This window comes from Diabrotica virgifera, chromosome 4 (genome assembly GCF_917563875.1).
Source record: "Diabrotica virgifera virgifera chromosome 4, PGI_DIABVI_V3a".
Taxonomy (NCBI): Eukaryota; Metazoa; Arthropoda; class Insecta; order Coleoptera; family Chrysomelidae; genus Diabrotica; species Diabrotica virgifera.
The window spans coordinates 132,202,740-133,337,751 of record NC_065446.1 but is presented as its reverse complement, the minus strand read 5'-3'; the positions used below and the strand labels follow the sequence as shown (position 1 = coordinate 133,337,751).

The 1,135,012-nt window shown below is 33.3% G+C and overlaps 2 protein-coding genes and 1 long non-coding RNA gene across 3 annotated transcripts; 2 read left to right on the top strand and 1 right to left on the bottom strand.

Annotated features, from left to right (window-relative positions):
• The first annotated feature begins 224,701 nt into the window (after positions 1-224,701).
• On the top strand, positions 224,702-1,116,783 carry LOC114331654 (diuretic hormone receptor-like). The gene is made up of 9 exons (XM_050649706.1): positions 224,702-225,042; positions 391,745-391,922; positions 527,178-527,268; positions 578,173-578,263; positions 651,155-651,235; positions 654,022-654,098; positions 800,085-800,372; positions 1,029,842-1,030,008; positions 1,115,479-1,116,783. The coding sequence occupies exons 1-9, from the start codon at positions 224,817-224,819 to the stop codon at positions 1,115,651-1,115,653; spliced, it is 1,374 nt and encodes a 457-aa protein (XP_050505663.1). The 5' UTR covers positions 224,702-224,816; the 3' UTR covers positions 1,115,654-1,116,783.
• On the bottom strand, positions 401,608-406,866 carry LOC126883931 (uncharacterized). Its single transcript, XM_050649707.1, has 2 exons — positions 406,734-406,866; positions 401,608-402,990 (listed from the first exon to the last, which is right to left on the bottom strand). The coding sequence occupies exon 2, from the start codon at positions 402,988-402,990 to the stop codon at positions 402,391-402,393; it is 600 nt and encodes a 199-aa protein (XP_050505664.1). The 5' UTR covers positions 406,734-406,866; the 3' UTR covers positions 401,608-402,390.
• Positions 713,315-714,659, top strand: LOC126883932 (uncharacterized). The gene is made up of 2 exons (XR_007697765.1): positions 713,315-713,379; positions 714,591-714,659. It is a non-coding gene; the product is annotated as an uncharacterized LOC126883932 (long non-coding RNA).
• Positions 1,116,784-1,135,012: the final 18,229 nt, after the last annotated feature.

The following is a 1,135,012-nucleotide window of genomic DNA, read 5'->3' as shown; positions in this document are numbered from 1 at the left end:
ACCGTATTATAATAATATACAAACAAAGAAATTAAGACGTGTCGTCTACAACGTATACTTCGAGACTACTGTAAAAATATCAAAAACAAAACTACTAAAATCGCTCTCACATCCATATGTCTTGTAACACGATACTTTCATGTAATCAATCCTATGTAAGAGTTTTCGACCTAAAAGGTTCGGGGAATTAGCCCGCCCACTTAGACTGCATATGTCATAGTTGAATATATTCTCACAGTCATTGGTTTTATAAATAATTTAGTACATTATTTATCATTGTAAGTTACACATTGTATTTATTTATTACGACATAAATAAGTATAATGATTTTGCAAATTATCCAAAATATTTATAACGACTTTTTTAATCTTATTCTGAAACTTGGATTTTCGGGAAAAACAGATAAGTATAATATTCACCAAAAATTAAAAATCTAGTAAAAAATTTTTCTAGTAAACAATTTTACTCTTGGTAATTAGTAAAAAACAAAAAAAAGTTGTTTAACAAAAATTATATAGCCGGAATATAATCTCAAGATTGCATTTTATTTATTACTAAATTAGCGCTCCCAAATCTCCTTTTTTCAATTATTGCTCCGAAGATTTCTTTAAACCAAAAATACCAGTATAAAAATTTACTATAACTTAATTCTGCAGAGAGGGTAAATTCGGAATTTAATTTAAAAAATTAGGGTTTTCCCAAAAAAATGTTTTACTTACAAATAAAATTTTAAATGAGTATTTATTTATGAACGATTAAAACACTTGTGACAGAAAAGCTTCCTTGTAATATATTATATTTCCAGAAGCAAGCGACAATCAAATAAATATGTTGGCAATAATTAAATTGTTAATTAATAATTTACGGTCGCAATAATAACCAGAATAATAAAAAACTATACCTATCTAACGTACGTTACAGAATTGAAATTGAACTATTTGAACGGCCTCCGAAATATTTTAAAGTAATAAACAATTATTTTGCTTATAAACAAATAAATTATCTCGGTAACTATTGCATTAAATCGTTGATAGTCAACGATTAAATTAAATTAAGAATGTGTCCTAGCAAGACACTTCTTTTAAAAGAAAAAAGTTGAATTACGAGGAGTGAGTGGTTCCTGAGATAGAGCCGGAAAATTTACTGGCATTTGCGACGAAGTTATAAACAACAGTATGGTAATCTTTGAACCTTTTTACCTTTTTATTTCGATCCTTTTTCTCCATACAAATTTTCATATTTTCAATAAACTCATAACATATATTAATAAATTAAAAAAATCGTTATTACGCTTAAAAAATACCAAAATCCCAATCAAAAACTAGGTTGAAGAAATAGTTATTTTCCTAACTAGTGCGGAAAGTGATACTTTCACGCACGAGACTGCCGTTGACCCGAACGACGCCATAGCGGAGTTCGGGCAAGCAGTCGAGAGCGGGGAAGACACTTTCCGCATGAGTTAGGAACAATATTTTTTCTAGGGCCGTACGTTTGGAAAAAGCCACAAAAAATAGAGTTAAATCAATTTTTATTTAGAAGTGAAAATACACAAATTAATTCTTTGACAAAGTTGTCAAAACCAAACTTTCAATATAATTGGTTACCACGACGACGATATTGGTTTCCATGACGACGAATCAAAACCATTGTAATTGTCTACTGATCTGACTTTTAAAAATTATGTCAAAATAATTTTATTTCATCGAATTATCAGTAGTAATTGCACAAGAGCTCTAAAATTCTACATTAATTTTAGAGATCGAGTGCAATGTGTTGCGATTATTTCATGAATAAAACTGTTCAAAACCAAAATTTTATTGTAATTTATTTATGTAAGTACAAATTAGTACAATTAAACACACAGTTGTTATAAATATTTTACGGTTGAAAGTCATCACTTTTATAATTTTTAAAACATTAATTGTCAATTAGCTTTAATAATAATTGTTAAAAATATATATTTTTAACATAACATGTAAATAAAAATACTATAAAATATTATTTTTTAAATTCGTGTTTAAATTCCTATTGGTTGGTTTAATCCAACTCGCGACCGATTACGTGATAGAAAAGAGCGCGACTATTCTCGGGTTAAAGTTTACTAAACGCTATTTTCTTTATTTTTATTTGAGGAATTTCGGGGAGTGCAATTAGAACGAAAACATGCATTGTTTCGGAAAAATTCAAACAAGCTTATATTTTTCTAAAACTTTTTTTGTTAGTTTATATACATGTTAAAGTAAAAAGCTCTACTCGCGGATTTGGCCGCTAAATGTTTATTAATTGTTTAACCCTTAAAAGCCCAAGGGTGGGTAAAAATGTTCACCTAATGCGTATTTCCTTGTAACATATTTATTACGTGTTTAAACATTTTTCAAAAATTATTTATTGTTAAAAAGACAGCCCTTTATCGAATGTTAATTTGGTTTCACCGGTATTTTTGAAAATAAAAGTAATATCTTGAGTTAAATATGGGTGTGCATAAAAAGTATATCCTTGGTAAAAATTGTTACTAAAGGTTTCTATATAATTTCTCGTTGGTAGGAACATAATCTTTATAATTATTGACGTATAATTACATAATCGACATAATTATCCGCCAGTGAGGAGGCTGAAAGGAAGAATGTGGAGAAAATCGACAAATCTGAATTACTGGCTTTTACTGGTATTTTAATTTTGTTGTACATTATAATTTTGTTGTAAGGTTTGTAAGTTGTTTATATTAATATTTTAGAAGATGCTGTGTTTATTAAGCATAATATTCTTAAATTTAATCCATTTCCAACAACTCTCAATGAATATATTGGCTATTTTCGAGGTGGACATTTTTTACCCACCCTTGGGCGTACATGGAACCTAAGAAAGGTTGGGCGTTTAAGGGTTAAACAATAACAATTGTTTTGTATTAATAATTTTAAAAATATCGTTAAATTTTTCATTTTACTTTGATCAAATATGTTTCTATTTTGTTTTTGATTATACTGAATCCGAATATGGCATTGCAATTTGAAAATTCTTATACAGAAGCTCTTATACACTATGTCTGCGTAGCTAGGAACCACATGGAAAACTTTTTTATTATCATTTTACGAAAAAAATTATTCTTTATAAAATGCTCTGGATAGTCAAAAATCTAAAACTCAACCATCAGATATCAAATTTTATCAATGTTATACAAGTTATGTCAAAAATATTAATTTCGTTAAAGAGTAAATTACATTTATATTTCAGAATATCAAAAAATGCTATTATGAAAAGTTGTTTGAAATTAAAAACTATGTTTAAATATACAATTACATTATTCTAATCGAAAAAATTTTTTCAATTTTTTTCTCAAATTACGGATAATCATCATTTTATTACAATTATGATAACTATTTTATTATCACTTTTACGAAAAAAAGTTATTCTTCATAAAATGCTCTACCTGGCCTAAAATATAAGATACAACCATCAGATATTTAAACTTTTTTAATTTTATGCGAGGTATGTAAAAAATATGAATTTTTCTTAAGAGTAAAGTGCTTTTAATATTCACAATATTTTAATTAGAAGGATGCAATTGAACAATAAAACAAATTTTTTAATTCCAAACAACTTTTCTTAATAACAATTTTCGATATTGTTAAATTTAACGATACTTTACTCTTGAGTGAAATTCATATTTTTTGACATACCTCGTATAAAATTCATTAAATTTGATATTTGATGACAGAATCTTAGATTACATACGACGCAGAGTATTTTATAAAGAATAACTTTTTGTCGTAAAACTGATAATAAAAAATGCATCATAAAGTTCCAAGTTACGCAGACATACTGTATAAGAGCTAAAAAAAAATTTTTTTGCTAAACATTTACTATTGTTGAGGTTTATTATTAAATGTATTTTAGGTCAGTTTTACAGAAAAAAGTTTTGATCACTTAATATAAAAATTTTTTTAGCTGGTAATTTTCGGTTTTTGTATAAAATTTTTGTTATCTTTCTTAATTTTCTCAAAAATAGATCGTCTATTTCACTTCTAAAGTAAAATAATTAAGTGCATTTTAAAGACTACATCCTAAGCTTTAAAAAAGTACCTACTTATAAAACGTAATAGATTTGTTCAAACTTGAGTAATACTGTCTTAAAATGGTGGTAGTTCTATAAAACTACGAAGATTACAAAAATTACATTTTTTAAGACGTCATGTCATTTGAATTAAAGTTTAAGATTTTTTTTAATAAAACATAATTTAGTACGATGCTTGAAAAGTAAGTTGTGCAAAATTGAGGGTTTTATAAGAAAAATTGTATTAGTTACACATTTTTAAATCATTTTTAAACAAAATTCATGTAAGGCTCAATTTCCGCACGCCCCGTACATATGCCCATACATTTTATTTTTTTTTATTATAACCATAAAATAGCTTAATTACTTTTTTTTAGGTTCAATTTGTAAAATTTCATTTGATCCACTAGTTAAAGAATTACATTAAAATAACTCAACCGTGCACTTCGTCGTACGCTAGTTTAGTGCGCCAATGCTTGTGAGAAGGGTGACTTTAGCGTTATAAATAAAAAATTATAGAAGATACAGATTAAATTTTAGAAAATTCTTTATATAAGTTTTTTTTGTAAACTTTTCTGAATTTTTCAATGGGCAAGTCAGTTTTGTTCTAAAATTTATATTTTCGGAGTTATTTAAAAAAACATCAAACTTCGTAGTTCATTTGTTTAATAAAAAATGAAGCACCCACTTCTCGAGTAGAACTTTTTGATATGTTGTTTATTAAACATTTCTTAATGAAATTACAAAAAGTTCTATCTTGTTTGATTTTTTCCGAAGTGAAAATCTATATGCACTCCCCTAATTAAAATAAAAAATTTTTTAAACACTCATATCGAAATCCACCTTTGAAATTCGTAATCAGTAGCCAAAAATACATAAAAAAATTGGGTAGACCGATCAGAATTAAAAAGAGCACGCTGACCTGTATTTGGCGCCTAGACTAAAGTACATTCGATACTATTAAAATACGTTCGATACACAAATCCTTCCATTTAGTCCAGAAAGCCACTGCGCATGCGCTAGGAAAAATATTCTAATTCGGATTTTTTGCACAATCTTACTCAGGAAGGACTCCTTTTAACAAATTTGCATGTTGCCAGGGCCAAAAGTTGGTCAAAAATTTTTTAAACGTTTTTTTTTTGTTTTTTTCCTAAAATTATTTTTTTTGCATTGAACAAAGTTTTTTTAGGTTTTTTGGATCATTCCAAACAGAAAAGGTCTTTAGTGATTTTTCTCTAAAAATGATAGTTTTTGACATATAAGCGATTAAAAATTGAAAAATTGCGAAATCGGCCATTTTTAACGTTCAAAAACTATGTGAAAAACTGAAAATTTGAATGTTGCCAAGGTAGGTAGATATTCTTTTAACATCGATTAATGAAATCCCGAAGAGTTTTTTGCAATATAATATTCAAAACTCCTTTGTTTTTTAATTGATAGTCAAGCGTGCGCGACACTATTTTCCACCGACAGTATGGTGCAAATGAAAGGAATAAATTCGTTATTTCGTAAACCGGCGACTTTAAGGAAAAATCCCGAAGCAGGTCGATTTGTATTTTTAAGTTACGATATTATGACATATATGGTATACTAGTGACGTCATCCATCTGGGCGTGATGACGTAATCGATGATTTTTTTTAAATGAGAATAGGGGTCGTGTGCTAGCTCATTTGAAAGGTTCTTCAATTCTCTATTTAGTAATATAAACTTTTATATAATTATTTATGCAGGGTGTCCTTCTACTTCTTTTTTTGTCAAATAATTTAATTTAATAAAAAATTTTTGGACACCCTGTATAAATAATTATATAAATGTTTACACTACTGAATAGAGAATTAAAGAACCTTTCAAGTGAGATACCGCACGACCCCTATTCTGATTTAAAAAAATAATCGATTACGTCATCACGCCCAGACGGATGACGTCACTGGTATACCATACATGCCACAATATTATAACTTAAAAATAAAAATCGACCTGTTTCGGGTTTTTTTCTTAAAGTAGCCGGTTTACGAAATAACGAATTTATTCCTTTCATTTGCATCATACTGTAGGTATACACATGCAACGGTGGAAAATAGTGTCGCACACGCGTGATTAGAAATTAAAAACAAAGGAGATTTGAATAATATATTGCAAAAAACTCTTCGGGATTTCATCAATCGATGTTTAAAGAATATCTACCTACCTTGTCAACATTAAAATTTTCAGTTTTTCACATAGTTTTTGAACGTTAAAAATGGCCGATTTGGCAATTGTTCAATGTTTAATCGCTTATATGTCCAAAACTATCATTTTTAGAGAAAAATCACTAAAGACCTTTTCTGTTTGGAATGATCCAAAAAACCTAAAAAAACTTTGTTCCATGCAAAAAAATTAATTTTAGGAAAAAAACAAAAAAAAAGTTGAAAAAATTTTTGACCACCTTTTGGTCCTGGCAACATGCAAATTTGTTAAAAGGAGTCCTTTGTGAGTAAGATTGTGCAAAAAATCCGAATTAGAATATTTTTCCTAGCGGATGGGCAGTGGCTTTCTGGACTAATTAGGTCTAAAAATTTAGCTTATACTCTTTTTTCGTAGCAAACGTATCTGGTATTGCGCTTGTTTATTCCTATCATCCCGTAACTTAAAATATCCATTAAGCTAATATGTTGACGACCGAAGATAATAATAGATTACACTAATGAGGAACACAATCAATTTTTGACACACCTATCGGCCGTATTTTTTGATAAGTCACTAATTAATTTATCAAATAGGTTTACGATTAGCAAATATTGTTGTTTAAAACAAGAGAGAGTAAAAATTGCAAATAAAAACAAAATCAGATTATCTGGTAACAGAGACTTTGAAAAGATTTCCGAAACGAATACTATGTTAAATGGAATAACTGATCATACAGCATCCATCAAAGGTCATAAAATAAAATATTGAAAATGAATAAAACCAACAATAGTTGTTAATACAAACTGATGAACATGTACGTAACATTTTGTTAGGCGTACTTTAGGAGGTAATGTTAAATCTTTGCTACATAGGACCTTTTTCATTTTCATAAAATTAGATGGTGCTTTTTCGTTTCTGATATTAATTTCTGCAGTGTAGTCATTATTTTCCTTTTATAAGTGTTCATAGGTAACTGAACTTTTTTAGGCTTTTGATCTGGTGGCCCTCTACTATCAAGATTTCGATAGTATTATGGTTGTTTTTACTAATTTTCATAAACTTCTTTTTGATATTGAGAGAGAGAGAGAGAGGGAGAGAGAGAGAGAGAGAGAGAGAGAGAGAGAGAGAGAGAGAGAGAGAGAGAGTCCGTACTCCCTAATAACACCTTACCATTTGACTCATTAATTAGTCTTTCCAGGTCTTGTAAACAAGCGGCTATTATTACTGTGGCATCTGCATATCTGATGTAGCTAACCACGACACCATTTACTCTTATGCCGACTCTTTCATCTTTCAGACTTTCTCGAATTACCTCTTCAGAATAAGCGGTAATTAATAGGGGTGATAGTATACAGACTTGCCTGACTCCTCTCTTTATTTCCATTTGTTTAGATGTTTCTTTTCCAATCCTTATTATTGATCCCTGATTGTAATAAAGGTATCTTATTAGCCTTAATGCTCTTTCATCTAGGTTTTTAATTTTTTAGAATTTTCATGAGTCGATCATGTTTTACTTTATCAAACGCTTTATTGTAGTCTATAAAACAGACATAAAGAGGACGGTTAACATTCAAACAGCTTTGTGTCAGCACGTTGAAGGAAAATAATGCCTCCCCATATTGAGTGTCACTAATATCCAGCTCCAGTTTAGAGTGTATTCTGGGCGTGGATAATTTTCAATAGAATTTTCAAGATATATGACATTAAGCTTATGGTTCGATAATCACTGCACTCTTTGGCATTCACCATATATATAATATCGGTTTACAACGTTCTTCGACGTCTTCCGATTTCCAATCTCCATCTCGTTCTGTCATTCCATAGATCGTCCTCGAGTTCTCTGTCCCTGATTTCTCTATCAACTCCTTCTCTCCAACTTCTTCTAGGTCTTCCTGGTCTGCGCCTTCCTCTTGGTTGCCATTCGAGGATTTGTCTTTGTATTCTATTCTCCGACATTCTCCTTACGTGTCCGTACCAGCTGAGTTGTTTCGTCCTGATGTCGTCAACAATAGTATGTGTAACCCCCATGATTTCTCGGACTCTCTCGTTTGTTATTCTATCGCGTCTAGATATTCCCGCTGAACGGCGCCAGAAGTCCATTTCTGTTGCTCTAAGCATTTTCTCTGTTCTGTCTTTCAGGGGCCAAACTTCGCATCCATATATTGTGATGCTTTTTATTATAGTGTTATATATTCTTTTTTTATTCTCCTTAGAAATATTTTTATCCCACAGTACGCTGTTTAGTAAGGATATGCCTTTCCTCCCCTGTATATTTCGTTCCTTAATAGCTGCATCTAATTTTCCGTCTTGAGTGATCTTTACTCCCAGGTATTTGTAGTCTTCACATAATTTTATTTCTTGATTTTCCTCTACTCGGAGGCTATGTTGGTCTCCTCCGATACTCATGTATTCAGTTTTTTCCATATTCACTTCTAGGCCCCACTCTTTAAACTCTTCTAATAGTTTTCGCATCATGTAACTAAGATCTTCAGAGTCCTGTGCGATGATCACCTGGTCATCCGCAAAGCACAGCGTGTACAAAGTTGAATCCATTAGTGGTATGCCCATATTCGTACATTTTTTCTTCCATTTGTTGAGTGCTGCTTCGAGGTATATTTTGAATAGTGTTGGTGAGATACAGCATCCTTGCCTTAGTCCTTTAGTTATTGTGAATCCAGTTGTTATGAGATTTCCCGTTTTAATTCTTGTTGATTGTTGGTAGTTCAACGTTTTTACGGCTTCAACCAATTCTATATTTACATTTGTTTTCTCCAGTGCCTCCCATAATTTAACCAACGGGACACTATCATACGCTTTTCTAAGGTCTACAAACATCAGATGGACTTCTTGGCCACTTTCTTTTCAATTATCTGAGTAATGGAGAAAACATGATCTATTCACCTTCTTTCACCTTCTTTCAAAGAAGGCAATCACCTTCTTTGGCAAACACACAAATGCTGATGTCAACATTTCTCTAGGGAGTATTCCCGTAGTATAGATAGCTTTAAACAGTTCTATTATGTCAAGGTTTTTCTCGTTGACCAACTTTAGATTGACGATTGACGACACATTGACGGTAACTTTTGTAGTCGTGATATACAATCCCAAATCTTTTAAATATATTATCATTAGTTTACATTTCACATTATCGAATGCTTTTTCAGAATTTATGAAACAGATGAAAACATCCTTTCTTTGTCTAAAGAATCCTTTACTGAAATAAAAATGTATACCATTTTTATTCAGTTGCAATGCGAAGGGAAAACAATCTTACCTTTCAATTAGAATACGGAGCGCAGTCCAGTCCTCTGAATCGCGATTTTCGGCTCTTATTGGAGCCTCATCGGAAAGAACGTAGGCACTGTTCTCCATACCCCAATTGACTGCTGCAGTCTTCACTGCAGCATCCATTTGGCTTGCAAATTGTAGAAGCCTTGGAGGTGTCACCAGGGAAATGTACCAATAAGTTTTCAATTTAAAAATCTTTTAGTAATATTTTTAATAATTTTAATATTATTAATTTTGCTATTAGGATTGAAAACTAACTTCATCCTTCAATCCTTTATTAATTTATGCATAGTAAAGATCGTCTCTCTCGTGCCAAGATCATTTTTTAAAGTAAAGGAAGTCCAGTCACTGACCTCTATAAGTTTCTTTAATTTTCTTTTGGCATAAGTGCAAAATGTCGCATGTCAAAATGTTGAATGTATTTTACATGAACTCATTTTTTTCGAATACTAAGAAAACTAATAAATATTTTTGAAAAATTCAAACGCAGTATGAAAGATTACATTATTACTGAGGGCCGAAAGTTCCTCAAATCTTCTATAATGCTTACTTTAATAAGTTACAGAAATGAAAATAAAAAATAAAATTTTTTGATTTTAATTGCAAATATTTCCTTTAAATAAATCTTTTTATTTATTCTAAGGGGTCCCTCGGTAAAAACGTAGTCTTTGGCTAATAGCGTAGTCTTTCATTTTGCATATAAATTAAAAAAAAATACTTATTAGTTTTTTCAGAATTCTACAAAAATTAATACATTTAAAACACATTGAAAATTTTGACAGACAACATTTTGCGCCTTTCCCCTGAAATAATACAATAAAACACTGAAAACCTTTGTTTTTAATGCTTTCACTAAATTTATTATAAATTAATGTCAGTAGAGCTGTTTCGGCAGAGTGCCTCTCTCAAGTGATAAGTTTCACTATATTATAATATCTGCACTTTAAAGTCTCTAACTGAATAGGTTCTTGAAATCAGTTTCCCCCCATAACAAAGAAGATTTTACAAGATTGCTGTATTCCCTAGAATAATGAGTGCAATAGGTTATACTTTAATTAAAATAGATTCTGCAGGTGTCCAGGACGCAGAAAATTTCAGGTCCAGAAAATCATTTTTTGCATTTAATGTTCAGTCAGTGATGCAAAATTTAAAATTAGAGATATTGTTGTACTGTGGCCATCAAATAAGACATTTTTAATAATAGTAGGCTGAAGCATAATTCAGGGGATAAGAATCACCCAAACGTAGCTACATTTTGTTTTATTTTCGTCTACAGAAATATTAGGGTTACGGTAACTGAACGTTATATGTACCTAGGTATGCATGTGCAAATCAGAACTAAAGCACGTGGACATACGCTTATGTGAATCTTAAATAAGAAGTTTAATGTAGATAGGTATGTTTGTGTGACCCTAAGCCTCTGAATTTTGAAAGTGGTATCTTTGGCCATTACATAATGGTTGGTGACAGTGACGAACAAGGAATATAGTACTATGGGTTGTGGAAATGAAGATTTACTATACTCAGTTTAGGAATGAGACTACAATTAGAAAACATGACTGTGAGTGTTGCAACTAGAGTGCTTCATAATATTGCCATTGATATGGATGATAATTTTCCTGTGAATTGAACTGAAGATGAAGCAAACGATGAACAATTACAACCCATAAAACAGAATGAAAATATTTCAGAAAACAATATAACTGTGTTATGAAATGAACACTTTGGTAGATTGTAAATATATTTATTAATAAATGCAAAATGAATGTATTGAACATTTTATTTATTGTAGTTTATCCCATTTTTTTATAGACCTGGTTCCCACGTACCAAAAAAAAGTTAATTAATAGCAAGCTGAAAATTTGTTAATAGCTTAACGGTGTCTAGTCGGACAAACTTTGATGTATGGGAACATTGGAATGGGGGAAGTTTTAATTGTGGAACAGGTTAAAAATTTGGAAAGTAAAACTACGAAAACGTTCCACGTATTTTGTCAGACAGAACTTAAAATTGATTTGTTACCATTTCATTAAACTCTCATGCAAAAATCAGACTGGTGTTTATCACCAACTGGGCATTTTAATAAGTGGAACACGAAGAACATGTCAAATGACAGGAATCATGTTGGTTAGTAATAGCAGTCTGATTTTTGCATGAGAGTTTAATGAAAGGGTAACAAATCAATTGGATGTTCTGTCCGACAAAATACATGGGACGTTTTCTTAATCTGACTTTCCAAATTTTTAAACTGTTTCACAATTAAAACTTCCCCTGTTCCAGTGTTCCCATACATCAAAGTTTGTACGACTAGACACCGTTAAGCTATTAAAAAATTTTCAGCTTGCTATTAATCAACTTTTTTTGGTGTGCGGGATCCAGGCGTATTAGGTAGTTTTATTTTTAAATCCAATAACTTTATTTTTTTATATTCTGCCTCTCCCGTTTCTATCCTTTTTTTCCTTCTGTTCTGCAAATATGCAATGCAAATGAACATTAGCTTGTCTGTACATATACTCAATTATTTGGATAAGTTAAATGATTTTTAACAAATAAAATATTGTACCGACCTTTCCTTTATTCTTCACATTTATTTATTGTATTTCTATATCTTTCTATCTTTTGTAACAAAAGAAGTTCCTCCTCTTTGCTAAAGTTTGTAGAAGTAATTTTTTGTTATCTCGTTATCTGTCCATTTTTTTAGATTTCATTTTTTATTGATGAGTAATTAAGTAATAGCAATATTATCTGGTAATAGTAGGTGTATTTTATAATTATTAAATAATAGTAGTACCTATACAATAATAAAATTAAAAAGTAAGTATTAGGTGATTAAAAAGAAAAGCAGAATAATAATAGATATATAGAAATAGTAATAACAATAAGTAATAATAATTATTAAAATAATTAAGTAATAATAAGTAACTTCTTGTAGTAAAAAACAATAATTATAGAAGAACTATCCTACAAACTTGCAAAATGTATGGCATTCAAATGTCACAAAATGTCATTATTTCCATTTTAGTTCAAATATAACATAATTCAGTTTAATTAACAGTATAAAATTTCATTAAAACACACTTTACTAAAAGAATCCTTTAAAGCGAATTATGAAATCAAATATCGTTAACAGCCGCTTTAAAGGCCACTTTAACATAAAGCCTCCTTTTACTAAAGTCCTCTTTTTCGAATGATTATGAAATCGGCTGTAACACCAACTTTTAAAACAAACAACAATTTTGACAAATACATACATTAAGGACAATAAAAGCCAAAAAAGAGCACTTACGGAGTGGTGTATATAATCTGGCATTTGGTGACTGTTCAAAAACTTACATCGGTCAAACTGGCAGAACCTTTGACAATCGCATAGCAGAACACAAAACGGACTCCAATAACAGAAAAACAGATTCTACGTACGCACTTCACCTTCTATATCATAAATTGTTCTTTTAGTGAACAGTATCAAATTCTTCATACTCAAAATAAAGACCTTAATATTTAAGCTATCTTTATTAGAATCTATGGAAATAAATAAATTAAAAAATACAGATATAATGTTAGTGCCATTCATTTATTATAAAAATTTATTATCACATTATGTTATATAATACCACATTTTGTTAAAGTATGGAAAACAAAACTTTTTCAATATTTTATTGTTCGATAAAATGAATTGTCAATCAAGTAACCATCAATTATTATTATTCTTAAATAAATCTTTTGTGTAGTATTCTCAAGAAAGTTTTAAACAGTGGTGAAAGTCATTAGGCTTATGAGCCGATGGTCCTTGCTGAATATCGCACTTGGTGTTTTGGGTAGAACTTCAAATTAATATCTAGGTTTTTGTTCATTAAGTAACTTGATTGTTTTTGCATACATTGCATTATGTAATCCCTGGGCTTTGTTACTTTTTAGTAAAGTAGGTTAATAGCGTGAACCATTTGAAGACCAAAGTGGAAGAAGAGAGTATGTCACATTTTCTAAAATTTTGAGATTCCTAGTGAATGAAGGTGGTAGGTAACATTTAAAATACTATTCTTTAATGGAAGAAGGAGGTATGAAACTGATATGTGCATATACCACCTTCTTCCACTTATGGGGGCTGAGAGTCTGTGACACCACCTCCATTCACTAGTAATCTGCTCAAAACTGGTATGACCAGATGTTAGTTTTGACATGTTAAAACGGTATTAACCATAAGTATGTATATTTTAAATATTTGGTAACTTGCAATAGAAAGCAGACTTTTGTTTGCAAAATGCTTTTGCAAATATTGTTTAAATTCGTAAAAAATATTGATAGACTACAAAAGTCTATAAAGAAGGGCTCTCAGCACCTGATCCAGATCAAAGAAGTAAACATAACAACAGACCCCATAAGTAGACCAGTAAGGATCTGCGAAAAAACGTCTATTTTTGGATGTGAGAGGTGGCATTCGGATTTTTGCAGATAAAGTTAGGTGACACCTTCAGTAATAATAATTGACTTGTGCTCCTTCTCAAATATGCACGGAACATTAATAAAAAAATTAAAATATTTAAAATTTTCGAAAAACATCGATTTTTTTCTGCTTTCTTTGCTTATAACTTTAAAACGATTCGTTTTGGAACAAAGTCGTACAGAAATAAAATAAATATAATTGAATTTTGTATGATATAAGATTGGTAAAAAATGTCTTAAGGTATTACCTTTTCCGCAATATAGCAATAAATACAAAGTAAAGGGGCAAAATAAGTCTGTTGTTATTCAATATTTTTTAACCACTTTGGTGGCACGTAGAACCTTAGTAATTCGCTTAGGAAATTCTTTGTAACATACTTAAATCGTGTACCAAATTTCATTAAAATCGACTTAATAAATTTTGCGTAATAAATTTGCAATCTAAATGTTTTTAAAAAAGTTCAAATTTTTTAAAATCTTTCTGAACAAAAAGTAGACCATTTAGAAATTGGCTAATTTTTTACCTATAAAGAGGTGCTCTGCCTATATCTAATACACTTTACAGAATTAAAATCGGATTATTTAATGGGCCCCAGCAATGTTTTAAATTTATAAACAATTTTTTGGCTTACAAACAAATAGCTTTGTTTAATAATAAAAAAATTAATTTTTAGAAATGCAAATAATTAAAACCGGTATAATTTGACTTAAACTTTCAAATGCTGTCAGCAGAATTGCCATTTTATTTTTTAATCAAACATTATTCGCGTTCAAAAATTGCAATTTCTCGATTTTTTGAAAGTTCCACCGCGTTTATCTCGAAAACTATGCATCCTACGAAAAAACTTGTAAGAACATTTTTTGCTTAGAATTACCCAAGAAATACAAAAAAAGTTTTATTTTGCGAAAAATCGATTTTATGTAATTCCTCAAGTTCTTTGTTTATAACAATCTTATCGACATCCGGATCAACTGTTACCCAAAAAAATCGTGTTCTACGGGTCAAAATACATAAAAAAAACTTGGGTAGTCCATCTAAATAAAGGAGCCCGTAGCACCTCCTCCTCCTGGCCACAGCACTAATTTGTTTATAAGCCAAAAAATTGTTTATAATTTTAAACCATTGCTGAGGCTGCTTAAATAATCAGATTTCAATTCTGTAAAGTGCATTAGACAGGTGGAGTACTTCTTTATATGTAAAAAAATTGACAAATCTTTGTATGTTCTAGTTTTTGTTGTGCAAGATTTTAAAAAATTTTAATTTTTTTAAAAAGTTTAGATTGCAAAATTATTATGCAAAATCGAGTAAGTCAATTTTAATGAAATTTGGTGTACGATTTTAGCATATTACAATAGTTTTCTAAGCGAATTAGAAAGGTTCCTAAGTGATGGAAAATCATTGAATAAGGACAGGCTTGTTTTGCCCCCTTATTTTATATTTATTGCTATTTTGAAGCAAGGGTGATAAATTAAGACATTTTTAACCAATCGCATCTGATAGAAAATTTAATTATCTTTGTTTTATTCCTATAGGACTTTGATCTAAAATGAATAGTTTTTAAGTTATATGTAAAAAAAGTAGAAAAAAAACGAAATTTTTTGAAATTTTTAAATATTTTATTTTTTTTATTAATGTTCCGGGCATATTTGAGAAGGAGCATAAATCAATTATTATTAACGAAGTTATCACCTAACTTTATCCGCAAAATCTGAATACCACCTCTCACATCCACCTAAAAACAGATCCTTACTTTTCTAAAGATAAATAATCAAATTTTAGATTGTGTTAAGCAGAATTATATATCACAGTTTCCCGCTAAAGACTCACACTATTCACGAACGAACAAAAAATATCTTGTCCATGGCTGTCTATTACAAAAGTACACTTTACCTTGCAAAATGTGCATTTGATAATGTTGATGCGCCATTTTACGTAAAAGAATGTACATACAGAAATATTTTTGTATCTGAGTTCAACTTTTCCTTTGGTTACCAGAATAGTGACACGTGTAGCACTTTCGACCCTGGAAAATTAAATGGAGATCATATTCTAAATTACCATGACGATTCTGACGCTCTTAAAACTGATAAGAGAGAAAGCAAAAACTTTTAGCACATCTAAAGCGTTTTACTTAAGACAACTCTGGATGTACAATTTTGAGACCCATATTTTAACCAAATAAGGCGATAATGCTGTATTCTATTCTTGGACAGATTCTGTGGTGGATATGTAGAATAGAAGATATCCCGGATATCTTCTGTTCTATCAGAAGGAAAGAGGCAGCTCTGCGATATTTAGCTGTCTCCTTATGGTTTTAGAGTTATAAGCAACTGTCCAAAATAAAGATCATCTTGTCATATGGACGGACTAGTATGCAGGCCAAAATAAAAAATTTCTTTTGATCTGCTGATACCAGTACTTGATTCAAAAAGGCTTATTAAATAATTGACCTTGAATTCCCAGAAGTAGGTCACACATTCGGATAGGAATTTTGGGATAAAATCATATAAGCGTATAAAAAACGCAAACACCAAAATATTTACTCCCATGCAGAGTCCAGAGATAGAGATATTAGCTCAAATTTGTATATAAAAAAAAAACAAAATTATAGAGTCATGACCTCAAATTTCAGAGAAACTGGATCTCTTGCACAGATCATGAAACTCTACATTAGAAAGAAAGATGTTATGAGAAACAAGGTAATTTTTAGGGACAATTTTAAATGAATATAAGTAGAAGAGCTTATCCCTTCAAACCAACTTGAGATGAGTTCAATCCCTTCCAGAACGTGAATATTTTTCATAAATTAAATGAACCTTCAGCTCTTAATGGAATAATTTTCATACCAAGACTATCAGGTAATACGGGTGTTTTGGAACAATCAATGTTGAGATCATCTGGATCAGCTAACCTTCAGTCTAGAACAACATCTTCGCTACAAACGTAATAACTAAATCTTTTCCAGAAACGTTTTTAGGTATTTTTTGAGGCATATATTATGGTAACTGTATTATTTTATGACACGTTTGGTTATGAGTCCTTATATTGCATCGGATTTAATGGGTGAAGTCGAGTTCGCTCCGCTTCGTTCAGGTATATTTTAGAAGGATACGAATTGGCTCCCGCATGAATGCGAGTAGGCTCTTATATAATCGCGGAAACATTAGACATTGTTGCCAAATCGTGTAATATTTATACTGCTTAGGAAATTTACATAGTGATATAGACTTTTTATAGGAAAATTATACTTTTAGACAAATACTTTTAGAGTTTGTTTTAGTTCAACATTGGCATATGTGGCAATTTTAACCAAATTATCGGTGCCGGCCGGTTGCGCTCGACCGTTTTGCGCTCTTACCTGAAATCGGCCGGTTTGCGCTCTACACTCTAATACCCGAAAGTTAAGTTAGGACCGAAGGGTTATGTCTTCCTCCTTTCCCATAGATATTTCTAGGAAGGTACCTGTTTCTAACAAAAAGAGAAAATTTGAAAGAAGTGAAAACGCTGGGTGATATTTTCGACATATTTAGGTAAAATAAATTTTGTCTATGGGAGCCAAGTCGGACTCTACCTTTTTTAGTTCAGGTAAAATTCTTACCATTGGGAGCGAACTCGACCCCATCCGATTTAATAAATCCGATAATTTAATAAAAGCAGGGTAAACAGAAAAAGTAGGACAGGTCGAAGAAAAACTTCATGGATTATAAACCTGAGATAATGGTTTAATAGGTCCTCTGCATCCCTTATCCGAGCTGCCGTCAACAAAGTTACTATAGCCAATCTGATAGCAAACGTCCGATAAACGATCACGGCACATAAAGAAGAAGAATATTTTATGTTCAATTACATAAATTTCTGTAAAACTGATTATAGAATATTATTTCATGCAACATACTGTAACAAAAAAGAAAAAAAAAAACTTCTGTTGGAGTGAAAGTAAAAAGAAAGATATACTCCAACAGAAGTAAGGAAAACATAAGGGAACATAAAAGGGATAATAGAGATAGCAGTAGAAGTATGAAGAGACAGAGACAAACTGAATAGAGTTGGCTAGCAAGAGATACAAGAGAACAACTTGACACTCAAGGATGGATACGGCTCATTTGCATGCCTGTCGAAGAACAGTAGCTCTATGTAGATAGTAATGATGACTAAAAGGTGAACTAATAAAATAAGAATAATGTACTGAGGAGGAATGAAGATGAATAATTTCTAAAGACGAACCAGATAAATAAATCTAACAAATCATGGGCGCCATGAAAATGATCTTCGATCATTTTCCCAGATATCTTATACTGCGGTCAAATATTAAATATATTAAGTCTGTAATAATGAACGTAAAGGAATAATAAAATTCATGATATACAAAATAAATAAACATTTATTAAAATTAACTACCAGATTTTTAACAATCTCTGAGTTAAGCAAGTTCATATTATGCTGTGACTCTAACATGACAAAAGTTATACAAAAGTTATATTTGTGCTAACTACAATAACTAATCTGTTACAAATTACATAATTACCTCTCACTTACATATAGGGTACAACTCACATGAGATTTCTACCCAATGGTTACAGTACGCTTGCTACGTACAACTGAATTAAAACCCGAAAAATATGACTAATATATAAATAAATAGGCACAACCCTGACGAAGAGAAAATACATGATGAATTAAGCAAAATGAATTAATACATGTTATAAAAATGAAGCTAAGATAAATACCGAAACGATGACCTAAATTACCCGAGCAAATGCAATAAAATAAAGTAGCGACGAATTAACTGAACAAATGAAATAAAGCGAATAAATAATAACATATTTGCGAAACAAGCAAGTAATATTACAAAAATAAATATCAGACCAATAATAAAATATAAAAACCTAATTTTCTAGGCGTATTACCTTGTGTACACAAGTAACTAACCATAAGTTTGGGAACCTAATACAATAGTATACAAATATGTCATATTAAAAAAAACCAGGGGTAAACTAAATCTGGAAAAAAATTAATTAACATAGTGCATTAAACCGAGAGTCTGAAATGTAAGAAAAAACCAATAGTTACTAAACACATCACTAAATGTTCCCAAACCAATAACTTCATCGAAAGACTTCAAGGTAAAGTCCGATGCTGCAATCCAAAATGAACACCTGGGTGGTACGAAACGGTACCTCCTATATGTCCAGGTGTAGAATGAAAACCAGGAGCAGGAGCAGAGAAGACGCCCCAAGTGTTTCCCAAATGACATACTCCCAATGGTGACTTGACTGTGGCTGTAGTGGTTTCCCTGGGTGGTCAAATAAGGGGCTACGACTTCGTTAGGGTTTCTCCCAAATGGCTAAAAAAACATTCCCAGTTTTATCTCCCATATAAACATGAGCAAAAAGTAAAGGGAAGAAAGAAATAAATGAGGAAACTTTTTAGAAGCAATAGTATAGAAAAACCGACCATTAAAAATGGAACAAAAACCAATCTCAAGTAACCTTGAACTATTTTTGAGTGTGAAGACATGAACAACTGACCTTGAATTTGAAATGGGAATATAAAATATGATTTATCTGAGAGAATATCTGTAAAACTATATTGAATTTATAAAATATTGGATGTTCAATAAATTTAAAACCTACAGAGAAATGATAATTATTTCCAATATTAATTGAGAATTGCATATGTTTGGTTATGTCTAACCAAAATCTTTTAATATATAATTTTACTTGAATATGGATATTAAATAATCGAAATAATCTATATAACTTCACCTAATGGCTTCACTAAGGGAATTTAACAATGAAACTTATATTCCAATAAAAACTAACAAAAAATTATTACAAAAAAGATTGTATTACCGGTGATTTCTATTCTGATTCCAAGAGGGGTTGTTTTACCCCCATGTCTCCCTACTGCATAAAACCATTTGTGGTAACTTTTCACCTCAATTAACACTGTTATAAAATACGTTGGATGAAATCATCCGCCATTTTATGGTACCTATTCGACACAACAGCCAACAGTCAAGTAAAGAACGAGAGCCGTTTCTCCGACAAGGTAAACGTCAAACTCTCTCAGAACACGAATTAATTCTCGATAGGTGGCGTACATAGTACGTTCCATCACCGAGGTATGACGTCACCTCAGTAGTCCTATACGAGAAATTAGAGAATTTAAATGAGAGACTGAGGGAAAATAATTATAATAATAATTAAAGAGCTAATTTCGTAACGTGACCGTTACAATACCCCTTCATTATTATCAACACTATATGTAAAGAAATGCTTATAGCACTATAAATAGGGCTAAATAACATGTAAATAATATTTTCATGGTTAAAGTAGAGGAATAAAAACTTTAACTGCCCTTATCTCAAAAAGTAGGCTTTGTAACATATCCCCTTCTTCCACTTAGGTTTTCTTGATTAAGCGATTCTTTAGAAGGCCAAATTTTTATAGGAACGAACATAATATAGTCAGTGAAACAGTTTGCAAATTATGCGATTTTAATTATAGTCCATTCTTTCACGGTTTTTGCTCTAAATTTTAAAGACCCGCTTGGATTGACATGAAATTTAGAATGCGTATAGCTTACATGTCAAAGAAAAAAAGTGATATTGTGCCGATGTGTGCTTTTGCCCGGGGGGTGACTTTCACCCCCTCTTGTGGGTGAAAAAATATATCTCAAAAATAAGTCCGGAAATGGGTAAACTGACTAATTTTAAGTAACTTTTGTTCTATAGAGCTTTTTCGCCAAGTCAACACTTTTCGAGTTCTTTGCGAGTGAATATGTTCATTTTTCAACAAAATAACCACATTTTTAGACGGTTTTTCGCAAATAACTCAAAAAGTAAGTATTTTGCCGAAAAAACGTTCTTAGCAAAAATATAGCTTATAAAAAGTAAAAAAAATGGTTTACGCGTTAGGTCTCTGGATCTCATAGAACCAGATTTATAGTCAATGAAAAATAGATTCATATTCACCAAATTTCAAATAGAATATTTCGACGTGGAATATCCAAAAAATTAAGCACTTTTTGGGGAAAACCCATTATCACTTTTTTAAAGTGTTTTAAAATATTTTTATTTCTGTTTTTACAAAAAGTTTCTAGCATTAAATTTAAGCAAGTTATGCTCAAAATAAAGTTGGTCCCTTTTGTTTTTGCAAAAAAAAAATCGGGAAGATCAAGCCCTAATTAGCAACTTAAATGAAATTAATCGTTACCGCTCCACAAATTATTTTACTTATGTTGTGTTCATATGATCTGTAAGTTTCATCGATTCAAAGTGCTTATTTTTAAAAAAATTTGGTTTCAAAATAAAATTTTTAAAAATTTAAATTTTTAAAAATATGCTTTTTTTCAAAATAACTTAAAAATTGTTAGAGATACCAAAAATCTCGAAAAACAAAAAAGTCATATTTGCTTTTCTGAATATAATGTATTTTTTGTTTTTCTGTTGGAAAAAAATTGATTAAGATTTGGTGTTTCTAAATTTGCATACATTGGTGATCAGTGACTCGTTCAACCCCTTTTAACTACAGCCGTTTCAATAATAAGTACTTTGAACCGATGAAACTTACAGATCATATAAACAATAAATACACGAGTCAAGAAACTTGTGAAGTCGTAACGATTAAGTTGATTTAAGATACTAATTGGGGGGTGCTTTTCTCGATTTTTTTACCAAACCCAAAAGGGACTAACTTTATTTTGAGCGTAACTTGTTTAATTTTGATGCTAGAAATTTTTTTTATAAAACAAAAATGAAGCTTTTATTAAACGCTTTAAATAAGTTGTAATGAGTATTCCCCGAAATGTGCTTCATTTTTGGTTATTTCACGTTAAAGTATTCCATTTGGAATTTGACGAATATGAACCAATTTTTCATTAGCTATAACTCTGCTTTTACTAGGTGTAAAGACGTGATGTATACACCAATTTTTAATTTTTTACAGGCTCTATTTTTCTAAGAATATTTTTTCGACAAAATACTTACTATTTGAGTTATTTGCGAAAAACCGTCTAAAAGCGTGGTTATTTTGTTGAAAAAATGAACATATTCACTGCTAAATAACTCGAAAAGTATTGACTTAGTGAAAAAACTCTATAGAACAAAAGTTACTTAAAAATATCCAGTTTATCCATTTCCTGACTTTCTTTGGACGAATATTTTTTCACCCCCAAGTGGGGGTGAAAACCACCCCCAGGGCAAAAGTACATATCGGCACAATATCACTTTTTTTCTTTGACTTGTTAGCTATGTGTATGCCAAATTTCATGTCAATCCAAGCGGTTCTTTAAAATTTAGAGGTTTTGCAATATTTTACCGTTAAAGAACGGACTATTAATAGTTTTTTATCACTGATTTTAAACGTGCCAATGACATAATTAGTGAAACATATGATTTTAAATATTAGAAATAGCTTTAGTTAACATTTTTTATACAGTGCGTCCATAAAGTAACGCATAAACTCATTATTTCGTAAACCGGCGTCTTAGAGAAAAAATCCCGAAGCAGGTCAATTTTTATTTTTAAATTACGATATTTTGGCATATACAGGGTGTCCAGAAACTCTACCGACAAACGAATACAGGAGATTCCTCAGATAATTTTAAGACAATTTAACCCAATTCACCTAGTCCGAAAATGCTTCTTAAGGGAGCTAGAGCTCTTTGAAGATGGCGTCATGAAATTAGTTTTTCTTAAATACCTCCAGAACGCTTCTATTTAGAAAAACGAAAATTGGTATGCGTATTGAGTTTTCAGAGATAAATCGATTCTATCTATTGCAAATTTCTAGTACCGGTCATAGGCGTCCGTTTAGGGTAGAGCAACGGGTATTTTATCGCATAACATTTTTGTCCTTAAATTGTATGCATTTTTGACAACGGATAATTAAATTGTGAGGTATTCTAGTACTAAAAGGTACTCTTGCTTTAAGTCGGTAGGACACACCGTTTTTTAGAAAAATCGATTTGAAATTTTTTCGTTTTTGGAATTTGCAAAAAATTTAAAGAACTTTTCAACAAAAAACGAAGTATTTTACCAACATAAAGTAAGAGTAACTTTTAGTACTCGAATACCTCATAATTTAATAATCTAGTGTCAAAAATGCTCAAAAATTCATGACAAAAAAGTTATGCTATAAAATAGCTATTGACCTACCCAAAACGGACGCCTATGACCAGTACTAGAAATTCGCAATTAATGAAATAGATTTATCTCTGGAATATAAATAAATGTACCAGTTTCAGTCTTTCTAAACAGTTTTCTTTTTAAATTTTTTTTTTAGTTCAAAAATTGTAAAATTTTCAAATTGATTTTTACAGAAAACCTACCGGTTTAAAACAAGAGTACTTTTAGTACAATAATATTTCACAATTTAATAATCCAGTGTCAGAAATCCATAAAAGTTAAAGATAAAAAAGTTATGCGATAAAATAACCGTTGCCCTACCCAAAACGGACGCCTATGATCGATTCTAGAAATCTGCAATGGATGGATTAGATTTATATCTTGAAAATAAATACGCGTACCAATTTTTGTTTTTCTAAATAGAAGCGTTCTGGAGGTATTTAAGAAAAACTAATTACAAGACGCCATCTTCAAAGAGCTCTAGCTCCCTTAGGAAACATTTTCGGACTAAGTGAATTGGGTTAAATTATCTTAAAATTATCTGAGGAATCTCCTGTCTTCATTTGTCGGTAGAGTTTCTGGACACACCGTATATCATACTAGTGACGTCATCAATCTGGGCGTGGTGACGTAATCGATGATTTTTTTAAATAAGAATAGGGGCCATGTGATAGCTCATTTGAAAGGGTATTCAATTCTCTATTCACTAATATAAACATTAATATAATTATCTATACAGGGTGTCAAAAAAAACTTTTTTTAATCACATCAATTGACACAAAAAGACGAATGTATGCAATTTATTTAATTATAAGTACATATTACTGCTGTCATAAAACAGAAATAAAAAGTTTGTTTAAAAAATAAAAAATGATTTTCGCATAAAAGGAATGTTCAAACTGCGAAGAGGCAGGTGGGTGGAACTTTTAACATTGGAGTTAAGCGAGAATCAATATTTATTTGTCAAATAAACATTTTTTCATGTTTTCTGACAACAGTAAAACGTATTTTGAATTAAATAAATTACATACTCTTATATAATTTTATGAGAAAAATTTAGAAAATTAATTTATGTCAGAGACCACGAGGTCATAGATTTGCATCGCCCTGTATATGACCAAAAATTGTAAATAGTATAATTTAGTTAGTAAACATTATTTCGCGGAAAGTGAAAATCGTTAGTGATTTGTTAATGGTTATCTGAACGGACTTATACATTTATGCGGTAGGATTAGTAAGTACATTTATTTCGCTTAGAAGTTAACAATAGGACGTTTACAAATGATTCTTAGAAGGAGAGACGATAAATACGATGGTTGAGTTTTATAATATAAGGTTTTTGTTTAGCATGTAGAAAAACAAAAGTCATTTTGGTGTCTCCTGGAATTTGATAAAACGGAAAAGTTGTATACAAAAATAATCTGTTCTTGAGAAATGAAAGTATGGATGTAATGTGTAGAGAGGATGTTTTGTGATTGGCGAGAAAGACGGATGGAAGGGGAAGAGTGTTGAGTCTGAGTTTAAGAAGAAAAAAAAGTTTAGCTGTGTAAAGAAGATCTGAAGAGAGCAGTCCAGTTTTTGAAAAGAAGTAAGTGTGTTTAAAGTGGTGAAGTTGGTGGCCGTGATAAGCAGAATCGTGTTGAAACAAATCGTTAATCGAGTTGAGAAGTTCAGTCTCCTCGTGTCCGAAGAGACTCCAGTTTTCTGTCTGGAACGAGTAGCCGGGTTATACCAGTTTGCACAAGATATCGAGCAGAGAGAAAATTGAGGAGAGATTACGAGCGAGTGCTGTTGTTTATTTGTGAAACAGTTTGTACGAGAAGGACCGTCATAGCATCCAAGGAGCATGTGTGGGAGAATCCAGGACTACACAATCCATAAGAGAAAGGAAAGAAGAGAAAAAAGGGTTAGTCAGATTATTTGCAAAAAGGAGAGAGTGTTGTATACCACATAGCATATTTTTTTTGTTACTGAACAGTTCTACAGCATAACATAGTCTTTAATAAATTCAAAGAATAAATAAGTAATCTATTCAAAAGGAGAAAATTTAATTTTTTTGTATAATACTAAGTACAGTCTACCGAATTATTTAAATAAAAATTTTGTAAAGAAAGGAGATAGCAGAATTAAAGATAAATTTATTAGATAAGAAATAGTAACAACAAAACAGATTTTAGCATTCATTCAAATCTTATATTGATGGTATTTTGAATAAATAAATAATATTTCTAGTTTTTATATGACATTAAGTGTATTTATTTTCCGTGTTTTGTCCTGGAAGAAGTAAACAACCAGAGATGCTAGAAGCCATAAACTAGAGGTAATAGATTAAAATAAATTAGCCCTGAAAATAAATCTTATCTGGAGAGTTTTATTTAACTTTTGTTTTGTTTCCATAAGTAGTGATTAATATAATTGGTTAATTAATTGAAATTAGAATATGCTGATCAATCTCAGAACAGAGAGAAAAGGTACAGCATAACAATACATTTTTCTTTTTGTCTCAATCGACCGGTTTCGGGATTTTTCCTTAAAGTCGCCGGTTTACGAAATAATATGCAGCTAATATTTGGACGGCGTTATGCAGAAAGCTACCAACCCTCAATATATCAGATATTGGTTTGGATGAATATTTGGACAACAAAATACGAGTTCTGCATTCTGTAAAAACCTAGCACCTCTAGATTAATATATAACCTACAAAACTATAAAAGTGCTAAGCCACATATTAAATTTATATGATATTCTAATTTGCAGAAACCTACCAACCCACTTGGTAGTATACTTTTAATTTACAGAAACCTTCCAACCTACTTGGTAGAATTTTAATAAAGCGCCACTTGCTTCCAAGTGGGTTGGTAGCTTTTTGCAAATATTGGGGATTTTTATTGTAACTGTACATCTAAATGTGCAGAAAATGTTTCTGTTGAAAGTCGAAAATATGAATTTGAGAGGTTTTTGTCGCTAAATTCATATGATGCTCAAACTAATTTTATTGCTGCTAGTGTATCCGAGATTGAAAAAAAGGTCTTATGGTAGAAATATTTAAAAAAGGAAATTATCTCGAATTTATAAAATAAAGGACACAAAAGTGTGTAGAGAAATGTTTATAAATACTCTAAAGGTAAACTGCATTTCGAGTAAACACTGCTTTAAAGAAATTTCATGGTCGGGCTCTTATTAGTGATCAAAGAGATTTAAAGCAGGGAGGCAAAATCAAATTAGCAGAAGAACGAATTCAGGCAGTTGTTAGTCATATTAATAAAATACCTAAATACATTTCACACTACCGTCACGTCGGGAACAGAGGCGAAATATTTACCACCTGGTATCACTGTACAACAAATGTATGACATGTACAAGCAGGAAGAAACCAATCCCGTAAGCTTAATTTCATACCAGAACATATTCTACACGAAATTTAATTTGAAAATAAAGCCATTAAAAAAAGACACCTGCAACGTTTGCGATACTTTTAAAATGAAAATAGATAATGAAAAGGATGAAGAAAAAAAGAAGAGTTTAAGCAGGAACATACGAAGTATTTGCAAGTTGCAGAGGAGGCACAAAAAATGAGAAGAGATGAATTCAAGATAGTGATTGAACAAACAGATCAAGAGTGTTTAAGTTTTGACTTAGAAAAAACCCTACCGCTTCCCAGAATATCTACAGGCATCGTATTTTATAAACGTTAGTTGTGGATGTATAATGCAGGAATACACAGTGCTAAAGAAAATAGAGGATACTGCTACGTTTGGGTAGAAGGTTCAGCTGGAAGGGGCGCCCAAAAAATAGGCTCTTGCCTTATAAAACATGTTACAACTAAATTAACTCCAGAAGTCAAACATTTTACGCTTTGGTGTGATTCTTGCGGAGGGCAAAATCGAAATATTAAGTTAACACTTATGCTTAAATCAATTTTGCATGGGACACGCACAAACCTAGAAAGCATTACCGTAAAATATCTGTGTTCTGGTCATAGTTTTTGCCCAACGACACTGATTTCCGTGATATTGAGTCGGCTCTTAAACGACAGCAAAGATTATATACCCCAAATGACTATATCGAGTTAATGCGTTCTTGTAGAAAGCAGAGACCATTCGTAGTAACCCAAATGCACGTCGAAGATTTTTTAGGCGTAATAAACATTAAGAAAAAAATTGCTAATCGCAAAGTGACGGAAGATAAAGAAAAAATTAATTGGTTGAAGATTAGGTCAATCAAAAAGAAAAGTCTGACCCATTTAGGCTAATATTACAACAACACGATTTTTCACAACCGTATCAAAAAATTTCAATCAAAAAACCTTCTCGAGGTAGAACTGCCAACGAAGAAATCTTTAGCGATTTAATACCACTGTGGCCTAACGGGAAGCCTATCGCTGAGGCGAAATTACAAAATTTAAAGGAAATGATGCACCTTATTCCTGCTGATGCATTGACATTTTATCAAAATTTGCAGGGTGCCAATGTAACTAAAGATGTTGAGGGTTACAATGTCAAGGTTAAAGATCTCGATTTTGAAGTGGATGAAGTAGATTAATATTAAAATTTATTAAATTAATACGTTAAATATTCATATCCTTAACTTCCTGTAAATAAAAATAATTTTTCTAACTTTACTGTTTAATACTTTTACTTTACTTGTTTAATACTGTTTTAACTTTTTATTTAATAATGTTAGTATTAATTTCCCACTTTGCAAAATGCAGAAACTTAGCAATCCACAAAAATTTGCCATTTCTCTTTTTAATTTACAATTAAAATATTTAAACATGTAGAAAATACCAAAATATTTATCCACAGTCAAAAAAAGTTACAAAGTAGTAGCAACATATCCTACAGATGTTTTAAATCAATAAAAACCTTAAACTTGATTACAGTCGGAAAAATGAAAGAATACCCATGAACGAACATATAAAACACGCTGTATTTTCCTGTCCCCGTGTCACAAAGAAAATTGACCATCGCAAGTTCATGTAATAATAATTATTACATGTATTTGCGCTGGTCAATTTTTTGTGTGACACGGTGACAGGAAAATACAGCGTGTTTTATATGTTCGTTCATGGGTATTCTTTAATTTTTCCTACTGTACCTCAGTTTGCCAGTATTGAGGGTTGGTAGCTTTCTGCATAACGCCGTCCATTTATTAAGAGGAAACAGTAGCGATCAACAGGTAGCGAAAACGCATTCCAAGATTGCGGCTCTAATTTTGAATATTTTTTCGAGATATTTGGCACACGTTTTCGTAATATAATACAGAATGGCGGTACAGAGCCCGATTTGAAAAATATATTAATATGTTGAAATTACTCTGTAATTAAATACAATATTAAAAAAACGAGCCTGTACCGCCATTGAGAAGAACAAAAAAATAGAGTTTCTTCAAATAAACCTTTTTATCCGATGCCAAGATTTTGTGTCATTTTGGAACTACTAATGAAATAAAAAATTTTAATAGTTCCAAAATGACACAAAATCTAGGCATCGGATAAAAAAGTTTATTTGAAGAAAGTGTATTTTTTGTTCTTCTTAATGGCGGTACAGGCTCGTTTTTTTACTATTGTATTTAATTACAGAGTAATTTCCACATATTAATATATTTTTCAAATTGGGCTCTGTACCGCCATTCTTTATTATATTACGAATACGTGTGCCAAATATCTCGAAAAAATATTCAAAATTACAGCCGCAATCTTGGAACGCGTTTTTGCTACCTGTTGATCGCTACTGTATCACCTTAAGAGGAAACAGTAGCGATCAACAGGTAGCCAAAGCGCGTTCCAAGATTGCGGCTGTAATTTTGAATATCTTTTCGAGATATTTGGCACACGTATTCGTAATATAATAAAGAATGGCTGAACAGAGCCCAATTTGAAAAATATATTAATATGTGGAGATTACTCGGTAATTAAATACAATATTAAAAAACGAGTCTGTACCGCCATTAAGAAGAACAAAAAAATACACTTTCTTTAAATAAACTTTTTTATCCGATGCCTGGATTTTGTGTCATTTTGGAACTACTAAAATTTTTTATTTCATTAGTAGTTCCAAAATGACACAAAATCTAGGCATCGGATAAAAAAGTTTATTTGAAGAAAGTATATTTTTTTGTTCTTCTTAATGGCGGTACAGGCTCGTTTTTTAATATTGTATTTAATTACAGAGTAATTTCCACATATTAATATATTTTTCAAATTGGGCTCTGTACCGCCATTCTTTATTATATTACGAATACGTGTGCCAAATATCTCGAAAAAATTGGCGTTTTGGCTACCTGTTGATCGCTACTGTATCACCTTAAGGAATATGCAGCTAATTTATTTTCCATTCTTTCGGTGATCTATAGAAGGAAATATTGTTAAAAAATGTAAAACTTCGCGAAGCTGAGATTATGGCCTAACCCCAATCCCCTTTAGAACGCTTTTGGAGTAATTTCTGTATGAAAGCATTTTATGATACCAAATGACGTCTATTGAGATATCTGCTTCTTTCTCAGTTCCCTTATATTTACGATTACATTCAACCTTTTTGTGATTTTTTATAGACTTTGCTTTTTATATTTATAAAGCATGCTGTTGCATTCAATTTTAAGGGCATTGTTGGGGAACCCTAAAATTGGCAAAACTTTTATTTTGGGTATTAAGCATTGAAAACGAAACGGATTTCATTGCTACGTGAACTGTTAGTAAATTACCTGTAGCTGTAAAATGTAAAAGGGAATTATTTAACCGAATATTAGCTATACCTTTAAGACTTAAGAATATACGTCAGCCAGGATAAGTTCACAATATCAATTAGGTACGTAAGATAATAGGTTTTAGTATACAGGGTGTAACAATAAGTTGAGTCATGAATTAAATCGTCACATATTCTGGGACCTAAAATAATTTGATTAAACCTAACTTACCTCAGTACAAACAAATATGCATATAAAAAAGTTACAGCCCTTTGAAGTTACAAAATAAAAATCGATTTTTTGCAATATACCTGATAAAAACATTCCAAATTCATGGTACCTTCAATACAAAAATGAACACAATTAAATTTAAAACTCGAATGAATTCCTTTTTTGGTTTTTGTTGATGGTGCGTTAATGTCTTGGAGCAGGGTAGTTAAAGTAAAGTTATTTACTTTTTGTTTATTATAAACATTGCATATTAAATTTATTTTTAAATATTAAATTTTACTCTTTTTAAATTTTAACGTTATACAAAAACTTATGACTTATATTAATACAAATATTATAATTTTTACCGTACAGATTTTAACAAAAGTAATTTTAATTTTAAAATTATGTATTTTTTACGAAAGTAAATCAATTTGAGAATGAAATTAAATTTTTTATTTTTTGTTCATCGTTATCTCTAGATTTTAGAGTTGGGTATTTTTTTATTTTCATATTCTCGTCTTCACGGTGTTTAGGATATCACTTTTTTATTTAACTCGATCAATTAGCAACACCCCCAAAATCCTGAAGGTGTCCATTGTATCTGCAAATTAGATATAATATGTAATATGTTACTTTTTACACCACTATAGACTTGGAATTGGGATCTTTGACTTTTTTAAACTAAATTGATTTGCTCTGAAAATACAAAGTTTATTAATTTTACAATATTTACAAACTTAAAATTATACATACTACATGAAAATACAAAGAAACAGCAATTTAAGCTAACAATTCTTCTACGTTAGTAAATTCTTAATTATTTATGACATTAATTTTAATAATGTTTCTTTATTATGACATTTTGTCACTGTCGCTTCACTTTATCTTGCTACTTCGTATCTCAGCTACTTGCTTCAAATTTAAATTAAAGAAAATCTCGACAGCAGATATTGTATATCGGGATTTCTCTTCACATCTCCCCCCTTCAGGTGAGAAATAGACAGGTATTTGTGTGTTCATTTTTGGATTCTTCACACAACGGTGTTAGTTTTGTAATGTGGAACATGTTTGACTCTTCTTTACTGTGTCCAGTGTCCAATTCGTATATAGAATTCGACCATTTCTTCTTAATCTTGTACGGTCTAGTTCGCAATTCGTTTAGCTTTGCTCTGTTTAATTTATTGCCATTTTCCACGTATACTTGGTCTCCAACATTTAGTTGTAGGTTTTTTCGATGTGCATAAAATCTTCTTTTGTTGCATTCATATGATTTTAATGGCTCTAGGAAAGTTGGTCGAGAACACTTCGTCGACGGAAAATTAGTCGACAACATTTGGTCGACAAACAGTTGGTCGAATGCACAATTCGTCGACTGTACAATTCGTCGACGAACATTTGTTCGAATGGATTTTTCGTCGACAAACTGTTATTTATCTTTAGGATAAAGGGAGTAATGTTGACAAACGACGGATTATTGGTTTTTATTTTGTTAACTGAAATATTGTATTATACATACCTGAATTTATGTTTTTTGGGGTTTTGTTAATTTTTTTTCTAAATCTTAATTATTTTTAAATTTAATGAAAAAAATTGGCTGTGGTGGGAGAGTAGACAGCAAATATAAACCGATATTTTAATTAGTGATGTTGTACAGGTCTTCTTTTTGGTGTTGGCGCTCTTACGAACGGAGCAGCATTTCCAGACAAGTCAAATTTGGGGGCACTTACGAACAAAACGAAATATGCGAGATGCTGAGGTAAATAAGTTGTTAGGGAATCGATGCATTTTCGTACAATGTTTTTGACTGCAATAATCAGTCAATATCAATAAAAATGTAAAGAAATCGTGAAAATAAACTTCCCTCCACACTATATCCAAGGCTTATTACTGGCAATCTATAAAATATTTTTTTAATATGGTGCAAAGAAACTAACTTTATATATTGGCGTGTTTTATTCCCTTTGGATCTTTGTCGACGAAAAATCCATTCGATCAAATGTTCGTCGACGAATTGTACATTCGATGAATTGTGCATTCGACCAACTGTTTGTCGACCAAATGTTTTCGACTAATTTTCCGTCGACGACGTGTTCTCGACCAACTTTCCGACACCGAATTTTAATGTATATTATTTCAATGCTAATTTTCTACCTTTATTTAATTTTTCTTGTGTGATTTAGGTCTTATTTCATCAAGTAGTATGTTTGTGTCTTCACCTTCTAGTAGATATTTTGGAGAAAATCTTGTTATCGTATGCTCTGTTTTATTGTAGGCTGCTGCACATTCTTATGCAACTGTTGCCCATGCAACTTTGTTTTTTGCTTCATTAATTTTACATCTTATTTTATTTACGAGCGTTTGGTTTATTCTTTCATTCAGCCCATTAGAAAATGGTGCATCAACGGCAGTGAATACTAGTTTTGTATTATTATTCTTAAGAAGTTGTTTATATTCTTTCGAGTTTATTCCAGGATATTGATCTTCCAACACTATGTCGACTTGGTAAATTGTCTGTTACCATTTTTGTCAATTTTATCAAATTCATTGCACTTTGATGCTGAGATGTTAAAATATAAACAAATAAACATATCTTGTAAAATGGTCAATTAATATATGGAGGTACTTCTTTGTTGACCAACATCCACCAAATCCTCCAACTGTGTCTATAGAAACTATTTCAAATGGTCGTTTTGCTGGACCTAAATGTGACATCATCCATATTTGGGTTTTCCTCTTGATTTGTTTTTCAAACAAATTTCACAGTTATTGCGCATATTTTTTTAGGGTTTTTAACAAGTTTTTTGCTGTATAAACTGGAGTTCTCTTGTTTACCATCTGTGTTTGTCCTAAATGGCAGTAGGTAGCATAATGTGTACTTTTTATTAGGTCTATACTAAATTTTTCTATTAAAATTTTGTCTCTTTTTCTTATTTGTCTATAATAGATTCCATTCTTAAATGTCAAATTACTATTGTGTAAATCTCTTTAATCTTGTTTTATCTCTGCAATATCTATTAAGTTAATTTTCTTATTGATTCATTCATTTGTAAATCACTATAATAGTGGTTTACAAACTTAAGAAAATCGTCCAAGTTTTCCTCTGGTTCTACTACTGGATTTCTATTCAGACAGTCCGCTTCTTGGTTTGTTGCCCCTGGATTATATTTAACCCTAAAGTTTTACTGTGATAAGTAGTAAGGCAAATCACCTAATTCTTCAGAATATACCATTAATTCTTTGCCCATTAGCCAATGTGGCCAATATTTTACAGCTTTTTTCATGGCTAAGCATAGGGGCGTTTTTAACAGTATTTTTCTACCATTAGATCAATGTGGGCTTCATAAACTTTAACTGTACAACATCATATTTATCTTTGGCAAATACCGTTTAGACAAGGCGAAAACGGCGGGTTCGAAGGGGAAAATATTCCAATGAGATTTTTTTGCATAATAACATTAGTGAGACATCCCAGAATAAGGTTCAAGAAGTCGCCCAAATGAAAAGTGGGCCAATTTTTTTTAACAATTTTTATTTAATCAAATTGCAAGAATCAATATTTTTGGCCCGAAAAATTTTTTATTTAATTTTTTGGACCATTCTGGACAAAAAAGGTCTCTTATAATTTTTCTCTAAAGTTCATAGTTTTCGACTTATAAGCAATTTAAAATTGAAAAAAACGAAAAATGGCGATTTTCAAGGCTTAATTACTCGGTTAAAAGTTATTATTATGAAAGTCAGAAAGTGACTAAATCAAAGTTTAAAGCCTCCCCTACAAGATCCTGAAGAAATTTTTGTGATTATTTTATTACTAAGCTGTTATTTTTAAGTAATAATAATAAGCGCCATGCGCGTGTGCGGGGCTGTAACTGTAAAATGCTGAGTGCGAGAGAGAAGCTATTCCAGCAGTCCAATTGTGCATCTTACTCGCACTCACATTTACAGCAGGGTCAATACGATACAACCACTCATTGTTATTAATTAAAAATAACAGCTTAGTAGTAAATTAATGACACAGATTTCTTCAGGATCATGTAACGGCGACTTTAAACTTTGATTTAGTCACTTTCTGACTTTCAAAATAATAATTTTTGACCGAGTTATTAAGCCTTAAAAATGGCCATTTTCGCGTTTTTCAAATTTTAACTTGCTTATAACTCGAAAAAGATTAACTTTAGAGAAAAATTATAAGAGACCTTTTTTATCCAGAATGGTCCAAAAAACCTAAAACAAATTAGTCTGGGCCAAAATATTGATTTTTGCAATTTGGTTAAAAAATATTGTTAAAAAAAATTGGTCCACTTTTCTCGTATGCGACTTCTTGAACCTTATTCTGGGATGTCTCACGAATGTGATTATGCAAAAATATCTCATGGGAATATTTTTCCCAACGAACCCGCCGTTTCCGCCTTGTCTAGTTGCATATTTATCTATTATTTCTTCAATTTTAGCTTGTTTATCTAAATCTAGATGATTTTTTATTATTTCAAATTGATCAATATTTATAGTCCATTAAAATATTACATTTTTAAGCCTTATCTTGCATTTGTTAGCAAGCAAGCAAGCAATTTGATTTAACCCGACCTGTGGGAATGTCCACCCTCTCGAAGGAGTACATTCGGGTGTAACAATTCATTGGGGCGAGGTGTTTTGACCCGAGTAAAAACAGGGATCACCCCACCTCGCTCCAATGCCCCAGGCCATCCCTTTCCCCCCCATAGCACGCTGATGCGCGATGGGGGCACAACTATCGTAGCCAAATGCTCTTCACAATGGAATCCTGGGTAATAAGATTCCAATGTGGTACCCTAATCGAATGCAAAAACTAGGCCAGCGTGATGCGCTCTATGCCTTTATCTTCTTTCTTACTTATCCGCGGAACTAAAAAATTGCTTGCTTGGGCCCCGAGTCATCGTGCTGAGCCCTAGTGGGCTCCGCCCGATGACTCGTTGCTCGAGTTTGTATGTGTTTTATGGTTTTTTATAATTTTTTTTGGGGGCTTTCGCCATTTTTTTATTTTATTTATATTTTTTTTTTGGGGGCTTATGCCCTTCTGTAATTTTCTAAAATTCACTTACCTTAGAGGCGATCGTGGTACTTGATCTTCGTATGTAACGCTGTCTTCGGCACTTGTTTTCGAGCTACGAACTCACTACTATCACTTATCACTTTTATACTCTTATCCCACTATTTGTTGCTTCGGACGTCTGTGCTTCCATCGGTGGAACTCATCATACCTTAGCGTCTCTCGCAGTATGTAATTTGGGTGGTGCTCCAGTTCCGCGAATTTGGTCCTTGCCTTATCTGTCATGATTTCGGTGACTCTCACCTGTTGGAGTTCTCTGAACAGGAATCTTTCAGCTACATATCTTGGGACTCTGGCGGCCTCCCTCAAGCTGTTGTTGTGGGCTGCTTGGATCTTCTTCTTGTGTGTGTTACTTACATGTCCCCATGCGAGAGACGCGTATGTTAATACCGGTAGGATTATACTATTGATCAGTCTTAGCCTTGTTTTCAGTCTTAGTTTGCTTTTCCTGCCTGTGAGTCCTCTTAATGTTGCTTTTGCTATGTTGGCCTTCCGGACTGTGGCTTCTACGTGTTGTTGGAAGGTTAATCCTTTGTCCATGATGACTCCTAGGTATTTAGCTTCGTTTTTCCACTCGATGGGTCTGTTCTGCACCGTCAGCTGTTCCTCTGGCTGTTGTCTTCCTTTCTTGTATAGAACCGCTTGCGTTTTATCTGAGTTGATGGCTATCTTCCATTTTATACTCCATTCTTCTATTTCTTCTAACGCTGTTTGCAGGTTGGTCACTGCTATATCTACATTTCTATGTTTGGCCGCTATCGCTGTGTCGTCGGCGTAGAGGCTCATGAGGGTACCTGGTGTTCTAGGTACATCAGCGGTGTATATCGTGTACAGCAGGGGTGACAGGACCGCTCCCTGGGGTACCCCAGCTTCCGGGTTTCCGAGCTCGGACAGGACTTGTCCTATCCGAATCCTGAAAGTCCGGCCGCCCAAGTACGACGAGATTAGTCTCGTCATCGCCCCGCTGTACCCGAAACCACGCATTTTGTATAAGAGCCCCTTGTGCCAGACTCTATCGAACGCTTTACTTACGTCCAGGAACGCTGCTCCAGTGTACTGCTTGTCGTTGAAACCAGCTGCTATGTACTCGGTTAGTCTGAGTACTTGTAGCTCGCTGGAGTGCTCTGCTCTGAATCCGAATTGAGCTTCTGGGATGATATTTAGTCTGTTCGTTTCCGCTTGCAGTCTGCTTAGAATGATTCTTTCCACTATCTTGCTGATCGCTGGAAGTAAGCTGATTGGCCTGTAGTTCTGCGGGAATGTGTGGTTCTTGCCAGGTTTTGGGATCATGATGACATGGGCCTCTTTCCATCTGTTTGGGAATATCTTGTATCTTAGTATTGCGTTCACTATATTTGTGAAGTACACTATAGCTTTTCTGGGCAAATATTTTAGGGCTCTATTTGTTATTTCGTCTAAGCCAGGCGCTTTTCTCGGCGAACTGTTTTTGATGTGTTCGTTGATTTCTTCCGGTGATGTTGGGGGAATGAAGTCCTCTGGGTCTTCTGGTCCTTCTTCTTGTTCTTCAACTTCTTCCAGGAAGTCGTCGTCTTCGTCTTGGTGGTAGTTTAGGTCGCATTCCCTTTCGAGTGTAGCCCTCATCGCTTCTGCTTTATCCACTATGGTGTATACCATACCGTGTCTTCCATGTAGTGGGGGGATGGGTTTTCTGTCGCTTCTCAACATTTTCTGTAGTTTCCACACATTTTTCATGTTTGAGTCTTGTTCTTCCGTCTCTTGTACAAAGTTGTCCCATTTTTTACTACGGTGGAGTTGTAGGGCCGTTTTGACCTCTCTGTTTAAAATATTTGCCCAGGATTTGTCTACTCGATTTCTTGTTCTTCTTGCTGTTTGTTTTGCTCTATTTTTTTCCCTTATCAAATCTTGTGTTTCTTGTGGAATATCTTTGAACCTTCCCATGTAAATCTCGACTTCTTCCTCTGTTGTGCTGCTTCTGATTGCCTCTTGTATGATGTTTTCGAGCTCTAGGACTTTTCCTTCTATTTCTTCTGGATTGTTTATCACTGGCACTATATTTATTCCTTCACTTACTAGTCTTTTGTAGTTTGTCCACTTTATTTTCTTTTTTGTTCTTTTTGGTGGGTTTGTCTCTTCCCATGTTCCGATCTCTAGTAGGATGGGGTGGTGGTCAGTTGATTCTTCGTTCAGCGTAATTAATTCTGATTGCAGCCCTAGGTTTTTGGCCACAACTATGTCGATATGGGTTGGAAGTCCATTTCCTGGGTAGTGGGTAGGTTCTTCTGGGCCCATTGCTATTGTGTCTTCATTGTATTCTATGTATCTATTTAGTAGTCGTCCGTTTCGGTTCGTAGCTCTGTCGTTCCAGATGGGGGATCTTGCATTCAGGTCTCCTATTATGATGGATGGTTCGACGATGTTTAGGAACGCATCTAGGTCATCGTCCATTAAAGGGTCTTGTGGTCTTACGTAAGCTGATGTGATTCTTACTGCTCCTTGCCTCATTTTCACTTCTACTGTTGTAGCCTCCATGTTGACCAGTGGTGGAGTCGTGAATCTGGTGTGTCTGATTCCCTTTTTTACTAGGATGGCCGTTCCTCCTGATCTTCTGGTGTGGTCGTTCCTGTATACATCGTATCCAGGGAATTTTAAGTTAAAGTTGTTAGTTAACTTGGTTTCCTGGATTGCTACGATGTCCATCTCGTATCTACTTGCGATTTCATCCATGATGTTCTGGTTTGTTGATATTCCTCCTGGATTCCAGGAGCCTATCCTCAAGTATCCCCTGTCTGTCAGCATTACTTCTGCGCTTCCCTGGTGCCTTGTATAACTTCTCTAACTACCCTAGTCACTATTCTGACTATGTAGTCTTCATCAGGGATCGCTGTTTGGTGTTGGTTGTTTTGCGTGGCCTGGGCGTAGGTGGTGCCGGTGGCTTGTGGTCTTCTTGCCTGTGGTTGTTGTTGTTGCGGCCTCCTTGTGTAACAACTAGCTGATGATTTTCTGTTGGAGTGAATGAAAAGGGAGTGGTAAACTCCAACAGAAGTAGTAAAAAGAAGAAGATCTACTTAATGTAGCCAAAGGACAAAAATGTGTGGCTTCTCCGTTGAAGAAGCTGGAGTAACTAAAATACAACTTTGTAGTAGTATTTGTATGGAAGGATGCCAAGACAAAGAATATCGAATTGATACAGGACTAGAGATGAGAAATCATTAATAGATAGATATAACTTGAATGGCTAGCTAAATATGTATGAGAAGGGCCACTTGACACTCAAGGAAGGATTCGGCCAATTTGCACGGCTATTTTTGGCCAGACAATAGATTAAAGGAAGTGACAATGATGGCTCGAAAAGAAGATATGAAGATAATGTTCAGAAAATAGATAGAGTAAATATAATAATATACTGAAAATAGAATGAATTTTTGGGCGCCAGAAGAAGGATAACTAGGTTAACGCTCTTCCAGGTATTCTACGCTGCTATAGAGTATGTTAAATTTGTAGTACAAGTATGTGAAAAGTTATTAAAGATTATTAAATTATAAAATATACTACTAAAAATAAAGGAGTAATAAGAAAAAAAAATCACAATAAATGTATATTTATTGAATGTAACTACTAGATCTTTTTAACAATCTCTGAGTTAGGACAAGTAACTAGTGTGTAACTCTAACATGACAGGAAAAAGTGATACTAGTGAAAGTCAATTACAAAATCATCATACAACTATGATCTAAGAATACTCTTTATAAGGTTAGAAAAACTGACTACGGGTACCTCTAATACAGGAAGTACAACTTACAACTAGGTTAGTAGAACCCTCACCAAATAATAATTGTACGTTTATAATACGTACACCTTAATTAAATACTACCTGATACTATATATAACATATAAATACCTCACTGTGAGTGGGACAGGCACAAGCCTTATTGAATAAATAAACCTACGAGTGGATACACAGATCCTTTTCCTAACTCGTGGTTTATAATAGTAATAATAACAAGTGAAACCAAAAACTAATCTGAGGGATTAGAATCCAGAAGTTCATATGAATTTAATAAATTAAAGTTAAAGTTAAATAAAGTTAATAAGTTAAAGTTAAGTAAAGTTAATAAGTTCAAGTTAAATAAAGTTAATAATTACAATTTTGACTAATATGTGAAGTTAATTTTTAAAAATTTAATTAAACATATACTAAAATAATGGAATGAGTTTAAATAATTATACAAAAGTGGAACACAGCCTAAAAATAATCAAGATAAGAGTACCGACTACTATTATCAGGGAAAATATCTGAGCTCAGAAATTTATACCTTTATAGATTGCAGAGTGTTGGGGAACGCTATCAATTAAATATTATGTTGTAAAGAAAAAAAAACCTATAAAAAATATAAAGCAGGAAAAATGTGTGTGCAATTGAACTATAAAAAAAAATGTACTAAATATCACAAAACCAGTCTGTCTTTAATAAGAGCACAGTAAATGTTCCCAAACAAACCACTCTTTCCTAATCTTGAAGTTGATGTAATGAGCACCCAAGGGTGCTAACTCTCGCTAGCAGCTGTCCTGCTGGAGGTACAGGAGAGGAAGACTGGTAGAAAGCAGCTGAAGGTACTCAAAACTGTTGGAAAGCAGCTGGAGGTACTCAAAAAAAGAAAATGTGGAAATAATCCAGGCTGGTCGCCTATTGATTGTTTCTCTCTGTGTGGTCTGGCCTTGGTGTTGTTGTAGGGTGGCTTTAAGATTTCATGGTAGGTGCTAAAAAAAACACAGTGTGGTGTTACTACCAATCTACCAATGTCAAAAAAAAAAAACAAGAGATACGAGGAGGTGTTTTTATTCCTATGGGAATAAGAAGAAATAGGTCATTAAGTCCAAAAACTTGAATGACTAGACAGCTTGACCTTTTATCAGGTTGCTATCAGATGACCTTGGTCAAATAACACAAGTAATTTCCAATTGAAATACAAAATATAATTACTGTGAAAGAATATTTTATTATAATATATACACCGGTATATAGATATATTATACAAGGATGAAATATAGTAAGACTAAGCGATGGATACTTATTTGATCATCGTTCAAAAGATAGGAGTTCTGTAGACTTGAAAGGAATATAAAAAATGGAGTTTAAATTAGCTCTATTTTCCAACTGGAAGCACAAATTAACAACGAATATTGAATTATCTCTAGATGAGTTTGATCCATGAAAATAAAACATAAAAACCATGAAAATAGACTATGTGAAACTTAGTTAGCAAATGTCAAGGACTTCCAAAATGGCTGAATAAAATACTTAATAAAATGTGTATTTACCGGGGTAGAACTCATTGGATATAGTATGCTCTAAAATTCTTCAAATCCACTGCTGCTGGATAACTTCACTATACTTTTATTGTAATATTTAATCAATTTGGAACTGAGAATTAGAGGTGAATAATTGAGTCTAATGACCCCGCACACTACGATTCAGACCGAACACTCGAGAAACAATGGCAATCCAAGGCTCACGTTCACAGCTGAATCCTTCGTACCCCTCTACTAAGCATTGGCTGTCAAAGTGGGGAAACCAATGTTGCCACGTTTTAAATGTGACGTCATCAAGCATTTAAAAATTCTGAGATGGGTTTAAGTTCTATTTGAATAAACATTGAAAGAAAATAATTCTGAAAATAATTAAATAATATTTTGGATAGTTAAATAATATCTTCCCATCAATAATCGATTCTATAAGGGGCGGAACGTCACATTCCCTTTCAACCACCAGAAAAAAAATTTTATTTAAAAAAATTTTTTTTTTTTTTTTTTTTTTTTTTTCAAAATATTAAACTAGAGTAGTAGTGCTTAGTGTATCATTCCCCGTTGATTCGCAAGATTACAAATAATCACCACTAATAATCAAGGGAAAGTAGGATGGTCACTGCAGCAAATAACGGAAATTGCAAAATATGACCCGAAGTCCTAGTAAAAGTGCTAAAGATGAGACATAATTTATAATGACAAATAAGTGTCGAATTGGCAGTAAATCCAAAGTTGAACTATCCATGGACATCAGATTTATAAGGAGTATATCCAAGGACGAACAACCAGGCAAAGGTGAGAGCCAATTCATACCATAACGCAAGTACATATACTAAAGTCACCAATGAAATCAATAACTATAATAAGTGAAGAATCAAACACTCAATCCTAAATTGGACTAGCAATGGACACCAGATTCGTAATAGCATATCCAGAGAAGAACAACTAGGAATATTTATCGAATAATTTTCACCAATACCAACTAATATAAATAGTGAACATACCAAAGGAATGCAAACACATTAACCAAAATAAATGTGGAATCAGACACTCAATCCAAAGTCAGACTATCAATGGACAACAGATTCACAAAAGCATATCCAATGAAGAACGACCAGGAAGATTTATGGACCAATTCACATCCATACTAAATCATATAAATAAATTAGGTCTACGTACACCCACATCCGGTAATACGAACCTATACAACCAAATAAACAAAATAAGTGAAGAATCGGACACTTAATCCAAAATCGGACTAGCAATGGACACCAGATTTATAGGAGCATATCCAAAGAAGAACGATCAGGAAGATTTATGGACCAATTCTCACTAATACTAAATAACTAACTAAATTAGCTCTAGATCTACCCTCATCCGGTAATATGAGCCTATCGAAACTAAATAGTAAAAATAAAGGATGAACTTATAAGTTCTATGACTCCATGGTAAATACAAAATATGACGGGAACGAGCTCCCAATCTTTCATAAGACTGTATATTCATGTGAACATACATAGGATTATCCAGGAGATATTCCTGAATCTAAGCAACAATTAATGCCTAAGGAAAGAAGAGGGAATCTACTAAAAAGAAAATCAATAATTTGTCCCAGTGGGTTAATCACTAACATTACGACTCTACGTCTATGGAAAGTCAAGCATCAATATACTATGAACTAAGAGACATAAAATAAGCAAACTAGACTTCCCTATTATCGTGTGAAAATGTGCCTGGAATATTTGGAACAATTGCACAAGAATGGTTAGGAAGTGTTGTACACCATTTCCCAACCAGAAATATTATCATGGATAAACATCTGCCTACTCTGACAAGAAAGACATGGATTACGAAATCGGATAGCAGTGATCAGTTGCTGAACTTCGAACCCACGTATTCACCAACTTTGAGCATTAACAGACTAGTTCATAAGAAGAAATATGAAGGACTCAAGAATTCATTTATAAATCAAAATTCCAAATTCATTCCAGAATCATCCTGTGGAGGAAGTAAGAATCCGAATTAATATAAAGTATTTAAGGTACCTGTGACAAATATCAATAAAGTAACCCAATAACAAATTAACAACCACAACTTCTTTCCAATATGGCAAATCCAATGACATGATATAAAAACAATAAAAAAAAATAATAGGTATGTAATCAAATATCCAAGATATAACACATAATCTAAGATATGGTAGTGTAACATAGCTCCATCTATATTAAGCAAGAATACTTGTATGAGCCCACACATCCAAATATCTTAATATATAATAATCAACAGCCCTTTTATTCTGAGAGGTTGAGTACAAAACTAAGAGTACAAGTGGAGGTTATTAACTTGGTAATACTACTGGCTGGATTAGTATTTGAGAATATTTGTCGATAATGACTCAAATGCAATCTATAATACAAAAAAAATAATAATAAACTCATACAAGCGGTATTACACAAGAATTCGGTACCTAATAACTAATACGTGAGAAATCATCAAGCCATGCCGAAGGATAAAAATTGCTATGGTCAGGCATTATCTGGTGATTAACAATTTAAACTAAAATACTATACCATAATAAAACTAATTAAAGGCAAACACAGGAAGATATTAGCTTAAACAACCCTGTTAAGCTAATCTTCTTCCGATGAAGTTGAAGAATCCACATCGTCCATGGTGTTGTCAGGCAGTAAATCCTTTACATGAAATTGACCAATTCGCTTATTAGTCGAATTGTCCTTTAATTCATAAATCAAAGGAGATATTACCCTTGAGACAGTACATGGGACATATTTCTGGCAAAACTTTGCAGAAATGGCATCACCCTTATTGGATTTGACAAAATTGCGCTTTAAGACTCGATCACCAACAAAGAATCGCAGATCTCGTTTCCTCAAATTATAGTGCTGCTGGTTCCTTAGGTAAGAAGTTTTTAACTTCTTCCTAATGTCTGCGAAAATATGAGGTAACGTCTGGAGATCATCTAAGCGATGAAGTTTCTCAGATATTTGAGGAAGATTTTCGGAATTGTCTGAAATTACACCAAAATAATCACCTGATAAAGCCACATTCCTACCAAAATTCAAATATGCTGGAGAGCACTGGGTAACTTCATGGACAGAAGTCCTTATGGCTTGAGCTATGGAATGAATATATTGATCCCAAGCTCTGTGATCAGGGTAAGTATAGGACCTTAGAGCTGTGACAATACTGCGATTTACTCTCTCAGTATGATTTGCTTGTGGATGGTAGGCAGCATTATAAAAGGTCTTTTGAACCTTATATTTAGCTAGAAGATCTTTAAAGGCCTTCGATACAAACTGAGGACCGTTGTCACATGACACAATTTGAGGAACACCATACACCAAAAAGACTTGTTCCTCCAAATATTTTAAAATTGCTGGAGTTGTGGCCTGGCGAAGGGGACAAACTAAAGGAAATTTAGTGAAATAATCCACAACTACCAGGCAATAGGTATTACCCTTGTAACTCCGAGGATAAGGTCCAATGAGATCCATTGAGATCATCTGCCAAGGAAAATTTATGTTCCTGAAGGAACCCATAAGTCCAGCCTGTGGTAGGTTACTTGGTTTACAAGTAGCACAAACCATGCATTTAGAAATGTACCTTTTTATAGACTTCCGCATACCAGGCCAATAATATAATTCGGCAATACGGTGATAAGTCTTATAAAAACCAAAATGACCCGCCGTAACTTCATCATGAAACATATGCAGAATATTTTCCCTATTTGGCGTAGGTACAACTATTTTCCACTCCGACATATTGGATAAGGACTCTATCGGACTTAAGATGTGTTTGTACAGAATATTATTCTCTACCTTAAAATCAGGATATTTTTGTGGGTCTTGAGTGACCCTATCAATCATATTCTGATACCACATATCAGGACTTAAAGAGGACAGATCTAGGACATTAATATCATGGACACGTGAAAGAGCATCTGCGACCACTACCCCGTTTGCCTTTCTATGGACAATCTTATATGAATAGGCAGCCAGTTTGCATATCCATCGAGAAAGCCTCTGTGAAGGGTTTTTCATACTATGAAGCCATACTAAGGAACTATGATCAGTAATTATAGTGAAATTACGACCTTCCAGATAATAACGAAAAGCTTCTAACCCATGGATGATAGCTAAGAGTTCTTTCTCCGTAGTTGAATAGTTTTTCTGGGCCTTGTTCAACTTCTTACTAGTGTACGCTATGGGGTGTTCGGAGCCATCTTTCAACTGAAATAATACGCCTCCAGAAGCTGTATTAGAGCAATCTGTCATTAGATAAAAATGCTCATCAAAATTAGGTGACATCATAACCGGAGCGCTCGTTAAAGCATCTTTAACGCGCCTAAAAGCTTCGTCAGCCTCAGGAGTCCAAGTAATGGTCTGTCCCTTTTTCCTGTTCTTCAAAAGATCAGTAAGAGGTGACAACAAAGTAGAGTAGGACGGTACAAATCGCCGATAATAGCCACACATTCCCAATATCCTACGGACTTGGGTGGTGGTCTTTGGTATAGGAAAATTTTTGATAGCAACTATTTTCTCAGGATCAGTCCTCAGCCCCTGGTTATCCACAACATAACCCAAGAACTTAAGACTAGGGCGACAAAACTGACATTTATCCAGATTGACCGTTAGATTAGCTTCCTTAAGACGTAAAAATAACTTATCTAAAATTTCCATATGAAGGGAAAAATCAGGAGTGACAACCAAAATATCGTCTAAATAATAGAAAACATAGGGCTCTAACGGTGGACCAATGACTAAATCCATCAGACGACACATTGTCTGAGGAGCAGAAACAAGACCGAAAGGCATGGTGACAAACTGGAATAATCCTTTACCACTGACAGCAAAAGCAGTATACTTCTTGCTCTCTTCACTCAGTGGGATCTGTAGGAAGGCCTTAGACAAATCAATAGAAGAGATGTATTTGGCATTCTGAAGTTTGCTCAAAATCACATCTATTCTGGGGATAGGATAAGCATCCCTGTTAGTTGTGATACTGTTTAGTTTTCGACCGTCAAAGCAGATCCTGAAGGATCCATCCTTCTTCTTCGTTAACCAGAGCGGAGAACAGTAGGACGATGTTGAAGGTTCTATGATATTTAAAGCAAGCATCGAATCTACTTCCTTTTCTAAATCTGCCTGCCAGGCTTGAGGTATGGGGTACTGATATAATCTGAAAGGAGTGGGATTTCCCACTTCGATAGTGTGAGAGATTAACGACGTACGACCTAGTTTGTCTTTTGAAGAAAGAGTAGTAAATTTAGAGATCATACTCTCTAATTGCCTTTGTTCAGAGCTTGATAAACTAGCAAAATCGTGAATAGCACTAAGGGTAGATAAATTAAATTCAGATATGGAAAAAGAAAAATCAGAACAACTTAAGGTACTATTGAAAGCATTGAAAAAGTCCATACCTAAAATTATAGAATTCTGCACGGAAGGAATAACATAAAATGTAATTTCCCTACATAAATCTGCCACTGTGATTTTAATTTGGAGTTTGCCCGTAATGGACTGAACTGTACCATCTGCAGTAGATACTTGCAAAGATGAAATGGGCATAATGGGAATACTAGAATTTTTCAATAAATTTAACGAATGTGCCCCTATCAATGAAATATTAGAGCCACTATCTAACAAAGCTAAACACGATTGTCCTAAAATTTGAATAGGAAGATATGGCCTATTATCATTTTGTTTCCTAACTAATAACGAATTAATATCTAGATCTAAAGTATTTGGTTGTCTACAACCGTTATATGGAACTAACCCAGACGTATCATCATCATTAACAAAACTAGAATCTAATATAGATAATGGAACCACATTACTATCACAATTATTATTGTTACGTTGAACACTACCAATCAAAGAAGCGTTTGTAAATGACCATCTGTGATCATTTGAATCAAGCGAATCTAACGTATTATCTATAGAAATAAATTTCTGGTTTAATTTTGTTTTGTGGTGTGTGCTGCTTTCTTGAACGACACCCCTTTCCCTTTTCGTGAAGATGGGTTTGGGTTGCTGGATGTGCTTGGTCCAGCAGTTTCGTTTGACGATGGGGTTTGATTCCCTGATTGGATGTTGGACGGAGAAACGTTCAGGGGACGGACCTCCGACGTGTCGTTTCCCGAACACTTAGAACAGTTTCTTTTAAGGGTGTTCTCTCGGCCACAACCATGGCAGAAAATACGATTTTGAGGAATCCCACAATTGTAAAATGGGTGACCAGGCTGATCACAATTCCAGCAGACAAGAGAACTAACAACCGAAACATTATGTTCATGACCCTTATTTAGCCAAGAACGTTGCCTAAAGGAAGTTGGCTGAGAAGAAGAGTTAGAAGAGGATCGAGATGTGGATGGAGGTTGAGAAGACCAGGATAACGTTTCCTCCAAACGTTTGCATTTTATAGTAAGGTCATCAATGTTCTGAATGTCCATAAGAGCTAATTGTTGATGATAAAAGGGCAATAGACATTTAAGGATGATTTTAATTTTAGCTAAATCTGACAAAGGAGTGTCTAAACGACTACACATACCTAATATAGTATTAATAAACATAGTAACAGATTCCCCAGGTTTCTGCTTATGATTCTTAATTTGATCTAATAAATCATCCTGGAATGAATACGGAAGAAAATCCGACTTCAACTTTTTAATCAGATCAGACCAACAAGAAAAATTACCCCTGTTATTCATAAACCATGTAAAAGCGGTCCCGGTGAACAACTCAGCAGAAGCAGCAAACAAATCCTCTTCAGAAACACCTCTAGATATTCGAAGACATTCAACCCTTTCTAAAAATGACATCACATCAGTGTGCTGTTTTTCACCTGAAAATGAAATACCCCATTTGTGTACTTGAACAGGTTTGGAGTACGTAAAGCTAGGTACATTGACTGAAGCATTAGGAGTAGAGGTAGCAATGGGGTTAACTCTAGAATCAAGTTCACCCTCTAGTGTTAATATTTTAAGAGAAACAGACCTCTTGAACGGTTCCTGTTCTTCAGAAGGACAGTGTAGCAAGTGTACACGGGCAGAAATATGGCCTAGACGAGATGTTAATCGCGCATACTCTGTATCCTTTACAGTTCCCCTAAACTTTTCGATTTTTTTAGACAAGCTGTCCAATGTTTCAGTGATTCCTTTTTGTTGTTCCTCAAAAGGAAGGGATACAGCTGAAATTTGGAGAAAACTTCTATTGCCAGCTTCTTGTTTCAAAGCACCTCTCAAAAGATTGCGTTTTTTATCGACAGTTGTCGACTCCTCTGGCATTATGTCCCGAATCTTTAATTCATAATCCAATTCATCCACCAGAAGATGTTCAGCTTTAAAAGCACACATGATGAGAGCAAAGTTATTGACAAATAGTCCAAAGAACAGAAATATGAAAAATATGAAAATATGAAAGTTTGCACGCAAAATATATATAATATAAACCGAGAAAATATCAGCAACACACCAACAAAATCAAAATAGCCAGCAAAAAAAAAAATATATATATAATGCAGTATATAATCTAATAAATAAGATCAAATAAATATATAAGATCAAATAAATGGATAAATAATCCAATAAATATTGTATACTCAAGTAAACCTACTACCTAAATACTGGAAGTAAATTTTTTTATTTATATGTAACTTACCACCACTCTAGAAAAAATATATATCTATAATAATAATAATAATAATCAACACTTAGTTGTACCTCCAACTATACCACTATTGACTGAAGAAATAAAATTGTTATATGAATTATATTATTAATAGCAATATTAAATATAAGTTCCCAATAAAAATTCAAAATCTAACCCAGAATGTAAGCTGCACAAACATATACTATAATGAGGTCCCAAAATATAAACAAAAATCAAAACAGCGTTTAAGAATACCTGATATGTATCAGAAATTAAAAATAAAATAAATAAGTAACAATATGTGTATAGGATACCAAACGGAAATAACAAAGAGATTTCAGATAAAAGAGAAGAATTGACCTAAATGAATACTGTCTCAGACCAAAAATAAAGCCACCACGTTGGAAAGCCGATGTAACAACTAGCTGATGATTTTCTGTTGGAGTGAATGAAAAGGGAGTGGTAAACTCCAACAGAAGTAGTAAAAAGAAGAAGATCTACTTAATGTAGCCAAAGGACAAAAATGTGTGGCTTCTCCGTTGAAGAAGCTGGAGTAACTAAAATACAACTTTGTAGTAGTATTTGTATGGAAGGATGCCAAGACAAAGAATATCGAATTGATACAGGACTAGAGATGAGAAATCATTAATAGATAGATATAACTTGAATGGCTAGCTAAATATGTATGAGAAGGGCCACTTGACACTCAAGGAAGGATTCGGCCAATTTGCACGGCTATTTTTGGCCAGACAATAGATTAAAGGAAGTGACAATGATGGCTCGAAAAGAAGATATGAAGATAATGTTCAGAAAATAGATAGAGTAAATATAATAATATACTGAAAATAGAATGAATTTTTGGGCGCCAGAAGAAGGATAACTAGGTTAACGCTCTTCCAGGTATTCTACGCTGCTATAGAGTATGTTAAATTTGTAGTACAAGTATGTGAAAAGTTATTAAAGATTATTAAATTATAAAATATACTACTAAAAATAAAGGAGTAATAAGAAAAAAAAATCACAATAAATGTATATTTATTGAATGTAACTACTAGATCTTTTTAACAATCTCTGAGTTAGGACAAGTAACTAGTGTGTAACTCTAACATGACAGGAAAAAGTGATACTAGTGAAAGTCAATTACAAAATCATCATACAACTATGATCTAAGAATACTCTTTATAAGGTTAGAAAAACTGACTACGGGTACCTCTAATACAGGAAGTACAACTTACAACTAGGTTAGTAGAACCCTCACCAAATAATAATTGTACGTTTATAATACGTACACCTTAATTAAATACTACCTGATACTATATATAACATATAAATACCTCACTGTGAGTGGGACAGGCACAAGCCTTATTGAATAAATAAACCTACGAGTGGATACACAGATCCTTTTCCTAACTCGTGGTTTATAATAGTAATAATAACAAGTGAAACCAAAAACTAATCTGAGGGATTAGAATCCAGAAGTTCATATGAATTTAATAAATTAAAGTTAAAGTTAAATAAAGTTAATAAGTTAAAGTTAAGTAAAGTTAATAAGTTCAAGTTAAATAAAGTTAATAATTACAATTTTGACTAATATGTGAAGTTAATTTTTAAAAATTTAATTAAACATATACTAAAATAATGGAATGAGTTTAAATAATTATACAAAAGTGGAACACAGCCTAAAAATAATCAAGATAAGAGTACCGACTACTATTATCAGGGAAAATATCTGAGCTCAGAAATTTATACCTTTATAGATTGCAGAGTGTTGGGGAACGCTATCAATTAAATATTATGTTGTAAAGAAAAAAAAACCTATAAAAAATATAAAGCAGGAAAAATGTGTGTGCAATTGAACTATAAAAAAAAATGTACTAAATATCACAAAACCAGTCTGTCTTTAATAAGAGCACAGTAAATGTTCCCAAACAAACCACTCTTTCCTAATCTTGAAGTTGATGTAATGAGCACCCAAGGGTGCTAACTCTCGCTAGCAGCTGTCCTGCTGGAGGTACAGGAGAGGAAGACTGGTAGAAAGCAGCTGAAGGTACTCAAAACTGTTGGAAAGCAGCTGGAGGTACTCAAAAAAAGAAAATGTGGAAATAATCCAGGCTGGTCGCCTATTGATTGTTTCTCTCTGTGTGGTCTGGCCTTGGTGTTGTTGTAGGGTGGCTTTAAGATTTCATGGTAGGTGCTAAAAAAAACACAGTGTGGTGTTACTACCAATCTACCAATGTCAAAAAAAAAAAACAAGAGATACGAGGAGGTGTTTTTATTCCTATGGGAATAAGAAGAAATAGGTCATTAAGTCCAAAAACTTGAATGACTAGACAGCTTGACCTTTTATCAGGTTGCTATCAGATGACCTTGGTCAAATAACACAAGTAATTTCCAATTGAAATACAAAATATAATTACTGTGAAAGAATATTTTATTATAATATATACACCGGTATATAGATATATTATACAAGGATGAAATATAGTAAGACTAAGCGATGGATACTTATTTGATCATCGTTCAAAAGATAGGAGTTCTGTAGACTTGAAAGGAATATAAAAAATGGAGTTTAAATTAGCTCTATTTTCCAACTGGAAGCACAAATTAACAACGAATATTGAATTATCTCTAGATGAGTTTGATCCATGAAAATAAAACATAAAAACCATGAAAATAGACTATGTGAAACTTAGTTAGCAAATGTCAAGGACTTCCAAAATGGCTGAATAAAATACTTAATAAAATGTGTATTTACCGGGGTAGAACTCATTGGATATAGTATGCTCTAAAATTCTTCAAATCCACTGCTGCTGGATAACTTCACTATACTTTTATTGTAATATTTAATCAATTTGGAACTGAGAATTAGAGGTGAATAATTGAGTCTAATGACCCCGCACACTACGATTCAGACCGAACACTCGAGAAACAATGGCAATCCAAGGCTCACGTTCACAGCTGAATCCTTCGTACCCCTCTACTAAGCATTGGCTGTCAAAGTGGGGAAACCAATGTTGCCACGTTTTAAATGTGACGTCATCAAGCATTTAAAAATTCTGAGATGGGTTTAAGTTCTATTTGAATAAACATTGAAAGAAAATAATTCTGAAAATAATTAAATAATATTTTGGATAGTTAAATAATATCTTCCCATCAATAATCGATTCTATAAGGGGCGGAACGTCACACTTGGTGGGGGTCTTCCCCACGTAGGGCATCTTGGGCATCCTCTGTAGCTGGCTGGATGGCTGCCTTTACAGTTGGCACATGTAGCTTTAACTTCTTTGGCCCTTTTGCACATCTTAGTGGGGTGATCCTCACCGCATTTGACACACCTGGGGTCCTTGTGGCACGCGTTCTGGGCGTGGTGGTAGCCTTGGCAGTTGAAACACTGCGTGGGTCCTGTCGCTTTTCGGAGATCCTCTACCACGACCTTCATGTGGCACAGGTTGGTTATGCGTCTCGCCGCCTCGACGTCCCCCTGATCCAGAGTTATGACGAACATAGGTAGCTGTCTTCTTGGGCCGGCTCTTGTCGACATATTCTTTGCTGCTTGGCAGTCAATGTTATATTGATCTGCCATGTCATTCTTGATCTCTTCCTCTTTGGTATTCGTTGGTAGCCCTCTTATTACCATTTTAGGTTTTACTTCTTCCTCGAATGGGAAGGCTATCCATTGTAGTCTCTTCTTGGGATCTTTTAGGGTCATGTTCTTTGCGTAATCCTCAATAATGTGTGTCATCTTTCGATAATCTTCCGGGCTTTTCGCCTGGATGAGGGTTTCCCTTCCGCTTCTGGAGATCTTATTTGTCGTGATTACGCCTTGTTTCTGGGCTATACTGAGGATAGCCCCTGTCTCGCTCACGCTCTGTAATTTAATTACAGGCGGCTTACGTTGACGGGTTACCTGTTGTTCAGGTAACGCGGCAGCTTCTTCTTGCTGGTTGGTCTCCATTTGGTTCGACTCTGAATCCTTGGGATGCCGTGCGGCAGGCGCATTTCCACCCGCGCTCGTAGATGGATGTATTGGTGGGACATTTCCTCGGGGTAGGTTGAAGGAATCTTCTGGTGGGGGTGAAGCAGCTCTCATGGCGTTTCTAGCTTGATTTTCCCATGATGTCGTCTCGTCTTTTGAGATGGGTGACTTCAGTTTTGGGAAGTCTTCTTTATTTTTTGGATTCTCTCGTATTTTTCTTAGTCTCTCCTCTGCGGGTGACCTTTTGGCTTCAGGGATTGGCTGTGATTTCTCGACTTCAGAGACTGGCTTCTGTTGGAGATTCTGTTGTAGGAGTTTTTTCATTTCTTCGAACATATCTGCAATTTGGACTCGCATTATCTGCATCTCTTCGTTTTGTTGTTGGATGAGGAACATCAATCTCTCGTTTTCGGCCTTTTGTTGGTCTCTCTCTGCCGTCATCGCCTCTAGCATCTTCCTCATCTCTTCTTGCTCGTTTGTCTTGAGTACCTTCTCTTTCTTGTTTTCTTCGGCTTCACTCTCTTTCGGTTTCGTTCGTTTGGTGGTGCCTCTGACTGCCTGCTCTGCCTCATCATCCATGGGCTCTGCTGTTGGATTTTCTCCGTCCTTCTTCGCTTCTGCGTCGTTCTTCGGTTTCTCCTCTTTTTTCTTTTTGGATTTCTCCTTCTTCCTCTCGCTTCTAGGTTTCTTGAACCCATTTTCATCCATGGATGAGCAGTCGTCGGTGTCGGAACTCAATTCCTGAAACAGGTTAGAGCCCACTTTGCGTGAGCCCTCATAGATTGGCGGGGATTGCGCCATGAATCGGGGGTGTGATCGAGACCTAGCTCGGTCAATCGTCTGGGGTTGGGGGCGAACGGTCCTAATTTTGGACGAAGCCTTTTTTTCTGTCGACTGGCCCGACGCCAGCTCGACTTCAGGGTTGGCTCCCTGCACCAAGCGCGGTTGTTCACGTACCCAGACAGAACTGTGTACGGGTTCCACTTGAATTTCTCAATCTACTGACCTAGGGGCCGGGGCTGCATCAATGTAGATTCTCAAAAGCTACACCCTGCAGTGTCGAGGTGCAGTGTTTTAAACTACACCCTTCCCTTACGGAGGCACAGTAGATATCCCGTAGCGGGCTCTCGTCGAGCCCGCTATTTCTTTTTCCGCTAGCCGATCTCTAGCTGTGGCGTCTCAGAGAACTCAATAGAAATTCCCTAAGTTTCACCACATCCAGACGAACGGCTTTTGCCTCACCTTCTTGCCTAAGGCGAAAAAGTGTTACGGTTTCGCTATCACGCTTACATTCGTGATGGAATGAGAATTCCTGCTAGCCGAAAACAACCTTTTCACCGTCTGGCTTCTTGTCGTCCGCGTCTTCTCGCCTCGGAGAGTGAAAACGCTCAACTGTTACCTCGCTTACATTCGAAGTAGGACTAATAAGCAGTGTTGCCAGGTCAAATTTATAAAAGTTACTAGATTTCACTGAAAAAAATCACTAGAATTTCACTAGATTACGCGCATGCGCAATAACGTATAATTATGCGCAGTAACACATTTTTCGTGACTGCGCATACTCGTAACCATAGGGCTTTCATAAAATTTTCAGGGGATTTCCCTATTTTTGACCTATCCAGGTTAGTTAAAACGCAAAAAGTCCTTACAATTTTATGCTGAAGTAATTATTCCGAACAACCATAATTTAAATTTAATTTATAAATAAAGAGCTAAGTGATTTTTACAAAGGTAGCCATTATGATGAAACATTTTATTTTGGGGAATAGCGGGAATCGGTAACTAGGACATGGATGGAGATCATAATACTTATTAAAAGTTTATTTATTCATCTCGTTGAAATAGATAAGACAAACGTGATTTTCTTATTAGTTGGGCTAATGGAAGAAAACCGCACAACTATAATCTGTTATTTATGTCCTTCTCTTGACACTTGAAACTCTTGAGTTGAGGAGAGTGTCGTAATCGTGAATTGACTCATCACAGTCATCACTTTTTAAGGATTGCCATGTTTATGTTAACGTTATGGTATGTTATGACTAGGTATTAAATTGCCATCACAAATTTCTGGGGATTTTTCTTTCTTTGCAAAGAAATTTTTAAACAATACAGGGAAGTATTAAATGAATTTTAATACAAATCTGTTAAAAATACTACTGAAAATATTTTTTTTTGGTATAATGTAGTAAAAATATTCAATATAATGGAAATTTCCAAAAATCACTAGAATTGTGACTATTTTGAAAAGTTATCACTATTTCACTAGATTCTTAAGAAATCACTAGATCTAGTGAAATTTCACTAGACCTGGTAACACTGCTAATAAGTCCCCAGCCGAACAATCCCCACTACTCGTTGGCTTCTCTTCGCTGCTTCGCTGCTTCTCTGCTCCGCTCCGCTCGCACGCGTGTTACTAGTCTAGTGGTCGGCACTAGACTCACTACTACTGACTACACTTGCATTTGTTAGAGTAGTCAATTTTATTTTTTATGTATAGGGAGGACCAGTAGAAGCTTAAGTTCAAGTTTTTGGAGTCGCCACCCTTGTCCACCCGCCGCCATCTTGGAAATGGGGTGCAAAGGGGTTCCGCGCTATATCTCGTAAACTACCAATCCTACGGAAAATCTAATAAACCATAAAATGTAGCAAATTAAATTTTCTACCATTTTGTTTTTATTACTTTTTATCGTCAAGTGACCAACAAAAAAGATATAAACAAAAATATGTTAAAATTTTTTAACAACTTTCCTTTTGGAGGTTATAACTTTTTTTCAGTTCATTTTAAAATAAAATAATATTATAGCAATTTTGTAGAGGATTTCTCAGCGAACAAGTTCCACTATAAAGTTGTTTAATTCTATTTATTTATATAGGTTTTACAGCGCTCCAAATTTGACCAGATTCTCGAATGCTCATAAGGATACAATAAAAACAAAAGTTAGGCTTACTTTTTATCTATATATATTTTTTATTCATACAATTTATTATGATTTTAACATTCCTATGCTATTAATAATCTGTTCTTGACCTTTCTCCCCACTATAAAACTTATAACCCTAAGCATATTTAGAAAAGGCCCAAGAAGTTGTTTGACGACAAATTCGCCGGTTTAGAAGAAGAATGTCGCAACCGCAAAATGCAAAATTCTTAAGAAAAGCAAAAAACGATTTTTGATATCAAAATCATAAAGTATGATAAAAATTAGCCATTCACCACACCGTGGTCAGTATCTTGCCGTGCCGCTTGTCTATAACTTTTTTCCTATTGTATATTTTGACTTAAAATTTTGAAAAAAACTTCTTCATGCATTATATTTTATTGTTGTGTTGGTTAAAATTATAAACTTAAAAGTTTGCCACTCAACTTTTTTAAGTAAACATGAAACTAACGAAATATGATGACAAAGTGTTTTAAAATTAACAACTCCTAGGCGTTTAAACATTTTGGAAAAATTTCATTGTTATCTACATAGTTCAAAGATAACACAGTAAAATTTTCAAAAGGAAATATTTACAGCCACCAAAAATATAGCGAGGTAAATTTGAAAAATCATCAAAATTGATTTTTGGCATTCTTGTATAAAATTTGATTTTTGAACATGTTCCACCAACTCTAGATAAAAATAAACTTCATATTCGGATTCAGCGATCTCGAAAACATAAAAATAGACCAAAATTGGGCATTCACCTTAAATTTGATTTTCGTGGTCGGCATAATAGTCTAAGAGCTGGGAGCGGATTTTGTGCGTGATAAGTAATATGGAAAAACTATACGGGGATATGTTGAATTAGTTGTGTACATGACTTTCACCAACGGCCGGAACCCAGATTGGGGCCGAGGGTAGTTATAAGGGGTCAAAGTCGCGGTTTTTGTTATTCTTTTATGACGCTCATGATCGAGATAGTGCACCAAAATTTGGGAATAAGTAGGTCATGACGTACCTAAGTAAAATCTCTAGGGGCGCAACGCTGCGTGGCCGACAAAGGGGTGGGGTAGGGATGAATATAAAAAATATAAGGGGTTTTTTTGCGACGTTCGTGATTGAGATAGTGCACCAAAAGTTGGGTATAAGTAGACCATGACGTAAATAAGTAAAATCCCCAGAGCCGGAAACCAGAGTGGGAGATGAAGGTAGTTTTAAGGGGTCAAAATCCCGTTTTTATTATTTTTTTTTGTGATTCTCATGACGGAGATAGTGCACCAAAATTTGGGAATAAGTAGGTGATGACATAACTAAGTAAAATCTCCAGGAGTGGAACGCTGCGTGGCGGACAAAGGGGTGGGGCTGGGGTGAATATAAAAAAATGTAAGGGTTTTTTTGCGACGTTCGTGATTGAGATAGTGCACCAAAATATGGGAATAAGTAGACCATGACATAACTAAGTAATATCCCTAGAGGTGGAAACCAGAGTGGCGGACGAGGGTAGTTATATGGGGTAAAAATCGCGGTTTTTTTTATTTTTTTTGCGGCGCTTATGATGGAGATAGTGCACCAAAATTTGGGAGTAAGTAGGTCATGATGTAACTAGGTAAAATTTCCAGGGGCGGAACGCTGCTTGGGGTACAAAGGGGTGGTAGGCAGGGGTGAGTATAAAAATATATGGGGGTTTTTTTGCCGTTCGTGATCGAGATAGTGCACCAAAATTTGGAAATAAGTAAATCATGATATTACTAAGTAAAATCTTCAGGGGCGGAACGCTGCGTGGGGGAAAAATGTTGTGCCTGGTCACAAAAACTAATACACACTGCGACTTTGACCCCTTAAAACTACCCTCACTCCCAACTCTGGTTTCCGGCTCTGGGGATTTTACTTAGTGATGTCATGGTCTACTTATTCCCAAATTTTGGTGCACTCTCTCAATCACGAACGTCGCAAAAAAACCCTTATATTTTTTGTATTCACCCCTGCCCCACCCTTCGTCGGCCACGCAGCGTGCCACCCCTGGAGATTTTACGTAGTTACGTCATGACCTACTTATTCCCAAATTTTGGTGCACTATCTCGATCATGAGCGCCACAAAAAAAATAATAAAAACCGCGACTTTGACCCCTTATAACTACCCTCGGCCCCACTCTGGTTTCCGGCCCTGGGGATTTTACTTAGTAATCTCATGGTCTACTTATTCCCAAATTTTGGCCCACTATCTCAATCACGAACGTCGCAAAAAAACCTTTATATTTTTTATATTCACCCCTACCCCCCCCCCCTTTGTCGGCCACGCAGCGTTCTGCCCCTAGATATTTTACTTAGTTACGTCATTTCCTTACTTATTTCCAAATTTTGTGCACTATCTCGATCATAAGCATCACAAAAAATAATAAAAACCGCGACTTTGACCCCTTATAACTACCCTCGGCCCCCACTCTGGATTCCGGCCGTTGGTGAAAGTCGTGTACCCAACTAATTCAACATAGCCCCGTATAGTTTTTCCATATTACTTATCACGCACAAAATCCGCTTCTATCTCTCCGACTATAGCGGTTGATACCGCTCGCCTAATATACATATAGATAGAAAAGTATTGTTTTTATTGTATTCCGTATTCCTATGAGAATTCTACAATCTGGTCAAGTTTAGAGCGCTGTAAAACCTTGATAATAAATAAAATTAAACAAATTTATAGTGAAAATTGTTCATTGAAAAATCCTCTACAAAATCGGTATGATGTTATTTTATTGTAAAATGAACGGAAAAAAAGTTATAACCTCCAAAAGAAACTTCTTACAAAATTTTCTTATTTTTGTTTATAACTTTTTTGTTGGTCACTTGACGATAAAAAGTAATAGATATAAAATTGTAGAAAATTTAATTTGCTACATTTGATGTGTAATTAAATTTTCTGTAGGATTGCTAGTTTAGGAGATACAGCGCGAAAGCCTTTTGCACCCCTTTTTCCAATATGGCGGCCGGGGGACAAGGGTGACGACCCCAAAAACTTAAACTTAAGCTTCTACTGAACCCCCTACACCTTAAAAAAATAAAATTGACTCCTCTAAGAAATGCAACCTAAATGTAACATTTCAATGGAGTATAAATTTTCATTGAAATTAATTTTATATCCTTTTTTGTTTATGTCACCTAGTACACCTAGTAGTTACTGCTGTAAGTGAGTTTTTTTTTAAATATGTTTAGGATAGCCGTTTTGACATAGTCATCTTCTTCTGGTGATTCTTTATTTCTATTTATATCATTGTTATGTATAATCTCTGGTCTCTCAATATGACTTATATTAAATTTTAAACAACAGTCGAAACCAACTAAAAAATCATACTTAAATTCTTCATTTTCTATAACAAAAACATTTCGTTTTCAACGTCTAAAATTTTTAATTTTAATATAACCATACCTTTTGTTTTTGAACTACCATTAATTGTGCTTAGATTTACTGAATATTTATTATTTCATTCCCTTTGTTTTATTTTCAATATTTTTGAATTTATCAGTGACACATTGGATCCTGGATCATACAGTGCATTAACATTCAGTATGTTATTTATTTTTACGTTGAACACAATTAATGGTATTATTGTAAGTTTTTTGAATTCTTGTTGTTCAATTCCACTTCTAACAATGCATTGTTATTTATTGTCCTCACTTGACCAGCTTTATCGCTTTTTTCTTTAAACCAGCAATAATTCTCTTCAGAATGGAACTGTTTTCCTTTATTTGCATTTTCGCATATTTTACAAGGAGTTTTTTTCCTCTGTTGGTTTGAATTTATTTCCTGCATAGTTTTCCTTTTTCATTAAACTTCTAGTTGCAAGATGTTCAAGTTTACCTATCTCATTGTACAAATCTTGAGTACCTTGTAATATTCCTCTATCAATTTTATCTGCAACATTTTTTGGTAGGCCAATAGCTATCAAATCTGTTAATGTGCTTGTGTCAATGGATTTACTCAAATGCAGTAGTAGCTTTTCCTTTTTTATTGCATATTCTAATAAGGGACGAGTTTGGTACTTAAATATGTGAGCATATCGGATTTGAGACCACCTTTTACTTCCAAACGATTCACAAAAATTCTTTTTCCAATCTTCCCAATCTAATTCCACTGTAAATTTTAATATCATACAGCTGTACCTGTCCATACTTGCTTTTTCAAGGAAAAATTTTCAAATTTCAATATTTTTCTTTTCTTCTGATATTACACAACGTTCGCATTCTATTTCAAACTCAGATAGTTATTGGGTTGCGTTTATATTCTTTCCATCAAAGTTTTCAATCATATAATCTTTTGCTATCTTGCTTAAATTCTGAATTTCAGATTTTTGTTCTTCATTTTCCATCAGTTTTTCTAATAGTTTTTGTATTGTGTCAACTTGAATATCTGATGTGGGTTCACTAGCACTCTCTGTCAGTTCTTCTAAATATTGATTCTCAAAATATTAATTTTCATCTTGATCTAGGTAAATTTGTGGTAATTCTTCTGCTAAAGTTATATGCACTTATCTAGATTTATTTCGTTTCTTTTTCGAGTTTTTTTTTCTTGTACATACCTGTGTTTTGCACACTTCTTTTTGCAAATTGGCTGGCTGAAATTCATCTGGTAATAAAAAGATTTTTCCATCTGGTGTGCCAATTGAAGGTATGCACATTATATTTGTTTTTCCATCTGGTGCTCCTACCATTTTGAAGTCAAACCTTAACTGTCCATTTTTGAGTGTACGCAAAATTGTTGTTTTGTAATATGTTACTTTTTCCCACTATAGACTGGGAATTGGGATCTTTCACTTTGAGTGTACGCAAAATTGTTGTTTTGTAATATGTTACTTTTTCCCACTATAGACTGGGAATTGGGATCTTTCACTTTTTAAACTAAATTGATGTTGCTGTGAAAATACAAAGTTTATTAAATTTACAATATTTACAAACTTAAAATTATACTACCTGAAAATACCAAGAAACGACAATTTAAGCTAACAATTCTTCTACGTTAGTAAATCCTTAATTATTTATGACATTAATTTTAATAAAGTTTCTTTATGACATTTTGTCACTGTCGCTTCACTTTATCTTGCTACTTGGTATCTGAGCTACTTGCTTCAAATTTAAACTAAAGAAGATCTCGACAGCAGATATTTTATGTTGGGATTTCTCTTGTTCCTATTGACACACTTTCACGCGTAGGATTGTGTTTACTCTTTAAAGAAGAAAAATTAAACAAGAATAATACCTTTTTTTAATTCATTAATGCCTGGTTGCACCAACAGATCTTAAGAAGGAACAGTAACGATCAACAGGTAGCGAAAACGCGTTCCAAGATTGCGGCTGTAATTTTGAATATTTTTTCTAGATATTTGGCACACGTATTCGTAATATAATAAAGAATGGCGGTACAGAGCCCAATTTGAAAAATATATTAATATGTGGAAATTACTCTGTAATTAAATACAATATTAAAAAAACGAGCCTGTACCGCCAATAAGAAGAACAAAAAAATACACTTTCTTCAAATAAACTTTTTCATCCGATGCCTAGATTTTGTGTCATTTTGGAACTACTAATGAAATAAAAAATTTTAGTAGTTCCAAAATTACACAAAATCTAGGCATCGGATAAAAAATTATATTTGAAGAAAGTGTATTTTTTGTTCTTCTTAATGGCGGTACAGGCTCGTTTTTTTAATATTGTATTTAATCACAGAGTAATTTCCACATATTAATATATTTTTCAAATTGGGCTCTGTACCGGCATTCTTTATTATATTACGAATACGTGTGCCAAATATCTCGAAAAAATATTCAAAGTTACAGCCGCAATGTTGGAACGCGTTTTTGCTACCTGTTGATCGCTACTGTATCACCTTAAGCTTAATGCGTGCATTAACGAAACATATGCGTTGCACCTTTGAATCTTAGATCAATTTTCAGCTTGCCACAAGGGATTGTCATGAGGATTGCATTGATAAGGATTGAAAATTATGGTACAACGTATGTGACACTTAAATCGGTCCTATCTATAAGCTGAGCTGGGTTAAGCTGGAGCTTAAGATTTGTTGGTGCTACCAGCCATTAATCTCTTAAACATTAGCAAAACACAAAAGAAAATAAAAACAATTACATAACATCTCATTTGTGAAAAACGAGCTCAATATTTCCATTGATGTTTTCTTGTACCTAGCTTCACCTTTTACTTGTGTCAATTTGGTTACTAAATTATCAGCACTTGTTCGCACGTTATTTTGTTAATGTAAATATTTTTTCCATCGAGTACGTCACGTCCAACGAAACAAGGTTCATGGATCGTTCTCCTAACTGCTAATACAGATGTCACGTCATCGTCGGGCAGATATCTTGTTCAGCATCACTATTCTCATTCTGAAATTTAAAGTGATTGTATGGAAGCTCGAATAACTATTATCAGCTACATCAGATGAAACTTCGTCAAGAAGTCGTCCAATTCTCTCTTGTTCAACTTCGCACGTAGTCATTTTCTGAAAAAAAAAAAGACTGTGAAATGAAACAACAACAAAACAATAAATAAAAGAGAACCACAAGAAATACATATAACGATAAAAAAATACAAACACTTTGTTTTTATCAATAAAATCTTACCCTTTTATTTAGACATATTTAATAACACCAAAACTAACATCGCTCTCTGAGACAAAATTTGCCGATAATTGCTTATTCACTTAACACCGAAGACTCAAAATTCATCACCAAAAACAGGCACCTGAATCAGACAGCTACTGATGGCGGTGAATATGCATAACGAACGATTTGGATATAATCGTAAAAACTCTAAGTGGTCGGTCTCGCAGACCGAATGTTAGTCACGAATGGTTAAGATAACTACAAAGCTCTTCTAAGTACTTTTAGATCTTCTACAGTTGAAGTATTTTTCAGCGTCTGATTTTAATTCACTATTATTGTATAGTAATCGGATCTGTTCCATAGTGACCGTTGCCTGCGACGTTTACTTCGACGCGACGCCGACGTCCTAATAGAAGCACTGGAAGTAGGCTTTCCTCGTGTGAAAATATCGTCGTTAAAACAATTGCCGCTACAAAATCTCCTGTCTAAGCCACTTTGTGGCTCGTCTTTTTCTCGGCTTCTTCGTCTTTTTCTTCTTCTGGTAGCACTACAACCAGGGTGGGTATTTGCTGACTGCACAACTCGCTTCCATCTCGAACGGTCGTCCATGGTAGTTGGAACAGAGGGTAGCCCAATTCTGAAATCTGACCATATATTGTCTCTTCATCACAATTGTGGGCGTTCTAAGGGCCTTCTCCCTGTGGGAGCTTCCTCCCAAATCAGCTTGGCAAGACGGTTATTAGGTAGTCTATGGACATGGCACTATTAGGAGACTAATATTACTATGGACTAATAGGGAGTCTATGGACATATTAGACGCTGAGATTTAATTTCTGTGACTACGTCGCTCGCCCTATATATCTGTTTGATCTAATAGACAAGGCGAAAACGGCAGGTTCTTTGGAGAAAATATTCCCATGAAATTTTTTTGCATTATCATATTCGTGAGATATTCCAGAATAAGATTCAAGAAGTCGCCCACGCGAGAGGTGGTCCAAATTTTTTTAACACTTTTTTTAATCATATTGTAAAAATCAATATTTTCGGCTTGGACAATTTTTTTTTACGTTTTTTGGACCATTCTGGATTCCTACAATTTTTCTCTTAAGTTGATCGTTTTCGAGGTAAAAGCATTTTAAAATTGAAAAAAAAACGAAAAATGGAGATTTTCAAGGCTTACTAACTCGGTTAAAAGTTACTACTATGAAAGTCATAAAGTGACTAAATCAAATTTTAAATCCCCTCCTACAAGATCCTGAAGAAATTTTTGTCATTATTTGATTACTAAGTTGTTATTTTTAAGTAATAATAATGAGCGCCATGCACGTTTTAGGCGGTCGTCCATGATGAGTGCGAAAGAGATGCCATTCAGGCGTCCAATGGCACATCTCACTCGCACTCATTTGCAGCCGCGTCAATACGATCTCACTGCTCATTATTAATAAATAAAAATAACAGCTTAGTAATAAACTAATGACACAAATGTTTTCAGGATCATGTAGGGGAGGCTTTAAATTTGATTCAAATACTTTTTGACTTTCATAATAATAATTTTTAACCGAGTTATTAAGTCTTAAAAATTGCCATTTTCGCGTTTTTCCAATTTTAAATTGCTTATTTATAAGTCGAACACGATCAACTTTAGAGAAAAAATACAAGAGACCTTTTTTGTCCAGAATGGTCCGAAAAATCTAAAAAAAATTGTCCGGGTCGAAAGTATTGATTTTTTGCAATTTGGTTAAAAAAATTGTTAAAAAAAATTGGACCACTTTTCGCGTGGGCGACTTCTTGTACCTTATTCTGGGGTATCTCACGAATGTGATTATGCAAAAAAAATTTCATGGGAATATTTTTTCCAACGAACCCGCCGTTTTCGCCTTGTCTATCAGCATTTGTTCTCATCCGGTATTGGTTGCTATTAGGGTCGTTTTAAGATCTAAAGATTCTTCTCAGGATTTTTCTCTTAAGGGCGCTTTACAGCTTGCAATTCTACCTGCAAGACACAAGAAAGTTGCCTAAAGGCATGCGCAGTATGTCGTCAGTTGACTATTGCATGCAATTTCTTGCAATTGCGCGATAATCGGTTTGGTGCTATTTTCTCTGCAAGTTTTCATGCAAGTCTAGGGGAATTTGATTTTTCCACAATATCAAATATATTTGATATATTTTACGAATATTTTACGAATATATTTAAATAATATTTGAATATTTTACGAATACATGCCGATCAGCTGTTTTCTGTTTGTGAAATATATAAACGATGGAAATGAATGAATAATAAAATGGCACTTTCTGAGATTCTATAATTATTGTTAATTGTATATTAAGCTACGGAAGCTCTCTCCTCTAGCTGAGTACCTTAGGATAATAATTAATTTGTGTTTCGCAGAAATTACGATTACCAGACTACACAACAACATTAAGCAAATATATTAAGAACAATAAAAGACGAAAGAGAAAGCAACTACAGAGTGGGGTGTACAAACTAACTTGTGGTGACTGTCCGAAAACGTACATCGGTCAAACTGGCAGAACTTTTGACAAACGGATAGCAGAACACAAAAAGGCTTTAAACAATAGAAAAACAGACACTTCTACATACGCACTTCACCTTCTAGATCAGCGTTTCCCAACCGGTGGGTCGCGACCCACTAGCTGAGTAGCATACAGACCGGTTTTCTCCCACTGGCTCTCTTACTCAGACCCAAACACTTGATTCTTGTTCTCACTCAGTCTCAGTCTGGCTCTGGTATTTGCCCGAGTAATAACATACGACAGTGACTTGATACTCTTTCTAGAGTTGTTTTCGTTTAAAAGTAGTGAAATTTTCACTACTTTTGATACTATTTAACGATATAAAACTGGCTGAAAAGTTGGTCTTGTGTTAAGAGAAAACTGCAGTCTACTGACCAAGATGATCGTCCATATTCTAGCCATGAGGCTAAAGTGCCTCCAGTAGGTATTGTCAAATGTTACGAAAGGGAAGAAAGAAGGTTTCAAATTCATAGGTACGGAAGAAGAACCTATACCCAATGTCTTGGCTAAACCTTCATTCTTCCGAAAGTATGAAGCCTTCAAAACTACATTTCAACAACATTTCAACCAAACATCTAGAAACCTTAAATAAACGTTTGATGGTCTTCAAAGAACTGATTTCGACTCGGTTGAATATGGAGAATATGACATCGTGACAAGGTAATAAATAAAATTACCATGGCCTCTTACCAGCTGTCTTTGCTAATAGCAAAAAATAGCGCTCCACGCACAGCAGGCGAGAACCTCATTTTGCCTGGGGCAGAAATAATTTCAGCACTTATTCTGTACAATTAGACGAAAGTACAGATATTGCTGAAAAAGTTAATTTGTTATGCTTTGTAAGGTTTAGTTTCAATGGCACAGTTGAAGAAGAAATGTTATTTTGTCACACACTAAACAGCACTGCAACTTGCCAAGACATTTTCTATTCCTTGGACAGTTTTTTTCTCGAAAATGGAATTAATTATTCCAAATGTATCGGGCTTACAACTGATGGAGGTGAGGGATGGGTCGCGAATTTGAAAAAACATCAGAAGGTAGGTCGCCAGATATAAAAGGTTGGGAACCACTGTTCTAGATCATAATCATTCTTTAAATGAAGAGTTTCAAATTCTTCATATCCAAAATAAAGGCCTTAAGCTATCTTTTTTAGAATCTATGGAAATTAATAAACTGGAAAATACAGATATACTTCTGAATGACCAACTCGAGACAAACAGCTTCCCACTCCTCAACCTCTTCAGTTAGAGACTTAAAAAGGCAAACACATTGTAAATTATATCACTTGAGAAAGGCACTCTGCCGAAACAGCTGTAGTCACATAGTTGTAAATAATAAATTTTGTGGAAGTATAGAAAACAAAAGTTTTCAGTGTTTTATTGTGAGATTTCTCAGAAATAGTAACGTGTGATCCAAAATTATTGTCACCATAGGTGGCTCTGAACGACAGAGATAGCTATACAGTGCATGTCTATTCTTAATTCAGATATACTTTCCAGTTTACGTCAACTTTGCAGTGTACGTCAACTAAACAAGAAAGTTAGGTTATGTAGAGATGTTGACATATACAACATCTTGTTTGATTTTATTTATTATTGTTACTTATAATTTTGTTAATTCTTTTTATTTTTGATTAAAGTTCTGCGTTAAAGGTTTTGACTGATTTTTTTATGTTTTATAATGTTAATCAAAATTAATTGATAAACCAATGATATAAATTCAGATTAAAACAAGACATACGTAATTTTTTGCACGGCTAGCTTTGATCCCAATAATTGTGGATCGCTCGTTATCTCGAAATATAGATTTCTTTGTAATTATTTGTTTTCCCAAGAGTTTATTAAAATTTACATTCATTCCTAGAAAGTTAGTCATTTTCATCATCTACTTGGATAAATTTTTCTGTTAGAGATACATTATTACCCCTCTTCTTGTTCAACTAAGGTCTTACCCACCATTTCCGATCTCGGCGTTCCTAAATTAGTGACTGCAGCAATGATAATATTTAAAGTTGCTGCTACCGGCTTTTTCCTTTTATATTTTATTTGGCTTTTTCTGATAGTCTTGGCATTTCGAAATTTACTAAGTTAAATAAACAGCAATAAAGTAATTAAAAAAAAACAAAAGTGTATAAGTTAGGTTAAGGGTAAAATTTTCAACATTAATTGCATGCAAGCCGGGTTGCAAGCTGTAAAAGACCATGCAATAGACTTGCATGAAAGTCTTGCATGCAAGAAATTTCAGCAAGTTTTCTTGCAAGCTGTAAAGCACCCTCTAGGATGTTTGTCGGCTTCTAGAAAATAAATAACATAATCCTATTGTACGTGTATAACACACTATCTGTATGTCTACAAGATCATCACAAATAACCAATTTAATATATTAAAGTTCTTTTACATTTTTTTAGTTATTTCTAGTAATTAAACTAAGTAAAACCTCTAATAAAATACAAAGTTTCTTCAGAATTGATAAAAAATATGCTGCAAATATAAGTAACTGTGGCATTGAAATGTTTTTTTACCATTTCAAACGCTATCGCATTATATTTATTGCTTTATTTTTTTACTTACTTTCTAGAGAAAAATAAATCGGATTCTCTCTATTTTTTAAATCAAAAATTAAAAGGGTCTGAAGTAATTGCTATTTATGTCTACGTCTAAGATTTTCGAGAGTATTTTAATTTAAGTTAAGCTATCCACCTCACACAACATTTCGAATTTATTTAATGGTATAAGCGTTATATATAGGAAACCTTTTAGAATTTATTATCGTTAATTCTGGGATTTAATAAAACTAAATGAGATTTAATGGAATATACAATGAATTTAATGGAATGGATTTAATGGGATGTATGTTTCTACTATATGTATCTAAGAAAAAAAATTTCTGGATTTTCAAGGGAGCAAAAGTGTGAAAAAAAAATCAAAAAAATTTATTTAAACGCTGTTTTAGCTAGTTTTGCTTGTTCTTCCTCAATTTTATTATAGTGTAGGAAACAAAGGTTGAACCTTGCAAAATGGACACAAGTCCGGTTTTATTTTTTTTTCTGGTATATCAAGGGGTGCTTATTATAAGACTAACTTTTTCTGAAAAAATTTCGCCCCGGAACCTCCCTTTTCACCCCTTTAAAGGGGGTAATTTGTGGTTTTTGCGGAACGTAGCCCTTCCTGTAACTTTTACAAAAAATTTCTTTTATAGAAATATGAAGAGGACTATCTTTTCTACGATTTATTTCCAACACCATCTCTCTATCATCCACCGTTTAGCGGGGGTGGCGCCCTAAAGTTGAGAAGTTTTTAAAAAAGATGTTTTTAAAAAATATATATTTTTCCCTAACTGTAACGGAAATTAAGAAGAAATCACGAGGCGATTATTCACAAATAATTGACTGAATTTTTGGTATTGGTTTCACTTAAGGGTAATTGCCCTTTTTTTAATTACAGGGTGTTACATTTTAAAAAACCTCTTTTTATACCATCTGAACCGTTTACGCTAGAGTAAAAAGACTTTCACCGATTACCCATGTACTGGTGCTATTTACAAATTTGTATAATGCAGCCCCATTTTTTCCCCGGAACCACCCCAAAAAAAAAGAAGAATTAATAAATACATTGATTTTCTTGGAATCCTTCACACACAATGCCCTTTATTAATATGCTTCATATATCACTTTGTGGACGTTATTATTACCCATACACGGACACCAAAAGCAATTTCCTAGTGCAACCCCTGTAGCAAAAAAAAAATAAATAAAATGGGGGGTTGAAATTTTTTTTGTTTTTTGCTTTTTGATCCATATGAGCGTATGCTTCATCAATAGTGCTTTTCAAAAATATATATGGTTATTGCAACATCTCTGCGAAAACCACCCCTATCCTTGAAAATATACTGCAGAAACTACCCCTATCCCTTGGCGAGCATGTTTTTACGATTTTCTCATTACCTATGTATTCTTTTTAAACAAAACTTATGCAAGGTTAAAGAACACTATTTACTCTAAAAATTATGTCCTATTCATTTTTTCGTATAAGCAACCGTTACGGCACAGTGGCGCCGTAAACCTCATATATGCTTTGGCGGGCTCCAGTTTTTGTTTTTTTTTTTTCGTCATCTGTTCGTTTTATTGATAAAGTACTTATGCAAAATAAAACAACACAGTGTAACCTACAAATTATGACTTATGCACATTTTACATTCTTTGCTCCCCAAAGCCACAGTGGTGGCCCAAAATACATTTTTGCATATTTTCGCCACCTACATGCATTTTATTGCATTAATGCTACCTTAACAGCACAATATTTACCCTTAGGTGATCGCTATGCAGTGGCAGATCCAGGGAGGGGTAATCGGGGTGATCACCTCCCCCCCTCTCAAACCAAGTGATATTATATTCAAAGATTATAAAAATATTCATTTATTTTTATAGAAATTTAACCAATTGGCACACCCCTCTTAACGATGCTGGATCCGCCACTGTCGGTAAAGCATAAAAAGTCATTCTTATAAAAATAATATTAATATAATATAAGTATTTCTATAAAAATAAATGAATATTTTTATAATCTTCAAATATAATATCACTTGGTTTGAGAGGGGTGGGGGTGATCGCCCCCATCGCCCCTCCGTGGATCCGCCACTGCTTAGCGACCACTTAGGGGTGAATATTGTGCTAGTAAGGTAGCATTAACGCAATAAAATGCGTGTAGGTGGCGAAAATATGAAAAAATTTATTTTGGGCCACCACTGTAGCTTTGGGGAGCAAAGAATGTAAAATGTGCATAGGTCATGATTTGTAGGTTACACTGTGTTGTTTTATTTTACATAAGTACTTTACCAATAAAACAAACAGATGACGAAAAAATAAACAAAAACTGGAGCCCGTCAAAGCATATATGAGGTTTACGGCGCCACTGTGCCGTAACGGTTGCTTAAACGAAAAAAATGAATAGGACCTAATATTTAGAGTAAATAGTGGTCTTTAACCTTGTATAAGTTTTGTTTAAAAAAATGAATAGGTAATGAGAAAATCGTAAAAACTTGCTGGATAAGGTATAGGGGTAGTTTCTGCAGTATATTTTCAAGGATAGGGGTGGTTTGCGCAGGGATGTTGCAATAACCATATATATTTTTGAAAAGCACTATTGATGAAGCATATGCCCATATGGATCAAAAAGCAAAAAACAAAAAAAAATTTCGACCCCCCATTTCATTTATTGTTTTTGGCTACAGGGGTTGCACTAGGAAATCGCTTTTAGTGTCCATGCATGGGTAATAATAACGTGCACAAAATGATATATGAAGCATATTAATGAAGGGCATTGTGTGTGAAGGATTCCAAGAAAATCACTTTATTTATTAATTCTTCTTTTTTTTGGATGGTTCCGGGAAAAAATGGGGGTGCATTATACAAATTTGTAAATAACACCAGTACATGGGTAATCGCTGAAAGTCTTTTTACTCTGGCATAAACGGTTCAGATGGTATAAAAAGGGGTTTTTTAAAATGTAACACCCTGTAATTAAAAAAAGGGCAATTACCCTTAAGTGAAACCTATATCAAAAAATCAATCATCTATTTGTGAATAATCTCCGCAGCATTTCTTTTTAATTTCCGTTACAGTTAGGGAAAAATATATATTTTTTAAAAACATCTTTTTTAAAAACTTGTCAACTTTGGGGCGCCACCCTTGCTAAACGGTGGATGATAGAGAGATGCTGTTGGAAATAAATCGTAGAAAATATAGTCCTGTTCATATTATTATAAAAGAAATTTTTTGTAAAAGGTACAGGAAGGGCTACTTTCTGCAAAAACCATAAATTACCCCCTTTAAAGGGGTGAAAAGGGGGGTTACGGGGCGAAATTTTTTCAGAAAAAGTTAGTCTTATAATAAGCACCCCTTGATATGCCAGAAAAAAATAAAACCGGACTTGTGTCCATTTTGCAAGGTTCAACCTCTGTTTCCTACACTATTATTAAATTAAGCCGGTTAAATGTTCTAATGCCGATTTATTGAAAGTCGAAGTTATTTTAGTCCACATTTGAAATTGTCCCAGCTAGAATAATATGTTGTAAGCGTAAGAGTATCTGCAGGAAAAACAATGACTAGGGCGACACATTTTGTCTTCAAAGACGTGAGAGTAGGACATTCTGGCAGGGTTGGGCTCTGTTTCTATATCTCAACCAATTCTTTAGGATTTAGTGAGCATTTCTCCGAGTTTTAATACAACAGGGATATCAATAACCCCTCTTGCCTCCAAGAGCATTTCAATTCAATATACACTCTGGGCCAAAATTAACCGGCCACCTTAAAAATGGGTTATTTTTGATGTCTTATATCTCCTAAACCTGTTGTCCGATTTAAGTGTTTTTTATAATATGTTATAGCCTTATTCCTTGACAATATCGTTATAATAATATTGTTGCTAAAGAGGTAAATTTTCATTGTATACCGGGTGTACGAAACAAACTGTGTTTTTTTCTTAAAGTTTGAATCACCCTGTGGAATATTCTAGCATTTGTGGAATACTGAAATTAAAACCTGACTATAGCCTCATGTTTTTTTAACATTTTGTTTTTTGATTGATTCGCTTATGTTGGATAGTAAAAAAGTTAGGTAGTTTAAAAACTAGCCATGTTTTTCATCAATACAGACGATTTAACTCACCAGTCAAGTCAAATTTATTGATCACATGCGACATTGTACAAAGTACATGTATGAGACAAGTCAAAGTTACAGACATACATCTCAAAAGTATATAAATTAATAAATACGATAAAACATACTTAAAAGTTATTTTTAGAATATGGCTCTAGCTCACAAATGTATTGATGTACACACCTGAGAAAGTTTGGCAGTTGTAAATTCATTCGTATATTATCTATTGGCAATTTGTTAAAGAAACTTATGGTTGCATCATGTTTGCTACCTTCCAACAAAACAGAACGATGTTGTGGAAGCATAAAGTGATTTTTTCTGAATCTTGTTGAATAAACATGGTTAAAAACATGGTCATAGCACGGCACAGCCCTGCTAGTAATTATTCCAATAAACAATAATGAAATTTGCAATTTACTTTCGTTCTTCATATTTTGCACAATAAAATATTCGTTGTAGAGATAATCCAACACAGTCGTATGTTCGTGGAATAGGGTATATTATAATATATATATTATTAAAGCTTTATTACAAGGTATTCTACTTTACCGCACTATAGTGCGGGAAAGTGCAAATGTCGGAAAGGAAATTCGTGCGGGAAAGTGGCTGCTTTAGCACGGCCGTAGAACAAACTGAACTAGAGTTTTTACTACAGTAACAAATGCATAATATATAATGGTAGGGGAGCCCAAGCGGGGATTTTTGCAGTTACTCGAGCGCGTCAGATTATCATATAGGGAGAAACCTGGTACCCTGCAGATGTACCTCTACCATATATTGGATCTTAACACAGGGGAGTTCGTTAAGGGGGGCCCGAAAAAAGAAATCTATCCTTAAAAAAACTCGAAATTGTCAGATTTAGATAAGGTAAGTTAAGTAGATGCAAAAGAGTGTATATTTCAAAAATCTGACGATTTGAGCCGGCCGTAAGGAAATGGACGAGTCCCAAAGTTTCGGAAGGAAAAAGCGAATATTTCGCGAAATAAATGACAGATCGAAAAACTAAAAAATATGTGCTCAATATTTTTTAACTATCTATCGAATGATACTAAACACGACTTCCCACGGAGAGGGGTGGGGGGTAAATTTAATATTTTAATTACGAATCCCGCGATATTTCGCGAAATGAACATCAGATCGAAAAACTGTAAAATACACTTATTCAATATTTTTGAAAAATCTAACGAATGGCATCAAACACGACCCCCTACCGAGGTGGAGTGGGGGGTTACTTTAAAATCTTAAATAAGAGCCCTCATTTTTTTATTGCAGATTTGGATTCCTTACGTAAAAATAAGTAATTTTATTCGAAACATTTTTTCGAATTATGGATAGATGGCGTTATAATCGGAAAAAACGGTTGTTGGAAATGGAAAATTAAATTAAAAAATGGCAAGGGCCCACTAAAATGGAAAACTTTACTTAACTTTTTTTGGTTTTAGGACCTACTCTTCACAACCCAATAGGTCCCCAAAGCGCTCGAGTGACTGCACATTTAGCATACTTTGCTCCCCTACCATAATTATTATTAGAACATATGCATCCGCTATAATTAGAATATTAAATGTACTAAATGATTCCAATTTGTTTAAAACATCAATTGAAATTTTTTATTAAATTTTGCTGAATAATTTTTTTAATTAAAATAAATGAATAGATTTAAAATAAAACTCTGTGTTAAAAACTCCACATTATGATGTCTATGCACACGATTAGCGCTGTGCGAAATTTAATATCACAGCTCAGTGCTTAACAAAAGCAATTTTGTGTGATGGATGAGGTTAAATTATGTTTTTATTGGTAGAAAAGTTGAGCTTGTATAATGCAGTATATATATTTTATTTTTCAATCAAAACTTAATTTTCGAATTTACTTTATTCTGTATGAAAGAGGCTGATTGGGCGTTGTTTAATTTGATTATATTTGAAATTGTACCTGAACATATTTTTAGTGCCTTCAATTGGATAATTTCAAAAAGTTTGATAATTTGAAAATTTCTTGAAATGAATTACATTTCATTTGCTTTATTTTTAAACAAAACACTTTCTTTGTGACCATTGACTACCTGAAACTAAGCAAGCAAGCAAGCAAGCAATTTGATTCAACCCGACCTGTGGGAGATGTCCACCCTATCGAAAAAGTACATTCGGGTGTAACAATTCATTGGGGCGAGGTGTGTTTGACCCGAGTAAAAACAGGGATCACCCCATCTCGCTCCAATGCCCCAGGCCATCCCTTTCCCCCCCATAGCACGGTGATGCGCGATAGGGGCACAACTATCGTAGCTAAATGCTCTTCACAATGGAATCCTGGGTAAAAAGATTCCAATGTGGTGCCCTAATCGAATTACAAAACTAGGCCAGCGTGAAGCGCTCTATGCCTTTATCTTCTAGTTACTTATCCGCGGTACTAAAATTGCTTGCTTGGGCCCCAAGTGCCACGAGCTCGGTCCAATGGCTTGGTGCTCAAGAATTTTATGATTTTTGTATTTTTTATGTTTTTTTGTGGCTTACGCCTTTTTTTTTGTTTTTTTGTGTTTTTTTGCCTTTTCCTCTATTTTCTTACTGGCTGAGTTACCTGGTCGTGGTGTTGGACCTACGCTTGGGTTGCGTGTTTTTTCGGCACTAGGTGTTTCGAGCTACGAACTGACTATTACTTTCACTTTTACTTTTTCTTTTACTTTGTCACTCTTTGTTTACTTTATTCGATTTACTTTAATCCACTGTTTGCTGTTTAGGACGTTTGTGCTTCCATCGGTGGAACGCGTCATATCCTAGCATCTCTCGCAGTATGTGACTTAAGTGGTGCGCCAGCTCCGCGAATTTGACCCTTGCTTTATCTGTCATCATTTCGGTGACTCTCACCTGTTGAAGTTCTCTGAACAGGAATCTTTCTGCGACGTATCTTGGGACTCTGGCTGCTTCTCTTAAGCTGCTGTTGTGGACCGCTGGTATCTTGTTTTTGTGGGTGTTGCATACCTGTCCACATGCGAGAAATGCGTATGTTAATGCCGGTAATATTATGCTATTTATTAGTCTTAACCTCGTTTTTAGTCTTAATTTACTTTTTCTTCCTGTGAGTCCTCTTAATGTTGCTCTCGCCATGTTGGCCTTCTGGACTGTGGCTTCTACGTGTTTTTAGAAGGTGAATCCTTTGACCATGATGTGTCCCAGGTATTTAGCTTCATTTTCCACTCGATGGGGTTGTTCAGCACCGTCAGCTGTTCTTCTGGCTGGTGTCTTCCTTTCTTATATAGTACCGCTTGCGTCTTTTCGGAGTTGATGGCTATCTTCCATTTTATACACCATTCCTCGATGTCTTCTAAACGCTGCTTGCAGGTTGGTCACTGCGATGTCTACGTTTCTGTGTTTGGCCACTATCGCTGTATCGTCAGCGTAGAGGCTCATTAGGATACCTGGTGTTCTAGGTACGTCAGCCGTGTATATTGTGTACAGCAGAGGTGACAGGACCGCTCCCTGCGGCACTCCAGCCTCCGGGCTTCTGAGCTCGGACAGGACTTCTCCTATTCGAACCCTGAAGCTCCGTCCGCCTAAGTACGAGGAGATCAGCCTCGTCATCGCTCCGCTGTACCCATAACCTCGCATTTTGTATATGAGCCCCTTGTGCCATACTCTGTCGAAAGCTTTGCTTACGACCAGGAATGCTGCTCCAGTGTACTGCTTGTCGTTGAATCCAGCTGCTATGTACTCAGTTAATCTGAGTACTTGTAGCTCGCTGGAGTGCTCTGGTCTGAATCCGAATTGACCTTCTGGGATTACCTCTAATCTGTTTGTTTCCGTTTGCAGTCTGCTGAGAATAATTCTTTCCACTATCTTGCTGATCGCTGGGAGTAAGCTGATTGGCCTGTAGTTTTGCGGGAATGTGTGGTTCTTGCCAGGTTTTGGTATCATGATGACATGGGCCTCTTTCCATCTGTTCGGGAATATTTTGTATCTTACTATCGCGTTCACTATGTTTGTAAACTACACTATAGCTCTTACAGGCAAATACTTTAGGGCTCTATTTGTTATTTCGTCTAGAGCAGGCGCTTTTCTTAGTGAACTGTTTCTTATATGTTCGTTGATTCCTTCCGGTGATGTTGGGGGAATAATGTCTTTTGGGTCCTCTGGTCCTTCTTCTTGCTCTTCGACTTCTTTCATGAAGTCTACGTCCTCGTCTTGGTGGAAGTTTAACCTGCATTCTCTTTCGAGTGTAGACCTCATCACCTCTGCTTTTTCTTCTATGGTATACACCATGCCGTTTTCTCCGTGTAATGGGGGGATGGGTTTTCTGTCACTTCTTATCATTTTCTGGAGCTTCCAGACATTTTTCATGTTTGAGTCTAGCTCTTCCATCTCTTGTACGAAGTTGTCCCATTTTTCAATGCGGTGTTGTGGAAGGACCGTTTTGACCTCTCTGTTTAATGTGTTTGCCCAGGTTTTGTCTACTCGGTTTCTTGTTCTTCTGGCTATTTGCCAGAAGGTGTATTTCAGGGTGACTAGTTCAGCTTGTAGTCCTAGGTTTTTAGCCACAACGATGTTGATGTGGGTGGGAAGTCCATTTCCTGGGAAACCTGAAACTATTTTAATGCAGCATATCTATATTAGCGACTTTGATTCTGATAATATATAAATCGTGACCCCTGAAGATTGGTCCTATTGAATGTTTAGATTTGCAAATAAGTTTGTTAAAGTAATATTATAAAAGTGACTAGAAAAAAAGTAGATTATTTTCAAAAGAAAATAGAAGTCTAGGCAGAAAGCTTCTTTAATGAGAAGCGTTCAAGATTATACCTACAGAAATACGAAAACCAATACAACTTTTGAATATGGGAGAAGATCGTAAAATTTTTGCCATGGTTTGACCAATGTCGGATACTTCTAATTTGGTGCAAGAAAAAAGAAAATATATCTTGACTGCTACTTACTTTTGATCTAGCGTCTTGGTCTAGCGTCTTGCGTCACTCCTATCCGATATTGAATATCATAGTTTAGCTACTATAATTTTATTTACTTTTCTTCGAAAACATTCACTTGAACTACGGTTACATCATTCACACAGTAATTCCACAACAGGAATATTTCCTTCAGCCCAAATTTCTTTTCTCTTTTTTGTCGGGCATGATATATCTAAGCACTGAGTATTTCCCCTCATGATACATAAATTTTAGTCTTTTTGTTTTTTCTTAATTTTAATCATAGTCGGATTTGTATGCTAAAGACCAGATACGTCAAAATAATTGTCAAAGTTAATTTAAATTTGGAAATCTCTCCGAAAAATATTAATTTTTGGCGGATTATTTGATTTATACCGTTTTAATTTAGTTTTGTTTAGTTTTGTTAAACTTTTCCTTATTTAGTTTACATTTTGAAAGTGTTCATAAGTTAAACGTTACTTGAAAACTCCTCTATGGAGTCATCTAGTGGAGGCGAACCGCCTGATATTGAGAATTCGATGGATAGTAGCTGTGATTTACAAGATTTAAATGGATTTCTACCCAACCAGCCTCAAAATAAGATAAGTAGTAGTATTAATCTTAACAATATTAATGAAAAACAAAATACTTTAGTAAACTCAGATCAACCAGAAAAAACCAGGCCTGTTTATTTATACGAAAAAATTGATTTAGGACCTTTTTACATTTTCATTGAAAACTCCAGTTTAAATTTTACAGGAAAATTAAACGCTGTTAAAATAGGCGAGATCCTATTTACGTTACATCCAGAAATTGACAATTATATAAAAAAAATTGACTCAATCGGACGGAACCGAGTTAGGGTCTCATTTAAAAATTATAGTAGCGCAAATGCTTTAGTTACTTCCAAATTCCTTATTCAAAAAAATCTGACCGCATACATTCCAAAATTTCAATTGTTTAAACTAGGTGTAGTAAGGGATATAGATTCAGATATATCGGAAGAATATCTTAAAAATAGAATAAAGGAATTTGATCACCATTGCAAATTCTCGGTTGAGTATGTGAAACGAATAACAAGAAAAATAGTAGCAGATGACAAAGTAATATTTAATCCAACAAAATCAGTTATTGTGTCTTTTAAATACCAGAATATACCAAAGTATGTAGTAATTAATCATGTCTTACACACTGTTGAAAAATACCAGCAAAAGGTAATTATCTGTTACCACTGCTATAGGTATGGGCACATGAGTAAGCAGTGTAAAAGTAATCCTCGCTGTTTTAAGTGTCATGAATCTCACCTTTCCGATTCTTGTCCTTTATCATCGTTTAACAAAAAATGTCTATCCTGTGAAGGTGAACACTTCACTAATGAATGGGAGATATGCCCAGAATTTGATCGCCAAAAGAAAATAAAACATTATATGTCTGAAAACAGCTTATCTTTTAAGGAAACAATTAAACTCTTTCCTAAGATAACTTATGCATCTATAGCAGCCAATAATTCCTCAATAAATTCTCATCAAACTCCAAATATGAATGCACCATGCTCTTCATATTCCTTTACTCAATTGTCCACGTCTCAAACATCTTCCAATCAGTTCGCTCTACCTTCAGTTTCAAATAGATATACAATAATAAAACCACCAAAATACAAACGACCTATCTCTTCCTCACCAGACCAAGTAACAATGGAACATCAAAAAATAATAAAGTTAAACCCCATGTCCAACAGACCTGGTGGTATTATCACCTCTTCTTCGTATCAATCTACATTTAATCCAGAACAAGGATCTAAAATACATGAACCATCAAAAGAATTAACAGAATTAATATCAAATATAGTTACAAGTATTATCTCGAATATAAATCACAAAAATTTTGAAATTCCAGAAAAATCAGTTCTAGTAAATTCAATTCAATCAGTTTTAAGTTCTCTCTTATATAATAATGAATAGATTGGTAATTTGTCAATGGAATTGTAGATCGGCTAACTCTAATAGAGAAAACCTTATCCACCTATTAGAAGACCAGAAAGTTGATATCGCATTATTATCAGAAACTAGATTTAAACCAGAAAAGTATTATAACTTTCACGGGTACAATATTGTCAGAGACGACCGCTTTTCAGTAACTGTTGGCGGTGGCTCAGCAATTTTAATAAATTCAAACCTATATTACGAGGAAGTCACCATGAAAGTAGATTTAATAAACGTCAATAAAGTAGCAATAAAAATAAAGTTTAAGTCATATACTGTCACATTTATATCTATGTATGTTCCCCCAGGAACCAAGTTATTGTTACAACAATGGAACAATTTCATAACATCTATAGAAAGACCATTTATAATAGGAGGTGACCTTAATGCTCACCACATTGCCTGGGGCCTAGACAACCAAACAGATATGAAAGGTAAAATCTTGATGGACTGTATAGACGATAATAATTTAATATTCAAAAATGATGGCTCTCCTACTTTCTTTAGGAACTTCTCGAAATCGGCAATAGACCTGACCATTTGTACTCCTGACTTAAACCACCTGATCACTTGGAAAACACTTCAAGACCTATTTGGTTCAGACCATACACCTATAAGGGTAGAGTTAGAGGATCAACCAACTCATACATATAATCCATATTCACAAAAGTGGAATTTAAAGAATGCCGACTGGAAATTATATGAACAGTATTCGGAAGATGTATTCTCTCAATTTAAAGATATAAATTCTTATGAACAAATTTTGCACAATATAAATACAACTGCATCCTACTGCATCCCCAAATTTAAAATAAAAAAACCGACTTCCAGAGGAAAATACTGGTGGGATTTAGAATGTGAAGAAGCAGTCAGAAGAAGACAGGAAAGTTTTTGTATATTCAAAGAAAATCCAAACCATGAAAACCTACTTAAGTATAAAAAAGATGATGCACATGTCAAGAAGATCACTAAACAAACTAAAAGAAATAGCTGGAGAGATTATGTCGGATCCCTAAATAGGTCAGTCCCTATTAAAGATGTATGGTCAAAAGTTAACCGAATAAAAAATAGAAAAACAAAGAACAAAGTCCCTGTTATTCTGTCGGAAGCTTCGTGGATAGAAGAGTTCCATCAAAATATCACACCGCCGTCTGCAGAATTAGTAATTCCTGATTTACAACTAAATGCTCTGTACGACTATCCAGAACCAATCCGTTTCCTAGTCAAACCATTTTCTGCCACTGAACTAAACTTTGCGTTGAAGAAAAACTCAAATTCAGCACCAGGTGCCGATAATATCCATTACTCGATGCTACCAAATCTTTCAAGAATTGGTAAGGCTGCACTACTAAATATATATAATGAAATTTGGATGCGCCGCATAAAGATTCCTGACGATTGGCACGTTTACACTATTATCCCGGTTTTAAAACCAGGAAAATCATCAAAGAATTGGGATTCTTACCGTCCAATCGGTCTGGCTTCCTGTATACTAAAAACATATGAGAGACTTATTAAAAACCGTCTGGAATTTTGGCTAGAAAAGAACGACCTATTACCAAGAAGTCAGTTTGGTTTTAGAAAAGGTAAATCCACACAAGATAGCCTCTGCCACTTTTTAATAGACATTTATAGTTCCTTTACTTATAAGAAAGCCGTTAGTGCTTTGTTCTTAGATATAAAAGGGGCTTACGACAACGTTAATCTTCACATACTATACGCGAAAATGTTGGAAATAGGAATACCCGAGATAGTAACATGGAACATCATTAACTTATACATTAATCGAGCAGTTCACGTTAGATTAAATGGAGATCAATCTAACTCCCGATACACATCTTTGGGACTACCTCAGGGTAGCATCCTAAGTCCTATATTATATATACTGTATACTGCTGACTTAGAAACTAAACTTCCTCAACACATAAAAATCCTACAGTACGCTGATGATGTTGCGATATATGCAGAAAATAAGTCAATAGATAGATGTAATAACTACCTTAAATCGACATTGAATATTATAAAAAAATGGGCTACCGATAATAACTTAACAATATCAGAGAGTAAATCAACCATTGTTACCTTTACTAAAAAACGATATGTTCCTCAAAGCCATCTACAATTTGATAATACTAGTATTCCTTATAAAACTTCAATAAAATTTCTTGGCGTATTTTTAGACTCCAAATTAAATTGGAAAGAACACAGAAATTACATATTACGAAGAATGGAAAATGCAATGAATATCATGAAGACTGTAAGTGTCAGTAACTGGGGAGCTGATCCAAACATATCAATATTACTATACAGAAATTTGATAAGATCAATCTTAGACTATGGATCTATTTTTTATGGCTCAGCATCAAACTCTGTACTCCAAAAAATCGAGAGGATCAAAAATAAGGCACTTAGGTTATGCACTGGTTATCTTCGTAGCACACCTATATTGGTCATGGAATGTGAGCTTAATGAACCTCATTATTACTGGGAAAAAAAGAAACTGCTTTTAGTTGTGGAAAGCTTCCTCAACGTTTCTAATTCCATTGGCGACATACACCAAATTGAACAAAGCTCGTCTCGAAAGCTAAATTATGAAGATTATTTATCTCCAGTTAACTGTCATTTAAGTAATATTCGTGCGACAGACTTCCTTACTAAAATAGACCACCTTCAGTGTGTACAAAAAAACTGGGGGAGTTATCAGAAATTATATACGGATGGTTCAAAAATGGAAGGAAAAGTTGGATATGCTATATATTACCCACAAAAAAGTATAAAAATAAACAACAGATTACCTGATAAAATGACAATTTTCACAGCTGAACTCATTGCAATCAAAGAAGCATACAAAATATGTATTAATCAAAAAGAACTCAATTATGTTATATTTACAGACTGCCAAAGCATTGTAAAGAAATTGAAATATAATGTACATAATTTTGCAGAAAATTATATCATCAGTGACATCATAGCAATGAACAGTGAAGCTTTGAAATCGGGCAAAAATATAATATTGTGTTGGATAAAAGCACACATTGGTATAAAAAACAACGAAATAGTAGATGATCTGGCTAAAAAAGCAACAACGAAGGAATCCACTCTGCATACTTATCAACTTCCTATGGGAGACATAATTTCTATTATGAGATCTATCAAACGGACGAAATGGCAGGAACAATACAATAATTCAGACAAAGGAAATTATTACAAAAAAATCCAGCCTACACTTCCCATCAAGACATGGTTTAATCAAGTTTCCAACAAAGGCTTTATCAAAACTATTTGTCGAATAAGAAGTAATCACTGTCTGACTCCAGTCTACAAAAGAGAAATAGGACTTGTAGATAATGATGAATGTTTATGTGGAGAGCTAGCTGATCTACAACATATGCTATTAGAATGTCCTTTACATTTTATTGAAATATCAAACTTTTTTGCCAATCTAGTTCAAGTTAATGTACAATTTCCTTTTAATCTTATATACCTTTTACAATCAAACAATCTAGATGTTTATAAAATTTTGTACAACCATGTTAATTGTTTAAAATTAAAGCTCTAAGAAAAAAAGAAAAAAAAAATAAAAAAAAAAATAATTGAATAAAATAAAAAGTTACTAAGATCTAAACCTCCGCGAGGTTGAATCAGGTTTAGGTCTTAGCGCGATAAAAAAATATACAAAAAAAAAAAAATAAAAAATGTAATAAAAAAAATGTTAAAAAATATAATAAAAAAAATAATAAAAAAAACAGAGTAAAAAAACAGTAGTACTAATAGTTTTAAATTTAGATACTAAGCATATATTTTGTAAAAGAGAGAATTCAAAACACATTGACTGGCCAGTTGGTTGCTTAAACCAGTGCCAATAAAACATAAACACACACACACGTATGCTAAAGACGGAAGATAACAAGAAATAAAGGAAATGTACAGATTCTGATAACATAATAAATAAAGAATATTACAACCAATCGTTAAAGGTCAAATAGAGGCTGTAGAAGTGTGGGAGAAGACAAGTTTCTTGGTTAAAAAACATTCGTGAATTGATTTAGATATCAAATGCAGGACAATTATTTCATGTTACACAATATCGAAAAGCCTTTGCAATGATAATCGCTATCGTCGGCTAATAATTCTTATATAAAATAAAAATGTGTGTACCATTTTTATATATACATTATATATACATATATATACATATTTTTTATATACATGGGGATGTACCAGTAAGTTTTCAATTTAAAAATCTTTTAGTAATTTTTGATATTTTTCAATATTAATTATTTGCTATTAGGATTGAAAACTTGCTTCGTATATAATTCTTATATAGTACATGGACGAGAAGAAGATTTACAATAATTGAGGTGTCAAATGAGACCCAAACGTGGCATTAAAGGTGTAAAATTTGAGAGAAATAGGTAATATTTAGTATTTATTTTGACATGTTTTTTGTTTACAAATTTTGTATACAATATCGTCGTCAACGTTTATTGAAGCGTGCAAATCCCACGTTAATAGTTTTATATTACCCAATAATTAGTTATTTAAAACATGTAAAAAATATTTAATGAATATCACCTAGGTACTTGATTCAAATACATGTCGTGTCCTTAGCGTCCGACAGTGGTACCTCGCCACAGCCGAAATTCACGACAGGTCGTAATTGTGACTGTGAGCTAAGGACACATTATTAACACTTGTCATGTTAATGTTACAGTTCAAGTTGATTATCCAGTTGGAGTTGACTTTTCCTAGTTAGAGTCAACTCAAACGGCTGGTTTCAGTAAAAGTTGATTATAAATATAAAATGTAGATTTTTATTTAATATTTACTAGTGAAAGTGGACTCCAACTAGTTAAAGTATACTCTTCCCAATGCCATTTAGTATAAGTTGATTCACACAAAGGACCGATTCTATTAGAAATTAAATAATGTTACTGGTTATTAGGCCAGGAAATGAAGCATTTTGGCTCGCAATTTTTTCGTCCAGCATGGATTTACTTGAAATTTTCACAGAAGGTAGGGAATAGCCCAAGGATCATTTTCTATATCATGCCGCTGTAGGATAAAACTTTAGGGGTGGTTGCCACCTCATCTCGGGGACGGGAATTTTTTATTACGTTTTAACCATAGAAATCAATAGAATATACCTCATTCTAAGAAAAAAATGTTCTTTGCGTTTTCTTCGTAAAACTAATATTTTTTGAGTTATTCACGGTTGAAGGTAACAGTTTTTCGACGAGAAAATCGACTTCTTGAGAGGTTTTTTTTTTTAAGTATGACTATTTTTTTGGGTTTTAGTTGATTTTGATTTTGGTGAGTAAATTAAATAAATATAATATTGTAGTTTCGCATTTAATTAATAAAAATTCAAATGTACGCATACAGGGTGTTTCATTGGGAAAGTAACATACATTAACTGCAGAAAGAGGACACTTAGGCGGTCTCAAAAATACCATACTTAATGGGTCTTACTCCATTAACAACAAAGATACTGAGTGTTTTATCTATTTTGCCATTTTCTTAATTGGTTCATAACTTTTTAACCACACTGTATATTTATTTTATATTTGGCACGCAAATATCATTTAAGGCGTACAATAAATTAAATTATTTACAATTGCAAAAAATCCAGGTCCGGATTAAAAAAAATTGGGAAAATATTCCAACCCAAAAAAAACACCCTGTACATTAAATTTTTTTAAAATGGATTTTTCAGTTGGAAAGAGGATGAAAAATTAAATTTAGTGGTATACTTTGAATTTTTGGCAAAATGATTTTGCTGATCAAATTTTGAATTTAATTTCAGAAATTATGTGAATTTCGAGAGCTCTAAGTAGAAAAAAATTGAAATATAGCTTACAACTTGTCAACCGCACTGTTTATTCATTTTATATTTAACACGCGAATATTCTTTGTGGTGCCCAATCAATTAATTTATTTACAAATAAAAAAATTAAGGTAAGGATTAAAAAATATTGTATAAATATTCCGACCCTAAAAAACACCCTGTATAATAAATTTTTTTAAAATGGATTTTGCATTTGAAAAGAGTCTGAAAACTAAATTTAATGGTATACTTTGAATTTTCGGCAAAATGATTTTTCTGGTAAAATTTTGAATTTGAATTCTGAAATTATGTGAATTGCGAAGCTCAAAGTAAAAAAATTAAAATATGATTTAATTTTAATTTATACCATTATTTAATCTAAATTGGTAAAATATTAACATTTTGACACATAACAATAATTTTTGATGGTGGTAATTTTGAATAAGTACTTTAGTTTTGAATAGTTATGCTGCACATTTTCTCTGTTTTGTTATAATTTTTAGATACTTTGTTGATCAAAGTTATGTATTCTTTATCGATTCTTTATTATTTATTCATTATTTAAAGATGAATATTCGCCATAAACTACTTGTCACAGATAATAAAAAAACACTGAAATGTTTAACATTTTACCAATTTAGATTAAATAATGGTATTAACTAAAATTATGTCGCATTTTATTTTTTTCTACTTAGAGCTCTCGCAATTGACATAATTTCAGAATTCAAATTCAAAATTTTATCAGAAAAATAATTTTGCCGAAAATTCAAAGTACACCATTAATTTAGTTTTTCATCCTCTTTTCAAATGCAAAATCCATTTTAAAAAAAAATTAATATACAGGGTGTTTTTTTGGGAAGGAACAGTTTTACAATGTTTATTAATCCAGACCTGGATTTTTTATAATTGTAAATAAAATAATTGATTCAACACCTAAAAGAATATTCGCGGGTTAAATATAAAATAAACATACAGTGCGGTTAACAAGTTGTAAGTTGTACTTAATTTTTTTTTCTACTTAGAGTTCTCGCAATTCACATACATAATTTCAGAATTCAAATTCAAAATTTGACCAGAAAAATCAATTTTCCGAAAATTTAACGTATACCGCTAAATTTAGTTTTTCATCCTATCTTCAACTAAAAAATCCATTTTAAAAAAAATTAATATACAGGGTGTTTTTTGGGGTCGGAATATTTTTACAATATTTTTTAATCCAGACCTGGATTTTTTATAATTGTAAATAAAATAATTGATTGGACACCTAAAAGAATATTCTCGTGTTAAATATAAAATAAATATGCAGTGCGGTTAACAAGTTGTAAGTTGTATTTAATTTGTTTTCCACTTAGAGCTCTCGCAATTCACATAATTTCAGAATTTAAATTCAAAATTTGATCAGAAAAATCATTTTGCCAAAAATTCAAAGCATACCACTAAATTTAGTTTTTCATCCTCTTTTCAACTAAAAAATCCATTTTAAAAAAATTTAATGTACAGGGTGTTATTTTTGGGTCGGAATATTTTTCTAATATTTTTTAATGCGGACCTGGATTTTTTACATTTGTAAATAAATTAATTAATTGTACACCTTGAAGAATATTTGCGTGCCAAATATAAAATAAATATACGGTGTGGTTAAAAAGTTATGAACCAAATAAGAAAATGGCAAAATAGATAAAACACCCAGTATCTTTGTTATTAATGGTGTAAGACCCTTATGTATGGTATTTTTGAGACCGCCTAAGTGTTCTCTTTTTACAGTTAACGTATGTTACTTTCCCAATGAAACACCCTGTATGGTTTTTTTGTCAAAAAGTTAACGTTTTTCAATTCTCTAGTAGTTTTTATGTCAACGTCAACCTTTTTGACAAGTAATCATAGGCGGAATTTTGAATTTTTATTAATTAAATGCGAAACTATAATTTTATATTTATTTAATTTATTCATCAAAATTAATCTAAACTCAAACAAAACTAGCATGGCTGAATAGGTATTTTCAATATCTTTCAAACGAGGTATCACTTGCCATAAGGTTCCATTTAAAATTATCTGTCACAGTGGCGCTGTAAAGTCATCTGTCACTATTACGTCACCTGTCATAAGTAGTTAAGAAGCTTACGTCCGTTTATTTGCTCCCTCCAAATTTCACTATTATAGGTATAACCATTCAGAAGATACGAGGGGGTACGGACTTTTGACTAGCACTCTATATAGCTCCAACAAGGGTGGTTTTAAGAGTTAAAATATTATATCATATCCTAAAACATAAAACAATCATTATTTAATAACAAAAATCAAATGTTGACCATAATTAAGTTCAAAATGTTATTTTATAATTTTTTTAAAATTAGGGGTAGTTATCACCCTTAAAAAACCAAAAGTGTACAACGGCTCAATATAGAAAATGAACTAGAGGGTGAAATGAGCCTAATCCCAAATATTTTGTACAAATCGATGCTGGACGAAACAATTGCGAGGTTTTGCCATTTTTTTCAGCTTCATATCCTGGCCTATATGTTCAAATTATGATAAGTAGTTGAAACGGTCAAAACAAAGAGACGCACTGTCATTAAAAAAAGCACGTGAGATTATACTCGTATAATCAACATTTACTGAATCGATCCAGAAATAGTCAACTCCAACTAGTAAAAGTTGAATTAAATTTTTAAAATCAACTTTTACTGCTCGTTTTAGTTGGAGTTGACTCGAACTAGGAATAGTCAACTCTAACTGAAAATCAACTTGAATTGTAACATTAACACGTGTTAACACGGCACGTCAGAATGCGACATATCAGATAGGCCGGACACCTATCTGTGTTGCAAAACGTGTGTTATGCTGACATTTTGATGTTATTAAACTAGTGAAATAGTACTTTCAATATAATGAAGCACCTACAAGAAGAGATGGATTGGTTAGACGAAGAAGAGGAAATGGTAGCTGTTTCTGCAGCATTGCTTGTAGTCCGATATGAATGCAGAGAGTACTGGATTCATCCAATAAATGAACGTAGACACGAATTTGGTGAATATCATGTTTAAACTTTCTTGTTTAAACTTCATATTGTTCCTCCATATTTAAACGTATACAATGTACTTATAAAATATATAAACAAAATCTCGGCGCTGTCTTGATATTTTAACACACTGTAATACTCTGAAGAAAATCTAACCACGTTAGATATTGAAAACACGCGTTAAGACGTGTTAAAGCGTGTTGTCGGTTTCTGACGACACATCACAATAATATGTGTAGATCTATTTAAAATAACGTAATAGATATTCTATGACACGTGTTAATGCGTGTTAACATGACACGTGTTAATAATGTGTCCTTAGCTTTAACATCGCGAATCAATCTGCGCGTAGTGTAAAGTTGAGCTCGAATATCGATTCCCGGTTTTGATGTCGTTTACAGTTAAAAAGTTATGACCGAAAGTTAGACAAAATCAATTTTTTTATTAATTTAACAAAAGTAAAAAAATAAACTGGTATTTTCTTGATTACTTACGAACAAATTTATTTATGATCAAATAGAAGATGGAAGACTACATCCAAAATTATAAAAAAATGTACAGGATGCTATTAAAAAATTTAAAGTTAGCAAGTTAAACAAATCTAAACAAAAAGAGAAAGGGTATTTGAATTTTTTGCATAGCTTTTGAGTTTATGTAAAAGAGTGTAAATACCAAAGTTGTAGATATTTCTATTAGCTACAACTTTGCCATTTAAGTTTTCTCCAGCGGACTTGTAGTTGTGCCGTAATAAACCATTTTTTACCTTCAAGAACTTACCCCCTTCCACTTCCCTACTTAAGATCGCTCGTAAATTATTTTTCCTTTAATTTTTGTTATATTTTCATCCTGTTTCTATTTTTTTTTATTATTACCATTTTCGATAGCTTCTGCCCTGGTCTATTTCAATTATTATTATTATCCTATTACTTCGTGTATTTTACATTACATTCACAAAATAGAGATTTATGCAGTATTTATGCATCGTAATTACCCGAACTGAATTATACTAAGCAAATAACAGCATATTAAATAATAAATTGTTAATACGATTGCAATTTTTTATCGTTGTAACCGACCATATCATTTTAATGGGTAAAATAAATAAATGACACTGCATGGTATTATTATCATATAATTACTATGTTAATTACAGCAAACAAAATTAGTATGCTCGATACTACACAATTTCCGGACGAACGCAAATTAGAAGAAACATTTCCTTGTCCATTATTTTTGGACTGTTCTGGTACAATTGTCCATTTAGACGTTATTAGGTATCGGTAATTGTTAATTAAGAGGTGGAAAATCGGTCGCGTTGCTTTGAAGTTATCTTTGAAGTTTTTAATTAAATATTTATTGCGTTATGTGAAAATATTATGAGTAAGAACGTTGTTAGTCAGAACGGTAAAATTTAAAAATTAAAATAAAATAAAAAACAAATAAATTTATTTACAGAGTAGCAAAAATAACAAAAAAGATCCTTATATCAAAGAACCGTATTTTACAGTCGGAATTCAAAAAAGGTGGAGTTGTGCTATATTAAAGCCAGCCATCGAAAATGATACAATTTAGAGCAGACCTTAAATAACCAGTCAAATAACTAATTGCCAGTCATCATAGATATTCGGATTTTAGAGACCGCTGTTCTGAAAAGTTCATTTGATATACATCTTATACCATTTTTTCAAGTTGCGCAGCCATGATATTCTAGGTCTCCTATGCTTCTTTTTTATTGAATTTTTCACTGAATAATCAATTTTAGCAAATTTTATCTCTCTCCACGTGCAGTATGTTCGAGATAGTCAAATTTTCTTGTTTTAAAGATATTTAAGATTTTCGTTTCTTTAACCCTCCGTTACTCGCACACGGTGTATGAGACTGGCCCTCTAAATAACTTCCTATAACTCTTATTATAGTAGAGATTTTGAATTGCTGCTGCATATACCTCTTCAGTCAGCAGTCAACTGTGAGTGAAGTTCACGTGCAGTGTAAAAAAGAGTATTGCACTTTTATTATTAGGCAACACGGTGTGAATATTTGTGCACACATTTTTGTGTTTAAATCAAACATCTATCTTTTTCTTATTTTCAATGTTTATATATTTGTTTATTTATATTTAGATATGGATTACGAGAAGGAGAAGCAACGACTATTCAAATTATTTGAGGAAGTATCGACTGACGAGGAAACCTATGAAGATGATGATAAACAAAATTATTTTTAATTAAAGTAATATAATGTTGACACAAATGCATATCTACAAAATTATATGATCATATATTCATTAAATAATATAATGGTACGGACTGTCAAACTAACGTCAGAACGTGTATGTATCGATCTGTAAATTGGTGCCGAAATTTGTAATTATTACTGTAAATAATAGTTATCAAAATTAGTTTTCGCTCAAATAGTGACTAATAACAATTGTGTTACGTGTTAATCATCAAGAACAAGCTGTAACTTCGGTCAGTAAGATATGTTTTACTTAATAATCTTCCAACTTAAACAGATTCAGTGTCAAACTGTCAATAGTTTTTCACTGTTGCTATCCCATCCCAACGGACGCCAACGGTTAGGCAACCAGTATTGCAGTGATGTATCCAAGGTTATCACTTATTTCCAGACATCCAAAGCGTTAACATAAACAAATTCAAGTTACTTTTGACTACATGAGTAACAATTTAAATCAATGTTCCCCCACTGTTAGCAACACCATGTCTGGATCCAATTCTTCCAGTAATCTTACTAGTTCATATGCAACTGCTACTATTACTAAACAACGTCCGAAGTATCCCAAGAAGACCGAAGCAATTTTATAATTAGTTGTACGTCTCTATAGTATCCAATAATTGTATATCCAATTTTTTTTCTTCATAATTTTTACCTAATGTTATTTAAGATTTAGAAATTAACTGTTATAATAGTTAGTTTTAAGTCCTTATTGTAATTAATTATTGTATAACCAATATTGTTTGTGTCAATGGCCATTGCTGCCGAGACACATACATTTAAATAAAAAAATATATATATATATATATATATATAATGTTACCCAATTTTGCAAAAAAATTTTTGTTAAATATTGCTGACCAATATTTTTGGACCCGGTCTTCTGCACCGTGCGCGAGTATTCGATCACAAAAAATTGGCGCGAGTAACGGAAAGTTAATTATTTTTTTCAGAACCTTGTAACATGTTATGTTCACGATATTCGCCGAATTCTCCTATACATTCCCAGCTCGAGCGAATCCAGCTTTTTCATTGATGCCGCATTCAAGGTCCAGTGTTCCATTTCACAAAAAAAAGGCGAGAAAACGTAGCACCTAGCAAAGCTTACTCCTAGCACCTACATCAAATCTCTCGTAGAGAATACTCTTCTCATTTTGTTAAAATTTTCTCTAGCCTGAGCTATTCCAATTTTGATTTCTTGGAAGTAATCATTTGTGGAGTTGATCATTGTTCCAAGATACGCATATTGGTCTCATCATTCCACATTGGTTCTATTTATGAAGAGATTCTCGTATTTTATTTATTTAGCGTATGGCTTAAGTATATCACAGAATATATTTAGATTTATGCATTATACAATGCATCACAAACAGATGTCCAATTTTTTTATATATTCGATTGACCCTTCGGTTGCCATTACAAAGTCTATAGGGTCGCCTGTGTATGCTCTGCGTGGGCAGTCCTGAACAATGTGACTGATCGTCTGTCTTGCAGCGCCGCAGTCACAAGAAGGCGAGGGGAGTTTACCCCATCTGTGGAGGGAGTCGGCGCATCTTCCACAGTTTGTTCGAATTCGATTAAGGGCTGCCCAAATCTTACGGGGACGTTCAAATTCGCCAGGTTTCCCTATGATGTCCGGTAGACTATGGTAATGCGGATCTGTCCTACTTTCCCAATCTTCTCTCCATCGGGTATTTAAGTCAAAGTTGGATTGCTGCAGCGCTTGAGCAGATTGTAGAGGGGGTAACCTGGATCGGAGACGGTTTCCAAGAATATCGGGGATGTCGTTGTGGACTAGAAGCTGGCGACTGTCCATTATTTTGTTATATTCTTTAACCAATGCATGTTCGCGGCGTAGGTTGGGTGGTGCTATATTACTAAGGGTAGGTAGCCACATTGTAGGGGTTTGCTTAATTGTGCCTGTTATCATACGCATAGTACGGTTTAGTTGGGTGTCGACCAGGTGGGTATGCCTGCTATTTAGCCACACTGGAGCACAGTATTCTGCCACCGGATATATCAGGCCAAGAGCAGAGGATCTTAATGTTGATGCTGTGGACCCCCATGTAGTGCCGCAGAGTTTCTGTATTATATTGTTGCGTGTTTTCAATTTTGCTGCTGTTTTCGTCAGGTGTTCTCTGAATGTGAGCGTTCTGTCTAGAGTAACCCCAAGGTATTTCGGGTATTTATTGTGTTTTAACAGCTTGTTATTAAAATACACTCGCAATTCTCTGTTTGCCAACTTGTTGTTTAGATGAAAAGCTGATACTTCAGTTTTTGTAGTACTTGGCTGTAGTCTCCATTTCTTAAGGTATTCGCTGAGGATGGATAAGTCATTCGTGAGAGTGATTTCTGTAGTTTCTAAAGATTGGTGGCTTGTTGCAAGGGTCCAGTGGTCAGCATATCCAAACTTCCGAGATTCGGTTTCAGGCATGTCAGCAATATAGAGGCTGAAAAGTAAAGGGGCAAGGACAGAACCCTGTGGAAGACCATTGTTAAGTTTCATCTGTCTACTCGTCTCCTTTCCCATTATAACCTGGAAGGCTCTGTTGGTCAGCATGTTGTCAATGAGGTTAATTATCTTTCTGCAGGGGATAATGCGGGCCAGTTTATATATTAATCCCTGTCTCCAAACAGTATCATATGCTGCTGTTAGATCTATAAATACTGTTGCTGTCTTTTGTTTCTTTTGAAAACTAGCTTCTATAAAAGTTGTTAATGACAGCACTTGGTCCGTACAGCTTCGATGAGGGCGGAAGCCAGCTTGTTCAATGGGGACATTTTCTAGTATCCTGTGACTAATTCTGTTGAGGAGAAGCTTTTCTAATAGTTTATATACCATGCTGAGTAGAGCTATGGGGCGGTAGTTTTCTGGCTTATCGTTTGATTTGCCCGGTTTCGGAATTGCAATTATCTTTGTTCGCTTAAGTGAGAAAGGAATGTTACCTGACTGAAGTATATCATTAAAGAACATTGCAAGCCACTGTTTCGTGTATGCACCACTGTGTATCAAGAACTCTGGATGGATACCATCAAAGCCAGGTGCTTTACCTGATTTCATTTCTTTCAGCGCATGTGTGATTTCAGAAATAAGTATTCTTGCTGAATATTCGGAGTTCGTTCTGTTCATTTGTTTTAATGCCCTTAAGTCTCTTTTCACGTTGGTAGTATGTGTTCGATCTCGTTATTTCTTTAGTTAGAAACGAAATATACTCTTTCAGAATTTACTGATTTTTAAATCACAAATAAATATAACAGCGTAAAACAAGTGTAAGCGCTTCTGCCGTAAGAGCACAATTCGTTAAACTATCTGTATATGAATCAGTACCAATAGGATATTACATGTTTCGCTATGGCCTAGCTCGTCAGATATCAGGGCAGGTACGAATTCATGAGCAGGCGGTTCAATGACTGTTTATTCAACCTTTGTACCGTAGGTGAATAGTTATAAAAGTGCCATCTACTCTGATGGCTAGAAACAAAAACAACTCAAATCGAGTCGGGTTTCTATCTTTTGTGCTGTAGGAGTATGCGTGAATGAATGACTTCAGCATAAAGTCTAGCCAACGTTTTAATGCAAGCTATCCGGAATTATGCTATTACGCCATTTATTTAGTTTTTACTTTCATTTTACTTTCATTTAAAAAAGTACCAGATGAATGGCTAACATCACATATTATTCCCATACATAAGAAGAGACTTAAAAATAACCCCAAAAACTATAGGGGAATCGCAGTCATCAGCACCATTGGAAGATTATACTCCAAGATATTAAGAAATGAAATAGAACGAGAAATTCAAGGAAAGCAAGCTGAAGAACAAGCTGGTTTTCCTGCGGGACGTTCAACGGTAGACAATCTCTTCACTTTAAAAATAGCACTAGAAAAAAGAATACAGAGAATTCAGAAAACCCACATGGCACTTATCGATCTAGAAAAAGCCTATGATAGTGCCCCCATAATAGAACTATGAAAGTCAATGAAAGACATCGGTATCGATGGAAAACTCATACAAGCAACTAAAATGTTATACGAGACCACTAACACCGGAATGAAAAACGGCAAAAATTTCACTGAGGCATTTAATACTTCAAAAGGCCTCCGACAAGGATATATCTCCCACTCTCTTTAAAATATATCTTGACCAATCCTTACAGAGGTGGACAAAAGCAGTAAAACCGATGGGACTGAAAGTGGGAGACGACTCCCTATTTACATTATACTTTGCGGACGACCAAGTTGTTATAGCCCAAGATCAAGATGACTTAAGCTATATGATACGGAAGCTAAATGAACATTACCAACAGGTAGGATTAGTAATAAATATGAACAAGTCAGAATACTTCATAGTAGGAAACGAAGACATTGAAAACCTACCATTGGAACAAGGACATATTGTTGGTGTGAAACAATGCAAATATTTGAGACTATACTTAACAAACGAGGAAATAGTGAAGATGAAATACAACACAGAATCAATAAAGGTAGATGCATCACTAGATCCCTCAATTCAATTTTATGGGACAAAGATATCAGGAAGGAAACAAAGAGAAGGTATAGGAAATTATAATGAAGAGCGCTACAATCTACGGTGCAGAAGTTTGGGACATAAGTGCAAGAAAAAAAAGCTACTTAGTACAGACTTTTTGAGGAGAAGTTGTCAGGTCTCAAGAAAAAAAAACTTTCATTTAATTACTATTTTACTTACAGCAAACAAATTAGTATGCTACATACAATACCATTGCCGGACGACTGCATAATTAGCGGAGACATTTCCTTATCCCTTATTTTTGGACTTTTGTTAATTTAGACGTTATAAAGCCAAACATTTACAGTACTGCGGAGTCGTTCATTTTTGTTGAATTCGACTAATTGGATGGATTGGATTGGAAAGAGATGGAAATATTGGTCGCGTTGCTTTGAAGTTATCTTTGAAGTTCTTAATTAAATATTTATTGCGTTATTTGAAAATATTATGAGTACGAACGTCGTTAGTTAATATTGTACAATTGTATCAAATATCTAGGACTCAAAGCAACTAGCGAATACATTGCTTCAAAGAAGCGTATTTTACCGTCGGAATAAAAAATAGAGTAGTGCTATATTATAACTAGTAGTCGAAAAAAGTGTAAGTAATTAGAATAGGGCCTTTTTATCGCTTTCTTCTTTTTGAATGGTACACACAACTAACTTTATAAAAGAAATGTCACTAATATAGCCAACACAACTAAATATTATTCTGAAGCTATTTCTGTGGCTTGGTTCCAAAAGGGCAAATGTGAAATTTTTGTTTTTTTATACAGCTTTCTTTTGAATTTCATATTGACCAAACAAAATGCAAAAAAATTTAAACTGGCCATTTCAACACCAAGTCACATAATGTAGCTTAATGCTAAAAGGGCCAGAGTCAATTTTTTGATTGGCCCAATTTGACATTGGCCCTTTTAGAACCAAGCCACAGATTTATGTGTGGCATTTTTGTAATTAACTATTCTAATTGAGAAATTAATAAGCCACAACTTAACTTGAAAAAATTATTTTATTAACGTTTCGACTTCCACTTCAGACGTCCTATCAAAATACAAAATATTAATAAATTAAACAAAAATGTTGTTGCTTAGTAAAAAATTTTTCTAAAAATTTAATTAAATCTGACTAATTTATATTGGCAATTCAGACATATATTTTACATTTTGAAGTAGAAGACTTTAATAGTTATTTATGATATAAGTGTTAAATGCACACGTTTAAGGCACGCATGTGAAAGTTTGCAGAATGAGCGATAGCGAGTTCTGAAATTCACATGAGTGCCTTAAAAATGTACTTTTTAACACGCATATCATACAATATTTTTTCTACAAACGTAATTACAGGATAATATCTACAAAAACTTTTACTTGAAGTTGACTGACATTCCATTTTTACATTTTTTTGACATTACATTAAAATTGCCTATATGGTCAATACGAACTGCAGTGCCTTAAAATTTTTTTAAAGCACTAGTGCCTTAAAGTAGCATTTTTAACGATCGTATGGAGTACTAAAAATTTAATTTCTAACACGGTTGTGGAAAAAATGATATTGCCAATATTTTTTATAAATTGCGTTCCCGGAACGACTTTATTGAAAGACAGTTCATTCTGTTACATGAAATCAACTTTAACAGAAGAATATCCGTCACAAAAAAATCATAGCATGTGATCTGTCTTTAAAAAGACAACCACATGCAACGTTGATAGTAAAATTCCGGTGTAAGTGATTCCATAGTAAATCACGAGGAAAAACCTGGAAAGAACTCGTGATACTATCCCGATATTGTAGTCTTACATTTAGTTTACTCTCAAAACTAACACCAAATTCTCACTGTATATGTATGTTATTTTAAATAACATATTATATAATAATGATAATACATAGATATACAGGGTGTGCCGCAGAGATTGGTCATACATTATACCTCAGATTTTGGGGTCAAAAATAGGTTGATTGAACCTCACTTACCTATATACCATAGTGCACACAAACAAATTTACAGCCTTTTTAAATTACAAAATCAAAATTGATTTTTATTTATATATCGAAAACTTTTAGAGATATTTAATTGAAAATGGACATGTGACATTCTTATGGCAGCAACATCTTAAAAAAAAATTAAAGTGAAATTTGTGCACCCCATAAAAAATTTAGTTGGGTTTTGTTCACTTATACCCCCCAAACTTTTGTGTACGTTCCAATTATATTATTATTGTGGCACCATTAGTTAAACACAATGTTCCTAAAACTTTTTTGCCTCCTAGTACTTTTTCGATAAGCCAGTGTTTATCGAGATATTTTGAATATTTGTCGAATCCAACACATATTTGTATATGGTTAAGTACTATTATAGAGACCTGTTAATAATCTGAAAATTACCACCGTTTTTTAGGAATGGTTATCTCTATCGCCAAAAAACATATCCCCCGAGGTTTTCGAAAGGAGTACATCCCAGGCTGGACGGAAGAAAGCCAAAAACTATATGAAGAATTTTTGAAATCAGAAGATCCCGAAATCGGTGACAACTTACTCAAGTCACTGGATTCAACTAGACTTAATAAATGGAAATCTACCGTAGAACATATTGATTTCTCCCGTTCCAGTCGGAAGGCATGGGGACTGATCCGCAAACTGGGCGAAGCAAGCAGAGCACAACACTTAAACAAATCAACAATTGAGCCAAATAAGATAGCCAATAGAATAATTGAGAACTCTCGAGCTCCATCTGAGAAAACTCATACATCGATGGTAAAAAAAGCTCTTAAACAACTTAAAGCAAATACCCCCACAACATCAGAATACTCACGTGCCTTCTCATTGGATGAAATAAACGAAGCGCTTAACCAAACCAAAACGGGAAAAGCAGCTGGTTTCGATGGAATATATCCTGAGTTTATAGTCCACACTGGTACAAAAACAAGACAATGGCTCAAAGAATTATTTAGCGACATTGTGACTACAGCTATGCTTCCCCCAGAATTTAAAAGAACAAAAATTATCGCAATCCAGAAGCCTGGCAAAGACAATAAGCTGCCTGAAAGTTACCGGCCTATCGCCTTAGTCAGTTGCTGTTATAAATTACTAGAACGACTCTTATATAATAGAATATGTAACACCATTGAGGACGCTGTACCAATTGAGCAAGCTGGATTTAGAAAAGGACGAAGCTGTTGTGACCAAGTGCTGTCCTTAACTACATTCATCGAAGCTGGCTTTGAAAGACGTGAAAAATCTGCCATAACATTTATAGACCTTACGGCTGCCTATGACACTGTGTGGAGAGAGGGCCTTATTTATAAGTTGACGAAAATCATACCCTGTCTCAAAACTTGTCAGCTGATAAACAATCTACTAACTAACAGACTGTTTCAGGTATATATAAATAGTGCACGAAGTAGCGTTAGAAAACTTAACAACGGCTTACCTCAAGGCTCAGTGCTAGCTCCTTTATTATTTAACCTTTATACGGCGGATATACCTGAAACAAAATCGAGAAAATTCGCTTATGCAGACGACCTGGCCATTGGCTTTCAAGATAATAGTAAGGAAGCTGGAGAACGAGCTCTAAACGAGGACCTAACTACACTTAGTAACTACTTTAAGAACTGGCGCTTACGTCCTAACACAAGCAAAACTGAAACCTGTCTCTTTCACCTGTCGAACCAACTTGCGGGCGATACCCTCAATGTAACTCTAAATGATGCAGCTATCAAACATAACAACAACCTCAAATATCTAGGCATCACACTTGATAGAACACTCACCTTCAAAAGCCATCTTACAAACGCAGCCGGTAAACTGAGAACAAGAAATAATATAATAACAAAACTTGCTGGAACAACTTGGGGTGCTTCTGCAGATACTCTTCGGACCTCTGCTCTAGCTTTGGTTTTTTCAGTGGCAGAATATTGTGCACCAGTGTGGTTAAATAGTGCACATACAAACAAAATCGATGTCCAACTTAATCAAACCATGAGATTAATCACTGGAACAATAAAATCAACCCCAGTGAGATGGCTGCCTACTTTGAGCAATATTGCCCCACCAGATCTACGCCGTACAGCAGCATTAGTGAGAGAGTATCAGAAAATTGTAGCCAACATACAATTACCAATCCATCAAGACATACCAGACATCTCAAAAGAGCACCAGCGACTGAGGTCTAGAAATCCTCCAATCAGAACTGCCCGAACAATTGGTGATTCCTATGATATACAAAGGCAATGGTCCACAAGATGGATGCCAACAATAGCAGCAGACTATATTCAGATATCCACCCCAACCCAGGGTTTCATCGGATCGGGTCTGCCCCGGCCCACCTGGACGAGGCTTAATCGCATACGTACCGGACATGGTAAATGTGCTGATTCTCTGTTCAAATGGGGTCGGGCAGAAAGTCCACAGTGTGATTGTGGATCGCTTAGACAGACCATAAGTCATTGTGTTTCAGATTGCCTAAATCGGGCCTACCGTGGAAACCTCCAGGACTTTGTGGAATGCTCCCCAGATGCAATTAAATGGCTATGTAAATTGGACATTAATATTTAGATTCATTCATTATGTTTTGGTATTTGAATAATATATATGTATATATGTGTGTATATATGTATATATGTGTGTATATTATATTTGTGTATTTATCGTACTGAGAAAGTCCATACGCTAAATGAAATAAAAAAATCTGAAAATTTATTACTGGCTTATCGAAAAAATAATAAGAAGTGAAAAGTTTTAAAAACGTTGTGTTTAACTAATGGTACCACAATAATGAATACATTGGAACGTACACAAAAGTTGGGGGGGGGGGGTGTGTTTAAGGGAACAAAACCCCCATAAAATTTTTATGGGGTTGACAAATTTCACTATAATTTTGTTTTAAGAGTCTCTTGCCATAAGAATGATACACGTTCATTTTCAATAAAAATTTTTTAATAGTTTTCGATATATTGAAAAAAAATCGATTTTCATTTTGTAACTTCAAAGGGCTGTAACTTTTTTTATGAGCACATTTATACTAAGGTAAGTTAAAAAAAGTTGTAGGTTTAATCGAACTATTTAACTATTTTTGACCCCAGAATGTGTGGTATAATTTATGACCAATTTTTTCGGGAGACCCTGTATAAATAATACTAAAATATAAGATGTACTATCCTAGATATGCTAATTAAATTACTAATAGTGGTATTTTATTTCTATTGGCTTCCTCTTTTAATATGGGTATCCACATCCTACTGCATTCTACCGAGGAATTTGCGACACAGTTGGTTTCATTTAGAATAATTAGAGCCGCTTCTTTGATTTTTCACTTTTTAGTATCTGTTTCTTTCAGAACTATACTTGAATCTCTCCACTGAACTTTATGTTCATTATTCCACGCGTATTGACATATTTGAGATCTGTCAAATTCTCTATTTTTACTGTTGTTAGACAATCAAGGGGCAACCGGTTTCGAGGCTTACAATTTCCCCTCATCATAAGGCCCAGTACCCAAAGTCTTCACAATTACAAACTACAAGCTAAAAATCACAAAAAGACAAAAATGTACATATTTATGTAATATATATGGTACATGTTTATATATATGTACATTTTTGTCTTTTTGTGATTTTTAGCTTGTAGTTTGTAATTGTGAAGACTTTATGTATTGGGCCTGATGATGAGGCAGAAATTGTAAGCCTCGAAGCCGGTTGCCCCATGATTGTGTAGCAACTAATAAAAAATACAAACTTTAAGGTTGTGAGCATTGACTCAATTTCTATATCTAATAGTATAATGGACTCGCATTGGCAACCTTTTCATCATTTGAAAACTCTCTAGTTTTAAGATAAGACTGATGTTCACTTATTCTAACGTATAATGGTCTTGATGTTTCACCTAAATAAAATTGTTTGCATTCACAAGATACCTTATAAATACAATTCTTTGTTCTTTCTTTTTCATTTTTAGGTTTAGTATTAGATAAAATAGAACTCAATGTGTTTGTTGTTTTGAATGTTGTTGAACTTATTTTCTATTGTTTTAAGTTTCTCGGATAGTCCATTTCTTGTGAATGTTATAGGATCCCGTTCTATGTTGTTCTGTTCCATTCGATCCAATTGTGTGTTGATTTTCTATGCACTTGAGTCTCATATCCAGTATCCTTCTTTGAGACTAAAACATCGAGGAATGGCAGGGTGTTATTAAATTCCTTTTCCACGTCCATCAAGTTAGCAGAACAAATTCAGCAGAACACAGTTATTCTTATACCATAATTAAGTGTAAATTAAATGCTAATTTAATGTTATAAGAAAAAATGTATTGCTCTTCTTCTTTAAAAGTTATCGCATGTTCTGCTAACTTGATAATGCTAGCAGAACACTAGTTCAAAAATTTGATAAATCATTTATAATTGAATGCCAAAGTATTCTCTTAATTAAATGCTAATTTAATGTTCCAAGAAAAAATTTATTGCTCTTCTTCTTTAAAAGTTACCGCATGTTCTGCTAACTTGATAATCAAGCTAGCAGAACACAAGTTCAAAAATTTGATAAATTTTTGAAATACATGACTGAATTTTTGGACCACAAAGTGGTCCAAATTTTTTTAACATTTTTTTTAATTAAATTGCAAAAATCAATATTTTTGGCCCGCACAAATTTTTTTTAGGTTTTTTAGACCATTCTGGACAAAACAGGTTTGTCTTATTTTTTCTCTAAAGTTGATCGTTTTCGAGTTATAAGCAATTTAAAATTTGAAAAATGCGAAAATGGCCATTTTCAAGGCTTAATAACTCAGTTAAAAGTTACTACTATGAAAGTCAGAAAGTGACTAAATCAAAGGTTCAAGCCCCCGCTTTATGATCCTGAAGAAATTTGTGTCATTCATTAATTACTTAGCTGCTATTTTTAATTAATAACAATGAGCGGTTAGATCGTATTGACGCGGCTGTAAATGTGAGTGCGAGTAAGATGCATAAGTGGACTGCCGGAATGGCATCTCTCTCGCACTCAGCATTTACGGCCGCCTGACACGTGCATGGCGCTCATTACTATTACTTAAAAATAACAGCTTATAGTATTAAAATAAAGACAAAAATCTCTTCAGGATCTTGTAGGGGGGATTTAAACTTTGATTTAGTCACTTTTTGACTTTCATAATAATAACTTTTAACCGAGTTATTAAGCCTTAAAAATGGCTATTTTCGCGTTTTTTAAATTTTAAATTGCTTATAACTCTAAAACGATCAACTTTAGAGAAAAAATATAACAGACCTTTTTTGTCCAGAATGGTTCAAAAAACCTACAAAAACCTACAAAAAATTTGTCCGGTCCAAAAACAATAATTTTTGCAATTTGAATAAAAAAAATTGTTCAAAAAAATTTGGACCACTTTTCGCGACTTCTTGAACCTTATTCTGGGGTGTCTCACGAATGTGATTATGCAAAAAAATCTCATGGGAATATTTTTCCCAACGAATCCGCCGTTATCGCCTTGTCTAATAATGTTTATTTGAATAAGTTACAGGTGTGAAAAAAGAGAAAATTTAGTGTCATTTTTAATTTAAAGTATTTCATTCAAAAGAAACATCCTGTTTATTCTAAGGGACTTCGGCCCTCGGTAATGATGTGGTCTTTCATTCTGCGTTTAAATTTTTCAAAAACATTTATTAGTTTTCCCAGTATTAAAAAAAATTAATGCATTTAAATTGCATTAAACCAAGATTTTGCGCCTACCTCCTTAATAAATAGATCCCGCCATATATTATATCGGGAACTAGAAACTATATATCTAGAAACGTCTATCAAAACAATAAGATGAAAAATAGAATATATGGACAGTACGAAACCTAAATGTAATGGAATAAGACAGAAATATTCACGCACTATGCCGTTCAATCTAATCATGGATGAAGTCATAATGGTAGGGGAGCCCAAGCGAGGATTTCTGCAGTTACTCGAGAGCGTCATATTATTACATGGGGAGAAACCTTGTACCTTGAAAATGTACCTCTACCATATATCGGCTCTTAATGCAAGGGAGTTCGTTGAGGGGAGCCGAAAAAAAAATCTATTCTTAGAAAAACTGGAAATCGTCAGATTAAGATAAGATAAGATAAGTACATGCAAAACAGTGTATATTTCAAAAATCAGACCATTTGATCGGGGCGTAAGAAAATGGGTGAGTCCCAAAATTTCACAATAAAAAAGCGAATATTTCGCGAAATGAATGACAGATCGAAAAACTAAAAAATACCTGCTCAATATTTTTCAAAACTCTATCGAATGATATCAAACACGACTTCCCACAAAGAGGGTGGAGGGTCAATTTTATATTTAAAATACGAATTCCGCGATATTTCGCGAAATGAACATCAGATCGAAAATCAGAAAAATACACTTATTCAATATTTTTGAAAAATCTATCAAATGGCACCAAATACGACCCCCCACGGAGGTGGGGTTTTGGTGGCATTTTGGTTTTCCTTGTTATTTTATTTTCATTTAGGAAGTTTGTATAATAAGGAATGATATGTTCTTGTGGCTGTTTTTAATCTATTTCCAATTTCATCTTCTTGTGTCCCCTTCTTATTTAAAATTATTCCAAGGTTTTAAGTGTCTCTACCTTTTCTATTTTGTTGCCTTGGATTTCAGTATTTACGTTAACTTCTTTGTTGGATATTGTCATCACTTTTAACCAGGTTTATTATAAGGTTTCCATTTATTATAAAGTTGTATTTTTTTAATTGTACCTGCCAGATTTTTATATTTTCTTTCAGAGCTTTTACAGTCCTTGTAACAATAACAATGTCATCTGCAAACACACAAGCTAGGTATTTATTTAAACTCGGTGGATTTGTACTTATGGTGGATTTGTTCCCCCTAGTCACCCTTTGAACAACACTTCTAAAAATTCTAAGAGGGTCCTGTAAAGTTAAAATATTTGTGTAAATTTCATTCTTTAAAATAGCACCAATGAAGTTCATTAATTATTTTAAACAAATAAGCTAATAATTAAAAAAAAACGGCTAACTTTGGCCCAAATTGACGTAGGCCAATTTTTTTGTTTGAAAATTTGTGTTAAAATAACATCTCTTCGAATATGTAACAAGATTTTTTCTACCGACAATATTTTTAAGGTTATTCTAAATATTTATAAACTACAAAATTTCAAAAAACTAACGTTAGAATTTTGACAATAATAAATAACTTCTTATTCTTTCTAATAATAATCTTTTTTTAATACATGTTTATAGTATAAGAGTTCTACTTTTATTTAGCGCACGCGGAATTACCCCACCTTTATTTTTTGTGTTTTTTGTATTATTAAAAAAAGGTCACTGGGGTAAACAACTTTTTGAGGGTTTGTTAAGTATCTCAGTAACCAACTTTGGGTGAAACACGAAAGTTCTATGTTAGTTTGAATGGTAGGGGAGCACAGTATGCTAAATGTGTAATCACTCAAGCACTTTGGGGACCTATTGGGTTGTGAACATTAGGTCCTAAAACCAAAAAAGTTAAGTAAAATTTTCCATTTTGGTGGGGACTTCCCATTTTTTAATTTAATTTTCCATTTCCAGCAATGGTTTTTTCCTATTATAGCGCCATCTACCCATAACTCGAAAAAATGTTTCGAAAAAGTTGCTTATTTTTATGCAAAGTATCCAAAGCTGCAATAAAAAATGGGAACTTCTATTTAAGATTTAAAAGTAAACCCCCACCCTACCTCCGTTGGGGTCGTGTTTGGACCATCCGATAGACTTTTCAAAAATATTGAATAAGTGTATTTTGCAGTTTTTCGATGTGATGTTTATTTTGCGAAATATCGCGGGATTTGTATTTAAAATTTTACATTTACCCCTCTTCGTGGGGGGTCATGTTTGGTACCTTTCGATAGATTTTTGAAAAATATTGGACAAGTAGAATTTAAGTTTTCCGATCTGATGTTTATTTCGCGAAATATTTGCTTTTTTTTTGTGAAACTTTTTAATTCACCCATTTGCGTACGCCCCGCTCAAATCGTCGGATTTTTTAAATATACACTCTTTTGCATGTACCTACTTAACTTACCTTATCTTAATCTGACAATTTCGAGTATTTTTAATAATACATTTTTTTTTCGGGCCCCCCTGAACGAACTCCCCTGTGTTAAGAGCCAATGTATGGTAGAGGCAAATACATTAGACGATATTATATCAAGCTCCCACAGAAAACTGAAAGCACGTTGCCACTAGCGCCTCTGTCGGCAAGAGTTGAACTACGTTTTCTCAACGTAAACATACAAATTTAATTTTGTTAATTTTTGGATAATTAATTAGCTAATCTTGGTAAATTGTGTTTGAATTTTTACACAAAATGTCTTATAAAATAGATTCGATAAAATGGATTCTCAGCAAATACCTAGGATGGCAACAAAATTAAGTAAACAATGTATTACTTTACCTCCATTCACCACGATGAAAGGGCGTTTAGCTGCAATTTCTTTTTACAAGAAGGCTAACCCCAGACTGTATGAGAAATTTATTTTCTATGATTAGGGCTAAGTATACACGTGATAGTGTGAAATTTAGGTGTATTTTATAAAGGGAGCTTCAGATAAAATTAATGATATATTTAAAAGGTGTTTTTAAAATTATATACAAGAGAGTGTTGAAAATGTTAAATATAATTTAAAATTAAAATGTTACTTACAAGAAAATCTCCAAAATGTATGTACCTTCCTGCAAATTGTCACAAAACTTTTATAGATAAATATTTTGATCTTTTAGTAAAAGCGTATGTAAATAAAATTAACGATAATAAAAAGGAAAAATTATGTAAATTAAAAAGTAAGAATATAAAATTAAAAAAATAGCTCACAACTACATTTGTATTTTGATTTAATCCTATAAAAATACTTTTCTTTTAAATGCATAGTTTGTGGTTACAACCCATACCACTAGATGGCGCTATTTTGTTTGCTTCCACAAAATTAATGAGAAATATCAAGAGTTGTATGTATTATCGTGTAATGTATTTGGTAGAGGCCAACAACATCAATCCCAAATAGACTACTTCATGATAAGGAAAGAAGACATACGTGAATGCAAGGACTGCAAGGTAATAGTGAGTGAGACAGTAAGCCAACAACATAAGCTGCTTGTTCTGGACATCGAAGTAAAAAGCGAAACTAAACAAAAATATCGGAGAGGACCACAAAAAATCAAATGGTGGCTGCTGAAAGATGAGAAAGAAGGTCTGTTCAGGAGAAGAATAGTAGAAAAAATATGTTGGAACATGAAAGGAAGCCCTAATACAATTTGGAGAAAAATGGCCAGTAGTATTAGAGAGACTGCTATTGAAATACTTGGGAAAACGTCAGGAAAAAAGTTTGAGGATAAAGAGACTTGGTGGTGGTCAAACGAAGTACAAGGAAAAATAAAAGAGAAGAGAAAATTATATAAAAATTGGCAAGAAACCAGATCCGACAGAGATCTTCAAAACTATATGGTGGCGAAAAAGGGAGCGAAAGTAGCAGTAGCAAAAGCCAAAGCAGAAGCGTATTCAAACCTATATGATCAACTTGATACCAGGGAAGGCGAAACGAAGATATATAAAATAGCCAAACAGAGAGCAAGGAAAGCAAAAGATTTTAATCAGATTAGATGTATCCGAGATGAAAATAATAAAATACTAGTTCACGAAAGGGAAGTCAAAAAGAGATGGAGAAAGTACTTTGACAGCTTATTAAATGAAGAATTTGACAGACAGCCTGTAGAGTCAACGGAGACAGTAGCAGCAATGGTCACCAAAATAACCAACGAGGAAGTGGCCCAAGCGCTTCAAAAAATAAAGAAAGGAAAAGCGGTAGGACCAGATGATATTCCTGGGGAAATATGGAGAGCATTGGGAGAGACAGGAACAAGGTGGCTAGCAGGTCTATTTAATAGAATTATGGAAGTCGGACAAATGCCAGACGAATGGAGAAGCAGTATACTGGTACCTGTTTACAAAAACTAGGGAGATACACAACAATGTACAAACTACAGGGCTATAAAACTGCTTAGCCACACCATGAAAATATGGGAAAGAGTAATTGACAGACGGATACGTGAAGAGACCGAAATATCCGAGAATCAATTTGGCTTTATGCAGGGTAGATCAACAACAGATGCAATTTTCATTATAAGGCAGTTGATGGAAAAATATGCAGTTGATAAGCATATAATAGAGTTCCTCAAGAGATTCTGTGGTGGGCACTCAATAAGAAAGGAGTCCCTGGTGAATATGTAAAGATTGTGAGGGATATGTATGAGGGAGTAAAGACTAGTGTTAGGACAGGTGTGGGAGAGACTGATAAATTTCATGTGAAAGTAGGATTGCACCAAGGCTCTGTGCTTAGTCCGTATTTATTCTCATTAGTTTTGGACGAGATAACAGCGAAACTACAGGGTAACATTCCATGGTGCTTAATGTATGCTGATGATGTCGTGTTAGTAGGAAATAGTGAAAGAGACTTAAAACAAAAACTGGAACAGTGGAGACAAGCTCTGGAGGAAAAAGGTTTAAAACTTAGTAGGACAAAAACAGAGTATTTGGAATGTTCATTTAAAGATGGAGCTACTACAAATAAAATGGTATCTTTGGATGGTGAAATGATTGTGAAAAGCAATAGTTTTAAGTACCTAGGATCGGTATTACAGAGTAATGGAGAAATAGATGGAGATGCATGCAGTAGAATTAGGGCTGGATGGATGAAGTGGAAAGAAGCGAGTGGTGTGTTGTGTGACAGAAAAATTCCAATGAAGCTGAAGGGAAAATTCTATAAAACAGCCATAAGACCGTCTATGATGTACGGAACTGAATGTTGGACAGTGAAAAAGAAAGAGGAACAACGAATGCATGTGGCGGAAATGAGAATGATTGGATGGATGAGTGGAGTGACAAAAAAGGATAAAATTAGAAATGAGTATATTAGGGGAAGTCTAGGTGTGGCACCAATTGATGCCAAAATGAGAGAGCATAGGTTAAGAAGGTTCGGTCATGTTCAGCGTCGAGACGTTAATCACCCAATACGAAGAATAGCTGAAGTGCAGATTCCTGGAAGGAGTAGGAGAGGAAGACCAAAGAAGACCTGGGGGAGGCGATAAGGCAGGACATGTTGGTAAAGGGGATTAACATTGATATGACCCAAGACAAAATTGTGTGGAGAAATGCAATTAGGGAAGCCGACCCCGCATAGGGATAAGGCAAAGAGAATGATGATGATGTATTTGGTAGAGACCACCACGTTTCTTCCCATATGATAATCTGACGCGCTCGAGTAACTGCAAAAATCCCCGCTTCGGCTCCCCTAACATAATAAACCTTATTAACAAATAAAGATTTTCACTTGCAAACAAATTTTGTTTTTAACATTAAAAAATCGATATTTTGAAGCTTTTCAATGTTCTAAAAAATAAAATTTTGTAGTTTTATGTCAACTGTTAAGTTTTTTAACGGAGTGCAAAAAATCGAAAAAATCGTGCTTTTTTCACTAAATTGTTAGTAATTAAAAAAAAGGCATCGAACTCTAGGCAATAAACAGGTAGGATTTGTTCCTATATGTCTACAATAATTAAAAAAGTTGACAATAACCTTTAGTATTCAGTGTTCTGAGAAAGTATTTATTTCCCTGGACTAATATCTACATTTGAACTGTGATAAATTAATAGTGATAGTATTTCGCTAAAAATATTCTACAGGTAATATAAAAGAAAAGAACATAAACCACGAATGTGATAAAACCTGATAAAAGTTGTTAAACTTGCAGTTTTACGAATATTGCGTGTTATGAATATAACGACAGCAGCAGTTTAAAAAATGTTAATAAATTATTCATGTTTACGATGAATTTAAGCAAATCGATTGTTGAACTTCCAAAGTTATATTTGTTTCTAACTTTATTTTATGGATAAAGTTAGTTTTATGTTTAATCACTATAAATGGTGCAGTAAAACGTTGGCATGAACAAGCAAATAACTTTAAATTATTAAAAAAACATATCTAATTTTGATGTTATATTGCAAAATATATTATGCTATAGAACCTATTTAGTTTTCAATCCTATTATTTATTAATCTTTAGATTCTTACTATAAAAGGAAGAGAAATGATGATGGGAAAGAAAGTTTTTCGAAATAAGTGAAGACAAATAGATCACCAGTCACACATAATAAAAATGAAAAGATTGACAAACTATTGGAGTTGATGAAACAGATGAGAAAAGAAATGCAAGAAATGAGGATTGATACAAAAGAAATGCGAAAAACGCAGAAAGAACTGCGACATGAATTTAATCAAATAAATCATAAACACCAATTTATAAAAGAAGAATACAAAAGAATAAAAAAAGAGAACGAGATGATGAAACGAGAAGTAAGCAGCTTGAAGCGAAATGTGGAGAGAATAGAAAAAAAAGAAAGAAAACAATGTAGTGATAACCGGCCTCCAAATACATACAAAAGACTTAAAAACATTAAAAGTGCTATGACCAATTTTCATGCGGAAAAATTAGAGGTAAAAGTTCAGATAAAAACAGCGAGAAAGATAGGAGACAGAATATGTAGGCTGGAATTTGATAATGCGGAAGACAAAGAAAAAATTGTGCAGAATAAATTCAAGCTGCAAAAAATAAGAGACCAATGCATATAATTCATATAATATAATATGTAGTAATATAATATAATATAATATAATATAATATAATATAATATAATATAATATAATATAATATATTATAATATAATATAATAAGAGACCAATGCATATAATTCATATAATATAATATGTAGTAATATAATATAATATAATATAACATAATATAATATAATATATTAATTACGACCTAACTGCAACATAAAGAGAAATGCAGAAAAGTATAAGACAAAGAGCCAAGGAAGAAAAAATTAAAGGGAATCTAGTGAGAATTGGATTCAACAATCTAACTATAGGAAAGGAAAAGTGAAAATTAAAGAGGAACGAAGGAAAACTAGAACAAACAAATAACTAAGAGTAAATGATAAATTGGAACATAATAGTCTAAGAGCTGGGAGCGGATTTTGTGCGTGATAAGTAATATGGAAAAACTATACGTGGATATGTTGAATTAGTTGTGTACATGACTTTCACCAACGGCCGGAAACCAGAGTGGGGGCCGAGGGTAGTTATAGGGGGTCAAATTCGCGGTTTTTATTATTTTTTATATGAAGCTCATGATCGAGATAGTGCACCAAAATTTGGGAATAAGTAGGTCACGACGTACCTAAGTAAAATCTCTAGTGACGCAACAGTGCGTTGCCGACAAAGGGGTGGGGGTAGGGTTGAATATAAAAAATAAAAAGGGTTTTTTTGCGACGTTCGTGATTGAGATAGTGCACCAAAATTTGGATATAAGTAGACATTGACATAAGTAAGTAAAATGCCCAAAGTCGGAAAGCAGAGTGGCGGACGAGGGTAGTTATAAGGGGTAATATTCGCGGTTATTATTATCTTTTTGTGGCGCTCATGATGTAGATAGTGCATCAAAATTTGGGAGTAAGTAGGTCATGACGTAACTAAGTAAAATCTCCAGGCGCGGAACGCTGCCTGGGGTACAAAGGGGTGGTAGGCAGGGGTGTGTATAAAAATATATGGGGTTTTTTTGCCGTTCGTGATCGAGATAGTGCACCAAAATTTGGGAATAAGTAGATCCTGACATTACTAATTAAAATCTCCAGGGGCGGAACGCTGCGTGGGGGACAAATGTTGTGACAGGTCACAAAAAAAGAATACATACTGCGACTTTGACCCCTTAAAACTACCCTCATCCCCAACTCTGGTTTCCGGCTCTTTGGATTTCACTTAGCTAAGTCATGGTCTACTTATTCCCAAATTTTGGTGCACTATCTCAATCTAGAACGTCGCAAAAAACCCCTTATATTTTTATATTCACACCTACCCCCACCCCTTTATCGGCCACGCAGCGTTCCACCCCTGGAGATTATACTTAGTTACCTCATGACCTACTTATTCCCAAATTTTGGTGCACTATCTCCATCATGAGCGTCACAAAGGAAATAATAAAAACGGCGATTTTGACCCCTTATAACTACCCTCGTCCCCCACCTCGTGTTTTCGGCACTGAGGATTTTACTTAGTTATGTTATGATCTATATATTCCCAAATTTTGGTGCACTCTAGCAATCACGAGCGTCCCAAAAAACCCATTATATTTTTTGTATTCACCCCCGCCCCATCCCTTTGTCGGCTACGCAGCGTGCCACTCCTGGAGAATTTACTTAGTTTCGTCATGGCCTACTTATTCCCAAATTTTGGTGCACTATCTCGATCATGAGCACCACAAAAAAAAATAAAAACGGCGATTTTGACTCCTTAGAACTACCGTCGTCCCCCACTCTGGTTTCCGGCTCTGGGAATTTTAGTTAGTAATGTCATGGTCTACTTATTTCCAAATTTCGGTCTACTATCTCAATCACGAACGTCGCAAAAAAGCCTTTTTAGTTTTTATATTCAACCCTACCCCACCCCTTTGTCGGCCACGCAGCGTTCCGCCCCTAGAGATTTTACTTAGTTACGTCATGACCTACTTATTCCCAGATTTTGGTGCACTATCTCGATTATGAGCGTCACAAAAAAAACGCGACTTTGACCCCTTATAAATACCCTCGGCCCCCACTCTGGTTTACGGCTGTTGGTGAAAGTCATGTACACAACTAATTCAACATATCCTCGTATAGTTTTTCCATATTACTTATCACGCACAAAGTCCGCTTCTATCTCTCCGACTATAAGGTAACGAACATGGCAATGGATAAGGATACAAGTAAAATAAATAATAATCGTCAGGAAAGAGAAGTACAAAAAGAAAAGAGGAAGACAGAAATAAGGAGAACAGCTACCTGAGGAAAGAAAAGCCAAAAGCTTATGAAATAAACGATGTTAAGTAAGCGAGTACAACTATAAATATAGAAAAGAAAAATCATTGGCAAAAAACTCACAATGTGAATGTGAATACACATAATTTTTGAAATAGAAAAAAAGTTTAAAAACAATTTTTAATTTTTAGCAGAACGTTATAATATCCGCCTATCGTCTTCTTTAGGTGTTTACAATCCCATAACATTTTAAGTTGAAGCGTGTTTTTACCGAAAAAAAAACAAGAAACAAAACTTTGTTAAAGCAAAATATTTATTTTGGAGATTTGTGTTCGAGAATTTCATCTGTGCACTATGTCTGCTTGAGTTTTCAATGAGGAGGTGCGTTCTTACAAAAAATTAGTAATATAACGTCAGATCAAGCAGCAAAAAATGTAGGTTTAATTGAAGATGGCCGATCGCAGCAATATCTTGCTGAGGTTATGGGAATCCACTAATCCAGCATTTCAAGAGCTTTAAAAAGGTATAGAGAAAATGGAGGATACACGAAAATATCAGTTCCAGGACTTTCCAGGTGCACGAACCCAGCAGATGAACGTTATTTACGCAGACTTTGCGTACATATCATGTTACAGTTAGACAACTGCAAAATGATCTTTCCGCAGCCCGTAGCTCATAATGTTCGTTTCGTAAAGTGCCAATTCGGTTAGAAACAGATTAAGGCAATTTGGAATCAGAGTCAGAATGACTGCTATTGCTCCACTGTTAACGAGGGCATGTATGTCACGTTTAAGTTTTGCACCAGAACATGTCGATTGGGATATTAACGACTGGACTAATATTCTTTTTATTGATGAGTCAAAATTTACACTTTTTGGACACTTTGCACTGTCGGATCCACAAAGTACACATCTTAACCCCTCAGTAAAAAGAATATTAGTCCAGTCGTTAAAATCCCAATCGACATGTTCTGGTGCAAAATTTAAAAGTGCCATACGGAGTGCCTTCGTTAACAGTAGAGCAATAGCAGACATTTTGACTCTGATTCCAATATCCTTTAATCTGTTTCTAACCGAATTGGCACTTTACGAACCGAACATTACGGGCTATGGGCTGTGGAAAGATCATTTCGCAGTTGTCTAGCTCTAACATGATTTGTACGTAAAGTCTGCAGATGTAAATATCGTTCATCTGCTGGGTTCGTGCACCTGGGAAGTCCTGGAGCTGGTCTTCTTGAGTATTTGTGATTGGCCCCTCTGAGTCTAAATTCAATACAAAAGTAAAATTTGAATCACTCATAACCCTGAGAGTTTAATTTATATTACAACGTGGAATGAAGTAAACACTTCTGCTGTATGTAGGCATATACGAATTTATTAAAAAATCCTTAAAATTTATCCACAAAGGAGTGGAAGTACAAAACGTTTTCGGTCTGACTGACCATCATCAGTGTAAACCTGGAAATAAGTAAACCACTAAGATTAAAAAGCAAAAGGGTGAAATTTTGACAGTTGAAAAATTTTAAGAAAATGTGGTTACTTACGTCCAGTGTACAAGTAATTGAAACTAGCCACTTCAACAGGTACAAAAACCTCTAAAATACATTATTGTTACATTCTATAATAAAAAGTGGTCAACACTAAGTCGATGTCTTAAGATTTAAAGATACATGTGAATGTATTTCATCCTTGCTCGAAAATTGCACAAGGTAACTACTTGTGTTCAGGTGAGAGGTTACGAACCAACTGATTAGACAGTTTGGTGCCAGAAATGTATGACAAGATGTCAAAGGAAGTTAGGTGGATTTTTCGTCTGTCAACCGAAAATATTTTTTTAACAAAGAGATTAATATTTAGTTTAAATTGGTATATTAAAAAAATGCAGGTATTAAAAAGTTTAATGTGAGTTCTAATTTAAAATTAAGGTAATACATTCCTTAGTACAAACTGAATTTAAAAAACAAAAATCTGCTCCAACAATATGTACCGTCATAAACTGTTTTTCAAAATTGAAAGAGTGGAAGAATTAAATATAATTAAGTATAAAGTTATGGTGGATTGGCAACGTGGTAGTGTATGGTAAAATACTTTGTTATTTTTCGTCCGTGATTATCCCGTAAATTCGAGAGTTACAACGAGAAATAATTTAGTGAAATTAGACAAAGTGTATAATTATAATAATATGTTAATGACAGTGATAAGGATTGGCCGTAAAACATTAAAAAACATTTGAGTGAGTTAAAAACAAATAAACAAGGTTAGCTGATAATTAGTGAAGTATTAACAATTAAACCGGTAATTACATCCAAATCTTGTCAGATTTTAAAGCGACATTGCCAAACTGACAAGAATTTCTGAGTACAGAATAAAAACAATAAAGTATCACAGTGAAAAGGTAGGCATTGTTTTCTCTGCATTGTTGAGGTGGAAAACAGTGCTTGGCGCCGAAAATGGACAGATACCTGGAAAATAAAAAATGTCTGGACAGTGACGGAACAACGGAAGATGGCACAAAAAGGAGGACAAGAGATGAGGGTTCAGATAACGAAGAAGAAAGGTCAACGAAGAGTCGAAAACTCTCCAAGACTTCATCCAAAACAATAGATAACCATGATGAGACAAAACTGGATAAATTAATAGACATGATGAACATTCTGGCAAGTGACATCAAAGAAATAAGGAGAAACCAAAACAGAAGTAATGAAGCAATAGAAAGACTAATTGCTGATAACCAGACTTTAAGAGAAGAAAATAAAGACCTGAAGAAAGAAAATATGGAAATCAAAAAGTAGTTAAATGGAGTTAAGGAAACTATTGAATTCATGGAAAAACAAAGAAGAAAGAACAATGTAGTCATAAGTGGACTAGCAATTCGAACATACGATCAAAGCGTCTTAAAAGAGGGAATGAGCAACTTCATTAAACACAATTTGAAGGTAGATGTTAAAATTAAAAATGCATACAAATTGGGGGAGAAAACCTGTCTGATTGAATTAGCAGAACATGAAGAGAAGGTAAAGGTTATGAAAAATAAATCCAAACTGGGACATGTTGAAGAAGGAAAAGTATACATCAATGATGATACTACGAATAAAGAGAGAGAAATTCAGAAAATAATTAGAAAACTTGCGCTAGAAGAAAAGGAGAAAGGAAGCGATGTAAGACTTGGAGGAAATAAAATATGGATCAACAAGGTCGGCTGGAAATGGGACAACAAAGAGGACAAACTAGTCAAAATGGGGTCAAAAAACTAGTAAACAAATATGCCGGAAATACTATGACAAACGAGGCAATGACAATGGACACGAACAATTATAGAATAGGTAGTAAAGACAAAGATAGATCCATAAATAATGACCAAGGACGTGAGCAACGAGAGACAAGAAAGAGTAAACCCAAAAAAATGCAGTCTGCAACGAGCGAGAATATAAACAGTAACTATTTAAAACCCACAAGAGCAGTGCTAAAGCCCAAAGGGTGGACATTAGCAACATGGAATGTCAGAGGTCTCAACGGCAAAGAAGTAGAATTTGCTGAAGAATTCGAGAAACATCAAATAGATTTACTGGGTATAACAGAGACCAAAAAGAAGGGAAAAAACACACACTTTTTAGAGAATGGACACTTCCTCATCACCAGTGGAGTGTCACTTGGCGAAAGGGCAAAAGAAGGGGTAGGCTGCCTGATACACAGCAACCTAATAAAGAACATTAAAGATTGGGAATGCATTTCCGAAAGAATTTTAAAGATAAGACATAACCGAGGAACACAAACTAGTCAATATCATCGTTATATATGGAATAAATGATGACGAAAGAGCAGCTAGCAAAGACATATTCTGGGACAAGGCTTCAGAAATAATAGACAGTTTAGAAGGCAATACTATAGTACTGGGGGATCTAAATGGTCGAGTGGGTGTAAGAGATGAACATACCCAAGATGTATTAGGACCATATGGAGAAGAAATAAAAAATGACAATGGGGAACGTATTATTGATATATGCAGAGAAAATGATTTAATAATAATGAACACGTTTTTTAAACACAAAGATGCCATAAATATACAAGAGAAGTCAAAAGTAGAGGCGAAAGATCCATCATAGACTATGTGTTAGTAAATAGATCAGCAAGGCAATGTATTAAGGATGTTAGAGTAAAACGAGGAGCTGAATTATATAGTGACCACTATCTAGTTGTAGCCAGGACCAGCTTGGGAGTGCGACAAGAATTAATAACGAAAGAGACCAAGAAAACAAGTAAAGCTCATGATACACCTACTATAGAAGTAATCAGGTCACATAAGCTAGCAGACAAGGAGACAGCAAACAAGTTTAAAAACTACGTTAATAACTACCTAACAGAGCACGCTGAACATGACGGTGACTTAGACCAAACTTGGCAAATACTGAAAGAAGCACTCCTAAACGGTGGTAAACAAGTATGCGGGATAACAAGAAATAACAGAAGCAAAAAGTGTACAAACTGGTGGAACAATGAAATAAAAGCAGAAGTGAAGTCTAAGAAGATAGCTTGGAAAAATTATTTAAGGAACGAAACCGCAGACAACTACCAAATATACAAACTGCAAAGAATCAAAGTCAAAGATATGGTACTAGCAGCGAAACGGAAAAGTTGGGAAGAATTCGGAAACAAGATGGAAGAAGACTACCACTCTAACGAAAAGTTATTCTTTAAAACCCTGAAGAATTTAAGAATCGAAAAGGCTCCACAAACACCAAAGCAAATAAGGGACAAAGAAGGACACTTACTTCATGACAATGACCACATCCTAGAGAGATGGAAGCAATATTTCGAGGATCTACTGAATATCCAAAACGATGTAGACATTATCACAGAATAACCAGAAGAGGTAGAGCAGGAAGACCAAATTCAAGACGAAATAGCTATAGCGGAAATAAAGGAAATCATACAAAAGCTTAAGAAAGGTAAAGCGGCTGGATTTGATAAAATCACAGCGGAAATGCATAAAAACATGGGCGACAAGGGCATTGAACTGCTAACAAAAGTGTGTAATAGGGCATGGAGTGAGAACCAAATACCAAAAGATTGGGAAGTGGGAGTTATTCTACCCATTTTCAAAAAAGGTGACAGACGCGAATCTAGCAACTACAGAGGAATAACACTACTGAGCATCCCATCCAAAGTATATGAGAGAATACTAGAAAAACGTCTTTTACAAGAAGTTGATTCTAAAATGGAACAATCACAGAGTGGATTTAGAAAAGGCAGAAGCATCCAAGATCACATTTTTACTATCAAGAAATTTATACAAAATGCACGGAACTCAAGCACCGAGTTATACCAAGCCTTTATAGACTTAGAAAAGGCATTTGATAGTACTCCAAGGAGGGTGATTGACATATGTTTAAAAAAGAAAGGTGTGAAAATCAAACTCAGGCAAGCCATTATGAGTATATATAGACATACAAGGAACAGAATCAGAACCGATAATATGGAATCCGAAGAGTTCATAGTAAATGAAGGTCTACGTCAAGGAGGAGTCCTAGGCCCCATACTGTTTAACATTGTCTTGGATGACATAATTAAAGAAACTAGATCAGAAACGGTAAAGTTATATGCCGGACATAGAAATTTAGAAGCAGTGTGGATCTCAGAGTGTGCATACGCAGACGATCTAGTGATATTTGGGAAAAATGAAGAAGCACTCAATCGAAATTTACAAGTATGGAACGCTGCACTAATTAAACGAAATCTGAGAATCAATAATGAGAAGACGAAAGTAATGGTATGTGGAAAAGTAGAAAACAAACGAAGATAACAATTAACGGAAATACACTTGAACAGGTCGATACTTACAAATACTTGGGAGTACAAATAGAGAGCAGAGGAACTGAAGAAACTGAAATAAGTTCCAGAATAGAAAGTGCTGCTCGGATGTACCACGCAATCAAAAGTACGTTTCTGTCAAAAAAAGAAGTATCCCAAAAAGCCAAAGTGTCCATATACAAGACGGTGTTTGTGCCGATTTTAACTTTTGGTAGTGAAAGTTGGACGCTTACTGATAAGTTAAAATCGAAAATACAGAGCATAGAAATGAAATTTCTTAGAAGAATAATGGGTATAACCAGGTTAGACAGGATTAGAAATGAGGCAGTCAGAGAACATCTTAAGGTCCAACCAATTATAAAAAAAATTGAAGAGGCCCAATTGAGATGGTATGGACACATGGTTAGAATGAACCAAGAAAGACCAGTTGAAAAAGTATGGGAAGCCAGAAGACAAACCAAGAGACCAAGGGGCAGGCCAATGAAGACATGGGATGATAATGTAACCTAAATCCTAGAAACACGAGGAATCAGCAAAGAACAAGCAAGAAACCAAGCAAAGAATAAGAAGCAATGGAGAAAAGTTGTACATGCAACTAACTAAAGACATTACACCCGACACCTTAGGGTAAATGGGTTTAGGATTATATATATATATATATATATATATATATATATATATATATATATATATATATATATATATATATATATATATATATAAAGTTATGGTGTTGTGAAGAATGGATATTGTTGGAATTGTCTGAGAGTATTTAAAAGTCAAAGATATTGAAAGTATGGTTGGTTGCATATGTTACAGGAAACTAAGGAAACTAAATATTGATAGAATAAGAAAATACTAATATTATCTGCAAATTATGTGAAGTATATAATGAAATGAGAGCTGAAATCAAAGAGGAAACTATCGTTAAAAGATATGTAAGTGTCTTAAAAGAAAAATATTTTGTTTTATTTATTTTCTTTGATTGTAGAAACCTGAATGTAAAAACTTTTTAAGCTGCATATTGAGCTATTGAAAGTTATGATTTGAATAATAGGAATATTGATAAATGTTAAGATATTGGAGTAAATTTAATTAAATATTTGTAGATGAGAATTTATTTTTTTTTAAATAAATGAAATTATGAAATATGGTTGGTTGGATATATATCAGGAAATTTATAAAGAAATAAGAAATAACTGAGGTATAATATAGAAAGAATTAGGAACTGTTAATAAATGAGGAACATTGAGATAATGGAAATGTACACACTTAACCAAAAACACTTGCAAACTGTTGAACTATTGAAAATTTAGATTATTATATTATATTGATAAAGGTTGATATACTAGAATAAAATTAATTATTGATAGCTGAGAAACTATTTATAATTATAATAGTAATGAAAACAAAGTGGATGAGTGAAAAAAAAAGGAATTTTTATTGTTGGGCAATCAGCAGAAAATTTTTGGTTGTTATATTGGGAAGTCGTATCTGAAAAGATCAAGGATTGTAGGATGTGTACGAAATGCAGTGAATAGTAGAATTATATTGGGCGAATACTGAAAGAAAGAGATAAAAGAGATAGACTATTGTCAGAAGCACAGCAGAAAGAAACTAACAATTTTTTATTATTTATTTGATCAATTTTAATTTTTATTTAGGTTTGTAGTGGTATGTACTGAAAGGAAAGTCAATGTGAAAGTGATTTATATTATTATTAATTTATATTATTTCTTTTTATTACTCTGTGGTAAGCAAAATAAAATTTGTTTACTCTAAAAGTATATATTAATACCATAATAAATAATATATACCTATGCAATATTTTGTACTGTATCGGCAACCGAAAGGCCGACATAAAGTTGAAATTTAAAAATAGTCAGAGAATATCCACAACAAGAATGGGCATAAATACTGCTCTGTTTTGTCGCCTTCACTATTTAGTGTTTACTTTAGAGCGAAACTCTATTTTAGGTAGGGTGATATCTATCTGAAATTAAAAAATTCATTATATTTTCAAAAAAAACAGAAAATATGATGTCAATATAAATACATCATCAATACAGACACCTTTGACAACCCTGGTAACTTGATACAACAATTTTACCACCAAATATCATCATGATGTCGACCTACTATTAATTTTCGTTACCTCAACGACATCAAAAGAGCTGTTTGATTCAATTTTTCCATTTATAACGTAGATGTTCTTATCAAGCAACACTTCAGAATAAGGATGATCCCTATAGCTTTTAGTCCCAACGGGAGAGTTCATATAAATTTAGTGGAACGGATGGATGATCATGCCGCATTTAACCCCTATGAATTTTTTATGAACTGCGTAGCATGACAAGGCAATACAATAAAGTGTTCGTTAGATAAACTAAAACTAACGAATCCCAGACTTTGGGTCTTTAATTATTTATTTAAAGTATAGCAGAACAGTAAAAAACTGAGTAGAAAAAGTTGAACCACCTTTAACGTTAAGAAGATAATTCTAAGCAGAAAAGATGGTAATAAAGTGTCAAAAATTCACCACTTACTTATTAAATTTCAACTCTAAAAATCATCTCTGTTGTGTGAAGAATTTATAAACACAATAAACTTCATTCCTATAAGTGAAAATAGATAGTCTAAAGGTACGTATACATATGCGCGCCGATCTATACGAGGCTACTCGGCGCGTAGCATGTTCGTGAGATTAGTATCTACCTGTTTTTAACAGTGCGCGCCGTTTGTGCGCCTCTTAAAACACGTATTAATATAACGCCAGTGGCGGCTCGTGATTTTTACAATAGGGGAGGCTATACCTAACTGTAAAATATCTAGACAAATTTGCACTAGCAAAAAATGCGCCAAAAAATGTAATTTAAGGCCCCATCTTTTGACCATTTTTATTTACATTTCATAATATCATCCTAATTCATAATTTCATGATATCATATCATTTTAAAAATAGTTAGTCTAATAGTAAAAGTTTAATACCAAAGTTTGTGTCGTTTATTTGTTAACAATTCCATCTATTCGTAAATAGATACCTATGCATATCAAAATAAATACAGATTTGAAGTTTTGCAGTCCATACATAATGAAGCTTCAAATTTTTTAAGATACTCAACTGAATTTTTTTAATTCTAAACGCGGCCTACTGCGAATTCAAAAACACGATAAATTACCGATATTTTGCTTTGAGTTAGAGATATCGGAAAAAGTTATTTGAGCAAGTTGTTCCAAATATTATTATAATCCCACATACCAAATTTCATAACAAAATTCGCACTTTTAGATTTTTCATTATTTTTAGTCAGGACCCTAAAATTCGTTGTCCCGAGACGCACCCAACCACCCAATGGAGCTGAGAAGCTATTCTGCCTCCCTTGGTATATCTCCGGGCAGCGTGTGATGGCGCCGTAGATGCCACTGTTAGGAGACCGGGTCTCCTTAAACGCCTGCTGCGCTGCACGGAGCATGAGCAACGGAGAATGCTGGGCTTCTCGGCTCCGTTCATGCATCTCGGGATAACCCAGGGTCCTGCCTACAATAATATGTAATAAAACTGAGACGCGATCATGCGTTCTAATGCTAATGCTCCGTACGTATGGATAATTAGTGATAATATGGAATTTACACGTTGTATAATAGTGAGAGTAATTGTTGTTTTTGCGATTCATGATAAACAAAACAGTATAGAGTGTGTAAAAAATTTATGGGGAGGCTGAGCCTCCCTTGCCTCCTCTGACGAGCCGCCACTGTATAACGCATAGGTATGTATACATACCTTAAGATATGATATGGTTGATTCCTCATCATCATCGTCATCATCATCAATGGTGCTACAGCCCTATGAAAAAGCCTCGGCCTTCCCGAGTCTATTACGCCAGTGAGTCCTATCCATAACCAAACGTTGCCAGTTTGCTGCGCCTATATTTTTCCCATCCTCATACACACCATCCTTCCATCTGAGTTTTGGCTTACCCCTTTCTCTACTTCCCACAGGTTGTGACATAAGGATTCTTCTAGGAGCGCTGTTCTGCTGTGATCTTGCTAGATGTCCTGCCCATCTTAGTCTTCCTATTCTTATAAGAGATACTACGTCTTTACCACCAAATATATGTTTATATCTGTGTTATACCTCGTAGTTGTACCTCCTCCTCCAAACACCATTTTCACAGATGCCACCGAATATTCCTCTCAGGATCCTTCGTTCATGATAGTCCATTCACTAACGTTAAAATATTGCAACACTTGCAAATTTTAAAGAACCGCTTGGATTGACGTCAAATGACGTGACACACACGTAGCTAACATGTCCAAGAAAAAAGTGATATTGTACCTATGTGTGATTTTGTCCCAGGGGTGAATTTCACCCCTTCTCGGGTGTGAAAACAAAAATGTTCAAAATAAGTACGGAATTTGATAAACTGGCTAATTCTAAGCCAATTTTTTTTTCCATAGATTTTTTTCACTAAGTCAATACTTTTCTAGTTATATGCGAGTAAATATGTTAAGTTTTCCACGAAAAAAACACGTTTTTAAACGGTTTTTTGCAAACAATAATTCAAAAAGAAAATATTTTATCCAAAATAATATTCCCGGCACCAATATAGCTTATAAAAAGTGAAAAAAAAATTGGTGCGTGAATGGTGTCTGTATACCTAGTAGAAACAGAGTTGTAGCTAACGAAAAGTAGGTCCTTATTGGTCAAATTCCAAATCGAATATTTCAACGTGAAATAACCAAAAAATCAGGCACTTTTCGGGAAAAACTCATTACAAGTTTTAGTATTTAAGAAGCCTTTATTTTTGTTTTTATAAAAATTTTAACATCAAAAGTACTCCCAAAATATTTTTGGTCCCTTTTTTCCTTGGTATTAAAAATTGTGAAAATAACCCCCTAATTAGCATTCCAAATGAAATTAATCGTTATTGCTTCAAAAGGTACTCTATTGATGTATTGTTTATTTATGATGTATTTAAGAAGCCTTTATTTTTGTTTTTAGAAAAATTTTAACATCAAAATTACTCCCAAAATATTTTTGGTCCCTTTTTTTCTTGGTAATAAAAATTGTAAAAATAACCCCCTAATTAGCATTCCAAATGAAATTAATCGTTATTGCTTCAAAAGGTACTGTATTGATGTATTGTTTATATGATCCGTAAGTTTCATAGGTTTAAAGTGCTATTTTTTAAAGGCTGCCGTTAAAACGGCTTGAACGGGTCACTAATCACGAGTTTATGCAATTTTTTATCAGACAAATCTTAACCAATTTTCGTCTTACAAGAAAACAAAAATCCAACATATTCAGAAAAACAAAACCTGATTTTTTTTACACCTTGAAGTTTTTGGTATCACTAATAATTTTTAAGTTATTTTGAAAAAAATAATTTTTTTTTAAATAAAAAACCTTTTTACTTTAAAACCATTTTTTTAATTGACACTATAAACCGATGATATAAAGTAAGTACACATCATATAAACAATACATAAGCAAAGTAAGTTGTGAAGCGGTAATGATTAATTTCATTTGCAATGCTAATAAGTACAGAGTGAACAGAGTGATTTTTTTTTACCAAAAAAAAGGGGACCAAATTTATTTTAAGCGTAACTTACTTATTTTTGATGCTAAAAATTAAAAAAACAAAAATAAAATTTTTCAAACAATTTAAAAAAGCTCTGATGAGTTTTCCCCAAAAAGTGCTTTATTTTTGCGTTATTTCACGTTGAAATATTCGATTTGGAATTTGACGACTAACAACCTACTTTTCATTAGCCACCTACAATTCTGCTTCTACTGACTCTGCACACTTCTTATATTATAATATGTTACTGTGAAAGTCCGAACTCCGGTGAATGTCGAGATACACCAGTGCATGTCGACATTCACCAAGTCGCTTGGTGCATATATATCCAAATTATTGGTTAATATTTAATATCATATTTTCCAACATTGACCGTTGAATGTCGACATTCATCATACATTTTTAGTGTATGTTAAAAATATAATATATGTTTTATCAAGTAAAAATAAAAAATTAGTTGGGTATGTTTTTTATTTGTTGAGTATGATTGTTACCTAAAATATTATCAACACAGCTGAGAAATTTTTTAAATTTTGATACCTTAATATGAAAAAAAAAACAAAAGAGAAATGTATATAACTGTATAGTTTACTTAATCTTATTTATTGCAACAACTGACACTTCGAATTGTACAAAAGACCCTTAGTACTTTCATTCAAGCAATTCACCTCGTAATTCTATAAGCCTTCATGGATTTGTTTGAAATTTTGGCTGTAACTCAGAAATAACGCAAGTAACAAACCTGACTTGGGTCAATGTATGCTTCCATCCCGGGGGGTGAATGCCACTCCTTCTCGGAGGTGGAAATTTAAAATTTCAAAATGACACCGGGAATCGATAGATAATTGAATTCTATGAAGAAAATGTGGAATACAATTTTTTACTTAATTTAATAGTTTCTGAGTCATTCGAGATTGAATATTCCAATAAAGAACACGTTTTTTTTTACTAGTTTTTCGCGAATAACTCGGAAATTACGCATTTTCAGGAAAAATATCATCCTTATTAAAACTGAAGCTTAAAAACAAACAAAGAAATGAAAAATGATTAATTTTTTATAGAAAATGTTACTACATATTTTTAAAGTACTTTTTTAGACCTTTAGAATAACCTTTGATAGAAGCCTCTAGCATAAAAATTAAGCAAGTTATGACGAAAATTATTAAAATACCTCGAATTTATAAAAGAAAAAATGACGGTAAAATGTATGGCATGTACGTCAAAATTAATATTATTCGTAGACAATGTAAAATTAACTTTATTTGTGATCCGACAACACGTTCCAAAAGTTTGAATTATTTAGTTAGAACAATGATTATACTTTGAAAAAACTTGTTTTAAGTAAATTTTTTTTAGATTTGTCAAAGATACGTTATTTTTGCAAAATATCTCAAAAACCATCGGGTTTATGAAAAAAGAGCTCCGACCAAAAATTTAGCGTTGTCTTTACTGAAAATTTTGCTTTTTTTATAACTCACGTAGCCTATAAATTAAGCGAGATATAAGCATTTAATTTACAGTATTGATTCCAATGCAAAGGGATCGTCTTTTTAGCACTTTAACGTCTAGAGCGTCTAAATTTTGATGTTTTTGGAGTATCTATGCTTTTCTCCATGCAGTGTCTGCTTTGTATTTACATATCGGGCAACAAAACTCTCAATTTTGCTGTTTAAGGATGGACAAATGTGAATACCCGTGTTGAGCTGCCCCCCCCCCACTTGCAAAAATTAAAAAACAAATAGCCCTGATTTATGAGCTATTTATGAGCTCTCATATTCCGCAAACTAAAAATTTTGAGCTCGTTCCACTGAGCAGGAATTTAATACCCTAGTGGGGGGGGGGCTGAGTCAGCCCCCCCACTACTTAAAAATAGGAATATTGAATCGGTTTTTGCGGCAGAATTACGAGCTATTTATGAGCTCTTGAAATTATATAGTTTCGATTTTTGAGCTCATCCCCTTCACCCCCAAACAACCCTTTAATTGATTTAACTTAAGAGAAAGATGCTGAGAAAACTTAAAATATATCGTATTGCGAATATAGTTCCTATAGCTTATATACTCTAAGAATAAACTATTAAATCAAGAGCATTTCGATTATTGAGCTACAACCCCTTCGCCAGAAAACCACCCTATCTTCCCGGCTTAAGAGAAAGTTGTATTTAAAATGCGTTAAACTAATTATTTGGCGACTACATATCATTTAATAATTTATAAGCTTCCAAATTACGCGCATTTAGATCAGTAAATTGCAATTTATTTTGTATAGTGCAGTCACTGAAGGTAAAAATCAACGATTACCTTTAATTTCGGTGAACCTTCATCGATTTTCACGAAAATTGGTCAGTGGTTAGAGGATACGTCAAGAAACAAAGGTGACATGGTACCACCTTGCGCCTTTACCCTGAGGGTGGATACCGCCCCTTCTCGGGGGTGAAAATTATTTTATAAAAAATAAATGCACAAATCAATAAAAGAACAAATTAAAAGCAAAATTTATTATATAAAGTTAATAAAATGAGTCAATACTTTTTAAGTTACTAAAGATCAAAGATTTTAATTATTTGTGAAAAAAATGCATGTTTTGAAAAGGTTTTTTGTAAATCACTGAAAAACTTTAAGTTTTTACAAAAAAGTTAATAGTAGTTTAATTCGTATAGCTTATATTCTAAGAATAAACTCTTAAATCACGCGTCTTTCGATTATAGAGCTACAACCCCTTCGCAAGAAAACGACCCCATATTCCCGGCTTAAGAGAGAGTTGTTCTTAAAATAATTTAAATTAATTATTTGGCGACTACATATCGTTTAATAATTTATGAGCTTGCAAAATATACGCATCTCAATTATTGAATTGCCATTTTCTTTCTATAGTGCAGTCACTGAAGGTAAAAATCAACTAGTACCTTCGATTTCGGTAAATCTCCATTCATTTTCACGAAAATTGGTGAGCGGATTTTGATACTATCAACTTTTTCTGCATCTTATTTTTCATAGGTATTTCTAAGTACTTTGACAAGTATTTAGTACCTAAGTGTTATAAAATGCATCTCTTTCCCGTTATTTAAGCTTGAACCCTTAGATTTTAACAGTCGCGGAAAAAAATATACATTTAATTACCAATAACTTACTTTAAATTAATATTAAAGGGTTTTTCAAGTAAGCAATTTATTATATTTTTTATTAGCTTCAATTTTAGTGATGAAAACTTTTTTGTAAAAACTTACAGTTTTTGAGTCATTTATGAAAAATCGCTCTAAAGCATGCATTTTCTTTCCAAAAATTTAAATATTTGATCTTTAATAACTCAAAAAGTATTGATTTATTTTAATCACATTATATAACAAATTTTGCTTACAATTTGTCCCTCTCTCGATTTGTGGGGTTATTTTTAATAAAGTAATTTTTACTCCCGAGAAGGGGTGACATATAACCCAGGCTAAAACCCCAAGTTGTTATTGTCAATTCGTGAAAATAAATGGAGATTTACCGAAATCGAAGGTACTAGTTGATTTTTACCTTCAGTGACTGCACTATAGAAAGAAAATGGCAATTCAATAATTGAGATGCGTATATTTTGCAAGCTCATAAATTATTAAACGATATGTAGTCGCCAAATAATTAAATTAAATTATTTTAAGAACAACTCTCTCTTAAGCCGGGAATATGGTGTCGTTTTCTTGCGAAGGGGTTGTAGCTCTATAATCGAAAGACGCGTGATTTAAGAGTTTATTCTTAGAATATAAGCTATACGAATTAAACTACTATTAACTTTTTTGTAAAAACTTAAAGTTTTTCAGTGATTTACAAAAAACCTTTTCAAAACATGCATTTTTTTCACAAATAATTAAAATCTTTGATCTTTAATAACTTAAAAAGTATTGACTTATTTTATTAACTTTATATAATAAATTTTGCTTTTAATTTGTTCTTTTATTGATTTGTGCATTTATTTTTTATAAAATAATTTTCACCCCCGAGAAGGGGCGGTATCCACCCTCAGGGTAAAGGCGCAAGGTGGTACCATGTCACCTTTGTTTCTTGACGTATCCTCTAACTACTGACCAATTTTCGTGAAAATCGATGAAGGTTCACCGAAATTGAAGGTAATCGTTGATTTTTACCTTCAGTGACTGCACTATACAAAATAAATTGCAATCTACTGATCTAAATGCGCGTAATTTGGAAGCTTATAAATTATTAAATGATATGTAGTCGCCAAATAATTAGTTTAATGCATTTTAAGTACAACTTTCTCTTAAGCCGGGAAGATAGGGTGGTTTTCTTGCGAAGGGGTTGTAGCTCAATAATCGAAATGCTCTTGATTTAATAGTTTATTCTTAGAGTATATAAGCTATATGAATTATATCCGCAATACGATATATTTTAAGTTTTCTCAGCATCTTTCTCTTAAGTTAAATCAATTAAAGGGTTGTTTGGGGGTGAAGGGGATGAGCTCAAAAATCGAAACTATATAATTTCAAGAGCTCATAAATAGCTCGTAATTCTGCCGCAAAAACCGATTCAATATTCCTATTTTTAAACACTCAGCCCCCCCCCCCCACTAGGGTATTAAATTCCTGCTCAGTGGAACGAGCTCAAAATTTTTAGTTTGCGGAATATGAGAGCTCATAAATAGCTCATAAATCAGGGCTATTTGTTTTTTAATTTTTGCAAGTGGGGGGGGGGGGGGCAGCTCAACACGGGTAATGTGAATGGCACCTTGGCACCAAACAAAATGACGGATATTCCTGCACCAGAAGAACTACTAAAATGATATTTTGCAATTACAAAAAAGGATGTGGCTCAACTTGTGGGTGTCGCAAACTTGGATTATATTGCAATCAATCTTGCGGTTCTTGCTCTGAGAGGTGACTCCATATTTTTTTGCAGAAATTACTTGAAAATAACTCCTATAATAATATTTGAGTTATCCTCCCACTCAAAAAATTAAGGAATTATTCGATTTTTTTCTTGGTTTTTTGATTATAACTTTAAAAGTATTCATTTTCGAGAAAAGTTGCACCAACATAAAAGTTGCGTAATTAAATTTCCTACAATACAGGATTAACTGAAAATTTTAAAAAATTGTCACCCTTGTTGCAAAATAGCAATAACTTCTAAAAAACCATAGAGAAACAAGTATTCGCATTTTACGTTTTTCAACCATTTTAGTATGGTATAGTTAGACCCAAACCCAGACATCCAAAGTGAAAGTTATCCTCCAACACAAAATTGTTCTATATGGTCCACATAATGTTCAGAAAAAAGTCACACCATTTTGAGCGTCGGGTTTGGGGTTGAGGGGGGAGAAATCTGCAAATTCGTAGTTTTTTAGGTTTTTCGTCAATATTTCTAAAACTAAGCGGTTTAGCATAAACAACCCTCTACACAAAATTGTTCTACATTAAATTTTAAATAAAAAAGGCCCTATGCATAACCCTTCTAAAATGAACGGTTCCAAAGTTACGGAGGTAGTATATTATAATTGGTCCAAAAAAAGGCGTAACCCAGACATCCAAAATAAAAGTTTTCCTTCAACACCAAATTGTTCTATATGGTCCACATACTGTTCAGTAAAAAGTTACACCATTTTGAGCGTCCGGTTTGGGGGGGAGATGGGGGAGAAGTCGGTAAATTAGTAGTTTTTTTAGGTTTTTCGTCAATATTTCTAAAACTATGCTTTAGTGTAAGGAATGTTCTATAGAAAAATGTTCTACATATAATTTAAAAAAAAAGGTTCTATACATAATTCTTATAAACTCAACGGTTCCAGAGTTACGGAGGGTGAAAAGTGTAGGTTTTCGATACTTTTTATATTTACCGATTTCTCCCCCCTCTTCCCCCCAAATCCAACGCTCAAAATGGTGTGACTTTTTTCTGAACATTATGTGGACCATATAGAACAATTTAGTGTTGAAGGAAAACTTTCACTTTGGATGTCTGGGTTTTTGGTATAGTTATATCATAAATATTGCCCAATAAATATAAAAAGTATCGAAAACCTCGACTTTTCACCCTCCGTAACTCTGGAACCGTTGATTTTATAACAATTATGTATGGAACATTTTTTGTTTTAAATTTCAGAGTTTTCACTCTAATGGCATATAAAACAACATAATGCTATTCTTTATGCCTTCTAATGCCTTCTATCCCTCTAATGCCTTAGTCTCAGCATCCGTATGGCTTGCAAATTGTAGAAGCCTCGGAGGTGTAACCAGAGAAGGTTCCCATTGTTTTCATTCTGGTGGGATGTAGAATAGCATTATGTTGTTTTATATGCCATTAGAGTGAAAACTTAGTCTTTTTGCTAGCAGTTGCCGCTAGGGCATCTATGCCATTTCGTTCGTTGCAATCCGGGACTGCACGCTGGGGTCTGTTTTGGTTGGATCGGGGAGAGCAGCATATGTGCCTCCTGATGAGAGACTAATAAGTTTCGAAACCGGTAGGGGTGCTTGCAGCACTCTGTGATTGGACTAGAATATGGTTCGGCTGTGTTTTTTCGTTTTGCAACGAAATTGAAAATGGTTATTCATTTTTTATTTACATTTACTCTGTATGGAGTATGAAGGGAACCAGTCTCGTTGGAACTTTACCGCGCTGAGCAGATGGGACGTGAATTGTAAATTGTAGAATTCCCTCATCTTCCTTAGTCTCAGCATCCGTATGGCTTGCAAATTGTAGAAGCCTCGGAGGTGTAACCAGAGAAGGTTTCCATTGTTTTCATTCTGGTGGGATGTAGAATAACATTATGTTGTTTTATATGCCATTAAAGTGAAAACTTAGTCTTTTTATTAGATAAATATTGGAAGAAATTTTGGTGGAAATCAACTTGTGTGAATCGAACACCGCTGTCCTGCGCGTAGCACCAAAAATTAATGTTTATTTAAAAAAATTCCTGATTTCGTGAAAAAGTACAGTATTTTTCTTTTTGTAGAAAAATTTTAACTTGCTATTATCTTTATTTTCAGTCCTGCAACATTTTGAAAAAATGAATTTTTTTTCGAAAGCTGGATTTCAAAATTAATTTTGCAAAATCTATTCAACCGATCTTAACTAAATTTACAGTATTCTTTTTTCATATCATAAAGTTTTTCTGGGTGAAACATGAATGTCCTAAGTGTAGCACAAATGGTTGAAAAACTTAAAATTCGAATACTTGTTTTTTTATGTTTTTTTTTCGCAATTATTGCTATTTTGCAACAAGGGTAACAATTTTAACAAATTTTAACCAATCTTTTATTGTAGGAAATTTAATTACACAACTTTTATTTTGGTACAACTTTTCTCGGAAGTGAATACTTTTAAAGTTATAATCAAAAAACAATGTTCCGGATCTTTTTGAGTGGGAGGATAACTCAATTATTATTGTATGGGTTAATTCCAAACAATTTCTGCAAAAAAATTAGAGTCACCTCTCAACGACCATCTCAAAACAGATCCGCCCTGGACTACGGGTGATAGCTGCCAAAATTGTCCTCCTGTCGACCAAGAAGGAAAGGAAGTTGATGTAGAAGAAATAGACAAAATTGGAAGTTGATGTTAAATTATTAATATAAAATACTTTAAAAGTCATTTTTATTTTATACTTAATTTAATGTTGTAAAATAAATATTTTTCATTATCATCAAAATGTTTAAAAAGTTTAATTTTCCTTAAACGTATATTTTTATGGGATTCAAATTTTATAAATATGTCACTATATCATAATAAGCAACAATTAATTTTCATTTCCTTAACGAATTCCATTACTTCAAGCTTTCAAAAAGATTTTTCCCTAATTTTTATGATGAGGTAGCTTTTAGAGGTTGAATCAAATTAACAACTTTTATGTACATTTTTAATAACTATATGAGGGGTAGTTTTTAAGGGTAGTTACATATAAAAATATCGAACTATTAAATACATTGTAAAAAAACAACAAAGATTTAACATGTTTAAACATATTGATGTCTATAACCGCTTCCATTTAATAATTTTCAATTTTTTCCTAGGTTTCATTCTTAGGGACGGTTTTTGGTGGATGCATTAATAAAAAAATTAAGTGTCAGATTTCTTGTACTTGAAGGAAAGAAATTCTCCTATTACGATCCAAAATAAAAAAATTTCATGTTTCTTGACCATGTTTTTAAAATAATCTTTGTATGAGGGGTCGTTTTTAAGAGTTGTAAGCTATAAAATATAAAAATATTAAACGCGTGATTCAAAACAATCAACTTTTAACATATTTGAACATAATTAGAGCCCACTACCACTTTAATTCTTTAGTTTTCAATTTATTGGAGTAAGGGGTAGTTTTCACCCCTTAAAAATATAAAGCATACTTTGCGACCAATTCAGGTTTAAAGAGGAGGGTAAAATGTACTTAATACCAAATTTTCAAGAAGATCGATGAAGGCTATTAGAATTGCTAGGTTTGGATCTCTTTTAAGCTTGAATGATTGTACTATCTTGCCTTTACAACTATGTACATCTCGTCTTGGAACACTTTCTTTTGAAGATTTGCAGTTACAACGTGTATAGCCTTGCCCTCCACTTTTCGAATTAGTACAAGCTGCTTCTCTTAGCGACATTTTATCAGTTGTAATTTCATCCATAGAAAGTGATTTTTCTTTACAAATTGCGATCTGGCTACATGTGAAAATCTGTTTGAAGGTACCATTTTTGTTTGCTAATTTATAATAGTCTGAAACCCCTATTGCAACTTTCAACAACAACCGCTAACACATTTCGTGGGTCAGTTCAGTATGACCACGGTCAACATCAGGCACTTTATTTCTGACCACCTATCATCTATTTGGGCCAGAGGGAACTTTTTTTCTGAGGTCCGCAACATTATTTTTTGTTTGAAGTAGAAGATTACCTTTTGTAGCTGATCGTTTTGAAGAAATTTGATCGTGCTGTTTAGTGAGTACTTGGGATGAAGACGTGCTGTGCTGTGCTGTGCTGTGGAACGGCTATTTTTTGAGATGTGCGAATCAGTCGATGCTTTAGATTTAGGCGGGCTAGTTTGCGTATCAATTCCAATCGAATTTTCTTGAAAATTATTCAAACAGGCCCATAGCTGTTACTCAGTTTCAATATTTACAAATATTTTAAACAATATTACAATATTTAAGGCCATCGGTACATAATTCGCAAATATTTTACAGCTATCCCTACTGTTGCTGTCTTTACACGACAAATTACGTGTAGTAAAATTCACACTGGTATGGATATGTAAACATTACTAGAATGTCATTCTACTTGACAATGTCATCATTAATTTAAGAGATGGCTTTTGAATGTTCTTGGATAACTGTTATTTGTATAATTGCAAATTATTAATTCAGTTAAAAAATGTAATAATTTTTTTACTAACTATGTATTCAGTTTTCAGTGATTGTAATAATTTATATGTAAAACAAAAACTAATAACTTTAATAAAAACTTTAATAAGTTTAATAATATATTTTTACTATGCAACCCTTACAATTTTGAACATCTTCAGCAACAAAATACTTGAATCACAGAATATATTATCCTGATGTATTCTCTGCTTGAATCTTCCAAAAATAATACACAATAAATAACTTTTCATTAAGTTCGCGGCTTAAATCAATTATTTGTCAAATGCATTATAATATCAATATTATTTAATCAACAACTCAAAATATTCCCGATACCATGTCAAATATTTATTGTCACTGATTGTCACTGTCTGACTGACAATATGCTGACAATATTCTATTCGACTGAGTGCGTTGTAAGACAAAGATAGGTTTGGAAAATATTACTACGGACATTGTGTTAATTTTTTTCGAATCCTGAAAAAACCAATAAATATTTTTGAAAAATTTAAACGCAGAATGAAAGACTAAATTATTACCAAGGGCTGAAAGTCCCTTAGAATAAATAAAAAGTTTATGTTGAATGAGATATGTCAAATTAAAAATCACACTTAATTTTCTCTTATCTTTTGTCCCTTGTAACTTATTAAAATTAACATTATAGAAGTTCTCAGAGACTTTCGGCCCTCGCTAATATCGTAATCTTTCATTTTGCGTTTAAATTTTTCAAAAGTACTTATTAGTTTTCTCACTCAGGAATCGAAAAAATGAATCCCCATTTGAATAGCATTGCAGCCGAAAATACGTACCCATCCCCTTAAAACTCTGTAGTTACAATCGCTTATTTGGGATATTCGCCAAAACTCTTTTGCGGTTGTCGACATACAACGGTGACAGTTCGAAACTATAACAAAATTTATAGATATTCGGTCTTTCATCAAGGCATCTGATGTCTGTCGACATACACCAATTTCGAACTTTCAGAGTAACATGTACACCACTTTTTTTACTTTTTATTGCTATGTTTTTGTTCAGAATATTTTTTTCGATGAAATACTTAATTTTTGAGTTATTTGCGAAAAACCATCTAAAAACTGGTTTTTTTTTGTCGAAAAATGAACATATTCACTCGCAAATAACAAGTATTGGCTTAGTGAAAAAACTCGGCAAAACAAAAGTGGCTTAGATTCAGCCAGTCTATCTATTCCAAACTTATTTTAAACATTTATTTTTCACCCTGAAGAAGGGACAAAACTCACACTCGGGGCAAAAACACACATCGGCACAATATTAGTTTTTTTCGTTGACGTGTTAGTTATGCTTATTCCAAATTTCATGTCAATCTAAGCGCTTCTTTAAAATTTACAGCAAACACCGTGAGTAAATGAAGATAGATCTGCATCGATCTGTTTTATTGAATAAAAAATATTTTAATATGTAATTTAGTATGTTAAAAATTTAGTCCAAGTTGTGGGTGAAAAATAGGTCGATTTCGGGATATAATTCAGGGAGTTTGGAACCTATCAGGTGTTGTAAGGGACGATGCCAGGAGTATATTAAATTCCATAATATGATCAATTCCAAACATAAAAAATTTGTAAAGCCGGATTGGTGAACTTGTTGATGAGATATTATAAATTGTTTATCCCCAGAGGTCATATTATATCGAAGGCAATAACTTTTTGAACAAAAAAATCGTAGAGATAAATAGAGATTTAATCCTAGATCCACTCTCCTTCTAAAGACATATTTTCACATTGTGATGTGATGATGCATAAATCATTCTTCAACCTCTTATTTCGGGTTTTAATATAAGGGGGCAAATTTCATTATAAATATTTTGAACTGAAGCGGCCTTTATACATCCTATGAGTTGCTAACTTGCATATTATTGTTGCTAAAGACAAAACGAAGATATAAAACAAAATAATAATTCTCTAGGACCAACTGAAACCAAGCTAATTGTTTTTGTTTTCTTAAATAGTAGTGATTTTATTTATAACAAATAAGAAATTATTTCACAGTCATTGCATAAAAAAAGACTTATCTTATCTTAAAATAAAAATTATTTAAAAAGAAAATTACATTTATTTATTAAAAATTATGTTTAAGTGGAGTGGAGATTTATTTTCCTTTACGATTATGATTTATTGTGTCGTTACCCTTGGCAACTTATAGTACATTGAATCACGGTTTTTGCTCCAAATTTTAAAGAAGATTTACATGAAATTTGGAACGCATATAACGACATGTCAAAGAAGAAAAGTGATATTGAGCCGATGTGTGCTTTTGCCCTGGGGGTGACTTTCAGCCCTTATGGTGGGTGAAAAAATATACTTTCAAAATAAGTCTGGAAATTGATAAACTGACTGATTCTAAGCAACTCTTGTTCTATAGCATTTTTTCAGTAAGTTAATACTTTTCGAGTTATTTGCGAGCAAATACGTTCTTTTATTAAAAATAAAAAACACGTTTTTAGGCGGTTTTTATCGCCAGAAAAGTAAGTTTTATCGTAAGTGTTTTATCGAAAGAAACATTCTTAGCAAAAATGTAGCGCCCATAAAAAGTGAAAAAATCCCTAGATCCAGTAAAATAAGAGGTCTAACTAAAAAAAGTTTCATACTCGCCAAATTTCAAATCGAATATTTCAACGTGAAATAACCAAAAAATGAAGCAATTTTTGGGGATAGCTCATTAGAGCTTTTTTCAAATTATTAATAAATTCTTGTTTTTTTAAAAAGTTTCTAGCGTTAAAATTAAGAAAGTTACTTTTAAAATGAAGTTGGTCCCTTTTTTGCTAAAAAAATCGTGAAAATCACCTTATTAGCATCCCAAATAAAATTAATCTTTACCACTTCACAAGTTACTTTAGTCATGTCATTCCTAATCGAGCAGCGAAACGAACTGGACGTGTTTACACTCAGTTTTTCAGTTCTGTAATTAAAGGCTATTAATAAACAATTATAAACAATTAAAAATACATCTTTTCCAAACCGTGGAAGTGAAGGATGTTTTTTTATCGAGTAATTAATAATATCGAAAGTGATTAGTGATAAACTGAGTAAGCAGTTAATTTTTATTTAATAAATATTTGTTAAATCATTATTTATTCTACTGAGAATGATAATCAGAATAGTCAAATGGATGGGTACACGCAGCAGTCTACCTCGAACGAGGCGCTGCTAGTTCAACAAAACCAAGCTTTGTTCAACGAAAATCAAGCCCGCAGTCAAAATGAGCAGGCGTTGTATAATGCTTGGATGAGTGAAAAACAATTAAGAGAAAAATTAGAAGTCACTATTAAACAGCTTCAAATACAAGTTGAGATAATTCAAAATAAAATAGAACCAGTTGAGGAGAACACTAAAAAAGACCAAACCGAATATCATACAGATGATGAAGAACTAAGCAGAGAGACAGAATGGATTAGGGTTAGAAACTCAAAAAAAAGAAAAACTAGCAACTCACCGCAGGTACAATCCCCTGAAACGAGTACCAAAAGTAACAAACTGCAACCGGTTAATATAAAACCTCCACCAATTATAATTAACAAAGTACAAAAATATGACGAATTGTCAGATTATCTACATAAAAACAAGATACAATTCCAGGCAACCATGTTGGCTGGAGGGAATATGAAAATCAATATCACTGACTCAGATGCATACAGGAGTCTAACTGAAGTCTTAAACAATACGGAAATGGAATGGTTTTCATTTGAAAACAAACAGTCAAGACCTGTCAAGGTAGTTGCAAGAAACTTACACCAGTCATGCAAAGCTGCACAAATTGTAAAAGACCTAAAGAACAAAGGCTTCAAAATACTGGAGGAAAATCAAATACTAACCGGGAAAGATAAAACGTCACTTCCGCTTTTTACTTTATCCTTTGATAAAGATGAAGATATAAAAAAAATATATGCCAATAATGAAATATTAAATATGAGAGTACAAATAGAGGCTTTCAGAAAACCTAAATTACTGCCCCAAAGCAAGCGCTGCCAGGAATATGGACACAAACAGAATTACTGCAAAAGGGAACCAAGATGTGTCAAATGCATTGGAAAACATCTAACAAAAGACTGTAAAAAACCCAAAAATATAGCTCCAAAATGTGTTCACTGCGGCAATGACCATCCAGCTAATTATAGAGGATGTAGCACTGCAAAAGCTCTGCAAACACTAAGAAATAAAAATATAAATAACAAGGCTCCTGAGAGCAGATTAAATATAGAAAATATGGAAGATAGACACCAAACTTTAAGAAGAGCTGGAGTATCTTATGCTCAAGTAGCACAACCAGAAACTGAACATAATACAGACACAGTAACTGAAATGCTGCAAAAAATAATGGAGAAAATGAGCAAACAAGAAGAATTTAACAAAAAAGTACTTGAAAGGCTGGACAGACTTGAAAATGTCAGAAGCCGATCATAATAAGAGTATAATGCCCCCGGACCTTAGGATACTCCAATGGAATACAAATGGACTCTTACAACACCAGAAAGAGTTATTAGTAACCCTACAAACACAAAAAATAGACATATGCCTAATTGCAGAAACACATCTAACTAGACAATCATTTATTAAGCTGCAAGGTTATCAAATCTATCATGCCACACATCCACAAAATTCAGCCAGAGGCGGAGCTGCTCTCGCTGTTAAAAATAGTATTCTCCACTGGGAACGTGAAAAAATTGAAACCGAAGAAATACAATGTGCCTCTATCAGTGTTAAAACTAAGAAATACACACTTAACATTGCAGCTGCATATTTCCCTCCTAAACATAACCTCAAAAGAGAAGACTATGCTAACTTCTTGTCAACCTTGGGTGAAAAATACATAACTGGCGCAGACTTTAATGCAAAAAATACCTGTTGGGGCTCCAGATTCTCAACACCTAAAGGTAAAGAATTGCAGCATGTTGTGACCGGACACAATTATAGATGGCACTCTACTGGGAAACCCACTTACTGGCCAAGTGATGCAAACAGAATCCCAGACCTCCTAGATTTTTTCATATCCAGAGGTGTAGCAACAAATTTTATAAAAGTAGAGGATGTAGAGGAGCTTATATCTGACCACTCTCCAATTCTACTAACAATTAGTGAGCAAATTGTTACCACTGAAATGAAACCCGCGTTGACCAATAAGTTTACGGACTGGGTAAACTTCCAATCAGAAATTAATGAGAAAATTGAGTTCAATGAATTTATTCAAACGACAGAACAATTGGAACAAGAAACCGAGCTATTTATGATAAACATCCAGCAGGCAGCGTGGAACAACACACCTATAATCCAAAGAAAAACAGTAGGAAACAATTACCCCAAAGAAATTAGAGACTTGATACAGGAAAAAAGAAAGGCTCGGAAGATATGGCAAAGAACTCGAATTACAGAAAATAAAAATAAGCTTAATAGGCTCACACAACAGCTGCAAAGGGAAATCTCGAAAATTAAAAACGAATCAATCAATAAGTACCTGAGAGAACTAACTGATGATGAATTCACCGATTACTCCCTTTGGAAGGCAGCCAAAAAGATAAATAAGCCAGTTCAGCATGTACCTCCTCTACGAAAAGAAAACAGAACATGGGCAAGAAATCCCAAAGAGAAAGTGGATGCGTTCGCTGATTATTTAGAAAACATATTTCATCCAAACCCTGGGGAAACTCATGTAGACGATGAACCAGTAGCTTTTGATTCTGTTAACATACAACTGACTACTACAAAAGAAGTTCAAAAATTAATCAAAAACATCAATACAAAAAAAGCGCCTGGGTTTGACCTGATCAATGGTGAGATACTAAAAAAATTACCTAGAAAAGCCATAGTAAAGCTTACTACACTAATAAATGCATCCTTTAGGCTTAGATATGTTCCCATCCTTTGGAAAACTGCAGAGGTTATAATGATACCAAAAGTAGGACAAGATAACCATGAATTAACATCATACAGGCCAATCTCCTTACTATCCATAATCTCAAAGGTGTTTGAAAAATTACTACTACGAAGAATGAACCATATAATTGAACAAAAAAATATTATTCCAACTCATCAATTTGGATTTCGTGATAAACACTCCACAATTGACCAGATCCATCGAATAGTAACTGAAATAGAAAAAGCACTGGAAGGGGACAAAATTTGTTCGGCAGTATTCCTGGATATCGCAAAAGCATTTGACAAAGTATGGCACGACGGTCTGTTAATGAAGCTAAAGAAAATATTTCCTATGCAACTCGTTGAAATATTGAAATCATACCTACACCAGCGAACATTTGGAGATAAAATGGAAAACGAGTACTCTGAGTTAAAGCAAATAAATGCAGGGGTTCCACAAGGCAGCGTTCTTGGACCAATACTATACCTTTTGTACACATCTGACATTCCGGAGAGGGAAAACATCCAACTGGCCACATTTGCTGATGATACAGCAGTCATGACAATAGGAGCAACTATAGAGGAATCTACGATTAACTTACAAAATGCAATTAATGGCATAGAAGGCTGGTCCAAAAAATGGCGTATAAAGTTTAATGAACAGAAGTCAGTTCATATTAACTTCACTAACAAGAAAATCAATAATCTTCCAATTATCCTAAACAACAACGTTATTCCTAATAAAAAAACAGCGAAATACCTGGGTTTAAATCTCGACGTCAAACTAAAATGGAAGGAGCACGTTAAAAAGAAAACTGAACAGATGAAGATAAAGTACAAAAATATGTATTGGCTAATAGGTAGGTACTCTCAACTTTCCATCCAGAACAAAGTACTAATTTACAAACAGATATTGAAACCGGTGTGGACCTATGGCCTACAATGATGGGGCTGTACCAAAAAAAGTAATTACCGAAATTTAGAAACGCTCCAGAACCGAATATTAAGGAATATTGTATGTGCTCCTTGGTATGTTCGGAACGACGATTTGCGTAGAGATCTTAAAATCGAATCTATTCCAAATGAAATTAAGAAAGTCGCCAGGAGACATGAAGACAGGCTCCATAAGCATCCCAACCATGAAGCACTTCAGCTTCTTGTCAACGAACCCCAGATGCGAAGGCTCAAGAGGACTAAACCGTTCGAGCTCGTGTAATGTGTGAAGTTGTGCCGGGCTTAGTTAGTGTTGTGCATTGTATTGTAGCCACAACAAATACGTGAGCAATTAGTGAAAAGCAGAGTCAGTGCTGTGCTGTGTAGCCACAACAAAGAAGTGGACATTTCATGTAAAAAAAAGCTAGGATGGACCAGGTCACATCTAGTTTACAAACATTTTTTAGGGAAATTAGGTTAAAGAAAAAATATTGATTAATCTTGTAGATTAGGTGTATTTATATTGTTTAAATAAAAAAAAACTAGTCGTGTATGTATTGCTTATATGATCTGTAAGTTTCATTGGTTCAAAATGCTTAGTTTTATGGGTGCTGTAGTTGAAAGGACTGGAACTAGTCACTAATCACAAGTGTATGCAAATTATGACAGACATATCTTAACCAATTTTTATCTTAGAGAAAAACAAAAAATTCAAAATATTCAAAAAGCAAAACCCTCATTTTATTACTCTTTGTGATTTTTAGTATCACTAACAAATTTTAAGTTATTTTGAAAAAATCATTTTTTTCAAATTACTTTAAAAAAATTACTTTAAAAGCAATTTTATTTTAAAATAAGCCCTTTGAGCCGGTGATACTTACAGAACGTATAAATAATACATAAGTAAAGTAACTTGTGAAGCGGTAACGAGTAATTTGATTTAAGATGGTAATTAGGGGGTGACTTTCCCGAGTTTTTTTTGACCAAACAAAAAAGAGGCCAACTGTGTCCCGACACAGAGAGGACAAAAAGATTGCTCGAAACAGCGGAGATCAAAACCCTTCGAAAAATCGATGGTAAGACTCTATGGGACAGAGCTAGAAGTACAGATATACGATGGAGATCCAAGGTGGATAACATTAACAACTGGGTAAGAAACAGAAGAGTCGAATGGAATTACCACATAAGCCGAATGACAACAAATAGGGTAGTCAGGACAGCGAGAGATGGTTCCCCAATAGGAAGACGATCAGTGGGAAGACCACGAAAACGATGGAACGACAACTTACTAGAGGCACATTGAATAAACAGACAGAGTCATGTCTATACAAAAAGAAGAAGAAGAAGAAGAAAAGAAGAAGAATTATTTATACAGGGTGACCAAACAAATTTTCTTAAATTAAATATATATATATATATATATATATATATATATATATATATATATATATATATATATATATATATATATATATATATATATATATATATATATATATATATATATATATATATATATATATATAAAGGGTTGTCTACAGCTAATGCCGTTTCCCTTCCGTCAGCCAGGACTTCCATTTTTTTCGATCTTCCCAGTCTCCGTCTTCCAATCCTTTCTTAGACATGGCTTCGTCGACTTCATTTTTCCAAGATCTTCTAGGTCGTCCTCTTCTTCTCGTTCCTCTTGGGCTCCATTCTGCAACCTTGTTTATCCAAGTGTTTTCTGCTCTGCGTACGTGGCCGTACCATTTCAGTCTTCTCTCGTCAATATATTTCAGGGCATCTTTTTCCACTTGCATTCTTCTCCTTATCTCCTCATTTGTTATTCTGTCTCTTCTGGTGAGACCACAGCATCTTCTCCAGTATTCCATTTCGGCTGCCAGAATGCTTTTTTGGGTTTTTTTGTTTATGACCCAAATTTCTGCGGCATATGTCATGATGCTTCTTACTATTGTTTGGTATATCATTCTTTTTGTTTTTCCCTTGATGTTTTTATTCCAGATTACATTATGGAGTTGTCTGATGCAAGATCTTGTTTGTCCCAATCTACTTGTTATTTCTGCTTCTGTTGTTCCGCTTTTCGACATTATAAAGCCCAAATATTTAAAATTCTTCGTTCCTTTTATTTCAACTTGTTCTTCTACTTCTAAGTTTTTTACGTGTTCTTCCGATATTACTAAGTATTCCGTTTTCTTCATATTTATTTCCAGGCCCACCTTTTTGTATTCCTCTTTTAGTTTTCTTACCATGTAACTGATATCCTCTTCATCTTGAGCCATCACCACCTGATCGTCTGCGAAACACAATGTGTAGAGATAATCGTCCCTTATCGGTATTCCCATACCCCTACACTTTGTCTTCCAAGTTTTTAGTGCGTGTTCTAAAAATATTTTAAATAGAGTAAATTAAATTAGTTGACACAAAAAGAAGAATTCATGTATTTTATTTAATTCAAAATACATTCTTCTGCGGCCAGAAAACAGACATAAATGTTTATTGAACAAATAAACATTACTTTTCAACTAAATTCAATGTTCAAACTGCCACCCATTCGCCGCTTGGCAGTTTGAACATTGCATTTAAGCAAAAAAGCAATGTTTATTTGTTTTCTAACAGCAGTAGAAGATATTTTGAATTAAATAAATGACATACATTCTTCTTTTTGTGTCAATTAATTTAATTAAAAAAATTTTTTTGGCACCCTGTATAGATAATTAATAATTATCTTAATATTAATATTACTGAATCGAGAATTGAATAGCCTATCAAATGAGCTAGCACACAACTCCTATTCCCATTTAAAAAAATAGTCGATTACGTCATCACGCCTAGATGGATGACGTCACTTATAGGATATATATGTCAAAAAATTATAATTTAAAAATCAAATAACTTTTGTATTTTACATTTTTTCTAATTCTGTAAATAAAGCAGTTTACAGGGGGGTCAAGATATAGTGAATAACCCTGTAGATTCGATGGACACTAGATCATTTGGGAGATAATGCGAGAAAGGCGACCGTTTATAAAGCTTAACGTGTAATCGAGAAACATTGCATTCAACTTCATACATTTAATTTATAAATAACTTTGAAAAACTCCTGATACACTAATAGAAAACCGCTAAACGCCGTAAAAATGAGTGGCACATACAATATTCCAGCTACAAAAGATCTGATACGAATATTACCTGGGCCGAAAATATATTTTCAGTTTGATGCAAAACAAAATTGTAGTTTTATTTTAAAATATTTTTCCTTAATATTTGCTAAATTTGAAGTAAACGCGCCACAAAAGAGTTTCAAAATTCAAACTGTATCAAACTTACTCTTTTGTGGCGCATTTACTTCAAATTTAGAAAATATTATGAAAAAATCTTTTAAAATAAAACTATAATTTTGCTTTGCATCAAAATGAAAATACATTTTCGCGCCATGTAATATTCATCAATCAGATCTTTTGTAGCTGGAATTTGTATTCGCCACTCATTTTTAAGGCATTTAGCGGTTTTCTATTCTTGTATATTATGCAGGGACCGAAAAACTTTTATTATTTATAAAAAAAAAAAAAGTCATTTTTTAGTTTAAATTAATAATTATAGTCAGGACAAAATTACGCGGTGACACAAGGAGTATTAACCCATTATCTTTGTACGCCAAAAGATATTGAATCAAATTTATTCAAAGAGATTAAGAAAGAATGGAAAGAAAGGTATATTGATGAAAACGTAAATACAGGAAACCACTACAGATCAATCAGAAACTATATAACGGATAAACCTTGGTTTTCTAAAATGGAGTCGACAAAAGATATGATAAGAACCATATGCAGAATGAGATTTGACCACTGTCTTACTCCATCATATTTATTTAAAATTAATATAGCTGATAGTCCACAATGTATTTGTGGACAGTTGGGCAATCTACAACACAAAATTTTGACCTGTTCTCTTATCTCTAATAAAGTTAATATGTTTTTAAATTCACTGTATTCTTTGACTGATGTCCACCATCCCATTAATTTAAATTATTTATTAACATTAGAAAATAATGAGTTGGTATACCGACTATTGTATAAACATATTTTAGATATTAAGCTTAAATTGTAATTGTAAAATATAGAGTAAGTATTTCTTGTAAATTGTTATATGTTAAAAGAAAAAGAAAAGAAAAGAAAAGAAAAAAAAAAAGAAAAGAAATATAAAAAAAAATAATAAAATAAAAATAAAAAAAAAATAAAAAAAAAATAAAAAAAAAATAAATAAAAAAAAATAATTAAAAAAAAAAGAAAGAAAAAATATAAAAAAGATATATAAAAAAAATAGAAAAAAAAATATAATAGTTAAAAAAATATAAAAAAAAATATGTAGATAAAAATGAATGACGAACTTGGACAGTCCATAGTAAAATAGCTTTCGAATGAAGTAGAGGGCTAAAGAAGAATGTTGCAGTTTTTGCTGTGGAACTCTGAGAACATCATTTGGAAAAAAATTAATAAAAATATATATATATAAAAAATTATTAAAAAAAAATACAAAAATAATTATTTATTAGTAGAATTGTTTGTTATATTAGTATTAGTTTTAGGATAAGATACGAAAAAATGACTAATAAAATAAAAAATAGTAAAATTGGCGAATGGATTTAGTGTCCGCAGTCATATAAACCCAAACAAACAACAACAGGACAAAATTATATCGAGCACCCCTTGATTTGTATAATTTTTAATATACTAAATTACAAATCATCGTTGTTAAATACACATACAAAATTATATATACATTTTTTTCCATTAAATACATCGATGCAGGTCGACCTTATATTGGATCCTCTACTAAGAAATTTATTGTTAGATAATAATGTCATATCTAAATATTCGGAATCAAGCTATTCTAATAATATAATGGACGATAGGTTTTACCAGTTTTGTCAAAAATACAGTATGATACCACATACCTGGTTTAAACAAGAGAAAGCTTTATGCATGGAAGGCATCAGGAGATATTATACACAATCAGAAATCAAATTATGTATATATTTTAGTAAATAAGATGTCAAACAATGTCAATAGAATAACTACATAATATAGTATCCTAGTGCAGATATCGGTTAAAAACACAAACCACTAATAGCGGACATTAAATTCAAGCTCAAAAATTTTTTAAAACGTGCCAAACGGCCAAAAATAACTTTACTATAACAGACTATAACAAACAGAAACAAATAGAAGATCTAACTAACCAGGTTAAAATAATATATGAAAACAATGATGCAGAAAGATGTAAAATATTTAACGATTATAAATATATCTCAGAAATAATGGATACGTATATTTAATAATAAGAAACAAAAACAAAAAAAAAACAACAATGGATGAACAACGAAATTTTTAAAGTGATGGAGTAAATAAGACAAGAGATAAACCATAGGAAGGTATATAAGAAGAATCTAGGAAAAGAAAGAAATTAATAAAATTATAAATAAAGCTATCGAAAGAAAAGTGGATGAAGGATACCTAATTGCACTGAAATGGAAGAGTTGGATTAGTTTAAATGTTTTTCCAGATCAAATATCAATTATATTGATCAAATATTAATTTATTAAACTGCTTCATTACCTCGATATAGTAAAAACTTTCACTTGATGTACACTACTACTCTCAAGATGCTAATCTCGTAGTATATATCGTCTGCTTAATAAAAACGTTAACATTTTTAAAGTTCAACAACCAAATAAAACGTGCAGTCATTCCTCGTTTCGATCGTAAAGTACATAGCTCCAGGATTTTTGTAATTCCGCCGAAATTGCTAGTTGAACTAGAGTGTGCTTACGCTCATGAGAATTAACTGATTTCCAAAAAAAAAAAAACGTTATGTAAACTCGTGTGTTGATGCAGGGAATAAAATTTAAAAATACAAGAAGTATAGAACTTTTAAAAGTCATACATACCTTACATATATTTTTTTCTTTTCCTTCTTCCTAATTTTATTTTTGCCTGGTGTAGGTACTGATGGGAATGTTTTAAGAACCACCATCCCCACATCTCTTTCATCTCTGAGTAATGCGGCCTCGTTCATTTTGTGTGTTTAAAACACTGGTTTGTAGTTTTACAGTTTTTTAGTTTTATCTTCCACAAAAAGAAGTTTCCACAAAGTTTTCTCAAAACATACTTTTTTGTTCCCAGCCCACTGTAAATTTTCTTGACTAAAATGTTTTTTAATGTTTCCCTTTATTTTAATTCTATATCGAAAAAACAGCCTAGTTTTCAATCGAAAATTATAACGTCAAAATAGCCCAGTCGGAATAGCATTTAATTTTGCATTAGGAGCTGCCCCAAATTTTATTTTTCTAATCTTTAGGGGGGGGGGTCAACAGTAGTGTAAATTTAAAATCTCGACTGAATTCCACCGTTGAGTTAGCCGCCATCTTGATTTTAAACGAGAACAAACTCCGCCAGTTTCAACTTTTCGACGAAAAGTGTAGAATCCGAAATTGTTTAAAATGCGGTTTTCTATAATTTCGTTTATTATAATTTTTTTTCTACTGCCGTGCTAAAAGAGCCACTTTCACACACGCATTTCGTTTCCGAAAGTTGCACTTTCCCGCACGGCGTGCGTGAAAGTAAATTTTCCCGCACGGCGTGCGGGAAAAATAAAATACCTAGTATAGTATTTTTACTACAAAAACGATATTACGTAGGTCAAAATTTTTGACGTAAGAGAACTGTCAAAACATTAGATTGTGACTTTTCATTATTACCATGTTTATTATAAACATGGCAATAATGAGAAGTCACATTCTAATGTTTTGACAGTTCTCTTACGTCAAAAATTTTGAGCTACGTAATATCGCATTTGTAGTAAAAATACTATAATATGGCATTATAATATATACTATAATACATGCAATCAACTAATATTTAGATATTATTTACTAATTTATTTCAAATTTATCTCATTGTGTTCATGTTTTATTGAAATTAGCGCGATATTTCGATGAAATAAAATTATTTTGACATAATATTTAAAAATCAGATCAGTAGACAATTACAATGGTTTTGAATCGTCGTCATAGAAACCAATATCGTCGTCGTGGTAACCCATTATATTGAAATTTTGGTTTTGACAACCTTGTCAAAGAATTAATTTGTGTATTTTTACTTCTAAATATTCAGGCCGTCAGGCCATGGAGCTGGGATGTCTACATTGTAAAATGGCGTACATCCTATCCTCCATGGTATGGCATGCTGGACGAGCCATACAGCCTGTAGTCAACACCCCGAAGTATGAGCGGGAATACAAAGTGTAACAATACTCATACGCTTATGAAGCGCACCTGGCCGATCGTAAGGGCCTTCACATTTTACTCATTTTCAACTAGTCTTGAGTGAAATGTCTTTAATCTTTCCTATCAGCCTCTCTTGGCTAACTCTTGTTTCTTCCGACCCCGAATGGCTATTAGGTTTCCGAGGGCAGACGGGTCACTATATTTCTTTCTACTTCATACTCTTCACCGAATGATTGCCGGTATAAGCAATCCCCCACTTACTGACCAACGGCTTCGAGCGGATGAGTTGGTAAGTGGTAGGGCACTCTTTTGTCCTAGGGTCAAGAAAGGATACGGAAGGGAACGGAAAACCACTGTATTAAAGGTCTAAAATGGCATTCCTAGACAATCATAATGGCATTTGAGAAAGCCCAAAGACACCTTACTGCTCATGGATGTCGGAAACCAAGATCCGGCAGGAGAGGTACACTTGAAGAATATGAGGCCTCTCAGGTCGTTAGAAAACGAAACCCTCATAATCAGAAGGAAACCAAGAAAACCATTGGTTTAGAAAAAATAGAAAAAGGAAGAACCCTAAGACTGGCCACATGGAACGTGAAGAGTTTGTATCAACCAGGTAAGCTCGATAAATTAACAGCTGAAATGGATCGCCTTAAGGTAAATATATTCGGTATCAGCGACGTTCAATGGCCCGATTCAGGAAAACTAACCACAAACAACGGCATAATGTATTATGTTGGTAACAATGATCCAAGACATCGATATGGAGTTGCCATACTTGTAGAAAAAGAGACAAATAAATCTGTCGTTGGTTTTACCCCCTATTCAGAAAGATTGATGATGATTCAATTACAAAAATTCTCTAAAAAGATAAACGTTGTCCAAATATATGCACCTTTTTTTTTGGGAGGTGAGAATCTTCTAAAGACTTCTGGGAAGGTGTCCCAGGTGTGTTGGATTCAACTCTCTACGCCTAACCGTAGCAAGCCGCCTACCAACTAAACTCACCTCCTCTTTGTCCAACCGGCGGGCCAGGAACCGACCTTAGCGGGCATAGCTCTGACCCACCAGCTTTGCTCGTCACCCCCATCTAGCACTCTCTGCGTGCGCTCTGTGACTGTCATGAAAACCCGGTTTCGCCACCCCATCCACGCATGCAGCCAGCCAGGGTCCGTAAGGCAACCGACCTCTCTGCATGATAATGGGTGAGGAGGCGTGGCCACGCTATCATCCCATCCACCGTAAACTGGCAAAGAATTACTAAACAGCCAGTGAGAACAACTAAACTTTCATTCCTCACCCCCTGTAGGAGTGGCCCATTCATCTATACACTCACAACACAAGATATAAACACATGAAAAACAAAACATCTAACATTTACTAACACTAGGATTAAAAATCCTTTTATTTTAAAGGACACTGCCCCGGCAGAAGTGGGAGTTGTATATTGGCTACCCACCCCGGTCGGTGCAAAAAGACACATGTTCAAAAGAAATACAAACAGATTATCTTTGTTGGAGTCTCCTCTCTCTTTCTTCCTTATGCTTCATCGTTTCAGTGACAAATCCCATGATCAAGTCAAACATTTTTTCATTCATAATGGCTTTATGCATTAATTCTTGGGGCTCACCCAGAGGGGACCCCATCCTCAGCTGCAGCGAGGTTCGCCCTGCATGATATACAGGGCATACGAATATCACGTGGTACGCGTCATTCACCACTCCACACTCGGTACACAGATCGTCCTCAGTATTTCTTATACGATATGTATATGCCCGAAAGGATCCATGTCCCGTCAAAAATTGTGTGAAATAATAGTTAACGCGCCTGTGTCTGCATTCATACCACCTCACTACATCAGGGATAAGGGTCCTCGTCCAGGCGGCTTTGCCTGTTTCTCTTGACCACTGATCCTGCCAACTCTCCAGGCTTCTTCTTCTTTCTTCTGGTCCTGAACTTATAGCTCCGTTACCCCTTCGATGCATTCGTACCCTCTCCTCTGTCAGAATGTGCACCGGCACAGCTCCGGCCGCTACCTGTAGAGCAACGGTTGATACGGTTCTGTACGCGCTGCACACTCTGATCAGGGGTTTTCTTTGTGCTCTGAGAAGCATGTCTCTGTATTTGGCTTTATTTACGAGTTCCTGCCATACTGGAGCCCCGTATAATATTATTGACATAATGGATTGTAGCATTACTGCCCGTTTGTGTGATCCAGGGCCTCCTATATTCGGCATTAATTTTTGTAGGACTGAGGTCCTTGCCTCCGCTTTCCGACATGCTTCATGTATATGTGGGCCGAATGACCTTCTGTCGTCGAAGATTATTCCCAAATACTTAACTGTTTTCTGGGGTTTTAGTTCGGAGCCTCTGAACCGAAAATTAATGTCTTTTCGATCCCGCCGTCCCCTCAAGATAATTATCTCAGTCTTTTCTACTGCCAATTTTAAATCGTTGTTCTCTATCCATTTCGCGGTTTTTTCTATTGCTGTGTTTACTTTATGTATGATGCCCCGATTCGTGTCGTCCTCGATTAGTAGGGCCAGGTCGTCTGCGTATGCTATTGCCCTTACTGCTTGTGTTCTATTTACCTCTAGTACCCCATTGTATAATATGTTCCATAATGTGGGTCCCAGGACTGACACTTGTGGTACTCCAGAAGTCATATTCATCTTATTTTTCTTCGTTATGCATACGCTTCTTTCCGATAGGTAGTCCTTTATTATATTGGACATGTAATCCGGGGCCCCCAGCTCGACAATCCTGTCGATGATGAGGCCCCAGTTCGCCGAGTTGAAGGCATTTTTAATGTCCAATAAATATATGCACCTACTGCCGACAAAGATGAGGCCGAGATAGAGAGGTTCTACATGCAATTGAACGAAATCATAAGATCCACAAAAAAAGATGACATATTGCTGGTGATGGGAGATTTCAACGCCAAGATTGGAAAAGAAAAAGTGGATGGATGTGTGGGAGAATTTGGCTTGGGAGAAAAAAATTAAAAGGGGGACAGACTTGTCGAATTCGGCCAAAGCGAGGAGATGGTAGTAATTAATACCTTATTTAAATTACCTAAAAGAAGACTTTATACCTGGATATCACCGGCGGATTCGGAAGATCACATTGTAAGAAACCAGATAGATTACATTTTAATCAAATCCAGATATAAAAACACTATAAAGTCTGTGAGAACATACCCCGGAGCTGACATACATTGAGATCATAATCCATTAGTAGGCGTAATGAAGATAAAATTGAAAAAGATCCAAAAACAAACACATATACCACGATTTTATGTCTCAAGTATAAAAGAAGAACCTGTACGTCAGAGGCTAAAAGCAGAAATAAATGATAACTTAAAGAAAATCAAACAAGACGTGATAAAAACAACAGATGTAAATGACAAATGGAACGTGATACAAGAAAAGTTAGTAGAGGCAGGAAAGAAGATATTACCCACAAAAATAATAAAAAACAGAGATGGATGACTTCAGAAATCCTAGAGCTAATGGAGGAAAGAAGGAAACATAAAGGCCGGAGTAAGGCAAAATACAAGGAAATCCAGAGATTAATAGGAAAGAAAATAAAAGAGGCCAAATCCACCTGGCTGGCAAATCAATGTAGTGAAATAGAAGAATATTCTAAAAAGTATGATAGCTTTAACATGCACAAGAAAATACAGTCGAACCCGCTTATTGCAATAGCCTTTGTACCAGGCAAAAATATTCTTATAACCGGGATATTCTAATAACCGATCATTGGTGGCTAGTCGAAATAAGTGTACCGAATATACGTAATAATATTATTTACATACTATGCCAATGTGTAGTTTTACATACTATGCCAATATGTAGTTTTACATACTATGCCAATATGTATATCATATATATATACCTACATAATCAGTATATGTAAATGTTTTTAGGTCTTTTTACGTCAATAATACAGTAGTGTAACTACTACCTATCTATGTATGTGTTAAATACCAAATTACATTATATTATGTATGTGAATGAATACAGTAGCAGTAGGTAATTAATATAAAATGTATGCAATAGGTAGATATGTAAATATTTTCTCATTAAAATGCATATAACAAAATTACTTATTTTTTCTTGAGAAATTATCGGTAATTATAGCTTTTTGTATTGTTAATCCGTGTGGCCATCCTTAATCCATTGGTTGAATGGAACTTTTATTGGCGGCAAGAAATGGATGAATTTAACAAAGCCATAATTCGCATCTTGCAAACAAGTTGGTAAATACTCTCTGGGTGAATTCTAAATAAACTGCTTGTAACAATTTTATAGCAGGCAACAATGTCTTTGTGTAGACAAATAAAAATTACTTTATGACCCATGCATTTTTCGGCTAAAGTTCGAATTGGTAGGTACTCCTAACAAAGTAATAAATATTTATTACCCTAATAATATCTAATCCAGCACTACAGGCCCTTGACGACTGACCATAATACCAAACATAATTTAAATTTTTAGTAAATTGTAAAAAAAAAATATTCGTTGACCTGAAAAATATGCTAATAAGCGGTATTATCTAATTAGAACCTATTCCAATAAAAGGATAAATTTATTAAGGATTAAATGGAAACGTTTCGGGAACTCGAATTTATATTCCATAAACCGGGATATTCCTATAACAGGGATTCTAATAAGCGGGTTTGACTGTAAAGGAAATCACAAATACACAGCGAAAAAAGAAAGATGGCCTTCTTAAAGACATAAATGGAAAAATTATTATAGAAGTCAAAGAGAAATTAAAAAAGTGGAAGACATACATAACAGATCTGTTTGAGGATAATAGACAAGAACCGGAAGAAATCGACAGCGAACTGGGACCAGAGATCATAATGGAGGAAATCGAATAAGCAATACGAAACGCAAAAAACGGAAAAACTGTAGGTCCAGACGAAATACCTGCGGAATTACTGAAATGTCTAGACGATGAAACTCTACCGGTACTACTGGATCTGTTTATAGACTAAGAGCCGATATAGATGAAAATTCTTAATCATTTTAGGCACGACGGGACCCTATAATTTAAATAGTAGAACCTAAAAGAAAACGTTTGAGCACTGTGCCGTCACTTTTCAGTAGCACATGCGTCTACAGTGGCGCATCAAACTTTCCACTTATGGACGGGATACATAAATTAAAAAATAACCTCCCTCATTACCAGAATTTAATTTTTTTCATTTTTTTTAGTTTTATATGATTAAGACATAAGATTCATTGTAATTTTAACCCACCACCCCCTTCTCCCTGCCCCCACCATCAAAAAATGTATTTTTCGATTTTATTTGTTTTTGGTGGGATGCAATCAATTTTAAAATTTCAAAAAATTTACACGCATATTAAGGCTTTTATAAAACACGTCTATTTTTTATAGACCTGTAGGTTGAATGTACATAACCTCAAAAAAATTAAAAAAATTTTTTTTTCAAAAAAAGTATATAACTTTTTTTTGGGGATAGCTGCAGATCTAATTTTTTCTTAGTCTTGTGTATTTTATCAAACACTATATTTATAATTTTTTTCAGATTTTTCTGTAACGTTAGTCACCTTCAAAAATCCGAAAAACTGTTTTTTAAGGGGGTTTTGGGGGGTTTGAACGTGTTTTTCTGATTTTTAAATATTCTAAAGAACTCAGTTACTTCAAGTTACATATAACCTATAAAAACAAAATTGATTTGATATATTATGAAGTCGATAAAATAGGGAAAATCCCCCAAAACCCCTCAAAAAACAGTTTTTCGGATTTTTTAAGGTGGGGAGACTTACGGAAAAATCTGAAAAAAATTAAAAATATAGTGTTTGATGAAACACACAAGACTAAGAAAAAATTAGACCTGCAGCTATTCGTCAAAAAAAGTTATACGCGTTTTTGAAAAAAAAAATTTCTTTTAATTTTTTGAGGTTATGTACACTCTACCTATGGGTCTATAAAAAAAAGGCATGTTTTATAAAAGCCTCAACTATGCGTGTGCATTTTTTTTAATTTTAAAATTGATTGCATCCCACCAAAAAAAATAAAAACCAAAAATTATGTTTTTGATGGTGGGCGCAGGGGGAAGGGGGTGGTGGGTTAAAATCACGATGAATCCTATGCGTTAATCACATAGAACAAAAAAAATTAAAAAAATTAATTCTGTTAGTAAGTTCTGTTAACTTTTAATTTATTTATCCCGTCCATAAGTGTAAAGTTTGATGCGCCACTGTCGACGCATGTGCCACTGAAAAGTGACGGCACAGTGTTCAAACGATTTCTTTTAGGTTCTACTATTTAAGTTATAGGGTCCCATCGTGCCTAAAATGATTAAGAAATTTCACCTATAGCGGCTCTTAGTCTATTAATGAAGTATATAAAACCGGAAAAATCCCTCAGAAATGGTTGGTGTCCACCTTTGTAACAATACCAAAAACAATATACGCCAAAGATTGTTCGGATTATAGGACAATATCACTAATAAGCCATACCCTCAAAATATTTCTAAAGGTGATTCATGGAAGATTATACAGAAAGCTAGAATATGATATGGATGATACCCAATTTGGGTTCCGCAAAGGACTTGGAACAAGAGAGGCATTGTTTGCGTTTAATGTCCTCTCTCAAAGATGCTTAGATATGAACCTGGATATTTATTCCTCTTTCATCGACTTCGAAAAAGCGTTCGACAGGGTCCGACATGAAAAACTAATAGAATTATTGAAAGACAGAGATATAGACAGACGAGATTTACGAATTATCATCAATCTGTATTGAAATCAAAAGGCTAATATAAAGATAGAAGAACAAGAATCCGAGAATATTGATATAAAGAGAGGAGTAAGACAGGGTTATGTTCTGTCGCCGCTACTGTTTAACCTGTACAGTGAAGCCATATTTCAGGAAGCGATAGCGGAGCTAAGTGATGGAATCTCTATAAACGGAAGAATAGTAAATAACATAAGATTCGCTGATAACACCGTTATAATGGCAGACACCCTGGAATCGCTACAAGAATTGCTAAATAGAATTAACGATTATTGCATTCGATACGGACTAAAAATAAACAAGAAAAAAACTAAATTTATGTTTGTCTCAAAAACAGAACATGGAAATGAAAGGTTAATGATAGAGCAAACCCAAATAGAAAAAGTTAAGACATACAAATATCTGGGAACCTGGGTTGATGACAGAAATGACCAAAGCAAAGAAATTAAAGTCCGAATTGAAACTGCAAGGCAAGCATTTATAAAATTCAAGACACTGCTTACAAACAAAGACCTTCAGTTGCCTCTCAGATTGAGGGCTCTAAGATGCTACATATTTTCTATATTGCTATACGGAATGGAAGCTTGGACATTGAAGAGACAACACATAAGAAGAATAGAAGCGTCCGAAATGTGGTGTTACAGAAGAATATTGAAAATTCAGTGGGTTCAACGGATTACCAATGTTGAAGTGCTTCGACGTTTAAATAAGGAGTTAGAAATTATGAAAAGTATAAAAACTAGAAAACTGGAATATTTGGGTCACATTACCAGAGGAGAAAAATATGAGTTGCTGAGAATTAATATGCAAAGAAGGATCCAAGGAAGAAGAAGCATAGGAAGAAGACGCATCTCCTGGCTGAGGAACCTTAGAGAATGGTTTAACTGTAGTTCAATACAACTATTCAGAGCAGCAGCCAACAAAGTGACCATAGCCATTATGATATCCAACCTCCGATAGGAGAGGGAACTTTAAGAAGAAGAAGACTTCTAAATAAAAATTTATTCAACTATTTTTGTGGCTTTTTTCCAAACGTACGGCCCTAGAAAAAATATTGTTCCTAATTCATGCGAAAAGTGTCTTCCCCGCACTTGACTGCTTGCCCGAACTCCGCTATCGCGTCGTTCGGGTCATCGGCAGTCTCGTGCGTGAAAGTATCGGTTATCGAAAGTTAGGAAAATAACTATTTCCACCTACCTCTACCGAAAGTACACTTTTCCGGACCTGATTGTAGGGAGCAAAGTTGTACTTTTCCTCCCTAGGGAGGAAAAGTAAAAGTGACGTCATGGTATTTTATTCATGAAATATTACTTATTGACGCCCTGTACAATATCTATTTTCTATTACGTAAGTATCTATACATTTTAACGTTTATTTAAAAACACTCTGTATTTTGCAGAATGGTAAAAAACAGTAAATTGTTATTCCGATTAACAATGTTTACATTAATAATTTGACTTATATTTGACAGTTGACAGTTATATTGTACCTACTTGTTAGTTTTAGTTCTAATAAATTTTGTTGGTTAGTTACATAAATAAATTAAGTAAAAATGAAAAAATGATTTGTTATTTGAGGAAGGTGGAAAAACCATATGTATAACATGGGAGTAAAGTGCCTTTTCCTTCCTTGAATGATTACTGCCCTCCGCTACGCGTCAGGCAGTAAAGTTCATTCTCGGGAGGAAAAGTAGCACTTTCCTCCCTTGTTATACAAATAGCTATTTCCACCTACCTCTACCGAAAGTATACTTTTCCGGACCAGATTGTAGGAAGCAAACCCCTTTTTTTCCTCCTCCCCTGTACTTTTCCTCCCTAGGGAAGAAAAGTAAAAGTGACGCCATGGTATTTTATTCATGAAATATACTTATTGACGCCCTGTACAATATCTATTTTCTATTACGTAAGTATCTATACATTTTAACGTTTATTTAAAAACACTCTGTATTTTGCAGAATGGTAAAAAACAGCAAATTGTTATTCCGATTAACAATGTTTACATTAATAATTTGACTTATGTTTGACAGTTGACAGTTATATTGTACCTACTTCTTAGTTTTAGTTCTAATAAATTTTGTTGGTATATAAATAAATTAAGTAAAAATGAAAAAATGATTTGTTATTTGAGGAAGGTGGAAAAACCATATGTATAACATGGGAGTAAAGTGCCTTTTCCTCCCTTGAATGATTACTGCCCTCCGCTACGCGTCAGGCAGTAAAGTTCATTCTCGGGAGGAAAAGTAGCACTTTCCTCCCTTGTTATACAAATAGCTATTTCCACCTACCTCTACCGAAAGTATACTTTTCCGCACCAGATTGTAGGGAGCAAAGTTGTACTTTTCCTCCCTAGGGAGGAAAAGTAAAAGTGACGTCGTGGTATTTCATTCATGAAATATAACTTATTGACGCCCTGTACAATATCTTACATTTTTACGTAAGTATCTATACATTTTAACGTTTATTTATAAAACACTCTGTATTTTGCAGAATGGTAAAAAACAGTAAATTGTTATTTTGATTTAACAATGTTTACATTAATAATTTGACTGATATTTGACAGTTGACAGTTATATTCTACCTACCTTGTTAGTTTTAGTTTTAATAAATTTTGTTGGTTAGTTACATAAATAAATTAAGTAAAAATGAAAAAATGACTTGTTATTTGAGGAAGGTGAAAAAACCATATGTATAACATGGGAGTAAAGTGTCTTTTCCTCCCTTGAATGATTACAGTAAACTTCATCCTCGGGAGGAAAAGTAGCACTTTCCTCCCTTGTTCTACAAATAGCTATTTCGTCCGGTCGATATTTTCCGAGTTACGGGAGGAAAATAGTGACAGTTAAAACATAATTATTGAATTGTTGAATTATCTCGTTTATTATTAGCTTTACGACAAATATGTACCTATACAAAAATGAAGACAATTAAATTTTGTACAGTTTTGATTACTTTAATTTTTTTCATAAAATCAATATTTAAGGTAGTACGTATGCGGTAAATGTGCAAGCGTAAGACCTGATTGATTTTATAGCAGTGGTTTTGTTCAATATCTCCGCCATTTTCAACTTTTCGACAAACAGTGTAGGGACTAAAATTGTTGCAATTACGATTTACTACAATTTTTCGGGAGAACCAGTGGCGGCCCTACGAAGGGGAGAATGGGGAAATTTCCCCAACAGGGTCCAAAATAAGAAAAAATTGTTGAAATATAAAAATATATTAGCTGACATGAAACTTAAAATATTGACATACAAATTCAACAAATAAAACCAGCTAGTTAATAAAATTATGTGAACTTAATGCATATAAGTTATTATTTATGTATTTTATGTGCTTAGTTTGGTTGGTGTTTTATTGAAAGTTTCAAAAATTGTATAAAATATAATTTTATAATAGAATTATAAAATTTGGGGCAGCTCGGAAACAAGATTCAAGTCAATAATTATGATCCACCACCACTTTTTATTATTTTCCCACTTAACTCGGAAAATACCAACCGCATGAAAAAAATTGTTAAAAATAAATTGTAGGAAATCATATTTGGAACAATGGTAGCTGAAAATGGCGTAGATATTGAACAAAAACCATTGCTAGAAAATCTATCGGGTCTTGATTATATTACGCTTGCGCCATTACCGCATACGTACTACATTAAATATTAATTTTAGTAAAATATGAAGGAGATCAAAATTGTGTAGAATTTGATTTTCTCTATTTTTTGTATAGGTACATTTTTGTCGTAAAACTAATAATAAACGAGATCTATGCTCTTACTGTCACTATTTTCCGCCAAAACTCGGAAAATATCGACCGCATGAAAAAATTGTAAAAATAGAAAATATAGAAAATCATATTTTCAACAATCTTGATTAGTATACTTTTTGCCAAGAAGTTGAAAATGGCGGAGATATTGAGCAAAAACGAATCTCGTTTAAAATCAAGATGGCGGCTAACGCAACGGCGGAATTCATTCGAGATTTTAAATTTACACTACTATTAAGCCCCCCCCTAAAAATAAGAAAAATAAGGGGCAGCTCCTAATGCAAGGTTGTCTGTTATTCGTCAAACCCGACTGGACTAAAATACATGCTTTGTTTTAAGTCGGTGCACTTTTTGTTCTTTGAAATCGTTGAAGTTTGGCAGAAAATGTAAAAGTACGATGAAACTGAAACATTTTAGTTATTGTGTAAAATTTTTGAGCTATTTATTAAAACATGCGGTTAATTTATTCAAAAAACGTAGGATTCAGTGTTACATTGAGAAACTAAAAAATTTAAATTTCGAAATATATAACTGTAAATTAACAACCAACTAAGTTAATAAAGGTAATATACTATAAGACATCTACACTATTCTAAGAAAGTTGTAGGATATTTTTAAAATTATATGCGTATTTGCTTAATTATCGTCGTTTAAGTAAAACTTATATACCTGAATGGACTACGGAAAATTTTAGTGCATCAAAAGGTATTTTGTAAGAAGTGCTGAAGGGGTTAGGAGTGTTTGGGTCCTACTACCTGTTGACTATTATTTCGTAACAGCTGCACAAGCGGTTATTTCGTATTCTAGATACAAAACAGTAAAAAATATCGTAAAAATACACGTGCAGGCCGAGTCACTTAAAGACAATTGCGATGAACTTACTTTTTTAAGGGACAGGCACAAAAATTTCGCGCCAATGTTTTTTAAATGCATTCATTTTTTTCGAATCCTGGAAAACTAATAAGTATTTTTGAAAAATTTAAACGCATAATTAAGGATTGCGTTATTACCGTGGGCAGATCACATTTAATGTCCTCTACACCTTTTTTTCTTCAGTATTTCCCACAATTTATCCTTCTTTACCTTATCAAAAGCGTTCTCGAAATCTATAAATGCCAGTGACGCTGTCTGGTTTTGTTTGTTAACTTGACTAACAATAGTATACATAATAATTTAAAAAAATTGAGTTCGATTTTATTTTTGTTTTTACATTTTGTGAGAAGATTTGCCATAGTAATGTATATTATTTTACACTATGAAAAAATAATGAATTCCACTAACAAAAAAAAACACAGATTAAAAAAATGAGATATATTCACGTGAGAAGATTTGATTGAAGATCACATTGTTTTTTTTATATATTCAACCAATTCAAATCATAACCATTTTAATTAAAGAAGGTACAGTGCGCATAAGACATTAAAAGGTACCTAAGTTTTCACCAATTTAGTACAAAATTTACTTTACAACAAACTTATTTTTATGGAAGATAAAAATAAAAATCCAACAACTCTATTATTTACTTTTTTCGCATAAATTTTATGGTTATATGATAAAAGTGTAAAAAGACAAAAGTTGTAGATTTTTTTATTACTTACAACTTTGTCATTTAACTTTTTTCTATAGGACTTGTGCAGTGTTGGCGGAAATCGTGAAAAATTCAGATCGTCCGAAAATTATTTTTCCTTTTTTATGTATTATATTTTTCAGTGAATTTGATCCTGTTACTCTCAAAAGTTATCATACATAGAAAGTTTTCAAAGAAAGACGTAAAAAGTTTACATCCGTCAGTAAAATAATTTCTAACTTTTAGTTTAGTTACAAGGAACTAAAACATTTTTTAACAATAAAACACTGAAAAGATTTTGTTTTCAATACATTCACAAAATCTATTATAAGTCAATGTCACTACAGCTGTTTCAGCAGAGTGATTTTCTCAAGTGATATATTTTACTATTATTTACTATAACAGTAAAATACATCACTTGAGAAAGGCATTCTGCCGAAACATCTGTAGTGACAATAAATATTGTGGAAGTATTGAAAAAAAAAGTTTTTCAGTATTTGAATGTTACATAGAATGAATTTCTATCAAGTAACGGTCGAATCTATCAATCATTTGCAACATTTTGGCCAAACCTAAGCATTGCACACGAGCGGGACACCCTCAAAAAAGCGCTTTGTTTTCGAGATACTGACCACGGAGGGGTGAATGGCTAATTTTATTCATACTTTATATTTTCGAGGGTGGTGAAAACGAAAATTAAGTTTATTTTGAATTTTATGTAGGGGAAACATTGTCAAAATAGCAATTTTAACCTAAAAATAAAAAAAAATGAAATCACGTTTTTTTGAGTTTACCTCGCTACAACTCTGTTCAGTTTCAATATTTTTTTCTGAAATTTTTACGTGTACAGCTTTAACATTTCTGAAGACAACGGTACCTGTTTCAAGCTTTTATTCTTATCCTTATAAAGGTTATGAATTTTTCAAAGGAAATGGTGCGGATTTGTGCATTGCAAAGTTTAATTGCAAAAGTTTTGTGACGAAGTTCAAAATTTAGCTTCTTTATCACATTTATGTTAAAGTAGAGAGTACAAAGGAGTTTTCTGGTAAGATTTAGATCAAAATATTTTATAGAAAAAAAAAATAGTGCAACTTTTAATGTCCACATTAGAAATCCCCAATATAACGCTTATTTTTCGAGATATTGACCCATGGTGGAGAATGGCTAATTTTGGTCTTGGATTATGTTTTTGACCGTGATAAAAATGAAAGTGAAATTTATTTTAAATTTTAGGTGGGGAAATATTGTCAAAATTGCAATTATACCCTAAAAATAAAAAAAATCACGTTTTTTTGCGTTTAGCTCGCTACAACTCTGGTCCGTTTTAATATTTTTTTCTAAAGTTTGTACACTATATATCGTTCACTTTTTTGAAGACAATGGTTTCTGCTGTAAGCTTTTAGTCTTATTCTAGTAAAAGTTATGAATCTATAAAAGTACAAGGTGCAGATTCGTGAATTGCAATGTTTAATCGCAAAGTTTGACTGAAAAAATTTAAAATATATATTTTAAATTAAATTTAAAAATAAAATATGAGTACATATAAGTTTTCTGGAAAGTTTTGAACAATATGTTTTATATAAAACAAATGGTGCAACATTTAACATCTACGATATAAATTCCCAAAATAACGCTAATTTTTCGAGATACTGATCATTGGTGGTGAATGGCTAATTTTGGTCTCATTTTATGTTTTTGATGGTGATGAAAACGAAAATCAAGTTTATTTTGAATTTTAGGTGGGAGAAAATTGTCAAAATCCCAATTTTGCCCTAAAATAAAAAAAAGTTAAACAAGGTTTTTCTTAAAATTAAAATTTGCACCATATTTTTTCTATAACACATCTAGACCTAAAACTCCCCATAAAACTTCTTTGAACTCTATGGTTTAACACAAACGTAATCAAATAGATAAATTTTAAATTTTGTCACTTAATTTTTGCGATTTAACTCTGCAATTCACGAATCTGCACCTTTTATTTTTTTAAATTCATAACTTTCATAGACTACAGTTACTTTCGTAGTCTTCACGAAGGTAAGAAATATATGCCGTAGAAATTTTAGAAAAAAATATTAAAATGGAACAGAGTTGTAGCGAGTTAAACGTAAAAATTCGTGACTTCACTTTTTTTTTATTTTTTGGTTAAAATTGCGATTTTGGCAATGTTCCGTCACATAAAATTCAAAATAAACCTCTTTTTCATTGTCAGCACCATCGAAAACATAAAATAAGACCAAAATTAGCCATTCACCTCCCATGGTCAGTATCTCGAAGAATAAGCGTTATTTTGGGGATGTATAACGTCTATATTAAAAGTTGCGCCATTTTTTATATATTAAACATTTGCAACTAAAACTTTCCAGAAAACTTCTTTGTACTCGATGTTTTAACATAAATGTGATTAATAAGATAAATTTTAAATTTTGACTCTTAACTTTTGCGATTAAACTTTGCAATTCACGAATCTGCACCTTGTACTTTAAAAAAATCATATCTTTTACTAGAATAAGACTAAAATCTTAAAACAGATACCGTTGTCTTCATAGAAGTTAGCAACATAAAGTGTATAAACTTTAGACAAAAATATTAAAATCGACCACAGTTGTAGCGAGTTAAACGCAAAAAAACGTGATTTCACTTTTTTTATTTTTATGGTAAAATTGCGATTTTGACAATATTCCCCCAAAATAAAATTTAAAATAAATTTCATTTTCGTTTTCAGCACCGTTATAAACATAATCTAAGACCAAAATTAGCCATTCAACAACCATGGTGAGTATCTCGAAAAATAACTGTTATATTGGGGATTTCTAATGTCGATAATAAAAGTTGCACTATTTTTTTTTCAATGGAACATTTTGATCGAAAATTTTCCGGAAAACTTCTCTGTACTCTCTATTTTAACATAAATGTGATTAAAGGGCTAAATTTTAAATTTCGTCACTCAAATTTTGCGATTATACTTGTCAATGCACAAATCCTCACCTTTTCCTTTGAAAAATTCATAACCTTTATCAGAATAAGAACTTAAGCTTAAAACAAGTACCGTTGTCTTTATAAATGTTAGAGCTATACACTCTAAAAATTTCAGAAACAAATAATAAAACTAAACAGAGTTGTGTAGCGAAGTAAACGCAGAAAAACGTGATTTCTTTTTTTATAAAGTTCAATATAAACCACATTTTCGTTTTCAGCACCTTCAAAAACATAAAGTATGAATAAAATTAGCCATTCACCTCTCCGTGGTCAGTACCTGGTCATTTTAGGGGTATCTCCCGCTCGCCTTTTGAGTTTATAAGCGGTGATTCATTAAGAATGTCCAATCTCTGACTTGTAGATTCTAGACCTCAAAATATTAAAACTTAACCCTAATCTCGTTATTGAGTTACAGGGTGTTGTATTTAAAAAATTTAATGAAGAATGAACATTTTTTCCTAGTATTTTAAAACTGTCCGATATATCGCCGGTCCGGAATAAGAATGACGTAACTGAAAAATACCAACTTTCTCAGGAAAGCAACGAAAACGATTTTTAAATATTTAGAGTAGGGATTAAATGAGGAGTAATCGTCCAGGAGCATCCGTATGGCGTTTATTCTTACAGTGATGGCTTTTATTTTTCTACCCTACTGGTTCGAATTTCATTATCTTAATTTAATCCCCCCGTTTTTTACCCTTTTTACAATTGCGTCATTATTCATCTAAAATTCTTTAAACATTTAAAATAGTGATTAAATAAAGGGCAACCGTCCGAAGCATCTGTATGGCCCTTAATCTTACAATAATTATGGCTTTTAGTTTGATCCCTATTTTTTCGAATTTCATTATCTTAATTTAATCTCCCCATTTTCAACCACATCTAAAGTTGCCTTATTCTTAATCTTAAAATTTTTCTGTACAAAAAAACTATTTTTAAATATTTAGTATGCCGTTTATTCTTACAGCGATGGTTTTTATTTTCATCCTTATTCATCCTAATTTCATTATCTTAATTTAGTCTCCCTATTTTCAACCCTATTTTTACAGTTGCGTCGTTATTCATCTGAAACAAGTTTTAAATGGTGCTTAACTCAATAACGACGCAACTACCCTGTAGTGACTCAGCACATAGTTACAGTTCTGTCGCTTTTATAATATCGTCTTTACATAGTATTTTAGAAGTCAATTACGCAATAAATAGGAATTGACAAAATTTGTAGTTACGTTATTCTTATTCCAGACCGGCGATATATCCTTTCCATACTTGGCAGAAAATGTAGGTACTTAATACCCTAATAATTTATGATAAATATATGGTCGGTGTACTACGAAAACCAGATAAATGTCGAAATACCCAAATCGAGAAAAAACGTTTTTAAAGTTTAGTGCTTTATTTTGAATTAAGCGTACCAGTTGTGTTTGATATTCGATATGCTAGTGAAAGATGCATATATCAGAAATAATATTCTATCATTAGTTTGAAATAGTTAAGAGACCTAGCTGATTAAACCTAAATTTAAGATCGAGGTGCGATCACTTACCTGGTTTTACCTGTAAATCAAAATAAATCACACTGTATTAAAGACACTTATCACCTTCTAACTGAATATGGTAGATATACAGCTGTAGAAATATATTGTTGTCCGGCAAATATATATGTGCGCTTAGTTGGTTTTACATGCAAGAGAACTTTGATTTTATGGAAGTAAGTAGCGATATATTGTTTTATTTGAAAATGAAAAGTTGGTTAGGTGTAACTTATTTGTTTATTACACAAATTATCTGCTGAATGGTAAGTCGTATCATTTATTGGGTTTTACCTGTATGTAGAGCGTAAAAAGCTGAGAATTTTGGTATAAGAAAAATGAATAACCATTTTCAATTTCGTTGCAAAATGAAAATACAGCCGAACCCTATTCTAGTCCAATCAAAGAGTGCAGCAAGCACCTCTACCGGTTTCGAAACTTATTAGTCTCTCATCAGGAGGCACATATGTTGCTCTCCCCGATCCAACCAAAACAAATCTCAGCGTGCAGTCCCGGATTCCAACGAACGAAATGGTATAGATGCCCTAGCGGAAACTGCTACAACAAGACTAAGTTTTCACTCTAACTGCATATAAAACAACATAATGCTATTCAACACCCCACCAGAATGAAAACAATGGGAACATTCTCTGGTTACACCTCCGAGGCTTCTACAATATGCAAGCCATACGGATACTGAGACTAAGGAAGATGAGGGAATTCTACAATTTACAATTCACGTCACATCTGCTCAGCGCGGTAAAGTTCCAACGAGACTGGTTCCCTTCATACTCCACACAGAGTAAATGTAAATCAAAAATGAATAACCATTTTCAATTTCGTTGCAAAACGAAAATACAACCGAACCATATTCTAGTCCAATCAAAGAGTGCAGCAAGCACCTCTACCGGTTTCGAAACTTATTAGTCTCTCATCACGAGGCTGCTCGTGATGCATCATATGCTGCTCTCCCCGATCCAACCAAAACAAACCCCAGCGTGCAGTCCCGGATTGCGACGAACGAAATGGCATAGATGCCCTAGCCAGAGAACCTAGATGTAACCAGAGAAGGTTCCCATTGTTTTCATTCTGGTGGGGTGTAGGATAGTTGTTTTATATGCCATTGGAGTGAAAACTTAGTCTTGTTGTAGCAGTTGCCGCTTAGGCATATATGCCATTTCGTTCGTTGTAATCCGGGACTGCACGCTGGAGTTTGTTTTGGTTGGATCGGGAAGAGCAGCATATGTGCCTCCTGATGAGAGACTAATAAGTTTCGAAACCGTTAGAGGTGCTTGCTGCACTCTCTGATTGGACTAGAATATGGTTCGGCTGTACGGAGTACGAAGGGAACCATTCTCGTTGGAACTTTACCGCGCTAAGCAGATGGGACGTGAATTGTAAATTGTAAAATTCCCTCATTTTCCTTAGTCTCAGCATCCGTATGGCTTGCATATTGTAGAAGCCTTGATGGTGTAACCAGAGAAGGTTCCCATTGTTTTCATTCTGGTGGGGTGTAGAATAGCATTATGTTGTTTTATATGCCATTAGAGTGAAAACTTCGTCTTAATTTTGGTATACTTAACTTAATATTTTAAAATTTGTCATTTATCTAATTTTGGCAGTATACCGGCGATATTTTTCTGGCTACTACCAGAGGCGTACGACAGGGGGCAGGGAATGTTAAACTCTTTTCATATTCGACGCTACTGGCGGAATTGTCATTTTAGTGCCATATTTCTATTTTGTCATATTTTTTATGTAAATAATGTACTCTTCATTCATAACGATAACGTCACTCGTTTTCGAGACATTTGAAAATGAATGAAAATGTAACGGCACAGCTATATTGATTAATGTATTGCGCCCCTTCATTTTTAACTGCAGATATTTCGAATAACTTTATCGTTACAAATGAAGAGTTTATTATTTATATAGAAAGTATTGTAGAATCTAAAAATTATGCTAAAATAGCAATTCAGTCAGTGGCGTTGAATTTAAGAAGGGTTAACCATTCACTTTCCCCTGTCGTAGGCCTCTGGTAGTAGCCAGAACCGTATAGTAAACATACTTTAGTAGGGTGCACAGTACATACACTTTTGGGCAAGTATAATAAAAATATATCAAATACACATTATTACTAAATAACCTATATTTACTAAATAATACAAACTACTGGATACAAATAGTTAATATTATTCAACCCAAATCACTTATAAAATTTGTCTCCGTACTGTAAGTTACAGGATGTTTGATTTTAAAATTTAAATCCCAGTAAAAGTACCCAGTACCCAGATCCTTATCGTACCTGTCAAAAAGTGTGGGTGCTCTACACCCTTCAAAATTATATTTAATAAACGATTCTGGCTACTACCAGAGGCCTACGGCAGGGAAAAGTGAATGGTTGATTCTTACCAAATTCTACGCCGCTGACGGAATTGCTATCCTAGCATATTTTGTAGATCCTCCAATACGTGCTATGTAAATATTATACTATTTATCCATAACGAAAAAATTATTAGTTTTCGAGATATTAGAAGTTGATAATACATTAATCAAAATAGCCGTGCCGTTTCATTTTCAACTTCAAATATCTCGAATAAAAGGTATCCTTATGAATAAAGAGTATACTAAATATATAGAAAGTATTGGAGAATCGAAATATTGCGCTGAAATAGCAATTCCGCTTGTGGTGTGGAGTTTGAGAAGAGTCAACCATTCACTGTCCCCTGTCTTACGCCTCTGGTAGTAGACAGAAACATTTATTTATCATAATTTAGTAGCGTGTAAAGTACCTATATTTTCTGCCAAATATGACAAGGTTATGCTAATTAGTTTTAAATTACTGAATATGAATAGGTATTACATTTTTAAATAAAACACCCTGTAACGAGCAACATTTTATTTAGGTGAATAGGGATAAATCTTAATACTTTGAAATCCAGAATCCCACAACCAAGAGATTGGACATTCTTAATGAATCACCCTGTATAAAAACATTTTATTTGAATTCTGTGCAATGATATTATGCCGCAAAAACAAATTTGGTTTTGTAAATACTAACAAAACCATTCGCTGTCTTACAAAATGTGAAATTTCAAGATGTGAGACTATTATTTCATTCGGGGTCTTTTGAAAGGGTAGTGTCAGGCTCTTTGAAGCCCCGGGAATGTATAATCATCCGCATCTGAAAAGGAAAATAGCTGAAAGCGATATAATTTAGGAGCAAAGATAGCAGTCCTGAGCCCCAAAGAGTTATCGATTTTTAAATTACAAATTGTGATTTATGATTTTATCCTTTTCAAAGAGAAATATGCCTTTTTATTGTGTACATATTTTGTCCTGATTTATACCAGAACCGGTCGTAAATTTACTACGAAATACTAGAAATTAATATTGCTCCTAAGCTATTTCCAATTCTCTATCATTCTCTAATTTTATTTTAAATATTTCAAAAGGTATCTACATAGTGGTATATTTGTAAATAAAATAATAATTATGTCAAAACTTACTAAAATATTATTTATATCTATTACATTCAATATTTTTGAAAATCAATTTAAAAAATGTTGTGTATTATTTATAAATGTGTCATTTTTATTTGCAAATAGTTGTATATTAAAAAAAATTACTGGACAAAAAATTGCACAGACCAAGACTAAATTCATCTGCTATAATATAATGAATATAATTATTGACACTGATACCACAGAATACACCAACTACAAGAAGTGACACAAGGATGATTTTTATGAACCAAATTTTAATGGGCATGCGCGTGGTCGGCCATTTTATAATACGTTTTAGTGGCAGAGTCAAATGCCCACAGTAAATACAGTCGGTGCACAGTATAAACAGTGGATATTTAAAAAACCAGCAAGGCTCCCCAAAAAATATTTCCTTCATTGATCTTGAAAGGGAGGAAAACAATAATGAGATATTTAATATCACCCTACTGCTAAATGCGAGTCATAATATTCGAAGAACCCAAGAAAAAATTCAAACTGGTACAATGCATGAGATGCTGCTGCTATGGACACACTAAATGCAACTTCACACGCCCATTGAGATGCTACAAATGCGCTGGAAAGCACGACTACAAAACATGTGAAAAGAAAAAAGAGGATGGTAAGAATCCAAAATGCACATTATGCAGTGGAAACCATCCTGGCTCTGCAAAAATCTGCAAAGTATACCCAAAAATAAAAAATTAAAAGACGTTTCTCAAATGAAAACAGTACTAGTGGCATGACAAATACAACGACAACAACAACAACAACAAAAAAAAGCAGCTTATGACTGTACCCCAATCACACCAAACGATCCCGCAACAAACTAATCCACAGATCCTACAACAACATACTCCACAAAATATACAGGCTACACCATCGCCCCAACAACAATACAGGCCAACATATGCGCAAGTTGCCAGTGACAATAATGTATTATCCATTCTTCAAAATACAATTACAAACCATCAGAAAATAATGAACCAAACGGCAGCAGAAATAAAATCATTTAGAGAACAACTCACACAACTAACTAATCTCTTGATTAGAAATCCACCTATATAAAATTGCCATTTGGAATACAAATGGCCTTGCCAAACACAAACAAGAAGTAGAAGTATTTCTTGCGCACAATAACATTGACATTCTTCTAATATTCTAATATCAGAATCCCACTTTAACAGTAGTTCTTACTTTAATATTAAAAAAATTATTTAATGTACCACACAACACATCCAGGGGATGACAAGTTAGCCCGAGGAGGAATGACAGTGCTTATTAGACAGACACCAAATTAAACACTATGAGTTACCCAAATTGAGAAAAAACTTTCTACAAACAACCAGTATCGTAATTGAAGATTGGCTAGGTCCATTAACAGGTCCATCCAGGGGATGACAAGTTAGCCAGAGCAGGAATGACAGTGCTTATTAGACACCAAATTAAACACTATGAGTTACCCAAATTGAGAAAAAACTTTCTACAAACAACCAGTATCGTAATTGAAGATTGGCTAGGTCCATTAACAGTATTAGCGGCATACTTTCCACCAAATTACCTACCAAATAAACAAGAGGTGGAACAACACTTCTTGTCTTTAAGTCACAGGTTCCTAGAAGGAGGTGATTACAATGCGAAAAACATAGCATGGGACTTAAGAATGATAGCGCCAGGTAGAGGTAGAGTACTATATAACATCATCCAAGAACTGTTGTTGAGTTACCTATCCATATACTCTCCAACGTACTGGCCTAAAGATCCAGCGAAAATACCAGACCTACTTGATTTAATGCCGAAATTGACTTAAGAATATCATTAAAAAAGAGAAATTGAAACTGCAGTAAATCTCTTAACAAATATCATCCACACTGCTGCGAAAAATGTAACACAAGAAATATCAAATCACAAAAAAATCAAAATTGCCCAGTAATAATAAAAAAGAAAATCGCTGAAAAAAGAAAACTCCGAAGAATCTGGAAGCGCAATAGTCACCCGACCAACAGGAGAAATTATGACAAAGCCTCTAGAGAATTTAAAGAGCTTATAAACAATATAAAGAATGCATTATTTAACGAATACTTAGAAAATCTGACAAATACAGAAGATACAGACTATTTGTTATGGATAGCAGTTAAGAACTTTAGAAAAGTCAAAACGAGCAAATTCCACCAATTCGTAAAAGAGACCAAACATGGGCACGCACTGATGAGGAAAAAGCAAATAATATTTCCCGAGAATATCTGGAGGAAGTCTTTCAACCTCTTCCATTGCAAAATACGCCTGAAATAAAAGCTAAGATCAAAGAAACTGCTCCACATCAAATGTACCAAATTCTAAAACTTTTCAAAATCAAAGAGGTACATGAGACAATCAGAAGAAACTTAAATCCAGATAAGGCTCCAGGGTTTGATGTGATCAAAGGCCGTCTGATTAAAGAACTCCCATGAAGAGGGATCGTGCTAGTAACAACAATATTCAACACAGTGCCACGATTAGGATACTTCCCGGCCCAGTGGAAAGTTGCCAAGCTTATACTTATTCCGAAACCTGGAAAGCCTTTAAATGAAGTAACTTCATACAGACCAATCAGCCTGCTGCAAATCCTTGGTAAACTCCTAGGAAATCTACTGATAACCCGATTGACTCCCACAGTAGAAGAAAACCACCTGATTCGTGAACACCAATGCGGATTCAGAAAGGACCATAGCACAATTGAACAGATACACAGAGTAGTGTGTAAAAACAAAAAGTTACTGCACGACCCCTTTCTTATATGTGAGTCAAGCATTTGATAAAGTTTAGCATGATGTACTACTGTTTAAATTTAAAAAATCACTCCCCAACACACTGTTCATTATTATGGAATCCTACCTAAAAGAAAGATATTTTGTGCGGACAGACAACACCAGAAATCACATTGATAAAGACATGGGTACCATAGGGCAGTGTTCTTGGTTCACTTCTTTATCTTATGTACACAACTGATATTCCAATAATCAACCAAACCATCACAGCGTCAAACATAAAGACCCAGTCATAGCTGCAAGATTTCTCCAATAACTTCTTCTTCTTTAAGTTTTATCTTCTATCGAAGGTTCGAAATCATCATGGAAATGCGGATCCTGTTGAGTGCCGCTCTAAATAGCTCTGCACTACTGCATTCGAACCATTTCCGTAAGTTCTTAAGCCAGGGTGTTCTTCGTCTTCCCACATTTCGCATTCCTCGCATTTTGCCTTGCATAATAAGTTGTAATAATAAGTATTTTTGCCCTCTCATCACATGGCTCAAGTACTCAAGTTTTCGTCTTTTTACAGTTAGTATTATTTCCGGTTGATTTCCTATCTTACTAGTTACTTCCATGTTTGACATTCTTTGAATCCATGATATTCGTAGGATTCTTCTGTAACACCAAAATTTAAAGGCCGCCGACTTGTTCAAATGGACTTTTTTCAATATCCATGTTTCCAAGCCATAAAGAAGAGTAGAGAACACGTAATATCGAAGCATCCTTAAGCGTAGTTCTAACCTTATATCCCGACAAGAAAGAAACTTTTTAAGTTTAATGAATAATACAAGTGCTATTTCAATACCATCTCCAAAAACATCTAGTGAAAATTCAGGATTGGACAAGAAAATGCAGGGGTACCTGCCACACTAAATGGTCAAGATCTGCCTCAATCTGACAGCGTCAAGTATTTAGGGATACACTTGGGCAAAGGACGGAACTGGAGAAAACATATTTTTAACAAAAGAAAAGAACTGGTCTTGAAACTAAGCAAATACTATCGTCTATTGGGAAGACAGTCAAAACTTAGCTTAAAAAACAAACTATTGGTTTATAAAGTAGCCTTAAAACCAATATGGACATATTATAGTGTACAACTATAGGGTACGCTTTCAGATTGGAACGCTTTCAGTCAAAGGCACTACGACTTAGGGCACTTTTCAGTGCAGTGAAGTGCTTACCCTTACAGGCATATTTCTATAATCTAAGAGACTAGTAGGGTTTTTGTTATCACTGGATAACAAATCCAAATTTATGCGCACACCCCCTTGTACAAAACAAAAACATGCTTATAATTTGTATTTATTGATCACATGTAGTAAATAACCTATAATAAAAAAATAAAAAAAGGCAAATTGCTTTGGTGAGAGTGACTTTTGTAATTGTACAGAATCGGCTTTAGTAGGTACTTTATTATATGTTTTTATCTTTCGACTTATTTTATAAAAGTTTAGGTTTAACATAGGTTTTACCATAGGTAAAAAGTTTATCGGAAAAACAGCAGGAAATAAATTTAACATTCAAAAGAACAAATACATTGAGATCTATTTCATGTATAACTGAATCTAACAATTAACAAGAAAGAACACAGAACTGTATTTATAAAATAAATTTTAAATGCGAACACTTTTTGATTTGGGTAAAACATCAGGACCATTAAATATCAGAATAAATGAACATCAATCTTATATTAAAAATAAAGTTTGGGTGTCAGATACGTAAACACGCGTAGGAAAAAACATAGAATTCAAACGGAAAGATCAAAGTATTATACTTACTATACCTGAAAGAAACAGATGATAAAAATAGGAAAAAAGTGGCTTTAATTATGTTAAAAGAAACCAATTGCATCGCAGATTCGTCGGTAGTAAGTAATAGGATATGATTACTTATATTAAAATAGGAAACATCAACAGAAAGAAAATACCACTATTATTACACCAGTAACACATCGGGGATGTATCGTTTATGTTTTAAAATAACACAGATATTATCGGAGTTTGGTATTAATATTGAGGGTAAGCTAAAAATCAAATACTTACCATCTTGGGATGGTACCATGAGGTTTTCTCCTCATGATTTACTATGGGATTACTAACAGGAGAATTGTGCTGTCATTGTTGCATATTTTTGTCTTTTTAAAGACTAATCTCATGATATGGTTTTCTTACGGGTATTCTTAAGGTAAAGTTTTCCTGCAATCGAATGAACTATCTTCCAATAAAGTCGCCCCACGAACGCAACTGAAAAGTATTGAAAATAATTTTAAAGTCATCTACTTTAACCCGGGAGTAGTCGCGCTCACTTCTGTAACGTCGATAGTCGCGTGTGAGATTCTATCTCAAAATACGAATTTAAAACAAATTTTTATTTTGTACTATTTTTATTTACTTTTTATATTGAAAATATATATTTCTAACAATTTTATTAAAAAAACCTGTGTTAACGCCCACCTGCCAACATCGGCCACCTGTCCTAACGGCCAGTTTAAAAATTTCCCAAACCAATTATATGTAGACTACAAAAACTGGCAATACCGTCCACCTTTCTATATCGGCCAATAGTTCTTTCATTCTTAGTGGCGTTACTGACAAATTTTACTGTACAGTAAAACCTGTGTTAACGGCCACCTGCCAACATCGGCCACCTGTCCTAACGGTCAGTTTAAAAATTTCCCTTACCAATTATATGTAGACTACAAAAATTGGCAATAGCGGCCACCTTTCTATACCGGCCAATAGTTCTTTCATTTTTAGTGGGCGTTACTGACAGGTTTTCCTGTATTACGAAAAAGGATGAAATGTGAGATTCTATCTAACGGCGCGACTACTCGCGGGTTAAAGCTAATTGGCTCTCCCCAATTCCAAAGCCATAAATTCCACAAAAAGAAGAAGAAAAACAAAAAAAAATTCCTACGCATTACTACACCCTTTTTCGAGGCACTTATGAAATTTTTCAAAATTGCAAAATTTTTCATCAAGTTATCGCGAAAAAGGATAAAAATTGAGATTCTATCTCACCGCGCGACTACTCGCGGGTTAAAACGTATATATAAAAATTGTCAAGATGAATGAGTCATATAAAATTAAATAACTAGAAGAATTTTTTTACCAAGTAACATAAACAAAAAATTGTTTAATTTATTAATGTTTTCTATTTTTACAACAATTTCCGAAGTGGAAATCGAAAATTCAAAGTAAACTCTTTTTAAAGTCAAATTGTGGCTTTTTCCCAATAAAAATAGTAAGTATCTAAATAACTATCAGATAAAATAAGATTTTTATCCATTTACTGCAGTAACTGAAGGTTTTCACCTCCGATTTTGTTGAATCTTCATCGAATTTCATGAAAATTGGTGAGTGGTTAGAGGATACCTCAAGGAACAAAGGTGACATGATGCCAACTTGCGCTTTTAACCTGGGATTGTATGCCACCCCTTCCCGGGGGGGTGAAAATTATTGTGTTAAAAATAATACCACAAATCGATAGAGGGAAAAATTACAAGAAAATTTTTTATATAGAGTTATTAATATAAATCAATACTTCTTGAGTTACCTATTAGAGATCAAAGATTTTATTTTTTCGTAAAAAAATGCATGTTATAAAGCGGTTTTTCACGTATAACTCAAAAACTATAAGCTTTTGCAAAAAAGTTATTATTACCAAAATTGAAGACTATAAAAAATTTAATACACTTCTCGCTTAAAGAACTAAAATAATGTTAATTTAAAGTGCGTTATGGGTAATTTAATGTATATTTTTTTCGACGAGTACTCAAATCTAAATATTCAATCTTAAACAACGGGAAAACTATGCATTTTATAAAATATACCTGCAAAACACTTGTCAAAGTTCTTCGGAATACCTATCAAATCAGCTCCGGAAGAAGCTCCATTAAAATTACGCAAGTTATGATGAAAATAAGAGAACCCTTTTGAATTTTTTAGGAAAAAGTGAAAAACTAAACATACGCCATTTCCACAAAAATTAAAATTTAAAGTTTTCCTTACTATAATTTCTTTATATTAGCATAAGAAATGTTTTCGACAATTTTGACCGGTTTAAAATGCATATTTTTGAAAAAAAGGTATAATTTAAAACATTCAGAATTTTTATAATTATTGTAATTTTCATTTTCTTTTGATAATAACTCCAAAAATACTCAATATATTATGTAAGAAATGATATACAATAAAAGTTTAGTTTTTTTGTATTAAATACTTCACCAGTTTTACTATTTCAGTAGGGTAAAATAGAACCGAGATAGAAACGTTTAAAGTTTAAATTTTGCTGCGGGAACCATGTAACCGGGCCATTTAACCTTTTATTTAAAAAAAGCAAAGGGTTTTTACGGTTAAGTTCAATGCGGTTTAATATCCCTTGCAATTAGATTTCAAATTGTTTTCAGGTGAACCTTATATCGTAAATATTAACGGAGTTATTTTAAAAAAAAACACAATAATATTTTTTGGAAAAAATTTGACACGATAAATTTTGAAAAATTTTTGGAGCATAAATTGTAATGCAATCAACTTGTTCGGGGGCTCAATTAATAAATATTTCTTAGTACTTTCACAAACGTTTAATAAGTTTATGTTATAAAATACATACTGCATAATAAAAAAATGTACATTCAATTGCCTATAACTCACTTTAAGTTAACAATAAAAGGTTTTCCTAGTATGGAGTTTATTTCATTTTTTATTAGCTTTAATTTTTGTAATAATTTTTTATTAAAACTTACAGTTTTTGAATGATTTATCGAAAATCCATTAAAAACATGCATGTTTCTCACGAAAAATTAAAACGTTTAATCTTTAATAACTCAAAAAGTTTTGATTTATTTTATTAACTTTATATAACAAATTTTGCTTAGAATTTGTCCCTCTATAGAAGTATTGTATTATTTTTAAGAAAATAATTTTCACCCCCGAGAAGAGGTGGCATCCACCCCCAGGATAAAAACGCAAGTTGGTACCATGTCACCTTTGTTCCTTGAGACATCCTCTAACTACTCACCAATTTGCATGCAAATCGATGGAGGTTCAACGAAATCGCAGGTAATAGCTCATATCCACCTTCAGTGACTGCACTAAGTAGGAAAACCAAATTACTGCAATTTTTCCATTTAGTAATTTACCTTTTCACTTTTTTTTTCAAAACTTTTCTAAAACATTTTTATTTGAAATTTTTAAACTTGACTAAAAACGACTATGTATATTATAATTTTCTAATAGAATAGTACACTATACAAAATTAAATATCAAAGTCTTAAAATTCAAGGTCAAGAAAATTTTTATAAAATTGGCCCACAGTGAAACCTAAATATACATCACCTTACTCAAATTTATTCCATACTTCTTTTGTGTGTATATGTGTCTTGCTGAAAGGTGTTCAGAATTGGATTAGTTTATTCATCAGATGAATTCTGGTAAACTGATATACAACGGGCTATGTAGGGCCAAACGACGCTTGTAACGGGTAGTTCTTTTTTGGACAACAGTCAGTAAAACGCAGCCTCAAATAAATAAATATATATTCTGTCAATATAGAAAGTAAAATCAAAATGGTAAAATAAAATAATATTCTGTCTTCGCTCTGCTTTCGAAAAAGCCCCCTTGGCAGACGTCTGTAAAAGAAAAATAAAATTATATTCACTACTATCAAAAGAAAATGCGCTTAATGTAATCTCGCAAATGTTACACCTCTGTCCGGTGTAACCACACACTCAACCTGGCAAGCCCGGAATCAAAGAATCAACGACTACAACACACACAGATACCTTTACGACTTTAGGGCGGAGATGAAAGCAACCGCTCACTACACGGTTACACGGATTGTTTTTAATAACTTCTCTTCACTACAGAGTTCCTGTCCAGATTGGCTTACCAGTTTAGTACACTATTCAGCCAGGGAGCCTAGAGCTTAAGTCGCGTTTACACGATGGCAATTGGCGAGACAATTGTCAGAAGACAACTGACTGGCATGAAATTATTGTCTTCGTGTAAACACTTCAGTCCAATTGTCTTGCCAACTGCCCTCACAATTGGCCCAAAATTCAGTTGTCTCCGGGAGTAGACTGAGGACAATGAGCTGCGCCCAGTGAGTCCCCCACCACTCGAAATCTCAATTGTCGCGACAATTGGCGCCGTGTGAACGGTGTGGGCCAGTAGTGCTGTCTTGTTTTTTGCCAGTTCCCTCTAGATGACGAGCAGTCGGCCATGTTTTAGCTGTCTACTGCCATGGCAATAGTTGGCCCCGTGTAAACATCTTTTCTTTCAACTGGACTGGCCTCCGACAATCCGCAACCACGTGATGATAATTGTCCAATGACAATTGTCTCGCCAATTGCCATCGTGTAAACGCGACTTTAACGCCGCACGGACTATTCTCCCTCGGCTCTCTTCTTAACCCGCCAGTGGTCGCTATATGAGATTTTCTCTCAAGGTTTCAATAAATTGCGCACAACTTTTTTTCTGGGAAATTATACGCGCTGTAGTTCCTTCTAGTCTCCTAACTATCCTCCCTCGATAATTATCAGTCAGTGCGCTTCATGTGAGAGATTCTCTCATCAAGCGACCACCGGCGTCACCAACTGTTATAAAAATTAATTTTATTTCCCCCGTTAAAACCTAAAATAATATCCTTTTATTATGTAATAAAAGGCGCCGTGGATGTGGTCGATGATATGAAAATCCTATATTCTGTTTCACGGATTAGTTGTAGATGGTCACTTACCATATATTTTTCAATGTTAAATATTGGAAGGGAGCCTAGTGGGAGCGCGTTGCGGGAGACTCAGTGATCCGCTGAGAGGCCCATCGTTCCACGCTACTGGAAAGGGGTAACTTTACTTGACCAGATAAGTAATGAAACTATAATGTGAAAAAAATAGTAGATAGCAAAGTAGATAAACAGATAGCTTTTTTGATAGTCTTTACATTTATTAAATTCTACATATATATCATGTCACATCGGAAATAAAATAGTTATTTTTAGATGCAGAAGAGTAGTAGAAAGAAATATAATACAGTAACACATAAGGTAATATAATACATACAGTGCGGTGGAATAAGTGTTGCCCCCCCTGTTAACTTGTATATTTTAAGAATATAAGCAAAACGCTCGGACAGGTCGATTTTTAAACTAACCATAGTATAATATGGCATTAACGTTTCGAACTTTACGCGATCCCTCTTCAGTTGACAGGCATAACTTTGATTTTTTTAAAAGGGAAAGTACATCATGTGATAACTTATTTAAAAGCTCGTAAAATACTTATTTCAAAAATGTATAATACTTTAATCCTGTTTGAGAGCGTAGGCGCAAAATCTCGGTCGAATTCTTTCTAAATGAAATCATTTTTTTCGAATCCTCAAAAAATTAATAAATATTTTTGAAAAATTTAAACGCAGAATGAACAATTACAGTATTCTAGATGGTCCAAAGTCCCTGAAAACTCCTATAATGTTTATTTTAATAAGTCACAGTGGTGAAAACAAGAGAAAATTTAGTGTGATTTTTAATTTCAAATATATCATTCAAAAGAAACTTTTTATTTATTCTAGGGGACTGTCAGCCCTCGGTAATAATCTAATCTTTCATTTTGCGTTTAAATTTTTCAAAAATACTTATTAGTTTTCTCAGAATTCGAAAAAAATAAATGCGTTTAAAAAGTGTTCGACCGAAATTTTGCGCCTACGATCTCAAAAAGGATTAAAGTATTATACATTTTTGAAATCAGTGTTTTAAAAGCTGTTAAATGAGGTGTCACATGATGTACTTGACCATTTAAAAAAATCAAATTTATGGCTGTCAACTGAAGAGGGATCGCGTAAAGTTCGAAACGTTGATGCTATAATATACTATGGTTAGTTTAAAAATCGACCTGTCCGAATGTTTTGCTTATATTCTTAAAATAAACAAATTAACAGGGGGGGTAACACTTATTCCACCGCACTGTATAAGGTAATTAGGTAAAGTGGTAGAAATTTTTTATAAGAACTGGTAAAAATCGGTAAACAAAACAAACAAAATTTGATAAAAAAAAGGAAAGACGTTTGAAGCAATAAGAACAATGAGTGCAGACCAGAAAAATTGGAAGAAATATATTTTGTTCGTTGAGTAATATGCCCAAATTTTAGGCATGGGCAGCTTCCTTGACAATTTGCCGATACTGTTCTCCATCTTGCGCGGCATGTAACAATTTAGCTGCTGATAAGTCAGTCCATTGACGAAGATTTCGGAGCCATGAATATTTCTTCCTACCAATTTCTCTTTGTTTCTCTATATTTCCATTAAGTATTAACTGCAGTATCGAGTACCTGCCAACTCTCATTTTACGTAGGCCCCAGAGATTCACGTTTTCTCTTTTATCATCAGAGTTAAGTCACCTTCTCCTTAACCTATTCTGTTATATGTTTGAAATTCGTTAAACCCATGAGACTATAAGCATACTATGACATGACCACATCTTGAAGGCTTCTAATTTGTTCATAATGTTCATCATAATAAGAAATAGATACACAACCTTTTTTGTATTTTCAATCACAATAGTGATTCAGCCAGTTAATGTATTAGTCCTTAGTACCCCTAATAGTCCTAATTACCCTAATGTAATATCCAAAACAAAAAATCAATAATTGTAACAAAATGAACATTTACTGGGATACACACTTCTCGTCCAGGAACCCATCAGGACATTTTAGTACAACAACACAAGACTAGGCCACGGATAAGAAAGGTAAAGTCAATTAGTATGATAGATATTTCTTTCGATCCAAAAATTAGCGAATGGTGTATATTGACAGGAGATTGCAATCCCAATATCAAAAATCTGTTATACAGGGTGTCCCGAAAAGATTGGTCATAAATTATACCACAGATTCTGGGGTTAAAACTAGGTTGATTGAACCTCACTTACCTATATACAATAGTGCACACAAAAAAAGTTACAGCCCTTTGAAGTTACAAAATGAAAATCGATTTTTTTTTCATATGTCGAAAACTCTTAGAGATTTTTTATTTAAAATGGACATGTGGCACTCTTATGATAGCAACATCTTAAAAAAAATTAAAGTGAAATTTGTGCACCCGATAAAAATTTTATGGCGGTTTTGTTCTTTAAACCCCACCAATCTTTTGTGTACGTTCCAATTAAATTATTATTGTGGCACCATTAGTTAAACACAATATTTTTAACACTTTTTCCTCTTAGTACTTTTTCGATAAGCCAGTGTTTATCGAGATATTTTGAATATTTGTCGAACCCACCACATATTTGTATATGGTTAAGTACGATTGTGGCGACCTGTTAGTAATCTGAAAATTTATTTATAATTTACATTTTTAGGTATATTTTGAAAAAGAAGCCACATCTCGATAAAAGGTGACTTATCAAAAAAATACTAAGAGGCAAAAAAGTTTTTAATTAGAACGTACACAAACATTTGGGGGGTTTAAAAGAACAAAACCCCCTTAAAATTTTTATGTAAACATATTAAAAAAGAAGCTGCATCTCGATAAAAACTGGCTTATCGACAAAATACTAGGAAGTAAAAAGTTTTAAAAGCGTTGTGTTTAACTAATGGTGCCACAATAATGAATTAATTGGAACGTACACCAAAGTTTGGGGGGTTTAAGGGAACAAAACCCCCATAAAATTATTATAGGGTGGACAAATTTCACTCTAATTTTGGTTTAAGAGGTTCCTGTCATAACAATGATACAAGTCTATTTTCAACAAAAAATCTCTAATAGTTTTCGATATATTGAAAAAATCGATTTTCATTTTGTAACTTCAAAGGGCTCTAACTTTTTTTATGAGCACATTTGCACTAAGGTAAGTTAGGTTCAGTCGAACTATTTTTGACCCCAGAATGTGTGGTATAATTTATGACCAATCTTTTCGGGACACCCTGTATATTTATTTGATTCTTGTATATTTTTAACGCAGCTAAAAAATAGATGGTTTAAGTCACATTTCAATCCACAGTGTTCACACTTATCAGATTCAGTTACTTTTAAATTAGGTAAATGTGAAGAAAAGATAGGCAACTAATATTAAAATAAATAAAACTGTAGAAGCCATAATAATTTACGCCAATATGATAAACACATTATCTTTATCGGTACCGTAAAATGGGGTTACTTTGACCGCTGGGGTGAATTTGACCAAAAACATAGAAAAAGATATATTGTGATATACTTCAGCCACCCTGTATAATTTTTAAAATCATTTTTAACGATTCAAATTTATAGATTTCTAAGAATTCATTTTTAATAAAAAAAAAAATCAATATTCCAAGGGTTGTTAAACCCACCGATATAACCAATTAAGAAAAAATGGTTTAAAAAACGGTCAAATTAACCCATCCTAAAAGAAAAATAAGTTTAACAGCCAAAAAGCATATACGGTCAACTTTCCCCCAAAATGGAGTGAACTTGACCAAAGGCATTTTTTATTTTTTTTTAAGTCATGATTATTTTCTTGTAATTATAATGTAAGCTACTGAAAGTAGACGTCTAAACCCATAACCTATTTGCATATACAAAAATGTAGCAAAGATTAAAATATGATTTTTATAGGATTAAAGCACAAAATCGGTCAGTCACCCCAAATTACGGTAATAATATTACACAACTTCCCCTACCCTCAGTAATTCCTACTTCTGTCAATGAATGAGCTTTTATATTTGCCATGATTCCTGTAGGTTTTATTACGCAAACCAAAGTTATTACCACATTGTGTAGGAATTTTTTAATGTCGCATAATATTGGACATTTCGTCGACTCATATTTGGTGAACTAAGTGGAAATTAATGCAGATTGTGGGGATTTTTAGTTACCAAGCAGAATGTAGGCGGCGTATCTCCATTCTTAATCTAATTCGTTCCTCTGGCAATTAAAATAAAAACAGTTAAATTCCCTTTTTAATTATTTATAAAACAATTGATATGTTTTTTTATATTCTATAGAACAAAAGTTGCTTATAATTAGTCAGTTTATCCATTTTCGAATAAGGGGTGAAACTCACCTCCAGGGCAAAGGCACACATCGGTACACTATCACTTTTTTCTTTGACAGGTTAGCTATCTGTTTGCCAAATTTCATGTTAATCCAAGTGGCTCTTTAAAAATTGGAGGTTTTAAAATATTTTACCGTGAGGAAATGGACTATCCCATAATTAAAAAAAAGACGATTAAACTCCCTTTATAAGTTATAAAACAATCGATTTTCTGTTTCGTGCCTGTATTTACTGCATTTTACCATTAACTATCACAACTTTGAAGTACCTATCGCTTCTTGAATAAGTACATTTCACAAAGCGACGTTTCGATATACAGGGTGTCCCGAAAAGAATGATCATAAATTATACCACAGATTCTGTGGTCAAAAATAGGTTGATTGAACCTCACTTACCTATATAGAATAGTGCACACAAAAAAAGTTACAGCCCTTTGAAGTTACAAAATGAAAATCGATTTTTTTTTTCATATATCGAAAGAGATTTTTTAATGAAAATGGACATGAGGAATTTGTATGGCAGCAACATCTTAAAAACAATTAAAGTGAAATTTGTGCACCCCATAAAAATTTTGTGGGGGTTTTGTTCCCTTAAACCCCCCAAACTTTTGTGTACGTTCCAATTAAATTATTATTGTGACACCATTAGTTAAACACAATGCTTTAATACTTTTTTGCTTCTTAGTACTTTTTTGATAAGCCAGTGTTTATCGAGATATTTTGAATATTTGGCGAATCCACCTCATATTTGTATATTATGGTTAAGTATGGGTATAGACACCTGTTAATAATCTGAAAATTTATTTATATCTTACATTTTTAGGTATATTTTGAAAAAGAAGCCACATCTCGATAAAAGGTGACTTATCAAAAAAAGAGTAGGAGGCAAAAAGTTTTAAAAGCACTGTGTTTAACTAATGGTACCACAATAATAGTTTAATTGGAACGTACAAAAACATTTGGGGGGTTTCAGGGAACAAAACCCCCATAAAATTTTTATGTAAATATATTAAAAAAGAAGCCGCTAAAAAAAAAAGAAGCAGTACCTATTAATTTTGAACCAGATTACAGTGAAACTACAGGGTAACATTCCATGATGCTTAATGTATGCTGATGATGTCGTGTTAGTAGGAAATAGTGAAAGAGACTTAGAACAAAAACTTGAACAGTGGATGCAAGCTCTGGAGGAAAAAGGTTTAAAACTTAGTAGGACAAAGACAGAGTATTTGCAATGTTCATTTAAAGATGGAGTTACTACAAATTAAATGGTATATTTGGATGGTGAACTGATTGTAAAAAGCAATAGTTTTGAGTACTTGGGATCGGTATTACAGAGTAATGGAGAAATAGATGGAGATGCATGCAGTAGAATTAGGGCTGGATGGATGAAGTGGAAGGAAGCGAGTGGTGTGCTTTGTGACAGGAAAATTCCAATGAAGTTAAAGGAAAAAAAAAAAGAAAAGACTAAGTTTAAAAGACCAAGTTTAAAAGACTAAGTTTTTCAACCTAATAAAAATATTTGTAAATTAAATATCTTTAAAAGATTTTTAATTGAAAAACTTTAAAACTTTAAAACTTTAAAGGAAAAATTCTATAAAACAGCCATAAGACCGGCTATGATGTACGGAACTGAATGTTGGGCAGTAAAAAAGAAAGAGGAACAACGAATGCATGTGACGGAAATGAGAATGCTTAGATGGATGAGTAGAGTGACAGAAAAGTATAAAATTAAAAATGAGTATATTAGTGGAAGTCTAGGTGTGGCACCAATTGATGCCAAAATGAGAGAGAGCATAGGTTGAGATGGTTTGGTCATGTTCAACGTCGAGACGATAGTCACCCAATACGAAGAATTTCTGAAGTACAGATTCCTGGAAGGAGTAGGAGAGGAAAATCAAAAAAGACGTGGGGGGAGACGATTAGGCAGGACATGTTGGTAAAGGGGATTAATATTAATATGACCCAAGATAGAATTGTATGGAGAAATGCAATTAGGGAAGCCGACCCCGTATAGGGATAAGGCAAAGATAATGATGATAATGATTAAAAAGAAGCAGCATCTCGATAAAAACTGGCTTATCGAAAAACTATTAAGGGGCAAAAAAATTTTAAAAACTTGTTTAACGAATGGTACCACAATAATGAATTAATTGAAAGGTACACAAAAATTTTGGGAGGTTTAAGGGATCAAAACCCCCATAAAATTTTATGGGGTGCAAAAAAATTTTACTATAATTTTGTTTTAAGATGTTCTTGCCACAAGAATGATACATGTCGATCTTCAATAAAAAATCTATCAAAGGGGTGTAACTTTTTTTATGAGCACATTTGTACTAAGGTAAGTTAGGTTCAACCGAACTATTTTTGACCCCAGAATGTGTGGTATAATTTATGACGAATCTTTTCGGGACACCCTGTATAATTCCCGTAATATGTAGTTTGTTTGATACATAAATAACAAAAACGTAATGGCACTACTAAGCAATATTCTAATAAGTTAAATTTCTATGTGCCTTAAACTAGAGGTTTATAATCAATGTATATTGCCGGTATAAGTTTATAAAATCTAGGCTTTAACACTGACGCGAACATTCTCAAATAAATTCAGAGTACTCTGAGTTACTTAACGTGACAAGACATGGAACGTTCAATGCTAGTCGTGAGCCTTCGAGACCATAATGCTAGGCCAGAGCCTTCGGGACCACATTACAAACTAAAAATTCAGGTAAAGATCAGGCGTTCAAGACGCCATCGAAGGAATACAGAGGCAGGACACTTATCTGGAACCCAAGATGGGCGATGGAAAAGACGAATCTTTGAATGGAGGCCAAGAAACTAAAAAAAGAGCCGATGACGACCACCACTTATTATTAGAAGGTTCTCGAAAGGTGAGAAGGTTTACGAAAACGTGAAAAGAATAACGAAAACTGACAACAACAGAACCAGCGTAGAGAACATTAGGACAAACTGACGAGATTGGCTGGATGATAATGATGATGATGATAATGATGATGATACAAAGAGTAGAAATAGTGACAGGCCATGGCAAAGATTGACAGACAAAACAAACAAAAATTGACTGAAAAGAGAAAAGATGATTGGAGGAATAAGAACAGTAAGTACAGACCAGAAAAACTGGAAGAAATAGATGAAAAACTAATATTAAAATAAATTAAACGGTAAAAGCCATAAGAATTTACGCGAATATAATAAACAAATTATCTTTTTCAGTAATAATATTACACAACTTTCCTAACCTCAATAATTCCTACTTCTGTCAATTAATGAGCTTTTTTATTTCCCATTATTTCTGTATTTTTTATTACGCAAACCAAAGTTATTACCACATTGTGTAGGAATTTTTTAATGTCGGATAATATTGGACATTTGGTCGACTCATGTTTGGTGAACTGAGTGGAAATTAATGCAGGTTGTGGGGATTTTTAGTTACCAAGCAGAATTTGGGCGGCGTATCTCGATTCTCAATCTACTTCGTTCCTCTTAGTTCATTTACTCACGGTTTTTGCTCCAATTTTTAAAGACCCGCTTGGATTTACATTCAATTTGGCATACAAAATGCTAACATGTCAAATAAAAAAAGTGATATTCTGCCGATGTGTGCTTTTGCCCTGAGTGTGAGTTTCACCCCTTGTAGTAGGTGAAAAAACATCCTTTTAAAAAAAATCGGAAGTAGATAAACTGACTAATTCTAAGCAACTTTTGTTCTGTAGCGTTTTGTCACCAAGTCAATATTTTCGAGCTATTTGCGAGTGAACATGTTCATTTGTCAACAAAAAAAAACATGCTTGAAGATGGTCTTTCGCAAATAACTCAAAAAGTAAGTATTTTATCGAAAAAACCTTCTTAGCAAAAATATAGCTTATAAAATGAAAACATGGTGTCTGTATAACGTCTCTAGACCCAGTAGAAGCATAGTTGTAGCTAATGAAAAGTAGGCTCTTATTGGTCAAATTCCAAATCGAATTTTTCAACGTAAAATAACCAAAAAATTAAGCACTTTTTGGGGAAAACTTATTACAACTTTTGTAAAGCGTATAAAAAGGCTTTATTTTGATTTTTTAAGGAAAGTTTCTGGAATCTAAAGCAAGCAGGTTACGCTCAAAATAAAGTTTTTTTTAGGAAAAAGAAACGAAAAAATCACCCTCTAATTAACATCTCAAAAAAAAATAATTATTATGGCTACACAAGTTGCTTTATGTATTATTTATAGGATCTTTCAATGTCATCTGTTCAAATACTTATTTTTGAAAAATGAATGGTTTTAAAATATTTTTTTAACTTTCGGTTTTGAAAAATTTTCAAAATTTAAATTAAAAAAAAACAATTTTTTTTTCAAAATTACTTAAAATCTATTAGTGGTACCAAAAATCTCGAAGAATATAAAAAAATGTAATTTTCGATTTTCTGATTGTTTTGGATTTTTTGGTTTATGTAAGACAAAAACTGGCTGTTTAGAATTTGCATACACTCATGATTAGTGACTCGTACAAGCCTATTCAATTATATACAAGCCCTTTAAAAAATAAGCCCTTTGAACCGATGGAGCTGACAGATCATATAAACAAGACATATACTAGTAAAACATCTTGTGAAACAGTAACGATTAATTTCAGTTGAAACACTAATTCGGGGATGATTTTCATGACTTCTTTACCAACCCAAGTAGCAATTTTTCGACGCATTGGTTGTCAGTACAAACAAATGCACTGTATACAACGTTATCCGAGAGCATTTTCAGTTGTTTCGGCCAACGTCCCCTACCCCGACTGACATTACGATGTTACAACCTTTAGTTATACGGGCAACTAATTTATTACCATTGTGACAACTACATATCACAGTTCAGTTTTTTCAACAATCGCAACGACTTAAAAATGTTATAATGCTAAACTAATTTACGCCCTGGCCGACTCTGTAGTTGTCTGTCACGTCACGACCCTGTGTTGTTCTAGAGGTGTGACACGTTTGCGGCAACTTCCAGAGGAGAAAAAGAATTTATTTTATAACCTTATTTTTTTCTTATTATTAAATATTTTATTTTGATGGAAATTTTCGATTTATTTAACAACCTGTTTATTTGTGTCTTTAATAACTGGTTTCCATTCCATTGTTTTATCAGTAGATTTAAGATTTGATAACCAATCTTTGTATCAGCTTTGGCAGACAGGGTTGCCACGTCAGTTTTGGTCTCTTTCAGTAATTTTGTTTTCACAAAATCAGTAGATTCTTTTTAGGCCATGTAAATACAGTAATACAGTGATCCGTCCTAAATGTCCCAAGAGGAATTCCACAAAATTGGAAACCTAATTATTCCAAACCACCAGCTGGTTATTACCATTTTTTAGCTAAAATCTACTAAATCAAAAACTAAAATATACTTAAGGATTTTTGGGATATATTTGGGATTTTTTATAATAAACACAACAGCTAACTTAGGGGGTAGGGGCAAAATGTCGTCTGTTAAAATGTTCAATGTATTTTAAATGTTTTCATTTTTTGCGAATCCTTAGAAAACTAGTAAGTATTTTTGAAAAATTTAAACGCACAAAGGATTACGTTATTATCGAGGACCGGAAGTCCCTGAAAACTCCTATAATGTTTATTTTAATAAGTTACATGGGTGAAAAAAAGAAAAAATTTAGTGTGGCTTTTAATTCCAAATATCTCGTTCAAAAGAAACGTTTTGGTTTTTCTAAATAATGCAGTATTTTATTCTGCACTTAAATTTTTTAAAAATACTTATTATAGTTTCCTCATTATTCGAAAAAAATGGATAAAATTCTGTTGAAATATACCAAAAATCTACTAAAATATTGCCTACTAGAATTTTTTAAAAAATATCAAAAATCTACCAAAAAAGTAGAAATCTACTAAATGTGGCAACGCTGTTAATGAGAATGATACACTTTTGACACTGGTCACATGACCTCTGTCACCCAATAAGAGGGTGCGTTCTAGAATGGTTTTGATAGTCGGTGCGGCAGGGTTTGGTTGGCGATTGGACTTCTAAGTTGTCTTATCCGTCTAAGGTTGGTTATACGGTATTTTTTAGTAATATTGGTAATATTGCTTAATGCGCCATTTTGGTTTTACTTGAGATTTTTGGGATGTAAAGAAAATGAAAACATAGAATATAAAAAATGCAGGCATTTTATGATACTTTTAAAGGCACCATCAATACATTAAATTTATACAGAACATCTTTAACATAAATTTTGACTAATTTAATTTTTTAAATTTGCATATTTTTTGTCAAAAATATCATAAAAAAGGAGCGCGTGTGTTTTTTAAAGGTGAAGTATCCATATTTGACGGTAATCTGAGATGCGTTTATAAATTTCACATTAGGTAATAAGTCCTATTATGTATTTATATAAATTTAAATACACAATACGATGTCAAACAGTTTACTTTTTGGTCTTCGCATTCACCACACAGGTGTTAAATATATAGGTAAAAAAACATAACTAGTCTGACTCATTGAGCAACCATTGCACGCGCAGGTGCTTTTTATAGTCGCTTCAGTTGTCTTATGCAACGTTTACGAAACGATGTTGCTTAAACAAATGGTTGCCTAGGCATCGTCAAGACAACTCAAAAATCGTCCACCAAATCAGTGCAGAATAGGGTCGTCTTTTAGGCAATAACAACGTTGTAAGAAAACGTTGCCACGCGGTAGACAACGTTGTTGCGTCGACAAATTGCTACTTGGGAAGAAAAAAAGAACCAACTCTATTTTGAGCGAAACTTGCTTACTTTTGGCGATACATTTTTTTTTAAACATAAGTAAAACTTTTCTTAAACACTATAAGAATATTGTAATAGACTTTCCCAAAATGTGTTTCAGTTTTTAATTATTTCGCGTTGAAATATTCTACTTGGAATTTGACGAATATGAACCTATTTTTCATTAGCTACAGCTCCACTTCGTCGAGACACCTCATACATAATATACCATTTATTCACTTTTTTAAGCTATATTTTTTCTGAGAATGTTTTTTTTTCGTATATAATATCACATGAGAGAAAATTTTGCCGGCAATATTTTCGACTGGTATGAAAGTTTGTTGCCTGGCAATATTCGCGAATTAAATTTTGACTTAAATCATGAGACGTCAGTCGAGTGATTTTGTCAAAATTTCATAAACGAAAATTACCAAAAGGCAACGAACTTGAATGAAACCAGGAGAAAATTTTGCCGGAAATAATTTTCACTCGAATGATATTCGACAAGACTATTTCACGAGACAATTAATGCACCATATCAACGAAATATAATCTTTTGTAATTTGTTATTACCAGACACTTTCGTGACGGAACTGTCATAATTTTGTCGCTGAGATTTCACGTCGTTAAGGAGTTTTGTCAGTAGGAAACGAAGCGTTGCTATACCGTTTTATCAGTTAAAAATAGTCTAGTGAAATAGTCGATAAAATACTTAATTAGTAATTTGCGAAAGTCTGTCTAAAATCTTTTTTTTTTTTGTTGAAAAATGAACATATTCACTCGCAAATAATTCGAAAAGTATTAACTATATGAAAAAACGCTATAGAACAAAAGTTACTTAGAATTAGCCAGTTTAACTATTTCTGGACTTATTTTAACGGTATATTTTTTCATCACTAAGAAGGGGTGAAACCCACACCAGGGCAAAAGCACACATCCGCACGCTATAATTTTTGTTTGACAGGTTAGCTATGTATTTGCCAAATTTCTTGTCAATCCAAGCGGTTCTTTAAAATGTTCAGGTTTTGCAATATTTCACCGTGAGTAAATGGACTATCCCCCAATTAAAAAAAAACCGTTTAGCTCCCTTCATATGTTATAAAACAATCGATTTTGTTTTTGTATTTTCTGTTTCGTGCATGTAATTACTGTAGTTTACCATTAATTATCACAACTTTGAAGTACCTATCGCTTGTTGAACACATTTCACAAAGCGACGTTTCGATATAATCCCCGTAATAGTTTGTTGGATACATAAATAAAACTTTAATTATCTTTGTCGGTAATTATCCAATTAATTTAAACTTTATCATAATATCCTGAATAACGGTTGCCGTGTGAGTCGGCTTTGTTCTTATTTTAGTGGAGGGAACTACAAACTGAAATAACAGTGGAAATCTGCGTTGGATCAAGTATTATAATTCGTCTGGTTTTGCAGGGACGTACTTTGCTCTCTCTCCTGTCGTTTCCCCATTACTGAGGATCGTGATTTCTTCCAATATTCCTAACAATGTTTCTCCATTGGTCTCTATCTTCAGCTGCTCTAAGAGCTGCGCAGAATGAGTTTCCAGCTGAATGCTTTATTTGGTTAGACCATCTAGTTGGTGATCGTCCTCTTGATCTTCTCCCCGGAACGTTTCCAGAAACAATTAATCTCTCCAAACTGTCGTCACCTCTGCGAACTACGTGACCAAAGAATTGCAGAATTCGTTGCAGACATATTGTGGACAGCCTTTTTTTAATATTGAGTTGGTTTAGAATGGAAACGTTTGTCCTATGAGCTGTCCAAGGTATGAGCAGCATTCTTCTCCAGCACCACATCTCAACGGCATCAATTTTTTGGCGCTCGCATGCGCGAAGAGTCCAAGTCTCTGCTCCGTATAGAAATATTGAGAATACAAGGGCATTCACCAGTCTCATCTTGATATTTTGAGAGATAGATCTGTCTTTCCAAACTTTAGTTAGGCGACTCATCGCATTTTTTGCCATACCAATACGTCTCCGAACTTCTGCTTCACAGTTACCATCGTTAGTTATACTAGACCCGAAATAGACAAAGGTGTTTACTATCTGGTATTCCTGTAATATGTTAGTCAGTTGAATAGTGTCAAATCTGTCGACCACCATTATTTTTGTCTTAGCTTTATTGATTTTCAGACCAACTCTATTGCTTTCGTACTCAACTCTTCGCAGAAGATCAAACATTTCTTGCTCATTTGCTGCTATAAGTGTAGTGTCATCAGCAAATCTTAAATTGGAGATTTTCTTACCAGCTACTGTTACTCCACCGGCCCATCCTTCTAAAACCATTCTCATGACATGTTCACCATAAATGTTAAATAAGTCAGGTGACAACACGCATCCTTGTCTAACACCTCTCTCGGTCTTGAATTGGTTTGAGAACTTCTGATCTAGTCGTACTGTCGCTATGTTAGACTGGTATAGATTTTTAATAAGTGTCACCAGGTGCATTGGTGCGCCCATTTCTATTAAAATTGACCACAGATTTATCCAGCTTACACAATCAAATGCCTTTTGGTAGTCAACGAAGCATATAATCATAGGTACTTGAAATTCTCTAGACTTTTCAATGAGTTGTCTCAGGTTCAGGATTTGTTCCCTTGTACCTTTACCCTTTACAAACCCCGCTTGTTCCTGAGGTATTTGGTAATGTAGATAGGTTTTTAATCTGTTTTTGATGATATGCAACAAGATTTTACTAGCATGTGTTATTAGTGATAGTGTGCGGTAGCTTTCACATCTGGTAGTAGTTCCTTTTTTGTGTAGTGGGATATAAATTGAGGTACACCAATCAGATGGCCATTTTCCTGAATTCCAAACAGCGACACAGATAGAATGGATGATATGTAATCCTTTGTCACCTAGTAACTGTAGTATTTCACATGGTATTGAATCAATGCCTGGGGATTTATTTCCCTTTAGTGATTTAATTGCATCTTTGACTTCAGCGAGTAAGACAGTAGGTTCTCTAGGGTAGTCAGAAGGCCACTGATTTTCTGCTGATACCTCGTTATTTTTATATAGCTCGCCACAGTAGTTTCGCCATGTTTCCAATATTTTATCAGTATCGGTCTTTAAATTACCTTCCTTATCTATTACAGACCACGTTTGAGGTTTAAACTCTCTGGTAAGGAGTTTGATCTTCTGGAATAAGTCACTCGGTTCATTTCGACAGCCATGTTCCTCTATCTCTCTGCATATTTGAGAGATGTAATCAGCTTTATCTTTGCGGCACTGTTTTCTGATTTCTCTCGATAACGCTCTGTATTCATCGTTTGTTCCGTATCTAGTTTTATGTGCTTTTCTGCGTTGAATCACAGTCCACGTATTATCGGATATCCATGGCTTACGGCCAGTGGAAACCGCTGCCTCACAGTCTTTTGCAGCCTCGATTACCTTATCTTTGAGATAGATCCAAGTGCTCTCAGGGTCATTATCTACTTGGTCTAAAGAAAGAGCATCTTCTAGGTTTTGTCGGAAGTCATTGATTTTTGATGGACTTAGAAACATGACTTTTCTCTGGGGTCTTCTTTTGGGGACTTTAAAACGAAGTCGAACGTTCAATACCAAGAGTTGATGATCGCTTCCACAGTCTGCGCCAGGATATGTTTTACAGTTGATGGACGACGATTTCCATCTTGATCTTATTAAGATGTAGTCTATTTGATTCCTTGTTCGTCCATCTGGGCTGCGCCATGTGTATAATCTCCGTGGATGATGTTGATATAATGTGTTTGTAATTGTAAGATGTTGTTCTACACAGAACTCCACTAGACGGTCACCATTCTCATTTCTCTGTCCTAGTCCATTTTTGCCCAGCACTCCTTCAATATTTTCATTAGATGACCCTACTTTGGCGTTAAAATCTCCTAAAATTATGACGAGTTCACGATTCGGAATAGCGCGAACAGTTTCTTCTAAACAACCATAGAACCTGTTGATGTCTTCTTCTTGTGCAGCTGTTGTAGGAGCGTATACCTGGACAAGGTGTAGGGTATTGGTGGATATTCTCATTTTAAGGGATATTATCCTGTCATCAATAGTATTATATCCAATTACGCAGTCGTTAAGTTTAGAGGGTACAATTATTGCGACTCCATTTGTACTTTTGTTATCTGGGCCTGAAAAATAGACGACGTTGCCAGCAGTTGTTTTAAAATGCCCTTTTCCTCTCCAGTGAGCTTCTGAAAGTCCCAGTACCGAAAGATTGTGGTTTGCCATTTCTTTTTCAATTATGTGTAACTTTCCAGGATTTTGGATCAGTCCCTGGACGTTCCATGTACCAATTCGCTGACATTTTCTTAAATTAAATAAAAATTTGGATTCAGTCGCACAATTTCTGCCAGGTGCCTGATCCCTCACACCTTGGCAGCCGGTAGCAAATTTCACACCATCCGACCCGGAACCGAGATGGCGCCGAGCCTGAGTCGGGCCGCTACACATTCCATCTTCACTCGCCGAAATTGTCATCGTTATGGGAAGAAATTCTCTTGGGAAAATAGTGCAGTGGTTTCCCTTTGCCTTCTGCACCGCTGTATATGTGCCGTTTCTGTGGCTATCATTCTCGCCGCATGGTCAGTTTTGTAACAGCCAGCTGCCACTGTCCAACCTATCACCATGTCTGGCTACCCTCACTTAGTTTAGCCTGCAGACCAATGCAGTTGCCCGGGATGTGGCACGTGGAGCCATAAGTGAGAGTTGAGTGCCTTATGAGGACCAGTTATCAAAAACCATCTCCCGTCTATGACGTTTGATGTGGTCTTTCCAATAAAAGGTGCTACCTCTATAACACACTCATACACCCCACGTACTTTGCACAACACAATAAATATTTTCTCGATTTTTGTGCGATTTATGCTGAGCGTTGTAATGTTTCAAAAATCCTCTACTTATCGTTTATTTTACGCATTTCAGTCCCAAGTCTGTACTCACCGGAAGGACCGCAGGCGTTCAGATAAAATTAGTCTCTTTTTGAAAAGAATATAACGTCGACTTTGCTTGGTAACAAAATATTTACTTAACACACACTCTGAATTACACCAGGTAGGTACCTGATTGCATAAATCCACTGTACCAAGCCAACGGCCATAAGTTGTCGAGGCATTAAGCTAAATAAAAAAAATCGCAATCGGTATATAAACTTATAATTAGCTTCGCAAATTTGTTCAGACGAAAGTTGGTTTTATATGCATCTTCTATTAGCCTTGCGACATCCAATATTGGACATAGGCCTCCCCTTCGCTCCTCCATCTTCCTCTATCCTGAGCCATGTGCATCCATTTTGAGCCGGTTTGGTGCTTTAGGTCATCTACCCATCTCATATGTGGTCTCCCTCTCTTTCGTTTATATGTCCATGCTCTCAGCTCTCTAATAATTTTATTCCATCTTTCGTCTTTTTGTCTAATCGTATGACCGGCGAATTTCCATTTTAGTTTAGCTGTTTGACGAGTAGCATCTTTAACTTTTGTGATATTTCTTACCCAGGAATTTCTTTTTCTATCTAACAGTCTTACGTTGATCATGTGTCTTTCCATTGCTCTTTGTGTTTTCGCAATTTTGTCCATATTCGCTTTTGTGAACGTCCATGTTTGACATCCATATGTAAGGACCGGAAGAATACATTGGTCGTAGATTTTCGTTTTTAGATATTGAGGGTATTTTTTATTCTTCAATATAAAGCTGAGCTTACCAAACGAGGCCCACGCTAACTTCGTTCGTCTCTTTATTTCTGCTGTTTGGTTGCCTCTATTCAATTTTATTATTTGTCCCAAGTATATGTATTCATTCACTTCCTCTATTTGGTTTTGTTTAACTACGATTCTGAACTCATCTTCTTGATTTGTTGTCACTTGTTTTGCTGTAATTCATATTTAATCCAACTTTGCTGGCTTCTTGGTCTAGTTGTTGTATCATTATTTGTAGTTGTTCCTTGTCTTTAGCGATAAGGACGATATCGTCAGCGTATCTTAGGTGATTTAAGTATTGCCCGTTAATGATGATTCCATATTCTTTCCATTTTAATCTCTTGAAAATGTCTTCTAGTGCTTGGTTGAAGAGTTTCGGCGAAATCGTATCTCCCTGTCTAACGCCTCTTTTGATAGGTATGGGGTGGGGTGTGTATTCTGTTCAAGTTGGATCGTAGTTGTGGCCTTACTGTATATATTAGAGATTAGTTCTATATACTTGTAATCTACTCGGCTATCGTGTAGTAATTGTTTCACTGCCCAGTGTTCTATGGAGTCGAATGCCTTTTCAAAATCTAAAAATGCCATATATATAGGTATTTAGTATTCATTTATTTTCTCAATAAGTAACTTCATTGTCAGTAGGTGATCACATGTACTGTAGCCTTTTCTGAATCCTGCCTGTTCTTTTGTCTGATAACTGTCGAATTTATGAGTTAGCCTGTTGGTTAATATTTTAGTTAACAATTTATACATAACATTAAGCAAGGTAATGGGTCTATAATTTTTCAGATCTTTTTGTCTCCTTTTTTAAACAATAATAGGGTGATTGCTTCATTCCAATTACTGGGTATGTTTCGTGTATTTTTTTCAATAATATATATTATAAGACTCCCTTGTGTAATCTTTCCTCCATTTTTAATTAAGTATTTTCTATGGGAAATAAGCCACAATTTTACTAAAAAATGAATTTATTAACGTTTCGAAGCCCAAATCGGGTTTCGTTGTCAAAATACAAAATACTAATAAAATAAACAAAAATGTTGTTGCTAAGTAAAAACATTTTTCTAATAATTTATTTAATCTGACTCATTTATATTGGCAATTCAGACGTATATTATACATTTTAAAGTAGAAGACTTCAAAATGATATCGCCAATATTTATGAGTTGCGTTCCTGGGACGACTTTACTAAAAGATAGTTCATTCGATTACATGAAATTAATCCCAACTCAAGAATATCCGTCGCAAAAAAATCATAGCATGTGATCTGTCTTTAAAAAGACAACCAAATGCAACGATGACAGTAAAATTCTCGCGTTAGAGATTCCATAGTAAATCACGAGGGAAAACCAGGAAAAAACCTCGTGATACTATCCCGACATCGTAAGTATTTGGTCTTACATTTAATTTACCTTCAAAAAACTAATACCCAATTCTGACTTTAATATGTTTAAATTATAAATAATATTAATAATACATAGATATACAATAAGTAGTACTAAAATATAAAATTTGTACTCGATATGTTATTTTGGTATTTTCTTTCTATTGACTTCCTCTTTCAGTATGTGTAACCACATCCTACTGCATTTTACCGAGGAATTTGCGACACAATTGGTTTCATTTAGCATAATTAGAGCCGCTTCTTTGATTTTTCTTTTTTACTATCTGATTCTTTTATTGGCGACATCATTTTAAAGTCTTCTACTTTAAAATGTATAATATACGTCTGAATTGGCAATATAAATGAGTCAGATTAAATAAATTATTAGAAGAATTTTTTTACTTAGCAACAACATTTTTGTTTATTTTAATAGTATTTTGTATTTTGACAACCAAACCCGATTTGGGCTTCGAAACGTTAATAAATTCATTTTTTACCCCCTCCGTGGCTCAGTGGTAAGAGCGCCTGCCTTTGGATCGGAAAAATCCGAAAGGTTGTGGGTTCGAATCTCACCAGGGTCAGAAATTTATTATAAATTAATAAATGAATATAGTTTCTGTCCTTATGGGATCGGTACTCACCGGAGGGACCGCAGACGTTCGGATACAATTAGCGTCTCTTTGCAAAGACAATGACGTCGACTTTGCAAAGTAACAAGACACTTACTCAACACACACACTACACATGACACTAGGTACCTAACTGTTCAAAATTACCGTACCTACCATGCCAATGGCCATTAGTTGTCGAGGCATTAGCTAAATAAAAAAAAAATTCATTTTTTAGTAAAATTGTGGCTTATTTTCCATAGAAAATACTTAATTATAAAAATGCCACAAGGAAATAGCTTCAGAACGCCATTTTTAATCATCTCCACTCTAATACCGTCTCTTCCTGGTGATTTATTATTTTTCATTTCTCTCAGGGCTTTCTTTATTTCTGATTTGCTAATCTCTGGTTGTAGGTCAGAGTTAGCATTTTTTATTTTAGTTTTCAATTTTTGAAGAGTTTCTTGTGTCGGTGGTTGCTTTTCTTGATATAAGTCTAAGTAAGATTGTTGTGTTATTGCTAATATTTCATATATATCGTTGGTCTCTTCTCCCTGAGTATTTTTGAAGGCATTTATTTCTATTTTTTCCAGTTTAGGTCGTAAGCACTTCATATTCTTGTTTTGTTGAATTACTTTTTCAACTTGTTCTTCTTGTTTCTTTCTTTTCTCTTCTTTTATCTTTTTCTTGATGCTTTTGTTTATCTTCGGATACTCTGCTGTTGTTCTCATGTTTTGTTGAGCTAGTGTTCTCCGTTTTTCCATTAATGTTTTTATTTCATGTGAGATCCATTCTGGTCTTTTCTGTCTCATTGGTGCCACTTCTTTCCTGGCTTTCGGTAATGTTTGTGTTAGAATGTTATTGATTTCGTCGACTCCTTTATTTACGAGTTGATTTTTTTTATCGGGCATGATGTTTTTTATTTTCTCTTTATACTCTTGTTTATTTTCCCTTAATTTTTCCATATCTAAATTTCGTAAATTTTGTGTTCTCTTTTTCATTTCAAGTTGCCCATTAATGCTTAGGTTCGCTCTAACTAATCTATGGTCACTACCAGTTCTAAAATGGTTAAGAACGGTTACGTCTTGTACAACAGACTTTTCCGATGAAAGTATGCAGTCTATTTCATTTTTTACTTGACCGTTAGGACTGATCCATGTCCATTTTCATTGCGGTTTCTTATTGAAGAACGAGTTCATAGCATACCTATAGTTTCCTCTCTTCCAGATAGTTCATTAAGGTATCTGCTCTATTATTTCTTGACCCATATCCGAAATTTCCTATCCTTGTTTCTTCTTCACCCTGCTTTATTCCTAATTTTGCATTAAAATCTCCGATAATTAGTGTTATTCCCGTTTTACGTTCTTCCATGGCATATATACATCTTAGAGCACTTTAATACTTCTTTATTTAGAATGAGCAAAAACCAATTTTTTCTTTATATTTTGGAGTCGCCTTTAATGAAAATAGAAGATTCGGTTATTTAAAAGTAGTTGAGAAGCGAAATCAAAAAAAAAATTGCCTATTACAGTTATTATCATATTGGCTCTATTCAATCGTAAGATGGAATAAGTGTTTCGTTTTACTGGGAATAGATCCTCAATGATGAGATTGCACATCACTTCCAATTTACATCTAAGGGAAGTCAGTTGTTTTCTCTTCCGAATTTCATGGAGGTATCTTCGCATCGGTCTGCTGAGAAAAGCAGTACGAGCTTTTTGTCTATGCAGGAGAATTATAAGTTCCTTTGGGAGTAGTTAATAGTGTAGTTTGATGAAGTAATCAGTCAGTAAATAAAGCAATACGAGGTTAACCCATTTATGCCCACAACTATTTTTGTCAAGTATATTAATAATTTTCTCAAGAATGTAATACAATAACCTAAAATACATTAAAAAATTACTAAAAATTTTTTTCAAAAACTGGTTTTCGAAAAACATGTTGGGTCGTTAACGACCCGTTGGGCACATAGGGGTACAAAATAAAAATAATAACTTTTATGCAATTACATTTTATTTTATTTTCTTGTAACAAATTAATCATTTACTAAAATGAAAACAATGAAGCAGGCATAGTTTAATTCGATAATTACTTAAGGCTTAAAATAGTTTGTATGATAATCTTTGAAGCATTTATCATGTAGTGGAATTTCACATCTATCCCACGGTTTTGTAGTTTTATTTGAACCTACACGAGTTACACGACATCTTCTTTGAGCACCAGTAATAATTAGATGCTGTGTTGATGTGACTTTCCATAATTAGACAATAATATACGACCTATATGTCTTCTAAATTCTAAGTTGTCATTTTTCTATCCAAATTGTCATGCTAGTGTCCAAGCATTAGTTACACAAACATCAAGCATCCATATCCATAGTGGAAAGTACTATTCTTCCATTCTATAATGCGAAATGTTGTTGTCCATCAAGTCGCCCCATAATTTATCCAATAATTTATCACGTTCAACCATTTTCGTGGCATCGTCTTTATTTTCTTTGTTCGATGTTGTACATTAAAATCAGATAATTCTTGAAGAACCTCATTTTCTATGTTTTGCTCATCACGCTGAAATTGTACTTCAGCGCAGGCATTAGTTGACCTCTATGTCGATCTATCCCGATCATTACATTCCTCGTCTCCAGAATCCGAATCGGTTAACCAGCCATTATTATCTGGAGGCAAAATATATATATATCATCCGGTATAGCCTCACTATTTTCAAATTTTTCTATCTCCTCCAGAATGGGTTAACGACCCATCAAAATATAATATTATATTTATGACATATATCAAATTATTTTCATACTAGCAATATTATACTGTGTTAATAACACAACTTGTGTTTAACTATATAAAATTAATTTAAATAATAAAATGATTTATTTAAATCTCCTTACAAATGTTTAAATGAAGCCATGCTGCGAACCTTATTTAATTTCTATTTTGATGTACACTCGGCGACCACTACGAGCGAAATAAACAGTTTGCACTAAATAAACTGCTTACTTGCATAGTCAGGAATAAATTTGTAAACAAACGGCGATTGGTAAAATCGACATATTTGCTTGGAACATATTTTTGTTAATTGGGTCGTTAACGACCCGTTGGGCAAAAGTAAAGAATAAGTTAGTGCAGAATCCATCTTTGATTGAAGTAGTTGAAGCTTTGTAAACAAGTCTACTAAACCGAATTAAAATTTTTATCTGCTTTTTGCTGAAACGAATAAATAAATAAGCTGAATATTTTGATTTGGTCATTCTAAACAGGAGAATATAACTGTACTTATTTTTATTTATGCATGTAGTTAGTACAGTGCTTTAGTGCTACAGTTTTTTTTTTGTATATATCACAGTTGATTTTTTGTATAACACCACAAGTATCAAATTACCACAAGTATAAATCTAATGTGCAGCGTATCACTCTCTATCATATTCCCGATGATGGTTTAGATACGTTCCTAATCATTATGTTAAGTTTATAACCTCAAAAACAACGGCAACAACGTCATGTATTTTTTGGGTAAAAAAGTAATTTTCATTGCAACTAAACTGTGGCTAATCCCATATAAACATAACATTTAAGAAATATAATAGTACCTACGCTAAACTAAAAAAACATCAAGTGATGAACTAGCTGCTGGTATGAGCACATTGTGTAAATGTTAGGAAATAAGGAGTCTTATGCTCATAATCTTATTGAAGGTTTTATTTGCTACAGTTTTTAGGCGACCGGTTTCGGAGTTTACAATTTTTACGCCATCATCAACGCCATGTTTTTTGTCTTTGTTTGCTTGTTTGTTTTTGTTTGGGTTTTTTGTTTGTCTTTTTTCGTTTGTGCAGTCAAGTACCTACTTTGTTTTTGTCATATATTTTTTGTAGTTTTTTTCTGGAATTGCACAAAAATTAACGTATTCAGTATCTCACACACATACACTACAATTAAGTAAGATACAACTTAGAACACCTAGGCAACCAAGAAACACATTTGGAAGACCATATGAGTTTGAAATCTAGTAAGACACAGAGGCTAAATTGTTACAATTCTAACACCAGATTTTACACTGTATATTTCTTGTACTGATATGTAAGTACCAATAATTGTATCGTTTATACTTTATATATCATATACTGACTACAACAGTTAACATCAGATTAGCACTGGTCTATTCGAACACCTTTGTGACACCTTCTGGTTTTATTACCTATTGTTAAACCTAAAACCTAAACTTAAGCTAGGGCAACTGTATTTTGACACAGATTCATTTATTTTTAGCTTTGTTTAGTTTCTAAGGGCCTGATGATGGAGTACAAATTGTAAACGCCGAAACCGGTTGTCCACAAACTGTAGTAAAATAAAACCTTCAATAAGATTATGAGCATTAGACTCCTTATTTCCTAACATTTAAAAAAAATTGTTTGATTTTGTAAATGATGTAAACATAAAAATTAAACCACCTCCATCTTTTAGGAAGGATTAAAACGTCAAATATTTCACTTTTTCCAAAATTAATGACGACGGTAGAATATCAAAGGAAAATAGCTGTAGAGCAACCTGTACATTGTCATGTTTAATAATCTTGAATTAAGTGCTAATGACCTTTGCGCACTTCTTCCAAAGGAATTTTTAATATCACTGTCGGTTTCATGTTTCGCCACGTTTGTACACGATACCATTTAACTTAAGACAAACGCTCAAAGTAAATACGCCTTGAATTTCGAAAGGCACGTGTTGTCTTTACAAAAACGAGAGGCAGGAAAATTACATAGGTCCTTTAATCACGAATGAACACACTCGATGTGTATCTTTCCGCAAAGTTGGTTGCTTATATAAATATTCTTAAAGATATCAGAGGGTCTAAAGAGAGCCCAGTACCAGCGAAAGTAATTTTTTGACAAAAAGTTTAATTATTTTCTATTTAAGCATAACAAATATGAAGTGTCTTGAGGGGATAAGTCCAAATACGATATAGACCAGGTCGGATCTGTGAAAAACGTCTATTTTTGGATGTGCGAGGTGGCATTCGGATTTTTGCAGATAAAGTTGGGTGACAACTTCAACAATAATAATTGACTTATGTTCCTTCTTAAATATGCCCGGAACATTAATAAAAAAATTAAAATATTTAAAAATTTCGAAAAATATCGATGTTTTTCTACTTTCATTGCTTATAACTTTAAAACGATTCATCTTGGAACAAAGTCGTTGCGAAATAAAATAAAGATAATTGAATTTTGTATGATAAACGACTGGTTAAAAATGTCTTAAATTATTACCCTTTTTGCAAAACAGCAATAAATACAAAATAAGGGGGCAAAATAAGCCTGTTTTTATTCTAAGAAGTTTTTCAACCATTTGGTTGCACTTAGAACTTTCGTAATTCGCTTAGAAAATTCTTATAATATACTTAAATCGTCCACCAAATTTCATTAAAATCGACCTTGCATAGATTTTGCGTAATAATTTTGCAATCTAAATTTTTTTAAAAAAGTTCAAATTTTTAAAGAACTTTCTGATCAAAAATAGACCATTTAGACGTTTGCTAAATTTTTTACATATAAAGAGGTTCCCTACCTATCTAATACACTTAACAGAATTAAAATCGGATTATTTAAGCGGCCTCAGTACTGTTTTAAAGTTATAAACAATTTTTTGGCTTATAAACAAATAAAGTGAGGACGTTCGAGTTGGCATAAATTCATTTTCTTGAGAATAGCTGTCTCTGGAGATAAATCCAGAAACAGGTGAATTTTTATTTTTAAATTCTAAATTTTTGGTATATATATCATACTAGTGACGTCATCCATCTGGGCGCGATGACGTAATCGATAATTTTTTAAAATAAGAATAGGTGCCGTGTGATATCTCAGTCGAAACGCTATTGTTTAGTCAGTATAATTGTTTATATAGGGTTTAAATGAAAAAATTTTTTGTTGAATTAAATTAATTACAATATTTAGATTACCTCATCATACCCAGATAGATGACGTCACTAGTATGATATTTATGCCAAAAAATTATAATTTAAAAATAAAAATCGATCTGTTTCTGAATTTATCTCCAGAGTAGCCCATTCTCAAGAAAATGAATTTATTCCAACTCAAACGTCCTCACTGTATTTGTTTATAAGCCAAAACATTGTTTATATCTTTAAAAGAGTGCTGAGGCCGCTTAAATAATCCGATTTTAATTCTGTAAAGTGCATTAGATAGGTAGAAAACCTCTTTATATGTAAACAAATCAGCAAACTTCTAAATGGTAAAATATTTAAAAAATGTGAACTTTTTTAAAAAAATTTAGATTGCAAAATTATTATGCAAAATCTATGCAAGGTCGATTTTAATGAAATTTTGTGGACGGTTTAACCTTTAACTACACGCGCTGGCGTATTTTGTACGCCAAATATAAGAATTCGACTGCAAATATATTTAAAAATTTAATTTTTGACCTTGTTTATCTACCTAACCTATAACTGGAATGTACTTTACAATTGGTTTTAGTTTCGTTATAATCGGCGTTCTGGGAAGATCGTAATTTACATTTAAGTATTTGTGGTTTCCGGTGGTGCACAATATACGCCACGATTATTGTAATATAAGTAGTAATATAAGTACACCTTTAAATTGTTTTTAAGTCATTATGGCACAAAATATATTTTTCTTTATAAACAATACTTTTTCTCATGTAAAAAATCACATTTAAAAAAAAATTATTAGTAATTTTTTTTATCATGGAATCAGATTCCAGTTATAAATCCAGATTGGCTTAGTGAGAAGGAACTCCAAGTATTCGCTGATGCCGAATAAGGTTTATAACAAACAACTAAATGTATTTTTTCAAAAAAAAAAATAAAGAAATCCGCTGTTTTTAAGTGTATTTTATTGGGGCGTATAAAGTACGCCACGCGTGTAGTTATATAATAACTTGATGCGCGGGTAGTTAAAGGTTAAGTATGCTGTAAGAATGTTCTAATTAAATTATAGTTCTAAGTGCAGCCAATGTTTTTGAAAAACATTGAATAAAAACGGTCTTTTTGCCCCCTTAATTTTCATTTATTGCTATTTTGCAGAAAGAGTAGTAATTTAAGAAATTCTAAACCAGTAGTGTATTATAAAAAATTCAATTACCTGTATTTTCTTTCGTTACGACTTTGTTCCAAAATGAATCGTTTTAAAGTTATAAGCAATGAAAATAGAAAAAAATCGATATTTTTCGATATTTTTAATATATATTTAAATTTTTTATTAATGTTCCAGGCATATATGAGAAGGACCATAAGTCAAATATAATAATTGAAGTTGTCACCTAACTTTATGTGCAAAAATCCGAATGGCACCTCTCACATCCACCTCAAAACAGATCCGCCCTGGTCTAATAGTTGTCTAATTGAAACACGTTTTTGGTCCTGGTCTAGAAAAGTTTTTTATTGGCAAAATAAATATAACTAAAAATAATTATAGCTACAATTAAGGCACATTTCCTATTTTTGCCCAACCAATATAGATAGATAGATAGATAGATATATTTAGAGAGGTGGCTTTCTGGCCTATTCCACTGCAACCTTTTCAGATCTATTGAGGTCCTCTAGTCCTAGATAACATTCTCTAGCCTGACCCTTTTTAAAAATATTAATAGCTTCGAGGCTGAACCTTCCATGTAGCTATTTGCCGTTGGATTTTGTTCTCCTAATGCAAAGAACCGCACATTTGCCAGACTGTCACAATGTCATAAAATGTGCTCTTCTGTTTCTTCTTTGAGGTGACAGAATCTGCACAGGTCATCATCTGCCAATCCCATCAGCTTTAAGTGCCTATTCAGTTTAGCTTACAGAGCCCGTAGATTTACCAGGTTGGTATGCATATTGACGATTTCTTAGAGGATTATCTTTTAGCACTTTGTCCCTAATGTATCCATACAGAAGCCTTTCTAGCGTTTTTAATAGAAAAGAGGATTGGCTTATTGGTCTATATGACTTTGGTGTTAAGTCTTGCATTTTACCTACCTTAGGCAAGTATATAACTTTAACCTTTTGCTATATTTCCGGTATGACCCCCCATGCAAGACAAGCTTTGAGGAGCTTGCATAGGTGTGGTATCAATACCTCTAATCCCATATGCAACAGTATCGGATATATGCCATCTGTCCCAGGAGACTTATATGGCCGAAATTTATTTTAGCCCATCTAATTCTGTTCGGTCTTGTGACTGCTGTGGCTATTTCCCGATATATAGGTCTCGGCCTAGTCAGTCTTTGGTGTATGTTGGTTCGCCTATCGTCATCATCATTCAGAATTGTTGAGCCCGGAAATTGCGTGTGTATCAGTTCTATATGACTTTCTTCTTTGGTGTCCGTAAATTTGCCATTAGCTTTCTTTAGGCAACCTACTTCTTTAGTTGTAGCACCATCCTTTGCCATCCTTATGTATTCGAGAACAGACCGGGATATCTGAAAACTCCTCGTAAAACTCTCTCCATGAATTCCTTTTAGCTTTCCGAATTTCTTTAGTGTATAGCGTTAGTTTATACCTGTAGGTATCCCAAATGTTTATATATTAAAAATTTTTAATATATAAAAGAATTAAGATGTGATTTTATTAAATTTAAGGGGTTGTTATACCCGATATCTGCGGCTTTTGCCCAGTATCCATGTATTTTATTGTGTCGTTTAGCAATTGCTCTTCTATGAAGGTTTTATAAGAGGACGAAGCTCTGATGATGGCACGTTATGTGCCGAACATGAGGGTTCGTCAGACACGCCCCAATTTGTTAGTATCTCACTTATCTTGCTTGTGCAAAGTGTTAAATCCAACACTTATTTGCGTACCTTAGTGACAAAAGTTAAAAGTTGGTTTGTTTCCTATATTGGATATAACCAAGCCTTCAGATAGGATGAGATTCAAAATAAACTCACCCCTTTTGTTGATATTTGTGCTGCCCCATATGGTGTGGAGTTCGTTGGCATCACATCCTACAATGAGCTTTAATCAACTATGTCGCTTATAATGCTTGGTGGACACAGAGCCTCATCACCGGGAAAGTAGGCTTAACAAATCACCAGTTTCTTTTCTTCTATTTCCGTGGTTATAGTTAGAATACTTGTAACAATATCATCGGTGTAGAGCACCGGGATAAGTGTACAATCTACTCTATTACTGTGAATTATACACCTTGGTCTTATATCTTTAGGTGTGTATAAAACCTTACCTTTTTATATTTTCGCCTATCCTCCGAGGCTCCCGTAGGGGGGCCACATAAATGCCTTCTTGTCCCACTCTTCTAACTAGCGTTGCCGATGCTGCTTTTCCGTGTTAAAGATTGGTCTGCGGAAACCTTATTTTTCTCTTCACTGCGAAGAGATATCCGGTTATGGTTCTGTGGACTTTCGTTCCTCCGTAGGCCCGACGCACCCTACGACATTAGTCCTTAGGAGTGTTCCCATTCCACCAGAAGAAGGTTGTTCCTCTTATTGAACCTCCATAGGTAGGGAAGATTCCCGTGTTTCACTTGAACGAGTTGCTACTGGCTTTTCATTCCGTGTTTTTGTCTTCCCTCCTTTGGGTCGGAAAGTTAACCTTCCTACTTCGAAAAAGGGTGATATTTTTAATTTCTGGAGCTCTTCTCGAGATTAAGAATCCATTGAGAAGGTCCATAACACCCCTTTGTCCGAAGGTTTACTACCCCAGACTGTCCATATATGTGTCTTGAGCCCATGGTTACTTATCCTTAGTCTATTAAGGATCCTTTTGGACTCGAGGCGTTCCTTATATTCATCCTGTACGAAGACAGTGCATGAGTGCGGCTTGAGTATATCTTCCCCCTCCACGGCCCTGAGAGATGCAATCTCCCAGAGCTTCAGGGATGGAATCAGCTCTTTTAGCCACCGTGCACTTATGTCATCCGCACAATTTAGTTCTAGGAAACCCGGTCTGTAGGTACTCTTCAGGAAGCGAACTTGTGGTCCTGCTTCCAGAATTTTTTCATAAGCAGCCAAGATGGCTATTTCGACTGCCTTAAGCTTATCCACATCCATCTTGGCTTCCGGGAATCCTGTTCTTGGCCTTTTCCCTTTGCGTTGGATTTTGGGTGTTGTGCTTCCGTCTGACCTTAGCCTTTTTGGGCCTTCGGCCTTCTGGGTTTGGTTTTGTTTTGTCATGGCTTCTAAGGGCTTTGACGACATCTCTTTTGCCCTTTCAGCAGTCTTGATGAAATTGGCCTTGATTACAGCCCTTTTGGCTTGTTTGTAATATTGGCCTTGTTTCACCCCTCTTACTGAATTTGGCTTTAGAGATGCCAGATACTTTTGCAGCCCTAATTTCTTCATCTGTAATGAGATCAACGTCTTCCAACGCTGTTACCCTGACAGACTTTCTTGTTCCTTGCCTATCAGCTTGGGAGATTTCTGTAGAATTTCCTGGCCTTTCGACGGTCGGATCTTCTCTAGAACATCCCTGCCCTTCGTCTTTAGGAACTGTAATTTTGGCGGTAATTTTGGCCTGGGCCTTCGGCCTCGAGAACCCTTTGGGTCTGAGTTGTTACTCTTTTTGTTTTATTTTGAGATTCCATATTGGTCCCACGAGTAGCTAGGAAAGGACAAACAACCCCTCGCAGAGTCCCGCTTGTATAAGGTGCAAGTCTGATATAAATGAACACATCGAAAAATCCAAAGGATGGATAAAATTCCTAAGTATACGGCCCTAGGGCAACATATGACTCCCACATATGGTAAGTTGGTCAAAAGGTAACTCAGTTCAGTTACCTTTTGACCCACTTACCACATGTGAGAGTCATATGTTACCCTAGGGCCGTATCCTTAAGAATTTTATCCATCCTTTTGATTTTTCGATGTGTTCATTTATATAAGACGTTTGTCTGTTTTTTCAAAGGCTTTGACCTTTGTATTTTTTGGTTGGCTCACCATGTTCTTGTTACACTGATGATGCTCTTGTTACAGAGCGAAAACATTTTGTTTATATGTTTGTAGCCCTTTAGGGCTTTTTTATTATATAAAATTTTTTATTAAATTTCACTTGTAATTAGTGGTATACAGCCAACTACAGGAAGTTCTTCCTTGTGGATTAATATAAGAAATATTGTGCATCTAATGGTAGAAGCATATAATTTAGACCACACATATTACACATACAATGATTCAAATTTAGATATGAGTCCATCTCAGATTTTGACTCTTACAAAAATGGCGGGCATTCAAAATGAATCTGCCGCCCATAGGTACATGTGAATATACGTTATGCATTTTATTAAATGGCAATTAACATAACTAAAAAGTTTAAAACATTTCCTAAACAATATGTTTACACTCTTTTCAATGGCGGTATTACCTTTTTGAAAAATTTATATATACAGGGTGAAAGAATTGAAAAAAAAACGACATATTTTTACACCAAAAATCAGTAAAAGCACAACTTCTGGTAAACCGATTCTTCCAGTTCAAGACCTCAATCTTAGTCATTAAAAAAAGAACCTACATACCAAATTTGGTTGAAATCTGACGTCTCGTTCAAAAGTTATCGTGCTATTAGTCACATATATGTATAGTCGCCATTTTGAATTCCCGCCACTTTTGTAAAAGGAACAAAAACTGAGATGGCCTCATATCTAAATTTGAACCTTTATATTATGTGTTGTATATGTGGTTAAAATTATTTGCTTCTACCGTTAAATGCACAATAATTCTTATAATATTTACACGAATCTGTCGCACATAGGTACATGTAAAGATACGTTATGCATTTATTAAATGGTAATTAACATAACTAAAAAGTTCAAAATATTTCCTAATAAATATTTTTACGCTCTTTTCAATGGCGGTATTAACTTTTTTAAAAATTAATACACACAGGGTAAAAAATTGAAAACAAACAACATATTTTTACATAAAAACCAGAAAAACACAATTTCTGGTAAACCGATTCTTCCGGTTCAAGACCTCGATCTTATACATAAAAAAACAGCCTATATACCAAATTTGGTATATAGTATAATTTGGTCTCCTTCAAAAGTTATCGTGCTATTAGTCACATTTGTATAGTCGCCATTTTAAATGCCCGCCATTTTTGTGAAAGGCAAAATATGAGATGGCCTCATATCTAAATTTGAACCCTTATATGTGTAGTATATGTGGTCCAAATTATATACTTCTATCATTAAACGAACAATTGTTTCACATATCGGCTGCACTATAAGCAAAAACGCAAAAAATGTTCTCTAATTGTTCCTTGAAAACTCAATATTTTTGATTTAGCGTCATTTTTATAACTTGCCATTTTCATTGAAAACATAATTTGTTCGGACTGTTTTTTTGCAAAAAATTTAAAAACTATGCATCTAAGGAAAAAAACATATTTAATAGTTTTAAAGTAACGTTTAACAATTTAAGTACATCTTTATAGCTTATGAGAAGATCAAAGAGATTCGATTTTTCAGATATCTTCTAGTTTTATAATATAAAGCAAGATATGGTAGGTGAAATGAGATTTTTCTTGTAAATGGTCAAATCGATTCAACCAACTTTTAACAGAACCATTGTCGATTTTACTGGTATAATGATGAGAACACAATCCGACGCCCTGAAGGGCACTAAGGATTATGAGAAAGAAGAAGAAGAAGATGTTGAGAACACATTTTGTAGTGCTTAAAAATACCTTAAAAATAATTATTGTTAACTGTCTATTGCGTTGAAAATAAGTGAGATACGATGCAAAAAGATTGATCTATACTGCCGTACTAAGCGCAAAGTCGCAAAGGGAGTATCTGACATTTTTGGGTATATTAAGATTTTAATATTTAGTAAATTTTTGGATCTTCCTCTATACGTTACTAAAGCCATTTAGCCATAAATATAAATAGTTACTTTATAAATCGCCTATTTTGTTTGACGTATCTACAGTTTTAACCTATTTTGCAAAGCATAATTGGATGTAACCGACATATGTATACTATAACGTATAAAAGTAGTACCTTCACAGATATGGCTGTTTACGTTTGATTTTTGTTAGATACTTCTATATTACCTTAGTACTTAGTATACTTAGTAAATTTACCACCTTTTGCCTCTAGTATGTTGGTAGGAACTACAAATTTTAAATAGATATTATCTGCTTTTTATCCAATTTTTGTTCTTGTGGAGTGTCAAAAACATTCAAGACAACAAACACATTGAGATCTATTTTATCTAAAACCAGGGTTGGCACATGCTTAAAACCTTGGTTTAAACCATGGTTTAAATCAACTGGTTTTTTAAGAAAAAAACCTGATTTTCTTATTGAACTTCCAAACTGGTGTTTTTATTTAAAGTTTTTTATACAGTTGCCGCAAATGAAGAAAATTAAGATAAATGAATTCTATTTTTTAGTTTCGAATTTAGCTACTTTGAATATGTTTTGATACGTTTTAAAATGTTTTTTTTTGTTATTTTATTTTTGTTTGTGTAAATAAAAATAAAAGCTGTCTTAATCATTTTTTCCTTGTTTATTACTATTATTTTATAAAATACTTTATTCATGTATTTAGACTTATGATACTTTGTATCAAATAAACCTGGTTTAAACGAAATAAACCTGGTTTAAACAAAAATTCCTGGTTATTTTGGTTTTTTTGAAAAAACCTTGGTTTTTGCTTACCCTGTCTAAAACTAAACCTAACAATGAACAAGAAAGAACAAAGAATTGTATTTATAAAATACCTTGTGAATGCGAACGATTTTACTTAGGTGAAACATCAAGACCATTAAAAGTTAGAATAAGTGAACATCAGTCTTGTATTAAAAATAGAGAATTTGATAGATCTCAAATATATAAACATACATGGGACAGTGAACATAGAGTTCAGTGGACAGATTTAAGTATAGTCCTGAAAGAATCGGATACTAAAAAGTGAAAAATCATAGAAGCGGCTCCAATTATTCTAAATGAAACCAACTGTGTCGCAAATTCCTTGATAGAATGCAGGATGAAGTTACCTATACTAAATGAGGAAGTCAATGGAAAGAAAATACCACGATTATAAGTCAATAACATATCAATGATAGTACATATTTTATATTTTATTATTATTTAGATATCTATGTATTATTAATAATATTTATAATTTAAAATAACATACATGTAAAATCAAAATTTCGGTGTTAGTTTTAGAGTAAACTGAAAGTAAGACCAAATACTTACAATGTCGTGATCTACTACGGAATCACTAACGTGAGAATTTTACTGTCACCATTGCCTGTGGTTGTCTTTTTAAAGACAAATCGCATGCTATAATTTTTTTGTGACGAATGTTCTTGAGTTAAAGTTGATTTCATGTAATCGAATGAACTATTTTTCAATATAGTCGTCCCAGGAACGCAACTCATAAATATTGGCAATATCATTTTAAAGTCTTCTACTTTAAAATGTATAATAATATTATATATTATATGTCTGAATTACCGATATGAATGAGTCAGATTAAATTAAATTATTAAAATAATTTTTTAATAAGCAACAACATTTTTGTTTAATTTAGTAATATTTTGTATTTTAAAAACGACATCCGATGTGGACTTCGAAACGTCAATAAATCCCATTTAGAATAATAAATTACATAAATGCCACACAGAAATAGCTTCAGAACAATATTGGGAATACATAAACCAAATTAAAAAAAAATGATCAGAATTTTTAACTGATCAAATTTAAATATCTATTATCAGATAGATTACTAAGGGTTAATGGTCGTAGAAGTGTCTTTTACTTGAGCATTTTGGCATAACTACTTTAAATACCTTTCATGAATCATTGGAAGTTTCAGAATATAACTTTATATCCTAGTAATCTCTAATTATATTATTTTATCGTTAGTAGTATCCAGTGTAAATACTAAGCTTTATTAGTGGTATCTGCTGTTACTTAAGAACTTTGGACGTAATTACGCAAATACCACTTATTTGGCGTAGTACATTGCAGTTACAACTAAAATATCTTAGCATTGTTAGTATTTTTCGTTGTAAATTTAGCAGTATCTGGTTGTAAATTTGTTGTATTTCGTTGTAAATTTGACAATATAATTAATGTAAAATAATAAATTTTACTATTAAAACAATACATTCAGCTAAAGAAAAAAATAAGAAACCCAATAAAAAAGGTTTGAAGGTTTTACCTAATAAAAAACCAAAATAAATGAGGTTTGAACTTTAAACGTCGTTTTCTCAGTTTGAGGTCTAAATGTAGATACCCCTTTGCGTTTAGTAGGTCAGTAAGTCAGTATATTTTAAGAAAAATTAACAGTATATTTTACCACTGCATCCACCAAAATTTTAATTAAGTCGTTTTTTTTATTATCTGCTAATAAACACCTTTTATTTGAATGTTGTTTCTGTGCTCAAAAGTTGGACTGGTTTAAAATGCATAGTTTTTGAAAAAAAAATATGATCAGATTATAAAATGTATTACCAAACTCAAATATGGCTAGCGAAACAGCTCTCAATCCGATTTATTGGGGATGGAATAATGTTAATGGATATTTGCATCTCACAAAACTTAGGAATAATTTCTAGAAATAATTTTATTTACTCTATGTCATATTATGTAGGTATAAGTTTTCATTTTGTGAAAACTGTCATTATAGTTAGCAGTGCGTGAAGTGTTAGCAGTGCGTGAAGTATTTTAAATGGGACTTACTTTTTCGCACTGTTTTTAACACACTTTCATATAATCAAAATTGAATATCCTTAACTTGAGCGTTGTCGTGATGATGACATAATGAGCAATAAATTATGACAAAAGTTTTAACAGTTATGTGGTTTGAAAGAAGTTAAAGTTTTTAAATGCCAAAGTTCTAAAATTTGTAGAATAGAAATAAATTCCAGTGACGAAGAGTTACAGTTTTTTATTTGTTCATCATAGATAAAATATTGTATGTAACTGTGCGTGAAGTACTTTTTGCGAACTTAGGCGATGTATAGCACTCGCTCTGTTGTCGCTCGTGCTCTAAACATCGCGTGCGTTCGCAAAAAGCATACTTCACGAACTGTTTCATAAATAACTATTTTGCATCGGGTTTTTTTGTAACGCTAGATATGGGAGATATGCACGTGATAATTACAAAAATAGTGCTCCAATCTCTGACAAAAATGAGGAAGGAACAAATGACAATGGCGGCAGTGATGTAGATTGGAATAAGTTATATTATGTAAATGTTAATAAATCAGTTTCTATACACATTTTATTATCAAAGGGAGTGGTTTATATGGATTTAATTATTCAGCCAACCAAGAAAAATGTCAAGGTATGAAAAGAGTATTAAGCATAAATATTCTGCCGTCGTAAGCAAAAACGCAGTATCTGCAAATTAAATTTACATTGTAGATACTGCGTTTTTGCTTACGAGGGCAGTATATTGTATTTATAATATATTAGGTATACTGCCGTCGTAAGCAAAAACGCAGTATCTACACTGTAAATTTACTGCAATACTAAAAGTCGGTGAAATAGTGGAAGAAACAACTGGACACCTCCAAAATGCAGTGACTAAGGGGATATTACACTGGGACACTTAACCCATTCGCGGATACGACTACATAATATGCAGACATTTACTAAAGGAAATGTCTGTTTGCATATGAAGACGTGTCCACGAATGCGTTAAGCAGCAGAATAAGTTCAATATAAAATTTTGGTGAATCATAGAATTAAGTGCATTGTTTCTCTAATCTCTATATTATATAAAAATTAATGTTTGTCTGTATCTCCTTTATAGAATCGTAAACTATGCATTTGATCATGAGATGACCTTAAGCAAAGTTGTATATAAACCCGGGAAGCGTAGTAGCATAATTATTTATTTCCTATATTTTATTAAAAACTAAAAAAATATTTTAATCATCAATGTAGAATACAAAGGAGGGGATGTCTTTATCTCGCGTATATCACTGATGTGGAAGTTTGCTGACCAAACTTAAAATGTCCATGTATCGGGCATGGAAAATTAATCGCGCGTTAGAAAACCGTCATTCATGTACACTCCTGGCCAAGAAAATCGGGACATCTTAAAAATGGGCCATTTTTGATATCTCGAATCTCCTAAACCTGTAGTCCGATTTTAGTGATTTTTTAAATATGTTATCTTGTTATTAACGTGCCCTATTAAGTCCCCGTGACGTTGGCGATTAACATGGCGAAACTGCCTCTGTCTCGACCTATTCTAAATAGGTGTTCTGCTTTCTTTATTCCTGTCCACTCCCGGATATTCTTCAACCAAGAGGCCTGTTTTCTACCAATTCCTCTGCGTCCTTCGATTTTACCCATCATAATAAGTTGAAGAATATTATTATTATACCGGTCTCCCCTTACTACGTGTCCAAAATAGGCCATCTTTCTATATTTGATGTTATCAAGCAGCTCGCGGGTAGCATTTGCTCTCTTAAGGGCTGCCACATTTTTCAGCATAGCCGTCCATGGTATTTTCAGAATACGTCTGTGCAGCCACATTTCAAAGGCCTCCAAACGGTTAATGGTGGATATTTTTAATGTCCATGCTTCGACACCATACAAGAAGACTGACCAAATGTAACATTTAATCATGCGCTTTCGAAGTCGATGTTGCAAAGTATCATTACAGAAGAATGACCTCATTTTTAAAAATGTCGTGCGGGCTATCTCTTTTCTACATTTTATCTCTTTATCTGGATCTAGTTGTTCAGTAATATGGCAACCAAGATATTTATAACTGGGTACTCTTTGAATTATATGACCATCAACATATAACCGTGAATCTTGATGGGCCAAACGGCTAAATACCATGTATTTTGTTTTTGAACAGTTTATATTTAGGCCAAACTCTCTTCCCACTGTGTCAGTGGCATTTAAAAGGTGTTGTAATCCATTCATATCATCACTTAAAATAACTGTATCGTCTGCGTATCTGATTGTATTTATCAGAATTCCATTAACCTTCACACCCCATTCAAAATTATGCAGCGCTTCCTTAAATATTCTATCTGAACACAAATTGAACAACAGTGGGGACAGTATACAACCCTGTCTGACACATCTTTGTATTTTGCATACTTCTGTTGATTTTCCATTTATGCAAGCTGTCGCTGTTTAACGCCAGTATAAGTTTTCTATGATTCGTACATCTTAATTATCAACTCCTTTATCCTTTAATATTTTAATTAATTTGTGATGTTGTACTCGATCAAAGGCCTTCTAATAGTCAATAAATACAGCAAAGGCGTCTTTCCTTTGATCTCGGCATTTCTGTAATAACACATTTTGTGCAAAGAGTGCGTTCCGGGTTCCCAGTCCATTTCTGAAGCCAAATTGTGTTTCATCCTGGTCTTCTTCACATTTATCTCTGATTCTACTGTGGATGATACGTAGAAAGATTTTAAACGTGTGGCTCATAAGGCTTATCATTCTATAGTCGCTACAGTTTTTCAGACGTTGTTTTTTTTTGGTACGGTTATGAATTCAGACTTTAACCAATCTTCAGGGATATCACCAGTCGAATAAACATCATTGAAAAGTTTGACTAGTATTCCAATGTTTTCCTCATTTATGAGCTTTAACATTTCTGTAGGTATGTTGTCGGGACCAACGGCTTTCTTGTTTTTTGCCAATTTTATAGCATGTTGTATTTCTGATGTTAGTATTTCTGGTCCTTCACCTTCATCTAAAGTGTCTAAATATGTTATACTTAGCCTTATTCTCTAAGAATATGGATGTAGTAATACTGTTGCTGAACAGGTATATGTCATTGTATCATCATCATCCAGCCTCAAAAGTCCACTGCTGAACATAGGCCTCCTCCCCTCGTTTCCAACCCCATCTATCCTGCGCCGCCCTCATCCAGTTTTTATTTACCTTTCTTAATGTCATTTTATACCGGGTGTAAAAATAATACTGTGTTTTTTCTTGAAAGTTCGTAACACCCTGTGGAATATTCTAGCCTTTAAAAACTATTGAAATTAAAACTTAATTGTAGCCTTAGCCTGTCATAACATTCTGCTTTTTGACTCATTCACCTATGTTGGATAATGAAAATGTTAGGTACTTTGACAACTAGCCATGTTCCTCATCGATACAGGGTGTTTCTAAATAAGTGCGCCAAGCTTTAAGGGTTAATCCTACATGAAAAAATAATGACAGTTTGCTTTATAAACATATGTCCGCAAATGCTTCGTTTCCGAGATATGGGATGTTGAATTTTTTCTTACAAACTGACGATTTATTTATTGCTCTTAAAGCGGATCAGATGTGCAAATGAAATTTGGTAGAGTTTAAGAGGTAGTTATTTCAAATTTTTTGGCATACAACTAAAAATTTTATATTCGCCATTGGCGTGCATACAGGTAATATGACCGGGTTATATGACCCGTATGCACGCCAATGGTGAATATAAAATACATAATTGTATGTCAAAAAATGCGCAATAACTGCTTCTTAAAACCCACAAAATTGCATTTGTATAGCTCAACCAGTTTTAGAGCAATAAATAAATCGTCAGTGTGTAAGAAAAAATTCAACATCCCGTAACTCGGAAACAAAGCATTTGCAGACATATGTTTATAAATCAAACGGTCAGTATTTTTTCATGCAGAATTACCTACTAAAGTTTGTTCCACTTACTTAGAAACACTCTGTATTGATGTAGAACATGGCTAGTAGGGTGGGTCGTTTTTATACTTTTTTTTTTATTTTAATACGCCTGTAGTTGAAAAAGTTGCTATTGTTAAAATTTTCTTGTACAAATTTTTTTAAATTTTTTTCGTCACTCTTTGAGCACTCCGCCAGTCCCCTCAAAAAACAAAAAAAAAATAAGTCAACAAATTAATTTCCCTCTATTATGAAATAATGCAATATGGTTCTCTTATTACCTAAAAAAAATATTTTTAATTTTTAGATTAGATATATTTAGGCCTCCCGCCAGCCCTTAAAGCTTACTACGCACGAGGAGCTTTAATATAATACAATAGTATATTATATCATATCGCTCTCATGGTAATAAGTGAGGCTGCATACATGGAACTAATGTTTCCGTGTGTGCAGGCTCACTCATTACTATAATCAGCGATATGATATACTATAATATGTACATTATACTATAGCTCCCCGTACGTGACAAGCTTTGGCTAAAAACAATTAAGTACTTTTCCACTTTGGAGCAGCTCTTTGTGGTTTAAAATGTTTAAAATAACCTAGAACTCACCACGGGGAAGTAGCTGCCATCGAGTTCCATCCCTGCCCACCCAACCATATGAGCAATTTTTAATTTTCTACTTCATAGTCTGATTTGCTATTAAACTTTGGCATGTTGCTTCTAGATGCTATAGTTGTACGAATCCAACCAACCCTATTAGTAAACTCACATACGGCCAAAGATGCCTCCGTCACTAATTTGACACCTATTTGACCAGACTGCGTATGGCAGGACAACTTCCATAGATCTCTTTCTGGATAACTACCAGTTTTAATAAACTCTTGAATGTCTTAATCAGCCAGATTTTTCGTCATTAGCGGATCCGATTATCTGAACTCTTGCCAATTTATTCAATAAATCTAGGATTCCGCTTCAAAATTATTGAATTTGGGAATTTCCAATTTTCTCACAGTGTTATTCAAATTTATAAGATTTTATTACGCTTTCGATCTGCACTTTAATATCTTTTGTATCGTAATTTTCTTATATGTTTAGTTGAGTCAAAGATCATGGTTAGTAAAATATTTTCAGGATGGCCATAAAAGCCATTTCGTTGGATCACAGTGTCAACTACAGCTTTTAGTTCGTCAAATAAATATCTGGAATATTCAATTAGCTTTCAAAGGTGATGAGTTCCAAATGTAGACACTGGTACAGTTTTTATTAAAAACCAAACCTTAGCATATACTCGCAGAATATACTCTGTTAAAATTTTTAAACTAGGCGGCAGATTCTTTACTGCAATATAAGCCCTCAAGATACGATTCGCCGTAGTTATTAGCCATCTTCCATGAGATAATATGGCAGTGCACATCTGGTATTAATATTTTTAATTGCTGCTTAGTTCTTTTAAACTTACCTCAGGCAACTCAACTTTGAATTTTTCGTAGCACACAACAGGTAATCGCTCATAAGTTTCAATAAGTTTGCCGATAGAACACGAGAATGATAGAGGTCCTGTGGTATTTCCGTCAAGATATCTTACCAAATGTCTCAGTGGCAATTCGTTTATATGTAGTTGACATACAGTCGGAAAAATGAAAGAATACCCATGAACGAACATATAAAACACGCTGTATTTTCCTGTCACCGTGTCACAAAGAAAATTGTCCAGTGCAAGTACATGTAACAATAATTATTACATGTACTTGCGTTGGCCAATTTTTTGTGTGACACGGTGACAGGAAAATACAGCGTGTTTTATATGTTCGTCCATGGGTATTCTTTCATTTTTCCTACTGTATTTTCCATTGCAAGGGTCATTTATGACGTACCTACTCGCAATTCCATAAATAGTGTGCGGCCCAGTGTTAACGACAGTACCACCGCAGCCAACAGCAGTCAACTCGCTAATTGACACCTGATTTTCTGTTAAATAGTTAAAAATCGTTGATGCTATGGTCTTTGCAGTAAGATTTTGAGGTGTTACATGCTCTATATAGTCGCTACCATGTTCCTTCAATAACACTTTATGTTCTTCGACAGTGGTTTTTCTAGATGACGGTTCTCCCTGTTCTTGAATATGAAGGGTTTGATTTTTGCGACCGTCAAAATATAGAGCTTGCAGGCTCATGTATCATCCTTTATGTTTTTTATTGTAAATCAAGTCGTTGCCTTTTTCTTTGTCGATTTAATTTATACTTGTCATTTTTGGATATCAATCCAATATCTTCAAGAACTTCACTAGCGATCATTGATCGTTTTCTACTCGATAATCCACTTCGGTCTATTGCAGTCAAAGGTAGGCGGTATAGGCGTAGAGTGCTTAGGGGTATTAGGGAGGAGTCCTTCAAACCTGGACAAATTTACCTGGCGGTGGGCTTTAAGGTGGTTTAAATTAAATAAGTATTTTTTAAGTGCATTTGAAGTTATTTTTAGTCGTTTGAAGCATCAGGTTTCATTGATGTAAGAATTAAATTTATAATATTTTAGGGTTAGGGCGGGGGGGGGGGGGGGGGGCTAAATATTAAAATAAAAAAAATAAAAATATCACTATTCATTCTAGACCATTTGGCAACTTTCTTCACTACAGGCATAAAAAAATTAGAGAAATGACCTTCCCTAATGGCTAGTTGTCAAAGTACCTAACTTTTTCATTATCCAACACAAGCGAATGAATCAAAAAGCAAAATGTTAAGAAAGGCTAAGGCTACAACTGAGTTTTAATTTCAATATTTTTGAAATGCTAGAATATTCCACACGGTTCTACGAAATTTCAGGAAAAAACACAGTATTATTTTTACACCCGGTATACAATGACATTTACCTATTCAGCAACACTATTACTACATCCATATTCTTAGAGACTAAGGCTATAACAAATTTAAAAAATCACTAAAATCGGACAACACGTTTCGGAGATTCGAGACATCAAAAATTACCAATTTTTAAGGTGTCCCGATTTTTTTGGCCAGGAGTGTATATTAACGCACCGCAAAAAATATTGCTTATCAGAAAGAATTAAATTAATTCTTTTATATCTACATATTTATGTTTAAGTAATTTTCTAAATTTTTATTTATTAAACTTTGACACATTAATTATTTCTGAGGCGGTACGAAGTTCACCGGGTCAGTTAGTAAATAAATAAAAAAGCATGAGCTTTTTTTTAGTCGGTGTTTTGATCAAAAATAAAATATTATTTTACAAATTCTACATAAGCTTTTATAATGCGGAATATCAGAAAACATATTGTTTTATCATCTGCACGAAAAAAAAAACAAACAATGATATTGGTTTCATAAAAGCAAATAAAATGTTTTCTTTGTCATTCAAAAGCATAATATAGTAAGCAGTCAAAAACCGATTTAGGGTATATGTTTGATTTTCTAAAATCAACAAAAACGAAAACAGGATACAATAGCTCAAAGGAAAAAAAAACAATTGAAAAGGTATTGTGTATTTTTTATTGCGGATTATTTTTAATCCTATAGAATTTTCACTAACCTATACCAGCAAAATAACATTATTAGGTATACATACATTTTTATTTTAAAATATAATGTTCCACATAATAATATGATATTGTAACGGCATGAATATTATCACTTAATCTAACTAGACAAGGCAAAAACAGCGGGTTCGTTGGGAAAAATATTCCCATCACATTTTTTTGCATAATCACATTCGTGAGACACCCCAGAATAAGGTTCAAGAAGTCGCCCACGCGAAAAGTGGTTTAAATTTTTTTTAACAATTTTTTTAATCAAATTTCAAAAATCAATATTTTTGACCCGGGCAATTTTTTTTAGGTTTTTTTGACCATTCTGGACAAAAAAGGTCTGTTATATTTTTCTCTAAATTTGATCGTTTTCGAGTTATAAGCAATTTAAAATTTGCAAAACGCGAAAATGGTCATTTTTAAGGATTAATAACTCGGTTAAAAGTTATTATTATGGAAGTCAGAAAGTGACTAAATCAAAGCTTAAAGCCCCCGTTACATGATGCTGAATAAATATGTGTCATTGATTTATTACTTAGCTGTTATTTTTAATTAATAACAATGAGCGGGTAGATCGTATTAACGCGGCTGTAAATGTGAGTGCGAATAAGGATCTCTCTCGCACTCAGCATTAACGGCCGCCTGACACGTGCATGGCGCTCATTATTATTACTTAAAAATAACAGCTTCCTAATAAAATAATTAACGAAGAAAGTGAAGAAAGTATATTAAACTTATCAGTTTTTCAACTATTTTCTCTTTTTCAACTATAAAATAATGACAAAAATTTCTTCAGGATCTTGTAGGGGGGAACTTGGATTTAGTCACTTTCTGACTTTCATAGTAATAACTTTTAACCGAGTTATTAAGCCTTGAAAATTGCCATTTTCGCGTTTTTTAAATTTTAAATTGCTTATATCTCGAAAACGATCAACATTATAACAGACCATTTTTGTCCAGAATGGTCCAAAAAACCTAAAAGATTGGGGCAAAAATTGTGATTTTTGCAATTTGATTAAAAAAAATTATTAAAAAAAATTTGGACCACTTTTCGAGTGGGCGACTTCTTGAACCTTATTCTGAGGTGTCTCACGAATGTTTTTATGCAAAAAAATCTCATGGGAATATTTTTCCCAACGAACCCGCCGTTTTCGTCTTGTCTAAATGTTAATGTTTATTTAATATACAGTGAGCACGTAAAGGTTGGAATTAATTAGTTTTTTCATAAATGGGCAACTTTGGAAATAGATCTCGAAACAGGTAAATTTTTATTTTTAAATTACGACTTTTTGGCATATATGTTATACTGGTGACGTCATCCATATGGGCGTAATGACGTCATAGATGATTTTTTAAAATGAGAATAGGGGTCGAGTAATAGCTCGTTTGAAAGGTAATTTAATTCTCTATCCAGTAATATAAACATTGATATAATTATTTATACAGGGTGTCTAAAAAAATTTTTTTTGGATTCAATTTATTGACATAAAAAGAAGAATGTTTGTAATTTGTTTAATTCAAAATATATTTTTGAATTTTATTATGATTATTTTATTAAACAGGAAAAAATGTTTATTTGACAAATAAATATTGTTTTCTGCTTAAATTCAATATTAAAGCAGCCACCCACCTGTCTCTTGAGAGTTTGAACATTTAATATAAGCGAAAAGCAATGATTATTTTTCAAATAAACATTTTTTTTTGTTTTCTGAGAGTAGTAAAATGTATTTTGAATTAAATAAATTACATACGTTCTTCTTTTTATGTCAATAAATTTAATTAAAAAAAAAAACAATTTTTTTGGCAAACTGTATAAATAATTATGTTAATATTTATATTACTGACTAGATAATTGAATTACCTTTAAAATGAGCTACCACACGCCCCCTATTCTCATTTAAAAAATCATCGATGGCGTCATCACGCCCAGATGGGTGACGTCACTAGTACGATATATATGTCAAAAAAACGTAATTTAAAAATAAAAATTGGCCTGTTTCCGGATTTTGTTCCAAAATCGTCCATTCTCGAGAAAATGAATTTATTCCAACCTTTACGTGCTCTCTGTATAGTTACGTAAGAGCAATCAAAATTTCTATCAGAATAAGCAAAAAGTATACACTATGTACAAAAAATAGAGAGTTTTATGTATGGAACGTCTCAATTATCTCGGAAATGGCTTGCATGATTTTTATAGATTTTTGGGTTGATGTCTTCTAATGCAGCCGATATTATAGTGGTATTTACATTGTTGTCAGATCTTCCGTTTGTTTGGAAATCTAATGAAATATCTTATCTCAAATGGAACACTATATTTTTTTTGGGATTTGAAGTCCTTGAGAAATACCTCCTGATTATTTTTCATAATACGCCATATACCTAAATGCCATAATTTAGGAGTTATTGCTACATTTTTATATATTTTTAAACATTTATATTAAAAAAAAATAAAACAAATTATAAAAATCAAATTTTTCGGCCCAGTCAGACATTATTTTAGGTTCTTTGAATCATTAGGAACAACAAAGGTCTTTTATAATTTTTCTCCGAAGTTGAGCGTTTTCGAGTTTTTATAACAATTTAAAACGGAAAAAATAACGAAAAGTTGCGATTTTCAAGGCTTAAAAACTTAATTTAAACTTAAGTTAAAAATATAATTTTTAAAATTACGGAGCGCCTAAGTTCAAGTTCAAGCCTTATTCCATAATACACCAGTATTCCAACCACTGTTTAAGTATGTTAGACACATCAGACTCTATCGACAACAATTAATCCCAAATTACATACTCGATCAGTAATTTGTACTTATTTCATTTTAAACCATTGTTTCTAGTTGGTAATGCAGCCCCATCACCCATCCTTTCATAAGCACTTCATTAACAATTAAAAACCATGTTTTAAAGTACATTATGCCAAAAATTCTTATAGGGCACTTATAGAGGAAGGTTTAAAATTGAATTTACATAGTCACTTCGTAATTTCAAAAATAATATTTTTATGTGTGTTTTTGAGCCATGAAATTCGCCATTTTCCAGTTTTAAATTATTTAGAACTCGGGAACAATCGACTTTAATGAAAAATTACAAAAAAACTTTTTTGTTCTAAATGATTCAAAGGACCTAAAATAACGTCTGCCCGGACCGATAAAATTGATTTTTATAGTGTTAAAAACTTTTTTTTAATAAATGGAGAAATAACTTCGAAGTTACGGCATTTAGGTTCAGGGAATATTACATGAAAACTAAGCAGAGTTTTTTAAGGACTTCAAAGCGCAAAAAATATATAGTGTTCCCATTTGAAATAAGAAAGTTCATTAGAATTTCAGAAAAACGGAAGATCTCACAAGAATGTAAATATCACCATAATATCGACCGCTTCAAAAAACCCTTTGGCTCCATGCACACTTACGTGTTCCTTGTGTGCACGCTGCGAGAAAACTGCTCGTTTTCAAGTCAATATTCCTATCAATACATATTTCAGGGGTTTCTCGGTGTCAATATAGGGCAGAAATAAACAACTCTGGATCTACGTTGAAATTGATCACGCGGTCGACGTGTACTGAACTGTTGCCCCGCACAGACTGCCAAACCGTCTAACTTGTTTTCAAGCGGCGTGCACATGGCGGCGTAGCAGAAACTTGCGCGTTCTCGGTCCCCCTGGCTTGCAAGTTACTTGCAAGCAGCTTGCACGCCGCGGCTCAGCTCGAGCATGCAGTGAATAAATTCAACTCATGTACTGCTGAACTGTCAGCGATCGTAAGTAGGTTGCTCGCAGCGTGCACGCACCTTGAAAACACGAAAAACACCTATAAAAATCGTGCAAGCCGTTTCCGAGATAATTGAGGCTTGAGAATTGTTTGAGGAAAAACTAGGACGAGTTGTAGAATTTAAACATCTTGGCTCCTAAGAGAGCACGGGATCGAGAAATTGCCCTCGGCATATAATCTAGTTGGTTTAATTGATAACGAATAAGAAGTAAGGTACTCTGTGTTCGAAAAATCGGTGAAGGGCTTACGAGAAAGATATACAAGAGTGTGGAGAGACGTGAGTTGGTGTACAGTGGGAAAGGCTATAAGAGTGTTCATAAAAGAAGATGGGGGTAGCTGAAATAAAAATGTTACGGTGGGTGTTGAGTACGACTAGAAGAGAATAGATAAGGTTCGATGAAATTTTGGAAACAGCCCACTCAAAAAGGTCAAGTAACAAATATTGCAATGGTTTAGTCATACATCAGACGTAGAAATGAGAACTATATGGGAACAAGGATAGAGCTGTTAAAGGAAAGGAAAGTTAAAGGAAATAGAGGTAGAGAAAAAGGAGAAGATGGAAGGAATATATATGGAAGAGGACTTGAGAGAGATGGGTCGATGGGCAAAACTCAGTGGTGAAGAAGATTAACAAACAGCGACCCCTGAAAAATAAAAAGCTGAGAAGGAAGGTCGACATGACTTTTGTTTTATGAAAATGGTTCCTAATACAATTTTAATTAATGTTAGACCTTGTTTTTTTTTTAAATTCATAAGGAAAAATTTCATCTAGCTGGCTGTATACCAATAATTACAAAAATTGAAGAAAAGGATTGTCTGTGTAAAAGGTATATTTATTTAAATTCCAATAAAGGGCTACATTAAAAAACACAACGTTTTCGCTCTAATGAGAGCATCATCAGTGTTCTAAGCCTGAAATAAGTATAGCCGTAATTAGTGAAGACAAAAGTATATATATATAATGGATTTCTACGGCTGTCGCCGCCTCTTCATACCCAGATTCCATTTTTTTCTATCGTAACACATATCTTCATCTATTTGCCTCGAGTCGATTGCCTCCTAAATATTGCCCCTTTAGCTTCTCCGTGGTCGTCCTCTTTTTCTTCTCTCCGGTGGAACCAACTTTAATATTTTTCTCGGCCAGCGAGTCTCATTCATTCTTTTAACGTGACCGAACCATGTCAGCTGTCTCCTTTCAATATCGTCTATTATAGTTTTTTCCACCTTCATATGTTCTCTAATTGTTTCATTTCTTACATGTTCTAATTTTGAGACCTGACAACTTCTCCTCAAAAAGTCCATTTCTGTACTAAGTAGCTTCTTTTTATTTCTTGCACTTTTGTCCCAAACTTCTGCACCGTAGGCTGTAGCGCTCTTCATTATACTTTCATATATTCTTCTCTTTGTTTCCTTCTTGAAATCTTTGTCAGACAAGACAAGAGTAAAAAATTTAAAGGTTGAACAAGATAAAATCTAGGTTATACTCACAAGCTCTACATGCTAAGCCACCAAAAATACATAGATTAAAACCCTTAAAATGCCGACCAAAAGGCATTGATGGTGGTGATTGGACTCCTGTGGCTCTCAGTCTCCCATTTCAATCATCAATCTCAATCACTCTGCTGTCTGATATTTGCTTATTCCACAACTTAATTGTATTTAATTACTTTTCATCAATCTAATTTTTAACTTTTTAATATTTAAGAGAAAATTTTTTTTTGAAATAACTACTTTTACTCAACACCCTCTTTCTTTATTTCCTCCATAAAGGTAATAACTTAGAAAATCATATTTAATTTTTCATTGTCCTAGATTGGTCTAGGACGTTTCATCGCCGCCGTTTCGATGCCGCCAGTTCGATGCCGATGCCGGCCGATTCATCGCCAGTCAATTAATCGCTATCTGATATATTTCCGAATTTTCGACAGTTACTTATTAGTTATTTTTAGTATTAATTAGGAATTCTAGGAAATGCGAGATATGACGGAGATGAAATGGACTGGCGATGAACCCGGGGCATCGAAACGGCCGGCGATGAACCGGCGGCATCGAAACGTCCCATTCCGTCCTAGATATACACATATAAGGAGAGAATAATTTTTCTAAACCTTTTTATAACGTTTATTATTCCTAATCTGTGTTGAGTAACCCTTACATACCCCATAAACTTTACTATAGTATAAATTTCAGTTACATTGATTCATCCTCCATATCCATATTAAAATATCAGACATACAGAGCTTCCTTTCTCATAGTTTTACCACTAGTCATACCTATGTTAACTTTCTCATTTCATTTAGTTAGGTATATCAATCATCTTTGTGCTGGATGTCAAATAACTACATACTCATAAGTAGGGAGCGGATTTTATGCTAAATGCATATTGCATGCATATTTCGCATCTTTGAGAACTTTACTAAATTTTGCATATTTTTAAAGAAACATGCATATTTTGTGCCTATTTAGAAACATTTAAGTCAAAAAAAAAATTTATTTTTTAATTCGACACCAAATAATATTTCCCCGCACAGGCTGTTCTATTAATTCGAGAACTACCTGAAGGGAGACGGCTCATTCACTGCCTTTTCATTTTTTCTTAGAAAATACCCGATCTTTACACAAAGTACTTATAGTGGTTATAGTACGCCGTTATAAAATGATTGTAGGGTGTTAAGATGATGAAGGATGGTTTACCGGAAAATCCGAATTTAATTTACTTTTATTATATTTAGTACAATTTGTATCCCAGTTTAGTAGGTACCTATAATTCTGGTGATTCTTAAATCCCCTGTTGTTAACAGAATTTACACCTTTAACCATAGTTTTACGATTTTCTAACGGAAATTGAAATATTCATGCTTTATATTAGATCAGATCCCGTTTTTAAACGGCTTTAAAACTTTGGAGCACATAATATGCGAAATTTTTAATGGCAATTTTGAAATTGATTTTGGTGCAGAATTTTCGGCTTTAACAAGTTATTTTAAATACGCCCCAATTACTTCTGTTGATGTTGACAGGAATTGTTCAAGTTATAAAAATATTTTATCTGATCAAAGAAAATGTTTCTTCGTAAAAAATTTGGAAAAATGTATTGTAGTGAATTATAATCGAAGATATAATAGTGATATTGTTGTTTTATTTTAAATAGGTAACTATTGGTATCAGTTTTTGTAAAAAATGTGAATAAATTGCATATATAAAAAAAGTGATTTTATTTGGAAGATAATAAATAAGATTACCGCCCCCCTTTAAAAGAACCACCTAGAATAAAATAGAACAGAAAATTTGTGGTTTCTCGAAATGCGCATTTTTTTAATTTTTGTGCATATCTTGCGCACATTTCGTAATTTTTTACTGCATATATATGCGCATATTTCATCAAAATTGATCGCATATAAATCCGCTCCCTACTCATAAGAATATAAAGCTCAACCTAGACATTGCCCATCATGTTTAATAGTTTAAAAAAATTACTTATTTTCTCTGCCCTAAATGCACTTGATCATATGGGCAAATTATTCTTTTTCCACTATTAAAACAAAATAAGATATTTATTTTATTTTAAAATGTACCTCAAGTATGGTTGGTTGCCTATCTTTAGTAATACACTTATTAAACCCCGCTGACAATTGGTTTTAAATTACGTTATTTTCACTCCGTACATTATTCTTGTTGGATTAATAGTGAATACTTGTAATCCCAGCACACGATATTTGTTGTTATTATTGAATTTTACCACAAATAAAATTTTTTTAAAACTATTGGCTAGTGTACCTAACTACATATCAGTTCACAAAACTTCATGTTACACCGTCTGTCTCGTACTGTCATCAGTCAGAAACGCTTTCACACCTGTCACCTGTAATCAGTTGGCTTTCACCTTTCTCTTTGTGAAGACAGAGAAATCAACTCAACCACCCACATGCTCGTGGTATAGTCATATGATGCATTGAGGTATATCTTGTTTAAATTTCTCCCATCGCCAGGGTTTAATATATAACACTCCAATGTAAGACTTTTGGTCGGCATTTTAAGGGTTTTGACCCATGTATTTTTGGTGGCTGAGCATGTAGAGCTTGTGAGTATAACCTAATTTTTTATCTTGGTCAAACTTTATATTTTTTACTTTTGTCTTCACTAATTATGGTTATATTTATTTTAGGCTTAGAACACTGATGATGCCCTCTTTAGAGCGAAAACGTTCTGTTTTTTAATGTAGCCCTTTATTGGGGTTTAAATAAATATATCTTTTACACAGAAGATCCTTTTCTTCAATTTTTGTTTTTTTATTTTTAGACAATTATTTCTATGTTTAATCTCGTTGTTTACGTAATTTAATTGATAGTAGTATTATCGCATGGAATAGAAAGTTTTCTTTTAACATTGTGTACGACTGCATCCCTAATTTTGAGGACTTTTGTTTCACCTGTTTGATATAATAGAATTAAAAACAATTCTCCATTGAGAGTTTTTATGAGGGGTCATACTAATCCACCTTTTTTGTTTCAGATGAAAACGGCTATTATCGTGGAAAGTGAAAACCGCCCCATACGGTTCAGTACAACATCGCGTCGCGAACATGACTGATCTTTAAACTCTTAGTTACGCCTTTTCGATATTACTTCGGAATATGAACGGTTCGTTATCAGAAGAAATTCTACACGCGACAAATGTAACTTTAGAACAGTGCAAGGCGCAATATGCTAATGACACTTTTGTGTTGTCGGACGCATATCCCGAGGGATTCTGTAAAGTCACCTTTGATGGCGTTGTGTGTTGGCCGCCGACACCCCACAATCACACCGCCACGATCAAATGCTTCTCCGAGTTATTCGCCATCAAATATGATGACACACGTAAGTTTTTTAATATACTACCTTAATTTTATTATTTTTAAACTTCCTATTACAAAGGGGGCAAATTGTCGCACCAGATTGTATATTTTCCATAATATATTTGTTTTTAGTGCACTTACGAGGTTGTTTGGCACAGTTTTTTATAAGCTTAATAGCCATATCCACAAATGTGTTAATAATTACTTCTAAAAATAAAGAATTGACTGTTAAAAAAATTGTAAAAAAATGTAAGTCCAAAAATCACCGACTTGGTATTGTGGTATTTTGGCGGTTTGTAATATATTTATTACTATCAGAACTGTTTAAGGAGGTTCACTAAGTCCTATATTGTTCAACCTGATCATGGATGAAATAATAAGAAACATAAATAAGAACAAAAAAGGATACCAAATGGGAGAAAAACAACTTTAAATTAGGACAATGGTGACACAGACATCATCATCAATGGTGCTACAGCGCTATGAAAGAGACTCTACCTTCCCAAGTCTATTACGCCAGTCAGTCCTATCCATTGCCAAGCGTTGCCAGTTTGCTGCGCCTATTTTTCTCCCATCCTCATCCACACCATCCTTCCATCTGAGTTTTGGCCTACCCTTATTCTACTTTCCACAGGTTGTGACATACGGATTCTTCTAGGAAGGTTGTTCTGCTGTGATCTTGCTAGATCTCCTGCCCATCTTAATCTTAATATGCTTATAAGAGATACTACGTCTTTACCATCAAATATATGATTATATCTGTGGTATATCTCGTAGTTGTACCTCCTCCTCCAAACACCATTTTCACAGATGCCACCGAATATTCCTCTGAGGAACCTTCATTCAAATATAAGCAGGAGGTTTTCATCTGCCTTAGAGAAGGTCCATGTTTCCGATCCATATATTAGCAGTGGTTGGATAAGGGCTTTATATAAATATAGTTATTTTTGTTTTTTTACTTAAGTTTCTTCTTCTCATATGTCTAATAAGTCCAAAATAGCATTTGTTTGTTAGGATTATCCTTCGCTTGATGTCGCTATGCAGACGGAGCACAGTGTTCAAAATTGAACTAAACGTGATCGTAATTACAAAAATAAAAAAATCTGAGAATGTTGAAATTAGGGCGTTTATTTGTACTACTCATGACGCAACTTCTCAGCAAAAATTCCTTTTTTATGTTTGATAGAACCAGACATATTTATGATCAAAAGTACAAAATTAAATACAATTTTCACATCAAATTTAAATCCTCAGAAGTTGCCTTATACTTTGATTAGTACTTCATTTATCTGGATAGTTAGTATAGAAGTGATTATGCCAGATGTAAAAACTTTAAAGATTAAAATGACATAGTTAGCTTTACGGAAAGGTAATATTTTGATATAATCGGTTGTCTAAAGATCTGTACAATTTTTGAAAAAATTAATATTTGACAGGGTATTACGTTTATTGCTCCTTCTTGCTACTCATTAGATCCTTCATTTAATGAAAGATTACAATGTAAGGAATTGAAAACTATATGAGTCAAATTCCGCAAAGGTGCGAAACTTAGTACATTGCGCATAAGTTTGCATCGAGTGCCGCGTGCATTTACCTGAATTAATTGCACTCGTACGCATTCTTTACATTATGTCAAACACGTGTTATCTGTTGGGGTTGCAGAAAGAGATTTGCGTTTCATTCGTTTCGTTACAATGCAACATTGTACATGTCATGTACATTTCCCCACCCTTTTAAGATTTACATTTTATTTTCAACGAAAACTTTTCGTTTATAAATTTGCAAAAGTCTGTGTGTTATTGCGTTGCCGCACCTGCAATACTTAGAGCAGATATATTGATGGATTCTTATGTAGTTTTGTCTTCTGAATCCAAATCTGAAAACGGCATTTCGATATCTCTATCCATCTTCGAGATAATCGACCTCAAAGTCTAAAATGTGACGTCACAATCCGGTTATTTCCTACCACGCACTAAACGTCAGCAGAAATCTTTGATTAGGAAGTAGGCTACTTTTTTAACCTAAATTTGTTAAGCAAAGCAAATGTTATTATTTACATTTGAGTTTGACACTTCCTGAATGTCAAACTAAATTTTAAATTATTTAGCTATTAATAAAATATAAATGAACTTTTATAGTGAATTTAATTATTATATAAAATAATATGTGTAATAAATGTATAAAAATACAATTTGAGTATATTTTGAAAGCAATAATACATATTATACTATATTAATAATGAATCAGTAGAAACGATTATATTTAAATTTGGTAAATTATAACTCCACTCGACCAACGCACGACCACACAACTCGAAACACAAGTACGCAAATACGGTTGCGTGAAGCGTGGCGCAAAGCCGTGGAATTTACGAGACTCGCTCGGTCTGTAGATCCAAGTAAAGTTCATCGGTAAAAAGTATCTTTATCATATTATGTATTATTTATTTTACAATATTGGAAAATTGTTATTTAAAATGTGGTTTGGAATAAAAAAGTATGTTCTGATATATGAAATTACATCCTTCTAATGGAAAAAATATTTGACGAATTTTCTCAAATTATGGATACCAACAAAATTTTCATTTATAACTCTTGTATTTTTAATTTGACGAAAAAAAGTTATTCTTCATAAAAATCTCTTCTTGGTCTAAGATTTATGATGCAACCATCATGAATCAAATTTTATTAATTTTATACGAGGTATGTAAAAAAATATGAATTCCGAGTAAAGTATATTTATAGTTCACAACATTTAAATTAGAATGATATATTTGCACATTAAAACATAATTTTTAATTCTAAACAGCTTTTCCTAATAGCAATTTTCTATATTATGAATTTAAATACGTATATAAACAAAGTTTTCGTTATGATAATTCTCGCATTTTCAGCTTGTTAATAATACATATTACTAATAAATTTTCTCAAAATCTAAAAGTCGTTGACATGTAAATTTCCACACCATCTAAATACTTAGTTAGGATAACGAACATGTTACAATGAGCATTTCTCATCACTCATCACATTGTCATCATAAATTATATTGTATACACTATGTCCCACTAAGTTGGAACTACATGAAAAACTGTTTTATTATGAATTTTACGAAAATAAATTATTCTACATAAATAGTTCAGTACGTTCTAAAATCTAAAATACAATCATCAGATATTAAATTTTATCAATAGTATACGAGGTACGTCAAAAAATATGAATAATTTAGCTCAAGAGTAAAGTATCTTTATATTTAAAAATATCGAAAATTCTTAATAAGAAAAGTTATTTGGAATTGAAAATTATATTAAAATATGCAATAATTACATTGATCTAATTTAAAAAAATCAATTTTTTTTTCTGAAATTACAGATAACCAACATCATTTTTATTTATGACAACTTCGTTATTATTAATTTTACGAAAAAAAAAGTATTCTTTATAAAAAGTTTAGCATGGTCTAAAAAAATGCAATCATAAGATATCATATTTTATCAATTTTATATGATGTAAGTATCCAAAAAAAGATGAATATCGGTCAAGAGTAAAAAGTACCTTTACAGTTCAGAATATTTTTATTAAAAGTAAGCATTAAAATAATTGCATATTAAAACACAACTTTTAATTCTGAACAACTTACAATATATTTTTCAATATTTTGAAAAATAAAGGAACTTTACTCTTGAGAGAAATTCATGTTTTTTGACATATCTCGTATAAAATTGATACAATTTAATATCTTATCATTGCATCCTAGTTATGAGACCATGTAAAACTTTTTATAGATAATAACTATTTTTCGTAAAATTAACAATAACGGAGTTATCATAAATAAAAATTATTTTGGGTATCCGTTTTGAGAAAAGTTTTATTTTTTTTTCATTAGAAGAATATAATTGCATATTATAACATAATTTTCAATTTAAAATAGCTTTTCTTAATAACAATTATTTTCGATATTGTTAAAAATATAAAGCTACTGAGCGAAATTTGTATTTTTTGACGTGCCTTGTATACTGTTGATAAAATTTAATATCTGATGATTTTATTTTAGATTTTAGAACATGCAGAACTTTTTATGAAGAATAGTGTTTTCGTACAATCATAAAACAGTTTTCCATATAGTTAAAACTTATTGGGACATATTGTATACGAGTATAAACGATATTTTTTAGGTAATTCACTCCTTAATGAAGGGACGAAAACTAAAAAACGACCCCCATTATGTATATACTCCTTACACAGTATATTACCTCAAATATTCCAACTTTTCAGCTAGATCACTTTTACAGTTTAAACACAATTTAGTTTCGATCACGTTTTGACCAATTTTGAACATTGTGCGGTGCAATAAAAATCTCTCAAAGTGAAGATGATTTAGAACGTATCCTATACCAATTTGATATAACCGCCAGAAAATTTAACATGCTAATTTCCCTAAAAAAAGACTAAATGCATGGTTATAACAGGATATCTAATAAGGTGTAAATTAGAGCTGGAGGGTCAAATAATACAACAAGTCATGAAGTTTAAATATCTAGACATCACACTATATAGCTACGGAAAGCTCGAAACAGAAGTGGAAGATCAGGTGAATTAAGCAAACAGAGCCGTAGGTTGCCTGAATTTAATAATATGGAGAAATAAAACATCGGAAAAGAAGTGAAAGGCAGAATTTACAAAACAGTCATCAGACCAGTAATGACATACTCGGTAGAAATACAACCTGATAGAGAAAGTACAAAAAGAATGCTAGAAACAGCGGAGATGAAAACACTTCGAAATATCGATGGTAAGACACTATGGTATAGAGCTGGAAGTGCAGATATACGACAGAGATGCAAGGTGGATAACATTAATAACTGGGTGAAAAACAAAAGAGTAGAATGGAACGACTACATAAGCGGAATGACAACAAAAATAGCGTAGTAAGGACGGCGAGACGGCGTCTGCAGTGTGACTGTCTGCTAGGAGGCTGCAACTGTTGTCACGTGATTTTTTTACACCAATAAAAACACTTATAGAGTTTTAAGAAAGGTATCGGTTTATGTACAAGATTATTGCTACAATGTATTGATCATTGATTCAGGTATATTACATTAATAAAATGATTGCGTTACATCAAAACAATGTACCGAGTTATTAATCAAAGTCGAAAACATTGATTTAATGTTACGAAAATATTGATTCAATAAACGGGTTCGTAATTTAAAGAACACTGAACATTAGTGCAACGTTTTGTATTCATTAATTTAACCGCATATTCCTGATGTATAGTTTCGTATATACAATGAACAAATTATTAGTATTATGAAAAAAGTCATTGGATAGATAAAACGATTCATTGGATTAATTATTCTATTCATTATTTTTTAATGAATATAATTACATTATAATAATTAATATGGTCATTATTTAATGACTACGTGTTTACAGTATTAACGAGATTTTCATTGAATCAATGTAAAAAATGGCAATGGTTGGCGTTTATTGGTACTATATACAATATTTTTTTCAGTGTACACGATCTTCCAGTACGAAAACCCTGTTGTTCATCTGCTAAACTTATCCTCTGATTCATTACGTCTTGTAAGATTTTAGTTGTAAGTTTTAGGGTAGTATTTAACAAGTTGATACCTCTGATTTATAGCTGATTTATAGTAAATGTACCATATAATTTCAGAAAAAAATCTTTCGAATATATTTACAGGTGAGCAGGTATAGGACAGACGTGAACATACTGTGCGCGCTAGCAAATTTAAAACTAGGGCAAAGAGCTCAGTTGGTCGAGAACCAAATTGGAGTCGAGGTGGAGAACCTTTTATGTGGATAGTCTTACATAGGGGCTCTTCGCGACACACGACGTTGATAATGCTTACGTGAAATCTTACTTTTTAATAATAATTATTTTGAATTTTATATTTGTTCATTTATTTTAAAAATGGATCAACCGTGTAAAGTGAAGCAAAAAATTGTAATGGTCAAGCTCGTAAAATAGTACACTCTGTGTTAAAATTCTCTCAACGAGAAGTGGCTGCTGATAAACCTATTATTGACTTTAAAAAGTTCAAGAGCTGGTGGCTAGTATGACTAGTAAAGTAATAGTAAATAATCTTAGATTTGCGGGTTGCATTTTCAGGAGTTTCCGTGTGTAGCATCAAAAATATTGCGGGTCGCGTAAAAGAGGACTGCGAAACACAGCAAGAAGTATATCCGGTTTTGTCACTCCTAATAAGAGGCGGACAAATTCTTTAAAACTAAAATTAAATAAAACAGTTGGAAAAGATGTGTTACGTCCACAATTTATCAATTTTCGTGTATCTGAAAAACAAGTTCCCACGGTAAGTAAAATCCGATCAACATTTTTTGAAGAATTTTATTAAATAGGAGGCAAACAAAGTATGCGTTTGGAAATTAGAAATCTCGGGTTTCATTAAAAAAAAACAGAAAATAGTCGAGAACATTTTATCGAAAAACATGATATTATAAGATACTTACGATTACAGTGTGTAAGACAGATCAGATTAACCAATTTAGAAAGGAGAAAAGATTGATTGTGTTTTCCGATGAAACGTATTTTTACTTTCAACCATAGTCGCAGTAATAATTGGAGTGTACAGCCAACAAGTGGGCTTAAAAACTCATCTCCAATGATGTTCAACGGTTAACCATTGCGGGTTCAGGAAACGAAGCAGGTTTAGTCGGTGGATATTATGTCAGATATAAGTCACAAACAAAATCGGAAGATTACCGATCGAATAATTATAATACATGTACTCATGTACCTTATCGTAACACTCAAAAGCATAAAGCACCAACATCCGGGTGGTGGATAACAACAATACAGGGTGTTTCATTAATAATTGTCCATATAGGAACTGGAGAAACCTTAGCATAAAATACGAAGATTTAACCTAAAACACTTAAATAAAATGTGGTTCCTTACTGAGTTACAGGGTGTTTTATCTAAAAATTTAAAAACTATTTTTGCTCAGCATTTTAAAACTATTCGACGTATCCTTTGCATACTTTGCAGGAAGTATAGGTACTATACCAACTACTAAATTATGTCAAACAAACGTTTCTAGCTATTACCAGAGGCGTACTACGGGGGAAAGTGAATGGTTGACCCTTTCCAAATTCTACGGCACTGGTGAAATTGCTATTTTAGTTGAATTTTTGGATTCTCCAATATTTTCTCTGAAAATAATATTCTCTTCATTCGTAACGATAAAGTCATTAGCTTTCGAGATCTTTGAAGTTAAAAATGAAACGACACGGTTATTTTGATCAGTGTATTGTGTCGCTTCATTTTTAATTTCAAATATCTCGAAAACGAATCATTTTATCGTTACCAATAGACAGTATATTATTTACATAAAAAGTATTGCAAAATCAAAAAATTACACTAAAATAGCAGTTTCGTCAGTGGCGTAGAATTGGGGAAGGGTCAACCAGCTACTATCCCCTGTCGTACGCCTCTGGTAGTAGTTAGAAACGTTTATTCTTAATTTAGTAGGGTGTACAGTACTTACACTTTCTGCCAAGTATGATAAGGATACGCCAAATAGTTTTAAAGTACTGGGTACAAATAATTTTTAAATTTTAATCATATGAATCATATCATAAATTAATCAAAATAACTGTGCCGTTTCATATTTAACTTCAAATATCTCGAAAACTAATGACTTTATCGTTACCAATGAAGAGTATATTATTTACGTAGAAAGTATTGGATAATCTAAAAATGGTACTAAAATAGTAATTCCTCCAGTGGCGTAGAATTTGAGAAGGGTCAACCATTCACCATCCCCTGTCGTACGCCTCTGGTAGTAGCTAGAAACCTTTGTTTATCATAATTTAGTAGGATCTCTAGTAGTCGCACTTTCTCCCAAGTATGAAAAATATACGTCAAATTGTCTTAAAATTCTGAGAAAAAGTAATTTTTAAATTTTTAGATAAACCACCCTGTAACTCAGTAAGGATCCACATTTTATTTAAGTGTTTTAGGTTAAATCTTCATATTTTGTGCTAAGGTTTCTCCAGTTACGATATGGACAATTATTAATGAAACACCCTGTATACTCGGGAATACCGTACAAAGCGACAAACTGCACCTCTCCAAAACGTGATTGTAATTTTAATAAGTAATTGTCAAAAACACTATATAACTGGTTCTCATCTTACCGTTGACGAAATAACAGTTAGTGTCATCTTTTGTACGTTCGGTCGATACCTCTTCTACCGACTGCTGATTTATCTCTTGCTATTTTTACGACACGTGTCTCCCCATTATTATGCTTATGTGGTTATTCAATTTTTATCGATTTAATGTCCATTGGTTTATACACTGAACGTTACATTACCTTATAATGTCTTCACCCCTCTTTCGATCTCTCAGCGTATTTCCTGTAATTCTTCTCAGCACTCTCATATCTACCGTTTGTAGTAGTCTTTGTGCTGTGGCTATATCAGGTTTTGTTTCTGATGCATATGCCATTATTGGTCGTACACTGGCTTTATAGATTCTTGACTTCATCTCATCGTTAATACGTCGGTTTCTCCATATAGTGATATTAAGACAGTCTATTTGCTTTTTGTACGACGACAGGGATGTATACTATTCCCTCTACTGTTCAATATGTGCTCAGAAGAAATGTTTAAAGAGGCATTAGAAGACATCAATGAAGGCATATCAATTAACGAAACATTAGTTAGTAATCTCAGATAGGCAGACGATACAACACTCCTTGCGGACAGCAGAGATGGGCTGCAAATTTTGATTGATCGCATTACCCAGTACTGCGCGACGTATGGAATGGCTCTGAACAAAAAAAAAAACAAAATTATTGTCAGTTAGCACAATATTGAAGACGAAACAGTCTACGTTAAAGAAAAAGATTTTGAGAAAGTACCCAAATACAATTATTTGGGATGTGAACTAAATAAACAATGAGACCGCAGCCACAAATTAAAACGATTCATCGAAATTGCCATAAGTGCTTTCAATAAGATGAAAACATTATTATGCAATCGAAAACTGGGAATATAAATTAGAACTATAGTATTAAGATGCTATGTATTCTCTGTCCTTTTATATGAAATTGACGCCTGGACAATTACGGAAGCAACTGAAAAAATAAAAACTGAAAAAATTCTTTGTAAAAGGTTTAAATTTTTTTTAGTAAAAATCCCTTTAAGGGCTACATCACAACAAAACCTTTTCAATTTTATAAAAAATCATCATCAGTGTTAGACAGATTGGATGCCAGCTGAGCCACCAAATAAATAGTCGGGTAAAAACCCTTTAATTATAATATGTTTGACTGTTGCCGTTCCAACTTAAGTTGCCATTAAGTCATTGGAATGTAAACAACTCAATTTGCATCCTATGTGTTAGGAAATTCAATACCTTACCTAAGGGCATTACACTTGTTGCCATGTATCCATCCTAAGGCATTTTATTTAAGTATGCACTTTTAATGCATCCATATTATATTTAAAGGGTTTTTACCAGAATATTTCTTTGGTGGCTCAGCTGGCATCCAATCTGTCTAACACTGATGATGATTTTTTATAAAATCGAAAACGTTTTTTTGTGATGTAGCCCTTAAAGGGATTTTTAATAAAAAAAATTTATACCTTTTACAAAGAATTTTTCCAATTTTTTGATTGATGGTATACAGCCAACTACAGGAAAAAATATTTTTTTTCCTTGTGGATTTTGAAAAAATACTTGCCAGCTTTGAGATCTGGTATTATCGAAGAATGTGGAAAATGGGTTTACCCCAAAATCACGACAGCCAAAATTCCGACAGCCAAAATCCCGACGACCAAAATTCCGACGACCAAAATCCCGACATCTGAATTCCGACACGCCAAAATCACGTTTTTTTTTTAATTTTTTGTTACTGAACAAAAGTATTTACCATTTAATATTAACTAATTTTCTAAATAAAATTTCTAACATAGGTACATGAATTAACTTATTTTTCAATCAAGTTTACTTTCATATAATAGATATTATCAAGTCACTTACAACCGTCCATTTCCGTAAGTAGGCTGGAAGTAGCTAGGTCCTATAACTTTTACATTATAAAATGAAGCGTTTAATAATTTTCTCTTTTAAAATACATAATAGATATTAGTACCCGTACTTATTAGTAAGTATGTAATTCATTTTTCAATTCGTTTTTCTTCTTCTTTCTTGAAAATCTTTATGCCCCCACGGGCGTCGGAGGTTTTATTCATCCTCTATCCATCTCTTCCATTTCCTGCTGTCCTTTGCTATTTCATTTGTTGATACGTTTTTCCTTTTTTATGTCCAATTTGTATAATCTAATCGACACATCTTATCCTTGGCTTCCCTTTACCTCTTTTACCTTATATTCTTGATTCAATCACCTGATTTGGATTTTTTAATTTCAATACTCTGTATATGATTTGGTACCGCATTAAAAAAAAACAATTACTATTCAAAATGTATTGGTCGGGATTTTTACCTTTGCGAGGATTGTGGCATATCGGGATTGTGGCAAGTCGAGATTTTGGTACGTCGGTATATTTGCTGTCGGTATTTTGGGCACCACCGGTGGAAAATACCATGGACACAGCACGTAACAAACACGTAAACATTAGATGAAAAAATAAACAGGAATATTCAACACTACGAAGGAAAGAAAAATGAGCTACTTTGGTCACATAGTAAGAAATGTGAAATATGATTTGATGCGATTATTTATACAAAAAAAGTGGAAGGAAAAAGCAGTAGAGTGGAAAAACAACAATGGAACTCTTGAGACCCCTGCTCCCCTGCAGTCAGAGCTTAATGGCATATGATGATTGCCAATATCCCTAAAGAATGAAGCACATGAAAAAGACCTTTTCTCACTTCTTGGTTCAGGTCTCCGTAGTTTGACAATGTAATTACAAGGTATTTTATTTCCATTACTTGTTCAAACAGATGGATAGGAGAGAAAACAAAAGTAAAAAATGTAACTGAATATATAACAGGGCTAAAGTGGAGATATCGGGCCACAATGCGAGACAGGAAGATACAGGATGGAATGCTGAAATACAAAATTGGAGACCGTGTGTAGGAAGAAGAGAAAGAGCAAGAACTCAGATGCGATGGAAGGACCATATTGTAAAAGCTACAGGAACTCACTGGAAAATTGCCGCCAAGGACAGACAGATATGGAAAGATTTGGGGAAGGCCTATATCCAAAGTTGGATAGAAATGGGCTAAAAAAGACTTATTCAATACTAATGATTTGGTGTGCTTTTAGTGAAACTAGGAAATACTCCTGAAGGTGACCAAAGAAAGTTAGTTTTAGAATTGGTTTCCATTCTGGGCCCTGATCACGGAATTACCACGAATAACGTCTTACTTCTGGAATTAACATAAAAATTTATTGATCTGAGAGACTAACACTATGCGGCACACTCCGTTAGAACAAAACGAGCATCCATTCAGAGTTATTCATTATTCAGTCCTGTGATGGATGACCGAAGTTAAGTTTAAAGTTTGAGTTAAAGTTAAGATAACTCTCAGGAATAACGTGCCCATAACTGTATAGGTAAAATTTGGTGTGATGTATCGCTCGCAGTTATGAGATAGTTATATCATCAACGTTATATTAGAAAGAAGTTTTGAGGAACAAATTTTGGAGTAACAAAGAGAACCTTATGTACAAATAGTACAAGTTGGAGTGAGCGAGAGAGATTGTTCCGAACATACCCGTCGTCGGCTACCGCCGATGACCGAACAGGAAACAGCTGTTTGGGTTCCTTGGTGTTTGTAAGTTGCTTTCAAACGGTAGATAGAAACAGGGTTGCCAGATTGGTGTATTTTCCCAAAATTTTGGGTTAATTTGAAAGCGTCTATTGAAATTTTTCTAAGCAGAAATTGTAGTGGGATTTTTTGGGGGCGGAAAATTATGGATGATTTTAAGGGGTCATGGTAAATAAATTTGCGAATGTACATAGAAATGTATATTATACTCCCATATAATCGAAGACGATAGGAACTATGAATTATTTCCATGGCCCTCGTTGATATTGTAGTATGAATTTTGCTTTACTGTTCTTTTCATTTCACTAATAATTTATTAAAATGCGGCAACAATTTAAATTTGGGGACTTTGGGGTATTTGAGCTTCAATTTCAGGGAATTTCAGTTTCTAAGTGGGGGATTTATAAAATATCATCTGGCAACTCTGGATAGAAAGCTCAGTAGGTACTTAAAATAAAATTTCAACTTATATCGCTCGATTTGATTTTTGTATAATTTTTAAAATTGTATTACCCTTTTATTCTTAACTATTAAATTACTAGCTTCTAAATTCACTTGATTTCTGTCTAAAAACAAGTCAAAAGATGAACCTAACCTTGCATAACTACAAAGTTATCTCATAACTTGAGGTTTAACTTCGCGTTATAAAGTGACCAGATAACTCAAGAACTGTCAAGAAATAACGCAAATAGTTAAGTTAAGTATGATACATCACACCAATTCGATGGTTATAACTAGGGAGCGGATTTATATGCGATCAATTTTGATGAAATATGCGCATATATATGCAGTAAAAAATTACCAAATATGCGCAAGATATGCACAAAAATTAAAAAAATGCGCATTGCGAGAAACCACAAATTTTCTGTTCTATTGTATTCTAGGGGGTTCTTTTATAGGGGGCGGCAATCTTATTTAATTATTATCTTTCAAATAAAATCATTATTTTTTATATGCAATTTATTCACATTTTTTACAAAAACTGATACCACCAGTTACCTATTTAAGATAAAACAACAATATTACTATATTATATCTTCGATTATAATTCACTACAATGTGTTTTTCCAAATTTTTTAAGATGAAACATTTTCAGATAGAATATTTCAGATAGAATCGGATAAAATATTTTTATAACTTGGAAAACGCCTTTCAACACCAACAGAAGTAATCGGGGCGTATTTAAAATAATTTGTTAAAGCCGAAAATTCTGAACCAAAATCAATTTTAAAATTTCCATTAAAAATTTCGCATATGTCCTCAAAAGTTTTAAAGCCGTTTAAAGACGGGATCGGACCTAAAGCATTATTATTTCAATTTCCGTTAGAAAATCGTAAAACAATATTCTCAAACAAATTCTCTTAACAATAGGGGATTTAAAAGAATCACCAGAATTATAAGTACCTACTAAATCGGGATACAAATTGTAATAAATAATACCATAAATAATACAATAAAATTGTACAATTGATAAAAGTAAATAAAATTCGGATTTCCCGGTAAACCATCATTCATCATTTTAACATCCTACAATCATTTTATAACGGCACAGTATAAAGAGGGATAACGGCGTACTATGTATAAGTACTTTGTGCAAAGATCGGATATTTTCTAAGAAAAAGGCAGTGAATGAGCCGTCCCTCTTCAGGTAGTTCTCGAATTAATAGAACATCCTGTGCGGGGAAATATTAGTTTTGTGTCGAATTAAAAAATTTAAAAAAATTTTTGGACTTAAATGTTTTTAAATAGGCACAAAATATGCATGTTTTTAAAATATGCAAAATTTAGTAAAGTTCCCAAATATGCGAAATATGCATGCAATATGCATTTAGCATAAAATCCGCTCCCTAGTTATAACATTACTACAGGATAACTTTACGTTAACGATAACTTCGGTCATCCATCACAGGGCTGAATGTCTCCTCGAAATCCTCGAAGTTATCCTCGAATTCTCAAATAAATATCCTGGAAATGATTAAATAAGTTGATTTGTTGATTCGGTAATAAAAATTATGTTTAATATTGATTGTTTCCCGATTATATTGCTACTCTGGAAATTATTTTCAAAAATATTTTTTAAATAGTGAGGTATTTTTGTAATCAAAAAAGTTGTCAAGAAATTTGGAATTCTGTCATTTTAATTCTGTTGTCCACTCTTTCTTTTGCAATAGGCCTGAAGCTGAAAATCTGTTAATAGCTTAACGCTATCTAGTCGGATAAACTTTGATGTACGGGAGCACTGAAACAGTGGAACAGGTTACAGGTTTCGAACGTCAGACTACGAAAACGTCCCATGTATTTTGTCGGACAGAACGTCCAATTGATTTGTTACCCTTTCATTAATTAAATACTCATACAAAAATACGTTTGATATTTACTACCAATATCATTCCTTTCGTTTGACATGTTCTACCTGTCGGACTTATTAAAATGCCCAACGTATTTGTCGAACAAACATTTTTTCATATAATATCTATTATACAGGGTGAGTGGGGAGGAATGTGCCAAACTTTAAGACTGTATAACATAGGTAAAATAATTAAAAATATCTCATATGTTGTTATTCGATTTTCATTTGTTTCCGAGATACGGGATGTTAAAATTTTTCTTGCAAACTGACGATTTATTTATTGCTCTTAAACCGATTGAGTTGTGCAAATGAATGCGCATGTTTTGACACACAATTAAAAATTTTATATTCACCATTGGCGCGCGTGCGGGTAATAGTCTGAAATTTTTTAAAGATCAAAATGGTACGCCACTAAAATATTTCAAATTAAAAATATTTCTTGAATTCCTCGTTTAATTTGTGGTAAAAAATCTATCTTCCCATTTTTTCATGCGACGCTTGGTTTTCATGCAAAAAATAAAACATCCTAACGCTTACAAAGTTTTCGACGAAGTTTCTATATGAATGTGTAGAAACTTAATTCGAATACTTTGGAAGCGTTAAGATATTATTTTTTGAATGAAAACGAAGCGTCGTATGAGAAAATGGGAAGATAGATTTTGTATCACAAATTGAACAGGGAATTCAAAAATAATTTTTAATTTGAAATATCTCATTGGCGTACTATTTTTATTTCTTTAAAAATTTTAGACCCTTACCCGTACGCCCGCCAATGGTGAATATAAAATTCTTAGTTGTGTGTCAAAACATGCGCAATAACCATGTCTTAAAACCCACCAAATTTTATTTGCAAACCTCAAACGGTTTTAGAGCAATAAATAAATCGTCAGTTTGTAAGAAAAATTTTAACATCCCGTATCTCGGAAACAAATGAAAATCGAATAACAACATATGAGTTATTTTTGATTATTTTTACGTATATTATACAGTCTTAAAGTTTGGCATATTCCTCCCCATTCACCCTGCTTTGCTCCCCACTCACCCCACTTACAACTTTGCTATTAAATAAACTTAAAAACAACCTTTTCACAATCATAAACTTGTCCGGATGACACGTTTTACAATTAAAATCACGTTCCATAATTAAAACTTCCGCTTTTTCAGTGTTCAGTGTATAACTGCCTAACATTCTGTGCGGTATATAACTGATCTTATGAAAGTTTTATAGAACTTTTCTTTCAGCTTCATTGTAATCTTTCTGTCGCCTAGCACATCGCTTGTTCCTTCCACTGCATATACAGTGTGTCTGCGTAACTTGAAACCAAATGGGAAACTTTTTTAATATCAATTTTACGAAAAAAAGTCATTCTTTATAAAGTTCTCTGCATAGTCTAAAACCTAAGACGCATTCATCAGATATAAATTTTTATTAATAGTAATATGGCGTATGTCAAAAAATATGAATTTCGCTCAAGAGTAAAGTTCCTTTATATTTCACAATATCGAAAATTGTTATTAAAAAAGTTGTTTGGAATTAAAAATTATGTTATAATCTGCATTTACAACCTCCTACCTGAAAAAAAAAAAAAAAATTAAAAATTTTCCTCAAATTACGGACACCCAACATCATTTTTATTTATGATAGCTCCGTTATTATTAATTTTACGAAAAAAAGTTATTCTTTATAAATAGTTCTGCATAGTCTAGCAACCAAAATACAATTACAAAATATCAACTTTTACCAATTTTATACAAATGTTGAAATTTGTTATTATAAAAAGTTGTTCGGAATTAAAAACTATGTTTCAATATGCAATTACATCCTTCTAGTTGAATTATTGTGAACTATAAAGGTATTTTACTCTTGAGCAAAATTCATGTTTTTCAACATACCTCGTATAAAATTGAAAAAAATTGCATCTTAGTTTTTTGACTATTCAGACATTTTTATAAAGAACAACTTTTTTTCGCAAAAATAATAATAACGAAGTTATATTAAATAAAAATGATGTTAGGTATCCGCAATTTGAGGAAAATTTAAAAAAAAAATTTCAATTAAAAGAATGCAAATAAATATTATAACATAATTTTTAATTCCAAACAACTTTTCTTTATAACAATTTTCGTTATTGTGAAATATAAAGGCACTTTACTCTTGAGCGAAATTCATATTTCTTGACATACCTCGTATATTATTGATAAAATTTGATATCCGATGATTGCATCTTAGGTTTCAGACTATGCAGAGCACATTTTTTCGTAAAATTTATATTAAAAAAATTCCCATATGGTTCCAAGTTACGCAGACACTGTATCTTGATATTATAGTGAGGTTCAAATTTGTGGAATAATCGATGATTTATTTGAAATGAGAATAGGGGTTGTGAGCTAGCTTGTTTGAACGGTTATTCATTTCTTTACTTAAAAATAAACATTGACATAATTATTTATAAAGTGTCCAAAAAATTCTTTTGAATTAAATTAATTGACACAAAAAGAAGAATGTATGTAATTTATTTAATTCAAGATATATTTTAGTGCTACCAGAATACCGAAAAAAATGTTTATTTCACAAATAAAAATTGCTTTTCGCTTAAATTCAAGGTTCAAGCTGCCACACACCTGCCACTTGACAGCTCGAACAGTGAATTTAAGCGAAGAGCTTTATTTGTCAAATAAACATTTTTTTTGTTTTCTGACATCACTAAATTGTTTTTTGAATTAAAGAAATTTCATATTTTCTTCTTTGTGTGTTTATTAATTTAATTCATTTTTTGCATACACTGTATAAACAATGTTTATGTTACTGAAGAGAGAATTTAATAACCTTTCAAATGAGCTAGCACACGACCCCTATTCTCATTTAAAAAGTCATCGACTACGTCATCACTCCTAGATTGATGACGTCACTAGTATATTAATAATATGATATAATGTCAAAATATAATAATTTAAAAATTAAAATCAATCTGTTTCGGGATGTTTTTCAAAATCTCCCGTTTTTCAAAATCTCCCATTTACAGATAAATGAATTTATTCCATAATTTTTAACGTCTCTGTATATTTCCCCATTAGTGTGTAACAGTGTAACACCGATTCGATTACTTAAAACTATGTATTAGATTTGCATTTTATCATGCTCACTCCATTGACAATGATATTACATTACCTACATTACCTACTTTACTTTTATAACAATAATAATTAATGAATTTCTGTCAAATCAATTAAAGATTTTGATATTTTGTCCCCTCTTATACAAACAATAGCATGCTTGCGAAGTTTCCTTCTCTATCAATAGCCATTTCAAATCATACAATAGAACGTGTTCATCAATGCCACAAAGGAAACTACCATGTCGATTTCATTTTCGATGAACTGCAATCATGCACCTATTTCATTCAATGTTTATTGTGTGGTTTTTTAGAACAATTGAGAATTGCCATTTTAGAACAAAGCTTCACGATATAGTTATTTTTCTACGGTCGTGCTAAATGAGGCACTTTCACGCATGCATTTCGTTTCCGAAAGTTGCACTTTCCCGCACGACGTGCGTGAAAGTAAATTTTACCGCACGGCGTGCGGGAAAGTAAAATACCTTGTAATATGGCATTATAATATATTATAATACATGCAATAAACTAATATTTAGATAATATTTACTAATTTATTTCAAATTTATCTTATTGTGTTCATATTTTAATGAAATTAGCGCGATAATTCGATAAAATAAAATTATTTTGACATAATATTTAAAAGTCAGATCAGTAGACAATTACAATGGTTTTGAATCGTCGTCATGGAAACCGGTATTGTCGTCGTGGTAACCCATTATATTGAAAGTTTGGTTTGGACAACCTTGTGAAAGAATTAATTTGTGTATTTCCTTTTCTAAATAAAAATTGAGATAATTCTATTTTTTGTGGCTTTTTTCCAAACGTACGGCCCTAGAAAAATTATTGTTCCTTACTCATGTGGAAAGTGTATTTCCCGCACTCGGCTGCTTGCCCGAACTCCGCTATCGCGTCGTTCGGTTCAACGGCAGTCTCGTGCGTGAAAGTATCACTTTCCGCACTAGTTAGGAAATAGTTATTTTATAGTTAGGAAAACAATATTTTTTCTAGGGCCGTACGTTTGGAAAAAAGCCACAAAAAATAGAGTTATATCAATTTTTATTTAAAAGTGAAAATACACAAATTAATTCTTTGACAAAGTTGTCAAAACCAAACTTTCAATATAATGGGTTACCTTACAGCGTTTCTCAACGTTTTACCCTTTGCGCCCCAATTTTCCATAATTATTTTCACCGCGCCCCCCTCGTTCAATAACAATATATCTATGCAATAATACATAATATACCTTGAGCAGCATGAAACCTAATAAACTAAAAAGACATTGGGAAACGCTTCACAGTGAGTACATTAACAAACCCCGAGAATTCTTGGAGTTAAAATTAAAATGGCGTGAAAAGCAAAAATTAGTTTTAATAAAAATTTTGACTGTGAATGAAATAGCTTTACTTGTCTTTTATAAAGTCTGATATTAAATAGCCAGATCTAAAAAGCCTAACACTATTGGTGAAGATCTTATATCACCAACTGCAATCAAAATTGTAGAAACTGTGTTTGGAGATAATTTTGCTAAAAAATTGGAGTTTATACCTCTATCAAATGATACTGTTGCCCGCCGAATTAGTGATATAGCTGAATATGTACAGGATCAGCTAATCAGGAAGTTGCGTGAAAAGTTGTTTTCGATTCAGCTTGATGAGGCAACAATAGCAATAAATATGCTCCTTTTATTGCCTACGTTCGATTTTGTCATGGCAGATCAGTAGTAGAACTACTTTTCTGCAAACCAATAGAATTGATAGCAAAGTCGCTTGCATTATTTGCTATGTTAAATGATTATATAAATGAAGCAAAAATAGAGACACTGTATGATCAACAAAGAAGCTCTGGCTTGAATATTGTGCTAACTACGATTGTAACAATAGTTAATTATCTACATAAAAATGAGACCTTTGAAAACTAGAATCTTTTCTGTACTTTGCAAAGACATGGATGCGGTACATTCAGCATTATTATTTTATTGTGAGGCAAGCTGGTTATTACGTGGGAAATTTTTACGTGTTTTGAATTAAGACATGAAATCGACATTTTTCTAGAAGAAGAAAAGAGGCCGCAAGCCAAGATGTTTCACGATGGTTTATTTTTGATGAAATTGAGTTACTTGGTTGATATATTCGAGAAACTAAATATTTTGAACTTACAACTTCAAGGGGCCAATACGAATATATTTGATACGAATGATAAAGTTAACGCTTTCTGTAGAAAATTGAAATTGTGGAGCAGAAATTTAAAGCAAAAAACCTAGAAATATTTGAAAATGTGAATGAATGTTTTAAAACTTACCAGGTTGAAGCACAACACGTGAAAGTTGTTTTTGTAATAATTGAAAATCATTTAGCAATGCTGACAAAAAATTTAAAAAATACTTTTTTGCCGACCACCTATTAATAAGTACCTAATAGTTATGAGTGGGTCGGGAATCCGTTTCAGATAACATCCGAAGAGCTCTCTACTGCAGAAGAAGAAACCTTCATAGACTTCACAGCAAATGCCGAGATCAAGAAACAGTTTAATATTAGATCCCTCTTTGAATTTTGGGCAGGGGTAAATGATGAGTTTTCTGCACTGAAAACCAGAGCGTTCCATATACTATTACCGTTTTCACCATCCTACCTTTGCGAAACAGGATTTTCCGCGATGGCTGCTTTAAAGACCAAATATAGATCGCAGCTAAATATAAAGAAAGAACTGAGAGCGTCTATTTCTAATATTACACCCTGTTTCGATAAGCTTTGATCTGCAAAACAGGCCCAAGGAAGTCATTAATTTACATTAAACTTGTTGATTTAGTGTTCAGTGCTCATAACTATGTATAGCTCCTTGTTCATGAGTATTTTATTTTTTGTTTGTCAGAATTTAGTTTTGCTTTGATTTTAGTAAATTAGTGAATGTTATAAGTGTTTTTTTTGTATATGTTCACGCCCCCCCATGGCTAAAAGTGCGCCCCACAGGTTGAGAATCACTGGGTTACCACGACGAGGATATTGGTTTCCATGACGACTATTCAAAACCATTGTAATTGCCTGCTGATCTGACTTTTAAATATTAGGTCAACATAATTTTATTTCATCGAATTATCAGTAGTAATTGCACAAGAGCTCTAAAATTCTATATTAATTTTAGAGATCGAGTGCAATTTGTTGCGATTATTTCATGAATAAAACTGTTCAAAACCAAAATTTTATTGTTATTTATTTATGTAAGTACAAATTAGAAGGGGCGGGCCCGTCGTGGTAGGCAAGGTAGGCGACGCCTAACCTCTTCAAATGTACAATAATATAAATTATTAATATAAATTACTTATTTCAAAATTGTTAAATTTTGACACATACCCACAATACAAAAAACTACTTTTTAATTTCTCTCCGAAATTGTAATTATTGTACGCCCCTTGTAGTATGTAGTAATATGTATTAAGATTCTATATATTCATTGGTAAGGCACTTTTAAACGTCGGCGTCCCTAGAATAGAATAACGATGCAACAGAATTGACGTGCCATCTCGCTCTTTACGCCATCTAAAGCCCTTAAGTTCTGGCGGTACTGAGCCATAATTTCCACGAATTTTTTAGTAAGTTAGGCACCATATTTTGCTGCCTACAGGCTTTCAGCATAACAAAATCGCTTGTGTCTTGTGAAACTATTTTATATTGTGTTTTGATTTGGGCTGTTAGAAGGTTAAGCATTCAATAAGAATAGGCAGGATAATTAAAATTTGTTTATGAAAAATGAATAATAAACAGGCAAATTTAAGATTGGTCTATTGAAGGGTATTTTAATTTATGTTGGTAATAATTCACCAACAACAAATAAATCTGTGAATACTTAGTTATTGGTGGAATAAAATTTATCAGTCGATTATATTTTATTTTTATTGTGTTTCAATACAATTTTGATAATTTAAAGTTAAAATGACGAATGTTCTTCGTTACATTTGACTATAGATATTTTTAAATTTAAAGCGAGGTTAACTTGTCAATTTATTCGAAGAGTAACTCTTTATTTGAGACAAATAAAATAAGTCATATTTGACGTTGGTGAAACGTAGGTGTGTTAGTTTTATTGGCTGAATATTTTTATTCATCGAATAAACTACTATTTGTCGTTGCTGAAACTGCCCATATTAAAACAAAATGAATATTTTACATGATATAATCTGCAGTTTGATTGAGACGCCTTTTTCAAGGCGCCATAATAAAGAAAGATTATAAATTATTTCAATGGGTCGGTCTTTACCAAATTTAAAAATTTTATCGACTAATAAGAAGAACGACAATCGACCACTTTTGAGATCGTTTAAAACAATATGGTATGAAAACCATAAATGGTTAAGCGGAAGTTATTTTAAAAATTCACTTTTTTGTTAAGCGGAAATTTGTTAAGCATTAATGGTTAAGCGGAAGTTATTTTAAAAAATCACTTTTTTGTTAAGCGGAAATTTGTTAAGCATAAATGGTTAAGCGGAAGTTATTTTAAAAATTCACTTTTTTGTTGGCCTTGTGTGTCGTTCTCAAATTTGAAGCAAAATAATGTTTGGATGAGTCAGGGATATTCAGATTTGAAAAATTTATCAGCTGGTGTCAAAAAACATGAATCTTCGAAAGCACATTTAATCAATTGTTTAGAAAAAAATACTCAAACTATTGACAGTGCTTTAGCTGGACATATTTCTTTATCTAATAAATAAGTTATACAATGATGAAGTTAGAAAAAATATAATTTGTGTATATATGTCGCCTACCCGCATACTGAGGTCACGAGCCGCCACTGCAAATTAGTACAATTACACACACAGTTGTTTTTATGGTTGAAAGTCATCACTTTTATAATTTTTAAAACATTAATTGTCATTAATGTCACTGAATGTATTTTTTCGTAGCAACCAAGGGCATCTGACGTAATATACTTATTTTGTTTATATAAATATTTTGTTAAATTATTTGGTTTTCACGAAAACTTCTTTATTTGGTAAAATTACGAAAACAAACCGAATGATAAAAACCATTTCGGTTTGTTTGAGTGATTTTACCCTAAATAAAGAAGTTTAAGTATGAAAACGAAAAAATTTATCAAGCAAAATTTAGAGGACGAGTGGTATTTGAAAAGATTATTTTGTGAACCAATATGTATTATTAGTAAATACGGGCATCTGTGAAATATTTTTAAGACAACTAGGATCAATGTCTTAAGTAGGTTATAGATAAATTATTTTATGATTTAAAAATGAACCAATTTATTTATTATATTGTTAATACATAAAAACTGTTTAAATCGAAAATGAACAATTATTAAAAACAGAATTTTTATAACTAATATGAGATTTTACAATGTCGTTCGTAACGTATTATGTGAAATTTAGGGTACCTTAAGTTTCATCAGGAAAGAGACTGTTTTATCAAGGAAGAGGCTGTTTTATCAGTATTACACTCAATGATTGGCTAGAACGACGCGTGGTGATTGGCTGAAAAAGCAAAAACGTCAGAATTTGACAGGTGAAAATAATAATCAGTAGTAATGCACAAAAACTCTAAAATTCTATATTAATTTTAGAGTTCGAGTGCAATTTGTTGCCATTATTTTATGAATAAAACTGTTCAAAACCAAAATTTTATTGTAATTTATTTATGTAAGTACAAATTAGTACAATTAAACACAAAGTTTTTATAAATATTTGACGATTGAAAGTCATCACTTTTATAATTTTTAAAACATTAATTTTCATTAATGTCACTGAATGTATTTTTTCGTAGCAACGAAGGGCCTCTGACGTAATATACTTAACGACGGGAAATTATCAAAAATTATCGATTTAATTCAGATTTCTGTAGCTTTCTATTGGTCAGAATCTCCTATGAATGAAATAATTGGGTATAATATCACAAGAGAGTGAGAATAAATTAAAAATAATGCAAGTTTTTCGAAAATTTGTTGTCTGGCAATAGACACGAGAGCCCGCAGCGCTCGAGTAGCTATTGTCCAATGACAACAAATTTGAGTAAAAATGAAGCATTATTTTCTTATTTATTCTTACTGTCGTGTGATATTCGTAAGATTATTTTTAAATACGTATATTATGGATATTTTCTTAAATGTGACAATTGTCAAAACTAGGAAACTGGTTGTCATTAAACAGAAACAATCTACTTAAAAAAATTATATCGGTAATTTTATACAGTAGATAATTATCAGTATAATTTTAATCTGATTGGACAGAATTAAACACATGATCAAATATCTTACTATACGATTGGAAGTTAAAATCATTAAAAAATATTCAGTTTAGTTTAGATTTCTGTAGCTTTCTATTGCCAGAATCTCCTATGAGTGAAATAATCGCGCTAATTTCATTAAAAAATGAACACAATAAGATAAATTTGAAATAAATTAGTAAATAATATCTAAATATTAGTTTATTGCATGTATCATAATATATTATAATGCCAAATTTCAAGGTATTTTACTTTACCGCACGCTGTGCGGGAAAATTTACTTTCACGCACGCCGTGCGGGAAAGTGCAACTTTCGGAAACGAAATGCGCGTGTGAAAGTGGCTCTTTTAGCACGGCCGTAGAAAAAGTTATTTTTGAAACGTAATAGAGGCGTGTTTTATAGTTCTCGATAAAACCTTAAGCTTATTATTATTTTTCATGGATGGAACGCGACAAAATAAACGGTTTGGAAATTAATAAAATTCATAAAATTTCTCCTTGTCAATTATCTTAATTAAGATCTAGAATAGAACAGAGAATAGAACAGAGAATAGAACAGAGAATAGAATAGAGAATAGAACAGAGAATAGAACAGAGAATATAACAAAGAAAAATGTTTAGAGTTGATTGATTTAATGAACGCTCTCCTGTGTTATGAAATCCAAAACACAAGCAGTGGTATAATTGGATAAAAAAAATGACGAATAGATATTGATAGCAAAAGAAGAAGGATGGACCTTAGGAAGAAGTAAAGAAAAAGGGTAATTGTTTGCTTGCCAGTTTCCGAAGAGAAAAGACAAAAAGTACCAAACCGACGGCTATAGGAAAACAATTTTACCTTTAGTTTATTCCTAAATTTTTATAAATCAACGCTTAATTATTATGTTCATATAATGATGACACCACTACCTTGTTTAAAAATTATATATAAATATTTTAAACTCATGTAAGAGTCACCTGTTGCTAAAATCTATAAAATAAGCGATCTTGAAGAGGTGTAACTTTTCGAAAAATTGTATCTTTTCTTGTAAATGTAGGACCTACTTGATATCTAAATTTTTCAAAGCTTTCTGCAGACATCCGGGTGAAATTTTTAAAATGAAGACACTCCTGAAAATTTTAACAGAGTTGTTTCGTTACGACAAAAAAATTCTCTTTATCCAATGTGTTTTTGATGTTTTTTTGAGTTCCTTTTTTTTGTCATAAATTGGATAGGAAAAAAGTTCCATACGCTATAGCCTGCTTCCATGGTCGGACGAAAACTGAAATAAAATGTGCAGAACATGGGAACCCGACGAATAAAACTAACTTTTGGAATAACCTGAGCATTTGCTTTTCTGCACCTTATTAGTACGCACCTTAAGCTACGTCAATACCAACAGACACGTTGCGCGATTTTGGTCTAATAAACATGTCTCAGGATGTCTCAGTAGACATGCTGCGAGACCAAACTCCGTTGCTAGACCGTTGTGAGACCAAAAATCGCAATAGAAGAGTATTCCAATAATATGATGCGGCGAAACTATGTACAGTGGAACCTCAATAAGTCGGATTAATCGGGACCGCGGCCGATCGGGTTATCGAAAATCCGGGTTAGCAGGAGAATATTGTAAAAATTAATAAAAGACATATTATAGCATGAGAGCTGTGAGACATTTTGGAGTAGGTATTTTAGGCAACCAGAAAATTTTTCAGGTGACTCTTCCATAATAGCCTAATACAAAAATGCCGGTCTGGCTGGAGGGTACCGGTTATTTTCCCCAAAAATCCCCCCAAATTAAAAAAGGGGTAAAAATTGTTATTACAAAAAATATGTATCATTGACGTGACTTTAAATTAAATTTAAATATTCAAATATAAAGAAAATAAACAGGCCAGGATTATTTTCAGGGGGTGCATCTGAACTTCAGAAGATTTCATCTGAGTATGTACAGCCGGTTCCTAAAAAAACTGATACGACTCTTAGTAAGATTTGATCATGTTGAGCAGTGTATTTGATTGATCTGACATTATATTTATTATGACAGACAAATAATAAAATAAACAAACAACAAACAACTGATTACATATTATGTTAATTCATAAATTGTACTAATTATTAAGGTCTAAATGTTTATATTATTTTGAATTCCTGTATTTTATAAAGAGTAAATAAATGATAGTTTTTACATCAAATAGATCACATAATTATTGTAAACGTGGATTATACAACAAAACAAATTAGTATTCAATTCAGCCCTGTAATTTATTAAAATAAATATAAAAGTTTTCAGGGACTTTCAGCCCACGGTAATAATGTAGTCTTTCATTCTGAGTTTAAATTTTTCAAAAATATTTATTAGTTTTCTCAGGATTCGAAAAAAATGAATAGAATTAAAATACATTGAGAATTTTGACATGCGTCACAATGTTGCCTTAACTCAATGTAAAATTCTAAACTGTTGAATTCCAGCTTCCCTAATTATTTGACATCAAAAGACATTAGAAACTATTTGTAGAGGATTGAAATCTGTATTGAAAACAACTGTTAAAATTGGTCTACGTAATTAAACATATTCCAAAATTTTGTAAAAATGTAATACATTTCAGTTTTCAGCCCAAACTTAGGCCACACACACTGCAATAATGTTCACATTTTTGAACTGTCAATATTTTTATTTTATCATCTATTGTTTAAAAACAATACAGTTGATAAGATACCCTCAGTTGCGGAGAAAGTATTAATAATAAAGATTAATAATAAAGTCTAATAACCGTGGAACAGAATAAGCTATCTGACAAATTTTAAGATTTGGCAGTGACATTGACAGAATGTAAATATTAAGTATTTATCTTTCAAAATACACTGCTCAATTTTCTACAAAATACGCTTCAAGAGTCGTATCAGTTTTTTTTGGAACCAGGTGTACATACTATTAACAATTATAAAATGTACAACTATACATGCATAGCTATGTACATTCCTTACGGACAGGGAGGTGCAATTGTTATTTTGACAGGGTATTTTTTATTATTAACAATAACTATTCTAAAAAAGGAAGGTTTTTGTTTGGTGAAATTTTCCAACTGCCATGTGTTCAAACAAATTACGCGTGCATTTAAATGAAAAGCGCTATATGTAAGCAGCAGTGTGAGAAAGAGCGTATACCGATAGCTGATCGCGTCCTCTGTTGCAGCTGAGTGAGTCCGTTCGCTCGAGAAAAATCACGTGGCCTGGCGATACCCTTGTTGTTGTGCCTCGAAACGTTAGAGTAATTATTATATATTATAGTTTTTAAGTAACTTTTCCCTAATTAAAGGAAAATAATATGTATACAATAGATTTTGAAAAAGACAAATTTATTATTTTAAATATATAGGTACAAAAGTATAAAAATATAAACTAAATTAATATGTGTCCGAATCTTGTACTTCTTCTTTAAACTCCTCATCTGAGCTTAAATATTCATTATCTTCTTCTTCGTCAGATTCCCCTGGAGACTCAGATTCCTCTTCTATATTTATTAAACTGAATAAAATACCCTGTAATACAAACAATCATACTATACAACATAATCAGAATATTTTGTTTATAAAAGCAATAGTCATTATATCTCAATTATAAAAATTATTATTTATTTTTCCATCGAGTGGTTTGCTGTCACTTAGAATTGCGAAGTATAATCGCCTTCTTCCACTTGCATCTGTTTGTGGAACACTTTTTATTGCTGCTACATTTGATAATGTTTTTCTACGAGAGAGCTACGAGAGATTCAGTTAGACCAGGACAAGATTTTGTTAAACACATCTGTAACAAAAGCTGTTCCACAAACAGATGCATGTGCAAGAAGGCAATGATACTCCGCAATTCCTAAGTGTCACCAAAGCACTCCATGTGAAAATAAATCATAATATTTATAATTGAGGTATAATAATTGTTGCTTTTATAAAAAAACATTGATTATTTTTTATAATATGATTGTTTGTATTAGCAGTTGTACATTAGTTTTAACGACGAATCATTATTGTTTTAATCAAAATGATTATTTCCCAATTCCAAAATATTTTATTCAGTTTATCTATTTATTTTCGTTTTGTAGGTATATTATAATTTTTTTCTATTCTCATACTATAATATATCAATTATGATGTGACTACCTGCATCATAATGAACTTCATTATGATACAGATTTTCATTAAGATACAGATTTTTAACCAATAGAGTCGCGATATGGCATGCGTGATAAAGGTGGAACACACGCAGTGACCAATGGCGAGTCAAATACATACGCTTTGACAGTTCTCAATATGTAAACAAACCGCCAAACTGACAAACTACTGAATTTATTTTTGTTACAAAATTAATAAATTTTAATATATTTTTGGTTGTGAATGATCATAGAAAAATAATGCATACAACTTGCATTTAATTATCATTATGAAGCTCGTACTCTATACGAAACTCGCCGCATATGGCTCGTTTCGTAACCCTCATACTCGCTTCATCATGACCATCCTTAAATGCTCGTTTTATATTATACTATTATACTAGGCCGTATTAGTTTAACCTATGTTAATATTAGGATAAACTAATTTTTCCTATCCCGTTTAGGACCCACTAGTCTGTCCTAGGCCAAACTAGTTTATCTCATCGCGTTCAGGAAAAACTATAGGTCTGGATCCCGCATAAGAAAAAAAGTTGATTAAAAGCAAGCTGAAAATTTTTTAATAGATTAACGGTGTCTATTCGGACACACTTTGATATATGGAAACACTGGAACAGGGGAAGTTTTAATGGTGGAAAAGGTTAAAAATTTAGAACGCCAGACTACGAAAACGTCAGATGTATTTTGTCGGACAGAACTTCCAATTGATTTGTTGCCCTTTCATTAAACTCTTATGCAAAAATCAGACGTGTTTATCACCAACTACGCATTTTAATGAGTGGAACACGAAGAACATGTCAAATGAGAGGAATCATGTTGGTTAGTAAAAGCAGTCTGATTTTTGCATGAGAGTTTAATGAAAGGGTAACAAATCAATTGGAAGTTCTGTCCGACAAAATACATTTGACGTTTTCGTAGTCTGACGTTCCAAATTTTTAACCTGTTCCACCACTAGAACTTCCCCTGTTCCAGTGTTCCCATATATCAATGTTTGTCCGACTAGACACCGTTATGCTATTAATAAATTTTCAGCTTGCTATTAATCAACTTTTTTTTCTTATGCAGGATTCAGACCTACTAGTGTGGTCTAGGCCAAACCAGTTTATCCTGAAATTGGGTTTTACCGGTAACATATAACATATTCTAATAATATAGCAAATAACCAAAATAATTCGCTATTCGCTTTTAACTCCAGTGTTTTAAAAACTAATCATTATAAACCAGCTAAACTTCTAGAATTTATGAATAATACATAGATAAAGAAAAATGAATATGGGCAACGACAAAGAACACCACCAACTTACATTATTATGCTTCGAATTGGATTTCTCACCAAGATCTATAAGCCTAATAATATTAAATCTTTTAAAATCCTCAGTCGCAAAAAGAGGTGACTTGTGAGAGAAAGGATTGGTAAAGGTAGTTTTTGCATGTTATTACAAGTTTTAATAATTGGCAATACTGCCCTCCTAAGCCAAAAGGGCGTATCTCATTTTGCCATATTTTCGTAAATGGTTTTTTAATAGGGTGTTTATACCAATACGTATCAAATTTACTAAGCGAAACAGACGTATCTCGAATGAAACAGCTTCAACGACGCGAGATACGTCTGTTTCGCTTAGTAAATTTGATGCGTATTGGTATAAACACCATATTAAAAAACCTTTTACGAAAATATGGCAAAATGAGATACGCCCTTTTGGCTTAGGAGGGCAGAATAGCTCACTCAATTTTTGCCGGAGAAAAAATTTTTGCAAACCAGATTCTTGGGAATTAAATAAGCAATAATTTCATATTTAAACATTTTTTCGTATCACTGATGCTAATCTTTCTATTATGAAGGAAAAGCCATTTTTTCCAAACAACAAAAATTCGTTATTCACTTTTAACTCCATTTTTTTTTAAACTAAGCATTCTAAACCGGTCAAACTTCTAAAACTAATTAATAATAAATAAAGAAGACCAAATAAGGTCAATGATTAATTTTAATTAAATTGGTGACTAGGGGGTTGCTTCTGATCCCTTTTTTCGCTGAAAAAAATAGAGACTGATATTATTTTCATTAAGTTACTTCAGTTTTGAGCTAGAGACTTTTTTCATTTCTGTAGATAGATATTTTTAAATACTTTAAATTAGTTTGAACAAGCTTTCCTCGAAAAATACATGGTTTTCCCGTCTTTTGACTTTGAAACTACAATATTTAGCATTTCACGAAGAAGATCTAACAGATAATAAAGGTTAGCTCGATTACTATTAGCGCTAATGAAAATTGAAAAAAACAGTTTTGTTTATTATTTCAAAAGGTACATTTTTGTTAAGTAAAGTTGTTTTGAAAAAACGAAAACTTTTGGAGTTATTAGCAGAAAGCATATTAAAAACATTGATTTTTTTGATATAAAATATCACTTTTGATAGCGAATAAATCGAAAACAATTAATTTTATCACAAAAATTCATAGAACATTTTTATAGAACCATTTTTGTGGTCAAAATATAATAAAAAATTTCTACAAAAGAGATGGGGTGACAATCAACCCCATGGTAAAAGCGCCTTTCGGCGTCATATAGATTGTGATCCTTGGACTATCCACTAATTATTCTCAAATTTTCAAGCACATCAATCCATTCTGTAAAAATTGCGAGGTTTTGTCCTATTTTAAGCTTCATTACTTGGAATACACGTGAATAGATAACATAATTATGCGGAGCAAAATGGACATTGACAAAAAATTTATCTACAATCCTTTTAAAAAAGGTCTTCCCTATGTTGTTTAAAAAGATATATGGCCTATTATATAGAAAAGAATAACTATACCCGAATACAAGCGGTAATCTCGAACGCTCGGAAAATAAGTAATAAATATTGGATGTGTATATTGTCAAGATTATCTTGTAACTATTTATCTTTCGCTTTTGTACAAATTTTTACTGGCTTTTATAAAATGTGGCATTTAACAAGATGAGACGTCGGCCTAACGATTCGTGTAAAAAACACAGAAACGTTAGAAAAATACCAAATATAAATTAGAAATCGGAGTGAAACCAGACGATGCCAAATTTATTACAAGTAGTTAATGATTTTTATACTAGAAGGATTAGAAAAATCAAAAACCAACACAATGGTATCACAGGAAACAAAACAGAGGGTCAAGAATCTGATAACTCGGTGAAGGAATAACCTGAGCAGGGTTTTTTGAATATTCAGTTTAAATTTAATAATTAAAATACGCATGGAATTAAGGAACGTATTAAACAATTCCGTGATTAAGCTTAATGTCAAATAAACAATACTTGAATCTACAATAGAAAGACCTATTACTCGAGCTCGTAGAATCAGCAGAAATGATGTGTAACAGAATTAGTATTTAAAGCAATTTTTGGCTTTATGTATATTATTACTTATTTGTTGTTTTCTGGCAGACACCGTCTTTTGTTTACGCTGTTCAACCTTACCTGGTTTATGATTTATTTATTGAGTTATCAAGAACCAACGCAAAAGTAGGTACAATATACAGGGTGAGGCAGATAAAAGTCCTATTAGAAATATCTCGAGAACTAAAGGCAACCGGATTATGAAAATCGGAATGAAGGGGTTTTGAAGAGTGATCTATTCAATGAAAATATTTTCATCTATTTGCAACTTTCGGTATAACCGGAAGTTGCTTATAATTTCGTTTTTCTTAAATAGGACACCCTGTATATTTTTACATTTTTGGATTCTATTCGATGTCTTCTGCCTTAAAATATGAGGTTTTGTAATATTATACAGGGTAGTTTAAAAGATAATTACGTTTTTTTCTTAATTTCGTAGCAATATTCACACCCTGTAGAATTGTATTAGTTTGACATTTTATGGTACTTTTATATTTCTTAAGCATTCTCTATACCTAACTGCTTTAAATTGTGAGTTATGGGTGATTCAAGACAAATATTAATTGTAACAAAAAATACGTGAAATTTTATTAGGTTGGCCGTGAAAATATTCAATCACAAATAATTTTTCGGAAATGAATACATAATAATCTTGACTGATCCTTAAAATTAGCAATAATGGTTGAGCTATCAAAATAACTACGTAATTAAGATTGTTGGTTCAATTAACAATTAAGCACAAATAAAAGAAGTTAGGTGTAGGGAAACCTTAAGAAATAAAATAGTATCATAAAATATAATTTCAATACAATACTAAAATATAGGGTGTTCCATTTAAGAACACTCAGAGAATACTCTTTCCGAGTTTCGACCAACCCTGTATACTAAAATTAAAAAATTAGCTATATTAACAATTCTTGACAATAGTAGACTATATTAAAAACCATTTAAACGTTAACAGAGTTTTTGTTGTCAAACTGCTACAATTCTATAGGGTATGAATGTTGCTACGAAATTTAGAAAAAAACGTAACTATCTTTTAAACCACCCTGTATAATATTACAAAACCTCATATTTTAAGAAAGAAGACATCGAGGAGGATCCAAAAATGTAAAAATATACAAGGCGTCCCATTTAAGAAAACGAAGTTAACTTTGGTAAGACGAACTTCCGGTATGACCGGAAGTAGCAAATAGGTGAAAATATTTTCATTAAATAGATTACTCTTCAAAACCCTTCACTCCAATTTTCATAATTCTGTTGCCTTTAGTTCTCGATATATTTCTAATAGGCCAGTTATCTGCCTCACCCTATATATTTTTTAAAAGTGCAACAGGGAAAATCGGTTGGGCTAGTCGGCTGGGAGCCGACACCATAGGAAAAATATGAAGAACCATAAATAGGCCTGGATCCCGCGAACCAAGAAAAAGTTTATTCATAGCAAGCTTAAATTTTTTTAATAGCTTTAGTATCTAGTCGGACAAACTTTGATATAAGGTAACAAAAGAACAGGGGAAGTTTTAATTGTGGAAATTGTCATCCTGGCAAATTTATGATTGTGAAAACTAGCAATTTTTGTCCGACAAAAATGTTGGGCATTTTAACCAGTCCGACATGTTGAACATGTCACGTGACAGGACTTATGTTGGCGATAAATAGCAGTCTGATTTTTGCATGAGAGTTTAATAAAAGGGTAACAAATCAATTGGATGTTCTGTCCGACAAAATACATGGGACGTTTTCATAGCCTGACGTTAAAACCCTGTAACCTGTTCCACAATTAAAACTTCCCCTGTTCCAGTGTTCACGTACATCAAAGTTTGTCCGACTAGATACTGTTACGGTATTAACAAATTTTCAGCTTGCTATTAGTAAACTTTTTTTGGTACGCGGGATCCAGGCTTAAAACAGAAAGCGTAAAATATTGCAGAGCTCAGCAGCCACTCCAAAAAAAGCTCAACTAAGGCGAAACGCTGCCTAATAATAGTTATTAAGGTACCAAGACTATTATCAGGATAATGGCCCATGAGGTCAATAGTGTATATACCGAGGGCCTTTGGCCCGAGGAATATACGTTGACCGAAAGCGTTATTATCTATAATAGTCCAGAGAAATAAGGTTTTTGTCGGGACACTAGGGCAGCCAAGCTGCAAATGGATTTTTTGGGTACTATATACCTAATACATTATAAATACAAAATTGCCCGTCACAGTTCGGACGAGAAACTTAGTTATTAACAAATAAGTGTCAAAAATGGCAGGTTTTTCGTTTAAATCGCTACAGGTAAAAATAGGGTAATTAAATATTTTATTTATAATGTTCTTCTTTTTGTAGATGAGCCAAGGTTTAAAAACGTACTTTTTGAATTTTCGTCCGATCCTTTTCTGTTCCGGAAAGTGCAAAATAAGACTAAAATTTTTAAAATAAAAAATGTGCTATAACTTTTGCGAAAATGGTCTTAAGACTTTCATATTGCACGAAAAGTTAAGTCAAACATTCCATATATGTAATGCACAACATTTTTAAGACGATTCGTCAATTAGTTTAAATTTTATTCAATTTGTTTATCGCAAAGGGTTTCGCAATGTTATTGTTCAGAATATAATAATGACATAGCAATTCTGTGGAAACCGCATGAAAGAATAATAGTTATATTTTTAAAGTATTGAAAAAAAAATCATTAAAAAGTCTTATCACTCCGGAAAAAGTTTAGTAAAATAGAGTCATTTTTGGCTTCTAAACAATTTGAATAAATTTGTTAATATTGATTATAGAGTAAATCTACTTTAGGATTTCAAAAGCTGGTATTTTTATACGAATTTTCAGAAAAACTTTTTGTCTAGTTTAATTAGGTCAAAGTTAGCCACTTTTATTATTCAATTCGCAGTTACTTCTATATACATCAAATTCTCCTGTAACAGTGTTAGTTACCATACTACTCCGAAACGGCTTGGCCGATTTTTATAAAATTTTACACGTTTATCCTGTAGGACGTTCCAGAGGTTCTAATCTATTTTTTATATCCATTAGTAATAAGGAAGGTTGCCCCCCTGACATTTTTTTATTTTTTTGGACAAAATTATCTACCTTAATTTTATATGATGTAGAATTAAAAAATACATACAGCCCTTAATTTTCACCCTTCTATCACCAACCCCTATTTGTTAATAGCCATCTATATATTTACATCTATAAAATTCTCCTGTCACAGTGTTAGTTTCCATACTCCTCCGAGACCGCTTGACCGGTTTTTATGAAATTATATATGTATATTCGGTAGGTCTTAGAATCGGTCGTAATCTATTTTTTATATCCCTGAGTGATAAGGGGAGTTCCCCCTAACATTTTGTAATGTTAGGTGGGGTTGTGTGTACATAACGTGCTCTATAAGACTACGAGTATGTACAAATTAAAAAAATTATGATCAAAATCTATCAACAAGTTCCGGCGATATTAATCGGAGCATATGTTTGCAGAATCAGTTTAATTTTTTGAGTGCACATATTTTAGTAATTTTCCTCCATCGACCATGAATTAATTCCGTTCGGACGCCATTTTTAAAGCTTTATTAACCACTCTGTTGAGGTTCAAAGTTTACTCAAACTTTTACGCATAACCTATATATCTTCAACTTCAAAATAGCTCTAGTTAGGTTGCTTAATTGTTATAAACAAAATAGCCGTCAATTAAATAAAAAGAATGGCTAATTTTGACCGTAATTAAACTAGGCGAAATGTTTTTTCTTTGAAAATTCGTATAAAAATACCAGTTTTTCAAAGTACATTGTAGTTTTAGCCTACAGTCAATATTAACAAAGTTATTCAAACTGTTTATAAGCCAAAAAAGACTCTATTTTAGTAAAATGTTTTCTGAGTGATACAAATGACTTTTTAATGATTTTTTTAAATATTTTGGAAAAATGACTATTCTTCCTTCATGTTGTTTTCACAGAATTGCTGTATCATTATTATTTTCTGAACAATAACATTGCGAAAAAAAGCTCTTTGCGATAAACAAATTGAATAAAATTTAAACTAATTGACGCATGGTCTTAAAATTTTTTGTGCATTGTATGGACTGTTTGACTCAACTTTTCGTGCAATATGAAAGTCCTAAATTTATTTTCGCAAAAGTTATAGCACATTTTTTATTTTAGAAATTTTAGTTTTATTTTGCAATATCCGAAGCAACAAATAATCGGACCAAAATTCAAAAAAACGCTATTTTAAACCTTCGCTCATCTACTAAAAGAAAAATATTATAAATAAGACATTCAATTACCCTATTTTTACCTGTAGCGATTTAAACGAAAAACTCTCATTTTTGATACTTATTTATTAATAACTAAATTTCGCGTCCAAACTGTGATGGGGATTTTTGTATTTATAATGTATTAGGTATATAGTACCCAAAAAACCCATTTGCAACCTGGCTGCTCAAGTGTCCCGAACATGGTATATTTTTGCCTTATTTCCCTGGTGTATAACACCCGTGGGGCCTTCAACGTTTAATATCTGACTAAATTATTCTTTATATGCAAAAAATTTGAATGAATTTTAAATTAATTAGTTTTCAAATAAGTACATTTACCAGCAATAGTCGTAACGTAATTGCGGTAACCATAGTTTTACTTATGTTGTTATTTGTCAACTTGATAGTATTTAACTAGTTATTTAAATTTAATGCCGTAGGTCATTATTTGTCAAATAATATACCAGTCGGACATTAAATAATATATAATATCATGGGAAGGTACAAATAAAAACGAAGTAGTAGTCCGGTGTCAGGCACCGGAAGAGCTACACGTACGAGCGGAGCGGAGCAGCAGCGAGAGCAGCCGAACGAGGTGGGGGTAGCCCAACTGTGAACTTTTTAGTTCAGTCTTGAATGTAAGCAAGACAACAGTTGAGCGGTTCTTACTCTCTGAGGCGAGAAGGAGAGGCAAAGGCCGATCGACTGGATGTGGTGAAACTTAGGGAGTTTGATTTTATTGAATTCTCTGAGACGCCACAGCTAAAGATCGGTTAGCAGAAAAAGTAAAGCGGGCTCGACGTGAGCCCGTTACGGGATTTCTACTGTGCCTCCGTAAGGGTATCGACACTGCAAGGTGTAGTCTTTGGAATCTACATCGGGCAGCCCCGGCCCCTAGGTCAGTAGAACGAGAAAGTCAAAAGGATCCCGTACCCAGTTCTGTCGGGGTACGTGAACAACCGCGCTTGGTACAGGGAGCCAACCCTAAAACCGAGCTGGCGTCCACGCAAAGTGGGTCCTAACCTGTTTCAGGAAATAAGCGCAGATGAAACTGACGGATACTCGTCCATGGACGACAGAAGCGCGAACAACGATGGTTTTAAACTCCCTAGGAGCGAGAAGAAGAGGGAAAAGTCCAAAAAGAAGAGAGAGGAGAAAAAGAAAGAGAGCGACGAGAAAAATAAACCAGAGGAAACAAAGAAAGATAAGGACAACCCAAAAGTAGAGGCCATGGAGGAAGAAGTTCCCGACAAGGCAGGCAGAGGTACCATCAAAAGAGCACAGACAGCCAAATCCGAGAGCGAAGAGGATCCGAATGACGAAGTAGCAACCCTGAAAGAAGTGATAAAAACGATGAGTGCCAGGTTTAAAATTGCCAAAGATCAAATGGCAAAGAAAGATGAAGACAACCAGCGACTAAGGGCCGAAATCAAGAAGATGTCAAACCGGTTGGACGACCTGTTGACAGAACTGAAAGAGACTAGAAAACTCATTGAAAAAAATCAACAACAGGAAATTCAGACTAAACTGAAGCCACAGCCAGCCTCTGAAGCCAAGAAGCCACAGCCAGCCCCTGAAGCCAAAAAGCCAAAACCAACCGCTGAAGATAGACTAAAAAAGAGTCGAACCGAAGAGAAACTGAAAAACAAAGAAGAATTCCCGGTACTGCCATCCACCTCCAAAGATGAAGAATCGACGACATGGGATCGTCAAGCCAATAATGCGATGAGGGCCAAGTCACCCCCAATAGAAGTGCTCCTGCCAAAAGGACCAGTACAACCAATCCATCCAGCTACGAACGCAGGTGGTGGTGCGCCTGCCCCGAGACGTCCCAGTGTCTCAGAGTCAGAATGTCAGATGGAAACCAACCAAGATGAAGATACCGCAGCGTTGCCTGAACAACAGGTAACACACCACCGAAAACCGCCTGTAATAAAATTACAGAGCGTGAGCGAGACAGGGGCCATCCTCAGCATTGCCCAAAAACAAAAAATCATTACGATTAACAAGATCTCCAGGAGCGGTAGGGAAACCCTAATACAAACCAAAAGACCCCGAAGATTACAGGAAAATGGTTAGGATAGTGGAGGAGTATGCTAAAGCATACGAAGCCAAAGACAAAACCAAAAGGCTACAATGGATAGCCTTCCCGTTAGACGAGGATAGGAAACCCAGAGTAGTTATAAGAGGGTTACCAACAAATACCACAGAAGAAGAAATAAAAAACGAAATGGCAGCACAAAATAATATTGTCTGCCATTCAGCGAAAAACATGTCCACCAGAGCCGGCCCAAAGAGACAGCTTCCAATGTTCGTCCTGACTCTGGACCATGAGGACGTCGAGGATGCCAACCGAATCACAAACCTGTGCCACATGAAGGTCGTGGTAGAGGACCTACGAAAGGCTAACGGACCAACGCAGTGCTTTAACTGACAGGGCTTCCACCACGCCCAAAACGCGTGCCACAAAGATCCAAAGTGTGTGAAGTGCGGTGAAGACCACCAAACGAAACAGTGCAAACGGGACAGAGAAGTTAAAGCAACCTGCGCTAACTGCAAAGGCAGCCATCCAGACAGCTACCGAGGATGCCCTAGGTGCCCAACATGGGGAAGAACACCACCAAGGAGGCCACAACATCAAGAACAACAACAAAGACGACCGCAAGCAACCGGGGTTTCCTACGTCCAGGCCACACAAAACGCGCCGAACAACACAGCGATCCCAGACGAAGACTACCTAGTCAGAATGGTCACCAACATAGTGACTAAGGTAGTCAAAGAAGTGATATTGGGCACCAGGGAGGCACAGAAGCAATGCTGACAGAAAGGGGATACTTGAGGATAGGTTCCTGGAATCCGGGCGGCATAACAACAAACCAGAACATCTTAGACGAAATCGCCAACAGATTCGAGATGGACATCGTAGCCATACAGGAAACCAAACTTACCAACAACTTTAATCTAAAGTTTCCTGGATACCATGTATATAGGAACGACCACACGAGAAGATCAGGAGGAACAGCTATCCTAGTCAAGAAGGGAATCAAACACACAAGTTTCGCGACTCCACCACTAGTAAACATGGAGGCAACAACAATAGAAGTGAAAATGAGGCAAGGCGCATTCAGAATAACATCAGCCTACGTCAGACCGCAAGACCCATTAATGGATGAAGATCTCGACGCGTTCCTAAATATCGCCGAATCAACAATAATAATAGGAGACCTAAATGCGAGATCCCCCAACTGGAATGATAGAGCTACGAACGGAAACGGAAGATTATTAAACAGCTACATAGAAAATAACGAAGATACAATGGCAATGGGCCCAGAAGATCCAACACACTTCCCAGGAAATGGACTACCCACACATATAGACATCGTTGTTGCAAAGAACCTAGGACTTCAAGCAGAACTAACCACACTAGACGAAGTGAACACAGACCTCAACCCCATTCTACTAGAACTAGGAACATGGGAAGAAACAAATCAACCGAAGAGAACTAAAATGAAAATAAAGTGGACAAATTATAAAAGATTAGTTAGTGAAGGAATAAACATAGTGCCAACTATAAACGATCCAGAACAAATAGAAGAAAAAAACTTAGAGCTAGAAAACATCATACAAGAAGCGATTAGAAACAGCACAACGGTAGAAGAAGTTGAGATCCATACGGGAAGGTTCAAAGACATACCACAAGAAGTAAAAGATCTTATAAGGGAAAAGAACAGAGCGAAGCAAATAGCCAGAAGAACGAGAAACAGAGTAGATAAAACCTGGGCAAATACACTAAACAGAGAGGTGAAGACGGCTCTTCGACTACACCGCAGCGAAAAATGGGACAACTTCGTACAAGAGATGGATGAATCAGACCCAAACATGAAAAACGTCTGGAAGTTCCAGAAAAGGCTAAGAAGCGACAGAAAACCCATCCCCCCATTACATGGAGCAAACGGCATGGTATACTCCATAGAAAAAAAAGCTGAGGCGATGACGTCCACACTCGAAAGTGGATGCAGGCTAAACTTCCATGAAGACGAGGACGACGACTTCTTAGGAGAAGTCGAAGAGCAACAAGAAAGACCAGAGGATCCAAAAGACGTCATCCTCCCAACATCACCGGAAGAAATAAACGAACACATAAGAAACAGTTCACCGAGAAAAGCGCCTGGTCTAGACGAAATATCAAATAGAGCCCTAAATACCTCCCAGAAGAGCCATAGGGTACTTTACAAACATAGTGAATGCGATATTAAGATACAAAATATTCCCAAACAGATGGAAAGTGGCCCATGTCATCATGATCCCAAAATCTGGCAAAAACCACACGTTCCCGCAGAACTACAGGCCAATCAGCTTACTCCCAGCGATCAGCAAAATAGTGGAAAGAATCATCCTCAGAAGACTGCAAGCGGAAACAAACAGACTAGAGATAGTCCCAGAAACTCAATTTGGATTCAGAGCAGAGCACTCCAGTGAGCTACAAGTACTTAGACTAACTGAGTACATAGCAGTTGGTTTCAACGATAAGCAATACACTGGAGCAGCATTCCTGGACGCAAGCAAAGCTTTCGACAGAGTATGGCATAAGGGACTCATATATAAAATGCGAGGATATGGGTACAGCGGGGCGATGACAAGGCTGATCTCTTCGTACTTGGGCCACCGGAGCTTCAGGGTTCGGATAGGACAAGTCCTGTCCGAGCTCGGGAGCCCGGAAGCTGGGGTACCGCAGGGAGCAGTCCTGTCACCCCTCCTGTACACAATATATACCGCAGACGTACCTAGATCTCCGGGTACCATTATGAGCCTCTACGCAGACGACACAGCGATAGCGGCCAAACATAGAAATGTAGACATAGCAGTGACCAACCTGCAAACAGCGTTAGAAGACATAGAAGAATGGAGCATAAAGTGGAAGATAGCCGTCAACTCGGAGAAAACGCAAGCGGTACTATATAAGAAAGGAAGACAACAGCCAGAAGAACAATTGACGGTGCAGAACACCCCCATCGTGTGGAAAGACGATGCCAAATATCTAGGAGTTATCGTGGATAAAGGACTAACCTTCAATAAACACGTAGAAGCCACAGTCAAAAAAACCAACATGGCCAGAGCAACAATAAGAGGATTAACCTAAAAAGAAGTAAACTGAGACTGAAGACTAAAATAAGGCTCATAAACAGCATAATATTACCGATACTAACGTACGCATCTCTCGCATGGGGACACGTGTGTAACATAACAAAAAAGAAGATACAGGCAGTCCACAACAACAGCCTAAGAGAAGCAGCCCAAGTCCCAAAATACGTAGCCGAACGATTCCTCTTCAGAGAACTACAACAAGTAAGAGTCACGGAAATGATGACAGACAAGGCCAGGGTAAAATTTGCAGAACTGGAGCACCATCCAAGTCCAATACTGCGAGAGATGCTAAGGTACGACGTTTTTCACCGGTGGAAGCACAGACGTCCAAAACAACAAATATTGTAAAGTGGGATAAATAAATAAAATAGTGTAAACAGTGAACGGTTCGTAGCTCGAAAACAACAAGTGCCGAAGAAAACGTAACACACGTAGGTCCAATACCACGATCACCTTTAAGGTAAGTCAGAAATAGAAAAATACAGAAGGGCGTAAGCCCCCAAAAAATATATAAAATACAAAAAAAGGCGTAAGCCCCCAAAAAAATATAAAAAACCAAAAAACACCCAAAACAACTCCAGCAACAAGTCATTGGACAGAGCTCAATGGGGCTCGGTACAATGACTTGGGGCCCAAGCAAGCAATTTTAGTTCAGCGGAAAAGTAATTCAGAAGATAAAGGCATAGAGCGCTTCACGCTGGCCTAGTTTTTTTGCATTCGATTAGGGTACCACATGGAATCTTATTACCCAGGATTCCATTGTGAAGAGCATTTGACTACGACAGTTGTGCCCCCATCGCGCATCAGCGTGCTATGGGGGGAAAGGGATGGCCTGGGGCATTGGAGCGAGGTGGGGTGATCCCTGTTTGTACTCGGGTCAAAACACCTCGCCCCAATGAATTGTTACACCCGAATGTACTTTTTCGATAGGATGGACATCTCCCACAGGTCGGGTTGAATCAAATTGCTTGCTTACTTGAAATAAAAATGAGAAATTATTCAAATAGATTATGAAGCGGAGCAAACTTACTGGTACTGCGCTCGGGCGACAAGTTTCCTAAATATTTTCCTATCTCTGGCATTACCCGTTTATTACCTATTAGTTTTTACTTTAAGCTTCCATAGTTCCTGTTCTATTCCCTATGTCTATATCTATTAGTTTTTGAGATATTTTCATTTTTCAGAGCAAATTATTAATTAAGGGTGTAAATCTTTCAAAATTTTAGGTAAGCCATGACTGAATTGTCTAAAACTGACAATTTACAATTACTGATTATCAGTCTGTAATCAAAGTTGGTTACAATTTTTGTTATTAACTTTTATTGCTATCTATTACTATAACGGATCTACGGAGCTTTTCCCCACTAATCAATCACCCTGAATAAATAAATCGATTTTTTTTATTTCAAAGTATTTTAAAAATGTGGCTAATGCAATGATATTTTAAAGTACGTTAATAAATCGATATCTACAAATTGATGGTGGGTCAGTGGCATTAGACTGCGGACCGAGAGTTGCCTAGGTCGAACATGGCTGTTGCGTATCTTTTTTTAAATTTTTAATAAATAATTTTAAAGTTATACTTAAAATTCGTATTTTATAAGTTAATTATTATATATAAATATTATATATACCATTTTAAACAACCGTGGTATTATAATAAGTATGTACTTTTTTATACTATTGTAATTTTTGGAATTACAATTTTTATTTTAACACTTAATACACATACTAAATATTCATATATTATTCTTTCGAAAAATGTTGTGTCCTGTGTATAACAAAACCGTGTTATTATAAAAAGTACTTTTTTGTTATACTGTAAGTTTTGAAATTTTAAGCATTTTATATCGTCAAATTATTTTATATTCTCTCCTAAAAATAATAAAAACGTTTTATTATAAAAAAGTTCTTTTTTATAAAAGTGTAATTATTTATGTTCTTGTTATCTAGTGTACGGTCACTTCAACTGCTTTTACCGCCATCTTTTCATCATCGGCCTGTATCGTTTTTTTCCCTCAAAGCTTCTAATTTACTTTCCAATAAACACAATCTTACAGCTAAACGAAGATCGAAAAATTTCGCTGGATTTTCTCAGCATAAATCAAAAGCTTTTTTACAGAGCAAAGTACAATTGAGAAAATTGTATCACGGGATATGGGAAAATCAAAACAGACCCAATCTATTTACAGCTTATTTGTAAACCGATTGTGTTTTTCTCTGATTCATTCGAGAGGTCGTGATACGGTTCCTTCATAAAAACTAACAAGACGTGAAGCTTTTCTGGAAAGTAAACCCAGATATCCGTTGGAAATAAAATTGTCTTCGTTATTCAAAGCAACATAACCGAAAAACTGGTTGATTTGATTGGGAGAGTAGAGGTTTATTTATATACTTAATAACAGAAACATGTTTAAAACTCACTAAGGAATCTACCACATCTGAAGAGACTTGACGATTATAGTGAGAAGGAGATTTTCAACGAAAATTTTATTTTCATTTATAAATTCGCAAAGTCTGTTCGTTTTGTGCTTTGCGGCTGCTGTATGCTGTGTGATTTTCCTGTAATTTTTCCTCCTGAATCCATGGATTGACTATCTAAAAAAGCTTTATGCAGAGGAAGAACAAATAATGCTAGAACCGGAAACACCAGAAATTACCACAGATGAAGATGTTAATATAAGTGCACAGAGTACGAAAAACACTCGAAAAGCTGAAGAACAGAAAAGCTGCAGGTAAGGATGGAATACCAAACGAACTACTGAAATATTGTGGAGCAGCAATGACAGAACAATTAACAACGTTAATTAACAAAATCATAAAACACGGTAAAATACCGGAAGAATGGAGAACGAGCGAACTAATCCTACTATTCAAAAAAGGAGATAAAAAGCAGCCAGAGAACTACAGAGGTATCAACTTGTTAAATACTACCCTAAAACTTACAACTAAAATCTTACAAGACGTAATGAATCAGAGGATAAGTTTAGCAGATGAACAACAGGGTTTTCTTACTGGAAGATCGTGTACAGATGCAATATTCGTCATAAAGCAAATTACTGAGAAATCATTAGAGTATAATAGACCAGCATTTCTATGTCCGATTGACTTAAAGAAAGCATTTGACAGAGTAAGACTCAGGGATGTAATCCACCTTCTGTATAATAGAGAAATCCCTCTAGATATCATAAAAACTATTGAGAACATCTACCAAAATAACAAGATGGAAGTCAGAATAGATGGACAACTTACAGAACCTGTAGATATAGGCAGCGGAATAAGACAGGGAGACTCATTGATTCCTCTGCTTTTCAATTTAATCATGGATGAAATCATCAAAAACGTCAACAAAGGAAGAGGATATAGGATGGGAAACAAAGAAGTAAAAATACTCTGCTACGCAGACGACGCAACATTGATAGCCCAAGATGAAGATAGTCTGCAAAGATTAGCCCACAGATTTAACATAAGAGCAAAAGAATTCAATATGACAATTTCATCTCAAAAAACTAAAACTTTAGTAATCAGTAAAGAACCAATCAGATGCAAAATAGAAATTGATGGTATCAGTATCGAACAAGTAATGGAAGTAAAATACCTTGGAATTACATTGTCAAGTTACGGAGACCTAGACAAAGAAGTGAGAAATCAAGTACAAAAAGCAAATAGATTGGCAGGATGCCTTAATAACACTATATGGCGAAACCGACATATTAACACTGAGATGAAGTCAAGAATTTATAAAGCCAGTGTAAGACCAATAATGACATATGCATCAGAAACAAGACCCGATACAGCCACAACACAAAGACTACTGGAAACGGCAGATATGAGAGTACTGAGAAGAATTACAGGAAATACACTGAGAGATCGAAAGAGGAACGAAGATATTAGAAGACAATGTAACGTACAGTGTATAAACGAATGGACACTAAATAGAAAAAAAGAATGGAACAACCATATAACCAGAATGGGGGAGACACTTGTGGTCAAAATAGCACGAGATAAATCACCAATCGGCAGAAGAAGTATCGGCCGACCGCGCAAAAGATGGAGCGACAACCTTCCATAGAGGTATCAATCCGCCAATGAACAAGCAGAATTGCTTATAAAGAGGAAGAAAAAGAAGAAGAATCCAAATCTGAAAACGGCATTTAGATATCTGGAATCATCTTCGAGACTACCGACCTTAAAATCAAAAATTGTGACGTCACGGGCCTTCCAATAACTTACTCCCCGGGACAGCAATTTAGGGTCCTTTAGCAATTTTAAATAGGTAGGGGAATAATTCTACAATGGACACCGACACTACTAAAAAACGCATTAACTGTATGTAAAAATACAAATGAAACTTTTATGTTTCAAAGTAGAGCGTGACTTCGTCTGACATCGGCTATAAACGCTTGTGATCAGGACCCTAAATTGCTGTCCCGAGATGCAAGTATGTTTCGGCTGACACAAATAAACGTCAGATCGAAATATCAATTGTTTTTAAATTGTAATATTTACAATATTTCCTTAACTAAGAAGAATAGGTAAATTAGTTGACAAAAATTGAACATTTTACCTGAAGAGGGAGATCCAGTGATCACCCTCTATCACATAAATTAAATTAAAACAAGGTAAATAAGTTCAGTTGTCACAGATTATCCGAATCTTCTTGCTAGATCCACTACTTTGAATATCTTCAGGCGTCGTACATAATTATGGTCATCAGTGAGGTTGCTGGCTAACTCGTTTAGATGAGATTCTAGTCTCTTGGAATATTTTTTGTAATATTCTGTTATTACTGACTTTATGGATAGCACATTGAGGTCTTGCTCTATCACATAGTTTGGCACTCACCAAGGGACATTCAGCATTGTTTTAAGGACTTTGTTCTGGAATCTCTGCAGTATTTCTAGGTTTGTTTGACTGGCTGTGCCCCAAAGTTGGATACCATAGGTCCACACTGGTTTTAATATAGCTTTATATATATCAGCAGTTTGTTTTCAAGAGATATTTGAGATTTACGACCGATGATCCAGTACATTTGTCGGAATTTTATTCCTAGTTGTTTTCTTTTTGTGAAAATGTGCTTTTGCTAAGTTAATTTCCTACCAAGGTGGATTCCTAGATATTTGACAGTATCGGTTTGTGGGAGTTGTGTTTCGTTCAGAGTTACAGATGTACATATTTGTTTTTGTTTCATGGTGAATATTGCAATGGTGGATTTACTCTCATTCGTCTTTATCTTCCATTTTTTAAGGCTATGGGTACATAATTCGCAAATATTTTACGTGTATCCCTACTTTTTCTGTCTTTACACGGCAAATTGCGTGTAGTAAAATTCACACTGGTGTGGATATGTAAACATTACTAGAATGTCATTCTACTTGAAAATGTCATAATTAATTTAAAGAGATGGCTTTTGAATGTTCTTGGATAACTGTTATTTTTATAATTGCAAATTATTAATTCAGTTAATAAATGTGATAATTTTTTCACTAACTATGTTTTCAGTGATTGTATTAATTTATTTGTACAACAAAAACTAATAATCAATCGAGAAAAGAGGAAAAGTGTTAAAGTGATTTTTTAATAATATGTTGTTATTTTGGAACGCTTACAATTTTGAACATCTCTAACAACAAAATACTTGGATCACAGGATATATCTGATGTATTCTCTGCTTGGATCTTTCACAAATAATACACAATAAATAACTTTTTATTAAGTTCACGTCTTAAATCAATTATTTATCAAATACACTATATATCAATAATATTTAATCAATTTCTCAAAATATTCCCGATGCAATGTCAAATATTTAAAATTGTCACTGATTGTCAGTGTCTGACTGACAATATATGCTGACAATATTATATTCGGTTGAGTGCGTTGTAAGACAAAGACAGATTTGGAAAATATTACCACGGCATTGTGTTCATTTTTTTCAAATCCTGAAAAAACCAATAAATATTTTTGAAAAATTTAAACGCAGAATGAAAGACTAAATTATTACCGAGGGCCGAAAGTCCCTTAGAATAAATAAAAAGTTTATTTTGAATGAGATATTTGAATTTAAAAATCACACTAAATTTTCTCTTAGTTTTTCACCCCTGTAACTTATTAAAATAAACATTGTAGAAGTTCTCAGGGACTTTCGGCCCTCGCTAATAACGTAATCTTTCATTCTGCGTTTAAATTTTTCCAAAATACTTATTAGTTTTCTCAGGATTTGAAAAAATGAATCCCCATTTGAATAGCATTGCAGCCGAAAATACGTTCCGATCCTCTTAAGCCATCTGTGGATATTATTAAGGTATTTTTGAAGGGTTCTCGATGCTGTGATTGGATCATGGTGAGAGGCTAGTACAGCAGTGTCATCAGCAAAAGTTGCAAACATTGTTCTGTTACTTATGGGTAGGTCAGCAGTGTAGAGCAAGTACAATATCGGTCCCAAGAGACCTCTTTGTGGTACTCCGGCTTTTATTGGTCTTAGGCTTATGTATTCATTATCCTGCTTGACTAGGAAATGTCGGTTGGACTATAGCTGTTTAGGATTTGATAAAAAGGATGGGAAGTTTTTTTTAGTTTAAAGAGCATACCAGCGTGCCATACTGCCATACATCTAGTGGTCAGAGGGTAGATCGTAATAAGATTCTACTTTTGCTAATTTAACATTAATTCCTTTAGCAATATAGAAGTCGACTAGATCAGGAATTTTTGCTTGTCGGTGAGCCAGTAGGTTAGTTTCCTTGTGGTGGGGTAATTTGCATTGGTCGCGTTTACAGCTATAAGAAGCTCTCTCTTTTATGGTAATAATTCTGGATCCCCAGGTAGCATGCTTAGAATTAAATCTCCTCCTTCTATAAATATGTTTTGCTATTTCGTAGTGCCTTACTTTATTTCTAACTGTTATCGCAGTGCCTCCATGTGCTTTTTCGTTGGGATGTTGTGAGAGATAAGTTGTAAATCGTGGAATATTAATGTGATTTTGGATGTAAAATGAGTTTCTGTAATCAGCATTATGTAAATTTTTTGAGTGTTAATAAATAGTTTTAATTCTTCTACGTGTTGACTTAAGCCATTGGCTTTCCATAATACCAGCTTCAGTGACTGAGTAGTTTCTGGTTGATAATCATGGTTAGGAGGTTGAGCATAGTGCTCATTTTTTCCGTCAGTGTTTTTAACATATATGTCTTTCAGTTTTGACATGTCTGCGTGGTTATTAGTTTGATTTGGTATAATATGTTGTGTAGTAGCTTGGTTGGAGGCTTGCTGGTTAACTGCTTGCGTTGCTTTTGCGTACGTTATTCCAGGTTGCACATAGTTGACGGTTGTAGTTCTATCTTGGTTTGTCCTCGCGTTATATCGTTTCAAGTTAGGGAATTTAAGTTTTTGTAATTGTTTGTAAACTTCGCACCCTCTATAATTTACGAGGCGATTTTCACTACAGTTAGCACTTTTAACATTACTGTCTCTGGTTTTCCTTGGACATTCTTTAGTATGATGAGGTTCTGCACGTTTGACACAGCACGGTTGTTTATTGCAGAAGTTTTTTGTGTTATTGCATTTTTGACATCTATTTCATGGTGGAATTATTCTCTTGACATGCGGTGCTTCGAAGTCTACTATGGAATGCATTACTTGTTTAATGTTATATTATATGACATTGTTATTATATTTTGTTTCTAGATCAATGTAGAACATAGGCAGCGATTTTCTTGTTTGGTTATGTAGTACATTCCATATATTTATAACATTATGGTTGTTGACTCTAACATCTCCTTTTATCTCTTCTATATTTTTCGAGGGGTGTATGCCTTTAAAAATTACTCGGTAGTGTCTTTCACTTTAGTTTAATTTTATAAGTGAGAAAGTCCGTGTTTTTTGTTTTAGAGCATTTATTATGGCGGTGTATGCTTTTGGTTAAATTTTTATTTGGTCGCTGTTGATAGCTTTAGTGATCAAATTAGTTTCTGCTACATATTGCAATAGATCGATAAGAGGCTTGCAGATTTGCACGCCAAATACAAATATTGGAGGTGGTTTTGGTTTTGCATCTATGGTTAACTGTGTCCTCCAAATTGTCACTTTCATCTATTAAACTTACTGCTTGAAATTGAGTTTGTGTTGTTATAGTTTTACTTAACCAGTACTCACCAAGTTTTGTTTGGTTTTTATTACTTTTAGGTATTTTTTAATGCTTCTTAATATTTTTCCGGTAACCTTATTCCATTGCTGTCCTTAATTACTTGTTATTTGTTCATTTGTTTGGTTTATTTGTAGAGTCATTAGGCTGTTGGGAATAAATAGGAATTTCTATAGGATTTTGGATCATTGTAGCTATTGTTTTTACCTTACAGGTGTCAAATAAATAAATTTTGTTTAATAATGTTAATGTAATGTTAAATGGCAGTTCACTATTTTTTTATTTGAGCTGTCTACCCAATGACCTTTTTTGTTTGTTTTCTGGCTTTGGTTTTCTCCTTATTTAGGTATCGTCTCCTCTAAGGAGGTTTGTAGTCATCACAGCTATTTTCACTTCTGAGACTGCAGCTCCGAACATGTCGATGGAACTGCAATTATACCACATTCTCAGATTGTTGAGCCAGGAGATGTATCTTCTTCCAATATGTACTTCGTTTTCCCTGCATTATGGTTTGTAGGAAAACATATTTATCTGCTCATAGAACGTGGCCAAGATACTGTAACTTTTTTATCTTAATCATATTCATGATTTGGTTTCTACCTAGACCAGTGATACTCAACCTGCGGCCCGCGGGCCGCATGCGGCCCTCTAGCGTTTTTTATGTGGCCCGAAGGCTAACTAAAGGGCCCTGTGATCAAATTATTTGTCAAATTTCACGTGTTCTCTTTAATTATTTGATAGTGTGCCGATGTGTTTGAGGCGTGTTTGGGAGTGAGGCAGACAATTTAATGACTTTAATTTTAAATTATATTGAAATTTTTAAGAACTCTGATTAAAAAGCAAGGTATTATTAACTTTTAATGATAAATTATTAAAGTTAATGAACAAATGCTCATTTTAAAAATATTCAATACTTATTTACTACATTGCAACGACCCATTTAGTAATCACAAGAAAAATTCAAGTCCGGATTAACAAAAAAAAAATTTAATAATTGTGACCTTGAAACAACACCCTGTGTATTAAAATTTTCAAAATTCGTCTGCACATTTAAAAAGAGCATAAAAACTAAATTTAATTGCTCGCTTCAATTTTTTGCGCAGACAATTTAATGACATTATATTAATTTTGAAATAATTATATCGAAATTTTTGTTTTAAAAGTATGAGTTTTTAAAAATTTCGACATAATTTCAAAATTAAAGTCATTGAATAGTGTGCGCAAAAATGGAAGCTCCACTAAAGCTCTTTTCAAATGTGCAAACGGGTTTTGAAAATTTCAATATACAGGATGTTGTTTCAATGTCACAATGGATTTATAATTTTGTTTAATCCGGACCTGGATTTTTTTTTGTGATTAGTAGTTAAGTGGTTTGGATTCTAAATGTGACATATGTGTATCAATTATCAAAAAAATATACAAGGTGGTTCTTAAGTTATGGGTCCAGAAAGAAATGAGCAAAATCGGTAAAATACCCTATAACTCGGTTATAAAATCGGTGGAACAATAAATTTAGTATGTCTAATAGAACCGCCTCATTTACCTCTATTCACCATTCAAGTATTTCCGTTTACTAATGAAACACCCTGTATACTACTTCATCTTGATTGCGGCCCACAAGTTGTGGCAATAGCTACTATGTGGCCCAGAAAAGAAAAAGATTGAGTATCGCTGACCTAGACAATCTTTTTTTGAAGTGAAAACTTCTTTAGGGACGTTGTGCGATTTTTGGATCGGGGAAAAAGTATTGAATTCGCGACCGTCATCGCGACCTTCATCTTTAGGGACGTTGTGCGATTTTTGGATCGGGGAAAAAGCATTGAATTGGCGACCGTCATTGCGACCGTCATCGCGACCGTCATCGCGATCGTCATTGCGACCGTGATCGCTTATACTATATTATTATGTGTATGTATATATACATTGTGTAGAGACATTTAAATTTAAAATAAATGTAAAACCCATTTTAGGATGGTGATAACGGATTGATTTCGCGACCATCATCGCGACCGTCATCGCGTCGGCGAACTAAATTTTGTACATATATAGGTATATTATGTGTATGTATATATAAATTGTATAGAAGTATTTAAATTTAAAATAAATGTAAAACCTATTTTAGGATGGGGAAAATGATTTATTTCGCGACCGTCACTGCGACTGTCATCTCTTCGGCGAAATAAATTTTGTACGTATCTATATTATGAGTATGTATACATAAATTGAATAAAAGTATTTAAATTTAATATAAATGTAAAATCTGTTTTGGGATGCGGAAAAAAGATTGATTTCACGACCGTCATCGCGACCGTCATCTCTTTGATGAAATAAATTTTGTACGTGTATTATTATAATGTACGTTTAATTGTTCTAATATTATTGAAGAAAAAACTTCTTCAGGGACGTTGTGCACTTTTTAGATGGGGAAAAAGTATTGAATTAGCGACCGTCATCGCCTTGGCGAAATAAATTTTTGTAGTGAAAACTTCTTCTTTAGCGAAGTTGTGCACTTTTAGATAGGCAAAAATATTGAATTAGCGACCGTCATTGCTTCGACGAAATAATGTTGTGAAGTGAAAACTTCTTTAGGGACGTTTTGGTCTTTGTAGATGGGGAAAAAGAATTGAATTAGCGACCGTCATCGCGACCGTTATTGCTTCGACGAAATACATTTTTGACATTAACACCTGTTTAATGACGTTGTGCACTTTTTAGATGGGGGAAAAGTATTGAATTAGCGACCGTCATCACTTCAGCGAAATAAATTTTTGAATTGAAAAGTTCTTTAGGGACGTTGTGCAGTTTTTAGATAGGAAAAAGTATTAAATTAGCGACCGGTATTCGTTCGACGAAATACATTTTTGAAGTGAAGACTCTTTAGGGACGTTGTGCACTGTTTAGATAGGGGAAAAGTATTGAATTAGCAACCGTCATCACTTCAGCGAAATAAATTTTTGAAGTGAAAAGGTATTTAAGGACGTTGTGCAGTTTTTAGATGGGGAAAAAGTATTAAATTAGCGACCGGTATTTGTTCGACGAAATAAATTTTTGAAGTGAAAACTTCTTTAGGTACGTTGTGCACTTTTTAGATGGAGAAAAAGTATTGCATTATCGACCGTCATCGCAACCGTCATTGCCTCGACGAAATAAATTTTTGAAGCGAAACCTTTTTCAGGGACGTTATACACTTTTTAGATGGAGAAAAATTGTTGAATTAGCGACCGGCATCGCTTCGGCGAAATAAATTTTTCAAATGAAAACTTCTTAGGGACGTTGTGCACTTTTTGGATGGGAAAGAGGTATTGAATTAGCGACCGTCATTGCTTCAACGAAATAAATTTTTGAAGCGGAACCTTTTTTAGGGACGTTATACACTTTTTATATGGAGAAAATGTGTTGAATTAGCCACCGTCATCGCTTCGGTGAAATAAATTTTTCAAATGAAAACTTCTTTGTGGACGTTGGGCACTTGTGCCCAACTTCTTTGTTGGGACGTTGTGCACTTTTTAGATCGGGAAAAATTATTAAATTAGAGACCGTCATTGTTTGACGAAATAAATTTTTAAATTAAAAACTTCTGTAGAGACGTTGTGCACTTTTTAGATAGGAAAAAAGTATTGAGTTTGCGACCGTCATTGCTTCAACGAAATAAATTTTTGAAGCGGAACCTTTTTTAGGGACGTTATACACTTTTTAGATGGAGAAAAAGTGTTGAATTAGCCACCGTCATCGCTTCGGTGAAATAAATTTTTCAAATGAAAACTTCTTTGTGGACGTTGGGCACTTGTGCCCAACTTTTTTGTTGGGACGTTGTGCACTTTTTAGATCGGGAAAAATTATTAAATTAGAGACCGTCATTGTTTGACGAAATAAATTTTTAAATTAAAAACTTCTGTAGAGACGTTGTGCACTTTTTAGATAGGAAAAAATATTGAGTTTGCGACCGTCATCACTTTGCATAGTACATAAAAGTACATAATTTATATTATGTGTATGTTTAAATAAATAGCATAGAACGTACGCAACGCTTATATAATATAGGTATAGCACTTCTTTTTGGATGTGGAAAAGCATTGAGCTTGTAATTTATATACTATAAGAAGTTTTCACTTCTGTCGGCACTCTCATGAATGCCATATTTTTTTTTTGTTTGTTTTCTGGTCTTGATATTGAACCTTTAGCCACGTAATTACATATACTTATAACTAGCTCAGGGCAGTAATGTGTAGTGTGTGGGTTGAGTAAATGTCTTATTACTTTGAAAAGTCGATTTCATTGTCTTTCCAAAGAGACGCTAATTGTATCAGAACGTCTGCGGTCCCTCCAATGATTTGTATTATGTATATTATTTATGTATAATAGATACATCGTGTCTATTTTAACCCATTCGCTGCCTATCGAAGAGGATGAATCTCGGCTAGGAGATATTCCGTTAAACGGCACCTAACTGAAGTAACCATGTTACGCGCTGACGCGTGATCGGCAGCGAATGTGTTAAGTTGGACACATATATTATGTAAAAGTTTTATTTTTAATTTTACGAGAAACAGTTACTCTTCATAAAAACTTCTTTTTCTTCTTTACGTGCCATCTCCGCACGAAGGTTGGCAATCATCATTGTTATTCTAACTTTTGAAACTACAGCCCGAAAGGGTTTAGTTGAGCTGTATCCAAACCATTCTCTGAGATTTCTCAGCCAGGACATTTTTCTCCTACCTATGCTGCGCCTTCCTTGAATCTTTCCCTGCATAATTAATTTTAGGAGTTCATATCTATCACCACGTGTTATATGACCCAGGTATTGAAGTTTCCTTAATTTGATGTAATCCAGTACCTCCCTGCTGTTCTGTATTCTTCTTAGTACTTCCTCATTGGTTACTCTGTCTGTCCAGGAGATTCTCAGCATTCTTCGATATGTCCACATTTCAAATCCTTCCAATCTATTGAGACATTGTTTATTAAGAGTCCATGTCTGCACATCATACAAAATAACAGAAAATACATAATATTTTAGTACTCGTTTTTTAAGATTTAGGCTGAGGTCTCTACTACATAATATTTGTTTCATATTAGTGAATGCACCTCTAGCCTTTTCTATTCTAACTCTGATTTCTTTGTAGGCCAGGGTAATAAGACAAAAATATACCCTGTTCGTGACACTTCAGCAGCCAGTGTACTGAAGCGTTTTTTCAACAAGTAATACCTATAGGAACAAATTGTAACTATTTCCTGCGTAGGATCTGGCGGCCATTTATATTTATAAACAATAAACTGTCAAAAAATGGCATTTTTCCCTTTTTCTTTTCAAATCCATGGAAAACAGTGAAACTTATGATTTTTTTAGTACAAATATCTTTGAGATTATGGAAAAAGATTTAAAATGACATATTACAACGTTTGATATACTCATTTATTGTTAATATAATTGCGAAAAAAGGTCGGAATTGCAAAAAAAAAAATCGCAATAACTGCTGTAAAAATTAGTGTATAGGTTTGAAATTTTTGTCAAATGAGGGTTCTTTGGTGCTTAATATGTGATAAAAATTTCAAAGCGATTCATTCAATTGTTTAAATTTTATTAGAATTGTTTATCTCAGAGAGCATTTTTTTTGCAATTACATAAGTCAGAAAAAAATGACGTTAGAACCATTCCACAGGTGTAAAATGGAAGAGCATGAGCTATATTTTCAACTTGGTTTAAATAAAGCGAATAAAAAATGCATTTATTAGTAATAAATAATTATGCAAAAGTATAGTAAATCTTTCCTTATAAACTTTTTGAATAACTTTTTCCAAAAAAATTAACTTTTTTACCCTGTTTTAAGTGCACAACTACCAAGTAATGTTATTTATGTCATAATTGATAAAAAATTGTAATAAATATATATATATATATATATATATATATATATATATATATATATATATATATATATATATATATATATATATATAATTTCTTATAAAACAAAATAAACAGTTTATAAGGAAAGATTTACGATACTTTTGCATAAATATTTATTACTAATAAATGCATTTTTATTCGCTTTTTTTAAACCAAGTTGAAAATATAGCTCATGCTCTTTCATTTGACACCTATGGAATGGTTCTAACGTCATTTTTTCTGACTTATGTTATTGTTTTACTTTAATGATGGTGGATATACAAATAAGTACATACTTTTAATAACTTTATTTTATTTTATAAGATCTACACAAGGCTCTAACAAGCGGCCATCATTCTGTCTGTCAGCTGTCAGCTTAAGCCCGCTACACACTAAAGCTCATGGTCTTAAGCTGCATACAGACTAACACAAATAAACATAAAACTTAATTCTAAATTACACAACACGCTTTTTTTTATTTTTTTTTAACAAAAACATTAATATAAGAAATAGTCCTTAAGATAATTTGGTTTTTTACATTCACGTGGTTTCTTTTTTATAAGAGGGGAATTTTTATCACTATTAGAAGGGTATTCACTTATTTCACTATTTCTATCAGTTTCTGAGTCACTTTCAAATATGAACTTTACGTTATTTTCAGTTACTTGATGTCTGTTACCTGAGATGGAACTAGGACTATCATCATATAGTAAATTTGAAAAATAAAACTCAGAAACTGTAACTGGCAGGTTGGTTTTATTTAATAACTTTCGATTTCTTCTGAATTGTTGGCCTTTTGTATCAACTAGCAAATATGACCTTTCATTATACCTACCTATCCACTACTTTACCTTTTTGCCATGAATTATTCTTCCGAAATAGTACATTATCGCCTTTCTGAAGAATAGGTAAGTTTTTAGCTGTTTTATCATAGTAATCTTTCATTTTTTGTGAATTTGCTTTTAATTTTTGTGAAACTGCTTGTGGATCAACAATATTAGATTTTATATTTTCAGAAGAAATCGGCAATTTTGTTTTGACAATACGGTTCAACAATAATTGAGAGGGAGCAAAACCTATACCTGTAAGAGGAGTATTTCTGTATTCCATCAAACAGTTTTGCAGCTCATTTAAGTTACTAATTTTTTTTAGCATATTTTTACATATGTGAACATATTTTTCTGCAAAACCGTTTGATTGGTGGTGATCAGGACTTGAGAACTCTAATTCAAAATTCCATTCCCGAGCAAATTGTTTCATACAAAAACTGTTAAATGGAACATTATCTGCAAAAAATATATCTGGGATACCAAATTTTGAAAAAGTTTCCTTGCAACACCGTATAACTGTATTTGCAGTTTTATCATTCACAGGAAATAACTCTATCCAGTGAGAGTACAGAGCAACAATTAAAAGGTAACTTTTTGACTTACATTCTAAAAAATCTGAGAACAAAAATTGCCATGGCCTTTCAGGTTGCTTGTGATTAATCAAAGTTTCTTTTTGGTTTAAAGGTTTGTTTAACTGACATGGTTCACAGTTTTCAATATAAAATTCAATGTCTTTTGACATTTTTGGCCAGTACATTATTTCCCTAGCTCTTAGTTTTGATTTTTGTATACCAAAATGTGCAGCATGTACTAGATGAAGCATTTCTTTTCTCAGTTGAGTAGGAATAATAATTTTTTTATCAAAGAAAAGCAAATTATCTGACAAATGAATGTGTTTTTTAAGGTTATAGTAATATTTTAGATCAGGTTCAAGCCTATGAGGATTTTTGGGTCAGTTTGATAAACAGAACTCTTTCACTTGAGTCAAAACTGGATCGTTTTCTATGGCCTTTTGAAAACTATTCTTTTTTTTTGTCATTGGTACTGACAGAGAAAGAGCATGAACAGTATATTCTAATTCTTTGTCAATTGGAGTTTCGGTTTTAATAAAAGATCTGCTTAAAGTATCTGCAACATACATTTTTGACCCTGGCAAATATTCAACGTTAATGTTATATTTTAACAATTTTAACAACATTCTTTGCAAACGAGCAGACACATCATCAAGATTCTTTTAAAAAATCGGAATTAATGGCTTATGGTCTGTCTGAACAAGTATTTCACGCCCATATATCCAAAAATGAAATTTCTCACAAGCAAATACTATGCCCAAAAGCTCTTTCTCAATTTGAGCGTATCGAATTTCAGCACTATTCATTGAACTAGAAGCAAAACTTACAGGATGCATATCTTGCAATAACACACTACCAATACCTTTACTAGATGAATCTGTTTGAATTAATATAGGTTTATTGTCATCAAAAGGTTTTAAGATTGGTTTATTAGTTATAAGTGCCTTAAGTGTATCCAACTCATTTTGGTGAGAGTCATTCCACTGAAATTTTACATCATTTCGTGTCAAATTTCTCATTCCCGCAGTTAATTGAGATAAATTTGGCAAAAATTTTGAACAAAATTTAAACAGTCCCAGTATTCTAAGCAAATATTTTTTGTTTAATGGCCTTTCAATAGCCATGACCGCTTCAATATTTTTTTGAGAAGGTTTTATGCCATTTCTTGATATGTTTGTTCCCAAAAAATTTATCTCACTTAATTTGTATTGCAATTTTTCTAAATTAAATTTAATATTGTATTTTAAGGTCCTTTCTAAAATTCTTTTAAAGGCTTCATCATGCTCCTTTTCATCAATACCACAACAAATCAAGTCATCAAAATATATGTAAACATTAGGAATATCCCCAAAAACCTCCACATTCTTTTTTTGAAAAATTTCAGGAATACTGCTAAGTCCAAACGGAACCCTATTAAACTTGTACCTGCCAAATGGTGTATTGAAGGTGCATAAATCGGAACTTTTTTCACTTAATTGTAGCTGCCAAAATCCATCTTTCATATCAATTACTGAGAAGACTGTTTTACCATCTAGCTGGCTAAGAAGCTGATCACATTTTGGAATACTATAGATTTCCCTACAAATGTAAAGATTTAAAGGTTTAGGATCCAAGCACAGTCGTAGTTTACCATTAGGTTTTTCTACTATCATCAAAGAATTAACCCAATCAGTAGGATATTCTACTTTTGATATAATATTTTTTTGTTCCAGATCATCTAGTGCAACTTTTAATTGATTATGTAATGCTAATGGTACCCTCCTTTGTGCCTGAATAACTGGCTTTGCATCAGGTTTTAATTTAATGTCAACCATGCCTGGAATACAACCTAATCCCTCAAAAACTTCTGGAAATGTTTTATGTAATTCATTAATATTTTTTGGCAAAGTAACATTTGGATTAAACAACTTATTTTGCACTGTATTTATACGTGAAATCATGTTAAATTCAATACAATCTGATAATCCTAGAGGAGGTTCTGTATTTAGATCTACAATAAGAAACTGAACATTTTTAACTTGATTTTTATAATAACATTTTAAAGTAGCACAACCTAAAGGCTTGGATTTAAAATTTCCATATGAGACAATGGTTATTGATGATGGGGTTATATCTTTTTGATCTAGCCCCACCAATTTAAAATATTTTAATGGCAAAATTCTTGACTCAGCCCCCGAGTCAAGCTTAAATACAATATCCTTATCAATAATTCTAAGGCTTTCATACCAACTTGATATTTTATTATATTGTTTGCTTTCCCAAATAAAAACATGATCCTCAAGAGGAAGGTGATCTTCAGTACTTACAGTTTCCACTTTACGCGTTTGTGCAGCTGCTGCTGTTTCATTTACAACCTCAACTTTTTTGGCTTGATTTTGTGACATGTTTTTATCTTTCCAAAAACACATCTTTGCAAAATGTCCTCTTCTTTGGCACACTGAACAAGATTTATTAAAGGCTGGACATTGTCGGAGAGGATGTTCCATATCACACCTTCGGCATTTGATTTTTCTTACGACATTAACATCTGTAGAATCATCATCTGCTAATAATTTTATATGTTGTTTTGTCACCTCTATCGACTTACAATAATCCTGTATTTGTTGTAATGTCATATTAGGCTCTCGTAACAACTTTTGTTGTACTTGTTTATCATATACACCTAGAACCACTCGATCTTTTATCATGCGTTCACTATAAGATGTTTTACATTCATCACTCTGGCAAACAAAATTACAATTATCAGCTTGATTTTTAAGCTCTGTAACAAATGCATCCACAGTTTGGTCTTCCTTTTGTGTAATATTATTAAATTTGAATGTTTCCATTGTCACATTTCTTTTTGGGAGAAAATACTCGTCAAAACTATTGAGTACATCCTCCAGATTGCCTTTCTTGTCTTTGGGAAAAGTATTATATACATCTAAACATGTTTCCCCCAAAATGTTTAACAGTAATGCAATTTTAATTTTTTCTAGAGCTGAATCCTTTCCGGCTGCTAGGAGATATATTTCAAATCTTTGTTTCCATCGTGGCCATTTGGTTGGATCGCTTACATCAAATGCTTCTGGTGCCCTGCACTCCATTTTATCAAATTTCCTGGAGGTTTTCCAAAAACTAGAGTGGATAAACGCCCCTTGGTATTTCTCTTATTTACACACTTTCTGCTACGAATCTCCACTTACAAGTAGGTTAAAACACACCTGATACCATGTTTTACTTTAATGATGGTGGATATACAAATAAGTACATACTTTTAATAACTTTATTTTATTTTATAAGATATACACAAGGCTCTAACAAGCGGCCATCATTCTGTCTGTCAGCTGTCAGCTTAAGCCCGCTACACACTAAAGCTCATGGTCTTAAGCTGCATACAGACTAACACAAATAAATATAAAACTTAATTCTAAATTACACAACAGTTATTGCAAAAAAATGCTCTCTGGGAAAAACAATTCGAATAAAATTTAAACAATTGAATGAATTGCTTTGAAATTTTTATCACATATTAAGCACCAAAGAACCCTTTTATGACAAAAATTTCAAAGCTGTACACTAATTTTTACAACAGATATTGCGAAATTAATTTTTTTTGCAATTCCGACCTTTTTTCGCAATTATATTAACAATAAATGAGTATATCAAACTTTGTAATACGTCATTTTAAAGCTTTTTCCATAATCTCAAAGATATTTGGACTAAAAAAACTATAGTTTCACTGTTTTCCATTGATTTGAAAAAAAAGGGAAAAATGCCATTTTTTGACACTAAATTGTTCATAAATAAAAAATGGCCGCCAGACCCTACGCAGGAAATAGTTACAATTTGCTCTTATAGATACTACCTGTCGAAAAAACGCTTCAGTACCCTGGCTGCTCGAGTGTCATGGAAAAAACCTTATTACCCTGGACTATTGGTACAATCGTTTGTTTCAGTAATGTTTGTCCCCAAATAGTTATAATTCTGAACTCGTTCTATCGTTTTATTATTTACGTATAGATTGATGTTTCTAACATTTTTCTTTGATGTAACCATGAATTTTGTATTCTTTATATTTAGTGACAGACCAAATTCTTCACCCGTTGCAACAAACTTATCTATAATTATTTGTAGTTCTGTAATAGTTTCTGCTATTATTATTGTGTCTCAGCGTATCTTATTTCACGTATGGGTAGACCAATTATTTTTATGCCTGCCACTTCATCTTCCAATGCTTTTTTGAATATTTCTTCTGAGTATGCATTAAACAGTGATGGCGACAAGACACAGCCCTGTCTGACGCCTCTTTTGATTTTTATTTTATTGGTGTTTAAATTATTTATTCTTATGACAGCTTCTTGTTTATAATACATATTATTTATTATTCTTATATCCCGTGTGTCGATGTTCTTTTTCTCAGTAGTTTTATTAACGGATTATGTTTCACCGTATCGAATGCCTTATTATTATAATCTAGGAAGCAGACATAGATGTCCTGGTTTACATCTAAATATCTCTGTACATTTACTGCAAATAATACTTCTCTGGTTCCTTTGGCATTTCTAAATCCAAACTGAGTTTGTCAAATATCTTGTTCTAACTTTTTGTAAATATATTCTACGATGAATAATCTTTAGCAATACTTTGAGTATGTTTCACATTATACTGATGGTTCGGTCACAGTATATAAAGGTTCCACAGTAAAACCACTTCTCTGTCGGCGCTTTGATCTCAAGAAGTAATACTGGCAGTACGAAATTGGTAATTCACCAGTGGTGGATGCGGGTTTTCCCTGTTAAAAGCCGTACGTTTCTATGCGACTAGCAATGCGAGAGTGGGGCAAAAGCGACTAACTAAGAACATTGCGCGGTCGCCATGCGCGACTACAGATTTTACTTTCAATTTTTCGGAGAGTGGTTCTACTGGGTTCGGTGTTCGCAACATTGTCTGGCGTTTCTCGTTTTCAGTCACGGTCACGAATGTTGATAGATGCCATTATTTAGGTAATATACCTGTTCTGTATATGATATTAAATAATTCGCCAATTATATGTATATTGCAGTCGGCTATAAGTTGCAATATTTTTGTCGGTATTTCGTCCAATCCTACAGCTTTCCCAGTTTTAATTTTTTTAATCGTGTGTTTTACTTCACTTTCTGTTATTTCTGGTCCAGTCTTTTTAGCGAAATGGATATTCATTATCTATTGTGTCTCGTTTGTCGTTAAACAGCTGTTTTGTATAGTTTGTCCATACCATCAATTTATTTATGTTTATGAAGTATGTTTATGTTTTTTGTAATTTTTTTTTGCTATGCAAATTTGTCGCCGTATTTCGTTTTGTGTTTGCTGGTATAACGATTTATTTTTGTCGTTATATTAGTCTTTCTTTGTTCATTAAGCTTAGTATTTCGTATGTCATCCAATCTTTTTTCTTTTCTTTGGGTTTGCTTAGATACTTTTTTGAAGGTTCTATTAAGTCAGCCTTTATTTTTTCCCAGTTTTTGTTGATATTTTCTTCATTTTATTCCCCTTAAATCTGTACGGTGTTTAGACGTTCACTAATTCTTTCTTTGACGTTTTCTCTGATTTCTGGATTTCTTAGTGCACTTATATAAGTTCTTTCACTTTGCTGTTTTCTCTATTCTTTTCATTTTAATGAAAAGAATACCTCATTGACTACCGCAATACTATTTCGATATCTTTCTTTATGTAATCTATTTGATTTCTCGTTATCTGATGTTTATTATCTCTTGGCAATTTCCACGTGTAGGTACACACGTCTATTAGATAATTTAAAGAACGTGTTTATAACAATCATATTATTATCTTGGCAGAATTGTATCAACATATCTCCTCTTTGACTTCTATCACCTCATCCAAAATTTCCCACTACGTTGCTTATGTTACCCTTTCCAATTTTGGAGTTTAGGTCACCCTTTATTACTCTGACGTCACGTGCTTTGCTAGTTCTCAATGCCTCTTGAATTTGTTCATAGAACAATTCCACCTCTTCGTCATTTTTTCGGCCGTTGGGGCATAGACTTAAATTAGGTTTATTTTCTGTCTGTCGTTTTCAGTTGTAGTAGCATCACTCTTTCGGAAAAAGGTAGAAAATTCTGGGCGTGTTGTGAGACTTTATTGTTCAGTATTATTGCTACTTAGTCCAGAAAGCCACTGCGCATCCGCTAGGAAAAATATTCTAATTCGGATTTTTTGCACAATCTTACTCAAAAAGGATTCCTTTTAACAAATTTGCATGTTACCAGGACCACAAGGTGGTAAAAAATTTTTTAAACGTTTTTTTTTCCTAAAATTATTTTTTTTGCATGGTAAAAAGTTTTTTTAGGTTATTTGGATTATTCCAAACAGAAAAGGTCTTTAGTGACTTTTCCCTAAAAATGATAGTTTTTGACATATCAGCGATTAAAAATTGAAAAATTGCGAAATCGGACATTTTTAACCCTCAAAAACTATGTGAAAAACTCAAAATTTTAATGTTGCCAAGGTAGGTAGATATTCTTTAAACATTGATTGATGAAATCCCGAAGAGTTTTTTCCAACACAATATTCAAAACTCCTTTGTTTTTTAATTGCTAATCAAGCGTGCGACGAATCTGATACGAACTCTGATATATTATATATCAGAGTTGTTTGAAGATGATAGATAATATTACCGAATTCTACCAAAACTGTACTGACGGCCCAGAAATTATGAAATGCGAAGTAGAACATGCTACAAATGGTGCTAAAATTAGAAAAGGTGCTTGTGGTCCAGATGATACACCAACTGAGTTGCTGAAACTAATAGAGGATGATAACATAAAAGTAGTAGTAAGACTTTTTAATTCAATATATAACACCGGAGTGATTCCCACAGATTGGCTCAAATCCATCTTTGTCGCAATACCTAAAAAACACAATGCGAAAAAATGTTCAGAATATCGATTAATTAGCCTAATGAGCCACACTCTTAAGATTTTCCTAAGAATACTTCACAACAGAATTAGACGCAAATGCGAAGAAGATCTCGAAGATACCCAATTTGGTTTTAGAAATGCTATGGGTACCAGGGAGGCACTTTTTGCGCTTAACATCCTATTACAAAAATGCCGTGATCAAATAAAAGATGTATTTGCATGTTTCGTGGACTTCGAAAAGGCATTCGATAAAGTACAGCATGTAAAATTAATGCAAATACTAAAAAATATCGGAATAGATGACAAAGATATCCGTGTCATTAAAAATTTGTACTGGAATCAAACTGCTACGGTCAAAATTGGAGATAACTGCACCGATGAAATCTCCATACAACGAGGCGTCAGACAAGGTTGCATTTTGTCACCAACATTGTTTAATGTTTACTCGGACCAGTTATTTAAAAAGGCACTTGAGAGACAGCCATATGGAATAAAAATCAACGGATAACTACTTAATGTGATAAGATATGCAGACGATACAGTAATTCTGTCAGATAATATTGAAGGTCTCCAAATTCTGCTTGATCGTATTCACGAGGTAGGAGAAGAAATGGGCATTAAGCCTTCGTTAGTCGCTATCGGTGTCACACACCGACGAAAGAATTATTCATTCGGGATTTACAAAATAACTGTTTCTTTTTCTATCGCCACTTTCTGTACCTCTTCCTATCAACTAACCTCGTGTTAGTGTACATTCTTACCTACTTGGGTACAGTTGTACGAGTTTTATAGCTATTTTCGGTGCAAGACTCCGTAGCGACTAACGGTGTGGTTATTACTTTATTGGCATAACTTGCAGTTCAGGTAAAGATTTAGCATCCTATTATTGCATTTTATCGGTAAGTTTTGGTCAAGTCCTATTTATAGATGTCCTTTGAAGTCGAACAAAAACGTTGGAATGGAATTATGGGAAATGGTTCCTAGCGACGATGAAAATTATTTTGACGATGTGGGAAGTGAAAATGAAAGCGGTTTTTCATTTTATATCTGTTGGTTTTCAATAAAACCTTTTCAAAAATATTTTTCAGTCATTCCTATACACAATATAAAATATTTGTACGAATTTTATAGCAATAACTATTTTTTTAAATTTTCGGTCTCTGACACCGTAGCGACTCTTGATGCTCCGTTTGTCCTAGCGACTAACGGAGGGTTAAATTAAACTCAAACAAAACCAAATTTTTAGTGTTTAGTCGTGACCCACATCCCGATGCAAAGCTTCAATTAAACGAAGTCCAAGTTGAGAAAGTTCACAAAATGACATATCTGGGAACTGTGATAATGGACCAACTAGATCCAGACATAGAAATAAAACGTAGAATAGCAATGACTAAAACCACTTTTACGAAAATGAAGCCATTTCTTTGCAATAATCATCTCAGTTTTGAACTAAGACAAATAATGGTCAAGTGCTATGTTTGGTCCGTACTTTTGTATGGTGCAGAAGTGTGGACGCTAAAAGTATCGATTATGAACAGAATTGAAGCATTGGAAATGTGGATTCATAGACGGATGCTGAAGATACCCTGGACAGCAAGAAAAACTAAAGAAGAAGTACTAAGGAAGGTCAACAAAGATAGAGAACTGCTAAAGACTGTTAAACATCGAAAAATGTCTTATCTGGGACATATAGTGAGGGGAAGTCGATATAAAATATTACAACTGATCCCAAAAGGCAAAATAGAGGGCCGTAGAGGTGTAGGAAGAAAACAAGTTTCTTGGTTAAAAAACATTCGTGAATGGACTCAGATATCAAATGCAGGACAACTATTCCATATTGCAGAAGATCGAGAAGCCTTCGCAATGGTGATCGCCAACCTGGGATAATTCTGATATGGCACGTGAAGAAGAAGAATCAAGCGTGCGCGACACTATTTTCCACCGACGCGACAGTATGGTGTAAATGAAAGGAATAAATTCGTTAATTCGTAAACCGGCGACTTTAAGGAAAAATCCCAAAACAGGTCTATTTTTATTTTTAAGTTATGATATTGTGGCATATATGGTATACTAGTGACGTTATCATACACCCTGTAAAAATAATTATGTAAATGTTTATATCACTGAATAGAGAATTAAAGAACCTTTCAAATGAGCAAGCACACGACTGTTATTCTCATTTAAAAAAATCATCGATTACGTCATCACTTCCAGATCGATAACGTCACTAGTATACCATATATGCCACAATATCATAACTTAAAAATAAAAATCGACCTATTTCGTGATTTTTCCTTAAAGTCGCCGGTTTACGAAATAACGAATTTATTCCTTTCATTTGCACCATACTGTCGGTGGAAAATAGTGTCGTGCACGCTTGAATAGCAATTAAAAAACAAAGGAGTTTTGAATATTATATTGCAAAAAACTCTTCGGGATTTCATCAATCGATGTTTAAAAAATATCTGCCTACATTGGCAACATTCAAATTTTCAGTTTTTCACATAGTTTTTGAGGGTTAAAATTGGCCGATTTCGCAATTTTTCAATTTTTAATCGCTTATATGTCAAAAACTATCATTTTTAGAAAAAAGTCGCTAAAGACCTTTTCTGTTTGGAATGATCCAAAAAACTTAAAAAAAACTTTTTTCCATGCAAAAAAAAATAATTATAAGAAAGAAACAAAAAAAAACGATTAAAAAATGTTTGACCACCTTTTGGTCCTGGCAACATGCAAATTTGTTAAAAGAAGTCGTTTTTGAGTGAGATTGTGCAAAAAATCCGAATTAGAATGTTTTTCCTGGCGGATGCGCAGTGACTTTCTGGAATAACTATAAGTCGATGTTTTGTGTCATTATTACCAGAATAGTATATCGTCTGATCTCTAACTTGACATTTTCCATTTCCTATCCATCGGGTTTCACTTATTCCTAAAATATTGATGTTAACTTGTCTCACTTCTTGGATTAAATTGTGTGTTTTTCCGGATCCGAACATGCTGGTTACATTCCACGTATTTACCAATTTTAAATTCACAGTGTGCTTTCTTCTTTAAAAACTTCTGCATTATCTAATACCTTAGATTGAACCATCAGATGTTAAGTATTATCTATATTGTACAACGTATGTTAAATAATATGAATTTGGCTCAAGAGTAACGTACATTTATTTTTACCATATTAAAAATTGTAATTGTAAAAAGTTGTTTGGAATTTAAAACTATGTCCTAATAATAGGATATGGATTTACATCACTTTAATTAAAAAAAAATATTTTTGAAAATTTTTCTCAAATTACAGATACCCAACATCATGTTCATTTATGATAACTCTTTTATTACATTATAATTTTATAAAAAAAGAAAAATCATGTGTACAAAATTCAACACCATAATTATAAAGGTTAATAACTACTATGATTTACCATAAAACCAAAAAAATATTCAAAATTATCAGGTAGGTATGAAAATAGTTCAATCAATTGAATGCTTTATGATACACAATATTTTTTGTTTTTTTTTCGGTGGTTAATAAGTACACAACGATGACAGTTTTTCGACTCGCGAATAATTTATTGTCAATGCACGAAAGTTAATTCTGAAAATTTCCAAAGGTCGGAATTGGGATTTGTAGATTCTAAAAATCAGATGGTATGTTTCTTGGAATAATCGGTATACGCGAGATCAAGGTATTTTGTATTTTTCCTTGACAATCGTTGCCTAAATGTTATTCATTTGTGTTCTCACAGTCATTGTCGTTACATTGCACAATCGAGTTTAATTAATAGTACGCATAAAATGATAAATTAACCTACTGTCTATCCAAAGTCAATTGAAAATTAAAATTTTACGACGAGTTTCAAATATATTGTTTAACAGATCTGTTTTAGTGTACGAGACACTGTACGCAACGCAACCAAACTATGCAAGCCTCGTATTCTCGCTTCACGGATTGAGGTGCAACGGTAGTTAATACGAGGATAAGTATCTTGTAATAGCTTGGTTAGGTTGCGTACAGCGGTTCATTTAGAAGACAGATCTGTTGCCATTCCAATAAATTCAAAAACTGTAGGAAAGTTGACTACGTCACCCTGGTAGATAACTGTGTCAACTGATTTTATATTATCATGTCAATATTTCGCTTTTTACCTTTTATTATATTTTATTTATGACTCATATACACGAAACTCTGTACCTATTCTATGAAAGCTGTTCTTTGCATATTAGCATTTTGTTGATTCTTTGTGAATTATTAAGTGAGGACAAAGAGTAAATGACTACACTAAATTCAAATAAGACATGCAGTGCATGTAAATAAAGATTACAGTTGTTAAACGTACCTACCCGTTCCATAATAACAGTATATTATTAACATCACGTTATCACTTTGTCCCTTTTCTCGATTATTAGATTTTATTGTTAGTGTAGAAATAGAGGTTGAACTTAGTAAACTCGACACAAGTCCGGTTTTATTTTTTCTGGTATATCCTCCTCCTCCTCAGTCGTTTCCTCATTGCTGAGTGTCGTGCTTCCCTATAATACGTGCAACTATCTCTTTCCATCGGCTTCTGCCCTGCGCTTCCCTCGTGGATTCAGAAATGTTTTTCCACTGGCTTTCTTTACTTGATCCGTCCATCCAGTTGGTGAGCGACCTCTACTTGTGCGCCCTTCAACGTTTCCCGAAAATATAAGTCTCTCAAGATTATCTGGTATATCAAGGAGTGCTTATTACGAGTCTTACTTTTTCTTAAAGGATGGGGTACTTTGTGGTTTCTGCGAAACGTAGCCCTTCCTGTATGTTTTTGCAAAAAAAATCCTTAATAGAAATATGAAGAGGACTATATTTCCCAAAATTTATTCCGCGACAGCATATGTCTATCTCCCACCGTTTAGCAAGGTTGGCGCCCCAAACTTGACAAGTGTTTAAAAAAGATATTTTAGGAAAAAATTATTTTTCCCTAATACTCCAGAAAGCCACTGCACATCCGCTAGGAAAAATATTCTGATTCGGATTTTTTGCACAATCTTACTCCAAAAAGACCCCTTTTAACAAACTTGCATGATGCCATGTCCAAAAGTGGATCAAAAATTTTTTAAACGTTTTTTTTTGTGTTTTTTTCTAAAATTATTATTTTTGCATCGAACAAAGTTTTTTTAGGGTTTTTGGATTATTCCAAACAGAAAAGGTTTTTAGTGACTTTTCTCTCCTCAATTTTGAACTCCTTTTCAGTTTCTTCTTGATATCTCGTTTTCTTTTGTTCACTTTTTAGCTTTTTATGGCTATTCTGCTGTATTCTATCTGTTCTTGTTTTACCGGTTTTTGCAATGTCATCTCTGCCATTAACAGTCTGTGATGAGTTCCGATCTCTGCTCTCTGTTCTGTCCAAACTTGTTTTATATTTTGTTTCATTTGTTGCGTGTAGACTACGCAATCTATTATGATTTTTGAATCTCTGCCTTCTGCTACAAATGTATATTTATCTTGTAGTACTTGCTGTGTTAACGAGTTTCCTATTAATAGGTCGTTTGTCTGGCAGAATCTGATAACTTTAATTCCATTTCTGTTTAATCTTCACCATGTCTTCCCAAATGTACTTCCCATGTACCCAAGTCCTTTGTTTTCATCTTTCCCTATCCTTGCCTTCCAATCTCCCATTAACACTACTCTTTCACATTTTTCTCTTATCTCATCTAGGTTATTCTGTAGTTCATTGTAGAAATGTTTAATTTTTTCTTCTTCCGTTCCTTCTGTAAGTGCATATATTTGTACTATGTACCATTCCTCTTCCATTTCTGTATTTATATACATTATCCTCGACGATATAGATTTGAAATATGATACTCTTTTTTCTATTGTCTTTGTGACTACTATGCCAACTCTTGCTTTTGCTATAAGTTCTTTGTCTACCCCGGAGTAATACATTGTGTAATTTTCTGATATTTTTTTTCTTTTCCTCTTCCACATTTCTTTGTTTCGCTAATACCTATTATATGCATTTTAAATTCGCATATTAAATTATAAATATTAAATACTAATTCGCATTCCTTTCTTTTAAGTGATGTTAAATTTCATGTACCAATTTTTAAGTTGTTAGTTTCGTTTATTCTAGTTTTTGCGTCTTGTCCTTGTTTCATTTCCACGTCAATCGTGCTAGTTGCTTTTCAATGTCGTTTTTCTTTTGTTCATTTTCTTGTTGATTATTCTTTCCTTCTATATGTTTTTCTTTATCCAAATTCCATTTCTTTGCGTTGTCGTCTTCGTCTTTACTATTCCTCGTTTGTTGTTTCCTTAGTTTTTTGGAACAGATTTCTCTATTTTTTTGTTTACTCTATTCCATCTCCACTTCTCCCCATTTATTGCAACTTTATTGTAACCTATTTTTACTTCTTTTCCTTTTATTTTTCGTCTTTAGCTAGTTCTCGGAGCTGTTTTTGTATTTTCCTTTCTTGTTTCATCATGTCATTGTTTAGTAAAATTTTTTTGATTTCTTATGTTTTTCCTGATTAATAATTCAAAATTCCTGATTTAAAGACATATTTGGCGCTTCATCTGATGTTTCAGAATATAAATTAAGTGTTATAATAAAAATGTTTTATTAAATTTTTCGCTTGAATACGTATAAAAAGTTATATCGTTTACATAGAAAATACACCAAAAACAATCCACTAAGATTAGTCTTCAATATCGAGATCCAATGATCCATGAAAGCCGTCAATGTAATCTTAAATTCTTTCATTCCCTACGATGTTTTTATATAAGTTTTTAGCATCCAATGGAAGTTCCAATAACGACATTATGTCATTAAATTTTTGTATATAGACAGGTTTTCCATTAGACCACAAAATTTGCAGTTTGGAGGAATACAAAATTCTGTACTTCTGTTTGCATTTCTTCTAGACACGTTTTACTTTATGTTTACTTCTAGATAATTTCCGCGGTCATTTTTGCTAAAGTATATTTTAAAAGGATTTTCTTTCAGGATCAGTATTTTTTACTTTATCGTACTATATACGTAGTATAGTATAATAGATAAAGTTATAGGATCGTGCAAAAAAAAATTGGGTCGGCCAGCATGGCCGACCGCCCACCCGATACATTTCCTTACCTATCCAGAAACTTGTTTAAGATAAGTTTAACTTGAAAAAGTCGTTATATAGCCTAAAGATGTGGCTATAAGAAGGATGTTATCGTTTTTCAGAAAAAGTTACAGGTTGCCTATATTTAAGGGGTCAAAATTTGACATAAATTTGAACTAGATTTTCTCAAAAATGGCTCCAAGGAATTTTTTTATTTTTTAATATATTTCCTAATAGATTTTCTAACTCCCTATAGGAGGGGAGTTATGAATTTTTTATAAAAAAATATTCGAGTGGCCGTAACTTCCTTCTTAATAGAAACTAAAATTTGAAATTTTGTATACATATATGGTACTTTATTATCTATTATCACAATCAATTTTACCAAAAATATGGCTTCCGGTTGAATCGGAAATGAATAAAAAATCTTATTTTTTTAGATACGCCCTTTATATTTTGACATATTTTGAAATAATACAAAATTACCTTTCCAATGACATAAAATTCACTGCTGTAGCTCAAAAACTCGAAAAGTTACGGTAAATAGAAATTTTGCTATAATCTTATGTGTGTCCTCTCTCACGCGATCATAGCAGAGCATTATTGTAGGGCAGTCAATGAGGGTGTTTGGCTCCGAATTCCATCCTACTACACTGATGTACTTGATATTTTCACAGTAAGTAGGAAATAGCTTAAGAAACAAAATCTACCCTATATACTATGGCGCTTTTATCTTGAGGCGGTTCCCACTTCTACAAGGGGGTGGAAAATTTGTTTGTCAAAATAAGCACGGAGGTGGCTAAAGAACCTATTTCTAAGCAAAAACTGGTCCATACTTTTTTTTGAGATCTCAATACTTTTTTAGTTATGCGTAGTTAAAAATTTGCCATTTTCATTGAAAAATGACACCTTTTCGGACGGATTTTTTGTTAATACCTTAAAAACTATGCATCGAACTAAAGACACTATATAAAACATTTTTTAGATTATAAATAATAAAGAGAATTCGTTCCTTCGTAAATGTTCTATTTATAATACAAAAAGAGATATGGTAGGTGAAAATAGTTTGTTTTTTGGTGCATGCTCAAATTGGTGTATTCAACTTGAAATAACAGAGGAACGATAGGTTTTAGGTGTATAATGCTACCAACACCTTTTGTAGTGTTTGAAAAGGCCTTTAAAACGAGCACCGTTAAATGTCGATTACATACAAACTAAGCGAGATATGGTGCAAAAAAAATATATGACTAATGTACTTCAAGGAAAAATGAATAGTATATACATTTAACTCCCCATCCACCATAATTTAAATGCATTGTTTTTCTTTTGCAATAACTTTTAATATACAGTGGTACCTCGATATACGAGCGCCCTAAGATACGAGTGTTTCGAGATACGAGCCGCCGAGCGAGAGATGTTTTGCTTTGAGATGAGAGCAAAATTTGAGATACGAGCAACCGCTTTTTATTAAAATGCACGCCACTTTAAACATTGACATTAAAATTTATGACTACCTACTTCTAACTTGAAAAAGGTGATAAAGGGTATAATGCCAGCTAAGGGCGTTACAATAACTTCCAAACTCCGGACCTCTCTCCATGAAAAGATGAAGAAACTAATGATGGTGTGGGTGACAGAGAAGCAGCATCAAGGAGGAACCTTAACACAAAGCATCATAATATGTGAGAAGGCACGAGCGATTTAGGAATAGGAGGAAGGAACAAACACCTTTGGACAGTTTTTTAAACGAGCTGCAGATGAAAATAAGCAAAGTGTGACGAAAAAAGTGAAGACCACTGACGATAATATGTATGTATTTTTTGTTACTTATAAATAAATGTTTCTTCTTGTAAAAACATTTTTCTTATTTAAAAACACTTAACAAAAACAACTAAAGTGATTTTTTGGGACTGCAACGGATTAATGACATTTCAGGTAATTTCAATGGGGAAAATTGCTTTGGCATACGAGCAATTTGACATACGAACAAGGTTACGGAACGAATTACCCTCGTATGTCGAGGTACCACTGTAGTGATATTTCTACTTTCAAAAAGTTGAACGGTTTTAAAATGAATGGTTTTTGTAAAACATGTGATCAAATTATAGAATAAATTTTTAAACTTTCTTAAAAATCTTCTTTTTTCTCCATGTAATTCGAAAATAAAAATATTTCACCCCGGAGAAATGGTGGGAACCTCTCCCATGATAAAAGCGCCATAGTATATAGGATATACTTTGAATTAGAAGATTAGGCTACTCCAAAAATTTCATTAAAATCCATGGAGTAGGATAGAATTCGGAGATAATATCTTGTTCTTAATCTCGCGCATTGACTGGCTAATCGAAATAGAATGAAATGCAAATATTGTAAACTATTAATTTCTCAGAAAAATGAACTAGTTTGAAATGAAAGTATGACTATAATATTCTCTTGATTTATGCAATAATCTATACATCTATAGTGTGTCTCCGAAATATGGCATCGAACATTTTCTCAAATGCAGGAATTAATGATGCGTAGAACCGTAAATACTTTCAAGTACAGAATCTGTTTCTAAAATATCAAAATAACGAGTAATTTTGTTATTTTTATAGAATGCCAGTATCTAGTACCATAACGATAATAGATCGGTACGATAAAGTTCTCGGGCGGCCCTTCCGTCCAGCGTTTTAGTTTGAAGCCAGCTAATCGAATCCCCATTTATATCGTTCTTTCTATTTATAATATTTTTTAAATATCGCAAACTTCTTTAAACTCTTCTTTTTGTACCATTTGAACCGTCAATTTGTGTCGTTTTCTGTAATCTTTGATAACGTTTATACAGGGTGTCCCGAAAATTTTGGTCATAAATTATACCACACATTCTGGAGTCAAAAATAGTTCGATTGAACCTAATTTACCTTAGTACCAATGTGCTCATAAAAAAAAGTTACAGCCCTTTGAAGTTACAAAATGAAAATCGATTTTTTTCAATATATCGAAAACTACTAAAGATTTTTTATTGCAAATGGACATGTATCATTCTTATGGCAGGATCATCTTAAAACAAAATTATAGTGATATTTGTCTACCCCATAAAAAATTTATGGGGGTTTTCATCCCTTAAACCCCCCAAACTTGTGTGTACGTTCCAATTAATTCATTATTTTGGTACCAGTATTTAAACACAATGTTTTTAAAACTTTTTTGATCCTTAGTATTTTTTCGATAAGCGAGTTTGTATCGAGATGCGGCTTCTTTTTTAATATATTTACATAAATATTTTATGGGAGTTTTGTTCTTTAAACCCCCCAAATGTTTGTGCACGTTCCAATTAAACTATTATTGTGGTACCGTTAGTTAAACACCGTGTTTTTAAAACGTTTTTGCCTCTTAGTCTTTTTTTGATAAGTCACCTTTTATCGAGATGTGGCTTCTTTCTCAAAATATACCTAAAAATGTAAATTATAAATATATTTTCAGATTATTAACAGGTCTCTATTATAATCGTACTTAACCATATACAAATATGTGTTGGATTCGATAAATATTCAAAATATCTCGAAAATCACTGGCTTATCGAAAAAGTCCTAAGAGGCAAAAGTATTTTAAAAATAGTGTGTTTAACTAATGGTGCCACACTAATAATTAAATTGGAACGTACTCACAAAAGTTTGGGGGTTGGGGGGTTTAAGGGAACAAAACGTCCATAAAATTTTTATGGGGTTCACAAATTTTACTTTAATTTTTATTTAACATGCTGCTGCCATAAGAATGCCACATGTCCATTTTCAATGAAAAATCTCTAAGAGTTTTCGATATATGAAAAAAAAAATTGATTTTCATTTTGTAACTTCAAAGGGCTGTAACTTTTTTTGTGTGCACTATTGTATATAGGTAAGTGAGGTTCAATCAACCTATTTTTGACCACAAAATCTGTGGTATAATTTATGACCAATCTTTTCGGGACACCCTGTATAATCGTTGGGAGTATATAACCGATTTTGGAGATTTAGTGCTGACTCTATGTCCCCAAATTCGGAGTCATTGGGCCTGAAACTGGGTCCTGATTCTAGAAAGTAAGATGGTATAAGCTCAAGCGCAGATTTTAAAAGCATCACAATTTTAATATTAAGGTTTTTTCCCTCGCAACTGTCAGACTATAATATGAATTCAGTTATTTTAGGTGTTGGGTTCTCTTGCAAATATTTTAATCAAATTGAACTTACTTCTTGTGCTCCTTTTTCTGCTGTGCCTTTGACCCAAACATAAAAATGGCCTCGCCCAGTTTTTCTTGAATATTTACTGAAGTTATAAAGGCACAGCTGCCTTTTGTAAAATACAATGTTCGTTCGTTGGAATTCGTGGTAATGGTAGGGTTTTTTCAAAATCAAAAGTCAGTACCTCCACATTTTGTTCATTTTTAGCTTTTTGCAGATCTGAATTGAGACGAAATTTTTATGGGATTTCTAGTCACTTTTGCTTCATCTTGATGAGTCTCGGTCTCTTAAATTGTTTTTTCTCTTACTTAGATGTAGAACTCTTGAATTTTAACTGCAAATTTATCGGAGGGATTCAAGCATTTTTCGATGGGTCGCTATCTTTTCTCCTGTATGACCTTTAATGACTTCTTTTGAACAAACTTTTTTTAAATACCTGTCAAATCTTGCCGAGGATATTCTCAAAGTTTGAATAAACATTTTTGAAGACACTTCTTTGTTTTAAAATAACGTATTATTCTTTGTTTTAATTTGTTTAAAAACTCGAAATTTATTTTAAAATTACGAATTACCTAACAAACGATGTCGCTTAATATTCGATTTCTTGAAAGCTAGGAAAATATGTTGTGTTTTGTAATAAAGAATAATTAACCGACTATTTGTGGCGCCTTATTCGGTATTACACTTAAAGGATGCGGATTTTTGTTTTTGACAATGGATTATACATATACTATTGCGGTGCAAAAAAATCGATCCACTAAAAATTTGGTCATTTTTGATGTTTCAAATTTCCTAAACCTGTTTTCCGATTCTAGCGATTTTTTACCACGTTATAGCCTTATTCATTGACAATTTTGCTGTAATAATATTGTTGCTAGACAGTCAAACTTTCATTGTATACCGGGTGTACGAATCAAACTGTGCTTTTTTCTCAAAGTTCGCATCACCCTGTGGATTATTGTATCATTTATAAAATACTGAAATTAAAACCCAACTATAGCCTCAGGTTTTATTAACATTTTGCTTTTCGATTCAGTCGCTTATGTTGGATAACAAAAAAGTTAGGTACTTTAACAACTGGCCACGTTCGTCATTAGTCCAGGGTGTTTTCTAAATAAGTGCGACAAACTTTAAGGGGTAATTTTACATGAAAAAATAATGACAATTTGCTTTATAATCATATGTCCGCAAACGCGTCGTTTCCGAGATACGGGATGTTCAATTTTTCTTTACAAACTGACGATTTATTTATTGCTTTAAAACCAGTTAAGATATGCATATGAAATTTGGTAGATTTTAAGACGTTGTTATTGCACATGTTTTAACATACAATTAAAAACTGTAAATTCACCATTGGCGTGTGTACGGGTAATATTTTCGGTCATAATACCCGTTTGCGCGCCAATGGTAAATATGAAATTCTTAATTGTATGTCAAAAATAGTGCAATAACTACGTCTTAAAACCCACCAAATTTGATTTGCATAACTCAACTAGTTTTAAAGCAATAAATAAATCGTCAGTTTGTAAAGAAAAATTGAACATCCCGTATCTCGGAAACGAAGCGTTTGCGGACATATGATTATAAAGCAAATTGTCATTATTTTCTCATGTTAAATTAACCCTTAGGCAGGCCGCACATCAAAGAAACATTAAACGTAAATCACGTTTCATGGAAATAAAACACTGCTAAACAAATAGACGTCCAGCCATTTATGAAACTTTACAAAAATAAAAATGTGTTATGAGCATGAATCACACTCGTTTCATTGGTAGGCGGACTTCAAGATTTGTTTAGCCGTGTTTAATTTTCATGAAACCTATTTTACGTTTCATGTTTCATGTTTTTCGTTTCATGTTTCGTTGGTGTGCGGCTTGCCTTAAAGTTTATCGCACTTATTTAGAAATATCCTGTACTGATGACGAACATGGCCAGATGTTAAAGTACCTAACTTTTTTATTATCCAATATAAGCGAATGAATCGAAAGTCAAGATGTTGAGAAAACCTGAGGCTATAGTTGGGTTTTAATTTCAGTATTATATAAAGGCTAGAATAATCCAGAGGTTGATGCGAACTTTGAGAAAAAAACACAGTTTGATTTGTACACCCGGTATACAATGACAGTTTGACTGTCTAGCAACAATATTATTACAGCGATATTGTCAATGAATAAGGCTATAACGTGGTAAAAAATCATTTAAATCGGACAACAGGTTTAGGAAATTCGAAACATCAAAAATGACCAAATTTTTAGTGGATTGATTTTTTTGCACCGCAGTGTATTATTGGCGCTTGATTTGATATTCCACTTTTAGTTGTAAGAATTTTTAGTTCTTTAAAATCAACTTGGCTTTTAATTCGATATTAAAAAAATATTGTTGTGAGATTTTTCTTAATAAAATAACAAATATCACTTAACAAAGGTATTCAAAAACCGCTTTATTTTGTACTTTTTTATCATTATAGCTATTTTAATGTTTGAGGCAGTAGCTCTAAATAGTTGTTTTGAGCTGCATCCAAACCATTCTCTCAGGTTCTTCAGCCATGAAGTTCGTCCTCTTCCGATGCTTCTTCTGTCATCTATCTTTCCTTGCATTATGAGTCGCAGGATGCCATATTTCTCGCCCCGCATCACATGTCAAAGATACTGTAGCTTTCTTTCTTTAATTGCAAGTTCAACTTCCTTCTCTTTACCTATTCTTTTCAGTACTTCATTGTTTGTAACTCTATCTTCCCAGGAAACCCTCATAATTCTTCTATAGGTCTACATTTCAAAATCTTTAAGTAGTCTTATTGTCTCTACATTTAACGTCCATTATTCCACTCCGTAGTATAGTACACTGTATACGTAACATTTTTTTAGGCGTACTTTAAGAGCTAATATTAAATCTTTGCTACATAGGACCTTTTTCATTTTCATAAAATTAGAACGTGATTTTTCGATTTTGACTTTGATTTCTGCAGCGTAGTCATTATTTTCTATTATAAGTGTTCCTAGTTAAGTATAATTTTTTACCTTTTATACCTGTTTTACAGGATTTTACTGGTTTTTGTATTACATGGTATACAGCCAACCACAGGAAAAACTTTTTCCTTGTGCATTTTTATACTTTTTTACTCTTTCGATCCGCTGGCACTCTACTGGCAAGATTCCGTTAGTATTATAGTTGTTTTTACTAATTTTCATAAACCTCGTCTTTTTAATATTGAGAGAGATTCCGTGCACACGACACCGCGATCATGACTGAAAGTATCGGAGATCTTCAATTCCTTATAGATCGAGTCACTAGAGAATGCTCCAATAACGGACTTGGCATAAATACAACAAAGACAAAGTTACTTGTGGTTATCAAAGACGTCGATGTCAGCCCTATGCAACTAATTGTCATTAGTGAACCTTTAACAAAAATAACCATTTTAAATACCTAGGCTGTTGGATAAACGAGACATTAAATCCGGATGAAGAAATTAAAACTCGTATAGAAATTGCAAGAGTAACATTTATGAAACTTGTGGAACATTTATGAGAATTATTCTGAGCAACTCTCAGCTGAATTTACAACTAAGAATCAAGTTCCTCAAATGTTATGTGTATCCTGTATTACTGTATGGATGTGAAACCTGCATCATGAAGGTTAACATGATGAACAAATTAAAAGCCTTCGAGATGTGGTCATATCGTAGAATGCTCAGAATTACTTGGGTTCAACGCATTTCAAACAGAGTAGGTCAAGGCGAAGGTGACTTAATCAAGGTGATAAAAAAGAGAAAACTTGAATATCTCGGGCATATAATGAGAGGTAACTGCAGTTAATACTCAACGCAAAATAGACGGAAAAAGAGGAATTGGTAGGAAGAAATATTCATGGCTCCGAAACCTTCGTCAATGGATTGGCTTATCAGCAGATCAACTATTGTATGCCGCACAAGATGGAGAACTATATCGGCAAATTGTTAGGGAAACTACCCACGCCTAAATTTGGGCACGGTACTTGAAGGAGAAGAAGAGAGTCCGTAGTCCCTACTACACCTTACATTTTAGTCATGAGTCTTTCCAGGTCTTGTAAACTCTCGGCTAATATTACTGTATCATCTGCATATCTGATATTGTGAACTAAGACTTCATTTACTCTTATGCCGACTGTTTCGTCTTCCAGTGTTTCTCGCATTACCTCTTCAGAATAAGCGTTAAATGTTAGAGGTGATAGTATTTAGCCTTGCCTGACACCTCTCTTTATTTCCATTTCTTCAGATGTTTCTTTTTCTATTCTTCTATTGCTCGCTGATTGTAATAGAGTTGTGTTTTTAGTCTTAAATCTCTTTTATCTAGGTTCTTATTTTTTAGAATTGCCATTAGTCGATCATGTTTTACTTTATCAAAAACGCTTTATTTTAGTCTATAAAACAGACGTAAAGAGGACGGTTAACATCCAAACATCTCTGTGTCAGAACGTTGAAGGAGAATAATGCCTCTCTGGTAACTATACCATTAAGGAACGCATATTGAGTGTCACTAATATCCAGCTCCAGTTTAGAGTGTATTCAGGCGTGGATAATTTTCAACAGAATTTTCAAAGTATGTGACATTGAGCTTATGGTTCGGCAGTCACTGCATTCTTTGGCATTCACTATCTTTGGCAAACACTCAAATGCTGATGGCAACATTTCTCTAGGGATCATTCCCGTATTGTTGAACAGTTCTACTATTATGTCCAGGTTTTTCTCGTTGACAAACTTTATTAGCTCGCTTGGTAATTCATCTGGACCAGCAGATTTATTGCTTTTCATTGAGTTTAGTGCCTGACTAACCTCTGATTTGGTAATCTCTGGGCCTACATCTCCCGTTTGGCTATCTACGGATGTCCTAGCTTCTCTCTGCTCATGAAATAGTTCCTCGATGTACTCTTTCCATCGTCGTAGTTTTGTTCTGTCTCCATTAATTTTTTTTTTATTTTTGTCGAGCAATATATTTGAGGACTTTTTTATGTAGGTTGAAGTTGTTATATCTGTTTTGCAGTTTTTCTATTTCTTTACATTTTTCAGAGAAGTAGGTTTAAATTTTTCTTCTTATTTGGTTTTGAAGCTGTTTATAGCGGGTCTTATTGATGGTTTTGTTTTTTCTTCTTTGATTCATCAACTCTAGAATTCCCTCCGTCATTCATTCTCATTTCTTACAATAAATTTAAGTTCAAACCTTCTTCTATCAAATTCCGATAAGAATTTTTGCCATGTTTTATTGTAAAATATATTTTTTTTAATTATAATGAGGAAGACTTTTTATAAGAAGACTGGCATTAACAACTAAAATACAATGTCTCACAATGAAATAGGTCCAAAATACTCATATAGAATAAGATTTAAACTTAACTTTAGGTACTTCGTAAATTCAATAATGCTATTTATTACTTGATTTTTGAGCCTTCAAGATCGTCATCTTTCGTTCTTTCTTCAGTTTTAAATGGTTTATAAACCTAAAACGATCAATTTAAGAGAAAAATTACAACAGAACTTTTTTGTTTGGAATGATCCAAAAAATCTGAAATAATATCTGCCTGGGTCGATATTTTTTTAATCTATAAAAAAATCATTTTTTAATTATTAATTAGTTAAAGTCAGAACAAAATTAGAGCGGGCACCCCTTGCTTTTTGTAATTGTTAACGTACTAAATTACATGTCCAATAATTTTTATCCAATAAACAGCTCGTCCCGATCGTTCTTAATTTATCTTATACTCTTAGACTATTAGGTATTATTCATTTCAGAGCATATCTTGTAGACAAACTAAAAGCGACACACATATCTAAACTGTTTCAAATAGTATTATGTAACTTCTAGGGGAGTGCATATAGATTTTCACTTCGGAAAAATCAAACAAAATAGAACTTTTTGTAATTTCATAAGGAAATGTTTAATAAACAAAATATCAAAAAGTTCTACTCGAGAAGTGGGTGCTTCAGTTTTTATTAAACAAATGAACTACGAAATTAGATGTTTTTTTTAAATAACTCAGAAAATATAAATTTTAGGAAAAAGCTGACTTGACCATTAATAGTCCTGTCGCCAGGGGGGGTACAACGGCCTCGTTAATTCAGATGGACTTACTCAAGTTTTTTTTATGTATTTTGACCCGTAGAACACGAATTTTTTGGGTAACAGTTGATCCGGATGTCGATAAGATTGTTATAGACCAAGAACTTGAGGAATCAAATAACAGCGATTTTTGGCAAAACAAAACAATATTTTGTATTTTTTGGGCCATTTTAAGTAAAAAATATTTCTACAAGTTTTTTCGTAGGATGCACAGTTTTCGAGATAAACGCGGTTGAACTTTAAAAAAATCGAAAAATTGCAATTTTTGAACCCGAATAACTTTTGATTAAAAAATAAAATAGCAAGTCTGCTTACCGCATTTGAAAGTTTAAGTCAAATTATATCGGTTTTGATTATTTGCATTGGTAAAAATTTATTTTTTTATTGTTTAACAAAGCTATAAACACGTAGGGTTTCCCGTGCTTTTACATGCGTTTTAACGCATGTAACGTAGAAATAGTCTTGATTGCACTAGTACCTATTCTACCTACTCGTTCGATTTTAAATGAGAAATCATAGAAACATCACTCACGCACTAGTTGTTTGTAGCTTTGTTTAGCAATAACACAATAAATTTTTAGCAATGCAAATAATCAAAACCGACATAATTTGAGTTGAACTTTCAAAGGCGCTAAGCAGAATTGCTATTTTATTTTTTAATCAAAAGTTATTCGGGTTTAAAAATTGCAGTTTTTCGATTTTTTGAAAGTTCAACCGCGTTTATCTCGAAAACTGTGCATCCTACTAAAAAACTTGTAGAAATATTTTTTGCTTAAAATGACCCAAAAAATACAAAATATTGTTTTGTTTTGCCAAAAATCGCTGTTATTTGATTCCTCAAGTTCTTGGTCTATAACAATCTTATCGACATCCGGATCAACTGTTACCCAAAAAATTCGTGTTCTACGGGTCAAAATACATAAAAAAAATTTGGGTAAGTCCATCTGAATTAACGAGGCCGTTGTACCCCCCCTGGCGACAGGACTATAAAACCTTCAGAAAATTTTACAAAAAAAAATCTTATATAAAGAATTTTCTAAAATTAAATCTGTATCTTCTACAATTTTTTATTTATAACGCTAAAGTCACCCTTCTCACAAACATTGGCGCACTGTAAACTAGCGTACAGCGAAGTGCACGGTTGAGTTATTTTAATGTAATTCTTTAACTAATGGATCAAATGAAATTTTACAAATTGAACATGAAAGAAGAGTAATCAAGATCTCTTATGGTTATAATAAAAAGAAATAAAATGTATGGGCATAAGTACGGTGGGGGCGGAAAATGAGCCTTACATAAATTTTGTTTAAAAATGATATAAAAATGTGTAACTAATAAAATTTTTCTTATAAAACTCTCAATTTTGCACAACTTACCTTTCAAGCATCTTACTAAATGATGTTTCATTCAAAAGAATCTCAAAAATTTAATTCGTAGTTTTATAGAATTACCACCACTTTAAGACGGTATTACTCAAGTGTGAACAGATCTATTAGAGATTTATAAGTGCTTTATTTAAGCTTAGGATGTACATAGTCTTTAAAATGCACCAAATTATTTTACTTTATAAGTGAATAAACTATTTCTTTTTGAGAAAATTAAGAAAGATAACAAAAATGTAATACAAAAACCGAAAATTACCAGCTAAAAAATTTTTATACAAAGTGATCAAAACTTTTTTCTGTAACACTTACCTAAAATACGTTTTTAATAATAAGCTTTAACAATAATAAATGTTCAGCAAAAAAATTTTTTTGTAGCTCTTATACAGTATGTCTTCGTAACTTGGAACCTATTGATAACTTTTTTATTATCAGTTTTACGAAAAAAAGTTATTCTTTATAAAATACTCTGCATGGTATAATATAATCTAAGGTGAAATCATCAAATATCAAATTTAATTAATTTTATATGAGGTATGTCAAAAAATATGGATTTCACTCAAGAGTAAAGTAACTTTACATTTCACAATATCGAAAATTGTTATTAAGAAAAGTTGTTTGGAATTAAAAAAATTGTTCAAGTGTTTAATTACATCCTTCTAATTAAAATATTGTGAATAATAAAGGCACTTAACTCTTAAGAAAAATTCATATTTTTACATACCTACCTCGTATAAAATTAAAAAAGTTTGATATCTGATGGATGTATCTCAGATTTTAGACCAGGGAGAGCATTTTATGAGAACTAACTTTTTTCATAAAAGTGATAATAAAATAGTTATCATAATTGTAATAAAATGATGATGAGTATCCGTAATTGGAGAAAAAATTAAAATTTTTTTTTATTAGAATGATGTAATTCTATATTTAAACATAGTTTTTAATTTCAAACAACTTTTCATAATAGCATTTTTATTATTCTGGAATATAAAGGTACTTTACTCTTTGACGAAATTCATATTTTTGACATAACTCCTATAAAATTGATAAAATTTGATATCTGATGGTTGAGTTTTAGATTTTTGACTATCCAGAGCATTTTATGAAGAATAACTTTTTTTCGTAAAATTGATAATAAAAAAGTTTTCCATGTGGTTCCTAGCCACGCAGACATACTGTATAAGAGCTTCTGTATAAGAATTCTCAAACTGCAATGCCATATTCGGATTCAGCATAATCAAAAACAAAATAAAAACATATTTGTTCAAAGTAAAATGATGAATTTAATTATATTTTTAATAGTACATTATATACCGCGGGACTGAAGTAGTACATTTAATCCTGAAGGTAAAGTTTATGGCCCGACCGCAGGGAGGGCCATAATTTACCTGAAGGATTAAATGTACTTCAGTCGCAAGGTATATACGATACTTTTCGTACTTCCGGTATGATTTTATTAATTATTTCAATAATTTCAATCAGTTTTTTCTCTCTTCAACTCATTTAATAAACTGTCTTTAAAATAAGTTACCATAGTAACATTGCGTTGTGACAGTTATAATTTAGAAACATTGTCATTACTAGTGTCATTGTAAAGAAACATTGGTTCAATATGAAAAGGACCTATCTGTTACTCGTCAGTTACCTGCTGCATTAACCCAGGAAAGACTGGTCAATATGACGAACTGTCACAATATTAATTTGAATATTAACGTTAATTACCATTCTAATTAATTATATTTTTCAATAAAATATCCCTTAAATTCGTTTGTTTGTGATTTAATCGTTCCGGGAGTTTCGTCAATATTTAATCCCGGAGGGATTAAATGTGACACTTTAGTACCTGTCACAAGGGAGTGAAGTTGTCACTTTAGGCCCGGAAGTACGAAAAATTATTTATACAACATAATTGTTATTTTTTAAACAATTAATAAACAATTAGCGGCAAAATATGCGAGTAGAACTTTTTACTTTAACATGTATATAAACTAATAAAAAAAGTTTTAGAAAAATATAAGCTTGTTTGAATTTTTCCGAAACAATGCACATTTTCGTTATAATTGCACTCCCCTATTCACTGTTACTTTTTTTAATCATATTTGATATCACGTTTTAGTTTTTATTTCATATTTTATTTACATTTTGTGTAATTTTACTGCTATTATATTTCAATATGGTTTTCATTGATTAAAAAATCCTATCACTACAAATTTGTCCAGTCATATCATATTTTTCTATGACGGCAGTTGTCATTGTAACTCAAAATAACTAGATCCAATGTCGTTTCATTACCGCATACAGTTTTATAAAAAATGGAATAAAAAGTTACATACTTCCATTATATGGTTTTTTGTTCCATTGAATAAAGAGAATAATTAATATTGATGTGTGTATTTCGTGTTAAAAACTTGATATATATTTTTGAAAGCCGGTAAAAAGAGACTCTAATTAATATTGAACCACTGTAAAAATATGGTAAATATTCTAAACATGTAAAAGTAATATTTTTGTATAATCTATAATCTATAGCTAAAATATAAGTTCCCCCTAATTTATTTCGTCGGTCAATAAGTCTCGGGCCTAACTAGTAAAACGACATTGGTCTGCAAAAATTATTCTTTATCTATCAAAATAAATCCAACATTTTTTAATTTCTCGATGCCGGCCTTGTAAAACGATTTATCTGTGCCTCCAAAGTGTGCGTCGGTTTTGGCGATTACTTCCTTATCAGATCGATATTTCTTGCTACGTAGCATTTTTTTAGATCGAGAAAAGGTGGTAGACTGGGGGGCCAGATATTAACAATACGGTGAGTGCGGAAGCCATTTAAAGTCCAATTCGTGCATTTTTGCCGTTTGTAATTGGCATAGTGCGTAACTCCCTTTTCTCAAATATGACTTTTGTGTCATCTGGTACAACGATACCATATCTTTAGCCTGAGAAATACCCACCTCCGCAGAATTTACCGTTTTTCAATAAAAGCCGTCACAGAAAATTGCCCAACTCCATACATCAACTTGTTGACAAGCAGAATGCTTATCTCCCGCCATTTGAATTGGTTGACACGTCAGTAGTTGTTCTTGAACTTTATCGTAAAAATCTTCAATTTTTGCTTACACTCTGCATGTTGTGTTATGTATCATAAGAAAAGTAAGTCTTTTTACTATTATTATTTCACAATAATAGAAAAAGCTTAAGAATGAATAATACAAGAATAAAAAACCGCTAAACGCCGTAGAAATGAGCGGCGCATACAATATTCCAGCTACAAAAGAGCTGATATGAATATTCAAGCATAGTGATTTAACCCAGCCTGAGAGACTTGCTCACCCCTAGAGAATGACATTCGAGTGATACAATTCATTGGGGCGAGGAGGATTAACTCCCGTAAGCAGAACTCACTCCACCCCGCCTCAATGCTCCAGACTATCCACGTACCCCCCGATAGCACTCTGATGCCCTAGTCTTGGGTACACGGACTCCCATATGAAATCCTACCCCGATCAATGCAGACCAGCGTGAGGCGCTCTCTTCCCGCTATCTTTAGCGACTTAGATATGAATATTGCGTGGCGCAAAAATTTATTTTCATTTTGTTGAAAAATAAAATTCTAGTGTTATTTTAAAAGATGTTTCCATAATATTTGCCAAATTTGAAGTAAAACGCGCCACAAAAGAGTAACTTTGATAGAGTTTATATTTTGAAGCTCTTTTGTGGCGCGTTTTACTTTAAATTTAGTAAATATTATGGAAACATCTTTTAAAATAAAACTATAATTTTATTTTCCAACAAAACTAAAATACATTTTCGCGCCACGTAATATTCATATCAGCTCTTTTGTAGCTGGAATATTGTATGCGCCACTCATTTTTACGGCGTTTAGCGGTTTTTTATTCTTGTATCAGAAGTTTTTCAAAGTTATTTATAAATTAAATGTATGAAGTTGAATGTAATCTTTTTTGATTCCACGTTAAGCGTTATAAATGGTCGTCTTTCTAGCATTATCTCTCAAATGACCTAGTGCCCATCGAATGTACACTAGATTTTTTTTTATATTCGAAATAGATAGAAAAGAGATATTGGGATGGCCGGTAAATGAATTCGGATTTTCCCATCAAAATTAGCGTCCTAACCACTACAACTACATAAACTATTTCGGCGATAATGGTAAAATGGATTATACTTTGGAGCTTTCATAACTTCGAAGCGGCTTAACCGATTTTAATCACTAAACATGAGTTTAAAACGTATTGACAAGTAGTATCTGATGCATTCAAGGTCAAGTATGATAACTGAAGGTATTACAGGAACTGAAGGGCTTAATGTGAAACAATGACAAGCCTCAAATGGTAAAAGTGAGATATTTGACTTTTAATATTAAAAATAATATTAAAAAATCCAGTAACAACTTTTATTGTTTTAGTTTAGATATTTCGATGCATCATGCCCTATGAGACTATAGTTGACAACAATATTAATCAAATTACTTAAAACTAGAGAAAAAACAGCCTTTATTTAAAAAAAATGTGGCTTGTTACATTATTCCATTAACAATAAATATCTAAATTTTAGATATTTGTAGATTCAGAATTTTCTAATATTGACTGAGTTCGGGGTGGTTTCAACCCTAGAGGTGTTAAACAATGTTTATTTCTTTGTCTCCATCAACTTGTTGGAATTTTTGACGGGTGTGTTTGGTTTTAATTGACGGACTTTGTTCATTATTCTACAACCAAATGCGATAATATAACAAGCCACGTCATAAGCCACTACATTAATCTTGAATGGTAATAATCCACATTTAGGAAAAAATTACGTATCGCTAGATTTTCACTACTTGTGTCACTTCTAGATTGTACATAGTCAGGGTGACGGTCACTGTCATCGAATGTCAAGTCAACTTTGCTATTTTTCTTTCTAGAATCGTCAGAACTCAATAATTATCTGAAACCCTTCCGCCCATGTTCGCCATTTTGATCTGACTTGTCATTATGTCGCTAGGCCTATGCAATAGTGTGACCATAGATTTATCGGGCCATCTATTAACAAAGGGCTGAGATAATTTGTTAGTGGCTTGTTATACTATTACTTTAACCAAGAATAACACTAACTCTTTCTGAGCTCATGTGTGACTTGTCATTGTTTCACATTAAGCCCTTCAATTATTGAGCTTGAAAAACCGTTCTTCCCATAAGAAATAGATTTGATCACATTTATGAAGCCTATAACTTAAAAATTCGGATTTTTCCAGATATGAGGTAACCGTTAGACGCGTCTAGAGTCCCTCTACAAACGCTCAGTTACTGGCACAATTCGTAGGTTGAAATTTTGAGTAATTGTCGAAAAACCAAAATTTTTAAAGTTTAGTTTTAAAGTTTTTTGGCTATACTGAACCGTGTGTATGTCTGATCCTAATCGCTTAAGCACCATTTTAAAGCTTAACTCAACGCTATTGATTTAGTGTATTTGCGGTTTTCTTGCCTCTCCTAGAACCTAAGATATATACCCCCAAACATATGCCGTTTTGTTCCTACAAAGTCCTACATCTGGCTTATGGGTGGTCTAAAGTCAGAAACTACACCGGTTCTGAAACGGCCCTGACCCCATTTTGAAACACAGAAAAAAAATTTAGATCGGTGAAACTTTTCCACAAACATACACACATACAGAGTCTGGGAATCTTTACCCGTGCGTCATCATTTAAAGCATACGAAATAAGTCGAAGACGAATAAAGCATACGAAGACGAATAAAGCATACGAAATAAGTTGAAACCGTATGAAAGAGAGCGTGAAAGAAGTCCGAGTCTGAGAAATGGCGAACACAGTAAACAAGATCAGAGAGCTGAGAGTACTTCAAATGAACGTGGGAACGGCGAGATTAGCACATGATCTCGCCGAAGCTGCCGCCGTAGAAAAGAATATCGACGTGCTGGTGACGGCGGTGCATCCATCACTGGATGTGTTCCGCTGCATATGTTGGTAGTAGAAAGAAAAGAACTGTATGAGAGAAGAGACCTTGAGCTCACTATGGCCGAGAGAAGACAGGAAAGAGAAAGGTCAATTGAAAGATGGCAGGAAAAATGGACCAACACGGAGCATGTGGCGCAGTAGACAAAGATTTTGCTACCTAACTTGAAATATTGGATGGACTGTGGTCATAGAAGACTGGATTATTTCCTGAAACAGTAGCTCACAGGACACGGGTGTTTTAGAGCCTACCTCTCTAGGTTTGGAAGACTGATTCTGATGAATGTATATACTGCGGACACCCGGACACCGTTACACATACGATGCTAGAGAGCAACAGATGGATAATAGAAAGGAACATAATGGAAAGAGGGACAGGTGTGAATTTTTTGAAAGTGCGAGAAATGATTGAGAGAATGAATGAAAATAAATCTGGTTGGACTAGTATACAAACTATATCCGTGTGGAGATCAAGAAGAAAGAAGAGGAGGTAAACAGCTGTACCAACGATAGGGGTGAGAGGGAAATATATTGTAAGTAAAAGGTAGAGGGAATAAGTTTTGATGAGAGGCGAATAGGTGAGTTAAATTCTAAGAGACAGACTGTGGTAAAAAAGATCTAATAAAAAAACCATACAAACAAAAACCCAATTTTGGGACCAAAAAAAGGGGGAAACGGGGAAAAGGAAGGGCATCCTTGCTTACAGTCTGTGGATAAATGAAGGTAAAGTGCTTCGGAAGCGATATCGACCTGGCAACGGCCATTCCGCTTTCGAAGCGCTGGATGACAGAGGAGGGTCTGGTTTAGCAGGTAGGCATTCAGCGTAGCTTCGGCGACGAGAGAGCGTTTTTAAAGTACCACGGGAACTATCGCTGCGGCTACGAAGAATGAATCCTGCACTAAGGTCAGTCAGGCAGCGTTCTGGACTGATATGTCTTTTGAAGATTCCAGACCCACCTTATTTAAGGATAAAAAAAACGAAATAAGTCGATGATAATTCGGAAATTGAAATTTACTAAACGCAACAGCAAGTCACTTAGTGTCACTTGCTGTTGCGTTTAGTAAATTTCAATTTTCGACTTATCATCGACTTATTTCGTAAGCTTTAAATGATGACGCACGGGTAAAGATTCTCGGACTCAACTTTACATACATATATACATACAAATATTTTCCCCCTTTTAAATAGAAATTGAAAAAAAATTCTTAGCTCGGTAACTTTTGAATGGTATAACCGATTGTCAAAATCAAACATGCGCTGGCAAGGTAATGATTAGTACTATCAGAAGCCGTAAAGGTTGGACTTAAATTTTCGAAATTTTTGGGAGTTTTGGGGACGAGAACGAAAAACAGACCCCAAATTGGGAAGGGCCGTAAAATCCACACCCCTGGACCAAAATGGATGGATAACATATGGATAGGCGAGTAATTTTATATACTTTAGGATGGGATTTGTCCAATTTTCAATTCAGTCAGCTTTAGAAAATCTAAAATTTCGTGTATATATATAGTGTCGCATGTACGGGGCATGTACATAGCATCGACCAAGTAATAGCTTACAAATATCTAGGACATGAGATTCGCTTAGGCCGAGATAACCAGACAACTGAAATACAAAGAAGGATAGGTCTTACATGGGCTGCCTTCGGTAGATTAAATAACATTTTCAAGTCTAATATTCCAGTTTGTTTAAAAAGAAAGGTCTTTGACCAGTGTGTTTTGCCGGTTCTTACATATGGTGCAGAAACACTAACTCTGACAAAAAGAACAATAAATAAAATAAGAGTTACACAACGCGCTATGGAAAGATCAATGTTAGGTATTACCATCAGAGATAAAGTACCAAACCTAGAAATAAGAAGAAGAACAGGAGTCACGGAGGCAGTTGAAAGAATAGCCATGGCTAAATGGGCTTGGGCAGGACATGTTGCCAGACTGACGGATGACAGATGGACCAAAAAGATTCTGGAATGGCGACCAAGGCAGGAGGCATATCGAAGCAGAGGACGACCACCGACTAGATGGACGGATGATATCAAGCGCATCACCACAAATTGGATGCAAGAAGCTCAAGATAGAAATAGGTGGAAATTTTTACGGGAGGCCTACGTTCAGCAGTGGACAAATATAGGCTAGTTGATGATGTACGGGGGGTTGTGCGTCACTGGCGAGAACTGCCGTTCTCTGAGATAAATCATTATTTATTTACGTTTGGATATACGCATTATACGCCAAACTAAGAAGATAACACAAGACGATACAAATATTTACACAAATATTGGACAAGGAGAAACGAATATTTACACAAATTAGTTTCTTCGCTCTCCTGTAAAATTGTATACAATGGAGTTTAGCACTATGTGAATTACACTGACGCATTGTTTTTATCAACTGGTGACAAAATCCATTGTCTTGGGAAAAAACCACTTTTTCTTCAATAAATAAGACCTCTTACTCGCTATTTTGGCCTTCTAACAATCCAATAACTCAATTTAGTAGTCGCTGGTGATTGTTTTTCCATGTTTCAAATAGACAATGAAAATGATTCCTTGTGAGCCCCAAAATATAAAGGCCAAAGCTTTTCCGGCAGTTTGTTTCATCTTTGGTCGCTTTTGACAGCTTTCTTCGGGTGCTAGCTACTTATATGACTGCCGGTTTGATTTCAGAGTAAAGTGATCGATGCATGTTTCATCCTTTGTGATAGACTGTGGCAAAAGCTCCGAATTACCATTAAACTTGTCAAACAGCCCCGACCCCGAGACTCATTAGTCGTTGTTGTTTTTGCTCTTGTGTGAGAAAACGCGGCGCTCAATTAGAAAACCGCGTTGTGATACACAAATATTGGCATATAATAATGAAAATGCTACCCTTTTTTTAGCTTACAATATCAGGAATTCCTTGTAACTTCAAAATGCCATTTTACGTAATAGTTTTTAGCGTTTTCCTATAGTTTCGGGAATAACTGACTCATTTAGCGTTTCAGAGTGTTCAGCATCGGTGATGTCTATAACACCACGTTTGAAATCAGTAAGTCATTATCTGATGGTTGTTAATCAATGAGGCAGAGTCTAGATATCACTTTTTGAGCCATTTCTCAGTTGGACGGTATTTTTTCACATCAAATAATAGTGCTAAATCAACAAGAAAATTTCTCCAAATCCATTGTTTATAAAAACAAATCCATTGTTTATAAAAATTACAAAAGTAGCATCACTTCAAGCACTGTAACTTGAAATATAGGCAAATAGGACTCCGAATCACGTGAAATTTTTACAGTATGCCTCTGATGGTTGGAGTCACTATCTCATGGTTGAGTTTGAACACATCTTCATCTTCATATCGCATTTATGTCCCTGTATAAATTTCTGCATATGCACATGCAGTCGTGTCCGCGAATGTGTTAACCGACGTACGTCAATATTATTCAACCCGTTTTTGCGTTTCATAGAACACAGCATTCGGTTTGTGGTGTTTTAGAGAAATTTTGACTATTTCTTAATTTTCTTCTTTTTGTAAAGTCTACTCGAGCGCCTGACTCTCTATGTTAATCATTTGAACTTTCATTAGGGTAAGCTTATGGTTTTTTTATGTAGCTGCTATGCTCAGGTAGGAGACTGATGTCGTCTTCGAACTCAGTCCTTTAACTGATTTTATAGATTTCATTTATGGGCTCGTCTGTGATCGGTTATTTTTTTCAATATCCAGTCTACAACGAGTGGAGGGAAAACATTGTTTCCTATTTTAGAAATGATTTGCCAAGTTAAAATCTAAATGGTAAATAAACTTAACTTCAAAGTAAATTTCTGGACCTCGAAGGTGAACTACACTATGTCGACATGGTGTTGTTTTGTTTTTATTCCTTTAACTCACTCAGCTCTCCAAGAGCTTTCTAGAGGTATACTACACTTGGTATTAATTACCACTAAAACGAAATTACCAAAAAAATACAACACTATGTTCAAATAATTTGGGAGGTAGAAAGCGCCATGTAAACTTGGGTGTTTTTACCTCCCAGTTACTAACTGCGTGCTTATGGCAAACAACACTATGTTGACTTAGTGCACTGAGCAGCACCTAGCGCCAAACGGATCATAGGTAACTCTTCTTTTGAACAGAAATAAATCTCTTCGTTTTTATCTATTCTTTTTTATAGTTACATAGTTGTTTTTTTTTATAAAAATCGTGGTTATTAATACATTGTAATAAACAATCAAAAAATATTGTGTACCTGCTCTTAAAAATTGGTGTTTCTGTTTCGAATGGCATTATACACATAGTTTCAAAAGTTATGCATCACTTAAGATTATGCTAAATTTAAAAAAATATATAAAAGAAACAGAAATAACAACAAGTATTATTAAATCTTATTATTTTGTTGAGCCACAATATGTCAGCAACAAATTGATAACATTGTTGTTATTTCTGTTTTCTGTCAAGAGTCAATAAATACCTACATATTGGTTTATTAATAATAATGATCTATCTGTGATAAAATATAGACAATTAAATGGACAACCAAACAACATAACTTGTGTCTGGTACATACAAAAAATCTATTTAGTATTACAATGGTATTACCTCATAATAACCATTTTTTTAAGCTTTTATAGTGCGTTCAATAATTTGACCAGAGGCTGTATACTACGGAAAAAACAGAATCTGTTCAGATTTTTATCAAATGTTAAACAACTGATGTTAGTGTTTAGTGAAGCGTTTTAAAGAATTCTTCAACTCACCTTTATTTTTTTTATATTACAGCTTGATAATTTTACACTATATTTTTCGGCCAACTTTTGTGAATTTAAACCAGATTTTTCACTTTTTCAGCTATTATATTTTTATTACGTTTCTTAGAGACAAAGTATTCCTATTTTACGAGAGATTATTCTAGAGCTTCAAGAACTTTCAGTTTGCCGACACCGACCCCAATTTTTATGCAGGATATTTTTAATCTTATTTTAGATAAATACGATAAGTAATAAAATAGTATTGAGTATTTCGCAATATTGGGTATTATTAACAAGTACCTATACACAAATATTTTGGCCGATATTAACCGGTAAATTTCTATGAAATGGGTTTTAAAAATAATGAGATTATTTAGCCGCGTCCGTATTATATAAATGGCCGTTGGTACAGGTTGCCTATTTTGACAGGTGGCCGGTAGCACAGGTTTTACTGTAATAACATTTAACTAAAATACAAATTTGTTTCATGAGAAATACCTAGCTAATTTTTTGGGCTTAAATACCTTTAAATTCATTAAATATTTTATAAGTATAGGTCAAACCTATCAGAGGTAAACTGCACTATGTCACTGTAAATTACTATTAATTATAGTAATTAGGACAAATTTTAACGTTTTATTAGTTGGATTGTACAAACTAGTTATATGATATGATTAAAATACGATCACATTGTCTTTCAGACCGAAAGATACCTAATTATGGGATATATAAGATTTTTAAAACATTCAGAGGTAAACTGCACTATGTCACTCTAAAATACCATTAATTACAGTAATTAGGGCAAATTTTGACGTTTTAACAGTTGTGTTGTACAAATTAGTTATATGTTATGGTTAAAATATTATCACACTGTCTTTCAGAGCGAAAAATACCTAATTATGGTATATATAAGATTTTTAAAACATTCAAACTGCTCTACTGAAAAGTTGCTTAAAATTACATAGTGTAGTTTACCTCCGAGGTCCAGATTTGTTGCTTCAAAAAGCCTAAAGAAATAGTTTTAGAGCAACATTAAGAATAGGTGTGGCTACTGTTTTATACATTTTTTATTATTGGATTATTTCTTGCAATGATCTAAATAACAAAGTTCGTCAACAAGTACATTAGATAAAAGATACAAATTGAACCGTTATAAATGCAAAAACGAGATAGTAAGCATTATTGAAGATAACTATAAAACATTATACTCGTCCAATGTAGCAAGACCTGAAACCCACTATATGGAACGAAGAATACTGAATATAGGATCTGAAACACTACCAGAAATTACTAGTGAAAAAAAAACTCCTGGAGACGACGGGATAACAAAGAAGATGATAACAGCTGGAGGTCAAACAATTTTGGAGGCAGTTACAATCCTAATGAAGTCTCTTTTGGGGTGCTATTCATATCTCTTGGCAAAATGCGCAGGTACTTTTACTACACAAGAAAGGAGTCGAGCACAAACTCAAAAATTACAGACCAATTATCCTGTTACCACATCTGTAAAAAATGCTTACCAAAATAGTTACTAACAAACTGTCAAATAAATTCGATAGTTACCAGTCTGTTGAACAAGCGGGATTCCGTAAAGGTTATAGTATCATAGAACACCTATAGACAACAAGGACACTTATCGAAAAGTGTAACGAATACAATAAACCTGTTCATTTGGCATATATGTGGATTACAATATGGCATTCGATTCCATAGAACTCTGGGCAGTATTAGAAGAAAATAATAATGCAAGGATTGATTGTAGATATAGAATACACCTCAAATACCTATACGACAATGCAACTATGCAAATAAACTTATCAGAAGGTCTAACAACAAGTATCACAAGAACAAAAAGAGAAGTCAGAGAGGGAGACACTACACATCTCTCCAAAATTATTTACTTTTGCATTAGAAGATGTGCTCATGAACTTAAATTGGGAACAACGTGGAAATAAAATTGATGGCAGATTTTTAAATCATCTAAGATCTGCCGATTATATAGTACTCATCATCAACAATACAGAAGAACTAAGTTACATGCTTAAGGAGCTTAAACTACAATCTGAAAAAGTCGATTTAAAAATTAACTTAAATAAAACAAAAGTGATGAAAAATAAGATATCACAATCGACTTAGATGGAAGTGAGATCGAAAGTGTCGAATAGTATATATACCTAGGTCACACAATCAAACTAGGCAAACAGAATCAAACGTCAGAGATAACGAGAAGAATCCGAATGATTCGGGCAGCAGTAGGAAGACTCATTAACATCTGTTGAAAAACAAAAAGATACAAATAAATCTAAAGAAAATGGTATTCAACAGTTGTATTCTACCAGTTATTACCTATGGAATGGAGACGGCGACACTTACAGATGTATCAGCCAATATATATTGAGAACGACACAGAATGCGATCGAACGAGCTATATGAGGAGTATCTCTGAGGGAACATAATATACGATATGAGGACGTGCGAAGCAGACCGAAGGTGGCAGATGTAATTGGAAGAATTGCACAAATCAAATGGAACTGGATACGACACGTGGTACGACAAAACATCGAAAAGTAAACGAGAAACATTGTACATTGGAGATGTACTAGTTGTACTTCTAGATGACATCAAAGCAAAAATGGGGAGAAACTGGCATTAAATAGCACAGAATAGAGAATAATGGAGAATTCATGGGAAGGCTTTGTCCAGGAGTGGCTGAAAACCGACTAAAAAAGGAGAAGATCCTTTCTTGTAGTTTTCTGCATTCCATGATTTGTTTATACAATATCCTCAAAGCTGGGAATTTGTGGTTCTTTGTTGGCTAGTTTAAGAATTTTAACTTATCAGCTAATCATAGGCAAAAGAATTATTTATTTCAGTTGACTATGTTGATTCTATTATATAGGTACTTGTTCATATTATTTTGTCTGAATATATTTACAATATAATAAAACGGTCAATTTTAAACGCGTTGGTTATATACTCGATTTTGTTTTTCTCTCTTGATTTTATTTTTTGGTTTTGTTTTGATCTAACTTACATCTATTTGGACCATACAACTTTCCTCATATTTAGGGGGATATGGTTGCCTTAAAATCCTTTTAGGCTCGTTTCAAGATTCCGTGTTTTTTTATCATTTGTCGATTCCACTTTTGCTTGCCTAGCCACTTTTGAATACATAGTTCTTAACTTATGCCATTCATCATTCATATCTTGTTATATTGTTGTTCCAGATATTGATTAAGTTTCTTTGGTATCTAAAAACAGTTGAAAAATATTTGCATGAATATCCAGTGAGATACTGCAAAAAATAGATCGATGTAAACTTTAAAAGTCCGAAAAGTTTCACGAAAGACACTAACTTTGACTGAACTATATAAGCACTCGCCAACTTTCTGTTCCGCTGACATTTTTTCACCGCAAAACTTTCTTTCGGGTAAAATTGTGTCCTAAACATATAGTGATAAATGACTCGGAATGAATTTATACCCCAATCGAATTTCGGCTGACAATGAATTTGGTTTTCGACTTCAATTTATGAAAATGTTTATCGAGGAATTTACGACGCTAATGATAAATGGTCTACTTTATTGGAAGTATGTACTGATGTGACGGTTGTATGTTTCAATTTCGTTAATATAATCCGGAGATTTTCAGAAGCTAAGTGAATAGAATGTCAGCTAACGCAGATATTAGATTGATTATACCAACGTATTCCACGATATTTGTTTAACCTTTAACTACACGCGCTGGCGTATTCTGTACGCCAGATATAAGAATTCTGTTGCAAATATATTTAAAAATTTAATTTTTGACCCTGTTTATCTCTCTAACCTATCAATGGAATGTGCTTTACAATTTGGTTTTAGTCTCGTTATAATCGGCGTTCTGGGAAGATCGTAATTTACAGTTTATTTTTGTTGTTTCCGGTGGTGGACAATATACGCCACAATTATATTAATATAAGTAGTAATATAAGTACATATTTCAATTGTTTTTTAGTCATTATTGCACATAATATATTTTTCTTTGTAAACAATACTTTTTCTCCTGAAAAAAATCACATTTCAAAAAATGTTTTATTAGTAATTTTATTTATCATATCAGTTATTCCATGATTCCAGTTATAAATCCCAATTGGCTTACTGAAAAGGAACTCCAAGTATTCACTGATGCCGAATAAGGTTTATAACAAACAACTAAGTGTATTTTTTCAAAAAAAAAAATAAACAAATCCGCTGTTTTTAAGTGTATTTTCTTGTGGCGTATAAAGTACGCCACGCGTGTAGTTATGTTATAACTTGATGCGCGGGTAGTTAAAGGTTAATAGTTCTATCTGAAGATTCAATAAAAGGTATATCTATCAATGGAGAAATTTTTAATAATTTAAGTTTTGCAGACGAAACAGTAATAATGACGGATAATAACAATAATTTACGGAATTCAATGCAACGCATTAATGAACGCTGTTATAAGTACGAACTGAAGAAAAATTTAAAGAAAACTAAATGCATGATGTGATGAGAGGGCAAAAATATCTATTGTTACAATTTATTATGCAAGGCAAACTCCGAGGAAAGCGAAAAGTGGGAAGACGAAGAACATCCTGGCTTGAGAACTTAAGGGAATAGTTCGAATGCAGTTGTACACAGCTATTTAAAGCGGCAGTCAACATGTTTTTCATTGATATGATGATTTCCAACCTTCGATAGAAGATGGAACTTAAGAGGAAGAAAAAATGCATGATCATGACTAAATCAACACATGCAAACATCCAATCTACATTACAGAACATTCGCCAAAATTTACGGCACACCTAATAAGAAAAGACAAAAAAACAAGCAAAGCCAGGAGGTCTGCTAACGGGGCACTATAAACTGAATTAGCACTAAAATCTGATGGGATTATCAGTGATGACCTGTGCAGAATCAATCAATTGGAAGAAAAAAGAGCAGAGCACATTGTACGTTAGTGTGAAAGTCTGGCAAATGTGCGGTTCTTTGCATTAGGAGAAGTATTTATATCTATTAGAATTTTAAAGGAGATGAAGGATAATAAATCGCCAGGAAAAGACGGGATAACTGTAGAAATGCTAAAAATGGTGGAAAAACAACTAGAGAAGTTTTCTACACACTTATGACTAAAATATTAATGACAAAACAAATACCCAACACTTATAACGAAGCAGTAACATTGCTACTATTTAAGAAAGGAGATAAAAAGAATCTAAAGAATTACAGACCCATAACTTTACTAAATGTGATGTACAAACTATTAATCAAGATATGAGAACTAAATTAGATGGATACCAGGCAAGAGAATTAGCACTAAAATCTGATGGGATTATCAGTGATGACCTGTGCAGAATCAATCAATTGGAAGAAAAAAGAGCAGAGCACATTGTACGTTAGTGTGAAAGTCTGGCAAATGTGCGGTTCTTTGCATTAGGAGAAGTATTTATATCTATTAGAATTTTAAAGGAGATGAAGAATAATAAATCGCCAGGAAAAGACGGGATAACTGTAGAAATGCTAAAAATGGTGGAAAAACAACTAGAGAAGTTTTCTACACACTTATGACTAAAATATTAATGACAAAACAAATACCCAACACTTATAACGAAGCAGTAACATTGTTACTATTTAAGAAAGGAGATAAAAAGAATCTAAAGAATTACAGACCCATAACTTTACTAAATGTGATGTACAAACTATTAACCAAGATATGAGAACTAAATTAGATGGATACCAGGCAAGAGAACAAGCTGGATTTAGAAAGAGCTTCAGTACAAGTGACCACCTTTTAACGATGAAGATATTAATCGAAAAATGTAACGAATATCATATCCCACTATACATGGCATTTATTGACTTCGAAAAAGCATTTGATAGTGTGGAACACTGGGCAGTAAAGAATTCCACTACAAAACAGCAGAATAGACTACAGATATACCGACTTAATTACAAATATATACAGGGTGTCCCAAAAGTAGTGGAACGGTCGAATATTTCGCGAACTAAACATCGGATCGAAAAACTGAAAAATACGTGTTCAATCATTTTCAAAAATCTATCCAATGACACGAAACACCAACCCCCACTACACCCCCTGGAGGTGGGGTGGAGGGTAACTTTAAAATCTCAAATAGAAACCCCTAGTTTTTTTTACAGATTTGGATTCGTTACGTAAAAGTAAGCAACTTTTATTCAAGACATTTTTTGGAACTGTGGATAGATGGCGCTATAGTTGAGAAAAACGATTTATCCTGATACCATAGGTAAATTATAGAAACGGTCTAATATCTCGAGAAATACACTTCCAAATGAGAAACCAAAAAAAAGGTTTTTAATACTTTTCGAAAACCTATCGAATAACATTAAACATGACCCTCCAACTCACCCCCTAGAGGTGGGGTGGGGGGTAACTTTAAAATCTTAAATAGCAACCCCCACTTTTTATTACAGATTCGGATTCTTCATGAAAAATTAAGCAACATTTATTCGAAACATTTTTTAGAATTGTTGATAGATGGCGCTTTAATTGGAAAAATACGATTTATTAGCGCCATCTATCAGCAATTTTAAAAAATGTTTCGAATAAATGTTGCTTAATTTTTCATGACGAATTCGAATCTGCAATAAAAAGTGGGGCTTGCTATTTAAGATTTTAAATTTACCCCCCACCCCGTCTCCAGGGGTTGGGTTGGAGGGTCATTTTTGGTGTTTATCGATAGGTTTTCGAAAAATATTAAAACCCTGTTTTTTGGTTTCTCATTTGGAAGTGTATTTCTCGAGATATTAGACCGTTTCTATAATTTACCTATGGTATCAGGATAAATCGTTTTTCCCAATTATAGCGCCATCTATCCACAGTTCGAAAAAATGTCTTGAATAAAAGTTGCTTACTTTTACGTAACGAATCCAAATCTGCAAGAAAAACTAGGGGTTTCTATTTGAGATTTTAAAGTTACCCCCCACCCCACCTCCAGGAGGTGTAGTGGGGGTTGGTGTTTAGTGTCATTGGATAGATTTTTGAAAATGATTGAAAACGTATTTTTCAGTTTTTCGATCCGATGTTTATTTCGCGAAATATTCGACCGTTCCACTACTTTTGGGACACCCTATATAATAAGGCAACAACAACTATCAAGCTAATGAAACAAACGGAGCCTATTAAAATAAACCGAGGAGTAAGACAAGGAGATACCATTTCGCCCAAGCTATTCAACCAAGCGCTAGATGTGTTCAAACAACTTCACTGGGATGGCTTGGGTATAAACATAAACGGGCAATATCTGAATCACTTACGATATGCTGATGATATTGTATTTATAGCAGAAAGAAGTGAAGAATTACAAAGAATGATGGAAGAACTAGATAGAGAATCGACAAAGATAGGACTAAAGATGAATTACAGTAAAACAAAAACCATGACCAATGAACAAGAAGAACTAGTAATTACAGTGGCACAAACAAGAATAGAACAAGTAAAAGAGTATATATATCTAGGACAAATCACTAGATTAAATAAAGAAAATCAGGCCGAAGAAATAAAGAGAAGAATAAGATTGGCCTGGGCATGATTCGGAAAACTGTCTTATATTCTAAAGAACAGAAAATACCCGCAATACCTAAAAACAAGAGTCTTCAATCAATGTATACCCCCTGTTTTAATATATGGCACAGACATGGACGTTAACCAAAGAGAATATGGAAAAAAGAGCAAAGACAGAAAGAGCCATGGAAAGACAAATGCTGAAAATTAAACTATCAGACAGAAAAAGAAACGAATGGATCCGTAACAAAACAAAAGTGAAAGATGTTTCTACCCAAGTAGCAAAGCTTAAATGGAAGTTCGCCGGACACACCCTACGGCAGAAGGATGAAAGGTGGACTAAGATGATTATACATTGGAGACCGTGGAACCACAAACGAAAAAGGGGAAGGCCACAGATGCGATGGTCAGATGACCTGAAGAAACACACTGGGTCAAAATGGATGCAAATTGCCCAAGATTGAGAGGCATGGAAGAAGGAAGAGGAGGCTTATATCCAAGGATGGATGTTTAGGGCTGATTGGATAGATAGATAGATAGTTTTAAAAAGTGTCAGTCTAGGAAATGTAAACTAGGACTAGAGAAGCAAAATATATCTGAAAATGTTGCAGTGGAATAGGCTAAAAAGCCACCTCTTTTAATCTATTTATTTATCTATAGGAGAGCTAGATAGAATATATGTAGGTATTAATATTGATTGAATATATCATAATGATATATGTATTATTCAGGAATTAATTTATAACATGTCCTAATAAATCAGATACCAGAATGTGACATTAGATTCGATTTGATACTGACGCTAACTATAATGTGAAAATGACAATAATCCCCATTCTATTCTGGTACATAGTCTAGCTAATATTTCCATATCTCTAGTGATTTACATGGCAAATGTTGCGATGCGAAATCAAGCCGTACAATAAATTATTTATTCGTTTTGCTCTTGTCATTTCAGCCGGAAGTAAACGCTTAGCCGGTCGATATAATATTCATAGAACACACAGGGCAGTTCGAAAGAACCATAAATTTTTTAACAGGTAAAAAAACAGGGAATAGTTTTCTTGGATGTTGAGTTAATTCAGCAACCTGCGACTTATAGAAGTTATTTTTAGACGCTGTGTGTTTGTACATCTAAATTGACACATTATGCCCAAATAAAGTTATTTATGATCACTCAAGATGTGAATATTGCATGATAAAATAAACACTTTCATAAGCACAAAACAAAAGATATTTATTTATTTATTTTTCTGTCAATCAATAAGCTATTAGCATAAGAGGTATTAGCATAACTACACAGGGCCGTGCCGTGCTATGATGCGGTGAGGCAGCCGCATCAGGCGGCATCACAAGGGGGGCGGCATAATCAGTAAAATCTTATATAATTAGATAATTAGACAATTATAAATAATTCAACATTATCAGAGAGAAGTTTTGAAAAGAATTAGACTTTTGGCCTCACAATGTTTAACTTTTCGTGGAACAACTGATCATTTGTTTCTACCTAATAATGGAAACTTTTTTAAGTTAGTACAATTGCTCTCTGAGTTTGATCCAGTAATGGAAGAACATATTAGGATAGTTCAAAGAGAGTCTGATACATGGTTTCGGACTTATTTAAGCAACAGTAGGCAAGATGAATTGATAAGTTTAATGGGTAATATTATCTTAAACAAAATTGTCGAAATAACAAAAATCGCCAAATATTTTTCGATAATCGCCGATTGTACCCCAGACGTAAGTCATATTGAACAGCTCGCATTGACGATAGATAAGAGTTGTCGCTTTTAATTCTTGTCAGAACAAACACCTATAATATCGAAGGATTTTTTATTGTTTTTTTTTTGAAGCTAGTGATTCAACAGTGAAGGTTTAACGGAACTTATTTTGACAAATTGGGAAAAGTTAGGTCTTGAGATAGAATGGCTTAGAGGACAAGGCTATGATAACGGGACCGAGGACATGACAGGAATAAGAAAGGGTGTGCAAAATAGAATATCTACTTGAAAAATATCCGAGGCGCTTTAGGTGCCCTGCGCTTGCCACTCTTTAAAATTAGTCATAATTGACGCAGCGTCTTCTTCTATAGAAACAACAACTTTTTTGTATTATACAAGAACTGTAGGTGCACTTTTTTTCTGGTTCTACAAAGCGTTGGGAAGTTCTGAAAAAAACATGTTTCAAACTAACTCTAAAACCGTTGAATGTTACTAGATGGTCAATTCGAATAGATGCATTGAAATCTTTAAGATTGAAATTTTGTAAAATATATGATGCCTTGCGGCATCATATATTGCGGTGTTGTTTTTTGACATTTGGCTATTTCATATACATTCAGTCTCGAAGATGTTATAACATGTAACTATAAATTTGTCAGATTGTGTAAAAATGTTGCCAGAAACTACAGAAAAAATTAAAAGTTACAGACAATCTGGCTAAGACCAAATGAAAATTATTGTTAATGGAATTGCAGAAAATCTTGATATAAGTTCCGAATTTCCAGCTGAAATGAAATTCGAGCCAGGAGAAAAAATCGCAAAGTTGATTACGAAAAATCTGTGGATGAGTTCTTAGCGGAGGAAGATAAATTTAAAATAAATAATGTTTCATCCATATTTTAGATATTGCCATTAATTCTTTGAATGGCCGATTTTCGCTTCTAGAAACTCATAATAAAAATTTTAAATTTTTATATGATATTTTTAATGGAGAAAATTAGATGATAAAACACTAGAAACATATTGTATGAATCTTCATTCGATACTTTCAATAGAACAAAAATAAGAATCATATATAGAGTCAAATGATACTATAGAAAAATTGCGTGATATATCTCTAATGATACCATACTCCATGAAAACTTTTTTTAAGGTTTGGAGATTTTGAACTGTTTGTGCCAAAATAACCTAATTTCTTTATACCCAAATATAGTTGTACCACTAAAAGAATTTTATTAACACTCCCTGTCTCGGTAGCTAGTGGGTAAAGAAGTTTTTCAAAATTAAAAATTATTAAAAACTATTTATTAAGTCCATAAGACAAACAAAACTAAAAAATATAGCACTCATTTCAATAGAGTCCTCACTAGCTGCTACTTTAACCAATGTGATTGACAAGTTTGCCAAAATTAAAGTCAGTAAAGAAGGGCAAAATTGTAATTTTTGTAAATGTTGTTTAATGTTAATACATATTTCAGTTAATTTAAAGTAGGTTTGTCTAAAATAAAAGTTTTCCTTCATTTTGTGTAGGTTCACTTAATAAAAATTAAAGTTAAGTTTCAATCATACTTAAGGGGCGGCATTTCGAAGACTTGCATCATATTGAAAAGATCTACCGCACGGCTCTGTAACTACAGATAAGATACAAAAAGTGATAAAAAAATATGTACAACATACGTAAACATACAGTGATGAGCGGGCTAATAACCGACAAAATAGCACAAAAGATGGAAAACGTATTAAGTTGTGAGATAAAAAGATATGAAACCAGTCGAGATGGGAAATTTAGCGATATTAACTTATAAATTTACATTCTATTGATTGTTTCCCACCTTTAGATGTATCGGACGATTTTGGCAACTACCACTGGCACAGAGACAGTTTTAGTAGTTGACATACTCCTCTGATACGTGTTAACCTTCCGATGACCAACCTTTTTTTGTTACACGGGTGACCAAGGGGGGGAAAATGACCCCAGGTCAAAAATGTCAAAAATGACAATTAACAAAAAATGAAGTTTTTTTTTATTTTTATTTTTTAAAATTTTTTTTTATGGCATGGACTTTATGTCATTCGGCCAGTCACAACATGAGTATTAGTGTCATGTGTAGTGTGTATGTTGAGTAAGTGTCTTGTTACTTTGCAAAGTCGACGTCATTAGCGTAAAACTACTTGGAATTACACATTATAGACGGTATTTAACTAAACATCAACTTCAGAATATATTTTTTATTCGTAAAATATAGGGAATTATTTTTTATTTAAAAATATGAGGATATCTAGAATGATATTAAAGTCAAATAAAAAAATAATGAGTTAAAAATTGAAAATACTTTTGAATTTATTAAAGAAAAACATACGTTGGGGTCACAATTTCCCCCGCTTGGTCATCCGAAGGTTAAGGTGGGAAACAATCAGCATAATGTAAATTTATAGGTTAACCCGCCAGTGGTGGCTATATGAGATTTTCTCTCGCGGTTTCAGAAAATTGCGCACAACTTTTTTTCTGGGAAATTATACGCGCTGTAGTTCCTTCTAGTCTCCTAACTATCCTCCCTCGACAATATAATAGACTCGTCCGCTCAGATAGTGACTCTTTACTGATTATGTCTAAATCCTGACCCACTACTTTGAGCCGTGTAATTTGAGTGGCCTATATAAACTTGAATCGGCGAAATGGGCCTTTGAGTTATTTAAAAAATATTACATACAAATAGAAATTGGAATAAATAGAAATGGGAAAGTTATTAATTTATAGATATTACAAAGAAAAAGTATCTAAATGGTTTTCGAGCAAGTCATGCTGTATGAAAGAATTTTATAAATAATAAAATTTTGCTATATTACCTAACCACTATAAAAATTCACATTGTAAAGCATGAATAGATTAAATGATGTAGGTAGTACCTTTTTAGATGTACCTACTTAAAAATGAAACTGAAAAGTTATTACTATAAAGATTGATCTGTGGCTATGCTTGACTAAAATAAAACAACGATTAGATAATATAAAAAATCACACATTTTATTAAATTTGGGAAAGTATAGACTCAAAATTCAAAATCAATTGATGTAAAGTGAGTTGAAGGTCGGTAAAAAGCTAGGGCTGATAAAATTTAATTGGTTGTTTAAACTCTAGATTTTAATTGCGAAGCGCATTCAATGAATCATATTATGTGATTTACTTATATGCTAAATATGTCATGTGTGAATGATCATATTATGTTACCGTTAAAATTGTTTTTAGAAAAACGCTGAAAAGACTATTTAGTGATAATAAAATTCGATATTTACTGCAGTTACGTGATATTTAATATTAAAATATTATTTAATGTGGTAGAATATAGATGTAGACTCTTTGTATAATTACCGCTTGAACAGTGAAGCTGTTAGTTAAATTTTCCGATTCAATCATTTCTACTGTTCACAGTTCTGTGTTTGCTTTTTGAGTAGGTAAGTATTTCATTTTCTTGACAACGAAAATGTTCGGTGTGGAAAGAATTAATAAGTGCGTGGAATGCGGAAAAGTGTAGGTATACACGTAAACATGATTTAAGAAGACATGTAAAAAGTTTGAAGTAGGCAACCCAAATTACACGGCGCAAAGTAGTGGGTCAGGATCTAGAATCGAGTCAGTTTACTTAGTCCCGGCGCAAATTGCACCTAAGCCAGACACAACCTGCGCCGGCGAGACGGGTGACCCGTGCATTTATTTTTCTAGCGTGCCGCATATTGAACACAAACCAACCCAACCGTTGCCTAGTAGTCGTAGCGGTATGACTTTCGAAAACATCGAATTTGATCATAAGCGGGTGCATAAAAAGATATCTTACACCCAGTATTTTATTTCTGCACATAATACCTACATATTTAAAATAATCTCTCCCCTACCGCTCGGTCATAACTCATATTCCTCAATTTACTGCTCGGATCACAATCATTTACAATTACTGCAGGATCGCAATCATTTACAATTACTGCATGTCATAATAATTCATAATCCCTCCGCTACTGATCGGTCATAAAAAATAACACTATCTGCATATAACGTTTTTAATTTTTAAGCATAAAAAATGTAATATGCCGACAAGTTGAAGTTGAGGGTAATACGATATTTTTATCGATCACGGTTTTAGTAACATGAATAATTTTTCACCTTATTTTTCTAATAATGTGTTTTTGTAATGGCATAACTTTGATTATTAATTTCGTATCGCCGCTTATTAGTCTACCAAAAGTTATCAGAATTTAATGACAAAGACAACGCAGTTTTCACTCGGGGTGTTGACTATGCTAATATTTTTATTTATCATAATAAATTATACGTAGGTACCATCCGTATTCATTTCAGATAAGTCCATCTCGCAAACAAAAACAAGTAAAAATAAACATCTGGCGGTGAGTCACGCGTCCCACGGCCCAAGAAAACTGAACGCCGATGACAAACGTTCCCAAGCGAGACCTGCGAACGAATGCACTGATAGTAGGATGCGCAGAACTCTCTACGCAGTTAGTCGGTGCAGACACAACCTGCGCCGACGGGACGGGTGACCCGTGCATTTATTTTTCTAGCGTGCCGCATATTTAACACAAGCCAACCCAACCGTTGGCTATCCACGTGGCGAATATATGTAACGGTTACTTTTGATACCGGTTCTCAGTGGTACTGAGTACAAATACTGATGTATCTGATCCTTGTACTAATTTGAGTAGGCAACTTAAAATCGGTAGTTCCGTACTTGTAACTAGTAACGTTTTAAAAATATCTTACACGTCCCTAGTAATCGTAGCGGTTTGACTTTCGAAAACATCGAATTTGAATAAGCGGGTGCATAAAACGATATCTTACATTGAATGTTTTATTTCTGCATATAATTCCTACATATTTAAAATAATCTCTCCCCTATACTGCTCGGTCGTAACTCATATTCCTCAATTTGCTGCTCGAATCACAATCATTTACAACTAATGCAGGGTCGCAATCATTTACAATTACTGCGCAGGTCATAATTCATAATCCCTCCGCTACTGATAGGTCATAAAAAAACTTACGCTATTTGTAATAAACAAAAATGTAATATGCCGACAAGTTGAATTTGAGGGTAATACGATATTTTTATCGATCACGGTTTTAAGTAACATGAATATTTTCTAATAATGTGTTTTTGTAAAGGCATGACTTTGATTATTAATTTAGTATAGCCGCTTATTTAGTCTACCAAAAGTTATCAGAATTTAATGACAAAAACAACGCAGTTTTCACTCGGAATGTTGACTATGCTAATATTTTTATTTATCATAATAAATTGTACTTAGGTACCCTCCGTATTCATTTCGGATACGTCCTCCTCGCAAACAAAACAAGTAAAAATAAACATCTGGTAGTGAGTCACGCGTCCCACGGCCCAAGAAAACTGTACGCCGATGACAAACCTTCCCAAGCTTGACTTGCGAACAATGGCAGCTAATCTGGAAAGCTCAACGTAGTTGGAGGTCATGTCAACTTACGTCAATACTTCAAATCAATATATTTCCAAGTAAACATTGCATATTTGTTTCGCTGTGTGAATTAAATTTGAGAAAATAAAATCCCTCAATGTTGTGATGTGCATTTGTGCTCATCGAGAACATCAGGACACAGGTTTCCCAAAGATATTATGATGAGAAAAAAGTGGATTGTAGCAATAAGAAGGGATAACTATGTGCCGAGAATAAATGCACGTGTCTGCAATAAACATTTTGTTGAAACAGATTAAGTATTGCCCCCAGATTCGACTGTAAAAAATAGAATATTTCACTATAAAATTCAGATCAAAATTTATTATAGATGCACGGATTAAGATATGCAATTTTATATACATTCACATTGTTGCCACATCTACAATCGCTTTTTATGGAGTGAACATGTAAAAAAAGTTATATTTGAAGTAATAATATAGAAAAATTTGAAATACTCACTAATTTTAAATATTTCTCAAGTTCTCAATATTTTTTAGTGACTAAAACATAACCTGACCAAACCTAACATAGCGTCATCGAAAATAATATAAAAAAGTTAATAACTGAACATTTTAGTGATACTTATATTAAATTTAAAATATGCTTTAAAATGACTAAAACATAACCTGAGCAAACCTAATTTAATCGAAAATAATATAAATAAGTTAATAACTGAAAATTAAAGTGACCTAGTACCATTCAAATATTCTTTAGTGACTAAAACATAACCTGATCAAACCTAACCCTAATTTTTTCTAATTTCACCTTAAATCTAAGGTCGCCTTAACACATTCTATATTTCCATAAGGAATTATATTTTTTTTTTAAATAAGACAACATTGCAGAATCAACTGCGCTCACCCCATGCTTAAACCAAATTTACACCAAAGGCGCAACTGTTATGGCGGCCATATTTTGAAAATATCACATTTTTAAATAAGATAAACACAAAAATTAATGCTGAGCGCACTTAATTGTGACTTTTAAATTGATAAAAAAAGTAAGGCAGATCGCACATATCATATTATACACAGTTGTCAGACTCGTGTGGGGAGTTAATCAATACCAAATAAATACCCTCTGAGATATAGAAATAAAACATTGAGACGATGATTAATATAGTTATCATTCGATAAGTATTTCCTTTTTCCAGTAACTCTCGCATCCCTTCTCAATTCGTTTTTCAACGCACAAACAGTCTCCAAAATCCGTATATTTCGGCCATAATTTATTATTTATTACATCGTAATCAAAAACACCATATAAAAACTTCACGAATAGTCAAAACTTTGACCTCCAACTACACTAGCGCCGCCAGGCGGGAGTAACGGCGTACATAGGTGCCATTGAACTGATAGTAAAATGCGCAGAACTGTCTACGCAGTTCGCCGGCGCAGGTTGTGTCTAGCTTAGGTTCAATTTGCGCCGGGCCTTTAGTATCACCAGATTGCTGAGTCAGTGCGCTTCATGTGAGAGATTCTCTCATCAAGCGACAACTGGCGTCACCAACTGTGTATAAAAATTAATTTTATTTTTCCCCTTAAAACCTAAAATAATATCCTTTTATGATGTAATAAAAGGCGCCGTGTATGTAGTCGATGATATGAAAATCCTATATTCTGTTTCACGGGTTAGTTGTAGATGGTCACTTACCATATATTTTTCAATGTTAAATATTGGCGGCATCAATGGTTACAATTTATATAAAGATAAAAATAGTAAAACAGAAAGTTGTGTCTTTTTAAAGCAAATGGCTTTACCTTGATGAAACCTCATCTTTTTTGAAAAATTTTGTAAAGAAAGGCAAAAGTTGGATATGTGACAGAAAATCTCACGCGCGACCACTCGCGTAACAACCTACCTAGCGACCAATGCCGGGTTAACTCTTAAGATCCTGAATTAATTTATTTAGAATTTTTTTTATTTTGGTGTATTCAGAAGAAGGTTTTAAAACAAAATACATACATTTTTTTCTTAACCATTTTTGATTTTTTTAAAAATTGCCGTTACATATATGTAACGCTAGGAAGATATAGGAGCAAACATATTTAAAATATTTCCGATTATAAATTTCAAAATAACAAGAAAATACACAACTAGATAAATGAAAAATCATAATGAAGTTATTGTAGATGAAAATCTATGTTGCACTTAATGCACACTCCCACATTGCACTTGCAACCCATGGTACGCACATATGAACTACAGTATTCATCTGCAAAACCACCAAAAATCTACAGTCTCCTTTTCTTATCAGCCATATAGGTCAGGAGCTGATCAATCTTATCATATCTTATATCTACGACTACTTTGGACGAAGATGGCCTGCCTGCATCTTTTGGTTTGGTACCATATTTCGTAAGATACGATGTTACTAGATACCTTCGAAATTCTAGTTGTGGCATAGGATCATAGGATCTATTATGTCCAGCATCAATGTAAATAGACCATTATGTCCATAGTTATGTTCAGCAACAATGTAAATATACACCACCATCATTTTTTAGAGCAAATTCCTTCAATTATAGATCAAATTACTTGGTATCTAGCTACATTCTTGACCATAGGATCAAGTTTAACTTTCCTTTCATTAGTTTTTAGCTTTTGCTGATGATTTGGAGGGCTGAGCCTCGTCAATGTCATCATATATTTCGAAATATCTTTCACTATTTCGTAAAACAAGTTCAATAGGTGCTCTTAGAATTCTCTCGGACAGCTGTTTAAAATCATTATATTCCTCATCACCAAACTCCTCGTCTGTAAGCACATTCAATTCTAGGGTTTCAGTACTTACATATATCATCAACGTCTAAAGTTTCAACGGCATCAATGCGTTTCTTGAACAGAAAACCCCGTTATGGAACAAACAATATGTTACAATTCCAAAAGTTCCGATTCTTGCTCCCATATGCTCCTAACGTTACATAAATGTAACACCAAAAATTAAAGGCCTTTTTTACAAAACCCGAATAAAATTTCTAAATATTTATTTTATCAATAAGAAAAGACATTAATTTATTCTTAATTGAAAACACTTTAAACAAAATATAATACCAAAAGAATAGTAAAAATATACTTACTCAAACTTGAGATTCAGACTTACCATAAATAATAAACACCGTCACATAAAACACTCAACTAAATAAACAGGTTGGATCAAATTCTCGAACCAACTGCTGAAAACTAGTAAACAAGTGTCCCTTGAAAGTCTTGCATCATCATCTATTTAAAATTCTGCGTTACATATATGTAACGCTAGGAGCTTAAGGGTGACACAAGGAATAGCGGCGAAAGCAAGAAGCTAAAAGGTTTTACGAGACTACACCGGAACGGAGCATCAGTACATCGGATTCTCGATAGTCGGGGCGGGAACTACTAACGCAGTCCGCGCGTCTGGTACGTCGGGAGGCGGATGCGACGATGGAAATGACTGGAAAGTATACGAGGAGCTGATCAAATGGAGAGTTAGCATGATGCAGGGTCAATCACCGACAGTCGAAAACCTGGAGAGGGTAATTAAAGAGCGATGGAGGGAAGCAGGAGGGGTCGCCGAGATGTAAACAAGATGCCCTGCTGGTGGAACGCGGACATCGAGACACAAAGAAATGAATGTATAGTCATGAAAAGAAGGCTAACGAGAGCAAGGGGCAGAGCAGGAGTCGATCCTGATGTCATCGAGGAGATCGAGGAGGAGTACCGCCTACGGAAGAGGGAACTCTACAGGAAAATTCGTACAGAAAAAAGAAGGCACTGGAGAGAACTGTGTAAAAACTGGATGAGGACGTCTGGGGTAGGGATACAGGATCGCTGTGAAAAAGTTCCATGCGTATCCCTCGTATGAAATGCCTATGGATAAGAAGCTCGAGGTAACACGAGAGCTCTTTCCCGCGGGCAGGTGGCATGGTGTAAGGAGAGACGAGGAAGCTGAGCGGGCTGTACCCTTTACCATGGATGAACTTGTCGAGGCATTGGGCGCACTCAAGACCCGCAGGTCCCTCGATTTGGATCAGATATCACCTGAGGCGGTGAGGTGTCTAGGACGGGCGGAGCCCGCGTGGCTTCTGGAGCACATGAATGCACTGCTGGAAGCACAGACCTTTCCTGAGCCTTGGAGGACATCGAAGTTAGTACTGCTTCCCAAAGCTGTGGAAAAGTATCGACCCATCTGCCTTCTTCCGTGCGTCGGTAAGCTGTATGAAAGAATGCTGCGGGGACGTATCGATGGCATGATTGAGATCTCGGGAGGCTTATCCCGGAGGCAGTTTGTTTTCTGTAAAGGGAGAAGCACGATGGATGCAATCTTGAGTGTATTCGACGCATTGCGCAATAGAGGGGATGAACACCGTTGGGCGGCCCTGTTGTTGTTCGATTTTAGGAATGCATTCAATACGCTGCAGTGGAACGAGGTAATGAAAGCAATGGAGGAGAGAGAATGTCCTGGATACCTGATGAACGTGGTAGCGGAATATCTGTCTGAAAGAAGAATTATGGTGGAGATAGGCACGATCGTGGATGTGACGGCAGGTGTTCCCCATGGATCTGTCTTGGGCCCGACGCTATGGAATCTAGCATATGACGGAATTCTGAACTGTGAATATGGAGAGGGTACGTCTCCCTTCGCATTCGCAGACGATCTCGCTGTGCTGGTAGTGGCGCAGGACGAGCCAGATCTCAAATACCGGGTACGGAAAGCAAGCGGCGTCGTGAAGAAATGGATGACACAGCACGAACTGAAACTCGCGGCAGAGAAGACCGAGGCCATCATTCTGAAGGGGAAAAGGAACAGGCAAAGTGTGGAGCTACAATGTGCACGAGCGTGTCTAACACCCAAGAAACACCTAAAGTACAAGGGGTGACGTTGCACCAGAATGGAAAATGGGGGGAGCACGTGCAGGTGGTGACCCGGAAGGCTGCAAACAGTGCGGCTGTGTTGGGGAGGGTGGTGCCCAACATTAAAGGACCCAAATCCGAAAGGAGGAGGGCCTTGCACGGTGTTGTGCAGTCGATCGTCCTCTATGCGACACCAGTCTGGAGTGAGGCGGTAGGGATACGGGCCTACAGGGGGCTCATTACACGAGTGGACAGAACAAGTCTGCTGCGAGTGGCATGCGCCTACAGAACTGTGTCTGCCGCAGCCTTGTGGGCCATCACTGGATGTGTTCCGCTGCATGTGTTGGTAGTAGAAAGAAATGAACTGTATGAGAGAAGAGACCTTAAGCTTACTATGGCCGAGAGAAGACAGGAAAGAGAAACGTCAATTGAAAGATGGCAGCAAGAATGGAACAACATGGAGCATGTGGCACAGTGGAAAAAGATGTTGCTTCCTAACTTGAAAGATTGGATGGACTGTGGTCACAGGCAGCTGGACTATTTCCTGACGCAGGTGCTCACAGGATACGGGTGTTTTAGAGCCTACCTCTCTAGGTTTGGAAAGGCTGACACTGATGAATGTTTATACTGCAGACACCCGAACACTGTTACACATACGATGCTAGATTGCAACAGATGGATAGTAGAAAGAAATAGAATGGAAAGAGAGACAGGTGTGAATTTTGTGACTGTGCGAGAAATGATCGAGAGAATGATTGGAAATAAAACTGGTTGGACCAGCATACAAAACTATATCCGTGTAGTGATCAAGAAGAAAGAAGAGGAGGAAAAACAGCTGTACCAACGATAGGGGTGAGAGGAAATATATTGTGAGTAGAAGGCAGAGGGAATAAGTTTTGACGAGAGGCGAATAAGTGAGATATATTGTATGAGACAGACTGTGGGAAAGAAGCTCTAAAAAAAAAGCCCAATCTTGGGACCAAAAAAAGAGAGGGGAACGGGAAAAATGAAGGGTCTCCTTGCTTACAGTCTGTGGATAAATGTAAATGAAGGTAAAGTGCTTCGGAATTCGGAAGCGATGTCGACCTTGCAGCGGACATTCCGCTTTCGGAGCGCTGGATGACAGAGGAGGGTCTGGTTTAGCAGGTAGGCAGTCGGCGTAGCCTCGGCGACGAGAGAGCGTTTTAAAGCACCTCGGGAACTATCGCTGGTACTAGGAAGAATGAATCCTGCACTAAGGTCCTACACATAGGCGCGAAATGTTACCGTCTGTGACGTTCGATTTCTTGTTATAAAAAATCGATTTTTAGTAGTTCTAATGTGACACAAAATCTAGGCACGGGATAAAAAATTTGTTTAAAGAAAGTGTATTTTTTTGTCTTTCGCAATGGCGGTACAGGCTCTTTTTTAATATTTTATTTAGTTATAGAGTAATTTCCACATGCTAACATATTTCTGAAATTTTGCTCTGTACCGCCATTTTTTATTATATTACGAATATGTGTGCCAAATATCTCGACAAAGTATTCAAAATTAGAGCCGCAATCTTGGAACGCGTTTACTGCTACCTGTTTATCGCTTATGTTTGCTCTTAATACGTTTTACATCTTTTGCACTATTTTGCCAGTTATTAAGGCGCTCATCACTGTATACAATATAAATTATAGTTATAGTTATAAGGTGTACAATATACAGTAGTGAGTGCCCTAATGACCGGCAAAATAACGCAAAGGATGGAAAACATATTAAGTTGTGAGATAGTACGAGATAAAGCTAGTTTTTATACGTGGATAGTTGACTTCAGTCATAATTATTATATGTAAGTACGACGTCGAAAAACCTTTTTCCGCAAATCGCCAGGAAATTTTGACATTCCTGTCAAAATTTCTTGAAGAAAAAGTCAGGACTTCCTTACTGTAAGGAAATGTCATTTCCTTACTGTAAGGAAATGATATTTCCGTACAGTTGTTAGTGTTCTACATAAATGATAGAAAACACATTGCTATTAAAACCTTGTAAATTACCTTAATCATTAAATTTTCTTTATCTGGAGCTTCCTGGATAAATTTTTCAATTTCTTCCTTCGTTAAAATCTTAGATTTCTTTGCCCTATAACCTTGAGCTTGCCGTTTCAATAAAGAACGAAGTTTTGAGTATGTAGATATATCTACATTGTGTTTAAGTGCAAGGGTTGACTTCAGCATTGAATAATTGGACCATAATGTTGAAGATTTCATCTTTAAACAAAGGTCTAGGAAGTATGCCATTACAACATTTTCTGAGAAAGAACTCGTATTTTTACTCATGCGATAATCCATAAAACGTCTGTATGCATTTTCGTACTTTTCTCTTGATTTCTTTGGCAACAATTCTAATGAAGCAGTATTCACTGCCTCAACCAGCTCTGGAGGAGTCCCAGGAATGGAAATTTCATCATCACTTATCATTTTACTTTCGAGAACACCAGCAATTAAATTTATAAGCGTCAAGTTTGACAATTCAACCTCAATACGTTTCCATAGTAACCCAAGTAATTTTATTAGGAATTTCAAAGCACCATTTATTTGGGAATAAAATTATCGCGTTTTTTTTTAAATCAATCAATATCTGTCAAATTTTAAACGATTTGCGGAGAAATAGTATGTTTACCTCGTAGGAAAAGCCACATTCCTGGACTCTGTTTTGCTAAGTCTCGGCTTGCGCCTCGACTTAGCAATCTTCACAGTCGTCCAGGAATGTTAAGCTTTTCCTACCCGGTAAACAATGTACTATTATTTAATTGTCCCATGTTATTCGTCTCGGCTGATATAAATAAAAGTCAAATCGAAATAGAAACGTCAAATAAACTTAATTTCAAACTACCATCGTGGCTTATTAAAGCAGATTGTGTAATGGCCGGCAGTTATCCCTGAGCAAGGAAAGATTTTACCTTTGTTGTATTTGCTCCATATCAACTCCAAATTAACTGTAGGTGGATAAGTGATTTTTTCCTAGACGATGGGCTGGCTAAACACCCAAGTAGGTGGAGGCCAATAAAGCAAAAAAGAAGAAGTAGAAGACATACATAACCTAAAAAACTAAGTTAACAAGAATGTACAATTATAACTGAAGTCAACTAGCTCTTAAGCTCACGTCTAAAGGTAGAAAATCTCAATAGCGGTACCTAATGTAATTTAAATTAAATAATAGGTTTGTACTGATATTTTTCCACCTCTACTAGTTTCATCTCGTTTATTTCACAACCTATTATGTTTTCCCCTTTGCGTTATTTTGCCGGTTATTAGCTCGCTTATCACTGTGTATTTTAATTATTGATGTACTCGTATTGTATTAAATTTTACTAAACACCTCCGTGGCTCAGTGGCTGCATTTATGTATTAAAGTTTAATAAAAATGAAGATATTTTCTATTCATGTGGGATTGATACTATCCTGAGTGACCGCAGACGTTCAGATACAATTAGCCTCTCGTTGTAAAGACAATGAAGTCTAATTTACTAAGTAACAAGACATTTACTTAATACACATACTACACATTACTCCTACCTATTACTACTACTACAGTCACATGTCTATAGCTTCCGATCTAAAACCAGAACACAAAAAAATGCAAAAAAAAAATTATTGATATTGAGAATTCTTAGCCTACATCTACTTTAAGAAGTCTGCTATGTATGTAGATTCTCCTAGAAGTTCTTTTAATGTTTTTGGGAAGTATATTATGTATATTAAAGAATTATAATATTAAAGCTTGTAGTGCAGGATCCGATATAAGGTCGATCGGTTTATTGGATAAATATTGTTAAACATGTAATTTAATGTGCTAACGATTATAAAAAACAAGGAGTGTCCGATCTCACTTTGCTCTACCTATAATTAATTAATAATGAAAATATGTAATTATTTTATTTCTTTAAAAGTTGTGTAATTTTTCTCTTAGTTGATCATTTTCGAGTTATGAGCAATGTAAAATTGAAAAAAGAACGAAAGGTAAGGCTCCACGCGGTGCTTTAAAGGCTCAGAAAGATGAGTAAAACATATAATTTTTGAAATTACGAAGTACCTAAATTCAAGTTAAAACCTTCTTCTATCAGGTCCCGATAAGAATCTTTTTTTGTCGTGTTTTATTCTAAAATATATTTTTTTTAATTATTAACAAGAAGGTTCCTTATGGAAAGACGGGTGATACAACCAAAAACAATATTATTTTAAAATTAAATAAGTCGAAAAGATCTGTGGCTCAGTGGTAAGTGCGCATACCTTTGGATCGAAAGTTCCGAATGGTCGTGAGTTCGAATCTCACCAGGGTCAGGGATTTTTCGTTTATTATAAATTAATAAATGAAAATAGTTTCTGTCCTTGTGGGATCGGCACTCACCGGAGGGACCGCAGACGTTCGGATACAATTAGCGTCTCTTTGCAAAGACAATGACGTCGACTTTGCAAAGTAACAAGACACTCACTCAACACACACACTACACATGACACTAGGTACCTAACTGCAAAAATTTACCGTACCTATCATGCCAATGGCCATTAGCTGTCGAGGCATTAGTTAAATAAAAAAAAAAGTCCAAAAGATTTATTAAAAACTGATAGAATAAGGTTTGAACTTGAATTTAGTTATTACGTAATTTCAAAAATGGTAGTTTTTACTTACGTCTTTGGGCCTTCTAAATCGTCACATTTTGTTCTTTTTTCAGTTTAAAATTATTCATAACTCAAAAACGATCAACTTAAGAGAAAAATTAAAAAAGACTTTTTTTAGTAGAATGGTCCAAGAATTCTAAAATAATATCTGTCCGGGTCGAAAAAACTTTTTTTAAATTTATAAAGACTTTTTTAATTACACTTTTTTTGGAGGTGAGAATCTTTAAAAGACCGTCTGGGAAGGTGTCCCAGGTGTGTCGGATTTGGTCCGTCACGCTTCACCATGTCGAACCGCCTACCGACTAAACTCACCTCCTCTTCCTTCAGCCGGCAGGTCTGGAACCGCTCTTGGCGAGCATGTCTGACCCGTCGACCTTACTAATAACTCCCCCGAGCACCCTCTGCGTGCACTCTGTAGATTAAATGAAGACGACCGTCTCGTGCAGCCCATGTGCAGGTGGGGCGACCGGGTGCCCCCAATTCAACAAGAGCTAGCAAAAGGATAACACTCGACAGCTACGAGCAACTCCAAGCATTCGTGCTTTCATCAGTTCGCACTCATACCCAACCCATTCATTCTGCAGTTAAAAGGAAGCAGTTAGTGAGGTTGGGTGTAAAGATCCTCCCCCACTACCTGAGACAAAACAAAAACAGACTAAAAAACTAGACAATGTCATGTCATCTCTCATAAAAGTCATAAAAGCTAAAATAAATAAATAAATTAATATAAATAAAATAAATAGATACGGTATATAGATAAAATATGTAAAAGTAAAATAGTTTAATAAATAAAGGTGGTTTAGTAAAATTGAAATAATAAAATAAAATAAAATAAGTAAAATATATAAAATAGATAAAATAACTGAAATAAATTTTGTAGATATAAAATAACACCTGGGCTGTATATGGGCCCACCTTAGTTTTCCAAGTAGTCTATTATCTATTTTTTTGACGTGTTTTAGGGGTTCCCCTCTCCTCTCATGCCGTATAAAAGGGCTCGGTACGACGGACAGGCCATCCTCTCCATCCTATGCCCTTCTTCTTTGCACACCGAGCAGTATGGTTTATTACCGCATTTTGCAACTGTATGTCCCGTTTGTAGGCAATTATAGCAACACGCCGCTGCTCTCTTCCTTGCATTCGTAATTGTTGTGCCCGAACTTTAGGCACTTGAAGTACCTAACTGGGTCGTGTCTCTCCATTATTGGACACACGACTTATCCTATTTTTATTGAGCCGTACCTCCTCAGCTCTTTCGCTCTGGAGGGGCGTACGCGACCTGTTCCCCATATCTGTTTGTGCGTAGAGCCTTAACATTTATCTCTCTCAGGAACGCCTGTATAGCTCTTTATCATTTCCTTTAGAGTGTATAGTTTTCGTGGCTCAGTGGAGGATGCACTTCAGATTGGGGAAACACCAATAGCAATAAAAGAATTTATTTATAAAACCGACACTAGGGTAGTTTCCCCGGGAGAACGTTGAGTACTGACTGTGATTTGTACGCGATTTAGTTGAAGACTCTATTTGATACTACATATTGAATTTAGTGAACGAACTTAAAGGCACCTCTGGCCTGGTTGAAGCGATTCTTGAGAATGATTCTAAAATGTATTATTTCTTGTTGGCAACATGAATTGGGTCACATAAGGGAACAAAGGTTTATACTTAGTCAGCTAATTTAATGTCCATTGCCAAAATATTGTTTATAAATTGCTACAATTAAACAAATTAAATAATCCGCACATGTTTAAATATGATAACAAATTGGCTTGTGTAATGTACGGGGTGATAAAAACATATTGTTCAATATCGGATGTTAATTCTGAATATTTGATATTGGAGATACTGCCCGACGAAATAAGTACTGCCCGACGAAATAAGTAATAACGAATGTAGTCAGTGCTCAAAGTTTACAGTGATAATGATAAAGTATTTATAACATAATAGATTAATATAATGTGATGACAAGACACTCGTCTTTGAACAAATTAACAATTCTCCAACTGCAACACCTTAGGTAATAATAGCAAAGTTAAATCTGAATCAAAATTAAATCAAAAACATTCAAGTCAAAGTTTAGTTTAGGAAAGGGTACATTAAAGGTATTGAGTGGGATATATGTTTCAATGTGTTAAGAATCATAATTGAATTATTTTATTATTATTATCGAATTGTATTATTAGTTAGTTTATTAGCGACGAGCTCTCGTTCTATTATTGTTAGATACGTAAATATATTAAATTTTATTTTATGTCATCCAAACAACTAGGATTTATTGTTCTCGCTGACTCTCGATATTTATGTTTTGTAACATAATCCGTTTGTATTACCTCAAGTAAACATATTATGTGGGTTAATAATGAAGGTCGTGTTTTTATAACGCGACATAAAAAATATTTTGAAATACGTAAAATTTTTAATGATTTTATTATTAGAGCATTGTGTTTAAGTGTTTATGAATTAATTATATTGGTCTCCCTTTTGTATTATTCTTCTTGTAAGTATTCTTCTTTCATAATTGAAGTATTCGTTTATTAACCCTGTAGTCTGTATACAAGAGTTGTATAAGTTTGTAGAAAAGTGTAAAATAATTTAATAACTACATATAGTTAGTTAATAATCTAATAACTATAGTTCCTTGTGACAGGGAAAAAATCCCTCCACTTGCAGCGTTATAGCTGATTTCCAAAAAATATTTTTATTCCATAATTCCAAGTTCCGTTTGCTTATTTCTCATTATGTAAACAATCTATTTTCGTGTTAAACATGCAGGTCCTCAAACCGAGTGGGATTCGAATTACCACCCTATGCATACCTCTTAGCATCATCACACAAGACTTAGTTTTCAACCCTTAACTCGATCCCCATCTAATTTGCATACATTGCGGAATATTTTGCATCAGGCACCGACTTCTTTTGTTGCTCACGGTGGTTGTAAGTCACCTGAGTCCATTGTTTGTTTCTTCTGCTTCGCTCACGGCGTCTATCTTCTTTTGTTTTTCTGTAAATTTTATCACGGTACATCTTCGTCTCCTGTAATTCGTATTGTTTTTTGTTTCTGTAATCCCGATAGGTCCTTGCGTCACGTCTTTTATTTCCTTTTGCGTTAGTTTTGTCACGTTTTTCCTTGGAATTTCTGTAAGTTTTGTCACGGTACATATTCGTGTCGTTTTTCCTTGGCGTTAGTACTGTTGCAGTTTTTTTTTCTGTATGTTTCTCTTCTTTTAGAGTTATTTTTGTATTTTTCCCTGAGGTATTCTATTTTTACCTTCGTTCCGTCGATCGACGTTTTGTTTTGTATTGTATTTGTTTCCGTTTGGTACACCTCTTCTGGTCCTTTATACCTACTGTCCTTCGGCTTCTGCTGAAGTCTTTTGCTTAGTAATGTATTTTGTGTCCGATTGGTACGGTACACCTCTTCTGCTCCGTTACCTACTGCCCTTCGGCTTCTGTTGGAGTCTTTTTTTTAGTAATGTATTTTGTGTTCGTTTGGTACGGTACACCTCTTCTGCTCCGTTACCTACTGTCCTTCGGCTTCTGCTGGAGTCTTTTGTTTAGTAATGTAATTTGTGTCCGTTTGGTACGGTACACCTCTTTTGCTCCGTTACCTACTGTCCTTTGGCTTCTGCTGGAGTCTTTTGTTTTGTAATGTAGTTGTGTCCGTTTGATACGGTACACCTCTTCTGCTCCGTTACCTACTGTCCTTCGGCTTCTGCGGGAGTCTTTTGTTTTGTAATGTAATTTTGTCCGTTTGATACGGTACACCTCTTCTGCTCCTTTATACCTACTGTCCTTCGATATCTGCGGGAGTCTTTTGTTTGGTTGGGACGAGTGTTTTGTCACTCTTTGCCCACGTAATTGCTCCTGATACGGAGCTGAATTGTACTGTATTGTACGATAGTTATCGTATTATGACCTGTTTGTTGAGGATTGGATTCCTGTCTTTGTGTCGCTCCTGACACTATCCATCCTCGTTTCGTGTTTTGAGTGGGTAGGCCGCTACTTATTTGGTCGATACCCTCCTCGTATATGTATGTTGTTTGGTAGTACTATCGATTTTTTTTCCTTGTAATGCTTCCATTCTTCCTAGTTTTCTCTTTATTTTACTTTTCTAGAATTAAATGATATAATTTCCCGGCAGTGTCTGTGTTAAATTTGTTGTTTTGTTAATTCGTATTGTTTCCTGAAACAACACAATTTCGTAATTTCTGATGCGACAGCTGTATTCTAATTATTAATATGTTTATAAATATAATGTAAATACGACAATTAATTACGAGTACATGGTTTTTGTAATCGTATAGTTACATTTGTGTTATATAATATGGAAATCTGATTACTATTTTGACCTTGTATAGATAAAAAAGAATGTTAATATAGGTCATTACGAGTAAGTAGGTGAATTTTTATTCATTAATATTTTGTCTATTTAGGAAACGAATCCATGCATTAATTAATTCTGAAATGAAATCTAGTGATAATGAAATATTTGTATCGAACTTAATCAAATATTTAGCGTACGAAGATTTTGATTTCAATTTTGTAAAACTGAGTAATTGAAGATATAAAGTTACGAATAAAGATATATTAATGAAACTGTTTGTTGCAATGTTCAGTAAAATTGTGAAGTGTACTCGTTTATTGACCAACCTTTTTGAAATAAGAATAATTTAATGATAAGTTTAGATTGCAATGTCAATATATATTCAGGGTGAAACCTTTTATTAATCATAGTTCGATAATTTATGTGTACCTAAATAACTTAGATTTAAATGTAGAAGATTGTAGAGAGTGGACCTTTTATATTTTGATTTTATTATTCAATTTGCAGTACGTTCAATGTTGGAGAAGATGTAATTTATTCAAAAACTTACGGTTTTTTTTCCTGATTCTGGACGTTGCGGCTCTCCTGGTTCTGGTGTGCTCCGCAAGTAGTCCTGTATTTTGAAGTCTCCGCTGCTTGTCCTGGCTATATAGTGGCTCTGAGGCTCTTGATTGTCGATCTCTGGCTTTACGTTGCTATCTGGATCTGTGGTCTGGTTCTCCCGCGCCTAGTGTCGTCTATCTGTTACTGTTGTTTTGCGTGGACTGTTATATAGGTTTCTAGGAATCTTCTTACTTCCTCGAAGTTTTATTATGCTCGATGAGGACCATGTATAATAGTCACCACACTCTAACACAACCCGTGCCTGGGAGCCCTTAAGTGACTCGAAGGAGTAAAGTTACGAGCACATCTTGCTTGGTGGAGCTGATTCTAGAGAATGATTCTAAAATGTATTATTTCTTGTTGGCAACATGAATTGGGTCACACAAGAGAACAAAGGTTTATACTTAGTCAGCTAATTTAATGTCCATTGCCAAAATATTGTTTATAAATTGCTACAATTAAACAAATTAAATAATCCGCACATGTTTAAATATGATAAAAAATTGGCTCGTGTGATGTGCGGGGTGATAAAAATATACAGTTCAATATCGGATATTAATTCTGAATATTTGATATTGGACAAGAGTTTCCTCACCAACCTCGGGGTCCAACCTCGTAATCGTGAAGAAAGTCTCTTTTCTTCTGATTGCTGTGTCCATACCGTTCATTTTGCTGTCCAGTTCAGCCCTCAACTTCTCCGCAGCCCCTCTTCCCTTTAACTTTACAAGTAGATCTCCCCCATTCGTTCTTTTTAAATTGTCCACTTGTATACCAATCTTTCCAATATCGACTTTTCCTCTCATTTCACTAAGAACTTCGTTATATCCCCTCCCCATCTTTATTAGGAGGGCTTCTTCTTGTTCTGCCTTCTTCTCTGCCTCAAGTTCCTTCCCTCTTACTATCATCTCCCATGAGATATTTTCCCTCCACCCCACATATTCGAGGGCTTTCCTTATGAGCGCCTTGTTAAGGTCGTTACCAGCTACGACCCGTACAACCTCTGGTGTTTCATCCACCCCTTTCTTAATTTTGGTTATAGCCTTTTCTGCTAGGCATTATATATCGCCACCCCTTTCTTTTTCTATTCCGGCGACGAACGTGTACCAAATTGTTTTTTTTTTAATTTTCTTTCCTCCTAAAGTTCTCAAGAAATTTTATTTCTCCCTCGTTCACTTCCTCTATTGTTTCTGAGAGGTTCTCTCCTACGTCCTTTATTATATTTTCTACCCCCTTGTCCTTCGCATCCTTTTTTGTTACTATCAGACATGTTTTCTCCTCGACCATTTCTAGTAACCCCCTTGTTCCCACTTTGTCTTTATATATGCTTTCTCCTCCCATTTGCTATTACATATACTCATGAAGGTTTTTTCCTCCCCCCATGTTTAGAGCCCTTTTAATTTTTGCTTGCTCTTCTCTCTGTCTTTCTTGTTCCACTTTTATCTTGCAGTGGTCGCATTTTACTTCTTGTTGTGTTTTTTCGGTTATATTCTCGTCTTATTTTTTGTTGTTGGTGGATTTAATGACCGCTAACAGTTTTTTTAATTCCGTGTCCATCTCCACCTTCTTCCTCTTTTCTTCGCATAGGTTAGTAAATATCTGTATTAGTTTTATATTTAACTCTTCGAGTTTCGTCTTTATTTTTTGTTGTTTGGTTTCGTTAGGAAAATTCGAGTCTCTCTCTATTCAGATCATTTATCCTCTCTAGACTGCCCCCTTTCCTTTTCTTCTTTTTCATGGTTTCATCATCAAGAAGGAAAGAGTCTAACACCCTCTCCTGAATATTTTGCCATCCTTTTTCTATTTTTCCCGCTTCCTCTTGGGATCTGTCCTCTCCTATCTCATTGTCATCATTTTCACTGTTTTCCAGCATTTCATCCCCTACTAGTGTCGACTGTTTTGGGGCAGTCGACCTGTTCATCTTCTGTTTTCTGTTATGAGTGTTTATGAGCTCCCTCTCAAAACTGTTCAATTTTTCTTTCCATTCCAAATCATCAGGCGACTGTTTTTTCCTATTCTTATTTCCATTCGCTCCATTGTCCGTGTCTTGCCGATGGTCATCTTCACTCACTCCCGTCTGTTCAGGTTTTTTTATATTGGTACTCATATAAATTCCCACCAGTTGGGACGTACTATACGTCTGACGCGGCAGTGCGTCCTTACCACTCCAAGGCTTGGTTACTTCGGGAGGTCGCCAGGTATCCGGAAGGGATCGTTTGTGATGCTCTAACCCTCGCATCTCTTATATCTTTGGCACGATGCCTTCCACCGTGATAGTGGGGATTGTTTTATCGAGGTTTACTCCTTTAGGCTTTTTATCACGGTTGCCTCCGGATGCAGTGGCAGTCTGTATTCACAGGCTACCTGGAGTTTCCGCGTAACTGCTGCCTCCCCTGTTATGCGGGATTTGGAATGGATGTGTGATGGGAAAGGTACATTGGTGGGGTAAGATATATGACGGCTACTCGCAGTGGGTATGTCGAAGAAGTTTTCGAAGAGAAATGTGTGATCGGAGTCCGACGGCGGAGCCCCCGCACTTTTAATTACACTGGTCAACAAAAAAACATTTTTTTGAGTCTGTTATTTCGTAGATATTTTCTGTTTGCATACATCGAAAATTAAGTAGAAACTATAAATGCTTAATAAAGTTTGCTTTTGTACCTTTAGAAAATGAAAAAGGAATATGTATAGGGTGTTTTGGCAAATTTTTTGAGAATCCCTTGTATTTTATATCGCTAAATATCCAATATCCAAAATATCCAATATCCAATATGGTCTCATCGGAGCGAGTTTGAAATGTAGAGCCAAATCATGATTTAATGCCCCCATTGCATATAAAATTAAGTCTCATGAAGCAGCTCGTAAAGGCTTTTCGTCAAAATTCTGTCGCCTTTCAATTTTTAAATTAATTTTTCCAAAACCGTCAGAGGCTGTCAATTACAAAGAGCGTATTTCTAATATGCTTGACAGCTTCAAAGTCATCGGTTGCAGGATGTCTCTTAAAGTACACATGCCGCATGCTTACTTGGATCAGTTTAAAGACAACTTGGGTGCATATTCAGAAGAGGAGGGGTAATGCCTTTACCAAGATGTAATGAACTTCGATCAATGGTATCAAGGAGAATATAATGAGATATTCAGATCGGTCCTGATCGATCTTATATCATATTTTTATCTTAGAAAATTAGAACGCTCGATGGCTTAACATTAATTCGGAAATTGAAAATGAACGTTCCGTATCGACACATATAATTGAACGGATAAATTATAGACGGATAATAAATCTGGCTCAATTTGTAATTCCTCGAAAAATGTCCCATTCAAAATTTTAGCAATATTAGGTAAAAACTAAAAAGCTTCTCGTTCTTATTAAAAACATATATATTTATTTTTTTAAATTTATTGACCATTACTTACAGGAATACAGGAACATGAATTGTTGTTGATATAATATCAACAACAATCATCAAATAATATCACCCCCCCCCCAAACTTTTGTGTACGATCCAATTAATTCATTATTGTGGTACCATTAGTTAAACAGAACGTTTTTAAAACTTTTTGGTGAAAGGGTAGATTAATAAAATGTTGGAAGAAAAATCATAGAGAGATGCGATTCACCGTACTCGTATCTCAATCCAATCGTGATAGTAAACAAGAGCAGTGGAGAATTGAGGCTATGCTTGGATGCCAGGAATATCAACCAACACACTGTATCACAATATGAATCACATTTGAACATCGAGGCCATTTTTGGAAGAATTACGGTTTCACACATATTTTCTAAAATTGATTTAAAACACAGCATTTTCAATCGACGGTATTGTATACCGTTTTAAGGTAGTGTCTTTTGGGTTGCAAAGTGCATGTGCAGCACTGGTGAGAGCGCTACACACCATCCTGAACCGCCATGAAGATTTCATAGTACATTACATCGATGATTTATTGATTTTTTCACAAGATGAACAGAGTCATTTGAAACATATAAAAGTAATTCTGGAAGAATTGGATACGGCCGGATTAAAATTGAACATCGAAAAATGTCAATTTTTCCAAAAGGAGTGATATATTTGGGTTTTAAATTGGACACGAGAGGAGTTAGTTTAGCCCAAGACCGAGTCAAGCTCATCGACGAATACCCAAGACCAGCAAATCTAAAAACATTGAGAGACTTTCTCAGCACGATCAATTATTTTTAAGAATTAATTCCTGATCTAAGTCAAAAGGAAATACCTCTAATTAAGTTATTAAAGAAAGAAATAAAATGGAGTTGGAAAGAGGAAGAGGAGAAGGCTTTTCAAATTTTAAAAGAAGAATTTTCAAAAGGAACGAAAATATATCACCCCATGTATAATCTCCCATTTATACTTCGAACAGATGCGTCTATCCAAAAATTTGCAGGAGTGTTATCGCAAAGACAAAACGAACAAGAAGTGCCAATCTGTTTTATCTCTCGGGTGACAAAAACACATGAACGAAAATATAATGTGACAGAATTAGATTTTGCCAGTGTACTGTTTGTGTGAACAAATTAAGGTTATATCTGTTGGGGCTAAATTCACAATCAAGACGGATCATGCAGCATTGGTCCAAATCATGAAGAATCGATTAGTAAATAACCGAATACACAGAGGCATCCTGTTATTACAGGAATATGATTTTGAATTCCGATACATAAAAGGGAAAGATAACATCATAGCCGACGCTCTCATACGAGATGAAGACACAGGAAAAAAGAAACAATCACGTTACATGTGGGATTAAACATCTTAACACAAGAAGAAGGTGTATTTTCTTTAAACGAGATACGATCGAATCAATAAGAACTGGACGAAAGAGAAAGAAGAAAAGCAGAGAGCAAAAATGACCTATTTTTCAAGAAAATAGGCGGGAAAGAACTTTATTTGGTGACCCAAACATTGGCAGAGAAAGTTATAAAAAAATTACATGAGGACAATGGACATATCGGCAGCAGGAAAGTTTGGCTGGTTTTTCAAGAAAACTATATCTGCCGACAGGATTGCCGTATTGCCAAGGAGATTACGCAAAAATGTGAGACTTGTCAAAGATACAAAAGTAGAAACTTCAAGAATGAAAATATCACAAAAAATATTGTATCCCGTGGAAAACTGGAAATTGTAGCAATAGATATGTTAAATTATCTGATCACGATGAATCAAAGCAATAAACATATTTTGGTGATGGTTGATGTTTTTTCAAAATATGTAAAATTATATAGTTGCCGTACCAAAAAAGGAGAAGAGATAATGAGAAAGATCGAAAATTTTGTAGCTACAGTAGGAACATCAAGAAGAATTCTCCTAGAAAATGCGACGTATTTCCGAAATGATCGTTTCAAGGGACAGCTGAGAGAAAGAGGAATAGAGACAAACTTTGTCAGTATCAGACATCCTCAGAGCAATCCTTCTGAACGTTTTATTCAGGGAGTGACAAAATTTCTCCGTATTGCGACTAATGGACAACATCGACGATGGGATAGGAAAGTAGCGGAAATCGAAAATTATCTAAACACCATCCCGAGTACGGTAACCAAAGAGACACCAGAATACATTATGAAGGGTGTTATGGTGGTACTGCACCCTCAGGAACGTCCTAGTTAGTGAAGGTAGTTAACCCCTATGATAGGGGTTGATGAAGTAGACACTATTTGCTGAATACTTATTTATTTACCAACTCTAAATACCACAGTAACTAGTTGGTGTGCTCGAGGTCTAACTATCTAATCAGGTATCTGAATCACGAATGATAATTGATAAAAGAATTATAAAAGAATGATCCGCGATGTTATTGTGTATCTATGTATAAACAAACTAGAAAAGTGTTAAGGTTTTTAATGCTGACTCGGCTTGGCCGTGAGTTAAGAATAATATTGAATAGCTGACAAAGCGTTATTGAAACTAGTGCACTTGTAATCGGTGTCACTTTAATTATTTAACAACAAACGTGATGTTTGTCTTGTAAGACATTTAAAAATTAAACGAATATATCTTGCTCTTTTTTTGGATGCTGATAATCCTGTAGGTACATCCTTACCTTTCCGGGAAAAATTTTCACAATCAATACAAAATTAAACATGTCAACATATAAAATATTAAACATGTAAAATATCAACATTGTTCCCGTTTCACTTGTCACTCACTGTGTCCTCGGACAGTAAGCATATAGTCTATTCTTATGTATTTCTTTAATTTGATTGTTTTTCATTTTTATCTTACAACTAACGCCATTTACATCTATTTTTGTGAAGGGGCCTACATAAAGACTATTACACTTACTTTTCTCTTCTCTTTTTACCACGACTAGGTCTCCTATTTCGAGTGTTGTGGTGTCGCTTTGGACTTATTGTCTTCTTGAAGCTCTTTTTGTCTTCATTGCTTTCATTACTTCCAGTGAATTGACCTATCGTATCTATGTACACTATGTCCCATTCATGACATTGTTTAACGTATTTTCTTACGTCTTTTTCCAAATTTTTTCATCTGAATCTTGCTTTTAGCTTCTCTATTAGTCTATTTTTCCTTAATTGTCCTCCAAATATCGAGTGATTATGATATTACTCTATTAATCTGTGTTTTTTTTGTCATCTTCTATTGTTTCTGGTACTTCATATATATGTATATTTCTACATTTTTCAATATTCTGTTTCCTTCTTTAATAAATTCATCAATTGTACACAATTTAAAAATAATATCGTTTACGTATATCTTTATTTTACGTACTGCATTCTCTACCGCCAGCTTATCAAGCTGTGCCAACATTTGATTTAAATCGAAATTATTGAATCCTGTGGCTATGCTCTTGCTGCATTTTATTTTGTTTTTAACCCCAATGCTCAGTCTTGGTGAGATCAGTTCTGATCCAAAAGAAAAAATTAGTAGTCTATGCGCCTCTAAATTATTTAGTACCTTTCTTACTGTTTGTTTGGGGGCTTCTGGCTGTAGTGTGAGTTTATTTTCTGATTCCGTTTGCTTTGATTCTTTTTCCTTTTCTCTTGCTTGCGCTCGTGTTATGCTAGTATATGAGTGTTGTCTATGTATAAGTTCTTTAGTTGATATAATGTTATTCTTGAAAGGCTGTCTGCGTAGTTATTTTTCCCTGTTATATACTCTATTTCGAAATCGTATTCTTCCAAATCTAATCTGATCCTCGTGAGTTTTGAGGTTGACTCCTTCATTGAAAATAAATGCGTTAGTGGTTTATGATCCATTTTTACTAAAAATGTTGGTGCTGCCTATAAATAACATTTGAAATGATTAATTCCCCAATGAATCGCTAGTAATTCCTTAATGATTATAGGTTTATTACATTCTCCATTACTAAAACTTCTTGATGCGTGTGCTATCGGTAGGTCTATTCCATTATAATCTTGACTTAAAATTGCTGAACAACTCTTGTTGGATGCGGCTGTCGTTAGGATGAAGTGTTTATTGAACTCTGGATATTTTAAGATTGGTGGTTTCATCAGAGATGACGAGCTTATTATATGCTTCTTCACATTCCTCTGACCAAAAAAATTCTACTCCTTTTCTCGATAATCTGTTTAATGGTCTGCATATTTCCGCAAAATTTTGAATAAAACGTCTATAGTAATTACCTAAATATGTGACTTCTCTTCTGAAAAATTGACATTTTCTTGGGTTAAGTTTCAAATTGAATTTTCGACATGTCTCGAATATCTTTTTCAGGTTGTCTAAGTGATGTTTTTCTGATATTCCTATTACTATTATATCTTTCATGTAAAGGAATGCTTTCTCCGGTGTTAATCCTGAAAACGCTATTGATATCATCCTTGCAAAGCTATTCAGGCTTACGTTTAATCCAAAAGGTAATCTGGTAAATTGAAATGCTCCATTCTCTGTGCTAAACGATGTGTATTTTTTGTCGATGATTTTTCTAAAGGTATTTGGTGAAAACCTGACATTAAGTCTATAACTGAAAACCATTTTGCTCCTCCTAGTTGATCTAATATCGAATCTATTATTGGTAATGGGGATTTATTTGTGACTATTTTCTTGTTCAGTTGTCTAAAGTCTATGCATAACCTCCATGCTTTATTTCCATCTATAGCTTTTTTCGGTACCAGCACTACCGGGCTGTTGTACTCTGATGTAGACGGTTCTATGACCCCTTGGTCTCTTTGTTTTTGTAATTGTCGGTTTAATTCCTCTGTTTGTGCATGCGGTGTCCTACAGTTCTTAATATATACCGGAGTTTGGTCTTTAACTCTCAGTTTCTGTTCATAGAAATGTGTACATATCAGCATGTCATGCCTTAGGGCGAATATATCTGAATATTTTTCACATAAAGATACTAATTTATCGCGTATGTATTCTGGAATGTCTAACTTCAATGATTCCCGTAATTCCTTTTTCCTATCCTTGCTGTCGTTGATCAGTTTATATATGTTGAACAATTTAATGTCTAATGTTTTGATTGAGTTTGTCTCTACTTTTACTGTTTCGTAGGTTGTGTTCAAAATTTTGATGTACGGATTATTACTTGAAATAATTGCTCTCGCTATGAATATTTCTGGTTGTATTTCCTGTTGTTCCACTATCCTGTCGTTCTTCAGCGTTTGAAATTTTTTTACGACTCTGTAAATTTCACATCTAGGCGGTATTATTATTGTGTCATTATCTATATTATCCAAAATGTTCGTACTAATACATCATTGTCATCTTTAATGTGCATTTTAAGATTAGCGTATCCAATACGTATTGAAAATTTGAAATAAAGTCTCTCCCAATGATTCCGTCTGTTGTAATGGGAAAGTTAGGTTCGACTAATTGAAAGATATGCTCGAATCGACTTCCTTTTACTTCTAGTGTTGTTTCAACTTCTACCATTGTCTGTAATTCTCCTTTAGTTACTTCTTTTATTTTCGCCTTCATGTTTGGTTTCACATGTTCCTTCATAAAATATTGTGAACAGTTCAGTATTGAAATATCGGCTCCTGTGTCTATGATGAATGTATTTGTCCGTTCTAGGATTCCTGTTCTCATTCGTACAAAATTCGTTAAGTTTAGGTCGAAGTTGTAAATATTATATTCCACTTCTGACTGTGTGTCTCCATTGTTTCGTTCATTTAAAACCTCAACTGCGGGTTTTCTGGTCCCTCTTGGCTATCCTCTGACTCTAGTAGCCTTACGTTCCTGTTACGTCCTCCTCTCTGGTTTCCTCTGTATGTTTGGTTGTTAAATTGTCTATATCCTCTGTTCGAATATTTCCGTTGGTTTTCCGTTGCCTCTGCTTCGTTTCGTTGTCCGAAGGTATTTATTATCCCTCTATCGTATTTGTTATGGTATTCTCTTCTGTATTGCTGCTGTCCTCTCCTATTTTCGTAATTCGTCCTATAATTTAACACTCTTCCCTGTGTGTTCTCTTCTATCGTATCAATCGATAAAAATTTGGATAGTACTTCATGCGGTGTTGTGAAATTACCTGCCTCCACTATTAACTTAGCTTTATCTGTATTAAAGTTTCGTTTCATTTTTGCTACAACTGTTTCTCTCGTGTATTTTTTCGCTAATTCCAATGGCATTCCTTCCGTTATGTATGTCAGCTTTAACTGTTCTGCTAGTTCCTCTACTTCAGATGCGTACACTGCTGCATCTGTATGCCCTTGCGTTTTCTTTGCTAACTTGGCTATTACAGTTTTAGGATTGTCGCCTCTTAATTCCTTCTTCAGTGCCGCGGCTATAAGTGGGATCGTATCTTCTGTAGTTATCAGATTTCTAGCCTTATTGGTCAATCTTGTCTTTGTTAGCGTTATCGCTGTTTCTTCATGTCCTTCCGCTATTTTCTCCAGGAGTTCTTATGCGTCTAAAAATGGTTGTAGTTTACCTGCGCTTCCATCGAACTCGTTGGGCAATACCTTGCTTGCGATATTCGAAAATTCGTTGATCGTTAGAGCCATGTTTATATCTTGCATAATGTCGCTTTTTTCCTCTTCTATTTCCTCGTCACTTTTCCCCTCTTCTATTTTCTCGTCGCTTTGTTCTTCTTCTATTTCGTTGTCGATTGACTGATGTATTGAACTTGGAACTACTGTTCTTAAGTTAACTGATTGAAATACTCGTATAATCTTATCTCTAATTTTTACAAAATATTTGTTGCACGTCTCTCTTTGTTTGTCCGTTAGTGCTTCCCAATTTTTCTTTGTCAAGTGTATGAATTTGTTGTATGATTTATTTAACTGTGTCGTTACTTCTTCCTGTATTTCCTTAGAGGTAGGTACTTTCTTCTTTAAAACCCTTTTGCTTTGCGTTACAACTTCTTGTGTAATCTCCTCAATTATTTTGACGAAGTCTTCCCAATAAACCTTGTTGCTACTCATTTATTCATAATATATATCTCCTTTATTCCTGTACTTCGCAACGAACGCATAAATTCGATAGTCTTACGAGGTATGGTAAAATTGTCAAATAAAATAGTATGTCAAAGACAGTAAATTTCAATGAAAATCATTATATGTATCAATCATTGTAAATCATCATAAAATCAGTTTGATAGAAATCGATAAAAATAATAATTGGATAAAAAGTCGGTGAAGATAGAAATATATGCTAGTAAATATATAAAAATCATTATAAAAATGTAAAAATATATCAATACGTCCTATAGATAATCATAATAATTTTAACAAAAAGAAATTTTCGATAATAGCAATAAAGGTAATTACTATTAAATTAAGTAGATAAAAATAGGTAAAAGTTAGATTATGTATATCTTAAATTACGGTTATATTATTATTATATTGTGTGAATTACGACTATATCGTGGAAATGCCATAAGAATAGATAAGATGGACTTACCACTTTAAACGTCTATGTTCGTATCACCAAAATTCCTCGATGCACGTCCCTTTTTCATACCATGTTCCATTTTCATACGATGTGCCATTTCCATACGATGTTCACCACCGTCTCGGGTCTGATGTCTCCATTCTTTTTCTGTATACCACACTGTTTCTAGGGTTGTCGAGGTGCAAGGAACCTCATACTTAGACGTTTTTCTTTCCATACTCGTCCCGTTTATCAGTTCCTGCGTTCTCTCCTTGGTTCAGATCGCCATATGGTGGTACTCCACCCTCAGGAACGTCCTAAGTTAGTGGGGGTACTTACCCCCTATGATCGGAGTTAATGAAGTAAACACTATTTTCTGAATACTTATTTATTTATTAACTCTAAATACCACAGTAACTAGTTGGTGTGCTCGAGGTCGGATGGAGGGAGAAGAGAATGTTTAGTCTGAGTTTGATGAGGAAGAAAGTTTCACTGTGTAAAGAATATCTGAAGAGACCAGTCCAGTTTTTAAAAAGTAGTAGTAAGTTTGTGTATAGTGGTGAAGTTGGTGGCCATAATAATCAGAATGGTGTTGAAACAAATCGTTGATCGAATTGAGAAATTCAATCTCCTCGTGTCCGAAGAGATTCCAGTTTTTCCAGAGAGAAAATTGAGGAGAGATTACGAGCGAGTGCTGTTGTTAATTTGTGAAACAGTTTGTACGAGAAGGACCGTCATAGCATCCAAGGAGCACGTGTGGGAGAATCCAGGACTACACAATCCATAAGAGGAAGGAAAGAAGAGAAAAAAAGGTTAGTCCGATTATTTGCGAAAAGGAGAGAGTGTTGTATAACACATACCAAATTTTGTTTTTTTGTTGTAAAATACTAAGTACAGTCTACCGAATCATTTCAATAAAACTTTTGTAAAAAATAGGAGATAGCAGAATTAAAGATAAATTTATTAGATAAGAAATATTAACAACAAAGTCGATTTTAGAATTCATTTAAACCTTATATTTATGGTATTTTGGATAAATAAATAATATTTCTAGTTTTTATATGACATTGAGTGTATTTATTTTCCCTGTTTTTTGCTGCAAGAAGTAAACAACCAGAGATACTATAAGCCACAAACTAAAGGTAATAGATTAAAATAAATTAGCCCTGAGAATAAATCTTATCTGGAGAGTTTTATTTAACTTTGGTTTTGCTTCCATAATTAGTGATTAGTATAATTGGTTAATTAATTGAAATTAGAATATGCTGATCAATCTCAGAACAGAGAGAAAAGGTACAGCATAAAAATATATGTATTTGTGAAATGCTGTTTCAATTTAGGATTTTTTCATATTTTTTTACGTCTTGAATGGCTTCGAAAATACCATCAAATTCTGACATTTTTAATTTCGTTTCATTGCAGTATTCAAAGTAAAAAATCGTGCTATGTTCCCTATCTTGTAATTACCGGTTTAGGTGGCAAAGGGACGCCGGGAAATCTTTCTTTAAATATCTGCACCCTTAACGGAACTTTTACGAAAACTTTTTCATACAATTTATATATTTATATCATTTACCAACGGAAACATATTTCTTATTTATTCTGACATTATATTTCCGCGTAGGCTACACAACTACAATGAATTAAATGAAGACAAAAAAATCTTGATAAATATTAACAGCAATAACAGCTGAAAGCATAACATTTTTATTTATTGACTGGTCTATGGTTGGGAAAATGAGGTTTCTATCTTATATAAATCTAGTTTTAATTAAGTTTTTGTTTTATCTAATTATTTAATGGCAAGAAAGTATGATTTTCTTGCAAAATTTTCGTTCAAAATTCCAATCATTAAATTAGCTATATACAATGCCTTCCACACATACAAGAAATTGCCCTCTAACTGCCAATTAATTTTTTTTCACATTCCACATCTCATTTTTGCACAGTTTGTTTTCTCAGTGTTCTACTCTCCTCCGGCAAATATTTATCAAAACCGTTTTTCAAAAAATAACTAAAAACTAGGTTGACTAATGTTGGATGCAATTATCATCTGGCACAGAGCCAATCTAACTGTATCTTCCTCCTTTTTTTGACCTACTTAAATTATGCCGCATATTTCGACTAATAGGGAAGTCACAAGGGGATCGACAAGATAGAACTTTTTGTAATTTGATTAATAAATGTTTAATAAACAACATATCAAAAAGTTTTACTTCAGAAGTGGGTGCTTCAGTTTTTATTAAACAAATGAACTGCGAAATTAATTTTTTTTTAAATAAATACGAAAACATACATCTTAGAAAAGAACTGACTTAACCGTTGAAAAGTTCAGAAAATTTTACACAAAAACTATACATAAAGATTTTTCTAAAAGTCAATCTATAGCTTCTATAATTTTTTATTTATAACGCTAAATTACCTCTTCTCACAAACATTGGCACACTGTATATTAGCGTTCGGCGAAGCGCACGGTTGAGTTATTTTAATATACATCTTTAACTACTGGATCAAATGAAATTTTACAAATTGGACGTGAAAGAAGAACATGTAAGCTATCTTATAGCTATAATAAAAAGAAGTAAAATGTATGGACATAAGTACGGTGTGGGCGGAAATTTAGACTTACATGAATTTTGTCTCAAAATAATTTAAAAACGTATAACTAATACAATTCGACTTATATAACTTATATAACTCTCAAATTTGCACAACGTACTTTTCAATCATCTTACTAAGTAATGTTTCATGCAAGAAAAATCTCAAAAATTTAATTCAATTGATACGACCGACGTCTCAAAAAATGTAATTTTTAAAAACTTCGTAGTTCTACCGAATTACTACCATTTTAAGAGGGTATTACTCATGTTTGAACATATATTACAATTTTATAGGTGTTTTTTTAAAGCTTACGATGTAATTTTTTAAATGCACTACATTTTTTTACTTTATACATAATATAAACAACTTCTTTTGGAGAAAATTGAAAAATTTTGATTAACATTGCATAGCCTTTAATTCCAAACAACTTTTCGTAATAAAAATTTTTGATATTCTGAAACATAAAGGTACTTTACTCTTTAACATAATTCATATTTTTGACTTATCTCGCATACAATTCATGCAGAGCATTTTATGAAGAACAACTTTTTTTCCTAAAATTGATAATAAAAAAGTTCCCCATATGGTTCCTAGTTACGCCGACATACTGTATAAGAGCTCAAAATTTTTGAATTTTCAAATTGTAATGCCATATTCGGATTCAGCATAAGGAAAAACAAAATAGAGATATATTTTGTCTAAGTAAAATAATAAATTCAACGATATTTTTAAAATGATTTATACACAAAAATTGTTATTGTTTAAACAATTACTAAACAATTTGCAGCTAAATCTGTCAGTAGAACTTTTGACCTTAACATATTATGTATATAAACTGACAAAAAGAGTTTTAGAAAAATATAAGCTTGTTTGAATTTTTCCGAAACGATCCGTTCTCTTTTGACACTTCTATAACTTGATTGTAAAAAATTGATATTTTTCGGTTTTCGTATTACATTTTTTTATTATTCTTAATTTTCTCAAAAGGAAGTTGTTTATTTCATTTTGAAAGTAAAATAATGTGCTGCATTTTAGCGATTACATCTTAAGCTTTATAAAACACCTATAAAACTTTAATAACCCTTTAAACTTACGTCATATCCTCTTAAATGTGGTAGTAATGCTGTAAAACTGCGAAGTTGTCAAAAATTACATTGTTTAATACGCCGTATCGTATCGTTTGAAAAAAGTTCTTGATTACCTATTTTTTAATAAAACATTTTAGTTTGATATTTAAGTAGTAATTTGTGTAAGCTTCAGATTTTTATATGTAAAATTTGGTTAGTAATACATTTTTAAACAATTTTTCAATAAAATTCATGTAATGCCCAATTTTTGTAAAATAGCTTTAATAACTGTAAAAACTGTCAAATAGCTTTAATGTTCCTCTTCCATTTCCAATGTGTAAAACTTTATTTTATCAATCCATTACAAAGATATGTTGAATTAAGTCAATCGCGCGCTTCGCCACACGCCTCATAGAGTGTGCCAATGTTTGTGAGAGGGGTGACTCCAGTGATATGCACAAATAAAAAATTATAGAAGCTCTAGGTTTAATTTTAGAAACAATTTTATATATTTTTTGTGTAAAATTTTCAAAATTTGTCACTGGCCTCGTCAGTTTTTTTTTAATTTATATTTTCGTAGGTATTTTAAAAACCAAATAATTTTGCAGTTTATATTTGTTTTATAAAAAATTAAGCACCCACTTTTTGGTTTTTGATATTATGTTGTTTATTATACATTTATGAATGAAATTATAAAAGTTAAATTTTGTTTTATTTTTTCCGTAAGTAAAAACTCTATTATCGACTCCACTAAAGTGTTAATTTTTTTGAAGTTATACTTCTTTACCGGCGATAGAGGGTGATTTTTTTATATGTTAAAACCTATCAGCCCGGCGCATGCGCATTATAACTTTGTTCTGATTGGATGTTCAAATGACGTCAAAAATTATCCGATATGGCAGCTGTGGTTTGGAGGTAAAGGTAAACAAATGTATAATATATTAGTTTTATTGTTGTAAGGACAGAAACAAAAAAGTTTATAATATTGTAGTGACTTTTAAATAGTTTTTAAAAGCAAAAGGTACGTAATAATTGTTAATGTATCAGGGGTATAAACCTACCTATTTGATCTGCCAAAATACATAGTATGTAATACTTTTATTTATATAATTTGATTACCATCAAAATTTCTATCAATATTCACCTAATATATTGTTTTTTTTTACTCTATGTTTTGTTGTATTTTTTCAATTCTAAATCATTTCAATTCAAAATTAAAATAATTTGATCAATTTTCAAAATATCAAAATATCACAAGTTTAATCCGTTTAGTTAGTCGATCTTCGTAAATAATGACACATAGTGTCCGTGGCTAAGCGGAGAAGGCGAATGAATTCCAATACCAACCGCTCTTATCAGCGCTGGTTCGAGTCCCAGTAGAAACTTTCTTTTTTGTTTTTTTTAATACATTTTATGATTGTAAGTATATTTATTATATAATTGTATTTTCAGAAAATACGTATTTAGTTAAAAAAAATTTCGACAATTAATGTTCAGACATCATTTGTGGCTTGTTTAATGTGTTTGTGTGTGTTTTATTCTTTTATTATTTTAATTTTTGGCACTGTTCTAATAAAAATGTTTGAGAAGTAGTAAGTATAAATTAGTTTAATATCTAAACAAAATATAAATAAAAAGTACATTAATTTCGTTTAAATCATATAATAGAAGTATAACTTCTTACGTGCGTACAAAGTACACACACATTCTTTTTTTTTATTGAGTGGCTATTGGTAATATAATTAAACAAAATTTATAATTCAGTTAACTACTACAGTAAATAAAAATATTATAGATTCAGTTTACTGGTTGAAAAAAAAATTGATGATCTATAAATTATATGACGCTGGACTATAATGGGTTAAGTATTATTATACTGCTTCTGAAAATGATATCTAAAAACTTATAGAGAGTGGCGGTTATACAGCACAAAAATGGAAGTAGGAAAAACATAACAAATCGTCTGTACTCGAACAATTTCAGCAAGCAGTTAGAGACTTATCAACGTCGTGAACGTAATACATTTCATTCGTTTTTGTCCTCAAAGGCACTACAAAGATAAATACAGCAATAAAAATATTTTTGTGCGTAGACGGTGTGAAAAAGTGCCGTAACACACAGTGTGTTTTAATGAAAACTTTTGACGCCGTACATTTCATTTTCTTTATAACACATTTGAGAAATGTGTAACATTTTAAATATACTATAAAAAAATTTCTAGTAATAATTTTGAGTGACATAAATGCAAAACTTGGCAATGTATAAGTACAAAATGAATATATCGCCGGTCTGGAATAAGAATGACGTAACTGCAAATTTTGTCAATTCCTGTTTATTGCGTATTTAGCTTCTAAAATACTGTGTACAGGTGACAAAAGCGACAGAACTGTAACTATGTGCTTAGCCACTACAGGATAGTTACGTCGTTATTGAAATACGCACTATTTTAGACCTTGTTTCAGATAAATAATGACGCAACTGTAAATGGGATTAAAAATGGAGGGAATTAATTAAGATAATGAAATTCGGACCAATAGGGATGAAAATAAAAGCCATCCTTGTAAGAATAAACGACATACTAAATCTAACAATAAAACACTTAAAACGTTTGTTTTCTATACTTCCACAAAATTTATTATAACTAAGTGACTACAGCTGTTTCGGCGGAGTGCCTTTCTCAAGTGATATAGTTTATAATGTGTTTGCCTTTTTAAGTCTTCAACTGAAGAGGTTGAGGAGTGGGGAGCTGTTTGTCTCGAGTTATTCATTCAGAATTATATCTGTATTTTTCAGTTTATTAATTTCCATAGATTCTAAAAAAGATAGCTTCCAGAATCTATGGAAATTAATAAACTGAAAAATACAGATATAATTCTGAATGACCAACTCGAGACAAACAGCTCCCCACTCCTCAACCTCTTCAGTTGAAGACTTAAAATGACAAACACATTGTAAACTATATCACTTCAGAAAGGCACTCCGCCGAAACATCTGTAGTCACTTAGTTATAATAAATTTTGTGGAAGTATAGAAAACAAATGTTTTCAGTGTTTTATTGTTAGATAAAATGAACTTCCATCAAGTAACGGTCGAATCCATCAATGACATACTAAATATTAAAAAATAAAAATCCACGAGGAACAAGTTTTCCTGTAGTTGGCTTACCACAGCTATTTCTCAGTCGGAATTATTATTTTTAATTAGTTGGTTTGATTTAGATGAGCATGAGACATGACAGTTCAAATAAAACACTAGATAACTATAGAGAATATAATGTCAACAAAATTTTAAGTCCCTTTTTACATATAAATATTAATTTTGATTTCAATAGTTTATAAGAACAAAAGTAAGTAATTAATTAAAAAAAAAAAAAAATAAACCAGAACCAGCTGTTTCCTTCACATAAATATAAAAATCATTGTATTTTAGTCCCCTTTTTAGACCCCTTAACCCAATCTAAATTGTACCTTGTTCTTTCTTGTTTTCTCCCATAAAATAAAATAAAATCTATTACCGTCCTTATTTCCTTCAATAAAAAAAATCATTTGCCTGGATAAACACACTGCAATCTTCCTTAAATTTTGTCAAAATGTCACGTCAAATATCGAACTTCTAAATAAATCTGCCAAATTTATTATTTCCAATATACTGAATAAATGTAAATCTGGTAAATAAATGTACTTCTATTACTTCTTTAAACAGGATCGATAAATACATACAATTTTGTACTACCGGAACACCCTTTAACATACAAAAGGGTCTATTACACGACTCTCAGCCTGGCCATCAATAAACATCGAATTAATCTCTAGAGGATTTTCCAAGACAAATCTTTACGTGCCCCAAATTTCCAGCACACCAACGGATACCTCAATGAGAGAATTCCCAGTACATCCCACCAAAGGATTGAAAAAGTACCATTTCAATTAAAAAAACTGGGAATCCAAATCGCCGACCAGGCTTCAAGTGCTTTCTCAAAAATGTTTATTGAAAAGAATGAACGTTGTTGATTTGCTAACAAGGCGTTCAAAACAAAAAACTCTACAACAAAAATCTTCTCTCACTGACTCACACAAAAAGCATATACATCCAAACATACAAATTATACATCCTCCAAGGACAAAATAATCGGTTATAAACAACCAAAACTCAACAAACGTTACTACTAAATTTTCAACCGTAATAACTCCACCTATCCTTCCGGAAAGAAAATTAAGTTTCTTTGAATTGAATCCCAAAGAAACTTGTTAAAAATACATACTATGTTACACTATCTACATCAGAATCCGATTCAACGTGACTATCAGAGTTCTGTGGGTGAGGTTTCAAGTCTTTCACATGCCAGTGACCAATAGACTTACCATTATCATTTATTAATTCATATGTACAATAACCAACCTTACGCTTTACTCTAAAAGGTCCAACAAATCTATCAGCAAACTTAGATGTAAAATAATTAGCTTTATCAGAAAGAACATAGTTCTTTTTCCAAACTAAATCATTTTCCTTAAAATGAACATCCCTTCTTCTTAAATTATATCTTTCTCTGGTGTTATCTGAAGCTTTATCAATCCGCTTCTTAACCCAGTCTCTCAACCTATTCATATTTTTAGAACGATCATACACACGTTGTTTATTTTCTTCATTCCCTATTTTTAGATGATATTCACTTCCATGAGTCATCATCTCACAACCAAAATTAATGAAGTATGGTGTTTGACCTGTCACCTCATGTTTGGCAGTTCTAATAGCACAACCTAGTTCAGGTAAATTAACATCCCACAACCTATGATTATCTTTAACATAAGCCATCAACATGGTTTTCATGATACGATTAATTCGTTCAGTAGGGTTTGGATGAGGGGTAAAATTTGGAGTAAAAAGAAATCTGATTCCAAACTCTTGACAAAAAGATCTTAAAATATTACCTTTGAACTGACTTCCATTATCACATTTTAAGACTCTGGGAACACCAAACAAAAGAAATACATTTTCTTTTAAAATTTTACTTATAGAAGTGGCAGTTGCCTTTCTCAGAGGGAATAAAAGAGGAAATTTACTGAACTTATCAGTAACTACCAAAATCCAAGTATTACCAGCTGAACTTCTGGGCAATGGTCCAAATAAGTCCATACTGATGATCTCCCAAGGTTTTGTGGGTTCGACAGCCTGTCCCATATGTCCTGCAGGACTTTTCTGTTCAGGCTTTGTCCTTAAACAAACCTCACATTTCCTTATATATTTCGTAATGTCCATTTTCATAAAAGGCCAATAGAAAAGGCGAGATACACGATGAAATGTTTTGTAGATACCTAAATGACCTGAAACACAAGAATCATGACACCTCTGAAGTATCTTATCTCGAAAATCTTTTGGAACTACAAGTTTCCAATATTCACAATCATCTCTTAAACTCGGAAAATCTTGATCAATATATTTATACAACTTATTATTTGCTAGTCTCCATCTGACAAATTTTAAAGGATTTTTATTTACATTATTACACATTTTCTTATACCATTTATCACTGGTAGAAGAAAAATCATATTCGTCACATTCGGGGTTTATTGCTTGAACATTACTTATTTCTACAGAATTTATCATATGTACACTATCAACAGGTAGTTCTAAAGCTCGCGAAAGGGTGTCAGGAACTATGTGATCCTTACCTTTGCGATGCAGTACTTCATAGTCAAACTGTTGCAGACGTAAGGCCCATCTACCAAGTCGTCCTTGAGGGTCCTTCAAATTGTCCAACCATAACAACGAGTAGCAATCAGTGATTACGTAGAACTTATAACCATCTAGATAAGCTCGTAAAGTTTCACACGCCCACAAAACACAGAGGCATTCACGCTCAACACTGCTATAGTTTCTCTCGGCTCTATTTAGAGTTCTAGACAAATAACAAATTACATGTTCAGTTTCATCATACTTTTGAGTAAGGACAGCTCCAAGACCATACGCTGACGCATCAGTTTGTACGTAAAAAGGTTTGTCAAAATTAGGACTGGACAAAATAGGTGCTGAGACAAGAGCGTCTTTAATACTCTGAAAAGCTTCCTCACAAGCTTTGTCCCAAACGAACTTCTTGTTCTTTTGTAATAATCTACACAAAGGTGAAATAAGATCTGAATAACTATTTACAAACTTACGATACCATCCTATAACTCCAAGGACTCTTCTGACTTCAGTGACATTGGTGGGTCGTGGAAGATTCACAATGGCCTCTACTTTTGCCGGATCTACAGACAGACCACTAGAGTTAACAACATAACCCAAGTATTTAAGTTCTGACACACAGAAAGAACATTTTTCTTTATTAAGGGTCAAATTGGCTTTTTTCAATCTGGCAAAGATTTCTGTCAAGACTTCGACATGTTTATCGTAAGTTGACGTAGCCAGACATATATCATCTAAGTACACAAAAACATACTCAGAGAGTTCAGGACCTAATAGATTATCTACTAATCTTTGAAACGTAGCTGGAGCGTTGTGCAATCCGAAAGGCATACGACAATACTGGAAAAGTCCACGCCCTGGCACAGTAAACGCCGTGTACTGCTTGCTCTCTTCAGTAAGACCCACCTGCCAATAGGCACTCTTAATGTCCATTGTTGACAAATATCTAGCTCCACCTAACTTACTTAAAATGCTATTTATATAGGGTAAAGGATAAGCATCACGCTCAGTAACACGATTTACTTTCCTAAAATCAACGCAAAAACGCCATTCCCCATTCTTTTTAGGTACCAGCAACACTGGTGAAGACCATCCGCTGTGTGACTGTTCGACAACACCAAGCTTCAGCATTTTCTCCAGCTCCTTGTTGATCATACCCTGCTTAATTGGTGATACCGGATAAAACCTCTGCTTGATTGGTTCTTGTTGACTAACTACAATTTTGTGTTGAACTACATTAGTACAAGTTAATTTGTCTGGGTCGATACTAGAAAAATAAGAATCAACGAGTTCGTTAAGCTGTTTACGTTGCTCTGGTAGAAGTTCAGATTCCGATTGTATCGAATTAACCACTGGAACACTCATAACTTCCGAAGAGAAAAACCACTCTCCTTTTCGTAAATCTGGTACAATACCCATTCGCACCCAGAAATCTACACCTAGTACTAAAGAGTGTCTACACTGTGGCCAAACGAAAACATCAATTACCTTAACAACATCACGAAGTTTTATAGGCACCGAAGCTACACCTAATAAAGGACTCTGACTACCATCCGCAACTCTGCAAGACCCATCTGGAACAGTTTTTAAATGTACACCTAAACTACGTAAAATCTCCCATGTAGGCATATTTACAAAAACTTTATTGGCTCCACAATCCAATAAACCGAATACTGTCTTACCTAAGATATCAACTTCTACATAAGGACATTCACTTTCATTACTCTGTGCTAAAATATAATCTAAAACTAACTTAAATGAATAAAAATTATTACTATCTTCTTCTTTTTCGACCTTTAACTGTCTATTCCGATTCGAGATAGAATTATTGCTCCGATTCTGTGAATTACATTGAGGACAATTACTTTTAGTAAAACCTTCCTTGTTACAACCAAAGCATCTAAACACACGTTTTGGCCTCTTACAGTCCTTAACCACGTGATCATACTCATTACAGCGCCAGCATTTAGGTACAAACGCATCTACTTCCTGTACAACGTGATGACGAGAAGAATTCGCTCTACTACTAGAAGAAGGCTTAAACGACTCAATATTAATTCGAGTTTGCTCAATTTTTCGACACAAGTCAATTAAATCAAAAGGACTCTTTACTTCGACTAAAGTTAATCTTTCCTGATAAAAAGGTAAAATGTTTTTAAGTAACACCTGCATTTTTAAACTGTCCGGAACTGGTGTTGGCATTTGTTCGAACTTACTGGTCATCTTGGCAACAAACATACCAATAGATTCGTTAGATTCCTGAGTAGTATGAAGAATATCCTGCCAGATCTCATCTGCAGAAAGGGTAAATTCTTCCTTCATTAAGCTCACTAAACTATCCCAGTTGCTAGCATAGTTCCTATACAATTTATAAAAACCTAAAGCGTTACCAGTAAATAAATCTCTAGCACAAGAAAATAACTGAATTTTATTTACATTACGTGACCTACAATACTCCTCAACTTCTTCAAGAAAAACAGAAAAATTTTGTGGTTTACCAGAATACTTAATTCCCCACTTATATACAGGTTCTGAAGGAAAGTCACTATTAGATGGCAAGAAAACAATGGGATTAACTGTTGAATTCGAAGTTTGATTTGTTTGGTTACTCACATCCGGTGCAGAAATATTTCGAGTAGGGGTAGAATTACCATTAGGGTCATTTAAATTAAGACCTGATAAATCAATATGATGATAAAAATTAGGATCAGTAGGCATCTCTACAGAAACAACATTACTAGTTTTCAAAACATTAGACTTAGTAGTATATTCACCTATCAAATCCATCAATTTCTTTAACAATGCAGAACGCTTTGACATTTCATCAGTGTCTGTACTGTGAATACGGTTCAATCTACCTGAAAGATGTGCAAACTTAGTCTCAATCCTTCTTATTTGGTTTGCAGTACCTGTAAAAGCATTAATAATATTCAGAATCTCTTTTAATTTATTTTCACAACTTGTCAACTCAGCAGGAATATCAGGAGGTAAATCAAAGTTAGGGATTTTGCCAAATTTTTCTAAAACAAGGCAACTACGCAAAGTACTCTTTAACTCTTCTACCTTACAATTAGTCAAAATAATACCTCTCATTTGCAACTCAACTTCAAGTTCGTCTTTGACCAAACGGTCAACATCAAGTTTAAACGACATTTTCTTTTAGAGAAATTAAAATACACAAAAAAAAATAAGACAAGAAAACCTCTACCTCACTTTAAATAAAAGTACATTTAACTTTTGATTATTAATTTTCAACTCCTGTAACTCTACGTAACCTATGTCTTACTTGAACTATCTAAAAAAAAAATAAAAATCTCGGGTGGTTGAAAAGCCCCTTAAGTTGGCCGCCAAAAATGTACCACAGCTATTTCTCAGTCGGAATTATTATTTTTAATTAGTTGGTTTGATTTAGATGAGCATGAGACATGACAGTTCAAATAAAACACTAGATAACTATAGAGAATATAATGTCAACAAAATTTTAAGTCCCTTTTTACATATAAATATTAATTTTGATTTCAATAGTTTATAAGAACAAAAGTAAGTAATTAATTAAAAAAAAAATAAACCAGAACCAGCTGTTTCCTTCACATAAATATAAAAATCATTGTATTTTAGTCCCCTTTTTAGACCCCTTAACCCAATCTAAATTGTACCTTGTTCTTTCTTGTTTTCTCCCATAAAATAAAATAAAATCTATTACCGTCCTTATTTCCTTCAATAAAAAAAATCATTTGCCTGGATAAACACACTGCAATCTTCCTTAAATTTTGTCAAAATGTCACGTCAAATATCGAACTTCTAAATAAATCTGCCAAATTTATTATTTCCAATATACTGAATAAATGTAAATCTGGTAAATAAATGTACTTCTATTACTTCTTTAAACAGGATCGATAAATACATACAATTTTGTACTACCGGAACACCCTTTAACATACAAAAGGGTCTATTACACGACTCTCAGCCTGGCCATCAATAAACATCGAATTAATCTCTAGAGGATTTTCCAAGACAAATCTTTACGTGCCCCAAATTTCCAGCACACCAACGGATACCTCAATGAGAGAATTCCCAGTACATCCCACCAAAGGATTGAAAAAGTACCATTTCAATTAAAAAAACTGGGAATCCAAATCGCCGACCAGGCTTCAAGTGCTTTCTCAAAAATGTTTATTGAAAAGAATGAACGTTGTTGATTTGCTAACAAGGCGTTCAAAACAAAAAACTCTACAACAAAAATCTTCTCTCACTGACTCACACAAAAAGCATATACATCCAAACATACAAATTATACATCCTCCAAGGACAAAATAATCGGTTATAAACAACCAAAACTCAACAAACGTTACTACTAAATTTTCAACCGTAATAGGCTGTATACCATATTATATTACAAAAACGATAAAATACTTTATAACAGGCATATTTGTTAAAATCTCTAAAAAGCCTATGCTCTAGGTACCATTGAGCTCGAATTTGACACTTCTTGTTCACATCATGACTATACGGTAGCAAGTGGCAAGTAGCAAGACTTGTACCCGATTTCACCATCTATCTATCTATCTAGTCAGCCCTAAACATCCATCCTTGGATATAGGCCTCCTATTCCTTCTTCCATGCCTCTCTATCTTGGGCAATTTGCATCTATTTTGACCCAGTGTGTTTCTTCAGGTCATCTGGCCATCGCATCTGTGGCCTTCCCCTTTTTCGTTTGTGGTTCCATGGTCTCCAATGTATTATCATCTTAGTCCATCTTTCATCCTTCTGCCGTAGGGTGTGTCCGGCGAACTTCCATTTAAGCTTTGCTACTTGGGAGAGACGTCTTTCACTTTTGTTTTGTTACGGATCCATTCGTTTCTTTTCCTGTCTGATAATTTAATGTTCAGCATTTGTCTTTCCATGGCTCTTTCTGTCTTTGCTATTTTTTCCATATTCTCTTTTGTAAACGTCCATGTCTGAGAGCCGTATATTAAAACAGGGAGTATACATTGATTGAAGACTTTTGTTTTTAGGTATTGCGGGTATTTTCTGTTCTTTAGAATATAAGACAGTTTTCCGAATGATGCCCAGGCCAACCTTATTCTTCTCTTTATTTCTTCGATTTGATTTTCTTTATTTAATCTAGTGATTTGTCCTAGATACATATATTCTTTTACTTGTTCTATTCTTGTTTGTGCCACTGTAACTACTAGTTCTTCTTGTTGATTGGTCATGGTTTTTGTTTTACTGTAATTCATCTTCAGTCCTATCTTTGTCGATTCTCTATCTAGTTCTTCCATCATTCTTTGTAATTCTTCACTTCTTTCTGCTATTAATACAATATCATCAGCATATCGTAAGTGATTCAGATATTGCCCGTTTATGTTTATACCCAAACCATCCCAGTGCAGTTGTTTGAACACATCTTCTAGCGCTTGGTTGAATAGCTTGGGCGAGATGGTATCTCCTTGTCTTACTCCTCGGTTTATTTTAATAGGCTCCGTTTGTTTCATTAGCTTAATAGTTGTTGTTGCCTTATCATATATATTTGTAATTAAGTCGGTATATCTGTAGTCTATTCTGCTGTTTTGAAGGGAATCCTTTACTGCCCAGTGTTCCACACTATCAAATGCTTTTTCGAAGTCAATAAATGCCATGTATAGCGGGATATGATATTCGTTAGCTTTATTCGGTAGCTAACGAATAGCTAACCGATTTCACCAACGATACCTAAATATTTAAGACTTACCTAAGTGGGTTTAGGTACTTCCTAACTCTAAAACGGATTTCACCATACGATAAGAATTGCCTAAACCGCTTAAGCATTACCTTACGTTAGGATACGGTTTTCGATCTCCCTATAGTCTGGGCTGATTATCGGAGAATAGGCCATTTTTGGGAAAAGTTATTTACCAGCAATTTTATTGCTGAAATCGAAGTATAAGATCCTATATATTAATAATATAGGTATGCAAAGTCCTCAGATAGTGTGCTACTTTATTTATAAACAAAATGGCGCCCGAAAATCGTGTTTTTTTCAATTATTGCTCTAGAACTCCGAAGATTTTAACTTTACAACAAAAACACTCAAATAAAAATTCACCGTGATTAAATTCTGCATAGAGACGTGTTTTTCCCGATCTGCTTCGACGAAAATTTTCCTCGGAAAATGCGGGTTTTCCCAACAAAATTTTTAATTTTCAAATAAAATTTTAGATAAGTAATTATTTACCAATAATTAAATAATTTGGTGACTTAAAAGCCTTCTTGGTTTAGATTATAGTTCCAGAAGCTGGTGAAAATTAAACGAATATTTTAGCAACAATTCAATTGTTAATTAATAATTTACGGCCGCAATAATAACCAAAATAATTCTGATGCACTGATCAAACTTTGAAATCTTATAAAGATGAGATGCCTATTTAACATCTTGTCGACAAAATATAAATTTTTAAATTTATGAAACAGAAAATTAAACATACTATTACTAAGGTGTTAATAATTTTTTTTAATTCTTTCAAAGCGTAGAAGTGAGTTTAAAGTACAAGCTAATTATTTATAAAACAATATCGATTATCAGCTTAATGGATATATTTTAATTAAAGATTATAAATATATTTTTTTGTAATTTACACGCGCGAAAGTAGAATAATACAGTACCGTAGCTACCCGCCCACATACACAACTCGCGCGAGTTTAAGCGTGTCAGTCGCTTCGAGTGAACATTTTATCTCCGGCTCTGTATCAAGCCTACTTTCGCGCTAAAAATTACAAAAAAAAGTATTTTTAATATTTGATTAAAATATAACCATTGCACTAATTTTTGACATTCTTTGTGAGTAATTAGATTGTACCATAGACTCACTTTTAAGCTTTGAAACAATTAAAACAAATTATAAACAATGGAGATATCGTATATTTATTTTGCTGTTTCCTAACTTTTTTGCAAATGGTTGGAAAATTGTTTTAAAGCATTCATTTTCAAGACCTATGAAATACGCATTTTAAATATTTTTTAAAATTAGAATATAATAAACAATTTCTAAGGAATGGTAATTTGTTTATAACAATTTTTTTTAACATTTAAAGATTATGCAAAAAAATGAAAAATATATATTTTGTCGACAAAATATTAAATAGGCATCACACCTTTATAATCTTTCTAAGTTTGATCAATGTCTCATGATTATTTTGGTTGTTATTGCGACTGTAAATTGTTAATTAACAATTATCTATAGACAACAATCTATACCAAGAAAGCTTCTATTTCACCAAGCTATATAATTATTGATAAATAATTACTGGTCCAAAAAATTTATTTGAAAATTCGAGATTTTGTTGGGAAAACCCACATTTTCCGAGGAAAATTTTCGTCGGAGCAAATCGGGAAAAACATGCCTCTATATAGAATTAAATTGGGGTGAATTTTTATTTGAGTATTTTTGGTGTAAAGTTAAAATCTTCGGAGTTATAGAGCAATAATTGAAAAAAATACGATTTGTCGGCGCCATTTTGTTTATAAAAAAAGTAGCACAATATCTGTGGACTTTGCATACCTATATTAATAATATATAAGATCTTATAATTCGATTAAAGCAATAAAATTGCTGGTAAGTAACCTTTCTTTGTACTTTACTAATTAGACCAACGTATTATAACTATTTTTTTTCAAAATTTAAAGATTATGCAAAAAAAAAGAAAAATTTATATTTTGTCGATAAAATATTAAAAAAGCATCTCATCTTTATAAGTTTGATCAATGTATCATGATTATTTTGGTTATTATTGCGATCGTAAATTGTTAATTAACAATTGAATTGTTGCTAAAATATTCGTTTAATTTTCACCGGCTTCTGGAATTACAATCTATACCAAGAAATCTTTGATGTCACTAAGTTATTTAATTATTGATTAATAATCACTTACCTAAAACTTTTTTTGAAAATTATAGTTTTTGTTAGGAAAACCCGCATTTTCCGAGGAAAATTTTCATCGGAGCAAATCGTGAAAAACCTATCTCTATGCAGAATTTAATTGTGGTGAATTTTTATTTGGGTGTTTTTGTTGTTAAGTTAAAATCTTCGGAGTTATAGAGCAATAATTGAAAAAAATACGATTTGTCGGCGCCATTTTGTTTATAAAAAAAGTAGCACACTATCTGCGGACTTTGCATACCTATATTATTAATATATAGGATCTTAGCATTCGATTCCAGCAATAAAATTGCTGGTAAATAACTTTTCCATGAATTTTGCTAATTAGCCCAGAGTACTAAACTTTAGGTATTACTTATCGTTGATAGTCAGGTTATATTTTTACAATTTTGACTAATGTACTTGTGACGTTTGTCAATAGTTTGCTTCTTACCTTAATTTTTCTGTTATTCTGTAATATATTAGTGGTAATTTTGTATTATCTTTTATAATAATAATATAATATGTGTTGGAAAATATAGAAAATCATTTGGAGCTTTTTACAGGTCTATTGACAAAATTTTGTAGTCTCCCTACTACCTAACAAACTAGTGTTGTGTTTCAAAAACCCATTCACGATATCACTAAAAGTGTGTCATTAAAAATTAATAATAAAAAGCAATTTTCAACATATTATTTATTTTAAAATTATTTCATTAATGACAATTCAACTAACTTTAATTTTTCGTCAATGTGAAATTTAAAAATCTTTTCTTTTCCTCCATTTCACTGTATATATATACAAATAACATATTGTACAAGACTATATTTATTATATACAAACTTAATTCACAAATAACTAACTACTAAATAAAGTAACTATAACAGTACAAAACTGAATAAAACCAAATTGGCAAACAATAATGACAAATAATCGAAAAAGTAAAGAAATGTAATTTTATTTTTTTTTTATTTATCAAAAATAGTTCAAACCTACCCGAATTAATACCTAGTAATAGTATGGTATAGTTAGACCCAAACCCAGACATCCAAAGTGAAAGTTATCCTCCAACACCAAATTGTTCTATTCGCGGTGTGCAAGTACTTGGAAGGGGAAACGAGAAACGACCCTGCGCGAATCGCGGAGAAATATTGCAACTATCTTAAATAATTCATATTGTCAATTGAAATTGCCAAATTGACGTATATTTCATACCTTCTCTCAATGAAGCAGAAAAATTATATATTGCTCCACAATATTGATATGATATGCAATTATTATATAAAGGTAAATTTAATTAATTTTATTTTGCTTGCAGTACTGCATTTTAATAACTAATTTTATTTACTACATACAATTGTTGACGTTTTTTTGGACTATGGCCTTGACAATTATCCAGTAACCAGGACTAATATAATTGGCCAATATAATTAAAAGTGCGAATTTTAGTATAGAGCGTAGAAATAGGGGTCGCTTTGCCGAACTTGCACGGTCCCAAATATGACCTACATAATGTTCAGAAAAAAGTCACACCATTTTGAGCGTCGGGTTTGGGGGGGATAGGGGGAGAAATCTGCAAATTCGTAGTTTTTTAAGTTTTTCGTCAATATTTCTAAAACTAAGCGGTTTAGCATGAAGAACCCTCTACACAAAATTGTTGTACATTAAATTTGAAATAAAAAAAGGTCCTATGCATAACCCTTCTAAAATGAACGGTTCCAAAGTTACGGAGGTAGTTTAGTATAATTGGTCCAAAAAAGCCTAACCCAGACATCCAAAGTAAAAGTTTTCCTTCAACACCAAATTGTTCTATATGATCCACATATTGTTCAGTAAAATGTTACACCATTTTGAGCGTCCGGTTTGGGGGGAGATGGGGGAGAAGTAGGTAAATTAGTAGTTTTTTAAGTTTTTCGTCAATATTTCTAAAACCATGCTTTAGCGTAAGGAATGTTCTATAGAAAAATGTTCTACATAAAATTTAAAACAAAAAAGGTTGTATACATAATTGTTATAAAATCAACGGTTCCAGAGTTACGGAGGGTGAAAATTGGAGGTTTTCGATACTTTTTATATTTACCGATTTCTCCCCCCTCTCCCCCCCAAACCCGACGCTCAAAATGGTGTGACTTTTTTCTGAACATTATGTGGACCCTATAGAACAATTTGCTGTTGGAGGATTACCTTCACTTTGGATGTCTGGGTTTTTGGTATAGTTATATCATAAATATTGCCCAAAAAATATAAAAAGTGTCGAAAACCTCGCCTTTTCACCCTCCATAACTCTGGAACCGTTGATTTTATAACAATTATGTATAGAACATTTTTTGTTTTAAATTTCATGTAGAACAATTTTGTATATAACATTGTTTACGCTAAAGCATAGTTTTAGAAATATTGACGAAAAACTTAAAACAACTACTAATTTACCGGCTTCTCTCCCATCTCCGTCCCAAACCGGACGCTCAAAATGGTGTAACTTTTTATTGAACAATATGTGGACCATATAGAACATTTTGGTGTTGGAGGAAAACTTTTCCTTTGGATGTTTGGGTTAGGCCTTTTTTTGGACCAGGTATACTATACTACCTCCGTAACTGTGGAACCATTCATTTTAGAAAGGTTATGTATAGGGCCTTTTTTATTTCAAATTTAATGTAGAACAATTTTGTATAGAGGGTTGTTCATGCTAAACCGCATAGTTTTAGAAATATTGGCGAAAAACTTAAAAAACTACGAATTTACCGATTTATTCCCCCTCTCCCCGCCCCCCCCCCAAACCCGACGCTCAAAATGGTGTGACTTTTTTCTGGACATTGTGTGGACCATATAGAACAATTTGGTGTTGAAGGATAACTTTCACTTTGGATGTCTGGGTTATGCCATCTTTTGGATCAACTATACTATACTATAAAGAATTTCCTCGATAAGCAGTTCTTTTAGTTATGAAACGCTATTGTTTTTAAGTATTGAATTAGGAAGTTCCTATCGATAAGAATTACTTAAAGGAGTTAAAGGCAACTGTTTAGGTATCGTTGGTGAAATCGGGCATTGCAGTTATCCAAAAATATTCAAATCCAGCACCGAATAGCCACCTCGTTCGTTGCTGGTGACATCCAGCGCATTATGGTATGCGAATGAACTGTCGCTCTCTTTTTAACTCACAGAAAATAGTATAGTATCGCAAAATTAAGCGGCTTGTCTATAGAAACCACAATAAGTTAAACAAGGATACACAACATGGCATTTCGTTGATAATAAATATAACTTTTCGTTTTACTTTGTTTACTCTAAATTTCGACGTTTATGATTTAAGTGACAGTGTCATTAGCGCATGTGTAGGTTATTATTTGAATTTATTGTTTATTATTGGTTTTTCAAATTATTTAACTTTTAGACTTTATATATAGGTATGTTATTGTAATTTTTATTTTCAAACCTAATTATTGTTAGAATGGCTAACTACTGTCCCCTCTTCATTTAATTATTTCCGGTAAGTACATATTTTTATTCTTGAAGGAAACGTGAAAAATAAAATTTATTAGTGTGGCTGTAGTTCTGTCGAATGGAAACTTATTTATTTATTTTCGAGATTATTGTTTACCCTCTGTTTTTTTTAATTTATTTATTACCATTCTATAATTTATCCATCTCTTTACTAGTGATAATCGTTATGATGTTCAGACTGTTTAACGTTAAGTCGATCAATCTCCTCAATAGTGCCAAAAAAAATAAAATACTTCTTAAAAATTACTTTATAAAATACGTCCACGGGATAATAGCTATATTCTAATTATTACGAGGTACACTTAAGAGAGTGGTATAGTTGCAGCTCAGTAGATCTTTTCAGAGCAGCCGCCAATAAGGTACGGATAGCTGTGATCATAGCCAACCTCTGATAGGAGAAGGAACTACAAGAAGAAGAAGAAGAATTATTACGTCTGACAGTGACATACGTATCAGTGATACTACATATCGACGTACGTTTCAATTAATGTTTTGACTTAACTTGTTTGAAACTGGATCGTAACGCATGAGAAAAGTTAGAGTGGAAGAACTACTGTCTAAACTTAATATGAATCTAATATTAGTATTGTAACGAATGCGTTAGTGAATGTAAACTAAGTGAGGGTAACCAGATATAGTGAAACTGTAACGTCTGTACCCAGAGTGGGCGGTTAAAAACGGCGTCTGACCCAGAGTGGGCGGCCGAAACTCAAGCCTAGAAATGGCATGAAGGAAGGCAACGGGATACCACCTTCATTACTTATTATCCCAAGAGAATCACAATGACGTCATTTAATTATAAAATTTCCGGAGTTATAAACAGTTCCCCAATCGGATCTCCGGGGGGAACGCAGTTAAATGATAAAAGCCTAACCCAATTTAACTTACGAAGTAAAATAAAGATCGGAACATGGAACGTGCAAAGTTTGTATGAAGCTGGGAAGCTGACTAACGTAATCCAAGAAGTAAAGAGATTGAAGATAGATGTCTTGGGGATAGCAGAAACATGGTGGCCAGATGTAGGAAGGTGTGCTGTCGAAGGGACAGTTATGTACTATTCTGGAAACCAGGATAAAAACCACAGAAAGGGAGTAGGTATAATAATCACGAGCAAATTATCTGCATCGGTAATACAGTTCTTCCCACTCTCAGACCGTATAGCCTTACTCAAACTGAAAGCCAGTCCAGTCAATATCAACATAATTCAAGTTTATGCCCCAACATCGGACTCAACATAAGAAGATATAGAAATGTTCTACGCAGAACTTAAACAACTGCTTAGTAACGTGAAGAGACATGAAGTAAACCTCATAATGGGCTACTTTAATGCCAAGATAGGGAGAGGTAGAGACGACGATTTAATAGGCCCGAACGGCCTGGGAGAGAGAAATGACCGAGGCAAACGACTATATCAATTTTGCCAAGAGGAAGATATGAAAATATCTAATACCTGGTTCAAGCTACCACCTAGACGCTTATATACATGAAAAGCCCCAGCGGACCGCCCCGAGAGTATAGTTCGAAACCAGATCGATTACATAATGGTTAACAAAAGTTTTGGATCATCAATAACCAGAACTTGTACATACCCTGGCGCCGATGTTCCATCAGACCATGTCCTTCTCTTAGCAGAAATAAAAATGAAAATCACTAATATGAGGAGACCTAAACCAGAACCAACAATAGACTATGCTAAACTTAAAGATGAGAATACCAGAAGAGAATTAAGTATGAAATTAAACAAAGAACTAACAAAGAATACAAAAGTAGAACTAGAAAGAGAAGTTAATTTGGATAACACATGGAGAGCCATAGAGGAAACAATGATGGATACAGTTAAAAAAGAATTAGGTTATAAACAAAAAATACAAAAGAAAAGTTGGATTACTGACGAAATCCTGGCAATGTTCGAAGAAAGAAGAAAACATAAAAACCAAGGTGACCGAGACAAATATCGAGAACAACAATAACGCATAAGAAGAGAGATAAGAACGGCAAAAAATAAGTGGCTAAAGAAACAGTGTGAGGAAATGGAACAGTTACAAAAACAACATGATGACCACAACCTACATAAGAAACTAAAGGAGGTAGCTGGAATATACAGAAAAAAGAAATTTTCTAACTTAGAAAATGAACAAGGAAAAATGGCACGATATTAGAGAGAGGAAACTCATATGGGAAAAATACATCAAAAATCTCTTTGCAGACGAGAGGCCTGAGATAGAAGTCGTTCAGGAACAAGTGATAGATATTAACAACCTATCTGGTCCCGAGATTACAATTGAAGAAATTACTAGAGCAATAAATACCTCGAAAGACGGGAAAGCAGTTGGACCTGATAAAATTCCTGTTGAGTTACTCAGATTGTTAGATGAAGAGGGAATTACGATACTCCAAAGATTTTTCAACCAAATCTATAAAAAAGGAAAATTCCCTGTCCAATGGCTTGTATCTACCTTTATCCCTTTGCCAAAAAAGAACAACGCAACAAAGTGTCAAGAGCACCGACTGATAAGTCTGATAAGCCATTTTTTTTTAAATATTCCTCAAAGTTCTTTACTACAGAATCTCCACAAAATGCGATAAGGTTATTGGTTGCTCACAATTTGGATTTTGAAAAGGCCTGGGTACCAGGGAAGCACTAGTTGCAACCCAAGTGCTAGCTCAGAACTGCTACGATCAAAGGAAAGATGTAATGATGTGCTTTATAGATTATGAAAAAGCCTTCGATCGAGTACAACATCATAAACTCGTCCATATACTAAAACAACTCGACATAGATCAAAAACATATTCGTTGCATAGAGGCTCTTTACTGGAATCAAACAGCTGTCGTCAAGGTGGATAATGAAACAACGCAAGCTCAAAAAATTCTCAGAGGTGTAAGACAGGGATGCATTCTCTCCCCACTACTGTTCAATCTATATTCAGAAAGTATCTTCCAGGAAGCTCTTGAGGAATGCGAAAGCGGCATCAAAGTGAATGGTACCTGGGTCAATAATATACGATATGCGGATGATTCGGTCTTAATAGCAGACAATATAAAAGACCTCCAAAACCTTCTTAATAAATTTGGAGAGCATAGCGAGAACATGGGACTTGGCATCAACATAAAAAAGACGAAGTTCCTTATAATCAGCCGTCAATTATGTCAACATCAAAATGCAAGACTAGCATATAACAACCAAGATGTAGAGCGCGTAAGAAAGTTTAAGTACCTGGGAACCTGGCTATGTGAAGACTGGAGGTCGGATATGGAAATTAAATGTCGGATAGAAAGAGCCAGAAGTACATTCATGAAATTCAAAAACGTCTTTACGAACTCTGACTTTAACCTAAACCTAAGATTAAGATTCACAAAATGCTATATATGGTCGGTGCCCCTATATGGCATGGAAGGATGGACTTTAAAAATAAACACAATGAATAAGCTAGAGGCATTTGAGATGTGGATCTATCGACGAATCCTTAAAGTTCCCTGGACCGCAAGAATAACAAATGAAGAAATCCTGAGAAGAATTGGTACAGAACGACAACTGATATGCACAATTAAACAGAGAAAAACGGCATACCTGGGACACATAATTAGAAATGAAAGATATCAGTTTCTGCAAACCTTAATAATTGAAGGAAATATCGAAGGAAGAAGGGGAGTGGGCAGGAAGAAAATGTCATGGCTCCGTAATGTCAAACAATGGACAGGACTAAAAAACATAGGAGACCTAATACATACTGCAAGGGATAGAGAAAAATGGTCAAACGTGATCGCGAACATCCATTAGTGGATTTCATAAGAAGAAGAAGAAGAACGAATGCGTCTCATCTGTAAAGTTGTTGGGTACTATTTGTGTAACGATAAACTACCACAGAAAATTAAAATACTATTGTAAAATAATATTTCAATTTACTATGGCAGTCATCGTTTATGCCAGCCTTAGCTCAATCTCTCAGCTTGTCAGCAGAGGCGGATTTGAAGAATTGCCGCCCCTGGGATATCGACAATTTGCGCCCTTGTCTTTGTCAGTCATGCTTTTTTATCAAAATTTTCAGCCCCCTGACAGTCCCGACAGTCCTGATTTGAACGACATGTCCGAATTGGCGTCCGGATTTGAGAAATGTCCGAATTTTTTTCTTTACTAAGAGAAATGGTAAAATTAAATTTCATTTCAGGTCTAAAGTATGTTAAAACATAGGTGTATATGTATTTTAAACTGGCAGATATTTTCGAGGTTAGTTGCATATTGTAGCGAAACAGCTGTACTTTTAATAATTGTGCCATATGCATTTCGCATATATGTACAATGTAGAGGTAGCAACATAGTCAAATTCACATTTTACATTTTGTACAAACCCTTGGACTACCATTGTCCGGATTTTGCCTTAAGAAATTATAGTAACCCTAGCTAGAGCCCATTCAGTTCATATTAAATTCAGTCCTGCTTGTGAGTACGCCTTGTCTTAATCAAAAATATAAACGATTTAAATGGAGGCAAATAAAACAATAAGTTAACTAATCATGTTAGTTTTTCACTAAAAATATAAAGAAAATATAATGTATTACGTCTGTATATATGTATATGTATATATTGACATACATATACGTATGTATGTCAATAATATGTATTCAGAATCTTGCCGAAAGCTAACAATTTGAATTATACTTATGGCATTTGGTGTTTGACGGTAGCTTCTCGATGTCGGATGGTACAGCTGTTGACAGCGTAAATAAATTACCTTGTTTGCTGGTGTATGGGTTGGTCGTTGGTGTATATGTTGTATAGAATCGTCGCGAGGACACTTCCCTGTGGTAGCCCATTTTTTTGGTCCCTCCACCGACTGTTCTTGGACTGGAACGTTACGCAGAAGCGTTTATTCTGGAGAAGACATTTCACTAACCTTGTTAGTCGGAAATCGTTTGTAGTTTCGTAGAGTTTGCGAGTAGCCCTTGATGGTTAACTGTATCATAGGCGGCAGTTAGATCTATAAACGCTACTCCTATTGTTTCCTTCCGTTCAAACCCATCTTCAGTATGTTGGGTGAGATTAATAATTTGACTGCAGCAGCACTTTCCGGGCCTGAATCCTGCTTGTTCTGAAATAATTTTAGTCTCCACATATTCTGCGATCCGGTTCAGTATCATTCCTTCAAAGGCCTTGAAAAGGTCGCACAAGAGAGATACAGGTCTAAAACTCTTTTTGTCCGCCGGATCCTTCCCTGGTTTTAAGAGGGCTACCACTCTAGCTTTCCTCCAGATTTTGGAGTTTGTAATGTACGAATTCAGCAATTCATCATTTTTACGAGCCACTCTACTGTTTTTAGTCCAAAGTCCTTTACTTGCTCTGTTGGTATGTCGTCCAGGCTAGCCGATTTATTATCTTTCATATGGTGCATCGCGCCTCTCATCTCCTCTAGACAAAAAGAGGTACCTAGAACATCTCTTTCTTGGTCGATATTCCGTTGAGCTCTCACCTTGTTCTTTCTTGATGTCGTCTTACCCTTCATTAGAAGATGATAGGCTATCTGATCGGGCGTGATTTCGGTCATGTTGACTGCCGGAGCAGCGGGATCGTTGCCAAGATTCCGAATCAGCTTCCAGGCACGTCTGCTGTTTTGTTTCATGTCCAGACTCGTGACCAGCTTGCACCACCTTTCCGTTCTGTTGGCGGATATCGCATGTAACATTTCCTCCCCAGCCTGTATTATCGCTTCCGAGAAAGGGTCTTCTTCATATAGCTGTTCGTATCTTTTAAGTAGGGGTTTAGATTCCTCATTGAGCCCCGCTATGTACTCAGTTCAACAACCTCTAGGGATAAATTTCCGTGATATTTGCTTTACGATTTCTAAAAATTTATCGTATGAATCAGGGCAAGGTTCTAGCTGGGAAACTTCTTGATCCAATGTTTCAGAGAAATTTTCCCATTTTGCTTTATTAAAGTTGAATTTTCTCTTTAAAGGAACAATTTCGTATCTGATTGCTGCGTTGGAAAGACAAATTATTGGTCTGTGCTGTGTGTTTGGGAGGGCGCTTCCAACGATTTTTGTCACCTCGTCTCCAGTTCTGTCGCTGACAAATATATTGTCTGGGTTGTAACCTCTGCGCCATCTACCGCTGTTGAACGACGCAGGCTGCTTTGGATCGTGAATAAGTTTTAGGTTCATACTTTCAGCCCATTTTTTAGTTATTCTCCATTGTAATCTGTTTCGTTGTAACCCCACGCGACACTGTGACAGTTGAAGTCACCCAGTACGAATTTGATTTGCTGTGATTGAAAGTTACTCGGTTCCTCAAAAGCAAAGTCAGCGTTTGGTGGTTTGTAGATTGACGTTACTGTACAGGAGTTTATCTCAACTGTGAAGATCTCGATGTCAATTTGATATGTTAGAGATGTGGGCGCTACGTCGATATCTGGTCTGACCAAGACTGCGCTACCATATTGATCGTGTGATCTCTCCAGTATAAGCTTCATACCCCGAATCCTTGGTCTGCGGCTTGCAGTACCTCTATGGGTTTCTTGAACCAGTAGAACATCAACACAATGTTCTCTGCACACATTAGACAATAGGTCTACTTTTTCTGCTGATTCTTCTTCTTCTTGTAGTGCCTATCCGTTTCGGATATTGGCGACCATCATGGCAATCTGTACTTTGCACACTGCTGCTCTGAATAGATTTGTAGTGGTTGTGTTGAACCACGTACGTAGATTTTTCAGCCACGAAATCCTTCGCCTTCCTGGTCCTCGCTTTCCCTCTACTTTTCCCTGTAAGACCAGTTGCAGCAGTCCATATCTTTCACTGTTTCTCATGATGTGACCGAGGTATTCGATTTTGGATGTTTTTATTTTGATTAACAGCTCTTTTTCTTTTTATATTCTCAGCAAAACACCCTCATTAGTAATGTGGTCGATATAAGATATCTTCAGGATTCGACGATAAAGCCACATCTCAAAAGCCTCAATTTTCTTGCAGGTGGCGTCTGTGAGGGTCCACGACTTAACTCCGTACAACAGTATAGGAAAGATATAACATCGTAGTAATCTGACTTTTATGGGTATCGACAAATCATGACATTTGAGCAACTTATCTGCTGATAGTCCTTCAATATTAATTGAGGTCGTCATCAAAAATGGCCTTGATAAAGACCGTTTTGATTCTGATTGCATCTGTGTTGTTGGTGCACTGGTGTTGAAAGGATTAGCCGACATTACTCGTTTCCAGGGGACGCCCGATTGTATTCACAAGTGATCACAATCTACGTGGAGGCTCCTTTCATGTCCCCCAGGATTAATAATTAAGGTTAAATTTTTGTATTATATATGTATTATATGTAATTAATCCTTTAGGATTAATTATTAAGGTTAAATGTTTGTATGACCCCTACATGCTTATAAGTAAAGACAGTGTAACATTATGAGGTCAAAACGTGGCTTGGAGAGTTGAGGTTAAATATGAAAAAAAAATCGGTAAGAAGAACTATGAATGTAAGTTAACAGTAAAATACTATAACTACTCACCCCAGGAGATCACCTATTGGAATATATAATGAAGCATTACTTAAGCTACTTCTTTTTAAATAGCAAAAATAATTTTACCACTCCATTGTGGCCGAACTACAGGAGAATGTTACTGTCATCTCATCGAAATTACAACGAAGTAAAGAACATAAATGTCATAGGATAAAATCATCATGAAAAGAGATGAAAAGAGAGCTCCCTACCGAAAAGAATAAAGAGGGCGTCAACTAATGTTTAACGGAAAATCAGTAAAAGAATAAAAGAAATTAATAAATTATTAAATAAAATAGAAAAATATAATTATTTTAAAATAAAATAACAAAGATGTGATATTTATAACTAGGCCAGGGTAATAAGACAAAAATATACCCTGTTCGTGACACTTCAGCAGCCAGGGTACTGATGCGTTTTTTTGACAAGTAATACCTATAGGAACAAATAATAACTATTTCCTGCGTAGGATCTGGCGGCCATTTTTATTTATAAACAATTAACTGTCAAAAAATAGCATTTTCCTTTTTTTTCAAATCAACGAGAAACAGTGAAACTTATGATTTTTTTAGTACAAATATCTTCGAGATTATGGAAAAAGTTTTAAAATGACGTATTACAAAGCTTGATATACTTATTTATTGTTAATATAATTGCGAAAAATTCGGAACTGCAAAAAAAATATTTTCTCAATAACTCTTGTAAAAATTAGTGTACAGCTTTGAAATTTTTGTCAAATGAGTGTTCTTTGGTGCTTAATATGTGATAAAAATTTCAAAGCGATTCATTTAATTGTTTAAATTTTATTCAAATTGTTTATCCCAGAGAAAATTTTTTTTGCAATAACATAAGTCAGAAAAAAATGACCTTAGAACCATTCCACAGGTGTCAAATGAAAGAGCATGAGCTACATTTTCAACATGGTTTAAAAAAGTGAATAAAAATTGCATTTATTAGTAAATAATTATGCGAAAGTATCGTCAATTTTTCTTTATAAACTTTTTGAATAACTTTTTCCAAAAAAATTAAATTTTTTACCCTATTTTAAGTGCAAAACTACCAAGTAATGTTATTTATATCATAATTGATAAAAAATTGTAATAAATATGTATAATTTCTTAGATGTATAACAAAATAAAAAATTTATAAGGAAAGATTTACGATACTATTGCATAATTATTTATTACTAATAAATGCATTTTTTATTCACTTTTTTTAAACCAAGTTGAAGATATAGCTCATGTTCTTTCATTTGACACCTGTGGAATGGTTCTAACATTATTTTCTTCTAACTTATATTATTGCAAAAAAATGCTCTCTGGGATAATCAATTTGAATAAAATTTAAACAATTGAATGAATCGCTTTGAAATTTTTATCACATAATAAGCACCAAAGAACACTCATTTGACAAAAATTTCAAAGCTGTACACTAATTTTTATAACAGGAATTGTGAAAATAATTTTTTTTTTGCAATTCTTACCTTGTTTCGCAATTATATTAACAATAACTGAGTATATCAAACTTTGTAATACGTCATTCTAAAGCTTTTTCCATAATATCGAAGATATTTGTACTAAAAAACCATAAGTCTCCCTGTTTTCCATTGATTTGAAAAAAAAACTGAAAAATGCCATTTTCTGACACTTAATTGTTTATAAATAAAAATGGCCTCCAGATCCTACGCAGGAAATGGTTACAATTTGCTCTTATAACTATTACCTGTCGAAAAAACGCTTCAGTACCCTGGCTGTTCAAGTGTCATGGAAAAAACCTTATTACCCTGGACTAAAGGTTATAGTGTTATTGCAGCAATGACCATAGTTGTCGCGGTACTTAATGTAAATAAATAAAAAAAAATAGAACAACAAAAGGTCACACAGGAACATAAGACAGACAATACTTAAAAAAAATTCAAAAGAACAGGAAAACTGTATCACGCTTGGAGAAAAAAAATATAATACAAACAAGAAAAAGAGGTTCTCATGGCGAAATGAAATTACAATCCTAAGAAAAATGAGGCTTAGTTGGAATATGTATTGGAAACAGCACAAGAATCATATGAAAAGTTCACAAGAATTTTCGTAATAATACAATAATAATATACACTTTTACGGATTGCAAATAGAGATTTTCCGGGCACTAATAAAAGGACAAAAACAAGAAGTGAAGGATGTGAAAGTGACACCGTATTACTAAAATAAGTGCATAACATACCATAAATCAACTGAACAAAACAATGAAAACTGAAAACTATCATTACCCCGGAAGTACCATAAATAACAAAAAGTCAAGTTAAGGAGCTTTACTGACATACTGAAAAGTTATTATACAGTGAGGACGTTTTAGTTGGAATAAATTTCATACCTCGAGAACGGATAAATTTGGAGAGAAATCCTGAGACAGGTCGATTTTTATTTTTAAATTGTGACTTTGTGGCGTATATATCATATTAGTGACGTCATCCATCTGGGCGTGATGACGTAATCGATGATTTTTAATGAGAGTATGGGTTGTGTGATAGCTCATTTTAAAGGATATTCAATTTTCTATTTAGTAATATAAACAATAACCAAATTATTTATACAGGGTGGTCAAAAAAATTTGTTTGGTTAAATTAATTGACACAAAAAGAAGAATGTAAGCCATTTATTTAATTCAAAATACATTTTCCTGCTATCAGAAAACAGGTAAAAATATTTATTTTACAAATAAACATTGCTGTTCGCTTAAATTTATTGTTCAGACTGCTAAGAGACAGGTGGGTGGCAGTTTTAACATAGAATTTTAGCGAAAACAATATTTATTTGTCAAATAAACATATCTTTCTGTTTTCTGACAGCAATAAAATGTATTTTGAAGTCAATGAATTACACATATTCTTCTTTTTATTTCAATTGATTTAATTCAGAATTAACTTTTTGGACACCCTATATAAATAAATATGTTAATGTATATATTACTGAATAGAGAATCAAATAACCTTTCAAATGAGCTATCACGCAACCACTACTTCATTTATAAAAATCATCGATTACGTCATCACGTCCAGATGGGTGTCGTCACTGGTAATATGCCAAAAAGTCAAAATTTAAAAACAAAAATCGACCTGTCTAAGGAATTCTCTCCAAATTCGCCCATTCTCGAGATAATGAATTTATTCCAGAGGAAAACCTATTGAGTTGCATTTTAAAAATTATTACAAAAGTATCTAACGAGCAAGTTATCCAAAATACTTACTATATTAAAGGAACAAAAGAAGAAAAAAATTAGTTAACACCGTCATGCACTAATAGTTACAATTAAGATTCAAAAGTTAAAGAACTTTTAACGATGCGGTCTTTGTCATTAGGCAAATAGTTGACGAATCTATATAACACTGCTAAGCTCCATTAACCTTTAACTACCCGAGCATCAAGTTATACCATAACTACACGCGTGGCGTACTTTATACGCCACAAGAAAATCCACTTAAAAACAGCGGATTTGTATATATTTTTTTTAAGAAATACACTTAGTTGTTTGCTATAAACCTTATTAGGCATCAGCGAATACTTGGAGTTATTTCTCAGTAAGCAATTGGGATTTATAAATGGAATCTGATTTCATGATAAATAAAATTACTATTAAAAATTTTTTTGAAATGTTATTTTTTACATGAGAAAAAGTATTGTTTATAAAGAAAAATTTATTTTGTGCCATAATAACTAAAATCGTATTGAAAAATGTATTTATATTACTACTTATATTAGTATAATCGTGGTGTATATTGTCCACCACTGGAAACAACAAATAATAAACTGTAAATTACGATTCCCTCAGAACGCCGACTATGACGAAACTAAAACCAATTGTAAAGCACATTCCAGTGATAGGTTAGATACATAAACAAAATTAAAAATTAATTTTTAAATATATTTGCAGTATAATTCTTATATCTGGCGTACAAAATACACCAGCGCGTGTAGTTAAAGGTTAAATGCTTAAGAGATGTCTAAAAATATCGAACCATTTGCTGCCTTCCTTAAATTGTCGGATGTTATAGTACTAGGGGAGTCAATAGAGATTTTGACTTCGGAAAAAATCAAACAAGATAGAACTTTAGAAGTAATTTTATTAAGAAATGTTTAATAATACGCCAGTCAATGAGAGCAAGAACAGGATATTACCTTCGAATTCTATCCTACTGCATGGATTTTTAAGACATTTTGGGAATAGCCTCTACTAATCTGCTAATACAAAGTCTACCCTATGCCGATGTGCGCGTTTATCGTGGGAGCGGTTCCCACCCCTTCTCGGGAGTTTTCTTTTTTTTTAGTTAAAATAACCACGGATGTGGCTAGTAAACCTAATTTTAAGCAAAATGTTATTAGTTGCCAAAAAGAAAAAGAAAAAACGTTAAACCAATTATGTAGTCTGTGTGCGTAAACTAATTGAAGGAGAAATTTTAGAAATTAAATTAAATCTACTATCCTTTTATCCCGATATATCTTTCTATCTACTTTAGAAAATCCCATTGAAAACTCGCCGAAGGTATCAGGTAGCCTTTACAAGTTATTTGTTAGGTAAAAAAGATCTAAAAAGTTATTTTAAAGATGAGGGATCCTTTTACCAGATTATGGAATGCCCTTTCCAGATATTTGACTGAAAAAAATACGTAAAAAAAGTCTTGTTCGATACAGAATTTAAATTGAAATTTCATGCTTGAGATGTAACTCGGTTGACGCGCTGAGATTATATTCTTTACAGACGAAAAAGAAACAATTTATTTTTGGTTGTTGAATAAAATACGTGACTGTCTTTAAATAAAGATATGGCTTTCATTTCGATGCTGACAAAAACAATCTCATGTCTGCAGTATTTCCTAAGAAAATAAAAGTTGATTCTGCTATTATTGTATCATTATCCGCATCAATGATTATGCAATGATTTTGGGCAGAGCATAAAAGAAAAAATAAAATAAGAATAACAAACTTTATGATTTCTGTGGTTTTCGGGGTTTGACTCCGCGTTTAATAATTTTGGATTTTAGAAAAACCATTATGTTGACGGCGTTTCGGCAAGGTCGCACTTGCCATTGTCAAGTCAGGAGTTTCACTCTCGCTGTGGCTTGAAGTAAACTGAGTTTTATTAATTTATGACTGAAACAACTTAGAATGTAAGAATATAATACAGGAATAGTACAAAACAATTACTGCGAAAGAGGAAACAAATACAATTAGAAATTATATAGATACAAACGAATACCAAAGACGGGATACGAGGATGTATCGTGATAAAAGCTACAGAAATACAAAGGAATATGAAAGATCTAATACGACTTCTCGTAATAAAACTTGATTCCAAAGAAACTTTGAAGCATGGCAAGCTCAATAAGGAAAAAATTCTAATCAGTGACAAGTGACATACCACCAACATGAAAAACAAAATAATTCGGTGCCTGAAGTAATTTTTCCATCAATATATGAAATTGGATAGGGTTCGACCTTACGGGTTGAAACCTACGTCGAGCAGAAGGCTGCTAAAAGATATACCTAGGGTGATAATAGAATCCCATGTGGTAGAGTTCTGCAGCTCCAGCATGATAATACAGTGTCTACATAATGGATAAAACTTGTAAACGGAATTTGGAATTGTGGAACGATGATATAATTTTTTTATGAAGTTAGCTATATCGTTCAAAATGGAGTGACCAGTTTTGCGCCCCAAGGAATATACTAATAGTAGATTATATTACACTTCTATACTTAAAGACAACTTACTATTATAAACTTATACTTCAATTGTGGTCTTACAAGAAGACAAAAAAAAATGGTGACCACAACGTATTTTAATTTATTTGTATGTTAAATATATAATATGAATACAATAATTATGCACACAATCTCAAAATCTAGAAAGACTAGATCAAATACTAAATACTGATGATGAATCAAATATCCCATTCGCTACATTTCCGACAACATACCGACTTTCAGGTTTAAATTCTTATGCAGATATTAATACAGTAAAAGTGTTAACTACCTACTCTTGGGGGTAGATAATCAGTTCTAAGACTGTTTTCGTGTTATGATTATGTTTAGTTTTAGCTATATGATATTATTATTTCTACTGTCACTTTATTATACTTTGTTTTTCGCGTGGCAATATGTTTAATTTCAAATATTCCACTATCAAACAATAGATATATCGCCCTGTATATTATGCTAAAGAAATTTTATTATTGAATGCTGCCACGTGTGGACATTTATAAACTAATATAGTGACAATGGCACATTGATATTAAACAATAATTGTTTTTGAATAAACATTTTGAATTTGATGTTTTTCTTTCAGAAAATGCAACAAGGGTTTGCCTGTCGGACGGTACGTGGTCGAAGTCCGACTACACTGGTTGCAAAGAAATTATTACTCTACCTGCCGACGTTGAAACTCAAACAACAATTTACTTCTTTGGATATACTCTGAGTTTGGTCACTCTAGCCATAGCTGTAACGATTTTCCGATATTTCAAGTAAGTTATTTTTGTTACTGAGTACCATAATTTGTGTCACCTCACCAAAAAAGTTGGTTTAATTTTGTAATAAACAATTATATAATCACTACAATAAATACAATAAATACAATCAATACAATCAATACAAGTAGATGATCTAAACGGGTGTCACTACAGATATAGGGAATTCTGTGTGTTAGAGAGAGAGGTATGTGATGTCACAGCTGATATAGGAAAGTATGTGTGTTAGAGAGAGAAACATGGTATCTCTGCTGCTATTGGTCCGATTTAAACGTACGACGGCTCGTTGGAATGGGCGGGAGATAACGAATACAAAAAAACATGGCGGCATAGTGTCAAAAGGGCGCTTTCCGATGTGACGACGTCCGATGGGGCGCGTTCCGATGTGACGGCGTTCTAGCGCTGATCGATCGGTGCGCGATACCAGATGTGCGATCGGTACCTTAATTTTTCGCGGAACGCGAAGCAGATGCGCGGTCGGTACCTTTTTCGCGGATCTCGTAGATACGAAGCGCGCGGTAATTTTGGAATTTAAATAAAACAACAACATAATGCAATTTTTTTATTAAAAGAACTTAAAAGGAACACAGCGGCGCAGCGGTGCGCGATACCAGATGTGCGATCGGTACCTTAATTTTTCGCGGAACGCGAAGCAGATGCGCGGTCGGTACCTTAAGTTTTTCGCGGATCTCGTAGATACGAAGCGCGCGGCTGGTAATTTTGGAATTTAAATAAAACAACAACATAATGCAATTTTTTATTAAAAGAACTAAAAAGGAACACAGCACGTCAACGCGTCACGTAAAAACGTCACATCAAAACGTCACGTAGGCTTGTGAAATGTCACGTGAAAACGTCACGTCAAAGCACGTCACGTAAAACGTCACGTCAAAGCACGTGAAAACGTCACGTCAAAGCACGTCACGTAAAACGTCACGTCAAAGCACGTCACGTAAAACGTCACGTCAAAGCACGTAAAAACGTCACGTCAAAACGTCACGTGGGCTCGTGAAATGTCGCGTAGGCCTTATTGTCATGGTTGAATCATCATGTAATATAAGACTTGATCAATAAATAAGGCGTTTAAATAAAAAACCCATAACTTTAAAAAATATTTATTTTGTACACAGAAAAATTACATTGGCATTATTTTATTGACAAACCAGTCACGCAGGCGATTCACATTTGTTTCTGCACATGAAAATAATCCAGCGGCATGACATAGGGGGTTTGCAGTAAAACCAAGATTTCCAGCAGCACGAGGCGTACCATCGAACTTGCAAACATCAATAATATGAGGAAAAATTCCAAAAACGTGGCGTTTCTTATCCAAATATTCTGCTTTTTGTTTCCCTCGAACGTAGATACAGTCAGCTGTATATAACAACTCGGTTTGCAGTATCTTATTTATTTCAGATAGTTCAACTTCTCCATCAGAGTACCGGATGCCTAGCAGATTCTTCTCCACGTATGATGCGGTCTTCTTATCCACATTACTTAGCGCATTGAATGGTTTCGGAGGCAAAAAGATGTAATGACTTCGTTTATAACCTATTTCAATGGAAAGTTCTTTAGGAACAAACCACCCATCCACAACGAATCCCTGAATATCTACGAATGCTATTCTCATGATGATTGCTCGTGTACTACTGACACCTCATGCATCTAATTTAGACTTTTTACAATTTCGGTGAGAGGGAAGTACTCCATTACACAGTCGTGAATAATAATACAATAGGCCTTGGTATTGTCGGGAAAACCGTTATTCGCTTCAATATCGAGTTTTACGTCAACGGTGGATGCTTTCATGCTTTCTTCTTGTTTCGAACAATCGATAACGAACAATGCACGATTCTTAAAAGCTGAGAAATCGAGTAGAGGTCGTTTTTGTTGGGAATGTATGTAGCTAGGATAAAATTCGGTATAGTTAAAATAGGCTTCATTGTAATCGGTTTTGCTAAAATCCAATTGCATTCTCTCGTTTGGCCAGTATTCTCCATTTAACGATAATCTAATACTTTGGATGTTGACATTGTCAAATAAAGTAGGATCAGCTGTAATCTTGTCGCGTTTGTTGGTTTGAAAGAAAACAATGACATAACGAGGTCTTTCAACTGATGTGCTAGTTTTAACAGCCCAAACTTCACGTCTGGCACCTCTCGTAATAGCAGGTAATTCATGTAATTCCCACTTTCTAAACGGAATAACTATAGGTTGATCTTGTTGAATAGATTTCATGAGTTCCAATTTAATATCATCATTGGGGAATATGTGCTTCACTCTAAGCTCAATATTGGTAATGTTAATCTTAGCGGTTGTAACAGTTGTAGTTTTGTCAGCGTTTTGTTTTTCTGTAATAACTATGCAATCGTTATCATTTCGAGCTCGAACTAGTCTTATTGTTTGACGACCACACGTAATCAATGGATAATCATTAAAAATGTTGAAAACATGCTTAAGAGGCATCTGTATGCTGAATGAATGATCTGCAGCGTTTAGAATTGGATCCTTAGGGTAATTCCATCCAGCCATAACCATATAATTAGAATCGTCTTGCGTATAACATGTCATGGCACGTACAGCACTTACGATGCCAGGATCCCGCACTGTTTCCATCTCCCTTGCGCTTTCGCTGTACGTACACGAATCGAAAAGGAAGGCACCCACATTATTTGCTAGTTTGACGCCACCATTTCCAGTTATTTCGAGTGATCCTTTAATGCATAACAAGGTTTCGCTCATTGCAAAAAACGAGTCAACTTGATTAATGCTAAATTCGACAATATCATTGCAGTTGAATGATTTGATGAATGGTGCATAAGTTCGGTATTCAGCCTTTCGAATCGATTCATCAAATATTGGCTTACGATAAATATCAAATATTGGAGGCATTGTGATGTTGTTTGAACGCGCTCTCTTTCCATACATTGTAGTCATTTTTTCAGTTTAAAACCCAACGTTTGTAAAAACAATTTGTTTGCGGACGTAAGATGTTGCTGCTTAGATGGTTGCACAACTAATGGTGTTCTATAGGTAGATTGTTTAAGATATTGCTGCTGAGATGGTTGCACAACTAATGGCGTTCTCTGGGTAGATTGTTCTATTACTAATCCCATCTGCTTTTTGATCTAAGTTCCAGCACCAATGTGCTCTCTTCTCCTCTAAAGTTCACAGGTCGTCCTTCTTGATCGACAGCCAACACAGTGATATTGGTAATTTCACGCTGTGGCACAACAGGTAAATACAACAAATTGTGAGGGGTTTCGTCAATTGCGTACCCCGGATTTGATTGTATGACAAATTCGTAGAGCGTGTGAGCAGGTCTGTTACCGTCAAAGGCTCCGGTACTAATGTTGCATTCAAAGCGTATGCTAGATACTTTAATAATCCTAACAGGTAGATCTGAAGAATGTGTCTGTCTAGGATTTAGTATTACGGGAGAAAACCCTAATATTGTACCAAGACTGTCATTTGGTTGAAATGAAATTTTAAATTGACTGAAGATTTCGCACTGCAACGTATTGTGGTTAGGTTTTAGACTAAATATCATGTCAGGTTTAGATGTATTGGCAGCCCCCAATTTCTTTTGTATGTATTCCTCAATATCGATAATTTCATAACATCCATCAGGGAAATCAAAATGTTGCACTCGGTTATTGACATCGTAGTAATAAAACTTGCAATTTTCGATGTTTGGTATACTGTTGTAAGAATGGAAAAATCGAAGAGCTATTTCGTAATCTTTTTTCGGATCTAATACGATCGGTGTGGGAGGTTGAAACGAGAATATGTTATTCGTGCTGTTTACTCTCAACAACTGCGACATGATGACTGATTCAGGTCAATAGATTAATAGGTTTATATACAGTAAAAAAACGAAATTTATTCACATTTTTTTTATTTGTTCTAAAGCAAGTTTACATAAATGACAAGATGCTTGAGAACCGGGTGGACCATCACAATGAGTCCTCCAATCAGGTCTGTTGTAATGCACGAAGCAGGGAAGTAGTATCTGCAGGTTAAATTCTTGTCGATATTCCCCAGGCAATTTATGCCATATATATAACAATTCTATAGGTTCTACAGTTCGTATAATATAATCTAGCGGTATTAATTTTAGTTCTTCTTCACTGAATCCTTCAAAACGTTTTTTGTGAAACATATGGTCCAGAAGCAGTTCCATGCCTTTAATATGCTCCATTATATAAAAACTTTAGGCATAAATGTCCACAAATGATTTGATTGTAGGTTTGATACTGATGGTTATTATAGAAAATTTTTGTATGTGTACCTAGATATTTAACAAGTTCTTTGGTCGGCTTCAAATTACCAAATGAATCGAAATACTCTACGTCGTTGTTTATCTTTCTATATGCTACCCAATGTGTTCCGCTGTGTGATGATGCATCTAGATTAACTATTGCGCATTCACGTTTTCGAGGACCGTGTCTAGGCAGAGTGTCATTCATGAAAACACCTCGAAAATGTGGGATTTTAAGTGTTTTCGCGTAATGCGCAATCTCTAAGTCGTACAGCGGACGATTGGGTAGCTTTATTGGAAGTTTTTTTTCAGATACAAACCGAATCCGCCTCTTGGTTTCTTACGCAAGTACAGACCTGAGCCGATGTGTTCCATCGCCTTATTATGACGCATATCCTCTTCCAATTTCTTTTGGGCATTCTTTGCGTCAACCACAGTCTTCGCCACCCCTGCTGCACCACCGGCTAAAGCCCCCAATGCAGAAAGACCTGCAAATAGGGGTATGAGGGGTAGGAAACCTCCAGATTTTAGTGGCAACACTCGTGGAAGATCAACTGTTTTTCGTCCACCAAGTTTTTTAATTACCGATTTTGCTATTCGTACAGCTGTCAAAGCAGTATCTCTTAACGATGCTCCTCTCTTCATGGACTTTGCAATTTTAGGTACCACATCCCGATTGAAAGAATAACGTCCCTTACTTCCACGTCGGCGAGGACATCCCATTCCCAACTTTCTTTTCGTTTTCATTCCACCGGTTACAAGTAAAGCAGCACTTTTTTCGCCAAAGCTAGCGTCCTTAGACTTGAATCGCTCCCAAGCCCTATCTTCCAATTCTTTATCGGCCTTGTGACGTTCTTCGAGAGATGTATGATGCGAATAAGCGATATCGTGTTGTTTACAAGCTGCGTCTAAAGGATTAATTCCCGGATCTCCGCGTGCAAGACGTTTTTTTAGTTTTGTTCCAGGTCCACAATACTGATAACCAGGAATATGAAGCTCAACTGGAAGTTTATTAATTAGAGAGTTCAAAAGACCTTCCCCTTTGAACACCAACATTGGACTGATGGTCATGCATTTGGTGACATTGGTAATATATTGTTCATATTTTTACTATGTTTAACACACGATGAGAGTCATTCAACAAGAGCAGACGTTACCAATTGTTAATCTAGATATTGTACAGAAAGCAACCAACAGTAAACATGGAAAATTATTACCAAACTCATTCAGAGCCATTATTTGTGGTCCAAGTGGATGTGGAAAAACTAACGCCATGCTATCACTTTTATTTAGTCCAAATGGCGTCAAGTTTAAAAATGTCTATGTTTATTCAAAATCCCTCTTTCAACCGAAATACCAACTATTGCGAGATGCATTAGCGCAAGTCAAAGGTGTAGGGTATTTTCCATTTAAAGACAATGAAGAAATTATTGATCCCAACAAAGCTCAACCAAACTCTGTGTTTTTATTTGACGATGTCGCATGTGATGGCCAACACAAGATTCGTGAGTATTATTCCATGTGCAGACATAAAGATATCGATGCGGCTTACTTATGTCAAACATATTCAAAAATACCTAAGCAGCTAATAAGAGACAATTGTAACATGATTGTGCTGTTCAAGCAAGACGAGATAAATTTGAAACATATATTTGATGAACACGTATCGCCAGACATGTCATTTGATGAATTTAAAAAAATGTGTTCAGAATGTTGGAGAGATAGGTATGGTACTGTGGTAATTATGAAAGATTTTGCTCTCAACAATGGACGATATCGCAAAGGATTTGATAAATATATAAAATTGTAAGGTGTTTGTTTAGTCGCCAGCAAAATGCCAGATGATACGGTCGCCATTGCCCTTCGCAAGAAGAAAGTTACCGAATTGGCTAGATCAATTCGCAAAAAATATTTGGCATTGAAGTTAGGTAGAACAGAGCAAGATGAGTCACTAAATAAACTTTTTAAACCAATCTCGAAGCCTCTCAAGGATATTGCTCAATCATCAAAAACGTTACATCATACTATCACTAACAAGTTTGGACATGTTAAAAAAGAAGAGGTGAAAAAGGAGGAGGATGAGGATGTATTTCTTGATGCACCCGAGGCACCTGATGAAAACATTCAAGAGCCAATCTCCGGTTCTAACGAGATTCCGATGGACGCCACAGACGAATATATCGACCACTATCCTCCAATAAGTCACAAGTACATAAAAGAATATTTGATAAAAGACGATAAAATCGATAAAAACTATGGTCCATTCTACGATAGTATTAGTGGCTGGATATTGGGAAAACGTCGAATAAACTTTGACAAAGACAATGGAGACATAGTAATAATTCGAGAACGGGATTTTGAAGAACGTAGGTTAAGTGGTACGCCAGGCCTATATCACCTTTTATTTTATGCCAACCCAAACCCAGAACAGTATAATGATGAGGATTTACAAAAGTATAAAACACTGCTGATTAACACAGAGATTCATCTGGATACCTTAGGACGCCTTAAAGGTTCCAGCGGAGAAAAATATCATTCTATTATTAAACCTCTATTCAAACCATCTGATGCAACAATGAAAAAGCATGCAACTCGATCACAAAAAGAACTCGACCACAGAACGAAAACAGCTCGGTCAGCATCTTCATCTACGGTCAAAGGAACGGGGTTGGATGACTCTCGTTTAACATACAACGCTGCACCCTTAGAGTATATTTATTGGGATGACGTCAATGAGTTAGTTGATCGTCTTAAACTCTTGGTGGCTTCGAAAGACGCCGGCAACACATCTCACGACAACGAAATCGTGGCTATCATCAATGAACTAAAAGAAGCCAATATAATAGAGTAACTGAGAATGATGGCATCATTTCCATTATGAGTGTCGACAAATTCGGTCATCACTCTCGTAACAGTATCACCCAAAAGGCAGTACGAGTTACATTTCCACATACTCCTGCCGGAAACATTAATGCCGAAAATGTGAAAATTTGTAATGTTAAGGACCCATCAGAATATAGTGATGCTGCAACGAAAAAATACGTTGATAATCTAATAAATGAGATGCGTAGCGTATACTTTCCAATAATTAAAGCCCATGATGCGATATTAGATCAAAAATCTATTAATATAAAAGATTTAACAATCGGACTAAACGAAGTAAGAAAAGAAGTTCCACTGCTCGAGCAAAAGCTACAAAAAATAATCGCAGATGCTATGAATACACTAAAAAAGGATACGGAGAACAATATAAATAAGTTGTTGCAACAAAAAACTAATGATATACAGGATTTAGCCGTCGGACTAAACGAAGTACAAAAAGAAATTCATAAAACCACAGTTCCACATTTAGCGATCGAACTAAATCAAGTAAGAGAAGAGCTTCATAAAACCACAGTTCCACTTCTCGAGCAAAAATTGAAAAAAATAATCAAAGATGATGTGAATACACTAAAAAAGGATGCGGATAAAAGCATAAAAGAAGCTGCAGAAACATTTGCAAACCATACGATGCACGATATGAAGATGGAACAGAGGTTAAAACAAGTGGAGCAAACATTACAGGATATAGTACGTAATATTGATCTATTGCGCACACATGTTGTAGATGTAGATGCTGGTCGTTAATAAGAAAATGTCTACAGAAAAGGAACAGGTGGTGAACGAATTGCATAAACCAGCACGAAAAATCTATCCTCGTCGACGAACAATAATCAAAGGAATCGATGACTTGTGGCAAATGGATTTGGCCGAAATGCGTCCTTACGCACACCAAAATAAAAATTTTAAACTAATACTAGTCGTAATTGATTGTTTTTCAAAATATGTGTGGACACGCCCTCTAAAGACCAAGACTGGCGAGGAAATTACTCAAGCATTTTCGGATATTCTCGCCCATACTCGACGACTTCCGAAGAACCTCCAATCCGATCAGGGAACAGAATTTTATAACAGAAAATTTCAAAATTTAATGAAAAAACACGAAATTAATCATTACAGCACCTACACGATTAAAAAAGCCGCCATTTGTGAAAGAGTCATTAGAACGTTAAAAGCAAAGTTGTACAAGTATTTCAGTTTACATGGATCATACAAATGGTTAGAAGCTCTACCTGTAATTACCGAGGAATACAACAATACAAGGCACAGTAAAACGGGATACAAACCATCTCAGGTCAACAAATCCAACGAAAAAGCTATTTTAAACAAGAGTTATAGTCATTTAAAAATTGCTGGTCCAAGAAAATATAAAATTGGTGACATTGTGCGTGTCTCAAAGACAAAACATTTATTTGAAAAGGCCTACACGCCCAATTGGACGACGGAATTATTTAAAATTGTAAAAGTTAAGATAACAAATCCTATAACGTATTTGCTTGAAGACATGCACGGTATACCGATTAGCGGGGGGTTTTACGAAGAAGAATTACAGAAAACATTAAACCCTGACATTTACTTGGTTGAAAAAGTACTTAGACGAAAAGGCAATAAGATGTATGTGAAATGGCTCGGTATGGACAGCAAACATAACAGCTGGATTAACGTTAATGACGTAGTTTAGGAGGATCTATCTTTTAATCCGCCGCGTAGCAATACATTTTTTGCAAAGAGGTTGTTTTTACCACAAGGAGTAGGGGAATATAAAAGAACTCATGCTTCAGTATCAATGTCAGTACAAGTGAACATGAGCTCTCAAGATAGTGGGTATTCTTCAGGTGGCTCTCAAGATAGTGGGTATTCCTCAGGTGGTTGTGAATTTAGCATCGATATGCCTAGCAACGAAGACTATAATCAAGAATTAGATAGAGCTTTGGAAAATTATGAGGCTGCCGCCAAATCAGAAGTTTTCTACCTGCTTGCAACAAAATACACGTTATCGGGCTATGAAGTACAATGTGGTATAAGCCCTGCAAGATCATTTTCGCCTGCAGTGATTTTATCTCAGCAATATAAACCAACCAGAATATCACTCAGCGCATACGAATGGTATTCCTTTATTTCAATCATTACACAACAACTAATTGATTTTTTCCAATCAACTGATGACCTCATGCACCCAACTTTTCCATGCGAAGAATACTGCACTGTTACCCCGATAGTTTACGATGATTGTAAATTCATTATTGTTAAGAAGCATGGTGTGGAGTACTATATGGATGAAGAAGAAGTGAAGCAAATTGTTGAACTTAACACTAGTGTGCTATCGCCTCGTATGCAGTTGTTAGAAAATTTGAACTTTTGTGAATATTATTATAATGTTTTAGATTTTTGTAAAAATGCTGCAGATAGTTTAAACCCCTTGCAAATATTGTATGCTTTTTGTTCTATAATGTCAGATGATATGACAAACAATGCTCTTAGGGAGTTCATTTATTTTTATAAAATTAGGGTAATTAATGATTTGAATAAATAAAAAAAAAATACCAATTTAGAGTTTTTATTTTACCATAATATATATATATTACACACTATTTTACAATATATATACAAGAAAGAGAGAGATAGCAAGTGGATATTGTTATGCGTTTAGTACAAAAGAGAGATAGTAGCTTATGAACATAATTCGTCTCAAAAATCAATTTTTAAATATTTGCAATTTGTAGTTTTAATTCTCTTAGACAATTTACTTAGGATTGTATTCGCTATTTTTTGTAAATTGGGGGGAATCCATAGGGAGCCCCGCATCTTCGACACCCGCATGACATCACTTTTTCACAGTTCTTCACAATTTGTAGTTTTAATTCTCTTATACAATTTACGTTTAAACTGAATCGTATTTGCTTGGGAATCTTAAAATTCGCGGTACATCCTTGCTTGCTGTACCATCGTTCAATACCAATCACATCTTGAGGGAGAGGATGTTGCTCTCCACTTGGAAGCGTAAATGTCTTTGTATTAGCATCAACTACATCCCAATAAATTTTATTGGCTGCTATTTGTTGCAGATTAGCGGGAGTCCATAGGTCTGGTGTAACACATCTGTGAGACATTTCAACGTTCTTCTGCAATAAAAATCTATTCTAAAATACTGTAATGTCCCAATGGTAGGGTTCTAAAACTATTTGGAATTAAATATCTTTTATCGTCATAAGGACTTAGCGCAATTTTTGTTTGTTCTATACTATAGACGTTATGGCTATATGACCGAATGGAGTGTTGAGTAGCAGTTTGTTCCTTAAAAAAGAATCAATATTACTGCCTACTTCAGACTTCTGGTTCAGAATCATCAAACCTGTTATTTCTAGGCATTTCATGTAATGCATTAACGCAAGACTCGTAATCTTTTAAATCGAATAAAACTTGAGTAAAGCAACTATTGCACCAATAATATGGTTGCTGATATACGCATTCAACGATATCATCAGCATCATAAACTTCGTGAGTATGGTCGTAACGCACCAGTAAAAATTTATTTAAGGTCTCATGAGCATTTTTGAATGCAAAAAAACATGATTTACATACGTTTAGGCGATGCTGCTTAAGATAATATCCATTAGCCCATACACAATAACTGGAGTGTTCATCTTCAAATATACTCCCCCAATCTGACTTTCCTAATACGACATTTCTTAAATGTGACGGTATGTGTTTAGAGCAAGCAATAAATTCTATTCCTTTATATGAAGGAATAGGATCATTTTTAGCACTGCTTATCATCGTTTCCCATTTATATAAAGGAAATTTTTTTAATATTATTTTTGTTAATGTCCACGGCAAGGGGGACTGCTCGATGAAATATGATGCTGATACTGTTGTTTCACAGATTTTTTTGATAGACAGGTCGGTCAATGATGGAACATTCATCTACAAAAAAAAATCTATTCTAAAATACTGTAATGTCCCAATGGTAGGGTTCTAAAACTATTTGGAATTAAATATCTTTTATCGTCATAAGGACTTAGCGCAATTTTTGTTTGTTCTATACTATAGACGTTATGGCTATATGACCGAATGGAGTGTTGAGTAGCAGTTTGTTCCTTAAAATCATTTAAACAGTTTACATAATCATCGAATTTTATAACATTTTTTACTATATTATATTTAGTCCCTTTTGCTTTTTTAGTGATTCGACCAGATTGAACTTTAAAAGTATACATTTTTGATCGTAATCCCACAAATTTTGTCATAATTTCTCCTTTATTTTCATCTTTCATTACTCCTAAAACTTTTTTATTTACGCGAGGAATATTATAGATATTATCTACAGCGTAATCGGATGTATCAAATTTTGATAGATCTTGTTTTATTACTTCCTCATATGCATCATGACAGTACAGTTCATAAATAAAGCTATCGGTATCCATATACATTAAATTACATTTATCTGCGCCCAATTTTGGAAGCATATAGTCGTAATGAAATTGGTACATACATAATTTTGATATATCTAAAACAGTCATGCCAATGTATAAGGGTTTATTAAAAACTAGATCTGATTTAATCAGTTCTATAGCTACTAAATTTTCATTAAATATCTTTCTGCTATGAAACCTGGCACTAGAAATTAAATTTTTAGCACCATATCGCCCATTCCATGATCTGACTAGTTTTACTATTCTATGTTTCCTTATATTCTCCATAGTCTTTCCAAATACACTATTATTGGCCAATTTGTATAAATTTCTTCCAAAATCGTTCGTAGCTGCAGCTCTAAGTCGAGTATTTAATTCTATGTAGGGTCGCAGCCACGCAGACTGCTTAAATTTCAAAATTTTATGAATCTTTTTTAAAACTAACCCATTAGCCAGCATTTGTTTTAAATTTCTATAATGAACGATATATTCTTTTTTATTATAAAGTGTTGTCATTAGTTTAGTATGATTTGAACCCAAAGCTTTGCGGTGTTCGGCAGCGAATGGAAAATCTGAGTGCAGATCATGTAATTGGCGAGGATAGTCCAAGTCAACTTGTAACATGTACCCTACGGGAGAGTCATCAGGTACAGACATAACATCAATGTCTTTGGCATCCATCCATTCGAACCCTCCGTAGGGTAAGGGTTCTCCCATAGCCCACCCATATAAATTATTGACATCAAAATACATTAAGTATTTTGAGGGCTGTGCGGGGTCATAATTAGACATGTACTTATTATTGGCCTCCGACATTCTACCGCTACATACTGAAATTCCTCCACGAATTGCTTTCTCCATAAATAGTATCATGTCAACGTCACGCAATAACTCGAGGTTACACCCCACGTATTTCAACATACAATCCCAAGAATAACCGGGCATTGTGTAGTACCAGGCTGGATCTAACCCATAAGTTATAAAACATTTTTTGCGGAAAGTTTCAAAAACATCTGCTAAAAGCACAATATCGGTTTTTAAGTACAAATCTGAATATTGACCTAAATTTTCAATGTTAAAGGTATCCCAAACTATTTTAGCATGAGCATACTTCTCATCTGTAAGATTCGTATCGTTTAGCTTATTATAAAATGCCTCTATTGGAGGTAAATCGGTAATGTTTAATTTTTCCCAAGAATCAATAAAATCATAGCAAAATACCCCTTTTTTAGTTATTAATTTAAATTCATCGTCACTTAACCTGCTAAATTCTCGCTTGCAAATTTTAAAGTCATTTTTATTTAATGTTGAGACCAATTCATCTAAAGAGGCTCCTAAAAATCTTAATGAATCAATAAATCGAAATTTTATATTAGTAACAGCATCGTTAAGTGTAAATGAAATGTATTTTTCTTTATTGACTGGAAGTAGACTAATATCTCCTTTTTTGCTTAACTCTGAAATTATAAAATGACTGTCGTAGCCACTCATATTGTGAAAAATAACTGGGACGACAAACAATTTTTTGAAATTTAAATTACAGGCTTGGTGGGCGAAATTTCTGAACTCCCCCGTAAAATGGTCGTGGTCTTTAACAATGATATCTGTAGGAGAAAAACATTTTTCGCATATGTGACACCTTGTGGCTTTACTGGTACTCGGGTTTTCCTGCATTGGTATAATTTTCTTAATTTTCGAATGAATACTTTGAGCTAAATTTGGTAATTCATTAGCAAACCACTCCATGCAGTCAATGCCTCTATAACTCTTAAAAAAAGACAACTTTTCATCATAGCTACATTTTACATAGTATCCAGCACTATACGGAATATGTTTTTGATATTTTTTAGTACAACAGGATGTTTGGAGGTCTGTAACTTTTTCTAACATGCACTCAAAATCTGCATATATGACAAATGGCGTTGTTTGTTTATAAGTATAATTTTTAAAACTAACAGCATCATATTTAGGAAAAGACATTTTACAATTATTCATATCTGCACACATTTTTTCATGTTCCGACAATTTCCCTTCAGTTGAAAAATAATTTAAGCATCTATTGCAAAGAAATAATTTGGCCTTTCTTTTATTTAATTGACCAGCAACTAATTTAGACATATCCGTAATGTGGCAGTAGTGGTACTTAATTTCTGAATTATCATTATCCACTGGAGGTGCTTCATAATCGTTTAATTTAGGAAAATAGTGATTCTGAATTAAAAGAAGATTTACATGTTTGGCAACGACTGTTTTAGTTAATCTAGCTGGATATACTGTGAAAAATGACTTTTCATTATTTTCTATTAATTCTAAAGCAAATACATTGACTGATATATTATTTAATTTTTCAAATTTTGAAATTTGATGTAACGGCATTGGTGCCTCTAGGTCTTCTGTTTTTAGTACTGTACTGTACCATGGGTATGAGGATGGGAGTTCTTTATGTGCTTTAGCTGGATAGAGGGCACTAACTATTGCCCAATAAAAACATGCTTGATCAGAATTTTTTACATTAATACAAGCACGCTTTTTTTGAATACTCTCAGGAAGTTTAATATACGAGGAACCATTTCCAATTTCATATCGATTAATATTTACTTCTAAAGATACAATTCTATTTAATGCAAAACCGGAGTCCCTTTCCTGAAACTCGGATAATTTAAGATTTATTTTATCTTTAACATTCTCAAAAAACCACCGCTCTGTATCGGTAGATACGTCTAGTACAGCATTTTTTGTATTAAAATATTTAAAATTTACAATTTCCTCCTCCCCCGATTTTTTAATAAATTCTCCACAAAAACAAACATTAACTTTAACAACTTTATCTGCTTTTAAAATTTTTCTGATTTTATTTTTAAAAATAATATAACAATCATTTAGGAAATGTGCTAAGTCCTTATGCCATAAATTAACTATAACTCCAGTTTTAATTCGACTTTTAAACGCGGAAACTACATTTTCCCATTTAACTCTATGTTTTAGTTTGTTGTCTAGCCCCATACCGACATGTCTATTGAAAATAATCTGTTTAAAATGTTTAAAATGTCCTACATGCGTTTGCAGTTTTCTAATTGTACCTATAGGCAAAGTGCGTTTTTTTATTACTTTATTACAAGTTTTGATTTGTTTCGTTAAGCGTTTCACCCAAATTTCTTTGTCTTTAGCTGTGAATTTATCAAAAACTATCTTTCTGATTCTTTTGATGAATAACAGTAAATTTTTACATTGTTTAACAATATCCATATTGCTTACCTCTCTTTCTCTCAGTATTTTCGCTTAGATAATTTTAAATGATGTCATGGGCTGGTACTGTTGGCCGCAGTCCACCAGGCCGTGATAAACTATCGAATACTTCCCGCTCGAAAACTCCTCAATGACGGGGCTGTAGGTATCTGTGACTCTAGGCGGTAGAAACACCACCTCTTCCCCCAAATCTAACAGAACAGCTTGCCCAAACTTTGTCTTCACAATTTTGGCTCCCGTAATGGGTACTGGAATGTCGATCGGTAATTCTTTGAGTTTCTTCACGGGTTTCCTCGCTACGACAGATGAGGCATTAATTTTTGATAAATCCATCTGAAATGAAGGAGTGATATAAATAACCAAGCAAAAAACATTGAGTTGTATTCAAAATCAAAACCCGAAAAGATTTAACAAAGAATAATTACGAAGAATGACGAATAATTGACATTCAGCATGCTAACAGTAAGTCTTTTTTGTTTGTAGACAATCAGATGTCGAAATAATAACTCTCATCTGGAATAAAGGGATAAATAGCAGAGTAGAAAACATTAATTAAAAAAATCAAAGAAAAACAGAACAGATTTAACAAAGAATAATTACGAGAAAATAAAAAAGAATAATTGTCATGCTGGCATGAGGTCTTGTAGACAATCAGGTGCTAAAATAATAAATCTCATCTGGAATAAAGGAATTTTATAAATAGCTGACCAAAAAACCGAACAGATTTAACAACGAATAATTACGAGAAAATAAAAAAATAATTGTTATGCTAGCATGTCTTTTTTGTAGACAATCAGGTGCTAAAATAATAAATCTCATCTGAAATGAAGGAATTTTATAAATAGCTGACCAAAAACTTGAAAAAACCGAACAGATTTAACAAATAATAATTACGAGAAAATAAAAAATAATTGTCATGCTGACATGAGGTCTTGTAGACAATCAGGTGCTAAAATAATAAATCTCATCTGGAATGAAGGAATTTTATAAATAGCTAACCAAAAACTTGAAAAACCGAAAAGATTTTAACAACGAATAATTACGAGAAAATAAAAAATAAATGTCATTCAAAATGTTGACAATTAGATAATTATTTAATGTCGAAATAATAAATCTCAGCTGGAATGAAGAGATTTTATAAATAGCAGAACAGAAAACATTAAGTTTTATTCAAAATCAAACAAGAAAAATAAAAAATATTTAACAAAAAATAATTAAGAGAACACTTACCTTGCAAAACTAGTTGAACCACAACAGTACACTAACAGTAAGGAATAGACTATGGAATAGACCGTCCTGAGGTGGATTTTGAAATTTATACGGTTGCGTGCCCCACCCTATGACGTGTTGTAGAAAGTGTGCGTGTGCAAAATTATATTCAGTTTTATCATTGTCATTGGTTTTAAAAATTCCAACATTTTCTATGCACATGATAAGAAATATAACTCAATAACAAAATGTGGGTATGATAACGAAAATTGCATAGTAATGCGATTAGACCCTCAACCGCTATTTCCTATGCGATATGTAAATTATCTGCTAACATTTATTTTCATTATTTTCAACTAAATATTTTTTAGAGTTATGGGTTTTTTATTTAAACGCCTTATTTATTGTTCAAGTCTTATATTACATGATGATTCAAATTTTCTCTTAACAATTTTAAATATAATCTTTATAATTAAAATAAACACTGAAGCTAATATTACACAAGTCATTGCAAAAACATTATCTATTTCACTTTTCATGCTTTCTTTGTTCATCGTTGTTGGCGCCGGCGTCGATAACATCATTAATAGTAATTGGATGAATTCGCCTTGTTGGAGTTTCCCTAAATAAGTAATCCGCAGCACTTGAATATTCTTGTCGCAGCTGCTGGCTAAATTCCTTAGGTGTCCAGTCTATGCTGCTTCCCAGTGTTAGGTTCTCTATTTGTTTTATAACCTTATTTTTATCCTCATAAAATAAAACCTGACTTCTTAACTGTGTCAGTTTTTCTCTAAATTCTGCTAATTTACGTCTATACTCATTCAAAGACATGATGTTACTACCTCACGTCGCGCTGTGACAATAAGTTCTTGCGACTGAGCTCCCCATGACAATAAGGCCTACGCGACATTTCACGAGCCCACGTGACGGTTTGATGTAACGTTTTACCTGACGCTTTCACGTGACAATAAGGCCTACGCGACATTTCACAAGCCCACGTGACGTTTTGATGTGACGTTTTACGTGACGCGTTGACGTGTTTTGACGTGATGATTTTACGTGACAATAAGGCCTACGCGAAATTTCACAAGACTACGTGACGTTTTGATGTGACGTTTTTACGTGACGCGTTGACGTGCTGTGTTCCTTTTAAGTTCTTTTAATAAAAAAATTGCATTATGTTTTTTTATTTTATTTAAATTCCAAAATTACCAGCCGCGCGCTTCGTATCTACGAGATCCGCGAAAAACTTAAGGTACCGACCGCGCATCTGCTTCGCGTTCCGCGAAAAATTAAGGTACCGATCGCACATCTGGTATCGCGCACCGCTGCGCCGCTGTGTTCCTTTTAAGTTCTTTTAATAAAAAAATTGCATTATGTTGTTGTTTTATTTAAATTCCAAAATTACCGCGCGCTTCGTATCTACGAGATCCGCGAAAAAGGTACCGACCGCGCATCTGCTTCGCGTTCCGCGAAAAATTAAGGTACCGATCGCACATCTGGTATCGCGCACCGATCGATCAGCGCTAGAACGCCGTCACATCGGAACGCGCCCCATCGGACGTCGTCACATCGGAAAGCGCCCTTTTGACACTATGCCGCCATGTTTTTTTGTATTCGTTATCTCCCGCCCATTCCAACGAGCCGTCGTACGTTTAAATCGGACCAATAGCAGCAGAGATACCATGTTTCTCTCTCTAACACACATACTTTCCTATATCAGCTGTGACATCACATACCTCTCTCTCTAACACACAGAATTCCCTATATCTGTAGTGACACCCGTTTAGATCATCTACTAATACAATCAATACAATCAATACATTCAATACAATCAATACAATCCATAATCAATTTTAACCATAATTATTAAACCATACAATTAAAAAATTATTCATTCCTTTACTGTCAAATTTTCCCTATTATAATGTAATCTTCTGAAAAGCTACTCCGTTTTGTGGAAAGAAAATAATTATGTGTCTTTTTCATACAGAAATTAGTTTAAGAAAAAATTTCTTTCTTGTATAAAAAGTATTATGAGCAATAGGGTTTTTCAAATAAGACTGAATGGAATTATGTACCTCAAAGATAAAATGCCTACATTTTCAAAAAGGGAACGATATTTTTCTGTCTAACCTACCTTATCAAGTCCTCTTGACGTTGGCCAGTAATACGGCAAGACTCTCTCTGTTTTGAGCTATTCTGCAGAGTTCTTCGAGTCTCCCTATCCCGGTCCATTCTTCACGAGGCTTGTTTTATACCAATTCCCCAGCGTCCTTTGATTTTATTCTCTAAGAATAATATAGCATATATTATACAATATATTATCAGTCAACTGATGAGTAGCTTCTGCTCTGTTTGGACTGCTTCACTTGTCTCCTTAGCCATCCGCGGTAGTTTTAGTGTTCATCTGTACAACCACATTTTAAAACCTATAAGGTAAACCTCGGTGAATGGTAGATATTATTAAGGTCCATGTTGCGACATCATATAATACGAGTGACCATATTATGTAAAATTTCGTCAGGCGTTTCCGAAGTTGAATTTTCAATTTATTGTTACAGTGCCTTTACCTAAAGAAAGTTACACGGGCCATATATATTCTACATTCTATCTCTTTAGGGAGATAGTCTAGATATTTATAGTAATAGGGAACTTGAATAAAATTTTAAATTTGACAAAACTATCATAAATCAAAACAAAACATAATTTAAAATATATATCAAAGAAAAAGAAGTTGTTTTTGTCTTTCATTTGGCCCCTAAAGACCATTAAAATCGAGAAAATTATAGGAAATTTATTCAAATTATTATTGCTCAATTGTGTATTATTCAAATTGTAGCTGCCACTTATTTTCTCGTGACGTCATATGATTATAACGTTTAAACTCCGCACCATTAATTCATTATGTTTGATATTCATTTACTAATTTATGTTATCATTTTATGGTGTATTTCAGTTTTATAAATCTTTAGATATTTGCTGTGAACTATATAGGGTGAGGCAGATAAAGGGCCTATTAGAAATATCTCGAGAACTAAAGGTAAGAGAATCATGAAAATTGGAATACGGTGGTCTTGAGGTATGAACTATTTAATGAAAATATATTGGTCTCTTTGCTACTTCCGGTTATACAGGAAGTTGATTGTAACTTCGTTTTTTTAAATGGGACACCCAGTATATTTTTACATTTTTGGATTATTCTCGATGTCTTCTTTCTTAAAATATGAGGCTTTGTAATATTATACAGGGTAGCTTAAAAGATTATTACGGTTTTTTATTAATTTTGTAGCAAACTTCACACTCTGTAGAATTGTACTGATTTTATATCAAAAACTTCATTTATGTTCAAGTCATTTTTAATATAGTCTTTTATTATCAAAAATTATTAATATAGCGAAATGTTTAATTTTAGTGTACAGGGTTGGTCGAAACACGGAATGAGTATTACCTGAGTTTTCTTAAATAGAACACCCTGTATTTTAGTATTGTAATGAAATGATATTTTATAGTACTTTTTTATTTCTTAAGTATTCCCTATAACTAACTGCTTTAATTTGTAAGGTATTCGTAGTTCTTTAAGCCAAACTTTAATTGCAACAAAAATTTCGTGAAATTTTATTAGGTTTGCCGTGAAAATATTCAATCACAAATAATTTTTTTTTTGAAAATAAATACATGTTAATTTAGACTGATCCTTAATTTATTATTATTGGATGAGATACCAAAATGCCTACGTTGTTAAGATTGTTGGTGCATAAAATGTTAATAAAAACAAACCATATTCTACCCAGTTGGCTATGGCTTTTACACTAAACTTGATTAAACATTAGACATTATATTATTTCTATAGTTGCAGTTGCTTTGTTACCATTACTAATATAAATTTTTGTAATGGGGAACTGATTAGTAAAGTTTTTGTTTTAGGAGAGTAAGTATAACAAAAATGTACTACTAGCAATAAGATTTTATTATCTGCAACTCCCTGATAGACGACAGCCAAGAAGAGAAACTTTTCAAAGCTTAGAAGAGAAACTTTTCAAAGTTTAGAAGAGAAACTTTTCAAAGTTTACTAGAATAGTTTCGACGTAAGTACTGGACATTTAGATTAAGAGAACGTTCATACTAATATGCAGATTCTCAATGACATTAACCTTTAATTCATTTTAATCATTTAAAATAGTTTATGCTGGATCAGATTTCTCGTAATCTAAATTTCCAGTTTGTTGAAACCGCTCTAGTAAATTTTGAAAAGTTTCTCTTTTTGGTTGTCATCTATCATGGAATTGCTGATGATAAACTCTTATTGCTAGTAGCACATTTTTATTTGTTATACTCTCATAGAAAAAAAAAAAAACATCTGAATCAGTTTCTCGTTAGAAAAATTCGTATTAGCAATGGTAGCAAAGCAACTGGAACTTCAAAAATAGTAGAAAGTTTAATCAAAGCAAATGTTTAACCATATTTAGTGTCAGTCATAGCCAACTAGATAGAATATTGTATGTTTTTATTAATATTAAACACACCAACAATCTTAACTACGTAGGTATTTTATTATATCAACCAGTATTAATAAATTAAGGGTCAGTCGAGATTAATATGTGTTTATTTTCGAAAAATTATTTATGGTTGAATATTTTCACGGCAAACCTAATAAAATTTCACGTAATTTTTGTTGCAATTAATGTTTGGCTTAAAGAAAAACGAATAACTTACAAATTAAAGCAGTTAGGTATAGAGAATGCTTAAGAAATAAAAAAGTACTATAAGATATCATCTCATTTCAATACTAAAATACAGGGTGTTCCATTTAAGAGAACTCAGATAAAACTCATTCCGAGTTTCGATCATCCCTGTATACTAAAATTAAACATTTCGCTATATTATTAATTTTTAATAATAATAGACAATATTAAAAATCACTTGAACATAAATGGACTTTTGATATCAAACCAGTACAATTCTACAGGGTTTGCTACAAAATTTATAAAATACCGTAATTATCTTCTAAACAACCCTGTATAATATTACAAAATCTCATATTTTAGGAAAGAAGACATCGAGCAGAATCCAAAAATGTAAAAATATACAGGGTGTCCTATTTGAAAAAACGAATTTACAAGCAACTTCCGGTATAACCGGAGGTAGCAAAGAGACCAAAATATTTTCATTAAATAGCTCATACGTCAAAACCCCTATATTCCAATTTTCATGATACTCTTACCTTTAGATCTCGAGATATTTCTAATAGGCCCTTTATCTGCCTCACCTTGTATACATACAACGCAAACGTCTAAGGATATTTTAATAATTTGACAATACCAATGACAAAAATTTGATGACCACATAAATTTGCTTGTATGTACTATAATTGTTGATACAGACACTCCCTTCTTATCAAAGAAAATTGTAAAACTGATAGCAATACGTGTTTTAGAATGTTTTTTATAAGGGACAAACAAATCGAAATTTTTATGTTTTGTGTATTTTTAATTGTTGTCACTTTATACCATTCTTGCTTAATAGGTGAGTTAAAGATATTGTCTTTTTACCATGCAACGACAACATTTAACGTTGGACGAGATGAGTAGAGCCGTGGGCCTCCTTCAAACTGGTATGCGACACACTCAAGTTGCTGACCAGCTGGGTGTCTCCCAAAGCGTCGGAAGTCGTTTGTGGCATCGGTTTAAAGGCACTGAGAGTCCAGCCGAGCAACATCCAGGACGTGGCCGCTCTACAACCGTCGCTCAAGACCGATATTTAATTTTAAATGCCAGAAGCAACCAGCAATCACAGCACCCGAGCTGGTTAATGAATTACAGCTTGCACATAATGTAACAGTTAGCCGCAGTACTGTGAGGAATCGTCTTCGTGAAGCCAATCTTCGTAGTCGGCGACCACTGAGATGTCCACATCTATCTAGAGGCAATCGCGCTGCAAGATTAACCTGGTGTCAAGAGTTTCAGAATTGGACTGACAATGACTGGGCCACAGTTTTGTTTAGTGACGAATCGAGATATGGATTTCCTCCAGATTCTCGTCGGACAAGAGTTTGGAGGCGACCCGGAAATGGAGAACGATTACGACATCTTCAAGAAGTGTATGCATACAGAGGTGGTACATTATGGTATGGGGCGTAATCATGATTGACGGAAGAGTTGACCTCAATTTCCCACGTGGCTTTCTCAGAAGTCAGCAATATTTGGACACTATTCTTGAACCTGTTGTGCGCCCGTTTGCTGCTGCAGTTGGAGAAAATTTTTTCTTTATGCATGATAACGCTCGACCACATGTTGCGCATATTGTAACAAACTGGTTGGATAACGAGGGTATTGATGTATTGCCGTGGCCAGCAAAATCACCGGATTTTAATCCCATTGAGCATGTATGGGACATGCTCCAACGAAGCATTACTCCACATATGGGCAATATCTACAATGAGTTTCAATTAAAAGAGCTTCTGAGAGAACAATGGACACAACTACCTCAAGCAGACAATAACAATGTGATTCGGAGCATGAACAGTAGATGTAGAGCTGTGATAAACCAACGTGGTGGCCATACTTTATTTTAGGTTTATATTTCGTATGTTTGGCATTTTATAGTAGTACGTGAAATATGGGTGATTTGCAATATACTTTTTTTGCTCCAATTTTCTCTTTTTTTTGCAATTTATGGTTTTTGACATATTAAACAACAATTTAAACTTGAAATTTTGTATTACTTTTTTTAAGTTGATTACAGATAAACAAAATAGGTCTATTTATAAAAATATCCCTAGACTTGTGCGTTGTGTGTATTTATGGGCACCCTGATAACTTACGCATTGTAGATATGTTTACGGTCACATATTATGGATGCTTCGCATCCATAAATACCTTGAGAGTGAACTAAAATGTCTTTAATCCCCTTTGTAGCAACTTTATTAAACTCCGTTTCTTATCGACTGGTAATCTAATAAATATATTATTGGAGGTTTTCACGTTTGTACTTTAATACAATGGTATTCAACAAAACTTTCATATTATCTTCTTTTGTTTTCCATAATAAAAATATACACAATTCAATTCTATCTCTTCAAAAACTGTGTTAGACTCCACAATAGACAAAATTGTATATAATTTTAAATTAGACATTATAAACTACAGTAGAAAATAGAATGATATGAAGTCACAGGTGTTGGAGCGTTTTTGCGATCGTTTGAAATGATTTAAATACATAGAAAATTTTAAATTTTTACTTCTTGGTTATGAGGTTTTGAGGCGTGAGATTTTGGAAATCTTATTTTTAAACGAAACTAAACATTATTATGTAATAAAACTAAAATGTGCAACTTCCCAATTGGATGCTCTTCATAATGACTGCTTATCTATGTGTAATTGTAAAGTTGATAAAACTCAAATGCTCCTAATATTCCGTGCTAAAACTTGATAAGATAAGTTATCAAGTTTTTGTTTAATCGAAATAATTGTGAATATGACATACACTGAATGCTACAACTAGCTAACTCTAAAAGAATGCTCTAAAAGAAGGGACATATATTGACTACAAATGTACACCTGAAGTAATTAAAATTATTAGCACTAATATACACAAAATAATCTGGAGCAAAGAATTTGAGGAAATTAAAAAAGGTATGTACTATAAAGAAATTCAATGTACAATACCATCAAGACCATGGTTTGCAATGACAACTCTTCCAAAATACGTAGTGAGACAAATATGCCGGTTAAGATTTAACCATGCATTGATTCCAACATATCTACATAAAATTCATTTAAGAGACAATCCATATTGTCAATGTGGAGAAATAGGTGATGCTGAACATATGATTTTAAATTGCCCTCTAATACAAATAAATATAAATATGTTTATAAGTAAATTATACAGTTGTAAAAATATAACACACGCAATAAATTTAACATATATATTATCACAAATTAATAATACAGAATTAATGCAATTACTTATAGAACATATTAAAAATATAAAAATCAAATTATAAACTAACTAACGTAAAAACCGAAATTAAAATATTGTATATGGGAGGCATACTATCCTAAGTCCATTTTTTCAGAAAAATACATTATTGCATAACTGGGATCGGAATACCCTATATTATTCAGGGGAATACTATACTAAGTCCAAACTCTTTTAGAAACGAAATTAGACGAGAAAATATGTATACTATGTCCAGTTTGCTTTAGAGGTATATAATCTTATCTGGACTTAAGCTTATATTTCTCCAAATGAAATACATATTATGAACCGGATCCTAAGTCCATTATAGGATTATATGCCTCTCAAGGAAAATATATCAAGTATATAATAAAATATACACACACGTGTGCATTTTCGTGGAACTTAATATTTTTAAAACAAACTCAAGTTAAATGCGTAGTATATTAAGTGCACATCAAGTGGTGATTGTTTAGAATATTGGTTTAGTAATTTTATGGTTTACAGGCCGCCCTAATTTATTGTGTTTGTGTCTTTTGGAGATTGGATTTAATTATTACTTAATTTATTACGTTGTACTAAGCAGTATTTTAACGAAAAATCGTCATTAATGACAGGCAGGCGCATTCTGAAAATAATATAATATTTAGTTTTTAACGTACCAGCATAGCAAACCGAAAACAGATTTAAAGTCGAAAGCGTGTTACTTTAGAGAAGGTATTTAGTGAGTCTTTTATTGCTTTAACAATGGCTTTTCGCAAAAGAAGTTTAAGGATATTAGATTTGTCACTCTCCGACATACCTAAGTCTTTAAATACAGACCCCAGATTACAAAAAGGTAAGTTTTTATCACTAAATTACTATTTTTTTTTTTCAAAAAAAGTCAGTGGTGAAAAAATAAATGCAATATTTACTGCTTTTCTAAATGTTAAGAAAAATATCTTTAATAATAATTATTTTATTTAAACTCTGCTTCCGTTGTAACGAAACTTTCTATTGCAGGTGAAGATAAAGAAACTCTACCACATCACGAACTTAGCGATATATGCGGCCAAGATGCAGCCATCAAATCGGCTAGTGTTGCAAAAGAAAAGCACTCTAAACAAAGTTCTGTGGTAAGTGCCAACCTTTATTTAAGTGACAGCGATGACTCAATAAAGGATAAAGATTATCAACCAGATTCGGACACTGATTCAGATGAAAGTGGAAGTAGGTTTCCTGTACCTTTATCGGCATTTCCAGAAGTTGTGCCAAGTACATCTAATGCTATACCAGACTCTTTAACTACTACAGTAGGAGGTGCTAGAAATCCCAATCGTCTAGTGACCAAAAGAAAAGTCGTCAATAAAACAAAAATAAAGCAAACAGGAAAGAAACGAACACGACATGTTCTTAACTGGAAAGCGAATGAGAGGAAAAGAAACTATGCTGGTGGAAGGGCCTATGTTAGTAAGAAGGGTAAGAATGTTCCTTGCAAAAACTTAAAAGTGTCATGCGGAATATCTTGCCGCATGAAATGTGGTTCAAAATTATCAGAAGCTCAAAGGGAAGATATTTTCAAAAAATATTGGAATGATACAGCAGATTATAATATCAAAAGGCAATTTGTATTATCTTGTGTCCAAACGAAACCTACAGAACGAAGTAGGTTGCGTTCAGGAGATGAATCTAAACTAAGATCAAATACTTTAGTTTACTCTTTTGTAATTAACGGTAATAGAACTGTAGTTTGTAGAACCATGTTCTTAAACACGTTAAGTATTTCACAACAAGTAGTGCATACTGCTTTATCAAAGCGACAGGATGGCGGCATGGTTCAACGGATCTTAAGGGCACTCATGAGCCAAGTAATAAGACAACAGAAACAATTATTCATTCTGTGGTATCACATATTTCATCTTTTCCAAAATACGAGTGTCACTACAATCGGGAAAGGTCCAAAAAGAATTATTTAGGGCCTGATTTAAATATTGAAAAAATGTATAAATTATACGAACAGGAAAAAACAGAGAATAAGGATGCTACTGAAGATATAACAAAGCCCTGGCTGTATCGCGATATATTTAATAAGCAATTTAATTTAACATTTAAACCCCCAGAGGTAGACACTTGTGACGACTGCGATATGTTTGCAGCTAAAATACGAGCAATTGATAATGATTCTGAGAAACAACTGATTGAAAACGAGAAAGATACGCACTTAAAAGAAGCAGAAAACAGATATAAATTTAAATCTATTGATATGACCGAAGCAAAAGTAAATATAAAGCACAAAGTACTCACTGGTGATCTACAAAAGTGCCGTCCAACGCCATATTTGAGCAATTGTGTAAATTTTTATAAGCGAAAATTATGGACTTTGAATTACACTTTATACGATGGATATAATAGTGCTGCGTATTGTGTAATGTGGGATGAAACCAAAGCAAACAGAGGAGGAAATGAAATTGCTTCCGGAATTTTAAAGTGGGCTGATCTAAATATTCCTTCATCTGACGTCGAATGTGTAACCATATGGGCAGATAACTGTTGGGGCCAGACCAAAAACCTATGTGTAGTTATGTGTGCATTTTACCTCATTCAAAGATATCCCAAACTACAAGTAATAGATTGTAAATTTCCTCTAAATGGGCACACGCATATGGAATCCGATTCAGTACACGCTAATATAGAAAAGAAACGGAAAAAACTACCAGCTCCAACTATATTAACACCCTGGGACTGGCAACAATTTATTCGTCAGTGCTCAAATAAATACGAAGCTGTCAACATGGAACTCAATGATTTTAAAAATTTTGAATGCTTATATTCTTCAACAGGTCCATTTATTAATCGGAAAATAAATACTGATAGGGGGGCATTTCAAATTTCAAAATCAGTGATCTTACGTGTTACCAAAGAAAATTTTGGAATGCTTCAATATAAAACATCATTCAACAGTGACACTTTTCAAATGGTTGACTTAAGACGAAATAAAAGAGGTGATATCATTTTGCCAGAAACTTTACCACAAATGAATATGCAATTAATTCCTATATCAACAAAAAAATATAGTGATCTTATGGACTTACACTTATACTTGCCATCCTATTGCCATGATTTCTATAAAAATCTGCCACATTCAAACGAAGAATCCGAGTACCCTAACGATAATGATGATAATATTTAATTTGAAAACTGTATGTTAATTATAACTAACTAAAATAAATAAAGAAATATTGACGAGTTTTTTTACACAGATAACCAATTTATGAGGACTTAGTATATGTGTATTATAAATATAAGGAGTCTTATAACTTAGAGGTAATATATCCTAAGTCCATTATTTTATTATCTTTAAACCCTTACTTTACTTTCAAAATACCACAGCAAACTATATATAATACTATTTTTAAATAGCGACAATAGTTTCCGCTACAATTATTAATTACTTATCATTTTTTGAACAAACATCAAATATAATATTTAAGTGCTCCTCCTGTAAAATTATGAAAATGTGACTTAGGATAGTATGCTTCCTATGTACAATATTATAATATATAAGTAAACCTGTGTTTTTGCCTGATGTGGTATTCCCACTGACCAGTGGTCATTCCTTATAAAGTATGTAGAATAAGTAGGATAGAAAATGTTAAGTAGATAAGTATAGGAAAATATATTGTAAAATAAATGAGCAAAATTGGTGAATCGGCGAATGAGCCTTGAAGGGCCCGTAGTCATACAACTCCAAAGAAAAAAAACTAGCTAACTCTAGTTATCTACTTGTAGCACGTATTTTTCTAAAACTATTGAGCTTACCACGTAATTGCTATCTGTTTATGCGGTTTACCTTAATGCAAAAATTCGAGAATTGTTAGCAGATCTGGCAACCTTCGTGGCAAACGACTAATTTTCACCAAAAGAATGCTTAAAATATTAGTTTTTTTTTAACAAGTTCACTTAAATGCATCTTGGCACGACATGCGACATTACCAAATTTTAACATAGGTGTAGTGCTAAAAGTTGATAACTTTAATTTGTCATGTTATTTGCCATATTGGAAAACAAATTTGCACCGTATTCCTAAATAGATCGGTAGCCAAAAAGTTAAGGAACAGTATTTTAGAGCTGCAGAGTGAACTCCGTTTTTACCAACATCGTGGTAGCAGCACAAATATCTTTAAATCTTTAAACCCGTTTATCTCAGAACCACTAATTTCGAGTTAGCAAGTCGTCGCCTTAGTACTATAAGTGGATATCTCCAAAATTGGCGTTTTTGAGATAAATAGTTTACAATATGTATTTTATGTGCCTCCATATTGTGTAAAAACTCGCTTCAAACGGGTTAAGGATTTAATTATGATTAACGAAAGTTGATAACATTAAATTGCCCCTAACATTCAGTGCTAAAACTTGAAAAGATGGGTTATCAAATTATTGATTAATCGAAATAATCGTACATTGAATGCTAGAATTAGATAATTCTGGTTATCTAGTTTAGCGCGTTATTCTGAAACCATTGAGCCTACCACGTGATTGCTATCTGTTGATTCGGTTCATATTACATAATGCAAAAGTTCGAGAACTGTTAGCAGACTTGGCAACCTCAAACAGATTGTCGTTAAAGAGACTAAGCACAAATTAAAATATTGCCTTTAATGAACGATTATGTTAAGAGTAAGAGTGTGTAATCAATCATATGTTCTCCGTTCTAAAAACAATGTGGTAATGTAAACGTTGTGACAAACGATTTGAATATGGTAGCATATTTTTTATTCATATGAGCAGTTCAGATTGTAAAAACAGTCGACATCTTTTGCCATGTGAACCGTCAATGAGTTTGATGAAAGGATCAACGAGTTCTTATGATGAAAAAAAATACGGAAGTAGGCTTTATTACTAAATCTAAATTTTATTGTAAATAATTTATTCATTTCTATCACCAGTCTATGTACCCGGCTGATAATTGCGATAAAGCCATTTCCTCAAAAACAAATAACGAGCAATACTTTGGAGATGTAAATACAGCTCCCGGAGTAAACCATGGCCGGTGAGAGAAACCCTGTCTTCGTAAAGATTAGGTGAGTGTACGACCGACGATAGTGTGTGTCACCGGCCTTGGTTCGCTCCGGGAGCTGTATTTTTCATCACGAATCGGACGATCCAACTTGTATGGAAGAAAATCCACAGGATTTACCAATAACGCTCTGTTTTTTAAATGCATGCTTGCTATCTACAATTTCACGGTTAACAACAATGTCATTGGTCAAGGAGACTGTTTCATATAGGACGAAATACGGGTTATCGAGGAAGTTGTGAGATAGCAAGTGCAATATACATGTACCTGAAATCGTTACCACACTCGACAACCGACGTCACATTCTACAGTGACAAGTGTGGTACTCAAAAACTCAACATGTTTACAGCAGCAATGTTTATGACAGCCGTGCAGGAGATTGAAAACCTGGAATGCATAGATACGAAGTTTTTGGTCTCCGCACATAACCAAATGGAATGCGACTCTATGCGTTCTGCCATCAATACAGAGTTCAAAAGAATTGAAAAGCTTTGTGGCCAGAAGATTGGAAAATGATTGCTAGAAAAGCTAGACGTAAAGGCGACAAACCTTACATTGTTCACGATTTAAAAGAGAGGATATAAAAGATTTGAAAACTTTTGCTAAAAAAACATGATTGAGAGAAAGAAAGATAAAAATTCTGGGTCTACTCTAAAATCCCGACAGCCAAAATCTCGACAGCCACATTCCCGACGGCCAAAATCTGTTTTTTATTTCTTGTTACTTAACAAAAGTATTTTGTATTAAAATTATTAAACAAAAGTCGGAATTTTTACTTATACGAGGATTGTTGCATGTCGGGATTTTGGCCTGTCGGGATTCTGGCGTGTCTGGATTCTGGCGTGTCGGTGTTTTGGCCGTCAGGATTTTGGCTGTCGGGATTTTGGCTGTCGGGATTTTGAGCGGCACCGAAAAATTCTAAACCAGTTCTGAGGCAAAAGATGTGCTGGCAACGATTATTGCTCAAATCACAGCATATGACCATTGACTGCAAAGAAACTTTTGATAGAGTCTTTAGGCGATTGGATTTTAGTAGAAGAAACTGTCGCTCAGCCCAAACCTATTTAAAAATTTTGCACTCTAAGCTTATCCTAAAAACGTAAAGCAAGTATCGAGATTTAATTTCGTTGTTTAGTATGAATCCTCGAGCGTTATGTGACAGTTTCAAGCCTTTTTATTCTGGACTACCACATTACGACAGTAACGATGACAACGTTGACGAAACCTATGAACACGTTCTGTGTTAGTTTTTTTTATTTTTATGTTAGTTTAGCCTTTAGGCTGGACAATAAAAAAAACTGTAAGTTGAAAATTTCATTTTATTTAAGCTGATTCTAGCCTATCCATAATAAATCCATGGTTGAGGGCTACTTACACCAAAATAATGCTTAAAATATTTCTTTTGTTAAAAAGTTCTCTTAGATGCAACTTGGAATGTCATTTCCAAATGTTACAATATGTTAGTGCGAAAAGTAGATAACTTAACTTTTTCTTGTTTTTTTCCACATTGGAAAGCAAACTTGAATCGTATCTCCAAATAAATCAGTAGCCAAAAAGTTAAGGAACAGTATTTTAGAGCTGCAGACTGAATTCCATGATTAACAACATTATAGTAGCCGCTCAAATATGTGTAAAATCTTTAAACCCGTTTATCTCAAAACTACTAATTTTGAGTTATCAAGTTATAGTATTAAGGCGACGAAGTTATAGTATTAAGGCGACGATATTATGTCAGGTTATACAAATAGTCCAGGAACGGAAGTTTTTAACCTCGCAATTTTTACACAATGGATCGATTTGCTTGAAAATTTGAGAATAATAGTGGATAGTCCAAGGATCAAAATCTATATAATGCCGAAAGGCGCTTTTACCATGGGGGTGGTTGCTACCATATCGGGGGTGGAAATTTTGTATTATATTTTGAACGCATAAGTTGATAAAAACGTTCATCCATTTTTTTGATAAAATTAATAGTTTTGATCTATTCGCTATCGAAAATGTTAGTTTTATATCGAAAAAATCAATGTTTTTCGATATACTCACTTACGAGTCACTCAATTTTTGCTCTAGAAAAATATTTTCACACCAAATTCTTGGGAATTAAATAACTTGCAATTTCATATTTAAAGATTTTTTGTATTTTTACATTTTATTTTATTTTCACTCCAGTTTTTTTAAAACTAATCATTCGAAGCTATTCAAACTTCTAAAACCTATTAATAATATATAAATAAAGAAGACCAAATAAGGTCAATAAATAACTTTAATTAGGATAATGATTAGGAGGTTGCTTCCAATCACTTTTTCGCTGAAAAAAAATAGGGGCTGACATTATTTTCATTATAAGTCCCTTAATTTTTGAGCTAGATACTTTTCTTTTATTTATGAAGAGAGATATTTTTAAATACTTTAAATTAGTTTGGACAAGTTATCTTCGAAAAATGCATAGTTTTCCCGTCTTTTGACTTTGAAACTACAATATTTAGCATTTGACAAAAAAGAGCTAACATATAATAAAATACAGCTCGATTACTATAGGTCTTAAAGAAAATTAAAAAAACGGTTTTGTTTCTTTTTCCAAAAGGTACATTTTTGTTAAGTAAAGTTGTTTTGATAAAACGAAAAGTTTTCGTGTTATTAGCAGAAAACTTATTAAAAACATTGATTTTTTCGATATAAAACTAACAATTTTCTATAGCGAATAAATCTAAAACTATTAATTTTATCAAAAAATTTATAGAACGTTTTGTGTTTATAATGAATGTTTTTACCAACTTTTGTGGTCAAATATAATAAAAAAGTTTCACCCTCGAGATGGGGTGACAACCACTCCCATGCCAAAAGCGCCTTTCGGCATCATATAGATTTTAATCCTTGGATTATCCACTATTTATTCTCAAATTTTGAAGCAAATCGATCCGTTCTGTAAAAATTGCGAGGTTTTGTACTATTTTAAGCTTCATTACTTGGACTAAAAGCACGAATACAGATCTGATCCTGTCAATAAAAATAAACAGTGATATCAGCGCACAGCTCTGCCTAATTCTCTTTAGAATTTAACACTCTTCTGCTGACGTCCCATTAATACAAATGGTCGCTGTTCGACGCCAATATTGACATTTAACCTCGTCGCCAAAGCATGGCTGTTGTCCAACACCATACGCAAGTAGTCAAATCTCAGTTTTTAATTTTTTGGGAAAACATGCTCTACCTACATATTGGTGGTTATATATTTTTTCAACACAATTGCTTTTGTTTTTTAATCTTTTGAAAGCGATTTTCCGAGTGGCAAACGAAACGTCAAATCATTTTTAGGTGAAAGTGTAATGGTCATTACTAGGGAGCGGATTTGTATGCTATCAATTTTGATGAGATATGCGCATACATATTCTGTAAAAATTTACGAAGTATGCGCAAGATATTGTACAAAAATTCAAAAAAAAAATGCGCATTTCGAGAAAGTCAAAAATTCTACACCAAAATCAATTTTAAAAATTTCCATTAAAAATTTCGTAAAATGTCCTCCAAATTAAAGCCGATAGAGAATAGAGTTAAATTTGTGTTCGAGAAGCGTAAAACGATGGTTAGAGGTGTAAATATCCTCTTAAAAATAGGGTAGTCAAGACAATCACCAAAATTATACCTACTTAACGTAATACAATTAAATAAAATCCGGATTTCCCGGTAAACCATTCTTAACATCGTTTTTACATTCTACAATCTTCGACAAGGAAGAATTTCCTGTGTGATTTTTCTGTGCAGAATTCTAAAATCATTTTTATGACGGCGTACTATACGCAGTTTTGGGTAAAGATCAGGTGTTCTCTAAAGAAAAACCGAAAAGGCAGTGAATGGGATGACTTCAGGTAGTTCTCGAAAAAATACGACAGCATGTGCGGTGGATTATTTTGTGTCGAATTGAAAATTTTTAGATTTTTCGTTTGGATAAAAATGTTTAAATAGACACATAATATGCATGTTTTTTTAAAAATATACAAAATTTGATAAAGTTCTTAAATATGCGAAATACGCAAGCAATATGCCTTTAGCATAAAATCCGCTCCCTAGTCATTACAAACAGTCAACTGTAGCTAATCCCATATAAATACAATATCTACAATAATTTATTTAAAAAAAAATTGAAATAACACAACGCCGCTGATGTTGTAGAATTCTTCAACAGGTTACGGTGTCAGATTTAATTTTTAACATTTACTATCGCGAAAATTTTCTTTATTATATTGTTGAAATATAGAGAGAGATCATCATCATCATTCAGAATATGTGTTCTTCTCCACTGCTGAATGTAGGTCTCCCATAGTTGACCCCACAAATCCCTCTCCTGAGCCGTTTGCATCCGATAGAGGTATATCCGCTTCAGGTCATCTGTCCATCTTGTTGATGGTCGTCCTCTATTTCGAAAGGCGTCTTGTCTGGGTCTCCACTCGAGAATGCGTTGTGTCCATCTACCGTCCTTCGTTCTCGCAACGTGCCCTGCCTGTTTCCAGTTCCAATTTAAGGTCGATATTATTTTGATTGCGTCGGTTACTCCCGATCTACGGCGCACTTCTATGTAGGTTGAATCTCTTGGTGATGCTACAATCAATCCTATCTATAGTTTTATACGACGCCCCAGTGTGGCACGAGGTCCTTCGGATGAGGAAGTACAAAGACATGCTTCTTAGTGCCCAGAGAAAACCTCTGATCAGGGTGTGTAGCGCGTACAGAACCGTATCAACCATTGCCTTACAGGTGGTGGCTGGTGCTGTGCCGGTGCACATCCTGGCCGGAGAAAGAGTCCGAATGTACCAAAGGGGCAAGGAGGCAGTAGGTTCAGGACCACAAGAAAGGACGAGAAGTCTACAGATGTGGCAGAGGGAATAGACGGCCGAAGTCGAGAAGGCAGCCTGGACGAGATCCCTGATTCCGGAAGTGGTGAGATGGTACGATTGCCGGCATCGGCGCGTCAACTATTACTTCACACAATTCTTGACGGGACATGGATCGTTTAGGAAATTTACCTATCGTATAGGGAAGACCTCTCTATGTCCCGACTGTGGAGTGGTGGATGACGCGCAGCATGCTGTGTTTGAGTGCCCTGCATATCACGGGGGGCGTGCCGAGCTGGAGCTGGGACTGGGATCCCCTCTAGGCGAGCTTCATGAGCTAATCGATAAAGCTATCGATAGCAAGAGAGACTTCGTCTTGATCATTGCTTTTGTCACCAAGACAATCAAGCACAAAGAGGAAAAAGAGAGGCGTCTGCAAGCGGGATGACCAATCGTCATTATTTATTTTTTATTCATTTTTTTAACGTGTTTGTGTCATGCAAGGCAGTCAGCGGGGGAGGACCCTTTACATCCAATCTACGCTGACTGCCCTTATTTTATATTATTTATAATATTTATGATGTTTTATCGATTCATTTATTTATTTATCAATTTTATTTATATAACATTTTACCGTTTTTATTCTAATCTTATTTAACTGTGGTGCATGTCTCAAGAGGCATGCAGTAGGGGACTTTTATTTCTACTCAGGCTGAGTGCCTCTTGTCTTTCTCGTTTTGTTTCTGTTTTGATTTATGTTTTCCTTGTTCTACCCGTGTCCGACCTGGGGCAGCTGGCGGGGGAGGACTTTTTACATCCAACCTACGCCAACTGCCTCCTTGTTTAAAGTCTGAGATTTTTAATGAATGTGTGTATTGAATGAATGAATTGAAAGTAAGAATGTTTGGCGTTGCTCGTAATTACCAACTGGTTCTTTTTTGCTAGTTCCATCGTGGGGGGCATCCCGGTCGCCCCATCCGCGAGAGGGTTGCGCTGGACGGTCGCTTCACGGGCCGTTCTGGCGTGTGGCTCTTGCGGGGTGAGGCTAGGAGGCCGCCAAACTCATGGAATGCACGCGAAGAGTGCCGGAGGGGAGTTAGGAGTAAGGTCGGCGGGTCAGATATGCACGCTAAGTGCGGCTCCAAACCCGTCGTCTGGAGAAAGAGGGGGTGAGTTTAGTCGGTAGGCGGCCTCGGCCCGCGGTGAAGCGTGCCGGACTGAATCCGACACACCTGGGACACCTTCCCAGAGTGTCTTTTGAAGATTCTCACCTCCCAAAAAACAGGTTGAATCTCTTACGGTTAATCCCAACATGGACCGTTATATTTAGAGAGAGAGACAGAGACATATTATCAATTATTTAATTCGTTGACCCTCTAAACCGAATTCCAAAAACAAATACGTCAAAGTAAATTGACACTCTGTATATTTTAATGTATTTTACATACCAGACACACGTAAACAACTACACCATCTATTACCAATGCACAAATATTACAGCCAAATAAACCGAAAGTGCATGTCCAGGCTGTATCAACATACGAATCTATAATGACCAAATTATTCAGTTGTAAAGTAAACAGCGAATTTACGCAATTTTTCTAACTCATGCAAAACATACTAATCGCTTTAATGTCCACAAACTAGTCGTGTACAATCCAGTTCCAAGAATTATGCTTTGACAGTGACACACGATGCAGCGAAATGCACAAAATCATTGATTAGTTCGTTTTTTCTTATTTTTGTGGTTGCCGTCAAAATTACCTTTCGGTTCTGTGTGCTCACGACTCGAATCGAAAGCGAAGTCATATGTGAAATAGTAACTGGTGAGTTGTATGTGAAAATCTGAATGTACGAGAATATTAAATTTTCCTACAACGATTTTATGAAGGTATTTAAATACGTGTAAGAATTACGGTCTTTGGCAGTTCGTACTTTTTTAATTAGCGTATGGACTATCACAAATTAAAATAACTACCTACATATAATAATATATTATACAGATTGAGTTTTATGTATGGAAAGCCTCAATTACCTCGGAAACGGCTTGCATGATTTTTATAGATTTTGGTGGGCAAAGATCTTTTAATGCTGCCGATGTTATAGTGGTAATTACGTTGTTGTCAGATCTTCCATTTTTCTTGAAATCTAATGAACTTTCTTGTTTGAACTGGAACACCCTATCTACTTTGTGGATTTTGAATTCCTCAAGAAATACTGATTATTTTTCATGTATTATTCCCTATACCTAAATGCCGTAGATACTTTCGGAGTTAGTGCTACATTAATTGAATCGTTTATTTCAGAAAGGGGTCAAGTGACAAATCTTGACAAAATGAGTGCAAAAAATGAATTTTTTTTTCAATCAAATTAACAAGATACATTTTTAAAAAATACAACACTTTTTGACAAATTCTCCAGGTTGTTAGGTAGAATTTTTATTTTATATAAAGTGATTGTTTGTTGAATGTAAACAGTGTGTAAACTTGGTTTTCTCAAGTAGATACTTCTGACTTGACCACTTTCTGAAATAACCGATTCAATTAAAAAGAAATTAAAATAAATTATAAAAAATTTTTTCGGCCATTCCAGTCATTATTTTAGGTTTTGATTAGATTTTAAAAAGGTAATTTTTAGTTTTTTTTTAAGTTAATCGATTTCGAGAAATAAACAATTTAAAACTGAAAAACAAAAAATTACCAATTTGAAGGTTCGAAAATACAAGTAAAAATATAATTTTTGAAATTAATACGCATCTAAATTTAAGCTTCAATTTTTTCTATCAGCCTCCCATAAGAATTTTTGGCATATTTTATTCTATTTTTTTTTTAATTGTAAAATGAAGCGCTTATAAGGGGATGGGCGGTCGATCGGGCTGCATTAAGAAATAAAAAAAAACAATACTTTAAAATCAAATAAGCCCAAGATAATTATCGGAATCTGATAAAATAAGGATAATTCTTAAATTTAGGTGCTTCGTAATTTCAAAAATAATAGAGAGATTTTGCACCTCTTAAAATAACCGCTGATTTTGGCTCTGCTATGGTTAACTTTATTAAGCGTAACGATTACGGCAACGTTAAAAAGCAGAGTTTTTGCAGCCTGTCAAGTAGGTTTTTTGTGTCATCGTTATCGTTATTTAAACATAACCTCACTTCACAACGTTATTGTAATTTTAAGCATATACTTGAACAGTTTTTGATATTTTAATTTATAGGTAATCAAAATTAGAATCTATGTTAATATAATTTTACTGATTTTTTTACATTCTGGCAACAAAGCAATTTAACCATTACTATAACGATAACGATAAGCACTACTTTAAACCTCCGTAAATTACGGAATCCCTTATGTTTAATAACGATAACGGATCATATTATATTCGCTACTGCGCAGACGTAGTATGACGATAACCATAACCGAATTGCAAAATAAGAGGTGCAGAATCTCTCTAATATGTCTTACTTGTGTAGCCTTGAAACTGTAATTTTTCGATTTTTTTCAGTTTTAAATTATTTTTAACTCGGAAACGATTACCTTTAGTGAAAAATTACTACACAAATTTTTTGTTCCCAATAATCCATATAATCTAAACTAATGTCTACCCAGGCCGAAAAAATTTATTTATACTGGGTGTCCAGAAACTCTACCGACAAACGAAGAAAGGAGATTCCTCAAATAATTTTAAGACATTTTAACCCAAATCATCTAGTCCGAAAATGCTTCCTAACGCTCCAGAACGCTTTTATTTAGAAAAACAAAAATTGCTACGCATATTTATCTCCAGAGATAAATCTATTTCATCCATTGTGAATTCCTAGTACCTGTCGGTCATAGGGGTCCGTTTTGGACCCCTATGACCGAACTGGGTATAAAACAGAAGAGTAGAATGGAACGACCACATAAGCCGAATGACTACAAATATCGTCAGGATGGAGAGACGTTTCCCCAACAGGAAGATGATTAGTCGGAAGACCACGAAAACGATGGAATGACAACTTACTGCAGGCACATTAAAAATCAGCAAAGTCACGTCTACACAAAAAGAAGAAGTCTTGTGTATATACCTTTCAACAGCAAACCTGATACTTCGTAGCTCTCCACAGCGGCGTCTTTCTACGATTACCATGCATACCTAAAAACAGGTATATCTTGTACTCCAAACCATTGCTCAGCGATTGGACGGGTAGTAGCAAAACGGTCTCGCAGAGCCAGTAGTCTAAAACAGGGGTCACCAATTATGTTCTCTGAAGGTCCGTTTCGCAAACCTGAGACACTTCCGGGGTCCTGATTTAATGCTACCTGTGTCTGATTGTTCTGATTTGGTTTCTTTACAGATTCTTCCAAACCCGCGGTTCTATAAACAAATCAGAAGGATGCCAGTTGAAATTTTTAAGCAAAAATTGTTTCATTTTTTTAAATAAATTCGAAACATTACCTTTTTTGCTCCCAAAAATATGTTTTTAGCATTTTTGGGCCATCTTAAACAAAAAAGGTATTGTGTCATTTTGCTAAAAAGTTGATAGACTTCGAATTTGAAACGATTGAAAATTCATGTGTAAATTATTATTTGTGAGGAAGTGCCTAAATTGAAGTTTAAACATTCAATTTCAAGATTCTGATGAGTAATCGAGACTTATTTCAATTTAGACCGTTGTTTTAATTGTAAATTATGCGCGTTCACTCGACCCTTAAGCCATCACAACGGCGCGTCGCACTATATGGTACGTATCGCACTATATGATTGGCGTATTTAATTAGCACATTGGCAATAACTACTTGAATAAATAATTAGTTATTAAAAAAACTATGTTAATAATAAATTATAAAATTTTAATAAATGAGTATTTATTGGGAATTTTTAGCATAAGTAGTTGCGAAAAGTATTGTAATTATTACTAAGAAGTTTTTAAAAGTAAGAAATTTATAATTTGAATGTTAATGACGTATTTCCTAAGTTTTTCTTTATCATCAGTTTTGTACATAGTTATTAATATGTAGAATCTGTCTGAAGTTTGGAATGAGTTTAGTGTAACTGATTCTTATTAGGGAGTTGAGATCCGTACCGATTGGCTGAGATCTGTACCGATTTTTTATAAGTTCATTCTTGAAAAGCCGGCTTCGCACACATAAGTTGAGCCAAACATTGAACACAATTTCATAGCAGGCCAAACATTTTCAAAATTCCCAACACTATATTCTGAATTTATGGCGGTCCGCAGAAATCTAGCCTACGGTCCGGATGCGGACCGCGGTCCGCCAATTGGTGACCCCTGGTCTAAAACACCCATCGCGACGGTCTGTGGTACGCCTCGGTTAACGTTTGTTGGTATTCTTCGTGTTCCTCTACCATCGTTCGTCCATAAACACATAACCGCCATTGCCGTACACGACAGCCAATTTCGCGATATGACAAACTATATATTAGCTATATCCGCTGTGCGCTCGTAGGTAGAGGGGATATTTAAAAGTTCGTGAGCGCCAGTACTGACAAGTCAGTAAACGTTTGCTGGAAATTTGACATAAATGTCAAAGTGGTTAATTTGAAACCTTGAAATTAAAAACAATTATAGGAGAAAATATTAGTTGGCCAAAGCTGTGGCATATATTTTTACCTTAACCCTCCGTTACTCGCACACGGTGTGTGAGACCGGACGTCCAAATAACTTCCTGTAACTCTGATTGTAGTGGAGGTGGAGATTTTGAATTGCTGCTGCATATGCCTCTTCAATCATTGGTCAACTGTGGGTGAAGTCCACGTGCAGTGTAAAAAGGAGTATTGTACTTTTATTATTAGGCGTCACGGTGCTGTGCACGGTGTGAGTATTTGTGCACAAATTTTTGTGTTTAAATGAGACATCGATAGTTTTAATTAGTAAAGTAATTTAACACCTGTTTCTTATGTTCAATGTTTATATATTTGTTTATTTATATTAAGATATGGATTAGGAGATGGAGAAACAAAGATTATTAAAATTATTTGAGGAAATATCGACTGACGAGGAAACGTATGAAGATGATGTTGAACAAAGTTACTTTTTATTAAATTAATATAATGTTGATCCAAATGCATAATATCTAAAAAATTATATGATCATATATTCAATAAGTAATATAATTTTACACAATTTTGCAAAAAAAATTAAATATTGCTGACTCATATTTTTGGACCCGGTCTTCTGCACGGTGCGCGAGTATTCGATCACAAAAAATTGGCGCGAGTAACGGAAGGTTAAATATACTTAAGTTTTAAATATTAAAACTAGTTTTTTGCATATAAATATAATTAATCTATTAATCCAAGCGCCATCTACACGATAATTTTGTCAAAGTGTCAGAAGTAGGAAAGAAGGAAACTAATATTCGCCATTCAATGCGTCAAAATAATAGGCAAAATCTTTAAAAAAATAATCTAATTACTTCTTTTCATTGTAAATATTACATGATAAGAATTAAATAATAAATATGTAACCCGTATTTGCTATTATTCGCAGTAATTTTATTATTAAATTTCCAGCAAAGTTGCGTAATCCACTAGTTGGCGATGCCAGCGAAGCTCATAGCCAATAGACAACAATTCTACCCCTGTCAACATCGCTAACATCGCTAACATGGTGGTTCTGTTTCATTTACCCTTCATAAATCGATCTCTTCACAAAAACATTTAAAGGTTAAACTTTGTTTTTACAAAACGTATAAAAGATAAAACATTGATATTGGTATAATAGCATGTTTTAAATAGTTTTAGTCATTCTGTTGCCAAAAAATTTAGTTCAAGAAAATATTCGTTCTGGGTGTAACACTTTTACTGTCACCTATTAGTATAAGTACATGTTGCAACACCTCAAAAGTATCTAGAATATTATTCTCAATAATAAATTTCCAATTCTAAGCTTTTCATATATGTACCAGTACCAATATCACCGTCTGGTTTGAATTTTCTCTGTACAATATTTTCAAAACGTCAATTTGTATTTAATCGAATATCGTGCAATCAGACCGTAAAAATTCATCTTACTGACAGGGCTGCGGATGTTACAATCGGATTAAAAGCCAGTTCCAATATCCGCAAGGGTTAAATTGGGGTTAGTTCTATTTCCTTCGCTGTATCTATCACTGCAAAGGTAATTTCGACGAGCAATTCAATGTTTATTTTTGTTTTTTTTTTATATATTTGTTGAATTTTTCATTAAAAAGAGTATTCAGTATGAAAATGTCATAAGAAAAAGAAAATCGTTTCAGAACTTAGTAGTAGAGAAAAATTTGCTAAATTCGAAAAAACAAATTATCCTAATTGCAGTGCACAGATAACGTAAACACTTTGCATATTATTATAATCGTATAGCACTTAAGATCTTTGCATATACTCGTATAGGGTGTTTGGTTGAGCACTTCTTGTCTTTTAAATTCGTTGGCGTATCCGACATGTACAATTTTTTGTGTTTCTGACGCATATATTTAATGCTAATTTACCTTAGGACGGGAAGTGGACGGAATGTGAATGGTACGTCTGTCTTGCGGAGCAAGTTGAAGAATCGTGTGATATGAAAGACATTGGCTAGTTTGTAGTAAAACGGAATGAGGCGACAACGAGGACGTTTGTTTCACGTCCCGTGTCGTAATGCTCCTCCCTAACATAAATCCGACTTTAAGCTAGATTTGTCGCTTATTTACATAGACCTTTGACTTAAGAAAACCCGACAAGAAAAGGTTCTTGGGTCCTGGGTTTTTGAGAAAGAGTCCCATCTAGCAACGTTCTATTGAAACCACATTCGCTGTTGTCCATATCATTCACTCAACGAAAAAGGTACGTAATATCAATAAAAATGTTAATTCAGACAACAAACGCAATACTTAAAATTTGTCCAATTCTCGGTTTTATTGGAACAACAAAGCGATGTTCATCAATTCATTATTTTCGTTAGTTTAGCCAATGTATTACGTTTATTGAATGGATGAACATTCATTATGTATTCCATAATATCATTTTATTGGTATTACGAACGCTGTTCACTGAGTCAACGAACACTATTTAATGATACATATTACGAACTCTGTTCACTTAGTCAACAAACATTATTTATTGAAACAACAACGTCGTTAATTGAACGACGACGCCTATTCGTTGTGTCAATAACAGTGTTATTTCTCCTAACGTATTTCGTTTATTTCTACAATTATTTACGTTTCGTTAGGTACAATTAATTCCGTTCATTCCCACAATAAATACGGTTTTTCTTACAAGCAATTCTGTTCATTCTTACAATCAGTTTCGTTCATTCCTACTATGAACGTATTTTATATTAATAATTACTAAATGCATTAGCCCAATGTATGATATTAATTGATTAATAATAATTTTTTAAATCCCCCTTTTTTATTCTTAACCTACTAATGTACTTTTACTCCAGTTAATAGGGAAAAAAACATGAAAAAATGTTAAGCAGGGTTTTGAAGGTGCTTAACGGTAGATGAGAGATAACTGATGATAATTCCGTGAAGACGTACAGCTAATTTTTCTTCTTCTTTTTTTTTTAACAGGTACAGAGAACGAAAACACAGTTTTTTGACTATAAAACGTTTCTTGTTAACTTTAGAGAAAAATGTTTTAAATAAGTGTTGTAGATCTTAAACAGTTTTTTAATTTGATAGTACTCATATTAGTACACATAAACAATTGACCTAGATAATTGCAAACAGCTCTCATTTTTGCACTAATTTTTAAATATTAATAACTTTACTTTTTACATAATGATATATAATTTAAATACCTTAAATTTTGCTATTTAATAGTTTATTTAAGTGCTCTAAATTTCAACCAGATTCACCAAATAGTTTATAAGTTATTCAATTTGTTTTTCTCAGAGAGCAATTGTTTATACAACTGTTCTTGCCCTAACAGTGAATCTAGAGATATTTAGCAAATCGCAATCAACTATTCGAGAGCCTACTTTTAAGATGCATTAAGAAAAAATTAACATTTTATTAAAATTGTTATTAAAAAACTCGTTTGAAAAAGACCCTACTTTCTAGGTTATAAACAATTTGAATAACTTAGACAGTTTGTATTTGTATATCACATGCTTGCATGTAGGCTTAATAATTTTATATGACAAATAGGAATCAAGTTAGTATTTTTTTATAAATCAAATTTTGCATTGTTTATAAGCATTAAGAGCTGAAAATTTAACATATTATATATATGGAAATCTATATTTTACGATCCAGTTTATAGATTGCATATGCCGTGAAATAATAAAAACTTATGACCTGTTAAACTGATGGTACTCGTGAAACACCACCAACGAAAGTGAAAGTTGGAACTGTTCAAGCTTCGCTTCCTTTTTTGGAAAAAAACTGCAATATTATCACCTTCCATAGCATGCACAACCTTCGTTTTTAACTGGAGTAGCTCAAGAAAATGCTAAAAATTGTGCAAATTTCACCTTGCACAATTGGAAAATTGGAAAATCCCGTGAAAATCAATTGATTCAATTTTACTATAAAAGTTATTGAATTTTACAAGTATTTCTTAAAAATTCTTTAAATTACTGAGTAAAGTATATTTTTTATATAAATATAAAATAATTATAAATTAGTACAATACATTATTTTTTTATTTGAAATAATTAAAAAGTATTTAAAAGTCCTTAATAGTTTTTAAAAAACTAATTTTTGTTTTATTTTGTTTTTGAATTTTTATGAAATATTATTTAATTTAATGAAGCTATTAATATTTGTTTATGTAGGCATCTAATAAGTATAAATATGTAATATGTTTGCACTATATGATGTATGTTTAAGTTCAATAATTAGAATACAATTCATATATTTGTTTTGATACTAATATATATATTTTAATAAATTCATATAATTAATGATAAAAATAAAAAAGTAAAACATTGTTTATGAATTTTAATTTGATTAATCTAGTGAACGTCTATAACTTCTAAAACGCTTCTCGGCAAGTTACAGTTCATCCTCTACAAAGTCTGACTCGACATCGTCAAGAACCACTGCAGCGCGATTACAACATTTTTTCTCCTCTTCTTCCACTGCACAGTTTGTACAAAGATCCGTACAGTTTATACCATACTTTTACAGCCACATCTTGTACTTTTGCAACCCGTTGAACATTTACATGTAATTTGTTTTAATATCTCTTCAGGAATCAAACAATATAAGGTGTAAATAGGTTCAAAACCCGTATCAGTTTTTTTCCATCCATATTGGGTAGCATCCAGTTTTTTACCTAACCAGTGTTGTAATTGATGATAAACGCGAAGTACATGCTGATAACCTGCACCTTCTGTTGGGGGCAAATTTTCCAATTTAAAAGATTTTTTCCCTGTATTTCTTATAAATTGTAAAAAACGTAACTCATTTAATGACAATATGTTATTATGTTTTTTTTTATATGTAACATCAATTGCAGCAGAATACAAAGCAACAATGATATCACATCCGTTTTTCATGATGTCCTCCTTGTTAGCATTCTCGTCATAAAAAATATTTATCCGATCTACAATATCTGACGATGCAGTTAATAATTTGAATTTTCCTTGATTAAAAAAAGAGGAATTTGTATCACACCCAGTAAAAATATATAAGAATTCAACGTATTTTCTTAGATGAGAATATTTAAAACTATTACATTACAACTATAATAGATAGATTTTCCTTTTTCGCCTTTTTTTTTTCAAAATATATGTTATTGTCCGGAGCAGAGAGTTGCGTCAATATTATGAGTTTATCAGTAACATTACCAATTATTATTACAATGGTCTTGTTAGTTTCATATGTATGTTCGTGAAGAGCTGTCTGTACTATTAATACGTCTGCATCTTCATCTGCTACTTTAGTTCGGTACCCAGATTTGTTGAGCTCTGCACATAAAAGTTGAATCAATTGCTATTTATTTTTACTTACTGCTAAAAATATTTTTTGTTTTATGGATAAGATAGTGTTTTCAACCAATTTAATTTCTGGGCCAGAGCTAATTATTATGTTATATTTATATAAATAATATACTTTAATTAGTAAAATATAAGTAATCCTTACGAGAAATTATAGTAAAATTAAAGCAAGTAATAGCAATTAAACTGCAAATTTTTTCAACATGTTTCAAATTGGGATTCCATTCTAAAAAATAAAACGAAGCTATTCTCACCTTCACATTTGTTGGCAGTGTTTCACGGGTACCATCAGTTTAACGAGTCATGACTTTTTATTTTTTTACTACATATGCAATCTACGAAGTGGGTCATAAATTATAGACTTTCTTAAACAACTTATTCAATTTTCAGCTCTTAATGTTTATAAACAATGGAAATATGATATTTTCCAATTATTTCCAATTATTAAAAAAAAAATTCTAACTTGATTTCTATTAGTCATATAAAATCCATTTTATTATTTTAATGTGTATTTTTTCACCAGCTTTTCAGTGAGCCTACATACGAGCGTGTAACATAAAAACTCTCAAGGTTATTCTAATTGTTTATAACCTAAAAAGTAGGGTCTTTTTCAGACGGATTTTTTAACAACAATTTTGATAAAATCTTAAAATATTTTCAATACATCTTAAAATTAAAGTCTCAAATAATCGATTGCGATTTGTAAAATATCTCTAGAGTCACTGTTAGGGCAAGAACAGTTGTTTAAACAATTGCTGTCTGGGATAAACAAATTGAATAACTTATAAACTATTTCGTCGATCTGGTTGAAATTTAGCACACTGAAATTACCCATTAATTGGCATAATTTAAAGTAGTTAAATTAAATATCGTTGTGCAAAAAATACAGTTATTGATATTTAAAAACTAGTGCAAAAATGAGAGTTTTTTACAATTATCTCGGTCAGTTGTTTATGTAATTCAATATGTGTGCCACCAAATTGAAGAACTTTTTAAGTTCTACGATATTTATTTGAAACATTTTTCTCTAAAATGGATAAGAAAGGTTTTATAGTCTAAAAATTTAGTTTTTCATTCTTTGTAACTGTTTTAAAAAAAGAAGAAGAAAAATTAGCCGTACGTCTTCACGGAATTATCATCATTTATACCTCATTTATCGCTTAAAACCTTCAAAACCCTGCTTAACATTTTTATGTGAAATCGATGATTTTTTTCCCTATTAACTGGTGTATTTACACTGTGTGATTTCTCATATGATTTCACTTATACAGTGCACTGGAATAAGTGTTACACTCCTCCCACCCCCTTATTAACTTATTTATTTTTACCACATAAGCAAAACGCTCGGACAGGTCGATTTTTAAAATAATCAAAGTATATTATAACATCAATGTTTCGAACTTTACACGATCCCTCTTCAGGTGACAGGCGTAACTTTGATTTTTTTAAATGGGAAAGTACGTCACGTGACAGCTCATTTAAAAGCGTTTGAAATAGTGATTCCAAAAATGTATAACACTTTAATCATTTTTGAGAGCGCAGGTGCAACATTTCGATCGAATTCTCTTTAAACGCATTCATTTTTTTTTTGAATCCTGAGAAAACTAATAAGTATTTTTGAAAAATTTAAACGCAGGATAAAAGATTACATTATTAACGAGGGCAGAAAGTCCCTTAGAATAAACAAAAAGTTTCCTTTGAATGGTATATTTGAAATTAAAAATCATACAGGGTCTTCAGACCCTCGATAATTCTGTAATATTTTATTCTGCGTTTAAATTTTCAAAATATTTCACGATAAGAGACACACGAAAACTTCGTTCTACTACGGACTACACTTGGAAACGAAATGAAATTATTATTCGGCACTTCGGTAGAGGTAACAGCATTGTTTAAAAGCAATTCTTTTTTAAACTTTTTTAAACACAGACAAGCTAGGGATATCACGATAAGAAAAAGCCGTTACATTTCAAATGGTCAAGCAAAACATTTATTGTCTTAACAACTACGATTATTGTCACAATGAACGCATTGATTGTGGATATTAAACAGAGTAGTAGATTGATTAATGTATTTGTTGTCAGAACAATCAGTTTACATCTATACAATAATCATATATTACTCTATATTAACAACATTTGTACATTGTTTTCATGAAATTTGTACGTTGTCACGATAAACCAAGATAATTGCTTGTCATGTATGAAATCAAGAAAGTGAGTTGCTGCCACAATTAACATTATTTATTAAATATACGAAACTAAGTTATTGGCTGAATAAATTGAGTATTATTAATTAATGTACTTTAGTTATTTGCACAATTATTATTCAGTCATTGTGACAATAACCAAATACATTCGTCAATGTCTAAAAGTTCGTTGAAACAACAAATTAAATTGTTGTTACAACGAAATACTATTCAATAATCCCTGTTAATCAATATTACGAACTAAATTTTTTTGAGTGTTCAATTGAGGTCCAAAGTAGTTGCTAATCATCTACTTATTGTGATAGCCGTTGACAATGATGACCTGAACAACGTAGTTCTCAAACAAATATGGACGGATGACGCGGTTAGCCCAAAATTCACATCAAACAGTGACTGTATTTAACAAATTATTAATTCAGTTAATAAATGTGATAATTTTTCACTAACTATGTATCCAGTGATTGTAATAATTTATATGTACAACAAAAACTAATACTCAATCGAGAAAAGAGGGAAAGTGTTAAAGTGATTTTTTAATAATATATTGTTACTATGGAACGCTTACAATTATTTTGAACATCGTTAACAACAAAATACTTGGATCACAGAATATAATCCTGATGTATTCTCTGCTTGGATCTTCCATAAATAACAAACAATAAATAACTTTTTTTAAGTTCACGTCTTAAATCAATTATTTATCAAATACATTATCAATATTATTTAACCAAAAACTCAAAATATTCCTGATGTCATGCCAAATATTTAAAATATTTAAAGCTGTCACTGTATTGTTATCATATTTTGTTTGACTTAGTGCGTTGTATGACAAAGATAGCGGATGTTCGATATGGAAAATATCACCATGGACATGGTGTCCATTTTTTTCGAATCTTGAAGAAACTAATAAATGTTTTTAAAACATTTAAACGCAGAATGAAAGACTAAATTATTATCGAGGGCCGAAAGTCCCTTAGAATAAATAAAAAGCTTCTTTTGAATGATATATTTGAAATTAAAAATCACACTACATTTTCTCTTAGTTTTCCACCCCTGTAACTTATTAAAATTATTATTGTAAAAGTTTTCAAAAACTTTCGGTTCTCGGCAATAACGTAATCTTTCATTCTGCGTTTAAATTTTTCAAAAATACTTATTAGTTTTCTCAGGATTCGAAAAAAATAAATCCCCTTTTGAATAGCATTGCAGCCGAAAATACGTACCCATCCCCTTAAGATGCATCGGATTCTCTTGGATCACCTATGGATTTATATCGTCTCAACTTCGACAATTATGTCCATTGGTATACCTACCCATTTATCCCAAAATAGACCTTTTTGTTAAAGATGTTTTTCCGATGAAAATAAGGGCCAATTTCTAACTGCTCCAGAGTCTATTTAACCGTTAAACGCCCAAGGGTGGGTAAAAAATGTCCACCTAATGCGTATTCCCTTGTAACATATTTATTACGTGTTAAAAAAATTATTTATTGTTAAAAAGACAGCCCTTTATCGAATGTTAATTTGGTTCTACCGATATTTTTGAAAATAAAAGTAGTATCTTGAGTTAAATATGGGTGGGCATAAAAAGTACACCCTTGGTAAAACTTGTTACTAAAGGTTTCTCTATAATTTCTCGTTGGCAGGAAGATAATTCATATAATTATCGACATATAATTACATAATCTACATAATTATCCGCCAATGAGGAGGTTGAAAGGAAGAATGTGGTGAAAATCGACAAATCTAAATTGCTGGCTTTTACTGGTATGTTAATTTTGATGTACATTGTAATTTTGTTGTAAAGTTTGTAAATTGTTTATATTAATATTTTAGAAGATGCTGTTTATTAAGCATAAGATTCTTAAGTTTAATCCATTTCTAACAACTCTCAATAAATATATTAGCTATTTTCGAGTTGGACATTTTTTACCCACCCTTGGGCGTACATGGAACCTAAAAAAGGTTGGGCGTTTAAGGGTTAACGAACACAATGTGTTCTTTGAACATATTGCATCTTTGAACATCTTTGTGAACACAACGACATATTGTCGTAGATCGATTACCTTTAGCTTCTGGGTCAGTTGAATTTTGTACGGTTGCAGGTCAAAGTTATGACGCAATATTGGCTAATTTGTACTCTATGAAAATATGAGTTCCTATGAGCGCCTTAAAATCGACTACCTCGGATCCTTCTTCTCACTGTTATAGACAGCGGTGATTTTTTTTGCAGATTTTGCATCCCAAACGGGTGTAATAGACCTGGATCCCACGTATCAAAAAAAAGTTTATTAATAGCAAGATGAAAATTTGTTAAAAGCTTAACGGTGTCTAGTCGGGCAAACTTTGAAGTACGGGAACACTGGAACAGGGTTAGTTTTAATTGTGGAACAGGTTACAGGTTTCGAATTTCGGACTACGAAAACGTCCCATGCATTTTGTCGGACAGAACTTTAAATTGATTTGTTACCCTTTCATTAAACTCTCGTGCAAAAATCAGACTGCTATTTACCACCAACATAATCCTTGTCATTTGACATGTCTTACGTGTCGGACTTATTAACATGCTCAACATAATTTTCGGACAAACATGTTTTCATATATTATAAATATAGAGTTTGCTATTGAATAAACTTAAAAACAACCTGCTAATTTTCACAATCATTAACTTGTCAGGATGACACGTTCCGCAATTAAAAATCACGTTCCACAATTAAAACTTCCCCTGCTCCAGTGTTCCCATACATCAAAGTTTGTCCGACTAGACACCGTTAAGCTATTAGCCAATTTTCAGATTGCTATTAATAAACTTTTTTTGGTACGCGGGATCCAGGCCTATAATATTGCCCATATAGAACACCCATTTTGATAACATAATTTTACCATCTGCATGTATTGTACGCTATGTCCATTTATGATGATTTGGCCACATAGACTGAATAAATTTTTTTTTCCATAATCATCACTACGATGATGATTATTACAATTACAATCTGGTCATACTTGACCAATGAGCAATTTTAATCTAACCTAAATTATTACTGTTCCTTAAAATTAAGAGCTTACCCCATAGCGTCTCTTATCTAACCTAACAAGATAGTGCATTATTCTAGCATACACACTAACGCGCACAAGCACTATGCTCTGCTTTTCACTATCACCTTTCACTTAAACTAGTTCATAAGGTTTTGTCCTCTTCAGTCTTCTAACTTGCCCAGTAGTATCGAGGAGCTGGAGTGCCTCAATATTCTCGTGCATGTGAAGTCGTTGCTCGTGACTTCCTGCCATCTTCTTGATGATTATATCCACAGTTTCCATTCCTAGGTACTTATGGATATCACTGTTTGTAGCATACCAAGGAGCATCTACAATATTTCTTAGTATTTTGTTCTGGAATCTTTGTATTACTGTTATATTACTTGGTCTAGTACACCCCCATCACACCAAGTCTGAATATTTGTTTGTAAATTAGTAACTTAGTATGCATCGACAATGTGGAGTTTCTTCCAATTAGCCAATACATTTTTTTATATCTTGTATTTAGTTCTCTTTTTTTCTTAACGTGCACCTTCCAGCGTAGTTTTGCATCTAATGTTATACCCAAATACTTAGCAGTATCTGCATATGGTACTTGGATATTGTTGATTATAACTGGTATATATTGTATTTTTTTGTTGGTGAAATTAACATGGAAAATTTAGCTTCATTTAGCCCGATTTTCCTTTTTTGTGTCCACTTATAGATTTGGTTAACTGCTATTTGGACCTTGTTGGTCGCCTCTTCACTTGTCGTCCCTACCGCTTGAATACCTGTATCATCAGCAAATGTGGCAACTGTGTTGTCTTCCAGTACAGGTATATCACACGTGTATAGTAGGTATAGGACCGGACCCAACACACTGCCTTGTGGAACACCTGCTCTAATTTCTTTTAAGTCTGAAAAACAGTCTTCTTGCTTAATTCTAAAATGTCGTTCTTTTATGTATGACTGTAAAAGTTTTGAGTACTGTATAGGTAAAAAACATTTTAGTTTGTATGTTAAACCTTCATGCAAGACTTTATCAAAAGCCTGTGCAGCATCAAGGAATACAGTTGAACAGACTTTCTTTTCTTCTAGGGATCTTTCGATAATATTTGTGATTCTGTGCACCTGGTCAATTGTTGAATGCTTATTTCTAAATCCGAATTGATGTGTCGGTATCAAATTCCTTGCTTCAATAATTGGTTTTATTCGCTTAAGGAGCAGCTTCTCAAACAGCTTCGATATTACAGGAAGCAGAGATATCGGTCTGTATGACGAAACCTCATGTGCTGGTTTTCCTGGTTTAGGAATCATAATGACTTCCGCCATCTTCCATATCATTGGTACATATTTTAATCTGAATGCACCGTTAAAGAGGTTTGCTAATTTTACGATAGCTCTTCGGGGAAGATTTTTCAACAGCTCACCCGTAATTAGATCATAGTCCGGAGCTTTCTTCGGATTAATATTTTCCCTTATTTCTTCAAGCACTTCTTTTGGTGTAGTTAGCCGAATTTCTTCCTCTAATTGAACAGTTTTCTCCCATCTTTCTTCATCCCCTTGAGGTAGGGATGGCGTTTTTTTTTTACAAAACACCGGTTTTCGGTTATACCGGTTTTTTTTTTGCTTGAGGTTTAACCTGGCGGTTGTAACCGGCCAAAAAAAAAACGGTTTTTACAAAAACCGGTTTTCGGTTTTTTTAATCCAATAGGTTACAATGTTACATTTACAATGCACTTTAGTTTGTGATACTCCACTCGACTCGATACCCGATATCAATATGATCAAAATTAGTACTATCGAAAGAACATCAATATCAATATAAATAAAACGCAATTTTTAATAAAACCATTTTATTCTATTAATTATTATATTTATTTATTATTTTATTATTATTATATATTTATTGATTATTATTAAATATAATATAGCTTATGATTAATATTAGTCCTGTCGCCAGGGGGGTACAACAGCCTCCTTAATTCAGATGGTTTTTTTGATGTATTTTCACCCGTAGAACACGAATTTTTTGGGTAACAGTTGATACGGATGTCGATAAGATTGTTATAAACAAAGAACTTGAGGAATTACATAACAGCGATTTTTCGCAAAACGAAACATTTTTTTGTATTTTGGGGTGATTCTCCGCAAAAAATGTTTTTAAAAGTTTTTTCGTAGGATGCATAGTTTTCGAGATAAACGCGGTTGAATTTTCAAAAAATCGAAAAATTGCAATTTTTGAACCCGAATAACTTTTAAATAAAAAATAAAATAGCAGTTCTGCTTACTGCATTTGAAAGTACAAATCAAATTCTATTGGTTTTGATTATTTGCATTGCTAAAAATTAAGTTTTTATTTGTTAAACAAAGCTATAAACACATAGTGTTTCCCGTGCCCAATGCATGCGTTTTAATGTACGTAATCTACGAATAAATTGTATGTATACGCGCCTACTCGTTCGATTTCAAATGAGAAATGCATTGAAAACATCATTCAATCACTATGTGTTTATAGCTTTGTTTAACAATAAAAAGATTAAGTTTTAGCAATGAAAATAATCAAAACCGATAGAATTTGACTTGAACTTTCAAATGCGGTAATCAGAATTGTTATTTTATTTTTCAATCAAAAGTTATTCGGGTTCAAAAATTGAAATTTTTCGATTTTTTGAAAGTTCAACCGCGTTTATGTCGAAAACTATGCATCCTACGAAAAAACTTGTAAAAACATTTTTTGCTTAGAATGACCCATAAAATACAAAAAAATATTTTGTTTTGCGAAAAATCGCTGTTATGTGACTCCTTAAGTTCTTTGTGTATAACAATCTTATCGACATCCGGATCGACTGTTACCCAAAAAATTCGTGTTCTACGGGTCAAAACACATAAAAAGACTTGGGTAAGTCCATCTGAATTAAGGAGGCCGTTGTACCCCCACTGGCGACAGGACTATATATACATATTGCAATAATATACAATTTAACTCAACCATTTCAACTTATAAAAAATTTCCCAGACTCTTTCAAATGGGATTTAAAAAAAATAATATCAACATAAATATTTTACTTAAAAATAAATTGGACAATGCAATTTATGTTTTATTTTTACTACCATCAAAAAAATTATCATGTATTTCTTTTAACACGTTTGTATATTTGTATAATTACATTTACATTTTAACTCATTTAATATTTCCTGTATGGGTGTGTCGTTTCGAAAACGTAGGGAAATCCTTGGAGATTCGTATCCGTAATCGGTAATTCGATATTCATAGTCAGAAGCTTATTTTTAGTAATCAGAAAAGTCATTCACTCACTTTCAATGTCAAGAGTCTAGTGTGAAAAATAGATGATGTTTGCGTCTACTTTAACTAACTTCTTATGTAAATAGTATTATTACAAATACTTTTTCAACGAAATATTATAATAAAACTTTTATTGTTTCAGGCTGATGTGAGTTTGCACTTTTAGTTTGCTTCTGTATGTATTTATAAAATAAAATTTGAATTATGGTTTTGTTTGGAATAATTACTTGAGAATAATAATTATGATTGGGATCCACAATAATACCTAACCTAATCCTAATCACCGTAAAACCTAATAACCCGGTTTTACTTTAAAATTAAAAAAACCGGTTGTAACCGAGACAAAGAAACAACCGGAAAAACCGGTTTTTGCGAAGTAAAAAAACCGGTTTTAACTTTAAACCGGTAGGTTTTTCCCATCCCTACCTTGAGGTTCATTTGGTTTGAATGTATGTTAAAGATGTATGGCAAATACCTCTGCTTTTTGTGCACTACTTCTGGCCCAGTTACCATTTTCTAGTTTAATAGGAGGAGAGTGCATAATAGGTCTTTTCAGTCTTTTAGTAGCTTTTCATAAGGAATAATCTGTACTACCGTCATCTGTGAGCTCCTGTAAGTAAGAATTAATCGAGTCATTCTTTAATTGTAGGATAGTTCTTTTGAGTTGTTGACTTGCACGATTTAGTTTAGTCTTATCTTGAGGAGACCTTGTTTGTTGCCAAATTCTTCTCAGTTTTCTTTTTTCAATTATCATGTTCCTTATTTCCTTTGGATAATTGTTTCCTTTTAGCCTAGGTTTCAGCTTAGGAGTGTTTTCCCATGCTGCTTGCTGGATATTTTTCACCAACAATTCTGCTTCTTTATCTAATTGCTCTGCGTTTTGTATTGGTACACTTAGATTTATTCTCTCTTCAAGGCTTAGCTTAAAACTTACCCAATCCGTCCATTTATTTGTTAATGTGGGGTTACTTTCTTCTTTAATAATCCTGTCACTCATGGTTAGTACTATAGGGGAATGATCAGAATTTAAGTCCCAACAGTCATCAATGTCTATGAAATTAGTTGAAATATTCTTAATAATAAAGAAGTCTATTAAATCAGTGATATAGAGCCCCAGTGTGTGTTCTTTGCATTGAAGTCACCTCCAATAATGAACCTTTCCCCTAAGCTTTTCAAGAATTCATTATACTGCTCTTTTTTAATGGAATGTTTAGGTGGGCAGTATATTGAACTTATATTTATTTTAAAAGTTTTAGTTTTTATGTGTACTGTAGTGGCTTGAATATGTTCAGTTTTATATTCCAACTCTTCATGATGACATATATTATCCTTTATGATGATTGCACTGCCTCCTTTGGCCGCATTGTCAGGGTGTATTTTATGATATACCTTATATCCTTTAAATTTGATGTAGGATTGATTTGTGAAATGCGTTTCAGAGACAAGAAGGAAATCAATTTTTTCGATGTCAAGGATTGCTTGTAGTTCTTGTTGATGATTAAGCAACCCGTTGGCATTCCATGCGACAATTCTAAGATCATTAGCCATTTCTTACCTTTGGAATAGCACCTGGAGCTCTATATTCCAGGAAAGTGACCCTTTCATATAATTTTTTCAACTCCTGTAATATCATTTGTAGGGTTTGTTCTGTTTCTTTTTCAATCTCTGTTGTTTTTTGGTATTTATCATTCTGATAATTTTCATTGCGACCGTTTGTTACCGCACTATATGTCTTATTACTAGTAACTTTCTCTGCTTGTTTTCTTTCACCAGCATTTGACTTGGTTTCAGTTGACCTTCTGTCTGGAGGGTGTGGCAAATTCGTCTTTTTCGGACCTCTGTTTTTTATTTTCTGCATTTCCTTTGCGACGATACATACTCGGTAGTTGGCAGGATGGTTTTCGCCACAATGGACACATTTTGGTTTAACATTTTCAGGTTTGTCGCAATCTTTAGTAAGATGTTTTTTGTGCATTTAACGCACCTTGGCCCTCTAGCACAGAACTTCCATGTGTGACCATATGCTTGACATCGTTTGCATTGCGGTATTAGTTTGGAATTTTTAAAAGGCTGAATTTCAACTTTTGTTCCTAGGATGTCCGTTATCCCATATATTTTGTTGATATCTTCGTCTGGTCTGAAGGTTAACATAAACATGTCTAATGGCTGTTTGGTTTGCCACTTTAGCTTTTTAACTGCGTATATGGCTTTATAGCCTCTTTTTTGCAGATTATCAACAATTTTTTGGGACGAGCAAGTGTGATGTAATCTCTTTACTATAACTTTTAGCGGTCTTTCTTGTTTGCTTTCGTATGAGTGATATTGGACATTTTCCTCTCTTAAAGCTTTTATTAATTTTCTGTACTCTTCACCGTCTTGTACATTAACTTTTATCACTTCACTATTCACCAGTTTACTAGTAAAGTTTGTTATCTTCGATTTAAGGAAGTTATATAGGACTTCATATCCTTTGAATCCTTCCACTACCAGAGGTGGAGGCATTTTGGCTTTCCTAACTGCAGTCTCTTTGGAGCTATGTTATGTGGTGAGATGTATGGTGAAGTATCCATCTTACGTTTCATACTGGCTCTTGATTGAACCCTAATCCACTCTGTCTCCTTAGCGAGCTCTTCTTCATCTGTTAAATATTCTATTTCATTTTCTTTTTCGGTTAAATTAACTTTTGTTGCCAACTCTGTATATTGAGATTTTAACTGTGCTAGTTCTCTTTCAAGTATGCTTACTGTATCACACAATTTGGTTTTGTGGCTCTCGGCAGCTTTCGAAGCATTAAATGGAGTCTGTTCGTTTTGCGACCTTTTATAATTTTCTTCAAAAAGCGCCTGGTTCACTTGCATTATCATATTTTGGTTGGCTTCTGCCATTGGTTCCTGTGTGTCAAGCACAGGCTGCTGGTTGTAAGCCATATTTACAATAATTCATATAAATAAACAATTTGACTAATTTAATAATTATTGTTTGAAGGACTGGCCTATTTTATTTTTATTTATAACACATGCTCTAAAAACGATAAAAACATACATAGCGATAGCAGGCCTGTCCAGATCCACTCTGCGGAGACAAGACCTGCTCTCAACTTTTGTTGTTATTGTTTTTCTATTGTATACTAATTACAGGTATTAATAAATTATATTCAAATAAAAGACCGGCTTACCGCTTTTATACTGATTTCGTTTCACTACAGAACAGAGTCACGTAGTATTACACGTGCTTATCTTCCGACAGTCAATCGAATGACTGAATAAATGACACTTAATTGAATAGATGTTGCTTTAAAAATGTAGGCCAGAGAACTAAGGATTTTCCCGTGACATCCGTTGATACAGGTATCTAAGAACTGCTTTGGGTAAATTTAGTTACAACAATATCCAATATAAAAATTATGCAAAAGATTTACCGTACTTTTTCACTATTAGGTTTACATAAACTCTAAATACACCAAATTAAAGAAAAAGGCTCATTTTATTAAACTAAATCATGAAATGGTTGAAAAATACATGCTAAATATTGTAAAATATTTTTGAAAAAGTGTTATGATTTTAAGCTTATAAACAATTAGAATAACTCAGACGCATTAACATGTAGGAAGTTAATATTTTTTATTTGACATGTTGGCATTTTTATACAAATTTAAACAAAAAAAAAAAATTGCCCTAAGGCACCTAACACCTGAGTAAACCATTTTTTTTTCAAAAATTCACCGTGGCTTTGTTTACAAAAATTAGGAAACATTTTTTTTTTTTTTTTTTTTTGTAAGCATTTATTAGCAATCAGAATTACATATTCTATAAGCTAATTTGATAACAAGTACAATAACATATATCAATGTATTATTGTACACTAAAATGGCGTTATGAGGTACATCACCCAGCGGTTTCACCTCAGTTTCAGCGAAGATCTATGGGCCATAATCTTCGCAATCTTCTGTTGTTTAGTGATTGCAGTAATGGTAATATTAATTGGTTGGGGTGGTCTTCCAATTTCTCGTGATGTCTGTTGGCTCTTTCTTGAATTACTGTGCTGACTAACGGGATGTTTAGGTCTGTATGAAGGGTTTGGTTGGAAATGTACCACGGGGCATTTGCGATGGTGCGTAGAATTTTTGATTGAGTTCTTTGGATAATTTTTGTGTTTGATTTACTGGCACAACTCCATAGTTCTATACCGTACGTCCATATAGGTTTGATGACTGTTTTATAAATCAGCAGTTTGTTCTCAATTGAGAGTCGAGATTTTCTACCTATAAGCCAATTTATTTCTTTCACTCTCAACTCAATTTGTTTCTTCTTCTTTAAAATGTGTTGTTTCCAGTTTAATTTAGAATCAAGATGAAGCCCCAGGTATTTGACGATGTTCTGTTGTGGTATGTTGACTTGATTAAGGTTAATATTTGGGCATTGGTCTTTCCTTAGTGTGAAAGTTATATGTGTTGACTTAGTTTCGTTAGCTTTTATCTTCCATTTCTTTAACCACTGTCCAATTTGGTCTAGGTGTTCTTGAAGTTTTAATACTGCAGCTCTTGGATCCTCTTCAGTTGCAAATATTGCTGTGTCATCAGCGAAAGTTCCAATGGTGGTTTGTGGAGAGGTTGGTAAATCGGATGTGTACAGTACATAAAGAAGTGGACCCAATATACTACCTTGTGGGACTCCTGATTGAATTTTGTTACGGTTTGATAGTTCATCCTCCACTTTAGTTTCAAATTCTCTGTGATTTAGATATGATTTTAATAAGTCAAAGTATTTGTTGGGTAGGGATTTTTTGATTTTATAAAGTAATCCTGGGTGCCATACCTTATCAAATGCTTGGCTAATGTCCAGAAAGGCTGCTGTGCAATACTGTTTATTGTCCAAAGCTCTATTAATTACATTTGATATGCGATGGCATTGTTGCACTGTAGAATGACCTTGCCGGAATCCAAATTGGTGTTTATTAGGAAACATAAAAAGAAACATTTAAAAGAATAGAAGTTCAAGTATAAACAAAAAAAATATCAAAACGATTCTTCCAAAAATGAGCCGTCCATGATGCACCAAAAATGCAAGGTTTAAAAGCAAAGCGATTGTTTGATTTTACTGTCGAAAAATGAATTCACAACTACACATATTATACAAAAGTCGCAATAACTCCGGTTCTAATCAACGAAAATTGATGTTCCTTTTTTTAATTTGGTGTGCCTCGGTGCATAGAATATTAAAATACAATCAGCTAATTTGTGATTTGTTTATTTAAGCCAGTATTTTGTTTAAACCATTTAAAATAAATTTTTTTGCCAAATTTTACGTAAAACTTAGTGAAATTATAGGTTACTTTAATATTTATGTATTACAGTTATAAATAATATTATTTAACAATAACTTTTACAAAAAAATATTAATTTTTATTTGAAATCAAATCTATGCGTTTTTAAGTTCTTGAATTATGCTTAGGTATATTTTTTGTGACAATTACTTTTCTTGACTAAACCCTACAAGGCTACAAATGTTATAAACTTCGTATAATTATAAAATATGTTAAAATAATTAAGTCTGTATATTTTAATTGGTTCATTATAATATGTTATAGGTATAAATTGATAAAATTTGATATTTGATAGTTGCGTTTTAGGTTTCAGACCATGCAGAAATTTTTATGAGTTATGTTTGTTTTATGATTACTTAATAAAAAAATAATGAAAAAGATGGGTGTCGTTTTCAGATTTTTAATTCCAATCAACTTTTCGTAATAACAATTTTTGATGTTGTAAAATATTGTAAAGCGGGATTTATAATTTTTGACATAAAATTGATAATAAAAAAAGTTTCTCATGTGGTTCCAGGTTACGTAGATACAATGTATAATGTATATTATATTTTTAGCAAGCAAAATGCTCGGATAACTAAAGAGGGATCGCGCAAAATTCGAAACATTGATGCTATAATACTATGATTATTTTAAAATACGACTTGCCTGAGCGTTTTGCTTATGTGCTAAAAATAAATACGTTAATAAGTGGGGCAACAATTATTCCAGTACACTGTATGTATAATATACATATACAGTGCATTCATAAAGTGTGGAAACGGTCTATTATCTCATGACTTAATTATTTTCAGAGTTAAAGCTCTGACAGGTCGATTTTTATTTTTAAATTATGACTTTTTGACGTATAGTACATAATAGTGACGTCATCGATTTGGGCGTCATGAGGTGATCAATGTTTTTTTAAATGGGAATAAGGGTCGTGATAGGGGTCGTGTGGTAGCTCATTTGAAAGGTGATTCAATTCTTTATTCAGTAATATAAACATTAACATCATTATTTACACAGGATGGGTAAAAAATAATTTTGGAATTAAAATAATTGACGCAAAAAGAAGAATGTATCTAATTTATTTAACTCAAAATACATTTTACATTAATATAAAATATTTACATTAATATTTCATAAATAAACATGGCTTTTTGCTTAAATTAAATGTCAAACAGCCACATACCTGCCTTTTCATAGTTTGAACATTTAATTTAAGCGAAAAGCAATGTTTATTTGTCAAATAAACATTTTTTTCTCTTTTTTTATAGCAGTAAAATGTACCGATAAAATGCACATTAATTTGATCTATTCTGAAATCTATAAACTATTAAAAAAATCCCCGAAAAAACAAATTTTTGGATTTTTGAAGGTGGTGAACCTTACGAAAAAATTTGAAAAAAAAATAAAAACAATGTTTGATAAAATACATAGAATAGAAAAAAAATTAGACCTCCTGAAATCTCCAAAAAAAGTGAGGCATACGATTTTTTCCAATTTTTTTTTATTTATTAAGGTCATTTACACTCAACATACGGATCTATAAAAAATAGACGTGTTTTTAAATGCCTCTACTATGTCTATAAATGTTTTGAAATTTAAAAATTGATTGCACCTGTGTCTTTATATCGTGGATTGCATCCTTCCTAAAAAAAAATAAAAACGAAAAATGAAGTTTATGATGGTGGGGGCAGGGGGAAGGGGGTGGTGGGTTAAAATTACGCTGAGTCTTAATCTTTAATCACATATAACTTAAAGAAAGGAAAAAAATTGAATTCTGGGAGTGAGAGAGGGTACCTTTTAATTTATTTATTCCGTCCATAAGAGGAAAGTTTGATCTGCCACTGTCGAGGCATGTGGCACTAAAAAGTGACGGAGTGATACCACCTAACCTAGCACAAGGAAGCAATAACATATACAGTAAAAATGAAGTAAATATAAAAATTGGAAACAAGGTAGTTGCTAAATCCAAAACAACAGAAGGACCACTACAGGGATGCCCAACGTCACCAACTCTATTTAAAATATTTTTAGAAAACGCACTAACAACTTGGATGACAAAATATAGGGGATGGGAATACCGATAAGAGCCGATTATCTCTACACGTTGTGTTTCGCAGACGAACAGGTGGTGATGGCTCAATATGAAGAGGATATCAGTTACATGGTAGGAGAACTAAAAGAGGAATATAAAAAGGTGGGCCTGGAAATAAATACGAAGAAAACGGAACACCTAGCAATATCGGAAGAAGACGTCAAAAATTTAAAAAAAGAAGAACAAGTAGAAAAAATAAAAGAAACGAAGAATTTTAAATATTGTGGTTTTATAATGTCGAAAAACGGAACAACAGAAGCAGAAAACAATTAGAACGAAAATATGCATTGTTTCGGAAAAATTCAAACAAGCTTTATATTTTTCTAAAACCTTTTTTGTTAGTTTATATACATGTTAAAGTTAAAAGTTCTACTCGCAGATTTGGCCGCTAATTGTTTATTAGTTGTTTAAACAATAACAATTTTTTTGTATAAATAATTTTTAAAATATCGTTGAATTCATCATTTTTTTTTTATTTAAATTTATGTGTCTCGGCTGCAATGGCCATTGACACAAACAATATTGGTTATACAATAATTAATTACAATAAGGACTTAAAACTAATTATTATAACAGTCCATTTCTAATCTTAAATAACATTAGGTAAAAAGTATGAAGAAAAAAACATTGGATATACAATCATGGGATATAGAGACGTACAACAAATTATTACAACTATTAATTATTAACTATAATGATTAATTATTAATTACTGAATTTTGAATAACAGGTAGAGATTATAAAGACAAAAGATCATTTATTGTGTTAAATAATTGAATGTCTTTCAAGAAATTAATTAGGTTACGAAGTTGATCGGACGAGTTTAAAATATCTTTAATATTTGACTTAAGTTTATGTTGATTTCTCTGCGTCACATACTCAGGACACTCAGTAAGGATGTGTTTCACGCTTAAAACACTAAAGCAAGTTTGACAATTAGGCTTCCGTTCAGACTTCATTAAGTATTCGTGTGTGTATTGGGTATGTCCAATTCTCAACCTTCTAATGACTGCTTCTTCTTTTCTAGTCTTAGTTGGGAGTTCAAATATATTGACAGTCTGCCGGATCTCGTGTAATGTGTTTTTGATTGTGTTCCAGTGGATTTGCCAAGATATATGTTGTTGCTGCTTAAACATCTGCTTCAAATCACTACGGATTTGGACATGTTCTTTTGAATGCTGACTATTTAGGGTAGAGGCTAGTTTGGCGACGTGATCTGCTTTTTCATTACCGGATATACCGATATGGGATGGTATCCAGATGATAGTAACAACAACGCCTTGAGAAGCAAGTATACTATAGATGTTATGGATTTCGTGAACTAAAGGATGTTGAACATATAAACTTTTTATGGATAAGAGTGATGATAAGGAATCTGTGCATATTGCTTGGTTTTAACTATCGATTTGTAAGGATTTAAGAGCTTCTAATATCGCGTATAATTCTCCAGTATATACGCTGCATACATCTGGTAATAAAAATGATTTTATAGTCTTATCAACTGTGGTAACAGCACATCCAGTTCCTATTTCACTTTTGGAAGCATCTGTGTATAAAATTTTTTGGAATTGGTTGTTCTCTATGATTTCTTCAAAGTATTGTCTTATCACGATGCTCGGAGTTTCGTGTTTGTTGTAGGTCAACAAAAAAGTATTTAAATGTAGGATTGATCTGCTCCAAGGAGGGGTAGCTGGAATCGGATATAGAAGTGTTTTGGTAAGATCGATGGGATTTCTTAAGGTTGATTTCTGGATTTCAATAATTGATAGGCTCGTTTTCGGTAAATCTGAGAGAGGTTTTGAATTTATTAGACGATAGACGGGGTTAGATGGATTTGCGGATACTCTAGCAAAGTAAGATTGTAGGAGATACTCTCATCGAATCCAGAGGGGTGGTTCATTAGCCTCGCAATAAAGGCTCTCTACAGGACTGGATTTGAACGCGCCTAAACAGAGACGAATGGAAGTACATATTATGCACAGAGTTGAGTAACTTTAAGTAAGACTTTGACGCTGACATGAAAATTAAACTACCGTAGTCCAGTTTGGAGCGAATTAAGCCTCTATAGACATTGAGTAAAATACTTTCGCCTGCACCCCAAGTATACTGTGACAGTGCCTTGATTATATTAAGCCTCTTCATGGTATCTCCTTTTAGTTTGTTAATATGCACTTTCTAAGTTAGTCTACTATCAAAAATTAAACCAAGTATTTTGTAGTGTGTTACAGTTTGCAATGGAATCTCGTTGAGATATACAATAGGATTTTGGCTACAAGGTCTACTGCTAAATCGAATTAATTTTGATTTGGAAGGTAATAGTATTAATCCTGTATTTTTAGCCCATTCGTTAAGTTGATTTACGGCGGTTTGCAGTACTTTACATGTGGCGGTTGTATTTTTTCCTTGACAATATAGAATAAGATCATCCGCATACATTACATATTTGACTGGTTGACAAACACTCGAACAGATGTCATTTATTGCGAGTATAAACAAGGTTGTACTGAGTACGGAACCTTGTGGGACTCCATTATTTTGCGGGTATGTTGCAGATATTTCACCGTTTACTTTTACCTTGAAAGTTCTTTTTTTTTTAAGTTTTGTATGAAGAAATAAATATTTCCTGTAATATTGCATTGAAGAAGCTTTTGAAGAATGACTAGTCGTGAAATGTTATCGAAGGCTTCTTCTATATCAAAAGCGGTAGCGATAACATCTTGTTTATTCGAAAAGGCGGTAGCTATTTATGTTTACGGTAACACTAAATTATCAAGTGTAGAACGGTGGCGTCTGAAGCCAGATTGGGCTTCGTTAATTATAGCATATTTTTCTAGAAGCCAGGTTAATCTTGAGTTAATCATTTTTTCGAGAAGTTTGCATGACGAGCAGGTCAGTGAAATTGGCCTATATGATTTTGGCAGATTGGAAGGTTGATCGGGGTTTTTTATTGGTATGATGATTGATTCGGACCATATACGAGGCAATTTCTTAGTAAGCCATATTTTATTGTACAGATTTAGAAGTTTTGCAAGGCTGGATTCAGATAAGTTTTGTATGGAATATTATCTGGCCCAGCAGTGAAGTTTTTACAAGACGCTAGAGCTACTGTTAATTCTTCTAGTGTAAAAGGGAGTTTGATAGCGGCTATATCATATCTACTAATTTGAGGAGTGTGAGAAGTTAACGAATTTTGCTCATTTAGATTTTGGTTATGCTCGAGTTCATATCTAAATTTCAGTGCGAAACTTTCAGCCATAATATGCGAAATTGATTGGTTATCTGTAATTACTTTTCCTTCCTGTGTAATTGCTGGGATTTTTGGTGAAGATTTCTGTCCTTTAATTTGTCTTATTTTTGTCCACACCTGTGTTGGAGAAGTACCACTGGTAAGAGTCGAAACAAAATTTTGTCAGGAATCTTTCTTACTCTTTTTAATAACATATTTAGGTTTTAACAAATCAGGTTTTCTTGACTTTAGTAAATGTTGTTCGAAGAAAATGGTAACCTTCAAAGTTTTTAAGCTCTCGTTTATGAGAGTCTTTAAAATTAGTCGCTTGAAAGCAAATTATGTCGGCTTCTGTATTGTTGATTAGCTGTTGTATGCGTTCTAAGCGAGGGTAAAACCCATCGCAATTCCACTGAAGTAGCGTGAAAGTAATGGCTTTAGGTAGTTAAGGAAGAGTCTGAGAGATAATCGTTTTCATTATTGGTTGATTGAGATGCTGTACTTTCCGTTTCTGTGTTGTCTATATTTAACTGTTTTTTAATTTTCTTAGAGACTCTTGTGAATCTATTTTTCGCTGTTCTGTCTTCAAGTGAGGGGTATATTTTTGACATATCGTCAAGGATTGCCTGGACATTTGGAGTGAACTCCTGTGCTTCGTGCAAGGGGTTATCACTGCCGATGTATTTTCAAGGAAGGCTAGGAAATTTTCAACAGGAAAGAAAAATGAGTCTGGATTTTCTTGAAAAAGATTTTGGATAGTGTGAATTGTGGAATTAGTTAATTTAGACTTATCGGGGGAGTCTTTCTTAGATCTTTTGGCTTTATGCTTAGTGGGAACAATTACATCTGATGTGGGCATTTCACTGATTTTAGTGGGTGTATTTTTAGAAGTTTGTGTTTCTAAAGAGCTTGTATCACTGATGTCAGAACGACTTCGTTTCTGGCTGGTGGATGGGGGAAGAAAATTATTATTTGGGGTTAAGGAAGTAATGGGAACATCGACTGTATTTATTTGTTGACTAAGATCTAGATTATTTGTTGGGTTTGAAAGTGTGTCATTATTTCATATTGGGGAAGTGGAATTGGGTTCAGTAGGGAACGATTGTTCATTTAGGGAAGGATTTCTAGGAGGATTTTGACAATTATTTGCCGTATGACCTTGTAGTTTGCATAAAAAACAAACCATTTTATCCGTAGAGAGAAATATCCTGTGAGAGTTGTTGTCAAAAGGGATTATTATGGAAGTTTGGAGCTCAAAGTTTTCTGTGGATGGAGTGACATATACTTGTCTTCTGAAACTCATAATATGAGTAAATACATCACCGGGATTTCCAGCTTTTAGATATGAGACTGGTGACGCGAGTTGTAGACCTAGATCCTTGAGATGTTTTTCTATGATGTCGTGTGGGATTGATGGACAAACGCTGGAAATTATAAGCCTTTAAGCTGGTGTTACTAGTCTGCGTACTGGTAGTTCAACTGTATTTATTTTAATTGTAGGATGTTCAGTTATAATTTGATCGACGAGTTCGGAATTTGTAAGGTAGATACAGATTCTCGTCGGTCTTGACGGTCCAGTTAGCTGGGGCTCAGTCGATCGACAAGTTTAGTGGATTTGCGATTTGCGGTCGCTGGTTCGAGCCTCAGCTAGGTCATGAAATTTATAAAAGGCCAACGCCGTAGTGTAAAACTCAATAGAGTCTACGGCTTGGTCTGGAATAAACTGGCGTCTGATCGGCCTATGGAGGAGCGGTACGGGAAGGGATAAGGGCTTCCGGCTTGGTGATACTCCTCCATAGATCCCTACCGAAGGGCGTTGACGCCTAAGAACGGTGTATACATACAGATACAGATTCTATTATTGGAAATTCTTGAGGCGAAGCAGATGTTTTTCGGATTAACAGTATTACCTATGGCCTTGACATAGTCGAGTAGTACTAAATTTGGTTCTGCATGAATTAAAATTGCTTCGGTCTTCTTCGGATACTTCGGACGCGGTTTAGTCATAGTAGCAGTTGCATATGAACTAGTAAGATTACTTGAAGAATTGGGTCCAGGCCTGGTGTTGCTAACAGTGGGGGAACATTGATTTAAACTGTTACTCATGTAGTCAAAAGTAACTTGAATTTGTTTATATTAACGCTTTGGATGTCTGGAAATAAGTGATATCCTTCGATACATCACTGCAATACTGGTTGCCTAACTGTTGGCGTCCGTTGGGACTTGATAGCAACAGTGAAACTCTATTGACAGTTTGACACTGAATTTGTTTAAGTTGAAAGATTATTAAGTAAAAAATCTCTTACTGAACAAACTTACGGCTTGTTCTTGATGGTTTACACGTAACACAATTGTTATTAGTCACTATTTGCGCGAAAACTAATTTTAATAACTAGTATTTACAGTAATAATTACAAATTTCGGCAGCAATTTACAGATCGATACATACACGTTCTGACGTTAGTTTGACGCTCAATTCATCATTTTACTTTGATCAAATATGTTTCTATTTTGTTTTTGGTTATGCCGAATCCGAACATGGCATTACAATTTGAAAATTCTTTTATAGAAGCTCTTATACAGTATGTTTGCGTAGCTAGGTACCACATGGAAAACTTTTTTATTATAAGTTTTACGAAAAAAAGTTATTCCTCATAAAATTCTCTACCTGGTCTAGAATCTAAGATACAACCATCAGATATCAATCTTTTTTAGTTTTATACGAGGTATATAAATAATATGAATTTTTCTTAAGTGTTAAGTGCCTTTAATATTCACAATATTTTAATTAGAAAGATGTAATTGAATACTGAAACTTATCGCACACCTAATTAGTTCAATAGTGCCACAACTGCAAAAAATTCGAATTTTGAGTTAAGGCTGTAAAAGATTGCCTATATTATGCCCCATCTAATGCAGTACAGCCTGAACTAAAATATTGTTTTGGATAAGTATAAAGTAAGATATTTCGGTATTTCTATTTCACTGTAGGGTTTTTGGAGGGTTTGAAAATGCAATATGGCCATAACTGGGAGATGTGGCGATAATACACACCGCGACAATAAACCGATGTAGTTCAATACGGCCACAACTGCAAACATTGTTAGGTCAGTAGAACGATTTTATAATTTTATCAGTTCCCAATTATTCATGAACAAGTAATCAACGTGTTTAGTGTAAACTATTTTATTTAAAGCCTGAAAACAGTGTATAGTGATATTATTATTAACTTTATATCAAACACGGTGTCAAGGGCAAGAAACTGAGAGTTAATTCTGGGCTACCTTATAATACAGAAGGCAACAAAGGAAATTCTGGTAAAACTTTAAAACCTGCATGTATGTCGTACAAAATGCAGCCAAAAATTCAGCAATGCTAATAGGTCTGATATACATTCACGTTTCTGGAATTTGAAAGTCAACGCTCTTCAAAGACAGTTTGTTGCTTCCCATATGGAAAAGTTGGTTACTAAATACAGAAGAACGGTTGAAGACAGTAAGCGCGGTATGAATTTAGCATACTTTTTAACAAAAGACGGCGTAAAAGTTAAGGTCTGCAAAAAGTTTTTATGAATACCTTGGACATTGGTGACAAATTTATTAGAACAACTTTTTTTTTCCTGGAAGCCGTCTGTTGTGAACCGGTTTTACTGCAGCCACTTGGCTTATTGTACATCTTCCATTGTTTATGAAACTCATTCCAGAATTCTGGAACCCTGTACCAGCTTGTACATAGTGGGTGGGTGCCATATAAATTTGGAGTCATTTCGATGTCTCCGAAAAGTGTTTGCCGCCTCCGATCCAATGCCTCACAGTCATGCAAGATATGGTTGACTGTTTCAGGTTCTCTGTTATAGAGTCTGCAGCTCAAGTCTCCATGAAACAGCCCCATTGTATGTAGGTGACCTTTAATTGGCGCATGTCCAGTGAGGAAACCTGTTATGACTCTGAGCTGATTCCTGCTTGTTTTCAGCAGTAACTCATCTCTACTAGCACATGTCCGTCCGATATACATCTTGCCATGTGTTTGACCGGGTACACTCTCCCAGTGTGAGTTGTGTTGGCTTCGGATCCAGGCTTTTTTTTGTTCGCGGACGGTGCTTTTTGGCACTTCCACGGCCGGCTCTGGACCCAGGTATTTTGTAGCTGATGCTCTCTTGGCAAGTGCATCAGCTCTTTCATTGCCGCATATGCCCCGATGACCTGGAACCCATACCAGTATAGCACTGTTATGTTGTGCCAGTCTATCAAGTTCTTGTCGACATTCCCACACCAGCCTAGAGTTCACCTTAGGGCTTATAAGAGCCCCAATGGCTGCTTGGCTATCTGTGCATATGTTAACCCGCTGCAGTTCGAATGCCCTCAGGTTGTTTTCTCTTGCACACTGCAAGATTGCAAAAATCTCTGCCTGAAATACGGAGGTACATTCCCCCAGTGGAATAGAAATGTTGAAATTTCCACCACTATAGAATATTCCTGCGCCCGAACCGTCTGCAGTTTTAGACCCGTCCGTATACCAGGTGCAACCCTGCAGTCTGTGTCGAGAGTTTCCTCTGTCCCATTCGTCTCGTGGGCAAATGTCCACTTGAAAAGGTACTTCAGGCATATATCTTGATGTCATATGGTCAGAAATCATCATCCATTCGGCATCATTAATTGCATTCGTTATTTTACTATGTCCTGATTTAACTGGTACTTTGCTCAGGTTTTCTCGCAGTCTATAATAGCCCATTCTCGCCGCACCTCTTATTGTTATATGTAAAGGAGGGAGATCCAGTAGTGCCTCCATAGCTACCGTAGGTGTGCCCCTCATAGCCCCCGTGATCCCGAGACAAGCAAGTCTTTGCACCTTGCTTAATTTGATGATGGCACTCTTTTGCTGCACTTTTGGCCACCATATCACTGATGCATATGTAATTGTGGGTTTTACCACCATGTTATAAGTCCAATATACCATGTCTGGCCTCAAACCCCACATTTTTCCATGAGTACGTCTGGCTACCATTAACGTAGATACCGCTCTCTTCGTTATTCTTTCTATCTGCTGATTCCAAGTAAGTCTTGAGTCTAATATTATCCCGAGATACTTTACTTCACTCACCAGATTTAAATGTACACCATTTAGACTCAGAGGACCCAATTCCTCTGAATTCCTTCTTTTGGTAAATTTCATGATTTTGGACTTTAGAGGACTGATGTTAAGCCCTACATTTGAAGTCCATTCTGTAACTACGGTCAGAGCCTGTTGCATTCGATCTCTGACTGTACCATTAAATTTTCCGTGGGCTAAGATGACTAGGTCATCCGCGTAGCCCAGGACGTGATGCCTATCGTTGTCGAGTCTAGCTATCAGGCCATCCATGACCAGATTCCACAATAGAGGAGATAAGACTCCCCCCTGTGGGCAGTCTCTGGCTACCTGAGCTGACACTGTATCCCCTAGCAACGTAGCATATATCACACGGCTTCTCAGCATGCAGTCTATCCATCTGCAGCTTGTTTCGTCTATTCCTTTTAGACGGATCGCCCTTGTGATCGCTTCGTAGGAGGTGTTGTCAAATGCTCCCTCAATATCGAGAAATGCACCCAACATCACCTCTTGGTTTTCTAGAACGTACTCCACTCTCTGTACAAGATGGTGCAGTGCCGTTTCTGTGGAAACTCCCGCTCGATATGCATATTGTCCCAGATGTATCGGACTTTCAACCAATACACCATCCCTGATATGCCTATCGAGCAGTTTTTCTAAGGTCTTCAGTACGAATGACATCAGACTTAATGGCCGCAGAGACTTGGCCCTTTCCTGTCCGATTTTGCCAGGTTTGGGTATAAAAGCCACCCTTATCAGCCTCCATGCTTTTGGTATGTACCCCAGCCCTAAACTAGCCTGCAGTATCTTACAAAATTTTTTGAAAAGAAGGTCGTTTCCCTTCTGTAGAAGTATTGGATAAATCCCGTCCGGACCCGGTGATTTATATGGCTCGAATGAGTTTATTGCCCATTTGATTTTGTCCTGGTTTATAACTTCTTTTACCACATGCCAGTTTTCCCTAGAACCATAATTCATGATATCCAGTCCGGTTTGCCATGTGTCTAGTGGTATCAGTTTTGTCTCAGACTCAGGAAAGTGCACCCTGAAAAGCTCTTTCAAGGTGTCTTCACCATTCTGAGTGTATTCACCTGACTCTTTTTGGAGCGAGGGAATACTTATCTGAGGGTCCTTTGAGAGAACTTTATGGAGCCTTGCCATTTCTGAAGTCCCTTCTATCGCTTCACAATGCCTTCTCCACGATTCTCTTTTTGCCCTTCTCAGTTCCTTATTGTAGTCAGTCAGAGCTTTGCGATAATCGCCTCACTCGCCTGACGTTTTGGCGAAATTTTATTTTCGTCTAACCTCTGTCGTTTGATTTGCAAGATTATGATTCCACCAGGGAACTTTCCTGTTAGAATTCCTCACTATCTCCGGACAGTTGTCTTAGAACGCTGACCTGACAATCTCTTGAAATTGTTCGGCTTCCATGTCTAGGTCCATTGTATGCCTTATCTTCCCGTTAATCCTGCCTAAGCTATATTCTATATCTGCTTGATATGCTTCCCAGTTTGTTTTACGAGGATTACGATAAGTTCCCTTAATAAGCTCATTGCCTGTCATTTCAAAACAAATGTGTCGATGGTCTGAAAAGGACAACTCATCTGACACATGCCAGTTTTTCACAATTCTAGCCACGTTAGTCGTGGCAACTGTTATATCAATCACCTCCTTCCGTCGTGAAGTCACGAAGGTTGGTTTGTTTCCTACGTTTAATATGTCTAAATTATGTTGCATTATAAACTGTAGTACTGACTCACCTCTTGCATTGGTGTTTGTACTGCCCCAAGTCAGATGGTGTGCATTCGCATCACAGCCAATGATTAATTGCAATCCATTTTTCCTGCAATCTCTCACTAGCTGCTCCAATTCCCTTGATGGTGGTTGTTCGGGATCATCATATGGGAGGTATGCTGATCCGAAAACTATCTGCTTCACCCCTCCTCCATCTATGATCTTCATCTTTACCGTGGTTAAATCCCTGGAACAGTGATTTATCAACGGCAGTGTTTTGATGTTTCGTTTGACTATTATGCAAGCTCTCGGGACATCGGCAGATCGGCTATATATAAGCTCTCCACCAATACCCGATAGACATCTTATTTTGCCCTTGTAAACCCAGGGTTCTTGTATCAAGGCTACATCAAACCTTCTCATGGCGACAGTAAGTTCTGCCGAAGCTGACTTACTATGCTGGAGATTCGCTTGCAGGATTCTGATTGGAGCCATCAATGCCTCTGATGGTTTTGAAGGATATCTTTTCAAGTCTGTAATACGCCTTGAAATTAGCAGCCTTCAATGTTTTATAGGAGACCTCGTCGATCATGTATACGAGGATTTGCATGTCCTCTCCGACCTTCCGATTTTTCAACAATCAGTCTTCCGTCTTAAGGTCTTTATTTTGCCTCTCTAAACGGGTTCTGACTGTTGATTCTTCAGCCTCTTTCTCGGGGATGCGGGCGAGGACCATAGGGCGTTTGGGCATGTGGCTGGGATCGACCACATTTAAATCGACTCCTTCCCACAGGCCCTCCATAGTCCTTACCACCTCAGTAGTCCATTTTTTGGTATGTTCTTTAGCACAGTTTACCCACAGAGTACCTGCGCTAAACGATGTTTTATGGAACTGTAGCAGTTGATTTTGACTTCCAACAGGAGCCTCATCCACTGCTAGCTTTAGTTTGTTGATGATCAGGTCTGCGTGAGCCTGATCTAGTTGAGTATCCGAATGGTACCTGTGTGCCACCGCAATCCCGTAATACTTTTGTGACATTGCTGTATGACCTAGTCTGCTCATGAGAGCTCCTTGATCTCTTAGCAACCCTTTGTTGCGGGGGGGGGGGTAATGGTATTCTCCCGCGGTCTCTTTTTACCCTCGGGTTTTACCAGTACTCCCGTTTTGTTTTTATGGGGATTTGCTGTGGTCCATGTCCCAGCAACCATTTTTGCCTTTTTCGTCATCTTTCTTTTTTGAGCTCCAGAAAGGCGTTTTTTGCTACTTTGTGCAGAGTCTGTTCTGCTTGGAACAACTTCTGGCTCAGTATCTGGGACAGATACAGAATCCACGACTGAAGTCGCCTCTGTGTCCGTTCCCGTTTTTGTGTTTGTTTTTTCAATCTCGTTCTCCATAGTTGTTCCCACGAGTTGGGACGAAATGCTGTCAGGCACGGCAGTGCGCCCTTACCGTGCTAATACTATAATCCCCCAGAGTTCGCCATCTCTCTAGGGCATCGCTTTAGATACACTTTACTCCCTGTACCATGCATCCCGTCGGCACGATGGTGTTACACCTTAGGATTGAGAGGATGGATCATTTGGCGTTACCCAGGGTGCACCACGTGGAGGCGATCTATCGCTACACCCCATTACACCCCATTATAACAACTTGGAGAAAATCAGATGGTAAACGATCCGTCGAAAAGGACCAGAGAGGAAATTGTATGAAACGAACAACGGTTATTGAACCGGTGGCGGTGGAAGATAAAATAAGAGAGCACATATATTCTTTCCAAAGGGTAGAATCACATTACTTAAGAGCACAAACTACAAAGGAATACATAGATGGTTCACTTACCTTAGCATAAATGTATCGCTACTACAAACTACAGGAAGAGAGTGAAGGAAGACCTGTGGCTAAAAAATGCACTTAAGAGCATGTTTTTAAAACTGAATACATAAGCCTCTTTCGGCCAAAAAAGATCAGTGCGCGGTTTGTGAATCATACAAAAATTCTTTTGCTGAGCAGCAAACTACTTTTGATCAAACTTATAATAAACATATCCAAAATAAATGCAGAAGCAGAGAAGAAAAAGCACAAAATGTAGCAGAAGCAAAATATGATCCTCAAGTGTTGGTAGCTTGTTTTGATTTACAGGCGGTCCTTCCTACACCTTGTGGAGATGTTTCAAGCTTCTACTATAAATGCCGCCTGAACTGCTTCAACTTCAGCTTGTATACTCTTGTAATAACAATAATAAAAATATTATTTGTAATAACTAGTTTATTTTTTCATCATATTGCCGCCGTATCTTCTAGGTATCAATTTATAAATTACTTTCTTCACAATGCAATATCGCCATAACTATCAAAATACAATTAACGTTTTATTTTTAAAAAAGTGTTTTAAGATCCAGCGAATAACTGTATAATTTGCTACCTAAATTGTAATTTTGAAGCCAGTCATGAACGTTTTGCTCATTTCTCGAAATTATTGTGTTTTGCACTTGTGACACTATTGAACTAGGTGTGCGTTAGGTTTTAATTCCAAACAACTTTTTTAATAACAATTTTCGATATTGTGAATTATAAAGGTACTTTACTCTTGAGTGAAATTCATATTTTTTGATATACCTCGTATAAAATTAATGAAATTTTAGATTACATACGATGCAGAGTACTTTATAAGGAATGACTTTTTTTCGTAAGACTGATATTAAAAAAGTTATGAATAGGTTCCAAGTTACGCAGACATACTGTATAACAACTAAAAAATTTTTTTTGTTGAACATTTATTATTGTTAAAGCTTATTATTAAATGTATTTTAGGTAAGTTTTACAGAAAAAAACTTTAGATCACTTTGTATAAACATTTTTTTAGCTGGTAATTTTCGGTTTTTTATTACATTTTTGTTATCTTTCTTAATTTTCTTAAAAAGAAATAGTTTATTTCATTTCTAAAGTAAAATAATAATTTAGTACATTTTAAAGACTACATCCTAATCTTAAAAAAACACCTACAAAACTGTAATAGATCTGTTCAAACTGGAGTAACACCGTCTTAAACTGGTGTTAATTCTGTAAAATTATGAAATTTTCATAAATTACATTTTTTGAGACTTCGTATCATTTGAATTAAATTTTTGAGATTTTTTTTTAATAAAACATCGTTTAGTAAGATGTTTGAAAGGTAAGTTGTGCAAAATTTAGAGTTTTATAAGAAAAATTGTATTAGTTACACATTTTTAAATCATTTTTAAACAAAATTCATGTAAGTCTCATTTTCAGCCCACACCGTACTTATGGTAGAGGAGCAAAGTATGCTAAATATGTAGTCACTCGAGCGTTATAGGGACCTATTGGGTTGTGAAGAGTAGGTCCTAAAACCAAAAAAAGTTAAGTAAAGTTTTCCATTTTAGTGGGTGCTTGCCATTTTTTAATTTAATTTTCCATTTCTAATAATCGTTTTATTCGATTATAACGCCATCTATTGATAATTCGAAAAAATATTTCGAATAAAAGTTACTTATTTTTACGTAATGAATCCAGATCTCCAATAAAAATGGGGGCTCCTATTTAAGATTTCAAAGTAACCCCCCACCCCACTTCCGTGGTTGGCCGTGTTTGATGCCATTCGATAGATTTTTCAAAAGTATTAAATAAGTGTATTTTACAGTTTTTCGATCTGATGTTCATTTCGCGAAATATCGCGGGATTCGTAATTAAAATATTAAATTTACCCCCCACCCCTCTCCGTGGAAATCGTGTTTGGTATCATTCGATAGATTTTTAAAAAATATTGGGCACATAGTTTTTAGTTTTTCGATCTGTCATTTATTTCGCGAAATATTCGCTTTTTTCTTGTGAAATTTTGGGACGCACCCATTTCCTTGCTCAAATTGTCAAATTTTTGAAATGTATACTCTTTTGCATGTACTTAACTTACCTTTTCTTAATCTGACAATTTCGAGTATTTTTAAGGATATATATTTTTTTCGGGCCCCCCTTAACGAACGCCCCTGTGTTAAGAGCCAATATATGCTAGAGGTACATCTGCAGGGTACCAGGTTTCTCCCCATATGCTAATCTGACGCGCTTGAGTAACTACAAAAATCCCCGCTTGGGCTACCATTATGCCTTTTTATTACAACCATGAGTTTAATTATTCTTCTTTCATGTCCAATTTGTAAAATTTCATTTGATCGATTAGTTAAAAGAATTACCTACATTAAAATAACTCAACCGTGCACTTCGCCGTACGCTAGTTTACAGTGCGCCAATGTTTGTGAGAAGGGTGACTTTAGCGTACAGATTTAATTTTAGAAAAATCTTTATATAAGGTTTTTTTGCAAAATTTTCTGAATTTTTCAATGGTCAAGTCAGTTTTCTTCTAAAATTTATATTTTCGGAGTTATTTAAAAAAACATCTAATTTCGCAGTTCATTTGTTTAATAAAAAATGAAGCACCACAAGTAGAACTTTTGGATATGTTGTTTATTAAACATTTCTTAATGAAATTACAAAAAGTTCTATCTTGTTTGATTTTTTCCGAAGTGAAAAGCTATATGCACTCCCCTAAAATAAAAAATATTTTGGCAAACAAGTTCTTGTATCAGAAAATTCCATAATATAATCTGGAATAAGAACATCAAGGAAGAAACAAAAAAAGAATGTGTGTGTACTTTGTACGCACGTAAGAAGTTATACTTCTAAATATGATTTCAATGAAATAAATATACTTTCGGAGAGTTTATTTGTATTTTATTTAAAGATTAAATTAATTTTTACTTACTACTTTCCAAATATTTTTATTAGAACAATACCAAAAATTAAAAAAAGATTAGAAAACACCAGGATTCGAACCGGGGTCCTCTTGATCTCCAGTCCAACGCTCTACCACTGAGCTATACCCTTTTGTTTATCCGGGCTACAAGATTTCTCAGACATAGTGACAAACAGACGAAGTGAATTATAAAATACTTTAAATATTACTTATTATCTTATTCCCGGGGTAGATAAGGCCAAATACACAAAAATTATAATAATAGTTACCTATTTATGATATAAATGTTAAAAGTACAATTTTAAGGCACGTATGTGAAAGTTTCGTGTGAAAGATTCGCTTCGCTCATTCTGCAATTTACATGAGTGCCTTAAAAATGTACTTTTTAACACGTACCTATATCATACAATATTTTTTCTACAAACGTCTTATATATCAACAATTATAATTTATTCATTCTCAATTACAGGACAATACCTACAAAAGCTTTTATTTACTTTTATTTACGGCCATGGAAGATCAGATTTTTATATTTCTCTTGACATTACATCAAAACTGCCTATACCTACTGTCAATACGTAAATCAGAATAGCATCTACTTTTATTTTTGTATATTCTAACAAATTTTAATAGTTTTTTTCTACAAACATGTAAGAAATGCAATAATACAGTTTAAATTAAATTTTAAAAAACCTTTTAAATCACCTTTTTCAAATTGCGCAAGTTGTATTATTAATATTAATGTTAATAAATGAAATATAAATATTTTGACGTTTCACAATTTGACAATTCACTTTTAACTACAGTGCCTTAAAAATTTTAAAGCACTGGTGGTTTAAAGTAGCATTTTTAACGCTCCTATCTTTTAATGCTATAAATTGCATTTTTAACACGTTGTAGAAAAATATATTTAAAAACACTAATATATTCTTTCCATACCTTTTCTGGACTGATACATACATAAATTAAAACATTTAGTAACAAACTCCATACTGCCTGTGTGCGCATGCGCGCAGAATAATAAAATTTCACCCTCAATGAAGTCGCGCCTAAAGAAGTATAAATTCAAAAATGATATACCAAACGAATAGTACACTTCGCGTCAAAAAAAACCGGTACAATTCTTAAAACCGAAAATCGTGTTTTTCATGTTGTGTAAGTTGATCTTGTCACAAGTGTCATTCTAATTTCTACGGCAACGTTGCCAGTTCAACGAAAATATTATATCAAACTAGGTAAAATCGGGGCTGTGCGACAGACCGCAATTTTTAATATACTAAAAACTAAAACAATTGTAATTTTCCGTCATCTCAATTAAGTATCCATACATTGATTATGATTTACGAAAATATTTCAGTTCAAAAATAATGATAGATAATAAATCTTGACATGACTTTAAATTATTATGTTTAATGTCAAATCGAGAGGTGTGATTGGTTTCTCGTAAATTGTGCATTAAGTTGTGTAGAATAAATAAAGCACACTGGAAAAATTAAAAATTTGACTTGAAATTAATACAAAATAAATAACTTTTACAGTAAACAAGTGTGGAATTTAAATATATGTATTACAATTCGAAATATACATTTTAAACGTTATTTTTTGTATTTAGATTTAGTGCAATTGCGTGATCTGTGATGGCAACAACGAAGTGATTCATGAACAATAATTGTCAGTCTGAACACAGGTTTACATTGGGAAAAAAAAGTGTACCAGTTTTATATGACTCGAAGTGTACTAAGCATCATGACATATGCGGCGGAAACTTGGACCATAAACAAAAAAACTTAAAAGAGCATTCTGGCAAGTAAAATGGAATACTGGAGAAGATGCTGTGGTCTCACAAGAAGAGACAGAATACCAAATGAAGGGACAATGAGAAGAATGCAAGTGAAAAAAAAACCCTGCAATATATAGACGAGAGAAGGCTAAAATGAAAATGATACGGCCACGCACGCAGAGCAGAAAACACATGGATAAACAAGGTTGCAGAGTGGATCCCAAGAGGAACAATAAGGAGAAGACGACCGAGAAGATCTTGGAAAAATGAAGTCGAGGAAGCCATGTCCAAGAAAGGATTGGAAGACGGAGACTGGGAAGATCGAAGAAAAATGGAAGTCCTGGCTGACGGAAGGGAAACCGCATTAGCTGTAGACAAACCTTTATATTATATATAACTTTTTTATGTGCATATTTGTACTTAGGAAAGTTAGGTTGAATCTAACTATTTTTGACCAGCTTTTTTGTTACATCTTGTATTATAAATGTGATTAAAACACAACTACGACACCAGCAGAACTTACACCTTGATGAATCAATTATAAATCGATTATGAATGCGCCATTATGCATGAAGCATCCGACAGTTTCTCTACCGTTTCTGTTGTATAGTAATGGTACATGTATAGTGTCTAAGTGCTAGTATTGCATAAAGTGGATATTGACAATTGCAAATTGCCGAAATGTTCGAATATCATCATCAAGTGCTTAATTTATAGGTTAGCGGCTTTTGCCGAAATAGGCCGAGTTCATACATATAAGCTGAAACTTGTTTTAGTCGATACATGATGCTAATCTCTATCCTACGTTTAAATGTTTACCAAAAGTTTTCCACGGAAACCTATTTATTTTTATCAATTTTTAAACAAATTTTAATAGCTATTTATGAAAAAATTGGTGAAGTATACTTTTTGCGAACGCACGCGATTTTTAGAGCACGAGCGACAACGGAGCGAGTGCTATACATCGCGTAAGTTCGCAAAAAGTACTTCTCGCACAGTTTCATTCAATATTTTATCTACGATAAACAAATAAAAAAACTGTAACTCTTCGTCACTGGAATTCATTCCTATTCTACAATTTTTAGAACTTTGACATTTAAAAATCCTACTACTTTCCAACCACAAAACTGTCAAAAATTTTGTTGTAAGTCATTGCTCATATTGTCATCACCATGACAACGCGAAAGTTAAGGATATTTGATTATATGAAAGTGTGCCAAAGAACCCATTGAAAGTGTGCGAAAAAGTAAATCCCATTTAATATACATTGTTACTTCACGCACACTTTAAACCATTAACGCACTGCTATCTATAATGACAGTTTTTACAAACTAAAAACTTATACATAATATGACGTAGAGTAGATAAAACTACTTTTTCGCTTCGAAAAAACTGTTTTGGATATTTGGGTTATTTTAAGAAGAAATTTATTCTTGTGCTTTTAGCTTAAAATGCTTACATGAAGCGTATACAATAAATAAATAATTACAGTTCCGAAAAAACACAATTTTAGCGTTTTTCGAGACCAGTTGTCATTAAGAACGCAGGTGCAAATATTTTACGGCTATCCCTACTTTTTCTATCTTTACGCGGTAAATTAGGTGTAGTAAAATTCTCACTGGCATGGAGATGTAAACTTTACTTGACAATACCATGGTCATCATTAACTTAGAGATGGCTCATCATTTATTATACATTTTTGAAATCAGTACAAAGAGGAGAATCCAAATATAAAATAAAAAAGGTGGAGGTAATTAAAAAAAAATAAGGGATGATACGGGTGGTGAGAAGGAAGATAAAGTATGGCATAATGTTTCCCCTTCAAGTATTATTTGACGTGGTTTTGCGTTTTTTCTAAAAATCTGTGCTTCAAAATTATTTAAAGTGGATGATTTTATCTCAAAAGCACTGTAGGTATAGCAAAGGAATAAATTCGTTATTTCGTAAACCGGCGACTCTAGAGAAAAATCCCGAAAAAGTCGATTTTTATTTTTAAATTATGATATTTTGGCATATATGTCATACGAGTGACGTCATCCATCTAGGCGTGATGACGTAATATATGATTTTTTGAAATGAGAATAGGGGTCGTGTGCTAGCTCATTTAAAAGGTTATTAATTGCTCCATTCAGCAACATAAATATTAATATAATTATTTGTACAGGGTGTCCAAAAATGTTTTTATTTAAATTAATTGATTAAAAAAAGAATTTATGTAATTAAACGCTTTTTTATAGGTCTGGATCCCGCATAAGAAAAAAGTTGATTAATAGCAAGCTGAAAATTTGTTAATAGTTTAATGGTGTCTAGTCGGAAAAACTTTGATATATGGGAACACTGGAATAGGGGAAGTTTTAATGGTGGAACAGGTTATTAATGTGGAACATCAGACTACAAAAACGTCAGGTGTATTTTGTCGGACAGAACTTCCAATTGAGTTGTTGCCCGTTCATTAAACTCTCATGCAAAAATCAGACTTGTGTGTATCACCCACTGGGCATTTTAATGAGTGGAACACGAAGAACATAATATTAAATGAGAGAAATTCATCATCATCATTGGCTCGACAGCCCTTTCTGGGTCTTGGCCTGTTCCAGGATTCTTCTCCACTCTGATCTGTTTCGTGCTTTTTTTCTCCAGTTTTTTATTTTTAAGGTTTTTATATCATTTTCTATTTGTTCTAAATATCTCAGCTTCGGTCTTCCTCTTGTTCTTTTTCCTACTGGCATCTGTTTGAATATTTTGTTTGGTATTTCGCCTTCTTCCATTCTTTCTACATGTCCCATCCAACGCAGCCGTCCTATTTTAATGAATGTTATGATATCTGGATCCTGGTATATTTCGTATAGTTCAAAGTTGTACCTTCTTCGCCAAATTCCATTTTCTTTTGTGCCCTTATATATGTGTCGCAAGATTTTTCTTTCAAAGGTGGCTAACAATGTTTTCTCTCTTTTAGTGAGTGTCCAGGTTTCTGAGCCATATGTGAGTACCGGTCTTATTAGGGTTTTTTATATTTGGCATTTTGTTTTCCTTGCGACGTTGAAATGACAGAAATTATGTTGGTTAATAATAGCAGTCTAATTTTTGCATGACAGTTTAATGAAAGGGTAACAAATCAATTGGAAGTTCTGTTGGACAAAATACATCTGACGTTTTCGTAGTCTGACGTTCCAAATTTTTAACCTCTTCTTCTTCTTAACTAACCCTATCAAGTACCCTTGACGTTGGCGATTAAAATGGCGAAACTGTCTCTGTCTCGAACTATTCTAAATAGGTGTTCTGCTTTCTTTATTCCTGTCCCCTCCCGGATATTCTTCAACCAAGAGGCCTGCTTTCTACAAATTCCTCTGCGTCGTTCGATTTTACCCATCATAATACGTTGACGAATATTATTATTATACCGGTCTCCCCTTACTACGTGTCCAAAATAGACCATCTTTCTATATTTGATGTTATCAAGCAGCTCGCGGGTAGCATTTGCTCTCTTAAGGACTGCCACATTTGTCAGCATAGCCGTCGATGGTATTTTCAGTATATTTCAAAAGCCTCCAAACGGTTAATTGTGGATATTTTTAATATCCATGCTTCGATACCATACAAGAGGACTGACTAAATGTAGCATTTCATCATACGCTTTCGAAGTTGAAGTTGCAAGGTATCATTACAGAAGAATGACCTCATTTTTAAAAATGTCGTGAGGGCTATCTCGATTCTACATTTTATCTCTTTATCTGGATCTAGTTGTTCAGTAACATGGCAACCAAGATATTTAAAACTAGGTACTCTTTGAATATGACCTAGGTACATTAATACTATATGACCATCAACATATAACCGTGAATCTTGATGGGCCAAACGGCTAAATACCATGTATTTTGTTTTTGAACAGTTTATATTTAGGCCAAACTCTCTTCCCACTCTGTCAGTGTCACTTAAAAGACATTGTTATCCATTAATATCATCACTTAAAATAACTGTATCGTCTGCATATCTGATTGTATTTATCAGAATTCCATTAACTTTCACACCACATTCCAAATTATGCAGCGCTTCCTTAAATATTCTATCTGAATATAAATTGAATAACAGTGGGGACAGTATACAAACCTGTCTGACACCTCTTTGTATTTTGCATATTTCTGTTGATTTTCCATTTATGCAAGCTGTCGCTGTTTGACGCCAGTATAATTTTTCTATGATTTGTACATCTTCACTATCAACTCCTTTATCCTTTAATATTTTAATTAATTTGTGATGTTGTACTCGATCAAAGGCCTTCTCAAGACGTCTTTCCTTTGTCCTCCTTTAGCCTCTTACACAACTAAAACTTCCCCAGTTCCAGTGTTCCAATATATCAAAGTTTGTTCGACTAGAGAGCCTTAAGGTATTAACAAATTTTCAGCTTGCTATTATTCAAAAATTTTTTGGTACGCTAGATCCAGACCTATTAGTTCAATCGTTTGAGTCAAATCTTTAGACGTTAATTTGACTGCCTGTTCTTCAAAAAAAATAATGAACATTTTCAGACATATGCATTCGCGGGAACAATACACGAATAGTTAATAAAAATAAAATGTGTGTATGTATTAATTGGTTAAATAAAAAAAAACGATTTTAATACAAAATGCATAAATTCTCTTGTTTTTTACAATGAAGAGACTTAAAATTTTTACAGATTGTAGCTAATTACAGTCGAACCCGCTTATTGAAATAGCCGTTGTGCCAAGAAAAAGTATTCCTAAAACAGTGATATTCTAATAACCGATCATATAAGCCTAGTAAAAACGTTTTGAGACCTCAAATTTCTATTCCTTAAACCGGGATATTCCTTTAACCAGTATTCTAATTAGCGGGTTCGACTGTATATGATATATACATAATTTCACTATTTTCGTTAATTGTTTACGTTATGCTTCATAAATAAACAATAAAGTTTCACTTTTTTTGACGATTTCGGCTACTTTTCATATTTGTACATCATATATGTTTTATACATGTAAATAAACGTGACGATATATTTTAATGTTTGAAAAGTGTAAGACTAAAAAGTAAAAACTAAAAAAATATGAAAAAAAATTTTAAGAAACGCTTGTCTTTAGTTACGAATGACTAAAATTAAAAAAATAAAATAAATAAACTAAAAAGCAAACAATAAAAAAAATCAAACTCGAAGGATTATTCGAAAAAAAAACTGTTACAGATTAAATATGCAAAAATCTTACAAATTCGTTAAAAACATGAAAAAATTTTAACACATTCCTTAAAGAAAAGCGTGGGGGCGGTCTTCATCGAATAAACGGTTTGAGGATAGATACTATTTTACTTTTCGCGCTCCACGCTTTTCTTTAACGAATATGTTAGATATTTTCAATTTTTTAACGAATGTGTGAGAGTTTTGTATATTTAATCTGTCTAACAGTTTTCTCGAATAATCCTTCGAGATTGAATTTTTTTATGTTTTGAGTTTTAGTTGATTTTTTTATAATATTTTTAATTTTATTCACTCGTAACTAAAGAAAAGCGTTCTTAAATTTTTTTTTCATATTTTTTAAATTATATACATTTTACTCTTGTCTAGAAAAAAGAAATCAACGTTTATTTTACAAAAAATATACATTGCTTTCGCTTAGGTTCGATGTTCAAGCCAGCTCCCGTTAGCCACCTGCTTCTGGGAAGTTTGAACATTTGCTTTAACCTTCCGATGACCAACCTTTCTTTGTTACACGGATAAGGGGGGGGGGGGGGGAAATGACCCGAGGTCAAAAATGACAATTAATAAAAAAATGAAGTTTTTTTTTTTCATGGACTTTATGTCATTTAGTTACTCACAACATGAGTATTAGTGTCATGTGTAGTGTGTATGTTGAGTAAGTGTCTTGTTACTTTGCATGCAAAGTCGACGTCATTAGCGTAAAACTACTTGGAATTACACATAATAGACGGTATTTTACTAAACATCAACTTCAGAATATATTTTTTATTCGAAAAATATAGGGAATTTTTTTTATTTCAAAATATGAGGATATCTAAAATGATTTTAGTCAAATAAAAAAATAATGAGTTAAAAATTGAAAATATTTTGAATTTATTAAGGAAAAACATACGCTGGGGTCACAATTTCCCCCGCTTGGTCATTCGAAGGTTAAGGAAAAAAGCAATGTTTATTTTTTAAATAAATAATTTTTTCTGTTTTTTGACAGCAGTAGTATGTATTTTGAATTATATAAATTACATACATTCTTCTTTTTCTGTCAATTAATTCAACTAAAAAAACTTGTTTGGTCACCCTGTATAAATGATTATGCTAATGTTTATATTATTGAATAGAGAATTAATTAACCTTTCAAATGAGCTAGCACACGACCCCTATTCTCATTAAAAAAATTATCGATTTCGTAATCACGCCCAGATGAATGATGTCACTCGTATGATTTATATGTCAAAATATCATAACTTAAAAATAAAAATCGACCTGTTTCAGGATTTTTCCCTAAAATCGCCAGCTTACGAAATAACAAATTTATTCCTTTCATTTGCACCATACTGTATAATGATAAATGATAACAGATCCATCGCTTCGTATAGTTTTTCTCCATTGATTGAATCGTATGCCTGCTTAGTAGCTGTTTTACAATACTTGCTTTATTGTAAAAATCTAATAAATTGTAGATCCGGCTCTTCTAAACCGTCCCTGATATTCACCTATTATTTCAAATTCATATTTTGTTAGTCGGTTTCTTATTAATAGAGCCAATATCTTATATGCTGTATTTAATAGAGCAATTCCTTTATAATTTTGGCATGAGCTTTTATCTCCCTTTTTATGGATCGGGAGTATGGATGCATTTTGAAGCCTTGTGGTAACTTTTCATCACTTATATGATAGTCGCATGATATTCGCACCATAATATTCGCGTAGTGTTTTATATCGTACCCATTTTTCTTATAATGTAATATTTCAAATTTACTGAAATAAATTCGCTTCTCGTTCTCGTATACAAAGTAATTAAAAAAGTTGTCACATTACAAAATCCAGCGACCAACATTTTCCATTAGCACTTTAACTCCAAACAAGTCCCCAAAACTCCCGAACAAAACCGACTACGTAAATTAACAACTCATTAGATTACGTCACGGAGAACGTAGAGCCTGTAAGCTAACGCTTAACAATCAGTTGTATTTGATATGTTAGAAATCTCATCCATATTAGTACAAATGTTGAAAGTTGTTTAGTCTCGTTGGTGATATTATATTATGTCTGTGAAATAAACAGTATTTTAACACAATGTTGAAATACGGTTTCTTTATCATGTAAGCAAAAGTAAGAGAATTTATTCTTCCTCTAGAATTTCTATGCTTTTAAGCGCCGGATTGTTCGTTTTATACAGAATGTTCATGAAGTAATTCTACATAAAAAAATTAGGGCACACGTGGGAGTGCCGACAGAAGTGAAAACTTTTTACGAAGCAAGCCCCTTCGGGTACATACTCTATCCCTCCTCCAACCGTTATAACTTAGGTCGAACTTTTACGCAATTCAAATTATAGTATATAAATTACTAATATTTGCCGTGTCGATAACGGTCGCGAGTTCAATGCTTTTTTCCCATCCAAAGAGAAGTGATATACCTACATTATATATCCATTGGGTGCATACTATACTATTTATATATACATACACATAATACATAAACGTACAGAATTTATTTCGGCGAAGCGATGACGGTCACGAATTCAATGCTTTTCCCCATCCAGAAAATGCACAAAATCGCTACAGAAGTTTTCACTTCAAAAATACTTTAAACACTAATAACTTATATAATGAACGGAGTAGAGACCGTGTGGCCCCTTCTTCGAGTACACACTCTATCCCTCCTCCAACCATTATAACTTCGTTCGAACTTTAAATACGCAATTCAACCTATAGTACAGGGGTGGCCAAGCTCCTTGATAATCCGAGCCATTTTTCAAAATTTGGAATTTTTCGCGAGCCGCAACTAAACAATTATTTAAAAAGTGTAAAAAGGTATTCAGTTTTTCTCTCAGTATTTGGATTTAACGAATTTTAAAGTGAAATGAAATGGTTCACATCATTGTTTCAAATATGCAAATAATTCTGCAAGCAGATTACTATTTCTGGATACTTCAATTCTTCATCATCCTTCCATATTTACAAAAAAAGTGTTCCAAAAACAGTGTCTTTAACATTCTGTCATCCTTTGACCTTAGCACATGACCTGCCCATCTTATCTTAGCTTTGATATGTCTGATGATGTTTTCAATACCACACACAGTCACCAATTCATCTTTGCGGCGCCTTCTCCACTCTCCTGTCAATTCATTTCTTTAAGGGCCAAATACCATTCTGAGAGCCTTTCCTTTCAAATATCAGCAACGTATTTATTTCCCGCTGATGTAGAGTCCATGTTTCACTTCCATATGTAACAATTGGGCGAATAATTGGCATGTACAGTCTTAATTTAGATTGTATTTTTAACAGCTTAGCTCTTAACAATGATGATAGGGAGTATAATGCTCTATTTCACGCAGCTGTCGTTGCTGAGACCTCTTTTTATATGGGGTTGTCATACGTAATTACTGCCCCTCGATATTTCAACTCTTTTACTACTTCGAAGTTGTGGTCATTATTAGTTATGTTCAGCCTAACTCTTGGTCTTGGATTTTTAGTTACTAGCATGTATTTCGTTTCCTCTTCATTTATTTAAAGGCCCAAACTACCTGTTTCTTCCTCGAGTTGTGAAAACACCTCTCTCACGTCTTTTGTAGAATGAGTGAATGCACCTATATCATCAGCAAAGGCGAACAATATTTTTGATCCTCAATTCACAAATCCCCTATCAGCTCAGATGATATTTTACTTATTAGGTACATATTCTAAGGCCAAATTGAATAGCAATGGTGATAAGGGGTCTTCTTGTCTAAGTCCTGATGTTATACTTACATAGTCGTTTATATTTATTGTCAGTAACTAAAGACATTTTGAAACAAAAATTAAAAGTAATTCTGGTACATATAGAAAAATAGTCGGTTTTATTAAGTACATATACGGTATATTTATTAAGAGCCACAAATTATCATTCAATGAGCCGCATGTGGCTCGCGAGCCACAGTTTGGCCACCCCTGCTATAGTATATAAATTACTAATATTTCGCTCTAGCGATGACGGTTGCGAATTCAATGCTTGTTCTCAATTCAAAAAGAATTTCTATACCTATATTATACACGCGTTGCGTGCGTCCTATGCTATTTATATATACATACACCTAATATATAGGTACAACAAACGCGAAAATTTCAAACCAATAAGCCTGTTGCCATATCAGTACAGAATGCTTACTAAAATAATTACTAACAGGATATCAAATAAATTCGATATTTATCAGCCTGTTAAGAGCTATATTAGCGGTATCTCTGAGGGAACATATACAAAATGAGGACGTGCGAAGCAGGACGAAAGTGGAATATGTAATTGGAAGAATTGAAATGCACATGAAACGGACTTGGATAGGACACGTGGCACGACAAAACATCGAAACGCGGACGAAAAACATTGTACATTGGAGACCACGCGAGCACAGTCGTAGTAGAGGAAGACCACAAAAACGATGGCTAGACGACATCAAAGCAAAAATGGGGAGAAACTGGCACCAAATAGCACAAAACAGAGAAGAATGGAGAACTCATGGGGAGGCCTTTGTGAAGGAGTGGATGCAAACAGTCTGAAGAAGATAATATATATACAATAATATATATAATAATAGGTGTTATATCCTATTTATATATACATACACATAATAATATACATATACGTACAAAATTTATTTCACCGAAGCGATGACGGTCGCAATGATGGCCGCGAATTCAATGCTTTTTTCCCATCTAAAAAGTGCACAACGTCCTTAAAGAAGTTTTCACTTCAATAATATTACTATTATTATACGTACATTATAATAATATACGTACAAAATGTATTTCGCCGAAGCGATGACGGTCGCGATGACAGTCGCGAAATCAATCATTTCTCCCCATAAAATAGATTTTACATTTATTTTAAATTTAAATACTTCTACAAAATTTATAGATACATACACATAATAAATATACGTACAAAATTTATTTCGCTGAAGAGATGACGGTCGCCAAAAAAATTCTTTTTCCCCATCCAAAAATAGGTTTTACATTTACCTATTTTAAATTTATATACTTCTATACAATTTATACACATAATATATATTATGTACATACGTACAAAATGTATTTCACCGAAGAAATGACGGTCGCGATGACGGTCGCCAAATAAATCCTTTTTCCCCATCTTAAAATAGGTTTTACATTTATTTTAAATTTAAAAACTTTTATACAATTTATATATACATACACATAATATCTATATATACGTACAAAATTTATTTCGCCAAAGAGATGATGGTCGCGATGACGGTCGCCAAATAAATCCTTTTTCCCCATCCAAAAATAAGTTTTACATTATTTTTTAAATTTAAATACCTCTACACAATTTATATATACATACACATAATATATAGCATAAGCGATGACGGTCGCAATGACGGTCGCGATGACGGTCGCGAATTCAATGCTTTTTCCCCTATCCAAAAAGTGTACAACGTCCCTAAAGAAGTTTTCACTTCAAAAATAATGACAATAATTTGGTATATAAACTTATGTCGAATGCATTGTTTCCAAGATATTATGGCTTCTTCAATTTTCTCTTCATCAATATTGGTTCTAAAAGGCCAAGGCCTTGGTGGGTCTTGGCCTGTTCTAGAATCAGCTTCCATTCGTTCCTATTCTTCGCCGTGGTTTTTTCTCACAAACATTTATTTGTTAATAAGAGGTTTAGAGGGTTTGAAGAGGTAGTTCTTATTGGCGCGCATATAGTAATAGACTATTGATTATATTCAAAATAAGATAGCTAAAAGGAACTACAACATTAACGGGGTTTTACTATTTCATATGATCAATGGACATCTATATATGAAAAAACCGCGGAGTGCTACCATTTAAAGGGGTGCGAATTAGTCCCTGGGCACAGGTTATATTAGGGTGAGTTCTATGCACTTTTGGTAAAAACATATCTGCATAAAAATTGTTCCTGGTTAAATTTTGTATCTAAATATCACTATTTAAAGTCAACGATACTTTTTTTTACAAAAATATATTCAAAAGAAAAAGCACAAAGAAACTCAAAAGAAATAAATTTTGTTTTTTGTCCCATAACTTTTGTCCACGAGGATATAGGTATAGACATTGCTTTACAGAAAAAAAACCTACATATTTCTTCTTTAAAATGTTGTTTAGTAGAGGTAATTAGGATTTATAGTTTTCGAAGTATGATTTTTCAAAGGTCGCCTCTCACAGCAATTTTGGGCCATTTTTTTTGATATTTCGTAAATATTGTTCTGTAACTTTTTCCTACGTAACTTTAGGTATATGAAATGGTACACGTAATAGGAATATAATTACCTTTAAAATGGTGTACTGTATAACGTTGTACGACTTATTTTAAAGAGATTATGGTTTTTTAAGTTTTTATATTTTAACGATTTAAGTCCTAATACAATTTGGAGAAAAATGGCCAGTAGTATTAGAGAGACTGCTATTGAAATACTTGGGAAAACGTCAGGAAAAAAGTTCGAGGATAAAGAGACTTGGTGGTGGTCAAACGAAGTACAAGGAAAAATAAAAGAGAAGAGAAAATTATAAAAAAAGTGGCAAGAAACCAGATCCGACACAGATCTTCAAAACTATATGGTGGCGAAAAAGGAAGCGAAAGTAGCAGTAGCAAAAGCCAAAGCAGAAGCGTATTCAAACCTATACGATCAACTTGATACCAGGGAAGGCGAAACGAAGATATATAAAATAGCCAAACAGAGAGCAAAGGAAGCAAAAGATTTTAATCAGATTAGATGTATCCGAGATGAAAATAATAAAATACTAGTTCACGAAAGGGAAGTCAAAAAGAGATGGAGAAAGTACTTTGACAGCTTATTAAATGAAGAATTTGACAGACAGCCTGTAGAGTCAACGGAGACAGTAGCAGCAATGGTCACCAAAATAACCAACGAGGAAGTGGCTCAAGCGCTTCAAAAAATAAAGAAAGGAAAAGCGGTAGGACCAGATGATATTCCTGGGGAAGTATGGAGAGCATTGGGAGAGACAGGAACAAGATGGCTAGCAGGTCTATTTAATAGAATTATGGAAGTCGGACAAATGCCAGACAAATGGAGAAGCAGTATACTGGTACCTGTTTACAAAAACAAGGGAGATATACAACAATGTACAAACTACAGGGCTATAAAACTGCTTAGCCACACCATGAAAATATGGGAAAGAGTAATTGACAGACGGATACGTGAAGAGACCGAAATATCCGAGAATCAATTTGGCTTTATGCAGGGTAGATCAACAACAGATGCAATTTTCATTATAAGGCAGTTGATGGAAAAATACAGGAGTAAAGAAACAAGCGCTCATATGGTATTCATTGATCTTGAGAAAGCATATGATAGAGTTCCTCGAGAGATTCTGTGGTGGGCACTCAATACGAAAGGAGTCCCTGGTGAATATGTAAAGATTGTGAGGGATATGTATGAGGGAGTTACGACTAGTGTTAGGACAGGTGTGGGAGAGACTGATAAATTTCATGTGAAAGTAGGATTGCACCAAGGCTCGGTGCTTAGTCCGTATTTATTCTCATTAGTTTTGGACCAGACAACAGCGAAACTACAGGGTAACATTCCATGGTGCTTAATGTATGCTGATGATGTCGTGTTAGTAGGAAATAGTGAAAGAGACTTAGAACAAAAACTGGAACAGTGGAGACATACTCTGGAGGAAAAAGGTTTAAAACTTAGTAGGACAAAAACAGAGTATTTGGAATGTTCATTTAAAGATGGAGCTACTACAAATAAAATGGTATCTTTGGATGGTGAAATGATTGTGAAAAGCAATAGTTTTAAGTACCTAGGATCGGTATTACAGAGTAATGGAGAAATAGATGGAGATGCATGCAGTAGAATTAGGGCTGGATGGATGAAGTGGAAAGAAGCGAGTGGTGTGTTGTGTGACAGAAAAATTCCAATGAAGCTGAAGGGAAAATTCTATAAAACAGCCATAAGACCGGCTATGATGTACGGAACTGAATGTTGGGCAGTGAAAAAGAAAGAGGAACAACGAATGCATGTGGCGGAAATGAGAATGCTTAGATGGATGAGTGGAGTGACAAAGAAGGATAAAATTAGAAATGAGTATATTAGAGGAAGTCTAGGTGTGGCACCAATTGATGCCAAAATGAGAGAGCATAGGTTAAGATGGTTTGGTCATGTTCAACGTCGAGACGTTAATCACCCAATACGATGAATAGCTGAAGTGCAGATTCCTGGAAGGAGTAGGAGAGGAAGACCAAAAAAGACCTGGGGGGAGGCGATAAGGCAGGACATGTTGGTAAAGGGGATTAACATTGATATGACCCAAGACAGAATTGGGTGGAGAAATGCAATTAGGGAAGCCGACCCCGCATAGGGATAAGGCAAAGAGAATGATGATTATATTTTAACGATTTTTTATAATATAATATAAAAATAAAATAATATTATTATATAATATATTATATATTATATGTTATTATATTATATATATAGTATATTTAATATAATAATATATCATATATTATAAAATACCTCATATAAAAAATATCTAGTATTTTTTATATTTTTTACGATTATTTTTGAAATTTCTCATTATAATTTTTTTTTCTTTTACATTAAGGTATATATTATATTATATAATAAAAAAGCTGATTTTGTTTACGGTATTATTTTTCAAAATTTTAAGTACTTGCAACGATTTTTGATTTTAGGATTATTTTTTAAATTTCTCATTATAACTTTTTTTTCTTATACATGAATATACTATATATTGCTCAATAAAGAGGGCTTACTTTCTGTTCATTAAAATGGTGTATCATCTATATTTAAATAATGGAAACCGAGAGATTCTTTGATATTTTTACCTGTATTATTTAAAATTATTTCTTTTAAAAAAATTACGTAAATATTAGTCTTCAAAAACATTACTTTAGTTAAAATTATTTAAACATTGACATTTAAAAAATGTTCAAAATCAAAGTCCATCTCTTCGTTAGCATTGGCTTCAATATCTTCCTCTTCAGTTATCTTAGAGTTCCCACAATTAGTACCCATGCACATGCACCCTTTGCAGAATATTGTACAACTATTTTTAACTGTTGTACAACTATTAATTGTACATGCTATTTTTTCAAGCAAATCTTGTGGTGCAGGATTTCTGACAGTAAATACTTATTGGAAGTAATCCATATTTTGAAGTTTGCCCGGCCGAGTCAAGTGGATGCAAAGTATTACCTATATAAAATAAGATTCAATCATAACACACAATAACATAAAAAAGTTATAATGAGAAATTTAAAAAATAATCCTAAAATCAAAAATCGTTGCAAGTACATACTTATTACATTTTGAAAAAGCATATATTATTCAAAAATAATCCTAGAATTTTTTACAATATACCATTTTAAAGTAAACAGAATAAGCTTTCTGTTTTGTTATATAATATATACCTAGATAGATATAGAAAAAAAAGTTATAATGGGAAATTTAAAAAATAATCGTAAAAAATATAAAAACTCGTTAAAATTATAAAATCTTGAAAAAGATAACCTCTTTAAAAGAAGTCGTACAACATTATACAGTAGAACATTTTAAAGGTAGTTGATTTCTATTCCTCTTGCATGTACCAATAAATATGCCTAGAGTTACGTAGAAAAAAATTACAGAACAATATTTGCGAAATAACAAGGAAAATTGCCCAAAATTGCTGGGAGGGGCGAACTTTGAAAAATCATGTTTCGAAAACTGTAAATTCTAATGACCTCTACCAAACATTATTTTAAAGAGAAAATATGTAAGATTTTTTTTGTGAAGCAATGTCTATACCTATATCCCCGTGGACAAAAGCTTTGGGACAAAAAACGAAATATCTTTTTTTGGGTTTTTGTTCTTTTCTTTTGAATATATTTTTGTAAAAAAAAGTATCTTGGACTTCAAAAAGTTATATTTAGATAGGAAATTTAACAAGGAACAATTTTTATGTAGACGTGTTTGTAGCAAAAGTGCATAGAACTCACCCTAATATAACCTATGCCCAGGGACTAATTCACCCATTTCTCAAAAACGCACCCCTTTAAATGGTAACACTCCGCGGTTTTTTCATATATAGAGATTCATTGACCATATGAAATAATAAAACCCCGTTAACGTTGTAGTTCCTTTCTATAGTACATAATCAATTACCTATAACGGTACGCTACTGATATATTTTTCGTTTAATTTTAGAAAAAATATCTCTTTTGCCTATTTTTCGTGCAAAGCGCTGTTTGTATCGAAAAAAAAACTAAATTATTTAAACGCGTATTTTTCGTTTCTCTAAAATATTGTCTAGTAGACTACTGTCAACAACTATCAATTATCTATTAAACCATTTTTAAAATAAACTATTTTTTAAATTCCACATCAATAGACAGTTTGGATTCATTTTGTTTTGAAGGTGTGCACATAGCTCCACTAAGGACATCGTAAGACAGAAACAGCTGTTTGGAGATTGTGCATCGCCTCTGAGTCTAAAGGAAACATAAACGGTCTTTTTCACTCATATCTTTACTCAGATTTAAGTACTAGGAACTTCCTTTCGGACCGTTTTTTTCCTAGACGAATAAAAGCGGAATGTGACTGCATATTGTAGAGTCCTTTTCGCTTTCTTTATGCGTTGTGTGTTGTAAAACACACAGACAGACAGAAATGGTAAAAATCACGTATTACTTAACTCGTTCAGTGCTGTTATAATACTAGTAACTTTCCTGCCAGCCTGATATATATTTTTGAAGTTTTTGTTCTGCATTGTTATTAATGTGTCTTATTATAAGAGTTAAATGTTAAAATTAAACAAAAAATTGAGTAATTTTTGTGTGACGCACCGTTGCGTCATCAGCACGACAGACCGAATATTGATCTAGTGTGCTCAGTTGTTCGTAATATAAAAAACTAAGAGGATTGAATAAAATTTATTTAAATAAAATTGATGAATATAGAAAAGAAAAACTTAAACATACTTATAAAATATATAAATAAAAAATTATTTTGTGCAAATACATTAACTCTTGTGGTATTCTTCTAAACAGTTTCCAATACACAAACTTGGCTGATCAGCACATTGAATGTAATGGTAAGCAGAGTCTTTCCTTATTTTTTTGCTCCAACAAATGTTACATCGTTGCAACAAATTTCTGCATGCCTTATTTAAATTTTCTCTAACAAGTGCTGTGTAGTTTTTTTTACAATATATGGTTTAGTATTACACGTTTCAGGAAGAAGTTTTTCGAGAACTGACATAAGATACTCGTAATAAAACAGTCGTTTTTGTGAACGTTTGTTAAAAAATTGTATACCATCATAAGTGTTTTTCGGACACTCGGGTAATATGCTACCATTTTGTCCATACGGCCTATATCGCTCATATTTATGTCGATTGTACACTCCGATAGGTAAAGGCATTTTCTTTGTTACTCCTTTTCTGTTTTCTACGTCAATAATGTTGTTTTCAATCACTGTCGCTATATACAACACATTCCTCTTATCCCTCCATTTACCGATCATTACATCATCCTTGTAGGCAGCTGTTGTATTACATTTGTCCAATGTTGCAGATTCGACATCTTTGGGATTTTCCTTTCTTTCTTTCCTTAGGGTACCAGTGCAGTAAGTTAGTGCTTCTAGTAGTCGCTTTGCTAAAACAAACTATTGTAGAAATTAGCCATGAAAAGGAGATGCCCTGAATTTGGGTAATTTCTCATTAGGCGCATAACAACATTTTCCAAGCTCATCATTCGTCGTTGGTGAAACCAGCCATTAGAGGATTAAATGAAATTTATGAACGTAGAAGGGAAAAAGTTTAAACATGCTTTAATACCTGCATATTATATAAACAATAACATAATTTTAAATCCCAGATTATTTTTTGAGACTTACATACCTTACCACAAGTGCTATCACTCCTACGACACTCACACTACAAATGCTAGCATACAATTAAACATTATATTCGATAAGGTATATGAGGCATCGGTGCGTCATCCGCCCCTCTACAAGAAACAGCTTGACGCACCGGTGCGTCATCAGCACTGAACGTGTTAAGGATGTATCAGAAAAAAGTTCCAACAAGATTAGTTTTCAGATTTAATAATTATTTACTATTTTAATTTTTATTTAAATAGTGAATTTTTTATGTGATACTTTTTGCTTTTAATTATCAATTATTTTTTATAGCTGTCTGACAAAGTATCTAAGAGAGCCTTTAGTATTCAGCTCAGCGGGGTGCTATTATCCGAATTGTGAAATTACATAAAAAAAGGATCTACCTGTTTTATGAAATGATCCCTTGTTTATATAATTTCACAACTCGGACAATAGCACACCGCTCAGCTAAATGTTAACGACTCTCTTATATTACCTTGTTAGGCTCTACATTTATCTTCATCAAAGTTTGCGTCACAATTATAAATTTAAGAAACAAAGGGCTAACTGCGGGCGACCTCTATAAGTATGATCTATATAACCAGAAGAAACACTTCTAGAGTCAATTGCTGAGTTGTTTGAAACAAGTACTAAAAAAATAACAACATATTTAATAATTCAATTTATTTAAAATTATTACATAACATAAATCCGTTTCGTATCCAACGTGTGCAATGTCTACTACCTTCAGACTTTTCTCCGGGGTTACTTTTTTGCCAATGGATTTTTCATTCAATCGATCAAAGAGAAAACTAAAGTATTTCTGAAAAATTTAATTGCAGAATAAAAGATTACATTATTACCGAGGGCCGAAAGTCCCTAAGGGTGCGTTCACTACGGAGACCATCGCATCGAATCCTAGCCTAGAGCTTACGCTTTGGCCACACGGGCGATTTTTTACGGCGCGATAATTTACGGCGCCCATTGGTTTGACTACCTCCTGAACCAATTTTAGATGAAATCATTTCATCTAAAATTGGTGGAAGATTATATGAAATCCATTTTTATGTGAAACCATAGGCCAATTTTAGATGAAATCATTTCATTTAAAATTGGTGGAGGAGGTAGTCAAACCAATGGGAGCCGTAAATTATCGCGCCGTAAGAAATCGCCCGTATGGCCAAAGCCTTAGTATCCTACTCTTCATTTTGGTGAACGCTCGCATTTAAAATAATGCATCTGGCAATGATGGATACAGTGGAACCTCGATAAATCGGATTAATCGGGACCGCGGCCGATTTGGGTTATCGAAAATCCGGGTTAGCCGGAGAATATGGTAAAAATTAATAAAATACGGTATACTTACCACTCATAATGCAAGGATAGATAGATGGCAAACGAAGCATCGGAAGAAGACGAATTTCATGGCTGAAAAACCTGAGGGAATGGTGTGGATGTAGCTCAAAACAACTATTTAGAGCTAATGCCTCAAAAATTAAAGTAAATATGATGATTGCCAACCTCCGTAGCGGAGATGGCACCTGAAGAAGAAGGTACACTTACAGATAAACTCCGTTAGAATTGAAATAACATGAAATATATATAAATATGCACAGTACCTACACATATAAATTACTAAACACACGCAAACACAAACGTAAGCAAACGGAAGCGAACAATATACGATGTGATGTTATTTAAGAACAGTGAAGACTAAAGATCATTGTTAGAAAAAGAATTTTTTAAATAGTATTTTAGTCTTTTTAAACAACGCTGTTTGAAATATATAAAGGAATACTACAGACAGCTGTCTGTTGCTTCTGCCGGCGCGGCGTGTGCCATGAGTCATTTTTACTATCGTATAGCTCAAATTACACAAATACACATTATCTCTCAAATATTATATTACAAACATTTTTATTGCTGAAATATTTATCTGATAATTAACTATGTATTTTGATGGGAAATAAGCCACAATTAGATTGAAAAATAATTTTATTAACATTTCGACGCTCAAATCGGGTGTCGTTTTCAAAATACAAAATACTGAAAATCAAAATGTTTATCTGATGAAAATCGGTCCAGGTTAGCCGGACTTCCGGTGATCGGGGGCCGACTTATCGGGGTTCCACTGTAATATGGTACGAAGTACGAGCAGTACGAGGGATACCAGGGAGCGAGGGTCGGCGCCTCGTTGTGAGCACAACTTTAGAATCACCAAAAAGGTTCTTTTGCATATGATATTTGAAAATCACACTCAATTTTCTCTTTTTTTGTCACCCCTGTAGCTTATTAAAATAAACATAAAAGTTTTCAGAGGTGTTCGGCTCGCGGTAATAATATAATATTAATCTGCGTTTTTATTCTACAAAAATACTTATTAGTTTTCTCAGGATTCGAAAAAAAATAAATAAAAAAAAAATTATTAAACACATTAGCGCCAAATTTTGCGCCTACGCCCTTAATTACGAGGCAAGTTTTGGATACATTGAATACGAAATTTCCATAACAATCACTCATGAGCTGAGGAAAGTCCTCACAGAATCTTTGAAGCTCATTTTCAACCCAGTTTTTTTAAAAATGTGTACGGTATGTAGTAATTTATAATCATCTAAACGGTCCATATTTCCTCCTACAATGACTAATAGGTGAATCTTAGATTAGTTTTCTACAGAAAAAGTTACAACTTTTTTTGGCAAATTTATCTACAGCTGAGACAACACATGGTCCATACATGATAATGCACCATTTTAGCATTAATGTATGTGTAGTCACTGCCTGCAAATTTCTTCAAGACTTTTAGAGCTCTTATACACGATTTGGCCTTAAATTTAACTTTTCCAAAAATAAAACACAGTACATCCCCAACCTTGTTCTAGCCAAAAACATCTCAAATAGTGGAAGGAAAATTGAACAAGCATATACCTATAAATTGGTCAAGATATTAAATTAATAAGGAGATCATCTAACAACAGAGTTTAACAGGAGAACAGGACTAAGATGGTCAGCTTACGGAAAACTGAGAGAAGTCTTTAGATCCATGTGCTTGAAAAGGAATGTATTGGATCCGTGTTTACTACCAGTTCCAATGTAGGTAGCAGAAATATTGACCGTTGCCAGAAAAGTAATCAATAAAATATCTACAAGTGACGCAGAGAGCAATGAAGAGGCCAATGTTAAATATATCCCTGAGCGACAGAGTCTTAAATAAATTAGTTGTGGAAGAAACTGGTATTACGGACGCGGTTAAAAGAATTACAACGCTGAAATGGAACTAGGTGGGGCACGTTACAAGATTCAAAGATGGAAGGTGGACCAGTCAAATTTTAGAATGAAGATCTTGACATGATGCTGATCGTCATCGAGGACGTCTTCCACTAAAGGTGGTCAGGCGACATCAAGCGCATCCAGCATAACTGGATTCAGAGTGCTCTAGATCGAATGCAATGTAATTATTTACGGTAGGACTATCTCCAGCAGAGGACGGTGATCGGATTTGGGATTTAAGTACTTAGTTTATTTCAGTTCTGTTAAATATCTTGATGACTGAACAAATCGAATTTAATTTGGCTGTGAGACAATAAGAAAGACTAGAAATATTTGCCCAAATATGACGTTGAAGAGTTGAATGTTGTGCCATGTCTAAAGGAGGTCATTTTTTGTCTTGTGTCATCTAAAACTATTGTTAGTGTTACTTTCTTCTGTTATTCTCGTTAAATGTTATTGTATTAAATAGTTTTTGATAATGTACCAGAGAAATGAAAAATACGCGTTAGATGTTTTTTGTGCAAAACGGCACCTTTTGTAAAAAATTAGACCCTTCTGCGCGCCAATGGTGGATATAAAATTTATAAAATCAATGGGAAAATCCCAGTAGCTGGCTGTATACCATAATTAAAAAATCATACAGAAGTAAAAAACTTCGTTTGTACAATGGTATATAAAATATTATTAAATACCATTAAAAGTCATCCAAAAGGATTCGCAAAACGTTTTCGATCTAGATCAGATCATCTTCAGTGCGTTCTGCTTAGTACATGAAACTAGCAACCTTATGAAATTGGTAACATCGAGATATATGGTTTACATGATACTTATATAATATTTATAGCGACTCCAAGTCGATGTTAAAAGAATGAATGTGTTAGGAGTGCTCAAAGGGCAACATGGTTCCCTGCTCGATAAAAACTTGTGGTGAATGAAGAATCTTAATTTTGCCATTTGAGCACTCCTAACACATTCAATCTTTTAACATCGAATTAGAGTCGCTATAAATATTATATAAGTATCAAGTAAACCATATTTCTCGATGTTACCAATTTCATAAGGCTGCTAGTTTCATGTACTAACCAAAACGCACTGAAGATGATCTGATCTAGATCGAAAACGTTTTGCGAATCCTTTTGGATGACTTTTACTTACTTACTTACTTAGTCCTAAGCCTTTCTACCTTTAGGTGTAAGGCTGGTGGAGTTGAGTTTGGCATTGTAGTCTCCATGCTTTCCGATCGTGCGTTAGGTTTCTTGCACTTTCCAATGTCAATCCCTTCTTCTCGACTTCTTTCCTGATTTCATCTACCCACGTAACTCTTGGTCTTCCTCTTTTGTTTTTCCCCTGCACTCTCGTTTCGAACACTCGTTTTGTAAGCCTCTCGTTCGATATTCTACACACGTGCCCGAACCATCTAAGTTGTCCCTCCACTATTTTTTCATTAATTGGTTCCAGTTTTAGGTTTTGTCTAATTGTTTCGTTTCGTATTTTGTCTGTCCTCTTTCTGTTTGCTATTTTCCTGAGGAACCTCATTTTCATACCATTGACTCTGGATTTTTGTCTCCCCGTCAATGTCCATGTCTCTCTGCTATACATGATTGTTGGTCTAACTACTGACTTAACGACTGCCGTTTTGACTTTCTCCGGTATCTTTTTTTCCCCAAAAATGTTGTTTTCATAGCGTTAAATAAGCTTCCTGTTCGTCCCATTCTCTCGTTTATTTCCATGTCTTGTTTACCATTTGCTTCGATTATTACTCCTAGGTATTTAAAATATTCCACTTGCTCTAGTTGTTTCCCGTCTAATTCTATTGCGTGTGTCTTCCTCGTATTTGAAATTATCATTGTTTTTGTTTTCTCTGTATGAATTTTCATATTTATGTTTGATAGTTCTTCTTCTAGGATTTCAAGATTGTTCTGTAGGCCTTCTCTGTTTTCTGCTATCAATACCATGTCTTCTGCGAATAGTAGCTCCGATAGTTGAGTCCGTTTCATTTGCCAGTATCCTAATGTTAGTTTTCTCATTCTTCTCTTGGCTTTCTTTATCGCTTCATCCAGTACCACTGAAAATAGCAGTGGACTCAGCACGCATCCCTGTTTGACGCCTTGACTTGTAGTAAATTCTCTGGATTCCTCGTTATTGGTTCTTATTGTATTTGTATTATTTTTGTACATATCCTTTATTACTTCTTTTATGTGTCTGTCGACTCCCCTTTTTTTTAGTGTCTTCCATACGTCCTTTCTTCGGATTCTGTCAAACGCCTTTTCCAGGTCAATGAAGCCCATATGTATCTCTCTATTCTTCTTTATTACCTTCTCACTTACTTGTCTTAATGTGAATATTAGGTCTTGCGTGCTTCTGTCCTTCCTGAATCCACACTGTGTGTCTTCCATAGTTGGTTCTATTTGGGTGTTTATGCTTGTCTTTATTATTCTTGCGAATACCTTCCCAGGGATACTTGATATGGTGATACCTCGGTAATTATTACAGTTTCTCTTGTCTCCTTTTTTGTGTATTGGTAGTATAATGTATTTCTTCCAGTCCTTTGGTAATTCTGCTCTATTTATGATATCATTCATTAGAGCTTTCATGCTATCCATTCCCTCTGTCCCCATGAAGTTTATCATTTCCGGGGTAATATGATCCTTGCCTGGTGCTTTGCCCAATTTTACTCTTTCTATTGCTTTCTCTAATTCCTCTCTTGTTATGGATTCCACTTGTTGTTCTTCATTCCTTTCTTGTATCTCCCCTATGTTGTCCGTGTCTGCATGAGTTAGCTCTTTGAAATGTTCTCTCCATCTTTCCATTATTTGTTTTTCTTCTGTTAGTACGTTTCCATTCTTGTCTTTTATATTCGGCATCGTATGCTCTTCCTTTTGTCTGAGTTGTTTTAATGCGCCGTAGAAGAGTTTTTGGTTTTCCCTATAATTTTTTGTCATTTTTTGTCCAAATCTCTCCCATTACCTTTCCTTTCCTGCTTTCACCGCTATTTTAACATCTTTCCTTTTTTCTTCATATGCCTCGTAATCTTCCGAGTGTTTTGTACTTAGGTATCTCTTCCATTTTTCTTTTTTGTTTTTTATTTTCTCTCGTATTTCTTCCGTCCACCATTCCGTTCTCCTCATGTTAGTATTTGCTATTTTTGCTTTCCCACAAGTATCCTCAGCTGCTTTGATTATGCTGGTTTTTAGATATTCCCATTTTTCTTCTATATTTGTATTTTTTGCCCTACCTTTTAGAGTAATATCTAATTTTTCTTGGAATTTTTTCTTATATCTTTCCTCTTTTAATTTGTAACTTTTTATTTTTTCGTTTACTACCTTTCTTCTCTTTTCTTCTTTTTCTTCTGTTATTCTAATCCTCATTATTACTATATGGTGGTCACTACCAATCTCTGAGCCTCTTTTCACTTTCGTATCCTGTACTCTTTTCCATTTGTTGCTGCTTACCAAAAAGTAATCTATTATTGATTTTTCGTTTCTGCTGACTTGTACTCTCGTGTATTTGTGTACTTCTTTATGTTTAAACTTTGTATTTGTTATAACTGGTTTGTTCTCCATACATATTTCTATTGGATTTCATATGGATGACTTTTAATGGTTTTTAGTAAACTTTTTTTATACCATTGTACAAACGAAGTTTTTATTTCTGTATTATTTTATAAAATTTATGATTGTCTGTCGCAAAATGAGCAATGCGCAATAAATAAATCGCCAGTTTGTCAGAACAATTTCAATATCCCGAATCTCTGAAACGATGCATTTGCGGAGATACGTTTATATTACAAAGTGTCAATATAATGTTTGCCGCTGTTATTTACTAACTCTCTCTAAGTTGGGAACTTCTATATTGGTCACTTGCTTTTAGGTTGCTGTAGCTAAGTACTTATTTGTATAAAACTTGGAGCTTTATTGAGTGATACCATTCAAAATCACCCATCAAAACTTCCGCTGCCTCCGAGGCTAGCCTCTTATCGATCGCTAGAATGTTACAAGACAAGTGGCTTTTTTTGTTGGCATCAACCATTAGAAATTGGAGTTGGTTATGATTTACGCATGTGACAATTATTGTAGGGGAGCCCAAGTGGGGATTTTTGCAGTTACTCGAGCGCGTCCGATTAGCATATGGGGAAAAACCTGGTACTCTGCAGATGTACCCCTACCATATATTGGCTCTTAACACAGGGGAGTTCGTTAAGGGGGGCTCGAAAAAAAATCTATCATTAAAAAAAACTCGAAATTGTCAGATTAAGATACGGTAAGTTAAGTACATACAAAAGAGTGTATATTTCAAAAATCTGACGATTTGAGCCGGGCGTAAGGAAATGGGTGAGTCCCAAAGGTTCACAAGAAAAAAGAAAATAATTCGCGAAATGATTGACAGATGGAAAAACTAAAAAATATGTTCTTAATATTTTTTAAAAATCTATTGAATGATACCAAACACGACTTCCCACGGAGAGGGGTGGGGAGTAAATTTAATAGTTTAAATACGAATCCCACGATATTTCGCGAAATGAACATCAGATCGAAAAACTGTAAAATACACTTATCCAATATTTTAAAAAAATATATCGAGTGGCATCAAACACGACCCCCCATGGACGTGGGGTGTGGGGTTACTTTAAAATCTTAAATAGGAGCCCTCATTTTTTATTGCAGATTTGGATTCCGTACGTAAAAATAAGTAACTTTTATTCGAAACATTTTTTAGAATTATGGATAGATGGCGTTATAATCGAAAAAAACGATTTTTGGAAATGGAAAATTAAATTAAAAAATGGCAAGCGCCCACTAAAATAGAAAACTTTACTTAACTTGTTTTGGTTTTAGGACCTACTCTTCACAACCCAATAGGTCTCCAAAGCGCTCGAGTGACTGCACATTTAGCATACTTTGCTCCCCTACCATTACAGTATGCGGCAAAATGAACAGTACAGTAGTTATTATTGAAATATTGAAATGTTTAATATTATTTATATATTTACAGTAGTATAATAGTAGTATATATGTAGTATAATAATATGTGATAGATCCTTGCAAATATTATTTATGAGGGCCCGACGTTCCCTCCTACTAGTTTCAAACATTTTTCGTAGCGATCGCGAAAGTTCTCGATCATGTCTGTGAACGACGGCTGTTGAATGGCATAAAAATCTTAAATTTTAGTCCGCAATTACGGAATCCCAGGAAGTGGATCGGTACGAAAAACAGCCTTCTTCAGCATTCCCAATATGTTGGCACCAGGTGGCATTAGGCGTGACACTGATGAGTGCGATGGGTATGGAAAATCACTCTTATGCGAAATAAACCAATCCCCAAAATTTCGTAGCGTGACTACTTGAAGAGACTTCGTGGTCGTGTGACAGGTTGCCTTATCCTGCTGAAATAATTGTTGATTAATTGGTAGCTTCCTGGCACGACAAAATCGCTTTAATATCATATACAAATGACGTGATAAGCTCTGTGGCGCTCCTTATTACATGTTAACGGCATTTCATCGTTTTCTTCTTGTAGTGCCTATTCCTTTCGGATGTTGCTCTTATCATGGCAGTCTGTACTTTGCACACTGCTTCTCTGAAAATATTTTTAGTGTTTGCATTGAACCACGTACTTAGATTTTTCAGCCAGGAAAAATCCTTCGCCTTCCTGGTCCACGTTTTCCTTCTACTTTTCTCTGCAAGATTAATTGCGCCAGTTCATATCTTTCACTGTTCCTCTTGATGTGACCGAGGTATTCGATTTTGGCTGTTTTTATTTTGATTCACAGTTCTTTTTCTTTTTGCATTCTCATCAAAACACCCTCATTAGTACTGTAGTCGGTAAAAGATATCCTCAGGATTCGACGATAAAGCCACATTTCAAAAGTCTCAATTTTCTTGTAGCTGGCGTCTCTCTGGAGATTCCACGACTCAACTCTGTACAACAGTATAGGAAAGACAAGAATAAAAAACCGCTAAACGCCGCAAAAATGAGTGGCGCATACAATGTTCCAGCTACAATTAATAGATCTGATATGAAAATTACGTGGCGCGAAAATTTATTTTCATTTTGATGCAAAACAAAATTCTAGTTTAATTTTAAAAGATTTTTCCATAATATTTGCTAAATTTGCAGTAAACGCGCTACAAAAAGTAAATTTGATACAGTTTGAATTTTCAAACTCTTTTGTAGCGCGTTTACTTCAAATTTAGCAAATATTATGTAAAAATCTTTTAAAATAAAGCTAGAATTTTGTTTTGCATTCTTGCAAACAATTTGCACTCATTTTTACGGCGTTTAGCGGTTTTTTATTCTTGTACATACATAAAAATATTTTCCCTTTTTTAAATAAAAATTGAGTCATAATTCTGAGCTCGATAACTTTTGAATCATATAACCGATTTTCAAAATTAAACATGCATTGGAAAGATAATGATCTATACTATCAGAAGCCGCAAAGGTCGGGCTTAAGTTTTTGAAATTTTTGGGAGTTTTGGAGACGAGAACAAAAAACAGGCTCTAAATGGGAAGGGCCGTAAAATCCACACCCTTGGACCAAAATGGAGATGTAACATATTGATGGACGAGTCTTTTCCTATACATTAAGATGGGATTTGGCCCAATTTTCAATTCGTCAGGTTTAGAAAATCGAAAATTTCGTGTATATAGGGTGAGGCAGATAACTGGCCTATGAGAAATATCTCGAGAACTAAAGGCAACAGAAGGGGTTTTGAAGGATGGTCTATTAAATGAAAATATTTTCATCTCTTTGCAACTTCCAGTTATACCGGAAGTTGCTTATAACTTCGTTTTTTTAATGGGACTCCCTATATATTTTTACATTTTTGAATTCTCTTCGATGTCTTCTTTCTTAAAATATAAGGTTTTGTAATATTATACAGGGTATTTTAAAAGATAATTACGTTTTTTTATTAATTTCGTAGCAACATTCACACCCTGTAGAAATGTAGTAGTTTGACATCTAAAACTCTACTTACATTCAAATGATTTTTAATATACTCTACTATTGTTAAGAATCATTAGTATAGCTAAATTTTTAATTTTAGTATACAGGGTTGGTCGAAACTCGGAATGAGTATTTTGTGGGTTTTCTTAAATGGAATACCCTGTATTTTTGTATTGTAGTGAAATGATATTTTATAGTACTTTTTTATTTCTTAAGCATTCCCTATACCTAACTGCTTTAATTTGTGAGTTATTGGTGATTCAAGCTAAACATTAATTGCAACAAAAAATACGTAAAATTTTATTAGGTTGGCCGTGACAATACTCAATCCCAAATAATTTTTCAGAAATAAATACATATTAATCCAGACTGGTCCTTAAAATTACCAATAATGGTTTAGCTATCGAAATACCTACTTAGTTAAGATTGTTGGTGCGATTAACAATTAAGCACAAATTAAAGCAGTTAGGTATAGGGAATGATTAAGAAATAAAAAAGTACCATAAAATATCATTTCATTACAATACTAAAATACAGGGTGTTCCATTTAAGAAAACTCAGAAAATACTCATTCCGAGTTTCGACCAACCCTGTATACTAAAATTAAATATTCAGCTAAAATAATGATTCTTCACAATAGTAGAGTATATTAAAAATCATTTGAACATAAGTAGAGTTTTAGATGTCAAACTACTACAATTCTACAGGGTGTTAATTTTGCTACGAAATTAATAAAAAAACGTAATTATCTTTTAAAATGCCCTGTATAATATTACAAAACCTCATATTTTAAGAGAGAAGACATCGAAGAGAATCCAAAAATATAAAAATATACAGGGTGTCCCATTTAAAAAAAACGAAGTTATAAGCAACTTCCGGTATAACCGGAAGTTACAAAGAGATGAAAACATTTTCGTTTAATGGATCATCCTTCAAAACCCCTTTATTCCAATTTTCATGATTCTGTTGCCTTTAGTTCTCGAGATATTTCTAATAGGCCCTTTATTTGCCTCACCCTGTATATAGTGTCGCTTGTAGGGGTGTTGTGCCCCACTGGTGAGAACTGCCGTTCTCTGTGGATATAACATCGTAGTAATCTGACTTTTATGGGTGTTGACAAATCATGACATTTGAATAATTTTCCCATTTTTTGAAATGCAGATCTTGCTTTCTCTATCCAACATTTGATTTCTATGGGATGGTCCCAATTTTCATTGACGTTCGTACCAAAATAGGTGTATGTTTTTACTCTTTCTATTTGTTTACCATTCACACTGATTCGTTCAAATTGCTGTTAATTTTCAGAGATCATCATACATTTTGTTTTCTTAGTGTTAAGTGAAAATCCGTATCTCTGACTGACTTCTGCGATTCTGTTCATTAACTCCTGGAGGGCTTCAGAACTGTTAGCGAATACCACCGTGTCGTCTGCGTATCTTATGTTATTGATACATTCTCCGTTGATTCGAATTCCGGCTTCAACATCATCCACTGCTTCTTGAAAGATTTCCTCAGATTAGATGTTAAACAGCAGTGGAGATAGTATACATCCCTGACGGACCCCAAGTTTGATTTTGTTATCGTCGGATTCTCCTGCATCTGTCCGGATAGATGATGTTTGATTCCAGTACATATTGCTGATCATCCTTAAATTACAGGTGTTTATTGAAATATTGGTTAATATCTCCATCAGCCTGTCGTGCTTTACTGTACCGAACGCTTTATGGTAATCAATGAAACATGCATAAATATCGCAATTTACATCTGTACATCGTTGAAATAGCACTTATATACTAGAGCCTCTTTTTTACACTGCATTTCGAAAACGAAACTGTGTTCGGCTGATTTTTTCTTCTCACAGTCTATATTATATACTTAGATGTACAATTTTTAGAAATAATTTTAATACATGGTTAATTAAGCTAATAGTTCTTAAATCACTGCAGGATACGGATTTTGTTTTCTTTGGTAAAGCAATAAAAGTCGACTTCAACCATGTTCTTGGTATTACTCCGCTTAAATATATGTCGTTAAATATTTTGGTTAGGCGTTGAGTACCGTCGGTTGTCCTGTCCTGCTGAAATAAGTGTTGATTAATTGGTAGGTTACTGGCACGACAAAATCGCTCTAATATCATATACAAATCGCGTGATAAGCTCTGTGACGCTCCTTATTAAATGTTAACGACATTTCATCGTTTATTTCAATGAAATACGGGCACAATCTGTCATGTCCGGATACAGCACACCAAATGGTAACACGGTCATTGTAAAGGAGGTACTCGACGATTACGTCGGGTCATTCGAATCCAAGAAACCGTGTTGCTTGCTTGTTAATGGATCAATTTAAAAAAATATACTTTTATCGGAAAACCAAATATTCGATAAGAAAGACGCGTTCTCATAATACATAGCTCTCTTTCTCATTTTCCTTTTCAGCACCGTCAAAAACATAAAGTATGAATAAAATTAGCCATTCACCTCACCATGGTCAGTACCTGGTCATTTTGTGGGTGCCTGCCGCTCGCCCATTATGTATTCTTTATATCGCACCTCCTTTTAACCCGGGAGTAGTCGCGCTCACTTCTGTAACATCGATAGTCGCGTGTGAGATTCTATCTCCAAATACGAATTTAAAACAAATTTTTATGTTGTAAGTACTATTTTTATCTACTTTTTTTATTAAAAATATATATTTCTAACAATTTTATTAAAAGAACCTGTATTAACGGCCACCTGCCAGCAACGGCCACCTGCCCTAACGGCCAGTTTAAAAATTTCCCAAACCAATTATAGGCAGACTACAAAAACTGGCAATACCGTCCACATTTCTATATCGGCCAATAGTTCTTTCATTTTTAGTGGCCGTTACTGACAAATTTTACTGTACAGTAAAACCTGTGCTAACGGCCACCTGCCAACATCGGCCACCTGTCCTAACGTCCAGTTTAAAAATTTCCCAAACCAATTATAGATAGACTACAAAAACTGGCAATAGCGACCACCTTTCTATATCGGCCAATGGTTTTTTAATTTTTAGTGGCCGTTACTGACAGGTTTTACTGTATTACGAAAAAGGATAAAATGTGAGATTCTATCTAACGGCGCGACTACTCGCGGGTTAAAGCTAATTGGCTCTCCCCAAAGCCATAAATTACACAAAAAGAAGAAGAAGAAAAAAATTCCTACGCCTTACTACACCCTTCCTCGAGGCACTTACGGAATTTTTTCAAAATTGGAAACTTTTTCATTAAGTTATCGCAAAAAAGGGTAAAAATTGAGATTCTATCTCACCGCGCGACTACTCGCGGGTTAAGGAGTGTCATAAGTCAAAAAAGCAAAATTTCGAGAAATCGACGTTTACAGTTTGTCCTACAAAATTTTAGGGTTCAATTAAAAAACTATTAAAATTAGAATAATAACTTTTTTAGTCAGTTGCAATAGTTTTTGAAGGTATATAATATAGCGTACCTATGTATATTAAAAATATTAAATTTTTAGTTGTGACATTATACAGATAAAATAACGAAAAATTTACGAAATATTATTTATTAAAGGTGACACTTGCACTAAAGAATATAATATCATTATTACTACAACCTTTAACCTTTTTTGAACCTACTTTAAAACCATTTTTTTTTTTCAAAAATGAGCACTTTTAACCAACGAAATTTAGATCATATAAACAATAGATAATTAAAGTAACTTATGAAGCGGTAACGATTAATTTTATTTGGGATTCTAATTAGGGGGTGATTTTTTCGATTCATTTTACCAAAAATAGAAAGGAACAATATTATTTTTATACAACTCACTTACTTTGAATCTTAGAAGTTTTTTGAAAAACAAAAATAAACCTTATTTTAAGCACTTTCAAAAAGTTGTAATTAGTTTCTCCGAAAAGTGCTCCATGTTTTGGTTATTTCACATTGAAATATTTGATTTGGGATTTGACGAATAAGAACCTACAAGTTAGCTACAACTCTGCTTCTACTGAGTCTACAGATTTCATACATACAACATTTTTTTTACTTTTTTGTAAGCTATATCTTTGCTAAAAATATTTTTTTCCATAAAATATTTACTTTTTGAGTTATTTGCGCAAAACCGTCCAAAACATGTTTTTTTGTTAAAAATGAACATATTCACTAGCAAATAACTCGAAAAGTATTGACTTAGTGAAAAAACTCTATAGAACAAAAGTTGCTTAGAATTATTATTCATTTTCTTCAATTCCGAACTTATTTTGAATGTATATTTATTCACCCCCGAGAAGGGAGTATTTCCCAATTTTTGTAAAATGAAGGGGATGTAGAAGTGTAAACTTTTTCTCATAAAATAAATTTTCGACAGCGTATTTGCAAATTTTCATTCTTCCTTTATTTTTTTGAAATTTTTCGTAAAGTTTTGTGTCTTTTGATCGGGCTATTAGTGCCAACTCCACTAATAAAGATTCACTCTGACCATTGCAAATTTATCCCTATCTTCGGCTTCTCTTAAAAACGTCTATGTGTTTAAGCCGGTCCAGTCACGAATGTTTTTCAGTCAGGATAGTTGTCCTCTATCAGGACCATCTTTTCCTTCGATTTTACCCTTTATTATTGCCTCTAGCAACTCGTACTTATCACTTCTAAGTATTTATGCCCAAATATGCTGTTTTTCTTCTTTTAATGACGCTGAAAAGTAATCTGCCATTTTGATTTTTTACAACACCATTTCGTTCGTAGTATGATCGGTAAATAGTGTTTTCAAAATTCTTCTAAAAAGCCGCATCTCAAAAGCTTCCAGATTTCTCATTTAGTCAATATTAACACATTCGCGGACACGCTGTCATTTTATACACGTATTCTTATGGAGTAAATGACTTCATATGCAGTCATGACCGCGAATGTGTTTTAACAGTCAAAGCTTCGGCACCATAACGAAGAATAGAGTGGATATAACATTTTATCATCCGATATTGCATTTGCAGGTTTTGTTTTTGGTCACTCAGAAATTTTGTCATCTTTAAAAGGCTGCTCTTGGTTGGTCTATTCTTTATTGGATTTATATCTTCTGTAATCCAGACTCCCAAATACTTCATTTTGCAACTTGTTAAATATCTTAATTTTTATCTGGATCCTTATTACGACTTTACCCCTCTCACTGATACATGCCAGATAATGATAACCAGCCATGCTAACCAGGCTTGAGCAACTGACTGCGACGGTTGTATACACTTAAGCACACATTAGCGGTATTTATCCTAGTCAAAAAATGCTTACTTATACTTCAAGGTTTATATACTATACCTTGACCTCCTGTATTTCAAAAGTCGCAATTTTGAAGCTTTTTCATTGTTAAAAAAAAAATAAACCTTATATTATGTCAACTATTTAGCTTTTTATGGGGTGCAAAATATCGAAAAGGTCTCGTTTTTGTACTAAATTGTCGATGTTTAAAAACGGCTCCACAATTTTGGCTGGAAAAAGGTAGGTTTTCTTGCTATAGGTTTACACTAAACCTGCATACACACGCCCTGACAACCTGACAACCTGTCCTCCTGACACGAAAAAATTCCCCGACCATTTATGTCGGAGTCGGCTCTACACACGTCCTGACAAAAGTATCTGACAAAACGTAATAGTTACTTTCCTAACAAGTGCAGAAAGGCATTCTTTTCCGCACGCGACTGCAGTTTGCCGAATGACACGGAGCGGGAGTTCGGCAAGCAGTCGAGTGCGGAAAAGAGACTTTCTGCAAGAGTTAGGAAAAATATTTTTTCTAAAAGTCTTTAAAAAATTACCAAATCTTAATCAATCAATTTAATTAATATGAAAATACATACACAAATTAATTCTTTGACAAGGTTGCCAAAACCAAACTTTCAATATAATTAGTTAGCATGACGACGATCTTGGTTTCCATGACGATGACTCAAAACGACTGTAATTGTCTACCGATTTGACTTTCGAATATTATGTCAAAATAATTTTATTTCATCGAATTGTCGCGTTAATTTCATTAAAACAGGAACACAATAAGATATATTTGAAATAAGTTAGTAAATAATACCTAAATATTAGTTTATTGCATGTATTATAATTACTTTAAGGCCATATTAACATACCTAAATTAACACGCGTGCGGAAAAGTAAAAACCGCGTGAGGAAAAGTAACACGCGTGTGGAAAAGTAACACGCGTGCGGAAAAGTGAAACTTTCTAAACTAAAATGCTTGCGTGAAAGTAGACATTTTTGCACGCTCGTAGAAAAAATTATTATTTAACTTACATTTTGTCTAAACATAATGTGTATAAACCTTATTTTTTAATTTCTAACGCCATAATTGTGAGCACAAAATGTGCAACCTCTTAAAATATATAGGTACAAATAGTAAATTCTCATAGTTAACACTTCGTTTGTGTGTAAATAGATCATTAACGAATACGGAAAGGACGAAATAAACAACGTATTACGAATTTATGGTCAATGGTACATTATGTAAAATTATCATTTTACCTACACTTTTTCTAAGCCTAATGTGTACAAGCCATATTTTTAAATTTTTAACGTCATAATTGGAGTAAACAAATTGTAGCATGTTAAAATATACAGCACCAGGTAGTAAATTATGTATGTTTATATATGTACTCTATATTATAGACCTTAGCATAGTTAACACATAATTTGCGTCCACCGCTTTACAAAAGAAATCCGTATAGATTATTAACAATTATTCATCCGTGTTGGAGTCAGAAATCAGGCCAAGAACGCTACACACGTCCTGACACGGCTTTGTCAGGATGTTGGAATAGCAAGACCACCCGACACAATCGGCCAGCCTGATTGTCAGGACTCAGGATTACTCATTTTTGTCGTGCGACAAGCCTACAAACGCTCGAACAGTCAGACCCAACGTTGTCAGCCAGTACAATCAGGTGCTTTTGTCAGTAGCATGTGTAGACGCTTTAACTAAAAAAGTTGTTAGATACTTCAAGTTGTCAGACTATTCAAAGGACCGAACAGGTTCGTTTGCTTGTTTCCTTGGACTATTATTGATATAGTATAATACAGGGTGGGGCATTAGTGTGACAAATTGCAATTACTAGTTTGTCGTAAAGCCATGGTTTGTTAAAACAGTGAGCAGCGCACGGCATACGCGTACAGCAGAATCTGTTGTACTCGACGCACCGCAGATTTGAGTGAGTCGGTTTGTTAGCATATTCTGTGGCTCTCAAAATAGTTTGAGTTTGACGTTTGTTCTCACGGAGGGTGTACGTAAAAAAATTTATTCTGACAAAATCAAGGCAATACTTTTATTACTCCTAGAAGAGGAGGAAGAAGAAGAGTTGATAATATTAAATTTAAATACAAGAAACAAAATTGTAAACGAAACCTTATCATGTCGTAATACAGAAGGTGCATTTAAATTAACAGTCGAAAGAAGATTGTTTCAGAACGAGGAACAATTTCGAGAACATTTTAGAATTTCTATGGATTTATTTGAAATTGTATTACAATTTATAAGATGATATTACTAAAAAACCCTACAGCAGAAGACAACATCCGATTTTTGCAGAAGAAAAATTAAGAATACCTTTGAAGTAAGTTTTTTTATTTAGAGAAAAAATAAAAACACAGTGTTTAAGTACAAAAAAGAAAACTTCTTAAAAATGTAAAGTAGGTATATCATAAACATACGTTCTGAGCTTCGCTGGTGTCGCTCCTAGCGGTTACTAATTCAACTTTCACCGGTAATTTTTAAATTTATTATTTAATTGTTATCGCCTAATATTTACAACACAAAAAATAATTAAATTGTAATCGATTTTTTTAAGATTTTGCTAATCATTTTGACGTTCTATTGATAAAATACCAATTTCTTACTCCCGATACTTTCACAGTTATCGTGTAGATGGCGCCAAGATTAATGGATTAATTTATAATTACATATTACAGAACATTAAAAAAACGTAAATTCAGTATTTAAAACGTAAGTATATTTAAGGTAAAAATATATACCACAGCTTTGATCAACTAATATTTTTTATAATTAAAGTTTTTAATTTTAATTTTAAATTAATCACTTTGATATTTATGTCAAATTTCCGGTAAACGTTTACAGACTTGCCACTACTGGCGCTCGCGAATTTATAAATATCCCCTCTACGTACGAGCTCACAGTGTATATCTTAAATTTCTACATTGCTATTAATTGATTTTGGCAAAAATACAAACGAATGCACGCTCTGAGATCCTATATTGGTTTCTAAAAATTTTCGTCGCAATAATTATTTGTTGTAACAGGAACCAATTTATCACTTCAGCTTTTATTCTTGCCTTTTCAATCGTAGGAAATTTCGATACCGTGGAAGCAACACTTTCAAAAACCATGTTTATTCGCGGTGTGCAAGTACTTGGAGGGGATACGAGAAACGATCGTGCGAGAATAGCGAAGAAATATTGTAACTTTCTTAAATAATTCATATTGTCAATTGAAATTGTCAAATTGACGTATATTTCATACTTACTCTCATTCAAGAAGGAAAATTATACATTGCTCCACAATCTTGATATGATATGCAATTATTATATAAAGGTAAATTTAATTAATTGTATTTTGCTTGCAGTACTGCATTTTAATAACTAATTTTATTTACTACATACAATTGTCTACGTTTTAATAACATAACCTGAATCTTATTTTTTCTTCTTAATATTTTTTGTTGACTATGGCCTTGACAATTATCCAGTAGCCAGGACTAATATAATTGGCCAATATATTTAAAAGTGCGAATAATGTTGCTGAGCGTAGAAACCAGGTGTCGCTTTGAGGAACTTGCACGGTCCCAATAGAAGGATCACCTGCTTTTTGAGCCAATGTCGATGATGTTTCCGACTTTTTAACAAGTTTTTCGATCAAAGAGGTTCGTTCCTCTCGTCCCACATTTTTAGTTCTCTCATTAATGAGAAATCTCTGTTTTCAGACATTGACTTTTTTCGGTTAGGAGACCCCTTGTCCGTCACTGGCTATATATTAGAAGATACGTATAATTAGATCGATCGTCTAAAAATCAAGTTTTTGGTGGTAAAAAGTGAATTTTAAAACTTATAAACAACAATTAATAAAACTTAATTAATAGTTAAATGGTTTAAAATATTTACATAGTGAAAATTCATAATATTTTATTGTGGAAGTGTAAATTTAGTTTATTAACCTACAAACAAGTAAGACGCGTGGTGACAGAATTTAATAAGGTACTCAAAAATAACAATAACATAAACATAGGCGTAACAATTCAAGGTAAGAATATTCCATATTTTTATTATTAAAAATAGATTTGGATCCTCTGGACGGTTGGATGGTTAAAGTATTGGATTATAGTAGTATAAATATTCTTTAAACCATAATAAATAAAGTAAGCCTAAAATCAACTTAAAAATCAATTTAAAAATAAAATATTTGATTTAAAATCTAAACAAAATACATTTAACCACTCAAGGAAAGGCGGTTCCTCCGCAGGATCGACTTGGGATAAACCTTTATCGGTGAGTGGTCGTGTAGGGAAAGGTAAAAACAAATACATCGTCATGGAAAAAATAATGGAAGAAATAATAGAAAAACTTAATAAAATGGAAGAGAGAGAGATTAGGGTAGAAAATAAAATAGATGCTATATCAATCGAACTCAATAAGCTAAAATTAGAAAATGAACTGATCAAAAAGGAAAACCTGGAAATCAAAGAGGAGATGAAATTGCAAGAAAGAAGAATCGAGGCTCTAGAAAAAGAAGTAAGAAAGAAAAACATTGTGATACATGGTGTAGACGAAACAACAAATGAAAATAGAGCAATCCTAAAAAATAAATTCAAAGAAATAACTAATAAAATGAACATTTCAATAGACAAAAACGAGGAGATACAAGATATCTATAGAGTAGGAAACCAAAATAATAAAAGCAGGCCTATAAAAATAGAACTTAAACATGTGTCGAAAAAAATAGAGATACTAAGCCAAACACGCAGACTCAAGGGCAGCAAAATATTCATTACGGAAGACTACTCAAAAGAATACCAACAGAAAAGGAAATTTCTAATCCACCAACTGAAATTGGCTAGAGATAAAGGTTACAGAGCGTTCCTAAACTATAACGGGCTCAAAATAGATGGAGAAATATATACCCCGGAGCAGTTGGGCTACAAAAATGATAACAATGGAGAAATTCAACCTGAAAATGGAGCAGAGGAACAAAAAACAAAGGGGAGAAAAGCGAGTGAAAGATCCCCAGGAAACGAAATACAGCAAATACCAAAATCAATAAGAACAGCAGAAGGGGGAGCATATAACTCAAAAAACTGAAAACACAGGCACCAAAAACTGCAAAGATACTAGTAAAAAAGACAACGCAAATGGAAAAGGACAACGAAAATAATGGAAAGGAAACAACAATAATAGGTACTTGGAATATCACAAGTCTTTATGGTAAAGAATTCGAATTGACAGAGGAAATGAAAACATACGGCATTGACATCCTAGGCCTGAGTGAAACGAAGAAGAAGGGAAGAGGAAATATGAGATGTGGCGATGGTTACAAGCTCTTCTACTCAGGTGTACAAGAAATGGAAAGAGCAAAAGAGGGAGTCGGTTTTATAATCACGGATGATCTGAGTGGGAGAGTTGTAAAATACCAAGCAATAAACTCTAGAATAATTACCGTAAGTATAAAACTAGACGAGTTAGTTAGCATAATACAAATATATGCACCAGTCGAGGGCACAGAAGAACAGAAAATGTCTCAATTCTATAGCGAACTCCAAACAGCTTTAGACGAAGTGAGAGAAGATACTGAGAACATAATTATTATGGGAGACTGGAATGCTAGAGTTGGAAATGACATCAACAAGGGACTTGGAAGCCTTGGGCGGTATGGAGAAAAAGCTGAGAACAGAAATGGGAAGAAGATGATACAATTTTGTGTAAATAACGACTTAAAAATTGGAAATACATTCTGGTATCAAAATATGGAGGACAGATACACTTTTGAAGCACAGGAAAGAAATGCCAAAAGTCTAATAGATTACATCGTGATTCCTGCAGAAATGAATGTTATCAAAAATATAAAAACAGAAAAATTTGCAGAACTTAATACTCAACACAAGCTACTCGTAGCCGAAATGACTACAAAGAAAAAGCAATATATAGTCGATAAGTCATACACTAAGATAAATATTAAGAAGCTGAAAACAGAGAAAGAGAAAAGTGACTATAAACAAGAAATATATGAGGAATTGCAAGGAATGGAGCTGGAAAGAGAGCAATTGGATATGGAAGAAAGATGGAAAATACTAAAAGACACACTATATAAAACAGCAGAGAAAATTTGTGGAAAAAAGTCAATAAATAAATATCATAAGAGAACAGAATGGTGGAGTCAAGAACTAAAGAAAATAATAAAGGAAAAGAAGCAAGCCTGGAAAAAATATCAACAATGTAGAAATGAAAATAACAAAGTAGAATACATGGAGAAACGTAATAGAGCAAAGATAGCAGTAAGGAAAGCGAAAAATATGAGCTGGGAAGAATTCGGAAAAGAATTGGAAGCAAATTACAAAACAGATAACAGAAAATTCTGGAACCGTATAAAGGGTCTAAGAGGGAAAAAAGGTAGGGAACAGTATGGAATCAAAGATAAAAATAACCAATTGAAAATAGAGACTACAGAAATAGTAGAAGTATGGAAACAATACTACGAAGATAAATTCAAACACGAAGAAGTAGAAATATATGAAGCAGGAAGAAATAGACCAGAACTGGAGGAGGAAGAGGAACCAGAGAGTATAAGGAAGGAAGAACTGGAAGAAGCTATAAACAATATTAAACTTGGAAAAGCGGCAGGAGAGGACCAACTAGATCCAGAAATGATAAAATGGATGGGTGAAAAAGGAGAGGACTGGCTATTACAGATATGCAAGGAAGCATGGAGTACAGAGAAAATCCCAGATGACTGGAAGAAGAACATAGTTCTACCAATATACAAAAAAGGACAACATAATGAATGCGAGAATTATAGAGCAATATGCTTGTCATCGGTCGCCTTCAAGGTATACACGAGAATTATAGAGAAGCGTCTAAGATCAGTGATAGAGAAAGAATTGGAAGACGAACAGGCTGCATTCAGATCAAACCGTCAAACAAACGATAACGTCTACATCATAAGAAATATAATAGAGAGACAATGCCGTAAAGGGAATGAACTATATCTCATGTTCGTCGATCTGAAGGCGGCATTTGATACGATAAACAGAGAAATATTGTGGAAAATATTGGAGAGCTATAATATACCAAAAAAGATGATAAAAATCATAAAATCTATATATATGGAAGTAGAAGGCCAAGTACAAATAAATGGAGAAAGATCAGGCACTTTTAAATGGGATAAGGGAATTAAACAAGGAGATGGACTAAGCCCCCTCTTGTTTATAATAGTCATGGATACTTTAATCAAAAATACCAAAGATCAAACAAGAAACCTTCAATACATAGTAGGATATAAAAACTTAAATGCAATAAAGATCAACTCCCTTCTATACGCTGATGATATAGTTCTAATCACAGACACAGTAGAGAAAATGCAGAAACTAATAGATATTTGGCAAAAAGAGATACATAAATTAAAAATGGAAATGAACCTCAACAAAACAAAACTTATGATAATAAATGAAGATGAGAAAAGAGAAAGGAATACTAATATAATAGTAAGGGAAAAAGTAATAGAACATGTATCTACTTTTGAATATCTGGGAAATATAATAACAGATGATGGGAAAACGGACTTGGCAATAAGTAATAAACTGAAGAAGGCAACTAGCGTGTATTACTCTTTAAATAATACAATTTTTGGAAAGTCAGAAATAAGCAACAAAACTAAACTCAGAGTATATAACAGCATAGTAAATCCGATAATGACATATGGGGCGGAAACATGGATTGTCCAAAAGAAACATGAATCAATGATAAACGCGACGGAGATGAAATACATGAGAAAAATAGCCGGAGTTACGAAGTTTGACAGATTCAGAAATGAAGATATAAGAAGAGAGTTGGAACAAGAACCGATAATTAGGAAGATCGAAAACAAACAATTAAGCTGGTTTGGACACATACAACGAATGGAGCAAAATAGACTTACAAAGAAGGTACATGAAGCCAAAATGGGAAACAAAAGAAAAAAGGGAAGGCCGAGGAAGACATGGATGGACCAGATCCAAGATATAGGTGAAAGGAGACACATCAGTATGAGGGATATGAAGAACCTGGCCACCAATAGAAGCAATTGGAAGAAGTGGATAAAAGGCGGAACCCGACATCCGACGCCCTGAAGGGCACTAAGGATTATGAGAAAGAAGAAGAAGAACAGGAACCAATTTATCACTTCAGCTTTTATTCTTGCCTTTTCAATCGTAGGAAATTTCGATACCGTGGAAGCAACACTTTCAAAAACCATGTTTATTCGCGGTGTGCAAGTACTTGGAGGGGATACGAGAAACGATCGTGCGAGAATAGCGAAGAAATATTGTAACTTTCTTAAATAATTCATATTGTCAATTGAAATTGTCAAATTGACGTATATTTCATACTTACTCTCATTCAAGAAGGAAAATTATACATTGCTCCACAATCTTGATATGATATGCAATTATTATATAAAGGTAAATTTAATTAATTGTATTTTGCTTGCAGTACTGCATTTTAATAACTAATTTTATTTACTACATACAATTGTCTACGTTTTAATAACATAACCTGAATCTTATTTTTTCTTCTTAATATTTTTTGTTGACTATGGCCTTGACAATTATCCAGTAGCCAGGACTAATATAATTGGCCAATATATTTAAAAGTGCGAATAATGTTGCTGAGCGTAGAAACCAGGTGTCGCTTTGAGGAACTTGCACGGTCCCAATAGAAGGATCACCTGCTTTTTGAGCCAATGTCGATGATGTTTCCGACTTTTTAACAAGTTTTTCGATCAAAGAGGTTCGTTCCTCTCGTCCCACATTTTTAGTTCTCTCATTAATGAGAAATCTCTGTTTTCAGACATTGACTTTTTTCGGTTAGGAGACCCCTTGTCAGACTTAAATTTCAGAAAATTGGTTATTTCTCTTATGTGGAAGTTATTGACCATTTATATTTTATATTACAATTGCATTGACAAAAATGGTTTTGAAGAAAAAGTACGTAGCAAGTGTATATTTCTGAATGCTGAAGTATATATTTTTGGCTCCTGGAGCCAGGAGTAATAAATCGTCTAATACAATAGTGATAGAAATTGGATGTTCGATTCCGGTGGAGCAGATGGTGTCTTTGAAAGGCACTACTGAAAGGTTTATAGTACCTTTTGTTACAAGCAACCTGCTTTTCTCTTTGAATATTTAACCAAAGTATTGACCTGAAAACTTGTCAATTTACAGAGAACTATGTAGATAATTTTTAAAAATACAAAAATAAAATAATATAAAATGAGATATCCAAAGCATACTTTAATAGTTATCAAGGATCTGTTGAATGGCAAGACAAATTTGGGTCACGTGTTGAATAATAACGATACACTTTATTTTGTACCAAAGTTGTTTTATTATAATGCATGCTTCAGTTTGATAAATAATAGTATTAATACCAATTAATCCAAATACCAAATAAATACTAATAATATAAATTTAATACAAATGACTTTTTCATTTACTTTGTGCATTAAAAATATATCAAATCATGTAAATTTATTTTTTTTTTAATAAAATTAGTTTACCACCATGTTGTATAATGTGAGTTCAGCTGAACGTTTGCGTCCAAATCAAATCTGAGTTGATTCCAGCGCACACCGTCGACGTACAATGATCTCGGTCTTCGGGGCGCGCAACTATGCAGAACCTAACAATCCGTAACAATCCGTGTAACATACAAAAACCATTCCTTTGATTTGGACTGACGCATGACGTGCGCGGCGTTTGACTGACTGTGAGTTGTGCGTCGCTCACTATTCTAACAAACCGTGGCTTAAGAGACACGAAAAAAAGTTATATAGATACAAGCTGGGGTACATATGGGACCATAATTTAAAAACATTTTTAAATATACAGGGGCGCCCGTGTTGACAGGGTGACACAAAATTATGTTTTTTAAAATAGAACACCCTGTATATTTTTAAATTGTTGAATTCACCTCGATGCCTTCTTTAATAAAATAGAGGATTTTGTAATATTATACGAGGTAATTTAAAAGATAATTACGTTTTTTTGTTAATTTCGTAGCAAATTTCACACCCTGTAGAATTGTAGCGATTTGACATCAAAATTTCGATTTATGTTCTAACGATTTTTAATATAGTCTTTTATTGTTAAACATTATCAATATAGCGAAATGTTTAATTTTAGTATACAGGGTTGGTCGAAACTCGGAATGAGTATTTTCGGAGTTCTCTTAAATGGAACACCGTATATTTTAGTATTGTAATGAGATGATATTTTATGGTACTTTTTATTTATTAAGCATTCCCTACAACTAAGTGCTTTAATTTGTGAGTTATTCGTAATTCTTTGAGCAAAATATTAATTGAAACAAAAATTCCGTAAAATTTTATTAGGTGGTAGTGAAAATATTTAAACACAAATAATTTTTCAGAAAAAATAGAGATTAATCTTGACTGATCCTTAATTTATTAATATTGGATGTCATATCAAAATACTTACGTAATTATTGGTGCCTAAATTATCAATAAAAACATACAATATTTTACCTAGTTGGCTATGACACTAAATTTGCTTAAAAATTTGACATTATATTGTTTTTATAGTTCCAGTAGCTTTGTTGCCATTACTAATACGAATTTTTCCAATGAGGAACTGATTAATATGGCTTTTGAACTAGAAGAGTAAAACAAAAATGTGCTACTAGCAACAAGAATTTATCATCATCAGCAATTCCCTGTTAGACGACAACCAAGAAGATAAACTTTTGAAAGTATACTTTTCAGTTTCAACAGACTAGACACTTAGATTATGAGAATGGTCGAACTAACATGCAGATCCTTAGTGACACTAACGATCATCATCATTTGGCTCTACAACTCTATGTGAGTCTTGGCCGCGTTTACTATTTCCCTCCATTGTTGTCGGTCCTGAGCAGCTATTTCCCATTGCTGTACTCCCATTTTGCGTAGATCGCTGGCTACTGCGTCCTTCCATCTCTTTCTTGGGCGACCAACTGACCTTTTTCCATCGGGCCTTTCCCAGAATGTGGCGGTATCTACACTAACGATAACATTATTTAATTCATTTTATTAATTTAGAATACTTTTTATTTGATCAGTCTTTTCTCATAATCTAACTGTCCAGTCCGTTGCAACAGTTCTAGTAAACCTTCAAAAGTTTCTTTTCTTGGTTGTTGTCTATCAGGGAATTGCTGAAGATAAATTCTTATTGCTAGTAGCATATTTTTGTTATACAGTTCTAGCACAAAAACCATATTATTCAGTTCCTCATTAGAAAAATTTATATTAGTAATGGTAAAAAAGCAACTGGAACTATAAAAATAGTTTTATAGGTTTTTATTAATATTTTACGCACTAACAAGCTTAACTAGTTACGTAGGTATTTGATATGTAATTCAATATTAATAATTAAGAATCAGTCTAGATTAAACTATATTTGTATTTCGAAAAATAATTTCTGATTGAATATTTTCATGGCCACCTCATAAAATTTCACGTAATTTTTCTTGCAAATAAAGTTTGGCTTCAAAAATCACGAATAACTTACAAATTAAAGCACATAGGTATATGGAATGCTTAAGAACTCAAAAAGTACCATAAAATAATCATCTTATTGCAATACAGGGTGTTCCATTTAAGAATACATTTCGCTATCGTAATAATGTTCAAAAATAGTAGACTATATTAAAAATCGTTTAAACAAAAATAAAAATTTTGATATCAAATGACTACACTGCCGTGCTAAGCCCAAAGGCGGTAACTGATTTTTTATCGAAAATGAGATTTTTGTATTTTTAGGTAGAATAGGGTATTTAGTATATATTTATAAAGTCTTTGGAGTTGTAAAAGCATTATATTTTAAATACAATTGCAATTTTGTTAGCGGTATCTACACTTTTCGCTTAAAATACTAAGCCATTTGGCGGTAAATGTTAAATACTATGGCGTTTTGACGGTATCTGCTACAGTTGCCGTCCATATACCTTAGCATATTGCACTTACCGCTAATCTAATTTAAAGAATGCTACGCCTACATTTAGAAACCGCCAAATCGCCTTAGTATTACGAAGTAAATTCGGCCTAATTTTACAAGGTTAAATTATTGTGTTAGTTAAAACAGTTTTGTTAGTAAAAGAAATAATTAGCGAGGATGATGACAACTTTTCGAGATTATTATATATATTGAAATGTATTTTCATTTTTGTTTATAGTGTTTCAAGGATTAACCAATTATGTTGTCCTAAACAATATGATTCTGCTCCAAGTGGATGATTTATATCTTGAATTAGGCAGTAAGAGATTTTCACATTTAAAAATATTCCTTTTTTTTTAATTAGGTTTTAAAAATTTAATAATATGTCCACACGCTGTCCACAAGCATTTTTAGAAAAAGAGCCTTAAAATATTTTGTTTTTTTAGAAAATCAAGTAGAGTCGAGTAAGAGTTGTGAAACCACTGTAGACAATATTATAGAAAGAGGACAATTTATTGTAAAGTAAATACAAGAGGTGAAAAAAAAATTATGTTCAGCCTGTACAGGCGCAAGGTTTGTTTCATACTTAAAGTTTTCTGCAATTAACCCTTTGTTGGTCGTACATGGGATTAGCAGTCCCATTGATTGCATTTTTTTTGTTTAAATACAAGCTATTATCATTGTTTAACTAGACAATATCTAGTAGTCTAGTTATACAATGCTATTTTAAATAGGTAAAAGACAATGTGATCATATTTTAATCATAACATATAACTAGTTTGTACAATACAACTAATAAAATGTTAAAATTTGCCCTAATTACATTAAGTAATGGTATTTTAATACCCAATATGATATTGTGAAATACCCAATAATATAACAATGCATAATAATATTAGGGTAGGTGTCGGCTATCATAAAAATGTTAAAGCTCTATAATAACATGTCGTAAATAAATAGCGAACCTTTGTCGCTAAGAATATAATGGCTGAAAATAGAAAGTGAAAAGTATGGTTTACAATCACATTCACAGTTCAAGAATTCTTTAAAACGCTTAACATCAGCAGATAACAATCTGAAAGGGATTCTGTTTTTTCCTAGTATAAGTACAGTTTCGCCTAAATTATTAGATGCACTATAAAAGATTTTATAAAAAATGTTAATTATGAGGTAATACCATTGTAATACTAAATTGGTTTTTCGGTATGTACCAGACACAAGGTATGTTGTTCGGTTGTCTATTTAATTGTCTATATTGAATCACAAATGGAACATTATTATTAATGAACCAATATGTATTTATTGACTCTTGAAAGAAAACAGATATAACGACAACTAAATATTGTCAATTTGTTGTTGTCATATCGTGGCTCAACAAAATAATAATATTTAATAGTACTTTAATTCTTTCAATTTAATAAAATTTAATACACAGAAAAGCTTTTTATTTCATATCAATCACAACTGTAAACCACATACCGCTAATAGGCTTAGTATTATAGTAAGTTTTGATAAAACGTTTTAGCGGTATCTACCTCTTTTTATATAAAACTTTGTTTTAAAATATAATTAATGGTTACCTTAATAAACTGGGGCATATATCCATGCATTAAATCTATTAGCTAGTCCATAAATCCCTAACGGGCCAAAATTGTAGCATTCAATTTTGAAATCGATTTTGCCACCATTTTTTCAAATGTTAGTTACCGTCTTTGGGCCTAGCACGGCAGTACAATTCTACAGGGTGTTAATATTGCTACGAAATTAACAAAAAAAAAACGTAATTATCTTGAAAACTACCTCGTATAATATTACAAAATCCTATATTTTATAAAGAAGGCATCGAGAAGAATTCAAAAATCTAAAAAATGTACAGGGTGTTCCAATAAAAAAAACAAAATTTTGTGTCACCCTGTCAATACGGGCGGCCCTGTATATTTAAAAATATTTTTAAATTATGGTCCTATCTGTACCCCAACTTTTACCTAAATAACTTTTTTTCGTATCTCTTACGACAAACGAGTAATTGGACTTTGTCATACTAATGCCCCACACTGTATTATAAAGTATTTTCTCCCGAAATTATATCAGAAACATCTTAAATTTATTACACAAATAAGTCATCCAAATCATACATATATACTGAAACCTATAAATAAACCTTTATAAATTATTAAGTTCTATTCAATTGCATTAACCGAGTTCTGCTCAAAACAGTAGTGACAATTCGGCCATTTAGCAACAATTACCGAACCTCGCCTCGCCAATTAAGAAAGTTTAAATGTAATGAAAACTGAGGGGTCATTTAATTTAAATCAAGTTTATTTCGACCCGATTAAACATTCCTAACTTAGAGCTTCAAAGGAGGCCTGTTTGGTATTTTGAACAATAATTATTAAATTAATTTAATCAAACTTCAACTTCTGGACCTTATACAAGCAAAATTATATTCATTTGACCACTTTCTATAATATAATATTTATTTCAATTTCTAGATTAAAATTCTATTCAAAAAATTAGTAAAGAGTAACTAGACTCAATATTTGTGTGTGTTTTGTGTTTTATTGGCACTGTTTTTCACAACCAACTGGCCAGTCAATTTCATAATGATTTTTTAGACCATAACTTATCACTAACTCAGGCGAGTAATGTGTAGTGTGTGTGCATGTGTGTTGAGTAAGTGTCTTGTTACTTTGCAAAGTCGACGTCATTGTCTTTGCAAAGAGACGCTAATTGTATCCGAACGTCTGCGGTCCGTCCGGTGACTACCGATCCCACAAGGACAGAAACTATCTTCATTTATTAATTTATAATAAACGAAAAATTTCTGACCCTGGTGCGATTCGAACTCACGACCATTCGGACCTTTCGATCCAAAGGTAGGCGCTCTTACCACTGAGCCACAGAGGGGGTAGACTCCATACTTAAAATTCGAAAAAGTTCTGAGATTGTCGATTCGTTATAGTATCAAAATTGAGTGGTTTTTATAAGGTATTAATAAAAAATTGTTAATTTTTGTTTGTAAAATTTATATTTATAAAATTCTTAAAAAGGACTACATCAAACCAAAACGTTCTTGGAATTACAATTCGACATTAGTGTTTATTTACGGTTAAATCATATGCCTGAGCCACCAAGATATTAGGGTAAAACCCTTTAAATGTTATAAAGTTTTTTGAAAAAAGGTTTTTGGAAATTTATGTTGCTTGAAGTTAAATTTAGGAAAATTTTAAACATCTCATCTTCTTAACAATATTATGTACACTTTTTAAAAACTTTTTAACATTTAAAGGGTTTTTACAATAATATTTTGGTGGCTCAGGCATATGATTTAACCTAAATAAACACTAATGATGGAATTGTCATACCATTTTTTGTGATCCATGGTATAGAGCCAGCTACATGAATTTATTTTCCTCTTGGATTTTAGTTATTCTTAGTACAAGAAATCTGAAATTGTGAACTTCATTAATATGTGTATAATAATTAATCTCAAAGCTGGTTTAGACGCTGAGATAAATGCGAGCAATTTATCGTAACAATAAATCGCTACACCGAGAGAAAAAAATTCTTGACATAAACAAACTTTATTTAAAGAAAGATCGACTTAGCGTATTGCCTAAGACATAATATATTTTTGTATATAAGTTATAATTTTCTAAATTATTTTAAATAAATTTTAATGTACTCAAAGGAATATTTATAATATCTTAAAATGAGCTACATCTTTCTTACAAAATTCAAACCCATTTATCAGAAAGAAATTACACTTGATGGTAAATTGATGTTCTTAACCATCAGAATATACACACACCGGTAAAATTAAAGGAACCCCTCAAAAATGGGACCTGTTTGATATCTCGAATATCCTAAACCAGTTATCCGATTTGAGTGATTTTTTCAGTATGTTATAGCCTTATTATTTAAGAATATCGGTGTAATAATGTTGTTGCTAGACAGGTAAACGTCAAACAAACCAACTCTTAGGAGTTGGTCGTTAACCTCTCACTAGAACACAAGTACCTTGTGCAATTTTCGAGGAAGGATGAAATACATCTTTAAAATCTTAAGACATCGACTTTACGTCCACTACTTTTTAATATATAATGTAACAATAATGTAATTTAGAAGTTTTTACACCTATTGAAGTGGCTAGTTACAATTACTTGTATACTGGACGTTTACACTGATGATGGTAAGTTTGACCTAAAACGTTTTGTACTTCCACTCCCTCGTGGATAAATTTTAAGAATTTTAATTAATTCATATACATACATACAACAGAAGTGTTTACTTCATTCCACGTTGTTATATCGAAGGTATAAAGCCAACTACAGGGTTTACTTTATTCACCGTAATTAAATTCTGCATAGAGACGTGTTTTTCCCGATGTACTTCGACGATAATTCCCCCCGAAAAATGTCGGTATTTCCAACAAAACCTTTAATTTTTAACTAAAATTTTAGATAAGTAATTGTTTATCAACCATTAAATAACTTGGCAGTATAAAAGCTCGTTTTGTATAGATTATAATACCAGAAGCCAATGGAAATTTAATGAACAGCTTAGCAACAATTGAATTGTTAATTAAAAATTTACGGTCACTATAATAACCACAATAATTACGATACATAAGAATAACTATGATTTTTGTATAAAAAGACACTGTACCTATCGAATGTACTTTTGCAGAATTGAAATTGGAAAATTTAAGTGCCCTCAGGAGTATTTTAAAATTATAAACAATTTTTTGACTTATAAACAAATAGAATATCTCAAAAAATATTAAGTTAAATTACATCATAAAAACCTTATTGGAAAACAAGCGACAGGACGCTTCTTATAGAAGGAAAAAGGTTTAATTGTGATGAGTGATTCCTGAGATACAACCGGTTAAAGTTGACCAGCATTTACGGCAATGCTATAAACAATAGGGTTATAATTTTTGAACCATCATCTTTTTATTTTTATCCTATCTCTTCACACGATTTTTTATATCTTTAAAATAATCACAACTTATATTATTATAATAAAAACTATCGATATTACGAGTGAAAATTGCCAAAAATAGCAAAATTCCAATCAAAAATCAGGTTGGAGGAAATGTAATCTCAAAGTTCAAAATCGGTATACGTTAAAAAAATGCATTTTCTCGGCTTCACATGGAGCAATTTTCTTCATTCTTTTTTTGTTCCCAAGTAACTCGAGTAGAGCCATTTAACTAACGCATTATTATATGTCAAACTTGCTTTTGTTTTGTTATAATAGATTAATTTATTTATACGAAAAGAAAATTACATATTTTTTCCAGTTGTAGACTTTTTTTAGATAAACTTACTAGAAGTGTACCTTTTAACGTTAAAAACACAAATATTCTCATTTGAAAGCTGTATAATTATTTAAACAATCTTTATTGAAACAAATTAAAAATTTTGTTATAATAATTAAATTAATTTTTTATAACAAAACAAAAGCAACTTTGACATTTAATGATGCGTTAGTTAGATGGCTCTATAGAATAGAATAGAATAGAAATATGCTTTATTGTCATGAAAAATTTAACAATTTTATAGACAAAGCTTACAAGAATCATAAATATAAACAATAACAAATACAATTTACTAAAATTATACAAATCGTCAATATAAATAAAATATAATAAAGTCAAATAAAAATCAGTAACAATCTATTGCAAAATTAAAAAAAAAATTGCAAATTGCGTAATCTACCTTAAGAAATTTAATAAGAAATTTAATAAGTTATGCTGCTGCATATGACACTCAAATATAGATTAAGATTCTACTTATACATAACAATACTGTAATTTCTTAGTTATTGGTTAAGAAACTCTGCTATTGAATAATATGGTCTTTCAGATAAATAGGCTTTAGTCATTTTACGGAACTTGGGGAAAGATGTTGCAGATTTAAGTTGTAGAGGGAGATGGTTGTATAGTTTTTTTTTTGCAGAATATAATATATATTTATTTATTAACTCACTGGACGGGATCGGTAAATAGATGTCAAAAGTAGAATTTCTGGTGGAATAGTCATGTCTAGGTCTTTCTGGAAATACATGTAGGTTTTTACGAATTAAGCAAACAGTTTCTAAAATATATAAAGAAGGTAATGTTAGAATTCTGTGATCTTTGAAGTAGCTTCTGCAATGTGTTGTTCTTCTGAGGCCAAACAGATATCTGATTGCTCTTTTTTGCAATTTAAAAATGACATCGGATTGGGCAGCTGTACCAAAACCCCAAAAAGGCAGACCATATCGAAGATGGGACTCGAACAATGGAAAGTATGTTATTTTGGAAGAGGCTAAATCCATTTCCTTAGAGACAGATCTTATTGCACAGCAAGCTGAGGATAGTTTCTTGCTTAACACATCGATATGAAGGGACCATTTAAGGTTGCTATCTAAAAAAATACCAAGAAACTTTACAGAATCAACGATACTGATCTGGCTGTTATGAAGAGGTAAGGGTTGAAGAGTTCCTTTATAGGGTAATGCTACAGTTTTATCTACGTTAAAAGAGAGTAAATTAGAATCTGACCAGGATTTTATTGTGAGTAGATCAGAAGTTTTAGTAGCATGAAGAGTTGCGATATTTGAGTTGCTCCAAGTGATACTGGTATCGTCAGCAAAAAGAAAAACTTTTCCATCGATTTTTAAACTAGTGATGTCATTAATAAAGATAAGGAAAAGTAGAGGACCCTATACTGAACCTTGCGGTACCCCACATACAACATTTTTGAGACTAGAGTCTGTATCATTTGCTCTAACCAGTTGTTTCCTATTTTCCAAGTAAGATTGAAACCAGTTCAAAGAAATACCTCGAATTCCATAGAAATCTAGTTTTTTTATCAAAATGTCGTGATTTACACAATCAAAAGCTTTGGCATAATCACAAAAAACAGTGGCAGTGTGGAGATTATTGTTTAATGCTTGATAAACCTCATGTAGTACAGAAAACATGGCATCGGTGGTACATTTATTATTTAAAAATCCAAACTGATTTTGTGATAAAATCTTGTTATCAACGAGAAAGGACATAAGTCGGGCTTTTAGGAGTCTTTCAATAATTTTGGAGAGTACCGGTAGTAATGCAATAGGTCTATAATTGCAGGCAATATATTTTTCACCACCCTTATGAAGAGGAATAATGATGGCCGTCTTTAGGCACTCTGGAAATTTACCTTTCTCAAAAGAATCATTTATTAGAGAGATGAGGACTCCCAACACATTGTCTGGGAGATTTGAGAAAATTTTTATAGATAGTCCATCGGTACTACAGGAAGATTTGCTTTTGATACTATTGATTGTTTGGATCAGTTCAGATTTACCAACCGGTCTTATAAAGAATGAATTCGAAACCTTTCCTGAATTAGGGAGATAGGAAATGGGATCTTGTTGTGACACAATAGTTGATGTTATATTTTTACTCACATTAACAAAATATTCATTTAGATTTTCTGGGTCTGGAAGGGAAAATGTTTGAGCTGTGTGAGTTTTATTTCGAAGATCGTTTATTATGGACCAAGTTTCTTTTGCAACACTTTTGGAGCTTCTGAGACGATTTTGATAATACAATTTTTTAGCCGATTTTATAAATTTTAAATAGATTGCCCTGTACTTGGTGATATATTCAGTAACAGAGATGTTGGTAGTAAATTTCTTGATATACACTAGTGAACGCATGTTTTTGGCTGATATGCGGACACCTTTGGTAGTCCAGGGTTTGCGATGTTTTTGCTTAATTGTGATTAAAGGAAATGCTTTATTGAAGATACAGACCAGCTTATTCCAAAATCACTGAAATTATAATCGACGTCCATGGAAGGAAAGTGCCACTCAGAGGTTAAGCATAAATTTTGGAATTTACGAAAGTTCCGACCGGAAAAAATCCTGCCTAAACGTCGAGTTTTCGAGGAGGACTTGCTAAAGATGTTAAACTTCGTATAAACCGCTTCATGATCAGATAGTCCCGCATTAACAGTTGCAGAGCAGACATCAAGGGGTGAGAAATCTGAGACAATATAATCAATTATGGTAGATGAAGTTTTTGTAATCCTTGTAGGAGAATCAATGTGCATTGATAGAGCATATGATTCAAATATGTTGACCAGGGATATTTGTGTAGCACAGGCAGCAGCATAATAATTAATGTTGAAGTCCCCGCATAAAATTTTTCTGCTTTTATGGGGCAGGTCATCTAACAAATTAAGCAGGTTCTGAAAAAATAGTTCCACGGAAGAGTCAGGTGATCTATAAATGCAAATAATATAAAGATTAAGGTTCTTACTGTAAACTAAGGAAAACTCAAAAAATGCTTCACTTAATAGAAAGTCATATTTTGTTACCAGAGAAAAATCATTATTTGTAGAAAGAATTAGGGTGCCTCCATGAGCTGAACTTGGACGGTCATACCTAGCAATAGTGGAATATTTTTCTACAAAAAAAGGCTCGTTGACTTCAAGCCAGTGCTCAGTAACCGCAACTATCGGTGGAAACCCTAATTCCTCTAGAAACAGAAATAATTCATCAGTTTTATATCTTATAGAACGAATATTAATCAGAACCATGCTAAAGTTGTTATCACTAAAATAATTTGAGGATTCTAGTCCCTCAGAACACGTCGTGATGTTTAAAAATTTCGTCTTGGAGAGGCAGCGGAATAGTAGTTTCGGTGGCATTCCCTTGATTTTTGCAGGTGAATAATTCTTTCCGAAGTTAGAAAAGACCTAAAAGCAGCAAGATCAGCGTCTACCTCATCTGCACCAATTCCATAAGCATCATTAAAATCTAGAAGAATGTTTCGTAGATCTTCACTCTTTGTAGGAAGTCCTTCGGAAGCCAGAAACAATTTAACACTTGTGTTGGTATACCCATCATAAAATACTGATGCAGGTTGGTCGTGTAAATAAGCAAGATGAAGTTTAATGGCCTTTAAGATATCCGGTTCCCTTAATCTGGCTAAAAGATATCGACTATTAGAGTTATTGGTTAATCTAACTCTTGGTGGGGTCAATGGATCGAGATTAGTCGATGGTTCTATAGTATCTTTCTTAATGAAATTAATATGGGTATGGAACGGATTCTTAGTTTTGCAAATTTCGATGGCCTGTTTGTCTGTTTGTATGTTTGTGCTCTGAACTTCATCTTTGTTGTTGCATAAACTGCTATTTGAATTTTCCAGGTTAATAGGACTTCTGATATTCTTCGGATTCTTATGTGACTCAGATGAAAGCGTTGGTTCGGAATATGAAGATTCGATAGACCATTTAATGTTTACACCAGGTGGCCAAATGCCCTTATTAAATAATAGGTTAATAGATGTTCTAGATTTTATACCTATTTTGAATGAAGAACCAGTTGTTGTGTCGGCATCTTTAAGGAGGGCATAACATCTTATATATTCCTTGATACCTAGCTTCTCTTTAATATAGTGAACCACTTGTATAGGGGTGTATATTGGGCTCAAGTTACTAATAACTACAAAGTGACACTTATCTTCTGTAATTTTTGACTTTTGCTCTGCATTTGCTTCGAAATGTTGAGGCTCTTCAGTCTGGGTACTTGAGGTGGCATAACATGTATTTTTCTTCAATACCTCTTTTTTCGTTGGTATGGTAGATAGACTTTTGGTAAGATTGCTCATTTGATTCGATATTTCATTGATGTTTGAAGAGAGCCTATCTAATCCCAACTTAATATCAGTTGAATTTGATTCTTGGATTTGAACCTTAACAGTCTCATCTGAACCCCCGAAAAAAACTGACGATATATTAAAAATATCATGTTCCATCTGCCTAACAGATTTTAAAACCTTTTTAGGATTCAGCGGGTTATTTAGTTTGTGGATCTCATCAATTTTTTTCGTAAGATAGTCCAGTTTGTCGTCATTTTTGGTCAACAAATCATAAGTCTCAATGAAAACAGGCAAATTATCAGTAAGTTTCTTAGTAACTTGAGTTAAAGCTTCAAAGTTCTCTAGTGGTATTTGATTTTTTGATAAGTTGGTTATTTTTTCGTTTAAATATCTTAAGCTAGGCGAGTCACATACCGTACAAAAGAATCTTAGATGGGGAAATTTTTGTTCCAATAGGGCTTTAGTGGTGGACTTATTTAATTTTGTGCATCGCATACAGAAATTTCTGCGGCAATCTCCATCGCACCGCAATCGATTATATTTATCTGAATCCGCAAACTTTTCAAGGCAGTTGTCACAGTTGTAAAACATGGTTTCAAGGTTAGATATGCAATAAACTGGGTCGAATGAAAATAAACAAAAAAAATTGAACACTTACACTAGTTTCACAAGACTCCAAAACAAAACAATAACAAAACAAAACATTTAAACAATGAGCAGCTGGCCGATGCAAATCAAAACAAAACACAACCGACTGACTCCGCGGCCAAAGACTGACTGAGCTCTACTCGAGTTACTTGGGAACAAAAAAATAATGAACAAAACTGCTTCATGGGAAGGCGAGAAAATGCTTCTTTTTTAACATATATACCGATTTTGAACTTTGAGATTACATTTTCTCCAACCTAATTTTTGATTGGGATTTTGCTATTTTTGGCAATTTTCACTCGTAATATCGATATTTTTTATTATAATAATATATGCTATCATTATTTTAAATATATGAAAATTGGTGTGAAGAAAGAGGATAAATATAAAAAGGTGATGATTCGAAAATTATGATTTTATTGTTTATATCTTAGCCGTAAATGGTGATCAAATTTGACCAGTTGTATCTCAGTAACCACTCAACCCAATTAAACGTTTTTTCTTTTAGAAGAAGCGTCCTGCTGATTTTTTTCCAATATCGTTTTCGCGATTTAATTTAATTTAATATTTCCCGAGATATTCTATTATTGGTTATAAGCCCCAAAAATTGTTAATAATTTTAAAATATTCCTGAGGCCGCTTTAATAGTCCAATTTCAATTCTGTAAAGTATATTAGATAGGTACAGTGTCTTTTTATACAAAAATCATAGTTATTCTTATGTTTCATAAATATTGTGGTTATTATAACGTCCGTAAATTTTTAATTAACAATTTAATTGTTGCTAAACTGTTCATTCAATTTCCATCTCCCATTCCATCTGGCATTCCAAAAGCTCTTATGCTTATAAGCTATTTAATTATTAATAAACAATTATTTACCTAAAATTTTAGTTGAAAATTAAAGATTTTGTTGTAAAAACCGGCATTTTGCGGGGAAAAGTTTCGTCTAAGTAAATCAGGACAAACACGTCTCTATGCAGAATTTAATTACGGTGAATTTTTATTTGAGTGTTTTTGGTGTAAAGTTAAAATATTTAAAGTTATACAGCAAAAATTGAAAAAAACACAATTTTCGGGCGATATTTTGTTTATAAAAAAGTAGCACACTATCTGCGGACTTTGCATACTTATATTATAAATATATACAATCATAAGATTCGATTCCAGCAATAAAATTGCTGGTAAATAACTTTTCCCAAAAATGGCCTGTTCTCCAATAATCTGCCCAGACTATTATCAGAAAGAGTAAATTTATTTAATAAAAAAATTATGTATAAAGATGTAGATACGTATTGTGGCAAGTTTAGAAAATAAAAAAAAACAAATACACTGTCAAAGCTCCTGAAACAATAGAGTGAAGATGATTTTTGTATTTTTTTGGCGGCAAAAACGAATCAATCTCAAAATAAATAAATGTATTGAAATTTTGAACTAGCCCAAAAAATCTATTACATCTGTAGTTTTATTTATACAGGGTGTCCCGAAAAGATTGGTAATAAATTATACCACACATTCTGGGGTCAAAAATAGTTCGATTAAACCTAATTTACTTCAGTACAAATGTGTTCATAAAAAAAGTTACAGCCCTTTGAAATTATCGAAAACTGTTAGAGATTTTTTATCGAAAATGGACACGTATCTTTTTTATGACAGGAACATCTTAAAACAAAATTATAGTGAAATTTGTTCACCCCATAAAAATTGTATGGGCGTTTTGTACCTTAACCCCCCCCCCCCCAAACTTTTACTTTCCAAGTAATTCATTATTGTAGTACCGTCAGTTAAACACAACGTTCTTAAAACTTTTTGGCCTCTCAGTATTTTTTCGATAAGCCAGTTTTTATCGAGATGCGGCTTCTTTTTTAATATATTTACATACAAATTTTATGGGGGTTTTGTTCCTTCAAACCTCCCAAATGTTTGTGTACGTTCCAATTAAACTATTATTGTGGTACCATTAGTTAAACACAGTGTTTTTAAAACTTTTTTGCCTCTTAGTCTTTTTTTGTTAAGTCACCTTTTTAGGGATGACGGTTGTTGACAAAACACCGGTTTTCGGTTATACCGTTTTTTTTTACCTACGGTTTAACCTGGCGGTTACAACCGGTCAAAAAAGCCGGTTATTCCAAAAAGCGGTTTTCAGTTTTTTTAGTCAATAGCCAATACCCAGTGGGTTACAATTACATTGCTCTTTACTTTGCGATACTCCATTCGAATTGATATCAGTCATCAGTGTTGTCAAATCGGTTTCAGTCAGCTTAAACTTGATTGTTCACGTGCGAGCGGCGAAAAATTTTCTTATTTTTTGTCTGAATTCATTATTTTTTCCACTTATCCTGTTTTTCACCGGTAATTACTTTAAAATGAAAAAGCCGGTTATAACCGGGACAAAAAAAAAACAACCGGAAAAATCGATTACTGCGGAGTAAAAAAACCGGTTTTAGGTTATAACCGGTAGGTTTTTCCCATCCCTACTTTTTATCGAGATGTGGCTTCTTTTTTAAAATATACCTGAAAATGTAAATTACAAATAAATTTTCAGATTATTAACAGGTCTCTATTTATAATCGTACTTACCATATATGTACAAATATGTGGTGGATTCGACAAATATGCAAAATATCTCGATAAACATTGGCTTATCGAACAAGTACTAAGAGGCAAAAAAGTTTTAAAACCATTGTATTTAACTAATGGTGCCACAATAATAATTTAATGGGAACGTACACAAAAGTTTGGGGGGGTTTAAATGAACAAAACCCCCATAAAAGTTTTATGGGGTGCACAAATTTCACTTTAATTTTTTTTAAGGTGCTGTTGCCATGAAAAAGCCACATGTCCATTTTCAATAAAAAATTTCTAACAATTTTCGGTATGTGATGTGTATTGTATGTATTTTGTAACTTCAAAGGGCTGTAACTTTTTTTGTGAGCATTATTGTATATAGGTAGGTCAGGTTCAATCAACCTATTTTTGACCTCAGAATCTGTGGTATAATTTATGACCAATCTTTTCGGGACACCCTGTATAATCTAAAAGAAACGGCATACATAAACGGCATAATCATTAAAAAAATTATTAGGGAAAAATATTATTAATTTACATTTTAAATGAATTTTTGTTGCAGAGAACTTCGTTGTTTGAGGAACACCATACACATGAACCTGATGTTTTCGTATATGCTCACATATTGTATGTGGATTGTTACGCTTATTTCGGTAAGTTCAATTTTTTAAAATATATTTCCTTTAGGTAACGCATCATCCATAATACCCCAGGAAACGACGCATTTATGAATCGAAAAATTACTGGTCGCTAATTTTTAAACTGGAATATGTGGGGGAAGTTTTACTCCGTCATGATTTTTTAAGCAAAAAAGTTCACTTTTTTCATTCATTTTAATATTTTGACCAAATTACGCATTATAGATGAAAACGGTCTACAGAAGACTTTCTTAACCCGGAAGCAGTCGCGCTCACTTCTGTCACGTAAGCCGTCGCATTATGAGAAAAAATCAATACGAATTTAAATCAAATTTCTATTTTATAATATTTTTATTTACTTGTTATGTTAAAAATATCTATTTCTAACAATTTTAAAGCTAGTTGGTTCTCACCAATGCCATAAATTCCACAAAAAAATAAAAAACATATTTTTTAAATCCCACGCGTTATAGACGGAGAGGCAGCGCTGAAAAATCTATTTGAATTTACTAAAGCTAGATTTTTCACATTTGATTACTGTGAGTGTGTAGAGAAACATACTGCGGTCGGTCAAGCGAAACGTAGAACAGGGGTTACTGAGAGGGTATCAAAGTTGCTTTCCTACAAAGGTAATTATTTCCATTCACTAAGGCTGAAAATCACTACACACATTCTAAATTAAATATAAATAAAAGTTATTATAGTCGGTCAGCTGTATGATGGGACAGAGCCGGTCGGTCGGCCCCAATAGTCGATTGAGGAAATGAAGTATTTTGGCTCGCAATTTTTTCCTCCAGCATGGATTTACTTGAAATTTTCACAGAAGGTAGGAAATAGTCCAAGGATCATTTTCTATATCATGCCGCTATCATACGCTAAAACCTTGGGGGTGGTTGCCACCCCATCTCGGCGGTGGAAATTTTTTATTACATTTTAACCATGTAATTCGATGTAAGATGTGATTTTAAGAAAAAAATGTTTTTACATTTGCTTCGTAAAACTAATATTTTTCGAGTTATTCGCGCGTGAAAATAAGAGTTTTTCGACGAAAAATCGACTTTTTTAGAGGGTTTTTTGAGAATATCTCGAAAAATATGCGTTTAGTCAAAAAAACTGTTGATATCAAAATTGTATCTTTTAGTAAGACAAATCAAATTCTTTTCCAATAATATCTCTAGGATCAATACAAACCGAGATACGGCATGTTAAATGTTATCTTTTTTCGTCAAATGCACAATTTGAAATATTCAAAGCCAAATAATGGAAAAAATTTGCATTTTTTGAGGAAAACTTAAATAATCTTTTTCAAGTATACAATTATACCCTTCAAAAAAAAAACAATAAAAAGTTTCTAACATGAAAATTAAGCGACTTATAATCAAAAAAATTTCGGCACCTGCTTTTCTCTACGAAAAAATCAGTGAAAACAACCCCCTAAATATCTTCCTAATTCAAATTTGATCGTCACCTTTCTGTAGTTCCTTTTATATTTATATTATCAATACACTCAAGGAGTTTGACCTATTTAAAATGCCTAATTTTTAAAAAATATTATATCTCACTGTGTGCTGATTTTCAACCGTAGTAAATGGATTTAATTACCTTCGTAGAAAAACAACTTTGATACCCTCTCAGTAATGAGACCTCTCAAAAATGATTTTGTAGGATTTTTAAAGAACTATAAGACTGTGTAAATTAAATTCCGTAAGATGCCTTAGTTTTTAATTGGGGCTAGTTTGAAGGGCTCGAATAAGGGGGAGTTTGCTGGTAAATAGAGAATTTAAACAGCTATATCTGGCTAACTGTTCACTGTAATGAAAATATATGCACAGGGTAATTTTAGTCAATAAAAAATCTACAATTTTGTAGTTTATAATTTTTTTCATATCTTCAGTATTTTCGGAGATATTTTGAAGTAAAAGGTGAAAAATACCAAATTGGAAAAAACCATTTTTTCTTTAAACTCCAATTTTTCCAAAATTCGTCATTTTAAATAGGTCAAACTCCTTGAGTGTATTGATAATATAAATATAAAAGGAACTACAGAAAGGTAAAGACCAATTATGAATTAGGAAGGTAGTTAGGGGGTTGTTTTCACTGATTTTTTCGTAGAGAAAAGCAGGTACAGACATTTTTTTGTAAGTCGCTTAATTTTCATGCTAGAAACTTTTTATTGTTTTTTTTTTGAAAGGTATAATTGTATACTTGAAAAAGATTATTTAAGTTTTCCTCAAAAAATGCAAATTTTTCCCATTATTTGGCTTTGAATATTTCAAATTGTGCATTTGACAAAAAAAGCTAACATTTAACATGCCGTATCTCGGTTTGTATCGGTCTTAAAGATATTATTGGAAAATAATTTGGTTTATGTTACTAAAATATACAATTTCGATATCTACAGTTTTTTTGATTAAATGCATAGTTTTCGAGGTAATCTCAAAAAAACCCCTAAAAAAGTCGATTTTTTCGTCGAAAAACTGTTATTTTCAAGCGCGAATAACTCGAAAAATATTAGTTTTTCGAAGAAAATGTAAAAAACTTTTTTTTCTTAGAAACACTACTCACATCGAATTACTTGCTTAAAATTTAATAAAAAATTCCCACCCCCCGAGATGGGGTGACAACCACCCCAAGGTTTTAGCGTATGATAGCGGCATGATATAGAAAATTATCCTTGGACTATTCCCTACCTTCTCTGAAAATTTCATGTAAATTCATGCTGGACGAAAAAATTGCGAGCCAAAATGCTGCATTTCCTCAATCGACTATTGAGGCCGACCGACCGGCTCTGTCCCGTCATACAGCTGACCGACTGTAATAACTTTTATTTATATTTAATTTAGAATGTGTGTACTGATTTTCAGCCTTAGTAAATGGAAATAATTACCTTTGTAGGAAAGCAACTTTGATACCCTCTCAGTAACCCCTGTTCTACGTTTCGCTTGACCGACCGCAGTATTTTTCTCTACACACTCACAGTAATCAACTGTGAAAAATCTAGCTTTAGTAAATTCAAATAGATTTTTCAGCGCTGCCTCTTGGTCTATTACTACAATCTTCCTCGAGGCACTTACGAATAAAAAGGTATGTCGCAAAATTTTTATCAAGTTATCACGGAAAGAGATAAAATGTTAGATTTTTTCTAACGGCGCGACTGCTACCGGGTCTCCCGGGATACTTGCTCTCGAAAATGAGATTTTCTAATTTAGAAAATGTTTATAAACAAAAAATTATTTGAAATTGAACACGAAAGTAAAGACTGAAAATATTTAAAACATATTTCACAATATTAGTTTTATGTAGTTATTTAATTAATTTGCAAAAGTTGGGCACGATCGGTCAAGTAGTTTTTAAACAATTCTATTGGTATATACCCCATTTAAGAAAAAAGGATATTTTTACATAACGTCGCCTTAGAGTGTAAATCTGCTTACTCCATACTAGGTAAATTTTCAGGAGAGACAACAAACTTTCCTAAAAAATATGAAAGATATTTTATGAAAAGACTTTTATATTTCTAAACATATATTTTTATTCCGAACAATTTGTAATAAAAAACGATAATATAATTCAGGATTTATTTATTTAACACCACTTTTGTGACTTAGCAGGTTTTTCGTAAAAAAAACAACTTAAGCAGGTTCGCTGGCAGTGATTCTAAAAACCTTTTCAGCTCCTTTTTTCATTTTTGCAATTTAAAACGGTCCATTTTAAAATCCGAAGCGTATTAAAAAAATGTGTTCTGCAGACTGTTGATTGGCTCATCGTCCTTTTTTAAATGATAAAATAAAGATTTTGCTCCTTTCGATTCCTCGTTAGAATTTCTTCCGCTTGGTCTCTTAACAGGCAAAGATGACAAGATTATCAACAAATATTTTATTTCTGGCCAGCTCATTGTCCAAATTTTTTTAAAAATATTCTGCCTATCTGTATCTGTGAACATTGAACAGTTTAAAGATCCTTTTTGAGTTTCTTTACACAATCATCTATTCTTTATAATTCTAGATTGCCTTTGAACTACATAATTACACTTTCCTTCTATTTTTTTCCAAAGTATTCTTTTCCAGACTCTCTCAACTTTTTTGTTACTTTCAGCATACCAGGTTGATTTTTTAATCTTACTCCTTTTCCCTCTTCTATTGCTTTTCTGTTAATAATTTTCGTAGTAACACTTAGAGTCAAAATTAATTTTATATGGTACCAGACTTTCTTACATACTTTCATCTAATATCAAATTCTATACATGGATGGATGGTCTAGTGAAAATATTTTTAATTGGTGTAAAAGACTATTTTCAGAGGACTATTTTCAATTTCTTGCAAAGTGCTCTGCTCGATAGTATCTTCAGAAACCAGACTATTGATACAGTAGTGGTCATTAGGTATTAACTCAATTAAGATATTCATCTAAAGGGAAAATCATACTGATATTTTAAATTGGATTTCTTGTTCTGCATTTTGAGGTTCAATGTGACTATTGTCATTTACTTCTCGGTTCAGAGTTCAGAAATCATCTTTGGTATTATTATTTTGTGGTCAGAATAGATTCGGGATATAAGCAATTAATACATATATGAAAATGTGCCTATGATAGTACAACTAGACTAAAATACAAATCCCATCCCCATGAAGAGAGGCGTGAGAAAAGGAGACGTAATATCGCCAAAGCTTTTCAACGTAGCCCTAGAACACGTCTTCAAAACGACAAATTGGTCAATCTATGGCATTAACGTTAATGGCAACAAGCTAAACCACGTCAGATGCACTAACGACAATGTAATGATAGCGAGCTCATTCGAGGAACTGCAAATTATGATTGAGGAACTCGCAGGCAGCTCCTAATACGTCGGCCTAAAAATGAGCATAAGAAAAAAAAATGACAAACATGACAAGAGACTGTTAGGTATACGACTATCAGATAAAAAGAGGAAAGACTGGGTAAGATCAAAAACAAAAGTCGAGAACATAACAACAAAAGTTGCCAAACTTAAATGGAGCTTCGTAGGCCACACTGCTAGACAAAAAGACCAACGTTGGAATGGAATGCAACAATACAATACTGGAGACCTTACGAAAGTAAACGACCAAGAGGAAGACCAGAGATGAGATGGGTTAATGATATTAAAAGAGTAGCCGGAACAAATTGGAAATATGTTGCTCAGGATAGAGACCGATGGAAGGAGTTGGGAGAGGACTATGTCCAAACGTGGACGATAGAAGGCTAAGAAGAAGAAGAAGAAGAAGGTGAGACTATACCAGAAATATCTCCTCTACGTACATTATCCAAAATGGTAGGTGGGAGGGAGTCGCAATTTGTACTTGAGCTTACGTCATCAGATATTTCTTTAGATATATCATAAATTCAATTTCGACATTTTCAACCACAGACCATTCTTTGGAGCTAGGTGCTTGAGATGTGCTTGAGGTGCTTGAGATGAGCTGTGCTTGCGCACAAGTCCAGGATTTTACGGCCACGCCAATGCTGATTCGATGAGATCTGCAAATATAGTATAAATTAATAAATTTCAAAACAATATTTTGACATTAGATTTTTAATTTCCAATATTATGAGAGACGCCAATTACCAATTTCAATCTCACCAAATGAAATACTGACGTCATATAACAGCGCAACTAACTCTAACCAATGAAATCCTTGTTTTAATATATTTGGCATATCAAAAGAGAACCTGATTATTCTCTATTCGCTGTGTGCAAGTACTTAAAGGGAACATGAGAAACGATCCTGTGCGAGCAGCGGATAAATCTTGTAACTCTCTTAACCCGCGAGTAGTCGCGCGGTGAGATAGAATCTCAATTTTTATCCTTTTTCGCGATAACTTGATGAAAAATTTTGCAATTTTGAAGAAATTTCGTAAGTGCCTCTAGGAAGGGTGTAGTAATGCGTAGGAATTTTTTTCTTCTTCTTTTTGTGAAATTTATGGCTTTGGGGAGAGCCAATTAGCTTTAACCCGCGAGTAGTCGCACCGTTAGATAGAATCTCACATTTCATCCTTTTTCGTAATACAGTAAAACCTATCAGTAACGGCCACTAAAAATGAAAGGACTATTGGCCGATATAGAAAGGTGGCCGCTATTGCCAGTTTGTGTAGTCTTCATATAATTGGTTTGGGAAATTTTTAAACTGGTCGTTAGGACAGGTGGGGCGATGTTGGCAGGTGGCCGTTAACACAGGTTTTACTGTTCAGTAAAATTTGTCAGTAACGGCCACTAAAAATGAGAGAACTATTGGCCGATATAGAAAGGTGGACGCTATTGCCAGTTTTTGTAGTCTACATATAATTGGTTTTGGAAATTTTTAAACTGGCCGTTAGGACCGGTGGCCGATGTTGGCAGATCGCCGTTAGTTTTTTTAATAAAATTGTTAGAAATATATATTTTCAATATAAAAAGTAGATAAAAATAGTACAAAATAAAAATTTGTTTTAAATTCGTATTTTGAGATAGAATCTCACACGCGACTATCGACGTTACAGAAGTGAGCGCGACTACTCCCGGGTTAAATAATTCATATTTTCAGTTGAAATTGTCATATGGCAGCGTTTCTCAACCTTTGCGGCCCAATTTTCCTTAATTATTTTCACCGCGCCCCCCCCTAGTTCAATAATTTTGACAAAAAAACAGTAAAATCTTACTTTTTAGTAGGTATTGATGGCTCTTTACGATTATAACTCCTATTCAGTGTTCATGTGTATTTTATACATTTACTAAAAGCGCGCCCCCCTAGGGGGGCGCGCCCCACAGGTTGAGAATCGCTGTCATATGGACATATTTCATACCTATTGTCATTCAAGAAAATGGGATTTCGCATATGCTGTGTTATAAATTTTAAAAATACAACAAAAAATGCCAATTGAAGTTCTAATCGTTTCCAACTTCTAAGCACAAATGAAAAAAAAAAAAGACAAAAGTAGATTTCTATCATAATAAAGCAGAACTAAGTAACTTTATGTACCTTAGTCCAAAATGAATCGTAGTTAAAATGTACTTTAAGTTGTCATTATGAAATCGGGCATTATTGTTGCTCCATAATATTGATATGATATGCAATTATTAAAGCGAATTTAATTGTATTTTACTTGTAATACATACCTACTGCATTTTAATAAGTAATTTTATTTACTGCATACAATGTTTACCCTTTAATAACATGACCTCAATCTTACTTTTTCTTCTTATTCTTTTTTGGGCTATGACCTTGACAATTTTCCAGTAACCATCACTAATACAATTGGCCAATATATTTAAAAGTGCTACAAATGTTGCTGAGCTATGACACTAGGTGTCGCCCTTTCAAACTAGCACGGTCCCAATATACTTTTCAAATGAATTTAGAATATGTCAACAAGGGGAAAATTACGTGCCACCTTTATTAGCCATTTCATATACCTAGGTATGTCTGCGTAACTTAGTTATTCTTCATAAATTGCTCTGTATGGTCTAAAATATAAGACAGAACCATCAGATATCATATTTTATTAATTTTGTACGAGGTATGTCAAAAAATATGAAGTTCGCTTAAGAGTAAAGTACTTTTGTATTTCACAATATCGAAAATTGTTATTATGAAAAGCTGTTTGGAATTATAAACTAGGTTTTAATATGCAATTACATCGTTTTAATTGAAAAAAAATGCAAATTTTTCTTAAATAACTTTTTTGTTTATACAAGTTTCGAAAATCTTATTTTAAAGTGCAAGTATCTTCAAGAACGTCGCCTGTTTTAATTTTTTTTATGACATCAATCAAAATTGTGGCTTTTCGCATGCTACGCATTTTCTATTGATTTTTCACTTATATTCCAGTTAAAAAAGAGCCTTCAGTAATTTTTCGATTTTTCAAATAGTGCTTTTTCGGTTCGTTTCCTGAGGTATAATAGTTATTTATGAAACAGTTCGTGAAGTATGCTTTTTGCGAACCCGCGCGATGTTTAGAGTACGAGCGACAGCGGAGCGAGTGCTATACATCGAGTAAGTTCGCAAAAAGTATTTCGCGCACAGTTTCATACAATATTTTATCTACGATAAACAAATAAAAAAACTGTAACTCTTCGTCAATGGAATTCATGTCTATTCTACAATTTTCAGAACTTTGACATTTAAAAATTCTAACTTCTTTCAAAACACAAAACTGTCAAAATTTTGTTGTAATTTATTGCTCACCTGTCTTCACGATGACAACGCGAAAGTTAAGGAAACAGTGCGAAAAAGTAAATCCCATTTAAAATACTTTGTTACTTCACGCACACTTTAAATCCTTCACGCACTGCTATCTATAATGACAGTTTTCACAAACTAAAAACTTATACATAATATGGGATAGAGTAGATAATAGTATATTGTACAACAAGAGAGAAAAAATACATATTTCTCACGAGCGCAGAAGCAGCAAATCAAGCGAGAGTGAAATATGTCATTTTCTCTCGTGTTGTACACTGTACTTTTTCGATGTATGCGTTTTTGTCAAGAGTTCAAACTTCAAAATTAAATAATTTAGGTGCTTTTAGGTATATTATATGCCTAAATTGAAATAAAATACATATATACACATAGGTATTCAATATTCTTAATATTTATATACATACTTTATTTATTTAAAATTATAATTCACAGTTAAACAACCTTAAAAGGTAATTTTTGATAAGTTTTGACAAGTTTGAACACATTTTGTTTGACAAAAATAATTGTGTTTGTATTGTGCATGTTACCAAGGAAATGGCGATCATATGTATGTAAACCGGCGGTGAACCCGTGAGAAAAAATATTTCTCACTTCAGTGGCCGACTTTTGTCAATGCCTGAGAAATTGTTCATTTTGAATGTATGTAAGTAGTGAGAGAAGTTGCACATTGTATAGCATCCATAGAAAATGTTATTACTGTAGAGTAGAATCATATTACAAAGATACAATTTTACTAATGCTTATGTATACACTACATTAATATTGAGTCACGTAAACAGTTTAACAAATCATCATTCGTATAGTTCTAGCATAGTTCCTGTTAAGCTTCTCTACTTTATGTGGGAAACTTCACAAAATCTCGTATAAAAGGTTGACTTTCTTGCGTGCTTAGATGTTTATATGATATTAAGCTGCTGTGACTGAGTTTTGTCAATATTACTTTATTACCTACTACCTGGGAATAATGACGATGTGTGAATATGTGTTGATACTCAGGGTATGAGCAAATTATTTAGTTACAGTTGATAAATTTATTACTACTTACTTGTACATACTTATGTTTGCTGCTTGTGCTGTGACAGTAGCGGAATATTTGACTGCGATAAAGGTACAGTACGACAAGTGAGAAATAGCTGTTCATCTACGCGTAAATAGAAATGATATTTTCATGAGAGCGATATAGGCTGGTAGTCATGCTTTTTCTGAAAGCGGTGTTGCTGCTTCAAAAATAAAGTTGTGATGTGAATATTACCAAAAATATATTTACTAAATGTATGTATGTATGTATGTATCGGTTTTAGAACGTCTTTCGACGTTGTCCGATGCCTAACTTCCACGTCCTTCTATCATCCCATTGGCCATCTCTAAGATCCCTTGTACTCATTGCTTTGGTTACCCCTTCTTTCCATGTCTTTTTGGGTCTTCCTCGTTTTTTGCGGTTTGGTGGTACCCACTCCAAGATCTTTTTGGGCAATCTTGTGTCTTCCATTCTTTGAACATGACCATAACAAATCAACTGTTTCCTCTCAATGTCTGTTGTTAAGTAACCATCTATTCCAATTCGTCGTCTTACTTCCTCATTTCGAGTTCTTTCCCTACGGGATATACCTAACGGTCTTCTAAACACATCCATTTCTACAGCTTCTAATTTTTTCCTGTTGTTCTCGGTTATTCTCCAAGTTTCTGCTCCGAAAAGTAGGCTGCTTTTAATAAGTGTTTCATAGATGTTGTATTTTCGCTGTATTTCTATTTCGGAGCTCCAAAGTATTCCATTTAGGCATCCAATTGTTCTTCTAGCTTGTGTTACCCTTTTCTTTATTTCCTCATCGTCTTTTCCCGTTCTATCGAAGATTACTCCCAGGTACGTATATTCACTACAGGATGTGATTTGTTCATTATCCTCTAGTTCGATATTGGATAACTCAGCTCCTATGGGTAGGTATTTAGTTTTTTCCACATTAATTTCCAAGCCCCACTGTTCATATTCCTCCTTCAGTTTTCTTGCCATATACTGTAGGTCGTCTTTATCATTAGCTATGATGACTTGGTCATCAGCAAATTGTAAGGTATACAAACAAAACTCTCCGAGGTCTATACCCATACCGTGGCATTTACGTTTCCATTGGTTTAGTGCTTTTGCAACATATATCTTGAACAAAGTTGGTGAAATACAGCAGCCCTACCGCAGACCCTTGTTAACTATGAACTTTTTAGATAGTGTGTTGCCAATTTTTACTTGTGATGTAGAATTTTCATATAGATTTTTTAAGGCTTTGACTAGAGTGTAGCTGATGTTAGTTTCTTGTAGTGATTTCCACAATTTAGTCACAGGAACGCTGTCGTATGCTTTACGGAGGTCAACAAACATGAGATGGGTCTCTTGATTGGTTGCTGATTTTTTTTCAATTAATTGTTTTAGGCAGAAGACATTATCTGTGCAAGTCCTTCCAGCGCGGAAACCAGCCTGTTCTTCTTCTTCTTGTTCCCTATACTCCATCTCAATGAGATTTCTAAGAATGCGCCCGTACACCCGGCTTAGTGTACTAGTTACCGATATTCCTCTGTAATTTGAGCAATCCAACTTATTTCCTTTTTTATGAATGGAAGAAATATAAGCTAGTTTCCATAAACTGGGTGGTGTGGCACCGTTTATATATTTGTTCATACACCAAGTAAAAAGAGTTTATCTGTGCCACATTTTATTAATTCGGCAGGAATATTTTCGGGCCCTGGACCTCTACCATTTTTTAATTCATTTACAGCTTTATTCACCATATCAACTCCCACTACAATCTCTTCACCTTCAACAAATACTTCTGTTGGTGATTGTGTGGTATATTCGGCTCTACTTTCTGTTAGCAAACTCCCGTAGTATTCTTTCCATTTTTCTGTTGATATTAACTGAATAGAAGTAGTATTTCTTTCTGTGTTCTTTATTTTGTTTAAAAATTTCCATGTCTCTGAACACTTCCTTCCGCCTATGTAAGTGTTGATCTCTTGGCATTTCCTATCCCACATTTCTTTTTTTGCTGCTGTTACTGCTCTTCTTGTTGTTCTGCGTAGGTCCAAATATTTGTCTTTGTCTACTGGATGTTTAGTACTTAGCCACCGTGCGTACGCTTTCTTTTTCTTTTTCTATTTACTAAATACAAGAATAAAAAGCCGCTAAACGTGGTAAAAATGTGTGGCGCACAAAATATTCCAGCTACAAAATAGCTAATATTAATATTAGGTGGCGCAAAAATATATTGAGATTTTGATGTACACTACACTAAAATTGTGATAGGGCAATCCGAGTTCATCTCCTAGCCATCCCAATGTTGGGATGATTGGCAAATGAACTAGGATTGCCCGATAAAGTTTAACGTCGCATAACCACTAGAACATTTCGGCAATAATCATTAAATGGATTACACTTTTGGAGCTCGATAACTTATAAATGGTTTAACCGATTTTGATAAGTGAACATGAGTTTGAAAAGTATTGACAAGTAATATTTGATGCATCCAGGATCAAATATGATTTCTGAAGGCACTGTAGGATTTATTGAGCCTGAAAAAGTTCTTTTCTCCAATAGGAAATGGATTTCATCATAGTTATGGGGCCTATAACTTAAAAATTAAAATTATTCCAGATATGAGGTAAACACCGTTAGAGGCCTCTGGAGTTCTCGTACAAACGCTCAGCTATTAGCACAATTCGTAATTGGAAGTAATTTTTCAAAAACCAAAATTTTCAAAAATAATTTTTTTTCAGTTCTTCGGCAATACTGAGCCGTGTGTATATCCGATCCTGACCACTTAGACACCATTTGAAAGCTGAACTCAATTTCTATTGATTTGGTGTATTTGCGGTTTTCCTATCTCTCGTTAAATCTGAGATATATTTACCCAAAAATATGCCGTGTTGTACCTACCCAATTCTCTACTGGCTTATGCTTGGTCAAAAGTCACAAACTACACCGGTTCTGAATTGACCCCGATACCCTCTTAAAACATAGAAAAAAAATCAGATTGGTGTAACTTTCCCACATACATACATGCAAACATTTTCCCATTTTTAAATAGAAATTCATTCGTTTTCCAGCAGTGGAAGTATACAGATGTATGTTTTGATTTGTTTTCTTCTGTTTACAAGTTTTGTTATTTGTTTTGATTTATGTGTTGTGAATACTAGCTGTAAGTGTTTCAATTTTTATTACCACCATCACATCGACCTAGTTAATTTTTGCACATCTAACCTTGAAAATGACGTATACTTGTGAACATTGTCTTACACAATATTCTGACTCGGATAAATACAACCAGCTAAGATGTAATGGAGATTGCCAAAGAAACTTCTGTATGAAATGTACAAAATTAAACACGACCATCACTAAAGCCCTATGGACCAAAAGTCTTCTTCATCTTAGATTCTTTTGTACCGTATGTGACTCTCCAAGTTTAAATTATTTAAATGACAAAATTACAAATTTATCAAAAAATCAAATACCTTCAGAGAACTTTGAGGCCTTAATTCAAGTTACTAAAAAACTAAATGACAATTTGCCTGTTTTCATCGAGACTTATGACCTATTAACTAAAAATGACGGCAAACTGGACTATCTTACGAAAAAAATTGACGAGATCCACAAAATAAACAACCTGCTGAATCCTGAAAAGGTTTTAAAATCTGTAAGGCAGATGGAACACGACATTTTTTCCGCGACAACTATTCCCAAGTTGGGAATAGAAAGGCTCTCTTCAAATATCGGTGAAATTTCAAATCAAATGAGCAGTCTTACAAAAACTCTATCTACTATACCAACTAAAAAAGAGATATTGAAGAAAAATACATCTTATGCCACCGCAAGTACCCAAACTGAAGAGCCCCGACATCTCGAACCAAGTCCAGAGCAAAAGCCAAAAATTACAGAAGATAAATGTCACTTTGTAGTTATTAGTAACTTGACCCCAACGTACACTCCTATACAAGTTGTTTACTATATCAAAGAGAAGCTAGGCACTAAGGAATATATTAGATGTTACGCACTCCTTAAAGATGCCGACACAACAACTGGCTCTTCGTTCAAAATATGTATAAAATCTAGAACAGCTATTAACCTATTATTTAATAAGGAAATTTGGCCACCTGGTGTTAACATCAAATGGTCTATAGAATCTTCCAATTCTGAACCAACGTTTTCATCTGAGTCACCTAAGAATCCGAAGAATCTCAGAAGTCCTGTCACCTTAAAAAATCCAATTACCAATTCTCGCAAGAACAAAGATGAAGTAGAAAACACAAACATACGTACAGACAAGCAGGCCATCGAAGTTTGTAAATCTAAGAATCCGCTCCATTCGCCTGTAAATTTCATTAAGAAGGATACTTTAGAACCTTCGATAAATCTGGATCCTTTGACCCCACCAAGAGTTAGATTAACCAATAACTCGAATAGTCGATATCTTCTAGCCAGATTAAGGGAACCGGATATCTTACAAGCTATTAAACTACATCTTGCTTATCTACACGACCAACCAGCTTCAGTGTTTTACGATGGATTTACGCGTTAAACTCTTTTTGGCTTCCGAAGGACTTCCCACTAAGACTGAAGATCTACGACGAATTCTGCTGGAATTTAACAATGCCTATGGGATTGGTCCAGATGAGGTGGAAGCTGATCTTGATGCTTACAGATCCGTTCTCACGTCTGAAAGAATTATACACCTTCAAAAGTCAAGGGAATGTCACCGAAATTACTATTCCGCTGCCTCTCCAAAACGAAATTTTTAAACATCACGACGTGTTTTGAGGGACTAGAATCCTCAAATTGTTTTAGTGATAACAACTTTAGCATGGTTCTGATTAATATTCGTTGTATAGGATACAAAACTGATGAATTATTTTTGTTCCTAGAGGAATTAGGATTTCCCCCTGTAGTTGCGGTTACAGAGCACTGGCTTGAAGTTAACGAGCCTTTCCTTGTAGAAAAATACACCACAATTGCTAGGTATGATCGTCCACATCACGACGTGTTTTGAGGGATTAGAATCCTCAAATTGTTTTAGTGATAACAACTTTAGCATGGTTCTGATTAATATTCGTTCTATAAGATACAAAACTGATGAATTATTTTTGTTCCTAGAGGAATTAGGATTTCCCCCTGTAGTTAAGGTTACAGAGCACTGGCTTGAAGTTAACGAGCCTTTTTTTGTAGAAAAATACACCACAATTGTTAGGTATGATCGTCCAAGCTCAGCTTACGGAGGCACCCTAATTCTATCTACGAGCAATGATTTTTCTTCGGTAACAAAATATGACTTTCTGCTAAGTGAAGCCTTCTTTGAGTTTTCGTTAATTTACAATAAGAATCTTAATCTTTATATTATTTGCATTTATAGATCACCTAACTCTTCCGTGGAACTATTTTTTCAGAACTTGCTAAATTTGTTAGATGACCTGCCCCATAAAAGTAGAAAAATTTTATGCGGGGACTTTAACATTGATTATGCTGCTGCTAGTGCTACACAAATATCCTTGGTCAACGTATTTGAATGGTATGGTCTAACAATGCACGTTGATTATCCTACAAGGATTACAAAAACTTCATCTACCATAATTGATTATACTGTCTCAGATTTTTCACCCCTTGATGTCCACTCTACAATTTTTAATGCTGGACTATCTTATCATGAAGCAGTTTGTACGAAGTTTAATATTTGAGCAAACCCTCCTCGAAAACCCTACGTTTAGGCAGGATTTTTTCCACCCGGAACTTTCGTAATTTCCCAAATTTATGCTTAACCTCTGAGTGGCGCTTTCCTGCTATGGACGTGGATAATAATTTCAGTGCTTTTTTGGATAAGCTTGTCTGTATCTTCAATAAAGCATTTGCTTTAATTGCAATTAAGCCAAAACATCGCAAACCGTGGACTACTAAAGGTATCCGAATATCTTCCAAGAATATGCGTTCTCTTCTCTATATCAGGAAATTTACTACCAACGTTTCTATCACTGAATATATCACCAAGTACAGGGCAACCTATCTTAAACTTATAAAATCAGCTCAAAAAGACTACTACCATAACCGTTTGGGAAGCTCAAAAAGTGTTGCAAAAGAAACTTGGTCCATAATAAACGATCTTCGAAATAAGACCCACACTGCTAAAACAATTTCCCTTCCAGACCCTGAAAATCTAAATGAATACTTTGTTAATGTGAGTAAAAATATTACATCAACTATTTTGCCATAACAAGATCCCCTTGCTTATCTCCCTAATTCAAGAAATGTCTCGAATTCATTCTTTATAAAACCAGTCGATAAATCTGAACTGATCCAAACAATCAATAGTATCAAAAGCAAATCCTCCTGTAGTACTGATGGTCTATCGATAAAATTTTTTTCTAATCTCCCAGAAAATGTGTTAGAAGTCCTCATCTCACTAATTAATTATTCCTTTGAGAAAGGTAAATTTCCAGAGTGCCTGAAGACAGCCATCATTATTCCTCTTCATAAGGGTGGTGAAATATCTAATACCTGCAATTATAGACCTATTGCACTACTACCGGTACTCTCCAAAATTATTGAGAGACTCATAAAAGCCCGACTTATGTCCTTTCTAGTTGAAAACAACATTTTATCACAAAATCAGTTCGGCTTTTTAAATAATAAATGCACCACTGATGCCATCTTTTCTGTACTACATGAGGTTTATCAAGCACTGAACAATAATCTTCACACTGCCACCGTTTTTTATGACTACGCCAAAGCTTTTGATTGTGTAAATCATAACATTTTGACAAGAAAACTAAATTTCTACGGAATTCGAGGTATTTCTTTAGATTGGTTCCAATCTTACTTGGATGATAGGAAACAACTGGTTAGAGCAAATGATACAGACTCTAGTCTCAAAAACATTGTATGTGGGGTACCTCAAGGTTCAATATTGGGTCCTCTACTTTTCCTTATCTTTATTAATGACATCACTAGTTTAAAAATCGATGGAAAAGTCTTTCTTTTTGCTGATGATACCAGTATCACTTGGAGCAACTCAAATATTGCAACTCTTCATGCTACTATAACTTCTGACCTACTTACAATAAAAACCTGGTCTGACTCTAATTTACTCTCGTTTAACGTAGATAAAACAGTAGCATTGTCTTATAAAGGAGTCCTTCAACCCTTACTTCTTAAGAACAGCCAGATCAGTACCGTTGATTCTGTAAAATTTCTTGGTATTTTTTTAGACAGCAACCTTAAATGGTCCCACCATATCGATTTGTTAAGGAAGAAACTATCCTCAGCTTGCTATGCTATAAGATCTGTTTAGAATAAACTCAACTTAGCATCTTCCAAAATAACATATTTTTCTTTGTTCGAGTCACATCTTCGTTATGGTCTTCCTTTTTGGGATTCTGGTACAGCTGCCCAATTCGATGTTATTTTCAAATTACAAAAAAGAGCAATTAGATATCTGTTTGGCCTCAGAAGAACAACACATTGCAGAAGTTACTTCAAAGATCACAGAATTTTAACCCTTCCATCTTTGTGTATTTTAGAAACTGTTTGCTTAATTCGTAAACATCTACATGTCTTTCCACCAAGACCTAATCATGACTACTTCACGAGAAATTCTACGTTTGACGTCTATATGCCGACCCCGTTCTCTGAGTTAGTAAAGAAATCTATATTATATTCCGCAAAAAAACTTTACAACCATCTCCCTCTACAACTTAAATCAGCAGCATCTTTCCCCAAATTCCGTAAATTGACAAAAGCCTACCTATCTGAAAGACAATATTATTCAGTAGAAGATTTTCTTAATCAATAACTAAGAAATGACAGTACCCTTTGCACAAGTAGTATTTTTTTCTACAACCACTATTCAAAGTGCACTTTTCTGCACGGCTTTATGTTAGCAAACTTGATACTTTCTCACAGTATAAGATATTTGACATTAGTGTGCAGAAAAGTGACGTTTCTGTGCCGCAAAGTGACGTTTCTGTGCCGCAAAGTTCTTTTCTGCACAGTTGACTACCTCATTCTGAGTAACGTTATATTCTGTTTACATCCGTGGACTACCGCATTCTGAGTAACGTTATATTCTGTTTACATCCGTGGGTAAACTTTAGACAAATATATAACCTATAAGACAATTATTATATTTAACTATAGCATAGAAACTAAATTATGGATGTTACAACTGTTTTATTTTACAATTTTATTCTTATTAAACATTTTATAATTATCAAATAACCAATAAGGATTTAGCAACCTGTGCAAGAGACGTCGAATGAAGTAGGTTTTGTGTAAATCCGTGACTGCATAAATATAATGTCAATAATGTGTAATAATTGTTTAAATTTAAACAAATTAAGGCAGTGCATTAATTTTTTAACTGATTTCTGTGCAATTTATTTAGGTATAAGGAATTTAAATTGATTAGTAGGTATTAATTAAATACAGTTTAAAATTTATCACATAGGTACCTATTATAATTAATCGTCGTTTGGAAATTGTGATTTTTATTTTTAGGAAAAACAGTGCTTGTAGAAAAAGTATAGTGTGAAACACGTGCAGAAAGGTAATTTCTCACTCGTTTGAATTGCGGCACTCGCTTGCGCTCGTACCGCAACTTTTCAAACTCGTGAGAAATTAGTACCTTTCTGCACTTGTTGCACAATATACTATTATTATCATTTTTTTTTGTCTATATTTGGGTGTAATATGCAGCAGCTTAACTTTTAAACTTATTAAATTAATTACTAGGTAGACTATGGATTTGCAATTTACTTAAATTTTGCAATTGATTACTTCTGTTTAACTTCATTATTATTGTTATTATTGTAAATATATTGACGATTTATGTAATTTTAGTAAATTGGATTGTTATTGTTTTGTTTTCTTGACTTTTTATAAGCTTTGTCGATAAAATTGTACAATTTTTCATGACAATAAAGCATATTTCTATTCTATTCTATTCTAAGTTGAGTCAACGTCTTATTTTTTTAATTAAATATGTATATCTCTCAATTGTCAATATGAGTGAATCAGATTAAATTAAATTATTAGAAGAATTTTCTTTACCAAGCAACATAAACAAAATTTGTTTAAAATAAGAATATATACCATTTTTATTCAGTTGCAATGCGAAGGCAAAACAATCTTACTTTTCACTTAGAATACGGAGTGCAGTCCAGTCCCTTGAATCGCGATTTTCGGCTCTTATTGGAGCCTTCATCGGAAAGAACGTAGGCACTGTTCTCCATATTTTAACTGATTCGCATCGAGAGGTTTTCCCACCCATTGCAACTGAAGTGATGATAGTAGGTGGCTAGCGCCATCTGGCATTGAAAGACGAAGTAGTTTTCAATCCTGATAGTAAATTATTAATATTGAAAATATTAAAAATATTACTAAAAGATTTTTAAATTAAAATTTGTTTAATTTATTTATATTTTTTATTTCGATACCAACATCCGAAGTGGGTAGACTCTCTTTACGATCCCAGTAAAGACAGGTCTGCTTCAGGGATGCGCCCCTGCCCTTGCGTACGCGAGCTCGGCTTTTTCTCCCAATCCTCTTCCGGGAGAGAAGCGGATCCTAGTCCCTATATCCTACCCACCAACCCAAACCTACCCAAATCCTTCCCTCCTCTACCCGCACTGGACCAGCGTGAGGAGATAACGGTCCAAACCTTCAAGTCAATGGATAGCACAAGAAAGAAAAGACTCCCAGTTCCCAGCACTTCCCAAAGTCGTGATCAAGGCAGAGATCAAACAACAGACGGAAGAGGGGGTGCCAAGAATCCCTGGGCAGGGCCCGGCTGCCACAAGATGACAATTTGACTATGTTTTTACAATATTCGGACATTGACGGACGACAATAGATTCCCAGAAATAGAAAATGAACTAAAGGATATACAATGGGATATCCTGGGTATATGCGAAACCAAAAGAAAAAGTGATGAGTAGGTAATACTAAAAAATGGCATACACTTTATGCATAAAGGTGGCGAATATACTGGAGTGCGATTCTTGGTAAAACAAAGCCTCACACAGTGTATCGAAGAATTCAAGCCCATATCAGACAGAGTAGCATATCTTATCATCAGAATTATTAAAAGAACCACTCTGAAAGTGATCTAAGTATACGCTCCAAACAAAAGCCACGATGAAGAAGAAGTAGAAATATTTTATGATGAAATAAGAACAACTATAGAAACAAATAAAGCAAACTACGAAATACTATTAGGAGATTTTAATGCTAAATTAGGCAAAAAGAAGAAGATCATGTACATTTAATTGGCAATTATGGCTACGGGAAAAGAAACGATAGAGGAGAAATGCTTCTCAATTTCATGAATGAACATAACATGTACTCAATGAACTCCTTTTTCAATAAAAAACCAAGCAGAAAATGAACATTTATGAGCCCCGATAAAAAGACAAAGAATGAAATAGATTATATCTTAACGAAAAATAGACACCTAGTAAAAGACGTATCCGGTATTAATCAGTTTGAACTTAGTCCAGAAAGCCACTGCGCATCCGCTAGGAAAAATATTCTAATTCGGATTTTTTGCACAATCTTACTCAAAAAGGACTCCTTTTAACAAATTTGCATGTTGCCAGGACCAAAAGGTGGTCAAAAATTTTTGAAACGTTTTTTTTTTGTTTTTTTCCTAAAACTATTTTTTTTTGCATGGAAAAAGTGTTTTTAGGTTTTTTGGATCATTGTAATCAGAAAAGGTCTTTAGTGACTTTTCTCTAAAAATAATAGTTTTTGACATATAAGCGATTAAAAATTGAAAAATTGCGAAATCGGCCATTTTTAACCCTCAAAAACTATGTGAAAAGCTGAAAATTTGAATGTTGCCAAAGTAGGTAGATATTCTTGTAACATCGATTGATGAAATCCCGAAGAGTTTTTTGCAATACAATATTCAAAACTCCTTTGTTTTTGAATTGCTAATCAAGCGTGCGCGTGCTAATCCACCGACAGTATGGTGCAAATGAAAGGAATAAATTTGTTATTTCGTAAACCGGCGACATTAAGGAAAAATCCCGAAACAGGTCGATTTTTATTTTTAAGTTATGATATTGTGGCATATATGGTATACTAGTGACGTCATCCGTCTGGGCGTGATGACGTAATCTATGATTTTTTAAATGAGAATAGGGGTCGTGTGGTAGCTCATTTGAAAGGTTCTTCAATTCTCTATTCAGTAATGTAACATTTACATAATTATTTATACAGGGTGTCCTTCTACTTCTTTTTTTGTAAAATAATTTAATTTAATAAAAAAATTTTGGACACTCTGTATAAATAATTATCTAAATGTTTACATTACTGAATAGAGAATTGAAGAATCTTTCAAATGAGCTACCACACGACCCCTATTCTTATTTAAAAAAATCGTCGATTACGTCATCACGTCCAGATGGATGACGTCACTAGTATACCATATATGCCACAATATCATAACTTAAAAATAAAAATCGACCTGTTTCGAGATTTTTCCTGGAAGTCGCCGGTTTATGAAATAACGAATTTATTCCTTTCATTTGCACCATACTGTCGGTGGAAAATAATGTCGCGCACGCTTGATTAGCAATTAAAAAACAAAGGAGTTTTGAATATTGTATTGCAAAAAACTCTTCGGGATTTCATCAATAGATGTTAAAAGAATATCTACCTACTTTGGCAACATTCAAATTTTCAGTTTTTCACATAGTTTTTGAGGGTTAAAAATGGCCGATTTCGCAATTTTTCAATTTTTAATCGCTTATATGTCAAAAACTATCATTTTTAGAGAAAAGTCACTGAACACCTTTTCTGTTTAGAATGATCCAAATAACCTAAAAAAACTTTTTTCCATGCAAAAAAAATAATTTTAGGAAAAAAACAAAAAAAAACGTTTAAAAAATTTTTGACCACCTTTTGGTCCTGGCAACATGCAAATTTGTTAAAAGGAGTCCTTTTTGAGTAAGATTGTGCAAAAAATCCGAATTAGAATATTTTTCCTATCGGATGCGCGGTGGCTTTCTGGACTAACTAGGAAGCGACCATAGACTAATAACAACAAATCTAGTAATAAACAAAAAAATAGAAAGAAAAAGAATACTTGAAAAAAGATACAAATGGACACCTGAAGAAATAAAAATAATGAATTTAATAAAAAGATAATGCATGCATTAAATCAAGTTAAAATGCAGCAGATAAACTCCAATGATATTGATGATTTGAATAACCTTATAACCGAAACAGTGAACAAAAGCATTCTGCAACTGAAAAAACCAAAAACAACACACAATGAATTAGACAAAGAAATATTAAAACAAATAGAAAAAGGGAAGATCTTAAATAAATCTAACAAAAAGGGAACCGCAGAATATAGAGAACTTAATAAGCAGATTAGAAAAGGAATCAGAAAACAAAAAAGAAAGGAAGAAGAAAAATTAATAACAACTATTGAAAAAAAATAAGAGTACGAAATGCGTCACACCGACACTAGGACGACGGCGACGGCGACGTCAGATAATATAATTAATGGGAAAATACGAAAATGAAATCATAACTAGAGAAAACATATTGAAACGAGTAGAAGAATTTTACACGGAACTCTACAGAACACATCAACAAGACGATGAAATGAGACCAGCACGGAAATTAATAAAAAATGTTGGATCGGAAATAATGCCAAAAGTAACAATTTCAGAGGTAACTACAACATTGGGAAACATGAAGAGGAATAAAGCTGCAGGAGAAGATAGGATTACCACAGATATGATATTAGAAGGAGGTAAGGAACTTAATGCAATTGTAACTAAGCTTATAGACAGTTGTTTACACCAGGGCAAAGTGCCTAAGTGCTGGAACAACTCTAAAGTAATCTTATTACAAAAGAAAGGTGATAATCGAAAGTTGGAAAAGTACAGACCCATCTATGGTCACATCTATTTAAAATACTCACCAAAGTCATAATTGCCCGACTAACAAGAAAATTAGATGAATACCAACCATATGAACAGGCAGGTTTTAGAAAAGGCTATTCAACTTCCGATCACCTGTTAACCACAAAAAAAATAATAGAAAAATGTAACGAATACAAGTTTCCAGTTTTTATACCATTTGTAGACTACTAAAAAGCTTTCGACACTATAGAGCACACGGCAGTAATAAACGCAATGCAAAATTAAAGAATAGACAGCAGATATATTAACTTAATTAAATAGGCTATGAACCAAGCTACAGCTACATACTACCTAAATGAAAATGAATACACGAACCCTGTACCATTAAACAGGGGAGTCTAACATGGAGACACTCTATCACCCAAACTGTTCACACCTTAGTTTTGGAGGACGTTTTTAACAACCTAAATTGGAAATATAAGGGAATAAACATCAATGGGGGCTACCTCAGTAATCTACGATTTGCGGATGACATAATCCTGATATCTACCAACCTACAAGAACTGCAAACCATGCTTTCAGAACTACACACAGAATCTTCTACAATAGGACTGAAAATGAATTTAAACAAAACAAAAGTCATGCACTCCGAAGAAACGATGACAATAATAAACAACAAAGTTAGAGAAAAAGTTGAAGAATATATATACTTAGGACAAAAATAATACTAAATAGGGAAATTCAAACGAAAGAAATAAGAAGAAAAAAAAGTTAGCATGGGCAGCATTCGGCAAACTGAACTATATACTCAGAAATCAGCACATTCAACTACATTTTAGATCTAAAGTTTTTGATGCATGCACTATTCCGATATTAACATATGGGGCACAAACATGGACAATCACAAAAAAGAATATGAACATACTCAGTCACTAAACACGCGATGGAAAGAGCAATGCTTGATATATCACTTAATGACAGGAAAACAAACACATGGATAAGACAGAAAACCAAAGTTACCGATGTAGTACAAAAATCACTAAAATTGAAATGGGAATACGCTGGACATGTAGCTAGGAGGGATCTTAACAAATGGCACAGAAAGTTCTAACCTGGAGACCATACTAACACAAATGACCCAGAGGCAGACCTCCTATGAGATGGACAGATGATCTGAAACGAACTGCCGGGAAGAATTGGCTACAAGTAGCGTACAACAAAAAAATGGAAAGGAAGACTTGAAGAGGCTTATGTTCAGATGTGGACGTGAATGGCTAGACGAAGAAAAAGAAGAAGAAGAACATCCGAAGTGGAAGTCCAAACGTCAACAAAATCTTTTTTACAACTGAATTTGTGGCACGTTCTTCGTCTGATCGTAAAAATTTTGGATTAACACCTGTTTTGCTACTATTTCTTCTCTTGTCCCTAAACCTTTCCTAAACCCAAACTGAGAATCACTGATGGCCCATTCACATTTTTTGTATAATCTTTGATGTAGTATTTTTAAGAATATTTTTAAAGTGTGACTCATCAAGCTAATAAGTATGTGATCCTCACATCTTTTTGCATTGCCTTTTTGGGTAGGGGAACAAATGTAGAGAGCAACCACTGTTGAGGATAGCAACCAGTTTCATAAATAAAATTAAATATTTTATGTAGTGCTGAAATTCCCCTTTCATCCAGTAGTTGAAGTATTTCTAAAGGGATTTCATCTGGTCCAGGTGCCTTATTTTTTTCTTAAGAGGAAACAGTAGCGATCAACAGGTAGCGAAAACGCGTTCCAAGATTGCGGCTGTAATTTTGAATATTTTTTCGAGATATTTGGCACACGTATTCGTAATATAATAAAGAATGGCGGTACAGAGCCCAATTTGAAAAATATGTTAATATGTGGAAATTACTCTGTAATTAAATACAATATTAGAAAAACGAGCCTGTACCGCCATTAGGAAGAACAAAAAAATACACTTTCTTCAAATAAACTTTTTTATCCGATGCCTAGATTTTGTGTCATTTTGGAACTACTAAAATTTTTTATTTCATTAGTAGTTCCAAAATTACACAAAATCTAGGCATCGGATAAAAAAGTTTATTTGAAGAAAGTGTATTTTTTTGTTCTTCCTAATGGCGGTACAGGCCCGTTTTTTTAATATTGTATTTAATTACAGAGTAATTTCCACATATTAATATATTTTTTAAATTGGACTCTGTACCGCCATTCTTTATTATATTACGAATACGTGTGCCAAATATCTCGAAAAAATATTCAAAATTACAGCCGCAATCTTGGAACGCGTTTTGGCTACCTGTTGATCGCTACTGTATCACCTTAAATATAATATTGCTTTTTCTATCTCCTCTTTAGTGATTCAAGGGCCAGTCAGCTGGTCGTCTGTATAAACTTCACTCGTGGGTCTTTCGTCATGAAAGAGCTCCTGGATATAGTTTTCCCATATATGAATTTTCTTCATCGGATAATGTTAAACAAGGAATTCAAAAAGATTTTATTAGCTTATGAGTTTGTCGAGGTAACGCTTTCGAGTTTTTTAGTTTTAATGATTTTTGACTTTTTGGTATCACTCAGAAATGAAAAAAAAGGATTTATTTGCAATCAAAAGGGTGAAAACCAACATATTAATTATTTTTAAACAAAAAATGAGCATAAAACAAAAATTATCTAGACAGCGTACCTTACGAGATGTCTAAAGAACATATACAAAATTACAAGTAGATCGGTCAAGTAGTTTTTGAGTTACAATATCTACCGCCTTTTAAAAAATCAGTTTTGAGAAAAAAGCATTTAAAGTTCTGTCAACTTTTATTTTTAAATTATTTTTGTATGTCAAATCGTAAAGTGATGCATACCGGAATATGTTTTTGAACTGCCGAGTAAATTACAAAGAGAATGTGAACAGCTGTTGAACCTTTCCCACTACGCTCAAGCGCGCTTGCTCGAACCTGCTGCAAGATGAGTCGAAGGTAGGGAGGTAGAGAGATAATGTTGAATATCCCTCCCTTCGACTCGCTTTGCAGCAGGTTCGCTGCAGTGCGCTTGGACGTCTTTAACAACGGTCAACAGGTGTTTCCATTCTCTTTTGTAAATTATTCCGCGATTCAAAAATATATTGCGGTGAGCATCATTTTACGATTTGAGAGACAAAAAAAACTGCTTTTTTCAAAGGCGGTAGACATTGTAACACAAAAAGTACTTGACCGATCCTCCTGGAATTTTGTATATATTTTCTTCAGACATGTATTGAGATAACGCTGTCGAGATATTTTTTGTTGTATGCTTATTTTTTGTTCACATACATATATACATACATACATACATACATACATACAAACATACATACATACATACATACATATATACATACATACATACATACATGCATACATACATGCATACATACATACATACATACATACATACATACATACATACATACATACATACATACATACATACATACATACATACATACATACATACATACATACATACATACATACATACATACATACATACATACATACATACATACATAATCGAAAACCTCTTATACTTGTAAATGTCGAGGTTGTATTTTTTGTTTAACAATAATAAATATGTTGATTTTTCTTGCTGTGGAAATTGGAAACGTTTAGTGCCTCATTGTCTCGCCTAAAATGTATTACTGCACTTATCCTGTGTATATTTTTTTCCTTTTTTGTACTATAAAATTTATGAGATTATTAAAGTTGCATAAGATTGGTGGCAATGCGAAAAAAAAATGTTGTGCTATAATTTCTAGAATGTGCATATAAATAACTATCGTACATATATAGGATATAACCAACAAATAACTGGATTAAAATCTCAAATATATTTACCGCATCAGATCCCGCGTGAACAATACGTTTTCCCCGTTCGTTAACCTGTATATCCAAAATTGAAGGATTCACGTTCCGGCACCTGTTTAATTAGATTATTATTAAACAATTTGCAATTAACCATAACGTATATTGCGCAACCAATACGGTTTAGACAGGCAGAAACAAAATTATAATTGGTGATTATTCCTTTGGCGGTTTATCAAATAGGCGAATGGAACAAACTGGTTTGAATTATGTAAGTATGTAATGTACAGTAAACTCTCCCTTGAACGGACAGTAGTCGTTCCGCATAAAATGTCCGTTTAAAGGAGGTGTCCGTTGAAGATAAAAAAATATGTTAACTTTAATATTTTTAAATTAAGTGCATGTATGTATTTATATATAAAAAGAGATACTAGTTTAATATTACATAACACAATTTGTGGATGACCAAGCAGCATTGTCTGTGAACATTGATTATTGAACTTTTCGATTTTCTGTCTGAATTCTTCTATCAAAATGTTATATTGGTACAAAATAGAATTGTGATCCTATCTTTAGAAGCATTGCCTCCATTTTACAACTTTCTCCTTTCAGGGTATAAGTTTTCTTGGGTAATGCTCTAAACTCTAAAAAATAATTCAGTCTCATCTGCGTTAATAATGTCTCGCGGAGAGTACCTACCTACTGTCATTAAAATGAGCACATTTTCCTTCCAGTTAAAAACTACTACTAAATCTGCAGCGGCTGCTTCGCCACATACAGATTTAAAGGAAATATTGTGTCGTTTACAAAATTTCTCGAGCCATCCACAAGAAGCTTTCATGTCAACGCTTAGTTCCCTTGCAACTTCTAATGCCTTTTCATGAATAATTTTACCAGAAACAAGAATATTTTAGACCACACTTCACAAAACCAAACGAAAACAATTATTTATAGGTCTAATGCAATACCATGGGTTTTCAAAAATTTTTTTTGCTTCCAGGTTTCCGTTCTCAGAAAACTGATTGATTAAATTAATTTTATGTTTCAAAATTTCACTGGCTTGAGGTTTTCCAATTCCAAATTTTTTAGCTAAGCTAACTGTCTAACGCTTAACTTATTCTTCTCTCTGACTTTTTCTTTCAAACTTAAAATAATTTAAAACTAGACACAAAATTTATTGTGAAATTTAATCCGAAAATAAAATTTTTAAGAAAACATTCATAAAATTACAACGACGTCTATTGGATATGCTTAATCAGACATTCCGGTTAAAATTCTTAAATCTTTGTTCCAGTCAAAACACAATTAACAATTTCCTGGTGACGCATTTCTTTCACCGACCAACAAAAACATTAGATTTTTATTACTTATGTAGTGTTGATAACGTGAACAGTATCAAAAATGTCAGGTCGTGGACATCTGTATCTGTATTGATTTGGAAAATAAATGTATTATATACAATGTAGTTTTATATTGTAAAATATTTGGAAAGAAATGTTAATTTTTTTCATTTACTGTCCGCATTTACACATCATTTACTGACCGCGTCCGTTGTTGAGAGTGTTTGTCGAAGGGAGTTTTTTTTTTTTTTTTTTATTTTGGCTTAGACTTACCGTCATACTGCCAGACACATAAGGAATACAAGTTATCAAGTTATACAAAACAGGTTTAAAACAAAGATAACAACTAAAAGGTATTAAGTAACACTAAGCTTAACAGCTAAAACTACTAACTACAAAAGGTATTAATTAAAAATGTTTAAGGGAATTATAATGATAATTTGCTGTCTTTTAAAAAGTTAATTAAAGAGTTGTATACATCTACAGAACCAAGTGATAATAAATATAGTATATTCCAAGGAGTTGCTACTTTACATTTTAATAAATCATCTATTAATTTAGATGAGTAAATTGTATTTTTAGAACAACCAAAAAATATATGATCTAAATCACTTTCCTCTTCACAATGCTCACATTTATCATTATCCAAAACCTGTATTTTAAATAAATGCTTTGGATAACATGCGTGCCCGAATCGTACTCTAATAATAGAAGTTATGTACTTTCTAGAAGCTCTACAAGACTTGTACCAAGGAAATTTGGGAATATCGGGCTGAATTAACGAGTATCTATTTTGATTCACAAAAGAGTATTCCTTCCACTGGTGGCTCCACTCCCGATGCAGTGTTGACTTGAAAGAGATTATACTATCAGTCAGTGTTATTTTATGTAGAATACTGGTATCGGATGAAACGCTTTCTTTGGCTAATAAGTCGACATACTCATTATGTTCAAATCCTGCGTGTGCTTTAATCCAGATAAAATGTACATTGATTCCTTTGGTTAAAAGATTTTGTTTAATATGTTAAATTTTATAAATGTATGGGCAGTCTTGGATGTTTGGGGGTCCATATTTACCAAGAGATTTCAATACTGCTAAGGAGTCAGACAAAATTATAATATGGGCGAAATCAAATTCAGCTACATATAGTAAAGCTTCATATATTGCAATAGCCTCTGCTGTATAAATAGAAGTCTCCGGTTTCAGTTTGAATTTCTTTTCTATATGTCCCGATGGTATAAAAAAGGCGCATCCAGTTCCATCTGCAGATTTAGACGCATCTGTATATAGAGCTATTGACTCATTGTAACTATTCGTTATGGATAAAAGAATATTTTTATTTAAATATATGTTTTCACTATAATTTGGTACAATAATATCTGTAGGAGAAAAGAAAGAAGAGTACGCGTAGTTTTTGAATAAGTCGTTCGTTTTATCTATATTTTTTAAGAGTACTATATTTTGATTATAAGCTTCACACAGTAAGGGAGATTTCTTTTTTTGCCAATATTTATTGGTTAGATCATGGCAACTTAAAGTCACTATTTTTTGGTATAGAAGAGGGTTAATTAAGTATACTTTCATTAAATATTTTTTGGACAAAAAACTTCGTCTTAGATTTAAAGGAGGTTCCAAGGCTTCCAAATATAAAGCTTGTACTGGAGTGGATCTCATAGCTCCTAGACATATTCGTAAGGCTGAATTCTGTAAAACGTTGATTTTGTTTAGTAGTGCATTACTTGCTAATCCATACAAAACACTGCCGTAATCGAAAATAGATCGTATGTAAGCTTTATAAAATAATAAACTTACTTCAACATCCGATCCCCACCAAGTTCTATTAATTGATTTAAGAAAGTTTATTCCGTTATTACACCTGTTCAACATGTCGTCAATATGTAACTTCCAGGTCAATTTTTGGTCGAGTATCATTCCAAGATATTTAATTTTATTTTTAAAAGAAAATTTATGCCCACCTAAGGTGATTGTGCTAATATTAGGAAAGTTATGTCTGGTAAATAAACAAACTTGTGATTTACTGCATGATAATTCAAAGCCATTTTCAATAAACCATTTTTTATGGAGACCATAGACACTATTCAAGTTTTCAATGGATTGCTGATATTTCTTGTGTTCTGTGTACAAACAGAAATCGTCAGCATATTGTACAACATTAAAGGCAATATTGTAAATAGTGATGTTGTGTAGATCTGCTGTGTAAATGTTAAATAAAATAGGGCTCAAAACGGAGCCCTGAGGTAATCCTTTATTATTAAGTCTAGGGCCTATAAGAGTATGATTATTTTTTAAATAAATTATTCTATTTTTATACAGGTTTACAATGTTAGAAGCAAACTGTGATGGAATATTAAAAAATGTAATCATTTTTTCTTGGAGAATTGAAAGAGAGACGGAGTCATAAGCACCTTCGATGTCTAAAAATAAAGCGGGCACATAACTGTTCCTGGAAAAACTGTTCTGAATGTCTACAACAAGAGTTGTTAAGGAATCTAAAGTTCCATAACCTTTTTTAAAACCATGTTGGTTAGCGGGTAAAGGATTTTGATCCCTTAGCCACCAATCCAACCTAATCTTAACCATCCGTTCGAGAGTCTTCAATATACATGATAATAATGATATCGGTCGGTAAGCTTCAGCTAATTTAGGGTCTTTCCCCGGTTTGGGAATAGGAACGACTATAATACGCTTAAAATCTATTATGCTGTTGCCTTCAATAATTATCTGGTCAAATATATTTAAAAGTAATTGTTTTGCGTTATCTGGTAAATGTTGTATCATAGGATATTTGATTGCATCGTATCCTGGTGAGGTACTAACGCGATTATCAAGGGCAAATTCTAATTCAGTTCTCGAAAAAGGTGTAAGGAGAAAATGATTCTGATCAGATGGAAGCGTTTTAGAATTAATAACATCTAACTGGTTATTTACGTAAGGTGGAGTTATTTTATCGAAAAAATCGTCTACCCATGAATTACTTAGAGGTAATGAAAAATTAACTTTTTTCCTATTCATTTTTCTTGCTTGATTCCAAATAAGACTAGATGGAGTTTGTTTATTTAATTTTGAACACCATGCAACCCAACTTTGTTTGGCCTTTAATTTCAGGAATTTTTTGACACGAGCATTTACTTCTTTGCATTTACAAAAATTTTCAGGAGAAGAATTGTTTTTATAGTTTATTAATGCCTTCTTTCTTTCTGCAACGGATTGATCACATTCCGAATCCCACCACGGAGGGGGAGTCCGTTTGCATTTAAATGGTTTATATTCAGAAATAGATTGTTTAGAAGCTTCATTAATACAGTCAATAAGGAAATTATATTTTTCTTGGGTATTTAAGGATGTGTGAGGTTTTTCGTTTAATAAGGTATTAACAAGCTGAGAGTATAATGACCAATTTGCTTTTTTAATGTTCCACTTAGTACTGGGATAAATGGTATTAGCATTAGTTCCCAAGACATCGATCACAACCTTTATAACGAAATGATTTGATCCCAAGGTATCAAGATCTACAGACCACGAAGTTTTATCAAAAAGGGATGGTGAGCAAAACGTGACATCAATCATGGAATCTGAGTTTGTTGGACTCGTTTGGCAAGTTGGTTGTCCATTATTCATTACTACATAATCTAAATGCTGAATTGTCTCCACAATTTGATGGCCTATATTATCATTTTTATATGAGCCCCACAAAGAATTATGTGCATTCATATCTCCTCCAAAGATACAAGGGTGTTTTAGTTGAGAAAATAACTTATCCCAATCTTCGGTTTTGGTTTTAGTTTTTGGGCACCTATATACAGAGAGTAAACTTAAATAACTTTGTTTATAGTTGATTTTAATACCACAAGCAAGCAAGTCTTGAATATAATTTTTTTTAATTGTTATGCGCTCAAAAGGAATACCAGTTTTAATTAAAATAGCAACTCCAGAATAGCCGTCATCGCGATCTTCGCGTATCACATTATAACCTCTATAAATATATACAACATCCCGTTTAAACCAAGTTTCACTTATTAAAGCTATGTCAATATCTTCGGTTATTAAAAAGTTAATAAGGCTGTTTTTGTTAGCAACAGCTGATCGAGCATTCCATTGTATTATTTTGAGTTTAGATTTGTTCGTCATTAGATGAGTTATTTTTTAAAATATTATCTAGAACATTATTAATACCTTTGGCTAACAAATTCATGTCAAGTGATTTTGCCTCTTCTGAACAATTAATATTTTGAATAAAATTTGAGAAAAGAAGTACTAAGGAATCTACTAACTTATTTTTATCATTGTCTGTATTAGGAAAACTTTCCTTATTTAAGGGAGGTAAAGGTTGAGACGGTCCAAATCTGAAAGGGATGAGATATGGTGTAGGATCTTCGGAAGTTGGAGATGATACTTTTCTTTTTTTATTTGCACTATACTCAGTGCTTGATGTACTACAGCTTGGTTGGCTAAAACTTTTGGGTTTCTGTAGGTGAGGCCTCAATGGCTTGAAATAAGGAGATGTACTAACTTCAGAGGAGTTAGTTAATTTTGGAAATTCTTTGTCTGAATTTGACAATATTTCAAATCTGTTATTAGAAATAAGACCAGAAAATGATGAGTCACTCAAATTTTTTGCCTCCAAATATGAGATTTTATGTTCAATCATGATATTTTTTATTTTTTTTTGATGTTCGAAAAAAGGACAGTTTTTAGAGATCGATATATGCTTATCAGTTTTACAGTGTATGCAATACTTTTTTGTTTCATCACATGTATGTATGTCATTTTTAATTTGTCCACATTGTATACAGTATTCCTGTGTACCTTTACACTGTCTAGAAATATGTCCATATTTGAGGCATTTATAACATTGCGTCACTTTACCCAACAATTTTTCCACTTGGAAAAATACATAATTTATCACAACATAGTTTGGCAAACAATTGCCTTCAAAAGTAATTATAACATTACGTCTAGGGACGTATTCTGTATTTCCATCCTTTTCTACTTTCCTGTGCATTCTTTTAATATCAATAATTGGTGAACTAGAGCTCATATATTTTTTCAAATAGTCAATATTATATTTGGTATCAACATCGCGTATCAGTCCTTTGATTTCCAAGAGGTGATTTGGAATGTACGCTTTTAAATTATCGTCCTTTAAGTGACTATTATTGACTAAATTGTTTGCATCCAAAATAGATTTGAGGATTACTTTAACACGGTTTCTTCCTATACTTTTAATTTGCTTAATATTATTAATCTTTAATTTTTGATGTAAAATATCTGCAACAACCATTGGATGCAAACGGGAAATATTCTGATCATTGGTCTTCTCAACATAAACACAACAATTTTGAAAGTCGTAACTATTACAATTAATATTAAAAAGTTTTACCTCCCTTGTAGCAGAAGAATTTGTGGTGATAGTTCCTGTATCCATGTCTTGATTACTATCACTAATAACTTCAGCAGTATTTAGTTCGCACACTGGCGTCTTTTTTATATTCTCCCCCATCTGGGGAGAATATTTTCACTTTTGTATCACTATTCTACAAATATGTAAATGTTTTTACCCATGATGAAATTTAAATGTTTTAATTGTCACAAAAACTGCGAGCTGAAAGTCAATATTTAGGTACGTTTAACCATGGCCAAATTTTAAACTGTTCACACAAAAGTTAAACACCGTGAAAAGAAGCCTAGGCTGTTTAACCCATAGGACTGAAACTTCTTATCAATGATAATTAAAACCACTATAAAATTAATTTAAGTTAAACTACTAAAAAATTAATTTTTTCTGGAGCTATTTTAGATGCAACCGTATTTGACGTTTATTAATGTCAAAGTGTCGAAGGGAGTTAAAGGGAAAAGTTTCATATATGGCCGAATAATTTTTGTATTAAAAATCGTCCGTATAGAGGAGGTGTCCGGCGAAGAGAGGTGTCCGTTAATAGAGAGTTTACTGTAGTCCATTTGGTGAGACCGCTCCCGTCAGAAACAATTTCTGATTCGGTGTCTTTGCGGATTTCTATTCAAAATTGTCCCTTTTAAACAAATCTGAAGTTGCCGGGCAAAATTTTTGGGCAGAATTGTTTAAATAATTTTTTTAAACAAATACAACAATCACCTTTTTTCAAATTATTTTGCAGACATTGCTTGAAAATAACTCAAATAATACTATTTGAGTTATCCTCCCACTCAAAAACGCCCAGAACAATGTTTAAATAATCAAAATGTCAAAAAATGAAGGAAAAATCGATTTTTTCTTTGTTTTTTTGATTATAGCTTTAAAAGTATTCATTTCTGAGAAAAGTTTGACCGACATAAAAGTTGTGCAATTAAATTTCCTACAATTTTGTTGCAAAATAGCAATAATTTCAAAAAAAAAACATAAAAAAACAAGTATTCGCATTTTACATTCTTGAACCATTTATGATACACTTGGGACCTTCATATTTATCCAGAAAAACTTTATGATATAATAAAAAAATACTGTGAATTCCTTTAAGATCGGGTTAACAGATTTTGCAAAATAAATTTTGCAATCCAGCTTTCGCAAAAAAAATTTATTTTTTCAAAATGTTGCAGGACTGAAAATAAAGCAGTCAGCAAGTTGAATTTTTTTTTACTTATAGAAAAATACTGTACCTTTGATTGGCAATTTTCAAAATTAAAATCGGTTAACCACCACACCGTCAGATTTTTTTTTAAATAATTTAAAGGTCAACCTCACCTGCCCGTGTGATGATTTTGATCTTGATCATCCGGTGCACCCTGCTAGATAACTGACGAGGCTCTGGCGACCGAGTGACTGCCGGAATAAGCAGTCCCCACTTGTTGACCAACTTCGGTTGGCATGCAAGTGAAAAGGCACTCTTTTGTCCTGGGGTCAAGAAATTGGCACTTAAGGCGGAAGAACTATTTACTAGTCAACGGCATAAGGATGTAGAAGGCAAGGATAAACCACTACATTAAAGATCCATCATGCATATCTCTAGTACGATCATCATGACTGTACAACAAAAAGCCAACTCAATCACTGATCATGGGAATCGGAGACCAGGATCCGGCATGGGAGGTATATCACAAGAAGACCACAGTGCCTCCCGGGTCGTTAACTAGCAAAATCCCTGTGAAATAATAAATACCACTCTTAAAGAAAACAGAAAAACACCCAAGAGAGTATTAAAAATTGGTACATGGAATGTACATGGAATGGAGTATGTATGATCCAGGCAAAATGCATAATATAATACAAGAAATGCAAAGATTAAATGTCGACATTCTAGGCATTAGTGAGGCAAGGTGGCCAAATTCTGGCAGTTTTTTGACAACAAATGGCATAGCATATTACTCCGGAAACAGTAGTAGGGGAGCAGGGGGCTAGTTCTAACAATTTTCATAAAATCAAATATATCTTGACGGCTGTTTTCCCAATTATCACTAATTAAACACTAAACGCTAGTTTAACTCTTTCTGAATAATATTGAACTGAAGAAAAGTTAAAAAGACTGTTATTTTTTAATCAACTAGCATTTTATCAAAAAAAAGTGCATTGTTACAACTTACCCCGCGCTTGGGGCTAGTTGTAATATCTATTGGGGCAGGTTGTAACATTACGAAAATTCGATTTTTTTTTTAATTTTTCGAAGAAAATACCAACGTTGGTCCTGCTGAAAGATGTTGCTCTACTTAATAACGTGGCTTCCGGTGTTCTTAAATATAAAATGTAGATTTTTACGCATAAAATTTTGGACCCAATCTGGACCAACTGTATAATTTTGATACCAAGAAGAAGGAAGTTGCTTAGCACTGAGTTTCACAGCACATTGGTAAAGCAGTTTTCGCATCTTCATGGGAATTAGTCCAAAATATATTTCGGTGCACTTTAGAATATACGACGCCATTTTACTTTCTTCTTCGGCTGCAAAAACTATCCCTATTTTAGTACAGCCCACTTGTATACTCTTAATGTTTTTCTTTTTTTCTATATCGGTATAAGGATACGTGACACAGTCTGTGCTATTTTACGTGCTTGCTTTATGCTACATTGATTATCTAAAATTTCCGCTGAACTTAACCCGTAGACTTCACTTCCTGGCGTTGAGTTGCCCTTTCTGATTTTCTTTTATGTTGTTTTATTCTGGACTATTACTAAACTAAATAATACGTTTTTATATTGTAAATCATAAATTTAGTAGATAAGATTCAGCGCAATTTGTAGCATGTTACAACAAGCCCCAACGTTTTGTTACAACATACCCCGTAGCACACTTTTGTATATTTATTAAAATAACTCTAAAAATATCTTGCTAATCATAAAATCGTTAAGCAACATCAAAGTATAACTAAATTTAGAAAAGAAATGAACACCAAACGTTTAATTTCCGTTTAAAACCATAGCGATAACCAAAATTTTATGAGAGTCAAATTTTAAATTACCCCATCCAATGTTGTTCTGAAGCTATTTTCTTGTGGCATTTTTATAATCAAGTATATTTAAATGGGAAATAAGTTAAATAAAATTTAAAATTTAAAGGAGGAAGTCAATAGAAAGAAAATACCACAATTAGTAAATCAGTAACATATCGAGTTATTACATTGAGTATTTTAGTATTATTTAACATTTAAAATATCAAGTCAGAATTCGGTATTAGTTTTGAGAGTAAACTAAATGTAAACCCAAATACTTACGATGTCGGGATAGTATCACGAGGTTTTTTCCTGGTTTTCCCTCGTGATTTACTATGGAATCTCTAACGCGAGAATTTCAGTGCCACCGTTGCATTTGGTTGTCTTTTTAAAGACAGATCACATGCTATGATTTCTTGTGGCGGATATTCTTGAGTTGGGATTGATTTCATGTAATCGAATGAACTATCTTTTAGTAAAGTCGTCCCAGGAACGCAACTCATCAATATTGGCAATATCATTTTAAAGTTGTCTACTTTAAAATGTATAATACGTGTCTGAATTGCCGATATAAATGAGTCAGATTAAATAAATTATTAGAAGAATTTTTTACTAAGCAACAACATTTTTGTTTATTTAGTATTATTTTGTATTTTGACAACAACACCCGACTTGGGCGTCGAAACGTTAATAAAATCATTTTTAGGTAAAATTGTGGCTTATTTCCCATTTGAATATACTTGATTACCTCATCCAAATGAAGCACGTGCACAAAACTACTATTTGCAACTATCGGAGGATGGCTGGCTAGACGGTGTCATTTGCAGGGCGATAAGAGAATAAGATTGAATCAGCTAAATTATGGTAGGGGAGCAAAGTATGCTAAATGTGCAGTCACTCGAGCGCTTTGGGGACCTACTGGGTTGTGAAGAGTAGGTCCTAAAACCAAAAAAAGTTAAGTAAAGTTTTCCATTTTAGTGGGCGCTTGACATTTTTTAATTTAATTTTCCATTTCCAACAATCGTTTTTTCCGATTATAACGCCATCTATCCGTAATTCGAAAAAATGTTTCGAATAAAAGTTACTTATTTTTACGTAAGGAATCCAAATCTTCAATAAAAATTGAGGGCTCCTATTTAAGATTTTAAAGTAACCCCCCACCCCACATCCATGGGGGGTCGTGTTTGGTGCCATTCGATAGATTTTTCAATACTATTGAATAAGTGTATTTTACAGTTTTTCGATCTGATGTTCATTTCGCGAAATATCGCGGGATTCGTATTTAAAATATTAAATTTACCCCCCACCCCTCTCCATGGGAAGTCGTGTTTGGTATCATTCGATAGATTTTTAAACAATATTGGGCACATATTTTTTAGTTTTTCGATCTGTCATTTATTTCGCGAAATATTGGCTTTTTTCTTGTCAAATTTTGGGACTCGTCCATTTCTTTACGCCCGGCTCAAGTCGTCAGATTTTTGAAATATACACTCTTTTGCATGTACTTAACTTACCTTATCTTAATCTGACAATTTCGAGTTTATTTAAGGAGAGATTTTATTTTTCGGGCCCCCCTTAACGAACTCCCCTGTGTTAAGAGCCAATATATGGTAGATGTACATCTGCAGGGTACCAGGTTTCTCCCCATATGCTAATCTGACGCGCTCCAGTAACTACAAAAATCCCCGCTTGGGCTCCCCTACCATTAGTTAAAAAAGGTCAAATAACCTATGAAAAAGCCGTGTTACTACTTACCCCTGTTACAACAAACCCCTTGTTCCCCTACTCAGTACAGACATGGCGTAACAATTTTCGTATCTAAGTCCATGATGCAGTCGGTCATTAATTTTACTCCAGTATCAGATCAGCTCTTATTTCTCCAACTACAAACAAACACAAGTAAACTAAATATCATACAAGTCTATGCACCTACAGCAGATAAATCCGAGGACGAAATTGAACAATTCTACGAAGAAATAAATCGAGTATTAAAATCGACGAAACCACGAGGCATCACCGTAATTCTAGGTGATTTTAACTCAAAAGTTGGTAAGGGAAAAAGTGGCAAACATGTAGGAGAATACGGACTCGGTAAAAGAAATGAACGAGGTGACAGACTTCTTCAATTCTGTCAGGAGAATAACATGATTGTATCTAATACATTCTTCAACTTACCAAAGAGAAGACTTTATACGTGGAAATCACCCCAGGACAATGGCCAAAGAATAATTCGAAACCAGATTGATTTTTTACTTATAAACGAACGATACAGAAACTCTTTAAAATCCGTTAAGGCTTACCCAGGCGCAGATGTCTATTCAGACCATAACCCTCTAATAGCGCCAATGAGTATTAAACTAAAAATATTGGAGCAGGAAAAAAGAGCAAACCAGGTATACGTCAGTCATTTATGTAACCTGGAGGTAAAGGATGAACTGCAAATATGTATTAATAATAATTTGAAAATACTTCATGAAAGAGAAACATCTCAGCCAACGAACAACATAGAAAAAAATGGCAAAACGTAAAAATGGCAATAACAAGTCCTGCGAAGAAAATTCTGACTAAAGAAAAACCAAAACTAAAGCAAAGATGGATGACTGATAAAATCCTTCTTCTCATGGACAATCGGAGAATAATGAAAGGAAAAAACGAACAAAGGTATAAACAAATACAGAAAGAAATCAAAAAAGAAATCAGAATAGCAAAGGAAGGTTTTTATAAAAGAAAATGGGAAGAAATAGACCAATTGCAGGCAAAGCATGATATTTTTAATGTACATAAAAAGTGAAAGAACTTGCAGGTACACAAAAACGTAAGCAGTCAAATTAGGTCTGGATCCCGCGTATGAAAAAAAAGTTGATTAATAGCAAGCTGAAAATTTGTTAATAGCTTAAGGGGGTCTAGTCGGATAAACTTTGATATATGGAAACACTGGAACAGGGGCAGTTTTAATTGTGGAACAGGTTAAAAATTTGGAACGGTCAGACCACGAAAACGGCACATTTATTTTGTCCGACAGAATAGACCTAAACTCTCCGAATAGAGATTAAACTCTCATGCAAAAATCAGGCTGCTATTTATCACCTGTCATAATTCCTGTCATTTGACATATTCTACATGTTACACTCATTAAAACTCCCATTTGGTGATAAATAGCAGTCTGATTTTTGCATGAGAGTTTAATCTCTGTTCGGAGAGTTTAAGTCTGTTCTGTCGGACAAAACACATGTGCCGTTTTCGTGTTCTGACCGTTCCAAATTTTTAACCTGTTCCACAATTAAAACTTCCCCTGTTCCAGTGTTCCCATATATCAAAGTTTGTCCGACTAGACACCTTTAAGCTATTAACAAATTTTCAGCTTGCTATTAATCAACTTTTTTTTCATACGCGGGATCCAGACCTAAATATCCTGTATAATGTCAACGGAAACATAATAACACAACTAGAAGAACATTTGAAGACATGGAAAAACTATGTTGAAGAACTTTTTGCAGATGATAGACAACAATCTGAACTAAGTAACATACAAGGAGACAAAGGTCCAGAAATAACGGAAGAGGAAGTCATGTACGCACTAAAAAGAATGAAAAACGGTAAAGCCCCAGGTCCAGATGAAATACCAACGGAAATCCTTAAAGTGATAAAAGAAGACTCGATCAACATTTTAGTTGAACTTTTCAATAACATTTATACATCAGTAAAAATACCACAAGAATGGCTTTTATCCACCTTTGTTAACCTTTGTTAGTATACCAAAACAGATGAAGGCCAAACAATGTACTGATTACCGTACAATCAGTTTGATGAGCCATGTACTAAAAATATTCCTGAAAACTATACACGCTAGAGTACACAGAAAACTGGAAATGGATATCAATGATACCCAGTTTGGATTCCGAAATGGACTCGGAACAAGAGAGGCGTTGTTTGCACTGAACGTTATGTCTTAAAGATGTCTTGACATAAATCAAAATGTATTCATGTGTTTCATAGATTATAACAAGGCCTTTGATAAAGTGGGGCATGATCATTTGATCATCTAATCAGACTCCTGGCAGAAAAGAATTTAGATAAACGAGACATCCGACTAATAGCAAATATGTACTACAATCAGAAAGCAGTAGTGAGAGTAGAGAATTATACCACTGAAGAAATTGAAATAAAGCGAGGTGTGAGACAAGGGTGTATACTGTCACCAACCCTGTTTATTCTCTATTCCGAAGACGTAATGAATAGAACACTCTCTGAGCAATCCATAGGCATTAAAATAAATGGTGTTCGATTAAACACTCTGAGATTTGCCGACGACACCGTTCTGATCGCAGAAACACTTGAAGAACTACAGAAATTGGTTAATAAGATAGCAGCCTGCAGCGAAGAATATGGACTATCTTTGAACATAAAGAAAACTATGGTAATATCGAAATCAACAAGAAATGTCCAAAATTTATATTTACACAATGACATTATCGATCAAGTTAGCAAATACAAATATTTAGGCACTTTAATAGATGAAGACAACGATAGCTCAGCAGAAATCAAAATAAGAATAGAAAAAGCCAGATCCATATTCACTAAAATGAAGAGAGTGTTCTGTGGAAGAGATTTGAGCCTTGAAGTAAAACTTCGCCTGATGAGATGTTACGTACTTTCTGTGCTGTTCTACGGAATGGAGTCATGGACGATGAAAAAGATTGATACCAAAAAATTAGAGGCATTTGAACTGTGGATGTATCGCAGAATCTTGAGAATATCATGGACGGAGAGAGTCACAAACGTCGAGGTCTTGAGAAGAATGAATAAAGAAAAGGAAGTTATATTTACGAGTTATAAGACAACTTTTCCAGCAATGCTTGAATAACCATGAAATACCTAAAGAATGGAAAGAGTCACATCTGAGCACTATCCACAAAAAGGGAGATAAATCAAAACCTGAAAACTATAGAGGAATTGCAGTCACTAGTAATATCAGCAGAATATATGGAAAACTTATTAAAAATCGAATAGAAGAAGAATACCAAAATATGGAAGCCGAAGAACAGGCTGGTTTTCGCGCAGGTCGATATACAATAGATCATGTTTTCTCCATTACTCAGATAATTGAAAAGAAAGTTGCTCGTGGCCAAGAAGTCCATCTGATGTTTGTAGACCTTAGAAAAGCGTATGATAGTGTCCCTCTGGTTAAATTATGGGAGGCACTGGAGAAAACAAATGTAAACATAGAATTGGTTGAAGCCGTAAAAACGTTGTACTACCAACAAACAACAATAATTAAAACGGGAAATCTCATAACACCTGGATTCACAGTAACTAAAGGACTAAGGCAAGGATGCTGTATCTCACCAACACTATTCAAAATATACCTCGAAGCAGCACTCAACAAATGGAAGAAAAAATGTACGAATATGGGCATACCACTAACGGACTCAATTTTGTACACGCTGTGCTTTGCGGATGACCAGGTGATCATCGCACAGGACTCTGAAGATCTTAGTTACATGATGGGAAAACTATTAGAAGAGTTTACAGAGTGGGGCCTAGAAGTGAATATGGAAAAAACTGAATACATGAGTATCGGAGGAGACCAACATAGCCTCCGAGTAGAGGAAAATCAAGAAATAAAATTATGTGAAGACTACAAATACCTGGGAGTAAAGATCACTCAAGACGGAAAATTAGATGCAGCTATTAAGGAACGAAATATACAGGGTAGGAAAGGCATATCCTTACTAAACAGCGTACTGTGGGATAAAAATATTTCTAAGGAGAATAAAAAAAGAATATATAACACTATAATAAAAAGCATCACAACATATGGATGCGAAGTGTGGCCCATAAAAGACAGAACAGAGAAAATGCTTAGAGCAACAGAAATGGACTTCTGGCGCCGTTCAGCGGGAATATCTAGACGCGACAGAATAACAAACGAGAGAGTCCGAGAAATCATGGGGGTTACACATACTATTGTTGACGACATCAGGACGAAACAACTCAGCTGGTACGGACACGTAAGGAAAATGCCGGAGAGTAGAATACCAAGACAAATCCTCGAATGGCAACCAAGAGGAAGGCGCAGACCAGGAAGACCTAGAAGAAGTTGGAGAGAAGGAGTCGATAGAGAAATCAGGGACAGAGAACTCGACGACGATCTATGGAATGACAGAACGAGATGGAGATTGGAAATCGGAAGACGTCGAAGAACGTTGTAAACCGATATTATATATATATATATATATATATATATATATATATATATATATATATATATATATATATATATATAAGTTATATTTACGATCAAAAAACGAAAACCGCAATACTAGGGACACATTACAAGAGGCGAAAGATATAAACTGCTTCGAATAATTATGCAGGGGAAGATAGCAAGAACAAGGTCCATAGGATGAAGACGAAACTCCTGGCTAAAGAATCTACGGGAATGGTATAGCTGTAGCAACAACGAATTCTTTCGGTAAGCAGTTTCGAAAATACGTATAGCCATGATGATCGCCAACCTTCGGAACGAAGATGGCACTTGAAGAAGAATAAAAATAAATTGTTTTTAATATATCGAAAACTCTTAGAGATTTTTTATTGAAAATTGACATATGGCATTTTTATTTTAAAAAATAACAATGAAATTTTTGCACCCCATAAAAATTTTATGGGGGCATTGTTCCCTTAAGGTCGCTTCATATTATAATGCACGTCGCGTTTTCGTCACGTAGCGTTTCGTTTGCGAAAAATATAATTTAATGGTTTTTAAATTGAACCATTCATATTGTGCGTATAAGACACGTAACGTAGCGTATAAGACACGTTACGTCTGCGTTCGGTTCATTCGAAAACAATATTTTTCGGATGTTGACAGATACGGGTCGTTTTCCCCTTGTTGTTTATGTAGGTATTTCTTTGAATTATTTGATACCGAGTATTTAGACCGGTCAGTATCGTCGCCCTCGCTAGCGAAATTATTCCGATTCGATTTTTTGCACAAATTTACTCAAAGAGAGGTTCTTATAACATATCCACAGGGTGCCAGGCGGTGCCGTGGTCGAAAAATTGTTTAAACAATCTTTTTTAAACAAATTCACAAAAATATTTTTTCATTCGAGCAATATTTTTTTTAGATAATTTGGGTAATTCTGAGCAAAAAAGGTTTCTTGTCATTTTTCTCTAAAATTGCGAAAAATCAAGGCTTAATAACTCGATTAAAAATTATTATTATGAATTTCAATAAGTGACCAAATCAAGTTTCAAACAACTTCTTCAAGGTCCTGAAGAGATTTTTGTCATTATTTTATTACAAAGCTGTTATTTTTAACTATTAACAATTACCGCTATAGTCCAACTATGTATGGTCGCCCCCGTTAGCGAAATTAGATTTTTTTGCACAAACTTACTCAAAAAGAGGTCCTTATAACACATCAACAGGGGTCTGGGTGGTGCCGTGGCCTAAAAATTGTTTAAACAATTTTTGTTAAACAAATTCACAAAAATAATTTTTTATTAATAATTTAATTAAACCCAAATTAATAATAATTTGAGTTATTCTGGGCAAAAAAGGTCTCTTGTGATTTTTCTCCAAAATTGATTGTTGTCGAGTTATATGGCCATTTCCGCATTTTTGCAAGATATGTTTTTTGCTAAGAATAACCCAAATTATATAAAAAAAAAATCGTTCGTAATGAAAAAATTATTTTTGTGAATTTGTTTAATAAGAATTGTTAAAACAATTTTTTGACAACGGCACCGCCCGGCACCCTGTGGATGTGTTTGTTATAAAGACTCTTTTTGAGTAAGTTTGTGCAAAAACATCTAATCGAAATAGTTTCGCTAACGGGGGCGACGATACAGTTGGACTATAGCGCTAATTGTTAATAACTAAAAATAACAGCTTTGTAGTAAAATAATGACAAAAATCTCTTTTTGACCTTGAAGAAGGGGTTTGAAACTTGATTTGGTCACTTATTGAAATTCATAATAATACTTTTAATCGAGTTATTAAGCTTTGAAAATGGCCTTTTCGCATTTTTCAAATTTTTAATCACATGTAACTCGACAACAATCAATTTTAGAGAAAAATGACAAGAGACCTTTTTTGCCCAGAATGACCCAGTTTATCTAAAAAAATATTGCTCGAAATGAAAAAAATATTTTTGTGAATTTGTTTAAAAAAAATGTTTAAACAATTTTTCGACCACGGTACCGCCCGGCACCCTGTGGATATGTTATAAGGACTTCTTTTTGAGTAAGTTTGTTTAAAAATATCGAATCGGAATAATTTCGCTAGCCGGGGTGACGATACTGTCCGGTCTAATTTAAAAAGTAGTTTTCGAGGCAATTTGTCATGTAAACAAGTGTTGTGACAATAAACACATCTGCACCGCACCAAACTGAAACCAACGTAAACGTTCTATGTATGATAATGTGAATGGGCAGTCCGATTGACGGTCTGCAAACGCTACGTGCCGAAAACGCGACGTGCATTTTAATATGACGCGACCTTTAAACCGGGTAACACAGCCCTGCGTCGTATGAGTAGATGGATCAAAGAGAACGATCTACAGCTAGCACCTCAGAAAACTAACTGAAGTGGTAGGTGGTAGTAATAGTTGTCAAAGGAAGCCGAGACAAATCCTCTCTTCACTTTATAGTGGAAGGAGTGGAGGTCGTACCGGTTAAGGGTCGATTCTCACTATACCTCCCGTTTACTTTCAATACGCATAGCATTCCGTTTCCATAAAATATTATTAAATACAAATCATATAGTATATGCCCACTTTCCGTTACGTTTACCTATCATTCCCGAATCTTTGCGTTCAATATCGGCCACGTATTTTTCGGCGACGTCTCGGATACCCTATGGATAATGTGAATATTGCTATTACCTCGCGGTTCAGTCACGTATTTTTTTCTACGACAAGGTGTGACTTGTCGGGTAGAGTATGGATTGGGGGAATACATAGCGGTTATGGATAGGGGGAATACATGGTGAGAAAAATTTGGACAATAAAAAATTTATAGAACTTGCCAGACATGACTTTTTAATTTTGAAAATAAAAAATACAGTGATAATACATTTAAAGACGGCAATATTTTGGACGGCTGTTGCCAAGGAATTAAAATATTTTCTTCATCCAATATCTTCTTAAGCAATTCCGCTGGTTCATCGGCGGATTGATAACCTCTACGGAATATTGTCACTCCATTTTTTGCTTGTTCGGCCGACACTTCTATCGATTGGTGATTTATTTCTTGCTATTTTGACCACACGTGTCTCTCTATTCTACTATGTGGTTGTTCCATATTTTTTTTCTTCTATTTAGTGTCCATTCGTTTATACATCCTGGGATACATAGTCCTGAACATTTCAGGGACTACCTTCTTCGCTTTCCGGTAACACAATTATAATTTGTCTGCTTGTTCCAACTGCGTCGCTTCACTAGAAACAAAGTTAGAGAACTATGGGTTCTTCCAAGTTGTGCGTTACCTTTTTCGCTTTCTGGTGACACAATAATTATAATATATCTTCTTGTTCCATCTCCATTGCTTCACCAGAAACGAAGTTAAAAAACTATAGGTTCTTCCAAGTTGTGCGTTACCTTTTTTGCTCCCCGGTGACACAATTATAGTATATCTGCTTGTTGCAACTCCGTTGCTTCACCACAAGCGAAGTTACAAAACTATAGGCTCCTCCAAGTTGTGCGTTAGCATTTTCGCTTTCTGGTGACCCAATTATAATATATCTGCTTGTTCCAACTCCGTTGCTTCACCAGAAACAAAGTTAAATTTTTAATTTATGAATGTTTTTATATTGAAAACGATTTCCGAAGTGAAAGTCGAAACGTTAAGTAAACTTGATTTCAAACTCGAATTGTGGCTTATGCCCAAATAAAATAGTAAATCTTATTTTGTATTTCTCACGCCGCGGCGCGCCGGTAAGAAAACAAATTGTGAAATAACCTTTTTTTACATTGGTCCGCATGTATATTTTACATTTCTATTATTAAATTTTCTTCAGACCACATATTTCATCAAGACGGAAAAAACACGTGTATTCGAATCAAGAATTTAGGGTAAAATGTTACCAAACCGGTACAAAATGTGTGTGGGGAAAGTAAACGCGACGTCTAGTGAGAATGGTGGTTAAATTAATGGAAGGTGTATGGAACGTGTATGGGAAGTAAACGGAACGTATAGTGAGAATAGAATTTTAATGGGAGGTTTATGGAATGGTTATGGAAAGTAAACGGGAGGTATAGTGGGAATCGACCCTAAATCGGTTAAGGGCTTCGGAGTATGGCTGTCGGAAGGACTGAGATTCGGAGTACATGTCCAAAAGACGGTCGAGAAGGCGAACTGAAGTCTGGAGGTATTGCTACCGCTAATTCCGAACATTGGAAGCCCGGATAGCACCAAAAGAAGGGTTTTAAATGGAGTTGTCCAGTCGGTGGTGATATACGCTGCCCCCGTGTGGAGTAGCGTGCTAAACACAGCGAAGTACGCCAAGCTGTTGGAGAATTCGCAGAGGCGAATGCTCTCCAGGGTATCTAGTGCCTATGGGATGGCCTCAAACGAGGCTCTTTATGTTATTGGACCGGTGATACCGATCGTCTTGTTGGTAAAGAGCGAGCGAGACTATATGCGAGGAGGATGGATGGAAATATAGATGAGGAAGACATAGATAGCGGAAAGGCAAGGTGGACGAAGGAGATTATTCCCGATCAGAGGTAGTGATGGGAATGTAAGTTCAGGAAACTGGACTTCTTCCTAACGCAGTTTCTGACCGGGCATGGTAGCTTTGGCATCTACACAAATAGGATAGGTAAATCTGTTTCGGCGGACTGTGCTGTTTGTGGGGTGCCGGACGCTCCCGCCCACCTCTTTAACTGCCACAGGTGGACAAATGAGAGGGGAGACTTCGAGAGGCGAATGAGTTTCAGGCTGGATGAAAGAAATATAGTAAATGTGATGTTAAGAGTAGAGAGATAATGGAGAGAGGTGCACTGTCTGATCTCGGGGGTGATGAATAAGAAGCAGCAGGACAGAATAGGAAATTGAACCAAGGACGGTGTATGGATTTTGATTTCTATTACCACTACTCTGGAGCGGTGGTTAAGGTTTTATTCGGAATATGGTTAATCCGGCACTACCCTGGTGTCTTCTGGCCTAGTGTTATACGCGGTCAGAGGACGCAAAAAAAGATTTTTTTTCACCGCAGCCTGCCAAATTTCAATGGATACCTTTTTAGGCTCATATTAGAATCTGGCAAAAGGGCAATTAAAAAAACCCACCCCAAACGTTTGTGTACGTTCCAATAATTAAATTATTATTGTGGTACCCTTAGTTAAGCACAATGTTTTTAAAACTTTTGTGCCTCTTAGTATTTTTTCGATAAGCCAGTTTTATCGAGTTTCGTCTTCTTTTTAACATGTGTCAAAATATACCTAAAAAATTTAAATTATAAAAATACATTTTCTTATTATTACCATGTCTCTATAATAATATTACTTAGAAAATATCGTTAATTTTAGACGTGTTCAAAATGTCTCGATAAAAACTGGCTTATAGAAAAAGTACTAAACGGCCAAAAAGTTTTAAAAACATTGTGTTTAACTAATGGTACCACAATAATAATTTAATTGGATCGTACACAACAGTTTGGGGGTGGTTTAAAGGAAATACCCCCATAAAATTTTTATGCAGTGCACAAATTTCACTGATATTATTTTTAATTTTGCTGCCATAAGAATGCCACAAAATCTCTAATACTTTTCGGCATATTGGAAAAAAATCAATTTTCCTTTTGTAGGTTCAAAGGGCTGTAACTTCTTTATGTGCACATTTGTATTAACTTCAATCGAACAATTTTTGCCCTCAGAATATGTGGTTTAATTTATGACCTGCCTTTTTTTACTCCTTGTATAAAATGCGTTGGCGTGTATTAGGTACCTATGCGTAGTGCAATAGGGAAGGGGGAACCGGAAGTTGGAACTAACCGATTGTAATCGAAAACATATATCACTCAGTGTTATCAAATTGGTTTCAGTCAGCTTAAAATGTAGAGATAAACAAACATAAGCTGTGTTTCATCTTCATTTTAAATATTGATTGTATTTCATTCGTTTATGTATGACGATCATATTTGAGCAGCTCAGTATTAATAGATATGGTCCAGTCTATTTTCATAATTGTCAGGTCTATTTTCTCTCTTGGTATCGTCTGGTTTTTAGTGTCTTCAGTTCACTCATTTTGGCTTTTCAATTCTACAATCTATGTGTGGTTCACTATATAGATTGTAAAATAATTCTCCTAAGTTTCCGTTGTTCTTGTTTTTATTTTTCTTCTTCTTCTTCCTCTTTCTCTTTATAAGCAATTCTGCTTGTTCATTGGCGGATTTATACTTCTGTGGATAGTTGTCACTCCATCTTTTGTGCGGTCGGCCGATACTTCTTCTACCAATTGGTGATTTATCTCTTGCTATTTTGACCACACGTGTCCCCCCTCATTCTGGTTATGTGGTTGTTCCATTCCCTTTTTCTATTTAGTGTCCATTCGTTTATACACTGTACGTTACATTTTCTTCTGATATCTTCACTCCTCTTTCGATCTCTCAGTGTATTTCCTCTAATTCTTCTCAGTATTCTCATCTCTGTCGTTTCCAGTAGCCTTTGTGTTGTGGCTGAATCGGGTCTTGCTTCTGATGCATATGCATATGTCATTATTGGTCTTACACTGGCTTTATAAATTCTCGACTTCATCTCAGTGTTAATATGTCGGTTTCGCCATATAGTGTTATTAAGGTATCCTGCTAGTCTATTTGCTCTTTGTACTTGATTTATCACTTCCTTGTCCAGGTTTCCGTAACTTGACAATGTAATTCCAAGGTATTTTATTTCCATAACTTGTTCAATACTGATACCATAAATTTCTATTTTACATCTGATTGGTTCTTTACTGATTACTATTGTTTTGGTTTTTCGAGATGAAATTGTCATATTGATTTTTTTTGCTCTCATGTTAAATCTGTGGACTAATCTTTGCAGACTATTTTCATCTTGGGCTATCAATATTGCGTCATATGCGCAGCAGAGTATTTTTACTTCTTTGTTTCCCATTCTATATCCCCTTCCTTTGTTGACGTTTTTGATGATTTCATCCATGATTAAATTAAAGAGCATAGGACTCAATGAGTCTCCCTGTCTTATTCCGCTGCCTATATCTATAGGTTATGTAAGTTGTCCATCTATTCTGACTTCCACTTTGTTCTTGTTTTTGTACGCATACAAAGTATCCTCTTTTGACCTCCGTACAAGTCATGTTCATGTCTGTAGAGCATTTTTCCCAGAACCTTCTAGTTATAAATGGATCATCTATTTATGTATACTTCGTGTTGGTTTGACTATTTGGTCCAAATTTGAATCTTGTTTGATATAATTCATCGTTAACTTCTTTAATTTCGGCGCTGCAAGGCCCCGTTCTCATCAGGCGCTTAACACGCGTTTTAATAACCCGCGATTAAAACAACATATATTTTACTTAAGACCGTTCACAAGCTAACGCGCGTTTTAGGTCATTTAGTCAGCATGTGAACGGTCTCAAGTAAAATGTACGTACAGTAGGAAAAATGAAAGAATACCCATGAACGAACATATAAAACACGCTGTATTTTCCTGTCACCGTGTCATACAAAAAATTGGCCAGCGCAAGTACATGTAATAGCTATTTGTATAACAAGGGAGGAAAGTGCTACTTTTCCTCCCGAGAATGAAGTTTACTGCCCGACGCGTAGCGGAGGGCAGTAATCATTCAAGGGAGGAAAAGGCACTTTACTCCCATGTTATACATATGGTTTTTCCACCTTCCTCAAATTAATAACAAGTCATTTTTTATTTTTACTTAATTTATTTATGTAACTAACCAACAAAATTTAGTAAAATTAAAACTAACAAGTAGGTACAATATAACTGTCAACTGTCAAATATAAGTCAAATTATTAATGTAAACATTGTTAAATCAAAATAAAAATTTACTGTTTTTTACCATTCTGCAAAATATTGGGTGTTTTATAAATAAACGTTAAAATGTATAGATACTTACGTAATAGAAAATAGATATTGTACAGGGCGTCAATAAGTTATATTTCATGAATGACGTCACTTTTACTTTTCCTCCCTAGGGAGGAAAAATATTTTCCTCCCTAGGGAGGAAAAGTACAACTTTGCTCCCTACAATCAGGTCCGGAAAAGTTTACTTTCGGTAGAGGTAGGTGGAAATAATTATTATTACATGTACTTGCGCTGGGCAGTTTTCTTTGTGACACGGTGACAGGAAAATACAGCGTGTTTTATATGTTCGTTCATGGGTATTCTTTCATTTTTCCTACTGCAGTTATAATCGCGGGTTATTAAAACGAGCGTTAAGCGCCTGTTATTAGAACGGGGCCTAATGTAGATTCTGGTAGCGTTTTGTGCCTTCCATTTTCCATATATACCTTTCTTTGTTGATCATATTTATAACACAGAATAAAATTCCCATTTTAGATCACATGAACTATATTAAGGTTTAAAAAAAAACCTTTGTTCGTTACTGGGCAAAAAAGTATTTGTTTAAAAAATATGCACAGCCAATAAATAAATTTTTCTACTCTATCTCATATTATGCATAAGTTTTTAGTTTGTGAAAACGGTCATTATAGATAGCAGTACGTGAAGGGTTTAAAGTGTCCGTGAAGTAACAATATATTTTAAATGGGATTTATTTTCGCAGTGTTTTTTTTTTGGCACACTTTCCTATAATCAAATATCCTTAAAATACGCGTTGTCATGGTGATGACATGTGAGCAATAAATTACAACAAAAGTTTTGACAGTTTAGTGTTTTGAAAGAAGTTTGAATTTTTAAACGTCAAAGTTCTAAAAATTGTAGAATAGAAGTGTAATTAAGAATAGGAAATTAAGGTTTCTTCATTCAGTGACAAAGAGTTGCAGTTTTTTTATTTGTTTATTGTAGATAAAATATTGTATAAAACTGTGCGACTGTGCGTGAAGTACTTTTTGCGCATTTACGCGATGTATAGCAATCGCGCCGCTCGTGCTCTAGACATCTCGTGAGTTCGCAAAAACAATACTTCACGAACTGTTTCATAAATAACTATTACTTTACTTTCCACCATTTTTATTCCACGTTTTAAAAATAATCTATTTTTGTTTCAGTTAAATTTTGAAGGAAGCATCTTGTGCATCATAATTGTTACATTACTTCATTACTTCCATATTACTACTTTCTTCTGGATGTTCGTGGAAGGTAAGAAAAATTATCATTACTTAGTTTTCCTAGCATAAAAAGTAAAATTAGACATTTTATTTATTTAAATTGCACTTATTTATTCAAATACAAATTTTAACTTGGTACTAAACCTATTCGTCAGGGATACCTATATCAGGGATAGATACCTACATTCGCCAGGAATACCTATATTCTCCATTTACTACTAGGGTCGTTTTGACACAGCGATAAATCAAACAACTTATCGATATCAAGCAAGTTGTTGCAATTTATTGCATTGTGTGTAAACGGTGCATCGCAGCGACTTATCGAAGTTGGAGTTGGATTGAAGCTGGTATCTGGTTGCATCAACTTATAGACAAGGCGGAAACGGCGGGTTCGTTGGGAAAAATATTCCCATGAGATATTTTTGCATAATCACATTCGTGAGACATCCCAGAATAAGGTTCAAGAAGTCGCCCACGTGAAAAGTGGGCCAATTTTTTTTAACAATTTTTTTTTTAATCAAATTGCAAAAATCAATATTTTTGGCCCGGACTATTTTTTTTTTAATTATTATAATAATTATTAATTTCTCTTGCTTGCGCTCGTGTTATAGATAGTATATGAGTGTTGTCTATGTATAAGTTCTTTAGTTGATATAATGTTATTCTTGAAAGGCTGACTGCGTAGTTATTTTTCCCTGTTATATACTCTATTTCGAAATCATATTCTTCTAAATCTAATCTGATCCTCGTGAGTTTTGAGGTTGACTCCTTCATTGAAAATAAATGCGTTAGTGGTACATGATCCGTTTTTACTAAAAATGTTGGTGCTGCCTATAGGGCTTTTCATCGATTGTCATTTGTTTCGAGCTTCTGTCATGTGTCACATAATGTTAATATATCTACGTCATACGTCTTCGATTTGTATCATTGGTAATACCAATAACGTACGACGTAGATATATTAATATTATGTGACACATGACAGAAGCTCGAAACAAATGACTGTGAATGAAAAGCCCTATAAATAACATTTGAAATGATTAATTCCCAAATTAGACAAGGCAGAAATGGCGGGTTCGTTGGGAAAAACATTCTCATGAGATATTTTTGCATAATCACATTCGTGAGACATCCCAGAATAAGGTTCAAGAAGTCGCCCACGAGAAAAGTGGGCCAATTTTTTTTTAACAATTTTTTTAATCAAATTGCAAAAATCAATATTTTGGCCCAGACTAATTTTTTTTAGGTTTTTTGGACCATTCTGGACAAAAAAGGTCTCTTATAATTTTTCTCTAAAGTTGAACTTTTTCAAGTTTAAGCAATTTAAAATTTGAAAAACGCGAAAATGGCCATTTTTAAGACTTAATAACTCGGTTAAAAATTATAATTATGAAAGTCAGAACGTGACTAAATCAAAGTTTAAAGTCGCCGCTACATGATCCTGTAGAAATCTGTGTCATTAATTTACTACTAAGCTGTTATTTTTAATTAAAAACCATGAGCAGTTAGATCGTATTGACGCCGCTGTAAATGTGAGTGCGAGTAAGATGCAGAATATTGAACTGCTGGAATGGCTTATCTCTCGCACTCAGAATTTACAGCGGCCGCAAACGCGCTTATTACTATTACTTAAAAATAACAGCTTAGTAATAAAATAATGACAAAAATTTCTTCAGGATCTTGTAGAGGGAGCTTTAAACTTTGATATAGTCATATATTGACTTTCACAATTATAACTTTTGACCGAGTTATTAAGCCTTGAAAATCGGCATTTTTCGTTTTTTTCAATTTTAAATTGCTTATAAGTCGAAAAAGATCAACTTTAGAGAAAAATTATAAGAGACCTTTTTTGTCCCGAATGGTCCAAAAAATTAAAGAAAAAATTGTTCGGGACAAAAATATTGATTCTTGCAATTTGATTAAAAAAAATTAAAAAAAAAAATTGGCCCACTTTTCACGTGGGCGACTTCTTGAACCTTATTCTGGGATATCTCACGAATGTGATTATGCAAAAAAATCTCATGGGAATATGTTCCCTTCGAACCCGCCGTTTTCGCCTTGTCTATTATTTTAACGATCGAATTGTTTTAATTTATCGTCGTGTCTAAACGGTACAGCGATTTATCATTGGAGTTGGGTTGCATCAATTTAGGAGAATCTTACCGAATTAAAATTTATTTACATATCCAATTAAATGGATACCATTTATTTGATAATGCTTATAATTTGATACTATGTGGCTTTGCCAATTAATCAACAATAATATAATATAGAAACGACGAAACCCAAAAGACTCCATTTTCAAACAAATAAATATTTAAAAATAAAATCTTTGGATTTCTTAATTCGGAAACAGATTCTCTCTTATACCTATTACCCATCCTTCTAAAATTTGCAAGGAATAAAGGGTGATGAATGCAGAGACATGGGAAGTCTATATAGTTGCACTCCACAACACATCAATTCAACGAGGCAAAGATCAACAAATCTGTTTCTTAATACTCAATACGTGAGTAAAAACACAGGTAGATAAAGGCATTTTATATTTTTTAATTTCCACTCAGAGATCATTACCACCTCTCTATGGACCATTTATCACCATTTCGAACTTTTGTTCTCCTCAGGAGAGTTATAACCAATTTTATATGACAAATTGTAACAAGTTAACTCATTGTATAAATAAAAAAATAAGCACAAAAGCAATGGATTATTGATGCCATATTTTTGAAGTTATACTTCTTTACCGGCGATATGAGGGTGAATTTTTTTATGTTAAACCTATGATCCCGGCATGGACGAGATAAGAAGTCAAGGAAAGTCTTGGAATGAGGTGAAGGCCCTAGCGCAAAATAGAACCCGATGGCGCGTTTTCACTGAAGCTCTATGCTCCACTTAGGAGTTCAAGAACATTATATATATATATATATATATATATATATATATATATATGATCCCGGCGCATGCGCATTATAACTTTGTTCTGATTGGATGTTCAAATGACATGTCAAAAATTATTCAATATGACGGCTGTGGTACAGCTGCAGTTTGATTATTTATGGTTGTTGCGTTTTAAAATTTTTGTGAAAAGAAACAACAAACAAAAGTTAGTTAATAGTTATACTGCCTTTTTAAATAGTTTTCATATACCTATATTTTTGGACTTTTGGACAAGGAAAATTCATTCTAATTTGGTAAGTAGTTTTTATTATAATCATATTGTAATTATACATTTGGATTAGGTTGAAATACAGTAGAGCGTCGATTATCCGAACTAATTGGTGGACATAGGTGTTCGGAAAACCGATTTGTTCGGATAATCGAACTACAATATATTGATACATATTTATAGTCATACATATTTATCCACAAGTGAATAAAAACCATATTTATATACCTACATATTTATTTATATCTTGATAATGACAACTAGCATCTAAACAAGAAAGTGCAGTCTTTGCAACAACGTAATTATTTTTGGATACAATATTGAAGAAAATTGAAGATATTTTAAGCGTCAATTACTAACGCTTGCTCGGTATTCAAGTGCGGGATACGGCAGTCGATAGTTCGAATAAGCGGTCGTTCGGTTGATCGACGTTCGGATAATCGACGCTCTACTGTATATTTATGTTCTCAAGAATGGGGATTTTAGAGAGAAATCCCAAATTAGGTCCGATTTTTATTTTTAAATTATGATTTTTTGGCGTAGATTTATTTATCTAGTAGGTACATAATGCTTTGATTTACATACTTAATTTGATTACCAACAAAAGTTCTACCAATCTTCATCTATTATATTGTTTTCTTACTGTTTTGTTATATTTTAATATTTTCTTCCACAAAATTTAAACTACATAATTTAATTATATTCAAAACAACTGTCAAACAGTAAAACGTTCAGTTACCCTATTTTTCCACATGACAAATAATGTGGAATTGGACGAGTGAGTCTAGGCTTTGATTACGAATCAAAGCGCCCCGAAAGTCACGGGTTCGATTCCCGATGCAAGTTTTTATTCTTTTATTTTTTTATGCACTCTATGATTGTAAGTATATTTGTTATATAATTTTTTTTTTTCAGAAAATGCGTATTTAAAATTTTTGCCAATAATTATTATCGTTTAGAAATCATTTTTTCTTTGTGGCATTTTTCAATGTGTTTGTGTGAGTTTTATTCTTTTATTTTTTTAAATTTTTGGTATTGCCTTAAAAATCACATAATATGTAGTAGAAGTATAACTTCTTACGTGCGTACAAAGTACACACACATTCTTTTTTTATTTATTATCAAAATTTTCATAAATTCTTCTTTTTCTTCTTCTTTTTGTTTAGACATGACTGTCTGTTTTTTCAATGTGCCTCTAGTAAGTTGTCATTCCATCGTTTTCGTGGTCGTACCACTGATCGTCTTCCTATTGGGAAACTGTCTCTCGCTGTCCTGACTACTCTGTTGTCATTCGGCTTATGTGGTCATTCCATTCTACTCTTCTGTTTCTTACCCTGTCTTCTGTCGTATATCTGCACTTCTGGCTCTGTCCCATAGAGTCTTACTATCGATTTTTTGAAGGGTTTTCATCTCCGCAATTTCGAGCAATCTTTTTTTCGCTTGTTAGCAAATCAACAACGTTCATTCTTTTTTCCAATAAAGAAATTTTGAGAAAGAACTTGAAGCCTGGCCGGCGATAGAATTCTCAGTTTTTAATTGAAAATGGTAGTTTTTTCGATCCTTTGATGGGATGTACTGAGAATTCTTTTTATTGAGGTTTCCGTTGGTGTGCTGGCAATTTGGGGCACGTGAAGATTTGTTTTGGAAAAACCTCTAAATATTAATTTGATGTTTGTTAATGGCCAGGCTGAGAGTTTTAGTGGACCCTTTTGCATGTTAAAGGTAAGCTGAAGTCATTTTTGGTCAGTTTATTGGTTCTCAGTTTTAAGAAGTTAGTTCAGTTATTTTTATTGTTTTTTTCTTTTGCTAGGGTGTTCCGGTAGTACAGTAATTGTATGTATTTATCGATCCTGTTTGAAGAAGTGGCAATAGAAGTACATTTATTTAGTAAATTAGAAATAATACATTTGGCAGATTTATTTAGAAGTTGTATATTTGACGTTTAACCATTTGATATTTTGACAAAATTTAAGGAAAATTGCAGGGTGTTTATCCAGGCAAATTATTTGTTATTGAAGGAAATAAGGATGGTAACAGATTTTATTTTATTTTATGGGAGAAAACAAGAAAGAACAAGGTACAATTTAGATTGGGTTAAGGGGTCTAAAAAGGGGACTAAAATAACAAGTTTTTATATTTATGTGAAGGAAACCAATCGGTCCAAACATAATTTTCGGGTATTACCCTCAAACCACACGGACCACGCTGCAGCGCTACGCTGTGGATCCATAAAAGTAGTTTACCGTGGGTTCTTATGCGAGCGACTGTGGCCGGCTACACTCGCTCGTGTGGGGTGCGCCGGCCACTCTACATAAGAGCCCACGGTAAATCATCGTCAGCCACTCTATGGATCCACAGAGTAGCGCTGCAGCGTGGTCCGTGTGTTTTGGCTCTTAGAGCTGCTGATATATACCGCTGCGCGCAATCACAATATACCGTTTTGTTTACCTGCCTTAATCCTTCCGTTGCGCGAAATCACAGCAACCCTCTTAAAGGTAAATTTCAGTACTCCAGGAGGTATTTGACCGCTGCGCGCAATCACAACCCACTTAGCTGGTTCTGGTTTATTTTTTTTAATTAATTACCTAATTTTGTTCTTATAAACTGTTGAAATCAAAATTAATATTTGTATGTAAAAAAGGGATTTAAATTTATGTTGACATTACATTCTCTACAGTTATCTAATATTTTATTTGAACTGTCATGTCTCGTGCTCTCTAAATCTAACCAACTAATTAAAAATAATAATTCCGACTGAGAAATAGCTGTGGTAATTTTTATAAAACATTTCCTATGTCTAAATTTATAGTGCAGTCACTGAAGGTGGATATGGTCTATTACCTCCGATTTCGTTGAACCTCCATCCATTTGCTGGAAAATTGATGAGTGGTTAGAGGATATCTTAAGGAACAAAGGTGACATGGCAACTTGCGCTTTTACTCTGGGGGTGGGTGCCACAGTTACCCATAACTGACTTTGACTTAACATTAGTTTAGTTCTTTAAGTGAAGATTATATTAAATTTTTTGTTGTCTTAAATTTTGGTAGTAATAACTTTTTTGAAAAAGCTTATAGTTTTTGAGTTATACGTGAAAAACAGTTTTAAAGCATAAAATCTTTGGTCCTCAATAACTCAAAAAGCATTGATTTATATTAATAACTTTATATAACAAGATTTGGTTAGAATTTGTACTTGTATCGATTTATGGTATTATTTTTGATAAAATAATTTTTACTCACGAAAAGGGGTGGCTTCCACCCCCAAGTTAAAATCGCAAGTTTGCATTATGTCACGTTTGTTGCTTGAGGCATCCTCTAACTTCTCACCAATTTTAATGAAAATGGATGGAGGTTCAACGAAATCGGAGGTGAAAACTTTTGGTGACTCCACTATTATTAGTTTTCGAGATATTTTCATTTTTCCGAGCAAATTATTAATTACGGGTCTAAAACTTTCCAAATTTTGAGTAAACCATGCCTGAATTATCTAAAACTGACAATTTACGAAGTACTGATTATCAATCTGGTAATAAATGTAACAAAGTGGCAAATAAAGAAAGAAAAATTATTTATTGGTAATAAATTTTACAAAAAAAACACAGCCACAACATACTTACACAATTTAAAATTTTTGAAACAATTAAAAACTACTTTTGTGTGTAAGTGTACGAAACAAGAAAGAAAAATAATTTATTAATTATAAATTTTGCAAAAAAAATACAAACACAAAACAAACATTTTTTGAAAACAAATAAAAACTAATTTTGTATATAAATGTACCAATGTAACAAATAAAGAATGAAATAATTTATCAGTAAAAATTTTTACAAAAAAGACACGAACACAAAACACAGCATTTTTGAAAAAATTAAAATATTTTAAATATTAATTTATGTAATAATTACAAAGTTGTTCAAAATGACCGCCTAACACATTTTATGCATGTCTAAAAACGGCCATCGAATGAGTTACTTACACTACGAAGCATTTGTAAATTAACAATTCGAAATACACTTTTTATTCTATTTTTCATCTCATCTCTTATTGTTGGAGGCATTTTATAACCTTCGTTCTATTCTAAAACTAACCCCAAAAAATCTGTCATGTTTATTAAATTTTGGTGATCTGGGTAGCCACGCTACTGGTCCATTGAAAAATGAAAATATCTCGAAAACTAATAAATTTAAACATAGGGGAAACATAGGGAAACAATTTTGAAAATTAATAAAAAAATATGGCATCAATTAACCATTGCCGTTGTGCTTATTTTTATTTATACAGTGAGTTGAACTTTTTACGATTTTCATATAAAATTGGTTTTAACTTTGTAAATACCCTGTAAAACATAACCAATCTTTATATTTTTGTTATGAAGAAGGTAACAGGATCTATTTGTTGGGATGAAAACTCGTTATAGTTTATTGAAGGTTGTAAAGTGTACACAATACTCCCCTCTTCAACTTGTTGTGGTCAATCACATCGCGATTAATCAGAGCAACATATTGCAGCGTCTAAACAGCGTTTCAATCATCAACAAATCACAGCAACTTGTCATCAGAATAAGTTGCTCTGACTTATCGCTGTGCCTAAACGACGCCGATGTTTAACGAGCAAATTTTTCGTGAGAAGCCTCATTTTGATGAGACGCCCAACTTTTTTTTCCTAAGCGGCGTTTAGAGACACCGATAAGTCACAGCAACTTATTGTGATGACAAATTGCTCTGATTTGTTGATGACTGAAACGCTGTTTAGACGCTGCGAAATGTTGCTGCGATTTATCGCGATGTGATTGACCACAACAAATTGAAGACGGGAGTATTGTGTACACTTTACACTTTTACACCCTTCAATATATTATAACGAGTCGAGTTTTCCTCCTAATATATGCTGTTAACTTCATCACAAAAATATAAAGGTTGGGTATGTTATACAGGGTATTTACAAAGTTATAACCAATTTTATATGAAAATCGTAACAAGTTCAACTCACTCTATAAATATATAGCACAACTGCCATGGTTTATTGCTGCCATATTTTTTTATTTATTGTCAAAATTTTTAAACATGATTGATATTGCTAATGTGTGTTAAACTGTAAAAGATAAAATGAAAATACTGAAAGCCAAGGGTAAATTAATGAACTACAAGCAACACCGACTATACATAGAATGTGACCTAACACTAAAAGAGATATGGTTTCGTAATTATTAAAGGCATTAAGCGGAAATGGAATCAAAAAACAAGCCGGATAGAAAAAGTAACATACAGTACAGAACCAACTTGTTCAAAAAACTAGCTGAAGAAAACACAATGACGGACAGAGAAACAAAACAGGCACAGAACAGGGACATGAGCAGATTTAAAGATCATAACACAAACAGAAGGAAAAGCAAATTGAAGTACTTAAATACAGAAAAGAACAAAACAACTCTGAAAATGGCGTCATGGAATGTGAGACGTATAAATGGGAAGGATGGGCAACGTTGCGCTGAGTGTGTAAATATTAATTGTATTTTGCTCCTGCATTAAACCCGTTTTTCGCGAAATGCAGAGTAAATCAATTACAGCAAACGCTAAAGTGTGAAGTTAAGTGAGTAATCTTCGCGCTGAACGAAAAATAATAAACTAAATATTGAAATTGTGCTCCAAATTGGCAAAAATCAAAGGTAAGCGTAACACATAAACAAATAAAACGTCATCGATATTACGATATTCAAAGTGGATTCTTGTTTGATTGGAACGCGGTGTTGCCAAGTCGACAGGGAAGTCCTGTAAGTAGGGAGGAGCGAAATAGTATATACTGCTCAATATAATTTTATAAAAAAAAAGAAGAAAAAAAGTAAGACGCTACACTGAGAAAGGTTAAGTTTCCGCGGAGATAGTCCGAACGAGACCTTTATCGCAGTAAAACGAACCAGTTGTAATGAGCAGAGAAGATAAAAAATACGAAGAGCTATTATTTCGAACAGAAAGTGACGGTACCACGACAGACGAAAAGGACAAGAAGAGAAAAGAGGAAGAATTGGAACGGGCTTTTAACAAAAGTCGAAAAATAAGCAGATCTCCCTCCTACAGAAAGGAGAAAATGGAGGAGAATATACAAAAAATTATGGAAATGATGGCAGGAGTAAGTCTAAAAATCGAGGAACAATCAAGAGAACTTAGCGAGATGCGTAGAGAGCAGAAAGAATATAGAGATGAAATAAGAGAGCTACGCCAGGAGAATGTAACATTAAGAGAAGAAAACACGAAACTAAAACAGGCAGTTTATCAAATAGAAGAACGGCTTGAAAGTTTAGAAAATCAAAAAAGGCGAAAAAATATAATTATACAGGGATTGAATATAGATACAAATGGGCCAGATATCCTAAAACATGCAATGAAAAATTTTATGCAGACAGAATTAAAAGTAGATGTACAAATAGAGAAGGCTCTGAAGTTAGGAGAAAAAGTTTGTCTGGTTGAGCTTGAAAAGGAAGAAGATAAAAGAAAAATCATGCGAAACAAAACCAAATTGAGAAATCGAGAAGAAGGTCTAGTTTATATCAACGATGACCTATCAAAGAACGACAGAATTGTACAGAAACATGTCAGACAAAAAGCGCAAGAACTAAGAAAGGAAGGGAGAAAAGTGAAAGTAGGGTATAAGAAAATATATGCCGATCATGAAATATGGCGCTGGGATGGAATGAACCAAACGTTGGTGGTAGAGACCAAAGCAAAAAACTAAGCAATAGCAATGAAAGGAAACAAATGACGACGAAAAATGCAAAGAATAGGATTACGAACTATGGAAATAAAACAAATCAAGACAGCAATAAAAAAGAAAAGCCGAAAAATGACAAGATACAGTTTGCAACAGGGATAAATAAGAAGGAAACGACGCAGGCAATGGACAAGGCAATAAGTAAAGATAACAAAAAGAAAACTAAAGTCAACTTGGGTACATGGAATGTAAGAGGCACATACGAAACAGGAAAACTCAAAGAATTAATTAGAGAAATTAAAAGATATAATGTAAAAGGTATAATGTAGAAATAATAGCTTTACAAGAGACAAAACAATTGGAAACAGAAATAGTAGAAATAGAAGACGTGGTATTTTTTAAAAGCGGGGGAGAAACCAGAAGGTTAGGAACAGGTTTTATAATACAGCGAAAATGGAAGGAAAGAGTAATGGCATTCCAACCAATATCAGATAGACTATGCACAATAAGATTAAAAGGGGACAAACGAAACATAAGTATAATAAATGTACACGCACCGATTGAAGATGCCACAGAAGAAGAAAAAGATGAATTCTACGAGCAATTGGAAAGAGAATATGATAAATTACCAGGGTTTGACATCAAAATAATAATGGGAGACTGCAACGCCAAAGTAGGAAGAGAGAATATATACGAACACATAATAGGGAAATATAGTAAGCATGAGGTGTCGAACGATAATGGCCAAAAAATAATAGGCTTTGCAACAGAAAGGCAAATGGTGATACGAAGCACACAATTACGCCGAAAAGATATATATAAAGGAACGTGGATTTCCCCTGATAAGAAGACAGTAAATCAGATAGACCATATTTTAATAGAGAAGAAGCATGCAAACAATGTAATAAATGTAAAGAGCATGAGAGGAGCGGACTGTAACTCTGACCACTACCTGGTGAGAGCAGAATATAAAATCGAGCATAACATAAAGCGAAACAATAAAAAAACAGAAAAAATTGGAAAACAATTTAACATAGGACTACTAAAAGATAACAACACACAGAAGAAGTATGAACAGGGAATAACCAACAGACTAATCAGGGAACAAGGAACGTGAAGCCCAGACAAACAATGGCAAAATATCAAAGAAGCAATCTTCGACACAAGTATAGCAATCCTAGCGAAAACCAAAAGAAAACACAAAACAAAAGATTGGTATGATGAAGAATGTCAAGAAATAGCAGAAGCAATAAGAAAAGTAAGACTCAAAAATCTCACAAATGACGAAGAAAGCACTAGAGAAGAATACAGAGAATTGAGAAAAATCATGAAAAGAAAATGTAGAAGCAAAAAGAGAAAATACAACGAGAACAAACTGAAAGAAATAGAAGAAAAATTTCAAAAAAAGAAATAAGATCATTCTACCAGGAAGCAAAAAAAATGGAAAGAGGATATCAAAAGAACAACCAATATATGAGAGATGATAAAGGGTGTTGCTAAATGAGCCTGAAAAAATAATGGAAAACTGGCAAAACTATTTCACAGAACTGCTAAATAAGAGCGAAGTACAAAAGGAAACAAACCATGAAATTGAAGATGATCAGATAGCAATAGAAATACCCACAGAACAAGAAATAAAGAAAGAAATAAAGAGCTTGAAAAATAACAAAAGCCCAGGAATAACAGAAATATCGGCCGAAATGATAAAATCAGGAGGGAAAAGACTACAGAAAGAGATATATGATCTGATAAAAAGAATACGGGAAGTAGAAAAAATGCCAGAAGAGTGGACCATAGCAAGAATATGCCCTATACATAAAAAAGGTGATAGAATGCTATGCGAAAACTACAGAGGCATCGCACTATTAGAAACAGTTTACAAAATCTTGGCACAAAGTATAAGTAAAAGGCTAAGTCATTATTCGGAAAAAATACTGGGGGAATACCAGGCAGGTTTTAGAAACAACAGATCAACGACTGACCAAATATTTGCCTTAAAAGAAATACAGACTACCTGTTACGAACATAAAACAGTACTATATGCTTTTTTCATAGACTTTAAGCAGGCTTACGACACAGTAAATAGACAGCAGATGTACGAACTGATGAAAGAATTGGGGTACCAAGTAAAATTGTCAGGATGATAAAGATGACGATGGAAAACACAACAAACGAAATAGCTTGGAAAGGGTACACATCCAAAAAGTTTGAAACAAAGGAAGGATTACGACAAGGAGACCCACTATCAACAATGCCATTCAATCTAACATTGGAAGGAATAATCAGGAAAAGCAGAATAAACATGCAAGAAACGATATTTAAAAACGGCCACCAATGCATAGCATTTGCAGATGATCTGACGCTATTAGCAACGAGCAAAAAAGAACTACAAAAGTTAATGAAAAACATAATAACAGAAGCCAAAAAATTCGGACTTAAAATAAATGAAGAAAAGACAAAGTATATGATAATGGGAGAGATCCAAAAAGAAAAAGAGAAAAACATCATAGTACAAATAGATGGAGAAAAGACATACTCGTTTAAAAGAGCCAAAGAAATTATTTACCTGGGAGCCAAAATAGATGAAAATGGTCATGAAGAAGGGGAGATAAAGGCAAGAATAGCTAAAGGAAATAAAAAATATGGAGCATTACGCACATTATTGAAATCCAAATACGTATCAAGAAAAACAAAAATAAGAATTTATAAGACTGTTATCAGACCTACAGTAACATACGCAAGCGAAACATGGGTGCTCAAAAAGTCAGAAACAGACCTGTTAGAAAGATGGGAGAGAAAAATGCAAAGAGCAATATATGGAGGTGTGAAAATAAAAGGTCAGTGGAGAAGAAGAACCAATAAAGAATTGGAAGAACTATATCAAAAGCCAACGATTACGACGACGATCAAAGCACAGAGAATACGATACTTGGGGCACATAGAGAGAATGGGAAGTAAACGAATGCCAAAAATGGTACTTTCACGAAGACCAATACAAAAGAGGAGGAAAGGCAGGCCAAGGAAAAGATGGAAGGACAGTGTATATGAAGACTTGAAGAAAAGTAACATTGAGAGATGGAAAGAACTAGCATTGGACAGAAGGAGATGGAGAGAGGTTGTGAAGGAGTGTATAAAAAGACTGAAGTGTATTTAAATAAAATTTATAAGTTATGTAAGTTATATTAAGTTATTTACTATATTATTTATGTAATCAGAAATGTAAACATTTTAGCCCTAGGCCTACAAGGCCTGTTGCGCTTAATAAAAAATAAATAAATAAATGGGAAGGAAATAGAACTGGGGGAAAAATTAGTGGTAAGAACATTGAACTAGTAGCTATAACAGAGACAAAGAAAAAAGGAAGATAATCAATAATCTTAGAAAACGGAATGCTACTAATATACAGTGGAGTGGAAGAAACGAAGAGAGCTCAGGCAGGAGTAGCGTGCATGATAAAAAACGGCAGTATCAACAAAGTAAAAATTGGATATATTACAACGAACGCATAGTAAAAGTAGACGTAAATATGGATACAGAGGAAACCAACGCGAACCTAATCATATGCTATGGACCAGATGAAGATGCAACAAAAAACGAAAAGAACGAGTTCTGAGATAAATTACAAGAAGTGATAAATGATTGTACAGAGAAAATTGTGATCACAGGAGACATGAACAGTAGAGTAGGGATAGAAGCTGAAAAATGGAGCAAAGTCATTGGACCTTATGGGGAGGAAAAAATAAACAAAAATGGAAAATTACTACTCGAATTCTGTCTAGACAATAATATGGTGATTATGAACACACACTTCCAACATAAAAAGATACACAAAATCACAAGAGAAGTCAAATCAAGAGGAGAACAATCAATTATAGATTATACTATAGTACAAAAACAGAGAAATGGATAAGAGACGTAAGAGTGAAAAGGAGTTATGAAATTGGCAGTGACCACTATCTAGTAGAAACCACATTCAGAAGCAAAAGAAAAGAAATCAAAAAGAAAGAGAACCTGAACAGAAAACACAAATAAATAATAAAAATATATAAACTAAGGGAAGAATCAACGGAAATAAGATACACAGAAGAGCTAGAGAAAGAGATGGACCATGAACATGAAATAACAGAGACAATAGAAGAAGAATGGGGAAAATTTAAAAATGCGATGATAAAAACAGCTAAATCAATATGTGGAACTACAGGAAATAACAACAGAGGAAAGCGAACATCTTGGTGGAACGATGAAGTGAAAAGAGGAATAAAAGAAAAGAAAAAATTAGGGAAAGAATACATACAAGACAAAACACAACAAGAATACGAAAATTATAAGAGACAAAGAACAAAAGAAGAGAAAAAGAAATGTTGGGAAAAATTCGGAGAAAAACTGGAAGAAAACAGCACAGAAAACGTAAAATTATTTTATAGAACACTGAAAATCTAAGAAGCAACAAAGAAACAAAACTGAAACAAATAATGAACAAGGAAGGAACAATAATAAACGACGATAAGGAAATAATGGAAAGATGGAGGGAACATTTCGAGCTGATACTGAGTGGGAATCAAGTTAATATAATGGCGAAAGAAAGCCACATCCATAGAGTATCCATGAGAAACACGAAAATACAGAAACTGTAGAAGAAGAAGAACTGGAAGAAGCAATAAGAAAGATAAAGATTGGAAAAGCACCAGGAAGCGATGAGGTAGCACCAGAAATGATGAAATATTTAGGAGTAAAAGCAAAAGAAAAATTGTTATACATATTTATATAACCTAATATGGAAGAGAAAAGTAATACCCAGAGAATGGACGAATGCAGTAATTATACCTATATACAAGAAAGGAAACACAAGAGACTGTAAGAAATATAGAGGCATATCACTACTATGTGTAGCATCAAAACTATATGAAACCATAATATAACGGAAAATCAGAAAAGAAATAGAACACAAATTATAGGACGTACAAAGTGGATTCAGGAAAGGACATAACACGCAAGACCATATATTCACCATGCAACAAGTAGTAGAAAAATCGTTAAAGAAAAATAGAGAAATATATCTGAGCTTTATAGACATGGAAAAAGCATTCGACTCAATCAAAAAAAGCCTAGGGAGAGCCTAAAGAAGGAACAAGTAAGCGAAGAACTGATAGAAGCAACAAAAAGTATATACATGAAAACCACCAATACAGTAAGAATGTTAAATATACAGTCAGAACCATTTGAAACAACTCAAGGAGTTAGACAAGGGGGAAGTCTCAGCCCAGTGCTATTCATAAATGTAATAGATGAGATAGTGAAAGAATGTAAGAAAACTTTCAAAAAATATTGCATCGGTTGGAACAAAATGCAAATGATAAAGTACTAATGACATAGTGTTAATTGCGGAAACAGCAGAAAAACTGAAATACAACTTAGAGAAATGGAACCTAGAAGCCAGCCAATACAACTTTAACGTAAACAAAGAGAAGACTCAGATAATGAAATATCAAGGAAATAAGGGACGGAAGATCAAATAGAAATAATGATAGATCAACCAAAAATAATAGAGACAAATTCATACAAATACTTAGGAACAGTAATCAACAACAAAGGAGACATTGAGGACGATCTTAACAACAGAATGGAAAACACAGCAAAACTATTCCAAGCACTAAACAGAGGATTCCTTACTAATAAAGAAATATCAACAAAGACCAAGATGACAATATACAAAACAATATATAGACCTACGGTGACATATGGAGCAGAAAATTGGATATTAAACAAAAGAGAGCAGAGCAGAATTCAGGCAGCAGAGATGAAATACCTCAGAAGAACGATCGGAGTAAAAAAAACTGATAGAATCAGAAATGAAGAAATAAGAGAAAGGCTCAAAATCAAACCGATACTCGACTCAACCAAGGAGAAAAAATTGGCATGGTTCGGACATCTAACCCGGATGGACAATAATAGACAAGTAAAAAGGGTATGAGAAGCAAAACCAATAGGGAAGAACAGAAGAGGACGACCCATTAAAGATGGAATATTAACGTCTCGCAGATACTACAGAGTAAGGGTAAGACTTGGCAGGAAACTACACAGATGACATCAAATAGGAAGAAATGGAGAGAGTTCATTAAGAGCTAGGACACCTTAGAAGATTGTAAATTACTGTAATTTAATAAATTGTACAATAAATTGTATCATAACCGGCCCAACACCGAAAGGTACAAATCGGGGTCTACTGATTAAGTAAGTAAGTAAGATATTGCTAATTTTCTTTACATCTAATACGGGTGAGTTAAAATTTAAGTACATTATTTTCCCAGTAAAATTTAAATGGGATACCCTGTATTTTATATCAATATTGAAAAGTACCATTATCGTACTTTAATTTGTATACAACATTCCCTATGTCTAAATTAGTTTTCGAGATATTTTCATTTTTAAATGGACCTGTAGCGTGGTTACCCAGATCACCAGAATTTAATAAACTGGACTGATTTTTTTGGAGTTACTTTAAGAATGAAGGTTATAAAATGCCTCCAACAACAAGAGAGGAGATGAAAAATAGAATACAAATTGTATTTCGAAGTGTTAATTTACAAATGCTTCGTAGTGTAAGTAACTTATTTAATGACCGTTTTTAGGCATGCATATAATGTGTTAGGCGGTCATTTTGAACAAATTTGTAATTACATAAATATTTAAAATATTAAATTTTTTTCAAAAATTTTGTGTTTTTTGTTCATGTCTTTTTTGTAGAATTTTTTACTGATAAATTATTTTTCGTTCTTTATTTGTTACATTGGTACATTTGCATACAAAAATAGTTTTTATTTGTTTTCACAAAATGTTTGTTTTCTGTTTGTTTTTTTTTCAAAATTTTTAACTAATAAATTATTTTTCTTTCTTGACTCTTACACTTACACAAAAAAGTAGATTTTAATTGTTTCAAAAAGTTTTAAGTATGTTTTGGTGGTGTTTTTTTTTTGTAAAATGTATTACTAATAATTTTTTTTCTTTATTTGCTGCATTGTTACATTTATTACCAGATTGATAATGGTAGGGGAGCCCAAGCGGGGATTTTTGCAGTTACTCGAGCGCGTCAGATTATCATATGGGGAGAAACCTGGTACCCTGCAGATGTACCTCTACCATATATTGGCTCTTAACACAGCGGAGTTCGTTAATGGGTGCCCGTTAGAAAAATCTATCTTTTAAAATACTCGAAATTGTCATATTAAGATATGGTAAGTTAAGTGCATGCAAAAGAGTGTATATTTCAAAAATCTAACGGTTTGAGCGAAAAAAGAGAATTGTTTCACAAAAAAAGCGAATATTTCGCGAAATGAACGTCAAATCGAAAAACTAAAAACTACATGTCCCATATTTTTTAAAAATCTATCGAATGACGCCACACATGACCTCCCACTGAGAGGGGTCGGAAGTAAATTTAAAATTTTAATTACAAATGCTGCGATATTTCGCGAAATAAACATCAGATCGAAAAACTGCAAAATAAATGTATTCTATATTTTTAAAAATCTATCGAATGGTACCAAACACGACCCACCACGGAGGTGGGTGGGGGGTTACTTTAAAAACTTAAATAGGAGTCCCAAATTTTTATTACAGATTTGGATTCTCGCAAAAATAAGCAACTTTTATTCGAAACATTTTTTCGTGGATAGGTATATCGAAATATAATCGGAAAAAACGATTGTTGGAAATGGAAAATTAATTTAAAAAATGGCAAGTCCCCAATAAAATGGAAAATTTAACTTAACTTTTTTTGGTTTTAAGACCTAATAATCACAACAAAATAGGTCCCCACAGCGCTCGAGTGACTGCACATTCAGCATACTTTGCTCCCCTACCATAATCAGTAATCATAAATTGTCAGTTTTAGACAATCCAGTCATGGCTTACTCAAAATTTGGAAAGTTTTAGACCCGTAATTAATAATTTGCTCCGAAAAATGAAAATATCTCGAAAACTAATAAATTTAGTCATAGGCAATATTTTATAAAAATTAAAGTAGATTCGGTAATGATACTTTTCGATAGTGATATAAAATACAGGGCGTTCCATCGTAAATGTGAATCTCAAAGTTGGCTACAATTTTTGTTATTACCTTTCATTGCTATCAATTATTATAACGGATCTACGGAGCTTTACCCCAATAATCAATCACCCTGTACATATAATTCTTATAGTTGATAAAAGTATTATATTATTGTTGATTAATTGGCAAAGCCACATAGTATCAAATTATAAGCATTATCAAATAAATGGTATCCATTTAATTGGATATGTAAATAAATTCTAATTTGGTAAGATTTTCCTAAATTGATGCAACCCAACTCCAATTCCGATAAATCGCTGTACCGTTTAGACACGACGATAAATTAAATCAACTCGATCCTTAGAATAAGTTAATGCAATCCGATACCAACTTCAATCCAACTCCAACTTCGATAAGTCGCTGCGATGCACCGTTTACACACAACGATAAATTGCAACAACTCGATTGATATCGATAAGTTGCTGGATTTATCACTGTGTCTAAACGACCCTTTACAACAATTTCCGTATGTGGTAGATAACAAAGATAGCAAGGATGAAATATGTTGATTTAACGATTCCTAAAAATTTATTACTAACTGGGTTCTTTTTGTTAGTTTTCAAGATTATATATAAATTAGCCGAAAAAATATTTGTCCTACAAAATGCAAGATTTTATCAAAGGGTCCCCCTGTTCAACAGGTATCATTAACTAGGTCATGAAAAATGATTACTAACCACCTGATTTTTTTTGTTGGTTAGTTAATATTTATATAATTTAATACTCACATTGTCCTACAAATTCTGTGGTAAGTTGTCCCGGCACTACTTTCAAAAGTTGTTAATACCACAAGACCATTTTTTCTATTAGTAACAGTAGGATGAAGGTATCACTTGATAGTTTACTGTATTTTTCATTCGAATAAAACAATGTCCTACAAGAAAACAGGTATGTATCGCTAGTCCGACAAGAATTGTCATTTTCGTTTCCCTATTTGTAACACAACATAAAGTGAAAACGTATTTCTTTAAATTTAAATACTTTATTTTCTTATTCACGTAGACACGTATTGTATCCTGGATAATAATTTTATTATTTATATTTTAAATAAATTATATTATATAGGTACTTTATAGATACTAAAAGAATATTTTTTAAAATGAATAAAGGAATTTTACCGTGTATTAAACGTCATTCAATGTTTACACATCGACAAAAGTACCGGACAGACTGCGTGACTTGTCACATTAGGTTTTTATAAGATTAGATTCGGTGGTTTATTAATTTTTTCATGTTGCTACAGAGTCGAATATCACGAATGAACAAAAAGAAGGGGAGAGAGATGAAGATCAGAGTGATGCTAGTACTAAGGATGGCCGTTTTTGACAAAACACCGGTTTTCGGTTATACCGATTTTTTTTTGCTTACGGTTTAACCTGGCGGTTATAACCGGCCAAAAAACGGTTTTTCCAAAAACCGGTTTTCAGTTTTTTTAATCCAATAGGTTACAATGTTACATTTACAATGCACTTTAGTTTGCGATACTCCATTCGACTCGGTACTCGATATCAATATAATCAAAATTAGTACTATCGAAAGAACATCAATATCAATATAAGTAAAGCACAATTTTTAATAGAACCATTTTAGTCTATTAATTATTATATTTATTTATTATTTTATTATTATTATATATTTATTGATTATTATTAAATATAATATAGCGCAAGACTAATATAATATACATATTGCAATAATATACAACTTATCCCAACCATCTCAACTTATAAAAAATTTCCCAAACTCTTTCAAATGGGATTTAAAAAAATAATATCAACATAAATATGTTACTTAAAAATAAATTGGGTAATGCAATTTATCTTTTATTTTTACTACCATCAAAAAAATTTATCATGTATTTCTTTTAACACGTTTGTATATTTGTATAATAGTACATTTTAACTCATTTAATACTTCCTGTATGGGTGTATCGTTTTGAAAACGTAGGGAAATCCTTGGAGATTCGTATTCGTAATCGGTAATTCGATATTCATAGTCAGAACATTATTTTTGGTAATCAGAAAAAGTCATTCACCCACTTTCAATATGAAGACTCAACTGTGAAAATTAGATGACGTTTGCGTTTACTTCAACCAGATCACTTCTTATGTAAATATTACGATTACAAATAATACCTTTTCAACGAAATATTATAATAAAACTTAATTGTTTCTGGATGTTGCGAGTTTGCACTTTCAGTTTGCTTCTGTATTTATAAAATAAAATTTGAATTATGGTTTTGTTTGGAATAATTACTTGAGGATAATAATTATGATTGGGATTCAAAATAATACCTAACCTAATCCTAATCACCGTAAGAACCTAATATCCGGTTTTTACTTAAAAAAGAAAAACCGGTTATACCCGGGACAAAAAAACAACCGGTAAAACCGGTTATTGCGAAGTAAAAAACCCGGTTTTAGGTTAAAACTGGTAGGTTTTCCCCATCCCTAGCTAGTACCGAAGTTGATGAAGATTTATCTGATGGAAATGAATTTTTTGTTTATGTAAAAACACACATTTTTGTACGTGTATAAGAAAATAAAGTATTCAAATTTAAAGAAACACGTTTTCACTTTAGTTTGTGTTACAATTAGGGAAACGAAAATGACAATTCTTGTCAAACTAGCACTACATGCATATTTTCTTGTAGGGCATTGTTTTATTTGGATGAAAATACACTAACCTATCAAGTGATACTTTTGTCCTAATGTTACTAATAAAAAATTTTTTTGGTATTAACAACTTTTGAAAGTTGGACCAGGACAAATAGTGCAGCCGGTATGTGAAACAATTGTGCATTTAATGATAGAAGTGTAAAATTTCGACCACGTACACTGCACATATAAAGGTTCAAATTTAGATACGACGCCATCTCAGATTTTGCCTTTTACAAAAATGGCGGGCATTAACCCTTAAACGCCCAAGGGTGGGTAAAAAATGTCCACCTAATGCGTATTCCCTTGTAACATATTTATTACATGTTTAAAAATTTTCCAAAAATTATTTATTGTTAAAAAGACAGCCTTTTATCGAATTTTAAATTGGTTCTACCGATATTTTTGAAAATAAAAGTAATATCTTGAGTTACATATGGGTGGGCATAAAAAGTACACACTTGGTAAAACTTGTTACTTAAGGTTTCTATTTAATTTCTCGTTGGTAGGAACATAATCCATATAATTATCGACGTATAATTACATAATCCACATAAATTATCCGCCAATGAAGGGGCTAAAAGGAAGAATGTGGAGAAAATCGACAAATCTGAAGTATTGGCTTTTACTGGTATGTTAATTTTGATGTACATTTTAATTTTGTTGTAAGGCTTGTAAATTGTTCATATTAATATTTTAGAAGATGCTGTGTTTATTAAGCGTAAGATTCTTTAAGTTTAATCCATTTTCAACAACTCTCAATAAATATCCTATTAGCTATTTTCGAGGTGGACATTTTTTACCCACCCTTGGGCGTACATGGAACTTAAAAAAGCTTGGGCGTTTAAGGGTTAAAATGGCGACTATACTAAAAAAGAGCGTAAAAATATTTTTTAGAAAATATTTTGAATTTTTTAGTTATGCTAATTACCATTTAATAAATGCATAACGTATCTTCACATGTACCTATGTGCGGCAGATTCGTACAAATATTATAAGAATTATTGTGCATTTAATGGTAGAAGCATATAATTTGGACTACATGTACTACACATTTAAAGGTTCAAACTTAGGTATGAGGCCATCTCAGCTTTTGTTCTTTTTACAAAAATGGCGGACATTCAAAATGGCGAGTATACATATGTGGCTAATAGCACGATAACTTTTGAACGAGACGTCGGATTTTAACCAAATTTGGTATATTTGTCCTTTTTTTGATGAATAAGATCGAAGTCTTGAACCGGAAGAATCGGTGTACCACAAGTTGTGTTTTTACTATTTTTTTATGTAAAAATATATTGTTTCTTTTCCAATTCTTTCACCCTGTACATATAAATTTTTCAAAAAGGTGATACCGCCATTGAAAAGAGTGTATAAATATTTTTTAGGAAATATTTTGAACCTTTTAGTTACATATTATATTTACCATTTAAAAAATGCATAACATAAGTTCACATGTACCTACGGGTGGCAGATTCATTTTGAATGCCCGCCGTTTTTGTAAAAAACATAATCTGAGACGGCCTCATTTTTAAATTTGAATCTTTGCGTGTGTAGTATGTGTAGTCTAAATTATTTATGCTTCCACCATTATATGCACAAATATTCATATATTATTATCTGCACGAATCTGCCGCACATAGGTACCTACATGTGAAGATATGTCATGCATTTATTAAATGGTAATTAATATAACTAAACAGTCCGAAATATTTTCTAAAAAATATTTTTACTCTCCTTTCAACGCCGGTATTACCTTTTTGAAAAATTAAAATATACAGGGTGAAAGTATTAAAAACATTAACAACATATTTGTAATCAAGTATATTCAAATGGGAAATAAGCCACAATTTTAATAAGTAAAATTGTGGCTTATTTCCCATTTGAATATACTTGATTAAAAAATGCCACAAGAAAATAGCTTCAGAACAACATATTTTTACAAAAAAATTAGGTAAAACACAACTTCTGGTAAACCGATTCTTCCGGTTTAAGAGCTCGATCTTACACATAAAAAAGAACGTATAATATACCAAATTAGGTTGAAGTCGGACTTCGTTTAAAAGTTATCGTGTTATTAGTCACATATGTATCGTCGCCATTTTGAGTGCCCGCCATTTTTGCAAAAGAAAAAATCTGAGATGGCCTCATATCTAAATTTGATCCTTTGTATGTGTAGTATATTAAATATAATATTTATATAAATATAATATATATAATAGTATATAATATAATAGTATATAAATATAATATATATAAATATTAAATATAAATATAATTTTCTTGCCTGTAAAGGTAAAACCGTATATGTGAAAAAAGTGAGTTTTGAGATAAATGACTTTTTGTTCTTTTATTGTGCCGTTTTGTCATTTATAAAGTTAGACAAGTGAAATTTGGAATATAAAAAAAGTATGTTATTATAATAATTATTACAAGAGCAAGTAGGTATAGTTTTTTCAGATGTGCTTGTAAAATGGCATATAATATTTTACCATTTTTCCAGTATACCCAAAGCGTATATAAAAGACTTTATACGTATATACCCTCGGGGGAGATAAAAATTTCCATTGGTCATACTATGGTAACAGAGTATATGAAATGTTTATACTATTTTACCATTGGAATTGAGACACCGTTTTTATGAAATATGTTACCGAATAACAGCATATACCACATATATCCTGTTTTACCAGTAGAGTTTCATAAAATAGATAAAACATAATACCAGGGATAAGCAGTATATGACCATGTATACTATTCTGCCTTTGTAGAGTTTGTCGAATATACTGTTTTACCATAGCAGAGACGCAAGTACACGTACTCATATACTGTTTTACCAGTGTCACATTTTGAAAACTGAATGAGATAGAAATAAACTAAAAGTTGCATAAGAAAGAGCGGAAAAAATAACCCAGTTTTGGCGGCAAATTCAAAAATGGATTTTTTTCACATATACTGTTTACCTTGGTAGGCAAAATATGTGGTCCAAATTATATGCTTCTACCATTAAATGCACAATACTTCTTATAATATTTGCACGAATCTGCCGCATATAGCTACATGTGAAGATAATTTATCCATTTATTTCATGGTAATTAACATAAATAAAAAGTTCAAAATATTTCCTAAAACTATTTTTACGCTCTTTTCAATGCCGGTATTTCCTTTTTGAAAAATTAACATATACTGAGTGCAAAAATTGAAAAAAATAACATATTTTTACATAAAAACTCAGGAAAAGCACAACTTCTGGTATACCGATTCTTTCGGTTCAGGAGTTCGATCTTATACATCAAAAAATAACCCATACACCAAATTTGGTTGAAGTCGGACTTTTCGTTTAAAAGTTATCGTTCTATTAATCACATAATATTTATTGTCGCCATTTTGAATGCCCGCCATTTTTGTAAAAGGTAAAATGTGAGATGGCCTCATATCTAATTTTGAACCTTTTTATGTGTAGTACATGTGGTCCAAATTATATGCTTGTATCATTAAATGCACAATTCTTATAATATTTGCACGAATCTGCCGCACTAAACGTGCCACACAATTTGTAGAACAATGTGAGTGTTAAATTATATAAATATTAACAACCAACAAAAAAAAATCAGGTGGCTAGTAATCATTTTCATGACCTCGTAATATACATGTTGAAAAGGGGGGTTTTTTGATAAAACCTTGCATTTCGTAGAATAAAGATTTTTCGGCTAATTTAGCTAATATTCTTTAAAATTAACAAAAAAATCCAGTAATAATAAATTTTTGAGTATCGTCAAATCAACACTTTCATCCCTACTATCTTTATGATCTACCACATACGGAAATTATTGTAAGGAAAAATGTTGGGCTCACGAAAAATTTGCTTGTTAGTAGTAAATGGTGTACATAGGCCTGGGATCCCTGACGACTATATAGAGCAGCGATACTCAAAGTGTGTTCCGCGGAACCCTAGGGTTCCGCAATACCCCTGTAGGGGTTCCGCGAGAATTTAGAAAAAAAAAATCAAAACACCTCTCTCTGGTCGACTTTTCTGACGCGGCATAGCACGATTCACGAGGCGTAGTCGAACCACAGGTCGAACTTAGTTGCCTCATACAATTTTACTAGCCTGTCACCGCCTATACACAACTTGTGTGACCAAAGAATACCCCAACCAACTTGGTTGGTTGGGGCATTCTTTGGTGTGACTTAGTCCTTATTCAGTAGTCAGTCGACAATTAGGGTTCGGAGCGACCTGCTAGAAAAAAAGTGTTTATTTTTCTACTGCTGTATTCTGATTGTATCAATTTTGTACTTTTGTTGTTTGTGATCGTACGTTATTTTGTGGTTTTTAATAAAGAAGAATGGAACGTTGGCTTAAAGGCGTTAAACGTGATGCAACAACATCTTCTACCGAAGCCGAATGTTCGAAAGCAGTACGCGCGGAGTATACAGCAATTACCGGTCAAGACGATTATGCAACGACGTCAAGTTCCACGGTTTCAAAGGCGAAAAAGAGGAAATATGATGATAATAGATCCATGGCACCTGCCAAGTTGCGCCGACATTTAGAAACTGTACACTCCGATTCTAAAAACAAGAATAAATAATTTTTTATACGTAAAAAAGAACAGTTATTGGAAAGTCAAAAAACTATGATGCATGTAACCCAAACTTTCAATGAAAAGGCCACAGAGGTATCATATTTAGTTAGCTATCGCATTGTACAAGCAGGTGAAGCGCACAATATCGCTGAGAATTTAATAAAACCATGTGTGTTAGACATAACAAAATGTATGCTCGATGAAAAATCTGCAAAGTATCTTTCTACTGTAAATACCGCTATCGAACGATACTGTTTCACTGCGAATTCATGATCTGGCCAGCTACGTCAAACAAGAACAACCTACTACAAAAAACACGATTCGCCTTGCAAATAGATGAGTCTACTGATATCGCTGATGAGTCTACTGATATCGCTGGTCTGGCTACCTTGCTGGTTATCGTGAGATATCCATATGAAAGTTCTTTTGATGAAGACATGCTTATGTGTTCACCGCTGCCCACAAACACAATCGGAGAGGAAATTTTTAATAAAATAATTATGTTTTTTGAGGAAAATAATCTCAATTGGAACGGGGCAATGTACAGACATTTGTACAGATGCAGGAAAGGCAATGACAGGTAATACAGCAGGACTAGTGTCACGAATAAAAAATAAAGCTCCTAATTATAGCTCTAGCCATAGTATCCTGCATAGACAAGCACTTGCGATGAAGCAAATGCCGTCAAATCTAAAATTAGTTATGGATGAAGCAGTAAAAAGAATTAACTTTATCAAATCACGACCCCTACAATCCCGATTGTTTTCATTTTTGTGTGAAGATTATGGCAGCAAATATAACTGCTGCTCCATACAGAAGTGCGATGGCTGTCTCGGGGTAAAACTTTAATAAGGCTATTTGAACGTAGAGCCGAGTTACAAATGTTTCTAAAAGATAGTTATTTCAATTTGAAAGATCGTTTGTATGATAAAACTTGGTTGTTCCGAATGTCTTTTATGGCGGATATCTTTCAAAAACTGAACGATTTAAATTTATTATTGCAAGGTAAACAGACAAAAGTGTTCCAGGTCTGTAACAAAATAACTGCCTTCAAAAGAAAATTAGATTTTTTAATTATTTGCGTCAGAAAGAGAGAAATAGAAAGCTTTACATCACTGAGTTTGTTAGAGATACGGACTCAGAAATGTTCCGAGATGATGTATTTGAAGAATTGGTCAAATATCTCACTTCCATGCGTGCATCTTTTGAAAAGTATTTTCCCGAAGAACAGAACACAAAAATGAAACTGAATTCATCGATTCATAAACCCAACTTACAAAAGCCCGAAAATATGTCAAACGAGATGTCAAACGAATCTCTTTTAGAAATGTCATCAGACACATTTATGGAGTCATTGTTTAAAACGACGCTTCTCGAAAGATTTTTGGTGCAGAATCCGTGATGAATATCCAATGCTTGCCAAAATGGCTCTGAATATTCTTCTACCGTTCCCAACAACATATTTGTGCGAAACAAGATTCTCAGCATATGCAGCCACGAAAACAAAATACCGCAATAAACTGGACGCCGAACCTAATATGAGACAAATGCCAGTATGGACAAATGTCATCTATTAAACCTGACATCAACCAATTGATGAAAAATAATAAAACAGTTTCATACCTCCCATTAGTTAGATTTTTTTATTTTAATATTATATTATATTATTATACTTGTTACATATATGTAAGTAAGTAATAAGTAACTGTTACATTGGAATTTGATTATGCTTATTAATAAAAAATACACTTTTAAAAACTATTGTTTTATTGTAGGGTTCCGTCAAGTATTTTGCTTTCAAAAAGGGTTCCGTCGCCAAAAAAGATTGAAAACCGCTGATATAGAGTATGAAAACAAACAAGAGCAGCTTACTGGAGTTTATCTACTGCTACCTTGAGAAGTTTGATATTTTTATTAAACATTTTGTTATATAAATTAATTTAATGGTTTTAAGTTTTTTGTATCATGAGCATCACTCTCTGTACATTTATCTCTATGCGGGGCCAGCTTCCCTAATTAAGTTTCTCCATGTTTCTATCTTCGATTATACCAATATCAATCCCCTTTATCCAGTACTATTTAAACTTTTGTGGAGAGTGGATATGTTTAAAATATTTCATTTCGCTAAATAATAATTACCGTTATCAAATTTACATTAGAGTCTAATTATCGCTTAATAAATATTTTAGGTGATAAGGTAATGCGGATAAATGTGATATTTTGGTTAAATTATCTAGCCTTATAAAACATAAAATAATAATATTTACCCTTAATAAATAAATATTTATTGTGGTGAATAAAGTGTAAAAATGGTGGATGAACCACCCCTTGACAAAGGGGGAACAGTGGATAATGGAGGAGAAATGTATATATGGTTATGGACAAAACTATGACAACCAGCAATCAAGATGGTAAAAACGCAGCTGATAAAGATATGGAGACACTTTCAGATACTAAGCAAAAAAATACAAAGGTTTAAACCTTTTCGAAAAAGACTAAATGTCTTACATAAATAAATATGTTATTAAATCCAAAAGATAGATATAATCCTTATGGATATGGCCTTAAGGCAACATATGACTCCCACTCGTGGTACGTGAGTTGCTAGTTAGTATGTAATTAGGTCATTACACACTTTCTTTATTTTAACCAGTTTTATCAGTCATCATTTGTGTTGAGTCACAAATAATTATCTTATAAGAGAAAAATTTTTAACAAAACCTATACCTTGTTCTATCAAAACTTAATAGTTTAGAAAAATCCACATTTATTTTTCTTGTCCCTGATGCATTTCAATATAGATGGACATAATATTATTTTTCTATAACTATAACAATAAAATACCCTTCAATTCCCAATTTAGAAGCATGTACACCTTGATAATTTTAATAGAAAAAAAATTTAAATTCGTTAATTTGACATCTTACATAATTTATTGTTACTAATGTTTGCATGTTTATAATTCCAACACACCCATGTTTGTTGTTGTTATTGTTGTACCATAAACAACTTTAAAATTTAGTGGCTAGTGTAACTTTATATTATTTCTGAAAACTTTAAGTTGCATTGACAGTTTTGGTTCTGACATCAGACAGAAATGCTTTCAAACTCTCACCTTATTAGTTGACTTTAATCTCTCTTAGGGTAATGACCTAATTTCTACCTATGGTTATTTTTTAACCAAGAGGAGTAAACTAAAAAGACAGATTCACACCCAAGAAAGTCAATAGGAAAGTCACCAAATACATCTTCTTTTTTGGTTGATCATGTAGGCACTCAACGGTAATCCATAAATATTATATATATTATATTAGTACGTCACTAAAGAGTTCTAAAAACAACTTCTGTTTATATAAAAGCAGAATAAAAATCTAAAAATTAAAGTAGTAACGCAGAAAACAGAAAAAATCGCCGATATAGCTTAATTAACCAATGAAATGCAAAAAGTGTCAAAATTTGATAAATGTCATTAGTGTCAAAATTTTATAACATTGGAGTAAACTTGCCTGCGGTTGGACCAATTAAAACAAGCATTACAGCGCGGTAAATTTGATCACTCCTCCTGGTTTAAAAACAAAGTATAGCAATCCACGTACCACGTGTGGGAGTCATATGTTGCGCTAAGGCCATATCCATAAGAATTGTATCCATCCTTTGGATTCAATAATGTATTTATTTATGTAAGACATTTAATATTTTTCTAAAAGTTTTTAACCTTTGTACTTTTGGGTGGCTTAGCATGTTCTTTCAAGTATAACCAAACTTGGCTTTTTTCCTTGGTCAACATTTTAACTTTAAAATATTTTTCTTAACTAATACGGTTAAACTTACTTTAGGTAACACTGATGATGCTTTTTTACAGAGCAAAAACGTTTTGTTGTGATATTTGTGGCCCTTTTATGGTTTTTTTTGAATAAATGTACCTTTTACCAAGAAAAAAATTTTCATTAAATTTACTTGTAATTATTGGTATCCAGGAAATTCTTCATTGTGGATAAATAAATTTTTAAATTTCAATAAGTTTTTCTTATAATATTGTGGATCGTGTTGCGGGGGAATATCCTATTCCTTCCGTAGATCCGCCATTGTTCAGTAGTTTTCTAATGATAAGACAAAACTGCAGCTATGCTGATATTGGATAAGTATGATGAATTTATGAAAACATGATAATAGGGAGTTTTTGTGCACACAAATACGTAAACGTAACGCATCTTTTTGACATACGCTTGCGCATTAATGGTTGAACTCCCGTATCTCGATACGTATTACCTAAAGTAGGGAGTTTTTGTGCACACAAATACGTAAACGTAACGCATCTTTTTGACATATACGCTTGCGCATTAATGGTTGAACTCCCGTATCGCGATACGTGTTACCTAAGGTTACGGGCTGGTACGTTAGGTTCATACGCATCCCTATCGAGCCGAAAGTCACCGAATGCACACGAGGATCTTGCCCGATTACCTACCAAATGAACATTTCATCAGCGTACTATCCGTTTATAAACATTTTAAGGTTATATTGGTTATTGGTTTAGTCTATTTGAGTAAAATTATTCTGTTTGTAATTGGAAATGAGAACTTCATAATAGATTTAAAATTTTATTGTTTTTAAGTTGTCTATTAATAAAGCAAAACAAACAAATCTTGTATTAATTTAAGAAATACAGTGATCACCACAATTAATAACTAGATAAACAAATGACCTAGTTTCAGTAAAATTTTCAAATAAATATTACCACACTATTTACCTACTGGAATTCTGATGTAGGTATACAATAATTTACAACTAAAAAGTAGGTATAAACAAAAATAAAAAAATTTTAACCTAAGGAAAAATAATATTTTTATATTTAAATAGAAGCAATTAAAACCATACAATTTCATTATTCATTTATATTTTCTTACATTTGTATATTAATTGTATATTGTGTGAACATTGTTTTATTTTTTTGAATGTCAACGGAATTTAAAAGTGACTTTACGATTTGCTTTACGTTAAGTTAAGGCAGTTACAAAAACTACCTATTTTAACATTCATCCTCTACGACACGTTAGTTGCTTTACGTATACGGAGATGCGTACGTTACGTAGCAACAAAAACTCCCTAACGCTCTGATACGTACGTGAGAACGCATCCCTATCGAGACGAAAGTCACCGAATGCACACGAGGATCTTGCCCGATTACCTAAAAAATGAACATTTCATCAGCGTACTACCCGTTTATAAACATTTTAAGGTTATATTGGTTATTGGTTTAGTCTATTTGAGTAAAATTATTCTGTGTTTGTAATTGGAAACTGGAGCTTCATAATAGATTTAAAATTTTATTGTTTTCAAGTTGTCTATTAATAAAGCAAAACAAACAGATCTTGTATTAATTTAAGAAATACAGTGATCACCACAATTAATAACTAGATAAACAAATGACCTAATTTCAGTAAAATTTTCAAAAAAATATGACGAAACTATTTACATTATACCATGATACTATAAATAACATATGCATTATACTGGAATTCTGATGTAGGTACAATAATTTACAACTAAAAATTAGGTATAAACAAAATTTTAACCTAAGGAAAAATAATATTTTTATATTTAAATAGAAGCAACTAAAACCATACAAGATCATCATTCATTTATCTTTTTTTACATTTGTATATTAATAATTGTATATTGTGTGAACATTGTTTTATTTTTTTAATGTCAACGGAATTTAAAAATACTACGATTTGCTTTACGTTACGTTAAGGCAGTTACAAAAACTACCTATTTTAACGTTCATCCTCTACGACACGTTAGTTGCTTTACGTATACGGAGATGCGTTACGTTACGTAGCAACAAAAACTCCCTATTTATTATGTCGCTCTAGCAGCACATTTTCTATTGCCCTTCTTCAGTTTTCTGAGGACTTCTAGGAGGTTTTATGAAGACTTAAATACGATGCATCTATTTTTGACCACGAATTCATATGCAGCACGTAAATATGCATGAAGAAAGTGAACCTCTCTTCTTTCAATAATAAATATTTCCGTTCAATTGACCGTGAAATAGTGCACTTAACGTAAACCGAGCACCTGATTCAATAACTTCAAAAAAATGAAAATATCTTACGGCTGATATGACAAATTCGTTCTGTATTAACAATTACCGGTAAATATTAATAGTAACCGTAGCAGCTGGTCAATGTTGTTAATAATGCCTTTATAATCAGATTTACCGCCTATTATTAATACTTTCCTAATAATTCTGGTTAATGTAGTAAAAACGCATTTTGGGCGTCACTATTGCTTATTCATGAAATTTGATAATAAAGTTATGCCTGGTTGCACCAACAGATCTTAAGTTTAAGCCGTGCCTTAAGCTCAGTTTACGAGACATACGCGTTGCACCATTGACTCTTAGATCAATTTTAAGCTTGCCCAATGGATTGTCACGAGGATTGCATAGATAAGAATCGAAAATTATGGTGCAACATAAGTGAGACTTAAGTTGGATTTATAGTTTGACGTAGACGCAACGGAGACAGAAGAAACGGAGTGGAGACGTAAGAAAATAATATGTCAATTTATAATTCGGCGTAGCAAAATTTTTGCGCATGAGTAGAAACAATGACTTGATTCAACAACATAGCTATAAATTATACGAACCGTAAACAAACTTTGTGTTTATTTATTTATACTATTATTTATTATAAAATATATCCATTTTGTGTGTTACACGGAATAGGAAATACACGATATGCTCCTTGCTCCCGTGGGATTTCCAACTATTTTGTTTCATTTCCTAGTTTTTAAAAGGTTTATTGGATTTACTTATCGTACCTATATGTGTGGATAACCCCGAATTAGACTAATAAACAACTCATATTTATCTGAAATATTGAAGTTAGTCTATGATACAATTTTATTAAATTAAATCACTTAACATCCATTGTAATTAATAAATAATTAACAAAATTCGAATATGTTGACAAACAACTTTACAAAAGGAATGAGGGGGCGGGTTCACTTTGAGTGACAGAACAAAATTCATCCTATGATTGGCCAGATGGAAGAAACGCATTGTAAAAGATAAAAGTTGGTGAACTCTTCCGTTCCGTTACGTTTCTCTTACGTTACGTCAGGCGCTTGCGTTCGTTTATAAGCACGAGTACACAAAATTCGGTGTTGATCTTTTCCAGTGCGTCTCCGTTGCGTCTACGTCTACGCTACGTCAAACTATAAATCCAACTTTAAAGCGACCATATCTATAAACTGAGCTGGGCCAACATGGAGCTTAAGTTTTGTTGGTGCAACCAGGCATTTAACATTTAAACAGAATTTATCAATAACAAAACTGAACTATACACTTAAATAGTTTTGATGGAAAATAAGCCACAATTTTACTAAAAAAATGATTTTATTAACGTTTCGATGCCCAAATCGGGTGTCGTTGTCAAAATAAAAAAATAATAATGAACTAAACCAAAATGTTGTTGCTTGGTAAAAAAAATCTTCTAATAATTTATTTAATCTGTAGTGGGAGCATGCAAAATAGAATTATATTTTAGTGACGTCACGTTGCCCAGCAACCGTCGATTCTCCCACTGTGAAATTCGATTTTGCGACGTCAGCAAAATAGAATTCTATTTGGCGTACTCTCACCCCTTACTCAGTTATATCGGCAATTCAGACATATATTATACATTTTAAAGTAGAAGACTTTAAAATGATATTGCCAATATTGCTTATTTATTTATTCATTTATCCAAACTAGTTAATTGCAAAATGGGCCACAAGAAAATAGCTTCAGAACAACATTAACTAGACACCTTATAAGTAAAACCAAACTTATACACACGCATTAGGCTTTAAGTTACTAGAATATGTAACGGTGCGAAAATCGCTAACATTTTAGAATCACCAACATTTCGTTTCACCCTGTATGCTAAATCCGTTTCAGAAATTGTATTGTGTTGTTGCGTGGAATTGACTGGTTCTTTCGTTCTCACGATATTCAATCAGTCATAGGCAGAAGCGTTTGTTTCTAGTGAATAGATACATTTTTATGTATCCACGTGATTATATTTTGGAACAGCCAAAGTGATCTTTAGCTATAAATTCTTCATAATGTGTTTTTGGCGGCGATAAGACTGTGGAATGTTGGTATAAGTGGTGATAAGGGTCCAGAATTTGATCAGCGAGTCCAAGTGTCTTTTTTTGCTGACTCGTATGAGAAGAGACATTGAGTTTAGTAACGAGTCCAGATGTTGTTTGCTGAATTGGCGTTATTTGTGGGGCGAAGGTTGTACGAACTATTGAAATTTTTGTTTATTCTCTTGATGATTGGATGAAATGTTTTTGGTGTATGCCAGAGGGTTCAACCCAGGGCGTATTTTGCATTTCCTATTGGTCAAGGTTTTGATTGAGTAAGTGTCTTAAGTCTATGATTGGTTGTTGAGTTGAGGATTATTGATGGGGAAATCGAATAATTTTGGAGCGGGAGTCTGGTTTCTGAGAAATTGAGTTGTGGGAGATCTGAAGATTCATTCAAGTTGGAGCAATCGACGATTCTGGTTTTGGCATCCAAGACAGAGGTTAGTTAGCCTCGGCGGTAGCCGCTAAAGGCGGTTACCGAAGAAATTTAAGTAGTGAAGTTCTTGTTCAGTTTTGGTCAAATTTGATTGCAAGTTTAGAATGCAGAAGTTATTGTGTTATAGAGTTCTATTATGGTCTAAGCAAGTCGTAGACCACCGCGTTTTTGCTGTTTTTAGGCGAACGCGACCTTTTATACCAATGCCGTTATATAATCTCTTTGTATGCATGCAGGAGTTAGTTGAAGTTTTTTTGTGTTGGTAGTTTCTAACATTACCGTTAAAGCATAGAGTTATTTTTATATTAAAGGACTAATGAGTTTCTTCAATATTTTGTTCGAGCAGTGCCGATTTGATTTAAGAAATAAATGGTGAATTTTTCTATAAACTACGAAAATAACCATTGATGTACTTTCCATGTATCTATTCCTTTGTAAAGTGACTTTAGTGAAGTGTAACTCTACGTTGGACTTTTGAAAACCAACTATGAGAAAATACAGGTCTAGTAACAATGTATTATTTTTTTTTTTTGTAAACTCTTAATTCTTTTTGGTAAACATGATCTTTTTTGTAATCTAAGAGATCACAGTTCTTTTTAATTTAATTTTATTTTGTTTTAATAAATATTGTTTGAATCATTGCAAAATACTAATTTATGTCTTTTCCCTTTCTCTTGTTTCGTAAGTACAACAAAGAATTTTTTGAATAGAGACATAGAGAAGGTAAGCAATATTTGCGTTCATTTAAAAGTATATTAAGTATGGAGAACGGTAAGGGTTTTATACCGATCGAAGACAATTGTTTGGAGGAGGAGCGGGGCGACGACTCCAATTTTTGTCTGAGATCGGTTACGCTTAACGTTCGACATGCTTATAACGTTTTTTGCACGATTGATACCATTATAAATTATAAAATTAAACATTTTCGTCATATTGACTAGTTTCATTCATTTTATCAAGATAGGATACTTTGGTTGTTAGATAGTAAGTAGTGTGCATAACAACAATGGAGAATTGAGTTTTTATTTAGTTGTCAATAATTTTAAGTACAATTTTGACTATTATAAATTAAAATATGAGCGAAAGTGAATTTGAAGAAATTGAACGGGCTTGGGAAGAAGGGGGGTTCCGCAATTATTCCCGAAAAATCCAAAATCCGTTATCACAATACCTACCAAAGTTTTAAAAAATGGTGCGAAGGCAAGAATTTAAGAATCGAAGAAAAGACTCTATTGGCATATTTCGTTCAAAGACATATGCAGTTGAAAACTTCTGGAAGCCTCTGGGCAGAATATTCAATGATTAAATCCACCGTTTTTCTTTATGATGGCATTTTTATTTCCAAGTTTTCAACTTTGATCGCGTATTTGAAAAAAAAAATGTTGGATACTACTAATGTATGCGATTCTGCAGGAGTTTCGGTTAGAAGTGAAAGCACAGCCCAAACAAGTGGGATTTCATTAAATAATTTAACAAATTTTACCATAAGTTTCAATATTATTAAATAATTCGTTAGTTTTCTTTATTCTTTCAAAAAATAAATTAAAATTAAGAGATTTTTACTCGACGGAACTGAATTACTTACCGTCGAGTTGGAGTACTTACCGTCGAGTTGGATTACTTACCGTCGAGTTGCTAGTAAATGTCACCTACTGACGTAAAATCTGTCACGGTAAACAGTCAAAAATGATCAATCGTGCAAAAAAGTATTTTATATATTTTGTATTGACTATATTTTTGTTAAATTTTAATTTGAGCTATCTTTTCTTTTATGTTTCTATTTTTGTATATATTTGGTTCCCATAAGGAAACCAGTGGCGCCCAATATTTTTTTTCTTTTTATTTGATATTCTATTTGATTTTTGTATTTTTTTATTTTAAGCTAATAAGAGAATATTAATAACACCCCGTTAAGAACCACCCTCACCCTCATATCTCTTTTATACTGAGCAACTGAGGACATGTTCTTCAAATTGTGTAACACGTTAACATATCCTTATATGACATATCAACATCTTGTCAAATTCTATTTTCCATTATTCCTACATGGTGAATTTCGTCGTTACAACTGTAAATACTTGTTTTTATAGGAAAGGCACTAGTGGCACTTCGAATTACAAATAACGCTGAATTTTTTGCATTTGCAGCGTTTTTAATTGCATTGGCCACTACAATTGCAGTGGCGGGATCCTTGTTTGCCTTAATGCGGATATTTGCGAAACGCATTCAATGAGACTCATAAGGGTATCAGGCTCTTCATTGACTGAAATAAGTGTTATATATTTTCATCTATAACATAAATAATAATGGCAATGATGTTTCGGCTATCGGCCTTAGCTCTATCAATTTCTGGAATTCGCACTCGAACACTTTGACCTACTTTTTCAACAGGGAATCTATCATGGGAATGCTTTAACATTCTGTCAGATTCTTTTACAAATGACTGCTTAGCAAGATCCCGAATCTCCTGAATTTTCTTTTGAAATTTTGTCAATTACAGTGCCATCTTCTTTGTCTCCCTCATATACTTTAACGCCAATACTGGCATTATCTTCCTCACTTACAGCAATTATCGCACACGCATTATGTTCTATTCTGGTATGTTCCATACTTACGGTAACACATTTATACCTAATACGATTTTGATACCGATAATACTATATACGAGTGAAAATTGAACTTTTCAGCAAAAGCATAATACATAGTAGAATAGTAGGATAAATGCCATGGAGATGAAACATCTTTTGGAAAGACCAAATGGGAGATAATACGAAATGAGACAATACGAGGGATATCCAAACACGAACCAATAATGCACAATATAATAAAGAGACATTTAAACTGGTATGAACATCTGATGAGAATGAAGCCCGTAAGACTAACTAGAAAAATTCACGAAATAAGAAGTATCACAAAAAAAAAGGCCGACTGGGGAAAAATGGATACATCAAAAAAATTTACCACAATACAGAAAAGAATCGAAGAGATGGCTGAATATGTAGCATAACTAAATCCAAATCTGACACGTGAAATGGTATAAGCAAGGGGAGAAAGAAAGAAAGAAATTTCTCGTTACTACCTTGCTATTAGAACAAGAAAAAATGCTTTTACTAATTATTTTCGAGTACATCAGATGAATTATTATTCACACTATATAAAATTTTTATAAATTTTACAGAGTTGTGAGCATTGACTGAAGGCATTACTCTTATATTGAAAATAGCGATTTTCCGCTCCTGCTAACATGAATATATTGTTTCGAGTAAAGAGAGAGTGTTAGTAACCGGTTCTGCGTTCATCCAAATAGTTCCTGTATTTGCCACATTTCTCACTGTCTATTGAAGACATATATCACATGCGATTCCTTTGTTTAGCTGATCTATATACAGATACACGGCGCTTACATATCAAACGACACATGTGGAAATTTAGGTTTAGATGAGAAGGAGCTTAAAGTGTATACCTACAGAGTGTGAGGAAAAAGTACGATACGTAGAGGAATGTAGATATGAAATTGTATTTGTATATGTTTATGTTTTATGTAAATGTAACACTGCGTAAATAAGTAAATTATAAAAGATTTAAGATAGAAAATCGAAAATTTATATTTTTCTATACTACGTTTTCTCATCACAACTTGCAATATGCATATACAGTGCGCGCGTAAAGTCTGAAAACATAAAGATATCTGTGATACCGCGTATGATATAGTATGACGTTGTTAGTCATTCCATAGCTTATCTCTTTCCAGTCCAACGATATAGAAATGTATTGAAGAGAATCTCACAAATGCCTCAAAGATAATAAGGAGGTGCTCCATCTTGATGAAAACAAATTGATCTATTAAACAGGCCATAGCCATATGTCTGGCTAATTCTGGAATTATCTTCAATTCCAAAACTGCCCAGTATTCTTTACCTGTCATAGTTCTATCCCAAAAATAAACTTACACAATGCTATCATTAATAATTCCTGCCAACACACTGATCTTTTTTGTTTTGCCTCCACCATCCAATGCGGATTTTCATCTGACCATTTCGTAGTAGTGCTGTTTTTTGACCATATCGACGGCTGTAAGGCAAAAATGACCCAGCGATATTTGGCTAACTTTACAGTAGAGTTTAAAATTTGAAATTTTGAAAAAAAATATCTAAAACATGATTTAGTGATTTTATTGTGATAATTCCGACGAACTTTAAATGCAGTTTAGATGTTTTACAATTACCATTTACCATTTACCATTACCATTTACCTTTACCATTTGTAGACTATCTATTTTTTAATAGTTTATAAAATAGTGTCGGCTAGTAATATTTTCTGCTAAATTGCAACCAGGTAAAAGTTACCTACCGACTATTAGTGCAGTCACTGAAGGTTTTCACCTCCAATTTCGTTGAAACTCCCTCGATTTTCATGAAAATTGGTGAGTAATTAGAGGATACCCCAATGAACAAAGATAACATGATGCCAACTTGCGCTTTTACCCTGGGGGTGGATGCCACCCCTTCTCGTGGGTGAAAATTATTTTATTAAAGATAATAACATAAGTCCAAAAATAAAGAAAGGAAAAGCAGTCGGACCAGATGATATTCCTGGGGAAGTATGGAGAACATTGGGAGAGACAGGAATAAGTTGGCTAGCAGGTCTCTTTAATAGAATTATGGAAGTTGGACAAATGCCAGACGAATGGAGAAGCAGTATATTAGTACAGGTCTACAAAAACACGAGAGACATATGTACAAACAATGTACAAACTACAGGGCTATAAAACTACTTAGCCACACCATGAAAATATGGGAGAGAGTAATTGATAGACGGATACGTGAAGAAACCGAAATATCCTATAATCAATTTGTCTTTATGCAGGGCAGATCAACAACAGATGCAATTTTCATTGTAAGGCAATTAATGAAAAATACAGGAATAAAGAGACCAACGCTCATATGGTATTCATTGATCTTGAGAAAGCATATGATAGAGTTCCTCGAGAGATTCTGTGGTGGGCACTCAATAAGAAAGGAGTCCCTGGCGAATATGTAAAGATTGTGAGAGATATGTATGAGGGAGTAACGACTAGCGTTAGGACAGGTGTGGGAGAGACTGATAAATTTCAGGTGAAAGTAGGATTGCACCAAGGCTCGGTGCTTAGTCCTTATTTATTCTCATTAGTTTTGGACCAGATAACAGCGAAACTACAGGGTAGTATTCCATGGTGCCTAATGTATGCTGATGATGTAATGTTAATAGGAAATAGTGAAAGAGACTTAGAACAAAAACTGGAACAGTGGAGACAAGCCCTGGAGGAAAAAGGTTTAAAACTTAGTAGGACAAAATCAGAGTATTTGGAATGTTCATTTAAAGATGGAGTTACTACAAATAAAATGGTATCTTTGGATGGTGAAATGATTGTGAAAAGCAACAGTTTTAAGTACCTAGGATCGGTATTACAGAGTAATGGAGAAATAGATGGAGATACATGCAGTAGAATTAGGGCTGGATGGATGAAGTGGAAAGAAGCGAGTGGTGTTTTGTGTGACAGAAAAATTCCAATGAAGCTAAAGGAAATATTCTATAGAACAGCCATAAGACCGGCTATGATGCACGGAACTTAATGTTGGGCAGTGAAAAAGAAAGAGGAACAACGAATGCATGTGGCGGAAATGAGAATGCTTAGATAGATGAGTGGAGTGACAAAGAAGTAGTGCAGTCACTGAAGGTTTTCGCCTTCGATTTCGTTGAACCTCCATTGATTTTCATGAAAATTGGTGAGTAGTTAGAGAATACCTCAAGGAAAAAAGGTGACATAATGCCAACTTGCGCTTTTATCCTGGGGGTCGATTCCACCCCTTCTCGGGGGTAAAAATTATTTTATTAAAAATAATACCATAAATCGATAGAGGGTCAAATTCTAAGCAAAATTTGTTATATAAAGTTATTAAAATAAATCAAAACTTTTTGAGTTATTAAACATCAAAAATTTTCATTTTTCGTGAGAAAAATTCATGTTTTTAACCGATTTTTCATAAATAACTCAAAAACTATAAGTTTTAACAAAAAAGTTCTAATTACCAAAATTGAAGCTAATGAAAAACGAATAAACTCTTCGCTTAAAAAACTAACTAATGTTAATTGAAAGTGAATTAGGGGTAATTGAATTTATATTTTTTTAGACGAGTACTCAAATCTAAGTATTCAGGCTTAAATAACGGGAAAACGATCCATTTTGTAAAATATACGTGCCATACACTTATCAAAGTACTTCAGAATACCTATCAAATGAGCTCCAATAGAAGTTAATAGCATCAAAATTAAGCAAGTTATGATGAAAATAATAGAGGCCTTTCGAATTTTTTAGGAAAAAGGGAAAAATAAAACATACACCATTTCCACAAAAATTAAAATTTATAGTAATCCTTAATATACTTTCTTTATATTAGCATAAGTAATGATTTCAATAATTTTGACCGGTTTAGAGTGCATATTTTTGAAAAAAAGATATAATTTAAAAAAATCAGAATTTTTAAAATTATTGTAATTTTAATTTTCTTTTGATAATAACTCCAAAAATACTCAATATACGTAAAAAAGAATACATAAGCGAATTTTAGTTTTCTCTGTACCAAATATTCTTCAGTTTTACTATTTGCCTAGGGTAAAAAATAACCGAGATAGAAACGTTTAAAACTTAAATTTTGCTGCGACAACCGTGTAATCGGGACTATTTAACCTTTTATTTTTAAAATAGTAAGAGAGTTAAAAGGATAAATTTGACTTGGTTTATTATCCCTTGAAATTAGCTTTCAAATGACTTTTAGGTGAACCTTATATCGTAAAAAGTGACGTTATTAAAAAAAACCACATCATTTTTGGAAAAAATTTTTAAAAGGAAAATTTTGCAAAATTTTTGGTGCATAAACTTTTAACGCTATCAACTTGTTCGGGTACTCATTTGATAGATATTTTTAAGTAATTTAACAAATGTTTAACACTTTATGCTATGAAATGCATAATTGTCTCGTTATTTAAGGTTGAATATTGGGTTTTGGGGACTCGCCGAAAAAAATATATATTCAATTACCTTTAACTCACTTTAAATTAAAACTAAAATGTTTTTTTAGTAACTATTTTATTTCATTTTTTATTAGCTTCAATTTTGGTAATAATAACTTTTTCTAAAAACTTACAGTTTTTGAGTTATTTATGAGAAATCGGTTAAAAACATGGATTTTTATCACGAAAAATTAAAATTTTTGATGTTTAATAACTCAAAAAGTTTGATTTATTTTAATAACTTTATATAACAAATTTTACTTATAATTTGTCCCTCTATCGATTTATGGTATTATTTTAATTAAAATAATTTTCACCCCCGAAAAGGGGTGGCTTCCACCCCCAGGACAAAAGCGCAAGTTGGCATCATGTCGCCTTTGTTCCTTGAGGTATTCCCTAACTACTCACCAATTTCCATGAAAATCGATGGAGGTTCAACGAAATCGGAGGTACTAGCTCATATCCACCTTCAGTGACTCCACTAAAGGATAAAATTAGAAATGAGTATATTAGGGGAAGTCTAGGTGTGGCACCAATTGATGCCAAAATGAGAGAGCATAGGTTAAAATGGTTTGGTCATCACCCAATACGAAGAATAGCTGAAGTGCAGATTCCTGGAAGAAGTAGGAGAGGAAGACCAAAGAAGACCTGGGGGGAGACGATAAGGCAGGACATATTAGTAAAGGGGATTAACATTGCTATGACCCAAGATAGAGTTGTGTGGAGAAATGCAATTAGGGAAGCCGACCTCGCATAGGGATAAGGCAAAGAGAATGATGATGATGAATACCATAAGTCCATAGAGGGACAAATTATAAGTAAAATTTGTTATATTAAGTTATTAATATAAATCAACACTTTTTCAGTTATTTATGACCAAAGATTTTATTTTTTCGTAAAAAAATGCATGTTTTCAATCGGTTTTTTACGTATAAATCAAAAACTATAAGCTTTTACAAAAAATGTATTATTACTGAAATTGAAGATAATAAAAAATTGAATACATTCCTCACATAAAAAACTAAATTAATGTTAGTTCAAAGTGAGTTATTGGCAATTGAATGTGTATTTTTTTCGACGAGTACTCAAATCTAAGTATTCAAGCTTAAATAACAGGAAAACGATGCAATGTATAAAATATTCCTTTTAAACATTTGTGAAAGTACTTCACAATACCTATCAAATGAGCTTCAGAACAAGGTAATAGCGTCAAAATTAAGCAAGTTATAATGAAAATAAATGAACCGTCTCGAATTTTTTAGAAAAAAGTGAAAAATAAAACATAGGACATTTACACAAAAATTTGTCAAAGTACTTCGGAATACCTATAAAATGAGCTTTAGAACAAGGTAATAGCGTCAAAATTAAGCAAGTTATAATGAAAATAAAAGAACCGTTTCGAATTTTTTTGAAAAAAGTGAAAAATAAAACATAGGCCATTTAAACAAAAATTAAAATTTTTAATCATTACAAGAGCTTGTTTATATTAGCATAAGTAATGTTTTTGATAATTTTGACCGGTTTAGAATGTATATTTTTGAAAAAAAGGTATATTTTCAAAAAATCATAATTTTTAAAATTATTGTAATTTTCATATTCTTTTGATAATAACTCCAAAAATACTCAATATACGTAAAAAATTATATTCAACCAAATTTTAGTTTTTTCTGTGCCAAATATTTTACCTGTTTTACTATTTCTATATGGTAAAAAATAACCGAGATAGAAAAGTTTAAATCTTAAAGTTTTCTGAGGGAACCATGCAACAGGGGTTATTTAACCTTTTATTTTTTTAAAAAAAGTAAGGGGTTAAGAAGATTAGGTTTAACGTGCTTAAATAGCACTTGGAATAAACTTTCAAATAGTTTTTAGATGAACCTGATATAGTCAACACGAACAAAGTTATTAAAAAAAAACAATAACACTTTTTGGAAAAATTTTTAAAAGATAAATTTTGAAAAAATTTTGGAGCATAATCTTTAACGCTATCAACATGTTCGGGGGCTCATTGGATAGAAATTTTTAAGTACGTTGATAAATGTTTAATAAGCTTATGTTATAAAATGCATTAATTTCCCGTTATTTCAGCTTGAATACTTAGAGTTTTTTACTCGCCGAAAAAAATATACATTCAATTACCTATAACTCACTTTTAGTTAACACTAAAAGATTTTTCTACTTAGGGATTTATTTCATTTTTTATTAGCTTCAATTTTGATAATAAGTAATAACTTTTTTTGTAAAAACTTACACTTTTTGAGTTACTGATAAAAAATTGGTTAAAAACATGCATTTTTCTCAAGAAAAATTAAAATATTTGATCTTTAATAATTACTCAAAAAGTTTTGATTTATTTTAATAACTTTATATAACAAATTATGCTTGAAATTTTTCCCTCTATCGAATTATGGGGTTATTTTTAATAAAATAGTTTTCACCCCCCGAGAAGGGGTAGCATCCACCCCCAAGGTAAAAGCGCAAGTCAACTTTGTTCCTTGAGATATCCTCTAACCACTCACCAATTTTCATGCAAATCGATGGAGGTTCAACAAAATCGGAGGTAATGTCTCATATTCACCTTCAGTGACTCCACTATATATTTTTTTCCTTCAACTGGAAAAAAAGTACTGAAGGTGATTGATTTTTATTATCGGAACTGGTAAAATTGACTGAACCTGTAACATTTTTGACTGTAATTTAAGAAATATGACCTATCCGAAAATAATTTATGTTCTGTAATAAGTAAAATGGTTGAATTTGAAAACTAAAAAAGATAATATACAGTAATTATCACATTAATGAGAGGCTTTACTTTGAATCGTGTCGCCTTTATCTATACGACATGCATAATCAGTAAAATGTATAAATTTCCGCCTAGCGACATCTGCTAAATGAAAGTGAAAGTTTTTCAACCTAATAAAAATATTTAAAAAATATTTTTAAAAGATATTTAATTGAAAATCTTAAAAATGGTATTTAATTAATGTGCGAAAAAAGTAATAAATAATAAAAAAATATTTTTGGATGAGGTCAAATTTCTTAAGCATTTTAAAAACTCCAAATATTGTTTGTAAAAAATCACTACGCGCTCGAACATTTAAAATACAATCTAACAAAAACTTACTAACTGTAAAATATTAAGGTATAATATATAATTAGGTCTGGATGCCGCGTATGAAAAAAAAGTTGAATAATAGCAAGCTGAAAATTTGTTAATGGCTTAACGGGGTCTAGTCGGAAAAACTTTGATATATGGGAACACTGGAACAGGGGAAGTCTTAATTGTGGTACTGGTTAAACATTTGGAATTGTCAGACCACGAAAACGGCACATGTATTTTGTCCGACAGAATAGACTCTTCGAACAGAGATTAAACTCTCATGCAAAAATCAGACTGCTATTTATCACCAAATGGGCGTTTTAATGAGTGGAACACGTAGAATATGTCAAATGACAGGAATTATGACAGGTGATAAATAGCAGTCTGATTTTTGCATGAGAGTTTAATCTCTGTTCGGAGAGTCTAAGTCTGTTCTGTCGGACAAAATAAGTGTGCCGTTTTCGTGGTGCTACCGTTCCAAATTTTTAACCTGTTCCACAATTAAAACTGCCCCTGTTCCAGTGTTCCCATATATCAAAGTTTATCCGACTAGACACCCTCAAGCTACTAACAAATTTTCAGCTTGCTATTAATCAACTTTTTTTTCATACGCGGGATCCAGACCTATAAAATTGAATAGGTACCAAATGAAAGTTGTGCTTAAATTTACAAAATTGTAGTGCTTGGTCGCCGTAAATTGTTAAAAATGTCAATTATTTTAAATTACCAGGCGACAAAAAATTCATCTTAGCCACATGAGGATACAACCAATCGACGCAGAAAAATTTTCTGATTTCAGTGATATATATAACTTAATATCGACTAAATTGGCGTTTGGTAGCTTTTACCTTTCAACCGTCGATATTTATTAAATTGATATTAGCCTCATCAGAAAACAAAAATGATTTGGTTAAAAAATTAGGAATATTGTTAAATATATTTAACATTGTGCCAAAAATTTTATTCTACGTCTGTATTTTCTTCATTCAGTTTCTATACCAATTGTGTATTATAGGGATGCAATTTTTCTTTTTTAAAATATTTACAAAAAACAGTTCATTTTTGTTCATTGTAGGTTGCAATCATTCTAGTAACGTTCTAGTATGTTAGTCCGATTTTGTCGTCTATTTTCAAAAAGGGTTAAACCTATTTTAAAAAACTATCAAGACATATTTACTGACAGCAAATCGCGAAGAACCTATTGACAATAAAACTTAATATAAAAAATATATTTATATAGATCACCTAATAGATTTATATTAACGAAATAAAACCAATAATCAAACAAATAAAGAACTGAGTTTTTTAAAGGTTAATATCTACGGTTGTAATAAAAATATCTCAATTTCTGCATATTAATGGTCAATATTGGCCACTAACAGGATGTATGTTGCATCGGCAATGAAAAATAGTAACATAATATGTATTGTGAAATATACAGATGGTCTTATTTAAAAATACGCATATTATCTGCATATCCCAGAAACTGTACATTTGGCAATGTTGAAAATATAAAAATTTAAATTGCTGGTCCCTCTAGACGGGTCTAGGACGTTTCATCGCCGCCAATTCATCGCCGCCCTTTCGATGCCGCCAATTCGTCGCCGGTCGATTCATCGCCGGCCGATTCATCACCGTCCAATTCATCGCCGGCCGATTCAGCAGTCAGTTATTTGCTAACTGAATTATTTCGACAGTTACATTTATTATTTATTTTTAATATTAATTAGCAATTATAGGAAATGACCTAATCTAACCTATCCTAACCTGACGCTACATAAATTTAAACATATTATTAATTTCAACAAAGGCCATTTAATACTAACAAATTTAGTACTATTTAGTATAGTCCTGTCGCCAGGGGGGTACAACGGCCTCGTTAATTCAGATGGACTTACTCAAGTTTTTTTTATGTATTTTGACCCGTAGAACACGAATTTTTTGGGTAACAGTTGATCCGGATGTCGATAAGGTTGTTATAGACCAAGAACTTGAGGAATCAAATAACAGCGATTTTTGGCAAAACAAAACAATATTTTGTATTTTTTGGGCCATTTTAAGTAAAAAATATTTCTACAAGTTTTTTCGTAGGATGCACAGTTTTCGAGATAAACGCGGTTGAACTTTAAAAAAATCGAAAAATTGCAATTTTTGAACTCGAATAACTTTTGATTAAAAAATATAATAGCAAGTCTGCTTACCGCATTTGAAAGTTTAAGTCAAATTATATCGGTTTTGATTATTTGCATTGGTAAAAATTTATTTTTTTATTGTTTAACAAAGCTATAAACACGTAGGGTTTCCCGTGCTTTTACATGCGTTTTAACGCATGTAACGTAGAAATAGTCTTGATTGCACTAGTACCTATTCTACCTACTCGTTCGATTTTAAATGAGAAATCATAGAAACATCACTCACGCACTAGTTGTTTGTAGCTTTGTTTAACAATAACACAATAAATTTTTAGCAATGCAAATAATCAAAACCGACATAATTTGACTTGAACTTTCAAAGGCGCTAAGCAGAATTGCTATTTTATTTTTTAATCAAAAGTTATTCGGGTTTAAAAATTGCAGTTTTTCGATTTTTTGAAAGTTCAAACGCATTTATCTCGAAAACTGTGCATCCTACTAAAAAACTTGTAGAAATATTTTTTGCTTAAAATGACCCAAAAAATACAAAATATTGTTTTGTTTTGCCAAAAATCGCTGTTATTTGATTCCTCAAGTTCTTGGTCTATAACAATCTTATCGACATCCGGATCAACTGTTACCCAAAAAATTCGTGTTCTACGGGTCAAAATACATAACAAAAACTTGGGTAAGTCCATCTGAATTAACGAGGCCGTTGTACCCCCCCCTGGCGACAGGACTAATAAAATTTAGGGGAATTAGAAATAGAACAGTAAATTAATATAATAATATTTTTCATCTTTTTAATTGTCATACGCTTTGAACTGAATTTAGAGCCGTGTCGTGTCATCCCCCATAATACAAAATCAACTGACTAACTGGCGATGAAAGAGACGGCGATGAAACTGACGGGATGAAATGGACTGGCGATGAATCGACGGCATCGAAAGGGCAGCGATGAACAGGCGGCGATGAAACGTCCCATTTCACTCTAGACATTTCCAACATTTTGTTATTATATGATACTGGATATTATTACCGATATCTTTTTGTTTCCATATTTTACGCTCGCACTAGATAGTTTGGTATTATTATTTTATCCACTGAAAATATCTGACTACATATTTCTTGATCAAAGAAACCCAAATTGTTTTTAAAAACTACAACAGAAAGTTTTTTATTTGAAGGCTACTGTCGTCGATAGAACCTAATTCTACAGGGGAACGTGTGAAGTTGGTCCATGTTTCCCATGCTTTGATTTGGACCTTAACAGCATGTACAACAGTGCATCCGCAACCTAACAACTGCTTTCCTAAAACTAGATTTAGTGAACAGTTCAGCATTTAGCGTTAAAAAAATGAACAAAATTTGTCATTTTTTAGTCGTCTGAAACTGATTCAACTGAGTTGATTTGAATTAAGCATTAAACGTGCGTTCAATATATTGGAAACTATACGAGATCCCGATGAATATGCAAAGGTATGTATAAAGGAATATAAACATACAAGGAGTTAAACAACTAGTGTTAGGGCAGGTGCGAAAAACTGAAAGGACTCCGCAACACTCCTTATGGAAAAGTGACCCCGGCCAAATTTAACGAAAGTTCCGTCAATGATAGTTCTCAGTGCGTAGATTAAAAAAGTCCATGGCACCTAGGTCAGAAAAACTATTATTCTGAATCTGCAGACATCTGAATTGGGACAATTCTTTTTGTCTCAGAACTGGCGCCAGGAATAAGGAATAGTAAAGTTTGTTCGAATTTTTTGTTCTGTTTGTTGCTTCCAGGTATAACTTTTCCATCATTGATATTTATACTTCCATAACTTCCATATGTGGTAACTATTTCCAGTTGAGTATTTTTGCATTCTATATTTATTTCATTTTCATCCTTTTCGTCGATGACCTTTATTTTACTTTTCTCGATATTAATTTCCACATTTTTAGATTATCTATTTCCTCTGTCTATATTTATAGGTGTTTGCATTTTGGTAACGGAATCTGTTATAAGGACTGTGTCATCCGCATAAAAATAAGGCATCTATTTTAACTGGCTGTAAACTTTAGTATCCTGTTATATGGTCCATATTTAGTTGTTTCTTTCTCCAGTAAGTTCTAATCAGTTCGTTTATGTCTATTATGAGTAGTAGCGGACTAAGACTGTCCCCTTGTTTGATACCTCTTTTCCAATTGAATTCTTCAATTGTTCAGACCTTTCTTCTGCTATCTGTGCACGTCCTTTTAATACTCTGCAAATACGTTGAATTATGTTTATCAGTGTAATTGGTACTTTCAGTTCCTGTATGCATTTCAATATAATTTTCCTTCTCTAGAGTCGAATGCTGCTCTAAGGTCTATGAATGCTAGAATGAGCCTTTCCTTAAGTCAATAATTCTTCCTAGTTATTTATAAAAATCTAATAGAAACAGAAACTAATAATCTAATCAACTTACTTCAAAATGCTGCCAAACAATCTACCCCTCAACCTGGACAAAAAAAAATTTCAACCAACATTCCTCTTGAAATAAAAAGACTAGTAGCAGAAAAACGAGAAGCCAGATCAATTTGGCAAATAACTCACAGACCAGACGACAGGACAATTTATATTAACAAAACTAGAAACTTAAAAACAGCTCTAGAACAGATGAGAAATAACTCATTTGAAAACTATGTATCAAACCTTTCGCGTCAAAATAACTCTATCTGGAAACCAATCGAAAACAAAAATAAACCAATAAATACTTCATCTCCAATTCGGAAAAACTCAATACCGCCAGGACCATGGGCAAAAAGCAACAAAGAAAAAGCGGATTTATTTGCTGAACATCTAACTGAAGTCTTCAAGCCACACGACAATGACCAAGTACAAGAAGTAGAGCAGGAACTAGCCTTACCAATTAATCAACGAGAGCGACTAACTTTAATTACACCGAAGGAGATCAAAGATGCAATCAATCATTTGAATGAAAAGAAGGCACCAGGCACTGATCTATAACAGCAACAATGCTAAAACAACTTCCTAAAAAAGGTATAATGAAATTATTGTACATATTAAATGCAATCTTAAGACTTAATTATTGGCCTATATCACTAAAAATTGCCCAAGTAATTATGATACAGAAACCTGGTAAAGCTTAACGGATGTTTTATCATACCGCCCAATAAGTCTACTGCCAATAATGTCAAAACTTCTTGAAAAGCTGTTACTTAAAAGAATTATGAGCGACCTAGAATTCCAAAACTGAATCCCAGAAGACCAATTTGGATTCCGGCAAGGTCATTCTAAAGTGCAACAATGCCATCGCATATCAAATGTAATTAATAGAGCTTTAAACAATAAACAGTATAGCATAGCAGCCTTTCTGGACATCAGCCAAGCATTTCATAAGGTATGGCACCCAGGATGACTTTATAAAATCAAAAAATCCCTTCCCAATAAATAATTTGACTTATTAAATTCATATCTAAATCACAGAGAATTTGAAACTAAAGTGGAGGATGATTTATCACACCGTAAAAAAATTCAATCAGGAGTCCCACAAGGTAGTATATTGGGTCCACTTCTTTATGTACTGTACACATCCGATTTACCAACCTCTCCACAAACCACCATTGAAACTTTCGCTGATGACACAGCAATATTTGCAACTAAAGAGGATCCAAGAGCTGCAGTAATAAAACTTCAAGAACACCTAGATCAAATTGGACAGTGGTTAAAGAAATGGAAGATAAAAGCTAATGAAGCTAAGTCAACACATGTAACTTTCACACTAAGGAAAGACCAATGCCCAAATATTAGCCTTAATCAAGTCAACATATCACAACAAAACATCGTCAAATACCTGGGGCTTCATCTTGATTCTAAATTAAACTGGAAACAAGACATTTTAAAGAAGAAGAAACAAATTGAGTTGAGAGTGAAATAAATTAATTGGCTTATAGGTAGAAAATCCCGATTCTCAATTGAGAACAAACTACTGATTTATAAAACAGTCTTCAAACCTATATGGACGTACGGTATATAACTATGGAGTTGTGGCAGTAAATCAAACACAAAAATTATCCAAAGAACTCAATAAAAAATTCTACGACCCATCGCAAATGCCCCGTGGTACATTTCCAACCAAACCCTTTATACAGACCTAAACATCCCGTTAGTCAGCACAGTAATTCAAGAAAGAGCCAACAGACACCACGAGAAATTGGAAGGCCACCCCAACCAATTAATAGTACCATTATTGCAGCCACTAAACAACAGAAGATTGCGAAGATTATGGCCCATAGATCTTCGCTGAAACTGAGGTGAAACCGCTGGGTGATGTACCTCATAACACCATTTTAGTGTACAATACTACATTGATATAGATGATTGTACTTGTTATCAAATTAACTCATAGAATATGTAATTCTGATTGTTAATAAATGCTTACAAAAACAAATTTATAATAATGTAAAAAATGTAATGTAAAATGTGTTTCTACCTCTTGTTTTAGCTTTTCTCTTCTGTTTTCGTGTATGTTTTAAAATAAATTGATGACAAACTTATTGCTTTATAATTTTTGCAGTTGACGTGTTCTACTTTTTTGTATATTTGCACTATAAGGTTATTTTGCCTGTCTTTTGGGATTGGTTGCTTTTTCCATTCCTCTTTAATATATGTATTTTCCATAGCTAGCCTTCCATATATTTTATCATTTCCGGGTCCATGTCATCCTCCCCACCAGCTTTCCTTGTTTTTATGTTTGATATTTCCTCTATGATTTCTTATCCAGTTATTTCCTTTATTTATTTGTCCTGGTCATCTTGGTATATTTCATGAAATGTGGCAAATACAGGAACTATTTCGATGAACGTAGAACTGGTTACTAACAGTCTCTAATTACTCGAAAATAATATGTTAGCAGGAGTAGAAAATGGCTATTTTCAATTTAATATTCAGCCAATGCACACATCTCTGTAAAATTTATAAAATTTTGATGTAGTGTAAATAATTCATGTGGTGTACTGGAAAAAAATTAGTAACAGCATTTTTCTCTTCCTCTTCAAATCGCAACTCCCAATTGAAAAATTGTTGACGGGCGATCTGAGGTCGGGAAATGGAAGGGGGTTAGTTTTTAAGGGTAAAAAACGATTTATCACGATTTCCGGAAAAAGTACACGTCGTATGGAAAATATTTATAGTAAAGTTGTTTATGCTCCAAATACTCTGTAATTTTTTTGATTTGAAATATTTATCTTTTGTTCTTATTTTGATTAAATATCGAGAAAGTTCCCTTATTTTTAATATAAAATTCTCACATTGAAATATCGGCTTTTTTTAAATAGGTCGGTATGTTTGTTTTTCGTTGAATGCTGTAATTAAACATCACTTATGCCGTATTTTTTCATAAAATGAAAATAACGAGAAACGTTAAATTATATAATATTTGGAGCATTTAACCCGCCATTACACGCGCTATGAGGGAATCCCTCACCATATTTGTTTATAACTAGAGACTGGAAAATATGCACTAAAAAATGTCTAAAATATGCATGCAATATGCATTTTAAAACAAGCTGAATATGCACAATTAACATGCAAATATGCATTTATATATGCACTTATTTTTATATGAATAATTTTATGGTTTACGTTAAATACATAAATAAATAAAAAATAATAAAAATAAATAAATAGGTTTGAATTTAAACCAAATTGTATTATTATTTCTTAATATATTTTTTTAACTTCAGGTTTTGTGACAAATAAAACGGCAAAATATTTTATTTTGACCACAAGATAAATAAGAGTACAATAAAATAAATGTACATATTTTTATTGTTACAATATTGATTCATATTTTCTAAACTAATATTATAAAAAGAGTACAATAAAACAAATTTACATATTTTTATTGTTACAATAAATAATCATATATTGATTCATATTTTCTAAACTAATATTATGTCTTCTATCTGTTAATATTTGTTTATAGGCAGAAAAAGATCTCTCAACGTCACAAGATGTAATTGGGGCATATTTAAACTTTGCTATTAGAGACGGATCCATATTAATATTTTCATCGAAGTTTCCAAAATTGATTATATTATTTATTGAACGCAATAAAGTGAAACCCTCATTTTTGTTTAAAACGTCATCAAGTTTATCTTTAATTTTTACTCCAATTTCCCCATTCAGATTTGTTATTTTCTGTTTAACCGAATCAACAATAGACATACTATTGTGAAGACATAAATTTTGAGCCTCTAATTTTGTAATTGAACTTTCAATGATATCGAAATTCGATTTTATATACAACAATTGATTTTTAATAGACTTTTCTTTAAAAATATTTTGACAGTTATCAATAGCGGTACAAGTCGGATCAAAACTTGAAATAACGCTTTTGATGTCGTCGTAGTGTTCAGATAAAAATATAGCACTTTTAAGCCAAGTTCCCCATCTGGTTAATACTGGTTCTGGTGGTAAAGGAATATCGGGAAGCATCTCCCTATATACCTGTACACGTAGTGGTGCTTTCAGAAATACTTTTTTTACATTATTTATTAAGGTGTTTACATTGGGAAATTCAATTCTAACTTTCTCTGCAACTCTGTTTAGGCCGTGCGCCAAACATGTACAGTGAATTAAATTAGGGAAAAAGATTTTAAGATTGGATGCAGCTTTCATCATATATGAGGCGGCATCACTAAGCATTAATAATATTTTTTCAAATGGTACTTGATCAGGTAAAAAAAAATTTGTTAGGGATTCGTTAACAAATCTAGCTATTGTAGCATAGTTTGTTTTTTCCAAACATTTTACACTAATTAAGTATGAGTTTTTAAAATCGCCAGAGTCGTTAAGAACTCCAACAATTAGATTCGCAATTTGTCGACCCTTTGTATCCGTTGTTTCGTCGACGGAAATCCAAAGATATTCGGCTTTTAACTGATTTTTAATACTCGTCATCACATCTTTGTAACATGCACTGACATATTTTTTCCGAAGAGTTGAAGAACTTGGTATTTGAGCTGGTTTATCTTTAATCTTGCAATAAGTTTTTAAAAAGTTTTGACACGATTTATGTTCTAACTTGTGCAGAGGGATATTGCAGTTCAAAAAAAAATGGCATAAATCCTTTGCAAAGGTTTCTTGCCCAACTGACGTATTCTGAATCTGCAAACTGTTCTGTAGAATCTGCTGGCGAGGTTTATTATCATTTTTTGATAGCTTAGTTTGGTGAAGTGAAGTTTTTATGTGTTGAACTACTTGGAATTTCTTTTGACATGGAATCTGGAATATAATGATAATGATGTTTTAGATGTTTTCGTAAATAGATACCTACATTAAAATGATCAAACTTTTTAAACCTCCCCCAATTTTTTTTTATTTCTCAAAGTGAAATTGAAATCGTCAAACAATAAAGTACAGTCAGTGTACCGTAGTATACAGGGTGGGCCACTCTCAACACCTCGCTCTGTATAAGCCAAACCGTTGCGAACTTTAAAAAACAGTTTTTGAAGAAATGGGACGGTTTGTCATTTTAGAATAGACAGACACATAGATGTGCAAAGAAGTTTGATAAGTTTAAAAATCTATTGAAGTGGAGAACTTACCTTTTTATCACAAATGGTGCAAAACATACTTTCACTGTCGATAACTTTTAGATGATTGTTACTTCCAATCCAACTTCTGAGAAGACTTGATTTTTCCCTTGCTACTTTAGGCATTTTCACAATAATAATAAAATGATTTTTTTACACAGTATAGTCAATAACTTGCAATCACAAAAGTTGAATAATCGGCGATTGATTTAAGACTAACCATTCATAAAATAAAATAATCTATCCTACCCTTAAAATGCTTAAAATTTCGTTTTGGTTGGTTTTCCCAGAATAATTCATAGTTGGCCGACACCAGCAGAAAGTACAGGTAATATTTGTAATGTTATTCAAAATATAATCGGTATTTACTTAGGTAATTTGTAAATTCTGAGAAGTCTATAAATCTTAAATATCCGGATAATGATACCTGCAGCTATAAATAACGCCCATTATGTTTATGGGTACAACAACAAAGGAGCTTAACAGCAAAATATTTACTTTCACATTTTATTTTAATGGATGTTGATGTTACTAATATATACCTTATTTTTAAATGGGGTAGAGTAAATTCCCATCAAAATATGCATTTATATGCTCTTAAATCTCCAAATATGCAAGGCATATGCATTTATGAAAAACATGAGAAATATGCAGCATATATATGCATATGCATTTTGCATATAATCCAGTCTTTATTTATAACCAATGAAATTGTGTAAACTAATACGATAACCTTAAGCACCCAGGAATGCCTTTAGCATGGTTCATGAGAGGGTATGAAAAAGTTATAGAATATTTCAGGCGGTCAGTGTGCTGTGTGATAGTTGAAAGAAGAGACATCCCTGTTCAAGTGAGGGAATTCCTCACTGCGCGTGCAATCACGGTGAAATCACGTTTCTGTTATCTCAAAGAAACTTTTACTTTTTTATTTGATATTTAGGTAGGTTTAATTAAAATATTATTGTTTGGATTAGGTTAGGAACAGTGGCACACCGAGCGGGGGGTTTGGGGGTTAAAATTCCACCCAGAACATATAGAAATATATATAAAAGAAAGTAGGAAAATGTAGCTTGTCTTTCACAAATAATACAAAAAACTTTCGGTGCCCAAGCTAACCCGCCCTCACCCCCAGAGGAAAATTCTAGGTGCGCCACTGGTTAAGAACCCATTTTTAAATTTACCTATTCTAATTGGGAAATAAGCCACAATTTAACTTGAAAAATTGATTTTATTGATTTTTCGAATCCCACCTCGGACGTCGTTATCAAAATACAAAATATTAATAGTTAATTACATAAATGCCACAAAGAAATAGCTTCAGAACAGTTGTGAACTTCAATTTGTATTTTTAGTAAAATGAATTCGCGTAAAGAACGTTAATTTCTTCAGTGGCTTGCTGAAATTGAAAATTAAGAAAACTTGCTTTTGATCTACTATGTATATTATTTTTACTTTTGTTTTGTTAAATTCATAAAAAAATTGGTTTACGAGACTTTCTATAATATGTGAGTACAACCCATTTTATATTTATACATGTTGACATTCATTCTTCCTCGAAATAAGTCGAACTTATGTAGGTGAGGGCGACGCTCATACGCGTGCAACCACGTCACAATAGAAGACGCGTGTAACGGCGGGTTAAGTACTAAAGATATTGCACAATCATTGGCAAATTGTTGATTTTCTAAACAGTATAATTTTTGGAGATTTCATTATAGATCCCAACATGTGACTGCTTCAACTTTTTTTTTCTTAAAAATTTGAGTTAATAAATTCTAGTTAGATTTACGTCATAGAAAATCTCACGATATATAATGAGATATTTAATAAATTCTGGGAGTTACATACAAATAAATACCGGAATCTAACTCATTAACATGGAGTAAAGATATTCGAGAAAGTACAAAAAACAACTATATAAAACATTAATTAAAAGTACAGTTATATATGGCTCAGAAAAGAAAGTGCAGAACCGAATACACGCAGTCGTGACAATTTTTGGCGAAGATGCTGTAGGTTAACATTACACGATCATGTAAGAAGAGATAGAATAAAAGAAATGATGAAGATAGAGTAACATTAACGGATAAAACGCCTTTCCTGTTACGGACACACGGGAGGAATGAATGATGAGACATTACGGACTAAAACCTGGAAATGGATCCCAAAAATAAGAAGGAAAAAGGAAGACCAAAAAAGTCTTGGGAAAAAGAAATCAATATAGCCACGAACAGAAGAAATATAGAAATATATCCATTGCAAAACAGAAAACAATGTATTTAATAAGTTCTCATTGTTTTCACATACTCAGTGACGCCTTTTACTTTCCATTCTGACCTTAATAAAAGTAGACATAACATACAAGCAGTATGATAGTGCTCTTCTACTGCTACTAAATTCAGCAATTTTTCAAACAAGCTGAAATACCCCAGTTAATAGGGAAAAAACATGAAAAAATGTTAAGCAGTGTTCTGAAGGTGCTAAACGGTAGATGAGAGATAACTGATGATAATTCCGTAAAGACGTACAGCTAATTTTTCTTCTTCTTTTTTTTTTAAACAAGTACAAAGAATGAAAAACTCAGTTTTTTGACTATAAAACGTTTCTTGTTAATTTTAGAGAAATATGTTTTAACTAAGTGTTATATATCTTAAAAAGTTCTTTAATTTGATAGTACTCGTATTAATATACATAAACAATTGACCTAGATAATTGCAAACAACTCTCATTTTTGCACTAATTTTTAAATAATAATAACTTTACTTTTTACGTAATGATATATAATTTAACTACTTTAAATTATGTCATTTAATGGTTTATTTAAGTGCACTAAATTTCAACCAGATTCACCAAATAGTTTATAAGTTATTCAGTGTGTTTTTCCCAGAGAGCAATTGTTTATACAACTGTTCTTGCCCTAACAGTGAATCTAGAGATATTTAGTAAATTGCAATCAATTATTCCAGACTCTACTTTTAAGATGCATTAAGAAACAATTAACATTTTATTAAAATTGTTATTAAAAAACCCGTTTGAAGAAGACCGTACTTTCTAGGTTATAAACAATTTGAATAACTTTGACAGTTTTTATGTCACACGCTTGCATGTAGGCTCACTGAAAAGCTGGTGAAAAAATACATATTAAAAAAGAAAAAATAATTTTATATGACAAATAGGAATCAAGTCAGTATTTTTTTTATAAATCAAATTTTGCATTGTTTATAAACATTAAGAGCGGAAAATTTAACATATTGTATATATGGAAATCTATATTTTACGATCCAGTTTATAGATTGCATATGCAGTGAAATAATATAATAAAAACTTATGACCTGTTAAACTGATGGTACTCGTGAAACACCACCAACGAAAGTGAAAGTGGGAACTGTTCGAGCTTCCCTTCCTTTTTTGGAAAAAAACTGCAATATATTATCACCTTCCATAGCACGCACAACCTTCTTTTTTAACTGGAGTAACTCAAGAAAATACTAAAAATTTTGCAAATTTCACCTTGCACAATTGAAAGATTGGAAAATCCCGTGAAAATCAATTGATTCAATTTTACTATAAAAGCTATTGAATTTTACAAGTATTTCTTAAAAATTTTTTAAATTATTAAGTAAAGGATATTTTTTATAAAAATATAAAATAATTATAAATTAGTACAATACATTAATACATTATTTATTTTTTTTATTTGAAATAATTAAAAAGTATTTAAAAGTCCTTAATAGTTTTTAAAAAACTAATTTTTGTTCTATTTTGTTTTTGAATTGTTATGAAATGTTATTTAATTTAATGAAGCTATTAATATTTGTTTAGGTAGGCATCTAATAAGTATAAATATGTAATATGTTTGCACTATTAATGATGTATGTTTAAGTTCAATAATTAGAATAAAATTCATATATTTGTTTTGGTAGTAATATATATATATATATATATATATATATATATATATATATATATATATATATATATATATATATATATATATATATATATATATATATATATATATATATATATATATATATATAACAGGTATATAATCTTTGCTGAACAGTTAGGAAACAAGGTTGAAATATTGGGGTAGCAGCAATCTCAAAGAAAACTCTTTATAATAATTCCAAGCTTTGGATAATGTTTATTATCATCTTCAGGGAAACTACAAATATAAATATACAGTATTTAACAATTAGTCTAATTAAAATCAATAAAAATTGTTATTTTTGTGCCATCAAAAATCCAAAACACCATAGTTTTCTCTCACTAAACCAGGTGTCAAGGATCCTCAAAAACACAAAAACAACAAAATATTGTTCTGACAAATGCAGAGCTAATACTCTCACTAGAAACACCGCATATCACAGAACAACCTTACTAAAAAGTTATTTATATATTTTGGTACTTACATTATGTGAGGATGTAGAGCCTAGTTGTTAAATACTGACATAACAACGAAATTTTGTCTTGGTAAAAGTAGTAGATAATATAAATTCAAAGTAAAAACTATATAAAAACTTATAAAAATCTGAGTATAAAATGATAAAAGCTAAAATATTATTTTAAAAAATTGTGTATGTCTAATTGGCATTTTACAAAATGTCTAACAAAATGTTATGGATGTTTATTCATTTTTCTTTGAATTCATACGGAAACGTCACAACCACTGAACCAATTACAATTTTTGATAAATTTCTAATAAATTTTGAAATAGGAAAAGAGCGAAATGATAATACAAAAGTTTTAATCAATGCAAAATTGTTTCATAGTCCATGTTTTTTATTATTATGTAGTCTACACTGAAAAAATCTACAAATTATGTATCAAATTAAAGAAAAACCTGAATTATTAAATTTAAATTGGTTATTTTTGTCTAAAGTGAACAAATAAGAATAAATTTCACTGAGATGTCTTACATCTGATTTTTTGTTGATCGAATTTTCTTCTTGAAAGATAAAAGCCATTTCTAAAAAAAGTCTTTTTTATATGAGTTCTCAGAAGCTAGTACTTTAGTATGTTGATAATCCATCACATGACCCTCTTTGGAAACATGTTCTGCTAAAGCAAAACGTTCAGGATGTAGTCTAGAATCACTTTTATGTGAAATTATTCGAGATGATAGAGTTCTCGAGGTGATACCACTGCTTGTCCATTTAACGTTGCTAGGGGGTTGGAGTTTCAAATTGTCTATCTGTGTGTAGTTATTTATTCATCCGCAGTTCTATAGATTTGAACCTTTGCATTGTTCTGATATGCAATTATCTGTAGTAATTGCACAAGAGCTCTAAAATTATTTAATTTTTTCCGAGTGACACTTTGACAGTTTTAATATCACGAGCCGAAGGCGAGTGAAATTATGTCAAAAGTGTCACGAGGGCAAAAATTCTATATTAATTTTAGAGATCGAGTGCAATTTGTTGCGATTATTTCATGAATAAAACTGTTCAAAACCAAAATTTTATTGTAATTTGTTTATGTAAGTACAAATTAGTACAATTAAACACACAGTCGTTATAAATATTTTACGATTGAAAGTCATCACTTTTATAATTTTTAAAACATTAGGTAATTTTCATTAATGTCACTGAATGTATTTTTTCGTAGCAACGAAGGGCATCTGACGTAATATACTGGACGACGGGAAATTATCAAAAATTATCAATTTAATTTAGATTTCTGTAGCTTTCTATTGGTCAGAATCTCCTGTGAATGAAATAATCCAAATAGTTACCTATCAACCAGTATCGATATAACATATCACGTTATCATAAAAAATATCGGTATTATGATTCCAATACTACATATTATTATATAAAATTCAATTTTAACTAACTGAATGCTGTTAAAACTGGATATATATATTATTTATAATTGAATCAAGTCGATATTGATCAAATATTAAATGAGCATGTGAAATATGCATGTAAATGCAGTACATAGATTAAAATGTATATATAAACTGAATAAATCATTTATTTTATAAAATTTGGCAGGCTTTTACACGACATACGTTGATAAATAGTTGATGTTTTAATCAACGTTCGCCAGAAGGATTTCACGACATTTATTATTAACTGAAATTTAGTGAGAAGATTGGTATAAATGACTTGAATATACCTATGTAACAATGTAATCTTGGAAATTATGTACTGTACCACAGTTATGCGAATAGTATTCGAAGTCTGTTTGAAAGAGCAGTGTACAAACTGTAAAATGTCATTGCAACTGAGCAGACAAAACATGGAAATCAGGCAGATAATTTGTGGCCACATCTAGTTATAACAGTCATTGAGTTTGCATTATAACGATTGTAGTGGGGATTAAAATGTATTAACGTCGATAGATAGAAATTAAATCGTCTCCGGTATGAGGATGAGGTAATAAGGCTCACAGTGACGTATGGTAGGGAAGTATGGACAATGAAAAAAGCAAATTTGGAGAAATTGGTAAGAAGATGGGAATGGAAAATGCTCAGGGCTAATATACAGTGCGGTGGAATAAGTGTTGCCCCCCCCCCTGTTAACTTGTTTATTTTAAGAATATAAGCAAAACTCTCGGATAGGTCGATTTTTAAACTAACCATAGTATATTATAGCATCAACATTTCGAACTTTACGCGATCCCTCTTCAGGTGACAGCCATAACTTTGATTTTTTTAAATACGAAAGTACATCATGTGACACCTCATTTAAAAGCTCTTAAAATACTGAGTTTCAAAATGTATAATACTTTAATCCTGTTTGAGAGAGTAGGCGCAAAATTTCGGTCGAATTATTTCTAAATGCAATCATTTTTTTCGAGTCCTGAAAAAACTAATAAATATTTTTGAAAAATTTAAACGCAGAATGAAATATTACAGTATTCTCGATGTTCCAAAGTCCCTGAGAACTCCTATAATGTTTATTTTAATAAGTCACAGTGGTGGAAAAAAGAGAAAATTTAGTGTGAGTTTTAATTTCAAATATATCATTCAAAAGAAACTTTTTGTTTATTCTAAGGGACTGTCAGCCCACGGTAATAATCTAATCTTTCATTCTGCGTTTAAATTTTTAAAAATATTTATTAGTTTTCTCAGAATTCGAAAAAAATAAATGCGTTTAAAAAGAGTTCGACCGAAATTTTGGGCCTGCGATCTCAAAAAGGATTAAAGTATTATACATTTTTGAAATCGGTATTTTAAAAGCTGTTAAATGAGGTGTCACTTGATGTACTTTACCATTTAAAAAAATCAAAGTTATGCCTGTTACCTGAAGAGGGATCGCGTAAAGTTCGCAACGTTGATGCTATGATATACTATGATTAGTTTAAAAATCGACCTGTCCGAGCGTTTTGCTTATATTCTTAAAATAAAGAAGTTAACAGGGGGGGGGCACACTTATTCCACCGCACTGTATGAAGGAACAAAAATGGCGGCAGGTTGGGTGCGAGGAGCAAATAGGAACTATAGGAGTTGTATGTCGAACCAAATCATCAATCGCTTAATTGCCGATAGAGTGAGATAAGGCACGTGATGGGAATATAAAGAAATAGGATGCCAAATATCTTGCTAACATGAGACACAATCATGAAAAGAAGGATAAGACGACCTAGTCAAATATGGTTTGATATGGTACAGGAATATCTCAGAAAAAAAGAGGTTGAGAAGAAATAGCAACAGACAGTGATGACTGGAGGAAAATAGTAAGTCAATTTAGTAGACAAGGAGCCCGATTTCACAAGTAGCTACCCCATTTGATGAAAGTTTGTAATATATAGGTATTATATTTTTTATAGTAATGTATTTAAAATTGTATTTTAGCCTAGGCCTTCAAGGTCTGTTGAGCTCTGTTAATAATAAAATGAGGATGACATTTTGATACCACAGGTAAAGCCACGTGTAGTTGTTAGGCTACCACAATTACAGCACATACTTTTTTACTTTTTCGAGTGTGGATCCAGTCAGATGGACAAAGTCTGCATAATCTCAGGTGTTCGACATTTTCGTATGTTCTATAAGTTAAACTAATATTAATGTTAACTAATAAAATGAAAAATCCCACTGGTTGGCTTCACATTATAGTTTAAAAAATGTACAATGAAGTAAACAACTTTTAATGGGTAATGGTATGTTTAAATTTTTTATAAAATTGACATTACCCAAACGGATTAAGTATGTGGCAGAGGTAATGGATGAGTGGAGTAACAAAAACTCATCCCAGATACATACGATACAAAAGGATTGAGCTCTGATGGGGCTCTTTTCGTGCAATGGATCCCTAGGTGACTTGGTATGCGTGGAGTGTTACCCAATAATTTAGGGGTAAAGATAAAGGCGAACAAAGAATGGGTGATGGGTTACAAGGTTCCATTTAAATTATTATAATGCCATGAAGTAATTTACAGAACCGCAAAACATACGTTTTATTTTATAGGTTAGGAAGAATGAAAAGAAACCTCAATGATTTTCAACAATTTCAAAATTTAATTAAACTAGAAAACAAATGCAGAAACCCGTCAATCTAGAAAATCCATCTAATACAGTGACGAGCGCACTAACAACCGGCAAAATAACGCAAAAGATGGTAAACATATTAAGCTGTGAGATAAAAAGGGATGAACCTACATAGTAGAGATGTTAAATTTAACGATAATAACTTAAAAATTAACATTATATTGATTGTTTCCCATATTTATAGTCCAAGTAAGGACATAGGACAAAACCTCGCAATTTTTACAGAATGGATCGATTTACTTGAAAATTTAAGAATAAGTAGTGGATGGTCCAAGGATCAAAATCTATATGATGCCGAAAGGCGCTTTTACTAAGGGGGTGGTTGCAACCCAATCTGGGGGTGGAAATTTTTTATTATATTTTGACTGCAAAAGTTGGTAACTAAAATTAATAGTTTTCGATTTATTTGCTATCGAAAGTGTTAGTTTTATATCGAAAAAATCAATGTTTTTAATAAGTTTTCTGCTAATAACTCCAAAAGTTTTTATTTTATCAAAACAACTCTACTTAACAAAAATGTACCTTTTACAAAAAATAAACAAAACCGCTTTTTTTTTAATTTTTTTAAGACTAATATTACTCGTGCTATACTTTATTATATCTTGGCTCTTCTTCTTCAAATGCTAAATATTGTAGTTTCAAAATCAAAAGACGGAAAAACTATGCATTTTTCGAGGATAACTTGTTAAAACTAATTTAAAGTATTTAAAAATATCTATCTCCGGAAATAAAAAAAAAGTCTCTAGCTCAAAAATTAAGTGACTTATAATGAAAAGAATATCAGTCCCTATTTTTTTCAGCGAAAAAGTAACCGCAAGCAACATTCTAATCACCAACCTAATAAAAATTAGTCATTTACCTTATTTGGTCTTCTTTATTTAAGTATTGTTAATAGGTTCTAGAAGTTTTACCGGTTTAGAAAGATCAGTTTTTAAAAAATTGGAGTTAAGGCGAATAACAAATTTTTGTAGTTTGAAAAAAGGCATTTTCTTCAGAATAAAAGGATTAGCATCGGAGATACGAAAAAATGTTTAAATATGAAATTGTGGTTAAATTTAATTTCCAAGAACCTGGTGTAAACCTGGAGTGAGCTATTTACAATTAAAACTTGTCATAATATGCAAAAACCACCTTTACCAAACCTGTCAAATTCACCTCGTTTTGCGACTGAGAAATTTAAATAAAAAGATTTAATATTAATAGGCTTATAATAGATCTTGTAAAACCTACAAAACTATTTCTTACCAAACTCTCTAAGATAAAAACTAAAAAAGTTACGGTAAAAAAATCAATATATTTTTTTGAAAAAAAAAAAGGAGAAATCCAATTGGAAGCATAATAATATAAGGTGGCGGTGTTTTTAGTCATTGGCCTTATTAATTCTTCTTTATTTATGTATTGTTAATAGATTCTAAAAGTTTAACTGGTTTAGAATGATTAGTTAAAAAAAAACTGGAAGTAAAAGCGAATAACGATTTTTTTTAGTTTGGTAAATAATGCTATTTTCTTTAGAATAGAAAGAATAGCATCAGAGATACGAAAAATTTAAGTCTCAAGAACTTGGTTTGAAAAAATTTTTTCTACGGTAAAAATTGAGTGAAAATAAATCGAAAACTCTTAATTTTATCAAAAAAAAAAGTATAAAATATTTTTTGCTTAGAATAAATGTTTTTATCAACTTTTGCGGTAAAAATATAATAAAAAATGTCCACCCCCGAGATGGGGTGGCAACCACCCTTATGGTAAAAGCGCCTTTCAGCATCATATAGATTTTGATCCTTGGACTATCCACTACTTATTCTCAAATTTTTAAGCAAATCGATCCATTCTGTAAAAAATTGCGAAGTGAAAAGCTTCGGTTCCTGGACTATTAGACGTATCGGACGAGTTTGAGAAATTCCACTGTAGTCTAGGCGCCAAATAGAGGTCACCGTGTCCTTTTCAATTCTGATGGACAAACTCAACGGTGTCTTATGGATTTTTGGCTGCTGATTACGAATTTCGAGGATGGAATTCGATCCGAGTGGTAAAAAAATTGTTATAAACAATTTAATTGTTTATAAATTGTTTATAAGCTTCTGGCTCATAAACCAAAAGAGACAAAAAAGAATGATTTAAATAAAATGTGTTCCTAATAAAAATCGAAGGAAAAAACGTTTACTAAACTTAATTCCAACAATTAGAACTCAATATATTGTAAAATTAGTGCACCATGCAAAGTTCAAATTTCAAAATAAGTATTTTTCGAAGCTTTATCGATCGTAACTCGGTTTCTACGCATGCAAATGAGCCTTAGAAATTCTCATTTAAAAGTTTAACAGATATGCTTTTAAACAAAGCTTGCTAAATTACTTTGTCTTCATTTGTTTTAAAGTTATATCCGATTAAAGTTAAAATTTTCTTAAAAAAATTGTACATTAATTTGTTTATAAGGGTTTCAAGCAAATTTGAGCTATAAACATTTATACTTTAATTACAAAAGGAACATTTTGAGCTTAAGAAAATGTTCGTATGTTTATTTTTGGCCAAGATATCGATATTTTAATACCGCGCTCTGAGGCGCGAGATTGGCTCACCGCGTAAAAGTTCACGCGTTAACTGCTCGTTATGTTCATTTTTCATTTTTAAAGATCCTAATAAAATTTTATCATATTATTCTTATAGTTAAATCATCATACTCTACCTCGTATCACCTTTCATTCTATTTACTTTGTCTTCTATTTTTTGTACTAAATGAGAAAAAAAAACATTAAAAACTAATATTTCAGAAATATAACTAAAAAGTAAGTTGATGTTATTTATTAATACTATTGTAACAAACATTATCTTTCATGCATCTGCATCGAGATATACAGAGAATCTCAGCGTTTTTACTTCTGCATAAGTTCTTAGAGCAATTTTTACAGTTACATGGTGGTATTAAGTCTGTTCTTATAGGCAGTAAAACTAAAACTTTCTGGGGCCTCAGAGTCTAATCATATATATGATATCCATATAAAGTGGATCTAGTTCTTTTGCAACATCATCAAGGCACGTCAACTGTGTGTATACCGCCACAACATAAATGCCCGTTTTATATGCAATGATGATGCTGTAAAAACTCAATTTATTTTTATATAGATATTACCTATTGGCTCATTTGCATGCGTAGAAGCTGAGTTACGATCGATAAAGCGTCGAAAAATACGAGTACTTACATACTTGACTGTGAGCCGATTTTGCGCCTCATAGCGCGTCATTAAAATATCGATATCTTGATCAAAGAGAAACTTACGAACATTTTAAAAAGCTCAAAATATTCCTTTTGAGTTTTTATATCATTATTGTTAATTAAAGTATAAATGTTAACAGCTCAAATTTACTTGAAATCCTTATAAACAAATTAATGTACATTTTTTTAAGAAAATTATACTTTCAAACTGGTATAACTTTAAAACAAATGAAGATAAAGTAATTCAACAAGCTTTGTTTGGAAGCCTATTAAAGAAGTTTTAAAATAAGACCCAATAAGGCTCATTCGGATGCGTAGAAACTGAGTTACGATCGATAAAGCTTCGAAAAATACTTATTTTGCAATTTGCAATTTACGTTGTGCACTAATTTTACAGTATCTTGAGTTCCAACTGTTGGATTTAAGTTTAGTAAACGTTTTTTCTTCGTTTTTTATTAAGGAACAAATTTTATTTGAAACATTCTTTATTATCTCTTTTAGTTTATGAGCCAGAGCCTTATAAACAATTTATAAGGTTTTTATAACATAATTTTTTAGTTTTATAATATAATTTTTAAGGTATTTATATGTTTATAACAATTTTTTGACCACTCGGATCGAAATCCACCCTCGAAATTCGTAATCAGCAGCCAAAAATCCATAAGAAACCGTTGAGTTTGTCTATCAGAATTGAAAAGGACACGGTGACCCCTCTGGCGCCTACGCTACTGTCACAGTGGCAGTTTTAGTTGACATACTCCTTTGATACGTCTAAAGGTGGAAAACATTCAATATAATGTCAACGTATATGTTACTATCGCTAATTTTAACACCTGTACCTCTAGTTTTATTTCTTTTTATCTCACAATTTAATATGTCTTCCATCTTTTGCGCTATTTTGCCGGTTATTAGCTCGTTCATCACTTTATATTCAAAGATTCAGCTGTTTAAAAATAGCTACCTCTTTCGATAATCCCATTCTTTATCATTTGTAAACTGATTTTTCCTGACAACCTCAATTTGCATAAAAATTTAGTGTGTATTATAATAATCCCTACTTATTAGATTTTTTGGCACGACCCCTTAACTATTTTTTTTGATCTCCTAACAATTGAGCTTATTGCTTCATAAGTAAGCCAACGCTTTGTTAATATCGTTGTCAATAATATTTTTTTTTTTGTTTGATTATTCTGCAATACTAGAACTCAACGAATTATTAAAATCGATAAAAAATTTAAAATTTTGAGCGACCTAGTTTAGGTATTCGAGAATCAAAAATATGGCGGTTTTAATTTTACCTTTAATCTGACGTATGAGAAATAATACCGACTACAAATAGTTGATACGATTAAAGCTATAATTAACACTGTCATAATTTTAGTTCTCGATTACCTAAAGGCTCGCTTAAAGGCTTAAAATTTAGGTTCTGTTATTTTTTTAACAATTTGTTGAATTATAATCTTGTAAAATAGACAAACAGATGAGAAATCGTTAACGACAACGTGTGTCGTCTTAAATATGACGCAAAAAGCTCTACTTTAAATATTTAAAAAAATCCTGTCTCGAGCCAAAGAATCCAATGTATGAAGATTATTGTATACATACAGGGTAGCGAGAAAGTGTGGAAACATGCTAATCTCTCGGAAACCGCTAGAGCTAGACCGATTTTTATAGATTTTGGTGTATAAGGGTCTCCTAATGCGACCGATATTATAGTGGTAATTACATTGTTGTCACATCTTACTTTTTTGTGGAAATCTAACGAACTTTCTTATTTCAAATGGAACACCCTCTATATTTTTTATGTTTTAAAGTTCATAAGAAGTACTGATTATATTTCATGTTATATTCCCTATACCTAAATGCCATAATTTAGAAATCATTGCTACATTTATTAAAAAAATATTTATACGAATTTTAAAAATCACATTTTTTCGGCCCCTGTTGAAATTATTTTATGTTCTTTAGATCATTGGGAACAAAAAAGATCTTTTGTAATTTTCCTCAAAAGTTAGGTAATGGTTTCAAAGTTATAAACAATATTAAACTGAAAAAATCGAAAAATGACAATTATCAAGGTTCAAAAACAAGCAAAAAAAATAATTTTTGAAATTACAAAGTACCAAAATTCAAGCTCAAACTATCCTATCAGCTCCCTACAAGAATTTTTGGTATATTTTATTCTAAAGCATTGTTTTTTTTTCATTGTTAATAAAGCGCATATGAGAGGACGTGTGATCGGGCTGCATTAACAACTAAAAATCAATTATTATTTATGATTACATAAGACCAAATTACTTATCAGTACCTGATAAAATAAGGTTTCAACTTGAGTTTAGACACTTTGTGGTTTCAAAAATAGTATTTTTACTTGTGTTTTTGAACCTTGAAAATCGTCATTTGTCGATTTTTTTTAATTGTTTATAACTCGGAAACGATTAACTTTTGAGGAAAATTAAAAAAGAACATTTTTGTTTCCAATGATCCAAAGAACCTAAAATAATATTTATCCGGGCCGAAAAATTGATTTTTATAATTTGGTTAAAATTAATAGTAAAAAGTAACAGTAACTCCGAAATTATGGCATTTTGGTATATTGAATATCACATGAGAAATAATCAGTATCTTGTAAGAACTTCAAAACGCAAAAATATACAGGGTGTTCTATTTAAAATAAGAAAGTTCATTAGATTTCCAGAAAAACGAAAGATGTGACAACAATGTAATTACAACTATAATATCGGCCGCATCAGAAGATTCTTACCTACCAAAATCTATAAAAATCGTTTTAGCGGTTTCCGAGAAATTACCGTGATTCCATACTTTCTCGGTACTCTGTATAGAACTACCTTCACCTATATTTTCATGCAATTTGAGGTTGTTAGGAAAAAGTACTAGCAGTAAAATAATAAAAAATGCTATTTTCAAAAATCTGGCAATGTTAGACAGGTGTATCTTGTAATATACTAGATGGATTTTCACGTGCAAATGCTCGTTTGAAAGGTACCTAAAAACCGTTCCAGTTGTTGATTTCTACATTTTTTCCTCATATAGTTAAATTTTGACAATTAGTCCTTCAAATTACTTCATCAAAAAGATGACATTATACCACTGAGACCTTGTACGCTAAAATAGGCCTACTGAAGTCAGAGTGTAACAAGGGCTATTTTTGACATTTTAGATGGGCCTATCTCAGTCCCAAGGGCTCCTAGAGGGCTAAAAAATAGCTGTATGTTACCTTTTTAAAGTAAAATAATATACTAAATTTTTAAAAATGCTAAAAGTGTTAGCGGTAACTGCCATGTACACAGCGTGGGGCATTAGTGTGACAAATTCCAATTATTGCTAGTGTGTCGTAAGAGATACAAAACAAGTTATTTAGGAAAAAGCTGGGGCACGAATAGGACCATAATTTAAAAATATTTTTAAATATAGAGTTTCAGGGTGACACAAACCCGTATTCACAGGGTTTTTTTGTTTAATGTTTATTTTGAAATCTGTTACATCATATAATAAAAATAAGCATACATATTGATTGGTACAGTATCGTGAGAGAGAGTTTGTCCAATGATCCACTCTCTGTATGCACTTTTACATTCTTACATTTATGTTAAAAACAATAAAAATTTGTAACTTTACATTATTACATCGATATTAAAAAATAAAATAAAACTGTCACAATTTAAAATTAATTTCATATTCACAGGGTGACACAAACGTATGTTTTATTTTAAATAGAATACCCTGTATATTTTTATATTTTTTAATACTCCTCGATTACTTATTTTTTAAAATATAAGGTTTCGTATGGCAGTATTATACGAGGTAGTTTAAAAGATAATTACGTTTTTTGTGAATTTCGTAGCAATATTCACACCCTGTAGGGTTGTAGTGATTTGACCTCAAAATTTCTATTTATGTCACACGATTTTAAATATAGTCTACTATTGTTAAACATGAATAATATAGCGAAATGTTTAATTTTGTTATACAAGGTTGGTCGAAACTCGGAATGAGTATTCTCTGAGTTTTCTTAAATGGAACACCTTGTATTTTAGTATTGTAATAAAATAATATTTTATGGTACTTTTTTATTTTTAAGCATTCCCTATTCCCTATACCTCAGTGCTTTAATTTTTGGGTAATTCGTGATTCATTAAGTCAAACATTAATTGCAACCACAAATACGTGAAATTTTATTAGGTGGCCTTGAAAATACTAGATCAAAAATAACTTTACGGCAAAAAAATTCATATTAATCTAGGCTGATCCTAAATATATTAATATTGGATGAGATATCCAAATACCTACGTAGTTAAGACTGTTGGTGCGTAAAATATTAATAAAAACATACAATATTCTACCTAGTTGGCTATGACACTAAATTTGCTTAAACATTTGACGTTATATTATTTTTTTATAGTTCCAGTTGCTTTGCTACTACAACTAATATGAATTTTTCTAATTAGGAACTCTTTAAACTGGTTTTGTGCTAGGAGAGTATAACAAAAATGTGCTACTAGCAACAAGAATTTTTCGTCTGCAACTGCCTGATAGACGAGAACCCAGAAGAGAAACTTTTGAAAGTATACTAAAACGGTTTTAACAGAGTAGACACTTAGATTATAAGAACGGTCGTACTAATATGCAGATCCTCAGTGACACTAAAAGTTACATTTAATTCATTTTATTCATTTACAATAGTTTTTAGACTACTTAGAACAACCGTTCTAGTATACTTTAAAAAGTTTCTCTTCTTGGTTGTCGTCTATCAGGAAATTGCTGATCAAAAATTCTTATTGCTAGTAGCACATTTTTGTTATGCTCTCCTAGCACAAAAACCATTTTAATCAGTTACTCGTTAAAAGAAAAATTCATATTAGTAATGGTAACAAAGCAACTTTAACTACACAAATGGTATAATGTCAAACGTTTTAGCAAATTTATTGTCATTGCCAACTAAGTAGGATTTTGTATGTTTTTATTAATATTTTGCGCACCAACAATCCTAACTACGTAGGTATTTCGATACCTCATCCATTATTAATGAATTAAGGATCAGTCTAGATTAATATGAACTTTTTGTCGAAAAATTATTTTTAATTTTCGCGGCCACCTAATAAAATTCCATGTAATTTTTGTTGCAATTAATGTTTGGCTTAAAGAATCACTAATAACTAAAAAAATAATGCACTTAAGTATAGGAAATGCTTCAGAAATAAAAAAGTACCATAAAATAATATTTCATTGCAATAATAAAATACAGAGTGTTCCATTTAAGAAAACTCAGAAAATACTCATTCCAAGTGTTGACCAACCCTGTATATTAAAATTAAAGATTTGGCTATATTATTAAGGTTAAATAATACTAGACTCTAATTAAAAATCGTTTGAACATAAATATAAATTTTGATGTCAAATCACTACAATTCTACAGGGTGTGAATATTGTTAACTATTTTGATTAGGAAATAAGCCTGTGTGAATATTGCTACGAAATTAACAAAAAAAAACGTAATTATCTTTTAAACTGCTTAACCTTCGGATGACCAAGCGGGGGAAATTGTGACCCCAGCGTATGTTTTTCTTTAATAAATTCAAGATTATTTTTAATTTTTAACTCATTATTTTTTATTTGACTTTAATATCATTCTAGATATCCTCATATTTTGAAATAAAAAAAATTCCCTATATTTTACGAATAAAAAATATATTCTGATGTTGATGTTTAGTAAAATAGCGTCTATTATGTGTAATTACAAGTAGTTTTACGCTAATGACGTCGACTTTGCAAAGTAACAAGACACTTACTCAACATACACACTACACATGACACTAATACATGTTGTGACTGGCTGAATGACATAAAGTCCATGCCAAAAAAAAAACTTTATTTTTTGTTAATTGTAATTTTTGACATTTTTGGCCTGGGGTCATTCCCCCACCCCTTGGTCATCCGTGTAACAAAAAAAGGTTGGTCATCGGAAGGTTAAAATAATATTACAAAACCCTATATTTTAAGAAAGAAGACTGCATAGAGTGGAGAATACATAGTTATAAAAATATACAGAGTGTTCTATTTAAAAAAACATAAGTTTGTGTCACCCTGTCACTACGGGTTGCCTGTATATCTGAAAATACTTTTAAATTATGGTTCTATCCGCGTCCCAAGTTTTACCTAAATAACTTTTTTTTTGCGTCTCTTACGACAAACGAGTAATTTGACTTTGTCACACTAATGCCCCACCCTGTATACACGTCTCCAAGAAATTAACGCACCACCTTAAAACTGGCTCATTTTTGATGTCTCGAATATCCTAAACCCGTTGTCAGATCTAAATGGTGTTTTTAATGTGTTATAGCCTTATTCTTTAACAAATCGCATATATGTAATAATATTGTTGCTAGACAGGTAAATAATTTAATTGTCATTGTATGAGATAACAACATGAAATTTGGTATGTGAGGGTTTTTTGGGTCGAGAAAATTAAATTCCCTACCAAAAATGATGTATTGCCCAGAGGGCGCCACATACGCCTTTCAGCACTAATTTATTACGTTCAATTTTTTTTATCCCTCACTCTGTATAATTTTGATATTAAAGTTTTTATTCTCCTATTAGTTTTACTTAAAAAAGGTATACTTCTTTCATATCCCTAAACTCAACAGTTTTCGTGATAAACGCATTTTAAATCTGCGATACACCATCATTTTCAGCATAATATCATTGTAGTTCCACCGGAAAAATAACTTAAAACCATAATAATTGTGCCAGTTCTCAAATTTATGTCATTGCATGGCAAATTCCATTTGAAGAAATTGGCGATCCATTTTTGGATAATTTTATGGTTTTAAGTTATTTTTCGGGTGTAACTACAACGATATACTAAAAATGATGGTGTATCGCAGAATTAAAACGCGTTTATCTCGAAAACGGTTGAGTTTAGGGAGATGAAAGAAGTATATCTTTTTTAAGTAAAACTGATAGGAGAATAAAAATTTTAATGTCAAAATTATACAGAGTGAGGGATAAAAAAAATTGAACGTAATAAATGAGTGCTGAAAGGCGTATGTGGCGCCCTCTGGGTAATACATCATTTTTGGTAGGGAATTTAGTTTTCTCGACACAAAAGACTCCCAAATTCCAAATTTCATGTTGATATCTCAATCCTGTCAGGAAATATTCAGTAATAAATAAAAAAAAAATTTATTTTGACACCCTGTATCTCGGTTATTATAAACTTTGTACTAAGGTAAGTTAGCTTAAATCGGCCTATTTTAACGTCAGGAACCTGAGGTTAAGCTATGGCCCATTCTTTACCAAACACCCTGTATAATCCAATAGGTGTGAGTAAATAATTCTCCGTTCCGCTCAAATCCACAAAATATCCTGCAAACGCCATTAAACTTAAAATACATTTCACGCGGGTTCCAATTTCATTACTTTTATTTCGCATTGATGGGAAATAAAGTGTTCCTTTACCCTTAAGCTTCGGAAAATTTCAATTGGAACCAAGGATATAATTACTAATTAGTGTTGGTGTTTTTACAGGTCTCTACCTTTATATTCTCGTCGTGGAGACGCTCACCAGAGAGAATTTTAAATTAAGGGTGTACGTTTTCATCGGATGGGGTGAGTATTTTGTTTACTTACCTAAAGTTATTTAGAAGTCTGTTGGTATTTATATATATTTTAACCTGTGGAGATAGGATGGAGAGGGATATTAATAGCTAGAGGTCTTTTGGAATCCCTTATTCAGTTAGTGGTATATTATTTTAGTATATTAAGTATATTTTTGTTGGTTTATGTATGGTTTCAGAATAATAAAGGATCATACGTATATACTAGGGCCAAATATTGTGGTGTAGTTAAAATTGATTGTTCAGTGAATAACGTTTTTATTTATTTTAATAAGATCTAATATGTAGTAGGTGAGGAAAGTATGCTAAATTTGCAGTTACCCTAGCGTTATGGGGACCTACCGGGATGTGAAGACTACGTCGTAAAACCAAAAAAATTAGGAATTTTATCCATCCTTTGGATTTTAGAATGTTTATATTTAAATAAGACTTTTAGTCTATTTGTAAAAGGTTTCAACCTTTGTATTTTTGGGTGGCTCACCATGTGCTTGTAACACTGATGATGCTCTTGTTACAGAGCAAAAACGTTTTGTTTATATGTTTGTAGCCCTTTATACCTTTTACCAGGACAAAAATTTTTTATTAAATTTTATTTGCAAAAAAGTTAAGTTATTTTTCCGTAGAGTGGGGCACTCTCCATTTTTAATTTAATTTTCCAATTCCAACAATCGTTTTTTCCGAATATACATAGCTAGCGCCATGTATCCATAATTCGAAAAAATGTCTCGAATAAAAGTTACTTATTTTCACGTGAGGAATCCAAATCTGCAATAAAAAATGGGGGCTCCTATTTAAGATTTTAAAAGTAACCCCGCACCCCACGTATTCATATTGAATACGTATGTTTTTCTGTTTTTCATCCCCCACCCCTCTCTTTGGTGGGGAGTCGTGTGTATTATCATTCGATAGATTTTTGGAAAATACTGAACACATTTTGTTCGACACATCTGACGTTCATTTCGCGAAATATTCGCTTTTTTTCGTGAAATTTTGTGATTCAGCATTTCCTTACGCTTTGATTAAATCGTCAGATTTTTTGAAATATACGCTGTTTGCATGTACTTAACTTACCTTATCTTGATCTGACGATTTCGAGTTTTTCTAAGGATTGGATTTTCGGACCCCCCTTAACGAACTCTCCTGTATTAGGAGCCAATATATTAGGGTAGAAGTATATTTACAGGGTACAAGATTTCTTCCCATGTAATAATCTGACCCGCTCGAGTAACTGCAAAAATCCCCACTTGGGCTCCGCTACCATAACTATTATAATAATTTCAAAATGTTGTCACGGTCGCATTTGAAGACAATAATTGTCAGGAGAAAACTTGCAAAAATGGTCAGGGGTGTGGGGTAATTATATCAAATCTATGATTAAATTTATTAAAAAACTTAGAAGGGCAAAAAGATAATCGTGAAGGTGGCTTTACTGGAGAAAAAAAAATGGACTACATAGATCAAAAATATCCACAGGGTTTTTCCTCAGAATTCTTGGATGATAATTATACCTTCACTGCAAAATAATTGAAGTGAATTTACTTGGAATGGTGAAGAATACCTCATCATCATGAATGGTGCTACAGCCCTATGAAAGAGCCTCGACCTTCCCAAGTCTATTACGCCAGTCAGTTCTATCCATTGCTACCGTTGCCAGTTTGCTGCGCCTATTTTTCTCCCATCCTCATCTACACCATCTTTACATCTGAGTTTTGGCCTACCCCTATTTCTACTTCCCACAGGTTGTGACATAAGAATTCTTCTAGGAGGGTTGTTCTGCTGCGATCTTGCTAGATGTCCTGCCCATCTTAGATTTCCTATTCTTATAAGAGATACTACGTGTTTACCAGCAAATTTTTGTTTATATCTGTGGCATACCTCGCAATTGTACCTCCTCCTAAAAACACCATTTTCACAGATGCCACCTAATATTCCTCTCAGGATCCTTTGTTCAAATATAAGCAGAATGTTTTCATATGCTTTGGAGATGGCCCATGCCTCCGATCCATATGTTAACAATGGTTCTATAAGGGTTTTGTATATGGTTATTTTTGTTTTTTTTTTTTGGCTTAAAGAGTAGCTTATAAGAACTTTTACAATACAAGTAGTGTGTATGTAAAAGAAAATACCCTGTACGAGCCAGGATAATAATATAAAAAGATTTAAAATTAGATATCACACTTTAACTTTTTAAGATGTGACCAGTTGTTATGAAGAAGAAACAGAAAAACAAGTTATAAAAATATTAGATGATGTATGGTACAATACAAAGAAAACTCCAAAATAAAACAACAAAAGTGTATCAAAAATTTTATAAGGTGATGCAGAAAGCCAAAAATATATTGTCAGCCAAAATGAAATTTTTAAGCTAAAAATAGGATGCAAATTGATACCATATTAAAAATGTTCTGAATATTCTTGCAAATACTAGAACACAATAAAACACGTTAAATCGAGAAAAATATTGAAAGACTGGACCAAGCTGGACTGGCAAGACAATTATAAACCAAGTGGAAGGAGAGTCGTGGAACGATCTTAAAGAAAATAGCAAGACTAAGAACTGAACAGGCTTAAAGCATAATCCTGGAAGTGAAGAAAAACATAGATGCATAGTTAATATGCTAGGAAGTATTACAAATCTAGCTGTTCATAGAGACTAGTCTCTAATGGCAAAATATATTTTATTTGCTCAATTCTTTCATCAGTTTCTATGTTATAAAAATTTTTTGTGAAATCTCCACTTATTCATTTTAAAAACTGTAAATTTTCTTTATCTTTTAGGATTACCAATGGTGTTTGTACTGATTTGGGCTGCTGTCAAATCTTTTGTACCTTTTGATCCAGAAAATACCAACAACGTAAGTGAACGAATGACTTAACTTTTAATAGTTATTTATGTATCAAGAACATTAAATAGATGTTTATACCTTAAGGGCGACAAGCTTATAAACTCAAGGGCCTCTGGCGCGAGGGTTTATATGTGACCCGAGGGTATACACATTTAATAATGCACGTGGTGCATACAAAACTTTATGTCATACCGGGTAATTGTATGAATTAAAGTTCTAGTTTTACTTTATATTAATAAGAAGTCATATTGTATCCCAGCAGGTATTTAGTACCGTTGCTAGGAAAGTGATATTGGTTAGCCATTTGATATTAACGTAAACAAAGTTTTCCTATGTGAAATAGTCAAAAAAAGTCAGAATGCAAGAGAAATTCGATATATCTGAAGAAATAGTTAAAAAAAAAGCCAAAAAAGCGACTGAGAATCTGTTACCGAAAAAATCCCAAGAGACGTACGACAAGGAATACGCTAAATTTCAACAATGGATGGTAGAAAATAATACTGAATGCGTAAATGAGACAATACTACTGGCACACTTTGGAGATATATACTTTATGTGGTTCGTAACTAAGTAATAAATACACAATATTAAACCGGTATGACATAAAATTAATAAAAACGATTTTTAATCTTGTTTATTTTACTACTCGTAATTGAAAAATATATCAAGCAGAGTCGTTAAAATGTGCTTCACTGTTTTTGGGCAAAGTAAACAGTTGAATATATAGAGTTATTAGTTTTTCCATATAAAAACTGGAATTAATTTTTATACGGAACGCCATAATTGAAAACATGATGTACGAATTTTATACGTTTTAGTCAGTAAGGGTCTTGTGATACAGTAGATAAGGTAGTCTTTACGTTGTTTTAAGACCTTCTGTTTTTCTGGAAATCTAAAAACAGTCTTATTTCAAATATAACACCCTGTATATTTTTGCATTTTGAAGCCCCTAAGAAGTACTGATTTTTATTTAATGTTCCCTATACCTAAATGTCATAAGTTCGGAGTTATTGATATATGTACTTAATCAATTTTTTTAACAAATTATAAAAATCTGGGGTGGCAACAACGCATTGTGCGAAATAAAAGTGTTAAACATTTTCACAGGGCCTAGATTCCGTGCACTGTAGATATCTACAGTCGCTTTCTGTCGATGGCAATTGTCATGAAAATATTTGAATTTTTAGTTTTAATTCAAATATTTTCTTGTTTTACTAAGTGTCACTTCAGCATCAATTAGAGTATAACCTAGCAAAACTAGAAAATAATTCAATTAAAGCTAAAAATTCAAATATTTTCATGACAATTGACATCGATAGAAAGCGACTGTAGATATCTACAGTGCACGGAATCCAGGCCCAGAGTTTATCCCGATTTTTGAGGTAGTAGTGCGAAATAAATACTTAACTATATGCTAAAAATTGTATAAGGACATAAACTACCTACAGTGCAAAAATAGTGGCAAAAATCTCCTATAAGTAAGTTATAGAACATTTTATTTTAATCAAAACAAACGACATTTTAATAATTCCAGTTCTTTTGACAACAGATAAGAGAACAAGTCTTGATCAAATTAAAAGCGACGTTGCCAGTTTTCCAAAAAGCTTTAAAAATCCAAGAAATAAAATCAATCAATTAATTATAAATTAATAAACAAGATTTCGAAGAAAAAAGAATTTTTAATATATTTAAAATCATACTCAATTATTGCTTGAGAAGTTCTAGAGCTTCTGACGGGTCGACCGGGGAACTAGAGCTTACCGCTTGCTATAATATAGAGTAAAAACACATAAAAAGAAATAAAAATGGTGAATAGCGATGAAAACAAAATAGATCAGCTATTAAAAATGATGCAATATTTAATAAATGAAACACAACCACTAACAACGGAGGTTAAAGGATTAAAAGAAGAACAACGAGAATATAGAAATGACCTAAGAGAATTAAAAAAAGAAATAAATGAATTCAAACAAAGTAACCAACAACTATAAAAAGAAAATGATGAAATGAAAGAAGAACTAAAGATAGTGAAAATGAAGGTAGAGCAGTTCGAGAAAGAGAGAAAAGCTAACAATGTTATTGTCCAGGGTCTACCGATGGATACAAATAACCCAAATGTAGTCAACGAGGTTATGGCAAATTTCGTGGAAAGAGAATTAGGTATTAAAGTAGAAATAGAAGAAGCTTATAAAATAGGGGACAAAACATGTCTTGTAAAACTAAAAAACAAAAACGAAAAAATAAAAATTATGAAGAATAAAAACAAACTAAGGAAATCAAAGCCGGAAATATACATCAATAACGATCTAACGCAAGAAGAGATGAAAATACAATAATAAATACGGAAAATTGCAAAATTTAAAAAAGAAAACGGTAAGAACACTAGAGTTGGTTATTGGACAACACTTGGAGTTGAATTTAGGCACTTCTAATTCTGTAGGTGGCGAGATAATATAGCAGGAGACCTAAGCACTATGGGCGTGGAGAATTGGATGGAGGTTGCTCAAGACAGAAAACAGTGGAGGCATGTTGTCGAGTCGGCTAAAACCCACGAAGGGTTGTAACGCCACTTAGTAAGTAAGTAAGTAATTCTGTAGGCTAATTATACGCTCTCGATATTACTAAAAAGATTAGTACCATACGCCGAAGAAATAGTTGGTGACTAGCAGTGTGGTTTCAGTCCTGGAAGATCGACTATTGATCGAATATTTACAATAAGACAAATGCTTGAAAAGTATTGGGAATATAATCAGTACGTGCATCATATCTTTATAGACTTCAAACAGGCTTATGATTCAATTAATCGTGCAACAGTATGGAAGGCAATGATCGAGCTCTGTGTACCCAAGAAACTAGTTACGGTAACACAAATGTGTGTAAGTAACTCCTTTGCACAAGTTAGAATAGGGGGGGGGGGGCAAATGCTGTATGCATAAATTCTGGACTGAGACAGGGAGATCCATTTTGCACATTGTTGTTTAACCTGGCCTTATAATATGGCATGCGGAAAATATATCACAAAATCAAACCAGACATAACTGCTCGGGAAGCAAAAATCATACTCGCCTTTGCCTATGACGTAGACGCAGTAGCACAATCAACATTAGAAATTAAGGATATTTTCTCAAGCTTTGAAGAAGCTGCATTAAACATCGGTCTAAAAATAAATGAAGATATAACAAAATACAATAAGTCAAAACATTACTATAAACGATCACAACTTCGAAGTGGTTAAATAATTTAAATATCTAGGAGCAACAATCACAAATGACAACAAATTAGAGAGAGAAGTTGAAACGAGAATAATGGCATGAAACAGATCTTTTTTTGCAATGCAACATCTAATGAAGTCAAAACTTCTTTCACGAGGTGCAAAAATCCAGATATATAAGATCATAATACGACCAGTAGTCGCGTATGAGATCGAAACATGAACGCTAACGAAAAGAGAAGTAAATAAATTGCTGGTGTGGGAACGCCAAAACGAATGATATATGGCCCTTGCAGAGACAGCGTGACAAACTAATGAAGGCGCAGATACAATAACGAGCTTGATTCTCTATTCGGAAAAGAAAATCTAGTCAGATATATAAAAGCCAATAGACTCAGATGGGAAGGGCATGTGATACGCAGTAACGACAATCGCCTTATAAACATCAACAATGTATTTTGGGAAAGGCCAGATGGAAGAAGGTCTGTAGGGCGGCCTAGAAAAAGGTGGAAGGATGCAGTCAGAGAAGATCTAGAGAAAATGGGAGTGCGACAATGGGAATTACATAGTGGGACAGGACCGACCAACATGGAACGCAATAGTAAACGCGGCAAAGACTCACGAAGAGTTGTAGCGCCAATGATGATGATGAATTCAATAGGCACTAATAATTTCAAAAATAATATTTTTACTTGTATTGTTGAACCTTGAAAATGATAATTTTTCGTGTTTTTTCAGTTTTTAATCCTGTATAACACGCAAACGATCAACTTTAGAGAAAAATAATTTTAGAAGACTTTTTTGTGCCGAATTATCCAAAAACCCTTAACCCGGCACCTGCCACGTGGCTTTGCAAGGCGCCAACTGCCACGTGGGGTGCTCACAGCACCCCGTAAAAATTGTCTGTAATCTACTTGATTAAAAAACAAAATAATATGTTCAGTAACACAAGAATATAAAAAACATGTTTACTTAACTTATTAGCCACTAATATGTTATAAAAGTTAAAAAATAAAATGAAAAAGGTGTTATAAGCAAATTAGCAAGTACCAAGCCGTAATAAATTAAATCAAGTAAAATATCTAAAAAATAATAATATTTAGTGAGTATAGAGTCTATATTAATAATTTAAATCAGTTATTTCAATAAAAATGTAAATTTGACCTGTTTATCAGAAATACAAAAAAAAAATTAAAACTTGTCAGATGATGACGAAGATGATGAAAAAAGTGCCAGATGATGACACCCCAATTCGACTTTAGAGCTACAAGTTCAGAATGACACTAAATAACCACTTCAAACACTAACACATCTATGCTATATAATATTATAGAAAGCTACTATGACGCACAGCTCGGTTACCAAACATGAAATACCAAATATTTGATAAAAATATGTTATGGGGTGCTGCTAGCACCCCACTTGGCAGGTGCCGGGTTAAGTAATATTATCTACCCGCTCCGAAAAAATGCATGCTTAAAATCTATGAATGTCACAATTAATTTTGCTTTCTTGTCTTTTGTTTTTTCTATTGTTATTCTTAAGACTAAAATGTTCTGTTTGGGTCCAAAATCTACTTTTTTTTTCTTAGAACTAAGGTTAGCAATATATTCTTTATTAGTTAAATGCGAAACTAAATTTTAGCTACTACTACTAACGGTTTACAGCGTTCTCCGACGCCTTCCGACTCCTAACCGCCATTCTTCTCTGTTTAACCATAGACCTGGAGGGTTTTCTCTTTCCTCTAGTTCTTTTTCAATTCCCTCCCTCCAGCTTCTTCTCGGCCTTCCCCTTTTTCTTCTCCCTTGTAGTGTCCATGCCAAAATCTGTTTAGGGATCCTGTCATCTGGCATTCCCTGTACATGGACGTACCATACCAGTTGTTTTGTTTTATGTCATCAATTATTGTATCTGTTGAGAATACGAGAAATGATGGGAGTAACACGAAATACAACAAACACAACACAAACACAAACACAAACATAAAAACAACTACAATTTTAGTGTTTGTTTAATTTTTTCATCAAAATCGGCTTAAACCCAAACAAAATTGGTATGATTAAATAGGTATTTCCAAAACTTTTCTTTCAATCGAGATATCACTTGTCATAATGTCCCATATAAAATTATCGGTCGCAGTGGCTCTGTAATATTATCACATTACATCACCTGTTATGACTAGTTGAGAAGCTTATTGCCTCCCTGCAAATTTCACTAATATAATTATAATCGTCGAAAAGATACGAGGGAGGAGGACACTTTTGGCTGGCACTTATAAAAGATTTAAGGTGTAGTAAATTAAAAAAATATTTTTGTTATAACGGTGCTGTAATCTGGATTTTAAGAAGACAATACTGCACAAACTTCAAACATCAAACGATAGGAGCTCCGCAGCAGGAATACGAATAGTATGTAATGTGGGTGTATGATCGGTAATGACAACGGGGACGAGTGAGGACAGGAGTGGTCACGCGACTGATTATACAGTCGCCCTGCTATGTAATCGTAGCAGAATCGTAAGGCTGTATGATAAGTATATCTAAGCCTTAGTGCGCACCATGTTACGCATCGTTCCGCCTAAAAATCGTTCCTATCTGTCAATTGACCTGGAAATCCAAATATCGCTACTAACTGACCCAACACCCATGCCTAAATATAGGTGATTTTTAGGACAGGTCAGTTAGTCCTTAACGGGCTTCCACATAAAGTCAGCCACACCATTTTATCACCTTTTGCTAAGTTCTGCTCTTCTGTTAATATGAACACGACAAAATTGGCGCCCAACGTGCTATACTTTTGTTGGTTTTTGCTAAAACTATACACCCTCTTGCGTATTATTCTTTTGGATTTTCAGTGCATTATGCTATAGTTTTCTTCTTGCGTAATCACGTTTACTCCTTAGAGGAATTAATATGCTTTAAATTTTTTTGCGAATTTTTGTATACTTGTAATCTTGCTTACTACTTTTTCATTTTCATCTAAATGCTGGCGCCTGGCTTCTTGTTGATACTAGTTTTGTCTCTAGAATTTATGAGCTTTATCCACTTTGTTTGCTTTCCATCTGGACACCAAAACTAAAATATTTTTTTAAATATTTTTAAATAACAAAACGTACTCATCAAGACGTATATTTCAGAGCGAGGTTTGCTAAATCGGTAATTTGTTGATTTCATTATTGTTTTTGTTCTCTCACGTGTTTAGTGTTAGATATTCCAATTTTTGACATGATTAGAAATAAGTTCTAAACTTATAAATTTAATACAATATTCAGTACTGGTATTATAATGGGTACCAGTTTATTTATATTTATATATGCTTACCTTTACCAGTTCAGTTAGTTTTGAATTTTAAGCTTACCTACTGTGTATGATAATATCTTTTGATGTAAATATTGATCAAAAGAATAAATTTTAGGATTTCTGTAGAGAATCCTTAGATTTTTGACGGTTGTGACAGTTTATATTATAAAAAGTGGTCGTTGGACACTTTTATTTGATGTATCCTTGTTAGGAACATTAATTTACCCTTGAGGGTGGACTAAAATGCTACCCTATAGCATAATTAGATACTATATGTATCATTTATGTTTCCCTGAGGCTTTAGTCTATGGACTAAATAGGCCTGTTCTTTAAATAGAGTAAGATAGAGAACTTACCTATTTAAATTATGTTACTTATTCATTTGAATATTATTTGGAAATTTGCCATTATATAGTAATGATGGTCAAATTTCTTTTTTAGAGTCGTGTTGCTTTAGTGCATGGTGAAAATATATATATATTTTTTTTAATAATTGTATGGTAATTCTACATCGCGTTAGGTTAGCGATAGATACATATACTTATGTAGTGAATATTAGTTAAAAATTTTGATTTTTTTTTGGGTTTACTATTGCAATTTATACTATATTATATGTTCTCTTGTATTTGCTTATGAGCGGCCGTGGGTAACGGCATAAACGCTGGCCTCATACGCCAGTAGACGTGGGTTCGATCCCTGCCAAAGACAAACCATTTTCATTTCCAATAATGACACGAGCCATCTCACCGTGCCTCGGAGAGTACGTTAAGCCGTCGGTCCCCCTGGGCTAGTGTACATCGACACTAGTTACTTGAAACAGGTTTAAAGATGTAATTGGCGCTGGAACTATCCGAAAGGATCTCCCCGGCAAAAATGCCATACGATATTATTATTATTTGCTTATTGGTGAATCATGTTACATTTTTTTTACATAACTTGATATTGCTGCAAATAAGTAGTGTATTTGAAAGATAGAGTTAGTCGTGATTTTTTTCTTCTTTTTGTTAATTTTATATGATTATATAAGAATTTTGAATCTTCTTCTAATATATTACTTCATTTTTTTTGTTCTCTTTCTTCCTCCATTGATGTTGTTTTCACTTACTTTGCTTTCTTCTTTCCTTATTTTCTTCCGTCTTTTTATTTGTTATATTAAAAAATTTCCAACACTTGAAATTTTTTTTCGAGATGGGGGGTGTGTAGCGTGCAAACCCGCTACTTTGTAGAATTTATTTTAATAAGACCCACTCTGCATTTAGAGGTCCTCTCAGGTAGCTGTTGATTTTCATTTGTAGCAAATATTTATTAGTCGGTCCATTTATATTCTTTTCGTGCACCCTGTATATCCATTTTCAATTCAATAATGAAATTAGTGATGCCTGATTTAAATTAGAAAAGTTATTTCCATCATCTCGAATAATATTTATTGAGAAAATATTATTGCCACTTTCATTTTAAACAGTTTAATTATTTCCAGTTTTCGTTCTTTCTAAATATTTTATTTCGAAGCAAAGTTATTTATCAAGCCATTAATTTTTTGTAATTTTAAAACGTTCAACTTTGTCAATTTCAATGAGAATGTCTTTTTCGTTATCAGCTAATCCTGACCTTCAATTAATTTCTTTTACCTTTATAAATACCATGCTGGTGCCTTTCTGGCTCATTTTTATATTCTTCGCCAAGTAGGTAGCAGCGAGCGCTACAGACCTAATTGGCACCCAGGAGAAGGGCGTGGCCCTAGTTTTTACACCATCTGTTTTGGCCCAGAGGATATATAATGCTCCCCCAGAAAGTACAAGTAAATGGTAAATAGCAGCTCCTCAAGACCCATGGGTTCGACGAACATTTAGACAACTCCGGAGCCAACAACCGATCCACCAGTACATCAGACCAGTACATCAAAACCTGACGCCTCCCGAAGAAGATCATGAGGTGTGGATAACCTAGGACAGCACCGGAAGAAGCCTTCACACCACAAGTTAAGTCTTCCTTAGAATCTTATATTTGCCTGTCAGCAGAGACAGTTTTTTATATAAATTAACTTCATAATAACTTCACAATGATTTAGATCCTAAATTATAACCAAAGAAATGAGAAAATAAAGCATTTATACCGAAATTCATTCGTTTTTACTGATAGTGTACCGTATGCCTGGAGAATGCAGAGGAGTAGGATGTAAGGACCCACATAAAGTCTCATGCTCGCCGTGTTGGTGTTGGTGATGTTATGTCGAATTTGTTTCTTGGTCCAATGTTGACTTTGGAGATAGGTTCGATATATCATTGTTAATATGAACACGACAACTTCAGTTCTCTCTTAGAATCTGTGGCTGATAATTAGTGCTATGTATAACAGTGTGTTTTATTTTTAATTTAGAAATAGTATTTCTTAACAAATTCAGATTTATGACAAAATGACTTTAAAAATTTTTAGTATTTTTTTGTGAAGAGCCTGCGTACACAGTCTGTATGAGTTTCTATTTTTTCTGTCTGTATATCGGTCATCCGTTTCTCTTCATTCCTTAAATTTTATCACGTGTTGATCCGTTAATAATTTCTACCTATTTCCTTGCCGTTTTTCAATTCATGTCATCTTGTTTTTAAATATGGGTCATACTCTCCTTTCCTTCCAAAAAGTTTGTTTTACAGTTCGCATATTTTTTCCTGTTAGTATTTCTCCCGTTCCCCAATATTTGCATGGTCCTGTTGAAATGTCCAATGTGTATTTTCACTATATAATCCAGTTCTTGTATACCATACGACTATTTAGTAAAAAACTTACATATAAGTAAAAACTTCGGTTTGTATAATGGTAGGTATATAATTTTTATTAAAAAACTTTTAAAAAGTCGTCCAAATCGATTATGTAAAAACATCAGAATGTTATGTATCTAGTCAGATCATCTTCAGGGACATTCTCTGTAGTAATTGAAACTAGCCCACTAGTTGATATATAGTCATCAAAATTACATAATTATTTCTTAAGTTGTAATATTGTAATGTGACACAATGTGTCTAAAATGGAACACCCTGTATTTTAGTAATTTACTATTTTAGTGAAATTATATTTTATAGTACATTTTTGTTTATTAAGCATGTCCTATACTTATGTAAGTGCTTTAATTTGTGAGTTATTCTTGGTTCTTTAAGCAAAACATTATTTAACAATAAAACACTGAAAGCGTTTGTTTTCTATACTTCCACAAAATTTATTACAACTATGTGACTACAGCTGTTTCGGCAGAGTGCTTTTCTCAAGTGACATAGTTTACAATGTGTTTGCCTTTTTAAGTCTTTAACTGAAGAGGTTGAGGAGTGGGCAGCTGTTTGTCTCGAGTTGGTCATTTAGAATTATATCTGTATTTTTCAATTTATTAATTTCCATACTTAAAAAGAATCTATGGAAATTAATAAATTGAAAAATACAGATATAATTCTGAATGACCAACTCGAGAAAAACTGCTCCCCACTCTTCAACCTCTTCAGTTAAAGACTTAAAAATGCAAACACATTGTAAACTATATCACTTTAGAAAGGAACTCTGCCAAAACAGCTGTAGTCACATAGTTGTAATAAATTTTGTGGAAGTATAGAAAACAAACGTTTTCAGTGTTTTATTGTTAGATAAAATGAACTTCAATCAAGTAACGGTCGAATCCATCAAAACATTATTTAATGCAACAAAAAATACGTTAATTTTATTAGGTGGCCGTGAAAATATTAAGTCAAAATAATTTTTCTCAAAAAACATAATAGTCTAGATTGATCGTTAATTTATTAATATTGGAAAATATATCAAAATATCTACGTACAAGATTGTTGGCGCGTAAAATATCAATAAAAACATATGATATTCTACCTAGTTGACACTAAATTTGCATAAACCTTTGAGTTTATAGTATTTTTATAGTTCCAGTTGCTTTGTTACCATTACTAATATGAAGTTTTCTAATGAAGAACTGAATAATATAGTTTTTGTGCTAGGAGAGTATAATAAGAATTTGCTACTAGCAATAAGAATTTATCATCAGAAACTTCCGGATAGACGACAACCAAGAAGAGAATCTTTTGAAAGGATACTAAAACGGTTTCAAAAAAATAGTCATTTATATTATGGGAACGGTCGTACTAATACGCAGATCCTTAGTAGCACTAAGGATTGGATACTTTTAATTCATTTACAACAGTTTTTATTCGATCACATTTCTCATAAGTGCCCAGACCCTTAAAACCGTTCTAAAGAGCGTTTCACGTTAAGAATGGAACATTTCTGAGATAGCCCCATGTAATTCTTAAGGACGATAGAAGCGCGCCGATGCCACGCCATGCTGACTATAATGAATCGTATATCAGCAGTCGAGTATCCACCCGTGCGCGAGAGATTTGGCAACGCTGATCTCCGTAAGCGTAACGTTCTATTCTTAACGAAAAATAAAGTATAGTAAACTTTGCTCTGCTTTGTTGTCGTATACCAAGAAATTGCTGATAATAAATTCTTATTGCTATAGTTTGTTTCGCGTTAAGAATAGAAGATTGCGCTTATGAAGATCAGTGTTGCCAAACCTCTCGGACCCGGGTGGCTACTCAACTGCCGATATATGATTCATTATAATCAGTACTGCGTGGCATCGGCGTGCTTCTATCATCCATGAGAAATATATTGATCTATTTAAGCAACGTTCTATTTCTAACGTGAAACGCTGTATAGTAGCACATTTTTGTTATACAGTTTTTGCACAAAAAACATATTAATCGGTTCCTCATTAGAAAAATTCATATTTCTATTGGTAACAAAGCCACTGGAACTACAAAAATATATCATGTCAAATGTAATGTCATAGTTAAGTAGGTAGAATGTTATTGTTTTTGTTAATAGTTTACGCACCATCAATCTTAAGAGGAAACAGTAGCGATCAACAGGTAGCAAAAACGCGTTCCAAGATTGCGGCTGTAATTTTGAATATTTTTTCGAGATATCTGGCACACGTATTCGTAATGTAATAAAGAATGGCGGTATAGAGCCCAGTTTGAAACATATATTAATATGTGGAAATTACTCTGTAATTAAATACAATATTAATAAAACGAGCTTCTGTCGCCATTAAGAAGAACAAAAAAATACACTTTCTTCAAATAAACTTTTTTATCCGATGCCTAGATTTTGTGTCATTTTGGAACTACTAAAATTTTTTATTTCATTAGTAGTTCCAAAATGACACAAAATCTAGGCATCGGATAAAAAATTTATTTGAAGAAAGTGTATTTTTTTGTTCTTCTTAATGGCGGTACAGGCTCGATTTTTTAATATTGTATTTAATTACAGAGTAATTTCTACAAACATATTAATATATTTTTCAAATTGGGCTCTGTACCGCCATTCTTTATTATATTACGAATACGTGTGCCAAATACCCCGAAAAAATATTCAAAAAATTAGAGCCGCAATCTTGGAAGTCGTTTTCGCTACCTGTTGATCGCTACTGTTTCCTCTTAAGTAGGCACGTGGGTATTTTGATGTATCTTCCAATATTAATAAATTAGCGATCAGTTTAGATTAATATGTTTTTTTATTGAATATTTTCACGGCCACCTAATAAAATTTAATGTATTTTTTGTTGCAATTAATAATGTTTGGCTTAAAGAATCACGAATCCCTCACAAAGTAAAGCACTTAGGTATAGGGAATGCCTAATAGACAAAAATAGACAAAAAAGTACCGTACAATATAATTTCACTACAATAGTAAAATGCAGGGTGTTCCATTTAGGAAAATACTCATTCCGAGTTTTGACCAACCCTGTACTTATACCAAAACTAAACGTTTCTCTGTATTAATAATGTTTAACATTAGTAGACTATATTAAAAATCGGTTGAACATAAATAGAAATTTCTTTGTCAAATTACTACAATTCTACAGGGTGTGAATGTTGCTACGAACTTAACAAAAAAACGTCATTATATTCGGTTCGCTAGGCTCAGACACAACTGGCTAGTGATTTTAGTAAGTAATTTTGACAATTTCGTAAAGTTGGTAAAAAATAATTACTAAATAGTTAATAATTTCTAAATAGTTAATAACTACTAAATAGATAGTAATTTTGCCAATTTTGTCAAAATTGGCCAAAAAGAAAAAATTACCTACTAAAATCACTAGGCAGTTGTGTCTGAGTTTAGCGAACCGACTATACCTTTTAAACTACTTCGTACATTATTACAAAACCCTATATTTTAGGAAAGAAGACATAGAGGAGAATTCAAAAATGTAAAAATATACAGGGTGTTTCATTAAAAAAAACACAAATTTGTGTCACCTTTTCAATACGGGTAGTAGTGTATATTTAAAATAATTTTTAAATTTTGGTCCTATCTGTGCAGCAACTTTTACCTAAATAACTATTCTATCTCTTACGATAAACGAGACATTGGACATCTTTGCACTAATTTCCCACCATGTATGAAGTTAGCAAAACACCTAATATTACCAAAAAATAATAAAGCGACAAAAATAATTTTTCCACAACTAATTAACGGCAAAAAAGCAGAAAATTCACCACCATCTCAATTTAAATTTGAGAAATTATTCGCTGTTGTGATTCGCTAAGTTCATACGAAGTTAGCGAAACATCGAATATAAAAAAAATAAAGAAGCGACAAAATTAATTTTTCCACAACTAATTAGCGACAAAATAGCAGCAAATTCAGCACCAACTCGATTTGAACTTGAAACATTATTCGCTGTTGTGATTCGCTAAGTTTATAGGAAATTAGCGAAACATCGAATATTAAAAAAAATAAAAAAGTGGCAAAATTAATTTTTCCACAACTAATTAGCGGCAAAAAATGGCAAATTCTTATTTTGCTTGCCATATTATTTGCGAGAAGTGCTTCGCTAACTTTATGTACAGCTTTCCCTGCTATTTGTATTTAGTAAAAAATTTGACTAAATAAATATTATACCTATTAAATTACAAGCCCAAAAGGCAGAAATAAATATAGGAGGTTCTTTTAAGACGAATGAAAGTTTGATGCCGTAATAGACAAAAAGTGTTCAAACCATGCAATAAAGTAGAAAGATAAGGCATTCATATTTAAATTTAATATCTAAAATAAAAAAATTTGAAAGGGATTAATCTTCTAAAGTATGTGTCTCTGTATGAAAACATTATGGAGCTGCGGTAAAAAGATATCTCAGTAGGTGTTTAAACAGCCAATTCTTAGTCTGAATGCGAAGACCGATTTTAGCATCGACAAGAGTCGAATAAAAGTACATTAAATTGAAAATGAGGAGAAATCATCGGAGCAGAGAAACTACTTTGAGTGTAGCCCTCTCGAAAATACCTTTTTAAGGGCTCCAGTAAGTGAAAAATCTAAAGGAAGAACTGGGAAAATGACGAGGGATATGTTTTGTGTTTGATATTGAGAAGAGTGTAAGGGTGATGGCATTTTTTGTGATTTTCAGACGGTTATATAAGCTTTTATGTTCTTTCGCACGTCGGTTTTTGTTGAAATTGTTTTTTTCAAGTTTGTGAAAGGCACACATTTTTTATTGTTGTATCAAGTGATGTCGAATACATGAATTGATTCTGTTGTATTTCCGATAATTATCGTTAATGCGATGTGTTATATTACGTAATACATTATGAGTAGACTTAGGCAAATATGCAAATTGCATATTTTGCATATTATGCATAAAAATTGCAAAACTTTCAAATTTTGCATATTTTTATATAAGCGTGCATAAAGTGCATATAATTTAAAATTTTGATTGTAACTATACATATCTTTTTATATTCAGATAACAAATAGCTTGGAAATCTCAATATTTGTTTATGTTTTATAATCTCTTCGTAGGTATTCAAATTTTTGGCATCGGAATGTACTAACTAATAAAAGATACCGACTTATACATTTTGTCACGTTTTGTCCTTAATATAAGGATTCCAAAATCTGCCAGTTTATATCTCTAGGTAAAAATTTTTATTTTGACGGTCCATTTCGCTTGTTTTGTAAAATAAGCCGTAAATACCATATCTTTGTAATTGCGAATAATTATTGTGCTTTAACCCTCCGTTAGTCGCGCGGTCTACAATCGTAGTCCACCCTCCTTTAAGTGGTCGCTAATTGCAGAAAACTGTACATACGCCCCCATCCCGCTTAGTAGCTATCACTAATACTTCCAACTTACTCTTCAGTTTGCTAAACGCCGCCGATTTTTTTGCATTATTTTTTTACCATTAATCAAATAGCACTGGTATACAACCGTAGACCGCGCGACTAAGCGCGTTCCTGTTTTTAGTTGTAATATATAAAGCTAATATGTAGCCTGCTGTGTATATAAAGCTAAAACATAAATGAAAAAGTTTCAAGAAGCGACTTCATTGAAAACTTAGCATGGGAACTAATCAAACCGCAAATTGAATATGGATCAACTATACCTTCCCTGCTAAGAGAACTTAGACGATGAGCTCGCGTACTGCTCGGAGTTCAAGAAGTCGTACCCCCTCCCCCTAATATTCCAACAAATTACGTCGGACAATGTCGTATTTGTGCACGAATTTGCAATATGTCAACAAGAACGGCATGCCAAAGATGTGACAAATTTGCATGCAAGGATTATCTTAGGGATATTGGCACTGAATGTTTGACGGACTAAAATTGCGCCACTTTAACCATTCAATAGTTTTGTTATTTTTTTAATTTTTAGTTCTATTCTTTATTATTCATCCCTATTGGTCATTCTAGAAGTTCAAAGATAAAAAATATTTGTGTTTTTTACTAAATTGAGTTTAGTTTTTTAAGGTAGTTCTTTCTGAAGTGGTTCAAGTACTAGCTGGGACATTTCCGAACTACTTAATTTAGAATCAACTATTATCGTAAGTTTGAAAAAAAAAAGATTGAAAATTGTGAACAGCACAATAATTGTTACCACAATTCAAAATAATATAATTTATTTGTTAAAATACTTTAATGTTTAATTAGATAAACTTGGGTTTTAAAATACAGGTACATGTTAATTAATACAACTTGTGAAAATAATGCAAATATTTTTGTAATTAAAAAAATACTGTAAATATTATTTTTATTATATGCATATTTTCTAGATAAACCTGCATATTTTTTGGTAAAATATTCCATATTTATGCGCATATTTCATACTTTTTTATTTTCATATTTGCCTAAGTCTAATTAGGAGTAACTTAATGACCTTTACCGACAAAAAAACTAAAATTATCGACTTTTTGCTTAATCAATATTTTTAAATAAAGACCGATGTGCCATTTAACATTTAATTCTCATAACTTTATAACTAGTAAACCAAGTAAGCGAATGAATCTATTATAACATCTTTATAATAGTATGTATATTTATGAAATTTTACTGCTCCGTTTTGTAAATCTGCGCAGCTCAACAAGTTTTCGTAATATAACCGAGTATAATATCTCGTATTTATACAGTGAATTCATTAACAAACATGTTTCAATTATTTTCGTTTATTTTATTGTGTGCGTAGAACCTAATATTATTAGGTTAGGAAAATAAGGTTCCATCAAAACATATTAAAAAATTATTCATGTTATCACTAAGATCTATTATTATCCAAAAATCAATATACATATACTGATGATATTCCATTAAATTCATACTTATTAGCTTCATAAATATATTAGGTACATTTTTGTTGGTGGGTAAAAATTAAATCATCTAGTAATATATAATATCTTAGCGGGAATTTAATAGTAGGTAAATGGTCAATCGTCAAAAATGTTATTTAAATCTATTTTTATTATTATTGTTCTGAAGCTTTTGATTGTGGCATCGTTAGGCAAGGCAACGAAGCATTATGCCTATACTTTGTTACACGTTAATAATAGCACGTTATGCTTATGGAGATCAGTGTTGCCAAACCTCTCGGGCACCGATGGCTACTCGACTGCCGATATACGATTCATTCTAATCAGTACGGAGTGGCATCGGCGCGCTTCAATCGTCCATAAGAAATACATTGGTATATCTAAGCAGCGTTCCGTTTCTAAGGTGAAACGCTGTATAGGAATTTTGTGCAGTACGATGAATAGTCATGCAACTTTTTGCATTCGATTCGGAAGAGTATTAGTAAATTTTGTGAAATAAATTGATCTCGGGGAGCTGAAATTGCATTTTGGCCACAAGAAAAATACATTTTCAATGTGCATCTCAAAGAGATGGAAAATGAAAAATTTTGAACTCGTGAAATATTGACCGAAATGAGTTCAGTTTTTATACTCGGGAGTTTTGGGTGTCGTTGAACACGAATTTCATGACGGCCACGGTCTCTGAGGTACCTGGTGTCCAGGGTGGAACTCGTCGGCTCAAGTTATGTTATAATCATTAAAAATCACTCAATAACCATTATTTGGGGGGTTTTGGGGGTTGTTGAGCACTAATTTCACGACGGCGATGGTCTCCGAGCTATCTGGTGATCAGGGTGGAACTCCTCGCTTGGAGTTTTATGTTATAATCATTCAAAATCAGTCAGTAACCATTATTTGAGGGTTTTGGTGGCCGCTTAGTACGAATTTCATGTCCCCAATTGCCTTCCAAGGTACTTAGTGCCCAGGGTGAATCTGGTCGCCTGGAGTTTTATGTTATAACCATTTAAAATATTTTTTTATTAAAAATCCCTTAAAAGGGCTACATCACAACAAAACGTTTTCGATTTTTATAAAAAATCATCATCAGTGTTCGATAAACTGGATGCTAGCTGAGCCACAAAAGAAAAATATCTGGGTAAAAACCCTTTACATAAAATATAGATGCCTTAAAAGTGCATACTTCAATAAAAAGGCCTGTGATGGTCACATGGCAAACAGGATAATGCCCTAAGGTAAAGTATACAGGTTTCCCAACACGTGGGATCCAAATTGAGTTGATCACATTCAGAGTTGCCATTAAGTCATTGAAATGTGATCAACTCAATTTGGATCCCACGTGTTGGGAAACCTGTATACTTTACCTTAGGGCATTATCCTGTTTGCCATGTGACCATCACAGGCCTTTTTATTGAAGTATGCACTTTTAAGGCATCTATATTTTATGTAAAGGGTTTTTACCCAGATATTTTTCTTTTGTGGCTCAACTAGCATCCAGTTTATCGAACACTGATGATGATTTTTTATAAAAATCGAAAACGTTTTGTTGTGATGTAGCTCTTTTAAGGGATTTTTAATAAAAAAAAATTTATACCTTTTAAAAAGGATTTCTTTCCAATTTTGTGATTGATCGTATACAGCCTACTACAGGAAAACTTTTTCTTTTCCTTGTGGATTTTATTTCATTTAAAATCAGTCAATAACTATTAATTGGGGTGCTTAAGTGTCGAAGAGCACGAATTTAATGACGGCGATGGTCTTCGAGGTACTAGGTGTCCAGAATGAAATTTGAATCCAGGAGTTTCATGCTATAATCATTCAAGATCAGTCAATAACCATTTCTCGACGGTTTTGCGGGTCGCTGAGCACGAATTTTATGTCGGCGATGGTTTCCATGGTACCTGGTTGCCTGGTTCAATTTGCATTTCTATTGGAGAATATAACAGATTCAATAAAAGAGAAGGAAATTACTCTCAGACAAGCTGCAACGGAAAATAGTGTTTTAGGCAGTCAAGGTTACAAACGTTGCCAATGTAAAGGTGATTGTAAAAATAATAAGTATGCATATCGTGCAAACAATATAATTTGTAATTCAAAATGCCATGGTTCACTATATTGTCAAAATAAAAATGATTAGTCTTCAAAAGTTGTTTTAAATAAAAAATTATACATCATGAATAATTTTATTTATTTATTAACATTGGTCATTTGCTTCTAGACACTGTCGTTATTGACCGGTTATTGATGAAAACACTAACTGTAAGTTATTTTTTTACAACATTGACCAATAGCTAATGTTATTGTCGTTAACCTCCAGGCGAAGAGTACCGCCCTGTGCGTGCACCAGGTACCTCGGAGACCAACACCGTCACGAAATTCGTGCTCAACGACCCCCAAAAACCCCGAATAATGGTTAGTGACTGATTTTGAATGATGACAACATCAAACTCCAGGCGACGAGTTCCACCCTGGGCATCAGGTATCTCGGAGACCATCGCCGTCATGAAATTTGTGTTCAGCGACCCCCAAAATTTAAATCATTGCCGTCAATATTTCCCGAGTCCTAAATTTTTCATTTTCCATCTCTTCCAGATGTACTTTGAAAACGCATTTTTCTTATCCACAAATTGCATTAATTTTCATCTCCCGGAGATCAGTTTAGTTCACAAAATTTCCTGACACTCTCTCGAATCGAATGTAAAAAGTTTCATGACAATTTTATCTTACTGCAAAAAATTTCTAGGTTTCACTATTTTAATTCTGTCAACAGGAGAAACAGAACGCATAGAACTAAAGGGAGGAATCCGCCAAGGAGACTCGCTCAGCCCATTGTTATTCAATATGATGATGAATCAAATAATTTACGAAGTCAGAAAACGACATGGATACCACATGGGAGCGCATAAAATCACGATACTATGCTATTCCGATGATGCAGTAGTAATTGCTAATAACGAGGATGACCTACAAAGGCAGCTCCACACTTTCAATTTCACAGCAAATAAATTTAATATGAGAATATCGGTAGAAAAAACTAAATGTATAGCGATAAGTAAAAAGCCGCGTAGATGCAAGTTAGAAATAGACGACAAATTGTAGAACAAGTAATGAAATTCAATTACCTAGGAGTAGAGATCACTAGTGACAGGAATATAAGAACAGAGACCACGACAAAAGCGGCAAGAGTAAGTGGTTGTCTCCGAGAAACCATATGGAGAAACGAATATCTGACCATGGAAAGCAAAATAAAAGTATACAAGACAACAGTAAGACCTATCCTAACATATGCAGCGGAGACAAGGACCGATACAAGAAAGACGAAACAACAAATCAACAATATCGAAATGAAAGTATTAAGATCAATAGCGGGCATATCATTAAGAGACAGACAAAGCAACAGAAGTATACGAGAACGTTGCAAAATTCAAAATATTAACAGGTGGATAAAAACAAGAAAGAAAAACTGGAACGAACATGTAAATCGAATGGAACCAGATAGATTAGCGAACATCTGTAAAAACAACAAGCCGTATAGCAGAAGACCCGTTGGAAGGCCGCCGAAAAGGTGGAAAGACAATGTACAGTCAACAACAACTGAAACACAATAAGAGGCAGACAAACAGGAGTAATCCTAGTCGCGCGAAGAAGAAGAAGAAGAAGAAGAAGAAGACTATTTTAATTCAGAATAAGCCATATATTAAATACATATTAAATATGTACATACAAAATAAATTAATGAATAGTAAAAATAAATAAAAGTACCTTAATAAATTACACAAATTTTGTTTTTATTGTTTGGTAAAACAATTGGTCTAATAATTTAATTTTATCTGATTCATCCAGATTGACAATTCAGACGTATTATATGAAACATTTTAATGTAGATGAGTTTAAAGTGATATTATTACCAATATTTATACGTAGTATGTACGTATAGTATGTATGTTATATTATTCTATTAAAATTATTACTTATTTTACATAAATGTGCAAACGCAAACATCAGCAGAAATATTAATAAATAAAACTGATTAAATTGTGTTTAAGTTTACCTATTTAGGATTTAAATTATTTCATTTTTAGTTTATTTATTAGTCTTAAGGCTATGGGTACATAATTCGCAAATATTTTACGGCAATCCCTACTTTTTCTGTCTTTACACGGCAAATTACGTGTAGTAAAATTCTCTCTGGTATGGAAACTGCAGATGTAAATATTAGGTTGACAGTGACATTGTCATTAGAAAGGTAGAGATGGCTATTTCGGTTTCGTTCAGTTTTTGAATGTTCTTGGATAACCTTTACTTGTATAAATAAAAGGATTGAAAATGACACGAATGAAAAATTACTGAAAATAATACACAGTAATAAAACACACGCCCTCATCTGGTCAATACTATCAAAATTATATATACGTCATATCTAGGACACATAATGCGCCATAGGGAATTTGAGCAGCTCCAGGTAATATTAGATGGCAAGATCGAAGGTAAAAGGGGTTAAAGAAGAAAGAAAAAATCTTGGCTCCGAAACATCAGAGATTGGACCCACACAACAGGAAATGAATTAATTCATCAAGCCTAGAATAGAGAGAAATTTGCCATATTGACCGCCAACCTCAATAGAGAAGTTACTTAGGAAAAGGAGCCGAAAAAGCGTTAAAACTCTCCGTAAAAAGCGAAGCCTTTAATTATAAAATCTTAAAATCATCTTTATTAAAATATGAAGTCAACATTTAATAATTCACTCAAGAAAATGGGCGGAATGCATAAAACGTAGTAGATGCTATTGCTTCAGCAAATAGTCACTATTTTTTTCTTTTACATAAAAGTAGGTGCTTTTGTTGAGAAGAACTTACTACACAACAGAAGTACCTCCTACTGACCAGAAGTATATACTACAAAGCGTAGCGCCAGCCGTGTCTGCATTACAACAATCGTGATGGAATTAGGTTTCCATGTGCTTGTGATTGGTGAATTCACATTTTTACGTACCAAATTATTAGAATTGTACATGAGTAAAAGTGAGTGACTCAGATCCGAAGCGACAAAAGAGTTACGGGAGGATAAAAATGAACAATTGTTATTTGTTAATCTTCTTTACAATTATTAAATTTTATTTGACAAAAGAATGACCCCAAAAATTAAGAATTTTCTTCTTAGTTTGTAAATTTTTCTATGACACACATTCATAAATGCTGCCATATTGTAACAAAAAAATACCTACGCCGAAGACGTCCACCCACCAAGTTCATTTAAACTGAAGCCAAATACTACTAAACAAGCACATACCTCAAAAGCGTAGTACATTTTTCTATGTAGGCTGGTAAATAGTAGCAAATACTACGGAGGAGAGCAAATGCTTTTTAAGTGTAGTGAAATCTTCAAAAATGTAGTACGTACTTGAAACGTTAGCATTTACTACATTTTATGCCACCATGGGCACTTTACTTTATAGCTAAACTCGTACCTATTTACTGTTATCGGAACAAAATCTTTATTTGAACTTTAATGACTTGAAATACTTGGATTTTCCATAAAAATTACATAAACAATAAATAACTTTTTATTAATTGTACGCCTTAAATCAATTATTATTTTTCAAATACACTATCAATACTTTTTAATAAACAACTCTTTGATTGATTTTATTATCATCGTAAAAGCGTTAAAAAGCAGTAGCAGAATGAACTGCTATATCAAAATAGCGGGTCGGGCACATCTCTACTTGTCACTGTCTTGAGTCTTGTCATAACATTATATTCGAATAAGTGCGTTGTATGACAAAGATAGCGAATGTTCGATTTCCACGGACATGGTGTCCATTTTTTTCGAATCCTGAAAAAACTAATAAATATTTTTAAAAAATTTAAACACAAAATGAAAGACTAAATTATTATCGAGGGCCGAAAGTCCCTAAGAATATATAAGAGGTTTCTTTCGAATGAGATATTTGAAATTAAAATCACACTACATTTTCTCTAAGTTTTTCACCCCTGTAATTTATTAAAATAAACATTATAGAAGTTCTCAGGGACTTTCGACCCTCGCTAATATCGCAATCTTTCATTCTGCGTTTAAATTTTTCAAAAATACTTATTAGTTTTCTCAGGATTCGAAAAAAATGAATCCCCATTTGAATAGCATTGCAGCCGAAAATACGTACCGATCCTCTTAATTAGTAAATATTATTTAGCATAGTTTATGTGAACTGAATGATTACTATGTTTATAATATCGTAAATAAAATAAACTGTATCTACTCTACGTCATATTATGTATAAATTTTTAGATTGTGAAAACTGTCATTATAGATAGCAGTGCGTGAAGGGTTTAAAGTGTGCGTGAAGTAACAATGTATTTTTTTTAAATCCACTAGGAAAAATTTCCTGTCACCTGTTGCATGTCACCTGTTGTAACATAATAACATAATGTTACCTTTTGACCGACTTACCACGTGTGGGAGTTATATGTTGCCCTAGGGCCGTAGCCATAGGAATTTTATACATCCTTTGGATTTTGCTATGTTGGCAACTATATAAGACTTTTAGTCTGTTTTTAAAGGGTTTGACCTTTGTATTTTTTTTTTGGCTCACCATGTTCTTGTAACACTGATGATGCTCTTGTTACAGAGCGAAAACGTTTTGTTTCTATGTTTGTAGCCTTATAGGGGCTTTTTAAACTAATATACCTTTTACCAAGCCAAAAATTTTTAGTTTTTTAACTAAATTTTTAAATGTAGTTTTTCTACAGCCGTGTTAAAAATGTAATTTTTAGCACTCCATGCGAGCGTTAAAAATGCTACTTTAAGGCACTAGTGCTTTAAAATTTTTAAGGCACTGCAGTTAGTATTGACCGTATAGGCAATTTTGATGTAATGCCAAAAAAATATAAAAATGGAATGTCAGATGTTAAGTTCAAGTAAAAGTTTTTGTAGATACATATTGTCCTGTAATTACGTTTATAGAAAAAATATTGTATGATATTATGCGTGTTAAAAAATACATTTTTAAGGAACTCATGTGAATTTATGAAACTTATGAATTTAGGCATGAAACTTTTACATGCGTGCCTTAAACGTGTACTTTTAACACTTATATCATAAATAACTATTAAATGGGATTTACTTTTTCGCACTGTTTTTGACACACTTTCATATATATAATCAAATATCCTTAACTTTCGCGTTGTCACGGTGATGACAACGAGCAATAAATTACAACAAACATTTTGACAGCTTTGTGGTTTGAAAGAAATTAGAATTTTTAAATATCAAAGTTCTAAAAATTGTAGATAGAAATGAATAATAGTGACGAAAAGTTACAGTTTTTTTATTTGTTTATCGTAGATAAAATATTGTATGAAACTGTGCGTGAAGTACTTTTTGCGAACTTACGCGATGTATAGCACTCGCTTCGGTGTCGCTCGTGCTCTAAATATCGTGCGTTAGCAAAAAGCATACATCACGAACTGTTTCATAATGGTAGGGGAGCAAAGTATGCTAAATGTGCAGTCACTCGAGCGCTTTGGGGACCTATTGGGTGGTGATTATTAGGTCCTAAAACCAAAAAAAGTTAAGTAAAATTTTCCATTTTAGCGGGCGCTTGCCATTTTTTAATTTAATTTTCCATTTCTATTAATCGTTTTTTCCGAATATAGCGCCATCTATCCATAATTCAAAAAAATGTTTCGAATAAAAGTTGTTTATTTTTATGCAGAGAATTCAAATCTGTAATAAAAAATGGGGGCCCCTATTTAAGATTTTAAAGTAACCCCCCACCCCACCTCCGTGAGGGGTCGCGTTTGGTACCATTCGATATATTTTTCAAAAATATTAAATAAGTGTATTTTGCAGTTTTTCGATCTGATGTTTATTTTGCTAAATATCGCGGGATTTGTATTTAAAATTTAAAATTTACCCCCCACCCCTCTCTGTGAGGGGTCTTGTTTGGTATCTATCGATAGATTTTTGAAAAATATTGAACGTGTAGTTTTTAGTTTTTCAATCTGACGTTCATTTCGCGAAATATTCGCCTTTTTCTTGTGAAACTTTGTGACACCAATTCACTTACCGGGCCTTATTCGGGCCCCCCTAAACGAACTCCCCTGTGTTAAGAGCCAATATATGGCAGAGGTACATCTGCAGGGTACCACGTTTCTCCCCATATGATAATCTGACGCGCTCGAGTAACTGCAAAAATCCCCGCTTGGGCTCCCCTACCATAAATAACTATTATTGTTTGTAATAAATTAAAATATTAGGTATATTAATTTTATTTGTCTTAATAGAGCAAACTCCAATTTTTTGCCGAACCTGCAATTGGAAATTAGATAATTTACTTTTCAAGTGATTCAAATTAAATTTTAAAGCAACTGATTGAGGTCCACTGATCATCGCTTGGTATCTATCGGTCATGTAATATGGTTTTGACTTTATTATTCATTTGAATTATTAACCCATTTAAGCCCGAATTAATTCTTTTTCGAAAATTGTCGATTTTTTGCTAACTTTAATCTACAATGGTTTAAATTAAACCAAAATATTTATTATTTTAGATTTAGACCCAGACAACGATAGGTCTTTATGAGATTGCACAGAATATTTCAGAAAATTACTACACATTCATGTTAAAAACATTTTTTATTCAGCTTTGTTATCCATTTTTGATGAAATATAAAATTACGTTCCAAACATAAGCCGGTATTACACTTTTTCACATTTTACGAATAATTGACGAGCACCTTCACCTGCAGATCTCTTCTTTTTTTCTCTGAAATGGTTACCAAAAGATGATCTCTTCCATCATACCTCAAATCATCACTAATTCTGTTCAAGGAAATACTATTTCATGATGTATCTATTCTTCCAGTACCTTGAGGTGCAGTTCTATATCGAGATGCATAATATATATTTGTAATTTCATGCCTGAAGTCCAGTTGTGACATTTTTATACCCACAGATGATCGATGAATAATCCAAGCATTTACAATCGATACATCAACCAACCATTTAAATATATCACCCACCACCATTTTTTCGAACGTATTGCAATCCTATATCGACTGACGTCTCCTTCCATTAGGCCAGGTCCACCCATTCCACTATTATACTGACTAATAGCAAAAGGTCTCAGTACTTGAATATGGTTGTGTTCAGCTTTGGAATATATTTTAGTTTTAGAAAAAATAAATGCATCACACCATAGGCATTCGAAGCAATTGTCAGTGCATTATTGACCAACCACCTTATGAATATGAATACCATTATTTCTTTCGATTGAAGGAAATAGTCTCAGGAGTTTCAGTGAAATACCTGGGTAAAGAACAGGAAAGAACAGTGAAATTAACACATAAGCAGGAGGTCTGAATCAAGGATAGTAAGACTAGAATGGTATGACAGTTTAGGGGCAGAATGAAAGGCACCCTTAAAAAAAGGCATTACTGCTTATATAAAAGAAGAAGAAGAATAAAAAGAAGAAGAAGAGTTTTAATGAGTATCGGATCCGCATCTAAATCATTTTCATATGCTATTCTAAATACGCTTCTTCTAAATAGAAACCCCGTCTGGCAAAAATAAATATAAAAATAATTAAATAGTAATGTATTGACCTAGCGTTGCCGTATGGCAACACTGAGATCACAATCACTATAAATGCACCTCAAATAATAATTTTATGTATTTTACAACATTATTAATAAAGTTTCATGTGTTTGCTTGATATTTATTACGAAATTACGCGAAAAATTTTTAACTTAGCCAAATAATATTACTTACTCCAATTGAATACCCATTTTGAACGTAACCACAAAAATTCGCTGTTTACAAACATCTCTTGCCAACGTGTAAATGCACAATAAACAACTAGATAAGAAAAAACGTGTTCCGACAATCTTACTGAAGCGACCTACAGCACCCTTTGTGTTACAAAAATCAAATTTTATACACTGGGAATATTTTTATAGACCCCAATTCGCGTTGCTGTATGGCAACGCTGGGCTAAAATGGGTTCAAGTACTAACCTACAAAGAATAATAATTATTAGAGTCGCGGTAACATAATTGTGTAGAATGCCTAAAAAACGACGAAATTTGATCCTTTCTTGACCGGATGCCGTTTTAGTAAGATAGTCGTTTTAGTTTTTTAGTTGGGAATAGAGTTTACAGTGTTTTTTCGTTCAGATTAGAGCATTTTATTAAAAATAAATTGGTCAAAAAATGGTCAACATTAATTTAAGCCCATACGATATAACAGTATGTCCCTGTAATTTGGAACCATATGTAAAACTTGTTTATTATTAATTTTACGAAAAAAGTTATTCTTCATAAAAAGCTCTGCATGGTGTAAAACCATTAAATTCAACCATTAAATATGAAACTTTATGAATATTATACGACGTATTGTCGAAAAATATGAATTCCGCTCAAGAGTAAAGTAGCTTTATTTTTCACAATATCGAAACTTGTTATTATGAAAAGTTATTTGGAATTTGGAACTATATTCTAATATGCAATTAGATCCTTCTAATAAAAAAAATAAAAATTTAGCTTAAACTATGGATAACCAACATTATTTTCAGTTATTTCAATTATGATATCTCTTTTATTATTAATTTTACGAAAACAAATTTCTATACAAAATGTTCTGCATAGTCTGAAACCTAAAATATATCTTGTATCAAATTTTATCTATTTTATAAGAGGTATGTTAAAAATATGAATTTCGCTCAAGAGTAAATAAACATACCTTTATTTTTCACAATATCGAAAATTGTGATTATAAAAAGTTGTTTAGAATTAAAATATATGTTCCAATATGTAATTACATCTTTCTAATTGAAATATTCTGAATTATAAAGATACTATACTCTTGATCGAAATTCATGTTTTTTACATATCTCGTATAAAATTTGATACAAAATGGTTGTAGTTTAGGTTTTAGTTCAGGCAAAATTGTTTATGAAGAACAATTTTTTTTCATAAAATTAATAGTACAAGAGTTATCATAATTGAAATAACTGAAAATAATGTTGGTTGCCCACAATTTAAGAAATTTTTTCAATCAGAAGGATGTAATTACATATATTTAAATATAGTCCTTAATTCCAAATAACTTTTCATAATAATAACTTTCAATATTCTGAAAAATAGAGCTAGTTTACTCTTGAGCGAAATTTATATTATTTTTCGACGGACCTCGTATAATATTCATAAAATTTGATACTTGTTGGTTAAATCTTAGGTTTTAGACCATGCAGAGCTTTTTATAAAGAAAAACTTTTTTTCGTAAAAGTTATAAAGTTTTCATAAAAAGTTTTCCATATGGTTCCAACTTACAGGGACATACTGTGTATGTGAGATATTAACGACCAGCCGCTGCACTATATCTTAAAGTCGAACTATCCAATCTGCAAATATGATCTCATGCTACTTTCTCATATTCCTTACTTCAACCGTGCTTTCTTCTATTTCTGTAATATCATAATTATCTGGCTTTGACGATCATCATGACAAAGCGTCCGTAAAGATGATGGTGAATAAGAAATACATATGAAATATTGCACGCGATTTTTCGATAGTGGAAGGGATTACAAAGTAAATAGAAAGAAGTGTAGTTAAATAAGAAGTATGTTGGCTAAGAAATATTTGAGATTGGACAGAACCGATCAGAAAACGTTCATAGCAGAAGACCGTGAAATTTTTGCGATGGTGATCGCCACAGTCAGATAATTCTTCTTCTTCTTCTTTGAGTGCCTCTCCTATCGGAGATTGGATATCATTAGATTAGGGCGGTTCTAATTTTATTTACTGCTGTTTTGAACAATTCGTTAGTGGTACAGCCAAACCACTCTCTCAAATTTCTCATCCAGGACATTCTTCTACGGTCTGGATTTTAATATAATTAAGATAATTCTGATATGGCACAAATGGAAAAAAGTATTATTTGAGTATTTATTTTTACAGAGTTGACCAAAATTATGTACATAGTTAACTGTGATGGAAAATATGGATTAAATTCATTATTTCACAAACAGACGGCTTTTAAAAAATATTAAAACAAGTCAATTTTAATATTCGAATGATAAATTAAATGGTCATAATTAATTAACCCGGGAGTAGTCGCGCTCACTTCTGTAACGTCGATAGTCGCGTGTGAGATTCTATCTCAAAATACGAATTTAAAAAAAAAATTTATTTTGTATTATTTTTATCTACTTTTTATATTGAAAATATATATTTCGTACAATTTTATTAAAAAAATCTGTGTTAACGGCCACCTGCCAACATCGGCCACCTGTCCTAACGGCCAGTTTTAAAATTTCCCAAACCAATTATATGTAGACTACAAAAACTGGCAATACCGTCCACCTTTCTATATCGGCCAATAGTTCTTTCATTTTTAGTGGCCGTTACTGACAAATTTTACTGTACAGTAAAACCTGTGTTAACGGTCACCTGCCAACATCGGCCACCTGTCCTAACGGCCAGTTTAAAAATTTCCCCAACCAATTATATATAGACTACAAAAATTGGCAATAGCGGCCACCTTTCTATATCGGCCAATAGTTCTTTCATTTTTAGTGGCCGTTACTGACAGGTTTTACTGTATTACGAAAAAGGATGAAATGTGAGATTCTATCTATCGGCGCGACTACTCGCGGGTTAAAGCTAATTGGCTCTCCCCAAAGCCATAAATTCCACAAAAAGAAGAAGAAGAAAAAAAATTCCTATGCATTACTACACCCTTCCTCGAGGCACTTACGAATTTTTTTCAAAATTGCAAAATTTTTCATCAAGTTATCGCGAAAAAGGATAAAAATTGAGATTCTATCTCACCGCGCGACTACTCGCGGGTTAAATACCCTATATACTAGTATCAAACTATACATTGCAAGAACTGGAATTATTAGAGTATTCTAAATATGAAGATATAAATATACAGAGGGTGCTCTATTTAAAAAATGTACGTTTGCTGTATCCCAACGGGTTATTAATCATCCTGTAGAATTCGGTGTAATTTAGAGGCCTGGAGAATATCATTGCCTACATTTTTAAAATTTTTTTTTTGTGTATTCTGTACCTGAATGGAAATATCGATCAATGCTGTATTAAAACTCACCCTGTATAATACGGTTCTAATTAGATACTTCTAGACGTATTTCTCTATGGCCGTTTCTATTATCTTGTCCATACGCTCTTTTATTTTAAGTTTTCTTAGCCACGCCGCACATCAAAGAAACCTGAAACGTAAATTACGTTTCATGGAAATAAACCACTGCTAAACAAATATACGTCCGGCCATTTATAAGACTCTCCGAAAATAAAAATGTGTCATTAGCATGAATCACACTCGATTCATTGATAGGCGAACTTTGAGATTTGTTTAGCAGTGTTTTCTTTTTATGAAACATGTTTTTCGTTTAATGTTTCTTTGGTGTGCGGCTTGCCTTAGAGAGTATTTGTTAATAATTTTAATTTCCAATCATGTAGTAAGATTTTTCATCAAGTGCCCAATCAGATTATTATTATACTGGCAATAATTTACTTACATTATTTCCAATATAATACCTACTAATCTGATTGGACATATAATATTAAATAAAACGAGATTTATAGTTTTAACAATTGTCACTTTTAAGAAAATTAACCAAAATAAACTTTTAGTTCTGACTGTCAAAAAAAAAAATACCAAACGTCAGACCGCGTATTTTAAATTTAAGAAATATTTTCCAAAAATTTAATATTTCTAAACTTGACATTATGCTTTCGAGGTGTGAACAGCTTCTGTTTTCCAGCAGCTAAAATTTGCCACTAGTTTAGCGTCTAAACCTAGCTAACAACCCCCGGTGTTGTTGCTAAAGTTTTGTGCATAATATGTAAGTTGTGCATTTGCTTATATTTTTTTAAGCGGCTTCCTTTTATGCTATTTTGCTTGCTCGTTTTATTTCATTTTGCTTTCTAGTTATTAATACTTCATTGACCGGTTTTTTCTTACAATGAGTGGGGAAAAGTGGGCATAGCCCCCCTTATCCTGATATTTCTTTTCCGGCTAAAATTGCAACGGTATTAGTTCCGAAAAAAATCAAAATCAGATTTCCGACATTTCCGATTTAAATAATTATCAGGAAGAGAAAGAGGTTAATACCTACTCCGAAAAAGATTATGGACCTTTTGTAGTATATCTCGAATCTAAAAATATACCTAATGTCAAAATCGGCACATTCAATATAATTAAAAGAGCTCGAGACATATTCAACCTCAAACTTTATGATGTTAAAAAAATAGATAGTAAAGGGCTCAACACCCAACCCACAGGCACTACACTATTAAATAAATGCATATGTAAATTTTACATTTCGAAGCGTTTTTATGCCCAATGCTGTGTTTTTTTATGGCATACCAAGACTAGTTGATACTTATATTGCTCCAGTGACACAATGTTATAACTGTCTTAGATTTGGTCATACAAAAACAAACTGTAAAGGGAAAGAAAGATGTTTCAATTGTGGGGAAAACAAACATGAAGACGTATGCATGACAAAATGTTTTTACTGCAAGGACTCTCACAAATCTATTGACAAGAGCTGTCCATAATATACAAGGCAAAAGAATATTAACCTTTAACTACCCGCGCATCAAGTTATAAGATAACTACATGCGTGGCGTACTTTATACGCCACAAGAAAATACACTTAAAAACAGCAGATTTGTTTGTTTTTTTTTTTAAATACACTTAGTTGTTATAAACCTTATTCGGCATCAGTGAATACTTGGAGTTCCTTCTCAGTAAGCTAATTGGGATTTATAACTGGAATCATGAAATAACTGGATTTCATGATAAATAAAATTACCAATAAAAATTTTTTTTGAAATGTGACTTTTTACAGGAGAAAAAGTATTGTTTTAAAAGAAAAATGTATTTTGTGCCATAATGATACTTATATTAATATAATCGTGGCGTATATTGTCCACCACCGGAAACAACAAATAATAAACTGTAAATTACGATCTTCCCAGAACGCCGATTACAACGAAACTAAAACCAAATTTTTAAGCACATTACAGTGATAGGTTAGAGAGATAAAGAAGGTCAAAAATTAAATTTTTAAATATATTTGCAATAGAATTCTTATATCTGCCGTACAAAATACGCCAGCGCGTGTAGTTAAAGGTTAAAGAACTAACGAAGTATGAAATTTTGACATTTTTTTGAGCCAAGTGAAGCCATTCCGAAATCATACATCTCGGACAATAAATTCATTTACAACCCGAGAGATTTTCCATCTATTAAAAATAACAGGCCATTAGAAAATACTCCAAGTACTAGCACAAATAATTCTAACACCATAAAACCATAGCAATGAAGAACAAACAATTTTAGATCATCCACAGTAAACAGTTGCTTTCAACAGGTTGTTCTAAACTCCGACAACAAACAGAGAGTCGTGCGAAAACGTTAAGACAAGCAACCAAATGAAAAGAGCATATACACATCATCTAAGACCAGCAAATCCAACTCCTAACCCCACTAGCTCATTTTCTCGTTTAGATCCTTTAAACTCAGGAACCTTAGCTAATTTATCACAAAACTCCAATTAAGCCTGCCAATCCAGTGCATCGCAAAAGTTTTAAAAAAATATTGATACCTTTTCTTCAAATCTTTTTAAACTCATGCCTAAATTTTATTAGTAATACATCATCAGAAAAGTTAAATTTACTTAAAAACCATTTGTTTTCCCGATTAAACGTAGGGCAAAGACTAAACTAAGATTAAACTATATGGGCAAAGAGGAGAAATATGATTCTGATTTTAATTAATTAAACATATATCAAATCATATAATCATGACTTCAAAAAATAAATTAAAAATTATTCAGTGGAATATTAGAAGTATCAAAAGGGAAAACTTAACTAACTTAATTTTCAAAGAAGACCCTGACATAATTGCTCTTAATTAAACATGATTTTAATTTTTCATTAAAGTATTATAATGTTGTCAGACATGATATAGATGGCGGTTAAGGTGGAGTAGCTACTTGTGTCAAGAATTCTATTATTTTTTCTACAATTCAGAAGTGCAACTCAGACCAACTCCAATACATAACAATATAAATTGGTAACTTATACATAATAAACATTTACTGCAATACAAATGACTCTCCCTTTCTTGAGCTCAATAATAGAAATAGAGCAAGAGGACGACCCCAGATGAGATGGTAAGACGACATTAAAAAGATAGGAGGAACGCACTGGAAACAAAAAGGATTTGACAGAAGCGAATGGAAGAAATCCTCGCAGATGATCTGTACCAACTTATAGCATTAAACAATTTTTCCTAATGTACTTTTCTTCAAAGCTCTAAATATATCATTTCCCCATGGAATTGTAATAATTAGCACCAATAGCAACCGGAAAAGAGCTAAAAAACCATGCATAATATTGAACCTGCGGTCTAACTCTCATATTTCCAGAAACAAACTGTGATTTATATTAGTCTTCACCAAACATATATCCACTTTTGGGTCATATTTTATTAATGTCACTCATTTCACTAGCACGGTATTTTTGCAGAAACCAAATGGAAAAGAGAAACAAACGCTCTACGGTGAGTTCACCAACTTACAATGGGATAACCTATGAGGCAGCTAGCCTGCATTAATTAGCTGGTGTAATAACACGGGCTAGGTAATTAATTAAAACAATACACCTGTGAACTTTGCACATCTGTTGCCCTGTCGAGTTTTTCGTTCTCGTGTACATATATGTACGTAAAACGTAAAAGGAAAAATGTATTTTTAAAAGTTTTCATATTACACACACTCACATTAGAAATTACATTTAGAATATAATATACCTTTAGAATATACCTTTAGAATATACCTTTAGAATATAATGTGTGTATGTTTAATGTAAGTACAGTCGGAAAGTGAAAGATTACCCATGAACGATCATATCAATCACATATTTTGTATTTGCTGTCTTTTTCTAAAACAAACATTTGTTATTTATAGAAAAATACAGCAAATACAAAATAAGTGATTGATATGATCGTCCATGGGTAATCTTTAATTTTTCCGATTGTACATACACTGCATCCATAAAGTAACGCATACATTCATTATTAGCTAAATAAACAACAATATTAGAACTTCCCAAACAGGTCGATTTTTATTTTTAAATTATGATTTTTTGCCATACGTATCATACTAGTGACGTCATCCATCAGGGCGTGATTGCGTAATCGATGATTTTTTTAGGAAGAATAGGGGTCATGCGATAGCTTAGTTAAAAGAAAATTCAATTCTCCGTTCAGTAATATAAACAATAAAATAATTATTTATACAGGGTGTGCAATTTTTTTTAAATTAAATTAATTGTGACAAAAAGAAGAATGTATGTAATTTATTTATTTCAAAATACGTATTACTGTTGTCGGAAACCAGGAACAAAATAGTTGTTTAACAAATAAATCTTTCTCTTTTAACTTACTCTCCCTTCTTTTTTCAAAATTTCCTCTTTCCTTCACTGCTTCCAAACTCCTTTACCTAACTAACATTATTAACTACTGAACCCTATTAACCATCACCTCATTAATTCACCCTACTATCTTTTCACTTCTTTTTCATTTCATTACTTCATTCAGTTTAATTCCACACCTCATCTTTTCTTTATCCCTCTCTTTCCTTTAAAATTCTTGTCTTTATAGCTTACACCACAGCCCTCTACTTTTTGTCTTTGACTTTTTCCAAGTAAATTTTTTACCTCTCCAACTAACATCCCATCACTTAATTTCAGTTCTCACATTCAGATCCATTATCATTACAATTAAATTATATCAATATGCTTTTTCTTACTTTGGTTTTGTTTTATTCAGTACACTTTCAATATTATTTTCATTTTAATTTCATTCTTGTATCAACTGGACTCAACAGCTATAATCATACTTTTCTTTATCTCTAACTTCACATACCCTCACTTTGTCACAAGAATTCTCTAAAACTTTTAAAATAAAATTAAAAAATAAAATATCTCATAATAATAACAATCCTTTTCATTCACATATTACACACTTTTAAGTATTTGACTGTATCCTAACTCAAATCCATTATTTACAAAAAAAAATTGCATTTATTTTTAAATAACAATATTTTCCTTTTACATATACAACCACCAATACAATATAGACTTGATTAACTTGCCTACCAATTTATTCATTTTGTACAATAACATTCCAACTAATACTTATTCTTTCTCTTCTCTCACCTTCATCTATTTTTATCTTTTTATCATTATTGACATCAGCTTAACTTTCTTTCTATCAATTTGATCAATCTAATGTTATAGTATACAGTCAATATAAATAATCTCATATTCTAAATTAATTTTGTATATCACAATTTCTTTTCAAAAACCAGTAGATTTAAAATGTTAGACATTTTCAGATATTAAAATCTTTATCATTTGTTGTGGGTCATGACCTTTTGGTTAATTAACTTTGAAAATCGACTACCTTTTTCTCTACTGTCAATGTCACTTCAAACAGTTCCTTACACACTTGTGACACTTTATAGTCAAAGTTGGCCTAAGATGCTTGATTGAGGTTTTGGTAGGGTTTCACCATGTTCCCATAGGCTATATCCTTTAACATCGGCGTTTAGTCTGTTTAATATTATTTTTAAATAATGTAAATTGAATTTTAAATTCAACCATTGTTTGGTTCTGGGGCTATTTAGCAAGTATGCACGTAAGTAATCTAACCACACTTTTTTAGCTTTTTAAAAATTTCAACCATCTTTCAATTCTAATAGTGGGATTACTTATTTTATTGTAGATTCACTGATGATGGACCGATAGGTCTGAAAACGTTCTGAATTGGACATATTTTATTCAATCCATTGGGATTTTTTAAGTTTTAATAAATATACCAATTTACATAGAAGTGGTTTTATTTCTTGTTAGAGTTTTTTAACTATATGGTATACAGCCAACCTAGGGAACTTCCCTTTTAGTAAATAAATATTGTTTTTCTCTTAAATTCAATGTTAAAGCTGCCACCCACCTGCCTCTTGGCAGTTTGAAGTGTTTGAACATTTCATTTAAGCGAAAATCAATGTTTATTTATTAAATAAATTTTGTCTGGTTTAAGACAGTAGTAATATATATTTAGAATTAAATAAATTACCTACACACATTCTTCGTTTTGTGTCAATTAATTTAATTTAAAAAAATTGGACACCCTGTGTAAATAATTATGTTAATGTTTACATTACTGAATAGAAAATTAAATAAATAGCCTTTCAGATGATCTACCACATCCATATTCTCATTTAAAAAACATATATTACGTCATCACGCCCAGATGGATGACGTCACTAGTATGATCTATATGCCAAAAAATCGTAGTTTAAAAATAAAAATCGACCTGATTCAGGAATTTCTAATAATGTTGTTTATTTAGCTAATAATGAATTTATACGTTATTTTATGGACGCCCTGTATATTATGACCTTATTCATGACACTACTCTGGGTAACAAAACAATATGTTTGGTACATGAAACTTGGTGTATAGTTTGAAACTAGGTGTATAGTTACTGCCGGACGTAAAAATATGCTCGTGCTACAACATTTAAGCCTGAACAGTCTTTGTTTTTCTGGAAATATCATTTTGTCAATTTTACAGTGATTTGGAAATCACTGTAAAATCAATGTCAAATTACAGTAAAATTGGTGATCAATGGAAATAGTTATTTTCCTAACAAGTGCAGAAAGTCATACTTTTCCGCACGCGACTGCAGTTTGCCGAACGACGCGAAGCGGGAGTTCGGCAAGCAGTAGAGTGCGGAAAAGAGACTTTCTGTAAGCGTTAGGAACAATATTTTTTCTACGAGTCTTTAAATAATTACCAAATCTTAATCAATTAATTTAATTAATATGAAAATACAGACACAAATTAATTCTTTGACAAGGTTGTCAAAACCAAAGTTTCAGCCAAATTGGTTAGCATGACGACGATCTGGGTTTCCATGACGACGATTCAAAACCACTGTTATTGTCTATTGATTTGACTTTCGAATATTCTGTCAAAATTATTTTATTTCATCGAATTCTCGCGTTAATTTCATTAAAACAGGAACACAATAAGATATATTGGAAATAAATTAGTAAATAATATCTAAATATTAGTTTATTGCATGTATTATAACTACTTTAAGGCCATATTAACATATCTAAATTAACACGCACGCGGAAAAGTAAAACGCGTGCGGAAAAGTAAAACGCGTGCGGAAAAGTAACACGCGTGCGGAAAAGTAAAACTTTTTAAACTAAAATGCGTGCGCGAAAGTAGACATTTTTGCACGCTCGTAGAAAAAAGTAATATTTTAATGGAAGAGACTCAAAAATGTCATTACACCAAATTATTTTCATTCAAAAAGTTTTTGGTCAAATTACCGTGTAGAGTACTTTAAAATGCCGTTTTTTACATTTTCCTTCATTCCCAAAAAACATATACCTACTTCGATTTGGCCACATGTCGCCAAAACACAGTACTTTAAGTAGGTACAAGAAGTTTATAGTTTTACAATAATAAAAAAGTTACATGCAATAATATCAGAGTCAAAAATAAACTTACGTGCATAGAAATCGGCTCACTTAAAAATTTGGTCATTTTTCATATCTCGAATTTCGTAAACCTGTTATCCGATTTAAGTAAATTTTTAGAATGTTATAGCCCTATTCTTTAGCAATATCGCTGATAATATTGTTGTTAAAAAGGTAAATTTTCATTGTATACAGGGTGTACGAATCAAACTGTGTTTTTTTTCTCAAAGTTCGCATCACCAAGTGGAATATTCTAGCATTTATAAAATACTGAAATTATAACCCAAATAGCATCAGGTTTTCTTAACATTCTGTTTTTTAATTCATTCGCTTATGTTGAATAACCAAAAAGTTAGGTACTTAACAACTAGCTATGTTCTTCATTAGTACAGGGTGTTTCTAGTGCGACAAATTTTAAGGGATAATTTTACATTAAATAATAACAGTTCGTTTTAGAATCGTATGTCCACAAATGGTTCGTTTCCTAGATACGGGATGTTGAATTTTTTCTTAAAAACTGACGATTTATTTATTGCTTTAATACCGGTTAAGATAAGCAAATGAAATTTGTTGAGTTTTAAGACGTAGTTATTGCACATTTTTTGACTTACAACTAAGAATTTTATATTCACCATTGGCGTGCGGAGGGGTAATGATCGGTCATTGCTTGTTCAAAGTTTGACAGATATTGTTTGTATATGAATTCGGTTTTATTTCGACCAATCAGCTGGCTTTCATTTTTCTCGCGGTCGTTTAAATCGCTCCTTCTATTTAAAAAATAAACCATAACTCAAAAAATGTATTATTTTATTAATGTGAATGGGACATCAAAATGAAATTATACAAAAAATGTGAATATGACATCATCGATTCTCAGTTCAGGTTTAGGCAAGGTTTAGGAACAAGAGAAGCAATAGTAGCAACACAGTTCTTGGTACAAAATTGTTACGATCAGAGGAAGGATGTGTTCCTATGCTTTTTAGATTACGAAAAAGCGTTTGATCGTACAAAACACCACAATTTGATGCAGATCCTCAAAAAACTTGATGTAGACCAAAAAGACATAAGATGCATTAAAAACTTTTACTAGTATCAAACAGCACAATTATTATAAACAGACAACTCTATATCCAGACCCATACATATAACAAGGGGTGTCTGACAGGGATGTATGCTTTCTCCCCTTTTATTTAACATATATTCGGAAGCCATATTTCAAGAGTCGTTGGAAGATGCAGAGATGGGAATCAAAGTGAATGCAGTATTGATCAACAACATACGATACGCCGATGATATCTGAATTTGTGACAACATAGTCCATCTTCAATAACTTGTCACTATAATCGGAGAATCTCGATCTTCAACTGAGACTAAGGTTTACTAAGTGATACGTTTGATCAGTGCTGCTATATGGTGTAGAGGTCTGGACACTCAAAACGAGAGATATAAACAGATTAAAAGCCTTCGAAATGTGGCTTTATCGCCGTATCTTAAAGATACCATGAACGGTGAAGTCACAAATGTAGATGTCCTTAAACCCGGGAGCAGTAGTGCCGTGAGAATAAATCTCATATTTTATCCTTTTCCGTGATAACTTGATGAAACATTTTGCAACATTTCTTTCCACTCGTAAGAACCTCGAGGAGGATTGTAGTAATGCGTAGAATTTTTTTTATTTTTTTTTTATTTTCTTTGTGGAATTTATAGCTTTGGTGAGAACCAGTTATCTTTAAAATTGTTAGAAATAGATATTTTTAACATAACAAATAAACAAAAATATTATAAAATATAAATTTGTGTTAAATTCGTATTTAAATCTGTATTGTGAGATTTTTTCTCTACGCGCGACTAACGACGTAACAGAAGTGAGCGCGACTGCTCCCGGTTTAAAAGAATCAACCAAGAATGCCAATTTTTCGAAATCATACGTATCTGGACCTCTATTGTTGACCCTTCGATTCGTTATCGAACGTATTCGCTTCGTATACTAAACAGATACGAAACGAATACGTTCGATAACGAAGCGAAGGGTTAAACATCGAGGCCCTGGGTCACATCATGCGAAACGAAAATACCAAATCCTTCAACTTATAATCGAGGGTAAAATTGAAAGCAAGAGAGGAATAGAACGCAAGAAAATGCCCTGTCTCCGAAACATAAGGCAATGATCAGCGATTAACGACATAAAATCTCTGATACACATTGCAAGAAACAGAGAGTTAATGGAAAATGTGATGGCTAACATCCTTTAGCGGACTTGTATCTGAAGAACAAGAAGATACTGAATCTCCTTCTGGGAGAGAAAATGCTCAAAATCCTCTTGTCTGTTTCTAAACTAACATACTCTAGTACTCTTTTCAAGCAAGTTCCAAAACTTAAGGTGTAACGCAATGGTTTCGCTTGTTTTTTAGACTAATTCAACTCACTAACCAAATCATCAACGTCATCTTGAATTATAAATTGGACACAGTGGCTACCTCAAAACTAAGATCTTATATCATGATTTTCTTCTTGATCTGTTTCAAAATTTCTATTACCACTAATTTCTATGGATGTTGGAGGAGGCGGTAATGGTAATTCTTGAATATGCGTGAGCGGTCGGAGCGCTGAAGGAAAGTTGGAATATTTTAAAGTATATTTGACTTACTTGTTATCCCTATTGTATTTCCTCTGAGTATCTCCTCTTAGTACAGGTTAATTAATACTGGCGAGGGTATACAACCTTGTCCAACTCCTCTTTGGATTTTTATCGTCTCAATGTCTCCTATCTGCGTTCTACGTTCTGATAAATCATTTTGGTTCCAATAGAGGTTACGTAGTATGTTTATATCTTTGGAACCGATGTTCTATTTCCGTAAACATTCTATTAGATTTCATGGTGGACTTTATCAAAGGCCTTTTCACAATCTGTGAAACACAAATATGCATATTTTTGTTGATCACAATATTTTTTAATGAGCCCAATGAAAGTAAACCAGGCCTCTATACTTCCCATTTCTTTCCTGAAAAAAATTTTCTGGGTCCATTATAAAAGATGTTTCATTTGGAAAGTAAGATACGTTAACTGTAGAAAGCGGACACTTAGGTGGTCTCTGTCATGAAAAGTGTAGAAGTACTTAATTTCGATAATATTCACAATGGAATTGTAAAGCTCTTAGAAATTGAAAATTCCTTGCAAAAATTGTCAATATATTAAACCTTTCAAAATTTCAAGAGTGGCTAACATTTACGTTTAAAACACTCTTGATATGACAAAGATAAAAATTATGTTTGAAAATTATTAATAACAGAATTGAAAAAAACTGTGAATAATATAGGTGTTTAATTGGGAAAGTAACATACGTTAACTGTAGAAAGAGGACCTGAGGCAGTCTCAAAAATACCATAATTATGGGTCTTACTTCATTAATAACAAAGTTACTGCGTGTTTTATTAATGTTGCCAATTTATTATTTGGTTAATAACTTTTTAACCACACTGTATATTTATTTTATATTTGGCACGCAAATGTTCTTTAAGGTTTAAGGTGTAAACTCAACTAATTTATTTACAATTGTACAACGTCCAGGTCCGGATTAAAGGATATTGGAAAAATATTCCCACCTAAAAACAACACCCTGTAGATTAAATTTTTTTAAAATTGATTTTGCATTTAAATAGAGGATGAAAAATTAATTTAGTGGTATACTTTGAATTTTTGGGTAATATGATTTTTCTGGTAAAATTTTGAATTCGAATTCTGAAATTTTGCGAAAGTTCGAAGTAGAAAAAAATTGAAATAAGACTTACAACTTGTTAAACACACTGTATATTTATTTTATATTTAACACCGAATATTTTTTAAGGTGTCCAATCAATTAATTTATTTACAATTATAAAAAATCAATGGCCGGATTAAAAAATATTAGAAAAATGTTGCGACCCAAAAAAACACCTAAGTTACTAACTTTGGTTTTCAATGGCAACTTGATCCAATGCTTCCTACCGTTAATACTTTTAAATCTAACATTTTGCGAAAACTTTATGGGCATACGTTAGCTTCACTAATTCTGATCCCATGCTAGTGCCATTTTTGATTATTTTCTGAATAATATAATTAACTTTGTAACGTCTGTCATTGTATTCGATGCTCCAGGTAACAAAATTCAGTAGAAGACAAAGGTTCGCTTTTTAAGACATATCTATTTAGAATCAAAACATACAAATAATAAGATAATTAGCCTTAATTACTACTCGTTAATTTCGTTAATAAAATATATTTAAAACCTACGTATCGAATATTAGATTCGGGTCTATGTGACGATATCTGGTACATGAATGAATACTACCGACGGGATTACGAATTACATTTATTAATATGCAACGGACATAACGATAGGATATCTCGCTCAGCTCGCCAGAGGAAAAGACATGTAGGGAAATACGATCATCGCTCGTATAAGGATAGGTTAAAGGAAAAAAACCATCGAAATTCGTTCAGCGCACCAAAGACGACGGGGGTTGTAGGATTGCGGAAAATGGTAGGATAGGATATCTCGCTCAGCTCGCCAGAGGAAAAGACATGTAGCGAAATACGATCACCGCTCGTATAAGGATAGGTTAAAGGAAAAAACCATCGAAATTCGTTCAGCGCACCAAAAACGACGGGGGTTGTAGGATTGCGGAAAATGGTCGGGATATACTACTTAAACTCACCTCTTACACCTCATTGCTGTTTATTATCCTTCGATCAACGCTCCAAGAATAATCCTTAACTCGGCTTTTCGTTCCGACTTTTATATCATCCGAGACGGTGCAAAAACACGTTTTACTTAATTCATTGGCGTACTCTAGACGATAAAATTATATTATCGTCACAACTTATCTGGAGACATTCACACCGAAAATGTAGTACGGGTGAGATAGGAATGCGCATTTGCCGGATTTCACGCAATGTGCTTGGCAGCACAAGTAGTGGTCACAGAACCGTACTAAGATCTTTACGGCGGGGCTCTATGGCGAGTAAAACGACCTTTTTTTATTTTAATTTATAATGCAACTTAGAATAAAACAGAGACATTAGATAATTATTTATTATACAATAAATACAAAGAGATTCAAAATGATGGAATAAATTTATTTTTTCGAGAATGGGCAACTTTTGAGAAAAATCCCGAGACAGATTGATTTTTATTTTTAAATTATTATTTTCCATTATTATTTATATATGCCATAAAATTGGCATCATTAATTTGGGAGTGATGACGTTTTATGCAGTTTATGCTGATATTAATACGGATACTGCAGGACCCACTAATAGTACGTCCTAGTATAAACGTTGTAGTATACCTACAAATCCAAAATAAATAATTAAACTTAATCCAAAACAATCATTTTTATTAAAATGATAACGAATCGTCGTTGAAATTAAACGACAATTGGTAATACAAACAGTCATGTGATAAAAAATAACAAGTTCAGGAAAACTAATGAAAATATTTGTCTTTAATGTTGATGGCTTATCTCGAGATAACGGGTCTTTAAATTCAATAATTTATAACAAGAAGAAAATAAACAAGAACCATACGAAAAGACAAAAAGGAAACGATGGAATATATTAAGGAGCTAAAGAAAAAAAAACGAAAATTTGGAAGAAGTTTTAAAAATGGCAAACAAAAGAATAACTTGGGCGCACCGGCTATTCGGGTAAGGATATTAAAAATTAATCTAAAATAATTATTTACTATTTTAATTGTTAAAAAAATGTTACAAATGTATTTCATGTGAGTGACATAATTGCGCCAATTTTGCTCTGTGACGCGTGCGCAACCATCGTCGATCAACTGGCGTACCTCTTCGTTTTTAAAAGTGGTATTATGGGAAGCTACATATCGCTTACCTTGGTTCCATACCATTTCTATAGGATTAAGTTCGCAATTATATTATGGAGGAAGCCGTAAAATAGAAACATTATGTTGTGAAGCATATCTATCAAGATACTTATCGTATCTATAGTCTAAGAGCTAGTGAACCCTCCGACTAACGGTCGTTCTGTAAGGCTAGAAATTTGTCTAGTGATAATTCGTAGCACACCAAGGCTAAAAACCATGACCTGGCAGGCATCAGCGGTGCACGTGTATCTACCAGGTGGATCGAAAAGTGCAAATTTAGGGGTAAAATAAACTTTCTCCTGTAATGTTTAAATTTAAGTATGTGTTTGAGTAAGTCATTTAGAGGAAATGTGTACAATGACAGGCGATTCTGAAGAGCATAAGAACTTGCCAGGCGAGGGAAAAGATTAGGGGTTTTGCTAAAATTATTTTTTTTTTGCATCGAACAAATTTTTTTTAGGTTTTTTGAATCATTCCAAACAGAAAAGGTCTTCAGTGATTTTTCTCTTAAGTTAATAGTTTTTACTTGCAATAGCCTCTTCGAAAAAGGGTAGAGACCCAGAAACACTGTGTCAGAGGATGGCAAGAGACTCGAATTGAATCAAAACGAAAACGATTATTTTCTTTTTCTTTTTCATGCTTTACTCGGTTTAGAGTACAAAATGACCAAGTGTTCTTAAGGTATTCTGAGACGCATTGTTGGAGAAGCTCCTCCTAGCGGCGCCGCTTGATACTATCGTATCTCGGTTAACAGAATCCTGACTCTTGGTCGAAATTTATTTTATTTATTTAATAGTTTTTGTTATATAAGCGATTGAAAATTTTGAAAATTGCGAAATCGGCCATTTTTAACCCTAAATCGGACTTTATCTAAAAATTTCAAAGTTGCCAAGGTAGGTAGATGTTCTTTAAACATTGATTGATGAAATCTTAAAGAGTTTTTTGCAATACAATATCGGAAACCCCTTTGTTTTTTAATTGCTGATCAAGCGGGCGCGACACTGTAGTATAAGTGAGGACGTTTGAGTTGGCATAAATTCATTATCTCGAGAATGGGAAAATTTCAAGAGAAATCCTCAGACAGGTCGATTTTTATTTTTAAATTAGGACTTTTTGGCATATATATAATACTAGTGACGTCATCCGTCTGAGCGTGATGTATTAGTATTATTAGTATCTTATAATACTATTGTACGCAGCAGAAGTTAAATAAAGTTCAGGATCTTGAATTTAAAATGTATTTTAAGAATTTATAAACTAGACAATCTAATGACAATTATTGAAGTTATTTTTTCAAAGCATACTAATTAACAACATGAACTAGTATATAGTAGACACTTATGATATTGCCTTTTTAACATTCTCCCTCAATACCTAAAGTGTGATAAACATAAACACAAACATAAAACCATTTCTAGTAATAAGCTCACCTATACTTTTAAACTAAGTTTATTACATATAAACTTGTGCTTTTGAGTACCTAAAGCTTTTGTTAAAATATCTGCAACCATTTCGTTAGTAGACATACATGCAAGCTTAATATTACCACTTTGAACATGCTCACGTATAAAGTGATACTTTAAATCAATATGTTTAGTTCTTTTATGAAACATTTGATTTTCTGCTAATTTAATAGCACTTTGGTTATCGTTATAGATAGTCATTGGTTCTGAAGTGCTAAGAAATGTATAAACTTCACTATTTTCAAAAAGTTCAGAAATCAAAGATTTTAAGTACAAAGATTCCTTAGCTGCTTCAGAAATGACAATATACTCTGCTTCAGTGGAACTTAATGCAGTCGTCTTTTGTTTATGACATTCCCAAGAAATGGGAGCACCTGATAAAGTAAAAATATAGCCATAATATAACTTTCTATCAAGAATGTCATTACCCCAATCAGAGTCCACAAAGCCAGTTATTGCATCACCTGACTTTCTATAAATCAGGCCTACATATTTAGTGGCCTTTAAATACCTCAAGACTCTTTTAGCAGCCAACCAATGCTCTTTGCTGTGTTTAGTATTAAACTGACTTAAATAAGATACTGAAAATCCAATATTAGGTCTTGTACAAACAGCAAGATACATTAAAGAACCAATTAACTGCTGAAAAGGTACTTTATGATATTCTCCCTCAAACGAAAGTTTTTGATTTTGTTCAAGGGGTGTACTAACAGTCTTACAATCAGTCATTTGAAATTTTTCAAGCAATTTCACAACATACTGATCTTGACTAAATTTCAACTCGTTTTGCTTTCTATTTCGCTCAACTTTCATTCCCAAACAATATGAAATTGGCCCTAAGTCCTTCATACGAAAATGTATTTGTAATTTTGGTTTTAGAAATTTTACCTCACTCACATCATTGTAAAAAATGAAAAAATCATCAACATATAATGCTATGATAACTAGCATTTTATCAGAAATTTTTACAAAAATACAAGGTTCAATTTTAGATTGCTTGTAACCTAATTTTTGAAGAACTTGTGTTGCCTTTTCATACAAAAGCCTAGAAGATTGTTTTAACCCATATATTGCTTTATTTAATTTGCAAACTTTGTTTTCAAAACCGGGCACTTCAAAACCTTCAGGTTGAGACATATAAATTTCTTGATCAATATTACCATTTAAGAAAGCTGTTTCTACATCCGTGTGATCTGCTTCTAGATTTAGTTCAGCAGTCAATGCAAGTAAAAACCTTAAATTACTCTAACGAATAACAGGTGAAAAAGTCTCGTTATAATCTATGCCATGTTTTTGAGTAAAGCCTTTGGCTACTAAACGAGCTTTATAAGCTAAAATGTCACCATTCTGATCCCTTTTGATTTTAAAAACCCATTTGTTTTTTACAATGTTTTTGTTAGAAGGCTTATCTACTAGTTCCCAAGTGTTGTTAATTTTGAACGCATTCATCTCTTTTTCGATAGCTTTAATCCATTCAAAACTTCTCGAACCTGATAACGCTTCTGAAACAGTTGTGGGTTCTAAATCATCAATAGGAAGGCAAGGCATTGCATAATTAACTCTCTCATTATCAACTGCAAAATCATCATACATTTTTGGCAGTCGTCTATCTCTTTTCGGATATCGCGAACTACATGTATCATCTACCTTTTGCTCTGAAACGTACTTTCTAGTATTTACATAATTTTTGTTTACACTTTCATGCATACTTTCAGTCATATCTCTCTCAAAATCATTGAAACTCTCTACATTACTCACTTCCAAACAATCATTCGCTTCATTCTCGCCACAATCATTCTCATTCACACTCTTACTAGTACTTGGACGAATTGAAACTTAATTGTTTTCTCGGACTGTAACAGTTTCAGGATCAGCTAGTTCATCTGTTTCAACTTCAGACAACTTTGGAACCATTGCAACTTCAATGTCAGTCTGCTCAAGAGGAAATGACCTGCTTCTTTCTTCAAACGGTTTGTCATTCATTTTTTTCTTCCAAAAATACAACATCTCGTGCAATTTCAATTTTGTGTGTAACAGGATCTAGCAGTCTGTATCCGGCAGATGTTTCTGAATACCCAACAAAGATTTTTTCTTTACTTTTGCTTTGAGATTTACTTCTTTCGGGCGATTTTTCCATTTTCTTCTTTGTACATTGATTTTTGTAATGTCTTTGGATCCGCAACCCCAACAATGTGGTACTTTTTTAAATTTCTGCGCCGGGAGTGCATTGTCTTCTTCACGTTTACCTTTTTGCCATTTTTTGTCTTGCAAGAGTTTGGTCTTAACAAAATCAGCTGTAATGTCAACATTTGAATTTTCCAGAGCCATTATCGTTGGGTCATATACTTCTGAGAGACCCTGCAGCATGATTGCACCCAAAAATTCATCATCGATCGGTTTTCCAATAGAAGATAATTGCTGAGATAAGTCAATCGCTTCGTTTACATAATCTTCCATTGTACTAAAATTGGATAGTTTAATAGAACATAAATTTCGTAGTAAACGAAGTCGACGATGAAGACCTTTATCCTCAAATGCTTTTTCAAGTGCAAGCCATAATGATGAGGTAATCGATGATTTTTTTAAATGAGAGTAGGGGTTGCGTAATAGTTCATTTGAAAGGTTATTTAATTCTCTATTCAGTAATATAAACATTCATATAATTATTTATACAGGGTGTACAAAAAAAATTTTCTTCTCTTTGTCAAATTTAATCAAAGTTAATTTAATAAAAAAAATTTTTTGTACACCCTGTATAAGTAATTATGTTAATGTTTATATTACTGAATAGAGAATTAAATAACCTTTCAAATGAGCTGCCACAACCACTATTCTCATTTAAAAAAATCATCGATTACGTCATCACACTCAGATCGATGACGTCACTAGTATTATATATATGCCAGAAAATCCTAATTTAAAAAAAAAATCGACCTGTCTGAGGATTTCTCTTGAAATCTGCCCATTCTCGAGATAATGAATTTATGCCAACTCAAACGTTCTCACTTATACTACAATGTCGCGCCCGCTTGATCAGCAATTAAAAAACAAAGGGGTTTCTGATATTGTATTGTATTGTATATCGATGCAAAAAAATAATTTTACGAAAAACCCCTAATCTTTCCCCTCGCCTGGCAAGGTCTTATACTCTTCAGAATCGCCTGTCATTGTACATATTTCTTCTAAATGACTCACTCAAACACATACTTACATTTAAACCTTACAGGAGAAAGTTTATTTTACCCCCTAAATTTGCACTTTTCGATTCACCTGGTAGATACACGTGCATCGCTGATGCCTGCCAGGTCATGGTTTTTAGCCTTGGTGTAATATGAAATATCACTAGACAAATTTCTAGACTTACAGGACGACCGTTAGTCGGAGGGTTCACTAGCTCTTAGACTATTATATTTAAAAGCACGCGCTGCTTCTAATAGCTCTGATTTCAAATAACACTCCTCGAAAAAAATGTTTTTCCACTAACCATTCCTTGATCGCAGCTTTATTCCAGGAGTTGTTAGGAAATCTCTTTTTACGGGAGTGATACGATGCATTGTCCATTACAATGACATTCCTGGGACCGTTATTTGGCAAATTTGATATTGTTTCCTTAAACCACGACTCAAAATATGCGGCATCCATTTCATCGTGATGGTCCCCATCATTTTTCCTTGCCAGAAAAACACGCTGTGTGCCAGGAAGGAAACCTTCTGAAGAACATGTATGCAGTAAAATATATCGTGGACCTCATGTAGTAGGTGCTTTTAAACCAGTATTTAAACCTTTGTAATGAGGAAAGGATCGCGACTCTTTTGTATAGTGGTATCGCACCATTCATAATTTACAGATTGGTCAAGAAGAGGATTTTAGAAAAACTTTATATTAATACGCTTATAGATCTTGTAAAAACCTACAAAATTCTTTTTTATCAAACTTTCTGAGATAAAAAATAAAAAGGTTACGGTTAAAAAATCAATATATTTTTTGAAAAAAAAAAAGGAGAAATCCAATTGGAAGCATAATAATCTAAGTTAGCGGTGCTTTTAGTCATTGGCCTTATTTATTCGTCTTTATTTATGTATTATTAATATATTCTAGAAGCGTGACTGGCTTAGAATGATTAGTTTTTAATAAACTGGAGTTAAAAGCGAATAACGAATTTTTGTATTTTGGTAAAAAATGCCATATTTTTTAGAATAGAAAGATTAGCATCAGAGATACCAAAAATATTTAAATACGAAATTTTAGGTTATTTAATTCCCAAGAATTTGGTTTGAAAAAATTTTTACTACGGCAAAAATTGAGTAAATCGCAAATGAGTATTATCGAAAAACATTGATTTTTCAATATAAAAAACACTTTTTTTATAGAACACAGGTATAGAACATTTTTTTGCTTAGAATGAATGATTTTGTCAACTTTCGCACTCAAAATTTAATAAAAAATTTCCACCCCCGGGATGGGGTGGCAACCACCTCCATGGTAAAAGCGCATTTCGGCATCATATATATTTTGATTCTTGGACTATCCACTACTTACTCTCAAATTTTAAAAATTGCGAGGTGAAAATCTTCGGTTCCTGGACTACTATAAAAGTGTGAGGCAATATATCTGTGACGATTATTTTCCTCACTTTGTCAACTAAAACATTTTCCTCGGGTTATCTTTAACTTTTCCTATTATTTTTAACTTTTTTCTTAAAATTGTAGCGATCGCTTTTTGTTTATAGTACTTCTATTTATTTACCGTAATTAGCATAACACGCTTCCTTTTAATTCGTATTTTATATGTTTAGTGGTTTTCAACAAAATTTTTGCAGATTATCAAATACTTGCATATTCATAAAAAAAATGTAATTTTGTATACAAGTTGCATTATTCATAAGTGTCGGAAGTTTTAGTAAACCAAAATGTACGCTGTGAGGCTGTTTGAATATAAAATATGGGCTGACCACAACGGCACCCATTTGGAGAGGAAGGAGCTCCGTTCTAATCCCTGCTTCCTGCTAAGCAACTAAGGAATAACAACTAAAATATTTACATACAGGAATTTGTAACGTGTGAAAATATAAAGAGCCGGAAAGAGCGTGCTGAGTAAATTTGTGTTTCTGTCACAATTTCGGGCGATATGTAATAACGGGCGCGCACAAAGAGGGCTCTAACGTTCTCACGTAAATTTTTACAACTTTATGTAAAGTGCCTGAATAAAGTTTATTTATGGGAATTTTTATCAAAAAATTTAATTTGACTGAGCCTTAAGTAAGGCATAAAGTCAACTTTTAGGATTCATAGAAAATAAAATGGAACAATAAAAGAATCAGACAAGCCATAATAAAAATTTAAAATACAGTATATTCATATACATGAATCTATACATAAAACTGCAAATAAATGCAAATTTATAGAAAGTAATAGACAATCTTGGATGCCTGATGCATTTTAGTTTCACCATACAGTATTGAGCTCGCTATTAACCGGCAAAATAACGCAAGAAATGTAAAACATAATAGGCTGTTGAATAAAAAGAGATGAAACTAGTAGAGGTGTACAGTTATCGATAGAAACCTATAAATTTACATTACATTACTTAGTTTCCCATCTTTAGACGTCATTGACAGGGGAATTTTATAAAATTCTCCGGTCATAGTGACCGTTATCTTACCCCTTCGATAGGTGAACAGATGGGAAACTACGTAACGTCAGGGGAGCCCAAGCGGGGATTTTTGCAGTTACTCGAGCGCGTCAGTTTATAACATGGGGAGAAACCTTGTACCCTGTAAATGTACCTCTACCATATATTGGCTGTTGCTACAGCGGAGTTCGTTAAGGAGGGTCCGAAAAAAATCTATCCTTAGAAAAACTCAAAATCGTTAGATTAAGATAAGGCAAGTTAAGTACAAGCAAAACAGTGCATATTTCAAAAATCTGACGATTTGACTGGGGCGTAAGGAAATGGGCGAGTCACAACGTTTCACAAAAAAAAGCGAATATTTCGCGAAATGAATATCAGGTCGAAAAACTAAAAAATACGCGTTCAATATTTTTCAAAAATCTATCGAACGATACCAAACCCGAACCCCCATAGAGAGGGATGGGGTAAATTTAAAATTTTAAATACGAACCCCGCGAAATGAACATTAGATCGAAAAACTAAAAAATACACGTATTTAATGAATGGCACCAAACACGGCCCACCACGGAGGTGGGGTAGGGGGTTACTTTAAAATCTTAAACAGGTGTTCCCAATTTTAATTGCAGACTTTGATTCTTTACGTAAAAATAAGTAACTTTTATTCGAGGCAGTTTTTCGAATTATGGATAGATGGCGATATAATCGGAAAAACGAATGTTGGAAATTGAAGATTAAATTAAGAAATGGTCATGAAAGTCAACTACTTTATAGAAAACTTAACTTAAATTTTTTGGTTTTACGACCTACTCTTCACAACCCAATAAGGCCCCACAATGCTCGACTAACTGCAAAGTTAGCATACTTTCCTCCCCTACGATAATGTAATGTAATTCTATCGGTGCCGCCCAAAATCCCGACAGCCAAAATCCCGACGGCCAAAACACCGACGGCCAAAACACCGACACGCCAGAATCCCGACAGGCCAAAATTCCGACATGCAATAATCCTCGCATAAGTAAAGATTCCGACTGTTGTTTAATACTTTTAATACAAAATACTTTTGTTTAGTAACAAAAAATAAGAAACAGGTTGCCATAAACAAAAAACAAGAAATAATTGTAATTTTATGTTAAAAAGAAACTTATCAAACCTGTCGGGATTCTGGCCTGTCGGGATTTTGGCCTGTCGGGATTCTGGCGTGTCGGGATTTTGGCGGTCGGGATTGTGTCTGTTGGGATTTTGGCTGTCGGGATTTTGGGATAGACCGAATTTTATAAATGCTTATCGATAATTTTACGCCTGGGCTTTTTTCTTATCTTTTTTATTGCACAACTTATTATGTTTTCCATCTTTTGCGTTATTTTGCCGGTTCTTAGCGCACTCATCACTGTATAATCATTGAAATCAAATAGATTACAGTGCAGAGATTCTGAAGAAGCCGGTAGGGGATGGCCTCTATGAGCAGTATTATGGCCGGTGCATAATAGAGAAAGTATTCGAAAAAATGAAAAAACAAAAAATAATATAAAATTTGTTAGTTCATTGATTTGAATATTTCTCTCTGATACACTGACTATAAAACTGCGCATTGGCGCTATCCCCCACCGGCACCTTAGGGTCTGTGCAGTGTACAGTATACATGCCATGATAAAAGTAGAAATACAGGTGCTTATATTGGTTAACCTCTATCCGGGCAACACATTTTACTTACGTAACTGGGCAACTCGGGTCCGTCGGGCCCACCACTGTTCTTGAATGTACTATTCATATTTAACCATATGTTTCTAATATTTTTTTTGATTGTTTATTATGTTAAATTAATGAAGTTAAATTTAAATTGTCTAGATTAAAAGAAAAGGTTCTACTATAGTATGCGGTCTACCTCGAGGGTGCGATCTACCTGAAGGGTTTGCACAAAATAAAGAAATGCAAGAAAACTTTTGTAGAAAATATATTTATTCACAAGTAATAAACATTTGGAGTAATAAACAACGGAACAAGTTGTTCATCCACCGTTGTTTTTTACTGGTAAATGGTATTTTTGAAAATTTTGGTTAACTTAATTCCACACATCGCGTGTTGCTGCTACTTTGTCGTTCTTTCTTCGTTCAGACCCCGTGTTCTTATCGTCAAATCGAACAAATCTTAGCATATTGTTTTATCCCCATGGTATAGTAGGTCCATAAAACTTACTCCAAAGTATATCTACATTATGGATGTTGGCACTCATGTGCCCTGTAGTTAGTAGTATAGTCTGTTCGCTAAACTCAGACGCAACTGGCTACATATTTTAGTCGATAATTTTTTTGTTTTTTGCCAATTTTGCAAAAATTTGCGAAATTACTAACTATTTAGTGATTATTAACTATTTAGTAATTATTTTTTGCCAATTTTACTAAAATTGGCAAAATTACCGACTAGAATATCTAGAAAGTTGCGTCTGAGTTTAGCGAACAGACTATACCTAGTCGAATAAAAGCATATATAGCCCTCTAGAGTCGCAATATTTCCTGTTTGCTATTCCCTTTATTTGTACACTTTACTAATTCGTTTACAATTTTTTCTTTCTCAAACAAACAAAAGGAATCAACAGGATCATCTACACTTTGACTAGGGGCTAACATTACTTTGTGCACTTTGCTTTTTATTATATCGCAGGATCGCATACGTCCTGTCGGTTGTGGTTGATTCGTCCAGTTAATTCCATCCTTAGTTTCAATAATTACATACTCTGAAAACTGGGAACTTGTAGCTACAAATTCCTCTTCATTATCACTCAATACTACTTGCTGATCATCCTCTTCACTTGCTTTCGAAAGATAATCTTCAATTTCAGAGTCACTTTCAATGCCACCTACTTCAGTAGATTCTTCATCATCGGAATCCCATAAATTATAAAAAATATATTGCAGTTCTGCAGCTGATAATGGTCTTCGGGACATTTAATTCGCACTATCTACTTTCAATTTAATTCAATATAATTTTAGGAGCTTAGTTGTCGACACTAACATCGATGTCAAACGACTGATAGCAGATGCATTATTTATTTCAAAATATGTATAAGTACCTACCTAACAATATTATTGCATTCCAACAATGATTACCAGTTTTTAAAATTCAGTTAGAATAGATATAACACCTAATGTAAGAATCGCTTTGATGTTCACATCACAGAGACGTTTACGTTGTTTGTTGCAGTTAAAGTCTAACTTTATTATTGGATTTCTGGATTCATAATAGTCGTTTAGATAATCCACATAAACATTACCTGACTGCTAGATTAAATTGTGTGACAAAGATTTGGACTTTAGGTATAAATAAAAAAAGGTTCCGACGTGCCCGTGTTGCCCCTTTTCGTGACAAAATCCTTTCGGCGCAATAATTTCAATATTGATAATGAATATTTTAATAGCTCATGACTATGTTGAAGGAAACATACTTCTAAACAAATTCAGTGATAAAATAAAGCATAAAATTCAACAAAATTTTTTCTATCAGTTTAAGATAAAAGAATTGGCGTCTCGGGCCCGTTGGACCCACCTTGCCCGGATAAGGGTTAAGACGACAATCCAGCAGTAATTTGCTACACCGAATAAAACATAAAATAATAACAAGTCAAAAAGAAAAAAAAAAAAGAAAATTATTTTATGTCATACCGGTTTAATATTGTGTATTATTATTACTCAGTTGCGAACCACATAATGGTATACTATATGCCCGCGCGGGCATAATGTTATGCTCGTACTTTATGCCCGCGCATGCATAAAGAAATTATTGCAATAGGAAACAACACAAATCAAACATTTCATTTAATCCGTCTATTTATTTAGATAAACATTAAATTTATTATTTAGACTTAAGATTAAATTAATTATTTACCATAAAGAACTGAGAAAAAAACTTGACTAAGGTCTCCAAAGTATGCCATTTATGCATTCAGTATTATTTTCTGCCATCCATTGTTGAAATTTAGCCATTTAGCGTATTCCTTGTTGTACGTTTCTTTGGATTTTTTTGGTAACATATTCTCAGTCGCTTTTTTGGATTTTGTGACTATTCAAAATGTCTTGGGAAAGAATTTGAAACTGAAGATAATCTGGATGAGCACAATGGTTTACCAACACTTATTGATCCAAATACAACAATTTCTTATAAACAATTTTGTGAAATAGTTGGCAATGACAAAATTAAACAGCTATGTCGAAATAATTGTAAAACTCAATCTGATGATTTCCAAATATTGAAACAAATATTTTCAGCATTTACAGAAAAATCATCGGTAGAAATATCTACAAAAGACGAACAAGAAAAAATTTTAGAAGAAGAAGTAGAATTTTAGACACAAGTGAAGTAATTTTCGATATAAATGATATACCTGTAATAATAGATGATACTGAAATAGTAAACATTCCTGAAATGGAGAACGAAACCTTGATAGTACCCGAGAATGAAATTTTCAACATGCAAGGAATAGAAGAATATACAAATGAAGCTGAATCAAGTATGACGAAAACGGTTAAAGAAGATCAAAAAACCAAAAAACCCGAGAAATCCCTTAACATTTCTGAAAATATATCTGTAAATGCTACAAATAAATCTATTGCGACTTACTTAATATGGCCAGATACTCCAGCACGAAAAGGTAAAAAGCAAACTCAAAAGCTTCCATTTGTTCTAACTTTATCAGATAGAAGAAAAATAGAAAAAGAAAAAATGGAAAAAAAATTAGAAGAGGAGCGTAAAAAGGAACAGAAGAAACTTGAAAGAAAGGAAAAATAAGGTATTAAAGAAAATTAAAAGAAAATAAAAAGCTCGAATAATAAAAAACCCAAAAAGTTAGCTAAAACTTTTAACAAGTCTGAAGAGAAAAGTAGACAACCCACAGAAATGACCTCAACAAAATTAAAAAAGGGTGTAAAAGTTCACTTTCCTATTGAAAAATATCCAGAAAAGACAAAAACAGCATTGAAAGTGTTTTCTCCTCTAAACCAGGAAAGTAGAAGTAACAAGACTGCGGTTTTTGAGCCACCACTACCTGAATTTGTCAAAGTTCCTACACCAGAATTTCATTCTCACACAAAATCATCAAGCTCTGTAAATAACCAAGATAATCTTGACATTTTCAAGCATTCACCTACACCAGAAGCGAATTTGAGATTATCTCCGAAAATATTTCTCGCCCACACTAAATCTCCAAGCCATGAGAAAAAAATTGTACCCAAACGGAAATTATTTGATGATAATACAAATCAGTCCTCAACAAAAATTACAATTCTGTCTGATAAAGCACTAAAAACAAACTGGGAACTTGTAGCTACAAATTCCTCTTCATTATCACTCAATACTACTTGCTGATCATCCTCTTCACTTGCTTTCGAAAGATAATCTTCAATTTCAGAGTCACTTTCAATGCCACCTACTTCAGTAGATTCTTCATCATCGGAATCCCATAAATTATAAAAAATATATTGCAGTTCTGCAGCTGATAATGGTCTTCGGGACATTTAATTCGCACTATCTACTTTCAATTTAATTCAATATAATTTTAGGAGCTTAGTTGTATAAAAAGTTGTATAAAATATTCCTTCACACTTCGAACATCGAAACTTGGTATCAAACGTTCTTCCGCGTTTTAAAAATACAAACTTGGTATCAAACATTCCATCACATTTTAAAAATCAAAAAGTCTCTAAAGGTGTGTGTTATCTATGTGTACTAAATATTACAGAGTGTAAGGAAGGCATTAGATGCCAAATGTGTCTTAGAACATATCATGTAACTTGCATAACAAGATTCTATGGCGACACAGATCAAGTTGTCATGTTTGCGAATCTTGTCAGATAAAAAATAAATAAGAATAAAAAATAAAATTTAATTTGACATACAGTAAAACCTGTGTTAACGGCCACCTGTAAAAACCGGCCACCTGAACTAGCCGGCCAGTTTTAAAGTTCCCCAAACCAAAATTTGTGTACTACAAAACCTGGTATTAGCGGCCACCTTGTTATATCGGCCAATAGTTCTGTCATTTTTAGTGACCGTTATTGACAGGTTTTACTGTATCTTTTTTTTGTGTTCACACTTATCACAAAATCCTTGCTTACCCAAACACCTACCTATCTACTTATTTTAACTTAAGAATTATTTGGTGACATATCGCTTTAAAAAATGATGGCCAATCACTAACATATATGGTGTCAATAACTAGATCAGCGTGGCCAATAACTGGTTCATTTGCACGTTTACAAAAGAACACATATAAAATATTTTCAGACCTGAAAGATTAACATAATAAAATTTTACAATATGTAGAAATAATAATAAAATTCCATGATGTTAAAAATAGTTATAATAGGCCACAGTGACAAAACATTTCATAGATATATCGACGTGCTCTCCTTAAGAGGCCAATAACTGGTGCTTTTACCCTATTACGTAGGATACTGGGCCCAATAAATGAAAATAACAACTGGCGAATTAGGTATAATAGAGAAATATACGAGCAATATAGCGAACCAACTCTAGCACAATACACTAAACTGCAGAGATTACGGTGGGCAGAGCACGTGGTCCGCATGCATGAGAATAGAATCCCCAGAAAATTGCTAAATGCAAGAATGCAGGGAAACAGACCTGTTGGAAGACATAAAAAGAGATGGGAAGACGAAGTCGATGTGGATGCCAGGAACTTCCTCGGAACGCGTTCATGGAAAAGAATAGCGGTGCTGTTGGATGGATGGCTGGATGGATGGATGGATAGCAAAATCGCCCGATTGCTCTAAGCCGAGCCGATCGCTCTATGCCGATTCAGTGCGCGGTCTGCTTAAAAGGCATATGTTTTCAAATGAATGTTTATGTTGTCGGGGCCCCGATTGAGGGTGAGATATTTGTTATTCCTTCGAAAATAATATTTATTATATCGAAAATAATATAATATATCGAAAATAATATATAATATATAAAATGTATATCGAAAATAATATACAGAAATATTTACCTAAGCGATACCGTTCTATTCCTTGATGTGCCTGTCGGGACCAATGTTGGCGGTGATTCTTTCTACAGGTGTTTGGTTGACGTAGGATGGACCTCCTGTTATCTTTTTCTTGCTATTGATTTCGACAACATAATTCAGCATAATCATTTGAGACAAGATTTCACATCATCTTTAAATTGTTCGACCTTCACTTATAGGTCTGGATCCCGCGTATGGAAAAAAGTTGATTAATAGCAAGCTGAAAATTTGTTAATCGCTTAAGGGTGTCTAGTCGGACAAACTTTGATATATGGGAACACTGGAACAAGGAAAGTTTTAATTGTGGAACAGGTTGAAAATTTGGAACGGTCAGACCACGAAAACGGAACATGTATTTTGTCCGACAGAACAGACTTAAACTCTCCGAACAAAGATTAAACTTTCATGCAAAAATCAGACTGCTATTTATCAACAAATGGGTGTTTTAATGAGTGGAACATGTAAAATATGTCAAATGACAGGAATTACGACTGGTGATAAATAGCAGTCTGATTTTTACATGAAAGTTTAACCTCTGTTCGGAGAGTTTAAGTCTGTTCTGTCGGACAAAATAAATGTGCCGTTTTCGTGGTCTGACTGTTCCAAATTTTTAAACTGTTCCACAATTAAAACTGCCCCTGTTCAATGGTGGGGATACACGAAACGATGCCAGCGTCCGCAGCGGCGAAATATAACAATTTTGGCGATTCTTTGTAATATCAATGTCATTGTTTGTATAACAAATTTTATCAAAAATGGTAAATAAATGTTACGTAAGTATGTAGTTATTTATTTTTAAATCAATAAATTATTAGATTTAAACTATACCCTGTTTTTAAGCCAGGAGGAGTAAACTCAAAAGACAGATTCACACCCAATAATGTCACTACAAAAATCACCAAATTCATCTTCTTTGTTGGTTGATCATATCGGCCTTCGACGGTTACCCATAAATATTATATTATACTAATATGTCGCTAAAGAGTTCTGAAAACAACTGTCTTTTAATAAAAGCTGACTGAAAATCTAAATCTTAATGGAATAACGCAGGAAACACAAAAAATCGCAGATGTAACTTAATAAACCTATAAAAGGGCAATAGTGTCAAAATTTCATAAATGTCAATACTGTCAAAATTTCATGAGGGTGGAGTAAACTGCCTAAGGCTGGACCAATTACAAGTAAGCAGTACAGTGCGGTAAAGAATTAAGCCCCCTAGTTAAAAATAGGGTATAGGAGGAAAACACTCAAAATTCAGATTCACACGAAATAATGTCACTATAAAGGTTATTCCGGTAGGTGTGACTTGACGGAATTAATTAAAAAATAATAAAAATAAGTTAACGACGAACAGTAAAATGTTTATTTATTTTGGTAACAAAAAGGTGTTTTGCTTAGGTCTCGGAAGAGGGTCGATTGTTAGCGAGAGTCGGGTGTCCGCGTGGTTCGCATGCTGTGAAGAGACTGTTAAGAAAGTCATAGATGCTAATCTGTTTATGTTTCTACCGTCCGACCAGATGGGCAATAAATTATTTAGATCTGGCGTATAAAACAGAAACACTTCTGCAGTTTTAAAACGATTGCATGTCCAAAGGGAGTTGTTGACATAATGGTCTGATATGATAATTAATTTATGGGGAATTCAGTTTGTTACACTGAACACACCAAAAACATATGGTTAGGGATGCATTTCCTTTCGTAAAACCATGTCTTTCTTAGCATCTGGTTTGTATATTAACTGTGACTTTTATATGGCCCATATTATTTCGTTTTGAGAAAAATTATTAAAATTAAAATTAACAAAAATAGTAATTAAAGCGTATCGCTATATACCCCCATCCGAGAGACTAAGACGATAGATAATACATAATATATACATATGATGAAAATTGAAAATAACAGGAAATAAAACAACGCAATGTTTATACGAGGAGAAAGAAAAATCACTAAATTCACTGTTAGCCTACACTTTCTTGGTAACTTCCAGTAAATCTTGCCTTTCTCTTAGGTCTGATATTTGTTTTGTCGGATACTGTCATTTTTTCTGGTTCGTGATGGGTACTTTTGTAAAGCTCATACGCTGGCTTCAATATGTCTATGGAAATTGTTGTTTCTTTTCCATTTACACGGACGACAAAAGTCTTGTCACCTCGTTTGACTACAGTAAAAGGACCGTGATATGGGTTTTCTAAACTGCTTTTGATTGTATCACGGCAGATGAAAACGTGAGAGGTGGTTTTCATGTCTTTGAAAATGAAGGTGCTTTTGGATCCATGATGCGACGGTTGCGTAGGACGGATGTTTTCGAAATTGTTTCGAAGCGATTTTAGGTATATGCGAGCACTGTCGTCGGTGTTTCTTTGCGACGAAAACAATAGTTAACCTTCACGTTCTAGTTCTAAATCTTCTCTTCACGTTGCTCGTATGCCCAGTAACACTGAAGGTAGGCTTTCGGTCCATCGCCAATATTCCGGTAGGTGTGAGTTGATGGAGTTAATTAAAAAGTAATATAAATAAGTTAACGACGAACATTAAAATAATTATTTATTTTAGTAACAAAAAGGTGTTTTGCTTAGGTCTCGGAAGAGGGTCGATTGTTAGCGAGTGTTGGGTGTCCGCGTGGTTCGCATGCTGTGAAGAGACTGTTAAGAAAGCCATATACGCTAATCTGTTTATGTTTCTACCATCTGACCAGATGGGCAATAAATTATTTAGATCTGGCGTATAAAAACAGAAACACTTCTGCAGTTTTAAAACGATTGCATGTCCAAAGTGAGTTGTTGACATAATGGTCTGATATGATAATTAGTTTATGGGGAATTCAGTTTTTTACACTGAACACACCAAAAACATACGGTTAGGGATGCATTTCGTTTCGTAAAACCATGTATTTCTTAGCATCTGGTTTTTACATTAACTATGACTTTTATATGGCCCATATTATTTCGTTTTGAGAAAAATTATTAAAATTAAAATTATCAAAAATAGTAATTAAAGCGTATTGCTATATAACCCCCTCCGAGAGACTAAGACGATAGATAATACATACATATACATATGATGAAAATTGAAAATAACAGGAAATAAAACAACGCAATGTTTATACGAGGATAAAGAAAAATCACTGAATTCACTGTTAACCTACACTTTCTTGGTAACTTCCAGTAAATCTTGCCTTTCTCTTAGGTCTGCTGTTTGTTTTGTTAGATGCTGTCATTTTTTCTGGTTCGTGATGGGTACTTTCGTGAAGCTCATACGCTGGCTTCAATCTGTCTATGGAAATTGTTGTTTCTTTTCCATTTAAACGGACGACAAAAGTCTTGTCACCTCGTTTGACTACAGAAAAAGGACCGTGATATGGGTTTTCTAAGCTGCTTTTGATTGTATCACGGAGGATGAAAACGTGAGAGGAGGTTTTCATGTCTTTGAAAATGAAGGTGCTTTTGGATCCATGATGCGACGGTGGCGTAGTACGGAGGTTTTCGAAATGGTTTCGGAGCGTTTTTAGGTATATGCGAGCACTGTCGTCGGTGTTTCTTTGTGACGAAAACAATAGTTCACCTGGCAAACACAATGGTTCTCCGTACACGAGTTCGGCGGCTGAAGTACCTAAATCTTCTCTCCACGCTGCTCGTATGCCCAGTAACACTGAAGGTCGGCATTCGGTCCATCGCCAATATTCCGGTAGGTGTGAGTTGACGGAATTAATTAAAAAATAATAAAAATAAGTTAACGACGAACAGTAAAATATTTATTTATTTTGGTAACAAAAAGGTGTTTTCCTTAGGTCTCGGAAGAGGGTCGATTGTTAGCGAGAGTCGGGTGTCCGCGTGGTTCGCATGCTGTGAAGAGACTGTTAAGAAAGCCACATACGCTAATCTGTTTGTGTTTCTACCCTCTGACCAGATGGGCAATAAATTATTTAGATCTGGCGTATAAAAACAGAAACACTTCTTGCAGTTTTAAAACGATTGCATGTCCAAAGTGAGTTATTGACATAATGGTCTGATATGATAATTAATTTATGGGGAATTCAGTTTGTTACATTGAACACACCAAAAATATATGGTTAGGGATGCATTTCGTCTCGTAAAACCATGTCTTTCTTAGCATCTGGTTTTTACATTAACTGTGACTTTTATATGGCCCGTATTATTTCGTTTTGAGAAAAATTATTAAAATTAAAATTAGCCAAAATAGTAATTAAACCGTATCGCTATAAGATCACCAGATTAATCTTTTTTTTGGTTGACCATGTCTACGGTAATCCAGTAATCAGTATCGGACAACGTATAAGAGTAAAAACAATTTGCTAAAGTGTTCTAAAAACAACAGTTTTCTTATATAAATGCAGATTCAAAATCTAAAAATTAAAGAAATAACTCAGAAATCACAATAAATCGCCGATATAATTAATTAGCCCAAGAAATATAAAAGTAAATAGTGTCAAAATTTCACAGATGTTAATATTGTCAAAATTTCATAATTTAGTAAAGTACTCCGCCTAGTTTAAAAACGAGAATAGATTTTTCCGTTTGGGGTTGAAAAGATAAATCGTGATGAATTTTTAAAAACTCTGTTGTTAATACTACATCCATTTTATACGTAAATTAAAGTCACCAAATACATATAGTTTCTATAATTTACCTATGGTATCAGGATAAACCGTTTTTCCCAAGTATAGCGCCATCTATCCACAGTTCGAAAAAATGTCTTGAATAAAAGTTGCTTACTTTTACGTAACGAATCCAAATCTGCAAGAAAAACTGGGGGTTTCCATTTGAGATTTTAAAGTTACCCCACACCCCACCTCCAGGGGGTGTAGTGGGGGTTGGTGTTTGGTGTCGTTGGATAGATTTTTGAAAATTATTAAATAAATATTTTTCAGTTTTTCGATCCGATGTTTATTTCGCGAAATATTTGACCGTTCCGCTACTTTTGGGGCACCCTATATAAAAAACAGTTGTTTTTAGAACTCTTTAGCGAAGTATTAGTATAATATAATATTTATGGATTCCCGTCGAAGGCCGATATTATGATCAAAGAAAACAGAATATTATTCTGTTTTCTTTGATCATAATATCGGCCTTCGACGGGAATCCATAAATATTATATTATACTAATACTTCGCTAAAGAGTTCTAAAAACAACTGTTTTTTATATAGGGTGCCCCAAAAGTAGCGGAACGGTCAAATATTTCGCGAAATAAACATCGGATCGAAAAACTGAAAAATATTTATTTAATAATTTTCAAAAATCTATCCAACGACACCAAACACCAACCCCCACTACACCCCCTGGAGGTGGGGTGTGGGGTAACTTTAAAATCTCAAATGGAAACCCCCAGTTTTTCTTGCAGATTTGGATTCGTTACGTAAAAGTAAGCAACTTTTATTCAAGACATTTTTTCGAACTGTGGATAGATGGCGCTATACTTGGGAAAAACGGTTTATCCTGATACCATAGGTAAATTATAGAAACTGTCTAATATCTCGAGAAATACACTTCCAAATGAGAAGCCAAAAAAAAGTTTTTTAATATTTTTCGAAAACCTATCGATAAACACCAAACAGAACCCGCCAACACACCCCCTGGAGGTGGGGTGGGGGTAACTTTAAAATCTTAAGTAACAACCCCCACTTTTTATTGCAGATTCGGATTGGTCATGAAAAATAAAGCAACATTCGAAACATTTTTTAAAACTGCTGATAGATGGCGCTAATAAATTGTATTTTTCCAATTAAAGCGCCATCTATCAACAATTCTAAAAAATGTTTCAAATAAATGTTGCTTAGTTTTTGATGACAAATCCAAATCTGCAGTAAAAAGTGGGGGTTGTTACTTAAGATTTTAAAGTTACCCCCACCCCACCTCCAGGGGGTGTGTTGGCGGGTTCTGTTTGGTGTTTATCGATAGGTTTTCGAAAAATATTAAAAAACTTTTTTTTGGCTTCTCATTTGGAAGTGTATTTCTCGAGATATTAGACAGTTTCTATAATTTACCTATGGTATCAGGATAAATCGTTTTTCCCAATTATAGCGCCATCTATCCACAGTTTGAAAAAAGTCTTGAACAAAAGTTGCTTATTTTTACGCAACTAATCCAAATCTGCAAGAGAAACTGGGTGTTTCCATTTGAGATTTTAAAATTACCCCCCACTCCACCTACAGGGGGTGTAGTGGGGGGTTGGTGTTTGGTGTCATTGGATAGATTTGTGAAAATCATTGAATACGTATTTTTCAGTTTTTCGATCCGATGTTTAGTTCGCGAAATATTCGACCGTTCCGCTACTTTTGGGACACCTTGTATAAAAGCCGACTAAAACTCTAAAAATTAAAGTTATAACGCAAAAAACACAAAAAAAAACACACCGACATAGCTTACTTAACCTATGAAATGCCAATAGTGTCAAAATTTATAAATGTCACTAATGTCAAAATGTTATAACAGTGGAGTAAACTTGCCTGAGGTTGGAATAATTAAAAACAAGCATTACGGCGCGGTAAATTTGAATTTCTCCTCCTGGTTTAAAAACAAACCATAGCAATTTGCAACTTACAATATGTATTTATCATACGCTTAACTTCAAATTGTTGTCGCCAAAAATGTCAGGTGGCGACGCTAGGTGTCGCGTCAGTCATGCACGGAGCGAATACTACTAACTGTCGTAACGATACATTGATCATTTTCAATTGATATGAAAATTATGTTATCGATAAGTTTTAAACGGAGTATAATCTACTTGATTTTGAGTTTACTTTTATTTCATCCAAAAATATAATCATAAATAATGTGAAGTTAGACTTAAGTATAATTGAAATTATTGTGTTAGAGATGTAAAAAACAACTTAATCAAACCTAATAGACAAACCACTTCATAATCTATTTTCATTAGGCCACATTGCAGTATCTGCAGCATATTCTAAGATTAACGCTTAGTTGGCTGTTCCTTTTGTTATCCTGCCCGCATCGCACCACTAGAATTACAGGTCTTAAAGGATCCATTTTGTCATTGTGTGCCGTCCTTTCCAATTCGCGAGTCTTAAAGAAATTTGCCACGTTGCTTCGGATACAATAGTTTTATGAAGCTTGGGTAATTTTCAGTGTACTTTTTTAGATAAAATCTTTCTTATATAAATTATTAGGGTAATTTTCAGTGGAATTTTTTTAGACATAATTTTTCTTGCATAAATTAATATTAACCATGACTCGGAAAACTCCATTTATATAAGATAATTTATACAAATATGACCAATTATTTTACCTGCATCTTTATTTATATTGTAGACAGTTTTTACGTTTTTTCTTTCGTGATAATATAATATAAGAAAATCAGTTTCTGTTATGTTTTAAATTATTTTATTTTGTAACCTTTTAATTAGTAAGATTTTTTATCACGTGTGTAATTCTGTTCAATCAGATTATTATAACTCCCCGTGTGGAGGCGGGCCACTCAAGTAGAATACCTCCACAGTTTGTCCTGCTCCGGTAAACAATGACAGTTTACCTATCTAGCAACAATATTATTACAGCGATATTGTCAATGAATAAGGCTATAATATGGTAAAAAATTACTTATACCGGACAGCAGGTTTAGGAAATTCGAGACATCAAAAATGACCAAATTTTCACGGGATCGATTTTTTTGCACCCGAGTGTAGTTTCTCATGACTTTTGATGTAAAACCTTAAGGGAAGCAAGAACTCAAGAGTTTAGAATTTCAAATTAATTTCCTTTTGGCAGTTTGACGATTCACTATCCGGTATATTGCAATTTAATATTCTGTATCTGAAGTATCGCTTATCTTATCTTTGATTTCTTCTACTTGTATTGTATAATGTCAGTAAAGATTTGATATTTTTTTATATCTAGCTGATCTTTGTTTTCTTTTAATTCCATTTTATTGCAATCTGTTTTATACAAAATAATAAACAATACATATTATGAGTGTCAAGAAAGTGGCAGGGTCAATATTCACCCAGTGGTAAATACCTAAAAGAGTACAATAATCTACTGGGTCATAATATTATGAAGCCAAATTTGAATGTAATAGTTTTGGGAGATTTTAATATCAATTTTAAAGTGAAAATGGCAAACATTAGTGAACTGACTTCTATAACATGATCTTTTTGTATAAAACAAACAATTTATGACTATACTCGAGTTACTGCTACATCTGCCACTTGTATAATAGACAATAATATTATGACAAATTTTCAAGAAATCAGTGTCGGACAAATGTCCTTGAACCTTGTTTTTCGGACCATCGTAGATAGAATATTAGTATAATCAAAACATCAAATAAATTAAAATCCAATGTTTGCACTAGAGGCTTTACACAGGAAGGTATTTTAAAAATGAGAAACTTTTTATCAGTGTTAGACTGGGAAATTTTTAATAGTGATTTTAATTTAGATTACTTAGCAACGTTTTAATAGATAATTAAAACATGCACTATCCCAATATTTTCCACTAAAAAGCATTAGTCTAAGAGCTGGGAGCGGATTTTGTGCGTGATAAGTAATATGGAAAAACTATACGGGGATATGTTGAATTAGTTGTGTACATGACTTTCACCAACGGCCGGAAACCAGAGTTGGGGCCGAGGGTAGTTATAAGGGGTCAAAGTCGCGGATTTTATTATTTTTTTTATGACGCTCATGATCGAGATAGTGCACCAAAATTTGGGAATAAGTAGGTCATGACGTACCTAAGTAAAATCTCTAGGGGCTCAACGCTGCGTGGCCGACAAAGGGGTGGGGGTATTGGTGAATATAAAAAATATAAGGTTAGGTTAGGGGCTAAAAATATAAGGGGTTTTTTGCGACGTTCGTGATTGAGATAGTGTACCAAAATTTGGGTATAAGTAGACCATGACATAAATAATTAAAATCCCCAGAGCCGGAAACTAGAGTCGGGAAGGAAGGTAGTTATAAGGGGTAAAAGTTCCGTTTTTTATTATTTTTTTTTGTGACGCTCATGATCGAGATAGCGCGCCAAAATATGGAAATAAGTAGGTCATGACGTAACTAAGTAAAATCTCCAGGAGTGGAACGCTGCATGGCCGACAAAGGGGGGTGGCAGGGGTGAATATATAAAAATGTAAATGGTTTTTTGCGATGTTCATGATTGAGATAGTGCACCAAAATGTGGGAATTAGTAGACCATGACATAACTAAGTAATATACCCAGAGGCGGAAACCAGAGTGGCGAACCAGGGTAGTTATAAGGGGTAAAAGTCGCGGTTTTTATTATTTTTTTTGTGGCGCTCATGATGGAGATAGTGCACCAAAATTTGGGAGTAAGTATGTCATGACGTAACTAAGTAAAATCTTTAGGGGCGGAGCGCTGCTTGGGGTACAAATGGGTGGTAGGCAGGGGTGAGTATAAAAATATATGGGTTTTTTTGCCGTTCGTGATCGAGGTAGTGCACCAAAATTTGGGAATAAGTAGATCATGACATTACTAAGTAAAATCTCCAGGGGCGGAACACTGCGTGGGGGACAAATGTTGTGCCGGGTCACAAAAAAAATAATACACACTGCGACTTTGACCCCTTAAAACTACCCTCATCCCCAACTCTGGTTTCCGGCTCTGGGGATTTTACTTAGCTAAGTCATGGTCTACTTATTCCCAAATTTTGGTGCACTATCTCAATCTAGCACGTCGCAAAAAACCCCTTATATTTTTTATATTTACACCTACCCCCACCCCCTTATCGGCCACGCAGCGTTCCACCCCTGGAGATTGTACTTTGTTACCTCATGACCTACTTATTTCCAAATTTTGGTGCACTATCTCGATCATGAGCGTCACAAAAAAAATAATAAAAGCGGCGATTTTGACCCCTTATAACTACCCTCATGCCCAACTCTGGTTTCCGGCTCTTAGCATTTTACTTAGTTATGTCATGGTCTACTTATTCCCAAATTTTGGTGTACTCCCTCAATCACGAACGTCGCAAAAAACCCCTTATATTTTTTCTATTCACCCCTGCCCCACCCCTTTGTCGGCCACGCAGCGTGCCACCCCTGGAGATTTTACTTAGTTACATCATGACCTACTTATTCCCAAATTTTGGTGCACTCTCTCGATCATGAGCGTCACAAAAAAAAAATAAAAACAGCGACTTTGACCCCTTATAACTACCCTCATCCCCAACTCTGGTTTCCGGCTCTGGGGATTTTACTTAGTAATGTCATGATCTGCTTATTCCCAAATTTTGGTCCACTATCTCAATCACGAACGTCGCAAAAAATCCTTTATATTTTTTATATTCACCCCTACCCCCACCCCTTTGTCGGCCACGCAGCGTTCCGCCCCTAGAGGTTTTACTTAGTTACGTCATGACCTACTTATTCCCAAATTTTGGTGCACTATCTCGATCATGAGCGTCATAAAAAAAATAATAAAATCCGCGACTTTGACCCCTTATAACTACCCTCGGCCCCAACTGTGGTTTCCAGCCGTTGGTGAAAGTCATGTACACAACTAATTCAACATATCCCCGTATAGTTTTTCCATATTACTTATCACGCACAAAATCCGCTTCTATCTCTCCGACTACATTGGTTATTAAAAATAAAAAATGTCATGTAAACTGGTTCAACTATTTAAAAAATATGAGAAATTATCTACACTTTTATAAAATACGTGCTCACTTTAGTAAAAATCCAATACATCACAACGAATTTAAAAAATAAAAAATTAATATATTATTATATTGCGACACTTTCAATAACTTTTTTGTTGAAATTGCTGAGAACATTATAAAAACCGTTCCTATTACATCAGACGACACAATCTTAAACTATCAAAACTTCCCAGCTTCATCGAGTTCGTTCTTTTTATATATCCAACTACTCAACAAGGAGTATCGGAGGTTATAAATTCATTAAAAAATTCAAATTGTTTGAATACAAATTAGCTAACTGCATCTTTCATAAAACACACTTGTGAAATAATAACTGAATCTTTAACAAATCTCATTAATAACATTTTTTTCAATTTACCCTGATTACGATGTGAGTTACAGAATGCCAACCAAACACAAAAATGACGCGATAGATATCAAACAATCCGATTTCGCGTAATTTTTTCGACTTAGTCATTTCTATTTGATTTGTTAAAATTTAGAGAATACTGCTAAATATCAGAACAGTCAAATATCGTTTGAGTAAATCACAAAAAACTCAATTGACTTTAACATATAAATATAATATTACCTACCTTAAGATTAAAGGCCTTACAATCAATAAATTTAAAGTCGTTCTGAAAAAATATTTTCTGAGATTTCCTTTTAACTCTCTTAGTGAATATGTTGATCATTTTAAAAGAGTATCATGGACATTGATTGAGTCAATTTGTACTCTACGAGCTCCCTAGTGGGAAAGTTTTGGAGTAGTTCTGATTTCTTTCAATACATATGGATTTTGGGCTGCTGAATCCGAATATGAGGTTTGCAGACAAAATTTCTTGCCGGAACATTGAAAAAATCGCGGGAAAATCGAAAAATTTCAGCTTTTTTCCGCTTTTTTGCTCAAATCTCAAAAACTGTTAACTTTTAGTAAATGGTCTGTCAACAGAAATTAAAGTACTTAAAATTATCTACAAATATCACTGTTTACTTTTTTTTTTTCAGACGAACCGCTCGGTCTAAAGTGCAAGTTGAAAATTGTCAATTTTTGACTGTCTCAGCAAATCCCACTTTTTACATTCCAAAACTTTAGTTTTTATTATAATGCTGTCATTTCTTAATTTCTCCTAGTTTTCGGTACAAATAATAAATGTTAGTTCATAATATGAATATGGTATGTCTCTTCTCACAGCTTCCATGAATCCATTCCATCCTAAAATACCGAGAATGTCTCTGCTTTTCCCTTAGAGCCACAGAAGATCAAGCATAGATGGGGTCACAGTTTCAGTTGATGTGAACGTTCCTTTCGGATCTTGATTTCTGATAAACCTTGAGGTTTTGTCCTTTCAAAATATATTAGTTGAACAGATCTCTGACTTCCATAAACCTCAGGTGTGGGTTTAGTTTTTAGCCGAGGAATGGATTGGTTAGGAGCTATTGCATGTTTTGGTGCAATACAAGAAATATCACCCATGACGTAAAAAGTGTGATATCCGTCGATTCTATGTACGTTAACCCTTTCTGTCCCAACGCTGCATATATATGTTTTTGAAAAAGTCGCTCTGTATTCCCAGCCGCCCTATATACACATATAGTGCGTCCATAAAGTATTGCATAAATTCATTATTTCGTAAACCGGCGACTTTAAGGAAAAATCCCGAAACAGGTCGATTTTTATTTTTAAACTTAGATTTTTTGGCATATATATCATACTAGTGACGTCATCCTTTTGGACGTAATGACGTAATCGATTATTTTTTTAAATAAGAAAAGGGGTCATGTGATAGCTTATTTGAAAGGTTATTCAATTCTCTATTCACTAATATAAACATTAACGTAATTATTTATACAGGGTGTTCAAAAATAATAATTAAATTAATCGAGACAAAAAGAAGAATGTACGTAATTTATTTAATTCAAAATACGTTTTACTGTTTTCAGAAAACAGGAAGTAAATGTTTATTTCACAAATAAATATTGTTTTTCGTTAAATTCAATGTTAAATCTGCCACACACCTGCCTCTTGGAATTTGAACATTTCGCTTATGCGAAAATCAATGTTTATTTTTTAAATACATTTTTTTTTCTGTTATCTGACAGAAGTAAAATGTATTTAGAATTAAATAAATTACATACATTCATCTTTTTGTGTCAATTAATTTAATCTAAAAAAATTTTTTGGACACCCCGTATAAATAATTATGTTAATGTTTATATTAGTGAATAGAGAATTGAATACCCTTTCAAATGAGCTATCACGTGACCCCTATTCTCATTCAAAAAAATCATCAATTACGTCATCACACCCGGATTGATGACGTCACTAGTATGATATATATGACAAAAAATCGTAATTTAAAAATAAAACTCGACCTGTTTCGGGATTTTTCCTTAAAGTCGCCGGTTTACGAAATAATGAATTTATGCGTTACTTCATGGACGCACTGTATATTCTAATTATACAAACATGTGCTTGTACCATCTACATAACCTATATCTCTGCTTTGCCTATTAAAATGTCATTTTGCGTCACGTTTACTGCCACGTAACACACCATAAAAATAATAAAGAAAGTATGACCAAAGAATATATAGCTCCGTATATACTCTAAGAGTATTCGGAGAGTATATTCGTTGGTATTACACTTTACAGTTCTAAAGTCTTCATCGCTGTCTTAGTCTATTACAGGTATAATATCTGTATTGTCAAAGAGTTTTGTAAGATATTCTGCTGGCTTGATGATTTTTGTAAAATATCTTCCATGCGATAAATATTATATTATGGCAGCTACATGCGAACAACAGCATATGGTTATGTTGCCGTTTCCGCAACTCACATCTACAACAGTATCTATAGTTTAATGTTTTCCAAACCATCTTCGTTTGGCTTATAATGCAAATTATAGTCCATGCTGTATGCTTGTCCCCATTAGGTAAATGATTCCGATTCATTTTTTTGCACAAACTTACTCAAAAACAGGTCCTTATAACAAATCCACAAGGTGTCAGGCAGTACCGCGGTCGGAAAATTGTTTAAACAATTTTTTAAACGAATTCAAAAAATCAATTTTTTCATTTAGGACAAATTTGTTTTAGATTCTCTGGATCAACCTGAGAAAAAAAGGTCTCTTGTGATTTTTCTATAAAATTGACTGTTGTCGAGTTACATGTAATTGAAAATTTGAAAAACGCGAAAATAGCCATTTTCAAGGCTTAAAAACTCGATTAAAAATTATTATTATGAAAGTCATAAAGTGACCAACTCAAAGTTTATATGTATTGGTTATAAAAGGTTATATGTATTGTACACTCGGCCTACGGGTCTATAAAAAAATAGATATGATTTGTAGAATTTACGATTTCATATTTAAACATTTTTTCGTATCTCTGATGCTAATCTTTCTATTCTGAAGAAAATGGAATTTTTTACCAAACTACAAAAATTCGTTATTCGTTTTAACTCCAGTTTTTTTAAATCTAATCATTCTAAGCCAGTAAATATTCTAGAATCTATTAATCATACATAAATAAAGAAGAATGAATAAGGCCAATGACTAAAAACACCTCTAGCTTACATTATTATGCTTCCAATTAGATTTCTCCTTTTTGTTTCAAAAAAATATATTGATTTTTTAACCGTAAATTTTTTATTTTTTATCTTAGAAAGTTTGGTAAAAAAGAATTTTGTAGGTTCCTACAAGATCTATAAGTCAATTAATATTAAATCCTTTTCAACCCGCGACTTCCTGGTATCTTCCGTAACCCGCGACTAGCCTGGTAGCATCAATAAGCTTTCTGCAAATTTACTTGTTTGTCTATAGCTTTTTGCTTGTGGCATTCTGTATTTTTAGGAGAATGTAAGGAATAAGTCATAAAATATTTATTCATATGTTTAATTTACTGACGTTTCGATCACTATAATATAGAGACAGTTTTCTTATACAGTGCGTCCATAAAGTAACGCATAAATTCACTATTTCGTAAACCGGCAACTTTAAAGAAAAATCCCAAAACAGGTCGATTTTTATTTTTAATTTCTGATTTTTTGGCATATATTTCATAGTAGTGACGTCATCCATCTGGGCGTGATGACGTAATCGATGATTTTTTTAAATAAGAATAGGGGTCATGTGATAGCTCATTTGAAAGGGTATTAAATTCTCTATTCACTAATGTAAACATTAACATAATTATTTATACAGGGTGTTCAAAAAAATATTTTTTTAATTAAAATAATTGAGACAAAAAGAAGAATGTATGTAATTTATTTAATTCAAAATGCATTTTCCTACTGTCAGTAAACAGAAACAAAAACTATTTGACAAATAAACATTGATTTTCGCTTGAACGAAATGTTCAAACTGGCAAGAGGAAGGTGGGTGGCAGCTTTAACAATGAATTTAACCCTTAATTTGGCAAGCCTTAATATAACAGTAATTTTTGTGAAATTGTTGTTTAGGTAGTGTGATATGGTATATCAGAAGGCATTTTGACCATTTTTATATCATTATTTTTATAAATAAAGGAGATATGGAGTGTATCCCACAAGATACATAGTCAAATATCCGAATTTATTGCAAAAGTTTATTATGTATCTTATAAGAGACATAATCTAAGATTGTAGGTAAAACCTCACAATAAAAGCAGAAACTAAAAGTATTAAAACTAGTTTTTTGATAAAAAATGGAAGTAAAAAGTAATAAAGTAAGATATTAATTTTTCATTTTAGTCAAAAACAAACAAAACTGTTGTAAAACTTACTTATGTGCAATTATGAAAAGATTTAAAACAATTTCTATCCTTTACTAAACGAATTCTAAGAGAACATTTTGAACATGACCAGTGTGTCTCTCCTGATTTGCAATACATGCACGTGCCTTTGGTATCATAAATACGAAAATGATCAACTTTATCTAATCGTATTTCCTCTGATGGTCTCGGCAGAACGCACTTTTTAATTTTTTTTTAATTTCTTCGTTTCGCTCGGCAAACACTCTCTTATTTTTTCTGCCCTTTGCTGTTAGAGCTTAGAGCCTCTGCTATGAACTGTCTAAAATATTTGAGAGTATAATCTTTGGACGTGTGTTTTAAAATATTTTTATCCCTTCTATACAGAATCCATGCGCTATTTATACAAATATCTCATTTGTGCATATATGGAGAGGTACCAGCGACGAGTTTTTATGGGAATTCTGTAAAGGCTTACCAGCATGTCCATCAGATCGACTCCACCCATGTAAGAATTGTACTGTCTTATGAAAAAGGGACAAGGGATTTCAATTTTTGCTTGACTTTTATCACTTCTTGTTCACTTTTTGTTCACTTCTTGAACAAAACAACCCTCTTCCTTTTTTCTTCAGAGATTTATCATCTTCTAAAACACAATTTTTTAATCGATCCTTTCTCATTGTTCCCAGGGCTAAAATTCCATAATCATGGCGAAGAATGTAAAACAAATCAAAACTTGAAAAGAAATTATCGACTTAGATAACACAGAGCGCCGGTGATTTCATTGATTGTGTTAGAGCAAGAACAACCAGCATTTTTCTCTTTATAAGGGACCATCATCTCGTCCATACTCTGGCGTTTTTCTTCTATAATACAACAATTTCTTCTCACTATGTTTGTCCAAAACTGGGAGAGTTCGGTAGTACTGATCGTTGTTTATATGATCGTTATTAGCGAAGTGAATATACCGGCGAATTTTCTGACATTGTTTGAGAGGCACTTTTTCTGATATTTTATCGTATCTGAAGTTTACACTCCAGTAGTCCAAGTATGATGGCATAGCTACTATACCCATCAAAATCTGTATCGCTATGAAGTCACTTATCTCATCTTTAGTAACGCTTATCGACTTGCCTGTTTGCTGAACGGAATAAAGGTTTGTGTTGTTGACAATCAACTCTAATAGATATGTATCTGATAATGTATCAAAAATCTCTTGAACTTCAGAAGGTAAACTTTCGTCTTCAAAACTTTCATCGGTTTCAGAACTTTGAGTTCTAGATAGTTTAGTATAACTTTCATTTTCTTCACCGCTCGAATCATCCATATCAGATGAAGGTAGTGGAAGTAATGCCAAAATTTTTTCGGACCTTGATGATGTCATATTGGTATTTCGCTGAAACCAAGGAAACACTATACTTATAAAACTAAATGAATTCATTTTGAAACGTTTCATAAAAACAAATTCTACTAATGTAATTATTGAAAATGAAGTGTGGGATAGGTACAAAACAAAAATATTTCACAATACTGAATATATGCCAAAGTAAACTATAAGATACATAACAAAAAAGGTCCGTTAAGCTATATCTTTGGCAAAGTAGATTATAGGATACAGCTTAAAAAATGGTTCGGTATTGTCACTTTTTTATATTTATATATAAATATTCATATATGTATGAGCAAAACACATCATCATACTACAACTTCACCTCCTGTATTAAAACTAAATACTTATTTGTACACTAATACTGAATAAAACTTACCAGCCTTTTTCTAATCGGCGTTCACTAGGCAACCATCTTATAAACAATTGTGACTAACTTTGAATGATCACTATATATGGCAGTACTATTAGCTTTTTGAGTTTAGTAGACGTATGGGCAACACAATTAACAGTAAATAGTGAGTAAATAATTTAAGAGATAGACAATTTGAATATTTGAAAATTACGTAGCCTATAAGATACAAATCCAAATTAAAGGTTAAGCGAAAAACAATATTTATTTGTCAAATAAACATTGTTTCCCTGTTTTCTGACAACATTAAAACGTATTTTGAATTAAATAAATTACATACATTCTTCTTTTTGTTTCAATTATTTTAATTAAAAAAATGTTTTTTTGAACACCTTGTATAAATAATTATGTTAATGTTTTTATTATGGAATAGAGAATTGAATACCCTTGTAAATGAGCTATCACATGACCCCTATTCTCATTTAAAAAAATCAACTATTACGGCATCACGCCCAGATGGATGACGTCACTAGTTTAATGTATATGCCAAAAAATCGGAAATTAAAAATAAAAATCGACCTGTTTCGGGATTTTTCTTTGAAGTCGCCGGTTTACGAAATAATGAATTTATGCATTACTTTATGGACGCACTGTATACGTTCAACGTGTTATTGTCTCAATTTACCAAAGCCGAAAATATGCGTTGCTTATAAAATTTTAGGCTCATTGGTGTCCCAGTGCCGTAGAAATATGTCCTAAAATGTTAGATTATTTTTCCCAAAGCCTCAAAATGTTGGCGCCTAAGACAGGTCATGCGGACACATTGCCGTATATATTTGTTCACATATTTTAGATAATAATATATGCTATATTGTAGCAGCACTGGTGGCAACGTTTATAGGTAGCTGCTAGAAGGTGAAGCGTTTGTAGCCACAGAAAAGAACAGAAAAAAAAAGAAGCGAATCGAGATACATGTGTGCAAGATGCGGAGTCGGCTTTTGCGTAGTGTCATGTTTTGAGGAGTACCACACAAAAAAAAACTTTTAATGTTAATTTACATTACATTATTTTATTTTAAGTTAGTTACATTTTTTCAAGTTGGTTTTGCTATCTGATGAGTACTTTTGCAAAGAAAACGTTTAAGTTGTTAAAAAATAAACTCATTAAAAAACATGTTTTGATCATTTATTTGTTCAAGCAAGCAAGCAATTTGATTCAACCCGACCTGTGGGAGATGTCCACCCTATCGAAAAAGTACATTCGGGTTTAACAATTCATTGGGGCGAAGTGTTTTGACCCGAGTTCAAACAGGGATCACCCCACCTCGCGCCAATGCCCCAGCCTATCCCTTTCCCCCCCATGGCACGCTGATGCGCGATGAGGGCACAACTATCGAAGCCAAATGCTCTTCACAATGGAATCCTGGGTAATAACATTCCATGTGGTACCCTAATCGAATGCAAAAAAAATTAGGTTAGACGTGATGTGCTCTATGCCTTTATCCTCTTACTTACTTAACCGCGGAACTAAAAATTGCTTGCTTGGGCCCCAAGCCATTGTACCAAGCCCAATTGAGCTCGGTCCAATGGCTCGGAACTCAAGATTTTTATGATTTTTTGTTTTTGTGTGATTTTTTTGTTGGCTTACGCCTTTTTTTGTTTTTTGTGTTTTTTTTTGTTTGGCTTATGCCTTTTCCTCTATTTTCTACTGGTTTGCTTACCTGGTCGTGGTGTTGGACCTACGCTTGGGATGCGTCTTTTCTTCGGCACTTGGATTTTCGAGCTACGAACTAACTACTATCACTTTCACTTGTCTTTTTTATTCACTTTAATCCACTATTTGCTGTTTAGGACGTCTGTGCTTCCATCGGTGGAACATGTCATACCTTAGCATCTCTCGCAGTATGTGACTTGGGTGGTGCTCCAGTTCCGCGAATTTGACCCTTGCCTTGTCTGTCATAATTTCGGTGACTCTCACCTGTTGAAGTTCTCTAAACAGGAACCTTTCTGCTACGTATCTTGGGACTCTGGCTGCTTCTCTTAAGCTGCTGTTATGGACCGCTTGTATCTTCTTATTGTGGGTATTACATACTTGTCCCCATGCGAGAGATGCGTATGTTAATACCGGTAATATTATGCTGTTTATTAATCTTAACCTTGTTTTTAGCCTTAATTTACTTTTTATGCCTGTGAGTCCTCTTAATGTTGCTCTCGCTATGTTGGCCTTCTGGACTGTGGCTTCTACGTATTTTTGGAAGGTTAATCCTTTGTCCATGATGACTCCTAGGTATTTAGCTTAATTTTTCCACTCGATGGGGGTGTTCTGCACCGTCAGCTGTTCTTCTGGCTGTTGTCTTCCTTTCTTGTATAGAACCGCTTGCGTTTTTTCTGAGTTGATTGCTATCTTCCATTTTATACTCCATTCCTCGATGTCTGCTAACGCTGTTTGCAGGTTGGTCACTGCTATGTCTACGTTTCTATGTTTAGCCGCTATCGCTGTGTCTTCGGCGTAGAGGCTCATAAGGGTACCTGGTGTTCTAGGTACATCAGCGGTGTATATTGTGTACAGCAGAGGTGACAGGACCGCTCCCTGTGGTACTCCAGCCTCCGGGATTTCGAGCTCGGACAGGACTTTTCCTATCCGAACCCTGAAACTCCGGCCGCCTAAGTACGAGTAGATTAGTCTCGTCATCGCTCCGCTGTACCCATAACCCCGCATTTTGTATAAGAGCCCCTTATGCCACACTCTGACGAAAGCTTTGCTTACGTCCAGGAATGCTGCTCCGGTGTACTGCTTGTCGTTGAATCCAGCTGCTATGTACTCGGTTAGTCGGAGTACTTGTAGCTCGCTGGAGTGCTCTGCTCTAAATCCGAATTGAGCTTCTGGGATTATCTCTAATCTGTTTGTTTCCGCTTGCAGTCTGCTAAGAATGATTCTTTCTACTATCTTGCTGATCGCTGGAAGTAAGCTGATTGGCCTGTAGTTCTGCGGGAATGTATGGTTCTTGCCAGGTTTTGGGATCATACTTACATGGGCCTCTTTCCACCTGTTCGGGAATATTTTATATCTTAGTATCGCGTTCACTATGTTTGTAAAGTACACTACAGCTTTTCTGGGCAAATACTTTAGGGCTCTGTTTGTTATTTCGTCTAGACCAGGCGCTTTTCTAGGTGAACTCTTTCTGATGTGCTCGTTGATTTCTTCCGGTGATGTTGGGGGAATGATATCATCTGGGTCTTCTGGCCTTTCTTCTTGTTCTTCGACTTCTTCCAAGAAGTCGTCGTCTTCGTTTTGGTGGAAGTTTAGGTTGCATTATCTTCTGAGTGTAGACCTCATCACCTCTACTTTTCCCTCTATGGTGTATACCATGCCGTTGGCTCCATGTAGTGGGGGGATGGGTTTTCTGTCGCTTCTCATCGTTTTCTGGAGCTTCCAAACGTTTTTCATGTTTGAGTCTAGTTCTTCCATCTCTTGTACAAAGTTGTCCTATTTTTTGCTACGGTGGAGTTGTAGGGCCGTTTTGACCTCTCTGTTTAATGTATTTGCCCAGGTTTTGTCTACTCCGTTTCTCGTTCTTCTGGCTATTTGCTTCGCTCTATTTTTTCCCTTATCAAGTCTTGTGTTTCTTGTGGTATGTGTTTGAACCTTCCCGTGTGGATCTCGACTTCTTCCTCTGTTGTGCTGTTTCTGATTGCTTCTTGGATGATGTTTTCAAGGTCTAGGACTTTTTCTTCTATTTCTTCAGGGTTATTTATTACTGGCACTATATTTATTCCTTCACTCACTAGTCTTTTATAGTTCGTCCACTTTATTTCCATTTTAGTTCTTTTCCGCGGGTTTGTCTCTTCCCATGTTCCTATTTCTAGTAGAATGGGGTTGTGGTCTGTTGTTCCTTCGTTCAACGTGATTAGTTCTGTTTGTAGTCCTAGGTTTTTAGCCACAACGATGTCGATATGGGTGGGAAGTCCATTTCCTGGGTAGTGTGTTGGTTCTTCTGGGCCCATTGCCACTGTATCTTCGTTATTTTCTATGTAGCTATTTAGTAGTCGTCCGTTTCTGTTCGTAGCTCTATAGTTCAAGTTGGGGGATCTTGCATTTAGGTCTCCTATTATTATGGATGTTCCAGCGATGTTTAGGAACGCATCTAGATCATCGTCCATTAGTGGGTGTTGCGGTCTTACGTAGGCTGATGTTATTCTGACTGCGCCTTGCCTCACTTTCACTTCTACTGTTGTTGCCTCCATGTTTACCAGTGGTGGAGTCGTGAATCTGGTGTGTTTAATTCCCTTCTTGACTAGGATGGCCGTTCCTCCTGATCTTCTAGTGAGGTCGTTCCTATATACATCGTACCCGGGAAACTTTAAGCTGGAGTTGTTTGTTAGCTTGGTCTCCTGAATTGCTACGATGTCCATCTCATATCTGTTGGCGAGTTCATCCATGATGTTTTGATTTGTTGATATGCCGCCCGGATTCCAGGAGTCTATCCTCAAGTATCCCCTGTCTGCCAGCATTACTTCTGTGCCTCCCTGGTGCCTAGTTTCACTTCTTTGACTACCTTAGTCACTATATTGGTGACCATTCTGACTAAGTAGTCCTCGTCGTGGGGGATCGCTGCGTTGTTCTGTGTATTCTGCGTGGCCTGGGCGTAGGATACGCCGGTTGTTTGTGGTCGTGTTTCTTGGGGTTGTTGCTGTGGCCTCTTTGGTGGTGGTCTTCCCCATGTGGGGCACCTAGGGCATCCTCTGTAGCTGGCTGGATGGCTGCCTTTGCAGTTTTCGCATGTAGCTTTAACATTTCTGGCCCGTTTGCACAGCTTTGTGGGGTGATCCTCACCGCATTTGACGCACTTTGGATCTTTGTGGCACGCATTCTGGGCGTGGTGGTATCCCTGGCAGTTGAACCACTGCGTTCGTTTATTTGTTTATTTATATGCGACGTATATATAAGGCAATGGGACTCTAAGCATGAAAAAATCTTTGGGATTGAGGGACCAACATGCAAATTAAGGCCTGGCATAGAAAGGGTTAAAATCAGCGTTTTCGTACACCTGTTGTGTAAAGCACGGCTGGCCAATTTTCTGCGGATCGCCTGCGATTTTTGACACTTCCAGGTAAGCAACGCGCTTGCTCAAAGTCTTGTAGCGGCAGCAAGGCCCAGATAGTTGGTCTTACCATTCCTTGCGGGGTTGGCCGTTTTCTCTACAAAAAGTACGACTCAAGAAAATAGGTTGATGTAGTTTCATCTTTGGGGTTTTGTTCATCCTATAGAGATGCTGTTCGCCTGGAAGTGTCAGCATTCGCAGGCGATCCACAGAAATTTGACCTGCCGTGCTTTACACAGCAGGTGTACGATAACGCTGATTTTAACGTACGTAAAATCGACGAATACCACACTTTTCCCGTCATATGTGGCATTTCTTGTATTGCACCAAAACATGCAGTAGCTCCTAAGCAATCCATTCCTCGGATAAAAAATAAAGCCGCGCCTGAGGTTTATGGAAGTCAGGGAGCTGTTCAACTAATTCACTTTAACAGGACAAAACCTCAAGGTTTATCGGAAATCAAGATAACAGATCCGAAGGAAATGTTCACACCAACTGAAACTGTGACTCCATCTGTGCCTGATCTTCTGGGGTTCTAAGGGAAAAGCAGAGACATTTCCGGCCTCTTATGACGGAATGGACTCAAGGAAGCTGTCACAAGAGACATACCATACCTATGAACTGAATACCTATGAAATGAAATTTATCAAATGACAGCATTCTAATACAAAATATAGTTTTGTAATGTAAAAACTGGATTTGGCCGATACCGTTTGAAATTGGCGATTTTCAACTTGTACTTTAGACCGAACGGTTCGTCTGAAAAATTAAGTAAATAGTGATGTTTGTAGATAATTTTAATTACTTTAATTTCGGTTAACAGACCATTTACTAAAAGTTAATAATTTTCGAGATTTGAGCAAATAGTCGGAAAAAAGCTGAAATTTTTCGATTTTTTCGAGATTTTTTCAATGTGCCGGCAAGAAATTTTATCCGCAGAACTCAAGTTCGGATTCAGCAGCCCAAAATCCTTATACAATGAAAGAAATCAGAACTACCCCAAAACTTTCCTAGTCAAAACACAATTTTATTCAATCACATGAATATACTCACTATTAGAGATGGGAAAAACCTACCGGTTTTAACGTAAAACCGTTTTTTTACTTCGCAATAACCGGTTTTACCGGTTGTTTTTTGTCCCGGTTATAACCGGTTATTTTCTTTTTAAAGAAAAAGCCGGTTATTATGTTTTACGGTGATTAGGATTAGGTTAGGTATTATTTTGGGTCCCAATCATAATTATTATTCTGAAGTAATTATTCCAAACAAAACCATATATCAAATTTTATTTTATAAATACAAAAGCAAATTGAAAGTGCAAACTCACATCAGCCAGAAACAATTAAGTTTTATTATAATATTTCCTTGAAAAGGTATTTGAATCATAATATTTACATAAGAAGTGATCTGGTTGAAGTGGACGCAAACATCATCTATTTTTCACACTTGACTCTTGACATTGAAAGTGGGTGAAATGACTTTTTCTGATTACTGAAAATAATGTTCTGACTATGAATATCGAATTACCGATTACGAATAGGAATCTCCAAGGATTTCCCTACGTTTTTAAAACGATACACCCACACAGGAAGTATTAAATGAGTTAAAATATACCTATTATACAAATATAAAAATGTGTTAAAAGAAATACATGATAAATTTTTTTTGATGGTAGTAAGAATAAAAGATAAATTGCATTATTCAATTTCTTTTTAAGTAAAATATTTATGTTGATATTATTTTTTTAAATCCCCTTTGAAAGAGTCTAGGAAATTTTTTATAACTTGAAATGGTTGCGTTAAATTGTATATTATTGCAATATGTATATATTAATTTTACGCTATATTATATTTAATGATAATCAATAAATATAGAATAATAATAAAATAATAAATAAATATAATAATTAATAGAATAAAATGGTTTTATTTAAAATTGTGTTTTATTTATATTGATAATAATGTTCTTTCGATACTACTAATTTTGATCATATTGATATCGGGTATCGAGTCGAGTGGAGTATCGCAAACTAAAGTGCATTGTAAATGTAACGTTGTAACTTATTGGATTAAAAAAACCGAAAACCGGTTTTTGGAAAAACCGGTTTTTTTGGCCGGTTATAACCGCCAGGTTAAACCGTAAGCAAAATAAACCGGTATAACTGAAAACCGGTGTTTTATCAAAAACCTCCATCCCTACCTGTCTTGTTTTGTGCATGTGTGTGAATGTATTTCTATTTATACATAATATGGTCTTTGTATATACATTACACATTTTTTTATACATATGTTTTATAAATATATAACAAACCGACTTGCTGCAATTCAATTTTTTTTTGTAAACGTAGTTAATAAAATTTGAATCTTCCTGTCTCCAAAATTCTGCGCCAGATAACAACATACGCCTAATACAGCTATTAAATATTTTGATTTTGGTTAATTCTGATATATCGCGTGTGTTTCAGATTTTCTTTAATGAGTTATGTGCATGTTGTGCCTTTATTGTCCTTTTTTCTACATCTGATCTACTATCGCCTATTTTTTCCATGATTGATCCCAGATATGTAAAGTTATCTACCTCCTATATTTTTCTTTCGTTTATTTCAATTTTAGTTCCTTGGTTGCTGTTTTTAAAGAGTTTTGTTTTTATTTGTATTTATCTTCAGGCCCATTACTTTGGAGTATTTTGCAAGATTGTCGATCTTCTTTTGAATAAGAGTACAATAATAATGTGGTCGATAATGGAGCGTTTTGTGCGAAAGCCTGCTTGGTTGATTCTTAGTCTCTTGTCTAGTTCTGGCTTCAGTCTATTCAATATGATATTTGACATTATTTTGGATGTGGCACTTAGCAGTGTTATTGCTTGCCAATTCTCGCATTTACTTAAATCGCCCTTTTTTTCTTATCTTAATGATTACACCCTCGTTACATTCCTGTGGGAGCTCCTCGTCGGCCCATATCTTGTAAAAATAATTTTTCTAACATTTCTACTGATTCGTTTGCGTCGGCCTTTATTAAATCTATCGGAGGTTGTCGCTTCCAGCGGCTGTGCAATTTTTTTTATTTGTTTCAGTGTGTTTTGTATTTCTTCTTTCGTAATTTCATCTGTACTAATGTTTAATTCCTGTATTACATTATTATCTTCGTCTATATCTGCTGTTTCCTCGTGTTTGGAGTATATTTCCTCGAAATGTTCTTTCCATCTTTGTATTATTTCATGTTCTGATTTAATTATATTCCCTTGTTTATCTTTGATTTTTATATTACTGTTTAGTGTTTTCCCTGTTAAATTTCGGATGATAGTTTTCTTTTTTATTAGAAAAAGAAGTCGCATCCACCAAAAGGTTATTAGCGACGGAACAAAATATAAATAACAAAAGTAAACAACTACAGATTGTACAAAATGTTTATGGACCTTAGATAATTAACTATATTTTCATAGGAACAATTTTGACCTAGAGCCTCTGGTAGAGCGTTTGGAATATTTTTGCGCTGTCTTTCTTGGTCATATTTACTACAACTTGTTAAAAAGTGTTCGACTGTTAATCGAACGTTACACTGATCAACATATAGGTAGATTTTTCTTTGTTGAAAGGTAAGAGTGCGTTAACCTGGTGTGTACTAGACGTAAACGCGCAACCACAATTTGTTGTTCTCGTCTATTCCGCGACGGTGGAATTCACTGAGACACATTATTTTTGATTTTATTCAGCTTAGAATTATTTTGAGACCACTCATTTCGCCACAAACACAACACTTTATTTTTAAAATAAGCTTTTAAGTCACTGGAAACACACTTGCCTATCGGCTATGAAAAATCACTTAAAATTGCCTCTCGTGCAGTCCTGCCAGCTTCTTTATTTCCTGTTATTCCGACGTGTGAGGGAACCCTTAAAAATTGAACGATTCTTCCATGTTCATGAGCTTGGGACAGCTGGTATTTTAGCAACTTTTCAAAAGGATGTTTCGGAAAAATGTGTTTTAATGTGTTTAGAGAGCTAAGAGAATCTGTTATTATCAGGCCTTTTGTGAGTGTAAGCTCGTTAAGAAGTTTCACAGCACGGTATATGGCGTAGAGTTCAGCTGAATATGTGCTACATTCTGGGGTTAAACGGAGAAGAAGATTGTTTTCTGAAGAAACGATTTTGTGTTTTTAAGTCGTTTTCTGACTTTTTAGCATATCATTTATATACTTTCTTTTGTCTTTTCCAGCTTGCTTTTTAACCGCTCTATTTTTTTCTTTGTATTTTCTTTCTAGCGCTTTTCCTTCTTGGGTTGCTTCTTTTTGTAACATTTCTTCTTTAAGTTCCTTTCTTTCTTCTATTAGTTGTAATGTGTCTCTGGCTATCCATTCATTGTTCTTTTTTCTCATCCTTATACTTCGTTTGCAGTTTTTAACATTATGTACTTGAAGTTCTTCCATATTTCGTCCACTGTTTCCTCATTTTGGGACATTGCTGTTCAGTTTAGTTTCAGTCTTTCTGTGAATTCAATTCTTGTGTTTTCTTGTTTAAGAGCTTCGACATTGTCCCTTTTTGGTGTTTACCTACCGGTTTTTTTCTTTAGCTAATCTCATCTTTATTTTTCATCAGTATATGGTTGTTTTCCTTTGAAAAATAAAAAAATGCGCTCTCTAATTTATTCTTATTTTTTTCAAAAACAATTCGTTTAAACCTCTCCAACTTTTTGAATATGGAAATAACACTATAATAAAAGGTACTGTAGAAAGAAAAACGACGCATTTAACTTCTGGTGGATGAGGGGTTAAATACACTTCTCATTTTTCCTTAAAATACATTAGTCATCAATTTTTTTGCATCATATCTCGCTTAGTTTAAATGTAATTGACATTCAACGGTGCTCATTTTAAAGGTCTTTTCAAGCACCATAAAATGTATTTATCTACTCTATTTCATATTATATATGTTTTTACTTTGTGGAAACTGTCATTATAGATAGCAGTGCGTGAAGGGTTTTAAGTGTGTGTGAAGTAACAATGTATTTTAAATGGGATTTACTTTTTCGCACTGTTTTTTGGCACTCTTTCATATAATCAAATATCCTTAACTTTCACGCTGTCATGGTGACGGCAAAATGAGCAATAAATTACAACAAAACTTTTAACAGTTTTGTGGTCTGAAAGAAGTTAAAATTTTTAAATCTCAAAGTTCTAAAAATTGTAGAATAGAAATGAATTCCAGTGACGAAGAGTTACAGTTTTTTATTTGTTTATCGTAGATAAAATATTGTATGAAACTCTGTGTGAAGTACTTTTTGCGAATTTACGCGATATATAGCACTCGCACCGCTGTCGCTCGTGCTCTAAACATCGCGTGCGTTCGCAAAAAGTATACTTCACCAACTGTTTTATAAATAACTATTGTAACATTATACCCGTAAAATCGATCATTTGTTGAACACGCTGATTTGAGCATGCCCAAAAAAAATCTCTTTGACCTACCATTACTCTTTTTGTATTATAACTAGAAGATTTATGGAGAAACGAATCTGTTTGACTTTTCAGCAGCTATAAAAATGTTTTATATGGTATTTGCAAAAAACCGTCCGGAAAGGTGATATTTTTCAATGAAAATGGCAAATTTTCAACCGAAAATAAGTCAGAAGTATTAAGTTTTCAAAAAAAGATTATAGAACAGTGTTTGCTTCGAATGAAGTTATTTAGCCACTTTCGTGGATATTTTTACCAAAAAATTTTCCGCCCCCGAGAACGTGTGGGAACCACCCCCAAGATACAAGTGCACATCGGCATAGAGTATTTTTGATTAGGAGACAAATAGAGGATATTCCCAAAATTTCATTAAAATCCATGCAGTAAGATGAAATTTTGAGCCAAATACCCTCATTGCACTTTCGTTTGAAATAACTGGAATTATTCTGAAATTCGATTTACATATTTAATCGGGTTTTACAGATGCTATCGCCTAATTCTATTGCAATTAATAAGATATACAGTCCTACAAATAATCATATTCTTGTTCTACCTTTTCTGTACGCCTTTTCGTGGTATTAAAATTTTTTTGTGATTTTCATAGGCTTTTTTAATTTTTTTTTTTTTGTAATAAACGCGTCGGTGTTATTTGAAATGGCTGTCATAATCCGATAGAAGATATAAAATTCGAGAAATAAAAGAAAATTATCTGCTACTTTACGGTTTTACTGAATATGTCTGGGGAATTAAAAAGTCTCTGGTATTACCAAGTATTTTAAGTGCTGGTGTCATAATAACGTGTTCTGCCTTTTATTTATGTCTTATATTAGTTAACTTTATTATTTCGAATACACATTGATTATCTGCACGATAACTACAGAAAAATCCGTAAAAATCTTGCCACGCTGAATTATAACTGATTAAATATTGTTGTGAAAACAAATTCAATAATTCAATCATTAGTACACAGATTGGAAAGGAGAAATGTTATTATCCAAGAAAAGAAAATTTCCTAACATCCAAAATCACTAATGATTCTTTGATAAGACCGAAAACTTTGGTATACAGGGTATTACTATTTTAGTGCAATTTTTCGATTCTCCAGTACTTACTATGTAAATAATTTACTCTTCATTGGTAACGATAAAGTCGTTAGTTTTCGAGATATTTGAAGTTAAAATGAAACGGCACAGTTATTATTAATATGTTGTGCCGTTTCATTTTTAACTTCACATATGTCGAAAGTAATGATTTTATCGTTACCAATTAAGAGTATATTATTTACATAGAAAGTATTGGAAACTCAAAAAAAATGGCGCTGAAATAGTAATTCCCCCAGTGGCGTAGAATTTGGGAAGGGTCAACCATTCACTATCCCCTGTAGTACGCCTCTGGTACTAGCCAGAAACAACTATGTATCATGATTTTATAGTGTGTACAATAGCTACACTTTCTGCCAAGTAGGATAAGGGTACGTCAAATAGTTTTAAAGATATGGGTACAAGTAACTTTTAAATTTTTAAATAAAACACCCTGTAACTCGTTAAGGAGCCAATATTTTATTTAAGTGTTAGTGGTTAAACCTTAATATTTTGAGGTAGGTACAGAATCTAGAACGCGGAGATTGGACATTCTTAAATAGTTACCCTGTATTATATCGGCTCAGGTAACTTTTTACCAGGAACATACGATTAAGGGGTTTTCCTGCTGTAAACTACTACTTTAATAAAAATGTTTTATGCTTTTTATAAGTTTTTAAATTACACGTCTTACAAAACGACTCGCTTCTGTTTTAAATAATTAATGCTACATTCACCATATCTACATAGAAATTTAGTTTTTAGTTGACTCGTCCAGTTTTACTTTTATTGGTACTTCATTAGAAATAGAACAGACTACTAAAAACACAGTCATAAAAATTTTTAACAAAGTGTAGCAAGCGTGCCCATCCTTTCTGAATTACACGAGAACCAACTAGTTCCATTTAGTGATTGGTAACAAAGTATATTAGATTTTTATGCCTGCAGGACTAGTCGATTGGATTTTATAGTTGGTTTTAAGACCGATCACTACATTTACGACTGACTGTGCAGTTTGCATATCGGATTTGGGACAGTATCAAGAAAGATGGAAATTTCCATTAGGTTTATTGAAATGTAACAGAAGGTACGATTCCGACTGCAAACGGCAGTTGCAGTTGCTGCCGCGGCAGATTTGCTGGTATATTGATTCCGAAGTCAGCAGCAGCGACTTTAAATTACGTGACGTTGTGAAAGCTCAGGAGTGGCCCTTATAATCCACACGAAATTTGAAAAGAGCATGGAACACATCGAATATATCAACCATAGAATCCTGATGACGACTTTGAATATGGAAAACACTAAACTCCACATAATATCAGTCTACGCACCAGATATAAGTAAACCTGAGGAGGAGACTGAAGAGTTCTACAATAAACTACAGGATGTAATCGACAAGATACAGAAGAACGAAAAAATAATTTTTCTTGGAGATCTCAATGCAAGAATAGGAAACGACAGCATAGATAATATCAAACAACGATTGAACGAATATACTAAAAAATAATGTTTCTTGGAGATCTCAATGCAAGAATAGGAAACGACAGCATAGATAATATCAAACAACGATTGAACGAATATACATTGAACCGAAATGGAGAATACCTTGTTGAATTATATACCCAAAATTTGTTGAAAATAAACAACACGTTTTTTCCACACAAACCCCAACACAAATACACGTGACAAAACACGCAAGGCCAACAATCAACAATAAACTATATAATTACAAATAGAGAAATCATACCTAAACAAATACTAGACGTAAGAGCATTAACATCGCCTAATATCGGATCAGACCATAAAATGGTGCTTGGAAAATTTTTGCTCAAAATACCACAAAACAAGAAAAAACCACCCAAATACTTCGAAAAACTAAACATTGAGTCTCTCTAGAGAACCAAAACACAAAATGGCTGTATAAAAGACGTTTAAAACAAAGATTTGAGATAAACCCAGTAACAACAGGTGAAGGAGTAGATCAGACATGGGCAAAAATAGAATATATTATATTACAAGCCGCAAAGGAAAGCATAGGGGTCAGAAAAATTAATCTGAATGCAACAAAAATATCAAATCTCTGGTTCAATACTGAATAAAGATCTAGCGTATGAGAATAGGAAAGCGTACCTACAATACTGCACTAACAAAACATCAAACAATTACCAACAATACAGAGACACAAGAAATTACATCAAATCTAAGATAAGAAATATAAAAAGGGGATATTGGACACGCTTTACCAAAGAAATGGAACACGATTTGTATAGGGCGCAAAGAAAAGCTTGGATATTACTAAAAAATAGGAAAAACCCATTAACAAATACAGAAGTTTAAATAAAATGGAAGCAGGACAATGGACCGCCTATATAGAAGAACTATGTATATAAGGAATACACTATAATACCTGAAGAAGAGGAAGAAACAGGAAATGAAGACGAATCCAACATAGACACAGGACTAGAAATCACAAAAGAAGAAATAAGGAATAACATACGCAAAAGCACCAGGACCCGATGGGATACCAAATGAACTCCTGAAATACGGAGGAGAAACCTTAATCGAAAACATAAAAATCCTCTTTCAAGAAATCATATGTAGCCAGCGTGTATCAGACCAGTGGAGGACGAGTATAACAATACCTATACACAAGAGAGGAAACAGCAAAGACCCTAGCAACTACCCTACCATCACCTTGCTGAGTACAACTCTTAAACTCTTAACAAAAATACTTGCCAATAAAATAAATGAAGAATACACAATTAGTGAGGAACAACAAGGTTTTCGGATCCACAATAGACGCCATATTCATAGCCAGACAAAGTGCTGAGAAAACACTGGAATATAATACACCTGCATTTATGTGCTTTATAGATCTGACTAAGGCCTTCGATTGTATAAGATTGGAAGATGTGCTAAGATTTCTAAAGGAGAAAAATCAGCCCAACAAGATGCTAAGGATAATTAAAGACATTAATACGAAAAACAAAACCAGTATAAAAGTCGAGAATGAACTAACATCGTAAGTAGAAATCAACTCGGGAATCAGGCAAGGGTATAGCTTTAGCCCATTGCTTTTTAATTTAGTCATGTACAAAATCATAGAAAACATTAAACGTACTGGAAAAGTATATAAGATGGCGGAAAAACAAATAAAACTCCTCTGTTATGCTGACGACGCAATCTTAATCTCCGATAACTAGGATAGCCTACAGCGAATGGCACAAACTTTCAATACAGTGGCGAAGAACTACAACATGAAAATATCAACAGCCAAGACAAAATCCCTGGTAGTGTCAAGGGAACCCATAAGATGCAAATTAGTAATTAACAACGAACTAATTGAACAAGTCTCGAGATTCCAATATCTGGGAATCGAAATATGTAGTTATGGAGATGTTAAAGAGAGCATCCGAAAGCAAGAAAATAAAGCCAATTACGTGTCAGGATGTCTGAGGGAAGTCATCTGGAGAAACAAAGGTATGAGGCTGGAAGGGAAAGTACGCATGTACAAATCATGTGTAAGACCGATCATGACGTACGCGATATAAACAATATGTGACACTGCAGAAACCAAGAGGATACTGAGAACATCAGAAATGAGAACATTGAGGTCAAAAACTGGGAAAACACTGAGAGACAGAATACCGAACGACAGCATAAGAGATCTCTGTAACATACAAGAGATAGTACGGAGGGGAAGACAGAGACGACGAGAGTGGAATCAGCATGTGACGAGAATGGACAGTGAGAGAATAGCCCGTATAGCCAGGGGTTTGAAGCCAACAGGCAAGAGACCAATAGGAAGGCCCTTTAAAAGGTGGCGAGATAGCTGGCAGTCAACATCACAGCTACGAACACAAGCTCAAAATCGGTAAAGAACAGGCCAAGAGGCCTTTTATAAGAAGAAGAAGAAGAAGAAGAAGAAGAGGAAGAAGAAGAAGAAGAAGAAGATAAATAAGAAGAAGAAGAAGACGTTGTCAAACAGTTTACATTGGTTATCATATAAAAAAATGTTTAATTAACCAGTTTAACTTTTTAATGCATCAATTTTTGTTCGAGCTGAAAAATTCAGGAAAGTTAAATTTTGCACTTACGAAAAAAAATGTTGTGAGGCAAAAATTGATATTGCTTTCAGGTTTTCCATTGAAAGGAAAAAACAGACATCCGCCTTGAGGCGAACTTGTGCAGTAACCATGCATTAAGGTAACTGCATTTAATTTTTTTTTAATTATTATCAAACAAATCAAATAAATCGGTCAAAACGGCAAACAGGTGTATGTTTTCAAAAAACTTTTGATAGTGTGTAAAAATATATTTTATATCAGCTAAGTACTTTCAGCACATAACGTGCCATCATCAGAGCTTCCTAAAAGGACATATTTAAGATAAGATTTTTTTCCTATAAAAAAATGAGTGAAAAACTTACGTCCTCTTAAAATACCTTCATAGAAGAGCAATTGCTTTATTAATTTATCAAGGCAACATGGCAACATGGCTAAAAGAATTTAGATGTGATTCTATTCACTGTAAAGGGTTATTACCCTATATCTGTGGCTTTTGCCCAGTATTCATGTTTTTTTGTTGTGTTGTTAAGCAATTGCTCTTCTATGAAGGTATTTTAAGAGGACGTAAGTTTTTCACTCATTTTTTTATAGGAAAAAAATCTTATCTTAAATATGTCCTTTTAGGAAGCTCTGATGATGGCACGTTATGTGCTGAAAGTACTTAGCTGATATAAAATATATTTTTTACACACTATCAAAAGTTTTTTGAAAACATACACCTGTTTGCCGTTTTGACCTATTCAGAAGTGTGTACAAGTCTTGCAGTCTTTTCCAATAAATCAAATAAAAACATACTGAAATTATTGTTTATTATGAAAATCGTAAAAAACATGTTTTTGTGGTTGAACTACATAAAGATAAATTGCGTTTTATACAATATTCTTGGGTTCCGAATGTGCATTTTGGAAATTTGCAATGTTTTTTACCAGTATGATCCCGAGATACACACCAGTGGCATATTTGATCGTAACGGATGTCCTCCATCGGAAGATATGCTCTCTTTGGTGCTTTTGCAGTGGTTTTAGGTGAACAACTAGAAGGTTGGGCAACGGGTCGTTTGAGTGGAGCCATGCCACACAAGCAGAGCGATTCAGCTACTTGTTTTCTGAACACTAGCAACTCAATTTTTTTTGTGTATAAATCCTATGATACAGTAGGTAAGCGTTGATCACCGCCACATATATGAGGTGGTAAAAATTACGATCACTTCATTTTCTTGTCTTCATATGAATGCGATACCGATCTAATAGTCCATCCATAAAATTAACACCTCCCTATGCCGACTATATACTTTGATGATCTGTGGGCAATCGGTTTCATCGTGACCTCTTTTTCTGACCCAACTTCTAACTTTTTGGGACTTTACGCTATCATTTTTGGATGCAAATGGTTTCAGGCCAACATAAATCGATCAGAATCATAGTCACTCTCAACATCTGTTGCTTCAGCTTCTGCAGCATGTATATCGTCCAACATCTCACAGATTTGTGCATCAGTCATTTCAGACAGTCTGAAACCCCGTTGTACCACATCTCACAACGCTTCAGTAATACCCCATAAAATAAAATTTTTATTACGCCATAATGCACAAGTACGCCTACAGGCGGAGTATTGAAAATGGAACATAACAAAAAAATCAAAATTGATTCAACACAAATCAGATGAAAAATTTATACAATCATCAAATATCAAATTTTATTAATAGTATACGAGGTACGTCAAAAAATATGATTTTCTCTCAAGAGTTAAGTTGTTTGGAAATTATGTTTTAATGCGAAATTACATTCTACTAATTGAAAAAAAAAATTGAAGATACAAAACATCATTTTTATTTAAGTATGAAAACTCCGAAATGATTAATTATTAATTATTATTAATTCCATAATATTTCCAATTTTATCAATTTTGTACGGGGTATGCCAAAAAATGAATTTCGCTCAAGATTAAAGTACCTTCATTTTGCAAAATATTGAAAACTTTTATTATAAAAGGTTGTTCAGAATTAAAAAAAAAATGTATGAGTAAACATGTAAACTCCTATATAATTACATCTTTTAAAATGAAATATTGTGAACTTTACAGGTATTTTACTCTTGAACGAAATTCATATTTTTTGAGAAACCTCGTTAAAATTGATAAAATTTAATAAATTATGGTTGAATCTTAGTTTTCAGACCATACAAAACTTTTTAAAAAGAATAACTTTTTTTTCGTAAAACTAATAATATCGGTGTTATCATAAATAAAAGTGATGTTAGATATCTGTAATTTGAGAAAAAAAATTTTTTTCAATTAGAAGAATTTAATTGCATATTACAACATTATTTTTAAGTCCAAATAAATTTTAGTAATAACAATTTTCAATCTTGTGAAATATGTAAAGGTACTTTACTCTTGAGATAAATTCATATTTTTTGACATTCCTCGTATTCTATTGATAACACTTGATATCAGATGACTGCGCCTTAGGTTTTAGACCAAGCAAAACTTTTTATGAAGAATAACTTTTTTTCGTAAAATCGATTATAAAAAAGTTTTCCATATAGTTCCAACTTACAGGGACATACTCTATATACTCGTACATTAGTAGTAGTTATTAACTTTATTTTAATTTTTAATCATATCCAAATATATATTATTCATTTTAATTTTGAAAATATATCTAGATTTTATGATATATGTAGTAATAAATCCACTTAAGTAAATACTTGATTAGTTTTACTCACATGACTGAAACAGTATAGATATTTACTCAATAATAATCAAAAATTTCGCTTACAAATCCTACACCAATACAGTTAATTTCTGGACCGTAATAGTATAGAATATGTAACTAATATTCTGCATATAAAACCTACTCGAATTCAGTCGCCCCCATGACTGAATTAGTATAGCTATTGTAAATTCGCACGCCGGCAGATGTAGTCCTGTCGCCAGGGGGGGTACAACGGCCTCGTTAATTCAGACGGACTTACTCAAGTTTTTTTTATGTATTTTGACCCGTAGAACACGAATTTTTTGGGTAACAGTTGATCCGGATGTCGATAAGATTGTTATAGACCAAGAACTTGAGGAATCAAATAACAGCGATTTTTGGCAAAACAAAACAATATTTTGTATTTTTTGGGCCATTTTAAGTAAAAAATATTTCTACAAGTTTTTTCGTAGGATGCACAGTTTTCGAGATAAACGCGGTTGAACTTTAAAAAAATCGAAAAATTGCAATTTTTGAACCCGAATAACTTTTGATTAAAAAATAAAATAGCAAGTCTGCTTACCGCATTTGAAAGTTTAAGTCAAATTATATCGGTTTTGATTATTTGCATTGGTAAAAATTTATTTTTTTATTGTTTAACAAAGCTATAAACACGTAGGGTTTCCCGTGCTTTTACATGCGTTTTAACGCATGTAACGTAGAAATAGTCTTGATTGCACTAGTACCTATTCTACCTACTCGTTCGATTTTAAATGAGAAATCATAGAAACATCACTCACGCACTAGTTGTTTGTAGCTTTGTTTAACAATAACACAATAAATTTTTAGCAATGCAAATAATCAAAACCGACATAATTTGACTTGAACTTTCAAAGGCGCTAAGCAGAATTGCTATTTTATTTTTTAATCAAAAGTTATTCGGGTTTAAAAATTGCAGTTTTTCGATTTTTTGAAAGTTCAACCGCGTTTATCTCGAAAACTGTGCATCCTACTAAAAAACTTGTAGAAATATTTTTTGCTTAAAATGACCCAAAAAATACAAAATATTGTTTTGTTTTGCCAAAAATCGCTGTTATTTGATTCCTCAAGTTCTTGGTCTATAACAATCTTATCGACATCCGGATCAACTGTTACCCAAAAAATTCGTGTTCTACGGGTCAAAATACATAAAAAAAACTTGGGTAAGCCCATCTGAATTAAGGAGGCCGTTGTACCCCCCCTGGCGACAGGACTAATGGTTTTATATGCCTAATTAACAAAATACTGAGGTTGTGAGAAAGCCTGGACATAGTAGTTCTCGCTGACATTGACATTGATACTGGATGCGTCGGTTTAGATGGCTTACACCTGATATCTACTAATGGGAAATAGGTAGGTACTTCATCAGTAAGGTTATTTGGTATAAACGAATATAACATAATATATACACACACACACACATATTTTCTGCTGACTGTATATTGTCGCGCAAGAGGTATGGATGGACATTTTTATTAAAGTTTTATTTACTTGACATTAAAATAAATCAAGCGATATTTGACTATTACGATATATTACCTAAAACACTTTGAACATGTGATGAAATCAGGCACACAAAACATGGAAAGACTTATTATCCAAGGAAAGGTAGAAGTCCGAAGATCACAACTAAGATCCCCAAAAATATGGATCGACCAAATTACAGGAATGTGCAAAAGACGTCTGCAGGAGTTAAAATAAATTAATAGAAATAACGATCTTTGGAGACGGATAACACACGACATCTCATTGACCACTTCGGAGAGTCAGGACTGAAAAAGAGGCCTAAGTTTTATTTTGTTAATTAAACGTAATATCATATGTATTAAAAAAATATGTGAGACAATCCACACACTAGTGTCTTTATGTTTTCGTTATATTAACCTTTTAACCTAACATTGTTTCGTCTGAATATTTCATCCCTGTGCGAGATTTATTTAATGTTAACAGAAAGGTGTCAGTGTGAGTCGGAGAAGGGACGTTTAATTTGGTCCCGTCTGGCAAGTTTCCAATCTCGCACATAGTTACGTCGTTGTCACAGATCTTGCTAAGAACTGGACATCAAGTTTGAAGCACAGGATAATCGGGGAACTGTGTCTCGAAGTTTTAAGTTGATGATGAAACTTAAAGAAAGATCTAGGGAAAAGTTAGAAATTAGTTTAGTTCCTGTTTTCCAAATTTTAATTTTTTTTTGATCCGACGGTCTAATACGACCTAAGGAGTGCGAGAAGAAGATATAAATTTTTCATTTGAGAAACATAAATTTTGTATAATTAAATTACTGTATGAGCATGTATTGAATGTATAATTGCGTATAAAATTCAAGGTAGTGTTTTGTTTTTTTCGGGCCAAAATAATATAAATAAATACTATGTTGTCTTTTTAACAATTATACAATTATACAATTTTGACAAGTGTACAATAATTGTCTACAGTACAAAAAAACAAACAGAAAAACGAAACAAACTAACAACAAAAAAGGTAGCACTTAAAATTGGAGAAATTCTTCAACTGAATAAAAGCTTCTTTCAACTTTGAACATTGTCATGTTCTTAAACAATATTATAATATGCATGGGTAATCTATTAAAAAGTCTTTGTTCCTTCATACGACAGGACTTAAAATATATTATATATTTGTTTATAGTTATTTTCCTAACTGGTGCGAAAAGTGATACTTTTCCGCACGAGACTGCCGTTGACCCGAACGACGCGATATCAGAGTTCCGGCAAGCAGTCGAGTGCGGGAAAGACACTTTCCGCATGAGTTAGGAACAATATCTTTTCTAAGGCCGTACGTGTGGAAAAAGCCACAATAAAAAGAATTATATTAATTTGTGCGCTAATAACCGGCAAAATAGCGCAAAAGATGGAAAACATAATACATTGCGAAACAAAAGGAGATGTGGGACTACGACTAAAGGTGGGAAACTAGGTAATGTAATGTTAATAATTTATACGTTTATAACGATCATTTCCATCTCCACTAATTTCATCTCTTTTGGTTTCGCAATGTATTATGTTTTCCATCTTTTGCGCTATTTTGCCGGTTATTAGCGCGCTCGTCACATTGCTGTATAAGTTGTTCTTATAGTACTGATACCAGTTCATTATTTTCTGAAACATAGAAAAGATGTGTTTATTATGATCGCTCATGGGTAATCTTTCATTTTTCTACTACATAACATTACGTAATACAAAAATGTATGCAAATTTAATCATTTGGAAAAACAATATTATCTTTACTTATTGCTTGGTAATATTAAAAAATGTAAACGAGCAATTCGTCGCGTTTTGCAAATATATCACTGATGCAAACTGATCCTTGAATAGGGAACTTTCACATATTTTTTTATTACCTAATAATGTTAAGTTTTGTTTAAAAATGAGATTTCCAAAATTTCACGCTTCAAAAACTCGTAATAACTTAGAAATACATATTTAAAGTCTTCTGCGGTATAAAATAGTTCAAACGACCCCTGACATTACATAGTTTTAATATATAGTTATGATTAGGGTTATATTTAGGTATATCCTTCTCCTCCTTCTTTAGTTTATAGGCCTGCACCTACTTGAGTATTTGGCCAGCTCATTGTCGCGGAATAAGGGAAAAATAATTATATTCTAATGACATTTATAGTATTGCATTGTAATAATTTATACCAGTTTGTTGAGATTGGAGTTTGATACAGTTTTTGAAGGAAAGGAAAGAAGGTATACTATGGAAAATGGAACCATTTTGTAAAAGTACAAGTTGTGTATGAATAGTTTAAACGATCAAAAACAATTGTGACGTCACATAACTCTATTTTCCACTGATGTTTATAATGTCTAATTTAAAATTATATACAATTTTGTTTACTTTGTTGGTGTAGAATATAAACTTATAACCGAATGACGTCACGACGCGTTTTGGGTTGACAAAAAAACCTATTTTATCTTTGATACATGTTTTAAATTATGTTCTGTTGTGATTTATAATAGAAAAGGCGAAAACAGCGGGTTCGTTGGGAAAAATATTCCCATGAGATTTTTTTGCATAATTACATTCGTGAGATATCCCAGAATAAGGTTCAAGAAGTCGCCCACGTGAAAAGTGGGCCAAATTTTTTTCAACAATTTTTTTTAATCAAAGTGCAAAAATCAATATTTTTGGCCCGGGCAATTTTTTTGTAGATTTTTTGGACCATTCTGGATAAAAAAGTCTCGTATAATTTTTCTCTAAAGTTGATCGTTTTCGAGTTATAAGCAATTAATTTAAAATTGAAAAAAAAAAACGAAAAATGGTGATTTTCAAGGCTTAATAACTCGGTTAAATTTATTATTATAAAAGTCAGAAAGTGACTAAATAAAGTTTAATGCCCCCCTACAAGATCCCGAAAAAATTTTTGTGATTATTTTATTACTAAGATGTTATTCTTAAGTAATAATATTGAGCGCCATGCACGTGGTAGGCGGCCGTAAATGTGAGTGCAAGTAAGATGCACAATTGGACTGCCAGAGTTGCATCTCTCTCGCACTTAGCATGTACGGCCGGCTACCACGTGCATGGCGCTCAATATTTTTACTTAAAGATAACAGCTTAGTAATAAAATAATGAAAAAATTTTCTTCGGGATCTTGTAGGGGGGCATTAAACTTTGATTTAGTCACTTTCTGACTTTCATAATAATAAATTTAACCGGGTTATTAAGCCTTGAAAATCGCCATTTTTCGTTTTTTTCAATTTTAAATTGCTTATAACTCGAAAACGATGAACTTTGGAGAAAAATTATAAGACACCTTTTTATCCAGAATGGTCCAATAAACCTACAAAAAAATTGTGCGGGCCAAAAATATCGATTCTTGCAATTTGATTAAAAAAAATTGTTAAAGAAATTTGGCCCACTTTTCACGTGGGTGACTTCTTGGACCTTATTCTGGGATGTCTCACGAATGTAATCAAGCAAAAAAATCTCATGGGAATATTTTCCCAACGAACCCACCGTTTTCGCCTTGTCTATAACATTTTTTTCGAATTTAAAATTTTATGCAAGTTCTTCTTCTTCTTCTTTTTTGTTTTTGGTTTCGCTGCAAGGCGATTACCAGCACGATTTATAAGCGATCTTGACGTAGTCTGGCTCTAAGCCATACCAAAATCGCTGACTATGTTCTTGTAAGGAAGCTTTTGATGAGGTGTGATGATTATAATTAAATGAGAATAATTGGGTCAGGTTCAGTATGATTAAAAATTAAAACATAAATTAAATGACAAATAGCAACATAATATAACACGGATACATATAAACAGTTGAGCCTTGCAATTTGTAAGCTTATTTTGTTAATTGCTAGAAAACGCATTGCAGTTTATAAGCTTATTTGGTTAATTGCAAGAAAACGCATAATTACATTGACTGATTCTTCCGTTAAAGAACTTAAAATATTGTATATAGAGAGCGGTGTTTTGAAGTTCATGGAAATAAATTTTGTGTATATATCAAAATTAGGAATCACATTAATCGGGCATTCAAAAAAGATGTGGTTTAGATCCTCGAGACGACCACATTCACAAAAAGGATTATCTTTTATATTCATTTTATACAGATGTTGTTTTGTTAAACAATGGCCTGTGCGCATTCTAATGATGGTGGTAGTGTGTCTTCTATTTCTATATGGAAAATTTGAATACCAAGGTTTTGTAGGAAAGAAGTCTTGAATTGTTTTGTATTGCGAAGTCTTCTTCTGGACTAAAGATTTCCATTTTTCTTGGTACTCTTTTGTAATTTTTCCTCTGATGATTGATAGGGCATCCTGGGAATTCAGTTGTACTTCCATGGGTACATTCAGGTCTCTTCCTATTTTTGCCAGTATGTCAGCCTGGGTGTTACCAAATATATTGGAGTGTCCAGGTATCCAGGAAAGGAGAATTTTGGTACCATTCTCATTGGCTGAAGATATAAGTTTCTTTGTTTTTAGGGCCCTTATATCTGCTGAAGCAGATATGTTACATGTTTTAATATTGGTTATTGCATTGAGCGAATCAGAAAATATTATAGCTTTCTTTAGATGTTTTGTAGTTGCGACTTCCACCGCTTGATGTATTGCTATACTCTCTGCTTTGCTTATGCTTAGAGCTCCAGAAAGTCTTGAGGAGAAATTATAATCAATACTCGGGATGCATATCCCAAAACCTACCCTTTCTTTGTTTTTTGAGGCATCAGTATATATAAAGGTATGGTCTTTCCCATATTGTTCAGTAGTCATAAGGAATTTTTCTTTAATCATCGGGTCATATTTTTTGATATTACAATTTAGAGTTGGAAGTGGATTCATTAGTGTATCATAGTCTAATTCATAGCATGGAAAATTTGGGCTTTTGTATATTTTTTTAAAATATGGAAAAAAATATTCTAATGCCGAAACCAAGTATGGTACATTATGCCTTGTATAAAAATTAGGTTTGTTTATAAGTCTTTTACGTATTTCAATTAGGAGTAATATTATGGGATGATTCTCAATAATGATGATTTTACTTAAAAATTTAGAGGCTAACAATAATCTTCTATGTTCTAGGTCCATTTGGGCAGACTCTGCCAAGATTGCCAAATTTGGTGTAGACTTCATGCACCCCAAACATATCTTTAGTCCCTCAAAAAATACTGCATTGAGTTTGTTGTTGCATTTTTGTGATATTGGGTTGAATAGGAAGGAACCATAATCGAGGTGAGATCTGATCAAGGCATTAAAAACCATTAGGAGTGTTCGTGGGTCAGCTCCCCACCAGACTCTACATATTGCACGTAGGATGTTAATATTTTTCTTTGCCTTGAGTATAATATTGTCAACATGTAAGTCCCATGATAGATGCTTATGAAAAATTATGCCTAGAAATTTCACTTCATTTTTTAGATGAATGGCTGTGTTGTTGATTTTGATTTCTGTTAGATTATCTCTTCGCCTACCCTTTGTGAACCATACAGCTTCACATTTGTCTTTGGATAAGGACAAGTCATGTTCTGCAAGCCAGTGTAATGTGTTTTCCAATTCTTTGTTTATTTTACTTACCATGCTTTGGATATCATATCCCTTAATATACAAAACCAAGTCGTCTGCATATCCACATATTTTAACTTCATTATTGCTAATACAAAACAATTCTGCTATATAAATATTAAACAAAATGGTACTTAAGGGAGAACCTTGAGGTAGCCCCTTAGTTGCCATGAAAGGTCCCAAAAAGTCACCATCATTAGATCTTGAATATAAAAGTCTGTTCTGTAAAATTTTGAACACAATATTATTTATTGCAGATGGAATATTTCGAAGTTTTAGTTTGCTATAAAGTTTGTATATATTGACATTATCATATGCTGCTTTGATATCAAGAAAGATGGCCAAAACCGATTGGGAGGATTCAAAGGCTTCCACAATTGTGGAATGAAGGAGGGTCAAGTTGTCAGCAGTGCCTCTTCCTTTTCTAAAACCTGTCTGATGGTTGGTGAATGAACAGTTATGTTCTAAGGACCAATCTAGGCGATTCTTGATTAATATTTCTAATGTTTTAAGCACACATGAGGATAAAACTATTGGTCTGAAACTACTGGCCAAGAGTGGATTTTTGTGTGGCTTTAAGATATTTATAACATTATGGTTTTTCCAATCTTCAGGCAGGTTGTCACCATTTAGACAATTATTGTAGATATTCAACAGAAAATGTTTAGCTTGTAGTGGTAGATGTTTTATCATAAGGTAAGTAATGTCGTCCATACCTGGTGCCGAATTTTTTTTATTATTTACAGCATTGTTAAGTTCCCAGATTGTAAAAGGGGAAACTTGCTCGTTTATATCGTCAAGCTCAAAATTTGGATCAATAAAAACTGCAGACATGTTCTGTAGAATTTCTGTTTTAATGTTATCTGCGGGGTTATGAAATGTCTGGCCGTAATTTTTGTTATTTGAGAATTTTTTAACTTTCTTCCAGACATAGGTAGTGTTAGATTCCTTATTTAATGATTCACAGAAGTTTATGAATTTATTTCTTTTTTTAATTCTGAGGTTTCGTTTAGTTTGGGCGATTATACGTTTAGCGTTTATATAGTTCTCTAAGGAAACAGATTGTTTAAAGTTTTGAATTGCCTGTTTGCGGCTTTTAATCCAAAGTGAACATTCTTCATCCCACCACGGATTTGAAGGTTTACCCTGTGTTCTACAGTTTTTATAGGGAATTGAGTTATCTGCTACTTGATTAACTACCTCCAAAAACTCATTGTAATTAGAGTTTACCGGTAAATCAAGCATTCCTGTTATCATTCCAGTGTGGAATGTATACCAGTCTGCTCTTTTAATATTTCTCATTTTGTATGTTTGTGTATAGATGCTATCATTTTTGTTAAACTCACAGTTGTTTATTATGACAAAGGTGGGGAAATGGTTGCTATTTCCACAATCTTGTATGACACCCCAAGTAGAACATAGAGCCATATTATTACTTGCTATGGCTAGATCTACAGCGCTAAGATTATTATTAGGAGGTTGAAACAATGTTGCTGACCCATCATTTAGGATAATTAATTCTTTATCAAAAATAAAATCATAAATATTTTTTCCTCCCTTATTGGTAGGACATTTATCCCATAGGGGATGGTGAGAGTTCAGATCACCTAGTATAATTAAGTTTTCTGTAGGTATGTTTTCTATTGTTGAGCTCAAGAAAGGAAGAGTTATGGCATTATTTGTATTGGAGTAAATGTTTATTATGTATAAGTTACCAATTTTTGTTGTTATGTATTGGATTTGGTCTGAGTTGTACTTCTGAATTGTAGAAAAAATAATAGATTTCTTGATACAAGTAGCTACTCCACCATATCCGTCATCTCTGTCCTGTCTGACAACATTATAATACTTCAAAGAAAAATTAAAATTTTGTTTAAGCCAAGTTTCATTAATAGCAATTATGTCAGGGTCTTCTTTGAAAATTAAGTTCGTTATGTTTTCCCTGTTTGATTTAATACTTCTAATATTCCACTGAATAATTTTTAATTTCTTTTTTGAATTCATGATTATGTGATTTGATATGTTTAATTAATTAAAATCAGAATCAGATTTATCCTCTTGGTCCATATAGGACTCTACGTTTAATCGGGAAAATAAATGGTTTTTAAGTAAATTTAAGTTTTCTGATGATGTATTACTAATAAAATTTAGGCATGAGTTTAAAAAGTCATTTGAAGAAAAGGTATCAATATTTTGAAAGTTTTGCGATGCACTGGATTGCCAGGCTTGATTGGAGTTTTGTGATAAATTAGCCGAGGTTCTTGATTTGAAAGGTTCTGAACGAGAAAATGAGCTAGTGGGGGAAGAGGTTGGCTTTTCTGGTCTTAATTGCTGTGTATATGTACTCTTTTCATTTGGTTGCTTATCTTGACGTTTTTGCACGACTCTCCGTTTGTTGTCGGAGTTCAGAACCACCTGTTGAAAGGAACGTTTTACTGTAGATGATCTAAAATTGTTTGTTCTTCGTTGCGATGGTTCTATGGTGTTAGAATTATTTGTACTGGTACTTGGAGTATTTTCTAATGGCCTGCTATTATTTTTAAAATTTGGAAAATCTCTCGGGTTATAAATAAATTTATTATTTGAGATGTATGATTTTGGAATGGCTTCACTTGCCTCAAAAAATGTCAAATTTTCATACGCCATCAGTTCTTTAATATTCTTTTGCCTTGTATATTCTGGGCAGCTCTTGTCAATAGATTTGTGAGAGTCCTTGCAATAAAAACATTTTGTCATGCATACGTCTTCATGTTTGTTTTCCCCGCAATTAAAACATCTTTCTTTCCCTTTACAGTTTGTTTTTGTGTGGCCAAATCTAAGACAGTTATAGCATTGTGTCACTGGGGCAATATATGTGTCCACTAGTCTTGGTATGCCATAAAAAAACACAGTTTTGGGCATAAGAACGCCTCGAAATGTAAATAGTGTCGTACCTGTGGGTTCATAAGAAGTTACTCCATCTTTAATTACTCTTCTATTTAATCTTTTTATATGTAAAATTTCAATGTCATTTCCTGTATCGCAACACCGAAGAAGTTCTTTTTCATCAATATCTGTATCAATTTGTCTGACGATACCTTTGCAGGTTACGAAGTTAAAAGGTATATATATCTTGTATCCCTGATTTAGAAGTTGAGTGTTCTTAAGTAGCATGTTAGCCGAGTGAAAATTGGCAAATTCAACTGAAGCTCTATTGAGTCCTTTACTATCTATTTTTTTAACGTCATTAAGTTTGAGGTTGAATATATCTCGAGCTATTTTAATTGTATTGAATGTGCCAATTTTTATATTCGGTATATTTGTAGATTCAAGATATACTACAAAAGGTCCATGATCTTTTTCGGAGTATGTATTAACCTTTTTTTCTTCCTGAGAATTATTGTCGGAAGTCTGATTTTGATTTTTTTCGGAATTATTAGTCATTGCAATTTTAGCCGGAGAAGTATCAGGATAAGGGGGGACTGAGCCCCCCTTTTCCTCACTCATTGTAAGAAAAAACCAGTCAATGAAGTATTAATAACTAGAAAGCAAAAATAAATAAAAAGAGCAAGCAAAATAGCATAAAAGAAAGCCGCTTAAAAAAAATATAAGCAAAAATGCTCAACTTACCTATATGCAAACACTTAAGCAACAACACCGGCGGTTGTTAGCTAGGTTAAGACCCTAAACTAGTGGCAAACTTTAACTGCTGCAAAACAGAAACTGTTCACACCTCGAAAGCGTAATGTCTAGTTTAGAAATATTAAATTTTTGGAAAATATTTCTTAAATTTAAAATACGCGGTCTGACGTTTGGTATTTTATTTGTCAAAAGTCTTTTAACAATGTAAGTGAATTTTATGCAAGTTCCCGATTGTTTAATACGTTCCCTGACAAGGTTGTCACAATCAAATTTTCAATAAAATAAAATTGGTTTCCATGACGACGATTCAAAACCCTTATGTATGTTCGCGGAGACAGTCCCTGACTAGTCTACGACAAATGGTGCATGTGGACTTTAAAATAATAATATAAATAATACCGTTGATAGATCAATTGATATACCAGTTATATTGACTATTAGTTAATATTGTTAATTAATGATTAACTATTAATATACTGGTATATTTATCAATAAACGATAATATGTACATTAAATAAATACGTCTTCTCGAACATAACTTATTGTTATTGTCTATTGATTTGACTTTTAAATATTATGTCAAAATAGTTTTATTTCATCGAATTATCAGTAGTAATTACAAAACAGCTCTAAAATTATCGATTTTTATTCCTAGTGACACTTTGACAATTTTAAATTTATTATGTTAAAGTGTCACGAGGGCAAAACAAATCGATAATTTTTAAGAGTTCGAGTGTAATTCGATAAGATTATTGCATGAATAAAACTGTTTGTATTGTAAATAATTTTAAATAATATTTTATTTATATCTTTTGCTGAATATTTGCTAAACCTGTACCTGCTGTTATATTTGACTTTGAAGTTGTAAAACATGAATTGTCATTAATGTCACTGAATTATCATTTTTTTGCTATCAACGAAGGGCATCTGACGCAATCCTTGACGACCAGAGATTATCAAAAATTATCAGTAGTAATTGCACAAGAGCTCTGAAATTATTGAATTTTTCCCGAGTGACATTTTGACAGTTTTAATTTCACGAGCCGAAGGCGAGTGAAATTATGTCAAAGCGTCACGAGAGCAAAAATTCTATATTAATTTCAGAGGTCGAGTGCAATTTGTTGCGATTATTTCATGAATAAAACTGTTCAAACCCATAATTTTATTGTAATTTATTTATGTAAGTACCATTAAACACACAGTTTTTATAAATATTTGACGATTGAAAGTCATCACTTTTATAATTTTTAAAACATTATTTGTCATTAATATCACTGAATGTATTTTTTCGTAGCAACGAAGGGCATCTGACGTAATATACTTAACGACGGGAGATTATCAAAAATTATCGATTTAATTCAGATTTTTGTAGCTCTCTATTGGTCAGAATCTCTTATGAATGAAATAATCGCTGCGATTTTTATTTCTGTAGCTTTCTATTGGTCAGAATCTCTATGAACGAAATAATTGCGTTAATTTCATTAAAATATAAACACCATAAAATACATTTGGAAAGAATTGGTAAATAATATCTAAATATTAGTTTATTGCATGTCTTAAAATATATTTTAAAGCCACATTACAAGGTATTCTTCTTTTCCGCACCAGTGCAGGAAAATTTACTTTCCCGCACGCCGTGTGGAAAAGTGCAAATTTCGGAAAGGAAATGCGTGCGGGAAAGTTGCTGTTTTAGCACAGTGAATAGCAAAAAATAATATATTTCCACTGCACACTGGGGCACGTTCCACGTGTTGCAAGTTCCAAGTTCCAAGTTGTGCACTTGCACGGATATAATGGATAAAACTGCTGAAAAGATGCAGGAACCAAATTAAATTAAATCCCTGTGACGACTATCCTGAATAATCCATTAAATTAATAAAACAGACCAAGTAATAATAACCGGCTAATTAATAATTGGAAATATGCACTAACGCATAAATTCTTAACCTTTAGAAGTTAACCTCAAAAAAGAATCTTCGCAAAACTGTTCTGTACTTTTAAGGGTGAAACGTACTATGAGTAAAAATTGACAGTACTAGGATAAAAACGAAAAAAGAAAATATGGAATCTTGGATAACATGAAAACTACCTTGACTGTAAACACCGAACATGTACTAGATTATTTATAAATTTATAAGATTTATGTTTATACAGTCTGTTCCAACGAAAATTTAACCCTCCCCCCCCCCCCAGAAACTCAGAAACCAACAGCTTCCTTAAAATTTAAAAAAACACGTCAATTTTTAATGGGAGGTGGACGAATTTTCATGCAAAATTCATACCCTCAAATGTAACCCCCTACTGCCCCGCATCGACCCCCACTTTTTTTTAAATAGCAAATGTGTTCGAGTGACACATCATTGGAAAAGTTATCTCTATTTTTTAATTTACTTAATAAGATTTTAATTTACGCTTAATTTACTTAATAAAATTGAAGATAATTTTGGACTTAACAGATCTATTATAAATTAGTTAAATCCCAAAGTATCTCTAAAGTTATTCCGCAAATTAAAAAAAATTAGAGGGTTCTGCAGAGAAAAAAAAATACTTTTCAAATGATGTGCCACTCGACCACACTTGCTATTAAAAAAAAAACTGTAGTTGATGCGGGGCAGAGAAAGGGGGACGAATTTTGCATGAAAATTCGTCCCCCTTTCAATACAAATTGACATGTTTTTTTTTAATTCTGAAGAAACTCTTGGGTTCTGAGTTACTACTGGGGGTGGGATCAAATTTTCGTTGGAATATTCTGTATACATATATTAATGTAAACAAATCGAATCCTTCTGTAGGCTACTCCACTAATATTCCTACGTGTGGGTTGTATGTTTCTAAATAAAAAATAATAAGTTTTAAAAGAAAAAAAAATATAAATTTTTCCATTTTTTAAAGCCTCGTTTTACTCTTATAATTTTTTGTATATATTATTCAATTTCAGCCTCTTCACGTTCATATTAAAAATAATTTTCCTTTCAAGAGTCTAAAGTATAAAGAAAGCATCTGGTTAAAACTGCGCCCACGCCTACGGCCACATTGTTGCTGATGTGTAATATGAAAGGCTTGCGTTCGTGTTGCAGAAGCATAATACATACTGACGCGAACATACACACCATTCGTATTCCAGTCGCAGAAAACAACTTCAGCTGCAGACGAAATTTATAGATAAAGCGTTCGACTACCAATTTTAAATCTTTATTGGTCCATTTTCTCGAGTAGAATGCGATAAAAAAATAGATCATATTATTATATGTCTGGGTGCAGGCCGTATTGATTTGTTTTGTATAAAATGATCGAAGGCTGGATGAAAAATGACAATGCTTTTCAAATTTTATAGAACTATGTACATGATTTTCATACAACTTTCATTAAAATACGGGGGTTTTTATTTAATAGGAAATAATAATAAAACCCTTAAAATATACGAGTATTCTTACACCTACTAACATAATAGTTCCCAGTAACACCGTCCGGTTTTTAAAATTATTACAAAAGTTATCAAAATGGTTTTAACTGCTTCGTCTGAGCGAGTCTACCAATTTCTTAAAATTTTCAGACTTCAGGTTGGACGCGTTTCCGTACGCACAACACTTAAATTTGTAGCTCTAGCGCGGTTATGTCTTGTTAGGCATATTTCATACTTTACGACTTTGATCGTCACGACAAACGGTCGTACGACCGTTTGTCATGCTCATCGGACTTTCATACTTTACGACAGTACTCATGTTATTGTCGTAGAGAGCACAGGGCGCCGAATGAATCGGGCAAAAACTTATTATTTATACATAATATATTATTTATACGTAGAAAAATTTCTTTGAACATCTGCAGATGTGATTGGTGCGTATTTAAATTTAGACAAAAATGTACCGGTACTATTTTAAAACAATATAATAAATTTGGGCTTTCTCCAGACAAATATTAGTTTATTACATGGCAGGTATAACGATAGGTTTTCCAGCATATCTCCTAAGCCTAAGGGATTAAAATTCTTATGATTTATTGAACTATTAGGTTTTATTATAGCTCTGTATACTTCATAGAATTTTGCTTAAGAGAGGAAGTAACATGAAATTTCACTATAGTTTATCATTAGAAGTAAAATAAACAAAGATAAGCAACAAATTTTTAAAATAAGCATTTTTACTAAAAATCCTAATTATATTCTTTTGTAATTAAATAACATAAAAAATAATAATTGTTCTGCTATTTTCTGGTGATCTCTTGTGCAATTTACTATTTTAGTTGAGAATAAGCCACAATTTTACTTTATGATTAAGTTTATTTGACGTTTCGATTTCCACTTCGGAAATGGTTATCAAAATACTTCTTCTTCTTGTCTTTATCTTTATGCGTATTACATTACATGCCATAATTATTTCAAAATATTTTATTAGATTTGTACTTTATGTTCTGTTTTAAATAAAATGTAGCAATAAAAATGTTATTCAAGTAGTGATACATTAAAAATAATACAATTAAAACTGTTGCGTTTACATAACGTTGGAAATTAATGGGCTAAAAATTCAGGTGTGTAATCTACGAGTATAATTTAAATGTAAAATAAAGTAAGTACAACTTACCAAACTTAGTTTTCTCCTGGTCCTCTAAGTTTTCAAAATCAGGGTTAACCTTTACTAAAACTTTCCGCCATGTATTCCTTGTCGCATTTCTGTCTTTATACACATCCAAAGTTTTGTCCCACAACACTGGTCTACTTTGTACCAGTGCAATTAAAAATTCCCCATCTACATTGTCTGCCATTATGTACGTGCCACTGGATTCACTGGTACTACACGACTAACGGTCGTTAAGTATGGAAGCACTAATTTATGCCCGTGGTTCACTGATAGTACGGCACGACACGACCGTCGTCCATTGCAGTGACATTGGACGACAGGCGAGGAGCAACGGTCGACAGTTAGTCGTGGTCGTCCTGTGTGAAAGGCTCCGTACATTGCTGTATTGGACTAATGGAATGTACGACTAACTGTCGTTACGACCGTTTGTCGTGACGACCGAAGTCGTAAAGTATGAAATAGGCCTTATTGTAAACTTATAATTTTTAATTTTAATCAAAACATTATACTTACGTAACACGTTGACGGACAGAACTTTTATAGACGTCTAATTTCCATTGATCTAATGTGACACAACGTCTATAGACGACAGTTTTAAAATAACGAGTTTTAACAAAATGTAGGTGGATTTTTTGTCACATTTCATTTACAGATGCATATGAAATGTGACACAATATCCATGATCCTCGTCCTTATGTTTACGAAAAGTGTTAAAAAACTTATTGTTTCCATAAACTATAAGCGCTAAAAGAAATTCGGTAATTTCCCTATTCTACCTTGCAAAATTCATATAGTGTCACAACACTTGCTTATACATTTGGCGCACTGTCCGTCAACGTGCAGTAAAATAAATTATTTTTGTCGGACAAAATAGTGCGAGCGATCGTTGAGTCCGACACCCGCAAGATGTCACTCTACCGCGGTAAAGTTTTGTTATTACCAAACTTTTAATTTTCAATTGAAAGTATAATTACAAGAGATTGTCGATATTTTGTCCGACAAATTTACAGCCGCCTCGTTTCTTTAGTCCGACAACGTAAATATGTTAATTATGGCGGGTTTTATTTCGCGATTACAAAAGTCATAGTTTTAATGTTTTTAAAAACAACTAGAGAGTCAAAACCCTTTCAGACCTGACTTTGCTTTACATGAAATTTTTTTTCTATTGAATCTTCTTAAAGGAAGATTGTGATAGCCTAAAATCACATTTTTGTTTAATAGGTAGTCATTGGACAGGATGTCCATCATAATGGACATTGGGACTATAATAAAAGACTAGGATAATAGTCACATATGAGATTCTTTTAAATTTATTATATTTATATCAAGCAAATGTTAATTAATTTAAATGAAAATATTTAAAACAACTTTTGTCATTTACGAAACATAAATATACATTACATTTTTCACAAAAAATATGAGTTTTACCTTTGCACCCAACATCTGGATGCTTCCTTTTTTTATCGTAATCTGGTATGGTATTATATATGATCTATTTTAGCTATGCGTATTTCCTTCAATGGTCTAATTTTAACTCTGGGTCTACTTTGTAGTGTTCTCAGTTTATATTCTGGGATGACCAATGCTTCTTTTATGGGTTATCTCACTTCAATTAAATTGATCCCTGATTGATCTTCAATTTTGTAACGGGTAGCTCTTTCAGGACAACAGACTCAGTAAAACAGGTTAAAAACAAAAAATATATTTATGATATTTATATACAGTTCAAAATAAATAAAATAAAATATAATGCAGAAAGTAGTAATATTGAAACGATACAATGCACAACAAAATACATACACATGGAGTCAACCTATCTACACATTCAGACTCGGAGCCATCACATTTTAATCCAATGCGATAACATTAAACAGCGATACACAGTCACCCGTCCATCGTCACTACCGCTCACTGCGGTAACGGTTCCGATGGAACGCCACGTCAATACTGAGGCGTCTATCTCGGCAAAGTACCGGCTCAACCCCCCGCATCTCTGCAATTGAGCTATTCTTAATTCAACACGTCAAGAATAATCGATTTTATGATTCTCCTCCTCGTCTTAAATACGCTCTCCGTGTCACTTCTCCTTCGGCTCGCCTAGTGGGGTATGTAGATGGGATGCGCCAATATGGATACTCCTTCGATCATCTACGGTCGACCGGCCGATCGCCAGCTGTTGGCTCATATCACTACAATTTGAGACATCACATTGGGTGGAATGCATATAACGTAGTACCTGCTAATACTTCAGGTACGTACTACATTTTTGAAGCATTTGCTACACTTACAAAGCATTTGCTTTCATCCGTAGCATTGGCTACTATTTACCAGATTTATAGAAGGATGTGCTACGCTTTTGAAGTATTTGCTAGTTTAGTAGAATTTGCTTCAGTTTAGGTGAAGTTGGTGGATGAACGATTTCGGCGTAGGTGATTTTTGTTAAAAAATGGCAGATGAATGTTGGTCATAGAAAAATCTACAAACCAGGAAGAAGATACAATGACGATATTTACCGTAAAATATTTAGGTAATTATCATGAATCGTGCAGGTTTTTTCATACAGTGCGCTGGAATAAGGGTAACCCCCCATATTAACTCATTTATTTTTCTAGGTTTTTTTTCGATTATTTCATTAAGGTGATACAGTAGCGATCAACAGGTAGCCAAAACGCGTTCCAAGATTGCGGCTGTAATTTTGAATATTTTTTCGAGATATTGGGCACACGTATTCGTAATATAATAAAGAATGGCGGTACAGAGCCCAATTTGAAAAATATATTAATATGTGGAAATTACTCTGTAATTAAATACAATATTAAAAAAACGAGCCTGTACCGCCATTAAGAAGAACAAAAAAATACACTTTCTTCAAATAAACTTTTTTATCCGATGCCTAGATTTTGTGTCATTTTGGAACTACTAATGAAATAAAAAATTTTAATAGTTCCAAACTGACACAAAATCTAGGCATCGGATAAAAAAGTTTATTTGAAGAAAGTGTATTTTTTTGTTCTTCTTAATGGCGGTACAGGCTCGTTTTTTAATATTGTATTTAATTACTGAGTAATTTCCACATATTAATATATTTTTCAAATTGGACTCTGTACCGCCATTCTTTATTATATTACGAATACGCGTGCCAAATATCTCGAAAAAAATTTCAAAATTACAGCCGCAATCTTGGAACGCGTTTTTGCTATCTGTTGATCGCTACTGTTTCCTCTTAAAGGCAGCAGTTAGTTTATTCAATGCAGATTCTTTTTCATTTTTAATTTTTGGGATCATTCTTTTATCAAATAAAATTTGATAATTTTCAAGAAGATTAACAAACAATCTTTGTTCATTTTTGTCCTCACCTAACTCTTTTGTCACTTCGGAATCTGAACCACTCATTTTTACTTACATCTCACTTATTCTAATAATAATTAGGTGCGTAAAAATGTAAATTCACAAAACACAAAAGCACATGGAAAACTAGTTCTAATACGATTGGTGTGATGTGTGATGCGCAGAACGGCACTACTGCTGGTGCTACGTTTAGTAGTAGATCCTTTAGGTCAGTAGCAGGTACTTCGGTTGTGTAGTACGGCCTTCTCAATAAAGCACCTACTTTTATGTAAAAGAAAATGCTACAAATTAGATACTATTTGCTGAAGCAATACCATCTACTACGTTTTATGCATTCCACCCATTATCAGATAATTGTTCTACATAATTCATCATTATTATATAAAAAGAGTGTGTACGAGTTATTATTATTAGGAGTGTACGAGTGTGTTATAGAGGTAGTACCTTTTATTGGAACGACCACATCAAACTTCATAGACGGGAGATTGTTTTTTGATAACAGGTTCTCATAAGGCACTCAACTCACACTTATGGCTCCACGTGCCACATCCCGGGCAACTGCATTAGTATGCAGGCTAAACTAAGTGAGGGTAGCCAGACATGGTGATAGGTTGGATAGTGGCAGCTGGCTGTTACAAAACTGACCATGCGGCGAGAATGATAGCCACAGAAACCACTGCACTATTTTCCTAAGAGAATTTCTACCCATAACGATGACAATTTCAGTAAGTGAAGATGGAATGTGTAGCGACCCGACTCATGCTCGGCGCTATCTCGGTTTCGGGTCGGATGGTGTCAAATTTGCTACCGGCTGCCAAGGTGTGAGGGACCAGGCACCTGGCAAAAATTTTGCGACTGAATCCAAATTTTCATTTAATTTAAGAAAATGTTAGCGAATTGGTACATGGAACGTCCAGGGACTGATCCAAAACCCTCGAAAGTTACACTAAATTGAAAAAGAAATGGCAGACTACAATCTTTCGGTACTGGGACTCTCAGAAATTCACTGGAGAGGAAAATGGCATTTTAAAATAACTGCTGGCAACGTCGTCTATTTTTCAGGCCCAGATAACAAAAGTACAAATGGAGTCGCAATAATTGTACGTTCTAAACTTAACGACTGCGTAATTGGATATAATACTATTGCTGACAGGATAATATCCCTTAAAATGAGAATATCCACCAATACCCTACACCTTGTCCAGGTATGCGCTCCTACAACAGCTGCACAAGGAAAAGACATCAACAGGTTTTATGGTCGTCTAGAAGAAACTGTTCGCGCTATATCGAATCGTGAACTCGTCATCATTTTAGGAGATTTTAACGCCAAAGTGGGGTCATCTAATGAAAAGATTGAAGGAGTGCTGGGCAAAAATGGATTAGGACAGAGAAATGAGAATGGCGACCGTCTAGTGGAGTTCTGTGTAGAACAATATCTTACAATTACAAACACATATCAACATCATCCACGGAGATGATACACATGGCGCAGCCCAGATGGACGAACAAAGAATTAAATAGACTACATTCTAATAAGATCAAGATGGAAGTCGTCGTCCATCAACTGTAAAACATATCCTGGCGCAGACTGTGGAAGCGATCATCAACTCCTGGTATTGAACGTTCGACTTGGTTTTAAGGTCCCCAAAAAAGACCCCAGAGAAAAGTCATGTCTCTAAATCCATCAAAGTCAATGACTTCCAACAAAACCTAGAATATGCTCTTTCTTTAGACCAAGTAGGTAGTGACCCTGAGAGCACTTGGATCTATCTCAAAAATAAGGTAATCAAGGCTGCAAAAGACTGTGAGGCAGCGGTTTCCACTAATCCATGGATATCCGATAACACGTGGACTGGGATTCAACGCAGAAAAGAACATAAAACTAGAAACGGAACAAACGATAAAGACAGAGCGTTATCGAGAGAAATCAGAAAACAGTGCCGCAAAGATAAAGCTGATTACATCTCTCAAATATGCAGAGAGATAGAGGAACATGGCTGTCAAAATGAACCGAGGGACTTATTCCAGAAGATCAAACTCCTTACCAGAGAATTTAAACCTCAAACGTGGCCTGTAATAGATAAGGCAGGTAATTTAAAGACCGATTCTGATGAAATTTGGGAAACATGGCGAAACTCCTGTGGCGAGCTATATAAAAATAACGAGGTATAAGCAGAAAATCCGTGGCCTTCTGACTACCCTAGAGAATCTACTGTCTTACTCGCTGAAGTCAAAGATGCAATTAAATCACTAAAGAGAAATAAATCCACAGGCATTGATTCAATACCATGTGAAATACTACAGTTACTAGGTGACAAAGGATTATATATCATCCATTCTATCTGTGTCGCTGTTTGTAATTCAGGAAAATGGCCATCTGATTGGTGTACCTCAATTTATATCCCACTACACAAAAAAGGAACTACTACCAGATGTGAAAACTACCACACACTGTCACTAATAACACATGCTAGTAAAATCTTGTTGCATATCATCAAAAACAGATTAAAAACCTATCTACATTACCAAATACCTCAGTAACAAGCGGGGTTTGTAAAGGGTAAAGGTACAAGGGAACAAATCCTGAACCTGAGAAAACTCACTAGAGAATTTCAAGTACCTATGATTATATGCTTCGTTGACCACCAAAAGGCATTTGATTGTGTAAGCTGGATAAATATGTGGTCAATTTTAATAGAAATGGGTGCACCAATGCAACTGGTGACACTTATTAAAAATCTGTACCAGTCTAATATAGGGACAGGACAGTACGACTAGATCAGAAGTTCTCAAACCAATTCAAGACCGAGAGAGGTGTTAGACAAGGATGCGTGTTGTCACCTGACTTATTTAACATTTATGGTGAACATGTCATGAGAATGGTTTTAGAAGGATGGGCCGGTGGAGTAACAGTAGCTGGTAGGGAAATGTCCAATTTTACTTACGAAAGCAATAAAGTTGGTCTAAAAATCAATAAAGCTAAGACAAAAATAATGGTGGTCGACAGATTTGACACTATTCAACTGACTAACATATTACAGGAATACCAGATAGTAAACACCTTTGTCTATCTCGAGTCTAGTGTAACTAACGATGCTAACTGTGAAGCAGAAGTTCGGAGACGTATTGGTATGACAAAAAATGCGATGAGTCGCCTAACTAAAGTATGGAAAGACCGATATTTCTCTCAAAATATCAAGATGAGACTGGTGAATGCCCTTGTATTCTCAATATTTCTATACGGAGCAGAGACATGGACGCTTCGCGCATGCAAGCGCCAAAAAATTGATGCCTTTCAGATGTGGTGCTAGAGAAGAATGCTGCGCATACCTTGGACAGCTCGTAGGACAAACGTTTCCATTTTAAACCAACTCGATATTAAAAAAAGGCTGTCCACAATATGTCTGCAACGAGTTCTGCAATTCTTTGGTCACGTGGTTCGCAGAGGTGACGACAGTTTGGAGAGATTAATTGTTTCTGGAAACGTTCCGGGGAGAAGATCAAGAGAACGACCACCAACTAGATGGTCTTACCAAATAAAGTATTCAGCTGGAAACTCATTCTGCGAAGCTCTTAGAGCAGCAGAAGGTAGAGACTAATGGAGAAACATTGTTAGGAATATTGGAAGAAATCACGATCCTCAGTAACGGAGAAACGACAGGAGAGAGAGGTATAAAAATAATATTTAAATCTTTTGATCTTTTGGATTGTCCGAATTAAAACTTGTAACAAAAATATGAACATAGATCTGTTGTCCATTGCAATGGACATCATATATTTTAATGTTTGTTATCAACAAAAAACAACAACAAATTATCTATGTTGAAAAAGAAGTATAGTATAATTTGATAATATGTCTAGTATTGTATAAAATAATATTTGGTTACATATAGCAAATTTACAACGTGAAAAATTTAGATGGAGGAGACACGATTTACATAAAATATTAATCAAAATACAGGGTGTTTTTATTTTATAGAAAACCTTAAATATACATGATACAGAACCGCCCACTCAGAGCATACACAGATGACCTTACAGACTTTTTAATGGCAACCGAAGGCTCAATTGAATATATACTTACGGACAAAAATATTGCATATAATATGTGAATTTCAATTGTTTGTGCTTCTTGTTTTAGAACCCTAGTGTCGTAGTAACATGATTTCTTTTCCGAGTGCGATGTTTTATAGTGTCATATGAATGCTCTATCAGATTTAAGTCTGATATGGATTATATGGTAGCCATATAATTTTTAAATTAAATCTCACCAAGGTAAGTACTCACTATTCTAGCGACATGAAGCGACATTATCATGCATTAGAACGGATCTATCATATAAAATAAGGCTGGAAAATAGCTATATATGATCTTCTATAATGATTTTAATGTACATGATTGCTGTCATTCACCCAATCACGTCCAAAAGTTCGGTATGTCTTTTCCAAGAAATATCCCTCCAAAGCCCTAAGCAGCCACCACCAAAATTAACGCTCTGTGTGAGGTTATATCTACCATACAGCTAAACATATGAAAGCGAGATTAAGAAGTCTCGCATCGACAGAAATATTGGCATACGGTTTGTCAGTTGTAACCTCATAGAGAGCATTAGATTTAGTGGATGTGGAATAGTGCTATGGAGAAGTATTTCTTGGAAATTACATACCAATCTTGTAGAGATGATTGGGTAAATAACAATTAATATGTACATTAAAAACATTATATAAGACCATATTTAGCCATTTGCCAACCATATTGGATATGATAGATTCGTGCTAATGCACGTTTTCATATCGCTTGAATAGTACTTACCTTGATGACATTCAATTTAAAAAATAGATGGTTACCATAAAGCCCATATCACATTTAAATTAGGTCGTAACAAAAACACAAACAAATAACTTTTTTTCAGTTTAACAGATAAGCGATAACAATAATTCTAATATAAATTAGCTGTTAATTAAACCTATTAAAACTAAATATACCCAAGGAGTTCAATCCCCATAATTTGCTTATTTACAAAATAGGGAGGAAAATAGCGGCACGTGGCACAATATTGCAACAGCACGTCTTATTCTTAATGCAGAACCTACAGTAAGAGATAACCTAGTTAATATTAGCGTTATTTGTAGAAACAAAGTTAGAATTGAATGTAACACATACAAAAGCACAAATACTTTAATTAATAGTAAAAATCTATTAGAAAAAATATGATATATACATTCCTAACTTCATAATAAAAAAATTTAAAGCACTCATGGGAATGCCGACAGAAGCGAAAACTTCTTATAGTATATAAATTACAAGCTCAATGCTTTTTCCCCATCCAAAAAGAAGAGCTATAGCTATATTATATACGCGTTGCGTACGTTCTATGCTACTTATGTATACATTTGCGTAATATATACGTACGAAATTTAGTTCGGCAAAGTGATGACGGTGGCGAACTCAATACTTTTTCCCGATCTAAAAAGTGCACAACGTCACTAAAGATTTCAATTTAAAAATTTATTTCGTCGAAGCGATGACGGTCGCTAATTCAATACTTTTTACTTATCTAAAAAGGACACAACGTCCCTAAAGAAGTTTTCCCTTCAGCAATAATTTATTTCGTCGCAGCATTGACTGTCGCTAATTTAATACTTTTTTTCCCATCTAAAAAGGCACAAAGAAGTTTTCACTTCAAAAATTATTTCGTCGAGACAATGACGGTCGCGATGAGCCGCTAATTCAATAATTTTTCTCCATCTAAAAAGGGCACCACGTCCCTAAAGAAGTTGTCCCTTCAACAATTTATTTCGTCGAAGCATTGACGGTCGCTAATCTAATACCTACTTTTTCGCCATCTAAAAAGAGCACAATGTCCCTAAAGAAGTTTTCACTTCAAAAACTTATTTCATCGAAGCAATGACGGTCGCGATGGCGGTCGCTAATTCAGTACTTCTTCCCCATCCAAAAAGTGCACAACGTCTGTAAAGAAGTTTTCATTTCAAACATTTATTTCGCCGAAGCGATTACGGTCGCTAATTCAACATTTTTCCTCATCTAAAAAGTGTATAACGTCCCTAAAAAAGTTCTCGCTTCAAAAATTTATTTCGTCGAAACAATGACGGTCGCTAATTCAATACTTTTTCCCCATCTAAAAATGGCACAACGTCCCTAAAGAAGTTTTCACTTCAAAAATTTATTTTCGTCGAAACAATGACGGTCGCGATGACGGTCGCTAATTATATACTTTTTCCCCATCTAAAAAGGTCAAAACCTCTCTAAGAAGTTTTCACTTCAAAACATTATTTCGTCAAAGCGATGACCGTCACTAATTAAATAATTTTTCCCCATCTAAAAAGTGCACAACGTCCCTAAAGTTTTCACTTCAAAACTTTATTTCGTCGAAGCAATGACGGTCGGGATGACGGTCTCTAATTCATTACTTTTTCCCAATCTAAAATGGGCACAACGTTTCTACAGAAGTGTTCACTTCTTTTTCACAAAAATTTATTTTGTCGAAGCAATGACGGTCGCTAATTTAATACTTTTTCCCCATCTAAAAAGTGCACAACGTCTCTAAAAAACTTTTCACTTCAAAAATTGATTTCGCCAAGGCGATGACGGTCGCGAAATCAATTATTTTTCCCCATCCCAAAATAGATTTTAAAATTATTTTAAATTTAAATACTTCTATACAATTTTTATATACATACACATAATAAATATACGTACAAAATGTATTTCTCCTCTATACATATACCCGCCTCTAATATCCAAACAACAAACAAAAACCTTATTGAAAGACTTTTTAAAAACCTTATTGAAAGTATATTAACAACATTTAAAAATATATTCGGTAAACATTTTTTGCCAGCAGAAAATAAACAAATTTTGGAAGAATTTAAAGATTGTCTAGAAAATTTTTTAAATAGATCTAACAAGTAAAAAATTCTTACAATGGAACTCACGATCGATAATACACAATAAGGGACATTTTGAAAAATATATATTTTACAAAATAAATTTCTGGCTATATTATTAAGTGAAACTTGGTTGAAACCAAACACAAGCATAAACTTTTCTTGATATAATATCTTTCGCGAAGATAGACAAGACGGTTTTTGAGGAGTCGCAATGTTAATAAACAAAAACCTAAATTTTCAGAATAACTTAAATGTTTATAAAATAAATAATGTTATGTGTGTTACAATACAAGTCATTTTAAATCAAAACATTTTAAATATATATTCTCTATAATCAAAAACTAAACTAGGTATATCGAAGAATGAGTTGGTCAGGTTCTTCAATAGTTTAAACAAACCATTTTTAGTGGGAGGAGACTTCAATTGTCATAACACAATATGGGAATGTGATGAAACTGATCGCGAAGGAATAAATCTTTTTGAAGCTATGGAAGAGTGCGGACTTAATTTCTTAAATGATGGGTCGGAAACATTAATTCGGAGTTCCATGAATAAAAATAAATCAGCTATAGATTTAACAATTTGCTCAAGCGATATCTATTATACATGCTCTTGGTACACATAAAATATGAGTCTGGATTCAGACTATTATCCAGTAGTTATCGAGTTTGCATATGATAATAATGTAAATACCTGTATTGATAATAATGATATAATTAGAAATATAATTAAATGAAATATTAAAAAAGCGGATCGGGCAGTTTCCTCTTACTTGTTAAGCAATAAACAAAAAGACAATATAGGCCAAAATACAGAACAAAAATATAAACTGGTTTATGACTCTATAAATGAAGGTAGTAAAATTAACATTCCAGAGAGGAGAAAAATGACCAATCCAAAACTTAATAAATCATGGCGAAATAATGAATGTAGAGAGGCTATTAGACTACAAAAGGAGGCTTTTTTACAATTTAAAAGAATATCTAACCACGAAACTTACCTAAAATATCATTAAGCTGAAGCAAGTTAAAAGAGAATTATTTTAAATAATAAAAGAGCCTCATGGAAAAATGTATGTAATGGTTTGAATAAAATTCCAACTATAAGTAAAATATGGAGTGAGATTAGAAAATTAAAAAATGCATATAAGCCACCTAAGAATCCAATAGTGGAAAATGAATGGATCGAACTATTCTTTAACAAGATTGCCTGACCTTGAGTCCCAGAGGAGGAAATTACATGTACAACGAACAATAAAATCACTGAGGACAGTATATTTCTAACAGAATTATTTAATTTGGAAGAACTAAAAAATTGTTTAAAACAATAACAACTCAGCTTCAGCAAATGACATTATTCAATAGCGGTGCAAAAATATCGATCCAATAAAAATTTGGTCATTTTTGATGTTTCAAGTTTCCTAAACCTGTTGTCCGATTTAAGTGACTTTTTACCACGTTATAGCCTTATTCGTTGAAAATATCGCTTAAATAATATTGTTACTAGACAGTTAAACTGTCATTGTATACCGGGTGTACGAATCAAACTGTGTTTTTTTCTCAAAGTTTGCATCACCCTGTGGACTATTCTGGCATTTATAAAATACTGAAATTAAAACCCAACTATAGCCTCAGATTTTCTTAACATTTTGTCTTTCGAGTCATTCGCTTATGTTGGATAATATAGAAGTTATGTACTTTAACAACTGGCCATGTTCCTCATCAGTACAGGGTGTTTCTAGAATATTTGCGCAAAACTTTAAGAGGTAATTGTAAATGAAAAATAATGACAATTTGCTTTATAATCATATGTCCGCAAACGCTTTGTTTCCGAGATACGGGATGTTCAATTTTTTTTACAAACTGATGATTTACTTATTGCTTTAAAACCAGTTATGCAAATCAAATTTGATGGGTTTTAAGACGTAGTTATTGCACATTTTTTGACATACAATTAAGAATTGAATATTCACCATTGGCGCGCAAACGGGTAATATGGCCGATAATATTACCCGTACGCATGAAAATGGTGAATATAAAATTCTTAATTGTACAGTCGAACCCGCTTATTAGAATCCCTGTTATAGGAATATCCCGGTTTATGGAATATAAATTCGAGTTCCCGAAACGTTTCCATTTAATCCTTAATAAATTTATCCTTTTATTGGAATAGGTTCTAATTAGATAATACCGCTTATTAGCATATTTTTCAGGTCAACGAATATTTTTTTTTACAATTTACTAAAAATTTAAATTATGTTTGGTATTATGGTCAGTCGTCAAGGGCCTGTAGTGCTGGATTAGATATTATTAGGGTAATAAATATTTATTACTTTGTTAGGAGTACCTACCAATTCGAACTTTAGCCGAAAAATGCATGGGTCATAAAGTAATTTTTATTTGTCTACACAAAGACATTGTTGCCTGCTATAAAATTGTTACAAGCAGTTTATTTAGAATTCACTCAGAGAGTATTTACCAACTTGTTTGCAAGATGCGAATTATGGCTTTGTTAAATTCATCCATTTCTTGCCGCCAATAAAAGTTCCATTCAACCAATGGATTAAGGATGGCCACACGGATTAACAATAATACAAAAAGCTATAATTACCGATAATTTCTCAAGAAAAAATAAGTAATTTTGTTATATGCATTTTAATGAGAAAATATTTACATATCTACCTATTGCATACATTTTATATTAATTACCTACTGCTACTGTATTCATTCACATACATAATATAATGTAATTTGGTATTTAACACATACATAGATAGGTAGTAGTTACACTACTGTATTATTGACGTAAAAAGACCTAAAAACATTTACATATACTGATTATGTAGGTATATATATGATATATGTATTGGCATAGTATGTAAAACTACATATTGGCATAGTATGTAAAACTACACATTGGCATAGTATGTAAATAATATTATTACGTATATTCGGTACACTTATTTCGACTAGCCACCAATGAACGGTTATTAGAATATCCCGGTTATAAGAATATTTTTGCCTGGTACAAAGGCTATTGCAATAAGCGGGTTCGACTGTATGTCAAAAAATGTGCAATAGCTACGTCTTAAAACCCACCGAATTTGATTTGCATATCTCAACTGGTTTTAAAGCAATAAATAAATCGTCAGTTTGTAAAAAAATATTGAACATCCCGTATCTCGGAAACGAAGCGTTTGCGGACATATGATTAAAAACCAAATAATTGTAATTATTTTCTCATGTAAAATCACCCTTTAAAGTTTTTTCGCACGTATTTAGAAACACCCTGTACTGATGACGAATATGGCCATTTGTTAAATTACCTAACTTCTTTATTATCCAACATAAGCGAATGAATCGGATAACAAATGTTAAGAAAACCTGAGGCTATAGTTGGGTTTCAAATTTAGTATTTTATAAATGCCAGAATATTCCACAGGGTGATGCAAACTTTGAGAAAAAAACACAATTTGACTCGTACACCCGGTATACAATGACAGTTTTGTCTAGCAACAATATTATTACATCGATATTATCAATGGATAAGGCTATAGCGTGGTATAAAATTACCTAAATCGGACAACAGGTTTGGGAAATTCAAAACATCAAAAATGACCAAATTTTTAGTGGATCGATTTTCTTGCACCGCAGTGTATTATGCTATATAATTTGCCAATTCAAAGAAAAATACAACCGCTAAATACAGGGTGTCCAGAAACTCTACCGACAAACGAAGACAGGAGATTCCTCAGCTAATTTTAAGACAATTTAAATTCACCTAGTCCGAAAATGCTTCCTAAGAGAGCTAGAGCTCTTTAAAGAGTGCGCCATGTAATTAGTTTTTCTTAAATACCTCCAGAACGCTTCTATTTAGAAAAACAAAAATTTGTATACATATTTATTTTCCAGAAATGAATCGATTCCATCCATTGCGAATTTCTAGTACCCGTCATAGGCGTCCGTTTTGGGTAGGGCAACGGTTATTTTATCGCATAACTTTTTTGTCTTCAACTTTTTAGCATTTTTGATAATGGATTATTAAATTGTGAGGTATTCTAGTACTAAAAGGTACTCGTACTTTAAGTCGGTAGAACACACCGTTTTCTAGAAAAATCGATTTGAAAGTTTTTGTTTTTGGGAATTTGAAAAAAAGAATTTAAAAAAAAGCAATGTATTTTACCAACTTAAAGCAAGAGTAACTTTTAGTACTCGAATATCTCACAATTGAATAATCTATTGTCAAAAATACTTAAAAATTAAAGACAATAAGGTTATGCCATAAAATAACTGTTGAACTACCCAAAACTGACGCCTATGACCGTTTCTAGAAATTCGCCATTAATGAAATCGATTAAGCTCTGGAATATAAATAAATGTACCAGTTTTCATCTTTCTAAATAGTTTTTTGTTATATTTTTTTTTTTAAATTCAAAGAACGAAAAATTTTCAAATCGATTTTTCTAGAAAACGGTGTATCCTATCGACTAAAAGTAAGAGTATCTTTTAGTACTAAAATACCTCACAATTTAATAATTCAGAGTCAAAAATGCTTAAAAATTAAATTCAAAAAAGTTAGGCGATAAAATAACCATTGCCCTACCCAAAACGGACGCCTATGACCGGTACTAGAAATTCGCAATGGATGGAATCGATTCATTTCTGGAAAGTAAGTAAGCATACCAATTTTCGTTTTTCTAAATAGAAGCGTTCTGGAGGTATTTAAGAAAAACTAATTACATGACGCCATCTTCAAAGAGCTCTAGTTTCCTTAGGAAGCATTTTAGGACTAGGTGAATTGGGTTAAATTGTCTTAAAATTATCTGAGGAGTCTCCTGTCTTCGTTTGTCGGTAGAGTTTCTGGACACCCTGTATAATAAACCGCATATGGATAAGCATGGAATTTCCAAACCCATGGAAAGAATATATATATATTATAGTCCCAATTCTCAAGCAACACAAACCCGCTGATTGTCCGAATTCATACAGAGGCATTTCTCTATCGTCATCGTCATGTATCTTAAAAACATTGGAGATAATGATTAAACAAAGATTAGAATTTTGGCTGGAGAAAAATTCCCGACCCTTTCCAACACAATTTGGATTCACAAAATCATATTCAACAACGGAAAATTTATCACACTTGGTACTGTATGTTTACAACCCATTTTCTACTATTAAGTCAGTTGTGGCTACATTTATAGACGTCGAAAATGCGTATGATATTGTTAATCTATTAATCCTATACCACCAAATGGAGAAAATAGGAATCCCAGATATACTATGCTGGAGAATTTATAAACTTTAGAGTAATAGAGTCTTGTATATCCAAATTGGCAATTAACTATTAGGTCCCAGAATGTCAAACACTGGGATACCTCAAGGAAGTATCCTAAGCCCAATATTGTATGCTATAAATAAACTGCTCGTCAAAAGTTAGGGATATAGAAATTTCTGCTGATTTTCATAGTTGATTTTTTCGCGAACAGACGGATTCCGCTATTTTTTTTTATTTTAGCCTTTTCATTAATATTTACACAGTTGTGCAAAGGTTTACTCAAACTTATTTTTTGTGCTTATACCGGGTGGAAGAAAAAAATATGTTTTTCTTGTGTTAAGTTTGAGACACCCTGTAGGGAGAACGAGGTACAAATGTGAGTATACATCAGAATAATATTGTAGTCTTATGTTTTGTGAACATACTGTTGTTTGAATGTCCCTGATATCTTTAGAAACAAAAAAAAAATAGACGGTTTTGTAATTTAACGTGTGTTTTAACCGAAACAAAAGTTTGAGACACCTTGTAGGGGGAAAAGGCACAAAGGTGAGTATACCCCGATATTATGTTGTAGTCTCATATTTGTTGAATATTTTATTTTTTTAATTTCTCTTATATCTTTAATAACAAAGAAACTAGACGGTGTTACTCTTTAATATGTTTTTCTATGTTTCACATGTGTGATGTGACGTATGTCGTCAGTTAAAACACATATTAAAGAGTAATATCGTCTAGTTTCTTTGTTATTGAAGATATCAGAGAAATTAAAAAAGTAAAGTATTCACAAAATATGAGACTAAAAAAAAAATATTGAGGTATACTTACCTTTGTGCCTTTTTCTCCACACAAGGTGTCTCAAACTTTTGTTTCGGTTAAAACACATGTTAAATTACAAAACCGTCTATTTTTTTATTTCTAAAGATATCAGGGACATTCAAAAAACTAAATGTTCACAAAACATAAGACTACAATACGATTTTGATATATACTCCCATTTGTACCTCGTCCTCCCTACAGGGCGTCTCAAACTTAACATAAGAAAAACATTTCTTTTCTTCCACCCGGTATAAGTACAAAAAAAAGTTTGAGTAAACCTTTGCATAACTGTGTAAATACTAAAGAAAAGTCTAAAATAATAAAAAAAAATTAGCGGAATCCGTTAATCTGTACACGAAAAAATCTACTATAAAAATTCAGCAGAATTTTCTATATCCCTAACTTTTGACGATCAGTTTATAAAAGCATAGCAAATAGTATCCAAGGTAAAATATTACAGTTTGGATACGACATAAATATGTTTACGTAGACCAAAACGAGGTAGAAAAGAGTTGCAAAATAATAAATGAAGGATACAGTTGTTTACTAGATGACTTGTGCCACTTAAATCTAAAAATAGCTTTAAATAAAACACAGATTTGCATAATCTCCAGAAAGCAAAAACTTCCCGAACTAGTAAAAATGCAAAACGTGCAGTTCAAAGTCCAAGCTAAAATTAAATATTTGGGTATGACATAAGATAGAAAAATGAGTTGGAAAGACCATATTGCATACATTGTGGCAAGAGCTGAAAAGGTTATAATGCATTACGAGCAGTAAGTCACATATATGTAACTTGGGGAGCAGATGCCAATATTTCATTAATAATGTAGATACATATCATATTATAAGATCAATTTTAGATTATGAATGCAGGGGATAAGTGTCAAAAACTTTTTATACAGGACCTAATGAGTGATTACTGAAGGAAAAAATCTACTTTAATACTTGCTGAAACATACACATCAATAATATCACAAACATTTCAAATATCTCTAAATAACATTCCTAATATACAGCCAAATTACATGATAGTCTAGGCGCCAGAGGGGTCACCGTGTCATATTCAATTCTGATGGACAAACTCAACGGTTTCTTATGGATTTTTGACTGCTGATTACGAATTTCGAGGGGGATTTCGATCCGAGTTGTCAAAAAATTGTTATAAACAATTTAATTGTTTATAAATTGTTTATAAGGCTCTGGCTCATAAACTAAAAGAGGTAAAAAAAAATGTTTCAAATAAAATTTGTTCCTTAATAAAAAATGAAGAAATAACCGTTTACTAAACCTAAATCTAACAATTAGAACTCAAAATATTACAAAATTAGTGCACAGTGCAAATTGCAAATTGCAAAATAAGTATTCTTCGAAGCTTTATCGATCGTAACTGCACTTCTGCGCATGCAAATGAGCCTTAGAAGATGTCGTTTTAAAGCTTAATTAACAGGCTTCCAAAAAAAATTTGTTAAATTACTTGATCTTCATTTGTTTTAAAGTTATACCCGTTTGAAGTTACAATTTTCTTAAAAATATTGTACATTCATTTGCTTATAAGGGTTTCAAGCAAATTTGAACTATAAACATTTATACTTTAATGAAAAATAATGATAGAAAAACTCAAAAGGAACAATTTGAGGTTACGAAAATGTTCATAAGTTTATTTTTGGCCGAGATGTCGATATTTTAATGGCGCGCTATGAGGCGGAAGATCGGCTTACAGTCAATTAAGTATTTTTCGACGCTTTATCGATCGTAACTCGGCTTCTACGCAGTAAAACGAGCTTTTCGTGATCTCATTTTAAAGCCTAATTAATATACTTCCAAACGAAGTTGTCAAATTACTTTATCTTCATTTGTTCTAAAGTTATACTCGTTTGAAGTTATAATTTTCTTAAATAATTTGTACATTAATTTTTGTATAAGGGTTTTTAGTAAATTTGAGCAATAAACATTTACACTTTAATTAAAACTAATAATAGAAAAACTAAGAAGGTGTATTTTGAGTTTAGGAAAGTGTTCATAGGTTTATTTTTGGCCAAGATATTGATAATATAATAGCACGCTCTGAGGCTCAAGATCAACTCACAGTCAAGTAATAAATATCATGGTAAATATACCGATCGACTGCTCTCGTGTTACACTATTTTGCTCAGGAAGCCTTGACTATTCTTAATATGTCTATCAATGTCTACAATAATATAATATACTACTCTCAATTCTGTCTATTTGTTACATCAAAGTCATTGTCTCTTAATAGTGTAATGTGATATTGATTCGTTGCAATAATGAATAATTTAGTTAATAATAAATTATGTATTATATGTCAAAAAAATATCAACATCAAAGTGTCTTTTACGGAGAACGGTTGTGCACGTATAATTGAAACAGCAAATATTCGTAAAGATTTTTCTCTTGTTTTCTCTTGTTGAAGGAGGCATTTCTCTTGTTAAAGATATGCCACCAACATCAAACTCAATCCACTTACATATAAAACGAGCATTTTATGTGGTGTACACACAATTAACGTGCCTCGAAGATTCTGCAAAAGAACTTGATCCACTTGTATATGGATATCTTATAGATAATGAAACTCTGGAGCCCCAAAAAGTTTTAATTTTAATGCCTTCAAAATCAGATTTATGCAGATGTAAAAAAGCTGAGATTCCCTGTATATCTCGATGCAGATGTATGAAAGAAAATGTTTGTAAAAAGAGTAATAATAAATAATACGAATTCAATTTTTAGTTATATTTCTGAAATATTAGTTTTTAATGTGTTGTTTTTCTCATTTAGTACAAAAAATAGAAGACAAATTAAATAGAATGAAAGGTGATACGAGATACAGTATGATGATTTAATTATAAGAAGTATATGATAAAATTTTATTAGGAACTTCAAAAATGAAAAATGAAGATAACGTATATATACATAGAAATTGTAATTTGCATCGAGATCTTAGCGCGTGAACCTTTACGCTGTGAGCCAATCTTGCGCCTCATAGCGCGCCATTAAAATATCGACATCTTAGCCAAAAATAAACTTACGAACAGTTTCATAAGCTCAAATTGTTTCATAAGCTTATAAACAAATGAATGTACAATATTTTTAAGAAAATTATAACCTCAAACGGGTATAACTTTAAAACAAATGAAGATAAAATAATTTAGCAAACTTTGTTTGGAAGCATCTTAATTAAGCTTTAAAAGGACACCTTACAAAGCTCATTTACATGCGTAGAAGCCGAGTTACGATCGATAAAGCTTCGAAAAATACTAATTTTGCAATTTGCAATTTGCATTGTGCACTAATTTTACAATATCTTGAGTTATAATTGTCGGATTTAAGTTTAGCAGACGGTTATTTCTTCGTTTTTTATTAAGGAACAAATTTTATTTGAAACATTTTTTTTGTATCTTTTTTAGTTTATGAGCGAGAGCCTTATAAACAATTTACAAACAATTAAAATATTTATAACAATTTTTTGACCACTCGGATCGAAATCCTCCCTCGAAATTCGTAACCAGCAGCCAAAAATCCATAAGAAACCGTTGAGTTTGTCCATCAGAATTGAAAATTACACGGTGACCTCTATTTGGCGCCTAGACTATGAGAGATTATGCGATTTTTCCAGCGAATCTAAGGAACTCTATGTTTAATAAAGATATAGAAATACTATATGCCCACCGTATTACCAAATTTATACGGATGCCTTAAAGATTAACTCTAAAGTTGCAGCTGTCATATGGGACCCTAAAACACAATACAAATAAGGAATAGGACTCGATGAAAATGCCACGGTATTTACAGGAGAACTAATAGCAATATTGACATCAATGCAATACATAGCCACGATCAACAATAATAACAATAGATTCGTAATACTTTCAGATACCAAAAGTGCTATAAGTAAATTGGAAAAGTGGACAGGACATAACAATCATATCAATATAGAAATAATAATAGTACATTGTTTACCGGGTAGGAAAAGCTTAACATTCCTGGACGACTGTGAAGATTGCTAAGTCGAGGCGCAAGCCGAGACTTAGCAACACAGAGTCCAGGAATGTGGCTTTTCCTACGAGGTAAACATACTATTTTTCCGCAAATCGTTTAAAATTCGACAGATATTGATTGATTTAAAAAAAAAAACGCGATAATTTTATTCCCAAATAAATGGTGCTTTGAAATTCCTAATAAAATTACTTGGGTTACTATGGAAACGTATTGAGGTTGAATTGTCAAACTTGACGCTTATAAATTTAATTGCTGGTGTTCTCGAAAGTAAAATGATAAGTGATGATGAAATTTCCATTCCTGGGACTCCTCCAGAGCTGGTTGAGGCAGTGAAGACTGCTTCATTAGAATTATTGCCAAAGAAATCAAGAGAAAAGTACGAAAATGCATACAGACGTTTTATGGATTATCGCATGAGTAAAAATACGAGTTCTTTCTCAGAAAATGTTGTAATGGCATACTTCCTAGACCTTTGTTTAAAGATGAAATCTTCAACATTATGGGCCAATTATTCAATGTTGAAGTCAACCCTTGCACTTAAACACAATGTAGATATATCTACATACTCAAAACTTCGTTCTTTATTGAAACGGCAAGCTCAAGGTTATAGGGCAAAGAAATCTAAGATTTTAACGAAGGAAGAAATTGAAAAATTTATCCAGGAAGCTCCAGATAAAGAAAATTTAATGATTAAGGTAATTTAAATGGTTTTAATAGCAATGTGTTTTCTATCATTTATGTAGAACACTAACAACTGTACGGAAATATCATTTCCTTACAGTAAGGAAATGACATTTCCTTACAGTAAGGAAGTCCTGACTTTTTCTTCAAGAAATTTTGACAGGAATGTCAAAATTTCCTGGCGATTTGCGGAAAAAACTTTATTGAACTCAAATATTATATTATACTTCTGCTGGATAAAAGCCCATTGCAATTTAAAACACAATTTAATTGTAGACAAACTAGCAAAGAGTGCTACAGAACTAGAAACTAACTGTGAATATAAGCTGACACTAAATGACGCCTATGCTTATATTAATATTAATAAAATGAATAACTGGAAAGGATGGTATACCAAAAAGGGACTGTATTATAAAAGTATTGAAACAGATATATTCCATCTAAAGGCTGGTTTAGTGACTATCAAGGCAACAAGGTCCTTATAATATCATATACAGAGTTGGGATAAAGTATGGAACCAAGCAAATATCTTTGAAAGGAAAAGAACAATATTTATGAAACTTTGCATGCAAGTACAGTGAGGCAAAAGGCATCTGATGCCATATTTTATGTTACTACTCCACTTCCGGTTTCCCTGGAAATACCCTTAACTTATTTACTTTAAATGGGACACCCTGTATATTTTTGGAGATTTTAAAAGAACTTGTTATTTTTAATTCATACATACCAAGTTTTGAAAGAAAAAACTATTAACACAAAATAATTTAAAATGTTGAAAATGTTTGCTGTTCACCTTCTGACAACGTACAAGCCTATAAATAAATTCGTGAGTCACTTTTTGCAAGATTTCTCCACGTATTATTTCACATTCATCAATTATTATTCTTTGTCTCAAATCCTGCGAGCATGTTGGTCGCCTAACGTAAACAAGTAATTTTATATAACCCAAAGAAAAAAACCTAACGGGTTGAGGTCCGGAAAACGAGAGGGAAACTCTATGAATCCTCTACGTCCAATCCATGGATTTGGAAAATTCACTTCCAAAAAATGAAAATTTACCATAACCTATTATCATTAATATTTCAATACGATCTTAATTTTTAATACAACTTATTTCTGTCAATTAGTTCAGTAACAGTTTTATCTACTATACTAAATTCAAATAAGTCATGCAGTGCATGTAAACAAAAATTTTAGTCTACAGTCTACAGTATCGATGGTACTTGTTTATTTCCTATTACGTTGTATTAATACAAAAAAATATCTAGACTCTAGACACTTTTTAACAAATTTTCTTTACCAAAATTTGGTATGTATGAATTAAAATAACAAGTTCTTTTAAAATCCGCAAAAATATATACACCGAGAGAAAAAATTCTTGACATAAAGAAACTTTATTAATATTTAAGAAAGATCGACTTGGCATAGTGCCTAAGAAATATATCTTCGTATGTAAGATATAATTTTCTAAAATATTTCAAATAAATTTTAATATACCCAAAGAAATACATCTTAAACATGATTTAACTACCACTTTCTTGCAAACTGCAAACCCATTTGTCAGAAAGAAATTATACTTGTCATAAGAATATATTTTCTTGGCATTACAAAACTCTTATTTCTGAGCAATAATATTTCTTAGATAGGAATATTGTTTTCTTGCCATTATTAATTAATGTATTTAATGTTAAGAAATATATTTCGCATATATAATTGTATATTTAGAATTAAGTTACATTTCTTAAAAATAAAGTGATATTACATACGTCGAAATAAATCATTATATTAAGGTAAAGTTATTCTTTATTAGATAATAAAAGGAGGTTATAAAACGTTAGATATTACTACATACAAATAATTTATCCACTCTTAAACCACTGGCTTCTATACAATAATAAAAGGATGGTGAGGCAAATCCAACTTCCTTAGTTTTTCCTTCTTTTGGTTAATAGCACTTTGTATATCAGTAATTACCTAAAAAAATCGTTATGTGGAAAGAGTAAACTTATTTAATAAAAATTTTCTAAGGATATAAATACATACTTATTTTGACAAAAGGAAATACAAAAAAAAATACAAGGACCCACATAAAAACTATTAATTTTTTGGTATAAAAACGGTAAGTATCAATAAAACAGTCTACAATCCAAAAACATTTCTTGGAATTTCAACAAATAATAATCAATCATATTTAGTCCAAACATGGCTTTATTTATCCTACCATCTTTGTTCATTTTTTCTTTTTGTATATGAAATACTAATTATTTATCTGTATAATATTAAGTCACACAATAGACATTGTTTAGCTGAAACAAGAAGAAACATACAGCCAATGTAAAACATTGAAGCAGACATATTATATTGTAATTTTATTCATTTATATAATCCAAAAGATACAGCAAACTAATCATTAAGAAATTTTATTAAGTATTATTAGGTTACATCTTAAGTCATTTAATACATATTAACTAATTCACGGTTTTCGGCAATACAATTTCTTAACCGTTAATATGTTTCTTTTAGACTAACTAATATTTCTTTATGACAAATAAAGCACACGCCATGTTTGATATAACCTTGAATTGTAGGATTGTATATAGAAGACGATACAATCAAGAAACATATTATAGTTTATACATAAATATACACATTTTTATAAAAGAGCTTACCTGTATACAGTTTTACCATTTATAGAAGCCCCTAGTTGGTTAATAGCTCCTTTCAATATTGTTCGGAAGCTTTATATTATATTATTCTCTCGGAGGTGGAAGTCGAAACGTCAATGAACTCTTTTTTTAAGTAAAGTTGTGGCTTATTTCCCAGTTAGAATAAGATCCTTTATTTCAGAGTTGTCCATTATTATAGATATCTAAAATGCATATAAAGATACTATTATGTTTCTTTTAAAACTACATATTTGGATATGCAACAATATTATTATTATTACATCTTAAATTAGTCAATTTAATTTTATATACCTATGTACGTACCTTCAAACTATCCCTTAGATTTTAAAGAAAACCAACAAATAACAAATCCAAAATCCATCTATGAAAATGAACTAATGCCATGCACGCCATCTTATCTTGCCAAACACTGAGATTAAATCACAAATAGTGAATAATGGTTACTGCGCAATTCTTTTGTGGAACAAAATCTCTTTGCAAGTAGCATGTCGGCATTAATGATAAAGTTTTTATTTAATAGCCACAGTTACTACAGAGGGTATTTCTGAAGAATTATTTCTTGTGGTCTAAAATGCATTTCTCAGTATTGAAGAAATTATCTGTAAGAAATTATTGAGTAGTGTTTAAAAAACCTGTTTCTTTATATGTGAAGCGGTATGTTTAAGTTAAGATGATATGGTAACTTTTAAGAAAGATAGCTCAAAGAAATCAGTGTTTTAGGAGAAAAGAAATTTTTCTCTCGGTGTAGGGTGTCCCATTTAAATTAAATAAGTTAGGGGTATTTCCGGTGAAACCGGAAGTGGAATAGTAACAAAAAATATGGCAACAGATGCCTTTTGCGTCACTGTACTTGCATGCAAAGTTTCATAAATATTGTTCGTTTCGTTTCAAAGATATTAGCTTGGTTCCATACTTTATCCCAACCCAGTATATTTAGCCTAAGGTTTAGCCACTCCTTAGTTCCAGAACATAAATATAAAATTGGATTATCTGACACAAACTGTTGTGAATGTGGAGAATTACAATCTGCAGAACATATGCTATTATATTGCAAACTAAAGGGAAAAGAAGTAGAAGATTTTATAAATCAAATTTATATTAAACAACACATAAGGAAACCTTTTAATTTTTATCATTGATTGCTACTAAAGATAAAAGTATCTATGAGATCCTAATTAAACACATTAATAATATAAAACTAAAATTGTTACCTTTTAAGTAGGTATAAGTTACCTTTTTTTACCCGATTTGTTGACCCTCTTTTCCGTGGTCTGTTCTTGTTTGGTTTTGCTCTTAAAGACCCCTGAGCACTTCTTATGTATCCCAGTTAATATTACTTAGTTTAAAAAAATAAAAGGAAAAAAAATAAATAAAAAAATTTAAAAAAAGAAGAAAAAAAAAGAATGGAAAAAGCTTTCATTAAAATAATATGTAGTAAAGTAAATATATTTGTAAATCATTAGTATATTATCAAATAGGTCATTCATATTCAAAAATATAATGAGAATATAAGAGATATCTCATAAGAGTAATTTTTGTTCGGCAAAAAAATCCGATAGCACACACACACAGATACCTCTAAAACGATTTAATTTAGCGATGTGAATATAGTGAGTAAAAATAATAGGGGAATAAAAGTTTTTAACTCAAAATTATGTAGAGTGTGGGATAAAACTAATTGAACGTATTAAATGAGCCCTGAAAGACGTATGTGGCGTCCTCTTGGTAGTCTATAATTTTTGGTGGGGAATTTAGGTTTATCGTCCCAAAAAACCCTTACTTACCAAAGTCTATAGCGGGATAAGATGGTCAAAATTGCACCAGGCTCGAATCAGTTTTGGGATTAGCCATTCGAAAAGATATAATTGAAAACTCACTCAGCCAAATTTTCAAGTCCCTATGTGCTTCTGGGGGTCCGCTATGGAAAAAACGTGTTTTTATGAAAATAAATTTTTTCAGGCGCTGTATTGATGCAAAAAATCTGAAAAAAATCACGAAAGCGTATCTTAACAATACAAAGCTGCTTGATTTTTTTCAGATTTTTAGCGTAAAAATTGAGCCCAGGAAAAAATTTTAAAATTTTCAAGAAATGTTTAGGTTATGTTGGAAATTTTTCGCCAACTTTAATATTATGTTTTTTTGTTAAATTTTTTTCGTTCTTTCAAATGGCATAGGCATCAATATCATTTTCGACGTGGAAAATTCTTAAAAATCGAAAAAACTGTTTTTTTTTTGGCATTTTTCTGAAGTTTTTGGCTCATAACCTCAACAATCAGACAAATAGCCTCAAAAATCAGTCAAAAATTAATTTTTTTTAACGTTAAAAAAATTAAAATTTTGTTTTTATCGATAGAATGTAATACAATTAATACTTAAATAAATGATTTTTTTGCACGATTATTTGAATTTCATATAATAAAATAATATCGTCCCACTAAGGGTACCCTGCCATAGGCTTATAAAAAACCAATAAATTTACTTTTTTAATGTTTCATTTTTCGACTCATAACCTCAACAACATACAGCTAAATTAATGATCATTTACATTTTTATATGTATTCTTACCTTTACAATTAAAATCAGCTACTAAAACTTATTTTTTTCCTACAGCCTGCACAAAAGTCCAAAAAACCCCGTTTTCGGCGTTTTTACTAAATAGCCTCAAAAATCAGTCAAAAAATAATTATTTTTTTTTACGTTTAAAAAATTAAAATAAAATGTTTGTAGTGTTCGATAGAAAATGTACCCCTTTTATAAAAATGCTTAGTGCGGTTGTGATTTTCAAAGCGTGCTTAGGTTAAAAAAATCACGCCACTTTGGTGCCGTACTCAACGAAGCGCTTCTAGCCACGTTTTTTTTTTGGAAAAACTTAGGAAAGTACCTGCTCCTCAAGATAGAAAGTACCTGCTAGAACTCCTCAAGTACCTGTCGTCAAAGCCACTATCTACTTTTTTTAAAAATATTTTTATTAAACGTTAATGAGGAATTATTATTTAACAAAATTATTAAATTATTTGAATTACTTAATTGATTAAATACTGCAACCTAAAGGGTGCAGAGTGTTTAAAGGGATTAATAAATTAATTATTAAAAAGTTACTACACAATCATGAAATTACAAAATTCAAATTCAAATTAATATACAGCATGGTGAAATGAAAGGAATAAATTCATCCCGAAACGGGTCGAGTGTGATACGAGTGACGTCATTCATCTGGGCGTGATGACGTAATCGATGATTTTTTAAAATGAGAATATGGGACGTATGCCAGCTCATTTGAAAGGATATTCAGTTCTCTATTCAGTAATATAAACACTAACATAATTATTTATACAGGGTGAACAAATAAAAAAATTTGAATTAAATTAATTGACATAAAAAGAAGAATTTAAGTAATTTATTTACTTCAAAATATATTTTACTGCTGTTTGAAAACAGAAGAAAATGTTTGAGAAATGAACATTGATTTTCACTTAAATGAAATGTTCAAGCCAGCTCCTGCCAGCCACCTGCCTCTTGGAAGTTTGAACATTTAATTTAAACGAAAAGCAATGTTTATTTTTCTAAAAAACATTTCCGTTTTCTGAAAGTAAAATATATTTTGAATTAAATAAATTACATACATTATTTTTTTTTGTAAATTAATTTATTTCAAAAAAAATTTTTTTTGGTCACCCTGTATAAATAATAATGTTACTGTTTATACTACTAAACAGAGAATTAAATAACCTTTCAAATACCCAAATGACAGTAAAGTTCCAGTGATTGGCTGTATATACCATAGTTAAAAAATTTACACAGAAGTAAAAAACTTCGGTTTGTATAATGGTATAAAATTCTATTAAAAAACTTTTAAAAAAGTCATTGAAATAGATTACAGAAAAACATCAGAACGTTCTCGATCTAGTCAGATCATCTTCAGTGACATTCTGCATAGTAATTGAAACTAGCCCGCTAGTTTATATATTAGTCTTTAAAATTACATAAATATTTATTAAAATTGTGCTTTTGAAATGCGACACAATGTCGATTTTAATGGATTTTACTATTAGTACTCAAAAGCAGCATGGCTTCCCTGCTCGAAAAACTGAAGGGGTACTTGTCAAGACGAGTTCGAGGTCAAGACGAAATTGTGTCACTCGTCTTGACAAGTACCCTTTCAGTTTTTCGAGCAGGGAAGCCATGCTGCTTTTGAGTACTAATATTAAAATCCATTGATATCGACATTGTGTCGCATTGCAAAAGTAAAATTTTAATAAAAAATTATGTAATTTTTAAGACTATATATATCAACTAGCGGGCTAGTTTCAATTATTACACAGAATGTCACTGAAGATAATCTGACTAGATCGAAAACGTTCTGATGTTTTTCTATAATCCATTTGGATGACTTTTTTAAAATGTTTTTTACTAAAATTTTATATCATTTTATAAACCGAAGTTTTTTACTTCTTTGTAAGTTTTTCAAATAGCCCTAATTCTCATTAAAAAAAAATCATCGATTACGTCATCACGCCCAGATGGATGAAGTCACTACTAGTATGATATATATGCCAAAAATCACAAAAAAAATCGACCTTTTGGAATTTTTCCTTACAAAAGTCGACAGTTTAAGAAATAACGAATTTATTCCTTTCCTTTGTTTGCATCATACTGTATATTAATTTGAATTTGAAGTTTGTAATTTTATTATAAATCCCTTTAAACACTGCACTCTCTAGGTTGCACTATTTAATCAATTGAGTAATTCAAATAATTTAGTAATTTATTTAAATAATAATTCCTCATTAACGTTTAATAAAAAGATTTTTATGCGTTGGTAGAAAGTGGCTTTGGCGGCAGGTACTTGAGGACTGAGTTTTTCCTGAGTATTTCCCAAAAATTAGGAAGCGCTTCCTTGCGTACGGCACCAAAGTGGCGTCCTTTTTTTTTAACCTAAGCACGCTTTGAAAATCACAACCGCAACGAGAATTTTTATAAAGGGTAAACATTTTCTATCGCACACTACAATAATTTTATTTTTTAAACGTTAAAAATATTAATTTATTGATATTTTATTTTGTTATAAGCAGGGCCCTTAGTGGGACGGAAATTCAAATAGTCGTACAAACAAATCATTTATTTAAGTATTAATTGTATTGTTGGAGAAATAAATTCCCAACATTAATATTTAGTAAAACTATATTTTGTTTCAATATTTTATTTAGTGGTTTGCGCCTTGTGTACACTTCACAAAGATGTTTCTATGTTTTTATGTTCTATAATTCAAAGTGTACACAAAGGCGCAATATTCAAAAAAAAAGTTCGTTGCCAAGGTGTTGTTATATAGAATAATAAGAGAATAAAAAACGGGACAGTAGGGCGTGTGTCCGATCCCACACAAAAATTACTTTAATACCAAAAGTTTGTGTTATTGTAATAAAATATTAGTTGTGAAAAGTGTCTTTAGTTATTCCTAGCTTCAGAAGTGTAAAACCAGTGTAAAATTATTTCCTTGGTGTTGCAAAAATCCAACATCAAGTTTGATCCAGTCGAGCCGGAAATAAAAAGAAGCTAGGAATTACTCAATTTTCAGAAGGTAAGAAACACACCTAATAAAAAAAAAAAGAAGAAATTATTGAACAAAAAAGAAATTATTAGAAAAGAAATTACAAAAAAGAAAAATCATTAAAAAATTAATTTTGTAAAACGTCAAGCTCATACAATAGCGCCATCTATGTAAAAGAGGGCGAACGACCGACGTCGAATGGTTATCAAGCGATCGAGAGAAATAATCGATGTTTTATGAAATCGATCATATATGAAGTGACAGAAAACTGACATTGACAGTGAATACAAAATTAAATAAATTGACTGTTTGTGTTTTGGTTTGTAAATAATCGTCAACATTTTTGTTATTTTGATATTTAAAATAGTTTTTTTTACCTTTTAAGTTTTAGGTAGATTCATATAAAAAAAATGCCCGCTAAAAAGGATATTGAAATGCTAAAAACTAAAAAATCTCAAGAAATTCAGTCTATTAAAACTATTACAAGGTTTGTTGAAAAACATTTGGACAAAGAAATTTCTGAATTAATAATTAATCAATTACAAACTAGGAAAGACTTACTAATAGAAAATTTTAATAAACTTCAAGATCTTCATTGTGAAATTTTATGTTGTGAACAGGGGTATGCAGATTCCATTGATAATATTAGAGAGGAATACTTTGACACATTAGCTAAAATTAATAGTCAACTCTCAAAAACAGTAATACAGAGCGTAAGTACTAATCCACAAGATGTAAATAATTCTTTTTATTCTTCAAATATTCCACGAATAGAAATTCCTTGTTATGACGGCAAAGATTTAACAAGTTATAGACCTTTTATAGATTTATTTCTAGCTGTTTTTGATAGAAATAAGTCACTGCAAAATGTTGAAAAACTTTTTCATTTAAAGAATCATTTGGAAGGAGAGGCAAGAAGCCTAATAAATGATCTACCTCTAACAAATGACTCTTATAATGATGCATTGAGAATGTTAGATAACCGTTATAACAATGAAACAATATTAATAAATTCTCACATTTATTCACTACTTGACATTCCCTCCATTCAAAAAGGAACTTCCACCGCCTTACGTGAGTTCATTAGTAAAGTGAGACAGCAGTTAGGTGCACTAAAAAACTTAAAGCAACCCGTAGAAAGTTGGGATATGATCCTTATTTGCATTTTAACTAAAAAACTAGATCACTATACTAATAGATCATTTCAAATTGATAGGGACAACTCAAAATTGCCAAATTTAAAAGATTTCTTATCTTATATTGAAAATAGGGCTACAGCTTTAGAAACTGTAACCACTCCAGATAAAAAATGTAGCACTAACAAAGAAAGGTATCAAAAAACTCACTTGGCTACAAGTAAAGTCAAATTAGAAACCAGGTGTAGCTTTTGTTCATCCTCAGGCCATAAAATTTATAATTGTTCCAGTTTCAAATCTGTTTCAGTAAATGATAGAGTGTCTTTTATAGACAGTCATAAGGCTTGTCGAATTTGTTTGAATAATCATCCTGGTAGGTGTAAAATGAGTTTCAGGTGTTCAGTTTGTCGAAAAGAACATAATTCTCTTCTGCATGTGGACAGACAAACTCCATTAGACAGCACTGGACAGGGTAACAGTGGTAATGCAGAGGATAGGGTGACTACATTTGGTTCAATAAATGAAAACATTAATAATGTTCTGTTACCAACAGTGAAGGTAAAAATTAGAACAAAAAGGGGTGATTATATCACTGCCAGAGGTCTCCTGGATACAGGATCTCAAATATCATTAGTAACAAGTAGATTGGTAAGTAAATTAAACTGAAAAACATTTAAAATGTCAATATCTTAGGTATTTCTGAGAATATTACCAATGTGCAAAAGGCTGTAAATTTAAAAATTGAGTCATGTGTGTTTGATTATAGCACAAATATAAAATGTTCTGTGGTTGATAAAATTACTAGTGATATACCACAAACAAATTTCAATGTTTCAAATTTAAATATTCCTAAAAATATTAAATTGTCTGATGATGACTTCAATAAATCTGGCACAATTGATATATTGTTTGGGGCAAATATTTCATTTCATATTTTGCTCTCCGATAAAATACAAGTAGACCAGATTATATTACAAAATACTCTATTTGGGTTCATAGTTAGTGGTTCTGCTCCATCACTACAAATTTGTAATTTTTCTGCTTTTCATTTAAGCATGAAAAATAATTTAGAAAATATTGTTTCTCAATTTTGGGAAACCGAGAAGGTTCCAGAAATTTTTCCGGAATATTCGACAGAGCAGGAAGCTTGTGAGATTAATTTTGAAAATTCTTTGCAAGTAATAAATAATAAATACCAAGTTAAACTACCATTAAAACAAAATCTACCTGATTTGGATTTAGGAGATTCATTTTCTGTAGCATTAAAACGCTTTGAAAATCTAGAAAAAGATTTAAAGTCAATCCTGAGCTGTACTCTCAATACAAAAGTTTTATTGATGAATATTTAGCTCTAAAGCATGCAAAAATAGTAAGTCTTAGTACATATGACTTAAATAGTGGTTCTTTATACTTCATGGCTCACCATCCAGTGATACGTGAAGACAAAAAAACAACAAAATTAAGAGTAGTCTTTGATGGCAGCATGAAATCAAAAAAGAAAAAATGCATCAATGATTATCTCTATAATGGTGCTGTAGTTCAAAATGAGCTCTTCGATATTCTTGTTCTTTTTAGAAAATATAATTACGTCTTTTTGACAGATATTAAACAAATGTATAGAATGGTTTTGGTACATCCAGACCATTGCCAGTTACAAAATATTTTGTGGCGAAAGAAAAATGGCAGTTTACAATGTATTCAACTTCAAACTGTAACATATGGTTTAAGAAGTTCTTCCTTTTTAGCTACCAGATGTTTGGTAGAATTAGCCCGAACTGAAGGTAAACGCTATCCTTTGGCTTCTAAAGCTCTTCTTAATAACACCTACGTTGATGATATTTTGTGTGGGTGTGACACAATCGAAGAAACGATAAAACTAAAAAATGAACTTATCTCGCTGCTCAAATTAAGGTCCTTCGAGTTGCACAAATGGTGCTCAAATAATTTACAAATTTTAAATGATATTCCTAAAAATAAACAAAATTTTGATGAAATTAACATCAGCAAAAACGATTTAACGGTAAAGACTCTGGGATTGACTTATGATACAAAAACAGATAATTTTAAATTTAGTTGTCCAAAAGTTGATATAAATGAATGTGTAACTAAAAGACAGATTCTCAGTTTTGTTTCCAAATTTTATGATCCTTTGGGATTAGTGGGCCCAGTTTTAGTAGCTGCTAAGGTAATTATGCAAAAACTTTGGTTAAGTAAGGTCAAATGGGATGCTATAATTTCCAGTGAGTTACTTGACACTTGGAAAAATTTTGTTGAAAGCTTAATGAGCATGCCCACAGTGACTGTCCAAAGAAATTTAAACTTTACTGGTGCTCTTCATATTGAAATAGTTGGCTTTTGTGACTCCTCCTTGATTGCATATGGAGCTGTTATTTATGCGAGGACTATTTTTGAAAATAAAGTACATGTAAATTTGATTTGTTCCAAATCTAGGATTGTTCCTATAAACAAAAAACTAACTATGCCAAGACTTGAACTGAACAGTGCTTTGTTGCTTTCAAAACTATCTCACAAGGTTTTTGAACTGTTAAAAGATAAAGTCAGTAAGGTATTTTTATATTCAGATTCAAACATTGTCTTAGCTTGGATAAAATCCGAACCTTTGAAATTGAATCCCTATGTTGCCAATAGAATTATTAAAATTCAAGAAATGACATCCGAATTTAAATGGTTGTATATAAACACTAAGGAAAATCCAGCAGATTGTCTTTCTCGTGGACTTGAACCTCATGAAATTAATTCAAACAATCTTTGGTTTAATGGTCCTGAAATTCTTTCAAATATTGAATTCTTGCACTTTGAAATTCCATTTTCTACTCCAGACCATTTGCCTGAATATAAAGTTGTCACTTTAGCTAAGGTCAAACCAGAATCTTTCTTCATAAAATTCTCTAGCTTAACAAAACTTCAAAAAATAGTGGCTTATTGCCTACGATTTGTAAATAATATAAAAAATAAAAATAAAAAGATTACTGGAAGTTTAACAGTTGTAGAACTAGAAAATAGCCTTAAAACCATTATTAAGTATGAACAAAGTTTTCATTTTTCTGAGGAAATAAAATGTCTAACCAACAACACAGCAATTAAGTCTAATTTAAATTCTTTATATCCTTTCTTGGACTCTCAGGGACTGTTAAGAGTTGGTGGTAGACTGGAGAACTCAGATATTTCTTTTAATAAAAAACATCCTTTGATCGTTCCCAAAAACAATCATATCACTGATCTTTTGATTCACAGAGAGCACTTAAGACTTTTACATGCAGGTCCGAAACAAGTTTTAAGTTCATTAAATCAAAATTTTTGGATTATTAGTGCCACTAAAGAAATTAAAAGGATTTTGCACAAATGCGTAACCTGTTTTAAATGTAAGGCCAAGTGCAGTGAACAGTTAATGGGATCTCTTCCTGAACAAAGGGTACGTTCATCGAGGGTCTTTCAGAATGTTGGTATAGACTTCTGTGGTCCCTTCCAAATTAAACAGTCACGGATTAGAAAGTCTATAACGACAAAGGCATATATAGCATTGTTTGTTTGCTTTTCTGTGAAGGCAATTCATATGGAGTTACTCTCTGATCTAACAACAGATACTTTTTTAGCTTCATTAAAAAGATTCATTTCTAGAAGGGGTAAACCATCCAAGATCTTTTGTGACAATGGTGCCACATTCAAGGGAGCAAATAATCAACTTCAAAAACTTCTAAACGACAACATTAAGTTAAACAACTTTTGCCTTGATGATAAAATTGAATTTTGCTTCATCCCAAGTTATTCTCCAGTATTTGGGGGTCTATGGGAGGCCGGGGTGAAGAGTGCTAAATATCATATAAAAAGGGTGATGGGAAATAATATTTTAACATATGAGGAGTTTAATACTTTGATTACTCAAGTTGAAGGAATATTAAATTCAAGGCCTCTTATGGCAATTAATAATGATTCCTCTGACTTAGAATATTTGACCCCAGGTCATTTTCTAATAGGTGCTCCTTTGACAACTTTCCCTGAAACTAATTTAACTGAGATTCCTGAAAATAGATTAAAATTTTGGAGGTTGTGTGTTCAAATGCAGCAGCATTTTTGGCAAAGGTGGTACCAAGATTATCTAACACAACTTCGAAACAGACCTAAATGGAGAAAATCGTTGCCAAATTTACAAGAAGGCATGCTTGTGCTTGTAAAGGAGGACAATGTTTCTTCTTTTGGGTGGCCTATAGCAAGGATTAATAAAGTTATTCCTGGTAAAGACGGAAAGGTAAGAGTGGTGGAAGTAAAAACTAAAAAGGGAACATACTTACGTTCTGTCACAAAAATTGCTGTTCTTCCAATTAACGATGAACAAATTTAAATTATTATTTTTTTTTTTTCAATTTATAATAATAAATAAAATTTAACTTTATAACTATTTCTATTTAAATTTAAAACTTTGTAAAAGTTTTATACTTATATAAGCAATAAATTCTTTAAAAAATGTGTAAAAAAAAGGGGTGGAATATATTGTTTTGGTATCAAAACCAAGGCCCCCCAGCATGTTGGAGAAATAAATTCCCAACATTAATATTTAGTAAAACTATATTTTGTTTCAATATTTTATTTAGTGGTTTGCGCCTTGTGTACACTTCACAAAGATGTTTCTATGTTTTTATGTTCTATAATTCAAAGTGTACACAAAGGCGCAATATTCAAAAAAAAAGTTCGTTGCCAAGGTGTTGTTATATAGAATAATAAGAGAATAAAAAACGGGAAAGTAGGGCGTGTGTCCGATCCCACACAAAAATTACTTTAATACCAAAAGTTTGTGTTATTGTAATAAAATATTAGTTGTGAAAAGTGTCTTTAGTTATTCCTAGCTTCAGAAGTGTAAAACCAGTGTAAAATTATTTCCTTGGTGTTGCAAAAATCCAACATGTATTACATTCTATCGATAAGAACAAAATTTTAATTTTTTAAACGTTAAAAAAATTTTTTTTTACTGATTTTTTAAGCTATTTAGTAAAAACACTGAAAGAAGAGGTTTTTGGATTTTTGTGCAAGCTGTACGAAAAAAATAAGTTTTAATAGCTGATTTTGAATTTTGATTTTGTAAATGTAAGAATGCATATAAAAATGTAAATGTTCATTAATTTAGCTGTATGTTGTTGAGGTTATGAGTCGAAAACTTCATAAGAATGACAAAAAACAGTTTTTTTTTTCGATTTGTAAGTATTTTCCACGACGAAAATGGTATTGGTGCCTATGCCATTGGAAAGAACGAAAAAATTTTAACAAGAAAACATTATTTTAAAGTTGGCGAAAAATTTCCAACACAACCTAAAAAATTTCTGAAAATTTCAAAAAATTTTCTTGTGCTAAATTTTAACGCTAAAAATCTGAAAAAAATCAAACGTATTTGTATTGTTAGGATACGCCTTCGTGAATTTTTTCAGATTTTTTGCATCAATACAGCGCCTGAAAAAAATTATTTTCAGAAAAACACGTTTTTTTCCATAGCGGACCCCCAGAAGCACATAGGGACTTAAAAATTTGGCTGAGTGAGTTTTCAATTATATCTTTTCGAATGGCTAATCCCAAAACTGAATCGAGCCTGGTGCAATTTTGACCATCTTATCCCGCTATAGCCTTTCGTGTTGTTATCTCATGCCTGTCAGGAAATATTCAAGAATAAATATAAGAAAAGTTAAACAATCTGTATTTCTGTTATTACCAACTTTCGTACTAAGGTAAATTAGCTTAAATCGACCTATTTTAACCTCAGTAATCTGAGGTTAAGCTATGGCTCATCCTTTAGCAAACATCCTGTATAACACCAAGTACTAATTTAAATGAAGAGTTGGAAAAACTTAAGTTACAGCACTCTTTCAGCTGCTTATATTGGTATCTGTCGAATTTTAACAATTAAATAAAAAGGTTCCATCATTTTAATAGTTATTTCTGTATTAAGAGCGAAAAGTGATACATTATTGTTTGAGAGTAAGAGTTACCGCTCGACGCGTAGCGGAGAGCGGTAATTACTCTAAAGAAATAATGTCACTTTTTGCCTGTAATACATACAACATTTTTTCTACAATCACTTAATAAAATAAATCTATGTTTAAATCAGTAATTTTATGAGTTTGAGTATTCAATTTGTTTGTATTGTGTGGATATATGGTTGTTTGATAGGAACATAGATGGCCCTGTCATTTGCTATAATTAGGTCTTCTTCTGTGCAGTCACTCTCATCTCTGTGCATGATAGTAGATGCCGGCTGGTCTGAACCGCGCCACAGTCGCAGGTATCGTCCTCTTGGTATCCCTATTTTTTCAGGTTACTAGCACAACGTGAAACGCCGGTTCTTAGTCTGTTTAGCGCTTTCCAAGTCGGATACGGTAAATTTTGTCCAGCAACCCTTTCCTCTGAGGGAGTAAAATGTGTCGCGGTAGCTGACGCTGTCGCCATAGGTGTATTCGGCGCATCTCTGGCCCTTCGGGGATGGATCTTGATGTTTTCAGGAAGCTTTTCCGAGATCTTAGTCTGCTTGGCTGAGTTTGGTGGTCATATAAGGGGTGTCTTCGGTCCATCTCCTGCTTTTTCCGTTCTACCTCTGACGTGACCTTCCTCCTGATAGGTGGTGGAGCAATTCCAGCTATGGGGTATACCTCTTCGATAGGTGTCGGTTTCAGGCAACCCGATGTTATACGGACCGTTTCATTTAGAGCCACGTCGACGTTCTTTGCGTGAGCAGAGTTTGCCCATACTGGTGCTTCAAACTCCGCGGCCAAAAAACATAATGCCAAGGCAGAAATGCAGAGAGTGTGTGGTTGTACTCCCCATTTTGTATTAGTTAGCTTGCGGATGATATTATTTCTGCCACTTACTTTCTTCTTGACATCTTGACAGTGGTATAGGTAAGGCAGAGTGCTATCCAGACGGACACCGAGGTATTTTGGCCTTTTGTTGTGTTCCAGAATCTGACCACGCCATTCCACCTCCAGCGGCCTTCGGGCATGCTTGTTTCTCAGGCGGAAAGCACAAACCTGAGTTTTTGTGGGATTGGGTTTCAGATGGTTTTTATCATAGTATAGAGCTAAGTCTCCCAGAGCATCTGTCAGTTTCACTTCGACTTCATTGAAGGTTCTTCCCTGAGCTGCCACAGCTGTATCATCAGCGTAAATAAATTGCCTTGTTTGTTGGTGTATGGGTTGGTCGTTGGTGTATATGTTGTATAGAATCGGCGCGAGGACACTTCCCTGTGGTAGCCCATTTTTTTGGTCCCTCCACCGACTGTTCTTGGACTGGAGCGTTACGTAGAAGCGTCTATTCTGGAGGAGACATTTCACTAACCTGGTTAGTCGGAAATCCTTTGTAGTATCGTAGAGTTTTACGAGTAGCCGTTGATGGTTAACTGTATCATAGGCGGCAGTTAGGTCTATGAACGCTACTCCTGTTATTTCCTACCGTTCAAAACCATCTTCAATATGTTGGGTGAGATTAAGAATTTGACTGCAGCAGCACTTTCCGGGCCTGAATCCTGCTTGTTCTGGAATAATTTTAGTCTTCACATATTCTGCGATCCGGTTCAGTATCATTCTTTCAAAGGCCCTGAAAAGGTGGCACAAGAGACATACAGGTCTAAAGCTAGGTCTAAAGCTCTTTGTATCCGCCGGATCCTTCCCTGGTTTTAAGAGGGCTACCACTCTAGTTTCTTTCCAGATTTTGGGGATTTGTAATATACGGATGCAGCAATTCATCATTGGAAACCATGTAAATACAGAATTTAAAATTGTTGGTGTTCCGGACACGGAAAGTAGGTAAGTAAATGGTTGTTACGGACGACGCAGGTTAATAAATATGAATGCTCAATTTGTTTGTATTGTATGATGGTATGGTTGCTACGGACGACGCGCGTTTTTAAACTTTAACGCACTAGAGCGATAAAGTGACGGTAAACGTCAACTTTTCGTTGCCATTGACAAACGAAAAGTCTTCTGTATCAAGTTTTTGTAGAAAAACTTAATTATAATGATTATTGACTGATTTATATGCAACCCATACTAGCTCCGTAAAAAGAAATTATCGTTTGTGATTTTAATTAAATCTTTCTTTCCAGTGCCGTTGGTTCGAAAGCAACACAATCGACTGGATATACCAAACCCCTACGGTCATAGTGCTGCTCCTGAATCTGGGTTTCCTTTTGTGCATAATGTGGGTGCTTATCACAAAACTGCGTTCGGCCAACACTGTCGAAACTCAGCAGTATCATAAAGCGGCCAAGGCTCTACTAGTACTTATGCCCTTACTGGGCATAACCTACGTCATCACCATCTACGCTCCAACGCCTGACAGAAGTTCGATAAATGTGTTTGAGTGTACAAGGGCCGTGTTGCTCTCAACGCAGGTAATAATTATATCTAATTTTCTATTCCATACTAACATAACATTCCATGATATGCCTGCATCTCGCGTACCAAAAAAAGTTTATTAATAGCCAGCTGAAAATTTGTTAGTAATTTAACGGTGTCTAGTCGGACAAACTTTTATGTAGGGGAACACTGGAACAGGGGAAGTTTTAATTGTGGAACGTGATTTTAATTATGAAACTTGTCATTCTGACAAGTTTATGATTTTGAAAACTAGCAGGTTGCTTTTAAGTTTATGCAATAAAAATCTTTATATTATATATGAAAAAATGTTTGTCTGACAAATATATTGGGCATTTTAATAAGTTCGACGTGTAGAACATGTTAAATGATAGGAATTATGTTGGTGATAAATACCAGTCTGATTTTTGCATGAGCGTTTAAAGAAAGGGTAACAAATCAATTGGAATTTCTGTCCGCTAAAATACATGAGACGTTTTCGTAGTCTGACATTCGAAACTTCTAACCTGTTCCACAATTAAAACTTACGCTGTTCCAGTGTTCCCTTATATCAAAATTTGTTCGACTAGACAACGTTAAGCTATTAAAAAATTTTCAGCTTGCTATTGATAAACTTTTTTTGGTACTCGGGATCCAAGCCTATAATTACTTTTCTTAATACTTATAACATAACGAATATAATATTAATCAATATAATATAGTCATCAATCTCTATTGGAATTTAGCTACTGTTTAACGTGCACAGTGAAGCCATATTTTAGGAAGCGATAGTGGAAATAATTGATAGAATTTCTATAAACCAAAAAATAGTAAATAACATAATATTCGCTGATGACACCGTTATAATGGCAGACACCCTGGAATCTCTACAAGAATTGTTAAATGGAATTAACGATTATTGCATTCGATATGGTCTAAAAATAAACAAGAAAATTACTAAATTTATAATTGTCACAAAACACAACATGGAAATTAAAGTTTAATGATAGAGCAAACCCAAATATAAAAAAGTAAAGATATGCAAATATCTGAGAACCTGGGTTGCAGCATTTATAAAAATGAAGACACTGCTTACAAACAAAGACCTTCAGTTGCCTCTCAGATTGAGGCCTCTAAGATGCTACATATTTTCTATATTATTATACCAAATGGAAGCTTGGACGCCTCTCCGAGGATGACTCCAACACAAGTCGAAAATCATCGATTCAGAGTGCTGGTCTGCGCTCCCTATTCTAAGTGAAAAATAAGATTGTTTTGCCTTCGCATTGCAACTGAATAAAAATAGAATTTTTTATTTTATTTTTATATTGGTCTTTACTTCTTTGAATAATTAGGTCCATTTTCTGTTGGAATTTACCAGCTGAACAGAGGGGATCGTGAATTGTAAGTTTTTGAAACCCCTGTTGTCTTCTTCGTTTCAGCATCCATCTGGGTTGCAAATTGTAGAAGTCATGGAGGTGTTAGCAAGGAAATGGACCAAAAAGTTTGCATTTAAAGATCTTTTAGTAATAGTTTTAATATTTTTTAATATTATTAATTTTTGCTACGAGGATGAAAACTACACCTTATCTTATATACAGTACGTAACTTGTTCAGCTGGACATTGGAAATACACATTGAGAAAATTGTGGCAACTGCTCTAACATGTGTTAGTTGAAGCTTCTGTTTAGTCTAGAGAAATAAGAGTTTTCTCGTGACACATCCCCCTCCAGGCCGAAACCAAATTTTTTGAGTAGTATGGACATCTATATTAATAGCCTATATGTTTCCTGCAGCCGATTTTGATGATATACATATTTATAAACAAATGAATATCAAAAAACGGTAAATTTTCACTTTTTTCGTCTATAACCAAAAAGTTAAGCATTTTAAACAAATCTGAGAGTAAGAAACTCAATAAATCGTCTAAAAAATTTCAATATGACGTTCGCTGAATATGTCTATCCTTACTGGTTGCTTATAAAATTGCAAAATAAATCATAAAGTTTAAGTTTTCATAAATATTCATAACTTATGTAAAAATTAACTTACAACCTTCTTATTAAACGAATTGCTGAGACTTCTGGTGCTTAAATTATATTTTAAATTTCAAAGCAATTGGTCAAATAGTTTAAAAGTTATTTAATTTGTTTATCCCAAATTCATTTTTTTGCAACACTACAAGTCAGAAAATTATGAGGTTACAGTAAGACTTCTGACAGTTTATGGAAGAAGAACACTTATACTATTGACTTAATTAAAAAAAAATGACAAAAAGTAATTTTAAATAGTGTAAAATTATTTTGCAAAAACACGTCGATTCTTTGCTTACTTAAAAACAATTAGAATAACTTTTTAACCGTTACCCGTAGAAAAATTATTTTTTAATATTTGGAAAGACTAAATTTTTATACACATTTAGAAAGAAAAAAATTGTCCTAGGACACTTAGGGACGAAGTTAGCCCCCCTTTTTTTTTAATGTTGTTCTGAAGCTATTTCCTTGTGGCATTTTTATAATTACGTATTTTTTATGGGAAATAAGCCACAATTTTACTAAAAAATGAATTTATTAACGTTTCGAAGCCCAAATCGGGTTTCGTTGTCAAAATACAAAATACTATTAAAATAAAACAAACATGTTGTTGCTAAGTAAAAAGAATTCTTCTAATAATTTATTTAATCTGACTCATTTATATTGGCAATTCAGACGTATATTATACATTTTAAAGTAGAAGACTTTAAAATGATATCGCCAATATTTATGAGTTGCGTTCCTGGGACGACTTTACTAAAAGATAGTTCATTCGATTACATGAAATCAATCCCAACTCAAGAATATCCGTCGCAAAAAAAAATCATAGCATGTGATCTGTCTTTAAAAAGACAACCAAATGCAACGATGACAGTAAAATTCTCGCGTTAGAGATTCCATAGTAAATCACGAGGGAAAACCAGGAAAAAACCTCGTGATACTATCCCGACATCGTAAGTATTTGGTCTTACATTTAATCTACCTTCAAAAACTAATATCAAATTCTGACTTTAATATGTTTAAATTATAAATAATATTAATATTACATAGATATACAATAAGTAATACTAAAATATAAAATTTGTACTAACTCGATATATTATTGACTTACTAATCGTGGTATTTTCTTTCTATTGACTTCCTCTTTCAGTATGGGTAACCACATCCTACTGCATTCTACCGAGGAATTTGCGACACAATTTGTTTCATTTAGCATAATTAGAGCCGCTTCTTTGATTTTTCTCTTTTTACTATCTGATTCTTTCAGGACTATACTTGAATCTCTCCACTGAACTCTATGTTCATTATCCCATGCGTGTTGACATATCTGAGATCTATCAAATTCTCTGTTTTTAATATAAGACTGATGTTCACTTATTCTAACGTTTAATGGTCTTGATGTTTCACCTAAATAAAATTGTTCGCATTCACAAGGTATTCTATAAATGCAATTCTTTGTTCTTTCTTGTTCATTGTTAGGTTTAGTTTTAGATAGAATAGATCTCAATGTGTTTGTTGTTTTGAATGTTGTTGAAATGTTGAATTTATTTCCTATCGTTTTAAGTTTCTCGGATAGTCCTTTTATATATGGTATTGTTATTTTCCTCGTATTATTTCTTGTGAATGTTGTAGGATCCCGTTCTAAGTTGTTCTGTTCCATTCGATCTAATCTTGTCAATTCCTTATTTATAAACGATAAAGGATAATCATTTTTTAATAAAACAGATGTTAACAATTGTTTTTCTTCTAAAAATGAATTTTCGTTAGAACAAGTAATTTTGGCTCTATCATATAAGGATTTAATGATTCCCTTTTTAACGTTGATGTTGTGATTTGATTTGTAATTGAGATATCTGTTGGTGTGTGTTGGTTTTCTATACACTTGTGTCTCATATCCAGTATCCTTCTTTGAGACTAAAACATCGAGGAAAGGCAAAGTGTTATTGTATTCCTTTTCCATTGTAAATTTTATTGTCTCTTCTTGATCGTTTATAATATTCAGGAATGTATCCAACAATTCTGATCTATGAGGCCATATTGAAAACACATCATCTACATATCTCCACCATACTGTGGGTTTTAAATTTTGTTTAGAAATGATATTAGTTTCGAAATCCTCCATAAATATATTAGCCAATAATGGAGATAAAGGAGAGCCCATTGCTAGACCAAAATTTTGTTTATAGAATTCATTATTTAGTTGAAAATAGGTATTATTAGTACATAATGTCAATAACTCCATTATAGCTGATACATTTAGTTTTGTCCTAGTTGTCAATGTATTATCATTTTCTAACTTCGTTTTAATTATGTTTAAAGTTTTATCTAATGGCACATTTGTAAATAAACTGTTTATGTCAAAACTTACTAAAATATTATTTGGATTAAATTCAATATTTGTTAATTTGTTTAAAAAATGTTGTGTATTTTTTATAAATGTGTCATTATTATTTGCAAATGGTTTTATAATATTTAATAAAAATTTTGAGAGCTCACTACAAGGAGAATTGATGGTACTACAAATAGGTCTAAGTGGAATATTCGCTTTATGAATTTTCGGTACTCCATAAAAATGTGGTGTCTTACTGTAATGAGGTGTCATTAATTTTCTTTGATAGTACGTTAGATCATTTTTAAATTTGAATAAAGTTTTATAAATTTTGTTTTCCAGTGTCTTCGTTGGATCCTTCGTTAATTTGGTATAAGGTCCATTTGTAATTAGATCTGTAATTTTGTCCTCATATTGTATTTTATCCATTATTACAGTTGCATTTCCTTTATCTGCTGGTAGGATTGTTATGGAGTCATCATTTTTTAAAGTTTTTAAAGCTTTCATTTCCTCTTTGCTGATGTTCTGTTCAATTTTATTAGATTTTTCCAATTCAAGTTTACATAGTACCCTATATTGTTCTTTTTCATGATTTGGTAAACACTGGGATATTTTTTCCACTGAGCTAATTATGTCTAATTTTGGAATATATGGATGAGTAACAGCATAGTTTAAACCTTTTGACAATACTAAATTTTCAGTTGCATTTAAATTTCTATTTGATAGATTGACAACTGTCGCTAATATGTCATTATTTCTATTTAGGTTATCAAAAGCATGTAAACTATTTTGTTCTAAAAGAATATTAAATTTATTTAAATGTATATTTCTTTGTTTTTGGTATGAATTTTGATAAATTATTTGTAAACTAAAAGTAATTCGACCAAAATTCTTATTGGGACACCCGGTACATAAAACAATCATACAATCCGTAGTGATATATGGAAGCGAAACGTGGACGATAACAAAGACAAACGAAGAGAGACTATGTGTTTGGGAAAGGAAAATCCTAAGAAAGATCTTTGGGCCTGTGCTTGATGATGCAGAATTTTTTTTTAATTCACATGTTTTTGCAAAATAATTTTGCAGTTTTTAGAATTATTTTTTGTTATTTTTTTTTAATTAAATTAACCGTATAAATATTCTTCTTTCGTAAACTATCCAAAGTATTACTCAAACTTCATCATTTTCTGACTTATAGCGTTGCAAAAAAAATTAATTTGGGAAAAACAAATTAAATACCTTTTAAACTATTTGACCAATTGCTTTGATATTTAGGGTATAATTTAAGAACCAGAAGTCTCAGCATTCTGTGTAATAAGAACGTTCTAAGTTAATTTTTCCATAAGTTATGAATATTTGTAAAAACTCAAAATTTTTGATTTATTTTGCAATTTTCTAAAAAAACGATAAGGATAGACATATTCAGCGAACGCCATATTAATTTTTTTTATACGGTTTCCGAGTTTCTCACTCTCAAATTTGTTTAAAATACTTAACTTTTTGGTTATAGACGAAAAAACGAAAATTTACCGTTTTTTGATCTTTATTTGTTTATAACTATGTACATATATCATCAAAATCGGCTGCAGGAAACATATAGGTTATAAATATAGATGTCCATACTACTCAAAAAATTTAGTTTCGGCCTGGAGGGGTTTGTGTCACGAACAGGATATTTTTTTTCCTTATTTCTCTGGACTAGTTCGAGTACTAGTATTTGGTGCAATAGAGCTGATAGAACGAATAGAATGAGTAAGTTTTGAAGCAAGGCTGTCCGTAGATAAATCAAAAACAAAGGTTATGATTAATTAATTAATAACTTTACTTTAATTTTTAAAATATGTTTTATTTAAAAACTACATAATCTCAAAACTAAATAGTTTTCCCATTCCCTTAGGCCAAAAATATTTAGCTACTACATTGTCATATTTTGACGTTTATTTGTGTCAGTCGAAATGAGTTGTCAATTTTGAGGTTAATGCCCATTAATGCTAACAACCATATTGTCATCGAGAAAGCTCAGTGGCCACAATTATCCCAATATAATACAATGTATGTATTTATGTACCTAAATATATACATTGTATGTTCCCCATGTCCAGCTGAACGATTTACGTACTGTATACAGGGTGTTTCATTAATAATTGTCCATATAATAACTGGAGAAACCTTAGCACAAAATACGAAGATTTAACCTAAAACACTTAAATAAAATGTGGTTCCTTACTGAGTTACAGGGTGTTTTATCTAAATATTTAAAAATTATTTTTGCTCAGCATTTTAAAACTATTCGACGTATCCTTTTCGTGCTTGGCAGAAAGTGCGATTACTAGACACCCTACTAAATTATGATAAACAAACGTTTCTAGCTACTACCAGAGGCGTACGATAGGGGATGGTGAATGGTTGACCCTTCTCAAATTCTACGCCACTGGAGGAATTACTATTTTAGTGCCAATTTTAGATTCTACAATACTTTCTACATAAATAATATACTCTTCATTGGTAACCATAAAGTCATTAGTTTTCGAGATATTTGAAGTTACATATGAAACGGCACAGTAATTTTGATTAATTTATGCTATGATTCATATGATTAAAATTTAAAAATTATTTGTATCCAGTACTTTAAAACTATTTTGCGTATCCTTATCATACTTGACATAAAGTGGAGGTACTGAACACCCTACTAAATTAAGATAAATAATCATTTCTAGCTACTACCAGAGGCGTACGACAGGGGATAGTGGCTGGTTGACCCTTCCCAAATTCTATGCCACTGACAAAATTGCTATTTTAGTGTAATTTTTTGATTTTGCAATACTTTTCATATAAATAATATACTCTTCATTGGTAACGATAAAATGATTAGATTTCGAGGTATTTGAAATTAAAAATGAAGCGACACAATACACTGATCAAAATAACCGTGTCTTTTCATTTTTAACTTCAAATATCTCGAAAACTAATGACTTTATCGTTACGAATGAAGAGTATATTATTTTCATAGAAAGTATTGGAGAATCCAAAAATTGAACTAAAATAGCAATTTCGCCAGTGGTGTAAAATTTGGAAAGGGTCCACCTTTCACTTTCCCCCGTCGTACGCCTCTGGTAATAGCCATAAACGTCTGTTTAACACAATTTAGTAGTTCGTACAGTACCTATACTTTCTGCGAAGTATGAAAAGGATACGTCGAATAGTATTAAAATGCTCAGCAAAAATAATTTTTAAATTTTTAGATAAAACACCCTGTAACTCAGTAAGGAACCACATTTTATTTAAGTGTTTTATGTTAAATCTTCGTATTTTGTGCTAAGGTTTCTCCAGTTACTATATGGACAATTATTAATGAAACACCCTGTATATGTATTGAGTAAATGATGTAAACGTACGTATGTAAAGATAGTTAGAAAAAGGGTATTTGATAATACCCCAACAAAAAAAGTATAATGTTTATGTAACTTTGTACTTGTAATCCCCTCTAAGGGATACAGAACGTGGTAGGATTGCTAGACTTTAGCAAGTACATCACCTCCTAGCAGAAACGACGATGTATGAATCCCCTAGTGGGATGAAAAGGGTAGCCTTGCTACCAGCTGAACAAATACATCCCCTTCACTAGACGTTGAAACGAAAACTCACTTTTAAAAAGAACTTCTATGAAATGTTGACACGGCAGGCCGACTGAAATGGAAAAATGTAACAGAAAAGGATAAAAACCGACGACAGGATTGAACGCAATGTGAACTAGATTCAGAGTAACGTAAAATAGACAAATTTCTCTCAAAACTTGTTATTTATGATTCTGAAGCAATACCAAACCCTAATTTATTGCCTCTGTACTCTATTTTTATAGTCCTGGGGAGCGTGGATCTTTTTCCGATGAACTTTCGGTAACATGTCACAGTTCAAAGGGATTTAACATAAAGGTGCTAACACGTCGTCTTTTCGACTGAACTAGTAGCTAGTAGTCCCGTGGTAATTTTACTATGTAGTGGTCTAACTGCGTTGTGTTAAGATTTTTATCATTTTATGACAATATGACAATAATATATATGACATAAATATATATATATATATATATATATATGATATATATATATATATATATATATATATATATATTTACTCCCAGCGTATGAAGTGAGCCACATATCAAAAGAAACTGCGGTTGAAGTGAGGTCCTGTACAAAGTGAGGTCCAGTATACGGACCTCACTTAGTCAATCAATGTAAGACTTTTTCGTAGACATGTACTGATAGCAAACACTGTTTTTTTACAAAAAAAAGTGGGACCTCACTTTGTATGGTCCACATCAATTTTTAGTTCAGAGATTTTCCGCATAGAGGCGCTGACTTTGGCGTATATTTTCTAACCATGTATATTCTATGCCCTGTTGAATAACTTACGATACACATAGTGAGGACCATACAACTGGCAACATCTGTTCAACCAATCTTTAAAACAGTGGATCGTCAGTCGTCGCATAAATTCAAACAGTACAAAAATGTTTAATACTTTAATCCTTTTTGAGAGCGTAGGCGCAAAATTTCGGTCGAGTTCTTTTTAAACGCATTTATTTTTTTCGAATCCTGAGATAAATAATAGGTATTTTTAAAATATTTAAACGCAAAATAGAAGACTACATTATTCCCGAGGGCAGAAAGTCCCTTATAATGAACAAAAAGTTTCTTTTGTAACATATATTTAAAATTAAAAATCAGACTATTTTTTTTCACCCCTGTGACTTATTAAAATAAATATTATAGAAGTTCTCAAGGACTTTCGACCATGGATAATACAGTAATATTTCTTTCTGCGTTTAAATTTTTTAAAAATACTTAAGGTTTTCTCAGTATTCGAAAAAAATGAACGCATTTAAAAATAATTCGAGCGAAATTTTTGCGCATATGCTCTCAGAAAGGCTTAAAATACTATAAATTTTTGTAATCAGTATTCCAATAGTTATTTATGATATAAGTGTTAAAAGTACACGTTTAAGGCACGCATGTGAAAGTTTGCAGAATGAGCGACAGCGAGTTCTGCAATTCACATGAGTGCCTTAAAAATGCACTTTTTAACACGCATATCATGCAATATTTTTTCTACAAACGTAATTACAGGACAATATCTACAAAAACTTTTACTTGAACTTGACTGACATTCCATTTTTATATTTTTTTGACATTACATCAAAATTGCCTATACGATCAATACGAATTGCAGTGCCATAAAAATTTTAAAGCACTAGTGCCTTAAAGCAGCGCCGGATAAAGGGGCGGGCGAGCCGGGCGACCGCCCGGGGCGCCAGACTTTGGGGGCGCCAAATTTTGAGAGACGCTGATATATAAATATAATATTTACCCCCCTCCGTGGCTCAGTGGTAAGAGCGCCTGCCTTTGGATCGAAAAAATCCGAAAGGTTGTGGGTTCGAATCTCACCAGGGTCGGAAATTTTTCATTTATTATAAATTAATAAATGAATATAGTTTCTGTCCTCGTGGGATCGGTTCTCAACGGAGGGACCGCAGACGTTCGGATACAATTAGCGTCTCTTTGCAAAGACAATGACGTCGACATTGCAAAGTAACAAGCCACTTACTCAACACCCACACTACTTACACATGACACTAGGTACCTAACTGTTCAAAATTACCGTACCTACCATGCCAATGGCCATTAGTTGTCGAGGCATTAGCTAAACAAAAAAAAAAATATAATATTTTTTACATTCACTATTTTTTTGGACTTTATAGATTATCTTTGGGCTAAGATTACTCCTAAGACAATTAATATTAAATAATTGTAACAATCAGAAAACTATTTCTAGCTCACAAAAATTCTCTAATAAAAATAATGCAACCTAAAAACTGTTATGGCTTTTAAAGGTCATTTTTGTCAGGTAATACCTATCACTTTTATGGTATTACAATGTTATACATACATACTTAAAATACACGAAGATCAGATTTACGAAGTATCAACAAATTTATGAATAGTCAGTGATATTATTATACTGCTACTTGTCATTATAGCCTCAATGGTTAGATATTTTTGTCTTCCTGTTCTGTAAACTTTGCTTTATCAATATTGTCGTGTGTCCGTGGGTGTGTAATTTGAAATAAAAAAAAAACAAACCAGGTATATGTATATGAATTAGAATTGACAAGTTCTTTTTCATAATATGAATATATAGAAATTTATTTCGAATACTTTGTACGCGTTAAGATGTTTCACTTTTTGCATAAAAACGGCACGAACGACGTATGAAAAAAAGGAATAATAGATTTTTGTATATATCATAAATTGAACGAGTAATTCCAAAATGATTTGTTATTTGAAATATCTCAGTGGCGTACTATGTTTTTCTTTAAAAAAATTCACACCATTTCAACAGTAGATATAAAATTATTAATTTTATGTCAAAAAATACGCAATAATTACCTCTTAAAACACATCAAATTTCATTTGCATATCTGAACCGGTTTTAGAACAATAAAGAAATCGTCAGTTTGTAAGAAAAATGTCAACACCCCATATCTCGGAAACGAAGTATTTGCTGACATAGGCTTATAGAGCAAACTGTCATTATTTTTTCATATAGAATTACCCTTTAAAGTTTGTTGCATTTATTTAGAAACATCCTGTTTTTTCTTGACCACCCTGGATTTCCATAGTTTTTCCTGTATTATTTCACTTGACCGTTATTTTCAGTTCTTTCTGTTTTTCCAGTCCTGCAGGTTTCTTTTCTAATATTGCTTCGTCCATTTTATCTCTAAAAGATTTTCGGGGTCTGTCTCTCTTCCTTCCTCCTATCGGGCTCCAATCTGTTATTCTGTTTATCAACGATTTTGGTCTGCTCTTCTGCCATGTCCGTACCAGGTTAATCTCTTTTGTTCTATGTTGTCTATTATCCCTTGAATTCATTACCATTATTTTCTTAATCTCTATGTTATTTATTCTATCCCTTCTACAGCTTCTACTTAGGTATTCGATCTCTGTTGCTCTTATTTTGCATTTGGTTTTCGTATTTTTTATTCAATTTTCACACCCATTATTCAGAATACTTTTTGTCATGGTGTTATATTATATTCTTCTTTTTGTTTTTATACTGATGTTCTTATCCCACAGTACCGGGTTTAATTTTAGTATGCAGCATATTGTTTGTCCTAGTAACTCGATACCTAAAACCATAGCTTGGTTCTATAGGTATCGAGTCATAGAGATAATAAAAAGCTCATGAGATAATAAAAAAAAAATAATGAATGATTTTATTTGAATTTGCATAGATGATTGTAAGGCCAAGGATATCACAACGGCTCTAAAAGGAAGAGAAAAAATAAAGATGTACAAGCTCGCGTTTGCAAAGAATATCCGCATGTTATTTTATGCTAAGTGGATGCCACTCCCTCAATTTAGTTATTGGGGATGCAGCTATATCTTGCGCACAATCAACATGTTTTTTGGTCTTGTAGAAGATTTATGCACACTAAATGATATAAATGAGTCAGATTAAATAAATTATTAGACGAATTTTTTACTAAGCAACAACATTTTTGTTTAATTTAGTAGTATTTTGACAACGACACCCGATTTGGGCGTCGAAACGATAATAAAATTATTTTTTTCAATTTAATTGTGGCTTATTTTTCATCTAAATAGTTATTTATCACATTTTTTACTGGTTGTTGATAATGTGCATTTATCTTTTACCTCGCTTCTTCGTCGCTTGAACTTAAAATGTGCTCGCTATGCTATGCCCTATGTTGGATAAGTTGTAAGTAATAACTATCCTACTATTTTTAAATAAATATATTTTTACATAGTTCTTTATGGTAAAATTTTGATTTTTTCCTATTTTTTCTATATTTGCAGTAAATTTGTATATTCTTATATGAAGGGGCGCCAAATTTTATTTTGCCAGGGGCGCTCAGAACCCTAAAACCGGCCCTGCCTTAAAGTAGCATTTTTAACGCACGTATGGAGTTCTAAAAATTGCATTTTTAACACGGTTGTAGAAAAAAGCCTTTAAATGAGGTGTCACATGATGTACTTACTTTCCTATTTAAAAAAATCAAAGTTGTGCCTGTTACCTGAAGAAGAGGGATCGCGTAAAGTTCGAAACATTTACGCTATAATATACTATGATTATTTTAAAAATCGACCTATCCGAGCGTTTTTCTTATGTGCTAAAAATAAATAAGTTAATAAGGGGGGTAAAACTTATTCCAGCGAACTGTATTTGTAACAACCAAGGTAGGGATGGCGGTTGTTGAACAAAAAACCGGTTTTCGGTTATACCGGTTTTTTACTTACGGTTTAACCTGGCGGTTATAACTGGTCAAAAAAAGCGGTTGTTCCAAAAACCATTTTTCGGTTTTTTTAATCAGAAGCAAATACTCGATAGGTTATAATGTTAATATAATGTTATGTGTTACATAATATTGTGTTTTCAATTTTATCAAAGGCAAAATAAAAATTAAATTAATTTTTTTTTAATAACGCGGGCACATAAATTTGATACACCCTGTATATTGATCTGTAAATATTTATTAGAATTTAGTTTGGATGTAAGTGGATTTCTTTTTTTAATGAGCTTTCCGATGAACCATTAAAGACTTTTGTGAATAATTAAAGTGAAAATAACGATGTATTTTGATTTAAAATGGAAAAAGACTGTTTAGGGTAGAGGTAATTGTCAATTTCTAGAAAAGTGGTTTTAGCAGAAAGTTTGGAATTTTAGTATCTTTGTTTCAACACGAGTAAATGTTGTATAGTTCTCAGAAGATAATTAGGATGGTCGGAATGGTTTTGAGGGTGACTGTTTTGTTTGTCGAATGGAAAAGTCGATGTTTCAGATTCTTGGCAACGTGGAAGGGGAAAAGTAGTTTGAATGATTAAGAGAGTTTGAAGGGGAAGTCATTATGTTTTTGGCATCGCTGAGGACCGGTTCGACGTTTTAGTGGATAGATAGTTAGCAGGTACCAGTGGCTGTTTGATAGTGGAGAATAGTGTTGAAAAGTGGAACGAGAGATAGATCAAATTGAGACGAAATACCTCTTTGATTCTGTATTATTGTGAGAAGGAGAGCAGAGAATTTTTGGAGTTTTGCTTGAATCGAGTACGTGTCAAAAGAGGCCCGGCTTGTTGGAGAATTGGTGCTGGTATGCTGATAGTTTTGAAGCTGGAGAACGGAGAGGGCTTTGATGAGTAGCCTTTAACATAGTCAACGAGGGAGAGCTGTTTTGGGTCACGAGAAGACATCAGAGTGAGTGAAGCAAAAGGTCAGTCAACTTATGTGAAAGATATTTTTATGTTCGGAAACTAAAATTTTGAGTAAAAGGCATATGAATTAAAATTCCAATATTTCTAAAAGTAAATAGGAAGTATAGCTAATCTTGCGAATACATAAATTTGTTTTGTTTAGTTTGTTTTACCAAAGTCATCGGGAACAAACCGATAAATTGTTTTTCTTTTAACTATAATAAATTTAAGTGGTAAAGATTTCATTCAGACATCTGTGTCCACAGGTTTTAGATTTGATAGAGTTTAGAGTATTGATTTTGACAAATAAAAGACAATTCTGTATGTTTATTTTAATATTTTGCTTTATTTCTTTTCCCTATTTTATCCCGATTAGGATCAACTGAGAGATACTGAACCCACGAGAGAAGATAAGTATAACGTGAGATAATTTAGATTTTTTTTATAGTATAAAAAGGCACCCTGAGATTTTTTATTCATTTTTATGTATGATTTGCGACAATTAAATAATTAATCAGATAAATAATAATTAATATATAATTAATAAAAGCAGATCATAACAATACATTTATATTGCAATTCAGTTTGCTCAATTTTCCTCCCGAAAAATTCCCCAACCAATTCAACCTATAAAAATTTTCCCATGTGCTTTCAAATTACCCTAAAAATGGGCGAAAGTACCCCAATCTGGCATCTCTGATTCGTCGCTCGTTGTAGACGGCGTCGGTGTATATTGCGTTGTCAATTGGGATATTCCCAAAACTCCCAAAAGTGATGATCCTACCGATCTACCGACTAGTGATGTAACGAATATTCGTATTCGCATTCGCATTCGCGAATATTCGCATGTTTTTGCATATTCGCATTCGCATCCGCATTCGCGAAATTTGTGCGAATGTTTTGCGAATATGAAAACCAGAAAAAAAATAATTTTAAAATACTATTAGGTTAATAAAATCAAAATCTATTCACTTCTCATCTTTTTTAAAAGGTAACTTAACCTCAAACATGCAGCTACTCTCAAATGGAAATATGCAGGACACAACAGTAGACAAAGAGACGGAAGATCGAATGAAGCGTTAACTCACTGGAGACCTTGGGGCTACAAGAGAGGAAGGGGCAGACCACATACGAGATGGTCGGATGACCTAAAAAGATGCGCAGGGACCATATAGACAGCATTAGCACTGAATCGAGAAGAGTGGAAAAATAAGGAGGAGGCCTACGTTCAACTTTGGACAAATGAAGGGCAATAGATAGATAAAACTTAACCTTGTATAATCACATTATCCCTTCACCTTTTTTTATTATTTGGTATTAGAGAGATATTGCAAATTTAACACAGCCTACGTTGCGCTATTTACACCGCGCTATGTTGACAGAATTGACATTTCTCAGACGTTTCATAAATGCAGATATTGCTTAACATTTTGGTTGCGGTATTTTACGACTCGATTAAGATTAGTTGTTGTTTATCTAATTTGTACTCAACATCCAGAATTTAATTTAGATGGAAGAAAGGTTTGTATTTTCTTCCAAATATCGAGCAAGAGAAACAAATGATCCTTGAATCCTTGATCCTCTTCATGTTTTCCTGATCTAACGTAAAATTTTCTGGAGAAGTCAATGGATTTTGACATAAAGCTTGTTTTAATAAACACAAATCGTCATCAGACGTAAATCTACTTTGCTACTGTCTGAGGTACCCATTTTAGCAAATTATTACGAATAAATTTGGTTTAAATGAAAGGTAAACAACAAACATAACCTGAAAACAAAATAGCGCAACGAATACCGCACAGCGTAACGACTCCCCTAATAACGGCAGGCCGTATTTCCAATAACGCAGCGTAAGCTAGATATCACATCTGCGCATGCTCTACTGTCAAAATAACGCGTGCTGTAATACAGCAAGTGCAAAAAAGACTCAGCAATATCTCTCTATTATGTAATAAAGCTTAAGATTCAGATTGATTTACACTAGATATCAATTAACTTTTCTTTATAAATTTAGGAAACATTACAAAAATAGAAACAAATTAAAGAAAAACTGAATATTCGCATTCGCATCCGCATTCGCGAATGTTGGTAGCAGATATTCGCATTCGCATTCGTATTCGCGAATGTTCAAAAAATGACATTCGTTACATCACTACTACCGACATGTCCCTAGGATCTATCGAGTTTAAAAAAATATCCAAATGACATATTTTACTTAAGAGGAAACAGTAGCGATCAACAGGTAGCGAAAACGCGTTCCAAGATTGCGGCTGTAATTTTGAATATTTTTTCGAGATATGTGGCACACGTATTCGTAATATAATAAAGAATGGCGGTACAGAGCCCAATTTAAAAAATATATTAATATGTGGAAATTACTCTGTAATTAAATACAATATTAAAAAAACGAGCCTGTACCGCCACTAAGAAGAACAAAAAAATACATTTTCTTCAAATAAACTTTTTTATCCGATGCCTAGATTTTGTGTCATTTTGGAACTACTAAAATTTTTTATTTCATTAGTAGTTCCAAAATGACACAAAATCTAGGCATCTGATAAAAAAGTTTATTTGAAGAAAGTGTATTTTTTTGTTCTTCTTAATGGCGGTACAGACTTGTTTTTTTAATATTGTATTTATTTACAGATTAATTTCCACATATGAATATATTTTTCAAATTGGGCTCTGTACCGCCATTCTTTATTATATTACAAATACGTGTGCCAAATATCTCGAAAAAATATTCAAAATTACAGCCTCAATCTTGGAACGCGTTTTGGCTACCTGTTGATCGCTACTGTATCACCTTAAAAATAAATTCGATAAACCAATTCATCATTTATTGCCATCAAAAAATTTCAGTAGGTAGGTAGTATTTTTTAACACATTTGTATAATACCTTTCATTTCCTAAGAATTATGTATTATTTAAAAATTACATAATGGAGATTCCTAATCGTATTTCGGTATTCACATTTCATACAAGAGTCTCAAAGTACTCAAGTATAAACAATTTTTAGATGATTTTGGGAATATCGATTTCAAGCAGATCACTTACCTTTTTATGTAAATATTCATGTGTTTCATAAAAGCTGATGTGACACTTTCGTCCAGTTCTTTATTAGTAAATAAAAGTTGAATTATGGTTGTTTGGGTTAATAATTACTTCGCATATTATTTATAATACATATATAGTAGGGGAGCAAAGTATGCTAAATGTGCAGTCACTCGAGCGCTTTGGGGACCTACTGGGTTGTGATTATTAGGTTCTAAAACCAAAAAAGTTAAGTAAAATTTTCCATTTTAGTGGGGACTTTCCATATTTTAATTTAATTTTCCATTTCCAACACCCGTTTGCTCCGATTATAGCGCCACCTATCCGTAATTAGAAAAAACGTTTCGAATAAAAGTTGCTTATTTTTACGCAAAGAATCCAAATCTGAAATAAAAAAAAGGAGTTCCTATTTAAGATTTTAAAGTAACCCCCCCCCCCCCACCTCCGTGGGGTCGTGTTTGGTACCGTTCGATAGATTTCAGAAAAAATATTCAGAAATTGTAGTGTATTACCTATAAGAAGTTACCGTTAAGCCGGGTCCAGACTATGTAACAAAACATGTTAAATAACAAAGTTTTGTAACTTGTTACAAAATTTTAAATAAACAAGTTTTAAAACACAGTGTTGTATAACATTTTTCTGGTTATATAGCATGTTTTATGTTATCCAACAGATGTCGGTAAACATCAAAGAAAGTTATAAAACCGCACCGCGACTGATCTACACCTAAAAACATGTTATTGAAACATTTCTCTGGCATAGTACCTACGCGAGCAGCAACCGTTGGAGTCATATCGCCTTGTTCATTCTGGAGTGATTGTGCTAGATTTTTCTTTGCTCTGTTCACGTAGGGTTATTTACGCGATGAAATTGTCGAAAGAACTGACTACTCATTTAATTGAGCTATTTCGTAAGTAACGAGTATTATGGGATTGCTATGGGATGAGCTACATTTATTGATTTAAAAAACAAATAAAAAACACGATGAATAGACTGAAATAGAAGTGAAAATAGATACAGAAACTGTAGTTAAAACTAATGCAATGCACGTACGCCTATAACTCAAGCCAACAAAAGAAAAGCAGTACGCGGAACCTTAACAGCAAATCGGTGCAAATCAACTCTAAATTTGACATAAATACTATTCTCTACAGAGCAGAGTGTTCAGACATAAAACCTGTAACATTCACTTCATTCGCTACACAGATGCAGACTGCTTCATCAGCTACTCAAACAGGCACTCAATCATACAATATATCTGAGCCTTTCTATTCCGTCCACTACACCTACATCCGCTACTTCTCCAGCTACACCAATTCAAACAGACAGTGACACTCAATCATGAACAGGTGAAGACGATAATACTGAGGAATTAAATTCTACAGAAATGTTATACTTCCTCTCTGAAACAATGAGTAAAAAGTTTAAAAAATAAATACTTTGCTAATAATATAACTGTTAATCTTTCTCTTACTGGAATTGCATCTCGAAATGTCTTTCCTGCCTATTTTATGGCCGATTTCATTTATAAGAAATTCAAAATCAGAACTTTCTATTCTTAAGAAGTTTTTAAAACTGCCATCACATTTAATGTCTCCTGTCGATGGGTCTATGTTATCTCTTTCCAGATCAGCTAAAAGAGCTGTACCACTACCTATATTTTGCTCGAGCTGCTAATGAAGGACACATCCAAAATATTAATTTAACACGCCGGTGTCGCCTCCACAATATTACACAAGCTGCTGTTGCTATGAAGAGATCCTCCATACTTATATGACGCAATTTTATATACTACCTAACCCACCAGCTATCCATCTAAAATGCTGCAAACTTTATGCTCATGTTGTTGTTTTGTTTTTTGTTATATAGTCTGGATACTCATGCTATTAACAAGTTACATAACAAAGTTGTACAACAAATTTGTTGTACAACTTTGTTATTAGCATGTTTTGTTACATAGTCTAGACCCGGCTTTAAAAGTTCCCAGTTTCAGGAAAAAATATTGTCTAAGAGCGATAGCCTAGTGACCTAGTGGGTAGACCTCGGATCTCGGATTCGTAAAGCAGAGGTTTCGATTTCAAATCCGGGGTGTGGATCTCCGATTTTTTTATTTATTGTTACTGCATTCATGTCTGTAGACAATGTTGCAATCTATTATGAGCACAATAAAAAAATATAGTAATAAAATAATAAATAAATATTTCAAAAAAAAAACAAGAAAAAAAATACAATCACTGGAAGCGAAACTAAACAATACGGAAGAAATATAACCACTGGATTCGGAACTGGATATGGAACTGGATAATATTAGAAAACTGATATTATAATATGTAAGCACTACGAGCCTAGTAGGCCCATGGCTTGATGTACTATTCTTTTCCACTCCCTTCTGTCAGTCGCTTTTTTTTCCCAGTTCCTTAAGTTAATTCTTCTCATATCTTCTCTAACTCCATTACTCCATCGGGACCTCGGTCTTCCTCTTCGTCTTTTCCCTGCCAATGCACTAGATAGTACCATTCTGGGAATTCTAGATGGAATCATCCTCTGCACATGGCCCAACCATCTAAGTCTTTGCGCCTTAATTACTGCTAGTATGTTAGGATCTTGATAGAGCTCAGTTAGTTCCTTATTTGTTCTTCTTACCCATTGTCCATTTAAGTTTTTCCCACCGAAGATTTTGCGCAGCATTTTCCTCTCCCAAACTAATAACAACTCTTGATGTTTTTTGTTGTGACCCATGTTTCAGAAGCATACGTTACTATCGGCCTTATTACGGTCTTGTAAGTTCTTAGTTTTGCTCTTCGTGATATATGTTTACTTCTTAACAACCCATTAAAAGCAAATATGGCGCGGTTGTCCGACATAATTCTCTTTTGTATTTTTTCTTCACAGTTAGGATCTCTTGTGAAGACAGTTCTTAAGTACTCAAATCTCTCAACTTCTTCGAATTTATACTGTGTTCCCTTCGCTGTTGTCATTGTTATGTATTGCCCCCGAACGAATTGCTTATTTGTCCATTCCATATACTTTGTTTTTGCTTCATTTATATACAATCCTTTGGTTGCTGCCCTCTACTCGAGTTTCATGACTGTTTCTATAAGTTCTATTTTGCTCCTAGCCAAGATTACCAAATCGTCTGCGAATGCCAAGCACTGATGTTTTTTGTGGTAGATCAGACCTGTTCTATTAATGTTTGATTCCTGTATAACCTTTTCTAGTAATATGCTAAACATTATAGGCGATAATGGATCACCCTGTCGCAGTCCTTGTTTGACCTCAAAGCTTTCTGTTATAGTATTGTTTATCTTGACTTTATCATACTGATATTGTTTAAAAACACTAATAATATTGATATAAAATGTTAATCAATTTTATTTATTGTTATAAGAATCAAAGGTAAATATGATTAGGCGAATGAAGCCTTAGGTTTCGCAGTCAATATCCCAACCACGCACACATGTTGCAATCTATTTCAATACGGTTTATAGTACAAAATATACATTTAATATCAAAATAGTGGGATATATTTTTTTAGTTGAGGACACTTGGTCACATTGCATTGTTTCAGGATAAGGTGAAATATCTTCAATAAATGGAAAAAAGCATGTATGTCATATATTATAATACTTTCTATACTCTTAATATGTAGTCTCGTATAAATTTGTAGTGACATGATTTTAAGTATAAGAACAAGAAGCTTGCAACAATTTTCAGAGAAAATAGAAAACTAAAACTATTTTAAAATGATTATTCGAAATAAAACATATGCAAATATTCACTGTATTTGCCATCTAGTGGAATAAATGTAAAATTAAGTCAGTAAAAAAGGTACATTAAGTTTAATTAAATTAAGTAAATCATCTTGTATACTAAAATTAAGGTTCTAAAATTTTCATTTCAAAATGAAAATCTTCAGGGGCAACAGTACCTATACTAAAATACACTCTGTATAGATAATTATGTCAATGTTAATAATACTGGATAGAGAATTGAATATCCTTTCAAATGAGCTAGCACACGCCCCTCTTCCCTATTTAAAAATAAGGGGTGGGGGAAATGGAAGGGAGGGGGTTGACAAATGACAGATATGTATGTACCGTAAAAACTGTGTTCCCCTTAGATCAAAAGTCGGGCTTTTATATTTATATTTTAAGTTCAATATAAATTTCACATAACTGAACTATCACTGTGTCCTCCATTTTGATTATTGTTGTTCTCAACTAACGCTATTTTCAAAATTCTTGCTTTCCTATCCATCTTTAACGTAAATTATTAAAAAATATAAAACTATTTCTTTATTAACGCTAGTCTCCGATAAGGCTACCGTGATTTAATGCTGAGGTACTAAAATGTTATAAAATTAACAAACAGTACGAGCAAGAACAAAGAGTCCACATCTTCTTATAACTACAAGTGACTGAAACATCGAAACAATAATAATTCTTACTGTGTTATACAGAAAAAGGCAGTAGAAACGATTAATCTCATATTTATCGACAACACTGTATGGTCCTCACTTGATGAGCTGTAAGGAAATATACACGTAAAGTTGTCCTCACTTTGTGCGCATAACGAAAAAGTATATACAGTCTCACTTTAATAGCTGCGTATAATGGCCTCACTTGGGTGGCAATATACTTGAACAATACGGGGCACATATACGTAATTTTTTTTGTGTATACTCGTCATTTTTTAATTGCTATTTACTTGTCAAGGTCACTATGAAGAGTTGAAACGATTATGTCTACGTTTTCTACCGGTCCTCACTAAGTGCGCGTAATGTCAGGACCTCACTTTGATATCTGTGCATAAATATATATATATATATATATATATATATATATATATATATAACAAAATTGTTTTTCTTGGGCTTAGGTTCAAAGATTAGGTTTTAAATTTGGAACTAGATTTTATTTTCCATTTATACACAATCAACGTTTCGGTGGATATCTCTCACCTTTGTCAAGATTGATTCTAAAATTACAAATGAAAGACAATACATTATTTTAGAAAAATATTAAAAACTTACCAAACACGTAAAACGACACACTAACGACGATGAACAGACACAAATTAAAAATTGAGTGTTGATATCTCATTGCTTACTGTCCAAACATATTTTATAGTTAATTACAGGAGCGTATCTTTTATGTTGTGAAGGGATACAAAGTGGAAATATGTTATTTTAAGAATTTTTTATTGATGGTGTGATTTATTATTAATTAAATTAGATTAAAATAAATTCTATTTAGGTTATCCGTGTCTTTCCTATCGTTGATTGAATTTTTGTTTCTTTTTATTTCTATTGATTCGTAAATCTCCCTCTTCTTTTTGTTCTTCTCAGTTTTTAAAATTTTTGTGTTTTCGAAGTCAAATGTATGCTTCTTCCCATTCTCGTGTTTTGTCAGTGCAGTGGTGTTGTTTTTGTCGTATTTGTGGGAACGAATTCTGGATTGAAGCAGTTGACTTGTTTGCCCAATGTAGACACCATCACAGTTTGTACAAGGTATCTCATAAACAACATGTGATTTTTTGAGTTTGGGAGTTTTGGTTTTAAGTTTGGTGAAATATTTATTTAAAAGGTTGTTTCCTTTATGAGCCACTGTTATGTTATGTTGGGCTAGAAGATGCATCAGTTGTTCGGATAAACCTTTTATATATGGAAGAGTTGTATATGTAATCTTGGTTCTACTACTTTTGTTGTTGTTGGTGTTGTTATAAAATTTGTTTATTCTTGATTTAAATACCGATTCGATTAGATGTTCGGGATATGCATTACTGAGGAGGGCATTTTTTGCTTTTTTTATTGCAGTTGGTCTATATTCTGGATCTGTTAGCTTTATGGATCGATCAGCAAGACCTATAATTACCGACTTCTTCTGGGAGAATGGATGGTGAGATTTATAGTTGAGATATCGTGAAGACCATGTTTCTTTTGTGAACCACATAGTTTTAATTGTGTTATTAATACGATGTAAAGTGACATCCAGAAAATTTATTTTATTGTGCTGTTCAATCTCTATAGTAAATTTTAGCTTTGGGTGGTAGTTGTTAAAATTTTCTAAAATTTCGTTCACTTTATTTGTTGGGACAGCACATACACAGTCATCAATGTAGCGGTAGAAGATTGATGACTGTGTATGTGCTGTCCCAACAAATAAAGTGAACGAAATTTTAGAAAATTTTAACAACTACCACCCAAAGCTAAAATTTACTATAGAGATTGAACAGCACAATAAAATAAATTTTCTGGATGTCACTTTACATCGTATTAATAACACAATTAAAACTATGTGGTTCACAAAAGAAACATGGTCTTCACGATATCTCAACTATAAATCTCACCATCCATTCTCCCAGAAGAAGTCGGTAATTATAGGTCTTGCTGATCGATCCATAAAGCTAACAGATCCAGAATATAGACCAACTGCAATAAAAAAAGCAAAAAATGCCCTCCTCAGTAATGCATATCCCGAACATCTAATCGAATCGGTATTTAAATCAAGAATAAACAAATTTTATAACAACACCAACAACAACAAAAGTAGTAGAACCAAGATTACATATACAACTCTTCCATATATAAAAGGTTTATCCGAACAACTGATGCATCTTCTAGCCCAACATAACATAACAGTGGCTCATAAAGGAAACAACCTTTTAAATAAATATTTCACCAAACTTAAAACCAAAACTCCCAAACTCAAAAAATCACATGTTGTTTATGAGATACCTTGTACAAACTGTGATGGTGTCTACATTGGGCAAACAAGTCAACTGCTTCAATCCAGAATTCGTTCCCACAAATACGACAAAAACAACACCACTGCACTGACAAAACACGAGAATGGGAAGAAGCATACATTTGACTTCGAAAACACAAAAATTTTAAAAACTGAGAAGAACAAAAAGAAGAGGGAGATTTACGAATCAATAGAAATAAAAAGAAACAAAAATTCAATCAACGATAGGAAAGACACGGATAACCTAAATAGAATTTATTTTAATCTAATTTAATTAATAATAAATCACACCATCAATAAAAAATTCTTAAAATAACATATTTCCACTTTGTATCCCTTCACAACATAAAAGATACGCTCCTGTAATTAACTATAAAATATGTTTGGACAGTAAGCAATGAGATATCAACACTCAATTTTTAATTTGTGTCTGTTCATCGTCGTTAGTGTGTCGTTTTACGTGTTTGGTAAGTTTTTAATATTTTTCTAAAATAATGTATTGTCTTTCATTTGTAATTTTAGAATCAATCTTGACAAAGGTGAGAGATATCCACCGAAACGTTGATTGTGTATAAATGGAAAATAAAATCTAGTTCCAAATTTAAAACCTAATCTTTGAACCTAAGCCCAAGAAAAACAATTTTGTTATATATACTTAGTATGGTTCAAGAACATCAATAAAACTATATATATATATATATATATATATATATATATATATATATATATATATATATATATATATATATATAAAAGTACTGAGATAACAGCTGGGAAAACCCTGGTACTGAGGAAGCAATGAAAGACTGGTGCTTCAAAGTGAGTGCCTTTTATTTTGGTCAAGCTTTCGCCTATTGTTTTTAGGCTTCTTCAGGACTTGCTACAAAGAAGAACATTCTTTACAAATATGCTTAAAGATAGAACAAGCAATTCTTACCGAAATAGGTGCACTAGTGCTCAGTGAAAATAAGAATACATCTTTTACCTTGCCTTTTTTGTGTATACATAAGTAATACAGATATTTTTGTTGTTATTATTTAGCTAATAAAACCAGATATCGAAACTGAGTCAGATCCTCTCTATTCAACCTAATCCATTGTAAGAAAATTTGGACAAGTGTCGTTAGAAGTTGATTTTTTTATTTACAAAATGACACCTATCGATCCATCGATTGTCAACGTCCTCTTCCGTTTTTTTTACGTCTGACTGACACATAGAAGATTTGTTTAGAGATTTCGAGAGAAGAGACTCGTAAAATCAAACAACCATTCGACTGTCACTATTCGAACAGCTGTCTGAAATCACTTCTTCTCTTTTTCATGATGTAATTGTGGTGAGCTTCTGATTAAGAACCTCCCACCCAACCAATTGCAAAGGATGGATCAAAGGTGAAAGAATGCAATGAAAATCGTTAGAATGGTTTGCCAAAAATCCACAAACCTGATGTACCTTTAAGGCCAATAGTATCATGTGTAAAAGCATCAACACAACCCCTCGCTAAAATGGTCGCAGATATACTTTCCACGTCTTTTGAGTCTTTCAACAAGTTTCGGATTAAAGATACATTTGAATTCGCTGAAAAAATTAATAACAAAGTAGTACCGGATGGTTTTGTAGTAGTGTCTTTTGATGTAGTTTCGTTGTTTACGAATATACCCCTTCAACTAATAAAAACAATAATAGAAGAGCATTTTGATCTTGTACAACCTAATTGTAGTATCCCTAAACAAATGTTTATGGATATCATAACCTTTTTATATAATCACACTTTTTTCTCGTTCCAAGATCAATTTTATCAACAAAAAATGGGTTTACCGATGGGTGGGTCTGCTTCTCCTATACTGGCCGAAATTGTCATGAATAAACTGCTTTACTTTGTACATCAAAACGTACAGTTCGAATTTCCATTTTTATATCAATATGTCGATGATCTAATCACCGCAGTACCACGTAATGAAGTACAAAGCACACTTGGCATATTTAATTCTTATAACACTCACTTACAGTTTACGGTGGAGGAGGAGGATTCAGACTCATCTGTCCCTTTCCTAGACACTAGAGTAGTTAGAACAGATAATAACATCATCTGCCTGGATTGGTATCGTAAGGACACCAATTCAGGTAGACTCATTCCGTTTCATTCTTACCATCCTATGAAACAAAAAATCAACACTATAATAGAAATGAAAAATAGAATATTTAAGATATCACACTTAAGTTTCAAAGAAAAAAACCTAAAACTTTTGTTTGACACTTTAATAGAGAACTGTTATCCATCAAAATTGCTCAAAAAATTGTTATATTCCAACGAGTTAAGAAATGAGACAGTAAACAATGTTAACAATCATAATGACACAAATTTAGAGACCACCACAAAATATGGTGTACTACCCTATATACACAACTTAACAAAGCCACTCACAAGACTGTTTAGTGACTTCAACATAAAGATAGCGAATTATAACAACAGAAAGCTTAATACATTTTTTTCTAAGCTTAAAGATCGCACCCCAACATCTAAATGTAGCAATGTCGTTTATGGTTTGCCATGTGAGTGCGGAAAAATATATATCGGTCAAACAAGTCAACGATTGAGCAAAAGATTAGCGCTCCACAAAAGTGATTGTAGACACAAACCACAAGCTACGAGCCTAAGTATCCATGTCTCCGAAAATGACCATAGGGTTCTTTACGACGATGTCGTAATCTTGGATAGGGCAGATAAAGACTTTCATCGTAAATTCTTAGAAATGTGCTACATTAACAACTGTGCTAACGCGATAAACCATAAAAAAGATGTTGAACATTTAAGTACTATTTATACTTTATTACTACAGCAAAATTTCACAAAACGAAAGAAATTACCACAGTCTTATGTGAGTGACCTTCACTTACAATAAATTCAATGTATTTTTGTTTCTACGTCTATTTTTTACTACATATTTGTGTCCTTTTGATGTTTTTCATTTTTACCCTTTTAAATGTATAAAGTCAATCCTTCAATTTCTAACTTGTTTATAAAGAAAATATTATCTAATTCTAATGTCCAAATTTCGACCACTTTAAATTTACAATTTTAATAAGTATTACGTTTTACATTTTGTACTCCACATTTTATAAAGAATAGTCGTTTCCTGTAAGTGAACCGGATGGCGGGTCTGAGTGGGAGATTCCCTATCCATAATATTTTTAATAACTTGACGTAGAAGACACAGGGAACGGGTGAGGAGCCGGCATTTCAACAAGTGACAGTTGGAGTGTTGATCGTCTCTACGTTCTCCACCAAAAACATATGTTTTAATGGCAAATCTATTGCAAGAACCATAATAATTTTCTTTATATTTCAAAGATCACCACTACCTTCCGGTTTAGTGGTATCGTTGGATTCGAACGACAGTTCAACAAGTGACAACTGAGCTGTCGGCCATTCTAACGATTTTCATTGCATTCTTTCACCTTTGATCCATCCTTTGCAATTGGTTGGGTGGGAGGTTCTTAATCAGAAGCTCACCACAATTACATCATGAAAAAGAGAAGAAGTGATTTCAGACAGCTGTTCGAATAGTGACAGTCGAATGGTTGTTTGATGTTACGAGTCTCTTCTCTCGAAATCTCTAAACAAATCTTCTATGTGTCAGTCAGACGTAAAAAAAAACGGAAGAGGACGTTGACAATCGATGGATCGATAGGTGTCATTTTGTAAATAAAAAAATCAACTTCTAACGACACTTGTCCAAATTTTCTTACAATGGATTAGGTTGAATAGAGAGGATCTGACTCAGTTTCGATATCTGGTTTTATTAGCTAAATAATAACAACAAAAATATCTGTATTACTTATGTATACACAAAAAAGGCAAGGTAAAAGATGTATTCTTATTTTCACTGAGCACTAGTGCACCTATTTCGGTAAGAATTGCTTGTTCTATCTTTAAGCATATTTGTAAAGAATGTTCTTCTTTGTAGCAAGTCCTGAAGAAGCCTAAAAACAATAGGCGAAAGCTTGACCAAAATAAAAGGCACTCACTTTGAAGCACCAGTCTTTCATTGCTTCCTCAGTACCAGGGTTTTCCCAGCTGTTATCTCAGTACTTTTTTATTTACTAGTAACCCAATTACTCCTTGGACGTTTATATATATATATATATATATATATATATATATATATATATATATATATATATATATATATATAATAATATATATATAATAATATATATGACATATATGAATAATATTATGACAATAAAATTTTGACCGCCCACACTGGCGGTTTAGCTTGATATTTTTGGGGACTTTATTTTATCATAATATTAAATATTTATTAATTTTACAGGAATGTGGGGTGCAAACTTTGCTCTTTTTCAATTTCACTATTATATATTTTCTATCTCTCTTTGCCGACGCGGACGTTTAAATTAGTAAACCGCTTCAACACGTTCTTCAACGCGTCGTTGGTCCGAACCTTAAATTCCTTGCGCGGGATCGAAGGTAGCGCGTGCTGCCAAGCTGAAGAACCACGTCTTAGTTGGAAGTTGGAGCAACAAGTCACTTTAATCACGCCATGGGATGCAGGGCAGCTCCTTGCTCTCAAGCGAAGAGACACTTATTCTTCACTGGAAGGTGAAACGAAATATCATTTTGAATTCTCTTCGTGGACTGCTAAGACGTGGAAAACCACGTCTTACCAGCTGAACGTCGAAACTTGAAATCGATAATCGAAATATTTCGATTAGAAATTTGAACCATATTTTCTTTAAATGCAAAATTAACGAGAGACATATTATAAATCAATTATATTACAATTTACGACCAACACAATTTCATTTTCCAATTATTATAGAATATCTAGTAAGTTGTCATAAAATGGAAATACTTAAATTACTCATAAAATACTTGAAAGAAACAAATATAGTCATTTAAGTGAAATAGGTATAAATATAACAAAACTAATAAATTGAGGTAAAAATAAAATAAAAATCTGTGGCCAACGGACCCGCATCCAAGCCATTTTTTCACACACACACACACACACACACACACACACACACACACACACACACACACACACACACACACACACACACACACACACACACACACACACACACACACACCACACACACACACACACACACACACACACACACACACACACACACACACACACACACACACACACATATACAAGGTGTCCTATTAAAGAAAATATACAGGGCTTCCTATTTAAGGAAATGTATATTTGCTTTACCACTTATGGTAGGGGAACTCAAGCGGGGATTTTTGCAGTTACTCGAGCGCGTCAGATTATTACATGGGGAGAAACCTTGTACCCTGAAAATCTACATCTACCGTATATTGGCTCTTAATGCAGGGGAGTTCGTTAAGGAGGGGCCGAAAAATATCCTTAGAAAGACTCGAAATCGTCAGATTAAAATAATGTAAGTTAAGTACATGCAAAACAGTCTATATTTCAAAAATCTGAAAGCACAATTTTCACAAGAAATAAGCGAATATTTCGCGAAATGAATGACAGATCGAAAAGCTAAAAAATACGTGCTCAATATTTTTTAAAAATTTATCGATTGATACCAAACGCAACTTCCCACGGAGATGGGAATATTGATGTAAATTTAATATTTTAAATACGAATCCCGCGATATTTCGCGAAATGAACATCAGATCGAAAAACTGAAAAATACACTTATTCAATATTTTTGAAAAATTTATCGAATGGCACCAAACACGCCTCCCCACGAAGGTGGGGTGGGGGGTTACTTTAAAATCTTAAATGGGAACCCCCATTTTTTATCGCAGATTTGGATTACTTACGTAAAAATAAATAACTTTTTTTCGAGATATTTTTTCGAATTATGGATAGATGGCGCTATAATTTAAAAAAACCGATTGTTGGAAATGGAAAATTAAATTAAAAATGGAAAGTCCCCACTAAAATTGAAAACTTTACTAATTTTTTTTTTGGTTTTAGGACCTACTCTTCACAACCCAATAGGTATTAATCATTTTGTAGGATTCAGCATATTAGCTAATCCTGGAAAATATTATTGCGTACATTTTTTCTAAATAACTTTTTTGGATATACTGTATCATAGTGGAATTATCTAACAATGTCACGCTAAATTACTGAAAGTATCTAGCGAAAGAAAATGGAACGAAATGATGGAATCTAAGATGACTGGGTCATATCCCTAGAACGAAGACTAATAGAATACTAATACTGTTATCCCTGTGTGGAGAGGTCACGTAAAAAATATCTGTGAAAAATCTGTGAAAACGACTCATTTTTAATAACACATTGTATTCGGAAGAGCTTTTGGGACTGCCTTTATAACAACTCCTCCTATAATACTAATAAATTAAATCCTAGACCGATAAGTATTAAAGCAAATAGTACCTGGCAATGCTATTAAATTTTAAATCAATAGATTATCATTATTATTCATTTAACGATACTTAATATCCTCTATTTCGGGTATTTAGAATTTAATATATGTCTGTATACTAACTTTTATGCAAAAGCATACCAAATATGCATTATCTGCATTAGTATTATTGGATTCCGTTGACCAAATACAGTTAAACTGCTAAAGAGTTGAACAGATAAAAATTATAAAAGCTCAATGCTACTATCAATAACGGGACATTAAGGGCCGGTTGTTCGAACGCTAATCAACAATGATCACTATCAAATATTTAATTACTGTCAAAACTGTCAATGTCAACTTTGGTTGGGTGGCTAAAAACATAATTGATTACAATTCTAAGACTATAATCAATTAATATAACAATAATTATTAACATAATTGATAATAAATCTCATAATTTTAATTAATTATGTTTTCAGCAACCCAAACAAAGTTGACATTGACAGTTTGGTGACAGTAATTAAATATTTGATAATGATGATTGTTGATTAGCATTCGAACAACCGGCCCTTAGTCGAAGAAAAACATTAGCATTGGTAGTATTTTGCAACAAAAAGTTCATTTAATCAAGGGTTAGATAGACTTTCCCGTAATGTATATACCTTTAAAAAAATGTTTTAAGTTTAATTAAAAATTAAATATAGGATAATTAATTAATCTTTTTCAAAAAAAAACAGCTTTTTGCAATGTGTATAGCTTTCGGAGTTGTTCGGAGTTTTTGAAGTGCAAATTTAATTTTGCTCCAGGCTGCCCTTTAGTGAGTACCTTTTGATTTCCCGGAAGTTATCGTTATTGGAGGGTTTTACATAACGCAAATCTAAGTGAAAAAGTAATTAATGTCAACGGATAAATGCTTAGTCATTTGAGGTTCGCTGACAATAGTGTTCTTTTTGCTGACAGCATCGATGATGCCTTACCGCAACTGGAGAAACTATACCTAGCCTACCTATAAGTTGGTTTAAAAACCAACCACACAAAAATACAAATCATTTGAAATCTTACGTTAAGCGACAAGATTTCAGTAAGTGGCATGCATATCGAAGAAACCACCTCTTGTAAGTACTTGGGGCAATCAAACGTGCAAATTAAGCCAATTCATAGGACTCACTTGGGTGGCATTCGGCAAGCTGAGGTATGTCCTTAAGTCAGAAGTGCCTATGTGTCTCAAAAGAAAAGTCTTTAATCAGTGCTTGTTGCCAATACTTACATAGTACGGTGCAGAAACATTAACCAAGGAAATAAGAAATAAAATTTGTGTTACAAAAAGAGCCATGGAACGTTAAATGTTAGGCATTTCTTGTAGGGATCGGTACGAACAAGGAAATAAGACGAAGAACAGGAGTGACAGATGCCATAGAATGAATTATGACCCTTAAGTGGAACTGGGCGGAGGACGTAGCTAGAATGTCGGATAACAAATGGACACAGCGAATAATACACTGGAGACCAAGACAAGAAGAATATCGAAGTAGAGGTCTTCCGGCAACAAGTTGGTTTGATGACATAAAACGGATCGACAAAAATTGGATACAAACAGCACAAAAGAGGAATAAATGGAAAGGACTGAGGGAAACCTATATCCAGCAGTGGATAGATCCGAGTTAAATGATGATGATGATGAATACACTGAATACAGATAACGAGTCAGTGGATCGAGTCGCTTCGTCTCTAATCATAAGGCTAAGGCTCCACGGGCGACAAATTTACGCTAGCAGTAGTCGTAAAACGGAATTAAGGTTCCGAGGAACCGAACAGGAATAGCCGAACTGAACCAAATACGTACAAGTCCTGTACTCGGTTCAGTTCGGCTATTCCTATTCCGTTCCGCGGAACCTTTTAGTTTTACGGCTACTACTAGCGTGAATTTGTCGCCTGTGGAGCCTTAGCTTTATGTTGTAGTTTCGCAACAAGAGAATCATTATCCCGCCATGTGCCTTCAGTAAATTTAAAATGCACTTGGCGCCTTATCTTGACGATAACCAATACCTTTGGTTAGCCGCCACCGGTCAAATATCAAGCCCTTTTAAGAGAAACTGCCTTTGCGATAACAAAAAGCCGCGTTCGACAACCAGATAGTGATTTCAAGTTTCGACGTTCAGCTGGTAAGACGTGGTTTTCCACGTCTTAGCAGTCCACGAAGAGAATTCAAAATGATATTTCGTTTCACCTTCCAGTGAAGAATAAGTGTCTCTTCGCTTGAGAGCAAGGAGCTGCCCTGCATCCCATGGCGTGATTAAAGTGACTTGTTGCTCCAACTTCCAACTAAGACGTGGTTCTTCAGCTTGGCAGCACGCGCTACCTTCGATCCCGCGCAAGGAATTTAAGGTTCGGACCAACGACGCGTTGAAGAACGTGTTGAAGCGGTTTACTAATTTAAACGTCCGCGTCGGCAAAGAGAGATAGAAAATATATAATAGTGAAATTGAAAAAGAGCAAAGTTTGCACCCCACATTCCTGTAAAATTAATAAATATTTAATATTATGATAAAATAAAGTCCCCAAAAATATCAAGCTAAACCGCCAGTGTGGGCGGTCAAAATTTTATTGTCATAATATTATTCATATATGTCATATATATTATTATATATATATTATTATATATATATATATATATATATATATATATATATATATATATATATAATAATATATATATAATAATATATATGACATATATGAATAATATTATGACAATAAAATTTTGACCGCCCACACTGGCGGTTTAGCTTGATATTTTTGGGGACTTTATTTTATCATAATATTAAATATTTATTAATTTTACAGGAATGTGGGGTGCAAACTTTGCTCTTTTTCAATTTCACTATTATATATTTTCTATCTCTCTTTGCCGACGCGGACGTTTAAATTAGTAAACCGCTTCAACACGTTCTTCAACGCGTCGTTGGTCCGAACCTTAAATTCCTTGCGCGGGATCGAAGGTAGCGCGTGCTGCCAAGCTGAAGAACCACGTCTTAGTTGGAAGTTGGAGCAACAAGTCACTTTAATCACGCCATGGGATGCAGGGCAGCTCCTTGCTCTCAAGCGAAGAGACACTTATTCTTCACTGGAAGGTGAAACGAAATATCATTTTGAATTCTCTTCGTGGACTGCTAAGACGTGGAAAACCACGTCTTACCAGCTGAACGTCGAAACTTGAAATCACTATCTGGTTGTCGAACGCGGCTTTTTGTTATCGCAAAGGCAGTTTCTCTTAAAAGGGCTTGATATTTGACCGGTGGCGGCTAACCAAAGGTATTGGTTATCGTCAAGATAAGGCGCCAAGTGCATTTTAAATTTACTGAAGGCACATGGCGGGATAATGATTCTCTTGTTGCGAAACTACAACATAAAGCTAAGGCTCCACAGGCGACAAATTCACGCTAGTAGTAGCCGTAAAACTAAAAGGTTCCGCGGAACGGAATAGGAATAGCCGAACTGAACCGAGTACAGGACTTGTACGTATTTGGTTCAGTTCGGCTATTCCTGTTCGGTTCCTCGGAACCTTAATTCCGTTTTACGACTACTGCTAGCGTAAATTTGTCGCCCGTGGAGCCTTAGCCTTATGATTAGAGACGAAGCGACTCGATCCACTGACTCGTTATCTGTATTCAGTGTATTCATCATCATCATCATTTAACTCGGATCTATCCACTGCTGGATATAGGTTTCCCTCAGTCCTTTCCATTTATTCCTCTTTTGTGCTGTTTGTATCCAATTTTTGTCGATCCGTTTTATGTCATCAAACCAACTTGTTGCCGGAAGACCTCTACTTCGATATGCTTCTTGTCTTGGTCTCCAGTGTATTATTCGCTGTGTCCATTTGTTATCCGACATTCTAGCTACGTCCTCCGCCCAGTTCCACTTAAGGGTCATAATTCATTCTATGGCATCTGTCACTCCTGTTCTTCGTCTTATTTCCTTGTTCGTACCGATCCCTACAAGAAATGCCTAACATTTAACGTTCCATGGCTCTTTTTGTAACACAAATTTTATTTCTTATTTTCTTGGTTAATGTTTCTGCACCGTACTATGTAAGTATTGGCAACAAGCACTGATTAAAGACTTTTCTTTTGAGACACATAGGCACTTCTGACTTAAGGACATACCTCAGCTTGCCGAATGCCACCCAAGTGAGTCCTATGAATTGGCTTAATTTGCACGTTTGATTGCCCCAAGTACTTACAAGAGGTGGTTTCTTCGATATGCATGCCACTTACTGAAATCTTGTCGCTTAACATAAGATTTCAAATGATTTGTATTTTTGTGTGGTTGGTTTTTAAACCAACTTATAGGTAGGCTAGGTATAGTTTCTCCAGTTGCGGTAAGGCATCATCGATGCTGTCAGCAAAAAGAACACTATTGTCAGCGAACCTCAAATGACTAAGCATTTATCCGTTGACATTAATTACTTTTTCACTTAGATTTGCGTTATGTAAAACCCTCCAATAACGATAACTTCCGGGAAATCAAAAGGTACTCACTAAAGGGCAGCCTGGAGCAAAATTAAATTTGCACTTCAAAAACTCCGAACAACTCCGAAGGCTATACACATTGCAAAAAGCTGTTTTTTTTTTGAAAAAGATTAATTAATTATCCTATATTTAATTTTTAATTAAACTTAAAACATTTTTTTAAAGGTATATACATTACGGGAAAGTCTATCTAACCCTTGATTAAATGAACTTTTTGTTGCAAAATACTACCAATGCTAATGTTTTTCTTCGACTAAGGGCCGGTTGTTCGAATGCTAATCAACAATCATCATTATCAAATATTTAATTACTGTCACCAAACTGTCAATGTCAACTTTGTTTGGGTTGCTGAAAACATAATTAATTAAAATTATGAGATTTATTATCAATTATGTTAATAATTATTGTTATATTAATTGATTATAGTCTTAGAATTGTAATCAATTATGTTTTTAGCCACCCAACCAAAGTTGACATTGACAGTTTTGACAGTAATTAAATATTTGATAGTGATCATTGTTGATTAGCGTTCGAACAACCGGCCCTTAATGTCCCGTTATTGATAGTAGCATTGAGCTTTTATAATTTTTATCTGTTCAACTCTTTAGCAGTTTAACTGTATTTGGTCAACGGAATCCAATAATACTAATGCAGATAATGCATATTTGGTATGCTTTTGCATAAAAGTTAGTATACAGACATATATTAAATTCTAAATACCCGAAATAGAGGATATTAAGTATCGTTAAATGAATAATAATGATAATCTATTGATTTAAAATTTAATAGCATTGCCAGGTACTATTTGCTTTAATACTTATCGGTCTAGGATTTAATTTATTAGTATTATAGGAGGAGTTGTTATAAAGGCAGTCCCAAAAGCTCTTCCGAATACAATGTGTTATTAAAAATGAGTCGTTTTCACAGATTTTTCACAGATATTTTTTACGTGACCTCTCCACACAGGGATAACAGTATTAGTATTCTATTAGTCTTCGTTCTAGGGATATGACCCAGTCATCTTAGATTCCATCATTTCGTTCCATTTTCTTTCGCTAGATACTTTCAGTAATTTAGCGTGACATTGTTAGATAATTCCACTATGATACAGTATATCCAAAAAAGTTATTTAGAAAAAATGTACGCAATAATATTTTCCAGGATTAGCTAATATGCTGAATCCTACAAAATGATTAATACCTATTGGGTTGTGAAGAGTAGGTCCTAAAACCAAAAAAAAAATTAGTAAAGTTTTCAATTTTAGTGGGGACTTTCCATTTTTAATTTAATTTTCCATTTCCAACAATCGGTTTTTTTAAATTATAGCGCCATCTATCCATAATTCGAAAAAATATCTCGAAAAAAAGTTATTTATTTTTACGTAAGTAATCCAAATCTGCGATAAAAAATGGGGGTTCCCATTTAAGATTTTAAAGTAACCCCCCACCCCACCTTCGTGGGGAGTCGTGTTTGGTGCCATTCGATAAATTTTTCAAAAATATTGAATAAGTGTATTTTTCAGTTTTTCGATCTGATGTTCATTTCGCGAAATATCGCGGGATTCGTATTTAAAATATTAAATTTACATCAATATTCCCATCTCCGTGGGAAGTTGCGTTTGGTATCAATCGATAAATTTTTAAAAAATATTGAGCACGTATTTTTTAGCTTTTCGATCTGTCATTCATTTCGCGAAATATTCGCTTATTTCTTGTGAAAATTGTGCTTTCAGATTTTTGAAATATAGACTGTTTTGCATGTACTTAACTTACATTATTTTAATCTGACGATTTCGAGTCTTTCTAAGGATATTTTTCGGCCCCTCCTTAACGAACTCCCCTGCATTAAGAGCCAATATACGGTAGATGTAGATTTTCAGGGTACAAGGTTTCTCCCCATGTAATAATCTGACGCGCTCGAGTAACTGCAAAAATCCCCGCTTGAGTTCCCCTACCATAAGTGGTAAAGCAAATATACATTTCCTTAAATAGGAAGCCCTGTATATTTTCTTTAATAGGACACCTTGTATATGTGTGTGTGTGTGTGTGTGTGTGTGTGTGTGTGTGTGTGTGTGTGTGTGGGTGTGTGTGTGTGTGTGTGTGTGTGTGTGTGTGTGTGTGTGTGTGTGTGTGTGTGTGTGTGTGTGTGTGTGTGTGTGTGTGTGTGTGTGTGAAAAAATGGCTTGGATGCGGGTCCGTTGGCCACAGATTTTTATTTTATTTTTACCTCAATTTATTAGTTTTGTTATATTTATACCTATTTCACTTAAATGACTATATTTGTTTCTTTCAAATATTTTATGAGTAATTTAAGTATTTCCATTTTATGACAACTTACTAGATATTCTATAATAATTGGAAAATGAAATTGTGTTGGTCGTAAATTGTAATATAATTGATTTATAATATGTCTCTCGTTAATTTTGCATTTAAAGAAAATATGGTTCAAATTTCTAATCGAAATATTATCACAAAAACTGACTGATGAATTAACTATTCCTAATTTGTGCAGATGTGCCTCATATTTTCCGTGTCGAGTTTTTAATCTGACAATAGTACAAATACCTTATTGTGGCAGGTTATACTTAAATATGTATTCAGGTGGGGTAGGAAGTTCTTGATGTATAGAAAAATATAAATTTTTTGATATGCTTGAAATATTTTTCCATTGTTTTTTCTATCACACCCTGTATATTTTCTTTAATTACACTACTATACAGAGAATATTACGAGCTATAACCATTCAAAGTTAATCTTATATTGGAGCTTGCTTTTGGCCAGGGAATAGATGCCATCTCTTCTTATTGTTGAAAATAGGTCCAGAAATGGATAGATTGACTAGTTCTGAGCAATTTTTGGTTTATAAATTTTTTTTCTGGAAATTAATACTTTTCAAGGTATTCGTGAGTGGCAGTGTCAATTTTACGATAAAAGGTCCTACGTTCTCTGACCATTTTTAGCGAATTACCTAAATAGTATTTCATCGAAAAAGTTATTCTTAATAAAACCATCATTATCATTCTGGCTTTACAACCCTGTGTGGTTATTAGCCTCCTCAAGAATTTCTATCCAATCGTCCATATCAATCGCCTTCCTCCGCCAAGCACGGATTCACATATTTCTCATGTCTTCATCGATGTTATCAAGAAACTTTCTGGGTCTTCCTCTTCTCAGACCAATGGACCTATCAAGCGATTTTCTATCTGGTTCAGTTTGTTCCATCCGCATTACACGCCTAAAACGACCTATCTTAATGTATTTGACGATATCCGATTCCTATATCCTATAAAGTAGTAACAATAGAAACTAGAGAAACTGAATTAAATTATAACATTAGAAGAAGAACAACAAGGTTTTAGGTCGGGAGTCGGGAATATCTTGTACCGACATAATAATAATGAGACAAGTTCAAGAGAAATCATTAGAATATGGATGTTTCGTAGACCTTAAGTAAGAAGTTGAGAAGGTCAAATAAAAGGATGATATTTATTATTGTACGCAAGACAGGTGCCTATAAGAACAATTAAAACGTTCGAAAATATCAAGCAGAGCACGACAATAAAAGTAAATTAGAAGAATTCGATTAGTGAAAAAACTCAATTAAAGCTACCAATGGACTTTTTTTAACCTGATGATGGATGAAATAATAAAAAATGTAAAAACTGAAAAAGGATACCAAATGGAAGAAAAACAATTTGAAATAATTAGCTGTTAAGACGATGCAATACTAGTGTCTCAATGTGAAGAAAATTAACAACGTATGCTGCACTGCACTAATTTAATATAATCTACAAGATGTAATTTATAGCTGAATATTTGTCAGATAATAGAGCAAGCGATGGAGTTTAAATATCTAGGCATCACACTTAGGCAGGCCGCACATCAAAGAAACATTAAACGTGAAACATTAAATGTGAAACATGAAACAAATAAATTGTAAAAAAAGTAACCGTTTCATGTGATAAGCTAATCGATAAAACAAAAATAAAATTTGTATAGTCGGCAATGGATAGTGACGTGGTCGTTTCTGTTGGCGCCCCTCTTTAATTGCTTTTTAATATCAAAGAAACGTGAAACATGAAACAAATAAATTGTGAAGAACGAAACCGTTTCATGTTATATAGTGTAGGAAACAAAGGTTGAACTTCGCAAATGAGTCCGGTTATATTTTTTTTTTCAGTACATCAAGGGGTGCTTTTAATGAGACTAACTTTTTCTTAAAAGATTTCGTACCGGAACACCCATTTTCATCCCTTTAAAGGGGGTAGCTTGTCGTTTTTGCGAAACGTAGCCCTTCATGTACGTCATTGCAAAAAATTCCTCAATCGAAATATGAAGAGGACTATATTTTCTACAATTTATTCGGCGACAGCATATATCTATCACACACCGTTTAGCGGAGGTGGCGCCCCAAAGTTGACAAGTTTTTAAAAAAGATGTTTTTAAAAAATATATATTTTTCCCTAACCGTAATGTGAATCAAGAAGCAACCTAGCGACAATTAATCACAAATAAATGTCTGATTTTTTGGTATAGGTTTCATTTAAATTGCATAGGACCTTATTTGTAGAGCAAATAGTGGTATTTAATTCGCTATAAGCGTTGTTTCAAAAAAATATATAGGTAATGAGAAAATCGTAAAAATATGCTCGCCAAACTTATTTTCGGGGATAGGGGTAGTTTCCGCAGGGATGTTGCAATAACCATAATATATAAAAATGTATTTATAAAAAAAAACCCTACTGATAGAGTAGGATTTTTCCCTACCCCCTTTAAAGGAGTGGAAATGGGTGTTCCAGGGCAAATCTTTTAAAAAAGTTAGTCTCATAATAAGCACCCCTTGATATAACAGAAAAAAATAATACCGGACTTGTGTCGAGTTTGCGAAGTTTAATCTCTGTTTCCTACACTAATAAACTAATCAACGAAACAAAAATAAAATTTGTATAGTAAATAATGAAAAGTGATGATGACGAGGTTGTTGCTGCTGTGTCAACTCTTTTATTACTGTCCAAAAATCATAAACATAGTACATAATATTTGATTGCAAACGAATTAAATAATCATCTTGCTAAATTTCAATCACTTTATAGAATGAGTATTCAAATATTTACATTGTTTTATTGTGGGTCCTAGTTAAAAAACGATATTTTCTTGTTATTTTATATTCGAGTACCACTTCAGGTTATATTGTACAACTCTTCGTTCTGCTCCACCACAGAATCCAATACAATATTAAATTCTTGGTCGGCATTCATTTTACGCATGTTATTAATTAGTTAAAACAATGAACGTGATATCGAAAAATAGAACAAGTCCTATTTCATGAAACAGGTTTCAAGAAGATAAAAATGTTTCATGGGCATGAATCACAATCGTTTCATAGATATGCGGACGTCTATTTGTTTAGCATTGTTTTATTTTCATGAAACGTGTTTCACGTTTTATGTTTCATGTTTTACGTTTCATGTTTCTTTGATGTGCCTTAGCCAAGCCGCACACCAAAGAAACATGAAACGAAAAACATGAAACATGAAACGAAAAACATGTTTCATGAAACTAAAACACCGCTAAACAAATCTCAAAGACCGCCTACCAATGAAACGAGTGTGATTCATGCTCATGACACATTTTTATTTTCGGAGAGTTTCATAAATGGCCGGACGTATATTTGTTTTATCAGTGGTTTATTTCCATGAAACGTAATTTACGTTTCATGTTTCTTTGATGTGCGGTCGGGCTTAGACATCGAGTTATAGAAACCTCGAAACAGAACTAGAAGATTAAGTAAATAGAGCAAAAAGAGTCGTAGTCTGCCTGAATGAAAAAATAAGAAGAAATAAAAACATCGGAAAAGAAAGGAATGGCAAAATTTACAAAACAGACATCAGATCAATAATGAAATATGCAAAAGAAATACGACCTGGCACAGAAAAGAATAAAGAAAGCTAGAAATCGCAGAGATGAAAATCTTTCGAGAAATCGATGTTAAGACACTATGGAGCAAAGCTAGAATTACAGATGTACGAAGGTGATGCGAGGTAAACAACAATAAGAACTGGGTGAGAAAGAGAAGAGTAGATTGGAACGACCACATAAGCCAAATGACAACAAATAGGGTAGTAAGGACGGCGAGAGACGGTTTTCCACAATAGTAAGACGATCAGTGGGAAGACCACAAAAATTATGGAATGCCAACTTACTGGAGGCATATTGAAAAAAAAAATAGATAAGAGTCACGTCTACACAAAAAGAAGAAGATTATAATTAATTGTGGTTTAATCCCAAATAAATACACTATATATACCATAAAAATGACACAAAAAGAAACAGTTTTCTTTTTACATTAGTTTGACCTCCCGGTTGTTAAAAACAAACACCCTTTGTCTGTGTATTTCACCTACTTAGAAAACCTAAATTCCCTTGAAGTGACATTGAAATCAACAGACAGTTTCGGAAAAAACAAGTGCGAGGACCTAATTTGAAAACAATCAATATAACCATCACGGACGCTTTAAAACGAATTTTCCACTGACAACGGCACAGACGGGCAGTGTTACCGTGTCAACTGTTTTTCGCTATCCGTGTCGAATCAACAAGACAGTCGGTAAAATTGCAACTCCAATATAGCTATCCAATGAGTTTGATTGACGGAAAGTTGGGATTGAACATGTCGGAAAAAGTTCTGATAAAATTTTCCCAATTAAGTTTTCTCTTCGGTTTGGTTTCAGAGCCTCAAATTTGTTAACTTTTTCTATTGATTTTATTCGTTTAAAATTACGTAAATGAAGGATATTCTATTAGCTTCGATGATTGAGAAATCAAAATTACGAGTACTACAGGTTTGTTTACTTCACCTCTTTTGTTCAGTATATACTTAGGAGTTTTGTGTGTGCTTGTGTTTTATTTGCACTGGTTTTAGCAGTGTTCTCTCTTCTTTATTATTTTTTTTATCCTTTTTTCTTATTTATTTTTATTTCTTTTGTGTTTTTCGGTTGTTTTTATGTATTTTTTGTATATATTTTTACGATGCTAAGAATAAACCCGATTCAACATCTCGGAGGTTTAGATTCTCTTAGTGCCTTTTTATTTTATGTTTTTTTTATAATTTTGTTTTTTTTTTCATTATATCTTTAATTTTAAACGATTATTATGACCGTATGTATACAATTTTATATATATCGGGATTCTTTTACTCTAAAAGCTATGTAAGGTTAGACGGTAATTGAACATTAATTTGAACTATGTAGATTAGTACAAAAATTTGATATTTCAATCAAATATAATATAAAGTACATTCTAAACAGCACATTATGTTTTAGATCAGCTAGCGTTCCACATAAACATACTCAGGAGCATGGGCGCCAATAACCATAAGCACGGGGGCCGTGTCCCCCCCTGGCTTTTCAGGTGCTTTAAACTAGGAGGGATGGCGGTTGTTGATAAAAAAACCGGTTTTCGGTTCTACCGGTTTTTCTTACTTACGGTTTAACCTGGCGGTGATAACCGGTCAAAAAAAACGGGTATTCCAAAAACCGGTTTACGGTTTTTTCAACCAATACAAAATACTTAATAGATTAAAATGTTACATTTAGATTGCTCTTTAGTTTACTTAATTTTTCTCCCGAAAAATTCCCCAACTATTTCAATTTATAAAAATTTTCCCAGGCGCTTTCAAATTACCCTAAAATTGGGCGAAATTATTATATTTTATCCAAATGCACTTATAAGCAGATAACTTGTAGTTTTATGTAAATATTATCATCTAAATAACTATTCCCAAACTATAATAAAACTTAATTGTTTCATAAAAGATGATGTGCCACTTTCGTCCAGCTCTTTATTAGTAAATAAAATTAGAATAATGGTTGTTTGGGTTAATTATTTCGCATATTATTTATAATTATAATACTTGTGATTGGGATCGTAACTAGATAGAAATCTCTGAAATTTTTTCTATGAATTAATTATTTTGTCCAAAAGTAACTTAATCGGTTTTTCACCGGTTATTGCTTTAAAAAGAAAAAACCGGTTATAACCGGGACAAAAAACAACCAGTAAAACCGGTTGTTGCGAATTAAAAAAACCGGTTTTAGGTTATCACCGGTAGGTTTTTCCCATCCCTACTTTAAACTATATTATGGTATATACAAAATATAATGTGCCACATATTCACGTCTGCCCCCACTCCTAAAAATTTTTATATGGGCGCCCGTGCTCGGGAGTTTTAAACTCAACTAAAAATATGGAAAAAGAAGAACAATTTTATTCAATATAATTCTGGAAAAAAGGGAGAGCAATACACAAGCTACCTAGTCACACCATTAAAATATTTTTTTTTGTATAAAATATGTAATGACTGCTTAGTTCTTTAGAATTAGTCATAAAAAGTATACTAACGACACTAACAGGCAATAGTCTTGTATTAACCTTCCGATGACCAACCTTTTTTTGTTACACGGATGACCAAGGGTGAAAAATGACCCCAGGTCAAAAATGTCCAAAATGACAAATAACAAAAAAATTAAGTTTTTTTTTATTTTTTTTATTAATTTTTTTTTATTTTTATGGCATGGACTAAGTCACTCAGCCAGTCACAAAATGAGCATTAGTGTCATGTGTAGTGTCATGTTGAGTAAGTGTCTTGTTACTTTGCAAAGTCGACGTCATTAGCGTAAAACTACTTGGAATTACACATAATAGACGGTATTTTACTAAACATCAACTTCAGAATATATTTTTTATTCGTAAAATATAGGGAATTTTTTTTATTTCAAAATATGAGGATATCTAGAATGATATCAAAATCAAATAAAAAAAATAATGAGTTAAAAATTGAAAATACTTTTGAATTTATTAAAGAAAAACCTACGCTGGGGTCAAAAGTTCCCCCGCTTGGTCATCCGAAGGTTAACAATCTTAACGTTTTTAACTTTTCCAATGATATTCCTCCATTTCTTTAATCAGCTAAATTTAGAAGTTAATACGCTTTAGTCTGTTTTTAAACCTAAAATATTTACACTGAATAAAAAGATCTTTTTACTTTATCGTACTATATACGTAGTATAGTATAATAGATAGATAAAGTTATAAGATCGTGCAAAAAAAATTTTTCAGATTTCACTTTTTTTCGACGTTTTGAGTCCCCTTGAGTCTAAAAAGCAAATAAAAAAACATGTCGGAAGTATGTACGTACGTACGTACGTACGTATGTACGTACGTACGTATGTCGCCACCGCCCAGCAAAAACTACTGGACCGATTTTGATGAAATTCGGTATGAGTAAGTTTAAGAGAATTTTGTCGAGAAACTAATCTTTTAAAAAAACCTCTCAAAGGGGGGCCGAAATAGGGGGGTTATTTAGGGCCAATTTTTGCAAATTTTGACCGAAATGAATGAAATTCAACTCAAAGTAAGCTCATCGATAAGTAAATAAAAATACGGAATTTGACACTTCCAAATTCAAAATGGCGGCCAACATGGCCGACCGCCCACCCGACACATTTCCCTATCTATCTAAAAACTTGTTTAAGATAAGTTTAATTTGAAAAAGTCGTTATATAGCCTAAAGATGGGGCTATAAGAGAAATGTTATCGTTTTTCAGAAAAAGTTACGGGTTGCCTATATTTAAGGGGTCAAATTTCGACATAAATTTGAACTAGATTTTCTCAAAAATGGCTCCAAGGAATTTTTTTATTTTTTTATATGTTTTTGATATCCTCTCAGTAAATTGAATGGCATTAGTCATATATCTTAACTCCCCACAGGAGGGGAGGTATGAATTTTTTATAAAAAAATATTCGAGTGCCCGTAACTTCCTTCTTAATAAAAACTAAAATTTGAAATTTTGCAGACATATATAGTACTTTATTATCTATTATCACAATAAATTTTACCAAAAATATGGCTTCCGGTTGAACCGGAAATTAATAAAAAATCTTAATTTTTTCAGATACGCCCTGTATAATTTAACATATTTTGAAAGAATGCAAAATTACCTTTCCAATGACATAAAATTCATTGCTGTAGCTCAAAAACTCGAAAAGTTACGGTAAATAGAAATTTTGCTCTAATCTTATGTGTGTCCTCTCTCACGCGTTCATAGCAGAGCATTATTGTAGGGCAGTCAATGAGGGTATTTGGCTCCGAATTCCATCCTACTACATTGATGTACTTGATATTTCCACAGTAAGTAGGGAATAGCTCAAGAAACAAAATCTACCCTATATACTATCGCGCTTTTTTCTTGGGGCGGTTCCCACTTCTTCAAGGGGGTGGAAAATTTGTTGGTCAAAATAAGCACGGAAGTGGCTAAAGAACCTATTTCTAAGCAAAAACTGGTCTATACTTTTTTTTGAGAACTCAATACTTTTTGAGTTATGCGTAGTTGAAAATTGACCATTTTCATTGAAAAATGACACCTTTTCGGACGGATTTTTTGTGAATACCTTAAAAACTATGCTTCGAACTAAAAACACTATATAAAACATTTTTTAGATTATAAATAATAAAGAGATTCGTTCCTTCGTAAATGTTCTATTTATAACACAAAAAGAGATATGGTAGGTGAAAATAGTTTGTTTTTTGGTGCATGCTCAAATTGGTGTATTCAACTTAAAATAACAGAGGAACGGTAGGTTTTAGGTGTATAATGTTTCCAACACCTTTTGTAGTCTTTGAAAAGGCCTTTAAAACGAGCACCGTTAAATGTCGGTTACTTACAACTAAGCGAGATATGGTGCAAAACAATATATGACTAATGTACTTTCAGAAAAAATGAAAAGTATGTACATTTAACTCCCCATCCACCATAATTTAAATGCATTGTTTTCCTTCTACAATACCTTTTAATATATATATAGTGTTATTTCTACTTTCAAAAAGTTGAACGGGTTTAAAATGAATGGTTTTTGTAAAAAATTTGATCAAATTATAGAACGAATTTTTAAATTTTTTTAAAAATATTCCTTTTTCTCCATGTAATTCGAAAATAAAAATATTTCACCCCTGAGAAGTGGCGGGAACTTCCCCCATGATAAAAGCACCATAGTATATAGGATAGACTTTTAATTAGGAGATTGGGCTACTCCCAAAATTTCATTAAAATCCATGCAGTAGAATAGAATTTGGAGATAATATCTTGTTCTTAATCTCGCGCATTGACTGGTGTAATCGAAATATAATGAAATGAAAATATTGTAAACTATTAATTTCCCAGAAAAATGAACTAATTTGAAATGAAAGTATGACTATAATATTCTATTGATTTATGCAATAATCTACACATCTATAGTGTGTCCCCGAAATATGGCATCGAACATTTTCTCAAATGCAGGAATTAATGATGCGTAGAACCATAAAATACTTTTAAGTAAAGTAGGTGTTTCTAAAATATCAAAATATCGAGTAACTTTGTTAATTTTATAGAATGCCAGTATCTAGTACCATAACGATAATAGATCGGTACGATAAAGTTCTCGGGCGGCCCTTCCGTCCAGCGTTTTTCTTATTGTGCCGACTCGAAGGTTGGTGATCACTTTTTTAACCCGGCATTGGTCGCTAGGTAGGTTGGTACGCGAGTGGTCACGTGTGAGATATTCTCTCACATATCCAACTTTTGCCTTTTTTACAAAATAAAATTTTTAAAACAGATATTAAACTTTTTTTTATTAACAATAGGAACATAATAATATAACATAATATAGATAATAATAGATAATAATATGATAAGATACAAAAAAATTGTTCGGAATTAATGCATTTTAATCAATCTCCGTATTTTCATAATTTACGGCACCGCAATTTACACAAGTATAACAAGAATGCTCTGGTGCTCCGGACAAATTGGTTGATGACAAGAGTAACATTTTTTTTACATTTCTATTTTTGCGGATAGGGCAAAATGAACAAAACTGAATCTCCAATGGTTCAGGTTGTGATGAGTTCGGTAATGCTATTTTTTTAATTCTTGCAATCTAATTCTGAAGGCTTAAAGTTAAGTTTAGAATTGTTGAACAATTTATAAGATGATGTTTCATCAACGATAAAGCCAATTCCTTTAAAAAGACACGACGTGCTTCTGTTTTATTATTAATATCTTTATATACAATGTGACTGTTGAGGCCGCCAACATTTAATATCGAAAAATATATGGTAAGTCGCCATCTACAACTAACCCTTGAAATGGAATATAGGGTTTTCATTTCATCGACGACATCCACGCCTTTTGTTACATTATTAAAGGATATCATATCAGGCTTTAAGTGCCAAAATAAAATTAATTTTTATACACAGTTGGTGGCGCCGGTGGTCGCGCGATGAGAGAATATCTCACATGAAGCGCACTGACTCAGCAATCTGGTGATACTAAGTCAACTGAGTTACTACCTGATCGGACGAGTCTATTAGATTGTCGAGGGAGGATAGTTAGGAGACTAGAAGGAACAGCAGCGCGTACAATTTTCCAGAAAAGAAATTTTGCGCAATTTTCTAAAACCGTGAGAGACAATCTCTTATAGCGACCACTGTCGGGTTAAACGCTTCCTTATCATTTGCAACGTGATATATCTGCTTAACACTGAGGTTAGCCCAATCTCTGATATTTTTCAGCCAAGATTTTTCCTTTCTTCCCAAGCCTTTTCTTAAAACAACTTAAAAAATGTGGAAAAAGAAGCTATAGAACAAGTTTATTTAATCTGGAAAAAAAGGGAGAACAATGCACAAGCTTTTTAATCACACCATGAAAATAGTTATTTTCCTAACTAGTGCGGAAAGTGATACTTTCACGCAAGAGACTGCCGTTGATCCGAACGACGCGATAGCGGAGTTCGGGCAAGCAGTCGAGTGCGGGGAAGACACTTTCCTCATGAGTTAGGAACAATATTTTTTCTAGGGCCGTATGTTTGGAAAAAAGCCACAGAAAATAGAGTTATATCAATTTTTATTTAGAAGTAAAGTACACAAATTTATTCTTTGTCAAGGTTGTCAAAACCAAACTTTTAATATAATGGGTTACCACGACAACGATATTGGTTTCCATGACGACGATTCAAAACCATTGTAATTGTCTACTGATCTGACTTTTAAATATTATGTCAAAATCATTTTATTTCATCGAATTATCAGTAGTAATTGCACAAGAGCTCTAAAATTATCGAATTTTTCCGAGTGACACAGTTTTAATTTCACGACCCGAAGGGGAGTGAAATTATGTCAAAGTGTCACGAGGGCAAAAATTCGATAATAATTTTAGAGATCGAGTGCAATTTGTTGCGACTATTTCATGAATAAAACTGTTCAAACCCAAATTATATTGTAATTATTTTATGTAAGTACAAATTAATACAATTAAACACACAGTTGTTATAAATACTTGACGGTTGAAAGTCATCACTTTTATAATTTTTAAAACATTAATTGTCATTAATGTCACTGAATGTATTTTTTCGTAGCAACGAACGGCATCTGACGTAATATACTTGACAACGGGATATTACCAAAAATTATCGGGTATAATAACACAAGAGAGTGAGAATAAATTGAAAATAATGCCACAGTTTTTCGAAAATTTGTTGTCTGGCAATAGACGCGAGAGCCCGAAGGGCTTGAGTGGCTATTGCCCAATGACAACAAATTTGAGTAAAAATGAAGCATTATTTTCTCATTTATTCTTACTGTCTTGTGATATTCGCAAGATTACTTTTTAATACGTATATTATGGATATTTTCTTAAATGTGACAGTTGTCAAAACTAGGAAACTGGTTGCTATTAAATAGAAACAATCTACTTAAAAAAATTCTATCGGTAATTTTCTACAGTAGATATTTCTCAGTATAATTTAAATCTGATTGGACAGAATTAAACACGTGATCAAATATCTCACTATACGATTGGAAGTTAAAATCATAAACAAATAATCGGGTATAATATCACAAGAGAGTGAGAATAAATTGAAAATAATGCGACAGTTTTTCGAAAATTTGTTGTCTGGCAATAGACACGAGAGCCCGCAGGGCTCGAGTGGCTATTGCCTAATGACAACAAATTTGAGTAAAAATGAAGCATTATTTTCTTATTTATTCTTACTGTCGTGTGATGTTCGTAAGATTATTTTTTAAGACGTATATTATGGATATTTTCTTAAATGTGACATTTGTCAAAACTAGGAAACTGGTTGCCATTAAACAGAAACAATCTACTTTAAAAAAATTCTATCGGTAATTTTCTACAGTAGATATTTCTCAGTATAATTTAAATCTGATTGGACAGAATTAAACACGTGATCAAATATCTTACTATGCGATTGGAAGTTAAAATCATTAAAAAATAATCTGTTTAATTTTTATTTCTGTAGCTTTCTATTGGTCAGAATCTCCTATGAATGAAATAATCGCGCGAATTTCAATAAAACATGAACACAATAAGATAAATTTGAAATAAATTAGTAAATAATATCAAAATATTAGTTTATTGCATTTGTTATAATATATTATAATGCCATATTACAAGGTATTTTACTTTCCCGCACGCCGTGCGGGAAAATTTACTTTCACGCACGCCGTGCGGAAAAGTGCAACTTTCGGAAATGCGTGCGTGAAAGTGGCTCTTTTAGCACGGCCGTAGAAAAATATTTTTTTTTGTATAAAATATCTAATTAGTGCTTAGTTCTTTACAATTATTAGTCACAAAAATTAGACTAAAGAAACTAACAAGCATTAGATTTCTATTAACTTTAAAAGTGTGTTAACTGTTTTTAATGGTATTCCTATATTTTTTTAATCGGCTAAATTTAGAAGTTAATGCGCACGTTACTCTGTTTTTATACCCAAAATATTTACACTGGGCGTTATTTTGAAAAATAACGCCCTAGGGCATTAAATTTAAATAACTAGTTAAATACTGTAAAGTTGACAAATAACAACCTAAGTAAAACTATGGTTACCACAATTACGTTACGACTATTGCTGGTAAATGTACTTATATGAAAACTAATTCATTCAAAATTCATTCAATTTTTTTGCATATTAAGAATAATTTATTAGGACATTAAACGTTGAAGGCACCACGGGTATTATAGATAATAACGCTTTCGGTCAACGTATATTCCTCGGGCCAAAGGCCCTCGGTATATAAACCATTGACCTCAAGCGTTATTATCCTTATAATACCCTTGGTACTTGAATAACTATAACATATTTGTCAAACAGTTTTTCATATATTATAATATAAAGTTTGCTATTGAATAAACTTGAAAACACCCTGCTAGTTTTCACAATCATAAACCTGTCAGGATGACAATTTCCACAATTAAAATTACATTCCACAATTAAAACGTCCTCTGTTCCAGTGTTCCAATATATCAAAGTTTTTCCAACTATAGACACCGTTAAGCTATTAAAATTTTTTTATCTTACTATTAAAAAACATTTTTTGTACGGGGGATCCAAGAGTATTAAACAAATCGGAAGGAAGCGAAATTTTTGGAAATTCAAAGGATTGCGTTTTTTTGCTCTGAAAAATATCATTTTTAATAAAAATATCCTTTTAAACAAAAAAAGGTATATTGTGATTTTTCCCAGAAGTTGACAGTTCTCGAGTTGTAAGTGATTTAAAATCTGAAAAATGCAAAAATGAGCATTTTCAAGGTTTGAAAACTCTTATATAAATTATTATTTTAAGGTTGCCAAGTGCCTAAATTAAAGTTTAAACATTTAGGTTCAAGATTTTGATGAGTAATCGAGGCTTATTTCAAGTTAGACCGTTGCTTTTTAATTGTTAATTATACGCGTCTACTCAACTTTTAAGCACATGCACCGCCGAGCGTCGCACTTCATGATGCGTCTCTGTCGCACTATGTGATCAGATTATTTAATAAATAAATTATTTAAAAAAACTCTGTTAATAACAAATTATAAAATTTTAATAAATGCCAAGTATCTGTTGGTAATTTTTCGCATATGGACGTATAATATATACACTGTGTCCGTAAAGTATGGAACAAATTCCTTTTTAGCTAAACAGAGAATTTTAAGAAATAATCCTGAAACACGTCGATTTTTGATTTGAATTTACCGTATTTTAAAATAATATTCTAATATACAGGGTGAATTACTTTCGAGTAATGACGTCACCGTCATTTTTTTAAATGGAACACCCCCATTTTGTCTCAAATTTCGGATTACTCTAGCTGAGCTGATTCCAAAAATATATCACATGTTGATTCAAATTGGTACAGGGTGGACAAAAATACAATAGTTTTGTGTGTGCTCATAATATTAATTTTTAATTAATTTTTGATATTAAATTAAAATATTAAATTAAACAGTATCAAAAATTAATTAAAATCAAAAATTAATTAAAATATCAAAAATACAATAAGTATTTTTGATAATATTGTTAATTTAACTAACGCGTTACTTTATGAACACACACAAAACTATTGTATTTTTGTCCACCCTGTACCAATTTGAATCAACATGTGATACATTTTTGGAATCAGCTCAGCTAAAGTAATCCGAAAATTGAGACAAAATGGGGGTGTTCCATTTAAAAAAAATGACGGTGACGTCATTACTCGAAAGTAATTCACCCTGTATATTAGAATATTATTTTAAAATACGGTAAATTAAAATCAAAAATCGACGTGTTTCAGGATTATTTCTTAAAATGCTCTGTTTAGCTAAAAAAGAATTTGTTCCATACTTTACGGACACAGTGTATATTATAAGTCCGACAAAGACGCACCATATCAGCTGGGAGTGTGTGTATGCTTTATGTGTCATTTACAAAAACATATTATTTTTTTCTATGAATAAGTCTTTCTATTAATTTGCCGCTACATTATCAATACATATAAGAAAGTTGCTACGAACACTCTATATTCTATATGGTAGCAAATGTTTTGATATAATACATAAATAAATAAATATAATATAGCAAAATACGAAAATTTTAAGGTTAACTATTATAACTAGTTTAATATAGTCCAAAATATATTTAACCTTTAACTACCCGCGCATCAAGTTATAACATAACTACACGCGTTATAACGTAACTCAACATATGTCAGTCTTGTCATATTATCGTCAATTATCTCATAAGGTATTTTTTAAAAATAAACGTAATTATCATGTACGTAGAAGTGTCCCCCAAGGTTTAAAATTTACGCTACCACAAGAAGCAGTGTAGACATGTCATATCCCCTCCATGTCAACCCTCCCAGCGGATAGTGCGGGTATACCGCATAATAGTTCTCAAATCTTGAGAGCAAATGTTTAGACTTTAATTTAGTCAATTGCCAACCTCAAAAATACTAATTTGCATACCTATGAGTTTCCAAGCCTCGAAAATGCGCATTTTCGTAGTTTTGTTATTATAAAAACGCCTTTCACATGTTAAACGCTTATAACTCCAGAACTATCAACTTTTGAGAAAAATTAAGACATACCTTTTAATAACCCAAAAACCCTAAAAAAATTTCCGGCGCAAAAAAGATGCTCAATTAAATTTGTTTATAAAAGTGTTTAAAAATTTCTGCTTAAGAATTTTGCCAGGCAATCTTCCGATTTGTTTAAAGGAGATATTTTTAAACAGGATTTCGCAAAGAAACCGGATCAAAAGATTTTTCGTACGGGAGCGGTCTCCAACATAGACTATGTACCTACATAACAGAGCTAGTCATAGATTTAATTTTTAACAGTTTATTCAAAAATTCATTTAAAAACGATGACGAAAATATTGCGTGTACCATTTGCAATTTGTGCAAAACAAATCGAAATCTATTTTTGTACTCGAATTTCAATCACTGGAAATAAGTACCTCATGAATAACAAACAAAATACCAACACTAAAACGCGTATTATGTAAACTGGAACTCGACAACCATTTTGAAAGCAACGACAAAAAAGAGTCGACGAAACATTTTTCAAAAATTTTATGCAACAGATGACTGTATGTATGTGGCGTTTATTAGTAGGCCTATGTTTGAATAAAAAATTATAATGCAAAACTTGTAGGCGAGGGGCAGGCACCCCCAAAATGACCAGGTACTGACCATGGAGAGGTGAATGGCCAATTTTAGTCGTACTGTATGTTTTTGATGGTGCTGAAAACGAAAATGAGGTCTATTTTGAATTTTATCTGGGGGAACATTGCCAAAATCGCAATTTTATCCTAAAAATAAAAAAAAAATGAAATCACGTTTTTTGCGTTTACCTCGCTGCAACTCTGTTCTATTTAAAAATTTTTTTCTGAAAAACTTAGTTTTTACAGTATGTAGTCTTAACATTTCTGAAGGTAACGGTATCCGTTTCAAGCTTTCAGTTTTATTCTAATAAAGGTTATGAATTTTTTAAAGTAAAAGGTGAAGATTTGTGCATTGCAAAGTTTAACCGCAAAATTTGAGTAACGAAATTTGAAATTTAGCTTTTTGAACACATCTATGTTAAAACATAGAGTACAAGGAAGTTTTCTGGAAAGTTTTAGATGAAAATGTATCATGGAAAAAAATAGTGCCACTTTTAATATAAACATTAGAAATAGCCAAAATAACGCTTACTTTTCGATTCATATTTCGCAGAAGTAATATTTTATCGCAGCAGGTATTTAGTACCGTTGCTGGGAAAGTGATGTTGGTTAACAATTTGTTATTAACTTAAACAAAGTTTTTCTATGTGGCATTGTCAAAAAAAGTCAGAATGCAAGAGAAATTCGATATTTCTTAAGAAATAGGTAAAGAAAGTCAATATAAATACTAAAGTTAGGGATTTTAACCCTAAAGTCAATATAAACCCTAAAGTTAGGGATGCCGGTGGTTGAAAAAACACCGGTTTTGGATTATACCGGTTTTTTTACTCAGATTTTAACCTGGTGGCCATAGTGGTAGAAAAAATCGGTTATTCAAAAATCCGTTGTTCGGTTTTTTAATCAATGAAGTTCTTGGCCCACCATAAAGAAAAATAAATACCTCCCTCATTAGACTTTTTCATTCAGTTATTCATGTCCAGTCGGACAACTTTTCTATTTCGGAAAATTTGCGGACTTTGGTACGTCTGGCAACTAAGGTAGGTATTCTTAAAAATTTCTCTGACAATATAACCTGTCAATTATGAGTATTTTTATCAATCAATCCTGTAAAAAAAATCATCAACATTATTACTTTATAGTGCCTCTCCCATAGGGCGTATCATAAAAAAAGTCATAAAGTTTATACCCTCATAGCTGATTTTTGCAGGACTGTATGATAAAAATATTATTTACAATTAACTGGTAGTATTATCCGACAAATTTTTAAGGATACTCCCGTTGGCGGATGCAATAAAATTTAGAAACCTCTATATTTACAAAACGCCCCCTCCCGAAAATTTTCCGAAATACAAGTTTCCAAGCTGTTCATTTTCCCAACATTTTCCATTTTGTTTATACTGACGAGTGTTGATTTGAATCTCTTTTGATCTACTTATTTGTTGGTGGGGATGGGGCTGTACCTGTACATTTTGGGAAGTCGTTTGCCTTCCTTTTTTGCATTTTGAACCCGAATCTACTTGGTTTCTTTACTCAGTTTATTCTCATTTGCGCGATATTATGTACCTTAAATAAGTACGATTTTTTTTATTCTCTATTTTTTTTTATCGCATTTATTTGAATTTTCATTTGTTCTATGATCATATTTAGATTTCTTCTGTTTTGTTTTTCCTGTACCCGCGCGTTATACATATAACATCTCTGATCATTTTGTCTTCATATTTTTTCACTAAAGAGCACTTACTTTTATTGCCATGAATGACTGACTTACTTGTTGTTGTCGGCTAGGGAAACAGATTATTGTCATTTTTCTACATTTTCACACATCCATTTTACAATAGGATCCGAGAGTGTCTGGACTGTCATAAAGATTTAATAGTTTAACTATAAATATATTTCTGAATTTAACAATTTAATACCTTAATATCACAATAGAACCTTAATTTTAGATGGGATTTTAATAATTATCAGTAGTAATTGCACAAGAGCTCTAAAACTATATATTAATTTTAGAGATCGAGTGCAATTTGTTGCGATTATTTCATAAATAAAACTGTTCAAAACCAAAATTTTATTGTAATTTATTTATGTAAGTACAAATTAGTACAAATAAACACACAGTTGTTATAAATTTTTGACGGTTGAAAGTCATCACTTTTATAATTTTTAAAACATTAGTTGTCATTAATGTCACTGAATTTATTTTTTGGTAGCAACGAAGGGAATCTGACGTAATATACTTGACGACGGGAAATTATCACAAATTATCAGTTTAATTTAGATTTCTGTAGCTTTCTATTGGTCAGAATCTCCTATGAATGAAATAATCACCGCAATTATGATTTTATTCATTTGCTATCGATACGATGTTTACTTGACAGAAATCAAATGAATGTTAGCAGTCAGTCTTAATAAAAAGTAAGTAGGTAGGTACATTCCAAAAATATTTCACACATTCGCCTCCAAATGCGCTTAACATGTTATTTGAACGTTGAGAATAGATGAATAATGTGAATTATTTTGAGATGTTTGTTTTTGGTTTCTTTCAGAAAAAATATCAAAATTTGTCCATCAATAAAAAAATATTTAAGATCACAATATGTTAACGTTTTAAATAGGCCGTTTTTGAGTTTGAATGTATATTTTACATACTAGTTGTTTTAAAATCTATAAAAGACAAACATCTGGTATATGGTCAACTACATATTATTATGCAGCAGAAAATATGAGTGGAATGAGTGTAGAAGGCAAATGATTGGATCTCCCGTCGCATGACGACGGACAAACTAGTTGCACAACTAGTTATAGTTACTTGGGATGCTAGTTACATGCAGTATGTCGTAAAAGTACGGAACAAATTCATTATGTCAGAATCAGACGACTTAAGAAAATCTTAAAGCACCTCAATTTTAATTTTTAAAAAGCAATATTATAGGTCTGGATCCCGCGTATGAAAAAAAAGTTGATTAATAGCAAGCTGAAAATTTGTTAATAGCTTAAGGGTGTCTTGTCGGATAAACTTTAATATATGGGAACACTAGAACAGGGGCAGTTTTAATTGTGGGACAGGTTAAAAACTTGTGTTAAAATTAAAACGGTCAGACCACAAAAACGGCAGATTTATTTTGTCCGACAGAACAGACTTAAACTCTCCAAACAGAGATTAAACTCTCATGCAAAAATCAGACTGCTATTTATCACCTGTCATAATTCCTGTCATTTGACATATTCTACATGTTCCACTCATTAAAACGCCCATTTGATGATAAATAGCAGTCTGATTTTTGCATGAGAGTTTAATCTCTGTTCAGAGAGTTTAAGTCTGTTCTGTCGGACAAAATACATGTGCCGTCTTCGTGGTCTGACCGTTCCAAATTTTTAACCTGTTCCACAATTATAACTTCTCCTGTTCCAGTGTTCCCATATATCAAGGTTTGTCCGACTAGACACCCTTAAGCTGTTAACAAATTTTCAGCTTGCTATTAATCAATTTTTTTTCATACGCGGGATCCAGACCTATTAATTGATATAATTATTGAACATTACGTCATCTCTGTTGGCGTAATGACGCAATCGACGATTTTTTTAAATACAAACCTCTCTCACGGGACACCTAGTTTGAAAGGTCTCCTAATATCATTTGTAACGAGATAATATTCAAATATTTATTTCTACAGGGTTAACCAAAATTACGTATTCAGTTAAGTCCTTATAATGTAAAAATATGGAATAGATTCATTACTACACAAAAAGACAACTTTTACAATAGTATATTAAGTATGGAGAACGGTAAGGGCTTTATACCGATCGAAGACAATTGTTTGGAGGAGGAGCGGAGCGACGACTCCATTTATTGTCTGAGATCTGTTACCCTTAACGTTCGACATGCTTATAACGTTTTTTGCACGATTGATACCATTATAAAGTATATAAAACTTCGTCCATTACAAGTAAAATCAAATCATTTGTTCTTAAGATACGCCAAAGGAAAATGTTGTGCTCAAGTAATAGGGTAAGGGACAATCGGGGGCTAGCCTTCTCAAATTGCCAAATTCTTAAATTTGCCTAATCCCGAGAACTATACTGGCCATTCGTTCAGGAGGACATCAGCAACGCTTTTGGCTAATAAAGGTGTTGATGTCCTCGGATTAAAGCGTCATGGAAGTTGGCGTTCATCGACAGTGGCAGAAAGCTATGTAGAAGATTCTCTTCAAAATAAAATAGATTTTGCCGAAAAAATATTGTGCAATACTAGTAATACTACCAATGTATGCGATTCTGCAGGAGTTTCTGTTAGAAGTGAAACCACAGCCCAAACAAGTGGGATTTCATTAAATAATTTAACAAATTGTACCATAAGTTTCAATATTAATAAATAATTCGTTAGTTTTCTTTATTCTTTCAAAAAAGAAATTAAAATTAAGAGATTTTTTAACTCGACGGTAAGTGAATTACTTACCGTCGAGTTGGAGTACTTACCGTCGAGTTGGATTACTTACCGTCGAGTTGCTACTAAATGTCACCTACTGACGTAAAATCTGTCACGGTAAACAGTCAAAAATGATCAATCGTGCAAAATAGTTATTTTCCTAACAAATGCAGAAAGTCATTCTTTTCCGCACGCGACTGCAGTTTGCCGAACGACACGAAGCGGGAGTTCGGCAAGCAGTCGAGTGCGGAAAAGAGACTTTCTGCAAGAGTTAGGAACAATATTTTTTCTAAGAGTCTTTAAAAAATTACCAAACCTTAATCAATTAATTTAATTAATATGAAAATACACACACAAATTAATTCTTTGACAAGGTTGTCAAAACCAAACTTTCAATATAATTAGTTAGCATGACGACGATCTTGGTTTCCATGACGATGGTTCAAAGCTACTGTTATTGTCTACCGATTTGACTTTCGAATATTATGTCAAAATAATTTTATTTCATCGAATTGTCGCGTTAATTTCATTAAAGCAGGAACACAATAAGATATATTTGAAATAAATTAGTAAATAATATCTAAATATTAGTTTATTGCATGTATTATAATTACTTTAAAGCCATATTAACATATCTAAATTAACACGCGTGCGGAAAAGTAGAAACCGCGTGCGGAAAAGTAACACGCGTGCGGAAAAGTGAAACTTTCTAAACTAAAATGCGTGAGCGAAAGTAGACATTTTTGCACGCTCGTAGAAAAAATATATTAAAACACGGCAATTTTAATGTTTGAATGTTCATCAATTTCTATATACATTGTGCGCCAAACCTCTGGTTTTCTTTGATTACGGCTAAACTATGAGATATACAAAAAAAGGTTTATTACAAAAATAATGTGTATCAAAGACGTCTATAAGTTAAAATTATTTTATATTATTTTATTGAGAAAAATGGTAAGATTTATAGGGTTGTGGATTATTTTATCAAGGTAATAAAAATTTAAGTGATAGGTCTAAGTTTTTTAATATAGTGTTATTTTTAAAGAATTTAATATCTTTTACTTTTAGCCATAAAATATACAGTGTGATCACTATTTGCAAATACAAAATTTTCTCATTTTTTTTTTAATTTATATTATTGTATATTAGCTTGGCATTTTTTAGTAAATATTATAACCTTTTTTTTGGTATCAGGTTGTATGTACCTAGCATGTTTCGTTTTGTAGATATTTAAAAAAAACCATAGATTTTACGTTTTTGCGGATTTTTTATTATAAATTTTTTTGCAAAAAAAAATAATTATAATCTGTTTTGGAAACATACAGTAAAATATCAAATATGAAAATAAAACCTTAATTAAAGATTAAAATTAATCGTATGGTAGTACAATTCAATTGAATTTAATAACTTTAAATTATTTTACAAAAAATATTTTACCATACTAATGAATGCATAAATTAGTTACTAAATTAAATAAACAACCACATTTTAAATCTACCCTAGTAATTTTTCTTTCACAGAAAATTTCCTGTACCAAATTAATTGTTAGTTATATTGTATTTACGAGTAAGATCAGTTAATAACTTTTTAATTTACCTACATCTTGTGAACGTGAACGTACAAAGTATGCTTAGAAACAAATGAAAGTTATAGAAGTATAATATTAAGAAGTAAATAGTATCTATGTATCTACTCGTGTCACAAAAGCTCTTAATAATTTCTAATGGTTTCGCCCAACACAAATGTCATATTTACCAATTGTTCGGTTGAAAAATTAAAATTTAAAATATAAAAAATTGTTACAAAATTTTCAACTACAAAAGTATTACCAGCTTGTGTGACACCAGTAAATACTATTTATATTAACAAATAATTTGGCTGATACATTTAACATTCATTTGTTTGAAAGCATACTTTATAATTATGATGTTCTCAAGATGTAAGATTTAAAAGGTAAATAAAAAGTTTAACTGATCTTACTCGTAAACGCAATATAACTAACAATTAATTTGTTACAAGAAAGTTGCTGTGGTAGAAAAATTACTAAGGTAGATTTAAAATTTGGTAGTTTATTTAATTTAGTAACTAATTTATGCATTCATTAGTGTGTTAAAATATGTTTTGTAAAATAATTTCAAGTCATTAAATTCAATTGAATTGTACTAGCATACGATTTATTTTAATCTTTAAAAACGTTTTTATTATCATATTTGATATTTTAGTGTATGTTTCTAAAGCCAGATTATAATTATTTTTTTTTGCAAAAATGTTTTTCATAAAAAATCCGCAAAAACGTAAAATCTATAGTTTTTTTAAAATATCTAAAAAACGAAACATGCTAGGTACGTACAACCTTATACCAAAAGAAAGGTTGTAATATTAAGGTTGTAATATTTACTACAAAATTTAAAACTAATATACAGGGTGTCCCATTTAAAAAAATGAGACAATTGTGTATTTGCAAATAGTGATCACACTGTATATTTTATGGCTAAAAGTATTGTTAAAAAAAACACTATATTATAAAAACTTTGACCTATTACTTAAATTTTTATTACCTTGAAAACATAATCCACAAATATTACCATTTTTCTCAATAAAAATGTAAATATTTCGAAAATTATTAACTCTATGCCTATAAGACCTTATACAAATTTGTCATAATTTTAAATAATATATTAAAAAATGATTTAATATATGGGGTGTTCCATTTAAAAAATAAAACTTTGGTTCATACCGTCGTTCTGACTTACCCTGTATAATCGAAAATAATTTTAACTTATAGACGTCTTTGATACACATTAGTTTTGTTATAAACATTTTTTTGTATATTTCATAGTTTAGCCGTAATCAAAGGAAACCAGAGGTTTGGCGCACCCTGTATGTTGGACATTATGTCATCAGTGTTAGACAAATTATTATTCTAAAATTTATTTCTACAGGGCTAACCAAAATAATAAAACATGCAATAGTAAACAAACAGTTTTGGTTAACCTTGTCAAAATGAATATTCAAATAATTGCATCGTTACAAAGCCGATTAGTAGACATCTTAAATGAGGTATCCCGTGACTTCGGTTTGTAAAAAAAATCGTCGATTGCGTCATTACTCCAACACTGATAGCGTCATTTCTAAAATATAGCAATGAATAAATATGCAGTGAGATATTAAAACTGGCGTGTTTTAAGATTTTTTAAAAAAGTCCATTTCTCACTGAAAAAACATATTGTACATAATATCAATGACCCCACGAATCATTGATTTTTTTTACATTAATCTAATGAAAATTTTCTTAATATTATAAACACGTAGTCATTAAGTAATGATCATGTATATTATTACAATATAATTCTATTCATTAAAAACTAATGAAAATAGTTATTAATTTAATGAGTAGTTTTATTAATCCAATGATTTTTTTCATAATATTAATAAATTTTCATTTTGTATATGAAATTATACATTAGGATTATACGTTTAAATTAATGAATAAAAAACGTTGCTGTAATGTACAGTGGTCTTCAAATAATCACCTCGTTTATTGAATCAATAAACGCATTTTTTACTTAATGTTCAGGATAAAATATAATTCTGTTAAAGTAAGCCGAACTGATGTAAAATTACATAATTTTAATGAAGCGAGATCATTGTTGGAACCATATGTAACAATAGTAAACGGTAACATTTAATCAATGTTTTAGACTTGGATTAATAACTTGATACACTCTTTTGATGTAAAGCAATCATCGTTTTAATGTATTATACCTGAATCAGTGATCAATACATTGCAGCAATAATCTTGTACATAAACCTGTACATTTTATAAAATGCTAAGTGTTTCTATTGGTGCAAAAAAGTCACCTGACAACAGTGAACCAACCCTGCAGACTCCTAAGACCGGTGTTTTTCACTAGTAATTTGGCTGCTAACTTGTTTCGACGTGCACAGCCCACATTAATATAAAAGAAAAGTTCTGTGATTGGATTGATTTTTCTAAGGTATGTATTTACATATATTTTTAACTATATATAAATTATTTTCTTGTATTTTTATAAAAAAAGTTGAATTTCTATTTCTACTTTTGCCATAGGCGTAACCAGGGGGCTTTTGGGAATTATAGCCGCCTCCCCCATTTGGATGTATTTTGAGCCCTATACGCTTAACACCATTACTATTCCATACCCCCAGAGACCATCAAGTAGTTGTAACCCCCCCCTGAGGATCATCTTGGTTACACCTCTGACTTTTGCAGACTGATATGGACTTTGGAGTGGCATTTGGAAATGGAAATGGACTTATTGATGAATGGGACATCAATTTCGAAAGAATTATCTCTTTTTTTCAGTGGGAAAGTGATATCAAGGATAAAACTATAAATCTTTACTAAAAAGATTACCCACGAATTGCCCATTACGGAATGTAAGTATTTCATTAGTCAATCCTACATCTAGTAGATGTTAATTAATTTTTGTTCTCTGTAAATTTTTTGAAAAGATAAAAAATCCTAAATTAGATTAGATTAAATCCTTAATCCTAAAAGAGATTAGTAAATTAAATATTTAGATGACCAAGCCGTAAATAATTGAAAAATATTAACTCTTGAAGTCTGTAGTTTCAAAGTAAAAACTAAACAATATCTAACAAATTTTTTTCATGATAAATTAAATTATTTCTATCAAAAAAATGATACCCAAAAATACAGCTATATAAACTATAGCTTAAGGGTGTCTAGTCAGACAAACTTTGATGTATGGGAACACTGGAACAAGGAAAGTTTTAATCGTGGAACAGGTTTAAAATTTGGAACGTCAGACCACGAAAACTTGCAATTGATTTGTTACCCTTTCATTAAACTCTCATGCAAAAATCAGACTGCTATTTGTCACCTGTCATAATTCCTGTCATTTGACATGTTCTACGTGTTCCACTCATTAAAATGCCCAGTTGGTGATAAATAGCAATCTGATTTTTGCAGGACAGTTTAATGAAAGGGTAACAAATTAATTGGAAGTTTTGTCCGACAAACTACGTGGGACGTTTTCGTAGTCAGATGTTCCAAATTTTTAACCTGTTCCACAATTAAAACTTCCCTGTTCCAGTGTTCCCATGCATCAAAGTTTGTCCGACTAGACACCTTTAAGCTATTAAAAAATTTTCAGCTTGCTAATAATCATCTTTTTTTTCATATGCGGTATCCAGACCTATAACAATTATTAATATAAATTATAGATGGCAAACATGCAGTTCTCCTTGGGGTTCAACATGGATATTTTGTACCAACTAATAAAATGCATAAAAAAGATCTAAATGGAAAAGAAATATTATAATAAAATATAACATCAGAGATTCCAAAGGATCATGCTTATACGTAGAGAAAACCCAGCACCAACAAGAAGTCGAAGACCATTTTAGATTTTTGACATCAAAGAAAAATGTAATTCAATCATTTGTCTTTGTATTGGTGGCGACATAATTAATTCCAGAGAGATATGTGTTTATTCTGACGATATCAGGTATACATTTTTTATTTATTCAATCTGGATTTACCTTCCGAGTCAGAAATGCCCTGGAATATTATTGAATATTATTTTTTTTTTGTAATAAAAGGTAATCGCTCTTTTTTAAAAGTTCATATAAAATCTGAGGCTTTGAAGGAAAATCCAGAAAAATCGTTTAGATAATCTACAATAACAAATAAGTCTGAAATTATCTGCAATAAATATTATTTATTCTAGATATTTATAATTTTTGAAATTGTTCATTATTATTAAAAAATAACACAATTTTAAAAGTTCGCGGTGGAAATAACACGGAGTTTGTGCTTAAATATACCTACTTATAGAGAAACAAAAATTTGATGAAGTTTCAGAACTTTTTAGATATCTTCATCCTGTTTGATTTTTATATTAAATAAGAAGAATCAATTTCTGTTATATTTGGTTATTCAGGTTTTTCCCAATAACATTATACAAAGTTGTTTGTATTAATTAAAACTATATGTTTTTTTTCTTTAAACTTATAGATACCTAATTTTAATTTGAGAATCTGCAAAAAAACCCTTGTTTCAACCTTTATTTCTAATACTTATGAAGATATTAAGTCTTCATTTTGTTTACTTATTATTTGTATGTTACTAAGTGTACTTGTTTATAGTTATATTAAAACTTCGAAAACTTATTTTAGATATTATTTCCGTCAACAGTATTTCCGACTTTCCGTTTCCTTTATATTTGTTCCGGCTTTATATGCACCACGTAGTAAGAAGTAACGTGACATTTCTTTTACATTCTCATAAAATCAGTTTTGGAACACCATGTATAGTCATGTGCTAGATTATTATAAGAAATGCTATTGACTCAGTGAATATTTTTATTAATACAGTAACCACATATGTGATCATCTCGATGAGTTAACACATAGAATCATTGTAAACGCCCATTATTTTAGTGAAAATATTTTATTATATCTACGTACTCATACGACGAAACAATGTAAAATAGTTTTCAATTCAATAATAATTACATTCATTAATATAATGCGTATAAATTTCACTGTATCGATGTAGGTACCGATATAGTTATTTTCCTAACAAGTGCAGAAAGTCTTACTTTTCCGCACGCGACTGCAGTTTGCCGAACGACGCGAAGCGGGAGTTGGGCAAGCAGTCGAGTGCGGAAAAGATACTTTCTGCAAGAGTTAGGAACAATATTTTTTCTACTAGTCTTTAAAAAATGACCAAATCTTAATCAATTAATTTAATTAATATGATTATTTCAGTCATAGGAGATTCTGACCAATAGAAAGCTACATAAATCTGAATTAAATCGATAATTTTTGATAATTGCCCGTCGTTAAGTATACTACGTCACATGCCCTTCGTTGCTACGAAAAAATACATTCAGTGGCATTAATGACAATTAATGTTTTAAAAATTATAAAAGTGATGACTTTCAACCGTCAAAACAACTGTGTGTTTAATTGTACTAATTTGTATTTACATAAATAAATTACAATAAAATTTTGGTTTTGAACAGTTTTATTCATGAAATAATCGCAACAAATTGCACTCGAACTCTAAAATTAATATAGAATTTTAGAACTCTTGTGCAATTACTACTGAAAATACATACACAAATTAATTCTTTGGCAAGGTTTTCAAAACCAAACTTTCAATATAATTAGTTAGCATGACGACGATCTTGGTTTCCATGACGATGATTCAAAATGACTGTTATTGCACGTTATTGTCTACCGATTTGACTTTCGAATATTATGTCAAAATAATTTTATTTCATCGAATTGTCGCGTTAATTTCATTAAAACAGGAATACAATAAGATACATTTGAAATAAAATAGTAAGTAACATCTAAATATTAGTTTATTGCATGTATTGTAATTATTTTAAGGCCATATTAAAATATCTAAACGCGTGCGGGAAAATAAAACGCCTGCGGAAAAGTAACTTTCTAAACTAAAATGCGTGCACGAAAGTAGATATTTTTGCACGCTCGTAGAAAAAATTGTTTCTTAACTTGAAATTACATTGAACATACGTACTAATACATAAAAATTAATGAATAATGTTCAAATTTATACATAATAATTGATGAACTAATTCGTTAATCTAATGAACATCATTCTTTGTGTTAACCTTCGGATGACCAAGCGTGAGAAACTGTGACCCCCAGCGAATGTTTTTCTTTAATAAATTCAAAAGTATTTTCAATTTTTAAGTCATTATTTTTTATTTGACTTTAATATCATTCTAGATATCCTCATATTTTAAAATAAAAGAATTCCTGATATTTTACGAATAAAAAATATATTCTGAAGTTGATGTTTAGTAAAATACCGTCTATATGTGTAATTCCAAGTAGTTTTACGCTAATGACGTCGACTTTACAAAGTAACAAGACACTTACTGAACATACACACTACACATAATACTAATACTCATTTTGTGACTGGCTGAATGACATAAAGTCCATGCCATAAAAAAACTTAATTCTTTTGTTAATTATTATTTTTGACATTTTTGACCTGGGGTTATTTTTCGCCCACTTGGTCATCCGTGTAACAAAAAAAGGTTTTTCATCGGAAGGTTAATGTAGGTATCCAATTTTGTAATATTAACGAACTTTTTATTGGTTAAGGTTTTTGGGCATTCGTTAATGTATCTACTTACATTGGACTAATGATACTGATCTTTGGACGAAAATTAATGCTCCTCGTTTTAAATCAATGTTTTGTTCATTATATTTACGTACTTTTTTTCGTTCATTGTCTGAAATAATAAATTTATTTCATATTTTTGCGACTACTGTATAAGCTGATTAAAATGGTATAGATATAGGTACTGCTAAATATAATATGTGTTGCTCTCATTAGATTAATAAAAAAAAATTAATGAAACTAATTTTTAGGAACGCGACAATAGCTTTGAAGACACCTACTGGAAATCCAAGAAGACTAAATGTTTTCAGCGTTGAATTATAACTTATAAGTTGTACTTAATAGGATTCTGTTACAATTTATAAAACAGTCATTCACATTGAAACTTGTTAGCAGTATGCACGAACACCTTAGGTAAAAAAATAATAAAATTCAGTTTCTTTTATTCTTTATTATAACATTTTTCGATCACCTCGTCGAAAAATATTGGCAAGAGAACTCAGAAAACCGGGCTACGAGTGTCATCAAAGACAGTGATATGCATAATTTAGTTTTGCAGAAAAGGAGTTTGACGTTGAAGGAGCGTCAACTTCCTTATATCTTTTTTATAAAAAAATCTCGTTTATATGTATGAGTCGAATGTGTAGGTGACCGTGCACTGGAAGTAATTGTACAAAATTGAAATCTATGCGATGGTGACGTGAGGTTGGAGTTATTTAATGGTATAATAGAAACAGCATATTTATTTGCTTTTATATAGAGCTGAATTAATCGAAGAATTTCAATATGTCGGCATTATTTGAAGAGTTTCACATTGAAAATTAAGTTTAAGATATAACATCGACAATCTTAATTTTCGACTTACTTTTAGTATGGATACAAATACAATAAAAGTATATGCAATTACCTAAATCTTACCTATCAGGTAATTAATGCCTGATTGTACCAACAACTTAAGACGTGCCTTAAGCTCAACTTAAGGAACTTAGGGTAAGAACAGAACAAGTGGGTCGAGGTGGAGGTGTAGGTCGCGGTGGATGCTACTAGTTAAGTCGCGGTCGATGTCAACTGCGCATAGCAAGGAGGCCACCTGCGCTGTCAGTCGAGCTAGAACCACTATCAAGTAAAGTAGTTTAATGAAATTTGAATGAAAAAAAAACTGTGCTTTTGCGATGTTGTGTGAGTCAGGTGATGATAGTGATAAAATGTCAGCTGTAAATAATCAAATCCTCCTTCATATTTCAAAAATTTACTGAATTTAATTACTTTAGAAATTCAAAAATAAACTGAATACAAAAAAGGGATTAGATATACATATAAAAAGTATCAACTCAGATAGCGCAGGTAATGACAACTTGGCTTCGAACGGACCAATCACAGGGAAGCATCCTTGTATGCCGCGCAGTAGATATCCATGTAAATCAAACTCATTTTATTTTCAAAAGCATCGATGTAAACCTCCTGCTCTGTTCTCTTCCATTCACTATAATGTGTTTGTTTTACATGGATATTGACATCGACCGCGACCTCCACCTCCACCGCGACTTCCACCTCCACCGCGACCCACTTGTTCTGTTCTTACTCTTAAGCTTTGAATCATTGAATCCTAGGCCAATTTGCAGCTACCCACAATGGATTGTCACGTGGATTGCACCTTAAGGTTGATATAAAGCCTTAATTAATTTGTTTCTGATCCTAGAGATGGCTCTTCTGTAGCATGTTACTGTGGTAACATTTTCAACTTAATTGTAGATTTCTACATGAAGACTCTGTAATAATGTAGAAACCTGAACCCATTGGCTCAATTGCCTGTGTTGCCAAATTGTTTAGACAGTAATTTTAGACAGTTTAGACAATAAGAAATATTAGTCAAAGATGTGGAGCCGCTCCCGTCTGAAAAAAATTATGATTCGTTTTCTCTGCGGATTGCTATTCAAAAATGTTCTCTTTAAAGGCATATGAAGAGTGCAGGGCGAAATTTTTGGCCAGAAATTGCTTAAACAATTTTTTTAAAGAAATTCAAAAGATCATCCTTTTTTGCTCCGGAAAATATTTTTTGGTTTTTTGGCATCCTCTAGATTTTCTGCGACAGCGATTTTTTGTCGCCGCGACTACAAATCGCAAGTGGAGTGCTAGCCATAGCGCGGGGGTGGCAGGTGGCGGCCTAAGAGTCGAGTGGGCATAACTGATAATTCAAAAACAACGATTTGCAATGAAGTAAGCCCCAATTACTCATCCAACATTTAAAGTTGAATGTTTAAACTTCAAGTTAAATACTTGGCAACCTCAAAAATAATAATAATCTACATAGGAATTTCCAAACCTCGAATATGTGTACCTTCGCAATTTTTAGATTTTAAATTCCTTGTAACTCGAAAACTGTTAACTTCTCAGAAAAATGAGAAGAGATCTTTTTTTGTTTAGAAGGAGCCAAAAAACCTAAAGAATGTTTTCCAGGGTAAAACAGGAGGTTGTTGAAATAGAGCCTGCCGCATTGGCAATAAAATCGGTTGGACGTGATCGTATAAATAACATCGGATTGGCAATAAAATCCCGATTCCTGCTCAGAATTTCAAAAATGAACGTTTAAACTTCAATTTAAGGAATTGCCAGCTTTAAATATAATAATTTAAATTGTTTTTAAGCCTCGAAAACGTGTATTTACGCATAATTCACCTCTAAATCGAAAACTATCAACTTTTGAGAAAAATGACAAGATATCTTTCTTGTTTAGAATCACCCAAAATATATTAAAAAATATTTTTCTGGACAAAGAATGGTGATCTTGTGAATTTGTTTAAAAATAATGTTTAAACAATTTCTGCCCAAAAATTTCGCCGGTATCCTTCTGATTTGTTTAAAGGGGACATTTTGAATAGGAATCCGCAAAGAAACCAAATCAGAATTTTTTTCAGACGGGAGCGGCCTCACAACATGGACTAATTACAAATGTTTTTCTAAATACTCCATTAGTCTTCCGATTCATTTTATCTCATACTAAAAGATGGTAATAAAATTTTACGACCTCTTGCATTCACTCTCGACAAAAATTGCTATGTATTTAAAAATGTATTAAATTGCATAAATTTTGTTTATACACAAACCTCAGTTAAGATGTGCTTAGATAAGAATCAAAAATATTGGTGCAACTTAAGTGAGACTTAAAGCGGCCCTATCTATAAGCTGAGCTGAGCTAAGTTGGAGCTTAAGATTTGTTGGTGCAACCAGTCATAAATGTCTTATAAACCTAGAATGCTAGGAGGTGGAAACATAAAAAATAATGTAAACGACAAAAATACCTACAAAAATCTTACAAAGACGCTAAACTGCACTGTCTTAAAAATAAATTGGCCTTAAAATAAACAAACCAAATATTCTGAAAGCCGGCTATTGCAACTGTGGAGCCAGTAAGTTCGTCGATTTCGCTTAACCTTTAAGTAATCGCGTGGCGACATTTGGCGCCAACTTAAATTCAAGTGAGTGTATATTGTAGCTCGGCTTAGTCTTTATGGTCATTTTTTGACATACAATTAAAAACTGTATATTAACCATTGGCGTTCATACGGCTAATATGACCTGGTAATATGACACGTACGCACGCCAATGGTGAATACAAAAGTTTTAATTCTATGTCAGAAAATTCTTAATAACTACCAAACTTTGAAACCTACCAAATTTCATTCGCATATCTCAACCGGTTTAAGGGCAATAAATAAATCGTAAATTTGTAAGAAAAAATTCAACATCCGGTATCCTGGAAACGAAGAATTTGCGTATAATATATGTTTATAAAGCAAACGGTTATTATTTTTTCATGCAGAATTACACCTTAAAGTTTGTCGCCCTTATTTAGAAACACCTTGTATTGATGAAGAACATGGCTAGTTTTTAAAGTACCTAACTTTTTAATTATCCAACATAAGCGAATGGCCAAGGTACTATAAATTGCGCTCTGTGATTGTGTTAATAATCTCGCATTTCTTGCACCTTCTACTTGCACCTAAGATCTAAGTCACACGATCAATCCATGAAATTCTTAAGATACCTCTCTAGAATCACATATCAAAGACCTCAAGCTTTCTTAAAGAAGCTACAGAAAGCGTCCACTCCGTATGATGACGTAAAAATTACATACCATTTGGTGATAGAGGTTTTGGTCCCAATTAAATTGTGACTGAAAAGAGACTTCGTCTTTAGGAACACTGATGTTTCTTTCTCTATTTATGGTAGGGTAGCAAAGTATGCTAAATGTGCAGTCACTCGCGCGTTATGAGAACCTATTGGGTTGAGAAGAGTCGGTCGTAAAACCAAAAAAAGTTAAGCAAAGTTTTCCATTTTAGTTGGGACTTTCCATTTTTAATTTAATTTTCCATTTTTAACATTCGTTTTTTAGCTTATCTTAATCTAACGATTTCGAGTTTTTCTAAGGATAGATTTTCCTTTTCGGCCCTCCCCCCTTAACGAACTCCCCACCATTAAGAGCCAGTATATGGTAGAGGTACATTTTCAGGATATAAGGTTTCTCCCCATGTAATAATCTGACCCGCTCGAGTAACTGCAAAAATCCCCCCTTGGGCTCCCCTACCATTATTGTTTGTTGCTTGGTTTAATTTCAGTAGAGTCCCACTGGCGGTTCATGTTGGCATCAAAGTATGTATAACTGTTAACTCTGTCAGTTGGCTGTTAGAAATAAAAACCATGTATTTTTAACACGTTTTTAAGTTCTGGGGAAGTACTTAAAAAAAATACGCAGCGAATGTATTAACACAACATTACACGCACACACGGCAATTTGCCGTAATTCCAGAAATTCTTAAAATGATTATATTGTTTGTATAAAAGAAGATTTTCCTCTGAGTATTCCTTCCCCCACCCCCCAGTCTTAATAAATTAAGCTAGTAAGTCAAACTAGTCTGCCGTTATCCCTTGTAGAATTTTGAGTATTTTGCTAATTAGCGCGTTATAGCGTAGTGAGTTAAGTGAACAATTTCCTAACAAGCTTGCTTAGATAACCATTTAAACATTTTATTTTTACTTTATTTTTTTAACGTTTATTCAGCAATCTGTTAGTTATAAACATTCTAACAATAAGCGTCTTTGCTCTAAGCGAACAAACATGATATTCCGATGATATGCTACATACAGACATACTTTTCACATTTATAAACAATACATATGTATCTAAAATATAAAATATAAACACAATTACGGTGAGTTCGAAAACTTATTTATTTATAAATCAGGTCCAGTGGATTTTTAGGTTGTAGTCTCTGAGTTTGTTGAATATTAGGTCTGGATCCCGCGTATGAAAAATAAGTTGATTAATAGCAAGCTGAAAATTTGTTAATAGCTTAAGGGTGTCTAGTCGGACAAACTTTGATATATGTTAACACTGAAACAGGGGAAGTTTTAATTGCGGAACAGGTTAAAAATTTGGAACGGTCAGACCACGAAAACGGCACATGTATTTTGTCCGACAGAACAGACTTAAACTCTCCGAACAGAGATTAAACTCTCATGCAAGAATCAGACTGCTATTTATCACCAAATGGGCGTTTTAATGAGTGGAACATGTAGAATATGTCAAATGACAGGAATTATGACAGGTAATAAATAGCAGTCTGATTTTTGCATGAGAGTTTAATCTCTGTTCGGAGAGTTTAGGTCTGTTCTGTCGGACAAAATAAATGTGCCGTTTTCGTGGTCTGACCGTTCCAAATTTTTAACCTGTTCCACAATTAAAACTGCCCCTGTTACAGTGTTCCCATATATCAAAGTTTATCCGACTAGACACCCTTAAGCTATTAACAAGTTTTCAGCTTGCTATTGTTCAACGTTTTTTCATACGCGGGATCCAGACCTATATTATCAAGCAAGTTTGCTGCCAGGGCATTTGGACGGCTTTCTAGGCATTTTACGTATGTACCCAAAACCGCACTGAACTACCACTTCAATGATCTTAGGTATTTCTAGATCACAATAAATGTCTTTGTTTGACACGTACCATGGGGCGCCGGTTATAGAGCGTAACATTTTAGATTGTAATCTTTACATTATGGATATGTTGGATTTGGCTACTGTACCCCATAACTGGATCCCATAGGTCCAGACCGGTTTGAGTATTACCGTATATATAGACAACTTCGATGTTCTGCCCAGTATCCAATAATGTTTACGAAATTTTAAGTTTAACTGTTGGCGTTTTTTCATTATATGTGTTCCCAATGTCAAAGTTTTGTCCAGGTGCATTCCAAGGTATTTAACGCTTTCGGCTTGTAGAATTGCTTTGTTATTTATTTCTTTATTGGGCGATATTTTGCGACGTTTTTTAAATATGATATGTTGTGATTTTGATTCATTGATCTTAATTCGCTATTTCTTTGTCCACTTTTCAATGTCCCTAATATGCCTTTGAAGAGATTCGGTAGCTGTTGCAGGATTTTTATCTGTGACTAACATAGCTGTGTCGTCTGCAAATGTTGTAGTTGTTAAATTTTCGTTTGTTGGTATGTCGTGTGTAAATATCAAATATAATATAGGACCCACAACACTACCTTGAGGGGCTGCAGATCGTATAGGGTAAATTTTTTATGTATCTACTTCATGCTTGACACGGTAGTATCTTCCTTCTAAATATGATTCCAGTATAGTAAACATTGGCTCAGGAACGTTCGTTTTTATTTCATGCAAGACCCTTCATGCCATACTTTATCAAAAGCCTGACTGACGTCAAGAAAAAGTGCAGAGCGGTATTTTTTCCTACAAAAGTTTTATTTACTACATCAACGACTCTATGAACTTGTTCTATTGTTGAATGCTTCTCTCTGAACCCAAACTGTTTTTTACTTTGTTTTTTTATTAAGGATTTTTACTTTATGAGTTACAATTTTTAATTCATTTAATTTCACTTTTAGGTCTGGATCCCGCGTATGAAACAAAGTTGATTAATAGCAAGCTTAAAATTTGTTAATAGCTTAAGGGTGTCTAGTCGGATAAACTTTGATATATGGGAACACTAAAACAGAGACAGTTTTAATTTTGGAACAGATTAAAAACTTGGAACGGTTAGATCACGAAAACGGCACATTTATTTTGTCCAACAGAATAGACTTAAACTCTCCTGTCATTTGACAGGAGAGTTTAAGACAGTTTGACAGTCTCCTTAAACTCACCTGTCATAATTCCTGTCATTTGACATATTCTCCATGTTCCACTCATTAAAACGCCCATTTGGTAAAAAATAGCACTCTGATTTTTGCATGAGAGTTTAATCTCTGTTCGGAGAGTTTAAGTCTGTTCTGTCGGACAAAATAAATGTGCCGTTTTCGTTGTCTGACCGTTCCAAATTTTTAATCTGTTCCACAATTAAAACTGACCCTGTTCCAGTGTTCCCATATATCAAACTTTATCCGACCAGACACCCTTAAGCTATTAACACATTTTCAGCTTGCTATTAATCAACTTTTTTTCATACGCTGGATCCAGACCTATTTATTTTAGTGTTTAATTTAAAATGTAGTCGTACGATCCATAATATGAGAAAGAACACATATATTGAGAAGTAATATATCATTCTGTTCAGGCCTGTACTAATCCGGTTTAGAGGCTACGAGATATTGTCGCGATTTATCGGCGATGAGATTGGCCAATTTATTGCTTTTATAAATCAAAGAGTCGAAGTATTGTTTACACACTTCAATAAATTGTAACGATTTTTTATCACAACTTTCGAGCCCAGTAAAGCCGTAGCCATGGGGGAAGTAGTACTGTCAGTATTACACGGATGTTTAGTAAGAAAAAACGGTCGAAGTGTCACAAAGTAGAATTATAGGTGTCATCCGTGCGCATCCCAGATTTTTCTGATTTGTAAACTTTCGACAGTTCTTTCTTGTACACCTTACGTAATGCACCAATTTTTGTTACAACGGTGTTTCGCTCTGCCGTAGGATCACTCCTGGTATAAGAAGGCAAATTGCCCCAGGGCGTCTACTTAGGTGAAAAACATGGTGCGTGTAATGACGTGTTAATTTTTTTGCACTTGCTGGCTACCAAGTACTTTGTGATTGTTTCTCGTATTTAGCTCCAGTAGGTACATATTATTTACTTATATGATATTCAATAGTTGAAACAAATCCATGTTACTGTCTAACAGTCTTCTTCTTCTTTGAGTGCCTCTCCTATCGGAGATTGGATATCATTAGGGCGATTCTAATTTTATTTACTGCTGTTTTGAACAATTCGTTAGTGGTACAGCCAAACCACTCTCTCAAATTTCTCATCCAGGACATTCTTCTACGGCCTGGATTTCTTCGTCCTTGGATTTTTCCTTGCATTATATTTTGTAGGAATGTGTACTTTTGTCCTCTCATCAGGTGGCCTAAGTATTCAAGTTTTCTCTTTTTTATACTCCGTAGAACTTCTGGCTCGTTATTTATTCTGCGTATTACTTCTTCATTTGTAATTTTATCCACCCAACTTATTCGTAGTATACGGCGGTAGCACCACATCTCAAAGCTTTCAAGATTTTTAATATTCCTCTATTTAGTAGTCCATGATTCAACACCGTAGTTCAAAGTACTGAATACATAGCATTTTAACATTCTAGTTCGTAGATGAATACTAATATCACGATTACAAAATAATTTTTTCTTTTTTATAAAAGTAGACCTGGCAATTTCAATACGTCTTTTTATCTCGTGATTTTGGTCACCTGTTTCATTGATAAGGGTTCCCAAGTATTTGTATTCGTTTACTTTTTCAAGTTGGGTACCGTTTATTGTGATACTAGTGTCATTTATTGGATTCTTACTGAAGGTCATATATTTGGTTTTTTGGACGTTCATCCTTATGCCGTAGTTATTACATATCTCATTCATAGTTTCAACTAAATGTTCTAGATCTTCCGCTGTTCTTGCCATTATCACAGTATCGTCAGCATATCGAATGTTATTGATAACTTCTCCATCGACTATTATCCCTTCGTTTGCATATGAGAGAGCTTCTTGGCATATTTGTTCGCTGTAGATATTAAATAAGAGCGGTGACAATATACAACCCTGTCGGATTCCTCTACGTATTTCTATTTCGTCCGATGTTTGTTCATCTATTTTTACATTAGCTCGCTGATTCCAGTACAGATTTAATATTATTTGTATGTCTCTGGTGTCAATGTTCTTACTCTCCAGGATTTCTTTGAGTTTACTGTGGCGTACTTTGTCAAAGGCCTTTTCAAAGTCTATAAAGCAGGCGTGTACCTCTTGGTTAACATCTAGGCATCTCTGTGTTAGAACGTTCAAGGCAAAGAGAGCATCCCTTGTACCTAATCCTTTTCTGAATCCCATCTGTGTATCGTTAATATCGATGTCTAGTTTTTGATAGATTCGGTTGTGGATGACTCTAAGAAATATTTTAAGCAGGTGACTCACCAAGGAGATTGTTCGATGATCTGAACATTGCATTGCCTTAGTTTTCTTCGGTATGGTGACAAACGTAGACAGCAACCATTCTTGCGGTATTATACCAGTACTGTATATTGTATTGAATATATGCAATATTATGGTTCATAATTACTGTCTAACAGTAATTATAACTAAAGCGGACCTATAAAATAATTATTATTGGTAACATAATAACCGATAATCTCAATGCAGATAAGATCTTAGTTTTATAAATTTATAAAAATTTCTGATTTTTTAGAAAATGATGAGCAAATATAATACTACCCTGTATATAACGTTTGTAGCGTATAACTTTAATATCACAAAATTAGAACAAAAAAGAAAATACCAAAGAAAGTTAGTAGAAAAGTAAATTATTGAACACATAACGGAAAACCAGATCTAATTAAAAAAAATTAAATTAATGTTTTTTTATTAACTAATAAAACGTGTTGCACGTCTCCTTCATTTCTCTTCTTGATCAATCAAATTTTGCACCTTATTTACAAACATAACAAAACTTGCTTAACACGCCCTTGTAACTTTCCGAACCATTTACCGAACTTGAAATTGATACGTAAAAAGCACAAAAACTTTTAAAGTATCGGGTAAACTTGGTCTGTTTCGGAAAAAGTTGAGAAAAAAATTCATGAATTAACCATCAAGTTTTTTCAGCAAGCCCATTATATGCCTTGGTTGCTTCTTTCTTACAAAAATAGACATTGTCTATTTCGTATTGAATTGTCGGGGAAATATGCTAAGCTAATTTGACGAGCTACGTAACGAGGTAATAAAAGAAAGTTAAAGAAAATAAAAACGGATAAAATTTGAGGGAGTATTGATTAAATTTTGTTTATGATTTTGTAGCAGTTGTAAAAACGTACGAGCACTAGAACAGAGTAAAACAGGCAGGATAATATATTATGTCTAAGGCTAAAGAAGTTCACAGAAACTGAATAATAAATATGTAAGAGAGAACAGTTATCTTTCCGTTATGTTCCAGAATTCAAGTATTTCAATTTTAATAATAAATACAGTTGAGTCCATGGTTCTTTACCCGTGCGTCACTAATACCTGGCGAGACTAAACACATACATTTTGTCTAGCGTCATTGTCGTCCACGCATGAAACTACAGACAATCCATCTATTATTAACTCATCATTACGCACACTAAATTTTTAAAGGACACGCCCTGCAGCAATTTAAATGGCAAGGATATTAACACAGTATGTTGAAGATAATGTTATTCCCAAAAATGGAAAAATGGACTGGCCTTCTCAGAGTCCAGAGTCTAAGTACAGACCGTAATCCTGTTGAGCATACATGTAGCCTTCTCAAAAGACATGTAAGGTACCGTATATCCGCTCCAACAGCATGTAATAAGCTTCAAATGGCTCTTATTCACGAATTGGCCATTTTTTTCCCAAAGGGACATCCAAAACGTGACCAGTTCTACGCCAAACCGAATGAGGAGCTACAACCAGAAGCTCGGTGGCAACACATATGTTTGAAATGAGTGATACTTGTGTTTTTTAACTCTATAATTAAATTATTGTTATAACTAACTTTAATGCTACAAATTTATAAAAAATTGTAGTGTTATAAAGAGTTTCTGAGATATATTAGTATTACACACTGGCCTTCTTACTTTCTGAATTAAGATGGAAAAATATCGACAGTCTGCTCAGATTGTTACATTGCTGAAAAATAGAGCAAACCGAAGATATGTGGCAAGAGAATGGAATGCTAGTTATTAAGACATGCAGGAAACTGGCCATCGATTTCTTGAGACTCGATCTCATCAACAGCGACCCGGTAGTGGTGCCAAACGGAAGACAGCAGTCAGAGAAGATAGCGTTCTCACTATTGCTGCATTGCAAGACCGGACTTAAGCGGTTAGAATGCTCCAAAGGCATATGTAGCAAGCCCAAGGATCAATAGTTAGCATTTATACTGTTTGACAAAGGTAAATAAAACAGAGTTTGGGAGCTTTAAACTCAGAAACGGGGCTATGACTTACTGCTGTTCATAAAAGACGCAGACTTGCATTTGACCGTGAACACGTCAATTGTGCAATAGACGATTGTAAAAAAGTATTGTTTGCAGATACGTATAGAATATCAATTTATGGTTAAGCTTGTAACGAGTAAGCGATGGACTACCCAGCTAATTGAAATAATATTCGAAAATATTACCCCAACTAACCAAGATAGCCATCGTTACACCCTTAGCTTAGCTCAGTCACTTAGGTGTGTGTTAGTCTTGTCCTAACCTTAGATATGAACTATGAAATTTGGAATGGAAGCAAACAAAAGAATATTTTTAACTAATCATGTTTATTGTTCATAAAGATATAATAAATAAAATGACTTAAATTGCATTAACAAATGTATTCAAATTCTTGTCAAAAACTAACAATTCTGGATTATGCTTATGGATTTTGGTATTCGGCTCGATGGTAACTTCTTGATGTCGTATGGTACTGCTGCTGGTTCTGCAACGGGCTCTGGGGTTCTAAAAGCTGTACTCCACGAGGCCTACAGGTGTTGGTCGTTGCAGTGTAGTTCTTGGGGTTGCAGTATGGATGCCATGTCCTCGTTGTTCTATCGCCGGCGATCTGAGGGTTGTTGAAACTCCCGGAGGGAGAACGGTGATCTTATTCCAAAAACTATAAAATAGAGACACATATCAATCATCAAGAAGAAAAACCAACGTGTGCCATCTGCCGTTCTAATCGCCAGGAAGAGTAGCAAATTACAAGAATAAATAAATGAAATTTAGATGAGAAGAATAGTTAAAATTTTGATTACTAAACGTGCATATTGGGACCGTGCAAGTTCGGAAAAGCGACACCTATTTCTACGCTCTGAACTTTTATTCGCACTTTTAATTATATTGGCCAATCATATGGTCCTGGTTACTGGATAATTGTCAAGGCCATAGTCCAAAAAAAATAATAAGAAGAAAAAATAAGATTTAGGTTGTGGTTTTCAAACGTAAACAATTGTATGTAGTAAATAAAATTAGTTATTAAAATGCAGTATTGCAAGCAAAATACAATTAATTAAATTTACCTTTATATAATAATGCATATCATATCAATATTGTGAAGCAATATATAATTTTTCTTCTTAAATGACAATAGGTATGAAATGTACGTCAATTTGACAATTTCAGTTGACAATATGAATTATTTAAGAAAGTTGCAATATTTCTCCGCTATTCGCGCACGATCGTTTCGCGTATCCCTTCCAAGTACTTGCACACCGCGAATATGTAAATTAAAAAACATAATATATTCAAAACTAAAATATCAGAACACATGGTCTGACATTGAAAGTTACGTTAGATAAAAAAACATTAGAAAAACTGTAAGATGTAGAAATGTAATTAATATGATAAGAACTCACCCCAAGAGAAATGATATGGAAATAGATAGGGCCTTATGGGCTCATCTCTTTAAATAGATTTATTTTTACCTTCCATTTGGATTTTGTGTCAGCGGGTAGGGATGACGGATGAAGTGACACTGTCATTGAAAACGACATTTTAAGCGACGACCAAGTACTATGAAGTAGCAGGTATGTTCAGTATTGAAATACAGATATTTAGAGAGTATATACAGGGTGCGTTCAGTATGATGATTTAAATGAAAAGAGATATAGTAAATAGAAGATAATAAAAGAGGGTATTAAAAAAGGATGATCAAAGAGAATAATTAAAGAGGATAATAAAAGAGGGCGCCAACCGATTTTTAAAGGGGGAAATGGGTAAACCAAATAGAAGAAGATAATTATTAATGAAATATTAAAGGAAATACGGTAAAATAATTATTTAAAAATAAAATATCAAAGATGTGACGTTTGTAACGTTACAACCTAGAAATAATGGTGTGGCGATTGCTGGTTTTATAAAACAAATAGGCCTGGATCCCGCGCACAAAAAAAAAGGTTATTAATAGCAAGCTGAAAATTTGTTAATAGCTTAACGGTATCTAGTCGGACAAACTTTGATGTACGGGAACACTGGAACAGGGGAAGTTTTAATTTCGGAACAGTTTAAAAATTTCGAATGTCAGATTACGAAAAAGTCCCATGTATTTTGTCGGACAGAACATCCAGTTGATTTGTTACCCTTTCATTAAACTGTCATGCAAAAATCAGACTGCTATTACTAACCAACATGATCCAGCCGGGGATTGTAGTCTGCGGTAGTTGGGACTAGTTCCCTCCTCCTGCGGATTGCAAACCCACGGGGGGTTGACCACGACCCATCTGGCGCGTCCCAATGGCTGATAGGGTGAGCCAGTGAGAGGGGGAGGTGCGACATGAAGTTCCGGACTTGTCGGAGGGCATGACGCTCCTCGCACACTCGCTGGTAAGATTGCTAAATAATGTGGGCTTCCACAGAATAGGCACCGCGGATCATGTGGTAGCACAGTTTAGGGGAGGCAGCTGACCTGTGCTTTGAGAGGATGAATGACGAGGACCCGTGTGTCGCGGGAGGAAGGACCTGGTATCAGCCCAAATCGTGCGACACATGAGCCCTTCCATGAGAGAGTGAATGACTGCTATCATACCGTGCCTGGCAGACGGGTGGTTGTTGAGGAAATGTTTGCCAGGTGTGGGGGCTTGCCTTAACCGGCCGGCCAAGTGGAAGATAACCACAATAAAAATCCCCTCAAGCTAAGGTGGAACAGCATAAGCCGAAGGTTTGGCGTAGTAGAGGATGCTCCTACGGGACTTAGGGGTTGCTAAGCCGCTATTATGCGAACTCCGGGAAATGGGCGAATCCCTGGTTTTATTAGCCTTCCTGTGTTAATGCGGGGCTCTGGCACAGGTGACCAAAACTTCCCTAGCTACTCGTGGGATAAAACATGGACCAACAACAAAAAAATAAAAAAAAAGAGGCTGGAGTGATCTCGGACTCGGACGAGTCCTCCAGCTCAAGCACTGTCGTGGACACAATAGAACACGACAGTGAAGCATCAGCGGGAACTCAAGGAACCGCTGATACAATCACGACAGGGGCTGAAAGAATGGACCTGTCAGACAAAAAAACGTTTGTCTGGGGCTCAGAAGAGGAAACAGACAAAGGAAAGAAAAATGGCAGAAGGGACGTGGGAACAACGACCACGGAAAAGGATGCAGAGGAAAGAGGGCTCTTCTAGACCTGCTATCGGGACAGACAAAGGACCCGATAAAGAAAGTAAGAAGAGACCCCGAGAGTACTCTGCTACACCACCCCAGGTCTCCAAAAAGACGAAGCAGGCTCCCAGACCTGCTGACTCTTATACAGAGGCCGCACAAAGACTCAGGATGGCGATCATAGATCGACGACATCCTGAGGTAACACTGGATCAGGCTCAAGCTGACCTGATCCAGAGTAGGATTGCGGATGCAATGGATGAAGCTCCTTCGGGGAGCAGTAATCCACTGCAGTTCGCCAGAACTACCTTTAGCGGAGGCGTCTTATGGATTACCCCCGCTAATGAACACACCAAAAACTGGCTGGTAGGTGCAGTGGAACGGCTGGGCCGTTTGTGGGAGAACGCGGATTTGACGGCTGTCGAATCCAAAGATCTTCCCAAGAGACCCAAAGTTCTTGTGTTTATACCAGGCCAGACACAAGAAGAGGGAGTTATCCGAACACGACTGGGGCAACAGAACCCAGAATTAAGAGTGGGAGGGTGGCTCCTTCTAAACAAAAAAGTAGAGAAGGAAGGAGTACTCCTGGCCTTCTCTATAGACGAAGTGTCCTTCAGGGCCCTCGAGAGGAACCATTTCCGAGCTTATTACAGACTCGGAATGGTCATCTTTAGAGTCCTTGGAGCAAAAGATGGAGGGGAGAATCAGAATCCTTCAAATTAATTTGCAGCACAGTAAGGCTGCTTCGGCTGCCCTTACGGCTGCAAAAAGGGAATTCGATGTGGCCCTTATTCAGGAACCCTGGGTGAACAGGGGAAATATTATGGGGTTAGGGGGAGTTGGAGGGGAACTCATATATGACAGAACCTCCGAGGTCCCTCGAACCTGCATTATTATCAAAAAGAAATTTAACATACTGCCGTTAACAAATTTTTGTTTTAGAGACTTGACGGCAGTCAAGATAAGGCCGGGGAAGGGAAGGGTGTCAAGAGCGATTACGCTCGCATCGGCGTACCTTCCATATGATGCACCTGGTTCTCCTCCAACTAAGGAAGTGGAGCAGCTGGTAAGAGACTGCAGGGGATCCAGAACCCAGCTGATCATCGGCTGTGATGCTAATGCACATCATACAACGTGGGGAAGTACGAACACGAATGTAAGAGGTGAATCTATACTCGAATTTGTCATGGAAAACGAGCTGAACATAATAAATTCAGGTAATAAACCGACTTTTGTGACTAGGGCTCGAAAGGAGGTCATAGACATAACGATAGCCACCAACTACGTTAGCAATAAAATTACAAATTGGCGTGTGTCTGATGATGCGAGTTGCTCGGATCACAGACACATACAATTTGAAGTAGGGGAAAAAACATGTACCCTAGAAACCTATCGTAACCCTAGGAAAACTAACTGGGAGGCTTATAAAGCAGACCTGGAATATAGTTTAAAACAGACTAAGGATACGATAAGAAATACAACAGACCTCGAAATGGTTGTGGAGCAGCTGCAAGACACAATCATCTCGGCGTATAATGACAACTGTCCTTCAATCAATAAGGAATCCAACAGGAAAGTGCCCTGGTGGAATGAGGAACTTAAAGAATTAAGAAGGAAAGTTCGTAAAAAATTCAACAACGCAATGAACAAGAATATCAGTTGGGATGAATACAGAAAGGCCCTAACTGAGTACAATAAAACTCTGAGGAAGCAGAAAAGAGAATCATGGAGAAGGTACTGTGAGGATATAGAAAGAACTCCAGAATACGCCAGACTCCATAAGATTCTCTCAAAAGGACCTCAGAGCCCGATATATACTCTCCAAACAGAAAACGGAGAGTACACAGAAACAGGGGAAGGAACTATTAGAGAACTGCTGAAAGTCCACTTCCCCGTTTCCCAAATTACAGACTTAACTTTGGAGAACTGCCAGAAATCAGAACTAGATACCCCTCTGTGGGCATCCAAGGAGAAATGGCAGGCAGCCAAGAAAGTAGTAACTGGGGAAAAAGTAAAATGGGCATTACACTCATTCGAACCTTATAAATCGCCAGGATTAGATGGGATTTATCCAGTACTGTTGCAGAAGGGATCCGACCTTCTGGCAAATAGAATATGTACAGTGCTTCGGAGCAGTTTGGCTCTAGGATATATTCCAAAGGCATGGAGAATGATCAGAGTAACTTTTATACCAAAACCTGGAAAAACTGGACAGGATGGGGCAAAGTCTCTGAGACCAATAAGTCTTATGTCTTTTCTGCTTAAGACGCTAGAAAAACTGCTAGATAGGCATATACGGGATGGCGTATTGGAAAACAGACCGATACATAAGAACCAGTATGCATATAGAGCAGGAATGTCAACAGAGACAGCATTACATCAGCTTGTAGAAAAAGCTGAATATGCTCTCAAGCACAAAGAGGTACTATTAGCGACCTTTTTGGACATAGAAGGAGCGTTCAATAACATATCCTTAGAAACAATCTCAAGAGCATCGAGGAGAAAAGGGATCGATGAAATTTGTTGCAAGTGGATAGACCACATGCTACAACAGAGACTCGTATATACGTCCATTCTAGGGGAGAGCATTATCGCCCAGGTCCGACGAGGGTGTCCGCAGGGAGGTGTTCTGTCCCCGCTAATATGGAACCTTGTCATGGACGATTTGCTTGAGTCCCTGGAATTGAACGGCCATGAAACCCTGGGCTATGCAGACGACTTGGTAGTCCTTGTTCAGGGAAAATTCCAAAACATAGTAAGGGAACGCATGCAACAGGCCCTTAATATTGTCACCAAATGGACTGAGGAAGAAGGGCTGAGAGTCAGTCCTTCCAAAACAGTCACAATTGCGTTCACCAGACGAAGGAAGCTGGAGGACTTAGGGCCTCTGATCCTTAATGGTGAACAATTGGAGCTGTCTAAAGAGGTAAAGTATCTAGGGGTTATACTGGACCCAGAACTTACCTGGAACCGACAGCTTGAAAGAGTAATTAAAAGAGCGGAGGCGACATTAATGCTGACCAGACGCACACATGGAAAAACATGGGGACTCTGTCCGAAAATGGCGTACTGGACATATACAACGATAGTGAGACCCATGATAACATATGCATCCTTGGTATGGTGGACAAAGATGCAGCAAAGAACCGCTATAAACAAGATAAGCAGGATACAAAGACTTGCATGCTTGGGAATAACGGGAGCAATAAAAACAACACCGACGGCGGCACTGGAAACCCTGTTAGACCTACCCCCTCTTGATATATTTATCAAAGGGGAAGCGAGGATGGGAGCATACAGGCTGCAAGGAAAACCAAGGGATAAATACGAGAACCTTGGGCATAATCAGATTTGGAACCATGGTGGGGTAAGTATATCTGATACATACACTGATCACATGGTACCAAAATACACATTTAATAGGAACTTCGGAATAGAAATCAATGACCGAAGGGAATGGAACAGCATCAGTAGCAAAATCAGGGGAACGATCTGGTATACAGACGGATCAAAAACCGATGAAGGCACTGGAGCCGGTATTTATAGTGAAACAGAGAATGTAGGACTCAGTTTCTCACTAGGAACATACACAACTGTGTTTCAAGCGGAAATGTACGCAATTCTGCAGTGTGTCGCAATGAACAACTTGAGGGCCTATGAAAATAGACGGATCAATATACTCACAGACAGCCAAGCATCACTGAAGGCACTAATGAGCCCGAAAGTGACGTCAAGGCTGGTATGGGAATGCCGGCAAGAACTGGAAGAACTGGCCGAAAGAAATAGTGTAACTCTATTCTGGGTGCCAGGACACACCGGGATAGACGGTAATGAGAAAGCAGATGAGCTGGCAAGGAACGGTTCATCAACTTTATATTTTGGCCCAGAACCTGCTCTAGGAGTACCTAAAACAATAATTAGGGGACAAGTCAGGGAATGGGTCAAAAACAAACACAAAGAATACTGGGGGAACGTACCTGGTCAGCGACACGGGAGGCCCTTAATAAGGGAACCCTCAAAACGGAGAGCTGAGGAACTAATGAAATTACATAGGAGTCAGCTCCGCATAATTACAGGTCTTCTCACGGGTCACTGTGCCCTAAAAGGACACCTGAATAGAATTGGGCTGTACGAAGGGAACCTTAACTGCAGACTGTGCAATAGGGGAACTGAAACAGCACATCATGTACTGTACGAGTGTGAGGCTTTGGATCACAAAAGGCAGGCTATTTATGGACAACCAAAATTAAGTCCAGCAGAATATGCCACCCAACCCATGCTAGGGATGTACAATTTGGTACGTGGAACCAAGCTTGTGGATTGGGTGACATAAAAGGTAGGATGGCTGGCACAATAAGCCCATGAGGCTGCAGTGCCATCGGAGACATATGTCAGACGACCTCCAAAAAAAAAAAAAAAAAAAAAAAAAAAAACCAACATGATTCCTGTCATTCGACGTGTTCTTCGTGTTCCACTCATTAAAATGCCCAGTTGGTGATAACCAGAAGTCTGATTTTTGCACCAGAGTTTAATGGAATGGTAACAAATCAATTGGAAGTTCTGTCCGACAAAATACACAGAATCTTTTCGTAGTCTGACGTTCCAAATTTTTAACCTGTTCCACAATTAAAACTTCACCTGTTCCAGTATTCCCATTTATCAAAGTTTGTCTGACTGGACACCGTTAAGCTATTAACAAATTTTGAGCTGGTTATTAATAAACTTTTTTTGGTACGCGGGATCCAGGTCTATAATTTTAGAAATGAACTGTAGGATTATTGTATAAAAATCCTACCTTTTTTAACTGGTAGGTCTCGAAACTGAAATTTTCTTCAGTTAATATTAAGTTTAGGAAGTAGGGATAAAATAAAGGTAATTTATTCTCAAATAACTGAACCGCCGTTTTTTTACGAGGTATATCTGACGAACGACTACTATTAACTGCCTCGAAATGAACTACTTTCAAGCTATCCAGAACGGCTACTACCTACTATTATAATCGACAAGTACTTAACAGAAACCCAAAAAATGTAGTACAGGATCTGGTCAAATAAATAGACCATGTCATCGTCATCAGTAGCTCGACAAACCTTTTTGGGTTCTGGCTTGTTCTAGTATTCTCCGCCATTCTGTTCTGTTCCTGGCTTTGTTCTTCCAGTGGGTAATCTCAAGTGTTTTCAGATCTTGTTCCACTTGTTCCATGTATCTAAGTTTGGGTCTTCCCTTTGACCTTCTCCCTACTGATGCTTGCCTCATTATATGTTTTGGTGTTTCGTTCTCCAACATCCGTTCAACATGGCCCATCCAGCGCAGACGTCCGATTTTTATGGATATTATGGCGTCGGGTTCGTTGTATGCTGCGTATAGTTCAAAATTATATCTTCTGCACCATACGTCATTTTCTTTCACCTTCTTATATATGTGTCTCATGAGGATTTTTCGTTCAAACGTACCTAATAAGTTCTCATCTCTTTTCGACAGTGTCCATGTCTCTTATCCATATATAAGGACCGGTTTTATCAGGGTTTTGTATATTTTGCATTTGGTTTTTCTCGTGATGTTAGATCTTAGATATTTAATCAGTCCATTATATGTTTTATTAGCAATATGTATTCTTCTCTTAACTTCTTCACTGACATTGTTATCTGTTCAAACTAGTGAACCTAGATATTTAAAAAATTTTACGCTTTCGATGTTAGAGTCTCCTATTGTCAGATTCTGTAGGTTTCTTTGGCCTGTTGATTTGCTGGCCTTCATGTATTTGGTTTTTATTTCATTAATATTTAGGCCACTGTTTTGTGCCGCTCTTTCTATCGTATTAAATGCTTCTATCATTTCTCTTTTGCTTCTAGCTATGATATCAACAGCATCTGCAAATTCCAATATTTGTACACTTTTTGTTATTATTGTTTCTCTGGTGTTGACTTTTGACTCTCTAATTATTTTCACTAATGTGATGTTGAATGGAATACAGGATAGGGCATCTCCCTGTCATAGGCCCGTTCTAAGATGGATTGTATCAAATCTGTTAGTGCGTTTTGAATTCGAATTTGGCTCTGTACTTTTAGTGTTTCTTTTATTATATCAATGAGTTGAGTGTGAATATTAAACTCTTTCAGGGCGTGGATCAGAAATTCTCGATTGATACTATCATAAGCACTCTCAAAATCAATGAAGAGATTATGTGTGTCTATATTAAATTCACTAGTCTTTTCCAAGACTTGCCTTAAAACGAAGATCTGATCTATTGTAAACTTCTGCCTGCAAAAACCACATTGATATCCCCCAACTCTTTGTTCCGCATATGGTCTCAATCGCTCATACAAAATATTTGACAGTATTTTATATGCCACAGTCAGTAGCGTTATTGTCCGGTAATTTTTATATTCAAGCTGATCTCCCTTTTTATGTAGTGGAATAATTAGTCCGATATTCCAGTCTTGTGGCAGTTGTTTATTATTCCATATGTTCACTATTATTTCGTGTATTGCATTCAATAGGGAGTCTTTGCGTTCTTTTATTAATTATGCGCTAATATTGTCTAATCCAGGTGACTTGTTGTTTTTCACTCTGGTAACTGCTTCTTGAATTTCAGCTACTGAAGTGGGGGGTTTGTTTCTCTGGTATCCGTTTGATCCAGTATAATTCCATCGTATAGTGGATCTCCGTTTTGTTCAAACTTTTCTTTGAAGAATTCAGTCCATCTTTGTAATATTTCACTCTGTTGAGTTACTATATTTCATTATTTGCCTCTGCACATCATTATCCTTGGTTTAAATTATTTTATGCTTTTGTTAAGTTTTGGTAGAATTTTCTGGTTTCTGTTGGTTTATTTAATTCTTCAAGTTCTTGGAGTTCGTTTTCAATGTGTTCTCTTTTTTTCTGCGATGTATTTTCTTTTCTCCTCTCCTTAGCATTCTATACTCCTCCTCTGTCTGTCTTGTTCTATGTCGTTGTTGTAATCGTTGATATGCAATATTTTTTCTCTCTGTTATGTTACGATACCCTTCATCGAACCACTTCCCTTCAGTTGATTTGGCCTTTGTTTGTAGACCCAAGGTCTCTTTGGCAGCGTCTTGTATGATGTTTTTACACGATTCCCATTCTTTGTTTATATCCTCGTGCTTTTATTTGTTTTCTAGCCTTCCTTTTATATTAGATTCTTTATATTTTGCCTTTTTGCTGTTGTCTGTCAAGTTTTTTATTTCATATTTTTCAATTTTGGATCCCCTTTCATTTTTTATGTTTGAGATTCTGGCTCTTATTCTACTTTCAACTAGGTAGTGATCTGAGTCAACATTTGCCCCTTGTCTGTTGCATACGTTTATTACGTCTGAGTGATATCTAGAGTCAATAATAACATGATCGATCATGTTTACTGTAACCCCATCTGAAAATCTCCACGTTCCCTTATGAATATTTTTTCGCTGGAAGCATGTGCTGGCAATGACCATGTTAAGGGAAGTTGCTAGATTTTTTAGTCAGATGCCATTGTCATTGGGTACTTCATGGAGGCTGTGCTTACCTACCGTGGGTAGGTATTGTTTTTTTTTTTCTATTATTTCTTTGAGATCACCATAAATAATTTTGATATCATTCTTTGGGCATGAGTGATATGCAGCTTCTAGAAATTTTCTCCAGTTATTATTAAGGTGGGGAAGTAGGGATAAAATAGAGGTAGCATATTCTGAAATAATTGAACCGCCGTTTTTTTTTACGAGGTACATCTGACGAACGATTACTAATAATTGCCTCGAAATGAACTACTTTCAAGCTATCCAGAACTGCTACTGCCTACTATTATAATCGACAAGTACCTAACAAAAACCCAAAAAATATAGTACAGGATCTGGTCAAATAAATATACTATGTACTTAGCTAAAACAAGTAAGGTGTACAGAAGGGCTAAAGAAATGTATGGTCCCTGCACTTGGTCACACAGGGTTGCTTTTGGTAAAGCGTTAGTAACGATTTGGGCAGAGATTTTTTTATGCACACACGGCATGATATGACACATGATAATATGACAACACACACGGCAAGGATGGAAACACAGTATATTTAAGATAATGTTATCCCAAAAATGAACTCCATTCAAACTCTCCTTAAAGAAGAGTTTGAATGGAACAGATGGTCACGTTTATTTGTCCCTTAAAATACCGTAGTCATTGTCAGGCCACATGCACCAAATAAGTTGGTGCACAAAATCCTATGCTGAAACGTGCAGTACCCATCTATAAGGTCTATAATCTTTGGTATTGTCATCATTATCATCACAAGCTATTTCATCTATCGTCAGATGTAAGCCTTCTTTAGGTGTATCCATTCGTATCTGTTTGCTGCTTTTGCATCCATTCGTGGCCAGCAATTCGCTTGATGTCATCAGTCCATCTTGTTTGAGGTCTGCCTCTACTTCTTTTGCTTACCCTTGGTCGCCACTCGAGAATTCTCTTTGTCCAACGGTTGTTTTCCATTCTTCCTAGGTGTCCTGTCCAGTTCCATTTTAACATATCAATCTTCTGGATCACATCTGTTACTTTTGATCGTCTTCTAACCACTTTATTGGACTTGCGATCACTGAGCTTAATGTTGAGCATTCTCCGTTCCATAGCCCTCTGAGTCACTTGAAGTTTGTAGACTACGCTGTTGTTAAAAGCCCAAATTTCAGTTCCCTATGTCAGAACTGGGAACACGTACTGATCGAACGTTTTTGCCTTTAAAATATTTGGCAAGTTTGTATTAAATACTGTTTGTAATCGACCGAATGCTACCCATGCTAAGGAATATCTTCTATTTAAATCAGCCTTTAGGATAAGCTTTGGCAGTTATATTTTTTGTCCTTTTGAGCATATATGGAGCCTTCTTAAAAGGTATGTAAGACACCGTATACCCGCTCCATTAGCATGTGAAAAGCTTCAAATGGCTCTCATTTAGGAATCGACCATTTTTCTCCCAAAGGGACATCCAAAACGTGACCAGTTCTACGCCAAGCCAAATGAGGAGTTTCCACCAGAAACTTAATGGCAACACACATGATTGAAATGAGTGGTACTTGTCGTTTCTTGACTTTTTAATTAAATTATTGTTTTAACTACTGTAACTCTAATGGTACATCGAAATTTTCAGTACATTTGTTTTATAAATTTTTCCTTGCTCTCCATTTGTTACTGTCGGGTTACGTGCTACAAGAGTAACTCACTCTTAACACCCAATAATTAACACAATATATTTAGTCTTCTTAAGGTGCCTTCTTCATTACTGAAGGTTTGGATATAAGTACTGTTGTGATCTTGATTATTGATATGAGATAATATTTTTATATGTCATTTAATTTAATCAATGCTTTAATACTAATCTAATTAATTTACCAGATCACATATCAATGTGTTTTCAATCTCAGGGCTTTTTATAAAATTAAGTACTTACATACGTGGCTTCTAAGTATTTCTTAATGGTTCCTAATCGGGATAGGAAAGAAAAGAGTAAAATAATAACACATATGGGTTACAATTGTAATCAAAATATTGTTTATTTTATTTAAATGGCAATCACTGCTTAATATTTGCTATATCTTATTATTCTTAAACATAACATTTACACATGGGAATCTTATTTCCTTTTTGTTTCCAATTGAAAGTTTTTATTAACATTTAACTATTATGATTTATTAGCAACAATTCTATTTGAGTTTGATGAAGCTTTTCTGATATTATTGATTATGTTTCTTCAATTTTAAATGTGGTATTTAATACGAAAAACCCATACATTCATGTCCAAACAAATGAGACTGACCTTTTTCTGGTGCTCTGAGAATGTCTTCACACAAGACCCGTTTCCTGCTATCCTTGGCTGCAATCAAAACCTCGTCCTGGCTTCCAGTAATGTTCTCCTATGAAACTAGCTCGTATAGCTCTCGTTTCCTGCTTCTGTCGTGATGCTGTGTTCTACCTTTTTCGAAACTGCAATCAGCTACCGGGAACTCTTGGCTCAAGGAGGTTCTTTTACTCTCAACCTGGCCTACCTCTCGTTCTACGATCGATAATCCACACTCACGGAACTACACCGGCTTTCTCACTCTCCGTACACTACCGTCTACTACTCGACTTCACTTCTCGACAGCTCAAAACATTCTGATCTCTATTTGTCATTCATTCCCCTACTTTCTAAATATCCCTTCCAGATTCACAAATCAACATTCCACCACCAACTCTCATTCGCAGTATTCCTCAAAACCAATTTTTAAACTTTCTAAATATGCTTAATGGATTTCAAAGAAAATAGTTAATTCCCATTCTAAAATTACTTTCTACTATATACAAATTTTTAATGACCTATTCTCTATTTCCACTTAGTCTTATTTAGCATCGGCTAATGATCGATCCTTCCGCGAACAACGATAATGACCTATTAACGATTTCACTTGAGTCTTATTTAATCACTTCTTAAAATTAAATATAACAATTTGTTGTATACAGGTTGTTCTAAATTTATATGCCCGTGGTCGAGAAAATTGAAAATATTTTATATTAAATTGAATTCTGTTTATAATTATCAAATTTTAATTTTCATATCAAATAGAAATATAACAAATCCCCGCCTTGTATTCGATAAAATTTATCTGCATTTTTAAATAAATTTTCTCGAGGGCAAAACCAACTCCCTGTATATTTCCTTACTTTAATCTACGTCTTATATCCTACTTACTATCTACTTCATGTAATTCTGTCTTTTATTCGTGATATTTGTATACATCGTGAATATTATAAATTCCTCGGATCTTTTCCGAGTTCCTGTGCCTCAACTCATAACTATTTATCCCATTTTCATTATTCACGATATACGGGCCTTCGAAAACAGGCATCAACTTTGCGCAAATGCCCCCAGGAAGATTTGATACTCGTAATGCCCTCACGAGTACTTTTTCACCCTTTTGGAAAGTCACTGGTCTTCTTTTTCTATTTTGTTCCTGTCTTTGGATATATTTTTCGTTGCTTCGCCGTAATCTTCTCTGTACGGTTTCAATCACCTGTTGATATTCTTTTGGCTCTTGGTCTTCCCATGGCCTTATCGGCAGTACACCCTTCATGATGTATTCTGGGGTCTCTTTTGTTACTGTGCTCGGAATTGTATTTAGATACCTTTCTATTTCCGCCATTTTCCTGTCCCAGTGGCGATGTTGACCATCTGTTGCAATGCGAAGAAATTTCGTCACTTCCTGTATGAATCGTTCCGAAGGATTACTCTGTGGATGCCTGATGCTGACAAAATTTGTCTCTATTCCTCGTTCTCGAAGTTGTCCCTTGAAACGATCATTTCGGAAATACGTTGCATTGTCCAGTAGAATCTTTTTTGGTGTTCCTACTATGGCTATAAAATTGTCGATTTTTCTTAATATTTCTTCCCCCTTTGTGGTGCGGCAACTATATAATTTTACGTATTTTGAAAACACATCCACCATTACCAGAATATGTTTGTTCCTTTTTGTGGTCATAATTAGATCGCTTAACATATCTATTGCTACAATGTCTAGTTTGTTTCGGGCTTCAATATTTTTGGCAACATTTTCGTTTTTGAAATTCCGACTCTTATATTTTTGACATACATCGCACTTCTGGGTAATTTCCTTTGCAATGCGGTAATCCTGTCGGCTTATGTAATTTTCCCTAAAAACGAGCCAAACTTTTCTGCTACCGATATGCCCATTGTCCTCATGTAATTTCTTTATTATCTTTTCGGCCAATGTCTGTGTCACTAAATATAGTTCCTTTCCGTCTATTCTCTTAAAATATATGTTATTTTCTACTTCCGCTCTTCTTTTCTCTCTTTCCTCTAGGTCTTCCTGGTTTGTCCTTATCTCATTTAAAGAATATATCCCTTCTTCTTGTATTAATCTATTTAGTCCCACCTGTAGAGTAATTGTTTCCTTTTTTCCGGTGTCCTCATCCCGTGTTAGAGCGTCGGCTATTATGTTGTCTTTTCCTTTTATATATCGGAACTCAAAATCATACTCCTGTAATAATAGAATGCCTCTATGTATTCTATTATTTACTAATCTATTCTTCATGATATGTACTAAAGCTGCATGGTCTGTTTCGATTGTGAATTTTGCTCCCAATAAGTAAAACCTCAATTTGTTTACGCAATATAGTACACTGGCAAACTCCAATTCTGTAACACTATATTTTCTTTCATGTGTTTTAGTCACTCGAGATATAAAACATATCGGTACTTCTTGGTCGTTTTGTATTTGAGACAGAACTCCTGCAAATTTTTGTATGGACGCATCAGTTCGGAGTATAAAAGGTAAATTGTAAATGGGGTGGTATATTTTCGTTCCTTTTGAGAATTCTCGTTTTAATGTTTCGAAAGCTTCCTCCTGTTCTTCTTTCCAATTCCATTTTATTCCTTTTTTAAGCAATTTTATCAGAGGGATTTCCTTTTGGCTCAAATCGGGAATCAGCTTTTTAAAATAATTTATCGTGCCAAGAAAACCTCTCAATGTTTTCAAATTCGTTGGTCTTGGGTATTCATCTATGAGCTTGACTCTGTCTTCGGCTAATCTTACTGTTTTGGTGTCCAATTGAAAACCCAAATAAATGACTTCTTTTTGAAAAAATTGACATTTTTCAATGTTTAATTTCAATCCCGCTGTGTCCAATTCTTTCAGAATTATTTCTATGTGTTCCAGATGACTCTGAGTATCTTGTGAAAAAATTAATAAATCATCGATATAATGAACTATGAAATCTTCATGGCGATTCAAAATGGTATGTAGAGCTCGGACGAGTGCAGCACAAGCACTCTGCAATCCAAATGGCACTACCTTAAACCGGTAGACAATACCATCAATAGAAAAAGCGGTGTAGTTTCTACACTTTTCAGCTAACGGTATCAACCAAAAACTGTGTTTTAAGTCAATTTTCGAAAATATGTGTGACCCGGTGATTCTTCCAAAAATGGCCTCGATGTTTAGAGGTGATTCATATTGTGATACAGTGTGCTGGTTGATATTCCTGGCATCTAAACATAATCTCAATTCTCCATTGCTTTTCTTTACTATCACAATCGGGTTAACATACGGTGAATCACATCTTTCGATGATTTGATCTTCCAACATTTTATTTATTTCTTCTTTCACCTCTTGTCGATACTTGTATGGAATCGGGTAAGTCTTTGATCGAAAATTTCCCAAGTTTTTCACCTCAAATGAATGTTCGTACTTTTTAGCCACTCTGTTTTCCTCATTGATCAAATTTTCGTAGTTTCTTAACATCAACCGCAATTCTTTTTCTTTCCCTTCTCCACATATCAATTTTCTGTCTTTTTTTTCAGATTCTTCACACATGTTTACCGTGCATTCCGCATCCTCGTTTGCATATACCTCCTCTTCAAATACCACTGTTTCAATCATATTCTTTTCACTTTCATTTTTTAGCTTTATTTCTTCTTCTCCTGAGCTCGTCTCTTCTTTTGAGGAATCCCAGGTTTCCTTTGTTTCTGATACTCTCAAATTTTCTTCTTCTGTGCTCAACTCTTCTTTTGAGGAGCCACAGGTTTCATTTTCTTTTATCCTTTTCTGACTTTTTCTCCCTTTTCTTCTTTGTCCTTGCTTCGTTGCCAAATTCATTTCCACTGTTTGTTCTTTACCTGATTCGTCCGTATTTTGTTTCTCCTGTTCCTTGTCCTGTTCCTTTTCTTTTTCTTCTGTTAGTTTCATCGTATTATTTTTAAAATCTATCACTACATGTTTTTCTGCCAATTCGTCGACTCCTACTATCATGTCATGTGACATATTTGGCATTATTACACATTGTAGTGCATACATATTCTTACCCAGTCGTACCATTACTCGTATGCCTTCATTTATAGTTGCCAATGTCCGTTTGTTTGCGCCCACTAAATTTACCCTAGGTATTTTGTAAATTAAATTTGTTAAGTTAACTTCTTCTATTAGTTTTCTGTTGACCAATGTTATTTCAGATCCAGTGTCTATCATAATTTTAATTGGTTTCTCGTTGATAAATCCATCCACAAATTTTAAATTAACTCCATTTTTCTTTTCGTTGTTTCCTGCCAATTTAATAAACTCCTTGGGGTGACAAAAGATTCCTGTTTGATTTTTGGTTTTTAGTGAGCGCCGTCGTGAAAAGACGCCGGTTGCTCATCGTTGTTTATATTTTCGTCATAATGTCTCTCTCCGTCATATTCATCTGTCTGGGTATTATTTACTTCTCTTCTATTTTCTCTTGGTCTGTCGGATCTGTTTCGGTTTTCTCGATATCCCTGTTCATTTTGTCTACCATTATTTCTGTTTTCTTGATTTGAGCGTGTGGTGTTTCTATTCTGGTATTCTCGATTTCTGTCCTCATTCCATTGCCTATTTCTTTGTTCATAATTTCCTCTTCCGTTGTCTCTATTTTCGTTTTCCCTTCTGGGATTAAAATCTCGTCTTGTATAGTCCCTCCTATTTTGATTTCTATCTCTGTAATCTTGTGTTTCTCGGGGCCTGTAATCTTCTCGCGACTTTCTTGATTTTCTTTCTCTTAGACGTGATTCTCTTATTTGTAGGAATTGGCATAAACTATCTATGTCTTTGTAATTTTGTAATGTGATATGGTCTTCCAGCGTTTCCTCGAAATGTCTTGCAATCAGTTCGACTAATTGTTCCGATGAGTAATTATATTGTAAATGTTTTGCATTATTGTAAATCTGCAAAGCATATGTCCTTTCTGATACACCCATCCTATCATTGTATTTCCCATTTTGCAATTCCTTGTTAATTTCCAATTGTTGGACTTTTCCCCAGAAATAATTCAAAAATTTTTGTTCAAATTGTTGCCAATTGCCGAATTCTTCTTCTTTGCTATCGAACCATAGGCTTGCTTCATATTTGAGATGGTTTCTGATAGTTTCTTTTGCTGTTTCGAAATTTCCGATGTGCTGTATTTTCTTTTTCAGGCTATTTATGAACGGCACTGGGTGTAATCTTCTTACATCCCCGCCAAACCTTATCTTCACGTCATCTGTGCTATGTATAACCATTTCTCTTCTTTCTCCGACATTCTGTTGCGTCCTGTTTTCGGTGACTTGTTTTTCTATTTCTGTGATTCTTTTTTCCACTTCTTCTCTGTCTACTTGAATAGCATTTTCCAACTTATTTTCCAAATTTTCTAGTTCCTTTTTCTGGCCATTCGTTAACTCCTTTATTTTATCTTGAATTTTCATTTCATACTTTTCTATGCGTTCCTCCATTTTCTTGTTGTTCTCTTCTATGGCTTGTTTTGTTTCCTTCTGATTTTCTTGCATTATTCTTTTTGTTTCATCCATTTTTTGATCCAATTTTTGTTGTGTTTCGTCCATTTTTTGCTGTGTTTCCTTCATTGCTAGTTTTGTTTCCTCCTGATTTTTATCCATTGTCCTTTTTGCTTCATCCATTGCTAGTTTTGTTTCTCTTTGATTGTCATCCAGTTTTTGTGACTGGAGTTGCATCAGTTGTAATAGTTTATCTATTCCTGATAATTCTTGCTGTTCTGATGCCATGATTGTCGTGTCTAAAATATCTTCTTGGTCTGAATGTTCTTTTTGTTTTTTGTTGTCCTTGCTTTGGCTTCTTGTCACAGACATTTGTTTTCAAGAAGTACTGTCCCCGCCAAATATGAAATTTTACTAGTATGTTACCAAGACGACTTTTTCTCACCCAAATATTATAAATTGTCAATAAATATATCAAATGTAAATATCGTAAAAATAAAATATTAAATCAGTTATGTAAAATTTGTACCTAAAGAGATCTAAAATTTTATGTTATCAAATGTAAGTATCTCACTTTTTACCACAGGCATATAAATTTTCAAATACCGGCTTTACTCTTTCTATCCTTCAAATTTGCCACTAGAAATACTTTACAATGCCCTCCACGTTGGACGACAGTTGTTGTGATCTTGATTATTGATATGAGATAATATTTTTATATGTCATTTAATTTAATCAATGCTTTAATACTAATCTAATTAATTTACCAGATCACATATCAATGTGTTTTCAATCTCAGGGCTTTTTATAAAATTAAGTACTTACATACGTGGCTTCTAAGTATTTCTTAATGGTTCCTAATCGGGATAGGAAAGAAAAGAGTAAAATAATAACACATATGGGTTACAATTGTAATCAAAATATTGGTTATTTTATTTAAATGGCAATCACTGCTTAATATTTGCTATATCTTATTATTCTTAAACATAACATTTACACATGGGAATCTTATTTCCTTTTTGTTTCCAATTGAAAGTTTTTATTAACATTTAACTATTATGATTTATTAGCAACAATTCTATTTAAGTTTGATGAAGCTTTTCTGATATTATTGATTATGTTTCTTCAATTTTAAATGTGGTATTTAATACGAAAAACCCATACATTCATGTCCAAACAAATGAGACTGACCTTTTTCTGGTGCTCTGAGAATGTCTTCACACAAGACCCGTTTCCTGCTATCCTTGGCTGCAATCAAAACCTCGTCCTGGCTTCCAGTAATGTTCTCCTATGAAACTAGCTCGTATAGCTCTCGTTTCCTGCTTCTGTCGTGATGCTGTGTTCTACCTTTTTCGAAACTGCAATCAGCTACCGGGAACTCTTGGCTCAAGGAGGTTCTTTTACTCTCAACCTGGCCTACCTCTCGTTCTACGATCGATAATCCACACTCACGGAACTACACCGGCTTTCTCACTCTCCGTACACTACCGTCTACTACTCGACTTCACTTCTCGACAGCTCAAAACATTCTGATCTCTATTTGTCATTCATTCCCCTACTTTCTAAATATCCCTTCCAGATTCACAAATCAACATTCCACCACCAACTCTCATTCGCAGTATTCCTCAAAACCAATTTTTAAACTTTCTAAATATGCTTAATGGATTTCAAAGAAAATAGTTAATTCCCATTCTAAAATTACTTTCTACTATATACAAATTTTTAATGACCTATTCTCTATTTCCACTTAGTCTTATTTAGCATCGGCTAATGATCGATCCTTCCGCGAACAACGATAATGACCTATTAACGATTTCACTTGAGTCTTATTTAATCACTTCTTAAAATTAAATATAACAATTTGTTGTATACAGGTTGTTCTAAATTTATATGCCCGTGGTCGAGAAAATTGAAAATATTTTATATTAAATTGAATTCTGTTTATAATTATCAAATTTTAATTTTCATATCAAATAGAAATATAACAGTACATTAAACTGCTCTCTATTTTGAGCTGTTCTTACTATCGAATGTATGATCATGCCTATCCAGTCTCTTACGTTCTTCAGACAGGAGCATTTTTTTCTTCCTGGACCTCTTCTGCCTTCCAATTTTTCTTCCATTATGAGTCGTAAAAAATTGTATCTTTCTTCTCTGTAAATATGTCCTAGATAACTCGCTTTTCTGCTTTTTGATTTAAGATTTTTTATTTTGATATATTTGATAGTAAATAAAAAAAATAAAAAATAAAAAATTTGCGTGCTATAAGAGTAATTCCTTAAAAACACAACAGATTTAAAAAGATGTAAATAAAAAAAATATTTTTTAAGTTGTGGCCCGTTTTCGCTGGCAAGCAGGGTATAATATAGTATAAATAAATTGGGCAATTAAAAAACGATTATTTTGTATCAGAATTTGTAAGCGTGTTTCCCCTTTTCCGCGCAAAATTCTGAACTGCAACAAATTGTGTTATTTTCTAAATGGCCGTAAATCTTAAAATGAACCAAAGCCTATTCCCTACACTAAACTTCTAATAAAACAAATGTTTAACTGTATTCAGGAAACGTAAAATTCACAAACGTTAGTACAGCTTCGCTGTTCTGTTTACTTCGAAGGGAGCGGCATGAAAATTAGTTGAAACTGAACGCGCTCGAACACGCAACTTTGTTGGTTTTAAAAATATTGCAACATTACAAATGTTTGCTACTTTGTTAATCAATGAATATATCTCGTTGAGAGTAACTATCAAAGAAGGATAATTCACCGAGTTTATGGGGTCTACGACTTTCCGAAGTAATTAATACTAGCAAAGCTGATCTTTCATTAAGAAATAACGTCCGCTTGCCTGCTAGTAAAATATAGACGTTTAATGGGATTTGTCTTATGAAGCACAAATCCGCATTTTATAGACCACACGATTATGTGTATGTCTTTTAATTCAAAAATGTTAGTGTCGAATGTAGTCACTGAGTAATGGTTTTCACTGGCACGTACGTGCTTAATGTTTTATTAAAACCGTATATCCCACAGAACGAAGCATTTAAAAATCAAGAAATTATTGGCCTCTATTTTTTGATAACTGAAATTACTGCTCCATGGTTGTTTATTGCCATAAAAGGCGATTTTTTCATTAGTTTCAATATTGTGAAAAACCTACGAATTGTAGATGAAAAGGTACAACAGGTGCCTTTCTTGAAAACACTTGCTTTTTTCTAAATTTTGATTTTAGAGTACAAGAGCAATCCCTAAACGATGGCTGGAATCCGTCTTCATAGCAGTGCCAAAAAAAGAATAACGCCAAATCATGCCAGGACTTCTGCCTTATAGGTCTACTAAATAACATTCTGAAGCTTGTGAACTGACGCAAAGGTGCAAATATCAAAATCAGGCCTTTTTACATATATTATAGGTTTTGAAAGTCGTTCGGTAGCGAGTAGTACTGCTGTTCACCTTGATAGTCAGATTGAACGACATCAGAACCTCAAATTATAAAGGCTACTTATTAGGTAACACGTACCTACACATAAAGACCAATGGTAACACGTTAACAACATGCAATGAAATGCAACTAGGTGTCAGACAGAGTTGTGTGCTATCACCGATACTGTTTAACGTCTATTCGGAGGTTATATTTGTGAACGCTTTATCGCACTCTTAAAACCTTATCAGGATAAAAGGACAAAGAGTAAATAACATCTGCTATGCAGATAATACTGTTTTAAACTAAAAAGGGGTAGTTCCCTGGGTTGGCTGTATACCTTATAGTTAAACAAACTGGAACATGAAGTAAAAACCACTTCTATGTAAAAGGTATATTTACTAAAAATTTTTTAGAATCCCAATGGATTCAATAAAATGAGTTCATCAGAACCTTTTCAAACCCATCGGTCCATCATCAGTGAATTTGAATACTTGCAAAATAGCCCCAGAACCAAACAATGGTTGTGATTATAAATAGATCTACATTATGTTAAAATAAATTTAAAATGGCTAAACGCCGATGTTCAGGGATTAAACCTCTGGGAACATGGTGAAACTCTAACCGAGGACCCAATCAACCATCTTCGGTCAACGATGACTACTAAGTCCCTTAGTAGACTACTAAGTCATGCCGAAGTATGAAGATTTAATGTATCTTATTCGATCCAGTGCAATTATTAAAAGTCACAGTTTTTACATCAACTTACATTCCACGTTTTTATTCTTGTTTCTATCAGGGGAGGGACCGCAGACGTTCGGATACAATTAGCGTCTTTTTGCAAAGACAATGACGTCGATTTTTCAAAGTAACAAGGCACTTACTCAACACACACACACACACACACACACACACACACACACACACACACACACACACACACACACACACACACACACACACACACACACACACACACACACACACACACACACACACACACACACACACACACACACACACACACACACACACACACACACACACACACACACACACACACACACACACACACACACACACACACACACACACACACACACACACACACACACACACACACACACACACACACACACACACACACACACACACACACACACACACACACACACACACACACACACACACACACACACACACACACACACACACACACACACACACACACACACACACACACACACACACACACACACACACACACACACACACACACACACACACACACACACACACACACACACACACACACACACACACACACACACACACACACACACACACACACACACACACACACACACACACACACACACACACACACACACACACACACACACACACACACACACACACACACACACACACACACACACACACACACACACACACACACACACACACACACACACACACACACACACACACACACACACACACACACACACACACACACACACACACACACACACACACACACACACACACACACACACACACACACACACACACACACACACACACACACACACACACACACACACACACACACACACACACACACACACACACACACACACACACACACACACACACACACACACACACACACACACACACACACACACACACACACACACACACACACACACACACACACACACACACACACACACACACACACACACACACACACACACACACACACACACACACACACACACACACACACACACACACACACACACACACACACACACACACACACACACACACACACACACACACACACACACACACACACACACACACACACACACACACACACACACACACACACACACACACACACACACACACACACACACACACACACACACACACACACACACACACACACACACACACACACACACACACACACACACACACACACACACACACACACACACACACACACACACACACACACACACACACACACACACACACACACACACACACACACACACACACACACACACACACACACACACACACACACACACACACACACACACACACACACACACACACACACACACACACACACACACACACACACACACACACACACACACACACACACACACACACACACACACACACACACACACACACACACACACACACACACACACACACACACACACACACACACACACACACACACACACACACACACACACACACACACACACACACACACACACACACACACACACACACACACACACACACACACACACACACACACACACACACACACACACACACACACACACACACACACACACACACACACACACACACACACACACACACACACACACACACACACACACACACACACACACACACACACACACACACACACACACACACACACACACACACACACACACACACACACACACACACACACACACACACACACACACACACACACACACACACACACACACACACACACACACACACACACACACACACACACACACACACACACACACACACACACACACACACACACACACACACACACACACACACACACACACACACACACACACACACACACACACACACACACACACACACACACACACACACACACACACACACACACACACACACACACACACACACACACACACACACACACACACACACACACACACACACACACACACACACACACACACACACACACACACACACACACACACACACACACACACACACACACACACACACACACACACACACACACACACACACACACACACACACACACACACACACACACACACACACACACACACACACACACACACACACACACACACACACACACACACACACACACACACACACACACACACACACACACACACACACACACACACACACACACACACACACACACACACACACACACACACACACACACACACACACACACACACACACACACACACACACACACACACACACACACACACACACACACACACACACACACACACACACACACACACACACACACACACACACACACACACACACACACACACACACACACACACATTCGTGTTTTCTTGTTTCTATAATTCAAGGTTTTTCTATAACTGATAATCATTTTAAGATTCTTTTTTAGTTATTAGTAAGAAAAATATTGTTGCGTTCATATAGTAATATAGTACGTATATTGTAATACGAATAAAAACATGATTAAAGAACTAAAAAATAAAAACTTTTATTTTATGAACTCTTCATGTTACTACTTACGACCACCTTTGCCTAAAACACCATATGTATAAAACTTTAATTCCATACTACCATATTTATATCAAAGTTCTTAAAATTCATACAATGGAAAAAATGTAATATCTAACCCTTCATTCTCACGTATTTGGTTTCTGCTGTCGATCTTTTATCCATATATTGTAATCTTGAATGGTATTTTGTCATGAAACTTCATGGTCAATTATCTCACAAGTTTATTTATGACGTCACTCAGTGAGCGCAATGACCGAAGCACATTTCTTTTTGGTTCACAACATTTTTGTAAGTAAATATTATTAAAAGCTTAGCTGATTCTATTTTTCATATATTGTGGTGTTGTTGGAGGCTTCCGGTACACAAGGTTTTTATGTAGTTCCAAATAAAAAAATAAATTTTTGACAATTTCGGTGATTGCGGTGGCCAAAGAAAAACCACATTCTTTGTCGAATATTAAGTGGACCACTTTGCAGTAATAGTGGCAAATCATTCTTCCAAAAATCTAGATATAATAGCACGATTCTAACATTCACCGATTTGTATGTGATAAGTTGACTCTCTCTTTTGACAAAATGTTTTAACAATCGCCATATCTACTACTGTTGCTTGTTCCAGAATTTCATTGCCATCTTTATTTCTAGTCTCAATGCCTAGTCCCTCTAGTTAAACAGCATTATGGTATCCTCACCTTAAAAATCTACAAGAAGAAGAATTAATTTGTTGCAATTTATCTTGGCAAATAGATTGCAATGTTGAAAGTTACCCAAAGGATTTAAACTTTCCTTTTCTTCTTGTGTTTGACTAACCATTGACATTAGCGAATCAGGTTCATGAACTTTTCTAATTAAATGAAACTTCGTAAATTCGTCAAAGTAGTTAACCAAGTGACAAATGTCTTTAACGCAGTCTGATTTTAGAGAAATTGGAAATTTCTGTTGGAAGCTTTTAACGTAATTTTAATAAAAGAATTAACTTTGTACTGCAACAAGTCAAATTAGATTTCTAAAAGATGATATACGGCGTGTACCGAATATTTCTTTTGCAAAAAATGTCACAAAGTTCAAATGATATTTTACAAACGATAATGCAATACATACAATCACTCTCGCCTATAAAATTAATAGAAGAAACTAAAAATGTGTCTAAGTGGCTAAATTTTAGAACAAAACACCTACACCAGGGGATATACTGGAGAATTGTTTAATTACGGAACGAACAAATTATATGAGCATCATCGGCAACTACTTCAAGAATGCATAAACTCAAAATCCGAAGTCTCTATGGAATGGAAAACATCATATCCCAGTGATCATCATCATCCAGCCCTTTGCGTTCACTGCTGGACATAGGCCTTCCTTATTTTTGTCCATTGTGCTCTATTTTGAGAACTTTACATCCAATTTCTTGACATTATCTTGAGATCGTCAGTCCAACGAGTAGGGAATCTTCCTCTACTTCTTTTGTCTAATCTCGGCCTCTACTCAAGTAATCTCTCCGTCCACCTCCCATCACTGATTCGGGCGGCGTGTACAGACCAGTTCCATTTCAGGGTGGCAATTCGAGAAATTACATGGGCAACTCCTGTTCTTCGTCTTATGTCTCCATTTCTAACTCGGTCACGAGACGATATACTCAGCATTGACCTTTCCATTTTCCTCTGAGATATTTGCAGCATTTTAGAAGTTGTAGCTGTCAATGTCAAAGTTTCGGCACCATAAGTCATCACAGGCAACACACATTGGTCAAATGTTTTACGTTTTAAAAAAATCGGTATATCGCTTTTAAAGTTTTCCATAGGCTGCCCATGCTAGGTTTACTCTTTTTCGTAGTTCGTATGTTTGGTTGTCTCTTGTGATCTTTATTTCGTGTCCAAAATATATGTATTTTTTCACTAGCTCTACTTCGTTGTCTCCAATATTTTGAGATGTTTATTTTAAGACCTACACTGGCAAGCACTAACTGAAGTTCATGTAGCATATCTCCTTGAGGTGGTCAGAGAACAAAACTGTATCGTCTGCGAATTTTAAATTTGTTAATATTCTACCGTAATTTTCAGACCTCTCTCTTCCCAATTAAGTTTTACAAGCATACTCTAGTTCTGCGGTAAACAGTTTAGCCGATAAGGTATCGCCTTGTTGGACTCGTCTGCCGATTGGGATATGATCCGTATTTTTATGTAGTTTCACCGACATAGTAGCTTTCTTGTATGTATTGTAAATTAACCTTGTGTATCGGTAGTCAATGCGGCATGCTTGTAGCGCTTCCAGAATTTTGTAAAATTATACCCTGTCAAAGGCTTTATGAAAATCTAAAAAAGCCAAAACGAGTGGTCGATTGTATTCGATAGTCTTTTCTATTACCGTTTTAACGCTCTGTAGGTGATCATTTGTTCCAAATGCGGTACGAAATCGCGCTTGCTCTATTGGCTGGTAGAAATCAAGTTTTTTCTCAAGACGATTTGTTACTAGTCTTGTAAGGAGTTTGTATAAGTGACTAAGAAGGCTTATAGGTCTGTAGTTTTCTAATTCATGGGGATCTCCTTTTTCGTACAATATAATTACTTCAGCATTGTGCCATTTGTCAGGTATACTACTATCCAAATGGCACATGTTAAAAAGGTTTTTTATTTTCTTAATTTTGATTACATCAGTAACTACACAATCTTCGCCTGGAGATTTGTTATTCTTAGCTTTTATTAGGGCTAGTTTTATTTAGTCTATTGTCATTTCTGGTAGTAGTTCTGATCCTTGGTTGACAATGCCCTTTTTCCTTGTTAATATTTCTGGTACTTGATCTTCTTTGCTATTTACTTTGTGTTGGCTTTTGTACAACAATTTGTAGAAGTCTTCATTTATTTTAAGGGTTTCCTCTCTGTTGGTTGTAAGGTGACCATTTTTATCTTTAATCTTTATTATCTGCTTTGTTCCCGTTTTTAGTCTTTTTCTCAATACTTTCATATTTCTATTGTTCTCAATGGTATGTTCGATTTGTTCTTGGTTGTATCTTCGAGTGTCTTGTCTAACAGCTTTGCATGTTTCTTTATTTAATTTTTGTAGTTCCTCAGCTTCAGTTTCCGTCTCGCTTCTCATTTCTTCTCTTTTCTCCATTAGTTGCCTAGTATTTTGGCTGATCTCCTTTTCTTTTTAAATTCTAGAAATAATTTGTTTTGACTTTCTAGTAAGGCATTTGGTAATTTATTATTTAAATTGCTTATATTACTTTCTGCTCCAGGACTGTTAAGTACGTCGGAAATACATTACTGAAAGCTATCTACATCTGATGGTTTCATCCATGGTTTTGATTTGTTCTTCTTCATAATCATCTTATACCTCTCCTTCTTTAAGCTTATTTCTATTTTACCTCGTACGATTCTATGGTCGCTACTGGTAACAAATCTGTTTAGAACCGTTATGTCTTTAACCGTGACCCGTCAAAATAGCCCGGTCAAAACAGCCCCGTCAAAAAAGCCCCGTCAAAATAGCCCGGGCACAAAATGGCCTCGACAAAATAGCCCGCAAACAAAATAGCCCCGACAAAATAGACCTCACACAAAATAGGCCCGGTCAAAACAGCCCCGGCTAAAACAGCCTCTTAGAAAACACCTCCAATAAAAAGTTTTACCTTTTTCGTTTTATTTTATTAACGGTTCGCCTTCCACTTCGGACGTCGTTGTCAAAATATAATATTCTAATAAATTAAACAAAAATGTTGTTGCTCAGTAAAAAAATTCATCTGACTCATTTATATCTGTCATTCAGACGTACAGCATGGTGCACATGGAAGGAATAAATTCGTTATTTCGTAAACCCGCGACGTTAAGGAAAAATGCTGAAATACATCGATTTTTTTGTTAAATTACGATATTCTGTTATATATGTCATACTAGTGACGTCATCCATCTGGGCGTGATGACGTAATCGATGATTTTTTTTAAATGAGAATAGGGATCGTGTGCTAGCTCATCTGAATGTTTATTTAATTCTCTATTTAGTAATATAAACAATTATGTACATAATTATTTATACAATGTGTCAAAAAACTTTTTTTAATGTAAATTATTTAACAAGAAAGAAGAATGTATGTAATTTATTTAATTTTAATGCATTTAACTGTTGCCCGAAAACAGAAAAAAATATTTATATTACAAATAAACACTGATTTTCGCTTAAATTAAACGTTCAAACTTCCAAGAGGCAGATAAGACAGGACTCGTAATCTCTGAAAAGACCATTTTTATTTAATGTGGTTAAGATTTAGTTTGAATAGATGATATTTACCATTTCCGAAAAAATGTATTTTTAAGGGATTATTTCATGATGAATTCTGAAGGGAGCTTTTTGGTCGGGGCTATTGGGTCGGGGCTATTTTGTCGGCGGGCTATTATTCCGCGGATATTTTTTCTGCAGGCTATTTTGTCGGAGCTATTTTTTGTGCGGGATATTATGGCGGGGCTATTTTGTCGGAGCTATTTTGACGGGATGCCGTCTTTAACTTTTTTGTCAGTGATAATAAAATCTATTTCGTTTTGAGTTTTTTCATCAAGACTTTGGCATGTCCATCTTCTCTGTGTTTTCTTTTTGAAAAACTGTTCCTTTGGAATAGTTCGTGTTGGAACATGAACTTTAACAGTATATCCCAGTACTATACATAAAAAGGTTGATAAAAACAATTGTGAAAATTACCGAGGAATAGATGTAACCGGATTATGAGTAGAATATATGTATGTATATAGTTTTGAGCAATCGAATAGAGGAATAATATTTAGATTCTGAAGCAGACGAACAAGCAGGGTTTCATACGGTTCGATCCATTATTGACCACATTTTCTGCTTAACCCAGATAAAAGAAAAAAAATATGGCAGGGAATCAAGAAATTCCCATATTGTTCGTCGACGTACGTAAAGCCTTCGCTAGCGTTCTACTGAAGAAGCTGTGGAAATCAATGGAACGCACTAATTTAACATAGAATTAATAAAAGCCGTCAAATTACTATATAATCAACCCATAAGAAAAATAAAAACAGAGACAAACATAGCAAAAGGACTTATAACATCAAAGAGATTAATGCAAGGAGGTTGCATGTCCCCACTTTATTTAAAACATACCTCAAAAGTACTTCAAAGAGATGGAAACAAAATTGTAGAACAATAAGGATACTGCTCACTAGTACTATGGTATATACGCTCAACTTTGCAGACGGTCAAGTAAATGGCTCAATATTATGACGGTTTAAAATATATAGCTCAAGAATTAATTGAAGAGTATGATATATGAGGTCTAGAAGTAAATGAAAAGAAAGCCGAATACTTGTGCATTAAAGAGGAAATTGTGACAAGTATAACTCTTTGTAGAGCTGTGAAAGAGAGAAAAAAGAGAGAAAAGTGTGTAGAGCTAAAATGAATTTTTGGACAAGAGTAGAAGAAATGTCTAGAAGAGAAGAGATTACCAACGAACGCCTTAGAGAAATAATGGGAATCAAAAGAAAAATGACAGATGACATAAAAAAACAACTTATCTGGTTCGAACATATACAAAGAATGGATGAACAACGAATACCAAAGGAAATATTAAAATGGCAATCACAACGAAAGAAAAAACGGGGTAAGCCGAGAAAAATTTGGAACGAAGGTATAGGTGAAGGGATGAGAGAAAATAACTTAGAAGAGGACTTATGGAATAATCGGACAAAGCGGGATTGGAAGTCGGAAATGGCGGAAAACGTTATAACCGACATGTACTAGTAGTAAAGGATAAGTTGCAAGTATATGCGCTCAACTTCTATGTGGTATCAATGTGCCTGATATCGCTGGTTCCTCCAGAGAAAGCATTCTCAGCGAGAACACCAACTAATTGATAAGTATCTGCAGGGAAGACATTTTCATGTTAAAACGTCGGCGACAAGAATTAATTTCAATCGTGAAAACTATAACTTCTACAATACTTACTACGAAAGTAACTACTTTTAGGCTACTTACAACAAAAGATTAAAAAGTTAAAAAGATACGTGGGTCGTAGAACGTTATGTTTAGAAATAAAGTAAAGGATATATAAAAAGACAAATAAATATCAATATTGGTGAAAATCAACTAACAAGTGTAAAATATGTAACAATACTCAACCCGAGAGTTATTTAGACAATGTAAATTAATTTGGTAGAACAAGACGGTCCTAAGTAGACACAAGATATTCTAAAAGATTGCCACTTCCGCCATTTAGGAGAGAATGACAGGACGAAAGGAAAGGGAATGGAAAGGAAGTTGCCAACTCACAAATAGAGTGTGGCATAGAAAATGTATATATTATTATGACTACGATTAAGTTAGTCGTTACCTTTGAGTAGGATAAGACAAGGACAGAATATTTGCCTGATAAAAGAGAGGGCGTCAACTATTTTTATAATAAAAATAGTAAAACAAAAGTCAAAACTTGTGTCGAAAACTCCCTTTTTTAATTGCTAATCAAGCGGGCTCGACACCATTTTCAACCGTTGCACGTACAGTGATAAGCGCTAATAACCGGAAAAATAGCACAAAAGATGGAAAACATATTAAGTTGTGAGACAAAAAGAAATGAAACAAGTGGAGCTGGGAAATTTAGCGATATTAACTTATAAATTTACATTATATTGATTGTTTCTCAATTACAAAACAAAGAGGTTTTCGACATTGTAATGCAAAAAGCTTTTCGGAACTTCATTAAACGATGCTCATAGAATATCTACGTACCGTAGTAACATTGAAATTTTCGGTTTTTCACATAGTTTTTTAGGGTTAAAAATGGCAGATTTTGTAATTTTTAAATTTTCAATCGCTTTTATCTCGAAAACTTATCACATTTAGAGAAAAGTCACTTGAGATTTTTTTTATTTGGAGTGATCGAAAAAAACCTAAAAAAATTGTCTGATGCAAAAAAATTAGTTTTAGGAATAAACAAAAAAAAAATTAAAAAGTTCTCGACTGCCTTTTCATCCTGGCAGGATTTGTTAAAAGGAGACCTTTTCATTTCAAGGAAGATAATGAAAAAAAAAAAATTGAATCAGAATATTTTTCCGCACTTATATACCTATAATGTAATTGTCCGCACTTATTATATAGTTACTCATATTACAAACATGCAACGGTTGAAAATATTGTGTCGCGCCAGCTTGATTAGCAATTAAAAAACAAAGGGGGTTTCGATATTATATTGAAAGAAACTCTTCGGTATTTCATCAATAGATGTTTAAAGAATATCTACCTACCTTGGCTACATTGAAATTTTCAGTTTTTCACATAGTTTTTGAAGGTTAAATATGGCCGATTTCGCAATTTTTAAATGTTTAACCTTTAACTACACGCGCTGGCGTATTTTGTACGCCAGATATAAGAATTCTACTGCAAATATATTAAAAAAGTTTAATTTTGGACCTTGTTTATCTCTCTAACCTATCACTGGAATGTGCTTTACAATTTGGTTTTAGTTTCGTTATAATCGGCGTTCTGGGAAGATCGTAATTTACAGTTTATTATTTGTTGTTTCCGGTGGTGGACAATATACGCCACGATTATAGTAGTAGATTATAGTAGATTAAGTAGTAATATAAGTTCATATTTCAATTGTTTTTTAGTCATTATGGCACAAAATATATTTTCTTTATTAACAATACTTTTTCTCCTGTAAAAAATTACATTTCAAAAAATTTTTTATTAGTAATTTTATTTATCATGGAATCCACTTATTCCATGATTCCAGTTATAAATCCCAATTGGCTTACTGGGAAGGTACTCCAAGTATTCACTGATGCCGAATAAGGTTTATAACAAATAACTAAGTATATTTTTCAAAAAAAAACAAATCCGCTGTTTTTAAGTGTATTTTGCAACATGCAAATTTGTTAGAACGGGTCCTTTTTGAGTAAGATTGTGCAAAAAATTCAAATCAGAATATTTTTCCTTGCGGATGCGCAGTGGCTTTCTGGACTAAAAAGTAAATTCATCTCACTAGCAAAAATGCATCGTTAATAATCCCAAACTTTAATGAAAATATCTGCTATATTAAATTTCTCGGGGTTAATTAAATTTTATACAGCAAACAGAGCCAGTTTTAAGTATGTAACATGATTTTAGTAGTACAGTTGCGTCCGTGAATCTTTACCCTTGCATCATCATTTAAAGCATACGAAATAAGTCGATGATAAGTCGGAAAATGAAATTTACTAAACGCAACAGCAAGTGACAGTAAGTGACTTGCTGTTGCATTTAGTAAATTTCAATTTCCGACTTATCATCGACTTATTTCGTATGCTTTAAATGATGACGCACAGGTAAAGATTCCCGGACTCAACGTATGTAATGTAATGTTATTTACATATTGTATATGAATTTTGGTTTATTTGGGTTTTGTAATACTAGTCCAGAGAAAAAAAGGTGTCCCGTGACTTTGATCGTGACACATATCTGAGGATATTTTTGAGTTTTATGGACCTCGATAACTAAAACCTCTATTTTTCGTGCAGGGGTTAAAGTGGACTTTTTTAAGTATTCACAATCTAAACCAAAAATGCAATTTTTCAAAAACTTTGGTCTCCAAGTAAAAATTAAAGAATTTTGAAGGAATTTGGGGATTATTCTTTAATAAATCTCGTTTAAAACTTTATAATAGGGCATTATAAATGTTCATTTACTAATTTTTTGCTTAGAAAACTGTGAAGACCTAGAAACTTTTCATTTTCAATAAATGATAATAACTATTTTAAAAATGAACCAACTACCTTGTTATTTGGTGGAAAGTTGTGTCTTATAATGTTAAACATGTTGTTAACAGTTCAGAGTCAGTCATTAATTCGTTTAAAAGGCATTCTGTTTAATACTCAAAAAACAACTGTTTTGCAATAACATAAGTCGCAGAAAAGAGGATAGTACGGGTAAAATAACAAGAGAGCGACTGTTTCTATCAAAATAGTTTTAAAAAGTGTAGAAACATCCATTTCCAATGTTGCAAACCATTGTTGCAAAACATTGCAATTTTTGGCGTACAAACATTTAGAAAACATCGCTATTTCCCGGGAAAAAATTATGTTTTCATATTATTTTTTTACAAATTAAAAATAAAAGTTGTCCTACGACAATAATAATAAATTATTATTAGGGACGAAATTTTTCATTTTTTAAGTTCAAAACTGGATAATATACAGGAGATCAAGTTACATAATATACGAAAGAAATAAATCTGACTAATGTTTAACTTTCAATAATGGGAGCAAGATTTTTTGTAGTTATGATCTGAGTATATAACTCGCAATATGAATACTGAGGTGCGTATTTTTTTGTATTTTATATGGAACAGATACTTGAACGCTAAAACAAGGATATTCATTAATGATAGAACATTATAATAGAACAGAGTATTAGAGATGTGGGCATATAGAAGATTTTTAAAGATAACCTTGGTTCAAAAGATTAAGAGACAACCACGTTTTGTAACCGAATGAAATAAAGAAAAATGAGGTATTAAATACAATTTAAATAAGAAATTTACATTATTTAGAAACGTGTTATGAGAAATGAGATATGTGTTTATGTAGATCGTTATATAGGAATAGATACTGGACAGAAGAAGCTTAGGACGCTGACATATATCCTGGCTAAACAAAATTGATGTAATGATACAAACTGCAACTCTTTTGAGTTGCTATAAGAGATAGCACGTAACAAAAAAAATAAAAATGCCGTATTTAAAGTGTTTACCAATGGTGTGCTTACAACCACACTTAAATTATCAAATTGTGATGTATATTGGAGAGATCTTTAATATCAGTTTTATTATTGATACAATTTTGGTCTTTCTTTATGTGGATTATCTCCAATATACATCTTTTGTTATAATTTTGCTCTTTTTACAGAATCTGTACATTTTCAAAATCAAAACTATGGTTATTTTCTACAGAATGTTTGGCTAAGGCTGTGGTGTTTATTTTGTTTGTTTGTACACTATATTTGTGTGCAACAATCTTTCTATGTAGATATTGATATGTTTGCCCAATGTATGTTGAATTGCAGTCTTTACAATTTACTTTATACACAACATCCGACTGCTGATCTTTAGTAACTTTGGGTTTAAATTTTGAGAAATATTTTCCGGATGTTTTAGATGATTTATGTCCAACATTAATATCATATCTTGCCAACATTTTCGAGATTTGTTCGGAGAATCCATTAATGTATGGTAGGGATATGTAGTGTTTGTTTGAATTGGTGACATTACTATTATTATTGTTAGGTGTGGTTTGAGTTTGTTTTAGATTGGCATTGGAGTTAGATTGATTTTTGATAATGTGAATTCTTTTTTGAATTAGATGGTTGTAAAAATCTGGTGGATAATTATTTTTTTTTCTAAAATGTCAGGAGATCAGCAGTCGGATGTTGTGTATAAAGTAAATTGTGTATAAAAGACTGCAATTCAACATACATTGGGCAAACACATCAATATCTACATAAAAGGATTGTTGCACAAAAACATAGTGTACAAAAAAACAAAATAAACACCACAGCCTTAGCCAAACATTCTGTAGAAAATAACCATAGTTTTGATTTTGAAAATGTACAGATTCTGGAAAAAGAGCAAAATTATAAAAAAAGATGTATATTGGAGATGATCCACATAAAGAAAGACCAAAATTGTATCAATAATAAAACTGATATTAAAGATCTCTCCAATATATATCACAATTTGATAAATTAAGTGTGGTTGTAAGCACACCATTGGTAAACACTTTAAATGCGGCATTTTTTATTTTTTTTTGTTACGTGCTACCTCTTATAGCAACTCCACAGAATTGCAGTTTGTATCATTACATCAATTTTGTTTAGCCAGGATATATGTCAGCGTCCTAAGCGTCTTCTGTCCAGTATCTTTTCCTATATAACGATCTACATAAACACGTATCTCATTTCTCATAACATGTTTCCAAATAATGTAAATTTCTTATTTTAATTGTATTTAAAATCTCATTTTTCTTTATTTCATTCGGTTACAAAACGTGGTTGTCTCTTAATCTTTTGAACCAAGGTTATCTTTAAAAATCTTCTATATGCGCACATCTCAAATTTACTCTGTTCTATTATAATGTTCTATCATTAATGAATATCCTTGTTTTAGTGTTCAAGCCTCTGTTCCATATAAAATACAAAAAAATACGCACCTCAGTATTCATATTTCGAGTTACATACTCAGATCATAACTACAAAAAATCTGGCCCCCATTATTGAAAGTTAAACATTAGTCAGATTTATTTCTTTCGTATATTATGTAACTTGATCTCCTGTATATTATCGTTTTGGTTTTACGACCACCGTCCAAAACCGTTGTGAAGTTCTTTTACCATATGCCCAATGCCCATGCCTGGCATTCTCTCATAACATCTTAGAGAAACACGATGTGCATTTTTTTAAATTTTCAAAATATTATGTGTATTGTATATAAAATATGTTTGTTAACAGTGTAATGTTTAATAATTAAAAGTGCTTATTGAAAATGGCAAACAGCCGAAACGTCTAAACAAAATCAAGTGTTTTATTTATAACAGACCGCAAAACCCAGGAATTAAAAACCAACTATTTAAAAATTCACGGTCAGGAAATAAGCGATAAAGATATATAAACTCTATAGTAAATGTAAAATACATTCATAAAAACGTGACAGAATTAAAAAATATAACGACATAATTAATATGGTGCAAAAAAGTAAACTATGGGAAAATGGGGGGATATAACACTAAAAATGAATGTAACAGGTCTAAGGAGATTTAAGTACCAACGAAACAAATGAACGAATATGAACAAAACAAGAAAAAGCACTCTGAACCGACTAACCTGAAGAATAATTTTAAATGACAAAAGTCCACAACCTAGTCCAATATGGTGCACAAAATGTATACAATGTAAGTTTATTATGTAAAGAAATACTATTCTATTATTGAACCCACATATCCTGCAGACTCTTATTCACAAATAGGCGAGCGGCACTCACCCGCAAAATGACCAAGACTGACCACGGTGTGGTGAATGGATAATTTTGGCCACAATTTATGTTTTTAATGGTGCTGAAAACAAAAATGAGGTTTATTTAGAATTCTATGTGAGGAAACATTGTCAAAATCTCAATTTTAACCTAAAAAAAAAACGAAATTACGTTTTTTTGCTTTTAACTCGCTAAAACTCTGTTCCATTTTAATATTTTTTTCTGAAATTTTTATAGTATATATTTCTCACTTTTTTGAAGACAATGGGTCCGCTTCAAGTTTTCATACTTATTCCAATAAACGTTATGAATTTTTTAAAGTAAAAGTTGCAAAGTTTAATCGTTAAAGTTGAGTGGCGAAATTTAAAATTTAGCTTTTTAATCACGTTTATGTGTTTATAGAGTACAGAGAAGTTTTATGAAAAGTTTTATATCAAAATCTTTTATAGGAAAAAAAAGAATGTGTGTGTACTTTGTACGCACGTAAGAAGATATTCTTCTATTATATAGGTAATTTAAACGAAGTAAATATACTTAACAGGTTATTTGCATTTTATTTAAAAATTAAACTAACTTTCTTATCTACCACTTTCAAAAATTTTTTATTAAAACAACCAAAAATAAAAAAAATATATGAATCGCCCAGGATTCGAACCCGCGTCCTTCCAATCTCGGAGCTAACGCACTACCAACTACTCCAGCGAGGTCCTTGTAATTGACGTGTAAGTTTCGGATCAAATGGTAACACAACACGGCGACAAATAGTGTAAAAATGTTATGCCTACATAATATTTTATTATTTTACTACAGAGAAACACAAATCCAATAACACAATAATTATAATAAATAATACATTTACTAAAAATACTAATATATTCTTTTAATGACTTATTTGAACGGTTGCAGATACATACATACCTATCTTGAAAGATCAGCAATGAACTACATGCTGTGTGTGTGCGCAGATTTATGTACAATTTTACCCTCAATCGAATCGCCGCTAAAGAAGAATATCTTCAAAAATGATACAAATTACACAAAATACATCCCAAAAATAACACTTATATTTCGAGGTAGTGGCCATGGGTAGTCAAAGGCTAATTTGAACCTTACTTTATGTTTTTAATGGCGATTAAAACGAAAATGAAATTCATTTTGAATTAAGTGGGGGAACATTGTCAAAGTCGCAATTTTACCCTAAAAATAAAAGAAATATTTAATCGGTGTTAATATTTTTACAGCATAGGATATATTTCACCTTGCTAAAGACTACGCGGCCTGTTGTAAGCCTTCCTTCTGCTCACAATAAAAGTTATGATTTTTTAATAAAGGTGCAGATTCATGAATTGCAAATTTTAACGTAAAAGTTGCAAAAAAAAATTTGAAAGTTAGCTTTAATCACGTTTATATTAAAATACATATATGTAGAGTACAAAAAGGTTTTCTGTTGAGATACAGATCAAAATGTTTTATATTAAAAAAATTCGGCCACTCTCTATATCGAGGTTATACACAACCAAAATAAGGCTTATTCCTCGAGATGCTGACCACGGGAGGTGAATGGCTAATTTTGGTGTTACTTTATATTCTTGATAGTTCTGCAAATGAAAATAAAGTTAATTTTGAATTTTAAGTTGGGGAAAATTATCAAAAGTGCAATTTTACCCCAAAGTAAAATCGCAATTTAACTTATTAAATTTTTTAAGGTGGATTATGCAATTTGCATTTTTTTTAAGTTTGCAATATATTGTTATTGTTTTTTGTTTAAGTTCATTACAGTCGGAAAAATGAAAAAATACCCATGAACGAACATATAAAACACGCTGTATTTTCCTGTCACCGTGTCACAAAGAAAATTGCCCAGGGCAAGTACATGCAATAATAATTATTACATGTACTTGCGCTGGCCAATTTTTTGTATGACACGGTGACAGGAAAATACAGCGTGTTTTATATGTTCGTTCATGGGTATTCTTTCATTTTTCCTACTGTATATTTTATTTAGATTGAAGATTTATATAATTCTAATAAATTGTATTTATTATTGTTTTTATTATGACTTTTGTAAGCTTTGTCTATAAAATTGTTAAATTTTCGATGACAATAAAGCATAATATTTATTTCTATTCTATTGTATTCTAAAAGTTGAGTGGCAAAATTTGGAATTTAACTTTTTAATCACGTTTACTTTAAAATATAGAGTACAAAGAAGTTTTCTGCGTAGTTTTAGATCAAAATAATTTATAAAAATAGATGGTGAAACTTTTAGTTTTAAGAAAAACGTGATTCCATTTTTTATGTTTGGGGTAAAATTGCGATTTGATAATGTTTTTCCACATAAAGTTCAAAATAAACTTCATTTTCATTTTTAGCACCATCAAAAGCATAACGTAAGACCAAAATAAGCCATTCACCATCCATGGTCAGTATCTCGAAAAGTAGGCGTTGTTTTGGGGATCTATGACGTCGATATTAAAATTTCCACCATTTTTATTTTCTAGAAAACATTTTAGCCTAAAACTTTACAGGAAAGTTTTTTGTACTCCATGCTTTATCGTAAACGTGATTAAAAAGCTAAATTTCAAATTTGGTCACTCAACTTTTGCGATTAAACTTTGCAATTCAGGTATTTACACCTTTTAATTAAAAATGCATAACTTTTATTAACATAAGACTTCAAGCTTGATACAATATCATCAGAAATGTGAGAAATATATACCATAACAAGCTGAAAATGCGAGCAGTATCATTACGAAAACTTTGTTTATTTACGTATTTAAAATCATAATATTGAAAATTGCTATTATGAAAAGTTGTTTTGAAAAACTATGTTTTAATGTGCAATTATACAATTATAATTTAAATATTAATAACGATAAAGATACTATGCTCTTGATCGAAATTCATATTTTATATACCTCGTATCATATTAATAAAATTTGATATATTATGATGGTTGCATCTTAAATCTTAGACCATGAAGAATAACTTTTCTTCGTCAAATTAAAAATAAAAGAGTTTTAAATGAAAATAATGTTGATATCCCTAATTTTAGAAAATTCTTCAAATATTTTTTTTTCATTAGAAGGATATATAATTGTATACCTATATTAAAACATAATTTTTTATTCAAAAAAATATTTCATAATAACAATTGTCAATATTTAGGCTATTGATTATGTTCAAAATAAGAAAGCTAAAAGGAACTACAACGTTAACGTGATTTTATTGTCTCATATAGTGAATAGACCTCTAAGTTTGAAAAAACCGCGGAGTGCTACCATCTAAATGAGTGCGTTTTTGAGAAATGGGTGAATTAGTCCCTAGGCATAGGGTGAATTAGGGTGAGTGCTATGCACTTTTGGTACAAAAACGTCTACAGGAATATTGTTTCAGGTTAAATTTACTATCGAAATATTACATTTTTAAGTCAAAAATATTTTTATTTACAGAATTAAATTTAAAAGAAAAGCAAAAAAACAACACGAAAGAAAGCAATTTTGTTTTTTGCCCCATAACATTTTTCGCGGGGATATAGGTATATACATTGCTTCAACAAAAATTAACTTACATTCTTTCTCTTTAAAACGACGTTTAATAGAAGTCTCTAAGATTTACATTTTCCGAAATAGGATTTTTCAAATCTCACCGCTCACAGCATTTTTGGGCCATTTTTCCCATTATTTCGCAAACATTATTCTGTAACTTTTTTTACGCATTTCTAGGTATATGCAATAAGTAGTACATTTATTAGAAAGAGGAGTCAATTACCTTTAAAATGGTCTATCGTATAAGGTTGTTTGAATATTTTGAAGGAAGTTCTGCTTGTTCAAGATATTATACTTTTAATGGTTTTTGATATTTTTTATGATTCTTTTTTAAATTTCTCATTATGACTTTTTTTCTTGTACATTTAGGAATATTCATATAGGTTTTCTATAAAGACGATCGTAATAAAAGTCCGTTTGATGTTTAACAGTTTTAATTAATAAAATAGATAACTAAATTATTGTTACTATTAAATTAACGAAATGTAAAAGTACTTGTGTAATTGCGACCAAAAATCTTACGTGTTCTTATTCTTACAAAAGGGAAATGTATTTATATGTAATTTGCGTCTGATCAATATAATACCCGTCTTAATTCGTCTTTTTACGTCTTATTATTTCTAAGAGCACGTCCGTCGCTTTTATGATGTTAACATCGACTGAATGTATATTCCAACACAACCAAAATTCTTTTACTTAATGCTAATCTTCCCCTTTTCATGGTTTAATTCGCTTTCGTGGGAACCAGCCTATTAGTAATAAAAATTGGGTCAAAGGGCTCTACTTTGTTATTTTTATGTCTTAAAAATAAACAAAATCTGCTCACTAAACTACCCCTCGATTAGATACGCCCACCCATCTGTGCATTAGAGCCTCGCCGACAACCGCTCGTTTCGTGTTTGTAAATACTAATAATTAAAGAAATATTATATACAGGGTATCTTAAAAATTAAGATAAAATATTTATAATCCTACATTCGGCCATCCTGTTCGGAATCCGACTCGGATTCCATGCAGTTATCTATCCACGGCTTCATGTACTCTGCACACGTTGAAGTGCTCTGAGATCCAGATTTCTTTACCTCGTACCTGTCATTTGGATTCACTTGTACTACCACGTACGGTCCAAAATATTTCTTCAGCAGTTTGAGTCCTCCACCAAACTGTGTTCTCTTGATTGCCACTAAGTCCCCCTTTTTATACATCCTCGGCGTTTTTCTTCGTAGATCATATCTGCGTCTGTTTTCCTCTGGAATTTTGATTAAATGACGTCGACTCTCTTTTCTCAGCATCTCTCTATCTTCATCAAATTGTTTAATTATCTCCTGTTCTATGATCTCCTTCATCCTCAGATCTTCTTTATCCTTCATCTTCGTTCCGAACAGTACTTTAAACGGCGTCGAATTTATGCTTCTTTGATAAGTAGCATTAAAGAACTGTTGTGATTTATGCATGTGTTTATACCACTTCGTCGGTTCCTCTAGACTGAGTTTAGTTAATACTGGGATTAACGTTCTATTGATGCGTTCTACTTGTCCATTGCCTCTTGGTACGCCTGTTGTAATTTTTACATGTTTTATGTGTTCACTTTCGCAATAGTCTTCGAATTCCTTCGCCGTAAATGCTGTGTACCTCTGTCAGACATTATACAGAGCGGATTTCCGAAATCCTTTTGATGTCTCTTCATGCATTCTATAACTTCTTTCGCCTTCGTTGATTTTGTAGGGTAAAACCATGCGAATTTCGAAAAATCGTCAATAATCACGAGAATGTGATTATAGTTTTTGTTAGTCGTAGCTAAGGGTCCTAAATGGTCAACATGAAACGTTTGTAAAGGCCCATCGATTTTTACTATCGGATGTAACAAACCCTCCTTTTTGCCTTCTTTCTTGCTTCCAAGTATACATTTAACGCAATTCCTTATACAGTGCTCGATTTTTTCTCTAAGCTTTGGAATGTAACATTCTCTTCGAATCAAATCTTGTGTTTTTGTTACAGCAAAATATCCTACCTCGTGTAAGTTTCTAATTACTTCTGTTTGCATTCTTTTCGGAATGACTAACACTTCCTTGCCGTCTTCGTATTTAAACAAAATATTGTTTTTTATAAACAAGTCCTCGTATGCTTCCGTCGTCTTTGTCTTTTCAGGTTCGTAACTTTTGACTACTTCCTCTATATCCGTCTTTATCTTTTTATCCTCTGTATGGTTCAGCTGAAAATCATTATTGACTGTCGTCTCGCTAATTACTGTAATCCTCCTTATAAAAATACCTTTTTTTTTTAGATAAAATTATTCCGTCTTCGGTTATTGTAACTTCCGCTTGTCTCAGTATATTGTTTCCGAGAATAATTTCAACGTCTAGTGCTCCTTTTGGAATAACATGAAGTAAAATATTAAAATCCTCTCCTTGAATTTCTATCATTTTATTAAATGAACCTAAAGTTTTAACTCTCGTACCTCCTAATCCACTTAAATCTAATGTGTTTTGTGAAAGAATCACGTCATCAAAATATTTTTCAAAAATATTTTCTCGTACTGAACTAATGTCACTTCCTGTATCCAATAATGCACGTAGTGATAATTTTCCAACCTTCAATGTTACCGAGTTTTTATAGCCCAAGTTAACAACATTTACATGTCCAGAAGTTGATGGTTCTTCTTCTTTCTCATTGCATCGAAAAGACCTGTGTCCAAACTGATTGCATCTAAAACATTTTACTCCCTTGGCTTTGTCAGGACAATCCGTCGATCTGTGTCCCTCAATTCCACAATTGAAACATTTTTCTTCCTTTTTATTCCTACTTTGAGGCGCTGTTCTTTCATCTCGTTTTACTTCCTCGTTCGTCCACGTCTTTTCATGCGTCTCGGTTTTAACTGATTTTTGCGTCGTCTGTTTTTTAATCAATTCGTACAGTTTAATCTTCTCTTTAAAATCATTGAAATTTTTGGCACCATAAAGTATTACTTTATTAGCAGGGTCGTCCATAATTCCCTCAATTATATACTGCATTATGACTTAATTTTCGATGTTTCCTCTGCTACCCATTTCTCTCATTTTTTGTACATACTCCTGTACGCTTTCACCTTGTTTCTTCTTTCTATTCGTCAACATTTTGTGTATTTCGGCACTACTTATTTTGTTCTCAAACTCTGTTGTCAGTCTCTTCTTCAAGAGCTTCCAGCTATTAACTCCTTTCTCTGACTGCCTATAGAGTTTATCTATTCCTTTTAGAGATCGTTTAGCAAAAATTAGCATTTGCAAATCATTCCATCCCATCAGATTGGAAATTTCTTCAAAATCAGTGATCCATTTTCCTATGGAATAATCGTCTTTTCCGTCGAAATTTCTTATACTATCCTCTACGTCTCTAAAAGTTAAGGCAAATGAATCATTCAATCTACCTCTCGTCATTTTGTTTGATTTTGATCTATTCCTCGTAAATAAATCCGTCGTCCTTTCATCATCCATATCGTCATCATTATTATCGTCGTCGGTAACGTCTTTACCTTCTTCCTCGTGATAAGCGTCTTTATCACTATTTGCGTCGTTATCTTCATTATAGCGATTGTCTTCGGTAACGTCTTTACCGTTTTCCTTGTGATAAACGTCTTTATCACCGTCATCATCGGTAGCGTGTTCGTCTTCATCGTCATTCTCGTCTTCAAGATTGAAGTCGTTCAAAAATGAACAAATACGTTCAATCACGTCGTCTTCTAAACCAGTGTAGTTCAGATCTAAAGCACTGCAAACTGCTACTAAGTCCGGCATACTTAGTTTGTTTTTAATGTCGTCTATTTTTGTGGAATATTCCTGGGATTCTTTATCCCACGTAAAATTTGTAAAATTTCGAAAATTCTTCTTAGTTTGTCGCGGCAACCCTTTATCCCCGTACGCGACAACATGCAATGACTTAACAGCACTTAATGCCGAAATTTTAAGGTTTAAACTAATTTTTGGAAAATCGGTAAGAGATTGTTAAGACTGCATTTTAAAAAGGTATATATACTTAATTAGAATAAAAAATAAAAAAAACAAAAATAAAAAGATAGATTATCTTTTAACTAAAAAGTTAGATTATTTTTTCCCGTGTGCAAATTGTACTTGTAAACTGTAGAATTGTAGCCGCTTTTACTTCAAAATTATCAATATTTACTACAAATATTTACTACAAAGTTATGATTTATTAAAATAAATGAACAAAAAAAAACAATGAAAAACAAAAAAAAGTTAATCGTTAAATGATTTATGATAGTTCTTTCGCAACATTCACTGTTTATCGTCAAAGTTCCAGTTCACAGCTCCTCGAAAAAAATAATCTTTGGTCAGATTTCTAATTTCCAGACACAAGACCAAAGTGTCTTGACTATTTTTAAAATATTGGAACAAACACACCTGATTTCTCCTTGGTAATACTGCTTGCTATGCTTGCGTCTCGTCGTCGTCGTCTTCACTGCCCAAACAGCCGCCGTATTTGCCTAACAGCGTCGTCTACACTGTACTAGCCTGCTACTCCACCAACACAACCATTCACCAATAGTTCACAAAGTCCGGAAGTTACCAGTAGTTTAAAAAAGTCCGAAAATCACCAACAGTTTCCACGTTTCCCGAACAGTCATAAACAGTTTCCAAAAATTACGTCACGTCACCTGAGCCGATTTTTTAATTACACGTCACTTTACGGTATTTCGCGAACTTTAGGACGAAATTGTCTTTCTGAGATCCCGGTTGAGCCCCCATGATGTAGGTTTTCTTTAGAGACGATCGTAATAAAAGTCCGTTTGATGTTTAACAGTTTTAGTTAATAAAATAGATGACTAAATTATTGTTACTATTAAATTAACGAAATGTTAAAGTACTTGTGTAATTGCGACCAAAAATCTTACGTGTTCTTATTCTTACAAAAGGGAAATGTATTTATATATAAATTGCGTCTAATCAATATAATACCCGTCTTAATTCGTCTTTTTAGGTCTTATTATTCCTAAGAGTACGTCTGTCGCTTTTATGATGTTAACATCGACTGAATGTATATTCCTACACAACAAAAATTCTTTTACTTAATGCTAATCTTCCCCTTTTCATGGGTTAATTCGCTTTCGTGGGAACTAGCCTATTAGTAATAAAAATTGGGTCAAAGGGCTCTACTTTGTTATTTTTATGTCTTAAAAATAAACAAAATCTGCTCACTAAACTACCCCTCGATTAGATACGCCCACCCATCTGTGCATTAGAGCCTCGCCGACAACCGCTCGTTTCGTGTTTGTAAATACTAATAATTAAAGAAATATTATATACAGGGTAACTTAAAAATTAAGATAAAATGTTTACAATCCTATATTCATTATATATTAGAAAACAGCAAATTTTCTTTACTTTAAAATGGTGTATTCCAAAAAAATCTAGGATTACTTTTAAACAAGATATCCGTAGGATATCCAAGAGTACCCGTAATTTAAAAAAAATCAAATTTTTTATTTTTTTTTTTTCAATTAGAAGAATATAATTGCATATTAGATATAATATAACTTTCGATATTGTGAAATATAAAGGTACTTTACTCCTGAGCAAATTCATATTTTTTAAAATACCTCGTACACTATTAATAAAATTTTATATCTGATGATTGCATTTTAGGTTTCACAGTAGGCAGTGCATTTTATAAAGAGTAACTTTTTTTCATAAAATTAATACTAAAAAAGTTTTCCACATGAATTTTTTACAGTATACCGTTTTAAATTAAAGAAAATGAGCTTTCCTTTATATTACATGAGCAAATTACAAAATGAGCAAATAGAAAATAAAAAAAAAATAATGAGAAATTTAAAAATAATCGTAAAATATATCAAAAATCATTAAAAGTACAATTTTGAAAAAATATATCTTGCTTAAAGATGGCCATACGGCATTCTACGATAGAGCATTTTAAAGGTAATTGACTTCTTTTTCTACTAAACGTACCACTGCGTATACCTAAAAATGCATAGGAAAAAGTTACAGAACGATGTTTGCTAAGTAACTAGGAAAATATCCCAAAATCGCTGTGAGTGGCGAAATTAGAAAAATCATATTTTGGAAATTATTTTAAATCACAGGGACGTCTACCAAACGCCATTTTAAAGAGGAAGGATGGACGTTCTTCTTCTGTGAAGCAATCCCTATACCCATATCCCCGTGAAAAAAAGTTATGGGGCAAAAAACAAAATTGCTATCTTTCATGTTTTTTCTTGCTTTTCTTTTGGATATATTTTTGTAAAAAACCTGTTTTTGACTTTAGAATGTGATATTTCGATAGAAAATTTAACCTGGAACAATTTTTATATGGACGTGTTTGCAAAAAATGTGCATAGAACTCACCCTTATTCGCCCTGTGCCTAGGGACTAATTCACCCCTTTGTCAAAAATGCACCCATTTAAATGGTAGTACTCCGCGGTTTTTTCAAATATAGTGGTCCATTAACTATGTATATGAAATAATAAAACCCTGTTAACGTTGTAGTTCCTTTCTAAAATACATAATCCATAGCCTAATTGTGAAATAAATAAAAATATTTACTCTTTAGCGAAATTCATATTTTTTGACATACCTCGTATAATATAGATACAATTTGGTATCTGATGGTTGAGTCATAGGTTTTAGGCCATGCAGAACTTTTTATAAAGATTAACTTTTTTCGTAAAATTAAAAATAAAAAGTTTCCCATTATAAGTATGTGCAACTTAAGTGACACCCTGTATATAATATATACATAAATATAATGTACATAATACATATAATTGAGTAGACAGCTTAACCTTCCGTGACTAACATTGGGTCTGTGAGACCAACCAGTTAGAGTTTTTACGATTATATCCAAATCGCCGCCATCAGTAGCTGCCTGATTAGGTGCCTGTTTTTAGTGTTGAAGTTTGAGTCTTCAGTGTCAACTAATTATGCAATTATCGGCAAATTTTGTCTCAGAGACCCATGTTGGACCCATGTTGGACCCATGATCTACTCGATGAAAAACATATTTAGATTAACGAAAGACCGTGCAAATAAGTGCTGATAATTTAGTAACCCAATTGCCAGGAGTAAAAAGTGAACCTAGGTTGAAGAAAACAGCAATGGAAATATTAAGATTGTTTTTGACAAATCAGATGTTATGTGATTGTTTTATTTTCCTTGATACTTTGCTAATGTTAAAGAGGTTTAATAATTTAAAAATAGGTATCATTTATGTTTAATTTTACTCCTTCAGGGAGTAAAAACAATCCTACGCTTGAAAGTGTATCAATGGAATAGCTATTTGTATAACAAGGAAGGAAAGTGCTTCTTTTCCTCCCAAGAATGAAGTTTACTGCCCGACGCGTAGCGGAGGGCAGTAATCATTCAAGGGAGGAAAAGGCACTTTACTCCCATGTTATACATATGGTTTTTCCACCTTTCTCAAATAACAAGTCATTTTATCATTTTTACTTAATTTATTTATGTAACTAACCAACAAAATTTATTAGAACTAAAACTAACAAGTAGGTACAATATACTGTCAACTGTCAAATATAATTCAAATTATTAATGTAAACATTGTTAAAGCAGAATAACAATTTACTGTTTTTTACCATTCTGCCAAATACAGATTGTTTTTAAATAAACGTTAAAATGTATAAATACCTACGTAATAAAAAATAGATATTGTACAGGGCGTCAATAAGTTATATTTCATTAATGAAATACCATGACGTCACTTTTACTTTTCCTCCCTAGGGAGGAAATGTACAACTTTGCTCCCTACAATCAGGTCCGAAAAAGTATACTTTCGGTAGAGGTAGGTGGAAAACATTTTTTTATGTCGGTCTCTAACACACGATGTTAGCTTTAATGTTCAGAAAACCTATGTTATTTGCGGAAGGTTAAAAAAAAGAGAGTGAGCTGTCATCTAACATTACATAAACATTAATAATAAAATTTATTTATTTGACATTTCTCAGTTTTGTGTTGACGTATACTGTGTCGGCAGAAAAGAAATATTTGAATAAGGGTTGTGACGTCATAATTTTAACTTTGAGGTAGGTTATCTCGAAGCTAGTTAGAGATACCGAAATGCCGTTTTCAGATTTGGATTCAGGAGAAAAAACTACATAGCAGTTCGTCGCTAGATCGGCTCTAACTGTTGTAGGAGCGGCGACGCACGAACGAACAGATTTTGCGAATTTATAAACAAAAAGCTTTCGTTAAAAATGTCAGAAACAAATATTAAAGTGGAACAGAGTTGTAGCGAGTTAAACGCAAAAAAAACATAATTTCGAAAAATTAGCGTTTTTCTAGGAGTGTGCCGCTCGTCTATAAATAAATCAAATATCACTATATAAAAAATATCGTATTTAGAGGCAAAAAAAAATATAAACCTTCTTGATCAGGCAATCTTTAATTACCGTGTTTGATATTTAAGATTTACGCCATTTACTTTAAGAATAAAATATCGCTCTCCAAATACAAACTTTTAAACGCAAATACATTCTTGTTTTATAGTGGCTTACATTGTTTAATCCAACGCTGATATATTACGCCCAGACTATAACCATCTGAGTGATGTTGGAATATATTTCAACACTGGTAAACTTCATCAAGTTAATTTCGGCGCTAAGGCAAAGACTTAATTAACTGGTAACAATAGAAAGGGAGTTAATCACTTTTTATGCAACTTAATCGTTGTATTTATATGGAAATTTAGTGTTTTTAATACTTTCAGATTTAATTAGGTATTACTAAGTCCAAAAATTATACAATTTAAAATAATTTTGTTATTCTATAACTACTAGATGATCTTGATGGTCTTTAACCCTTAACTCTGACATGCGTACAAAAAAAGTTTATTAATAGGAAGCTGAAAATTTTTAATAGCTTAATGCTGCCTAGACGGACAAACCTGTATGGGAACACTGGAACAGGGGAAGTTTTAATTGTGGAAGGTGATTTTAATTTTGGAACGTGTCATCCTGACAAGTTTATGATTGTGCAAACTAGCAGGTTGTTTTTAAGTGTTTTCAATAACAAACTTTATATCATATATGATAAAATATGTTTGTCCGACAAATCTGTTGCTTGGTTCTAACAGGGCCAATGTCGAATTTTTGTTCTTTTGTACAGCTCTCTTTTAAATTTAATATTGACCAAACAAAATGCAAAAAATTGAAATTGGCCATTTTACCACCAAGTCACATAATGTGGCTTAATGGTAAAAGAGCCAGAGTCAATTATTTGCATTTTGTTTGGTCAATATTAAATTCAAAAGAAAGCTGTACAAAAAAAAATTTAACATTGACCCTTTTAGAACCAAGCCACAGAAATATGTTGGGCGTTTTAATAAGACCGACACGGAGAACATGGCAAATGACAGGATTTCATATGTTGGTGATAAACAGCAGTCTGATTTTTGCAGGAGAGTTTAATGAAAGGGTAACGAATCGATTGGCAGTTCTGTCCGACAAAATACACGAAACGTTTTCGTAGTCTGAAGTTCCAAACCTATAACCTGTTCCAGAATTAAAACTTCCCCTGTTCCAGTGTTCCCGTACATCAGTTGGTCCGACTAGACACCAGTAAGCTTTTAAAAGTTTTCAGCTCGCGATTAATAAACTTTTTTTGATTCGCGGGATCCAAGCCTATGTATAATATATTGGAAGACCAAACTTTTAGAATTAAACAGGAAGGTGAATATTTATAATCACGATCAACCAATGAAGGAATGCCACTGGTTAATTTTTTGTGTGACCCATACTATATGAGTTATATACCTGTGAAAGTTATATACCTCGTTATGAAATATATTAGACTAGCCACATTTGCAGACGACACTGCAATAGTAACAGTCGGTGAACCATAAGAAACAACTAGACACTTCCATAAGGTAGGTGAATAAAATAAGCACTTGGAATGTTGTTTTTTTTTTGGCATAGACTTTTAGTCATTTAGCCAGACTCAACATGTTAAACTGGTGGTCTGAGTTTAAATAAATAAAAATTAATATACAAAACAATAAACAGGTAAACAGGGTCACTCTCTTCTCGGCTAGGGGCCCATCAAGGCATTTTTTTAAGACATACAACACTAGGCCACGGAAAAAAGGAATTTAACATTTGGGTTAGAAACAAAAGTTACGATATTAATTAGTGCATAATTATTTACACGGTTATTTTACTATCTTTTCAAAAAATAACTAAGGAATCATACACTGCTCTCGAGTTTAGTGATAAAAAGTACTACGCCTGGATCCCGCGTACCAAAAAAAGTTGATTAATAGCAAGCTGAACATTTTTTAACAACTTTGATGTTCGGGAACACTGGAACAGGAGAAGTTTTAATTGCGGAACAGTTTAAAAATTTGGAACGTCAGATAACGAAAACGCCCCATGTATTTTGTCGGACAGAACATCCAATTGATTTGTTACCCCTTCATTAAAATCTCATACAAAGTCAGACTGCTATTACTAACCAACATGATCCCTGCCATTTGACATGTTCTTCGTGTTCCACTCATTAAAATGCCCAGTTGGTGATAAACACCAGCCTGATTTTTGCTTGAGAGTTTAATGAAATGGTAACAAATCAATTGGAAGTTCTGTCCGACAAAATACATTGAACGTTTTCGTAGTCTGACGTTCCAAATTTTTAACCTGTTCCACGATTAAAACTCCCCCTGTTCCAGTATCCCATATATAAAAGTTTTTTCGACTAGACACCGTTAAGCTATTACCAAATTTTCAGCTTGCTATTAATCAACTTTTTTTTATATACCCGGGATCCAGGTCTATACTGAAGGTTCCAAGGGACTAATATATTGTGTTTATGAAAGTTATTTATTAATCTGAATGAAATTATAGTATTTCTAGGGCAACTGAAAAATATATGATCTAGTTTTCCTTCTTCTGTACAAAATTCACATCGATCATTATCTAAAACCTAAAGTTTAAATAAATGTTTGGGATAACAAGTATGTCCAAATCTCAGTCTAATAATCGTGGTAACATATTTTCTAGGTACATTAAAACACTTATACCAAGGAGTTTTAGGAATACCTGCTTAAAGATAAGCGTATCTATTTGGGCTAACAATGGAATATTCCTTCCATATATTATTCCATCTTTGGTACAACCTTAATTTTAAGGAAGCCAGAAAGTCGGAAGCCGTGATTTTATACGAAGTTTCTCTGCCAATCAAAATACTTTCTTTTGCTAATTGGTCTACATGTTCATTATTTTCCAAGCCTACATATGCTTTAATCTAAACAAAGAGTACATTTTTGCACCTTGTTACTTACTTTTGTTTGATATCCTTAATTTTGTAAATATAAGGGCAACTGTACGTATTTGGCAATCCCGGTTTCCCAATAGAGGTCAAAATTGATAAATGATCTGATATCACTTATATGGTCCGAGTTACTTTTTGTTGCATAAAGTAAGGCCTCATATATATTGCAAGAGCTTCTGCTGTAAAAACAGAGGTGTGGGAGTTCAAATTAAATGTGTGTTCTATTAGTTCCAAGGGGACAAAAAAGCGCATCCAGTGCCGTTTGATGATTTGGAAGCATCGGTATGATTCTGATAATATTGAGTGAATAATCTTTCTATTTATGTGTACATTGTCACTATACATTGATACCAAGATATCTGTATTTGAACAATATGTTGCATATGAGATGTTTTGAAGTGTATACGTAGCTTTATCTATCTCTTTTAATGCTTCCATATTATGCTGCAGAGCTTCACAGACTAAAGGCGATTTCTTTTTTTCCCAGTATTTAGTAGACAAGTCATAGCAATTCAGAGTGATGAGCTTTGTGTATAAGGATTGATTTTTTATTTATATATGTCTTTACCAGAAATTTTTCGGTCAGAAAGTTTCGTCTGATGTTTAAAGGTGGTTCCAAGGTTTCCAAATACAATGGTTGAATTGGTGTGGACTTCATAGCACCTAAACATGTACATAAAGCTAAATAAATAATTGTGTATTACGTTAATTTTATTTAGCAATACATTACTGGCTGATCGATAAAATATGCTTCCGTAATCCAAAATGGAGCGAATATACACTCTGTAAAATAATAAATTTACGTCTACATCAGCACACCACCACGTTTTATTAATCGATTTAATTAAATTTATTCCCTTGTTGCATTTGTTTAACATATCCTCAATATGATCTTTCCAAGTCAAATGTTTGTCAATTGTCATCCCTTATTTTTGATTTTATCTTTTAGTGGATATTGATTTTCTAAAAATTATAGAACAAATTTTATTCAAAATTGGTCAATCTATCGACATAGGTAGTTATTTGAAGAAAAGGGGCAGCTGAGCTTAAATCCAAATTTTCAGTAAAATCAATGTTGATTCTTAAAATTCCACGGTTTTAAAGTTTTTTACCGCATATGACTGCTCTACTAAGAAAGAAAAACCTCCACATATCGATTTAACTTACAAAAAATAAGTACCTAATTAGAAAAAAAAACAGTAAAGACGTCTCGTACAAGAAAACAGTTATACGATACCTAGAGACACATTTTTATGGAAACTAAAGTAGCAGGAATATATCAGAAATGAAACTGAAGAATTGAAACTGACAAATAGGTATAAGAAGTTATATCGATTTGTAGGTAGAATAGCACACCTCACAATGAAAACAAGGTATTAGTTTTCGGTTTCTGGAAACCGTTACGATCCTACGGGCTACAGATATGGGACTGTATTAGTGAGAATAACTACTTTGCTTGCCTTCAAAGGTTCGAAATCCGTATACTAAGAAACATAGTCAGTTCTCCGTGGTATATCTGCAACATATATCCGAAACGCCGTGCAGTAACAATAAAAAAAATAACATTGCCAAGGATCACGAAACAGGTCTCAATAACCATACACACAGCGAAGTGTTAGAACGGCTAGATAATTAAGACCTAGTCCCCAGACTCAATCCCACCAAACTAGAACTTTAGAACTGATAACTAAAACTTAAATTCCAGCAGCAAACCTAGCCACAACAGTGAATGAAATGTGCAACCGAAAATATTAGATTTTAAAACCCTGGTTAGCATTTGGTGTTATCTTAAAGGGTCATAAATACCAAATTTTGACAGAAATTTTTCTATTTCTCTTTGAGTTTAATCTTTTTCACGCTGGGTTGAATCCCGTCTTCAGTTTTTGTCTTTTTCTGTTACATTTTTCTATTTCACTCAGAATGTAAGGCCACGCTCCCTCAGTTTTCCCCTTAAGGATGCTTTAGTATTTCGAGCTACAATGACGTAATGTTTACTTACGGTATCACAATACTGCATGTCAGTGTTTACTCCTCTATAATTGAAAGCAGTCCATTCACTATTTTTTCGCTAATAATGGTCAACAAGTTCATTCAGATGTTCAAATTTCAGGTGGTTTCAACGTTGTTTGTTTGGGTTTATATGACTGCGGACACTAAATCCATTCGCCAATTTTACTATTTTTTATTTTACTAGTCATTTTTTCGTATCTTATCCTAAAACTAATACTAATATAATAAACAATTCTACTAATAAATAATTATTTTTGTATTTTTTTTTAATAATTTTTGATATATTTTTTTTTATTTATTTTTTTCTAAATGATGTTCTCAGAGTTCCACAGCAAAAACTGCAACATTCTTCTTTAGCCCTCTACTTAATTCGAAAGCTATTTTACTATGGACTTTCCAAGTTCGTCATTCATTTTTATCTACATTTTTTTTTAATATTTTTTTAATTATTATATATTTGTTTTCTATTATTTTTATATACCTTTTTTATATTTTTTCTATTTTTTTTTTTGTTTTTTTTTTATTTTATTTTATTATTTTTTTTTATATTTCTTTTCTTTTCTTTTTCTTTTAACATATAACAATTTACAAGAAATACTTACTCTATATTTTACAATTACAATTTAAGCTTAATATCTAAAATATGTTTATACAATAGTCGGTATACCAACTCATTATTTTCTAATGTTAATAAATAATTTAAATTAATGGGATAGTGGACATCAGTCAAAGAATACAGTGCATTTAAAAACATATTAACTTTATTAGAGATAAGAGAACAGGTCAAAATTTTGTGTTGTAGATTGCCCAACTGTCCACAAATACATTGTGGACTATCAGCTATATTAATTTTAAATAAATATGATGGAGTCAGACAGTGGTCAAATCTCATTCTGCATATGGTTCTTCTCATATCTTTTGTCGACTCCATTTTAGAAAACCAAGGTTTATCCGTTATATAGTTTCTGATTGATCTGTAGTGGTTTCCTGTGTTTACGTTTTCATCAATATACCTTTCTTTCCATTCTTTCTTAATCTCTTTGAATAAATTTGATTCAATATCTTTTGGCGTACAAAGATAATGGGTTAATACTCCTTGTGTCACCGCGTTTTTAGCCAATTCATCTACCATTTCATTTCCAGTTATTCCACAGTGGCTTTTAACCCATGCCAACTTAACAGACTTTCCTTGTTGCTGAAGTTCTTTAATTTTATTTATGATATATAATTCAATGTAGTTTACTTTTGATTTAGGATTTATAGCACTAATTTTACTAAGAGAACTGTTACTGTCACTAAAAATTATAAACTTTGAATAATTTATATTAGATAAATATTTTAGTGCTTCCATTATCGCTATTAATTCAGCTGTGTATATACTCATAATAAAATTTAGTTTAAACGTTTTACTAATTTTATTACTGCTATCCCAATAGTCACACCCCACACCTTCAATATTTTTTGATGCATCTGTATATAGCATACAATAATCTTTGAACATTTGTGAACTGTCGGAGATAAACACTAATTTTCTTAAAGATAGAGGTAAATTGCTATAGTCCCTTAAAAAGCATACCTGAACTTGTTCCTTAGTATTAAAGTCGATATTATAATTTGGGTGTATGTCATATTTATAAAGTTTTTTATCATATATTATCATTTTTGAATATAAATCTACTATATTTAGAGTTTTCTTTTTTATCCAATATTTTTCTGCCAAGTCTGCTAAAAACAGTTGATGTATTTTGGAAATTAAACTTGCCTTTTTTTCATACCATCTAACTAAAAGGCTGATGCTAAGTTTTTTTCGTCTTATATCCATCGGTATTTCACAGCATTCAACTTGTAGATTATTTATCGGTGTACTTCTTAGGGCTCCTATACACAATCTAAGGGATTTATTAATGATTTTGTCTATTTTATTTAAATGAAACTGTGATGCATCACTGTATAATATTGATTCGTAGTCGAGTATAGCTCTTATATTATTTTTAAATAACAACAAAGAAATATTTGGATCTGCTCCACAACGTAAGTGTGATACGAATCGAAGAAGGTTTATTCCTTTTCCTGTTTTTTTAACTATATGGTCTATATGTTCTTTCCAGAGAAGCTGTCTATCCAGAGTAATACCCAAATATTTAACATAACTTTGTACAGGATAGGATATATTGTTTATTAACCCTTTGACTGCGGGAACCGCATATTTGCGTAATTTTAGTAGTGCGCGAGATGTGCGGGAAACGCATTTATGCGACAGGGCGCATAAAATCCGACGATTTGTTTTGAGAATAGGAATCACCCGGTACTCTCTCCAGTTATCTGGAATATCTTCTGATAGCCATATTTGATTAAAAAAAATTTAATAGTGTTTCTTTTCCTTTTTGATGTAAATTTGCCAACATAATATAATGTACATTATCTATACCTGGAGAAGTATCTTTCTTATTCTTAAGGCTTATTTCTAATTCACAGAAACTAAATGGAACTGAAAGTGGATAGTTAGAATTTTTCCTTTCCATTACATTAATTTTTGAAAATATATTATCTGGACATAATTTTCTTAAAAACTCCTCAACCCATTCTCCTTCCGTCACTGGATTTACTTGTGGTTTAAAAATGTTTTGTAATCGTTTGGCTTCATTCCACATATCTTTAATTGGTGTATTATTGTTTAAAGTTTTACAAAAATTTCTCCATGCATTACGCTTACTCTCTAATACAACTTTTTTGGTTTTTGCTACACATTTATTATAATTTATATAATTTTGTATATTAGACTGTAGTTTAAACTTGCGTAAAGCTAGTTTTTGTTCTTGTATTACCTTTTTACAATTGTCATTCCACCAAGTTTTTCTAAATCGTGGATTAGTCCCTATTCTCTTCTCCGGTATACATATCTTACAATATTCGTTTAATTTATTTAAAAATTTTTGGTAACTTAAATTATTATCAATTTCCATGAAATTATCAGTGATAGAAGAGAAAAGAGACCAATCCGCTTTATTTATGTTCCACTGGAATTTTGTATTTACACATTCCGCTTTATTAACATTAATATTTGACTTAATAACAATAGCAAAATGGTTTGATCCTAATGTCTCGTCCACAACATTCCAATCGAAAAAATGACTAATATTTTCTGAGCATATTGTAAGATCTATTGCAGATTTATTATTGCTATTCGGTCTACGCATCAAAGTTTCTTTACCATTATTTAAAATTACAAGATTACAGTCCTCAATAGCTTCTAACAGATTTTTTCCTATAGTGTCTACAGTACTACAACCCCAAACATAATTGTGGCTATTAAAATCACCACCAATGATAAAAGGCTTCTCTAGACTATTAAAAAACTTTTTCCATTCATTTACTGTGATTTTAAGATTGGGTTTTACGTATATTGAATAAATGTATATCTTTTTGCCGGATTGAATTTTAATTGATATGCTATTGCACATTATGTCATTGATTTGGTGAAAAGTAGGACTGTTGTAAAATTTAATTATTTTTTTTAATTATGGCTACTCCACCATATCCGTCATCTCTATCATTCCTAAAGACATTATAACCAGTAAAGTTAATAAAATTACTTTTTTTAACCAAGTTTCTGATATTAATCCTATATCTATTTTATTGTCATACAAGAATTTTTCTAAATAACCCTTATTTGTTTTAATTGATCTCGCATTCCATTGAAGAAATGAAACGTTAGCCATCACGAGGTAATAATAATTGTGAAATATTGTTTTTTAATAATTCCAACGTTTTTTTTATCTAAATTGTGATTAATTTGATTTAATGTTGCTGAAATAAAATTTACTATTATTTCTCCTACATTATTTTGATTATCGTTTTGTGTTTGTGTTTTGTTAGAATAAATTGGATTATTAAGATTATAACAAGGCTGACTTTGTACTTTTGGTGTTTGCAAAATTTTTCTGCGTGCTTCCATTGTTTCTTTATCTAAACTACTAGAATCAATACTACTTGATCGTTTTCGTTTATATATTGTATATTTATTTGAAGTATTTTTTTGTTCTTTGCTTACTGTTGAATAATATTTTTTATATTTATTATTAGCTTCATAATATGTTATATTTTCATTATTCATAACTTTTTTAATACATTCCTGTTTTTGTCTTTCTGTACAATCTGCTCCCTTGTCAGTAGCGCTGTGGTTTCCTTTGCACAATACACAAAGTAAATTATTCGGATTGGAACAATTAGATTTGTTGTGTTCTTCGCCACATTTTTCACACCTATCTTTTCCTCTACATTGAGCACTTATATGCCCAAATCTCAAACACTTTAAACATTGGATTATTCTGGGTGTATAATTTTCCACCTCGTGTATCTTTTTTTTACTACATTTTTTGGTATAGACTGACCTTTAAAAGTGAAAATTACGGTTCCTGTTTTTACATAAATAGTATTACCATTATCTTGAATCACTTTTCGCATAATTCTTTTTACATGTAATACTTCGAACTTAATTCCAAATCTAGGTTTAATTAATGATAATAAATCATTATCTTCTATCTCTTTATCTACCAATTTTTGTAACACCTTCCTTTTGAGTAAAAAACGTTGGAATATATGCCTCGTACTGTTTGCTTTTTAGAATTTCAGAATCAATTAATTTATTAGCACTAGCAAAATTATTTAGTTCTACCTTGATTTCATTTCTACCAACTATTGTAATTTGTGTGATATTATTTTCAATTTCAGGTACTGAACTTAAAATCAATCGGGCCGTGCCGATCCTGTGTAATCGACCAATGTTACCGTTTTTATTTTCTATATGTATTATATAAGATGCATTATCTCCAAATTGATATCTATGTTTTAATCTTAAATTTATTACTTTATTTAAATTTTGCTTACCTGACTTATCTGTTTGACTTAAATTTGTCAAAGTTTCATCGTCATTGGAACTAAATTTGTTACTTACCTCAATAATGTTACTTGTTTGGTTTTGTTTGTTTGTTGCCTTATTATTTAGCCTATTTTTATTTAATTCCTCATATTCCATCATCCCATCTCCTTCCATTTCTACATAAAATTTCTCTTTATCTGGAGGTTCGGGTGATATACCTTCCATATTATTTATTTTCTGAAATTTAACTTCTAGTCGCGAAATTTCACACTTTCTTACAGAGCACTAGTTTAGTACTTCTTTATACAACTAGCAATACTCAAAAAGTTAAGAAAAAACCTTAAAAATTAATAATTTTTAGGAGGACTTCTAAATAAACTGCCTTTCAATTTGACGTTTATTTGACAATTAGGTTTCAACGTTATTTTACTATTTTTTAGTTACGAATACTAGTTTTTGTAATTCAGTTTACAATGGATTTTGTAAAAACCTGCAACACTTTTTGATATTAAGCATCCGTTCATAATTTCCTTGAACTAATAAAGTTTATGTTATTTGCAGCAGTATTTTATTCTACAGAAGTGTGAATAATCATTTCGTAGTTAGATGTAATAAAACAATATGAAACTTTTTTTTAAGAAACGCTTTTATTTAGTTATGAGTGACTAAAAGTTAAAATATAAAAAAATCAACTAAAAAGCAAAAAATAAAAAAAAATTAAACTCGACGGATTATTCGAAAAAAATTTTCGTTAAAAAAATGAAAAAATCTAACACATTCGTTAAAGAAAAGCGTGGGGCGAAAACCGTTTATTCGATGAAGACGCGCCCCACGCTTTTCTTTAACGAATGTGTTAGATATTTTCATTTTTTTATCTAACATTTTTTTTCGAATAATCCGTCGAGTTTGATTTTTTTTATTTTTTGCTTTTTAGTTAATTTTTTATATTTTAGCTTTTAGTCACTCATAACAAAATAAAAGCGTTTCTTAAAAAAAATTTTCATATTGTTTTATTTTTTACTTTTTAGTCTTACACTTTTCAAACATTAAAATATATCGTCATGTTTTAAAAAAGGATGTGGGTATATGACAGATACCTTTTTTACATTTATTTTAACTTTTGATACATACATTGTACATTTTCTGTAATTTCTTCATACATTTCTTAAATCAAAATCATTATTTACGACTATTACAGTTTTCGTAGTATTTCCATCTCTTGTAATATTTTACTATTGCACGGTGTAGACGCTGTTAATTTCTGGCAATGCAGTTCTTCGATGCGCAAGCCGTCTAAAGGTACGTATCCATGCAAGGGTAAACCTCGCTCGGTGTAGTAGCTCCACATAGTGGATACGTCGGTGATCGCCGCTTGGCGCCTACACTCTTCGTTTCAACCGGTTTGCGGTTTATATGTAAGGGAGCGCATGCTGTATCCATTTGAGCAGCTACACCGAGCGGGGTTCACCCTTGTATGGATACGTACCTTACTGATCGCACTCGGCTCGATGAAACGTAAGCTTTGCAAGCTCAATGCAGGCTTTTAAGCCTGTCCTTACGCAAACACTTTTGGGCCCAAGTTCACGACAGCGCAGCGTAGTCAACAGTCAAGCCTTGCGTTTTGTGGACAGTCGAAGCCCACGACAATACTAAGGGCAGCATTCGTCCCTCTGCGGTGCCATAACTTTTTTCGCTGAAAACTGGATAGAAATCGGACAGAAACTGGATAAATTTGAAACTTTATTGTAATAACGTAAAAAGTGAAATTATGTATAGTTCATATAATTAGCTGGTATCTGTAAAAGTTTCTACATTGTAAAAAACAAGAGAATTTAAGCATTTTCCATTAAAATCGTTTTTTTTTTTTAATTTAGACAATTCATAAATATAAAAAAAATTTTGATCGACTATTCGTGTATTGTTCCCGCGAATCCATATGTCTGCAAAATTTCACTTATTTCCATTGAAGAAAAGGCAGTCAAATTAACGTCTAAAAATTTGACGCAAACGATTGAACTAAAGAAGCGAAAGCACCTGTCGGCTCCTTTGATGTTCAGAGGACAGAAATATCGGTCGGAGAATGGTAGGGGTAATACATCACACTACGCTAAGAAAAGTAATGAGGAATTCGTTCAAAACAGTAGGAAATTTGAGTTACACTGAGCAACAAAGTAATAATTAAAACTATAGTGTTTCTAAGTAGTTGATCTATTTAATATGAATTTTATTTTTTTCTGTAAAATTTAATATAACCCATATATCACTTTTGTACTGATAAGTAAAAAGGTTTTTAAGTTAAAAATATCGATTTTGACTAAGTTTTGTAAACTTATGTAAACGTGATGGATTTTTAATGCTTAGTTGAATTTAATAGTTAATTTTAAAATAGAGATGAAATTTTTTATCGATTTCTATTACTTTTTTTCGTACTAAAAAACTTGTCAAAATAGATATTTTTGATTCAAGACCTTTTTACTTAGTACAGAATTATACTTTCAAATTTTCTATTAACTTTGTCTTAGGTTGATGACTTTTTTGTTCCCTTTTGAGAAATTTCTTTGAATGTCTATTGACCTCCAACACCACCATACTCTCGCTGCACGAGGAAACTCTGCGGCTGAAGCTAGAATGACTTTATTCACCTTCGATTCCTTTCTGTGCATCTGAGGTTTCTGGAAACTCTGGTTGTACTGTACCAAATTTAATTCGCTTGGATATATCACAATTATCTTACCACATCGAGCTTCTAATACCTGGGAATTAATCTATCAGCTGACAACAATATGAAAGAAGAGGTAAAAGAACAAATAATTAAAGCCAGTAGAACGGCCGGATGCCTAAACAACGCAATTTGGAAAAACAAACACGTAAGAGTGCAAACAAAGGCCCGAATATATAACTCAGTTATTAGGCCAGTTATGACTTATACGGCCGAAACAAGACCAGATACAAGTAAAGCACAAAAACATTTGGAGACCAACGAAATGAAGATCTTAAGAAGGATTGCTAGAAAAGGACTATATGACAGGGTAAGAAGTGAGGAAATCAGACGCATATATGGGGTAGACAATATAAATACCTGGGTAAATAACAGAAAAGAAGAGTGGAATCAACATATAAGCAGGATGTTTGAATCAAGGATAGTAAGAATATCCAGGGACAAGTCACCTTTGGGCAGAAGAAGTATAGGACGCCCAAGGAAAAGCTGAAATGACAATTAAGGGACAGAATGAAATGAACCGTTTAAGAAAAATAGACAGTACTGCCTATATAAAAGAAAGCAGACATCAGATCTAGCATCTAGCCGCCTTAATCTGTTTCTTATTTTGTTTCCGATAGGATCCACACCCAATTTTTTCCGTATATACTCATTCCTAACAATATTTTTTCTAGTTATTCGCTAGTTCTAGTTATTAATAACTACGGGTTTAATACGGAGCTTAAACTAACACTTATAAAGCTCTGCTTTTACACAAAATTTACCAGTTTCAGCTGCATTCGCTCTCTCTAATTGTTACCGTATGATACGTCTCTTGTATCACTCTCACATATTCAGCCGGCACTCCTTTTCTACTTAGTACCAATAGGTTGCTGGTGTAACTTTGCTATATGCCTCCTCAAGATTAATAAACACTATGTGCAAGTCTTTCTCTTACACTCATAAGTTTTTCCCTCAGCTGTCATAAAATAAAAATTGATGTTTTGGACCTGCCGTGCATAAATTCAAAATGACTTTTATTCCTAAAACCGTACACTAAATTTTGTTAGATTTCAAATAAACGATTACGAAAACATATTTGAATAGGGTGCTAAGACAAATACTTAATTATCTGAACAAAATTAAGCAAATGTTTGTTTACTGGAAATAAAATAATACTAAAAAAAAATAATTTAAATCAATATTCTGATTTCTTCTCTGAACATGGAGCACCATACAATAAAATTCCATCTAATCCATTGATCCCTAGGTTGTACAGTTTACCAAAGATCAACAAAGTTGACATTCCTATCCGTACCGTCATCAGTTTTATAAACACCCCAGTTTCTATTTTATCTTAATTCATTCTAAAAATTATCAAGAACTTCATAAACGTCACTCCCCAAATTATATTTTTGAATTCTCGCCAATTAGTTGAAAAACTTCAACTTATTAATCTTAACCCGAATATTACTATGCTTTCCTTTGATGTTAGCAATTTATTTACCTCAGTACCCAAACATGAATCTGTTATTCTGGTTAACTCACTTCTTTTAAATTACTCTATCACCCCTAATACCACTTCGTCTATCATAAATATTCTCAAAATTTGTCTATCTCAAGATTACTTTGTTTTCAATAACAATTTTTACCAAAAACCTGATGGTCTAGTAATAGGTAGTTGCTTATCCCCGTTCCTAGCTGATGTTTTTATGGATCATTTAGAATCCAACTATATCATAAAAAATACTGAGATTTTACACTGGTTCCGTTATGTAGACGATTGTTTACTTCTTATCTCAGGCAATTCCAACTCAGCACAGAATTTACTTCATAGAATAAATCAAATTCATCCAAAAATCACTTTCACTATGGAACTAGAAACTTCTAACTCCATTAATTTCTTAGACCTTTCTATCACCAGACTAGATGACCATTTCAACTTTGGGATCTACCGTAAACCCACTCAAACAGATCATGTCATTCATTCATCATCTAATCATCCTCTTTTACACAAACTTTCTTCATTCCGTAGTTTTATCCACAGATTAAATTCTATTCCTCTTTCATCTACTGAATTTAACAAAGAATTAAACATCATTAAACAGATTGCTATAAACAATGGTTATGACCCTGATATCATCAATAAACTCCAACATAAAAGAAAGCTCAGATTACTTCAAGAGTCAGCTTTTTCTTCTACTTCATCTACAACAACTCCGATTTATGCTTCATTGCCTTTCCATAACCCTAATCTACCTAAAAGAGTTAAATACATTATTACCAACTCCTCTGATAATATAAAAATTTCTTTTAAAGTTAATAACACCCTTAACAAGAGTTTGACCAATACTAAGGATCCAATCCACTACATGAACCGTAGTGGTGTATATAAACTCTCTTGCTCAGATTGTGATGCTACCTACATCGGTAGAACTTGCAGATCTCTTGCTACCAGATCCCTAGAACATAGTAAGAGATATACTACTTTCTCTTTCTCACATCACCTTAAAGTCAATAGAAATGAACTTAAGATTACTGAGGGTGTCCAGTTGATGCACAATGTACAGCAGAAAAACACACTCCGATTGGACTTGTATGAAGATTTGGAGATTATCCGAGACTTAAGGTCCAGTCCCAATTGTGTGAATAGACATACCTCCCTTAATCGCAATTTTACTCCCATTCCCATTCCCAAAATATTTTACTTCTCTAATCATTTAATACTTCTTTTTCATACAGGTCCTCTTTCCTTTTTATTTTTATTTTTTATTTTTCTTTTTCTTTTTATTTTCTTAAAAATTCAAAATTTTAATCTGTTGCATCTAACTTTCTAGCCACTCTAATATCTAACTTTACAACTTTATTCTTATTTTACTAATTTTAACTTTTAATTATTTTCCAAATACAGTTTGCGTCTTGTGCATCCGGCTGACACACTTCTTTTGAATCTTTTGTTCATTTATATATTTTATCAACTTCGATTTAATTTAAAAATTCAAATATTTCCATTTTCTTTTCTATGCATAATGTTATAATATTTCCTATATTTTTGACTATAACTAACACATTTTCACATTCCGTCAATTATTTATATTTTTTCACCTCACAATCTTATATCAGTTACAATTATTCTCACCAATTTTTCCAACTTAGTTAATTTCATACAGAATCATTATCATACTAGACTTATACAACTAACATTACAGTTAACAAATTCACCTTTCTATACACACTAAACAATTTCTGTATCATTTCAACGTTTTAACTTTCACCCCCAAGGCTATATACAAAAATTTTTAACTTTCATTAACCACTAACTCAATCTTACATTTTGTTTTCATTACCATATTATGACAATAATTTCGATCAAATTTAATTTTATAGTCAAATTTGTAGTAACGGTTGTAATATTTTAAAAAATAGTAAATTTAAATTCTAATATTAAAAATTAAAATTCCAACACAGTCTTAAACTTAAATTTCCGTAACTACATTGGATCTTGACCTTGGCTAATACCTTAAAAATTCCCTTTCCTGGATGTCAGTGTCACTGACCTTTGAAGTATTTCAACTTCCTTCTAAATCATTGACAGACTAAACGTAGTTCAATGTAGACCTATTCATAATAAAAAAAATCTCTTAATTAATGGAGTAGAGCATCATGTACCTAGTACTAATCCGTTGGTATCCAATGTAAGCCAAATTATTTAAAAAATTTCACCATGTAGTTAGAATATACATCATGGCCAGTGTTTGGCATTGTGGTTATTTAGCAAGAACAGAGAGTAAGTAATCGTAACCACACTTTTCAATTTTTAACATTCAAAATTTCACCCTTTTTCAATTTTACTAAGTGAGATTACTTACTTTTAGGTTCACTGATGATGGACTGATAAGTCCGAAAACGTTTTGAACGTAATCCGTTTGGATTTTTAAAATTTTTTAGAATTTTTAATAAATATACCAACTACACTAGGGAGTTTTACTTCATGTTAATTTTATTTAAAATAATACTATTGCAAATTGTATAAAACACTAAATAGCTATGTTTAAACTGTTTTTATCTTTATCAAAAATCTGGGAATAAATAATTTTAATAGATAGGTACGTATATGGTAGGTATATGAAAATGAATCACATAAATATTTAAAGGAACTTCTCTCACTGCCCCACGATCGTTTACCTGCTACGATTTCTCGGTACTGAAAAGAGAATTATTTGTTCACGAACTAGTAGAGCATAGTGGGGCATCCCAGTACGAACAACACAAGAAAATCCACCTTAGCGTGGAGCCATCACAATGAGAGTTTATTTTAACAACAGATATGTTTAATAGTATTATCCTTTTTTGTACAATTAGAAAAAACTAAACAACACAAATAATTTTACAAACATTCACATTATTTGTTGGGTTCAGCAAACAGTTGTTAGGGGTTAGGTTGAGAAATAAGAAAAAATACATGAAACATGGCGGATCGTACATGCGCAAAGAAATTTGGATCGTGAAATAGTCGATGCTTTCGCTTCTTGTTGGATGGAATATTCTTTGATTGAACTAAATAAAAGCGTTTAAAAAACAAATAGAGTAATATAAGATAAATTAATATTAAAAACAAGGACAATAGTCAATGTTATGACATACCGTATGTCAGAGTCTACGTTCTGAAACATCCACGTCAAAGGCTAAGGGTTAGAGAAAACTCCTAGAAGACCATCTCTGTTCCTATGTAACTACTGCTGTGTAATTGTATCTGCTCCCAGCTGCTAAACTTTTACTATGGTTTAGTCTTTGAACTACGTTGACATACAGTTTTCTTGTGATATCAGGTACCGTATGTCAGTGTTTACATTTCTATAGTTAAAAGCAGTCCATTCAGTGTTCCTTCGCTATTAGTATGGTAGCAAGTTCATCCAGTTGTTCTACTTTCAAGTGCTTTCAACAATATTTTACTATTTTTTAGATACCAGTATACTCGCTTTAAGTAATTTTATAAAGGAGTTTGTAAGAACCTTCTCCATTTTTTTAACATTATGCATGCGTACATATATATTATAATATTGAAGCTATCAGGCCTAACCCACCACTCACATTTTGCCAAAATGCTTTTATTACATTAAAGTTATCCCTTAGTTAAGTAGGCATTTTAAGATGCAGAGTGGCTCAAGTATTGGTTGGCGTTTTGGTAAAATTTTGGATTGAAAGTTAGGCCACTATTATTGCTCTGATAGCCTCAATTTTCTTGAAAAAATAAAATTTGTTATACAGGTTGTTTCATTAATAATTGTCCATATAGTAACTGGAGAAACCTTAGCACAAAATACGAAGATTTAACCTAAAACACTTAAATAAAATATGGTTCCTTACTGAGTTACAGGGTGTTTTATCTAAAAATTTAAAAAATATTTTTGCTCAGCACTTTCAAACTATTCGACGTATTCTTTTCATGCTTGGCAGGAAGTATAGTCACTGTACAAGTTACTAAACTATTGTAAACAAACGTTTCTGGCTATTACCAGCGGCGTACGACGGGGGAAAGTGAATGGTTGACCCTTTCCAAATTCTACGCCACTGCCGAAATTGCTATTTTAGTTCAATTTTTGGATTCTCCAATACTTTATATGAAAATAATATACTTTTCATTCGTAACGATAAAATCATTAGTTTTCGAGATTTTTGAAGTTAAAAATAAAACGACACGGTTATTTTGATTAATGTATTGTGTCGCTTCATTATTAATTTCAAATATCTCGAAAACTAATCATTTTATCGTTACGATTGAAGAGTATATTATTTACATAAAAAGTATTGCAAAATCAAAAAATTACACTAAAATAGCAATTTAGTCTGTGGCGTAGAATTTGGCAAGGGTCAACCAGCCACTATACCCTGTCGTACGCCTCTGGTAGTAGATAGAAACGTTTATTTATCTTAATTTAGTAGGATGTACAGTAAATACACTTTCTGACAAGTATGATAAGGATACGCCAAATAGTTTTAAAGTACTGGGTACAAATAATTTTTAAATTTTAATCATCTGAATCATATAAATTAATCAAAATAACTGTGCCGTTTCATGTTCAACTTCAAATATCTCGAAAACTAATGACTTTATCGTTACAAATAAGGAGTACATTATTTACGTAGAAAATATTGGAGAATCCAAAAATTGTAATAAAATAGTAATTCCTCCAGTGGCGTAGAATTTGAGAAGGGTCAACCAATAACCATCACCTGTCGTACGCCTCTGGTAGTATCTAGAAACGTTTGTTTATCATAATTTAGTAGAGTGTCTAGTAGTCGCACTTTCTGCCAAGTATTAAAAGGATACGTAGAATAGTTTTAAAATGCTGAGCAAAAATAATTTTTAAATTTTTAGATAAAACACCCTGTAACTCAGTAAGGAACCACATTTTATTTAAGTGTTTTAGGTTAAATCTTCGTATTTTGTGCTAAGGTTTCTCCAGTTACTGTATGGACAATTATTAATAAAACACCCTGTATTTGGAGCATCATTCTATTCTACAACAGCATGAATAATCATTTCGAAGTTTATTTTAAAAACAAATACAATAATATAAGGCAAACTCACATTGAAAACAAAAAATAATAACAACGGTATGACTTATCGTATGTCAGAGTCTACGTCCTGAAACATCCACGTCAGTACCTAGTTAAGGGTTAAGGTGAAGCATAGGAATAACTACGATAATAAAATTAGCAGATTAAATAGAATTATAAATTATAATAAATATAAAAATATATTGCAACATTTTTCTTAAAAGTCATAAAAGTTCATAAGTCGGGCTTTTATGAGTCTCTCAATAATTTTGGAGAGTACCGGTAAAAGCCCGAATTATGTCCTTTCTCGTTGATAACAACATTTTATCACAAAATCAGTTTGGCTTTTTAAATAATAAATGTACCACCGATGTCATGTTTTCTGTACTATATGAGGTTTATCAAGCATTAAATAATAATCTGCACACTGCCACTGTTTTTTGTGATTATGCCAAAGCTTTTGATTGTGTAAATCGCGACATTTTGATAAAAAAACTAGATTTCTACGGAATTCGAGGTATTTCTTTGAACTGGTTTCAATCTTACTTGGATAATAGGAAGCAATTGGTTAGAGCAAATGACTCTATTCTCAAAAATGTTGTATGTGGGGTACCACAAAGTTCAGTATTGGGTGCTCTACTTTTCCTTATCTTTATTAATGACATCACTAGTTTGTTCAAAAATCGATGGAAAAGTTTCTCTTTTTGCTGACGATACCAATATCACTTGGAACAACTCAAATATCGCAACTCTTCATGCTACTATAACTTCTGATCTACTCATAATAAAATCCTGGTCCGATTCTAGTTTACTCTCTTTTAACGTAGATAAAACAAGCATTATCCTATAAAGGAACTCTTCAACCCTTACCTCTTCATAACAGCCAGATCAGTATCGATGATTCTGTAAAGCTTCTTGGTATTTTTTTTAGATAGCAGCCTTAAATGGTCCCTTCATATCGATGTGTTAAGCAAAAAACTATCCTGAGCTTGCTTTGCAGTAACATCTGCTTCGAAGGAGATGAATTTAGCGTCTTCCAAAATAACATATTTTTTTTGTTTGAGTCCCATCTTCGATATGGTCTTCCTTTTTGGGGTTCTGGTACAGCTGCCCAATGCGATGTTATTTTTAAATTACAAAAAAGAGCAATAAGATATGTGTTTGACCTCAGAAGAACAACACATTGCAGAAGCTACTTCAAAGATCACAGGATTCTAACACTACCTTCTTTATGTATTTTAGAAACTGTTTGCTTAATTCGTAAACATCTACATGTCTTTCCAGCGAGCCCTAGACATGACTATTCCACCAGAAATTCTACCTTTGACATCTATTTAGCGATCCCGTCCAGTGAGTTAGTAAAGGAATCTATATTATATGCTGCAAAAAACTATACAACTATCTCCCTATACAACTTAAATCTGCAACATCTTTCCCCAAGTTCCGTAAAATGACAAAAGCGTATTTATTTGAGAGACCATATTATTCAATAGCAGAGTTTTTTTTTTTTTTATTATTTACAAAATTGCATCAACCACTAAGGGTCATTAGCATGGTACAATAATTACATAAATGGCTAAAATGTTACATTAAATTTTGTGAACGAGTCTTGCATTTCTTAAAAAGTTTATAGTTCTGTCGTTATTTGACCCGTTTAGGCACTCTTTGTATGTAGTCGGTAATCCAACTTGATGTCGCTCTAGGGTGTATAAAGGGCAGTCCACTAGCACATGGTTCACTGTAGTTACACTATCACAACTGTAGCAAATGGGAACTTGTTCGCCACTTAAAAGGTAGTCGTGTGTTAACTTCGTGTGGCCTATACGCAACCTAGAGATGCATACTTGGTCTCGTCGCTTTTGTGGGAGATTGTATACAGCTACCTCTTCTTTAATGTTCTTCATAGATGTCTCTGAATTGCTCCAGTGAAGTTGCCAATTCTCACTTATTTTGTTTTTAAAATGTTGCTTCAGGTCGCTATGAACGCATTTAGTGACTAATGTTGATTGTGGATTTTCTGTTGCCTCCCTTGCTAACTGATCAGCTTTTTCATTTCCAGTTATACCACAGTGTGACGGAACCCAAAGAAATTTAACAAATCGATCGTTTTCTTGACACCTCATTAGTTCTGACTTTATAAGCAATAAGATGGGATGTTTTGCGTATAACTGTTTCATAGAGCTGAGGGCACTTAAAGAGTCGGTTATTATCAAAGAATTTTTTATGTTTTTATTGTTTACAAATGTTATTGCTTGCAAAATAGCAAGAAGTTCTGCTGAAAATACGGTTGATCTAAGGGACAGTGAGAAGGAGAAGTCTTGGTGTAAAGTTGTAAAAGAAGCTCCTACCCCATTGTCAGATTTAGACGCATCTGTAAAAATGTGGAAGTTCTTAGCAGAGTTTAATTTCTCTGCTGCTTTCTTTTTAATTATACTATGTGGTGTGTCATATTTGTCGTGGATAGTAAGACTTGTATCACAAATAGGTAGCTGTATTCTCCAAGGAGGTTGATGTTTAAGGTTAGTTACATTGTATGTCTCAGGAAAATGTATGTTTAAGCTATTTTGTAATCTCTGTATCCGGATATAAAACGGCGGACTTAATCTTTGTGAGGTGTTAAATGTCGATGTGAATCTGTCGGCAAACGTGTTTTTAAATGTCGGTATATGTGGATTAGCCGACAATTTAGCTGCATATACAAGGCTGAGGAAGTTTCTTCTTAGTTGGAGAGAAGGTTCACCTGATTCACAGTATAAACTTTCAATCGGGCTAGTATGATGAGCTCCCAGCGCTATTCTTATCGCTGTATTATGTACAGGATCTAGTAATTTAAGTATTGGAGCTTTGGCTGAATTGTAAGCAACTGCGCCATAATCTAGTTTAGAACGAATAAGCGTTCTGTAGACAGTTATGAGTGTTTGGAAATCGGCTCCCCAATGTTTGTGAGATATGCTTTTTAATAAACTTAGGCCATTTTGAGTTGTTTGTCGAAGATGAAAGATATGAATCTTTCCAGGTTTAGTCCTGTCGCCAGGGGGGGTACAACGGCCTCGTTAATTCAGATGGACTTACTCAAGTTTTTTTTATGTATTTTGACCCGTAGAACACGAATTTTTTGGGTAACAGTTGATCCGGATGTCGATAAGATTGTTATAGACCAAGAACTTGAGGAATCAAATAACAGCGATTTTTGGCAAAACAAAACAATATTTTGTATTTTTTGGGCCATTTTAAGTAAAAAATATTTCTACAAGTTTTTTCGTAGGATGCACAGTTTTCGAGATAAACGCGGTTGAACTTTAAAAAAATTGAAAAATTGCAATTTTTGAACCCGAATAACTTTTGATTAAAAAATAAAATAGCAAGTCTGTTTACCGCATTTGAAAGTTTAAGTCAAATTATATCGGTTTTGATTATTTGCATTGGTAAAAATTTATTTTTTTATTGTTTAAGAAAGCTATAAACACGTACGGTTTCCCGTGCTTTTACATGCGTTTTAACGCATGTAACGTAGAAATAGTCTTGATTGCACTAGTACCTATTCTACATATTCGTTCGATTTTAAATGAGAAATCATAGAAACATCACTCACGCACTAGTTGTTTGTAGCTTTGTTTAACAATAACACAATAAATTTTTAGCAATGCAAATAATCAAAACCGACATAATATGACTTGAACTTTCAAAGGCGCTAAGCAGAATTGCTATTTTATTTTTTAGTCAAAAGTTATTCGGGTTTAAAAATTGCAGTTTTTCGATTTTTTGAAAGTTCAACCGCGTTTATCTCGAAAACTGTGCATCCTACTAAAAAACTTGTAGAAATATTTTTTGCTTAAAATGACCCAAAAAATACAAAATATTGTTTTGTTTTGCCAAAAATCGCTGTTATTTGATTCCTCAAGTTCTTGGTCTATAACAATCTTATCGACATCCGGATCAACTGTTACCCAAAAAATTCGTGTTCTACGGGTCAAAATACATAAAAAAAACTTGGTTAAGTCCATCTGAATTAACGAGGCCGTTGTACCCCCCCTGGCGACAGGACTAGTTAACCTATGATCTAATTTCATTCCTAAAAAGGTAGTTGATTCAACATAAGCAATAGGTAACGAGTTTAAGGTGAGCTTAGGTGGTAATATGATGTTTTTGGGTTCTTGCTAAAGAAAATTGCTTTTGTTTTGTTTGGACAAAACTGTAGACCACAACTCTCTGACCAATTTTCTAGTTGATTGATAGAGGCTTGTATATATCTGGTAAGTGTTAAAACATTTTTCCCTCTAGAAAATATGACAAGATCATCAGCATATAAGCGTGCCTTTACTAATGAACTAAAGGATTTAGAGATATCATTAATCGCAATAAGGAATAGTATTACGCTTAGTGTAGAACCTTGTGGGATACCGTTAGTTTGCGTTGTTGGCTCTGAAAAAACATTATCTACACGAACTCTAAACTGACGAAATTTTAGAAAATTTTTTATAAATTTGAGGATGTTACCTTTGATTGACCATCTGGATAAGTTTTTTAATATGTCAGATCTCCAAATTGTATCATACGCATGAGTTATGTCAAAGAAAACTGCTAAACACTCTTGATTGCATCCAAATGCTTCATGAATCTCGGATTCTATATCAACTAGATTATCTAAAGTAGACCTTGATTTCCTAAAACCACTTTGAATAGGGGTAAGAAGTTGTTTATCTTCTAGATACCACAGTAGTCTGTTGCTTACCATTTTCTCCAGAATTTTACATATAGAACATGTCAGCGAGATCGGTCGATAGGACTCAGGGTCTGATTTACTTTTCCCATGCTTAATGACTGGAATAATAATTGACTGGTACCAACTATCTGGAAATACATTTTTTGTCCAGATAAAATTGTAAATTTTTAGTAAGTATTGTTTACCTTCTTCTGGTAATGATTTTAAAAATGTAACTGGAATGTTATCAGGTCCAGGACTGGTATCTTTTGTACAGTTTAATGAATATAGTAACTCATCCATTGAGAGTATGGCATTAAGAGGAGAATCTGTATGATCCTCTAAATCTATGTAAGTGTTCTCTAAATTTTGTTTGTGTATTATGGACTTAGTAGAGATACTGTCATTACTGGAGTGTCTTAGATATGTATCAGCTAGTAGAGCGGTTATTTGTTCTTTCGTCGAGCAAGTAAGATTGTTATATTCTAAATAATGGATTGTATTGAAGGATTTTTTACCATTCATTTTATTAATCATTTTCCAAACTTCGGAAATAGGAGTAGATGAATTTAAGGACGAGACATATGTTTTCCACGCTTCTCGCCTACTTTTCTTCAATATATATCTACAGTAGGCTCTCTTTTGCTTATATTCGAGTTGGTTTTGAAGTGTAGGAATTTTTTTAAATTTGTAAAAAGAACTTTTTGACTCTCTGATTGCTACTTTACATTCTTGATTCCACCAAGGGACTGGAGGGTGTTTTTTTGGAAATTTTATAAAACCTACGGATAATTCTGCAGCTGTTGTTATAAGCTGAATAAAACTGGAAACTATATGATTAATACTTGCATGGTCATCGCTGGGAGGAGTTAGCTCAGATACGGATCGAGATATTAAAGAAGAATATAAAGACCAGTCGGCATGCTTTAGATTCCATTTATTAGACGGGATAGAAGAGGGAGTTACATTATTATTTGTTATTAATATTGGGAAGTGATCGCTTCCATGTAGATAAGGTGTTACTTGCCAAGACAGTCCAGGTTGTAAAACAGGGTCACATAGAGTTAAATCAATCGCTGAACCGCCACCTGTAGAGACATTAAATCTTGTAATACTACCGTCATTAAGTAAGTTGACATTAAGGTTAGTTATAATTTGTTCAATTTTACGCCCTAGACTATCTGATTTACTTGAGCCCCATAGGACATGATGTGCATTGAAGTCGCCTAAAATAATTCGTGGTTGAGGAATTTGATTAAAAAGGTCTGATAATTCGCGAGCTGAAGGATCAGTACCGGGAGGAATGTATATATTGCAGATGTTTATTTTTTGAGGTCCTTTCAGAGATATTGCTATAGCCTCTAATTGTGTATTTAAATCTATTATTTCAGTATTATATTGGTTATGTACATAAATAGCTGTCCCTCCACTAGCCTGGTTTGCATTAAGTCTATTTTTAATATATGGTGTATAGTTTTTTAGTTTATAAAATTTCTGCTGTTTAAAGTGTGTTTCTTGTAGACAAATGATGGACGGTGTGAATTTTGACATTAGTAATTTGAATTCTTCTAGACGGGTGTAAAACCCGTTCAGATTCCATTGAATTATGGAGTTGAATGTTTTTAATTAGTGGGTGTGTCGCTAAAATCTGTAGAAGAATAGTCATCCTGTAGTTTGCTAAGCTTATTCCTCAGTCTTGTACATCGAGATTTCAAGTATCTATGTGATAGCACTGGATAAAGCTTTTTTAAGAGATCTATTAACCCTTCGATATCTTCCGTGTATATTTTAGCAATACTAAGTGGATCTGGAGATCCGTGAGCGTTTTCAAATAAATATATTAGCTCTTCTTGACTTAAACAGCTACTGTTCGACTTATCTTGGAAAAAATTCACTGTACAGGTCGTAAGATCTTCAGCTACGTTATGATGGGTTTGGAGATCTGTTTTTGTTCTTTTGTGTTTTGTAATGGGTTCTTTAAAAGGACTTCCACCCTCTGTTTCAGGAGAAGTTAGATCAGAAGCATTTCTTTTAGGTGTTTGCCCTTCTGTTTGAGTTGCTGTTATAGTTTCATTTGTTTTAACCGGTTCCGTCACCATTGTTTGGGAGTTATCGAAAGATGTAGAGTTTTTTGGTGCGGGTGAAGTGATTGTTGCAGTGGAGGTTTGTGGTGCGAGTGCAGTGAGTGTTTCAGTAGAGTTTTGTGGTGCGGGTGAAGTGATTGTTTCAGTAGAGTTTTGTTGTGCGGTTGAAGTGGTTGTTTCAGTAGGTTGTGAATTACTGATATGTTTAGTAAGTACGGGAGAATTTGCTGTTGGTTGAGTTTTATTTTGTTGTGAACTAATAGATTGATCACATTGTGATTGTTTGTTGTATTGTCATCGGTGGATTGATTATTAGAATTTGGGCATCGAGATGCTAAATGATTAGTTTGTTTACAAATAAAGCACGTTTGTTTTTCTAGTGAGAAATATATTCGGTGGTTCGATTGATCGTGGTTAATTAATATTGAATCGGGAAGATTTTCAAGATTTTTAGGGGCTATATAAGTAAAACGTCGAAAACTAATGATATGCCTAAAACTAGGATTTGATGTTCCGATCCGTAGAAAATCTACTGGTGTTATTTGATAGATTCCTATCTTCTTGAGTTCATTTTCTATGACGTTATGTGGTATGGAAGGAGGTACATTAGAAATTATTAGTTTTTCATTTGGAGTAATTAGCTTTCTAGCTTGAATGCGATGTTGATTTACTATTATTATCCCATTGTCTGTTTTCAAAAATGTTTCAACAATATTTTCTGAAGTGAAGTAGATGCATATACGATCATTAACAATTCGGGATATTGCAAGTATATTTTTGGGGTCAACTGAGTTGGCTACAGCATTCAGGTAATCCTCGATTTTTGAATTTGGAACTGAATTTAATACAACCGCTTGTTTTTTGTAAGGGAATAATATACTGGTAGGTTCATTTAAAACTGTTGAATATAACTTTGGTGAAGTAGTATCATTTTTGGGAATTTCTTGTTGAGGAAAAACATTTGATGATGAAGCTTCGTTCATATTGATCTACGGAACCTGAGTACGGTCCTTACACCAACACGCAATCATTGGTAATAAGTCGATTTAATTAAATAAATTAAATAACTTACAGTAAATGTCCAAGTATCGGTAATTTTTGTCGATAATTTACACTTTTCACTTTTAGTACTCAACGTTTATAAACAAACCGCAAAAACTAGTTGTGATTAAACTAATTAGGTGTTGCTTCGTTGAACGCTCGAAGACGAATCCCAATAGCAGAGTTTCTTAACCAATAACTAAGAAATTATAGTATTTTTATGTATAAGTAGAATCTTAATATATAAATTTGAGTGTCATATGCAGCAGCTTAACTTATTAAATTTCTTAAGGTATATTACGCAATTTGCAATTTTTTTTAAATTTTGCAATAGATTGTTACTGATTTTTTTTCACTTTTTTATGTTTTATTTATATTGACGATTTTTATAATTTTAGTAAATTGTATTTGTTATTGTTTTTATTTATGATTCTTGTAAGCTTTGTCTATAAAATTGTTAAATAATTTTTCATGACAATAAAGCATATTTCTATTCTATTTCTATTCTAAAATTTAAATCTTTTCAATGTATAATACTCATTTGACAATTTTTTCATCATTGCTTATATGTATATTAGACGATTATTTGATGTATCATCGTCTTGTTTAAATATTTATGGACTTACAATTTCTGTCTGTTTTAACAATCAAGTTTTCTAATAAAGTTTATAAGGAGTTTTGGAATATTGAAATTAAATCTATTCCCAAAATAAAAAAAAAACAAAGCATCATGTCATTCTGGAATAATATTTTCTTGCTCTACACATAAAATACCCTTCCCGTCATCACTTTCACAACTCATCATAAAACCGTTGTTTTCATCGACAATCTGACGGTTTCACATCAACGTGGCGTTATACACCCCTCGGCACTTTCTATTCAAACGGCGTAAGACATCATAGTCCATCGGATACGTGAATCCATTTCATATATAGACTACTTCAAGATGAGAATATAAAACGTTGTGCAATACGTTTGATGCCAATCGTGTAGTAAATTTGATAGAATTGTCGTAAAACATTTTCTCAAACTCGAAAACTATTTATATAATAGTCGAAGCAATAATATTGCTGATATTTTAAACACGTATTTCGTACAGTTGTCATATCAAAATATAGAGGCACTCTATAATATGTTTTCTCAAGATCAATATTATATGGGCGATTGTTTATTTTTATTCAAACTTTACTTACTATACCATTCACAATAATATCTTCTGAGTAAAAACGTTCCTTAAATATTTCCTCTTAATACAAGTTTTTTTTTTTATTTACGTCCCAGTATATTCACAATCTGTCACATATAGCATAGAATTAAGATTAAAGGACGGTAAGTAGATATATGATAAATGATCGGATATTTTTTTTATTAAGTAAACCGCGTCAACCCTGAAAGGTTATTGGCGGGGGAGAGTTGTACATAAAATCAGATTTTCGCTTATAACAACTAATTACAATTGAGAACTTAAATCTATATATTTTTATATTTGATTTTACAACTTAGTTAGTTTCAGAAACTTAGTCACTTTATCACAATTACCATAGTTCAGATCACTTTTCAGATCACTTGGTAAATCACTTTGTAGTCGTTCCAGGTGATAGAGTCGGCAACTAACATAGGCGAGCGGCACACCCCTAATTTGAGGCTTAGAAATCGAAAAAGCGACCATGGTAGGTGAATGGCAAATACTGGTCATTCTGTATGTTTTCGAGGTCGCTGAATCTGAATATGAAGTTGATTTTTATCTAGAATTTGCAGAACATCCTGAAAAATCAAATTTTATGCAAGAATGCGAAAAATAAATTTTTATTATTTTTCATATTCACCTTGCCGTATCTTTGGTCCTTGTAAATATTTCCTTTTGAAAATTTTACTGTGTCATCTCTGAAGAACTTAGATAACAGTGAGATCCGTCCGAGATGTTTAAACAAATTAAAAGAAAAGTTGTTAATTCTCAAACATTTTGTCGTCAGATTTCGTTAGATTCATGTTTACTTAAAAAAGTTGTGTGAATAATTTTTTACTTTATAATTTTAATCAACACAGCGTTAAAACATGAGTCATGAAGAAGTTTTCTGTAAAACTTCAACTCTAAAAAATATGCAATAGGAAAAAAGATATGTGACTTTATAAACGCTTATTTCTGGAGATACTGACCATGGTGTGGTGAATGACTAATTTTAGTCTTACTTCGTGTTTTTCATGGTGTTGAAAACGAAAATAAGGTATGTTTTGAATTTTAGATCGGGGAACATTGTCAAAATCGCAATTTTACCCTGAAAAAAAAATAAATTACGTTTTTGTTAAAATTAAAATTTGCAACATTCTTTTCTATAAAACATTTAGTTCTTTGTACTATATATTTGATGAAAAACTTGATTAAAAAGCTAAATTTCAAATTCTGTCACTCAACTTTTGCGATTAAACTTTGCAATTCAGGAATGTTCACCTTTTGCGTTAAATAATTCATACCTTTTATTAAAATAAGACAGAAACATTGAAATAGGTTCCATTGTCTTCAGGCAGGTGAGAAATATATACTCTAAACATTTCAGAAAAAAAAAAATATTAAAAAAGAAAAGAAACGCAAAATTACGTGACTTTATTTTTTTATGTTTTAGGGTGAAGTTGCTATTTTGACAATATTCCCCCACGCAAAATTCAAAATAAAACTAATTTTCGTCTTCAGCACCGCAGTTAATATCTCGAGAAATAAGCGTTTTTTAGGTGTGCCGCTCGTCTATAAAGTCTCATAACTTTTTCCCTATTGCATATTTTGACTTCATTTTGATATTTTATTTTTATGTGCTTAAAAAGTTTGTCACTCAATTTTTTAAGTAAACCTGAAACTAACGAAATCTGACGACAAACTTTTTTAAAATTAACAACTCCTCTCTTAATTTGTTTAAACATTTTGGATAAATTTCATTGTTATCTAAATAAATCAAAGATGACACAGAAAAATTTTTAGAAGAAAATATTTACAGCGACCAAAGTTACCGCTAGCTAAATTTGAAAAATCATCAAAATTGATTTTATGCATTTTTGCATAAAATGTGATTTTTGAACAGGTTCCATCAATTCTAGAAAAAAAGAAACTGCATATTCGGATTCACCGACCTCGAGAACATAAAGAATGACCAAAATGGGTCATTCACCTTAAAGTTGATTTTCGTAGTCGGTTTAACGTAATATTAATACCCAATACCCAGTATGATTGGGTATAAAATGACGCTTACCTATCTAGCAACAATATTATTACATTGATATTCTTAAATAATAAGGCTACAACATGCTAAAAAAATCACTCAAATCGGAAAACACGTTTACGAAATTCGGATTGCTTTGCTCGGCAGTGTATATTATATGATTTGAATAATGGATAGAAGTTTTGTGATTGTGTGATAATCCTTTTTTATTTTATACAATAGTTAAGCATAAGCATGCCACACCTTATCAAAAGCATGGCTAATATCTATGAATGCGGCTGAATAATACCTTTTCTTTTATAAGTCATATATGGCTTTGCGCATGGCGCCATGCGCTTGAGTAAAAATTTCTCAAATATTTTTGATAAGATAGGCAAGAGGCTGATAGGTCTGTACTAACATATGTATTCCATTAGGGTTTTTTCCAGGCTTGGGAAGCATGATTATTGCTGCTTCCTTCCACTGATTTGGAAAGTAGCTCAGTCTTAGCATTGCGTTAAAGATTTGCAGTATTGCTGTTATTCCTTTTTTAGTGAGTTTTTGCACTATATTGTCTACTATCAGTTCATAGCCAGGTGCTTTTTTGGATTAATTTGGTGTACAATTGCATCTCTTAGTTGATTGCATTTAAAGTTTCTCATGGGCTGTTCCATTTGGAGAGGTGACTGATTATAGATATATTCTCAAGAAGATGGTTTTTCACAGAATATAATAGATATTTTATAAAGACCATTAATCGGCTGAGAGCCAATCATGCTCTTACGCCATCTTACAAACATAGATTCGGCTTGTCAGATACTCCTAATTGTACTTGTGGCAAAATCGGAGATCTAACTCATGTCATATTAGGATGTCATTTACACATAAATAACATAAACGACCTTTATAAGGAAATAAAAGGTTTAAAATATTTTTTCCCAATAAACCTTATATTACAAATGATGTGGAAATTCTTCATCTCATTTATAAACATGTTAAATTATGTAATACAAGTTGTGTAATATTATGTACCTATTAACTAGGCATAACTTGTTAAAGTGGTTTGAAAAAATTAAAAGGAAAAAAATAATATATAAAAAACACATAATAAAATAATAATAACGAAACAAAATAAATAAATAAAAAAAATAGAAACAAAAATAAAAAAGAAAAGAAAAATAAAAAAAATAAAGTAAAAAAGTATTTAGCACAAATTAAAATATATATTAAAAAACACAGTAAAATAATTAACAAAAAAACAAAATACAAAAAGCAACACAATGTACCTATGTACCTATAAAATAATATTGTAGTATGTACGTATGTTATGAAATAAGAAATTTATGACTATGGATCTGCAATCAATCACAAACAAGTTTGGCTAATTGGCTCTGCCAAAGCCATTTTTCAGAAAAAAAAAACTCTCATTTTCGAGTCGGGGTCTTAGCATATGTACATCGTATGATTGTGATTTCTTCTTTTGCACTATTTTGAGTTTGTCCCGAAATACTCCCACCAGTGGAACGTGGTCCATCTCTATATCTGCTCCAGGATAAGTCTTGATAGATGTACAGCTGTTTCGGAATCTTCTTTTACTAAAGTCTTCTTTTACGTAAGACTAAAGTCCATTGAAATGTTCCATTTTTTAGGCCTTAGCTTGAGTTTGTTAGAGGAGTGAATTTTATTTTTTTTTAATGTGTAGGGGGTATCAGTAGAAGTTTAAGTTCAAGTTTTTTCATTTCGTCACCCTTGTCCCCCAGCCGCCATCTTTGAAAGGGGGTTCAAAGGGATTTCGCGCTATATCTCGTAAACTACGAAACCCACGAAAAATATAATAAAACATAAAATGTAGCAAATCAAATTTTCTATAATTTTATTTCTATTACTTTTTATCACCAATGACCAACAAAAAAGATACAAACAAAAATATTTAAAATTTTTTTAACAAGTTTCCTTTTGGAGGTTATAACTTTTTTTCAGTTCATTTTACGATAAAATAACATTTTAGCAATTTTGGAGAGGGTTTTTTAGAGAACAATTTCCACTATAAAGTTGTTTAATTCTATGTACTTATCTAGGTTTTACAGCGCTCCAAACTTCACCAGATTCTCGAATGCGAATAGGATACAATAAAAACAAAATGGTAGGCTTACTTTTCTATCTATATATTTTTTACTCATACAATCTTTTATTATTTTTACATTCCTATGTTATTAGTGATCTATTTTTGACTTTTCTCCCCACTATAAAACTTAGAACCCTACCCTAATGGCACAGGGACGTCCTCTGGACGTCCTTCACGGACTTTAGGGACGTCCCTTGGACGTCCGTTTTCGTTCGAGGAACGTCCTTTATACTTCCTATTTTGGTCCAAATATCGCGCTACCGAACGTCCATTGGACGTCCATCTAAGGTCCATCTAAGTCCGTAAATTGGACCTTAATCGGACGTAAATTGGACCTTTATCGGACGTAAATTGGACCTTAATCGGACGTCTTAGGTGACGTAAATTGGACCTTAACAGGACCGTCCTATTTTGGTCCAAATGCCACGTTGCCAAACGTCCAATGGAGGTCCACCTAGCGTCCGAGGGGACGTTCGGATTTTTTTAAACACCAAACTAATTTTGTGCTTACCGCTTTCAAAAAAATAAAAAAAAAACTATAGGATTGCTCCGGATTCGAACTCAAGACCTCTCGATCTCTGGCCGAATGCTATACCAAATACGCTATGAGGACTGCGTCTGTATCGGTTCGGACGTACCTAATGTCAATTCACGGTAACAAACAGACAAGCTGAAGTATAATAAATATACAATAAAATGTTTTAATAATACTCATCTTACTCCTGGGGAAGACAAATCCAAAGACACAAAAATTATAATAAATATATTTACTAAAACACTAATATATTCTTTTCACAACTTATCTTGCACTGATATATTATTTACACATAACTTGAAAGATTTAGCAACTAAACGCCATACTGTCTGTGTACGCATGCGCGCAGTATTATGAAATTTTACTTTCAATCGTGCCTAGAGAATTATAACTTCAAAAACTATAGTAAAATTTGGACACCCCATAAAAATTTTATGGGGGTTTTGTTCCTTTAAACCCCCCCCCCCATACTTTTGTGCACGTTCCAATTTAATTATTTTAGTACCATTAGTTAAACACAACGTTTTAAAAACTTTTTTGCATCTTATTGCTTTTTCAAAAGTCAATTTTTATCGAGATATTTTTAATATTTGTCAAATCCACCACATATTTGTATATGGTTAAGTACTATTATGGAGACTTGGTAATAATATGAATACTTATTTATGCTTTACATTTTTAGGTATATTTTGAACCATAATAAAAAAGAAGCCAGATCTCGATAAATCTTGCCTTATCGAAAAAATACAAAGAGACAAAAAATTTTAAAAGCACTGTGTTTAACTAATGGTACCGCAGTAATAGTTTAATTGGAACGTACAAAAACATTTGGGGTTTTATAGGAACAAAACCCCCATAAAATTTTCATGTAGACATATTAAAAAAGAAGTTGCAACTCGACAAAAACTGCCTTATCTGAAAAATACTAAGAGGCAAAAAAGTAAGAGACTTCTCTCATGTTTCACATAATATTAATGTACATAAAGACATACGTCTTTGGTTTGTATCATTGTAATATGCCAATAACATATGACGTAGATATATTAATATGTATTATGTGACACATGACAGAAGGTCGAAACAAATTACTGTGAATGAAACGCCCTATTGTCACATCACCGACGATATACCAGAAGTATATGTGGCCATACCAAATAATACATCCTTGATAAATATAAACATTTTTATTGCACAAAATCTTGTCATATATTTTTTTCCATAATCGTCACTACAATTGTACATTACAATTCTCTGATGTTTGGGAAAAAGGGTTTAAGTCAGAATTGCACATCAATAATGTTTTGATGATTTCTGGACCAGAAAAATCGTTTTTATTGGTACCTACAGTTTAACGCCCGGTTTCATAATCAACTTAAAGTGAACATTAACTAAAGTTCACTTTAAAGTTGACATTTACCTATATGAATTGCATTGATAAAGGTACCAACTTAAAATTATAAGTCTACTTTAACTGATTATGAAACTGAATGTAAGTCTACAACAGTTTTTTTCTGGTCCAGAAATCATCAAAACATTTTCGATGTGCAATTCTGACTTAAGCTCTTTTTGTCAAACATCAGAGAATTACAATCTGGTCATAACTGACCAATGAGCCATTTTAATTTAACCTAAATTACTACTTTTCCTTAAAATGAAGAGCTTACCCCATAGCGTCTCTTATCTAATCTAGCAAGATCGTGCACTATTCTTAACATACACAGGCACAAGCACTACGCTCTGCTGTTCACTAGTTATCACCTATCACTCTAACTAGTTCAAAAGGCTTGGTCCTCTTCAATCTTCTAGTTTGCTTAGTAGTATCGAGGAGCTGGATTTCCTCAATATTCTTGTACTTATGAAGTTGTTGCTTGTGACTTCCTGCTATCTCCTCGATGATTATAACCAGGTTCCATTCCTAGGTCTTGATATTTTGTTTATAAAGTAATAACTTATTACGCATCGACAATGTGGAGTTTCTTCCAACTAGCCAATACACTTTTTATATCTTTCTTTTACCTTTCATATCCGTAATCCGTCTACCCATAAAGGAAACTAGAACAAAAATTAAAATGAATGGTAGTTTTTCTATTCTTTACAATTAAAAATCAAAAGAAATTTATTTACAGGTAATAATATGCAAAAATAATTCGTTTCATACAGAATAAAGAAAGTTGAAAGCGGGTTTTATAATACTTACATAATTGTTTAAACAAAATAGATCCAGCCGGAGCAAAACTAACAAAAAAACAGCAAAAAAAGCCACTAATTTCCATTTCCCAATATTTTTTATCTATGCATTATGCATTTTCCAATAAAAATTTTTAGGTTATCTGGTTATAATGAACATGATAACAACAATGCAATGCAGCTTCAGCTTAGAAAATTTTACCCCTCCTAAAATTTTCCATCCTCTAAATAAATGCAGTCACGCCACAGCCACGATGCACGCGCGGCCAATTTGAAAACGTTGAAAAAGTTAAACTTTTATTTATTCTTGAATATTCCCTATTGTTGAACATTGTTTATTTACAAATAAGATTTTTATTACATACATTACATAAAAACAAAAACATGTTTTGGATATTAAACTATGTACCTAATTGTAGTAATTGTATGATATACAATTCTGAATTAAATAATGATTTAATCTTTTCGATTCAAACTACAGTAAAACCTGTGTTACCGGCCACCTGCCAACATCGGCCACTTGTCCCGTTTAAAAATTCCCTAAACCAATTACAGTAAAACCTCTCAGTAACGGCCACTAAAAATGAAAAAGCTAATGGCCGATATAGAAAGGTGGTCGGTATTGCCAGTTTTTGTAGTCCAGATATAATTGGTTTGGGGAATTTTTAAACTGGCCGTTAGTACAGGTGGCCGATTTTGGCAGGTGGGCGGTAACACAGGTTTTACTGTATATCTTAGACTCCAGAAATTGGCAATAGCGGCCACCTTTCTATATCGGCCAATAGTTCTTTCATTTTTAGTGGCCGTTACTGACAGGTTTTATTGTATTTCATTAACGTAAATAAGTTAATATTTTGTTGAATTATTTTTTGCTATTTGATCCCGTAATTGATATAATGTGTCCTTAGATTAATGAAAACACCGAGATGTAACATGGTTCATTGCGCAGCGTGCCAAATTCTTCTTTATCCCTACCTACGCCATTCCACCAATTGGAGTGGACATTAGCATCGTATCGTGACGAGAACCGCCGATAATGTTCGAAGCTCATATTTTGTTTCGTGCCGTTGAAGGTTAACGCAAGCAATTAAATTGTGAATATCAAAATAGTTTCTGTTTTTTTTTGTGATTTTAGTGTCAAAATGAGTCGATGTATTGTAAAACAATGTGTATACAACAAATCTAAAGTATGCCGACGTGATAAAAGAAGTATTCATTTGTTTACGTAAGTATTGAACAGTATTTAAATTCAAATGCCGCGCCGGTTTGTTTACATTCGACACCAGGGCCAGGGTGGTATTAGGCCCGATTGTTTGTAATTGTAAAAAGTACCGAGTTACTTATTTTAGCATTGTATTGCTTTGTTTATTTTTTTTATATATGTATATGCTCAAGATGTCGTAGTCGTTAGTTGTTTATTATAAATATATATTAATGCAATGTAATATAACTTAAAAAAATATTACAAAAATTTAGACACCATATTTCATCAAACTTCTCACATAATCATTATACAGGGTGATAAAGTAAATAAAGCATGTAAACATAAGTTAGTCATTATTACTGATTAATACAGTTACTTTTGATACATTACTTTAATTTGATGGTGTATAATCAAGAGTGTGTGATATTATGGATATGTAGATTATGGAGTTGACTTACAAACGGATTGTCATTCAATTGCCAAGGAAGCAATAGTATTTATGTCAGTATGTATTAATAGCTCTTGGAAACTTCCCGTAGGGTATTCCTTAATTGATTTATTAACTGGCAATCAAAAACAAAATTTAATATTACAATGCTTAAATTTGGTAAATCAATCTGGTGTAGAAGTGATATCACTGATATCAGTAACTTTTGCTGGTGCATAAAATAATGTGACAATGGTAAAGGAGTTAGGGTGTAGTTTTCAATTAAATTCATTAAAATCTACATTTACTTTACAAAATTCAAATAAAGAAATTGCAGTTCTGTTCGACCCGTGTCATATGATAAAATTATTAAGAAACACACTAGGAGATAAACTAATTTTAGTTGATGATAATGGTGAAACTGTAGAGTGGAAATATATTAAGGAATTAAATAAACTCCAAGCGGAAGAGGGGGTTCATTTACGAAATAAACTTAAAAAATCTCATATTAATTATAAAAAACAAAAAATGAAAGTAAGGTTGGCAACACAATTATTTAGTAACTCTGTGGTACATGCTATTGAATATTCAACACAAGTTTTACAGTTACAACAATTCAGTAACTCTGCTGCTACGGTCAATTTTATTCGTATCTTAAATAATTTGTTTGATGTTTTTAATTCTAGAAATATGTCACAAAAAGATTATAAAAAGCCTTTAAATACAGAGAATTATATCAAAATAATGACTTTTTAACCGAAACTGCTGAATATTTAAAATCATTAACTTTAGTTAACGGGGTAAAGCTTTCCGAAAGCAAGAGAAAAATGGGAGTTTTGGGATTTCTATTTTGTATTAATAGTCTTCAACATTTGTACAAACAATTAGTGGAAACAAATTTATTAGTGTATATTCCAACCTATAAATTAAGTCAAGATCAGAACTTTTTTTGGGTTAATTACATCAATGGGGGGTTATAACAATAATCCAACTGCTAAACAGTTTAACCCATTTAGCGCCAAAGGTGCGAAAACGCACCATTTTTTTGTAGAATTTTTTTTTGGCAATTCGTTAATTTTTTTTAAATCTTTGTATTTTTTAAGCAACCAGAAGATATAAGTGTAACTAAATTTAATTTTGTTTAATTTCCAAACTCATGCTTTCATCACAAAAATATTTTGTAAATGTCCGACATTTTCAATCCTTCGACGCAACTTTATTTTTACTGTAGTAGTTTTATCGGCATAACACTTTTGTGGTCAAATAAATTAAAACATTATTTTTTTAACCTATTTGTACACCAATTGTTATAAAAATACAAAAAAAATTATTTCTGAGTCATCAAATCTCGTGTTTGAAAATAATGGTTCGATAACGAACCATTGGCGGAAGTCGACATATAATCCTGTCTGATCAGGAATAAGTTCAAGGTGATGCACAGGCAGTAATTTGTTGGGATATTTCTTTATTATGTGTAAAAACACGTATCCATTATGCTTTCACTCCGAGCTCCTGCAACTGCTCCACATAGTGGACACGTTTGGCGCTCCCGGGCTGTGCAATTTTGCGCACTCTGCCTCGGCGCTCCAATCTGGGGCGGTTTATATGTAAGGGAGCGCATACCGTATCGATTGGAGCAGTTGCAGGGAGCGCGGAGCGCAAGATGTTCGTGAACATAGTGGATGGTTGGCGCTCTCGGACGATGCAACAATGTGCGCTCCGCCTCAACGGTCCAATAGGTGGCGGTTTATATGTAGAGGAGCGCATGCATGTAGATGGGAGCAGTTGCAGGGAGCGCGGAGCGCAAGAGGTTTGTAAACATAGTGAATGGTAGGCACTCCCGGACCGTGCAACAGTGCGCGCTCCGTCTCGGCGTTCCAATTGGTGTCGGTTTATATGTAGAGGAACGCATACCGTATCGATTGGAGCAGTTGCAGGGAGCGCGGAGTGCAAGAGGTTCGTGAACATAGTGGATGATTGGCGCTCCCGGACCGTGCAACAGTGCGCCAAAGACCGTGCGGCAGTGCCTCGGTGGTCCAATATTACGAACATAGTGGATACGTACCTTTAGAAAGACGGGTATTCTGGTATTCAGTTTTGTTATAATCTAGGGTGGGGGAGGGGGGCTCCATAAGGGAGGATGTGTAGTGTTGTAGACAGTAGACAATATGTCGATTCGTCGAATTTATGCAACTGGCACAGTGCAAGATACAGGATTGGAAATTGTAAACTTCAAATATCTAAAATAATTTCTAAAAAGGATAGAGGGCCGTTCGACTTCATTTTTGACAAAGAAGCTGAAGAAGGTGTAGGCAATGTTCTAACCATATTATTTTTGTTTATGAAAACTTCCAGATCCATTTACACTCTAAATGTTTTGAGACTTTTCACAACAAATAAAATTGTGTATTTCAATTTTTATATCTCATTTCCGCCAAAGGTTCGAAAACGAACCATTTTGTTGTTGTGACACCTGCCATTATCAAAGTGTAAAAAAATTTTTTTACGAATGTTTAAGTTTATTTTACTCTAGTTAATCAAATATATTACATATTATTGCAGTATTTCTTTGCTTGGCGGTTAATGGGTTAAGGCAGCTTATAAAAAAATGTTAAAACATTTAGAACTAAGGGATAGTTTTAAAGGAAATTGTATTCCTTTAGAACTGATTACAGTTATGGCTCCTGAAAAAATAATTAATAAGTCTTGTGGCAGAGAACGAATTGTTGAAGACGAATGTGTTGAAGACGAAGAGAAAATTTTGAAATGCGAAGACTGTGTAAACGCATTTATAGGAGACCGAGCAGACTTGTTGACATCATTCATCAACCAAAGAGATACATTAAATTTAACTTATCCATCCAACGATGTTGTTATTATTTGCTCTACTGCCGAAAAAGTGCTACAGTGCCACATAAACATTAATAAAAGTAATAATGTTAATATTGTTAATGTCCAAATATTAAAAGAATTAACAGAACAATTATTATTTAAGAACTTAAACAACATTTCAAACATTATTCCTTTTTAGAGTCACATTATTCCAATTTATTAAAATTAATAATTTTCACCTACATTAACGTCCAAATTCATCATTATAATAAAACAATTATAGATACTAGTAAAAGTAAAAGAATTTTTCATAATAAAATGACATTATTCTCTGGACAATGAAAATATTTTTTAGTTTTTGATCATTGATTATTTTTATTGTAAAACTTTATGTTGTTTTTTGTGATTAGTCAATACGATTAGTGTAATTAGTTAAATAAGTGTATATTAATTTGTGTTATATTCGGAACTAATTCAATAAATATTATTAATTATTCTGAATCCAACTCTGTTTCATTTATGTAGAAGATCCCCACCCCTGGAATTCTGTTTAGAAACAAGGCAACATTCGCGCAGCTATCTAAATAGGTTCATGTTACATCTCGGGCTTCTTAAATCTATGAATGTGTCCAATAAAAGCGTTCATAAAACGTCCGTATTTCGTCCAGTATGGACGTCCAAAGGACGTTCATATTTATTCTATCCGAAGGACGTCCAACGTCAGCATATTTATTCCTTCCGAAGGACGTCCAATGTGGGACGTCCAAAGGACATCCGTTTATGGTCCATGGATGTTAGGACCAAAAATGGACCTATTTTGGACGTCCAAAGGACGTCGTGTGCTATTAGGGTAAGCATAATATATAGAAAAGACCCAAGAAGTTGTTTGAGGACAAATTCGCTTGTCCAGAAGAAGAATGAAGCAACCGTAAAATGCAGAATTCTTCAGAAGAGCAAGAAAACGATTTTTAAATATTTAAAATAGGGACTAAATGAAGAGTAATCGTCCAGGAGCATCGGTAAGGCGTTTGTTTTTTGACAACGATGGCTTTTATTTTCATCAATATTGGTTCGAATTTCATTATCTTAATTCATTCGCCCCATGTTCGTCCCTATCTACAGTTGCGTTATTGTGCATCTGAAACAAGGTCTAACATTTATTTCAGTATGAGGCAGCTACCCTATAGTGGCTCAGCACATTTTTACAGTTCGGTCATTTTTGTATCATCTGTACATAATATTTTAGAGGTTAATTACGCAATAAACAGAAATTGACAAAATTTGCAGTTACGTGATTCTTCTTCCGCATCGGACTAAATATTATTATCTGCTTGCGATTACTTTTATTATTATAATTATTTATCCTAGGTGACACAGCAGTCGGTTCCCCTCTACCTAACTTATTCTTACAGTTGTGCTATCTATTATTTGTCCACGTGCAGTCGTATTAAAAATTGTGACAAGTATTTTGAGTTTTATAGATAATACTATTGAGAGTCTTGAGGGTAAAGTTTATATTTTTGTGACTAGATTAAGCATTTTGTATTTTTTGTAAGCGCGCATCATGAGTGGTGGTTATTTTATTTTTAAGAAACCTCTGGGGAAAATTATTTGGCAGTGGGAAAGTCGAGTCATCTTTACTCACTGTTTTCAGCGAACGTTTTTCGTCTCTTAATATGGCGAAAATAAAGACGATTCTCTGGAAACCCTATGATACAAACCATGCGCTAAAACAGTGCCAAAAAACGCATTTAATCTCTTCACTTCCTCCAGCACAAGATGTAGCCCGTTTCCACAGACTCCGAGTATATCACCAGATTCAGTCATGGCTCGGTAAATATTGTGATCCATAAGATTAGGGCTGGAAAAAGAATGAAAAATTTTGGATACCAATCCAAACTTCCAAGCCTCCAGTACTATACCCCCGAGCTTATTAAATACATCTTTTGCAGATGCAATGGAAACTGGAAGTGCATGTGGTTGCCGAAAAGCAGACCTCAAATTTTCAACAGTGCGCCTCCATTGTGGTGGTAAAAGTTGCAGAAACATCTTGGACATATCAACATTAATTATTGAAGAAAATGAATTGGAATATGAATTACCGACAATGACGCCAATTCTAACTCTCATTATACCAAAAAAATTCACCTCGGATACTGATTCAGCTCTTATCGAAAAAAAAATTAAAAAATAATACATAATTATGATAGCTCTTTTTCAACATATAATAATAAATAATATTATTTTGTCTAGAAATTGTCCGTGGATTAGGCCTATTGGGGATACCACACAAAAAACGCGCCTTTAGACTCTACCTCCTAAGTGGCGGAGAAAAGGCTTAAAAATAGCTTAATAATAGCACAGGAATGTTAAAATCATAATAAATAAATATATAGATAGAATATTAAGCATAAGGTTTTGTTTTTATTGTATTCCTATGAGAATTCCAGAATCTGGTCAAGTTTGGAGTTCTGTAAAATCTAGGTAATTAAATAAAATTAAAGAACTTTACGGTAGAAATTGTTCGTTGAAAAATCCTCTACAAAATCGCTATGACATTATTTTATTGTGAAATGAACGAAAAAAAAGTTGTAACCTACAAAAGCAAACTTCTTACAAAATTTTCTCTTATTTTTTTTATAACTTTTTTGTTGGTCACTTGACGATAAAAAGTAATGATATAAAATTGTAGGAAATTTAATTTGCACCCCTTTTTCGAAGATGACGGCCGGGAGACAAGGGTGGCGACCCGAAAAACTTGAACTTAAACTTTTACTGAACCCCCCTACACATTAAAAAATAAAATTGACTCCTCTAAGAAATTAAACCCTAAATGTGACATTTCAATGGACTAAATCTATTTAATTTCTAATAATTCTTGCGGTTTTGTCTTAAGGGGATTTCCACGTGTACAGCTTTCGAGGTGGTTATTGCAAAAATGTGTTAATAACAAGTTCTGAGTCTTCTGTGAATTTTTTTGGGAGGTCTCCTCTGTCGTTTCTGACTCAAAGGCCATGTGCGCCGATGTACTGCGTCTTATCTCCAACTCCAATCTTGTCATTAAAATCTCCAATAATGATAAGAACTTCCTCTCGTGGAATTTTCTGTATAGTAGGATGATAGTTACTTTAAAATGTTTATAATTCGCTGTGTGTGTTTTTCCCAATATAATTAATTCCTCTATAAAAATTGCCAGTCAAATGAGATTTGTCTTAATATTTTTTCAGTTAAAATCCATATGCGAAATGAATTTCGACTCAATTCAAACTTTCTGCTTAACCCAGGTATAACATACCAAAAGGCACCGCCAGGAAAACATTCCACTTTGCGGTTCAGAGAGCCCATATGAAACGAGTCTTTGTACTCTATGCAGAGTATGGCATTAACCAAATAAGAAAATCTACGGTTTCGTTTTGATTAAAATCTGTCTTCCTCCATCCCCCGATCGTACTATTTCTAGGTCAACCTGTTGTCAAGGAGGCTCTAAGGAAGACAGATTTTTACCATTTCGACCGTAGATTGTCGATATAAATTAAAATAATTTATATCGCAGTATGGATAGAACGGCCTCTAACGGGGAATAAGCGAAATGAATTTCGACTCAATTCAAGCTTTCTGCTTAACCCAGGTATAACATACCAAAAGGCACCGCCAGGAAAACATTCCACTTTTGCGGTTCAGAGAGCCCATATGAAACGAGTCTTTGTACTCTATGCAGAGTATGGCATTAACAAAATAAGAAAATTTACGGTTTCGTTTTGATTAAAATCTGTCTTCCTCCATCCCCCAATAGTACCATTTCTAGGTCTACCTGTTGTCAAGGAGGCTCTAATGCCGTACTCTGCATAGAGTACAAAGACCCGTTTCATATGGGCTCTCTGAACCGCAAAGTGGAATGTTTTCCTGGCGGTGCCTTTTGGTATGTTATACCTGGGTTAAGCAGAAAGCTTGAATTGAGTCGAAATTCATTTCGCTTATTCCCCGTTAGAGGGCGTTCTATCCATACTGCGATATAATAGTAGATTATACCACGAGTCAATAATCATGGCTATTATTCCCGAGGAATATTTACGAACCGAGCCGCGTTAGCGGCGAGGGAGTAACATTCCGAGGGAATGAGAGCCATTATTGCGAGTAGTATACTCTACTTTATCTACGACAAGTTAATTAATTTAAGATTTTTAATGAACAACTTTATTTGTTAAAAACATTAAAATTAGTAATAGTACAATTAATAAACTGAATTGGTTGAGAATCATCATTAACTTTAGTAGAGTTTTTAATACAAATATTTGGGATCTCGATTGCTGTAGAACAAGAAGATGGTACATTACTGTTTATCTCTTTAGCGATAGTATCTGCTGTAGTTGCCTTGTTTCTCATAGACTGATCAATGTATCCTTCAGCTACCTGTGTTTACTTCCAGCCCCCATGACGCTTTAATCCAGTTAAATCGCCTCCTCCATCAATATACAGAGTGGCAGATGATCTGCGATAACAATGGCCGGTATAACTTTGAGGATTTGGCAAGTTTAAATATTTGGCAATCTGCCTACCAATATCTGCAAATTTGTTCTTTCCTATACGTTGTATTGTACATTTAGATTTTTGATAATTTAGAATGAATGCATTTATTTTCACATGTGACGGACGGAGATCGATGTATTTCTTCACAATATTGTAAAACGTACTGTTTATGGTAAATTTTCGTACAATTTTGGTTTTAGACTTGGGGATTGTTATTAATAAATCTGTTTGGAGATCCTTCACGTCTTGTATATTCATTTGATAAAGTTCGTTTGAGCGGCATGCACCCATAATTCCAATGATCAATATTACCTGAAGCAAATAAGCATATGAGTTTTTGAATAAATCAAATTAAATATGTATATTTACCTTATGTAAAAGATAAATTTCATCAGGAGCTTTGTCAATAAATTTCCTAATTTGCTCTGGGGTTAGAGTGGAAGACTTTTTTGCTTGAAATCCTTCCGATTTTCTCTTTAGAAACGCTCTTAGTTTGCCGTATTTTTCCAGATCAACGTCATGGTTTATTCTCAACATAGATTTAGTCATTGAATAGAATGACCATAATGAAGACGGTTTATATTTTGCACTTAATTCAGCGAAATAGGCCAGCAGAACATTTTCGGAAAATGATTTCGCGTTGTTTCGAACACGCCATTCGTTGAAGGTTGCGTACGTTTTATTATAAATGGATTTCGATGTTTCAGGTATTAAGGTAGATGCTGTTGCTGTAGCTAGTTCTACAATTTCTGGTGGTGTACAATTAAAAGATTCTTCATTTTCGTCCATCTCAACACAAACTGTCAAATATACTATTCGTTTGACAGTGACACTTTTTGAGGTTGATTATTTTGTTTCCGTGGTGAATTTTGTGATTGTTGTGCCAGAGGGATTAATAGCTATTAATCCCGCATTATTAATCCCTAAGGGATTATTATATGGCATTATATTGCAAACACCACATATATTATGTATCAGTCGTAGATAAATTATTTTAATTTATATCGAGAAACTACGGTCGGAATGGTAAAAATCTGTCTTCCTTAGAGCCTCCTTGACAACAGGTAGACCTAGAAATAGTACTATCGGGGGATGGAGGAAGACAGATTTTAATCAAAACGAAACCGTAGATTTTCTTATTTTGTTAATGCCATACTCTGCATAGAGTACAAAGACTCGTTTCATATGGGCTCTCTGAACCGCAAAGTGGAATGTTTTCCTGGCGGTGCCTTTTAGTATGTTATACCTGGGTTAAGCAGAAAACTTGAATTGAGTCGAAATTCATTTCGCTTATTCCCCGTTGGAGGGCGTTCTATCCATACTGCGATATAAATTATTTTAATTTATATCGACAATCTACGGTCGGAATGGTAAAAATCTGTCTTCCTTAGAGCCTCCTTGACAACAGGTAGACCTAGAAATAGTACTATCGGGGGATGGAGGAAGACAGATTTTAATCAAAACGAAACCGTAGATTTTCTTATTTTGTTAATGCCATACTCTGCATAGAGTACAAAGACTCGTTTCATATGGGCTCTCTGAACCGCAAAGTGGAATGTTTTCCTGGCGGTCCCTTTTGGTATGTTATACCTGGGTTAAGCAGAATGCTTGAATTGAGTCGAAATTCATTTCGCTTATTCTCCGTTAGAGGGCGTTCTATCCATACTGCGATATAAATTATTTTAATTTATATCGACAATCTACGGTCGGAGTGGTAAAAATCTGTCTTCCTTAGAGCCTCCTTGACAACAGGTAGACCTAGAAATAGTATTATCGGGGGATGGAGGAAGACAGATTTTAATCAAAACGAAACCGTAGATTTTCTTATTTTTAAAATCCATATGCCTTCATATGAGTTTAATGAATGTAGTTAATTAAATATATAAATTTTATAAAAATAATTAAGACATATGACTTTCCCCTCGATTTTATATAACTCATCATCATCATCATTGGCGTTACAACTATTTGTGAGCCTTTGCCGCGTTTACTATTACCTTCCATGTTTGTCGGTCCTGTGCCACTAATTTCTATTGTCTCATCCCATTTTCTCCAGATCTTCTTAGACTAATACTCTTTAGTAGATTTTATATTACTACAATATCTAAAATAATATTCAACAATTTAAAAAAATAATTTTCAGTATTTAGTCGCTTCACTATTTCAGTGTTACATTTATCTAAAAATACCAATAATAGCAGAACTGATACAATATCATTTCCATTTATCTTCGTACAAAGTTAGGCGATAAACTCTTGGTTTCACTGTAAGAAATGAAATGGTGAAACACGCCACCAGCTACTTTTGATTAATGTCGAAACTCCATTTGAGCCTGGCGTCGCGTTAGCTGATCAAAGTCTCGTGCATTAAGTTAATAAATTTTCAAAATAGTACTTTCTGTTTGACTTTCATTGCAAGTTGGCTTTCGACGAGGATATTTTTACGGTTAGACGTAACCTCCAGCAAAGAAGTTTATTAAGAATTCTTCCTATTAAGAAAAATTTACATAGCTCTGTGACGTTTGCAGAGTCAATAAAAATGTATAAAGTGTATTTTTTAAATTTTAATGAGAACGCGTTGTTTCGTTTTTATGTCTTTTTAATTGCTTGAAAGATTACCAGAATAAATCAAGTTCAGAAATAAATTATTCATTATTTGATATAATGAAAATATAACTGCCAATTTATTACGAAGTAGGTAGGTATAGTTACCTATAAGGCAAACAAATGATAAAATTGTAATAGAAGTTTAATGTTCTCCTAAATATTCTAGTATAACTCAACATATTATGGATACGTTCAGAATAAAAAGTTTTCCTTGATATATTATTATGTTAAATCCCTTCTTCTTAAATTGGCGTGCATTTCTGCGTATGCGTCCACCTTGAGCATCATTGCGAAGTATTTCATAACTGTGGATTCCTGTCCATTGGAGAATATTGCTAAGTTTGTTAATGGATCTGGTCTTAAGGCCTATGCTTCCATTCCATATAAAAGAAGATGCCAATTGTTACTCTTTAATAGGGTGGTTCGAAAAAACTTTTTTTTTATTTCAGATCGCTATAGTGCACAAAACTTGCCATTGGTATAGACGTGAAAAAACCACTAATTATTATTTTTTTAATAATTTGTCTTCCGGTCGCCCAACGCCGTCGAAGTTAGCAAAAAATTGTGAAAAACCTTAATTTTTCATATTTTTCTTAAACAGGCCAGATGGTTTTAATTGCGTTCGTATACCATGAATTAACTACTAAAAGTATGTAAAATCAATATACATGCACTTATTATACATTTGTTTCATATCTTCCGGTCGCGCAAAATAATAAAAAATGAGTAAAATTGGTAGTTTTTGAAAAATTTCAATGTTTGATTGTTTAGTACATTTTAATCGTACAACTTTTAGAGATGCTATAGTTTAATTCTAACAATAATATATTTAAAATCCAAGCATATGAGATAAATTTTGATATTCAAGTGGAATTCGGTCGCACAGCTTCGTCAAAAACAACAGACTACTGAAAGGCGAGGCGAAAGTGACGAATGCCAGGGAAGCGTCACAGTCACAAATATAGATACATGTGGGAAGACCTGTACAATGGAGTATGTCTCTTCTCCATTACAACGAACTGCCATTCCGCCACCTTTTCCAACACTTAGATAAAAATGCAACAGGCCCAATAGGATATCCGGAACGATTGGAAAGGCCCTACCTGATTGCGAAAGACTACCAGTTGTTGATTTTAATCCTATTGATTGTAATATTCAAATAGTTGACAAGCTTATTCTTAGCAAGGACCAATGGTACTTGCTTGAGATATCAGAAGTCGTCAAGTTAGAACATTGTTCAGAAGACTTTTTAGTACGTGATCTTGGCTCAATGTCAAAGTTGGCATCGCTGAGCGGTGCAATACTGTGGTTCTAATATGGAACTGTGTGCACATACTTTACTTGAAGCTTCGGTCACTAGCTTAACGCATCTTTCAACTGCCCGTGTATGGCACGGGAAAGCATCTATACTCATAACAGGCTTGAAGTCATTGCTCACATACTGTTTTATCTCTTCATTAGTCAATGGTCTTAACAGTGGAGGAGGAGTCAGTGTACAGTGTACAGTGTCCATTTGATAATTTCGTAATACTCTTTAGCTTCAAAGTTTAAGTTTGGTGGTTTAAAGATTCTGATAGTCACTTTCAGATATTGCTTGCTTTGCCTTCATGATACGCCTGAAGCCCAGCTTTCGGATATGGTTTCTTTCATCAGTTACCATAGCCAAAATAAATTTTTGGGATGAGTAAAGTAAGCATTCCATTGTAAAACGGTATCAATAACTTGAAGAAGCTCTTCTGGTAAATACCTTGTAGATTCAATGATTTTGTAAACATGTCTATGCCCATCTGTTAATTTGTAGTTTATTTTTATGGTACAAACCACATAGGCATATAACATTTAAGAATGAATGTGACAATCTCTCTCAGAATTTCAGAACGGCTGGACACACTGATATAGGAACACAAAACTCGATTTGCAGTAGTAAGTCATCTTGAATGTGACATTGGGCCAGGATCACGTACTACAAAGTCTTCTGAACAATTTTCTGAGTTCTGACAATCTGACTTCTGACTTCTGACAATTGGTCCTTGCTAAGAATACGCTTGTCAACTTTTGGAAACCCAAAATCAATAAGATTAAAATCAATAACTGGTAGTCTTTCACAATCAGGTATAGGGCCTTTCCAATTGGTCCGGAATATCCTATTGGGCCTGTTGTATTTCCATCTAAGTGTTGGAAAAGGTGGCGGAATGACAGTTCGTTGTAATGGAGAAGAAAAATACTCCAATATAGAGGTATTCCTACATGTATCTCTATTTATGGCTGCGCGCGCTTCGCTGGCATTCGCCAATTTCGCCTCGCGTCTGCTATGTTTGACCAAGCTGCGAGACCGAATTCCACTTGAATATCAAATTTTATCTTATATGCTTGGATAATAAGTATATTATTGTAACGGAATTAAACTATAGCATCTCTAAAAGTCGTATGATTAAATTGTACTGAACAGTCAAACGTTGAAATTTTGCAAAAACTACTAATTTTACTCATTTTGTATTATGTTGCGCGACCGGAAGATATGAAGCAAATGTATTATAAGTGCATGTATATTGATTTAACATACTTTCAGTAGTTAACTCATGGTATAGGAACGCAATTAAAACCATCTGGCCTGCTTAAAAAAAAAACATGAAAAATTAAGGTTTTTCACAATTTTTGCTAATTTCGATGGCATTGCGCGACCTAAAGACAAATTAATAAAAAATAATAATTAGTGGTTTTTCACGTCTATACCAATGGCAACATTTGTGCACTATAGCGATCTGAAATAAAAAAGTTTTTTTCGAACCACCCTACTCTTAAACCTTGTTCTGAAGCTATTTCCTTGTGGCATTTTTGTAATTAACTATTCTAAATGAGAAATAAGCCACAATTTAACTAAAAAAAATGATTTTATAAACGTTTCGACGTCCACGTTGGACGTCGTTGTCAAAATGTATGATATTAATAAATTAAACAAAAATGTTATTGCTTAGTAAAAATTCTTCTAGTAATTTAATTTAATCTGACTCAATTATATGGGCAATTCAGACATATATTATACATTTTAAAGTAGAAAACTTAAAAATGATACTACTAATATTTATGAATGGCGTTCCTGGGTGACTTTATTGAAAGACAGTTCATTCGATTACGTGAAATCAACTTTAACTCAATATTTTTATTAATATGTTTTATTTTGACAACGACCTCCGATGTGGACGTCGAAACGATAATAAAATCATTTTTTAGTTAAATTGTGGCTTATTTCCCATTTAGAATAGTTAATTACTTTTTAACATGCTGTATCTCGGGTTTAAATCCAATTTGCGATCAGTCAGAAATTTACTAAGTTTCAAGACGGCATTTCTGGCTTGTTCTAGTCTGCTTTTTATTTTAGGCTTAGGAACTATCGTTTATTAGACAACCCGACTTTTTAAACTGCCTGACTTGGTCGATTTGTTCTTCCCTACATATATCTTTGCATCTGGATAAGTATTTCTACCTATAATAATGTTTTTCTCTCCTTCATTTAGAAGACAGTAAAGAACTTCGATGTTATCTGCCATTACAGTTGAGTCCCTGAATCTTTACCCGTGCATCATCATTTAAAGCATACGAAATAAGTCGATGATAAGTCCGAAATTGAAATTTACTTAACGCAACAGCAAATCACTTACTGTCACTTGCTGTTGCGTTTAGTAAGTTTCAATTTCCGACTTATCATCGACTTATTTCGTATGCTTTAAATGATGACGCACGGGTAAAGATTCAGGGACTCAACTGTATCTCTGTGCTATGGGTACACCTAATATGGTTAATATACTGTTTACTTTAATACGTATAAGTATATTTTCTACGTATAAGTTAAATAACATTAAAGATAGTCCATCAATGTTAAATAACATTAAGCCTTGCCTTACTCACTTTTTTTATTTAAACATCTTACTTCTGTTCAATACAGATTAGCACTATACTTATATCCTATGCATCAAATCACAAAATATTATTTACAATATATTTTATCATTAGCTCATATTTATGTTATCGGAGGCTTTTTCATAATCTATGAAACAGAAAAAAAATTTTCCTTTCAAACTGACTCTAGCCACTCTAGCTCTTCATATTTCTTAAATAATCCTGTGTGTAGTGTTCTCACTAATTTTTTTTAAATTAGCTCTCTAGTGTTATTAGATGGTGCTGCTTACAGAATTTCTCACGTGGTGTTTTGAGTAGGATGATAAAAAATGTACAGCGAGGTAATCTTTTGGAATCTAGCCCGTATCTTAGATAACGTTAAAGAGCTTTACAATAATGTCTAGATTTCTTTTTTGAGCCAATCCATTGTTAAACCAATTAGTTCTGTACATTTGCGAGGTATTAATTATATCTCTAAGGACCACTATTAGTTTATCTTGGGCATTATGCATACCAGTGACTAATTTTTTGTTAAATATCTCATCAATTTCCTAATTTTTTGTGGATATTGAAGTTGCTGCCGAGTTAAAATAGGTTTTCAGCTTCTTTATGACGTTGCTGTATATTTTAATACTCTACTTGCCTGATCTTACACTGCCTGCGTTTTTTCATCATCTCTAATATTTCTTATCTCATCCTCTCATTTCACTCATTTCAAACGTATGTTATTTAAAATGATGAAATTTTTTTTGAAAAGCCTATACTATTTTATTTCCTTTGGGAAGTGGCTTGATTTCTTTTTTTTTGTGTTTCTGACTTAAATCCATTCGGTTTTTTCACTTAGGTCATCCTCGTGTGTGCGATATCTATTTATTTTGGCTCCTTGCTTGATTCTCAGTAAAGAGAGTAAAGAGCACTTTATTTTGCTGAGAAAGTAATGGTTCAGTTATTGTTGTCGGTTTGAAAAACATATCGTCTGTTTTCTATATTTCCGCACATCCATTTCATACTATGGTCCGAGAGTGCCTAGACTATTTATAGATTTAAAATTTAACTATCTTTTTGTGAATATAAATCTTGTGTACCTTAGTACAATAGGATTTTAATTTTGCGGGTAAAAACTTTTATCACAGTTGGTTTTTAATTATCACCCTAAATATGTCTTTGATCAGTTGCTATCGATACGATGTTTACTTGATGATAGTCAAATATTTTCAACATAAGAGAATAATCTAATGAAATAGTTATTTTCTTAACTAGTGCGGAAAGTGATACTTTCACGCACGAGACTGCCGTTGACCCGAACGACGCGATAGCGGAGTTCCGGCAAGCAGTCGAGTGCGGGGAAACACTTTCCGCATGAGTTAGGAACAATATTTTTTTTAAGACCGTATGTTTGAAAAAAAGCCACAAAAAATAGAGTAATATGAATTTTTATTTAGGCGTGAAAATACACAAATTAATTCTTTGACAAGGTTGTCAAAACCAAACTTTCAATATAATAGTGGAAACCTACTATATTGAAAGTTTGACGATATTGGTTTCCATGACGACGATTCAAAACCATTGTAATTGTCTACTGATTTGACTTTTAAGTATTATGTCAAAATAATTTTATTTCATCGAATTATCAATAGTAATACCACTAGTGATTCAATTTTCGCGATAAGTCTGTCGATTTACTTCTAAACGAAACTGAGTTGCTTTAAAACACCATGAGTCCGTAGGACGAGTGGTGTTTTCTTTAAGCAACTCAGTTGAGTTTAGAAATAAAAGACAGACTTATAACATAAATTAAATCACGAGTGGTATTTTATTAGACTATTCCACGAACAAAATGATAGGTCAAAAATTCAGTAGAATGAGAGGAAGGAATTTAATAATAATACATTTGATCTAGGTAACTCAAATCTACCCATTTTTTGAATAATTCACAATTAGTCATAATCATGAAATATTTATTACTACCATCAATTTTTCGCATGTTGAAGGCCCAGTCTTTTAGAGTGAATGCTAGTCTTTCGTTGTTATTTTCTGCATCTAATTTGTAGTTGCGATCCACACAGAACATCATAAATTGTCTCCATATATAAGACTTAGATTTTCTTGTGTTACTCGGTATATTTTCTTCAATGTTTTGGTTTATAACTTCGTTTGAAGTACCACCGAGACGACTCATTTTGACGTATACAGCTACAATAATTTTTTTGGCAAACGTCAAACTTTGCTTTGCGATCGGTATCCATGGTTACGTCGTTGAAAACACGAAGCTGATAGACCAATCAGAATTGAAAGGCAGTTGGTGTTTTCGCGATAACACAAGCTGTCTTTGGTTTGTGATTGGTCAGATTATGTGAAAATTTTAAGATGAGTGAAATAGTCGATAGTAATTGCACAAGAGCTGTAAAATTCTATATTAATTTTAGAGATCGAGTGCAATTTGTTGCGATTATTTCATGAATAAAACTGTTCAAAACCAAAATTCTATTGTAATTTATTTATGGAATTTATTTATTTATGTAAATACAGATTAATACAATTAAACACACAGTTGTTATAAATATTTGACGGATGAAAGTCATCACTTTTATAATTATTAAAACATTAATTTTCATTAATGTCACCGAATGCATTTTTTCGTAGCAATGAAGGGCGTCTGACGTAATATACTTGACGATGGAAAATTATCAAAAATTATCATTTTAATTTTTATTTCTGTAGCTTTCTATTGGTCAGAATCTCCTATGAATGAAATAATCGCGTTAATTTCAATAAAATATGAACACAATAAGATACATTTGAAATAAATTAGTAAAAATATCTAAATATTAGTTTATTGCATGTATTATAGTATAACAAAATGCCATATTAGAAGCTATTCTACTTTCCCGCACGCCGTGCGGGAAAATTTACTTTCACGCGCGCCGTGCGGGAAAGTGCAACTTTCGGAATTGAAAGGCGTGCGGGAAAGTGGCTGTTTAAGCGCGGCCGTAGGAAAAAGTTACTTAAGAGAATTTTGTAATGCTGTTAATTAGTGATATATTACTAAAGTTAAGATGTTTTGTTTTGTTCCCTTTTTGCGAAGACTAAGTGAGTGGCAATAAGCCAAAGGATTACTTAATTTTTATCGTTTTGGCACTAGCTCATAATCAACATGCCAAATATTATATCAATTGTATCACAACTAGTATCTGAAAATACAAAAGTATGTAGGCCGGAAGATAGCGTCAAATTTGACCCGAGCATTTTGGCATGGCTGCTTTTTTATATAGTCAGTTGTTTTAAAGCTTATTAACAAATGTCAGCTGGTCCAAACCGGGGCATAAAATTAAAAAAGACCAGAAAAATTAATAATAAAAAAAATTACACTTTTATAAAAAATAACTTTATAATACCACGTTTTTATTATTGATACGACACAATATAAAAAATTATTATAACAACAATTATTGATACGACACAATATAAAAAAGTATTATATCTATAATCTATTAGGGGTGCCCAAGAGGAAAAACTTTTTTATTTTCAATTTTAGCGAAAAATGTCATTCTTGATAAAAGGTTTTGCTTGTTCTAAAACCACATAAAACAAAATAAAATTCAAGTTTTTCAAATCTTACTTAATTTTGTAGCCAATTTTATGTAAATCCCTATAAATTTTTGCACTAATTTCGAAATCGTAACAATAATCTAGTGTTGCCAAGCCACAATGTAGCTTAGTAACAACTATCAACTACGATAAATAATCGGCGAATTGTCATTTTTTTCGACAATTTTAAGCGTTCAATAAAGAATTTATCTTGTGATAAATTTCATTATTCAAGCGAAAGTTATTATTGTTACAATTTCGAACTTAGTGCAGAAATTTATAGGGATTTACATAAAATTGGCTACAAGATTAAGCACGATTTGAAAAACTTGAATTTTATTTCATTTTATGGGGTTTTAGAACAAGCAGAACTTTTTATCAAGAATGAAATTTTTCGCTAAAATTGAAAATAAAAAAGTTTTTCCTCTTGGGCACCCCATCCGTGGACAAACTGTATAAGTGTATAAATCAAACCCGACCCGCCTGGATGAAAGCTAGGTAGGATAGAAAAAGAATTTAACCCTTAACTGCTCCGGTACTGTAGCAGTAGCGTAACTGGTCCGGCGTCGTCTGTGAAACTACTGTTTTTAAGAAAGCCAAACAACACTCAAAAATAATTTTTTTATATAAATAACTGTTACAAACATACCTTGATATGTTTATATAAACGTGAACGTATTAGATTTGGGCGTTATTTGGGTTAAGAAAAAAATATTAAAATTAAATTGAAATCCGCACAAATATTTGTGAAAAAGTACATAGTTTTGTAAAGTAAATAAAAAAATATATAAAAAACAACATGAAAAACAAAATGTAATGCTGGGATAGATGTTCAAACTGCACACTAAACAAAAAACTAGGTAAAATAAAAAACCGATCAAAAATGTTTGTTTCCAGCATCAGTCAAACTTTACCTATTTTATATGCAATTTTTACATAGGTAGTGGTTTTCTACATCCCAAACAAATAGGCTTTTTGCAACGCAAGCACAGGTATTTTGTCATCCTGCATTTTCTACAAGGACATAAACTGCAAATCTTGCGTTTTTCTAAAATAAGAACATCCTCTTGTTCTTCTTGAACTCTAAGTATGAACACAAAAAAGTGACACCAACGGTCCGGCGTCGTCTGAGAAACTACTCTCAACCTAACTGTTGCGATAACTTTTTAGGAACTGAGAGAAACTTGTCTCAAATACACCCACTTGTCAAGCTAGTTTAAGGATTAGATAGAACGACTTGCCTGTGGGCGGTGCCAATTTCCAATAAAAAATAATCAAAATTATTGAATCATCTGTCAGACGACGCCGGAACAGTTAAGGGTTAAAAAAAGCTAATCTATTCAAATTTCATGATTTGTCAATACCCATAAAACTCAGGTTACTACAATATCACATCTTTTCTATACTGCTGTACGGAGTTTAGACTTAATATACGTGCTACCGTGCAATAAAATTGAGACTTTCGAAATGTGGCTTTATCGTCGAATCCTGAAGGTATCTTTTACCAACCACGTTACCTTTTACCGATTAGGGTGTTCTATTAAAAGCGCAAAAAGGAAAATAGCTGCTAACCAAAATAAAAACAGCCAAAATCGAATACATCGGTCACATCATACGGAACAGCTGGAGACATGGACTGCTGCAACTAATCTTACATGGAAAAGTAGAAGAAAAATGAAGACCAGGAAGGCGCAGGATTTCCTTGTTGAAAAATCTACGTATGTTGTTCAACACAACACAACACAACAACTACAAATCTTTTCAGAGCAGCAGTGTAAAAAATACAGATTGCCATGAGTCACTACAAGAAGAAAAATATCTGAAGCTATTATGTTATATCACAGATCAAGAAGGTGGTAAAACACGGCACGAATAAACCTAGATGTAAAATTCACTGATGAAATGTGTATGTAATAAAACATTTTGTATTTCTTGTAGTTCAAAACATTTATAGTAAACTTGTCAACACCGTTAGCGTCTTTAAAGTACGAGACCGTCTCTGATTGAATGACGTAATTTAATTGCCTCCCGAACGTTACACAGTCTAACTTAATTTTGTTTAAATGTATTAGTCTTTAGTAGTTCCCTTGTGAGAAGCGTGTTCTATTGATATTATTAATGTCAAACGTTTCCCTAAATCACATTCTGATTCGAAGGGCAATAATTGTAATCTATTATTATTCAGTCGCGACGCTGGAGCTTGGTTTATTAGGTGTATAATAAATAAACAAATAAAATTTAAATGGGAAATCGCAGTAGTTGGCTGTATACCTTAGTTATACAAACTTACGATGAAGTAAACACTTCCAATATAAAATGATATAAGTACAATTTTTATTAAAAAAAAAAAGATCGCGGCCCTTGCGGAGTTCCAACAGAAGTAAGTGAATATGTACTTATTATAGATTCGATATTATTCGATTCGATTGAATTCTTTTTATTTGATTCGATCCGATGCGATTTGGTTTATTTTATTTATTTTGTTTAGTTCTATTTAATTTGATCTAATTTGTTTTAATTTTTCTTTATTTAATTTTATTGAAATAATATCGAAGTGAAAACTCCTTAATAATAGGTATAGTTTTAATAGAAAATAAAAGTTTAAAAAAATCCATATAAATTTTGAAATGCTCAAGACGATATTTCCGAAAACGTTTTGAACATTTAAACAATTATATAATCCAGTTGAATTTTTTAAAATTTTAATTTTGAATTAAAATTATACCTATGCTTTTACTTCGGCGTTTTAGGAGGAGGACGGAGATTTTACTTCGATGTTAAGAGTTATTTAACTGACATAAGGAGGATAACCCCTCTAATTGTCTGTACGCCATATCAAAAATACTGTAGAAGTAAAAAATATTTCTACTCTGGGCCGATTATCGGAGAGTAGGCCATTTTTGGGAAAAGTTATTTACCAGCAATTTTATTGCTGGAATCGAATGATATGATTCAATATATTAACCCATTAACCGCCAAGCAAAGAAATACTGCAATAATATGTAATATATTTGATTAACTACAGTAAAATAAATTTAAACAATCGTAAAAAAATTGTTTTACACTTTGATAATGGCAGGTGTCACAACAGCAAAACTTTCGTTTTCGAATCTTTGGCAGGACTGAGCTATAAAAATTGAAATACACAATTTTATTTTTTGTGAAAAGTCTCAAAACATTTAGAGTGTAAATGGACCTGGCATTTTTGATAAACAAAAATAGTATGGTTATAACATTGCCTACACCTTCTTCAGCTTCTGTGTCAAAAACGAAGTCGAACGGCTCTCTATGTTTTTTAGAAATTATTTTAGATGTTTCCAGTTTACACTTTTCAATCCTGTATCTCTCACTATGCCAGTTGCATAAATTCGACAAATCGACATATTGTCTACAACACTACACAACCTGCCTTATGAACCCCCCTCCCCTCCCTTCATCCCTAGATTATAACACAACTGAATAACAAAATACCCGTCTTTCTAAAGGTACGACCCAGTATGTCCGTAATATTGGACCACCAAGACGGAGCGCGCACTGTTGCACGATCCGGGAACACCACTATATTCACGAACCTCTTGCGCTCGGCGCTTGCTGCAACTGCTTCAATTGATACGGTATGCGCTACTCTACATATAAACCAACACCAATTAGAACGCCGAGGCAGAACGTGCACTGTTGCACGGTCCGGGTGCGCCAACCATTCACTATGTTTACAAACCTCTTGCGCTCCCTGTAACTGGTCCCATCGATACGGCATGCGCTCCTCTAAATACAAACCGCCACCTATTGAACCGCCGGGGTGGAGCGGGCATTGTTGCACGATCTGGGAGCGCCAACCATCCACTATCTTCACAAACCTCTTGCGCTCCGCGCTCCCTGCAACTGCTCCAATCGATAGGGTATAGGCCCCCTTACATATAAACCGCCACAGATTGGAGCGCCGAGGAAGAGTGCGCACAATTGCACAGTCCGGGAGCGGCAAACGTATCTACTATGTTTAGCAGTTGCAGGAACTCAGAGCGCAAGCAGTGGATACGTGCTTTTACACATTTTGCACATAAAATTATTCCAACAAATTACTGCCTGTGCGTCACCTTGAAATTCCTGATCAGACGGGATTATAAGTCGACTTCCGCCAATGGTTCGTTATCGAACCATTATTTTCAAACACGAGATTTGATTACTCAGAATTTTTTTTATTTTTATAACAATCGATGTACAAACAGGTTAAAAAAATAATGTTTTAATTTATTTGAGCACAAAAGGGTTATGCCAATAAAATTACTACAGTAAAAATAAAGCTGTGGCCAAGGATTGAAAACGTCGGACATTTAGAGAATATCTTTGTGATGAAAACATGTTTGGAAATTAAACAAAATTAAATCTAGTTACACTTATTCTGGTTGCTTAAAAACTACAAAGATTTAAAAAAAAAATAACGAATTATCAAAAAAAAATTCTACAAAAAAATGGTGCGTTTTTCCACTGTTGGCGCCAAATGGGTTAATAATATAGGTATGCCAGTTCACAGATAGTGTGCTACTTTTTTTTATAAACAAAATGGCGGCCGAAAATCGTGTTTTTTTTTCAATTTTTGCTCTATAACTCAAAAGATTTTAACTTTTCATCAAAAACACTCAAATAAAAATTTACCGCAATTAAATTTTGCATAGAGACTTGTGTTTCCCGATTTACTTGGACGAAAATTTTCCTCGGAAATTGCGGGTTTTTCCAACAAAATCTTTTATCAATAGTTAAATAACTTGGTGATATAAAATCATAAATTTAATCCGTCCTGGTTCCGAGGCAGTGTCGGTTCTGTGAGCCAAAAATATGTGATTCTTCAGGCAGGGAGCTAACCTAACCTGGAGGCCCCTCCTCTTTCATCCAGGCGTGGGACCGGCAACATGACACTGAGTTGCTCAATACAACCAATACCATACAGGCAGAGTTACCAATACCATGAAGAGGACGAGGATGACCCACAAAGACAACTTTATCGATTCTATCAAGCATGTCGACGACTCAACATGAACATATCCATGCAGAAAACAAAATACATTACCATTGCGAAAGACCCAATTAGATGCAAGCTAGTGGTAGAGGGGAAACCCATAGAAAAGCTTAACCAGTTCAAATATCTAGGCGTAGAGTTATCAAGTTATCATGACCCAGCCAGAGACCTAAGAGGACAAATTAACAAGGCCGCTGCCTTGTTTGGATGTTTGAGAGATGTGGTCTGGAATAATCCATATATGAGAGTGGACAGCAAAGTTAGAATTTATAAAACTTGCATCAGACCTGATATGACCTATGGCAGTGAATTAAGCGAAGACACAAATAAAACCAAAAGCATGCTAGGAACAGCCGAAATGAACACACTAAGAGCAATAGCAGGGAAGACAAGAAGAGATAGAATACGAAACAACATCATCAGGGAACAATGTGGCGTGTAAGATGTAGTCAGATGGGGCAGGCAAAGACGAAGAGAATGGTTCAGTCATGTAAAAAGAATGGAGGAGCACAGACTACCAAGAATTGCCCTAGAAGGAAAACCAGCAGGCAAGCGTCCACCGGGGAGACCACCAAAAAGATGGAGAGATAGCTGGCAGTCTACCTCTCAAGAAATACTTCAACGTCGGAATTAACAGATCGACAGATCTACAACAAGTATAAGAAGAAGAAGAAGGTGATATAAAATCTCTTTTGGCATAGATGATATTTCCTGAAGACGATGGAAGTTAAATGAACAGTTTAGCAACAATTAAATTGTTAATTACAAATTTACGGTCGCTATAATAACCATAAAAATTATGATGCATAAGAATATCTACCATTTTTGTATAAAAAGGCACCAGGAATATCTTAAAATTAAAAAATTGTTGGCTTAAAAACAAATAGAATATCTCGGAAAATATTAAATTAAATTAAATCTTGAAAACGGTATTTGAAAGAAAACGGCAGGATGCTTCTTATAAAAGAAAAATCGTTTAATTGCGATGAGTGATTTCTGAGATACAACCGGTCATAATTGACTGGCATGTACGGCCAAGATATGAACAAGAGGATGGTAATTTTTGAACCATCACCTTTTTGTTTTGGTACACTTTCTCCACACAAATTTTCATGTCTTTGAAGGACTGATAACGTGTTTTATAATAATAAAAATTATCCGTATTACGAATGAAAACTACGAAAAATACCAAAATTTTAATCAAAAATCAGGTTGAAGAAAATGGAATAGCAAAATTCAATATCAGTATACGTTAAAAAAATGCATTTTCTCAGCTTTCCATGGAGCAATTTTCTTCATTTTTTGTTGTTCCCCAGTAACTCGAGTAGAGCCATCTAACTAATTCATTATTAAATGTTAAAGTTGCTTTTACTGCTTTTGTCAAAGGAAGTCTTTTTACTTCTTCAGAATTTGTTGTTGTTTACTTACAAATAAGTGATGCAGAATGGAGTAACATTTTTCTCCCTTAAAACAATTAAAATTATCTAGACTGTTTTATCCATTACCAAATAACCTAATACACCATATTTTAAAAGGTCTGAAAAACACAAATTTTTAAAAGAAGGGAAGTTTGTGTATCCTGTGGCCCATAGAACCAGAGATATTTTTTTTAACACAGCACAATTATTTATAAACAATAAGAGCTGAAATTTGGCCATTTTGTGAATGGAGTTTAAACTTTTCAAAGATAAAGTTTTTCAATCCTAATAGCAACATTAATAATATTGAAAAATATTACTAAAAGGTTTTTAAATTGAAAACCTATTGGTACATTTCCCTGGTGATACCTCCAAGGCTTCTACAATTTGCAATCCAAATGGATGCTGCAGTGAAGACAAAATTGAAGGAATTCTACACTACGCAATTCACAAACCCCGTCTGCAGCTTGGTAAAGTTCCAACTGAAAATGCACCTCGTTACTCCAGGGAGTAATACTACTATAAAATAACAATGTATACCATTTTTATTTAGTTGCAATGCGAGGCCAAAAATATCTTAATTTTAAGAGAGTTGCAGTGTGGGACTAATATATGTCGAAAAATTTACTGGATTAGAGAAAAGCAACCTATGGATTCTCTGAAGAGCCTCTAACAAGAGGTGAAATCGTCGATAAGAGTGCTGGTTGCGCTTTCTAATCTAAGTAAAAATTAAGACATTTGTGGCCTCGCATTGCAACTGAATAAAAATGGTACACATTTTTATTTTATAGTAGTGTTACTGTAGGACTTTTGTTAAAACTCTATTTTTCTTGTTTTCTGCTACGCCACTGTTCTCCCCGTTTCTAACTGAAAATACATGTTTTCTTGTCTCGCGCCAAAACTACTTGTTTGCGTTGCGTACAAAATCATGTTCATGGCATTGCCTAATGTGGAGCCAAACGGCTTGCATCGTTAAAAATAGTTCTAAAGGCATATTAAAAAAATGAGCAGTTTTACAAGGTGTAAAGTGTGAGTGGAACGGCGCAAATATTAGTATTAATGTAAGTTCATTAACTACATGTCACGACAATGTATGTACATTTGCTACTATTAAACGCATCACAAAAAGACTTGTTCTTAATCAAAATCCCAGCCATTGGAGATCCGCGTTCACATCGAAGAAGTTAAACACATTGTAATTCCGCTGAATAAGGAACGATATGTTGGATAGGCATATCTCTTTATTCATTGTTCCATCGAGCCGCATCTAAGAACAGTAGTTTTTGTGCATTTCCTGTTTCTTTAAAGTGCAAATACTGAATTTTAATATTCGTATGCCATACCACGCTTCAAATCCAACGAGTTAGTTCCAGTTCCCAGTTCTGGGGACGGTTCAGAATTTCAGAATTCCGAAACTAGTTTGGCTGTTCAAAGTTGACGACAGCAAGCTGATTTCCTGCTCTTTATGCAGTTTCAAGTTCCAGTGCCGCACCAATTCTATGAGTTTTTTATTATTTCTTATATTTTTTTCATGCTATAATAGGTTTCAGGCCGAGGATATTGAATAATTTCTATAAAAGAAAATCGATTTTGTTTCATTCATTTTTATTTTTACTAAATGCATATGCAATTGACTAGTTTATTCTTTATTCTCGTTCAAAATATTGGTATTAAATAAACATTTCACTAGATTAATTAAAGGTAAAAAGACTTTAGGAGTGCGTTACGAATTAAAAAGGTGTTGCTTGGTGTTAAAGGCATTTCCGCGCACGCGCAACCATAGTGCTTAGTAATATTTCATTCTAATATTTGTTTAAATATTTCCTTTAAATACTTGTAAACCATTTCCAGATATTATAAGATTTGAACAGATTTGTGCGCTCCACACACACACACACACACACACACACACACACACACACACACACACACACACACACACACACACACACACACACACACACACACACACACACACACACACACACACACACACACACACACACACACACACACACACACACACACACACACACACACACACACACACACACACACACACACACACACACACACACACACACACACACACACACACACACACACACACACACACACACACACACACACACACACACACACAAACACACACACACACACACAAACACACACACACACACACACACACACACACACACACACACACACACACACACACACACACACACACACACACACACACACACACACACACACACACACACACACACACACACACACACACACACACACACACACACACACACACACACACACACACACACACACACACACACACACACACACACACACACACACACACACACACACACACACACACACACACACACACACACACACACACACACACACACACACACACACACACACACACACACACACACACACACACACACACACACACACACACACACACACACACACACACACACACACACACACACACACACACACACACACACACACACACACACACACACACACACACACACACAAAATTATGGAGGATTTTGTAAACATCGCGCACACAAGCTAAAGCGGCTATAACGCGAATTCGCAATTCAGTAACTAGTAAAATTGATATAGAAACCAATTTTTTCATTCTTGAATCACAATTAGAGTCACTTATTGAAAAATTAATACGTATTCAGACCTTCAGAATAACATTGAGATTTTAGATTCCGAGGGTAAGGATAAGGAGAACAGGGGTGAGGTAGAGGATAACTATCACCAGTTAGTGGGCGTAATCAAAAAGAAAATCCATCAGCTCTCCGCGTCACCGCTACCCGCTTCTCCGCCAAATAACAGTGAAAACCAAAATATTTCAATCATTCCCATCACTCCAAGAACAGGAGTTAAGCTTCCGCAGATCTCAATTCCTCCATTCTTTGGGGACTACCAAAACTGGACTTCCTTCTATCAACTCTTCAGTGCCCTAATAAAAGATAATCTGGAACTAACCGATGTCCAAAAATTCATTTATCTGAAATCCTACTTAAAGGGAGAACCCTTATTACTCATAGAGTCCCTAGACATAAATCATGGGAATTTTCCGATTGCCATAACTATACTAGAAAAGAGATACGAAATCAATCTAGCCATCATCAATGCACACTTAAACGCAATACTGGATATTCCAAACATTACAAAATGCACTTCCACCTCCCTCAGAGACTTGATAGTCAATATCAAAAAGAATTTAGAGTAATTAAACAACCTCAAATGTCCAAAGAAAATTAGATTATGCTTCCAAAAAGGAATACCAAGTTAGTAGAAAAATTGATCAAACTCCTACCTTGGGAGAGTTTAACAATTACAACACCTTGGAATCTTTGAATGCACCCACTACTTCTGTGGGTGAGATTAAAAAGGAGAAAGTTAGTCACAGGCACAACGACACATACCTTCATGTCAGAAGTAATTCTCCAAACAATACCAAAGGTAATACCAGACAATGTTGGTATTGCAGAACTCCAGAGCATGACATTTACAGATGTCATATATTTTCTAATATGTCAATTGATGAAAAATACAATTTCTTAAAATCACGTGCACTATGTTTCAATTGCATGGGTGGCAAGCATTCGTCGTCTGAGTGTAAGTCTAAAGGTTGTTCTGTGTGTGGGGAAAGACACCACACGCCTCCATAGATATCCAAATACTTTCAATTCTAACAGGGAAAATACTTCAACGGCTCCTGATAGTAGGGGAGCTTACGCTACAAATACTACAAGTTCTCAATTTCAAAATTCTGAAATGAATAATTACTCTTCTAATGTACATAATGCTACGGGCACCAAACCCAAGGTTTCTCATAATCCTCCAGGGACACGAGGTCATCACTCTGACACAGATAACTCTTCTTCTAATCAAAACTGGAGACAACCTAACAATGATCGCCAAACCTTCCATAATAAACCAAATATTTCCACGGCCACTCCAGATTCCGACTTCTTAGCATTCTCCCTATTTGTAGGCAAAGGAAACCCTGAAGTGTTGTTGTCGACCGCGGTCGTTACAATTATTTCCGCTTCTGGCCAATCTATAAAGGCTAGAGCTGTGATAGATAATGGTTCACAGTTATCCTTCATCTCTGAAGGTCTACTATCATTCCTCAATGTAAAACCTTATCGAAAATCGTTGAGATTTTCCGGTATAGAACGCACTTCAGTTACGTCCAATAAAATGGTAGATGTTGTCATTAATTCCAACACTGAACAAAGTTTCCAGCTCAAGTTATCTTGTGCTATCCTTCCTACGATCACCTCCAATTTACCTAGAATTTCGGTAAATCCACAGTACTTAAATATTCCTTCTGAATTTAGTCTAGTCGATCCTGAATTTCACATTCTAGCTGAAATCGATTTACTTATTGGTGCAGATGGATTTTATGAAATAATCCTTCCAAATATATACCGGTTAGGCAAAAACCTTCCCACGCTGCAATTGACGCAGCTCGGTTGGATCATCGGAGGTCACATGGCTTCGCACTTTACTGTCACTCCTAGTGAAAGGACTACGTTGTTTTGTCAAAACCAAACTAACGACGATCTCTTACATGGCTTCCTTCCAAAATTCTGGGAAATGGAAAATATTTCCGAAGATCGTATTCCTTCCTTAGAAGCAGAGCAAGCTGAAAATCATTTCCTACATTCGCACAAACGACTAGAAAATAGAGTCTTTCAGGTAGACTTCCTACGAGACGATTCCTACACCTAGAAAAAGGGTTGCATTCCGATCTTAAACTCTTTTCCGAGTACCGAAGGTTCATAGAAGAGTATTTGGCCTTAAACCATGCTTCAATTGTCTCGTTCAATTCACACAATCCTAATTCTGATTTTAAATGTTTCCTTCCTCATCACTGTGTGATAAAAGAATCCAGTGAAACTACCAAGCTTAGAGTAGTGTTCGATGGCTCCTGAAAAACATCTACTAATACCTCCTTAAATGATACTCTTCACAAGGGTTATCAGGTTCAGCCCGACCTGTACGATATCCTTTGCAGATTCCGCTTGCATCCATATGTTCTTACTTGCGATATCGAGAAAATGTATCGTCAGGTTCAAATCAATCCCAATTAGAGGCACCTTCAAAACATTTTATGGCGAAATTCTCCAGAAGAATCCCTTCAATGCATTCAGCTTTCCACCGTGACGTACGCTGTTAAATTGTTCTTCATTTTTTGCCACTAGAGTCCTGAAAGAATTAGCTTCCTCTTCCCATGACAAATATCCTCTCGCGAGCGATGCTCTATTATATCAAACATACGTGGATGATATTCTGTATGGTTGCTCCACGCTGTCAGAGTTAAAAAATTCCTATTATGAGTTAACACAACTTCTAAGCTCGGCTGGGTTCCACTTGCATAAGTGGTCCTCTAACTCCTCCCATTTTAGACAATTATTCTGCGAACAAACGCATCCGACTTCCATTGAAATCGACTTAGAAAATATTCCCAACAAGGTCTTTGGCCTTTCTTGGAATCCAGCAAACGACAACTTCTCAATATCGTTACCAAAATCTCCTTCCAACGATAATATTTCTAAACGCAAGGCACTATCTAAACGCAAGGCACTAGGTACCATTGCTCAGATGTATGATCCTTTGGGAATCCTTGGACTTTTCGTAGTGATAGGTAAAATATTTCTACAAAAATTGTGGCAATCCAAATTGTCATGGGACGACCCACTTACTCCAGATCTAGCAAAGGAATGGAAAGCATTTGCTAATTCGATATCATCTCTTAGAGCAGCGGTTCTCAATCTTTTTTGGCGACGGAACCCTTTTGGAAAGCAAAATACTTGACGGAACCCTACAATAAAACAATAGTTTTTAAAAGTGTATTTTTTATTAATAAGCATAATCAAATTCCAATGTAACAGTTACTTATTACTTACTTACATATATGTAACAAGTATAATAATATAATATATTAAAATAAAAAAATCTAACTAATGGGAGGTATGAAACTTTTTTTTTTTCATCAATTGGTTGATATCAGGTTTAATAGATGACATTTGAAGTCTCATAATTAGGTTCGGCGTCCAGTTTATTGCGGTATTTTGTTTTCGTGGCTGCATATGTTGAGTATCTTGTTTCGCACAAATATGTTGTTGGGAACGGTAGAAGAATATATTCAGAGCCATTTTGGCAAGCATTGGATATTCATCACGGATTCTGCACCAAAAATCTTTCAAGAGGCGTCGTTTTAATCAATGACTACATAAATGTGTCTGATGACATTTCTAAAAGAGATTCGTATATCTCGTTTGACATATTTTCGGGCTTTTGTAAGTTGGGTTTATGAATCGATGAATTCAGTTTCATTTTTGTATTCTGTTCTTCTGGAAAATACTTCTCAAAAGATGCACGCATGGAAGTGAGATATTTGACCAATTCTTCAAATACATCATCTCGGAACATTTTGAGTCCGTATCGCTAACAAACTGAGTGATGTAAAGCTTTCTATTTCTCTCTTTCTGACGCAAATAATTAAAAAATCTAATTTTCTTTTGAAGGCAGTTATTTTGTTACAGACCTGGAACACTTTTGTCTGTTTACCTTGCAATAATAAATTTAAATCGTTCAGTTTTTGAAAGATATCCGCCATAAAAGACATTCGGAACAACCAAGTTTTATCATACAAACGGTCTTTCAAATTGAAATAACTATCTGAAAGAAACATTTGTAACTCGGCTCTAAGTTCAAATAGCCTTGTTAAAGTTTTACCCCGAGACAGCCATCGCACTTCTGTATGGAGCAGCAGTTATATTTGCTGCCATAATCTTCACACAAAAATGAAAACAATCGGGATTGTAGTGGTCGTGATTTGATAAAATTAATTCTTTTTACTGCTTCATCCATAACTAATTTTAGATTTGACGGCATTTGCTTCATCGCAAGTGCTTGTCTATGCAGGATACTATGGCTAGAGCTATAATTAGGAGCTTTATTTTTTATTCGTGACACTAGTCCTGCTGTATTACCTGTCATTGCCTTGGCCCCATCTGTACAAATGTCTGTACATTGCCCCCGTTCCAACTGAGATTATTTTCCTCAAAAAATATAATTATTTTATTAAAAATTTCCTCTCCGGTTGTGTTTGTGGGCAGCGGTGAACACATAAGCATGTCTTCATCAAAAGAACTTTCATATGGATATCTCACGATAACCGGCAAGGTAGCCAGACCAGCGATATCAGTAGACTCATCTATTTGCAAGGCGAATCGTGTTTTTTGTAGTAGGTAGTTCTTGTTTGACGTAGCTGGCCAGATCATGAATACGCAGTGAAACAGTATCGTTCGATAGCGGTATTTACATTAGAAAGATGCTTTGCAGATTTTTCATCGAGCATACATTTTGTTATGTCTAACACACATGGTTTTATTAAATTCTCAGCGATATTGTGCGCTTCACCTGCTTGTACAATACGATAGCTAACTAAATATGATACCTCTGTGGCCTTTTCATTGAAAGTTTGGGTTACATGCATCATAGTTTTTTGACTTTCCAATAACTGTTCTTTTTTACGTATAAAAACTTATTTATTCTTGTTTTTAGAATCGGGGTTAAATGTCGGCGCAACTTGGCAGGTGCCATGGATCTATTATCATCATATTTCCTCTTTTTCGCCTTTGAAACCGTGGAACTTGACGTCGTTGCATAATCGTCTTGACCGGTAATTGCTGTATAATCCGCGCGTACTGCTTTCGGACATTCGGCTTCGGTAGAAGATGTTGTTGCATCACGTTTAACGCCTTTAAGCCAACGTTCCATTCTTCTTTATTAAAAACCACAAAATAACGTACGATCACAAACGACAAAAGTACAAAATTGATACAATCAGAATACAGCAGTAGAAAAATAAACACTTTTTTCTAGAAGGTCGCTCCGAACCCTAATTATCGACTGACTACTGAATAAGGACTAAGTCACACCAAAGAATGCCCCAACCAACCAAGTTGGTTGAGGTATTCTTTGGTCACAATAAGTCGTGTATCGGCGGTGACAGGCTAGTAAAATTGTATGAGGCAACAGGAGGCAACTAAGTTCGACCTGTGGTTCGACTACGCCTTGTGAATCGTGCTATGTCGCGTCAGAAAAGTCGACAAGAGAGAGGTGTTTTGATTTTTTTTTTCTAAATTCTCGCGGAACCCCTACAGGGGTATCGCGGAACCCTAGGGTTCCGCGGAACACACTTTGAGTATCGCTGTCTTAGAGAGTTAAGGGTTCCTAGATTCCTTTTTTCAAAGGGTATAATCGCCTCAGTCCAACTCCACGGATTCGCAGACAGCAGTCAAAAAGCTTTTGGCGCATGTATATACTTAAGAGTCGCTTATTCAGATACTACAGTTTCATGTAACTTAATAACTTTCAAGTCCAGAGTGACCCCTCTTAAAACCACCTTCCTTCCCAGACTCGAACTCTGCGCCATGGTATTGTTGGCGAAACTCACGCAAAGGGTTCTTGAAATATTTCAAAATAAAATAAATTTCGATTCCATAAACTTGTGGACTGACTCTCAGGTGGCCCTATACTGGATAAATTCACATCCATTTCGTTGGCAGACTTTCGTAGCCAATAGAGTCGCATCGATTCAAGGTTGTCCATTTAAGGCATCGTGGCGGCATGTCACTTCCACAAAAAATCCCGCAGACCTCCTATCCAGAGGGGTGTTGGCACCTCAAGTGATAAGCTCTGAGTTATGGTGGCATGGTCCAAATTCCCTTTCCCAGATAGACTTGAACTTATTCGATTTCAACTTTGAACCTACTCTTCCTAAAGTCGTACCAGAACAAAGGTCTTCGACTCTCAATGTACTGATTTCCGAGGTAAGTCCGTCAAATGAGTTTTGGACAAAATTGTTTAACAAATTTTCCCAAATTAATAGGTTACTTCATATTTTAGCGTATATACTAAGATTCATTTCTAATTCGAAACGATTGGGTAACAAACCTACAGGCCCAATAACTATCCACGAAACCAATTCTGCGCTAGCGCTGGTCCTTCGACAAATTAAATCACAAACCTTTTCAAAGGAGATAGACGAGTTAAAATCTAACAAAACTATTTCTGAAAAGCACATCCTATCAAGCACATCCTATCCCTGAATCCATTCATAAATGATGAAGGCTTTCTTTGCTTTGGTGGACGCTTACATCACGCAAATGTTAGCTATAGCCAAAAGCATCCGATATTGCTTCCTTCTAAACACCCGGTAGTTTCCCTTCTATTGAAGCAAGAGCACATCCGACTAGGTCACGCCGGTGCTCAATGTGTCCTTTCTAATTTACGTTTGCGATATTGGCCACTTAATGGTCTAAGATGTATTAAAGGAATAATCCATAATTGTAAAATCTGTTTCCGGTTTCGAGCGCAACCCGCTCATCAAATTATGTCCGATCTGCCTAAGGACAGAGTTCCTATTTCCCGTCCTTTTGAAAATGTGGGTCTTGATTATGGAGGTCCATCCCTCATCAAAGCTTCCAGACTCCGAAAGGCACGTGTCACTAAGTGTTACATGGCAATATTCGTGTGCATGGCCACTAAGGCAACGCACATTGAATTGGTGTCCTCTCTGACAACGGAGGCATTCTTTCTAACATTAAACCGATTTATTTCTCGTAGAGGAACACCCTCTACTGTTTATAGCGACAATGGATAAAATTTCCTTGGAGCTCGAAACCAAGTGAAGGAACTAAGAGACTTTCTTCGAAACTCTACGGTCTCTGACCAAGTAAAGATATTTGCTTCCGAAAATAATTTCCTATGGAAATTAATTCCCCCACGTAGTCCTCACTGGGGTGGTATTTGGGAAGCAGCCGTCAAAAGCACCAAATACCATCTGTATCGATTAATGGGCAATGCACAGCTTACCTTTGAGGAGCTGAGCACCGTTCTCGCCCGAATTGAAGCCATATTAAATTCTCGGCCCCTTTGTCCACTGTCAAATGACCCTACTGACTTCGAATCCCTTACTCCTGGCCATTTCCTAATTGGGCGTAGCCTGACTGCTTATCCTGAACACAACCTCGTTGAGATTCCTGAAAACAGACTTTCATTCTGGCAGCGATGCAGCCAAATCCAGCAGTGCTTTTGGAAGCGTTGGTCTGTTGAGTAATTGAACCGCCTCCAAACCAGACAAAAATGGAAATATGCTTCCAAGAACCTGCAAATTGATGACTTAGTGATATTGAAAGAGGACAACGTTCCGCCCTTGCGGTGGCCTCTTGCACGCGTAATTGACGTTATGCCAGGATTAGATGGTAAGGTTCGTGCAGTGAAGTTGCGAACGAAGGAAGGTATTCTCATTAGACCAATTACCAAGCTGTGTCCTTTACCCTTTTCTACTTAGTTACCTTACACTAACCCATTATCGTGGAAATCCGAGATTGTCCACGGAGGGGGAGTATGTAGGATTTTGCTAAAACTCTATTTTTCTTGTTTTCTGCTACGCCACTGTTCTCCCTGTTTCTAACTGAAAATACATGTTTTCTTGTCTCGCGCCAAAGTTACTTGTTTGCGTTGTGTACAAAATCATTTTCATGGCATTACCTAATGTGGAGCCAAACGGCTTGCATCGTTAAAAATAGTTCTAAAGGCATATTAAAAAATGAGCAGTTTAACAAGGTATAAAGTGTGAGTGGAACGGCGCAAATATTAGTATTAATGTAAGTTCATTAACTACATGTCACGACAAGGTATGTACATTTGCTACTATTAAACGCATCACAAAAAGACTTGTTCTTAATCAAATTCCCAGCCATTGAAGATCCACGTTCACATCGAAGAAGTTAAACACATTTTAATTCCGTTGAATAAGGAACGATATGTCGGATAGGCATATATCTTTATTCGATTACTCCGTGGAGTAACTAGGTGCATTTTTCGTTGGAACTTTACCAAACTGCAGACGGGGGTTGTGAATTGCATAGTGTAGAATTCATTTCCTATTGTCTTCACTGCAGCATCCATTTGGCTTCCAAATTTTAGAAGCCTTGGAAGTGTCATCAGGGAAATATACCAATAAGTTATCAATTTAAAAATCTTTTAGTGATATTTTAATATTTTTCAATATTATTAATGTTGCTATTAGGATTGAAAAACTTTATCTTTCAATTGTCAGATGACGCTAGTCACCTACTCCATTCACGTCAGTTGCAGTGTGGGACTAATATATGTCGAAAAATTTACTGGATTAGAGAAAAGCAACCCATGCATTCTCTGAAGAGTCTCTAACAAGAGGTGAAATAGTCGATAATAGTGCTGGTTGCGCTTTCTAGTCTAAGTAGAAATTAACACATTTTTGGTCTCGCATTGCAACTGAATAAAAATGGTATACATTTTTATTTTAAAGTTTTAATTTAAACTGTAATTAATTTTAATATTTGCAGAACTAATACTCTCAAAAATTGTTAAAGTTGGTAAACCAAAAGAATCTCAACAATTTTTAAACAAATTTTAAAAAATTCCTTTTTTCGCTTCGAGCTAGTTTTTTTAATAAATTGGGTTTTTTAGGACCAAAGTTATTATTGTGATTTTGATGCGTAAAATGCAAAGAAAATTTAAAAAGGAAAAAACGCCCACTTTAGCTTTTTGAGGCCATTTTTCAATAGATTAGACATCGAATTAAAAAAAAAACCAAAAAATAATATGCTATGAAAGCTCAAGTATTCTCAAAAACACAATGATATTTTGATTGGATCTTGCACGAGTTAGTTTCAAATATCCATAAACAAATTGATATACCGTTGTGTTTCGGAATATATAGACTTGAAGAACTTCTAACCTTTAAACCTTTAACGTTCAAAACACATTTTTTAGTTCTTACCTACAATGTGGATATTTTTTATTCAAAAGAATATTATGTTAAAAAATTACTGTAAAAATGTTGCCCAAAGTTTATCACGGGTACATACTAATTTATAAGAATTACTATTTGAAACTAATTTATTCTTTCTCTTAAATACTCCCCGAATGCCACATCCTGTTTTTTATCTAGATTTTCCATATCGAAAGTCTTACACGCTACATGGAGTTTGTAAATTAGTATTCTCCTTTCTAGTATAATGGTCCTTAACCACATAATCTTGAGAGAAAATCCTATACACAACTAAACTCAAGTTAATCAAATTTCGACTTCACCTTATCCGATTTGAATTAAGTTTGTTTTCTTGTTGTTTTTTCTCTTACGACGTACACTCCCCCTAATATCGGAATTTAATTTAAACCGTCGCTGATTTATTTAAAAGATCGATGGTAAAAGTTGGTAACAAACGCACAATGACATTATCCTGGGAAATCAAATTCTAGCCAAGTTTGATCTAGTTACTGTTCGGTATCCTTGAAGTTTTCTTGAGATTTGTACAAGTAAATACCGTTAGTGGACACTTAACTTTTTGAAATGTTTCTATGTGTGTGTTAATCTTTAATTTTATAAAATAAAATGAAGTTAAAATACCTAATTTTTTTCTTTTCGTGATTTTATTCCATAAAAGACACAAATTAATAAACATACTACAAAATCATGAGAAGGATGTCAAAACGATATAAAAAAAGTACTTCGACAATTTATAAAATGAAGAATTTGACAGACAACGTGTGGAGTTAACGGAGACAGTAACAGCAGTGGTCACCAAAATATCGCTTCAAAAAATATAGAAGGAAAAATCAGTCGGACCAGATGACATTCCTGGGGAAGTATAAGAGCATTAGGAGAGACAGAAACAAGTTAGCTAAAAGGTTTATTTAATAGAATTATTTAAGTTGGACAAATTCCAGACGAATGGAGAAGCAGTATATTAGTACCTGTTTACAAAAACAGGTGAGATATACAACAATGTACAAACTAGAGGGGAATAAAACTACTTATTGGCACCATGAAAATATCTTCTTCTTTAGGTGCCGTGTCTGTATTCAGACGGTGGCCGTCATCATGTTTATAATTTCCTGAAACCTCTCGTTATCGGCTGCTACGCGAAATAATTCTTCAACTGTGCAGCCACACCATTGTCTGTATGTCATGAAAATATAAGAAAGAGTAATTGATAGACGGATACGTGAAGAAACGGATACGTGATAACGATGTAGATCAACAACAGATGCAATTTTCATTATAAGACAATTAATGTAAAAATACAGGACTGAAGAAACAAACGCTCATTATGGCATTTATTGATTTTAAGAAAGAATATGATAGAGTTCCTCGAGAGATTCTGAAGGTGGGCACTCAATAAGAAATGAGTCTGTGGTGAATATGTAAAAAGTGTAAGAGATATGTTTGAGGAAGTAACTGGTGTTAGTACAGGTGTGGAATAGACTGATAAATTTCATGTGAAAGTAGGATTGCACCAAGGCTTGGTGCTTAGTCCTTATGACTAAACCAAAAACTGAAAAAGACTTAAACCAAAAACTGGAACAGTGGAACAAGCTCTGGAGGAAAAAGGTTTAAAACTTAATATGACAAAAACAGAGTATTTGGAATGTTCGTTTAAAGATGGAGTTACTACAAATAAAATTATATCTTTGGATGATGAAATGATTGTGAAAAGCAATAGTTTTAAATATCTAGGATCGGTATTACAGAGTAACGGAAAAAAAGATGGAAATACTTGCAGTAGAATTAGGGCTGGATGGACGAAGTGAAAGGAAGCGAGTGGTGTGTTGTGTGACAGAAAAATTCCAATAAAGCTGAAGGGGAAATTCTATAAAACAGCCGTAAGACCGGCTATGATGTACGAAACTGAATGCTGGGCAGTGAAAAAGAAAGAGAAACAAGTAATGCATGTTGCGGAAATGAGAAGGCCTCAGTTGAGTGACAAACAATAATAAAATTTAAAATGGGTATATTAGGGGAAGTCTACGTGTGACACCAATTGATGCTAAAATGAGAGAGCATAGATTAGAATGGTTTGGTCATCTTCAACGTCGAGACGTTAATCACCCAATACGAAGAATTCCTGAAGTGCAGAATCCTGGAAGGAGTAGTAGAGGAACACCAAACAAGACCTGGTGAAAACGCTTAGGCGGGATCTATTGGTAAAGTTTAATATTGATATGACCCAAGATATAACTGTATCGAGACATGCAATTAGGGAAGCCAACCCCGCATATGGATAAAGCAAAGAGAATGATGATGAATATGAAATATCAAGTAAGTACACATAAAAGAAACAAATCACACTAACAAAATCAACCAACCAATAAATTAAAACGTACTCTTCTTCCTCTTTATAAGCAATTTTGTCTGTTCGTTGGACAATTGATACCTTTATGGAAGGTTTTACTCCATTTTTGATTTTTGAAGTTATACTTCTTTAGGCGCGATTGAGTACAGGCACACAGGCAGTATGGTATAAAAGTTATACGGGATCTGATTGGGTGTTAAAATCATCTGTCAATATAATTGTTCAATATGGAGATTTTGGATAAACAAATTAATGTTGTGTACAGTTGAGTCCGCGAGTCTTTACCCGTGCGTCATTAATACCAGGCGAGATAAAACACATACTTTTTATCTAGCATAATTCTCTTCCACGCATGAAACTCATGACAAACCAGCTGCCGTTTGTTATTAAGTAAAAACACATGTTATTTTTATGAACCATCTAGACTCAGTGCATTGAAAAGAGATAGGTACAAAAAAGACGATTCGGTATGTTTTCATATTTTAAGCAGAATTTGTTTGACGTTTCTGCTTTTTTTACTTCTGTGGCTGTCAGTCAGTTGAATTTTTTGCGGTTTTTGTCGAATTTTTGCGTTTTGAAGTTTCTTTATATTACACAAACAGTTGTTTTCACAACTAATTTTATATTGGGCTTTGAAATTTTAGGGTAAGTAATTATATTTTGACAATTAATATTTAAAACATACAAAGCTAACGTCATTCACACAGTAAATAAATGCTTGTGTTTAATGTTCCGTCCAAGTGAATAAAATAACAAAAAGAAAATAATATGTTATCGAATTTTTTTATAAATTGTTTATTTATTTATTACTCAATAATAATAAAAAAATTATTAAGCTACTTCAAATGTAACTGTAATTCTGCACAAAAATTTTGAAGCAAAACTTACACTTTATAATCTGACATTCTATATATTTGACAACGTCAAATTTTATAATAAAACCCGTAATCGGAACAGTAGCCACTTTCTGTCTAATTGTAATAATAAGGTACGTAGTAATTGTAAATGTTTCAGTATCCTAATAAAAAATTTCTTAGGTAGGACTTACCTATTTGGAAAATTTAAAAAGAACCTACTAAAATAGTATGTAATGCTTTGATTTACATAATTTGATTACCATCAAAATTTCTATCAATATTCACCTAATATGTTGTTTTCTTACTCTATGTTTTATTGTATTCTAATAATTCTTTCAATTCTAAATAATTTCAATTTAAAATCAAAATAATTTGGCTAAATTCAGAACCGTCAAGAGTTTAATCCGTTTAGTTAGTTGATCTTCGCACATGATGACACATGGTCTCCGTGGGTAAAAGTTTAAGGTCAATGAATTTCGATACTAGCTGCGCTGATAAGTGGGTTCGAACCCCAATGGAAACTTTTATTTTTTTTTATTTTTTTATACATTTTATGATTGTAAGTTTATTATATAATTTTTTTCAGAAAATACGTATTTAGTTAAAATTTTTTCCTACATTGTTCAGAAATAATTTGTGGCATTTTTCAATGTGTTTGTTTGTGTGTGTTTTATTCTTTTATTATTTTAATTTTTGGCACTTTTTAATAAAAATTTTTGAGAAGTAGTTAGTATTAAAATTAGTTTATTATTTAAATAAAATGTAAATAAACTGTTTAAAGTATATTAATTTCGTTGAAATCATATAATAGAAGTAGAACTTCTTACGTGCGTACAAAGTACACACACATTCTTTTTCTATTTTTCATGTCTATTTACTTTATGATAATTTATTGTTTTTTATGAGGGACCGCAGACGTTCGGATAAAATTAGCGTCTCTTTGCAAAGACAATGACGCCGAATTTTCAAAAGTAACAAGAGACTTAGTCAACACACACACTACACATTACTCCCCTGAGTTAGTGATAAGTTATAGTCTATAAAATCATTATGAAATTTACTGGCCAGTTGGTTGTGAAAACCAGTGCCAATAAAACACACACACACAAACTTTATGATTATTATTGATGCATCTTACCGTACTCTGTGTTTATTGCCCCAGGTATGTTTGCATATCAGTGATTTGTGGAAATCCCTGTTTTCGATATGTGCTTCACGCTTGTTTATCGTGACGCTTACTGGTCTTTCAGTTTCTCCCACCTAGAAATTGTTGCATTAACAGGGTATTTTGTAGATGCCGTTCTTTGACCTCTCGTGTATGTTGTTGGGTTGGGTTTTGGAGAGGGTAGGTCCGTTAGTTGTTTTAAATGGTGTTGTGGTGTTGTACCTGATGTGATATTCTCCTTCCAACCTTCTTGGTACTGCATTGGCTGCACTTTGAATATTTGTAATAGTATAAAGACTACTTTATTCTGTCAGTGCTTGACATTATTCAGTGTCACTGCCAAGTTTATTCTCTTGTGAATATTGTTTAATTAGGAATAATTTTATGTTGTTTAAAACCTTACATCACAGGTTTTACTTAATCATTTCAATTTAATCAACATAATGAAGAAGTATCTAAGACCCGAGAGGTTCGATGGGGATCCATCTCTGAAATCCACACCAAAGGAGTGGGACCATTGGAAAAGAACTTTTATGAACTTTTTAGCTGCCCAAGTTGTTACCCCCGCTGTTTCTGCTGATGGTTCTGCTGCACCACTCCTTGATATTAACAGGTTATTTAATAACAAGTTATTTAATAACAAGTTATTTAATAACAAGTTATTTAATAACTTATTCATGATGTTTGGAATGCCTGCATACATCCATTCGGATAGAGAGAGTCAATCTTAGCCGAAGTCAAAGAGTTTCTCAACTCCAGAGGAATTGTAACAAGTAGAACTACTGCTTAAAATCCTCAAGGAAATGGTCAAGTGGAAAAATTGAATTCTACTGTATGGAAAGCTATTCAACTGGCCTGTGAAACTCATGAAGCACCCATTGAGACTTGGGAGCAATATCTACCAAATGTGGTGCGTTCCATTCGTTGATTGTTATGTACCGCAACTAACTGTACTCCACATGAAAGAATGTTCGTGCACACACGTAGATCTCTAAATGGGTATACAGTACCGTCATTGCTAACAGAATCAGGACTTGTCTTGATGAAAAGGTTCGATCGGAAAAACAAATACCAACCTATCGTAGAAGAAGTAGAGGTTATAGAGGCAAATCCTGATTACTCCTTCAATAAACTGAAAGACGGACGGGAGACCACTGTGTCTAATCGTCATCTGGCTCCAGTTGGACGAGGTGAAGGAGAAACACTAGATATACCAGGTCAAGAATCAGTATTAGTAGAGGAACCACATTCAAGTCTCAATGATTCGTCATCCAATGATACAACTACACAAAATATACCGCCCCAGGCAGATACGACTATATCTCCCTCTCCACCGAATTCATTATAGTCTAAGAGCTGGGAGCGGATTTTGTGCGTGCTAAGTAATATGGAAAAACTATACAGGGATATGTTGAATTAGTTGTGTACATGACTTTCACCAACGGCCGGAAACCAGAGTTGGGGCCGAGGGTAGTTATAAGGGGTCAAAGTCGCGGAATTTATTATTTTTTTTATGACGCTCATGATCGAGATAGTGCACCAAAATTTGGGAATAAGTAGATCATGACGTACCTAATTAAAATCTCTAGGGGCCCAACGCTGCGTGGCCGACAAAGGGGTGGGGGTAGGAGTGAATATAAAAAATATAAGGGGTTTTTTGCGACGTTCGTGAATGAGATAGTGCACCAAAATTTGGGTATAAGTAGACCATGACATAAATAATTAAAATCCCCAGAGCCGGAAACCAGAATGGGAAGGAAGGTAGTTATAAGGGGTCAAATTTCCGTTTTTTATTATTTTTTTTGTGACGCTCATGATCGAGATAGCGCGCCAAAATTTGGGAATAAGTAGGTCATGACGTAACTAAGTAAAATCTCCAGGAGTGGAACGCTGCGTGGCCGACAAAGGGGTGGGGCAGGCGTGAATTTAAAAAAATGTAAGGGGTTTTTTGCGACGTTCGTGATTGAGATAGTGCACCAAAATTTGGAAATAAGTAGACCATGACATAACTAAGTAATATCCCCAGAGGCGGAAACCAGAGCGGCGGACGAGGGTAGTTATAAGGGGTAAAATTCGCGGTTTTTATTATTTCTTTTTTTTTTGTGGCGCTCATGATGGAGATAGTGCGCCAATATTTGGGAGTAAGTAGGTTATGACGTAACTAAGTAAAATCTTCAGGGACGGAACGCTGCTTGGGGTACAAAGGGGTGGTAGGCATGGGTGAGTATAAAAATATATGGGGGTTTTTTTGCCGTTCGTGATCGAGATAGTGCACCAAAATTTGGAAATAAGTAGATAATGACATTACTAAGTAAAATCTCCAGGGGCGGAACGCTGCGTGGGGGACAAATTTTGTGCCGGGTCACAAAAAAAAATAATATATACTGCGAATTTGACCCCTTAAAACTACCCTTATCCCCAACTCTGGTTTCCGGCTCTGGGGATTTTACTTAGCTAAGTCATGGTCTACTTGTTCCCAAATTTTGGTGCACTATCTCAGTCTAGCACGTTGCAAAAAGCCCCTTATATTTTTTATATTCACACCTACCCCCAACCCTTTGCCGGCCACGCAGCGTTCCACCCCTGGAGATTGTACTTAGTTATCTCATGACCTACTTTCTCCCAAATTTTGGTACACTATCTCGATCATGAGCGTCACAAAAAAAATAATAAAAACGGCGAATTTGACCCCTTCTAACTACCCTCGTGCCCAACTCTGGTTTCCGGCTCTGAGGTTTTTACTTAGATATGTCATGGTCTACTTATTCCCAAATTTTGGTGTATTCTCTCAATCACGAACGTCGCAAAAAATTCCCAAATATTTTTTGTATTCACCCCTGCCCCACCCCTTTGTAGGCCACGCAGCGTGCTACCCCTGGAGATTTTACTTAGTTACGTCATGACCTACTTATTCCCAAATTTTGGTGCACTCTCTCGATCATGAGCGTCACAAAAAAAATAATAAAAACGGCGACTTTGACCCCTTATAACTACCCTCATCTTCAACTCTGGCTTCCGGCTCTGGGGATTTTACTTAGTAATGTCATGATCTACATATTCCCAAATTTTGGTCCACTATCTCAATCACGAACGTCGCAAAAAACCCTTTATAATTTTTATATTCACCCCTACCCCCACCCCTTTGTCGGCCACGCAGCGTTTCGCCCCTAGAGATTTTATTTAGTTACATCATGACCTACTTATTCCCAAATTTTGGTGCACTATCTCGATCATGAGCGTCATAAAAAAAAATAATAAAATCCGCGACTTTGACCCCTTATAACTACCCTCGGCCCCAACTCTGGTTTCCGGCCGTTGGTGAAAGTTATTTACACAACTAATTCAACATATCCCCGTATAGTCCTTCCATATTACTTATCACGCACAAAATCCGCTTCTATCTCTCCGACTATTACCTCTTAAAGTACAACAAGCTCATTACCTCCTTCAGAAGCGCCTAGAATATCTGAAATAGTTCGTCATTCACCACGGTATTTGGAAGACTATAGGGTGGGAGAATGGTGTGATATTATCCTTCCAACCTCCTTGGTACTGCATTGGCTGCACTTTGAATATTTGTAATAGTATAAAGACTACTTTATTCTGTCAGTGTTTGACATGAGCCAGTGTCACTGCCTCTTGTTAATATTGTTTAATTAGGTACAATTTAGCCTTACACCTAAAAATAGAAAGGCTTAGGACTAAGCAAGTAAGTAGGTACAATTTTATGTTGATTAAAACCTTACATCACAGGTTTTACTTAATCATTTCAGTACCTATTTATTATTTATTTTAATTTTTCTGATAAGCCCTTTACATATGATGTTATCATCATTGAGTTCCGTCTTGTGTGTGTAGCTTGAGTGCTTATGGTGTAGTTTTTTCTTATATTTTGTCTAAAAATTACTACCCATTATCATTTATAAACTCCACAAGAAATTTCACAATATACGGACCCTTGAATAATCCCTGCCTTTATAGTTCTTAAACCTGATTTCTTATTTTATCATTATCTGGGACTGAATTATATGGACGAAAGGTAACATGTTCATCTCAAATTAATTTGAGACAATTATTAAAAAGACAATCGCTCGATTTAAAAATAATAGCAATAACTTGGTCTTTATCTGGGTAAAATGGCATGCCGGAATCAAAGAAAATGAGATAGTGGTATAAATGGCAAAGAATTCAGCAACTTCAAATGAAATAGTAAATTTACAAATATCCAGCAACTACATTCCAGAATTGCATAAAAAATTAAGAAAGAAATGGGAAAATATTTGGCTAGTTTGTACAAATTTCGAGGAATCTATACACTTACGTATACCTACAACTTCCGCAAAATATCCCACATATATTTGATTATCACGTTACTCGATTTTATTCCACGTCCCTAAGTCGCTTAAGATGAAACCATGGCAACTTTACGGTACATTTAACTAAAATAGGAATGCGTATCAACTCTCTCTCTGTTCATGTGATAACTATTATACTGCAGATTTAAATCATATAATCTTTATTTGTCAACTAAATAAATACCATACAAAAGCACTAATTGCTAGACTTCAAGAGCAGAATGTAAGTTTACCGCTGAATATTTCACACCTACTAAGCTTCAACACCAAAACTATTAATGATATTATCATACAATTTCTTAAAGATTCTAAAATAAAAATTTAATATGATATCTTTAACTTTCAAATATCTGCGGCAGAAAGTTTATCTAATGCCCTCTTTGTGAACACACACACATACATATTATTATTAGTCCGTTCTTTAACGGTAAAATATTGCAAAACCTCTAAATTTTAAAGAACCGCTTGGATTGACATGAAATTTGGCATACACATAGCTAACAAGTCAAAGAAAAAAAGTGATATGGTGCCGATATCTCCTTTTGCCCTGGGGGTGGTTTTCACCCCCTTTTGGGGGTGAAAAAATATTCGTCCAAAGAAAGTCAGGAAATGGATAAACTTGCTAATTTGAAGTAAGTTTTGCTCCAGAGAGTTTTTTCACTAAGTCAATACTTTTCGAGTTATTTGGCAGTGAATATGTTTATTTTTTCAACAAAATAACCACGATTCTAGACGGTTTTTCGCAAATAACTCAAATAGTAAGAATTTTGTCGAAAAAATATTTTCAGCAAAAATACAGCCTGTAAAAAATTAAAAAAAAAATGGTGTAAATATCACGTCTCTACACCAAGTAGAAGCAGAGTTATAGCTAATGAAAAATAGGTTCATATTCGTCAAATTCTAAATGGAATACTTTAACGTGAAATAACCAAAATGAAGCACATTTCAGGGAAAACTCAATACGACTTATTTAAAGTGTTAAAAAAAGCTTCACTTTTGTTTTATAAACAATTTCTAGCATCAAAATTAAACAAGTTACGCTCAAAATAAAGTTAGTCCCTTTTGGTTTTGGTAAAAATATCGAGAAAATCACCCCTTAATTAGTATCTTAAATGAACTTAATCGTTACGACTTCACAAGTTTCTTGACTCGTGTATATATTGTTTATATGATCTGTAAGTTTCGTCGGTTCAAAGTCCTTATGATTGAAAGGGCTGTAGTTAAAAGGGGTTGAACGAGTCACTGATCACGAATGTATGTAAATTTAGAAACATCAAATCTTAATCAATTTTTGTCTTAATCAACAGAAAAACAAAAAAATACACGATATTCAGAAAATCAAATCTGACTTTTTTTGTCTTTCCAGATTTTTGGTATCTCTAACAATTTTTAAGTTATTTTGAAAAAAAGCATATTTTTCAAAATTTAGATTTTTAAAAATTTTAATTTGAAACCAAATTTTTTCAAAAATAAGCACTTTGAATCGATGAAACTTACAAATTATATAAATACAACATAAGTAAAATAATTTGTGGAGCGGTAACGATTAATTTCATTTAAGTTGCTAGTTAGGGGGTGGTCTTCCCGATTTTTTTTGCAAAAACAAAAGGGATCAACTTTATTTTGAGCGTAACTTGCTTAAATTTAATGTTAGAACCTTTTTGTGAAAACAGAAATAAAGCTTTTTTAAACACTTTAAAAAAGTTATAATGGGTTTTCCCCAAAAAGTGCTCAATTTTTTGGATATTTCACGTCGAAATATTCTATTTGAAATTTGGTGAATATGAATATATTTTTCATTGGCTATAACTCTAGTTCTACGAGATCCAGAGACCTAACGCGTGCACCATTTTTTTACTTTTTTATAGGCTATACTTTTGCTAAGAACATTTTTTTCGACAAAATACTTACTTTTTGAGTTATTTGCAAAAAACCGTCTAAAAATGTGGTTATTTTGTTGAAAAATGAACATATTCACTCGCAAATAAATCGAGAAGCGTTGACTTGGCGAAAAAGCTCTATAGAACAAAAGTTACTTAAAATTAGTCAGTTTACCCATTTCCGGACTTATTTTGGACATATATTTTTTCACCCCCAAATGGGGGTGAAAGTCACCCCCAGGGCAAAAGCACACATCGGCACAATATTACTTTTTTTTCTTTGACATATAAGCTATATGTATGCCAAATTTCATATCAATTCAAGCAGTTCTTTAAAATTTAGAGAAAAGACCGTGAAAGAATGGACTATACAGGGTGAGGCAGATAACTGGCCTATTAGAAATATCTCGAGAACTAAAGGCAACAGAATCATGAAAATTGGAATAAGGGGGTTTTGAAAGATGATCTATTAAATGAAAATATTTTCATCTCTTTGCAACTTCCGGTTATACCGGAAGTTGCTTATAACTTCGTTTTTTTAAATGGGACACCCTGTATATTTTTACATTTTTGGATTCTCTTCGATGTCTTCTTTATTAAAATATAAGGTTTTGTAATATTATACAGGGTATTTTAAAAGATAATTACGTTTTTTTATTAATTTCGTAGCAATATTCACACCCTGTAGAATTGTAGTAGTTTAACATCTAAAACTCTACTTACGTTCAAATGATTTTTAATATACTCTACTATTGTTAAGAATCATTAGTATAGCTAAATTTTTTATTTTAGTATACATGGTTGGTCGAAACTCGGTATGAGTATTTTCTGAGTTTTCTTAAATGGAACACCCTGTATTTTAGTATTGTAATGAAATGATATTTTATGGTACTTTTTTATTTCTTAAGCATTCCCTATACCTAACTGCTTTAATTTGTGCTTGATTGTTAATCGCACCAACAATCTTAACTAAGAAGGTATTTCGATAGCTAAACCATTATTCGTAATTTTAAGGACCAGTCTGGATTAATATTATGTATTTATTTCGGAAAAATTATTTGGGATTGAGTATTTTTACGGCCAACCTAATAAAATTTTACGTATTTTTTGTTGTAATTATTGTTTAGCTTGAATCAACAATAACTCACAAATTAAAGCAGTTAGGTATAGGGAATGCTTAAGAAATAAAAAAGTACTATAAAATATCATTTCACTACAATACAAAATACAGGGTGTTCCATTTAAGAAAACTCAGAAAATACTCATTCCGAATTTCGACCAACCCTGTATACTAAAATTAAAAATTTAGCTATACTAATGATTCTTAACAATAGTAGAGTATATTAAAAATCATTTGAACGTAAGTAGAGTTTTAGATGTCAAACTACTACAATTATACAGGGTGTGAATGTTGCTACGAAATTAATAAAAAAACGTAATTATCTTTTAAAATACCCTGTATAATATTACAAAACCTAATATTTTAAGAAAGAAGACATCGAAGAGAATCCAAAAGTGTAAAAATATACAGGGTGTCCCATTAAAAAAACGAAGTTATAAGCAACTTCCGGTATAACCGGAAGTTTGCAAAGAGATGAAAATATTTTCATTTAATAGATCATCCTTCAAAATCCCTTTATTCCAATTTTCATGATTCTGTTGCCTTTAGTTCTCGAGATATTTCTAATAGGCCAGTTATCTGCCTCACCCTATATATTAGGGTGGAGCGAAAAATAGGAAAAAAATTTTTTTTTACAAATTGATATATCCTATACGCGGAAAAGTGGTTAGATGTAATTGCAAAACGTTATCCAAAATTTGGGATTTATAGAACAATATCTTCCGGTGCCCCCAGAATTTTAAAAATTTACAAATTAAAAAAAAATATTGAAAAAAATAATAACTTTTTTATTTTATAATAATGCTGTTTTTGCTTGTTTACAAATCAGGACTTACTGCAAAATAGTTTATTTAATTTGGAAAGTTTGAAAAAAATCGGATTTTGTTTCAAACTTAGGTAATACTTGGCTTGACAAAACTCGATTTCTTATGAATCCATCTTTTTCTTCAGCTCCACAAACCAATAATGATGCTTCTGTCACTAGTTTGACACAGCTGTCCACTGCTTACGAATGACAAGGAAATTTAAGAATTTCAAATTTATTTGAAGTAGTGTCATCAAGCATTTTTTTAAGTTCATCTGTTGACAATTGTTTTGTTATTGGTGGTTCTGATATTACAGTAGTTTGCAGTCAAAATACTCTTTGACTCCAACATTTATAGTTATAATTTTAAACTGGCCACGAGAATATTCTCTGGATGTGCAAAATATCCATTACCTTGAATGACTTTGTTCACTATTTTCTTTAGTTTTAGTGATAAATATTGCGAGCATGGAATCATAGTAAATAAATGAATTAACCCATATTTAACTTCTGGCTTTACTTTGATTGAAAACCAAGTGGGAACATACACCTTCTGGAGATAAGTTGCCAAAATATTTAAATTGGTGCTCGGTTTTAAAGTTCCTACATAAAGTCGTAGCTGTTTGCTGTTGTAATCCACCTCGAATGTGCCTTCTTTCCCGGTTGTCGATATTTTAAGCTCTCTGATACGGAACCATTACTTACAGCTTTGCTTATTTCGTACAAATATTTTTGGTCTGTACTTAATGTATTAATATCTACTACAGGAAGTTCACTTTGAATTTTCCGAAATTCAAAAACAGGTAGGGTTTCACAAGTTTATAAAAGCTTTCCTATTTCACCCAATAATCCGGTAGGTCCTGCGGTTTCTCCATCTAAATACTTCATCAAATGTCGCAATGGCAGCTCGTTTCTATGTAAAAGACAAATGAACCACTGTAATGGTTTCTTAATTTGAACTTCTAATTTGCAAATTGCACCATTAGTCCTGTCGCCAGGGGGGGTACAACGGCCTTCTTAATTCAGATGGATTTACCCAAGTTTTTTTTATGTATTTTGACCCGTAGAACACGAATTTTTTGGGTAACAGTTGATCCGGATGTCGATAAGATTGTTATAAACAAAGAAGTTGAGGAATTACATAACAGCGATTTCTCGCAAAACAAAACATTTTTTTGTATTTTTTGGGTCATTCTAACCAAAAAATGTTCCTACAAGTTTTTTCGTAGGATGCATAGTTTTCGAGATAAACGCGGTTGAACTTTCAAAAAATGGAAAAATTGCAATTTTTGAACCCGAATAACGTTTGAATAAAAAATAAAATAGCAATTCTGCTTACCGCCTTTAAAAGTTTTAGTCAAATTATATCTGTTTTGAATATTTGCATTGCTAAAAATTTATTTTTTGATTGTTAAAAAAAGCTATAAACACATACTGTTTCCCGTGCCTAATACATGCGTTTTAATGCATGCTACTTAGAAATAGCCCCGCTTGCACTTTTACCTCCTCTACGTACTCGTTTGATTTTAAATGAGAAATCATTGAAACATCACTCAAGCACTAGGTGTTTATAGCTTTGTTTTAACAATAAAATAATACATTTTTGGCAATACAAATAATTAAAACCGATATAATTTGACTTGAACTTTCAAATGCGGTAAGCAGAATTGCTATTTTATTTTTCAATCAAAAGTTTTTCGGGTTCAAAAATTCCAATTTTTCGATTTTCTGAAAGTTCAACCGCGTATATCTCGAAAACTATGCATCCTACGAAAAAATTTGTAGGAACATTTTTCGGTTAAAATGGACCAAAAAATACAAAAAAATGTTTTGTTTTGCGAGAAGTCGCTGTTATGTGATTCCTCAACTTCTTGGTTTATAACAATCTTATCGACATCCGGATCAACTGTTACCCAAAAAATTCGTGTTCTACAGGTCAAAATACATAAAAGAAACTTGGGTAAGTCCATCTGAATACAGGAGGCCGTTGTACCCCCCCTGGCGACAGGACTACATCGTGAATGCCAGTATTTACCGTTCACTCTTTTCGTTCACTTTTTTTAGTCGACAAAATGTCAATTGAACCAATAGCCATTTTTCTTTCGGATCTTTGATCTTCCCAAAACTTTCGTTCTATTTTTGGTACTTTTTGTTTGCAAGTACACTATAAAGAATTTACACATTTGCAAGCGCAAATGTCAAATAACATATTTTCTGCATTTTGCTTAAAATCGGTTATTTTCTTTTTAAGTGCATCTGTTATTCTTGATTTAATAGGTTTTTTTATGTTTCGTAATTTTTCGTAATATTTTTAATTAAATGTAGTAGTATTACTTGATCTGACAATATTGGTAATGATGCTTTGGTTCATAATACTTTGACTTCCGCCATCAAAATTGTAGCTATATTACCTAACAAACAATAGTTCAAATTTAAGGAGTACGTTATTAAAGTTAAAAAATTTTTACCTAATGACGGTTCTGCTTTATTTGGAGATGCGTCTTTTAATGAATGTCTTATCCATAAATAATTTTTACATACATCTGCGTAAGTAGGTAAAACATTTTCTTTTAATTGTGATGGGGCACCAAATATAACACGTTCAGTCTTTTTTCTAGTGTTTGCCATTACGTTTTTTTTGGTTTATTAAATTTCCACTAATCCACAACAAACAACACAAAACAAGTTGTAATTTAAGGATTTCACACAGCTTGCATAAAAATATGTGCAATACTGACGCTAGACCACCTCAAACTGGTGTACTCATAAACACGTGCATGGCCAACCTAGAATAGAAAGCGTCTATTCAGAAATGTGGGTGGGGGCACCAATAAATAACATCCGATTGAGCAAAAATTTTAACACAAGTTAAGATTCAATATTAGACCACTTTTCCGCATATAGGCAAATTATTATTTGAAAGTCGATTTTTTCGATCCACCCTACTATATATACCTAATTAGAATTTCAATCGTCTAATATCAAAATTTTGTTAAAATTTACGTCAAGTCAATTATCGTCCATATGATCATAAACCGATGGCTCTTTCCGAAAACCTTTTATTTTATTATTCGTTCTATGAAAAGTATTTAAAGTTTTATCCTGAATTAAATTAATATCTTGACAGCATTATTCCCAAGTAATATATCGTACGAGAAATTAGTATTTACAGCCACATAGTATGACGTTCTATCATCGGTAATATTACCAATACATAAATTAATTAAGATCCGGGCACAGTTGTAAAATCAAATCCACTGATAGTTTCCTCAATTCCCTAGTGGGCCGGTTGTTCGAACGCTAATCAACATTGATCACTATCAAATGCTTAATTACTGTCACAACTGTCAATGTCAACTTTGGTTGGGTTGCCGAAAACATAATTATTGATGACAATTATGAAATTAGTTAATCAATTATGTTAATAATTTTTATGTTAATTGACTAACTAATCTCATAATTATAATTAACTATGTTTTCAGCAACCCAACCAAAGTTGACATTGACAGTTGTGACAGTAATTAAATATTTGATAGTGATCAATGCTGATTAGCGTTCGAACAACCGGCCCTAAATCCAGCAATTCTCTGATAGACCAGGGCGCATCTGTAAAAATATTAGTTGAGATTTGGACGTTGAGAGGTGACTCAAATTTTTTTTGCACAAATGGCTTGAAAATAAATCCAATAATAATATTTGAGTTATCCTGCCTCTCAAAAAGGTCCGGATCATTGTTTAAATAATCAAAATGTAAAAAAATTAAGGAAAATTTCGATTTTTTTCTTCGTTTTTTGATTATAACTTTAAAAATATTCATTTCCGAGAAAAGTTGTACTAACATAAAAGCTGCATAATTAAATTTTCTACAATATAGAATTGGTTAATAATTTAAAAAATAGTCACCCTTGGTGCAAAATAGCAATAATTGCGAGAAAACCATACAAAAACAAGTATCCGCATTTTACGTTTTTCCACCATTTATGCTAAACTTAGGACCTTCATATTTCACCCAGAAAAACTTTATGATACAGTAAAATCATACTGTAAATTTCATTAAGGTCGATTCAATAGATTTTGCAAAATAAATTTTGCAATCCAGCTTTCGCAAAAAAAATTAATTTTTTCAAAATTTCAGGACTGAGAATAAAGCAGATAGCAGTTGAAATTTTTTTGCTTATAGAAGTGCACTGTATCTTTCATTTGCAATTTTGCAAAAATAAAAACAGTTAACACCACGGCGTCAGGAATTTTCTTAAATAAATATTAATTATTGGTGCTACGCGCAGGACAGCAGATAGTTTGCTCTGATTGGGCATTCCAATGACTTTTGATAATGATTGATACATTTTTATTTTTATTACATTTCGATATAAATAAATCAATTTGTTTATTGCAAAATAAAAACACATACTCTATCCTTTGAAATAACACTTTTATTAGCAAAAACTTTCTTTGTTCATATATTTTAACTTAGAGAATAAACGTTTATTATTTTTAAACATATGCAATTTTTTAAACAATATTTCACAAACAATAATAAAAGTAGTTTGATTTTTGTTGAATTAAAATATTAAAATACAACAAAATATAGAGTAAGAAAATAATATATTAGATAAAGATTGGAAGAAATTTTGATGGAAATCAACTTGTGTGAATCGAACACCGCTGTCCTGCGCGTAGCACCAAATTTAATGTTTATTTAAAAAATTTCCTGACGCCGTGGTAATTAATCGATTTTAATTTTGCAAATTGCAAATAAAAGGTACATTACACTTCTATAAGCAATAAAAAAATTCAACTTGCTATCTGCTTTATTTTCAGTCCTGTAACATTTTGAAAAAATTATTTTTTTTTGCGAAAGCTGGATTGCAAAATTTATTTTGCAAAATCTATTGAACCGATCTTAATAAAATTTACAGTATTGTTTTACTGTATCATAAGGTTTTTCTGGGTTAAACATGAAGGTCCTAAGTCTAGCATAAATGCTTGAAAAACGTAAAATGCGAATACGTGTTTTTGTATGGTTTTTTCGCAATTATTGCTATTTTGCAACTAGGATGACTATTTTTTAAATTTGTAACCAATTCTATATTGTAGAAAATTTAATTTCGCAACTTCTATGGCAGTACAACTTTTCTCGAATATGAACACTTTTAAAGTTATAATCAAAAAACGAAGAAAAAAATCGAATTTTTTCTTCATTTTTTGACATTTTAATTAATTAAACAATGTTTCGGACCTTTTTGAGAGGGAGGATAACTCAAATATTATTTTTCATTTATTTTCAAGCAATTTCTGCAAAAAAATTTGAGTCACCTCTCAACGTCCATCTCAAAACAGATGCGCCTGGACTATGACTAAAATCTAATAATCTCAATTTTAGCAAGTCATTCGCAGGAGCGTCATTTGAAATTTTGTTTGGGGGGAGGGGGGGCAAGCACTATATATGTTATACATTAAATATGATGCTACGATGAATATTGATGTATTTTTTGTAAATTTCAGTCATTTTTCAGGGCCTGTCATAAACCAGATTTATTTCAAAGTCATTTACAGATATATTTAATCTTATCAGCGACTCTTGTTTCAACCGGCCAATTAGTTTAGATTAATTTGATCCAAAACAATATACAGTATGGTCCTAATGAAAGGAACCACTTCGATATTTCGTAATCCGACGACTTTAAATAAAAATCCGCAAACGGGTTAAATTTTTTTTTAATTTTGATTTTTTGGCATACATATCATACTAGTGACGTCATTTATCTGGACGTGATGGCGTAATCGATTGTTTTTTTAAATGAGAATAACAGTCAATATCTCAATTTTTGTCATTTTTATACACTGGTTTACTTATTTCTAGGCTTTAACCTGATGATGGACTGATTAGCCCGAAAACGTTTGTTTGTAATGTACTAGTGATATACCCACTTTGAGTTTAACTTGGATCTTTTTAGAAACAAATTTCATCTATAAGGGAAGAGAAGAGTAATTTTTATTACGGTATACTGCCAATGAGAGGGATTCATTCCTTTTGATATTAATATGTAATACATATTTGATTGTTTTTTGCCACTGTAGTGTAAAGTTGAATACTTTCCTGGTACAGTAAATGAAATATAAACTGTGTATTGTTTTGATGTTATTATCAGTATATTTTGAATACCGGAGTATTGTAAATTATTACTGGGAATATTTTAAAAGTCAGGATTTTTTTGCATGTTAATGACGTCTTTCTGAAGTTTTTAGAGGCCTTCAGTTTTGGACATAGTTATTAAGTTTTTTAAATCCAGTTTTTGGAACTGAGAAATTTAAAATAGAAAATCATAGCACAAAATGGTAACTAACGAATTATCTTTTCTACATTAGTTTCAATGCAAGATATTTGTTTGAAACTGTATAAATTTAAAAACTACATTACTTAAATGTACAGCTGAAAAGTATTCCCACAACATGTAGAGAGGAAACAAGAATAAAAAACCGCTAAACGCCTTAAAAATGAGTGGCGCATACAATATTCCAGCTACAAGAGATCTGATATGAATATTACGTGGCGCGAAAATGTATTTTCATTTTGATGCAAAACAAAATTTTAGATTTATTTTAAAAGATTTTTCCATAATATTTGCTAAATTTGAAGTAAACGAGCCACAAAAGAGTAACTTTGATACAGTTTGAATTTTGAAACCCTTTTGTTTTAGCAAATATTTTAGCGTTTACTTCAAATTTAGCAAATATTATGGAAAAATCTTTTAAAATAAAACTAGAGTTTTGTTTTACATCAAAATGAAAATACATTTTCGCGCCACGTAATATTCATATTAGATCTTTTGTAGCTGGAATATTGTATGCGCCACTCATTTTTAAGGCGTTTAGCGGTTTTTTATTCTTGTATCAAGTTTTCAAAGTTATTTATAAATTAAATGTATGAAGTTGAATGCAATGTTCCTCTATTACTCGTTAAGCTTTATAAATGGTCACCTTTGTTGCATTATCTCCCAAATGATCTAGTGTTCATCGAATGTACACTAGATTTTTTCTATTCGAAATAGATTGAAAACAAATATTGAGATTACCGGTAAATAAAGTCGGATTGGCCGTTGCCAGATCAAATTTAGCGTCGTAATCACTACAACTACATAACCATTTCGGGAATAATCGTTAATTGGATTATACATTTGTAGCTTAATAACTTCTAAAAGGCTTAACCGATTTTGATCAGTAAACACGAGTTTGAAACTTATTTACCAGTAGTATCTGATGAATCTAAGTTCAAGTATGATAACTGAAGCTATTACAGGAATTATTGAGCTTGAGAAACCGTTTTGCCCGTAGGAAATAGATTTGATCATACTTATGAAGCCTATAACTTAGAAATTCGAATTTCCTCGGATATAAAGTATACACCGTTACATTGGTCTAGAGTCCTTCTACAATCGCTCAGTTATTGGCGCAATTCGTAAGTTGAAATTTGGAGTAAAATTGTCGAAAAACCAAAATTTTCAAAGTATAGTTTTTCAGTTTTTCGGCTATACTGAGCCGTGTATAGGTCTGATCCTGACGGCTTAAACACCATTTGAAAGCTTAACTCAACGCTATTGATTTGGTTTATTTACGGTTTTCCTGTCTCTTCTTTATTCGAAGATATATACCCCCCAAAAAAATGCCGTTTTGTACCTACCAAGTCCTCTAGCTGGCTTATGGGTGGTGAAAAGTCACAAGCTACACCGGTTCTGAATCGGCCCTGACCCCTCTTTAAACACAGAAAAAAAAATTCAAATCGGTTTAACTTTCAAACACACATACATATCCACAAACATTTTCCCTTTTTTAAATAAAAATTGAGTGATATTTCTGAGCTCGGTAACTTTTGAATGGTATAACCTATTTTCAAAATTAGACATGCGTTGGAAAGGTAATGATCAGTGCTATTATAAGCCGCAAAGATCGGACTTAAATTTTTGAAGTTTTTGGGAGTTTTGGGGACTAGAACGAAAAACAGACCCTAAAGAGAAAGGGGCCGTAAAATCCACACTCTTGGACCAAAATGGATGGTTGACATACGAATGGGTAAGTCTTTTCCTTAACTTTAAGATGGGACTTCGCCCATCTTTCATATCATAGTCTAGGCGCCAGAGGGGTCACCGTGTCATATTCAATTCTGATGGAAAAACTCAACGGTTTCTTATGGATTTTTGGCTGCTAATTACGAATTTTGAGGGGGGATTTCGATCCGAGTGGTCAAAAAATTGTTATAAACAATTTAATTGTTTATAAATTGTTTATAAGGCTCTGGCTCATAAACTAAAAGAGATAAAAAAATGTTTCAAATAAAATTTGTTCCTTAATAAAAAACGAAGAAAAAATCTTTTACTAGACTTAAATCTAACAATTAGAACTCAAGATATTCTAAAATTAGTGCGCAATGTAAATTGCAAATTGCACAATAAGTATTTCTCGAAGCTTTATCGATCGTAACTCGGCTTCTGCGCATGTAAATAAGTCTTAGAAGGTGTCGTTTTAAAGCATAATTAACAGGTTTCCAAACAAAGTTTGTTAAATTACTTGATGTTCATTTGTTTTAAAGTTATAGCCGTTTGAAGTTACAATTTTCTTAAAAATATTGTACATTCATTTGTTTATAAGGGTTTCAAGCAAATTTGAGCTATAATTTATACTTTAATGAACAATGACGATAAAAAAACTCAAAAGGAACAATTTGAGGTTACGAAAATGTTCATAAGTTTATTTTTGGCCAAGATGTCGATATTTTAATGGCGCGCGCTATGAGGCGCAAGATCGGCTAACCGCGTAAAGGTTCACGCGCCAACTTCTCGATGCAAATTATAATTTCTATGTATACATACGTTATCTTCATTTTTCATTTTTGAAGTTCCTTATAAAATTTTATCATATAATTCTTATAATTAAATCATCATACCGTACCTCGTATCACCTTTCATTCTATTTACATTGTCTTCTATTTTTTGCACTAAATGAGAAAAAAACATTAAAAACTAATATTTCAGAAGTATAACTAAAACGTAAGTTGATATTATTTATTAATACTATTTTTACAAACATTTTTTTTCATGCATCTGCAAATCTGCATAGATATATACAGGGAATATTAGCTTTTTTACATCTGCATAAGTTCTTAGCGAAATTTTAACAGTTACATGGTGGTACAAGTCTGTTCTTGTAGGCAGTAGAACTAAAACTTTTTGAGGCTTCACAGTCTAATTATCTATATGATATCCATATAAAGTGGATCTAGTTTTTTTGCAGCATTATCAAGGCCCGTCAATTGTGTGTATGCCGCCACATCATAAATGCTCGTTTTATATGCAATGATGACACTGCAAAAGAACTCGATCCATTTTTATATGGATATAGCATATTGACTCATTTTCATGCGTAGAAGCCGAGTTACGATCGATAAAGCGTCGAAGAATACATACTTACTTGACTGTGAGCCAATATTGCGCCTCATAGTGCGCCATTAAAATATCGACATCTTAGCCAAAAATAAACTTACGAATATTTTCTAAGCTCTAATTGTTCCTTTTGAGTTGTTTTATCATTATTGTTAATTAAAGTATAAATGTTTATAGCTTAAGTTTGCTTGAAACCTTTATAAACAAACTAATGTACAATTTTTTTAAGAAAATTATAACTTCAAAAGGGTATAACTTTAAAACAAATGAAGACCAAATAATTCAACGAACTTTGTTTGGAAGCCTCTTAATTAGTCTTTAAAAGGACACCCTACAAGGCTCATTTGCATGCGTAGAAGCCGAGTTACGATCGGTAAAGCTTCGAAAAACACTTATTTTGCAATATGCAATTTGCATTGTGCACTAATTTTACAATATCTTGAGTTCTAATTGTCGGATTTAAGTTTAGTAAACGGTTGTTTCCTCGTTTTTTATTAGAGAACAAATTTTGTTTGAAACGTTTTTTTATCTCTTTTAGTTTATGAGCCAGAGCCTTATAAACAATTTATAAACAATTAAATTGTTTATAACAATTTTTTGACCACTCGGATCGAAATCCCCCCACGAAATTCGTAATCAGCAGCCCAAAATCCATAAGAAACCGTTGAGTTTGTCCATCAGAATTGAAAATGACACGGTGATCTCTATTTGGCGCCTAGACTATCAGTCAGATTTAGAAAATCGAAAATTTCGTGTTAGTGTCGCGTGTAGGGGGGTGTTGGTGTGCGCCACTGGCGAGAACTGCCGTTCTCTGGTAATTAATATAAAAAACACACATGCCAATTATTACTTTACATTACAGTTTACTTAAATGCAAAATTGTTGATTAGGTGTAACTACTACTACATGTCGGTTTATAATGTTCTCCTACTTCCAATCGGCACTTCGTCCGGTTGTTCCATAGGTCCTCTTCTATGTCTCTTTCTCTCAGCTCTTTATTTATTCCTTCGCTCCAGCTTTTTCTCGGTCTTCCTCGTTTTCTCTTTCCTTCGGGTTGGCATTTTAATATTTCCTTTTGCATTTGTTGTTCATCCATTCTTTGTATATGTCCGAACCAGATAAGTTGTTTTGTTGTTAGGTCATCCGTGGCTGTTCGTTTGATTCCCATTATTTCGCTAATGCGTTCTTTGGTAATTCTTTCTATTCTATATCTTCCTGTGGCTCATCTCCAAAAATCAATTTCCATTGCTCTCGGCATTCTTTCTGTCAATGGCCATACCTCACAGCTGTATAGAATGATACTTTTCACTATAGTCTCATAATATATCTATCCTCTTTTTATTTTCTTTGCTGATGAATTATTATTAGTCCCATAAAATTATATTTGACATTGTGATGGCTTTTCTCCCTGACGTATTTCTCTCTCTTATGGCTTTGTCTGATTTGCATGACTATGATTAGGTATAAAACTCTTTACAAAACTAAATTATCAGTGAGAAAAATGACATTTTTATTTTGTACAACCTGAAGTTTGGAGTGAGGTTAGTGCTAGTACAACTGATTCTCACTAGGGAGTTGAGATGTTTATCTGTACGCTGTGATCTTAACAGATTTTTAAGAAAATTCATTCTTGAAAAGACTTCTGCGCACACATAAGTTGAGCCAAAAATAGTGCACAATTTAATTGCCAAAGATTTTCAAAATGCCCAAACATTATATTCTGAATGAAGTAAAAACAGACGTACTCGCAATCATGTAAAAACAATATTAACTTTTTTTTTGTTTTGATTCTGGCCTTGGTTTAGAACCTTTAGCCACGTGATAACATATAAAATTATTATTCGTTCATAAAACTTTGTCCAGTGTACAATTAAAAATAAAGAATAATAAAAAATAAAGCTTGCAAATAAAAATGTCTACTTACTATGTTAATAAATACAACTATGCTAATTTTTTTTTTCACTACGATAGGAACTAAATCCGATTCAAGCTCTCGGAGATTTAGAACCTCTTAGTGATTTTTTTTTATTTTTTTTTTATTTTTTTTTTAATTCTTTTTATATACATATATATTTTTTATTATTTTTTTTAAATATTTTTTTTAATATTTTTTTTATTATTATTTTTTTTTAATCTTTTTTTATATATTTTTTTTTGAACATACATAGGTTCCAAACTAATATAGTTAATTACAGGAAATATCTCATTCATACATAATACAAAGGAAATACCTATTCATTCAAACGATTAGTCTTACATTCACACCTTTAATTTAATTTTTTGAAAAATAAGTTTAAACAATTTTATGTTATCTCCACTTAGTAATACATTTAAATCTAGGGGAGTACTTAAAGCTGCTTTCAGCAATTCTTGTAGCAGCCACATACTTGTATTGAGATGTAAGGGACAGTTAAAAAATGTGTGATTTAGATTATGTGCCTGTTTAGAGAACTCCGATTTTATGTAGATGCTTCGGAAAACATCCGTGATCTACTTTTAATTTTAGGATATTCGACACTGTATTTCTACTTAGTGCAACAACTTTGTAAAATTGGTTAACAGCTGCTTTTGGTTGTAATTTAAACAAATTAGTGCCTGTACTTTCACCGAACTGAATCCAACGTCTATCCCATTTACATTTAATATGCTGTTTAACATATGCAAAAAGATCACATGTGTTAAGTTCTTCAATCAATACATGAGGGTGCTTTAGTGGATTTTTAGCTATTGAATCCGCAATACTATTACCCAATATATCTGAATGTCCCTTAACCCACACAAATTTAACACTATATGTTGAAGCTGATAATTTTAGTAATTGTTGCAATATTTTAAATATAAATATATTATTGCTGTTAATTGTGACTTTAAAGTTTGGTAATGCATTTAAAACTGATAGTGAATCACTGCACACGACAATTCAAGAGCTTTATACATAGCGCATGCTTCGACGGAAAAGATGCTGGATTGATTATTTAGAGTAAATGCTTTTTTTAAATTTTGGAACACCAAGAAATACAAGTTGATCACAGAGTATATTCAAATCAATCATGTGATAAGCAATTTTTATATCGATAAACAATGCACCTGTGGTCATGGAATTGGAAAAACCAATTTGAACATCTGTAGTCAGACGAACTACTACATCCATCGTACCACACCCTTGTTTATAGCCAAATTGTGTTGCTTGTAGTATACTATGCCTCCTTAACCAAGTTTCCATTCTCAATTTTAGAATTCTTTCGAATGTTTTGAAAATGCATGACAACAATGTAATTGGTCGATATGAATCCGGATGATCTTTATTTTTTCCTGTTTCAGAATTAATATAACAAAGCAATCATTAAATTTGTAAGGAAATACTCCAGTTTGCAAGATACAATTATAAATATGCAATAGTAATCTTTTAGCCAGCGTACCCATTTTTTGTAACATAATATACGAAATATGATCTGGACCTGAGGCTGTGTTTTTGGATATCTTAATGGCATATTCCAGTTCGGATGCTGTTATTTCCTTTAGTAAATAATGTTCTTCTGAAGGTGCTCCTGAGTGAGGTATATGTTTGTCAACAAAAGGTGGACATAGCTTCTGTAGAATATCTTTACGACTAGACAGCTAGAGTTACGACTGGAACAAAATTGAATCCATGTACTTCTGTCTTTCTGTTTAAACATATTTTTAGTTATAGCTTCTATCTTTTTATATTCAAGAAAGTTATTCAGAGTGGATGAGGTTTTGTATAATTTAAGCGCATCCTTCTCAAGCTGTAATTGTTTGGCACATTCATCATCCCACCAAATCGATTTTTGTCTATGCTTAGGAATGAATGGTACGTTTTCAGGGATAGAAGCTTCGTCAATAATAACTGAATGCGAGTACGTCTTTTTTTTACTTCATTCAAAATGAACTACATAGCATAATATGCAACCCATTCAACATTTTACTATATATTCTGAATTTAATGGAGGACCGCACAAACGACCGGATGCGGACCGCGGTTCCCATTTGGTGACTCCTGGTATAGATTACAGAACAAGCCTTTTGATCAAATTTAACATGATTATTTAGATTTTAATACATCCTATTACAGCGCAAACTCATCAGTAGAGGACAAGAGGTTTACCAGGTCTCGTCTATAGACGATGAATATAGAGAAAATTACTTTTCTCTACATAGAAAAACATACTAATTTTAATGTTTGTTTTTATTTTATCATTTCATTGCGTTATTTTATAACCTAGCTAAATACTCGTTTTATTGACGTCATTCCAAGCTGAAATATTTTTCAATAATATACATAATATTACTTTTTCTTCACTACTAAAAGGAAGTGGATTCATTTCTGTTAAATTTAGCTTATTAGATATTCAAAGATTTCATCTGGTGTGAATCTTTTTCAATTTCATATTCGAAACACGAAACAAATCCGAAAACTTTTCAAGTTAATAAAAGTTGGAACAATTTTCTTTACTTGGAATATTACTTTGGTAAACTAGGATTAAATTCTGAAGATTGAAAGCTAATATATAAGACACAATGGGTTTAGCGTTAGCTAAAGTGAGTGGGTATATTTATTTTTGGGATTGACTTTAACAGTTAAATACGAGAAAATTAAAATAGTTGCATATTTATAAAGTCCAGTGTAAAGAAATGTGATATTATAATAGTGAGTTTTAATTTAAAAACGGTGCTCTGAACGTTTAGTTTGATGTTGATATGCAGCAAAATAAATTCCACCTACTGCATTATTTAATGCTTTCGAATCAAAAGTTTATTCTGGATTCATTTTTTGGATTTTTTTTTCACATAAAAAAGTTAAAACAACAGAAGCTGACCAAAAATTAGTAAAACTCACGAAATTAATTGCTTATTTTTGTGGCCCATACGAATGAATAGGCCAGTTAGTCTAACTTTACTTGGTGGCAGTTTTAATTTATTTAATTTTTGGAAATGAGTTAAATGTGCCAAAATGGATTAAAAGGATGATCCCCTGGTTATGTGTGACTATTGTTCGAACAAATTATGTAAGGAATGTACTAAACTTGTATCTGCAGAGGCTCGTGCTGTTGAATTAAAGAAGAGGGCCCCTTTTTTAACCCTCGTAAGGCGGTGCGGGTGCAGGTGCACCCCAGACCTCGTTTTTCTTACATATATTTTTTAATATTTTTTTTTTTGAATTTTGTCAATTTTTTTATTCGCATTAAATTCAATTCTAAACGCAATATACCCATTACAGCATTTAAAACTCTTTGCGTTTACGTGTTTTTTTTTTTAGAAAAATGACTGTAGATTGCAAATGATGAAAATTTCATATCCTGAATTGGACGTTTTTGGTGTTCCACATGGAGCTAACACAGCTAAGGGGCAAGGTCGGTGTTACTTATGTCAGAGAAAAAAGACCGAAAGTCCTGGCATAACTGTATTATGTGAAAAAACTTTGTGTTGTCACTCTGTGAAAAATGTCATGTATTTGTCTTGCAACGATAATAATTTTTTTTTAAGAAGAAATAAGTAATTTTTTGAAAAATTTTGTTTCATACTATATTAAATAAGTCCTAATTATATTTCAAATCAATTTCTCCGACGTTCACATACAAAAAAGGGTTATACAGTCGCACCGTTGTTTACGTAAGAATCTAAGCACCGCCTTACGACGGTTAACGATCGGTGCAATTGCTGCCTATCTTACAGTGACGCAAATGCTTATGTGGAGCATTTTGTTGATAATTTATTTAAGAAATGTTTTGGAAAAGTAGGAAGCTGAGGTTGATTTTTCTATTAAAGAAAAAATATCTTCTCTGTATTATTCATTTTGTGGTGTTCATCTAAAGAACTTGAACAATGTTCAATGTAAGTGTACCTACCTAATTCTCTAGGTGACGATGTGATTAGGTTAAAGGAGAGCAATATTAAACTAATCCATATGGTTATTGATATTTTTTTCATGTTAAAGACAGAACCAGTTATGCCCCTGGTGACTTAGCATTGTAATAACATGGGCAAAATTGAGGCGCTCAAAGCAACAGTGGCCTAAGCCACAAATTGAGAATTTTTAGATTAATATATCAATACAAGCAGCAACATTAAATCTTCGGATTAACAAGGGTCTACATAACCTACCCCTATATTTGTCTAAATGGCGCTACATAATTTGTAGCGCCATCCCATAAGCATAATGGAAATACGAATGCAAAGAATGGATTTATCCCAAAACTTCGTTTTTGGGGTTAGGCCACTCTTACCCTGAGCGCCTCAATGAATGATAGAGATGTACCAATAGTAAAGGATCAGAAATACAATTTGAAAGGTCCTACTACTGCCGCTACTCCTAAAGATACTGCAGGAAAGAATCTTGCACAAAATCCTTCCATTTCAACTTTTGCTGGGGATAATGTTACACCTACTGCTAAAAACAAACACTAATTTTATCTAAAGAACTCAATGGTAAGTCTTAGCGCCGAAAATCTAAAACTTTATTCTAAGAACCAACATTCTGGTGACAGCCTAAATCCGCGTTTTCTAAAATCTGCAAAACAAACGAACGATAAAGCAGATATCTACAATATGCATTCACATCCTGTCAATGTATCTAGGTGAAATTCCATCGACTGTTGATTTTGTGTACTCGTAATAGGAGTAAACTAAGTAGGTACCCTTTCAACCTTATACACTGGAGTCTAACACCGGTGTCCGCCACCGGTGTTTAAATGCAGCAAAGCATTGTTGAGCCACTAAAATCAGCCAGACACTCGAAAGTGGCTCGTCTGTAGTCGTTCATTTAAAACAATGCTTTACTGGAATTGAACACCGGTGGCGGACACCGGTGTCAGACACCAAGTGTCTTAGTCTGAAAGGGTACTAAGATAAAATGAAAGACATTTAACATTCAATTCTGTTTCAGAGGCAACCGCCATCCTCTGACGTATCGGGTGTCCCAATAAGAATGACTCTCGGCCATATCTCAGGTACCGTTTATACTACAGCTTTGGGAAAAAAAATTGTATAACAAAAGTTGCCCCGAGAAAAGCCTGGAAATTATTTTCATAATTGTAAGTCCACCGCTAGAGGGCGTAATTGAATATTAAAAATTAAAAAATCGAAATTTTACAAAATTTGCCTAATAAAAGGGCACTGGAAATCCAATCATCATATTCTTCATACAATTCTGTGTATATTTTATTTCACAAGTTTAAGTCTACCTGTGCAAATAAGAGGTGGGGGTGAGTGGGAACCTTGCTATGAAAAAATCGCTCTAAGTCCGGTTCTGCTTAATCGATTCGGTTCTGCTACAAACTTGGTCTTGTTAAAAACAGCTGTTTTTTGTCAATGTAATAGTTATAATTTGGAAACAGTCTATTACGTAATGTGCCGGCTAGAAGGCGCTATTTATTTTTTTTAAAAGTCTAGCTTTCTTTGGAAAACATTAAATACAAATATGTATTTTTTCCTATATTACAAAATTAGACCAAATTAGCAACAGAATACCGAAAACCGCATGTCGATACCTTTTTTCTATCTCGAGATACCTTAAGAAACGTGTAAATTTTAAACATAACTGTTGCTATCATATAAGTGGAAATATATAGAAGCACGTAGTGTGCTATGAAAAAAAAACAAAGGAGCATTGTCTAGATTTCACCGTATATAATGAATCAAAACAACAATAAGACAAATAACACTATAAAATATAACAAAAAAAGAGTGTGTGTTCTTTGTACGCGAGTAAGAAGTTATACTTCTATTATTATGATTTTAACGAAATAAATAAATTTTAAACAGTTTAATTTTATTTTTATTTAAATATTACACTAATTTTAATACTTAAAAAATACCAAAAAAATAGCGGCAATATGTAATTTTTTATGAATTGTTGCCTCCGCGCATTTGCTTTTCTCTCGATGAATCGTAGATAATGTAAAAACGTCAGATTTTCTACAAAAATTTTTAATTTTTATTTCATTACATTTTAATATCAATTATCCTATTCCCAACTAAGATAAATACATAACTGTTATTGTTACCGGTAAACTAAGTTAAGAAAGTCAAAGTGGAAACAAGTAGTGTGCTATGGAAAAAAATAGAACTATTAGAAGTATTAACTTCAAAAAGTCATCCTGTGTCAAATTATGTGTCAAATCAGTAAAACATAAAAATGTGTTCATTGATGGTTTTTTGCGGTTTTGGTTCTATTAAATTTTATATAAAATTTATACAGAGTGAAATTCAAGATGATTCTTACAAACTAAGAAGCATTTGACATGATAGCCACATTCTTTGAATGCATGAGAAATGCAACTTTTGCGGCTAGAATATATGCAATGAAATATCCCCAAAGACGTCACCCCAGTAGTAGAGTTTTTCATATATTGTTTTGATTTATTATATACGGTGATATCTGGAAAATGTTTCTTTGTTTTTTTCCATAGCTACTTGCTTATATATATTTCCACTTGTATGACAGCAACAGTTATGTTTAAAATTTACACGTTTCTTAAGATATCTCGAGATAGAAAAAAGTTATAGACATGCGGTTTTCGGTATTCTGTTGCTAATTTGGTCTTATTTTGTAATACAGGAAAAAATACATACTTGTATTTAATATTTTTCAAAGAAAACTAGATTTCTAAAAAGAAAATAAATAGCGCCTCCTAGCTGCATATTACGTAATAGGCTGTTTCCAAATTATAACTATTACATTGACGAAAAAAGCTGTTTTCAACAAGACCAAATTTGCAAAAATCGATTAAGCAGAACCGGACTTACAGCGATTTTTTCATAACAAGGTTCCCACTCACCCCCACCTCTTATTTGCAGAGGTAGACTTAAACTTGTTAAATAAAATATGCGCAGAATTTTATGAAGAATACGATAATCGGATTTCGAGTGCCCTTTCATTAGGCAAATTTTGTAAAATTTCGATTTTTTAATTTTTGATATTCAATTACGCCCTCTAGCGGTGGACTTACAATTATGAAAATAATTTCCAGGTTTTTCTCGAGGCAACTTTTGTTACAATTTTTTTTTCCCAAAGCTGTAGTATAAACAGTTCCTCAGATATGGCCGAGCGCCATTCTTATTGGGACACCCGGTACGTTTCACTCTATTGGGATCTTCAGATAGGCCTGTGGTCTGCTCTGAATCTAAACGAAAATCAACTGGGGATTATGCATTTGCTTGTAGACGCTGTAACGAGATCTATATAGCATAATGACAGAAGTTTTAGATCTTTGGATCTATCAGCGTTCTAACCTACTATTTTTTTGATCTTTTGGTCAAAGAGTCATTTCTCTCTTCGCTTCGGGATATTCTCAATATTCACAGCCTTTTTGTAGTTATTACTTATTTTCGTACCTAACTGGTCATATGATAACGATTTCGGAAGTGGAAGTCGAAACGTCAAATAAATTTAATGTCAAATTTAATTTGTGGCTTATTCCTAAATAAAATAGAAAATTGCATAAGATGTCACAAGTAAATAGTTTTAGAACAATATTGTTAAATATTTTAAACTTTAAAAGAGATATGCTAAACATACAGGAGTATCGAAAATATATTGACACTTGTTACAATATTTTAAAAAGTCTCTTTAATTTTTTTTTTGATAATACTAATTTTCCAGATATACTGTAGTACTCATATGTATTACTAATTTTCTTTATATCTTTGCAGGGATTCACAGTGGCACTCTTCTACTGTTTTCTCAACACAGAAGTTCAAAACACTCTCCGGCATCATTTCGAGAATTGGAAGACAAGGAGATCGTTGGGACCGAGGAGTCTTCGGTCTGGAAGTAGAAGCAAAGACTGGTCTCCGAGGTCTAGAACTGAAAGCATTAGGTAACATTATCTTTTAATGCTATATTATGTATATTTATTTTTGTGTATGATTTTTTACATAGTTATTATGCGTTTCTTCTGTTTCGTTGCGTAAAAGCATCCATTATTGCAACGCAGAAGTATTATTCTGTAGGTCTGAAGCTATTTCCTTGTGGCATTTTTAATTTTAACTATTTTCATTGAGAAATAAGCCACAATTTTACCAAAAAAAATTTTTTATTTTTTCGACGCCCAATTCGGGTGTCATTGTCAAAATACAAAATAATACTAAATTAAACAAAAATGTTGTTGCTTAGTAAAAAATTCTCATCATTTATATTCTCGGAATTTCTTTTATAATTTCGACTCATTTATATCGGCAATTCAGACATGTATTAATTATTATTCTACTTTAAATTGTATAATACATTTTTGAATTGCCGATATAAATGAGTCATATCAAATAAATTAAAAAAGAATTTTTTACTAAGCAACAACATTTTTGTTTATATTGGGCAACAACGACACCCGACTTGGGCATCGAAACGTTAATAAAATCATTTTTTTAGTAAAATTGAGGCTTATTTCCCATTGAAAATAGTTGATTATTATTCTCTAGGTTTATTACTTCTTATTTATAACACTAATGATGAAACTCATTGTCAGTAATTAATTAAGTCTCTGTTGAAACTGATCATCGGTTGATTAGTGCAAAAAATATTGATTAACATTGGATGAAATAGGAAAACAATGATGGTAGAGAAACAGTATAATAAATGGACATCGGTAAAAGATAGAGTAACTCATCAGAACCATATGACACCAGAACTTAAGGAATTTGAGCGTTTAATGCCTGGTTGCACCAACAGATCTTAAGCTCCGGCTTAGCTAAACTCTACTTATAAATAGGGCCTCCTTGAGTATCACCTATGTTGCACCATAATTTTAGATTCTTACGTTATTATCAATTATATCTATTATTATATTATGGTATTCTTATTGTAATATATTATAATTATATTGTATTAATTCTTATGATATTCTCGACTTAAGCTTAAGATCTGTTGGTGCAACCGGGCATAAGTGAAATTAACTAACACAGAGGTGACAAACGTCAACATAAATATTGCCACTGAAAACACTGATAGAAAACAAAAATGAAAGTGAAAAAACAACGACAGTAAACCCAGGCTAGGAAAGATCTTGTAAATAAAAAAGATATCTGAAATATTCTTCTTCTTTAAGTGCCGTCTGCCAAACGGAAGTTGGATATCATCATCACTATTTTTACTCTATCTACCGCTGCTCTAATCAGTTCTGTAGAACTGCATTTAAACCAGTTCTTTAAATTCTTAAATCATGACCATGACACTCTTCAAGACATCTCAAAATAAATTCGAAAAGACGTCAGAATTTAAAATACTAAAAACATAGCTGAATACAATAGATCAGAATGGAGAAGAGTTCTGTAGGAGACCAAGGCCCAAAAAGGATTGTCGTTATAGTGACGATGATGATAATATACGGGATGTCTTTGAGGCTACATTTTCTACTTTTGGTATTTGACTTTGATCAGGGTCTGGAAGTTTTTCTCGTTTATACAATTCGTGTATAAACGAGACAAAATCGTGAGATTTTAATATCTAACTCTTTGCTTATAATTTGCATCAAAAAGTCTAAATAGGATTATTACACCTCACCAACGCTTTTTAAAATATACCTGGGACGGCAGTGAAGATATGAAAAAGGTAATGTGCTTATGGTAGGGGAGCCCAAGCGGGGATTTTTGCAGTTACTCGAGCGCATCAGATTATTACATGAAGAGAAACCTTGTACCCTGAAAATGTCCCTCTACCATATATTTTCTGTTAATGCAGGGGGGTTCGTTAAGGGGGGCCGAAAAATAAATGTATTCTTCGAAAAACACGAAATCGTCACATTAAGATAAGGTAAGTTAACACATTCGCGGACACGCTTCAGATGAATACACGTTTTTCTTACGGAGTAAGTGACTTTATATGAAGTCGTGACGGTGAGTGTGTTAAGTACATGCAAAATTGTATATTTAAAAAATATGACGATTTGAACGGGGCGTAAGGAAATGGGTGAGTCCCAAAATTTCACAAGAAAAAAGCGAATATTTCGCGAAATGAATGACAGAACAAAAAACTAAAAAATACGTGCCCAATATTTTTTTAAAATCTATCGAATGATACTAAACACGACTTTCCACGGAGAGGGGTCAGGGGTAAATTTAAGTTTAAATACGAATCCCGCGATATTTCGCGAAATGAACATCAAATTGAAAAAGTGAAAAATTGAAAAACACACTTATTTAATATTTTTGAAAAATCTATCGAATGGCACTAAACACGACCCCCCACGGAGTTTGGATGGGGGGTTACTTTAAAACCTAAAATAGATTTTTATTGCACATTTGGATTCCTTACGTATAAATAAGTAACTTTTATTCGAAACATTTATTCAAATTATCGATAGATGGCGCTATAATCTAAAGTAACGATTGTTGGAAATAGAAAATTAAATTTAAAATGGAAAGTCCCCACTAAAATGGAAAACTTTACTTAACACTTTTTGGTTTGAGGACCTACTCTTCACAACTTAATAGGTCCCCATAACGCTCGAGTAGCTGCACATTTAGCATACTTTGCTCCCCTGTCATTAGGAAAGTCCAAGAGAGAAACAATAATAAAGTGACCGACTGCAGCAGAGAAATAATGAAAGTAGGCTACACATTTTGTAGACGATATTAGGACACAACAGCTTATATGGCCTTGTATAGAGGATGACAGAAGATGGACTACAAAATCAGCTGTCAAATTGGATACCACCAGGACGCAGAAAACGTGTGAAAACAAAGAAGAAGCATATACAGAGAAATTTGAGACCCCAACTTATATGAAGGCGCATGAGATGCTAGAGATAGATAGCAACTGGTTATACATTCCTGTAAATATCTCATTTATAGGAAAGCTCAGAATTCGACGACCTTGGCTATTTGGAAATTGGAATGCAGCAAACAAACCTTTAGTAAACCTCTGACAAGCATTTGTAATCTGTATATCTTCTGAAATGTTTCTTAGCAAATGCCATTCAATTATCCATGTTTTATCTAGGTATGAAATATTATTGTCCTCTCTTCTGAGTTGTTGAATTTGTTTTAAATCTAGCTTCTCTTACCAACTTATTTTTTTTTCTCTGTAAACACAGATTTTCTATTATGCTGGCCAAAATTTTCTTAGGGCAAAATTTTCTAAAATTTGTCTCTTGCTATGTTTGCCAAAATTTGGTCGATATTAACGTTTGCTACACGTTTATCCATATACATAAATGTAATGACTGCATTTTTCTCGAATTGTTTGCTTTACAATATCGTATATTGGTTGTGATTTTCTTCTTGTTGATGTTTTCAATGCTTCTGTAATAGTTTTTTTTTATTGCAAACGGTTTCTATATGAATTTTTTTAATGGTGCTAAAGACTTAATTCATTTTTAAGAACTCGCATACACATACTCACATTTCTCACATAAAATATAAAGCGCGCTGTGTCTAATATATACCGAATAAGTGAGAATGTCTTGGGAATCCTCTCCATTATATAAAATGTTCAAATTCCTTTTTCAGTAATTGCCGAGACGGCTATTATTCAAAAGAATTGAGCCCGGAAATGGAACGAAGAAAGGTCTTTCCCTATGCAAACGGAATTTTCGTTTTTGCTTTTGAGGCGTTTTGTCTACACCGGCGTATAGTCTGGTCGAAAAAAAAAGGAAAAATAACACCATTGAATTTTTGCTGAAAAATATAATTATATCGATTATTTTATTATAGAGATTCTGACCAATATAAACCTACAAGAATAATAGTTACAGCGAAAATTACACTCACCCATTTGTCTACTGGACAATTATCGCGTGATTACAGCGATTATTTTATTTATAGGGGATTCTGGCCAATAGAAAGCTACAGAAATCAAAATTAACTGATAATTTTTGATAATTTCCCGTCGTCAAGTATATTACGTCAGATGCCCTTCGTTGCTAAGAAAAAATACATTCAGTGACATCAATGACAATTATTAATCTTTTAAAAATTATAGAAGTGATGACTTTCAACCGTCAAATATTTATAACAACTTTGTGTTTAATTGTGCTAATTTGTATTTACATAAATAAATTACAATAAAATTTTGGTTTTGAACAGTTTTAAATCGTAACATGAAATAATCGCAACAAATTGCGCTCGATCTCTAAAATTAATATAGAATTTTTGCCCTCGTGACACTTTGACATAATTTGTCAAAATGTCAATGTCTAAAACCGTCAAAGTGCCACTCATGAAAGTCACCGGACATTCCAACACAAAATCAGTATCTTCCTACCTGCAGATGGACCAATAATACCATGAGATGATCATTCAACAAATGAGAACCAATTCAACGGATCCCCAACTTAGTTGTCCGAAAAATTTAAATCCACATCCAAAGGAATCGGGAAATAATGTAAACGATTATTATAACTGTGTCTTTATTAATTATTAGTTCTTTTAAGATCGGTTATTGTTGTATTTTTAAATAAATTGTTAGAATAGAAAATAGAAAATGATCATTTCTTCATTTGATAGTTTTACTTTCTTCGAGTAATTTTCTCCCAAAATTACACTCGTGCATCAAAATAATCAGATAATTTAGCTTTCAAGTGTATTGCCTTCTAAAAACTACTCTCGTTCATTTTTACATTTTGGCGAAAGAGCACTCATCCTTCTGCGTCTGACTCTTTCGCCAAAATATGAAAATGAACTTTGGTAGTTTTTAGGCAATACGCTTTCAAGCTAAATTATCGATAATTTTGATGCATTTGTTTAATTACTCCCGATTATTTTTTAACGATTTTAACTTCCAATAGTATAGTAAGGTATTTGATCACGTGTTTAATTCTGTATAATCAGATTAAAATTATACTGAGAATTATCTACTGTAGAAAATTACCGATAGAATATTTTTAAGTAGACTGTTTCTGTTTAATGGCAACCAGTTTCCTAGTTTTGACAACTGTCACATTTAAGAAAATATCCATAATATATATATATATATATATATATATATATATATATATATATATATATATACATCCTACTATCAATTTGGCATCGATACATTATGCATTTACCATCGATTTGGCATCGTCTTGCAAAGTGGCATCTGTATATCGATGCCACTTTACACTACCTTAATAACTTTATTCCTGTACTTGCTACCAGAAGTCTAATCAGCTCGGTAGTTAGAGATTTGATTCCTTGATGTTACTTTAATATATCAGCTTTCCTTGTTTACCTCTTACTAAGTTATATAAGTTTATTCCATAAAATGTTTGAGTCCAAAATGATCGTACAGTGAAAATATTATATACATTTAGTTCAGTGTTTTACCGTTTTGTCGCTGCCGTTATATACATGAAAACGTATATCCCACTTTCATTATCAATCATTTTGGCATCAGAAATTTGGCATCACTGTTGAATACAATATTATTCACAACGAAAAATAGACAATTTGAGAATGTATATATTATTTTCATAAAGAAATCAGTCTGGCATCATGTTTTATTGTTTTCACCCAATTTTGAAAAAATGTGAAAACTTTGTATTATCCACGTCCGTCTGTCCGTCTGTCTGTAACCACAACTCCTCCGTCAATATACCAGCTAGAATGACAAATGAGGTATCAAATGAAAGCTGATAATCCAAGGATGGTACTAAAGGTGAGATATTTGACCTTGGCGGTCTGTCCGTCGGTCTTTACGACCGCGAATATAACTCCTCCATCATTATACCAGGTAGAATGACAAATGAGGTGTCAAATGAAAGCATATAATCCAAGGATGGTACTAACGGTGAGATATTTGACCTAGGCTGTCTTTCCGTCGGTCCCTCCGACCGCAAATATAACTCCTCCGTCATTATACCAGGTAGAATGACAAATGAGGTGTCAAAAGAAAGCTTATAATACAAGGATGGTACTAAAGGTGAGATATTTGACTTAGGCGGTCTGTGACTCGGTCCCTCCGACCGCGAATATAACTTATCCGTCATTATACCAGGTAGAATGACAAATGAGGTGTCAAATGAAAGCTGATAATCCTAGGATGGTACTAAAGGTGAGATATTTGACCTAGGCTGTCTTTCCGTCGGTCCCTCCGACCGCGAATATAACTCCTCCGTCGTTATACCAGGTAGAATGACAAATGAGGTGTCAAAAGAAAGCTTATAATACAAGGATGGTACTAAAGGTGAGATATTTAACTTAGGCGATCTGTGCGCCGGTCCCTCCGACCGCCAATATAACTCCTCCATCATTATACCAGGTAGAATGACAAATGAGGTGTCAAATGAAAGCTTATATTCCAAGGATGGTAATAAAGGTGAGATATTTGACCTAGGCTGTCTTTCCGACGGTCCGTACGACCGGGAATATAACTCCTCCGGCATTATACCATGTAGAATGAGAAATGAGGTGTCAAATGAAGGCTGATATTCCAAGGATGGTACTAAAGGTGAGATATTTGACCTACATGGTCTGTCCGTCGGTCCGTCCGACCGCGAGTATAACTCCTCAATCATTATACCAGGTAGAATGATAAATGAGGTGTCAAATGAAAGCTTATAATCCAAGGATGGTACTAAAGGTGAGATATTTGGCCTAGGCAATCTTTCTGTCGGTCCGTACGACCGCGAATATAACTTCTCCGTCATTATACCAGGTAGAATGACAAATGAGGTGTCAAATGAAAGCTTATATTCCAAGGATGGTACTAAAGGTGAGATATTTGACCCAGGCTGTCTTTCCGTCGGTCCGTACGACCGCGCATATAACCCCTCCGTCGTTATACCAGGTAGAATGACAAATGAGGTGTCAAATGAAAGCTGATAATCCAATGATAGTACTACAGGTGAGCGATTTGACCTAGGCTGTCTTTCCGCCGGTCCGTACGACCGCGACTATAACTTCTGCGTCTTTATACCAAGTAGAATGACAAATGAGGTGTCAAATGAAAGCTGATAATCCAATGATGGTACTACAGGTGAGCGATTTGACCTAAGCTGTCTTTCCGCCGGTCCGTACGACCGCGACTATAACTTCTGCGTCTTTATACCAAGTAGAATGATAAATAAGGTGTCAAATGAAAGCTTATAATCCAAGGATGGTACTAAAAGTGAGATATTTGGCCTAGACAATCTTTCTGTCGGTCCGTACGACCGCGAATATAACTTCTCCGTCATTATACCAGGTAGAACGACAAATAAGGTGTCAAATGTAAGCTGGTAATACAAGGATGGTACTAAAGGTGAGATATTTGACCTAGGCGGTCTGTCGGTGGGTCCGTCCGACCGCGAATGTAACTCCTCTGTCATTATACCAGCTATAATAATAAATGAGGTGTCAAATGAAAGCTTATAATCCAAGGATGGTACTAAAGGTGAGATATTTGAGCTGGGTACTCTTTCTGTCGGTCCGTACGACCGCCAATATAACTCCTCCGCCATTATACCGGGTAGAATGACAAATGAGGTGTCAAATAAAAGCTTGTGGGTGAAAACCTAGGACTTACGAAGTCCAATTTAAAAATAGGGCATATCAGAGATATGCCTTAGACATCATAGAAGACAATGAAACAGAAAAATCAAACAAGCAATATGTCAAAAGGGCCTTAGTTATGTATCTTCGGTCCTGTTGGTCCAATCGTGATGTATAGCACCTCAAATGATAGGATTTGACAAACAGAATACAATGAGAGAAAAATCAAATACAACCTCATGTCAAAAGGGCCTTAGTCGCGTATCTTCGGTCCTATAAGACCAATCGTGACGTACGGCATCTCAAATAATAGGACTTGACAAATAAAATACAATGACACAGAAAAATCAAATACAGCAACAAGTCAAAAGGGCCCTAGTTATGTATATCTAGTCCTATTGGTCCAATTGTGACGTACAGCAGCTCAAATGGTAGGGTTTAATGAACAGAATACAATGACACAGAAAAATCAAATACAGCAATATGTCAAAAGGGCCTTATTTACGTATCTTCGCTCCTATTGGTCCAATCGTGGCGTACAGCACCTAAAATAACTGGATTTGACTAATCTAATACAATGACGTATGAAAATCAATTACAGCATCATGTCAAAAGGGCCTTAGTCTTGTATCTACGGTTCTATTGGTTCAATCGTGACGTACAGCGTCTGAAATGATGGGATTTAACTGGCAGAATAAGATGGTGTAGACAAATGAAAATGACGGCATGTAATAACACTTTAAAATTGTAGAAATAAAATGGATTAACACACATGGTATGACATATTAGGTGAGAGTATTTAACAAATAGAATACGATTACATACGTCCAGTTTTTGACAAGCGACTTCTCTACATATGATAAACGCGAAAGGGCCCCAACGTTCACTGCTCAACATAGGCCTCCCGTTCACTGCATATACCCACTGCTTTCTGACGCTGTGACTTGAGAGGATAGGATTTAACGAATAGAACGACAAAGAAGACTAAACAAGGCAGCTCACGGGAAAAACACAACTGTCCGTTTTATACTCTACAGGGAAGCATCAAATATTCAACGTAAGAATATATTAGAGTATAACGGTATGATAAATCTTTTTCTTCTTTTTTTCATTTAGTGCATTCCGTACGTTTTTTAAACATAATCAGGAGAAGTTGTTGAATTTCTGAAGTCTATAAAAGAATTTCTTAACAAACCTTTTTTTAATTGTGTTATGGATTATTTTTAAGAATGTGTTTAAAAGGCAGTTCGCAGGCTTATTGTTCAATGGTCTTATCACTTTCAAGCGCCTGTCTTTTTTGTAGGACTATTAATTGTTACTTGTGATTTCAACCATTCTAGCGGGGCAATGCCTTTTCTATAACTGAAATGAATATTATTATCCATTTAATTTTTTTCCTCAATTAATTGAATGCCTCCTACTGGTGTTTGGTCTAAGCTTACCGCTTTTCCCCATTTAAGCTAAACTGCTCGTCAAAAGTTAGGGATATAGAAAATTATGCTCATTTTCATAGCTAATTTTTTCGAGAACAGATTAACGGATTCCACTATTTTTTTTTAATATTTTAGATTTTTCTTTAGTATTTACACAGTTGTGCAAAGGTTTACACAAACTTCTTTTTTGTACTTATACCGAGTGGTAGGTATAAGTACAGAAAAGAAGTTTGAGTAAACCTCTTGATAGGTATTAGTTACGTATCTTCACTCCCATTGGTCCCAACGTGTCGTACGGCAGCTCAAATCATTGGAATCAGCCAACAGAATACAATGACTAGGGAGCGGATTTATATGCGATCAATTTTGATGAAATATTCGCATATATATGCGGTAAAAAATTACGAAATATGCGCAAGATATGCACAAAAATTCAAAAAATGCGCATTTCGGGAAACCACAAATTTTCTGTCTTATTTAGTAATCTTATTTATTATTTTTCAAATAAAATCATTTTTTATATATGCAATTTATTCACAGTTTTTACAAAAACTGCTACCAATAGTTACCTATTTAAAATAAAACAACAATATCACTATAAATATATCTTCGATTATAATTCACTACAATGTGTTTTTCCAAATTCTTTACGAGGAAACATATTCTTTGATCAGACAAAATATTTTTATAACTTGAAAAACTCCTTTCAACATCGATAATTGGTGCGTATTTAAAATAACTTGTTAATTTCCGTTAGAAAATCGTAAAACTTTGGCTAAAGGTGTAAATTCTCTTAACAATAGAGGATTTAAAAAATCACCAGAATTATAGGTAGGTACCTACCCTAATAGCACAAGGACGTCCAATGGACGTCCTTCACGGACTTTAGGGACGTCCATTGGACGTCCGTTTTCGTCCGAGGAACGTCCTTTATACGTCCTATTTTGGTCCAAATGTCGCGCTACCGAACGTCCATTGGACGTCCATCTAATGTCCGAGGGGACATATATTGGATCTTAATCGGACGTCCTAGGGGACGTAAATTGGACCCTAATCGGACGTAAATTGGACCTTAATCGGACGTAAATTGAACCTTAATCGGACGTAAATTGGACCTTAATCGGACGTAAATTGAACCTTAATCGGACGTAAATTGGACTTTAATCGGACGTAAATTGGACCTTAATCGGACGTAAATGGGACCTTAATTGGACGTAAATTGGACCTTAATCGGAGTAAATTGGATCTTAATCGGACGTCTTAGGGGACGTGAATTGGACCTTAACAGGACGTCCAATTTTGGTCCAAATTCCACGTTGCCAAACGCCCAATGGAGGTCCACCTAACGTCCGAAGGGACGTTCGGTGGACGTCAATTGGGCCTTCATAGGACGTCCCAGTTTGGTCCAATGTATTGCTGCCGATCATCCATCTAACGTCCTGGGAGGACGTTCGGTGGACGTCTAGAGACGATATTTATACCTGTGGAGAATGTATTGTGGGAAATCAAAAATATATTTTTTAAGGAACTTATATTACATCTTATATTAATTTACAATTATTGGATATTAGATTATTTACATTAAATTATAATTACATTTCTCCAAGAAATTAACGCACCACCTTAAAAATGGGCCATTTTTGATGTCTCGAATTTCCTAAAGCCATTGTCCCATCTAAGTGATTTTTTTAATAATATTATAGCCTAGGCTATATGGGCTACCTCCATAAGCTTGTCATGCACGGGGAGCTATACTGTAATAATATTATATCACATCGCTGAGGGAACTCTACATTACATATACTTTTCGAATCAAAACTTTTATTCTCTTAATATTATTACTTAAAAAATATATACTACATTCGTCTCGCTAAACTCGAAAAATAACTTATAAACCATAAAAATCTCCAAAAATATAAATGACATAAATGAGAATTGGCACAATTATTATTATGGTTTTAAGTTGATTTTTCGGATTTAACTACAATATTATGCAAAAAATTATGTTATATCGCAGATTTAAAATGGGTTTATCTCGAAAACAGTTATATTAAGTTTAGCGAGATGATTGTAGTACACTTTTTTTAAGTAAAAATATTAAGAGAATAAAAGTAGACTGGTACGCAGTCTGATTTTTGCATAAGAGTTTAATGAAATGGTAACAAATCAATTGGAAGTTCTGTCCGACAAAATACATGGAACGTTTTCGGTAGTCTGATGTTCCAAGTTTTTAACCTGTTCCACAATTAAAACTTCCCCGGTTCCAGTATTCCCGTACATCAAAGTTTGTCCGACTAGACACCGTGAAGCTATTAACAAATTTTCAGCTTGCTGTTAATCAACTTTTTTTATTACGCGGGATCCAGGTCTATAAATGAATACAATAAATAAGTAGGTAGGTACATATTATACACTTATTTATACGAGTACAATTAATAGTAGAGCTGGTTTTTGGGATGTTACAAGCAGCATTTGCATTTCCACAGAGATACTTATGACAGAAATAATAAAATACCGAGACGGACTATTATTATAATAATTTACAATAGGACCCGACCGACGGCCGACGCTATAGGGACAGGTAAAATTTATGACTGAACAATGCACCGAGCATCGATACAAGCAATATGTACCGGTCGAAGGTTATTTTTTATTGTGCCAAATGGACGTATATAGTACCTACCTTTAAAAATCGAATACACAAATTAAAAGATATTTAACAACCATAAAGATTTGTCAAACTCTATCACCGACTTCATGAAAACAAGTATTACTACATTCTTTGATTGTTTTTGCTGTAAATTTTAAAGGATTGACATGAAATTTGGCATACGCATAGCTAACATGCCAAAGACAAAAAGTGATATTGTGCCAATGTGTGCTATTGCCCTGGGGTGAGTTTCACTCTTTCTCTGGGGTGAAAAACGTTCAAAATAAGTCCGGACTTCGATAAACTGATTAATATTAAGCAACCTTTATTCCATACTTACAAAGTATGTGTACTTACAAATTAGTATGTGAATTTGGGGGGTGAATTTCACCCCGCGGAGGGGTGATATACAAAATATAGATAGATACACAAAAGATATACAAAAATGTTTCAAAACATCGAAAAAAATGTGGTAAAATGCAAATATACATATCATATTATGATAAAATTGCGATTTTGGCGATTTGCCTTTTTGGATAGAATGATGATGATGTTGATTAGGATAAAACTGCGAAGAATTTTTTTATCGAAATATAGTAAAAAATATGAAAAATATACCAAAAAGCTTGAAAAAATATGTAAGTATGTAAGGAAAAACATAAATAATTAAATAAACTTTTGACAACACAACACAAAAGTTTGAAACACTCACTATTGGGATTGGTTGTCCTGGCTTGTGATTTTCTTCTTTGCAGATGACGCTCACGGATCGATGTCAATGTCCAACGGACGTCCGAGCACGGACGTCCAAAGGACGTTCATATTTGTTCAACACGTAAGTACGTCCAACGTCGGACGTCCTAAGGACGTTCATTTATAGTCCATCCGCATTAGGACTAAAACTGGACCTATTTTGGGCACACGTACGCTCAACTTCAAAAAGATGCTCTCAATATTCATCTGTAGTAAGGATACATTGATAAAAATTATATTTTTGCTTATTAGATTTAACCACCAAACTTCTATCATCTTGGTAACGGGAATAATAAAACATTATAAAGTCCACTTTACATCAACAATAATTGAACAAGAAATTGACGACAAGTTATTCAAGGTCAAATTTGGCTTATACAAAACACAATTCTACTTCCAATTTTGCCGTGAATAAACAGAAAATAAAGAAATTTGACAAAATAAAACATATCCAATTGTTCTATTTCATCAAATTCCTTCATTTTCTTTTACAAATCATACATTTTGTACTCGTCAAATTTGGCCTTGAATAACTTAGTCAATTTCTTGTTCAATTTATTGTTGATGTAGAGTGGACATAACGAATAATTTACCGATCAGATTTTCACACTTTACATAAAAACAAAAACATGTATTAGATATTAAACTACATATACAGTTTTGAATTAAATATGATTTATAATCTTTTCCATTTAAACTATTTTATTAACATAATTAAGTTAATATTTTATTAAATAATTTTGCTGTTTAATCCCCTTATTGGTAGAATATGTCCAATATGGACGATTGGAAAAGGTCCGTATTTCGTCCGAGTACGGATGTCCAAAGGACGTTCATATTTATTCCACCCGAAGGACGTCCAACACCGGACGTCCGAAGGACGTACATATTTAGTCCACCCGAAGGACGTCCAACGCCGGACGTCCAAAGGACGTACATATTTAGTCCACCTGAAGGACGTCCAACGCCGGACGTCCAACGCCGGACGTCCAAAGGACGTACATATTTAGTACACCCGAAGTACGTCCAGCGTCGGACGTCCAAAGGACGTCCGTTTATGGTCCATGGACGTTAGGACCAAAAATTGACCTATTTTGGACGTCCAAAGGACGTCGTGTGCTATTAGGGTATTAAATATAACAAAAGTATATAAAATTCGGATTTCCGGGTAAAACATCCTTCGTCATTTTAACATCCTACAATCATTTCATAACGGCGGCGTATTATCCTATAAGTACTTTGTGTAGAGATCGTTTATTTTCTAAGAAAAAATGAAAGGCGGTTAATGAGCTGTCTCTCTTGGTTCTCGAATTAATACAGACCACAGCCTGTGCGTGGAAATATTTTGTCGAATTAAAAAATTTAAATTTTGTTTTGGACTAATGAAATAAAACATTTTAGTAGTTCCAAAATGACACAAAATCTAGGCATCGGATAAAAAAGTTTATTTGAAGAAAGTGTATTTTTTTGTTCTTCTTAATGGCGGTACAGGCTCGTTTTTTTAATATTGTATTTAATTACAGAACAATTTTCAAATATTACCTAATATATTTTTCAAATTGGGCTCTGTACCGCCATTCTTTATTATATTACGGATACGTGTGCCAAATATCTTGAAAAAATATTCAAAATTACAGCCGCAATCTTGGAACGCGTTTTGGCTACCTGTTGATCGCTACTGTATCACCTTAAACAATTTTTTAAACAAATTCACAAAAATAATTTTTTCATTACGAACGATTTTTTAGATAAGTTGGGTTATTCTGAGCAAAAAAGGTATCTTGAGATTTTTCTCTAAAATTGATTTTTGTCGAGTTATATGGCCATTTTCGCATTTTTCAGGTTTTAAATCGCGTATAACTCGACAACAATCAATTTTAGAGAAAATTGACAAGAGACCTTTTTTGTTCAGAATGTCCAAAATTATCTAAAAAAAATTGTTCAAAGTGAAAAAATTATTTTTGTGGATTTGTTTAAAAAATTGTTTAAACAATTTTTCGACCACGGCACCTTGTGAATATGTTATAAGGACCTCTTTTTGAGTAAGTTTGTGCAAAAAAATCGAATCGGAATAATTTCACTAACAGGGGCGACGATAAATCCGGGACTATAGCGCTAATTATTAATAATTAAAAATAACAGCTTTGTAATAAAATAATGACAAAAATCTCTTAAGGACCTTGAAGCAAGGGTTTGAAACTTGATCTGCTCACTTTTTAATTTCATAATAATAACTTTTAATCGAGTTATTAAGACTTAAAAATGGCCATTTTCGCATTTTTCAAATTTTTAATCGCATATAACTCGACAACAATCAATTTTAAACAAAAATGGCAAGACACCTTTTTTGCCCAGAATGACACAAGTTATCTAAAAAAAATTGTTCGAAATGAAAAAATTGTTTTTGTGAATTTGTTTCAAAAAAATTTTTTAAACAATTTTTCGACCAATGCACCGCCCGGCACCCTTTGGATATGTTATAAGGACCTCTTTTTGAGTAAGTTTGTGCAAAAAAATCGAATCGGAATAATTTCGCTAGCGGGGGCGACGATACTGCCCGGTCTACTTTTGATGCTGATGGTGATAGAATAGATACTTTTTATATAACAAAAATAAAACTTTTTTTAAACTCTTTAAAAAATTTGTGGCGGGTTTTCCCCGAAAAGTGCGTTATTTTTTGGACATTTTACGTTGAACTAGTCGATTTGGAATTTGACGAATAAGAACCAACTTTTGATTAGCTCCAACTCTGTTTTTATTGTGTGTCCAGACTTCATACAGACATCATTTTTTTTACTGTTTTATAAGCTTTATATTTGCTAGGAATAGTTTTTCGATCAAATACTTACTTTTTGATTTATTTGCGAAAAACCATCTAAAAACAAAAGTTACAAGGAATTTAATTAGTTTATCCACTTACGGACTTATTTGGACCTATATTTTTTCACACTCGAGAAAGGGGTGGTACTCATCCCCAGAAAAAAAGCACACACTGGCACTCTGATGTTCATTTCGCGAAATATCGCAGGGTTCGTATTTAAAATTTTTAATTTACTCCTCACCCCTTTCCGTGGGGGTTCGTTTTTGGTATCATTCGATAGACTTTTGAAAAATATTGAACACGCATTTTTTAGTTTTTCGATCTGACGTTCATTTCGCGAAATATTCGCTTTTTTGTGAAACTTTGTGACTCGCCCATCATTTCTTCAGATTTGGGAACACTTAATAATCGGAGGGGGCCAAGTCAGGAGAGTAAGCCGCATGAGAAAGTAATTAGAACCCCAACTCGAATTTTTGCTACTGTCACAACGCTCTTGTGAGTCGATGTATTGTCTTAGGTCTTGAGAACACTTTTTTCTTCTGCTTATGGAGTCGTTTTTCATTCATCACATACCGGAACTCACCACATAAATTTTGAAGACCCTGGCATCAAAACTGTATTAAATTATATGTGATCTAAGTAAGTTAATGAAAAGTCAGAATAGATAGAGTAGAACACTTATAAAAAAAATTGTAACAAGCAATTGGACATCGTAAGTTCTAATTTTTCACAAAAAGTGACCGGAAGTTGAACCGGCAGTCGATATTTGAACCCTTCGTGTAACTTTTTGTCAGCTGATATGACGGATGAATTTTGTTCACCTACAGATATGGACGAACAGACAGGCATGAAACCGGAAGTATGTATTTGTTCTGGTCTTTCTTAGTCGTGTTGACCAATAGTTTGTACTATTTCGACGAATTTAAAACAGTACTTTCGGTTGCAACTCTGGAACAGGCAGTCCGAGGTCAAACTTCTCACATGTAATATCATATTTTGGTTATAGGCTTTCATTTGACACCTTATTTGTCATTCTTTCTGTCCTACTAATAGACGAGTTGTGTTTATTGACGGACAGACATGGATAATTCTAGGTTTTCACATTTAATGATAAAAACAATAATTATACAATTCAGTTAACCTGACTATATCATTGTGATAATGACTTCTTATCTAAAAGTGACAACGGCAATAATTGCCGTTGTAATAATTATTATTCCATTCACTCACGATAAAATATCGCAAAACCTCCAGATTTTAAAGAACCGCTTGGATTGACATAAAATTTGGCACACACGTAGCTAAAATGCCAAAGAAAAAAGTGAGATTATGCCGATATGTTCTCTTGTCCTGGATGTGACTTTCACCCCTTCTTGGAGGTGAAAAAACATACGTGCAAAATAAGTCCGGAAGTGGATAAACTGACTAATTCTAATTCTAAGCAAATTTTGTTCTATAAAAGTTTTAGGTCAATACTTTTCGAGGTATGTGCGAGTGAATATGTTTATTTTTCATAGAAAAACACGTTTTGGACGGATTTTCGCAAATAACTCAAAAAGTAAGTATGTACATATTTTATCGAAGAAAATATTCCTAGCAATAATATAGCTTATGAAAAAGAGGTGTCAGTATAAGGTCTGTAGACCCAGTAGAAGCAGGGTTGCAGCTAATGAAAAATAGGTTCTTATTCGTCAAATACCAAATCGAATATTTCAACGTAAAATAACCAAAAAAATAAAGCACTTTTCGGGAAACACTCATCATAACTCTTTTAAAGTGTTTAAAATAAATTTTTTTTGGTGTTTTTAAAACAGTTTCTAGCGTGAAAAGTAAGCAAGTTACGCTGAAAATAAAATCGTTCCCTTTTTTTTGGCAAAAGAAAGTCATGAAAATTAATTGTTACCGCTTCACACGTTACTTTAGATAAATGTATTGTTTATACAGGGTGTCTCCGAAAATAGTGCGTTCCTTTAAGGTGTGGATATAATACACAATTTAGAACAAAAAGGTGTTGTAACATTTTTTCCTAAAGTTAACCGTTTCAACAAAAATTACGTTGTTCTCCATAAGAGTAAATTTTTATTTTCATAAATTTATATGACCTGGCAACATGGCGTAGAAGAACCTGTGACTGTGAAATTTAATCTAATGGGACCCCTTGTTTATTTACTAATTGAGTATCAATTTGCATATCAAAATGTATTTTCGTTTTTTGGTCAAACGGCTGAATTTAGAATAAAATGTTATAAGACTTTTTTGCTCTACATTGTGCTTTCTATCTATACCTTTAAGGAACGCACTATTTTCGGGGAAACCCTGTAAATGATCTGTAAGTTGCATTGGTTCAAAATGCTTATTTTTGAAAGGGGTTTTGTTGAAAGGCCTCGAACGAATCACTAGTCACGAGTATGTATATGCAAATTTTGAACAGCCATATCTTAACCAATTTTTGTCTTCCAGAAAATCAAAAAATTCCAAATATTTAAAAAAGCAACACCTACATTTTTTACTCTTTAAGATATTTGGTATCACTAGTAATTTTTAAGTTATTTTGACAAAAGTCTTTTTTTCAAAATTAAAGATTTAAAAAAATTTACTTTAAAACCAAATTTTTCCACAAATAAGCACTTTGAACTGATGAAACTTACAAACACAAACAATACATAAAGTTACTTGTGAAGTGGTAACGATTAATTCCATTTGGGCTGTTAATTAGAGGGAGTTTTTAGAATATTTTTAACCAAAAAAAAAGGAACAACTGTATTTTGAGCGTAACCTGCTTACTCTTGCTGCTGGAAACTTAAAAAAAAATAAAAATAAACGTTTTCTTAAACACTTTAAGAAAGTTGTAATAAGTTTTCCCAGAAAAGTGTTTCATTTTTTTTATTTCACGTTAAAATATTCGATTTGGAATTTGAGATATAAGAGCTTATTTTTCACTATAGTCTGTTTTTAAACAAGAGGAGTCATTCAAATTTCCCGCGCCGTACACCTTGTTTGTAATTGGTACAACCTCAGGCAATTTTACTCATATCAAATTTTGACACTATTGGCATTTCATAGGTCAGTTTATTTATTTTATCAGCAATTTTTGTATTTTCTGCGTTCTTCCTTTTATTTTTAGATTTTTAGTCAAGATTACCGTCAAAGGCCGATATGATCAACCAAAAAAGAAGATTTATCTGATGATATTTCTAGTGACTTTCTTGGGTGTGAATCTGCCATTTAGTTTACCTACTCCTCTTGGTTTTAAAACAAAGCTTAGCAATAACTCTGCTTCTACTGGGTCTACAGACCTGACACATATACCATTTTTTCACTTTTTTATAAGCTATATTTACTATTTGCTAATTTTTTTTCAATAAAGTACCTACTTTTTGAGTTATTTGCGAAAAACCGTATAAAAACGTTTTTTTTTTGTTGAAAAATGAACATATTCACTCGCAAATATCTCTAAAAGTATTGACTTAGTGAAAAACGCTATAAAATAGAAGTTGCTTAGAATTAGTCAGTTTATCCAATTCCGGACTTATTTGAACGTATTTGTTTTCATACCCTATAACCGACGAAACTCACCTCCAGATCAAAAGCACATATCGGCACAATATCACTTTTTTTCTTTAACATATTAGCTATAGGTACGTGTCCCAAATTTTATGTCAAACCAAGCGTTTCTTCAAAATTCTGACCAAAAACCCTAAGTAAATTAAACGAAAATATAAAATGAATTTTTCAAACAAATATTTTAAGTCGGTATGAGAAATTTTAATTTAACAGATGAAATCAAATAAACACAATTCAACTCGTAAAATATTTAGACCCTTGCTTGGTAATCCAGCTGAACAGGTAAAGAACCTACCTTTTATGTAGTTTATAATCTGAGAGGATGGAATATTTTACCAAAATATTCCATCCTCTAAGTTTACAATAGACCTTTTCTACCTGTCCTCAAAAGATCGGTATTTTTAACTCGTGGCAACGTCGAAAAGCGGCAAAATGATGGGAAATACACATTTTTATGTGGTGGAAGTCAAAATGGTTATGAAGTGTAAAAATTTTTGTATATAATTTAAATTTTTAAAATTAAAATTTTAGAAAACTGAGAACGATACAGGGCGTTAAAAAATGCGCTCAACAAACATACACGAATTAAAATTCGAAAATGATAGTATTTCTTGGTGATGCCAAATGACTGCAACATGAAAAGATGACATAATGATAGCGGGATGTATATATATATATATATAATGATGTTGGATAATCGAGTACAAATATAAAAATAAATAAGCAAAATCATTGGCTAATATATATATATACATTACAAGTATATATATATATATATACATTATTATATATATATATATATATATATATATATATATATACAAGTATATATATATATATATATATATATATATATATATATATATATATATATATATATATATATATATATATATATATATATATATATATATATATATATATATACATTAGCACTTCGAGCCAAGCAGGCTCATGGCTTGGTTTACAATCTTCCTCCATTCTTGCTTGTTTTTCGCTTTTTCTTTCCAATTGGTTGCATTGAGATACTTCAGGTCATCATTAACTTCATGGCTCCATCTGGTCCTAGGTCTTCCTTTTCTCTTTTTACCACCTATTGTAGCGCTTAACATGATTTTAGGCATTCTAACTTGGGCCATTCTTTGGACATGTCCTAACCATCTAAGTCTTTGTGATCTTACAACTGCAATTATATTAGGCTCCTTATACAATTCTTCTAACTCCTTGTTTGTTCTTCGTGTCCACTGATTGTTGATTATTTTCCCCCAAAATATCCTTCTAAGTATTTTTCTTTCCCATACTTGTAACATTGATTGCTCGGCTTTTGTCATAGTCCAAGTTTCTGAGGCATACGTAACTATTGGTCGTATCACAGTTTTATACGTTCTTAATTTAGCTGCTTTGGATATATTTTTGCTTCTGAGTATTCTATTGAGTGCATACATGCAACGATTCCCTGACATTAGTCTTTTTTATATTTCATCCCGGATATTTGGTTTACTAGAAAATAAGGTCCCTAAATATTCAAATCTGTCTACCTTTTCAAATTTATACATTGTTCCTTCATTCGTTGTTATCATTAAATATTGCCCTTGTTCAAATTTTTTGTCGGTCCATTCCATATACTTAGTTTTTGTTTCATTTATATAAAGTCCTTTCTCTCGAGCTGCCTTTTCTAGTCGTTCTACTACCTCTTTTAGTTGTTCCTTGCTTCTGGATAGAATTACTACATCATCCGCGAATGCCAAACATTGATGTTTTTTGTGATATATATGTCCTGATCTGTTAATATTAGCCTCTTTTATTATCATTTCCAATACTACATTAAATATAGCAGTGATGACAACGGATCCCCTTGTCGTACTCCTTCTTTCACTTCGAAATTTTCTGTTAGTTTGTTATTTACTTTTACTTTATTTTCTGTTTTCGTAAGTGTAAGCTTTATCATTCTTATTATTTTTGGTTAAACTTCTAGATTTTTTAACGCTTTATATATTTCTTTTCTTTTTATTCTATCAAAAGCTTGCTTAAAATCTAAGAAGAGCGCCATTGTTGGTTTATTATAATCATAGCTCTCAGCTTGTATTTCTCTTAAAGTAAAGTTGTTGTCTATAGTACTTCCTCCTTTTCTAAAGCCACACTGGTATTCACCTATGCTATTGTTAAGACTTCTTGCTAGCTTGTTTTTGATGTGGACTGCTAATATCTTATATATTACATTTAATAGTGCCACGCCCCTATAATTTTTACATTCTGCTTTGTCCCCCTTTTTATAAAGAGGACATATCACTGCTTGCTTCCACTCCATTGGTAGTTCTTCCTTTTCCCATATGTTTTTTAGTAATTTGTGTATTTTTTCTGTCAGCTGCGCTCCTCCATATTTTAACATTTCCGCTGTTATAGAATCGCGCTAAATCAATATGAATCAATAAAATCAAGCTAAATTATCGATAATTTTGATGCATTTGTTTAATTACTCCCGATTATTTTTTAACGATTTTAACTTCCAATAGTATAGTAAGGTATTTGATCACGTGTTTAATTCTGTATAATCAGATTAAAATTATACTGAGAATTATCTAGTGTAGAAAATTACCGATAGAATTTTTTTAAGTAGACTGTTTCTGTTTAATGGCAACCAGTTTCCTAGTTTTGACAACTGTCACATTTAAGAAAATATCCATAATATACATATTAAAAAATAATCTTACGAATATCACACGACAGTAAGAATAAATAAGAAAATAATGCTTCATTTTTACTAAAATTTGTTGTCATTGGGTAATAGCCACTCGAGCCATGCGAGCTCTCGTGTCTATTGCCAGAAAACAAATTTTCGAAAAACTGTTGCATTATTTTCAATTTATTCTCACTCTCTTGTGATATTTTACCCGATAATTTTTTCGATTATTTCCCGTCGTCAAGTATTACGTCAGATGCCCTTCGTTGCTACGCAAAAATACATTCAGTCACATTAATGACAATTAATTTTTTACAAGTTGTCACAGAGAACACCAAGAAACAGTCTAAGCAAATATTCAGGCGAAGATATCAATAAAATTAGTTAAAATTAAAAATAAAATTAGTTAAAATGATTTAAAAATACAGTTTTATTTATAAAATAATCTTACCGGATTACTCTCGAGATCTTAAAAATGATCCATTTGTTTTGTCCTCGTGACACTATGACATAATTTCACATTGTCATCCGTGACACAAATCGATAATTTTAGAGCTCTCGTGTAAGTACAACTGAAAATATAATTAAACTTATCATTAAATTACACGAATTCCACACCCTCTCTGGCTCAGTGGTAAGAGAGCCTATTTTTGGATCCAAAAGTTGTGAGTTCGAATCTCATCTGGCTGGGAAATTAATAAATAAAATTTATTAAAAATTAATAAATGAAATTTATTAAAAATTAGTAAATGAAAATAGTTTCTATCCTTCTGGGATCGGCACGCACCGAAGGGACCGAAGACGTTCGGATAAAATTAGCGTTTCTTTGTAAAGACAAGGAAGTCGACTTCAGTAAGTAACAAGATATTTACTCAACACACAAATTACACATTATACTATCCAATTGTGAGAGCAACAGTACCATGCCAACTTTCATTAGTTATGGAAGTATGGTTTTAGCTATGCTTGAAAATATCTCAACCATTCTATATTCAGAGAAAGATGAGAAAATCCATAGGAGAAAGTTAAATGTCTGTAAGCATCCATCAAGCTTTCCTTCATAGATATCCAAACATAAGGTTTCATGCTTTAGGGAAAGACTACTGCAGCGTATCAAGGTACGTATCCATACGTGGGTGCTCCGTGCTCGGTGTAGCTGCTCAATTGGATACGGCATGCGCTCCCCTACATATAAACCGCAAACCGGTTGAATCGAAGAGGGTGAGCGCCGAGCGGCGAACACCAACGTATCCACTATGTGGAGCTGCTACACTGAGCACGGAGCACTCACGTATGAATACGTACCCATTGTGTCTATTTTTACTTACTTCTAAAATGAATGGACAAAAGTTGACACCTCTTGTCACTAAACATAAAACACTTCCTTTTTATGTACATGTGAATGTAATGACTATGAAACCAGATACGAAAACAATTAAACCAAACTGCACTAACACTTTACAATGGATTGTGTTCAGTTTCGAGTTTTCACAAAACAGAAAGAAAAAAGATTATATAGATAGTTATAATATCTCCTTTAATGACTTTATATGACTACCCTAAGACAGAGCAAAATTTAGCTTAGGTCGAAGAGTAAGACAAGTAGACAATATTTCAGAGGAGACCACATTTGTTCATGGCAGCTCTAGAGTCAATATTTAAGAACACTCAAAGGCAAGATATTTGCATCAATACAGATTGAGAAAGATTAAATTATCTGAAGTTTGCATCATTTAGTGATGTTGTATTAATCGCAGACAACCTTTAAGATACAGTTTCTGTAATCATTCGCTTAAAATTCTGTCCTAGAAAACAGGATTAAAAGAAACTTTGAAAAAACTAAGCTCTGACAAATCTCGTAATGGGTGGGAATATAATAATTATTGATAATATAGCCATACAATGAACAGACACTTACAAATATCTAGGACACAAAATCAAAATAAGCAGAGATAATCAAACACATGAGGTAAACAGGCAAATAGGCTTGATATGGGTAGCATTCCGCAAAGTAAACCATATTCTAAAAGGTGCAATGCCCATGTTTCTCAAGGCAAAAGTTTATAACAATGTGTTTGCCCGTGCAATCTTATGGAGCAGTGGCTGTAACACTGACACCAAAAACCGCAAAGAAACTGAGCCTTACACAGTGAACCATGGAACGTGCAATGCTGAACGTGAGCCTTCGAGACCACATAATATTACAACAAATCAGGCAAAGATTAGGAGTTCAAAACGCCATCGAAAGGACACGCCCCAACTCGTAACTCTTAATGACAAACTTTTTCAAATCAAAATGGACACCGGCCAATTCGTAACTTTTTTACTACCTGACTCTCCCAACTCGCAACTTTATACAGGTGAATTCGAAACCATTGTTTAATTATAATACCACAGGTAGATAGGTTAAAAGGTAAGAAATAAATTTGAACAGTAACGGATTAAGCCAACACGGGGCATATAGCATATTATGAAAGCGAATGGTTCTTGGTTTGATTAAAACATGTTGTTGTGTATTATATGTACCTATAAAAAAATAACAATAAATTAAATTCTCTTAATAAAATAATTGAAACAATATGATATATGTATATACCAGGGCGGATCTGTAAAAAAAACGTCTATTTGCGGATGTGCGAGGTGGCATTCGGATTTTTGCAGATAAAGTTAGGTGACAAATTCAATAATAATAATTGATTTTGCTCCTTCTCAAATATGCATGGAACATTAATAAAAAAAAATTAAAATATTTAAAAATTTCGAAAAACATTGATTTTTCTACTTTCTTTGCTTATAACTTTAAAACGATTCATTTTGGAGCAAAGTCGTAGGGAAATAAAATAAAGATAATTGAATTTTGTATGATATACGACTAGTTAAAAGTGTCTTAAATTATTACCCTTACGGTAAAATAGCAATAAATACAATAAATAAGAGGGCAAAATAAGCCTCTTTTTATTCAGTGTTTTTCAACAACTTTGGTTGCACTTAGAACCTTCGTAATTCGCATAGAAGATCCGTATAACATACTTAAATCGTCCACCAAATTTCATTAAAATCGACCTGATAGATTTTACATAATAATTTTGCAATCTAAATTTTTTTAAAAAAAATTCAAATTTTTGAACAAAAAGTAGACCATTTAGAAGTTTGCTAATTTTTTCACATATAAAGAGGTGCTCTACCTATCTAATACACTTTACAGAATTAAAATCGGATTATCTAAGCGACCTGAGCACTGTTTTAAAATTATAAACAACTTTTTGGCTTATAAAGAAATACAGTGAGGACGTTTGAGTTGAAATAAATTCATTTTCTGGAGAATGGGCATCTCTGGAGATAAATCCCGAAATAGGTCGATTTTTATTTTTAAATTCTAATTTTTTGGTATACATATCATACTAGTGACGTCATCCATCTGGGCGTGATGACGCAATCGATGATTTTTTTTTAATGAGAATAGAGGCCGTGTGTGTAGCTCATTCGAAAGGCTATTCAATTTTGTATTCACTGATATAAACATTAACATAATTATTTATTCAGGGTGCCCAAAAAAATTTTTTGAATTAATTTAATTAAGACAAAATCTTCCTCAAATTAATAACAAGTCATTTTTCATTTTTTACTTAATTTATTTATGTAACTAACCAACAAAATTAATCAAATCTAAAACTAACAAGTAGGTACAATATAACTGTCAAATATAAATCAAATTATTAATGTAAACATTGTTAAATCAAAATAACAATTTACTGTTTTTTACCATTCTGTAAAATACAGGGTGTTTTATAAATAAACGTTAAAATGTATACTTACGTAATAGAAAATAGATATTATACAGGGCGTCAATAAGTTATATTTCATGAATGAAATACCATGATGCCACCTTTACTCCCCACAATCAGGTCCGGAAAAGTTTACTTTCGGTAGATGTAGGTGGAAATAGCTATTTGTATAACAAGGGAGGAAAGTGTAACTTTTCCTCCCGAGAATGAAGTTTACTGCCCGACGCGTAGCGGAGGGCAGTAATCATTCAAGGGAGGAAAAGGCACTTTACTCCCATGTTATACATATGGTTTTTCCACCTTCCTCAAATAACAAGTAATTTTGTCATTTTTACTTAATTTATTTATGTAACTAACCAACAAAATTTATTAGAACTAAAACAACAAGTAGGTACAATATAACTGTCAGCTGTCAAATATAAGTCAAATTATTAATGTAAACATTGTTAAATCAAAATAACAATTTACTGTTTTTTACCATTCTGCAAAATATAGGATGTTTTATAAATATACGTTAAAATGTATAGATACTCCGTAATAGAAAATAGATATTATACAGGGCGTCAGTAAGTTATATTTCATGAATGAAATATTATGACGTCACTTTTACTTTTCCTCCCTAGGGAGGAAAAATATTTTCCTCCCTAGGGAGGAAAAGTACAACTTTGCTCCCTACAATCAGGTCCGGAAAAGTATACTTTCGGTAGAGGTAGGTGGAAATAGTTATTTTCCTAACTAGTGCGGAAAGTGATACTTTCACGCACGAGACTGCCGTTGACCCGAGCAACGCGATAGCGGAGTTCGGGCAAGCAGTCGAGTGCGGGGAAGACACTTTACGCATGAGTTAGGAACAATATTTTTTCTAGGGCCGTACGTTTGGAAAAAAGCCACAAAAAATAGAGTTATATCAATTTTTGTTTATAAGTGAAAATACACAAATTAATTATTTGACAAGTTTGACGACGATTCAAAACCATTGTAATTGTCTACTGATATGAATTTTAAATATATATTATGTCAAAATAATTTTATTTCATCGAATTATTAGTAGTAATTGCACAAGAACTCTAAAATTCTATATTAATTTTAGAGATCGAGTGCAATTTGTTGCGATTATTTCATGAATAAAACTGTTCAAAACCACAATTTTATTGTAATTTATTTATGTAAGTACAAATTAGTACAATTAAACACACAGTTATTATAAGTATTTGACGGTTGATAGTCATCATTTTTATAATTTTTAAAACATTAATTGTCGTTAATGTCACTGAATGTATTTTTTTCATAGCAACGAAGGGCATCTGACGTAGTATACTTGACGACGGGAAATTATCAAAAATTATCAGTTTAATTTGTATTTCTGTAGCTTTCTATTGGTCAGAATCTCCTATGAATGAAATAATCGCGCTAATTTCATTAAAACATGAACACAATAAGATAAATTTGAAATACATTAGTAAATAATATCTAAACATTAGTTTATTGCATGTATTATCATATATTACAATGCCATATTACAAGGTATTTTACTTTCCCGCACGCCATGCGCGAAAATTTACATTCACGCACGCCGTGTGGGAAAGTGCAACTTTAGAAAACGAAACACGTGCGTGAAAGTGACTCTTTTAGCACGGCCGTAGAAAAAAGAATGTAGGTAATCTATTTAATGCAAAATACATTTTACTGCATTCAGAAAACAGAAAAAAATGTGAATTTGAAAGCTAAACATCGCTTTTCGCTTAAATTAAATGTTAAAACTGCTAAGAGGTTGGTGGGTGGCAACTAATATTGAATTAAGTGAAAAACAATAGTTGTTTATCAAATACAACATTTTTTTCTGTTTTAGCACAACAGTAAAATGTATTTCGAATTAAATAAATTATATGCCTACATTCTTCTTTTGTCTCAATTTAATTAAAAAAAAAAATTATTTCGACTTTCCCATGTAACTCGTCCAAGAGATGAATAACTTTTACAGCACCTTCAAAGAGGGTAATTTATACAAGTACATACCTGAAATACCAGTATTAGTTTATCAACATCGTTAGTAACTACTTAGAAAAGAAAGTTACAAATTTACCGGTACTTGATGGGTTACCGAAAAATTACCTGCGCGGCAGGGTTACCAGTTGGCCTGTAATTAGGATGGGGGATTAAAATAGTTACGAATTCACCGGGACCCCATCGAAAAAATCAAAACGCCTAAGTAAAACTGGACAGGGAACTTAGATTGAACTCCAGATGGACGGTAGACATGGCGATCCGTATAATGGAAGCTCAGAAACTATAAAAGAAGCCGAGGATGACTACCGACTAGATGGACCGACGACTTAAAAAGAGTAACTGGAATCTGGCTATAAGCGGCCTAGTGTAGAGAAGACTGGAAAGATCTGAGGGAGACCTATGTCCAGCAATAGATGCTAATGGATAATTTAATGATGATCATGACGCACTTTAAACCTTTAAAAATATGGAGGGAAGTTTTACGTCAGAACTGAAAACAAATATCTAATACATAGAATGAATAAAAAATAGCTGACAGACCGATCGCAAAATTTGATAATATTAAATCGTTATTACTCCTACTAAATTTCTATTTCAACTTTTCTCCCATCACTAGAATAAAAGTCACTAGTGATTTCGTTACATTTGCATAAGCCACGTATTCAATTAATTAAATTTCGCAAATTACAACATAAAACTGTGTTGTAATGTGTATATAAACGAATAATTCAGTCGCCATTTTAAAAATAAATTGAAAATACCCCCGCAATCCCTCTACATTCACTCTGTTATGTTCCTCTAATAGCTGATTGTTTTGTGCAAACCCATTTCCAATTAACCTCAATGTATGTAGGTCGTTTCCTATTACTCAACGTGTCCAATATCCAGATTAATCTAAATAGGGCCTAAATGTACAATTTATATAGTAATTTATATAAAGTATAGATATTTGAACAAAAAATTTAATAAACGCTTTAATGAAATGATTATGATGACCATTTAAAACTAAAAACCACCATAATAGTAGGGGAGGCTTGGATGCTAAATTTGCAGTTACTAAAGCATAATGGGGAGCTACTGTATTGTAAATGTTAGGTCCTATATCCAAAAAAAGTTAAGTTAAGTTTTCCATTTTAGTGGGTGTTGTCCTTTTTTTTTAAATAAAACTGTCCATCTCCAAAAATCGTTTTTTTCGAATATTGCCCCATCTATCCATTACTCAAGCAAATATATATCGAATATATTTATTTTTACGTAAGTAATCGAAATCTGCAATAAAAAGTGGGGGTTTCTATTTAAGATTTTAAAGTTACCCCCACCCCCACCTTGGAGCGTCAGGTTTAGTATTATTCGATAGATTTTTAAAAAATATTGAACACGTAACTTTTAGCTTTTAGTTTTGATGTCAATTTCGCGAAATGTACGCATTTTATCTCAAACTTTATGACTCGCCCATTTCCTTACGTCTCACCGTGGTTCCAAATGCTGAAAACGTGGTCATGTCCCTTTAAAAGCATTGTTTTTTTTTCAAAAAGGGTTTTTGGCATCGCTGATTACGAATCTGACAATATTTTTTTTGAAAAACTTAATGGCGGATCCAACATGGTGGAAAGAAATTGAAAATATCAATCAAAACGCATTTTTTTTATTACATATAAAACATTACTTTTTTTTAAACAAAATGATGGCCAAAACAAAATCCAATATGGCCGAAAGAAATTCGAAAATTTTATTTTAAAGGCGTATTTGTTTAAAATTTTATATTATAAGGGACTTTTGAAATTGTTGATTACCAATACATTTTCTTTATGAAGCACCATATTCAGAACCTATTATTTATGTACAACCGCCCATACATAATCAACAATGGCCAGAATCATGTAATATGCGTCATTTCCCACTTTTGTATTCAAACAACTGCCAGCAATGCATAGGCAGTTATAGGCAGCTAAAGCAAAGTGATTCTGTATCTTCTTACTATATATTTCAGATTAATAAACATGAGTCGCAGAATTATTTAAAATATTGTACTTTGTAAATGTATCTTTACAAATTTTTTAATATTTTAAGCATATTTTCACTATTTAGGCATTAACAAATTTAAGGTATTTATTGTTACTAAATCTTAAGTTAACTTAAATCTTACATTACTACATACTTAAAAAGGGGAATCTGCTTTACAGCATTAAAATCGATAAACTACAAAACGTTTTCCAGCGTTTTCAATATACGCGTTCTTTCTCACTTTCTCTGCCGTCCAAAATAACCTCGGACATGGCTCACTTCTTCTTCTTCTTCTTCTTCTTAACTCAGGCGAGACTCGTTAGTCTCTGGTACTTGATCATAAGACCTTTGTACCAAACCCTGTTTTTCTCCTTAAACTTTAATTAGTCCTGTGGTGTCAACGAAGGCCAACAGTTTCCTTATTGGTAGTTTTAGGATCTCTTCTGGTTCAAATCTCATTTGAGCAGTGAAGTCCTGCCGTACATCACCTAGCACACTGCAATGGCATAGTATGTGTATGGCAGTCACTTCTTCCATTTCGCGCTTTCTGCACCATGGTTCATTCACCTTACCTAGTTTGTATAGGTGATTTCTTAAACGGCAATGTCCAGTCACCATTTCAGTGACCGTTTTGATCTCTCGTTTATTGAGGTTCATCAAACTGTTCGAGAGTTTTTTATCAATATTCTTGATTATTTTGTTAGTCTGGATTTGCCCTTGAGTGGTTCTATATTTATTTTGATGATTCTTTATCAGCCATTTCTGAACATCATTTTTCATAGCGTCTTTAGTGATGCGACAGAAAGGTTCTGGGTCTTCAAAAGTTTCTCTCGAACCTTGTTTCTCTAACATATCTGCTCGTCCGTTCCCATGCACCCCTTCATGACCAGGCACCCATATTTAAGACACTCTATTGTCTCTTGCCAAGTTATTGAGGAGATCTTTGCAGTTTCTCACCAGTTTTGATTTGATGAGAGGGTTCTTTACAGCCAGAATAGCTGATTGGCTATCTGTGTAAATGTTGATTATCTTAGCTTTAGGGTCTTCATCAATGATTTCGTCAATGCAGGTCACCAAAGCAAAAACTTCAGCCTGGAACACCGTTGTATGTTGACCTAGGCTGTAAGATTTATTATAGTTCAAATCTAACAACTAAATAATTAGCAAGGCAGACATAGTCAATTGTCTGGTAATTCTAGACCAAACTCTCTATATTGACAAAATCACTACTTTTCTTTCTGATAATAATTTCGTGTCACTCCCAGAAGATCCCTTTAAAAAATTCATTAACAAACTCAAAGATAACCTCAAACCATTTAACGAATTTTTTTCTGAACAACTTGCATCTTACTATAAAATACCTAGTAATCCTTTAACACCAGGACTGTATGGTTTACCTAAGATATATAAAGAGGGGATCCCTATTCGTCCAGTTGTTAGCTTCATAAACACTCCTGTTTCCATTTTTTCAAAATTCATACTCAATCTTATTAACAACATGACGAACTTCGCCCCTCGTTTCTCTGTCAAAAACACAAGTCATCTTGTCAACAATCTCCAACAAATCCAACTTCGCCCTAACATTACCATACTTTCATTTGATGTTAGCAATCTTTTTACTTCAGTCCCAAAACAAGAAACTATTAATCTGGTACACTCTCTTCTAAGAGCAAGTTCCATTACCACTTCTACCACTGATTCAATTATTCAATTATAACAATTTTGTCTAGCTCAAGACTTCTTTGTATTCAACAATAAATATTACAGACAACATGATGGTTTAGCCATGTATAGTTGCCTATCTCCTCTTCTAGCTGATATTTTTATGAATAATTTGGAATCCGTACATATCATGAAAAATCCTGAAATTCTCCATTGGTATCGTTATGTTAGTGATTGTTTATTGATCATCTCAGGTAACTCAAATACAGCTGATTTATTACTTTCTAAAATTAATCAAATCCACCCCAATATTAAATTCACCATGGAATTAGAGTCACCCCAATCATTTAATTTTCTTGACCTCACTATCATCAGATTAAATGACCACTTCGAATTCAGTATCTTTAGGAAACCGACACAGACTGACCATGTCATACCACTATATTCTAACCACCCAATGTCACACAAACTTGCCGCCATTCACAGTTAGATACACCGCCTTGAAACCATGTCCTTATCAGAATCCAAAATTACAATAAAGAATTAAATATACTTCGTCAAATAGCCTTTGATAACGGTTACGATCCACACATCATAGACAGGCTCATTCATAAAAGACAGCTTAAAGTCTTACGATATGCTGCGTTCCCTAGGGATTCGACAACCAAACCTACTTATGCTTCTATACCCTTTCACCAAGATAGGCTATCTGGAGATACATATTTCGAGTATTAACAAAAGATCAGTAGACAACATCCAAATTTCTTTTAAAGTATCCAACAACTTGGGACAATCTCTATCCAATTCCAAAGATAGTATCAATTACATGAATCGTAGTGGTGTTTATAGACTACAATGTTCGGACTGTGATGCTACTTACATAGGAAGAACTTGTAGATACTTGCTTCCCGCTCTCTTGAACACACCAAAAGAGAGAACATCTCTACCTTTTCTCAACATCTCAAACATAAAAATCATACTTTAAATATCCCAGATGATGTCTCCCTACTTCACAATATCCCACAGAAAGACTTCTTAGAATTAGACTTGTACGAGGACCCATAAATAATCAAAGAAAAACAAAAAAGTCCGAATTGTGTTAACCGCCATATTTCGTTCAATCGGGACTTCCAACCATTCCATCATCAACTTTTTCTTAACACATTTACAATATTACTTTTCACCGTTTCTACTGCTTCGTTCACATTCACACTTATAATTTATCTGGTACAAGCCAGAATAATCTTCTTTTGATCTTCAGCCATCAAATCACTTTCATCTATCCATAACATACATATAAACTACTGATATCATTATCCAGAGACATCCACATTATATAAATTTTCATCTAAATACAACCCACCACCATATTTCTACAGATGACTATTCTCACCCTACCTATTCAATCTGTCATTACCAACATATATAACACTCATCTATAGTAAAACCTAATCAAAAGCCTAATTTTCTTTCTGGGTCCCGTTCATGTTCTTTTCTCATTAATTTCCTCACAGACATTTCATACCCCTCAGACCCTACTGTCATCATCTTGTGACGGTTTTGGTTTTTGGACCCTTAGGGATCCGGGCAGCCTGCGAGGTCTTTAGGAATTAGTCGCCTTAGTTTGAGCTTGTGCTTTCTTAATGATACATCCCCCTAGATTATTTAAGACATTTTTACACCTCAGTCACCTCCATTGTAATCTCTTTTTACAACTTACACAAATTCCAAGAGCTACCAATAAGTTAAATAAATTCGATAACTTTAAATCAACACAAAATTGCTTTTTTAAATCTTAGGTCTCTTGGCAACAATATTTGATTACTGACTTTAGTTCTCGAATGCAAACATTTGTGTAATGTGGTTTGCCTTACCACCTCCACTGACAATATACGTGAATACATTTTTAACTACTACATCTAGTTTACTGAATTTTAAATGATTATTTTTCACAATGGAGGGAGTGTTGTTACATCATTTCTAATTTTAACTAGCTGTAATACACCATATCCTTTAAATATGACAGGTTAATTTTTCAACTTCCTGCGGAACTGTCAATTTTGTCATGTCATCGATCGGAAGTCTCTATCCATTTCATTATCACTTGCTGCCATACTTTCGCCATGTGAACAAGTCAAACCACAGCTCAGATGTTACCTGGGGCATATTAGTAAAAATACTTTAAACATCCATGCTTAAGTTATCATTTTCAACCGATGTTTCCTTGACGAATTACTCGTACAGGTCTTTGACCCACATATTTTTGTAAAATTATATCTTGGTGGTTAGCATGCAAATCTCACGTGAGTATAACCTACAACTTTTCTTAACCGTAGTCATAATTTCAAAATCTTTGCATTATTTTACCAGGTTATATTCATTTTAGGTAAGCACTGATGATGATTGGTAAACCAATCGAAAACTAGTTATGTGATTGTGATGTAGCCCTTTTTAGGGATTTTAAATATATACCTTTTATAAAGGATTTTACTGTATTTTTTTTATTGTAGTTACATGTTTGCCCAAAGACTCCTGATCCAGTACCATGGGCAGTATTAGATCCATCAGGGAACCATATTAAGTCTCCATTAATATTTGGGACTTTTTGTTCTGTTGATGGTATAATTATGTTAATCTTCTCAGTGAAGATTAGTTCTGGTGTCATCATATCTGAGTTCACCATAAAGATGGATTCCTCAAGCATAGTCCCAGTAATGTTTGTGTGGCTATTTAATACATAATTCCGCCCCCAAGTATTGTGCTTGTGACTCACTTGCTCCTGTGCTATGAACCAGAATACATCCAGTTTGATCCTTATACCTGCATATTACGACTCTACGATAGTATGAGAAAACAACTGTAAACATTAAAATCCCTATATAGGGACTTTTTTCTCGCCTCATGACCAAGTTTTCAGCAATTGGAACCACTGTGGCGTCCCCCTCAAATCGTTAGATTTTTGAAATATACATTTGATGAAGAGGAGATTGTCTAGATACAAATTATGATGATATGTGCTCTATTGGGTCTTCTCCATTTATCTGTAGAAAAGAAAAGTCAGCACGTTAATATCTCCGAGCTTTGGACAGATAAAGGTATCGCCACTGCACGTTTTTGTAGCAGAATCACTTCCAGAAGATTGTATACATTATTTCCGGCGTTGAAAATTAACTTCTTACAGGTAGAAATATTCGTAAGGCATAGGACAATCTGGCTACATATTCCATTAGTAAACACTATTCCATTAGTAAATAGTTTGATGGTTTCGTTCTTGAAGTAAAGCAAATTACCAAATTGGCGAGTATGGAACCATTGATGAGATGTTAAAGGCTTTTAGGGGCCTTTTTAGTTTTAGAAAATATATTGCAACGAAGCCAAAATATAGTATCCAAATTGAATTTTCTGAAAAAAAGGCAAAAGTTGAATATGTGAGAATAAGTCTCAGTAACATTTATTTCCTGTGTGTAGAGCGTTGTAAAAATTAATCGATTAAAAAAATTCAACGTCCGAATAACTGTAGCGATTATGGAATGATAAGCCTTATGAGCCATAGTTTCTACTACTAAATATTTCTACGTATTATCCACAGTAGAATCACAGATAAATGTGAAGAAGGCCAGGATGAAACACAATTTGGGACGCATCCTTTGCACTAAATGTATTATTGAAGAAATAATGTCAAGATCAAAGGAAAAACGTCTTTGCTGTATTTATTGACTATGAAAAGGCATTTTATCTACTACAGTATCACAAATTAATTAAAATATTAAAGGATAAAGCAGTTAATAATCAAGACGTGTAAATCGTAGAAAATTTATACTGGCGTCAAATAGCGACAACTTGCATAAATGGAAAATAAACATAAATTTGTAAAACAGAAAGAGATATCAGATAGGGTTGTATACTGTCCCCACTGTTGTTCAATTTATATTCAGATAGAATATTTAAAGAATCGCTGCATAGTTTGGAATGGAGCTTGAATGTTAATGGAATTCTGATGGATACAACCAAATATGCAGACGATACAGTTATTTTAAGTGATGATATTAATGGATAACAATGTCTTTTAAGTGCCACTGACCGAGTGGGAAGAAAGTTTCGCGTAAACATAAACTGTTCAATAACAAAATACATGGTGTTTAGCCGTTTGGCACATCAAGATTCACGGCTACATGTTGATGGTCATATAGGTCAAAGAGTACCCAGTTCTAAATATCTTGGTTGCCATATTACTGAGCAGCTAGATCCAGATGAAGAAATAAAATGTAGAATCGAGATTCCCCATCGAAGAATCGAGCCCGCACATTTCTAAGCCTAAGGTCATTCTTTTGCAATGACAACTTCGCAAACGCATGATTAAATTATGTTATATTTGATCATTCCTCTTATACGGTGTCGAAACATGGACCTTGAAAATATCCACCATTGATTGTTTCAAGGTCTTTGAAATGTGACTGCACAGACGTATACTAAAAATACCATGGACGGTTATGCTGGCAAATGTGGCAGTCCTTAAGAGTGCAAATGCGGCTCGTGAGTTACTTGATAATATTAAATGTATAAAGATTTGGAAATGTATTTTGGACACGTAGTAAGAAGACACCGATATAATATTCTTCAACTTATTACGATGGGTAAAATCGAAGAACTCAGACGAATTGGTAGAAAACATGCTTCTTGGTTGAAGAATATCAGGGGTGGATAAGAATAATAAAGAAAGCAAAGCAACTATTTAGAATATCCCGAGACGGAGACAGTTTCGCCATGTTAATCACCAACGTCAAGGGGACTTCATAGGGTAGGTACGTTAAGAAGAAAATCGTTGGAAAGTCCTTCCTTATCGACTAATCATTTCAACTGAAAGGTTCCTGAATAAATACAATTTTATAGTATATTATGCGGGTGTTAGGCTAGTTACGTAAAAGAACAAGATTAGCGTGGGTAAACTTTTCGGGCATGCACGACTTCCACATTTCAAAATTGAACTGATGTAATTAGTAACCAGTTCGAGTGTTGTAGCAATAATACGCATATTTAAAGTTTAAAACTGAGATAGGCTGCATACCGTGTTTTATTGTCGCGTTGTTAGAATGATATCGAAAAATAAAATTAAAAATACTTAATAATAAAAAACGGAGAATACTTAATCTACTTAATATATGCAGATAAACCCTTCCATATTCAATGTCATATACAAAGCGCAAGTGGCTCAACTACGGAAAATTACAGACGCGAACATTTTTTCCTGGATATGTAGATAAGTATCATACTGATACAGAATTATGTACATGATAATGTCCTTATCACAATCTAAGGTCCTTATAAAGCCAGGCAAAGGACAATTAAAAGGAATGGTATACTAGGGCAGTCCGATAAGTACTTAGCCTCTCCACCCGATGGCGCCACTATCGCAAATGAAGTGTACTGTCATTTCATGCTTTCTCGTAGACGGCTAATGTCAAAATTTCAGCAAAATCGAAATTATAGTATTGTTGTGATTGCGTGTGAAAATTAGCGTGTCGAATATTTTAATAAAATGGAAAAAGAGCAATACCGGTCGGTGATTCGATTCTTGTTTTTGGAAGGGAAATCACTCAGCGAAATCAAAGAGTGCTTGGATGCTGTGTACGGTGACTCTTCTCCTTCGATGGCAACTGTCAAAAATTGGTTTAATGAGTTTCAACGTGGACAAACGTCGGTTTTTGATGAGCCACGCGCAGGTGCCCCGAAAATGGCTACCACGGAGAATAACGTGACAAAAATCCACGACTTGTATTGGCAGACCGCCGGCTGAAGATGCGAAAGATAGCTGACACAGTAGGCATCTCAAAAGACCGCGTAGGTCATATCCTGCATAAAATTTTGGACCTGAGAAAGCTGTCGGCGCGATGGGTGCTGCGTTTTCTCACTTCAGACAATAAGCGCAACCGTGAGACCACTTCAGAGCAGTGTTTGACGCTATTTAAGTGTGATCCAAATGAGTTTTTACGTCGTTCCATAACCGTCGACGAAACATGGATTCACTGATATACACCAGAAACCAAGGAACAGTCAAAAGAGTAAACAGCACCCGGCGAACGTGCTCCGAAGAAGGTTAAGACTGCCCAATCAGTCGAAAAGGTGATGGCCAGGATTTTCTGGGATTCACAAGGTGTGATCTACATCGACTACTTGGAGAAGGGCAAAAAGATCATAGGACCCTATGATGCCGAAATATTGGGACGATTCGACGCCCAATTAAAGAAAAAACGACCCCATTGGCAAATAAAAAAGTGTTCTTCCACCATGACAACGCACCGGCTCACCCCTCCGCCGTCGGCATGGCCAAATTGGTCGAATTGGGCTACGAACTGTTGCCCCATTCACCGTAATCTCCAGATTTCGCCCCGTGCGACGACTATTTGTTTCCAAACTTGAAAAATACACTCGCTGGGCTGAAATTTATGTCGAAGGAGGAGGTCATCGTCGCCGCGGGAGCCTATTTTGCAGACCTCGAGAAAAGGTATTTTTCAGACAGGTTAAAGAAGTTTGAGCATCGCTGGGTCAAGTGTATCGAGCTAAAATGAGACTATGTAGAGAAATATATTGCCACTTTTCCAAAATTTTCCTTTTTCTTTTGTAGGCTTAGTACTTATCGGACTGCCCACGTAGTAACAGTAAAAAGAATTTCCAAATATACTTAGTTGGAGATAATGTAAATTTTATCAATGGACTAAGCTGAAAATTATTTTTTCTACGGCGGTGTTAAAAGAGCCCCTTTTCCGCACGCATTTCGTTTCCGAAAGTTACACTTTCCCGCACGCCGTGCGGGAAAGCAAAATACCTTGTAATATGTCATTATAATATGTTATAATACGTGCAATAAACTAATATATAGATATTATTTACTAATTTATTTCAAATATATCTTATTGTGTTCTTGTTTTAATGAAATTAGTGCGATAATTCGATGAAATAAAATCATTTTGACATAATATTTAAAAGTCAAATCAGTAGCCAATTACAATGGTTTTGAATAGTCGTCATGGAAACCAATATCGTCGTCGTGGTAACCCATTATATTGAAAGTTTGGTTTTGACAATATTGTCAAAGAATTAATTTGTGTATTTTCACTTCTAAATAAAAATTGATATAACTCTATTTTTGTGGCTTTTTTCCAAACGCCTGTAATATGGCCTTGTAATATGGCTACGTATTTTTTATGGGAAATAATCCACAATTTTACTAAAAAATGAATTTATTAACGTTTCGAAGCCCAAATCGGGTTTCGTTGTCAAAATACAAAATACTATTAAAATAAAACAAACACGTTGTTGCTAAGTAAAAAAATTCTTCTAATAATTTATTTAATCTGACTCATTTATATTGGCAATTCAGACGTATATTATACATTTTAAAGTAGAAGACTTTAAAATGATATCGCTAATATTTATGAGTTGCGTTCCTGGGACGACTTTACTAAAATATATTTTAGTATTACTTATTGTATATCTATGTAATATTAATATTATTTATAATTTAAACATATTAAAGTCAGAATTTGGTATTAGTTTTTTGAAGGTAGATTAAATGTAAGACCAAATACTTACGATGTCGGGATAGTATCACGAGGTTTTTTTCCTGGTTTTCCCTCGTGATTTACTATGGAATCTCTAACGCGAGAATTTTACTGTCATCGTTGCATTTGGTTGTCTTTTTAAAGACAGATCACATGCTATGATTTTTTTGCGACGGATATTCTTGAGTTGGGATTGATTTCATGTAATCGAATGAACTATCTTTTAGTAAAGTCGTCCCAGGAACGCAACTCATAAATATTAGCGATATCATTTTAAAGTCTTCTACTTTAAAATGTATAATATACGTCTGAATTGCCAATATAAATGAGTCAGATTAAATAAATTATTAGAAGAATTTTTTTTACTTAGCAACAACATGTTTGTTTTATTTTAATAGTATTTTGTATTTTGACAACGAAACCCGATTTGGGCTTCGAAACGTTAATAAATTCATTTTTTAGTAAAATTGTGGATTATTTCCCATAAAAAATACGTAATTATAAAAATGCCACAAGGAAATAGCTTCAGAACAACATTGTAATATTATAATATATTATAATACATGCAATGTATTAAAAAATATATGGCATTATAATATATTATAATACATGCAATAAACGAATATTAAATATTATTTACTAATTTATTTCAAATGTATCTTATTGTGTTCATGGTTTAATGAAATTAGCGCGATAATTCGATGAAATAAAATTATTTTGACATAATATTTAAAAGTCAGATCAGTAGACAATTACAATGGTTTTGAATCGTCGTCATGGAAACCAATATCGTCGTCGTGGTGACCCATTATATTGAAAGTTTGGTTTTGACAATCTTGTCAAAGAATTAATTTGTGTATTTTCGCTTCTAAATAAAAATTGATATAACTCTACTTTTTGTGGCTTTTTTCCAAACGTACGGCCTAGAATAGCTATTTGTATAACAAGGGAGGAAAGTGCTACTTTTCCTCCCGATAATGAAGAGGGCAGTAATCATTCAAGTGAGGAAATGGCACTTTACTCCCATGTTATACATATGTTTTTTCACCTTCCTCAAATTAATAACAAGTCATTTTTTCATGTTTACTTTATTTATATAAATAACCAACAAAATTTATTAAAACTAAAACTAACAAGTAGGTACAATATAAGTGACAACTGTCAAATATAAGTCAAACTATTAATGTAAACATTGTTAAATCTAAATAACAATTTACTGTTTTTTACCATTTTGCAAAATACAGGGTGTTTTATAAATAAACATTAAAATGTATAGATACTTACGTAATAGAAAATAGATATTGTACAGGGCGTCAATAAGTTATATTTCATGAATGAAATACCATGACGTCACTTTTACTTTTCCTCCCTGGGGAGAAAAAGTACAACTTTGGTTTCTACAATCAGATCCGGAAAAGTATACTTTCGGTAGAGGTAGGTGGAAAAAAATATTGTTCCTCACTCATGCGGAATGTGTCTTCCACGCACTCGACTGCTTGCCCGAACTCCGCTATCGCGTCGTTCGGGTCAACGGCAGACTCGTGCGTGAAAGTATCACTTTCCGCACTAGTTAGGAAAATAACTAGTTTCTACGAGCGTGTGAAAAGTCTGCTTTTCCGCACGCGTTTCGAAAGTTTTACTTTTCCGCATTAATTTTCCGCACTGAATTTAGATATTTTAATATCGCATTAAAATAATTATAATATACATGAAATAAACTAATTTTGTATTTATAGACCAGGGCATTTAGCAGTAAAAAAACCCGAATAAATAAATTTTTAAATACAACACCTAGAGACTTGCAGTTTTTTGCATTATGTTCAGGATGACGTCAGGAAAAAAGTCTACTATTCAAAAATGGGTGGAAAGGCATAATTACACTGTAAAGTGCATAAAATGCAACCAAAATTGCATAAATATAAAAATAAAGTCAAAATCAGTATACTAAGGAACAACATTTATTATTTGGGGGGTTTTTGGGGTCACTGAATACGATTGCGCCATCAGAAATAATCCCCAGATCACCTGGTGCCCAAGGTCACGGCAAGAGACGTCATCTTCTGGAGTTTCGATGGTTTTCGGCATTAAATCGATGCAAACGGATTTCTCACGAGTTTTAGGGGTTGCTAAATACGAATATGATATCAGAATTGACCTCTGGAGTATCTGGTGCCCAGGGTCGCTACTAAGGCATCTTCGGGAGTTTCGAGGGATTTCGGCACTAAGTTGATGTAACTGGACTACTCGGGGGGTTTTCGAGGTGGTTAAACACGAAGATGCCATCAGGACAGACCTTAGGATCACCTGGTGCCCAAGGCCACTGTAAGGGACGTCATCTTCTGGAGTTTCGAGTTCTTTTGGTATCAAATTGATAAAAACCGGATTACTTAAGGGGGAAGTCTACTGTTTTTCTAACAAAATATGACTCGTACACTAAATTAAATTAAACCTTCAGCTTTATGATATATTCAGGTATTTGGAAAAAAAATTTCAAGTCGAAATATTCAAAATTGCCGTCGTGGCACTCCTTCAAGCGCAGGTCAGTTTTTGGCACTCCTTCAAGCGCAGAGGGGGAGGGGGGTTTGATTCGGTAAACACGGAGTATCTGGTAACCAGCATCGCTACTAGGGCACGTCATCTTCTGGAGTTTTGAAGGTTTTCAGCATAAAATGGATGCAAATGGATTACTTGGGTGGATTTTAAGTTCGCTAAATACGAATATGCCGTTCGAAAATACCCACAGAGCACCTGGTGCCCAGGGTCACTGCAAGGGAAGCCATCTTCTGGAGTTTCGAGAAATTTCGGCATTAAATTGATGCAAATGGATTACTGCCCAGGCAACCAAGTGACGTCAACAACGTCGAGGAAACGTCAGTATTTGGTGGAATATATACACGTGTTTGAACATTACGTCATATCGACGTCTTTTGTAGTTGATTTTAAATACGTAAGATTAATGACGTTAAAATACGTTTAAAAGACGTTTTCATTTCAGCCAGCCTAAGTCTGACGTCACGAAATTGGGAGGAGCTTGGAGCTTAAAAGTTACAAAACTAAGGTTATGTTTTATGTTTTTATCGTCGTGGTCGTTTGTTTGTCCTAGTATTTTATCCTATTTTGGATTCATTTGGATTTTGTTGGCTGTTTTGTGTGTAATTTTTAAAACTTTTGTTTGTCATTTGTAAATTTTATAAATTTACCACAATGCAAAGTGACTATTTAAGGAAATTATTATTGGAAACTCGGCAGATGTTTTAGAAAGGTAGGCGAAACAATTTTTATTTACTATTTATTCATTTTTCCCTGATATTTATCAATAATGATGAATTTTGCAAGCAATAACATTATTTCTTTTATTGTTTTAGATATTCATTGAAGCTGAAAATAATTGGGAGATTTAGATCCATATACAATTCAGTCATCAGAATTGGATTTTACAGTGCATTCCATCAATTAATGCTATTATAGTTAGACTGGTAGAGTCTCACAGTTACTACTTTAAGCAGCAGATGAAAGCATACAAAAGCCTTCAGACACATAAAAGACTTCACAACTGGATTTGTTTTGAAACATTTGATGTTTTGATGATTTCTATATTATTGTTGGAAAGGTAAGTCTTTATTTTATGTATTCACCATTAAAATATATATGGATAACAGTATTATGCCTGGTTGCACCAACAGATCTTAAGCTCCAGCTTAGCTAAGCTCTACTTATAGATAGGGCCTCCTTGAGTATCACTTACGTTGCACCATAATTTTCGATTCTTACCTCATTATCAATTATATCTATTACTATATTATGATATTTTTATTATAATAATATATTATAATTATATTATTTTAATTCTTATGTTATTCTCGTCTTAAGCTTAAGATATGTTGGTGCAACCGGGCATTAGTGTCTTTCGGATAAATTGGTTTTAAATATTAGATTTATTTACGTTTATATATCTGAATGAAACCAGACATATTGTCGTCCTAATTTGTAAACTGTGTAACTCCATATTTTTCTGAAACTGAGTTATTACTGCCATTTATTTGAAAAAATCCCTACTCGTTTAAAAAAGGATGCACATGCATATTTTTACCAGAAGAGTAAATAGTGACATCTTCGTATACACTGATCTCCCTTGCAGCAAATTTAGTAGGTACGAAAAATATGTAACTCCCCAGTTTGTCATACCACACGATTGACCTCACTGTTTAGAAAGTGATATTTTCAAGAAAGAGTTGGTGGTAAATAATATTAATACACTCATTAAACAATATAGGTACAAATGTTAGTACCTATCTATAAAATATTCCATTTTAGCATTCTATCTTTTAAAATGGGATATACGTAGTATTCGCATTAGTAATATTTACAGAAATAATTTTTTGTGCCTCTGTAAAATTTGGATAAATGGAGTTACACAGTTTACAGATAAGGTCGACAACTGTAATTGCTATGATAGAAAAGAGAATAATAAACAGTCATGATTGTTTGTTCTAAAATTATATTATATGAATGTCTGATTTTAAAATATTCTCAATCATTGTAAAGAACGCAAATACTCTAATGAAAATAAATTTTTGTAGTTGAAGCATTCCCACAAAGATAAAATATTTTTTTTAGGTGAAAAATTCCCAAAAAGCTAATGCTAAACCACTAGATGCTTGGGTGATAGCCAGTTCCAATGGCATAGCAAATGCACATTGTATGTGTATTGCCGGTAATAGTGAAGTTTGCAGCCATATTGCAGCAATCTTATTTGCAGCTGAGTATGCCCACAGCAAGACAGAAGAAGAAGAATCCAGTGCATGTACAGATGTTACAGCTATGTATATTCTCTGGTGAAAAACTAATGAGTTTTCAAGCTGTTCGGTCAGAGTGCTTGTTGCGCTCTCTAAACGAACTGAAATATAAGACGGCTTTGGCTTCATGTTGCAGCGATATGAAAATGGTTAGTCATTTTTAATTATAATGTACTTCTTCATCATGAGTATTTATGTATAGGGCTTTTCATTCACAGTCATTTGTTTCGAGCTTCTGTCATGTGTCACATAATAAGAATATTATATCTATGTCATACGTTATTGGTATATACCAATGATACACACCAAAGACATATGGTGTAGATATATTAATATTATGTGACACATGACAGATGCTCGAAACAAATGACAGTCGATAAAAAGCCCTATTAGTCTTTTAAGTGTGTATTATCAGATATCACATGTAAATTGTTTTTATCATTTTAATTTGGTCATTACAGTCCCTTAATCAAAAAATATATTTTTCAGGTGTCTGTGGATCTTTTTGTATGCAAAAATGTGTAATAATTATTTGAAATCATTTTGAGGATTATAAGAGTATGGAAATATATGTGAGAACACAGACTATTATAGTTTTGTCCTATTTTTTATCATTCAATCGTCTTCTTTAAAATTTATAAATATAAAGCAGATAGTTTTCATTGAAATTCAATATATTGGGTCTTATTTGTATGTATTCATTTTTGACTAAAGGTACGATTCCGATAACGACTGCAGACAGCAACTGCAAACATCAGTTGCAGTTCTCGGCGTTATGGACGTTACTACTTTGCACTATTTATCTGTATGAGACTGATTCCGACATCTGACTGCAACTGCTGTCTGGCAGAACATCAGTTGCTAATAATTATGCAAATTATTAGTGCAAAATAATTACGTCTGTCATGGTGACAACTGTAACTGCCATCTGCAGTCGTTATCGGAATCGTACCTTTAAAGTGTGTGGTATAATTATAATAATTATATTATATTATATAACTTAAATGGTTTAAACTTAAGTTTGTTATTACATTGTGACTTAAATGTTTAATTTGTTAATAAATGATTTATTAGTTTGTATGTTGTTTCACTTTTGACACAGTAAATACTTATAATATAAAAAGTGAAAATTCTATGTATGTTATATATGTTGCATTGAGGATATTGTAATTCTATGCATTTTAACAAGCCTTCCATTTGGTTTTACTAACTTTTAATACTAACAATGCCCATACGAATAATTGAATGGGCCTGCCGAATAACGTTGTAAACGCCACATGGTTTGTTTTTGAGAAGTCAAAGAAAAAGTTTTAATATTGTGATGATGGTGAGTTTATACATTTTAATTGTAGTAATACAGTTTTTAAATGCAAAATACACACTGTATTACTCACCTTTAAAATGTATAAACTCACCATTATCACAATATAAAACTTTTTCTTTGACTTCTTAAAAACAAACCATGTGGTGGACCCATTCAATTATTGTGTATTTCTAAAACCATAAAATGAAAATTAAATCTAAAAAACGACGCAAAATCGACGTAAAAACTACGTTTTTCATATCACGTATTTAAAACGTGATAAAAATGACGTGACTTATGGTGGGACATATTCACGTGATCTTCGACGTCGAAAAAACGTGATAAACTGACGTCGTTTGGTGATAATTATGACGTTTTTTCAACGTTTTATAAACGTTATTTGGTTGCCTGGGTGAGGGTTCTTGAGGTCGGTAAATATGAATATGCCATTAGAACCGAATCCCGGAAAACCTGGTACCCAAGGTTACTGTTAGGGGCGTCATCTTCTGGAGCTTCGAGAGTCTTCGGTACTAAATTGATGCAAACGGATTACTCATAGGTTTTTGGGGTGGCTTAACGCGAATACGCCATCAGATCTCACCCTCGGAGCACCTGGTAGCTAAGGCAGGTCATCTTCTGAAGTTCCTAGGGTTTTTGGCATTAAATTGATGCAAACGGATTATTTACTAATCGGATTTTGGAGTTGCTGAACACGATTCTGTCATCAGAACAGACACCAGAGCACCTGGTACCTAGGGCACGTCATCTTCTGGAGTTTCGACGGTTTTCGGCATTTAATTGATGCAAATGGATTCCGCATAAGTTTTTTGTGGTTTCTGAACTTAAATACGCCATCAGAACAGACACCGGAGCACCTGGTGCCTAAGGCACGTTATCTTCTGTAGTTTGGAAAGTTTTTGGTACTAAATTGGTGCAAATGGATTACTCTTAAATTTTTGGGGTTGCTGAACATGAATATGACATCAGACCCAATCCACGCAGCATCTGGTGCCTAAGGCAGGTCATCTTTTGGAGTCTCGAGAGTTTTCGGTACTAAATTGATGAAAAATGGATTACTTTTTGGTTTTGCAGTTGTTGAACACGAATATGGCTTACATGAGGAATTCTGGAATATCTTGTGATTACGGTAATCACTAATAACGTCAGCGCATAATAACTCTCATATAAAAAAATAAGTAGATCAACATAGTAGAGTTTGTATTTCGCAAACCCAAAAACCCATGAGCAATTCGTTTACATCAATTTAGTACCAAAATTTTTCTAAATTCCATAAGATGTTATACCTTAGGCACCAGGTGCTCCTGTGTTCTTTCTGGCTGCGTATTTGTCTTCACCAACCCCAAAAGTCCATGAGTAATATGTTTGAATCTATTTAATGTCAAAAACCCTCAAAACACCAGAGAATTACGTGCCTTAGGCCCAGGTGCTCCAGTGTCTCTTTTTATGGCATATTTGTGTTTAGCAACCCCAAACACCCCTGAGTAGTCTGTTTGCATCAATTGAGTACCTAAAACTTTCGAAACTCCAGAAGGTGCCGTGCCTTAGGCACTAGGTCCTCCGATGTTTGTTCTGATCGGGTATTCGTATTCAGCATCACCAAAAACCTATAAGTAATCTCTTTGCATCAATATTGAAAACCTCGCCTAGCGGATGACGCACCTTGCAGTGACCCTGCGGGCACCAGGTTCTACGATGGTCTCTTTTGATGGCATGTTAGTGATTACCGACCTCAAAAACACCGAGTAATTTATTTTCATCAACTTAATTCCAAAGTTTCTTAAAACTTCAGAATATGACGTCCCTTGTAGTGACCTTGGGCACCAGATGCACAGGAGGTCGGTTGTGATGGCATATTCGTGTTTAGCGACCTCATAAAACCTCAGTAATCCACTTGCATCAATTAAATGCCGAAAGCCCTCGAAACCCCAGAAGACGACGTGCCCTAGTAGCGATCCTGAGCACCAGGTATTCCGAAGTTCAATTATGATGGCATATTCGTGTTTAGCCAACCCAAAAACCCGTAAGTAATCCGTTTGCATCAATTTAGTACCGAAATCCCTCAAAACTCCAGAAGATGACGTCCCTTGCAGTGACCTTGGGCTCCAGGTGCACAGGGGGTCGGTTTTGATGGCATATTCGTGTTAAGCGACCTCAAAACCCTCCAGTAATCCATTTGCATCAATTAAATGCCGAAAACCCTCGAAACTCCAGAAGATGACGTGCCTTAGTAGAGTCCCTGGGCACCAGGTATTCGTGAGGTTAATTCTGATGGCATATTTGTGTCTAGCGACCCCAAAAACCCTCCAGTAATCCATTTGCATCAATTAAATGCCGAAAACCCCCGAAACCCCAGAAGATGACCTGCCCTAGTACTCTTGAGTTCAGTTCTGATATCATATTCGTATTTACTGACCCCAAAAAACGCGTGAGTAATCCGTTTACATCAATTTAATGCCAAAAACACTCGAAACTCCAGATTACGTGCCTTAGTAGCGATCCTGGTACCAGGTACTCCTAAATGAATTCAATATTCTGATGGCATATTCGTGTTTAGCGACCCCAAAAACCCGTAAGTAATCCATTTGCATCAATTTAATACCGAAATCCCTCGAAACTCCAGAAGATGACGTGCCTTAATAGCGACCCTCGGCACCAGGTACTCTGGAGGTCAATTCTGATGGCATATTAGTACTTAGTGACCCCTAAAACCCGTGAGTAATCCGTTTGCATCGATTTAATGCCGAAAACCATCGAAACTCCAGAAGATGACGTCTCTTGCACTGACCTTGAGCACCAGGTGATCCGGGGATCAGTTCTGATGGCGTAATCGTATTCAGTGACCCCAAAAATCCCCAAATAATAAATTTTGTTCCTTAGTATACTGATTTTGGCTTTATTTTTATATTTATGGAATTTTGGATGCATTTTATGCACTCTACAGTGCAATTATGCATTTCCACCCATTTTTGAATAGTAGACTTTTTTCCTGACGTCATCCTGAACTTAATGCAAAAAACTGCAAGTCTCTAGGTGCTGTATTTAAAAATTTATTTATTTTTTGCTAAATGCCCTCGTCTATTAGATAATATTTACTGATTTATATCAAATGTATTTTATTGTGTTCATGTTTTAATGAAACTAACGCGACAATTCGATGAAATAAAATTATTTTGACATAATATTCGAAAGTCAAATCAGTATCTGAAGCTATTTCCTTGTGTCATTTTGATGATTAACTATTTAGATTGGAAATAAGCCACATTTAAATTGAAAAAATAATTTTATTACCGTTTCGACGCCGCAGTATTTTGTATTTTGACAACGGCACCCTATTTGGGCGTCGAAACATTAATAAAATTATTTTTTCAATTTAAATCTAGCTTATTTCCCATCTAAATAGTTAGTCAAATCAGTAGAAAATAACAGTGGTTTTAAATCGTCGTCATGGAAATCAAGATCGTCGTCATGCTAACCCATTATAGGTATTGAAAGTTTGGTTTTGACAACCTTGTTAAATATTAATTTGTGCATGTATTTTCATATTATTTCAATTAATTGATTAAGATTTGATCATTTTTTAAACGCTCGTAGAAAAAATATTTTCCTAACTCTTGCGGAAAGTCTCTTTTCCGCACTCGACTGCTTGCCGAACTCCGCTCGCGTCGTTCGGCAAACTGCAATCGTATGCGAAAAGTATGACTTTTCGTACTTGTTAAGAAAATAATTATTTTATAGTCACATAACAGCCTTAGTATTCATAGTGAATAATTTTACCTGGAATTTGGATATGCTCGAACTCAAAAAGTTTGGCTTTAGTAAAAATTTTAATACGGAAAATTACAGACGCGAATTTTCCCACCTTTTATCCTGGACACAGCATAGAAAACGCAACAGCAGTGACACACTAGTAGGCGGGAAAAGTTCGCGCACTATTACTGCGCAGATCGTCGGCCATTTTATGCGTAGTACAGACAATGTAGAAAATCGACAGTGTTGCCGATTTGTACATAATTATCAGATTTACTTAACTTTTATGACATTCATATTTTTTAACATAATTTTATACGTATGCCTGTGGGAATTATGTCAATAATTGGGACATAACAAAAAATATTGACGATGGATGGCGATTGTATTGTTAATCTTTTACATAAATTCCAGAAATTATTCAAAAAGAATCTCTTACGGGTAATAAAGTTGGTGACATCGGCAACACTGATGAACCAACACATCACATCACCACTGAGATGTACTACGCGAAAACTGGCGACCCTGTACTTTTCAACTTCAAAGGCGGCATCAGGGAGTGTCCTTGCTGGTTTCGTTTATTATGCTGTGTCCTGGATATGTTGATAAGTATCAAACTGATAATGAATTATGCAGATGATACTGTCCTTATCCTAATGCAGGGTCCTTAAGACAGACAAAGGACAATTAGAGCAAATGGTGCAACAACAGTAAAAAGATTACTTTGAAATAAAATTTCCAAATATACTTGGAGATTATGTAAATTTTATCAATGGACTGATAGACCAGTAAGGATTTGCGAAAAAACGTCTATTTTTGGATGTGAGCGGTGGCATTCGGATTTTTGCAGATAAAGTTAGGTGACACCTTCACTAATAATAATTGACTTATGCTCCTTCTCAAATATGCCCGGAACATTAATAAAAAAATTAAAATATTTAAAAATTTCCAAAAACATCGATTTTTTTCTGTTTTCTTTGCGTATAACTTTAAAACGATTCGTTTTGGAACAAAGTCGTACAGAAGTAAAATAAAGATAATTGAATTTTGTATGATATACGACGGGTAAAAAATATCTTAAGGTATTACCTTTTCGGCAATATAGCAATAAATACAAAATAAGGGGGCAAAATAAGTCTGTTGTTATTCAATATTTATTAACCACTTTGGTCGCACTTAGAACCTCAGTAACTCGCTTAGGAGATCCTTTGTAACATACTTAAATCGTTTACCTAGTTTCATTAAAATTGACCTAATGAATTTTGCTTAATAAATTTGCAATCTAAATGTTTTTAAAAAAGTTCAAATTTTTTAAAATCTTTCTGAACAAAAAGTAGACCATTTAAAAGTTGGCTAATTTTTTTGCATATAAAGAGGTGCTCTACCTATCTAATACACTTTACAGAATTAAAATCGGATTATTAAAGGGGCCCCAGCAATGTTTTAAATTTATAAACAATTTTTTGGCTTATAAACAATTAGCTTTGTTTAATAATAAAAAAATTAATTTTTATCAATGCAAATAATTAAAACCGGTATAATTTGACTTAAACTTTCAAATGCTGTCAGCAGAATTGCTATTTTATTTTTTAATCAAACGTTATTCGCGTTCAAAAATTGCAATTTCTCGATTTTTTGAAAGGTCCACCGCGTTTATCTCGAAAACTATGCATACTACGAAAAAACTTGTAAGAACGTTTTTTGCTTAGAATTACCCAAGAAATACAAAAAAAATATTTTACTTTGCGAAAAATCGATTTTATGTAATTCCTCAAGTTCTTTGTTTATTTAGGGATGGAGGTTGTTGACAAAAACACCGGTTTTCAGTTATACCGGTTTTTTTAACCTACAGTTTAACCTGGCGGTTATAACCGGTCAAAAAAAACGGTTATTCCAAAAACCGGTGTTGGGTTTTTTAGTCATAGCCAATACCAAATAAGTTACATTTACATTGGGCTTTAGTTTGCGATACTACATTCGAATCGATATCACTCCATATCAGTATAGAAATCAGGCATCAGTGTTGTAAAATCGGTTGTTGTAAAATCGGTTTCAGTAAGCTTAAAGTTTTTCATTTATGCACGGGGCGAAAAATTTTCCCATTTTTTCTCTAAATTCAGTATTTTTTTTCCACTTATCCGGTTTTTTACCGGTTATTACTTCAAAAATAAAAAACCGGTTATAACCGGGACAAAAAACAACCGGAAAAACCGATTATTGCAAAGGAAAAAAACCGGTTTTAGGTTATAACCGGTAGGTTTTCCCATCCCTATTGTTTATAACAATCTTATCGACATCCGGATCAACTGTTACCCAAAAAATTCGTATTCTACGGGTCAAAATACATAAAAAAAAATGGGTAAGTCCATCTAAATTAAGGAGCCCGTAGCACCCCCTCCTGGCCACAGCACTAATTTGTTTATAAGCCAAATAATTGTTTATAAATTTAAAACATTGCTGAGGCTGCCTAAATAATCCGATTTCAATCCGGTAAAGCGCATTAGATAGGTGGAGTACTTCTTTATATGTAAAAAAATTGACAAATCTTTGTATGTTCTAGTTTTTGTTGTGCAAGATTTTAAAAACTTTAATTTTTTAAAAAAAGTTTAGATTGCAAAATTATTATGCAAAATCTAGTAACTCAATTTTAATGAAATTTGGTGTACTATTTTAGCACATTACAAAAATTTTCTAAGCGAATTAGAAAGGTTCCAAGTATAACCTAAGTGATGGAAAATCATTGAATAAAGACAGGCTTGTTTTGCCCCCTTCTTTTATATTTATTGCTATTTTGAAGCAAGGGTGATAAATTAAGACATTTTTAACCAATCGCATCTGATAGAAAATTTAATTATCTTTGTTTTATTCCTATAGGACTTTGTTCTAAAATGAATAGTTTTTAAGTTATAAGCAAAAAAGTAGAAAAAAAAACGAAATTTTTTGAAATTTTTAAATATTTCATTTTTTTATTAATGTTCCGGGCATATTTGAGAAGGAGCATAAATTAATTATTATTAACGAAGTTATTACCTAACTTTATCCGCAAAAATCTGAATGCCACCTGTCACATCCACCTAAAAACAGATCCTTACTGGTCTATGAGCTGAAAATTATTCTTTACAGTTACATAACAGCCTTAGAATTCATAGTGAAGCATTTCACCTGCAATATACTGTATAAAAAAGCAATTGAATTGATCAATTCGTTGATTTGTTGCTTTGCCTCCATTTTATTGGGCCGAATAAATTCCTAGCCACACAATTGCATCGTCACATTTCCTAAAGCTTTAACTTTAAATAGTGTCTAGACGTTTAATGCACTTCCATTAAATTTATCTTATTTGAATGGCTTCAATCGAGCTTCATGAATTTAAAGTACGTCAACTTGAAAACGAATCCGAACATATTCCGTTCATAAAATAGAGGTTGTATTAAATCTGTGCAAATGGCTCGGAGGAATATTTCATTTGCATAAGGAAGACCCTTTCCTTTATTTTCGAGCTCGATTCTTTTGAATAATAGCAGTCAAAAGCGTTGCGGAAGTGCTTCTGACGTGTCTTTTGCTGACGGAAATCTGTCTGCATATGCAAGATATATATTTTCTTAATTGAGTTTAGAAACGCAATATAGGTTTTTGTGCGCTTGAAGCATTTTGAAAGTTTTCAAAATATTTTCATATGTCAGTGAAATCTTAGCTGAAATGGGAATCACTTAGTGAGTCGGACCTTATATTTATGCAGACATCTTACCCGAAGGTTGTTTATAAGTAGAATTTGAATATGCTTTAGCTCAAATAATTTTGAAAATCACTTAGTGAGTCGGACCTTATATTTAAGCAGACATCTTACCCGAAGGTTGTTTATAAGTAGAATTTGAATATGCTTTAGCTCAAATAATTTTGAAAATTCACTAAAAATTTTCATAAGGCAAATTAGAGACACGGATTTTTCTATCCTTTAATCTGAAAGCTAAATAAATGTAATATTTATAACAAATTATGTATCGCATCCTGCTGAACAGAATTAGAGACAAATGCGAAGAAGATTTCTAAAATAGCAAATTTGCTTTAGAAATGCTATGGATACCAAGCAGGTACGTTTTGCGCTAAATATACTATTACAAAAATATCGTGATCAAAGAAAAAATGTATTTGCATGCTTCGCGTTCGATGCATTCTAAGTGCATTCAATAAAGTACAGCATGTAAAATTAATGCAGATTCTAAAAAATCTAGGAATAATAAGACAAAGTTGGAGATAACTGTTACAGTTATCTATACTATACTGACGAAATCACTATATAACAAGGAGTCAGACAAGGTTGCATTTTGTCTCCAAAATTGTTCAATGTTTACTCGGACCAGTTGTTTAAAAGGCACTTAGAGGAAGTCATCTATATAAATAAAAATGAATGTTTGTATGTATGTATGTATGTATGTATGTTCCTTATAGACTCGCAAACTATGCATTTGATCGTATGATGATCTGCATTAAAGTTGTTGTACATGAACCCGGGATGGTTTCTGAGTTGGTACGACCAACCTAACTAAAAAGGGGGCTTGCCCCCATAATTACTTTTTATTTTTTTGGACAAACTGCTATTTTTTAATTGTATACGATGTAGAACCAAAATGTACAATCAACCCTAGATTTTTACTTTTGTATCACCAACCGTTATTTTTTAACAGCCATCTAAATATTACCTCTTCTATCTAAATAAAAATTAATGTTTGTATGTATGTATGTATGTATGTATGTATGTATGTATGTATGTATGTTCCTTATAGACTCGCAAACTATGCATTTGATCGTATGATGATTTTAATTAAAGTCATAAACTCAGATGCCACCCCCGCGAGTATCGAGAATCGACGAAATTAATGAATTCAATGGAGGGTATTATATTGTAAAATTTGTGAGAAGTGAAAGACTGTTATGGCTGGCATATGTCTAGAGTCTAGAGACAAGAATATACAAAAACAATAACGAAAATATAACAATAGTGGTCGACATGAAAACGAAATAAATAAAGGCTTGAACCATATGGTTATTTGACGTTGAAGACGATTATAAGCTTTCATTTGACATCTCATTTGTCATTCTATCTGGTAAAATAACAAAGTAGTTATATTCGCGGTCGAACGGACAGACAGCCCAGGACAAATTTCTCACCTTTAGTACCATCCTTCGATTATAAGCTTTCATTTGGCATCTCATTTGTCATTCTACCTAACAAAATGACAAAGGAGTCGCCTAGGTCAAACGGACAGACTGACAGACAGCCTAGGTAAAATTTCTGACCTTTATTACCATCCTTGGATTATAAGCTTTCATTTGACATCTCATTTGTTATTTCTACCTGGTATAAGGACGGAGGCGTTATATTCGCGGTCAGACAGACCGACGGACAGACAGCCTAGGTAAAATTTCTCACCTTTAGTACCATCCTTGGACTATAAGCTTTCATTTGGTATCTCATTTTTCATTCTACCTAACAAAATGACAAAGGAGTCGCCTAGGTCTGACGGACAGACTGACAGACAGCCTAGGTAATATTTCTGATATTTATTACCATCCTTGGATAATAAGCTTTTATTTGACATCTCATTTGTCATTTCTACCTGGTATAAGGATTATTTTTATTAAATAATATAATAAATTGATATTATAAATAAATAAATAAATTATAATATTAAATAAATTGATATTAAATGTATCTTTCTTATGTACCTAGATATTTTGCATTATTGTGAATACGACATGTAGACATATAATTTTCTTTTTTATTCGAACAATTTTTATTTCGATCAATTTTCATTTTCGAGCAGTTGATTTCGAGAAATTGATTTCGAGCAATTGCGTTCGAGCAATTGACCTAGAATCAAAATTATGACACATTATCTAATTATGACACATTATCTAAGGCGTTACGAAGTTCGCCGGGTCAGCTAGTATGAAATAAAAATCAACGGGGAATTACTTAATGTAATTAGATACGCGGACGATAGAGTCATTATTTCAAAAAATATTGAGATTCTCCAAATTCTGATTGATCATATTCACGAAGTAGGAGAGGATATCGACATTAATGTAACCTCAAACAAAATTAAATTTTTGTTCTTTAGTCCTAACCACAAACCAAATGCCAAAGCTTTAATCATATGAAGCCTAAATTGAAAAAAAAATTTCAAAATAAAATATTTGGGAACTGTCATAACGGACTAACAAGATCCAGACATAAACAGAAAACGCAGAGTAGGTTACTTTCAAGAAAACTAAGTAATTTTTTTTGTTACAACCATCTCAGTATGTAAAGGTACGTATCCATACAAGGGTGAACCGCGCTCGGTGTAGCTGCTCAAATGGATACAGCATGCGCTCCCCTACATATAAACAGCAAACCGATTGAATCGAAGAGGATGAGCGCCGAGCGGCGATCACCAACGTAACCACTCAGTCATTTATTGAGATACTATTTTCCCATCTTTCATGCGCTCTTCTCATAATATGCTCTCCATATTATATGTTACATGATTGAAGACCTGTCTGGAAAAACGTTGCAAACGCCAAAATAAAATTTGTTAAATAATTAAAAAAAAAACTGTTTTAGTATTGCTCACCAAATTTTGTGAATTTAAGTGTTGCTTATTTGTATTACTTACTATTAACGAATTGAATTTAATGCTAATAAATAGCGTCACTAGTTTGCTTAAAGCATAAAGAACGTTTTTCCACTAAAACATTACTTATAAAAATTTGTCGCTTATAACGTTTTTCCAGACAGGTCTTCAATAATTTTAGAGACAGTATACATCCTTTTCTGAAATCGTCTCCTGGATAGAGTTCATTTGATAGTATGCCATGTACTTGAATTATTCCAGTAGTGTGTTCTTGTATTCGTGATCATAGCTAAATACACAAACGAAAACAATAATTAACTCTAGGTTTCAGAAAAAGCAATCACCTATTAGCAAATATACTACGAACAACAAGAACCAAAATAATGATCACATAGACAGTAGTGTATACAAACTAAAAGTGGTTACTGTTCAAAAACTTACATCGTTCTAACTTGTAGAACTTTTATCAAACGTATAGCAGAACATAATAAGGCTCTCAATAATAGAAAAACAGATTCTATTTACAAACTTCATCTTCTAGATTTTAATCCTTTTTGAATGACCAATTTCAAATTCTAAATGTTCAAAATTAGGGCTTAAGTTTGTTTATTAAAATTTATCGAAATAAATAAATAAAAATGATATCATTCTGGCGAATTCTGAATGGCGAACTTGAGACAAATAGCTCGCTCTTCATCAACTTATCCAGTAAAATACTATAAAGTGTAGACGCATCTCTATCATATATTAGTCTATAATAAACAATTGCAATTGGTTTCCCATGTATAGACGTGGGTTGATGTAATCTGTCTTTATTAGTATTGATTTATCATAAACGAAATTATAAACAAATAACCCAACATTTAATCAGGCGTTGCGTTTGATATTGTGCTATATTCGTTTGTCATTTGAAGTATATAATCTGACCGAGGCGCCAACAAAGAAATAAAAGTCTTATTCAAGGTAACAGGCGAAGAACTATTAAATTGGACGAACCATAAATATTGATATGTCATTCCAACTAGCCATGCTGGATATTTAAACACAAGAATGTGCTGTTCAAATAAACGTAATGGTGCAGTGAATAGGATTGTATTCAGGAATACTACTACAATATTCGGTGTAAATTTAGTTGTGTTAAACTAGGCTTATTAATAGAGGCACTCTTTTACCGGCAATGACTCAAGAAGGGACAAGACAAAAAAATTATATTTATTATTTTCTGCTACACGAGACATCAGACATCTGTATGGATTCTAGTTAGGTACGGTACATTCCAATTATACGTACAGAAGTTTATTGTTAAATAGCTTTGTATTGATTTAACTTAGCTAATTTTAGTATCAGTTTTAAAAAGCTTTTAATTACTCGTTTATTTAAATAGTCAGTTGGACTTATGTAGATGTTGAAATGAAATGCCAGGACCAAGACAACACAATCGCACCGGTGCACTTCTGGATAGACACGGGATTACTGTAACACAGACGGATGAGTGAGTGCACCATTACCAGTGCCGGATTAACCATTAGGCAGAGTAGGCAGTTGCCTATGGGCCTTGCAAGGCCCAAAATGAAAAAATAATAATTAGATTTAAATAAAAATTATAAATCATATTATGTTGAAAAATTCAAATATCGCGCAATACCATAAAAGTGAGAGTGGGCGTATAAAATTATATTAAGTACAATTAAATATATTACTTTTGTTCACATAATAGGTCTGGATCCCGCGTATGAAAAAAAAGTTGATTCATAGCAAGCTGAAAATTTGTTAATAGCTTAAGGGTGTCTAGTCGGATAAACTTTGATATATGGGAACACTGGAACAGGGGCAGTTTTAATTGTGGAACAGGTTAAAAATTTGGAACGATCACACCACGAAAACGGCACATTTATTTTGTCCGACAGAACAGACTTAAACTCTCCGAACAGAGATTAAACTCTCATGCAAAAATCAGACTGGTATTTATCACCTGTCATAATTTCTGTCATTTGACATATTCTACATGTTCCACTCATTAAAACGCCCGTTTGGTGATAAATAGCGGTCTGATTTTTGCATGAGAGTTTAATCTCTGTTCGAAGAGTTTAAGTCTGTTCTGTCGGACAAAATAAATGTGCCGTTTTCGTGGTGAGACCGTTCCAGATTTTTAACCTGTTCCACAATTAAAACTGCCCCTGTTCCAGTGTTCCCATATATCAAAGTTTATCCGACTAAACACCCTTAAGCTATTAACAAATTTTCAGCTTGCTATTAATCAACTTTTTTTTCATACGCGGGATCCAGACCTATAATGCCTATGTTGTGAGAATAAGACGCTAATGAATGCCGTTTGGTAGAAGGGACAATAGGTACTGCCTGTAAGTCTGCACGGTTTCTTAGAAAAGTAGTAAGAGCAAGAGCAACAAATGAGTCAGCGCCCCCTCGCTACACTCTCTTTCATTACTTATGCCTTTCGCTACATGTCAGGCAAATACAATGGTCTTCAGGCTCATTTTTCTAAGATTAACAAACTAGCAATTTACAGATTTCTTGTGACACACCGCTTTATTTGAAGTAAGTGCTTTTAAAAGTTGCGTTCGAGCAATATCTTACTTTGGATTTGTTCAGTCCGTGTATACCTTTTTTTTAGCCTCTACCCACCGTTGCGTTGGGACGCTACGATCAAATGCTTAAATGAAACTCCACTAAGCGATCCCATTCGCCAGGATCTAAATCTTGTCCTTAAAAGAACAAGCAGCACTAGATGGACTGCAAGGGCTGATACAACAAGAGAGTTTTGTCTAAAGGTTACAACGCCTATTCTTCATACTATTGCTGAAGACCCTAATCAGAAAGCCGAAAGAGTTCATGAGGCTATGTTTGTTGAAAGAAATGCCAAAACAGAAACATTCATAATGAATGAGTTTTGGGCAACAATTTTAAAACTCATCAACGCTCTCAGTTAATCATTATAGAGAGAAGAGATTGAACTTTAAACTGCAATTCAGCTTATAAATTCACTTTTGGAGTTCTGAAAGTACCAAAGAGATAATTTTGCTTACTAAGATTAGAAAGCCTGCGATCTACAATACTCTGAATATTCCCACGAAAGTAAACAAAAGCGAGAAAAAAACTACATTTTGATGACGCTAATTCCAATGAAGTTTTTCTACAGGGAAGAGAAAAGTTACAGGTTGAAACGAATCTACCAATTTTGGATAAGCTAATTATCGAGTTGAGTCGTCAGTTGTATTTGTATTTTGATGTTTTGTGTGTTTTTCCAAAACTGAGTGATACTCAAATAAAGAGGTGTGCTTCAAAACTACATGAAAACTATTTTGATGATATTGAACCTGAAATCTAAGATGAATTACTGCAGTTCAAATATTTTATAGTACATCTTCAGGACTTGTAGTGAAAATAATTTATTCCTGGTTCATAGTCTTTTTGGGTTGTTTATGAGAACAAATTCGAATCAAAGTTTCCAAATTTGTAAGTAGCTTTTAAGATTTCTCTTACGCTAATGATTACAAATGCAACAGGCGAAAGGTCATTTTCAAAAAAGAAAACTAGCATTTCCCTCAATTATGGCTATTGAGAATGATGTGCCCAAAAATTTGGAATTTGAAGATATTTAAGTAGTTTTGTTTCTATGAAACTCAAAAACTCAAACTAAATTTAATACATAATTATTTATTATTACATAGTTACGTCATAAGTATATTATTCAACAAGCATGTAATGCTGGGTATTACTCACAATGATGAAGTTTGCGACAAGACCGAAGGCGAGTGTGGTTTTTCGTCAGAGTGAGTAATAGCCATTACATGCAAGTAGAATACTACACTTTTCTACGACCTTCTTTTTTTATTTGTAGAAAAATTATTGTACTTTAAAATGAATCGTTCGTTTATTGAAAACTATAAAAAAAAAAAGAAATTAAAATAATTTATTATTGCTTTAGAATTTAAAATATCTGGGAATAATTTTTGTTTTAATTTAAGCAAATTGATATCAATAAACAGTTTCTTGACTATTTCTTTGTTTTATTTTTTCAAGCAATACGTTTTACAAAATTAAACAAAAATTTAAATTTAAGTCTACCAAATGTCCACTAATATATCAAAGGTACACCGCTCGGAGATGGAGGGGTTATCCGAGGTTTTGGAGAGAAAAGACAAAAGATTCTTAAGGGGCCTCCTAGCTTGGGTTGCCTAGGGGCCTCGAGATTCTTAATCCGGGACTGACCGTTACGCTGGGCAGAATACGTCTAAGGATCGACCTATTAAAAATAACAGAAGAGCAGCAAATTGATGTTTTAATAATACTCTTGAACCAAATTTATAGCTCAGACATATTACCCCAAAAACAAAAAATAGTTAATATCTTTATTTGCCTCCCCAAAACGAAAAACTCAAGAGAATCCGGCGATTACTGGACCATCAGTTTGATGTCTCATGTGCTAAAGTTACTACTGAAAGTCATCCATAATCAAATGGTTGGGTTTCGAAAAGGCCTACGAACGCGTGAAGCTCTATTTTCACTTAATTATATTTCACTTAAATATACTAATACAAAAGTGAATGGACGTCAATCAAAATATATATGCGTATTTGATAGGCTATAAGGAAGCATTCGATACAGGACGACATGAACAAATTAATCTACGCCCTGAAATCAAAGAAGAGACACTACAATCACCTCAGGATCATATCGAATTTATACTATACACAGCAAGCAAAGGTACGCGTTAACGAATAGCTGTCAGATGAAATAAAACTCAGACGTGGGATGAGGCAACGTTATGTGTTGTCGCCAATTATTTTTAATGCCTACTCTAAAGAAACACTAGAAGCTATTGAGGCTGAAACAGCTCAAATAAATTTATGGTTTGGCTTTTTCGGAAAAGTAAATTCTAGTCTCAGATTCGACACATTCTATAATAGTGCTCATCCATAAAACCAGTTTTGGATCCATATCACAGTAACAGCACCATTAACTAATTCGGCTTAATATAGCCGCAGTTTTGCTTTATTCCACACAGCCTTCAATCTTCATTGGATGGTATCAACCCCAGAGAATAAAATCCTAAGCGGACCTGTTTTTGTTTGAACCAGCTGTTGGAATCAGATAAGCAACTTTTTTTTTCGTTGTAGTATACCTATATTTGCTACTTTTATTCATTTGACAGTTGTAAACGGTTTATTGTGTTTTTATGCATACAAACCAAGTACCTTATAAGTTTTTTGTAATCGATAAAAGGGGTTTGTTTTGTTAAATGAAGCAGGATTTCAAATAAAATAAATTAAGTAATCTTTAATAATAGTTATAAATAAATCAGTTTAAACTTAAGTAAGGGAAGGGAATGAAATGTATTATAAGGGTTTTCAATAATATTTAAGTAAAGAGCCTTTGACCTGACTCATTTCTATAGCTTTTTGTATCTCCCAGCATCTATATGTGCGTATAGTACTGTACTATACTGTACTGTACTGTACTGTACTGTGTAACACATATAGATCTGATATTTTGGTTCGTTTAGTATAAGAAACCTGATTAGTCCTATTTGTGAGTACCTCAGCCATTTAACTTCTGCTAGGTAAGGTATTAATTTTGCGGTAACCTTTGTTGTTATCTTACTTATAATACCTTACCTAGTCTAGATTTATTTAGTTTGTAATACTAACCTTTAGTAATAGGACATTTCGCTTTTTCCCGAACTTTGACATATTTTCACGAATACCTTTTACCTGGCGCAGAAGTGGTGGTACTTAATTTATTTTACGTGAATTTTTGGTACTAGCCTTCCTCTACCCCATCACTACTGTTCATCTCAGAGTCTCTTTATATATACAAATTACTACATATTTTTATTAACAAAGATTATCTATTAATTTATTTCAGCTTCTTTAACTAGCTCTTTATGTCGCAATACAAGGTAAATATTGATTTTTCCTTGTTATTCAGCCTTTTCAAATTCTCAAGCTAGTCGTGAGTGACACCCACATTCAGTATCTTAGGCAACTCCGTACGTAGTAGCTTATAGTACTTTTAGTACAATTAAATTCCAAGTTGTCCTATCTAATTCCATTGTTTATGTGTTAAAAGGTTTCATTTTCTCCCTTGTTTATACCGTTCTGTTATCCAAAATATTTGTCTTTTTTATCTCAAAACCAAGCTACATGAATTTATTTTATTTATTACCAGAGAACGGCAGTACTCGCCAGTGGCGCACACCTACACCCCCTACATGCGACACTATATATACACGAAATCTTCGATTTTCTAAATATGACTGTATTGAAAATTGGGCCAACACCCATCTGAAAGTTCAGGAAAAGACTCACTCACTCATATGTCAAACATCCATTTTCGTCCAAGGGTGTGGATTTTACGGCCCTTCCTATTTAGGGTCTGTTTTTCGTTCTCGTCCCCAAAACTCCCAAAAACTTTTAAAATTTAACTCCAACCTTTGCGGCTTATAATAGAAGCGATCATTAACTTTACAATGCATGTCTGATTTTGAAAATCGGTTATACCGTTCAAAAGTTACCGAGCTCAGTATAAGTAGAAAGGAAGCCACTTCAGGACACTTTGACCTTTGAACCCTAGCGATACAACATCGCGCGTGGCTGTCAATGCAGCGCGTGACTCCGGCGTGGGTGACGTCAGTGGGGTAACTTGTCGGGACTTGTCGGATGACGTCAGGGGGGTGGCTTGACGGGACTTGTCGGGTGACGTTATTGGGCCACAACTCCGATTAATTATTTTAATTATTTTTAATCATTTTTTAAGTCCTTATAATAGTCAAGTATGTTAATAACCAATAATATTAAACAAAAAATATTTCCTTAAGGGGGAATTGAACCAAGTACTAACACGACAGTATGTAAATAGATACACATTCCGCTAACCCACGCAAACGCTTGCTAGACACTGGTAATATAAGGTATAAAAAAAAGCAAATAGATAGGTAAAAATTGTAAAGAAAATTACTACATACTTAAATGTATTATAAAATTAATATATTCCTAAATTTTAGAAGAAACATTCGTAAATAGGTACATTTATACAAAACACAAAAGCATGTAGGTACCTACACATAGGTATTACTGTATATGCAGAAGGAGAAGCTGCTATAACAGGACAAAGGGATATTAATCTTCTAAGCAGCTCAATGTACATGCAAGATATCTCTTGAAAACCTATTGCGAATAGATGAAAAATCAAACACATCATACCGCAGGTCATCCTCACATTATGACCAAACCACCGAACGTGTCTAAGTATAGGTACCTACACGGCGCTCGTCTCTCATATAGGTAAAAAAGGGGGGTTACTATACTTTCGACTACCGTGTTTCAACTACCATTCCAAGGTCATAAGCTAACGTAGGTAAGCATGCGCTAATATTTTAAATTGGTGTTCATGGTTAGGAGAGGAAAGAAAAAACAAAACTTTCTGATCTAAATAATATATTTTTAATAAAGGAATAAAGACTTAACATTATTTTTAATATAAATACAAAGTTCTAAACATAAAATACAGCTCGTTCTTTATTTTTACTCGGCGTTGTTCTGATTTTGTCTAGTTTTAGTTTAATCCTATAATGTAGACTTATGTGTAAATCGTTTATTTCTTTCTCCAACCAGTAGTTGGATACATATAAATCACTTGAATTTTCTAACGACAAAATGTATCTTTTTTTTTTATAATTGGCTTTGGCATGAACCAATTAGCCAGAAAATGTACCTTATTTTATTTCTAAATTTAATTTCTCTTATTCCTATTATAATATGCTCCGTTCCCTCCTCCAGTTCCTCCAACCGTCGACACTGTGCAATTTTTATTTTGGCGTCAATCTCTTCCATTGTAACCTTTTTGAGATTGTTTATATCGTCCTGGTTATAACTGTCTTCTACAGCAAAATTCTGCCAAACCGGTGTATAAAATTTTAGATTTTCGATCTTTGCAAATGAATCTCCATTAAATGTACATAGTCCGTTTGTATTAAATTCAGCGAAATTATCTTCCGACGGTAAGTAAACGATGTCCAAGTTTTTACAAGGTAAACTAAGATAACCATATTCTTTAAGCTGTTGCCTGTTTTCGAATGCCTTTACAAAGACGGATTTTGCGTATCCTTTTAAAAAGTATACATTTTTATGTCCATCGTTTTCTAATAATACTCCAACATGGGGATATTTGCCCCTATTGTTTACCGTAAAAGCAGAAACTTTATAAAATCCGGATGTTTCCATATTCTTCCAATTTTTAAAATAATTACAAAATTTCTCTTGGGCCGCAATTATTTTCTCTTCTTTTTGGAGTAAAGATTTGTATTCGTCCTTAATTGCAATAGTTTTTTCGGTAAATTCAACTTTCTTCTTTTTAATTTCTATTTCTTCCAGCTCCAATTTCCGTTTGCTGGCACTTATTACGAGAACCGTCGAAAGAGGAGTAATTTCTTTAAAAGGGTATGGAAACAGTTTACTATTCTTGTTCGTTCGTGTTCGTAGAACCTGCGGTATAACATTATTTGTCTTTACCAACCCCATATCGAAAATATTAATTTCTTTTGGAATTGCGGAAAATAGTGTCTTAGATCGAGTAAACAAAGTTTCTCCAGCCTTAATATAACATTTGTGCGTAACAGTCACATTATTTTCGTATTCACATTCGTTTATCTCCAAATAGTTTACAGGTAAACAATTAAAACTGAATGCAGATAACACATAATTGATTAATTTTTACGACCATCCTCGTTCTCTGGTAGTTCAATTTGTATTCCAGATAATTTTCTCGTGCATCGATTTCCCCAGTAAACATACTGCAGAAGATTATTAAACACAAGACAACAGCTATTTTGTAAGCAATCTGTTAACTTAGTCCACATTTTAGATAGCGGAACCATGTATAACGGTGCATTTTGTAAAAATTATTTATTCATTTCCAACATGTCTAGGCAATCTTCTATTGGATCAAAATGGTTACAAAGTCTGTGGTTATATATTGTTGCCTCCAATCTGGTAATTCCATGCTCTTTTGCCAAGGAAGATGCAAATATTTGCTTAAGTCGTTCATCTGGACAATTTATAAAATCTATAACATGTGTTCCAAGTTGTTGGTTGACACCAGGACTGGTAATTTGACAAACAAATTTGTTGTATATTTTAATTCTACAATTGGAGTTCAACCATGTTAAGCAGTCGATTCCAACTGTATTATCGTTATCCACAATTACATTAGAATTTTCGTCGTATTCGCCTTGGTAGCAAAAGTTAAAAATATTTGTCAAATAATCGCACATCTCGGTCTTGTTAAAAATTCCAGCAAAATCTTGCGTAATGTCCAAATCCAAAAGATAGAAATTATCTGCTTGGAGTTGGTTTAGTAACATCGGTAATTTTTCCAGCAAAATTTGCACTTTAACATCTGCCAATTCAATTTTGTATGGTATTGCAACAGGATTTCCATATTTTTCTTTAATTTTCTCAATTTCCTCTTGTCCAATTTGTTGTTCTATTTTTTTGCTCCTTTTATCACAGGCATCCAAGAGAAATGGCAGCTTTGCTTTGACTCCGTGTCTAGCAGAGACGAAGTCAGAAAATTTTCCACGTAAATAACTGCTAAACGATCCGCACATTTCCTTCTTCAAAAAAACTTTGTTACCTTTCTGCAATATTTGCTGCTCACAGTCACCTCGGTCGCATATTTTAATAACCATAATATTATCGCAAAATGGTTCTGTAATAGGCAGGAGTTCTTTATGCTTAAAGCGTGTCTCATTTTCGGTGTACTTTATACTGCCCACATCAGTAATGAGATTGTTATTTTCCAGGTTTTCGAAAAGAAGCCACAACCCGAAACGTTCATTTGTAGGTTTTACTCTATTTCCCAAGAGCTGCGTAACACTATACACTTTGGAGAGAGACATGTTAACAGTTTCAACTACTTGCGAGTTATGAGAATTGATTGTTCTGACTGCACTTTTATATATTTCGATAGTAATTCGAATATGCCCGAACTTTCCCGATTTTCAATATTAGCGCATGCGTAGCTGTGTGCAGTAGAGCGTAGCAGAGCACAGCAGCGGTTAGCAGAGGCTAAAAACTATATCCCAATATTAGCGCATGCGTAGCTGTGTGTAGTAGAGCGTAGCAGAGGTTAGCAGAATGTAGCAGAGGATAGCACGTCGGACGTCACGTCAATGTCGTCCTACGTCGAATGTCACATTCGTGCTAACGTCTGCTACGCTCTGCTAACCTCTGCTACGCTCTACTACACACAGCTACGCATGCGCTAATATTGGGATATAGTTTTTAGCCTCTGCTAACCGCTGCTGTGCTCTGCTACGCTCTACTGCACACAGCTACGCATGCGCTAATATTGAAAATCGGGAAAGTTCGGGCATACTCGAACTACTATCGAAATATATAAAAGTGCAGTCAGAACAATCAATTCTCATAACTCGCAAGTAGTTGAAACTGTTAACATGTCTCTCTCCAAAGTGTATAGTGTTACGCAGCTCTTGGGAAATAGAGTAAAACCTACAAATGAACGTTTCGGGTTGTGGCTTCTTTTCGAAAACCTGGAAAATAACAATCTCATTACTGATGTGGGCAGTATAAAGTACACGGACAATGAGACACGCTTTAAGCATAAAGAACTCCTGCCTATTACAGAACCATTTTGCGATAATATTATGGTTATTAAAATATGTGACCGAGGTGACTGTGAGCAGCAAATATTGCAGAAAGGTAACAAAGTTTTTTTGAAGAAGGAAATGTGCGGATCGTTTAACAGTTATTTACGTGGAAAATTTTCCGACTTCGTCTCTGCTAGACACGGAGTCAAAGCAAAGCTGCCATTTCTCTTGGATGCCTGTGATAAAAGGAGCAAAAAAATAGAACAACAAATTGGACAAGAGGAAATGGAGAAAATTAAAGAAAAATATGGAAATCCTGTTGCAATACCATACAAAATTGAATTGGCAGATGTTAAAGTGCAAATTTTGCTGGAAAAATTACCGATGTTACTAAACCAACTCCAAGCAGATAATTTCTATCTTTTGGATTTGGACATTACGCAAGATTTTGCTGGAATTTTTAACAAGACCGAGATGTGCGATTATTTGACAAATACTTTTAACTTTTGCTACCAAGGCGAATACGACGAAAATTCTAATGTAATTGTGGATAACGATAATACAGTTGGAATCGACTGCTTAACATGGTTGAACTCCAATTGTAGAATTAAAATATACAACAAATTTGTTTGTCAAATTACCAGTCCTGGTGTCAACCAACAACTTGGAACACATGTTATAGATTTTATAAATTGTCCAGATGAACGACTTAAGCAAACATTTGCATCTTCCTTGGGAAAAGAGCATGGAATTACCAGATTGGAGGCAACAATATATAACCACAGACTTTGTAACCATTTTGATCCAATAGAAGATTGCCTAGACATCTTGAAACTGAATAAACAATTTTTACAAAATGCACCGTTATACTCGGTTCCGCTATCTGAAATGTGGACTAAGTTAACAGATTGCTTACAAAATAGCTGTTGTCTTGTGTTTAATAATCTTCTGCAGTATGTTTTCTGGGGAAATCGATGCACGAGAAAATTATCTGGAATACAAATTGAACTACCAGAGAACGAGGATGGTCGTAAAAATTAATCAATTATGTGTTATCTGCATTCAGTTTTAATTGTTTACCTGTAAACTATTTGGAGATAAATGAATGTGAATACGAAAATAATGTGACTGTTACGCACAAATGTTATATTAAGGCTGGAGAAACTTTGTTTACTCGATCTAAGACACTATTTTCCGCAATTCCAAAAGAAATTAATATTTTCGATTTGGGGTTGGTAAAGACAAATAATGTTATACCGCAGGTTCTACGAACACGAACGAACAAGAATAGTAAACTGTTTCCATACCCTTTTAAAGAAATTACTCCTCTTTCGACGGTTCTCGTAATAAGTGCCAGCAAACGGAAATTGGAGCTGGAAGAAATAGAAATTAAAAGGAGGAAAGTTGAATTTACCGAAAAAACTATTGCAATTAAGGACGAATACAAATCTTTACTCCAAAAAGAAGAGAAAATAATTGCGGCCCAAGAGAAATTTTGTAATTATTTTAAAAATTGGAAGAATATGGAAACATCCGGATTTTATAAAGTTTCTGCTTTTACGGTAAACAATAGGGGCAAATATCCCCATGTTGGAGTATTATTAGAAAACGATGGACATAAAAATGTATACTTTTTAAAAGGATACGCAAAATCCGTCTTTGTAAAGGCATTCGAAAACAGGCAACAGCTTAAAGAATATGGTTATCTTAGTTTACCTTGTAAAAACTTGGACATCGTTTACTTACCTTCGGAAGATAATTTCGCTGAATTTAATACAAACGGACTATGTACATTTAATGGAGATTCATTTGCAAAGATCGAAAATCTAAAATTTTATACACCGGTTTGGCAGAATTTTGCTGTAGAAGACAGTTATAACCAGGACGATATAAACAATCTCAAAAAGGTTACAATGGAAGAGATTGACGCCAAAATAAATATTGCACAGTGTCGACGGTTGGAAGAACTGGAGGAGGGAACGGAGCATATTATAAGAGGAATAAGAGAAATTAAATTTAGAAATAAAATAAGATACATTTTGTCGTTAGAAAATTCAAGTGATTTATATGTATCCAACTACTGGTTGGAGAAAGAAATAAACGATTTACACATAAGTCTACATTATAGGATTAAACTAAAACTAGACAAAATCAGAACAACGCCGAGTAAAAATAAAGAACGAGCTGTATTTTGTGTTTAGAACTTTGTATTTATATTAAAAATAATGTTAAGTCTTTATTTCTTTATTAAAAATATATTATTTAGATCAGAAAGTTTTGTTTTTTCTTTCCTCTCCTAACCATGAACACCAATTTAAAATATTAGCGCATGCTTACCTACGTTAGCTTCTGACCTTGGAATGGTAGTTGAAACACGGTAGTCGAAAGTATAGTAACCCCCCTTTTTTACCTATGTGATAAATATAATTTTATTTCTTTTAACATTTCCATTTAACATTTATTAAGATAATAGCATTTGATTTTTACGGTCTATTTCTAAATTCGGCGTTGCACCTATCCGCATATTGTTGATTGATTTTACGTTTTATTTAAAAAATAATAGCTTTAATGACACATTTCTAAAGTACTCCTTCTTTTATCGTTTCCTTGTTATGCAAATAAATGAGAGAGGTTGTTGCTATCCACAAAAGGATAATAATATTTTATTTTATGGTTTATTTTTTGTTTCTAATTTAATCTAAATGTATTTTTATGTGTTGTTTTTTTTTATAAATTGTATGTTTCATTTGTCCTTATATTTTTGATCGATTTTACGTTTTATTTAAAAAATTATAGCTTTTTAACCGTAATACTTCTTCTGTTTAGCAATATATTATCAATCACAGCTAATATTTATTTTTTAATAGCGTGATAATAATAATGTTGCATTTGTACACGTCCCAGCGTATTTTTTTACTTTATAAAAATATATTGACAATCCTACTAATGCATTGGGTTAGTAAATAACACTATGCGTTTTTTATTATTTTTATTTAAATTATTTCATACGAGTACATTGTTAAAGTTAGTAATAATTAAAAAACTAGCCAATTTATTTTAACATTTTCATCCATGGATCTAACGGAATAACGGTTAAATGAAGGTGTCTCGTATTCTATGTCTGTGCGCTATTTAAATTGTTGGCAGATTATTCATTACTATTACGACGTTTTTTCTAATTTTTCTATGCATTTTCAAAACGACTTCGACGACGTGTTTGCTCATTTTTAAACAAAGGTTTGATAGTTTTATTACATTTATCCCGGAATGCTTGATATGTCAAATATCCTGGAGAAACTCTATGAATACATGTGACCTCTTATATTTTTTATAGTTGAGGCTGTCCTTTGTCGTAAAGTCTTGAGGATTCTTATAAAATAGTAAATTGTTTAGCCCACAAGTAGTTTTGTGCTTGTTATCGTTAATCAGTACATTTTTAGGAGCAAATTTGATGTTTTTTGCCCATTATCCTTTTATCAGTTTTCCAAACACACTGTGGACCTTAAGCTCTATCAATATCTGGGAATAATACCAATATTTTAGAAGGTGTACATCTTCTTCTTCATCTGTGCTCTCATCACCCTTCCATTTTTATATCTTCACCGCTTTTACGCATAAACATTCCTTTTTTCATCGTAAATTTTATTTAATGAGATAGAAGTTCTTTTTGGTATAGGTAAAAAATGGGGGTTACTATACTTTCGACTACCGTGTTTCAACTACCATTCCAAGGTCACAAGCTAACGTAGGTAAGCATGCGCTAATATTTTAAATTGGTGTTCATGGTTAGGAGAGGAAAGAAAAAACAAAACTTTCTGATCTAAATAATATATTTTTAATAAAGAAATAAAGACTTAACATTATTTTTAATATAAATATAAAGTTCTAAACACAAAATACAGCTCGTTCTTTATTTTTACTCGGCGTTGTTCTGATTTTGTCTAGTTTTAGTTTAATCCTATAATGTAGACTTATGTGTAAATCGTTTATTTCTTTCTCCAACCAGTAGTTGGATACATGGAGCCACTAAAACTAGACAAAATCAGAACAACGCCGAGTAAAAATAAAGAACGAGCTGTATTTTGTGTTTAGAACTTTGTATTTATATTAAAAATAATGTTAAGTCTTTATTTCTTTATTAAAAATATATTATTTAGATCAGAAAGTTTTGTTTTTTCTTTCCTCTCCTAACCATGAACACCAATTTAAAATATTAGCGCATGCTTACCTACGTTAGCTTGTGACCTTGGAATGGTAGTTGAAACACGGTAGTCGAAAGTATAGTAACCCCCATTTTTTACCTATATGAACGTTGACAGAAGAAGAATTGACAGTTGGCTTCTGTGTCGTTACCGCTTTCATTTGACACCCCATACGTCAAAATCGGGCCAATGACAACAAAGATGTCGAATGTCACGTTCTGTTAGGCACTATACGGAAAAGGAGAAGAATTGGCAAACGAAAAGAAGAAGAAGAATTGACAAACGAAAAGAAGAAGAAGAATTGACAGTTGGCTTCTGTGTCACCACCGCTTTTATTTGACACCCCATACGTCAAAATCGGACCAATAGCAACAAAGATATGCTGTAATGCCGTTTTGGCACTGCCGCCATCTTTGTTTTTGTCTCAACTTATTCGTTACTCCCTCCCCGTTCTGACGAGCCCTCTTACGTCAAAATCGGACCAATAGCAACGAAGATATGCTGTAATGCCGTTTTGGCAATGCCGCCATCTTTGTTTTTTGTCTCAACTTATTCGTTACCCCCTCCCCGTTCCGACGAGCCCTCTTACGTCAAAATCGGACCAATAGAAACGAAGATATGACGTAATGCCCTTTTGGCATATTCCGATGCGCACGCCACATACTGCATTCAACCCCCTTTTTCATCCCCTTTCCAACGATACGTCACACGTCATCCTACGTTAAGCCGTTTGGCATTTATTAATATTTAAGGGTTGCGATTTAGGGGATGTGCCAGAACATACATAGGTTATCTACTAGTATATGAGTCAATTTTTATTTAAAAAAGGGAAAATGTTTGTGGATATGTATTACTGTGTTTCAATTTATCAATCAAAGATAGAATAAAAATTTTAATTTCTTTAATATAACGCGGACACATAAATTTGATACACCCTGTATATTGATTTGTAAATATTTATTAGAAGTTAGCTTTCAACGCAAAGTGGTTTCTCCTTAATGAATTTTTCCATGAAGAATATTAAAAACATTTTTGTAAATAAAAGTGAAGTGAAAGTTATTTAGGATTAGTATTTTAAACCGATTGTTTATTACGGGAAAGATAGAAGCCATAGGAAATTAGTTCTTAGAAAATTAAGGTAAAGAAAGTTTGGAATTTTAATCTTGGTGTTTAACCACGAGTAAATTTTGTAGAATTTCCCGAAAGTAATTAGTATGATGGTAGGAATAATTTTGAAAGTATGAATGGGTTTTCGAATGAAAAAAAGAATGGGGAGAGAGAAATGTTTCTGAATTGGCTTTGAAATTTGGAATGGGTAAAGTTTTGTTTGAATGTTGAGACAGTTTGGAAAAGAAAAGATCATTGTGTTACCGGCATTCGAGAAGAGCAATCAAAAGTTTTCGTGAGTAGTCCAGAAGCAAGTACTAGTGGTTGTTTTGATAAGTGAGAGTAGCTGAAAAGTGGAACGAGAGACAAATCAAATCGAGAAGAAATACCTCTTTGATTCTGTAAAGTCCAAGAGAGTAAGTTACAAGAATTATCGTTATTAAAATTATTTGTGACACCAAGTAAAAAAGATACTTGGGCCTCAGGAGATTTTTGTTGAGAGAAAGAGAGGAGAGAGTTTTGGAGTTTATTGAACGAGTGCTGGCAAAAAAGAGACCTGGCTTGTGTTTTTGGAGAAATAGTTGCTGGTATCCTGCTGGATTGTTTACTGAGAACGGAGAGGGCTTTGATTGGTAGCCTAACATAATCAACAAGGAGGAGCTGTTTGGGTCAAGAGGAGACATCATTGTGTCTGAATCAAAAAGGTCCTATGTGATAGATTTTCTTTATAATCAGAAGTTAAATTTTTTTACGTAAAAGCATATGCAGTTAAGATTCCAACATTTCAAAAATTTAATAGGAAGTATAAGTAACTTGCGAATACCAAATTTGTTTGTTTAGCTTGTTTTTTATTAAGGGTATCAAGAACAAAGCGATAAATATTTGTTTGGATTAGATTAATTTATATGGTAAAGGTTTCTTTTGGACAATTATGCCAACAGGATTTAATTGATAAATTTATAGAGCATTGCTTTTGATAATAAAGGTATTTGTATGCGTTTATTTATGATTTTTCTATTTATTTCCTTTTCCTATTTTATCCCGATAAGGATCAACTAAGAGATACTGAAGCCACGAGAAAGGAGAAGTATATCCTAAGAGAACTTAATTAAAATTTGTTTGACAAAAGGCACCCTGAGATTTTTTTCTTAATATTTTCATGTATGATTTGCGTTAATTAAATAATTGATCAAATAAATAATTAATATAAAAGTAATAGAGAGCAGATCATAACAGTATGTATGTATGTATGTATGTATGTATGTATGTATGTATGTATGTATGTATGTATGTATGTATGTATGTATGTGTGTGGAAAAGTTAAACCGATCTGATTTTTTTTTCTGTGTTTGAAGAGGGGGCGAGGGCCGATTCAGAACCGGTGTAGTTTGTGAGTTTTGACTACCCATAAGCCAGCTATAGGACTTGGTAGGTACAAAACAGCATATTATTTGGAGGTATATATCTTCGGTTCAAGAAGAGACAGGAGAACAGTAAATACACCGAATCAATAGCGTTGGGTTAAGCTTTCAAATGGTGTCTAAGCTGTCACGATCAGACCTACACACGGCTCAGTATAGCCGAAAAACTGAAAAACGAAGCTTCTAACATCTAACGGTGTATACCTTATATCCGGGAAAATTCGAATTTTTAAGTTATAGGCTTCATAAATATGATCCAATCTATTTCTTATGGGAAAAACGGTTTGTTAAGCTCAATAATTCCTGTAATAGCTTCAGTTACCATACTTGACCTTAGATGCATAAGATACTACTTGTCAATACGTTTCAAACTCATGTTTAGTGAACAAAATCGGTTAAGCCGTTTAGAAGTTATTAAGCTACAAAAGTATAATCCAACTAAAGATTATTCCCTAAATGGTTTATGTAGTTGTAGTGGTAACGACGCTAATTTTAGCTGGCAACGGGCAATCCGAGTTAATTTACTGGCCATCCCAATATTTTTTTCAATCTATTTCGAATAGAAAAAAATCTAGTGTACATTCGATGGACACTAGATCATTTGGGAGATAATGCGACAAAGGCGACCATTTATAAAGCTTCATGTGTAATCGAGAAACATTGTGGTCAACTTTATACATTTAATTTATAAATAACTTTGAAAACCTCCTGATACAAGAATAAAAAAACCGCTAAACGCCGTAAAAATGAGTGGCGCATACAATATTCCAGCTACAAAAGATCTAATATGAATATTACGTGACGGGAAAATGTATTTTCATTTTGATGCAAAACAAAATTCTAGTTTAATTTTAAAAGATTTTTTCATAATATTTGCTATATATGAAGTAAACGCGCCACAAAAGTGTTAGTCCATTGAAATGTTACATTTAGTGTGCATTTCTTAGAGGAGTCAATTTTATTTTTTTAATGTGTAGGGGGGTTCAGTAGAAGCTTAAGTTCAAGTTTTTGGGGTTGAGGCCCTTGTCCCCCGGCCGCCATCTTGGAAAAAGTGGTGCAAAGGGCTTTCGCGCTGTATCTCGTAAACTAGCTACCCTACAGAAAATTTAATGTCACATAAAATGAAGCAAATTAAATTTTCTAAAATTTTATATCTATTACCTTTTATCGTAAAGTGACCAACAACAAAGTTATAAACAAAAATAAGAGAAAATTTTGTAAGAAATTTCTTTTGGAGGTTATAACTTTTTTTACGTTCATTTTACAATAAAATAATATTATAGCGATTTTGTAGAGGATTTTTCAATAAACAATTTTCACTATAAAGTTGTTTAATTTTATTTATTATCTAGGTTTTACAGCGCTCCAAACTTGACCAGATTCTCGAATTCTCGTAGAAAAATAATGCTTTCTATCTATATATTAGACGAGCGGCATTAACCGTTATGCCAACCACGGAAATCAAATTTAAGGTGAATGATCAATTTTGGTCTATTTTTATGTTTTCGAGGTCGCTGAATCCGAATATGAAGTTTATTTTTATCTAGAGTTGGCGGAACATGTTAAAAAAATAAATTTTATACAAAAAACCAAAAATCAATTTTGATGATTTTTCAAATTTACCTCGCTGTATCTTTGGTCGATGTAAATATTTCCCTTTAAAAATTTTACTTTGTCATCTTTGAAGTATGTAGATAACAATGAAATTTGTCCAAAATGTTTAAACGTATTAAAAAAGAGTTGTTAATTTATTAACATTTTGTCATCATATTTCGTTAGTTTCATGTTTACATAAAAAAGTTGGGTGACAAACTTTTTAGTTTATAATTTTAACCAACACAACAATAAAATATAGTTCATGAAGAAGTTTTTCGGAAAATTTTAAGTCCAAATATGTAATAGGAAAAAAGTTATGTTACTTCATATACAAGCGGCACACCCCAAAAAACGCTTAAATCTCGAGATCCTGACCACGGTGTGGTGAATGGCTATAATTTTTATCATACTTTATGATTTTGATATTAAAGATCGTTTTTTTTGCTCTGCTTAAGAATTTTGCATTTTGCGGTTGCGTCATTCTTCTTCTGAAGCGGCGAATTTTTCCTCAAACAACTTCTTGGGCCTTCTCTATATATGCTTAGTTATAAGTTTTATAGAGGGAAGAAAGGTCAAAAACAGATTAATAATAGCATAGGAATCTTAAAATCATAATAAATTGTATGAATAAAAAATATATATAGATAGAAAAGTAAGCCTAACTTTTGGTTTTATTGTATCCCTATGAGCATTCGAAAATCTGCTCAAGTTTGGAGCGCTGTAAAACCTATATAAATAAATAGAATTAAACAAATTTATAGTGGAAATTGTTCGCTAAAAAACCCTCTACAAAATTGCTATAATATTATTTTATTTTAAAATGAACTGAAAAAAAGTTATAACATCCAAAAGGAAACTTGTTAAAAAAAATTTACGTATTTTTAGTTATATCTTATTTGTTGGTCACTTGACGATAAAAAGTAATAGAAACAAAATTGTGTAAAATTTAATTTGCTACATTTTATGTTTTAATAGATTTTCCGTAGGGTTGGTATACGAGATATAGCGCAAAACCCCTTTGCACCCCGTTTCCAAGATGGCGACCGGGGGACAAGGATGGCGACCCCAAAAACTTGAACTTAAGCTTCTACTGATCCCTTCTACACATTAAAGAAATAAAATTGACTCCTCTAAGAAATGCAAGGTACGGCCTAAAAAATGTAACATTTTAATGGACTATGTTTCAAAATTCAAACTGTATCAAAGTTACTCTTTTGTAGCGCGTTTTACTTCAAATTTAGCAAATATTATGAAAAAATCTTTTAAAATTAAACTAGAATTTTGTTTTGCATCAAAATGAAAGTACATTTTCGCGCCACGTAATATTCATATCAGGTCTTTTGTAGCTGGAATATTGTATGCGCCACTCATTTTTACGGCGTTTAGCGGTTTTTTTTTATTCTTGTACAAATTTATCAAGATTGGGAAACAGTAATTTTGTGTAGGAAACCAAAACAGCCTTGCCAAAATCAGATATAAATGGGTCAGCTACACTGATCATCCATTACAGCCATTCGTAAATACCCTATATAGGTGAGATTATGTGGGACAATCCTACATAAGCCTACTACAGTATCTATTAATTACTGTATAATGGGAATAAACCACCATTGCACAATTACAACTACTTCGTGTGACGTTTCAGTCTCTAGATTTTCAGCTTGGAAACAGTTTCCAAAATAAACGATTTGAACTATTAAATGAAATAAGTATCTGACTTTTATTAAGTTGGGCATACAAAATTCAATTCGTGTCATATTTATATATTTCCGACTTAAAATGACAATTGAAACATATAAAAAACAAAATTTGATGTCCATATTGGGAGACAGTATTATCATTTTTCTAATATACAGCGTGTTTAGTAACCAATGAGCCATAGCTTAACCTTAGATTTCTGAGATTAAAATAGGTCGATTTAGGCTAACTTACTTTAGTACGAAAGTTGATAACCGAAATACAGGGTGTCAAATTTAAACTTTTATTTTATTTGTTCTTGAATATTTCCTGACAGGCATGTGATAACAACACGAAATTTGGTAAGTGGGCGTTTTTTGGGACGAGAAACCTAGATTCCTCACCAAAAATTATATATAACTTTAAAGGATATAGTCCAGGGCGCATCTGTTATGAGATGGACGTTGAGAGGTGACTCAAATTTTTTTGCAGAAATTGCTTGAAAACAAATCAAATAATAATATTTGAGTTATCCTCCATCTCAAAAAGGTCCGGAACATTGTTTAATTAATCAAAATGTCAAAAATTGAAGGAAAAATTCGATTTTTTTCTTGGTATTTTGATTATAACTTTAAAAGTATTCATTTCCGAGAAAAGTTGCGCTGACATAAAAGTTGCGTATTTAAATTTCCTACAATATAGAATTGGTTAAAAATTTAAAAAATAGTCACCCTAGTTGCAAAATAGCAATAATTGTGAAAAAACCATAGAAAAACAAGTATTCGCATTTTACGTTTTTCAACCACTTATGCTACACTTAGGACCTTCATATTTCACCCAGAAAAACTTTATGATACAGTGAAACAACACTGTAAATTTATTTAAGATCGGTTTAATAGATTTTGCAAAATAAATTTTGCGATGCAGCTTTCGCAAAAAAAATTCATTTTTTCAAAATGTTACAGGACTGAAAACAAAGCAGATAGCAAGTGGAAATTTTTTTTGCTTATAGAAGTGTACTATACCTTTCATTTGCAATTTTAAAAATTAAAATCGATTAATTACCACGGCGTCAGAAAATTTTTGAAATAAACAATAATTTTTGGTGCTACGCGCAGGACAGCGGTGTTCGATTCACACAAATTGATTTCCACCAAAATTTCTTCCAATCTTTATCTAATATATTATTTTCTTACTCTATATTTTGTTGTATTTTAATATTTTAATTCAACAAAAATCAAACTAATTTTATTATTGTTTGTGAAATATTGTTTAAACAATTGCATATGTTTAAAAATAATAAACTTTTATTATTTAAGTTAAAATATATGAACAAAGAAAGTTTTGGCTAATTAAAGTGTTATTTCAAAGGATAGAGTATGTGTTTTTATTTTGCAATAAACAAATTTATTTATTTATATCGAAATGTAATAAAAATTACAATGTATCAATCATTATCAAAGGTCATTGGAATGCCCAATCAGAGCAAACTATCCGCTGTCCTGCGCGTAGCACCAATAATTAATGTTTATTTAAAAAAAATCCTGACGCCGTGGTGTTAATCGATTTTAATTTTGCAAAATTGCGAATGAAAGGTACAGTACACTTCTATACGCAAAAAAATTTTCAACTTGCTCTCTGCTTTATTTTCAGTCCTGTAACATTTTGAAAAATGATTTTTTTTACGAAAGCTGGATTGCAAAATTTATTTTGCAAAATCCATTGAACTGATGTTAATGAAATTTTCAGTATTATTTTACTGTATCATAAAGTTTTTCACGGTGAAATATGAAGGTCCTAAGTGTAGCATAAATGGTTGAAAAACGTAAAATACGAATACTTGTTTTTGTATGTTTTTTTCACAATTATTGCTATTTTGCAACAAGGGTGACTATTTTTTAAATTTTTAGCCAATTCTGTATTGTAGAAAATTTAATTACGCAACTTTTATATCAGTACAACTTTTCTCGGAAATGAATATTTTTAAAGTTATAATCAAAAAACCAAGAAAAAAATTGAATTTTTCCTTAATTTTTTTACATTTTGATTATTTAAACAATGTTCCGGACCTTTTTGAGAGGGAGGATAACTCAAATATCATTATAGGTCTGGATCCCGCGTATGAAAAAAAAGGTGATTAATAGCAAGCTGAAAATTTGTAAATAGCTTAAGGATGTCTAGTCGGATAAACTTTGATATATGGGAACACTGGAACAGGGGCAGTTTTAATTGTGGAACAGGTTAAAAATTTGGAACGGTCACACCACGAAAAGGGCACATTTATTTTGTCCGACAGAACAGACTTAAACTCTTCGAACAGAGATTAAACTCTCATGCAAAAATCAGACTGCTATTTATCACCAAATGGGCGTTTTAATGAGTGGAACATGTAGAATATGTCAAATGACAGGAATTATGACAGGTGATAAATAGCAGTCTGATTTTTGCATGAAAGTTAAATCTCTATTCGGAGAGTTTAAGTCTGTTCTGTCGGACAAAATAAATGTGCCGTTTTCGTGGTGTGACCGTTCCAAATTTTTAACCTGTTCCACAATTAAAACTGCCCCTGTTCCAGTGTTCCCATATATCAAAGTTTATCCGACTAGACACCCTTAAGCTATTAACAAATTTTCAGCTTGCTATTAATCAACTTTTTTTTCATACGCGGGATCCAGACCTATTATTTGATTTATTTTCAAGCAATTTCTGCAAAAAAATTTGAGTCACCTCTCAACGTCCAAATGTACTAATATTTTTACAGATGCGCCCTGGTCTAATACTACATTCATCTCACTAAACTCAATTGTTTTCGAGATAAATGCATTTTAAATCTACGATGCAAAATTTAATTTTTGCATTTCATTGTTTGCAGTTACCAAAAACCATTTGACATATTCTTGTCATACGTGGCAGCAACTACTGTAGGTACTGTACACCCCATTAAATTATGTTAAACAAACGTTTCTGACTACTACCAGTGGCGTGCGACGGGGGAAAGTGAATGGCTGACCCTTCCGAAATTCTACGCAACTGGCGGAATTACTATTTTAGTACAATTTTTCGATTCTCCAATACTTTCTATGCAAATCATGTACTCTTCATTCGTAACAATAAAGTCATTATTTTCGAGATATTTGAAGTTAAAAATGAACCGGCAATTATTTTGATTAATGTATTATGCGTAAGCCGCTTCGTTTTTAACTTCAAATATCAGATACATATTATGTCGAAAACTAATGATATGATAATGATATACAGGGTGTCCAGAAACTCTCCCGACAAACGAAAACCGAATATTCTTCAGATAATTTTAAGACAATTTAACCCAATTCACCTAGTCCGAAAATGCTTCCTAACGAAGCTAGAGCTCTTTGAAGATGGCGTCCTGGAATTCGTTTTTCTTAAATATCACAGAACCATAGGCGCTCATACACACGGGCAGGGGGGGCCGTGGCCCCCCTAGCTTTTCGGGAAAGAAAAAATTAAATTTATATTACATAAACGCATTTTTGTCAAAACATTATTGGATAATTTTGAGAGATAAATTGGAAACAACATATTTATTAATAAAAAAATTCACATATTGGGTAGTTATTAATAGTTTAACAGAAAATCTTTGTGTCTGCGACAGTGGTCTGTAGGGAATGTGCATAATACACATTTCCCACAATCACGGTATGCTACTAACGAAAACATTGACAGAGATTAGAGGCTTGGGAAACATATACACTGTAATCGACACCCAAAATTACAAATTAAATGAATCATTTATACTGCAAAAAAACCATATCAGCAAGAATTCCGATCTCTGATCGATAATCACTAATGAGCCATTTGTCTTTAAAAACTGGTATAAAGTAATTATATTTTATATTTTGAAAAAATTCATACTGAAAAATAATTTTTAAAATTTATTGAACATAGTCAAATTTTAGTTAGCAAAAGTATTTTTTAGTAAGTAGATTATTTTTAAAGTGTACATTATGATGAACAGAACAATTTTATTTAAATGAAAAACAGGTGATCTTTCATGATGAATGAGTGTTATATACAGGGTGTCCCAAGAGTAGCGGAAAGGCCGAATAATTCGCGAAATGAACATCGGATCGAAAAACTGAAAAATACGTGTTCAATAATTTTCAAAAATCTATGCGATGACACTCAACAAGTCCACCACTTCAACCCCTGGGTGTGGAGCGGGGGGTAACTTTAAAATCTTAAATAGAACCCCTAATTTTTGTTACAGATTTGGATATTCCTTGTAAAAATAAGCAAATTTTATTCGAGCCATTTTGCGAATTGTGGATAGGTAGATAGCGCTATAATCGGAAAAAACGGTATATCGTGATACCACAGCAAAATTATAGAAACGGTCTAATATCTCGAGAAATATATGTATGTACTTCCAGATAAAACTAAAAAACACCTGTTTAATATTTTTCAAAAATCTATAGAATGACACCAAACAGGATTTTTCATTCCACACTCTGGAGGTGGGGTGAGAGTTAACTTTAAAATCTTAAATAGGAACCCCCGTTTTTTCTTGCAGATTGAGTTTCCTCCTCAAAAAATAAGTAACATTTATTCGAACTTTTTTAGAATTGTTGACGGCTGGCGCTATATTCGGAAAATGCGATTTATTTGCGCCATCTATCAACAATTCTAAAAATGTTTGGAATATGTGTGCCTTATTTTTCATAAGGATTCTATATCTGCAAAAATACAGGGGGCTCCTTTTTAAGATTTTACAGTAAAAACTTGGTTCGACACATACTCTTGGTTAGTCTGCTCGCCAAAGTTGAAGGGAAGGCTTTGCAAGCATTGTATTCTTTTCAAACGGGCTTTAAAGAGAGGCTCAACTTTTGTGGTACCCATGACATTTCCATTTAAAAACTTGGTCTAGTGTTTAAATGTATGAATAATTCCTCACAACAGGGTTCAAACTAGGTTTTTTAGGTGGTTTAAACTACAGTAGACTCCCTCTATAACGAGAACTGAAATGGTGAATTAATTATCTCGTTATAGGCGGATCTCGTTATATCAAACAATAATAATATTGAAATCTTTTGATGCCTCTTACGTAGTTTATTATGTGTCGATGGTCAACCTGAACAGTGAACAATGAGACTTCGCCGCCATAAATTGTAAATTTCCTATAGTATTCAATATCGGTCTATAAACAGGCAGATGTTTATTACAGGTGGCCGAGTTTATTATAGCACTGGCCTCGATAATAAGACAGATGTTGGGCATTTCTATGTACAGTTAGTTGGGGCATTTATTTATTTATGACCATTACAACGCTAAAAACAGGTAAAGACAAGTATTCTTCGATTTAAATTTTCCTCGTTATAACCAAATATGCCTCGTTATAGAGCGTTATAGTTCAATAGGAATTTCATGGGACACCTAATGTACCTCGTTATAAGTGAAACCTCGTTATATCCGTGTTCGTTATAGAGAGAGTCTACTGTATATATTGTCATCCGAAATATACAAAATGTAATGTGCAACATCTTCACGTTTGGCCCCCCCTAAAAATTTTTATATGGGCGCCCTTGCTCAGAACGCTTCTATTTAGAAAAACTAAAACTGGTACTCTTATTTAATTTACAAAGATAAATCGATGCCATCAATTACGAATTTCTAGTACCGGTCATAGGCGCCCATTATGGGTAGGGCAACGGTTATTTTATTGTATAACTTTTTTGTGTTTAACTTATAAGCATTTCTGACACTAGATTATTAAATTGTATTCAAGTACCAAAAGGTGCTCTTGCTTCAAGTCGGTAGGATTCACCGTTTTCTAGAAAAATCGATTTGAAAATTTTTCGTTTGCTGAATTTGAAAAAAAAAATTAAAAAAAACTATTTAGAAAATCGAAAACTGGTACACTTATTTGTCTTCCAGAGACAAATCGATTTCCTTAATTGCGAAATTCTAGTACCGGTCATATGCGTCCGCTTTGGGTAGGTCAACGGTTATTTTATCGCATAACTTTTTTATCTTTAATTTTTAGGCATTTTTGACACTTGATGATTAAATTATGAGGTATTCTAGTAATAAAAGATACTTTTCCTTCAAGTCGATAAAATACACCGAGTTTTTTTGAAAAAAATTTTCAATTTTTTTTTCCAATTCAAGAAACGAAAAATTTTCAAATCGATTTTTCTAGAAAACGGTGAAGCCTACCGACTTAAAGCAAGAGTACCTTTTGGTACTTGAATACCTTACAATGTAATAATCCAGTTATCCAGTGTCAGAAATGCTTACAAGTTAAACACAAAAAAGTTATACAATAAAATAACCGTTGCCCTACCCATAATGGGCGCCTATGACCGGTACTAGAAATTCGTAATTGATGGCATCGATTTATCTTTGTAAATTAAATAAGAGTACCAGTTTTCGTTTTTCTAAATAGAAGCGTTCTGAGATATTTAAGAAAAACGAATTCCAGGATGCCATCTTCAAAAAGCTCTAGCTTCGTTAGGAAGCATTTTTGGACTAGGTGAATTGGGTTAAATTGTCTTAAAATTATCTGAAGAATCTTCGGTCTTCGTTTGTCGGGAAAGTTTCTGGACACCCTGTATAATGACTTCAGATATCGTTTAGTCCATGTTATGAGACCGCTCACGTCTGAAAAAATTTCTGATTCGGTTTATTTGTGGATTAATATTCAAAAATGTCCCCTTTCAACAAATCTGAAGGGTGCCGGGCGGAATTTTTGGGCAGAAATTGTTTAAATATATTTTTTAAACAAATACAAAAGATTACGTTTTTTTGCCACAGAACATATATTTTTAGGTTTTTTGGGTCATTCTAAACAAGAAAGGTATCTTGTAATTTTTTTTTTAAAATTGATAGTTCTCGAGTTATAGGCGATATAAAATCTGAAAAATGCGAAAATACGCATTTTCGAGGCTTAAAAACTCATATTTAAATTAGCATTTTTGAGATTTCCAGATAATTTTTTTAAAGAATAAAAATTCTGCTTCAAGATTCTGAAGATTAATCGTGTCTAACCTTAATTTATACCGTTGTTCTTTAATTGTTAATTATGCGTGTTTATCCGATTTTTTGCTGGTGCGGCGCACTCTATTTCAAAAATCTCCTGTTTTCCTCCGAAAAATATTTTTCTGGATTCTTTGGGATGTTCTAAATAAAATAAGTTTCTTGACATTTTTCTCAAAAGTTGATAGTTTTAAAGTTATAAGCGATTTAAAATGAAAAATGACAAAAAAAAAGTATTTTCGGATTTTAAATCGCTTATAACTTTAAAACTGTTAACTTTTGAGAAAAATTAAACAAGAAACTTATTTTATTTAGGATATTCCAAAAAATCTAGAAAAAATATCTTTCGGAGGAAAATTGGAGATTTTTTAAATAGAGCCGCACCCGCAAAAAATTCGGATATACACACATATTTACCAATTAAAAAACAACGGTATAAATTAAGGTTCGACGCGATTACTCTTTAGAATATTTAAGCTGAATGGTTAGACTTCAATTTAAGTATCTGGCAACCTCAAAAATACTAACTTAAATATGAGTTTTTTGGCGTCGAAAATACGTATTTTCGCATTTTTCAGATTTTAAATCGCCTATAACTCGAAAACTATCAATTTTTGAGAAAATTTACGAGAAACCTGTCTTGTTTAGAATTACCCACAAAACTTAAAAATATATGTTCCAGAGCAAAAAAACGTAATCATTTGTATTTGTTTAAAAAATTTGTTTCAACAATTTCTGCCCAAAAATTCCGCCCGGTACCCTTCAGATTTATTTAAAGAGGAAATTTTTTAATAGGAATTCACAAATAAACCGAATCAGAAATTTTTCCAGACGGGAGCGGTCTCACCACATGGACTAGATATATATTATTTGTATACAAAGTATTGGAGAGTCTAAAAATTATGCTAAAATAGCAGTTCTGTCAGTGGCCTAGAATTTGGGAAGGGTCGAGCATTCATTTTCCCCTGTGGTAAGCCTCTGGTAGTAGCCAGAAACGACTATTTATCAGAATTTAGTAGGTTCTACGGCACCTACACTTTCTGCCAAGTATGACACAAATATGTCAAACAATTTTAAAGTATTATTTTTTTATATAATTTATTCTTTGCTTAAATCTTTAAGAATTAGTACTTCTTGTATCCGGTACTTTAAAATTATTTAATATATGATGGGTATAGTTTCAAAATGTACAATCTCCATATTTCACAAAAATTGAGATATATGTCGCATTACCTCGAGTTTCTAGCCTTGAATCGAAACAATAGAAAATCTCTCTTCAAAATAGTCATTATCCAATGAATTTTGAAGAGAGAAAATTGGACTTAAATTCAAAACGTACAATCTCCAATGACATTTAATTGTTCCTATGAAAGAGGTTATTCGTTTTTCTTAATTACTGAGAATTTAGGAAACATGGAGATTGTACACTATGAAACGATACCCCTCATATTATCCTTACCATACTTGCCAGAAAGTGTAGGTACTATACACTCTACTAAATTATGTTAAATAATCGTTTCTGGCTACTACCAGAGGGGTACGACAGGGGAAAGTGAAAGGTTGACCCTTCCCAAATTCGACGCCACTAATGGAACTTCTATTTTACCATAATTTTTAGATTCTCCAATACTTTTCTATTGCTATTCGTAATACGTATTCGTAACGATAAAATCATTACTTTTAGAGATATTTGAAGTTAAAAATGAAATGGCACAGTTATTTTGATTAATGTATTATACCACTTCGTTTTTAATTTCAAATATCTCGAAAACTAACGAGTTAATCGTTACGAGTAAAGAGTATTTTATTTACATAAAAAGTATTGGAGGATTCAAAAATTGCACTAAATAGTAATTCCGCCAGTGGCGTAGAAATTGGGAAGTGTCAACCATTCATTTTCCCCGTCGTACGCCACTGGTAGTAGCCAGAAACGTTTTTTTAACATAATTTAGTAGGGTGTACACGTGTACAGAAGCTACACTTGCTTCCAAATATTTATGCCAAGGTTATCTCAAATGGTTTTAGTAACTACAATGAAATGCAAAAAAATGGAATTTTGCATCGTGGATTTAAAATGCGTGTATCTCAAAAATGCTTCAGTTTAGTGAAATGAATGTAGTAAACCTTTTTTAAGTAAAAAAATTGAAATAAAAGTTTTGGGCTCAAAATTATTTAGAGTGGGGGATGAAAAAATTGAACGTTATTGAAGAAAATATTGAAGATAATTATTATCTTTTAAACGTCCTCACATAACATTGCAAAACCTTACATTTCAGAAGAAAGAAAACGTCACAATCCAAAAATGTAAAAATATATAGGGTGTTCCATTAAAAAAAGATAAGTTTTTTCATTCTCCCCTATTTATACCCAGTAAAAATTATGGTACTATCTATGCTCCCAGTTTTATCTAAATATTTTTTTTTTATTTGTTACAACACATGAGTATTGGACTTGCTCGCTATAATGGCACACCCTGTATGTAAATATTAAATGTTTGTTATTTACTTACATAATTATTATTTAAACGTTTGATGTTTTGGGTGTGTGCGTGTGTGTGTGTGTGTGTGTTTGTGTGGCTTGAATCCGAGTCCATTAGCCACAGACTTTTATTTGTTTTTACCTTAATCTATTATTTTTTTATTTTTATACCTATTTCATTTAAAGGACTTTATGTTTCTTTCAAGTTATTAAATAATTTTATTATTTCAATTTCACCACAATTTAGTAGATACTGTATACTAATTAGAATAAATAAACAGTTAAACGTTTATGAAAAATTAAGAAAAAATGATTGAGAACAATCCAAGGTGAAACTATTGTGAAATGGTATATTAACAATACGATTTCTTTTCAGGTTATATAGTCAGCCAACCAACATCTATCACAAAAGGGAATCGTGTGCTTCGGAAATTACCACCACCACTATTGTTACTGTAAATGGGGGAGGCAATAGACCCACTAACGGCACCCCCAAAGCTCGAAGTCCCTTTCTATACCCGCCGAGGCCAAGCTACGGGGGAAGCGTGTGAGCTTCCCGATATCACAGTGTGTGAAAAGGTAAAAACTGAGGAATATCAGATGGTGTTTTCAATGTTTGATTTCAAACTCTATTCATTCCTTAAGAGACTATTCAGTTATTGTCAAAAACGGCCTCGTTGGAAATAACTTCCTCGAATTTTTGTACATTGCAGGTACGATATGTGTGTTAATTTTCTGAAAACGGTTTGTTTTGTTAATGGATTCGACCAACAAGTTGACAAAAATTTAGTTTTTCTACTACAGGGATTTTTAAACTTCTATCTAGGAAAGTTCGTTCATAAACTCACGAAACTTATAATGAAATCTTGACACTAAACATATTTTAGCATAAGATATAATATGTATAATGGCGTATTTCAAAAATCAAACTGTGACACATATAACCACCACATAAGAGCACTGTAAATATAAGTTATTATAGTTTTTTCCCACTGTGCTGCTAGCAAATAGTGTGTATCTTGATACAGGTGATTAAAAAAATTGAAATTTTTTGATATTTGCCTGGTTTTTCTCATATTTTTTTCTGTGTTGTCCTATGCTATCCTGCTATATTCAGTTTAAATAAACCAGTGACAACAGGAGAATCATATATAGCTGACAATAAGCTATCGAAGCAGAAACACACACTCTTATTAATTTTTATTTACTGTCAGCTTGCATAATAAGCAGACATTCTTTCTAGATAACTTTTTTGAATATTCTTTACTTTAATGAAATTATCGAACAATGTAATATGTACTAAAAACTAACCTTGTATATTTAATGATAACATTTTTGGAAATAAGAAATATTTTGAAATACGTTATTGAAGACTTCTTGAAAAAATCGTAACAAACTGGATGATAATACCATTTTTGTAAGAGTTCATTAACGACTTTTAAAAATTTACCAAAAAAGCTTTTAGAATTTTCTTTATAGGTAGACTTCGTTTATCTTCTTTTAAACATCCTGAAACATATTATATTGAATACACCGCACGTTTCTATTAAGAATAATATTAAAGAAATACAAATGATTTTTAAACAATTAAATATTTTGAATATTTTTTTATATACTGACAAACCTACCATATTACATTTTTGTGTATATGTTACAGTTCAAGTTGATTATCCAGTTGGAGTTGACTCCAACTAGTTGGAGTCGACTCTAACGGCTGGTTTCAGTAACAGTTGATTATAAATATAAAATTAAGATTTATATTCAACATTTACTAGTAAAAGTAGACTCCAACTAGGAAAAGTATACTCTTCCCAATGCCATTTAGTAAAAGTTGATTCTGATTCACACAAACAGCCGATTCTAGAAATTAAATTAATGTTACTGAATATGTTCATATTAGTCTAGACTGTATCGTCGTCCCCGTTAGTGAAATTGCTCCGATTCGAATTTTTTGCACAAACTTACTCAAAAAGAGGTCCTTATAACAAATCTACTGGGTGCCAGGCAGTACCTTGATCGATAAATTGTTTAAACAATTTTTTTAGACAAATTCACAAAAATAATTTTTTCACTTCGAATAATTTTTTTTAGATCATTTGAGTTATTCTGAGCAAAAAAAGGTATTTTGTGATTTTTCTCTAAAATTGATTGTTGTCGAGTTATACGCGATTTAAAATTTGAAAAATGCAAAAATAGCCATTTTCAAGGCTTAATAACTCGGTTAAAATCCATTATTATGAAAGTCAGAAAGTGACCAAATCAAAGTTTATAGCCCCCTGTACAAGATCCAGCAGAAATTTTTGTAACTATTTTATTACTAAGCTTTATCTTTAATTATTAACAATGAGCACTAAGTGCGTATTAGGCGGCCGTCAATGGTGAGTGCTAAAGAGATGCACCATTTGGGCCGTCCAATGGTGAATCTCACTCGCACTCACATTGACGGCCGCCTCAATACGCGCTTAGCGCTCATTGTTGATAATTAGAAATAATATCTTATTAATGAAATAATGACAAAAATTTCTTCAGGATCTTATAGAGGTAGCTGTAATCTTTGATTTTAGTTTCTGACTTTCATAATATACAGTGAGCACGTAAAGGTTGGATTAAATTCATTTTCTCGAGAATGGACGATTTTAGAAAGAAATCCCGAAGCAGGTCAATTTTTATTTTTAAATTACGACTTTTTGGCATATATACCATAGTAGTGACGTCACCCATCTGGGCGTGATGACGTCATCGATGATTTTTTAAATGGGATAGGGGTCTTGTGATAGCTCATTTGAAAGGTAATTCAATTCTCTACTCAATAATATAACTAATAACATAATTTTTTATACAGGGTGCCCAAATTTTTTTATTTTTTTGATTAAATTTACTGACATAAAAAGAAGAATGCAAGTAATTTATTTAATTCAAAATACATTTTACTGCTCTCATAAAACAGAATAAAATGTTTATTTGAAAAATAATCATTGCTTTTAGCTTAAATTAAATGTTCAAACTGTCAAGAGGAAGGTGGGTGGCTGCTTTAATACTGAATTTAAGCAAAAAACAATATTTTTATTTGACAAATACACATTATTTCCTGTTTTCTGATAGGAGTAAAATGTATTATGAGTTAAATAAATTACACACATTCTTCTTTTTGTCAAAAAATTTAATTCAAAAAAAATATTTTTTGGACACCTTGTATAAATAATAATGTTAATGTTTATATTACTGAATAGAAAATTGAATTACCTTTCAAATGAGCTATCACATGACCCCTATTTTCATTTAAAAAAACGTAGATGACGTCATCATTCTAGAAATTAAATGTTACTGGAAATAATTATGTTCAAATTGTGATATTTATATTCTAGGCTGTATCGTCGCCTCCGATAGGTAAATTATTCCAGTTCGATTTTTTTGCACAAACTTACTCAAAAAAAGGTCCTTATAACGAATCCACAGGGTGTCAGATGGTACTGTGGTCGAAAAATTGTTTAAACAACATTTTTAAACAAACTCACAAAAAAATTCATTTAGGACAATTTTCTTTACATCATTTGGGTCATTCGGAGCAAGGTCAAAAGAGGTCTTTTGTGATTTTTCTGTAAAATTTATTGTTCATACTTGTTTATTGTTATATTTATTTCAAAATACGAAAATGACCATTTTCAAAGCTTAATAACTCAGTTAAAAATTATATTAGTCACCGAAAGTGACGAGAAAGTCACCGAAAGTCACGAGAAAGTCCGAAAGTCACCAAATAAAATACTTTTTTTGTAATTTATTGCTCACATGTCATCACCATGACAAGGCGAAAGTTCTTCTTCTTGTGGTGCTTTCTCCTTTAGTGGAGGTTAGCGACTACACTGCAGCACAATGCGGCTCTAAACAAAGATGTTGAATCAAGGCCGGTCCAGTCTCTGATATTTCTAAGCCATGAAATCTGGCGCCTACCGGGACCCCGTTTTCCTTCAATTTTACCCTGGATGATCAGTTGCGTGAGGCGGTACTTTTCGTTTCTCATTATGTGTCCCAGGTAGCTAACTTTTCTGACTTAAATGATTTTTAGCAGTTCCCTACCTGTACCTATTCTCCTCAGAACATATTCGTTGGTGGTGTGGGTTGTCCAAGGTATTTTCAAGTCACTTCTATAAAGCCAGAGTTCAAAGGCGTCCAACTTGTTCATCAGTATTGTGTTGTGTCCAGGCCTCCGTTCCATACAAAAGTATTGACCACACATAGTAATGCAGAAAACGACATCTAAGGCTGATATTAATGCTACTGTTACAAAATAAGCTTTCCATTTTGATAAACCCCTGTCGGGCTACCTGTATTTTCGCTCTTGACTTCTTGTTTATAATCAAGTTGATTGTTGAACCAGCAATCAAGATATTTGTACTGGCTTACGTATTCAAGCTGTTGGTGTTTCACATATTTATTAGAAGAGGTAAATTTTTGTTCCTTGATATTTTTATAACTTTGGTTTTCGCAGTATTGATCTTCATCCCCATTTTTTCACAACTCTCAGTATCCCTATCCAACGGTATCTGCAGACTATGGTCCGAATCAGTCATTAATACTGTGTCATCTGCATAGCGGATGTTATTTACTCTCTGACCGTTTATCCTGATTCTTTCTGAAGAGTGCGATAAAGAGTTCTCAAATATTACCTAAGAGTAGACGTTAAAAGTATGGGTGATAGCACACAACCCTGTCTAACACCTCGTTGTATTTCAATTGGCCTTGACGTATTACCATTGGTCTTTACGATTGCTGCCTGATTCCAATAAATAGCCTCTATAATTTTAGAATCTCTTTTGTCGACTCCGATGTTGTTCAATCTTTCTATCAAGGTCTTGTGCGTCACCCTATCGAACGCTTTTTCAAAATCTATGAAACAGATAAAAAGGTCTGCTTGCTTATCTTTGTGCCAGAGTTTGAAGACAGAATATTGCTTCTCGTGTCCCCATACCTTTCCTGAAGCCAAATTGTTCTTGACCGGTGACCTCATCACATTTTTTATAATACAGTAGAATCTCGGTTATCCGCCATAAACAGGCCGACGGAAGGGCGAATAAGCAAAAATGGCGGATAATAGGGAGCGTTAAATGAAACACAAATTGAGCCCTTGATGATTTCCAGTCTCCGATAGGAGTGGCACAAGAAGAAGAAGAAGAGAATCAGTTTAATTTTGACTGACATTGGCCATTGTAGATAGAATTATTTAGGATGAACGAAAAAAACTAGCGATTTTCATCTGCCTTGCTGATGTATCTCGTTTTGTTGCTGCCAATACTCGCCATCTTGTAGCATCATAATATCGACAGCTCTTTCTTCTTGTTGCTCGGAATGCTCGGCTTATTTTATCTCATCTTAAAAAATTTTTGCTCATTCTTTAATATTTTCAAAGTTATAAAAATTTGAAAAAAAAATTATTACTTAAATGGAGCGGCGGATAAAACGGAACGGCGGATAAATGAAGGGCGGATAACCGAGACTCTACTGTATATTCTATTCTGTATGATACGCAAGAAAAGCTTTAGAATGTTATTTAATAGACTTATAAGGCGGAAGTCCTGGCATAATTTGGCATTCTTCTTTTTAGGTAGTGGTATGAAGACTGATTCAAGCCATATTTTAGGGATAGTCCCTGTATTATAAGCATTATTAAATAGTCCAAGAAGAAGGTCTAAGTTTTCCCGTTGATTAACTTCAACAGCTCAGCTGGTTTTTCATCTTTTCCTACAGATTTGTTGTTTTTTAGTTGACGTAGAGCATATTCCAGTTCGAACTTCAGTATTGGAAGAGCTTCGTCGTTAGTCTTCCCACATGTTTATTTGTTCTTCAGGGCTTGAAATCAGTTTGCCTTCTGCGTTGATTAGATTATTTAGTCCTTGTGAATATGTCGTGCTTGTGAATTCCTGAGTTTCTTATACAGATGGAAGTCATCATGTTTTTTATATAAGTTTTCGATTTCTTCACATTGTTCTGTTATCCATTTTTCTTTTGCAATTTTTATTTTTTGTTTAATGGTTCTATTTAATGCTTTGTACATTGCTTTGTGCTGTTTGAATTTTCTTCTTTTATCCATTAAATCCAATATTTCCTCTGTCGTCCATCTTTGCTTCCGTGGTCGCTGTCTTGTGAGCATTTCAGTTGCCGTTGCAAGGGCGAGTCTGATTTCCTCCCGAAGGCGAAAGTTAAGGATGTTTAATTACATGAAAGTGTGCTAAAAAACAGTGCGAAAAATTAAAAGCCATTTAAAATACATTGTTACTTCAGACACACTTTAAGCCCTTCATGTACTGCTATCTATATTTACAATTTTCACACAATAAAACCTTTACTTACATAATATGAGAAAAAGTAGATAAAAATTATTTTTTTAAATTTAACAAAAATTGGTTAAACAATTTTTCGACCGCGGTACCGCGTGACACCCTGTGTATTTGTTATAAGGATGTATTTCTTTGAGTAATTTTGTGCAAAAAATCGAATCAGAATAATTAACCTAACGGGGACGACCTTACAGACTCTACTAATAAGTAGTTAAAACGGTCAAGACAAAGAAACGCACACTCATCAAAAATGCACTTGAGATTCTCGTATAATCAACATTTACTGAATCGATCCAGGAAGAGTCAACTCCAACTAGTACAAGTTGATTTAAATTTTTAAAATCAACTTTTACTGCTCGTTTCAGTTGGAGTTGACTCCAACTAGTTGGAGTCGACTCTAACTGAGAATCAACTTGAACTGTAACATATACAATAAACCTAAATCTAAGATTATTGTTATTAGATTAATATCAAATTGACGTGGTTTCTGGGCGGCCGCGAATTTGAGTAGACCAAACTTTGAACTTCTTCTCCGAAGCCTTCATCGGGACTTCCAGTATCTTCGAGAAGTACATATTTTTTCGTGTTATTAAGTCAAATCGCAGGTCCTTTTTATGATTAACATTACAATATTTGCCAAAAGAAACAGTACCGAAAGTGAATATTGTATTTATTTTTAAATTCACGTAATTCACAAATTCAAAATGTGAACATTGAGCGCAAACAAGATTCATAACGATTTTTAAATATATATCTGTAAAGAGTGGCTGCTGTCAGCGGCGGATCCAGCATCATTAAGAGGGGGGGCCGATTGGCTAAATTTCTATATACAGTAAAACCTGTGTTACCGGCCACCTGCCAAAATCGGCCACCTGTACTAACGGCCAGTTTAAAAATTCCCCAAACCAATTATGCGTAGACTACAAAAACTGGAAATACCGGCCACTTTTCTATATCGGCCAATGGTTCTTTTATTTTTAGTGGCCGTTAGTACGTAGTACAGGTAATGGAGAATGCAAAATACCGTAACAATACCGATTATTATGTCTACTACTGGACTCATTCCGAAGAACCTCCTCGAAAACATAAAAAAGATGAGTCTCTAAATGAATATCTTTATAAGACCATGCAGAAAGCTGTACATATTACTCTCGACTGCCAGCTGTGTATGAAAATTGTTGGGAGATACTCCAGCCAGCATACCACGTCACCTAGGTCTCGATAACACGAAAAAAGTCACACCAGAGCTCAATCATTTTGTTACCTCAGGTATCGGGATAAGTAAATTTTCCTCTTAGAGAGAGTGTGAACAGTATGGCTAAATCTGGATAATAATAAAAACAATCATGTAGGCGTAAAAATGTAGATAATACAAAAGTATATTTAAAAATTTTTAATTTTTCATACAAAAATGAAATTATTTCATTTTATCTAAGTACTTAATTTGTAATAACAATAATAATGAATAAAAAACTGAATAAAAAAAATATGAAAAAAAAAATTAAGAAACGCTTTTCTTTAGTTGCGAGTGACCAAAATTAAAATTATTATAAAAAAATCAACTAAAAACCAAAAAATAAAAAAAAATTAAAAAATCTTACACATTCGTCAATGAAAAGCATGGCGCATCTTCATCGAATAAACGGTTTTCGCCCCACGCTTTTCTTTAACGAATGTGTTAGATTTTTTCAATTTTTTTTATTTTTTGGTTTTTAGTTGATTTTTTTATAATACTTTTAATTTTGGCCACTCGTAACTAAAGAAAAGCGTTTTTTAAAAAAATTTTTTATATTTTTTTATTTTTTACTTTTTAGTCTTACACTTTTCAAACAATAAAATATATCGCCATGTTTATTAAAATATATGTATAAAATATATGATGTACAAACATGAAAAGTAGTCGAAATCGGCAAAAAATTTGAAACTTTATTGTTTATTTATGAAGCATAACGTAAACAATTAACGTAAAAAGTGAAATTATGTATAGTTCATATCATTAGCTACAATTTGTAAAAGCTTCAAGTTTTTACATTGTAAAAAACAAGAGAATTTAAGCATTTTCCATTAAAACCTATTTTTTTTTATTTAAACAATTAATAAACATAAAAAAATTTTTTATTGTTTATTCGTGTATTGTTCCCGCGAATACATATGTCTGCAAATTTTCATTCATTTGCATTGGAGAAAAGGCACTCAAATTACCGTCTAAAATTTGACGCAAACTATTGAACTAAATAAAAGCGTTTAATAAAAAAATTAAAGTAATATGTAGTGAATTATCATTAAAATTTAAAAAACCTACAAAATGAGACTTTATAAGTTAGCAACTTACAGTAGTTTCGGAAATGCAATAATGAATTAAACGAATGTAATTTTCAAAAAATCAAAATAACTACTTTACTTTTTTCACTGCAAGCAAATTCATGTCGAAATAGTTTTAATGTTATTTCGTAATGGGAATGTACATCATGTCATGTGACACCTCATTTAAAAGCGTTTGGAATACTGATTACAAAAATGTATAATACCTACATGCGCAAAATTTTGGTCAAATGCTTTTTAAACATTCATTTCTTTCGAATCCTGAGAAAGCTAATACGAGAATTTTTGAAAAATTTTAACGCAGAATAAAATACATATTACATTATTACCGAGAGCCGAAAGTCCATTAGAATAAACAAAAGGTTTCTTGTGAATGATATAGGTATTTGAAATTAAAAATCATACTAAATTTTCTCTTCTTTTTCACCCCTGTAACTTATTAAAATAAACATCATAGAAGTTTTCAGGGACTTTCGTCCCACGGTAATAATGTAATCTTGCATTTTGTGTTTAAATTTTTTAAAAATACTTATTAGTTTTCTCAGGATCATAAAAAAATGAATGCATTTAAAAAGCATTGGACCGCGATTTTGCACAAGTATTACCTATACATTTTTGTAATCACTATCTCAAAAGCTTTTAAATGAGGTGTCACATGATGTACTTTCCCATATGAAATTTAAAATTTAATTCATTACCATAATTTTATATGTGGATGATTGCATCCCGTGACATAAATGACTATCTATCGTACTCGTGCATAAATACTCACGTCTGTCAAACGTGATATAGAATAAACTTATATAACATATAAGACATACATTTCATGCATATAAGACATACCTTTTTCCATAAAACTCTCGAAAGTAGAATTGGTATTTACTGCATCATCGTTGATTTGTATCGGACGCATTGAAAAATGGCATGACTTGTTTTGAATGCTCTCAGAACTTAAATTTGATCCAAGATCAGTAGGTCTCATAGTATGATCTATCTGATAAGATGTACCTTGTACATATTTATTATCTTCATTACTATTAATCCACTACTATTATTCACTACTATTTATCACCCAAATTACGTTGATTTAAAAAAAATAATCAGCTATATTGCGACATTTGAATTTTTTACTTTTCAAGTTCTCGGTAGCAGCTTCTTTTCGTTTATTTGACATTTTATAACTCTTCGTAAATCACAAACTATATTAATATAAAAAAGAAGAATAAACTCAAAATAATATTAATCAGTCTAACAATTTACAAACTAAGATCTGTACGAATCAGTATTAGAGATGTTACTTGCATCAATAGATAAAATACACTAATGACTAATAATTAATAAGCAAAGGGTGTTCTTTTTTCGTGGTCAGCAATCGTTTGAACATAATACATTTATATTTTCGGCAAATTAATATAGTTTTGCTGGGTGCGCTATTTTCGAGAGATTTTCGAAGAATCCGTTATCTGCAACCGATTTTATAATTATACGAGGGTGGACATGCTTAGGTATGCGTTCACAGTATATACATTACATATTTGTTTAAATATGCGTATTGTAATTATTTTTAATTTTTAATGTATACCTAAGAATTATAAATTACTCATTTCCGAATACACTGGCGTCACTGGCCCGTTTTAAACAAGTCCCATACTAATAAAATATATTTATATGTAATTCATATAATATTGTAATTTTAAAACATGTATAATTATCCATTTGAAAAATACATGAATGTTTTTGTAATCTTTATGCAGTAAAACCTGTCAGTAACGGCCACTAAAAATGAAAGAACCATTGGCCGATATAGAAAGGTGGCCGGTATTGCCAGTTTTTGTAGTCTACTTATAATTGGTTTGGGGATTTTTTAAACTGGCCGTTAGTACAGGTGGCCGGTAACACAGGTTTTACTGTATTATAATTAAAAAAAATAAATCACTTGGGTTGAGAGGGGGGGCTATCGCCCCCATCGCCCCCCTGGATCCGCCACTGGCTGCTGTAGCTGTTAAAAATAAGTTATTACTTTTTTTCCGTATCAGCTGAAATAATGCTTTACTATTAAATAATTTCTCATCAGGTTTGTGAGAACCATTTTTGCGACGGTTTTATTAATGGAGCACTCTTAATATGACAGTTAATGACAACTAAGCCCAATCAAAGAATAAATAACGTTCTGCGTGTGTAAACAACGACGTGTGTTTTCACAACCGTCTAAATATTGGTTCTATTTATTTTAAAAAATACCGCATTTTTAATTATTTAGGGTTACGTCTCTATTTGCTTCGTGTTCAGAGTCCTCAGTATCGTCGTTTTTGGCTGAATCATTATTTCCCATATTATATCGTTATTTTAGAATATAATGTCTAATGGAGCGAACAGATTTATTATCTACTTACACGTCGTCACATGTCAATGATCTGTCTTCTTTTCGAATTGGCGGTACCTGTTGGTTTGTTTATTTGGTTTGTTCCTTTATGTACACGGCCGTCGTATGGGTACTGTCGTTTGTCAGTGATTTGGTCATCTGCCAAATCGCTTAGGTATTAATTTATCATTTTATTTTTAGTTTTGTCTATGATTCTAACTGTTTAGTGAGGTCATTTAATATATTATTATTTGTGACTTTTTCTCTTCTTTGCCCTAATTCCGGAATTTTTATGGGAGAGTTTTGACGAACGATTTTTTCGTTTATTTCATTTTTCTGCTTTTTCGTCAATTTCTTGCTTGATTTTCTTTATCAGCTTATATATTCATAAAATTTGTTGCAACTCTCCTTGAAATAAGAAAGTCTGACTCGTGTTGAGCTGCCCCCCCCCCCCCCCACTTGCAAAAATTAAAAAACAAATAGCCCTGATTTATGAGCTATTTATGAGCTCTCATATTCCGCAAACTAAAAATTTTGAGCTCGTTCCACTGAGCAGGAATTTAATACCCTAGTGGGGGGAGCTGAGTCAGCCCCCCACTACTTAAAAATAGGAATATTGAATCGGTTTTTGCGGCAGAATTACGAGCTATTTATGAGCTCTTGAAATTATATAGTTTCGATTTTTGAGCTCATCCCCTTCACCCCCAAACAACCCTTGAATTGATTTAACTTAAGAGAAAGATGCTGAGAAAACTTAAAATATATCGTATTGCGGATATAATTCCTATAGCTTATATACTCTAAGAATAAACTATTAAATCAAGGGCATTTCGATTATTGACCTACAACCCCTTCGCAAGAAAACCACCCTATCTTCCCGGCTTAAGAGAAAGTTGTACTTAAAATACGGTAAACTAATTATTTGACGACTACATATCATTTAATAATTTATAAGCTTCCAAATTACGCGCATTTAGATCAGTAAATTGCAATTTATTTTGTATAGTGCAGTCACTGAAGGTAAAAATCAACGATTACCTTCAAGTTCGGTGAACCTTCATCGATTTTCACGAAAATTGGTCAGTGGTTAGAGGATACGTCAAGAAACAAAGGTGACATGGTGCCACCTTGCGCCTTTACCCTGAGGGTTGATACCGCCCCTTCTCGGGGGTGAAAATTATTTTGTAAAAAATAACTGCACAAATCAATAAAAGAACAAATTAAAAGCAAAATTTATTATATAAAGTTAATAAAATAAGTCAATACCTTTTAAGTTATTAAAGATCAAAGATTTTAATTATTTGTGAAAAAAATGCATGTTTTGAAGAGGTTTTTTGTAAATCACTGAAAAACTGTAAGTTTTTACAAAAAAGTTAATAGTAGTTTAATTCGTATAGCTTATATTCTAAGAATAAACTCTAAAATCACGCGCCTTTCGATTATTGAACTACAACCCCTTCGCAAGAAAACCATCCCATATTCCCGGCTTAAGAGAGGGTTGTACTTAAAATAATTAAAATTAATTATTTGTCGACTATATATTGTTTAATAATTTATGAGCTCGCAAAATATACGCATCTCAATTATTGAATTGCCATTTTCTTTCTATAGTGCAGTCACTGAAGGTAAAAATCAACTATTACCTACGATTTCGGTAAATCTCCATTTATTTTCACGAATTGACAATAACAACTTGGGGTTTTAGCATGGGGTATATGTCACCCCTTCTCGGGAGTGAAAATTACTTTATTAAAAATAACCCCACAAATCGAGAGAGGGACAAATTGTAAGCAAAATTTGTTATATTATAATGTGATTAAAATAAATCAATACTTTTTGAGTTATTAAAGATCAAATATTTTAATTTTTGGAAAGAAAATGCATGCTTTAGAGCGATTTTTCATAAATGACTCAAAAACTGTAAGTTTTTACAAAAAAGTTTTCATCACTAAAATTGAAGCTAATAAAAGTATAATAAATTGCTTACTTGAAAAACCTTTAATGTTAATTTAAAGTAAGTTATTGGTAATTAAATGTATATTTTTTTCCGCGACTGTTCAAATCTAAGGGTTCAAGCTTAAATAACGGGAAAAAGATTTAGGATTTAGATAACACTTAGGTACTAAATACTTGTCAAAGTACTTAGAAATACCCATCAAAAATAAGATCCAGAAAAAGTTGATAGTATCAAAATCCGCTCACCAATTTTCAATGAATGGAGATTTACCGAAATCGAAGGTCATAGTTGATTTTTACCTTCAGTGACTGCACTATAGAAAGAAAATGGCAATTCAATAATTGAGATGCGTATATTTTGCGAGCTCATAAATTATTAAACAATATATAGTCGACAAATAATTAATTTAAATTATTTTAAGTACAACCCTCTCCTAAGCCGGGAATATGGGATGGTTTTCTTGCGAAGGGGTTGTAGTTCAATAATCGAAAGGCGCGTGATTTTAGAGTTTATTCTTAGAATATAAGCTATACGAATTAAACTACTATTAACTTTTTTGTAAAAACTTACAGTTTTTCAGTGATTTACAAAAAACCTCTTCAAAACATGCATTTTTTTCACAAATAATTAAAATCTTTGATCTTTAATAACTTAAAAAGTATTGACTTATTTTATTAACTTTATATAATAAATTTTGCTTTTAATTTGTTCTTTTATTGATTTGTGCAGTTATTTTTTATAAAATAATTTTCACCCCCGAGAAGGGGCGGTATCCACCCTCAGGGTAAAGGCGCAAGGTGGTACCATGTCACCTTTGTTTCTTGACGTATCTTCTAACCACTGACCAATTTTCGTGAAAATCGATGAAGGTTCACCGAAATTGAAGGTAATCGTTGATTTTTACCTTCAGTGACTGCACTATACAAAATAAATTGCAATTTACTGATCTAAATGCGCGTAATTTGGAACCTTATAAATTATTAAATGATATGTAGTCGTCAAATAATTAGTTTAACGCATTTTAAGTACAACTTTCTCTTAAGCCGGGAAGATAGGGTGGTTTTCTTGCGAAGGGGTTTTAGCTCAATAATCGAAATGCCCTTGATTTAATAGTTTATTCTTAGAATATATAAGCTAGTGGAATTATATCCGCAATACGATATATTTTAAGTTTTCTCAGCATCTTTCTCTTAAGTTAAATCAATTCAAGGGTTGTTTGGGGGTGAAGGGGATGAGCTCAAAAATCGAAACTATATAATTTCAAGAGCTCATAAATAGCTCGTAATTCTGCCGCAAAAATCGATTAAATATTCCTATTTTTAAGTAGTGGGGGGGGCTGACTCAGCCCCCCCCCACTAGGGTATTAAATTCCTGCTCAGTGGAACGAGCTCAAAATTTTTAGTTTGCGGAATATGAGAGCTCATAAATAGCTCATAAATCAGGGCTATTTGTTTTTTAATTTTTGCAAGTGGGGGGGGGGGCAGCTCAACACGGGTGAAAGTCTGTTTTTGCCGGTAGGCCAATATCATTGTTCTAATATGTAAGTTTTTCGATTGAGTGCCATTTCCCATTTATATTTTGTTTTCTATGAATTAACTTTTATTTGTCTTGGTTAGCTGTGAACCCCAAATGGTCATTTTAGCTTTTAGAGACCTAATTATCGTAGAAAACTTTCGTTAATTTAATGAAAGCCTTATTGTTTGACTTAATGATTTTATGTTAAGATTTTGAAAGATCAAAATCGATGATTTACCTTAAATCGCAGTTTCATCGTTAAATGTATCTTCAGTTAAATATAACATATACTCGTAGTAACTAACCCTCATTCAAGAAATCTAATAGCTATAATACCTGTTAAACCAATATAGATCCTCCCAAACCCTTCTTTCAGTGCATCACAGATTATCGAATTCTCTCTAACGCATTACAGTTGGAAGTGACAGAGAAAAACGTACCTCTGTGATTATTATACATTGAACTTAGAAAATTATGTATTCCTTGACGAGTATTTGCATACTAAAAAGGATTTATACTCATAGATGTATAATTGGTTGGCGATTACAATACTCTAAACGACCAAATGACTCTAAACCAATCAATGGGGCGAATAAAGATAATTTGACACATAAATAATCGATCATTACGGTAAAATGACAATGGTTAGTCTTTTTCAGCGACGTAAATATAAATATTTTATGTTATTGGTATATTCAAACATTATTGTATAGTCGAATTTGATTTTATATTTATTTATTTTTCATTAAAATAATTAATAATATTTGACAAATATTTGTATAATAAAATATAAATATTCTGACAACTATCAGATTCAACTAAAATGCCATGTAATGATTTGCGACATTCTTATATACCTATAATATAATGACAAAATTAATGACGCACAGAAAAAAGGGTTTGGGAACCACTATACATTGCTCCCACGATTATTTTTGTTCTTTAAAACATTCATAGGCACACTTTAAAATACTTTGGATGATGAAACCATTTACAAAAGTATTTATTGACTAATATATTTTTTTATAAATTTTTCTTCTTTGTGCCCTTAAAACATTTATAGACAGAAATCAAAACACGTTGATGCTGAAATCACTTGGAGAAATATTTACTACAGCATAGCTTAAAAAGCGGTTTTTCTTTATGTCTCATTGGAATCAAACAGCCTGTGCTTAGAATATCGGGAGACAAAAAATTTTACATTATTAACTCTACCTTTAATGAAAATATCTCATTATCTCGGAATATTTTTAACACACGTAAGCAATTCGTTAGTTTTGCCTCGGAGTTACTGCTTTATTTTTTTTCATTTTGTTTGTATCAACTTCCTGCAAATATAAGCTGCCTACACATCGACCATCTCTAGGGATTTACCTATATACAATTTAATGCCTGTCCAGTTCACATAATGACATGGCTACAACGGCAGTCACTCATGTATATTCATATTTCTTCGTTCATTTACGTTGCGTTGCGAACACTACGTACATTTTGAATATACTTTTAATGCCTCAATTATAAAGTTCATTAGATCGTAAATATTCAGTTTTACATATGACCTTTGATGCTTATGTAGTAAACAAGATTACTTTGTACAGGGAAGCAGACGCAATAATCATTTTGGTGAAATAGGTCACTGATAAAAAGTGATTTTAAACGTAAAAGGCAGTTTGTGTTTCCTTTCGATTCAGAGGCGGTTTATCATCCCCAGACAGCTGTTTCTATCTCTGGACTTCTTCAGTGGGACTACCTGAACACCTCTGAATCGAAACGAAAACAAAATGTGTATATAAGCCGAATTATAAAAAAAATTTTTATTATAAACTTTTATGACGCTGTAGAGAAATCTCTTAAAGAAGAGTGTTTACTTTCGATTAAGGGGTGGTTCAGCATTCCCAGACAGTTCTTTCTACTAGAAACTAACTTTCGAATCTTTTCCTAGACTGATGAAGCGAAATGTGACTGCATATTGTAGAGTCGTTTTCGTCTTCTTTATTCGTCGTCTCTTGTCTTATAAATTACAAAAGTCAGAGATTTAGGATGTTACCAGAAAGTACCTAGTTCCACGAAAAGTTCAGATTGAAATTATTATATATTACTATTAATAAATTTTGCATCTGGACTTTCATCTTTTCTTGATTTTGAACGATTTTTTTAATGTACCGTCATATATTTATATCAGCAGTTTATGCCAATCTACGAAGATTGTGACAAAAACTGTATATTGTGTTTTTTTTCTTTATTTTGTGAAGTGACTTACTTTGAGAACTCTTTGAAAGAGAATTTTTAAAGTCTGTAAGGGGTAGTTTTTTTGGGACAATAGACTCAGTAAAACAAGGTAAATAAATATATTCTTATTCTTTCGATACAAAGTAAAATCAAAAACAATAAAATAAAACAATATCCTGTTCTTCGTTGCGCCCCCGAAGAAAGACCCTTTGGTCGATGTCTGTAAAATGAAAACAAAATTGTATTTACTATTATTAAAAATGCAATAACAATGTTAGTATAATACAAGAAGCAATGACGCTACACGGAATTAACATATTAATAATTACGCTTTGACTTACAACCACGTTATCCCTGAATACTGAATAACTACCCACAGTCTCGCAATAATGGAATCAAAATATCAATAACAATACACAAAGATCCATGCAACGATTCGACCCCCGACTGGCGGTCGATCGTCGCTCAGTGCGCGACCACAAACGAAGCAATCCTTCAATACAGGACCGCTCCATAGCAAGCTCCGGCTCAATACATCGCAACACTGCGGTTGTTCCCAACTCAATCGGTTGAGAACTGGATGAAAACTGACTGTTGGTCCGGTTGAGTTCCTTTCAGCTTAGTACGCTATGTGGAACTAAGTTTTTATCGTCTCGATCGCGGTGTTATACCATTTCGGGCGGCCTCATCTCTTAACACTCGTCCATGGTGGTGGAAGCCTAGTGGGACTGCATTGGTTTCGATGCGCCTACGGTTCCTGCAGGTGAGCCGAATTCGTAGCTAGAGAGGCCAATCGTTATAAGTCCAGAAATCTGGCATTATGATGTCTAACCGTTATGCATGTTGGACACTGAGATGGCTATTTTGACATTGTTGACTGTTATCCTAAAAAGCAGGTAGTGTTCAAGTTAAACCACTCTCGTAGGTTATGAAACCAGGGTATTCTTCTTCTTCCTGTACTTCTTTTCCATGCACTTTATCTGGATGTATTGTCCGAAGTAGGTCGTATAGTTATTCATTACGTTCTATATGGCCCAGGTATTCTATAATAAATTTACAATCAAGATGCAGTAGAAATAAACAAACCAAGACACGTTAAATGCTACTAAGAGCACTCCCGAATCATAATTTACAATGTGTATACATTGTAAATCCAAAATCATAATTTCCAAAGTTTATACATTATAAATTATGATTCGGGAGTGCTCCTAGTAGCATTTAACGTGTCTTGGTTTGTTTATTTCTACTGCATCTTGAATGTAAATTTAGTATAGTTTACGAGGTTTTATTGTTAGGAATAGTTCGTGCTCTTTGCCCATTCTGTGTAGAACTTGTTTATTTGTAACCAGGTCTATTCAGGAAATCCTCAATATGCGTCTTATTCTTCTTCAAGTGCCGTCTCCTAATCGGAGGTTGGATATCATCATCACTATCTTTACTCTATCCAACGCTGCTCTAAAGAGTTCTATAGAACTGCATCTAAACCAGTCCCTTAAATTCTTTAACCATGAAACTCTCCTTCTTCCTATACTCCTTTCGCCTCTTATCTTTCTCTGTATTATCAGTATTAACATTTCATATCGCGGTCCCCTCATTACGTTTCCCAAATATTGTAAATATGCGTCTATAGCACCACATTTCAAATGATTTGTGTCTTTTCATTGATGTGTTAGTTAATTATCCATGACTGTATGTATTCATGACTCTATATGTATAGAAGAACGGAAAATAGTAACGTTTGACTAACTTTTTACCAATTTTATATCGTGACTTTTTTCTGATATAATTTGACGATAGCTGATTTTGCTTTCTCGATCCTTATCTTAATTTCCGTCGACTCTTCCCACTTTTCATTTAAAGTACCCAAATAGCAATGTTTTTGAATTGTTATAGATATTTGGTGGGCTAATAAGTCTCCCGGTGTTATCACATTTTTGCTTATAACCGTATATTTTGTTATATTAAAATAAAGCCCAAACCTTCTACTCAAGTCTACTATCTTAGAGAAAAATATCTGCAGATCTTCCAGATTTTCGATCTAAGCTTTCCAGCTCTAAGTTTATAATGTACTTTGAGTATTGTGTTGAATAATAATTGAGACAGTATCCATGTCTGTCGCACACCTTTTTTTGTTAATTTATCGTTTTTAAATGATCTCCTTGGGGGATTTCTTTGGACGTCTATTATGTGTCCCGGTCTTTTTGATATCCATGGTTTTCTACTTTCTATTATCATCCGACGCCCTGAAGGACACTAAGGATGATGAGAAGGAAGAATAAATAACTTCTGATCGCAGGTACTGATTTAATATTTATCTCCCAATGTATTTTAAATGGTTTTTTTCTGTTTAAACATCAATAACTACTTTCTACTCAGATATGTTATTCTTCGGAGATTTTCCCATTGTTTGCTAATTTTATATCCTAGTTGAGCGTTTCTCTATCTTATTGAGCGGCCGTGGAGTAACGGCATATTCGCTGGACTCATACGCCAGTGCACATGTGTTCGAGCCCTGCCAAAGACAAACCATTTTCATTTTCAATAATGACACGAGCCGTCTCACCGTGCCTCGGAGAGCACGTAAAGCCGTCGGTCCCCCTGGGCTAGTGTACATCGGCACTAGTTACTTGAAACAAGATTAAAGATGTAAATGGCGCCGGAACTGTCCGAAAGGATCTCTCCGGCCAAAATGCCATACGATGTTATTATTATTATTATATCTTAGTTATTTGCGATCATATCTCATAGGATTACGTTTGTAGTTTTGTTTAATTTTTAGACCAAAATTATCGACAAGTGGGTTATGGTCCGAATTAATATCTGCTCCAGCTTTGGTTTTTACTAAATGTTATTGATTTTTTTATTCTTTTTTTTAATAAAATATGGTCAACCTAATTTTTTATGGTATTTACTGTAATCTCACCAAATAATCACCATGTATATAACCATCTATCTGGTAATTTGGAGAACGTATTGGTAACTACTAACTTTTCTTCCATAGCAAATCTGAATAGGTGTTCTCCTCTCTCATTTCGCTCTCCCAAACCCCATGAACCTACTACTTCACCATAACCACTCTTACCGATTTTGGTGTTAGAGTCACCCACAACTATTAGTGTTACTTCATTAGTTTTTTATTTAGTTAGAACTTTCTTCAAGTCGTAATAAAAAGCCTCTATTACTTGGTCTGATT

What these genes read in the sequence shown, in the direction of transcription:
- LOC114331654 (XM_050649706.1), top strand. Translation starts at nt 224,817, where the DNA reads ATGAACGGTTCGTTATCAGAAGAAATTCTACACGCGACAAATGTAACT. An exon ending in CATCAAATATGATGACACAC is followed by an intron (nt 225,043 to 391,744) that starts GTAAGTTTTTTA and finishes TTTTTCTTTCAG; the next exon opens with AAAATGCAACAAGGGTTTGC. An exon ending in GTACGTTTTCATCGGATGGG is followed by an intron (nt 651,236 to 654,021) that starts GTGAGTATTTTG and finishes TTTATCTTTTAG; the next exon opens with GATTACCAATGGTGTTTGTA.
- LOC126883931 (XM_050649707.1), bottom strand. Translation starts at nt 402,990, where the DNA reads ATGAATGTTCCATCATTGACCGACCTGTCTATCAAAAAAATCTGTGAA.